The sequence below is a fragment of the Tursiops truncatus genome, chromosome 16 (genome assembly GCF_011762595.2).
Source record: "Tursiops truncatus isolate mTurTru1 chromosome 16, mTurTru1.mat.Y, whole genome shotgun sequence".
NCBI lineage: Eukaryota > Metazoa > Chordata > Mammalia > Artiodactyla > Delphinidae > Tursiops > Tursiops truncatus.
In genome coordinates, this window is record NC_047049.1 from 61,466,479 (window position 1) to 62,614,146 (window position 1,147,668).

Sequence of the window (1,147,668 nt, forward strand, 5' to 3'; positions counted from 1 at the left end):
TCTGAGCCTCAGTCTCCTCATCTGTAAAATGCGGATAGCAATGCCTTACTTCTAGGGTTACATGAGATGATATGCATACCACATGTGTAGTATCAATAGTTAGCAGGTAACAGGTATAATGTTGTCTTACCATTACTAGAAGTCTGTAACTCATTAATGCAATGGGGGCCGCGTTTATGAGGCCAAGGTAGAGATATTACTGTTCCAGCCACTGTACTTCTGCTGCCTAAAAACAGGAGTTGGACACTCATTTTGCAGAAGTAATAAAGCCAGAGGCTACCACCAGGTGCCACTAATCAGCCTATGGTCTAGAAGGTGGTGGAGGGAGAGGAATGGAAGGAAAATGAGGTGGAGAAAGCAGAGAAGAGAGCTTATATATGGTGGTCCTGACCTGCTCTCAAAGGTCACACGGGATCAAAGTGTTTTTATTTTCACTCTATGAGGCCTAGACTGAGAATCTCTTGGACCTGTAGTACATCCTCCATGCCAAGCCTCAGGCAGGGTCCAGAGGCTCTGGGGAGAATGTGAGCTGAGCTCGTGAGAGGGAGGCAGTGGTGGGGGCTGGTATCCTAGAGGAACTGTCCTGGGCACAGGCCCTCCTGAGTCTCTCCCAGGCCCCACTTCTGTCCACCAGCCTACCTGCAGCACGATCAGAGGGAACCAGAGACCCAGATAGTCCCAGTCACCAAATCTAACACTGACCCAAAAAGCCACCACTGGACCACAGGGACAGGGCCCAGTTCCAGAATGCCAAGGGCTTGTTACCTTTTCTCCCGTTGACTCTGTTTGCCCTTCTCTGGGAAACAAAGCAAATCCCACAAGAATTTCCGCATGACTCTCTTCTTCATATTTCTGGAACTAAACCAGGAGTTTCTTGGAAGATTTTTAAAGTTGGTATTCACTCTAGACTAGAACAATAGGAGAACATATGTTACCTACTGCTCTACCCAGATACAGCTTTTAGAATCTTCTGTTTAAAGGCTGTTTAAAAAAATTTATCTTAGGGCTTCCCTGGTGGCGTAGTGGTTGAGAGTCTGCCTGCCGATGCAGGAGACACGGGTTAGTGCCCTGGTCTGGGAAGATCCCACATGCCACGGAGCGGCTGGGCCCGTGAGCCATGGCCGCTGAGCCTGCGCGTCCGGAGCCTTGCTCCGCAACGGGAGAGGCCGCAGCGGTGAGAGGCCCGTGTACCTTTAGATATTAGAGTTGATGATGTATTGGCATTCTGATTCCTTTATGAAAAGAATTTTCTATTTTTGCCCCCAGAAACTGATTTTAACTCTGTAACTTTTTCACCCTTTACCCAGAAATGACACCATTCTGACCTCACCACTGGGATGTGAATTGACATCCCTGTCCTCCCTTTCACAGAGTCTGCTGAAACGGTACCAACCCCACCGAGTCCCTTCCACCTGCTGTGCCCCAGTGAAGACCAAGCCCTTGAGTATGCTGTACGTGGACAATGGCCGAGTCCTTCTAGACCATCATAAAGACATGATTGTGGAAGAATGTGGGTGCCTTTGAGGAGCTCCTGCAGGTGTGTTGGATTTGCCTGTACCCTGGAAGGTTGGGAAGCTCCTAGAAGACAAGATAACCATCTAATCCAATGAGGAGAAACAAAGAGGGGGAAAAGTCCCTCTGTCCACCAGACCTAAGGAGGAAGGGCTGCCACCCTGTCCTTGAAGGCTCTGTGGGGTCTGGTTGAGCACAGAGGAGAGGGAGGAGGAAGCCTGTGAAGCAGGCTTGCTGGGTTTTCTCTTTGCTGAACAGACAGTAGCACGTGAAAGCACTAGTGCAAGAGTCCTTTAGCTGACTTTTTTCAACCCATGATCCCCCGGAAATTGTATGCAAGAGCTGGAGCATATGTGCATTTATTTTTGAGGTGGCACAAGGTTGTATTTAACTTTTGTGTATTCTCAAAAGTGGCCTTTGACATACACTCACCCACACCCTTGCCGCCTGAAGATTAAGTATCACTATGTAAAATTTAAAAAGTCCACTGGCTTTGGTTGCCTCAGGCTGGGTCAGGGAGCCCCCGCAGAGTGGATCTCTGCTAATGAGTTGTACATACAATAAAGCCATTGTATAGTTCTCCTAGGCCAGCTGGTGCCTTTGAAGGGCGAGGCAGGAACTCGTCCAAGAGAACTGGCCACGTTGGACTACAGAAGCTGGAGCCCTGGGGCGTCCCCAAGTCAGTCTGCTTTGGCGGGCACAATCCATCCAAGTCTAAAGCTCTCTCGACAGTTCACCTCAGTCTGTCAATGCGTGCTATTGAGGCCCCTGGGCTTCCTATCCATAGCGGTGAAGACACTGCCCTGGGTGGCAGACTTGCGTTATGGTCGCAGCTCAGCCACTGAGAAGCTGTGTGACCTCCGGTGAGTAATTCACTGCTCAACCTCATCTTGTGAAATTAAAGCAGGCGGATCCTAGTGCCTTTCTGTGATTCTTCTTTTCTCTCGCCAGCTGGCCTCATTGAGCACTGCCAAAACAGGGGCTGTACTTTTTTTGTTTGGCAAGGCGAGGGGACCATTTTATTGGGAATGTCAGTCCACAGTAAACTTACCCTGCTTTCCTAAGAAGCCCATAGACTAATGCTCCAACCTTAGGAAAAATGATTCCAATCTATGGGAATACTTGTTTAGAGGGGACTCAAACTTGACTTGGTTGAGTCAAGGTAGTAATCCTGGCCCAGGAAGGGGTTGGCTAGGCTAGAGCCAGGCCTGGGCCTGAGAAACCTCAATGCCCCGATTCAGCAACAAAACTGATCCAGTTGCTCATTCCCTGGAGCGGAAATAACCTGCCCTCCCCACAATTCAGAATCGCAATAGGATTCTGCATTTGACTCTACTTAGGAAACAGTAGAGGTGGGGAGGCCTTGTGAGGTCAATTTTTGTACCATCCTCTTTCCTAAATGAGACCCCAGTGAGGCCTAGCGGCCTGATGCTACAGCTAGGAGTGGCAGGGCCAAGAGCTGAGCTCTGGTCTCTGGAGCCCCAGGGGCACCATCCTTCATACCATCTAGGGGTCTTTGCGCTCTTAGCTTTGGGTCAAGGCCTTAGCCTTTGGAACCAGACATTTGAAACCCCACTTCCACTACCAAACTTAAGTTCTTGGGAGTAAAAATCCTATCCCAGGGCTTTAGAGCATCCTCTGTACTAAATGGGTGCCCAACTGTTCTTCTATGGCTGGGGCCAGGAAAGCGAAAGGTCAAGCTATTTGTGGCTATAGCTTGTGGGAGTGTTTACAGTTAGCAGCTCTACCAACTCACAGAACATACCCCACTGATGACAGGACACCACCTCATATCAAGCAGAAGACGCAGGCACAAAGGCGTGAAAGGACGTTTTGCTGACCCCTGCTAAAAGCTCACTGTGCAGTGTGTCAGCGGCAGGGGCCTTCTGCTGCCTGGCCAGAGGTATTTGGGGCTGAGCCTACAACACAGCTCCGTGCTCTGGAACCTACCTGCTAGTGCAGGCTTTGTTAAGTCTGAGGAAATGCTGCCTGCGGGAACTGAGTCCTGCCCTACCCTGAGGGCCAGGAAGGGGCTTTCAGTCAGAGGTATTTTAACTTGCTCTGAAGGCAAAGGTCTCCTTCCGCTGTTCCTGTAGCAGTGCCAAGTCAGTAGCCGACTGGGGGAAACTGGATGCATTACTCTCCTTGGCTGGGGAAGTGGGCGGGCCTGGTACAGGGAGGAGTAGAGAAAAGATAAAAGCAGAAACTGGGAAGGGGCTGTGACTCTCACACAGCAACACAGTTGGGTTAATCTCCATCATGTAGTCTCCCCTTTTACTAGCAGTAAAAGCCTTATCCCTCTATCCTAAATTGCCTTTCAAGTCGATACCCTATTTGCCTTTGGGGCAAAGTAAAGGATATATGAAATGGCTTTCAAGATTATCTTCCCTTGAAGAGATTATTTCATCCTTCTAGGGATCACACAAGCCTGCTCCACTCCCAAACTTGCACATTCTGGGGAAGAGCAGACCCAGTTGACCCACCTCTACTGGTCACACCAACTGAGCTGCAATTGAGCTCTTGACATACCAGCCACTGGGCTAAGTGCTTGCCATGATCCCACCTGAGCCCACAGTCACCCAGGTAAGACCTACTTCTTAACTTAACCCTATTTTAGAGAAGGACACCAAAGGTTACAGAGACTGGGAATCCTGTCGGAGAGAATGTGGCTGCTACTAAGTGGTACAGAAGGAATTCAAGCCTGTCTCACTCCAAAGCCTGTGCTCTAAACCTCTATGCTGTTTTGTTCTGTGGACCTGTTTACATGGTCCACAGGATTCTTGAAAGGACAGGATTCTTGCTCTCAATACTAATATGTGAGCCTCACTGGATTAATAATAGCAAGGAATGTGATGCTCACGCAGCAGAGTCTAGTTTATTTTCAGACATCAGATATGATGGATTTCTAACAAGTGCTCCTGAGAGGCAGAGGCAGCCCTCGTCAGGAAAGCTGTTGTCTGGGCTTCCTCCAGGCTGGTACCTAAAGAAGGGCCTTCTTGGGTACATCCAGCCCCAGCATGTACGTGTTCACCTCCAAGCTCCTTAGGGAAGGGACACATCACCTCCTGGCACATACAGGGCCAGATGGACAAAGTGCTCCGTAAATGTTGAGAGGAACTGACACATGAAGTGGCCAACTGCCTTTGCCCATCTTCCTCACCAGGCAAGATGCCCAAAATGTGTCAACAGGATTTCACCTGAAATTTAAAAAAAAAAAAAAATTAAAAACACCAAGGTGATACTCAAGATCTTTATTGATTCAAGTGTAACAGCAACCGTTGGTGAGAATTTAACTTTCCCCCTAATTTCCAAACACTTGCTGGTTTGGAAGGACAGTTAGAAAAACAAGAAACAAAAACCTGATCACGGAGTCACACAGGACTGCCTCAGGACTGCGTGGTGCCCTCTGTTCTCCATCCACGACAGTGAAATGGACAGGCCGGGTAAGGGGATACCCACATTAAGGGAGACGAAGGGAAGACCAAGGAAAGTACTGGCAGTCTCTGTTTTTCCATTCAGAATGGATGGAACTGGGCCACTGGTGGCACAACGACAGGGAAGAACATTTTTTTTTTTAATATATATAAAACATTTTAAAGATGCTTAAAATGGACATCCGAAAAACGTGAGTGTCCTCTGGGCTCTCCAAGACACCCTCTTTAAGGTTCGCCCCTGGGTAGCAGAGGGTCTCCTCACCCAGGTGGCAAGAGATGGGCTCCATCTCCAGGCGAAGGAAAGGCACTGGCTCACAGTCCTCAGTGATTGGAACACACACCAGGAGCAGGATGCCTCACCACACAGCTTGCCCCTCATCTCTCGTGTTACTCCCCTACTCTCCTGGTTTCAAGTAAAAATGACCCTTGGCCTGGGCTTGGGTTTTTTGTTTTGTTTTAAAGATTAAGATGGAGACGAAGGGGGCACATTGGGGCAAGAATGGATATTCTGTGCTAGATTCATGCAATCTCAGGTGTTCAGGAATTTGGGGTTTAAGCACCGGCAAGAGCTCCCTTTGGAAATTTCAACGTGGCCAAATGATTATCAAGCACTGCAGCATCTCTCTGCCAGCCTCCCACTCTTAGAAAGGTGGCAGAGAGAGAGTTTAAATACCCCAGGAATGTGTTTCATCTCAGTACTATTTTCCATTGGGGATCCAGACAGTATGGTCTGCCAGGGCTGCAGGCAGAGGAAGCAAAGAGAAACCACAGATCATCTGAACAGGGACTTGAAATACTTCTCCTAAATCTAAGCTTTGCCAAAAGGTGTCAACTTCCAGGACCAGCCCAGAGAAAGAAATGTAAATTACAGAGGGTGGGAAAGGTGACAGTAATGACTGTATCAACCATCCTTAGTCTTCAATCAGACATGTCCGTGAGCAAGCCTCAGGGAAACGCCAATACTCAACTGGAAAAACATGACTAGAACAGGAAATGCCCCTGGGGTATAAGCATTCTAAAGAATTGTGACCCGACTGCCTCAAGATCTGATGTCATCTTTTATCAAAAGCTGGGAGAGAGGTAAAGCGGTGGGGATAGTAATGTGTGGTAACTACGCCCCCTTTCAAAGTCCAGACAGAAATTGCCCTCCCAAGGAAACAACGCTTCTTTTTTGTTTTTTTTGACAACGCTTCTTTAAAACAAATACTACCCCCTCCTAGATATCATGGGCAGCTAAGAGATTGGGTTTCGCAGATTAATAAATAGCTCCCCTTATCATGTAGTCCAGAAACATGATAAGGGGAAGTTTTGACCCAGAGAGAAAAGCACCGGGCCTCCCTTCTGGAGGGGAATGTAAAGGGCTGAGGGCCCAGGCTGCAAGCAGCCAAGATACATGATACCCCTAAGGTCTGACAGACCCAAAGAGCTGGTAACCCAAACAGCAAAAACAAAAGACCACCTATTTTGACTCCACCTCAAAATCAGACGGAAAAAAATTCATTTGAAGGTGCTTTGAAGATGAGTTCGTTAATTCTGGAAGAAGTACCTTTTTCTTTCTTTTTTTTTTATAGCTGCCTCAGCAGCAATGCTTTTTTATTCAAGCATACTCTAAAGCAAGCAGGGCTATAGATAAAATGCTGGGAAGAGTTGGAGCATAAATCCAAACAAGAATTTGCATCCTTAAGATGCCTGAAATCTCTAAAAACTTGGCACAGGTGCCAGAAACACATAGCAGACATTCACTAAACACGTGTTGAACTGACAAGCTTCATCTAAGTTTTTCTTCAGGGTGAAGACAGCACTGGTTCTCTTTAAGAACCCGTTTCCATCAGGAAGCCCAGGATGACGTGGGCACACAGAGTTAACCTGCAGTGGATTTAAAGAAGAATAAAGCACAGACAGACATTTCTAATTCCCAGATGTTCCCTACTTATTGAGAAGTGGCTTCTTGAGTGACAGACCTGGCTCAAGTCTGCTTCAGCTGGTGTAGTTTGTGACAGCAGGTGCCAAGCATCGACTCTGGTGGGGACCTGGCTTCCGGATGCTCTCAGCTATGTCACCCTGAATCAGAACGGTTAGCTTTCCTCAGCCCAGTAACCCAAAATGTAATTCAAGTTTGCTCCCTTTGCTTAACAGCCCTGACTCCAATTAAGTCCATTTGAGTGGCTCAAATAGAAGGATCCAATTCGCTTTGTCAATTCCTGGCTAAAGGAGATACCGAGCAAGCAGTATTGAGTCTTAGATACCAAGCCAAGGACTTACAAAGCAGCAACCTTGGGCTGCTTGCTGGCAGTATACGCCAGGCAAATGTATAGATACATTCTCCTGGGAATTGCCATTTCTTGCCTCCCCTCTTAAAACTGGCAGTAGCCATGGGGAGAGAATCCGTTTTTCATCTGTTTGTCGATGCACATCTTAAGAGAACTGTTTTCAGTAACAACACCTCTCTCAGTATATCATCTACTTTAAACCTACCCCCTCTTGTTGAGGGGGTAGGTTTCATTCTCTATTGGGGGCGAGGTGGTTTTAAAGTACACCCAAAATTCTTTGATACCGCTCCATGCAGTAGGTGGGGTGTAACTCCCCTCCCCTTGAGTGTAGGCTGGCTTAGTGGCTTGCTTCTAAGGAACGGAATAGGAAGGCGTGATGACGTGTGCTTTCGGAGACTGTCATAAAAGGCACTGCAGATTCCTCCTTGCCCTCTTTCTCTGGGATCACTTGCTCAGGGGGAGCCAGCTGCCATGCTGTGAGGACACTCATGCTGCCCTAAAAAGAGATCCACACAGAAAGACACTGAGGCATTTTGCCAACAGCCACAAAGAAAGCTCAGAAGTGGATTCTCAAGCCCCAGGTGACTGCAGACCCCACTAACATCTTGACTGCAACTTCCTATGACCCTGTGCCAGACCCATCATGTGAAGCTGCTTCCCAGGTCCCAACCACAGAAACTGACAGATAATGTTTGCTCTTTTAAGATGTTAAGTTTTGGGGTAATGTGTTAAACAGCAATAGATAACTAACGCAGATGGAGGGACAAAACTCTTGGCTTGGAAGCTAGAAGCCAGCTTCTCTACACTGTGGTCTTGAGAACACAATAGCTATTTCAACAGAATATGAGGAAGTGGTGAACTTAATGCACCACACTACGAAGGAGGTAGAATCATGACAATGCATGTCTCCTGCTGGAATTTGGACAAGGTCATTTCTCACCGACATGGATTGTCCCCAGAAGTACAGAAACATGGTTTTCTCCTAAGAAGAAAAGTACAAATAATCAATAAGATTTTAAGAACCGCCTAAATCAAATGCTACCCTAAGGGGGTTCCCTTTCCAGGAAAAAGCCCAGAGAGATTATTCATTTAGGGCTTCAACTGTGAGATTCCTTCCAAACATACAGGAGTAAACCACCTACTGGATTCTGGCTTGCCCTGAAAATGATTCTATGAGGCATGGCACAAAGGTGTCATCTGTTGGAAGTTCATCTATTGCCTTGTGAAATTATCTTTGAAATGCCGATTTATGGAGGCCAAAGTATCTCTAGTAGCAGTGGCCTCCAGGAAGGAATTGCACCAAGCAGTATGGAGGTCGTTACAGAGATGGCTAAAGGATTGGGAAGCTGCTATATTATACAGCTGACACTCCCAAGAAGTACTAGAAATATGGCCTCTGATTAGGGGGCCACATGCAGCAATTCCTCAAGAGAGCAAACAAGGGGAACATGGCATCTTAAGACTACTCAAGCTGGCATGTTTTAAATTCACTCCCCGTCTCTCAGTGAGGAAGCCGAGTTTTCATGTGCAGCAGTAAAGAGCAAACAAGGGCACGTGCTTCTGCTGACAGCCCGACTACTCGCTGTAGTGGAGTCAGATTCCAGAGGATGCCCAGGCCGGGCCCCGAGGAGGATGAAAGCGTCACTCCCAAAGAATCAAGCTCCCAGGGGACAATGAGGTCCTGAGCAAGCTTCTCATGCAAATTACCAATGCACCTTAAGTTGTTCCAAGAGTATGTAAAGTGAAATTTGGAGTTTAATTAAAATCAAAACAGAGATACATTAAAAAGCAAACAAAAAATACTTTTCCATTCATCAATTTTTGAGACTGAAAGCATCTCCAAAACTGGAGATCCAGCTTATTCCTGAGAGACATCAACCATCACAAAAGGTTTCACTTTTTGAACTCTTCACATTTTGTAGCAGAAAACAGAACAAAGTTCCTCAGACACCCTTCCTTCTTTCTGTCTAAAATGTATTCGCAAACAGGGTCTCTTCATAGTTCAAAAGAAAAACAGCTTTCTATCTTAGCCAACTGGCCTGTTACTCTCACCCTGGGATCTGATCTCTTAATAAGAGGGTTCAGGGCACCAAATCCAACCAGAAATTCCCAGGACACCAGTGGCTATTTTACTTGTCTTTCTATGAGGAGAGTCACTCTCCCAGGATTACTGGGCCAGTCAATAGTCAGGACAACGGGATGGGGAATGAAGCAGCAAAGGGTAAGGGAAAAGAATGAGGTTCCATGAACAACCCAGGGAAGGCAGAAGGGTCCAGTTTCACAATCCACCCACTTACAAACTCCAAACATGCACACCCAAAACTAGAGCGAGAAGGAAAGAGCTCGTAAGGGACGAGGGAAGACGAGGGATGGTGACGTGGAACAGCAGACTCGCCTACGGACAATCCTCACCCTCCTAACACTGGAAGATGTGTAATTAAAAAGTTGCTGTTCAAAATTGTACTGAAAACATATCTAAAAATAGGTCTGTACTCATCTTAAAAATAAAAGGTCACTCCTCAGTTAAGAGGAGTGACAGATATTATCAGATACCGACACTTGAGGTATCCCGGATGTACATTTGAAAAATGGCCTGGCAGAGATAAGGGAGGGAAGGAAGGAAGGAGGGAGGGAGGGAGTGAAAGACGGGGAAATTCAGAGTACCATGGGAAAGATAGAAAAGCGGAAGGAACGCATTTTTAAGCCCATGCTTATCTATCTCAGCAGCCAAACAAAGCAGGTCCACAGAGGAAAGAAGTTCAGCTCTTTTCTAAGAGCGTTTCTGAAAGTCAACTTCAAACTCAAAAATCACAGACAACAAGTAGCACAATGCTCACTGGACTGAAAAACAAGGACTACTGAGCCTGGGTACTCAAACAGTTCAATGTCTTCCGAGGTCATTCCTGGGTATCATCCTGTAGAGGACTATTGGGTTGGCCAAAAAGTTCGATCTGGTTTTTCTGTAACATCTTATGGAAAAACCAGAACGAACTTTTTGGTCAACCCAATACATCGGGCCTTATCCAAAGAGCCTCCGGGACCTGCTCTGGGAGCAGGAGAAATCACGTGGATAGCTCAGAGTACAAAAGGATTGCAAGCAACAAGATGCAAGCAGGGAGGGGTGGGAAAAGGGGAGGAAAAAGAACAACTGGTGACCGAAGACCCCCTTCCGATGTAGAGTTAAGAAATGTTTGCACAATTGTGATAAGTAAACAAATGGGAAGATGAACTATAGTACTAAAGACAGAAGACATTCCTCCCAGAGGAAGGAGGGGAAGTGGACCTCAAAACAGTGCCCCAGGGTAATGCTACCAGAGATGTACAAACAGCGTTCTGTCCCCCAAGGACAAACACCTCAAGGTAAAAGAGAAAGCAGCTCTCTTCCTGTTTACTATTTCCATCCGAGGGTTTTCAAGACCCCAAACTCAGACTTTTGCAGCACTGAAACATGAGCAAGACAGGGAGGAGAGACAGAGGGTAAGAACAGGAATGATGCTGAACCTATCAAACCTCCATATCACTTCCCCAGACTTCCCAGCCAGCCAATTATTGGTAGGTTGATATTTGATTTGGGATTAAAAAAAAATGGGGGGAAGGGGGAACCAGAGGTTAACTGTTTTCGTCTGTGGGCTGCTTAGTTCTACAGAAATATGTGAAGGGCTTTCAATCTAACTGTCTAACTGGGAAGGGGAACAGGAAATAGGGAGAAGAAATAGTCAGATGCAGCTCATCTTTGCATCCTTTGGCACCCGGAGAAGGAGCAGGGGAGCAGGAGACTGCAGCAGGGATTGCTGGTACTGCCTCTTCTGTCTCTGCATTGTTGATCATATTGGCCAAATCAGGTACACACATGTCTCAGTGTTGCCGCTTTTCTTCTGATCCTCGCAGGACAGTCAAATGTCCATCTCAAACTGAGCATCATCTCCTGGTTAGAATGAAGAACAGGAAAAGTTAAGCATGAAGAGGTAAAGAAAAACAGTCTTAACTATAATTCCCTTTGCACAAAGGTCAAAAAGGAATTCAAACTGTCCCATTCCCTGCAGCCTTGAAACAACTATTCTGCTTTGCTTTGGCTAGTCTTTTTAATCTGGGGGAAAAACAAGAATGGCAGTCAAATCACCCACAGGGAGGAGCAATTGGGGGAAAGGATACAAGTGAAAACTTTCTGAGTGTCCCTTTGTCCAGAGGTTGACCAAACGGGAGCTCCTGGGGAGCACCTGGCCATCTATCAAGTCAGCACATTCTTCTGGAGGCTCTGAACTTTGGCCTTGCTCTGAATCGACACTTTGTCCATTAAAAACTCATTTGGAATTTGAGGAGGCAGAATGCTGGCTCGTGTAAAAGGGTCATGGAGTGCAATCCAAGGTGTACTTCAGGAGCTGGCCATTTCCACAGACACAGAGAGGACTCATTAATAAACGTGTGTGTGTGAGTATGGGGGAGAATTTACTGAAATATTATAGGCAGTCCTGGAAAACAGGGTGAAAAACCATACTGCTTTTCCCTACACCAGGGGTCCCCAACCCCCCAGCCACGGACTGGTACTGTGGGCAAGAAGCTTCATCTCTATTTACAGCCGCTCCCCATTGCTCGCATTACCGCCTGAGCTCTGCCTCCTGTCAGATCAGCTGCAGCATTAGATTCTCACAGGAGTGTGAACCCTACTGTGAACTGCGCATGCGAGGGATCTAGGTTGCGCGCTCCTTATTAGAATCTAATGCCTGAAGATCTGAGGTGGAGCTGAGGCAGTGATGCTAGCTCTGGGGAGCGGCTGCAAATACAGATTATCATTAGCAGAGAGGTCTGACTGCACAGAGACCATAATAAATCAACTGCTTGCAGACTCATATCAAAACACTATCAGTGAGGGGCAAGTGAAAACGAGCTCAGGGCTCCCACTGATTCTGCATTATGATTGAGTTGTATAATTATTTCATTACATATTACAGTGTAATAATAATAGAAATAAAGCGCACAATAAATGTAATGCACTTGAATCATCCCAAAACCATCCCAGTCCATGGAAAAATCGTCTTCCACAAAACTGGTCCCTGGTGCCAAAAAGGTTGGGGACCGCTGCTCTACACCACAAAAATGACGTTCTTCTTGTAAGAAGCAAGGTCTGTTTCTTGAGGGTGATAGAAATGGGAGCTATTAAATTGTTTTGTTTCTCTGTGTGTGTGTTACCCTTAGTCCAACAAAGCCCAGGTTCAAGGAGTCCTCTTTGGGATTTACCATTCCCTGATTCTGGATTCTTCCTCACCCCCCAACCCCCACCTATATTAGATCCGGTTATGGTTTAGAACTCAGGGTTTTCAGAACAATTCAATAAGCCTTGGTGAGGGGAGTGTGGGGAACCTTAGAGACATATGACTGAATATTAGTTATAAGTGAAGCATCAACATTTTTTCAACCCACAGCAGACTGACATTTGAATCCCAGGGCTACCCTCTTGGTCCCTAATACCAGCATTCTCTTACCAACTGCATGCTTCCTGTCATGATTGTTCAAGTTGTTCAAATTGTTTACTTCTATTTTGGAGTCTTCAATTAAGGTGCCGGGGCTGGTGACTCCTGGGATATTGGGCAGGTGGCAGGGCGGGGTCTGAGCCATGGGAGAGTTGCGACGATCCAACAGAAACTTTCGATCATAAATGATTCGAGTTCCTGGAAAACAGGGTTTAAAGAAGACAGAAGTTTTGTATCCTGTTTCAAATACAATTTTAGGACAAGGAAAGTAGAAATTTACCTTCACTTTCCTTGCTTTGAAAAATAAGAACTTAGTAACAATTCAAAAAGGCAGGACTTCCCTGGTGGCGCACTGGTTAAGAATCTGCCTGCCAATGCAGGGGACACAGGTTCGATCCCAGGTCCAGGAAGATCCCACATGCCGCGGAGCAACTAAGCCTGTGCACCACAACTACTGAGCCTGCGAGCCACAACTGCTGAGCCTATGTGCTGCAACTACTGAAGCCCGCTTACTCTAGGACCCATGTGCCGCAACTACTGAGCCCACGTGCCACTACTGAAGCCCGCACACCTAGAGCCCGTGCTCTGCAACAAGAGAAGCCACTGCAAATGAGAAGCGCACGCACCACAACGAAGAGTAGCCCCTGCTCGCCACAACTAGAGTAAAGCCCGCATGCAGCAACGAAGACCCAATGCAGCCAAAGAAAACAAACAAACAAACAAAAAGGTAGCTGAAATTATGAGGAATGAATCATTCTGGAAAGCAGAAAACTTAGTTCAATTTTCGAAAAATGAATAATTTGAACTATTTTGGATGGAAATTTTTCTAATACAGATTTTAAAACTTTTTACCACCTTAAACTGAAAACCAACCCTTTCTTGATGAATCCGGTTGATTATTATGAAACTCATTTATTATACTATGTTGTGACATAGGAAGTCTCAGGGCCTATTCAGTTGGTGCTCTGTATTTTCCTTATACTGAATAGGATTCAGATAGCCAGGTTGTGCTTATGGCCCTCCCCACCATGGTTTCCTTGTCTCCTCCCTCACTGTTTGGCTAAGAACCATCTTTTGTCCATGTCTTAGTTTGGTTGCCCTAACCAAATACCACATTTTGGGTGTGTTACACAGAAATGTATTTCCTTACAGTTCTTTCTCATTGTGTCCTGCCACGGGGGAGAGGGGAGCAAGCTCTCTGGTGTCTCTTTTGGGACACTAATCCTATTGTGAGAGCCCCACCCTCAGGACTTCATCTAAACCTAATTACCTCCCAAGGCCCTATCTCTAAATATCATCACATTGTGGGGGTCAGTGCTTCAATATATGAATGGGGGGGGAGCACAATTCAGTCTACAGTACACCCTTTACACCCATTCTAACTTGATACATCTACTCTGTTGGGTTTGGAAACTGGTGATCTGCTTATTTTAACACTATGTAAAATACGAGCAAGTAGGCTGGGAAGGCGCCTGATGGTTTTCCAATGAACAAAGGGAAGGAGCTTTAGTGGATGGATTTTGTTGTGTCACCTCCACTTTTGTCCATGGCTAGGTTTCAGAAGGGTGAGATTTCACCGTGAGATGTTCTTACTAATATTCACGTTGCAAGTCGGAACAAGATTATTCTCACTTCTGTAGTACACTAAGCTTGGAAACTGAGGTGAGGTGGTTAAAAAAAAGCACAGGATAAAAGCAAGCTTTCTATTTCTAAATTATATATTAACAACAACATAAACATTAAAGAATTATAATTGAACCAAGTAGGAAATAAGTAGTAGAAATTCTACCTAAATGTGTCAGATATAAGAGAAACTTTGAAGAATTCCTGTGACTTTGCAGGGGCAATAAAATACATTTTTTAACTTCTTTGGGATATAATTCATGTACAATTCATTCAAAGTGTATAATTCAATAGTTTTTAGTATATTCATAGAATTGTGCAATCATCACCACAATCTTTTTTTTTTTTTTTTTTTTTGGCTGTGCCATGAGGCTTTCAGGATCTTAGTTCCCCGACCAGGAATTGAACCTGGGCCACAGCAGTGAAAGCGCCGGGTCCTAACCACTGGAACCCCAGGGAATTCCCATCACAAACTATTTTAGAACACTGTCATCATCCCCAAGATAACCCATATACATTTAGCAGTCCCTCCCCACGTTTTGCCAACCTCTCCAGCCTAGGCAACCACTGATCTGTTTTCTGTCTCTATAGATTTGCCTATTCTAGACATTTCATAAAATACAATCAAGCAATATGTGTCCGTTTATGACTGCTTCTTTCACTTGCAGGTTTTTAAGATTCATTCACGTTTAGCATTTATCAGTACAGTTGACCCTTGAACAATGCAAGTTTGAACTGTTTTTCAACAGGAAGTATTGCAGTACTATATGGTCAGTGTTGGTTGAATCCATGGAGGAAGAGAGCCAACTACAGGTTACACTTGGATTAACCCCCACGTTGTTCAAGGATCAACTGCACTTAATTTCTTTGTATTGCCAAATAATATTCCATTGTATGTATAAATCACATTTTATCAATTAACCAGCTGATGGACATCTGGGTTGTTTCCACTTTGAATAATGCTGCTACAAACATTCACGTAGGGAGTTCCCTGGGGGCGCAGCAGTTAAGAATCCTGCCAATGCAGGGGACACGGGTTCGAGCCTTGGTCGGGGAAGACCCCACACGCCGTGGAGCAATTAAGCCCGTGCGCCACAACTACTGAGCCACGCACGTAGAGCCCGTGCTCCACAACGAGAAGCCACCGCAATGAGAAGCCCGTGCACCGCAACGAAGAGTAGCCCCCGCTCGACCCAACTAGAGAAAGCCCGCGCGCAGCAATGAAGACCCAATGCAGCCAAAAATTAATTAATTTAAAAAAAAAATCAATTGGCCGTAATTGTGAGGGTTTATTTCTGGACTTCCACTGATCTATGTGTATCCTTATGGCAGTAATACACGGTCTTGATTTGTAACAACTTCTGAAATCAGGAAGTGTGAGTCTTCTAACTTTTTCTTTTTCAAGATTGCTTGGGCTATTTTAGGTCTCTTAAAGATCCATATATGAATTTTAGAGTCAGCCTGTCAACTTCGGCAAAGAAGCCAGCTGGGATTTTGATGGGGATTGTGCTGAATATACAGATAAATTTGGGGAGTAGTGCCATCTTAACAACATTAAATCTTCTGATTCATGAACATGGATTGTCTATATATATAGGTCTTCTTTCTTTCAACAATGTTATCTAGTTTCCACAGTATATGTTTTGTGCTTTTTTTGTTAAATTTATACCTATGTATTTTATCATTTTTATGCTATTTTAAATGGAATTATTTTATTTCATTTTTGGATTGTTTATTGAAAGTATACAGAAACACAATTGGTTTTTGTATACTAATCTTGTTTCTTTCAGCCTTACTAATAAACTCACTTGTTTTAATAGTTTAGTGGATTTTTAAGATACATTTGGTTTCAAATGCACACAAAATAAACAATTCAGAAGAGAAGACACCCTGAAGAACTAGGATCTTAACTGATGCTGTTAATGTTCTTAAATATGGCCAGGGAAAATATGGGTACAAAACCACGGTATTTTAAGTGTTTGAATTTTAGATCACTGCAAGCTGAAAAAATTAACTGTAGCAGATACAGAGCAAAAAAAAGGGAATTAACATGTGACTAAGGATTCTGTGGTGTAACTGAAAAGCATTTGACATTCAAAAACCAAAACTATTAAAAGAAAAACATTAAGACCTGACTATGAATAAAATGCCAGGGGAAAAAACCCTTTATATTTCCTTTTTTAGATATTGTGTTTACTGTGAAATTATATGAATTCCAAGACAATTAAAAACCTAATATTCAGGGTCTCTTATACATGTGCATAGACACATTTTCTGAAGCAAGAACTTCCAATAATTCAAATTTCGACTGCCGGCCACATTTATGTCAGCCCAATTCAACATCAACCAATGCATCCACAACTAACTAGAGAAAAGTTAACCATAAATTCCTAAAGAAGGTTAAAAAAATCCATAGCTTGCATATAACACAATATTAAAATGGAGCATGATTTTAATAAATTGATGGAGTGTTAAAAAAAGAATCTATTTGACATTGACAGTGGAAACTTTTTCTGTCCAGTGAGTGTTCCATTTCCTTTTCTATGAAAATCATCATACTCCTTGGTTTTATATTGAAAAGTTACAAAATTCATAGTATCGTATATGCTATTTATTGACTTTCAATGTTTACAATCAAACCATAATAAAAGTGAATTATCATAGTTAAGGAAGAGTATGTAAATATTACAGACCTTGATACTGTAAAAAATAATGGAAAGGCAGACCTACCAGGGAAGTAGAGGCAGGACAGGTAGATAGTATAATCTCATATGGTGGAGAGTTAAAACTATCAGATTGAAACACAAGAGGTTTAACTATAGTATTTACAGTTTTAAAGGTAACTACCCAGAAGAACCCAAAACAATAAAACAATCTACAAAAATTGGTAAATGGAGAGAGGAGGGAAAATGAGAGGATAGAAAGTAATGAAAGTGTCCTATATGCCTCATTTTCATAATAGGGAGTCAACAGTATCATCCAATGTTAAGAAATCAAGAAATTGTGGTACACGTATATTATTTACAGTAACAGTGGTGTAACCAATAAAATCACTATAAACAGAAACTGTTAAAAGCAGTAGTCTCTTAGCATTTCTGCATTTTATGTGCTTCTGTTCAATTTTTCTTTTTCTATTTTGTTTTTAACACTTGCATATATTACTTTAGTCTTCATGTTTGGATTTCAAAACAAATAGGAATCTTTAGATCTAGGTCAACATTAGATATCTATAAACATTCTTCATCCCTTGGTGACCACTTTTTCGGATAAATCTAATACCCTGACCCAGCATTTTCTAAATGCTACATTCCTAGGAAAACATGAGAGTAAAACTGAGTCCCTTTGATGGAGAACAGAGAGGAGGGAAAAAAAGGCTCTATCTTTTGATCTAAAAACTAGTGATTTTCAAATGGCAGGGAACAAGAGGGTGAATGAAGAAGGCCCAAAATTATGCTTGTGAAGATGGTTAGTACACAAACAAGGTCATTCAAGCCTAAGGGCCTCTTTCAAGACCAAGTAGCTTAGTTTAAATGATAATTAATGCATATATTAAGCCAAGAAACTGTATAACCTGAAATAAAACCACCTAGACAAAGTCCACTGTAACATGGTTAACTGACAGGGTAGTAGTTACTTTACTTTTGCAGGGTCCTGACCATAAAACTGTTTTTAACTAAGGCTGCTTCCAGAATTAGAATTAAGCATCCACTCATGCAAATAGACACTTCAGAAAAAGAAACAATAAGTAACTTGACCAAATTGAAAAGCTTGAATAGCTGGTGACAAAACCCTCCAAGAAGGCTGAGATGAACCTACACCCTCCTAACAATATCCTAGGCAAGAAGGGAGAGTGTAGGGTCAAATAGGGCTTCCCGCAGGGGACTTTAGCCATCAAAGAGGAAAATCTTTCTCAGAAAAGCGTTAGTGGTCTTCCCGCTTACAATCCTTAGGCCAGAACTGGGTCAGATGCCCGCCAGCCCAGACACTGGGGAAGCCACAGAGTAGTCAGGGTGCATCTTCTGGGACTTGGCACACTACCACTTTAAAAAAATGAGGGAATGTAGGGTAGCACGGAAAAAGAGTGAACGGCTGTTGGGCTGGAAACCAATAGAGTCAGTCACGTCACGTCTGTATTTAATATTTACCTAAATTTAAATCCTCATCTTCCACAGTAGGAAACTGTTAATATCTAAAACTGAGAAATAGCATTAAATCATGTTATTCAGAAATCCAGAGGTAAACGCTAGAAGAAATGGCTGAAAGAGTTTAAAATGGTTTCTCTGGGGAGTGGAACTGGAGATGAGATGGGGCATGAGAATGTTGCTTTTTGTTATTAGCCTAATACTATATGACTTTTAAACTTTACTTTCATGGTTACAAAAAATAAATGTAAAAGAAAAATAAAAGGGTGATTGCATGAATACTGAAGGCATTTTGCTAAGTCAAACAAGTCAGTCACAAAAGACAAATATTTTATGACCCCACGAGTATGAGGGACCTGGACTAGTCAAATTCATAGAGACAGAACATAGAACGATGGTTGCCAGTGGCTGGAGGTGGGCAGGTAATGGGGAGTTATTGTTTAATGGGTATGAAGTTTCAGTTTGGGAAGATGAAAGAAGTCCTAGAGATGGATGGTGGTGATGGTTGCACAACAATGTGAATGTACTTAATCATGGAACGGTACCTTAAAAATGGTTAAAATGGTCAATTTTATGTTATGTATATTTTCCAATAAGAAATATATATGATTTCAGACTTCTAGCCTCCAGAAATGTAACAGAATAAATTTGTTGCTTAAAGAACCCCCCACCATCAAATTTTTTTTTAAGACCAAGAGAAAGTGTTAAAAAAAAAAGCAAACCCCATTATAAGGTATCGGGGAAAAAAATGACTCAAAAATAATTTGCAAATATACATACATACATAACAGACTGACACTAAAGCCATGAGGAAGAAGGTATCCTTCAAATCTAGAAATGAAAACAACAACATCAACAACAAAACACTTGGCAAGTAACCTCAGTATTCCATTAGAAATTCCTGACATTCTCCATCTATGCCTCATGTAAGGGCCCACCAAGAGATCAGAAACAGATACAAGATGAACAAGCAGCAAGTGTTTCCAATACACTCAGAAAGGTAGTCTGCCGCTTTCCCTCTTTCCTCCCAAGCCCGTCTCCCCCAATAATAAGGGAAAATAAGAAGTGAAAATACAGAAAGGACTTACAAATACAGTGGTTTTCTTTGCTTTTTATTATTCCAGCTTAAGAGGGTGATTAACAAGGCCTGTGTTTGATTGACTGTGTTAGAGAACATTCTTCAATGAACTACAGTTTTAAACATCTGTTCTTCATGGAGGCTCTGGATGAAAGGAGAGACTCCTAAAAGCTCTATGCCAGATAACCCAGAGGAGGCTAAAAGCTGCCTAACCCAGTATCCTCCAGGGAAGTTGATGGTGGCCAAACCACATTTACTGTGTACAATCAGCAAATCCCTAAAATGCTAATAAAACCATGAGAGGGACAATTTTTACATCAAAAAAAGGCACAATTGGAGCCAGAGTGTATTATAACTTAGTATGGCTAAATAATTATGGCAAACGGAAGACTTCCAAGGTTTGTGAAAAGCCAATCCTTATGGTCCTTTGATTAACTCCAATAAAGATTTCCAAGATATTAATGTCAAAGGATGGCTCCCTGCCCAATCACGTAGGACACTGCCATAGCAGAACACAAACCTAGGCTGAAAGGGAAGTTGATAATGACCATCTTCCTATGCAGAAGGTCCAGCGCTTAGAAGAGGCTTTAGACAGCATCTGGCAGAAGGCTGTCATTTTACAGATGGAGAAACTAGCATCCAAAGAAAGATCACACAGTGACACAGGAGCCAGGAGACCGACACAAATAAGCAAGGTACTCTAAGCAAATCGGGCTCTCTTGAGTCTTGGTTGCAAAATGATCTGAAACAAATGACCTTTTTAGTTAGTACCAGGTCCAAAGTGGTATACAAACCACAAACTAATCTCAAATAAATGCCGACTGATTTTAAGTCTATCAAAATGAAGTACACCAAATATGCCCACGTCTGTTTGGGCTTGAACATTCATCTTGAAATAAATTTTCTCAAGAAATGCCTGGCTCTGATTCCAGGAAAATGCTGGTTGGATCTGCCAGACTGTTGACTGCATCCTGGATCAATTCTTTGGATTAGATTTCACAGATGTTGTGGTTCAGCCTCTGTAATGCTAATAATTAATGAAGGTTCGCTCACTGCTTTGGTATGGGGAAAGCACTCAGATTCAAGCCTGGCTTTCATTCCCACTTCTTGTTTTCCTCCCAAGTTCACTCCTCTTGAGCACTTAAAAAATAAAAATAAAAACAATGCATATATACATATCAATGTCTTCTACTTTTACTCATAGTGAGGAACTCATCAATAAAGTTCATAAGAGGCAAAGAAGCCTACTGGAGATCACTGGTCTAGGTCACTTTTTTTCAGTGCTGCTTCTTCATAATGGTTCTAGGAATTTATCAGACCAGAGAGTGGTTTCATTTCAATGTAAAAGCAGCCCGGCTCTAACATAAACATTCTCTGGTAATGAGATGAGCACCTTTCTCAAGCTCAAAGGATTAATTATGACATCTTAAAATGAACCACAAGCCTCTCAAACTTTCTGATAGGTACCTCTTAGAAAGTAGAGAGCAATGGTCTATCTTCACCAGTGCTCACTTCTGCTATAAACAGCAGGCCATTTCTAAAAAAATTAAAATTGAATGAGGTATTACACTGATACTAAAACCAGACAAAGATACCACAAGAAAAATACAGACTAATATCCCTTATGAGTATAGATGCAAAAATTCTCAACCATTAGCAAACTGAATTCAGCAACATAGATAAAAAGGATTATATTCCATGACCAAATGGCACTTATCCCATGAATGCAAGGCTGGTTCAACATCTAAAAATAATTAACATAATACATCATACCAATAGAATAAAAAACAAAAATCACATGATCATCCCAATAGATGCAACATACACACACACACACACACACACACACACACACGCACGCACGCACACATTTGACAAAACCCAACACCCTTTCATAATAAAAACATTCAACAGACTAGGAATAAAAGGGAACCTCCTGAATCTGATAAAGAGTATCTATGAAAAACCACAGCTACCATCTTACCTAACGATGAAAGACTGGAGGTTTTCCCCTAATATTGAGAACAAGTCAAGGGAACCTGTTGTCACTCTCTTGCCATTTTTGCTCAACACTGTACTAAAGGTTCCAGTTCTAGCCAGGGCAATTAGGCAAGAAAAACAAAACAAAATGGGGCACCTAGATTGGTAAGAAAGAAGTAAAACTATCTCTATGCACAGGCAACTGTGATCTTGTATATAGATAATCCCAAGGAATCTATAAGAATTGAATTGTATTTTTCAGTTAATTGATCCTTGCTTGTTAAGGATTTTACTTTTAAAAACTACTCAATGAAATGAACAGCTTCAGTTTGTCGGGGCATTTGTCCTAAGGATCTGAAAGATCATTTATTCAGATATAAACACTCATAAATTTCTGAGCTTCTGGCTTCAAACTGTAGCCTGAGTATCAGGTGAAGAGGTCCTTTAAAAATGAGCCACACATCAGATAGATAGCTGCTGGGTGTTATAACACAGGTTTTAAGGGATCTTTGCAAAACAAAGTTCTGTGATAGACAAATTTGAAAATGGTAGCCTAGGCCTTACCTAATCAATAAGTTGAATGACAGCAAGTTTCAACTGACTTTTGTTTTATTATAAATAGATAAGCAAAAATCTTTTTTTAAAAAAAAAACTTTTGTTTATTTATTTTTGGCTGCATTGTGTCTTCATTGCTGCACAAGGGCTTTCTCTAGCTGCAGCGAGCAGGGGCTACTCTTTGTCACAGTGTGCGGGCTTCTCATTGTGGTGGCTTCTCTTGTTGCGGAGCACGGGCTCTAGGCACGTGGGCTCAGTAGTTGTGGCTCATGGGCTCTAGAGCACAGGTTCAGTAGTTGTGGCGCATGGGCTTAGCTGCTCCGCAGCATGTGGGATCTTCCTGGATCAGGGCTCGAACCCATGTCTCCTGCAATGGCAGGCGGATTCTCAACCACTGCGCCACCTGGGAAGTCCCGCACATTAATCTGTTCACCGAAACACTTGGGAGCCAAGAAAAAGATCTATCCTTCACCAACAAACTACTGTCCTGCTCAGGCTCTCTTCCTCTCCAACCAGATGAACTAGCTTTCCCACATTAACTTTACCTTGTCTGATCTGCAAATCTTTTTTTTTTCTCATCACAGCCTTTACTTTACTGCTGATTGGCAGTGAAGCATCTCCTACAACGTTATTTACTACTGTAGCTATTTGAGTTCCAAAAATTATTTTGGCTGATTCCATATAAAAATAAAAAACCTTACATTCCTTAGTCATTAGTTATGACATGTCCACACACCAAAATATTTTTTTGTCCATACAAATCCATGAAGCCTGAATATTATTCAAGACAATATCGAAAAATTGAAAGGACTTGACCTGCAAATCTTTACACTGTCTCCAAACCATGCAAGACCCCTCCCATAAAATCATCTTTAAGACTCCAGTCCTCACAAGGTCTTTGCACCAGGGAACAACCCTGGTAGTGCCAATTTACAGACTCATCACGTTCCACCCTTCCCGGTTCACACACAGGCCTCCGGAGAGCAGAAGGGAGTGGTGCACTATCAGCCTGGACGAGCTCTGTCTTCCCTCGTCAGGCTGTGACTGACGTGGAGCAGGCAGAGGCACTCCCCTCCACACATCACGCTGCTATATGCCTTGCGGCTGAGGGCTGCTGCCTTCCCAGGCTCAGAATTCAGTCCCTCATCAGCAAACATGCACCCAACACAAAACTGAGCTACATCTTCTAGTACATGCTTTGGCAGCTGACGAATATGAGACTACAGCCAAATCTGCTCCGGAATGACAACACATGTTAATTTTTGTTACTCTGAGATAAGTAAATGCCATCTTCCTCTAACACAGGCAAAGTGACTGGACAACTTTCAACATGTTTTTCACACACTTCTCACATGTAATCATGAAGTCCTTTGGTTAATAACTGAAACGAGAGAGCCAAATAAGTACTCTTGCTGGTTCAGAAGTTTTGGCCTAGAATAAACTCAGCCCAAGGTCATTGAATTAGAAATTTTATAACAGTGAGAAACTGGCCTTCCTTCCCCATATCTACACAGAGCTCTATTCATTTCTCCCAAGAAAGGAATCAGATTAACACTCAGGACTCCCCCCAAATACTCTTACTTTATTATGGCTCACTCCAAGTGGATTCTTTTCCCTTCTTCCTGTCTTCTCCTTTATCCCCAGACCCTTCCAATGGCCTTCAGTGAACCAATCAATCACAGCAACTCTCCAGCTGGCAGAGAGGAAGCACAGAGTATGAACAAGATTTCAGACCATCATAGTTAGTTCCCCTCTGGTGCTCTTGTTATGGCAACAGCATACTTTTCCACAGCTGATGAGGATGTTATGCAGGAAAAGAAAGGCAAAAAGAAAGGCTCAAAGAGGTCTCTGTGTTTCTGCTCACTCCCCAGAGCACAACCCTCCCACAGGGAGACAGTTCAGAACTTAAAAAAAATAAGATAACAAAAAGAATCGCATTAGCTAGCATTCCAGAGGTAGAAGAGTCTTTTTAAATGTTTGTAAACCTCCTTTCCTAGGAAAATACACATCTTAAGACAAGAGAGGAAAAAACTGGACTAGGTATCAGGACACTAAATTTGCGACTACCCACTGACATTTATTAGCTGTATAACACTAACAAGTTACTTAATTTCTCTCAGTTACAGAATGAAAGCATTAGGTTCCTTCTTAATGTCACAAAAGTGAAGGAGACTTCAGTAACTTTACCTTTCATTGAGGCCAGAAGCAGCTTCTCAAAGTTAGAAACGAACGTCATTCATCCCCATTCCTCCACAGGCAGATAAAACAAAATAAAATCCAAGGGCATTTTTGAATTTACTCAAAAATTTTACTCTTCCTTAATAATGAGAAAATGTACACTTCTAAAAATACGAGAAATACAGCAAGTATGTTTTCACCCAACTCTCATTTTCCAAACCACAGGAATGCAATTTTGAGAAACCTTTTCAAGGGTAAGCTGTATCCTCTGTGGGGAGAGATGGTAAGTTCACTGTGCTGTGAATGTCCTTGCCCAGTCTGATCATTTAGGACATTCAGCACATCAACTGTTATCCTGGAATGCTCTGACATGTGTATGACACTCCAGAAAGTTTCCAGAAGTTTGAGACAGAAAACTCTAATCCCCTTCCTTCCTACTAAATAGATTTTTCAATACAAGCCTTCTATCGCTTTTCTAAATGTTTTCAAGTCTGAAATATATAAGTTAGCACTTGACTCTTTAAAAGTTTTTGTTTTAGAACTAAAAAGCTTTTCCACCCCTAACCCCCACCAAGATTTTAAGACCATTGAGAGCAAAGACTGCATTTCCTACTTTTGTCTGTAGTCCCCTTTTCTGCAAAGCACTTCGCTAGACCCACAAAACTCACTTAAGGTACCTAACCGGATTAATTCAGGTGCCTAGAGGTGACCAAATAACAACCCTGGTTCAGGGAAGGAAAATTACATGAGAGGAGAGAGGGAAATGTAACAAAAGAGATGAACAAACCATCAGAAAATTGGAAATTTTCCAAAGCGGGGGGGAAAACTAAATCAGTAAGTACTGAACATCTAGGCAGCACTGAGTTAATTGCTATAAAATAGTGATTAAATCCAATCACAACAGTGCTATATCTTATAAACACATTATGTAAGTCTTTGTGTTAAAAATTTAAAGATGACAATGTGCTCTACCAATAAATATTGGCTCAATATAAGAGATGAGCTAAGATGACAAGTATTTAAAACAGAAATTAAAAACTGTAGAAACCGGGACTTCCCTGGTGGCACAGTGGTTAAGAATCTGCCTGCCGATGCAGGGGACACGGGTTCGTGCCCTGGTCCAGCAAGATCCCACATGCCGCGGAGCGGCTAGGCCCGTGAGCCATGGCTGCCGAGCCTGCTCGTCCAGAGCCTGTGCTCCGCAACGGGAGAGGCCGCAACAGTGAGAGGCCCGTGTACCGCAAAAAAAAGAATCCGCCTGTCAATGCAGGGGACACGGGCTCGAGCCCTGATCCAGGAAGATCCCACATGCTGCGGAGCAACTAAGCCCGTGCGCCACAACTACTGAGTCTGTGCTCTAGAGCCCGCACGCCACAACTACTGAAGCCCGTGTGCCTAGAGCCTGTGCTCCGCAGCAAGAGAAGCCACCGCAATGAGAAGCCCGTGCACCGCAACGAAGAGTAGCCCCTGCTCACCGCAACTAGAGAAAGCCTTCCCGCAGCAGCAAAGACCCAACACAGCCAATAAATATATTAATTTAAAAAAAGAAGTGTAGAATCTGGAGACAGGGTCAGTGATATTTGAGAAAGAAGTAGTGTCTATGTACACAGAGAGGCAGGATAAATGAATCAGTATTTCTGGCAGAATCTTTCCAAGCACTGTAGGAACTAATCCAGACTATGAGACAGGCTTCTATCTTTTTTTTTTTTTTGTGGTACGCGGGCCTCTCACTGTTGTGGCCTCTCCCGTTGCGGAGCACAGGCTCCGGACGCGCAGGCTCAGCGGCCATGGCTCACGGGCCCAGCCGCTCTGTGGCATGTGGGATCTGCCCGGACCAGGGCACGAACCCGTGTCCCCTGCATCGGCAGGCGGACTCTCAACCACTTTGCCACCAGGGAAGCCCCAGGCTTCTATCTTTAAAGTACGCCTAAAGACTATACCCTTACTTTAAAAGCATTGTAGCTTGGCTGTCTGAAATATGCCAAAAAGGGTGTCCCTGTGGCTCTTCCTTCAGGGGAATAATGATTAATATACAGCTAAAAGTTTAGTTCCTTCCTCAAAGAAATAATATCTGAGTGCAGTTGCTACTATGACATAAGTTCTGAACTGCTGGAAGCACAGGCATTACGGAATTCACAAAGAATTCTGGAAGAAGTTATAAATCTCTGTCCATCACCTTGGAAAACAGTATCCATTTCCTAAAAGCTGTCAGTTCAAGTTCAAGACAACCCTATCTGGAGCAGATTCTGATCTGCCAAAATCTTTCACGATTAAAAGGCCAGAAGATTTCAGCATGTTCAGGGTCTGGCCTTGAACAGATCAGGTGAGGAGGGAGGTTTCTCCAATGAGGTAAGCCACCTCACTAGAAACTCCACTCCTCTGCAAAGTTATAACGTCCTTAAGCCCAGTTCTCCACACTTATTGATGAACTTCTCCTGCCTGGGTCATTTAAAAGTCTTCCAAGGCAGCCACCCCACCCCTAGAGTGGCCTGGCTGGATTCCTCTGTAGAGCTCTCTCCTAGATTTTTATCCCCTGTTGGCAACGTCTTCTTACTCTACCGCCTTGCTATTGTGCAACCGATTAAAGGATCGCCCAGGCCTAACTGCAGGGGATTGGTTGTAGTACAACTGGTGAGCCCAGCCCACAAGAACGAAGCTAGCAATCTTGCAGACTGTAGGGGCTGCCAGCAAAGTCCCAACCCTCTAGCCAGAGGCCGTCACCAAAAGGCAAAGTTACGAAGTTAAAAATGAAGCACCATTCCCTTCATAATGTCCTTCAAGATCGCAGACCAGTCTCCTCCCTCTGGAGAAAAGCCCAGTGAGGGGAAAGACAACCTTTGAGCTCCCTTTTCCCGTGACCAATTAATTCAACGCTCTTCACCTCTACCCCAGTGTTCTTCCTTGTAAACAGTTTCTGGTCGTACTTTGAAAAGCAGTGTTCAGAAACCCCGCTCTGCATTGCCCCTTCCCCAGGATCAAGCAAGCCCCCCAGCAAGGGTGCCCTGCTTGACAACGCCCTCTTCGATCTACCTCCAAAGGCGGCGCCGCCAAAACTCTACCCTCAAGGCTGCCAGCGCTCTACCCTCAACACTATTACTTGAGCACTATTTTATCACTCCTCCTCCAGCCTGGGGACTCCCCCCACCCGCGGGGCCTGGTCCAGCAAAGTAAACAATGCTGTCAAAGCAGGATAACACTGGGCGAGGCTTCCAAACTCCGCATTCCAGCCTTCTCCTGGTGTTCTAAAAGCAGCTAAACAAGTCATCGCAGCGTCCCAGGAGCGACTTACTCTCCCCAACTTCCTTTCTACAAAGGCCCGGGAGACGGCTCCAAAATCAAGCGTCAATGTGCACAACTACACCATATGTAAGAGGCAGAGGTAATGCGGAGTGAGTGCAGGGCCAAATGTAGACGAATTTGCCCCGGAGGAGGAGAGGGGGCAGAAAACTGGGCAGAGTGCGTAAACCTGCCACGAGGCGGGAACAAGGGCTTTTTTTCGCTACAGGAGAGCCACTTCCCAGAGTGGGCACGCACTGAATCGAGCTGCAGGCGAGAGAGAACGCGAAGTTAAGGTTCCCGAAAGCTGTCTCACGGGGGCTTTGGTGGGGCTGCGGCGGAGCCGGGGTGGCCGGAGCGGCCAGCGTGGACACGCCCTGAGTTAAAGGATCGTGGCGGGAAACTGAGGGGACACCGCGGAGGCTGGCGCGGACGCGCTCGGGAGCCGGCTCCAGGCTCGGGTGAGGGCCGCGCGGGCGGCCGGCGCTCACCTCCCGGCGTGGTGGAGAAGAGCGTCCCCCCGGGCGTGGTGCAATAGTCATGAGGTAGCTGCGCGGCGTCGCTGATGGGCACGGTGCGGGTGGGGATGGCGCGGCTCTGGCTGGGCTGGTGGCCGTTGCCGGCGGACGAGGACATGGCTCTGGACGCGGGCTCTCGGGCTTTGTCCGGCGGGTGGGCAGGCGGGCGGGCGGGCGGCGGCGGCGGCTGGGGGCCCGGGCTGCTTCGGCTGCTCCGGCGGGCGGAAGGGCGGGCGGGGCTCGGCGCGCTCCGCTCGCTCCTCGCTCGCTTCCTCTCGTTCCCTTGTCCCGCTCCGCTCCCGCCGCCGCCCTCTCAGCCGCCGCCGCCGCCGCCGCCCGTTCCTCCGGCCTCCGCCAGCAGCCTCAGCAGCAGCAGTAGCAGCAGCAGCAGCAGCGGCAGCAGCGGCAGCAGCGGCGACGACGACGACGACCGGAAGCGGGCGAAGGCGGGAGCCAGAGAGAGGTCGGGGTAGCTGGTCGGCCGGATGTGACGTTACGAGGGGCGGGTGCTGTGCGACGAGGCGGGGCTGCTGATGGGCGGGAGCTTAAGCCCTGAGGGCTGGGCGCGAGTCGGGCAGAACCTACGCCAAGTATTTGTCAGCAACGCGTCGGTGGGCACGGAAAACTTGCGTGTTTTTTGTTTGTTTTTTGCGGTACGCGGGCCTCTCACTGCTGTGGCCTCTCGCGTTGCAGAGCACAGGCTCAGCGGCCATGGCTCACGGGCCCAGCCGCTCCGTGGCATGTGGGATCTTCCCGGAATGAGGCACGAACCCGTGTCCCTTGCATCGGCAGGCGGACTCTCAACCACTGCGCGGCCAGGGAAGCCCGCGTGTTGTTTTTTTTTTTAATTGTCAATCAACACTACTTTCCTTGAGCCGACTTCTGTTTCCTAAACCATCTAAACAAAAGTGTTATTTTACTTTTAATTGCTCAATATTAAAATAAGCAATGCATGCATTTATTAAAAAACATAGCAGAAAGGTTTACGATGCCACCTTTCCCAGTTTCCCAATTCCCCTTTCGAGGGTGAACCACTGGGACGAGCTTATTGTGTATTCTTCCACAGACAGTCCTTATATACAGACATAATGCAACATATAAACATTAAGAAAATAAATTAATAGCTGCCCATGTCACATGAGTGAGTATTGTGTTAGAGATAAAAGAAACTGAAGCACAGGGGAAGGTTAAGACCACGAGGTACCTGGAAAATTCAAATCTGTAACACTTTCTTTCCTCTAGGGATCCTCAAACTTTTTGATGTTAAAATTTACATTCTTGAAAAATTATTGAGGATCCCAAAGAGCTTTTGTTTGTGTGGATTATATCTTGATAATTACTCTATTAGAAACTAAAACAATCTTTAAATGTTTACCAATTCATAAAATAATGTCATCCCATGTAAACATAATATTTTATTTTTAAAGTTATATTTTCCTAAAAAATTAGTGAAAACAGTGGGGTTTTTTTACATTTTGGCAAACATTTTAATGTATCCGTAATAGGAAACAGCTGCAATCTCACATCTGTGTCTTTTTTTAAAGATTTTTTATATATTTAATTATTTATTTTTGGCTGTGTTGGGTCTTCGTTGCTGGTTGTGGCGAGCGTGGCCTACTCTTCATTGTGGTGCACAGGCTTCCCATTGTGGTGGCTTTTCTTGTTGCAGAGCATGGGCTCTAGGTGCGCGGGTTTCAGTAGTTGCAGCATGCGGGCTCAGTAGTTGTGGCTCGCGGGCTCTAGAGAGCAGGCTCAGTAGTTGTGGCGCATGGACTTAGCTGCTCTGTGGCATGTGGAATCTTCCTGGCTCAGGGCTCGAACCCGTGTCCCCTCAATTGGCAGGCGAATTCTTAACCACTGTGCAACCAGGGAAACCCTCACATCTGTTTCTGCGTTCAATCTGTTGTGTTGATTCAAGTATAAGAAGAAAACTCAGATTCACACAGGTATGTAGTTGAAAAAATAGGAAACTCACAAGTCCCTGGAAGGGGTCTCAGTGACCCCCAGGTATCTCCAGACCACGCTTTGAGAACTGTTGCTCTAGTCAACATTGCCTCTGTCCACATCATTCCCAAAATGGAATTGAAAAGAAAATCATGGGTACCACAAACATAGCTATCATCGTTCCTATTTGACGAATGAGGAAATTGAGACTAATACCCAGTGTTCAGCCCAGGTAAAACAGCTATTACTTCTTAACAAAAATACAGACAAAAGAACTTATACAGCAAAGCAAATATTGTGGTTGGTGGTCAGGTTGGACCAGGGCATGAGGTGGAAGGGATTTTATGGTGAATGTCCAGGAATCTAGGAAAAGCCCCCTGCCTACCCTGCAGTCTGGAGGTTCCCAGAGTTGGAGAGGACTGAGCTCAATCTTGAAAGATCCTAAAGCTTTGCATATGTCAAGAGAAGGCACTTCCTAGAGGAAGGAAAAGGTGAAATGCTAGTTTACATCTGTGTAGAGCTTACGAAGTACACTGATTACAACATGTACCCCTCCTTGATCTCTTTTTTGGTAACAGATTTTGGGACATTCAGGGAGACCAGGGAGATATTTCTGGCCAGAGCAAAGTGTGAAGGAGGTAGGAAAAGTTGGACATAGATGTTGGGTTGTAGTATAGAATGAGAAGAAGTAAACGAAGTTGACACCAGGGTACAGTTTTGAAGTTTCAGGGATGGGGAGTATCAACTGTTTTTTTTTATTCATTTTGATAGGTAGCCTGGAGTAGAGAAAGGAGCTCTCCCGTTAACATGCTGTGTGACCCCAGGCAAGGTACTTACACTCTCTGATCCTCATTTGTAATATGGAGATAATGATGCTACCTCACCGAGTAGTCCCGTGAGTTAAGTGTATAAACTGTTTGGCAAATAATTGCCTTCTAGCAAAGTCATATTGAAATTAATGGTGATATGGGACTTCCCTGGCAGTCCAGCAGTTATGGCTCACTCTTCCACTGCAGGGGGCATGGGTTCAAACCCTGGTCAGAAAACGAAGATCCGCACTACATGTGGCCAAAAAAAAAAAGATTGTTTAGGATTTTCTTCTTGGGACCTCTGGTGTCTTCCTTTCCCAGTTAGAAGGTGTCAGGGAGTTCCCTGGTGGTCCGGTGGTTAGGAGTCGGTGCTTTCACTGCCTGGGTTGGATCCCTGGTCTGGGAACTGGGATCCCGCAAGCCTGGAGGCAAGGCCAAAAAAAAAAGGTGTCATAGTCACATGTTCTGTTTTCAAAAGTACCACAAAATTGCTTCAGTGTTCTTTTGAAATTAATGTGTGTGTGCGTGCATTTGCGCGTGAATGCATTTGGTTGTGTATGTACATGCGTTTGTGTATGTACCTGGTATGGATTTCATCACCTCTAGAAAACCCTAAAAAAACTCACTCAGCTAATTTTTCACACCCTTTCTAAAAACTTGCTCCATTTTTGGATAACAGCTTTATTGAGATTAAAATAATCTACCATAAAATCCAACTTTTTAAGGTATACTATTCAGTGGGTTTTAGTAGTACATGCACAAAGTTGTGCGACTATCACCACTGTCTAATTCCGGAACATTTTATCACTCAAAAAAAGACACCCAGTATGTATTAGCAGTCACCCACTGTTTATTCTCAAACTCCTCAGCCCAGGCAACAATTAATCTACTTTCTATTTGTATAGACTTCCCTATTTGGGATATTTCATATAAATTAAATCATATAACATGTGGTCTTTTGTGACTGGTTTCTTCCACTTACTATGTTTTCAAGATTCAACCGGGGCTTCCCTGATGGCTCAGTGGTTAGGAATCCGCCTGCCAGTGCACGGGACACAGGGTCAAGCCCTGGTCCGGGAAGATCCCCCACGTCACAGAGCAACCAGGCCCATACACCACAACTACTGAGCCTGCGCTCTACAGCCCGCGAGCCACAACTACTGAGCCCACGTGCCATAACTACTGAAGCCCACCTGCCTAGAGCCTGTGCTCCGCAACAAGAGAAGCCACCGCAATGAGGAGCCCGCTCACCGCAAAGAAGAGTAGCCCCCGCTCGCCACAACTAGAGAAAGCCCTCTCACAGCAACGAAGACCCAACGCAGCCAAAAATTAAATAAGTAAAATTTAAAAAAAGAAAGAAAAAAAAAGATTCAACTGTATGTAGCATGTATATAGTACTTGGATCATTTTATGGCTGAATAATATTCCACATTTTGTTTATCCATTTATCAGTTGATGGAAATTTAGGGTGTTTCCGCTTTTTGGCTATTATGAATAATGCTGCTATGAACATTTGTGTACAAGTTCTTGTGTGAATGTGTTTTCAGTTCTCTTGGGTATATACCTAGGATGGAATTGCTGGGTTGTGTTGTAACTCCGGGTTCAATCATTTGGGGAACTGCCAGTCTGTTTTTTGGAGTGGCTGCACCATTTTACATTCCTGCCAGCAGTGTATAAGGGTTCCAATTTCTCCACATCCTTGCCAATACTTCTTATAATCTGTCTTTTTGATTGTAGCCAACCTAGTGGGTATGAAGTGTTATCTCATTGTGGCTTTCATCTGCATTTCCCTGATGGCTAATGACATTGAGCATCTTTTCATGTGCCTATTGACTATTACAAAGTATATTTTCTTTGGAGGAATGTCTATTCAAATCATTTGATCATTTTTTAGTTAGGTTGTCTTTTTATTGAGTTTTAAATGTTCTTCGTACATTCTGAAAACTGGAGCCTCATCAGATACATGATTTGCAAATAACTTATCCCACTCTATGGGTTGTCTTTTCACTTTCTTGATGGCATCCTTTGAAGCACAGAAGTTTTTACTTTCAGTGAAGTCCAATTTATTTTTTTCCTTTGATTGCTTATGCATTTGGTGTCATATCAAAGAAACTGTTGGCTTAATCAAATGTCACAAAAATTTGTGCCTATGTTTCTTTCTAAGAGTTCTATAGTTTTGGCTCTTATTTAGGTCTTTGCTCCATTTTGAGTAAATTTTTGTATATGGTATGAGGTAGGGGTCCGAGTTCACTCTTTTGCATGTGGCTATCCAGTTGACCTGGCACCATTTGTTGAAAAGGTTATTCTTTCCCCTTTGAATTGTCTTGGCAAAAACTTCCTTCCTAAGCTGACATTCTCTGGGGAAATGTACTCCCAGATGAAGAACTCAAGGAAGTGGGAGCACTGTAGATTAGCAAAGCACCTTTTAGATTCAGCTGAGCGATAGCAACCACAGCAACCAACGTCCAAGAGTGACTACAATACCCCACTCTTCTAAGCACTTTATGTGCACCACTGCTTTGTATTTTTCTGACAGCAACCCTGTGCAGTAGTCTCCATTATTATATCCGTTTTACTGAAGCTCAAAAAAGTTGAATAACTTGATGCATTAGTTATGTATTGCTGCATAACAAATTACTGCCCCAAAAACTGTGGCTTAAAACAACAAACGTTTGTTAACTCTTAGGTTTTGAGGGTCAGGAAAGCCACCCTCTCATGAGGTTGCAGTGAAGATGGTTTCCTGGTCTGTAATTACCTGAAGGCTGGCTTGACTGGGACCAGAGGATTTGCTTCCTAGCTCTTTCACATGGCTGGGGGCAGGTGGTCTCAGTCCTCAGCACATGGACCTCTCCATAATGTTGCTTGTGTCTCTCCATGTCATGGCAGCTGGCTTCTCCCAGAGTGATTGAACCAAGAGAGGGAACAAGGAGTAAGCTACAGTGAATCTTATGACCTAGGCTTGGAATGTAACTTCTGCTACATTCTAATCATTAGAATTAAGTCACTAAGTACTGCCAACATTTTTTGGGAGGGGAATTAGGCTCCACCTTTTGAAGGACAGCATATCAGATAATTTGTGGACATGTTTTAAAACCACCACACTTGCCCAAAGTCAAGAAGGTTGTAAGTGTTTTAGCAGGAGAAGCCCAGCGTGCAAGCACTCATAAACCCTGGCTTGCACCACACTCCTTAACGTCCCACTGGCCAAAGCAAGTCACATGGCCAAGCCCAGAATCAACGTGGCAGAGGACAAGAGCCTACATACCAGGAGTTATAGTTCATTGGGGGACACCAGTATAAGTCTACCACAATGCAGTATCTTTTATCTCCCTCAGATATGAGACTCTTTGAAGTTCTAATATCTTTGAAGATATCTAATATCTTCAAAGTTCAAAACTTTGAAGTTTTGCAACCTGCATTGTCTCTATTTCTTTGGGTTTACTTTCTCTACCTGCTTTTAAGGCCCTGTTTTTCAGGTTAGAAGCGTTCCTCACATGCCTGATGAGTTTTGGCTGTCCTTCCATAGTCAGCCTCTAGTGAGGGGCTAAAATACTTAGAGGAGGCTCTGCGTGAGAGGAGTGGGTGGGAGGGCTTGTCTCAGGATGAGGTTCTCTGTGAGATCATCAGATCCAGACCAGCCATTTCACTGGGGGACCCCCAAATGTCAGTGCCTACAGATGTTTTGTCTTTGCTGATCAATATTCCCCAAGAAGCGTCCTCCATTCTCCTGCCTGGGGAGTAGAAGTCTGTGTGCCGGGTTCTGAGACCCAGGCTGGGGCAGGGCAAGGAGTGGGGGTCTCCATCCAGAACGCAGACTTTCACTGACTCCATTGCTTTCAGTATACCTTCCCCAGGCCACACCTGGGGGGTGTCTCCAGGGACCCAGGTGTCCCCAGATACCTGCTGCATCTATTGTTCAGCCTCGTTAGAAGGTGACCCTCCCATCACCTGCAGGCGTTGGGGAGGAAGGTGACACTCCCATCATCTTAGCTGGGCAGGATGGTGGAGCAGATTTGGGAGGATTCCAGCTGCTCCTTTGAAAGATTTTGAACTAGTTTTTTTTTTATCTCTTCAGCCCTACTTTGCACCTCTGACTACAGAGATACCTGGAGCCTCTGATTCATCAGCCCTCCTGGAGTGCTGTGCTATGAACTGGACTTTTTCTTTTTTTTTAAAATTGAAGTATAGTTGATGCATAATATATGTTACAGATGTACAGCATACTGATTCACAATTTTAAAGGTTATTTTCCATTTATAGTTATTATAAAATATTAGCTATCTTCCCTGTGCTGTATAATATATCTCCTTCCTTGTAGTAGCTTATATATTTTCTACATAGTAGTTTGTACCTCTTAACCCCTATCCCTATCTTGTCCCTCCCCGCTTCTTTCTCCCCACTGGTAACCACTAGTTTGTTCTCTATGTATGTGAGCCTGTTTCTTTTTTAATTAATTAATTAATTATATTTATTTTTGGCTGCATGGGGTCTTCATTGCTGCGCGTGGGCTTTCTCTAGTTGTGGCGAGTAGGGGCTACTCTTCGTTGCGGTGCGCGGGCTTCTCATTGCGGTGGCTTCTCTCGTTGCAGAGCACGGACTCTAGAGCGCAGGCTTCAGCAGTTGTGGTGCCCGGGCTTAGTTGCTCCGCAGCATGTGGGATTTCCCAGACCAGGGCTCGAACCTGTGTCCCCTGCATTGGCAGGCGGATCCTTAACCACTGCACCACCAGGGAAGTCCCTGTTTGTTTTTTGTTATATTCACTAGTTTGCCGTATTTTTTAGATTCCACGTGTAAGTGATATCATATTGTATTTGTCTTTCTCCATCTGATTTATTTCATCTCCAAGTCCATCTGTGTTGCTGCAAATGGCAAAATTTCTTTCTTTTTTATGGCTGAGTAGTATTCCATTGTGTGGTGTGTGTGTGTGTGTGTGTGTGTGTGTGTGTGTGTGTGTATACACATCTGGTGATTATACATATATCACATTTTCTTTATCCATTCATCTGTTGATGGAGACTTAGGTTGCTTCCATACCCTGGCAATTGTAAATTAGTGCTGGTATAAATATTGGGGTGCATGTGTCTTTTCAAATTAGTGTTTTTGGGGTTTTCGGATATATACCCAGGAATAGAATTGCTGGGTCATATGGCGAACTGGCCTTTTTCTTGTTAGCTGTTCCACCTTCACTTTTCCCACTCTGCTAAGTCACTTACCACTTCCCCCTCTGCTTTCCAGCTTCCAAAATGTTGTTGCCTTTATTCTTCCACTGCTATATCCTTTCCTGACTTCTTAGTCCTTATGGGTTTATACTTTTTTAAAAAAATTCCTCTGCTCTTACTTTAGCGGGGGGTCTAGTGGGAAAGAAGAGCTAAACACATATGTTTATTAATCTACCTGGTTTCCTTTAAAGAGCACAGCACAAATGTTTAAATAGTATATCCATCAGGAGTCAGTTGCAGTAACAGAAAAGGTTGATTCAGAGAAGTAGGTGCTTGAAACACACTGGATAAACTAGAAGAATGGGCTCAAGGCTAGTCCTCCAGGAATGATTGTCAGAACCCTGCAGAACTGATCCTGCAAGAGAGCTGCAACCTGGTTGAGAGTCAGGGACCTGTGAAATAATAAACAACTGCCAGGCCCATCTTAGCCACATTCAGAGATCAGGCTGCTGCTGCCGCACTTTCAGCTTCAAAGCCACACGGTCTGCTAGACCGATATCCGCTAAGTGGAGGCCCAGAGCAACACTGCCTCTCTCCCTTCTACACTCAGGTAAGCACTCAAGTCTTGTGTGAAGGCGTCTGATTTTTTTTTTTTTTTTTTGCCGCGCCACGCGGCATGTAGGATCTTAGTTCCCCAACCAGGGATCAAACCCATGCCCCCTGCATTGGGAGCATGGCGTCTTAACCACTGGACTGCCAGGGAAGTCCCTGAAGGCATCTGACTGGTGTAACCCCAACCTCCGAAATGCATCTGGGGGGTTTTGCTGCAAGGGAACATAAAAAATACTGTTTTTCAGCCTTCCAGCCTCTGCAGTGTAAGAAGGCAGACCAAAAGGAAGTTAGATCAGGTGTCAAGGGCATTAATCTATGTATCCACCAGAAAAGGTAAGTCAATGTGTACACACATTTTGTAACTGGACAATGAAGGATCCATTCGCATTGTTTTTCTCACCTTACCTAATTTCCTTCCTCTTAGCCTTTGGGATTAACTCTAAAAGCTTCGCCTCCTTGCCTTTGCTCAAGGGTTAGCAAACTTTTTCAATAAAAGATTGGAGAGTAAATATTTTAGGTGTTACAGGCCATATGGTATCTGTCACAAGTTTTCAACTTTTATTGTTGTAGTGAGAAAACAGCCTGAGACAACATGTAAACAAATGAGCATGGATCCAGTTAAGACTTTATTTATAAAAGCAAGTGGCCAGCTGGATTTGGCCTGTGGGCCATAGTTTGCAGACCCTGTCTTTGCTTTTTTTTTTTTTTTTCTTTTGGCCATGCTGCATGGCTTGTGAGATCTTAGTACCCCGGCCAGGGACTGAACCTGGGCCCCCGCAGTGAAAGCGCCGAGTCCTAACCACTGTACCGCCAGGGAGCTCCCCTTTCTTTGTTTATATTGTCCATTAACTCAACAGATCCTTAATGAGCACCTACTGAGTGTCAGGTACTTTCTAGGGGAGGAGATATAGCAGTAAACAGGACAGAGGGCCCCCAGCTCAGGGGAGTGACCATTCTGCCTACGGTGATGCTCTCCTCCCCACCTCCCCTTCCCTGCCTAACCCAGACTCCTATTTAATACTCTGTGTGGGTTGACCTGCCTTGACTTTCCTCCTTCCGGCCAGAGCTGATTCCCTCCCCCAGAGCTCCCATAGTGCCCTGTGTACACTGAGGTCACTTGTACCAACCTTGTGCGTGAATGTTGCATGCTTATGCATCTGGTTCCCTGCAAGACCGTGAACTCTTCAAAGGCGAGAACTGGGCCCCTCCTCACCTTGCATCGTCTGGGGCCTGGCTCAGAACCAGCCTGTGGTCCGTGGTGTTGAATTGACTTTCGGGAGTCTTTGTGGAAGCTGAGATACAAACATTAGACACAGTTGCGGGCAGTTCTGCAGTGGCCCTATTCAGGTGAGCATTTGTGTTTATCAACTGGGTTATGGTGTAATTTATGTGCACCTCTTTCAAGTGTGCATGTCGACGAATTTTGACAAATGTTTCCATCTTTGTAAATACCACCACAATCAAGATCTAGAACATTCCCTCACACCCCAAAGTTCCCTTGTCCCTCTTTGTAGTCGTCACCTCACACCCCAAGCCCCAGCCTTAGATAGTCACTGATCTACTGCCTATCACTACAGCTTAGCTTTGCCTGTTCTAAAACTTTATATAAATGGAAGCACACTGTGTATACTGTTTTATATACAGCACAATGTGTTGCTATATCAGCAATCCATTCCTTCTTATGGCTGAGTGGTATTTCATTTATGGATATACCACAGTCTGTTGATCAGATGAGAATTTCAAGGAAAAAGATATCTCTGCTCCCTCTCCCAGAACCTACCGTAGGGAACTAGGAGGGTCTTGTCTGGCCTCAAATGTACAGGCTGTGTATTAGCTCTTGTAATATTGTGATTTATATCAGGAAATACGTATTTGTTCTCAGTCCCTGTTCCTAGCACTGAGTTCCTAAGACCCTTGGCATTTCCTAAGTGAAGAGAGTGATCAAGGTGTCTTTTGTGATGTTGAGGTGACTCTTGAAATGCCCTTAGGTCACCTAAGAAGGAGGGCTGGTCACCAGTGGAAGCAACCAAGTAATTGGAGAGCTGGAACTTTCAGTTCCACCCCTCTGACCTCTGGGGAGGAAAAAGGGACAGGAGATTGAGTTCAGTCACCAATGGCCAATGATCTAATCAATCATGCCTATGTAATGAAGCTTCCATAAAAACCCAAAAAGATTGGGGATGGGCGAAGGGGGGAGGTTCAAAGAACTTCCAGGTTGATGAACATGTGGAGATCTGAGGAGAGTGGTACGCCCAGAAAAAGCATACCTTGCCCTAAGCATCTTTCCTATCTGGCTGTTCTGAGTTATATCCTTTAATAGTAATCCAGTAAGTAGTCTAGTAAGTAGAATGTTTCTCTGAGTTCTAGAGTGAGCCGCTCTAGCAAATTAATCTGAACCTGAGGGGGGCAGTAATTGGAATCACCTGTCTATAGCCACTCGGTCAGAAGCACAGGCGACAACCTGAACTTGAGATTGGCATCTGAAGTTGGAGGGGAGCAGTCCTGTAGGACTGAGCCCTTAACCTGTGGCATCTGACACTACCTCCACGTACTTAGTGTCAGAATTATAGGGCACCCAGCTGGTCTTGGAGAATTGCTTGGTGGTGAGGAAAAAATGCACATGTTGGAATTGGGAGCAGAATCTATCTCTGAATGAGGTTATCTAGATAGTTGGTGATTTGAAAGCTGCTGATGCAATTGTGACCCCTGGACCCATACCCGATGTGCTGCCAGGATTGAACATGCAATATATACCACATTTGGGCAGCCCTTTCTAGTTTATTAGTTTATTTTAATGTTTTATTTTAATGTTTATTAGTTTTTTGTTTTTAATGTTTATTAGTATAACTTGAGTTTCAAAAAATGGAAGTGGCCTGGGTGTCCCCAACCCAGGGATGCTCCTTCTGTAACTTATTATTCCAGTGTTTAGCCAGCAGGGCCTCCCCAAACTCATTCCTTCTAACTCCCCTGTACATAACTGCTACCTCTGTTCTCTCTGGTTCTGTCTTTCCCAGGGGCAGAGGGGGGCTCTTTCTGCCCTCTGTAATGAGGCTACCCACTCTCCATCTGTATCATCATAGGGATAATAGCTCCTGATCTTTAGATAACACTTTTCCACTTTAACAAGCACTGTCAGACCATTATCTCACTTAAGCTGAGCCACAGCCCTGTGATGGAGGCAGCCTGCTTATTATTTTCATTATTATTATCAATATCATTATTCTTACACTTCACAGATAAAGCAGCTGAGACTCAAAGAGGTTATGACTTCTTAAGCTTCTGGCTGGCCATCCTATGTGTTTCCTCTTGTGCCCACTGGCTTCCTGCATCATAAAGAGGGCAAGGTGCCCCTTGGGGACCCATTCTTTATTGTCACATCTGCTGAACTCATGCACGGATGAGCAGCAGCCATTTCTTGAGCTCCTGATACATAAAAGGCAGAATGTGTTCAGAAGGTAATAATAATCATCGATGACTTTTATAGACAGCGAGCCTGAATCAAGGGCTATTCTAGGCCTTGTAGAGATCTTATCTCAAATACTCCCAACTTCCATACAAGATGGGTATTATTATGCCTGTTTTACAGATAAGGATGCAGCCTCAGAGAGGCTAACTTGCCCGAGGTCCCCTGACGTGTCTCTGGAAATTCTCTACCCTCTCACTGCGTTGGGAACCGTCCACTGCGCACAGGCTGTGACCTCACACGTGCTTTGGTTTAAAAGCTGGCTCTCCCACCTGCTTGCTGTGTGACCATGAGCCTGAACGTGTTCTCTCATGTGAATAAAAGGAGGAGTCCCTCATTCACAGAGTGCTCTTCTGAGGATTAAGTGTCAGGCCCAGCCAAGGTCTGGCAGATGGGAATGATGATTAGGTACCAATCTGGGTCCTAGAAGGTGCCAGGGCCCCTGAGGGTAGAGGGCAGCATGTCTGACTGAAGCAGAGGCCATGCTTCAGTCTTGGTATTTCCGCCTTGTCAGGTGACACCAACAAAAGTTGTAGGAACTTCCCTGGGGTCCAGTGGTTAGGACTCCATGCTTCACTGCAGAGGGTAGGGGTTCAATCCTTGGTCGGGGAACTAAGATCCTGCAAGCCTCGCATGGTGCGGTGTTGCAAAAAAAATGAAAGTCTGTAGTTGCCGACTTCAGAAAATGAGGTACAGTTTGTTCCAAGTTACTTAGGTATCATAAGTCCTCTGCTGAAGCCTGTTTATTGTCTGCCTGTTTACTACAAGTCAGCACCTGCAGTTCCTGTCTTTCTCTCTCCATCTCAGTATCTAGTAGAAGATTCTTCATGGGTATAACGTTTCCTCTGTCACCCCTCGCCTGCAGGGTGAAAGTGGGCAGTTCACTAACGCCATACCACATCCAGCGGCATGTGCTGGCTTAGATAGCTTGAGCTCCAACCAGAGACAGCACTTTTTATTTATTTTTTAATGAGAGCACTGTTAAAACTGTCATCCACAATGAATGGTGTGCCACGCCCTGTGCCAGCCACAGCCCAAAGGCAAGGCACACAGCGTACAGAGCCTGGCAGCCCAGATTGGGTGCTTGCCACGTTGAGTCAAGAGGCGCTTTTGCCCCGGGAGCTTCCGCGCTCTCTTAGGTGAAGCCCAGGGTTTTCATTGGGAATCCTTTAGTGGTGACTGGGTGGTGCTGTCGAGTTCAGGGTGGAAGACTTGACTCGATTAGGGTATCTGATTCTCCACGAAGGCTCTGGACAAGCTACCTGGCTTCCATATCTCCATTAACTAATTCATTCAGAAATATCTGCTGAGCTGCTGGTATGGCCATGGCTCTGGGTTCAGGGGTGAACAAGGGCAAACCTCATGGAGCGTCCATGGGATGCATTCAGCTCCTTGCATCCAGGTCTTCTGGCTGGATTTAGATGGGGTCATTCATCTTTCCAGACTGAGTTAGGCTCAGAAGCCCTGGAGTAGCAATGGCTGTCAGCGTATACTGTCTTGTACCACCACCTTCTACCCATGACATCCCACACCTCTTGGGATCCTGAATAAGGCCCTCCATGATCTGGCTTCATCTCCCTCTCCCTTTCTGTGCTCTGTTCCTCAAATGGACCATGCTCACTCCCATAACAGGGCCTTTGCCCATGCTGTTCCCTTTGGCTGTTCTCTGTGATGTACAGACTTTAAGGTGACCCCCCATGACCCCTAACTCCTGGTGTTCACACCCTTGAGTGAGGGTGGGACCTGTGACTTGCTTGTAACCAATAGAATATGGCAAAGGTGACAGAATGTCGCTTTTGTGATTGTGTTGTGTAAGACTCCATCTCGCTAGAGCCTCTGCACCTTCCCTAGTCAGGCCTCCATGTGAGAACACAGCCCTGCCTCATACCTTGATTACAGCCTTGCAGAGGACCCAGCTAAGCTATGCTAGGACTCCTGACCCAAAGAAACTGTGAGATAGCAAAGGTATTCTTTTTTTTTGGCTGTACCATGCAGCTTGCAGGATCTTAATTCCCCAACCAGGGATTGAAACTGGGCCCTTGGCAGTGAGAGTGCTGAGTCCTAACCATTGGGGCTCCAGGGAATTCCCACAAAGGTATTCTTTTAAGTTGCTAAGTTTGTTGTTTAAAAAAGAAAAAGCTGCGTAAATGTGTTACTATTTTCTATATGCAGCGTAGAAAACCAACCTATTCTCTAACATTCACCTAGCTTACTCCTACTCATCCCTTACCATTCCCATCCCACCGAGATGAGTTTTCTCATCAGCCAAGATGCCAAGGCCTGATCTCCTTGTTAGAGGCTCTCGTGCCATTGTGTGCCTCACCTCCACATGACTTATACATTTATAACTGTGTGATTATTTAATTAATAACTGCCCCCCCTCCACCACCACCCCCAGATTGTAAGTGCCATGAAAGCACCTTGTCATGGTCTCTTCATTTCCCCAGGGACTAGCACAGTGCCTGGCACATGTAGGTGTTCAGTAAGTATGTGTTGAATAAATAAATGATTTATAGGACATTCAGGGTCAAAAGGAGTGAAGGGATAGGCAGGGGCTGGACTGTTCAATGGTTAGAGGCTAAAATGACTTGGGTGGAAAGTGGATATTGTAGTCCTAAAAACTCACTTTTATTGTGACCTAGCTGGACAACTGAAGCTACAGGTGTATTTGGGGGCATCCTTGGTGGGAATGATCTGTGTCCATACAACAGTCACACGAGCCACCCCATGGCTTGGCATGAGGGTGTTTCTCTTGGAAGCTCCAGACTCCTTCCTCCTTCCAGAAGAACATCTTGTATTTTGACCATCAGGCAATTCTCTTAACAATGTCCTTCCTATGAGTCAGAAAAGGGAAGACACAGGCGGAGAAAGGGAGGGTGTGGTTAGGTGGAGGGAGCTCCAGCTTGGCAGTTTCAGTGAGGCCCACGAAACGTCAAATAGCTTGCTCCAGAAATAGACAGAAAGGTGAGTACATGGCATGCTGGTCACTGAATTATATTCCCTCCAAATTCATTTACTGAAGGCTTAACCCGCGTGTGATCACATGTGGAGATGGGCCTATAAGGAGGCAATTAAGGTTAAAAGAGCTCACAAGAGTTGTGTCCTAATCCTGTAGGGCTGGTGCCTTGATAAAAAGAGGCAGAGATGCCAGAGCTCTGTCTCCACCATGTGAGGATACAGGGAGAACGTAGCCATCTGCTAGTCAGGGAGAGAGATCTCACCAGAAACCAAATGGACTGGTCCCTTTACCTTGAACTTCCCAGCCTCTAGAACTGTGAGAAAATAAATTCATGTTGTTTAAGCCACCCAGCATATGGTGTTTTGTTATGGCTGCCTGAGCCAATTAAGACATGGGGTTATCTAGAAGGCTGTATCTTATGCTATAAAAATAAGGTTGAGGGGCTCCAGAGTTCAGGTCAGTGTTTTCCTGTCTCTCCAAATGGACTTTCTGTGCCTCCCCTGATGTTTTGGCGTCAGACATTACATATGCCCAAGTTTACCCTCTCTAGGGCTTAAGGCCCTTCCCAGTTTATTGAGGCCATGTTTTCCTCCTTTCCTTCCATCCAAGCTTTTAGAAGGAGTTGTCTGCCCTTGCCGATCGCGCTTCCGTTTCCAGGCATCCACTCTTCGGCCACTTCAGTTGAGCCTCCATCCTGCCATTGCACAGAAGCTGCTTCCATGCCACATCCAGTGGGTACTTTTGGTCCTCATTTGACTGTTCTCTTTTTCTTAACTCTTTCTCCCCCCTTGCATTTCAGGGATTTCTCGTCGCCCCTTCCTGGCATCACCATTTTGGTCTTCATCTACTATCTGCCACCTACTGCCCTTCATGTAAATGTTGATGTTCCCCGGGTTTTGCCCTTGGTCCTCTTGCCTTTTCGCCCCACATCGCCCTAAGGTGAGCTCGCCCCCTCCTGCTGCTTCAGCTTCTGCCGATGGCTCCCATATCTTGTAGCTTCAGCCCACAATTCCTTGCTGAGCTCCCATCTCAGATTTTAACTGCCACATGGATGTCCTTCAAGCACATCTAACTGTACATCCTCTAAATCAGGGGTCCCCAACCCCCGGTCCGAGGCCTGTTAGGAACCGGGCCGCACAGCAGGAGGTGAGCGGCGGGCAAGTGAGGGAAGCTTCATCTGCTGCTCCCCGTCGCTCGCATTACCGCCTGAACCATCCCCCTCACCCCTTCCATGGAAAAATCTGTCTTCCACGAAACCAGTCCCTGGTACCAAAAAGGTTGGGGACCGCTGCTCTAAATCGAGCCTGCTGCTCCCCCTCTGCTCCAAATCCTCTCCCACCTCCTGCATGCCCTTTCTTGGGACATGGCACCATCAGCCTCGGCTCACTCCAGCCAGAGACTAAAGGTCAACCTCGATTTGTCTTTTGCTCACCCCTCATATCTAATCAGTCACAGTGACCTATGTTTTCTGACGTAAGTATTTACGTGCATCCACCTGTTTCTCTCTTTTCTGCCTTAGTCCCATATGGACGGCCTGAAAGATTCTGATGTATCTGTTGTCTCTGTATGGCACTTTTTTTTTTTTAACCAGGCAACGAGAAAAGGGTATTGGATGCATGGAGGAAGCGGTCTTATGCTTTTTTTACGCTGGGTTGATGTCTGGAATTGTAGGATTTGGTGGATTGTTAATGAACTCTTGTGTCACTGGAGGCATTCAAGGTGAGGTTTGGGGAGCCCTTGTGCAGGATACTGTAGTGGGGTCTACTGCTTTCGGTATGAGGTAGGGCTGGACCAGACGTGGCACTCTGGTTGACCACATCTAGCTCGCAGATGTATTTTATTTGGCTCACATATGGTTCAAAACCACCTAATGAATTTTCCACATTAAAAACCTAGAGATTTCCACATAAAAAGTGGATTTCTAGCTTTTCTTGAAAAATCAAATTTAATAATTCTTGGCCCAGAGCAGATCATCAAGACTGGATGCTGATTTACCGCTGCCCCATCTGGTGGACCACCTTCCAGTCTCCACCTGCCTACTTCACTCACTCATGCTACTGCCTGGACCCCAGAAACATCTGAGTTTGCTCTACCTGAACCTGATATTCTCAAGTTTTCATGTAGCCTATGATTTTACATTATTGTATGTAGGCAATGGAGGAAATTCCCTTGGGACTTCCTCTAGGTTCTCCCCTCTCACCGATCCTAGTAAATCCACCTTCCCTAGTCTCCTCAGTAGGAAGCATTACTAAACCCATCTGCTTTTTGCCTCTTTTCTCACTTCCCTTTCTCATTCACCCCAATCACCATCCTGTTTCTAATTCTCCTCCGGCTCAGCCTTTAGCTATGAGGTCCACTGCATTCCAATAGCGTGTCTCTTCAAAGCCCAGGCTTCTCAGGCATTTCAGTAAAGACTCTGTGTGCCTGTGTCTTGCCGTTGCTCTGGAAGTTACAAGAACTTTAGAATAAGACATCAGAAGACAGATGAGTGGGATGTTCTTATATAAGATTCTGAAGGTCCCCTAACAAGTGCAGATGAGCTAAAGACAGTCCAGGGAGACGGTGGACCAGTTAAGAATGCATTCAGCTGCAGGTAATAAAAAACTCTCCTCTGGGGCTTCCCTGGTGGCGCAGTGGTTGAGAGTCCACCTGCCGATGCAGGGGACACGGGTTCGTGCCCCGGTCCGGGAAGATTCCACATGCCGCGGAGCGGCTGGGCCCGTGAGCCATGGCCGATGAGCCTGCGCGTCTGGAGCCTGTGCTCCGCAACGGGAGAGGACACAACAGTGAGAGGCCCACGTACCGCAAAAAAACAAACAAAAAAACCCCCCAAAAACCTCTCCTCAAAAGCCTGAATGAAAGCCACGTAATAAGATGCCCAGAACTCTGAGGTTGCTGGAGTTGATTCAGGGTCCCTCTGTCATGGTCAGAAGATGGCACCCAAGGCTGCAGCTATTACATTTACATTCAAGGCAGGAAGAAAGTTGTCTCATTGTATCAGGAAAGTAAACACTTGCCCAAATACCCCCAGCTGACTTCTGTTTTTATTTCATTAGTGTTATGAGTGGAATTGTGTCCTCCCAGGAAAATATATGTTGGAGTCCTAACTCCCAGTACCTCAGAATGTGACCTCATTTGATGATTGTATCTTTTTTTTTTTTTTTTTTGGCCGCACTGCATTGGTATGTGGGATCTTCGTTCACCGACCGGGGATCAAACCTGAGCCCTCAGCAGTGAAAGCGCAGAGTCCTAACCACTGGACTGCCAGGGAATTCCCTGAAGATTGTATCTTTAAAGAGGCAAGCAAGTTAAAATGAGGTCATTAGGGTGGGTTCTAATCCAATAGGGTGTCCCTGTAAAAAGGGGAAACTTGGACACAGAGGGAAGGCACAAAGGGAAGGCAATGTAAAGATACATTGGGAGAAGATGGCCATCTACAGGCCAAGGAAAGAGACGGAAGTAGATCCTTCCCTCCCGGCCCTCAGAAGGAACCAGATTTCCTTCTGGAAATCAGACAACTTGATTTCAGACTTGTAGTCTCCAGAACTGTGAGACAATAAACTTCCATTGTTTAAGCCACCCAGTCCATGGTACCTTGTTATGGCAGCTCTAGGAAACTGATACTGTTGACCAGGCCATGACACAAGGTCTCCCCTAGTTTCAAGAGAGGCACAGAAAGCGAGTGTGTAGTTGGCATATTGCTGCCCCAAACAAAAGTGGATTCTATTGATGAGAAAAAAGAAGGGCGTGGATGTTGGAATAGCAACCGATAGCATCAAACAACATCCTGGGGAGTCAGAGGCAAGACAAGCTGATCTACAAGAAAGTATGAAGAGAATGGATGAATTAATGATTCCCTGGCCTGCTGATAAATGAATGGTTGATCAATAAACACTTCCTAAGCAGGTAGGGTCTGCAGCCCTGTGCCATGTAGAGGATACTTCCACAGTCAGTCTCAACCCTTCATAATTAGACTCTGGACACAAAATCTTTAAATCATATTTTCCTGGACCCCAGTAGTTTGAGCATGAAAAACAAGATTTATTTCTTTGGCTTAATCTCTACCTGTTAAAATGTAGGAAACCCTACCCCAAATCCCTCCCTTGGGCAGAGATCACTAATCGTTCCCCAGTGTCCATTTTCCCCTTCTTTTTAGCAATAAAATTCACAAGCTTTAGCTGGGCACATGAACACTCAGACATGGACTACATTTTCCAGCCTCCCTTGTAGTTAGGTGTGACCAGGACCAAGTCCTGGCCACGGGATGCAAAAGAGAGTGCTACGGAACTGACTGAAACTGAGTCCCCCTAAAACTGAGTCCCCTTCCCGAGTTTATGATTAATCTCTCTATCCAAAACTTGATTCCCTTGCTTGTCTCCTCTGAACTCAATCCCTTTCTTGTCCCCTCTAACCTCAATCCTGTGCTAACTGAACACCCATTAACCAGAGTCAGATGACTAAGATTGCTGCTGCCGATAACATCGTTAATGTACTAAAATTGCTGTTGTAGAAATCATTGACGTATAAACTCAGGCTGTTTCTCCAAGGCAAGATGAGCTCACAGACCCCTGAGCCATGGACCACCTGGCCAAGAACTGTAAACCAGAGACATCCTGATTCCCGAAACCATGATTAAGAAATGTCACAAGGTGATTAATCCCAGCCCCTTTGTTCTTCCCCCTTAAAACATCCCTAACTCAAAGACCAAGCTGGAGTGGATCTGAGACTTGTCTCCCACTCCCTTGCTGGGCATCCTGCAAATAAACACTTACTTTGCTGCAAATACCTGCTGTCAGAGTTTGGCTTTCTGCGGCTGTGGCACATGAGCCCTCCTTAAAGTTTGTATCTTGGGAACCTTTGGTACCTTTGCTTAGTCTCAGCCCTGCCAGGAGTCATAGCATTTTCATTAAAAAACTTAAATATATGCTTGTTCTGTCCTAATTGCTAGGAATTCACTGCTAGGAATTCTTCCTATGGCAATAAACGAGCAGGGCTCTAAACCATGTGTACAAAGTGATCATATATGTAAATATGAGACTGGAAGGGCATGCATCCAAATGATAACAGAGGTTATCTCTCTTTGAGAGATAGGGTTATAGGTGATTTTTTTCCATTGTATTTTGTGTATGTGTGTGAGTGTTTTGCAAATTTTCTGCACTCGGCAAGTAATATTTTTGTAGTTAGGGGGAAAAAAACATTATTTAAAATATTTTTAAACTGTCCCTCTTTTCTGGGTGACCCATCGTGCTTGGGCTAAGCATGTTGCTGTACTCTTCCCTTCTGGGCAGCACTTTCCCATGAGGCTCTCTGATCCCTTATGCCAATAGCCCCACAGAGACTCAGCCCACAAAGCTCTCAGGCAGACAGGCCCAGACATATCTGAATCCACAGACAGGTTGGGACAAGCCTGCTGGGGGTGCTGTCTTCTCTGAGGGCACTGTGGGAGGGGATATGAGAATTAAGTAGGGGTGTAGGCCTTAAAGGCCCCTCCCCAACTTCTACCTCCTCCCCCAACTCATTCCCAGGGGTAGCTTGGGGAATTGACACCCTTGTGGATGGAGTCTGGTGGACAGGGTTTGAATCCCTGACTCTGCCAGGTACAAGCCATGTGACTCTGGGCAAGTCATTTCATCTCTGTCCTCAATTTTCACATCCTTAAAATGGAGATAACACTGGAAGTTACTGCACAGTGGTCTTTTCTGGAGCCAGTAAGAAGATGTATGTGAAGTGTGGCTCCCAGTCTGGCACGAGGCGACCCAACAGAGGCAGGTGTTGACATTGTTATTGACACCCCGGTGGATGTGTCTCCCACATCTCAAACACAGCATTGGACATGCTGAACTCTTTCTTTTTTTTTTTTTTGCGGTACGTGGGCCTCTCACTGTTGTGGCCTCTCCCGTTGCGGAGCACAGGCTCTGGACGCGCAGGCTCAGCGGCCATGGCTCACGGGCCCAGCCGCTCCGCGGCATGTGGGATCTTCCTGGACCGGGGCACGAACCCGTGTCCCCTGCATCGGCAGGTGGATTCTTAACCACTGCGCCATCAGGGAAGTCCCTGTATGTTCTTTTAGTGTCTGTCTCTAATACCAAATTAAACACTCCAGGAAAGCAGGGACCGTGTTTCTTTTGCTAAATACTGTATCCACAACACCTAGTACAGTACTTGGGGCAAAGTGTACATGAAATACAATATTTGTTAGAAGAATTAGTTAAATATCAGAATAAAACATCTCTATATGTTAGTTGTTAGTATATGTGCTATATAAACTTGCAGAAGGGACTTCCCTGGTGGTCCAGTGATTAAGACTCCGTGCTCCCAGTGCAGGGGGCCTGGGTTCAATCCCTGGTCAGGGAACTAGATCCTGCATGCCACAACTAAGAACCCACATGCCACAACTAAAAGGAGCCTGCATGCTGCATCGAAGATCCCGTATGCCCGTGCAACAGCTAAGACCTTGAGCAGCCAAATAACTAAATAAATATTAAAATATTTTTAAATAATTAAAAAAATATAGCCCCCTTAGGAACATTAAAACAAACAAACAAACAAACAAACTTGCAGTAAATGGTATAGGAATTTGGATCAGTGAGAATTTATTCTGGGCTAGTTTGACCTGATAAATCACCTTGGAAGAGCAGTAAACATCCATCTATCTATCCATCTACCCATATAGCAATCCACCCATCAATCCATTTATTCACTCATCCATCCACCCACTTGCCCAACTGTCCATCCATCATTTCACCTAATGTTCACGGAACATTTATGCACATTGACTCAAAACGTTGAAAGGTGGGGATCTAATGTAAAACATCGTGATTTTAGTTGATAATACTGTATTGTAAAATTAAAACTTGTTAAGAGAATTGAACTTAAATGTTCTCACACATAAAAAAGAAGAGAATAAATATGGGAGGTAATGGATGTGTTAATTAACTAGATGGGGGAAACCTTTCACAATGTATATCTATACCAAGTCACTACGATGTATGCTTGAAATATCTTACAATTTTATATATCATATATAATTCTATAAAGCTGAAATTTAAGAAATGCTGAAGGAGGGAAGGGGTAGATTTGGAGCTTAGGATTAACAGACACACCCTACTATATATAAAATAGATAAACAACAAGGACCTACTTTATAGCACAGGGAACTACATTCGACATCTATAACACACATACATATATATTACCTATAATGGAAAAGAATCTGAAAAAGAATATATATATGTATAACTGAATCACTTTACTGTACACCTGAAACTAACACAACATTGTAAATCAACTATATTTCAGTTTATTTATTCATTTATTTATTTTTAAAAATTTTATTGGGGCATAGTATTTTATATATAGCAGTGTGTATATGTCAATCCCAATCTTCCAATTTATCCCTACCCACACCCCCTCACTCCCTAGTAACCATAAGTTTGTTTTCTATATCTGTAATTCTATTTCCATACTTCAATTTAAAAAAATGCTGAGAGAACCAAGCCATCACCTAGTACAGTGGCTCATAAGCATTTTTGACATTGATTTACAGTTTAAAAATCCCACACTTATATCATGACTCAGTATGTTCATACATATGTATAAGATGGAAACAAAAGTTTTGTTAAATAATACCCTTACCACATGTGAATCTCCCTGTTGTATTCTATTCTATTCTATTCATAAGAAATGTTGGTATTACCCACTGTGGTTGGCAGTTTCTGAAAAGGCTCGCAATGTTTCCAACCCCCTGATATTCATACGCTATGTAATCCCCTCCCTTTGAGTGTGGGCTGGACCAAATGACCTGCATCTAATGAACAGAAAACAGCAAACATGATGAGATGTCACTTCCAGGATTAGGTTAAGAAAGACTGCGACTTCTGTCTTGCTAGCACTCTCTCTTGCTGACACTCCCTCTTGCCCTCTTACTGGCTTGCTTAGATAAAGCAAGCTGCTATGTTGAGGGATGTGCTATGGAAAGGCCACATAGCAAAGAACAGAGGGAGGTTCTTGCCAACAACTTCTGAGGATTTGAGGTCTTAGTCCAACAGGATTAAGAGGATTCTGGGACTTCCCCGGTGGTCTAGTGGGTAGGCCTCTGTGCTCCCAATGCAGGGAACCCGGGTTCAATCCCTGGTCGGGGAACTAGATCCTGCATGCCGCAACAAAGATCCTGCGTGCCGCAACAAAGATCCTGCGTGCCGCAACAAAGATCCTTCGTACCGCAACTAAGACCCAGCGCAGCGAAAATTAACTAATTAATTAATTAATTTTAAAAAAGAGGATTCTTCCCAGTCAAGCCTCCAGAGACAGTGAGAGACAGTGAGAGAATCAGAGCCCAGGGACCCAGCTAAGCCATGCCCAGATTCTTTTTTTTTTTTTTATGCCCAGATTCTTGACCCATAGAAACCACGATACGATAAACGTTGTTTTAGCCACTAAATTTTGGGTAATTTGTTATGCATCAATAGATAACTAATACAGATACTAAATTGGCTTCTCAACCTGCTGATGAGTATTGACCTATAAATTTGAAAACACTGATTTAGTTCTAGATGCAAGTACTGTGCTGGGCATCAAAGAGAGATTCGAGGAGGAATAAGTCCCAGTCATTGCATTTAAAGAGCTTTTAGTGTTTTTCGAGCATCTGAAAATTTAATAGGATGCATGTATTTCTGGGGCAGAGTTCAAAGACAGTAGAAGTAAATGAGAGGTTCACCCAGGCTGAGATAGTCCATTGTGATGAGCACAGAGATATCCTGGTTGGGGGGTCCTTATAGGGGAAAACACTGTCTTCACAGGAGGATCCAAAGGGATTTCTGTACCCAGAAAGGCTTGGAAGAGAGAGGATGTGCCCACGAAAAACTCTGCTCAGGGGAAGGATCAAAGCAGCCATATCTTATTTCCACTGTGGTTAGAGTCTGAGGATTACTCAGGAGGCTGGGAGTAGGGGAGGGGGGAGGATGACAAGGGCCATTGTAAGGAGTAAATGAGTAAATATGTGTAAAATGCTTAGAATGGTGCCTGATGCATACTAAGTGCTCTGTGTTGTTATTCCTGTTGTTTTGTTATAGCTGTCTGGTCCTGCCCCTAGCAGTGTTCATCAACAACTGGCAAATTACCAGAGCCAATGGTTTTCCTCAGTTCCTCCCCTCCTCACCTCCCTGCAGCACCTGGCTCTGCTGCCCAAGTCTCCATGGAAGCTCTCCAGACCCACACATTTTGGCAGCCCACTCTGCCCTCTCTGGCCGGCTGACTTCTCTTCTCTCACCCTCAGCGTCCACCTTCAGATGTTCCTCTAGTCTTCATCCTCAGACCTTGCCACTTCTCACTGTGCCCACCCCTCCCTGCTCTCTGAGGATCCTCCTCTCGCATGCTTTCAACCAGGGCCTCTGACCTATGAAACTGTAGCCTTGACCTCCAGCCCTCTGGGTCTCCTGACCCCTACTTCCAAGACTTTGTTGGACGGCCCCAAACGGACATCCCCTTAACATCCTTCCCAACATCCCCTAAATCCTCCTCCTCTTTATTCACCCTAGACCAGCAAGTCCTCCTGGTACCTTTTTCTCTTTTTTTTTTTGGCTGCACTACGGGGCATGCAGGATCTTAGTTCCCCAACCAGGGATCGAAACTGTGTCCCCTGAAGTGGAAGTGCGGAGTCCTAACCACTGGACCGCCAGGTAAGTCCCCCTCCTGGTACTTGAATCCTGTGCAGGGCACAGCCTAGTCCCCCACACCTGACACCTCTCCCATACACTTTCCTCCTTCATCCCTACATCACTTTCCAAGTGCTGCAGAGTCTATCTCAGAAGCATCTCTGAATCTGTTCTTTTTTTGTCCCCTTTACAACTTCCCTAAATTTGGCCCCGTCTTCCTCACACAGACCACCAAAAGGGCTTTTTCGTGGGTCCTTCCATGGTTTTGAGAATGAAAATATTGACTGCCATATCAGTGAACAAAGGATGTTGCAGCCTTCAAGCCATTACAATACAGCCGCCCCGAGGGAACTCAGGATGGAGACAAAGGGGCTGCCCACTGCCAAGCCCATCTAGCAGTCAGCTGCTGCAGCCACCCCGACGGTTCACAGAAGGAAACTCAGGATGAGAAAACACAGGCTACCAGCCCCAGATAGCTGCTGTAGTGCTTATCAAAGGAATGATTTCAGTGAGCCCAGGCTCTTGCATCTTTCCATACATAGGAAAGTGCTAAATTCCTTAACTTGAGATATCTGGTTTTCTTTTATTAACAGTGATCTTTAATGTTCTGACTACCTGGTTTTATTGCAAAAACTTCCATATGTTCTGGCATCCCTGCTTCCTCTTCAGAGCAGTCTCTCAGCATTATTTGAGATGCTGTCTCCTGGGTTTGAAGTCCTAAGAATGTCCACCGAATAAAACATAACTCTCAACTTTTAGGTACTGCATTTTTTTCAGTCGACAGTGCAGTGTTTATACGTGCCAGATATGGAGTTAGGCTACCTGAAATTGAATCCTAATTCTACCACTTAGTAGCTGCATGACCTTTGACAAGCTCTTTAACTTCTCCATGGCTTGGTTTCCTCATCTTTAAAATGGGGCTACTAACAGATGTGGGGTGTGTGTGTGTGTGTGTATGTGCGTGTGTGTGTGTATGTATTTAAGTATGTATGTATGTATGTAAAGACTGAATAGATAAAATAGGGTGCTTGGTGGAAAAAGTGACATTTTAGGTATAAACCAGCATTGTTATTGTTATCATTATTGTTTCAAATAATCCCATGCTCTGTTCCTTCCTCCCATAATGCTTCCATAATCACACCACTCCCTTGCTCAAAGGCTTTCAGAGCTCTTCCATTATCTACTGTGGGAGACTGATGCAGTTATGGTCCCAATATGTTTACTCCTCCCTGTAATCACACCCTTGGTGCCCTTGGTGTCCGTATTGACTCCAGGCTTGGCCATGTTTTGGTTAATCGGATAATAGAAAATCTGTGCCACTAGCAGAGGCTTAAAAAGTGCTTTTGCTGTGTGTTTGCTTTTTAGCCTGGGCTGGCCCCCTGGGAGATAAGAGACCATGTGGAGCAGAGGCCCCTCAACCCACAGCCTGCCTTCTGCCAGACACAGGAGTGAAGCTGTCCTAGACCAGCCAGCCTCAGCCAGGTGCCAGCTGACTGCAGAGACCAGCCAAGCCAGTTCAGATGGAACTGCCCAGCTGAGAGAAATAATACACATTTGTGGTTGTAAGCCACTAACTCTCAGGGAGGTTTTTTGCAAAGCAGGAGCTAACTGAAACACCCAGTAAATCGAAATCAAGTACCCCCTCATCATTCTGGCAGCAAAGGCTCTCACGGACAGCTCAGTGCACCCTTTCCTACTATTGCCACTGCTTCCTTACCCCCCACCCCAAGCCTCAGGAATGCTCTCTGTGCTCCCTGACTTCTAAGTCTTTGTTCAAGCTGAGTCCTCATCCGGGAATTGTCTTCTCTCCTCTTCTCCTTTCCCACTCTCACCCCCTTCTTGCTCCTCTCTGCCTATTGAAATGCAGCCCATCCTTTAAGATTTATTCAAGTTATCATTTTTTTCCTGCAGTTGGTGGGCACACTGGGAGCAGCCTGTCCTTGAAACTCTTTACTTGGTACCTGCTGAACTCAAATTTCTCTTTGTTTCAATACAACAGTCTTTCCTAAGGAGCTGATTCTTAGAGCTCCAGGAGCACTGATGTGAGAGTTATTGACTTTTCAAATCTTGTTCAATCATTTTGAATTAACCAAGGCACTGGTATGCTTTACAATCTCCCTAACACTTGCTAGACCCCTTTTATAACAAAGAGAACATCCCCAGAAGCAGGCCTTTAGCAGGCAACAATAATTTGCTATAATTTAATAACATTGATTCATTTTAATTATATTTTTTAATGTTTTCCACTTTTATTGAGATATAATTGACTTAGTGTTTATTTTTAAGGTTACTTTCTATCTATGGCAAATGATACTGGTTTCCATTTGCAGTAATGATACAAAGTTTCCTTTTAAAATAAACATTTTAAAAAATTGAAGTATAGTTGATTTACAATGTTGTGCTAGTTTCAGGTGTACAGCAAAATGATTCATATATATATATTCTTTTTCAGATCCTTTTCCATTATAGGTTATTATAAGATATTGAATATAGTTCCTGTGCTATACAGTAGGTCCTTGTTGTTTATCTATTTTATTTTCATTAATTTTTATTGGAGTATAGTTGCTTTAGTTGTGTTAGTTTCTGCCGTACGGCAAAGTGAATCAGTTATACATATACATATATATACTCTTTCTTAGATTCCCTTCTCATTTAGGTCACCACAGAGCATTGAGTAGAGTTCCCTGTGCTATACAGTAGGTCCTTATTCGTTATCTATTTTATATATAGTAGTGTGTATATGTCAATCCCAATCTCCTAATTCATCCCACCCCCCACTTTCCCCTCTTGGTAACCGTAAGTTTGTTTTCTACATCTGTGACTCTATTTCTGCTTTGCAAATAAGTTCATCTGTACCATTTTTCTAGATTCCATATATAAGCGATATTATATGGTATTTGTCTTTCTCTCTCTGGCTTACTTCACTCTGTATGACAGTCTCTAGGTCCATCCATGTTGCTGCAAATGGCATTATTTCATTCGTTTTTATGGCTGAGTAATATTCCACTGTATATATGTACCACATCTTCTTTATCCATTCATCTGTTGAAGGATATTTAGGTTGCTTCCATGTCCTGGCTTTTGTAAATAGTGCTGCAAAGAACATCAGGGTGCATGCATCCTTTCAAATTATGGTTTTTTCCAGAAGTATGCCCAGCAGTGGGATTGCTGGATCATATGGTAGCTCTATCTATTTTATATATAACAGTGTGTATCTGTTAATCCCAAACTCCTAATTTATCCCTCCCTCCCCCCCTTCCCCTTTGGTAACCATAATTTGTTTTCTAGGTCTGTGAGTCTATTTCCATTTTGTAAATAAGTTAATTTGTATCATTCATTTAGATTCCACATATAAATGATATCATATGATATTTGTCTTTCTCTGTCTGACTTACTTCACTTAGTATGGTAATCTCTAGGTCCATCCATGTTGCTGCAAATGGCAGTATTTCATTCTTTTTATGGCTGAGTAGTATTCCATATGTATATACCACATCTTCTTTATCCATTCATCTGTCAATGGACATTTAGGTTGCTTCCATGTCATGGCTATAAAATAAACATTCTTAGGTTAAAAAGTGAGTCAATTTAAAGGAAAAAGGAAGTAAGCTGTATCTCCCCTCCCCAAAAAAGTCCTGATTTGTAGTGTGTGCTGGTTTCCATGCTGTAAATTCTCTCACCATGCTTGTTTCCAATAACCTACAGGATGCCACTAAATGCAGAGTTGGAAAAAGATGTGCAGGACTTATTTGGACACTCTGAGTCCATATAAGTGACTCAAGCTCACTGCTGGGTGGGGCTCAGATATAGCAAATATCCAGAAAGTGGTATGGCAACGGCTGAAGCTTGAGAAACACTTTATTATAGTTACTTTTTATATGAATCTTATTCCCCATGGCAAACTGCAAGCATCTTGAGGGAACTGACTGTTTCTTGATCATCTTTGCAAACCCTGTAGTATCTAGAGGGGGGCTCCAGGCTGAACTTTCTGGAAGAGGGGCTGGGGTGAACTGCTCTTCTGTTTAGGGTGGCAGTAACTTGGAGTGCCCTTGAGCTCCTGGCTATTGGTAACTTAGCTCCAGGCAGAGGTGTGGCCCCAGGTGAAGGACTCAGGGAGGCAAAGAATGATACATGGGGTCTGGCTCATCCATGTCCCTGAGACTTCATGTTTTATTTCTACCTAAATATACTTTCCCCTCAAGGGGTGTATGATAAGGGTAAATACGAGGAGAACAGAATAGAAAAGGAGAGATTGAAGGCCCTGTATTAGTTTTGTAACAGAGTACCACAGACTGGGTGGCTTAGCAACAGCAGTTTACTATCGCACAGTTCTGGAGACTCGAAGTCTGAAACTAGGTGTTAGCAGGGTTGACAAATTAAGGTGAGAGCCGTGAGGGAAGGATCTGTCCCAGCTCTCAACCCTTGGCTTGTAGATGGCCCTCTTCTCCCTGTGCCCCTTCACATTGTCTTCCCTTTATGTGTGTCTGTCTGTGACCAAATTTACCCCTTTTACAAGTATATCAGTCATATTGGATTAGGGTCTACGCTGTTGCCCTCATTTTAATTTGATTATCTCTATAAGGTCACAATCTGAGGCACTGGGGTTAAGATTCCAACGTATCTTTTTGGGAGGACACACTTCAAACCACAGCAGGCCTGGAGATTGATTCTAGTAATTCTCTGATAGGAAGCGTTCCCCATCAGGGCTCTCAGTCATAGGAATTGAGCTGCGGGCTCTGTCCACAAGATGTGTCCCTTCCATAGGTGCCCTGAGAATTTATCCTGCTCAGTGGAGGGATAGACCTTCCAGGAAACAGCCAGATAAAAATTCTGTCGTCACACAAAATTGCTTCCTATCTGGCAGGCAGCTTGCAAGGCAATCAGGCTTAACGGGGGCTGTGTTCGAGCCCTGAGTAACATCTAAGTCTCTCTCTGTTCACAGGTAGAGATGTTTGGTTCCAACCACGTGACCATGTTTGGACCAGGTCCCTAGGGGACCCAGTTCTCTAAAGATGCTCTGGATCCCTTCAGAGAAGGCTGTTTGGGGCCAGCTGAACTTCTTCCCAGGGAAGCCTTAGTGGGGTTTCCCCTCGCACAGGCCTGTATTCCTGACCTCATTTGCTATTCTGAAACTGAAGGTAGTAATGGATAGCTTATGAGTGAGGGCTAAAATTTTGCCAATTAATTGCATTGCATGAAGTCTGTAAACATTGTGATTGAAAATCTTAGCACTGTCAATAAATACTTACTAAGTACCCACTATGTGGTAGATATTGTGGGAATATTTTTGAGTACTGCAGTAGATTGCAAAACTAGCCCCAATTCTCTATCCATCCCTGTATCCGTGTTCCTTTCAATGTGACTTTGCTGCTCCTGCCATCAGGAGATGGAGTCTATTTCCCCACCCTTGAATCTGGGCGTTGTTGTGACATGGTTTAGTCAATACAACTGTGGAAGTGACACAGTGCCAGTTTTGAGCCTAGGCCTTGAGAAACCTGCATCATTCCAGTCTCGCTCTTGGAAACCTGCAACTCCATGTGAACCAGCCCGGGCTAGACTGCTGGTGCATGAGTAACATGTGGCCCAGTTACCTCAGTTGACAGCCACCCCCAAGAAGTAGAGCCTCTGGCTGCCTAGCAACTACCCCAGAAGCATGAGAGGGTCCAGCTGAGACCAGAAGAACTGCCCAGCTGAGCCAAACCTAAAATCCTGACCCACAAAATCATGAACTAAATAAATATTTTTTAAAGCCATTTCTAAGTTTTGGGGTATTCTACTATGCAGGAAAAAAAAAAAAAAAAGTACTGACTGATACAAGCACTTACCACAGGCCAAGCTCTGGCTCTGGTCTATTTGAAATCAGGCAGGGTCTTGGGAGCAAAGACCTGTGCAGATGTGCCATATTAATGGGTGTGTTGCAGAAAGTGCTCTGGAGAGCACACACACCAGGAATAGAAGAGGTGGCATTTGAGCTGGGGAGGAGTCATGTCCATGTGGAGTAGGCGGGCCCAGGATGAAATTCCTGAGAGAGGAGACTGAGTGAGGTGAGGCATGAACATGGGAAATCCCAGGCTGGGGCCATCAGTGGTATTTATTGAGTGCTTACCTTGTGCATGGAAGCACTACACACGCTATGCCAGGTCTGCATAAGGCCTAGCAGGGGAGAGAAGACATCCATATTGCTGTAGCAGAAACTAGTTGAGGCACCCCCATTATGTTAACCCTTATTCAGCCCTTGTTCTTTCTGCCCGTTCAACCGGTCTCCTATAGATCCCCCCTCACTTTCTTGCTTAATTGCACTCTGAAAATGACTGCCCTCTAGCTAAAGTTGTACTATGTACCTGATGTGTACTCCTCTAAGACAACACTGCCTAACACTCCTTTCCTCTGTGAGCATTCTTCATCCCATAAAGAAGGTCACACAACGATAACCTCAATGACCACCAGAAACTGCTCTGGAACCACCTGACGCCAGCCCTGATGATCTCAGTGTCTCCAGGAGGAAAGAAGTATGCAAGACTACATCAGTCCCAATCCTTATCTACAGCCCTATCTTCCACTCTGAAACTATAAGACGCCTTCCTATTTCCCAGGAACGGGGCCACAGCTTTGAGGGTGTTAGCCTGCTGTGGCCCCTTTTGCCTGGCAAAGTAACAAAACTACTCTTTTCTACTCCTCCAAAGCTCTGTCTCTGTATTTCTGTTCGGCACTGGTTTCAGCAACAATGTGTAGAAGTTGGCCAGAAACGTCAGGCTGGTTTTAAATGAAACAGAAGTAGCAGAGTCTGCTTTGTCCAGAGCAGTGAGGATCTTGGCTTGGGCAGAATGCGACTTGATTGATTTGTTATTTATACCTGGTACCTGGTATGCGTGTGGCAGGGATGGGGTGATGATGAGGTTGGGGAGAGGCCTTCATAATCTTCCCGGGAAGGCACGAGGAGGCACAAAACATGGCTGCTTGCCGCCCACATCCCCCCACCCCCACCCCCTGCCCACCGTGAGTGGTAATCTCTTAAGGGCAGAGTCTGTCCTATTCACTTTGGTACACCCCATGACACAGGGCCTTGCATACACTAGGCATTCAGGGGTTTTGTTTGTTTGTTTGTTTTTTGCCTTAGGCATGGTCTTTATTCACTTGGACACTGTACAAATATAACAATTCCCTTTTGTTGCAAAAAGTATAAAGATAATCTTTATATAGGAATCCATTTGTTACTGCATATCTTTCTAAATCTCTGCAAATGGCTCTAAATGAGCATAAATGAATACACAAGAGGGGTGCTGGAGATTGGTTCAAGACGGCAGAGGAGAAGGACGTGCTCTCACTACCTCTTGCAAGAGCACCAGAATCACAACCAACTGCTGAACAATCATTGACAGGAAGACACTGGAACTCACCGAAAAAGATACCCCACATCCAAAGGCAAAGGAGAAGCCACAATGAGGTGGTAGGAGGGGCGTAATCACAATAAAATCAAATCCCGTAAGTGCTGGGTGGGTGACTGGAGAACACCTATACCACAGAAGTCCAACCACTGGAGTGAAGCTTCTGAGCCCCACATCAGGCTTCCCAACCTGGGGGTCTGGCAATGGGAGGAGGAATTCCTAGAGAATCAGACTTTGAAGGCTAGTGGGATTTGATTGCAGGACTTTGACAGGACTGGGGGAAATAGAGACTCCACTCTTGGAGGGCACACACAAAGTAGTGTGCACATCGGGACCCAGGGGAAGGAGCAGTGACCCCATAGGAGACTGAACCAGACCTACCGGCTAGTGTTGGAGGGTCTCCTGCAGAGGCGGGGGTGGCTGTGTCTCATTGTGAGGACAAGGACACTGGCAGCAGAAGTTCTGGGAAGTACTTCTTGGCGTGAGCCCTCCCAGAGTCCGCCATTAGACCCACCAAAGAGCCCAGGTAGGCTCCAGTGTTGGGTCACCTCAGGCCAAACGACCAACAGGGAGGGAACCCAGCCCCACCCAACAGCAGACAAGCGGATTAAATTTTTACTGGGCTCTGTCCACCAGAGCCATAGCCAGCTCTACCGACCACCAGTCCCTCCTATCAGGAAACTTGCACAAGCCTCTTAGATAGCCTCATCCACCAGAGGGCAGACAGCAGAAGCAAGAAGAACTACAATCCTATAGCCTGTGGAACAAAAACCACATTCACAGAAAGACAGACAAGAGGAAAAGGCAGAGGGCTATGTACCAGATAAAGGAACAAGATAAAACCCCAGAAAAACAATTAAATGAAGTGGAGATAGGCAAGCTTCCAGAAAAGGAATTCAGAATAATGATAGCGAAGATGATCCAGGACCTCGGAAAAAGAATGGAGGCAAAGATCAAGATGATGCAAGAAATGTTTAACAAAGACCTAGAAGAATTAAAGAACAAACAAATAGAGATGAACAATACAATAACTGAAATGAAAAATACAGAAGAAGGAATCAATAGCAGAATAACTGAGGCAGAAGAACAGATAAGTGACCTGGAAGACAGAATGGTGGAATTCACTGCTGCGGAACAGAATAAAGAAAAAAGAATGAAAAGAAATGAAGACAGCCTAAGAGACCTCTGGGACAACATTAAACGCAACAACATTCGCATTATAAGGGTCCCAGAAGGAGAAGAGAGAGAGAGGACCTGACAAAAAATTTGAAGAGATTATAGTCAAAAACTTCCCTAACATGGGAAAGGAAATAGCCACCCAAGTCCAGGATGCGTAGAGAGTCCAATACAGGATAAACCCAAGGAGAAACATGCCGAGACACATAGTAATCAAATTGGCAAAAATTAAAGATAAAGAAAAATTATTGAAAGGAGCAAAGGAAAAAAGACAAATAACATACAAGGGAATTTTCATAAGGGTAACAGCTGATTTCTCAGCAGAAACTCTACAAGCCAGAAGGGAGTGGCATGACACATTTAAAGTGATGAAATGGAAGAACCTACAACTAAGATTACTTTACCAGGCAAGGATCTCATTCAGATTCAATGGAGAAATCAAAAGCTTTACAAACAAGCAAAAGCTAAGAGAATTCAGCACCACCAAACCAGCTGTACAACAAATGCTACAGGAACTTCTCTAAGTGGGAAACACAAGAGAAGAAAAGGACCTACAAAAACAAACCCAAAACAATTAAGAAAATGGTAATAGGAACATACATATCGATAATTACCTTAAACATGAATGGATTCAATGCTCCAACCAAAAAACACAGGCTCGCTGAATGGATACAAAAACAAGACCCATATATATGCTGTCTACAAGAGACCCACTTCAGACCTAGGGACACATGCACACTGAAAGTGAGGGGATGGAAAAAAATATTCCATGCAAATGGAAATCAAAAGAAAGCTGGAGTAGCAATACTCATATCAGATAAAATAGACTTTAAAATAAAGAATGTTACAAGAGACAAGGAAGGACACTACATAATGATCAAGGGATCAATCCAAGAAGAAGATATAACAATCATAAATATATATGCACCCAACATAGGAGCACGTCAATACATAAGGCAACTGTTAACAGCTGTAAAAGAGGAAATTGACAGTAACACAATAATAGTGGGGGACTTTAACACCTCACTTACATCAACGGACAGATCATCAAAACAGAAAATTAATAAGGAAACACAAGCTTTAAATGACACAATAGACCAGATAGATTTAATTGATATTCATAGGACATTCCATCCCAAAACAGCAGATTACACTTTCTTCTCAAGGGTACACGGAACATTCTCCAGGATAGATCACATCTTGGGTCACAAATCAAGCCTCAGTAAATTTAAGAAAATTGAAATCATATCAAGTACCTTTTCTGATCACAATGCTATGAGATTAGAAATCAATTACAGGGAAAAAAACGTAAAAAACACAAACACATGGAGGCTAAACAATATGTTACTAAATAACCAAGAGATCACTGAAGAAATCAGAGGAAATCGAAAAATACCTAGAGGCAAATGACAATGAAAACACGACGATCCAAAACCTATGGGATGCAGCAAAAGCAGTTCTAAGAGGGAAGTTTATAGCAATACAAGCCTACCTCAAGAAACAAGAAAAATCTCAAATAAACAATCTAACCTTACACCTAAAGGAACTAGAGAAAGGAGAACAAACGAAACCCAAAGTTAGCAGAAGGAAAGAAATCATAAATATCAGAGCAGAAATAAATGAAATAGAAACAAAGAAAACAATAGCAAAGATCAATAAAACTATAAGCTGGGTCTTTGAGAAGATAAACAAAATTGATAAACCATTAGTCAGACTCATCAAGAAAAAGAGGGAGAGTACTCAAATCAATAAAATTAGAAATGAAAAAGGAGAAGTTACAACAGACACCACAGAAATACAAAGCATCCTAAGAGACTACTGCAAGCAACTCTATGCCAATAAAAGGGACAATTTGGAAGAAATGGACAAATTCTTAGAGAGGTATAACCTTCTGAGACTGAACCAAGAAGAAATAGAAAATAGGAACAGACCAATCACAAGTAATGAAATTGAAACTGTGATTAAAAATCTTCCAACAGGGCTTCCCTGGTGGTGCAGTGGTTGAGAGTCCGCCTGCTGATGCAGGGGACACGGGTTCGTGCCCTGGTCCGGGAAGATCCCACATGCCATGGAGTGGCTGGGCCCATGAGCCGTGGCCGCTGGGCCTGCGCGTCGGGAGCCTCTGCTCCACGACGGGAGAGGCCTCAACAGTCAGAGGACCAGGTACTGCAAAAAAAAAAAAAAGTCCAGGACCAGATGGCTTCACAGGTGAATTCTATCAAACATTTAGAGAAGAGTTAACACCCATCCTTCTCAAACTCTTCCAAAATATTGCAGAGGAAGGAACACTCCGAAACCCATTCTATGAGGCCACCATCACCCTGATACCAAAACCAAAGATACTACAAAAAAAGAAAATTACAGACCAATATCACTGATGAATACAGATGCAAAACTCCTCAACAAGATACTAGCAAACAGAATCCAACAACACATTAAAAGGATCACACACCATGATCAAGTGGGATTTACCCCAGGATTCTTCAATATACGCAAATCAATCAATGTGATACAGCATATTAACAAATTGAAGAATAAAAACCATATGATCATCTCAATAGATGCAGAAAAAGCTTCTGACAAAATTCAACACCGATTTATGATAAAAACTCTCCAGAAAGTGGGCATAGAGGGAACCTACCTCAACATAATAAAGGCCATATATGACAAACCCACAGCAAACACCATTCTCAATGGTGAAAAACTGAAAGCATTTCCACTAAGATCAGGAAAAAACAAGGATGTCCACTCTCACCACAATTATTCAACATAGTTTTGGAAGTCCTAGCCACGGCAATCAGAGAAGAAAAAGAAATAAAAGGAATACAAATTGGAAAAGAAGAAGTAAAAGTGTCACTGTTTGCAGATGACATGATACTATACATAGAGAATCCTAAAGATGCCACCAGAAAACTACTAGAGCTAATCAATGAATTTAGTAAAGTTGCAGGATACAAAATTAATGCAGAGAAATCTCTTGCGTTCTTATACACTAATGATGAAAAATCTGAAAGAGAAATTAAGGAAACACTCCCATTTACCACTGCAACAAAAAGAATAAAATACCTAGGAATAAACCTACCTAGGGAGACAAAAGACCCGTATGCAGAAAACTATAAGACACTGATGAAAGAAATTAAAGATGATACAAACAGTTGGAGAGATACACCATGTTCTTGGATTGGAAGAATCAGTATTGTGAAAATGACTATACTACGCAAAGCAATCTACAGATTCAATGTAATCCCTATCAAATTACCAATAACATTTTTAACAGAACTAGAACAAAAAATCTTAAAATTTGTATGGAGACACAAAAGACCCCGAATAGCCAAAGCAGTCTTGAGGGAAAAAAACGGAGCTGGAAGAATCAGACTCCCTGACTTCAGATTATATTACAAAGCTACAGTAATCAAGACAATATGGTACTGGCACAAAAACAGAAATATAGATCAATGGAACAGGATAGAAAGCCCAGAGATAAACCCACACACCTACGGTCAACTAATCTATGACAAAGGAGGCAAGGATGTACAATGGAGAAAAGGCAGTCTCTTCAATAAGTGGTGCTGGGAAAACTGGACAACTACATGTAAAAGAATGAAATTAGAACACTCCCTAACACCATACACAAAAATAAACTCAAAATGGATTAGAGACCTAAATGTAAGCCCAGACACTATAAAACTCTTAGAGGAAAACACAAGAAGAACACTCTTTGACATAAATCACAGCAAGATCTTTTTTGATCCACCTCGTAGAGTAATGGAAATAAAAACAAAAATAAACAAATGGAACCTAGTGAAACTTAAAAGCTTTTGCAAGCAAAGGAAACTACAGACAAGACGAAAAGATAATCCTCAGAATGGGAGAAAATATTTGTAAATGAATCTACGGACAAAGGATTAATCTCCAAAATATATAAACAGCTCACACAGCTCAATATTTAAAAAAAAAACAACCCAATCTAAAAATGGGCAGAAGACCTAAGTAGACATTTCTCCAAAGAAGACATACAGATGGCCAAGAAGCACATGAAAAGATGCTCAACATCACTAATTATTAGAGAAATGCAAATCAAAACTACAATGAGGTATCACCTCACACCAGTTAGAATGGGCATCATCAGAAAATCTACAAATAACAAATGCTGGAGAGGGTGTGAACAAAAGGGAACCCTCTTGCACTGTTGGTGGGAATGTAAGTTGATACCACCACTATGGAGAACAGTATGGAGGTTCCTTAAAAAACTAAAAATAGAATTAACATATGACCTAGCAATCCCACTACTGGGCATATACCCAGAGAAAACCATAATTCAAAAAGACACATGCACCCCAATGTTCACTGCAGCACTATTTACAATAGCCAGGTCATGGAAGCAACCTAAATGCCCATCGACAGATGAATGGATAAAGAAGATGTGGTACATATATATAACGGAATATTACTCAGGTATAAAAAGGAACGAAATTGGGTCATTTGTAGAGACGTGGATGAATCTAGAGACTGTCATACAGAGTGAAGTAAGTCAGAAAGAGAAAAACAAATATCATCTATTAATGCATACATGTGGAACCTAGAAAAATGGTACAGATGAACCAGTTTGCAGGGCAGAAATTGAGACACAGATGTAGAAAACAAATGTATGGACACCAAGCGGGGAAAGCGGCGGAGGGGGATGGTGGTGGTGTGATGAATTGGGAGATTGGGATTGACAAATATACACTAATATGTCTAAAATGGATAACTAATAAGAACCTGCTGTTTAAAGAAATAAATAAAATTCAAAAAAAAACCCCCAAGAAACAATAGGGGAGCTGCGGGTCTGACGGAGGCTGGGCCAATCCTCAGGGACTCTCCCACCCAGATTCCTAGCTAGAGATCTCCATTCCTCCTGTTAGCAACCTGCTCCTCCCCCTGCCCCCAGCAGGTTCTCAGGGCCAAGGGTCCAGCAGAAAGGGGCACATGAGCGGTACAGAGGAGCGGTGTGATCCGCATGGGGAGAAGTGAAGGAGGCTAGGCTAGGTGCTGGCAAGTGCCCGGCCCCACCCCATGCTTCCTCCTGGAGGGGGAGGGGCTGGCAGGTACAAGGTGATGGGGCTGGACGAGATGCCCTAGGAGGGTGATGGAGGGTCCTTGGATCTGTGCCACTGGGTGGCAGCTGAAACTGAACTCTGGGAGGGCGGGGGGGAGGCTACCAGATAGGGGAAGTCCCCAAAAAAGGAGTGGCAAACACTTTGGTTCCACAGTAGAGCGGGCTAAGCCCCTTTGCCCTGCTCTCCCAGCACAGAACAGGTGTTGGTGCAGGAGTGGGACTTGTGGCCAGAACTGTGCAGTGAGGGAAGGCTGGGGAAGCCAGGAGTCTGCGGCTCTCAAGCTGTGTAGGGGTGGGGTGGGGGGAGGTCCCCAGGCAGCCCCCAGGTTAGACAGTCTGTGTCCCAGCCACAAAGGGCATGCCCCTGTCAGTCAGAGGTTGGGGACAGGCACATCAAAGAGGTCACAGATACCTTCACTCTCATCCAGGTTGTAGATGTAGTCGTGGTCTCCATGGGATGGAGAAAGGTGGAGGAGGAGTGCAAACACTTCTGAGGACATCAGCTCCTCCAGGAGCTCTGAGCTCATGCACTCTCGAGTGGGATCAAAGATTTCTGACAGCTCTTTGGGGAGTTCCAGAACACCTGTGGGGTCTGCCTTGATGGGCTCAAAGGAGGTAGAAGGGTTGGGTCCGGATGAACTGCTATTGCTGCTACTGCTGTCCAACAGGGCAGAGGACTGCAGCAGCCGGGTGTACAGTGCTGTCAGGCCCAGCGGGAGGGAGCTGCGCTCACCACTGTCCTTGCTATCGGTTCCAGGGCCACCACCCACTGTGGTCTCAGCTGCTGGACCGGCCACCCCCTGGGCTTCGGTGCTGCCGGGAACAGGGTTCGGGGTGGTCACCTGGGGACTGCTTGGGCGTGAGGCATCCTGGGGCTGGGCCAGAGCAGGCTTGGGCAGAGGTGGAGGGGGAGAGGCAGCAGGTGGGCTCTGGAGCAGATCTTTGGGTGGTGGCATAGGCACCGCCACAAGTGGTGAGCTCCATGCCTCCTAGTTCACCAGCAGCACCTCGATGGCGCCACTTACATTCTTCAGGTGAATCTGGTACTTCTCCTGCCCATTGAGGCCCTCTGGGATGGGCACCTCCAGGCTGGTGCCCGACGGGGCCTGGATGGCATCTCCAGCAAAGCATCTGCAGATGTCCTCATGAGTCACATAGGCCAAGCAGCTGTTCTGCACATCCTTTGTGATGTTCCGGATGCTCTGCCGCACCCACACCTTGTGCTGGTCTAGTTCTTGCTCTCGCTGCTGCAGCTCCTCCATCTCTGCCTTGAGCTCAATCAACTTGTCCGCAGTCTCTCGGGTATTGCAGCCAGGCCCCACGCCCTTCTACTGGATGCTATGCTTGGATTTTTTCTCCATCAGCCTGATACCTTCCAGCACATTAGTAATGTCATAAATCCGCCACTTCCGGCGAACAGCTAGGGTGTCAGCTGCCAGCTCGAGGTCAAGCACGCTGTCCTTTGCCTCCTGCAGAAGCGACACGAACTTGGTAGTGAGAAGTTCCAAACTCTTCTCGTGCCGGCTTGGGGTGCCCGGGAGTGGTGGTGCCTGTGGCCCAGCCTCCACCATAGCGCCCTCCCGCCACCTCCCCTCAGCCAGGCCAGGCCAGGCCGGCGCAGCCCAGGCATTCAGTTTTGAAAGACTTTCTTGGAGGTGTTTCTCATCCCCTTCCCTTTATTCCGACTCACCTATTGTAGCAGTTTCCCAGGGCTGTTGTAACAAACTGCCACAAACTAGGTAGCTGAAAACAAGAAAAACTTATTCTCACAGCTCTGGAGTCTGGAAGTCTGAAATCAAGGTGTCAGCGGAATTGGTTCCTTTTCGGAGGCTCTGAGGGAGAATCCGTTCCTTGCCTCTTCTTAATTTCTGATCTTTGCCCACAATCCTTGGGATTCCTTGGCTTGTAGACACATCATTCTACCCCGCCTCCATTTTCACATGGCCTTCTCCCTTTGTGTCGATGTGTCTCTTCTCTTCTTATAAGAACACCAATCACAGCCTATGCCAGTATGACCTCATCTTAACTAATTATATCTGCAATGACCATATTTCCAAATAAGGCCACATTCTGAGGTACTGGGGGTTAAGAATTCAACATCTCTTTTTTGGTGGGGAGACACAATTTAACCCATAATATCCCTCAGGACCCAAGTGAATGTGTGTTCCTTATCTAACTACCCCAATCCCCAGGGGCAGAATTAAATGTTCTTTCTTCAGGACTCCCACATATTTAACACATGCTTCTGTTTATTAGAGCATTTGACTCATTGACCACCATCGCTGGTTGAGTTAGGGGCCTCATCTCTTTGGTCCTCCCCACAGTGCCTAGTAAAGAGTCTGTGGGGAATCCTCTGTAAATGTAGGCCTGCGAAGCAGCCACCCTTCCCTGAGCCATCGTGCCGGGCACTGCACTGAACTTTTCAGGTATTAATCCTCACAATGACCCTGTGAACTAGGTTTTTATACATTTTAATTCTTATTTGATAGAGAAGAACACTGGGATTTAGAGAGGTTAAGTAACTTAGCGTAGCCAGAATTATTGCCTCTAAAAACCTGAATGGGCGCCTTGAAGGCACCACGGGAAAAGCTTCCTAGTCCCATCTTCACCTTTCTCAATGTACCCCTGAACTAGCTAATTCAACTCTTCTCCCTCGAGAAAAACAAATCTGGAGACTCAGTCCTATTAATCCTGGGATCTGTTGCACGTTCCGGTCTACACTCTCGCTGTCCAAAGCGTTTTTCCTCCTGAAGCCGAACACAAAGCGGATCCACCCTGCGGACGAGAGCGCACAGGCCGCTTTTCCGGGGGCGCCGCGTGAGGACCCGCGCTCTAATTGGTTGCGCGCGGCTGCCTACTCCCGCCCCGGGGCGGCTCCTGGCGCGGCGATTGGCCGGGCGACCGTGCGCTCAGAGACCGCAGCCCGTCTGCCCCCTCCCGGCCAGTTCCAGCTCGCCGCTGCTGCATGGGGCGCCGCCGGCGGCCGAGGGAGCGTGACTGCGCTGCGCAGGGCGCTAGGAGGCATTGTCGCCGTAAGTGGAGCAGAGAGCGGCCCGGAACGGGGCCCCACCTTCGTGCCCCGCAAAGTAAACGTAGTCTGAGGCTAAGCGCTGGAGGGGCTGGGGGAGCGAGGGAGAGAAATGTCCCCGTTTCTGTAGTGTACCCTCCCCTCCCCCAAGTCACCCCGTGGAAGGAGCAGCGGTGCACCAACTGCGGCTTCTGTAGTGCCAAGGGGCCCGGCGCCGCGCCGGCTCTGGCTTGCAGACTGCGGCTGGACCCCGGCTGGCTCGGGGGAGCGGGCGCCGAGGTACCAGGGAATAGGGAGCCTGGGGAAGCCGTCCTGAGGGGGCCTCCGTTCCCCGCGGGAGGCGCCCCTGCTGGGAGAGGCTGTTGTAAATTTCGTCCCTGAAGCCACACTTTTCGGGGTTTGCTTCCCCTCTGGGGAGCTGCAGACGCCTGTCCCAGAGTGTTCCTCTCGGCCTCCGGGTAGCGCGGGAGTCCCCGGCCCTCAGCGTTCACCGGCGTTCTCCTCTCATTGCCTGCTTTATTCTCCCCAGTCCCCGCCTGCCTGGCGAGCGGAGGGCCGGCGACGAGGAGCCATTGGCTGCGGGCGCCGGGGGGTGGGGAAGACGGTGAGGCGGTCCCCTAGCGCGAGGCGTGGGGACCCTGGCCTGGCCACCGCGCTCAGTCCTGGGAGGCGCAGCCCGAGGATGCTTACATGCCCATACAGAAGCATGCACGCGGCTCTGGGAACCTCATGGCTCAAAAACAAGGCGCCAGTCCGTCCCGCTCTCGCCCCAGCGGGCTTCGTTCCCTTGGGTGGAAAAGTGGGTCAACTCTGTCTGGGCTCGAGTGGGCCTTTGGGGCTACTTGGGTCCGATCCAGCCGACTGCTTCGCACTTCCCCAGTGGCTCCTTAGCTTGGGCGGTCCAGAGGACCCGCTGCAGCCAGTGGGGGTGGGAGTGGGGGGAGCTCGCACACATGGAGCAAGAGGCTCGAGTTGCCCTTCGGAGCGGCTGCCAGGCTCTAAAGTTCCCAAGTGCCCACACCAGTAACTAAATATAGGAGCAGCTGGTGCGGACGGGGTGTCACAGCAGCTCCTTTGCACAGATCTCGGGGCTTCAGATAAGGTAGAGTTCTCACTGATGAGGGCTGGAGCCCTGGCAGAGGGTTAGGGTCAGTGTTTAAGCAAAAATCATCCCCCCCAAACCTGTATCCAGGTGAAACCAGGTTATAGATACAGGAGGACTCTATTGCCAGCTCTCACAAAGCAGGACAACTTCTTTTCTGACATTCCATTTATTATATCCTAACTTACCGTCTGTAGCGGTTTAACCACATATCAGTAATGCCTTGGTGTGCAACAGCTTGCGAAGATTTCTCGAAAGTTATACGTCATTTACTTCTCAGAACAACCCAGTGAGGAGGATGGTATTTCCATCTGACAATGGGACTGCGCACAACAGTGATAATTTTCCAAAACTCTGGCTGGATTAGGCTGCTTTCCTCAAAAAACCTTTCATAGTTCCCCGAAGAGAAGCAGAGGACAGACTTATAGGGTGGCTTCCAGCCCCTCTCCGAGTAACCTGGGGACAGACTGGCTTCCTGTCTCCCTCTTTCTCTCATCATTTGGGTACTTCTGCTCAGCCCCTGCCTCTGTTCCCTCTTCTCAGCCATGCCATGTGCCTTCATGGCAGAAGGCACACATGGTCCTTGGGCCTGGCCTTGTGGCCTCCAGCATCTGGCTCATTCTGACTTTTTTTTTTTTTTTTTGCGGTACGCGGGCCTCTCACTGTTGTGGCCTCTCCCGTAGCGGAGCACAGGCTCCGGACGCATGGGCTCAGTGGCCATGGCTTACGGGCCTAGCCGCTCCGCGGCATGTGGGATCTTCCCGGACCGGGGCATGAACCTGTGTCCCCTGCATCGGCAGGCGGACTGTCAACCACTGCGCCACCAGGGAAGCCCTCATTCTGCCTTTTGTCACTGAGTCTCTCTTACCTGATGGGAAGCTTATTCTGGCCCAAGCCCTGCCTCTGTACCTTTACTCTTCCAGTGAGGGCCTTATAGAAGGGCCCAGCACACATCTGTTGGATTTAAACATTTCCTAGGGCTATGATGCACACTCTGAAAAGAAGAGTTGGGGAGGGATGTGGAGAGGGATGTGTTGCTGAGGAAGCAGCAGTGTGAGTATGAGTTTGGACCTTGTGTTGAAGGGTCTCCAGGATTTGGAGCACTTTGGAGCAGTTTTCTAAGGCTGACCTCTGATGACTGGGACCCCAAACCCAGTACAGACCCGTATGGGCTGGTGGTTCCTGTTTCCCCCCTTTGGGACACTCTCTGATTTTCTGCTACTACTACCCCTGCCTGTGGGGTAGTAGTAGCAGAAAGTCAGAGAGTGTCCCAAAGGGAGCCTGCATGTAGGGTTGGGTTGTCTTGGGGCCCTGTGGTTGTGGTCTGGTTCCAGGAGGGCTGCCTTGCGTGCTGATTGCTCCTACTGGCCGGCAAGGTCTTTCTTTCATGGAATTGCATGAGACTGGGCAGCCAGAATGGTGCTGACATGCTGATTTTGATTGACTCAAATTGTTTGCATAGATAGGGGCCCCTCACGTCCTAGGGTGGCCCTGCCTAGGAGGCTTCTCACTCAGTGAGGAGTGGATCCATAGTTCTCTCCATCACTCATATGTGACTCAGACAATTCTCTATTTTTCTTAAAAACAGTTTAAAACCAAAGAAAGGAAGAGCAGCTTGCCTTATTTCTCCCCCGCCCCCTGTCTCTGAGGGCTCCTGTTACATGCTCAATAAATTCTTGCTACTTTTTGGTCAGAGAGGTCCAGTATTGGGTTGGGGCTCGAAGGAGCAGTCAGGAAAGTTGGACAACCTTGTAGGACCTCTTTTGGGGACCCACTCCAGACTCTCGTCATCTCAAGTTTGTTCTCCCCTCAGTTCTGGGACCCTCCTACCCCATCTTGGGCCTTATACCACATATGGCCCTGCCCCCCTCCCATTTCAGCCCTGCCCATGCCAAAAAGTGACAGGCCTTGGTCACCTGACCTGGGAGAGGGACTGTCAGCTGGAATTTATAAGAAATTCTCCCTTGGGGAATGGGTAGTTTTAGGTGAAGGGAGGGTGGTTTCCTAGCCAGTTAGTGGGGTTGGTGATTTAGGTAGCTGGAACCTCTCGGGGGCCTAGGGCACATCTGTGCTGTACCCAGAGCATCCTCTGGAATGTCAGGGTCCTGTCCTTCTAGTGACTTACTCTGACACCTAGACTTTACAGGCTGTTCCTGCTTCAATGTCCAATCTCTTACCCACACTATAGGGTGTCTGAGCTTACCACCAGGGGTAAGGTTTTTAATTTGACTAGTTTTCTTCAATAGGCTCTTTAGCTTAAGGCACCACTGCTCCCACCTGGTGGCAGCTAGTAGAATTGCAGGCATAGTGCCTGATTGAAAGTAGCATATGCAATCTCACCAGGGTTAGCACAGACCCTGGGTAGCTTGGAGATTTACCTTACCTTTCGTCTCTGTGTGAGGCCAGGATTGCCTCAGTGATGTTCCTTAGAAAGGTCTTCCTCATCAGAAGCTCATAAGTCAGAGCTATTTCCTATATTTCCTTCCTCCCTCTTCAGTCTTATGCCCTGTTCCTAGTAGATGCTCAATACATGTTTGTGGTTACTGATGATGAATACTGGAGATAGGAAAAGGAGGGAGCATGGTATGTACGAAGAATCCTGGGCTGGGAGTTAGGAGACCTAGGTTTTTCATTTCTGTTTGGCTGATTTACCTTCCTTCTTGGGTCCTCAGTGTTCTTATTCATAAAGGCATTAGACTGAGTCACCAAGGTTCCAGCAACATTGCTGTGACTCAGGCTTAGGGGGTTGGTCTTCAAGGTAGCATGATAAAGGTGTTGGGTCCAGTTTTCCATAGTCCTCACTCTTCCCTGCTGTTCTGCCCTGGACCACCTTCTGCAAGTTATCCACCTGGCATTGTTAGGACTTATGACCCTTCTCATTTAGATGGTATCTTTGTTGTAAGAGTCAGTTGACTGGTATTTAGATTTGAAACCCAAATGATGGCTGTTGATCATCATCACCATTGGGGGAAACTAACTAAACATCTGTTTCAGTATGTGGTATAAAGTGCAGCGGAAAAGCATAGTATATATCTGCTCCCTGCCTTAAGCTGTCTGCAGGTCAGCTGGTGGGGATAAGTATGTATATTTGTTAAAGCTCATAAATAACCTAAGTGGCTTGAGCTAAGGCATTGCGTGCTACTGAAACTTAAGGAGGAGAGAACGCTGAGGGCTGGGGCAATCTGGGAAGACTTCCTGGAGGTGGAGAGAAGGAAGTTCTACTCATTCCTTAAAGATGAGTTCCACTGACTTGTTTGTTTGAGTCATATGGGTATGTAACTGGGATTAAGTGCTGGCATCATATCTGCACGTGTACTGTTTCATCATTTCAGCTAGCATTTATTAATTAACTTATGTGTCCTGAGCCCTGGGCTAGAAAGATATGTATTTTTTGTTCAATCCTCATATGAACCCACTGCGGCAGGTATTACTAGATCTCCTACTCAGATGAAGAAACTGGGGCTCAGAGTAGTTAGGAATCTTTCCCAAGGCTTCTCAACTAATAAATGTCAGAGTTGGGCCTTAGGCCTGTCTTCTTCCTTGGTGAGATGCAGGCACACACTGAACTCATCACTAACTCTCCCCGAGCAGCTGAGTGGGCTTGCCTGGGCCTCCCTGTCCAGTTGAGCACATGTGGACTTTTTCTTGGTATCTGTTTGTACCCTCACCCCCTTCTCTCTGCCCTTCACATTCTTCTGCCTTTGACCCTCAGATGTGTTCATCAGAGCTCCTTGAGCTGTCTGTGGATCTGGGATTGGGATCCAGGAGCAAAAAAGGGCACTGATGTTGGCCTCAAATTCATTATCTGCATGGGGTGCTGCCACTGGTGATGTGGGTGACTTTTGTAAAGAAGTGAGCACTGGATGTAGAGTAGGGCCAGGTTAGTGCCATTTACTTACTTTGACCTTGGCCAGGTCATTGAGTCCCTCTCTCTGCCTCAGTTTCCTTCTCTAATAAAAAGGAGTTGGAGACATTTCCCGAGTCCCTTACGTCTTCTACACCTGATCGTTTTGATTGTGTCCTCACCCTTCTTTAAGCCTTTTCTCCCCAGTGATCCTGCCCCCCTTCCTTTTTCCTTGGGGTCTTGCCAGTGAACTCAGCAGCAGGCTAACAATCAGATCTGTGGCTAAAACTGTAACTTTCCCTCCATATTGCTGCATGGAAAGGGAGTTCTTAGAAACCACCCACCAGCCAGACAGTGAGCTCTGGCCAGGCAGGGCTGTGTTTCATTTGCCTTTGTGTCCCCGCTTCCCGCCTGCGGGAGGAACCTGGCAGAGGTGGCTGAGGAGGCCTGGGAGCTGGAGCGGTTGTCCTGTGGACTGGGCTCCGAGCCTGTGGGATGGAGGGACAGGTGTCTCTCCTTGCACTTGGCTGTACCCCACCTTCTCCCCACTGCTCTGCCTGTTAAGTGAGTCACAGGCCAGCACGCACCTAAATGCTCACATCCTCCTGGCCACTGGTTCAAGCCCTGGCAAGGTCATATGTGTCAGTCCTCCCAGGAAACTGGTAGGGCTGGGTTGACGGGCAGATCAGTCACTCTGAAGGCTGAGCCGGATGTGGCCTGGGCTCTGGGCCCCTCAGGAGGAGGTGAGTGGCCTGGACCCCTCCCTGCGTGCTTCCTGCAGCCTGATTCCCCGGGGAGGGTGGGTCAGGGGTGGGTCCCTGGCTGGTGGTGGGCAGGCGCTTCATGGCCCTGTGTCTTCCCCAAGCGCAGGTCCCTTTATGAGCAGCAGACCAGCCTGGTGGCTGGCAGCAGGACACCTGAGTCTGCATGCTGAGGAAGATGGGTGAGGCCGTGGCCAGAGTTGCGAGGAAGGTCAACGAGACAGTGGAGAGCGGCTCCGACACCCTGGGTGAGTGAGGGCACGGCTTTTCCAGCTGTAGGGCACCTTGTACTTGGTTTATTGAATCAGTTTGGAAATGAGATAGAAAGGGAAGGTGAAAGACACAGTATCAGCATGCACCCCTCGCCATGAGGAGCTGTGTTCCATGGACTTTTGTTTTTTTTTAAATTTATTTTTGGCTGCATTGGGTCTTCGTTGCTGCACACAGGCTTTCTTTAGTTGCGGCGTGCGGGGGCTACACTTCGTTGTGGTGCGCAGGCTTCTTATTGCGGTGGCTTCTCTTGTTGCAGAGCATGGGCTTTAGGAGCGCGGGCTTCAGTATTGGCAGCATGCGGGCTCAGTAGTTGTGGCACGCAGGCTCAAGAGCTCAGGCTCAGTAGTTGTGGTGCATGGGTTTAGTTGCTCTGTGGCATGTGGGATCTTCCCGGACCAGGGATCGAACCCGTGTCCCTTGCATTGGCAGGTGGATTGTTAACCAATACGCCACCATGGAAGTCCCTCCATGGACTTTTTATTGCAGTTGTGTTTAGTTTGTGTATACGGGGTCCCAGCGTAAGATGTATTTCTTACTATGGGTCATAGTTCACAGAGGTTTGAAAAGCACCAAGTAGGGCTTCCCTCTGCCGGGAGCGTGTCTGCCTGCCCTCAGACTGCTGATGACTCAAAGTGTGTATGTGCCCTTGGACCAGGTGGCAATAGGTGGCACTGCTAGGTAGCCCCATGTACCAGGCCCTGTGCAGGTGCCTCCCAAGTGTTGCCTTATTGAATCTTCACAACTTCCCTGTGATGGATGATACCCACCAGGCATGAGTAGCCTCGGATTTCAGATGAGGAGATGGAGGGTCGAAGGCAGAGTGGGCTTTTTTCAGGTCACACAGTCAGGCGGCCCCTTTTCATTCCACTGTTTTAATTGAATTGTGTCAAATATTGTTGAATTGGTTATTGCGTTTTAGCCCATGCAGCTACCGTAAGGCTGTAAGCGCTTAAGCAAACGATCCCATTTAATTGAATTCAGCAGATAATTGTTGACTATCCACCACGTGTAAGAGTTAGCGGGGGATCGTGTGTGTGTGTGTGTGTGTGTGTGTGTGTGTGTGTGTGTGTGTGTGTGTGTGTGTGTGTGTGTGTGTGTGTGTGTGTGTGTGTGTGTGTGTGTGTGTGTGTGTGTGTGTGTGTGTGTGTGTGTGTGTGTGTGTGTGTGTGTGTCCCGCTGGAATGTAAGTGCCGTCTTAGAGCCACAGGTGTGTTGCAGGAACACAGAGGAGGTGAACGCAGGCCTGCCTGGGGGATGATTGACGGGGTGGGATTTGAGTTGGGTCTTTGGCACACAGAGGAATTTCACCGGCAGCTTAGGGATGTGTGTGCCTGTGTGTGTCTGTGTCTGTCTGTCTGTTTCATGAAAGAGCCTTTGCATGGAGGTTACTGCCTGGTAATGGCCCAGAGACTGGAAAGGTGGAGCGTTTCTGTGAGCAACCATTGGTCAGGTGTGTCTGAGGGTCCTGGGGCAGGGGGTGGTGGCCCAGAAAGTGGAGGGACACTCAGTCTTCAAGATGCACTTGGTCACCACCTCTTCCAGGAAGCCCTTGGCCCTGCCCCATCCACCCCTTGCTCCCTTCCTCCTCTGTGGGACTCATTCAGTGTCCCTGGAAGGGAGGGATCCTGTGGTCTTTTGTCCCCCACCTGCCAAGAGCCAGAGCAGCGTCTGGCACTTTGTAAAGCACGTAGCGGTGTTTACTGAACTGAGCGATAGTGAGAGAAGCATCTCCTCTGTCAGCAAACAGACTTGAAGATTGCTGTTGGTTTTGGAGGGAAGTCTGGCAGGGGGTGGTGCCGGGGGGAGCCTTCGGCTGGTGCACTGAGGGCTGTGGGCCCTCAGGAAAGGAATTCTGGAATCCTGTGCTGGTCACTCATAGGGTTGCACTTACCCGAGTGCTCAAGGCTCTCCACCACTGATACGGCCTGGATTTGAATCCCCACAATGCCACCTACTAGCCTGCTTCCTTCGCAGATTGCTTTACCTCTTGGAGCCTTGATTTCTTCATCTATAAAATGGGATGGTAATTGTGCCTGCCTCATCAAGGGAGCAATTGTAATGTCTTAAGGTGCTTGGCATGAGTAGCTCAATAAACGGCAGCTATTATTTTTAATTTTTCTCATCTCCAAGGGCTGGAGGTGGGGCCTAAGTCCCTCCCCTCCCCCACCACCAACGCACCTCCTCCAGGTGTCAGCCAGTCACCTGGCTGGGTGTCCCCACTTGCCTTGGGATGGGGAGTTCAGTGCAAATCGACGGATCTCAGTGGTGAATAACCTACCCCTACCTTAAAATGGTGCAGGGGGGAGGGACACATATGCGGCTCGTTCTCATCCAGATGTGTGAAGGGGGCAGGGTGGAGGGGCAGCAGAGCTGGGAGAGTGGAATTCTGACCTCCTGGGGACGTGCTGTTTGAGGGAGGATTTCAGGAGGCAGCAGTGAGGGGGCGGGTGTCCCAGGCACCGGGAGGGCTGCGCCTGAGTCGGGGGCAAGGCCGCTGCAGAGTTGCCGCTGGGGATGGGGGAGATGAGGGATGCCACTGGCAGGCGGAGAGCCTGCAAGGCTGTGTTGAGTTTCGACTTCCATGTCTGAGGACCAGAGATTGCAAATTCAGTTGCCTCTGCAGGCCAGGTGGGGATTTCTGTGAACAGAGTGGATGCCCTGCCTGGAGTGAAGTGTGCAGCTCGTCTAGGGTAGGGCACTCTGTAGCCAGCTTCTCTCTCTGCCCGGTCATGCCCACTGAAAAGCTCAAGCCAGGCCTCTGGCAGCCCTGCCTGGCCACTGCAGTGCCTGGGATTGGAACCCTAGCTGGCTGGCACCAGCGCCTGGGCCCTCTCTGTTCTGGGGTGGGGGGCAGATGGTTGCTGATCGCCGGTCAACTTGGGGGAGGAGTTCAGTGCTTGAGCCTTGATGGTCTTGGCTGAAGCTCGAGACTTGAGACTTTCACATGGAGGTGGCTGGGTCTTTAAACTCAGGGCTGAATGAGGGGGCCTTTTTACTTCAGTGCCTGACGAAGAAGCAGAATGCAGAGCAGGCCACTGTGGGCGCCTGCAATCCTGACCCTTTGGCAGGTGGAGCTCATCAGGCTCATGCAATCTGAGGGGTCAGCAGTCAGCACGTATTGAGCGCCTGCTGTGTGCACAGTGCTGGGGAGCTCCCAGGGATACGTGCAGTGGAGTTCTGGACCTGAGACTGGCCCGCCACTAGGACAGCAGTGACTGATGCACGGGCTCCGTGCTGAGCCGTGTCAGATGGACTACAGGTGGTGGTAATTCAGAGGTGGGAGATATTGCTGGGTGTTGAAGGAGTCTGGGAAGGCTTTCTGGAGGAGGTGGGAATTGATGTGGGTCTTGAAAGATAGGTGAAGTAACCCAATATGGTTCTCATGTAAAAGAGCAAACAATCTGAAGCAACTAAAAAGCCAGTACTAGAAAATTGCTTGAAGAACCTTTGTTACAGCTAATATATAATGCAGTTTACGTAGCTATTAACCATGGTGTGTAAAATTTCATTACGTGCTTCCATGAGGACTGGCAAATTCTCATGTATAATGTGAATTGGAAAAGAACAAGGATCCCAAACTGTATAGACAGTAAGATGCCAATTATGTTAAACATGTGTATATACATAGATAAAAATTGGAAAGAAATAAGATACAAATGGATGTTAGAAAATACCATTCTTCATTTTCTGAATGTTCTATGATGAACATATTACTCTCACAAGCAGAGAAGAATAGATTTTAGGGAAAGGACCACCTTCCACTCTAGAAAGTGAAAGTAAAACCCACTTCCCAACAGCAAACAAGAGGTCCAGGAGTTAAGGGAGTAGCTTCTGCTCTAAGCCCCTGCCCCTGGGTGTGGAATGAGCTTCCCTGGCTTCTCCCCTTCTGCTGAGTTTCCCAGCTTGCCTCCCTGTGCACAGGCTGGGGGCACAGGCCTGGTGGGATGTCTGTTCCAATGCTGCAGAGTGGGAGATCCCTGCAGAGGCTGGGCTGGGGAGAGCTCGGTTACAGGCTCTCACCTTACTCAGGTAGGTAACCCTGGGAAGCATCACTCGTGCTGCCCCGGCCACTCACGGGTGCACTCCAGAGCCAGGCTTGCTCCTCCTGTAACCTGAGCTTTGGTTCACAGCCCTTGTTGCCTCACTCCAGGCCTCTTGACCCCCAAAAAGTGGGCTTCTTTCCATCTGGCCCCTGGTCTGCCCCTAGGTTTGAGTTGAAGCCACTTTCTTCCAGCCCCTCACCCCTCCTCAGCATCATCTTCTAGACTTTTTGAATGAGATTGCAAAGAGCTGGGAACTCTGCACTGTACTCAGACTCGCCTCCCCTGAACCAGGCGCTCCTCTCTATCCCCCTCTTGTCTCCCCAAGTTAGTTTTTCCTCTTTTTAAGGGCCTCATGCCCACCTGGACTTCCCTGGGTCCTTGCACCCCTGAGGGGCTTCTGACCTCACCCTTCCCTCCCTGGCATCAGACGGCAGCACATCCAGCCAGTGGACCATCAGGCCAGGCTACTCTGCACCCACTCCTTTTCAGGGGGAGGCTCCCAGGTTTGGGGGGATGACTTTAAAAAATTGATCATTACTGCAGAAGAGCAGGATTTGGAAAGGCTTGGGAGGGTGTGGGAAGGGAGGGCTTGGCTGGCTGAGATCCAGGCACTGGCAAAGATGGGAAGAAGGAAGAAACAAGGTGAGCTGGGAAGGAAAGGAGCTAGCATTTATCTGGGGCCTGCTGTGTGTCAGGCTGCCATACTGGGCATTTAACATGCCTCAGGTGGGCCCGCGTGCCTAGAGCCCGTGCTCCACAACAAGAGAAGCCACCGCAATGAGAAGCCCGCGCACCGCAACGAAGGGTAGCCCCTGCTCGCCGCAACTAGAGAAAGCCTGCGTGCAGCAACGAAGACCCAATGCAGCCAAAAATAAATATTAAAAAAAATATATGCCTCAGGTGGTAAGGAGAAGGGGGAAGCCCCTGTGGGCTGCTTCTGCTTCCGTGCAGGTCGCGGACCCCACTCTAGAGCTTTCACAGTGGAATCTCAGAGGCTGGGCATGGTGACCTGCATGTTAATGGGAACCCTGTATGATTCTTCCCTGCCTCAAATTTTGGGAACCACTGGCTTACTACTTACAATCTGGAACTTCCTTCTCCTGGTGGGTTCTGGAGGGCTGGGTGGCAGGGGTGGGGTGGGGTGAGGGGGGGTGGTGTTGTCTGGGCAGGCTTCTGGATTTCTGTGTGTGTGTGTGTGTGTGTGTGTGTGTGTGAGTGACAGAGAGGGAGAGAGAGGGAATGAATATGAACATGGACTTGATCCATCCTCAGGGAACTGAGCGGCTAGGCTGGGCGCTGTGAGAAAACCAAGTGAGGAGACCAAGGCTAGTGAGAGAAGGGATGTGTTGTTCCCTACTCTCCCCCTTCCCCTCCTTTCCCCCCTCCCCTCCTGTCCTCCCTCCCTCCTCTCAGGCTCACTCATGCTTTGGACACTTTTCTCCTGTCTCACCAGCAGATGGCACCCCGTCACAGCCGACCTGGTGACAGGCAGCAGAGTCAGGGACTTGACTAGGGTGTGAGGGCCAGGTCCTGACAAGGGCTTCCACGTCCTGGCCGGCTCACATCCTGTGTCTGCATTCCTAGCTGACTCCCCAGTGATTTGATTTTGCAGCCCCTTTCTTGAGCAAGAGTGCTGAGTAAATGCAGTATCAGGAAGCACTCCATACATACTCACTGGACCAGAATAACATCTTCCCTTGGGTCAGATACTGCCACCGGCTCCTTTGTCAACAAACACACATTGGACACCTACTGTGTGTACCTTGGGAGGACCCAAGTGTCCCAGAAGTGCCCAGTCTGGAGGGGGAGACAGACACACACACGTACGCGCACACACGTCCCGAGGGAGGGGGCAGCCAGGGTCTGTGGTGGAAGCAGTCTTTTTTGGCTCCAGGAGGGGCTTTTGGGTCTACAGTTCCTGGCCCAGAGCCCAGGAGGCTGGTGCTGGTAGTAGGGAAGGGGTGTGTGTTTTGCTGCCATGTCTCCTGGCCTGGGGAGTCCTGAGGATCAGCCAGGTACAGGTCAGCTCCGAAGGCATGGAGGAGGGAACAGGCTGTCTGTCACAGGGCAGCCCTCAGCCTGGCCGGGGCCGCCCGTCTCTTTACTGCGAGGGCTGGAAGCCTCAAATCTGCCGATCGGCCACCTTTCAGTTCCTTGAATTGCTAAACCCTTTCCAGCCTCAGGGCCTTTGCACATGCTGTTCCCTTTGTCTGGGATGCTGTTCCTTGTTCTTCATGGCTGGGCCCTTCTCATACGTTAAGGTTCAGCCTAAATGTTTCGTCTAGAGAGACCTCCCTGACTTTCCTTTCTAAGTGGCCTTTACCCAGTCATTTTTCTTTAAAAAAAAAAAAAAAGAAGAAGCTATGAAAAGGTATACACAGGTAGCAAAGTCCATAAAGTCATATATACTTAGTTCAGCAGATATTTGTAAAACGAATACTCATGTAACTACCATCCAGGTCTAGACATGGAATATTGCCAGAATCTCCAAAAGCCGCTCCCACCCCCAGAGGTAGCCACCATCGCAACTGTTGTGATGAGCCTTTCCTTCCTTTCTTTAGTTTGATCTTGCTTTCCTTTCATTTTCCTGGTCCTTGGGTATTGGAGAGAGCAGACTGTGGGCGCTGGTGGTGGGGGATCAGGAGGTCTTGCTTGGCAGGATGTGCCAGTGCAGAGAAAGGGGTGGAGGTGAGACCCTGGCTAGGGCTAGTGTGTGAGGGTATCACTCAGAGGCAAATAACCAGTATACAAAGGGAAACCCGTAGAGCTTTCAGAGAGCCCAAGGGTTTCACTGGTACTGAGTTGGCACAGTGCAGTAGCCTGTGGTGCAGAAATGCAGGGCCTGCACCTGGCGTGCCCTTCTCATTTCAGAGGAGAGTGACTGGTGTCAGCCCAGCTCAGGGTGCCTGTGGAGTCCTGGCTGCTTCTGAACTGGCCCCAGAGAGGTGGACACATATGGCCGTGTCCAGGCAGGTAGCACTGAGCCCATTGTTCAGGCAGGTGAGGAGGGGCCCGGGTGGGGGTTTCTGGAAATCCTTTTCTTTTTCTCTCTCTCTCTTTTTTTTTTTTTGGCTGCACTGCACAGCTTGTGGGATCTCAGTTCCCTGACCAGCGATCGAACCCACACCCCCTGCATGGGAAGCATGGAGTCTTAACCACTGCACCGCCAGGGAAGTCCCTGGAAATCCTTTTACACCATGCTGTGGTCTGGCATTGCTTCTTTGTGCTCAGGTCGGTATGGGCTCGTTGGGGTCCTGTATGGACCCCCGGCCTCAGGTATAGAAGGGGCCGTGGAGGTAAAGAGAACAGCTCAGTATTGGAAGGCAGCTCTTGGGATGGAGAGAGAGAAAATTTGTTCTGTGGCTCTAGCCTGGGCATTTGCACTCTGCGGAATACTTTTAAAACTATATATGTTTAACTTAAAAAACAGGGCTTCCCTGGTGGCGCAGTGGTTAAGAATTCGCCTGCCAATGTAGGGGACATGGGTTTGAGCCCTGGTCCGGGAAGATCCCATATGCCGCGGAGCAGCTAAGCCCGTGAACCACAACTACTGAGCCTGCATGCCACAACTACTGAAGCCCGCGTGCCTAGAGCCCGTGCTCCGCAACAAGAGAAGCCACCGCAATGAGAAGCCCGCCACCATAACGAAGAGTAGCTTCTGCTCGCCACAACTAGAGAAAGCCCACGTGCAGCAACAAAGACCCAGTGCAGCCAAAAAGTAATAAATAAAAATAAAAAAATAAATTTATATCTAAAAAACCCAGTATGTATCACCTGTGCCTAGTGCACAAAGCATAAGGCCCAAAGGGTAAACAGAGAGGCCGGGCTTCCTCCCACCCTGTCTTCTGGTCCACTGGTCCCTCCCCCCGGCACAGTGTCTTGTGGAACTAGAGGAACAGTTGCAAGGTTACGCTGGCTAACTCTAGAGTTGCTAAAGGGTGAGGATGGTGAGCTGTGTCCTGAAGTTGTTTCTGTAGCAGTGATGGGACAGAACCCCAAAGCCCTTTGGTAGTGGCTCAGGTCTCTCTGTTGGTGGTGGGGGAGTCCCTGAGTCCCCTTCTAGAGCTTTGGAAGCTCCAATGGCCACGAGCCCCACCCATCTCCATCCCAGCCCCACTGTGAGCCTCAGTCTTCTGGAAGGAGGGAGGATAAGAGTGGGGGGTCTGTGGTGGGCATTCTCAAGCACAACACACCTGTCCCTTGGGTCCCTGTTTGCTGTGATGCTGCCCCGACACAGCATTGGTGCTCAGAAGTCATGTGTCAGGTGGATGGAGGAATTCCCTCATCCCACAGGTATAAATCGCGCAGTCTTCTCTCCTTAGTTTTCTCTCCTGTTCATTGTTCGGTCTGCAGAAATCACCCCAGCCATGAGAGCCGGTCCAGCCCTGAGGGGCCTCCAGGGAAGCCCGGGCAGTGGGAGGTGGAGGTCTCATCACAGCAGGGAGACTGGGCCCTAGATGGCGCGGTGACTTGTGGAAATGCCGCAAGCCCTGGAGACAGGCGGCCAGCTGATTGCATGGCGTGTAGAATGCTTGCAGAACCTAAAGTGAACTAAGTGAGGATGAGTTCCCCTTCTACTGTCTTGAGTTGTGTACACGCCGGGTGTTGGCTTAGCATCCGTGTTAAGGGGGTTGAACAGAAGAGGCGGCATTTCAGCTGAACCTTAAAGGACGGAGCAGGTTTAGCGGTGTAGGTGTGGGACAGGAGTGAGGGGAAGGCATTCTAGGTGAGGGTGTCTGAGCAAAGGTGGGGCAGCATGCAGGCCTGTGCTTGTGATGGGAATAGCAACACGGGAGAGCAAAGGGAGCTGAGTCAGGAGGGGAGGTAGGGGCTGGCCCAGATCTCAGAGGGCCTTGAGTGTCACCTTAAGTAGTTCCTACAGTAAAGTCCTAACTTACACAGAGGTTAGGTTCTAAAGAGAGCCTGAAAAGTGAAGATCACCTAGAGTCAAATGACCCATGAAAAAAACAACCGGGTGATTTAATCATCGCTCAGCCTTAGCAGGTAGCTGCTGTTATTGTCCCCATTTCACAGAGGAGGAAACTGAGGCACAGAAAGACTAAGCAACTTCCCCAAGCCGGGGATTTACACCCAGGCACTCCGACTGCAGGGCCTACGTTCTTAGCCCTGTGTTAACCTGCAGGCTGGGACAGACCGTTTTGATGGTTGGGGACCAGGTGAGGTTGCGGGCTCACAGATAGCACACCCAGGCTGTAGGGAACCACGTACCTTCAAAAACGCTAGAGTCACACTCAGCATCTGTGTTCAGCAAGTTAAATGGGGCCCCAAGCTGCCTCGGCTGTACCTGGTCTGGGCAGCAGTGGGGGGCCCCTGGCAGGTTCTGAGCAGGGAGTGACGTGATCTGGGCCGGGTTTCAGAGGAGCACCGCCGGGCACGGGATGGATGTGAGACCATGGAAAGGATAGCAGGGAAGAGGCACCTTCCATGCGCCGGGCCTGTGCTGGTGTGGCCTTGTCCTGAGTCAGACCAGTGGGAGGAGGACGAGAGGAAAGAGAGGCTGCGGGAGGGGCTGGGCAGCCGATTGGCTGTGGGCGGCATACAGTTTGAAACCTGGTCATCATGTAAACTAGGGAGGCCTGGGCCGTTTGGGTGGATAAGGAGATTCTGATGATTTGGGGTCCCCAAGGGACACCCCTGAATAAGCACATAGCCGGGAAATATGGGCATAGCCAGCTAGAAATGAAGATGTCTGCAGAAGTGCTGCTGCCCCAGAGGGGCCCTAGTTCTGGGCTCCCTGACAGCCCCAGTGCATCCTTCACGCCTCCCACCAGCACAGACCAGCAGACATCCCAAGAAGCAGGTGGTTAAATAGGCTGCCAGGCTGCCCTGTGTCACTGGCACTGAAGAAGCATTGTTTTGAAGGCAAAGAGAAATCTTCTCTGAAACCACGTGGATAATTATGCAGCTTTAAAAAATGTATGTTGGTGGAAGAACAAAAATGTTCTGCCTCAGAGAGATAACCAAATAGATAATTTGGTGGCATCAAAAGCTTGTGTCGGGCTTCGCCGGTGGCGCAGTGGTTGAGAGTCCGCCTGCCGATGCACGGGACGTGGGTTCATGCCCCGGTCCGGGAAGATCCCACATGCCGCAGAGCGGCTGGGCCCGTGAGCCATGGCTGCTGGGCCTGCGCGTCCGGAGCCTGTGCTCCACGACGGGAGAGGCCACAACAGTGAGAGGCCCGCGTACCGCAAAAAAAAAAAAAAAAAAAAAAAAAGCTTGTGTCACCCAAGTATGAGAGTGTTAGCCTTGAGGTTATTAAAATCAGCAAGGCTGAGGAAGTTATTAAAATCAAATGCTTCCAGAAATGCAAACATGGCTCTGGCTGGCAAGGCAGCTGGGGATGGAGGGAGGTGATGCAGGGGCCTGGCAAAGCCAGTCATTCTGGAATGGAGCCCCGACACACCCCGAGCGGTAAGTGTGGTGACCCAGGCTGAAATGAGTGATCTGTGCTCACCTTTAGACGTTAGGAAATTGTAGTTTATTCAGAGACAGTTGCTGCCAAAGGTCGTTATCATTAAAGATGAGGTTGAATTAAGAGCTGCTTAATTGGCATCTGCCTCATCGTGGTTGACTGTGTTTTGCTAAGACGCATATTTTTGTCATGCTCCAGTGTATCACTGGGATTCCTTATTCTGTCGAGTTCATGTCAGCAAACGTGTATTCACTGTGTGCCCCGTCTGTCTGTGTCAGGCTCTGCAGAGGATGGGGAGGGGAGAGGAGGAGGAGGGAGCTGATTACTGAGCTCCGGCAGGTGTCCCATTACGCCGTGCACTTGCTGGTATTGCTGCCTGGATCGTGCTTTGCCCAGATCTTTGCATGCCCTGCGCCTTCTTTTTTATTCTTGTCTCAGCTAAATGCCGCTTCCTCCGAGAAGCCCTAGTGAGGGTTGCTGCCCTTGCCCCTGCCTCAGTTACCTGCTCCCCATTACACCGTTTTATGTTTTGGAGAGCAGTGTCATTGCCTGACATTCTTTCAGGTATTTGCGTCTGTATTTACCACTCTTCTCCCCAGGCTGGCGTGTAAGCTCCTCGAGGCCAGGGACTCTGTCCTGCTCATCACTGTACCCTTGGACTGTGCTACCGTGTGCTGGGTACTCAGGAAATCTTTGTCATATGAATGATTGCGTCTGATTTTCTCAACAGCTCTGGACGGGTGGTGTTTTCATGTCGCTTACAGAAGGGGAAACCGAGGCTCTGAGAGCTGTAGTGGTTTACCTGGCTTCTCACAGCCAGCAAATCTTGTGCTGGAATTTAAACTCGAGTCTCTTGGCCTCCCTCGCCCTCTGCAACAGGCCACCCGCTTCATTGGGACCTAATCCTTGCCCTCAAGGAGCTCTCCGCCCTGCCAGGAAGAGTGAGACAAACACATTAGTCATTCTCATGGAAGACAAACGGGTGAGGCGCCCTGATAGAGGCGGCAAACACACACCGGGAGCTTAAGCGCGGGAGCAGTTCCATCAGTTGAGGACTTGAGCAAAGGCTTCTTGGAGAGGTGGTCTTTAGACAAGACCTTGTAACATGGTGTTGCCGGGAGAGGATGTTGAGGATAAGGGGCACGTTCTACTTAATGGGAACGGCACCAGCAAAAACAGAGGTGGGAAAATAAAGGGAAATAAAGGGAACAATGAGTAGTCTGGCTCTGCCAGAAGGTGGGAGCAGAGTCGCAAGCAGGATACCTAAAAAGGGAGGTCGGACCCGGATCCCTTGGCGGGATTGCTGGGCTGCAGAGAGTGGGTTCATTCTGTGTGGCATGGGGAGTCCATTCTTGAATGGAGAGAGGTATTCAGGTGATGGGTATGGAAGGGTGGGGCAGGGTGTGGAGAGATTCCTCAGTGAAGAAGCGGCCATGGTCATTGTCAAGGTGGATTTCAGGGTTGTTAAGCTGATGTCTTTTAGGTAACAGTAAAACCATATTAATCACATCTTTGCCACAGACAGCAGGGTTCTTGCCATGAGTTCAAACCCTAAACAGATATTAGCTCATTCCTTTCTTCATTCCCCGAAAGGGCATTTGAACACCCATTTTATAGAGGGGGATCCCAAAGCAAAGCTTCCCAGGGGTGAGGGGTATGGTTACGTTCAGAAGTGTTTGCCCAGCTCTGTGCTGGGCCTGAGGGGTAGTCAGCAGGAGGGCACGTGCTCCTCTGGTCAGGTTCATCGCTCACGGATCCTGTAGGCAAGTCTGCGGATACTTACCAGTTGGGGGAAGATGGTCCAGCACAAGCACGAAGGCAGGTGTCCTGAGGCTGAAGTGGTTGGGACGCCCTTCCTGGGGGAGGTGGGCTGGGCTGGCAGGAGGAGCTCTAGGGGCAGAGCGGAGAGGGAAGGGCATTCTAGACCGTGGGAAAGGCATGAGCCACACCTGGGTGATGAGTGAGCTCGAGGACTGGCAGGTGGGTGGCTGCGGTGAGGTGTGCAGCCGGCGGCCAGGCCCTGGTGTTTGGCTGGGTCAGATGCTGAGCCCACGGTGCTGCTTGGAGACGTTTGCTGCCACTTCCTGGATCCATTCAGTTCTTCAGCTGTGACCTCAGGAAGCCCACTTACTCCTCTGAGAAAGCATGCCTTACAGGGCAGAATTCCTTATTATTTCAAGTCTGAGTGATTGTTTGAGGAGGAGAAAAGGCATTGTAAAAATCCAGTCAGTAACTGCAGCTCTTTCGTGCCCGGGCGCTGCCTTTGTTCAGTAAGTACAGTCTCCCCAGCTGTCAGCTGCAGCCCCCCTTACCTTCTGCCCTGCTGAGAAGCCGGCTCCGGGCTCGCTGAGTCATCTGGCACCTCGTCACCCCTGGAGAAGCCCACATGCACACGTGGGCTTCTGCTAAGGCGAGAGTACTGTCAGGTCTCCTCTGCCCAGCAAGTTAGACCGGGGAAATATATTCTGGGACATGCGCTGGCTCCTCCTGTGGGCCAGGCATTGTGCCGGGCACTGGGGGTGTTGGGGAGGATGAGAGGTGAAAGGACACTGTCCCTGCCTGCAAGGAACAAGTGTTTGCCTCCCTTTAACCATGTGCATGTGATGTTCACGGTTTGGGCCATGTCAGAGGGCCAGGTGTACTCCCAGTCACAGGTGGAGTAACGTGATTGACTCTCAAGTCACGCTGCCCTGGTTTGAAGCCTGGCTCAGCCACTCATTAGCTGTGTGACCCTGGGCAAGTTACTTGATCTCTCTGATCAAGTTAAGTCTGATCTGAGTTAAATCTCCATTTTCTTATGTCTAAAAGGTCCTTACTTTCTAGAGTTGTGAGGATGAAAATTGGGTAATGCCCATAAATGTTTAGAATGGTGGCCAGCGTATGCTCAGTGCTATGAGTATTAACTATGATTATTATTACTTAACATTTTTCTTTAAATAAATTTAGCATAGATACAATTTAAAAAGAACTTTATATCATTACTGTAAATGGAAAATCAACATAGTTTTTCATTAATAGTTGATAACTATAAAAACAAAGATGAAAACAGAACACGGTTATGAAATCTTAGGTTAGGCTTGAATCTGCTTCCCATTAAAGAGGGGGTAAAGCAAGGACTAGAGGACTGAGAATTTGAAATGGGACTTTCTCACCGTGTGGCTGATTGTTATTTGTACAGTGAGCACCATCTAAGACCCTCTCGAAGTGTGGTCCAAGGACCAGCAGCATCAGCATCCCTGGGGGGCTTGTTAGAAATGCAGATGCTTAGGCCCCATCCCAGATCTGCTGAATCAGAACCTGCATCCTGGGACTTCCTCGGTGGTCCAGTGGTTAAGACTCCACGCTCCCAATGCAGGGAGCCCGGGTTTGATCCCTGGTTCAGGAACTAGATCCCGCATGCATGCTGCAACTGAGTCCACATGCTGCAACTAAGAAGTCCGTGTGCCACAACTAAAGATCCCGCATGCCACAACAAAGATCCCCCCTGCCACAACTAAGACCTGGTGCAGCCAAAATAAATAAATAAAATTAAAAAAAAACAACAAAAAAACCTGTATCCTAACAAAATCTCCATGTAATTCACGGGCACATTACAATTTGAGAAATCTGGTCTTTTGTTGCCAGATTTGTGAGTTCCACACTTGGAGAGAGGTGGGCTCAGTTCAGTCTCTGTGTTTTATGCATGAGGAGGTTAAGGTCCAAGAGTGACCTGCCCAAGGTCACTTGATGAGTTAAGAGCAGCAGCAGATCAGAATCCAGGTCTCCAGACTGGCTCTGCAGGGCAACATCCTTGAGAGAATGGGAAGCCAAGCCAAGCTCCTTCCCATCTTCACTTACTATGTGACCTTGAGCACGTTCTTAACCTCTCCAGGCCTTAGTTTCCTTATCTGCAAAAGGGGACTGACACTACTGCCCTTCCTCAGAGGTTGTTGTCAGGATTAAATGAGATGATGCTCAGTCAGCGTTGGCTGTGGTTATCGCTGTAGAAGACCTCAGAGCCTGCCTGGGCCTCTCCAAGACCTGGCTCAGCTTGTGGCCTCTGCTCAGACCGGCTGTGACCGCCTCAGAGCTGATGGTGGCCACGCTTTCGGCATCAGTGTGGCCACCGTTTCTGTTCCCTTTTGTTCTGCGTATTAGTGATGAGTCATTGATTGAATGAAGTAATTTAATATCTCAAATCAGTGACTGTGCGTCACTTGGTTGTATTCTGTATGGGATTAAATTTTGGTTTTAATTAAATACAGGATTTTATTTTTTTTAAGTGATTGGCTGGCTTGCTGGGAAGAAGCAGGGATTGTTTTGCCAAGTCCCACATCCCACAATAACACACACATATGGTTGTCTCCTTGTTGTGATGTTGTTGGAATACGTGACTGCCAGGGGTCTTCTTCGTCCTTCAAGGAGCAACGGAGCTAAAGCACATCCTTGTAATGAATTCTCGCATCAAAACAATGTGTTTTCATCCTCATAACAGCATCTCTTAGTTACTGAGTACACACTGTCTGCCATGCTGTGCTTGGCCCCTCGTAGACCTTTTATTTCATGCTCAGAACAGCCCTGTTAGTTAGATCATCTTGTCCTCATTTTTTTTTAAGTTGAGAAATAATTCACATCCCATAAAATTCACCATTTTAAAGTGTAACATTCTGTGGCTTTTGTATATTTACAAGATTGTGTAACCATCACCACGATTAATTTTAGAACATTTTCATCACCCCAAAAAGGAACCCTGTACCACTAAGCAATTACTCCAGATTTCTCAAATCTCCCCCAGCCCCTGGCAACCACCATTCTCCTTTTGTCTCTATGGATTTGCTTATTCTAGACACTTTATATAAAGGGAATCATCCAGTGTGTGGCCTCTTGTGGTTGGCTTCTTTCACTTAGCATAATGTTTTTGAGGTTCGTCCATGTTGTATCAGTACTTCATTCCCTCTTATGGCCGAGTGATATTCCAGTGTATGGAGCTACCACATTTTGCTTATCCATTCCTCAGCTGATACACATTTGAGCTATTTCTACTTTTGGCTGTTGCAAATGATGATGCTATGAACATGCATGTAGAGGATTTTGCGTGAATTCTTTTTTTTTTTTTTTTCCCCCCGTACGTGGGCCTCTCACTGTTGTGGCCTCTCCCGTTGCGGAGCACAGGCTCCGGACGCGCAGGCTCAGCGGCCATGGCTCACGGGCCCAGCCGCTCCGCGGCATGTGGGATCTTCCCGGACCGGGGCACGAACCCGTGTGCCCTGCATCGGCAGGCGGACTCTCAACCACTGCGCCACCAGGGAAGCCCCTTGCGTGAATTCTTGTTCTCTTTTTATGGAGGGGGAAACTGAGGCTGGAGTTAAGTGACTTCCCTGACATCCCATAGCAAGAAAGCCCCGGCCCAAGAAAAGCCTCAGTTTGGATCTGGAGGAAGAGAGTGCTCTCAGGCCCACACTGTAGGTGCCTCTTCCTTTTTTAGGTCTCTGGCTGTTCTTGTGTGGTTAGAGCACATCCTGACTGTTGGGTGTGATGGCCACTGGCCGGGGGCCAGAAGCTCCGCTTTGTTTGCGGAGGCAGACACTCTGCAGTTCCATCATTTCCCAGAGAGGCTGGGACTTCTGCAGTAGGTCACGGAGAAAGCACCTCTGAGTTCCAGAGTCTCACGTGTGCAGCATTTGTTGTTGGGCTGTCGGCTGTGCTCTGCAGTAGCCCCTCTGGGCTTGGCCCTGGTGGGATTTTTTACCGCATTCCCCATGTAACCATCAGGATGGATGTCCACTCACCAGCCTCCTTGGCCTGTTCCCCATGGATAGCTGGACGTTAGGGATGTTACTTTCTTTAAACTGAGGATATTTGTAAGAAGTAGTAAGCGCTTGTAAAAATATCATACAATACAGAGATCTATAAGGTAGGTAGTAGAAGAAATAACACCCCCAAAACCATGGCCACGTTCAGTGGTCTCGCCATGTTCCCAGAAGATGCCATGCACATTTCCCCTTTCCTGGGCACCTTTCTGCCCTTCTCTAACTCCCCGCCAGGGCCCAGTATAACTGCTGTTGTGGTGGAACTTTCTGGACTTCTGCTGTGCTCGGTGAGCTCATCCTGTGACCTTTCCTCCCCAGGTGGCATGAGACAGATGGGGAAAGGCCAGGAAAAGGCTGCTCTAGAAACTGGGAGTTAAACACCAGCAAAATCCCCAAAAATCCCCAAAGCAGTTGTCTCTGGGGAAGGGGATTTTCCAGGAGGCAGGCCAGGGCTCTATTTTTCCTCTTAAACCTTCTAGAGCTAGTTAGCTCTATAAACACTGTGTGCAGATAACAGAATCCAGCCTAATTGTGTGCACTGGTGCGTTGACACCAGTCCTTGATGACTTGTTTCGCTTGCCGTCTGCACCCCACACATCCCAGCTTTGGAGATCAAACAGCATTTCAGAAAACGGCAGCCCTTTGGCTTCTTACGCCAGGATGCCAGCTCCCAACCCCTAGCCCTTGAATATACATGGAGGTGCTGGGAGTTTGATCTTCTGGAAGGGGTCCTGGCTCTTCCCAGCAGGCCCATGCCTAAGTTTTCATTTTCATGTTCCAGAAGAATCTATTTTCTCTATACCAGGCACCTGAATAAGAGTCTCATCCCACCCAGGGCCTCTGATCTGAGGCCCTTGCACAATCCCACATGTTGTTTTGCTAAACTGAGCTCTCTCAGGGTAGACCACCTGGGTTCAAATCAGTTCTTCTATTAACCTACTAAGCCTGTGTTTCTACAATGATAAGATGGGAATGAACGTAATACTACCTACTTCATGGGGTTGTTGTGAAGATTAAATTAGATAAAGTGTGTCAAATATTTAAGAAAGTCTCAGGCACATAGGAAGCCCCATACAAGGGTAAACTATTATTATATCACCTTTTTTTATGACTATATTCTGACGGTAGTAGGAGGAGGGAGCATAGTGTGGTGTAGACTGATGTAGGGTCGTAGAAAGACCATGGGCATCAGAGTTGGGTTACTCTTGGTTCAAATCCCAGCTCTCTACTCGTGGACCTGGGTGACCAACTTCCCTGAGCTGCAGATCCCCCCATTATACTGCGTGTTCCAGCACGTTCTAAGGCACAGACAATTCTAGAACCCTTGGCTGCAGCTTGCAGCCTCTCCTCTTTGACAGGAGCACTGGCCAGAGCTCTTTGCTCAGTAGAATCACGGAGTCACAGAATGTCCAGCCTGGTTGAGACCCCCACAAGTACCATGGTCTAAACCCTCATTTACAGAAGAGGAGTCAAGGCCCCTGGAGAAGTTGTTTCCCTGAGACCCCACAGCCAATAGCAGAGGGACCGGGATGAGAACATGGGTCTCCTGAGCCCAGCCCAGCTGCTTCCACACCGATGGTCACCTGTGCCTCTTTCGGAGCCGGAAACATGAACAAGCAAGAGAGAAGAACGAAGAGACGGTGGCTCTGTCTTGAAATAGCCCAGTCTTGGGGGAATCGGGAGGCACCCAGGGCAAAATGACTTTCCTCGAGTGAGCAAACTTAAAGCCCCTGCACAGGCATGGACCAGCCAGCACTTAGTTAATGTGAGTTGCTGTCATTATTGTCACCATCATCACCATCAGTCAGGGCCAAGAAACCACAGCTGGTGGAGGCCTAGTCTCTCTAAGCCAGTAATTCTCAGACTCAAGTTGGAGGGCTTGTTAAAACACAGATGGCTGGGCCCCGCCCCCAGAGCTTCTGATTTTGTAGGTCTGGGGTGGGGCCTGAGAATGTGCATTTCCAACAGATTCAGGGGAGATGCTGATGCCCCAGACCCCCCTTGCCACTGAGAGTGGTCCTTGGACCTGCCTGGTAGAAATGCAGGATCTCAGGTCCCGCCCGAGACCTGTAGCATCATCTTAGCAGGATCCCCAGATAATCTGTTGGCACATTATAGTTTGAGAGGTGATGGCGTAATGCAGAGTTCTGTACCCTGGCTGTATGTTAGGATCACCAGGGGTGCTTGGGAACCCCTGATTCCCAAGCCCCAACTCACACTAATTAAGTCAGAATCTCTGCGAACGAGACTCAGGTATCAAGAGCCTGTAAAGCTCCCTGGGTGACTGGCCCAGTGTGTCGCCAAGTCTGAGAACCACCAGCTAGAATTCAGAGTGGCAGCCAGGATGGGTCTCAGAGATGATCAGCTCCAACCTTGGCATTTGCCAGAGATGCACACCAAGGGCTTAAGAGCCGAAGGGTCCTGCCTGAGGTCCCACAGCCAATTAAGTGACACATCCAGGCTCTGGATAATTCTTTCACCAGCTCTTTCAACTCTAAACCTCCTTAATATAGCTCCATGGTAACTGCAATATACCAGTGTCCACAGGAATTCATTGTAAATCTTGGAAGGACTGTCTGCTCATTGGAACTCAAGATCTCTTGCTTCAGAGCAGCTGACCATCCCAAGTGACAGTTACATATCGTAGGGAGGCTGTGTACATAGTGGTTAGGAGCACAAGCTCAGGGCCAGCTATGCCCTTTACTAACAAGCCCACAGGTCTGTGTCTCAGATTCTTCCTCTAAAAGCAAAGATGGTGATAATAGTTCCCATCTCATGAGGCTGTTGTGAGGATTAAGAGTTAATATGAGGGCTTCCCTGGTGGCGCAGCGGTTGAGAGTCCGCCTGCCGATGCAGGGGATGTGGGTTCGTGCCCCGGTCCGGGAAGATCCCACATGCTGCAGAGTAGCTGGGCCCATGAGCCACGGCCGCTGAGCCTGCGCGTCCGGAGCCTGTGCTCCGCAATGGGAGAGGCCACAACAGTGAGAGGCCCGCGTACCGCAAAAAACACACAAAAAAAGGATGAAATTTTGCCATCTGCAACAACACGGATGGTCTTGGGGGGTATTATGCTTTGTGAAATAAGTCAGAGAAAGACAAATACTTATGATATCGCTTAATCTGAAAAATAAAACAAACTAATGTATATAACAACAACAGAAAAACAGACTCACAGATATAGAAAACAAACTAACGGTTACCAGTGGGGAGAGGGGAGGGAGGAGGGGCAAGATAGGGGTAGGGAATTAAGAGGTACAAACTACTATGTATAAAATACACAAGCACAGGGAATGTAGCCAATATGTTATAACTACAAATGGAATATAACCTTTAAAAATTGTGAATCACTATGTTGTACACTTGAAACATAAAATATTGTATATCAGCTATACCTCAATAAATAAAATTAAAAATAAACTTAAAAAATTTAAAAGTTAATATGACAATGCTGAGATCACTGACTTTCACACAGGAAGCACTCTATAAATGTTGATTATTATTTCATTAACTGAGTGACCTTGAATAAATCATATGACCTTGGGCAATCCAATCTTTTAACTTCTCTGTGATTCAGTTTCCTCCTTTGTTAAATGAGGGTAAGTGTAGAACTGACCTTACAGAGTACTTGTGAGGAGCAGAAGAGATTGTGGATCTGAGGCCCTGAGCAGTTTTGGACCCACAGCTGGTGTCAGTGAATGGTGGCTGTGGTCATATGTCACAGACAGAAAAACTTACAGTAGTAAGTTCTGTCTGGGGCAGGGTCTGAGCTGGGCTGTTCCAGACTCTCTGAAGGGAGCATCTAAAACCATGGGGATTGAGGTTTCTGAGATGTTTTGCCTGAAGTAAAGCTTGTCATGTCCTTCATCCTCATATATGTAAAGCATTGTCACTTGGGAGCAGATACCTATGTGTGATCCAAGAGGGCAGAAGGACCACTAGGTAGTGGCAGGGTAGCAGTTATCATATGGTTCATGAAAGAACTCTCTAACAGTTCGAACCATTCTGTGGAGGGGAGGGGAGCTCCCCATCATCAGAGGTGTTCAAGAAGAGCTCTGTGCCCTCCAGTGGAGACATTGAGAGAATTTCAGGTCTGAGATTGGAGGCTGCATTACTCAGTATTTCCCAAGTTTGCTTATGGGTAAGAATCACCTGGGAATACTTGTTAAAAAACACAAATTCCGGGGCTTCGCTGGTGGCGCAGTGGTTTAGAGTCCGCCTGCCGATGCGGGGGACGCGGGTTCGTGCCCCGGTCCGGGAGGATCCCACATGCCGCGGAGCGGCTGGGCCCGTGAGCCATGGCCACTGAGACTGCGCGTCCAGAGCCTGTGCTCCGCAACGGGAGAGGCCACAACAGTGAGAGGCCCGCGTACCGCAAAAAACAAAAAAAAAACCCCCAAAACCCCCACAGATTTCCTGGTGCCATTCCAGACCCACTGAGGCAGAATCTCAGGAGTAGGGGCCTAGGACCCACCTCTCCAGATGCTTCTTACTGGGAAATTTGGAAAACATGGGCTAAATGGCCTTCAGCCTCCTTCTAATCCTGAAAAAAAGAGTCCACGAAAAAAGATGTTTGTGAAAAGAGATATTTTGTGAAAACAAGACATTCTGGGTGGGACTGGTGGCAGATTCCCTCCTGCAGCCTGGGGAGTCTTGCATCTTGGTCAGGCCACAGAGCCCACACACCCTCCAGCCTGAGTCCCCGACACTTTCTCCTCGGGTCCTGTGGCTTGGTTACCAGGGGCTCCATGATCCTCTGCGCTCCCTGCACAGGCCCCTGTCACCAGGCCCACCTCTCAGCGGGAACTGAGCAGGGGTCAGAGTTCTGTTTCTAAGGAACAACACAAGCTTGACTCAGCCCTCCTGACTTCCCACAGAACGTTCTGTTTACTGCTTGGATTTTGCGTTTTCTGCCCTTGTTCTTCCCACCAGTTACTTTTCATTAGGCATTCGTTAGAATTTACAAGATAACCTTTAAGGACCCATGCACTTTGAATTAAAGAGCTTCTTTATTAACACGAAGTACTATTCTAATTAGAGGTTTGGGGACATGCAGTTTGGCCTTCTTGTGACAATAATTATGATTATGAGGATAATTATGCCTTGTGTTTATTACAGTGCCTTCCCCCCAAGGGTCTCTGTTCTCTACTATAGCTCAAGTGTCGGTGCCGGGGGCACTGAGGAAAGGCACACTTGAATCCAGCTGCCATCCAGATGTTGACAGAGGACCCTGTGTTAGTAACCCCAGCCCCTGATGGGGTCTGTGGGTGTGCATGCACCACCAAGTAGCGTGAAATGATTCCTTCCTCTCTGGTGAGGCTCCAGAAAATTGCAGGAGGAGCCGAGGCTCAAAGGTGGAGCCTCAGAGGAAATGAAGGTTCTCTGGGCTTTTGCGCATGCCATGGCCCATGCCTGGGTTGCCGTCCCTCTCTCCTCTCTGATTCTAGTAACCTCTTATCCATCAGTGTGCAGCCTGAACCTAGGCAACCAATTGTCCTGAGTTGTCTGGGGCTAAGGAGGGGTCCCCCAGGATGCAGGGCTTTTGGTACTAAAATTGGGATTGTCCCAGGCAACCCAAAACAAGTTGGTCACCCTACTGGAATCTTTGCATTCCGAATCTTTGCACTCCATCATCTCCCCCAAATGACCTTGGACGATTGGCCTATCAACGCAGGCCTCATTTTCCACCTGTGAGGGTAACTCATGATTAATACATAAACAGCGCCTGCTACTGTGCCTGGCACATGGTCAGTACTCGTGATGCTAGCTATGCCTGTTTTTTTTAGTTGAATGAGAACTTTGAGATCACCCAGCCTCCATCTGGTTCAGGAATCCTCTCAGTGGTGACCCTGCCTGATCACCCCATGACGCTGCACTTACTTCCTCACATGGAACCTTTTCCTTATGACTGCTGAACTAGCCCCCGTCCTGTCAGCTCTGAGGACCCATAGAGAATGGGACTCTCGGTGACATCCCATGGCTCCTGGAGGATGACTTGCCTGTCTCCAGCCTGGGTCTTCTCTTCCCTCGGTAGGGTCCCTCTCTCCCTTAGTGGGACCTGGCCCCCAGCTACATCCTGGCTGTGTCTTCTGGAAGTTGTGCTGTCTGCCCTCGTGAGCATTGGACTTGGCTCAACCCCGGGGGCTTTTCTCTACTACACACAGGCATAGTGGGTATAGAAGGTGCCGATCCTTTGAATTAGACCTGGAGAAGAAGTTCCTGAGGACAAAAGGCTCATGAAGAAGGCTGCGGGGCCTCTGTCCCCAGATCGCAGGTGCTGAACTGGAAAGGCCTACAGGAGTTTGTAGCGAAGGCCCTGGTGTCCCATTGAGCTGCTCAGCAGAGACTCCACTTTCTCTGGCCTAGAGACAACTGGGCACATTCTTGACACAGTGGGGCAGGATAGCAAAATGGTTAGTACCCCTGGCTGCCTGATCAGCCTAACCTGTATCCAAATCTTACTCCCCTACATTTAGCTGAATGACCTTGGACAAGTCACTTACTTGCAGTTTTCTCATGTGTACAGAGAGGATACTTCTGACAGCTTAGCTCACATGAAATAGTGAGTGGTGCTATTTATGGTTATTATTATCCCCACCCCACCCAGGGAATGGACATGAAGTGTTTTGCTCCATCTGTACAGATGGGAAGGTGACTGGGCAAGGTCTGGGTACCTGGATCTCCATATTCTTTTTTTTTTTTAATTTATTAATTAATTAATTTATTGTCTACGTTGGGTCTTCATTTCTGTGTGCCGGCTTTCTCTAGTTGCGGTGCGCGGGGGCTACTCTTTGTTATGGTGTGCGGGCTTCTCATTGCGGTGGCTTCTCTTTGCTGTGGAACACAGGCTCTAGGCACGCAGGCTGCAGTAGTTGTGGCGCAGGGGCTTAGTTGCTCCGCGGCATGTGGGATCTTCCAGGACAAGGGCTGGAACCCGTGACCCCTGCACTGGTAGGCGGATTCTTAACCACTGCACCACCAGGGAAGCCCCCTGGATCTCCATATCCTTGACCCAGGGACCATGGAGAGCTGTGCCGGAGATCACAGGCCTGTCCTCCCAGTTGGGATGGGAGTTCACAGGCAGTGTTAGTGGCTGGTGACGTGGCCTGGATGGGGATGTTTGCATCATATCCCAGCAGGGCACTTTGTAGGAATCCTTGGGGGCCTTTGCCATCAGAGGCAGCCAGACTGTTCTGAGCAGGAGCTCCATGGTGCACACTCCTACCCGAACACCAATCAAAGGATGAAGGGAACAGACGGAGTTCCCAAGAACAAAAAAATCATAGGGAAGCCACAGGGCACAATGCGGAACGGTGCCTGGCACACAGTAGGACCTCAGTAGTTATTTGTGGAAGATAAATGAAAGCAACAGGTGTGGATGCATTTTGGGCCCTCAGCCCCCAACCCCCCCAGATGCCGGGCCACATGCTTCTGTGACTGTGTCAGTGGGCAAGTGAGGCTGCAGAGGCCATGTGTTACTTGCGCTGGGGACTGGGAGAGTGGGGTGGTGTACAGTTGGGATGGCGTGTGGGCAGCCCAGGTGGGAGGAACAAGGCTGTGGGCCGGGCGTTTCTGAGCTGACCTCCTCTGGAAGACAGCTGCTTTGAGGATCCTTGGAAATAACCTGAGTGGCGTTATGTCTCTTCGGCCTTCTTCGTGAGCACTTTCTTTCCCCACTTTGGGGAGCAGAGTTCATTATATGATTCTTTAGTAGTGCCTGAGTGCTGAAAGTGCCAACTCGTAACTTCGACTTCAGTCCAGTACAGAGAGCTACTGTCTTTCTTTCATGGCTCTGCCTTCTCTGTGTCTCAGATTGATGAGGAGCTGGCTGGCTTCAGTTTATCCTTGAATATGTCAGGTTATTTTTTCCAATAAAAGCTATTTTTATGATACGTTTATTTTTCTATTTTAAAAGTAAAGCATCACCATATATACTTAAAATATTTTTATGCAGTTAATAGTGGTACTTATTTTGTACAAAATAAACAAACAGCAGGACTATAAATAGTAATAAATTGCTCAAATCCTTTGTAATAACCATTTAACGTTCTGGTTATTTTCCTTTTGGTCTTCTTTCCCAGGCATGTATACTTTTGTACATAGTTGGAATTACTGTGTGCGTATAATTTTTATATTCTGCTTAAAAAAAAAAAAAAACACCTAAATGCTATAACTTGAACTATTAAACAAGAAAAAGGGCTTCCCTGGTGGCGCAGTGGTTGAGAGTCCGCCTGCTGATGCAGGGGACACGAGTTCGTGCCCCGGTCCGGGAAGATCCCACATGCTGCGGAGCAGCTGGGCCCGTGAGCCATGGCCGCTGAGCCTGCGCGTCCGGAGCCTGTGCTCTGCAACGGGAGAGGCCACAACAGTGAGAGGCCCGCGTACCACAAAAAAAAAAAAAAAAGAAAAACAGTGAACAGACATAGGTTGATAATATTATTTAGGGACCTCTACCAACACCTAGGGGGGTGATGGAGTGGGTGGAATGCCAGAACTCCAAATAGAAAAATAGCAAGAGACCTGAACAAGATTTTCCACCAGGGAAATAAAAATGGTTAATTAACCATAAAAGATAATCAGTCTCATGAAAGCAAGGGATACCATTTCCCCTGATCATATTAGCAAGGATTTTTTTAATGATCCTCTTACTTGTTGGCTAGAATATATGTAAATTGGTATAAATATCCTGGAAAGCAGTTTGGCAACACATATCAGTGGCTGTATATTTATTTACTAATTATGTTTTCTCCCTGGTGAATATCTATCATCTGGTGGCCTTTCTTAAATTGAGTTACATTGAGCATTTAAAATAATCAAGATAACAACTTATGTATCCTATTTATAGATCCTTTTTCACAATCTGTTGTTTGCCTTATTTTCTTCTAAGCATCCAGGTGTTTCATATTTTTTTATAGTTAGGTTTGTTGATCTGTTCCTTTGTGATTCTTCAAGGCTCCTAGGTTGAGAAAGTCTTCCTCACTTAAGTGGTTGTATAAGTCTGTTTACTTCTGATTTTTTGATTTCATTTCAAAAAATATTTAAAGTGTAATTTTATCTAGAGGTTTTTTTTTTTGATTCTTAGGTTAATTGAGAGTCTCTTTCTCTTATTTTCCCCAAATTGTTCATTGGTTATTCTGACATCAGTTATTAATCCTTCCCTTCCCTAATTTATTTGTGAGGCCTCCATTTTAGTGTTTATTAAACTATGACATATTATTTATGGTCTGTATTTTTTGGACAATGGATCTGTATTTTCTTCTATGATCCATTTTTCCTATTACCCTCTGTTTTAATTACTGCAGCCTTATAAAATTGGTTCTCACTCCACCTTCTTCTCTTTTAGAGAGTCTTGCTTGCTTATTCCCTAGTTGAAATTTAAAACCATTTCATCAAGTTTAAAAAAAAACTTTTTGGGCTTTGAGTAGGAATTGCATTAAACAATCTGTAAATTAACTTCTTTAAAAAATCACTATTATTTCAATATTTTAACTTGTTGTCAACGAATGCTATATATCTCCATGTACAAACCCATTTTTATTTATTTATTTATTTTTTACTTATTTTTTTGGCTGCATTGTGTCTTCGTTGCTGCGCGCAGGCTTTCTCTAGTTGTGGTGAGTGGGAGCTACTCTTTGTTGCAGTGCAGAGGCTCTAGGTGCACGGGCTTCAGTAGCTGCAGCATGTGGGCTCAGTAGTTGCAACGTGCAGGCTCAGTAGTTTTGGCTTGCAGGCTCTAGAGCGCAGGCTGAGTAGTTGTGGCACACGGGCTTAGTTGCTCCGTGGCATGTGGGATCTTCCCAGACCAGGGATCAAATCTATGTCCCATGCATTGGCAGGCAGAGTCTCAACCACTGAGCCACCAGGGAAGTCCTCCCATTTGTAAAAATATCTTTGTGAACCTTTCTACTTTTTTTTAAATCTTTTTTTAAAATAGATCTTTATTGGAGTATAATTGCTTCACAATACCGTGTTAGTTTTCGTTGCACAACAAAGTGAATCAGCCATATGCATACACATGTCCCCATATTCCCTCCCTCTTGAGCCTCCCTCCCATCCTCCCTATCCCACCTCTCTAGGTCATTGCAAAGCACCCAGCCGATCTCCCTGTGCTATGCTGCTGCTTCCCACCAGCCAACTATTCTACATTCGGTAGTGTATGTATGTCGATGCTACTCTCACTTCGCCTCAGCTTCGCCCTCCCACCCCATGTCATCAAGTCCATTCTCTATGTCTACCTCTTTATTCCTGCCCTGCAACTAGGTTCATCAGTACCGTTTTTTTTTAGATTCCATATATATGCGTTAGCATACGGTATTTGTTTTTCTCTTTCTGACTTACTTCACTCTGTATGACAGACTGTAGGTCCATCCACCTCACTACCTATTAGAGAAATGCAAATCAAAACTACAATGAGGTATCACCTCACACCGGTCAGAATGGCCATTATCAAAAAAGCTAGAAACAATAATTGCTGGAGAGGGTGTGGAGAAAAGGGAACCTTCCTACACTGTTGGTGGGAATGTAAATTGATACAGCCACTATGGAAAACAGTATTGAGGTTCCTTAAAAACTAAAAAATAGAACTACTTTTCATAATATTGGTCAGATATATTTTCTATTATGATTCTCTCTATATTTTATATTATACTGCTGTTTGGAATAGGATCCTAAAAACTATATTTATTGCTAGCATATAGGCAATTCAATATTATTGAATTTTGCACTTTTAATTAGCCACTTTGCTGAGATCTTTTTAATTTGTGTACTTTGTCAGATGCCTGCTTTGTTGAGGTTATGCAGTCATCTCACATGCACTTAATAATCATTTTGTCTGTTTCTAATGTTTATGCTTTCTATTTCTTTGGCCAGAACTTCTAAGACCATATTCAGGGATACAGATGATGGAAGGCATCTGTATTTTGCTCTTTGTTTTAAAGGGAAAGCTTCTGGCATTTTCCTTGATGTTGTTCCTAGCAGGTCTGAGATCTGTTGCTTTTAGCCAAAGGGGCTGTTGTGATTCACAACCACAACAAGACTCCTTTCTAGACCTTTGTGCTTCTGGCACCAAGCACTAGGGGGCTCATTGTTTGGAAGTGTTTGCTCTTTCAAGAATCCTCAGCTTGCCCCAAACTTCGAGCCTACAGAGCTGGTCTAGTTCCAGCCCTTGATCTCTTTTTACTGAAAGTCTGACCTCTGGGCATTCGTTCTTCCCGGCAGGACCTTGCACTCTCTTCTGTAAACCCCACTTGCTGCTATAAGAGCAGGTACCTGACATTGGACTGGTACACAGGGCTGGGGTCACCTAACATAGCCCTGGACCAGAGCAAGCAGTAAAGACACTTCTTTTCTTTTTTTTTTTTTTGGCCACGCCACACGGCTTGTGGGATCTTAGTTCCCCGACCAGGGGTCGAACTCAGGCCCCCTGCAGTGGAAGCTTGGTGTCCTAACCATTGGACCAACAGGGAATTCCCTAAAGACAATTCTTAACAGGATGTCCTACCCCTATGGTTCCTCAGTCTTTTGGACTTTTGCCCTTACCCCTACCTGTCCCCTTTCTTTCCTTAAACCAGCTTAATGAGGTCACCAGTAACCCTGCCCTGCCCTCCAAGCCTGGTGGACCTCTGCTGACGCTGTGCTCTGGGGGCCTTCCCAGTCCAGTGGGAAAGCAGACACAAAAGGAGGTTAATACAATACAGGATGAAGAGGTCTCATTTACACCATATGAGACTCAGAGGCTGGAGCTTAGGGCCGTCAGGGAAGGCTTCGTGGAGGAGATGACATTTGAGCTGGTATTAGAGCCAGAGTAGAAATTCTGTGAGGCAGATAAGGGAGAAGGGCTTAAATTTTGATTATTTCTATAGACTTTGCATTATTGTTGCTGTTCAGAATAAGATCTTTAAAAACTGTATTTTATTGTTGGCATATAGGAATATTATTGAATTTTGTATATTAATACTGGAACAATCTTCAAAGGCTTAGAGGTGCCTGGGGAAGCCCGGCCTCTTTGGGGAAAAGACAAGAGTTTGTTGAGAGATGGGGCAGCGCTGTCTGAGTTGATGAGTGCTCCTGAATGGGGTTGGGGGGGCAATCACCAGTAATGGGGGTGATCCAGGAAGATTTCCAGAAGAGGTGGGATGGGAACTGGCCTTGAAGCATGGAGACAATTTGGGTAAGGTGAGAAGGGGAGAGCAAAGTGGAAGGTGAGTAGGGAAACAGCACTTGTATTTAGCATTCCCACTACTTATCTGCCAGGCACTTGGTTAGTACATTGAGTACTTATTATTATATTTACTTTTCCTGACAGCCTTGCTAGGTAGACAACGATACCCTCATTTTACAGATGAGAAAACTGAGGCTCAGGAAACTTAAGTGACTTAGATGAGCTGGACAGCCTGATTTCTGAGCCTCCATGCTTTCAGTGTCTCTCTGCTGCCATATATATGAAACAGGTTTATTGAGATATAATTCACATACCATACAGTTTAGGGTGTACAGTTCAGTGATTTGAGTATATTCACAGAGCTGTGCAACTATTACCACATCCGATTTTAGAACATTTGCATTACTCCAACAAAGAAGCCCCTCACCCCTGAGTTGCCATCCCTCAATACCCCCAGCCCTAGGTAACCACTAATCTACTTCCTGTCTCTGTACATTTGCCTGTTCTGGACATTTCATATGAATGGCCTCATACAATATATTGTCCTTGGTGACTGGCTTCTTTCATTTACCATAATGCTTTCAAGGCCTGTCTGTGTTGTAGTATATATTGATACTTCATTTCTTTTTATTGCCAAGCAATATTCCTTTTTATGGATATACACATTTTGCTTATCCATTCGTCTGTGGGTGGATACATGGGTTGTTTCCACTTTTTGGCTATTATGAATAATGCTGCTGTGAACATTCATGTGTACTATTTTGTGTGGACACACGGTTTCATTTTTCCCAGGTATATACCCAGGAGTGGAATTGCTGGGTCATGTAGTAACTAGGTTTAACCATTCGAGGAACTGCCAGACTGTTCTTCACAGAGGCTTCCCTGCTACCTCTTAGACAGACCTGTCTTCAGAGTGACAGGATGGGGAAGAAGGTCATACCACAAAGTCTGTGTGAATTGCCTGTTTTCAAAGAAGCAGACTATTATAAAGTACTCTTAAGACCCTGGCTTCGCCGTTGAGTCTGATGACCCTGGAGCGACTTGTGGGTCCTTCAGGGCCTCAGGCACACGGCTGTGAGTGCTGGTCATCAGAGCTCTGTCTTCTGCATTCCAGCTAGCAGGCTGTGCTATTAGAGAAGGTGCTTTAATAAGCTGTTAGGTTCAGTGTGTGAGACTTGGACAAGTGTGATGAATGGTGATGAAGGCTCTTGGAGGAGGGACTGCAGGGTCTTGAGCCTGGCACAGGGGAGCCAGGTAGGAGACAGAGGAGGCCGGGAGGAGATACAGGGTCGGGTCTGTGGGGTTTGGGGCAAGTCCATGGGCAGCTGTGGCTGCTAACTCTGGTCTTTGTCCTTTGGCTGCAGACCTGGCCGAGTGCAAGCTGGTTTCCTTCCCCATCGGCATCTACAAGGTCCTGCGAAATGTCACCGACCAGATCCACCTCATCACGCTGGCCAACAACGAGCTCAAGTCCCTCACCAGCAAGTTCATGACCACGTTCTGTCAGCTCCAAGGTAGGCCCCGGTCAGCTGAGGCCAGGAGGGCATGCTGACCCTCATCCTTCAGGCTCCGACCCTGTCTAGGGAATGTCACCAGGGCTAGTCCCCAGTCAGCTAGTCTCAGCAAATCCTTCCCAAGGGGAGGCTCTAAGGGTGGACCTGTGTTCTCTGGAAATCTCTAAGTGCCCCTCCCGCCTCTAGCTGGCTGTGAATCAGATTGACTCATGGTCAGGGGTGTGGGTCCCGGAGTGATTCTCTTGTTTTGAACAGACCAGTAGAGTATTTGGGGTCCTGCAGCTCAGGAGTAGTTATTTTTCAGTAGACTTGGACGAGCCCCCTTCTGACCGCCATGCCCCACCCCCCTGCAATCTAGCACTGTTCTCCCATGTTGCTGTCTCAGTTCAGGAGTGACAGACGCCAGGGCTGTTGTTTTCTGTGCTGTGCACACGTACAGCAAGCAGACACGGGTGCTCGGCAGGGAGGTGGGCAGGAGGCTGGCAGGTGGGCGTTGTAGATTCATCTGAAATGGCTCCTCCAGGTGGACAAGCAGGCGGCAGTGCCCGCTCTCCACTCTCCAGGTAGCCCCTCCATCCTTCTGCAAGAGTCCACTGCCACTCAGGGACCCGTGGGATGGAGTTGCAGCCTGGGCGCTTGGTGTGTGTTCATGAAATAGTGGGGTGGGAGAATTGGGGAGGGCACAGGGGGCACAGGAGAAGTGATTCCTGCCTTCAGGAATTCTCTATCTGATAGGGGCATGAAAGGAGTCTAAGAGCCTGTTTAGAGAAACCAATACGTAAAATGCTGATGGTACCTGAGGGACTTGAGAGGAGCATTTTTTTGTTTTTGTTTTTGCGGTACGCGGGCCTCTCACTGTTGTGGCCTCTCCCGTTGCGGAGCACAGGCTCCGGACGCGCAGGCCCAGCGGCCATGGCTCACGGGCCCAGCCGCTCCGCGGCATGTGGGATCTTCCCGGACCGGGGCACGAACCCGCGTCCCCTGCATCGGCAGGCGGACTCTCAACCCCTGCGCTACCAGGGAAGCCCGAGAGAGGAGCATATTTCACGCAGCTTCCTACAGGAGGTGCGAGCCCTGGGCGGAGTCAAGAGGGGGGGGGAGAGGTGTGAATTGGCAAACCCAATGCAGGGACAGGAAGCAGCTTGGACAGTGGCTCAGGAGGGAGCTACAGGCAGGACCTAGACTGGGCGCAAACACAAGGGCAAGCAGGAGGGATTGGTCTGTGTTGTCGTTTCTGACCGAAGCTCACAAAGCTCATTGCGTTTGTGCCTAAAAAGCTAAAGTGCTTATGTTGGGGGTGGAGGGGATCCCAGGGCAACACGTGTTTCCCCAGGGGCACCTGTGGGTGCTTTTGACCAGGCCCACTTTTCCCGTCCTTCTTTTTCTGGTGGCTGCTTCTTTACACAGGTGAGATGGGTCCTCCCAGCTGCCGGGGCCCTTGGACCAGCAGCTCTCGGCCTGGCTGAAATTAGAATTAACTGAGGAGTTTTTCTACAAACATCATTGCCTTGGCTCTACCCCAAGACCAGTTGAATCAGAATGTCTGGGTGTGGGCCTGGGCCTAGGCATCTGTTAACATCAATATCAGTTGTTCTAAAGTGCCGGCAGCCAAGATTGAGACCATAGTTCAGGGGTTAAAAACACCAACGCTTAAGAGACTAGCATGTAGGTAATGAGTGACTCAGATTGGGCATGGGACAAGAGGGAGTGGTGGGGACTGTGGCCACCTGGTACAGGCCCTACTCAGCTTCTGCCAGATGTGCCACGGGATTGTTCTGATAGTTTTATTCAGTTGAAGCTGGAAAGGTGGATATTTATGTGAATTTTATCCATTTTTACTTAATTTGTATTTTAATCTGGAAGCCAATAGAACACATTTTGCAAGCTAGACTTAGCCTGTGGGCCACCAGTTGGGAGAATCTCCCATAAAGTATTAGAGCTGTCACTGCCATCTCACCTCATGGGTGGAGAAGGAAGGTCAGGGTGAGAAGGCATTTGTCCGGGCTGTCAGAGCCATACACCGAGGTCACCCACCCTGCAGCCAGGGCTGCCTTTCCAGGCCACCTGCGTGAGCTCAAGGGCCTGGAGAGGACTTGACATGGCAGTGCCTTGTGGGATAAGCAAGTAGGCCCTCTCCAGGGACACAGCAGCGAGTGTGGAGAAACACACTTAGGGCCCCTGGATTCGTGACGCATCATGATACCCTTCCATCAGAAGTCTGTTGAATGCCGTTTGAACCGCCTCCTGTGCTCTGGTGGCTCCTGGCTCCCCGCACGCCACCTCCGATTACAAAGGCAAGGCTGTCATGTGCCCAGTAATTGGATTTCACGGAGGCAGCCGTGGATGAGGGTTGGTGATCAGGCAGGGAGGGGCTGGAGCTGAGAGACCCACCTGGCTCTGGACCCCAGCCTTTGTTTCTCTTTCAAGTAAAAAAACCCTCTCCTTTTATGTGTGAAGAGGAGACTTGAATAGGCTGTGCTGGGCTCCGCACTGCCTGCTAGCGTCGTCTCCTGGATTTTTATTTATTTATTTATTTATTTTTACATCTTTATTGGAGTATAATTGCTTTACATTGGTGTGCTAGTTTCTGCTTTATAACAAAGTGAATCAGTTATACATATACATATGTTCCCATATCTCTTTCCTCTTGCGTCTCCTTCCCTCCCACCCTCCCTATCCCACCCCTCTAGGTGGTCACAAATCACTGAGCTGATCTCCCTGTGCTATGTGGCTGCTTCCCACTAGCTATCTACCATATGTTTGGTAGTGTATATATTCTTGACAGAGTGGGTATATGCTGCCTTGGTGCTGGGGAGAGAGCCACCTGCTTGCTCCCTGACTGCCAAGTTGTTTCCTGTGGGTACCCTGGGGACTTTCTGCTGCTGGGGTCACAGCCGCCTCAGAGTTGGGTGGTCTTTAAATGATTACATCCCATTGCTCTCCTTCAACCGTCTTATGGCGGGAAAAATGGAATCTGTCCAAAGGGCACATCGGTTCTGCGGAGAGTGGATCCTGAGGTCTGGCTGTGGCTCCTCTGGTCCCTCTCCTCCTGTGTTCCCATCTCCCCACTTCCTCCAGATGCAAGTCATTCAGCTCTTCTTATTGAGTGTGTCCTGGGCCTGCCAGGCCGGAGGTGTGTAAGACACACCTGCAGAAATAGACAAAGACCACCCAAATGAGAACCAGCAGAGGCTGTTCATTCAGAGTTCGCTCTAGCCAGGGAGTCAGCCACTGTCACTTGCATTTGGCGGAGACTCAAAGGCAGGCAGAGGAATGGGAAAGCTTCATAGTGGATGAAAGGGAGAAGTCTTCAGGTGGGCCTGATGGCAGGCTATTGGCCTGGGGAAGCTGGAGGCGGGCGGGCCAGCCAGCAGCAGGGCGTCCTATGGGATTGGTTAGGATGCACATCTGGCTGTCTCTGGTTGGTCCTGAGTGGGATGTTGGGACAAAAATTTAGGGAAACTGTTAGTTAGTAATCAAGTCCCAGCCATTTGGGGCCAACTGTTACAGGGGGTATTCTTTGGCTTCCTGGATTGTCGATGGAGATAGTAGTCTGACTTGCTACAAGCCTGACTTACAGAAGACTAGCTTCCTGGGCTGGCTGCTTTACTAATGGTTTGGTTTCTTGGGCAGGATGCTTCAGGTTATGAGTCCCCGTTCTGTTTTTATACTTGGTCTGGCCATTGCCTGTGTGTATATTCAACCTCTCACAGCCTGCCTTTCAACTCAATTCATTAGTTCCCCCTGAGCATCTGTTTAGGGCCGGTGTGAGCATGAACAGGAAATAACATGAAAGCCCAAATTCGCTGGGCACTTAGCCCCCGCCAGCTCCACACTGAGGGTTTTACACACGTCATCTCATCTAATCCTCATAGCACCGATGTTTGGGAAGGATAAGGAAACCAAGACCTAGACCTGGTCCTTGAGGAGCCCACAGTCTCTCAGGGAGACAGGTGTAGGAGCAGACAACCACTTTATAATGTGAGGGCGCATTTACTCAAAGTCTGGTGACTCTGTGAGGTCAGTCCTCTTATTATCCTTGTTTTACATGAGGAAACTGCGGCACAGAGAGCTTAAGTAACTTGCCTGAGTTCACACAGGGAGAGAGAATAGGGTCAGGACTGTGGGTCCAGATCCAGAGCTCCTTTATAAACTACTAATGGGGGTAAAGTGTATGTACAGTTTTGCAACTTGCCCCTTTTACTTAGCAATATATTTTAGGAACTGGTTCACGTTGGTAGAGTAAGAGCCACCTACCCTTTTCATGGGGGCAGAATGGCTAGCGCTTCATTTTAGTCTGTCCCAGACTCCTCGGTTAGAAGAGTTTTCTCACCCCTTCCCTCTGTCCACCCAAGGAGTGGATGGGGCTTTCGGAAACGTCACTTCTTTCCTCTCTGTTCCCCGTGGGCAGCAGCTGTCTCTGTGTGAAGAGTCTGCAGTGCTGAGAATGGGCCACTTGAAGGACAATTATTGTTCCACCTGACCCACTGACTCTGCCCTGCAGGCGGGCCCTTGCAGGTAGGAAAGTAATTGCTCATTGATGCAGTGTCGCAGCCAAGGTGCTGATTGACCCTCAGTGGGCAGGTATTTTTGGAGTTGGCACATTCCTTTACCACCAGGCTGCGTAATTACTGCAGGCCAGCCTCATCTGTCCCTTAATGTAATCAGCTGGCCTTGTCTCCGCTGGGGTCAGCCTGAGGCCTCTGAGTCAGCCCTGACAATTGTCCAAGATAAGGATGATGAGGAAGTAATAAGGGGAACTTGGGGAAGGAGAGATCCATTTAGCAGAGTCCAGAAACCACAGCTCAGAAGGGATAGAAAATAAGGGCATGTCATGCCTGGCTGCTTTCAGGCTGGGGACAGTCTTGGGAGTGGGATGGAGTAAGGTCTTCTCCCAGAGACCCTGTCCATCCTGGGAGCCTAGGTTGTTTGACTCTGAACCTTGGTGTAAGAGAGCAGGAAGAAACATCTGGAGCTCCCCTAATACAGCCACACACACACCCCCCTCTGCCCTGCGACAAGAGGGCAGTGAGACCCTGGGCATAATTGTGAAAGTCTGATTGACTTTCCTGCAAGCCATGTGTCCCAGCTGCATCTACCTTCTTTTATTTTATCTTTTGATTTCTGCCTTTAATGATAGCTTTCAGGGTTTTTTTCCACAAAAAGCTCCATAATCCAGTAACTAGGTCTCATGGATGTTGTACGCCTCTAACAGAAACAGTGCTTTTACTGTTCAAAGATTATCCTTTTCATGTTCAAGCATAGGGCTGAGCGTAGGTGCTCAGCATAGGTGCTTAATAAATACGTGTATTGTGCAGCACGTCCTGCTTTTCACAACACTCTCGACTCATTCTCACAGCCCTGCTGTAAATGGGCAGGGAGGACTTTCTCATGGAGGCTGTCCAGGGAGAGGATGGTCCCAAGGACACATGATGAGTCAGATCAGAACTAGGTCCTCCTGGGTTTTCCCCCATCATTCATTCACCACTAAATAAGCAGGGATTTGCTGAGTATCTACTCTGAGGACAGGTGCTGCAGGGATTGGAGGTGCAAAACCGGAAAAAGCAGGTGGCCAGAATGGCCCACTTCTCTTGGGGAGGTTGGCTGGGGTTCACATCCTGGTTTGGGGGTTGGGAGAGGAAGGTCAGATTAACTGGGGGAGAGGTTGGGGTTTGTGTGACCTTAGGCAAGTTATTTCATCTCTCTGTAAATTGGAGGTAATGGGTTATAGTAAAATTAAAATGATGATTGCGTGTAAACTCCAGAGAACAAGTACCTGGAGCATAGTACTGCTTATTAGATGTTAGCCATTATTATTCGGTTTTGGTCTAAGCCCCAGACCCAGTGCGGCTGGGTATCCGGCACAAGAGCTCTTTCCTGGAAACCCTTCCCCACCCAATCCCAGCACTTCAATACTTTCTTAATGCAGCAGGAGCCTGACTAACTAGAGTGGGTTGACACTGCCTTTCCAGAGCAGATCTGGGCTCCCTTTGAAGCTCAGTAATGGAAAGCTCTCCCTTCCTTCCCAATTTCAACACAGCCCCTCTGATTACCCTAATGCAGTCAAGGAGCTGAACACCAAGGGTGCAAGCCCTGCCTGCCCAGCCGTGACTCCCTCTGCGCCTTTTGCTTTTCAGAAGTGCTTCTGAGCCGGGGGAGAGGCCGCCTTTCAGGCAGATTCAGCCTCTCCTCCTTGCAGCTGAGCGTCTCCTTAGAGCCTGCTGCTGAAGAATGGCTGGACTTTAGAGAGCAGCCTTCCCTGGGAAACGAGATGCTGGGCAGGGGCATGATTTTGTATCCACAAGTCTCAATCTTGAGAGTAATGATCTCCAGAGAAGGATACACAAAGCAATGACTTGGAAAGCTGCCTCAGCTTTACTGAGTGAAAAAAGCAGTTCTCAAAAGAGTATATAGTCTATGATTCCATTTGTTTTTTAAAAACAATATCCATCCATCCATCCATCCATAAGCATGTACATAGAAAAATATAGAAGAATGAATACCAAACAACAATGGTTCTGGCGGGGGGGAAACATGCAGGACTTTCATTTTCCTTTGTTCCATATTTTTGTGATGTCTCTGTTTTTACAGTGAGCTTGCGTTGCTTTTATAAGTAGAAAATGCATTTAAAGTGAAACAGACTGCATCAGTCAGGATAGGCCAGTTTTACATTAGGAACAAATAATTTCAAATCTCAGTGGCTTCAAAAAACAAAATCTTGTATTTACAGTTGGGACAGCGTTGGGTTTCTGTTACGGTTATTGGCACTGCGCACGTGCCTGAGGGCTAGGCAACCTGCTGCCTTCAGTGGTGATGGAGGACTGGACCTGAATTTTCTCAAGAAGATAACTCGGCACAAACAAGGCCCAGGAGGGCTATGCACAGAGTGGGGAAAATATATTAAATCAGTGAAAACAAAAATCTCCCTTGGTGATAACAAATTTCAGCAAGAGCATCTAATTTTAAGCAGCGCATCTTTCTGAAGCTTCTCCAAGACAAACTAGCTAGCTGAGCAGCCCTGTGTGTGTCAGGGTGTGGAGAATCAGTAAGTGGCATGGATAAAATTACGGACCCGGGAGCCACACTGGCCTGAGGTCAGAACCTGGCTCTGCCACTTCTAACGTCCTGATCTGTAAAATGGGATCCATTCTACGCACCTTCAGTGGGTCATCGTAAGGATTAAGTTGAGGTAAAACATGGTGAACACTGAGAAGAGGGTACTAGTGTGTGGTGAGTGCTCAGGACGGTTCGCTCTCTCTGTCATTCTGTAGCAGGCCCCCCCCCACCCCGTGTACTCGTGTCCAGACCCTGCCTGCTCCTCCCGAGAACACTGACCTGAGGAATCCAGGCAGAGCTTGTCAGGAGGATCCGTTGTACTTTTGGGATGGACCACCTAGTGAGCAAACAGTCTGTAATTTGATAGGAGTGAAAGTTGCCCTTTTCCAGAATGGGATCCAACCAGATGGAATCAAGCTGGAAAGTCATGAGGGGCAAAAGAGCTCCAGAAGAAGAGTCTGCTGTTCAGAGTGGTTCTTGAGCAAATACTTCTGGAGCAGGAATGCCTTGTTTGGCTTGGACTTTTAATTAACCTCACTGGGCGAGGGAGCAGTCTTGGCTTTCTGACACCTGGGGTGTCAGAAGGTAGTGAGTTGACGCTGGTTTGTAAAGCTTGGAAGAGTAAGTCTCCCATGGGTCCGTCAGGCTCTGAGCCTGGGCAGAAAGGGTCCCTGCCCTCCTGCTTCTCCCTCAGCCCTGAGAGGAGCGGATGTGATCATACAAAAGCCTCGGGATAATGTTCATTGTAGCCGCACACAAGGGCAGGAGATTTGCAGAACCTTTGAGTCATGAATGCATCAAGACAGAGACGTATGGGAAAGCTATTGAACATCAGGGAAAGAAACCTGGGAGGCCACACTGAACTTTCATTAAAAAGACAACCCTCAGAATGGGAGAAAATATTTGCAAATGAAGCAACTGACAAACGATTAATCTCCAAAATTTACAAGCAGCTCATGCAGCTCAATAACAAAAAAACAAACAACCAATCAAAAAATGGGCAGAAGACCTAAATAGACATTTCTCCAAAGAAGATATACAGATTGCCAACAAACACATGAAAGAATGCTCAACATCATTAATCATTAGACAAATCCAAATCAAAACTACAATGATATATCATCTCACACCGGTCAGGATGGCCATCATCAAAAAATCTAGAAACAATAAGTGCTGGAGAGGGTGTGGAGAAAAGGGAACACTCTTGCACTCTTGGTGGGAATGTAAATTGATACAGCCACTATGGAGAACAGTATGGAGGTTCCTTAAAAAACTACAAATAGAACTACCATACGACCCAGCAATCCCACTATTGGGGATATACCCTGAGAAAACCATAATTCAAAAAGAGTCATGTACCAAAATGTTCATTGCAGCTCTATTTACAATAGCCAGGAGATGGAAGCAACCTAAGTGTCCATCATCGGATGAATGGATAAAGAAGATGTGGCACATATATCCAATGGAATATTACTCAGCCATAAAAAGAAACGAAATGGAGTTATTTGTAGTGAGGTGGATGGACCTAGAGTCTGTCATACAGAGTGAAGTAAGTCAGAAAGAAAAACAAATACCGTATGCTAACACATATATATGGAATCTAAGAAAAAAAAAAAGTCATGAAGAACCTAGGGGTAAGATGGGAATAAAGACACAGACCTACTAGAGCATGGACTTGAGGATATGGGGAGGGGGAAGGGTAAGCTGTGACCAAGTGAGAGAGTGGCATGGACATATATACACTACCAAACGTAAAATAGACAGCTAGTGGGAAGCAGCCGCATAGCACAGGGAGATCAGCTCGGTGGTGTGTGACCACCTAGAGGGGTGGGATAGGAAGGGTGGGAGGGAGGGAGACGCAAGAGGGAAGAGATATGGGAACATATGTATATGTATAACTGATTCGCTTTGTTATAAAGCAGAAATTAACACACCATTGTAAAGCAATTATACTCCGATAAAGATGTTAAATTAAAAGAAAATGATAGCAGTTAGATGAAAAGTTTTTCAGTTTCCCAACTGTGGAGATGCCCCCCGGCTGATTCCAGGCACATCTTCCCAGCAGGATGTGCAGACTGGGCTTCACACAGAAGTGTTTTCAGCCTCCCCCAGAGACTCTGCTTCCTGAAGGTTCCACCCAGACCTGCCCTGATGTTGGTGTCTGGATGCACCCCTCCCCAACCCCACTTTCCTGAGGAAATGGGACCGTCATTCCATTCCCCACTTCCCTCCCTTATCTGTGAATCTCAGGGAACATGGGGGACTGCTAGGTGCGTGTGCCCTGGGGCAGGTTACTTGACCTCTGAGAGCCTCAGTGCTCTCATCCATAAATTGGGAGAGAAATTTGTTGGGAGGATTATATGAGATTTCATGAACGACTAATACATTGCCTGGGACATTGCATCCCTCGTTAAATATTCACACCTGCCTCTCCTGTTGCCTCTGTCACCAGCCCCTTTGTCCCATGTTTTGTGACCAGCATCGAGTCATCCAGGTCATCTCAATCCTGGCTTGCCTGCCACCTGGTGGTGTGATCTTGGGCAAATTGCTTAACCTCTCTGAGCCACCATTTCTGGTTCTGTCAAATGGAGCAGAATAAGATAAATCTTGCAGAGCTGTTCTGAGGATCAGATGAGACACTTAGCATCAGCTCCTGGCAGTGTGTGGGACTCAGCGTAGGCACCCCCAAAAAGAAAAAGAGAGCTCTCGTTACTACTTCTTTATGGGATGCAGAACCATGCAGGAGTCCAGCAAGATGATGTTGTATGACTTCTCCTGTGATGTGTCTCTTTGCTCGCGATCATCCCAGAGGACGTTCCAGGGCAGCCAGGGCACAGACCCAGGTGTGAGTACTGGACCTGCAGGAGCAGAGAGCTGCAGGGGCCTGGTCACAAAGGGCCTTGATTGCCTAAGGAGGAGGCCCTTGGGGAGCCACTGAAGGTTTGTGAGCTCAGGGCTGCACTCATGAGGTTAAAAAGGTCCCACTGTGCAGCGTTGATTGGAGAGGGACTGGAGGCAGGAAGCCAGGGAGGAGGCTGCCAGAGTGGTCCAGGTCAGAGGGACGGCTTCTGTCCTAGGGATGTGTCTGGGCGGAACAAAATCGAGGGGCAAGCCTGATTGAGCTGCAGTAAGGAAAGCCTCTCTGGTCATTCTGGATGCCTCAGTTCAAGGATGTGATGGTCCCTAAACCAGCCTTAGGAATGACCCCAGATGTGCCACCCTGAGCAGGGTTGAGAGACCTCTGCTGGGCAGAGCCTTCCATTCCAAAGCCAACAGCCGGGAGCCCAGCTGGAATGATGGGTGGCAGTGGTAGGGGTTACCCCTCCTTTTGCAGTAATATGGAGTTCGCCCCTTGGGGGGCTTCCTTCCTTGCCGCCTTCCTGGCCCAGGAGGCCAGCAGTCACTGTGGTCTCTGGGTTGCTCCCCTTCCCCCCGCCCCTTACTCTTCCTCCCCACCTGGCAGAGCTCCACCTGGAAGGGAACTTCCTGCACAGCCTCCCCAACGAGGTCAGCACCCTACAGCACCTCAAGGCCATCGACCTGTCCCGGAACCAGTTCCACGACTTCCCTGAGCAGCTCACCACCCTGCCTGCGCTGGAGACCATCAATCTGGAGGAGAACGAGATCGTGGGTGAGTGGACCCAGCCCACCAGGCCCCTCACCTCCCTCTGCGTGCAGAGCCTCCCCTGAGCTCCCTTTCCCGAGTGAGGTTCACAGAGCCTCACAGGGCACAAGGCATGGGCCTCTGGACTCAGAGTTTCATAGACGGGAGCGCAAGGTTGGGCTTTCTGGTCTGAGATTCCCGAGTACAGGTCACTGAGCCTAGGAAGGTAACCATTACGAGGCCCTGCCACCTGCCAGGGGCCAGGTCAGACACTTGCTTTCACCTGGCAGGTAGAAGCTCTTGGCTTTCCCCACAGCGAGCCCTGAACTGGCTGGGCCACCTTGGGCCACAGGCGCTCCCTCTCGCGTCTCCTTCTGCCGGCCTCAGGTGCCTCTGCGACCCTTCAGCTGGGACCCTCTATGCACTGACTCCTGGCAGAGTCCCAGGCTCTCCCTCGCTGGCGTCACAGTGAGCTCTTTGCCATTATTCAGCAGGAGCCACTAGGCAGAGGTGTTCAGAACAGTGTCTCTGTGCCTCCAGTACAGATACGCTCCCCCCAGGGAACCAGAGGGTCTTCCCGTCTGGGTTGGAGATGGGCCTCCTGCAGACAGCAGATCCCAGCGAGCTGGGTTCCTCTGAGGTGGAGGAGGGGTCCCTCTCTTCCTTTTGTAGCAGTTACACACCTGCCGGTCTCATCAGAACGTGAGCACCTCCCCAGCTGCTGTCTAACCTCCCCAGAGAGAGCCTGGCACTCACAGGGTCCTTTTGCGCTCCTCCTCGGCCCCTCCTGCGGCCGCCTCGGTGGGCTCTGGAAGCCCACCTGCAGCCCCATTTCGTCCTCTCTCACGTTGCCTCTAATGTTGATGGTTAATAATAACCCCCTTCAGTTATGCTTTTATTTTCGTAAGCTCTTTCACAGCCATTTTGCCATTTGATTAAAAGGAAGAGGTCTCTGGTGGTTTGGAGCTGCTCGATGAAGAGCAGCCTGCCTTGTGCGCCGGCAAGCGTCCCTTCTATCAGGGATGCCGCCTGCAGGGCCCTGGCCCTGGCTGAGTGGGAGGTGGGACCAGCTAAGTTCTGAACGTCTGGGTCCATCCTTTTAGAGATGAGTAAACTGAGGCTCAGAGAGGTTATGAGAGAGCATCGGGTGGCACAGTGAGACCACAGAAGCGCCAGGATAAGAATACATGATTCTAAAACTCAGCCCTGTGCCTGGAGTGGGGTTCCCTTGCCTGGTCTCTGGGAAGGCCCTGGGGGTGGGCTCTGGGTCAGTCTTGCCTCCCAAGACCAGGATCACTGGGTGGCTGGCCCGTGCGTTGGCCCCCCTGGTCACTTGGGCCCTTGTTCTGTCTTTAAGCGGAAGGAGCATGCCCAGAAGTGCCTTTTCACTGCACAGTTCTTCCTCCTGTGCTGTCCTGACCACCCGGGGTCTCGCCCTGAGCTCTTCACTCTCAGCCGGGCTCTCCTTGCTGGGCCCTTCCTCCTCCACCTCTTGTTCTTGGAGGCCATTCCTGATGCCTCCACCTCCTTCTGCTGCTTATCTAAATGGGGCAGTAACCAAGCAGGGGCTACTTCAGGCTGATACCAAGACCAGAGCTGGGTGGGTAGCTGCAGGCAGGCAGGTCAGGACAAGTATTGGCCATTGGCTTCCCCACTTCCTAACTGCAGCTTTGAAAGACTCACGTCCCCTCTCTGAGCTTCAGCTCTTCTCAGCTTCCAAATGGAGTTTCTCCCCACCCTCCCCAACCCCCCACCCCAGAATGTGGCTTTCCCGCGCCCCCAGCCGGAGAACTGGCTGCGTGGTCTATGCTGGCTGCAGTACGAGCAAAAGTGGGAAGTACAGGGTGGCACAGATTCCCTAATCTTTCCCCTCCCACAAGGCTGACAACATTCCTTAGCTGAACAGCTCCCAGAGCAAAGATCGGCGGTTTTGACTTCTTCTTTTGTACACGTATCTCTAACTTTCTGCAGAGTGACAGTAATAAGTGTACACATGGAAGCATCTTACAGCTTACCAAGAGTGCTCGTGTGCAGACCCAAGGCAACAGGGTGATCATCCCATTTGACAGATGTAGAGACTGAGGCACTAAGACATTCCCCCGGCCTTCATGGTCAAGTGTCTGTTGCACACCTGGCCAGGTAACAGAGACATCAGCCACTGGGCTGTGTGTCCCAGTCAGTTCGGTCTGTGACAGAGCCCCCTGCTGCCCAGTCTGGGCCAGGCCTGGGGGACATGGAGATGTCGGGGACTGCCCCTGCCTTCTAGTTTTCCCCGAGTGTCCAGCGGCTCCTCGAGGTGCTTGGCTGATTCCAGGGCCTGTTCCACTGCGGGATGCATGGGTGTCCTCCCCCAACCAGGTGGAAAGAGGGGCACACGATGGCAGCTATGGTTCCCTTGCAGGAGGGTCCTCACTTTTATTTTCTACCTGTCTCCAATCCATCCTAGTTAACTGCTTGGATGGCTTTCTAACTCCCAAACCATCGGAAGGCCAGGCCACAGCCTTCGCAGCCCAATTGGAGGGAAGAGAGCAGTAATCACAGTGAAGAAGGTGAGGGCTGAAAAGTCCTACATTATGGAAATAGCTTTGCACTCTTCACCAGCTGTAGCCGATCTCCTGCAGGAGCTCATGGGGATAATTGTAGTTGGAGCTTAGGATGCCTTAAGAATGGCTTATTGTTCCCCTTTAGAGCCCTCAGAGAGGATTGGAAAATTTTTTAAAAAATCGTTTTTAAAGAAATAAATTGGAGACGCATGGGTTGCCTTAAAGCTTTAGTTCAGTTAGTAGAGAACAGGCAGCTCTGAAGCAAGCCCCCAGGTGCATCCGGAGGAGCCTCTGAAGGGAACTCCTCAAAAGATGCCTCCAGCAAGGCCTCAGGAAGGCCTGGAAGTTGCCGAGGGTGGCAGCAGCATCTTGTTTCTGAACAGTGCCGCTGCCCAGTCTTCCTCCACTCTCTGGACCACGATGCAGGGAGAGGAGAGAGGGCTCTGGTCCATGGACGGGAGAAGGCACAGGACCTCATCAGGGTATGCAGGCTGGGAGAGAGGCAGGGACACTGCCCTCTGTTTTCTGGTCCAACCGCCGGTGGACAGGGCGGGGAGGGTGCCCGTCCTTGGTGCTCACCAGTAGCTGAATGCCCTCAGGTCGAGGATCTGGGTTAGCTAGTGGTGGCCTCGTTGCTGCCGCCTTGTACGGACAGTCCTCCAGTCCGTGTGTGTGATGTGGCCTCCCTGTGCTCTCATCCCTGGAGCCACCCTGCTCCCTACCCCCACCCAACATGAGTGTGGTGTCCGCATACAGCGGGTGCGCAGCTGGTTGGGAGCACAGTACAGAGCAGGAATTCCAAAGGCTCCAAGGCCCTCCGAAATGACTGACACATAATAGAGTAGATTGTTTCGAGTTGCCAGCTGTGACCCACTAAGAAGTTGTGAAACCAGCATGTGCTGGAGTACATCACCTGTAGCATGGTACATACTGCTTTGTGACTTTTTATTTTAGTTTTGCAATGTACCCGCACAGATATAGGTACTGGGTCATGCTGTAAAATGGTTTTTTTTTTTTTCTTTTTTCTTTTGGCCTCGCCACGCAGCTTGTGGGATCTTAGTTCCCTGATCAGGGATCAAACCCACACCCTCAGCAGTGAAAGCGCGGAGTCCTAACCACTGGACCGCCAGGGAATTCCTAAAATGAATTTCTTACAGTGAGTCATGATGAAAAAATATTGAAAGCCGCTTCTATGAGTTGTCCCGCAGAGATTTGGGGCCTGTGCTCAGCCAGCCAGCTCCCTGTCCTTCAGCTCTCACCCCTCAACTACGCCACACTCTTCCCTCCTCTCATCTCCACCCGCGTCTCTGTCCATCGTGGTCGCCACCACTGCATCCTCAGGGTGACTGGATGGTGAGGGTGTCGTGAGGATGGGCAGTGATGCCTCGGCTAAGGGGATGAGCTCTCCTCTCACCCGAGTGTGGAGCCAGGTAGATGACAGGTTCAATGCCATCTGACTCTTTATCTCCACCCCATCCCACCTCAGCCACCCTGCACGGCCAAGCTCTCAGTCCAGAAGTCCTGCCTCGTGTCTTACCATTTTCTCTGCCTTTGTCCTAAGCCCCTGAGTCTGTAGGTCTGGGCCTGGTTCAGATGAACAGGAAGTGGTGCAGGTCACAGGCCTCTCCTCCACCCCCCCAAGCTGGGCCCTGACACACACATATAGCAAGTACCCCCATCCAGATGGGAGGCTTCCCGGGTCCTTGGGGACAAGCCTGCCAGGCACTTCCGAGAGGGAGGAAAGGGTTTGTAGCTTAGAGTATTTATTCTGACAACAGTGACTCACAGGTTTCTGGGATGTGGGATGGTCCTTAGATTTTCCAAACCAGAAGGAGCCTCTGGTATATGGAAGCTTCTGAGTGTGTATAAACAAGACTGCTTGGGGAGAGAGAGTCTCTGCAGAAATAGGGGCGACAGAGATGAATGAGATGCAGGTCCTGACCTTAAGCTGCGTACAGGCTGTAGGGAAAGTCTGAGTGGGAGCGGAGAGTAAACTACAAATAAGACATGGTCAGAAGTGCTGAGGTGCTAGGGGGAGGCTCCCAGGCAGAGGGTGGCTGTCCACGTGTCCTTGTGAGGTGGGGCTCCCCAGAGAGCCCTGGAAAGGCTTTGGAGGAGGTAGAAGCATTTGGTCTGTGAGTGGTGACATGGGCAGAAGATGGGTCACCCATCCTGTTAAAACCAGGGACTCAGTTCTTTACGCCAGCAACCATCACACAGGCCTTGAAGGTGGGTGTGGGAGCAGCGTTCACTCCGAAGAACTTATAATTACTCGATGCTACAGAGCAATTCAACACGTTCCTGGAACATGTGGAGTGAAGGGGAGACCAAGTACTGATGTTTCGGAGACTTCATTTTGCTTAAGCAGGAGACTATTTTGGTTAAGCTAGAATTTAACTTTCCGTCACCCTCTATTTGCTGGGTTTTTTACCCCATGCAACCACTGTTCCAGAAAGAACGAGAGATCATAGGGAAACAAAATCTTGTTAAGAATTTAACAAATAAAGCAATAGCACTTTTAAAAGGAAAAGTACAGATATCCCCTGCTTTTCCAAAGTTTGCTTTACACCACTTCACTTTTACGAAAGACCTGCACTGGTACCTGTTTTCTCTGATCAAGGAAATCCGAAGAGGATTTACACTTTTATGAAAAAATAGGAAAAGCGCAAATCGCATTCAGCATTTATTTTGCAGCGAGTGTTAACAGAGGAAGTTTGTGCCCCGAGCAGAGAGAGTGGCCCTGCCAAGCTCCTTCCCCAGAACCACATCTCAGCATCAAGCCGCCATGTGCTTTATCTCAGTTTATTCTGTGTGTCCATTAATAAGATGTGTCTTAAGGTAATTGCTTCTTCACTTCATGCCATTTCTGCTTACGAAAGCTTTTATAGGAATGCTCTACTTTCAGATAGCGGGGGACATCTGTACCTGTATCACGTAGGGATGCTTTGGGCTGCATTTACTTAATTCTGTGTTCACACAGTTTCACTTCTTACTGTCAAGGCCAATAGTTCTCAGAGTGGGGGCGCCCAGGACCAGCAGGATCATCTGAGAACTTGTTAGAAATACATATTCTTAGGCTCCTCCCCAGACCTCCTCAATCAGAAACTGGGGGAGTGGGGACAGACAGCAATTTGTGCATCTTTTTTTTTTTTTTTTTTTTCGCTGTGCCACTTGGCTTATGGGATCTCAGTTCCGGACCAGGGACTGAACCCAGGCCACGGCAGTGAAAGCGCCGAGTCCTAACCACTGGGCCACCAGGGGATTCCCTAGCAGTTTGTTTTAATAAGTTCCCCCCCAGGTGATGCGATGCATGCTGAAGTTTGAGAACCCCTGTCGAGGCTCTGGCTTCTCAAAGTGTCATCCACAGACCAGCAATAGTGTGGGCATCACCTGGGAACCAGTTAGAAATTCAGAACCGCAGGCTCCACCTCCAACCTCCTGAAAATCAGAATGTGTACCTGAGCAAGACCCGCAGGTGCTTTCCACGCACAGCAGGGCCTGAGAAGCGCAGGGCCTTTTCCTAAAGCACCAGGTGCCACCTCCAGGCAGCTGACTGTGCTAATGGCCGCACCGTCCTCCCAAGCATAACTGGTCCTTAAGCCTTACAAATTTCTCAGGGTACCCAAGGTTTCCGCAAAGTACAGGACCCTTGTCCCCTGGGCTACAAGGATGGTTTGGGGGCACTGTGGAGACTTAGAGGGAGCACACCTGGCCCAGGGGGGCACCTGCACCCCTGCCACAGCCCAGTGTATCACTGGGAGCCCAGGCCCTGTATCACAGCATCTTTTTCCTTCTCTGGGCAGGCGGGGGAGGGGCAGATCCCTCCAGGGAGCCGCAGCTTCTCTCTGATCTCCATCAATAGAAGAGATTCTCCAGGATATCCTCCCTTAGCGTGGGGCACAAATGCCCACTAGGACCTCAGGATCGCCCTTTCCTGACATTGACATCACTGTTCCACCCTGTTTCACAGACTAAATTGATCAGCAGCACAGGGGCAGAGAGATGTGGCTTTATTTCACTTTGGGGCTCGACCAAGCTGCCCCTTAGTGAGAGGTTCTGCAGGCTCTCCTCGCGCTTGGAACTCTCCTGTGGCTGGGGGCCTGAGCCACAAGCACTGAGTACCAAGTGCTGAGTGAGGGGTACACGAGGAAGCTGGGCTGGGGAGGGCTTCCCGGGGAGCGGGAGTGAGCGGGACCTGGTCCTATTGTTCCGCATCACACCCACTCTGTGCCTCTGGGGGGACAGAAGGAGAGTTCTTTCACTGGAGCCCAGAAAATAGTTTTTAAACAGAAGAAACCCTAGAAAAGCAGAAGTGGAAATAAAGCTCTGTTTGATCTGAAAAGATAAAATCGCACAGACTTGAAAACCTAACAGCTATGGCTGCTTGACCCTGCTCCTCTGTAATCGTCTCATTTAATCTGCTCAGGCCTCTCTTCTGGATAGGGGGCGTTACCTCCACTTGATGGCTAAGAGAGAGGCTCAGAGAGATTAAGCAGACTGCCCAGGGGCCTGGTGGAGGCAGGATTTGAACCCAGGTCTTTGGTGCGCCTGGGCCCACATGTCTTTGGTGTTCCGGAGCCTGCCAGGTCTTCATGTGATGGGAGAGGAGGGTGTGGATGGCGCCTGGGGTAGCAGGTCGGGTGCCACACGTCTGGTAGCACCAGTAAGCTATTGGCCAGGTCACGAGGGCAGAGTTTTCTTATGCTGGCCTCGCTCAGCCCTGGCGGGAGCCCTGCGGTTGCAGAGAAGGGAGCTCTCCCTGTGAGCCGCCTTCTAGCTGGTGTTTACAAGGGGCTGATTGGCAAGCACGCTTCCTGTAGCTCCCTGCCTGCCAGAGAAGGCTGTTGGCCCCTAAGACAGGTCAAAGCAGAGAAGGTCTGGGAAGACAATGTCAAACCCCTGACACATTCCTCCTGCCCCGGGATCTTGGGCTCCAAGCCCATCTGGGGGGAATGGATGGATCCCTGGATATTGGGTTTGAATTAAACCCCAACCCACCACACCCCGTCCCGAGCACAGCCAGCTGGCGACAGTCTGAGCCTTGCCCTGCCCTCCAAGCGCTGAGTGCCACAGTGCCCAGGGGAAGATGATTCACCCTTCAAGGTGGCAGCTGCCTGCTTGGCACAGCGGACTCATGCCGTCTGCCCAGAATGCCCTTGTCCAGCACCAGCAGAGTGCTGCCCTGTACCCACGGGCAGTGAGCAGTCAGTACAGGCATCGATCGTGACGCCATCACTAGACACAGTGTAGGAGCGCTTGCTGGCTGTGGAGCCGCTTGAGGGGGAGGTTAGGAGTAAGCAAACAGTCTTCAACAGCAATTAGTGCAAATTAGACATGGTCCCCAGACATGGAGGGGAGGGAAGCTCCTGTTGCAGCTCCTGCCCACATGTGTCTGCCTGAAGGGAACTAGCAAGCCGGGTCTCTGGGCAGAAGACATTTCACACACTTGGTCTCTGTCCAGATGGCATTCTCTGTGCCAGCCACTGAGTGGTAAAATTTGATTACCCACAGAACCTCCAGTTCTCCAGGGTGCTGGGAGCACTCTGCTGGGAGCACACAGGTGAACAGCAAGAAAACTTCTTTGACATCTGCTTAAAACAAAGTACTTTCTTGCTCCCTTAGACAAGCCAGTCTAAGGGACCGTCTGTCTCTCTCTCTGTCCAGAGTGCTGGAGAGCAGCCCAGACGCTCTGACTCTCAAAGCTCAGCCTTGCAAGGGCCTTATTCAGGGAGTAAGAGGCTCGCAGGGTCACGAACACGGACTTAGGCATTTGGGAAACGTTCATTCGCCAGTTGTCGTTTTTTGATTGAGCAGCTTGCCGTGCGCTAGGCGCTGTGCTGGAGATGGAGGCAGACAAAGCCCACTCCCTGTTCTCATGGGGCTCATGTCATGGTCAGTTACACTAGCTGATACTTAGTGGCCATTTATTTCATATCTGGATCTTCTCTAACCATTTGCAAGTGTGCTCTTATTTAACGCTCACGACCACCTTATGAGGCAGGCACTATTATTCTCCCCAGGTGAGGAAACGGAGGCTCAGGGAAGTTAAGTAACTTGGCCAAGGTCATGCTGCCTGGACAAAACCAGGGTTTCCAACCCAGGCAGTCTTGCTGCAGAACCCCCGCTATTGAGGACAGTGCTTTGCATAAGGAGAGATGATTTTTGCATATAGCTGGAGGGAGATTGAAAGCCACAGGAAAGTTATGGCTAGAGCACCTAACTTTGGTTGGAGGGAAACTTCCTTGGGGTGGAGAGAACAGTGTAAGGTGATGAGGCAGGATTCCCTATGCCACGAACGCAGGCAATCAGCCTAGCTCTTGACAGCTCTGCCCCACACAGTGAAGCAGGTGGGCAGCATCCTGGGGTGGAAGTGCTATATGAGTGTTTTCACCAGATTCTCTCATTAAGCCTCACTGGGAGGACCAGTGGTACTCAAACTAGCTGTGCATTCAAATCATTGGGAGATTTTAAAAACACCTGTGTCCAGGCAATACCCCAATACCCCAGAGATCCAAGTCAGAATCTCTGATGGTGGGTTTGGGGCTTGATGATTTTTTAAAGCTCCCCAGATGATTCCAATGTGCAGGCAAGATAGAACCATGGAGCTAAACCAGAACCTTCCATCAACAAGCACATTCCATCCCTGAAGAAGCTGTAGCCTCTTTCTTCCTTCTCTCAGTATCTGTTGCGTGTGTGTATGTGTGTAGCTGCATCAGGATGAGAAGAGCAGTCAGCCCAGCCGTGAGAGCTGACGGTCGGCTGGGAGGGTGGCAGAGGTGAGCTCTGTGGACTTGCCTCTTTGCTCAGGGTTCCTCTTTCCCATGGAGCCTACTGTCCCCTGGACCCTGGGCACGGTGGCTCTGCTGCCGCAGTGCCCACAAACCCCCACTTGTGATTTCCCTGTAGCACAGCCCGCTCACCTGGCATTTTCAGAAGGAACTTTATCAATGAGCCAGAGGCAACTTAGAACATGCAGACAGCCAAACAGCGGGCCGGTTCCCAAAGTTCAAGTTTATTCCAAAGAATCCTAGTGTAGGTGGACAGGAGTTGGCCTGAGCTCTGACACCTTGTGCTCAGGAACCTGTGGTCCTGCCCGGGCGGGCTACTTGACTCACCATTACTGGAGGTGCTTGCTCAAGTTCAGTGACCTCACTTTGGTAGCTTGAAATTGGCCATGGGAGGAATGTTTACACCGCGCAAGATCGGCAAATGCCCCACATCAGGGCTGTTTCCCTCAGGAAGTGGATTGTTAAACGTTAGCCAGCACACCACTTCCTTGCTGCTTGTCCTGGCCACTTCACCCACTTCCCCTCCACCACCACCTTCCACTCATTTTGTTTCTCAGAAGCTGGTTTCCCTGGTGAGGCGCTACCTAATTCACTCCCATCTGGTGCTTATCTTAGGAGCTTTTCTTCTATTTTTTCAATTATAACGGAGGTCTTATTTCTCTGACAATGATCTTAATTAAGCCTGAGTGGAAAGAGCTGTAAAGTTGGTGGCAGCGACCTTAGGTTGCAAGCGTGGAGAAGATTTACAAAGGAGCTATTCACATGTCCACCCCACCCAGGAGAAGAGCCTGTAGGGGAGGCGATTACTTTTCCATCCCACGCGTCTTCACCCCTCACTTCCAGACTCTTGCTGTGCAGCAGATGAGGCGGCTCTAGTCTAGTGTGAGTGTTATAGACACACATACCTCCAGCTGTGACGGAGGGACCGGCAGACACTTAATGGGAGGCCATGGCAAAACTGCCATTCTTTCCCGAGCCCCTCCCGGGGTATCTAACTGAAGCAGTTGGAGAAGCAGAGCACAGGGGTGGGGGGACTTCAGGGGAGAGGGGCGGTGGGCACAGGGGAGCAAAATGGGAAATCTGACGGGGAAGGCAAATCCCCAGGCTTGGGCCGGGCAGTCCGAGTTACTTACTTAGCTGTCTCCAGAGCAGCCAGTAAGGGGACCGTGTTCTGACCCGGCTTTGACTGCACGTGGGATCCAGGCGGGGCAGTGTGCAGGAGGGGGCAGTGCTGGCAGGTGGCCGCACTGGGAGCCTGTGGGCCCACCTTGCTGGACAGTCTGAGGTGCTGAGGAGGAGGAAATCACAGTGGGGGCTTTTCTCCCCCTTTGTTTTTCTTTCCCCACAGCCTGCACTTAAGGTTCATTAACGTATTCCGTAAAACACTCTGTGCTCCCCATCCTCTTGCCGGTTGCCCGCCACACTCTCTACACCTCCTTGGGGAGCGCCGCGTGGTCCCTTCTGCCAGCCTCTGTGGCCCCATGAAGCCGAGGACCGTTTAAAGATGGGAGGTTGAGGTTCAGAGAGGTTAGGGCCCTGCCTGAGGTTGCACAACTCCAAATGGCAGATCCGAGGTCAGGGCCTGGGTCTCTGCACCATCCCCTCCCGCAGCTGGCCTCTCTTTCATCAGAGGACTTAGAACTCCCCAAGCCAAACAGACTTCCTTGAGGGACTCAGCCTGCAGGACTGTCAAGGGCGTGCAGTGTTCTCTGTGCCTCCTGAGCACAAGGGCTGCTGCTGCTTTCTTCCTGCACACATCCCCCCACCCCCCACCCCCGACAGCCAGGGCTCGGGCCAGGGCTCGGGCCAGGGCTCTGTGCAGTGGGGGAGTTTGATCACTGCCCTCCCCGGGCTTGTGAAGGGACAGACCCAGCCGTGAGTGTGGCCCGGGAGCCTCCTTGTTACAGGCACAATTCTCTGTCCCGCTAGGTGACCATAGTTTGCCTGCTTGTGTCTTGTGGCATTTCGAGTGGGGCGTGAAGCTCAGCTCAGCTCAGCATCCTTGATCTTTGTTGTTGAGGCACCAGGCACCAAAAGCTGTGTCAAGGCTGATGCCAGGCCAGCCTGAATTCTCCAGCACGGATGTGCCCACAGCCCCCTGGGGAGGCTAAGGCAGCCTCCCACGTGCTGCCCACAGGCCTGAGGCACTAGGGCTGGGGCGCTGCCGCTGCATCTTTACCCAGCGCCCCAGGTCCCATTGTAAGGAGGCCTCAGGCTCCACGCTCACCGATTGGGATCCTTTGGGGACTGGAGGCAGAGAAGCTGAAAAATCCTGAAAAATCAGGCATTCTGGCTGGTAGGAGATCACCTGGATCAGAAGTGAGACAGCCAGCCATGTGTCAACTGTCCAGTGTGGCTCCAGCCTGGGCGGCCAACAGGGCGCCATGCTCTGTTTCTAAGCTGCCAAGGAAGCCAGGGAACTGGGGCCCTAGGCCACCAGGTTGGGGAGCCTCTCATCCCAATTCCAGATGGGACCTTAGATGTCGTGGGACTCAGCTCCACCCAAAGCGGGAATCAGAAGTCACTGGTCTCTGCTGGGTTACCTCTGTGCTGGGAAGCTCACTCAGTACCCCTTACCACTTCCCTGGGCCCAGACCCCTCTTCCTCTCAGCCTCCTTTCAGACCATGGGTACCACACACATGATGAATCGTGCTCTGAAACGGTCATTTTTATCATCTTGCCTCTAGCTGGTCCCAGTGGCATGAAACAAGTTTGCCAGTCAATAGTGCCAATGATTAGTGAAGGGAGGTCAAGCTGACCTTGGAGAAGTAATTTTCTCTAAATACTGCCCACTCTGATTCTGCTTTTATTGATTATTTTAAGCTTCCACAGACATAGGCAGGAGTCTGGGAGGGCTGTCTGCGGTGGGAAGAGGGTTGGATCCGTCTCTCATTGTCTGTAATGGCGAAAGCTGGAAAAAAACTGAATGTCTAACAGTAGAAACGTGAGCTAAAGTGTGATCCCTCCATTCCATGGACCACGACGTGGCCGTAATAATGTCACAGACTTGTAACCTGAAAAGATGTTCACAGTGTGTCACCAAGAAAAGCATGTTATGGCATAGTATCTAGGAGGCCATTTTTTTTTTTTTTTGCAGTACGCGGGCCTCTCACTGTTGTGGCCTCTCCCGTTGCGGAGCACAGGCTCCGGACGCGCAGGCTCAGCGACCATGGCTCACGGGCCCAGCCGCTCCGCGGCATGTGGGATCTTCCCAGACCGGGCCACGAACCCGTGTCCCCTGCATCGGCAGGCGGATTCTAAACCATTGCGCCACCAGGGAAGTCCTAGGAGGCCATTTTTGAATCATAGTTGTGTATGCACACACACACACACACACACACACGCACACACACACACACACATGCATGTTTAAAAGTTGGTAAGGCCGTGTACCTCACATTAACAGTGATTGGTTCTGCGTGGTGAGACATGGGTGATTTTATTTCCGCTCATCAATATTTTCTCATTTTCTAAATTGGATTATTGCACTAAAGGGCCAGTAACCTATCACAGCCTTGGCCCACAGAGGCCTGGCCCTGACTGGCAAAAGTGCCCAGAATGGGTCAGGTCAGGGGAAGGGCCCCAACTCTTGAATGTACTGAGGTCAGAGTTGCTTAATCAAGTGGTGTTGGTGGTGGGTCCACCGTGTGCCCAGCCCAGGGTGGTCCTGAGCCTGAAGGAACTTACGATCTAGTTCAGGAGGTAAAATGTGCATCCATTTGTTCGTTCACTCATTCATCCAACAAACAGCTATTGAGCACCTGTGAGCACTGTGCCAGGTACTGCACTTATAGGGTGAACATAGTCCCAGAGTGTGATGCGTGATGTGAGTCTTGTATAAAGGGTTATGGGACTTTGGATGCGGACCAGAGGGAGTGACAGGAGGGGGCCTTTGAGCTGGAATATGAGGATCCACAGGACATGGGCGAATGAGGATGAAGGCGTGGCCCAGGGGAGAGGGCAGAGCTGGGCTCCTCTTCCTCTCCAGGTGTGCCAAAGTCCAGGGACCTGGCTTCCATTACCACCATGACGCCAATGTGGCTTGTAGCCCTAGGAAGCTTATGTAGCCTCTTCAAGCTTCTGGTTCCCCACCCACAAAACGCAGATCATTTCATATCGTCCTCTCTACCCTCCAGCCATCTCCCGCTCTTGTCAGGATGCTCTGAGCGTAAATGTTCTTTTAAGCTTTATCCAGAAACTCCCAATTGGGCACTTGGGCTTGTTGCTTGCTAGCCTGCCTGCTCCAGTTTGTTGATTCTGCCAGCTTTGACACATTCTGGTGGCCCCATTGCTCCTTCCTCTAAGCTGCTCAAGCACCTTTAGCGGTTAAATCAGGGGAAAGAGATGCACTTAATCCCCGCCACCACTGTCCTTGGGCAGAGTGGTTTGGAGAACGCTGAAGACCCTGAAGAGGCCAGCTCAGTGAGTGGTACTTGGAAAAGACAGGCTGAGGACTCAGGCAGCGCTGCTGTCTCTAGGCCTGGAGTCACGGGGATTTGCTCCAAGCCGGGCTGCAGCTGGTCTTCGTGCCACGCCCAGCAAACCTCGGCAGGGGCATCACAGGGAGACCCTCCTCCCCATCTCAGGAGCACTGGCCACTCTGCAGCCCGCAGGCCTCCCTGGCTGAGGGGTGGAGGAGTCACGGAGTCCAGAGAGAGAAAGTCCTTAGCAACCCCTAGTTCTTGCCTGAAGGCAGGCCAGGGTGATCTGACGTCACCTAGGGGATAGTGGACAGTGAGGAACCTGATTAGGTATCGAGGGTGGAGGATTCTGACTAAACCAACTTAGCAGAATTCTTGCTAAAATTGGACAATGAGAGATGAACACTGAAGCACAAAAGTCAGGCCTAGTTGAAAAATCCAGGGGAGCTGGAGCAGAGTTAGAGGATCATTGTCAGCATGGAGAAGCCGAGGCCCAGTTTCCTTATCTGCCAGATGGGTCATTATGAAGAACCACCTAGCACAGGGCCTCAAATATCAGTTCCTAGAAGCAGCCTCCCTTCTTGGGCCCTTTTTTTTTTTAATTGGCTGTACCCCGCGGATGTGGGATCTTAGTTCCCCGACCAGGGATGGGACCTGCATCCCCTGCATCGGAAGTGTGGAGTCTTAACCACTGGACTCCCAGGTCCCTTGGGCCCATTTTAACAAGGTGTTAACCTCCCTGGGCTTTGATTTCCTCCTGTGCCACATGGGGTATAATACCCTGTGAAATGACCTGACTTCTTAAGAGCCCAAGGAAAGAGGATTTTCTTATCTGGGCGATCAGGGGCAGAGGGGATGGCGTGTCTGTCCCGCCTGCCCAGCTGCTGGCTGTGCTGTTGGCCATTACAAAGCTAATGTGCTAATGTGGAGAAGGGGAAGCTTCCAAGTCATTAGCCCTTCTCTTCCCAGCCATTAACTGGTAGGGAAATTGGGGGCCCACTTTCCATGAATAAAGACAAGAAATGCCACAGGCAACCCCTTCCTTCAGCCCCCACTCCAGCAGCCGCCCCACCCAGTAAGGGGCATAGAGGAGCCGGCTGCTGGCAGCTGTGTGATGTGACATTAGAATGCGGAGGAGCTCCAGAGGAAGCACAAGGTGAGCAGGAACTGAGAGCAGTTGATCTTGCTTTTCCTCCCCTCCCAGGAGTAGCATCTGGTCATAACCTTGCATTCTAGAAACGCCTTATCTCTGCTTCTTTCCCTACCTGAGCCTCCACGTTTGCCTTGGGCTCTGGGTCCCTCCCCATCGCCTCCTTCACGACTCCTGTCCTCTCATCCATCATGCAGGTTCCTGCCTGTCAAACAAGAGCCCCACTCGCCGCACTATAGCCAGTCTCGCTTGGGACCCAGCTCCCGACCACGACCCACCCTAGTAACTCCCTGCCGGCTGCCCAGAACGTGTTTTTGTACCCACCATGTCTATGTGCCAGGTATAGTGTTTGGCCCTGGGGATTCAAGGACAAAGATAGACTCTGCTCTCAGGAGGTTAAGAGTTGCCCCTGCCTCCAGCACTGGACCCGTGGTCTAACGAACAGAGCCAGCCCCCAGGGAGCTCAGAGCCACTCACCCCAAGGTGCTAAGGGAGGGCAAACTCCCGTGATCTGTGATCAGTGATCTTTGATGTTACTATTGCAAAAAGACTGACTTGCTGAAGGCTCACATGATGGTGAACATTTTTTTTAGCAATAAAGTATTTTAAAATTAAGGTATGTACATTGTTTTTTTAAACGTAATGCTATTGCATACTTAATAGACTACAGTGTAGGGTAACATAACTTTTACATGCACTGGGAAACCAAAAAAAATTCACGTGACTCGCTTTGTTGCGATATTCACTTTATTGCTGTGGTCTGGAACCAAACCCGCAATATCTCCGAGGAATCACCGTATAGATATTCTCTCATTCATCCTTAAACAACTCTGTGAGGTATATACTATTATTACCCTGATAGGAAGTTTATTTTATTATTTTTTTAATTGAAGGATAGTTGATTTACAATATTGTGTTAGTTGTAGGTATATAGCAAAGTGATTCAGCTATACATATATATTTTTTTCAGATTCTTTGCCTTATAGGTTATTACATTCTTTCCCATATAGGTTGAATATAGTTCCCTGTGCTTTACAGTAAATCCTTGTTATCCATTTTATATATAGTTGTGTGTATCTCTTAATCCCATACTCCTAATTTGTCCCTCCCCGACCCCACCTTTCCCCTTTGGTAACCATGAGTTTGTTTTCTATGTCTGTGAGCCTGTTTCTGTTTTGTAAATAAGTTCATTTGTATCATATTTTAGATTCCACTTAGAATTGGTATCATGGTATTTGTCTTTCTCTGTCTGACTTCACTCAGTATGATAATCTCTAGGTCCACCCATGTTGCTGCAAATGGCATTATTTCATTCTTTTTTATGGCTGAGTAATATTCCATTGTATATATATACATCTTCTTTATCCATTCATCTGTTGATGGACACTTAGGTTGCTTCTATGTCTTGGCCATTGTAAATAGTGCTGCTATGAACATTACGGTGCATGTATCTTTTCAAATTAGAGTTTTTGTCTTTTTCACGTATATGATGTGAAGTTTAATAATTTGCTTTAGGTACACAGTTGTTATGTGGCTGACCTGGGACTTGAACCAGAGACTGAGTGATCCTAAAGATTAGGTGTGAGGAACCGTAAATGTTTTCAAGTATTAGTATAGCTGCTGCCTTGTTCTGGTCCCTTTTTTTTTTTTTTTTTAATTGAGACAAAACTAACCATTTAAAAGTGTACAATTCAGTGGCATCTAGTGCATTCGCAGTGTTCTGCACCTGTCAACTCTAGTTCCAAAATACTTTCATCACCCCAAAGGAGACCCTGCACGCATTAGGCAGTCACTCTCCAATCCCCTCACCCCAGCCTCTGGCAGCCACTAATCTACTTTCAGTCCCTATGGCTTTGCCTATTCTGGACACTTCATATGAATGGAAGGAATCATATACTCTGTGACCTTTTGTGTCCGACTTCTTTCATTCAGCATAACGTTTTCTAGGTTCATCTATGTTGTAGCATGTGTCAGGCTGATTAATATTCCATTGTTTGGCTATACCACTCTTTGTTTACCCACTCGTTGGTGGACATTGGCTATTGTGAATAGTGCTGCTGTAAACACGTGTGCACGTATTTGAATACCTGTTTGCCGTTCTGCGAGTTCCACTCAAGAGTGGCATGGCTGGGATAAGTGGTAATCTGTGTTTAATTTTTTTTTTTTTTGGCTGCGTTGGGTCGTCCTTGCTGCGCGTGGGCTTTCTCTAGTTGCGGTGAGCGGGGGCTACTCTTCTTTGCAGTGCGCGGGCTTCTCACTGCGGTGGCTTCTCTTGTTGCGCAGCACAGTAACTATTTTTTAGGATGCTTTTCTGCATGTGGTTGTAATGCCCTTGTGGGCCCCAATGGCCCCTCACACAGGGCCGGGTGCTGGGCACTGAGCCCATGCGCATCGGGCGATGCATCCTCCTTCTTCTCTGCCCGCTTGGCTCCAGCCCCCTAATCTGGCCCTCTCTCCCTGACAGACGTGCCCGTGGAGAAGCTGGCCGCCATGCCCGCCTTGCGCAGCATCAACCTGCGCTTCAACCCGCTGAATGCCGAGGTGCGCGTCATCGCCCCGCCGCTCATCAAGTTCGACATGCTCATGTCTCCGGAGGACGCGCGGGCCTCCCCACCCTAGGCCTCCCTCCTCAAGCCCGCCCAGCAAGGGACAGAGGCCACCTGGCCTGGCGCCCTGAGGGGAGGGAGTCCCACGAGCCCATGGGAGGCCAAGTTTGGGGGGCTGGGGGCGGGCGGGCTGAATAGCGTGTGGCGGGAGGGGTGTGGCGTTCCAGGATAGATAGCGTAGAGCAGTAGTGGGCCCTGGAATGCCCGGAGGGAGGAGGCGAGGAGGGGGCTGGGGCCCAGACTCTGGGCACTCACAGCTTCCGTGCAAACCTGGGCAGATCCTCTGAGCCTTACAATTTGAGGAAAGGGGCAATGGCAGGGGCTTTTGCCTCCTTTGGGCTCCCTAAAGGCTTTTGGGGGAACACATGCCTCCAAGTTACCTTCAAATCATTGGTACCTTCTGGGCCCACGGATGAGCATCACTGAGCGTTTTCCAGGCCCTTGTGGGTTCGAGGCCTTGTTTCTAGTGCTGAAAGCCAGTGGCTGCCATAAGAGGGACAGAAGACAATCTCCATCTATTTATTGATTCCTGAGAACCGACCAGGCTGAGGCCTTCCACAGTGCCCCGTCCTCAGCCCTGTGGGTCCCTGGATTGGCAGGAACCTGAACCAGGAGTCATGGGAAAGCTGTGGAGACAGTGTGGCCCGACACTGTAGCAGGGTTGAGAACGTTTGTATAGGAGCCCAAGAACCAGCAGACCGGCAAGTGGAGAGCAAACCAAGTAGGCTCTGTCCTTCCTCGTGACTAAGAAATCGGTGGGGTAGGCAGTCAGGAGTGCCCCATCCCTCCCCTGGGCATGAGCGAGGGTGCCTGGCATCAGCCCTTCTGCTGCAGGAGACGTGGCCCAGAGAGAAGCAAAGCCATTTGCACCTGCGCCACCCTCAACAGTCTCCCTCTGGCAGGAGTCTGGCTGCCTTGTCACTGGTCCACACAGGGGCAGAAGGCACTATGGACCATTGGATTCGTGGCCAGCCAGCTCCCAGGCCACCACCCAGAGCCCTGATGACCTAGTCATCTCTAGGCCCTCAACCTGGAGTCTAGAGTGTGGCCAGGTAATTGCGTGACCAACCATCTCTGTTTGCCCGGGACTTAGGGCTTTCCTGGGACGTGGGACTTTCAGTGCTAACACTGGGATGACACCCGGCAAATGGGCAACTGGTCCCTCTACCAGGAGACAGCCTGAGGCTCTTGCTTCCTGACAACACCTGTGGTTTGGAGAACCTCTGACCCCTTGATACCCAGGTATCTACCTCCCACCTTCTCATCTGTGGAGCAAGCAGACTCAGAGCCCACCTTGCCTGGTCTGAGGGAGACACCTGAGGCCCCAGGACTCAGAGCAAGCCAGGCTACCGGATCCTACACTTGTGGACCAGGGGCCAGTCTTCCGCTCCCAAGGTTAGGCTGTTCAGAGCTCAGACCACCGCTCAGAGCACTAACCCTTGATCAGAATGCTCCCTGTTCCATTCCCCCTCTCCAGCTCCGAGCCCTGCCCCTGCTCAGGCCTTCTGTCTCCTGGCGAGAGGCTGACAGGTTGGGCCATTGTTGGCCCGTTGCTGAGCCCTCGGTGTTCATGTTCACTCTGCTCATCTCCCAAGGCCTGGTCGGTGAAGCTCTAGAAAAAAGGGTTTTCAGGGTGAGGAGGCTGAAACGGAATCTTCTAGGGCTTCTGAGTTCAGCCATGGACGCTGGGGACAAGTGAGTCTGCAGTCCAGCCTAGGCTGTCCTGGTCCCCCCTACCCCCCAGCCTGTGTCTTGGAGTGGGGTTTCTCCTTGTCAGAGAAGGGGCATACTCTTCCGACATGCACAAAGGCGTTGTATGGCTAGAGCTTTGCAACTCAAGTATGGTCCGTGGGCCAGCAGCATTGGCATCCACGGAAGCTCGTTAGAAACGCAGAATCCCAGGCCTCACTCCAGACCTCCGGAATCAGAACCTGCATTTCAAAAGATCCCCAGGTGATTCCTATGAGCACTTTACTGTTTGAAAAGCAGATGCCTGGGGTGACCCTCGGGATGTCCTCAGAGTGGAGGGTGAAGGTTCTCAGCTCTCCCCCTGCCCTGTCAGGGGTCCGAGTCTGTGCTCATCCCCCTCCCTAAAGCAGTCCCCAGAGACCTTGGGCCTCTTAGATCTTTCCAGAGTCTGTGTGGCACTCCCAGTGAAGGGACTGACCCAAAGCCACCAGGAGAGGAGAGCTGGGTTTGCCCGGCCCTCTGGAACCCTGCCTTTCTGGGTAACCTCTGCATGCTAAGCTGCTGCTTCCCCAGGTCCTCACCTCAAGCCCTCTGAAGGGAATGCTTCTGGAAGCTGTTTTCTACTCTGTTTGGAGAGTTTGCCCTTGCCTGCTGGGAAAGCTTGGGCGTCAGAGACGGCCCCAAATCAAAGCCCACTGTGTGAGTGAGCCCTTAGTTTCAGTCTGCAATAAAGAACACGTTGGTTTCATCTGCCTCTTGGTGTTTGATTTATTCTCACAGCACACATGTCTCGTGGCCAGAGTGTTGATCCCACCATCAGCGAAGAGGAGGCGCTGCCCCTCTTGCTGGAAGCGTGAGGTAAAGCAGCTCGGCTGGGGTGAGGCTTGGAACATTCACCGTGGGCGGAGGCACGGCCAGGCAGAGCTGACGCTGTGCTGCTGCAGAGCGCTAACTATCAGGTAGGGAGACCCCGTACCTGCGGAAGCATGAGGGGACCTGCTGTGCCCCCACTTCTCCTGGACTGATGCCAGAAATTCTACCCTTAGCAATTGATTTCTCAGGGTCCAGAGTTCTGAAGGAGGCGTCTCTGGACCAGCAGCAGCGTCCAGGGAGCGGGTTAGATAGCTCCCCCCCACCCCCATATCTACAGAATCAGATGCTCTGGAGGTGGGGCCCAGCACTCGGCTTTAACAAGCCCTCCACGTGTTCTGATGCAAGTTAGAAACTGCTTCTGGGTTCAAGGTTTAAGTCAGTTTTTGTTTTCTAAATCTGGGAGGTCAGCCTGAGTTTGCCTTGAGTTTTAGGCTAGACTCGCCATCATTTTTATTTAACAAACACATATAGAGATAAGTGCATACCAGGCAGTGTCCAAGCATGTTACAGATATTAACTCATTTAATCCATCAAAAAGCCACAGTGAGCTCTGTGAGTTGGACAAATCCTTTTCCCCTCTCTGGACCCCGATTGCTGTCTGTAAAGGGAAGGGGCTGTACTAGGAGATCCCTGAGCGCCTTTCCAGAACTCACCTGGTCACTGTCTCTCTGATTCTGGGGGCTCTGCTATAGCTGTCTTCAGTGGACTAGCCTGGACTAAGGCTGCTGCCCATCCCCACCCCAAAGGTCAAGCAGAAGATTCCCCCTGACTCCGTTTCTTCTTGCTGAATGCTGGCTCACCAGAAATATCACAGATTGACCCGTTGGTCAGACAAAGCTGAGCCAACTCTTCTCCCAGTAAGGGACAGCTTTACTACGTCTTCCCAGCGTGTCAGCATGGGGAGGGCAAAGTCGCGGTAGTGAGATTTTGGAGTCTGGTTTCAAGTGGGGCTTTCAGTGCAGGGGAGGACGCCTTGACTAGGACTGCATAAAGATTGTGATATAGTTTAGCATCGGTGGACACAACAAAGAGACGTTTTAAGGTGAGGAGTTCAAAGAGTCTTAAGCTTAAGCTCTCTTTTGATGCTATTTACTGAAGAGTCGGGCAGTTTGATGTTCATTTAAATGACTCTTTCTGGAATTTCCTAGAATGAACAACACAGTGATTTTACAACTTTTACTTCCTGGGCAAGAGTTTCCTGGAATAGTACTGTTATGTTGAAGAGGATGGGATACAAAGACTTATTAATGTCGAAGGTAAGGTGTATGCGACTAGAGGGTCGTTTTGTTTTGTTTTGTTTGAGAATACAGCTGACATATTATATTAGCTTCAGGTGTATAACAATGATTCAGTATGTGTATATACTGCAAAATGACCATCACAATAAGTCCAGTTAACATCCATCACCACACATAAAGGGTTTTAGTCCTCAGGCTCTCCCAAATTCAGTGTTGGACGAAAGGGCCTTACTTTGGAGCTGCCATTTACATGAAACATGCCTGTCCTGTCTCAGAAAGCTGGCCCTGGGCGGGGACCAGTTCCTGGAAGGGTGAGCGTTAGCAGGGGCCCAGATGGCCTGGCCAGAGCGCTGGGAGAGTTGCCAAGGCCTGGGAGGGCAGGCCTGAGAGACCACGTCACTGGATCGCTGGGCAGGTCATGGGCTGGGCCGGGCCCACGGGCAGCCGGATCATGCTGTGGACATGTGCCTCAGGGCCGGGTGGGCTGGACCCATCCCTCAGAAAAGGCACACAGGCCCAGATACTTCAGGTCCAAGCAGGAGCAGTCACTGAGCGCCTACTGTTTGTCAGCACTGGGCCAGCACTTGTATGTTTTCTCGTTTACTATCAGCAACAGCCTCTTGGTGCTCACTCTGCAGATGAGGACAGGCGTAGGGCTTGGGGGTTGGTGTGTGGCTCGGAAGGAGCAGAGCTGGGGTTTGAACTGGGAGGCTGGCTCGGGTGGGAGAAGCGATTGCTTTTTCCAGCTCACACGTTCCTTCTCCCATCCCATTCCTGTGAAGAGCCTCTGAGCCTTGCTTTCCTCATCTGTAAAATGGGTGCAAAGACTGCCTCCTATAATGCCACAGGTGGTGTAGGTAAGTAGCCCTTGGTGATCAGCATTTTGCCCATTTCACACACCCGAGAGCTTCCTCACCCATCTGCTTACACTTACACCTGCCCTTGTGTGGACAGCTTTAGTGCCCTGACAAGAACCTTGCCTCTCTCAGACGAGCACAGAGCTGTTTGTCACACATCCCTGGGGCACATCTGGATGTTGATGGGCACATCTGGATGCTGATTCCCACAGGGAATGAGAAGACTGACAGCTCACCGCTCCCCCCATCTTCACAGTTCAGGGATCTATGAAGTTCTGCCTCGGGCTGCCAAGGACAACTAATAACTCAGGACAATGAGGCATTCAAGGCCTTGGCCAGGAGCCAGTTGGGGTTCATGCTACTCTGTGTACATCCAGATTCTGACCAGCCAAGAGCACCCTGGCACCCTCTCTCCTGTAGACAGGAAGCACTTAAATTAGGGTGTCTTCAGGGGTGGACCCTGCAGGACCGCCACACCACACAACTCCAGTGGTGCCAGTCAAAACGCATTCTAGCTTATCGACGCCAGTTACCTAGAAAATAACGTGCCTGGGCTCCGGGAGCTGTACAAGGGATGTCTGGACTATATAAGAGATCCAGTCACTAGGATCTTTTTAGATGCAGATTCCAGGCCCACCTGAGCCCCAGTAAACCAGACCCAAAGCAGGGCCCACACCTCTGCACCTTAATGAGTCTCTGTTTCTCCCTCACACAGCACCCAGAGTATCCTTTTATTTTTATTTATTTATTTTGGCCGTGCTGCGTGGCTTGTGGGATCTTAGTTCCCCGACCAGGGATTGAACCCAGGCCCTTGGCAGCAAAAGTGCAGAGTCCTAACCACTGGACCGCCAGGGAATTCCCCAGAGGATCCTTTTAACTCCTAAGCCACTGTCTGCCCATGTCCCACAGGGGCTCTCCAGTGCAAAAGCCAAGTCCTTACAGTGGACTTTAAGACCCGGCATGGTCTTCCCTCCATTACTTCTCTGGGCTTCACTACTTCCCCCTTCTTCACTGTACTCCAGGCACACTGGCCTCCCACTGTTCCTCCATCCCTTGGAGTGGCGGATGGCCAGTATGCATGACCTGAGGGAGGATGGGCATCCCCCAGTCTCCCCCACTAGCCTGTCACTGCGCCTGGAATCCCACCAGAAGGAGAGCACTGTTTCTGCTTAGCATCACCCTCTCCCTGAGATCCTATTCCAACCCTTGACAGGATTGCGAAGGGGATTCCTATAGACAAAGCTGAGCGGTTGGATGGGACTCTCTCTCCTCAGAGCGTGAGTCTCAGCATCAGGAGCACCTGATGGTGTGTCACACCTGCAGAGGCTGGGTCCCTCCCCTTGCCTTCTGAATCAGAATCCGCATTTTAACCCCCCACATGATCCATGGGCATATTAACGTTTGAGAAGCTTGGCTTTTGATGACTCTGTGATCCCCTCTCCCCTTCTCAAAGTCTCTGTGATAGGCAGTGCCAAAGTGTAATTTTGGTACTTGCAGTGGGTCCTGCAGTGGGGCTCTGCCTTGCCTGCATATTAGGATCACCTGGAAAGTTTTGAAAAAATACTGATTCCTAGGCCCTGCCTGCCAGAAACTCTGATTCAATTGGTCTGCACTGGGTCCCAGCACTGGTGGATTTTTTTCTTAAAAGCTCCCTTGTGTGATTCTAAGGTGCGGCCAAGGTTGAGAACCACTGGCCTGTAGAGATTTAAGAAGTTGCCGGGCTTCCCTGGTAGCACCGTGGTTAAGAATCCGCCTGCCAATGCAGGGGACATGGGTTTGAGCTCTGGTCTGGGAAGATCCCACATGCCGCGGAGCAGCTAAGCCTGTGTGCCACAACTACTGAGCCCGCATGCCACAACTACTGAAGCCCGCGCACCCAGAGCCCGTGCTCCACAACAAGAGAAGCCACCTCAATGAGAAGCCCGTGCCCCACAACGAAGAGTAGCTCCCGCTCGCCAGAACTAGAGAAAGCCCACGCGCAGCAACGAAGACCCAACACAGCCAAGAATAAATAAATAAGTTAATTAATTTTAAAAAAAAAGAAAGAAGTTGCAAAAGGGCCCTGAGCTGAATTCAGCCCACAGATGTATTTTGTTTGGCCTGCACAATGTTTAGAAGTAATTTTGAGTTAAGTTTCTCAATAATTTTAAATTGGGAGCTGAAATTTTTCATGAAAAATACCTGGGTTTCTGGCTTCTGAAAAATCAGAAAACCTGGCAACCCTGAGCCTACATTCTGACGGCAGTGATCTCCTGGATCTGGAAGCCAGGCAGGAGTGCCCTAGTGGCCACACCTGGCCACATTCACTTATGCGCTGGCCTCACCTGCCCCGCCCCTGTGGGCCCCCAAGTCTGACACCTGGTTAATGTTCAGCCTGTGCGGAGGGGTGGCTTTCCCTAGGAGGACAGCACAGCAGGAGGAGCGGCCAGCAGGACAGGGGAGGGATGATGAACAGATTTAAAAAGAGGTGGGATTGCCAGCTTTGTGTCCCCTGGGAGCAGATTAGGGATCGCCAAATGATTTCCTTCTAATTCCACCTCTGTTTTCACATTGATGCCAAGAATGTGGACTTAAGCAACTGTGTAACTTGCTCAAGGTTACACACTAAGCAGAACTTGTTCTAGAACCGGAGGCTCCTGACTCCCAGACACAGCATCACACAGCCTAACACATGGCACACTGCCAGCCTGGACTTCAGCCAGGTTGCTTGGCTAGGCCTCAGTTCCTCCAAGTTCACCACAGCCCATTAAACCTTCCCTCCCTTGGCTGGCCGTTCCTGTTTTGCTTTCTCCAAGGAGAAAGGCAGTCCTTCAGTCATGCGATTGCCCCTCTGACCTCCCTCTGTGCCCCCAGAAAGCTTGATTTAAGAAGATCACCTTGGTCTTCCCTGGTGGTGCAGTGGTTGAGAGTCCGCCTGCCAATGCAGGGGACGCGGGTTCATGCCCCGGTCCGGGAGGATCCCACATGCCGCGGAGCGGCTGGGCCCGTGAGCCATGGCCGCTGAGCCTGTGTGTCCGGAGCCTGTGCTCCGCAAAAAACAAAAGATCACCCTTTACCTCCTCCCCCGCCATTCCCTTCAGACCCTTCTCCAAGCAGGGGTCCACATCTATTCCAGTTAGCACAGGAAATGCTCCTCTCTTCAAGGACCTTCTCAATCCCACTGCCCTCCTGCCAGCTCCTGGCATCCAGCTTTTCAGATGGAAATCAGTTCCCAGGAAGGTGAGGCTGTCTGTGCAAAGGCTCCCTGGGGCACAGCACTTGAACCCAGCCACAGCTGTTGGGGGTGGGGTGGGATGGGAAGCAGCTCCCCTGAGCATGAGGGGCGAGGCCAAGGGCTTGGCCAGAATGGGCATAGCGGGAAGCCTTGAAGGGCAAGGAAGTGGTGGGGCTCCTCGAGATGAACAGGGATTGCTTCTGTGCCCTGGATGACTGCACTCATAGTTTCTCAGATGCTCCCAGAGGACCAAGAACCTTGACGGTAGGCTGGGGTGGGGGGCAGAAGGGCCAATGCCCTAGGAATCCAGAGGAATGTTCTGCCTCTTTCCTCCACTGTCCAGCTGTGTAATATTGGGTAAGTCTTTAACCTCAGTAGCTTCACCTGTAAAAGAAGAATGACGATGCCTGCTTGACTGAAGGTTTGGGGCTGGGCAGTACCTCAGACTGACAGGCAGGTGAACCTGGGAGTAGGCATGATCTGAAATAGAGCAGTGGCAGTCAGGTTTCCCGGGAGGCCCTTTGGAGGAGGGAGGGGAGTGAGAGGAGAAACTTTTTAAATCTTCATGGAAAGACCTTTACCCAATCTATCTGTGTAGCCTCCACCCATAACTTTGGGGATAAGGAAGGACACTGTGTCAGTGGTACGTGCCTTTTTATCCTCACAGCAGCCTTGAGAAGATGATAAATCCCATTTTACAGATGGGGAAAATGAGGCTAGAGGGTTAAGCGACTTACGCAGGGCCACACAGATAATAAATGGTGGAGACAGAATTCACACCCAGGTCTTTGCATCCACGGCACTGCCCTGGCCCTCAAAGGCTGGACCACTGAGTTTGTTTCGAATGGTGCCACGTGTACTTGGGCACGGTCCAAAGGTTCCGATGGTGAAAGAAAGAAGTCTGTAGAAGAGGAGGGGGAAGGAAGGAAAAGAGGCTCTGTGATCCAGAATGATTTAAATGAAAAAGACCAGGTGGGGGAATTGAGCACAGGCTTAAGTTAATGCACCAGAATGATGTGGCTGGTAAAGAAAGAAGAAAGGGAGGGGAAAAAAGAAGGAGGAACCGAGAAAAGGTGAGACTGAACTATTCAAAGCCTGGCGCCCACATCAACAGAGCTCATATTTATTGAGCACCTTCTATGTTAGGCACTGTTGTCAGTGCTTTGCTATATGGTAGGCACTATTATTATCCCTATTTTTTAGATGAAGGGAAACTGAGGCACAAAGAGGTTGTATAACTTTCCCAAAGTCACACATACAGTAAATGGCGGTGCTGGACTGTGCAGATTATACAGCCTTGTGCTGAACTCTGCATTGGTCAAGGGGGCTTGATATGACTTGTCGCAGTTCTGGGTCCTATCAGGGAGACTTCAAGAACTGCGAGGACTTCCACAGGAAGGCGGACTCAAGATAGGAATGATACGATAACTAACTTTCATTGAGCTCTTACTCTGAGCCAGGCACTATTCCAAGAGCTTTACACAGAGGAACTGCTTTCATCTTCACAATAACTCTAGGGGATAGACATTATCCCCATTTTACAGATGAAACTGAGGCAAATCACAGGAAGCAAAAAGCCCAAAGAAACCCAGGTGTTTCACCTGCAGAAGGGCAGACTTGAGAGGGTGTCCTCCCTCCCTCCAGCTCTCTGAAGGGCTGTCCTGGGGAAAAGAGAGTGATGTGAAGGCAGAGAACCCACTGCTGGGCATTAGGATGCGGACACCTGCTCAGGTCAGGGTTACACTCAGTGACCTCTAAGGCCCTTCCAGTCCTGAGACTCTGCCAGCCATCTGGGGTAGAGGACAGGCTAGAGGGAGAAGGGAGACTAGGAAGAAGCCTGGTGGGAACCGTTTGCCCAGAGACCCCCAGAATAAACCCCTAATCCCCAATAATGGGAAGAATGGGACGTTCACTCTCTTCCATCTGCCTGGAACCTGGGATCATCATTCATATGACAAAAGTCTATGGTGGTGCCTGACAGGGGTTGGAATGGTGGGAGGGAGATGGCCTCCTACCCAGCTCAACGGACCATTTGTTGGGCATCTACTACATGCTGGGCAGAAACTTTGACGTCCTCTCATTTACTTCCCTAAAAGGCATTTCACAAATGCAGAAACTGAGGCTCAGGTGCAGGTAAGACACTTGCCCAAGGGTAGACATCTGGTGAGCCCCTGGCCAGTTAATTCCAGAGTCAGTGGTCATCTACTGACACATTGTCCCTGCTCTCCTTGCCCTCCTGTGTATCACAGCTGCCTCCATCCCCTTCTCAGGAGGGCCTCGGGGTCCTGGACACCAGACTGGGTGGCTGGGGGTCAGGCTGGGGTGAGACGGGGATGAAGAGTGGCGCTGGGATGGGAGTCACGGGGAGAGGGACACAGAGTTATCGGATGTCGCGGCCAGGGCTGCAGCGGTCAGTGGGTTGTCCTCTACTTTGGAGGGGTGCTCCGTCCCTGCGGAGGGAGTCACATCTGGGAGGCGACCCGGGGCGCCCAGGCTCGGACGGATGCTGCGGGCAGGGGGCGCTGCTCAGGCAAACGTGTGCCGGGTGCCATGGCGACGGCGCGGCGCGAGCCCCCTCCCTCTGGACGGGGAGGGCGGGCAGCGGGCAACGGGCCGCGGGCAGCAGAGCCGGGAGGGTAGCTGCGCTGCTCGGGAGCCTTCAGCCCCGGCCGCTGCCCGGCCGCCTCCGGGCGGCAAGGGGAGCGAGACCCCGCGCAGGGCTGGGGCCTGCGAGCGCACGCCCCTCCGTGCGCTTCCGCCGGGCCCTGGACCAGAACCGCCAAGCGCAGAGGCAGGGGCGCGTGCCAGCAGCCCAGCGCCGGAGACCCGCTGTCCCCTGCAGGCTCACAGGGGCCTGCTGCCTCCCTCCGTTGGTGACTGTCCCAGAGCGGGCCGGAGTGGGCAACATGGAGGGTGAGTGACCCCGGGGCTGGGACTGGGGGTGGGTGGGTACCGACTAAGGAGCAGTGAGCCAAGAGACAGGAAAGGGACTGGGGGGTCTCATCGGGGGCTGTCCAGAGCCCAACACTGTGACACTGTGTGTATGTGTGTGTGTGACAGACAGACACACGCTGAGAGAGGGAGAGAGAGAAAGACCTAGAGGGCTCCGTAGTGTGTGTGCGTGAATATGTGTGAGAAACTGAGAGAGAGAGGGAGGGGGTAAAAGACCTGGAAGCCTCTGTCCCTGTGTGCATGCTCCCTCCTGCATGGGCAGGGGATCCTTTGAAACCGGCTGAGGACAGCTTACCTATTAGCTTTAGAGTAATTGCCATCCCTTCCAGCAGGGAAAGTCACAGAGATGGAATTCTACACAAGATCTCAATGCAGAATTTCCCTCCCTGGGAGAAAGGAGAGGGAACTATGGACCTGACCTCCAGGACTTTAAGGGATAGGGACCCCCGGCATAAGGCTGCTTCCTCCAGCCTTAGCAGGTGGGGGTCCAGACGCCCCTCTCAGCCAGTGTAGGAAGGGAAACCATATTTGGACAAAGAAACTGGAGGACTGAGGGCTGGTCCACTGGCTTGCTGGGTGTCTTTGGGGTTTTGCCTAAACCTCTCCGTGCTACTGGTTACCCATCTCTTGAATGGAGAAACTTACATTCAGCTGGCTTCACAGAGTGGCTGTGAGGGTAAAATAAGACAAGGTGTGTTGAACAAAATCATACCTGTAAAAGAAGGCTGCTCCAGGAGGTAATAAAACCCAGAAATGCCAAGCAAGGCATTGCAAACACTGCTGGCAAGAGAGAAAAGGGAGTTTTACAGAACATCGTGTGCAGCTGCAGTTGTAGCTTTCCAGTGAGTTAGGGTTGAAAAGTGCACACACACAAGGTACAATGAGAAATGCAGAACCGAAGTGTCAGTGAACGGAAGCCAAGGAAAACTGGTGAAGACAGAGCAAAGAGCTTTCAAAGTCTACGTAAGGATAGCAAATGAACCTGCTCGGGGCTTGGGCATGTGGTGCCCGTAACCTTTACGCACCAGGGAGAGCAGCCAGCGCAGGGCACAGGCAATTTTACTTCAAATGGTGGAAGGAGGAAATTGAAGCCCAAGATAGGTGATTGGATAAGGCGTCAAGCCACATACAATCCAAGCCCAGACAAATGACATCCCAGGGACCTGGAGCCATTTGCAGATGTAATTATTGCCTTAGAGGAAATGACAGGGAATGAAGGAAGTGCCAGAAAACTGAAGATGGGCAAATGTCCTGATTTTCAGAAAGGAAGGAAAGGTAGATTTAAAAAAACCCTAAACTGCTCAGATTGATATTGACCTCTATTATAATTCCAGAATAAATGATCCAACATACAGTGAACACTTAGGAGACAATAAAGCAATCCCACATCTAAGAATTTTCTTCAAAGGCTGCCATCCTGTACGCTTGCAAAGATATGTGCCCAAGCATTCTCATCACACTGCAAAATCGGGAGTCATCCAGATGTCCATAAATTAAGTAAATTAAACAATGAGAACACCTGCAACGGCATGCTGTATAGACATTAAGAACTGTGTTTAGGATTTCATTTAGTGGCACGAAAATATGTTTACTGCCTACTGTGAGTAATTTTTTAAAAAGCAGGTTTTAGAACACATGTTTAGTATGATCCCCTTTATGCAAAATTACATAGGCTTATTATTGGATGTATATGTAAAGTATGTGCAAAGAGATGGTCATTAACATCTTTGGGGGCTCCTGCTTCTGAGAGCACACCCTAAGAGAGCTTATGCCTGGAAGCAGAGGTCAGGAGAGTAAGATGGGAAAGGGAGAAAAGGCAAGAACCAGAACCAGGCATGTGGACGAGCTGGGTTCAGCTATGGGCCAGTAGGGTTCTCTCTCTCTGGTCACCTTCTGAGAAAAGTGCAGAATGCACCTGAGATTTTCGCCACGCAAGACGGGGAGCCGACTGCTGTTTGTTCCTCTCCCCTGGCTGTACTCCCACACGTCTAGGTTGTTCCCGTTGGTGGCTTCAAAGAAAGCAAACCAGAGAGAGCCCTGGTGCAGGCTTGTTGAGGCACTGGAAGTGCAGGGAACTGTCCACCCGGCCAGAATCTTTGGGATGTGTCTGGGAGCATCACAAACGCGTCGGCCACGAGGGTCATCTCTGGGTGTGAAATTTCAGGGATGTTTATTTTACTCTCTTCTTTTGTTGTGCTCCGAACTGCTTTATAGAAAGCACATTGTTTTTTTATAAAAACAAAACAATCTTTTTCAAAAAGAAAGAAAATGATGTAGTGGTCATTAGGAACATATTAGTGCTCACCAAGAACAGATCAGGCTAAACCTACCACATTTCCTCTTTCAGACTGGGTTTCCAAGAGGTAGAAAGATGAATTACGAGATTTCAGCAGGACCCTGCCAAGTTCTCTCATGAGAGCCCTGTGAACTGATGGAGGGTTGCGGGAAGGGGGCTGGAGGACTGATGGCGGGGCTTTCATTAAGACTTTAATGCAGCTTAGAGGTCCCTCGGACTCTGACCTTGACATGACGTTAAGTAATTTAGAGGGAAAATAAAAGGCATGCTCATCAAATCTGTGGATAAGAGCCATGACACCCACATGGCAACAGTTCAAGATTTAAATGAAGGGTATCTGAACATTCTGGAATGCTGGATCAAAACCAAGAAAGTGAAATGTAAATGGAAGTGAAATGCAAAGTCCTGAATTTAGGTCCCCCCCAAAATCAATTGCATACATTTCAAATAGGGGAGATCTGGTTTGTAACCTTGAGGAAAGTTTCTGGGGAGATCAAAATGGATTGACAGTGAGATAGGTCTAGAATCCTGCTTGCTGAAGAGACACTGAGATGTTCAGGGTGGGAAAAATGGCAGGGAGAGGGGGATGACCTTGGGGACAGGTGCCCATTCTTGTTCTGTGTGGCTTCAGGGAGCAGAACTGGGGCAGGTGGGGACAAGTTACAGTAAGACAACTCAACTCAACAACAGGAAGAACCTTCTGTCCCTCAGAGTTGGCCTAGAAGCTGTGTGCTTACCAGGTCTCATTGAGCAAAGGGTCACGGACTGGCCGGATTACTGACTGGAGGGCAGAAGGAGGTATTCTTGGGTGGCTGGCCCCAAAATAGGATCTGGGTGGTCTCTGAGGGCTTGCAGACAGACACCGCAGTCTGCCCAGCCTCCTGCAGAGCTGCTGGGGTCAGTGGGCAGTAGTCCCCCTCAGGCCTTCCACCCTGGGCCTGGGCTGCGTGGTATGCTGTGCAGTGAGACAGCAGAGGACAGCAGTCCCCACCCCACTCCCAGCCCAGCCCCAGTCTAGCGGCGTCCTCAGAGCCCCTGGAAGCCTCCACAGCTGCCTGCCCGGCCTGGGAGCTCCGTGGCTGAGGGAGGCCAGAGGCTGGGAGGATGTCTGCTCACACTGCCTGGTGATGGGTGACTTGTGGGGAAGTGGCCCATGCGGGGGAAGGTCACTGGAGAGAGGAGGGGAGAGGAGCAAGCTAGCTGGTGTCCCTCCAGCACAGGACACAGAAGCTTCTTGGAAGTCCAGGTGGGTTCTGCTTTTCCGTGCCCCCAGAAATGCTGCCAGAGACACTGTCAGAGTTGAGAACCACTGAAGTAGTGAGTATTTTAATCATATTTATCAGTTTCCTACTGATTAGAATGGTTAAAACTCAGTTTAGTGAAAAGGAAAATAAGAGTCGCTTAAAACACCCGCTGTGAATATACACTGTTAACGTTTTTTTGTTTATTTTTCGTCATTTGTTTGGAATGACACACACACACTTTTATACGCAATACAGTTTATAATGCGTGTACATACTATTTTGTAAGCATTTCAACCTTGGCCAGTATTTTCCCTCACACCATCAGAACTTGTTCTATTCCTTAGGTGAATCCCTAGAAGTGGAACGCCTGGCTCCGGGTGTGAGTCTGGTGTCAGGGTGCTGAATGGATGTGCCCCAGTTGCAAAGGCTGAGCGGATGTGTGTCTCTCCAACGCCCCACAGTGCACAGCCACCCTCTGGCGTCACTGAGCGCTTTTCCTCTCTGTGAATCTGATTGATGGAAAGCTTACCCCTGTGTTCTTTTAAAATTGCATTTCTCTGATTACAAAAGAACTTCTTTGTCTCATGTGTTCATTAGTCATTTGTACTGTGTTGTGTTGTGTTCTTCTGTGGGTCCCCAGTGGCTCATGGCCCAGGCTGTGTTCACCCAGGAGGCTTTTGGGAAGTGGGTGCTGAATGGTGAACCCAGGTCTCTAGTCTGGGGCTGAGCTCCTAGGTGGTGGTACCGGGACAGACAAGCAGGTGGCTATAACGATGAAGGTATTAGTGGGAGAGCTGTGAACTCAGAGGCGTACCCAGACGGATTCTGTGCTCAGGAACTTCATTTTGGTGTTGATTTATCTTTCAGGCTCTGCAGGGAGGCCCACACTAAAAGTATTATAAAAATATCATGCTCAGATTCATTGTGCAGTTTAATGCTGTCAGTAGGGCTGCTGCTGGGCTAACACGTATTGAGTGCCATGTGTCCCATATTTCGCCGAGTTCTCTTCTTACGTTATCTCACTCTTTTCAGTAAGTGTGAGCTTATCTCCATTTTGCCAGTGAAGACTTTGGTTTCCAGAGGGGTGATGACTTACCCGAGGTCATAGCCAGGAATTGTGTGTTTCCACTTTAAAGATGAGAACAATAAGTTCCCACATAGATGAGGCGATGTCTTAGTCAGCTTGCGCTGCTATAACAAAATACCATAGACTGGGTGGTTTATAAACAACTGAAATTTACTTCTTACCGTTCTGGCGGTTGGGAAGTCCAAGATCAAGGGGCCAATCCAGTGTCTGGTGAGAACCCGCTTCTTAGTTCACACACGGGCTCCCTGTGTCCTTAGGTGGTGGAAGGGGCAAGGGAACTCTCTGAGATCTCTTTTATAAAGGCGCTAATCCCATTCATGAGAGCTTTCCCTCATGACCTAATTACAGTTGACCCTTGAAAAACACGGGTCTGAACTGCGCTGGTCCACTTATACCCAGATATTGTTTTTTGGTAGATGTGTACTACAGTACTGAACGATCTGTGGCTCGTTGAATCCGTGGATGTGGACCCACAGATACGGAGGGCCGACTGTAAAGTTCTATTCGGATTTTCGACTGCACAGGGGTCCGAGCCCCTAACCACCCCATGTGTTGTTCAAGGGTCAACTATACCTCCCAAAGGCCCTACTTCCAAATACCATCACACTGGGGAAAAGGTTATAGCATATGAATTTTGAGGGGACACAGATATTCCATCTATTGCCTGAAGTCACCAGGAAGGAGAGCCGGGATTTCCCAGTCTGTGTGCATCCACTACCTTCAGGGTATTTGGTCCAACTCCTTTATCTGTGGTTCCCAGACTGGAGTGTCCATCAGAATCACCTGGAGGATGCGTTAAAACAGAGATACCTGGTTTCTGGTTCCCTGGAGTTTCTGGTTCCCTAGATCGGGGGTGATTCCTGAGAATCTGCATTTCTAGCAAGTTCCTGGCGAAGCTGATGCTGCTGGCAGGGGACCACACACTGAGAACCAGTGCACCCCCATCTTCTCTCTGGCCCCAAACTTTCAGTGGCTCACAGCTTGGTCTCTGAGATCATCAGAATGCCCCGGAGATAACCATTATTATACCCTGAGACCTCCAGGAAGCTCCCCGAGTAGAGGAATGGCTCAATTGGGTTCAGCGGATGAAATTTTCACAGGCTGTATGTAGTGTATCCACAAAGGCACCAGGCAGATCCCAGGAAGGACGAGGCCAGTTGTTAATGAGGTCTCCGGCTGCTGGCTTGGGGCCCAGGTCGGGTGGGAGGCCTGCCTGCCTCCAACCCATCTCACCACAGGCCAGGGGAGTTGCCAGGAATAGGAAGCAGTTTTTCCTCCTTGAGAATAAATGCCAGAAACTGGCCTAAGTATAGAGACTGATGCTCAGGCTCAGGGTCCAGGGATGGGCAGGGTTGCTCCCAGACTTCTCAGGGCCAAATGAAAGGCAGTGGGGGAAACAGGCAGACTAGAGTTTAGCTGGGCAGGTTCTGGCAATTCCCTCTACCCATCCACACCCACAGATTTCCCCAAGTCATGCGGGTTGATTTTGAGGCTCATCAAGGGTGAGCTATCTAGGGAGGCTCCCAGCAGACTCTGTGATGGGGGGTTCTTTCCAGAGGACCCTGGAGAAGGCCTTCCAACACCAGAAATGCCAGCCTTGAGCAGGACCCTGTCACCTGATGTCAGGATTTGTCTTTCCTTCCTTTTTCTCCTCATACAAATATTTATCCATTCAACAACCATTTAGTAAAGCATTTACAGTTGTCAGGCCCTGACGAGATGCTGGGGATATGACCACCAACGAAAGAGTGAAGATCCCCTGCTCTCCAGGACCTGACTTTCAAAGGTGGAGGAAAAAACCAATAAACCTGGAAACAAATAAAATATCGGCAGATTGAAGAAAATAAGCAGGATGCTGTGAGAGATAATAATGGGGCACCTAAATTAAATAGAGTAATCGGGTACAGGCTTCTCCGAGAAGACAATGTTTAATTGACAGCTAAAGGAGGGGAAGAGGCAGAGGGAATCGAAAGAGATAAAGGCGTTGAGATTGGAAAGAGCAAGAATGTGTTGGGGGCATCACGAGGTGACCAGAGCACAAAGGGCAAAGGGGAGAGTAGCAGGGGGTGAGGCCAGTGATGACAATAGGAATCAGACCATGCAGTAAAGAGTTTGGATTGTATTCGAGATGCAATGAGGAGTCTAGGCAATAATTGTTAGTGGCTCCTGCTGAAAACATTGGTGAAAAGCTAATGGGGAACTTGACAGTGGAGGGATCAGGCTGACATCAGCTAAGCCCACTGATCAACCTTAGCGTTAAGAAAGAGACCACCTAGGGCTTCCCTGGTGGCGCAGTGGTTGAGAGTCCGCCTGCCGATGCAGGGGATACGGGTTCGTGCCCTGGTCCGGGAAGATCCCACATGCCGCGGAGCACCTGGGCCCGTGAGCCATGGCTGCTGAGCCTGCACGTCCGGAGCCTGTGCTCTGCAATGGGAGAGGCCACAACAGTGAGAGGCCCGCGTATCACAAAAAAAAAAAAAAAAAAAAACAAAAAGCCCAGTCTAGCCTCTTGGAAGATGAGAGGCCACATGGAGGGGAACTAAGACACCATAGCACCAACCACCAGCCTTGTGAGGGAGGTTATCTTGGACCTGCCAGCCCCAGCTGAGCCATCAGATGACCACAGCTGCATGAGTGATCCCATGAGAGACCTGCAGAAGGGCCACTCAGATTCCTAAGCCACAGTGCCATGTCACGAGATTTTGGGGTGGTTCACCACATAATATGGAATAGAAACAGAAACCTTGTTCGGATCCTCACTCAAACAAACCAATTATTTAAAAAATTCTGTAACAATGAGGGAATTTTGAATGCTGGATAACTGATAATACTGTGACATAATGGTTAATTTTGTTAGGTGTGATAATGATACTGGGTTATGGATTTTTCTTGAGTCCTAATTTTTAGAGATACAATCTGAAATATTTATGAATGAAAGGAAGTGATGTGATTGTGCCCCAGAATAATCCAAAGAGAGGTGTGGGTATGGATGAAACAGAATTGGCCTTGAGCTGGTAATTGTTGAAGGCGGATGATGTATACATGGGCGTTCTTTATACTCTTCTCTCTTGTCATGGTTCATTAAACTATATACTCTTGTATATATTCACTATTACATTCTCTCTTGTACATGTTTGACATATTAAAATAAAGATGTTTGGGTACAACTGGCTGCACCTGGAGGGCCTAAGCAGGGGAATATCATTTCCTCTTCTCACTGTGCACCCAAAACTTCCAGCTTCTCCCCCTCCACCGGCAGTCCCTCCACCCCCCTCCTGAGTGCCCCGCTGCACCTGCTGGTCCCTGTTGTCCCCACTGTGCCAGGTCATCGGCCTGTGCTCCCCCAGGGTCTTTCTAGCCTCCAGGTCCCAAGCCTCTGGCCGTCCTCCAGGCCAGTGGCTGAGCTCTGGATGCAACAGAAGATTCCCCTAAAGACTCCTCATCTCCTGGAACAGGCCACATTCAGTCCCAGAGGAAGGCAGGAGGAGAGTTTACAAGACGACATCATGAGTCACCATAACTAGGGACTTCCCAGAAGAGCTGTGGTTGGACACTCAGCCGCTCCCTTCCATACGTGTCTAGAGAGACACACACTGAAGCCTGGGATGAATTAGAGACACACGGAGCAGGGCCAACTCTGTTGCAGACTCCTGTGTCCCCTTGAGCGAGTCTGGGAACCCCTCTGATCCCAGTTCTCCCATTTCAAATGGGGCTAATACCTAACCTGTTTACCTCACGGGGTAACGGGGAGGGTTAGATCAAATAATAGACACGGAAGCGCTTTGTTAAATGCTGTGCAAATGAGGCAGCTGATACCGCCATGGGAGGAGGTAAAGGATGGGTGGTGGCCTTGGCTTCGGATGGTCTTCCGGAGAATTTAACGTGTGCTTTCTTTGATCCTCAGCCCTGGTTCAGAGTCCCCTTTCGCTCTCTCTCCCTCTATGGCCTTCTTGCCTTCCCCAACTAAAGTTCTGTGGACATGATGATGAGGGATAGCAAAGATTTTGAGGGTCTAATAGTTAGGATCCCAGAAGAAAACAAGTGGTGCACTCAGAAAGGATTTAACAGAAGAGAGTTTAATAGAGAGACTTTACAGTGGGTAGTGGAAGGCAGGAGAACCAGCATGGGATGGTGACTCACCCAGCAACTGGCAGTCACAGGAAGCGGTCAGTGCAGAGAGGGAACGGTGTCACTGTGGCTCTGCGAGAGCTGGAGCCATGGGAGAGGAGTCACCCAGCAGGAGCTGTGCCCATAAAGACAGCCCCACAGGAGACCTGGTCCAGGCAGGGACGGAGTCAGGAGATGAATACCCTGACTTCTCTCTCCTCCATTCCTTCAAGCTCCTTCAGTGCCTCCCATTGGCTGAACCCAGTCAAAAACCAGAGGGCAGGGAATAGAATCTAAAAAAGAGTGGATATATGTATACGTATAACTGACTCCCTTTGCTGTACAGCAGAAACTAACACAACATTGTAAATCAACTATACACCAGTAAACAAACAAACAAGCAAACAGCCCAGAGCGCAAGGGAACTTGGGTCCTACAGTCCTGATGTAATGTAGTCCTGAGAAGTCAGCCTCTGGGGCAGAGAGCAGGGCTGAGAAGGATGGAGGCTAGATGGGGCAGAGGGGGATTGTCTGCAAATGGAGAAGAGCCAACATTGGGAAATGAGGTGAGTGGTGGACAAGACGGGGTGGGAGGTGTGAGATCAGGGTTTGAGTGGCTGTGGGGTAGAAGTCTTGCGTCAGTGCATCCAATTGCAGTTGGAGTTGAGTACATGATCTGGGTATTAGGGCAGGGGCAGGGTTTGGAGCGCAGAAGGATCTCACCAGCGGTGAGAAGTCAGTCATCTCTTCTTCGCCTGGGGTCCTGACCCGTGTGCTCCTTTGCTCCTAGGGAAGCCCTCCCAGCCTTCCAACAGCAGCCGGCCCCCATGCCAGAATGGGAGTGATGCCGAGGCCAACACTACTGCAAACCTCACCTTCTCCTCCTACTACCAGCACTCCTCCCTGGTGGCTGCCGTGTTCATTGTGGCCTACGCGCTCATCTTCCTCCTCTGCATGGTGGGCAACACCCTGGTCTGCTTCATTGTGCTCAAGAACCGGCACATGTGCACCGTCACCAACATGTTTATCCTCAACCTGGCCGTCAGCGACCTGCTGGTGGGCATTTTCTGCATGCCCACCACCCTCGTGGACAACCTCATCACTGGTGAGTGGAAGCACTAGAGGCAGCAGGAGTACCCCTACCCCTGAAATCATGGCTGGCCTGGTCTCTTGGCCGAGATGCCATTGTCTCAAAATCTCAGGACAGCCTTGTGGCTGAGGGATTCGACTAGAAATAACAGATGTAATGAGTTAATCATTTTCTATGTTCCAGGCATTGTGTGATTTACTCTTCCTGCATGATCTTAACTAATCCTCACGACAACCCAATGAAGTATGCGTTATCGTTACCCCCAATGTATGGATGAGAAAACGGATGCGCAGAGTGATTAAGGGGCAGGTCTGTAGTTTACACAGCTAAGCGTCAAGTCCCACATTCACACATCTATATTTCTAACCACTACACTGTTCAATCCTACTCTCCCAGGTAGCTCCCTTGGGCAGAACTAGAGCCAGCGGGAAGAAGCTGGAGGGAGGCAGGTTTCCTCTGAATAAGGACCTAAAAACTTATTTGAGTTGTTTTCCAACGAAAGAGTGTTCTCTCGTACAGGTATTGTGCTCCCTGTCACTGGGAGTGTCTAAGTAGGGACTGGCTGGCTGTTTAGCAGGGATTTTGTAGAAGGGATCCAAGCAGAACTAGACAAGCCGACCGCTAAATTCCTGCCTATCATCCTGCAAATAGCAGAAGGATCCTACCGTCATCTATTCTCTCTCCTGTGATTTGCCTTTCTTACTTCAGAATAAGCCTCCACAGACTAACTGGTGGGAAGGACTAGTTTCCAGAGCTGTGGAGACCCCTAGAGGTCTGTGCCTGCAGGTTCTGAGCTCAGAGCTCCCAGGAACTCAGGATTCAAATGGACAGCCCCATATGGAGTGACTTAGCGGACTTGAGGCTGGGGGACTAGCAGCCTATGTTTCTGTAGGTTCCAGGACCCAGAAAGTGGAGCCGGGGCTGCCAGCTTCCCGTCGGCTGTACCGGCTGTGCCTGGTGGGATCTTTAATCACAGCTGAATCCCAGGTTCTTTCAGGGCTGCTGAACAGAAACTGCATCCTTCTTCCCAAAACACATAGGCAAACATATGCATGCATGCACACACGTGCAGAGGTGCACACACATACAGGCGCACGCACGCACACACACACCAGTTAACAATGATATGGTGAGGTCACTAGTGGGTTAAGGTGGTGTCTGCCGGTCCTTTTCACATGTGTAGATTTAAAAAATTGTTTAAATTGACAACACATTCACATGGTTCAATGGTCAAAAGCTAACAAAAGGTATCCAGTGAAAAGTGCTCCTTCCACTTCTGTGCTCTGGCCTTCCAGCTCTCTCCTGGGAGGGAACCGATGCTGCCCGTGTCTTGTATGTCTTCCCCAAAATACTTTGTGTAAGTACAAGCACTTTCCAAAAATATTTTATATAAGTACAAGCAAATTAAGGAAATGCTAACTTTCTAACCAGTCAGTTCTGCACCTTTACTTTTTCCCTGCTTAAAAATGTAATTTGTAAATAGGATTCGTTAAAATTAACTTACATAGAGTAAGTTACTCCATACTAATAAATGAAAGAGGTTTTTATTCTTTTTTTACAACTGTTTAGAATTCCATTGTATAGATGTACTACAATTTATTTAACCAATCTCTTTTTGATGGGTATTTACGTTGTTTCTAATAGAATCTTCTGCAAGAAAAGAAAACTTCACATAGCTTTTCTTTCTTTGTCTTTGTTTCTGTTTTTTTGAATTCAGGTGCAGAGAGTTGAATTATTCGCATCCACTGTTCCTGGCACTATGTGACTTCACTGTGTTGGGAAGCCCCTTGTGTATCTTTATTCATTCCCTTCTGTACCCTTACCCCACTCCAAACCCCCTCCCCCACTGACAGGCAAACATTCTATTAAATGTAATGTTTGTGATTTGCATGCGTTCTTACAAAATGTGCATTGTACATGTGTGCATGTTTTACATTTAAATATTTTGTTAAGGTATAATTTAACATACAAAAACCCCACCCTTTTTAGTGTACAGTTCCACAAGTTTTGACAAACATATACAGTCATGTAGTTACAATCAAGATATAGAACAACTTCATTGTCCCCCAAAACTCCCCCTTGTTCCTTTGTAGTTGCTGCTTCCCTCTGCTCCCTGGCACCATTGATCTGTTTTCCTGTAGGGACAGAAAATATCGTTTTGCCTTTGCAAGAATATTATATAAATGGAATCATACAGTATGTAGCCTTTTGAATCTGGGTGTGTTTTGTTTTGCTTTCTTTTACTTTCTATTTTGAAATAATTTTAGATAGATGTACTGAAAAGTTGCAAAAATGGTAGAGTGTTCCTGTATACTCTTCACATACCTTCCCTTAATGTTATTATTATTTTCTTTTTTCTGGAGGAGATTAAGCTTTTATTTCTTTTAAATTTATTTTATTTATATTTTATACAGCAGGTTCTTATTAGTTATCTATTTTATACATATTAGTGTATATATGTCAATCCCAACCTCCCAATTCATCCCACCACCCGCCCCCCACCCCCTGCTTTCCTTGCTTGGTGTCCATACCTGTGTTTTCTACATCTGTGTCTCTATTTCTGCCTTGCAAACTGGTTCATCTGTACCATTTTTCTAGATTCCACGTATATGCATTAATATACGATATCTGTTTTTCTCTTTCTGACTTACTTCACTCTGTATGACAGTCTCTAGGTCCATCCACGTTTGTACAAATGACCCAATTTCATTCCTTTTTATGGCTGAGTAATATCCCATTGTATATATGTACTACATCTTCTTTATCCATTCCTCTGTTGATGGACACAGGTTGCTTCCATGACCTGGCTATTGTAAATAGTGCTGCAATGAACATTGGGGTGCATGTGTCTTTTTAAAAATAATTAATTAATTAATTATTGGCTGTGTTGGGTCTTCGTTGCTTCACACCGGTTTTCTCTAGTTGCGGTGAGCAGGGGCTACTCTTCTTTGTGGTGTGCGGGCTTCTCATTGCAGTGGCTTCTCTTGTTGAGGAGTACGGGCTCTAGGCACGAAGGCTTCAGTAGTTGTGGCATGTGGGCTCAGTAGTTGTGGCTCGTGGGCTCTAGAGGGCAGGCTCAGTAGTTGTGGCGCATGGGCTTAGTTGCTCCCCGACATGTGGGATCTTCCCGGACCAGGGCTTGAACCCGTGTCCGCTGCATTAGCAGGTGGATTCTTAACCACTGCTCCACCAGGGAAGACCTGGGGTGCATGTGTCATTTTGAATTATGGCTTTCTCTGGGTATATGCCCAGTAGTGGGATCGCTGGATCATATGGTAGTTCTATTTTTAGTTTTTTAAGGAACCTCCATACTGTTCTCCATAGTGGCTGTATCAATTTACATCCCCACCAACAGTGCATGAGGGTTTCCTTTTCTCCACACCCTCTCCAGCATTTGTTGTTTGTTAGATTTTCTGATGATGCCCATTCTAACTGCCCTTAATGTTAATATCCTAAATAACCATAGTATAATGATTGAAACCTGGAAATTAGCATTGATACAATACTATTAACTCATCTGCATACTTTATTTGAATTTCACTCCTTTCCCCACAAAGGAGTCCCCTGGAGTCCTTTTCTAGTCCAGGATCCAACTGAGGGCCATACATTGTATCTGTTTTTTGTTCGTTTGTTTTCTCCAACCTGTGACTGTTCCTTGGTTCTGGACTTTCCTGACCTTGACGTGTTTGAAGAATACTGATCAGTTATTCTGCAGAAACCCCAGAAACTTGGGTTTGCCTTATGTTTTCTTACAATTAGATTTAGTTTATGCATATTTGATGAGAATACTACAGAAGACATATTGATAAGGCACGCACTATCAATACGTATTAATGGTGGTGTTGATGTTGATCACTTTGTTAATGTGGTGTCTGCCAGATTTTTCCATTGTAAAGCTACCATTTTTCCCTTTATAATTAATAAGTATCTCATAGGGAGATGCTTTGAGACTACGCAAATGCCTTGTTTCTCACTATCCTTTTACTCACTAAGAGCATCCATTGGATGGTTCCTGCCTGCAACAGTTATTACTGTTATATTTCCTCAGTGTTGATCTTCTACTTAACATCATTCCCCCTACATTTATTTTACTCTATGGGTTATAACCCAGCTTTACCATTATTTTGTTGCTTAAATTGCCCCCAGTTTTGACTATTGGGAGCTCTTTCAATTTGGCTCCTGTGTCCTTTTGACATGCCACCATGGACTTTTTTTAGTCTCTCCTTACTTTCTGGCACCATAAAGAGTTCCAGGCTCACCTTGTATGTTCCCTGCTCCAGCCCTGGAATCAATCAACAATTTCTCTAAGAAGGTCTGGTTCCTTATATTGGAGAATGACATTTAGAAACCAAGACCTCGGCACTAGATGTGATCGTTGGCACTGGGGTTTCATTGCTTCTAGGCCCTCTCGAGGGACAGAGCCAGGAAATATATGTGTGCTAACACACACATACTTAACATGTGCATCTTTATTTCTATATCTATCCATCTGTATGGATATTGGAAACTATTATGCCTCTGATTCCAATCTAATATTACAGGATCATTTTAACTTTCCTCTTTTCCTCGCCTGTAACTTCTTTCTCTAACAGTGAGAAATCTAACTCTACTTATCCACAATATATTTACTTATTTGTTCCATCTTGGTATACACATAAGGTAGGTTCAGTATTGCTAACCCATACCCTTGTGAGAGACACATTTATTGATGAGAGTGTAGTGTACGTGTATAGTTCTTTTTGTAATCTTATAGTATACGGTCAAAATACTGTTTTCCAAAGTTACCGAGGTTAGTTTCTTGCTTCCCCATTCCCCTTCAGTGTGGTTATTTTATTCATTTGTAATGCATTTAGGTTCATTTGTTATTGTTTGTGTCCCACTTTGGGTTTCCCCCACATCCTGATGTTAATTAACTTATTTTTTGAAGATGTGAAACATTGCCATAATTCTAAGGAGTCAGATCCATACAAAAAGATATACTCGGAGGAGGGTCACTCCTCTGTCATCTCTACTACCCATTCTTCCTCATTCTTACCGCCTCCCTGTATAGGTAGCCAGTCTCATTATTTTCTGATCTACCTTCCTATACTTCCTTTGTACAAATAAGCAGATAAGTGTATATTTTCCTATATCCCCTTCTTTCTTACATGAAGGGTAATATACTATAGATACTCTTTGCACTGTGCTTTTTGCATTTAGCAGTATATTTTGAAAACTTCTTCATATCAGTTCATAGAGGTCTTCCTTATTCTTTTTTACAGCTGTATAATACTCTTCTGTGTGGATGTACCATAGTTTATTCAACAACTTCTTTATATGGGCATTTAGATTGTTTCTGATATTTTGCAATTACAACAATGCTACAATGAATAACTCTGTGCATATGTATTTTGTGTCATCAGAGGTGTATATTCAGGACAGAGTGAGATTGTCAGGTCAAAAGATAAGTGCAGAGGTTAGGCATCGCCTAGTTCCCCTCCAGAAGGACTGTATCGGTTTTCATTCCCACCACCGATGTCTGAGAGCTCCTATTTCTCCACAGCAAATACCATTTGCATTTTTTAAATTATGAATGAGGTTTGAACATTTTTTTCATGTCTATCAGGCTGCTGTCTACAGCGATCTTGACTTTCCATGACATTTAAACTCCCTGGCACCCAGACCAAACTCACCACTAATCCATAGTGATTTAGGGACAAAGAGACTGTAAGTCGATTAGTCTCCCCCTCAGTTTCACATCTGTAAAAAGGAGAGAATAATGGGGCTGCTGTGAGGATTGAGTGAGCCAGTGCTCGGCATCTAGTAAGTGTGCAGGAAGAAAATCAAGGCTGGTGAAAGAAGACCCCAGCCTTGGAAGATGACTCCTGTCTGCAGGCATAGCAGACAAGAACAAGGTGGGCCCCCCCGCCCTGCCCCCAGGCCTAAAGGGGCAGAAACACTAAGCAGTTACCAACACACGGCCTCAGGTAGCCAAGATGTGGACCTGGCTACTAGTCCTGAGAGCAGGTGGGACCCAGATCTCATGAGAAAGCAGAAGCTTGGGGATCAGAGTGAGGACATCAGGTAGGAGGGGCTAGAGCTGCTTATACCTCCCCCTGCCTGACAGTCAGGCTTGATCTGTCCTAGTGGTTCTCAACTTTGACTGCCACTCAAATCTCCTGGGTAGATTTGGAAAATATGGCTGTCTGGTGTGAGCCTGGGCACTGGTCCTTTTCCAAGTTCTCCATTGATTCTAGTGAGCAGCCAGGGCTGAGAACCACTGACCTAGAACCTGGAACAGGGCTATGGGAGCAGAAAGCCAGGCAGGGCTGGATGGATCTAAAATTCATGGAGAGAAATCGCTGGTCAGTATAAAGACTGTCTCTAATAGGACTGTCCACGGTGGTATTGGCTGCTCGGTTCCTCACTCCTGGAAGTGTGTAAGCAGAGGCAGGATGACGACCTGGCAGGACATGGAGGAAAGATGCAACCCAGAGGAGACTGGCCCCGATGGCCGGAGGTCTCTGGCTCTCTGCGAATGAGGCATCTCTCACTCTGGTGGCTTCTGTCATTGCAGGGTGGCCCTTCGACAACGCCACATGCAAGATGAGCGGCTTGGTGCAGGGCATGTCCGTGTCAGCTTCTGTTTTCACACTGGTGGCCATTGCCGTGGAAAGGTGAGAAGGTTCCTGTCTGGTTATCCCGGGCCTGGCACTAGGCCAAGCTGCTGTCTCCACTTCTGGGCCTGCCAGGAGGCCGGGGCTGCTCTGTGGTCGGTGGGGCTGAATCCTGAGCCACAGAGGCAAGGGTTGTGGGGCTGGCTGCCTTCTAGACTTGGGGGACTGCAGAGGACACTGCCACCTCCTTCTGGAAGGCCCGGAGGCAGCTCCTGAGGAGGTTTAAGAGGGATTCCTGGGCCCTAAGAGGAGCTTGGGGGCAGTCCTTGTTTCCTGAGCAGCAGGCCTCCTTGCAGGTCCCTGATTCCCCATCTCCACTGTGTCCAGCTACTTCTGGTCTTTCCGCCTCAGATTCCATCAGATTCTCTGATAAGCATGGGTCTGCTAATGGAATGGAGCCAGGGACCAAGGAGGCTTTCTTTGCAGGCAACACATCTGACCCAACTGCAGTAGGTCCTCCTCTCCATCCTCCCTCTCAGTGAGCCCTTTCAATAAGGGCTCACTCCAGGCACTTCCCCCAGGGCAAGGGAGGCAGGCAGGTAAGCTGGAGGGCTGCCTAGCTGCATGACCTTGGTTAAGTCAATTAACTGCTCTGAGTCTCAGTCTTCTCATCTGTAAAATGGTAAATATCCTACAGGGTGGCTGGGAGGCTTCGGTGAACTTCTGTTTGTAAAGCTGATACACACCACCTGGCACAGAGACCAAATGTCAGCTGTTAATATTATTCTATTTCTTCCTTACATCCACACCCTCCTCCTTGTCTGCTTCCCAACATGGGCACCTACTGGCTCCACCCTTTCTAGAATCTAGTGCCTTCATCCTCTCTCCACTTTGGCCCTCATCAAACCCAGTCTTCTGTGACCCAGTGAAGTAGGCAGCTGGGGAGATAGAACTGGGTTCCTGTCTGCAAGGCCACTGGTGGTGGGGGAAGTCCTCCTTCACTGACCTTCATTTTGTTGTCATCGTTAACGATAGGTGAGTGTGCAGTGTCTCCCAGTAGTGTTTGGACTATTCTTCAAGTTCCTGTCTCCTCCAGGAAGCCTTCCTGGTCTGCCCCAGGATTCCCCTCCATCCATTAAGTGTTATTGCACTTACAGCCAGTACTACGTGCTTTAAGAATTATTTGTTCTCTGGCAATTCCTTAAGTATGTGATGCTATGAGACCAGTAGGCCAGAGTCAGGTAGGTTGAGAAAACAAGTCTTGAGATTGGCTGTGGGGAAAGTAGAAAGTGTTGTCAGGCTGGGGAAAGGGTGGGGAGTCGGGAGAGCAGGACACAGTTTGCTGAAGTAGAAAGAGCAACATGGCTGGGAGTCAGCTCTAGGCCTGTGTTCTAGTCTAGGTTCAGCTCCTAAACTGCCCCATGACTTCCTTAGACTAATCAGATTGGCATCCTCGACCAGGAGAACTGGGCACAGGTATTTTTTTAAATGCTTCAGGAGAGCCTAATGCACAGTGAGGGTTTCCGGCTGCAGGTTTATACGGCACAGCGGAGCAACACAAATCTGGGCTCAAGGCTGGTCCTTGCTACTTGCTAGCTGTGTGACCTTGAGCCAGTTACTTATCACCTCTGAATCCCAGTTTCCTCAGATGTAAATTAAGGGTGTAATAATAATCACTGCTGAGACATCCTAATGAGGAAATGGTGCAGGTCTGTCCTAATTCTGTGGAGGCACTGTTGGAAGGACGCTGGCCAAGGTGACATAGGGACAACCTGTCATGTAGACTCTACACCTGAACCCCCAAGATTTTCTGGAGAAGCCATAAACAGCTAAAAATTGTTTTCTCTGATACACCTACCCGATCGGCCTACTCAAGGACAGAATGTGCGGACTTATAGCTCTGCAACCTGTGAATAGCCACTGGACTCCTTGCCCAGCCTGTAGGGCCTTCCTACCGCCCCGTGGCTTACCTCTCCAAACAGCTAGACCCAACCATTCGGGGATGGCAACCATGCCTTTGGGCCCTAGCAGCAGCAGCTGAACTGACCAAACAAACTCAAACTGACTCTGGCCCACCCACTCACTAACCGTGTTTTCCTTCCACCGGCTGGTCGACCTCCTAGGCCACAAGTCTCTCTCCCTCCTGGGCCCCTCCCGCATCCAGGAGTTCCACCTACTGTTCATTGAAAACCCAGCTATTTCTCTTGATCTCTCCCCTCACCTGAACCCGGCTTCCCTCCCGCCCATCTCTGGCACCGGGGGTTTTCTATCCCATTCCTGCCCTCATGTCATAGAAGCCTTCAAACCACCAAGAGAGAGACTCTTTGACACCCCTCTTTCAAACCCGGACCGCACCCTCTTTGTAGCATGCTCGCTCCCTGTTTTCTTAGGTTCCTTCGCAGGCGCGTGGAGGAAGTCTCTCGGGTGGCCACAAACCAAATGCTCCTCGGCCCTTACAACTTGCTTCCTACAGAACCCCCCACTGGTCTCCCCTAAGCCTTGGACCTCTGGTCGCCCGACTCCCTTTTCGACGCCCCCATTCAGCATGAAGTAGCCAGAGATCAGAACGCCGCCCCATTACACCAAAGATGTCGGGGTGTAAGGCCAACTGGCCCGAGGCAGGGGAACACAATCAGATTCACAGGTTGCATCAGACCGAAACTCTCCGGACCACCCAGTTCCAGAAACTGACCTGGGGACTTTGCACCCGGCCCAGCCTTCCTGCCTTTCGAGGGGCGGGACTAACGGCCCCCCAGGATACCCGAAAAGACCACCAAATAAGGAATACCCTGCGCCTTCCCAGATTCACCACACCCCTTTCCCTTCTTCCCCTATAAAATCTTGCCCAACCCTCGCCCGGGTGCGACTTCTCTGGCCCCTTTCTCTCGGACCAGTGAACCTCGCCCTGGATCGCTCCCTAATAAAGCTCACTTGAAGCTTTCCTGTTTCGCGGTGCCCTTTGTTAAGATCCGACCTTACACCTGCCAGCTAATGTTTATCCCCCGAAGTGCACAAACAGGATTCAGCTCTTGTAAAACCCTCCTTTTGCCTTTGTTGCGTGGCTACTCAGCCGAGGAGCTGACTCCCCAACAGGTGAGAAACCAGTTTGTTTGCAAACGAACTTAATTAACATCTGAGCCTTCTTTGATGCCACCTAAGGTGCAAGGTCGAAGGTGGAGTGCCCCTACCCCGCTCCCAGCCCTCCGCCCTCAATCGGGGATGGCTCTCATCCGTGGGGCCACTGGGATCCCTGGGACCCGCCCAGACCCCCGCTTCTCTTTCCTCCGTCGCCGCAGGTTTCGCTGCATCGTGCACCCTTTCCGCGAGAAGCTGACCCTGCGGAAGGCGCTGGTCACCATCGTGGTCATCTGGGCCCTGGCCCTGCTCATCATGTGCCCCTCGGCCGTCACGCTGACCGTCACGCGCGAGGAGCACCACTTCATGGTGGACGCCCGCAACCGCTCTTACCCGCTCTACTCGTGCTGGGAGGCCTGGCCCGAGAAGGGCATGCGCAGGGTCTACACGGCCGTGCTCTTCTCGCACATCTACCTGGCGCCGCTGGCGCTGATCGTGGTCATGTACGCGCGCATCGCCCGCAAGCTGTGCAAGGCCCCGGGGCCCGCGCGCACCGGCGAGGAGGCGGCCGGGGAGGGCGGCCGCGGCGCCCGGCGCAGGGCCCGGGTGGTGCACATGCTGGTCATGGTGGCGCTGTTCTTCACGCTGTCCTGGCTGCCTCTCTGGGCCCTGCTGCTGCTCATCGACTACGGGCAGCTGAGCGAGCCGCAGCTGCACCTGGTCACCGTCTACGCCTTCCCCTTAGCCCACTGGCTGGCCTTCTTCAACAGCAGCGCCAACCCCATCATCTACGGCTACTTCAACGAGAACTTCCGCCGCGGCTTCCAGGCCGCCTTCCGCGCCCAGCTCTGCCCGCTGCCGTGGGGGAGCCACCGGGAGGCGTCCCAGCGGGCTCCTGCGCACGCAGGTCTTCGTGGAGGTGCAGCCCAGCGACTCGGGCCTAACCTCCGAGTCGGGCTCGAGCAGCGGGGCCCCCAGGCCCGGCCGCCTCCAGCTGCACAGTGGCCACGTGGCCCCCCCTGGCTTGGCCGCCGAGGGTCCCGGCTTTTCCCATACACCCCTCACCATACCAGCCTGGGGCGTTTGAGTGGGACATGGAGGGCCGGTCCCTGAACCCGAGGGCCCCGGCTGGACACGTGACACCCAGGCATGCTAGCGGCCTGGTGTGGTGTTAGCAGAGGGTACCATGTGCCTCCCTCTCAAATACAAGGCAGTGAGCAGTTAGTTGCTAGTGGAATCTTCTTTGCCACCTCCCCCCACAGACAGAGGCAAAGGAGGGTAAGGGGAGAGGAGCCTTGTTCCCCGAAAACCCTTCTGTGTGGTAGAAGCCACCGGCATCATCTCACTGAATTCTCAAAACGCTTTCAGAATAGGGGTTTTTCATCCCCCTTCTGAAGACGTGAAACTGAGGCTAGAAGAGATGCGGTTAGCCCAGTCTCAGCTGGAAACCCTGCAGGAGTCTGTGTGCCTCCAGTGCCTGATGGTTTTGACCGTCTCCAGCTGTCTCCAGAAGGACCCCCGGAAGGTGAACACAGTGAAGAGTGTAAATCCTAATTAGGCAGCTGGGAAGAAGCGAAAAGCAAGGCTGGCCTGTCCATCGGATGCTTGGTGTCCACGTCCTGGTGTCCTGTATGTATGATTGAAGCCACTCCCCTGATCCCTTCCCAGAACATAGTGTGTTCTGTGTAGCTTTGTCTTGTTTGTTCCAGGAAGTGTCCAGGGCCATTCTCTTCTCCCCAAAGTACCATTTACAGAACGTCATGTCTGAGCAGCTGCGGAACTAGCCCTGGGGAGCCTGCATCAGTTTCAGGCACTCTGGGTCTGAGCCCAGAGAAGGGTGGGTCTCTGTCCTCCCTCCTCTACCCATAGGGCCCACCGCCATCACGGCGGCCCAGGTGAGAGCTCACAGTGCGACAGGCAGCTGCAAGGCCACAAGAAGCATCAGTTTATTTATTCACGGACAGGAGGAAGGGAGGGCATAGCACCCAGTTTCAGCCTTCTGAAACACATCTGCTCACTGGAGCTGCAAGTATAAGCCTTCCCCAAGGCCTTTCCCCCTGCTCCTTCCAGGGGATTGCAGGGGAGAAGTTGGCCAACCAAAGCTATGGTGTCTTCTGGGGCCTCTGGGATGACAAACACTAAACCTCTCCCTGGCATGGATAACTTGTGTGCCCTAAAAAGGGATGGGCACCATCCCTTGTTTGCTCTGGCTCTCACCCAGCATATCTGCATCACCTTGAAGAGAGAGGCTTCTCTCCAGGAGGTGGGAGGAATTGGGATCACCTTGTGATCCTTGCACGGCTCCAGTAACCTGCAGTTAACTGGGTATTTCCCCCTCATCTCTATAGAAAATGCACTGCTGCCAGAATTTTAGTGAATAAAAAAGAAACATTTCCAGGGCAGAGAATGTGACTCTGAGGCTCCAGTAGTCTCCTTAATCGACACACGATGACTTAAGTCTGAACCCTGTTTACTCCATTCTAAGTACTAGATGTAGGGGCAGAAGAAAATTCCTAAGCCACTGTACAGTGTGTTCTCCAAGCATGTCGCCAGACACTGTCTCATCTGATCCATACAAATGAGGCTGAAGGAGATGTTGCTGTTTTACAAAGTAACTGAGGCTCAAAGGGACCATGTGAGCCACAGAGGGGCAGGGTTTGGGTTAGAATTTGTCTTCTGGTTTCTTCCCACGCCCCTTCCTTCTTTTCAAGGAAGGTGGATTGGGGAGGAGAGCCGGAAATTCCCACAAAGACTTTTTGCCTGATGGTGAACCAGAATGCTCACAGAACCAGAATCCCCACCCTTAAGCTCCTGGTCTGGGAAATGAGAGTCTATTGTATTTACTCTTGTACTATCTGGCCTGAGCTGTTCTGTGTATGCTCTCTATGACCCATATACTGAGCAGGCTGCCAAGATCCATCATGACCCCGCCCTGGTCAAGGTGTCTGGGAGTGATGGATGTGGGTCTTAGGAAAGGGTGTGCCATCCTGTCCCTCATTAGGTAGTGCGTGTGTGGGCCCCATTTCTGGTGCTGTATCAGTGTTCTGTGTCACATAGGCCAGAGGATTCCTGGCTGCTTGCTGTAAAGAACTCTGACTCCAGGCTCTAAAAATAGACCAGAGAAAGGGCCCTCTTAAACCCAAATGCTTGTCCCTGTGGCAGGGGGGAATCTGTTGGGAGACACTGTCTGGTCTCTCCTCCGGTGTGTTTCTCCCTTAGCATGGTCTCCCCAACCACAAAATCACAGCCTTTACAGCTGGGGGGAGACCAGGGCACTCACCCAAGCCAAACTTCTATCAAGGCCCCTTTGTTTTACTTCCCCCCAAAGATGCCATGCTTTGAAAGATTGGGCCTGCCAAAACAAAAAACAAAAAAAACCTGCACTAGGCCATAATTCATATATTTGCTGTTACTGTTATTTCTTTTAAAAAAATCTTTCAAAGGCTATGCCTGCTGGTTCAGATTTGATTTGAATCAGGCATGACGATGCTTTCATGAGGGGTGAGGCCTTGTGGGTTCCTGTGGAATGTCTGGTTTTTTGTGTATGTGGCAAAATATATACAACATAAAAGTTACCATGTGACCATTTTTAAGTGTACAGTTCAGTGGCGTTAAGTGCCTTTGCATTGCTGTGTAACCATGACCACTGTCTGTTTCCAGAAACTGGAAACTGCAGTTTCCCAAACTGCAATTCTGTACCCATTAAACAATAACTCCCCATTCCTCCCTGCCCCTGGTAACCACCATTCTACTTTGTCTCAGTGAATGTGATTACCCTAGGTACCTCATGCAGGTGAAATCATACAGGATTTGTTCTTTTGTGATCGGCTTGTTTCACTTAGCGTAATGTCTTCAAGGTTCATCCGTATCGTAGTAGGTGCATAATTTCCTTCCTCTCAAAGGCTGGATAATATTCCATTGTATGTATATGCCGGTCATCCATTCATCCATCGATGGACATTTGGGTTGCTTCCTCATTTTGACTATTGTGAATAATGTGTGGAGTTTCAAGATATTGGAAGTAGCTCCTGAAAATAGGGTGTGTGTGAGCCCTGAGGACAGATGCCGCAGGTTGGACCCAGGATCTTTCCCAACTCGGCATTTATGGGTGATGAAGCCGAGGCTCAAGGAAAGCTATGATTTGTCTCATTCCCCTGTGCCCACCCCATCTGCTCTGAGCTTCTGTTGGGCTTTACTTCTTGACTAGAGTAGCTAGGAAATTGTATGCTCCCTCCATGAGGTCATATTTTACGAAGGTATTTTTATAAGTGTAGGTTTATCATTCTGGCTGGAATCCTGTGACCCAACAAACACCTGGGCCCTGTCAGGGGCCTTGCCCGGTTACCCCAAGGCACACAAGGGCAAGCAATATGGATTTCACCCCATGTGCCATCCTTTGCCTACAAGCTGGTTGGGTCGCCTAAGGTGACTGCCCTTTCATAGGCAGCACGTTTGGAAATGAACTGGATGTGTGATAGGGGAAAAGGGCCAGAGGCCTGTTGACCCTGAGCGTCCCCACCCCAGCGAAGCTCTTGAAGGGACTCCGCGTCCTGTCCTGCCATTTGCAGCATGAGCGATCATTCTAATCGTGGGTCTGCACCTGAGGAATGGCCTCTTGACTTGACCAAGACCATGCAGCACTCAACAGACCAACGTGAGCTGGAGGCAGATGCCCGGCCTGGACCCCGAAAACCATAATCTGCCCAGCCCTCTGCCGAGGACTTTCTCTTGGGGCCTGGAGGACACATGAGTTGACTTAGGTTGGAATGGAGGACAGAGTTGGCCACTAGGATGACAGCCCCCCTATCATTAGTCTTCTGTGTATTCATCCAAAAATCCAGGTGACAGCCAAACTGAGAGCTGGATGGACAAAGCATTGCTGTTAAGCTCTGTACCTTTTTGCATCTGTTTCCTCAGCTCAGCCCTCAGAAGTGCCACTGAGGAAAGATAGATGAGAAGGAGGTGACCCAAATGGGCTTCACTGCAAGCAAACAATGTGGAATCAGCAATAGACTTCTTGTTGAACAAGCCAATTATTTATGTTTCTGGTATTTTATTGTTGGTGTTTTTCTCTCTCTACACAAATACTCCATTGTGGAAATTTTACAAAGTTTAGATAAGGCAAGAGAAGAAAATAAAAAGCACCCAAATCCCACCATAAGAGATAAGTATGGAATCATTTTCTATGCATATATATGTTTTAAAATTTTATAACAGCTTTATTAAGGCATAATTTGCATACAATAAAATTCACCCATCTTAACTGTACATTTTGATGAGTTTTAGCTATTGTATACAGTTGTGTAATCACCACTACAATCAAGATACTTCCAGCATCCCCCCAAAATTCCCTTGTGCCAATTTGTAGTCAACCCTCACCCCTCCTCCCTGCCCCAGATAACTACTCATCTGATTTTGGAAGGTCAGATACTTGGAACAAGTGTGTAGCTTTTTGAGTCTGGCTTCTTTCACTCAGAATAATGCTTCTGAGTTTCATCCATGTTGCAGCATGAATCAGTAGTTTGTTCCTTTTTGTTGCTGAGTAGTATTCCATTGTATGGCTATATGATATTTTATTTGTCCATTCATCAGTTGATAGACATTTAGGTTGTTACCAGTTTTTATGAATTTATGAATTATGAATAATGCTGCTATGAACATTCATATATGTCTTTATATGTATATATGTTTTCAGTTCTCTTGGGTAAATACCTAGGAGTGGGTTGGCTGGGTTGTAAGTGTATAGTTTAACTATGCAAGAAACTGCTGAAGTGTTTTCCAAAGTTGCTGTGCCATTTTGCATTCCCATCAGCAGTGTATGAGAATTCTAGCTGTTCTTGCCAACACTTAATAGAATCAGTGTTTGAAAAACTTTCCTGGGACTTCCCTCGTGGTGCAGTGGTTAAGAATCCGTCTGCCAATGCAGGGGACGTGGGTTCGAGCCCTGGTCTGGGAAGATCCCACATGCCGCAGAGCAGCTAAGTCCGTGAGCCACAACTACTGAGCCTGCGCTCTAGAGCCTGCGAGCCACAACTACTGAGCCCACATGCCACAACTACTGAAGCCCACGCCTAGAGCCTGTGCTCCGCAACAAGAGAAGCCACCGCAATGAGAAGCCTGAGCAACCGCAACGAAGAGTAGCCCCCGCTCGCTGCAACTAGAGAAAAGCCCACGCGCAGCAATGAAGACCCAATGCAGCCAAAAATAAATAAAAATTTAAAAAAATAAAAAACTTTCCTGATGACTAGGGATGCCGGGCATCTTTTCATGTGCTTATTGGTCATTCTTACTTTTTAAAAAATTTATTTATTTATTTATTTTTGGCTGCATTGGGTCTTCATTGCTGTGCATGGGCTTTCTCCAGTTGTGGCGAGTGGGGGCCACTCTTCATTGCAGTGAGTGGGCCTCATTGCGGTGGCCCCTCCTTGTTGCGGAGCATGGGCTCCAGTCACGTGGGCTTCAGTAGTTGTGGCGCAAGAGCTCAGCCGCCCGGCGGCGCGTGGGATCCTCCCAGACCAGGACTCGAACCCGTGTCCCTTGCATTGGCAGGCGGATTCTTAACCACTGCACCACCAGGGAAGTCCCGGTCATTCTTATGTTATTTAAAGTGTTTTGAAACCTATCTTTAGAAATATGATTATATTGAAATGTAATTCTATGATATGATTACATTGTAGAGACTTTAGTACAAAAATTTGCCCTGAATCTAAGAGGAATTTATCACTAACAGAGGATTTTCAAACCCATCAAGAATGGGTTTAAAGCAAGATAGATCCTTTGAAAGGATCCTGTGGGTAGAATGTGGTAGGAGTGGAGGGCTGTTTTAATAAGTGATTAGGAATGGCCTCTCTGAGAAGGCGAGATTTGAATATAGATACGAATGAAGTGAGAGAGGGAGCATGTGAATAGCTGAGGAAAGAACAACCCAGACAGACAATATCATGTGCAAAGGCCCTGAGATAGGAGAGGGAGCATGAGAAAGGAGGTCATGCACATCAAAATGGTACTGAATTTCAATAATTACATTTCTGGTCAACTCAAAACATTTACCGAGTACTTGTTAAAAGCCAGGCGCAGTGGCACAGTACTAAGTGCTTTGTGTCTGTTATTTATTTCTCACAACAGAGCATAAGCTCCATGAGAACAGGAGCTATGTCTATTTCACTCACTTTTGTGGACTCAGATCTAGGGCACTGCCTCGTACGTAGGAGACACCCAATAATAAATGTCTGTTGAATGAATGAAGTAGTTACATAAACAGGTATTTCTTATTATTCCAATATTATAGATGGAAAAACCAAGTCTCAAAGAGTTAAGTAACTTACCGAAGGTCATAGAACTAGATGGTGCTGAAGCTGACTCAAATCCTGGCGTGTCTGAGCAGGAAGCCCAGATTTTTGCCACTCCCCCAAGCTGCTGTGAATTCTCCTTCCTATATTTGGGAAACTGAGGTTCAGAATAAAAGAAAGAGGCTTGATGGAGATCCCCTTTAATCCTCAAAATAAAACCAGCCAGCCACAGGCTCCAGACCGCTGTTTTAGCTGTTAAGACCACATTTCCATCACATTCAGTGGCTTCCACAGATCTGAGATGGAAGGAATACCAGCAGTTTAAGTAAACGATGTGCACTTAGTCTGATCCAATACCACATCAAGCCTTCGTGGCAGCCATGGACTGAAAGAAATCATCCTTTGGACTCCTCTGCCTTGTGGTCATTGATGAGGTGAAAGGTGCTGAACTGGCTGTCAGGTCCCGCCTTGAGCTGTTTGTGTTCTCTTAGTAACTGCAATGCGCAGGCCTTTGAATCCCATAACCAACAAATGCTGCTGTTGTCATGTGCAAGCAACCAAATGAATGTGCGTGGAAAAACCCAAGCTTGGTGATTTGGGCAAATTAGCTTATCTGTCACATAGCCAGTGGTGGTGTTAAATCACTCTCCGTTAGAGGAATAATCACTCCCCACTGCCCTCTGTCTTCCCCTCTGCTGTAGCATGTGTTAGGATTTCATTCCTTTTTCAGGCTATTAGTCTATTTTAGCCAAGATATTTTGACTTCAAGTAACAGAGATACCCAATTTAACTGGTTTAAACTCTATGAAATTTGTTATCTAATGCAATAAGAGATTCAGAGGAAAAGTAACTCCAGGCTTGGTTAAGTCAATAGCTCAAAGATATCTTAAGAATTCAAGTTCTTTCCATCATTTGCTTTGCTAATCTCTGCATGTCAGCTTGGTTCTGTCTCAGGCAAACTCTCTTGGTGGTTAATGCCTCATAAGAGGGCTGCAGCAGTTTCAGTTATTTGTGTTAGCCGGGCTTTGGCTAGATTACGCTACTGTAACAACCTCTAAAATTTCTGTGGCTTCAAACAACAAGCATTCAGGAGTATACTCTCCTTTTAAGATAAAACCTTTTCTGGAAACACTGGGCAGCCTTCCCTTCATCCCATTGGACAGAATTGTATCACATTTGCATGCCTGAAACAAATACTGACAGCCATGATTGTCTTAGCTTATTTAAAATGCATTCCTTTGCAGGGGGAGGGCGGAGGGATAAATTAGGAGTTTGGGATTAACATATACACTCTACTATATATAAAATAGATAACCAACAAGGACTTACTGTATAGCACAAGGAATATTTTGTAATAATCTATAAGGGGAAAGAAGCTGAAAAGAATAGACAGATATATATGTATAACTGAATCACTTTGCTGTACACCTGAAACTAATACAACATTGTAAATCAACTATATTTCAATAAAAAGAATAATAAAATGAAATGCATTCCTTGAAGACAGTGGAGGGGCTGGCTGCTCTGAAGCAAAGGTATGTATAGAGGAGTAGATTCCTGAACAAATTTAGGATTCTCTTAGAAAGGAGGAGGTAATATGGTTACTGAGCAGGCAACTAGCAGTGTTTGCTATAATATTCAAAACTAAAGCCATCATTTTGCTTACCCTCCATCCTAACCAAACTATCTCAGTAAACGACACACCATTCAGCCAGAAACCTAGAAATCATCCTCAAATCCATCTTCCTCATCTTCCACTCTGTCCAACCAATGATCAATTCCATTGATTCTACCTTGAACATAGCTCTGTAATCACTCATCTCTTTTGCCACCCAAGTCCAGGGCACCACCATCATCTTTTACCTGGGCCACTGCAGCAGCCTTCTCATTGTTCTCCCTGCCTCTGTTCTTGCTAAAATTCAATCCAGGCTTCAAGCTGCTAACAGAGCCACTTTTAAAAGCAATTCTGACATGTCACTTTCCTGCTAAAAACCCCTTCTAGGTTTTTCATTTCTCTTTTGGAAAAAGTTCAACCCCCATGTCATGCCTCCACCATTTAACTCTGACCACATCTCTTCATAGTCTCTTTCTGGCTTCTACCTTGTCCCTTTTGCTTTATTAACTCCTTGTCATCTTTCAGGTCACAGATTAAGGGTCACTTCCTTGGAGAGGTTCTCTGCTCCCACAAGGCAATGCCTTGTACTTCCTTTATCACTCTACTTATACAAACCATTTTTTGGGCAGCTCCCCACAGCTTGTGGGATCTCAGTTCCTCGACCAGGGATTGAACCCGGGCTGTGGCAGTGAAAGCCTGGAATCCCAACCACTAGGCCACCAGGGAACTCCCTCTACTTATCCAAACTTTTTGGACGTATTTGCTGAAGATTGTCTTCCCTTCAAACTATAAGTTCTGTGAGGGCCCAAACCATGTCTTTCAAAGCACTACATCCCTACCACCTAGCACAGACAATAGTCACAAGTGTTAAATAAAACGCAGTTACACATTTGAAAGTTTTCCTGTTATAGGACCTAGAGGTGGTAGTTGACACCAAATATATACATAAGGTAACCTAGGGAGAGGGTATCTCTAGAGAGAGAGAACATGAGATGTTAGAAAGACAGTGATGATCAAGATGAAGGGATGAATGGGACTTCCTTGGCAGTCCAGTGGTTAGGACTCCAAGCTTCCACTGCAGGGGGCGTGGGTTTGATCCCTGGTCGGGGAACTAAGATCCCACATACTAGTGCGGTGCGGCCAGAAAAAAGAAGAAAAAAAAAAGATGAAGGGATGCAGAGAAGGCTAAAGGGGAAAATGAGAAATAAGTGGCCAGAGAAGTAGGAGGGATGTCAGAAGGACATGTAGTCACAAGCCAAGGAAGAGAGAGTGCATCAGGAAATTGGAAGTGCCTAACAGGGTCAACCACAGCAAAAAGGATGTGGACTGAAAAGGGCCACTGGTTTGGTCACAGAGCAAGAAAGACAACGTTTGAGAACAGTTGGGTTCATCCTTTGTCAAACTGTTATACTTAAGAAGGTATTTTTGCCCTCTTTTTCATTAATTCCTCTATCTGTTGGTCCAGCAAAGAGTCATTAAACACCTACTCTAGGCCAGGTACTGTGCTAGGCCCCAGGGAGACATGAGAAAGAGAACAAGGTCAAAAGGGCCTGTGGGGTTCACCAACCTTGCCTGCAAGGGAAAGTTACAAAGCACTGACTTCTGCCCCAGCTAAGGCAGGGCTTGGCTTTTTACTGGAGTTGGTACTGATTGGCTCTCTGAATACATTCAGTACAAGAGCTAGCATGCAAGTCCAGAGGTCAGCAAGACTTTATTTGCTTGCTCTGACCTGGCAGGAAGCAAAAGGGAAAGTGCGTGTGGCACACTGTTGCATCATTTCTGTCTGTTAACAAGTCATCACAGATGAGATTCTGGGGTTTTCCCAGAAAACTAGCTCCATCTGCTCAAAGGTAGAAAATTGACGGCACAGTTCAGTCGGAAGAGCATCCTTTTAAGAAACTCTCTGAACATGAGCCTACTTAGTGTTCACTCTGCAGAGATTCCCTTAGCTTTCAGTAATGCGTTGCATTACTGACTAAACTACTGCTCTACTATTTTGTTTTCCTGCCCTTGTGTTCTAACTACAGTAAAGATGTGTGGTGTAGTGTTCAAAAGGTCAGTGAGTCATGACCTTCTGAAGATTAATGGGAGTCTGGCTGGAGATAAGGGAGGAACACTAACTGGAAAATTATCTTACTACGTTTTCATTTACTACAGGGAGCACCTCATTTATAGAATAGATATTGATTTGAAAAAAAAAGTTTAAGTCAAAATGTCATAGAGGCACATTATCTTTAATGCTCTAGAAAATCAAGATCATTTAAAGAAGACCAGCCCATCAAAAATTTTAAATGAAACTAGGCATTCTTCGAAATAATTTTGTAATCAAATTGGTGAATAACAATTGCCTAATTTGAGGATTCTGAAATATACAGTAAAAAAAAAAAAAACCCACATACAACTGGGGAAGCAAGTGATGCAAATATCTGCCCACAACCTCAACTGACTTTAGCTTTTGGGGTCTGGCCTGACACCATGAAACAGTGGTATAAAAACAAGTTTCAAGGAGCTTGCACCTGAGGAAATGTCCTCAGGGGACTCTGAGCTCACACCTGGACTATCCCACTGCTTCCATCTGAAGTCCTAGGGGACGTGGGGAGGGTTGGGCAAGCCGGGGGAGCAGACTGAATCCTCCACTGGGGAGAGTGGGAATAACAATTTACACTTCCCGAGCGCTTACAACAAGCCAGGCTCTTCCTCCAGCTCTTGACGTGTATCAACTCAGTTCATCATCCCAGCAACCCCTGAAATCGTTACTATTAACATCTCCATTTCCCAGGTGAGAAACTGAGCCACAGAGGTTAACAGCAGTTTGCTCCATGTCATACACTAGAAAGTGATGGAGCTGCTACCCAGCTGGTAGCCATTACACGTGTCAGTAATATGTCCTAACTTTGCTTAAAAGGATCAGAAAACCGCTCACCTTTAAGACTGCTTGGCAGGGATTGCCAGGTAAAGCAGCTGACTCCTAAACGTCTTTTGAGATAAGGAATTACTCTGCGGAGAAGGGTGTGTGAGTCAAAGGTGAATTTCCAGTGTGCGTGAGAGGCGAAAGGTCGACGGTCAATTCTTAGCCGGTCGAATCTGAGAACGTGTTAACAACCTCCGTCAGTGCCCCAAAGCCCGCCAGCCCAGAGGGATCACTCAGCCAGAGCCTGCCGCCAGCCACGTGGCCCAGCCTGGGAGCTGAGGGGAGGTCCGCGGAGGCGCGGCCCGAGGGGGCGGGGCTGGGGCGCTGGGACTCGCGGGCCCTACGGAGTGCGCCTGCGCGCGGCGTGGGCTCGAGAGCGCCAGCAGCGTTAAAGGCTGCTCCCCGCCCTGCTAGCCGGTCCAGTCACGGCAGTGCGCAGGCGCAGAGCTTACTCCTTGTCAGTCGGCGTCGCGTGCTGGCTAGAGGCTTTGTAGCAGCGGCGGCAGCGGCGGCTGGTCTCCGGCATCATGAGCGGCTTCAGCAGCGAGGAGCGCGCCGCGCCCTTCACCCTCGAGTACCGAGTCTTCCTCAGTGAGTGTCGGAGGCCCGCGGCCCCTCCCTGCCCGCCCGCCCATTCATTCCTGGGCCTCGCCTCCCCTCCCGCCCTGGCGGCTGCGGCCCGCGCTCGGCACCTTGTCCCGGGCGCCGGCCGGGCTCCTCGGGCCGGTCCCGGGGGCCTGGGCGGGCCTGGCCCTCTCATTTCACACGTCCCGCTCGCGGCCAGGGCGGCGTGGGTCGGCGTTCCTCTTTCACATGCTCGATTGGACCTGAACCTGGGCCAGGCTAGTTTTGCAGGTGTCCGGCTCGGGCAGTGTCTGATGGGAAAAGGAAACCACTGAGTCACCCTAGGACATAGTCACCCTAGAAAAGGTGTCTGGGGGTAAACTAATCCCCGTAAGAGGATTATTCAGTTTGGAGGAACGGCGTGGCGAGGGGGAGGAGGTGATGGTGGTGACTCCCTAAGACCTTAATTCCGCCACTGTAGCTCAGATTGTGGGCACGTAGCGGGGTCAAGTACAGGCCCTCGTCCGACAGACGGGGAAGCTGAGGCCCAGATCTGGAGCGATCAGTGGAGGACTGGACCCATCCCTCTGGGGCCCCAGTAGCGCTCCTGCCTCCCTGACGCGTGCTTTCCAGTAGCACTGATGCTGGGAAAACGCCTTGTGAGACAGAAATCTGTTCCCCTCCAAACAGGTGACGTCAATCTGGGAAGCATGAGTAAGAAAGTGCCAAATTTTGGCCCCTGTGCAGCGGATCGCATCTGAGGGGTACCTCCCCTAAGTCTGCGTTTAGAGCCGAGGAGGCCGCAGGCGCTGCTTTCCTTGGTGCACCACCTTTAGCCTTGTAGGTGGGGGAAAGCTACCTCGGGTTTATCTTTATCCTCTTACCACCTCCCCACCTCCCCGCCCCCCCGCCCCCAAAAGATTATTAGAGATAACGGAGGCGTTTCTATTTTAACTTCTTTACAATTTTGTTCCCAAGGAAATAGGCAGGTGCCTTGAATTCTGAGTTCCGGTGTATGAAGGGCAGTAAAGAGAGAGGAGGAGGGGATGAATGGTAATACTGAAAGAACAAAGCTCCTAGCGAAAAATAGCCTGGTGTGAGAGGAAAAGGAAAGTGAACTATAAAGTTACACAACTAAAGTTTAGATTGCCATGTAAAATCCAGTGACGTGTGGGACCTCTTCCACCCATTTTATTTAATTTCAGAATTCAGCAACAAGGGCAGTGCAGGAACTTTTGACAAATAGTTCCCTGAACTGTTTTTCTGGAGTTGGTGTTGGCTCCAGAATTTCTCCGCAGGAGGGATTTAGAGAGGTGACACTCTAGTTTGTAGGTGGGGGGGATGATTAGGGTAATTGTTTTCAAGCTATATTTGCAACACAAATACAGTTTTTACTTAGATCATGTATTGGTAGTGAGTACTATATAATTTTAATTTAAAAAATCATAGATTTCTTAATATCCTTCCTTAATAGGAGAAGATTTTTACCTCTATAATGTTACATTTGCCAGTCTCTTTAAAACTGATGGTGGGTTGGATCGCAAGTCACTATTGACACTGAAGGGACCAGTATGCCATTGGGGATGGTCACAGATCAATTTTGCCTATTCCACTTTGAGTTTTTTTGTCCTTTTTTTTTTTTTTTTTGGCCACGCCATGTGGCGTGCAGGATCTTAGTTCCCCAACCAGGAATCGAACCCGGCCCCTTCACAGTGAGAGCACAGAGTCCTAACCACTGGACTGCCAGGGAATTCCCTCCACTTTGATTTTTTATATTTTTTATTTTTTTGCGGTATGCGGGCCTCTCACTGTCGTGGCCTCTCCCGTTGCGGAGCACAGACTCCGGACGCGCAGGCTCAGCGGCCATGGCTCACGGGCCCAGCTGCTCCGCGGCATGTGGGATCTTCCCGGACCGGGGCACGAACCCGTGTCCCCTGCATCGGCAGGCGGACTCTCAACCACTGCGCCACCAGGGAAGCCCTCCACTTTGATTTTTAATCGTGAAGGGATGCAATGTGGACTGACCCTTAAGGTTTTCTAAAGAATAGTAAGGAAGTTTTAAAATTACTTTTTGGATATGGTAGTTAGGTCTCTAGAATACAGAAATTACCTGTGAAAGTGCTGTTACAGCTAGATTATCCTTAAGAAAAATCCTAATCTAAGATGGCTCTGTCTCCCTGGAACACCATTTAAAGCAACATGGTTTATAATTTGGCAAATTGGTCCCCTGCCTTCTCCCAGAGCCCAAGTATTTCATTAGCTCTGTTAACTGTTAACTGGTATAAAATCAAACAATTTGATTGCCTTTTGTATACCAGGCACTGCTAGGCTCTGTGATACAAAGGCTTGTAAGGCAGTCCCCACCCTCACCATTGAGGTTAGTACCTTTTAGACCCCTAAGGAACATGTAGGATGAAAACCTAACCTGATCTTGGAGCAGTCAGGAAGGTGAAGTATATAGCCAGTTTTTCTGGGGTGGGAATAAAATCTGGTGAGTGGTGTTGATAATGGGAAGAGAGAGGGTATGTGGGAAATCTTGGTACCTTCTCAATTTTATTGTAAGCCTAAAAATTCTCTTTAAAAAAAAGTCTTAAAAAATGTGTACTTCATGCATCTGGAAATATAATTAACCAATAAAAGCAATAACTTTTTCTAATTAATTTTGCAGAAAATGAAAGAGGACAATATATATCTCCATTTCATGATATTCCAATTTATGCAGATAAGGTAAGACATCCTTCTCTGACCGTAGTCTCATTGCTCAGATCAGTTAGTTCCACGTACGGATTTTCTTATATGTCTTAACAAGTGCTTAAAATGCCTCATTGTGCTGTGAGTTAAAGGTGCATTGACTAAGTAAGGAGACAGTCTTAAATCTAGATTATTTGGTTAGAAGAAGCAACTATAATTTGGAGAAGGAGTAGAGGAACAGAAACAAATGTTTTAAAGCTGCCTTGGTTAAAAAAAAAAAATCACCAGAATTGCTGGTAACTCTTTTTGTTTTTATTTTCATTTTTGCCTTTTTACATTTCCTATTTTTTTTTACAAAGAGCATGCATTGTTTGTGCAAATTTAAATAGCTATTTTTTTAAAAAGCCATTGCTTGTTTTAGACTCCCTCCCAATAAGAGAAGTTTGTGCTGTATTTAGGAACTGACACAAGGACAAATGTCTGATTCTTTTTTATACCTTAAAATTTTTTTTTCATTCAACCAAGAAGGATCCACACTGAGTGCAAATCTTTTTGAGTCGTAAAAGCTTCATAGGTTATTGATCTTCCTTAGCTAGATGTCAATACATAATACATGTGAATATCACATTCCAGTGCATGTCTAGAATAATAAAGATGAAATTTTATCCTTGTGTGTGCTGTCTTACTTTTTTTCTGTGCTTGACTATCATAATTAGATAAATTCATATACTTCTACCAGGAAGATTGCTACAGTTCTGCACTGACACTTGGACACTGGCAGAAAATCTAACCTGAGTGTTGCTTCTGAGCAGCCTGCCTGAGCTGGGCTCTAGCTGGAGACAGTGGAGCAAACAGCTCAAGGGCATTTATGTCCCACAGTTACAGGAGAGACCTCTAATTGGCATGTGTTCTCCTGTGGGATTCTCAAAGCTGTATTTATTCAGAAACTTTTAATTTGTTACATCTGATTCCCTGGGAGTTGACAAGAACTGCAGAATCCTTCCTTCCTCTTGAATTGGCATCATTTGGTTGGTTTAAATTAGCTGTTGTATAATTAGTATGTATATCAAAGTACTTTGCAGTAACATCTCAGACCATTTTGAATAATGAAGAGGTATAAAATGATGACCCTAAGTTTACTGATGGTACCTTGGCATACAGATGTACTAGGGAAAGGAAACATTTTCTTGACCTGTAGCTGGGTTTCTTTGCGTTCATAAGTGTCTTGCCTGTTTGGGCTGCTATAACAAAATACTATAGACTGGGTAGCTTATAAACAGCAGAAATGTACTGCTTACAGTTCTGGAGGCTGGAACTCTGAGATCAGGGTGCCAGCATGGTTGGGTAAGGGCCCTCTTCTGGTCGCAGACTTCTAGCTGTTTCCTTATGTGGCGGAAGGGGCTAGCGATCTCCCTGGAGCCTCTTTTATAAGGCACTCATCCCATTTATGAGGGTTCCACCCTCATGTCTTAAGCATTTCCTAAAAGTCCCACCTACTATACATCACCTTTGAGGGTTAGGATTCCAACATATGAGTTTTGGAGGGACACAAACATTCAGACCATAGCCTTAAGTTATTGGACAATATTCTAGCCAAGAACCAGAAGAATCATAGCAGTTATGGTGCCTAATCTTGTTGCTGCTGCAAGTTACCCCCAAATAGGAAGCTGAGACTACATTTTGGTGTCATGTAAAACATCTTCACTCAGGTTACTCTGCAACTCCTTGAAGTTTTTTACAGGACTGGTTGTATCTGTAATCTGGGATTACTCAAATGAAGAATCTGCCTTTTGTACCACATTGGGCTGGCTGAAAAGTACAAGCTCTTGCAAAGACTCTGGATTTCACCAGTGGTCCAGACCTCAGTGAACTTCAGCACTTCAGATTCCTGCCTCAGAGGCAGGAAAGAGTTCTTTCTGTTTTGTTTTTAAGGAAGTTTAGTTTATACAAAGCACAAATAAGGGTGTGGTACACATAACTTATTTTGGATTCTAGCCTAAACAAAAGATCTGATTAATTCCGTTGGTTACAGAAGAGTATGGTTTTTGAAAAAAAAATTTTTCAATGTGATTAAGTTTATGTAAATACATTTTTGTGTGGGTAGCCATCGACTTTATCCCTAATATGGTCAGTCATTTGAGGGGTGATAATGAGGGAATGTGCCTTTAACACAGCTCAGCTCTATAAGGAAAAAATGCCCAAAGGCTTATATTCTACTCCACAGCAGGACCTTTCAACGTGGACAGCATTTGATTTAGTGTATGTGTCATTAGGTAATCCAGCCAGCCAGTTCTGGAAATCCTTGTGACTCAGATACCCTACTTGGGTTATTTCCAAATCCACTGGGTAAAAGAAGGCAAAGGCAAGCACTCACTGGATGTGTATATATTGTAGGGCTGTTCTCTGCTTTGGGTCTATTTTGGAATCAAATATAAAAACACCTGTAGCTCAAAGTGTCTTCTGACATAAAACTTCTGAGATAACAGAAAATTTAACAATCCAGAACATAATCGGCATAAACAGTGTGAAACACTGGGTAGATTAAAAGCTTTATCTAAATCTTAGAGTACTCAAGTATCATGACTTGACGTTCTCATTTTAGAAGTTTGGTATTTTCTATGCTATATCTTAAACTTCCATGTTAAATGCTAGTTCTAACAATATAGGCTTCTATAATGTTTTTCAGCTGACTGTTGGGAGAATATATAAATATGGAACTTTTCTCCTCTAAAAAAAAGTCAAGCTACTAGTCAAATAGGTGGGTGCTTCAGAAACTGAATAGGATATCTTTGGCAGTTGTGTATCATTCTTAAATTTTTAAAGATACTATCTTACTGTACCTGAAACTTTTAGAGGAGATAGGCCACCCAAGTGGATGCTTTTAAAATTATAGTTGAACCTTGAACAATGCCGGGGTTAGGGGCCCTGACTAGCGTATAATTTATAGTTGGCCTCCTGTATCTGAGATTCCTCCGTATCTGGAGATTCAACCGACAGATTGTGTAGTTCTGTAGTATTTACTATTGAAAAAAATCCACATATAAGTGGACCCACACAGTTCATACCTGTGTTGTTCAAGGGTCAGCAGTACTCACTTCCCTACAGGGTTTGCTTTGTTTTGAATTTTCTATTTCTTTTTGTAGATAGTTCTATAAATGGAACTTAAAAAAATGTCACCAAGTTAATCATTTAAATACTGTTGGTCTTCTCCAACTTTATATGTATATAGAATGGTTGGGGTTTTGTTTTATGTTTTCCAAACTGAAGTTAGAACTGGCAGCATAGATGAAAACTGGTAACAGACTTAATTGGCATGTCATAACTAAGAATAAACTCCTATTTTTTCCCTTCAGATGAGCTTTAAGGTGACTAAATTTTGAAAACAGATATTCTAACCATAATATCTGTGGTTTAACAATTTTGTCAAAAGATAAAGTTGTAAAACAAACTTAACAAAACAGAAACAGACATACGTAAAGAGAACAAACTGGTGGTTGCCAGAGGCGGGGATGAGGGAAATAGGTGTGAGAGATTAAGAGGTAAATCTTCCAGTTATAAAATAAGTCATGGGGATGTAGTGTACAGCGTGGGGAGTATAGTTAATATTGTAGTAACTTTGTATGGTGACAGATGGTAACGACTTACTGTAGTGATGATTCTGTAATGTATAGAAATATCAAATCACCATGTGGTACAGCTGAAACTTGTATAATATTTTACGTCAATTATACTTCAATCAAAAAAAAAGTAAAAAGGGCTTCCCTGGTGGCGCAGTGGTTGGGAGTCCGCCTGCCGATGCAGGGGACACGGGTTTGTGCCCCGGTCCGGGGGGATCCTGCGTGCCGCGGAGCGGCTGGGCCCGTGGGCCGTGGCCGCTGGGCCTGCGCGTCCAGAGCCTGTGCTCCGCAGCGGGAGGGGCCGCAGCGGTGAGAGGCCCGCGTACCACACACACACACACACAAAAAGTAAAAGGACAAAGTTTTTTGGATAGCTTTGACTAGAAAAAAAAGTTGTGTTGATTAAATATGCATGTAATGTGCAGTCACAATGCCTGGCTTATAAAGTCTCAATATCCAAAAACCAAAAAAACCCCCCGAAACCCCACAATAGGATGATGATGTTAACCACAATGACTGGTTATGTCTGAAGCCTTTCGGAGCTCTACTGTATAGAGTAAAGATCGCTGAACTGGAAGTAAGAAACCTTGGTTTTAGTCCTGGTTTTACCACTAACTGGCTTTGCCATATTGAGCAAGTTGCTTTACCTCTGAGCACTATTGGTCTTAGTGGGTGTTTTAGATTACATTTAGCACTATGCTAAAGCCCTTATGTGGATTTTCTCCTTTAGCCATCATTTCAATCTGTGAGCTGGGTTCTTTCAGTAACTTAATTGTCCAGGATTACCAACTAGAATTCATAAGCGGTAGTGGCAGGATTCAGACCCAGGCATTCTTGTTCAGAACCTGTGGTGTTAGCCACTGAGCCACACTGCCTCGAGTGATAAAGGGTGGTGGATTTTACTTTGTGCTTTTTGGGATTTTCCAAATTTTCTACAGTAGCTATCTCTTTGATATTTACAAAGAAAAAAAGCAGAATAAAAGGCTTGCTTAATTTTTTTTTTTTTTTTAATGCTTAGAATTCAAGGGAAATGAGTAAGAACTTCCTTCATTCGGGAAAGCTATAAAGTCTTCTAGTCCAGGAATTCTTGGTGGCCCTGAGACCCTGGAATACTCATTGATGGGTTTCTGAGGTTCTGAGTTCTGTCTGAAATTGCAGTTTGGTGTAAATGTGCATTTTTCTTGGAAAAGGTTCTTAGTCATTGCAGATCATAGAAGATGTTGACAGCTAGAAATGCAGACTCTTGCTTGATTTTATAAAGATAAGAAAGTAAACAGATTATGGTTAGAATATCTGTTTTCAAAGTTGAGTCATCTTAAAGCTCATCTGAGGGGAAAAATAGGAGCTTATTCTTAGTTATGACGTGTCAATTAAGTTTTATTACTTTCTGTGTATGTGGCATATGGCAGTATGCATTACCAAATACAATAGTTTGTTGAAACTGCTATGAGTAGAACATCTGTGTGATTGGAAAACAAATGAGCATTACTGAAAGGTGTTTGTTTTTTAACTATCTCCCCTGCTCAACAATTTGTTGAGCAATTTTTTGGGGGGTTGGTATAAATCATGTTTTCCTTTGTGAAGTTATAATTCTAAATGAATAAGAAGCACACAGTGTGAACTTCGGTCATCATATTTCTTCTGCGTCAGCTTCTCCAATAGACATTTGTCACTTGTCACTGAAAGAAGTCAGGAGCCCATTTATTTTTTCCTTAAAATTTTTTTAAAAATTTATTTTTCAGCTTTATTAAGGTATGATTGACAAATAGTCATTGTATTTAAGGTGTTCAGTGTGATGTTTTGATATATGTATACATTGTGAAATGACCCCACTAATCACGTTAGTTAACCTCTATCACCTCACCTATTTATTTTGGTTGTGTGTACGGTGAGAACACTTAAGATCTACTCTCTTAGCAACTTCCATAGAGCCATATTATACATTAGGTTTCCAGAACTTATCACTTATAACTGAAAGTTTGTACCCTTTGATCAACATCCCCTCATATCTCCCACCCGTCCAGCCTTTGGCAACCATTTTTCTACTTTCTCTTTCTGTAAGTTCAACTGTTTTAGATTCCACATACAAGTAAGTTTATGTAGTATTTGTCTTTCTCTGTCTGACTTATTTCACTTAGCATAATATCTTCCACATTCATCCGTGTTGTCACAATGGCACGGTTTCCTTTCTTTTTTCTAAAAAGGCTGAATATTCCAGTGTGCGTGTGCGTGTGTGTGTGTGTGTGTGTGTGTGTGTGTGTATGTATGTATGTATGTATCACATCTTCTCTATCCACTCATCCATTGATAGACACTTAGGTTGTTTCTGTATCTTGGCTATTGTGAATAATGCTGCAGTGAACATGGCAGTACAGATATTTCTTAGAGATTCTGATTTAATTTATTTTGGATAAATACCCAGAAGTGGGATTGCTGGATCATATGGTAGTTCTTATTTTGTGTTTTGAGGAACTGCCATGCTGTTTTCCATAATGGTGCACAATTTACAATCCCATTGCTACTGCACAGGAGGAACCCATTTACTTTTTTTTTTTTTAACATCTTTATTGGAGTATAATTGCTTTACAATGGTATGTTAGTTTCAGCTTCACAACAAAATGAATCAGTTATATATATACATATATTCCCATATCTCTTCCCGCTTGCGTCTCCCTCCCTCCCACCCTCCCTATCCCACCCCTCCAGGCGGTCACAAAGCACCGAGCTGATCTCCCTGTGCTATGCGGCTGCTTCCCACTAGCTATCTACCTTACGTTTGGTAGTGTATATATGTCCATGCCTCTTTATCGCTTTGTCACCGTTTACCCTTCTCCCTCCCCATAGCCTCAAGTCCATTCTCTAGTAAGTCTGTGTCTTTTAACAACTTAGAATATATCCTGTAATCACAGAACTGGCTTTGAAGACAAAACTTAAAACCACGTGTTACTTGGTGAGCATTAATAGGATAAAAATACTCTTGGAAATGATGAAATCTGTTAAACCTTTACAGAAGCACCTTTATGGGAGTAGAGCATTTCCTTACTAACTACATGAGCTCTTCTGATAGGAATTTTATTCTCCAAAAATACTCTAGAGATAAAAAAAAAAAAGGCAAACTGCCCTTGTTTTCTATTAGCCTCTTGCTTTATATCTAATCTCTAGATAAATTTAGAAGAAAATCCTCTCTACCACCATTGTTTTTCTCCAAATTTTATTGCAAAATGGAAAAATAAAAGAAAAGATGGTGAAATCAGGATGATTTTGTATTTCTTCGTAAGTCTGGTATTTATTGTACTTGGTTTCTGAAGTTATCTAGAGAAACACATGAAGAGTCAACTTAAATGCTAATTTAAGTCACTTATGCAGTTTTGCAATACAGTAAGTCATGTTCACTAGGCTTCAGATCCAGTGTTGGGAAAACATCATAAGTCATGAGGTGTTCGTAAGTCTCCCAATAAAGACACATTTCACTTTACTACTAAGATTCAGAGATGGGATGTAATTAAGAGTATGTTCCCTGTATACGTGCTTAATGGTATTAGACATAATAGCCTACCAAGTAGCCATAGGCTATTCATTAGTAAATGACTTGTCAGACTACTGACTTGATCCACAAGAAAACTAACCAGTTTGGAGATAAGACCTATGATCACTGTACTACTGTGATACTCCTGTTTCATCAATGAAATTAAAAGCCCGATCAATATATAGGTTATATTTCTTCTATCTGTAAAACAATTTTATTTTAAATCTTTTTGATTAGTGGAATGCTATGATTTAGACTTAAGTTTCTAATCTCCTTAGAATCTGGACATCTATAACATTAACATTCTTGTCTTCCTGTTGAAATGACTGTAAATCTGGGAAGTCAGACTGATTGCTATGTCTCTGACTTTGGAAGTCAGAGCTTAGAGCTATGCTTTGCCTTTCCCCTGCCTCCTACAACCTTGTCAGCATCATCCTACTAGGGGTACCAACGTCTTCCTTCCTTTCTCTGAAACTGTAAACGGAGCTGAAAGCTTGGTGCCAGAGCAGGGATTGAGAATCCAGAGCATAGCAGAAGTGGAGAACAGTTCTGAGAAGTCCTAACAATGGGAATAATAAGAAACTAAATCCAGGATTGAGCTAAGTAATAGTTTCAACCAGTTAGGATTAGAGAAAGAAGGCATGAATTTTTAACTAGGTAGTACTAAACTTCCTAAAATCTTGTCTCATTCTTTTAAATGCCATAAACATTGGAAATATTAGAATGCATAATTTTTTCCAGTTTTTTAATGTAAAATGCATAAAATCTACTGTTCTAACTATTTTAAAGCATACAGTTTGGAGGTATTAAGTACATTCATATTGTTGTGCAACCATTACCACCCTTCATCTCCAGAGCTCCTTTCATCTTGGAAAACTTACATTCCATACTCATTAAACATTAATTCCCCAGTCCCCTGGCAACCACCATTCTGCTTTCTGTCGCTATGAATTCGACTTCTCTAGATCCCTCATGTAAGTGGAATCATATAGTCATTTGTCTTTTTGTGACTGGCTTATTTCACTTAGCATAATGTCCTCAAGGTTCATCCATGTTGTACTACATGTCAGAATTTCCTTTTTAAGGCCGAATAATATTCCATTATATGTACATACCACATTTTGCTTATCCATTCATCCTTTGATGGACACTTGGGTTGCTTCTGCATTTTAGCTATTTTTTTTGTTTTGTTTTGTTTTTTTGCGGTACGCGGGCCTCTCACTGTTGTGGCCTCTCCCGTTGCAGAGCACAGGCTCCGGATGCGCAAGCTCAGCAGCCATGGCTCACGGGCTCAGCCGCTCCGCGGCATGTGGGATCTTCCCGGACCAGGGCACGAACCCATGTCCCCTGCATCGGCAGGCGGACTCTCAACCACTGTGCCACCAGGGAAGCCCCCATTTTAGCTATTTTGAATAATGTTTCCATGAACATGGGTGTACAGATATCTCTTCAAGACCCTGCTTTCAATTTTGGGGGGTATATACCCAGAAGTGGAGTTGCTGGATCATATGGTAATTCTATTTTTAATTTTTTGAGGAACCATCATACTGTTTTCCACAGTGGCTATACCATTTTACATTCCTACCAACAGTGCACAAGAGTTCCAAATAGAATGCATACTGTTTTAACAGTAAAAGTGTTTTTTTCTAGTAGCAATGGAGTGATTGGTTGAAATTCTCATGTCAGTTGCCCTGAAAATCCTAAGTATCATTCTGTACCTAGTGGCAACACCCTGAATTGTAGCCATGGTGTCTAGGAGAAATAAACTGTTCTTTACTAGTAGTTCCTTCTAAAGAATAAGAAGTCTGCCCTTTTTAATATCAAAATAATCAAAAAAACCCCTCTGTTTAGATAATGATTGATGGGGAAAGTAGTGACAAAATTACTACACATTCATTGCCTTAAAAAAAGATACAGGGACTTCCCCGGTGGCACAGGGGTTAAGAATCTGCCTGCCAATGCAGGGGACACGGGTTCAAGCCCTGGTCCGGGAAGATCCCACATGCTGCGGAGCAACTAAGCCCGTGCACCACAACTAATGAGCCTGCGCTCTAGAGCCCGTGCTCCGCAACAAGAGAAGCCACCGCCATGAGAAGGCCGCGCACCACAATGAAGAGTAGCCTCCGCTCGCCACACCTAGAGAACGCCCACGTGCAGCAACGATGACCCAACCAGCCAAAAATAATTAATTTTTTAAAAGATCCAGTAATCACTACGGTATCTACATACACTTGAAAATATGCTAAACATTCATTTTACAGACTAGTCCCTCGCCTAGATTTGTGGACCCCAGGCTACAGCCTGAGGCCTGCAAGCTGAAATGACCTGGTTTGGCAATCCAACTCTTAGGGAGTTAAAAGCGCTTTAATTCTGTTCACTGCTAGTATCTGGCACAAAACAGTGGTGCTCAATAAATATATGTTGGCAAAAATGAATGAATTGTCTCTGAGGCTCCTTGCAGGATACTCCTTGCTATTTTTGGCCCAGCTAATTTCTAAAAAGTACCAAACCCTCAGGCTTTCGGAGTTCTTCTGTTTGCAGTAGAGTCTTTTCCTGAAAGATGTTTTCTTTCCTGTAATGTTGGCTCTTTCTTCTCTCTTTCTCTTCTTTTCTTCTGCTTTCCTATTATGTAGGTTTGTAATATTAGGTAATGTGGTTTTTGAGGATCTCTATGTATTTATCATTTAATTCCATTAAAGTGTTCAGTATAGTTTCCAAACTTTGAATCAGTGATTTTAGCTTTATTTTCTACTTTTTGTCTTGAGGCAATTTATTCATTTGGTAATATTTTCTTTTAAAAAACTAGCCAGTTTCTTTGGTTTTCTCTTCTCAGGTGATCTTTCATGTAGTAACAGCTCTATCTTGTGGACCTTTAGGGTATTACTGCTGTACACTTTTAAGTTTGACTTGGTGTTGGACGTGCAGATCTTTCATTTTAACACCTGAGGCGTAGGGGTGGTGCTAGATAGACACAGGTCTCGCTTACAATGAGTAGAATGAAATGTAATCGAAGATTGGAACTGAGGTTTCCTACCCATGAACAATGTGTTACTTTTTCTAAAACCATCCAGTTATGACTTTACAGGGATAGAGCAGTTTATGTAGTCCTGGATTTAAACAATGTCTCCATTCATTGTGGTTTTTATATTGTATAGAGTAGGCAGACGTCAGGAGGCTTGGAGCAGAAACTATGGAATATTTTAGTCTCCCTCAGTAAGTGACAGAAGTTTTCGCCTCTTGAATGCAAATCTGTGGAGCTTTCTGCTTGGCTAAAATAGCAAGAAGCTAATTATTGTCTGGAAATCTTTGACTTATTCCCTTGTATTCAATAGCTTATCAGTACCTGTTTGTTTTTTTGTTTTTGTTTTTGTTTTTTGCGGTAGGCGGGCCTCTCACTGTTGTGGCCTCTCCCATTGCGGAGCACAGGCTCCGGACGCGCAGGCTCAGCGGCCATGGCTCACGGGCCCAGCCGCTTGGCGGCATGTGGGATCTTCCCGGACCGGGGCACGAACCAATGTCCCCTGCATCGGCAGGCGGACTCTCAACGACTGCTCCACCAGGGAAGCCCAGTACCTGTTTTTTGCTGCAAAGTAGCAAAGAAGTAATTCTAGCAAGTTTGTAACTAAGTGATTTTCATTTTAAATCAACTGTTTAAAATATGCATTTTATAAAAGTAATGGCAGAGTTGGCTTCATGTGTGCCCTTTGTAGAGGTTTTAAATTGAAAAACTGAACTTAGTTTTATTCCTTGGCAAAAATAATTTTCTGACTATTTAAAGCTCAGTTTTAATTACAAAATGTATTTCAACTTGGTATTTGACTCTGGTGTGCAAAGGAGATGACAACGTGTGATTTTTCATTAATTGGGTTTTTAAGCAGTTAAGCATCTGAGAATTTTTCAATATGTCATCCAATTTCAAGTAGTCCATTTAAGGCTGTAAACTAATTACAATAGAACTGCCATTGATTAAAATATTTTTGGAACATAATATTTTATCTTCAGTATCAAACTTCTTGTGTTTTTGAGGAGTACCTGATTTTTAAAAACAGCCTAATTGGGAGAATAATGTGGGTAATCAAGCTGATTGATTTTGTTTGAGGCTAAAACTAAAGTATGACAAATAAATTTTCTTATTTGGGGTTTGTCTTATAAACCACCTCTGAAATAGAAGTTCCAAAAACATTTTGAGTAATTGCACTGTCACTGGAGGATATGCATAGCCTATGGAGACAGTTGCTTTGAAGATGGCCCTCCTCAGAGATACAAGTTCTGCTATGTTTAAAACTGTTTCCGTTCTTTATAGGAAAATTCTTTCCACCCCACCCTCTCAACATTTTATTATGAAAAATTTACTATGTTTATTAAAACAAACAAAAACTTTAAAGAAAAATACAGTGAACAATCATACACCCACTACTTTGATTCTACAATTATTTTGCTGTATTTGCTTTATCTCTTCATCCATCAGTCTGCCTTATTTTTTTGCTGCATTTTGTTGAAAGTCCATGACTTCAAAGATTTGATACAATGAACAGTTTAACTTTGGAAGGACTGGGGCATACTCATTGAAGTAATAGAATCAATGAACTCCTGTGACCATCTCACCTTCTCTGTGTTTTTCAGGATGTGTTCCACATGGTGGTTGAAGTACCACGCTGGTCGAATGCAAAAATGGAGGTATGTTTCACCTTTGCTAGTCAGATGTTGGATATTAGTTTTGATCTAGTTGCACCGATTTGCTCAAGGGTTAAACAACTAATGTCCAAGGTTGTCCTCTTTCTAGTCCCAATCTATTTTCCAGCTGTATCTCCCATTGCCTGCCAGTCTTCCCTCTGTGCTCCAACTAAACTCAACCATTTGCTGTTTACAAATATGCTACAGACTTTCCTTCTGTCATTCCCAAAGCCTAGAATTACCTTTTTCGCTTCTGTCTTCTTCCCTTTAATTCCATCGTTGACTCCTCCATGTAGCCAACAGGCTTGCTTCAGTCATTCCAGCCATAAATGATTTTATTGGAATTTTTGTCACATTTTGTTAATTTATTTTTTTAAAAAATTTTATTTATTTATTTATTTTTGGCTGCGTTGGGTCTTCGTTGCGGTGCGCGGGCTTCTCGTTGCGGTGGCTTCTCCTGTTCCAGGGCACAGGCTCTAGGTGCGTGGGCTTCAGTAGTTGTGGCACGAGGGCTCAGTAGTTGTGGAGCACGGGCTTAGTTGCTCCGCGGCATGTGGGATCTTCCTGGACCAGGGCTCGAACCCACGTCCCCTGCATTGGCAGGTGGATTCTTAACCACTGCGCCACCAGGGAAGTCCCTGTTAATTTTTTTCTGATGATACCTAATAGATTTGACTTTTCATTATGGATATTTGTAACATTTTCTGTCACTTAATAATGCTTTCTGACAGTAACAACACTTCACATGTAATAGACAGCCAAATATTTGAATAATTTTAAATGTTTTAAAGGAAAGCTGAAGTTAGATATTTTCTCAAATGTTAGGATTTATTCCAGCTAATTTTTGCTTTCTGGAATTAGTAAATGTTCTTTTTCCCTGCGTGATAGTTCCTGTATACCTCAAATGTTTTCCACTTAAAGGCTGATTATGGAGAAACTTATTTCAAATTATAAAAGTGTTAGGGGTAAAAATATATCATTAAAGTGGAACTAGTGCATTTCATAATTCATTTCCTTAAATCCCTATTTGAATAGTATTTCACATACAAATATACAATGATTTGAAATTTTTTATTTCAGATTGCTACCAAGGATCCTTTAAACCCAATTAAACAAGATGTGAAAAAAGGAAAACTCCGTTATGTTGCAAATTTGTTCCCTTATAAAGGATATATCTGGAACTATGGTGCCATCCCTCAGGTATGTCTCTGTGCACTTGCTAGAAATGTACTTTTTAGCTTACAAAAATTTAACCTACTACTGTTAGTAAAAAAGATTTAAACACCTTCAAAAAGTTTTGCTATAGTAGATTATAAAAACATAAGGGGTAATTAACTCATTTTAATACTTCCTTAAGTAACTTATTTTCAAGATGAACTAAAATGTAAATATTTACAATGTTTGAATTCACATTTGAAAGTTTGCTCTTTTCTGAAATTTTTTTTATATGGACTGGTTATAAACTATACAAATTCCTTCTTTACAGAACGAGTGGCGTATCTATTGAGAGAGGCCATGTAGACTAATGCTTAAAAGCACTGATCTTACGGCACCACACAGATGAGGGTGCAAATTCCAAGTCTGCCACTTACTTTTTTTTTAGATTTTTTTTGATGTGGACCATTTTAAAAGTCTTTATTGAATTTGTTACAGTATTCCTTCTGTTTTATGTTTTGGTTTTCTGGCCGGGAGGCATGTGGGATCTTAACTCCCCCATCGAACCCGCACCCCCTGCGTTGGGAGGCAAAGTCTTAACCACTGGACTGCCAGGGAAGTCCCAGTTGCAGCCTTCTAAAGCTTAAATCAGATTCATTATCATGTCCCTGCTTAAAACCTACCAGTGGCCCTCACTAAAACTGAAAATAAATCTAAACTGTCTACGAAAGCTTATCTAACTTGCCTCTGCTTCTTCCTACCTGAGATGTTAATATTTTCTCCTGGGATATTCCTAGTACATAGCTTGTGTGTCTATTTGAGGAATAAAGCACTTAGTACCTGGCACATGTAAGTTCTCACAGCTGCTGACTTATATCTCTATAGTCCTGATTACTTTCTTTGTGCCAAGCTATTTGTGGTAAAGTAATAATGGGCTTCTGTTTCCTAAACAGTCAAAGCTTTGAGGAGGGGGGATATCTGCATTGTTTACCAATTTATCCCCAGCACAATACCAGTGTGTAGTAGACTCTTACTTAATATTTGAATGAAGAATCACTAGCATCATGTCTACTATGAGTAAATAATGTATATTTAATTCTGGTTTGGTTAAGCTAATGCTGTGGCACTTAGGATCTTTAAATGAAATATTCAATTTATTTTCTTCCTGTTGATAAATGGTTTGTTTTTATTAACCATTAAGTCTATTAAGTGGAATCTACTGTGAAACGATCTGTAAGTTACTAAAACATAGGTCAAACCCATCTAGCTTGCTAGGTAGTCACAGAGTCGTTTGCTTTCGTTACAGCACTTCACCTTGTGCTTCAGTTGATTCACTATTTAGCCTTGAAATATCATCCCTCTGGGAACACATTGCTGAAATACTTACACTTCTGTAGGTTGGATTTGGCTTTGTTGGGTCCAGTCTTCCTTTTCCCCCTTTACTTTTATCTCTCTGCCTTTACTCCAGCTGAGTAAGCAAACAAATCCAAGAAATATGTTCCGGATTGGGAGGGAAAAGAACCAAAACAACAGCTACACTTTAAACTGAACTTCCTGGCAGGCACAGGCCATCACTTCTTCTGTGAGCTGCTCTGCAAGGACTCTGTCTTGCAGTTTAGCAGGGAAGAAACCCAGCAATTTAAAGCTTCAGCAAATCCTGATTAAACTTTTTATTCTTGGCTCCTGGTCAGCGATGACATTTTTGCCACCAGCACACGTCATTTCCATCTTAATATTACCACCTACCCATCTCTGCTTGGAGATTTATTTTAAAGAAAATCTGGTTAGTAGAAGATAGTAAGTACTAAAAGTTCATCAAAGCAGTTTTCTTTTACTATATTTTTTAAGTGAACATCTGGCTCTACATTTGTGTTTGCATATTGTCTCAGTTATTAGATAGTTGGGTTTTGTTTGTTTAAAATAGCATCATTATCCATTTTAAAGATTAAATTTAGTTCCGCATTATGCACTTAATAGGAGCCCAGCATTTAGTTAAGATTATTGTGTGTAGTTAAGATTCTTAGACGTGAATAAAGAATTATTTTTAAAAAAGATCTTTTTAATGAGAATAAATAGCTGAAGATTCATATTTTTGCAGAAAGATCATGGGATGTTATCTTTTAATGCCAACATGATCCACTTTGTCATTAGCATATACAGCAATGATATACTGTGTCTTATTTTTTTTTTTTAGACTTGGGAAGACCCAAGACACAACGATGAACACACCGGCTGCTGTGGTGACAATGACCCAATTGATGTGTGTGAAATTGGAAGCAAGGTAACGGAATCTGAAATATTTTTCTGTAGAGTTGAGATGATATCAATGAAATATACAAACTTCATACTTTTAAAAATATTGTAAATAACATATATGAATATTAGTGAAGTTATGATGGGTCTCTTTGGGTGACAAAAGTTTCCATTCTAAGCATTTCTACATTATAATTTGTACATTTAAACCTAGCCTAGAAAAAAATGTGTATTGTATGCATGTGTGTGGAAGAACTGTACATGTTCTGCATTGCTTTAGAAGGCAGATGAGTAGTCAGTAGATGAAGGCTACCAGGAGGCAACAAGGCAAACCTTGCCTAAGGATTTGGAATGACCAGTGAATTGGCCCAAACCAGGTAACCTCATGAGTTGGAGATTTATGGTAGGGATTCCTCTCTCAAGTAGGGTTGCTCTAAGATTCTGACTATAGTTATTTTCTTTATGATCTTTCCCAGTCTCAAGAAAATCTTAAGCGACTTAAAAGAAAGTTGTCATTCAGTTGCTTAACTCATCAAGTTCAGGCATATTGTATGACTTGCCTAACTCAGTGACTTCTATAAAATAAAAGGTAAAGAAAGTACATTAAAATAGGTACTTGAAATAAATTATGGAGGACTTTTTCTTCAGCACCATCGATGACAGATTAAAAACATTAATTACCCTCAACTCTGATGGGACTAATGGACACTTGTTTAGCTTTTTTTTTTAACATCTTTATTGATAATTGCTTTACATTGTTCTGTTAGTTTCTGCTGTATAACAAAGTGAATCAGCTATATGTATACATATATCCCCATATCCCTTACCTCTTGTGTCTCCCTCCATCCCTCCCTATCCCACCCCTCTAGATGGTCACAAAGCACGAAGCTGATCTTCCTGTGCTATGCAGCTGCTTCCCACTAGCTATCTGTTTTACATTCGATAGTGTATGTATGTCAATGCCACTCTCTTACTTTGTCTCAGCTTACCCTTCCCCCTCCCTTTGTCCTCAAGTCCATTCTCTACATCTGCATCTTTATTCCTGTCCCGTCCCTAGGTTCTTCAGAACCATTTTTTTTGATTCCATATATATATGTTAGCATACGGTATTTGTTTTTGTCTTTCTGACTTACGTCACTCTGTATGACAGACTCTAGGTCCATCCACCTCACTACAAATAACTCAATTTCGTTTCTTTTTATGGCTGAGTAATATTCCATTGTATATATGTGGCACATCATCTTTATCCATTCATCTGTCGATGGACACTTAGGTTGGTTCCATGTCCTGGCTATTGTAAATAGTGCTGCAGTGAACGTTGTGGTACATGACTCTTTTTGAATTATGATTTTCTCAGGATATATGCCCAGTAGTGGGATTGCTGGGTCATGTGGTAGTTCTATTTTTAGTTTTTTAAGGAACCTCCATACTGTTCTCCATAGTGGCTGTATCAATTTACATTCCCACCAACAGTGCAAGAGGGTTCCCTTTTCTCCACACCCTCTCCAGTATTTATTGTTTGTAGATTTTTTGATGATGGCCATTCTGACCAGTGTGAAGTGATACCTCATTTTAGTTTGGATTTGCATTTCTCTAATTATTAGTGACGTTGAGCATCCTTTCATGTGTTTGTTGGCATTCTGCATATCTTTGGAGAAATGTCTATTTAGGTCTTCTGCCCATTTTTGGATTGGGTTGTTTGTTTTTTTGATATTGAGCTGCATGAGCTGCTTGTATATTTTGGAGGTTAATCCTTTGTCAGCTGTTTCATTTGCAAATACTTTCTTCCATTCTGAAGGTTATCTTTTCGTCTAGTTTATGGTTTCCTTTGCTGTGCAAAAGCTTTGAAGTTTCATTAGGTCCCGTTCATTTTTGTTTTTATCTCCATTTCTCTAGGTGGTGGGTCAAAAAGGATCTTGCTGTGATTTATGTCATAGAGTGTTCTGCCTATGTTTTCCTCTAAGAGTTTTATAGTATCTGGCCTTACATTTAGATCTTTAATCCATTTTGAGTTTATTTTTGTGTATGGTGTTAGGGAGTGTTCTAATTTCATTCTTTTCATGTAGCTGTCCAGTTTTCCCAGCACCACTTATTTAAGAGGCTGTCTTTTCTCTATTGCATATTCTTGCCTCCTTTATTAAAGATAAGGTGACCATATGTGCGTGGGTTTTTCTCAGGGCTTTCTATCCTGTTCCACTGATCTATATTTCTGTTTTTGTGCCAGTACCATACTGTCCTGATTACTGTAGCTTTGTAGTATAGTCTGAAGTCAGGGAGCCTGATTCCTCCAGCTCCATTTTTCTTTCTTAATATTGCTTTGGCTATTCGGGGTCTTTTGTGTTTCCACACAAATTGTGAAACTTTTTGTTCTAGTTCTGTGAAAAATGCCATTGGTAGTTTGATAGGGATTGCGTTGAATCTGTAGATTGCTTTGGGTAGTAGAGTCATTTTCACAATGTTGATTCTTCCAATCCAGGAACATGGTCTATCTCTCCATCTCTTTGTATCATCTTTAATTTCTTTCATCAGTGCCTTACAGTTTTCTGCATACAGGTCGTTTGTCTCCTCAGGTAGGTTTATTCCTAGGTATTTTTTTCTTTTTGTTGCAATGGTAAATGGGAGTGTTTCCTTAATTTCTCTTTCAGATTTTTCATCATTAGTGTACAGGAATGCAAGAAATTTGTGTGCATTAATTTTGTATCCTGCCGCTTTACCAAATACATTGATTAGCTCTAGTAGTTTTCTGGTAGCATCTTTAGGATTCTCTATGTATAGTATCATGTCATCTGCAAGCAGTGACAGCTTTACTTCTTTTCTGATTTGGATTCCTTTTATTTCTTTTTGTTCTCTGATTGCTGTGACTAAAACTTCCAAAACTATGTTGAATAATAGTGGTGAGAGTGGACATCCTTGTCTTGTTCCTGATCTTAGTGGAAATGGTTTCAGTTTTTCACCATTGAGAACGATGTTGGCTGTGGGTTTGTCATATATGGCCTTTATTATGTTGAGATAAGTTCCCTCTATGCCTACTTTCTGGAGGGCTTTTATCATAAATGGGTGTTGAATTTTGTCAAAAGGTTTTTCTGCATCTATTGACATGATCATATGGTTTTTATCCTTCAATTTGTTAATATGGTATATCACATTGATTGATTTGCGTATATTGAAGAATCCTTGCATTCCTGGGATAAACCCCGCTTGATCATGGTGTATGATCCTTTTAATGTGCTGCTGGATTCATTTTGCTAGTATTTTGTTGAGGATTTTTGCATCTATGTTCATCAGTGATACTGGCCTGTAGTTTTCTTTTTTTGTAACATCTTTGTCTGGACATTTTGGTATCAGAGTGATGGTGGCCTCATAGAATGAGTTTGGGAGTATTCCACCCTCTGCTATATTTTGGAAGAGTTTGAGAAGTATAGGTGTTAGCTCTTCTCTAAATGTTTGATAGAATTCGCCTGTGAAGCCATCTGGTCCTGGACTTTTGTTTGTTGGAAGATTTTTAATCACAGTTTCAATTTCAGTGCTTGTGATTGGTCTGTTCATGTTTTCTATTTCTTCCTAGTTCAGTCTTGGAAGGTTATACTTTTCTAAGAATTTGCCTATTTCTTCCAGGTTGTCCATTTTATTGGCATAGAGTTGCTTGTAGTAATCTCTCATGATCCTTTGTATTTCTGCAGTGTCAGTTGTTACTTCTCCTTTTTCATTTCTAATTCTGTTGATTTGAGTCTTCTCCCTTTTTTTCTTGATGAGTCTGGCTAATGGTTTATCAATTTTTTTTATCTTCTCAAAGAACCAGCTTTTAGTTTTATTGATCTTTGCTATCGTTTCCTTCATTTCTTTTTCATGTATTTCTGATCTGATCTTTATGATTTCTTTCCTTCTGCTAACTTTGGGGTTTTTTTGTTCTTCTTTCTCTAATTGCTTTAGGTGTAAGGTTAGATTGTTTATTTGAGATTTTTCTTGTTTATTGAGGTAGGATTGTATTGCTATAAACTTCCCTCTTAGAACTGCTTTTGCTGCATTGCATAGGTTTTGGGTCATCGTGTTTTCATTGTCATTTGTTTCTAGGTGTTTTTTTAATTTCCTCTTTGATTTCTTCAGTGATTTCTTGGTTATTTAGTAGCATATTGTTTAGCCTCCATGTGTTTGTATTTTTTACAGTTTTTTTCCTGTAACTGATATCTAGTCGCATAGCATTGTGGTCAGAAAAGGTACTTGATACATTTTCAATTTTCTTAAATTTAAAGGCTTGATTTGTAACCCAAGGTATGATCTATCCTGGAGAATCTTCTGTGAACACTTGAGAAGAAAGTGTATTCTGTTGTTTTTGGATGGAATGTCCTATAAATATCAGTTAAGTCCATCTTGTTTAATGTATCATTAAAAGCTTGTTTCCTTATTTATTTTCATTTTGGATGATCTGTCCATTGGTGAAAGTGGGGTGTTAAAGTCCCCTACTATTATTGTGTTACTGTCGATTTCCCCTTTTATGGCTGTTAGCATTTGCCTTATGTATTGAGGTGCTTCTATGTTGGGTGCATAAATATTTACAACTGTTATATACTCTTGGTCTGAACCCTTGATCATTATGTAGTATCCTTCTTCATCTCTTGTAATAGTCTTTATTTTAAAGTCTATTTTGTCTGATATGAGAATTGCTACTCCAACTTTGTTTTGATTTCCATTTGCATGGAATATCTTTTTCCATCCCCTCACTTTCAGTCTGTATGTGTCCCTAGGTCTGAAATGGGTCTCTTGCAGACAGCATATATATGGGTCTTGTTTTTGTATCCATTCAGCCAGTCTATGTCTTTTGGTGGGAGCATTTAATCCATTTACATTTAAGGTAATTATCCATATGTATGGTCCTATTACCATTTTCTTAATTGTTTTGGGTTTGTTATTGTAGGCCTTTTCCTTCTCTTGTGTTTCCTGCCTAGAGAATTTCCTTTAGCATTTGTTGTAAAGCTGGTTTGGTGGTGCTGAATTCTCTTAGCTTTTGCTTGTCTGTAAAGGTTTTAATTTCTCCTTCGAATCTGGTTGAGATCCTTGCTGGGTAGAGTAATCTTCATTGTAGGTTTTTCCCTTTCATCACTTCAAATGTGTCCTGCCACTCCCTTCTGGCTTGCAGAGTATCTGCTGAAAGATCAGCTGTTAACCTTATGGGAATTTCTTTGTATGTTATTTGTTGCTTTTCCCTTGCTGCTTTTTTTAAAAATAAATTTATTTATTTTGGGCTGCGTTGGGTCTTCGTTGCTGTGCGCAGGCTTTCTCTAGTTGCGGTGAGCAGGGGCTACTCTTTGTTGCAGTGCGCGGGCTTCTCATTGTGGTGGCTTCTGTTGTTGCGGAGCATGGGCTCTAGGCACGCGGACTTCAGTAGCTTGGCTTGAAGACTCTAGAGCGCAGGCTCAGTAGTTTTGGTGCACGGGCTTAGTTGCTCTGCAGCATGTGAGATCTTCCTGGACCAGGGCTCGAACCCGTGTCTCCTGCATTGGCAGGGGGATTCTTAACCACTACACCACCAGAGAAGCCCTCCCTTGCTTCTTTTAATATTTTTTCTTTGTATTTAATTTTTGATAGTTTGATTAATATGTGTCTTGGTGTGTTTCTCCTTGGATTTATCCTGTATGGGACTCTCTGTTCTTCCCTGGACTTGATAGACTCTCTCCTTTCCCATATTAGGGAAATTTTCAATTATAATCTCTTCAAATATTTTCTCAGTCCCTTTCTTTTTCTCTTCTTCTTCTGGGACCCCTATAATTCGAATGTTGGTGCATTTAATGTTGTCCCAGAGGTCTCCGACATTTTCCTCAATTCTTTTCATTCTTTTTTCTTTATTCTGCTCTGTGGTAGTTATTTCCACTATTTTATCTTCCAGGTCACTTATTTGTTCTTCTGCCTCCATTATTCTGCTACTGACTCCTTCTAGAGAATTTTTAATTTCATTTATTGTGTTGTTTGTCATTGTTTGTTTGCTCTTTAGTTCTTCTAGGTTCTTGTTAAACGTTTCTTGTATTTTCTCCATTCTAGTTCCAGGATTTTGGATCATCTTTACTATCATTATTCTCAATTCTTTTCCAGGTTGACTGCCTATTTCCTCTTCATTTGTTTGGTCTGGTGGGTTTTTACCTTGCTCCTTCATCTGCTGCATATTTCTCTGTCTTCTCATTTTGCTTAACTTACAGTGTTTGGGGTGTCCTTTTCACAGGCTGCAGGTTCGTAGTTCCTATTATTTTTGGTGTCTGTGCCCAGTGGGTAAGGTTGGTTCAGTGGCTTGTGTAGGCTTCCTGGTCGGGGGGACTGGTGCCTGTGGTCTGGTGGATGAGGCTGGATCTTGTCTTTCTGGTGGGCAGGATCGCATCCGGTGGTACGTTTTGGGGTGTCTGTGAACTTAGTATGATTTTAGACAGCCTCTCTGCTAATGGGTGGGGTTGTTTTCCTGTCTTGCTTGTTGTTTGTCATGGTGTATCCAGCACTGGAGCTTGCTGATCATTGAATGGAGCTGGGTCTTAGCTTTGAGACAGAGATCTCTGGGAGAGCTCTCGCTGATTGATATTACGTGGGGCCAGGAGGTCTCTGGTGATCCAATGTCCTGAATTCGCCTCTCCCACCTCAGAGGCTCTGGCCTGACACCTGGCTGGAGCACCAAGACCCTTTTGGGAAGTCTGAGGTCTTCTGCCAGCATTCAGTAGGTGTTCTGTAGGAGTTGTTCCACATGTAGATGTATTTTTGATGTATTTGTGGGGTGGAAGGTGGATCTCCACATCTTACTCCTCCTCCATCTTGAAGGTCCCTCCTAACTTTTTAAAAATTGCTTAAAGGAACAATCTTAAGTTTGCAGAAATTTGGCGTCTTCCTCATTTCCTATTATCCACCAAGTAAAACTTTTCTTCCAAAGTTTCATTCTGTAGTATTGATCTGGCTGTGTTTTTTGACTTTCAGGTATGTGCAAGAGGGGAAATAATCAGGGTGAAAGTTCTGGGCATACTGGCTATGATCGATGAAGGGGAAACCGACTGGAAAGTCATTGCCATTAACGTGGATGATCCTGATGCAGCCAATTATAATGGTAAGAAATATTTGTAGGGTCTGAAGTCTTTATACCTAAATCTTACCCAGCACCAAACTTAACCTGTAATGACAGAGTTGTAAGCCCATGCCTTCAAACTGTTAAAGAATGGAGGAGCAAAACATTTAACAAAGCATTGTTATTTCTACTACTGAACTTCTGTGGTTAACTAAGTAAACTTTCTCCTTCATTCCAGGAAAGAACAAATCTGGTAGTTTTGTATTTCCTGTTTTCTTCTTTCCTTCCCCACATGCTAACACTTAGTTGCTCTATTTATTTATTTTTAAAAATTTGAAAACTGAGATATAATCCACATGCCATAAAATTCACCATTTTAAAGTGTACAGTTCTGTGGGTTTTGATACATACACTAGTCTGTTAACCATCACCACTATCTAATTCCAGAACATTTTCACCACTCTGACAGGAAGCCCCATATCCATTAGCAGTCACCCCCTATCCCCACATCGCTCAGTCCCTGACGACTACCAGTCTATTGTCTGTCTTTATGGATTTTCCTATTCTGAAAATTTCACACAAATGGGGTCACATGATATCCGGCTTCTTTCAGCTAGCATACTGGTTTCAAGGTTCATCCACATTGTAACATGTATCAGTACTTCATTCCCTTTTTTTTTTGGTGGTGAAATTAACATAACATAAAATTCACCATTTGAACTATTTTAAAGTGTACAGTTCAGTGGCATTTAGTACATTCACAGTGTTGTGCAACTCACCACTCATCTCATTCTAAAACATTTACATCACCCCAAAGACAAACTCTGTACCTTTTAGTAGTCACTCCCTGTTCCCTCCTCCTCCCAGGACCCGACAACCACTAATCTGCTTTCTGTGTCCATGAATTTGCCTATTCTGGATATTTCATATACATGGAATTGTAAAATATGTGGCCTTTTTGTGTCAGGTTTCTTTTACTTAGCATAAGGTTTTCTAGGTTCATCCATGTTGTAGCATGTATCAGTACTCATTTTTTTAATGGCTGAGTTATATTCTATTATATAGATATATATCACATTTTGTTTGTCCATTCATCTGTTGATGGACATTTGGGTTGTTTTTGGCTATTAGGAATAATGCAGCTGCTATGAACATTCCTGTACAAGTTTTTGTGTGGACGTGTGTTTTTAATCCTCTTGGGTGTATATACCTAGGAGTGGAGTTCCTGAGTCATATGGTAACTCTTATGTTTAGCCTCTTGAGAAACTGCCAAACTTTTTTCCAAAGCGGCTGCACCATCTTACAGTCCTGCCAGCAGTGCATAATGTTCCGATTTTTCTACTTCTTTGCCAGCACTAGTTGTTATTTATCTTTTTAAATTATAACCCTTCTAGTGGGGTGTGTCTTTTTATTTTTGAGTTATAAGAGTACTTACATGTTTTGGATACTAAACCTTTATCAGATATATGATTTGTCTATATTTTCTTACATTTTGTGGATTTGTCCTTTCATTTTCTTTTTTTTTTTTTTTTTTTTTTTTTTTTTTTTTTTTTTGCGGTACGTGGGCCTCTCACTGTTGTGGCCTCTCCCGTTGCGGAGTACAGGCTCAGCGGCCATGGCTCACGGGCCCAGCCGCCCCGCGGCACGCGGGATCCTCCCGGACCGGGGCTCGAACCCGCGTCCCCTGCATCGGCAGGCGGACTCTCAACCTCTGCGCCACCAGGGAAGCCCTGTCCTTTCGTTTTCTTAATGGTATCCTTTGAAGCACTCAAGTTTTTCGTTTTGATGTAGTCTATTCTTTTATTGCTTGTGCTTTTGGTATCATTATCTAAGAAACCATTGCCTAATCCAAGGTCACAAAGACTTAGTTATGTTTCCTTCTAAGAATTTTATAAATATAGCACTTACATTATTTCTTTCTGCTGTTTTACAGAGTACGATCTCATATATATTTAAATATATGCAAATTATATGTAAACTCATTTAAAAAGGACTCAACGCCAACCTTTAATAGTACATTGGGAAGAAAGATGAAAAGAGTCTGACTTTTTGTTTCAGATACTTCTGTATTGACTAAATTTTGTACGATGAGAATGCATTCCGACATTTAGCTCTGATTCTAAATGTAGGAATGTGTGTCCATTTTCAGATGTGCTATTTACACAAGAGTGCACATGCTAAATAGCGTGCTTTGGCCACAGTTAATGAAGCCACGCCATCATTACATCAGCACAATTTTCTGGGTGTCATTTCCCTGCAGTAGAGGTTATTAGGACCCTAAAATTTTCTCTGGGGGGCTGGCCCCATGAGGCAAGCAGTATGCAGCTTTCCTTAAATGTCAGCCTAAGGCAATGTCCATCATCAGTTATAACTGGAAGAGTATTAGGTAGAACTAACTAAGAGTAGAACTCTTGACAAGCCACAACTTTGGGAGGGATACACACAGAGCCATGGAAGAGGATGGCCTACGCAGTAAAGCAACCAAGTTGACCATGTTGATCCCCTTTGTTATTGTGAGCCCACGACAGCCAGTGACCCTTCTGCCTCAATTGTGGGCATCAGGAAATTGAGCATTTTATGCACATGGTTGCATGCTGGTTAGAGGCTGAATCCAGGGAACAGCACAGAACTGGTGCTGTCTTTGGTAGGATCTTTTTTTTTTTTTAATTTATTTTATTCTGAAATTCAGTGACTTTTTGGGGGGGTATTTTTATATTTTAATCCTGGGGGGTTTTTTTGTTTGGTTTTTTTTTGCCATGTGGTTTGTGAGATCTTAGTTCCCTGACCAGGGAGTGAACCCGGGCCCTTGGCAATGAAAGCACAGAGTCCTAACCACTGGACTGCCAGGGAAGTCCTTGTCTTTGGTAGTATCTTTTTTTTTTTTTTTTTTGCGGTATGCGGGCCTCTCACTGTTGTGGCCTCTCCCGTTGCGGAGCACAGGCTCCGGACGCACAGGCTCAGTGGCCATGGCTTACGGGCCCAGCCGCTCCGCGGCATGTGGGATCTTCCCAGACCGGGGCACGAACCTGTGTCCCCTGCATCGGCAGGTGGACTCTCAACCACTGTGCCACCAGGGAAGCCCTCTTTGGTAGTATCTTGATGTGGCATCAGGAGGCAGTTCAGGGAGCTCTGCAGACCACTGGCTTTGTCTGTACGTGTATAATGTACAACTGGAGGAACAAAAATTGACTGAGTTCTTTTCTCCTACTTTTTTCCTCTGGGTCTGGTGTTCACAGTTCCCTAGTCAGGATCCAGCATACCTTTCAATACCTGGTTCACAGTCAGTGAGTTAATCAACTGTTATATTTTTCCTTGCTGCAATGTAATACAAAAATATGTTTGATCTTTGTCTCCAGTTCCTGGCAAGGAACTCCTAAAACACTGGGACTTTCCTGAGTGACGAGTGTCATTTTTATTCATAATGAGCCCCTTTCATCACCCCTGAGTTTATGCTAATAAGGTGACTTACAGTGGGGCCCCTAGCTAGCCTCAGACCAGTTCAGTCAACAGAAAAACTGAATGATTAGAGGGTGGGAACCCCCAGCCCCAACCACTGACCTCTGGGATCGGGAGGGGAGGCTCCACAAAAAGTCTGGAGTCACGAGATGTAGAACACTTGTAAGTTGGTGAACACACTTAATTGCTGGGAGGGTGGCACGCCTCCCCACCAGAGGGCATGGAAACTATGCACCCCGCATACTGTGCCCTATGCATCTCCTCCATTGGACTGTTCCTGAGTTGTATCCTTTATACTAAACCAGTAAACATAGCACAGTGTTTTCTTGAGTTTTGTGAGTCTTTCTAGCAAATTATCAAACCTGAGGAGAGAGTTGTAGGGAACTCTGATTTATAGCTGTTGGTCAGAAGTATGGGTGGCCTTGGACTTGGCGATCAGCGTCTGAAGTGGGATCAGTCTTGTGGAACTGAAGCCTCTGACTGTGGGACTTGATGCTAACTCCAGTTAGATAGTGTCATAATTGAATTGTCGGACACCCAGTTGGTATTCCTAAGGAATAGAACTGGATGGAAAATTTGTTGGAAGATACCCTACACTTGTATTTTGGATTTCTGGATTTTCAAACTATTTCTGTATCAGATGATACGTTTTATATGAATTCTAAGTTCCTTGAAATTTATCAGTGTTTAAACATTTCCCAGTTCAGTTTGTAACCTTTCCATACTTTTGGTGGTACCCTGATAATAAAATGCATGGTATTCTTTAACTATGTAGATTATAAACTGGGCTTAAGCAAAGTTATTTTATAGAAATATAAATAAGCTGTTGTTGAATGTATTCCTCCTTCCAATTACAATTTTCCTGGTGGATTTTTTTTTTTTTGCACATGTATCTAATATTTGTTTGCATGGAGAAGCAGTTCAGTCATTTAAACTTGAGTTTGATGACATTGAGGCTAGGCACTGTTAATGGCTGTACAGAAACTTTTAAAAGTTTTTTACACAGGACACTTTTTTTTGTTGGCCAGAACTAAAGTATTGTGATACTGAATGCCTATACTGTAGAGTGAGAAAAGCCTATTCACATTTAATATGTAACCTATCAATGAATATGTATAATGCATTTTTCTTGTCTTTTTGTGTGTAATTGGGGTGTGATCCTCGAATACAGCCTCAACCTGTCTTTTGGTATCTTCTGTCCATCTCTTAGAAGTTTATGTACACCTGCCGAACTATTCTCATTATGTAGCTGCCAGTTATTTCTCCCTTCTCTTATCTAGTAGGAGTCACTATGGTACTGATTGTTCTCTTAGTATACTTAATGTCAGAGCTATTTTAAGATACTAGATGATTTCCTTTTATTTATTTATTTAATTTATTTTTGGCTGCGTTGGGTCTTAGTTGCTTCGCGGGCTTTCTCTAGTTGAGGCGAGCGGGGGCTACTCTTCGCTGCAGTGCCCAGGCTTCTCACTGTGGTGGCTTCTCTTGTTGCGGAGCATGGGCTCTAGGCGCGCAGGCTTCAGTAGTTGTGGTGCAAGGGCTCAGTAGTTGTGGTGCAAGGGCTCAGTAGTTGTGGCTCAAGGGCTCTAGGGCGCAGGCTCAGTAGTTGTGGCGCATGGGCTTAGTTGCTCTGTGGCATGTGGGATCTTCCCAGGTCAGGGCTCAAACCTGTGTCCCCTGCACTGGCAGGTGGATTCTTAACCACTGCGCCACCAGGGAAGCCCCGATGATTTCCTTTTAATGTGTGTATGTGTTCTCTTCTCAACAAGGTGTTAGCTCTAACATTGTCTTGAAAGTTTTTGATAATCCATCCCGTAGCTCTTTCAAAGTACGCACTTGATATTTTTATTGAATGCATAAATAATTACATACACATCTTGCAATCTGAGAAGAGAATCTTATTCTCTTCTTAGATATTAATGATGTCAAGCGGCTGAAACCTGGCTACCTGGAAGCTACTGTGGACTGGTTTAGAAGGTACAAGGTTCCTGATGGAAAACCTGAGAACCAGTTTGCTTTCGACGCAGAATTTAAAGATAAGGTAATGTGTCACTCAGAACTGTAGCTTTAGGCCTATTTGTATTGAGACTTATAATTTAACCATATTGTTACCATCTAAAGACAATATCATCATAAAACAGATGTCTAAAGACACACGACAGGCTTGATGTTGATTTATTCATTTAAATGATTTCTTCCATTTTTGATAGAAAGAAGTGATTCAAAAGAGACTAAGTTATCAGGCTTTGGGAAAATATCGAGAATAAGAAAAGAACACGTTTCTATTATTCTAACGTATATCTCTTCAAATTATAGGACTTTGCAATTGATATTATTAAAAGCACTCATGACTATTGGAGAGCATTAGTGACTAAGAAAACTGATGGAAAAGGAATCAGTTGGTAAGCATTAACTCTTTTCTGCATGTTTAACACACAAAGCAGACTAGCTTACTCCAGAGGTTTTAATTACCTTAACATACTCCACCGTTACATTCACTTAGGGAAAGACACTGGTTTTGTCAATGCTTATTAAGTCAGTAGGAAGTGTAGACTGAAAGAAAAACTACACAACGGGAAGGTTGTGAGTTAAGTTTTATTCGAGGACTGTAGCCCGGAAGATAGCCTCTCAGATAGCTCTGAGGAACTGCTCTGGAGAGATAAGGGAGGAGCCAGGATATATATGAACTTTTTTGCCGGGAAAACATGTAGTCAAGCATAAAAAGATTACTGCTATTCATAAAGAAGAGACCTCTCGAGTTAATGATTTTAGTGTTTTTCTATGTATGGGAAGAGGCAAGAATCTGGGGTCATGTGAAATTTTTTCTTAGAAATGCATGTTAACTATCTAGGGGCCAATATACCCAAATGTTTCCTGGTTTTCTCCATCCTGAATTCCCCTCAGGGCTCACTGTCCGTGGGTGACTGTAGTGGCTAATGGCTTGATCCTTGTAGAACTGGAATGGCAGGCAACATTTTTTTTCTTTACAGAAAGTAACTATATAAACAACTGAAAAATGCCACAAGATACTCTCTGAATAAGTACAAACTAAAACTATAAAGGGCGCAGTGAGATCAGAGCTTTGTAAGGCTAATCGGGAAAACCTGCCTAGCATCAGGGTGCTCAGAATGGGATGGGTATAATCAGGTTGAGTTCAAGGGTTGGTGTTCTCTGATGTGAATATGTAAGGTTCATTACAACTAAACCAGGATCTACTATGCACACTGAATTAACTACTACTACTACTAATAGCTAATATGACTGAGCAGTTAATATTTGCCAAGCCTGCAACACAGATGCAGGGAGATTAAACTTAACCAAAATCATACCACAGTAAGCATTTTGGAGTTAGGACTCGCATCCAAGTCTGTCTGGCCCCAGATCATTTTTAGTACAGTACTTCCTCTTTTAAAGCTTATAAAAGAATGCCCACCATTACCACTTAACTAGTGTTGTTCTGGAAATACTAGTTGATGAAGTAAATAAGAGAAAGAAGATGCAGGAATATTGGAAAAGGGGGAGCAAATTGTTGCAGATGATATGATTGTGTACCCAGAAAACCCTAGAAAAAAGAGCTCAGCAAGGTGAATAATTACAAAATGAGTATATATGTACATTGCTAGCTTTCTATATGAAGTGTAACAGAAACTATAATGGAGGAAAAGATCTCATGTAGAATAGTATTTAAAAACAAAACACAGTATAAATAAGAAACCTGAAGGACCCAGAAGAAGAAAAGTTTGACTCTACTGAGAAATATAAAAGATGTTAAATAGAAAGGTATATATTCATGAATAACATTCAGTTTCATCTAGAAAAAATCTGCATCTCAGAATAACAAGGGAAGTTCTGAAAAAAGTAAGGGTAGTGGTGGTGAGGAAGAGTGTTAATTATTTTGGTACTGTTTAGTAATATTGTTTTACTAAGAATTTGGTACTGAAGAAGAAAGTCAAATTATTCAGTTCTGTTAGAGTTTGATAGACCTAAAGTAGATCTAAAGATGTATGGGAATTCAATTTATAATAAAGAAGATGTTTTAAATGAGTGGTTTGGACCAACCACTGTTTAGGAAGAAAATAAGACTAGATCTCTATCTCACTCCTTACATTCCTTACGCCAGATATACACACTGGCAACCACCCTCATGGCTGTGGCCGTTTCATTTTGGAAAGGTGCTGTAACCAGGCAGGTGCTCCACAAGTGCCCTGTGCAAGCAACCCAGCACCAGTGTTCTTACCTCCAACTACTTTATATCCACATGTTAACTGGGTGCTGGCTGCAAACTAGGGTTTGTAACCCTAGTCTTACATCAGCATTTAATTACAGACAGATAAATTGTAATGTGAGAAAATTCTAGAAAAAGTATAGGTGAATTTATTCATTAGCTTGTAATAGGGAAGACCTTTCCAAACAGAAGACAAACTCAAAATCCATAAAAGAAAGATTTACTTGTGGTATTATTTTTTTATGTATCAGGAGACAATTTTTCCCAGTTTCTGCTTAAACAACACATGACAGAGGGCTAAATTCCTTAATTTATAAATAGCTTATTCTAATTGATAAGAAAAAGAATAATTCAATAGAAGGAGAGGAACAGATAAAAAAAGAAAATTTACAGATAAGAAGATGTACAGTCTCATTTTATAATTTTTTTTAATAAATTCTTTCAGGATTTGTTTATTTCATTCGTAGTGGAATTAGTTTATTCTTTTTTTTTTTTTTTTTTGGCCGTGTTGGGTCTTTGTTGCTGTGCGTGGGCTTTTCTAGTTGTGGCGAGCGGGGGCTACTCTTCGTTGCGGTGCGCAGGCTTTCCATTGAGGTGGCTTCTCTTGTTGCAGAGCATGGGCTCTAGGCGTGCGGGCTTCAGTAGTTGCAGCACGCGGGCTCAGTAGGTGCAGCACGTGGGCTCTAGAGTGCAGGCTCAGTAGTTGTAGCACGTGGGCTTAGTTGCTCCGCAGCATGTGGGATCTTCCCAGACCAGAGATTGAACCTGTGTCTGCTGCATTGGCAGGCGGATTCTTAACCATTGTGCCACCAGGGAAGTCCTCATTTTATAATTTAAAATGCAGCTCAGAAAGATAGTGTTATCCCCCAGTAGCTTTGCAAAATTTTAAAAAATTAAATGATAGCTGGGATGGCAAGAATATCTATATCTATATCTATCTATCTGTCTATCTATCTATCTATCTATCTGTCTATATGGTTGGTGAGAGTTTAAATGGGTACAACCTTTGTGAAGGGCAATTTGACAATATTCAGCCCAAAATTTTTAATGCATGTATTTCTTTGTAGAACCACTACTAGGAATGTATCCTATAGATATAGTCCCAAAAGATTTATGTATAAGGATGTTCATTGCAGTGTCATTTATAATAGCAAAAAGTTAGAAACAACCAAAATGTAATGGTTAAGCACATCCATATAATAGAACAGTATATGTCACAGAAAAAAAAAAGTTCTCTCTATGTTGATAAGGAAAGACAACCAAAATATATTAAGTGAGAAAAGCAAAGTCCATAGTAGTATATTTAGTATGATCCCATTTATGCAAGGTGAGATACACACACACACCCCAGCATCTGTTTATATTTAAATTTTTTTTTCTGGAGGGAAACAAGAGCTATAGATAATGATTGCCTTTGGAGACAACCATTTGGAGATGGGAGGGAGAGAGGCTTTCAATTTGTGACTTTCTGAATTTTCTAACTATATATGTGTATTACTTTTTTTTATACATGTCAGTTTATCTGGGTAGTAAGATTTTTTTCTGATTATGAGAAAATCCTAATGTAAAAATAATTCTCAGGAATCTTCTGTTCTGTAAGTCAGAATAATGTCCTGTAAAATGCAAACATTGTCTCTCCACAAACAAGAAAAACTGAGCACACTTACACATTTGTGTGAAAATGTACAATCATGAGACTTTGCTTTTAATAACTTCTCTATTTTGTGGTGTCCTATTATTTCTATGGAAATGGGCTTAATGCATGTTAAGTGGCAGGTAACTGAAGATATTTATTTTTCATTTTAATAGAACATTTCTGATCATACCCATGTTATAATAATACACAATAATTTAATACATAGGAAATTTTGAACTATAGTTAACCAAAAAAAGTTTTTAAAAAATCATTTTAATCACAGTTTTCCCATAGATACTCTTATTAACATTTAGAGTTTTTTCTTTTTACAGTCCTTTGTGTATAAGTATAATATTTTCAAAAATAATTAGGATCATATTGTATATAAAATTTGTTTTATGGTTTAAAAAAGTTAACACTATAAGCATTTCTCATGTCATTAAGAATATAATGCTTTCCTACTATATAACATTCCATCTGTGTAATATTCCATCTCATGGATAAATCATTTTTAATCATCCCTGTTGTTGGACATTTTGGTTACTTCCAAGTTTTCACTCTTACCAGTAGTGAAATCGTGTATGTTGAACATCTTTGTACATCATAGTTTAAATCTCTGAGTTCTGAGGTGTGGAATTTATCCATCAAAGAGTATGTGCTTTTTAAAAGGTTTTAAAAGGTTTTAGACACATTTTTTTGTTTGTTTTTTTATTTTTGTCTCTTACTTTTTCTTTTTTTATTTTGTTGTGGACACATTTTACCAGATTATTTTTCAGGAATATTGAACCAGGTGTTACTCCTGCCAGGAGTGTCTATCTCAGATGTCAACACTGACAGAAACTGGATTTTTTTGTTTTTTGTTTTTTTCATTTTATCTAATTAGGAAAGATATGTTTGTCATTTTCATTTGCATCTTAGCTCTTTCATTGAGAATTACACTGCATTCAATCACATACTTTAAAATCTGAACTTGTTAAGGGATTTGAGTAAAATTGACCACAAGAATAGCTGTATATTAAATAATTAGAATATTTAATATAGGTGAGAAAGCTTTCAACTAAGCCAGACTTGAATCTCATCTGGCCTACCACCTTCATCTTGTTATTTTTAACAAGAGAGAGTTTTAATAAGAGAGAAGTTTTTGTTACTGTGACTCATGACAATTTTCCTTTGTTCAATAGCATGAATACCACAGTGTTTGAGAGCCCCTTCCAGTGTGATCCTGATGCTGCCAAAGCCATTGTGGAAGCTGTAAGTAAAGGTTTCCTTGAAAAAGAACACGCCTGGTGGCCAAAAAATGGGGTGTTGAATGGGGAGGGAAAGTACCTTCAATAAATATTTGAGGATGTCCTGTACACATATTACAATGTAAGATCTTGAAATTACAAACCATAAATACAAGTAGACATTTGACTGAGGGGAAACCTGAGGAGGGTCCTAGCCAACACTATATTGGGCAGATAACAAAGTAGGACAATTTGTAAAAATCAAAATGACTCCAGAATGTTCTAAGTAACCCAAGTGCCTGAGTACTTATCATAAGCCATTTTTCACAAAAGTACCAATGGGAACTTATTTGACTTGGTCATAGCAAGGAATGAGAAAGTTACCAAATTTCAGGTACCATTGCAGGAGTGGTTTACAGTCCTAGAGGAGAATTTCATGTGAGGAAGTAAACTGTCCATCAAAGAAATTATTTTGTTTTTGTATTATTTTTAATGATCTGATTTGTATTAACCTAAAGACTGAAGATTGTCTAAAATTATTCCCATTTACAATATTAAATAAGGAAAACAAATGAAAATGAGGTCTGACTTTACAGCCTTGTAAACAGGGTAATACAAGGGAAAAGGACAATTTAATGATGAAGCCAATACATTTAGATTTATTTTATTTATATATGAATTTTGACAAAGTTGAGATGAATAAGATAAATTGGAAGGGATAAGCCATTGGTTAACAATCATAACTTTTCAATGAGAACATTCTGCCTACATTTTATATATATGTGTGTATATATAAAACCTTTATATATACATATGTTGGTTTTTTAATTCTTTATTTCAAAAAGCAGGTTTTTTTAAATTGGAGTATAGTTGCTTTACAATGTTGTGTTAGTTTCTGCTGTAACAAATTTATTTTTATTTATTCTCCTGTATGTCATTAAAAGGTAAGAGGTTTGAATTTGTTAGCATTTCTTAGCAGTAGAGCAAGCTCTGCATTGTTACTATCTATTGTAAATTATTTTTAGGACCTAAAAATTGGGATAGTTGTCTTCTGTTTAGATTCCTTTTAATTTTTGTATCAGTATACTTTTTTAGCTTATTCTTTTTCTGGGATTAGACTAATACATTTTAACATTTTATTTTAGTTACCACCACATGAACCTGCCTGCACAATACCAACAGATGGTAAGATCTGTATCTAGTAAAATTACGTTCAACATTATGCATATGTGTGGAAAATTACATCTGTATCTATAGATACGTCTTACATACCACATACATACAGAGAAAGAGAAGGACAGGGAGAAGAAGCTTTTTAGAGTTCTGTAGCATATGTGGGAAGAAAAATGGCTGTACCTACCACATTTAGGGCCACCGCTGTGACAGCATGACCATGACCCACTGTTCTCGGAGTTCCTGGTAGATGCCTTGTGGAGGTTGGAGCAGGCTGGGCTCTTCGTCCCCATCTGGCCCCAGGCTGCTTCACCCAGGAAACAGTTCTTTCCACCTTTAGATGTTAGAATTCTCTGTAAGGTTCTTCTTGTGAGAATTGCATGTCCATAGTATCAGCATCAAGAGTAAAGCAGCCCAAAAGAAAACACTGGTAAATTACCTGTTTTTGCTGTAGTGAAGCTTTGCATGTACGTAGGTTTGTTTTAATGTAATCCATAGGAGGATACATTAAAGCAAATATATTATTCATTGTTATATGTTGGGTATAATTTTGATTCCTAACAGGGATTCTAATTTTTTCTTTTCCCTGACTACAGTGGATAAGTGGTTCCATCACCAGAAAAACTAAGGAAATTTCTCTGGAATACAAGCTGATACTGCTGCATCCTTTTCGTCTGAAAGCATTAGATGCAAAAGTAGTAACTTTTCCAAGCTTTAAATTTATAGAACTAATCAATCAAATTCTGCTGTGACCAATCCAATATATCCATACTGTTATCCATCTAAAAGCATCTTTCATATCAACTAAGATAACTTTTAGTTCCTGCTTAAATATCAAGACAGTTGTAGTTTGGAAGTCATCTGTGAATAAATGTCCAAGATAAGTACGTATTGGATGTATATGTTTGCCATGTGTTAGGAAATAAAATTATTTTATTGAAACTTGGTTTATGATATTTTTATTTTAATCTGAAGCCTAACACTACCAAGCAGGCTTGGGTGCTGTTTGGTATTTGTTTTCTGTGAATGATCTTATAATTCACTTTTATTTATTAGACTAAAACTGACTTTATTTGTAGGCACCTGAAAATGAAATCCCTTATATTTACAGCAGTCTTGATACTATACTCTTACCTAATTCCTATCATCCCATTGTGAGCCATCAGCCAAGATAGTTTTGTGATTAAATTCGTGGCTTTGGAGCTGTGCAGACCTGAGTTTTTAATCCTAGCCCGTCTACTTATTTAGCTCTATAATCTCAGGTCAGTGTTGGCATCCACTGACTGTGTTTTCTCAATCAAGTTGTGATTTTCTTGGTTGTTGTTATGATGGGTGATTGTTAATAATATCCTAGACATTTTGTCTGTTATGTTAGGAGACACTAGGATCCATTTAAATCTTTTAGCAGGCATCACCCTATTTAGGGTTAGCACATGGGTCTTGGCCTGCTTTTGTGGACTGTGGTTTCAATGGCAGTTTAATTTTCAGCAGCTTTGCAGTGTTATTTTGGTCAGCCTGGTTTATCTGGTGCCACTGGGGCTTCTGTTGGTTCCTGCTGGTGCTGCCTGAGGGGGCTGAGTATCTCGTAGAAGAGGAGAGTCTTAGGCTACAGGGATAAAGAAGCTTCCTGAACTGGTCTACCCATTATAGCTGGATTTCTCCCTCAGGCTCAGCTCACCCGCCTACCTAGGTAACTCTTGGTGGAAAAGGGGAGTCTCAGGCCTTGTGTGGAAGGAGAGTGCCTCCCTGGTTGTTTATTTCTGCCTGGGCTCCCAATGAGCCCCCTTGCCAGGTAGTGTCATGCCCACCAGAGGGACCCCCATTCCCTATGGGGGAGGTGGAGGAATGAGCCTATCTGGACTGCCTTCTGTTGCTAGGTTAGGGGTTGGGAAGGACTCTTCTCCTCCTGGTGGTGGTAGGATGCATGTGCCCTGTCACTGCTGTTCTCTGGTCCTGGGGGCCCAAACCAGCTTGCCTTCTTAGCACCTTTCAGAGTTCTTGGTTGTGTCTTGTCATCTCCAGGGTCTATAGCTGTGCTTAGCAGGAGAAGTAGAGAAAAACAGGTCTATGCCTTCTTGTCTGGTCCAGGACCAGAAACATCAGCATTCAGATTTTAGTAATATTTCTCTTATTCCTTTTGTAAGTTCTGTTTTTAAATGCTGCCTCAGTCATTGTAATATGTGATTTCTGAAGTGATTTGTTACGATAAGAAATATGTTTTCTAATGAAAGACTATACAAAGTGGGGGACTTCACAAGTATTAGCAATAAATAGGAATCATCTGCCCAAATTTATGGAAAGGAAAGGGGATAGAACACTAGTCAGAAGAAATGTCAGCAATAGTTCTCCTGTATGAGATCCTCTGTAGAAAGCTTCCACTCCTCTGTTCAGGTAAGGAATGTAAAATACTCTTGTATTCACTTGCTAGGCTACCATAACCAAGTACCACAAACTGGATGGGCTAAACAAGAGAAATGTATTGCCTCCCCATTCTGGAAGCTAGAAGTCCGAGATCCAGGTATCAGCAGGCCCATGCTCCCTCTGAAGACTATTGGGAAGGATCTGTTCCAGGCCTCTCCCTGCTTTTGATAGTTCCTGGCTTGTGGCAGCATAACCCTAATGTACACAAGGTGTTCTCCCTGTGTGCTTCTTTCCAAATTTCCCCTTATAAGGACATCAGGGGAAAGAATTCCCTGGGGTCCAGTGGTTAGGACTGTGCTTTCACTGCCATGGGCCTGGATTCAATCCCTAGTTCGGGAACCACAGGCTGTGTGGCACGGCCAAAAAGAAAAAAATACCAACATCAGTCAGGGCTTCCCTGGTAGTGCAGTGGTTAAGGATCCGCCTGCAAATGCAGGGGACACGGGTTCAAGCCCTGGTCCAGGAAGATCCCACATGCCACGGAGCAACTGAGCCCGTGCACCACAACTACTGAGGCTGCGCTCTAGAGCCCGCGAGCCACAACTACTGAGCGCACGTGCTGCAACTACTGAAGCCCGCGCGCCTAGAGCCTGTGCTCCACAAGAAGCCCACTCACTGCAACAAAGAGTAGCCCCCGCTCGCCACAGCTAGAGAAAGCCCGTGCGCAGCAATGAAGACCCAACGCAGCCAAAAATTTTTAAAAATAAAATAAATAAATTGAAAAATAAAATAAAATAAATAAATAAAATAAAGTATACAACACAATGGTTCTTCCTTTTAAAAAAAAGATACATGCACCCCAGTGTTCATTGCAGCACTATTTATAATAGCCAAGATATGGAAGCAACCTAAATGTCCATTGACAGAGGAATGGATAAAGAAGATGTGGTACATTTATACAATGGAATATTACTCAGCCATAAAAAAACAATGAAATAATGCCATTTGCAGCAACATGGATGGACCTACAGATTATCATACTAAGTAAAGTAAGTCAGACAGAGAAAACAAACATCATATGTTATCACTTATATGTGGAATCTAAAAAAATGATACAAATGAACTTATTTACAAAACAGAAACAGACTCACAGACTTGGAAAACAAACTTATGGTTACCAAAGGGGAAAGGTGGAGGGGAGGGATAAATTAGGGGTTTGGGATTAACATATACACACAATTATATATAAACCAGATAATCAACAATGACCTACTGTACAGCACAGGAAACTCTACTCAGTATTCTGTAATAACCTATATGGGAAAATAATCTGAAAAAGAATGGATATATGTATAACTGAATCACTTTGCTGTACACCTGAAACGAACACAACATTGTAAATCAACTACACTCCAATATAAAATAAAAATTAAATTAAAAAAATTTTTAAATGTAATCTCAGCAACACTGCATGATCAATGCAGTTTTTCAGGTAAGGCAATCTGAAGCATTGGCCCAGTTGTATAAAGGGTCCGAATGAGAACTCCAATTAGAAATTCAAAATTCATTTTCACCATCCCTGAGCCCAGGCCTGCATGTGCTGCAGCTGTAATGGCAATTATGTCCTATCTAATCAGCATATTTGCTACGCAAGAGCTTATATTGTGCTTCTGCACAGAGTGTTCTTTACATTTAGAACAGCTGCCTTTACTGCTTTCTGGGAGTCTAGGCCAAAGGGAATTTGCCTTTACACTGACAAGAGTGCTGTGCGAATTGCTTCATGATGACAAGTATTTATTGAAGAGTTATTAACTCGAGTCGATTGCCACAGAGTTTATTGCTCCCTCTGTCTCTCTTTGGGATCTTTCCCTTAGTTATTACAAAACCTTTAAATTAACAGAAAACACTTGCCAGAAATAAGATTAAGCAATGAACACCACAAGGGTATGTGGCAATCTGAATTTTTTTGAAAGGCTGAGAGCAAAAAAAAAAAAAAAAAAAAGCCTGAGAGCAATTTGGCAATCTCTATCAAAATTTTAAATTTGTCTTTATACTTTGAGTCAGCAATTCTGATCTAAGACTTCATTCTAGTTGACTAAGAATAGTCAACCAGGCACACAGCCTATGGCAGCTTTGTTAAGTATAGCAAAACCTGGAAAAATATCTAGCAGTCCAGTTGAGGAATGGCTAAATATTCGTACATGTAGCAGTCAGTGAAGTCACTGCATGGGCTGATATGGAAAAGATGTTCAAAATACCTAAGTGAAAAGAGAAAAAGTTGTAGTACTCTATAGCTGCCAGCTATGGCCTGCGGGCCAAATCCAGCCTGCCAGAGGTTTGGTAAAAACACTTTATTGGAACACAGTCACACCCTTTCATTTATGAATTGCTGTGACTGCCTTCTAGCTACAATGAAGACAGAATTTAGTAGTTGGGATAGAGACCACATGACCTGCAAAGTCAAAAATATTTACTATTTGACCCTTTACCAAAACCATTTGCCAATCCCCACTCTATCCTATGATCCTATTTATGTTTTTACAAAGGGAGCACTGTGGGGAAAGAGACACATTAATGGATATGCTTGTATGGGTATAGACAATTTCTGGGGACAAACAAACAAAAATAAACCACAGCCAACAATGGTTATCTCAGGGAGTGGGAATGAGTTACGTGCGGAAGAGGTCAGGCCCATGGAGTTTCCTTCCACTTTGTAAGCTCCTATGCTCTCTTATTTGTTTTTCTTTTTGGCTGTGTTGGGTCTTCGTTGCTGTGTGCGGGCTTTCTCTAGTTGAGGCGAGCGCGGGCTACTCTTCGCTGCAGTGCCCAGGCTTCTCATTGCGGTGGCTTTTATTGTTGTGAAGCATGGGCTCTAGGCGCGAGGGCTTCAGTAGTTGTGGCAAAGGGGTCAGTGGTTGTGGCTCGCAGGCTCTAGAGCGCAGGCTCAGTAGTTGTGGCGCACGGGCTTAGTTGCTCCACAGCATGTGGGATCTTCCCGGACCAGGGCTCGAAACCATGTCCTCTGCAGTGGCAGGCGGATTCTTAACCACTGCGCCATCAGGGAAGCCCGTAAGCTTCTATGCTCTTTGAATTGTTTTTCTAAAAGCATGTATAAAATTTTAAATTTTTTTAAAGAAAATCAAATGAAGTAGGAGAAGGATACCAGTGGACAGTGCTCAGCACAGCTAGTGTCGGGGGCTTCTCTTTCTCTCTCTCTCTCTCTCTCTATATATATATGTATACATATGTGTATATATGTAATATATATTATATATGTTACATATATATGATATATGTAATATATATCATATATATGTAACATATATATGATATATATACTTATATATGGATATACACGTGGATATATATGATATATACTTATATGTATATATATATTATATATATACTTTAGATACAGAATAAGGACTGGGAGGGACTGAGCCCTGGAATCTAATTTTTAACCAGTTCCCCAGGTGATTCTAACATCGCCTATGTTTGAAACCACTGCTCTAGTCGTAAATTTCAGAGATCAGGAAAAATGTCTCATGGGGTTGTAGTTATGATCAGCATGAGATAATCCAGCAAACATCTATCACAGCAACAGCAGCAAATGATAATAGCTCCCATTTGTGAACACTTCCTAAGTGGCAGGCCCTATGCTACAGGCTCTATGTGCTTCATCTCGTGGGTATCCTTGTCCTGTCCCTCATCTTAGAGGATATGCTTTCAGCTTTTCACCAGTGAGTTTAATGTCGGCCGTAGGTTTATCATATATGGCCTTTATTATGTTCACTGTATACCGACTTCCTTGAGAATTTTTATCATAAATGGATGTTGAATTTTGTCAAAAGCGTTTTCTGCGTCTATTGAGACGATCGTATGATTTTCATTCTGTAATTTGTTAATGTGGTGCATCACACTGACTGATCTATGGATGTTGAACCATCTTGCATCCCAGGGATAAATCCCACTTGATCATGGTGTATGATCCTTTTAATGTACTGTTGATTTAATGTTGATTTATTTATTGTTGATTTATTTATTGTTGATTTATTTTATTTATTTTTAAAATTACACAACATTTTTAAAATTAAATTTTTTGGAGTATAATTGCTTTACAATGTTGTATTAGTTTCTACCATACAGCAAAATGAATCAGCTATACATATATATATATCCCCTCTTTTTTAGATTTCCTTCCCATTTAGGTCACCACAGTGCATTAAGTAGGGTTCCCTGTGCTATACAGTATGGTCTCATTAGTTATCTATTTTATACATAGTATCAATAGTGTACATGTGTCAGTCCTAATCTCCCAATTCCTTCCATTCCCTCTTCCCCCTTGGTATCCATATATTTGTTCTCTATCAATAGTGTACATGTGTCAGTCCTAATCTCCCATTCCTTCCATTCCCTCTTCCCCCTTGGTATCCATACATTTGTTCTCTATTTGCTTTGCAAATAAGATCATCTATACCATTTTTCTAGATTCCACATATATGCGTTAATATACGATATTTGTTTTTCTCTTTCTGACTTACTTCACTCTGTATGACACTCTCTAGGTCCATACACGTCTCTACAAATGACCCAATTTCGTTCCTTTTTATGGCTGACTAATGTTCCATTGTTATATGTGCCACATCTTTATTGATTCCTCTGTTGGTGGACATTTAGGTTGCTTCCATGTCCTGGTTATTGTAAATAATACTGCTATGAACATTGGGGTGCGTGTGTCTTTTTGAATTATGGTTTTCTCTGGGTATATGCCCACGAGGGGGATTGCTGGGTCATATGGTAGTTCTATTTTTAGTTTTTTAAGGAACCTCTATACTGTTTTCCACAGTGGCTGTATCAATTTACATTCCCACCAACAGTGCATGAGGAGAAAATATTTGCAAATGAAGCAACTGACAAAGGATTAATCTCCAAAATATACAAGCAGCTCAATATAAAAAAAAACAAATAACCCAATCAAAAAATGGGTGGAAGACTTAAATAGACATTTCTCCAAAGAAGATACACAAATTTTAATATGTTAAAAATTCAAAAATTACAGATAAAGTCCTCCTTGCTTGCTGTCAATCCTACTCCCTTCTTAGAGATTAACCACTATCAGTTCGGTATGACTCTTTCTTGATTTTTCTCTATGCTTTTACACACATTTATCTGAATATAAATATACAATTTAGTATTTTTTAAGTATGTACGGGATCATACTTATATACATTTTGAAATTTCATGTTATTATTTATAGATGCTACCTAATTCTTTTAAACTGGTGTAAAGATAATACAGATGTATTGTTGAACACATATTCTTAATCGACTCCATGAGACATGTTCCTGAAATCTAATGTGTTGTAGGTAGCTGGGATGCTGATTACAAGTTGGAGAATAGAAGGGGGCCAGGTAAGAAAGGTAGGCAAGGATCAGATAATGAAAGGGCTTGCTAAGGAGACCCTGGACTTTAGGAGGCCCTCAAGAGGCACCAACAGTTTTTAAAACTGGAAAGGACTATTATCTTATTTCCGTAATGGGTACAGAAGTATTCAAGGAATCCTGATGATCTGCAATGCTGTTTGATAATATCTCCCCCTCCCGCCATACCCTTCTCATTAGGAAATATCCAAGCATATTTATTGAATGCATGACTCCTCTATAAATATTGGAATGGTCATGGTGTGATATGCCATTTGAACACGTTCCACAAGCATTTGCTGGGTGGCCCTACAGTAGGCAGTGGAGGGGAGTACGAAGTGGTGTAGTGGTTTCCAAAGCAGGGTCCAGGGCTCTCTGGAGGTGCTAGAGCGCCCTCCAGTGGGGCCATTAAAAATCTAGGAGATGATTTCCAAGTACCACTAGACTGCAAGACTCATGAGGGCAGGGACCCTATCTCTTCTGTTCCCCTCTGTATTCTGAGCACCTAGCATATGTCCTCACATATAGCATGTACTTCATAAATATTGAATGAATTAATCTAAAAAATACAAATTCTTTCATTGGTTCCTAAAGGGAAATAAATATGTAGCAAAATACGACTATAATTGGGTATCCACAAACTAAAATGTATATTTTTGGACTTCCCTGAGAACTCCAATTCAATATTCAAAGCAGTCAAAAATTTTGTAAAGCTTCCACATTCAGGCTTCTTTTCTTTTCCTTTTTTGCACATATGGAGGGGGCTGGAATTTCTGCAATGTAAGGAAAGAATCTTTATTTTGTTGCATCCTTAATGCTTCTTGGGGACCTCGACCAATGTTTTTAAATTAAGAACTATTATTAATTATTCTACTAATATTAAGGGAGTATGTTGTGGGTGCTGGGTTAACCCTGTAATATGAATAGATACAAGAGTAGCTGCTAAACCTGTGCCTCCAAAGCCAGAGCCCAAGCCTGAAAAGACCCCTGTAAAGAAGGGAGAGCAGGGACCCAAACAGAAAAGTGGAGGGACTTCCCTGGTGGCACAGTGGCTAAGACTCCACACTCCCAATGCAGGGGGTCCAGGTTCGATCCCTGGTCAGGAAACTAGATCCCATATGCATGCTGCAACTGAAGATCCCACGTGCCGCAATGAAGATCCCACACGTGGCAATGAAGATCCTGTGTGCTGCAACTAAGACCTGGCGCACCCAAATAAATAAATACTTTTTTTAAAAAGAGAGAGAAAAGGGGAAAAGTCGATGTTGGCAAGGATGGGAATAACCCTGCAGAAAATGGAAATGCCAAAATACACCAGGCACAGAAAGATGAAGGTGCTGGAGGTGCCAAGTGAAACCAAAAACTGTTTTGTTTTTTAAAAAAAATTTTTTAATATTTATTTTTATTTATTTGGCTGCATCAGGTCTTAGTTGCAACACTCTGGATCTTTGTTGCGGCACACGGGCTCTTTTGTTGTGGTGTGCGGGCTCAGTAGTTGCGGCACGTGGGCTTAGTTGCCCCGCAGCACGTGGGATCTTAGTTCCCTGACCAGGGATGGAACTCGCGTCCCCTACATTGGAAGGCGGATTCTTAACCACTGGACCGCCAGGGAAGTCCCCTGTTTTTTTTAATTGTCGTAAAATACACATAACATAAATTTACCATCTTAACCATTTTTAAGTGTACTGTATAGTTTAGTAGTGTTAAGTACATTAACAGTGTTGTGCAACAGATCTCCAAAATTCTTTTCATCTTGCAGAACTGAAACTTTATAACCATTAAACAATTCCCCATTTCCGCCCCCTCCCAGGCCATGGCAAGCACCATTCTACTTCCTATCTCTAGGAAGCTGAGAACTCTAGGTACCTAGTATAAGTGGAATTATATAGTATTTGTCTTTTTGTGACTGGCTTCTTTCACTTAGCGTGTCCCCCAAGCTCATTCATGTTGTAGCATGTATCAGAATTTCCTTCCTTTTTAAGGCTGGATAATATCCATTGTATGTGTATATCACATTTTGTTTATCCATTGATGGACACATGGGTTGCTTCCACCTCTTGGCTGTTGTGAACATTGCTGCTGTGAACATCAGTATACAAATATCTCTCTGAGACCCTGTTTTCAATTCTGTGGGTTATATACCCAGAAGAATTGCTGGATCATATGATAATTCTATTTCCTATTTTTGAGCAACCCCCGTATTGATTTCCATAGGGGCTGCACCATTTTACATTCCCACCAACAGTGCACAGACTAGGAAACATACAATTCGTTTAAGAAGAATTAAGGTTTTTTTCCTAATTGCACTCTAGATTATGTCAAAGGGAAAACATTTAGAAATCTTAAGACTTTTACCTCTTCAAATTTTAGATGGATTGCTTTTCAGAATGATTTTTCTAATCAACATTTTATGAAATCCTCTAGCTGATAAAAGGCTAAACATTTACATTCTTCTCAAGAATTGAATGAATTTTTATGTATTAACACAGATGGTGTTCCAGTTTTTACTATGCTCAATGCAGCAAGGGATCATTAATTTTCAGCATCCATTCCCTTTCGGCTCCCTGGTCTCTCCTCTCCTTCACAGCCACATTTCTTATGGCACTGGCCAGGGTCACTGCCCCCTTTCCTCCTCTCATGGTCTCTCCTTAGGTCACTCCAGTCCAGCATCCATCCCCATTACTCCCCTGAAACTGCATGGGGGCCCCCATGGCCCCCATGTTGACAATTCCAATAGGTGGTTAATTTTATGGGTCAACTTGACTGGAATAAAAAACACCCAGATAGCTGGTGAAACATTATTTCTGGGTGTGTCTCGTGTTTCTGGAAGAGGTTAGCATTTGCTTCAGTACACTGCGTAAAGAGATGTGCCCCTCACCAACGTCGACGGGCATCATCCAATCCGTTGAAGGCCCAAATGGAACAAAAAAAACACAAAGGGCAAATTCTCTCTCTTCTTGAGCTGGGACATCCACCTTCCTGCCTTTGGACATCAGAGTTCCTTGCTCTAGGACCTTCAGACTCCAGGACTTACACCACCAGCCCTCTGATTCTCGGGCCTTCAGAGTCAGACTGAACTATTCCACCGACTTTTTTGCTCTTTAGCTTGCAGATCGAAGCTCGTCGGACTTCTCGGCCTCCATCACTGAGTGAGCCAATTCCTTCACGTATCTCCTCTTATACAAATCTATGTATCCTATTGGTTCTCTTTCTCTGGAGAACCCTAACACAGTTGCTTTTCAGTCTCCATTTCAGTTTCTGAGTGCCTGTCGACCTAATGTTGAGCATGCATAGGGGAATAAGAATAGAGTGGGGAGAAGAATTACATAAAACTCCTCTGCTCAAACCCTCCATCTCCAGACCACTCACAAGAAAGTCTAAAGTCCTCACAGTGGCCTACAAGGCTCTAAAGATTTGCCCCTGTTGGGAGACAATTCTCTATGAATCTCTTATATTTCTGCACTTCTTGGAGCAGAGGTACTGGAGGCCTTTATTTCGACTATCTTTTCAAGGACGTTTATATAAAGAACAGCCTTGGAAGAGACTCTCCATCTGAGGCAGGGGATAGTTTTGTCTGCTGTCCAGTGTAATACTGTCTCCATCTGGGTCAAAAGTCAGCCAGGTTTGCCTGCAGTCCATTATGAAAGACTGGGGTTCCCTAAGCTCTGGGTTCTTCAGCTGTGATGCAAATCCACTCTATGGGCAGAATCCACCTGGGCTGCTCTGCATCACCCCAGAGTACTTGTTGGGGGGCAAGTGCAAAATACACAAACATGAAGCTCAGGCTTTGAGGTAATAAAATCCTTTGTCTCTGCCCCAGGAGTCTCGTGTTTGCCAGTATCCATGGAAGTGTGCCTGGCTAACTCATTAGGTAAACTCTCAGAACCTTCCCAATTCTTAACCACCTACCCCACACCTTTCTCACCTCACCTCCTGCTACTACTTCCCTTTTCACCCTGCCTGGCTACGCTGGCCTCCCAGCTGTTCCTGGAAGCTGCCATGAACACTCCTCCTTGAGGCCTCTGCACATGCTGTGCTGTCAGCCTGGAACATGTTACCCCCAGATGTCCTTCAGGTCCTGTCCAAATGGCACCTTGGTGGGGCCTTCCTTGACTACTCTCTACAACAGCCTCGCCACCAATAAACGGGTCGACTTTTGCCAACCTGATGGGTGAAAATGGTATCTCAGTGAGTTTTAAATTTATTAACTTTTGTTATTTTCTGTATTTATTATATTGCTATTATGAGTTTATTATGATTAAAAGCCATGTGTATTTCCTTTCCTGATAATTGTGATTCTCTCCTTGTCTATTTTTTTTAACAACAGTCTTTTTCATGTTAATTTTTCACTTGCCTATGATGTGATTACACATATTTTTTCTCGTCATCTGTCTTGAGTTTACGGTGTTATCACTGTTGCTGTTTTGCCATATAAAATATTTTTATTTTTCTGTGGTTAAATTTATCAATCTTCTTTTATGGCTTCTGGATTTTCAGTCATAGCCAGAAAGGCCTTCTCTATTCCAGGATTATAAGGAATTCATCCATGCTTTTTTAAAATTTTTCTAGTACTTTTATGGTGTCATTTGTAAATATATATATTTTTGAATCATTTGGAACTTACTTGATGTGGCATGTGACTTATAAATTCAACTTTTAGGTTTTCTTGACAACCCAACTGTCCCAACCCTTTTATTATTTATTTTAAGCACATAATTGAAACACTTCTTAAAAACGTACTCTGAAAAAATTGCTTACGTGCATGACAATGCCTCTTTCACCCATTTTAGAGGTGGGTACACTGTAGTTTGGGGCATTTGTCAACTTGACCAAGGCTTCCCAGCTGGTAAATGAAATTTGCAGCTCTCCTGAGAATCTGCCTGTGTGCTCCCTCCCTCCTCCTGAGTCCCCCAAGTCATCCTTGTGGTTTGGAAGCCTCTTACCTTACAGCCAGGCTTCTAACAAGGCCCGGTAGTCCAACGCATTAACTTGCATCATTAACTTGCACCGGGGCCAACTTGTGCCTCCAGGTGTGCACACCGGGGTTCCAAGCCCTCTGGACATAGTTCCCCTGGTTTAGTCAAAGCTGGTGAGAGGCCTCAGAACATAGCCTGACCCCTTTCAAATGTGTCTGGGCAGGATTCACACTCAATGCAGAAGACCCACAAGATGAAAGGAGGGGGAAGGTGGAGAGCTTGCCTATCCAGCCCCCTCTGAGTATTGTTGGAGTTGCCAGGTGCCATTTTATCTTTTTAAAATTTTATTGTTTAAAATTAACTTTTGGGGACTTCCCCGGTGGTCCAGTGGTTAAGACTCGTTGCTTCCGATGCAGGGGGCACAGCTTCGATCCCTGGCTGGGGAACTAAGATCCCACATGCCACGCAGCGTGGGCAAAAAATAAAAAAATAAATAAAATTAACTTTTATTGGAATATAGTTGATTTACAATGCTGTGTTTCTGCTGTACAGCAAAGTGAATCAGTTATATATATACATGTATCCTGTCTTTTTTAGATTCTATTCCCATATAGGTCATTACAGAGTATTGAGTAGAGTTCCCTGTGCTATACAGTAGGTCCATATTAGTTATCTATTTTATATATAGTAGTGTGTATATGTCAATCCCAATCTCCCAGTTTATCCCTCCCCCTACCCAGGTGCCACTTTAATTTTATTTCTGCATGTATTTGAGTTTATATCTGTACTTCGTTCCATTGGTTTGTGTGCCTTTTTGTGCACTACTACCAAACTTTTAATTACTGAGGATCTATAATGTTTTAATATCTGATAGTGCTAGATCCCTCTCATTGTTCTGCTTCTTCAGAGCCTGTTTTCTGACTATTCTTGTTTATTTTTCCATTTGAATTTTAGGAACAAACAGGGTAGTTTAAAAAACACACACATAACACTCCCCTTTCACTTTGCCAACTGGACTTATGTCTTTATTGGTGATTCAAGTGGGGCAAAGGAAATACCCTTTTAAAACTCAAGTAAACGGGGTGTTTGTCTCGTAACCTGTCAGAGGAAACAAACTGTAATAAAAACACACACATAATAATTAATCCTATTAGTTCTTTTATAGGAATCAGGTTAAATTTGTAATTTTACTTACAGAAAATTGAGATCTTTATGATAGAGTCTTCCCATCCAAAAGCATCATTCATCTTTACATTTGACTCAGTTTTCTTATCTGTAAAATCGGAGTAATAATACCAATCTCATAGGGCTGTCCTCAGAATTAAATGTGAAAATGCAGGTGAAGGAACCAATGATTTGGTTTGGAAGTGATTTGCCACTTCCTAGGGTATGAACTCGGGCTTCGTTACCACAGTATTCTGAACTTCGGTTCTCATTTGTAAACTGGGGATAACAATAGTATCTGCTTCACAGGGCCGTAATGAAAGGGTCAAATGAAATGAGGCCTGCAAAGTACTCAGTGCACTCGAACATAAGTACTCAATAAATATTAGCTGTTCTTCTAGAAAACAGGCTATCCCAGGGAACTGCGATTTAACGCAGAAGCTCGCTGGGATCCATCTTAGGTCGAGGGCTCTGAGGTCAACTCTTCCTTCCGATAACCTACCTACCTGCCGGTCGCCACTTCTGATTTTCCCCCAGCGTCTGAGAACGCACTCGGTCGGATTTGAAGCCGTCTAGGTCCCCCGCGAGACTCCAGGACGACGCCCCCACCCTCCGGGGCACGGCGCTGCCACGTCTCGCGGTTCCTGCACTCCCTACGGGAGGAGGCGGGGCCAAGTCGGGCCCGCCCCCGAGGGTCTTCGTCTCGCCTGAGGCCCGCCCCTCCGCGGTCCCAGTCGCTGGTAGGGCGGCACCGGGTGTCAGAGCGACGTGACGCTGCGAAGGGGCGGGGGCGAGCACGCGCCCGGAAGTCCCGGGGGAGGAGGTGTTACGTATATCCGGCGAGTAGGTGGCGGTCTGCGGTGCTTCTGGGCTCTGTGCTCTGAGGGAGGGTCCAAGCCGCCCGCCGCCGCCGGAGGAGCCCCTTAGGCCGTGAGTCGGGGACCGCGGCGAAGGAGGGAGCCGGGGCCGGAGGGGCTGGGGTGGCCGGCGGAGAGGGTCGGGGCGGAGGCCGGCGCAGGCGGGATTTTGGGGGGGGAAGTGACACGCAGGCGGTTCTGTGGGGCCGCGGGACTCGTTCTGGGCGGGGACGGGCCGGCTTGGCCGGGTCTGCTCGGTCCCCTGCCGGCCTCTCGGGTATCGGGTCCATCAGCATTCCGCTCGGGGGTTTTGCAGCTGCTGGGCAGGATAACAGTTTTCCTGTCGGTACGGTGCGCTCTGGTTTACGAATCGGCTTCATATCCCCTGTCTCGGATGAGCTTCAGCCCTCGGTGGGGTGGATTGAAGTCCTTGATGATTATCCTTTTTTTTTTTTATTTTATTTTTATTTTACAGATTCGGGGACTAAGGCTCGTTGAGGCACAGTGAATTGCCCAAGGCCCCGCAGATAGCAAGTGTGAGCGTTCGAACCAGATCTCCTGGCTCCTAGTCCAGGGCTCTCCCCACCCCCACTTCAGCTGTGTGTTATCATCTGCTGCTGTCCTGGGTCGAACCCCGTGTTTTCTTCTTCCACTTCCCCCTTTTTCCCCTCTCTCTTCAGTGCATGGAAAAAAATCTCTGTTAGTATTCTCCCTTGTTCTCGTCTTTTCTCCTTTACCGCGGTGCATCTGCTTAGGTTTTGACAGGGGGCTTTACAGAGTTTTGACGTTTACTCTGCAGCCAAGCAGAGTTTACTCTGCAGCCAAGCATGAATAAGCATGCTCTGAGCATGAATAAGAAGTAATGAGTATGTATAAGAAGTGATGCATAGATTTTTTATTGGTTAATTGTCAGTCTAGTGCTCCTCCTTTTTATTTATTTGAATCAGTTAGTCCTGAAATTTGCAAATGTTAGTTTTAGGTACGTTGGCAGTGCTTTTGTTGGTAGTTAGAGCCCTTAGATTGTAGTCTAATTTGCCATAAGGTGCCATAAGGTGGTAAAGTGGATCAAGGATAGAAAAGGAATAAAATGCTAGTTATTAATATATCGTTCAGAAGTTGTGATGAGTTGTAAGGAAGAAAACAGCAGGTTATTATCTGTGTAGTTGGTGGTTTAAGGAAGCTTTATGTTTTTTTAAAGCATTTTTGTGATTTGCATTGGAATTTTATGTGATATTAACAGGAAGAGCTTTGGCTTTGGCATTAAAAGAGGAGGGTTTAAGTCCTGGCATTGTTACTTTTTCAGCTGAGCAGTCTTGGTTAAGCTAGCTAATCTAGGACCATCAGCATCCTCATCTTGTTAAATGAGGCTAAGGATTCCTACCTCATAGGGTTGGTGTGAGGCTGAAATGAGATATATGTGCAGGCACTGTATAAACTGAAAAATTACTCACGAGGGGGTACAAAGCCTAAGATCTCAAGGATGGAGGAGCCATCAGAGACATTTCCTTAACTTTGGGTAACAATACAGTGCAACTCTTTGGGTCCAGTAAGGGGTTTTATTATTTTTTAACATCACCTGAAGAGTTTCTTCAAGTACTTTCCGTAGATCATTTTGGAGGGAAGAATTATGGGACTTTTAAAGCAAGGATGTCAAGGGAGAATAAATTGGAAAGTCAAAGTAGTTCAGTTAACCGTGAAAAATTCCCTAAAATGGGCTGTTCCCCTTGTCACCTTGGGAGAATTTATCTAGTTGGGAATACTTCTAAAATGATGTAGTAAAACTTTACAAACTATCTAGAAAGTAATGACTGCAAACCAGTGTAATATAAATGAATATATAAGTGTTGGGTTTTAAAGTCGTAATCATTGGGAGTGACCTTAATGAGAGGTGCTCTCTAAAGGTGAGCCCTGCTTCTCCAAGTAGTAGCCGGAGAAAATAGAGAAGGATGACTGGTGTGGTGGGATTGCAGAGGAGAGGCACATTGTTCTTTTACTTAACCTGCAGTGGAAACTTAAGCACAGGAACTTTGTAAGTATATTTAAGTCATTGGACTTCTTAAAGTAGAGACAAGGTTTCCGGACAAAACTATTATTTAACATACTAAATTTGGTTTTTCTGCCAAAATATATTTTGATGTTACTGAAGAGGGGAAAAAACCTTATTTAGTATCCTTTTTTGGTTTTGGCTGCACAGCGCAGCATGCAGAATTTCCCTGAACAGAGATTGAACCCGTGCCCCTGCAGTGGAAGTACGGAGTCTTAACCACTGGACCACTGGGGAAATTCTAGGATCTTTCTATAAAAGCTTTTTCCTTCAGTCTCCATCCCACCCAAACTCCCAAGCTTCATTTGGCCCTTCTATGGTAAGAGCCATAGAAGATAAGCACTAAAGCAGTCCCTAAAGTTTACATGTGAGGCCACAGGCCTGATTTTAAAAAAACGCAGTAATTGGATGAAAAAGAAAATTAACACACACTGTCTCCATTTTTCAATTTCTTCTTCATCTAGCATTCTTTGAATGAAGAATATAGGTGGGTTTTTGTGGCTAACCCTTTTACAGTAAACTTCTGTTTACTTTTTTTTTTTTTGGTGTGTGTGTGTGGTACACGGGCCTCTCACTGTTGTGGCCTCTCCTGTTGCGGAGCACAGGCTCCAGACGCGCAGGCTCAGTGGCCATGGCTCACGGGCCCAGCTGCTTCGCGGCATGTGGGATCCTCCCGGACCGGGGCACGAACCCGCGTGCCCTGCGTCGGCAGGCGGACTCTCAACCACTGCGCCACCAGGGAAGCCCTGTTTACTTTTTTTTAAAAACAAAACTTCAGCAAATTTGTTTGATAACAGTTGGCCACCTTGTGTTCAGGTGTTCTTGCTGATGAAGAGGAGTGAAAATGGGGGATCATCCTTTTTTCTGCACCAAATCTGAGATACTGAGGCAGAAGTTCAGTGTGATCAGGACATGCTGACTCTGAGAAACCTTAACACCCACCATTAGCTCTAGATCCTACCCTCTTAACATTCAGAGGTCCTCTTGCTTATTCCCCAGTGTATGTAGACCTTTTAGGAGCTTCGGGTCATCTTCTGTTTTGTCTAGGCTTATGGGAAACAGTAGAAAAAGTGGTGTTAATATCAGTATTGAGGTATGTACTTGGCTAGGAACCTACCTGTATGCCCTGAATGAGTATTGTTATTTTAAGGAAGTCCATATTTGTAAAATGGGTTAGGTAGGTGTTGATTATTCACATTATGATCGGATTCTCTTATCTCTTCATGGCTCTCCATTATAGTGATATCATCTTTTTTTAAGTTGAGATACATATTATAAGAGGGGTTAAACAAATATTAAGAAGAGATAGCATTGGTAAATGGAGCAGTGCAAATTGTGCCAGCCAGTAGGATTTTGGTGACCTTGTTTTTTAGAGTTGTTTGCAAGGATGGGTTAATATGCTTTTCATTCAGGTTAATATGCCTTTATTCTTATTTTCTACTTAGTGCATCATTGTGACATTTTGATCCAGATTATTGATGGGGCTGATTTCCTAGAAGTTTTGCTAACTGGTAGACAGCAGTGGTGTATCTAGGGAATGCGAATGAGCAGCTGCCTGGAGGAGTGAATCACACAGCAAAGGAGGAAAGTATCTTTAACTCCTAGTCTTCTGAGTATCATAGATTGGAAACGTAGAAAACCAGAAGTTTGTGCAGATCTGAGGACCCCAGAGACTTCCCTCCAGAGTGCACAATCCTTTGTTTTCTTATGCCCCAAAACATGGGACTGTAAACATGCATCAGGGCCAGTGAATGAGAGTTAACTTCTCCGAAATATACTAGCATTCAGAAAGCTAATGTTTGCTGCTTTCCTATTTTATACAGGTAGTAAGCATTAATAATGTCTTTCATCTTTGAGTGGCTCTACAATGGCTTCAGCAGTGTGCTCCAGTTCCTAGGTAAAGCCATTTCCTTGAAATATATCATAGGTTTCAAACTATGTGTATTTCCTGTAACCATTTAAATGTTGATACAAGTAGGCTTTGGTGTGTAGAGAGAAAATTATGTTAACTTTTGGTTTTTTCTTTTTTAGGACTCTACAAGAAATCTGGAAAACTTGTATTCTTGGGTTTAGACAATGCAGGCAAAACCACTCTTCTACACATGCTCAAAGATGACAGATTGGGCCAACATGTTCCAACATTACATCCGAGTAGGTTTGAAAATACCCGGTGACCTTTTGATATTTGAGGGTCAGTGTCAGGGCTGTAGGATGAATCCCAAGTTGATTCAGTTCTGTTATTAACTGAAGCCCCAAAAGACAGCTTACTTGAAAAAAATTCCTTATAGTATACACTCAGGTCAAATACCCATAAATCTAAACCTCTGGAACTTTGTCACTATCTGTTCTCACTAGTCCTGCAATGGGACACATCTCCCATATCTACTTCTAAGGAGCAGCAAACACCTTGGAGGAAAAGAGACTTGTTGGCTTTTTAGAATTATTTAAGAGTGTTTTCACCGTTGTATCCTTTTCTTTACATAGTGAAAGCTTCATTAGGTTTTGCATTTGTATTGGATTAGAATACTGGTAGTTGGGCCTTGTTGGATGGAGAAGTTTATTTTCTTCCTTTATTTTTCAGCATCAGAAGAGCTGACAATTGCTGGAATGACTTTTACAACTTTTGATCTTGGTGGGCATGAACAAGGTAAGAGATGGTTCAGTGGAAGGGTGGTTGACTTCTGGTTCATTTTGTTCCCCTTTTTTAAAGCAGTGTGTCATATATACCTTTTAAATTGCTTGAGATCTTACTTAATGAAGTTGTTTTATTCACTTATTTTTAAGTAATTTCAAACTTGCCAAAAGTTGCATAAATAATACAGAGAACTCCCCTCCTTTATAACTTTTGCCCAAATTTATTAGTCTCCCTCTCTGTGTAAAACATGTTAATATTTATTTTTCTTGACCCTTTTGTGAGTTCATCATGTTCTTTTACTCCTTAAATACTTTAATGCATGTTTCCTAATAACAGGAATATTCCCTTATATAATCATAATAATTATCAGACCCAGGAAGCTTTATTTGTCTACTCTATAGTGTATATTCCCTTTTTTTGTCATTTGTTCTAATAATCTCCTTTATAGCATTTTTCCTCTTATGCAAGATCCATTACAGTATCACATATTGAATTTAATCATGTCTTTCTTGTATCTGTTATTCAATGGAGTTAAAGTATGTAGGAAATTAAGTTATTTGTAAGTAATTTTAAATTTGTCAAAAGTTGCAAAAATAATACAGTGACTATTTGTGACCACCGTGATCTGAATTGATTTTTTGTATACTCTCCCCATTTTGGGCCGTTGGTGGAACATTTTCTTCTGCCTTCTTGCTCTCCATTTGGTTCCCAGTTCTTGTCAGGTGTTTTGGAGATATGCAGAATGGGGCATCTTTATCCGATCAATGCCCACTTTACATTTGGCAAGACTCTAGGCTTAGGAGTAAAACATTTAAGATGTGGGAATAAATATTCTGGGACGGTAGAAGAAAGAACCTATTGAGATTCTGTCAGGTTTACTCATTTGTTATTAAATTGAGTTGAGATGTCTCCTTTTGGAGCATTATGTTATTAGGTTGAATCTAATACAGTTTTTTTTAAAGTGTAGTTTAAAAAAAGTAGAATATTGGTAATTGTAAATGTAAAGTCAGATAATTTTAGCTAGAAGGCTGAGAAGAGATCCAAATAATTTTATAGTCAGTGATTTCATTAACGTATAATTACATTTATTTTATTCATTTATTATTTATATCCTACAAAATCATTTATGTAGTATGAGCACCATCACATAAAATACCTATACAGAAGAAAGATTGAAAGAAAGTACACAGAAACATTAGCAGTGGCTGTGTATTGATGGAGGATTATAGATTATCTTGTTTCCTTTTTTTCTTTAATGAGCTTGTATTATTTCCATTTGGGTAGGGATGGGTGTATGGTCTCTTTTCTGCTTCTTTCAAAAGTATTTGTAACTGCTTACAAATTTAAATTCAGAGATAACACAGTTATAAGCTGAACTGAGACCATCTGGAGAATGCAGAAGGAGTAGGTGTTTTTAGACACCTGAACTGGGAATTGTGTATTATTTGGTGTGATAAATTTAGCTTTCAGGTTTTGATAGAGAAGGGAAATGCGTTTTTGTACAGATGGTCCCCAACTTAATGATGGTTCGACTTAAGATTTTTTGACTTTATCGTGATGCAAAAGTGATACGTATTCAGTAGAAACTGTACTTCAGATTTTGAATTTTGATCTTTTTCCAGGCTAGCCACGTATGGTATTGTACCATACATAGTCTCTCATCATGCTGGGCAGTTCCCAGTCAGCCATGTGATCCTGAGGGTAAACAACTGATATACTTACAACCATTCTGCACCAATGCAACCATTCTCTTTTCCACTTTCAGTACAGTGTTCAATAAATTACATGAGAGATTCAACACATTATAAAATAGGTTTTGTGTTAGATGATTTTGCCCAACTGTAGGCTGATGTAAGTGTTCTGAGCACTTTTAAGGTAGGCTGGGCTAAGCTCTGTTTGGTAGGTGTATTAAATGCATTTTCGACTTATGAGATTTTCAATTTACGATCGATTTATCGGGACATAACCCCATTGTTAGTCAAGAAAAATCTGTACATAGTTCTGTTTTGTTTAAGGAAAATTTACTTAACAGAAACACTTTTTCATGATAACCTAGCCACCATTTTACACAAATTACTAAAATGCTATACATTTGGAGGTTTCCTTTTTTTTTTGGTATAACTTAAAAATTTTAACTTATGCAAGTAGTCCAGGATCAATGTCACAAATTCAGTATACAATCAGTATTCAAATATGGGAGGTAAAAGTGAAATTCCCCAACCTCCCCTTCCCAGTCCCACTCTTCAGAGGTAACCATTGTTAAATGTTTGATGATTTTAGACACCGAGAGATGCTTCCTTAATCATCCCATTGAAAGGACCAGAAACGAATGGCTTAGAAATTATAATACAATTAAAGCATTACTTCCCAGACCATTATCATTTCATGTCATAAACAAAAAAATAAAATTTATAGGGCACACTGGGTTAAATAAGGAAACTGAGGTAATTGGCCTGGGAACTTCAACCACCTGTCAAGCCTAGTCTCCCTATGGGCTGCGTGGATGAATGTGTCAGTACGCTTACACATTGGTTACTTAGGAACACATTGGTTACTTGGGACGAAAGTTATATTGAAAAGTAATTTGCATCCTGATATTTTAACTCAGAGGTTGCAAACTAAAATGGCTCCAGGGGTGAGGTAGGTCATTTAAGTGAGTGAAATTGGGAGTAAGTAGGGAGTGGTGGTAACTTTTTCAGACTGAAGAACTGAGACCTCATCTAAAGGGGTAGCCACCACTGAGTTCCAGCTGATTATTATCCATCCGGCATGTGGATAGATAGGCATGGGATATCCAGATGTTGCACTTTTTCAGAAAGTCAGGCAGAAAACCTTGATTTTCAGATTTTAAAAAATCAGATTCAGTTCATGGACCATCAGTTTATATCCTCTGTTCTGACTTAATATTGGCTAGGGTTTGGAGAATCTATACAGAGTCTAATGCTATTGAAACCTGGCCAGGATTTGTCTACTTTATAGACCATTAGGTTATTCATTTTCAGTACATATGTTTTTAAATTGATGTAACTGCAAACTTTGTCTTTTAGCCCGTCGAGTTTGGAAAAATTATCTCCCCGCAATTAATGGGATTGTCTTTCTGGTGGACTGTGCAGATCATCCTCGACTCATGGAATCCAAAGTTGAGCTTAATGTATGTTTATATTTTTTCCTTTCTTGGCCTCTGTTTAAGAAATACAGCTCAGTAGTGCTAATACTTAATCATTCCAGTTAACATTTGGTAAAAGTCCTAGTTGCAGGAAGAAAGTGTTTTAAAATCTAAGACATTGCTTTTCGATGTTCTGAGGAAACTTGGCTTGAACATGAGTAAATTAACTTTGCTTATATCTATCATAGGGTGACTCTTTGTGCAGTTTGCTCAGGACACTCCTCAGTTAATGCCTGTTTTCCCAGCATAATTAACGTCTTTCCCTTTCACATAGCACATATGTTCACTGTTTATGAAGTGTTGGCATAGTGAAACCTTAAAGGAGATATTAGTGTTCTTTGCGTTTTTGAATCTGTGTTCTCAGGTTGTGCCTGCCCACTCTTGCACTGAGTGACTTGTCAGACCTTAATAGTCTGTTCTGTCTTCAGTTTCAGTCACGTGCAGTGTTTGATACTAACTAGGACTCACCTCAAGTTTCTTCCTTTCTCAACATTGCATTTTCTTGGCTTGATAATTTCTGTAATGTTGCCTTTGTAATGCCTACTGTGTTACCCTGTGCCTTAGTCTTTCTCTTTGATTTACAACTCTCTCTCTGCATTTTTGTTCCTGGCAATTTGAACCTCTCAGGTTTAAGTATGTTTGTTGAATCTGAAGCTCTAGTCTCATGGAGAATCGCCTACAGGGCAGTCCTTCCCTTACTTGACCCCTTGGCACTGGTCATTCTCTCTCTAAATTCCCCTTTACATTCTTGGTTTTGGTGCTTTCTCTCTGGCTGATACTTCTCAGACTCTTTCACAAGCACCCATTCCCCTGCTTAGCCCTTAAATCTTGGTGCTTTCCCAGGCTGGTCCAGGCTTCTTCCATTCCTTCATCTGCAACCCACATGCCAGTGACTCCCAGATGGATTTCTCTTGTTTAAACCTCTCTTGTGCTGCAGCCTCATACATAATGCTACTTATTAGAAACTCTACCTACCATTTCTGTTCTCCCAGAATGGAACTGTTCATTTTCCCTCATCTACGTGGACATGCAGTGAATTACTGTAGATTCCACCACCACCCTGCCATATACTAATGCTGGAAGGAACTTACTCAGACTTGTCTTTGCCCTACTTAATATTCTTGAATAGGTCTCTTACCACTTTGGTGATAAAATCCACAGATCTTTTGCTTAGCACATAAGATCTTTCATGATCTTTCCTCGTTTATTTCTTCAGCTTTTCTCTCTATTGCCTACCTTGATCTACATTCCAAACTTAGATAACAACTTGTTTTCCCTTGCGTATGCAGAAGTAACTGTCTCTGCCTGGTTTTCTCACCTGACCCTTACCCCATTTTGCTGGTAAATTTCTAAATGCCCTTTTAAGAGATTTCAGAGTTCAGGTATGACTGCTTCTGGGAAGCCTTCTCTGACCTCTCAGACTGTTAAACTCTCCATCTTATCAGTGTCTGTTGTCTTTGCTGATTTTCTTTTAGGACTCTCCCATCAGACTGTGAACTTAGATGGTAGGGACCTTGTCTTATTTCTTTGTGAAACCCCTGTACCTAGTAAAGCCTCGGGCACATAATACGCACTTTGTTAGTATTTAATGAATGAATGACATTCTTACTCTGATTTTGTATAACATTTCCTGGAACTTGAGATGTTCAAAGTAGGTTTCTCTTCAACTCTGCTCTTCTTTCCTAGCTTTTCCTGTCAGTGAAATAGATTCCCAGGCTTGAAATCTCTGCCAGCTTCGACTCCTGTGTTATCTGTCTTATCATTTAGATATCAGTCTCTTCACTTTTTTCTCCAGAATGCCTGCTGCACTATTCATTACATGCTGCTAGCTTAGGTTAGATCATCATCCCTTACCTGAGCACCACAGGTAGATACTATTTGCAAATTCATTGTACTAAAAGTGTAGATTCTATCTAATAATTTCTGGATTGGGGGTCTTTGGGATCTATTGTAGCTGACTTCTCAGACTGGCACTAATGCTTGTCATCCCTTCCCAACCCATTTACTCTGTCAACACATGTCACCATAAATGCTTTAATCCAGCCAGGTGATACTCCATGTGGCTTCCTGAATTCTTTTCCTGCTGTAAAGCCATTGCTTATATTCTTCCTTCTTTGGATTCTGCCTGTCCACACGCTGCCCCTCCTTCAGAGTCCAGTTTAGTTTCCACATCTTCACTAAGACTTTCCTCAAGCCCACATTGCCATTTTATTTTCCTGAACGTCTTTTAATATTTATATTCTCTTCCTATTCATTGCAACACTTAATCATCCACTTGCCTTGCTTTGCTGACAGATGAATATAGAGTGAGGATTTCTTGAGCCAGGGATATGTCTTACCTTTCCTTTTTTTTTAAATTTTATTTATTTATTTATGGCTGTGTTGGGTCTTCGTTTCTGTGCGAGGGCTTTCTCTAGTTGCGGCAAGCAGGGGCCACTCTTCATCGCAGTGCGCGGGCCTCTCACTATCGCAGCCTCTCTCGTTGCGGAGTACAGGCTCCAGATGCGCAGGCTCAGTAGTTGTGGCTCACAGACCCAGTTGCTCCGTGGCATGTGGGATCTTCCCAGACCAGGGCTCGAACCCGTGTCCCCTGCATTGGCAGGCAAATTCTCAACCACTGTGCCACCAGGGAAGCCCCTTACCTTTCCTTTTGTCTTCCTCTCAGTGTCAGAGATAGTGCTTTGTGCACATGGGACATCTAGTGTATATCTGGGGACTCTGGTAGTCATCTTTGAGGCTCTGTAGCCAGAGCTTTGTTCTTCTAGGACAGTGCTCAGGGGAGAGCTGAGGATGGCTTGTGGCTGAGTGATTTAGCTCAGAGTTAAGGTTGGGCAGTTTTGCTGCCTTGCAAATAGACACAGCTTTACATTATAATTGTTTTGAAGCTGTTAGGGGATTTCTAACTAATGTCAAGGTAATTTTTAGGGGCTATAATGTCAAGATTAACTTTTAGTTAATCACTCAGGTATAAATATGGTCAGATTTTCACTTTACATTTGATACCTTATAGACAAGTGAAAGTCAAAGTTGTTTTCATTATTTGGTGGGCTTTTATAGATTCCTCACTCAACCCATTTTTTATCTTGTCTTTAGGCTTTAATGACTGATGAAACAATATCCAACGTGCCAATCCTTATCTTGGGTAACAAAATTGACAGAACAGATGCAATCAGTGAAGAAAAACTGCGTGAGATATTTGGGCTTTATGGACAGACCACAGGAAAGGCAAGAGAAGAATCTTCAGGGGACATATTATAAAGGAAATTCACAGCTTGTGAAACATTCATGTTGTGCTATCTAGATTTTACTTGTCTTTCAAAAGTAACTGGGCTTAGTATTTGTTTAACTAGAGGTGATTTTAGACTCTCTCAAGGCAGGAGCATGTTCTTTTTTTAACTGTTTTCTAATGAGAGTTTCCTCGGGTATATAAGGATGAAGGAAATGGTAGAAAAAGCAAACTTGTCATTTTAAGAATTTTCTGACTGTCTTTCAAATCCAGTTCTGAGAAATCAATTTTGAAAGCCCTCCTTAGCCAGAAATTTTTTTCCACTGGAAATTTCAGATTATGAAGAGTGATCATTTATATCACTTTCCAAGCATTGAAATCAGAGCACTGGGTTATCCTCAGTGCTCCTTGCTGAAAGAGGTAGGACTGTTACCTCTATTTTGAAGATGAGGAAACTCTGAGAGTTATTGGATCAGGTCTACACAGCAAGTCAGTGATGGAATCAGGAATAGAACCCAAGTCTTCCAGGTCAGTAGGTTATGCTGTTTCCAGTAGGAAGGAGAACCCTGTTGCAGAAAAGTATGCTTGGGAGAGAAAAATCTAGAACAGCCATAATTACAGGAATCCTGGTCTTTTGGGCTTGGGGTTTTGGCATATTTTATTTTTTTAAATGTCCTTTTCTGGGATCTTTAACTTCCTGACTTTTTTGCATGGCTCCTTAGTCTTGCTTCTTCTTGGTTATCTAGTTCTTTCTAGAAATGCTTCCTTTAATTAATTAAGTTTTCCCTCTTACAGGCACATGAATTTTTAATTTTCTTAATGTAACCTGTCATTAGTGTATATTTCTGAATGCTTGTGTTAATGAGGATGTCCTTATGTCTAAGGAGTCCTGGATTTCTTTTGTCCATGAAAGAGCCTGCTGGTTCTGTGGGTCCCAGTGGCCTTTTTCTTGGTTTGCTGCCATAGCTTTCCAGATGCATGTTGGTGTGTTCAAAGCAAAGGCTCTTCACAATGAGAGGGAGAACCTGGTAATAGGACTGGGCTGCTTATCTGTCCTGAAAGCACAAACCCCAATGGCCTTGACCACATTTCTGTAATTAATCCCTACTCAGATTTGCTTTTGAGGGAAAGAGAAAGTGATTTTTGTTGTCACCCTTTCAAGCTTTTCCACCTGGAGACACTAATGGACCTTTCTTGATTTTGCCTCCCCTAGGGGAATGTGACCCTGAAGGAGCTGAATGCCCGCCCTATGGAAGTGTTCATGTGCAGTGTGCTCAAGAGGCAAGGCTATGGCGAGGGCTTCCGTTGGCTCTCCCAGTATATTGACTGATGTTTGGACAGTGAAAATAAAAGAGTTTTACTTCTCTGGACTGATCCTATTCACAGCTTCCTCATGAACTTTTCTAATAGAACAAGGAAAGCTCTCCAACCATGTCTGGCGTTGAGAAGCCAAGAGTCTCTGTCAGCTCTCTCATCGCCCAGTGGTGACATGTGCTCTTCTCCACACTGTTGGGAGGTAACGCTGCCCCACGTGCTGGTGCAGGTCAGCACCCCGGGACTTGGAAGTGGCAGGATTTGCCAGGTAGAGCTGTGTGCCATCATGGAGCACCTGGAAAGAAAAACACGTCTCACCACTGTGGTTGATTTCAAAAGAAAGTGATTCTATTTTTTAAAGAAAGTGTTATTAGTGTAATTGGTGACCCTCCTAATAACTTTTTGAGTTCACAATTTACTTGGTCCAGAGTTTGCTTTTTTTTTTTTTTAACTAGTGAATGGCATTTAGATACTTCATAAAATTATGCACAGATACACGTTGGAGGCCAGGGCTCAGTCAAATGAACAGCAGGCTGGTGAGAGAGGCTCCCCTCTCACTAACTGCCTTGTAGTAGGTGGCACCACCTTGTACACAGAGCACTAGGAAAGGGCAGAACCCCGGCCGTGCAGTTAAGGCCAGTTCCCACAGTCTCAGGCTACCGTCATTCCTCATCCCAGCATGCATAGCAGATTGTTCACTGCGGAGGAGTTAATTGTAGAGTGGGTTGTTATTATTTTTACTCATAAAGTTACAAATTTTAGCCAGTCTTTACTTTTATGTAGTTGTGAAATTTCATTTCCCTCTGTAGCACCTTTTTCATTTTCAGTCATAAAAGTGACTTTTGCCTCATGAAAGACTTGAGAACACATCCCTTGTTGTCACACACTGCAGGTGTGTCTCAGCCATTTTTGCAGATTCTAGGGGAAATTTTTCTGAATAGGAGAGTCACACAGGATGAAGTTAACAGCTTAAGGGCTCTTAATTCTGTGAGTTGAGAACTTAAAAATCTGGTATTGTAGCATTTGTTTGAATCTAGGAAAGATTCATTCATTGGGCTTTAAAATTTCCACTTGCAGAATTTGGTTTCTTTATTGGACTCTTCATGAGCTCTATTTTTTTAAATTGGTTATCAACTTATTTTTGATGTTAAAGGTTAACATCTGTAGCTTTTCCAGATTTTTTGGGGTGGGGTGGGGGGGTCTTAGGAAATTGCCTTTCTCCAGTCCAGAAATAATCTGGGGAAACTCTAAGCCAAGAACTTTGTGTTGAGCTGTTCTTTTGGGCCAGCATCACTTGTCAGTAAGCACCTGGTATAAAAGCCTCAGCATCCCCAGTAGTGTGATGAGGATTATTTTTATAGCATTCCATTTTCCTAATGCCACGTGTGAAATTGGATTATCATGATCTTAACCAATATTTTACCCTTGTAATAAAGGATGAAGGGATAGGAGATGGTCTCCATGTGGGAGGATATCTTCATTCATTTTTCCTTTAATGAAAGATAAGAGGTATTTTCCTCAAAACTGAAAATTGTAATTCTGAGGTGTATTTGCAGAGGCCTGAACTAAATTCAGTGGATTGTTGCTTCTAATATGAGGGCGGGGAAGGTGTGGATAATGTATTCCTGGGGTGAGAGAGTATCGTTCTTTAGTTGGATTTCCCAGGTGAGTACTGAAGAATGTTTCCCATTCTTCAGTACTCACCTGTTGGGAAAGCATGCTTTTTCACTGCTAGGTACCAAATGCAGAGGCTCAGTGAAGTATAAAGCTGGGAAGAGCATGCCTTTCATTTATTAGCAAGCATAGCTGGTTTGGAAAGGGGTTAAAGCCTTAAGTGAACAAATCTAGCTAACAGTGAATGAACTAGGTAGTTAACTTGCATACTTCTAATTTTCTTTGGCTAAAGGTAACCCATACTTCTCTCTCCAGAGATACGAGAGGTATGATTGCTTCAGTGTTAGTTTTCTGGTTTTTGGTTTTTTTTTTTTATATTTGTCCCTAATCACTTTTTAGCAAGCTAGAAAACTGGATTCTACACAGGGCAGCTCTTTGTGAAGGTGGTTTATTTTGGCCACTGGAGAAAGAGTCGGGATTGAAAAATCAAGTGGCAGCAGTCTATTTCTTGTCCCACAGAAATAATATAGAGGAAAGAAGCCGCTGTGAGGAACTTGGCTCGACAGTTAGGGTCAGAGCTTTGTACTGGAACTCCCATGAATTGAGACTTTTCATTCTGTTTTATCAGAGTGCATATATGTCCTATTTCAGGAAAAGTAGAACAGTCATTTACAAAAGAAAGTCAATCTGTATCCTAAGCGTTTTAATAAAAAGTTAAAACAAATTTGGTATCTTGCTCCTTTTTTTGGCATTGGTTTGTTCTGAGTATGAACATAGCATGACATTTGTTGTGGGGGGTGTGGCAAAAGTTCTTCCATACTTACGGGAAGAAATATTTACAACGGGTATGAGAGACAGACTTTGCTACGGGGGGGGCATGGAGTATGGGTGGAAAGGCCAGGCCAATTTACACATTCCACTGGAAGTAATAAATTTAGTACCGTTTGAGAGCCTTAGAACATGCAGTGGTCCCAGGACTGGTGATCATTTATGCAACAGGAAGGACATGGCAGACTTTTGAACAAAATCTGTTAACATGCTAGCAAGGACTGGGTCCAGTTTAGCTGTGTTTCATCATTTGATACAAAATTGGAGAGAATCCGGTTGAATGCTACATTTGACAAAATAGAAGTAATGAAACCTGTGCTTGTGCATTTACTAGGCTTGTAGGAAGCTTTGCTTTTAAAAAACCCAAATGAGGTTCTAAAACTAAAGTACTGGAATAAAACAGAATGGGAAGCAAAATGCACCAGGTTCTTTTTGACTGAGTATTAAATTACTGGAGGCATCGAGATTGAAACTAACACAGTGGAATGATGCCATGGGTTTTACGCTTATATGGGTTTGTGTCATTTGAGTCAGAGCAGTACATGAAAATTAAAGGCTGAGTCAATGAGCCCAGCACTAGGGGGGTCTCACCTTGGCTGTTGACTGTGACTTGGGACTCCACTGTGATGTGCCGTAAACAAAAACATGCAAACAGTTCATGCTGGAGGCTTGGGCGTCATTAAGGGAGAATCACTGGACTCCAGAGAGAGAGAAGCAATTGCTAGGAAGTTGGATAGTTAATAGGTTTTACTGCGATCAAGCCATCTTCTATGTCAGAACCAAAAGAAGACAGTACCTGCTATAGGAAGACTGCTGATTTCAGTCCTGCCTCATGCTATAATGGATCATCATTCTCCTTTCTCAAACAGGTTTGTGTCACTGGGAGCACTGAGCATTACCTTGTGTTGTGCTTGGGATACACCAAGCAGTGTTAGTTTATTCAAAATTTTGAGGCAGAAAGGCTATGTAATTTAAGTAGTAATTGAATATTTTCATTAATGCTGACATAAATACGTATTAAAATAATCTTATTAAAATTACTTTAGTTGACATTGTGATAGACCTTCATAAAATGTCTAGCTTGTGGTGACTGCTTCAGGGATATCCTGCAGCCCCCCAAAACATACTTGTTCATGTTCCTCTGTCCTCAGGGTGACTTCACTGGAAAAGTAAGGATGTTTTATGTCAGGGTAGAGCAGGGATGGCAAACTACAGCTCATGGTCCAGATCTGGCCTGCTGCCTGTTTCTGTATGGCCTGTGAGAAAAATAAAAAAAAAAGAATGAAATTTTGTGACATGCCACAATTATATAAAATTCAAATTTCAGGGCCCATAAGTAAAATTTTATTGGAACACAGCCACCCCATTTCTTTAGCTTTTGCATGCTACAACAGCAGAGCTGAGTATTTAGGACAAAGAAGGTATGGCCCACAAAACCTCAGCTATTTATTTACACTCTGGCCTTCTACAGAAAAAGTGACCCCTGATCTAGATAAATCCTGGCTGATGGTTATAAATCATTATATGAAATGTGCATAATGCAAACTATAGGGTTGTGTAATTTAAAACTTTGACTTCAGCTACTGTTTATCATAGTTTTAAAATGCAATTTTTGGAGCAAATCCAGTTTCCATGAGTTATGTAGGGTGTGGCTTTGGCATCAGAAGACCAGAGGTGTAATCTTACGAGCTCCATTATCCCCCCTAGTGGATTACTGTACGGTTTACTTACAAAGTTTCAAAATACTGAACAGCTTTTTTATAATTATTAATTAATTAATTATTGGCTGTGTTGGGTCTTTGTTGCTGCACGCGGGCTTTCTTGAGTTGCTGCGAGCAGGGGCTACCCTTCGTTGCGGTGCGCGGGCTTCTCATTGCGGTGGCTTCTCTTGTTGCGGAGCACGGGCTCTAGGCGAGCGGGCTCAGTAGTTGTGGCACGTGGGCTGAGTAGTTGTGGCTCGCAGGCTCCAGAGCGCAGGCTCAGTAGTTATGGCGCACAGGCATAGTTGCTCCGCGGCAGGTGGGATCTTCCCGGACCAGGGCTCGCACCCGTGTCCCCTGCATTGGCAGGTAGATTCTTAACCTCTGCGACACCAGGGAAATCCCCTGAACGGCTTCTTTGCCCGTCTTATCCCAGGGATCAGAGGTCGGATGTCTCCTACACCTGGGCAGATACTGACAGGTCCTGGCAAGGCCTGGGCAAGTCTAGCCACCTCAGGGCGCATTTCTGTTCCCTTTCCTGAAGCTCAGCGAACAGAGACGAGACTAGGCTCCGAGGGACCAGAACGCCCCTATCTCCCAGTAAAGCCATATTCCTGTCACCCTCCCGTATCTCTTCCTCCAGTCCCGCTTCGCCCTCAACGTCGCACAGGTGACCTGAACCATCTAGGGCGCGGAAAGGCGGGGTCAGCCTCGGCAGCCAATCAGGGCTCGGCCCCTAGCCCAGCCAATCGGGCCGGGCCAGTTGGGGCTTAGCCAATCCGGCCGGAAGAGGAAGACCTGGGATAGTGCCTGCGCTTCTCGCTGCCAGCTTTGGGTGGCGCTACGTGGGGTCAGCTGGTGCCGGCCGCGGTCCTTGCTCGCTCGCTTGTTCCCCGGGAAGCCCCTGGTGTGCCGTCCCCGAGGCCATGGGGCGGCAGTGGGGGCCAGCCATGAGGGCGGCCGAGCAGGCGGGCTGCGTGGTGAGCGCCACCCGGGCTGGGCAGCCCGAGGCGGGCTCGTGGAGCTGCAGCGGGGTGATCCTGAGCCGCCGCCTGGGCCTGGTGCTGTGCCACGGGGGCATCTTCACCCCCTTCCTGAGGGCCGGCAGCGGGGCGCTGACCGCGGCCGGCGCCGTCTTCCTGCCCGGCGACAGTTGCGGCGACGACCTGCGCCTGCACGTGCAGTGGGGCCCAACGGCCGCGAGTCCGGCAGGCCGCGCGGAGAGGGGCCGCCCGGGGCTATGCACGCCCCAGTGCGCCGGCCTGGAGCCCGGCCCGCCCGCCCGGTTCCGCGGACGGCCGCTGCAGCCCCCCCGCCCCGCCGAGCTGCTGCTGCTGTTGAGCTGCCCGGCCTTCCGGGGCCACTTCGCGCGCCTCTTCGGCGGCGAGGCGGCCAAGCAGTGGAGCTTCGCGAGCGCCGCACCGGACGACGAGGTGTCGGAGGAGGAGGAGGAAGACCAGCTGAGAGCGCTGGGCTGGTTCGCTCTGCTGCGCGTGCGGCCGGACCCGGAGAAGGAGGCGGAGGCGGAGGAGCGCGGGCCGGTATTGGCCGTGGCGCCTCTCGGGGCTGTGCCCAAGGGTGAGCCGCTGGTGGCCTGCGGCTCCCCGTTCGGGGCCTTCTGCCCCGACATCTTTCTCAACACGCTCAGCTGCGGCGTCCTCAGCAACTCGGCCGGCCCTCTGCTGCTCACCGACGCGCGCTGCCTGCCAGGCACCGAGGGTGGCGGCGTGTTCGAGGCGCGACCTGCGGGAGCGCTGGTGGCGCTGGTGGCGGCGCCCCTCTGCTGGAAGGCCCGCGAGTGGGTGGGCCTCACGCTGCTCTGCGCCGCCGCCCCTCTCCTCTGCGCCGCCCGAGCGGCCCTCTGCCGCCTGCACCCCGGCGCCGCCGCCCTGGCCGCCTTCCTACCACATGAGATGGGCTCCCCGTGGGGCCTGCCCCTCCGAGACCCCGGACCCCCCTGGGCAGCTGCGGCCGTGCTGGTGGAGTGCGGTTCCGTTTGGGGCTCCGGAGTGGCCGTGGCACCCCGCCTCGTGGTGACCTGTCGGCATGTGGCCCCTCGGGAGGCGGCCAAGGTCCTGGTGCGCTCCACCACCCCCAAGTAAGGCCCACAAGGTTGCCCCCACTCCACTCCCTCACCAGCTGTCATATCTGGATCCCAGGTCTCAGGTCATAATCCTGAGGATTATGGAGGCCTTCTGGTCTCAGGCTCAATGCTTGGTGATGCAGTGTGGTTAGAGACCTGGGACCCTCCCCTCATCCTTGGCACCCAGAACCCCAGAGTAGGGGGTTCTGGACCTCCTGGCAAGGGGTGAATGGGGCTTGGGCAAGATGACAAGCAACTCTGGGGAACTGTGGGGTGGTCCAGCATCCCTGGCTAGGCATCTTTGAGCTCCCCCTCCCAGTCTGAATTCCTTCTGGGCAACTTCTCTGTCTCATCCTTGCACCCACACACCAGAGGCCCTTGAACAGAGTCTTCCTAACCCTGCCCTCTTTCCCCTGAATGCCGTAGTGAAGCCCCAGGGGCCCAGGATGCTACCCTCCTGGGTTAGGAGAGGAGCCTGTTACTCTTACTTGATTTATCTCTTAGATCTTAACCAGAACTTCCCTTCTGGATCAAAATGAACAGATACGTGGTTCCACCTAATTAGAATGTGGGAGTGGGGGCCAGGCAAGTATATTTTGAACAATCATTGAGTGCTCTTGGCAGCCAGGTTGGGACTTCAGACAGTCATTTGTTCCCTCTCTGCAGGGTGAGCACTCTTACCCTCCTTTACTTTGACTTGCTGTGACAGTGGAGACAGCAGCCTTGGCTTCCTGGCTTGGTTTTCTAATACATGTTCCGTATCTTCTGTAGTCCCAGGTGCTTGACTTAGGCCAAAGCAAACACTTGGTGTTTGCGCCTTGGTGTTAATGCTCCTTGGTGTTAATGCCTGTTGTTCTGTCCCTGGCTCAGCCTCTCAGCCCAGACCTTTCCAAATGCCTCTATTGAACTCCTGAGGTTAATCCAGCCCGGCTTTGCCATAGAGTCCCCTTTGGCAGCCACCCGGACAGCCATGACTTTATAGGGAAGACTGATGATGAGAATTTTCCTCTGTGTGTGGTCCCCAATTCCTCACCCCTCCACCTACCCCCACATACTCTTGGTTCTAGGGAACGCAGCAGGTCTGCTGGAAGCTACCCCTGCAGAGTGTGTAGTAGGAAGCCCCTGTGTAATCTTGGGCAATTTGCTGAATCTGTCTAAGCTGCTTTCCCATGACATGTAAAGTCTTGGAACAGCCTGCCACGTAGTAAGAGTTATAGAAGTGCTGGCATTTATGTAAACAGGGACCCAGAGGGATGAAATCGTATCATGTCTGCCCCCCCACCTGACAGGATTGTTGGTATCAAATGAGGCAGTAAAGGAAAATGCTGAGAATGTTTGCCTTGGCTCCTGCCACTAACTGTGTGACCTTGAGAAATTACTCAACCTCTCTGGGCCTCAAATGCACCATCCAAAATGGAGATAATACCAGTGCCTAGTTCATAGGGCAGCTGTGAGGACTAAATGAAATGATGTCAATGGAACATTAACACCAGGCCTGGCCCACAGTGCCCCCTAGGTGTCAGGTGTTTGTGATGACGGTGAGGCACCGGAAGCTTTACACAGCAGTACCCTGCAGTTGGTAGAGCATGTTTGGAAGTTCCACTGTGGATGTGCCCAGAGTTGCATGCTGGTATGTTTCAGGGCTGACACCAAATCTTTTGAGTCCCAAGTTCATGACTTTTACTGTCACTCTCATTATTTTGCTTCCTCCCCGTGCTGAGCGTTTGGAAAGCTAGCCTGTCATTTTGTTTTCCTTGTTCCCAGGAGCGCCGTAATCTGGGGACATGTGGTATTTGCCACCCAGGAGACATCTCCCTATGATATAGCAGTGGTGAGCCTGGAGGAGGATCTAGATGGTGTCCCTGTACCTGTGCCCGCTGAGCATTTCCATGAAGGTAAAGGACAGAGGGGTTCTCTGGTCTGGGGTGAACCTTAGGAAGGAAAGTCAGTGTTGGGCGCTCTAACCCTGCAGATCAGGGGCCAGTCCCACAGGTCAGCTCCCTTCCCCACCCCTGCTGGAGTAATGAGTCAGGCTGGCACCTTGTTACATCCTGGTTACAGTGCTTTGGCCGGAGTTGCTCTTGGAGGCCTCCCTGCTCACGCCCAGCATGCCTAACGTCCTGGGGGGCATGTGGAATTCCCAGCGAAGGGTAAGGCACGCCTTTTTCCTGAGGCCCCACAGCAGTGTAGTGTGTTGAGCCTTGGGGTCTCCTTATAACACTGCAGGCTGGTCTGAGAGATGTGTACTTTTGAGGCTCCAATGGCATGATTTGAGTAAAAGGCTTTGTGATGCTGCCACAGAAGTACCAGAGGTCTCGCTTTGTGGATGTCGTATGCTATAACATAATAACAAGGATTACAAGCTCTCTGCTTTCGCATCTTCTGCCACTTATTAGCCCCGTGTCCTTAGGCAACTTAGTGAACTCTGCCTCAGTTTCCACATCTGTAAAATGGGGATAATGCTCCCTACTCCTGGGCCTTGTGAGGAATGGGTGAGATATTGTCTGTAAAGCACTTGGTGAAGGAAGGTGGTGCCCGCTTTGAGACTTCTTAGTCTCAGGAGGTGGGTGTTAATTTCACAAACATTTATTGAGCCCCTGGCTAGGTGCTGGGAATTCTAAAAAGTGACTACCCAGTCCAGCAGGGGAATGAGGGCTGGAGAACAGCCTGATGCTGAAGAGAAGTGGTTGAGCAGATACAGTGCTGGGAGCTCAGTGGAGGTCCCGGCCTGTTCCTGTGGGGGGCCTGGGGAAAGTTCTCATGGAGGCAAGAGTATCTGAGCAGAAACTCAAAGGGCAGAGAGGGTTTGGAAATTTGGAGTGGCCAGGGAGGGGGTTGGGGAATGTGTGAGTCCTGCCAGACAGAGGAGGCTCCCCAGCTTAACCCTTCTTCCCTCCCTGGCAGGCGAGGCTGTCAGTGTGGTGGGCTTCGGTGTCTTTGGCCAGGCCTGCGGGCCCTCGGTGACCTCAGGCATCCTGTCAGCTGTGGTGCAGGTGGATGACACACCAGTGATGCTTCAGACCACGTGTGCTGTGCATGGTGGCTCCAGTGGGGGACCTCTCTTCTCCACCTGCTCCGGGGACCTCCTGGGTAACCAGCTCCTTGGTCCTCTCCCAGCCTTCCCCTTGCCAGAGCCTCAGTCCCATCCTGCGAGTGCTTGGTTTCCAGCCCTGGGAGCCACCCTCTGTCTGGAAAGATGGTGGGCCTTATGCGCAGAGGTAGTTAGCCAAGGTTTTCAGGCTCTTGTGCTTCTGAGGGTGGAGAGGGACAGAAGCTGAGCTTGGAGGGAAGAGATCTGAGTCCTGGTCGCTTCTCTGCCACTGAGCCACTGCACAACCTTGGGTAAGTCACTTAATGTCATTTGATCTGTGAGACTCAGGAGTTGGATTAGTCCAAGGGTCACAAACTCGAAAGCCTACAGAGGCTGGGCTGTTAAAGTGAATGAATGAGTGAGTGAGTGAGTGAGTGAGTGAGTGAAGACAGCAGTGAGTGGAGGGCAAGGGGGAACTGGGGTGAACACCACTCAGCTCTAGTACATTGTTGCCTCGTTACAAAGATATGTGGGCCTAACGCTGGCTGACTTTCCAATTTTTCACAAGAAGCTGTGAACCTTTTTTTTTTTTTTTTCAGAATTCCTAACCACACCCCCGTGAGAAACGAATTTACCAGCTAGAGAACAGTGTTTGAGCACGTACAGTTCTTTTTATCTTTAGCCTTAAAGTGTCCAGTCAAAATGCTCTTTTCCAAAGTTTCTTAGATTAGCTCCTTCCCCTTCCCCTTCAGTATAGTTATGTGATTCATTTGAAATAGAGTTAGGTACATTTGTCCTAGTCTGCATTCCATTTTTCTCCCATATACTGGTTGACCTTTTAAAAGGTATATACCGATAAGTGGACACAGAAATAAATATAGATGTTTGTATGCATGACTTAGTGTGTGTGTGTGTAGATATATGTGACTCCTAGCTCAGTCTGCTGAGAGGGGCTAGAAGCAGTGACATCCATGTGTAATGAACACAGCGAGAGTTCAGATCTTGGTTTCTAAGAGTCATTCTCTAGGGCTGCCTTGTGGTGCTGGAAAGGAGGGAGGGGTAGCAATAACAGCAGCAGCAAAATGATGGGCACGTCAGGTGTTGAAAGAACCAGGAGCTGACATGAAGGAGCTCCCGCTGGGACAGCTTCAGCAGCAAAACAAATGGTAGCGGTTTTGGTTTTCAGAAGAATTCCCATTGATGAATGTAGAAGAAATGAGGGAAATAGAAAATCACTATTAGGACACCCCGGCAGGAACTGCTGCCGACAGGATCCATCGATGAATGCCAGAATCAGTAGGCAAAAGTTTAAGTAGAAACAAGACAACCGCGTAATCCTAAAATATTTCGTACTTACCAAGGGGGTGATAGTAAGTCTACAGCGGAGAAACCCGGCAGATACCACCCAAGTAATGAAGGTTAACATCGCAAGCAGTGCTTATAGTCAGCACACATCTCCTGATAGCGTGCACTGAAAAGGACACATTGCTTCTATGGTTTTCTTCTCAGTGATGTTTAACCTCAATCTTATCATGAGAAAACATCAGGTAAACCCAAATTGAGGGACATTCTACAGAATAACTGACCTGTACTCTTCAAAGTGTCAAGGCCATGAAAGATAAGGAGAGACCGTGGAAATGACCTAGATGGGAGGAGACCTAGGAGACATGACGACTAAATGCCATGTGGGATCCTGGATCAGAAAAAGCATTAGTGCAAATACTGGTACATCCAAGTGAGTTCTGTACTTTAGTTAATAGCATTTCGCCAAGGTTAATTTCTTGGTTTTGATGAATGCTGTATGGTGACATAAGGAAAAGCTGGGTGAAGGGTATACAGGAATCCTGTACTATTTTGGCAAGACTTCTGTTAAGTCTAAAATTGTCTTCAAAAAATTCATACACATGCACTGAGCAGGCCAAACAAAAGTTCTGTGTGGGTCTGATTCATTTATTCAGTCACTCAGCTAGTATTTGTTGAGGTCGTCCTTTGCCAGGCACTGTTCCAGGTACTGGGGAGACTGCATGGACAGAACACAGCAGTCCTGCCCTCATGGAGCTGAAAGATAACAGAAGTTGGAGAGAGGGATAACAAAACAAGTGAAACATGGGGTATTAGATACTGATAGTGTTGGGGAGAAAGTAGAGCCAGGAAGGAGGACTGAGGCACGAGGAGCCCGTGTCCATGAATGAAGCCTGGTGCCTGTCACTACGAGGGGGCTTCAGGCAGGTCTAGGGCCTCCAGGCTGGAGGTGAGCCTCCCTCCCCTGTCCCCTGGCTCACACCCTCTTTTCCTCTCTGGCTCCTGAACAGGCATCATCGCCAGCAACACCCGGGACAATAACACGGGGGCCACCTACCCCCACCTGAACTTCAGCATTCCCATCACGGTGCTCCAGCCGGCCCTGCAGCGGTACAGCCAGGCAGGCGACCTGGGCGGCCTCCGCCAGCTGGACCGTGCCCCTGAGCCAGTGAGGGTGGTGTGGCGGCTGCAGCGACCCCTGGCAGAGGCCCCGCGGAGCAAGCTCTGAAGCTGTGGCACCCCTCTAGAGAGAAGAGCAACCATCTGATGCCGTGGGGAGCGCTGAGGCTGGTGGCCTGAGGACCCTGACACGGCACACCCCAGCCAGGCTGCATCCCCATCACCACCCACCTTGCTCAACTCTGGAGTCTGGACCAAACTTCTCTTCAGCCCCCACGGATCTCTTACCTGGCAGCCCGTTTTGGGGTGCTTTCTCGAGCCGCCACCTCTCTCTTCCCCCGACACTAGGCTCAGCTCTGTTCTTTCCCCTTCTGGGGAGCGCAGTACAACCGTACAACAGACAGACCTGGTCCTGACAGACAGATGTTACTGGAAGGCAGGCCCAGCCACGGTTCCCTGTCTCCTGAGGGTCACTGGGCGCCTGCAGCGGCGGCTTCCTTGGGGCCTGGACTCCTCTCTGCTCTCGGTCAGAATGGGGCTGACAGCACTGGGGCTTCCTCAGAAAACCTCAGCAGAGAGGCCCTGCTCTGAAGACCAGAGGCGGAAGGGAAAGAGCATCTTCCTGTTCCGCTGGACCAGCGGTGGCGTCCCCGAAAGCCAGGACTCCCGGCTCTTCGTGTGTCGGGTGCCCTGACCTACAGGGGCACGCTGACACAGTGCCTTAATTTTCCGGCCCGCAAAGTGGCTCTCAGGGGTCGGGGGTGGGAACGTGGTGGGGGAGGGGTAGAATGTGTCTAGTTGGGGTTTGGGAATAAACAGGACCTACGAGGGACAGGACCTACTTCTATATATCAGCTTCTTTCTTTTCCTTCTTTGTTTTGAGAGTTGAATGGGGAATAGGAAAGCACCAGGCACAGAAATATACCTTTCCATCCTGCTTTCTCGGGCGTTTGATCTCACGGGACACTCTTGCGCCAGACTAGTCCTGGTAGCTGGCCGTGGTGCCAGTTAGCACTGGGCGGGGCTTGCAGATCCCAGACGGTGGTGGCCTTGGCCTGGCAGCAGCTGTTTACAGGCTGCCTGGATGGACCCAGGCCTGTGCCAGGTCCTGGAATGGATGGGGGTTGGGGAGTTCAAAGGTGAATGAGGCCAAGGCAGGCCCTAGGAACTAAGACCAACCCTGGGAGTCAGGAACACGCACTGTGTGCCCAGGGCCCTGCCTGTGCAGGCTGTCAAGAAATGATTGTTAAATCACTGACAGGTTGAATGCCATTGGGGAATGACTGGGGGAGAGGGGGCTAATCTAAGCAGAGAGAATTGCTGGGAGTACTTTGTTTCTAACATCTGTTTGCTGAGCACCAGCTCTGGGCAACCACAGAACACCCCTGAGACAGTTGTTCCCCTCTGTGTGGATTAGGAATGGGGCCAGAGGGCAAAGTTAGCTTGAGAGAAATCCTGTAGTGAATTTATGGAGGTGGGGAGGGAGAGCCGAGTTCTGACCTGGCTGCAAGTGGGAAGGGGAGGATTTATTCCAGCATGTGTGGGTACCAAGGAGCTCAGGCTATTCCGGGGAGACTGGTGTGTCACCCCGTTAGTGGAATGAGCAGGGCGTCTCTGTCCTGTTCAGGTGGAAGACCACGTCCAGGGGCCCAGAGCAGGGAGGGTCAGGCAAGGATTCATGCAGCTGAACCCTGAGGGGAGAGTAGGTGTTTACCAGACGGAAACAGGAAACAGGGAGGGTGTCCAGATTGAGGGCAGTGGGAGCTGGGACAAGGAAGTGTGAAACTACATTTGTGTGTCTGGCCATGCTAAGTGGAGAAGGGATTGGAATGGAGGCTGGGGAACCAGTGACAATGGCCCTGGTGACGGGGAAGATGGCCACAGCAGGCCTGGTGGGCATAGAGATCAAGCATGACACGGGAGGTGGACCTGACTGGATGTGGGGCAATGCAGAGAGAGAGAAGGGTCAAATGGTGCTGGGTCTCTAGCCAGGATAGTGATGAGTGGCTGACAAGTTTAGGGACGAGATGTTTCCTTGGGTGTCCGTGGGATCTCAAGTAGAGAGGCACAGCAGGCTGTTAAGTGGATGAGTTAGGATAACGCAATAAAAGGTCCCCTCTCCCCCATCTCAGTGCCTTAAGACAATAGAAGTTTGTTTATTGCTCATGTAAAGTCCAAAGTCGTGCACCTGACCAGGAAGTGGGGGATTGTGGCTCCTGTGCAGTTCTGGTTGAGGGACCGAGCTCCTTCCTTCTTGCGGCTCTATCACTGGGTCTGGGACCTCAGATCCTCTGCCAGGTCTTCTGTACCTAGATGGTGGATGGGGGAAAAGAGAGAGGAGAAGACATTGCTGCTGCTTTTTAAAAAAATGATTTTATTTTGAAGCAGTTTTAAACTTACAGAAAAGTAGCAAGAATCCCCACACGCCCTTCCCCCAGACATCCCATACCATTTGTGCCATATGCCCCAGTGATGTTCTCTGTAACAAAGTGACCTCATTTGGGATCATGAGTTCTACCCACCTGCCATGGCTCTCTCCCCTTTGACTTGGAGCAGCTCCTAAGGCTTTCCTTGAGTTTGCTGCCCTTGACCTTCCTGCAGAAAACAGGGCAGTCATTTTGCAGAATGTGCCTTAGCTTGGGTTTGTCCACACTTCCTCATGATTAGATTTGGGATACACATCTTTGGGATATAACATTAGTGATGTTGCCTTATCATCATGTTCTACTGGGTGGTGCATGACCTTTATTTGTCAGATTATAGATGATAACCTTGAACATTTGAGTAAGATGGTGCCTGCTGGGTTTCTCCACTGTAAAGTTCCTTTTTTTCTTTGTAATTAATAAGTATTTGTGTGGCAGTATTTGGAGACTATGTACATATCCCTATCCCACTTCCATCTACTATGCTTAGCACCCACTGATGTCCCTTGGCTGAATAACTTTAATGTTTGCCCAATGGAAATTTTTTATTTTCATTTTTCCTCCTACATTTATTCACTGGCTTTCTATTGTAAATAAAAGCTTTCCCTCCTCTCTGTTTAATTATATCTGTGTGGAACCATGGATTCATAGTTTATTCAATGGATTATAATCTATTGTTATCATTATTTTGATGCTTCAATTGTCCATATTGGCCAGTGAGAGCTCCTTCAAACTAGCTTCTGTGTTCTTTTGACATCTCCCCATCATTCTTTGAGCACTTCCTTCAAAACAAAATGTTGTAGACTTACTTTGTACTTTCCCTGGAATCAGCCACTTCTCCAGTGTCCTCTTTACTAGAGAATGGTATTTAGAAGCAAAGATCTAGGTACGAGGTGTGCTTCTTACTCTGAGGTGTTGCTGCTCCCAGGCCCTCTCGGTAGACAGACCTTACATCTATATTTATTTCTATCTCTATATGTTGCAGGCCATGCCACGCGTTAACACTGATAGTTCCAATTTGATACCACAAGTTCAATACCACAAGGTTCATTCTAGCTCTCCCCTTTTCATATTGGTACCTCCCTCCTGTCAGTGAGAAAGACAGCTACATTATCCTCAATATATTAACTTGTTTGCTCCATCCCTTGCATGTGGCTAGTCTTCTGACCCTATCAGGCTGCCCCTGCCACTCTGCTCTGATGCTGCTCTTATACGGGTCACCATTACTGCTCCGCACAAGCCTGCCTCATGATTTTTTTTACTTCATTTTTTGACAGAGGTAGAGCCGGAGCCTGCAAGGGGGCTGAGAAGAGACAAGCAGAGGCACAGGAAGAAAACCGGGGAGGCTAAGACCTAGGTCAGCAGGTCAGACACCAGAATCTGTTTTCCTCTCTTTGTGGCCATACACTAGACTGCATCTCCTGGCCACCCTCACGGTCAGGTGTGTCCGTGAGTTGCAAAGGGCAGAAAGGAGGTGTGCCACTTCCAGGCCTGGCCTATAAGAACCTTCTACCTGGCCTTCTCTGCAGCCTATCCCCTGCCGCTGGTGGGAGTAGAGGCATCCCTTAAAAGAGACCTTTGGGGGCTTCCCTGGTGGCGCAGTGGTTGAGAGTCCGCCTGCCGATGCAGGGGACACAGGTTTGTGCCCCGGTCCGGGAAGATCCCACATGCCACGGAGCGGCTAGGCCCGTGAGCCATGGCCGCTGAGCCTGTGCGTCCGGAGCCTGTGCTCGGCAACGGGAGAGGCCACAACAGTGAGAGGCCCGCGTACCGCAAAAAAAAAAAAAAAAAAGATCTCGTTGAATCTTTTCTGCAGTGATTCGGGTAGGTGCTAATATTTGCATTAAATAGGTGAAGATGGATTATCTGTCACCAAACTGGCTTGGTCCTACCTCCAGTTTGTAGCTTGCAGCAGTACATTTCCTGACAGATCCGAGTGCTTTCTTCTTCTCCCTGGACTCCCTGCCCAGTTTACCCAATTTCAGGCAGCCCTCCCATTGCCCTGTCTTTTCACCCTCCAACATAACTCAGACCTCACTCTTCAGCTTAAAACCCATCAGTGGCATCCCGTTGCCCTTGGGATCACACGGGCAGTCTTTACCAGGACCTGGAGGCTTGTGCCACCCTGCCACGTTGGGCCACTCTGTCCCCGACCACTTCTGCAATGCCCCTGCTCTCAGCTATTTATCCTGCCTTGGTCTTTGCACACCCAGAGCATACTTGCTTTCTCTCTGCCCAGGGCTAACTTCTCATCCTTGGAGAGAGGCCTTGGCACCCTTCTTTTGCCCCCGGTCTTTCTTACTGCAATTAGTGTTACATATGTTTTATTGTTGTTTAGTATTTTTCCCTAGACTATTACCTGGAGGAAAGCAGAAACCATGCCTGCATTGTTCTACATTTTACAACCCCTCACTCCCACCCCTCACACCCAGCACAATGCCAGGCGTGGAGTAGGTGCTCAACTGGCTTTGTATTTTTGTTTATATGTGTGAAGGCAGGAGGCTGGTGACCCGTCCGAGATCGCACAGCCAGTGCTGGGGCCCGCGCTCTAAAGGCTGGAAAGGCGTCCGGCAAGGGAGCCGGACCGAACTTTGAGCAGAGTCCGAGGGGCCGGGGCAGCGCGGGCGTCCTTGACAGTAGCGGTCGAGTGCTCACGGTTGGGGCGATTGGCTTCCCCGGGCCGGCGGCGCGGGCGGGCCGGAGGCTGCAGTTCCCCGGGGCGCCGCCGGGGGCATAGCCGAGGCTGGAGGGCAGACGCGCCGAGGCTGGAGAGCAGACGCGCCGAGTCACGCCGGCAAGGGAGGGGCCTCGGGCCCGGCGGCGACCACGGGAGCTGCTGACAGGAGCGGGAGCCGGAACGGGAGCCGGAACGGCGGGAGGCCGCTGGCAGGTGAGGAGCGCGTCGGGCGAGCTCTGCGGGACCCCCGCGCCTGCAGGGCCCCAAGAAGCCGAAACAGCGTCCGGGGCCGGGGAGGAGAGGGCGGTCGTCTAGGACAGTGGTCCCGAACCTTTTTGGCACGAGGGACCGGTTTTGTGGAAAAAAACTTTTCCACGGACGCCGGGGGCGGGGTGTGGGTGGGAGGGGAACGGTTCAGGCGGTAATGCGAGCGATAGGGGGGATGCAGAGCGGCAGATGAAGCTTTGCTCGCTCGCTCGCCCGCCGCTCACCTCCTGCTGTGCGGCCCGGTTCCTAACAGGCCGAGGACTGGTATAGGTCCGCGCCCCCAACCCCTGGTCTAGGATGAGGGACTCAGGCCTGCACCAACCCAGGTCCCTCAAAACTGAACGGGGAGCTTTGCTCCCAGTGAGGACGGAGCAAACTCGCCTCCTCCGCGTCCGCTCCCCGCCCCCCGCCCCCCAAATCCCTGCTAAGTCTTCCTAAGTAAGACAAAGACCCCCGTCACCCCCCCCCCCCCAAATCCCGGGAGGGCTCCGAGGGTCGCCGCTGGGCGGTGGAAGTTGCTGCGGGGGACGGAAGCCCGTGTCACAGGCAGGAGGAAAGCCTCAGTGTCCAGGAGGAAAATGCCCGGTGTTACCCAGTGCCCATAGGCTCCAGGGTGTACTGGGAGGTCCTGCTTCTCCACGGAGCCCCAGCTTCCGCGGGGGCACTAAGGCCAGAGGTGGCCCAACTAACTCTGATGGGGCCGGAGGTTGGGGGGAAGCCCAGGACTCCTGATCCACCGGGAGCTGCTTTTAGTGCCTGATGTTGGGCACTTTTCTTTCAACAGCACCCACTAAACACACCCTGCCTTTCCCCTCTGATTAGACTCCCTTTGATCCTTGGTTGTACCGTGAGGGTGGGGAGGGGAGAGGTGCTTAGGAGCTGACTGTCCCACCGGAGGACAGGCACAGGGCAGAGGGTCAGACATAGTTTGTGAAGGGGCTTCTAGGTGTCCCGGCTCTGCACCTTGTGTTCAAAGGCCAACATGTAAAATATATAAATATATAAATTATCAAGGAGGCCTGCTTGGGTGTGTGTATGTGCCTCAAGCTTTCAGAGCCCTCCAAGGAAGGCCGTGTGTAACCCTGCATCTGGAAGGTCCATTTCACAGGAGAAGACTGAGGCCCAGCTGGGCGAGGCCTTGCTCGGGACTACCCAGCAGTTAGGGAGGAGCTGGGTAGAGGGGGTGTGCGTCAGGGCCAGCCTGATCTTTGTGTCTGGTGGTGAAAAGAGGAAGCCAGGGTCCAGGCACAGATCATGGGGATGTTAAGGGAACCACAAAGTGACTGGCTCCCAGGAGACTGTACAAGTTGTGCGGCCTAGGCTTCAGCACCGGAGCCTGTATGACACCCGCATGAGCCCGTCTGCCCAGAAGTGCCCTCTCCTGAGGGCGTGAAAGGACAGCCCTCTTCAGACTTTGAGCCTCTTTCAGAAATCGGTCTTTTTGGGTTTTGTTCACCATGTGTTCCCTGGGGGACTGGCCATGGAGTGCCCACTCTCAGCCTGGTCCCTGGGGTCCAGTGAGGGAGGCTGCCCACCCCTCTGCCTTCGCCGGGTTGGAGAGATATATTCATGGTGCTTCAAGTCACACTGTAGGCCCTCTCATCCAGGACGGCCACTCTGGACACGGCTGTGGAAATCTACCTTGGGGGTAACTGGTGAGCGCTCAAAAGCTGGGTGTTTTATTTGTAATCTCTATGAAACAATTCTGGGACGACATCTTTGCTTTGATCAGAGCCCACATGGGTCCGCTGTGTGTCTTCTGAGGCATAACCTCCCCACAGCTTTGGCCTAAATATAACTTCCTTGTTTTTCAGTAGATTCCTAAAAGCCCTTTGTCTGTATTATTAGAGAAGAATCCCCCTGGGATCAGGCTGGGTGTCCTTGGCAGAGAAAACAGGATTTACTGAGAAAATTTGAGTGTAGACCATACTGTGTGTGTGTTGGGGGAGGGGCAAAGGCAAAATTAGTTAGGAGTTGCTGGACAGTTAGGAATTGTTTTCTTGGACCTGCTTTTTTTTTTTAATAAATTAATTAATTTTTGGCTGCGTTGTGTCTTCGTTGCTGTGCACAGGCTTCCTCTAGTTGTGGCAAGTGGGGGCTACTCTTCGCAGCAGTGCGCGGGCTTCTCACTGCGGTGGCTTCTCTTGTTGTGGAGCACAGGCTCTAGGCGCGCGGGCTTCAGTAGTTGTGGCATGCAGGCTCAGTAGTTGTGGCTCGCGGGCTGTAGAGCACAGGCTCAGTACTTGTGGTGCACGGGCTTAGTTGATCCACGGCATGTGGGATCTTCTGGGACCAGGGCTTGAACCTGTGTCCCCTGCATTGGCAGGCGGATTCTTAACCACTGCACCACCAGGAAAGTCCCCTTGGACCTGCTTTTATGCTAACATTCCTGCATCTGGGAAGATTCAGTTAAGATTCTCTGTGCTCATCCTCTTGCCTTGATGGTCAGTAAAATCAGATGGTAGGTTTGCAGTTCCTCAAAAAGTAAAATCTAGAGTTACCATAGGACCCAGCAATTTCACTTCCAGGTATAAACTTAAGAGAATTTTTTGTTCACACAAAAAGTTGTACACAGATATTCATAGCAGCCTTATTCATATCAGCCAAAAGGTGGGAACAACCCAAATGTCCATCAACTGACAAATGGATAAACAAAATGTGGTATCTCCATACAATGGAATATTACTCAGGCATAAAAAGGAATGAAATACTGTTATAAGTTACAGCTTGAATGCATCTTGAAAATATTGCACTAAGTGAAAGAAGCCAGACACAAAAGGTATGGAATAGGCAAATCTATAGCGACAGAAAGATTAGTGGTTGTCAGGACCTGGAGGGAGGAGGGAATGAGGAATGAATGCTAATGGATGTGGGGTCTTTTGGGGGAGGGGGTGATGAAAATGTTCTGGTATTAGATTGTGGTGATGGTTGCACGACTTTATGAGTGTACTAGAAACCACTGAGTTGTACACTCTGAGATAGTGAATTTTATAATATATGAAAAAATATCTCAATTAAAAACATTAGATTGTAGGAAGCCAGCTCTGTCTTTAAAGCTTTATTATTTCATTTAAAAACATTCAAACAGTACAAAAAAGGGGGAGAAAAGCTCAAAGAAGAAAGTAAAAACATCATCTGGCAACCACTATTAGCATTTTGGTTTAGAGTGCAGATCTGGCCAGACCGTTGAGGATGGAACTGGGGCAGGTTACTGAAATTCTTTCCAAAATGAGGAGGAAACCCCACCTGTTCAACGCAAAGACGTCGATAAAAGCGCAGTGGATGCCCACTGTTGTCATCATCACTTGTATGTGTGCATATGTAGCTGGGTGCCTGGGTCTGATGGCCCACAATGGAGATTAGGCTCTACATGACTTTCTATTATCTGACTTTTTGATGGACAAGCTTTTTTTTTTTTTCCTAAGACTTTATGTTTTTAGAGTAGTCTTAGGTTCACAGCAAAATTGAGTGGAAGGCACAGAAATTTCCCATATGCCTCCTACCCTGACACGTGCATAGCCTCTTCCATTATCGACATCACTCACCAGAGTGGTGTGTTTGTTCCTGAACCTACATTGACATAATCCCCCACAGACCATAGCTTACGTTATGTTTCCCTCTTGGTCTTGTACAGTCTGTGGGTGCGGATGAATTGTGGACAAACTTTTCATGTAAAAAATCTTCCACTGTAAAATTGAATGTCTCCAGAATATTCCATTGTACGGGTGTGTAATAGTGTGTCCTCTAATCCCCCGTTGGTGGAGGTTTCCATTGACTGATGGAGTCGCCCACTGATTGAGGCTGTTTGCCCAGCACTGCTGCTACATTAGAACATATAATTCAGCATCATCAGTTGCACACTTGCTTTTTGAGCACCTGCAGGGTGTGTGGCTAGGAGTGCTGGTCCATGGCTTAAGCCGATGATTTAGGTGTCTGGTGAAGTAGGTCATGGCTGAGCAGAGGGGAGTCTAGCTGTCCTCGGGTCCAGGTGAGAATTGGCATTGGAAGAGCCAAGGGAGAGGCAGGTGTCCAAGAGTGTTGGGCAAGGGAGGCTGCCGGGAAGAACCGGTGGAATGGGCTGGAGCGTCACCAGGCCCCCCGTTCCCCAAGTGGGTGTGTCAGAGGTTAGTGGAGGAGAGAGAACAGATTTCAGGAGAGGCCTCAGTCGGCTTGTGGTGTAAAGGCGCCTCCCCTCCCTGGCCCAGCGATGGCAGCCCCTCCTGGGCCTGGGTGTGCCCTCAGGCCCCAGACTCTGCACCGGAACTCTAAAGAGTCAATTCACCTTCACTGAGGGCTGTGCCTAGTTGGGTGAGGCCAGGGTTTGTCCTTTGGGGAAGCCAGTTAATGATCCTGGGGGGCTGAGGGAGCAGGGGTTCAACTCCTTTGGCTAACCCACTGCCCATCAGGCCTGTGCTGGGCTCACTGGGCTTTCTTCCCTGCGAGGGCCCCAGGGCAGCATGTAGGCCCAGACACTGCCCTAGCATGACAGGCCCTCTGTGTGTGCTGTCCCCTGTCCCCTGCCCTCCTGGCTGCCCCACCTTGTTCCCTGAACCCCTCCCACCCCCTCCCTTCCTGCCACTGGACTTCTTGGCCTAAGCTATTCCCTCTGTGAAGAAGGCCCCTGGCCCCAGCTGTTTTTCAGGGCTCCACCTTGAGCTTCCCTGGGTGGTCCATGGTGGACCCCTCTCCCCAACAAGCTGGGTAGCCTCTCTCAGGCCTGTGCCCCGCCAGCTTGGAAGCAGAGCTCTCTGGGTGTTTCTCTGACCTCTTCGCTGGCTGCTGGCCCCAAGGGCAAGCTGGCACAGAGGGGGCCGTGTTGAAGGGGCAGGTGAAATGCACCCCTTCCATAGCTTGCCTGCCTGCCTGCCACATTCCCCGGCCCTGCTCAGCTCCTGGTGTCCGTTCCTGTCCCTGGCTGGTCCCCGGGCCCCTCTTGGGTCCTGGCCTAGGTGGCAGATTCAGCCTGATGAACATTCACGGGGCCAGCTCTGGACCACCTACTGAGGGCCTGGAACAGTGAAGATGACACTGCCTGCTGGGGGACTTGTTTTGGTCCCAGCCCTAGGATGCACAAGCCTCAATGCATTGGGGACCATTTAGCCAATGAGAAACAAAGTTAAATCCCCTCCAATCTCCTATGCCAGATCTACCCTCCCTTGCCCAGGTTTTCACTTCCCCAGAGGAGAAATTAGACTGTGTGCATTTGAATACCAATGACAACAGTGTCTGGAGGTCCAACCGTAAGCCGCCTCCATAAGTGTGGGAAGATCTGGGGACCATCTTGGGGGTCACCATGTCTTGGAAACCTATTGTGCAAGGACATTTTAGGCTGTCTCCTCCCATTACAGGGGGTAAATGGAGGCCCAGAGAGGGGAGGGATTGTGCCCCAGACTACACACCTGATGGAGGACAGAGTGGTGACCTTCCAGCTGCCTGCAGTGCTGTCCGAGAGGTGGGCTGGAATGTTCTTCCCCATTGAGCTTTTTGACAGCTTGCTGTCTGTCCACTTCCTCCCTCCTTGCCGTGCTCACATGTGAGTGTGAGCCTGGTGCACACTTGGCCCTCCATCCTCTGCAGGTACTCTCTTCGATTGCAGGCTCCCTTTCCTCGCCATCAAGCAGGACCTTGCACCCCCTGCCCCTCTCACTGGAGCCCACGTGATGAGCACTTCTCCATCCTGTTTCTCACCAGCAGACTTCCCTTTTGGTCCTTAACCAGCACTGTTCCTTCTCCCAGCAGAGATTTCTCCCTGCCCGCTTCCTCCTGGGGGGTGTCACCCACCAGTCGCAGTGTACGTCCTCTGTTCCAGGAATGCTCAGGGGACCACCTGCCCACAGCAGGCCCCTCCTCCCCACCGCACTGTCATGGCCTTAGTCCCATCGCATCCTGTTTTGCAGGCTGATTGTCATAACTGGCTAAGTGATCTCCTCAGACCTGGGGCTGAAGCTGGTGACGTGTGAGCTGGGTGGAATCTGGTCTCAGTGTTTGCTTAGTGGTGTGCTTAAATAATTTTGTTTAGTTCTTTTAATGTGACCTGTGCTTACCAATTCCCCAGAGGTGTACCCACCGTTTCTGGTTACTGTGCACCTGCCCAGCTTCCCACAGCTACATCATCCATCTGGCCCTTTGAGTCTGAAACCCTGCCTTTACAGGGGCTGAGACCATATCTGTCTGTCTGTCTCTCTGACCACGGCATCCATAGCACAGAACATGTCAAAGAGCAGGAGGTCCATTAATTTATACTGTTGAGTGGACAAATATATTTACGAGTGAAAAAGAGTGCAAAAACAGTTGTTTAACGTGTGCAAAAACAATAATCATGATTGTAGGTGCACAGAATATCTCTGGAAGGATTCATGTAAACTTGGTAACAGTAGATGCCTTGGAGAAGGGAACTGGGTGGTTGAGCGGATGAGATGGAATTAGGATACTCCTTATTCCTTTGGAATTTAATTCAAATTTTACAAAAAATGGAATTTCATAAAAGATGATTACATACTTTTAAAAGATCAAGTCTTGGCATTTGAGGCCATTCTTGATATGGACCCACCTCTGCCCACCCAGCCCTTGAGCCCCCTGAATCTGATGTGGTCTCTCCTCCTACCCCAGCAGCACCTGGTCCGAGATGGGGTCCCAGGTCTCGATGGACGTGGGAGCCGTGCACGTGGTGATCGTGGGCGGGGGCTTTGGTGGCATCGCGGCCGCCAGCCAACTGCAGGTGCTGAACATCCCCTTCGTGCTGGTGGACATGAAGGACTCCTTCCACCACAACGTGGCAGCCCTCCGGGCCTCCGTGGAGAGTGGTAATGGTCTCTTCTCTGGGGCTTTCTTTGTGACCGTGGTCTTGTCACCACTGTGGATCACAGGGTGGTTTTCTCCCTTAGGGCAAGGTGCCTAAATTCCACCATTAGACAAATTCCGGGGAATCTTAAGGTCCCTGGCCTTAAGCAGCTACCATACCAAGGCCCCAGAAGTCAGAGCGAGAGCTTCTCCGAGGACCTGGGGCCCAGACTGGCGCTTTAGGGGGTAGTGGGTACCCAGGGGCTGTTTAACCAAGGGGCCCCTGTTGGCATGCAGCTCTGGAAATGTTCTGAGTTATTCTGGCCTCCTGTGGGCAGCCCAGTTTTACACCGTGACCTCCTCTCTGTCCGTTCCCCAGGGTTTGCCAAAAAGACATTCATTTCCTACTCGGTGACCTTCAAGGAAAACTTCCGGCAGGGCCTGGTGGTTGAGATAGACCTGAAGAATCAGACGGTGCTGCTGGAGGACGGCGAGGTGAACCCAGCGGGGGCTGGCCATCCTCAGCTGGCTTCAGGGGGCCCCTGGGATGTGGCTGCTGGTGGGAGGACACCTGGGCCCGTCTCCTTAGGGGCAAGGGCCCCCCATGCCCTCCTGGTGCCTGGCAGATAGCAGATGCCTCCTGAGCAAAGGCTGGGCCCCAGCAGCCACAGGAGAGCGGTGCAGAGCCTTCCCTGTATGCCGGGCACTGTTTTAAGCCTCACGTGATCTCCTTTAACGCCCACTGTGACCCTGTGAGGGAGGTGGAGTAGCCTCGGTGCACCCAGAGGTTAAGAGGCTTGCCCAAGACCCCACAGCTGGAGAGACTCAGCCAGGATTTGGACCCAGGCAGCTTTGCCCCGGAGCCCTCACTCTGAAAGCCAGGGTCCCAGCCCAGGGGCCCCCTCACTGTCTGGAATCAAAGGGTAGGCACCACAATCCCACATCGCCCGGTGGGGCAGAGGTTTTCTTCCCGAAGTTTGTGTCCCTCAGCCCTGGGGTAAGCACGGTGCCTGTTGTATCCTTGTGGGACCAGAGCTCCGTCAGCAAGCTGCCAGCAGCCCACCCGCCATGCTGAGGGTACCCTCCAGCCTGGCCCTCTACTCTAGTCAGAGCTAAGGGGGACTGTACAAAGGGGCTCCAATTCCTGTCCTCAGTGAGTGTGGTTTCGTGTGAATAAATCCATCTTCCTTGAATCGATTTTGAGGCTGTAGAATCTCCAGTTGGCAAGATTACTGAGAACGTCCTTATCCTGTGGCTTTGGGTCCATGCGGGCATCTCGGGCCTCCACGGGGGTAGTGGGGTCTGAGTGGGATACAGACCCTCCCGTCCCCCTTCCATCAGAGCAGCTCTGGGTTTGTCAGTTTTATATATTTAGGCTCCAAACAGGATGTCCGCTCCCCCCCCCACTTTGTTTTTGTTGACACGATAAGGGGAAATTTTTTCTAAAATAATGGTAATAATAGGGAGCTTCTAAACTAACTCCACACTGGAAGCTGGAATCCTGCTTCTTCCCCACGAGCCGTTTCCTGTTGCCCGCTCACCTGCCCCGCTGCTGTGGGGAGCTCTCCCCTCCTGTCCTGTTTGATGGTGGGCGGTCCAGCAGGCGGTAAGCTCTGCCTCCTTGGGTATTTCCTGGGTTCTAGCACCATCCCTTGGTCTAACCAGTGATGGTTTTGCTCCCCCGCAGGAGGCCTCTCCCCCTTGGCGCTGCTTGCCTGGTGGAGCCTGGGGTTGGATGCAGGAGCCCAGGTCTGCCCTCACCATTCTTTCCCTTGCCCCTCCCAGGCCCTGTCCTTCACATATCTCATCCTGGCCACGGGCAGCACTGGGCTCTTCCCAGGCAAGTTTAACCAGGTGTCCAGCCAGCAGATGGCCATCCAGGCCTATGAGGACATGGTGACGCAGGTGAGCTGCCTGCTGCCTGGCGGCAGGACAGTGAGGGCAGAGCCAGGGGTGGGGGGCCCTGGGAGAGTGGGACAGCTGTGGGGATGCCTGGGGCTGCAGTGGCGCTGTAGAGATGGAGAGTTACCAGGAAGAGGCTCCTGGGAGGAGACCTTTGGACCTGCTCATGTGGCGATTGGCTCCTGTTTGCACGGGGCTTGTGTTTATATTATAGAGCGGGCTTGGATCCATGCTGTCAGTCACTTCTCACGGGGATCTGGAGAGGTGGGTGGAATGGGTCTGTCCCCACTGAACAGATGAGGTGTGGGGACCCAGAGAAGGTCCTACAGCTGTGTGACCAAGGCCGGGTCTTTCCCTCTCTGCACAGCTGCTGAGAGGCCTGGGGAACCTCTGGCACAGTCATGAGCAGACGTAAGAGTGGAGGTTAGGAATCCGGCCTGGAACTCAGGCAGATCCGGGTCACCTGCAAGCTGGGCAGGTAGTGATAGTTGAATGAGAAATGCAGGGAGACACCCAGCAAGAGCTGGCCCCGAGGCAGCACATTTGGACCCTGAACTTGGAAAAGGTTCTCTACACTCCTTTGGCCAAGGAACCCACTCCCCAGGCGGACCCCGAGGCAGGGCAGATTTGGGGGCGCACCTTAACGTTTCCTCCTCCTCCAGGTCCAGTGCGCACAGTCCATCGTGGTGATCGGAGGAGGCTCTGCGGGAGTGGAGATGGCAGCAGAGATTAAAACAGAATACCCTGAGAAAGAGGTGGGCCAGTGGCCTTGGCCTTGAACTCTCGGAGGCGGGCTTCTTTTTTGTCTGACAAACATCAGAATTTGCTCAGGGCCTGGGAGGGGAGCCCCGTTACCATAAAGTGGGAGCGTGTGTTTCCTGTCTCCTGCTCTCTGCACTGGGGGACCCCCTAAAGTCCCATTCTGCTGGGAATTTTACCTGGAGAGCCAGGGTTCATCAGTGAAGGGTTCTGCCCTCTGGGCCAACCCGGAGGACCATGCCCTGGGGGGATACATTATGAAAGGTTAACTCCCACGTCCCGTGCAGTAATGTGGCCTTTGCAATAGAAACGTAGACTTTTGATGACCTCTTTTTGCTAACAACCAGCTTGATCAAAGGCACCCTCATCGGTGTCTTGTCTGGAGCAAGCACAGCCTTTTGGTCTTTAAGGGACAGTAGCCCTTGCCCTAGACAGCACGTAGGGGGACCCCGAAGTGTACACCTCACAGCCCATGCTGGGGAAGGACTGGCCAGCACTGCCTCTTTTTAGTGATAAAGGGATGGAGACCCTTCCGGCATCCTGGAGAGGAAGGAAGCAGGCTGTGAAGGCTAAGCCTGGGGCTCAGTGGTGATGGGCAGTTATGGGTCCGTGAGGCAACGGCTTGCCTGCAGCTGATGCCAGATCAGCTACTGGGAGCCACGTGGAGCCTGTGTCTGGTTCTTTTTCCCTAGGGAAAGGCAGGTTGGTTTTGAAAAGTAAGATAAATATGGGCTAATTTAATTATATGGCTATTCTCTGACAAATTATTGGAAATTATTATGGGTGGTTCATGTAGAAGTTTATTAATTTTGATTTATGGGGTAAGGACTGGTCTGAAGTAGTAAATAACTCAGTATAATCCCCAAATGTTTGTAACTAATAGACAAATAAGAGTAACAGTAGCCACCCTTTATTAAAGAGTCGCTATGTGCTGAGTTACGTGCTTTACACTTACTTTCTCGTTTCATCATTACAATATTCCTGAGTAGGACTGTGATCCATCTTACTGGGTCTTCAGGAGGTGACTGAGTGGGTACCTGAGATGGGATTTCAACCCAGGCAGTCTGATTTCACAGCTCAAGCTTGGAACATCACTGCGGGCTCCCTCGCACTTCACTGCTGACCCAGACAGCAAGTAGACGTGCCTGGAAGCACCAGTTTCAGAACCAGCCTTAATGTAAATGTCAGCCTGATTTACAGTTAGAGTGTCGATGGCTTATATATAGACTGTATAAGTGCCCAAGGATGCTTGAAAATCATTTTCCACGTGGTCCTCGGTGAGGTGTGTGCTGTGAAGCATTGGCACGTCGGAAAAAATCCTACCCTGGGAGATGTGGGCTCCAGCCCAGCTCACCATTAACTGGTTCTAGCAGTGGGCAGAGTACTTCTCTGGGCCCTCTGTTTCCTCACCTGTAAACTGGAAGTTGGGGAGACAGGCTGATGTGTTTTCAAGCCTCTTTGTGTGAGCAGGAGACTCAGTGGCTCCCTCTCTGCCCTGTGGTTGTTTGTCCCCAGGTCACTCTCATTCACTCCCGAATGGCCCTCGCAGACAAGGAGCTCCTGCCCTGTGTCCGGCAGGAAGTGAAGGAGATCCTGCTCCGGAAAGGCGTGCAGCTGCTGCTGAGTATGTGTCAGGCCCCTCCTGCCCTGCCCCTCGCCCTGGCCTGGTGAGAGTTGGCTGAGGCTTGGTCCCTGCTCACAGCCTGAGCGTGGCCGCGCTCAACCCCAGGCTCTCTGTGTCCTGAGGTGGGGCTGCAGAGCCTGTGTAGCCTTGTCGTCCAGCTGGAGGTGTGTCCGTCCCCAGGCAGGGCAGAGGCCCTGGTACTTACGGGATTTTCCTGTCATGAAGGCAGCACTGTCCTGGCTGTTGCTTTGGATACAGTACAGGTGGTACCCATTTGTTGAATGGTTTAAAAAGTCATATAAAAGGGACTTCCCTGGCGGTCCAGTGGTTAAGACTCTGTGCTTCCAACGCAGGGGGCGCAAGTTCGATTCCTGATCAGGGAACTGAGATTCTACATGCTGTGTGGTGAGGCCAAAAAAAAAAAAAAAAAAAAAAATCATATAAAAGATTTGACCTGAATTATGATATCTCTTTAGTGGAGAGAATAGGTGTTTTGGGTTTGTATTTTGAGGCTGGTGGAGAGCGTGGCTTCTGTCCAGAGCAGAAGGGAAGAGACCTACCCAGCATGTTAGAGTGGGGCTCTCTCCCGGGGGTGTGACCCCCGCCCCCCAGTTCACGGGCCCGACACTCTCACCTTTTGCAGGGCGGGCGAGGTGTCTGCTCTCTGAGAGCCCTCCCGGCTCCTGGGCTCTGCAGAAGTGGCTGTGCAGCCCTCTGCCCGCCTGCACTTCCAGGCAGTGAGGAGAGTGGGCCGGCCCTGGACTTCCCTTGCTTACCCCTGTCAGTGGTGAGCCCAGAGGGCTCATCTTTCCTGGTTAGGAGTGGACATTCAGGGAGGCGTGGTTGAGGTCTTCCTCAAATAGCTTTTCCCAGAACCTCTTGGGAAACTCAGCCTCACTTCCCCAAATTGCTTCTTGGAACTTGCTTTCCATCGGATCCCTTGGGGCCAAATGTCCAGATTGTGCTTCTTGGGGTGGTAGAGCGGACCGGTCTCCAGCCCCCAGGCCAGCCCTGGCTTGGGCCCCCGCCTCGGTGGCGCGCCTGCCCTTTGCCAGCCTCCTGGTCACGGGCCTCCCCTGACAGGTGAGCGGGTGAGCAACCTGGAGGCGCTGCCTCTCAACAAGCATCGCGAGCACATCACGGTGCAGACGGACAAAGGCACGGAGGTGGCCGCCAACCTGGTGATCGCCTGCAGCGGTATCAAGATCAACAGTTCGGCCTACAGCAGCGCGTTTGGTAAGTGGGAGGCCGGGCCGTGACTCCTCCCCCTCCAGCCCCCGAGAAGGCCCTGCAGGCCTCTGCCCCGAGGAGCTGGCACTCCACCCTCCCACCCCCAGCCCCAGTCTCAACAGCTCATTCGGTCTCTTCAGACTTTAAATTTAGGTTCAGGGCCACTCTTGCTGGGCTTTCCTCAGCTGTGTTGATGGTGATTGAGGCCAGGGTGGCCAAAGTGACCAGAATCTTCCAAAATCGGAGCCCACCCCCTAGTGGTGAGAGATGGGAACAGGTTTTAGAAGGAAGAAAAAGATCTATTTTTCTGTTACTTTCCTTGGAACACCAATGCAGAGGAAATTCCAGGGTCAGGCCTTTCTCTGTTCACAGGTGTGCTGCTCTCCCCAAACCCTGACCCAGACGTTTGCCACTTGAGCTTGGAAACGATCATGGGGAGAGGGGGGTAATGAGGCCTCCGTGCGTAAAGCTGAATATTGACCTATTGAGCTAACTGGAGGTGGGGGGAGCTGGACCCATGGCTCCATCTGTGAGCTGGAGGCTCAGTGGCTCCTTCTCAGGCCCCAAGGTGGCCATGTCCCCAGGTCCCCATCATTTACTCCCAGATACCTTTCCTGGACAAGAAGCTCCTGCTGTGTGTCTGGCAGGAAAGAATTATCCAATCCCAGAAGGAAGCTAGTCCAGGCCATGTGTGGGGCTGGGATCGAGGACTTATAATATACAGAGATCCCAGGACTTAACACCTAATGGTCCTAATGGTATATTTTCAAAGGTAAATTCTTTTAAGTCCCTTAAAAAGAAAAGTTTATCATCTATTAAAGCCCTGCATTTATTTAAAAAAATCTGATCCACATTCAAAAGGAAATCCAAGACTGGGCTAGGGTGTAACTTAATCATCGTAAGTGAGTCATTGTCAATCGTGGTAACTTACAGAGAGTCATGTGCGTTATATGAAATGACACTTGCTGGTCTTTCTGACCAGTTTCCACCCTAAAATAGTAACCTCGCCTTTGCAGGAAGAGTTCTGAGGGGGGGGACTTCAGGCAGAAGTAAACCAGACAGGAGGTTTGCCTCTTGAGGTTGTGCCTTTGGAGGGTAGCTGGACCGGCACCACAGCCCATCCTCTCTGTGTTCCGGTGGCCACTTCTTGAGGCAGCTCAGGATCTTGGTTTCGGGCTGGTTTTCTCGCAGGTGATCAGCTGGCCAGTGACGGCGCTCTGAGAGTGAACGAGTACCTCCAGGTGGAGGGCTACAGCCACATCTACGCCATCGGTGACTGCGCCGATGTGAGGGAGCCCAAGATGGCCTATCACGCCAGCCTCCACGCCAGTGTCGCCGTGGCCAACATCGTCAACTCCATGAAACAGAGGCCCCTCAAAGCCTACAAGCCAGGTCAGGAAGCTCCCCACGCGGCACAGTTTTAAGAGAGTCGGGGTTAGAAACGGTGAAGCCTCTGTGGGCTTTACGATGCCTGACCGCTAGAACACACTCTCAAAGCTGGGGACAGAAACCTCGCCCAGAGCTCTAGGAAAGTATGTCAGGGACTTGCGCACGTTCCTGAAGGCCTTACGCATTTCCCTGCCCTGACACTGAAGGCCCCGGGAAGGGTCTGTGCCCTGGGAGTTGCAGGCCCATGGATGGTGAGCAGGATTCTAGTTTAGCGCACGGCTCTGCTTCACAGGTTCGCTGACGTTCCTCCTGGCCATGGGGAGAAATGACGGCGTGGGCCAGATCAGTGGCTTCTACGTGGGGCGGCTCATGGTTCGGCTGGCCAAGAGCCGGGACCTGTTGGTCTCCACGAGCTGGAAAACCATGCGGCAGTCTCCACCCTGATGGGGAGGCTGGGCGGGAGATAGGTACTGTCACCGCCTGGCGATTAGATTTCTTGACAAATGGTACCCGCTTGACAAATGCCAAAGGGCAAAAGCTCTTTTCCTGGAGTAAGATGTCAGTGATGTACTGACCAGAAACACAACTTAGACAAAACCAAAAACTGGGAGAGAGAGAGAGGGATATTGGTGTTAAAAGAAAAAGACACCCTTAAAGGAGTCTTTCTGTTTCAAAGGTCTGCTGGCTGAATGGTTCACTTGGTCCTGGGGAGGGCACAGCCCACCTTCTCTACCCCAGCCTCCTCTTGTGTGTGTGTGTGTGTGTGTGTGTGCGCGCGCACGCGCGTGCACATGGTGTGTGGCATTCAGAGCTCTCAGAGTATGGGCGAGAGCTCAGTATCCTCGTGGCAGGAAGGGTCTCCCTGTCTGTAAGGGCAGGAAGGAGGGCCTGCACAAGGAGACCAGCTAAGGAAGGGGGACTGGGGTGGAGAGATGGCCTACATCCCAACCTCTCCCATCACATTAGGAGGTGGGGAAGCCTATAACATCCTGCAACACTCAGGTTGTTAACAGGAGCTTAATTTTAAACTGTTAGTCCCTACCGTCTTTAATCTTCATGAATCTTTCTATATTTCTATTTTTAGATCCTGATTATATACCATAGGTTGTATTTAAGAAGCGTTAGATAAAATTTCCCTCCTGGTGAGTCCATCCTAATGGAGAGTGAGTTTTTTTACAAAGCTAACGGGTTAAGACAGAAACCTGGCCTGCCAGCTGCTGGGGGTGTTTAAAGAAAGACAGCCAAGCTAGCGTGACCGTCGGGTGGGTTGCCATCCTGCTAACATTCAGGGAGCAGAGGAGGTTTCAGTAGGTGACCCCCTGCATGCTTCCAGGCTACTGTCTTAGGCAAATTTGTAAGTGACAAAACTCCAGCCAATGCTGGGGCAGGGGTACCCTGTGGGAACCTTTGTAGTTCTGTGCTTCTTGTTCCTTGGTCAACCCCAATGTCACTTATCTGGAGGTGTAGCCATGTGGCAATAATGCCTGCCACCAACTATGTTAAGGTATAAAAATGACTCCTCTGTTTGGGAGAGGACTTCTAATCAGGATAAACCTATTTTGGACCACATGGGCAAGATCTCTAAGGCAGAAGTTGTTGATGAGTTCATCTGAATAAATTCAGGCCCTGCCCCAGCCCACCCTACCCCTCCCTGCCCACTTTTTTTTTTTTTTTTTTGCAGTATGCGGGCCTCTCACTGTGGTGGCCTCTCTCGTTGCGGAGCACAGGCTCCGGATGCGCAGGCTCAGCGGCCATGGCTCACGGGCCCAGCCGCTCCGCGGCATGTGGGATCTTCCCAGACCGGGGCACGAACCCATGTCCCCTGCATCAGCAGGCAGACTCTCAACCACTGCGCCACCAGGGAAGCCCCCTGCCCACTTTTAATGGTAACCTCTGGGTACTTGGCCAGAATTCTTAGGATACCACCCTCACGAGGGTTCTTGGTCTGTCCTGTCTGGGCTGTGGCCCAGGTCTCTTCCATTTTGTTGCCCAGGCCTAAGTGAGACTGTGCCTTTGTCCCAAAGGATGGCCACCCCAGGGAGGCTTCACCCAGTCCTCCATTCCCGTGGACCACAGCCAACCAGGCTCCCCTTCTGGAAGTGGGACCTGTTGCCTGAGAAACACAAGCCATTCCGTGCCGTCTGACCTGGGGCCTAGCATGGTGGGAGTCTCAGCTCCATAGTGATAGGCCTGGTTCTATTTATAACATTCTTAAGTTTCCACCCGTAGGGACACAGTTCTCCAGACTGAGCAAGATGTTACAATAAAAGAGTATGTTGTAAGAAAGACACTGGATCTTTTATTTTTTTTCCTTTCATTTTCTTTTTCTTTAAAAAAAACAAAACAAAACAAAAGCCTGAAGCAAAATCTTTCTAGGAGTAGTTACAGATATTATAGGGGTAAGGGTAGGGGCACTAAAACAGAAAGAAAAGCACCAGTAAGATGCCTTTCTAATTTTCTTCTCTCCATCACTGAATACAGACAGCCAACAAAGCCCAAGTCACTTCTTTGCCCTCTTCCCTTGCAAAAAAGGAGAAACAGAAGATTTTAAGAATTTTGAAAGGATTTTGTGTATGTGAGTGTGTAAAAGTCAATGCTATAAATCTAAAACGAAGTCTGTTTTTTTAAAAAAGTTCTAAAACAACAGGAAGAAAACACATGGAAAGAAACCCCTGGTGGAGGCCTGGTTAATTACAGACTGAGGCTCTTTTTAACGAGAATATAAAATGCAGAGGGCTCTTCCCGTGGGCAGGACCTGCTCCCGCAGCCTCTGCCACCCACTTCCCTTTCAGCTGCCCTCCGCTCCCCTGCCGTCACCCTTCCTCTCTCCTTTTAAAAGATAAAACCCAGCTCCTGTGACTTTGATCCTCCTGATTCCGGATGGTGAGCGCGGTGGCCACCAGTGGGCGCGGGGCGGCTACTTGGCATCAAGCTTGGCCATCTCCTGCACATAGATGCCGATGCTCTCGCTGTCGAAGAGCAGGAAGTAGACGTTCTTCAGTGAGGATGCGCTCGAGTCGTCGAAGTGGGCCGAGATGGCTTTGAGGGTCACCTGGGCTGCCGTCTGTTTGGGGAAGCAGTTTCTGTGCCAAAGAAAGAGAAGAGCTGACGTCACTTTGGTCCTGGGACCCATGGAGTAACTCTGCCCTCAGCCCGGGGTAGGGGCAATGTGGTTCCTTCTCATCTTGGCACCAGGTCCTTGTTCCTATCTCTCGGGGTCTCACTGTGTGCAGGCTGGTCCACGCATGATCCCCTTTCACCTCAGAAGAGGGACAGCCCAGGAGGGGGACAGACAGGGCACACTGTCCCCACTTCACATATGCCACACTGGCTCAGAGTGGCACAATGGTTTTAGGGCTGGCTGGTGAGCAGTGGCCTGTGTTTGAATCTATGTGGCCTGACTCAAGTCCAGCTGAGCTTTAAAAACTACCAACTCAACTAACACAACATTGTTAATCAACTATACTCCAATATAAAATAAAAGTTAAAAACAAACAAACAAAAAACCCCTACCAACTCAGCATTTTAAAAAGCCAATATAGGGCTTCCCTGGTTGCGCAGTGGTTGAGAGTCCGCCTGCCGATGCAGGGGACACGGGTTTGTGCCCCAGTCTGGGAAGATCCCACATGCCGCGGAGCGGCTGGGCCCGTGAGCCATGGCCGCTGAGCCTGCGCGTCCGGAGCCTGTGCTCCGCAATGGGAGAGGCCACAGCAGTGAGAGGCCCGCGTACCGCAAAAAGGAAGGAAAAAGAAAAAAAAGCCAATATAGGGAATTCGCTGGCGTTCCAGTGGTTAGGACTGCATACTTTCAGTGCCGAGGGCGTGGGTTCAATCCCTGGTCAGGGAACTAAGATCCCATAAGCCTCGCAGCACGGCAAAAAAAAAAAAAAGGCAATATAGGTTTTATTAGTTCCCTCAAAACTGGTTTACATGCTGAACAGATTGTTTATTAAAGGGCAATAATGTATGCTCAAAAGTACACCTTCATTAATTCCTGTTTCATGCATTTCGTGTTCCTCTCGCTAACCTGTGTGGACGTGCGAATGTAATTTGAGCAGTGACGATTCTGGGCAGGGCCCCAAAAGCCCCAGGGTGCCATGGTGGAGCTGTGCGCCAGGGACGCAGCCATTGTGACACCCCTGGTCGTTTGGGGTCAGCTACCAAGCCCCTTGGGCGGGTCCAGGATTGGCCCGCCTAATAAGAATTCTTCTCACTCGGCTGCCCCGTCCCAAGCCCAGAACATCTCGGCACGTGGGCCCAGCTATGCAAAGAATTCAACCCGCAGTGCCTCCGGGCCAGGCTGTGGAGACCCAGCGCTGCCTGCTCAGGTTGAGATAGGATCACGGCAGGAAGCTAGGCCTCATTCCTTCCTTCTTCGCCTTCCTGTGACTCGGCTGTAACAGAATGTCTTCAGAGTGTAAATCATATCTGCGCTACAGAGGGGCTTCTCAGGAGAAAGGGTGTTCAGAATTAAAGCAATAACTCACACTGGCTGTGAGCGTGAGGGGAGAGGCCCTGCTACACGTGAGGGCAGACAGCCTCATTATTTACCTGAAATACTGCTCCCATGCCCAGTCGGGGTCTGTGGCAATTAGAGCAATCATTTCTCCAACCCCTAAAAGCAAGCCCTTGCTGAGAGCCTTTCACTTCTCCAGCCTCAGCCTCGAGGCTCTCCCAGCCCCAGAGCAGCACCGGAATCCCCTGGGGATTCTGCGATTGGCATCCTAACCCCGTGGGCTCTCCACTGCTGGTCTGTGGACCACACTTGGAGGAGCAAGTGCCTTTGAGCCTGGTGTTTCGGATTCAGTGCTCTAGACTGGGATAGCTGGCAGGAACGTGGCTCTCAGAAGGCTCTCAGAAGAGAACTCTGCCTCCTGCTCCTCCCAGAATGGGCTTTCTCCCTGCATTTTTTTTTTTTTTTTTTTTTTGCGGTACACGGGCCTCTCACTGTTGTGGCCTCTCCCGTTGCGGAGCACAGGCTCCGGACGCACAGGCTCAGCGGCCATGGCTCACGGGCCCAGCCGCTCCGCGGCATGTGGGATCTTCCCGGACCGGGGCACAAACCTGTGTCCCCTGCATCAGCAGGCGGACTCTCAACCACTGCGCCACCAGGGAAGCCCTCTCCCTGCATTTTGGATGGAAACTGCGTCTCTTGCTCTATCGCCTGGTCAATGTGCTTGGCTGTGCTGGCAGCCCTTGGTCACGTCCTCTGGGATGGCCAGACTGGATGTGACCAAGTCGGGGAGCAGCTGGTCCCCAGCGAGAAGGCTGGACAAGCGGACCCAGCACCCTTGCCACCCCCCTGGAGGAGAACATCTTACCTGCCGCTGGGGAAGGGCGGGAACGCCACCGACTTCAGCTTCTTGTCCTCTGCTGCCGACAGGCAGTTTTTGATGGTCTCTTCAAGCTGTTCTTCACATTTGTCGGAGCCCCACTGAGGGATGTGACAGTGGATGACGAATTTGGCTGCAAGTCCGCTGGACTGGCTGACGGCGGCTGGGACACGACAGAGAAATGCCGCAGGTTATTTCCTACGTCTTCACCTTAAGCCAGGGGGTTAGGCTCAATCGCCTGTGTCCCTCTTAGGAGAGTAGGAGCCGTATCAGAATTGCTTTTGACAGTTGGCACAAGCTTTGGGTAAACACACTGAAAGCTGATGTGACAGCATGTCACACACTCTCACATGGTCTGCCTCCTGGCCACAGGTTAGGTGACTCCTAATCAAAGGTACACAGTGGAATCGTCTCTGATCCCTGGAAATTGTGAATGTTTCCTTACATGGCAAAAGGGTCTTTGCTGGTGTGATTAAGTGAAGGATTGTGAGATGAGAAGTTTACCCTGGACTCTCCAGTTGAGCCCTAAGTGTAATCACACAGGTCCTAATAAGAGGGAGGCAGGGAAGTCAAAGGTAGGAGAAGGCGCTGTGATGAAGGAACAGGAGTTGGAGTGATGCGTCCAGGAGCCAAGGAATGCAGGAGCCTAGAAGCCGGAACAGGCAAGGGACGGCTGCTCTGAGAAGGAACCAGCCCTGCCAGCACCTCGATTTTGGCTTCTTAAGACTCATTGTGGGGAATTCCCTAGCGGTCCAGTGGTTAGGACTGCGCCGAGGGCGTGGGTTCAATCCCTGGTCGGGGAACTAAGGTCCTGCAAGCTGCGCAGCGTGGCCAAAACAAACAGACAAGAAAACTGCCTAAAAAAATAAAGGTTATAAAAAAAAAAAAGACTCATTGTGGACTTCTGACTCCAGAACGCTAACACAGTACACTTGTGTTGTTTGTTGCTACCAAGTTTCTGCTAATTTGTTAGAGCAGCGATTGGAAACCAATGCAACGGCTTTTTAAAAATGGACAAGCCCTCCCTTCTTGCCCCGTCTGAGATCCTGACTTGGTAGGTCTGATGCAGGCCTTGCGCTTGGTGATTTGAGGACCCTCCATAAATTTAGAACCAATCTACTGGGTTGTACGCATCCTCAGACAGGGACTGCCCTTTCGATCATCTCTACATACCTGAGGAGCCTACAGGGAGCAAGTGTTCACAGCGGGTTGTGAAATTTGATTATGCCTGCCTTGTCTCATAATTTCAGTTCATACTCCCTACTTTTATTTTTCACCCCACCCCCAAACCTGTTTCCCATCAGTGACAGAGCTGATAACGAGGAACACCCGGGAAGTCCCTGTGGCCGTTGATCCCTGGAGAAGGGGCTGGGCCTGATCCACTGGCCACTCTGACCCCACATGCTGCTTGCCCCTAAGCTGCCCACCTTGTGGAGCTGGGGCTCTGTGACACTCAAGCAGCCGGGTGTAGCAAAGGTCCCCAACCCTCCCGCAGTGGCCAGGCTCTGGGAGCCTGGGGGAGTTCAGGCAGGCTGTGGCCGCTACGGGCTGTGTTTGTAACAAATGTATGTGTGTCTGTTTTAGGGCAGTGTGTGGGGTTGGTTTGAAAGACTTATTTGAAATATATGATGCCCGCCCAGCATGTGAGCCGTGTTTCCTAGTGACGCCCACAGTGCTGGAGAGGCTGTGACTGCACATGCCAGGGCTGGTGGAGACAGATGCAAGGGGCGTCCCCCGCCTGTCAGCTACGGCTGTGAACGCCTCGCCTTCCCAGTGCCCAGCTGGCGCCAACCATCTGATTAGTGAATGAGTGAGTGAAGGAATCAGTCAATATAAATACTGAGGAGGCAGTGGGCATGACTGGTTCACTCTATGACCTTGTACATTTGCACACCAGAAACGGAACGTCCCTGTCGGCCTTGTAGTCCAAGAGAACCCAGTACCCTGGGGATTGGCCCTTCCTGCTTGGGGCAAATTCCCTGAGGCCCTTACTGCTCTCATGTGCTGGAGAGATTCCAGCTCTTTACACACCGGGTAATGATCATGTTACCAGCTGAATGGTATTCTTTTTTTTTTTTTTTAATATTTATTTGTTTATTTGGCTGTGCCGGGTCTTAGTTGTGGCACGTGGGATCTAGTTCCCTGACCAGGGATCGAACCCGGAACCCATGCATTGGGAGTGTGGAGTCCTACCTACTGGACCACCAGGGAAGCCCTTGAATGGTATTCTTTTTAATGTTAAAGTCAGTTTATTTTTTTAAATAAATTTATTTATTTTATTTTTGGCTGCATTGGGTCTTCATTGCTGCATGTGGGCTTTCTCTAGTTGCGGTGAGCAGGGGCTACTCTTCCTTGCCGTGCGCAGGCTTCTCATTGAAGTGGCTTCTCTTGTTGCAGAGCACGGGCTCTAGGCGCACGGGCTTCAGGAGTTGTGGCATGCGGGCTCAGTAGCTGTGGCTCACGGACTCTAGAGGGCAGGCTCAGTAGTTGTGGCGCATGGGCTTAGTTGCTTCGTGGCATGTGGGATCTTCCTGGACCAGGGCTTGAACCCGTGTCCCCTGTATTGGCAGGCAGATTCTTAACCACTGTGCCACCAGGGAAGCCCTAAAGTCATTTTAAATAAGAGGAATATACCACTAACGGCAATGTTAAGTCAAACATTTAATCAGGAAAAAAATGGCACGCCTTCTCATCCTTCTGACGCCCGCTATTTACACTGAAGGTAGTCCATGATAGCACATCAGCCTAAAACAAAGTATTTCCATGGCAACTGGAAATGGAAACCTTGGCTTGTAGTTGTAAGAATTTATAGTGTTCTTTACAGGTGCCAAGGTCAAGGTCAAGTGATCTCGGGGCTTGGGACACTGATATTTGGTAGAAGCATCTGCTAATACTCTTTATGTGATGTGATGTCACCTGGTGAGGACCATGCTCTGAGGATGGCAGTGCAGCTGCAAAGGGCCTCCAGAACCTTTCCTCAGGCGAGCCCACCTTCTCAGGGTCACCACAGCGAAGGGGGCTGCAGGGTGGCCCCTTGTCTGGCTGGGAAGCTGCTGCTGCTAATCCTTGGTCTCCGCGACACTGTGCTTTTCCTCCTGTCTCAGGTTCCTGCAACAGCCCCTCTTCCCCCTGCCCGCCGAGGCCCGGTGCTCTTCTCTCTGCTGCCCGACGTGCTTGGCCCTGGCTTTTAAACAGCCATCTGCAAACCATTTTCGTCCTCAGTTTTCACCCCCTGCTTACCAGTGACATTGCTGGTGCCCTAGGTCCAACCTGTGCCCAAGAAAATCATCATTCACTCCCGAAGCCTGATTCCCCTTTCTCCATCTCTGTCGCCGGCACCACCTGTCGGTTTCCTCTGACTTGTCTCATTCCAGGCCCATCTGCTTCATTTCTACCGCACCTCCCACCCCTGTCCCATCCACCTTCCTGGCTGGAATCAGGATGCATTTTACAATGGCTGTGGGCTTGGACTGAGATGAGTTCTTCCAGAGGGAAATTGCATTTACTTCTGTGTCACCTGGGGACCCTACCATACCCAGGTCATGTCCCACTAACTTCCCTGATTGAAGTTTTGGGGCCGCAGTGGATTCAGCTGCAAATCCACAGGAGTACCAGCTTGTGGTTCAAGTTCCCTAGTGAGGTTTTTTGTCCCCCTCTGTCCACCCAATGCCAAGGTCAAGACAGGTACTTGGGGCTTCCCTGGTGGCACAGTGGTTAAGAATCCACCTGCCAATGCAGGGGACATGGGTTCAAGCCCTGGTCCAGGAAGATCCCACGTGCCACGGAGCAACTAAGCCCGTGCGCCACAGCTACTGAGCCTGCGCTCTAGAGCACGCGAGCCACAACTACTGAAGCCCGCGAGCCTAGAGCCCATGCTTTGCAACAAGAGAAGCCACCGCAATGAGAAGCCTGCGCACAGCAAGGAAGAGTAGCCCCTGCTCGCCACAACTAGAGAAAGCCTGCGCCCAGCAATGAAGACCTAAAATAAGTAAACAGCCAAAAATAAGTAAATAAATGTATTAAGAAAAAAAAAAAGGTACTTGCTGCCCTTTCTGCATGGTAGTTCATGTCTTGCTAGCTCTTAAACTGAATGTGTCCTGGCTTTGTATGGGGTCTCCTACTGGACACTCCATCTTGGAAATTTATTCTTTCTTACAATAAGGGCATATCTTACAACGGATGGTGTTTTGAAATTAAATGAAATATGGTGTTAGACCCTGATGAACTGTCTCCCCTTTTCCAGATTCACCCTCACCAATCCCTTCTTCCCAGGGAGCTACCACTGTTTGGCCCCAGGGCCATGGATACTTAGAGCTGACAGATATGCCCCGATTTCTTAGCTCCTGCTTGTTTCCTACAGCCCTCTCCTTCCTTCTGGATTCACTTCTGTTTCTCCCAGTGAGGCCTCTGTGGTCCTTTCAGCAAGAGTCTGAGGGCTTCTGACTCTCAATTTTTGCATGTCTGTAATTCTGCATCTTTCACCCTCCCTGTTGAATAATAACAAAGTAATACATGGACTTCTTAGTTGACAGTTTTTCCCCTCAGTGCTTTGAAGATACTTCTTTTCTGTCTCCAAGCATCCTTTGTTGCTGATGAGAAGTCGGCTGTCAGGAGAACCAGTTGGGTTCGTTGGGTTGCTTTTCAGGTTTCTCTTGATTTTTCAACTTTAGAGATGTCACCACGATGGGCCAGGTTTTGTTTGGTTTTTTTGGGTTTGTTTTTGGTTTAGCCACACCATGTGGCTTTCAGGATCTTTCTCAGGATTGAGCTCGGGCCCTCAGCAGTGAAAGCGTGGAGTCCTAACCACTGGACTACCAGGGAATTCCTGATGGGCCAGGATTTGGATTTATTTTGATTTCATGTACTCAGTGTTTTCAACCTGAGGACTTGTGGGTTTAATTCTGGAAAATTCTCAGCCATGATCTTTTTTGTTGTTGTTTTTAAATTGAGGGATAGTTGATTTACAACATGTTAGTTTCTGGTGCGCAACGTAGTGCCTCAAAATTTTTATAGATTACACTTCATTTAAAGTTATTATAAAATATTGGCTACATTGGCTGTATTCCTTGTGTTGTATAATATATCCTTGTAGCTTATTTATTTCACACATAGTAGTTTGTATCTCTTCATCTTTGCACATGTTGCCTCTCTACCTCCTATTTTCTGCCTCTGGAACTGTTTAGAAGCGTGTTGGAGGCTCTCACTCTATGTAGAGAAGCTATTTTTCTCTCCTTCCCACCCCATCAGGCAGTTTGCAAGACCCTCGCAGTTAGGATCCTGTCCTACAAGGATGATTCAGGGCTCTGTCTCATGGTCATATAGGGGAGGCGGTAGATCCAGACACTGAGCCAGTGGGCCACGTGGCCCTGGGCCTGCGCGAGGGGCTCTCTGCTCCCTTCTGCTACTCTAGAAAACAGAGTTCACACGAGCCATAGCCCTGGGTGGCGGTCAGAGCCTTGGCTTCCTGTAAGAGCTTGGGAGTTGCATCCAGCCCTTGCTTTGAGCAGCGAGCCTGGCTCTGGTCCCCTCCAAGCGTGAGGTGACTCCGTTCCCGTCAGCAGGTAAGAGTTGACCTCCTGATGGCTCTGCATGTTACCAGACCTGGAGCCCAGCCCGCGGCTTCCACGTCCCCCTGCTGCTGCTGCCTGCAGCTCTTCTCTGTCCACATGGATGTTTATTTATTTATTTATTTAGCCACGCCGTGCGGCACATGGGATTTTAGTTCCTTGACCCGGGACCGAACCCGTGCTCCCTGCATTGGGAGTGTGGAATCTTAACCACTGGACCGCCAGGGAAGTCCTGGATATTTATTTTATATTTCAGTGTGGCTCTGTCTTAAAATTTTAAAAAGGAAATTCTATCTATCATCGTATGGGGAGTGGTATGTGCAGACTGTAAAGTGCAGACTCATGTTCTGTCTTGACCGGAAGCCCCATTACTTTTCTAACTATCAAATCTGATCATCACATTCCCCAGCTCCTACTCTCATCTGTATAGAGTCAAATCCAGACCCTTAGCACAGCCCAAGGGCAAGGCTCATCTCTGACCGCCATTCCTCTCTTTCTCCCTGCTGCTCCTGACTGAGCCTTCTCACACACGGGTCTTATATCCTCCCTGGCGCCTCCCCAACTCCCCCAAGCAGAGAGCATGGCTCCCTCTCTGTGCCCCACTTGTGTGTCTCTTTCTCCTCCTTGACTGTCCAGTGCTTGAGGGCAGGAGTGGGTTTTATTTGTCTTTGGAGCCCCAGCACCAGGGCAGCACTTGGCACTGACTAGATGGTTCCTGGAGGTCGGCGGGTACACGGATCTGAAGTTGGGCCCGCCTGTCAAAAAGTTACCCAATATTCTTGAAAATAAGCGTTCAAACAAAAACCTGTGCACAAATGTTCAGAGCAGCTCTATTCACAAGAGCCAAAGGTGGAAACAACCCAAATGATGAATGGATAAACAAATGGAATAGTATTCAGTCATAGAAAGGAATGAAGTGCTGATACACGGTACAACATGGATGAACCTTGAAAACATTTTAAGTGAAAGAAGCCAGACACAGAAGATCACATATTTATACGATTCCACTTACATGAAACATCCAGAAGAGGCAAGTCCATCAAAACAGAAGGCGGACTAGTGGCTGCCAGGGGTTGGGGGAGGGACGACGTGACTACTTGATGGGTGTGGGGTTTCCACAGAAGGTGATAAAAAGTTCTGGGACTAGATAGTGGTGATGGAGAACAGCACTGAGTGTACTCAATGCCACCACATTGTACAATGTTTGAAGGTTACAATGGTAAATTTTGTCATGTGTATTTTCCACACACACACAAAGTTACCCAATTGCTCTAGATCATTTTGGGGTGAGCTGGGATGCAAATTGGCTTGAACTATCCAGACACTTTATAGTCCCCAAAGTGTACGAAATGATCTACGCAGGCCTGCTCAAATTATCTGAGAGATGCTAAAATAGCTTCCTGATTGGTTATGGCCTCTTTTGCTCTGCAAACTGAATGTGCGTGGAGCATGTTATGCTGGAGGGGAAGGTGGTGAGGCTGTGCAGGGAACATGGCCTGATTCCACACTTACCTTCAGCTACTTCCAAAGGGCCCTGGGACTTGCGAAGCTCCTTTACTGTTTCCAAGAACTCTTTCCCCCCAGCCTTTTCCAAGGCCTTACCTGTGAAGGAAACAATGGAAATCCATTGTGGTTGCTCTTTTCAGTCATTAATTACACTGACAGAGTTTTACTAGGCCTTAAAAAAATTGCTTAGAAAGTAGGAATCAAACTTTGCAATTGAAATCCTGTTTGCCAGTGGTCACTGGTGACAGGGGTCCCTGGGCTTCTGTCCAGTGGGACTTCGATTTTAGCAAACTCTTTTGTTTTAAAGAATTATTTAATATTTTATTTTATTTTATATTGCTTCTAATGTATCATAGGAGTTACTTCCCCAAAATGTTAATCACAGCTGGATTGATATTGCTAGTATCTGATACTAGCAATACTAGTATCAGATAAAATAGACTTTAAAATAAAGACTGTCACAAGAGATAAGGAGGGACACTACATAATGATCAAAGGATCAACCCAAGAAGAAGATATAACAATTATAAATGTTTATGCACCCAACACAGGAGCACCTCAATACATAAGGCAAATGCTAACAACCACGAAAGGAGAAATCAAGAGTAACACATTAATAGTAGGGGACTTTAATACCCCACTTATACCAATGTACAGAGCATCCAAACAGAAAATAAATTAAGAAACAGAAGCTTTAACTGACACAACAGACCAGATAGATTTAATTGATATTTATAGAACATTCCACCCAAAAGTGGCAGAATACACTGTCTTCTCAAGTGCACATGGAACATTCTCCAGGATAGATCACATCTTGGGTCACAAATCAAACCTTGGAAAATTTTTAAAAATTGAAATCGTATCAAGCATCTTTTCTGACCACAATGGAAATCAATTACAGGAAAAAAAAATGTAAAAAACACAAATACATGGAGGCTAAATAGTGCACTTCTAAATAACCAAGAGATCACTGAAGAAATCAAAGAAAAAATAACAAAATACATAGAAACAAATGACAATGAAAGCGTGACAACATAAAACCTATGGGACACAGCAAAAGCAGTTCTAAGAGGGAAGTTTATAGCCATTCGATCTCACCTCAAGAAACAAGAAAAATCTCAAATAAACAGTCTAACCTTACACCTAAAGCAACTAGAGAAAGAAGAACAAAGAAAACCCAAAGTCAGTAGAAGGAAAGAAATCATAAAGGTCAGAGCAGAAATAAATGAGACAGAAACAAAGAAAACAATAGCAAAGATCAATAAAACTAAAAGCTTGTTCTTTGAGAAGATAAACAAAATTGATAAACACTTAGCCAGACTCATCAAGAATAAAAGGGAGAGGACGCAAATCAATAAATTTAGAAATGAAAAAGGAGAGATCACAACTGACACTGCAGAAATACAAAGGATTATAAGAGACTACTACAAACAACTAGATGCCAATAAAATGGACAACCATGAAGAAATGGACAAATTCTTTGAAAGGTACAATTTTCTAAGACTGAACCAGGAAGAATTAGAAAATATAAACAGACCTATCACAAGTAGCGAAATTGAAACCATAATTAAAAATCTTCCAACAAACAAAAGTCCAGGACCAGATGGCTTCACAAGCAAATTCTATCAAACATTTAGAGAAGAGCTAACACTGATCCTTCTCACACTACCAAAAAATTGCAGAGAGAGAAACACTCCCAAATTCATACTATGAAGCCACCATCACCCTGATACCAAAACCAGAAAAAGATATCACACAAAAAAGAAAATTATAGACCAATATCACTGATGAACATAGATGCAAAAATCCTGAACAAAATACTAGCAAACAGAATCCAACAGCACATTAAAAGGATCATACACCATGATCAAATGGGATTTATCCCAGGGATGCAAGGATTCTTCAATATACGTAAATCAATCAATGTGATACACCATAATAACAGATTAAGGAATAAAAACCATATGATCATCTCAATAGATGCAGAAAAAGCTTTTGACAAAATTCAACACCCACTTATGATAAAAACTTTCCAGAAAATGGGCATAGAGGGAACCTAACTCAACATATAAATGTATATGACAAACCCAACAGCAAGCATCATACTCAAGGGTGAAAAACTGAAAGCTTTTCCACTAAGATCAGGAACAAGACAAGGATGTCCACTCTCGCCACTCTTATTCAACATAGTCTGGAAGTCCTAGCCACAGCAATCAGAGAAGAAAAAGAAATAAAAGGAATACAAATTGGAAAAGAAGAAGTAAAACTGTCACTGTTTGCCGATGACATGACACTTTACATAGAAAATCCTAAAGATGACACCAGAAAACTACTAGAACTAATCAAGGAATTTGGTAAGGTTGCAGGATACAAAAGTAATACACAGAAATCTCTGGCATTCCTATACACCACCAATGAAAAATCAGAAAGAGAAATTAAGGAAACACTCACATTTACCATTGCAACAAAAAGAATAAAATACCTAGGAATAAACCTGCATAAGGAGGCGAAAGACTTGTACTCAGAAAACTGTAAAACACTGATGAAAGAAATCAAAGATGACATAAATAGATGGAGAAATATACCATGTTCTTGGATTGGAAGAATCCACATTGTGAAAATGACTATACTACCCAAAGCAATCTACAGATTCAATGCAATCCCTATCAAACTACCAATGCATTCTTCACAGAATCAGAACAAAAAATTTTACAATTCTTTTTTTTTTTTTTTGCGGTACGTGGGCCTCTCACTGTTGTGGCCTCTCCCATTGCGGGGCACAGGCTCTGGACGCGCAGGCTCAGCAGCCACAGCTCACAGGCCCAGCCGCTCTGCAGCATGTGGGATCTTCCCGGACCGGGGCACGAACCTGTGTCCCCTGCATCGGCAGGCGGACTCTCAACCACTGTGCCACCAGGGGAGCCCTACAATTGTTATGGAAACACAAAAGACCCCGAATAGCCAAAGCAATCTTGAGAAAGAAAAACAGAGTTGGAGGAATCAGGCTCCCCAACTTCAAACTATACCACAAAGCTACAGTAATCAAGACAATATGGTACTGGCACAAAAACAGACATAGAGATCAATGGTACAGGATAGAATGCCCAGAGATAAACTCATGCACGTATGGGCACCTAATTTATGACAAAGGAGGCAAGGACATACAATGAAGAAAAGACAGCCTCTTCAATAAGTGGTGTTGGGAAAACTGGACAGCTACATGTAAAAGAATGAAATTAGAACACTACCTAACATCACAAAAATAAACTCCAAATGGATTAAAGATTTAAATGTAAGACCAGACACTATAAAACTCTTAGAGAAAAACATAGGAAAAACACTCTTTGACATAAACCACAGCAAGATCATTTTTGACCCACCCCCTAGAGTAATGGAAATGAAAACAAAAATTAACAAATGGGACTTAATTAAACTTAAAAGCTTTTGCACAGCAAAGGAAACCATAAGCAAGACAAAAAGACAACCCTCAGAATGGGAGAAAATATTTGCAAATGAAACAACAGACAAAGGATTAATCTCCAAAATATATAAACAGCTCATGGAGCTCAATATCAAAAAACCAAATAATCCAGTTAAAAAATGGGTGGAAGACCTAAATAGACATTTCACCAAGGAGGACATACAAATGGCCAAGAGGCACATGAAAAGATGCTCAACATCACTAATTATTAGAGAAATGCAAATCAAAACCACAATGAGGTATCACCTCACGCCGGTCAGAATGGCCATTATCAAAAAATCTAGAAACAATAAATGCTGGAAAGGGTGTGGTGAAAAGGGAACCCTCCTGCACTGTTGGTGGGAATGTACATTTATACAGCCACTATGGAAAACAGTATGGAGGTTCCTTAAAAAACTAAAAATAGAACTACCATACGACCCAGCAATCCCACTACTGGGCATATACCCTGAGAACACCATAATCGAAAAAGAGACATGTACCACAGGTTCATTGCAGCACTATTTACAATAGCCAGGACATGGAAGCAACCTAAATGTCCATCGACAGAAGAATGAATAAAGATGTGGCACATATATACAATGGAATATTACTGAGCCACAAAAGGAAATGAAATTGAGTTATTTGTAGTGAGGTGGATGGACCTAGAGTTTGTCATACAGAGTGAAGTAAGTCAGAAAGAGAAAAACAAATACTGTATGCTAATGCATATATATGGAATCTAAAAAAAAAAAAGGTACTGATGAACCTAGTTGCAGGGCAGGAATAAAGAGGTAGACATAGAGAATGGAGTTGATGACATTGACATGGGGTGGGAGGGCGAAGCTGACGCGAAGTGAGAGTAGCATCGACTACACTACCGAATGTAAAATAGTTGGCTGGTGGGAAGCAGCAGCATAGCACAGGGAGATCGGCTTGGTGCTTTGCGATGACCTGGAGGGGTGGGGTAGGGAAGATGGGAGGGAGGGTTAAGAGGGAGGGGTTATGGGGACATGTGTATGCATATGGCTGATTCGCTTTGTTGTGCAACAGAAACTAACACAGTATTGTGAAGCAATTATACTCCAATAAAGATCTATTTAGAAAAATATGAGCCAAAAAGACAACAATAAAAAAGAAGCTTCAGAAGTTTGCAAAGAGAGAATTCCCTGGCAGTCTGGTTGTTAGGACTTGGCGCTTTCACCTGGGTTCAATCCCAGGTCGGGGAACTAAGTTCCTACAAGCCGCACAGCACGGCCAAAAAAAAAAAAAAAAAAAAAGTTTGCAAAGAAAGCAAAGCTATTTATAACTTTAAGGTTAGGGTTAGATAAATAAGATTTTCATTTTCCTTAACTTATGTCTTTATTTCTTAACTTGATATTTAATTTAGAATTAGAAGTCTCTACTGAAGAGGAAAATGATACTGGAGATATAAAAGATGGATCCCTCTTGAAAGCAAAAAGGAAGCATAAGAAAAAACATAAGGAGAGGCATAAAATGGGAGAAGAGGTTATACCATTGTGAGTACTATCAAAGTCCATCAGCAGTGCTAGTTATATTGTTGGCAATTGACATATTCCATGGAAACTCGTTAAAGGACCCTTTTAGGGGGTGATTTGGCCATAAGGCAGTCTCATGACACGAACCCTAAAGTGATCTTTTCAAAAAATTGAGGCTCCGGTGTTCTGGTCTCTGGGTTCGGTACCCGTGTAGTACTGATTAAATTCAGTGTCTTGATTTGATGGCAGCACTCCACACTGGGGGCGGATCTCACAGACCCTGCAGCCTGCCTCTTGTCACCAGCTCCTAAGCCGGGTCCCAGAGCCACCCTTGGGGATGCAGCCACCACCTTGTTGCTGCGGGGTGGGGAGCAGGCCCCAGGTGACAGATGGCTTAGCAGGAACCTCTGAGTGGAGAGCTCTGGGGTTCTGTTCCCATCTCACCACCACCTATGCGTTATAAGTCCTTGGGGCCAAAGGACAGACACAGACCCGGGGCAGCCTGGAATGTTGTTCCCCCAACTTGGGCCTTGGTTTCCAGTGGAAGATGCAGAGCTTTGCAAGGCTAATCTCTAAGGACATTTCTGCTGGGAAATCCCTCGAGGTTTTGATGGTAGGACAATTCTCTACGCCTTATTTCAGGGTTGTGCTTCTAGAGAGGCCAAGTGGAACCCCCAGGAGATGGCAGGACTCCACCTCCAGCGCAGCAGGAGCCCCACTTATGTGCACCAGGGGGTCCTCGTGCCCCTGAGACGACATGTGGGTGTCTTGTCCAGACCAGGATGACTGCTGCTCTTGGGTGGGAGATGAGGTATTTCCCCTCATGCATTTTCATCTTCCAATGACTTTGGTGAACTGGATGTCTGGGACAAGTCTCAGCTCTCTCTCTCTTTGTGGTTATTATTATTAGTTGTTATAATTATTCAGATGATGATGATTATTATTGTTATTATTATTATTCAGTTCAGAGGCTTCCCTAGAGGCTGAGTGAGGGAGCTTCCCCACTCCACACTCAGACACTGAAGTATATTTGGAGGGGCACAGTACGGTGTGCAGATCACTTAGGAAAAATACTGATTCCAGCAATCACTCTCCACTGAGGCCGGGGTGGAGGGGTTTCTCCATTAATGTGCTTGGGTTTCAATGACACAATTTGGTTATGGTGATCTCAGGCTATGGCAAGTGCCTCTAAGTCTCCTTTCTGCCCCTCAGACCCCTGGCCAGTTTCGATCTGCTGGGTCACAGAAGCCTGGAGAAGGCCAAGTAGCTGAAGCTGGTAGCCAAGTTCACTGTGAGAAGCAGGGGAAACAGGTCTAGGCTGCTGTGCTCTGCTTTCAGAGGTCAAATGGGACCATGTAAAAATCAAGGTAAGCCCACCCTCTTCCCTGGAGACATTTAGGAATAAAGTAGCCTGTAGAGTTGATGAGGGGACTTCCCCTGTGTGGAAGCCTCCAGTGAAGAAGTGAAGAAGGAATTAGAATATCTAGGATTAGAATATCTCCCCTTTGCGACCCCTAACGAATGGACAAAACTAGAGAAGGAGCATCGTGAGAGAGTGGGGCTCCTCCTGATGGGAGAACGTTCCATCACTGCCCAAGTAGTCTTGCTAAAAGTATTTGAACCTGAATCTAATTAAGCCTCTGGATCCAACTACCAACTTATAAGAAAAGCAGAGAAGAAACATGTTTAATGACACTAGGAGGATGGAATCAACAAAATCCAGACTGTGGGAAACCCTACAGGACAAACGGCCCAGCTTCTTCAACAAATAAATTGCTAAGAAAAAAAGAGAGAGACAAAGGGAGATCCAATGGATTATAAGCGACTTATCAACCAATTGTAACGTGTGAACTTATTGGAGCCTGAATCAAATAAACAAATTTAAAATAATTGACATTTATGATGCAGTTGGAATTTGAACACTGGATATTTGAAGATATTAATTTAATTTTTTTTTAGTTGTGATAGTGGTCTTGTGATAATAGTATGTTGTAAAAAAAATAGCCCTTGTCATTCTGAAATATTCACAGGTAAGGTAATATGTGTGGGGGGAATGTGGGCGGGGGTAGAGCTGAAACGAACTTGGTCATGGGTAGATGATGATTGCAATGGGGTGTGTAGGGTTTCATTACACTCTTCTGCTATTTTTGTGTAGGCTTGAACTTTTCTGTAATAACTTATAATGTCTTAAAAAAATAAATCAGGGCCTTATCTGCATGGGGAGATTGGTTTGGGCAACAGTAGTGGAGAACGGAATCATGATGGGAGGGACCCCTTCTAACAACTCTGCAACCATGAAGGAGACCATCATTTATCAAATGCCTATGAGCCTGGCACTGTGCTAAGCTCCCTCTTTGTATTATCTTATTTAATCTTCATAGCACCTGTATGAGACATGTACTATTGTTATCCTCACACGTGAGGAAACTGAGGTTCAGAGAGGTTAAGAAAACTGCCTATAGTCACACAGCTAAATCCAGGGCATAGACCCACACTGGCTCCAGAACCTCCACTGAGGCTGGGATCTGACCTCGAGTTTTTACTTCAATGCCAGTGTTTTTCCTATCCTACCATCACCCACCCTTTAAAAAATAGAAATATCTTTATAGTTTTCCTGATATAAAAATGCAAATACTATAGAAATGATAAAGAAGGTAAAGCTTTAAAAGATAAACTTGTTTTGTTTGAGAGAAGCTAGAACACACTTCAAAACAGAGCTCAAGATTAAGGGCACGAGGGGGAGTCTTTCCACACAGAGGGAGTTGAGGGCAGTTGGTAGGGCCTGGGCTGGGTTTGAAGAGTAGAAGAATTTTCACCATCTGTTTGTGTCCCAGAGAAATCCTCTTTCTCTGTAATACTGTTTTTTGTTTGTTTGTTTGTTGTTTTTGTTTTCCCCCACCCGATGCTATCTTATTTCCTCTTCAGCAAAGCAAGTGGCCTCTGATGCCAAGGGGGAAACACAGGTGAGCCTGGCAGCTACCATCCAGGGCTGAGCTGCTAGCATTGGCCCCAAATCACCTACCTCAGAAGCAAGCCCTGTATCCCAGGGACAAAACCCTTTCTTTGCCCATTTCTGTTTTGTAAAAATCGGTGAGATGGTGACTAAATGGTCTTATTATTATTTCTAGTACCTGGAAGCTTAGCCTCCAGGTTCCTCCACCTAGCCTAGTAACAGATCCCTCCACCACTCGCGGGACAGGTGGCAATCCACTGGTGAAAGAACTCAGTGTATAGCCTTACAGACCACCTAACTTTTTCCAGATGTCCATTTCCTTTTTACCAATGGTGTTCTCAGTATTTCAGCTTAAAATATATGTAGAGGTTTACCCAAAACATGTACAACAATATTTAGAGTAACACCACTCATTACAGCCCAAGTTGGAAACTGCCCCAGTGCCATCAATGGTACAATGGATCAACAAACTGTGTTATATTCCTACAGTGGAATACTGTACAGTAAAGAAAATGAACTACAACCACACTCAACAACATGGGTTGATTTCACAAAGTTAAGCAAAAGGAGACAGACACAAAAGGAGACATACTGCATGATTTCATTTATATAAAATCAGAAACAGATGATACCCCTCTATGCTGTTAGAAGACAGGATAGTGGTGGGGACTTCCCTGGTGGTCCAGTGGTTAAGACTCGGTGCTTCCACTGCAGGGGGCACGGGTTCGATCCCTGGTCAGGGAACTAAGATCCCACATGCCTCGAGGCGCAGCCAAAAATTTAAAAAACAGAAGACAGGATAGTGGTTACCCTTGGAGAGAATGGTGACCGGGACGAGGGATGAGAGGCCTTGTGGGGTGCTGGTAAGGTTCTGTTTCATGATCAAGGTGCTGGTCCCAGTTTTGTTCGCTTGGAGAAAAATTCATCAAGCTGTGCATTAATGATCTGTCTGTGTATAATACTTCAATAAAAATGTCAAAAATATCTGCAGACCTCAAACAAAATTAGTTTTTCTCTAGTAATGCTGTTCAATTACACACGAAGGCGGAGCTTGACCGACACGGTCCGCCAAGCAGGGGCCATCCAGCTGACAATGACCGACTTCACGAGAACTTGCCAGAACCGCAGCTATTCTAGGGCACCTCTCCCGAAATCTCAGAACCTTACCTATATCTTCCTTGAGGTCAATTTCAGCTGTGGTTGGGTGGACGATGCCCTCCACTCTCATGGAGCCAATATGGCTGATGTCACTCTGGGTCAAGGACAGCTGCATTGGGAAGAGAAGATGCAGAGGGTGGGCGAGATCAAGGCCTATGGAAAATCTTCATGTTTTTACTCACACCTGTTCATTCTCTCAATTGCTTGTGTCAACAGGAAGGGCTGTGCGTGGAGCGACCATCTGACGTTTCCAAGGTGTGTGGTTTTCAACAGGCTCTTTGGAGCTCAGTGGATTTGATGTTCACCCTGAGGCTAGCAGCAAATCTGCCTCCCCTTTTGGGGGCAGGACCGGGACCTCCCCTCCTTTTCTTTTCCCTGTAGCTTATGCCTTTGTTTCCCATCCGGGTGGCCTTGGTGTTCGATATCGTAATTCTCTGAGTAGCTCCTGAAAGAAGCTACTCAGTTCCCTGCATTCTCTCCAGAGCAGCACCGACCTGTGGAGGCAGGGATGTAAAGCCAACCACTTTGCTGGAAAGAAGTGAGGGGCTCTGGGATTCTGACCTCTACGTCTGGCACATTTGACTTTTGGGACCACCCTCTTGGGGCTATGCTTGTGAAATGCTGCCCCATGTGCCCAGAGCTGAGCAGAATGGAAGTCATTTTCCATTGTCTCCCCATGCGACCTAGAACTTCTTGCTCCCCTAGATAAGGGAGAGAAGGCGAATCATCACGTAACCACAGATAGCCCCTGGAGTGGACATAAATTCCACCTCTTTGCTTCCCTGCTTTCATCAGTGATGAATTAGGAACCCGCCACGTTTATGCTCTTCTCAAAACATGCTCTTCCCAATTGCTTCAACAGAGGTTCGTACTACTGTCAGGCTGCAAACATTCGCTACCCGATATGATTAACTGACTGTTTCCGCGGGTATCACATTGCAGCCCCAGTTGACTTGGTAGATAAATTGTCTGTTATGCTTATGGGAATGAATTATTTGCATGTCTGGCTGGGCTGCTGTTGTGCTGCTGAAGACTTTTCAAATGTATAACCTTGTTTGTTTTCTTTCTGCAGCCTAGAAAGGCAAGCAGACTGAATTATTAGCAAATAATTCATTTCTAACACCAGCGCTATTCAGGGAACATATCTTTGTATTTTCCTTCTTTGATAAATTATATCACACCATGTAAAGCAGGCCTCCCAAAGCCTGGTTGAGAAAGTTAGCTATGGATTTTTTTTGGTGAGCAAGAGATATCTGGGGCATGGAGACCAGAAAGATCCACTCTGGGTACCTCTGGCTGACCCGTGTCAGCATGAACAATTCTCAGCACTAAAGAGCTTGTTTATCCTCACAATGCAGACACTGCCATAGCTCTTTAGTTTAAAAATGAATAATTCAAGACCAGAGTGAAAGTCATATTAGGGAAGGAAGGGATGAAGGAGGCTTCACTGCTTGTAAACAGTAGGTTATAAAAATGCAATAGTGTTTTATGACAGCACATTACAATTCTCTTTATTACCTTCTGCCCTAGAACAAGGCTTTTAGAAGACAGGATGGTGAATCCATCCCCGGGCCCATCTTCAGAGGTGGAATTTGAAGTTCCTTCTTTATCGCTGTCCTTTGGTTTGGACTGTTGGTAGAAATCAGAAGGACCCGTCAGAAATAATCCAGAAAAAGCCCAAAGTGGCTTTGAAGTCTTTCCCATGGTTACCACCAAGTTGGATGTGAACGGAAGTGGTCAGACGTTAGGTTCTGTTGTTTTCAACAGAGGGAAGCAAGGGACAGCAATATGGGGAAAACAAAAGGATACTGCAAAAATCAAGTGTATTAAGGGGTTCGCATGTACCCATAGTCTTTGCTCAAACCTGGACACAGGTATGTTCTTTCCAACGCCTACAGCTTCTGATAACAAGCCAGGTGGGGTCATTCATAGCGCACTGCTCAACCTCCCTTCTCTCCAGGATTCCCCTGGGGCACAGCGGCCGAGAAATGAACTCTTATACCATCTTTTTTGCCATCATGGAGGTCTGGGGAATGAAAAGTTGACAACCCCCAAAGCAGTGCTGTCCAACAGGACTTCATTCCCTCGTGGACACGTTCTATCTTTGTGCTGCTCCGCGTTGTTGAGCACGTGAAATGTCGCTGGTGCAACCAAGGAACTGAATTTGGTTTCATTTTCAGTAATTTAAATTCAAATTTAAATAGCCACACGTGGCTAGCAGTTGCCGTACTGGGCAGCATATGAAAGTATTACTCCACAAATGGCGCCTCTGAGCTATAGCTACTTATCCAAAACACCTGAAATGCCATTGGCTGAGCTCAGGCGACTCTGTGGGAAGCTAAAGGTGTGTCAGTATGCCACATGGGGAGAGGTGGAAAGTAGAGTTCCAGATCAGCTCTCTCACTTGAGATTTTGGTGAGGTCAGTGGAGGGGATCTGGAAACATGAAAACCACCCATATGTGGGGTTTGGAAAACTCTAGTAGACCCTGCATGATGATCTGAGCTCCTCTCAAAGGCCTTTTTTTTTTTTTTTTTTTGCAGTACGCGGGCCTCTCACTGTTGTGGCCTCTCTTGTCGCGGAGCACAGGCTCCGGACGCGCAGGCCCAGCGGCCATGGCTCAGGAGCCCAGCCGCGAATCTTCCCGGACCGGGGCACGAACCCGCGTCCCCTGCATTGGCAGGCGGACTCTCAACCACTGCGCCACCAGGGAAGCCCAGCCCTTTACTCTTTTTCACACACATTCCTATCATTTTCTCCCAGCACCAAGCTGAGGCGGGTCCCCAGTCCTTCGGGGATGCTGGCCACGCCCTTCTCTTTGGATGGTTCAACTTTCCTCCCGTTCTGTGAGTCCTGAGCTCACAGAGGCCACTGGGCTCACCTTTTTGGACGTCCGTGGTTTGGCAGCCTTCGATTTCTTGCCCCCCTTCTTGCCCGACGTGGCCTTCCTTCCTCTTTTCTCTGGGGGAGGGGAGAGGATAGTTTCTGACTTGCCTTTGGTCCCTCGTTTTTTGGCCAGCAGTTCAGGGTGAATTCTGGGCAGGACGCCTCCGCTGGCGATGGTCACTCCTTTTAGCAGCTGAAGAGAGAGAGAAGGCGTGAGCTCAGACAGCAAAGAGCTCGTTGGTTCTGGATTTAATACGGTTCTAACTGTTGGCAAAACAAGCGTTAAATCTGGTCTCTGCTTCCCAAAGAAACTGCATAATACACGATTTAACTGGTTGTCCCTGCCTCACGGGTAGGACTTTTCTCTGTAGGTAACAAGGCATCCCGAGATCTTGTACAGAAAGCAAAACAAGCAAAGCAAAATGAAAGCGTATAGAGGCTGAAATCAGGGACGTTGCCCAGAGCTTGGAGATTCCAGACATAACCGAGGATAAAGAGCTTCAGACGTGGGAGCACAGCTTGACAAAATGAGGTACAAAGGTTAATGCAAGGGCTAGACCCAGTTAACAACAGGCCCCACTCCTTTGATCATGCATTCCATCAGTAAAATATGTGTGACCACACACCTCCCAACTGATACGTGTTTACTTTAACTAATCAACATGAACTACCGCACTAATACATTCTGCACATTCTATAGCAGCGCTACTCCAAATGTGGTCTGCAACCAAGGCTGGTCCACAAGCTATTAGTTACCTGTCTGTGACAAAGAGAGTACAGAAATCATGAGGAAGGGTCTAGTAAGTTGACAGAGTTTTTGTATACCTATTGGATCTAGTAACAAAAAATTGTAGCTGGTAGTTTGTTTTTTTAATTTTTCTAGTAATTATTTTTTATTGTATTTTTGGAAATTATCAGCCCATGTTGGATTGGAAATAAGAACTGATTCTTAACCACAGACAGTTAACATTATAAAATACACATAAATTAAAATTCTCATACTATTTACCTGCTACCTTGCACATCTTTGGCGGGGGGCATGGGGGTGGGAATTCACTCGATTTTGGAGTCAGCTCTAAAATATAAAGCGTTAGTTTTGATATATGAAGAAGGACGCTTCTGCCCTCATCAGAATAAATCGTCAACAAAGTTTGGGGGAAGAAACTGTACAGAGAATAACATATGTGCACTGCACTTCCCTCGGCAACACACAGAGCTTGCTTTCAAAGAGGAAAAGAAATTCTGGCAAGTCTCAGAATATATAATGGGATCTATTCCAGAGACAATTTTATTTTGAATCTAAATAATATGGCTAGCAGAATTTGTTCTTCTCCCATATGATCTGACTCTTTTAGTGTAAATGTGACTGGGTACTGTAGCAGGAAGGATTTCTAGCCAGCCAGGTCCACATGCAGTAGCGCGTTTGGCAAACCCATTCCGTGGCTGGTGTCAATGCTTCAGACGTACCTGATTGAGTTCCTCGTCATTGGCAACTGCCAGCAGGATGTGTCTTGGGGCTATCCGGGCCTTCTTGTTGTCCCTCGCTGCATTCCCAGCCAATTCTAGAATTTCCGCTGAAATTTCAAGGGAGGGTTAATAGGCAATCATAGAATGGGGTCTGAGCTTTCCAAAGCGTTCCTTTGGAAATGGCCTTGGAGTTAGATCACTTTTATTTATTTGTGATTTTTATGTCTGGGCCTGGAAAGAAATCCAGAAAACTGAAAAGAACTCAGGTCACAGACAAGTAAGATATTTTAGCAAGACCTGATAGACGATCCTGTGGGCAAAGCCTTCTAGTTGTCCCTTGACATTAATTCTCCCCCATCTTCCTTAGTAGATGGACCTCTGATTTTCTGCAGAGCCCCAAATCACAGGAATGAAGACAGTATTTCCCAGCCACCCTTTTTGTTAGGTGTGATAGTGTGACTAAGTTCTGGCCGATGAAAAGCAAGCAGTTGTGTTGTATGGTACTTCTGGGAAGTATCCATTAATGAAGGGACAGTGCCTTTCTTCCCTTTTTACTGGCAGACTGAGGACATGATGGCTGGAATTTGAGCAGCCATCTTTGACCAAGGGTAAGAAGTTGTGGATGATAGAGCAATAAGATAGGAACCAGAATCTTTTATGACTGTGGAGCCTCCTTACCAACCTGGACTGTCTTCTATAGACGTCTTTTGTATGAGAGAAAAAGAAACTCTCTTGTTTAAGCCACTGTCGGCAGAAGTTAATCCTGACCAAAACAGAACCCTAACATTGAAGCCGAGTTTCTTTCAGTGTGCAGCCATCTCTGAGGAGAGCTGAGACCCCTTTCAGAATCTCCTTTTCCACTTCACTTGATGCCCCTTGTCCCTCTTGTCCTAAAGGAAAGTGGATAGGAAGAACTGATTTATACTAAGGGGTGAGGTACCACTTAACCTGAAAAGTGAATTCTATTTCACATACTATCAGTTTTTGAGTCAAAAAAAAACAAAACAAAACTATGGAATTGGTTTATACCCCTGAATGCTTTCCCCTTCGTCCTTTATTTTTTCTTTCTTTCTCAATTTTGGAAGGATGCTCTGCTAAATCAAATTTGTCTGCTTTCAAGAGCATGAATGAGCCTTTAAAGAAAAATCCTTCCCCTAGAGAGAGTTCTTTCCCTAGAGAAAGAGGCAATGTGCCAGCGTGTTATACGTGGGTAGAAAACTGTATGGGCATGTGTGCATGAACGTGTTGTGTGTATGTATGTGTGCAGGTATGTGTGTATGTGTGTGTGTTGGGCAGATTTGCTGGTACAATGGCATAGATACTAAACCCTAAAATTAATAGGCGATTCTGCATGAATTTTTGCAATCAACCTAATTTCAAATAAAACACCGCATGCAATTGCCGTCATTCGTAAAATCTATGGCAATAAAATAAAAACTTGGCATAAGTATGCCGTATTAACTAAGCAAATGTGATTAACGAAAAATTAGAGTAAAATACGCATTAGAGTTAAATATTTATATGGCATTTCCATAATGAAAAGCGCTAAATCACTGCAAATTCATTCTCACAACATCTTTTTTGGGTTATTAAGCAAGGAATATTGTGTTTACTAACAATTCATTTACACGGCACCGCATTTTCTGAATCAAAGATTGGGGCACTGTAGTTTGAGAAATATGAGCAGGCTTGTTGGGACTGGAGGACAGAGTATTTGAAATGAACGCCGTATTAGATATCTGGTTTGCTGCCTTCAGATTTCTGCCCAGCTTTTCTTTCGTTTAAAAAGGGTACCCATCAAAAAGAGGTGTAGTTATAAAGTCTTCACAAACAGGCTTGCTTTATGGCTCTAGGTTAAAATGTACTCTCCCCATTGAGCACAATAAAAGGACTTTCCTGCACCTGCTAGGGGCTGCTGCTAGGGGCCCACACCTGGGAGGAAGGAGAACTCCGCTCAACCCTTTTTCCAAATGGGCGGAAACGGGGTCAAGGAGCCTCCGAGTTTTAAGCTTCTGAGAAGTTGAATTTCATTTAGCATCTTGGACCATCACTGTCCTCCCTCTGTCTCCTGCATTTAGAGGAAGCAGTTAAGCATCTTCTTGGGGTTCATCAAATTAACCGTCAGCATGAGAGGCATGGCTAATGGGAAGCCCTACACGTTCCCAACCTTCAGGAAGCCCCTGAAGGTCAGGTTATTTTCAGCTTGACAGCCAGATGCACAGACACCAGATTCTCAGACGGAAAATCTGTCATCGAATGCCGCCACGGGAAGAGGCTAAAGGCAGCGATTCGTCAGGCAGCACAATGCAGGCACACAGGTGAGGCTCTGCCCGAGTGCGGCTGGGCTCTCGGACTAACTCTTCCGAAATAATTTATAAGAAAGAAAACCTTGATCGTGTGCTCAAGTGCAAAAGCAGAGGCAGAACTTTTTTTATTTAAAGAGAAAAATACTTAAGAATACATAGCAGAAAATCTAGACCAAGGAGTTCTTTTCTATGTTGGATGTTTAGTCTGAACATTCCTTGGGCCAGACTCCACCATTTAAATGTTTGAAATAACATGAATCATTATTAATATTTTCAAATGTTATGACAAATATATTCACATGAACTATAAAAGTTTGCTACATTCTTGAGTGATTTTATTGATTTTGGGAACACAGGTATCCTTGTGTGTCAACTGGCAATCAATAGGAAAACTGAATTTAATGTCACACATTTGTTTCACTGCAAATTTTGTTGGAAGATCATAATTTGTTAAGTGGTGGAGATTTCCACGGAGGTCTGGAGACTTCTACAGCAAACCTCTCACTTCTCACAAGTCACACTTCCAGCAATAGTAACCATCTGGGATACAGCTGAGTATCTGATAGTAAAAGGAATGATTTCTGGAGCCAAAAAGGAGGTTGGAAAGCTCATCATGCACATTATTTTGGAAGAGCTCGTGTCCGCTCATTTTGGATACAATCTAAACCAACACTGGATAGCCCAGACCACAGGAGATGGGAAATACCACAGCAAGTGTAGGCTTGGGACCGAACACATGACTGTCTCCTTCCCTGGACTCCGCTCGCTTGTCCACCTGCCCGCTAGGTGGCGCTGTCTCTGGGCTCCGACTGGGCGCTCTGCTCTGCTCGGGCGTTGCAGTCTTCCGAGGAAACGCCATCTACTCACAGCGCCTGCTTCCACCTTCCTTCCCATGTCACCAGATCTGCACTTCCAGCCCTGCCATGGTGCCACCTCGGCGTGCCACAGGTAAATCAAGCTCACCACATCCCCAAATCCAAGATTCCTCGAAACAGGCTCCTCCCATCACCCTTGGGACTGGCAGCTCCATCCAGACAGACCTGGGAGTCATTCCCTCTCCTTCCCTCTCCTTCTCCCTCTCTTCCCAGCCTCATGAATCTTCCCAGCCTCATGAATCTTTCTTTTTCTTTTTTTTTTGCCGTACGCGGGCCTCTTAGTGTTGTGGCCTCGCCCGTTGTGGAGCACAGGCTCCGGAAGTGCAGGCTCAGCGGCCATGGCTCACGGGCCCAGGTGCTCCGCGGCATGTGGGAGCTTCCCGGACCGGGGCACGAACCCGTGTCCCCTGCATTGGCAGGCGGACTCTCAACCACTGCGCCACCAGGGAAGCCCCTAAGGTTTATTTATTTACTTATTTATTTTTATTTTTATTTTTTGCGGTACGCGGGCCTCTCACTGTTGTGGCCTACGTCCGTTGCGGAGCACAGGCTCCGGAAGTGCAGGCTCAGCGGCCATGGCTCACGGGCCCAGGTGCTCCGCGGCATGTGGGATCTTCCCGGATCGACTCTCAACCACTGCGCCACCAGGGAAGCCCCTATAGTTTGTTTGTTTGTTTATTGATTGATTGATTGATTGATTGTACGCGGGCCTCTCACTGTTGTGGCCTCGCCCGTTGCGGAGCACAGGCTCCGGAAGCGCAGGCTCAGCGGCCATGGCTCACGGGCCCAGGCGCTCCTCGGCATGTGGGATCCTCCTGGACTGGGGTGCGAACCCGTGTCCCCTGCATCGTCAGGCGGACTCTCAACCACTGCGCCACCAGGGAAGCCCCCAGCCTCATAAATCTTAAATAACTTTGCCCCTCTTCTTCAAGCTTATCGCCATTACCCGAGCTAAGACTGTCTTCTTTTCCAGCCCAGATAATCGTAGTGGTTTTCCTGCCCCCAGTTCTGTCTTCCTCCAGATCCATGCTAACAAGGCCACCACTGGCCTTCTAATTGTGCAAATTAGAAAAAGATGCGCCTTCCTCAAGACACCTGACTTCCCTAATTTTGTTAGAACAAGAACCTTTACTGCCATCTGCTGGAAATGCTCATAATTAGTCACAGTTCTTTGAGGTCTATGATGTGAATGATTCTCCCTTCAATGTGTGTCTTTGTGCAGTGTACAACCTGCACAACCACACACGTGGTCCTGGCTGCCAAAGTGATCTTTTCAAAACACAAATGTAAAAACTGAAAAATCATTATATTAAAAAAATGCTTGGTGTTAAATGGATAGACCCAATTGTCTGGAAATGATAGGTTTCTTTGTTACATAATGATTTCATGAAGTGCCCTGAAATTCAATGCTGTTTTAAGGCCTATTTGTCCTATCAATTAAAAATATATTACAGAACATTTTCTCACCATAAAACGATTATAAATTACTCATTCTCAATATCTTACATTTATATTGTATCTATTGTTGATGAATACAAAATTCTTTTCCAGAATCTGGGGCTTGCTTTTTCAGTCCATTTTTTTCTCACTTACATTGGAGATGTAAACTGGGCCAGCATTTACAGATTGATAAACTGAAGTATGAATGTGATGTGCATTCTGGGAGGCTGGTGGAGGTCTCAGGTGGAAGGGACCTTCTAGATGAGCAGTCCAGCATGCATTCGTTGCCGGAGCGTGCAACCTCCCCCAACAGGTTGGGACCAGAAATGCCATATAGCTGTAACATCATGATGATGTGTGAACCTGGGGTTGGTCAGGCAGCCAGTCCAGAGAAATCAGGCAAGGCTGACTGCTATTTCTCCCCAAGTTCCTGAAAATTCGTGCAACTTTCTTTTTGGCTAAGTAGCACCCAGCCTTTTCTTTCTTCCTTCCTTCCTTCTTCCCTCCCTCCCTCACTCCCTTCCTTCCTTTCTTTCTGCATTTGGTGTAGATTTTATTTTTGTATTTATAAAATCTTTAAATTTTTAATAGATTTTATTAAATTTGGGGATCTGCTCTAGGAAGAATTAAAATGGGCTTTAAAATATGGATAATTTCTTGGTATAGTTTTACTTAATAGAAAGTAAGAATGGTTCATGAATTTCAAACATTTGTGAAATATGACTTTGCATTTTTACATGCTATTTTTAAAACTTTTTTCTTTTTTATTAGAAATTTTATATTGAAGTATAGTTGATTTACAATGTTGTGTTAATTACTGCTGTACAGCAAAGTGACTCAGTTATATATGTGTGTGTGTGTGTGTGTGTATATATATATATATATATATATATATATATATATACATTCTTTTCATATTCTTTTCCATTATGGCTTTTCACAGGATATTGAATATAATTCCCTGTGCTGTACAGTAGGACCTTGTTGTTTATGCATTCTATATATACCAGTTTGCATCTGCTAATCCCAACCTCCCACTCCATCCCTCTCCCACCCCCATCCTCCATGGCAACCACCAGTCTATTCTATATGTCCCTGATTGTGTTTCTGTTTCATAGATAGGTTCATTTGTGTCATATTTTAGATTCCACATATTAGCAATGTCATATGATATTTGTCTTTCTCTGTCTGACTTACTTCACTTAGTATGATAATCTCTAGTTTCATCCATGTTGCTGCAAATGGCATTATCTTGTTCTTTTTTATGGCTGAGTAACATTCCATTGTATATATGTACCACATCTTCTTTATCCATTCATCTGTCAATGGATATTTAGGCTGTTTCTATGTCTTGGCACCCAGCTTTTTCTTACTTGGCTTTTCCTGTGGCCCCAGGTCCCCTCTCGGAGGCAGTGAGTGGGAGAGGGGAACTTCAGAGACCATAGACATGAATCTGAGAGGAGAAGTAAATTGGCTTCCCCCCTTATCCCACCCATTTTTGAGCAGAGCTGATTCTCCCCTCCAGACAGCTCCCACATGTGCCCATTTCTTCTCATCGTCTCCACTGAGAACCCTAGTCCTGGCCCCTGTCAATTCTCAAAAGTGACTTTAAAACAGCCCCCACTGGTTTCCTGGACTCTGATCTTGCTTCCCACCAACTGTTCTCCACCTAAAGCCCATGTGAGGCCCCCAGAATGCCACCTCCTCCCTTCGATGCCTCCCCTGGCATGTATGTGCAAAATGTGCACACTCTCATGTGGCCCTCAAGGACCTGACCCCTGCTCCCCCATCTCATCTCTCACCTTTCCCATTTCCCAGCTCTGCTCCAGGTACACAGAAATGCCTCCAGTTTCTGGAAGGGGCCACATACTTCCTCTAAACTTTAGATCTTCACCCTTGTTTCTCCCCAAACTGATAATCAACCCATCTGAATCTAGCCAACTCCTACCAATTTCCCACCCTGGCTGCCCATCAGAATCTTTTGGGGAAGCTTTAAAAACTCCTGATGCCCAGAAGTATCCCAGAATCTCTGGGGTTAAGACCCAGGTATCAGGATTTTAAATCAATCAATTTGTTAAAAAGCAGGATTGAGAACCTGGTTAGGTCTTTTTTTTTTAAAATTTATTTTATTTTTATTTACTATTTTTGGCTGTGTTGGGTCTTTGTTGCTGTGCGCGGGCTTTCTCTAGTTGCGGCGAGCGGGGGCTACTCATTGTGGTGTGTGGGCTTCTCATTGCAGTGGCTTATCTTGTTGTGGAGCATGGGCTCTAGAGCACAGGCTTCAGTAGATGCGGTGCATGGGCTCAGTAGTTGTGGCTCATGGGCTGTGCAGGGCAGACTCAGTAGTTGTGGCTCGCGGGCTCTAGAACGCAGGCTCAGTAGTTGTGGCACACGGGCTTAGTTGCTCCACGGCATGTGGGATCTTCCTGGACCAGGGCTTGAACCCGTGTCCCCTGCATTGGCAGGCGGACTCTCAACCACTGCACCACCAGGGAAGCCCCGGTTTCCAATTTTTAAAAATATTTATTTCTGGCCGTGTCGGGTCTTAGTTATGGCACCCGGGATGTTTCGATACAGCGTGCGGGCTTCAGAGCACGTGGGTTCTGTAGTTGCGGCACGCAGGCTTTCTAGTTGTGGCCCATGGGCTTAGTTGCCCCATGGCATGTGGAATCTTAGTTCCCTGACCAGGGATTGAACCTGAGTCCCCTGCATTGGAAGGCAGATTCTTAGCCACTGGACCACCAGGGAAGTCCCCCTGGTTAGGGCTTTTTAATTTGTTTTTATTTATTTATTTTTAACATCTTTATTGGAGTATAATTGCTTTACACCCCTGGTTAGGTCTTAACAACCCTTGCTTTATATTAGGCAGCCTCCCCCTGCTTCCCAAAGCTCCTCTGGCTTCCCTGTCCACATGAATGTCATCTTATTGTGTTGTTTTTAATGCTAGTCAACTCTGCTAGAATGTAAACCCAGGGAAGGCAGGACCACATCTGTCTGTTTTCCGTTGTATGTTTAAGGCCTGATGCAAAGGAGAAACTCAGTCAGTATTGTTGTCGTGAATGTTAAAGGTCATTTCAAGGGTGACAGGAGGCTTTCACACTTTGAACTCTCTTCCCTAAACAAAATCAATTCATGCCCCCTTCCAAAACAAAACAACTAACAAAAATCCTCTTTTTACTTACTAAGCAATGCCCTGCAATAATGATTCATTCCTTTGGCTTAAACTCCTTGTCTCATTAAAATGCAATACAGCCCCCAAATATACCACCTTAACAGAGTTGCTCATTACACTTTGCCCTGAATGATTTCATCAGCTCTTAATAGAAGAGAGAGGAGAAGAATTACCATTTATTGGGTGCATCCTGTGCACCAGACATTTTGCATACATTGGCTCATTAATGGAGTTAAATGAGATTAGCTCTGGAAACACCCAAAGCTCAGAGAGGTTAAGGAAATTAGCCCAAGGTAACAGAGCTGGCAAATTGATAAATCAGATTTAAGCTGACATCTAAGCCCCTACTGTCAACTCCAACCTGAGTTTGGAGGGGAGAAAAAAGCACAAAAGGAAGGGAAGGAAAGGACACAGGGAAGACAGTTCTGGGCCTCAGAAGACCCGCTTCATCTTCTCCATTTGACCCAGGACGGTGCTGGCAGCTGGGGAAGGAGTGTTATTGGCACTGGGGAAGGAGTGTTATTGGCAACAGCATCCTTCCAGCTGCTCCTCCTCTCTTTTCTCACACTTCATGTCCAAACCGTCAGCGGATCCTGCTGACTTAGCCTTCAAGATATCTCAGTACTCTGACCACTCCTCGGAGGCTCCACTGCCTACTCCCCAACCTCACATCTCTCACCTGGATCTCTGCAACTGCCTTCCTGCTGCTTTCCCTGACCCCGCCTTGTACCCCCCTCCCCACAGGCAGGGTCTTGCACATCTGCTCAAAACCCTCCAGAGCTCCCGTGACAAGCTCTTCGGCCCCCACCAGCCACTCTCCCTCAGGCCTCATTTACAGTCCAAGTTCCCTCCCTCAGCCCCAGCCCTCTGTCCCCATTGCTGCTCCTTGGACACCCCCAGCACCTGCTTCCCTCTGTCCCGAGGGCCCCCCCAGACACCCACATGCCCACCCACTGGCCTCCTTCAGATGCCAGCCCCTCAGTGGGGCCTCCCCTCAGCTCCCCACTTCCTGGAATTAGCCCAAGCCTAACTCCTTTCCTGCTTTATTCATCCCCGAGCACTTAACACCATCTGCTGGACCACATACACTTCACTCATTTGTTTGCTGTTTCTCCCTTCAGAATGCATTCTGCTTGAAGGCAGAGACTCCTGTCTGTCTTGGTCTCTGCTGTATCCTCAGCACCTAGAATAACACGTGGCACATAGTAGGTGTTCAATAAATGTTTGTTGAGTGAATGAAAGACTATGAGAAAATGGGTGACATTCTACTTTGAGACACTATCGATCTTTACGGATGTGCTGGCTCGAAGTCCAGAGTGTGACATTCAGGCTATATATAGTATGCATAGCTATGAGGTCTGGTGGCTCTAACTGAAGATAGATGAAAAATCATATAAATGGCCCAATGCTATTAGCAGGGAAGAGTCTAAGGACTTACTGTGTGCACTGACAGGTAGATGCTCGACAAATATTTATTGAATGAATGAAAAGGAAAACATAAGCTTTTTCATCAAACACTTCTGAACCAAAGAACAGAGTCACCAGTCAACAAAATCTGAAAAGGCCAAATTTTGTTCTATTGTATTATGCACAGTTTAGACTTTTGCCAAGTGGAGGCACAGAAACTACTATTATTTTGATTATACAAACATTATAATGGGGCAGTGTAGTGAAGCAGAAAGTGCACAGCTTAGGGTTGAAGGACGTCAGGGTATCCTGGCTCCCCGCTTGGAGGCTGTGGAATCTCTGGGTTACTCAGGGTCTTCCAGCATCAGTGGGTGGTATAGATCTAAAGGTTGTTTTAAAGCTTCAGTCACCATTTTCAAAGTCCTTCCTCTCCCTCCCAGCCAGGAGATTTTTCTCCCATCAGATTCCTGGGTTTAAAATGCAGCCAGGAACCTGCATTTTAAAAAAGCATTCGCCAGGCCTTTAGACCTGCTGCTGAAAGACTGGCTGAAATCTTGCTCCTCTGAGTGGGCTCTGGACCAGCAGCATAAGCATCACATCACAGCAGTGTGTTAGAAATGCAGAGTGTCAGGTGCTACCCTGAGACTGGTCAACAGGATCCTACCCTTGACCTTGTCAACAAGATCCCTGGAGTGATCCCCACTTTGAAAAGCAATGCTCTATCACACTTGATTGGTTTCACTTTCAGAGCCCTCCAGTCCTTCTCTCCAGCCTCCAGAGCAACAACAAAAAAAGCTAAATGTAAAGTTACTCAGATAGGTAAAGAACACACACAACAAAAATGCTATCTTTCAGTAAAAAAAATAATTTTAACAACCAACATGGGAAACTCTTTCCTATGTATTTGCAGACAGAGAACCACCTCTGTAAAGGAGAGTAAAATTAAAACGTTGCCGGCTTCATGGAACCAACTGAAGATGCTTTCAATGCTGGGCTCAACATTATTTATGGACATTGAGCCCTAGGTTCAATACAGCAGGAGAGCTGAGGTTTAGTGAGGACCGTGAAGTAAAAGTGAAGACTCCTGTTACAAAATGAATAGCAAGCCCCTATCTTCCCCACAGTTTGTCTTTTGTGGGAACCTAGAAATTTACGTATTACATTTGTCTACAGCAAGACACACCTTTCTTGGGGCTGGTCTAGAAAAGACACTTTATTGTGGATTCTCTTCCTTCCATGTTGATCCTCTGCCCTTATGTGCTCTTCCCTCCCCTAAAGCCTGCAGGAGTTGGTTTTAGCCAAGCAGGCAAACTGAAACCCCATTACCGCGCACAGCGACCTTGAGACAGCCACGGGCGAATCAAGGCTTCCCTGCCCAGCCTGTGTGCAGGGGCCGAGGGGAAGGTGAGATCTGGGAGCGGGTTACCTGCCCTGCGTGTTCACGTTACCTGCCAGGTATTCGATGACCGCGGCCATGTAGACGGGAGCACCCACGCTGATCCGGTACTTGAACGTCCCTTTCTTCAGGTACCGCATCAGCCTCCCCACGGGGAAGATGACCCCGGCCCTGGCTGAACGCGACAGCTTGGACATTTTCTTCTTCCCGCTCCGGCCCGACATCTTGCCTTAGTTTTGCTCTCAGCTTGCTTGACACGGTGGCCTCCCGGCACTAACTCAATGCTGGAAAGGAAAGGTGGCAGGGTAAGGAAGGGCGACTGGCCTGCAGCTTGGGAACCGTGGTGTGGCCACAGAGCTCGTGTGACATGCCTGATAGCCCCGGGGAGGCAGCCCAGAGCTGGCTGCCACCGCAGGGTGCTGCAGATGGGGAGCGGGGGTTCGGCAGGCCCACCCATGAACAACTCCCCACCCCACCCATCCAGCCCAGCCTCCGTAGGAGAGGCCAGAGAGAGAGGCCATGGTCCTGTGGTCAGCCTCCAAAGAGGTCCACTTCAACATCCCCAGAACCTGTGAATATGCTACTTACATGGCAGAAGAGACTTTGGAGATGTGATTAAGCTAAGGATGCTCCGGTGGGGAAGATTATCCTGGATTATCTGGGTGGGCCTAATGTAATTGCAAGGGTCCTTGTAAGATGGAGGGAGGAGATGAGAGTAGTGACAGGATGACAGCAGGAAATGGATTCTCCCCTCTTAGCCTCCAGAAGGAACCAGCCCTGCTGACACCTTCACTTTAGCCCATTGAAAATGATTTTGGACTTCTAACGTCCAGAACTGTAAGAGAATAAATTTGTATTGATTTCAGCCACTAAATTTGGGGGATAACTTGTTACAGCAGCAAGAAGAAAACTAATATGGTTCCCCTTTGCCCTGATTTGCTCCTGCCTCTTTTAATAAATAGTACAAAGTTAATATGGCCATGGCTATCATAATGGTTAGCTTTGACCCACAACTCAGAGCTGATGTACACTTCTCAGATGGAAGCACTTTTCTAAATTCCCTAATAACGTAGTATTCTTTTTTTAAAAAAATTTTTATTGGAGTATAGTTGATTTACAATGTTATGTTACTTTCAGGTGTACAGCAAAGTGAATCAGTTATACATATACATATACCCACTCGTTTTTTGATTTTTTTTCCCATATAGGCCATTGCAGAGTATTGAGTTCCCTGTGCTATACAGTAGGTCCTTATTAGTTATCTATCATATAGATAGTAGTGCATATATGTCAATCCCAATCTTCCAATTTATCCCTTCCCCCTGTAGCATTCTTAAAAACAGAAACATGCCAGAAGAGGCAGTTTTATTGACTATGCTAAGGTAGAGTAACAGCAAATTAAAAGCCAGAATGCAACCCAAGCTTTTGCTCCTTAGAATGGGGAATCAAGGTTGACTTTGGGGAGAAACTTCAGAATCAGCACGAAGAGGTGACTTCAGTACAGTGCACCAAGAGACACGTATATGATTCTGTGTTATTTTAGGAAGCTATCTTTTGTGTGAAGATAAAATAATTATATACTTCTGAAAAAGCCTTTGTAAGGCTAAAACTAATTCAGAGAATTGTAATGGAGCTAAACCTGTTGGTGGAGGGAGTATTGTAACCAAAAAAGGAACATAAGCCAGAATAAGTAAAAGCAAATTACAAACAAGCAGAACCAAAGAAGAGGAAACAAAAATTTTCCAGGAAAAAATGTTAATGAATTAAAGCTCTCTGGCCCAAGGGCAGCATCATTCTCAGTTGCCATTTTCTCTGGGGATGGAAAATGAGAAGGTCAAAAGTAAATCGAAATCGGTTCTATCTGTTGAGGCAGCCATCTCAAATTTTGGCTCGGTTAGTTTACTGACAGCAAAGATGGCAATGAAAAGGCCTAAGAAAGTGAGTAAGAATATGATGGAAGAAAGTGCTAAATAAATGCATGGCTAATATGAAAGATACAAACCTGGGATTTCTTTAATCTGGATGGAAGATTGAACATAGAGTTCAGTTTTCTAAAGTATCCGATAACTCTGTATGACTGAGGAGTTTTATATGAGAACTATGGAATTTAGCAACAAATCCCATTCTCAACACCCTCTTATCTCTGAGGTAAATGACGTGAGTTTGAGGCATATTACTATATACTTGACATACGTTCTTTTTGAATGCTCATATGTACTTACTACCCTCCTATTTTATGTGTCGTTTTGCCACCAAGAGATGTAGGTATTCATCAAAGTTAAGTACAAGCAAAGATGAGCAAATAGCCTGAGAACATTATCTCTTTCCCAGTAAGGCACACGGATAAGACAGCATCACTTTTTTTAGAACTTCCACATTTCTCTGCTTCTGCTGCAAACTCTCATAAATCCACTTACAGCTGTCCTCTCTGTGACGAAGCAGGTAGCTGCATATTAGGATTATAATCATCAACTCATGTTGAAGAAACTTAGGTCAGGCATCGATGAGTGTACAGAGTACCTGCTGGTAGTCAGTGCTATCCCGGGGACAGGAAACACGAGAGCAATGTTCAACAGTCCCTGCTCTTAGGGACAATTACATGGCACATGCTGGCTACGCGCTGGTGGCGTTCAGAATGGGGGTGGCCCTTGGTGTAGTGGAAAGAGCCTGGGACCAGGCAGGAATCCCTGGGTGTGGTCCCACTTCTACATGACTAGCTATGGGAGCTGTGTGTGTCATTCGAGTGGCCTCATCTGTAAATCAGGGAGGTGACTGATTGATCCTGAAGGCCCCTCTGGTCTTAAACATTCCAGTCTTCGGAACTGCACTTTCAAATGGTTCTGGAAAAGGAGCTCAGTCTCTTTAAGAAATGATATCTGAAGAGTTAAGAGCCTGTGCAGGTGCATAAAGATGTGTTAGTATTGGTGACTCCACTAAACCGATTATTAGTTACTGATAAGTGGGGGGAGGGGAGGATTCGTAGGTCTGGTTGCCGAGGAAACCACCTGAAAAGCCCATCACAGGATGGACATGCTCTGTGGATACCGTACGATGTGCTGGATGGTCATAATCTCTCCTACAGAGAGAAAAATGCACGGAGCACAAACACCACAAAGCAGGACCCCTTCATCCCCCCCACCCCCCAGTACATTTTTCTCAAATGAAAACAGACAGGGAATGACTAGGTGTGCAGGATAAAGCCACCCAGGGACTTTCCCAGTATCAGTCAAGTGGAGTCACGAATTGCCCTAAAATTTGGAAATAAGGACTGGCAGTAGAAGAAAAACGGGACTGTAGGGCATCGATGCTTAACACATTCATGAAGATAAAATAGGAAAGGAAAGGAAAGTCAGGGTTAGATCAAATAGAAACATACGAGCTGACTATTATAAAATGTAGGGATCACCCCAAACACAGCACTTTGTAACGAGACTTTCCTTCTTTGGCTTCCAGACTTTCCTCTAGGTTAGGGCCTTAGAGCTGGGGATGCAGCGCCATTTGAATCTAAGTGTGAGATTGACCGTTGCATGTGCTTCAATAGGACTAGAGAGCTCTTTGTGTCTGGGGACCCATCTTTTCGATAGGGAACCAGTAACCAAAACCACTCACCCTGGCCAGGCACCGTAATAACCGCTTGCATAAGTTGTCTCATAACAGAAGGTCCTGAGAAGGAGCACGGTATGTCCTGCCAGGCTCCCAGGAACCCTCACGCTGGAATCCATCTTTGCTGGGAGATGCAAGTGCCGCCAGGGAGGACCCTGAGTCAGATCAAGTATGGGCACAAACAAGATGATTGGCCAGAGACAACCCAGAAAACGAACTCCACCACCATCATAAACCCTGAGACGGCGAGCCACGTGGCAGAGCATTTCTCCTGGGTTCCCTTACCCTGCTGCTCTCTGCCCAGGCGCCCCTTTCCAATAACGCCTTTTGTTCTGTCAGTAGGTGTGTCTCCTCGGACAATTCATTTCTGAGGGTTAGACACGAACCCACCTTTAGGGCTCTGGAAGGGGTCCCCCTCTGGTAACATTTTCAGCCATCACGCTGAGTTTAAGCAGCCAGGTGCCTAATTCCTGGCCCCGAGGGCTGGGAGGCCCCTGCACATTGTAAGAATCAGACTACCTCCAGGAATCCTTAGGGGAAGTAGAGAGGAGCTGACAGGTCATACCTGCCGGAACCCACAGATGGAAGGAAGTGTTGAGCCTCCTTGGCCCACTAGAGAGAAGACCCTACTTTCTAAATCCCCCAGCCCCCCAGCCTGCGCTGGACTCTGCCTGCAGTGGTGAGAAGTGATAACCTCTAACTTCCTTCTTTTCTAGGCCTCCCCTGACTCTATGCAGTCTTGGGAAGTCAGGAGTTTAAAAACTTGAATGCGTTTTTATCTACTTCCTGTGAATCTGAATCTCAGTGGAGGGCCACTCCTCGAAAGAGAACTATTGCGATGTGAAATCTGTTTCCATCAGACTAATACTTAAATGTTTACATTTATTTACCTTCTGCTCGAAAACAAGTTTTGTTCTAATTAGGCAGAGCTTAAGGACTATAGTACATGATGTTTGTTTATAGGTTCGAAGAAAGAATCTGGCTGGATGCAGCTCTTCCAGTGGTTATACACACTACGTGGAGGATGTGAGAGGAACTGGGAAGCAGACCAGACACCACCTAGATCCGCATCATACCTGTCCTTCCACATCTGAAAGACCAAGGTATGACCACAGTATAAAGTCTCATAATTACTCTCAAAGTGAACAGAAGAGTTTTAAGCATGTTAAGTTGGGGGGTGGGGCAGGAGAATAAAACTCAGGGAAGAAGCAAGGAGAATGCAGTGTTGCCTGCTTACTCCTTTCACCTCCAGGAGCACGGCAGTTGGTAGAACACCACTGGTTTTGTGTGTGCTGGAGAAGTATGGGACTCTGTTGTTTTAGGATTTGTGTTTATGTTTGGGTTTTAAGCCCGTAAGAACACCAGTGAGTTAGATTTTACAGGTATCACAAGGGTAAATATTAAATTGCGGCACTAACTCAGACATGGACGATAAACTCACACTAGCCTATTTAAATAACTATTGTTATTTCATTGATTTTATGATGTGCCTTTTTAAAAAAACATTTTACTGTCTCTAGAAATCAGTATGCATCTTGCAATCTGTGACATCAGAGATTCCATGAAAGACAGTATTTATGGAGCATTTATTATTGAACAAGAAATGACATTAGATGTTGTGGAATATACATGGCCTCTGTCCTCAAATGTTTTCCAATGAACTTGCATGACAGCTTATAGTAAAGTTTTAAACAGATGCTAGAGCCATGGGTTCCAAACTGTGTGCCAAGGGACCCCGGGAGACAATAGCTAATGGTTTTTTTGTTTGTTTTTTTAATTAATTAATTAATTTATTTATTTTTGGCTGCGTTGGGTCTTGGTTGCTGTGCGCGGGCTTTCGCTAGTTGCGGCGAGCGGGGGCTACTCTTGGTTGCCTTGTGCGGGCTTCTTGTTGCGGTGGCTTCTCTTGTTGTAGAGCACGGGCTCTAGGCATGCAGGCTCAGTAGTTGTGGCACGCGGGCTTCAGTAGTTGTGGCCCACGGGCTCTAGAGCGCAGGCTCAGTAGTTGTGGTGCATGGGCTTAGTTGCTCCGCGGCATGTGGGATCTTCCCAGACCAGGGCTCGAACCTGTGTCCCCTGCACTGGTAGGCGGATTCTTAACCACTGCGCCACCAGGGAAGTCCCACAACAGCTAATGTTTAAGCTTTCAAGTGAAATACAGTGATAGTCAACCTCTGTTGGCCTCCACAACTACTAGTTCATTGTGGTTCCACCAGAGGTTCAGGGTAGATTGTACTATCTTTTGTGTGTGTGTGTGTGTGTGCTATTTTCTTTTTGGTGATGCCATATCTTTTGCAAAGCTGAAATTTTGGCTGTTGTGATTAAAAGCAAGTGCTGGGTGAAAATCACTGTGGAACAGAAAATGAGAGTGGCCGTGTCCAATCTAATTCCAAGGTGTGAGAAGTCGTGTAATGTCCAACAGGTGTACACACCCTCTTTGTAATTCATGGTTATTTAAGAACAGGATGCAAATGTTCTTTGTTTTTCTAATTCATGTGTTATTATTTTTTCAAAGAGCTACTAAATTGTCAGGACAGAAATACTTATTAGGTTGTTGAGACCAAACCAATTAATAAATGGAATGGAAAGCATTTCTTCTGGCTTAAGGGCTCTGTGAAAAAATGGCTGAGACCCTAAGTTCTCTGTGAATCTGTACAAGCGGAAACATAATTATGACTTGCTCAGGGCCACCCTAAAGCGAGGAAAACAAGAAAGTTAAAGAAGTTATTTAAAATTCTGAATTTATCTTTAAATCTAATACTTGCACACAGTAAAACAAAGCAAAAAGGGTAAGGAACTTTATTTTATTTCCTTCATTGATTGCCTTGAAAACTGTATTTTTATTCATTTATTTATCTATCTATACATTTTTGGCCGTGCTGCATGGCTTGCAGGATCTTAGTTCCCTGACCAGGGATTGAACCCGGGCCCCGGCAGTGAAAGCACGGAGTCCTAACCACTGGACCGCCAGGGAATTCCCGAAAACTTTAAATAATACACTTCAATCTCCATTTCCAATTCCACCAACTTTAGGGACTGTGTCCTAAGCCACTGTCATGTAAAATGAGGATGTATCGGCCCCAATCTTTCCCTGGTCCTCTCCTCCCGTCTTTACCTCCGTACTTCCACCTCTGTCTTCTGTACTTTCCACTATCCCGATTTATCACATTTCTATTTTGCTCTGTAATCACATAACGAAATCTCCTGCGTTTTGTCCCTAGGTATAATTTTGAAAGTTAAATGCCAATGAACAGCATTTATATGATGAAGACTCTGTAACTCTTGTTCCCTTCAGAATCAAGTGGGATGTTAGCTTCACATTTCTGTTGTCCAACACTAGGACCCTTGTGTCTTAGTATCAAGAAGTGGAGTCTCTTGGTTCTGAAAACATGTTGTTCAACGTCATTCCACATTTTACTTGGCTTCACATTTGGATCATGTCTTCTCGTAAAGCCTCCCCCACGCGCCCAAGTTACTACGGGCGTACCTCGGAGATACTGTGGGTGCAGCTCTAGGACACCCCAATAAAGGGAGCCACATCAGTTTTTTGGTTTCCCGCACATATGAAAGTTACGTTTTCACTATACTGTGGTCTATTAAGCATGCAATAGCAGTGTGTCTATAAAAACAATGTACATACCTTAATTAAAAAATGCTTTATTGCTAAAAAAAAAATGCCAAAACAACTAAAATAGTAACATCAAAGACCAACTGATCACAGATCACTATAACAAATATAATAATGAAAAAGTCTGAAATATTGTGAGAATTACCAAAATGTGACACAGAGACATGAAGTGAGCAAATGCTGTTGGGAAAATGGCACCGGTAGACTTGCTCAAGGCAGGGGTGCCACAAACCTTCAATTTGTAAAAAAAAGCAACACCTGTGAAGTGCAGTAAAATGAGGTATGCATGTAACTACAATCGATCCTTGTTATGTGCAGTAGTTCTGTTCTATAAAGTAGGCAGGACACTAAATTAGTGAGTAGTGAACGATTGTTCCTGGGGAAACAGGGTTAGGTTGCTGTCAGCCTCTGATCACAACTTTTTCATCAATGGATCAGTACAAAACCTTGTTTGATGTATGTTTCTTTTAGCGACACCTTATTTAATATGAATTGTTGATTCATTAACATTGAACTCGCGGCCAGCAGCACAATAACTCTTGCTTGAATACAGCTTATCTAACACACATATTTTCTACATAAGGCACAGCTCAGCCTCCTTGCGATTAGGAACACTAGACAGCAGTTCAAGACTACACTTGGAGGCCATTTTATACAGTGAAATCACTAACAGAAAGCACAAAAATGTGAAAAACGTGGCACTAAATAGACCATGAAAAAGACCCTCGTATGCAGGGTGGGAGATGAAACAGGAAGGTAGAGTGTGGCCTTTCCTTCTAGAGAAGGAAAGCTCATGTGCTCAGAGTCCGTCATTTAGAACTGGAAACCAAAAGTGTGACTTTAATTTAACATCTTAAAAAACATCATTTGGGAATTAGCCTAGTAAAGTACACTAGTAAAAGTTCAGGTGTTTTGTAATTGAGTAAGAATGTCATACTGAAAAATTTAGATTACTTTCATCACCAGGTGAGTCACTGGAAACTAACTGGTCCTGAGATAATTGAGAAATATAAAATTTCATATCAAGAGACCGTATAAGACTCACTAATAAAATCAGACCCTCAGTGTGTCTGTATTTGCATAATTATAGCATATGGGATTCCTATAAACAATATTTAAAACTACACTGTAATCCCAGATGGGAGAAGAAGAAAGAAAGGCAACATCCTAAGCATTCAATGAAGTGCTCTTGGTGAGAAACAGCAAACTTAATACACTGATTGCCTTCATGAAAAGACAAAATAATCTGGTTTCTTTAGACCACTATCTTCCTTTAATTTAAATAAGTTCTTACTCAAGCATAAACAGCTGATAAAGAGTAAACTATTTTTTATGCCTCAAACAACTTCTTGAAGTTTTTATTGTATGCAAACTGAAGAGGAACAAGGCAGAGTAGCCAACTGGCAAGATGGTCCATTAGTAGCCGCCAGCAATCCTGATTTAAATGACCAGTTTTTCTGCTGCCAAGCTTTTGCAAAGTGTCTTTTAAAAAGAGAGAGCAGTCAACACTTGAGATTTAATTATAGGCCAGTGTATCACAGGTGAAGTTTGGTTGGGCTGATGAACCACCGTGACAAAGGATCTAGAATTTCAAAACAGCTTATTTTATTTATTTTTTAACTGGAGTATAATTGCTTTACATAGTTGTGTTAGTTCCTGCTGTACAACAAAGAGAATCAGCTATATGTATACATATACTCTTTTGAGATCATTCCCTTCAGAAGTATGTAAATCAAAATGCTTTCATATATACATTATTTTAAATCTAAAACTAAGAGGTCTTATAGCTTTTTAATGATGGAAATGAATTAAAAAAACTTTAAACGTTTTCTGTAAGGTTCATAAACATGAAATTCATAGTGTCACCCCCTAATGGATTCGTTTTAAAATTGCTGAAATTTATTCAATTTATTCATTTTTAGTTCCCATGATACTTCCCTAATCTGTAGTATTATGCTTCAGAATATTTTATATTGTAAATATTTATGAAAAAACAAAATAGTTCTGCAATGAAGCATCTTTACTTTGTCAGTTCAAAACTATCCTTTGGGAGAATAAAATGAGATGAAATAAAACTAGGTAGGACATAAGGGAATTCAATATAATTATATTAACTATATGTAGAAATATATATATATATTTATTTTTTTAGAAATATATTTTTAAAGGGTATGAAAAAAGTCTCTTAGCCTCATACCTGATAAAATTCTAACATATTTTGGTGTGTTACCCTTAATACTGTATTAAAATAATAGAAGTTTATTAGTATTATTCTGTAGCTGTGAAAACCATTTTCAGTAGTCCCAGCTAAATCACTTGCTCTATTACACTTCTATTTATGAACTCCAAGGGCAAATCATTATTGCACAAGTAATATTTTCCAAATCATTTTCTTCCATGGCCACCTTTAAGTGAATGAGAAGAGTCAATACTCTTATTGTCGTATATGTTAAAGCACATGAACAATTTATAACGTAAGAGCTGTATCAAATGCAATTTCATTGAAATGACACTCGGATCAAATTAATCAAGTTAACCAACCATGAACATTAGAACCAAGCGTTAACTCAATTTATTTAAATTATACTATTGGATTACAAATCATTCCCTTTAAAAAAAGCATTTCAATTCCTGTCCTGGAATAATCTGGCGGGAAACTCAACTGCCGGCACATTCTTTATAATTCAGAGTCAGAGGATATGTGGCCATCTGGGGCACTCTAGAAGGCGTGGGGAGCAGAGCGCGGGATGCAGCAGACGTGGAGTAGATTTAGGATATCTGCTGCTACTGCAGTACATGCTGACTTTTTAAGACGTTTTGTCTTTGTTGAACCAGAGCTAAGTTTTGTTTTGCTTTGTTTTTGTTTTTGCTCCTTTGTTTAGCCTTATGTTATTTTCTAATATAAATATATTTGGCCACCTATGGTACTAGTTGGATGAGAAATGAATATAAATGAATGAATAAAAATACTTTGAGCTCTCTTTGATTCTGAGTTAGCAACGCACCCCAGAAGAAAATGAACTGGTTTGCCTTCCTCAATCTATTTATTCACAGAAAACATAATAAAAACAAAACTGTTCACTGGGTCCAGCCGGCTTTCGTCTTTTTGCTCTTTTGAGAATTAACAAATCGCAACAGTGGACAAGCTATCCTGTTTCCTTAAAATCTAATAGTTTCAACTTAATAGTGAGGTGTATTGTTTTACAGTGATCTATCTTGCTGCCCTGAGCAGGGGACTAGCTTTGAACCAAGATGAGCTGCTCAGGGAGAGTGAGGGGATGTGGCAGCTCCCTTTGGCAGTGGGCGAGTGGACCAGTACCAGTCGGTGGGTGGGCTGCAGCCCCTGGTGCTGCCTGACCCACCAGGGGCTCCCAGAGACATCCATGACTGCTGGGCCAGTTGTGGGCTCTCAAAGCTAGAGCAGACTGTGTGCTGAGCAGAGGCAGCTGCCCCGGAACCGCTCTTCCTCCATCCCTCCCGCTGCCTGCCCCTCCCCACCCTGTTTTCCTTACTGTCAGTGCTAAGGCAGTGGCTGCACTGCGGGGAACAGCGGCTGGGGGCCTGTTGCTTGAGTTGCAGTGTTCTGTGCCGGTGACAGGCAATGTTGCTCCCTGGTCAGAGCTGTGAAGGTGCATGTTGTATCACCTGCACCAGGTAAGGGCGACGGCCAGCCTCTGTAGGGTGCATCATGGTGGGAGAATGGAAGGTACAGTGGACGGAGGAGGGGGGGATACAGTTCTGCATCGACCAGCTGCGGCCCTTAGGCAAATCAGCTGACTTTTCAGAACCTTCCTTTTGCTCAAACAAAGCCTTTCAGAAGCTCTAATATGTATAACACACAGAAGGAGGGGGAGTTATGCTGGTTGGAGTGGGGAAGGCCTGGGAAGCTTGATGGCTTGGTCCCCACCCTTTCCTGCTTTGGGCCTCTGGGCCCTGTGGCGCTCCACTGGAGAACCATAGCACCAGCTGACCTCTGAGGTCCCTTCTGACCTAAAAGTTGCTGCTACTCTAGGAAGATGCTCAAAATGTCACTCCTTCTGAGCCCCGACCCTCCATCTGTTACTTCGTTCATAGAGATGGAACAATCAGGTAGAATTAAATCACATGCCGGTGATCTTTCCTTCAAAGTCACTATTTCATCACCCATGATAACAACAGAAAAGAAAAAGTGGGCCTGAAAAACTGCTTTACTTTGTTTATGGCCTACCTCTTCTCCACCCCAAGACAATGATCGACATTGTTTACTAAAGAACAGCAGAGGTGAAAATCCAGTTTAGAAGCAAGGGGGCAATGATGACCACCTCATTGAAATTCTGGAAAACTGGTCAATTTGGAAGTTTAGCACTCTGGTGGGGAACCCAGTGAATTATTGTCTGATCTAAAAGTTTATGTTGTGTATGGTATGAGCTATTGGAATTTACCTTTTCATAGTCTACCACCACTATTTACTGTAATGGTTTTATTGAGCAGTGAAGGCAGCAAAAATACAAGTTACGCAGTTCTGTGTATGAACCATTACTGCTGCCAGGCCAGTGAACACAGGGCCTGGGATTTCCTGGAAAAGTTTGACTTCATTTTATTATATTTTTGTCCTGTTGTCATGGAAATAACCCACATTTAGGCATCGAAACTATATCATCAGGACTACCTCTCATATCCAGAAACGATCTCCAAACCTTTGGTCAGACCGTGTATTGCAATTCTGACCTAAACAGTACGGTCACTGTAGCTTATTCTTGTGGCATCACAGAATCAGCTGAAATAAACGTCCCTGTACGAGGCTGGTGGTCGTACGCCTGTTTCCACACATGTTCTGTCAAAGCATGGGAATTTTGACTTGAATGACTTATTCCATTCCAAGTCCAAATTGGCAATGCCAGTCAAAATAAATTGGGCAAAGTATGATGGATGGTGAGATGGATAAATGAACAATAAAGGCTTCAGAGAAACCACCAAATTTATCTTATTTAATACTTTGTGACAAGACAGTTTAAAGTACAGTGTGATGTGGCTCAATCTGATGCTCTTTATCTTTTATTGACATTGGTAAAATAGTGATGCAGACAGGAGTTTAAAAAGAAAATCTGCACACACTAATGTTAAAATGAACATAATCTGAGGACCACTGGAACGCCAGCACCTCCTGTGCCGCCACATGCACATGAGGATGTGGGGCCGTGGAGTGAGGCTGCCTGGGCGGGAGTCCTAAATCTACCACCCACCAGTTGTGTGGTGACCTTGGGCACATTTTAACCTGTCTCTTCGCTTCTGTAAGATGGGTATAACAACCATGCCTACCTATAGGGCTGTCGTAAGAATGATAAGCGTTGATACCTTTGAAGGGCTTGGAACAGTACCTAGCAAGCAGTAAGGCATTTAGTAAACATTAGCTACTAGGACTTATTTCCACAAAAGAAAGTTTTAGAGACTATTTTCACAGAATGCAGGCTAACATTTTAATTCAAAAGTGACTATTATAATACTATAGTGCTGGATTTGTGTATAACATGAGGCTTAAAACTCAGTGTTGTCTTTCTGCTTCTCTCATTGGTCTTAGGAGGCAATGTAAAGGGGTGGAAAAGAAATAGTCCTGGGAAAACGCTAAGAGCCACATACTCTACAGCAAATACTTTTGTTTTTCCCAAGGCTGGGCATTTTGGGCCCCTCTTGTTCTAATCCCATATTCCCCACCTTCCGTCTGCCTGGGAACCCACAATTATCGCAATGTTAGACCCACAGGATTTCACAAAATCTAAGACTGAAAAGGACCTGAGTGATCAGCCATTTAGACCACTCCTGCCCAATTTTAGCCACAATAAAAGTGAGGGGTTGTGATCATTGAACGACTTGTCCATGGCTACATGGGGACTGGGTGAGACCAGACCCAGTCCCCTCACCCCCACTTCTGGAACCCGGGTCTGGGGCTGTTTTCTCTTATACTTTGTTGTATGTTTCATCCCCACTGGCACCTAGCATAGTATTATGTACACATTTGACATTCAAAAAATATTCCTTAAATGAGTAAATGAATAAGTGAAACCAACCTTAAATATTTGTTTTGAAAGTACTTTGGAGTTCCTTCTGTAGTATTTGGGGGGGGGGAATGAATTATCTTCTCAAACACTTTTTCCCCCAACCTAATTCCCAATATGCATACCATTGTGCATCTAGGGGAAAACCAATCCCCCGTCCTCATGTTTCCACTACATTCTTTTTTAAAATGCCACCATCCGATACCATTGTTAGAACTCATGTCCTCATTTTTTCCTTCTAAACCTAACTTAAGATATTCATAGAATCATAGTGATGAAAGCAATTGTGACCCGTTCATTTAGTTCACTCCCCAGCCTGAACCTGGGCAGGGCAGGCCAGGACTCGAGGGAACGCACATCACCGTGCTGAGCAAAGAGGAGGTGCTAGCTAGAGCCCGGTGTCTGCATCAGGCTTCCTTCTGCCTGCCTTGTCTCCTCTTCCCCTTTCCCTCCAAATCCGGCTACATTCCCTGTGAAGCCTCGCCCAAGCCTTCCCATCCAGCTTAGAATTCTCTTCTTCCTTTAAAAACTGTCATAGCATTTGAATTATGGCTTTTATTACACCTTATCAATCACTTGTAAAGTAATTGTGTTTAGTTATCCAAGCAACATATAAATTAATCCAAGTTGTAAAATTTCAAATATTATAACAACGGTTATGGATGGGTATGATTAATATAATTAAAGTTCTCCACGATGCATCTAATTCTTGTTTCTTTTAGTGGGTGTCTTGTTCTACACCTCTCCTATCCATTTTTACTTATAGAAATTCATAGTTTTGTTTTTACAAAAATGGTACCATTCAGTATATATTGTTCGGTAATTTGCTTTTTTCATTAATAATGCATCTCGGTGACCTTTCTGTCTTAGTAATATATAGACTTCATTCTTTTTAACTGCTTCCTAATTTTCCAGAAGATGTACCAGAGTTTATTTAGCCATTCTCTATTGATGGCCATTAGGGTTGTTTACAATGTCAGAATTACCAAAACTCTGCCATGGAAGGGAATCACATAATCTGTGTACACGCCTGCCTGCTTCTCTAGGGTACATATCAAGAAATGGAATTGCTGGGTCACACAGAATGTGCACATTATTAATTTTAACAGTGCCAAACTGCCCTCCAAGTTGGCTATATTAATTTACACACCTGTCAGCAGTATATAAAAGAACCCGTTTTCCCACTAGCTTGCCAATCTTAATCACTTTTCTCCTTCATTTACCTTCCTATATATTTTATTTCCTAGGTTTGGGGGTGTAAGCTCTCTGAGAGCAGGGCCCATGATCTCCTCATATTTGCATTTCTTCCACCATCCAGAGGGGTTTAAAAATCGGTGCTCCATAAACACCTGTTGAATGATCTCTAACTATACGTTTTTCGTTCATCTCTGGGCAGTACACACTTTTCAGAAGCATTTACCAAGACAGCATCTAACTTTGAGAATGAAAAACATTCTAAGAAAGTTGGTTGATTCTTTTGCACATTCCTCACGCTGAACAAGTTACAGATATCTTTCATTTAGAGTTGCCTAAGACAGGATTCTCTCCTGCCTTGCTGGCAGGGGGTAGTGAAAACAGACCTGGTTATCTCAGACAATAGCTAGCAGCGTGTCCCACCCACTGGGAAACAGCAGACCAAAGGCGCCTCAGAATCCCTGGGAACTAGACAGAAGATGGAATGGTGAAGGAGAAGGGTCACAATCTTTGGAACATTCTGGATCTAAGAAGGTAAATTCTTTTATGGAGTTTTGAAATAGAGGAAACCATTAATAATGTCTAAAGCATGGCAATAAATGGATCCAGGTGAGGAGGAACTGTGACCGGGTAGGAGAAACTGGAGTGAAGAACTGGGCATAAGGAAATTTGGATACAGGAAATAGGGGTTTTAAAGGTGTGAATTACGTGATTCAAGAGATCCAGGCCTATATTTATTTATATGATAGTCTTGGGCTAAAGCAATTCTAAAAATGCACGAGCGTAGTTCCAGATCTTGGCGCTCTGAACATTTATTTGAAAATAAGAGTTTTCCAAAGGGGTAAGAGATAACTTTCAGCTAAATAAGAATTGAGAATTACGTGTAGCTTGGTTTGTGTTTCACAAAAGAACTGCTCCTAAATAAGAAACATAAAGGAAGACACATGTTCGCTCTTAATAATGTTTCTTTTTCTCTCACCTACTGAACCGTTTCAATAGCAACTGCGCAGCCCAGTGAGGGTATGATCGCATTTCGACACAAACAAATGAGAAGTGAGGAAACCATTTGCCTTGCTGGCCCGATTGGGGAATGGCCCCCTGAGGCTGGACCGATACACCTCAGTTCATTGGCACTGTTGGAAAACCCAAACTGCCCTTACTTTACCATCAGGGCCTCGGGGCTGTGGTCCCCGCTGCACTCCCTTAACCAGACACGAACCCGCGGTTTGGTTTCTCGGCTCATCTCTTTTCGCCCCTTTCATCCCTTCTCCCTCCGTTGCCAATAAACCCAGCAGTGACCGGGCCTAAATCAAGCCCGCTGTGGCCCATTTTTGGCCAGGAACAATCAGCGTCTGGAAACTACTGGAGGAGGCAGCGCGTTTGGCCCTTTGGGGTCTCAGTGCCACTGTTGTGTGGAACAAAGGGGGCAGGAGCAGAGGGCGCCCCCAGGAGGAATGGCGGGGAAAGACCCCCGTGGGCGCGATTAAGGAGGCGGGCGAGGCTGGAACTAGGGTGCTCCCGGAGAGCGGGCTAGGCGCCCGGGGAAGCATGCCTGGTCCCCGCCCGCTGCGCCCCGCACGCGATTCGCCCCGCATCTGGCGGCCGGCGCAGCCTTTTCCTGCGTCGCAGCCTCTTTACTTTTATTCCTCCCCCTTCGATTATTATTACTATTCTTTCCCGCGCAAAGCGGGAACCCGGGACTGCCCAAACGAGTGGCGGAGGGGCCGCCATTTCCCCGGGAAAGCTCTGCGCGCGTCGGCACCGGGCGCCCCGGAAAGGGAACCAGAGGGGAGTGCCCGGCCCCGAACCCTCCTCCGCGCCGGCCGGGGACTCACAGCCACCCGCGGCGCCCCGCTCACCGCGCAGCAGCCCCCGACCCACGCCTCTGCCGCCCGCGTCCCCGGCCTGACCTTCTCCGGCGCGGCCCACCCCCGGACCCCGGTCCCTTCCCTCCTACCGGCGCCTCCGCGCCCCTTCCATTGTCAGCCCGGAGCAGCCGGCACCCGACCTGGGCACCCTCTGAGGCCCCCAGAGCGGCCTTGCCCGGGCTCTCTCGGCCCCTGCGCAGACCACCGCCCCGGACCAGTCCCCCTCGGCGGCCGGGCGCCTCCCTTCTCCCCCTCTGCGCCCCCAACGCCGCATCTCCAGGAGCCCTTCGCTCCCTCGGGACAGCCTCGCCCGGGGCTCACGGCTAGACCCCGCATCCCTCCTCCCTCCCTCAACGCCCAAGATGCCCCCGGCTCCTCGCCGGCCACAGGAATTTTACCGCTTCTTTAGCAAACGCCCCCCCCTTTATTTCTTGAGGAGGCAAGTTGGGCAGCTTGATTTATTAATTTGTCTTTCTTTCTTTCTTTTCTTTCTTTTTTTTTTTTTTTGCGGGGAGGGTCGGCTCTCTGGGGAGCGCCCGCAGGGGCTGGGCGGTGAGGAGGGGCAGGGGTTCTCTCCAGCCCCTGCACTGCCCCCGAGGCGCGTTTTGTTTCCAGACCCCGAAGCCCCCTGAACAATAATGCCACCGCCATGGCGGGCTCACCTGGTGCTGTGCCGCCTGCTCCGGGCGCCCGGTGCCCTCCGCGCGCCGCTCCCAGGGCGCAGGTTCGGCCCGCGCGGCGCCGGTGCCGGGCAGGACTCTTTGCCTTTCTTTGGGTTCTATCTGTGCGTGTCAATGGCGGCAAGCGGCAGTTCTCCGGGCCGCGGATAGTAGCGGGGGGAGGAGGAGGAGGGAGAAGGGATTGCTCCTTCTCCACATAACCACCTCTAGGAGGAGTCGCTCAGCCTCATCCCCCGCCAGCCCAGGCTCCGCGACGGGTCCTGGGCTTTCGGTGGGGCTTGATGAGCTATTGTCCTTCAGGAGCATTAATGATGAAACCGCGCGGCCTCCGCGTCGCTGGCGGATCCGCTGGGTGCGCTGAGGGCCACTTGCTACGATGAGGCTTTCCCCAGAGCTGGGGACAGAGGCGCTATGGTCACGATCCAGAGTCTCCTGTTAGCAGGATCCACCTTTGGTGGAAGAAGGCGGCGTGGGCGTTCATCCGGCAGTTCTAGGGAGAGCCTTAGAAGGTGAAAGGGAAAAAATGCCACCTTCGATGGTCTCGTGTCCCTAAATAATAATAAATACATTAACGATTGTGTCCACCACTGGGACGATAGCATAGCATAGGGTGGCCATAGCCACGACAACTGAGAATTTATATCCATGCCTTCATCTTAGCTTTTTATAAATTAAGACAGAATCCAGCGTTGTATATTCTTTGGAGTAGCAGATGTTTGTTTTCATGGGTAAGACTGTGCATGGACCTAATTTTTAATTCAGTTGCTTTACAGTGTGTTAGTTTGTAATCTCAGCGGGTATTAAGACTAGCACGAAGCTATTCTTTTAAGGATTTCTATTAGTTTCTGGAAAAAAATATTTTTACAGGGGTGTGGTGGACAACATCAGGTGTGAAAATGGGGTTAGTAGTTGCTCTGTTCTACTGGAAGCCAGTGCTGTCCTTTGTAACTCTAGATGTTGGCCAGGGCTTCATGGCTTGGGGGGCGGGTGAGTCAAAGGAATTTGTTTATTTCAGCGGGAAATGCTAACTTGCTATGGGCCATCCATGCTTCCTCTGATCCCCTGCTCAAGTAAGTCAAAGGACTAACAAAAGGAGAGGCAAATTTTTGATGTCTTCACAAAAGAGAAACCCACAGGAAAACACAGTTCTCCAGCATTGGCCAAATAGATGCATTTCAGAGCCTCTTCCATTTGGCAATATTATGTGTACTTACACCTATAAACTTATAAATGTTTAGGCAATGGGGAAACTTGGGGTGACTAAAAGCCTCCAATAGACTAAGTCCACTCCCCTCTGGATTTATACTAGTTAATCAGGGCTGTTGGTGGAATTAGTAGATGGCGCATTAGACTGCGTGCATGTCAAAGTGTTTTCTGAGCAATCAGTTGACTTCCCAAAAGATTATGGATAAAGGTACAAATAAACCTCTCTGTTTAAATCTCATACGGCTTCTCAAAGTCTCCTAGGACCAAAGGTCTCCATTCATTGGGACTTCCTTCACTCGCCTTCCTACTGTTTTTACCCTCTCTGTGTATGACCTCACTGTTCTTTGTCTTTTTATTTATTTATTTATTTTTGGTGGTACGTGGGCCTCTTACTGTTATGGCTTCTCCTGTTGCGGAGCACAGGCTCCGGACGCGCAGGCCCAGCGGCCATGGCTCACGGGCCTAGCAGCTCCGCTGCATGTGGGATCTTCCCGGACCAGGGCACGAACCCGTGTCCCCTGCATCGGCAGGCAGACTCTCAACCACTGCGCCACCAGGGAAGCCCTGTCTTTTTTTTTTTTTTTTTTTTTTGGCCTTACTGCGCAGCATGTGGGATCTTAGTTCCCCAACCAGGGATTAAACCCGAGCCCCCTGCATTGGAAGCGTTGCTTCTTAACCAATGGACCGCCAGGGAAGTCCTGTCCTTTGTCTTTGCAGGCACTTTCCAGGTCAGCAATCTACTCAGGATGAAGTCCTCTTTTCCTAAGACATATATTTATACGGTTTTAAATGATCCCCTGGGGCATCTCATAATGGGTTCGATTTCCCCTTCTTAGAGGAAGCGCCTGTCTCCCTTCTTATATAGATTTCTGATGCCCATTCTAGATCAGAAATAACCTCCAGGCCAACATTCAAGAGGGCTCAGGAGCCTTCTGGGAGTGCTTGAAAAATCCTCCTACCCCGTGACCCAATCAGCCAGGCTGACTGAGATAGAGTTGAATAATTCATCATATATACTGGATTCACATTCTCCCTGTAACTTCCCAATAAAAATGGTACTCATGGTCATTTTTATGTGGATTTTATGTAACTCGTTTCATCCTAGCATTTTGTTATATGCTCTTCCTGAGAAAGGCTGGGTCTAAGAAATTTACTAGTCAGAATTTTTCCCCTTTCATACTGGTTGGTTCCTTCAAATAGATGATGTAGTTGAAATTCAGAGAATCAAGGGAATGTCAGCTTCATAATCCTCTGGTTCTTGGAATAGAAGAGATCACAGAGTTCACTTGGTCAAACCCTTTATGTGGTAGGAAAAAATCTGGTATTCAGGAGATATAAGGGACAGATATGCAGCCTGATATGCAGGTCTAGTTAAATTATCTATATTTAATATTGAACACTTGGCACATGAACAGAAATTTAACACTGAGATAATATTGTATAGTTAAAATACATTTGAAGTAGTCAACATGATTATAAGTTCATCAGGAATCTTGAGTTCTGCGGTGGCCTCCAGCTCAGGGAGCCCCTGACAAGCTGAATAATAAATACTGATAATACGAGCTTACACTTACTGAATGCTTACTGTGTGCATTGTGCTTCACCATTACTAACTCATTTAATCCTGGCAGCAACTCTATGGGGTGGGCACTATTTTCTCCTTTTTACAGGTGTAGAAACTGAGGCAGCGAATGGGTGAGAAAGTTGCCCATAGCTACAGTTAGGAAGTGGCAGCCTCATATTCTTAATTCACTGTTACTGTGGTCGGGGTGTGCATTTGCTTTAAGCAAAGGAATTTTGTGATTGGTCACAAGGTGGAAAGTCTCTTGCACCATTCCCAATACATATCCTCAAGGAGTCAGTGGAAAGCTGATTATAGTAGGTTTGGTTGATTACCATTGCAATGAAAATATTTTCTTAACCCTTGACCTGTATGTGTGCATGATATTATGAATAAACGTATTGATTGTGAGTTGACTCCATTAGCGACAAGGATGTCTCATAAACATTTTATTGAGATGCAGGATGAACTGCTTCTTTACTTAGAGACAGGCATATAGCATGATTTAGAGATGAAAAAATATGAATTAGCCATGCAACCAGATATTCTGTTGGATCTACTAGTAATTCATCCACAAACTCATCTATTTTAAAAATAGCTTTGATTTTGCCCCCCAAAACCTTTTTACTTTTTCATAATCCAAATTTATGATGTTGTGTGAATTGAGTGGATTTTTATTTTTCATGATTAGTTCTAATCTGGTTTTTGACACTTATTATAATTCGTGATCATTTTCCCCTTCTGAGATCTTGCTTTGCGATTACCCTATTAATTTCCTGACCTCATCCTCTTCTAGAAGACTGTGTCATGTAGGTATATATTTATATGTGACATATATAAGTATATGAGTATAAGATTTATATGTCCAGATTAATTTCATTTGAGAATTCTGATCTCCTTTGAAGTAACCTGAGATTCCCTGGGAGTGTCATAAAAACAGATGGAAATCATTGGTTTAAGCTCTTCTTTGAATGTTAAGTTAGGCAATTCTAGACGGTGTATTAATTCCATCAAGGCACCAACTGGCATAACTCTAAATAGCAACCTGGGAGCCTGAGGTTATGAATGTCCACAAAGCACCAAGCTCAACAGTACCCCACTATTCTAAGAAATAAACACAGCTTCTAAATATACCTTATAGCCTGGAAAATATTAGGCAATCTGACTTTAAAATTTTTTATTAGCTAGAAAAATGCTTAGTCTTTCCTGTTGTTCTATTTTGAATAGTGCACATGATTAATGTTAAACATTTATTCCCTTGATCTGAACTGGTGGCTTTCAGATCTTAGTAATTCATGGAAGTGAATAAATATACTTAAAGAAAGGGCACATAGGCAATCATTGTGCCAACAAAGCCCATTCTTGGTATCTCTGGCTAAAATGAACATCTTCGTCCCCTAACTAGAAACATTTTACCGGTTCTGATTCTTAAAAACAACAACAAGATATGTCCTTTATTTTTGTTTTTGCCCGTGCTGTCTGGCTTGTGGGATCTCAGTTCCCTGCCCGGGCCACAGCAGTGAAAGTGCCGAGTCCTAACCACTGGACCGCCAGGCAATTCCCCAAATATGTTCTTTTTGACACTATGTCCTGACCCGTTGGTCCTGGGAAAGGGGATTTACATGAGTGTGTGTGTGTGTGTATAGAGGCATATCTATGTATATACATCTACATATGAACGAATATATATTTGGTGTGTGTGTTACACGTGTGTACATTGTAAGATGTGTAGTCACTGAGATTGCTGTAGGCTCAGAGATAAGCCTGATTTGGATTTTAAAGGAAACTACCAAATGTTTAGCATTTAACTGATGAACTATATTGTAAAGGAAAATGAAATATTTCAGGTTTTTAAGGGAAATACATTGTCAGCCCCAATTATGCCGAGTTGTAGTTAGGAAAATAAGGCACGTAATGTCATTAAGTTTAATGGAAACAGAACCCGGAGCTAAGGGGAGTGTGCCAGTTGGTATCTTGCTCTGTTCAGTGCCGGAGCTCTCTGGGAGATCATCCCAATACTTCCAGGCAGAGCTCTTTACGACAATTGTGATGGGAAGTGGCAGCATGCATCTAGAGACTTTGGACCTTAGCATCTGTGTTGGGAGATCTGTGCAATGTGGCCTCACACCTAAATGAAATTGCTCTTTACAATTTAAACCCATTCTAGAGAATGGGGGCACTGATTTTACAAATGCACAAGAGCAGAATACCATAGTAAAACTATAATTTATTTTTACAAATGGTGTGTTTTTACAAAGGCCATCTGTCGGTTGACTCTCTGATCTAAAACAAATCTGTTTGTTCCCCAGAAGAAATAACATGTCTGTTGAAAAAGGATTTATGGACGACAGGCTGCCCAATCCACCAGCCATTGGTATAATAGTAACTATTTATGATATATTTACTTCTAAGGGAGTGCTGTGAGTGGAAACTATTACTTGTGAAGTATGGTAATTAATTTTTCATTACCTCAAAGCCAAGAAATGGAGCCCAGTTGCATTTATTAAGATTGCTGCATGCGAAACATGTTTCTTCTGGAAAAAGAATATAAAAAAAAAGCATGATAGGACCATGGGCTTGAACTCAAGCCCTGGACTTGGTTTTGGAGCACAAGAAGACAAATCGCTATTGAATGACCCTGGCCACTTGATCTCTAGGCACCACTGGTAGTCCTTGTTGAAAATTAGATCCTACCATTAATACCAAAAGAAAAGAGGACTCTAGGCTGGGAGAAACAAAAATGGAAGAGAAGGGAAGACCCCTGTCTCCATCCTCCTACACGAAAGAGATACTCCAGTGAATATTTATTCATATTTTAATAATTATTTTGGAATGGTATCTAATATTTCTTAATAAGTACCCTTTTTAAGAAACTGGGCTAGGTCACATGAGAGGTACAAAAAGGCATGTTTTCTTCTCTCAAGAAACTTGCCATCTACCTGATAACTCAGGGCATGGTGATAGATACAGAAATCACCTTGACATTATCAATGAGAAGTGGTTAACCAGAGTCAGTGGTTATCTTATCTCTGAACCCCTTTCTTAAGTTAATACCAATTATATTTTGGTTTTTCCAAAGTATTCATAAAATTAGCTAAACCAAGTTCTTGCCCCAAATATTTCATTTTATTTACTTTTGTTTATTGTTATTTTTCAGACATTTAAAAATATATATAATACTTGAATATGACACACAAAAAAGTACAAAGGTAGACGGTCCAAGGGGTCCTTACTCCTTGTCCCCCAGGCAGCCAGTTGCACTTCCCAAGGTAACCAAAGTTAAGTTACTTTTGTGTCCTTCCAAGCACCACTTTTCTCCTGGGTTTCTTTTTGTGGACAGAGGTCTCATTTGTCTTTTAAGGGACTCTGGAGAAGTCTTAATATTCAAACCCCAAAGGGGACAGATTCTACAACAGCACATTAACTCCTCTCTATTAAGATCTTGGGCAGAAGAGTGGACACAGAGGTTCAGAGGTAAGATGTTGGTGAACGTAACTACGAGGATTTTCTGCTGGTGCAACAAAGTACAAGTACCCCTCCCCTTTGGATCTAGGAAAATCCTCACGTGATGTTAAGTCAAAACCCAGAGACAAGGCTGACACTGAAATACATTGTGTCTCTCAGGCTGACAGTCCAGGATCCCAGCTCTGAAGATAGGAGGACCCTCCCTTACCTCTTGATTAATCCTTGAAGATGCCTGGATGCCATTCCACTTTTTTTCCCATGAATACCTCCCAGTAGTGGGGCTAGAGAGGAAGTGGGCCCTGCCACAGAACCCCCATTATGTAGACAAGTCTCCCAGGACAGTTGGATTGAGCCTGTCTGCCCCCAAGCTCCACACTTCAAAGGGCATCAGAAACGATGAGGTGGTTGGATCAGATCACATCCAAGGTCATGTCTGCTTGGGATCTCTCCAGCCTGGGGCTCATGAGCAGGGTTGACTTCAGCTGGGGCTGCTGCTCTCTGGTTTGGGCTGCCAACCTTCCCATTTGGAGGCTGGGTCTCAGCTCAGCCCTTGGGGGATCTGAGGGTAGTGGACCAGGGCACAGCATGTCCCTGGAGCCTGCATAGGCAGGAGGTTGATTCAGCCAAGGCACTCTAGAAGCATAAGCTTCAGGGACAGTGGGGATGGGGCAGCTCATGGCTTCCTGCAGCCATTTAGCTATGGCCTCCTGAGGTCTGGTTCTCAGCAGCCCTCATGTTGCCCTTCCCCCATCCTTATAGAGGAATTCCACTCTTGGGCCTCAACACAACACTTCCTGCCTCACTTAAGTATTCCTTCCATTTCCTTTGGGTTGCAGAAGAGTATCAGAGTGAAAAGGAAGAGAGTTCATGCCAAAGGAGACTCAGCCATTCACACCTTCCCTACCCATAGAAATTTCAACCTCTGTTTCTTTCCTTCCCTCCCTCCCTCCCTCCCTCCCTCCCTCCTTCCTTCCTTCCTTCCTTCCTTCCTTTCCTCCTTCTGTTCTCCTCCTTGAAAATTCTTAGCTTGGGTTCTTGAACACATTAAAGTCCACGGAGAGCTGTTGAGCTCTTGGAAGATACCGAGGCTGTGGGATGTTTTGTGCGTGTGCGTTTCTGTTGAGAAGATCCTTCTTATTTGTTGGCAGCTTCTCACAGGGATTTCTGCGACAAAAGATAGCTGCCCACTGAGTCTTCTCTCACCCCAGGCTCCTACCCTCCCCAGCCACTTCTGGTTCCTCTGCTACGTGCTCTCAGAAAACTTCACTCCTCCCTTTAGAGCATACATTGACACATTTTTCTGTAAAGGGACAGATAGTAAATATTTTAGGCTTGTGGAGTATATTATGTAGGTACTTATATAGCAAGACAGAAAACAAATTTCCACAACTTTTTTTTTTTTTTTTTGCGGTACACGGCCTCTCACTGTTGTGGCCTCTCCCGTGGCCATGGCTCACGGGCCCAGCCGCTCCGTGGCATGTGGGATCTTCCCGGACCGGGGCACGAACCCGCATCCCCTGCATCGGCAGGCGGACTCTCATCCACTGCGCCACCAGGGAAGCCCAGAAATGGGGCTTTTTGATGGAGATTCCAAGGTTCTTTCCATTCCACCTAAATGCCTCAGTTAATCTCATTAACCATCATTTTGTGTGTGTGTGTGTGTGTGTGTGTATCATATAAAAAGGTTAGAATAGGCTCCAAAATAATTCAACATAGGCATTTTTGCAGTTGGATTTTATGTGGACAAATGAAAATGCCCCGATCTCTTTATCGACACATGCTTATTTTCATAAAAAGATACTTTTCAAAGAAGCTTGTTAAGTAGATCTACCCAGAATCTGATGGTATGTTCATAGATTTATGACTGAAGGACTGTGTAGTCACCATTTACTGAGGTAGTTGTTTTCTTACCTGTACAAGGTCACAGCCGCCTGTCCTCTGAGTCCAGTTTTGTCAAGAGGCCCAGTTCTCTTTCTAGTACCCTGTGCCGCCTCTCTCTCTGGTTGCTGCTTTCATCCAGCTCATTACATGAAGGTATTCTCCACTTTGTTCTGTGTTGATGATCATGAAATGAGTGTTCCCCAATAATATGACAAGTGAGCAAAAAGAACCTTCCTTAGAGCCAGAGGGGATGGTGACAATTAAGATCTTTAAGAACTTTCAAAAAGATGTCCCTGCAGAGTGGCTATGACAGCTGCTGCTCATTGAGATGAGAAACCATTGGCTCAGAACCAGCCAGTTCTGAATAGCAGGGCTTCATGTGCTCCTCCAAAGTGTTCATTTCTTTCCATGGCGCCTGCTGAGATGCAGTCCCTGGGATTCCTGTTTTAAATGTGCTGCTGGAGACTCTGGGCTATTAAGGGTTATTGCTAGTGGTCCTCCGTCTAGGAAACGATTCCAGTTCTATATTATCCATCTTCGAGTTGGCTTAAAGGACTGCATGTATTATTGCAGAGCGTTGCAGTGATTTTTGTGTTTGCTTTGGTAACTCACATAGTCAATTGTAACATAAATTATGTTGCGGACCTTATAGTACATAACCCAAAGAAGCAAATGTTCACCCATCAGATGCTCTCAATTATTTTTTAGAATAAATTCTGTAAACTAACCCTCACATGAACATGTTTTTATTTTCCAACCAGAATGAGTGTTCAGATTACCTTAGCTCATACTTATATATCCTTAAAATGGTTATATGTATTAATGATTCAGTTGAATTAATAACCCCTAATGCCTCTCTTGGAACTATTTACAGTTGTCTTATATATTGCTCCAAGGTTAGATAAAATCTCAAATTTTGAATCCCGCTGTCCTGAAGAAAGCCCGCATTATACTTAGTGAGAGCTCATGACGTCCCATGTGCCGCCACACTCATTTTCACAGTTTTAAAAAGTATATCAGTAATCAAATTGGGCATTCCTTTTTGTTTTGTTTTGTTTTTTAAACTGCATTGTAATTCCTTCGCTAATCTTTTGAGTGTGTGAGGTGTTTTCTCGAAAGCACTATAGGGCTGATATTCTATGTGGTTAATCTTCCTTGACCCAACCCTAGTCATTCACAAACAACAGATGTTCCTGGGATATTTTTCACTTTCCTGCTTGCTCTGTGAGCAATTAAGTTTGTAGTAGGCTATGTCTTTGTCAAGTCCTCAGATTTCCAGTCAAACCTGGTATTTTCCTTGTGCTGATTTTTCCTCCCTTGGGACACGGTCTTTTGGTGCGGTTAGAGGTTTGTGGCAGGCTTCATTTACGTTTGTTCTGGTTTTGGGTACAGCTAATTCAGGCATAAGGTTTCTGTCAGATGATATTTAGAGACACTGTATATTTCTGTTTGGAATACTGGAAATACAGGGATTTTTCTACAGAATTTGTGAGTGGAATGCCTCAGTCTCCTTGTTTACAAAACAATCACAAGATCTTTTAGACAATTCCAGAGCCTCCTAGAGAAATCCTCAGGGTCTCTCACTGTCAATTCTAGCTTCGTGATAACTATTCCTCATTCCCCATCTCTCAGTGAAATATTATTATTAATTAGAACAACAGATTGATAAACATGGGTTTTCAGCTGCCTTTAATTCAGTTCTGCACAAAAAAGTTTTGGAATATCTACTGTTTACTATGGCTGTTAGCACACACCACAAAGCAACTTGGATAGGAATGCGTAGGACTGACGTAATCAAAGCAAAGACGCAAAGACGTGAGGATGATTTTTTTTCCCCTGAGGACCATATATCCAAGTTGTGGATAAAATATTTCAGTTCAAAGTATTTATTGGTTTTATTTATTTTTTCCTGATTACAAAAGCAATAATATTCATAATAGGCATTTTGGGAAAAATAGGAAAGTAGTTCTCATCCACAATCTCAACATCCGTAAGTTAACCATTGTTAACACTTTATTTAATCTCCTTCCTTTTTTCTAAGCATGTCTATATAGTTCTCAAAAAAATTCACTTCGTATTGTTTTTAAGAACTTTATAAGTTAAAACCTATATCTAGAAAATGACACAAATGTATGGCTTAATATAAGTTATCACAAGGTGAATACTCATAATAATAGCCAAATAAAGAAATAGAAAAACAATAAATAAATAAATAAATAAAAGAAATAGAACTTTGCCGACACCAGAAGCCCCTCAGTCTTCCTGATCACCATCTCAACCCCTCACTTCTCACAAAAGTAACCACTATTCTGGCTTTTACCATGCGTAACATTTTATCATTTATAACTTCTACATATGTTACAAGCCTCATAATACATTATTTTCATTAAACTGTCAGTTATCTTTTCAAGAGATTTTAACAAATAAGAAAAACACTTTATATTAACCCCAATATTTCCAGTTCTGGTGCTCTTCATTCTATTGTATAGATCCAGATTTCCATCTGTTATAATTTCCCTTCCGTATGCAGGACTTCCTTTAATATTTCCTGAAGTGCAGGTCTGCTGCTAATAAATCCTTTGAGCTCTTTCATGCTTGAAAAAGTCTTTATTTCACTTTTGTTTTTGAAAGACATTTTTTCTGGGTATAAAATTATAGGATTACAGATTTTTGTTGTCATTTAGTTCTTTAAAGTATTGCTCTATGGTCTTCTGACTTGCATTGTTTCCGTCCAGTAGTTAGTTGTATTCTTATCTTTGTTCTGCTGGTTGCTTATAAGATTTTATGTTTATCACTAGTTTTAAGCAGTTTGGTTATGATATACCTTGGTAGAGTTTTCTTCTTGTATCTTGTGCTTTGGGTTCACTGGACTTCTTGGTTATGTTTTTGATAAAATTTGGAAAAATTTCTGCCATTATTTCTTCAATTTTGGCCCCGTCTCCCTCCTTTTCCCTCTTCTTTGGGGACCCTAATTGTACTTTTTTAGGCTGCTGGAAGTTATCCCACTGCTCCCTGGTGCTCTGCGGTTTTTCTTTTTCAGTCTTTTTTCTCTGTTTCATTTTGGATAATTTCTATTGCTATGTTTTCAAGTTCATTACCCTTTCCTTCTGCAATGTTTAATATGCTGTTCCTCCTGCCCAGTGTGTTTGTAAAATCTCAGGTGTTGTAGTTTTCATCTCTGTAAGTTCATTTGGGTCTTTTAAAAGTATTTTGTTCATATTGCTATATGCTCAATCTTTCCTCTACTTTATTGAATACATGTACTGTAATTACATTTTTTTAACATCTTTATTGGAATGTAATTACAATTTTTTTATGTCCTTATCTACTAATTCTATTTGCATCATTTCTGCATCTCCTTATTATGGGTCACACTTTCCTGTTCCTTTTCATGTCTGGTAATTTTGTAGTTGGCTCCAGATCTTATAAACTTTAACATGTGAGGTACTGGATATTTTACATTCCTGCAGATATTCTTGAGTTCATTTCTGGGATTCAGTGAAGTTACTTGGAAACAGTTTGATCACTTTGAGGCTTGCATTTAAGCTTTGTTGGGTGGGATCAGAGCAATTTTTGTTCTAGAGCTGATTTTGCCTCACTACTTAATGCCTCATGAATTACAAGGTTTTTTCTCAGGTCATGGACTTTCCCTGGATTTATGTGAGCTCCAGAAATTGTTCACCTTTCTCTGTTTGAGTGGTTCTTTCCCCCAATTTGGTAGTTTCCTTATAATCATGTGCTGATCAGTACTCAAGGGTTGCTCTCTGCAGATCTCTGGAGCTCTGGCAATGTGTTCCTCTCCTCTCCTGTAATTTGCCCTGAGGACTCTAGCCACCTGGCCTCCTTGAACTCCCAACTTTGTCTCCTCAGCTCAGGAAGGCTGTTGGGTTCCTCCTATCTGCATTCTGGCCCGGATCTTTTCTCCAGGCAGGAAGCCGCGACAATTTTAGAGCTCATCTCATTTGTTTCCCCTATCTTAGGGATCACTGTTCTGTGCAGCCAGAGAGCCAATATCTAAAAACAGATTTTTCCCCATATATTTTGTCAGGTATCTTAGTTATTTCAGGCGGGAGGCTCAATCTGGTCCCTGTTACTCCATCTTGATCAGAAGCAGAAGTCCCTATCTTGACTTTTGTAGTGATAGCTTCCTTATGCTACTTTGTAGTTTTATCACCCTCGGGTACATCTCTAGAAACTACAGTTTAGTCTTGCCCATAAAAAAAGTTATTATGCATCTTTTAAGTCTCTTTTAATATACAGATTCCTTCTTCATCCTTTCCTTTTTCTTTCATTTGATCTGTTGAAGAACTGAACTGTTTGACTATAATTTCGCATGCTCTGGCTTTTGCTGATGCATATTTTTGGTGTAGTTCAACATATTGCTCCAGGCTTTTATATTTCCTGCAAATGGGTAGCCAGATACAGAGGTCTGATTCGATTTGGGTTCAATTCCTTTGGCAAGATTTCACCAGGAGGTACATAATGCCAGTTTGTTTCTCTTTTTGTGATGTTAACATTAATGCTTAATGCCTAAATGTATTAATTCATTGAGGATTGCAAAATGGAGATATTCTAAGTCTTTAATTTTTTTCATTTATTAGGTGGAGGACCTTTATAAAGAGACACATGTCCTCATGACTATTTGATTATCCATGGTACAGCTTATATGGGAAGGCAGAGTAAATGATTCGTTTAAGATAACAAATTGGTTTCATATCATTCTCTCAAGATGACCCATTAGTTTAAAAAAATCATTTTTAATATGATTATTAACTCATTGATTGATGGGTTTTAACCAATTGTAATTATAGTTTTTGAAGCTCAAATTGCCCCCATCTCTGGCGGGTGGCAGCCTCTTCAAGTTGGCTTTGAGTCTTTTTTTTTTTTTTTTGCGGTACGCGGACCTCTCACTGTTGTGGCCTCTCCCGTTGCGGAGCACAGGCTCCGGATGCGCAGGCTCAGCGGCCATGGCTCACAGGCCCAGCCGCTCCGCGGCATGTGGGATCTTCCCGGACCAGGGCACGAACCCGTGTCCCCTGCATCAGGAGGCGGACTCTCAACCACTGCGCCACCAGGGAAGCCTGGCTTTGAGTCTTTTTAACACCTTAGTAGCTTAATAAATTCCTCTCTATCTAGTATGCCAAGATGTTCCAGGCTCATCTTGTATATTTCCTGCCCCAAACCAGGAATAGCAACTTCCCCAAGAAGTCTTTTCATAGAAAATGGTATTCTAAACACTCTGCTAGGGATGATCATTGCTATTAGGTTGGTCATTGTTTTCAGACTTCTTTAGTGAACAGAGCTAAGATTTTATGTGTGTGTGTATGTGTCTGTATTTTTTCTTTTAAGAGAGAAAATATCTCTTGAGTTCATATTGATACTTGTAATTCATAACGACAGAATTGTAAAATTCAATCTCTTCTACATTACATCTGTATTTCCTTTCTTCTACACCAAGAATCTTGATTCTTACGGACAGAAGAGATGATAGAAATATAATATCCCATAATTACCCATCTACTCTATCCCTCACTCACACAAAACAACCTCAGAATAATTGTAATATTACAATCACCAGTGTTATTACTAAGAGCAGTTAACATAAATTTTTGCATGTTGTGTCCCCATTCTACTCCCACTTAAAAATAAACTGTATCTACTCGTTTGTACTTCAGCCATTGCATACTATAAATCTCTCCCTTTTAAGCCTCATTGCTGTTAGTTCTATAAATGACTACTCGTTTATTACTTATCACCAGTCCTTATGTTAAATGTTCCTTATGTTAAATGTTAGATGTTAATTTTGTTTGACTGAAGCTCATTCTTTGGTATATTTCTCAGGAAGCTCTCACGGGAAAAATATTCCCTACATTTTTGTGTGTTGGTAACACTTTATGCCCTTTGCACTTGACTGCTACCTTTACTGTCTGTAAAAAACTTTGGCTTGTATTTTCTTTCTTTGAGTATCTTAAAAATATTCTCCATTTGCTTCTGGAGGCATATTAGTGTAGAAATGTTTCATGATAATCTAATTTTCTTTCTCTTATAACTCATCTACTGTTTTGACTAGATATCCACAAGTTTAGCAATTTCTTTAGAATATTTTGTGATATGGGTCATTCTGGGTTGATAATCTTAGGTACATGATGTGTTCTTTTAAAATGTAGTTTCAGGGACTTCCCTGGTGGACCAGTGGGTAAGACTCTGTGCTCCCAATGCAGGCGGCGCCGGTTCAATCCCTGGTTGGGGAACTAGATCCCACATGCATGCTGCAACTAAGAGTCTGCATGCCACAACTAAGAAGCCCTCATGCCTCAAGGAAGGTCCTGCATGCCGCAACTAAGACCCAGTGCAGCCAAAATAAATAAATAAAACAAATATAAAAAAATAAAATAAAATGTTGTTTCAAAACTTTTTTTATTTAAAGGAAGTTTTTTGAATTAGGGATTTTGGTATTTATTCTGTTCCCTTGTTTTAATTTTCTTCTTTGGAGACTCCTAGTATCCGTATATTGACTCTTCTTTGCCTGTATTCAGTCTTTGTTACCTTCTGTCTAATCTTTTTCATCGCTTCTGAAAATTTTTTAATAGACTTTATTCTTTACAGCACTTTTAAATTCACAGCAAGAGTGTTGAGATCACTTACTCTTGTCTTGAAGATTCATACTGAATCTTATTTAAAACATCTAAGTAAATAAAAAAGCACCTTAATTAATCAATTAATTAATAAGTTACAAATTTTTGGCTGTGTTGGGTCTTCATTACTGCATGCGGGCTTTCTCTAGTTGCAGCGAGCGGGGGCTACTCTTCGTTGTGGTGCGCGGGCTTCTCATTGCGGTGGCTTCTCTTGCTGCAGAGCACGGGCTGTAGGCATGCAGGCTTCAGTAGTTGTGGCACTCAGACTCAGTAGTTGTGGCACGGGGACTCAGTAGTTGTGGCGCATGGGCTTAGTTGCTCTGCAGCATGTGGGATCTTCCCAGGCCAGGGCTTGAACCCGTGTCCCCTTCATTGGCAGGCAGATTCTTAACCACTGCGCCACCAGGGAAGCCCAAAAAGACCCTTAATTGTTGAAAGATAGTTTTGCTGGCTGTAACATTCTTGGTTGACAGTTTTTTCTTTCAGCAGTTTGAATACATTCATCTCACTGCCTTCTGGCTTCTCATTTCTGAGAAGTCAGCTGTTATCCCTTATGTGTGATGAGTTGTTTTTCCCTGCTGCTTTCAAGATTTTACTCTGGGGTTTGAGCTTCAGCATTTTTACTGTGATGTGTCTGGTTGTGGATTTTGTGTGTGTGTGTGTATATTTATCCTACTTGGAGTTTATTGAGTGTTGCAGTCAGCCCAGGCTGCCTTAACATAACACCATAGGCTGGGTGGCTTAAGCAACAGAAATTTATATTCTCACAGTTTTAGAGGCTACAAGTCCAAAATCAAGGTGCCATCATGGTTTCTTTCTGGTGAGAGCTGTCTTCCTGGGTTGCAGATGGTTGCCTTCTTGCTGTGCCTTCTGATGGTGTGGGGAGAGAGAGAGGGAGAGAGAGAGAGAGGAGAGAGATCTGGTCTTTCTTCCTCTTCTTATAAAGGCACTAATCCCAGCATGGGGTCCCCAGTCTCATGATCTCATCTAAACCTAATTACCTCCCAAAGTCCTTACCTCCAAATACCATCACATTGACGGGATAGGGCTTCAACATTTGAATTTTGAGAGAATACAAACATTCAGTCCATAGTAGATCTCATGCCTCCAGATCTGATTGCAAGAAAATACCTTCACATTTCTTTGTTTTGGCGCTGCTGCACCTCTTGCAGGATCTTAGTTCCCTGACCAGGGACTGAACCCAGGCCCCGGCAGTGAAAGCACTGAGTCCTAACCACCGGACGGCCGGAGAATTCCCCCAACTTCACATTTCTAACCGAAAACATTTTATTTATTTATTTATTTATTTATTTATTTACTGCCATCACATTTATTTATTTATTTATTTATTTTTGGTACCTCTTAATCTCCCTCACCTGTTTATCTCATCCCCTACACTGTCCCCACTTCTGGCAACCACCTGTTTGTTCTTTGTATGCATGACTCAGTTTCTGTTTTATTATGTTTATTCATTTACTCTGTTTTTTAGATTCCACAGTAAGTGAAATCATGCAGTATTTGTCTTTTTCTATCTGACTTATTTCTCTTAACATAATACCCTGTAGGTCCATCCATGTTGTTGTAAATGGCAAGATTTCATTCTTTTTTATGGCTGAGTAGTATTCTGTTTTATATATATATACCACAGCTTTTTTTTTTTAATTGAAATATAGTTGATTTACAATGCTGTGTTGTTTTCTGGTGTGCAATACAGTGATTCAGTTATATATATATATTCTTTTTCATATTCTTTTCCATTATAGTTTTTCACAGGGTATTGAATATAGTTCCTTGTGCTATACAGTAGGACTTTGTTGTTTACTTATTTTATATATAGTAGTGTGTATCTGTTAATCCCAAACTCCTAATTTATCCTTCTTCCACCCCCTTTCCCCTTTGGTAACCATAAGTTGTCTTCTATGTCTGTGAGCCTGTTTCTGTTTTGTAAATAAGTTCATTTGTCTCATATTTTAGATTCTACATATAAGTGATATCATATGGTTATTTGTTTTTCTCTTTCTGACTTACTTCACTTAGTATGATATCTCTAAGTTCATTCATGTTGCTGCATATGGCATTATTTCATTCTTTTTTTATGGCTGAGTAGTATTCCATTGCGTATATATACCACATCTTCTTTAACCTTTCATCTGTCGATGGACATTTAGGTTGTTTCCATGTCTTGGCTATTGTAAATGGTGCTGCTGTGAACATTGGGGTGCACGTATCTTTTCAAATTAAAGTTTTCTCCAGTTATATGCCCAGGAGTGGGATTGCAGGATCATATGGCAACTCTATTTTTAGCTTTTTAAGGAACCTCCATACTGTTTTCCATAGTGGCTGTACCAATTTACATTCCCACCAACAGTGTAGGAGGGTTCCCTTTTCTCCACATCTTCAGCAACACTTGTTATTTGCTGTCTTTTTGATAATAGCCGTTCCGGTAGGTGTGAGGTATCTCTCACTGTGGTTTTAACCTGCATTTCCCTGATGATTAGCAATACTGAGTATATTTTCATGTGCCTGTTGGCCATCTGTATGTTCTCTTTGGAAAAATGTCTGTTCAGGTCTTCTGACCATTTTTTAATTAGGCTGTTTGCTTTTTTGATGTTGAGTTGTATGGGTTCTTTGTATATTTTGGCTATTAACCCCTTATCAGATATATTGTTTACAAATCGAAAAAAAAATATTATGTTTCCTCTATTGATGGACTTTTAAGTTTGTTCCTACTTTTTTTTTAATAACAAACGATGTTACACTGAGTATTCTTGTGCATTTTTTCTCTCTCTCTCTCTCTCTATATATATTTGCATATATAATTATAATATATGTAATACATAGGCATATATATTTTATTCATATATTGATATATGATATATAAAGTATTTTGAAAAATATTTTGAAGTTGTACACAGGACAATTTCTGGGCTAAGGATCCGAATTTTTCTGTTTTTACTTTTAATAGACAATACCTGTCTTCCAAAGAAATTATTTCCCATTTATTATTTGTTCATTTCCTTTTCTTCCCAATGGTTTTTATCTACAGTTAGAACAATTTTAAGAGAAACATTGAAAAAAATCAATCATAATCCTGTCACTCTACATCAGGAACTTTTTTTTGTGAGTTACATTTGTTAATTTTGTCCATGTGTAATTAGAGTCTACCATCTTGTTTCCTGCTTATTTTCATTCTACTTAAAACTGTCAAAAACATTTCCCTGTGTAAACAGTTTTTCATCATCATCTTTATCATTATATGGTTTTATGATTGCATGATAATCTAAAAAGATAAAATAGTAAGTTTACTTAACTGTTTTGATGGAAACCATTCTAAACTGCAATACAAAAAGATGTCCCCATCCCTTTTCCCTAAAGATGCATGGATATTTATGTTTCTATTCAGAAGGGCTAGGCTACTTTTGGGAGGCCAGTCAGAGAAATACCAGGTGCTCAGGGAATTTACTGTCCAGCCTAGAGACACATTTTTAAAAAACTTTTTCATTGCAAAAGCAAGTTTGGAATTTTGTTACAGAAACTTTGGAGAGAGGGGGAGAGAGGGAGAGAGAGAGAGAGAGAGCGTGAGAGAGAGATGAGAGTGGAGAGAGAGAGAGAGAGAGAGAGAGAGAGAGAGAGAGAGAGAGAGAGAGAGGGGAGAGGGGAGAGGAGAGAGGGCAGAGGAGAGAGAGAGAGGAGAGAGAGAGAGGAGAGAGAGAGAGAGGGAGAGAGAGAGAGAGAGAGGAGAGAGAGAGAGAGAGGGAGGAGAGAGAGAGAGAGAGAGAGAGAGAGAGAGAGAGAGAGAGAGAGAGAGAAACATCAGCCTTAATTTCACCATAGATACTACCACTGTAGTATTTCTTTCCACTTTGTTTTTTCTTTTAGTACCCTTCCCCCTCAATCAGGTTACTTTTCTTTCCTTGTCTTTTGTCTTAAAAAGTACAGAATACACGAATACATTCTTACTGTAAAAGATTAAAATAATTATTAAGTGGAGAAGAAACAATAAAGCCCTCCTTCATTCTAGTACACGAGTCTCCCCTCCCTTTAGAGGTTAATTACTGTTAAATATTCTGTGAGCATAATTCCAATTTTATTTCTTTGTAGCTACATACATATAAGTACATATACAGTTATTTTCTTTTTACAAGTAACATCATCTCTCTGATGTTCTATGACTTGCTTTTTCAATTCACAATGTATCTTAGAGCTAGCTTCACATTAGTACTACATTATTCTCTTTAATATCCATTTAATATTCTACAGGAGGGATTATGCCAGAAGTTTTAAATGTTTCCTCTACTGATGGAAATTTAGATTTGTTTCTATTTTTTCTGTAACAGGGTTACAGTGAATACTCTTGTGTGTTCCTTTTTGAAACATATGTGAAAATTTCTCTGTGGTAGTTTCCTTTCAGTTGAATTTCAACTTCACTTAATAGATATGTTAAAAAGTTTGAGAGATGTTGCCAAACTGTCTTGAATTATATCCTTTCTAATAGTATATTAGAGTATCTGTTTCCTTTTATTCTTGTCAATTTAATATTATAAAACAAAATTTTTTGATAATCTGATTGGGAATGCTTTATTATTGTTTTAATTCGTATTTCTTTGCATTTTGGTAGATCTGGCTTCTTTCATATAGCATGATGTTTTCAGTGTTCACCCATGTTGTAGCATGGATCAGTGCTTCATTCCTTTTTTTTGATTGAATAATATTCCATTATATAGATACATCACGTTCAGCTTATCCATTCATCAGTTGATGGACATTTGGGTTGTTTATACTTTTTTACTATTATGAGTAATGCTACTACAAACATTAGTGTACAAGTTTTTGTGTGAACATATGTTTTCGATTCTTTTAGGTATATTCCTGGGAGTGAAAATGCTGGGTCATTTGGTAACTCTGTGCTTAACTTTTTGAGCAACTGCCGTACTGTTTTCCAAAGTGGCTGTACCATTTTGCATTCCCATTAGCAGTTTATTAGGGTTCCACTTTTCCTGCATCCTTGTCACCACGTACAGTTATCCATCTTTTTTACTACAGACATCTTAGTGGGTGTGAAGTGTTGTCTCATTGTGTGGTTTGCATTTCTATGCACATACCAGAACTGTCTTCTTTTTCCTTTTTTTTTTTCCTGGAGTACACCCTCTAGTAATAATTGCAATGAGAGTTCATGGCCTAAGAAATATTCTGAGTCCTGCACATCTGAACATGTCTTTATTTTTTTCTAATACTAGAATAATAGTTTGATTGGATATAAAATTTAGGTTCAAAATTATTGTCTCAACACTTTGAAATTATTCCTACATTGTCTTCTTTTTAAATACATTTTTTGTAATAATTACAAAGAAAAATTATAGTATAAAGAGCTCCTGCATACCACCCAGATTTACCAGTTGTTTACATTTTCCCACATTTGTTTTATTATTTTTGTCTTTATCCCTTTCTGTTTTTTTCTGAACTATTTGAGAATTTTAGCTATCCTTCCCCTTTACTTTTAAGTACTTCAGTGTTTATTTTCTAAGGGCAAGAATATTCGCTTCTATAACTACAATACCATTGTAAAAACAGAAAATTTAACATGGATACAATACTATTTAAGCCTCAGACCATATTCAAATGTTTCCAATTGCCCTATAATGAATTTTATATAGCTTTTTTTTTTTTTTTTTTTTCCTGGCTCAGGATCCACTTAGTTCTCATGTCTCTTTAATCTTTATTCTTCATTATTCTGGATCAGTTCCTCGGTCTTTGTTTTTTGTGACACTGATATTTTTGAAGAGTCCAGGCCCCTGTTTTTGTTGAATCTCTCTCTATTTACATTGTATTCTTACACCCAGTATTGGTAGTGAGAATCTGGAGGTGGAGGGACTGAATGAGACTGCATTTAACTCAGCATGACCCATCCTCACTCTCGAAGAGCCCGGGAGGTAAACAGTCTACTTCTGCAATATTTGGTGCTTAGACTCTTCAAGGCCTGTTCAAGCTCAGAATCCCTGGAGATGGCATTTACCAGCTCATTTGGGGGAATTTACTGTTCTCTCAAATGGAGCATGAGCTGGGAAAGAGATCTCTATGTGTTGGTGCTATCCAAACCAATCTCTCCTCAATTCCCACCTTACAAATCTTGTCTCTGACAGGTAGTAAGTACACTGACTGTTTTCAACCACACTTACAGCTGTCAACGACAACTATAGTCATATCATATAAAAATACCAGTGACCACAATGGATCTCCAGGTATCACTGTAGGTCACCATAGTATCAGAAGAGATTTTTGAGTTCCGTGATTTCACTTTTTTGGAGAAGTAGAGGCTTTGGGAGAATAAGAGCTAGTGCAGGCCACATCCCTTGTTAGTGTCACAGCCCCATCTTGAATGAATATTCTGATTTATTATTTAAACTTGAAATTCAGCAATCCTGAGGAAACCACTGTGCATCTGTGGCAAGAATATTACAGTGACCACTTAAATTAAATTAATATTAGAAAAAAGCGGAGGGGGTGGGGGACTATAAGATGCTGTGAATTTGCCAGCCAGATTAAAAAGGCCAGGTGGGTGATACGCATAAAACATCATTGGAGGGAGCTTTATGAGTTCTAAAAAGAGAGACTGCGATTCATTATGCTAAGAGCATCTGAACTGTCAGCACATTGAATTAAGGGGCCAGTAGCAAAGAGGGCCTTCCTAGTTAAGTCACAAGTGTGAAGAGTCAGGGGTCTTTAATTCAGAGGGAAAACTCTAGCCATATAAACGTAGAGATTTATTCCTTATGCAGTGATGAGTGCTATGAGACCCAGGGTCAACATCCTCCACTACATCTGCTTTTGATAAGCTCTGCTGAGTTAGTTATTTATGTCAAGAGTTCTTAGCCCCAAGCTAAATGGGCGTGGGGATGGGGTGACAATGAACAGGGAGAGGGGGAGGGCCCAGAGCTCACAGGGGTCAGAAGGTTAATGCTCAGATATGGGGCTCCGTCAATATCTGTTCAAGGGTTATCCTGATTACACTTTTACCAGCATGACGTACAAGTTGAAAGTGATCATGGGTTTTAATGTTGGTGAAATAAGTCTGGGTATTAAATAAAGCAGAGTATTGCTTTACAATTGTAAAAAATATTTTTGTGTTTCCGTGGAAAACTATGTTTCATCTACAGCCTATCCTTCTGGGTTATCAGATTCTAGGCCTGTTCACTGTCTTTGCAACACTTTGTAAGTTGTAGGCGATGGACAGATACGTATATTCTGTCCTGAGAGTAGTAATGGGCTTTGCTCCCTTCGTAATTCAGCTCAACATTCCATTAGTCTACATAAATACGTACATTTTAAACTTTTCCTCTGGACTGGTTAAAACGATGGCGTGGTTCCCTCATCGTATGAGTCAAGTAAAATCTTTAACATGTGTTCATTTTTATATCTGTATGAGCGTCATGATTTTACCTTTTTCTAAATATTATCTTTTAACAGAAAATCCTTCTGTAGCCTGATTGCTTGTGAAAAAGTTCAGCCACTCCCCTTTTCTGTGTCTTTCTGAGATTTGGTTACGCAGATCAGCTCTCTGGCACTTTTAAACACCAGTCATGTAAAACAAGAACAAAACACAGATGAAACCTTTTTTTCTTTTTTTTTTAAATGCTGTTTTCTGCACTGTTGGGTTTAATCATTAGAAATCACAGGACTATATATCTAAAGTACTTGTCTGCTTTACCACTTTTGCATCAAGGAGCTGGTAGAAGTTTGGGGGTGGGGGGAGGATGGTGGAAAAGAAAATGTCAGGAAACAGAAAACAGAGAGGTGCGTTTACATGCTTCATCCCTGTGTGACCGTTTCAGATCAGGAAGGGTTTCTGGTCACATTTAATGGCAGAGCCAGACCTGGAACTCTTATCTCCTGGGTTGTACTTCTGCTCTGCTCTTTGGAAAAGGAGGGGAGAGGTAGACGTTTTTACTTTTAGAAGCCCCTCACTCAGACCCCCGAACTGTTCAATGCAATGGCTGTATTTCTGATGCCTTATTTTGAAGACACAGGGCCCGTACATAGGTGACAAGGTGAATGAAGCAAGTTCCCTCTCACCCGCCTTCCACGGCATCATCTTGAACAGCAGGCACAGAGGGAGGGACCACAGCCCCAGAGAAAGTCCTGGATGGTCCTTTTATCCCAAGCTGTCTTTCTCATGAGCTGGAGAGACCATGATGTTGAGTCACAAAAATTCTGTCTCTCAGATACACAGGGAGGGGACTGGAGATGAACCCAAAGGCTTGTTTCTACTCTGACATGGTAGGAAGCCAAGGTCAAGCCGTTTGGTCAGCTGAAGTGGGAAGCGACCTGCTGTGCATCATGGCTTGCTTTTGAATTGTGTAGCTTCAGTTCGGTCATCCACAAAGGGTAAGGTGGCACTTCTCAGCTTTGATGGAATGACATGCAGGATTTCCTGCCCACTTGGGATGGATTGTCAATTCCAGGTCATTTGACTGTATTTCTGCCTTGGTAGAAGTCTTCTTCATGTGATGTTAGACACCGATGAAGAAATTTTGGTCAAACCAAGAACGTATTCAAAGTCTGAGTATTTCATTAAAAATTGTTGAAATTTATTTCTTCCCTAAATGCTCTTAAAGCTAATAAAATAATTATGGTTATTAATCACGGGTCTTATACATATCCATGGAAAAAGTTAACTTCACATTCAATTTCTTGTTAGTTTTGTCCCCAAATAGAATTTAAGCAAAATAAAATATTACACAGAAATCTCCCTTATATAAAATGTTTATACTCCAGCCAGTTGGCATAATGAAAGTTAAGATTTAGTAATTCCATGTGCATCTGCTACCTTTCAAATTTTAAAAACAACTGTGGCAGCTGTTTTCATTTTTAGATGAAGCGCCAAGAGGTTAAGTGACTTAGCCAGTCTCACATCTGTTAATGAAAGAGTCAGAACTAAAACCCACTCTCCTGAGCCCTAATCCTTTCCTCTTTATATGATACCATCTTACTTCCATTAGCTAGGAATGAAGGCTCCCTTTAATCATGAAGCTCTTTTTCCCTTCTGAGAGATGTTAAAGGTATATAATTTCTGGGGGGGGGAAAAAAAAAAGAACAAGATGTAGATGATTTGTAATTTATTACTTAGATCAACTTCCATTTTAGAAAAGACAAAAAGAAAATATATAATTCACATTTACATCTTTTACAATGGAAAGTATATTTACACCATAGATATTAAGTACAAAATATCATATAAAACTCTAGGATGACACAGACAGGAAGGACCACAGTTTTGGCAGGGAGTTTTCTGGCGCTTTTTTTCCTTACGAGTTTAAGTGCATTAGGCTAACAGTTGCCTAACCATTTTGCTGATTTAGGCAGTTCCTGTTTCATCTTTTTAGCTTGATGGCCTCTCCAAAAGAGCCTTTGCTTAGGATAATTAGTAATTGAGCTTCCCACATCACTCTCTTGGGTTCACCTTTGAGCCTTCGGATACTGTGGTTCAGGCCATTGGCCCTTGTGGGCTTCCAGGGGGTAGGGCTTTCTACTTAAAAGAGTAGTTGTACTCATTTGCTAAAATCCTACCCACATCTGGGAGTAGCAAAGCTACATTTCAAGGAATAGGCTCATTGGCTCAGCTACATTTTTCGGTAGAGAGTATTCCAGTTGCAAAGAATATCCAGCTTTGCACTTTATGGGACCCAGGACCAGAAAGGGCTGTCACTTACTGCACCACTGCAGGACTGGGACCGAAACGGGGTCTTCTGACCCCCTCTCGGGGCCCTTACCCTGGTGTCACAGTGGTGGGGATGGAGTTACTCAGAATGCCAGGTTGTGGCCTTCCTAGATGTGGCAAAGTGGGAGGCAAGAGGTTTCAAACAGATGTGGGTATGGGTTAGCCGGGGGCTCTGCCCTCTACTTCAGAACGCTTAAGAAGCCCCTTGTGAAGCCACCTAGTCATAGGTCCTTAGGCATATCCCGACCACCTGGGATGTTTTCCCTGTGGTTCACCTGTAGCCTGGAAGTTACTGAAATGGAGCGAAGGCCCCACTGCCAAGGCAGAAATCTGTCTTTGACCCGGTATGATCGGGCATTGGCAAATTGAATCACAGGAAATTAAAAATCAAAGTCAGAAATGGGAAGGACAGAACAATCCAGCAGAGAAACAAGTTTTGTAGAAATAGCACCTGATAATGAGAAGAAGACCATATAGGCAGTGTTTAAAAGAACTGATAGTCTTTTAATGTCAGTATCTACCAGAGAGCTGGCTCACTGCTTAAGCAAAGTGCTTTCGTATGTCTACCAACCCAGAATACTAACATAATTCCAAAATATCAAAGGTGATTAGAAAAATAAATTGAGTGCACCAGAAAAAATATCCAAAATTAAGAATGATAAAAGAATAATAGTGATAATGATCACAATTAAAAAAGAGGCAGTACTTAAAATACCAAGATATAACAGAAGATATTTACATGTATGAAGTGAGCCACAGCACAAAATATATCAATGGGTGTGTAAGATTGAAACATTTCTGAAATCATCTGAAGGTTGTGAGAAGCAAAAGAAACTCTGTTCCATTATCAAGCTCATCATGGAGATAAAATACTGTGCATTTAAACATTGTACCCCAGATGTACCAAATCACAAGTCAAAAACAGCTTAAATGAAAGTGTAAAATTAACAAATGCATAAAATCCAATTGCTTCCATAAACAGGCTGGAAAGATCAGCCTGGGATTGCAGTGGAAGTGTGCAAAGTCCAGTTAGGCAGAAAGGTAATGCTGGGAATATGGGAATCAGGCATTTTGCCCTTCATGGTTTTTTTCCTGGTAAAATGGCATTTTTGCTGAATCGCTGGAATATGATATGAGATTCTATAATGGTTCTTATAAAGGAAGCTTTCAAACTTAAATTGGAGTAATTAAAATTCTTTGGAGACTTTTTTTTAGATCATGAGTGTAAAAGGTCATGGTGCTAGGTGCAGTCTGGCTATCGGAGAAAAGTAGGATATGAGGCACAGGGATTCTGCCCAGAAGTGGTCCCAGTGGTCAGTAGAGAGAGGCCAAGGTTGAAGCTAAGGCCTTGGGCTGTCATGCTCTGGGGTCACCACCCTCCACTGAATGCCTTTGTGAGGCTGGTGGTAGAAGCCTAAGAGGCCCCAGGTCCCCAGCGCCCCAGGAAGGCGTCTTCCTCCACGGGCAGTGCTGTGGATGGATGGGCTGTGAGCTGTGAGCACTGACGTTCAGAAATGCACTTGCTCTGAAGAGCCCAATGTGAGTGCCTCAGGAGTTGGTAAGGGATGCCCGCATGAGTAGCTACTTCAGAAAACTTCAGCTGGAGAAACCAGACTTCTTTTAGGGCCTCCTTCCAAGTGGGGACCTGCTTGCTTTATGATTAGGTTAACGTTTGGACAGGGGGACTGGAGACTGTGTCCCAACGGAGAGCCAGCCAGTTCCTCCGAGTCTGTGTGCCAGGGAACAGCATATTTCTTGGCCAGTTGTTATAGTTAAACATTGTTCTCTTCTGCCTCAACCCCTGCTGGGCAGGAGTTTGGAAGACACATGTTTTTACATGGTCCACGCACAGTCATATTCCCAGGGACATCACTTCGTCCTGCGTGAACCTGCAGTAACGCCTTCCAGTAGCACATAAGACACAGCTGCTATTTTCTCTTAAACACAATTATACACCCCTTTGGCCATAGGACAACAACAGAGCCACTTAGCGATTTACCTTCTTACATTGATCATTCTGGAGCACACACTGAACTTTACTGGCCATGGTGGCAGGAACCCTGCAGACGCCCCTGTTCATTCATGGGAAACACTGAGGGTCTTTCATGGGGGTCTTGGATGGCCGTGGAACTGGCTGGCTTGCTTTTGGCTAAGCTATAAACCAAAGAGTCGGTTTTTAAGAAAAAGACCAGCTCTTATGACTTCTGCCACAAATACTTGGCACTGGGTTTCTCTGAACGTCTCATCATGTATTAGAGACCTCATCCCAGATTCCAGCAATTCATGCATGGAAGGAAACCAAGTGGGTTCCCAAAGGAAAAAATCGGCACAGGGAATTGTCGCCCCTCCTTGTCCAAAACAACTTTCCACCCAGGTTCAGCGGGGAGGGAGTGTTTCTGAACCCAGGCTTGAGCCAGAGCCCCTCTTTTTTTTTTTTTTATAAATTCATTTATTTTTGGCTGCGTTGGGTCTTTGTTGCTACGCGTGGGCTTTCTCTAGTTGGGGCGAGCGGGGGCTACTCTTCCTTGTGGTGAGCGGGCTTCTCATTGCAGTGGCTTCTCTTGTTGTGGAGCACGGGCTTTAGGCATGCGGGCTTCAGTAGCTGTGGCACGTGGGCTCAGTAGTTGTGGCTCACAGGCTCTAGAGCGCAGGCTCAGTAGTTGTGGCACACAGGCTTCGCTGCTCCACATGAGCATGTGGGATCTTCCTGGAGGGAGTGAACCCTTGTCCCCTGCATTGGCAGGCGATTCTTAACCACTGTGCCACCAGGGTTGCCCCGAACCCCTCTTTAAATTAGAAAACATAGACACCCACATGGTTAAAAACCAAACCAAACCAAACAAATCCCTGATAGGCATAAGGAAAAATGCATTTGATCTGTTGAAATCAGCAAACAAGCTATTGAATTATGGGATCACAGAATATTACATCTAGTCTCATCCTTTCATTTTAAGGGTGAGGAAGCAGAAACTCTGCGCCATAGCCTGCCGCCTTCCTCTGGAGAAGCGGCATGTCGCAGGTCTATACTGAGAAGTTTCTCTGACTTATTGAACTTAAACCAGTAAAAAACCCTAGAGACTTTGCTTATGACCCTGAAACCAGAAAACAAAGAAAACAAAGCATTTCTTCACCAGTAGGTCCTAAAAACAATGTTTTATCAGACTCAGAATAGAAACCCTAAATGAAATAAAATAAAACAAAGGTGTGGCTTTCTCTCCTTATGGGGAACATAATAGGTGAATGATATATCTGTCAACGACTCTATTTAAATGAAAGGCACTAGGAGAATTTGGTAGGAAAAAAAGCTGTCACACACGTTGACCAGATTGCAGATCTTTCTCCCCAGGGGCCTCGTTTTGCAGCGCTGAGCTCAAATGAGCTAAAATGATGCTCATGGACTGAGCTGCGGGAAGTGTGGGGGAGCTGGGGGGGTGGTCAGAGGATAGGGAGGGAGGCAGAAGGAAATGAGGATAGGAGAGCCGAGGGAGCCACGTGGTCTGAGGCTGAGGAGTGAATGGAGAGAGAACTGAAAAATGAAGAAAACAGGATGTGGGTGGTTGCAAGGTAAGGAGGTGAGAAATCCTCAGGGGGCACCAAAAGGAAAGGCTGAGAAGACCGTCCAGGCTGAGAGGCTGAGGGGTCTTACCCGTTGCGGGGGTGCGGTCAGAGATTGATGAGAGGCCTTGGGAACCATTTGCGAAGGTGACAAAAGCAGCAAGAAGGTAGAAACCTTCCAGGCTCTCACCACCTGCTTGACAAGGGGAGGAGAAACAAGCCCAGGGCACTGCAGGGATGTGGCGATGGGGCGCCATGGAGACCAGTGACAGACCTGGAGATAGGAGAGGTCCTGCCCATTGAAAGATGACCTCTTTTTTGGTAAAAGGCACTAGGGTGTGACAGGGGTCCCTGCAGGGGTCAGGATGGGACAGCCTGCTGTTGGGGACACCTAGGGTGGGCACAGGGTGTAGGATGCTTCATTCCAGGAACTTAGCACCAGGTTGCCTTCACAGGAGGCGCTTTTGACCCAAAGGAGAGCTCAGAGGAAATAACTTTTAAAAGTCGTAGGAAAAATGCAACAGTTAGTAAAAAAAAAAAAGAGGACATCTCGCCTTAACATCAAAACAGACATGCTAGGAAACTTAAACCATCAGCAAACTATATGCAGGTAATTTTTTTTCTTCCATAGAAAAGACCCACTGCCTGAAGTATGGATAGGTCCTTACCAAAAATAATTACCACGAGGAAAAAAAGTAATTCATGAGCACTTTTATCATTGAGGAATTACTCTTGGAAACCGTTTTTTCCTACTCCCTAATCTATATAATCAGTCAGATAAGCTGTTGATCTTCATTATGCAACTCGGAAAATTAGGTTCTGACTCACTTTAAAAATACATTAAACCTTCAATTAACTGCACTGAAGTTTCCTGCAAGACACAGTGCAATTGAACTTTTTCTACTGAAATACCAAGGTAATGATTGTTAAACTTAAGATGACAGATTGACTGCATGGGGAATCTCGGCCTCACTGTCCAAGAGTGCACAGGTGGGGAGCAGAAGGGAGGCGGGGAAAAAAAGAAGTGGGGCGGGGCTGCTGGGGAGTTGGGTACAGGCCCAGAATCAATAATACATCTTAGGGGCTTCCCTGGTGGCACAGTGGTTGAGGGTCCGCCTGCCGATGCAGGGGGCGCGGGTTCGTGCCCCGGTCCGGGAGGATCCCACGTGCCGCGGAGCGGCTGGGCCCGTGAGCCATGGCCGCTGGGCCTGCGCGTCCGGAGCCTGTGCTCCGCAACGGGAGAGGCCACAACAGTGAGAGGCCCGTGTACCACACACACAAACATAATAATAATACATCTTATTTTTTTGGCTGTTTTTTTGTGTTTTTGTTTTTGTTTTGGCTGCACTGTGCAGCTTGAGGGATCTTAGTTCCCTGACCAGGGATCGAACCCGTGCCCTCGGCAGTGAAAGCAAGGAGTCCTAACCACTGGCCTGCCACAGAATTCCCACTAACACACCTTATCTTGGAATCAGCAAAAGAGAAAAATCCTCATTCAACCAGGGATATGGGTAATTGGAATTTTAAGGAAAGATTTAAAAAAATTGCTGATTCTTCTCTTTTTAGGGAAAAGAAAAAAAACCCCTATGAACATTTAGGAAATTTAGTTTTAAAAAGCAACTTTCTGGGGAGCGAGGACAGTCCACATCCATCCTGTCCGGCCCCCCCACCCCCACCCCAGGTTGGCCACCATTTCCACATCTCCATTATTCAGTGTCCATGTTGTTTGTCAAGCAGGCCCTCTGTGTGGACACGAGAGGGCCTGCTCTGAACCTGATTTTGCCAGAAATTTTAATGAACCATTTCTCAGGTGACTCCAGTTAATTGAGGTTTGGCTACAAAAAGCAAGGTTTTTCCCCGAACTGAATACTAACCATCTCTTTTTCTAACCTTTATACGGCCCTTTCCCGTGTTCCAGTTCCTTTCATGGAGATAGTCCTTCCATGGCCTGTGAGGTAGGCAGAACCTGCCCCAGGTTACAGATGACGGAGGGAATGGAGGCTCAGAGCATGGGAAGCTCTTGCCCAAGGTCGCCCAGCCGGCCCCGGGCAGTCAGGTCCAGCATGCAGACCTCCTTCCTCCCAGGCCAGAGTGCTTCCCACTGGCTGGGGGAGCTGCAGGCACATTTATTTTGGCAGACTTTTGCAATAAAAGACACTTTGTCTTTGGAATGAGCGGAGTGCAAGAAAAATGTGTCTTAGCAGGCGATTTCACTGCATTTCTACAGTGAAGTGAGCCCAGGCACCAGCAGTTTCCTCTTTAAAAGGCGGCCATGATGGATCTGTCTTCCTCCAATGTTGTTGGTTCAGAGCTGGTGCTTTGCTGGCAGGTGACACAGACCATTTGACTATATGCAGATGTCCAGGATCCTGTGAGTCATTGAAAGTCCTCAAATCCCTTCACTCATGTATCATGTCATATAGGGATGCTTTTGATTTCTCTCGTGGCCCCAGGGATGGAAGGAGCGTTGGGCGGCTGGTTAATTTGGCAGTAAAAACCCCGTGGTACCCACCAAGCCTCTGCATATGGTGACCGAGGGAGAAGGAAGGCAGTGAAGGGTAATTTCCAGGCACTGTCCCTTCAACAATTTTGCTAAAGGTTGAAGGTTTATTCCAGATCCTCTTGCAAATAGGTGGCTTGCTGCCTCTCTCCGTCGTTTCAGTACTGCAGACCAGATATGTGAGGCCCTTGGCTCTGAGGGCCAGCCCAGACATCCAAGCTCATCGCCCAGAAGTGCTTGTGGGCTTCTCTCCTCTACTACACCGCTGTGCCTTCCTCTCGAAGACAAACGCTCTCTGCTTTTGCAGCTTGGTACACTGGTCAGCTTATGACGTTTGAAAGAACCCAGGAAGTTAAAGGGTTAATCGTGGCAGCACCAAAGAAAGTTAAAGGAAATCTGTTGAGAAGGAGCTGGGAAAGGTGACCGGCCTCTGGCCGCAGCCTCCTGGGGAGGCTTCCAAGGTCAGAGTGTGACAATGCTGGCGGCCCCTTCTGCAGAGAGGTCTCTCAAAGATCCACAATTCTTCCCTGACCAAAGGGCATCCAGCGCCGTTGCGGTGCAGCAACAGCAGAGGGCGCTAGCTGCAGGGTCGCACCAGAAACCCCAGCAGAGAGCTGGGGAGACAGGCGGGGTGAACCTGCGCTCTGCGGGCCGAGCGCTGGCCCTTAGAGAGCGCAGGTGTCCCACGCTCTCCCGTGGTCACCCTCTGATCACCCCCTCAAGCCAGACCCCCGGGAAGGGTTCGGCCCGCGACCCTCTGTCCGGAGGCCGCTCCGTCTTCACCCTCCTCCAGGGGAAGGCGCTTTCCCCAAGGCTCAGGCTGCCTGGCTTCACTTCTTGGCGACTAACCATGGACTCTGGCCCTTGAGGAGGCAGAGAGAGGGAGTGTTGGAGGAAGAGCCCTGCTGGCGATGGGCATGTAGGGGTGCCTCCCCAAGCCGGGGGTCCCACTGACCTGGTGACCTTGGCAGGTACCCTCCCCGTTTGGACCTCTCTGTCCCCTTCCACCACAATCCTGTTTGCCCTCCCCTGATTTGAGAAGCTGGCGTGGCCCAGGATCCTGCCCACTGGAAGATTCTATGAGGATGTGGCAAGGGAGGGGCCCGCCTGTCTGCTATTAATTCCTTCCTGGACCCCCCAGGCCTCGCTTCATTCTGGCCACGCTGGCGGCCTTGGCCTCCTCAGACGCGCCCTCACTAGCACTCAGCACAGGCCTTGCGCTGCTGGGCACCCCGTTAACTCCTGGAGGGCCGGCTGTGTCTTCCGGTCCTTAGGAGCCCCAGCTGCCTCCCAATGCCTGCACATGGTAGGTGCTTCATAAAGTAGATTGATAACTCAGCAGGTCAGGGGCGTTTATGAGCCCAGGCCAGGGCCCTGGCAGGGAGACCTGAGCTAGGTCCCTCAGGAGCCCAGTGAATGAGAAAGTCCTACTCCACTAAGAGTTCATTGTCTAATATGGGAGACCGACTTTCCTAGGCTAATAGAAGGTGGAGGAAGAAAAGCAGAGTTCCTGGTCGTTCCAGGGGGGGAGACTCATCTAGCTGAGGAACCCAGAGAGGTATTCCCAGGGCCATGGAGTCTGAGCTGGGCCTTAGGAGGAGGTAGACCTTTGACAGTTGAGAAAGCATGGCATTCCAGGCCCAGGGCCCTGCACGGGCCAGGTGTGGAGGGGGAAGCAGAGGGTGCATGCAGGGGCCAGTGAGTAGACCTGGAAAGGGAGGCCCTGCTGGGGAGGCCCCCGTGGTGCAAGGCTTCCGTCCCTGGCTCAGCTCTGCCCCCTCCTCAGAGGCAGGGCTGGTCTAGGAACTGGAGGGTCACTGCATGTGGAATTCTGCCTTGGCCGAAAATCCAGCTCCCTTCCGGGTGCCCTCCTCCCCATCCCTTGCAAGTTCCCCTCCTTGGAGAAATGCGCTGCCGTTCCTCCCTGGCCCCCCACTTCCTTCTCTGCCCTCCGTCTCTGTGTGGATTTCCTCCTCTTTCCTGGGTCCCTCATCAGTGGCCTGCCCTCTTTTTGGTGGTGTGGATGGAGTCTTAGGTGCTTGACATCTCGAGTTGCCTGAGAGTGTGTCCAGGTGCCGGGTAGGGGGCGAGGCCAGGCTGCAGGTGTGTGTGTGGGGCCCCGGGAGGGGAGCCGGGAGCCTGGTGTGAGGAAGGCAGCAGTGTCCCTGTACGTTCGTGGGGCTTTGGGGCTCCAGCCGCATGCCGGGTGGTTAAAGCTGCACTGCTGACTCTGACGAATGCAGCAGCGTGGACACCTCTGTGAGAGACCCCATCTCTGCAGCCACGGCTGCCCCAGGGAAGCTGCTCCGCTCACCCACGCCCCAGGGCAAGTCCAGGAGTCTTGTCACTCAGGATTACGAAGCACACGCATGCGGCACACAGATTTGCAAGGCCAGCTCCATGCACGCTACTGTCACAGCCAAAAATGACTCTAGGTGGAGGGGCATGGAATGCTCCGGCATCCCAGTCCTCCCAGGAGCCGAATGGTCAGTGGAATCAGGGGGTTTCAGGATGTCAGAGGTCACCTGTCACTGACACCTGGGGAAACTGAGACTTGGAGTGCGTCGCCCCAGGCCAGATAGTTAGCCAGATAGAAAGGCTGGGAGCTGAGGCTCCTGACGCCTAGCCAGTGCCCTCGCGCTTCACGGGCTGACCCTGGCCCTCCCCACGTCTGTGGCATTCCATCCTGCCAGGTGAAGCGGCCCTGGGAAGGGAGACCAGGCAGGAAGGAGGCACTGGGGGAGGCTGCGATGGGGCAGTGGGGTGTGTGGAAGGGCCGTCACCTCCTGAGCGAGGTGGGGCTTCCTTTGGCCTCATGACTGCGCAGGCACAAGTGGCTGACCTTGATGAGAGTCCTTATTTGGGCCTAGAGGACTCTGTTACACTGTCACCCACGAGGGCACTGGCTCAGTCTTTTGTCCAGCTGGGTGTTTGCAAGTCTCCAAGCAGACAGTGCCAGCTACAAGGTGCGCTTGGTGCCACTGCATGGGGAGGGGAGCGAACCAGAGAAGGTGGTTCTCCAGACCAGCTGCCTGCAGGTCCCAGAGAACGTTCACCAACAGGGCCGTGATTTGCCCCCGGGGCAGGGCTCGGTGCCTCACTCACTCCTTGAGCAAGCAGCTCTCAACAAGGGGGGCTGCAAGTCCCCAGAACCAGAGTGAGCATTTTAACCTCCCCGAGCCCTCTCTGCCACCAGCGCCTTGTGTGGCGCCCCCTGGTCCATCCCTCCTCCTGCAAGGCACCCGCCTGCCTCCCCGCACGTCCCTCTAGCACCTGCCTCTTCCTGTTCTCCTGTCTGCCAGCATGAGTGCCGAGCCCCCCTGCTGACCATTTGTCTCCCTGCTTCTAACCCATCTGACATGGAGTTGAGTTGGGTTAAGGTCCAAGTAGTGAGGCCTGGGGCTCCCTGACGTCAGGAGTCTGGGGTTTGGGGGTGTGCCGCTCGCAGCCCTGTGACGGGGAGGATGTCCGGGTTGAGGATACACGAGGCACCAAACCCCGGGGGGAGACAATGTGTGTACACAGGGTCCAGCCTCAGTGAACTGCCCCCCAGGGGAGGGCAGTGTGGATGCTGAAACCAGGCTGATTGGTTTTTTTCTCTGCCCACCAGGCCCCTGGGGGTGAAATGTGTGAGGTTCTTCCCTGCCTATCCCGGGCTCGCCTGCCACTGCCTGATTTATTTTTCCTTGACTCTGATGTTTAAACTTTTTTTACACATATTTCTATTTTATTATCTGTATTCTTGCAAGTGACTTTGAACCCTTTGTGGTATTTATTAGCTGAGGTGTAATAAATAAATGAATAATAACACCAGGATGGACACAGAGTAAGGTTTTGGTTTGCTCAAGAGTTATTCAGGGTCTTCAGCTAACACAGAATCTGTTTCTGGATCTTTCCAGTTTATGTTTGACTCTATTTTGAGATCATCAATGGGCTCTGATTGCTCCAGTGAGACCTTGAAAGGGGATGAGGCAGTGGTTCATAGGAAAACCAGGTTACACTCTGATTCCTCAGGACCTCAGATGAGGGGGTGGAGGTGAGGAGGGTGGCATTGCAGGAGGCATAAGTCAGTGGAGCCAGGGCAAGAGCACATCTCCAGGAGCAGAGGCTGGGCAGAGCTGTGCTACAACTTTCAGGGGCTCTGGGCACTTTTGCCTGTGTAGACTCCTTCCTCCAGAAAAATACAAAAAAATTATATTTTATGACTGCTCTGGTAGAACCTAGCTGGATTCACGATTATATATTCATTTTTTTCTTTTGAGTTTAAAAGAAATGAAAATTAAAATATTGTCTTAACCCCTGAAAGGGCCAGGCTTGCCCTCACTGTGCCTGGTGGAGCTTCTGGGGAGCAGGCTTGGGACGAGGAGCATCCCTGGGCTCGGGAGTATCGGGGAGTGCGGCATCCTGGAATGCTCCCTCTGTAGGAAGGGCAGTGTGTACCAGCTGGTGGCTGGGGCCTGGGTCCCTCATGCTTCTGCCACCAGTGGAGGGGAGAGATGACCACAGACAGTAGCTCTAGTTCAACTGCTTCACTTTTCAAACAAGGAAGCCAAGACTCAGGGGAGAAAGGTGTCTGGTTTCCAAAATATCTGAGTGGGTATTTGGTAAGCACGCTGGTAAGGTCCCTGGGGTCTGGGCAGCATGTGGTGGTCCCATGAAGATGAAGAGTCTGTGAGTGCGACCTCACAATGTGGCAGGGGTCCCACGAATGTGAAGCTCATTAACTTAGAGTGTCTGTTACCATGCGTGGACAGGGTCTCCGTTTCAGTGTGACTTTGTACTGTCTATGATGAAAGGATATACATATAAAGACACATCAAAGTGCAAACAAAATGAGGGGGGGTGTTTAAATTACCCAAGTACTTCGTTATTTTCAAGCCCTCTAGAAGCACCAATTATGTTGTAACACGTAACAGTAAACCTGTGTGCTGCCCCATAGGTAATACTTACCTACTTTAAAATAGGTTTATTTTATTTATAAGCAGCAAGACCTTTATAAGCACTATACTAAGAACAGTACAGAAAACCGTAAAACTCTGCTTCTTAAAAAATAAAAACAGCTTCAGATTGCCAATATCTTGCCCAGATTCCTGTTTTCTGAGCGTTCTTTGTTGGAGCGGAATGGCTGTGAGGCAAACTTTTCAACTGCTAGTTGTGAGTAGACCTTGCAAATCTATAGCAAATGAATGGCCATCGTCAGCAATAGCTGCTACTAGTGATTGCAGCCCCAAAAGAAAGAAAAACAAACCAAAAAGCCACCAAAAAACAAAAGCAGTAGCAAGTAGCCCTTTGTAACCTTGGGGGCTTCGAGGGTTTCAGCACAACTGAACTTTACACACTTCATGTGGCACTGTAATGAACTTGGGGTACATTATAATAGACGTTGCTTAATATAGTCCCAGCCCTCCCTCTGTTGGACTTAATGGTTCAAACCATTAAACTTCTGAGGACCCTCCGCTTCTGGAACTTCCTGATTTCACAAGAAAAGAATGTATTTAATTTAGTGATGAATCAGGATCAAGAATTGCCATGTTTAATTTTTTTAATAATGAAAATCCATAAGAGTTTAAAATATTCTGAGACACACCTAGCTTAGCAAACACCATGGAACTCCATGTATCTCTGAAGTCACACATAAACTAGCCAGCACCTGAGTGCTGGTTGGCCCCCTTTGGCACTGGAACACAATAATTTATTAAGCTTCAATACTTAATAAGTGTGCACAAATATCATGCAAACGTACAGCCGTACTCACTAACGAAAAGTGTATTAGAGTCTTAGACGTATACAAAACATCTTGTAAACAAAAGGGAAGAGGTTGGTATTTTCTGTACAAAATATGCAGGCTTTCCTTTTTTTTTAATAATCTGTAAGATGCATCATACTTTGGGCATTTTCAAAAAGTGGAAACTGTATAAAAATAAATATTCTATTTACAAACACACACACAGGCCAATCCCAGGTTAGAGGCATCACTGCAAAACAAAAACAAACACAAAACAACATGGAGTTAGTGTCAGTTGGTCTGTGAGTGTTTATTTCCCTTGTGGGAAACGAGGTGGGTCTTGTCCTGGGTTGGATGGGAGCTTTGGGTAGGGGAACTGGGGGAGTCAGGAACCCGCTTCGTTCCAAGACCCTGGTGCTGGCTCTCAGCATCCTGAGGGTGGGAAACCACTTTCTCTTTCCAGTCATTCCCCGTCCTGGCCACTAGAGGGCACTTTCTCCCTATGCTGCCTTTGGAGGCCTGGCTGTTGAATTAATTGCATCTTCCCAAAATGAATTAATGGTGTGAACCAACAGACACCAGGCTCTCTAGTTGCTTCTCCCAGACATTGCAGCTCTCGAGAGTAGGCTGTTCTTCCCCTGCTAAGCCCAACCATTTCTATCTCCTAACCATCCACAGTAACCTTGAAGAAGAAAATCTTTTTTCTTAGGGGACGCACCCCTTTCCTTCTTCTTGGAGCTAACTAGGTCTACAGGAACTCACCGAGAGGGCGAGGCACAGCGAGAGAGACAGATTCTTGGGGAGGCATCTCCCTTGAGGGCTGAGCTTTCCCTTTCTCTGGTTAGGGGTGCTTTAGGTACCTGGGTGGTTTCATCGCTTTTACTGAATCGCGTGAACTAATGAGATTGTGGGCACTTAGCCGGAGGATTGTATTCATCTCATTGTAAGTGTGACTCTGCTGTCACTGGGCAGGACTGGATCAGCTAAGCGCAAACTCTCAGGCAGGTAGTGGACTCCAGCCCTTTAATGAGGATGAACCCACACCTTGAGACCTCAGTGATAAAGGGCTGGCATGAAGTCTCTGAGCGGGAGGCAAGGTGGAGGGAGGCCGTGGGTGGGACTGCATGGCAGCTGCTACCTTTGCCAGGACCAAGCTGGGCTTCTGGATTAGCAAACCAGTGGCCCTGGTCATGCCGGGGAGCCTTGCACTTTGGAGGCCCTGGATGAGTGGGGTGATTGCATGTAAGGACCCAGCCCAGTGCTGTCAGATGGCTTTAATGATGGCAAATGCAGGGGCAAGTGTGAACAAATGAAACCTCATTGTTGGTAGGTTGAGGTTGGGCTGCAGGTCTCATGTGCAGAAGCATGGAGCTCTGACAGCTTAAGTTCAAGGGGCAAGGTAGAGTGGTGAGCTGGCCGATCTCTAGGAGGAGGTATAGAATCTATGTGACTTTATAGTTTAAACAACTTAGATTTCCTATATCTGGATAATGGCTTAAATGGCCTCCTACGAGCACTATGAGACTAGCTAATAATAACTAATTTTAAAACATGGTTTAGAACTCCTTGCAGGAGAAGTATTGTATAATTTAACCACACAAAGCATAAAGATGTCATCTGTCTGACTACATGGAACTTCCATACACTCGGGTTTGCAGATGCCTTAAAAATCATTTTTAAATGTTCTCAATTTTGTGCAGTGAGTGGGAGGGTGTTTAATGGGCACCCTGCCTGTGGGATTGTTCCTTTTTTGACCCATGTCTTGCTACCTCATCTGCAGAAAGGCCCAGAATGGAAATAGTGCATGCTTTATTCCACCATAGAGAAAGGAGCCCAAGGACACCCCTGCCCCAAGGCACTAGAACCCTGGGAAACCTTACCTTATTCCAGCAGCCCTGGACTGGCAAGCCATCTTCACCCTGCAGTGAGGAAGGAAGGCAGACGGCTCAGACTCTGCGGGATGGCCCACCAAGCAGCAGGACAGGGGGAACAAGGGCCACAAACATCGCGGCGGCCGATCAGGGTGCGGCCCCCCGATATAGTCTGTCTCTTTTCTCTACCCCAGGGCTGAGCCGAAAGGAGGCAGGAAGCAAGCCTGCCCGTCTGCCCACTGGCCAAGCTCACATGTAGTTACAGTGCAAGGCCAAGACACTAGCCTGTGGGCTCAGCAAGCAGGGGTCACCTGAATGCTGTGGAGAGGACAGACTAGAGGCCTGCTGGTCTCCCCTCGGGCTGTACTGAGCGCGGGGTGCCCGTGGGCGTCACTCAGCGCTTGGGGGCCTCAGTTTCCTCCTCCGTAAAACCTGGGGCAGGTGCGGCTCTATGAAACGACCGCCCCCACTTCTTCCATTCTCTGATTTTTTCTCTCTTCCTTAGCAGCTAGGGGAGGACATCTAGGCAATTCCCACCTGGTGGTCAGTAAGGAGGAGGAGGGGTGATTTCACAGGCATTGCAATGTGGGCCTGAGGTACCTTCAGCAGGGAGGCAGGGCTCCTGGCACAGCCATTGCTGGGGACTTGGGGGGAAGAGGCAGTGGTGGAATGGGAAGCCACCGGGTGCCGCTTGTTCCCTTTGCCGGTGCACCTCCGGAGCACCTACAGCCTCAGGACGTCCCGAGTCTCCTCGGGCCCTGCTATCCTGGCTGCTCTGGCACTCCCTGCGGGAACCTAGAAACCACTTAGAGGCAGGTGGGGAGGGTGAGGTTGAACCAGGGCAAAGATCTGGTTCTTAGTCCGGGTCTATTAGAATTGCAGCCCAGATTCTAGAACTCCAGGCTCCAGGGCAGAGAAAGAGACGCACACGAGGTTTCAGGGGACTGCAGCAAGTGGTCAGCCCCCGCGAAGCCGGAATGGGAGCACCCTGTGCCCTGGACCTACTCATCCACCCATGACAGGTGCCAAAACCACTCACCTGGCATCCAGCAGACAGCCGGCCCTGCACGGGGGCCGCAGAAGTCTAGTTACCTTGTACTAAAATTCCCGATCAACAGCCCCCCAGCCCCGCCCCACTTCCACAGTAACACAGCGCAGGAGACGGCGAACAGCAACAATGAGAAACAAGAAAGGCAAGGCATGTACACTTCCACAGCAAAAGTCACACACAAATGTTATTGGAGAAAATGCCAGTAAGGTCAAATCCAGATAACTTTCATTGTCCCCTCTGGGTCGGGGAGGGTCTGCAGGATGAGGTGGTGCATCCCAGGGTTCCATGAGGACCTCTGTCCCTTTCCCCAGCCCGCCACAATGCGACACTTCACACGGTCTCTGGAAGGGAGAGGAGCCTCCGTGGACCACAGGGGCATTCCCACTGGCACGTGGATGGTGGCAGGGGGGACAGAGGAGGGCTGGGCAGGCAGAGGGGAGTGACAGTGTGTGGGTGAGAAGCAGGGAGGCCAGGGCTGCAGTTGTCAGAACTCAAGTGTTCAGATCGTGGGAAGGGTCATGGCAGAGGGGACGCCTGGCTGCTTGGTTAACGGAGGTGCCGCGGAGGGCGCGGGAGATTCCATGGCTGAGAAAGGCGCCTGTGCGGTGCGCGCTGCATGCTGGGGGTTCAAGGTGGGGGTGGGAAGGTGGGGAGCGCGGTGGGAACGGGAGGCTTGCGACGCTGCTTGCTCTGCCGTCCTTCGTGTTGCCTGTGTGGTCCTAAATAGTCCCTTCCAGGGGCTCTATGGTCACCTGTCAGGGTCACACAGAAATAATTCCTGTGTCACCCTGGGGTGGGGATGTGAGGCTGGGAATGCTCATCTGACAATTACTGGTCTGAAACTAGATGCACGAGCTCCAAACCTCCTCCAGAAATTTAGGAGAGCAGGAAGTTTTTGAGCCAATTGCCTTGGAGTGGAGTGCCGTCTCCTGCTTCCCCTGCAGTATGTTCAAAGGATTGCTGTAGAAGCCTCAGGTGTCCCTGCTTGGAGAGGGACTGGGCCCCGCGGGACCAGAAATGCCACCACTTAGGTGGGACATGCTTGGGAGCGGGTCCTAAATGTCGCCCCTCCCTCCCTGTCTCTCCCTTCCCTTCCTTAACTACATTCTTAACCTTTCCAGGTTCTTTCAGACTTTTTGGTTGTGAACCACCTAAAGATGAAAAAAAAAGGGAAACCAAGGGAGGGTCTTGTAGTGTCTTCTGAGATTTAAGCATAAAGGATGAACCCTACAGGATCCAGAATCCTGATTTTGGACCGTCCCCTGGTTCTGGGGGTGTCGCCGGGGCAGTGATCCCAGATCTATGCCGGAAGAACAGTCAGCATACCCCCTCCTCTACTTTGGTTCTAGAACTCCTCATTCTTCCCCGTGTTCATAAGGTGCCCATCTTTCCTCTGCTAAATCGTGCGATGCTGGAGTGGAGCGGGACATGGGGCCAACTGAGGCATCTCATTGAAATGTTTTGCCAACGCTTTTCCAACTAACTGCAGTGTGTGAAGGAAGAGAAGTCACAATCCTAATAACTTGTCCTGAGAATCCACTTCCCTGGCTTGCTTTCTGGTGGCAGGTTTGTCTAGAAGCAGTTCTGAAAGGAGGGTCTGATGCAGCTAAGGTTGGCATCGGGTGGGGAGGGCCGCTCACATTAAGGTGATGGGCTTTTGAAGCAGCTGCAGGAGGAAGCCAAGAAAGCATCCTGGCAGACTCTGCATGCAAGAGGGGAACGTGGCGGGAGCCCCCTGAGGACCAGCTAAGGCAGGGTGACCCTTGGTGTCTACTGAGTGAAGAGTGACAAGCAGGAGTGTGCAGGGCAGCGGGAGAGGCGCACAGGCACAAGCCGCACACGTGGGGAAGCCCACACTGGCCATGCAGGAAAGGGGGGGTGATGCCATACCAGTGGGCACGGGGCATCCAGTCCGTCCAGCCCTGGTAACCCCGGCTCCCCTTTCTCTCCTTTAAAACCTCGGTGTCCCTGTTCACAAAACCAACCACGATGATTATTTAGGTCAAGGCTGGCCAGCTCCGACTGTGGCGTGGACAGGCCCTGTCCTACCCTGGCCAGGATGCAGGACCCTCGAGGCATCTACAAATACACCCCAGTTCCCAGTCGATTCCCGTCTTCCCAGTTCAGTTTTTGTGCTATCTCTGGCTCCTGGGAGAGTTGAGCTTTGGAACGTGTACATCCCGCCCCCTCTCCATCTAGACTCACTCGGAGTAAACACAGGTGAACTTCAACTTCAGCGCATCATAATTTCAGGACCTTCAAATGAGTTGAGGGACACTTGAGAAGCCCGGCATATGTGCCACGAATCGTTCGTCGTTGGCTGGTTTGGGAAGGCTTCGTGGGGGTCTGTCTACAGATTTTGGTCTGCAGCTTTACAGGTTTTAGCCGGATGGCTGGTGGGCATTGGGAGGCTGTGTAGGAAAGCCCCTTTCTGGCCTCGTTCTGCCCAGTTTGGGGCATAGATGGCCCTCAGGAGACGCTAACCCCAGTGTCCTGCATCCTGACCAAGTGGGGATTCAGACAGCTTGAACTGCTGGCCACAGAGGTGGCCACGAAACGAAGAAGGCAAATGCGGGGTGGGTTTCACAATCGCTACACTGGCTTCCAAAGCCAGCCTGGAGCTAAGTGCCCAGGCCTGCTCCCAAATCCCTTTCCTCGTGGTGTCTCCGTTTCCACACATCAATTGTTCGGCATCTTCAAAGGAAAGGGCTTTAGCGGGAATTACTTGCAGCTGTGGTTTTAGGGCAACACCAACAGCAGGCAGAATTTCATCAGTCACATGAGCAGGTCGGTTTTGGTGGCATCAGTGGAGTCATTTGGTTTTCATCTTTTTATTTGCCTTCTTTGTTTCCAGCTTGCAAACCTCAAGGAAAACCCAGAACAACCAAGTGATAGATGGAAACATACCAATGGACAGGGGGCATCTAATCCAGGCGCTCCTTGGTCTCCCTTATCCCCCTTAGGCCCTCTAGAGCCTTTCTTCCCCCTCTCCCCCTGTAAATAACGGTTTAGTCCAAGAAAAAAAATAACATAAAAACTTTAGGATCATTCATGTGTTAACATTAGAGACAGAAAAAAAAAAATGAAAGCGGGAAAAATAGATTCTCTCAATTAGGATATTCTCCCCAGTAGGATTAGGGGTCAGTCCCTGAGAATTTGGCTAAGGCAGGTGCGGAGGGGGCGGGGAGCAATAGGGCTGAGAGCCAGAGGTGGGAGGAAGTGCGGATGGATGATACTGGTGGCCAGTTTTGCTAATTCTGAGCCCAGAGTGCATCTATAATGAATCTGGGGGACCCACTTCCTTCTCTTTGAGGGTTCATTTTTGAAAGGGTCTGGCCCGACAGCTTTTGTCCCAACTGGTTGTCGTCCCTTTGATATTCTATGAGGAGGCAAAGTGATTTTGTTTAGAGCCCTGGGGTGTGTGTGTGCATATGGCTGTGAATGCGGCGTGTAGGCGTGTGCACATACATGGTTGTGCATGTGTGTATATGAGCTTGCGCATGTGTACACAAGTGTGTGCATGTACTAGTGTGTGCTCGCACGTGTGTGTACAAGGGCACGTGTGTGTCCATGGCTCATAGGTGGCACCTGGTTCTCGGTGGGGTCCTCCCGTTTTATGTGTGTCTCTGGTCCATCCTGGTCTGAAGTCACAGGCAGCTATTTGTATGTGGGTATGTGGGTTCAAGAAATCCATTTGTCTCTGAAAAGCTTCAGTAAACATCGTCTTTCTAAACTGAACCCTGTTTTGTATGTGTCAGGGTCACTCTCCATTTAAAGTGGGGCTATGGGAAATTCTTGGTAATGAATTTGAGTTTGGATTTTTATATGTTGGGTTTCTCTATAAAGGGGCCAAGTGTGCCCCTGGAGAGTCTTCCTGGGAACTCTCCTTCTCTACAGAAGGCCGGTTGTCTAATGCTTGGGGGCTTCCACAGTGTCCCTTGGGGTGGGTGGCCAAGTGGTCAGAGCAAAGGCTTAGAGCCAGAATAGGATTTGCCTCTTATCAGCCACATGACTTTGGGAACTTAACCTCTCTGAACCTCAGTTTCTTCATCTGTAAAATGGGGATAATAATACCTCCCTCAAAACTTTGTTGTGATATGTATAGCTGAGTCACTTTGTTATACAGCAGAAACTAACACACCATTGTAAAGCAGTTATACTCCAATACAGATGTTAAAAAAAAAAACTTTGTTGCGAGGTCTTTGTGCACATTTAGCGCTTAATACTAAATGTGCACTAATACAGTAGGTGCTCAGTAAATGACAGTGGCTTCATAAAGAGAGCAGTAACGATCGCTACTTCTTGTCAGCCAGTACAGGAGCCAAGGCTGCTGCCAGCGGCACGGTCTTGTGTCTACCGTGTTCCCGCAGTGGAAGGCTGCAGGGTTCCTTAGAGGGAGGCAATGGATAAGAATACTTTTGACGTTTCTCCAGGTCTTTGGAAATTACCCACATTTCTTGATTGCAAAGGTTGCCTGCAATTGCCAACACATCTTTCTAAGTGAGTTTTCTAAAATGCAGGTGCTTACTTAGAAAATGAGATGTGTTTAAGAGGAAACATGTAGACGCATCTTAGGGGTCATCTCATATGCTCTAAGATATGCCCGCCAATGAGGAAGTCATGGCACGATTAATCTGCAGACAGTGGACAAGCCAAACCACTAGCTGTTTGGAGGGGGAAGCCCCATGGGAAACTTTCTCAGGAATGTGGCCCCTTATTCTCTTTGGGTCAGGCCAGTGCAAAAGTGAGCACAGTTCCCTAAATTCAGAGGGTGAGAGAAGCTCCTGGGGAGTGGGGGATGGTGATGATGTGCCTGTGGGTAACAGAGGGTCGGCGGTGGTCCCTTCCGGATGGGAAACTTGCACTCTGGGCCGTCATGTTCTAAGGGCACAGGAAATAGCCTTAATTGGGTGCCCCTTAAAGACAGTAGAGTAGTAACCTCACCTCCATCCTCCCTGCTCCCCTCTCTCGAAGAGGACATGAAAAGGGCCCTGGTGCAGAGGGGATTCTAGCTGGTACGGGAGAGGGGCAAAGAGAGTCAAGCAGCAGGGGTTTCTTAAAAAAATAAATAAATGTACAAAACTGCGTTTAGAGGAAATAAATTGAAGTTGGGGGAGTGGAAGGGAAAGGATGAGGGCTATGGGATTATTATAATAGGGTGAACATATCTAGAGGGAGAAATAGTGAAGGAGTAAAGGAAAGAAGAAGCAGGCTGAGGCCGAGAGAGAGAGCAGAGGAGAGAGAGCTAGGAGGTAAGGGGGCCTGGGGAAGCAAGACACGCACACACACAAGTGTGCACACACATACGTGCACACACATGCACACACACATGTACACCCAGGCACACACGTGCACACTTCCACACACACACACATACACACACACCCCAGATGGCACCTCTCGCAGCGTGGGAGGAGCCTCACCGCACACTCTCAGACCTTTCAGTTGGCTGGCTTGCAGGCAGCTCCTCGGTTACACCCAATTTTCCTGATACCCAAATTGCCAAATTCACACCACCCTTTATCCTCTGATGGACTGTTTCATCCTAAAAGTGGCTCCTGGGCCAAATTCACAGAGCTGTTAATGGACAGGAGAATGCCCCTAGTGACAAGGACAGAATCATTCCCCTGGCATGTGTGTCCCCTTGGAAAACTGCCTATCTTGGGCTCTGGGCCTTGGCCACCACTACAAGGACTGTCCTCCTTCCATGAGCAGAAAGGAGACTCCAAGACCATCCTCTGGCGGTACTTGGAGAAGCATGGCTTTAAGGCTGTGAGATAGGATAACAGACAGTGGGGAGCCCGCCCGAGCCTCTCTGACGGGGACCCTGGGTGTGATGGGGGCAAAGTTTGGGAGCCCCCTTCCACACTCGGTGGGCACGGGCGTCTTGAACATCTCCAGCTTCATCTCCATAAGAAACAGTGAAGCTTCCAACTAGAATGTCATCTTAGCACTCCTGGCCTTTTACTTTGACAAAAGTGTCAGCATTCTGAGCTTCCAGGCACCAGAAAACACGGGTCAGGGCACAGAGCTGACTCTGCCTGGACTTTTCTTCATTTTGTAGGCTTTCATTACCAAACCCTCATCTCTCCCCTTAGAAGTCCTGTTAGGGCTGGTGGTATAAAGAGGTCTGGAAGAGGAGGTGAGCTGTAGGTGGGACTCTTCTAGGATGTTCTGGTATCCAGAGAGTCAGAGGTCTTAGATGGAAGAACAAGCTGGTCCTTGATTTGGAAAGCTGCCCTTTAGAAGGAGTTGACTGGTTCTTTATGGTGCACTCAGAGGAAGGTTCAGGTACCTTGCTTGTTTTCTGGACTTGACTTTTACTGACATATTGCTGATTTATATGTGGGACTGGGGGGAAGTGTATAAAACCTTGGACACAGCAAGTGGAGAAGAAATACTTCCCCACTGGATAGTGGGGACTCAGCGGCTCATTCAATGACCTCGGTTCCTTGAGCATCAGAGCCACCAGCCTCCCGCCCCTGTCCACCTGCCGGCCCTCTAGAGCACACAGTCACTACCAATGGGAGGACTAGCTTTGCAGCCTTCAAATGCCCGGTGCCTCAAGCCAACTGAAAAAGTCATAAGAGATAGGTTTAACAAGTGTTAATCGAATTAACAAAGAACACCGGAACACTTTAGACATAAATTAGAAAGGTTAGTATGTCAACTGAGAGGTGCAATGATCAATTATTTCAGTGGCCTAAATTCTTGGATGCCACAGTAACGAAGGTGGGCTTCCCAGCCTGCCTGAACAGGCTGGCCCATTTCTGGAAGTAGAACTGTTTATTCCAGGGGTTTCTAGACTTGGGCTCCCCATGGACAGTCTGGGAGGGGTCGCTCTGCCTCTTCCTTCTTGTTCATAGGATATATGGGACAGATTGATTGCTTTTGACCAGCTGCCAGAAAGGAAAATTTAGGAATATGGAAGCGTTCAATAAATCGATCTTAAATGGAAGAGACTTGCACTGATGCCAGATATAAACGTACAGATTCTGGCATGTTCTAGCCATAAACACGGCTATCGTGTTCAAAGATCAGCGGAAGGCCTGGGTTCTGGAAGCCACCTGCTCTGTCTCTAACAGTCCTGGGAACTCAGAACATGTTATCATAGTTCAGGGCCTCGTTTCTCCATCGGTTCGTCCCACTCCTCTTTCACCTCTAAGATCCTTGGGTATTATTCCCACTAGAAGATGCTCTTGGGCTTCTAGGGGACGTGCATCCCACTGAGAACCCCTGTGATGAGGCAGCCAATGAGACGTCCTAGAAGGGAACCCAAAAGTCATCCCTCGGTCAGATGCAGTGGGATGATCTCTCCTGGGCACAAAGGTGCCACGTGTCATGTGCCATCAGGTGGCTGTGGGTGCTGTGGACGGACACTCAGCAACTGCGTCTTGGTGAACACGGCAGAAACCAAAGGGGCAGCTGGGGGCCTCGAAAGGCACGATTTGTTTCATAGTCCTGCCGATTCGTCCCAAGAGAAATAATGGCTGGGATAGCTTTTTAAAGGGTTGGCTGTGTACAACAGCTGTCTGCTTGTTCTTGGAACTGGGATTTATTTTCTCTCTCACCAGTGGCCTGGGATGCCTGGTAAAACTAAGTGTCAGAAGACTAGGACACAGCAACGACGGATATAAAAATACCATTCAGGGGCCCATTATCAGGGCAAGCTAGAGAGAGCCGGGCACGTGGCTCCTGTTACTGGATGGCGATGCTAATCTGACGGCTGCCCTGGGATTCAGCCTCCCCTTTCCACGCGGAAAAATACATGCTGCAATTTCAAGATTAGGTCCCGGGCTCCCTGTAATGCTATGGATGGAGCCCCTCACTATAAAGCCTTTTAATTTAGGATGCTATATCAGGAAAGACTGTATTTCCATGTTGGGTCAGGAATCCCCAGTTGGTCATTTCACCTCACCATGATGACATTAGTAACCACAGCCAAAGTGCGAGGACTCAGACTCACCCGGTTTCCTTTGTCCCCGGGTGGTCCGTGTAAACCCTGCAGTAAATCAGAGAAACGAAGACAGGTTAATGAGAAGGCACAGGATGGCCGTACCGTCCTTCCTTCCAGGCTCATAAAGCTCTTTACCGGTGCCTAATTCATCGGAGACGGGCTTAATTATCCCCATTTTACAGAAGGGGGACAAAGGAGAAGACTGCTCAAGGAACTTGACCTAGAGACAGATAACGAGTTATGGGTAAAGTCAAACACAGTTCTGGTTTTCTCTCTCGGCACCAATGCCCTGGCCTGCGGCCGAGTTCTTCTAGATGGTCCGTGCTGAGGACACGGTCTGGGCGCAGAGACCTCTCCTGGAAGGGCAGGGATTTGCATGGCTCTCCCACCAGCCGCTTGCTAGAAAAATGACTCCAAAGCTCCCGAGCCCCTCTTTTCAAGGTGCCGGCTGCTCCCCTTGTCTTTAGCTGGGGAGTGGGCACGAGGCAAAGACTGGCCGGAGGTGCCTACTTAGCCAAAGCACAGCCGAGCATGGAACCCACGAACAAGTGTATGGCCTTCAAGCGGGTGGGAAACCAAAGTCCTGGCTCTCGTAGGCAGCCGACTTCTATAAGCCAGCAAGGAGACATCGGCTGCAGATGGAAAGCCAGTCCCGTGGGAAGCTGCCCGTCTCAGGAGATGTCTCCTTGCCCGATGGTGATCTGGACCTGGTTCGGTCCCTCCTCGAGGGTACGGGCCGTGGCACATTCACCTGTGAGACCCCCGCTGCCTTGAGCACAGAGCCCTGCAGCGGAAGGTGCTCATCTGTGTTTGCTACAGCCAGTTAGACGGTGCACACGGCTGAGGACGTGGTTCCCTAACAGGGGCCGTGTGCGCCAGGGTTCGCCTCTAGCGGTGCCCGGCGGGGAAGTTCTAGCGCGTGGGCTAGTGGCTGTCGGTTGCTTCCACCGCCACAGAACTGGGCACTGTCGCTTGGCCCTAGATTTTCTGCCCCAGGCTCTGGGTGTTCTGTTTTGGCAGTGCTTCTGGGGGGGACCAGGGCAGGTGGAGAGCAGCCTCTGAGCCCATGAGACTTACAGGAAGCCCAGCTGCTCCCGTTGGTCCTGTCATCCCAGGGTCGCCTTTGCTGCCCTGAAACCGGAGAAAGAACACATAAGCCTTCTCTGACATGGTAACAACCTCCCGTCAGCCATTTTCTGTTTTCATACAAAACTTGGGAAACCTTTCCAGTCTCTTCAAAGAGACACCCCCCGCCCCCAAACAAGGAAGCGAGGGCTGGGCGGAGGGCGGGGTGAAGGTGGGGTGACTGCTGAGGACTCTGCCCCGAGGAGGGGGCCTGGAAGCCTCTCTCACCCTCCCTCCACGAAGCCTGGCCCCCCAACGCGCTTAGGAAGGACTGGACAGTGGGGGTACAAGTTGGCCAGAGGCAGAAGCAGTGGGGAGAACAGGAGCAGGAAACGGGCACGGACAAGGGAGACGGGGGCGAACGGGGAGAGGAAGAGAGCTCTGATTTCTCTTCGAAGCTGTGTCACCCCTCCGAGCAGCCACCCTGGTTCCCCCAGTGGCTGGTGATCTCAGGGAAGCCCACGCCTCTCTCCAGAAGCTCCCCACCCTCTCCTCCCTCCCCTCTGCCAGCTGTGGGACCCGAGAGCGTAGCGATAGAGCCCCCGGCGGCAGACGGCAAGAGGGAGAGCTGCTCCCGCGGGCAGAGAGCCCAGCAGACGGCCACTCAGAGGTCCAGCACCCAAGCCGGGCCCCCAGCGACCCCAGGCCCCGCGGTGTGGAAACCGGGCCAGGCTGGGAGGAGCCGCCGCGCGGAACTCTCCTGCCTCCGCCCGCCACCCTGGCTGCGGGAGACGTGACCCCTGGTAGCCGGCCTGAGGCACAGGTCTCCTGGCTTCTCGATGTCTCCCAGGTTTTCTAACACCACCTGGCACTCTGTTTCATGCCGTATCCCTATATCACTGCAGAATTGAGGCGTGTCCGGTGACAGCAGGGCCTGGGGCCTTGTGTGGCCCCTGGGACTGATGCCAGGTGACCGGAAGCTGAGTGAAGGAAGCTCTCCAAGTCTCTGTCCACTTGTAGCTACAAAATGAGCACCTCAGGCCTGCCTGCCACCCCATGGGCTGGGAGGGTCATCCAGAGAAGACATGGATGAGGTGCTTGCCGGGTCGAGGAGGAACGGATGGGGGCCGAGATGGCTGGCTGACGCGGTGGCCCTGTGGGCTGCAGGGGCTGAGGACCCGAGGCTGAGAGGGGCAGCAGGGCCCCCTGTCCTGGTGGTCCAGGCTCCCGGCTCGCTGAGCACTCACCCTCTCTCCCTTTGGTCCCGCTGGGCCTGGAACTCCAATTGGTCCTGGAGTACCCTGGGGAGGTGAAAGAGCACAGAGGTGAGGGTCCTGACGCCGAGGGGAGCCCCGGGAGCCCCGCACGACACCTGGAGATGAGCAAGGTCCAGAGGCCCAGTTTTCAGGGTTGGCGAGGCCCGGCTTGTTCAGGGCGGTCATTGGACTGGGCCGCGTTCCTGTTTGGGTTTGGGGGCCTCGGGGAGAGAGCGCCTCCCCGCTGCCTCAGAGCCAGATTTGAGGAAGGTACCCCTTTGGTTTCACAACCAAGCTTGCCAAGGCTGAAAACGGCAGAACAGTTGCTTAGTTTGCTCCCAGAAGCGCTCGGGAGGGAGTCGACGCCATCCCGGGGGTGGGGAGGCCGGGGGCTGGCACCCCTTGGCTGACGCAGCTCCACATGCAGCGGGAGGGTCTTCATGCCACAGAGACCGATGCAGACGCACACACAGAGCCAGGCGTGGGAGGGTCATTCCGCCACCGCCCACTCCACCCCCACTGTGGGCCCTGGCCCTGGCCTTCAGCCTCTGGCCAGGCCTTCTGTCCCCATCCCAGGCCCTAGGGAACAGGCTGGATTGGAGAGTGGATTAGTATGCTTCGGATGTCTGCTGACACGGGCCTGGCAGGGAGGTGTGTCCTAAGCACTCCTGACTCGGGGCTGCAGCCCCGGGGGGCAGCTGGAGCGTCAGAGCTGTGTTGATTAGAGACACAGCAGGGCTCGCTAAGGCATAATTAAACGTCTTCTCCAGGTTCCTAATTTATGGCCCGACTAGACGGGGTCTATATTTCCAAGCTTCCTATTGCTCTGCCTCGGTGATTATATTTTCTTGCTCAGGACGTGAGGACTGGGCCTGGGCCTGTGGGCGGTTCCCGGTGGTGCTCCGAATGTAGCTGTGATAGGCAGGGCAGGAGCAAGGTGGGGAAAGGCTGATTTACTTTACATGAAAGTAAAATAGAGGATAAGCTGTTCTCGGTGGCTCCTTTGAGGGAAGAAGGAAAGCTGTGGACATCTGTGACAGAGTGTCAGAATAGCACTCTGGAGTCCCTGGCCAGCTTCAAGTCCTGCCTCAAAGGCCTACAACTGTGCTATTGGAAAGTTTCTTGGCTTCTCTAAGGATCAGTTTTCCCACCTGTAAAATGGGAACAATCGCATGAGTGTCTGCTTCCTAGGTTGCGGCCAGGTTAGAATGGATGAATACACGTCACACGTGTGGCGCTGGGCCCGACACCTAGGAAGCGTCCAGTAAATGTCCTGGCAGGGTAGGATCACCCTTCCCATAAACATTTTCCTTTAAGGTTGTGTTACTGATTTTATAAGAAAAAAACCCTTCAGGTCCAAAGGGGACAGAATATATGAACGTGCACTGCTCCCCTCTGTCCAATATGAAGGAAATAACTAGTTGAGAGGAAAGTCATGGTTTCTCGTGATTCCAGCCACAGATAATGCCCCTAGCCCAGACTGGCCACCTGGGAAAGGTGTGCTAGGTGCGAGGAGGATGGAAAGAAAGGGACTGTAGTGGGGGGCAGCTGTGGTGCCACAGGAAGTGAAAGGTGTGGTTGTGACATGCCATCAGAACACTGAGCTGGGACTCGCCCGTGTGCTCCTAAGTGCTACACCTGCCCTCACCCATCAGTGCGGTCCCCACCCACATACACACCAGACTGGTGGCTGCACAGGACCAGAAAGCCCTTGTGGGCAGACAGGAGATGGACAGAGCTCACAGCATGAAGACAACACAGCATGACGGGCACATACAGACACTGTTGTGTTTGGTGGGGATGAGTCACGGCCCAAACCCCTAGGGCTGGGGTCCCAGGCTGAAGTCAGCACTCCTTTAGGAACAGAGTCTTTGCTGCTGGAGCAGCCTCCCACCCCACAGCCAGTGTTCTGGAAATTCAGATTTGAGGACCCTGGGTGCATTCCACAGACAGGGAAATTTAGATGGAGGCCAGCTGTCTTTGGTCAAGAGGCGTGAATAAGCACTTGTGAACTGAGCACAGATGGTACTTCCTGGTGTTGGTGGTGGGATAAGGCACGCCTCACTGAAGAAGTGAGGCCACAGCAGGACAGACGAAAGGGATTACAGGCCAGGGCTGGGGTGGGGGTGGGTGGGTTGAGGGGTAATGGAGAAGTGACACTCACCGGTGGCCCAGGCCTGCCGTCCAAACCTGAAGCTCCCTGGACAAAGGGAACAGTTTGACCAAAAGAAGGGGAAGGGAGGAATGGGAGGGAGAAAAAGGGACCAGGGAGGGAAGAGGTGAGTGAAGCAGTGACTCTGGACAGACATAAATGCTGGTAATTAAATAAAATGGGAGAAATAAGCTTGGGAGGACAGGTAATGTATTCACATGAAAACCAACAAAAAACATGGAGACACCGAGTGCAGTGTGGCCAACTGCTGAGCAAGCTGGGTGGAGACCAGTGCAGGTGGCCGTTACGATCCTCTGTGCCCCCTGCTCCCCTCTCTCCTTTCATCCTCTCTCAGAAACCTCTCTTCCAAGGGATTGAAGTGTTCCAGGGGAAGAGATATAGAAAGTAAATTCATGGAGAGGTGTCTGGAACCAGAGCTAGTGCATCCTTCCCAGGACCAGTCTTACTTGGGGAAGACACGCCTACATGGCAGGTGGGGCCCAGGTGAGGGTGGTCTTCCCAGTCTTTTTTGCATACTGTTGAGGCGAGGCCACACTGGGGGACCCCAGAAGGCTCAGCATTGAATTACAGCATCCAGCTTTGAAATCTGGGCAGAAGCTGGCCTACTTCAACTTCAGCTAGGTGGGAGGAGTTGGGGCCTTGAATGACAATACTAATGATGCCTGACATTTCTCTGGCATTTTACAGTTTGCAAAGCTTAACACAAATTCAGTCCGTTCATATTATCCCAGACAAGGCCTCTTTTATAGAAAAAGCCTTTAGGGGCAGCTGACTGGGACAGAGGTCTAAGGCCATGTATCCCTTGGAATGAACTGTCTGGCAGGTGGGATGCTATTAAGACCCACTCACTGTGCAGCATCCAGTGATATATACAGTGGGAATTAGAGTTCTTGTTCCAATGCTGGGCTATGATGCTGCCCCTACAACCCACCTAGGAGAACAGGGGTACAATTATCTGATGATATCAATAAGACAAAGCAGGGAGAGAGCAACTGGGACATTCTAGGCCAATAAGGACTGAGTTCTTGAAATCTGCTTCCAACTGAGCCTCAGAAACGAGCCTAGGCCTCAGGATTTTAAAGGTGGGGGAATACCCCCAGGTAAGGGAGGGCAGGGAGCTGCTTCCTCCTGGGGCAAGGGTGTTGGGTAGCAGGACCCTACAGGGCCTCGCTTCTCAGTCTTAGGACCACATAATTCTGGGACCAATCTTGCTTATGGCCTAGAGAGTTGTGGTTCTCAGACCCAGCTACAATGTCAGAATCTCCTGGGGTGATGTTAAATAATACAGATGCCTGGGCCCTACCCCAGCCCAATTCAAACAGAATATAGCATACTTGGAAAGCTCCAGGGGATTCCAACGTGCAGCCAGCACTGAGAACCACTTCTGTAGGGCAAATAAGAGGAACGCAGTAGGATGTACCTGGAAACACAGGCTGCTGCTCTATGAAGTAAAACACTGAGGGGAAGCCTAAAAACAGAACTTTAGCTAAACATCCATATACTCTGTCTATGCAGCGTTAATACTGAGTTATCTTGAGAGGCCTGGCGCACAGGGCATGAACTGGAGTTTTGGGGGCCATACGTGGGCCACTGACATATTTTCTATGGGTTGCAGTATTGCAGATAATTTTGGTTTAATATTAGAAAATGAGGAGATATCCCATCAAATGCCAGATGTGTAGCTTCCTTAGGAAAATTAGAATACGCAGAAATACTGGACCCTCATTCCCCCAAAGCAACAGTCCGCTGAACTGAGTAGGGCTGTTACCACAGTCCCCACCACTCCTTATTGTCCGTCTGACGTCCACATTAGTTGCCCTTTATGAACACTGCTTGCTCTGTTGTTTTCTTAAGCTAGCCAAAGCACTTCTCTGTACCCGTGTCTCTATCAAAAGTTGAAAAATCAAAGATAGACTGGGTACTTTTTCTTTCGTCTGGCGCTTTCTTTGTTTATATTACCTGTATGGTCTTCATTTCAACCCCTGACTGAATTCCCCAATGTTCACTAGGGTTATTGGAGCCATGAAGGTGAACAAGGAGAGGTTTGTGGTTGAGTGGGGGTGGGCAGGAAGGTGCTTTAACAGTAAAGAGTACTTAGTCATTTTGGACACAGCTTAAGACATGGGAAAGTGTCTGCTAAAGTCATCAGTTTACTGTAGTCTGTCAAGCGAATCAGCTCCTTAAATATTCCCACATTTGATGCACTAATGAGGTGTAATCATACCTTTTGTTCTTTCTCTTTGGTTGCTGGGATTACATTAACCAGACCTTCAAACCCTGCCAAGCTGGGGCATCTGGGCTTCCCATCATTCCTCTGCTTTTTACAGCTTCCTGGGGGTGGGAACTGGCCTTGTGCCCAGCGCAGAGGAAGCCTCAGTGGCTGGAAAGAGGCCTTTGCAAGGCTGTGGCCTCAGTGAAGGAGCAGCCTCTGGTGTAGCCAGGCCATCGACTTCATATGTGACCTCAAGTGACTCAATTTTTTCTCTGGACCCACCAATAAAATGATTATAGGGAATCCTAAAGTCCCTTCCAGATCTTGAAAAACAAACAAGAGAAAAGTGCCAGCCTCACTGGGGTGTGAGGGAGGATGGAGCCCAGGGCTCCGGGATGGGTGGTGGGATGCGCTCACCTGGAGACAGGTGAGGCAGTGATGAGACCATCAGTCACTGGAGCTTGGGGCAAAGGAATTCGGACGCCTTCTGAGCAGCCCCCGCCCTGACCTGGGGCCTTTAGCTGAGATCAGAGATCTCAGGGAACCAAGATGTGAGTGGCCTTAGCCTGCTGGGACCAGAGGATCTGACTTTTTGCAAGCTTTTCTGCTGTGGCCAGTGCTTAAGAGCAGAGAGCAGGGGCTCTCTTGGGGTCTGCCTGGGAAAGTAGGAGAGACATGAATACTCTACTGTCCCAGTGCTCCCAAGTCCTCTAAGCTTGGCCCCGATAAGGGCAGATTTTTATTGCCTCAGACAAGCACAAGTAGGGCCTAAGGCTGTTCTCGGGCCCCTTCTGGCTCCCAGCTGGGTCCTCCTTGGGGTGGGGGGCTTTGTCGTATTCAGATTCACATTCCTCCAGAACCTAGGCCAGGGCCAGCCCAGAGGAGGCCCTCGGTAAGAGAGTTAGAGCCTACGGTCTTGTCCAGGTGGGAAAGCAGAACCCCACGGAGCTCTGGAATGCTCAGAACTTTAGAACCTCGAGTTTTCCAGTGGCCTTCTCCCAGGCCCCTGCCCAGCACCTCCTCAGGACCGCCCGGCCAGGCCCCTCACACCAGTTTGCCGGGTCCGCGATACTTACGGGTAATCCCAGAGGACCTCGGTCTCCTTTTTCTCCCTGGATGCCCTTCTCTCCTTTTGCTCCATCTAGCCCTGCTTCCCCCTGAAGGAAAGGGAGATGGGCGAGATCACAGAAGGGCATGGCCCAGACGACTCATTCTTGCATTCTGGGGTCCTGCAGATGGGGATGGGTGGTGGGGAGGGATGGTAGATAGAGGAGGGAGGAGGTAGAGGTGGCTGACCCAGGGGTGGCAGGCCGGGGACTCCAAGAATTGCTGAATTCTTAGCCTGGCTCTGCCTCAGTTACAGTCAGTTACTACAGAGTATCTCTGTGGTAACTTTGAGGTCCCCAAAGGGAAAGGGGATGGCAGGAGTAGAGACAAACCCATAGGTCAGTTCCAGGTCAGGCTTTGGCATAGATGACCATTTGCACAGCAGAAAAACTGGGACCCTGCAGATACTGGATGGCGAATGCCTGAAATGCCACCGCTGGAGCTCTGAGGCTCCCACACTAACCAGGAGAGGAAAGTGCCTAGCAGTCCCCTGGAGAGCGCCAGTGTAGGAGACAAGGGCTGTTGTCATGCCAGCAGCCTCCAGCCCTTCTTATCCATTTGAAACGCTGGGGGTGGGAGCTGGGAGAGTCCCAGGCCAGAGTCCAGTGGGCTTGGTCCTGGGAAGGGGTCCCTTGCTATGCCACCCTCTGTCTGCCACCTATACTTCAGGGTGAGTGAAGGGTCTGGGGCAGGTTACATGGAAAAAGGATTTCATCACTGGCTAAGAATCTAACCTGTCACTCTGTAGGGTTGACTGATGGATGGGAAAATTCTGAATCCAAAGCCTGCCCAGTGTCAATGATGGATGTTAACAGGACCATAGGACTTTATTCTGTCCCAATGGTACCCCACTGGCTGAAGCGTCACATGATTTCGTTTAGGGAAGGGGTCAGCTGGGTCCCCTGTCTCTGAAGCATTTTCTCTCTTTTCTGCCTTCACTGACACAGAGCCTTCCCCCACCCCCTTCACCCAGCACCTGTCACGTGATCTCTTCTTACCTTTGGTCCAGGAATGCCTTGGAGCCCCTGCATTTGGAATCAAAACAAAGCATCTCTGGTTAAGTCGACTTCCTTGTCCACAGGCTGGACCACAAAAAAGCAAGGGCCCTCTACAAAAAAGTACAGAGCCTGGCCTGGGGCCCCTTCCCAGGAGAGGTAGAAGGGAATGCTAAGGGGGGTCCACCTTAGGACTTCCTGGGGTGGGGTCTGAGCCATGCTTCCCCAGCCAGGGACTGAGAATCTCTCTGTGGCCCTCACAGCTGACTCATGAGAGAAGATTCAGAGTCTCATGAAGGCAAAATTCAGAGGGAACACAGCAAAAATTAAATAATATGTGCAAAGTGCTTAGAGTAGCATCTGGCGCATAGTAAGTTTCAATATACCTTGGCCGCTGTCATTATTACTACTACTACTACCACTACTACTCGTACCAATGACAGTGGGTGGCCCATCACCACGGGGACTCTGAACCCGGCAGAGGCAAGGACCAGCATCTGTTGGTTTAGGATGCTTGCAGACCCTCGAGGCCCAATGCATAGGGGTCCCTTTACAGGTGCCTTATCATCTGTAACCATGGAAAGGCCAATCCAGTGGGGCTGGTTTTAAATGGGTCACTTTCTATTTTAATGCTGGCCTTCTTGATGGCTGGTTAGCAGGAATAAAAGAGGGAGAGGAGCAGATGTCTGATGGCAAAGGGCAGAACCGAGTGACAGAATGACTCCTACTCCTGCAAGGAGGGACCAGACCTCGGGGCTGCCATGCCAGTCAACTGTTTCTGGGAAACCGGGCTCTGCCCAGGCTCCTTGGTGTCACAGAGACGATGCCTGTTTAAGGTGGGAGGGAAGAGAAGCAGGGAGGGGCTTGTGGATGTGAAAATCCCACCGTGGAAGGAGGTGATAGTGACCTAAGGTTGAGGTTAAGCCCAGTGACTGCCATGGGGAGGGGATGTTAGGGGCCTAATCACAGTGGACTGAAACATAGACAAGCCCTCCAAACTTACCGGAGGTCCGGGAGGTCCCTCTGGCCCTGGTGGCCCAGGAACCTAGAAGCCAAAGGGAGACAGTTAGCCCACCCCCTGTTATACTCTAAGGGCTCCTGCCTTCTGCCATAGCCTGGGGTCCGGCTAGGGACTGCAAGGCCGAAGGACAGAACTACCAGCACACAGTCTCCCAAACAAAGGCCGAGAACAGGTCAGAAACTCATAGCACCTCATTAGCCTGCGCAGTGTTTCGAAAGAACAAACAAACATGGCCATGAAATATGCTCAAAATGCCTATTCTTCTGGATGTTTTTGAAAAACCAGAAAATCTGGCCGCCTCAGGCTCTTGTTTGTGCATGGCAACAGTTGCCTGGAGCTCAATGAGAGCTTTCCCTTCCGGCTGGGGCTTGAGTTCCTTGGTTTACCTCAGCCCTCACCACTCCCTATTATTATTATTATTATTATTTTAATATTTTTTATTTTTTTTTCAGTACGCGGGCCTCTCACTGTTGTGGCCTCTCCCGTTGCAGAGCACAGGCTCCGGACGCGCAGGCTCAGCGGCCGTGGCTCACGGGCCCAGCTGCTCCGCGGCATGTGGGATCTTCCCGGACCAGGGCACGAACCCGTATCCCCTGCATCGGCAGGCGGACTCTCAATCACTGCGCCACCCGGTAAGCCCTCCCTATTATTTTTAACCCAGACTTCTTGCATTCATTTGTTGCATGCCTGGTCCCGGTTGGCATTTGGGTTTGAGACCTTTAGCTTAAAGGAAGAGAGACTGGTTGTCTGGAATGGGGGGAGACTGAGATGCTTCCGAAGAATATTCCTCAAGCTCCCCAGGTTTGTAACAGACAGGATGGGGACTGTGGGTCTCCGTTTCTCTTGAGGGCAGGTTAAAGTCAAAGAGATTCGGACTGGACAGAGAACACGAAGGAACCCAGGGCGGTCTTCCTCTCTACAGAGGATGCTGTGCAGGGTAGATTCTGTCTCTGGTGAAGATGGACATCCATTTCTCCACAGTCAGCCACCCAAGAGGCAGGAAGGAGACCCGCCTGCTCTTTTCTGAGCCGGTCCCCCCATTTCAGCTTCTGAACTCTCCTTGGGCACCTCACCTTCCCAGGGACAGAATCCCCTGGAGTGTGGCCAGCATGGGGACCCTCTGCCAGGTGACTATAAAGGGAGCCTCTGCACTGGGCAGACAGGGAATCCCTGCTGTCGCTTGGACAGGTGGACTTTTTAACTCCATAAATACTATTGTCTCCTTGCAGGGAACTCAATCTTTGGAAACTCTACCTTCTTAAAAAAAAAAAGTTTACTGCTTTTTTTCTTATTATAAACAAGTAATTCATATATCTTGATTGGGGTAGAGGTTATATAAATCTACGCATGTATTAAAATTCATAGAACTGTCAAAAAGTCAAATTTACCATATTATCATTTTACTATATGATAATTTAAAAATAAAAAAATTTAAAGGAATACAAATTTATTAACATATTAGTAAATTAAAGAGAACTGAAAGAAGATCTCTGAGTAATGCTAATATTTTGCTTTATTTCCTTCTACTACTCTTTCGATGCATAAAATGTATTTGAGTGTATGTCTATACTTACGAGGGTATCATATATATGTAAAATTTGGTTCTCTTCTCTTTTTCACTTAACACAAAACCCACTTTTCCGTGTTTTGTATGTTCCCCACAAGCCTCGTTTCAATGTTGATGTGTTACTCATTGACTGGAATAAAAATGAGTTCCTACCTAGCCAGGGCTTGGAGCAGGGCTTGGCGTGAGGAAAGCTCTCCAGCACGGGGACTATTATTACCATTAGTATTTTGTGGTAAGTTATTTAATCATTTCCTTCTTGTTAGAAATGCAGCCTGTTCCCAATTTTTAGTTTAAATACATCTGGAAGGAACATTTTTGCATATTATGCTTTTCCTGAGTTTCAGAGCATTTCTTTAGGAGCCTATCCAAATAAATAACATACATGTTATATAATCAGGTCTGTGTTACTAAATGCAGATGGGGTTTGGTGACACTGAAGGGTGACCGAGGGTTTGGTGGTCTCTCTCTGTGGTAGTGTCTGGGTGGCCCAGGCCCTTCCACCAAATAGCCTCTCCCTCACGTATCCTCGATCTCTGTTGCTCTCCTGGTCTTACCCTAAGCCTGATTCCCTCCCCTGTTATGAGAAGCTGGCTTCCATCCTGACTACCTCTCACTCCACTGTTCCCTTAACCACCACACTTCTCAAAAGAATAATGCCTCTCTGGAAACCCTACCTCTGGAGCTTCTAGGCAAACTCCTACAGAGTCTTCAAGACCCTGCTCCAATGACCCATCTTCTGGGGTGCTCATCCGACTCCCTGAGCTGCTGCCATTCTAGTGCCCACAACTGGGGACTGTTTGCTGCACAGGGATGGTCTTGTTTTCCTGTCTCCAGGCTCTAGCACTGGAATGGAACATGGCAGGTGCTGTGTGAATACCGCTGAGGGACTTGATGAATGGGAAGACCGCGGACAAGACCTGTGGGTCCTTGCTGCCCCTGAGGTGCTCAGGAAATGTTCAGCTTCCTGCACTCTTCCTGTGCCAGGCAGTTGTGAGTTTCTTTCTAGAGCACGGAAGTGATGTGCACACTGGAGAGACTGTGGTGTGACAAGGTCCCTGTCAAATAATCCCTGTGACACAAGCTGCAGAGCAGGCACAACCTACCTCCACTCCTGGGTCACCCTTCTCCCCGGGTTCTCCTTTCTCTCCCTGTGGGCACAAAACAACATGGCGTGGGTGCCAGCACTCAGGGGATCCTGGGAAAGACACCCTCAAATCTGTGACAAACCTGACCAGTACTAGACTAGGCCTAGATATCAGCAAGGACCACCTGGGAGGCTGCAGAGGTAGCTGGCCTGAAGGACGAAGGCCAGGGCAGGGGACTTGTGATCACTGACTTCCTGAATCTGAGGATCTAGCAAGAACCTCAGAGAGGCTGATATTCTGTATGGATCCTGCAGGGCAGAGGCCCTAGGATGGACCTGGGACTTGTTTCTAACCAGCCGAATAGGGCCTATTGGCAAAGATGATGGGATGTCGCTCTTGTGATTACGTTACAAGCTTATGTTACAAATTATACATGATATACAAATGATAGGTTAAGACTGTGTTACAAGTACGTCACACACACACACACACACACACACACACACACACCCCACCCCCCCACCCCCCCCCCATCTTGCTAGGATGCACTGAGAGACGCCTGCTGGCCTTGGTCTTGAAGAAGCAGGCTGCTATAATATGATCTGCCTACTATGGGGAAGGCCGAGTGGCCGGGAACTGTAGGTGGCCTCTAGGAGCTGAGGGACTCATGGCTACTATAGAAGGAACTGAAAATTATTCCAGTAGCAGCGAGCTTGGAAGAGGACCCCAGCTCTAGATGGGGCTGCAGCTGGATGACATCCTGACTGGGCAGAGGCCTCAGCCGCAACGGGCCTGGACCCCTGACCCGTGGAAGTGGTGCCATAATACGAGTGTGTTGTTTTAAGCCACTGAACTTGTGGTGACGTGTTACGCAGCTACGGAAAGCGAATACGGCTCTAGAAGCGGAGCCAGGGCCGTGGGGGTGGGGGGCGGTTGATGAGGGTGCCTCACACCACATCAGAAGCATTCCCTCCAGCTTGGAGGGGACATGGCAGGAGGCTACCAGCTGCCTGCCTGTCCCAGCTGAGCGGGGCAGCCACAGTCAGTGGCCTTCGAGGTATCCTGCACTGGGTCAGAGGTGGGACTGGTTGACCTCTGAGGTTCTTTCCACTTCTAAGAGGAGAATTCCGAGTCCAAGGTTCTAGCACCTTGGAACTATGCTGGCCCCTGGAGATGGAGGCCACCACGCTGTGAGCGGAGGGTGCTGGAACCCCTGTTGACACCCGACTGCCCCTCAGGGAGTAGCTGCTCATCCAGAGGACCCTCCCATCCCCAGGCTGGACAGGCAGGCTGGCGGTCAGTGCAGCTTCATCACAGCACCAGGCACCCGCCAGGCAGGTGACCTCAGGGAGGGCATCCCGCTTGCTTGCCCTCATCGGCAGAGGCCTGCTGACCCCCCTGATCTGATGCTCGGCCCCCTCGCCTTACCGTGAATCCTGGGAGCCCGATTGGGCCAGGCAATCCGGTTGCTCCATGTCTCCCTTGGTCACCTGGTTCTCCTTTCTCCCCAGTTGGGCCGTCTAGACCCTACAGATCGAAAAAGATCTGTTAGTCAAGGGCAAGGTCATCACACTGAGATATGGGACCTGCCGTGGCATGCACGTGGGGCCACCTCCCTCCAAGGACAGGTGTCTAGGGTGCTGCCTGGAAACCATGAAGCCCAGAGAAGGCTCCCAAGTCAAGCCAGAGGCCTAGCTGGCCTGGGCTAAGGTCCCTTGTTTGTACCTCTCCTGGGTCTAGGGCTGTCCCTATACTCTCCTGGGTATAGGTATGCCGTCCCAAGAGGCAGTTTTACACTCCCAACAACTCAGTGAGGTATCCAGGGAAAGCATTATCATCCCCATTTTATTCTTTTTTGTTAAGTCAAATTTATCAATTTTTTTCCTTAATGAATTACGCATTTGGTGTCGTAGCTAAGAAATCTTTTTTGTTTTCCCCCTCCCTTGACCACACGGCTTGTGGGATCTCAGCTCCCTGACCAGGGATTGAACCTGGGCCACGGCAGTGGAAGTCTGGAATCCTAACCACTAGGCCACCAGGGAATTTCCAATCATCCCCATTTTAGAGATGAGAAAACCGAGGCTCTGCCAGGCTCAGTGACTTTCCCGCGGACACAGATAGGAGATGACAGAACGAGACCCAGGTCTCTTGAGGCGGGAAACTGGCCTTTATAAAGTAAAGCTTGAAGGGAAAACGGGTGAGCGCCCTGTCCCCAGCTCCCGGCTCCAGTTTCCAGCTGCAGCTGTCACAGCGCACAGCCACGTCATGCTGGGTGGGCCCCGGCACTCACCGGTGGGCCTGGCTGCCCCATCTCCCCTTTCTCCCCCTTCTCTCCTGGGTTCCCCGGAAGGCCATCTTCTCCCTTCAGTCCTGCAGGCCCAGCCTTTCCTGGGGGGCCTTGGGGACCAGGAGGGCCCACATCTCCTGGTTTGCCTCGAGGTCCCTCGAGAAAAGACCAACAACACTATTAGATGCACTGATGGAGAAACGAGGGGCAAGAACAAGGAAGAATGGCAGGGGGAGGGGGAGGGTACAAAGGACTCGGCTCTTTGGCGCTTGATTGGACCAGTCAGAGAGCCTGTCCAGCTCCCGGTGGGAATCTGAGGGGCTGCAGCCCATCCCAGCGTGGGTTGGCCTGGCTCCCCCTGGGGCCAGCAGTGGGGCTCGGCTGGGCTTCCAGAGGCGGGCCTCCCCTCCCCTCTCCCTTCCCCACAAGGCTCCCTTCCAGAGCCTTCTGTATCCTCACCCCCCAGGGCAAAGATTATCCTCAGAGGTTTGTCTGGGAGTGTCCTTACCTTTTCCCCATCGTGTCCAGGAGGGCCGGGCAGTCCAATCTCCCCCTGTAGCCAGAACAACTAAAGGTCACTCTCAGACCAGAGAAGAACAGTAACTTATTTATACAGCACTTCTTATGTCAGGTATCCTCAGCCCTCACACAGGAGGTATGTACTTTCACTGACTCTGTTTTGGAGGTGAGGACCCCAGTGCAGAGTTGTGAGCCCAAGGCCTGGAGTTAGTGAAGACTGGATCCCAGTCCGGGCATCCCGGCTCCACAGTCCATGTTTTAGCCACAACCTTGCACCAGGCGCTCCACAGGAGGGGTGCTTGCCTCCTTGTTCTCCCTTCCCCCCAAACTCAGCCTTCCAGTCCTGGCCCCCACACAGGGCACTCCCTTCACTTCACATCAACCCGAGTCCCTTCTTTGAGTCAGGGAGGGAGATAAAGGAGGTGTGGCCTCTGATTTGAGGCCAGGTAAACAACCAGCTGCATCACCAAGGCAAGCTGAGAGGAAATAGCAGTGAATTCCTCCTGATAGATCAGGGAAGGCTTCAGGGAGGAGGTGGCCTTCAAGTTGGGCTTGGAATATGAAGACTTTGAAAGGCAGGGAAAACTGGAAGGGACTTCAGGGCAGAGGACCTCATGAGCAGAGGACAGAGGGGCAAATGTGTTGGCCTTCTGGGAAAAATCACAGGGGTGGGGGGCAGAGGATAAAAGGGAGCAAAGGCAGGAATCGAGGGAGGGGTGAGATTGGGGAGGGGCTCAAGCAGGGTTGGGTCCCTGCTGTGGCTCTGGCTGGGGCGGGCGCTCGTCTAGATCCAGCCCCACCACATCAGAGGGGTCTGTGAATTACAGGAGCCCAAGACAGACAGCGAGGGAAGAAAGGCAGAGCTGAGGATGGGGGGAGTGAAGGGGCGGTGATGTCGGTGGGCAGGCGGTGCCTTGGAGCTTTGGGGAGAATTGAAGGCTGGAGTGAGGTGGTGGCTCTGGGAACATGAGAAGGACACAGATGAGGGGCAGCCGTGGGGTCCCGCGCCCAGAGACACATGCAGGGCTTCTGCAGGGTCTGCACCCGCCTTGTCAAGACAGTGTTACCTTCTGGCCTGGGATCCCTGGAGCTCCAGGTGGGCCAATCTGCCCAGGAAGACCAGGGGGCCCCTAGGAAAGAAAAGAAAGACACGTGGGAGAAGTTTCCAACTGAGGAGGGGTGGCCTGTCTCCAGAGAAGTATATGTGGAGGCTGGTTTATAGAGACTGGTCATTTCCAAACATTTCATCAGGGGCAGGAAGACTTTTGTTTGCAGAGGAAATATGGAGACCCCGCAGTGTAAGGCAGATAAGCACTGAGCGTGTCTGGATTAAAGTGGGGGGCGGGGACCCTAGGGCCACGCTTATCAGCCTCTCCCTCCCTGTCCGTCTACACCCTGGGGGCTCCTTGGGCTCCAAGAAGATAAATCTGACCTTCCCCGACAGTGACTTAAAAATGTCTCCAGGAAGCAACCCAAATGTCCATCAACAGCTGAACGTCTGGCACATTCATACAATGGATACTACGCAGCAGTGAAAAAAGAACCGAGCACTGCACAGGCCATGCCATAGAAGGAAGAAACCCTGACACATTATGCAGAGCAAAAGAAGCTAGATGCAGACACCTACATACTGTGTGACTCCATTCATAGGAGACTCTAGAACTAAAGAAATCTAAGCTCTGGTGAGAGAAAGCAGATTAGTGGTGGCTCAGGGTTGGGCATAAGTGTGGGACTGACTCCTGAGATGCGTGAAGGAACTTTCTGAAGTGATTGGGGTGGTGGGTACATGGCTATATACATTTGTCAAAACTCAGCAAATTCTACACCTAAAATGGGTGCATTTTATTGTATGTAAATGGTTAATTCAAGGTTGATTATTAAAATGAAAAAAAAAAGTTTCAGAAACTTTTGCTTCAAAGAGCTATTTCAAATAATCTATTTTAATGTTTCCAAATGAAGCTCACTGATGCCAGAATCATGTGGTTAATACCAGTTTCTGGGATTGGGGCGCTGTACGACTGGTGCTTAATTCTGGCTTTGCATCGTCCCTAAGTGTGTTCTGTGGCACATGGCCACTAAAAACATTAAATGACATAAAATGTGAGTGAGTTTGAGAACGTTGTGATCTCCCCTCTCTTCTCTGCCTTGGAAGTTAAACCTGGTGGTAATCATTTTAGCTACAAATATTTACTGAAAGCCTGTCACTGGTAGGCACACGTGCAAAATCCAGGCTTGGAATTCACTGGTTTTCCAGATGCAGAGAATGAAATTGATTTCTAGGAAAGAGGGAAAGGTAGAGGGTCGCTACTGATGTTTTTAGGATTATGCACTTTATTTATTAGCAAAAGATTGGGTAAAAGGAGAACTTAAAAACACCCTCCTCTATACCACCACTTCCTTGACGCAGCTGCAATGAGAACCAGTATTTGTCCTGTGACGGGAGTGCACCACTGGGTCGGTGAAGAGCTACTCTGGACGACAGTCATGACCCTGCTCTGCAGGGTCAACCCTAACCTTCTGGAGGCGAGACCTCCAGTCCTGTCTTCCAGGCTGCCCTCCACCAGCCCTCAGCCCAGTGCCCGGGGAAATCAGGAGGGAGGACTCACCATCAAGGCCAGTGTCCGGATCTCCTGAAAACCAACACCATGCGATCAGTTGAAGAGCAAATAAGAGCCACATGGAGGGTCCCCTCGGCCCAGTCCTGGAAACGTGGGCACTGGGACCCTTGAGGGAGCACAGTAGAGGTAGACCCTCTTGGGGGGCCTCTGCCTTCCAGCCCCACCCCACCCCCACCTCTCCCCTCCCAGAGGCTTGTAGTCACTGGACAGGGAGTACCCCACGAGCACCAGATGCTATCCTACAACAGATTCCTACATGCCCTAAAATGGACTGCAAATTTTCTCTTTACAAGAGGAAGGAAGCAGCATCTCCTATTCCTTCTGTTTTGTTTTTTTCTTTTGGCCTCGCAGCATGGGGGATCTTAGGTCCCTGACCAGGGGTCGAATGCCTGCCCCCTGCAGTGGAAGGGCGGAGTCTTAACCACCGGACTGTCAGGGAAGTCCCTCCCATTGTTTCTAATCATTCACTGGGACCCTTCCTTGAACTTCCCTCTTCTCCTAGAACCCAGATTTAAGGCTCTGATGTACCTCCCTTGAAACAGACAGACACAATAGAACAAAACACGGCACCACTGGAAAACTAAATTAGAGGGACAACTCTTGGCATTAAAAAAAATAACTGTACAGCTTGTAAATGCATTCACATAGGTACAAAGATTCCTTTAAAGGAGCAGTTCTCAATCTGGGGTGAGTTTGTCCCCCTGGAGACATCTGGCAATGTGCAGAGGCATATTTTGGTTGTCATAGCTGGGAGTGGGGAGGCATCTATTGGCATCTAGTGGGTAGAGACCAGGCACGCTGTTGAACATCCTCCAGCACACGGGACAGGCTTCCCCACAACCAACATTTCCCAGCCCCAAATGTCAGGGGCGCCCAGGTTGAGAAGCCCCGCGTTTAAACGAGGGTACCTAATGAACCTGAAATATGATTACATTGACACAAAGGTAGATGTGTTCCAGGAAGACAGATTCTACCATGTGAAGGGGGAGGGTGTGTGCTGGAGAAATGGGGTCCTAGAACCCCAAGTGGGCCAGCACCCTGCAGGCACCAGGATGCCCCAGTTATGGCTCTCAGTGACCCAGAGCCAGGATACCTGGCCAGCTGGGCCCAGACCCAAAGCCAGGCCATCTGGATTTCAAATGAGGGGGCCGTGTGCATGGGGGCTGCATGGGGGAGGCTGAAGGAGAGAAGGCAAGGGGATGAACCCCCGGAAGCTCTGTCCAGCGGCCTGGCCTCAGGGACATGAGTCAGGGTGTTGGAACGCTCAGCTCTGTCATCACACAGCCCGGAGGCCCATGAGGACCTCCAGATCTCTCATCTCTGGGTAGGCCCCGCTCACCTGGAGAGCCTCGTTGATGTTTCCATTGTAGTCCACCATCTCTCCTTTCCCAGGTTCGCCCTTGGAGCCCTACGAGACAAAGGAGATCTGCACCCAGGGCCTGGGCCAGCGGGGACCTCAGGACAAGCTCTCTACCATCACTGGCTGCACAGGGGATGCAGAGCAGCTGGGGCGGCTACTGGGGGCTCCAAACACTCTCAGAGGATGCCCAGGGGCTCCAGAACCAAAGAGGAGACTCCGTGTGAGAACCCTGGACTAGACAGACCTGGGGGAGACCGAGTGCAATCGTGGCTGCAATGTCAGACCTCCTATCTGGAGCCAGAATGCTCTTCCCTGCCCCCCACCCCCCTGCAAGGCCCCGGGGACAAGCCACTTCACCCTGTGACCCCAGGGAGGTGAGATGTGGTGCTATGACTCTGGGTGAGAGATGCACGTACCCTGGGGCCAGCAGGTCCCTGTTCTCCAGCTGCTCCAGGCTCCCCCTGTTCACGACAAAATTGGAGTGAAATGGGCACAAAGTCAGGTACACAGAATCTGGTGTCCCCAGATGGGCCGTGTGTTAGGGAACTCAGAGGGGGCCAGGAGGCTCGGCTCAGCTCAGGCCGAGGCGCAGGGCTCCCTGTGCCTCCCGTGCAGGCTCCACCCCTTGGGAAGCACCTCCACTGGCCAGCAAGCCCCTCTCCCTCCCAGCTCCCTCCAGCTTCTTGCTGGAAGATCCTTCTGTCCCATGTTAGTTGTTGGTGATTCCACCCATGTCCGTCTGGCCACCTCCCTCCGGTCTCCTAAGTCAGCCACCTCCTCGGGAGCAGGGACCAGACCCTCTGCCCCTCTTTATTTCTATCCTGCTCGAGGAGCAAGGGCTCAGAAAGTTTTTGCCAATTGCCTGGGTGGTTGACAATTGCCGTGGACAGCCCAGGCGGTTCCTGTCTGCTGGTGAAAGACCCAAACTGTGGGAGGAAACATGGGGGCCAGGGCGAGGCGTTAGAACACCCAGCCTCCTGGAGCAGGTTGGGATGGGGGGATTTGTTTCTGTTGGAAACAGGGCAGAACTGTGGGGAATAAATGAAACGTGGTGTAAATTGTGAAAAGCAAACCATGGTTCCAATTGTTCTGGGATAACGCGAACACTGAACACATTTCAGAAAATCAAGACAGAAAGTAAAAATAAAGGGAAAACAAACCCTTTAATATAACTCAACTGCTGCCGACCCTGCCGCTGGCCAGCTCACGGAGCCTCGCCTCCAGGTAACCTGCCCTGCACCTCCCCAAGCCCACAGCCTTTCAGTCACGGGGCACCTGCGAAGGACACAGCAGCACCAGGCTGACCCATCCACAGGGAGTAGCTGGAGGGAAGTGGGGCCCCGTCTTTACCAGTGGTGTGGGAGCTAGCAGAAGCAGGGGCTCCGGCTCTCTCCCCAGCCCCAGCGTCCCATCCCTGGGCCTGCCTTTGCCTGGCCGCCGTCTCAGTGGAAGTTCTCCAAAGCCCGAGGCGACCAGGAGAGATGGTAGGCACGAGTCATGGCCGTCAGCCCTGTGCCTGGAGGCCCAGCGGCAGGACGGCCAAGACTCTGTCTCTCTCTCTGAACTCCCAAGCTGACCCTCATCCTGCAGCTCTTAGATCTGGGGGCTCCTGTACCTTGTCTCCTTGCCGTCCTGGGGCGCCCGCCCGGCCATCAGCTCCAGCTTCCCCCTGGGCAAGAGGAGAGAGATGGGTGAGGGCACACGGGGCAGCTGGGACTGCTGCTTCAGGGGCAAAAGATGGTCTTGCTATTGATGTTCTAGTAAGTGTCTCTGGGTCTTTGTCTCTTTCCCTGCTGGCTTCTACTAACTCACCCCATTCCACCTGTCTGATTCCTTCCCACCCTTGGGCCCCACCCAGGTCTCACCTCCTCCTAGCAGCCCTCCCTGACTACTCCCTTCCTCCCCTGGGCTCTGCGCTGCCAGGCCCTCCTCAGGTCTCGGTTAACACACGCGTGCCCAGTTCTGTTGAGGCCCCTAACTGTGGACTGCCACCAGCCTCCAGGGGCAGGAGGAAGGTCGTTTTGGAGCCTGGAACTCTTACACACCTCATCAGGTCCTGCCTGGAGGACAGAGCGGAGTAGGAGGGGCCTGGGCACGTGGGGACGGGGTGCCCAGGAGGCCTAGGACAGGAGGAGCAGGGAGAGGTAGGAGGTAGCCCACTCCAAATACTTCATTTATTCAAGATTTTGCCTGGTCCTGGAAAGAGGACATGAGTCTGGGGACAGTCTTCTAGCTTTCCCTTGCTTTTGTCCTAGGATACAGGGACAAGAGTGACCAGATTTCCCCAGCCCCAGATCGAGACCCAAGACGTGCCTGGTATCACGCCCTTCAGGGTCAGCGGGACAGACTCAACAGTGGGCATGCCCTGGAGGCTGGTTGCTCGTACCAGGGAAGCTCTGTTCTCACCACAATCACATGGGAACGTGGCGCTGAGCCCGAGACCCTTCCTGCCACTTCATCTTGCCTGTCTGTGGGGTTCCCTGTGGCCCCCTACACTACATTCCTGTGAATTGTGGGTTTGCTTCTCCTGCTGGATGGTGGGCAAGCCGAGGGCAGGTTCTCGGCAGCCTCACAGCCCACAGCAGGCCCTTGATAAACGTCGGTGGAACGAATGAGGGTATTGCCTCAGATCATGCAGAGTAATTAATCCTTTCCTTATAAGCTGAGCAAGACACCCCCTTATTTCCCTGTGCTGTTAAAATAAACCGAGCAATGCAGGAGGCATCTGCCTCGCAGAACTCAAGTCTTACCACTGCAGCTTGCCCCCTCTGCAAGGAAAGTGTGGGCAGCCCCATTTGTAGCTGTCCCACTGCTGCAACCGTACCTCCCCGCAGTGTGCCGCACCAGGTAGGCCCAGCTGATCCCTGACCTGCAACTGATTTAGAGCCTAAGCTAGGGGCCTTTCTGGTTGTCTTAAGACCTTGTAGCCATTGGTCCTTGACTCAGTTACATCATAGCCATTTGAATCAATGGGACCATCCATCTGCCCTAGAGATGCTTGGAAGCAGAAGCTTGGTCCAAATGACCTTTCTAGAATCCACTGGAAAAACCACACAGAGCAGGAGAGAAGGCAAGGTGCCCAGGACACGGGGTCCTCCAAATGGACTAAGGATAAAGGCCACAGGCAAACATCTGCCTTGAGCACTGATCCCAGGGAAAGACTCACCTTTGGCCCTGGGGGCCCAGGGAGCCCTGGGGGCCCAGGCTCCCCTCTGCCCCCTCCAATGGAGTTGCCGGCATCACCTTTTTCTCCCTGGGGGTGGAAGGTAGAGTTACCATCACTAACTCTGGAAGAAGGTGGTTGATCCCTGTCTTTTCTCCCCTCACAATTCGAAGGAGTGAAGGCAGCAGACTGCCTCTCAGTCTATGCTGAATGTTGGGGGACATTAAGGGACTGTGGGCTCCAGGATGGCTGGGGACCAGAGACCTTCAGAAACCTGGCTGTGGGATTTGAGGAGAGAATGGAGCTGGTTACTGAAGGAGAATGGGTGTAGAGCTAGACCAAGAACCCATCAGGACCAGGATCTAGAGCAGTGTTTCCCAAAGTGTGTTCCCTGGAACACTCCTTCCACAGGTTGGGAATATTCAGAACATGAAGAAAAGGGGTCTGGTGGCCAAACAACGTTGGAAAGGCAAAGTGAAATGAAGCTTCGCAGGCTCTTCCACTGCAGGGTGCTGGGAGCCTCTTAGGCCAAGGTGCCCATGACTCTCTGAGGAGCCTGTTTTATTTATTTAAATTTTTACTGGAGTAGAGTTGATTTACAATGTTGTGTTAGTTTCAGGTACACAGCAAAGTAAATCAGTTATACGTGTACATACGTCTAATCTTTTTTAGATTCTTTTTCCGTATAGGCCAATATATAGGCCATTACAGAGTACTGAGTAGAGTTCTGAGGGACCTGTTTTATATAGCTTTCCCCACACTTATTTGACCCAAGTCTTTTTTTTTTTTTTTTTTAAGCGGAATATCTTACGGAGCTCACATATGGTGGTGCAAAGAAATCAGACCAGGTCATAGCTACTAAATTCTTTGAATTTGGGCATTTTTTTTGGCCAGTCAGGGCCTCCCATGTGGAACCCCATGCCTCTGTCCCCCAAAACACAATCTGGCTGTGTTCCAGCTGCTTTCCCCCAATCTGGGAGGGACACCTCCAGTGCTGGGGCCCGTGTGAATGTGCAGGGCTAGGAATGGGGCTGGGGATGGACACTGGGGCCCTTACACAGAACCCACCATTCAGAGCTGGTTGCTACCCACCTTCTGCCCTAGGAGGCCAAGTAGCCCAGGGGCGCCCGCAGCCCCCTTCTCACCCTGCGGAGGAAACGCAGACAGTTTGGGTTAGGAACTGTTTCTCCGGGATGTTGGCGAAGGCACCAGCCCTCCAGCGTCGGGCCTTGGCTTTTCTCTCTCGTCTCTCTGCCCCTGCGTGGGCTCTTCTCGGAAGGACTCCACTTCCGGCTGGACCCCATCAGGGACCAGACTCCTTCCTTGGGACACTGCACCCTGGTATTGTTATCCTCCCCATCCTGTGTGGGTGGGGCCCTCAGCACTTACGCAGGGAGAGGGGCCAGGAGCATTCAGTCACTTTTGGGGGTCTCCTGGGGACAGGCGAGCAGTTCCGAATGCCAGTATTTGGGAAAAGCTTTTTTAACCCGCTTGGCTCTTTTTTATGTTTGTAACGTCTAGCAATAAGATACCCCTGGTCTCTAGGGAGAGCTTTCCGTCTACCTCCTCCCTACCTCTAGGGAGGACAAAAACCATCGAACCAGAACTTCTCCTTTGGAGGAATATTCTGAGAAGTCTGCCTCCTATTATGGGTTGAATTGTGTCCCATGAAAATTCATTTGTTGAAGTCCTAACTCCAAGTATCTCAGAATGTGACCTTATTTGGAAACTGGGCCATTGGAGATGTAATTAGCTAAGTTATGAGGTGGGCCCCTAATCCAATATGATTGGTGTCCTTATAAAAAGGGGAAATTTGGACACAGACATGCATATCGGGAGGACACCGTGTGAAGATGAAGGCAGAGATTGGGGCAATGCTTCTACAAGCCAAGGTGCCAGCAAACTACCGGGAACTAAAAGGGAAGCACGGAACAGATTTTTCTTCACACCCCACAGAAGGAACCAACCCTGTTGACACCTTGGTCTCAGACGTCTGTCCTCAGAACTGTGGGACAATACATTTCTGTTGTAGAAGCCACACAGTTTGTGGTCCTGTGTTAGGGCAGCCCTAGTAAACGAGTACCCCTCCCTAACTAGCTTCTTCCTGAAGAACACTTTTTCTCCCTTATGGCGCAAGTCCCAGAGCCCTGCTCTCACTGCAGAAAGGAAGGGGCTCCGAGACTGTGGACGACCCCTCACTGCAGCAGTGACACAGCCACGTCCAGCACCCAGGTCCGCCTTCTATGCCACAAAGACTTCACTCTGATTCAGAGCGTCCAGTATCAAGAAGGCCCCTGCCTGGTCAGCATGAGAAGCCCCACTCTCCACAGCCTGAAGGCCGGCGGTTCTCATAGGTAACAATGTAAATTGAGGACCCTGGGGTTGCAGTGTGCTCACATCTCAATGAACTTTTCAGCTGGAGCCACAGAAGTTGCCACACCAAACCTTTAGCTGTCTTCCCCTTGCCACCTGCCCTTGGGTAGAAGCTGAATGACAAAATGGCCTGTAGCAGGCTAAGGGAGGAGAGGAGGGGCAGATAAGGGCCCAGGTGATGAGAGGGATGTGAATCCTGAGGCCCCAGCTGGCCCTGCTGTGCCTGGGCTGTGCCTTTGCCTTTAGCTGGGGCACCCCCTGAAACAGGCCAGGTCTAAGGGAAAGGGTGCGGTCCTGCCCTACAGAGGTCCTGGGGGATGGGGGCGGGGGGAGGGAAAGCTTCCCTTCCTTCTAGGCTTTCCTCCTGGGTACCCAATGGCTTTCAAGGAGAAAGGCTGTGCTCTTGAGTGTGAATTTCCTGAAGCTTTGCCAGGCCATCGAGGCACTCCCTTTTTCCTGGAGACATGCACCCACTGCACACTGCAAGCAGCACGCCAGCCATAGGGGTGGGGCAGGCAGTGGGGGACCAGCAGAGGCCAGGATGAAGGGAGCACACACTCAAGGACACAGTATCCTACCCTCTGCCCCGTCTTTCCCGGCAAACCTGGGGGCCCCGGCTTCCCTGTTGCTCCTGGGTTTCCCTTTGGGGTAAGAAGAGAAAGTCACTGATAAGAGGATGGGGTAGGGGTGGTGAGGGGTACGAAGGGCAGTAATCATAGACCAGTGTTTCCAGAATACTTGCCTCATAAGACGCTTCTCTTAAAAAACGAATGCCCTGGTCAGAAAGTTTGAAAATGCTGCACAAGACCCTGCATTTTTTTTTTTTTAGAGTTTCCCAATGTATATTTAGCATAGTAAAGGCTCTGAGAAGGCCTGCAGTAAAGACACCTGCGTAATAGTTTTAACCCCACATTTCTCAAACGTATTTGACCATGGAAACTTTTTCTCATGTTACATCTCTTATTGTCCTGGATGAGAGAGACAGAGCCCTGTGGGTGCAGGGGACAACAGTCACTACTGGAGCTGGTGTGAAGGCAAACCAGACCGCTGCCCAGGCCAGGATCCAGGGAAGGGGGGAGGCATCTGCAGAGCATACCTGAGGAGCAAGCCCCTCCCCGCAGGCTCTCCTCTGCTCAGTCAGGTCCCCAGCCCCAGGCTAGCCTCGGGGGACCAGGAGCAAAACAACAGCAGCCCCTCCCACCTCCATCCCACGACTGACGTTGCCTCTGTATCAGTACCTTGGCTCCTGGGATCCCAGGCTCACCCTGTGTGGGAAAAAAACAAGACTCAGGTAAAGAAATGAGAGAGCGAGAGTGAGTGAACGCAGGAGCAGAGGAGTGAAGGCATCTGAGGGTAGGGGAAGCGTCTGGCCAGCCCAGGGCTTCCCGCTGCCTAGGACTCGGGCCCCTCCTGGACCGTCCCTTATTCTTCCCCCAGGTGAGAGAGGTGGCAGGTGTGAGGCAGCCCAGGAGGAGGGAGAGGAAGGAAGGGACATTTGCTTCTGACACGGTATCCCTGTACGTGACCTGCTGGGAGAGCCACATCGAGCATTTGTGCTTCCGGGGTGTCCCCTCCCATCTGCTGAATTTTTTTTTTTTTTTTTTTTTTTTTTTTTTTTTTTTTTTTTTTTTGCTGTACGCGGGCCTCTCACTGTTGTGGCCTCTCCCGTTGTGGAGCACAGGCTCCGGATGCACAGGCTTAGCGGCCATGGCTCACGGGCCCAGCCGCTCCATGGCATGTGGGATCTTCCTGGACCGGGGCACGAACCCATGTCCCCTGCATCGGCAGGCAGACCCCCAAGCACTGCGCCACCAGGGAAGCCTCCATCTGCTGAATTTTGGAGTGTAAAGGAAAGTGCTAGGTTCCTTTCACATCGGCAGGCTGGCAAGACCTTTAGTTGAGGCTGGTAAACCTTTGCCACTTACTTGCAAGGCTTAGTTAAACATCTGTTGTTCAATCTGTGCATCTGGCATAAATGTTGCTTTAAGAGAAATGGTTCTGAATCCTGTCTACTCCCTCCTTGGTCCAGTGGCCACCCAATGAGCCCCTGAAGCCCAACTCTGTCCTCTCTCCATCCCTCCCATCCTGCCCCTCAGGTGTTGAGTTACAAGGTCCACTGACCTTCATCCCGGCCACAGCGATTCCAGGAGCCCCCTGGCAGAGAGAAGGAAAGGCATGGGGACTTTCTCACCCAGCGGGAAACAAAGAGGACGTGGCCAGCCTCCTCTCCCAGCCTCTTCTTGGAGAGATGTGAGATGTGGAGGCTTCTGCCTGCCCCCAGGCCCACAGGGAAGCGGGTGGCTGAGCTTGGCACATAGGGAATGGGTCCGAGGAAGAGGCTCCGCACAGCTCAGCTGGGCTCCCTGGGCTTCCCACCCACCTGCTCAGCCCCTAGGCCCTCCTGGGGGACTTAGAGGGCACTGTTTCAGGCAGCCCATGGCTGGGCTAGACAGAGGCCTCCCTGGGTGGAATGCGGGGAGGGCTTCTTGGGATAGGAAAGGAGGAGGAGGGGATGGGGGAGAAAGGGAGAGCCATGGGGAAGGGGACAACAGTAGATGGCTGAGTTCACCAAGCTCCTGGACCCTGAGGGTGCCCATGGGACTCTCCTCAAGGGAGCTCTCTGGCCCTATGCACTGATGGACTGGGGAGCGGCTGGGAGTGAACCCCATTTCCTTATCAGCCCAAGACCACCAACTTTGAGGTAAATAGGCTGCCCAGTGCATCACTTAGTAAATTCCATGTGAAGGCGATTTTTAGGGGGTCCCGATTCCCACATGGGTCTCAGAACTGCAGCCAGAGCTGGGGGTACCTGAGAGGACTTTTTTTTTTCGGTACGCGGGCCTCTCACTGTTGTGGCCTCTCCCCTTGCAGAGCACAGGCTCCAGACATGCAGGCTCAGCGGCCATGGCTCACGGGCCTAGCTGCTCTGCGGCACGTGGGATCTTCCCGGACCGGGGCACGAACCCACGTCCCCTGCATCGGCAGGCGGACTCTCAACCACTGCGCCACCAGGGAAGCCCTTGAGAGGAATTTTATGACCCACAGTTGCCCACAAGGAGGCCTGGCCATGTCGGGAGGGCACTGCTGAGTGATGGCTCATGGGCCAAAAAGGAACACCCCTGCCTGGAAGACAGGCCAGGCAGCAAAGGGGAGAGGACAGGAAGAAATGTGCACCCCGTCTCCTGTCTTTACAGCAAGACAGGGTGTGGGAAGGGAAGAAGCTGGGAGAGAGGGCTGGGGCTGGGGGAGCTGCCTGAGGGTGGCGTACCTTTGTTCCGTGTTTGCCCGGCATCCCTGGCATGCCCCGTTCTCCCTGAAGGAAGAAAGAGAAACAGTGACAAGAGGACCAGACTCAGGGCCCAAGGTCTTGGCCCTGGAAGCGTGGCCTGCAAGGATGTCAGTGAGAGTGGTTGCTGTGGAAGCTTGGGATGACCGTCCAGCCCGTGAGGAGCTTGAGGTCCCCACCATTGCCGGCAGCCATGGTGGGCCACTCTTCTCAGCAAGGTGGACCTGCACAAGGACCCCAGTCGCAGACCACAGAGCAGGAAAGAGCCCCAGAGAGAGGCCCACCAGGAGGAGCCTGAGGCCAGGGAGGGGGAAAGCGGACTTGCACAAGGTTTCCTGCCTGACGGGGGCCTGGGCTAGGGCCGTGGGCCTCAGCCGCCCACTTGGCCACTTGCCTACTGCATACCTTCCCTCCCTCCCTGGCCTGCTGCCTCCTGCCCATTTTCACTCTGCACGTTTGCATGGGTGGTACTGCTGGCTGAGCCAGATGGGGCTCCGGCCTCTCCTCTTCCCTGGGGTCCTCTTCCTTCCAGGTTCCTTGGGTCTAACTCTTCCCGAGGACATGAGGGCTTTGGCCCCAGGTCGGGGAGGCTTTGGGCGGTGGGGGACTGTGGATGGAGGCAGGGCGTGGCCCGGAGCCCACCCACTTCTCTGTACTCCTGGCCCTGCCTGGCCAGAGGCACCAGTCACGCGGCTGCTTCTCCAGGATACCACGCTTGGGCTTTGCTCTACCATCTCGGCAGTGTCCTGCCCTCCTTGGAAGGACACACCAGGAGGAGATGGGGTTGGAGGTGACAGCCAGCGACAACTGGGGGCCGAGAGTAGGTGAGTCAAGACTTACCCGCTGTGTCAGAGGGGGAGGGGTGCAGGGGAGGAAGGAGGCCTTTGTCTCCACGAGTGGAACCCCAAAAGAAGTCCCAGTGTGAGCCCCAGCCAGGGCTCAGGGTGCTGCGCAGCGTGCGTGGTAGCAGCTCAGACCCTGTGGCCTGGGGGCCACGCTGCATACCCCACAGGCAGAGGGGGAACATGGCCCCACCTGGCCTCCATCTTTTCAGCTGACCTCGTCCCTTCCCTGACATCTTACAGGAAGCCTTGGTCCACCCCTCTCCTCGCAGAGGCTGGAGCTACTTCCAACCTTTCCCCTCCATGACTGGGCCTCCACGCTGGCATCCAGATAAGCGTCCCACACACAGACTGGACAGTACCACTCCTGTACTTTGACACTGCCACCGCCCGGCACTGACTGTGGCAAAGGGGCCACGCTCCTGAGCATGGCATTCCACCCCAGCTCCCCCCTGGTCTCATCGCCTCACATCCTGACACCTACACTGCTTCTCTGAAAACATCACCCGTTTTCAGAATTCTCTGCCTTTCTGCTATTTCCTCTGCTCAAAACCCTATTCATCCTTGGGTGCTGGTCAAATGCCATCTCCTCTTGAAGCCTTTTGCTCTGCCCCACAGCCCAGTGCTGGTTCCTCAGTGCAGCGGGAACCACTGTGTGTATGTAACCTGTATACACAAATCATGTCTGCTAGGGAAGGCTTCACCTCCATCCTCTTTGGGTCAAGTCTCTGAATTCTGTGAAAGGCCCAGAAACTTTAGCTCCAAATGCAGGAGCCCTCCCTCACCCGACCCCACCAGGACCCCTGAGCCACAGGCAGGGGTGGTAGAGCTGGACTCAGAAGTGACCACAGCAGACAAGCTGGTGCCCCAGGTCTGCCCCAGGCACTAAATTCTGGTAAATCCCTCTTGTGGGAGAAAGTGGAAAAAGGCACAGCCATTTACTGTGCCTATGATGTGTCTGGCGCTGAGTTAAGCCTTTACATCCTTCTTCTATTCAATCTCTAAGAAGCCCCTGTAATCAGTGAGGGAGTGGATGTTATTCCTGTTTCACAGGTCAGCAAACTGTGGCTCTGGAAGGCCAGGTATGATTGTCAATGTCACACAGAGCAGGGATTTGGACACAGGTCTTTTGTCTGGCAAGTGCAGGTACCAGCGACTGGTGTTCCGTCGCTTCCGTTAAACACCCTCTGCAGGCCCAAAGCAGGGCAAAGCCCTCTCTTCTGGATGGCCCTCCGGTCTGTGCCTCATAGGGGTGAAAAGTCAGTGCTCAGGCCAGGGCTGTGTCTTTAACCACAGGCCCTAGGGAAAAGAGCTGAGCCGGGGCCGGCCTGTGAGCACAGTTCTGCTCTACGGCCAGCAGAGGGCGCCACAGGACTTCATCAGAAGTCTGGCGACAGTGGCTGTAGAGCGCCAGCCGAGGGCCCCATCACTCTTTCCTTTGGAGGACCCCTGCTCAAATTCCAAACAACCCAACTGGGTTGACTCAGCCCCGAGGACACCAGGCAGAGTTCCCTGGGAGTGGGGAGGTACAGGTGGGAGGTCAGCTTGACTATTCAAGGATCTCCGGTTTGCCCCATTTTCCCTCTTCCCATCTTTCCCTCAGCTTTCCCCCAATACATGTGCCCTCACCTTCCCACCCCCACCGAGGGAGCTGGGCGGAGGAGTCAGGAAAGGCTGTCTGTGGAACCCTGCATAAGTCACTTCCTCTCTCTGGGTCTGCAAAGAGGGACTGGACTGGACCCTTCCTACCCACCCCTGCTCCTGACAGGCCAAAGCCGAGGAGCTGACACTGGGTGTGTTGGCAGTTCCGGAACAAGGCTCCTCGGGGGAGGGAATGTTAGCTCTGTGGCTCTACGAGGGGCTCAGTTGGTCTCCTTCTGCTCCGGAGGACAGCCTGGGATGCCTCAGTAGGGGAGGAGGCTGGGGTCTGCCCACGCTCTCCAGTCTCCACGTGAGCTGTGCAGAGCAGAACCCTGGGAGTGAGGGTTTCCGGGCTAATCGGGGTTGTCTTCAGCCCATGATGGTTTGTATGTAAAGACGCAACTGCACACTCCGGGGAAATCTGGGCCCCTTGCAGCCTCTAAGGAGGCAAGCCTCCTCGTTAGGGTGGCTGACCTTTGCCCCTTCCCTCCCCTCTGGGTCAAGTCTCTTAATTCTCTAGGTGACCCAGGCTCCCTTGATCCCCATCCCGGGGCCTCCCTCACTTCCCACCCCTCTGCGGGGCAGGAAGCAGGGGTGGCCCCGGCTGACCCCACCCTGCGGGCTCATTCCACTCTCATCAGTCTCCTTCTCCAGGGCTTGTCTCCAGGGGCTTGCCCCAGCCTGACCTCTGAACCGGCGGCTGGGCTCATTCTGCACCAGAAAACATTGATTCTGGACGGTGGGAGAGGTGAGAGCGGGCTGAGAGTCACGATCAAGGACTCCAGGGTGGCTGAGGGCAGCGCATTCATTTGCAGGGGTGGTGGGATGGGGGCGGGGAGCATTTCCGGGGCCATTGCTAAAGGGAGGACATTGACACACTGTGCACACAGAGCTTTTCCTCATGGCATGGCTTTGCGAGAGCACATCTAGAGGCTCCTTCTTTCCCGTTTCACTTCGTAAAAGTTATTTTGTTTAAAAGGTTTAAGTTTGGAATTGTCCTAAATTTAGATCCACTAACTCACTAATGTCTTAGTTGGGGAGGGAGAACTCATAGTCTGCCAAAACGCGAGGGCCCCAATTTACCTCCTGTACCTCCTGTCCTCCCAGCAGGGAGCTCGGCCACCAGATCTGGGCCATCCAGCAGCTGGGAAAGTGGGCGCTCCAAGCATTACAAAGGGTCCTGCCCCAGATGCACGGAGCATGGGCAGTGGTCCCTGCTGTGGAACCTGGCCTGCGAGCCCCAGGCCAGCCCTGCCCTGCCTACCACCTGGGACACTGGCTCTTTAACCTTGGTGCCAAGAACCAAGGACGCTGGCTGGCTGGCCTGGAAGGGGTGGATTCCAGTCTTTGTGGCCAAGAAAGTGCTGGGGTGAGCACAGGTGGCTGCCCTGAATGACCTTGAAGGCCATCCAAGCCCCCACTTTTATGATGCCACTGACTCCAGCTGCCCCTGTCCAGAGTTCGCACCAGCATCAATAGGTTCTCTATTCTGGTTCCGCTTCCAGGTGGGAGGACGCATCCTTTACCCAGATGACAGTATGGAAGCGAGCTCCTTGGAGCACAAACCGGTCATGCTCTGCTCTCTTAATTGGTGATTTACTGTTTGTTGAACAAGCGGGGCAGGGACTTGGCAAGAAGACATAGTCTCGAAAGAGGTGGGGGGCTTCCAGGTCAGCTCCCCAGCTGAGCAAAGGTCAGGCCAGAGGAGCAGGGGGAGATACGTAGACCTCCCTAACGTGAGGCTCCCGCTGCGGCCCAGCTGCGGGTGAGGAGGGCCCTGGGCCCGAGCAGTTCCACACAGACTCTTTGTTCTCTGCAGGGAAGAAGTGTGGGGAGCGGAGGGCTGGGGGGAGGCCAGCAGGTGACTCAGGCCTTAAGCCTGGACCAGTGCCCTTTCCCGGGTTGGAAAAGCTGGGTGAGGAGGGCTAATGTCTTTCTCTCCCCTAAAGAGTTCCCAGAACTCCCTTCCGGGAGAAAGGCAGCGCGGCTCCCTCTTCTCTGCCCCAGCCAGCTCCAGACTGGAGAGGCCTGGGACCGCGGAAACGCCAGGTCCTCCGGTAATTAGGGCCGGCAGGAAGTGATCCGGGGAATTACCGGGGTCAGGCACCCCACCGAAGGCCAGGGCTTTGGAAGGGCGGCTGGCTTGTAATCTCGATTTGAGATCAGTTGATTTTGTAGTTAGTTCCAAAAAGAAAAGTCAGCTCTAATTAATCTGGGGACTTTGGAGGCAGGAGAAACAGGGCCCGGAGAGCACAGGCTGGGGGCTGGGGTCTGGCGGAGCAGGAGTCCCATCAGCCCCCGTGAGGCCTCAGATCTGGGGCCCGTGTCTCAGCTCCCTGATCTGCTTTAATTGAAATGGTCTGGATGCCCCCGCTGGGAATTCATGGCTTTGAAAGCAAGCGCTGTCCCCACTCCAGAAGGCTCCTGCGTCTACGGTTTCCATCTGCATGGAGTGCTCTGCTGCACGTGAGTGTGGCAGGGAGCCGGGGGTTGCCCAGGTCCTCTGGGAGCCTGGGGGTGCAGGGAGGTTTCAGGAGGTTTCTCCACTGGGGTGCAGGGCTGAGACAGCTGCCTTCTCCTGGCTTTACTGGAGGTCCTGGGACCATGCCAGCTCCCTGGGGAAGCATTCGGGTGGAATCAGTGCCAAGGGGCAAAGCACTCCCCTTCCTCGGTTCTCTGACTAAAACACACCAAGCACCCCAAGTTCTCTGCCTTAGATGCTCCAGGTCCTGCTCATAGAGAGCCTGAATCCAGCCACAACCTTCTCACAAGAAGCCCAACTCCCTCTTTCTTTCCTTCTAGTAGAGGAAGTAGGGGTCTGGGAGGGGAGGTGTTTGGAAATCATGGGTCCCCCCAGATTCATAAGACCCAGGTAGTAAAGTCATTTAGAACAAGCCTTTGGGGCCAGACAGATCTGGCCTCACTGCTTTGTAGTTGTGGCCCTTTGGGGATTCACCTCTGTGAACCTTGGTTTGCTCATCTGTAAATTGGGGCTAAGAATAAAACCTCCCTCACAGGGCGGTTATAAGGGTCCAACGAGGTGAGGCAAGCCAAGTGCCCCATATAGCTTGGCACGAAGAGGCCCAGTAAGGTAGATATAATAATACTAGTTATCGTTCGACAGAAGCGTGTCCACCCATGTGACGCCTGGCTCTGACCAGCAGCTCAGGACGATCCTGCCCTTTTGCAGAAGGATTGAGGAGGGGTGAGAGGTGGGCGGGGTGGGCGTGCTTCTGCTCCTCACACCCTTGCTCCAGTGCCCTAGCCAGCCGGCCACAAGGCCCATCGGATCTCCTCCCCAGGACTCCCTGTTTCTGGGGTGCCCCGCAGCCTCCAGGGGGAGCACCCGCAGTTACAGCCTGAGTGAGCACGAGGCTCTCGCAACCTGCCTCCTCTGGTCTGAAGACGCACAGCCTGCAGCCTGCAGGAGAGCTCTGGTCCTTCATGCAACCACCAAGGCTTAACACCCAGACCACCACATGCGTCAAACTCACCCCCCACTGCCAAGATGGGTGGACCAGCTCTGATCTGCTTAGATATAAGCTCTCACCAGGTTTTGTGATCCACACACAGTCTGACAATACTCGTAGCCTCTTGAAAGAGAGCCAAGGTTGTAATGTTTTAAACACACTTTGCGTCTTGCAACATATTTAAAGTAGATTGGTGTCATAAATTTGGATCAAATAGGTACCACATGGGCACACAACAATACTCACAGCGTCCAGGACGCGGGGCTGGGGCAGCACAGGGCCCGCGGGCGACCCCAGGCTGTGATCTCAAGTAGCTGGTGGAGACGCTGCCCTGATGGCCTGGCTGGCCTTTGAGAGGACGCCAGGCTGGGAACAGCTGCCAGGGTGGTGGTGGTGGTGGAGGATGGAACTAATCATCAGTAAACCTCACAGGAGGAGAAACGTCTTTGCTGAGAGTTAAATTCCACCCCTCACTGAAAGAAGGGCCCCGCGTGTGTGTCACGTTGCCGGGACAGAGCAATGGAAGCAGATGTGGAGGGTCCATCAGTTACCCTGAGGGTCCCCTCATGCCCTGAACACAAGTGGTGTCTTGGGGCCTCTGTCCCAGCTTGGTGTCCCCAACCACCAGTACGGAGTGGTGGGTGGGAGCAAACTCATTTTCTCAGCATCCGTGACCAAGCTGCCCTTCGTGTTGGTACCTCCAGGCCTCATTCCAGGCAGAGAGCAGAGGGGGAGGAGGAGAGAGAAAAAGAGATCTGACAGATGCCCCAGAAAAGAGCCTGGGGGCTAACCCTCCACATCCCAGAGAAACCACAGGGGAGGGTGGTCTGTGCACAGATGGCTTAGCCTGGGGTGAGACCCCCTGAGCAGACATTCACTTCTGCACCAGAGCAAGACGACTGCCTTCCGGGTTCGGACTCATGAGACCTAGCTTCCAATTCCAGCATGACTGTTCACCAGCTGTGCAACCTTGGGCAAAGTATTAACCTCTCTGAGCTTCTCATCTAGACAGTGGGGATAATGCGCTCAAACTACTGGGCCGTGGTGAGGATGAGTCAGAGAGGGAGTGAATGGACTTTGGCTAAACCAGAGATGTGAAGTATTGCTGCCCTTGTCCTCGGGCACCAGACTCTTCATCTCAGAATTCTGACAGGAAGCAGACTGCTGCCTGGGCATGGTGATCACTGGGGCTGGGGCAGTGGGCGGGCACTCATAGCCTCCTGAGTATTGCTTGACCTGGAGGAATGACCCCCAAGTCCTCGGGGGCAGACTCTTTGCTGCTGGCCATCGGTCTCCAGTGCACGCCCTCTGGCCTCTGTTGGACTAGGAGGCTGTGGCGTCGGGGATGACAGGACAAGGGTCCCAGCAGAGTGAGGGCCACCATAGAGACAAGGGCGCTGAGACTACCCAGTGCTCCACGAGCACCTACTGAAAAGTCTCAAGGACAGGCTGGGAGAAGAGGAGGCAGCAGGAGCCTTCCAGAAACCCAGAGAGGCTAGCAGCCTCACAGCCCCTCCGGATTCCAGGAGAAGAGGCCGTTGTGGAAGGGCAGGGAGTGGTCCGGCAGAGAAAGAAAGAGTGGGGAGCATGAAGGAGAAGGGCCTTCTCAATTCCTCGAGAGCCCTAAGAGCACTGATGCTTCTGACAAGCCCTGGATGCCTGGCCTGGAGGGGCCTGATCATCAAGCCAGGGTGGGGTGGCGGGCTGCTCCTCTCTAGAGGGTATGGAGCCAACTCTGTTCTTAGGAAGCTGTAGCTTCCCTGAGCTGGAAGGGATTTTAGTCCAGCCTCCCATCTGACACAGAAGCTTCTCTTAACACATCCCAGACCCATAGTTATCCAGCCTCTCCTTGAATACCTCGGGTGACAGGGAGCTCCCTCCTTCTCAAGGTAGCCATCTATACTGCTCTACCCTTAGTCATGCACCCTTCCATGCTCGAGCCTTCTCTAGCAGCCCTGAGCCTTTTCTCCCCAGAGCAGGCTTCCCAGAGGTCAGAAGCTGCCCCTCCGTCAGCAGGACCACACTAGTTTTCTCTGCAAATTCAGTGCAGCCAGGGCTGAATGATTCCTCCCACAATCTGAGCCCAGAATTGCCAAAATCATGGAACCAGGCCCTCTATCATCATGACACCCCAGCCCCAAGCTGGCGCCTCTCCGTCCTCAGGGCAGCAGACCCCCAACCTCCTTTCCGGATGAATTAGACTTCCCATTGGCAGGGGAGTGCAGACGCCTGCCATAGTATGGATGCCAGCTGAGGGCATCCCCTTGATCCCGGGGGAAACTGCCGCCCTGAAGCTTCTTCACAGTTTGAAAGAGCTGGTCTGGCTGCTAATGGGAAAGCCGGCCCCGTGCTGCATCAGGAGAGGCAGTAAATGCTGTGAGTCTGCGTGAGTGGGTGGAGGCAACCTCGGGGGCTGTGATTTCCACTTCCTGACACGGTACAAACTTCGCAGTTTATGCAGAACTAATGAAAGATCTCTTGGGCCTTGCCATTTCACCCACCAAGCGCCCGTAAAACAATGCGGTGACAGCAGCCGCCTGATCACAGAGCTACATGGCGTGTGGAATGTGCTTCTCCAGAGTGATTCTTGCCTTTCCAGATCCCTCCCCATCCTTGTCCTGCCTTTCCTTCCTGTCTCTCTTCTTCTCCAGGAAGGCGCCAGAGCCTCCCAGCTGGGGCCTGGAGGGCGGGATGGGCTCCCTATGGCAGGTGGCACCCTGTGAAAGACCCGGACCCGGACTTGAATTCCTGCTCTGCCACTTAGGACACTTTGGGCGTGCCTCATTTTCCTCATCTGTTACATAGGAGAAGAATAGTGTCAGCCTCCTAAGGTGGTCTTAGGATTAGATGTGATGCAAGTCACGTTGAAGGACAGCCTGGTACACAGTAGGCATCTAGTAAGTGGTGCCTAGTATTAAAATGATTTTTATGTTATATAGTTACTGTAATGACCACCTCTGGGCCTCTGCTCAAATTGTTTTCTTGTCTAAAATGCCATTTCCCTTGAAATCTGCTGCTTGAAGGACCACAGTGGTGGATTAAAAATGGCCACAAAGGCTTTGCACCCTTGGACAAGAAAAAGCGGAGGCTGAGTCCCCCAGCCCCACTGACTTGCATGCTTTGGCTGTGTGGCTTGCTTTGGCCAATAGGACTTCGGAAAATGTGATGCAAGGGATGTTTCTGAAAAGCACTTGAGCGCTGGGACTCCCCTGTTTTGAAAGCTGACCTAGGCCTGCCATGCTGTGAGGAAACCTCTCTGCCCTACCGGGGCTGAGAGGCCACGTGGAGGAGAACAGAGGTACCCAGCCCACAGCCAGGGCCAACCCCAGGCATGTGGATGAGGCCATCTTGCCCCCTCCCCACCCAGCCTTTCCGCCCAACATCCCATGTGACTGCATCGGTGAGCCCAGAGGAGATACAGAACTCCCACGTGGCCAAGCCACAGAATCCTGAGAAAGAATTGTTTTAAGACGTAAGTTTGAGACGGTTTGTTACACAGCAATAGATAACCGATACAATTACCCATTCACCAGGATTAAGCTCAGAGGCTGTCCCTTCTCAGAAGACTTCCCGAACTCCTCCCAACCTAGAATTAATCTCCCTGCACGCACACACACAGCCCCGCCCCGTATTGACACAGCACTTTGCAAGGGTAGCAGTTAGCACAGTCTGCCTTCACCAGGGTTATTTGTACAGGAATCCTGTCTCTCTGGCCTGTGAGCTGCCAGAGAGCAGGGTTGGGACCCTTTCATATTTCCCACCATGCTCAGAAGCTCTGCCTGGTTCCCACATACTAGGTCCTCAGGGGGGCCAGTGAGAACCTGGCCTGCCTCTGTGCAGACACAGCCACCCAGGCTGGCGGGGGACACACTCCTGGGTCTGAGGTCCAGCAGGGCCACTGACTTGCCCAAGGCCCCTCCCCTTCTGAGCCTCTTCCTCCCGCAGGTGGACACATGAACCCCTGTTCAGCCCCCCTCAAGGGTTTTGAGGCTCCCGCTGGTATGTGTGCAAAAGTGTGTGTGCACGACCAAGTCCGGACCCTGTGTGCACTGTGGTGAAGCCCCACTTGGGTTGTCACGGGGTGGGGGGGTGGGGTCCTCCGCTCCACTCCTTCTTACCTTCCGGCCGTGGTAGCCCTGGATCCCTGGGTCTCCCTGGGGGAACCAAGAGAAGGCCATTAGAGGGGTTTTCTTGCCACCCCCTTCATATTACCATCCCTCCTCCTTCCAAATCCTCTGACCTCCACCTCCAGCCATCCCTGGAACAATAACAGGGACTGTTCTACTCTTCAGAATGAGTCCTTGCCTTGCAGAGGCAGAGGGAGGTGAGAAAGGTCAACTTGGCAGGGGCCCAGGACACCTGAGGATCAGTTATTGTTCTACCACGGACCCTCTGTGGCACCTGGACAAGTCACTTTTCCCCAGGGCTCTAGCTTCTGCATTTGTGAAACGGTTGGCTGCGATCAGTGCTTTGCTACTTCTCATCCCTAGAGCCGCAGGGACTCCAGCTTCAAAGGGAGATTCTGTTTGACATCGTGGGCTTCCAGATAAGGTTTCCAAAGAAACCGGATGACCCTGAAGGTCCTTTCCAGTTCTGGCCCCTTATGAAATGCTGTTTTATTGGGATGTTGTGACAGCGTCCTGGGCATCACTTTTCCAACTAGACCATGACCTCCTTGGAGGGCAGGGCCGCATCTTCCATACCAGCCGTAGCACTTGCTTGGCCTGAGCCCACAAAAATGCAATCCTTGTGGGACCCAATCAATTTCCGAGTGGCGTTTTTGGAAATAAGCCACTCGTGACCGTTCTCTCAGCCGAGATCCCCCTCAGCTCCCGTCAGTGCCGCCTCCCCCTCCCTCCTGCAGGGAACTCTCCCGCCCGTTTGACGCATCACCCAGAGGGCCCTCACCTTCGGTCCAGGAGGCCCAGGTAAGCCCTGCGGAAGCAAGAAAAAAAGGTGAGTGGATTCCTCTGGCAAACGGTGGGGGCTCATCATGTTTCCACTGGAGGCTGTAATGGGTTCTGGACGTGTTGAAGAACAGATCCAGAGGGTCCTGGAAGGGTATCTGAAACCTGCTGAGGGCACGTGGGGACAACAGGCTCATGTCCCTCTCTGGAGCCACATGGGCGCCGTGGGCATCTCCGCTGTGCTCGCCCACTGGAAAGTAGGTCAGTGGCATCATGTGAGATTGGCAGTGTGGTTTGGTCCAGATTCCCACCCACCCACCTCCTAACTGGAACCGCTCCCTGGAAAGCCGACCTTGCCCAGCAGAGCCTGGGTTTTGCCTCTGGCCCTGCCAGCCTGTGGGGGAGCCCTCTTCTCCCTGCCCCACCCCTGGGGCACAGTGAGCACAGCAGCCAGCGCGGGGGAGGTGGCATGGGCCCCCGCGGGAGCCCGAGGGAGAAACAAGGGAAGGTGGGCTCCGGCGTGGTCTCGGGCGTGGGTCTGGACGGCAAACACTGGCTGGAGAAAACCATGATGCTCGAGTCTGGTCTCTTTCAGTTGGTTTCAAAACATGCTTTCTGGTTTTTCTCTTTATAAACAACCTAACAAAGAAAACCACCTGGCTTGGGTTCAGCGACCGGGAGCCCACTGTGTCTGGGCCGTCAGTAAAGAAGTGAATTTGGAGCCTTGTTTTTTGGTTTTCTTGGCTTGGTTTGTTTGGTTCAATTCCCTAAATTTCACTTCCTTTCAGGTTTTCTGTTTTTGCATCTAGAAACCCATGGAAGTGAGACTAACTTCCCTCCCCCGGGTTCTGGGGAGAAATCATGGAAATATTTGAAATTCGTTACGGGGATCAAGCTGAACAGGAGAGCTGGCTCCCAGCAACTTAGGTTTTCACTCTGCTGGGCCGCCTTCTGGCCAAGATGGCGACCCTCGTCTGCCAGAGCTGTCGCCCAGCCTGGGGGGACCCTACGCTGAACCTCAGCTTTTGGGCAGCTGGGGTAGCTGAGGGCCCAGATGTGAAGCCAAGTGACATGGAATGTGGCTGTACTCACCGAGGGCTATTTGGCAGGGACACCCTGACCCAGCAACTCCACCTTTGGGAATCTATCACCACGAAAGCATCAGAGATGTGCACATTTATGTTCAAGAATATACGGAAGGGGACTCACTAACTGCCTTGTAGACGACCCAGCAGTCCTGAAGTCCACATCTCAGGAGATTCCTGACTTAGGAAGGGGCATGGTTTACGATATTAAGGGAAAAAAGTAACAGGATACAAACAGGATGTTACATTATTCAGAACATCATCAACGTGGAAAACCTTTATGTGCAGATCTAAGGAGAAAATGGGGAGTACTCTCCACACTGTTAATGATGGGGACTCTGGCTATGAGCCAGCAGCAACTTAAGACTTTGTCATAAGAGAGAAAAACACTTTTTTAAAAACAGCCACGTGGAAAAAACATTATCAAACAGACTATGTCCTTAACCCCCGTCCCTCCAATAACTGCTGATGGTGGTCTTAGCTCTGGGTGGAGAACCCATTTTCTCCCAAGAAGTCCAAGGCCCTGCTAAGTTATTCTGCCCTGGTGCTTTCTTGCACTAAATCGGGCTGAGAAAGAGTTGGGGCTTGGCCAGGGCTTACAAACAGATGACTGGTGGACACTAGGACTGACCTATTGCCTGAGTGTGGTCTTGCTTGGAGGGGTGTCTGTTGGCCCCCCTGGGCCCTCCCGGCAGTGGTCCAGTCCCCAGGCTCGATGCAGGGCCCTCCTGGCCGACCAGATGTGTAACTTGGTTGGAAGGTGGCCCAGGAGTGGAAGCCCACACACACCAGCAAAAGAATGTCTGTTAGCGATGCCAGGCAGTCAGATGCCCCCTTGCTACCTCCTTAGAACACACTGTGCCCAACTCAGGTTTTCCTAAGCCCGGGTGTCGGGAGACAGCCATCAGAATGGCCCTGGGAACTTTCTTTCCAAGCTCCTGTCTGCTGAACCTGGGAGGGGGCGCCTATTCGTGGTGTCCTCCCTGGCAGGCAAAGACTGGAGTGGAACACATGGTCTCAGGATGTGTGTTCAGAACCAGAGTGTAACAGGTGAGTGTGACAGGGACAGGCAGCTCCTGCAGGGGCCAGCCACATCCAGCGGCCTTGTCAAGTGTTTCTGCCTCTTCAGTGGGGACTCAGGTTCCCATGGGTTACGAAAGGTTTGGAAGCTTCCAGGGAATTCCTGGGACAAATCTCGAAGGAGAGGAAGCAGTGGAAAGTGGGAGAGTTACTTACGGGTGGCCCCATGGGCCCTGGCAGTCCTGGGGGCCCCAGAGGTCCACTTGGTCCAGGAGGGCCTGGTGGCCCTGGTGGGCCTTGGATGCCGGCCTGGCCCTGTTCACCCTGAGGTTCGTGGAAACAAGTGTTAGAGAGAGAGCCCCAGGCTGCAGAGCGGTCCCGCCCCAGTGCCATGCACCCGGTGAGGCCCTGCCGTGGGCTCTGGGGGAGGCGGTGGTGGGGTGATGGTGATGGTGCTGTGGTGGTGACTACATGCAGGGGCTGGTGGCAGTGAGGAGACGGCCAAGACATTAGCCCCCAGAGGAGGGGCTTCCAGAGAGGACTCGCTGCGTCAGCTGCTGGTCCCCAGGGCAGAGCTCTGCTGCGGTGGCAGAGGAGCGGGTGAGATGCCCCCCGCCCGACCGAAGGCCTCTTCCCAGCCTGCTCAGATGGCCAGGGTACAGCCCAGGTGGCCGGCAGCCTGGGCGTGTCTCAGGCCCTCCCTCTGCGTGGCGAGTCCACCGTCTCTGCGCCCTGGCCTCCTAACTATCAAGCGAGAACAGCTGCTCCTTGTTTCCTGTCACTGCTTTTTGCTGTCTTTCATTATCTGGCCCAGAGGATCAACTGAGATCCTGAGGTCAGAGGCCACAGAATTTTGTTCGGCTCACCAAATAACTGGGCAAGAGATTTTATGGAAAACATTTGGCTTGGTGGCTTCTGATGAAAAACTGGGAGCCCTGGCCAGCTAGGCCCACATTCCCGGGGGGCTGCCTCAGGCCCGCCCCCATCCTTTCTGCCTGCAGCCTGCTTCTGTCACTTATGTGATTTGTACCTGACCTCAATTGAGTTTTGAAAGTGTAAAGTGCTTTGTGCCTCTCTGGAGCCTCTATTATTATTCCTTTGCCTTATCCCCCAGCCTTTGTCACCCACCGTGCATGTGCCCAGGGTAGACCCAGGGCCCAGGGAGGTAGGGGTGGGATCATGCTCCCTGGTCCATGTGGCCCAGATCTTGGGGCTGAGGGCCAGCCCAAGTCATCCTAGATCTACACAGACCAATGTCATTATGTTATTTTCTACGTGACCTCTCCAGGGAGGTTCTGGGCTCAGCTCTTGATGGGGGGATCCAGCCCTGCAGACAGACTAAGGCAGAACAGCCTGGCAGGTGTGAGCGCTCCAGGCTGGGATGCAGGGAGACCCAGGCAGCCAGACTCCAGGCCAGCCCACCCTTCTCAGTGTGATCTCAGTAATCCTCTATGACACTGCTGCTTCCCTATGTGAAAAAGGAGCTGACAACGCTTGCTGCAAACTCCATAGAGGAAAATGATGATTACAAATAGGAGTGTACGACCTCACAATGAGAACTAAGATTTTAGCAGCATCTGCTTGAATCATCTCTCAGATGGGACATCCTAGGGCAGATGCCACCAGCAGTGCCACTCTGGGGCCTGGGCTGCAACCTGCCACACCCTCTGAGAAGCCACTTAAGGGCTCAGAGTGTCCATGGTGGGGAAGGCAGGTGCAGAAATGGGTCACAGGCCCCATTTTACAGAAGAAAAAACTGAGGCTCAGAGAAGTTGAGCTCCCTAACCAAGGTCACAAGAAGAATTTGGGGGGAGCCAGGACCCAAGCTCAGAACTCCAGACTATTCCTATTCATTCCAAGTAAGCCCCCAGCAAAAACTGCTCACAGTCTAACTTTCTGCACTTTGGCAATGACTTCCAACACCATCTGCTAAGCACATCATATGTCATATAAAGTTTCCTCTTTCAACTAATGTTAGACCCAATGTTTAAGCATCTTATAGAGCCTGTGAAATCAATATTGGTTTATTGATAGGAAATGGACAAGCCTTTTTATGTCCCACCATGGCTGACAGCATAAAAACCTTATTCTCTAGGCAGAATCTGCAGCAGGCAGGACAGGGGCCCCTATTCTTCTCTCTCTTTTGCAAATCAGGTCAGGGCAACACAAAAAGTTCTGGCTTATCCACCTCTTGCTCTTGAAAAGGGGGGCAGCAACATGCCTCGGCCCCTCCTAATTTCTTCGTCTGTGAGGTGGCGATGATGCCACCTCCACTGCCAGGTGGCCCATGTCGGATTACATGAGATAATCCAAGCAGAATTCTTACAACAGTGCTTGGGACCCAGCAAGGGCTCAACACATAGCAGCTAATGCAACTAAGGCCAGGAGGTGGCTGCTGGGGCTTGAGGCGAATGGCCGCTCTGAGGGCAAGGACTCGGCTCTCCTGAAATGGGGTCTGACACGGGTAGGGGTGGCTGAGAGCGGGGTGGGCCTGGTGCTCTCTGAGCTGCCAGTGGGCCCCCTGAATAGCCAGCCTTGGGCTAAGCGCTCAGAGCACATGGAGGCTCTCAGGACTTGGCTGGTGTAACGGGATATGTAGCCTTGGGTAGCACGTGTGTCACGTGTCCCTCTGTATTTTTAGCTGTAAATTGGAGTGATTTTTCAGCCTTGTTCAGCCAGGTGCCTGAACATGCAGGCCCCTGGGCCCTGGCTCCTGAGTCAGGCCAGATGGTGGCTCCAGGCCCTGCTGTCGGGTTTTCAGAGAGCATCTCGGAGCCCTGCCGCTTCCAGTTACCTTGGGGGTAACCCCTGACCCCCAGTGTAAGGAAGGCTACGGGCATGGGTGGCAGCCATGGAATTCCTGGCCTGGCATCACGCTGCAATGCCTATGCCTGGATCCCTGGGTCTGTGGTCTCTCGTTCTTTGTGATCTGGTCCTATCCCAGCCTCCTTGGCTTCGTTAGGCAGGAAGAAGGGAGCAGTTGCTCACAATGATTACGCCTGTCAGTTGTGGGCTACATTTCCTCTGCAAATTCCCTCGCTTCTCAAACTCAGGTTACAAGTGATCGGATGCTAAGCAATCTGCATTTCTAAATATAAAGGGTGTAGGTCCAGGTGAGAGAGCCCTGGACGTGGGCTCTGAAGACCTGGCTGCCGGTTCCCGATCTGCCCCTTGTTGTTTGTGCGACCTTAGGTACAAATTCACCTCTCTGAGCCTCAATTTAATTCTTGCACTGTGCCAGGAATTATTCCCAGTGCTCTACAAACACAATAACCCTATGCAGTAGGAACCGTTATTATCCTCGTTTTACAAATGAGAAGCTGAGGTGCAGAGAGGTTAAGTAACTTGCCCCACATCACACAGCTAATAAGAGAAGGAGAATCTGGGTGCTCTGCAATTTACTGGCTGTGTGACCTCAGGCAACTTACTTAATGTCTCTGAGCCTTACTTCCCCATCTGTGAAATAAGGATGATCATGCCTAATTCATACAACCACTGAGAGAATGAAATGAAATGAGGCCTGTGAAATGCATAGCCCAGTGGCCGGCACACAGTGATGGCTGTCGTGAGTAGTAATGGTGGGGTAGTAGTTGTGGCTTCTGGGCCTGGGAGTTGTGTATTTCCACGCCTATGGCATTCGTGAGTCCATTTTTGTCTAAATTAATGTAACGGGAGTGCAGTGAGATTCTCGCTTCACCTATAGCCCCAGCTGGCCTGACAGGGACCAGACTCGCCAGCCCCTGGGAAGCCCCACGTGGTCTGGGAAAGGGAGGTGTCTACCTGGAAGGTCCGCCTTTTAATGACTGGGGGTGCAGCCAGCCGCACTGAATTGAGGAGAGGCAGCAGCTGAGGAGAAAGATGAGTTGGAAGGCCAGAGGGCAAAGGCCAAAGATCGCAGGGGTTCAGGAGGGTTGAAAGTCCACCAGGATGGCAGGGCGGCCAAGAAGGAGGGAGGAGAGGAAGAGAGAAGAGAGATTAGCGAGCGTGAGGCACAGGAGGGAGGGCGTGGGCGGGGCGCTTGACGCTTGTGGGTGCAGTGCTGAGCTTGCCCTTAGATGGTACCCCATCCCTGGAAGGAGGCGGGCCCTTGGGGTACTGGCCAGAAGCACTCCCCGACTGGGAGAGTGGCCCCCTGGCCAGACCTGCCCTCCATGGCCAAGCTGGGTCACAGAGGCCTCCTGACATGCGGCCCAACATTGCACTGCCAGCCCCGCCGGTCCCTGGTCACGGACAGAGGCTGCTGGGCCGAGGGGAGCAGACTCCGAGGCTCTGGCTTGGGAGCCACAGGACCACCCTAAATTGGTACTTGAAGCCAGGCTGGTGTGTGGCGACCTCTGGGTTCTTTTTTTGGCTAAACGAGAAGGGCTGGTGTCAGCGGATCTGGGGAGGATGGTCAAAAGCAGAGCCAAGCCCGATCCCGAGGGTGTGGCCAGTGTGGGCACCAGCTAAGTGCTACCGAGGTCTCACCCTGGGGCTAGTGGGCTTGGAAAATAGACACTGGACAAAGACGTCTCTTGCATGTTCAACCACTTTTCTGGGGGGAGGCAACTTGCAATCATGTTATCTAATGTAATTTTCATTTCTGGAAATTCTTGCTGTTTCCAGACTCTCAACCCATGGGTGCTGAGCGCTCCGCTTTCAGAAGAGGTTAGAACCCACGTGAAAAGAAAGATGGCGTATAATCCACCTCTCGTTTTTGAAAGCATTGCGACTCACATGAGGCCACTGGGACGATTAGAAGCGGGGCCGCCTGGGCTGGGGATGCACCCAGCTAGGGACCTGGGAGCCCAATCGTGGGCGGCCCCATCCCTCCCACTGTGGGGCCTGGGGACGTGCAATGTTGGGCTCTGCATCTAGGGAGCCTCTAAGCAGAGGGGCCTGGAGACCTTCCAGAACCTACAAACCTTCAGGGTAATTATCTGGTTAGAGCGCAGAGCTGCTAGAGACCTGCTTAGGTGCTCCTGGTGTGGGGTAGGGGTGGAGGTGGAGACAGGGCAATGGGGAGAGTGAGTGCCAGGCCCAGACACCAGCTCCCCATCCCAGGGCACCCCTCCTCCCCCTCCCTCCCTGGGGATGCTACAGGCTGGAACAGGCGCCCGGACCACCTGGATCTTGTACCTTGCAGGCCAGGAGGCCTGCCACCCCCATCAGGTCTGCAGTCCCCTCAGAGAGCCAACAGACGCCTTGCCCTAGAAGGACCCTGCTTTCCTACCCACTTCCAGATAAACAGACGGTGCCAGCTGCCTTGCCCTGCCCAGCGGCTGGATCCCCAAATCCACGCTCACCCAGCCTGACTCGCTACCCACACTGGCGCAGCCATACCCCGGGCTCCTCTGCGCCCTGTGGCCCTGTGGAGCCTTCTCTCCCCGCCAGCTCCCTCTTCTTGGGTTGCGCTGAAGGGCAGAGAGCTCTCTCCTAACCGGCCCCATGCGTTCTCTCGGGGCTGATGACACACTGTCAAAGCGTCTAAGTTGTGTTGTCTCTTGTGCTGGGGGATGCTGTCTTTCTTTTGGGTAACATAACAATCCTGTGAGCCCATCGTTTCAAATAAACACAGCTGACCTTCTATTATTGTATCAGGATCAGGCTGGCCGGAACACCAGGGCCCCTGCTTCCCTGCAGCACATGCCGCTGACAGGTTGGCTCTGTCTGTGCTGCTGCCGGCCTGTGCCCCCCGCCCAGTCTTGGCCTCGCCCCCACCCCAGCCACTGACGCTCAAGGCTGCCCCCGCCTTGGCCTCCCCCTGGCCTGGGAACCAGGGGTCAGAGTCTGAATGGCCGGACCCTGCCAGCAAGGCCCTCCCAGCGGTCTTCTGGAGCCAAGCTGACCGACTCTGAGTCTGGCTTGTGCTTCTCTCCACTCCCTCAAGACCACTCCCTGGCAGGGGTGGGCGCCCAGGGCGGCCACACTGTGTGTGTGTTTGTGGGCACGATGCAGCCTATGACAGGGGGATGGACACCTAAAGATGCTCCACTGAGACAGGCAAGGCCGATCCACAAAACGAGGGGCGTTTCTCGGGTCCCAGCTCACTGGGGCTCCTGCACACCTTCACTCCCCCCATCCCCGAGAATGGCTCTCTGATGTTGGCACACACATCTGAGGGCTCCCGATAGGAGGACAGCAGACTTTGGGCTCTGTATCCTGGGCTGAAGCAAGGGAAAGGAAGGAGCTGGGTGGGGCCAAGGGGGCACAGGAGATCATCCCAGCCCTGAAATCCCCCACTCCACTTGGAGGGGCTTCCTTGATTCTTAAAGAAGCAAAACAGAGACTTTACCCTTGAATTGATTCAGTCAGCCTCCAATTATCTCCCACCATGGAGGTCTGGGTCCTCTGAAACAATGACTAACCCAAAAGTCCCTCTGATTCCACCAGGGCAGGCAGATGGACACACACAAGCTGTCTCTCTCTCTCTCTCTCTCTCTCTCACACACACACACACACACACACACACACACACACACACACACACACACGCACGCTGGGTAGGGAGCCAGACCCAGACTCACACAAGCTGCACAGCCTTACGATGAAGGCCATGTGCAGAGGAGCACACAGCCAGGCGTGCAGAGTTCCAGATACACACACGCTGGGGGCTCGCAGGCCCAGCCAGCACAGGAGCAGACATACAAAGACACGCAGCTATGCACAAACACACACACACACTGACTACCAGGCACACCCCCAGGAGCTGGCCAAACACCCCAGCACCGTCACGGCCCCACTCTGGCTGCTGAGTGCAGAGGGGGGCTGTGTGCTCCTGGTCTCCAAGCTCTATAGGGAAGAAGATGAGGCTAAACTGGGGGCTGTGCTCCAGGGATGGATCAGTATTCGGGGTTCACTTACCCGGTGTGGGTGCTCTCCACACTGACCCTGGGGAAGAGAAGGAAGGAGAGGAGGAATTAGGCCCTTGTTGGCGGGCTGTACCTCGGGGGCAACCTCAGGACTTGGGGACGCACCATGCATGTGCGTCACCCGCCTGCCCCGCTCTGTCTTGGGCTGAGCTCTCTCAGGCAGGAGAACTGATTCCCTCCCTCGAGCCTCGCTGGCAGCAGGGAGGTAACCTCCAGGACCTGCCCGGACGTGGCTCCACAGAGCCAAGGGCAGGACTCTGCCGCCACACATCACATGCCATGACGGCAGAGTCACGAGTTATGCTCCGTGCCTGGCTGGAAGTATCTTCCGGAAAGGCTGACCCTCTGGGTGGGTCCACCCAACGGCTCTGAACAGGAGCCCCTGGAAGGGAACAGCAGACACCAAGGCAGGCTATGGGCAACGGGGCCCTCGGAGACGCCTTCTTGGAGCCACGGGTGCCAGGTCCCTGCACCATCTGCCTGGGGGCAAGCCCAGAAGAGCCCCCATCAGAAACTCAAGGAAGCAGAGAAGGTAGGAGGCTAGGAAGAGGGCCAGGCCAGTGGTTTACAAACTGACACCTCAGAATCCTAGAGGCTCATGGAGGTGCTCAGGAAATACCATGGGGGTGGCAGGCAGGATGGGCAGAGAAAGAGGCTGAGAAGGACCAGGCTCCAGGCCATGCCTTCCCCACCAAAGAACCCCACGCAGGGCAGCTTCCCTTCTCTCTCTCATATACCATGTACCACAGGGTACAGGGGATTCCCCTGGTTCTGTTGATAAAATCTGAAGTTTGAAAATAATCCTTTCTACCTGTTGGAAGGCTGCTTCTTGAGATGAAAATTCTAGAAAACCTCCATCAGCTTACCTTTTCTCCTTTTTGTCCTGGAGGTCCCTAAGAAGAGAAATGAGACAGTTAGAAACAGAGGCTAAGGACTCAGGGCCCAAAGCCTCTCTGCTGGGAAACTTGGGGCGAGGTACCAACTGGCTATCCTGGGGGACCCGCCAAGCCCTGTGGGGAGGAACACACACACAGGTCAGTGGCACACAGAAGGCGGGCAGAATCAGAGATGCAGGCCTGCGTGGGATTGTGCAAGAAACTTTTTGGAAAGCCTGCAGTCCCGAAGGCTGGGCTTGGCCACCCACACCAGGTCTTCCGGTGCCCGAGATGTTCCAGCTGGCGTGGCCCAGCTCCTTCATCCACCCGTGGACATGACTAGGTGTGCCCTGCCCCCTGCACGCGGCCGCGACGAAGAACAGGTGTCATCCTTCATTCATTCCCGCAACCGCCAGCATCTTGTGGGCCAGCCACGGAGGAGGCTGCATGGCCACGTCAGGCAGGGCTCTGCTACTGCACACTCACGCCACGTCCTCACGGAGCCAAAAGCACCTTCTAACTCCTACCCTCCGAGGCCTCAGCATCAACCCCACTGAACCAGAAGGGCTTCTGGGGACACGGGGGCTGGGGCAGCGCTGCAGACTTTGGGGGTTTTGGAGAAAGCTTTGGCCAAAGAGGAAGCAGGAAGTGGGCGACTTAAGCCATCCTCAGTTCTCTGAGGAGGACATGGCGTCCAGCTGACCCGAGGCCAGTGCTGAGAAGGCTTCACGCTCGGCCAGTGTGGAGGGGAGGGGGTAGGATGGTGCACCTTGTTCTGAGGACCCCCTCGGAGGCAAGGCTTCCAGGATGTGCTGAGTCACACCCGCGCTGGCCCGAGAGGAAGGCGCTGGCGTCACTCCATCTCCCGGACGAGGTGACAGAGACAAGACCCTGCGGCTCAGTGAGTGGTGGCACTGGGACCGTGAAGGTCCAGCTGTGTCCACTCTGCCACGCGCTCTGAACTGGGCTGGACCTCGGGGGGCAGGGCTTCTAACCTTGGCTGGAGCCACAGGCAGTGTCCCAGCCTCTGGGGCCCTGAGCTCCCTTCCATCCTGCAGGCCTTCCTGAGGGCCTGTGAGGACCCACCTGCCAGGCCAGTCTCTTTGGGGTTTGAAGACCTCAGGATGCCCATGGACAGATCCATCTGGGTGGGAGGAAAGCCTTCTTTTGTCCCCGACTTGACAACTGGACCAACCCCCAAACTGGGAAATTCCTAGGAGGTTCGTGGGAAGGGACAAGTGGTCTTTGGGACAATCCATGTGGCACCCCAGCCTATGTGGTTGACTAAGTGTTTAGCATCAAGTTTAGCAGAATATGATGCATCTGGCAGGGAATCAGACTGCAGGGGACCAGGCCACCCTCTCTTGGGACAGAGAGAGGAGTGTGATGAGAGAAGGAGGGCCAGGGGCCCAGAGAAAGAACCCAAAGGCTTGGGACTGCAGAGACTTGGAGGACTGAGTCCAGATGTCCCAAATGGCGGCCCATGGGACAATCGTGGTCCCCAAGGTATTTTGTTGATCCCACACAGTTTTATTTCAATAAACTGAAATATTGAAGAGCAAGGAGAGTACAACAAAAATCTGAATTTCAAGTTTCTTTTAAGTATTTCAAGGTCCAACAACACAGGGCACCGATTAGCTCCTGAGCCTGCCCCTTTAGGACAGGTCAGGGCAATGTGCCAGCTTGGCACCTGTCGTGCTTCCTCTGTGCCAGGCACTGTTCTAAGCACTTGGCGTGAATTAACTCCTCTCGTCCTTAGGACAGCCCTGTGAGTTGTGGGACAAGCCATGAATGCAGAGTCCTGGCTCTCTTTTACGCCACTTGGGGGGCCCCGGTCCTGTCTACGCCTTACATCAGATTCTCGGGGCTACTGTGAGGTGGGTGGGGCAGAGATGACCCCCTTCTGACAGGTGAGGGCACAGGTTAAGCATGTGAGGGTGAGCCCCAGCCCCCCATGTTGGATGCCCAGCAGCAGGTAAACCACCCAGGAAGGGAGGCGAGTGGGAGACGGACAGATGCTAAACAGGCCAAGATAATTACACTAGACAGCGTGTTGAATTAATAGCTTGGGGTCCCCGTGCCAAGCCAAACAGAAGCCTAATGGCTCTGTGGCCTGTCGGATTTTGACGGACGACTACGAGGTGGACGGGGGACCTATCACACTGATGTGAGCTCATGGGAGAAGGGGTGGCCCTACCGTTCCCTGTTCAAGTTAGTTCCGACCCTGAAACAGATGGGGAAGACTCACGGCGGGCGAAGTGGGGTGGGGCAGAGGGATGGCAGAAAGGGGAGTCCCCTAGAAGGGTCCCTTTCTTTCTAAACAAAGGGCCCTGGCAGCAGAAGGAGACACGGTGGAGGGTAAGGGCCTACCACGTGGGTCTCACTCCCTGTTCTGTTATTTAGGAGTTGTGTCAACTCAGGCAATACACACAACCATCTGAGCCTTGATCTGCCCTTTCATAGAGTGGGGATGATAAGCTGTTGGGAGGATTACAGAGCAGTGCCCTGCTGAGGGCCATCACTGTTCCTTCCGGGGTGGCACGGACTGGGTTAAGGCTCTCCAGAAGGTGGGAAGGGGCCAGGAGGAAGGTAGGGGCAGAGGTCTGCTTCTCCGGGTCTGCCTTGCGCCCGGCTGGGGCAGGAGCGCCTGGAGCCCTGGGCAGCCCAGAGCAGGGAGCACGAGGAAATCAGGCTCAGGACGAAGTGCCCGATGGGTACCCCTCGGCCCCCCTGAGAGTGCTGGATGAGAGCAGCGGTTTGGGAACACTAGCTGCTAATTCTGTGTGACACTGGCCGAGCGCAGACGCTCTCTGGACCTCCCTTTCCTCATTCTTCAGGTGGAGAAGCCCCCTGCCGCCTCTCCTCCCTGTGCTGAGTGATGACCTAGGGGGACGCGTCGCACCCAGCCGGGGAGTGACCATGGGGCGGCCACTCCCGCTGCGGGGCAGTGCTTCTGTGGCCCGTGAGGGCTAGGCTGACCCCCACACCCCTCGAGGGAAGGCAGGAAAGCTGGGTCTTACCGTCTCCCCTTTTGGTCCGGGGCGGCCCTGGAAGGAGAGGAGCACGAGCGCTGGGTGAGTCGTTTGCACCCCAGAAGTACCCCAGCCCCACCCCCCCGTCACACAGGGCTCCTCCCGTGAACGTGTGCGTCTGGGGCCCGGTGAAAAGGACTGAGATGAGCAGAGAGGAGCTCGGGACGGGAAGCAGCCTCCATGTGGACTTGGGCATGTATTGGGGCTCGACCGAGATGGAGACGCCGAGCAGCACACAGGAGGTGCCCTGCGGGGCTGGGGGCAACGGCGCGAGCCAGAGCTCTCCAGCCCTCTCCTCTCCCGCGGCCTCCTTGCCTCACTACCTTCCAGCCCCTTCCAGGAGGCCCCGGAATCAGCAGATTCTAGGATGGCTCTTGCTCCAGATACTGAGAGTGCAGCTTGGAGGCCGTGGACTTGTGCCCAGGGGAGGCTCATGGGGGACAGGGCAACTCATGCAAATGGCCTCTCCTCCCCTTCCCACTGGCAACGACTTTCCGCCCCAAGAACGTTCATTTTATCTGAAGCGTCTTCCAAGGAGTCGGGGTCTCGCAGAAGGACTAGGAGACCCCGGGTTAGTGACCCGGACTAAGTGGGGGGAGCCCATAGCCCGAGAGGGTCCACTCACCGGTTTGCCGTCAAGCCCAATGGGACCCTGAAAGAGAAAGAGGCCAGATGTAAAGACGGAGCATCACAGCTGTCCTGGCAGAGAGGCAGCCTGGGAGGTAGTTAAGGGCACAGGTTCTGCTCTGTAACAAGTTAGGGTTCACATCTCTGCTTCACCACTTGCTGTTATGAGATCATGGGTAAGCTTAAACCTCGCTTTCCCATTCTAAAGTGGGGAGTAAAGGAATGTCCCATGAGGGGTCTTTGGGAGTGAACAAGATGCCCCCTGCCCCGTGCTGGCACGAGGGAGAACCTGACGGGTGGCAGTCGCCATGGCATCAAAGTCCTTTTCACCTCGAGTGGAAAGTGGCGGGCGTGTTCCTGGAAAGCAGGGCTGGCCAGCGCCGAGGCCTGCGGGAAAGGGGGAGCTGGCTGCTCCCTGCCCGCCTCTCGTAATCTGCCTTAGGCCTTAGGCAGGGCTCCCAGGACATCCAGATGGCCACATGACTGCCCCCAGCAGGCGGATCTGCTCTCAGAGCCAGGTCAGAGGTGGCCTCCGAGCGGTGCGTCATCTGCCCCACAGCCCAGGGTCCTGTGGCTTCACAGCCTGTCCTGTCTGCCACCCCTGCAGGTCCGTGTTGGTGTCCCTGTCCCCTCCTGCACTGTAGGCCGAGCACTGGGCTACTCTCCTCAGTTACTCTCCACGAAAGGCTGCAGGAGAGGGTCCTTACCGATGGGAATTTGGAAGGGCAAAAGCAGTTTGAGGGCCGGCCCTGCCTGAAGTTTAACACAGCCAGGCCCAGGAGTCGCCAGGGGCACAGCTGACCAGTCCTCTCCACTTACCGGAAATCCAGGAAAACCTCGAGTGCCCGGCTGACCCTGAAAAGAGCAGGAGAGGAGTGAGTGTGGGCGAGGAAGCCACACCTTAGTCCCCCGTTCACCTTGGCTCTCAGAGGATCAGTGGTTTCCCTCCCACTCCTCTGTGATCATCCGTGAGAGACACAGGATGGGAGGCAGGATGGAGAAAGGAGATGGACCATCATAGGAAATCTCCTCCAGGGAGTGGGGTGGGGAAGGGAAAAGCAGGTGGCCAGCATCCTTTGGGTTTTTCTGGGAAGTAGCCTCCCAGAGCTCCTCACTGCCCGCCCAGATGCTCTGAACCTCGGCATGGGAATGGGATGGAGAGCAAGGACAATGGGGACAGCCTACAGCACGCTGAACTCCTGGACTGGGATTGTCTAAGTCCGCTTCATCTACACAGTCATTGTTCACGGTCACCTATCTAACGATGGTTTGGATATCGGAAATTGGCCTTTGGAATGTGTTTTCAGACCAGAACAGGTCGGATTGCCCACTGTCCTCTCGCCCTGGCTAATAGGGCTCTCCTGGCTGGGTAATCTCTGGGTCCCCCAATCTTTGTGGGATGCAGAGCGATCATGTCCATTTTTCCAGAGGTACAGAGTGCACAGATCTCGGTATTCAGGTTGGAGATTAGAAGCAGGTTCACTGGCCAGATTCAGGACAAAAGAGAAGTGCAGAGGTGAGAAGAAGCCTGAGGCTGTGCAGACCCAGGGCTGGAACGGGCTGACCAGGAGGTCCAGGGTGATGGAGAGCTACGAAACCTGGGTCCTGTCACTCCCCTTCTCAAGAACCAGCAAGGGTTCTCTTCTGCTCACATGTCATTCAAGGTCAGCCTCACTCTCATCCTGATGCACCATTTTAGCTCCTTGCCTGCCTCATCTTCCTACCTACTCTCTGCTTGGGCACCCTGGCTCACCTGCCTTTCAGTGGACACACCACATCTTTCACACGATTAGCTTTCAGCTTGAAGTCTCCCCTTGACTGAGATGGCCTCAGTCTCTTCCCAAGCTTGGGGTTTTGACTCTGGTAGACTGAGTTCTAATCGTGTCTCCACTGCCACCAATGGCTATGTGACTCTGAGCAAATGGCTTAACCTCCCTGTGCATCAGTCTCCTCATCTACAGAATGGGGGTAACTGTATACACTCATAGGGTCGTTCAGCTATATATGTAAAGCCTATTGAAATGGTAGCTGCTATCATCAGATGTCTGCTAAACTGAACTGAACCTATAGGAGCACCAGAATAGAGCAAGGTTGTCTTTGATCCAATGTCTTAGGATCAATGGAGGTCTGTCCTTGCCAAGCAGTAGTTTCAGTATTGGCCCTTATCCAGAGGAAGATTCCTCTGGGTCCAACTGCTGTAAACCTGAAACACCTCCAGGCTGCTTGGGTCTTCCTTGAAGCTGTGGACATGGATGCCTAGAGGCCTCTGTTCGGGGGATATGCTCAGGGGACAAGGCTGGGTGGGATGGGGTCCTTGCTGCCAGGGTCCAGGCAGGGAACCAGCTGGAGCATGCTGTGGGCCCGGGTTGGGCTTGTGGGAAGCATCCCAGAGGGCAAGAGCGTGGAGATGCCACTCATGTACCAGAAGGGCCCCAGCCCTCTGTCCTCTCAAGGATAAGAGATGCTAAGAATAGCACTAAGAAGAAAACCTGGAAACCACCCAGTGTAAACTTCCAGCTACGCTGAATGCTGAGAGGCCTGAAGAAAAGGTCAGGAGGAGAGGATTCCAAGAAACATCTTCAAGTCCCACTCTGGGTAATGTTTACATGGTAGGGATAATCACATGGTTTGCTAATTACAGAGCTGTCCCTGGTAGCAGAACGCATCTCTCCCACCCAGAGCCAAAGCCAGGGCTGACCAAAGCTTTTTCAGGGATCTTGGGAAGAATGTTGTCATTGACCAAATGGAAACTGGGACTCTACTTCCTGGAGAGGTCGGGCCTTGGAGAGGCTTGGAGATGGATTTTAGTTTCCATGTCTTCATATCTCTACTGAAGGTGGACATCTCTTCCAATGTTTGTTGACCCATCCTATTTATTTGTGAACTGCCTGTTTGTATTCTTTACCAATAATTCCTACTACGTTTATCTTTTTCCTACTGATTTGAGTAGAGCTCTTTGTCAAGAATAGTAACTGAGAGTCATATGTGTTGCAAATATTCTTTCCAATTTGGCATTTATCTTTTTTATGGTATATTTTCTGCCGTGTGGAAGTTCTACATTTATGCCGACAAACATATCAATCTTTTCCTATGGCTTCTGGGTTTTAGGTCATGTTTTTTTAAAAAATTAATTAATTTATTTATTTTTGGCTGTGTTGGGTCTTCATTGCTGCGCACAGGCTTTCTCTAGTTGAGGCGAGCGGGGGCTACTCTTCGTTGCGGTGCGCAGGCTTCTCATTGTGGTGGCTTCTCTTGTTGCGGAGCACAGGCTCTAGGCAGGTGGGCTTTGGTAGTTGTGGCACACAGGCTCAGTAGTTGTGGCTTGCGGGTTCTAGAGCGTAGGCTCAGTAGTTGTGGCACATGGGCTTAGCTGCTCTGTGGCATGTGGGATCTTCCTGGACCAGGGCTCGAACCTGTGTCCTCTGTATTGGCAGGCGGTGGATGCTTAACCACTGCACCACCAGGGAAGTCTTTAGGTCATGTTTTGAAGGGACTTCCTCAGTTCAGAATTATAAATGTTTGCTCATGCTTTGTCCTCATATTTTATGGCTGCATGTTTTACATCTGAGTATTTTGTTCATTTGAAATTTACTCTGATTTCTAAACTGTTTGTCAGTTGTCTCAGCATCATTTCCTGAACAATCTATCTTCTCTTTCTATTGTGAAATGAAGCCTTTATCATGGACCAAATTCCCAGATGCGTTTGACTTTACTTCTGTTCTATTTGTTGTTTTAATTGCTCTGTTTCTATAATACATTTTGATGGCTGGTAGAACAACTAAACCCCTCCTCCCCTACCCCCCTTACTCTATGTTTCAAAAAGTTTCTGAAATTCTCATAACTTTCATTTTTCCAAATGAAATTGAATGTTACTTTGTTGGACTCCTAACTCCACCCCCCCAGATTCATGGGTATTAGGATCATGTTAAAATTGTGGATAGATTTTTTTGTAGATTAATTTACAGATTAATGTTATATCCTTCTATACAAGTACAAGGGAAATAAGCTTTACACTGCTCTCTAAAATCTCTTCCTTTAATTCGAGGCCAGGGAAGAGAGGGAGCGAAGTGCATCCCTGTTTTTCGGAAGTGGACCTACGTCTACTCCTCCCTACCTTCCTCCTGCCTGCACTTGTGTGGGGTAAAGCAACACAGACAAACTGAAGTTTCTGGTAGGAAGGACGCTACCAGGAGCTCTCCCTTCCCTCTTATGTAACCCCTGAAAGAGGGCCAGTCGTGGATCTGTCCAGAGCCTGCCTTATTCTACCTCCGCTACCCCAAGTCAGTGCTGGCTATCTTTTAAACAAGACTCTGCTGGTAAATGCTTAATCCCGTTGGGGAGAGTGGGGGAGGAGAGCCCTGCTTTGTACAGCATTTGCCAATTTCTGTAAATCTGTGATTCTGTAAATACTCCCACCACAGCCCGTTTTAAGCTTGAAAAGTGATGTCACTGAACGCAGAGTTGGGAGAGGGTGTGTATGACCCACCCTCGTGAGCCGCCTCCACTCACTCTGACCTCCGGCAGCAAACGGAAGGCCAAACATTACAAGGACATCCCAAATCTATCACCTTCAGATTGAACTCATCTGCCCCCGCACAATCTGCTTCTCCCTTTGGGGAAGGGCACTGCCAGGCACTCCGCTACTCAAGTCCGAAAGGTGGGGTCACCTTGAACTCCTCTTTCTCCGTCAATCCCCATTTTTATCATCACTAAATTCCGTCAATTCCCCTTCCAACATATCTCGCCAGTCCAGCCCTCCCACCAGCCCCACTGACTGTGCTCCAGTCCAGGCCTTGACGATTACAAGTCCCTTCCTGCCAGCCCCATACCTGCAGCCTCTTCTAAGCATGCTCCCTGCTGGAGCAGGAAGGATCAGGGGAGCTTTTTTTTTTTTTTTTTTTTTTTTTTTTTTTTTTTTTGCGGTACGCGGGCCTCTCACTGTCGTGGCCTCTCCCGTTGCGGAGCACAGGCTCTGGACCCGCAGGCTCAGCGGCCATGGCTCACGGGCCCAGCTGCTCCGCGGCATGTGGGATCTTCCCGGACCGGGGCACGAACCCACATCCCCTGCATCGGCAGGCGGACTCCCAACCACTGCGCCACCAAGGAAGCCCCTGGGGAGCTTTTTAAACTGCAAGTCTGATCGTGTTCCTCCTCAGCAGAACACAACCCAAGGGGTCTGCACTGCCCTCGGGGTAAAATCCTGACTCCTGAACATCGTGTCCTTCATGATCGGGCCCTTGCTCACCTTGCCAACCTCTCTCTCACCATCCTTGCTCTTGCTTTGCTCTGGAAAGAACTTCCCCCATTTCTCCGGTAGTTTATGGGAACCGCTCCTGCCTTGGAGTTTCAGCACTCCTCCCCAGCCTTGGTACCTGGGACCTCTGTTCCTCCTTGATCACAGTTTAATTACCTCTTCCTCCCGGAAGCCTTCCCTACCTGCCCTCACCCCAAGTCAGGTGCCTCCTCATCTTCCACAGCTCCCTAACAGTCCCCAGCTGAGCGCTGACTGTCTGTACTATAATCACTATGGGATGGCTTCTCTTTGCAAAGGGGCAAGCGGGCTGCAGTCAGGTTTTCATCTTCTACCCAGCACCTAGGATGTCGTAGGTGCCTGACAAATACTAATGGAACAAATAAACGAAGAAACACTCAATGGGTGTATTGACCTGGTGTCTCATTGTGAATGAGGGCTGGAAGTTCAGACAGCTCCTCCTGGCTCCTGAAGAGAACCTGGGGTCTCCGGGAAAGAATGAGCTCCCTCTGAGATGGGGGGCATTTCCTAGCCTGGCAGCTGGCCTCTCCAGTGCCTGTGGGGCCAGCCAGCATCTCGGGGTCCCAGCCTCCTGCTCAGTTTAATGGGGCCCACCGCTCCGGCACCTTGCCTCACTGGAATGTGAACCATCCTTCTCCAAAGTGCCCGGATGGTGCCCCCTTTGCACGGACCGTTTACGAAGCTGCAAGACAGGAGGCAGGTGGCCCCTGAGAGTGGCAAGGCTGGTTCTCATTAGCAGCATGTGTCCTAGGCCCTTCCTGGCTGAGTGGAAAGCCACATGTTCCCCATCATCCCAGGCCGCAGAGGGCTTGCCCACTTGACCTCTACCCCTTAATTGCAATCGGTCCCATGGTCTTCTGCAGTCCCCTGCTCTCAGCAGCTCCAGGCGGCTTCCTAGGAGGAGCTAAGGGGGTTGCCCTGGTGTCTAGCGAGGACTCAGCAGGGGCGGCCCCAGCCATCTGGGTGAAGGTCACACACACAGGCCAAAATCCGAGGACACTGGGCTTGATCAAGCCTCCTGGTGCCATAAAGCCTCCCCCAACATCAACACAACACTCACAGGGAGGACTGTTTTTTCAAGGTAAATATCCTTTTTAAACAGCAGAGCTTAAAACGTGGAAGGCGGTGTTGGAGAAAGAATGCTGGCTTTGGAATGAGGCCGACCGGGCCCAAACCAAGCTCCAGCACGGAAGAGCCGTGTGACCACAGGCCAGTTATGGACCTCTGTTTCCCGCTCTGTGAAATGGGCTGGCAGCTTTCCTGGGGGCCGGAGGGACTGGAGGAGGCTGGCACATACACAGGCTTTCAGTGTAGGACCTAGCATGTCTCCTAGGTGTCCAGGAGAGGGAAGCTATTGCTATTACTGGAACAGAAGGTACTCTTCACCACTGGAACCATGTCCAGCGCGGTGGGTATATTGATACACGCTGGGCTGGAAGCAGGGGGAGCTGAGGCAGACCCTGCCCCCAGAGCATATTCCCCAGAAGTGAGGCCTTTTCAACCACTTCTAGGTAGCCAGCTGACATGACACTGCTGAAAGATGCTGCTAAGAGGGTGTGAGAGGACCAGCCTGATCCACACAAGGGAACATCTGTGGTCAGACCAGGAGGCAGACAGAGATGCTGGCCAAAGGGTAGGGCCTGTATTCTGTGTTACTGCCCTGTCCTCCTAACAGGTCCACCCCAGATTCCGTCCTTGTCGTTGGAACCTGGGGGACTGTCTTTCTCTGTGACTTCCCCATGTCCTAGTCGGCCCCTGGCTGGGTACCCCACCTGGGCTCAGGGCACCCACACTGTGGCTCCCCCAGTACACGAGGGGGCTTACAGCCCAGCGGGACGGTGGCCACGTGAGCCAGAAGCACAGGTGACGGGAACCCCGCGGCTGGGTAGCATCAGGGGTCAGAGTGTAGACTCTGAGCACACGGCCCGGGCTGAGCGTCACATCCCAGCACCATGGCCACACTCTCATGTATGGCCTCCGGCAAGTCACCCGGCCTCGCTGTGCCCTGCTTTTCTCATCTATAAAGTGGAGGTGCTAATAGTACCTACTGTGGAGTTCTCGTGAGGATTGAGTGAGCTGCTATGTGTACAGGTGTTAGGATACTGCCCGCCACAGAGTAAGTGCAAAGTGTCAGCCCTCAGCACTGTCGCGTGCTCTGAGCTGGTAGAAACCTTGCAGGGAGGGCCTGTCCACGCAGCCCAGGCCCCTTCAAGCCCTGCCTCCAGCCCAGGCCCCCGGCCTGCCCGCTGGCCCTGCTCCCCAGCTCCATCCTTCGGCTGCCCTCTCTGACCTTCTCGGCTCTCCCTCTCTGCTCCTAGCTCTCACCATAGCCCCTTCCTGGCTGCAGAGCCGTCAGGGCCTTGCACGTAGCTTAGCAATTTGCTCTCTGACCCCCCTCCTCTCCCTAGTCAGTGGGTAGGAGCCTCCTGCTTCCCACTGAACGCAGGGGAATGGGTAGGGGGCGCTTCACCACCCATTGGGCGAGGCTCTGGGAGCATGAGGCTAGGCTCTGGGTCCCTACCCCTCTCAACTACGCACGGCAGGGCAGGAAAAGAGCACAGCAGAGCATGGAGACTGCAGCCTGTTGCTGCGGGGGGAGCCCTGGGCGCCCGGGGTCCTGCGTTCTAACCCTGCTTCGGCCTCTATGTGTGGGACCCTGGCCAAGCCCCTTCCTCTCCCCAGGCCTCAGTTTCCCCTTCTGAGAAGGTCGTGCTAGACCATCCTTGAGGTCCCTTCCACCCCGACATTTGGCGATTTTATCGAAGTCCCTTGGGTCGGACGCTCTGAGAAAAACAGCCATTCCTCCTTCCCATAGTCACGCTATCTTCCCGCAGCATCGCCCACGCCCCCCCTTGGTCCCTAAGGAAGCCTATCTGAGGGGAAGGCTCTCTGCTTTTCCCCAGCCCCCAGCCACTGGGTGGGGGGGACTGGGACCCAGCACTGAGCACAGAACCAGGGCCTTTGAGGGCGAGAGGCGGGCTGGGCTCTGTCAAGAGCAGGAGAGGGTGCTTGGCTCAAGAGACCTGGGCTCTGGGGTAACTGCTTCTTGGGCTTCTGGAACGTGTCCCCGGGAAGCCGGAGCACGGCCACCACCGCCCTCCCGGGAGAGGAGCCAGCACTTTCGCCCTCTGCCTGTGAACAGCAGGGCCACCTCACAGCTGCTGTCGTTTCACGGCTACAGGGTAGGGCCTTGTGAACCCTCCCGAGAGGCTGTAACTGAGGTCGGTTTAGTCAGGCCGCTTTCTTTAACATCAGCAGCAGTGAGGGCTGGCCCAGCGGACCGCGTCCCCGTGGTGGCCGTCACACCCAGAGGCGTGGCCAGGACCTGCGCTGGCCCCCCACAGGCCTCCTTACTAACTCACCCATCCCCCCACCCCGAGGACGGGCAAGAGCCACTTACCGGGGGGCCGCGGGGACCGATGATGGACATCCCGGCATCTCCTGGGGCTCCCTGTGGGGGAGAGAAAGAGGGAGGAGGGGGAGAGGGAGGGGGGCAGGGGTGGGAGGGGAAGAGTAGAAGGGGGCAGCTGGCAGGTGGGGAAGGCGGAGCGGGTGAGGGTGGGTCCCGAGAGCCAGAGGACAAAGCGGGGCAGAGGACACGGGGGAAGATGAGGGACCCAGAGGAGAGGAGATGAAAAGGGGATGGATGGAACATTCGAGAAGGATCGAGAAGGGCAGTGGGGAAGCAGGAGGAATGAAGAGAGAAGTCAGCAAGAGCACGTGGTGTGGGGACCAGGGAAAGAGGGCGGTGGGGCCCAGGCCGGAAGCGGGAGAAGAGGATTCAGTGCAGTGATGGGCAAGAGGGGGCCCAGGGAGGGATGGGGAGGGGGGAGGGAGGGAGAGAGGAGGCCTCAGCTCAGCCATGGCTGCTCAGGCCCCAGAGGCATCCCCACAGGGCCCTGCTCAGGATGCTCCCAACCTGCCCCAGCCCCAGCCAAGTTTCACACCCCCTGAGGTCTTCTTCCCCAGCCCCAGGTGGCCACACGGCTTCACACCCTGGCCCCGGGCTGGAGCTGCTGTAAAGAGAGGGTGGGGAGAAGACACGCACTTGCTGTTGGGCCCAGCAGCCCTGAGCCTGAAGGTGGGAGCTGCCTTGCCTCCTAGTCCTGGTGTGACTAGGTGTAGGTCTGGGTGTTTCCCTGGGGGCCTCTCTCTGGAGCAGCACAAATAGAGTGTCTAAATCTGAGGGACCAGTGAAGGGCTAGGGAGGGGCTAGAACCAGCTACACAAAACAGCAGTTGCTGCTCTCCTTGCCTCTGGGAAGGGTGACTGCCTAAGGCTGAAATCAGTGCGAAGAGGCTGCATGCAGCCTCTGTGGGCAGGGGACACCCCCTCAGACCTCAGCCAGGGAAGCTGGGACCCCTAGTCCAGGAGTCCCAAGACTCCTGCCCGATGGTGTGGAAGCTGTTAGGAAACCAGGCTGTGAGAGGCTGCGAGGGCAGAGCAGGACGAGCTGGCATGGAGGAGGGGATGGGGGCCTCTGGAAGCCCCCCCAAGAGTCCAGGAGGTGGAGGCAGAGGCTGGGGTGGCAGTGCGGAGGGGAAAGTGTGGACTCACCTTCTCGCCTGGTTGGCCCTTTCCTCCCTGTGGCGGCCACATGCAACATGGAGTGCAGGGAAGAGACAGGGAGGGAGAGAAAAAAGAAAGGATGAGAGAGGCACACACACAAGAATTCGTGTTAATGGCACAACGACCCAACACAGGAAGTCACCGTGAAATAAGAAACAAAACAAAACACAGATGCTGACAGACGACAGGTCCCGAGTCCAACGAGCACAGCACGTGGACGGCTGGTGTCTCGGCCTGAGGGCCGGCCCCAGCCAGATAACTAAGAAGGAAACATGAGGCCCCCTTGCGAGGGGGGTGGGGGGGTGGGGGGGGTGGTGTGTGTGTGTGTGTGTGTGTGTGTGTGTGTGTGTGTGTGTGTGTCTGTGTGTGTGTGTGTGTGTGTGTGTCTGTAGGAGCCGTGGCCCCAGCTACCGGGGTCATTTGAGGAGGGGGTGGCCATGGGAGACACTTTCCCAAGGACTCTGTGGTGAGGTGGAGTCTAGTTGTTTTGAAGGTCCAACCGAATACCAACCACAAAACTGCCAATAGATGCGAAAGGAGTCGTTAGGGGTGGCCAGGCAAGATGCGAGGAGGGACACGGGAAGACAGATAGAAGGACACACACACCTGGGGGATGGAGGATGTGGCCGGGATGCAGAGGAAAGTGGGTCACGGCCAAGGACCCCTGCGCGCACAGTGACCAGTGGATAGATGGCCCCAATCCACCCTCATTCGTGGCAGCCCGTGGAGCCACCTCTGGTGGATCATGGGAACAACGCAGGCATTTCACACCCACTGGCCACCCCAGCTCTTATCAGGGGGTCCATGCCAGGGCTCCTACTGGGCAGCCAAATGGGTCCATTGTCACATTTAAAACAGCACCAGCAGCATGAAAGCACCAAAGTGGTTTGAAAATAGCTTTGTGTAGAAGGAAATGGGGAGACCTCCTGTGGCTCTCCTTCCTGCTCCACCGGAGGCTCAGGTGGACACTTCCCCGGCGGGGGGTGGGTGGGTGGGGGACACATCCACAGGGCCCAAGAAGGAGGGCAGGAGGGGGCAGCCCTGGAGGGATTGCTTTGCACTTTGCGGGCTTCCCTGCAGGCCGGGTAGACTCCTGAAGCTGACCTGTCAGGAGCAAGGACTTTGGTGTCTTGGGTACAAGACCCAATTCTGCCCCAATCCTGGGCAAACTGAGTCTCAACGTGCTCATTGATAAATGGGATCTTGGAGGGCTACGGAGAAGAATGTGCCTGGCCCAGGCCCACCCACAGCTGGCCTCTGAGAAAGGCGGCTGAATGCGGTCTCGCTCATCTACACAGGGAAGGACCCAGTGACAGCCTGGGGGACTCAAGGTTTGGAGTTAGAGAACTGAAGCCTAGAGACAGGGTCAGGCAGGAATTGCACGGTGCTGTGATCTGGGACGTGGCTGGACAGTTGCACGCGGGGGTGGCCCAGGGCTCCCAGCCTCCATGTCTTGACAGACAGTTCTTGGGTAGCCCTGGGGAGCTCAAAGCTCTGAGACACCGAACACTTGTCCTGAACCTCTGAAATGTCCCAGGTCCTAGGCCTAGGACTGCGGCTTCTTCCTAAGGATCAGACCCTCCATAGAGCTGTGATGCTAGTGGAGGGGGCCTGGGCAGGGTGAGTGCCATTATCAAGGTCAAGAGCACAGGTCTGGAGTCAGACTGCCTGGATTAAAGTCCCTGATCAGCCACTTCCTAGACCTGTGACCTTGGCACAGACATTTAACATCTGAGCCTCAGTTCTCTCATCTGAACAATGGGGTAGAAACTGGGCCCACCTCATGCAGTTCTCGTGAGGGCTGAATCAGATGACGTGTGCAAAGCCCTTAGCACAGTGCCAAGCACACCGGCAGCACTTTCAAGTGTTAGCTATGATTTGGTGCCTTTTCTCTGAGCACTGGGTTCACACCAGGTCAGCAGACTCACACAGGATGCCATACCCAGGCCTAAGGCCAACCCAGCCCAGGAGGTGAGGTTACCAGGCAAAGCATGTGAGTGACATGGAAGGACGGCACGAGGCAAGTTGGGGCACCGGGAGCCAGGGTGGAGGTTGAGGCTGGCGGCGGGTGGGGAGTTCGAGGTCAGACAGGGAGAGCAGCTTGGGCCACGTCCTAGACTAGGCTGGGGGGTGGTGAGGCCAGCGTGTGGCCATCATTGCCTTAGGCTGCCACGAGGTGCTGCCCATTCCAGCCCCTCGGAGGCTAGAAGCCACCCGGAAAAACCCTGGTGCTGGGACCTTAAAGCCTAGCACCAACCTTCCCATTTCTGAGATACAAGCTCCCTATCAAATATGCCCTTTCATCATCTTATTGTTTTCAGCAGGAAACGATGAATGTTTTAACCCCCAGCCTCCTGCTGAGGATTTGGAGGCCCTGCCTGGAAGCAAGCCCTTTCTGCATCACTAGCCTCTGTCTAGGGAAGATGACTACGGAGCTGGCTCCACTGCAGTTTCTGTAGAGCATTTTCTGTTTGCATTTCTTGCCATCTTTCGCTACTCTTGCCGGGGGATGGTTGCAGGAGCAGCTATAAATCTGGGGGTGAGCTGCCAGCCTCGGGAGGTTAGGGAGTGGAGTGGGTGGGAGTCCTCAGTAGTGATTGGCGATGAGCTTTATTCATGCCATCTTTGGATTTTTCCTTTGCCATGGCAGTTCTCTGGAGAGTAAAGCCATATAGCAAGATTGGAAGGACTGGAATAAAACTTCTCCCTCCTCCTTGAAGCAGACTTGGGTGGGGGAAGGGAGAGGTCCGACCCCTCCTTGGGGTGGGGTAGGCCACGCCTTGCCATGGTCTGCAGGACAGGCCGGCACGGGGAAGCAAGCAATGGCCACACAAGCAGGCACAGATGCTCCAACTCACCACACGTCCAGGCATCCCAATGGCACCTTTGTCCCCCTGATGGAGGCAGAAACATACAGATGTGACTGGAGCCAGGCCAGCACGTGAAGGACCCCATGGCTAGCTACACACCCAAGACCTGGTTTGCATGGGCACTTGGGATGATTCCCAGGCGTCACGTGGGTGAACTCGCCCCTTTCAGTCCCACAGACTGTCTGGCCGCATCCTCGTCACGCGGAACTAGGCACGGGGCAGGGTAAATGAATGGCAGCTCCCGTGTGACAGATGGGCGAGTCACTTCCCTTGGTCTATCTCTGCCAGAGCTGGGGAGCAGCGCCCACGTCCCCCAGCTCCTCCCCAGGCCCTGTGTCTGCGAAGGCCACCAACAGAGTCCTGCCCCTCCTCACTGCCACAGCCAGGCCCCACCCCGTCCCGCGCCAATAGTGCGCCCTGTGGGTTCAGATGCAACAGGAGTTTCAGCTGCTGAGAGGGAAGTGCTCTGTTTTGCAGCCAGGGGTTACATCTTCTCACTCTGGAAATCTGCTTATTAAGTTTTGTTCCTCCCTCTTTTGGTAGAGAATATTTTTTTGCAATCATATATGTGCAGACCCATAAAATCTGGGGTGGGGCTTGGGGTTTGCCAGTGGCCTGGAAGGATGGAAAACAACAGGGGCTGAAAATCAGACGGTGTTTGTCCCGGCAGGAGAGAGCTGGGTTTGTGGGTTCCCCTGAAGGGTGGGCATTTCTGGGGTGATTCTGTGTCTGCTGATCTCACTTAGGCAAAACGTCCTGAGGGATGGTTAGCATGCCAAGATGTATGTGGACGCACCAGGGAATAGCAACCAGCTCTGAATTAGGCTACTGTTACATGTACACTGTCAAGACCGAAGGTGTCTTTAGTAAACCATTCAGACTTTGGGAAAGAGTGGCAGGGTTGCAGCGATACGTGGATATCTGTTTTATATATATATATATACACACACGTGGATCTGTTTCTTGAACCTCCCTGAACATCCGGATCTCTCCCCCGGGACTGCTGGGAGGATGCCAAGAGACAATGGTTCTGGAACGCTAACTCCGGGTGCCTGGCACCTGGTGAGTGCTGTGTAAACTGCGTCTACAGGTAGTGAGCCCAGTATGGCCACAGGCAAGTGATTTTTATAAGCACGTGTGTACTTCACACTTTTGTATTTCACAAGAGACCAGCATCCGCAAATCTTTGTGTGGGTCACTCCCAGGTCCCTGTGCTCGGAAGCACGAGCAGGACTGTGACCCTCCCTGCTGAGGACGACAGGCCTGCTGGTCCCAACAACCCACTCACTCTTGGGCTTCTGAATGATATTGCAGGATGTGTGTTTTGGTTTCTTTTCATTTCTTTTTTAAAACTAATGTTCTTTGCAGTCCTGACCATAAAATGCTCGGGTTAGGGGCTGGCATGGAAGGGCCAGAGGCTGAAAACTCTGTGCGGCAGCCCCTGCTCTGAGAATTGCCCCCAAATGCTTTTTAAAGGTGGACATTGTCAGAAAAAAACAAAGTCTGCCCACATTCTCCCAGTCAGCTGATTTTTCCCCTCCTTGGATTTCATGGGACGGAGTCCTCCGTCCTCCTTTGCTCCAGGGCTCGTACTTGCTGGGAGAGTTTTCATTTTCAAGGGCTAAACATTTGCCCACATGCGTTTCATTAAAAAAGTCACTGCTGGACATGAATTCTAGAAGCTGCTGGTTTAGTCAAGAGGTTACAGTATAATTCATGTCTAAAAGAGGAGTAACTGGGATAAGAGGGATGCACAGAAGGCTCTGGAATCCAGGGGGTGTGGCCTTCAGTGCAGGGAGAGAGGGCAGCCTGGTGCCAGCCCTGGCTTGGCCTCCACGCCCACCTCGGCCCTCTGGCTGGCTACAGCATCTCGCCTGAGCCACTACCCATCCAAGGGCCCGCGGTATCCGGTACTCAATGCCTCTATGCCCCAGGCTACACCCCACAGGGCAATGCCTTTGAAGACTTTAAAGATAGTCCTCAAATGTCGAGTACAGACCGCAGGAAACAGTAGTAGGGGATGGTATGTGGTAACACGGGACCTCAAACAGGTCTACAACTGAAGCTTGGACAATCGGACAAGCTATTGTACCTACCTCTGTTTCCTCATCTATAAAATGGGCATAATAATACCCATTTCATTGAGCTGGTGAGCAAATCAAATGTATAAGGAGGGATTAGCAGAGTGCCTGGCACCTATGAAGGTCTCAGTGAGACATGGCTACTAGTACTATTGATCCTTTTGTCCCAGGGTCCCCATGGTTACTTGACCCAGCCTCTCTAGCACTCAGAAATGGTAACTGGGGGGAAAACAAAGTTTTTGAGTCTACTCTTTCCAGAGGACACAGGACAAAGCAGGGACAGTGGCCTTCGACTAAGCTGGTGCATCCCGGTAAGGAGGACACCCAGTAAGTCAGGGGACTGCCTCCCCATCTAGCCCCCCACCATAGGGCCACCAGCATGGAAGTCAGGTGTGGCCCTGGATGGGCCTGCATGAAGTCATTTGCCTGCCTGGGCCCCAGGAAAGGTGCCAAGGAGCTTCACCCTCAGCTGTAGGTTAGAGACGCTGGAGAGAGGCCTCCTACCCAGACACACCTGGAGGAAAGCAGCCACCCAACCTCTCCCGTCCTTGGACTGAGAAAGAGCCCGTGAGAGAGGTGCAAAGGAAAAAAGAAATGAAAGCTACTTACCGGGAGGCCGGGTCTTCCAGCAGGACCCTGAAATAAAGGGGGAAAGAGTGAAGTTTAGGAAGGTCAGGGTATTGTTCCACACAGCCCAGCCAGCTGTGTGACCTTGGAGTCACTTGTACTCTATAAGCCTCTGTTATTTTATGAACAAAATGAAGAGAGGGCCATAATCACTAAGCTTCCTTTCAGTTCTAGCATGCATTCACTCACTCATTCATTCATTCAGAAAAACAGTTAGCAGTGGTCTCCTCCGTGCCAGGCTCAGGGCAGGTGCAGGGAACAGAAAGACAAGAATGTCCCTTCATATCTCTGCCCCTCAAGGATCATCAGGGCTCTAGGACTCACCGGCATGTCCCCTCTGAGTCTCTGTGCCTCAGTGTCCCCCACTCATGTGTGTTGGTCCTGGCCTGGGAAAGGGCCCAAGGGGCTGGAGCTTGGTCTTCCCTGTCCTACGACACAGGGGAAGCTAGATGCCAGCTCTGATGGAGCCGGTCTGCCTGGGACGCTTCTGCTGGGCCTGCCCCATCTGAGCCGATGGACCATGGCCAGGGAGCAGGGCGTGGGAAGGGTGTGGGCCTCTCTAGGGGGCCTCTTGCCCTCTATTGGGATGGTGAAGGGGGCAGTGGGACTTCCTTCCTTTAATGCCTCTAACTAGCTTCAGGCCACTCTCTCTACAATGGGTTGGCGCTGGCAGTGAAGCAGGAGACTCGACCCCACCCTGTGTGGCTCCAGAAGTCTGTCTTCACTGACCACAGCCATGTCTTTCTCAAGCTCTTTTTTTTTTTTCTTTGCGGTACGCGGGCCTCTCACTGTCGTGGCCTCTCCCGTTGCGGAGCACAGGCTCCGGATGCGCAGGCTCAGCGGCCATGGCTCACGGGCCCAGCTGCTCCGCGGCATGTGGGATCTTCCCGGACCGGGGCACGAACCCGTGTCCCCTGCATTGGCAGGCGGACTCTCAACCACTGCGCCACCAGGGAAGCCCCTCAAACTCTTTTTTTATGACCCTAGGACTCCTGCCTAGCACAGTTCTGGGTATAGACTAAAGACTCCATACGATGGATCTGAAATCCCACTGAAAAGAGGAAAACATTCAAAAAAATGTCGATCATAATAGATATTCGCATAGTAATATGCACAGGAGGGGGCTCAGGAACAAAGCAGCTTCTGAGAAAGTCATGTGTTTTTCACTCTGGCCCCCAACTTCCAGATGGATCTGATACAAGAGGGCGGCGGAGAAACTGCTCTAGGAGCTGCCTGGTGAGGTGTCATGGGGCGCCGTGCGGAGCGGGAGGACCCCCTGCGGAGAGCTTCTGGAGCTGAGCCCCAGCCTGGCACGGCCGGGGCCTGGGGTCAGGAGAGATGCAGTCTTGGTGCGGGAGAAAGCAGCAGGCTTTAGGTAAGAGCAGTGCTCTGCAGTCAGCCTGCCTGGCCGTCACTGACTAGTCGGTGACTTGGGGCAAGTCGCTTGGCCTCCCTGTATCTCAGTTTCCTCATCTTGTAAATGGGGGAACAATCATATCTACCTCTCGGGACTGAATGAGATAATTTGTGTAGAGCACTCAGCATGGAGCGAGCGCTGAATGCTGCGATCATTAGGAAAGAAGAGGACTGGCCAGGAGGTGCGTGGAGCTGGCCCCTGGTCTCGCCCTCCAGAGGCTCTGCCATCAGGTGAGTTTCTCTCCTTCCAGATGTCCTGCTCTTCCCATAGACCCACAGCGGTGCCAGGAGGGGGTCTCAGGGTGCCCACCTGGAGACAAGTCCATCTGCCTCAGGGCTGCTGAGGCAACGCAGGCAGCACCAGGAGTAATGCCCCTGGCACCACCCCACCCGCCGGGTCCCTTGCTCCTGAGGACATCCCAGAGGTGGGGGCGGGGGTGGGTGATGCCCCCCAGAGGACCAAGCTCGGGGGATGCTGGTTAGCGGCCCCGTGGGCACGCAGCCCGTGCCCACCCTTTCACTCTGCTTTGCCCGCAGGCACTAAAACGCAAGCTCCCAAGGCAGGCAGGGCACTTTCTGTTTTGTTCACGGATGTGTCCCCAGTGCCTTAAGGAGCGCTGAGCTCTTAGTAGCTCCTTAATTCATGTTTGTGAGCGAATGAACCTGAGGGCGGCTACCACAAACCTGGGGACTCAGCCCCTTCTTTCCCAGCTCTGCAAAGACAGCTCGGGCACCCAATGTTCTCAAACCAGAGCTGTAGCACTGAGCCAGTCCCCCTTCCTGTCATTTCTAAATGCTATCAGGGAGTGGGCCAACAAGGGGCCACCACCTCCCTCCCGTCCCAGGAGGCAGACGGGCCTGTGGGGAGTTCCCAACCTCACACAGGGGGTCTAACCCCGATAGGGACAGAAGGGCAGTCTACCCACTGCTCCTGTGTACTGAACAACAACATCACCTGTACGCGGGAGGAACTTCTCTAGGGTCTCAGCACCAGGGAAAGCTATGCTTCACCCAACAGCCAGGGGTGCTCCCACCTTCCTGCCCCCTGGCTCTTGTAACAGCTCTGCTTCCCTCTTTGCTCTGACCACCAAGAAGCTCAAAGCTGCGTCTGTGGCTCATCTGCGCAGGATGTTGTGGTGTCATCAGCTCTGGATTCTCCTTGTTTTCTTGCCTCTGCTCTCCACACTCCCCTCCACTGTTTCCTTATCTAGTTAGTAAATAACCCCGAAATGTTTCTTGGAATAAGGTGGGGTAGAAATAAAATGAAATCGTAAATTAATTTATAAAAATACAAAGAATAATAATTTCTTCCTGAAAATTAAAGACTTGTCAGAATCTTTGGGGATCATCTAGGGAAGTCTTCTGTTTTTAGAATTTAAATGAGTTAATACATTCTAAATGGAAAAAATATATATGTACATATACACATATATGTGTATGCATAATATATATACATATACACATATATACATATACATACATATAATTATATATATTCCTTACAACACCTGGATGAGTCAAGTACTACTACTACTCCCATTTTATAGATGAGGAAACTGAGGCACGGAGAGGTAAAGTAATTTGTCCAAGGTCACACAGCTAGAAGTGGCAGAGCCAGGATTCGGACCCAGGTGGCTTCCCTCCAGAGTCCATGCTTGAAATCACTCAATTACACTGCTTCCATAAAAGCACATGAGCTCCTAAGACATAGTAAGTGTTAGCTAGTATTTCAGCAAGGATCATTTTCAACCAGGGCTGGCAGCTGGACATCAAACATTTCCTTATATTCCTTCGGAGAAAGAGACATGCATACTTCCCTTGGTCATCTGCTTCAGTCTCACAATTCCTGTAATTAAGAAATTCTCTTAAATCTAGTGCAGGGATGGCCAGCAACTGTCAGCTTGAGTGCAGACTCCAGTGGATTGGTAGTGACTGAGTAAAGCATTCTGTTAAGAAGCCTCTTAATTGATTAGCGATGTCTGCCATGGACAGGAGTGGTGGGGTAGTGGTGGGCCCCACCGCTCAGATGATTCCTGCTGCTGCTTAAATCTATCCTCCATGGTTGTGTTATCTAGGCACTGACCACAGTAACCAGTGTCACCCCAGAGGTGCCCCTGAAAAACACTCAGAGGGTGGCAGACAGGCATTGTGACCAGCTGCCATCTCCCTCTCCCTGCCTCTGGCTGGCGGCATTCTTCCTTTGCGGGAAGCAGAGAGAACGGGCTAGGGGGTGATTTCCACCCCGGCCAGCTTCCCATTTCCTCCTCATCCTGCCTTGTGGTTTCAGCCAGAGTTGGGTGAAGACTCAGGCCTCTTCTGCGTCAGGCTGAGAATCCAGGGAAGCTACCTGGGCTCCTCTCCCTCAGTCCATGGGAGTGGTGGCTGGGCCGGCAGGGATTGTGAGGAGAGGCTCACATCCCGCCCCCGCCCCGGCCCCGATCTGCTCTGCACTGCAGAGCCCCCAGCAGTGACAGCACCCTCCCTGGCTGGGGAAAGTTGTGGGGTGAGGCCAGCAGAAGCTCTCAGGATGCTGCATTCCTGGTGAGGGCAGCCCTCAAGTCAGGCAGGGACCCAGAGCTGACTTGGGTTAGCCCCGCAGCCTGGCTGTGGGAAGGAGGTATATGTGGAAGGTCCCTGGAATGGGGGGAGGTGAGGACCCTTTTTGGCTCTGTCACAAAGAAGGGGAAAAGCAGCCCATTTCCAGCAGGTGGTCTGTCGAAGTTTCCTATGGCAGAGTTTATTTTGGAAGCCTGATGACAGGAATTGAGATCTGACGTCCAAAGCATGGATGATAAATCATCCCTCCTCTTTTCAGGGAACGACAGGATTTTCCTCTCTCTCTGTAACTGAGCAGTGAGCGAGCTGGGCGGGATCGTCAGCCCAGGTTCAATGTGCCTTTCAGGACACAGATGGAATGGAACATCATGGTCTTGTTACAGCTTAGGCGGCTGTTCTTGTTGGTTCAGATCGAGAGAACAGCTATGGAAATGACTTCTCCGAGGAAGGGACGATGATAGGGCTGCTTTCATTATCCTTGAGAAAGATCTGATGTGGAGGGCTCGGCCCTTTCAACTCCGATACCCAGCTCCCCCGGCGACCTCTGGGCCTTTTGTTGGGATATCAAATGCTGTCCTCAGAAGACATGCCCCTGTTCTCTGGATCCATTACTTCGAGGAGACGGTCTCCTCGGGCTCTTCTCAGGTTCTCTGGAAATGGCTCAGCTCCCCCGCCCTGCCTCTGGCTTTAGGGTGATGCCAGGGGAAGGAGCCCGACAGGCTGCCTCTAGTTTGTGTTGTTTCCCAATCTAACCTGCTGACATCATTCTCTTACATAAAACCCCTGCCACTACCACCAACCACCACCTGCCCGAAGTGATCTGGCAAGATGGAGATGCCCACTCGGCGGTGCGGACACCGCATCCTCAGGAGCCGTCCACGCTTAGAGCCGCTCACCGACCTGTTTACTGAAAGGGCAGGGGACTTTCAAGGACCAGACCCGACCAGAGATGATCTCTTTCTTCTTTCTAATACCAGGTGCTTCTATGACTCCACTTGCCTCTTTGGGGGACAAAGGAGCAGGCTAACAATGGGGCAAACCAGCCTTTCAGATGGCAACTGGGACGTCTTCTGCCCGGGGCACAACTATGTCTGGCCCTGGAGGCTGCAGAGGTGGGTGGAAAGCAAAATGACTGCCGTGTCAACCTTCTGGAGGGACCCTGCAGACTTCAGTGGAGGGTGTAGGGGCCTCAATCCCCCCACCCAGGGCCCGGTTACCAGCAGGGAGCAAGGTCTTTCAGATGCGTGAGACCAGGCTTCAAGGGAGTACTTACAGGAGGTCCTGAAAGAGAGAGAGAAAATGCCGGGGTCAGTGTCAGTGCCATAAGGGCTGCTTAGAAGCAGCGTCCAAGAATTCTTCAGCTGAGGGGTTTCCATCTGGTCTTCGAAGTTTGTATTTTCCTGGCCCACTGTCACCAATATAATCTCTTCCCCCTTTATTTCATCTCTGTATTTTTATCACTGGATGAGAAATCCAGAGGTCTGGGCCCCAGGTGCAGCCAGGCCGGGGCCCTAACTTCCTGAACTGTCCTTTCCACACCTCAGCTTCCGACCCCACAAAACGCGCTCCCTGGGACCTGTCCCAGGTTGGGCACACAGTGGCTTTGCCGAACACAGGGCGCTGGGCACCAAGGCTTTTTGCCAAGGGTCAGAGTGTTACAGAACCTGGAAGCTGTGATTATCAGCATGCCCGTTGTCTCTCCACGCTCACACGAAATGCAACAGAAAACAGGCAGGAACAGCAGGGGCCAAAGGAGGTTTCTCACTGGGTTCCCCACCTGATGTTTATCAGGCCTGTCCTGGTTTCTGTTAAGCTCTGAGTCAGGCTTTCTGCCCTCCTGGGTCCGCTGCCCACTCCCTCTTTCTCACCGCCCGCCTCTGTGCCCTGGCCCTACCCTCCCTCCAAGCTCTCTCCTTTCTTTCCTCCTCCTTGTGGCCACTCTCCCTCCTCCCTCCCACAGGCCTCAGCATGAGCCCTATCTCATTAGGACAACAGCGGCGGAGAATTACAAATTCAAATGGTCAGCAAAAGGGGCAGGAGGACGGGTGGGGAGGTAAGGGAGAGAAAAAGCGGCGGCTGAAAGATAGCAAACTGAAAGGCATTTCTGCAAACGTGAGTCACCAAAGCCCCAGGGCCCGTGGGATTCCCAGCTGGGCCCGGTGTGTCTGTCCAGCCCCTGGTGACCTGGCCACGTTAAGACAGCTGCTACTCCCGTCGCTTCTTTTATGCTCAGCCAATAAAGACTGCTTATGTTTCCCCTTGCTCTTCACATTCCCAAAGCCAGCTTCCTTCTCCGCCTTCATCTGCCTGTTTCTCCATCCTGGTCCCCTTCCAGCAGGAAACAGCCTCTTTCATGCTGGCCTCTGTCAAGCCGTCACATTAAGGGGGAACAAAATGTTTTAAATTAAAAAAAAAAAAAAAAGAGTCAAGGGGTGTAATGCCTGGGTGAGGAGGCCCCAGGCGGGCCGGCAGTGAGGTTTCAGAACAGCGAGAGGGAGGGAGGTCAAGGGAGGAGGGGACATCTGGGACCTATTAGGCTGAGGGGCAGGGGAATGTCACCCAGAACCTGAAAATATCCCCCAAGTGCACTTGCCAGGGGGGCCAGCCCAGCTGGAAGGTCCGTGCCTCTTGGTGGGGGGACGTGTCCTCGTGAGAAACATGCTGGTGACAAAGTTCAGCCCACGGCAATTTGGGGACGGTTTAGCCACATGGAGAGCAGATGTCCTGCACCCGCCCGGGCTCCCAGAGCACACATTCTTGGTGGTGGTGGAGGTGGGGTGTCCCTGGTGACACAGCAGAGCCCTGGTGATGGCCCGGCCCGCTGTTAGCAGCCTCGGCCGCACAGGTATCACCAGGTGTTGCCGGGCAGCTAACGTGAGACTCGCCACTCAGCCTAGTCCCTGAAGGGCAGTTTGCTGGGTCCTCCCAAGTGATGTAAATTCTACTGGCGATTTCAAGGTTTGTTTTTTTTATAGCCCCATCACCACCGCTGCACACACTTCTGTGGTCCTTTACTACATGCCGGGCACAATTCTAAGTGTTTTCCACTCCAGAGAAGATTCTGTCATGCCTACCTTGTAGATGAGGAAACTGAGGCACAGACAGGCTAAGCTTCTCCCCCAGGGACAAGCCGCTAGTAACCCGCAGAGCTCCTGACTCCTCATCCCACTGCCTCTCTCCATGCCTCTCACTCAGAAAGCAACTCACTTCACCCCCAAATCGCCCACAGACCTGTTCCCTCTCCAATCCTCTTCCCTGGATGCCTGCTGTGTTCAGCCTCCGGCTCCTCTCTCTGGGCCCAACCCTCTCACCTCTCTTTTACGGGCCCCTTTTTCCGATGCAAAGGAATTTGACTCTGTCAAGCTCTTGCAGGCTAGTGTTCCCCTACCTGTCACTTACACAGACTTCAGGATGGGAAAAGCCCCTGTTTGTTAGTTGATTCTGTACCTTAGGAAGGGGGAGAGGGATAGAAGAATTATCAAAGAAGACTTTTTCTATCACTAACATTTTTTTCCCCTGTTAATGCTAATCCTCAAGGGTCCCCCTGGAAAATCTTTAGGCGCCTTGGAAGATCTAACTACTGCCCTACCCCTGGCAGCTTTCATCAGACCTCTGGATTTCAGAGTGGATGCTTCATCTCGTGCTGTGTTCCAAGCCCAGCAGCTCTAAGGTGGCTGGGGAGCCGACTGTGAAATCAGTAGTGCTTTGATGTCACTGGTTGGTCTCCAATGTGGGTCACTTGGCCACGCTCAGTAACATGGCTATTAACTGACTGGTCACCCTGGCCAAGCACCAAAAGATAGAGTCACACCAAGGCATGACCAAGCACCCATTGAATGGATGGGGAAACAGAAGCCCAAGGAGGGTAGTGACCATGCAGTGTCACTGCATAGATGGGTGGCAGGGATGGGACCAGAGCCCAGGTCTCCTGACTCCCCATCCAGGGGTCTTCCTAACAAACTTCACTGTCTCTCATGGCTGTGCAGTTGATCCTGTCACCTACCACCTCAGTGAGGCCACTGCTGCCCTTCCCAGGGATTGGCTGACCTCCTCCAAGTAAGACAGTCGTGTTCCTCCTAAAGGGACATGTTAGGCATGGACTCCAATAAAGAGTCCCAGGTAGTGTTCTATGTCACACCTTTCACTGAACCATTTTTAGTATGTTCATTTATTCATTCAGCAAACATTTAATGAATGCCTGCTGTGTGCCAGTCGCTGTGCTGTTCTATGGCTCTATAAAGATGAATAAGGCACAGTCATTGCCCTCTGAGGAAGGAAAACTTCATTTTTTAAGCACCTAATATCTACCAGGCCTGATGCTCTAGTGATACAGAGATGAGTAACTCATTTCCTCCCGTTGAGAAATCAACAGTTTCTTATGTCAGAGAACTGGAGAAATTCCAGAGAAGAGAACTAAAACGAACAAAAGAATTTAAGGGAGAAAGGTTTGCTGTGTGAGGATTCACCCATTCACTCAATCAACAACATTTACTGAGTGCCTATGACGTGCCAGACATAATGTTAAATATAGTCATTATAACAGCACATTCAATTCTTATAACAACCACACGAGGTTGGCATTATCCTCACTTCACAAATGAAGAACGTGAGGCCCAGAGGTTAAGCAACCTGCCTAAGGTGGTCTCCCTGTCTTAAATGGCAGCATCTGTTACTTTTTGTAGGTTTAATTTCCATGCAGCAGAGCACGGGTTTGAACCTGGTCTCTCTCAGCCGGAAGCCCATGCTCTCCAGACTGGAGGTCATCAAGGTCATCAGGCTGGGTGGGGCCCCTCCTGTCTCTTCCCCTCTTACCACCCTCCCCAACCCCCGTACAGAAGGCTCTGCCCCGTCCAGACCTTGGATCCAGTCCTGGTCCTGGACAGAGAAGCAGAGAACCACAGAGTGTGCCCAGGTTCTACGTCACATGAGGCGTGAACTGCCCCTGCTTGGCTGCTGGGCTCCCAGCAGCTGGGGTCTTAGCCCCAACCTATGCCGCCTGGTGCCTGCTGCCAGGCCGCCTGCAGCTGACCACCTGCCACTTGGCTCTGCCACGTGCCGACCCGCCCATCCTGCCAGGACAGATGCTCTGTAACCCTGGCTCTCCTAGGACCTGGGTGGCTAACAACAGTGCCTGTCACGCTCTGTCTGGGGGAACATGGGTTCTCAACTAGGGTCGATTTTGCCCCTCAGGGAACAGCTGGCAATATCTGGAGACATTTTTGATGGTTACAGCTGGGAGGCTGCTTGTGGTCTCTAGTGGGTAGAGGCCAGGGGTACTGCTAGACATCCTGCAGTGCACAGGCAGCTTCCTACTACAAAGCATTATCTGGCCCCAAATGTCAATAGTGCCAAGAGTGAGGAATCCTGCACTACCAGAAGCAGTCCTGCCTCTGGACTCCCGCTGTGCCTGCAGTCCTGCCTGTACTCGCCAACTTTGGGGATCTTCTTCTATAGGTTGGCCTGTTCTGCCTCCACTCAAGACCTTGTTAGGACAAATAATAATTCATTTATTGAGCAATTATTGCGAGCCTGACACTATGCAGAGAACTTTATGTACCGCCCAACAAACCAGTGAAGTAGCGACTATTATTATTCTAGAGATGGAAAGGCCGACGCCCAGGGAATTTAAGTATGTGTTCGTGGTCATGGAGCTCACGTGTGCCTGAGCGGGTAGCTGAACCCAGGCCTGCCACTACCGTGGCGTCAAGCAGCCTGGCACAGCCTCCCAGGGCCATGGGGCCCCCGTGCTTGAAGGAGGCACACACGTAGGTGAAATAAGGGGGTAAACTCTGCCTCGAGGACTGGTGAAGGAGGGAAACGCGAGTAGCTCAAAAACCATCGAGAGAAATTTGTCAGGGACAAGCATGACGGCCTGTTAAGGGAATCTGAACGGGATCTGAGGCAGCCTCTGCCCTCTGAGGCACACATCAAAGAGAACAGGAAGTCCTTCTCCCGGGCAGTCCCAGGGCGGGGATACTGGCTTTACTGGGGGTCACGGCAGACCTCTGGGCAGAGCCTCTGGATTCGGTGCTGCGGGCGCATGTCTCACAGATCATGCTTTGTGACCAATGCTTCCCCGTATTGAGGTTCACCACGATCCAGCTCCCATTCTACAGATGAGGAAACTGAGGCTCAGAAGGGATGTAACTCAACTATGGTTCACGGCTGGTAAGGGATCCTGAATTCTAGTCCAGTGCCCTTCCTGGAACAGCCCGCCACTGGCAGAGCTTTGAGGGGTGGCAGGCTTTACAGTTCTTAGAAAAAATATACAAGTACTCAAATGGTGTCTTGTGAGGGCCGATCGTGCTCTTCCCAACTCTGTGTTCACATTGGCAGCTAGAAATCAACCACGGTGGGAGTATTCACACCACAGAAATTGGCAAAAGCTACAAAGCAGCCTCACCCCGACCCCAAAAGCCAATTGTTAACCATTTTCCAGCACACTGAGACTCTGATCTGTCCCATGATGACGTCAGCCACAAGACATCCCCAGACCTTTCCAGCTCAGGCTGATGGAGAATAACAGGTCCTGAGAGGAGTGGGCAGCAGCTAAAATCACACACACCACACTTTCTACTCTTGCACTCGTGGCAGACACGGCTAATCGATCACAGCTAGTCTTCCCACAATGCGCCTTGACAAGGCTTCACAATTGTTTCCAACATGGCCACTATCAATCAGCACAAGCTGGCACATGAGGTGAAATCTATTAGTCATCTTGGAACTAGAGCCGTCTGGCTGGTGAGACACAGGGAGACAGGTAGGCAAAGCACGAGGGTCATTTTCTGACTTATCAGGGAGGACTGGGTTAGGCCTGGGGGGCAACAGAGGTGGAGAGGCTGGCTATCCTGGACTCCGCAGCTGTACCTTATGCCAGGGGTAGGAATTAGCATTAATTGCAGCCCTCTCCCCCTGTCCCCAGACAGTTGTCAAGACTGGCAGAGAGACTGGGGAGGTGTGAGCACAAAAGGGACAGGAGCCAGCAAGAACCCCTCCAGTTTAGTTCATGTCCTGGCCCCAGGAGGTCCCCGATGACCTACTGCTGCCACACCTGGAGCCACCAGAGGGCAACTCGAATGGTCACCTTCCTGCAGACACCATGGAAGTTGCCTTCCCACCTGATGGGGTCTTGGGCCAGCTCCAGGTGCTCTCGGAGCCCTCTGCCCTTAGTGAACACCCCCTTCACCGTGCAGGCTGTCCCTCTTCGTGACCTTGCTCCCCATCTTACTTGGCGAGGGCCTGGGGACAGGCGGAGGCAGTGGGATGGGGGAGGCTCAGGTGCCCTGCCCTGCACTTCTGGATGTGGAGGGGGTGTCTGGGTAGCAAACTCTCTCGTCTCCCCAGCACCCACTCTCCCTTCCTCCTTCCTACAGAACCTCGATTCTATTCTCGTCTCCACCCACTCTTCACACAGCCCCATGTCTCTGGGGAAGCCAATCCCAGGCCTAGCTGGGAATGGGTGAGGGTAAGTGTCTGGGGCCAGGAACCCTCATGAAGATGGCTCTGGGGGGGGTCAGTCTGCGCAGGCAAAGAGGAAGGCCACAGCTGAGGACACTGAGAGGGGGGACATCCCAGTCCAACTACCGCAGTTCCCACCACCCCAGACTCCTGCGTGCCCTGTGACTGGGGAAGCAGCCCCAAGGCTCCAGGGAGTGGCCGTGAGGGCTGCTGGCTGGCAGGAGGCCACAGCAGAGAGCAGCGCCAGGCCCCGCAGAATGGACAACGGCTCCGACCGAAGATGGCCACCGGCCACACCTGTGTCCCCTCCCCAGCACCACGGCAGCTGTAATCCTGGGAGGATGAGAGAGGAGGGGATGTTGTCCTGAACTGACTGAGTGGTGAGTCTGAAGGGCTGAGTATTAAACAGGAAGTGGCTGAGTTTCTCTAGGTTATTTCTCTCCCCCTCAGCAGAGGCAGGGGCTCGAGAGCAAAGCTGAACACAGTATTGGGAGGGGGAAGACAACCGCATCTTTGCACACGTGAGCTGTGTCCCCTTCATGCTCGCTGCACGAGCATTTATTATCATAAACATCTGCTCAGCCCTGGCTGCATGGGGCTGCTGTGCTGGATGTTGTGAAAGTCAGGCACCGTCCCTGTTCCCAGGGGCTCCTCTAGCTCAGGAGATGCCTCCCCACTCCAAGTGACACCCACATACCCTGTCCCTCAGCCTGAGCTTCTGGCCAGCTTTTTCCTCGAGACTGGGGCCAGGAACCCCCAGAGTCAGACTGCGGCTGTCCCTCTGGGTTCAGGGGCCGGACCCTGACTTCCGTCCAGATTAGAGCCGGCTTTGCTGTGGATCTTGGAGGGATGCTGTCCTCTCTCCCTCTTGGCTGCCACCCACCTGGCGAGCTCCTGCCTGGGGTGCCATGTGCGTGGACTGGGCTGTCTCATTGACATTCAGCCCTCCGCCCTCTCAAGGATCTTGTTTTATCTTTACTCGTTTGATCCTCAAAACAACCCTGAAAGGTTGGAGCAGGTATCAGCAGCCCCATTTTATGGGCGGGGGACTGAGGTACAGGCAGGGGAAGTGCTACCCAGCAAACTCTGGTCTCCCCCTCTGGCTCCAGCCCCCGGGCAGCCCGCTCGCCTGCAAACTTGGGCCCAGTGACCACTGACTGCGCTGGAAGCAGCAAGTGGTCTTAAGACACTGGACCGCCACCCTCCTCCCACCCCGCCCCCCTGCACTGGAGCCCTGAGCCGGGGCTTGCTTTCTCCCTTCGGTGGTCACATGGGTCCTGCAGGAGGACAAGCCTCCGAGGCCCTGCACCTCTGACCCCAGACCTTCTTCCTGACACCGGATCTGGCCACTGCATCCGAGTTCCTGTGGCAGGCCCTGCTCGGGGCAGCTCAAACGTCACAGCTCTGCAGGCCGGGCCCCACCAGGCAACTGCTGGAGGGAGAGAGGGGAGGGGTTGGCCAGGGGTCGAGACCCTGGTCAGACCCACATGGGACGTTACCCCCCAGAGGCCTGGGAGAGGCCACAGGCTTCATAGGTCTTGTCTTTACAACCAGGCCTGGACCTCCCAAGGATGAGCTTTTGTTTTTATATTCAAGTCACAGTTATTGACAACTCATTAAGAGGCTGGCATCCTGAGTCTTTTGTCTCATCATTGTCATAAACGCTAACGTTTATTAAGTACTCACCAACCTCCATCAAGAGCTAAGTCTGTTATACATCGTCTCACCTACTCTTCACAATAGCCCTGCAAGGTGACACTATTATTATCCACACCTAACAGATGAGGAAACTGAGGCAGGGAGTCACATTAGCAGCCCATGGTCATACAGCCGGAGCCCAGGCATGTCCTTAGCTGCAAAGCTATGCATTACCTCACTGACCAGCCACCACAACCCAGGCAGGTTCAGTGCTCTTACTGCTATTATTGCTCCACAGGGGGCTCCTGGGGCACAGAGAAGTGAAATAATTTGTCCAAAGTTAGACGGCTGGAAGAGGCAGAGCTGGCACTCGGAATCAGTTATACCCTAAAGCTTTCCTTTTTAACCCCTACCTTTATTGCTTCCGTGAAAGCAAATAAGAGTCAGCACGACAGGTGGTAGGGCGAGAGGGCTAGACTGTTGAGCATGAAAATCTGCAGTAAGTCCTTTCTAGGCCCTTTGAGGACTGTGCATGGCCTCATCCATGGGCTAAGTTCAGACCACTCTCATCTCTCTTAAAGCTGGCTCCCCGAGTTCCCCCACTGAGGACTGATTGTAAACCCCACCGAGACACTGCCTGTCTGAGCAGGAACTACAGCCAGCCACACGCACACTCGGTCTCATGGCTTCATTGTTCCTTTATTTAGAAGTAGCAGGTTAAAAACTTGACAACTTGCATTCTTCACTTATCAAACTGCCCAGAATCATGGGAAGAGCACGAGTTTTGAAGCCAAACAGCCACAGGTTCAAATTCCAACTTTACTACTTGCTAGCTGTGTGATCTTGGGCAAGTTGCTTAACCTCTCTGAGTTCCAGTGTCTTTTTCTGTAAAATGGGGGTAATGATAGTATCTACCTTGTTGGAATTCAAGGAGTAAATGAGAGAATACAGGTAAAAGGTTAAACACTGCTCCCGGCTTAGAGTAAGCATATAGTAAATAATAGCTATGGTAATTACTATGGTTATGAACTTGGAAAAAATGACATCCTATCCCAGAAGGCTATGATACCTTCCTCCGTTCTAAGCACAGGTACGGTTAACACAGAGAGCTCTTTCCATGTGCCAGGCACCATTCTTAGTGTTTTATGGACATGACCATATTCAGCCCGTACAAGCCTTATAAGATGAACATCTTTGTGACCCTCATTTTACAGATGAGAAAACTGAGGCACAGAGAGGTGGTGTCTCCGGCGTGGGGTCACAGCTGGCAGGGGCAGGCTGACTCCAGGGCCCAGGCCGTTAGCCTCTGTGCTGCACTGCCTCCCAGATGAGCCCCCAAAACACTGGAAACCACGAAGAACAAACAGGCAGGGGTCAGGGTAAGCTGAGATAAGCAGCGCAGGATGGATCGGGCTGGGCAAGCATCTGAATAAAACAGTACAAAGTCACCAGCTTTGAACCCGTGGGACAAATTACGTATTTTCTTGCTTCCCTGGGTCCTGACACTTCCAGGTTGGGGTCAGAATCACAAGTCCTGAGTGAGGAAATCTCAGGACAGTTCTCACTGATGGAGAGTGCAGGCCCAACTCTGCAGACTGAGGCCAAGGGCAGGCATTGTTCTCTGGCCGCCAGTTTCCTGGAGTGGCCTCCGGCACAGGGCAGAGGGGCCGGGCTGCCCGAGCACAGATGGGGGCCCAGGGAATGGGGAGAGGTTTTCTATCAAGACACCCCCTGCGTTGTCAGGGTGGAAATCAGTCAGGGCTGGGGCATCCATCAGACTCTGCTGGCTCTGACCCTTGTTTCGATAAGGATCTGGGACCTCACTTGAACTTGTCATCCTTGACTGAATCTCCAGGAAGCCGCGAGATCCTCCCACAAGCTCTGGAGGTACCTCCCAAGAGGAGTTACCTCCTGCCCCACCCCCACTGCTCACCTTGGGTCGTCCCCAAGAAGTCAGCAGTGTGCAAGCGATGCTCCCTTGCCACATCCAAGAGGCACACAGAGCTCTCCAGCAAAGGTCACCACATGTACACCGCGGCTCCACACCATCTCCTTTAGGTAGCTGGCTTTGAGTTACCATGACCCCAGAGTCCTGTGCACGATTCTCTCCAAGCCCTCAAGACATTCAGTTAGTTATTGGTCTCATTTCTATGTGAGAAAGCCAATTCCATGTTTTTCTTCCTTGTCTTTTCTGTTAGACTGTAAGCTTTCTGATGGGTGCAATCATTTACTCTTTGGTCACTACTCTAAGAGAAGCTGAGGGAGATTAGATGCTGCCAACCCCAATGCCTGTGTAATACACGCACTGGAGTTGTACTTGTCTGTACAGCCAGACAAGTAATAAGTGAATGAAGCAGGCCAGGTGTAGTGCGACAGGGAGTGGTAGAGGCTGTGGCAAAGCACTAAAGGCTTGCTTGGGTGCCTAAAACAGAGTTACCACCTATGAGTTCCAGCCAAGTACTGCCAGGTGGGGATGCAGACACAGTATTGTCAGATCTTGAAAATATTTAAGAAAAGCCAAAATTGGATATTTTATGCAAAATCTTCTGATTTCTAAACGTTGATACTAATTAAAAAATTTTTTTAAACTATTCAGCAAGCCAAACAAAGTTGCATTTGGTCCTTGAGCTGCTAATTCACCGTACATAATCTCTGGGGATCTTCCAGACCTGATGCGTTCCAATTCCACAGTCAGAATGTGTGCTCAGTAGATCCTTGCTGAGGACATGAATGGGTGGATGGCTGGATACACTGGTTATGACGGAGAAGTCTGTGAAGAAACAGTGTCCTAACAGTATTTGCAAACTGAATTTATGTTTGAGAGTTAGCTTTAACCAAGTGTGGAATTGCTTAGTTATGCCACCTTCAAGAGTGTTTACGTCCCTCCCCTCTTTGCCGTCCTCCTTCTGCTGGGCATGGAAGCCCAGAACTGACGACTAGCACTGAACAAGGCCCGAACCTTAGGGTGGCAGGTGAGTTAGAAAGTTGAGTTTTACTCAGGCTTGGAGGTAAAGCAGGGTTATGTTGAGCAGTGACTGAGATTAACAATTAATGTGGTGCTTAATTGCACCTATTTGTGTCTATTTGTATTGCACCTAAATTGTATCTATTTTTCTTAAATCTTACTTTAAAATGCACACAATTAAAAATATATACTGTGATGAATAATTAGTAAATGTTAATGTCTGGTCATAATACAGAGTGTTTTAACTCAGGGGTCGCCAACCCCCATCGCTTGCATTACCAGCCTGAACCATCCCCCGACTCCAGCCCCGTTCCGTGGAAAAACTGTCTTCCACGAAACCGGTCCCTGGTGCCAAAAAGGTTGGGGACTGCTGTTTTAACTTAGAATAGCATAATCAAGTGAAAAATTTGCTTGTCTCTGTCTCTCAATTATGTCTCAAGCAGCTGTGCTATCTGCCCACAAGGTCACGGTTAAGGTGTGCATATGTAATTGTGGGCCATTTAGCCCTAACGACATACATAGCCTCAGGGGCAGCAGCCTGGCAACCCAGCATGGGTCTTCTTCCATGCCACCTGCCTGGATGGTACCACCAAACCCTCTGAACAGGATAACAGCTAGTGTGTGCCAGACAGTAGACTGGGCATTTCCTATTCACTATTTCTAATCCTAATATCACATCTTATCTGCATGTATTCTAATTTACAGATGAAAACACCAAGGCTCAGTAAGGTTAAATACATTTTCCAAGGTCAAATAGCTAAAAATGATGGAGGTGGCATTCTCTCTTGGGTCCATCAGACTGAGAAGTCCATCCTCTTTCCGCACACTGCCTAAATAAGGGCACATCCTCTCTTCCTTTTACAGGACAAAGTTATTCGGTACCCAAGATTCTTCAGGGAAGCACTGGCAGGGTTGAGACGGAAGCCCAGACGTCAGAGCCCTACTTGTAGTACCAGATTACTCTGGAATAGCAAATGCCTGGGATATGTACCACTCACTACTCGTCTATCCAGCGCCCGTGGCAGACATAAGCAATCTATTTCTATGCTGCTTCTCGTACTTGTGGCAGCCACAACCAATCAAGCACAGCTGGCTCCCAAGAGGAAACATATTCGCCATCCTTGGCTAGGCTCTTAGCACAACTGCCAGTCAAAGAACTTTCATAAACTGAAGATGTAGAAACGCTAACTGGAGTCTGGTGGCAAGCAGAGATAGACGGAAACCACTATCTTCTGAACTGAGAGGGCCTTAAACATGTGATAGAAGAGGCAGAAGGAAAAAGAAAGGATGAAGTTGGGCTCTGTGGTCTTATATCCTAACCTAGACAGAATGGGGGTCGGACCCGGTTTCCACTGCGAGTTGGGTGACCTCGTATGTCTGTGCTGAGGCTGCGGGGTACTGCGGTGACCAGGGGCCAAGGAACTGGATACGTCTGAGCTGAGAAGAGTGAAAACCCTTTGGATCTTGCATCTGGCTTTGCTTTCTAAAAAAAGTTTGGTTTGTTTTTCTGACATGTATTTATTGTTACAACAGCTCTTTAGGAACATTAAAGGACATTTCGTGAAAGAAAAGCATCATCCCCCAGCCCCCCGCTCTCACACGACTGTCTCCGTTTTCCCTCCTCCCCTCTGATCCTCTTCCCCACGCACTGCTAGGCGGGGCTGAGCTTAGCGAGCACGCAATAGGGGAGGCCGCTTTCTTTACTTTCCATGACAGGGTAATCGCATTCCCACTCTTGTGCCGCCTTCCAAGTGACATTTTTTAAATGGCTGCAGAGTATAGCATGATTGGCCTAGATTTGTTGGCTACTACATCTGGAAGTCTCTATGTTTTTCGTATTTTATGCTATGATGAATAACTTTGTGCATTTAGCATCTCTCTTGTGATAAATTATTTTCTTAGGCTAAGGAAGTGAGACTATTGGGTCGACATGAAACCTTGTATGAGCATCGCTCTGACTTTCTGCCCTTGCTTTTGACCTCACATGTGTATAAACCCTTGAGAGTTCTGGAGCACTGAACCCCAGCTGGGAGGTTAGGAAGGCTACTCCAGGCCACCCAGCGGAAGAGAGGCCTCGATGGAACCCATGCTTGCCTCTCAGGCTCCTCGTCCAAAGCTCCTGCGTGCCCATAAGCCCTCCCTGCAGGGGTGGGGGGCTGCACATGGACAGGGGGTGGGCTGCGGAGCCCACAGGAAATGGGGACACGGCATCAAGAGGAGGGTGAAGCCTCTCTGGTGGCCTCCAGCGTCCCCTTCTCATGGAAGGTCGCCTTCCGACAGGAGGCCCTGCCTGACTTTTCAATTAAGAGAAGATGCTGTTTAGAGGGGGCGGGGCACCCCGGGAGCCCAGGTTGTCTTAGGTGCTGACCCGCATGAAGGAGCTCACAGCGGAGAAGCCTCTACCCACTGTACCCAGCCCCTCCACCCCACCCCCTGCAGCTGGACAGCCTGAGGCCAGGGCTTCGGTGGGGAGGGCAAGCGGTGTGAGAGCTCTGTGCAGGGAAAGGCTGGGTGGTCTCCAAAGCTCTGGACCCTTTCCGCCCGAGACACCAGGAAAGCACAATAAACACAGGCTGAGCAGCTTCAGCCCCAGCTCAGCCCCAGTCCCCGGCCCAGCCCCTGCCTCAGTTGCTACGAGTCCACCTTGGCTCGGTGAAGAGAGTATCACTTCACTGCCCAGGAGGAACGTTTGTAAGTTGAGTCCAGCCAGTCCCCACTCCTCTCCCCACTCAGCCCACTGGGGGCTCCCAGGACTGGGTGGGTATGACTGCAGGCCACACTCAGCACTACCCGGGACCTCACCTCCAGCCCACCGTTCCAGCCTGGGGTTCCACAGAACCGCAGAGCCGGTGCCCACACCCAGGGCTGGAGGCCAACCCTGAGCTCACACGAGCCCAGCCTCCCCACCCAGCAAAGTCCTAGCCAGCCCACAGTCAATGGCTGCTTATGGAGCTCTTGCTTTCTGTGTCTGGCTCTGTGCTAAGTTGGTGCTGGGGTTACAGAGGTGAAAAAGACAGAGTCCTGGCGTGTGACCTTGGGCAAGTCAACCTCTGAGCTTCAGTATCCTCATCTGTAAAATGGGGGTAAAGCAATACCTACCACGGGGGTGCCGTGGTAATTAAGTGAGGTCATATACGTGAGGCACTTAAGCCAGTACCTAACATACAGTAAGAGGTATGTAAATATTAGATTTTACATTGTCATTATTCTTTCTAGTTGCAAGCAACAGACAAAAAACAAACAAGCAAACAAACAGAAACAAAAAACAGAAATAAATGAGAAAAATCCAGGCATTGATAACTGCCCTGAAGTTAAAATATGGTAATGTACTGGAGAGAGGCTGGAATTAAATGAGAAAATGCTTTGGCTTAGATGGTGGAGGAAGGCCTTTCTGAGGAGGTGATACTAAGCTGGAACTTAAAAAACGAGAAGGAGCCAGTGTGAGAGGATCCAAGGGATGATTATTCCGTTCAAGCCACACAGCAAGTGCAAAGGCCCTGAGGTAGGAACAAGCTTGGGTGTCTGGGAAACAGAAAAAAGACCTTATAGCTGGAGCTGTGATATCTAATTCAGTGTCCATTAGCTACCTGGGGCCATTAAAATTAAAATTAAATAGAATTAAAATTAAATAAAATTAAAAATTCAGTTCCTCAGTCTCACTAACCACATTTCAAGTATTCAATAGCTACATATAGCTAATGGCTACTATATTGGACAGCACAGGTATAAAATATTTTCATCACTGTAGGAAGTTCTATTAGCAGCTCCGCCCTAGAGCTTTGGGAGGAAAAAAAGAGATTGACCTGAGATGAGGCAGGAAAGGCAGGCGGGGGCCAGAGCTCAAAGGGTCTGGGAGGCCAGAGCAAGGAGCGAGGCGTCTGTCCCAAGTGTACTGGGAAACCCTTGAGGTGTCCAGACTTTGGACTGGGCTCGGAAAGAGCTCCCTCTGATTCTCCCACTTGTCTGAGCCTGAGGAATCCTCCAAAGCCAGAGCTGAAGGGGAACAGACATATTCACTGAGTCTGACGAATCCACAAGTTCTGAAGCGTATACAGGAATGCCCCAGAAACTCCCCGGGACCCGGCATTTCCCTGGGGGATGCGTGGCTCCCTTAGGGAAGGCAGAGGTGCTGCTGGCACAGAGCCCTCACCGTCAGTGCTTTTCAAGGATTGCCTTGGCTGAAGAGAAGCCCTTTGTCCAAGGCCGCCACAGCAGGCCAGCCCCCGAGCCCAACCTGGGACGGCGCTGAAGGGCCATCCCGGCTTCAGAGCGCCCTGGGGTGGGCTGGGCCTTCCTTGAGACTACACCGCAGCTCAGCTTCTCCCTTTGCCCACTCCTGCATCCTTCCCTTCCCGTCACCCGTTTCAAAGCCAGCTTTCCAGGGCACCCAGTCTGCCTCGGCCCCTCTGCATCACAGGAGAGCAGCTGGTCCTTTTGCCTGCTGGTGGGAGACAGTGGAGGAGTCAGAGCATAACGTACTCCCCATGACGACAGCACTAAGTCAAGCACAGCGCTGACCGGAAGGCAGCCTCCTCTGAGCGAGGGTGGCCCCCGGAAGGTCCCCAAAGTGCCCTCACATTGGACATGCCCCAAGGGGTGAGAAATCATATTCACTGAGTGCCCTCCTGTGCCACGCAGTTTACACGTGTGGTCCCAGGGCCCCTCACCAGGCCTCTAGGAGCAGCATGGTAATCCTCATCCTTCTAGAAGCAAAGCCTGGGCTTTGAGAGACATCATAATGAGCCCAATTCCCACAGCTCCCAGATGCCAGAACTGGGATGTGAACCCGGATCTTGTTGATTCTAGAATCCACTCTTTTTGCCTGTACTGCCCTGTGCAGCCGAAACTCACCGAGTTCCGAACACAAGGATTTCATGCATTGAAGCACAAGTTCATGCTAAGGAACATGGACATTTGGGTCTCCTCTCGCCTTTGCTGTAGTCAAGAACCAAAGTGACTCTCTTCTCTCAACCTCCACCTCACCTGGGGGGCAGGTTATGGTATAGCAACAGTTACCATCTGTCATAGTCACCACTTTTCCAGGCTCTACAAATACTGCTTTGATGTGCTAACAGCCCCTAATGGAGACAATGGCTAATAAATCATTCACTGGAGCCCAGGATGGTCAATCCAAGCTACTCTCCTGACCTCTGACCTCACTCGGGAGCTGGCTGTGGGACCACGGCACATCCCAGGCACTGAGGCAGGACAGCTCAGGGAAGCTGAAATCCCCCGAAGGCAGTGTACAGTGGGCAAGGCCTGGAAAGAGGCCAGGAACATTGCGACTTCAGCAGATGGGAAAAAACGCCCATAACAGAGTCACCTGGGGATGACAGTGGTGACCTGAGCTGGGGACAGGTTGAGGCAGCCTGGGAAGATGTCAGGAGACACCAGCCATGTCAGTAGCCCCTGAACATGACGCAAGACTACACAGTTGGCTTCTGAAGAAACAGGACCCCCATGCTACTAGGGTCAGAAAGTCTGCAGAATAGGGGCTGGGGTTGGTGGCAGGGATGCTGGTAGGGCTGGGGCCAGGATCAAGAAGAGATGTGAAAAAAAAGAAACAACATCCTCTCCTCTTGTTAAAAAAGAACAAGAAAAGAAACCTACCATCGTGAGGCAATAATTCCACAACCCTTCCCAAAGACGGGGCAGAAGGGTTGCAGAGCCTGGTCCCTGCCCGTGGGCTCCGTGCTGGGGCGGAAGGAAACGGTGAGTTACTGTTGCTGCCCGAGTCCCCCTCGAGCACCTGGTCAGGTGACCAGGGCATCTGTGCCAGCCCCCAGCTGCCGTCCTGGAGGAAGCAGGAAAGGAATTTGAGGGGAGGGAAATCCCATCTTGTCTCTGGTGGGACAATGGGTCTGAGGCCTGCGCGTGACTTTCTGCAGGTTTAGGGTCAGGAACCTGTTCCTTGTAGGCACTGTGGTTTAAGAACCTTTTAACACTCCAAGACGTTTGAAAAATGGTCTTAATATTTCTCTTTGTTTTTATGGGGGTTTTCTGGCTGCGTCGAGTGGCTTGCAGGATCTTAGTTCCCCAGCCAGGGACTGAACCGGGCCACGGCAGTGAGAGCATAGAGTCCTCACCCCTGGACTGCCAGGGAATTCCCTCACTTTGTTTTTGGTAAAATTGTTAAGGCAATTTCAGTCCATCTGAGCCGGAGGGGAATATGGAGATGAACTGCCTGTGTGACTCAGGCAGAGAAGTGGGGCACGGTACCCTGGGCAGCTGGGGACCATGGCAACAGCAGGATACCCCATGGGGATGGTGTTTCAGGGGCAAATGCCGGCTGGATGTGGCAGCCCTTAGCTGTGTGGATGTCCGCACTGCCCGTGATATGTAGGGATAAGGAGAGCTGTTGGATGGGGCATGTCAGGGGGGTGGTGGTGGTGTAGCCTTTCTTGCCCTTAAGCTCCCCACTAGTGCTGGTTGTTTCTTCTGTGGGGGATGCTTCATTCGGGTTTTATAAGAGGAGGGGGATCCCCTTCTTGTTCAATGAAACATCCTCGTCCATCTGTCCCCAGAAAGACACAACGGAAGTCTGGGGTGGGGAAGACAGGTGAATCAGATGCCAACCACGTGAGACAGAAAATCAGTCCACACCTGTCGGGCTCTTCCCTCTTTCACTGAGGGGGGTTGTTTACACTCTCAGCATTTCTTATAACACTGGGAGCCATGAGCTTTGGAGCCTTGGAGCCAAACAGACCTGGGTTCAAATCCCAGCGACTCTCAGTAGCTATGGAGCCCCCCACAAGTTTCTTTTAATTTTTGGGGGCCTCAGTCTCCTTATTTACAAATGGAACTAGTAGTAGCAGCGTGTAAGATTGTCATGAGGGCAGGACACATGGATGCAAGGGTCTTGCACTGAATAAGCATTTGGTAAATGGCAGCTTTACTTCTTGTTACTCGGCCACCATATGGGTCAGGATGTTTGCTATGGGTTGATTTTAATTCAATTCAGGCCACAGTTCGCTCACACTTTGTCAACAACCTCAGCTGTACGGCTTTGGCTGTACAGCTGTGATACTCTTTGGCCATCTATCCACCTTCTTGGCAACCTATGCATTTGTCCTGCCCCCTCCCAGAGCCCCTGGTGTCAGCTGCTCCAAGGGGCTCCCTTACCTCCCGACTTAGAGAACCTGAGCAAATGATCCTAGAATCCATCAGGCCTAGACAACCCCACTCTTAGAACCCAGACAGGCTAGGAAGGGGAAGGTGGGTGGAGCCAGGGGGCAAGAAGGGCTGTGCTTCCTGCCTGAGTTCCAAGCACACTGGCTCTCAGAAGGTGCTCTCACGCCCGTGGGTCAGAATGTAGCCCTCTGCAGGCAGAGGGCCTCCTCCCCGGCCCCCTCCCCTTGGGCCAGTCCCACCCCACTGAGGACCTTGAGGGGAAGAACCTGTTGAACTTTCTTTAAGTTCTTGGCTGGTTTTGTGGGGCCTGCCTGGTTGCTTTTATGGGCCACAGATGGGGAGGGTAAAGGGAGAGTGATTCAGGGCCCCTCCCCCGCCTAGGCAGGAGCCCACGTCCCTCCCTCCCAGGGCTCCCAACCCCTGTAAACGCCTATCATCCTGAGCTGAGATGCTGCAGAGCCAGAGGCTTGTACACAGTCCCATTATTTATTGGGAGGCTTAGGGCCAGGATGAGGTCAGGGCCACATTCTCTTCTGTCCTGGCTCTTCTCACCTGGGTTGTAAGCAGGGAGAGAAGGAGAAAGGGGGGAGAGAGAGGTGCAGGGACAGGACGGAGGAAGGGGCACTCACGTGTTGAGGACCTACTATGGCCTGGTCCTGTACGAGGTATTTACAGGGGCAACTTCACTGAACAGATCACAGTAGGTCACTTTTACCTGAGGCACGTGCACGTATGAGCAGTGTGGATGTGTGTGTTTGGAGACAGGATGGTACAGTGGTCAACAGTACAGCTCTTGAGTCAGGCCTGGGTCCAATCTCCAGCCCTGACGCTTAAGGGATGACTTCATATACACACATTCCTTCACCTCTCTGAGCCTTAGTTTTCTCATCTGTAAAATGGGGTTAAGAATGTCTACTTCCTGGAGTTCTAGAGGAGCTGGAGCCAAGCCTCAAGCACGGGTCCTGGCACACTGTACAGCTGCAGTAGACAGATGGTGGCTGTCACGAGGAGGCGGAGGAAGGGGCTAGGAGAGAGGGGCGTGAGAGAAGAGGAGAAAATAGGAGAGAGGCAAGGACGAGTGTCTGGGCAAGAGAAGTCACCCACTTGCCTGGGATTTGCCTGGACTCAGTTTTCCAGCAGCACCCTGTGGGTGAGCCCCTAAGGAGAACCGCAGCTCCCACTGGGAAGCCCCAGCTAAGAATGACGGAGGGGGAACCAGAGGGTCCCAAGCAGCAGAGCTGCAGCCACTGCCCCCACCCCAAATGCCTGCACACCAGGTTTCACCAGGAGCCATTGCACAGAGGAGGGACATCTCGGGGTGGGGGTGGGGGATTTGGTCCCTCCTGGGGCTCCCTGCTGAGATTCAAAAAAGCACCCTGCGTCTTTAAGGAGGCACCTGTTGGGAGCGCAGGAGGGAGGAAGGTTAAGATGATTAGCTGGTGCTAACAAATTTAGGATGTGGAAGAAGTCTTTTCTTGGCTGTCCATCAAAGGGAGGATTGAATGTCCCTGAGGTTGGAGAGAGCAGAAGGAGGGAAGGAAAGGGCTGGGGGAGGGGGGCAGGAGGGTGTTATGTGCTTACCAGCGGAGCCTTCTCCCTGGACTGGCCTTTCCCTAGGAACTGGGGGTGTGTGGGAGTTGGGCAGGCTTGCAGGGCCACGTGCTGCCTGTCCAGCTGCTGGCCTCCCTATCAGCCTGTCTGTCATTACCCCTCCCCCACGGTCCCAACCCCAGCTCAGGTTATGTCCAAGCAGCTGGGCTGAAAAGTGATCCTGGAGGAAGAAGGCCCTTCCTGTTGATTAGGAACCGGGACACTCTCCCCTAACCCCCCTCTAACATGATAGACCCCTGCCTCATCCAGGCTCCCTGTTCTGGGGGGACCCCCGGCCTCTCGTCACCAAGGACTGTACCACCCTTCATCTAGGTTCCCCTGTAACCAAGGGAAATCTGCATGGTCTCCCGGAGAGATCACAAACCACTCACAAAAGCCTTCATAAAAGGTTATTTCCGGCACAGGCTGGAAGGGGGGGGGGGGGCACAGGATCCGCGCCACGTCCAGGAATGGTTCATTCAGAACTGCCTGGGTACGGGCTCTGGGCCAGGCCCTGTGCCGGGCACTGGGGAAACAGATAGCAAGGCACCGTTCCTGTCCCTGCCCTAGCTCCTGTCCCCAGGAATGCACCGTTCAGCGGGGAAAAGAGAGATGAGAACAAAACAATGCACTAAAATGAACCGTAGAGACAGCAGCGGTGTTCAGAACTCAGTGGGCAGAAGGATGACCTGGAAATGCCTATCTAAACGCAGGGTTCTAGACCACACCCTCGGAGATTCTGATGCTGAAGGTCTGGTGTGGGCCCTGGGCATCTATCTGCATGTTTAAACAGAGTGGGTGATTCTCATAGAATTGATGGACGTCAGAGTCATGGGGAGGAAGGCTGAAATGGAGGGAGCAGGGGTAGTGCCGAGAAAGGGTGTAGGGACGGGGCACAGGAAGCAGAGAAGGCTTTCCAGATTTGGTGGCCCGAAGCTGATTTCTGCTGGGGAGGGTGGACAGGCTAAGAGAGAGGAAGGGTTGAAGGAGGCCTGCGGGTTAGGGAATGCCTAGGTTGGTGTGGCTGGAACGTAGAAAAAGACCAGGCTGAGCAACAAGCGATATCTCGGGAGCATCCCAGGGGCATTGAATGTCTTCAGCAAGGGAGGTCTTGATTGGGTTGGCAGTTTTGAGAAACTGTTCTACCTGCCAAGTGGAGGGTAGGGGGAAGGGACCAGAATGGAGGAGGGGCAACTGATAGCACACTGTGGCAAGGATCTGCAGGAGGGCTGAGGGTGGGAGTAAGACGGTGGCAGGAGCTGGGGGGCGGGGAGGGGGGGTGGGCAGACAATGGGGAATATCAAGGAGGCTGAGTCCGTAGGTCATGGTGCCTGGTGGACAGGGTGGGGGTGAGGGAGAGGGCGGAAGCAGCGTCAAGTTTCTAGTCTTGGTAGTGGGTGGTACAGCCTGCTTTTCCCTGAGGCTGAGGATACAAGAGAAATGAGCTGGTTCAAGAGGAAAATGGGGAATTTCATTTCGGACCCAGTAAAATCCAGGTAGAGAAGGAGGTGTAATTGGAGCAGATGTGAGGCCCAGGGGGGCAGGACACAGTGATGAGCTTCCTCCGGATCACTGATTCCATAAATCCTGAGTGTCTGGCATTTGAGTATCGGGCCTGTGCCCCATGCCCTCCGCACCAGCCACGCTGAGTTGTCCATCATTTCCATTGCACAGACAGCTTTTCTGCCCCATGTGTTAGCACCTGCTGCTCCCTGGTCTGGGTTGCCCTCCTGCCCTCTAAAAATCAAGCCCCACTCCTCCTTCAAGACCGAGATCCAATGATGCCTCCTCTGGGAAGCCCTCAGGGCTTGCTACTCCTTTCTTTTTTGCTTCTGACTCTCCTTGGGTGCTTTTTACATTCTATACTTTATTTGTGGGCATCTCTCCTGGAAGATGAGGACCATTTCTCGTTCCAGTTTGCGACTTATCGAAAACCTATCACAGAGTCTGGCCCAGAGCAAAGGGTAAGCACCTTTTTATTGATAGATAAACCCAGGTGTACTGATGCCTAGCTCCAGCACCTTTTTATTGGATAGCAACACCTCTCTGGTGGATGCAGCCGGCCGTTGAGAATGTACGTGGAAATGAACAGACTGTCACCAACCCTGTCGCCACCTTCACCATCACAGTAAACATCAGTGGACAATACTCGGGGTCCTGTGTCAGGTTGCTTCACATTCATTATCTCATTTAATCCTTATCAAAATCCATAGGCTAAGTCTCCTCATCACCCTCGTTGTATACATCAAAGCTGTCCAGCAGGATGTTCTGCCACGATGGAAATGTTCTACGTCTGTGCTGTGCAGCACAACTGCCACGAGCCACACGAGCACTTGACATAAGGCTGGGGTGACCCAGGAGCCGAATTCCAAACTTTAATTTTAATTAGTTTAAACATAGTCACATGTGGCTAGGGGCAGTCGTAATGGACATTTCAGCGTAAACGAAAACAGACTGAAGGGGTTGTGTAACTTGCCCACGACCCCACAGCTGGCAAGTGATAAAGGCAGGACTTGTACCCAGGGTTGTCTGGCCCCAAACCCATGCTTTGAGCCACCAGGCTTTAACTCCATCTCCTTTTCTCAGCCCCAGATTGTGGGTGTGGTTGGGAGGAGCTTTGCATCATCACACCAGCTCCAGTGCAGGCTGGTGGCCTCTGTGACCGACCACCAGTCGAATCCTCTGACGGTTTGTGCAGTGTGACTGCCCTGTGTGAGACTCTGGGCCTCCCCGGGGCCCTCCACTCCTGCTGTGACAGTGAGTGCTGGAGGAGATGATCCCACATCCCCCAGCACTCACATCCCACGAACCACGATTTCTTTGCAGGAGGCCTTTGGTCACAGGCTCCGCAGCTGGAGAATATAAACAGTTTACTCTCACTGCATTTCTGCAGCCCAGGCAATGGGGAAGATTTAACCTTGCTTAGTCCTGGCACCGACTTCCAATGTTTGCAGACCTGAGGCCTGTGAGAGCCACTGCTCCGGTGTAAATGGCGCTGGCCAATCACTGCGGCCCCTGTCTGAAACCCCCGCACAGTAGGGCCTGGAAGGAGCAAACCATGAGTGATGCAGTCCTTGCCCCCTGGCTGCTGCTGGGGACACTGGTCCCCTGGCAACACACTGGGGTTAGCACCTGGGCACCCACAGCCCGCTGTGACTGCTGGAGACAAGAGGGTAGAGACCGCGGTGCAGTGGAAAGCCAGCATTCGGGGTGGGGATAATGTTAGTGCCCAAAGCAGCACGGGCAGATGAATGCTCAGGAGGTGGGAGGGGAGAGGGGAAGAGAATCCTTAGAGGCGTGTTGACCTCAGCGGGGCGGGGGTACAGAATATGGATGTCACATAGGGACTGGGTGTGAGGACACCCAGGTTCTGGTCCCTGCTCTGTACAGAAGTCAGTCTGAGCTTTCCAATGCACCAATCGGATTAGGTCATGGCTCTGCTCAGCACCCTTCGGTGGCTCCCCATTGCTCTCAAGATAAAGGCAAAAACCTTAACATGGTCCACGAGCCATGTTCCAGCTCCTGCCGACCTTCCAAATCTCGCCTTATGCCACTCTGCCCCCGAGCTCCCTGCTCTGGCCATGCAGCGCCTCCAGTTCCTCATTCTTGCCACCCTCTTTCCCACCTCAGTGTCCTTGCACATGCTCGTCCCTTTGCCTGGAATGAACCCTCTCCCTCCCCTCTTTGCCTGGTCAATTTCTGCTCCTCAAGTGTCACTTCCTTGGGGAACCTTCCTGGACCTCCCTGACACTGAGGACTCTTTCTAGCTTGTCATGAAAGCCTGTACTCCCTTTGGTAGGACCGGTCACCACTGCAATTGTACATTTGCTAGTGCGATCCATGGAGGTGCCTCCCTCACTAGACGGTAAGTTCTGGGACTTACTTTGCACACCCTCGGGTCCCCTGCACCTAGGAAAGTCCTGGCACGGAGCAGGTGCTAGGCAACACAAGTTGAATGCATGCACGGATGAATGTCCGAAAGGATGCTATTGTGATTGTGTGCAAGGCAATTCTGTTCTCTGGGCCTGATACCTTAAATGATGGTTTGTAGAGTATTTACTCCATGCCAGGTGCTGGGGAGGGCACAGAGCTGGCTGTGCAGAGGGAGACAGACATTTAAACAGGCCATGATGATGCAGTGGGATAAGGGTCTGCTTGGAGGACCAGCAGGCTGTGAGGAAGCTTTTAGCAGAAGCATTCGGTGGGAAAGGGGCTGGAAGTCGGGGAGGACTCCCCGGATGGGGATTACAACTGAGGCCCAATCCGAAGGGTAAGAGAGAGTTAACAGGCAAAGATGGAACAAGGGTGTTCCTGGCAGAGGGCAGAGCGAGGGGAAGAGAGCCCTAGCGAGGCTGCAAGGTGGGCGGGGGGCAGTGGGGAGAGATGGGGCCAGATGGGGACCGAGCTGGACTTTGTCGTGAAGGCGCTGGCGCCACTGCGGGCTTTCTGGCAGATGGACGACAGAGGAGTGTCCTCCTGTGTAAAAGGAGAGGACTGAGTGGGGCAGAGTCTGGGGCCCCTCCAGCTCTGGCGCCCGGGCGGGTACGAAGCTAGATTAGGAAGGTTCCTGACTCCATTGCCAGCACAAGCCTCAAGGGACTGGTTTCCTCCCTGACGTCAGCTTAAAGGTCACACAGATCCCAGGTTTCCTCTCCAGAGCCATTTAGGGTTCTGCATTTTGTCCTTTTCCCCAGATCCCTTTGGGATCCCGTGACATTCCCAGCCTGGACCACCTCGAGGGGTAAGCAGTCCCCTGAGCTCCTGAATCACTGTGAGAAGTAGGACTTCCTTAATTTGTCCTAAACTTACCTCGCTCATGTTTCAAAGGGGGCCTATCATCCTCGCCTGTCCGGAGTCAATGCTGAAGGAAATACACCAGGAGCTGTGCGGTGGGAAGGGGAACTCAGGACATCTTTACCCTGGGGGCCCTTTGCATCATCACATCAGCCAACAAGCTGTATGTCCACAACCATGCAGACAGGCCCGTCTCTCCCTCTCCCCAAACCCAGGCCCCTCTCTGCACCTAACAAACCGGGCATGAGCTTATGAACTGGAAGTGAAACTAGGCCATTCAACCAACTTCTCACTCTAGCCAACAGATGCCACAGCTGGGGGGCGTGTAAATAATAGGGCCACTAAGTAACCGGCGCCTTCACTGCCGCTGACTATCCCTTCAGCTTCTTCTTCCAGGCCTGATGCCATGCCTCCAGGAACCTGGCACCTTGGGCTGCAGCCATGCTCCAGCCCCATGCCCTGCACAGCCCAGCCAGGCAATGGCTCCAGCCAAAAAGCTCTCAGTCTTGCCTGGCTTCTCTCTTTCTCTCCCCGCCGCAGGCAGCCCAGCAGCAAGGCCTGCCAATGTTACCTCCAAAACATAGCCAAAGCCTCTCCACTTTTCCAATCTCCTCTGTCACCGCTGCCTGGACACCCACAGCAGGATCTTCTCTTCCTACCTCAGCACCCTGCCTCTGTAGTCCATTCTCTGTCAACCCAAGAAGAAGGTAAATTGTACTCTGAGTGCGTGGCTCCCCTTTTAAAACCCTCCAGTGGCTTCCTGGTTCATGAATGATGAAATTTACAAACCCCACAGGCCAGAGTCATGCAAGGCACCTCAGGGCTGCCAGCACGACCTCTCTCCCTTTCACTCACTCCATCAGGCCACTCTGACCTTCTTTCTCTTCTTCAGTCACGCCAAGCTCATTTCTACCTCAGGGCCTTTGCACACGCTGTTCCTGCTGACTGGAATGCTCACACCCCATCCTCTGATATAATCCGTCAATTAATTAATTAGTTAATTTAATAGATACTTTTATAGTGCTTTGTTCTATGCCAGGCTTAGTCTAAGCACTTTTCAAGTTCTGAATCATTTGTTAACTCTTCACAAGGTAGGGTCCCTCTTGTCAGTTCAAATGTCACCTTCTCATGGAGGCCTTCCCTGACCCACCTTCAAACAGATACCATTGCCCACCCCCCCAGGCTCCATGGAAAATAGGCCTTTGATTCATTTTCATCATAATAATCAATGGATATTTTCTTATTTATTTCTTTATATGCTTATTAGCTCTCTCTTTTAGACTGGAAGCCCCAGGAGGACAAGGCCTGTCAGTCAACTTGACCCTTATATCCCTAGAGCCTAGCACAGTGCCTGCCCCTGAGAATGAATGAATGAAGGGGTCACCTGCCCCGGAGAGGCTTCTAAGACCACCACACTCTCTAAATGCCACAGCTGGCATGTACACATCGCAGGATATAAGTGGTGAAATGATTCTTGTGGACACTGCTTAGGGCCCAATCAGGAGATGAGCTTCTAGAAGGCGGGGACAAGATCTTGCTTGTCTTTGTGTAAATTATGAAAATAGCAACTGGTATGTTTGCAGCAAATGGCAATTCACTTTAGAACTTTCAAAGGAGCTGCATACACATGAACTCACTGAGAGACTCACTCAGTGAGACTGTCATAGCTCCATTTTATAGACGCGGGAGCCGAGGCCCAGAGAGTCAGGGCTACACCGTGTTCACAAGAGCCAGGACTCAGGGCAGATCTGAAGCCTTTACAAATGTTGTATCCACCTGAGTGCCCGGTGCTCTGTATACAGCAGGGGCTCAGTGGAGATTTGCTGCAGCCAACAGGCAGCTGTTCAAACAGATTCCTCTGGAAGGGCTGGTCCCAGGGCAGTGGTGTTTCAGAGGCTCAGGAGGAGAGGCAATGTGGGCAGTCAAAAGAGTACTGGGTGGGTGTTCAGGAGAGGTGAGTAACAGCAGCTCGGTACCATTTAGTAGGCACCTCCCCTGTGCCCGGCACTGTGCCAAGGGCTTTACCTACATCTCAGTGCCCACAGCAGTGCAATGAGATAGATGGTATCATTATCCCCATTTTACAGATGAGAAAGCTGAGGCTCAGAGAGGTTAAGTCACTTGCCCAGTAACTGTAACATAGTCAAATCCTAGAACTCAGCCAGCAGACAATCTCACCACTCATTAGTCCAGATACTTCCACACATGGCTGAAGGAACCTCCTGCCTTCTCTGGGTCTTAGACTCTGTCTATAAAGCCTGACTTCAAACTAGATCCTGTCTAGGCCTGTCCAGCTCTGACACGAGTCTGGGAGGGATGAGAGGATGTGTGGCCCCTTGCAACATGAGGAAAGGGCTGCCTGGATGCCCTGGAGCAGGGGCAGACCTTGCCCTGCCCAGGACTTGGTGGATGGAGTGCCCAGGGGCAAGCAGTCCACAGGGCCCTGGTCTCCTTTGCTGGCTGGATGACAAGGACTGGATCATACGGGAATGGAGAAGGGCTGGGGGATCTCGGAGCTTCCCAAGACCAAGAGAGTGACTCATCATACCACAGGGGTTGTCAAGGTGAGCAAATGCTGTGAGTACATCCAGCCCTCTCACACAGCTGCTAAAGTGAACATCAGAAAGGGGTCCCCAGCCTGAGCTTCCTCTGGATAATAACATCTCATTGTTCCTTCTCTGTATGTCTCTTTCTTTCTTTCCTTTTTTTTTTTTTTAAGCAGAATCTTGGAGTTGTTGTTCTATAGAAACACGATCCTACTGCCTTAGGTGTCCACCTTACAAGGAGATGGGCAGAGAGGATGGAGAAGAAGTGAGAGTCAAGGCTGATTTCTAATTCGCAAGGAACCTACTGCCCTCCGCAGAAGCAAGACGGGGGAGTGACACATGCCCCCGGGGAGGAGTCGAGAAGACTGGATCTGGATTCATCCCTGGAAATAGTTGTGTGGTGGGTGGTGGCTTCAGGGGCCAATCAGCTTTAGGGACATGACAGCATCTTTTGTTCTGGCAGGAAGGACAGGCTGTCTAATGGACAGATGAATCCGGAACCAGATACCCAGCTTGGCGGGAGCTCCTGGCCTCAGGACACATTACGGTGTTGGCCGACACTGGCCACTGGGCAACTTTACAGTCCTTCGCCTTGCCTCAGTTTCCACAGAAGTTCTCTCTCCCTGTGGCCCCAGGTGTGCCTCTGGGGACCCGTTTGGAGGACAAGACATGGCGGAGAGAGCACGGCCGCTCCCCATCTGGCTGCGTAGATTGGGGCAAGTTCCTTTCTTCCTCCTAGAGCCTCATTTTCCCCAACTACAAAGTGAACAGGTTGGATGACACCGGTGGATTCTGAGTCCTGCTCCTAGAGCATCGAGCTACCTGGAGGGGTCACCAGTGGGACACCCCGATCCCACCTGTGGGGCTCTGCCCCTGTGTTTACATGACAGGTAAAGTTTGGATTGCAGGGAAGTTTCCTTCAAAGAAAGGGTTTGCCACTGCCTCCCTGCCCAAGGTGGCCTCTGACGATGTCCCTTTGGTGTCGAGGTCTGGATTTGGCAGCTGTAAGGAGGAGATGTGCCCCCCTCCATCCCTGCAGGAACCCCCTCTTCCGTACCTGGTCAGGATCCAGAATTAGGCCGATCTCACCCCATACCTTACAGGCTCTGCACTCCCCTCGCTCAATGCCCAGCTTGCCCTCCTGTTCCTTCCTCAGCTAAGCTGGGGAGCACTTGGCAGATGCCAGGATTATAATTGTAAGAGTTGGGAGCCGGATTCTGCTAGGGTTGTTGAACAGACTTTCCAGACTCAAGGGCACATGATTTCAAAAGAATAACATGATTAAAAAAAAACTCCGTGAACTTCCAGCGTTGTTTCTCAGAGTCAGCGTCCATTCAGTCCAGTAAGTCATCTGATCCTTCCTCAACCCCACTCCCTGAGGTAAAAACAGAACATCACGTTCCGGTCAACACCTCTGGGCACCAATCAGCAAAGAGCGAAGCAGCCGGGGTGATGCTGTCAAGTACCGGGAACTATAGCGACACGGAGACCAGCCAATCGCAGCCAGTGCCGGCGCCATGACTGGGTGAGGCCATGGCAATGGCCCTGCGGCCAGTGTCCAGACTCACGAGCGCCTGAGGGAGAGGAGAGGCTCATTCAAGGAGGACAGGCACCAGCTTCTAAGCCTGAAGGGCCACGAAGAGGATGTTCCGGCTGCCGAAGCCCTCAGGCCCTAGGTGTCTGGGAGGGAGCCTGGAGGCACGGCTGGGACAGCCCCCCACGCCAACATGCTGGGAGCCCACGGCCCCCTGCTCTGTCCCGCTGCCCCCCAAGGTCTGGGAGCTGCCCTGGCCTCCTCACCGTGCGCCAGGCGGCCCCGTGACTGTGCGCAGAGCTGTGTGGAGAGCTGGCGTCCACTCAGCCACCCACGCCTGCTGGGCCCGGCGCCACGCCAGGCGGTCATGCATTTCCTCCCCACTTGGGCTGGCTGAAGCGGCAGGCCGCACTGCTGGAGCCCTCTGCCCGCTCGACCCTCATTCCAGGCCCCACGAGCCTCCCCAGGGTCTCCACCAGGCGGAGGCGTTCGCCTGCCAAGGGATGCGGTGCCAGGGGCGCCAGACCAGCCGCCCCCGGTTCCTCTCGCTGCACGCCCCGCCCACTGGAGACATTCCCACTTGCCTTGCCTGCCATACCTGCCTCGCCGATGGCAAAGGCCAGAGGGGCCGGGAAGGAGCGCCAGGCTGCAGAGGAGTTCGCGAAGCGAGCTGGAAAGAACGAGCAGGCAGGCCCAGGGCCAGCCCTGCTGCCACTCAGCCACTGCAGGGCCAGACGCTTTTGGAATCCTCTCCTCTCTCCCTCCCCTACTCCCGCCGACCTCTGCCACACCCCCTCGTGCAGAGCTGGGGGGCTCTCCTGCTTCTCACCGAGGAGCCTGGTGCAGCTGAGCTACTGGGTCTCTTCTGACCCCCCTGGGCTAGGGCCTTAGGTACAAATGCCAGCTGTGCAGGCCACCGTCAACAGCATCGGTCCCCGCCCTGCTTGTGGCCCACCTCACAAAGGTGACCCCAAGACTACAGCTGGACTGCCTCACGCAGAGCACCCGCCTGCCCCCCCTGCAGGGCTGCCCCCACCGGAGCCCTTGGTCTCCGCAGCAGCTGCTGCTTTACCTGTGCATCCCTTCACCTGAACTGTGAGCCCCTCTGAGTCTCCTGAGGACAGGGCATGGCACACAGCCAGTGTTTGTTGAGTGAGTGAGTGAGTGAAAGTGACAGAGACAGAGGGAGGGAGAGCGAGTCTGCATTCTGACACTGCTCTGGTTTGCTCCGAGTCAGACTTCTTGGGTTAAAATAATTCTGGCTCCAGCACACGCTAGTTCTGTGACCTTGGCCACATTACATAACCTCTCTGGGCCTCGGTCTTCTCATTTGTAAAAAGGAGGTAATAATAGTAACTGCCACATAAAGTAATTACGAGGATTAAATGAGATAATGTGATGAAGCGCTTATAACAGAGCCCGGCACAGAGTAAGCCCTCGATACATGTTGTTACCATTATTAATTAATGTCCTCCAGCCTTATCTGACACCACCTCCCTGGACAAGCATTATGGCCATTGCCAAGTCCTCAGTTTGCTCTCGGGGAGCACTCTGGTGGCTGGAGAATGTACACTAGAAGCAAGGAACTTCTGACGTTTCAGGGCTTGTTTCAGGTCCCCACCCTGCCACTTCCTAACCCTGTATCCTTGAGCGAAGTGCTCTGAGCTTCAGAGTCCTCATCTAGAAAACATGGTCATGTGAGTCTTAACCTCAGAGAGAGGCTGGGAGGAAGAAGTGAGGTGTACGAGGTATGAAGTGGGCAGTCAGACTAGCTGCTGTCAGAGACCATCCAAGCCGCCTTGATGGTGGACAGCAATCTGCCGGAGAGTAGCTGAGAGGCTGGCTGGGCTGTGACAAGGAGTGGGGCTCCAGCAAGGGCGTGCGCGGCAGGGTGGCTCCAGGAAGAACTGAGGGATGTGTCCACATGTCCAGCGTGCCCTACCTTCTAGCCTCTCGTAAGGGCCATGGCCCTTCCGGTTTACCGCCCCTTTCCTGCAAAGCAGCACCTGGCATTCCTTTAGCATCACTGTGGTAGAAACTTCTCTTGGGACGGTTAAGTGGCCTTTCCGATGCTCAAAAGCAAGGCATAGCGAGCTGGGGTTCCCCCTGAGGGCTCCCACCCCACCGCAAATGCTGCCATCACCTCTTTGAGGGCAGGCATGCAGCTCACCCGCTTCGCAACCTGCAGCGCAGAGCCCCGTGTCCTGTATAAAGGTATCCAGAATTTAAGTCAGTGTTGGAATGACTTAGCCACCAGCAGGGCAGAGAGGGAAGTGGGAGGGAGCGAACACCTTCTGCGGCTTCAACCACATTCCCGTGTTGCCTTCAGTGCGTGATGTGCATTCTCTTCCAGGACCTTCCAGGACCTCACTTTGCAACTGGGCAAAAGCCTTTTCCACTCAACAACATCATCATCATCATCATCATCATCACGGCAATGGACAATCGTCAAGAGCCAAGTTTGTGTCAGGCCCCATGTTGAGCCCAATAAGGTGGGTACTATCATTATTCCCATTTTATCTGAGGTCAAGAGAGTAACTCATCCACAGTCCCACGACTAATAGGGGTAGAATGGGATTTCTGGGACTTGACCCCGGGGATGATGGAATTCAGAGCCCACACCTGCAGGCGCTGGGTTAGCCTGATTCTCGAGGGCAGGTCAACTGGGAACCATGGCTACTGAAGCCGGGCAATTGCTTCTCCCTACAGAAAGCACAGCCCTGCCCAGGGTCATCCTCCTGTAACGCGGAAGACAGAGATATGAAAACAGATCCTGGGACTTCCCTGGTGGCACAGTGGTTAAGAATCCACCTGCCAATGCAGGTGACACGGGTTTGAGCCCTGGTCTGGGAAGATCCCACATGCTGCAGAGCAACTAAGCCCATGCGCCACAATTACTGAGCCTGCGCTCTAGAGCCTGCAAGCCACAACTACTGAGCCCGTGTGCCACAACTACTGAAGCCCGCGTGCCTAAGAGCCCGTGCTCTGCAACAAGAGAAGCCATCACAGTGAGAAGCCCGCGCACCGCAACGAAGAGTAGCTCCTGCTCGCCGCAACTAGAGAAAGCCCGCGCGCAACGAAGACCCAATGCAGCCAAAAATAAATAAACAAATAAATTTAAAAACATGCCTCTTATTAAAAAAAAAAAGCAAATCCTGACAAAGACTCTGGATAATAGATACATAACATTTCATTGAATATTCATCTCTATTAGGTGGGCCCTAGTACCTTCAATTTATAGTGGTGGAGACCGATGCTCAGAAAAGATAAGGACCTTGCAGGGCTGTCAGCCCTCAATGCCTGGATGCTCCCAGGGCCACCAGCTGTGCCTGGGAGAGTCACGGGAGACGTCTCAGAGGTGGTGACACTGAGGAAGGGCAAGGGGGCAGCACAGCAACCAGGGGGGATTGGGTGCTAGAGTCCAGCTGAATAAGGCTTGGCCCCCTAGACATGGGTCCAGGTAGGGCTGGCACTATTGCTGCCAGAGGTGGCAAAGGCCCCACACATGGGACTTAAGCTCCAAGCGGTGGCACGTCCTCGTTGGTGGAGAACGCCAATTAGGTATTACAGAGTCAGGCCCAAAGCTTCCTTCAACATCTTCTAATCCAACAGTATCTTCTAATCAAACTTATGATTAAAAATGTTTAATCTTGAAATGTTGTAGGTATTCAAAAAGGTTTAACATGATGTGCCACTGAGTAATAAAAAGGAATGACATACGGGCACATGCTACAATATGGACGAACCCTGAGGACATTACACTAGATCCAGAGAAAGGAAAATAGATTAGTGGCTCTCTGGGGCTGGGAAGGTTGGGGTCGTGGAGGATGACTGCTAAAGGGTACGGGGTTTCTTTTTGAGGTGATAAAAATGTTCTAAAATTGACTATGGTGAGGGTTGCACATCTCTGTGAATATACTAGAAACCACTGAATTGTATACTTTAAATAGATGAATTGTATATGTGAATTATATCTTTAAAAAGGTTTACAAAAAAATATAATGAACCTGGCATACCCACCATCCAGCTTAATCGTTACCAATACAGCCAACCCCCCAGGACCCCAATCTCTACCTCCTCCTCCCCCCCTCCACTGAGTTTGATGTTCATCACTCCTCTCCCATGCATTTCTTTACATACTTATTACTTATGCATATACTCCCTGAGCAATGCATCGTGTTGTTTTATATGTCTCTAATTTTACATAAATGAATTATATTGTAAATATTCTCTTCTCATTTGCTTTCTCCTTCAATAGGATGAGATTAATCTATGGCATTGCTTGGTCTGGAGGTCAAGTACATCCATGCTCACTGTGTAAGGTATTTCACCGATGAAAGTACTGCAATTTGTGTCTCCACTCTGCTACTGACAAACATTTAGGTTTTCTTTTCCTTTTGTCAGTAGCACACACAGTGCAGAGGTGGACACCCTTCCCTCTCTTAAGCACGTGGGAGTGTTTCTCTAGGATGTGGCTGGGAGGGGGGCAGCTCTCCACACTTGACCAGATTCTGCCAAATTGTTCTTCAAAGGCGTTGAGCTCTCTTTACCAGCGAGGAAACTGAGGCCCAGAGAGAGGGCAGTGACCTGCTCAGAGTCCTCAGGGTCTGGGACCGTTTCCCAGTCCCGGGCCCTTCCGGGCACAGCACACTGCCTGTCCGGAACCCTCCATTTCCTTATTTTTATTTTCTCTACAAATCGCTGCGACCACCCGCGTGGGTGTTATCAGAGCCGATCTAGGAGAAACACATTATCAGCTACGTCCAGGAGGGCTGGGGATCTGGAAGTGCTTTCCAGAGGAAATGGGGAAGAAATTAACTTTAGAGAATTCCCCAGGCGGCTCTAAAACTCCAAGCTGAGGGCCTTGAGAGGAGAGGTGCTTCCAGGGGCAGACGGGGGCAGTGTTTTCTTTGGGGGCGGCACCTAGCTCCCAGCTCTATGGCCTTTCCCATGCCTGTTCCCTGACCCTCCCCTTTCCATGAGGGCCGGAGGCTTCCTTACAGTCAGGTCTCCTCTCCAAAGGCAACAGCCAGCTCCTCTTCTGGGGAAAGCTGGGGCTGAAATGGGCCATAAAGGCTCCAGGACGTGCCTTCATCTGGAGCCCAGGGTGCAAACTTTATTGACTAGTTGTCTGATTTCTAAAGCACAAGGTCCCCGCTCTGGTTTGACTGTGGCTCCCTTCACCTACAGCCTCTCCATCCAAATGCCATCAGATGACCAGCAGCATGGGTGTCACCAGGGAGCCTGCTGGGCATGCAGAAGGGAGAATGGCAGGAGGGAGACTTGGGGGGTGGGCAGATCACATTAGGGACTTGGGCCTTTATACTAAGGGTGATAGAAAGCGCTGAAGTGCTTTTTTTTTTTTTTTTTTTTTTTGCGGTACGCGGGCCTCTCACTGCTGTGGCCTCTCCCGTTGCAGAGCACAGGCTCCGCACGCGCAGGCTCAGTGGCCATGGCTCACGGGCCCAGCCGCTCCGCGGCATGTGGGATCTTCCCGGACTGGGGCACGAACCCACGTCTCCTGCATCGGCAGGCAGACTCTCAACCACCGCGCCACCAGGGAAACCCATGAAGTGCTTTAACTAGGGTTATGCATTAAGTTTAAAAAGACCATTCTGGCTTCGGGGTGAAGGGGTATTGGAAGAGGCCAGTTAGGGGCTATTGCAGCGAGTAAGGTGAGAGATGGTGGCAGCCTGACAAGGGTGATGGTCGTGGAGATGGAGGGAATCGGTGGAGTGGGATCCTGAGACTCAGTGGTGAAGGGGATGGGAGGGAAAAGGTGGTGTCCAGGCTGATGCCCAGGTTCCAGCCCAGGTGGGCTGACGGCACCATTCCCCAGGACTGGGAATATTGGGAAAGGGCCAGGTGTGGGGGAAAGACACTGACTTCAGCCATGTGCCTTTTGAGGATGGATGGCCGGTAACCCACCCAGGGGGAGATGTCAAGAAGGCTGCCTGGTAGGGTTTGCAGGCGGGGAAGGTTCTCCCTGGCTGGAAACCCACAAAGGCTCCTCTCACTATTTAAGTGCCTCATACTGAGGTTTGCTGTCAAGCACCTGTAGAACCTACATCAAATCATTAACGATGATGGCCAAGGAGAAACCTTCGCAGGTATATACGTCTAGGTCTGTTTTCACTTCTCATTTGAAGACAGATTACTTGTCGCAGGCCGTGGTTTTGCCTGGATTATGCATTGAGCACACACCAGGCATTATGTTAACACAGTAACCAAACAGCAGAACTACGCTGGGAGAGAAGGACAGAAGGAACTGCGGGGGGATGCTGTAGCAGGCCAGGAGGGGTGAAGAGTTCATGAGGTAGAAACAGAGAACAAAGATACCAGAACAGCATGAGTGGATGCGAACAGGTAAGACACTAGCGTACAGGCAGGGCGGGTGAGCAGCCCAATTTTACTGAAGGAAAAGGAGTACAGCACGGTAGAATATTGGTCAGAGACTAAGCTAGAGAGATAAGGTGGGCTTATCATTGGGGTAGGGGGTGTATATAAGCACTAGGGAGCCATGGATGCTTTTTGAGCAGAGGAGTGGAACTGATGGAGCATAGGAGGTGCGGGAGAAGGGGACACTGATGCTGCCACAATGGGTTGCAGCCTGAGCATCTGGGAGGTCAGATGGGTCTGCAAAGGACTGCAAAGTCAGGAGAAGGAGGTGGGACGGGAGAGGGGGGAACAAAGCTGACACAGCATGTGAAAGCAGAACAAGGGAGAGTCTGACTTGAATAGGAGGGTCTCTTCCCAGACTGGTCCTCAGGGATGTGTTTTAAGGAATAGCCAAGAATGACTCAGAATTAACCCATCAATTATTTACACGTAAAGCAGTGTTTCTGAGGTACCTGAAAACAGTATTTCTTTAGTTTAAACGTCCTCCCTAAAACAACCACCAGCCCCGCAATCCTTTTCTTCACCCATGGCACCAAAGGATACTTTGGTCTGCATTCTCCCTTTTTCTGTGTTAGCCAAGTCTGAAATAAGGAGAGCCACAAAGGAAGTGGGGCTACGGATCTGCTCTACTGCAGCCCAGTTTGGGATGGACGCTCTGGCCATAGGCTCTGCCCTTGTAAACACCATGAGACTGTTGGGGGTGAAATCTGGTGCCAGGACAAACAGGGCCATGCTAGACAAAGGAAGGACTTCAGGACATGTGGACACCAGCTCTCACCACCTACGGAAAATAACCAAGCCCGAGAGGCAGTTCCAACCTCAACACAAATAGCAGGGCATGAGAAAATAAAGCTCTGTTCACAGAATCACAGACTTTGTTGCTGGAGGGGGTTTCTCTGCCCTCTAAGCCATCCTTCACGTCATTCCTAGTTATTGCTCTAGAATAGGTATTGGATCAGGTCACACTGCCGCTTCCCCAAACCTCTCTGACACCACGTCATCTCCTGTGGGGTAACGGAGCCAGGGCACAGGCATAGCAGCCCGTTAACTCCTATCATATCAGACATCATTAAGCAATTGCCACATTTTCTGATGAGCCTGGCTGCAGCCGCAGAATCTCAGCAAAGCCTTGCAGGCGGCCATTGCCAAAACACTACCACTCTCAGGATGACAACCGCTTGCCCCCCACTGAACAGAGACAGCCAGATCTCCTCAGCCTGTCCCTTTGCTGTCTTTGTCCACCCATATTTTCCATCACTACTTCTATGCTCCAGCTGCCTTCAACTGCTTGCCATTCCTAAACAGACCTGCCTTCTTCTCACTCTCTGAGCCTCTGTCCGTGTCGTGATTCAGCCTGGAATGCCCTCTATGCAGAGTTCCTCGGTATCTGTTCTCCTACCTCCCATAACAATAAAGTTGTATCTGGGCATACAGCCACCCAGCAAAAAACACTGCCTGGCCTCCCTTGGACCTGGGGGGTAACCATGTGCTAAGTGCTGGTCAATGGGCTCCGAGCAGAAGTCATGCATGTTTTATTTTTCTTTCCAAGTTTTGCACTTAAGGGTTTGGGCATATACTCCCCTGGGCCCCTCCCCTTTTACACTGGCCATTTGATGGTGAGAAGAGAGCAGCTGCCAGGGGCCCAGAGATGGAAGCCACATGATGAAGATGGCAGGGCCAGCCTCCCAGCCTGGACCACTGTCCTCTGGCCTGCTAAGGAAGAGACCTTCCCCTTTACCTTGTTGGAATCCCTGTGTTTGGTGGGGGTGGCGGGTGGGGTGGGGTGTCTCTGGTTTTGGGGGCAGCTGAGTCTATAACTATATGCCTTCCCACCTGCTTCCTGTTCCTTACAGCCACCCTCCAGTGCCACCTCCTCAGTGAAGTCTTCCCAGAGTCCCAGGCTCCTCTGGGATCCGCCGCACTTCGTGTACACCTCACGTTGGCAGTCCTAAACCACAGGATGGCTACTGCCCCTCCCACTAGCCTGGCTGAAGGCATCTTCTCTCCTCTCCATCCATCCTGTGGACCAGTGCTGGCGATGGCACTCATGCCCAAACCTGACCACATCACCCCCTTGCCTTCGCTCTTGCAGTCCAGACCTCTTGGCTTGGTGGTCAGCACATGACTCTGGCCTATTCTTCACCTTAGAGATGAGGCCCAGCTTGTGAGGGGATCTGCTCCAGCGGCTCAGCTGGTCACGGCTCCCTCTGTGTGTGCAACCACGGACCGTCCTGCCTGATGCCCGCCCCGCCCAGCCCCAGCATGGCGGGCCTGAAGTAGCTGCTTCCTTGCCGACTGGAGCCTATATTGTCCTGCTCCTCGTTTGTTACTGAGAACAGGGACAGAGGATGGGGAGTTTCCCTGATCTGTGTATTCTTCTCAAGTGGCCTAGAAAGTCCTACAGCCTGTATATGTCTTCCCAGGCCCTTCTCCTGTCCCACCAGGCCAAACGCTTTGCAAATGGCCCACACCTATTCCTCTGAACTTCTGGCCACTGTGACCCTTCTAACAAGGCCCGACCTTTGGCATCCCATTCCAGGGCTGCAGGCCCATCCCTCCCTTGGCAAACAGTGCATGCAGCCCAGAAGCAGGATGCAGCCAGATCTCAGCTAGTAGATGGCTATTTTGGGACAGGGAGGATCCTGGGAGGATGCTGGCGAGGTCAGAGTAGGAAGGGAAAGAGGTGGGTTTTCTGCCCACGATTATGTGTCCCAAGCCTTCTGGATGCTGCCCAGGGGCCCGAGGCTGCCACAAGGAAGAACACACCCACCACAGGGCTCCAGCCGTGGCCCGGCTGGCTGCAGAGGAAAACTGGGGGCAGGCACAGGTCTGGGGCTCTAGGTTCCAAATCCAGTGGCCACAGTGGGACGGAAGAGTGTGTGTTTATTTTCTGTGTCCTAACAGCAAGTGATTTCAGCATCAGGCAAGAGTCAGAGCCGTCTCGGAGGGGGAGAGGCGTCAGAAGCCAACCGGAGGTCAGATGGAGAACACCGGAAAGCTTCCAATCACCCAGCAATGATTATTGATGATAATTTGTTGAACATTCATTGAGGATCTACTATGTGTGGAGCACAATATTAGGCGCTGGCCAGAAAAAAAGTGAATAATGCTTTGCGGCACTTTACAATTGTGTAAGTCCTTCTGCAAGCATCAGGAGCCTTAAAATGTTCATAAGGTGGTTTATAAACTCTGACCCTCAGGAGATAATCGCAGATGCATGATTCGCGTACAAGGATGAGAGTGGTGTTTTACTGACTTTGGGGACCGCAGACATTTCAGAATGCCAGAACTCCACCTTGCCTGTTTCCAGCGTTCCCGAGAAGGTCATCCATCAATGTCAAGTGCTCAGTACTGTCCCTGGCACAGAGTGGGTGCCCAGTGAGGGGCAGGGGCAGTAACCGCTGTTACTCAGCACAGGTTGGCAGCCACGTGGCCCAGGCCTTAGTGTGGAGGAGGTACCTTTACCACGGGGTGCGAAGCCTCAGGCTGGGCAGAGGGGGCAGGTTCAGGGACCCAGCAGGACTCAGCCCATCCTAGGAGATGCATTTTACTCTGTCGTTCTGCTGTCTGAGACACCTCTGTGCAGCCCTCCAGTCCTTCCCTGCTGACTCTGCAAAATGCTGGGAGAGCATCTTACTCTCCTTCTGATTTTGCCTCCGTTTGGGGCCTCTATATTCTCCCGGTGTTGCTCACCTGGCTCTGAGCTATATACTTCGGGCCAAACTGCCCTCTGGGGAATTCTCCAACACTCGGGACACCCTCACAGGTTCCCCTGCTCACTCTCCTCCCATCTCCCGGCCAACTCAGTCCCTGCTGGTGGCCCTTCGCACAGAGGACCAGTGTCAAGCCCTTCTTCCCCCCCAGCACCTCCGAGCATCCTTCCTCTCCACCACCTCGGAGCGGCTCATACTGCTTCACAGCTTCCTCTTCGCCATCCAAGAGCTGAAGCACCCTTCCAGTCCTTCCTCCCTCCTGCCACATCCCTTCCTAGCTCTCAGCCTCCCAGGACCATCCGAGTCAGACTCTCCCAAACACTAAATGGATACCTATTGGTAGGCCCCCACTTTAATGGAGGCAGGACATGAGAAACCCAATCAGGCGGGCAAGGGAGAAGGACGAGCCTGTCTGCCCGTAAATGTGCCCCCGACACCGGGACACAGTGTTTGATAAGGATTTCAGTGCATCTTTAAAGTGCAAGAGGAATCGAGGAGAAAAACAAAAAAAATAACAGTAGTGCTCACTAGGAATCAGGGAAGTACTAAGTACTCTCTATGAGGACCTCACTGAACCTCTGCCATATACCTGGAAGGCGGGTATTATCCTCATTTCTCAGACCAGGCCACCGGGGCAGAGAGAGGTTAAATAACTCTCTGAAGGTCACACAGCTGGTAGATGTCAGAGTTGGAATTCAAACCTAGATCTTCCATGGTTCCAAGTCTCCTGCCCTTCACCAGCATTCTATACTTCAAGCAAGAACAATTGCAACTGACCAAGAGCTACGAGGACGATAGACACAGTGGTTTGAAACGCGGGCTGCCCCACAAACCCCGATGCACACAGTTGCTCTGCCCAGGCCGCGTCAACACACCCTCACCTTCATCTCATCTCATTAATCCTGGCATTCTTTCCCCAAAAGCCATCACAGATCCCATGGCTCAATCTCTGGGACCCCAAGGGAGGGAGGGAGCTTCCCAGGGCTCCTGGACATCCTTTTAATTAACCCAGATGACCCTCTTCTGCCTGAGGCCAGCTGAATCCCGTCACGGTCTCACCAGCTCCCGTGGCACCTGAACTGTGACTCCCAACTGTGACTCAGCCCACTCACGCTCCAGTGAATGTGGTCCCTCCATTTCCCCCGTGTTCAGCATCTGTCGGCCTCTTGTCCCTGGCTTGGGGACCCTGAGTGGGGCCTCCTAGGGCTCCTCGGCCTCTGTGTCCAGTGGAGTGTCCTGCCACAGCGGGCATCCAGGGCCACACTCTGAGGGCAAACCCTCGGCGGTTCCTCGGGAGTGGTACCTTGCTCCACACCCTGTTTCAGCTTCCTCCCTCAGCCCCAAAGGGGTACAACCCATTCCCATGACTCATGGCAACGGTGAAACTTGCCCATCTGTCATTCTCGTAGCTTAATAACGATGGTGGGTGACTTAGAAAACCATGACTTGTCAACATTACTAACTGTAGACAATGCAGTTAAACCTCTGCGCTCGGGACCCGGGCCACAGCTGGGACTGAATGAGCAGATGTGGTAAGGAGGCGGCCACACAGCACAGGGGAAGGGCACTGGAACACGTCCTCGGTAGGGAGCTGCCCATACAGGGTAGGAAACAGCAAAGGCAGACTCGGAATCCACCTTGGACTGGTCAGCTTGATCACACCACATCACGCAGCAACCTTAAGCTTGTTTGTGTGTGTGTGTGTGGCCTAGATACCAGGCGGTGAACACACAGGCCCTAAGCCACCTAGCTGGGGCAAGGTTTTGCAATTACAGGGCAATTCATTCATTTGGGCAACAAGCGCTTCTGAACCGACTATGTGCCAGGAGCGAGAGGCACAGTGGCGGGCTTCTCTTCAACTCCACGTAACACCTCACAAGTTGCCACACCCATTATCTTGCCTGATTTCACAGCCCGGTGTGCACAGTACCTGGCCCATAGAAGAGTTGATGAATAAATGAAAGATTGAATAAGCAAAGGAATGATGGATGGGGGATGGGGCCAATCAATCGGTACATGGAGGGTGAACATCAAGGACACTGTCATTTCCATCTTCCAAATGAAAAGTGACGCTCTGAACAGGGTGTGGCATGGCCACTGAGAGGGCCTCTGGTGTGTGTCCCCATCCTTGTCACCCCTTCGCAGGGCTCCTTACCTGGCGGGCAGTGACACCCTGGAGACGTCTTCGGGGTCTCCCGGCGCCTCCGTGAGTGGAGCTTCCATTTCTGCACAAGGAGACAGAGAAGAGCGGTCACTGGGAGTTGTAAACGCCAAGTTCTGGAAAGCGGCTGGGGGCTGGGGGGTGGGAGAGAGAGGGGGCGGGGGAGAGGGGCCGCCTGGGGGCTGGCAGGGGGACTGGTCCTGGATCAAAGGCTGGCCACCGGGCATCTGGATAATAAGAAGCAGATGGAGAGGTCCCGTCTTGGTAACCTCGGGGTCTTATGTCTTCGGAGAGCTCTGAAAGAAATTAACTCGAGCACAGGACCCTATAAAGCAGTGTGGCCTTCCTGCAGCTCACGGGCACAACGACCTGCTCTTCTTGGCTCTCTGCTAATTGCTTCCTGTCTAGCTCTGGGCACCTGTGGATCCCGGGAGCAGGGACAGTGACCTCTTTCCTTCCGGTGTTGCTCACAGAGCCAGGTACAGGCAGGCCCTCTGTCCCTCCATCAGAGCCCTTTCTCACCAGCTTGCCTATCCTTGGGCCAATCTGGAAGGCCCCAAAGATGCGGCAACAAGAAGACTGAGACGCCTGCCCTCAAGGACCTGCCACATCCGTGGAGATGAACCGATGACAGGTACACACCTGCCAGCCCTGACACCTGGAAAGGGCAGGGCGCTGAGCGCTGAGCGCCTCGGTCCTCACCACCACCGAGGGAGGGGATTGCGGGGTGAGGTGGGGGGAAGACAGAGGTTAACAGGTGTGCCTCTGGGTCAGACCGCCTGGGATCCTAGCAGTTCTTGGCCCCTGAGCTGATAACAGTCCTGACCTTATTGGTTACTGAGAGGATCAAAGAAGTTGGTGCATAGAAAGAAAGGTGCCCAGGAGGCATCAATAAATGTTAGCTATTATTACACTCATTTTATAGGTGAGGGACCTGGGCACAGAGAAGAGACTAACCTGGCCGAGGTCACAGGGGAGGAAGGCTGAGATTTGGACCCCCTCTCTCTGAAGCTAGTGCTGCAGTTAGAAGCTGGTGGTCCCAGAACCAAATTGGCCCTTACATGTTTTTTGTTTTTGTTTTTGTTTTTGTTTTATGGTACGCGGGCCTCTCACTGCTGTGGCCTCTCCCGTTGCGGAGCACAGGCTCCGGACGCGCAGGCTCAGCGGCCATGGCTCACGGGTCCAGCCGCTCCGCGGCATGTGGGATCTTCCTGGACCGGGGCACGAACCCGTGTCCCCTGCATCGGCAGGCGGACTCTCAACCACTGCGCCACCAGGGAAGCCCTAGATGTATTTTTATTTGGTTCCCCCAGTGATTTTTTTTTCATTGAATTTGTCCCCAGTGTTTTGAAGAGGCTGATTTCACATGAAAGTCTGTGTTTCTAACTTCTCTTGAAAAACTGGAAGATCTGGGCCCATGGGGCCTGTACTGTGTGGCTGGCTGTGACTGGCTCTCCTGTGCACTGTGGTCCCCACCCTGACCTGTCAACCGGTTAGGAGGCCGGCTGGCTCCCCACAAGCATTTCCCCAGCACATGGCTTCCCGCTACTGTGGAGTTCTGCCACTCAGGGTGAAAGGTAAAGGAAGTCACGTGAAAGGTGTCATAGGACTTGGTGTCACCTCTGGCTTGGCAGTGGAGAGGGAAGGTCAGGAAAGCTTCCTGAGGATTCACATCAGACTAATGTCTGCTGAGCACCCACTGTGTACTGGCGCTAAGCTGGGTGCTTTCACAGGGAATCACATCTATTTTTCATAATCAAACTCTAAGGTAGGTTAAATAGTGACCTCATTTCTTGCTGAAGGAAAGTGAGGCTCAGAGAGGCTGAGTGACTTGCCCAAGGTCATACAACCAGTATGTGGTGGATGTGGGATGAGAACTCAGGCCTTTTGATATAAAGTCTACTCCATCCTGCTGGAGAAGGGTGTGTACAAACCCCCCTGGAAGAGGGAGCTCAGCCATTGTGTGTGTGTGCCTGTGTGTGTGTGTGTGTGTGTGTGTGTGTGTGTGTGTGTGTTGGGAGAGGGGCAGATCGACAGTGTTGAGGGGAGAGCACAAGGGGGCTGGAGGTCAAAACACACAGGAGGAGGAGAAAGCGAGGAATGTCCCAAAGGGAAGACCGTCACTCAGAAAGGGAGGCTGGCACACAAATACTAGGTGGATGACTATCGAGGTGGGCACAGAGTGGCCACCGGGCAAACCAAGGACATCCCAGGACAAGGTCTGGTGGAAGGCCCTGTGATGCCCAGCTCTGAGCCTAGCTCACTAGTACCACTTTCCAAGGAAGGGACTGTACATACCTGCTTCCACATCCCTTCCCACCAACAACCTGTGGGCTCTTCAAGGGGCTTATTTGCCAGTGGAGGAGACAGACAATGAATAGAGAAACAAATGAATATATAACCCAGGCAGCAATAAGCACTACAGAGAAAAATAAAGCAGGGTAAGGGGACGGAGAGTGACGGAAGGTGGTATTTTAAACTCGGGGGTCAGGGAGGTTCTCTCTGTGCAGGGGACGTTTGAGCAGAGAGCTGGCAGAAGTAAGGAAATGAGTCGTAGAGAGATGTGGAGGAAGCGTGTTCCAGGCAGAAGGAACAGCAGAGGTGAAGGTTCAGAGACGGGACTGTGTGCCGAGTGTTTGAGGAGGAGGATAGGGGACAGTGTGCCAGGAGGGACTCGGGTGAGGAAGGAAGGATGGGAACGTGGTGGGGGGGCAGATCTTTTGGGTGCTGGCAGAGACTTTGAATTTAGCAGCACACAGATTCCTGACATGTCCATGGCTTACTGACAGCCATAAAAATCTAGAGCTAGTACAGATGCTGTGGTGAGCCATCCGGGTCTCCCAGTCAGGAGAGGGTCAAGACTCACCCTTAGTGCCAGGTATGTTGGCTGCTGATGGCTGAGCTCCTCTCTAGGAACCACTCTCACCTTAAGCAGTTGCCTTGACCAGGGTCATGTCCACTCCCCCGGCAACCCGCAACCAATTACTCATAGATACCGTCTGATCCCTAGGTCTCAATTCAGGATGAGCTGCAGAGCCCCACGGGACCAGCTGAGGCCTCTGTCGTGACCGCGTCACGGCTCGACCCTCTGCCCACCCTGCCTCCCTCGCCGTCTCCAATGTTGATCCGATAAGCCTCTTGCTCACAAACCTCAGCTTCAGGCAAACCTGGAGTGACTTTCACATTCCCTGAGCCTTCACTTGACCCTCACCGGCGCCCTGTGCAATAGGCAGGCCACAAATCAGCCCCATTTTACGATAAAGGAAACAGACTCAGAGAGCGAAGGGGAATTGCCTTGAACAGGTAAGCCACAGAGAGCTTAAATTCCGGGTCTTCCACCTTCAAGTTCGGTATTTTTGTTCAATTCATCCCATATACGTGGAGCTCCTACTAATCGAGAGACTGCAAACTGGAGAACAAGACACCATCCCCATCGGCAAAGGGGCTTGCGCCTCCCGTGGGAGAAGCACGTTGAGAAGTGTCCCGCTGACAGCAGACTCTGAATGCTGAGTGGGTGATGGGGGCCTGTGTGCCCAGGTAAGGGTCCAGACCGAAGGAGCCAAGCAAGGGTTTGAAGCAGAGGAGGCACATGGTCAAATCTGGCTGGTATAAGGGCCCTCCAGCAGCATGCTGAGAACAGACAAGGACAGTGAGAAGGTTGGAGGCTGAGGCTCCTCTCTGAAGGCTGTCAGTCACCCACCCAACCAAGAGATGCTGGTGGGCCAGGCTACGGCCTGGCAGCATGACGGAGAGTGGCGGGGAAGGGGTACGCACGAGGAAGAAGGGACAGAGCACGAGGTGGACTTGGTGAGGGGGTAGGGTCCGGGTTCTGCTGTGGGTGGCCGAGATGCCCCCATGGAGAAAGGGCAGGGGCGAGGGCAGGCTTGTGGAAGGTGATGACTTTGGTTGAGGACAAGCTGAGTTAGTGGAAGGGTCCGGGTGGGAGGGGCACATGTGGCTCCAGCACTCAGGAAAGAGGCCTGGGTGAGAAAGGTAGATCCGGGAATCAGGAGCGTCCATCAGGAGGGGCAGGAGACGTGTGAGAGGGCAAAGCCACCGGGGACACAGAGGTGTGAAACTGGCTGCGTTCAGGGTGTGTGTGTGTGTGTTCTCTCCGCCCGCCCAGTGTTTATCTTTGAAAAGCATTAAATCGGAACATCATCGCAGCCCTTTGAGAGTCTGGGCCTCAGCCCCACCCACTGACCCTCGTCTGCAGCTCATTCCTTCTAATACTCAACCCCAGGGATCCTTCCAGCCCCTGGTCCTTCAATCCACGGGTCCTTTCCCCTTTCCACTGTTCCTCGCCTGCCATGTTTCACTTCCCTCCTTCTCAGCTCTAATTCTGTGGCCAGTGACTATAATCACTCCCCAGGCTCCACCCTCGGCTGTCTTGATGCCCTGCCCCTTCAGCACATGCTCTCGGCCAAGCCACAAACCTGGTAGATGCAACGTTTCCACCTACCCCACTCCAGCACCCAAGCAGCAGATGAAGCTGGGGAAGGGGCCCAGCCTTGCTGACCAGCCTCACTTCATTCATGATCATTATCTCAGAGGCAAGCCCAGCAAGCATACCCCAGTCCCTCCATCTCACTGTCCTAGTAGTTCTCACACCTTCTGTCTCCAACCCCAATGTCACTGTCACCTGATGACCGCGAAGAGGCTCCCGCCCCGAGGCACACCCGCCCACCTGCATCTGTGCTCTCAGGTTAGGCCAACCCTCCACCAGCACGCAGGCAGGTCCCCCCTCCTGCCCTTATCCTGGGTCACTTACACCAGGGGTCAGCAAAGGTTTTCTGTGAAGGGCCAGCTAGTAAATATTTTAGGCTGTGTGAGCCATGTGATCTCTGTCACAACCATTCAGCTCTACTGTCGTAGGCGAAAAGCAGAGGAAGCACGGCTGTGTTCCCATAAAAACGTACTTACAAAAACAGCCTTCCAGTGGGATTTAGTGGTCGCTTGCCTACCCCTGATGCAATCTTTATGCAAACATGCTGCTCTTCCTCCCACCATAAAAAATAAATGAAAAATCCTCATGGACCCTGTTTAACTCTTTTCCTAGAAAAACTCCCTGAAGGAGGGTGTCTCGCCTGCTCTCCCCTGGACCACTCCCACCAGGCTCTTACCCTCCCTCCACCTGGCTCGCTCTCCATGAGGCCCCCCCCCCCCATCCCGGTCCCCAGCGCCCTTCTGCAGTATATTTGCTAGCCTTCCTCCTTGCTTTATTTTCTCCTTCAGATTCTGTTGTTGTTGTTGGCTTATTTATATTGCTTATTGTCTCCATCCCTAGAAAGCAAGTTCCACAAGGACATGAATATTTTGATCTGTTTCATTCATTGCTATATCCTCAGTGCCTACAACATGGCCTGGCACATGGTAGGTGCGCAATAAATATTTGTTGCTTAGGAGATGTCATGTAGGTCTAGATCTCTGATCTCTCTTGTAAATGGGAAGATCCGGCAACACTGGGCTGTGGTAACAATCGGGTGGTGCTGAGTGACGGCTGCCCCTTTTAGGTGGGCATGTGCTGTCCAGCTACCCAGAGTACCACCCCACCCCCAGCCAGTCTCACCGACTTAGGTCACCAGCCTGGCCCCCTTAGGCATCAGAGTTTGAGACCCTTGGTTTGAAATCCCCAGGCTGAGGCTCAGGGCCAGGTGTAAAACTTTCTGAGGCCCTGGGGTGGACCTCCAGCGGCCCTGGACAGAAAAGCCTTCCTGCTTCACCCCTGCTGCAAGCCAGGGCCTCCTGGAATGCCCCACACAGCCAGAGCTGAAATACCACCAGCCTGATCATTGCAGCTATTAAAATGCCTGTATCAGTATCAAAGGGAAAATGCCAAGTGGCCACTTACTCTCCCCAGAGAATGCAGCTCCGGCCTGGCCCGGGGTTTAGGGCCCACTCCCTCCCCACGCTCAGCCACAGGCCTCTTAAAGGGCTCAGGCTCAACCTGGGCCCCTGTAATATGTGGGTGGGTCCAAGTTGTGGTGTGAGGAGGGAGCCCATAGCAGAGGCCAGGTGAGCTCCTCACTCCACAGCCATGACCTTGAGCCTGGCACCCGCCCTCTCGGAGAATCTGCAAAATAGGGATATTACCCACCTGCCAGCCTCTTAAGTGTTGCCGTGGAAAGTGCTTTGGAAGCCATGAAGCACTTACCAGCTGGAATTATTAAACAGGAGTTAATATTAATAATAATATTCAGTAGCTACACATACAGAGCAGTATATACCGGGCACTGGGCTAAGTGCTTTAGCATTTAATAGTTAATTTTTGGTATTAGTGTATGACTCCTATTAGAAGCCACCTGCCCTTGGAGGCTGTGGTGGGACTCTCTTTTGGGTTAGCACAGCTGGCCCCCAAATCCTGATGAAGCATACTCCATGGGGAGCTCGGCAATACGGATACGCGCTTGAGCTGTCTTTGGGAGTGCCAGGACCTTGGGGTCTAGTCCCAGCATTCCCACTAACTGTGTATTAGGAGAGAGATGGAACCCCTCTGGGCCTTGGTTTCCTCATCCATAAAATAGGAATACTATTAGTTATCCACTGGACCATACTGGACAGCTGGAGGGGTAAAATGAGATGAGATCAGAAAACAAAAAGAGGGGTCCAGATGTGAAGAAGGGTGAGCACCTGCTGTGCCAGCCTGTTTTTCTGAGCGGCCAGATGAAGGCCACTTCTCTCTTGAGCTGGTGCCAGGCCTGCCTCCTTCCACCTGCCACAGTGAGGCTGGCCTGGCCTCATGCACTGCTGCCGACATGTGGTCACGCCCCTCCCCCTCCTGAGAAACTCAGACCCCCTCTTCCCACAAAGGAGAGGGTGATGGAGGGTCCTGTCTGCAACCCTGCCTTTTGACCACAAGAACTAGAAGTTGAAGGAAGGAGTCGCCCATTGAAATGAGCATGCTGGGCAAAGCTCTGGCCCCTGTGCCAGCATCTGATCACAATGCTGGCTCACAGTGGGTGCTCCATTCCAGCTGCTGGAGCCTTCTCATTACCCTGTGCCATAGCTGCTACTGGGCTGGTGCCCCACTGGAGGCTGAGCTGGCCCTTTGAGGGAAGGGCCTGGTCTGGTGTCTCTGAGCCACACTTGAACCAAATTACTTACTTTTACGCCTGTCCCCCACTAGGATCTATCCCTGTGGTCCCAGGTGGGCTTTGGCCTGGGCTTGGGCAGAATTCAGATCGATGGAGATGAGGGTGGGGGAGGGCAATCCAGGGAGAAAAGCAAAGGCACGGAGGCAGGGCCAGGGCTGCACAGTGCTGGCTCTGTGGGCCGAATCCCAGGGACTGCAGGAGAGGGACAGATGGGTTTTGTTAAGGGGACAGGCCTGTGTGTGGCTGCATGCCCCGGAGTGCAGGCAGCAGAGCCGAGTGAAATCGAAGCGGAGGAAATGGAGACGCTGCTCAACTCACCCCCACCAGAGCTGGACTTGCCCCGCCTGCTCCGGGAGCCTGTGTGCTGGGGGCCGGACCGGGTGCCGTGGGGGGCCTGAGGAACTGTCTTCTCCCTCCCTCCCCCCCTCCCCTTCTCTTTGTGCAACGGACTTGGCGTCTGATCATAGACTCCCAGGGCCGTGAAGCAGGGCTGGAGGATCCTCCAGATGCCACGAGCTGCCTCTGCCACCCTGCTTCACCAGAACCACGGAGAGATATTGCTCCAGGCTCTGCAGATCAGAAAATTGGGGAAGGAGGCGCCTGTCCCTGTGTGAACTTTCTAGCCTTCATATGCGAAAGTTCCTCCAGCTAAACTAAGTCTCTGCTGCTGCCAGGGAGAAAGGAGCTGGGCCCTGGACTGTGCAGACGTGGGTGGGAGCCGGGTTAGCATGGGGTCTAGGACCTCCGGTTTCAGGGGCTCGGAGGGCATCCATGGACCCAGGGCAGGATGAAGCAGGGTCCCCCACAGTGGAGTGGGGAGGGGCTGGGGGCAAGAGTGCTGGGACGGAAATCAGAGCCTCTGCCCCACTCCCTTCCCTTCCACAAATGGTTATCGAGCACCTATGTCAGCAGAGCCACGCAAAGTGCCGGGGACCCACATGTGAGCGGAGCAGACATGGAGGCTGTCCTCATGGAGCTTACTCTCTAGGGAGGGGCACATAAGAGTCTCCAAACCACACACATCAACGTGAAGCAGCCACTGTCATCAGAGCTCTGGCCAGCGGGGGCCAGGTGCTGAGAGCCAGTCCTCGGGTACCGACTACGTTGGTTCTTCTTGGGGAAGTGACAGCTGATCTGACATCTGAGGATGCGCAGCAACTGACCAGGGGAGGGGCCCAGATACAGGGGAAACGGGCTAAGACCTGATGTAATACTGTGCTTCTAGTGAACCAGGCAGGAGTATTGCACATATTTACTCACTCAGCACTCACAGCAGCCCATTCATGAACGCGGAAACTGAGACAGAGACAGGTGAATTAACTTGCACACAGCCAAGAAGGGCAGAGGCAGGATCTGAGCCTGGCTCTGAGCCCATGACCCTCTCTGTATGCCTGTGCCTGTGCGGGTGGGGGTGAGGGGAGATGGGCTCTTTTCAGGAGATTGCAACATCTATTTACTGGAGAGACAGGCACTGCTCAAAGCACTCATCTTAACTTATTTTAATCCTAAAAACAACACTCATAAGATGGAGATATTCTTATCATCATCACCCCATTTTATAGAGATACAACCCAAAGCACAAAGGGGTTAAACAACTTGCCCAGTGTCACACAGCCAGTAATTAGCAGAGCTGGACTTGAACCCGGCAATCTGGCTCCAGAGTCTGTGCTCTTAGCCATGACCGTGTACAGTCATTTGGCTAGACTTCAAAAGTGAGCGGAGGAGAGCCATGAGGCTAGAGAGGGTGGCAAGGGCCCCATCCTGCAGGCCTCATGGACCATATTAGGAAGCAATAGGAAGTCTCTGTAATCAGGGAAATGTGGAGATCAAATTCAGAGTTTTTGAAAGATTACCCTGGCTGCCATGTGGATGATGAAGAGAGCAGGGCAGGGTGAACGGGTTAGGAGGCTCCTGCCGTGGCCTGGGGGACCCAAGGGTAGCTCAGGTAGGGAGGTACAGGCAGTGAGACAAAGAAGAAGACAGGTTTGTGGGAGGCCGAGAAGGTGCAGTCGGTAGGACATGGAATCAGTGCAGTTAGACGCCAGTGCTGGGCATGCAGAGGTTCTGGGGAGGGCCAGACTTCCTGCTCAGCTTAGAGACACTGAACGTGAGGTGCTGTCAAGACATGCTGGAGGAGTGGGATGACAGGTGTAGAATGGGTCTGGAGCTCTGACAAGATGAAGACCACATACAACATTACAGCCAGAGCTGTCTAATCATGGAACATCCAGCTGCATGAGGTAGTGATCTCCCCGTCACTGAGGGAGTGTAAGCCTGAGAATCAGGGGTGCTGTCGGGGATTCCTTTTAGCACATAACTCCTTTCTTTCTAACATTCTGAGTTCGTGGAGTGGGGAGACGCTAGAGGTGGCAGGACCACCCTCCCCTCCCATGTCACCGAGTCTCCCCCTACCCCTGGGAAACCTCAGTGCCAGCTCACAGGGAAGTCGCTAAGCCTGTTCCTGGAAAAGCCCCAGCTCATGCCCCTTTCTGCATCCCTGTCCCCAGAGGTCACCCTTCCTGTCCTGCCTTACAGGCCCCCTTGTCAGAGCACGACCTGTTGCAGAGAACCTCCAAGTGATGGCTTAAGAGGCACCTTCATGGGGCATCTGCGGCATAAGAGGTGACTGCAGGTGTAAAGTCCCTTGGATGGCAGAATCCCAGGCCCTGTGACAGCCTATGGGGGGAAGATGTGTCCTCTGGGGGCAGCAGGGCCTCCCCTGCTGAACTGAAAGAACAGGTAGGGGACTCCTCTGGCGGCCCAGTGGTTAAGACTCTGTGCTCCCCTTGCAAGGGGCACGGGTTGCACCCCTGGTTGGGGAACTGGGATTCTGCATGCCACGTGAAAAGAACAGGTAGGAATGAGCCTCCTGGCGGGGGGGGGCGGGCGGGAGGGCAGGTAGACCGGGTGAGCTGCCCACAGCAGGAAATGCCTGAGCTAAGGAAAGACGGAGACTTCCCTTTGGACTGTGGGCATGGAGGAGGCCTGGGAGGCTGGGGATGGGTGACAGGAGAGGAAAGGGGGCTGAGGAGGCCCAGCCCGTGTGGACTCCAGCCATGCGGGATTTTGGGAAAACCCACAATAGCCTCCAGGAGGGGAGACAGGGGCCCAGTGTCCCCTGGAAAGGCTGTGCCCAGCCTCTCAGGCAGGCAGTTCCGCCCCTTTGTGCTCGGCTTGCCCTCACTCTTTGAAGGCTCAGAGGAGTCCCCACTGCCCGCAGGCCCATTCCCGCCCTTTGGGCCACAGAGAGTTTTCTGCAGGGAGGCCCACACCCAGGGCAGGAGGCCTGCAGAGGAGCAGGGAGTGTCCGCATGCCTCTGCTGCTGGGGCCTGCCCGCCACACAGCTGGGACCCCAGCCTGCCCCAGCCCTCCCAGCCCCTCCCCACACCCAGGCCTCAGTTTCCCTTGGAGGAAACTGCTGACTTCCTTTCCTTATGGAGGACTCAACAAGACTGCTTCTGAATATAAATGTTTCAGACATTACATGAAATTCCTAAAAATCTTGTATGTTCTGGTATAATGTTATAAGTCATAATTCTAGTTATTATTTTAAAATGTATATCTCAGAAATAACTAAATTTCCTTGTCAATTGCATTATTATGAACTTTCATCAAATCTTTAACCGTGGTCAGTTTTAAGTCTTTTGTTATTTACAGACAGTTCTGGATGTACTCTGAGGCTTTTGCAAAAATGTTCCTATAAAAGGGTTTCATCTTCAAGGAATTCATGGAAAAGACTCTGACAAGTACAGGCTTCTGGTAACTGACTACACTGCTGAACTGAATGAATAAGCATTTTCAGAACTCTAATGGAAAACTGATGAACTCATAAAAGTGCTAACAAAAGATCAAGATAAAAAAAATTAATTACATGGGACTGAGTGAACTGATGAGGATGATTATAATTTTTGTGACTTTGTCTGAATAAAAAAAAAAAAAAAAAAGAACTGCTTCTGGGAGGGACAGAATCCAACCAAAAGAGGTGGGAGAAGGATTCCTAAGCCTTCTGCTGAAACTTCCTTTCTTCTGGAGGGCAAAGTTGATTTTATTTTTTGAAAAACCAAGACCAAAACCCAAACCCAACAACCCCGCTCCAAAACAATAAATCCCACTGCTTTCGCTTCTTTAACCAACCCATACTTTCAAACTGTGCGGTGTACAGTAGGACTGTTATTGACATCTCATCGTGATCCTCATTACTGCCACCATCAGCCCCTGAAGCGCTGCTCAGGACTCAGGCGAGGGGCCTGGGGTAAACTGCACAGGATGCTCCTGGCTCAGGGGAACAGATACAGTCTCTGTCTCTGTCTCAAGTACTGTCAGCTGTGGAGTTTGTTAAACAACCTACTGCCAGACCCTACCCACGGGGATTCACATCAGGGTTTGGGGAAGGAGGTCAGCTTTGGTGTGTTTTAAAGTTCCGCCGGTGCCACTATGCAGCCTGCCCATCACCAGTCCAGGGACAGGCCTTTGAGGGTGTGCAGACATGAGAGAAGGAGGGGAGAGTCACTTAAAAAAGTTTAGTTACTATAGAACTTTTATCCCTATTTTGCTCCAAAAGGAGACACTCAGGCAGCTACAGAGGCACACAGATAGACACACATTATATAGCAAAGCAGCAGGACAGAAGAGAGAGAAAGAAAAGCAAGGGCAGGGTGATAAAACAGAGCTGAGACTGGAGCTTATGCAAAACCTTCTGCCCGAAGGACTCTGCTCTGCCGTGGGGTGAACACCAGATTTGGGGCTAAGCTTCCTAGAGGACAGTTCAATGTCCAAGAGACAAGACCCAACTCATCCCTCCTGGAAGCCCAAACATTCTGGAAGCCAAGGCTGGACAGGGACTTTCTAAGGGTCCTCATCACCAAGGCCTGCTGTATCAAAAGGCATTCTCAGCTCCATTCTTACAACAAAGATGGTAATGTGAGCTGATGCCAAGTCAGTTCGGTAAATGCCACCTCTGTGGGAGCTGAATCAGACTGAACTAAACAGGTCCCTAGCCCTGGCCTATGTGACCTGCCTCAGCTGACAGTGAAATATGGTACTCTATACAGATTGTATACACATGTGGCTCTGAATGCCAGCTCTGGGGCCAGACTGCCTGGGTTCAAGACCTGGCTCTGCTACTTACTAGCTGTGTGACCTTGGGAAAGTTATGCACCTTCTCTGGGCCTCTGCATTCTCTTCCGTAAGAAGGGAAGAGTAAAAGTATAACCACTTCATAGGATTATTGTGAGAATTAACCGAATTAATAGATGTAAAGCTCTTTGGATACTGCTTAATAAATATTAGCTATTAATAAAAGTTGTAGACATGATACAGCCTCATTTTATCTCCGCCACTGATGAGGGACGTGGTAATGGTTACAGTTGCTGTTAACTGAATCTTGCACCAACTCTGTGAGGAGGATGTTATCCCCATTTTGCAAATCAGGACACCGAGACTCAGGTAACACAACTATTTAGCAGCAGAGGTGCTGTGGGCTTGCCCACTTTACTGTTTTGCCCCAACCAAAAACATGCCAGGCAGCCTGGGCAGGTGAAGACAAAGCTCCTGACACTTGGGAGTAGGGGATGGGAGGGGACGGATGCTCCTAGCTGCTCTGTACAGGTGGGCACACATCACACTGAGCTATCCCCACTCTCAGCCAGGACCAGGGGTTGCAGCTCTGACTGAAGAGGAGTTAATCAGTTCATCCTCTACTGATTGCTGTGAAACACCCAGCTCCAGGGCACACCCCCTGAGCAAATGCTGAGCAGACAGCTGGGTCTGGGTTGAGGGCAGTGGGCGGAGGACAGCTGACTGAGACGGCTTCACTGGCCTCCAGCAGTAGGACCTTAAATCAGCAACTAATTGCTGAGGGCTGCCTACTTTGTGCAAAGCCCCAGGCAAGACTCAGTCAAGGACTCAGAGACCAGTGACCTCCTATCCCTGCCACTGGGTTGTATGAGGTCAAATGGAGAGACGAGACGTTTAAAGGCAATGGAGAGGAGGGCACACTGCACAATGTGTTTGAAACTGAGCCGTGGTCGGCAGATAGATTTTTATCTGGTGCATTGACTCTAATAGACTGGGAGTGGCAGCCTGGAGAGCTGTGTCGAGAAAGATTCTGAGGCCTAGGTAGACTCATGGGGCATGGGCTGAGTGATTAGTAATGCCTGCCGTGGTTCTCGGGTAAGAAAAGTCAGCACGTGTCCTGTCTATTTTCCTTCTCTGAGCTAGATGCTTGGCATGGCCAGGCAGTTCTTCAGGAAGTCGGAGCAGGGAGAGGGCCTATTTGGGGTCGGGGTGGTTTGGGAAGACTTTCCAGAGGGCACTGGGGCAAGTCTGGAATGATCAGGAATAAGGGGAAAAGGCATCTTTCTGAGGGTGTCAAATTGTGAAACTGTGCATAAGGCAGATGGCATACTGCTTCAGATGCTTTGACTTTTTCCCACCATCTTCTTACGAGGGCTGGCTACTTAATGAGGTCCTCAGTCTGGTTTGGAGCTACTTGCTAAGTTTAAGGCCTTTGGAGAAGCAATAAAACTTTAACAGCTCTCCCTAGTTTTATCTATGGTAAATATTGCTCTGTATTTTAAAAAATTAATTAGAGTCAGGAAATAGCTCTTTATCTTGAACCTCAACTCTTGCTAGTTGGGTAGCAGTTTCCTGGAACAGTGTTGAAAAGGATTCCGAAGCTGTATGTAAGCTCAATGTGAAAGTGTGCGGCAATCGATTAATAATGTCTGCTGAGGGCAAGAAGTGGAGAGTGGAGTGTACACTTGCCTTGTCTTGGCCACCACTTGGCCAGACAATTACTACTGTCCAGAAAGGAGAAGGTGTGGTGTGGAGGAGAGGTGACTGATGGAGACAGGGGTCCTACCTCCAGCTACTCTGATACCTGGTGTGCAGCTTTGCACCTGTTTTCTCATCAGTAGAGTGAGGGGACTGGACTCAAGGGTCTCTGAGGATCTTCCCTCTATTAATTCCCCATAAGACTAGTCATTTACTCATAGTGTGGAAAGAGGAGTAGTATTAGGATTGACTCAGTGGAGCGCTGGCTGCATCTGAGGGCACCTGGAACTAAGCTCTGTCCATTAACTGAGGTCCAGGCAGCTGTGATGTACACAGGACACTCTACACAGGCCCACACCCCACCATTCACACACTCTCCCTTTAAGAACCTGCTCCTGTCCTCAATCCTAGAGGACCCCATCCAGAGCCCCAATCTCTCAGCCACTGCTCTGATCTCTCCTCCAAATGCTCCTGGAAAGAGCGCAGTAGGGGGCTCCTGTACACACTCTATAAATGTAAAACATTCCCGTTACAATGGTTGCTATTGTTATTTTTAGGGATGAGGGAGTCTGCCTGGGGTTCCCTCAACATTTTAGCTTGGAAGTTTCAACCACTTCCTCGCCCAGGGGTTTCTTGGGGTGGAAAATGCCCTCAACACCCAAAGGACTGGATCACAGATAGTGAGATGGAGGTACAGTGACATCAGTTTTCTCAGCTATAAAATGGGGTAATGAGAGTATCAATCCTTAGGGAAGTCGTGAGGAGTGAAAGAGATAATACACGTAGCACTGGGCCATTGTGCATACCCTATAAATGCGGGACACTCCTATTACAGCTGCTGTTACTCTTGCTGTTGGGGATGGGGAGTCTGCCTGGCATCCCTCAGCGTCCACCCTGAAGGAGGCTGCTGACACCCCTTGCTCCCCCTTGGCCTGCAAAATGGATCTGGCAAGTTTAAATTCCACCCTCTTCTCTATCACCGCACACCGTCTGCCCAGCCCTACGTGCCATCTGATTTCCTCCATTTGGGCCATTCCAGTTTCTTTTTTTACAGCAAGCAAATCAAGTAACAGGCAGCTGGAGCGCTCATTAAGGGTTCCAGACCAGGAGAGAGGCGCTGATGGGGGAACAGCTGGAGCTGAGGCCTGGAAGCCACACTCCCAGCTCCCCTGAGCTGGCTTCCTGCCCCCATGCTCCTCTCCTGGCACTGACCCACCCCTCCCAGTGGCTCAGCCACTCAGATCTGGGCCTGTGCTCACATCAGTCCCAGCTCACCTCATTCCAGCCTCTTCTCCCTACTGGGTACCCTCAGCCTGGCCTGCCAGCTCCCTCTTCCTCCTGTCTCACAGTCACAGCCTCTGCCCCCAGCATGCTGCTTTCCCCACTGGGATGAGTGGGGTGCATGTGCCCCTGGATTCCTGCCTCCAGGCCTTTGCCCAGGCTGTGTGCCTCCCCAGGATCGCTCTGCCCGATGCCCTGCCTCCATCCTTCAGGGAGTGGCCCCGGGCTCACCTGCTCCGGGACGCACTGCCTGCCCCGGGTCCCCGGGAGCTCCCCAGACCTTTACAGAGAAGGAATCTGAGGTGCAGGTGCAGGGCACAGCTTACCTAAGGCCACACGGCTGGCAAAGCCCAGCTGGAATCCTGGCACATGGGGTGCCTTTGTGCCCTTCGCAGGCACGAACCCTCTGCATGTCCATTTCACAGAATCATTCTGCAACAAAACCATTCCCCCTCTCTCCTCTGCCAGGCCTTCTCACCCGGGGGTTTCCACTGGTCCCAGTTCTCACTTCTCTCCTCACCCTTCCTCACCTTTGCCCTTTGCTCTGATCTGGGAGAACAGACCTAGGACAGGAAAGGGTGGAGGAAGGGCCTCCAGTTGCTCCTGAACACCTTTGATGGCCCAGAAGCTGCCTGCTCCTAGCACAGCGTCATCCCGTGGACCTTTCTGCGGTGACGTGCATGTTCTATGGCTGCGCTGGTGGCCACTAGCTACAGGTACCTTTGAAAGATGGCTAATGTGACCAAGTAACTACATTTTAGATTTTATTTAATTTAAATATAATGAGTGACATGTGACTAATGGTTACCGTACTGGACAAGGCAGACCTTAGAGTGTCCCTTCCGGAGCCACTGGACTGCAGGCTCCGTCCAGGGGAGGCCTCCTGGGGTTATCACCATACAGACTAGACCACCTGCCCCCTCTACCCACAGGACCGCTCCCTCCCTCTGGTCCCAACGCCCTCTGCTACTGATCTCAGGTCCCACCACTGTGGCTGCCATTTCCATTCATTCCCCTGTCTCCACTAGTGCCCCTGACCAGGTCACAGTCCCCTCTGGCTGCACTAGCCTCTCGTTTGGCCTCCCTGCTCTGCCCTGCTCTTCCACCCATTCTGTGTACGTCGCTGCCTTCCTCAAGACCCTTCCACGGCTCTCCAGTGCTCTTACAAAGAATGAACCGTCTCTAAGGCCCCTCTTGACCTAGGCTGCCTGTCTCTCTCCAGCCATATCTTCCACCACTCAGTTCCCCAAGGCAAACCCCTCCCTCTGGCTTTTGGCTTCCAGAAGTTATTCCCTTTGCCCTGTACTCATCCCCATTTGCCTGGAGAACTCCTATTCACCCTTTAAGTCTCCACTTGAAAATCACTTTCCCAGGAAGCCCCTGCCACCGGGTAGCTGCATGGTAATCCATTCCCCAGATCTCCTCTGCTTCCATTATCGTAGCTTTTTTCACACGACATGGTCACTGCCCATTCTCTTCTCTGTGTCCTATTTGCCTGTAAGTTCCAAAGAGCAGAAGTGTGCCCCCACAATGCCTGACCCACAGCTGGCTCTCAGGTTCAATTGCCGAATGAGTGGATGAGGATGAACAAAGGAAGGTGGCGGGCAGAGTGGGGAGGGCACTGGAGGCGGGGTCACTGGAAGCTTAGGTTCCAGTCCTGGATCTTGCCACATGACTCTGGGTAACCTACTGCCCCTCTCTGGGCCTTAGTTTCCCCATCTGTAAAATGGGGGTCTAGAAGTCAGTAGGAATTTGGAGAGGAGGACTCAGCCTGGCAGATAATAACACTGTCAGCCCCAAGGCCCTGAGAGTATGATGCTTGGCCTGGCTAAGTCTTAAGCAGAGGAAGCCAAGATCTGGGAAAGGGCTGGGCATGCCCTGGCCAGCAGGAGGGGCCAGGAAGGGGAGAGGATGCAGAGAGGAACTGAGCGGAACATCCAGGGTCAGATGTTTGTCCCTCAGCAGCCAGGGCCCCAGGGATCCCTGGGGCAGCCCTCACTGTCCTGACACCCTCCCCACCATCCAGCAGTCCCATGTGCACTGTCAACTAGCCGGCAAAGGCCGCCTGCTGGCACTGCTGAGTCCAGACGCTTCCCTCGGAGTCCCGGGGGACATTGGGTGGCCTGACAGAGCCCTCCAGCTTCCCTGAGGCCCGGTGGGGCATGGGAATGAGCTGAAAGTAGCAGTCATGGGTGCGCCTCTGGCATCAGTAAACTTGTCCTATGACCACCCTGCCTGCTCTGGCCCTCTGACCTCACTCTCCGTGATCACCCTGGAGAGCTACTTTGGCAAGGAGCAGCCTTTGCCTGGTGGAGGCACCCAAGAAGAGCCTGGCTGTGGGGAACTGGTGCACCATCGGCACCCACTGCAGTTAGTGCTGGGCTCTGATGCTTGCTGTCATCACCACCGCTTCGATGGTAGATTGGAACTCAGAGGGGTTAGGGTATTTACCCCAAGTTGCACAGCTTCAGTAGCAGAGTGGGGACAGAAACCAGGCCTGCTGGGCTCCACCTCCTGCTTTTCACTGTTCCATACCACCTCCTACTAAGTCAGAGGTCCCCTCCCAGCTCTTCCCCTCGGAAACCGTCCACGGCCAGCCTGTTCCAAGAGTTCTCAGACTGCTGTGGCCTTTACCTGTGGGTCCTCCCCTTCATCCGGGCCCTGGATCCCTGTGCTGTCCAGATTCTCAGAAGTCACCAGGCCTCACGGTCTCCTGGCCCAGCCTTTACTCTGGTGGCACTAATGAGACCGTATGTCCCTACTTCCTGTGGTCTTTTCATGAAGTCCCGAGATTGCCCTGGCTAAGAGACACTAGTGGGTTCACATTTGGGTTCAAGGACATTTTGGAAATGGGAGAAAGCTCAGCATCCTTTTCCCAGAAAGACACACCGACACAAAATGTTGGGGACCATTCCAGGGAACCAGGGACAAGAAACCCAGCTTCAGAACAAGAGGGTAAGCGCTTATTCATGCCCAAGGACAGCAGAACCAGAACGACCAACACCTGGGCCCTAGCGTTCTGGGCAGGGACCAGGACACCACCCCTTGCAAGGACTGCCTCCCTGTCCCCCTCAGCCCCTTGGATAACTCACTCCCTCTCTCTTCCCAAAGGAACATGGCAATAAAAGGCAGCACTGATCGTCGAGGGATAGATGGGGAGGGCCGCGGGGGCCCAGCAAGCCTCGCCCCCGGCCATCGGGCTCAAGTCCCACCGCGTGGGCGCTGGGCGGCTCTCTCAACACCCTGGCGGGGTGCCGGGAGGGAGAAGTGGCGCCTGGCCGCCTTTGCGCGCCTCCGCGCCTTGCCTTCCATCACCTGCCCCGCGCGCTCAGGGCGATTCCGGCGCGGAACGCGGGAGACGCCTGCCAGAGGCTGGAGCTGACGGGTCCCGCGCTAGCCGCCCGGGTCTTCCTGGCACCCTGCAGGACGGCGTCCATCCCTGCCCCCACCCCTCCCGCAGACAACTGGTGCGAGGCCGGGGCGCACGACGCGGCGTAAAGAGCAAGAGCCCACGGGCACTGGCTGGTTCAGAGTTTGGAGGCTGCGCGAGGGGGCGCCGCGGGGAGGGATAAAAGGCAGCAACAAAGAGCACAGACCTCATCCAGCAGTTGGTTGACTCGTCCCAAAATAGCCGGCTCCATTTGCTGCTCCCCACGGTCTGCTTCCAGGCGCTGCACCCGGGCCTGCAGCTCGGCTGTCCGAAAGTGGGCGAGCAGGCTGAGCGCCAGCGAGCAGAGGGCCAGCACCAGTAGCCCGCACGACCCCGGGCTCGGCAGCCGCGCGCAGCGCTCCACCGGCGCCACCGCCAGCGCCACCGTCCCGGGCGTGTCCAGCTCCCCAGGGCCGCGGGCACCGGCGGCTGTCGCTTTGCGGGAGCGCTCTGCTACCATCCCCTCGCGTACTGAGAACCAATAAATAAATAAATAGAATAAATAAAGGCGAGAGCCGCTGTCCAAAGGCGCGATCCAAGCTGCGGGGCAGGGGGAAAGGGCTTGTGTCGCTGGAAAATGTCCCTATCCTTGGCTCCCGGCAAAGAGGATGGAAAAAATAGCAGCTGGAGGGGGAAAGCCGAAAAAACACAACCAGCAGTAATTGGGGTACACCCAGGTAAGAAAAAGAAGTTACTTCGAAGAACGTTCCAAGTCCAGGAAAGTTAGGGGAATTTGGCCGGCTCTCCTTTCCGCCCCGTCTTTCCCTTCAAGTATCTGCAGAGTCCTGGAGTTGGTTCTGCGCCGTCTGTCCTTCTTGGTGTCTCCCGTCTCCCGGGCGAGCCAGTTTCCGTCCCGGGGCGAAGGGGTGCACGTGGAGGGCCCCACGGGCAGAGGTGGGTCGTGGCCGCTGCCGAGGAGCGCTGGGGCCGATTCCGGCGCCTCTGTAACTTGACACACTGGCTGCGGCTGCACGGATCGGATGAGCAAGCCGTGCTACTTCCCAAACTAATCTCTCCCGCCCCGCTCCCTTCTCCTCCTCCCCGCTCCTCCTCCACCTCCTGCAGGGCCGACGGCTTGGATTTGTTTATTTATGCAAACTCGCCCGGGGTGGGGGGCGTGGTCTGCAGCGCCCGCTGCCCCCACCCACCGGCCCTGGGAGCCCCTCTCCCGCGCTCCCTGTCCTCTTTGAAGCGACACTTGGGGTTATTTATAGACAGGAAGGGGGTGTGGAGTGGAGCTGGGGCTTCACTTCTCTCCCTTTCTCCGAATTCACACTGAGGGCCCTCTTTGCTTTCCTCATAAGTCATGGGTGCAGGCATCACTTTGCTTTCTAACAAGTTGGCAAAGCCAGCCTTTGGGATCCTCCAAGGAGCCCGGCTGAGTTACTGTCAGGCGTCTAGATGTGTCTTTATCTCCCGAGCAGGACTATCTGAATCCCTTCAGCTGCCATTGGGCATCCCTGTCCTGTCTCATCCTCTCTCTTCCTACCCAAACCAGCCCCACCTTGGTCTCCATACCTCCCACGTCCTGCAGCTGCCCCAGCGCCTTGGGTGGGGCTCATTTCTCCAACCGCATTTTTACTCCAGTGTGAAAAGTCAGCCCTCCAGCGGGGTAGCAGAACTGGTGCCCTTGTCTCTCTTTTAGGACCAAGACATAAGGTACAGGTGAATAAAAACTGAGCAGAGGCTTATTCCAGAGTACCCAATGGGCCAGGCAGTCCTGCCGCCTGCCAGTCCTCATGCCTCCTCTTCTTGTCTGCCATCGACCTGAGACCTGTTCCAGCCCTCCGCTGTCAGACCAGCCTGCCCCAAACATCACAGCCATTAAAGGTGAGCAGTTCTCTCCTCTGCTCCCTCCTGCTGTCATTTCCTATGCTCCAGTTGAGAACGCTGCCTGAAGGGCATTTTGTAGCTTCCTCTCTTCTCTTGTCACCTCTCCCATTTTAAGTAACATTTGTATCCCAAGAGACTTTATCTCCTTGCACCTCTTGACATTCCTGCGGATGAGGTGATGGGACGGAGTTTATGGAGAAAGCCTACTTCCCAGGAACAGTGCGGGGGCGGGGTAGGGCATAAAAGGCTGGTCCCTGAAATGGAAAACTGAGGTGGGTAGGGTGACAGGGGTGTTTCTGTGATTCCATTTTATAATAACAGGGTTGCCAATTTCACGTTTTATATATTGACCTGATCAGGCTTAATATATAATCCAGTATCACAGCACACCTCAGAGTGTGGCATATTTAATAGAGTAACATAGCAACACAGTACTTGTATCATAAATAATAAATGTTACAACATTGCCTGCCAGGTCAGTTAGCCACTAGGGAGGACTACAGGGATAGAAAGTGATGCTGCGGAAAGGACTGGTGGCCAGGAGCTCTGGGTCAGCTCCAGCTCTAGCATTTCCTTGACATGGGACATTGGGTAAGCGTGCCTGTTTCCTTACCCTGTGAAGGATATCTCAATTGAGCTGTAGAGAGTAATCCTTGAGAGAACACAGTGGTGTTGATGACCACCAGGGGACGCCAGAGAATTTCTGCACTGAGAGGTACAAGCCCCGGGATCCAGGGACTTTGATTTGGCTCCACCTTCACACACACCCCCACACCCCCGGCAAGGGTAGTGGGAATGGAGGAATTAAACTAGGAGGGTAGTTTCATTCCTTCCTTATTCCACAAGCTGATCTTTTCCCTTTTAAGACTTTGGGACCCTCAGGAATGCTACGGCAGTGAAACCTAAAAGATTTGGGGCTACAGCATCCTCTGTGATTGGGAGCTGAAGGGGGAGGGTGCAGCAGTACTAGCCTGACCCTTGCATCAGAAGTGACATGTCTGGTGGCTTCCCTGCTGGCGCAGTGGTTAAGAGTCCACCTGCCAATGCAGGGGACACGGGTTCGAGCCCTGGTCCGGGAAGATCTCACATGCTGCGGAGCAACTAAGCCCGTGCGCCACAACTCCTGAGCCTGCGCTCTAGAGCCCGCAAGCCACAACTACTGAGCCTGCGTGCCACAACTACTGAAGCCCGTGTGCCTAGAGCCCGTGCTCCGCAACAAGAGAGGCCACCGCAATGAGAAGCCCACGCACCATAAGAAGAGTAGTCCCCGCTCGCTGCAACTAGAGAAAGCCCGCGCGCAGCAACAAAGACCCAACGCAGCCAAAAATAAATAATTAAAATAAATTTATAAAAAAAAAAAAAGAAAGAAATGACATGCCTGAACCCTGAGGCATCCAGGGGGCTCTGGGGTCACAGAAACTCGGGAATTCTCTGTCAATGTTGGATCAATGTTCTGTCAATGTTGGAGTTAACATCTCTAGAAAACAGAATTTCTTGCTTGTAGCAAGAAGATAGACTTTCAGTGCTAACCCAAAGAGTTTGACTTTAATCTGTGGTCATGATTCCACTCCTAGATAAAAACAGATACTCTTGGGTGCCAGAATGGAAAGCTAAGAAAAAATGTCCCTGCACACACAAGCTGTACTGTTCCTAAAGTACTTTCTGTGTTTTTCTGCTTCCACATATTTGCTCATGCTGGTCCCTCTGCCAGTGAAGTCCATCCTTCACTCACCTGTTCTCTGTACCTTAAAATCCTGCCAATTGCTCCAAGTTGAGTCCCTGTGGCTCTAGTGGGGTTGACCCCATACCTGGCTCTAGGGTATGTGAACTAATCTAACCAATTAGCATCTCCATCTCTCCTGGCTACAGTGATTGGGCCCAAGATGGGTATGTGGCCCAGTTCAGGCTAAGGAGAATCAGGCTGGAATGATTGAGAAGGGAATGCTATTTCTTTGCAAAGGGTTTTCTTAAAGAGTAACAACTACCGCAGTGGGCAACTTGCCTGTGTTCTTAAAGGTCCTGCCTGAGAATGAAACCAACACAGGAGGCAAGCAGAGACGGAGACACTGAGTCATGAAGACAGTATTTGAACCCTTGGATCAAGTCCCGAGTCACTACTCATCTGCCTGTTTGTTTGGCCCTCAGTTCATTCTGCCTGGAACTGCTGTTCTCTTTCCTGTGCATATAGGTTCCTACACAGGCCCCATGGGACTGCATGGTCTGTGAGCACCTGACACTGGGTCTTGTTCCCACCAGCAGCTCAATGGTAGGTGTGGACTGACTGATGGATCAGTGACCTGCACCATCCCTCCCCTCAGTTGCAGGAACACAGAGTTTGGGAGGAGATGTGAACTCCTGTTCGGTCTTTGCTGTATGTCCCCAGTCTCTGCAGCTATGATCATGGCAATGATGGGCTGTGTTGAGTACCGACATGGCACTCAACATGCACCATCGCATCCAATACTCACAGTGGCCCTAGGAGATAGGAATTGTTCTCCCCATGGTTCAGATTTTAAAAGCAGGTGCAGAAGTGGTTAAGAATCCACCTGCCAATGCACGGGACATGGGTTTGATCCCTGGTCCAGGAAGATCCCACATGCTGTGGAGCAACTAAGCCCGTGCGCCACAACTATTGAGCCTGCGCTCTAGAGCCCACAAGCCACAACTACTGAGCCCGTGTGCCACAACTACTGAAGCCTGAGCGCCTAGAGCCCGTGCTCTGCAAAGAGAAGCCACCACAATGAGAAGCCCGTGCACTGCAACGAAGAGTAGCCCCCGCTTGCCGTAACTAGAGAAAGCCCGCGCACAGCAACAAAGACCCAACACAGCCAAAAATAAATAAATTAAATTAAATTAAATTTAAAAAGCAGGAGCAGAGAGGCTACACAATTTGCCCAAGATCACACAGCTAGTAAACAGTGGAGCCAGCACCTGAAACCACTCAGAACAGCCTCCAAGTGAGCAGGAAATGGGTTCCAGAGCTGTCCATGAAATGAGGCCAGGTAGGAGATTTGTGCCGAATTATTCTTGAACCACCTGAGACCAGAGGGATGTGAGCTATTTGGAGCCTCCAGCTGTTCCTGCAAGAGGTCATCAGGAGAAAGCTGGGAAGGGTCTGGGAAGTAGAGTGGACAGTTGGGCATGACCTTTGCTAACCACAATATTCCCCAAATCCAACTTTTTAGGGTCAAGTGATTCTATGGACAGGTCCACTAGCCCACCCTACCAGGCATTCTTCTCAGGCTGGGGTAGACAGCTACATCTGTGGATTCCATCTGGAACCAGGTTCATAGGTAGGTCCCTCCCCGACAAGAATCTGGGCTTGGCCAGGTGACTCCTTTTGGCCAACGAGACATTAGCAAGTGTCACACAAGCAGAGGCGTCATAAACACTTGCCACTGGCACTTGCAATCTCCCTTTGAAAGCCAGCCACCATGCTATAAAGAAGCTCGGGATAGACTGTGGGATGATGAGAGGCCACCTAGAGTGGCCCCGTGGGGATGAGAGGCCATCTGGAATGTTCCAACCCCAGCCAAGCTCCCAGCCAAACCTCTACAACACAGCCTCAGGTGTGACCTCAGCTATGTTACTTGGAACAGAAGAATCACTCCACTGAGCACTATCAACTCACAGAATTGTGAGAAATAAGAAATCATCCTGTTTAAGGAACTAAGGCTTGGGGCCATCTGTGATGCTGCTATAGATGCCTGAAATACTGTCCTGGTTACTGCACTCTCTCTCCTAGGCACGGTTGGGGTCCTGACCATTCAGAAGCACGCACACGTTCTTACACACATCTCGACCAAAGCAGATTGTCCACGGGTAAGTCAGCACACACCCGTTCTGGGCACGTGTACGTACGGGTGCACATCCTCATCCACGCACACGCTGGGGGTGGCTTGGAGACAGCCCAGTTGTGCTGTGGGGCAGCTCTGGTCACCCACAGCATTTGCACTCCCCTGCATGTACATCCTTGTACGTGTGTGCAGAAATGTGCATGATCTCATGTACCAAAGCACAGGAGCAGAAAAAGGCAGGTACACACAGTGAGATCCTAGGTTGAGGGAGCTGGGGGGTGGTGGTCACACCCCAACACACGTGCACACAATCATTCATGGCCTGAAACCGTAAGTATCCAAACTCCTCCAAGTGAACAGGGTCCCCCAGCGTTTTCATCAGCGTAGCCTCTGCACTTGGCTCTGCTCTCTACTTAATGAGAGAGTTTGTTTTGGCCCCAGTTAACAAGGCTCCCAGGGCCTCCTGGGCAGGCTGGCCCTCCCCCGCACATCTGCAGCCCCTGTCCCTCGACACCCATCCTCAGCTCTGCAGAGTCACAGCCCGTGAGCTGATTGGCGTGGCTGTGTGGGAAGGAAGTGGGGACTCAGGAAAAGGCATTTCCAAATGTCCTATCTGCAACTCCAAGCAGGGGCCTCGGGCTGGCCCCCAAAACCCCAGTGCACTCTCCTCAGAGACACTGCATGCTACTGTCCTCTAATCTGGGGCAAACTAATTTAATCTCAGAGCCTGTACAAGGGCAAGATTGAGAGCTTGAGACCAAGAGAATGCCTGCCTTGCTCACCTTATTTCTACTGCAGGCCTGGCCTTGGTTCATTCTCTTTGGGATCCCCATCTGGTGCAGGTCAGTACCTCCCAACGCCCAGCACAGGGGCAAAGCCTCTTCAGTGGCTCCCCTTTGCCCTCAGGACAAAGTCCAAATCCTCTGTCCTCCTCAGCCCCTGCCCACCTCTTCAGCAGAAGCCCCCACCCTGTCCCTTTGCACTCCACATTTCAGCCTCAGTGAACCACTGACAATTTCCCCCAAACACCACACTCTTTCTCCCCTCCAGGCTTTTGTACAGGTAGGTTCCCCTGTTTGGCGCGCCCTCCCTGCACCCCTTTATCTGATTAACTCTGCTCATCCTTCAGGTCTCATCCCCCGAGCACCCTCTCTGTCCTGCATTGTAGCTCTTATCCCTGTCGGCCTCCACCATTAGTCTGCCTTGTTCACCACTGTGTCCCCAGCACCAGCACAGGGCTTGGCAAGTGCTCCATAAATATTTGCTGAATGGATGAATGTTTGAGTTATGAAGACCCTTATACATCCCAGTTCTCCTTGCCTTCCCTTGCCCATCAGTTTCTAAATCTTACAAAAAAGGAAGTAGATGCCCAGGTTAATGGAGCTGAGAGAGAACCAGAACTAGAATCCATCCATCCATCCATTCATTCATTTGCTCATTCGCTCATTCATTTGCTCATTCACTCATTCAAACCACCATTTCTTGGGCACCTACACTGTGCTGAGTACTGAGCATACAGAGATAAATACGGTCATCCTGATCTCTAGAAACTCATAGCCTAGGGGAGGGAAAAGACACAGGTCACAGTTAGGACATGATTTAGCCTACACAAGACAGACTAGGATAACAGTGGCTCAAATGAAGTAAGTTACTTCACTCGTGTGAAAGTCTAGGCTTGTCTGTCACCTCAACTCCACAAAGTCACCAGGGGCCCAGGCTCCTTCTATCTTGTTGCTCACTACATGCAGGAGTCAGAAACAGAGCTGAGAAGCAGGGCTGTGATGCCCATGATCATAAAGCCTGGGAGAGAAATAAGGAACAGGGAGTCTACAGTGTATGGGAGAAATTATGGTAGGTCCCCAGGCCAGGCCTCCTTGGGTGAGGTTTCCCAGTTGGGGCTACTGTGTGGGAGAGTTGGACCTGTTTAGAGGACTGGGCATGGGGCAGGCAGCAGAGCAGAGAAATCCAAAAGGAAGGACAGATCCGAAAGAAACTAAGCAGGTGGAATCTACGGAACGTGATCCTAATTGGATGAAGTGGGTAAGGGTGAGGGAAGAGGTGAACATCTAGCCTGAGCCTCGGGACGATGCCTATGCCACAGACCAAGGGAATGAAAGCCAGGCAGTGCCAGGGGAAGCTGACTGTGAGGTGAGGTGGTGGGGGAGGACAGCACCAAACAGAGCTGTCAGAGGCAGCTGGAGACACGGGTGAGAAGTGCAAAGACCGAACAAGAGTTCACATCTCCTCCCAAACTCTGTGTTCCTGCAACTGAGGGGAGGGATGGTGCAGGTCACTGATCCATCAGTCAGTCCACACCTACCATTGAGCTCCTGGTGGGAACAAGACCCAGTGTCAGGTGCTCACAGACCATGCAGTCCCATGGGGCCTGTGTAGGAACCTATATGCACAGGAAAGAGAACAGCAGTTCCAGGCAGAATGAACTGAGGGCCAAACAAACAGGCAGATGAGTAGTGACTTGGGACTTGGAGAAGGAGAGAAAGGTGGAGACTTAGAGTTGGGTGAAGGTGCAGGATGGCTTCCTGGTAGAGAAGTGAGTACTGAGCAGGGCCCTTGAGCATGGCAAGATCCAGACAGAGGAGAGGACTGGGATAATAGAGCAAAAGTTCCAAACTTTTGTGGTACATCCTTGCCAGAGATGCATCATGTGACCACCTGACCCCCAACAGCCCTAACCATCTGTCCCTTCCATTCCTCTCTTCTCAGGTGGCATGGTCTGGTCATGTTTGGCATACATACCAATACTCCCATTCCCACATCATCAGCAGACATCACTAATCAACTACAGACCACCACTCCTAACACACACACAAAAACACTCTGCTTAGGCTTCTCAAAGCAGGAAGCTATTATCAATCGATTGAGGTTAGCGCTTGGGGTGAAACCATTTTGCTGACTCAGGCTGAGCTAAAACAAAGCACCATCTTTGAAATCCAGAAACGCTGAATCCTGGCCTCTCCATCTGCCAACTGTGTTCCTTTCAGTTAGTGTCTTCACCTCTCTGGATCTCAGCCTCCTGCCTGGGGCAAGAGAATATTAATTCCTACTCAGGGGAGTGCTGAGAGACTCAAACGAGACCATGTGTGCAAGACTCTAGTAAAGCACAAAATCCAAAAGAGATGACGGTGATGGCCACGCTGCAGCCAGACGTCAGAAGCCTCGAGCAAATGCAGCCACTAAGGCCCCATTTGCAGCTTTCTGGAGGAAGAACAATCATTTCAGGAGTGAGAGTGAGACGTAGCCCCTCTGAGCTGTCAGCCCGTGGAAACAGGGCTTGGAATCTGGGCCTCAGCCGAGGGATGGTGGAAGGGCGCCCCAAGCATGTGCTTGGAGAAGAGGCCTAGGACTCAAGCTCTCCCTCACAGGGAGAAAGAGGGGGGAAGAGCTGTCAGAAAGGCAGGCAACTGTGGGTTAAGAGACAGATGTTTTTGGTTGCTGACAGATGGGTAATGAAGAGCACAATTAGTTTACTGAAGCAGATCCTTGTTTACCAGCATCTGGGAACTGCAAGTTATGGTGTTGTATCTCTGTGTGCTCTCCTGTCCCCAGCCTTCTGCCCACCCCCATCGCTGTGAAATTCTTTGTCTTGACCACGGAGCTCTGTCTCTAAGCCTCAACTTAGGAGTGGCTCTCCTGGATTGAAGGGGAGAGTATACCCCTTGCTCAGAAGAACCTTTATAAATCCCCCAAGCCTCCACTGGCATATGACTCCTGCAGAAACTGAGCACAGAGAGGTCAGAATGTGGTCCAAGGTCACACAGCGTACTAGTGGCAGCGCTGGATCTGGGCCAGGTCTCTTCCCTACCAGGTATGGCACAGCCCCCAGGTTCAAGTTTGGCCCAGTGTCTGGACTGCAGCCGATGGCCAGTAAATCCAGGAGAGGCTTTGCCCTCCCCACAGAGCTTTGCTCCCTCTTGTTCCTTCACCAGCAGTAGCTGTGAAAGCAGAACAGCCTGGAATATTTGTTCCTGTAAACTTCATTACAAAGGCCTTCTTTTTCTTTCTCCTTTTCCTAAAGCCTGTTGCTTTGTTAAGGTTATTTCTAAAGTTGGGAGGGAAATGCCCCGTTTGTCTTTCCTATATGTCCCATCAGGAAATGAGGGCTCTTGCTTTCCCTGAGTGATCCGTTCCTGACGCTAGCTCGCCAGTGACAGTTGGGTCTGCTGTAGATATATTGACCTGAGTCTTCCTTTGGCTTTATATGGCTCTCGGACAACATCTGGAAACAGATGTTTGCTTGGAGATGGAGCAGGGGCAGGAGGCCTGGATCCAAAAGCAAGCCCCGCCCCCCAGAGAAGGGGGGCAGACGTGCTGAGGGCTCCTACAGGCGCAGGCCATGGGCTGCTGCGGGAATTCTGCACACTTGAAGGAACGGCGCCCTCTCTGGGCTAGGCACAGGCTGCTGCTACGCTGGGCCTGCCCAGGGATTAGGGTCAGTGCTTCAGAGGTGCTGGACTCTGTCCCCACAGCTCCCCTCTTTGCTCCATCCCATGGCCAAGGACTAGCAGTCCAGCTCCTTGAACATGTCAACTTCCTTGTTTTCCAGAGATGGAAAATTCCTGAAGGGCTGGAGACTTCATCAGATGCAAATTTGTTGAGGTTCCAAATGTGAAGTGCAGGGCTTGGCGCATTATAATCCTCAGGGCGAGAGTGATGATGGTAGGAATGGTAGTGATGGTGGTGGTGGAGGTGGTGGCAGAGATGACAGGGGTGGTCGTGTTAGGTGAGATAGGTCAATGTGGATACACACTAGGTTATACACCTGCTCGCCACGTTTCTCCCAGTTGCCATGTCTGTGCTTGGCACATGACCAATCTGGGCTAATCGTAAGAGCACACATTTCTAGCCATTGTGATTGGCCCAGAAGGTAACCAAGCTGAACCAACCAGGGAACTTCCCTGGGATTTTTCAATCTGAGCTTCAGAGATGAAAATTCTTTTGCTTTTGGGTCACTGAGCAGCCAGGATGTAAATCCCTGGCTCCCATGGACAGGTGTCTGTCTACAGAAGAAACTTAAATGAACAGCAGAGAGAAGCGGAGACGAGAGATGGAGCATCCTTTTGGTGTTTGAGTCCCTTGGGAACAGTCATCCCTAGGAAGGTCTTGACCTTTCCAGTTAAGCTAGTTGACTTGGGTTTCTGTCACTTGCTACCGAAGGCTTCTGACTGACCCTGAGCAGAAGGTGATCATGGAAGTATAAAGACGATCATGTGAGAGGGAGCCTAACGGTGATAAATGAAAATGAAGGCGGCAAAGACAACATCAATGATGGAGGTGGTTATGGTGATGCAATGGTGCTGCCAAAAATGGAGGTGGTGGTGATGACGGTTCAGATTTGATGGTGACATTGATGGAAATGATATTGGTGATGATGGCAGGAATCATGTAGATCGATCATGATGCTGCTGCTGAAGACGCTGAGGCATTACCGACCTAATCTGGGTACATATCTTAAAAGCACAGGCCCAAAAGACGCAAGAAAGGATTATAAAAAAGGGTGGGAGGAAGAACAAACTCTTCCAGAATGTCAGATGCTGTCCTTTTCCTTAGCTAAATAAGTCCTAGCTGAACCTGGAGAGGAGGGTCCCAGAACGTACCCCATAGAACTTCAGAACCGTGTTGGAACCTTCTGGAATAGAAAGACCCAGGGTCCCCAACCCCATCAGGTCCTTTTGGTCATTGCAAGTGCCTCCAGGGGTTCAGGCAAGAAGAACTTGAGGTGGGACAGCAAACGTAAAAAAGCACTGCGTCTCCTGTCTGACCATTTATACTTTGTTTATATCTGTGACTATTTATTCATCGTGATCTACTTGGTGAAAATGAGTTACTTCTGGAGAATAATAGCAGCTAATTTCTGTTAAGCATTGACTGTGTGCCAGGGGCTGTTCTACGTGTTTTATATACCTCATCTCACATGATGAAATCACCACAGCCATAGGTATTTCTATCCCCCATTAAACAAAAGAGAAAACTCAGGGAGAAGAGGCTATATGAATCACCCAAAGTCACACCATCATAAAAGCAGGGTGGGAAGCCAGGCAGCCTGGTCACCGGGGCCCATCCCCTAACTCGTTACACCCCACTGGGAAATGTGCTCAGGGTGGAACCCCACCTCCAGCAATGCTTCCGATCCAGTGCCCTCCCTGGATGCCTCCTCTTTCACCCCCTTCTACCCAAGAAAGCATTTTCCAGAGACAGGACCTGGGGCCAAATGGGGAGGAAGTGAACTGCTGTGGGTCCCATGGAAGAGGCCACCTGCTGTAGGGAGCTGCCTGGTCCTGCTGCCCCCGCTGGGGAGAGCTGACTGAGGAGAGCTGGGTTACTGGGAAGCGCCTGCCTCTTCCTTGGGGTTCAGTTCCTTTTCCCCAACAGAGGGCTCCTGCCTGCAGTAGTGAGCACACAGCTCTCTGCTTCTGATTCAGGCATAAGACTGTCAGTGTGGCGCTGGGGTCAGACAAACCTGTGTGTAATTCTTACTTCACCACTTTGGGCTGGTAACTACTTCTCTGAGACTTGATTTTCTCCCTTGTAAAGTGCAGATGAGAATTCCTACTTCCCAGGGTTATCGGGAGCATTCAGTGTATAAAGCACACAGCCCAGTGCCCGGGACCCAGTAAGCGCTCAACGAATGTCAGCCAGTGGTTTATAACGTTCTCGCTACTGTAATCCCTGGACTTCAGTCCTCTTGGTCATTCTCCTTCTCGTCCATGAGCAAGATCCCTGCTCTGCTACAAGGCAAGGAGAGAGGCCTAGGAGGGAGGAACCCAGGGCTAAAGAAACCCAGATCTGCCTCTAGTACAGGAGGGTCAGCACTGGTATCCTGAGCCGCCTCCCTCCCCCAGAAGTTATAGATCCCTGTGGCTGGGTTTCTAAAAATAAACACATGCCATTTCCACAATGGAAAATTTGCCTTAAGAAAAAAGAAGGAAAGTAAGTAAAACATTCCTTTGTCATCTCCCTTGGCCAAAGAGAACTAAGAAAGATAAATGAAGCCTTTTACACAGACATGGGAGGTTCCAGCTCTGGGCTCCACCCTGACGTGGTTCTGGTTTTGTTGGAGGCTCCCAAGGCTTCAGGAGCACCCATCCCAGTGCCCCTGGGAGGCCAAGGGGGGAGGGGGGTGGTTAACAGAGGGAATGTGGTCTTTGGGAGGGGAGTCCCGCTCCCTCCTCTTGGTGGTGCCCCCTGCAGGCAGCCAGCACCACGGGGCCGAGAACCATTATCTACAGCACGCTGCATGTTGGTAACCCCACGCTGAGGATGCGCCAGGTAAAAAGACTGAGTCCGAGGTCACCCAGCAAGTAAATGGCAGAGCCGGGACCAGAGGGAAGGCTTCAGACTCCTGGCCTGGGAACTCTTCTTCCATACCAGCCACTCTGCCCCGTCAAAAGCACATGCTCCAGAAACTCTGACATGAATCTGTTGTTCTGGGGTGTGGTGAGAAAAGCTGTGAGTCTGGAGTCAGAAGCCATGAGCTTTATCTGCCTGCTGTTTGCCTTCTGAGTAACCCAATAAGTCACTGCACAGCTCCGAGTCTCCCTGGTCTGTTCTGCAGGAAGGAGTACTGAGGCTACCGCATGGGGTTTTGTGGGGTGGGGCATGAACCACCTAGTACATGGAAAGGACTCAAAACATATTTTCAAACTCAAATCACAAGAAACCATCATTGCTTCTCATGGAAAGATTTATGGGTATTAATTAACTTGGCTGTTCTAAATTTTCCTACTATGAGCATATATTCCTTCTCTAACAAGAAAAAAAATTCTGCGTTTAAATAAAACACAAACCCGTTGTCTGTGCTTTTCAACTCCATTTCCTTTCCACCACTATTACCAGGAACTATTACACCCAGGAAAAGAAGAATTGGGATCGGGCCTCTAATATCATGCCACGTAGACAACCACCTACCTGACCTAGTGTCATTTGTTGGGTGGGATCCCCAAAGAGACAGACTTTGAGAAAGAGATTTGCATGCAGGGGGTATACTGGGGAACCAGGGCAGTGGGACAGGGCAGAGGAAGAAGTTTAATTGCACGGCAGTAGTAAGGGGTCTCTGTCAACCCCATGGAAAGCCGGGAGTGGGGATGCCCGGCAAAACTGCCCTGAATTGAAGGAGGATTGGTCTCTGTACCTCCATTCTCCCTCCAGTCCTGGGATACAGGCTACCCCCCAGGGAGGGAGTATGATCTTGGGTGACGCTGTTCCCTTTAGCCAAGTGTGAGCCATCAGCAGCAACGCCCCTGTGGCTGGGGAGCCAGTGCCTCTGTCCTGGAGGGGATCTGGGTGCTGCATCCCAGCATCCACTGCACCAAGGTTAAAAGCTAACCCTGCAGAAGGCAGACTCTTGATGAAAAGACGCCAGTCCTTCTCTGAACTGTCAACTAAGCACACACCTGACTCCTTGCCATCACCTACGTGGCCACCAAGACAGGGAAATTCAAGAATCAGGCATTTCATGGAACTTCCCTGGCAGTCCAGTGGTTAGGACTTTGCCTTCCAATGTCGGGGGTGTGGGTTCGATCCCTAGTCGCAGAGCTGGGGTCCCACATGCCTTGTGGCCAAAATGCCGAAAACAGAAACAATACTGCAACAAATTCAATAAAGACTTTGAAGATGGTCCTCATCAAAATAAAAAGAATCAGGCATTTCAGTGGTTGCATCTAAGCTCCTCCCTTCTCCTCCACCCCCATCTGAGTCCAGAGCTCCATCCACAGGGTGCCTGGAGGTGCAGGCACACAGCTGACCAGCGACAGAATTCTAACCCTCTTGCCAGGCCACAGAACCTTAAAAGAGCTCTGTATGTCGAGCATACTCCCAGACACCCAGGAACACTGGAACTCTAAAGGAAGGTCTGCGAGGCACTCTGAGGGGAGCCACCCTCCACCTTTTATCTGTCATGACACTCGGAGTAGACAGCCTGTTTACAGCCACTTCCACAGGCTGCCCAGACTTGGAAGCAGTTCAAAAATGTTTAGAATGTTCTGGGTTGCAAGTAATAGAAAGTCTGATTCAGACTGGCTGGAAAAATAAAGTGAAGGTACTGACTCACGTGAGTGAAAAGTCCATAGGCGGGTCTGGCTTCAGGTGATGTTTGATACAGAGTTGCAGCATCACTAAAGACTCAGTTTCTTTCTTCCTTCCCTCCCTCCCTCCCTCCCTCCTTCCTTTATCTCTCTCTCTTTCTTTCACTTTCTATTCCTCTCTCTCTCTCCCTCCCTCCCTCCATCCCCCACCCCTGCTTCTTCTGCTATGACACCCTCAGCCTCACTTCCTTTGTGGTCCCAAGATGGCTGCCCACAGCTCCCAGCACTACATCCTTTCTCATTCATATCCTGTCAAAGAGAAAGAGCATCTTACCCTAGCATTGCCAGCAAAAGTCCTGGTAATGAGGTTCATTCTAATTGGACTGGCTCGGGTCATGTGCTCACTCTGGACCAATCCTGGTGGGCAGGAGGAGGGAATGTGCTAACTAGTTTCACCCCTGGTGTGGAGTGAGTGTTGGGTCCACCCTCCTGAATCATTATCCTCACACAAAAAACAGGGTTATGAGGCTTCCCTGGTGGCACAGTGGTTGAGAGTCCGCCTGCTGATGCAGGGGACACAGGTTCGTGCCCCAGTCCAGGAAGATCGCCCATGCCGCGGAGCAGCTGGGCCTGTGAGCCATGGCCGCTGAGCCTGCGCATCCGGAGCCTGTGCTCCGCAACGGGAGAGGCCACACAGTGAGAGGCCCGCGTACCGCAAAAACAAAACAAACAAACAAAAAAACAGGGTTATGGGGAAGCGCAACCAGGTCCTGGCAGGCAACCAATAAATGTCCACATGGTTCATGGTGCTGTGGACCCCATAACCTCTTTATCAGTAAAAACACATTTAAATATTTTAATAGCACAAAAAGTTTTGTGATTCCTCATGTAGATGTAGGTGTTTCTAGGACCCTAACTGCGCACCCATGTAGAACGGATTATGGGCTGCTGATAATGTGGTTTTCTCTTTAGTTGTGTGCTGGATACTTGTTTCTGTTACATCTTATGATCTTCTTATGCTCCTCATGGAACCAGCACCCCAGATTTCATTGGGGGAACAATTTGTCCTTTTCACTCTGTGTCCATGTGATTTTGAATGGGACCATGCAACGTAGGTTGACCATGTGATCCAGGATTAGCCAATCAGTGCAGTTGCACCCTCTTGGCTTCAGTGATTGGTTCAGGGATAGACACATGACCCAATCTGTGCCAATGACGGCCAGGTGAAAACATTGTTTTCCATAATTAGGGGAGGAAAAGCTCCTCTTTTCTGCTGAGTTTGAGTCTGGGAGAGTGTAGCCTGGAGCTGACAATGGCCATCTAACCACAAGTTGGAGCTTGATTATGAAGACAACCAGAAAAGAATAGGACTGAGAAATGGACCAAGACTGCTTCCTAGTGACAATCTGAAACCGTGGAACGTGCTGCACCTGAAGCCAGAGCTATCTATGTTGGATTTTTCAGGAACAAGCCCTAATAATTCTCTTTTTGTTCAAGCTCAATGAAATGGGTTTTCCGTCACTGGCACCCCGATGTGTCCTAACAGAGTATGTGTTTGACTTAGCCCCAACCCCACTCACCGTGGACTAAAAGCTCCTGATTCATCTTGAGCAGAACCCAGGCTTTCAACGAGGACACTATTTCCGTGTCAAATGCTTCTGCTCCGGGGTGTCGAAACATGGGGCCTGTTAAGAAGAAAAAACATTTGTCTACAGTGGGTCCAAGTCACAGTGTCAGGCCATCATTACTGTGATCATTACTGTGAAATGCTGGAGAAAGAGGTGCTCCAAAGGGAGAAGAGAAAGGCACCCTTACAGAGGCATCGCAGGAGGCCTAGAGGTCACTCCCCAGGGAAATGAAGCCCGGCTGGTGGGAATGTTCCCCAAGAGATCGTGCATGGCTTTGCTGCAAACTCCCACTCATGCCTTTCCTCAAATGGCTAAATAATCTGAAGAGCTTTGCCACGTATTTTTCATTCCACATCCATACTCTGCCCGCCTGTCCCAGGCAGCTAAGTTCAACACGACTGAGACGTTCTTCTTGTGGAATTCAAGTCAACAGAATCCCATAACTCGTGGGACCGTGTGTCAACTCTCCCACTGTGTAGATTGATTTTGTCCAATTCAGTAGATACCACCGGGTGTCTTCTCCCGTAAGGCCTGGGTTCGGCTGGGCCTTCAGCAAGCACGGATGTGAATTAGATGCAACCCTTGCTCCTCAAAGAACTCAGTTGGGGGAGGTAGGATGTGAAAAGGCAGGCTATTATACAGGCTAAAAGAAATAAGGGCAAGGGAGAGTTGGAGCCCTGTGTTTTGAGAATGTGCAGGAGAAGGCGGGGGGCGGGGGGAGACAGGCATGACAGGACTCACTGGGCCTGCCTTGGTGCTTACCCTTCAGCAGTGGGGGAACCCCACTCCAGAGAAAGAAGGGAGGCGTTCTAGGCCCAGGGAAGAGTGGAGCAGAGACTTAGAATGATACAAGGCCACATGTTCATCTTTGCTGCTGCCTTCCTTAGGCCATGTCTCTGCATCTAAAGCTCATTGGGGTTTACGAAAACATCGTATCCAATGGGTTAACTGTAGGAACTGAGCCTTCATGGTCACATTACGGCCTTCCCTCTTAACTAACTTCTTGCTTTTTTGGCCAGGACTTTCCTTTCTTTGAGCCAATCTGACAAGCTCAAAGCAAAGCCAAGAATTACATCTTGGGCTTCCCTGGTGGCACAGTGGTTAAGAATCTGCCTGCCAATGCAGGGGACACGAGTTCAAGCCCTGGTCCAGGAAGATCCCACATGCCACGGAGCAACTAAGCCCGCGTGCCACAACTACTGAAGCCCGCACACCTAGAACCCATGCTCCGCAACAAGAGAAGCCACTGCAATGAGAAGCCCACGCACCACAACCAAGAGTAGCCCCCACTCGCCGCAACTAGAGAAAGCCCGCGTGCAGCAACGAAGACCCAACGCAGCCATAAATACATTAAATAAATAAATATTAAAAAAAAAAAAGAATTACGTCTTACGGCATCATGGTGGTTTCTAAATCACCTCCTACATGAGAACCCAATGGCACAAACTATAGCTGCGAACTTTACCTGTCGGGAATTGGCTGTATTAGATCATGAGCCGCTGGTTGTTACCATTTCCACGTTGTAAGGGTTTGGTTTTTGAGTGCAAAGGATTTGAGAAGAGCAGAGGAATGAGTCAGTTTCCAAAAGAGGTGATGATGGTGGAGGACGGGAGCATGGGCTAAATGAAGATATGGGCCAGGAAGGAGAGAGGTGAGGAAGAGTGGGGGAGCAGATACAGGAGCTCTATCTGGCAGTATAGACACTGAATATTTACTGCTCTGTGGTTTGGAACCACCATTCAACCCCTCTGTGCTTCATTTAGGAAAGATAAAAATATTGGAACTTCTTAGAGTGGGTGACTCGCTCCTTTGCTCAGGGGTGTGGGGGGAGTGGAATTCCAGCCCACCATCTCAGGAGTGACAGAGACAGAACTGTCCCCAGTCTTTGCTACTCTGTTTCTATTTCAAGGCCTTATTCTGCCACAGTAGTAGTGGTATAATCCCAGCCAATTTGGAGTCCTCTCCTTTTTAATTTCCCGGAAGCTTAAGTGGTATCCAGGCATCTGGTCTTCACTGTCATTTGTGATGTCCATCACTATGCCTGTCCCTGTTCATTGGTCCCTCAAGTTGCTGTGGAGATGGCCTTTGTCCCCTTGCAAGACCCTTGCCGGTCTCTCTCTCTCATCTGGTGCCGTGCCACTCTTGGGTCATTCCTGTTCTTTGGGGCCATCCTGGTGTGGGGGAACTTTCTGCAAATTTGAGGAGTAGAATCATTGCTCAAGTTTTCTTCTGAATTTTGCTGGTGTGAGCCCTTTATGCTGCCTCATGGCCCAAGAATTTTCAACTCAAAACCAGGAGACTCCTTTCCCTGCCTTCCGAGATCACAGTCCTCCCCTGAGACAACAGCACAGGACAGAATTTGGGTGCGGGTGAGAGGAAAGGAGCAAAGTATGGAAGGGGGAAATACTAGAGAAGTAAAACATTAGTTAATATTTCAAAACACAACCTGAGGTGTTGCCAAGGCTCCCCTGAAATTCAGAGAGGTTTAAGTGACCTATAAAGATAACACCACGCTAGTCACAGATCCAAAATGAGAATCTGGAACCTCTTTCTCCAGGCCAAAATGCAGGATTCGATCATGCTTAGGGATGGTGAGAAAACTTAAAAGACCACCAGTCTGACTGAACCATCCTGGGAGAGAAAGAACTGGAGAAGTTTCCAGCAATCACCCATAAGCATTAGGTGGTTGTGAGTTGCTGGCATTCATCTAAGCACTTTGGGCGCTCAGAAGAAAGTCATGGGGCCAGGTCACAGCTGAATCTTGAGGACCATTGTTTTCTTGAAGGAAATCTGGAAGAGAAGGTGGCTCTGAGGAGGGGTCAGAAAACCCTGCTGTATGAGGGAGGGTGAAGAAACAGGGAAGATTTATTCTAGAGGAGAAACATCTCTGAAGGCTGTCAGGTGGGAGAAGGACTTGATCTGGGACTTCCTGTAGGACCTGAGGGACACAGGGAGTCAGACTTCGGTCCTGCTGAAGGAAAAGACCTAAGGATTGGATTGAAAATGGAAAGACTCTCCCTAGAGGTAGTGAGTGATCAGGCAGAGGATGGACGATCGAGCAGAGGATGGACAAACCCTTGATGGTAAGACAGACCTTTGCATGGAACGTTCAATGAGACCTTGGAGGTTCCTGCCCTGCCTAGATGTCATGATTCTCTACACGCATGAGTTATGGCATCTCCCACCCTCATACGTTTCAACCCCACTAATCCATACCTTGTGGTAACTCAGACAGGTGCTATCTGAAGACATCACCAACTACGAAAAATGAGTTTGCTGAGAGATAGAAAGTGAAATTAGATTACAAGGGAAGGGCTTGCCCTGTCTATGAGAACAGACTGTTTCCGAGCCTTTCCGCATCTGTAAGCAATCACCATGGTAAATGACATCACTGTTCACTCTCTGCTCTCTGTGACCTTGCCTCATACCTGAGGCCATCAGCTACGAGTTCTCAATTCCCAGGCATCCTCACCCTCAGGTCTTGCACTAGTCAGATGTCCTGCCTCCCTCACTGAATGCCTCAGAGGATGAGGTGTCTCTCTGTGTAAAGGCAAGCATCCCACCTGTGTCTTTGACCTCTAATTCTCCTGCCTCCTCCAAGAGGCTACCCCATCCGTCATACTGTCCTCTCCTGGATCGTCACCTCTTCCGGTCCACTGGCTGCTTCTCCTCTGCCTAAAACTCTACTCAGGCCCCTTATATTCCCCAAAATGAAATCCTCCATGTCCTCCTCTAGCCTCTGTCCAAATCTCTCCTCCTTCTCATCCAACCTTCTCAAAAAAGCTGTCCACACTTGCTGTTTTCCAATGGCTCACCACCCACTTAAACCTCAGTCCACTGCAAACTGGTCAACTGAAGCTGCTCTTAATGTTCTTACTGACCCTGACTGACAAATCCAATGGACATTTCTCAGTCCTTAGCTACTGGTTCTCACTGTTGTCTTGAAAACTATTAAACACTCCTCTTCTGGAACTCTCTCTGTTGGTCTCTGTGATATCAACCCATCTCTTTTGATGTCTTCTTCTCTGTCTCCTTCAAGGGCTCTGTGGTGGCCAGTCTCCAAGATGGCCCCCAAAGATTCTCACCTCCTGGAGTTCATGTTACATAATCACTTCCCACATTGTACCAGGGTTGGACAGTGTGGCCAATGGAATATAGCCGAAGTGATGGCATATCACTTCTGAGATTAGGTTATCAGACAGCGTGGCTTCCATGTTGGTCTTCCTCTCATTCTCTCTCTTGGACCACTTACTTTGGGAGAAGCCAGCTGCCATATATTGAGGACCCTCAGGCTATCCAAGGAGAGGCCCACTGGGTAAGGAACTGAGGTTTCCAGATGATAGCCAGTGAGGAACTGAGGACTTCAACCAATAGCCCTATGAGTAAGCCTTTGTGGAAGTGGATCCTCCAGCCCAAATCAAGGTTTTAGGTAACACAGCCTCGGCCAACAGCTTGGTTGCAACCTCTTGAGAGATCTTAAGCCAGAACTACCCAGATAAGCTGTTCTCAGGTTTCTGCCCCTCAGAAATTGTGAGAACATAAATGTTTGTTGCTTTAAGCTACTAAGTTTTGGGGCAACTTGTTACTCAGAAACTAAGACTCTCTTTCTTTGACCACGTATATGGAGCACCATGAAATGTTAGTTGTCCCCAGGACCCCACTGTTATGACCTTGTTTCTCACTCTTGGTGCTCCTGGGGTGGGGCAAACACTATGGGTTGCCTATCCAACAGTCTTCCCACAAGCCCTATTTCTCCCCTGCTGGTAGAATCCATCTCCCATAATTGAGGCTCAAAATACCAGACACCAGCCTCCCTTGCAGCTAGAATTTGGGCATAAGATCCAATCCTGGCCCATGGGACCTGAGGAGTAGTCTGTTGGGTGTTCTGTGAAAGGTTTCTCTCCCTGATAAAGAGAAGGAGATTAGTGAGAAACTCTCCTTTTGCCTTCCAGCTTTTAAATGTCTTGTGTGAAGCATGATTCTTGGGGCAATAACAACTGCTGTTCTGAGAAGTGCATTCCATCTCCCACCCCATTATCCTCCTCAGCCACATCTACAGTGAGCACTGGAGAATATGCCCTCCTTGGGGGATGCGCAGTTTTCTCAGCCTGTTTCCTGCCTGTAGAATTTTGCACTCCCAAGAATTAAAACTTGAACAGTCACAAGGCTTTTCAGTCCAGAATTGTGATGAGTTTGACAGTACAACTCAAAGACATAGCAGTCTTCTTATCTATTTGATTCTAGACAACTCTATTTACCAACAGCCACATTCATTTATAGTTTTTATTTTAGATATACATTTTAAATTTGCTGAATTTCTTTCCTCTCTTATTCCCATTGGCCTCCACTTCCTTTAAGACACTAAGTTTTGGGGTAATTAATCACAGTTACGTTGGGTCTCTCAGGCTTAGATGGGAGAGCACCCCTTCAAGTCTCTGTTCCCTGAGTCAGTTTGTCCATTTGAAAAGATTCACCTCTTAGTTCATTCAGAGTTTTCAACAATGGGTATGACAGCCATGTCATCAATTTGCTCCTTACCACAGGCTGAGATTTTTCTGGGCCTGAATTTAAGGGTTTCTTTTTTTTTTGCTTCACATTGGTTTTCAGCAATTTGGTTGTGATGTGCCTTGGTGTGCTTTTCTTTGTGTTTATCCTGATTGAAATTCATGGAGTTTCTTGGATATATGGATTTATATTTTTCATCAAATTTGGAAAATGTTTGGTCACTATTTTTTTTCAAATATGCACACCTTCTCTACTCTTCTCCTGGGACTCTAATTACAGGTATGTAAGACCAATTGTCCAACAAGTCACTGAAGCTCTGTTAATGCTTTTTCTCTCTTTGTGCTTCAGTTTATCCTGTCTTCAAGTTCACTGATCTTTTTTTTTTTTTTCTGTCATGTCTAATTTGCTATTTAGCCTATCCAGTGAAATTTTTATTTCCTATACTACAGGTATTAGTCAGGATTCACCACAGAAACAGAACCAATAGGATATATCCCTATCTATCTACGTATCTATCTAGGTATCTAGGTATCTATCTAGGCATCTATGTATCTATCTATCTATCATGAGATTTATTTTAAGGAATTGGCTCACACAATTACAGAGGCTGAGAAGGTTATGATCTGCCATCTGCAAGCTGGGGAGAACCAGTGGCCTGAGAGCCAGCAGCACTGATGCTCTAAGTTCCCAGGCAGGCAAAGACTGCTGTCTTAGCTGGGCAGTCTAGTGCAAAGAGAGAATTCAACCTTTTTTGTCTCTTTGTTCTATGTATCTGGGCTCTCAATGGGCTGGATGATTCTCACCCACACTGGGGAGGGTGATCTGTTTTACTCATTTCACCAATCCAAATACTAATCTCTTCTGGAGACACCCTCACAGACATATCCAGAAATAAGGTTTAACCAGAGTTGTGCTCATCACATGGACGAGTCAAGGTGACACATAAAGTTAACTTTCACACTGTATTTTTCAGTTCTAAAGCTCCATTTGGTGCTTTTCAAAAAAAATGTTCCATTTCTTTCCTCCTTATATTAATATTTTCCTTTAAATACTTGAATCTATTTATAATAGCTGTTTAAAATTCTTGTCTGCTAATTCCATCACATGTGTCCTGTGTCTGAATCAGTTTCTATTGATTGATTTTTTTTTCCTCTTGGTTATGAGTGTCGTCTTTTGCTTCTCATATCCAGTGATCTCTGACTAGAAGACAGACATTTTCAATATTATCTCATTGAGCACTGACTTTTGTTATCGTTCTTTAAAGAGTGTTAAGTTTTGTTCTGGCAAATAACCTGGAGATCAGGTTGATCCTTTCAAGGCTTGTCTTTATGCTTTGTTAGGATAGGTTTATAATAGCTTTTACCCCAGGGCTAGTTTAGTAGACTAGTTTAGCTAGTAGTTAGTAGACTAGTCTAGCTCTACTCCTAAGGTGTGGCCTTTCTGAAGTCTCCACTAAATACTCTGGATGCTCAACAGTCTCTCCACCTTGGTTAGCCTGAACTTGAACATCTCCCAACTGTTTCAGCTCAGAGAGTCGTTCAGTTTACAGCTCCCCAGTAATTGTGCTTTCTCCAGTATTTGTTACTTGTCCAACCTCATGGAGCCCCATCATACACATACACAGTTTAGTACAGTTAAGTCCCCTACATACGAACAAGCTCCATTCTGAGAGCTCATTTGTAAATCCAATTTGTTTGTTAAGTCCAACAAAGTTAGCCTAGTTACCTTACCTAACACAGTCGGCTATATAGTACTGTACTGCAATAGGTTTATAACACTTTTCACACAAATGATAAGTACATAAAAAACAAACAAAAAAATAATACATTTTTAATCTTACAGTACAGTGCCTTGACAAGTACAGCAGAACAGTACAACAGCTGGCATACAGGGGCTGGCACACACATCTGCATCTTTGAAAGTTTGCAACTTGAAGGATTCTATGTAGGGGACTTACTGAATTTAGCCAAAGACTCAAAAGCCAAAGGCTCCTATGTGATTTTCTGAAGCTCTTTCTCTGAATAGCTCCCTCTTCTCCACTATTCTACTTTGCAAATTCCAGCTGCATTAGTTTTCTGAATTCTGATCTGTGTCTCCTCAAAACAGCGAGATTTCTGTGCTCTGCTTGGGTCCCCCTTCCCAGGGCCATGGTCTGGTAAATGCCTCTAGGCAGAAAGTCAGGTTGATCATAGAGTTAATCTTATTTTTCTTCCCTCAGGGAACACAGTCTTCTTCTGCTGGTTATCCAATGTCTGAAAACAGATGCTTCATATAAGTTACCCACTTTTCTATTTGTTTATGGTAGGTGGGGGCTAGTCTAGTATCTGTAACTCCATCATAGCCCAAAGCAGAAGTCCACACAGGGTAAGTTTTCATCAGCCTTTCTCACTGAAAGCATTTTTAAAGTTTACCTTTTACTGTTTAGGGTTAAGAAGCAGCTGCCTCAGGGGCTTCCCTGGTGGCGCAGTGGTTGGGAGTCCGCCTGCCGATGCAGGGGACGCGGGTTCGTGCCCTGGTCTGGGAGGATCCCACATGCCGCGGAGCGGCTGGGCCCGTGAGCCATGGCCGCTGAGCCTGCGCGTCCGGAGCCTGTGCTCCGCAACAGGAGAGGCCACAACAGTGAGAGGCCCGCGTACCACCAAAAAAAAAAGCAGTTGCCTCTTCCAACCCCATAAGTACTAATTAGCAGACATTTAATTCCCTGTCATCCCTGCTTGTCAACCAGCCAGTTCTTCCCTGAGCCTATCCCTTTCTTATCTCTTTCCAAACACAGACAAAGGCAGGCATCACATCTATTAATCAATTGTTTTCCACCCACCTTCCCCTGGGTTCCAAGTCCTTTAGGACCCTCGTCTGTCTTCACGTTACTGCAGGACATACAGTTACGGATGGACAGAGGTGGCAGAGCTAAAATATATAAAGATCTGGGTCCTTGATGACATATTGAGAAGCAGCCCAGGACCTACCTCCAAGCTTATTAAGTGAAATAAATAAATGCCTTCATTGGTTTTAGCCACTTTTAAGTGTATGTTCTGTTCCTTGAAGCCTGGAGCATCCTGATGAGCACACGAATGATCCCACCCCCTCTGTGGTTTCTAATGCTCATGTCTCTCAGATCTCTGCCTCCAGCCCGTATCTTCCTCCACAGGGGCAAACTCAAATATCCACCTAACTGCTGGTCTCTCCCTGACATCCCACCCACAAGTTCCTCCAACTCAACATCAAAAATTGATCCTATTTTTTCCCCTTCTAAACTGCTTTCCCTCAGAATTCTCAATCTCAGCTGAAGGTACCACCGTGTACTTTATAACCCAAGCTGTAAACCTAGCTGTCATTCCCCAATTTTCCTTCTCCTGCTTCTCTTTATATCCATAAATCACCAGGTCCTACTAATTCTGCCTCCTAAGCATTTCTCAAATACATCCCCTCCTCTCCATCCCTCCTCCTGCTACCAGGGAGAGGCCCTGCTGTCTTTCTCTCCCAGTCTGTCCCAGCTGATCCCCCTGCTACCACCAATGCATCCTCTACACTGCTTCTTTTTTTTTTTTTTTTTTTCTGAAACACAGATTTATTTGTATCATTTCCCTACTCAGAACTTTTTTTATGTCCCCCCCACCCTTGTTTATATGATGAAGTCCAAACCCTTACCAAGGCTTTTAGGCCTCCCAGGTCTGGCCTCTGCTGATGACAGGTAGCAACTCTTGCTACCCCCCATCTCCATGTGACATCCTAGCAACACCAATCTGTGGTCGATTACTCTAGTCATCCTGCTTTTCTCCCCTGTGAGCCTTTGTGCATACTGTGCCCTACCTGAGATGCCCCCTGATGGCTCTGCCCCATCCCCCAGCTTTTCCCCTGCAGGCATCTATTCGTGCTACCCAAGTAGGAGGTCCCCTTTTCTTCCCTCTAGAAGTCTTCCCTGGTGACCCTAACCTCCACTCTTGTATGGTTGCTCTTTTCTGTGCTCCAGTAATCTTTGTACCCATCACTCTCGCCACACCTACCACTCTGCTTTATGGTTATGTGTCTGTCCCCCGCTCCAGACTGAGCTCCTGGAGGGCAGACACTGAGACTTACTTAGCCTTGAATCCCCAGCCTCTGGCCCATGGTGACTGTGCAATAAATGGTTAATGACTGAATGGATCACCCAATAAATCCCTTATAGCAGGTCCCCCTACAGACCATCTCTGTGGAATGCATAGTGGTTAGCTCACTCAAGTAAGTGTATTAATTTTAAAATAATAAAACTATGTTTCCTTAAAATCATTTTTCCACCAGCGCTTTCCTTCAATTAGTACAATCAAGGACAGAAGTGTATTTGTGGTGAGGTTTCCATAGCACTTCTCTCAGAAGGGGTATTTACATGTTTCCAGAAGCAAAGAATCATGGCTTAGTAAGAGAAAATGTGAAAAGAGCATGGCGTGGGTATGAGAAACTGCTGGAAAACTTTTCTAGGCCATTATAATCAGAATGGGCCTTGACCATCCAGGAAAGGGGTGACTACAGATGTGGATGTCTGATAGTCCCTTCTCCCTCAGGTGCTATGCTTATCAAAATTCCACCATTAGACAGTCACTCCTTTCGACTACCCTCACCCTCTCCTGTGGAACCCTTACAAGCCAAATTTCCTGTGGAAGGAAGACCCTCTCTCCTTCCAGGGATTGCTTTCTTCTGCCTGAAAATCATCCACCTCCTCCTCCGTCCACCCCCGTTTTTCCTATTCTTTAAAATGTATATGAAGTCCCTTCTCTCCCACCAATCCTCCCCAGATCTTTCTTTTAAGGTTGGGAGATCCTCAAGAGCAGAAACCATGTCTCATTCAACATTGTCTCCTGGGTGCCTGTCACAGGGCCTGGCACATGGTAGACGCTGAGGAGGTGAAGGGTAAACGGGCCTGATCTCACTCAATGCATAGTCATTTTCCCGTCTTCACACATTCTGGATGCTTTTATCAATGCTGGTTCACTGGTACGCTGGTGATTGATGGAAGGTCTTGTGAAAGGTCTATTGTTGCTCTAGTGAGATGTTCTTTTTGAAGTGGATTTAAAAAAAAAAAATTCTTCCTGAATACAGGCTAGTTTCCTCACCTGGGTGGCTCCAGGTAGGCAAGGGTTGTGCCTTTGCCCTTCTGGGTTTGCCCTGTGGGTGGAGATTGGGGCTGGGTCAGGGGGAGACACCTTGTGGACAGAAGTTTCCCAGCTTGGATCAGATGGTGAGGATAAAACTTCTAGTGTATGGTATGTGGGACACTATTTGTACTCTTATTCTAGACCCCCAAGATGATGGGGCAACCGTTCATGGGTACCCAGGGGTGGGTGATGGGAATTTTCTCACAGAGTCATCAGATAGGCACTCAACAAGGTCCAGTGGCCAGGGCGGTGGTTCCTCTCTGGCCTGATGATTGGTTCATAGGGATGAAGTGAAGTCACGTGCCAACTAGTGTTGGCCTGTGCACCTGTGATGGGAATTTCTCGCTCTTGGGTTGGCAGGTGGTAACTCAGACAGAGCCCGTGTGGTTCCTGGACCCTCAAACATGGCTCTTCCACGAAGTCTCTTGCCAGATCAGCTCACTTGACTCTTCATGGGCCATCTGCCCCCACTCAGGTCCCAAACTTTCCCCATTTATACTTTTCCCACAGCCTCACCTGAGACTCTCGGGGAGTCCCTCTCTAATCCCCCTTCTGGTCTGAGATCTATTCTCTTCCATTCTTTCACCTAATAACCCTCAACTTCCCAGTGACTGAGAAACTGGCTTCCTTTGCTTGAAGATAGGGAGGCCTTAATCTCAAATCTTTAATCCTTAAATGAGGAAGGGAGGGGAGATATTTGCATTCAGTCCGTTCTAGTGCAATAGAGAAAGTGGGGGAAAGTTTAACTTCCCTGTTAAAGGGAGCTGAATCATTCTTTTCATGCTGAATTGGCTGATAGGTTCCTTGGCAGCCAAGCCTTGGCATAACCTCACCCCAGGGGAGAGCTTCTCTCTGTCGCTTTACTCTGGGTGAGGTCGTGTGACTTACTTTGGCCAATGGCTTCAGGCAGAAGTGAAAAGGCACTGGCTCCTTAGGGAGCTTCATGTTTCTCTGCTTCCCTCTTACACCTCTATTGCTGTCACAAGAGGAACAATGCCCTGCCCACCCCCTTGTCCCAGGAGGATAAGAGACACAAGGAACAGACCCTCCCCAGCTGACCCACAAACCTGCAGTGAGAAGTAGGGTAAGGCAAGCCCAGCTGAGATCAGCTGAACCTCTGTCAACCACCCCAGGAGTAAATGGTTATTGTGGTAAACCATTGAGTTTTGGGCTCTTTTGTTATGCAGCATTATTGTGGCAATAGCTAGCTGATATACCATCCTTCTAGAAGGCCAGAGTAAAGCACTGAGCACTTAGTGGTTGCACAGCACAGGATGAGTGCTTAGTGTTTTGTTCTCCATTGAGCCTTGCCGGCTGGCATCATGAAAGAATACAAAAATATCAGACCTGGAAGAGCCTTTAGAGGGGTTGTCTCCACTCCCTCTTTGGCCACATGGGGTAAGTAATCCTGGCCTCACAAAGGCACTATGAGGATTATATGAAATGCCGCAGGCAGAGCACTTGGCCTGCACCTAGTACCCAGGGCTTGTTACCTCTACCTTTCTCAAAATTCATTGTTCATGAGAAAGTAGACTTTCTGATCTCTGGTTTAGCATGACCTTGCAAAGGAAGGTTGATTTTATTCAAGGAAGTGTTGGCCCCATCCTAAAGTAGGAAGTCTGAGAATGCTCTCTCCTGCTCCTCCCCTGCCTTTTCTGGCTCATTCCCCCTCAGGTGACCCCTAGCCCCTGTAAAAGTGACACTCTTTTTCTTGGAAACCCAGCATTCTCATGTTCTTTCCCTTTTTCGTAGCCAAACCCTGCCCTTGGAAGAAGGTCAGATGAGCCATTTACATTAAAGTGTAAATGACTGGTGTGGCTGGGGCTTTGCCTCTTGTTAGGGGTTGCATTTCAGAAGGAAACAAAGCCATCAGTGGGCACAGTGTTAAGAGGGTCCTTCGGGGAACAATGTACAAATGATGGAGTCATTTGCAGGTTGGAGAGACCTCCCCAGAGGAGGGCTAGGATTCTGCTCTTCAAGACTTGTCTTTGAGCAAATCAGCTCACAGGGCACCCTGGCTCCAGGTGACCTCAGCCCACCCCTCTGGCCTCTCTTGGACCTCCTTCTGGTAGCATATATGGACATAAGAGGCAGCTATTTCAGAGGCTCCCCAGGAACCCCACAGACCAACCATGACTCCAAGCCCTGCTCACGTCCCTACCTGAGCCACTGGCCTCAGCTGGCCGTGCAGCCCTCTCGTCCCTTTGCTCAGATCCCAGCTTCCAGGAAGACATGTTCTTCCTGGGGTTTGGGAACAAGATGGCCTGATTCATGCTAGGAGATTCTTTGTCTACATTCTCCAGGGCCTTTCTACCCTTAAGAAAAAGGAGAAAGAAAGAAATGAAAGGAAGGAAGGAAGGAAAGAAGGAAGGAGGGAGGGGAGGGTGGAAAGAAGGAAGGAAGAAAGCTTGTGCTTTGGTCAAAAGAGTTTAAAATAGAATTTTCCCTCTTTCTTTCTTCTTCCTTTTTTTTTTCCCCAGCAGTAAACTACCAGACTCTGAACTGAAAGGGTAGGGACCCCTCTGGCTGTCAGAAGAGACGGGGATGCCAGCCCCACCCGGGGGAGCGGGGCAGGGGGATGCCAGGACCAAGGCCTCGCCCACCTGCCCCCATGCAGTGGACGGTGCGTCCCGCTGCGCTGAGCAGGCCCAGGAGGGACTTACACACCCCTGAGCGTTCTTGGAGCCTCCTTGCTCCCACACTGCACTTGCATTCCCTGCTGCAGAGGAGGGGCGGGGAAGGGCAGTGTGCACCCCGTCCCCACCAGAGGCCCCTACTGCCCTTGATTTCTTCCCACCATGGCTTGTTCCCTGAGAGCACCTTGTTGGTTTATGTGGTGTTGCTGTCACAGAACAAGAGTTCCCTGACGGAAGAGGTGAGGTCTTCCTCACTCACACTGTCACTGCTGTGCCCAGAACGGCACCTGGCTCTGGGACCACGTAAATGGAAGGAGAGGGGGAAAGAGGCAGCTCACCTGGGACCCTCGGTTCCACAGTCCTCCCCACCCATGCACACACGCACAAGTACACACTCATGCACACGCATGCACACGCACAGGTGCCCATAATGGGAGGGTCTCTCTTCTTCAGAACTTCTGAGTTGGGGGGTGGAGGAGAACAGCGGGTTTCTTAGCACCTTGGGAACGACCCTGAGGCCAGAGCCCTGAGCTGGGGGCCTTGCCTGAAGAAGAGGACGGTGACTCAGTTCTGTCACCTGGGGAGGGGTGGGGGGGTCCCTTAGCTCAAGGACGAAGGTGTAGAGCCACCTGAGCTGCTGTGCCCCTCTTCCCAGAGGCCCAGGACGCTGGAGGCTATGTAACTGTATCACTGCTTCCCAGCTGGCAAAACCCTTGGCAGCGATACCGAGGGATACACCCAAACCTGGAGGGCAGGGCGCGGGGAGTCAGGTAGTCTCCCTGGCCCTGTCAGCACCCTGGCCCGCCTCTTGCTGCCGTTGGCTGGCAGAATGACATTGTTCTGAGGAGAAAACGGGGTCTCTGCCAGAGCCCGTCTGGCCCAAGCTAGGCTGGGTTTGGGGCCCCAGGAGCCCCTGGCCAAGAGTTGTCTGGGCAGTCGCCAGCTTCTACCACGAGGGCACTAGAGGGACTGGAGAGGTCCCGCCCCCTGCTACCTGCCCCCTAGCCAGCCATCCTCTGCAGGATCAAGTTTCCCTCCCCAGGCTGAGGCCACCACACCCGCTACTGGCCTTTGTTCAGTGGTTCCACGGTAGATCCCAGCTTGCTGAGTGTCCACTGCATCGGCGGGTTATCCCAAATCCTCCCAATGTGAATGTTGAACACAGGTTGTTTTACAGATAAGAAAACTGAGGCTTAGAGATGTTGTCATGTGTCCAGGGTTACAAAGCTAGTGAAGGGTGGAGTCTGAAGTCAGACCTGAGTTGGTGACGCCCCTTGGTCCACTGGCCTCCCCCTACATAAGTGTCCCCCACCCCGTGGGAGATTTCACATCCTGCTCTGTGAGGCCCCTCCCCCAGCACAAGCTGAGAAGGGAGTGGGAGAAGTGTCCACCCCTTCCTGCCCCCATTCCAACCACACTGGGCCCAGAAGTTGGACGAGCCCCTTGGAGCCCAGCAAACATCTCTAACCCTGTCTCTCATCCAATACACCACAAGGTCCTGAAAGATAATCTTTCCTTCTATGTCTGCAAAACATAGATATCCTCAGAAGTTTCTGGCCCCAGAAAAAAAAATGTTGTTTAAGCAAACAGATTCTGGCACAGCTCCACCCACCATTCCAGTCTCACCCCTGCTGGACTCCACTAACACTACCTCAAAAGGATGAATGGACAAGCTCCATGGAAAGCGATTAAGACTAGGGTCTGGCCCACAAATGCTCAAAAGTCATGTGTCCCTATCATCATCACCAAATGACAACGTTATACAGTGAAAAGAAGGCCAGCTTCCGACCCCAGCCTTCTTCGTCACTGGCTGGGCCTCAGTTTCCCTACTTTTAAAGCGAGGCTGGCTCGCTGGACGCTTCTGATGGTTATCAATGCTTCAGTGTACCCTGAGCTGAGCAATGCCTGACCCCCGAGATAACGTGTGTTCCAACCGCTGTAAGCATCTGTTTTCCCAAGTCAGTGTTTTCCAGACACGCTTTCCTCATCGCCACAGAGTAGGGGGGAAGGCAGGGACCAGGAGTTCCTGCTGACAATCAACACAGATAGCTGCCCAGAGAGGCTATGTGACCTGCTCAAAGTCACAGAGCAGACTCCACACCACAACCCAGCTTTCCTTTCATTGCCTTGCAAGGGCCGTAGTGGCTCATTTCACACTGAGAACTGGGAGAAGGAATCACGGGCAGAAGAGTGAAACACATCTAGAGAAAGGAAGCCATGTTGGGGGGCTGAGCAACATCCTGTCCCCTCCCCCCAGGAGGACTGCTGGCTATTTAGGGGAGTGAGAGGAAGGCGGGCAGCAGGATAGGTCTGGGTCTGAACGCAGGCTTTCGCCAGGAACAGGGAGCAGAGAGCGCCTAATGACTCCAAGCTGTCCTGGAATGTTCCCCTGGCCGGGGGAGCCGCCTCAGAGTCTGACTGCTGTGCGTGGCAGCTGTGTGAAGCACTTGCTGGCTGCAAGCCCGGCCACCAGGGACCACCGGCAGCCACAGTGATGGGGCCACCGGCAGGTGGGGCCAGGGGAGGGTAGCTCCCTCTTCCCTCGACAAACGGGTCTCCAGAGTCAACCTGGTTAGCGAGGGGCAGGAGGGGCAGCGCTGTGTGGCCAGAAGGGGTCGGGTCGGGCTCCTCCTCCCTTCCTGCAAGCTGACAGGACAGGCCCAGCCTAGGGCCAGAGGGCACTCACGGCACCTCTCCTGTCTCACTAGCCCTCAGGACCCACGCTGAGCCACAGGCTCCCATCTTCCCTCCCATCAGCAGCTAAGTGCTTACATGTTCCACCGAGACTTAGGTAGCTGTGGGTCAGGCCTTTGCTGGGTGGTCTATGTGATAAGTGCAAGGCCATCGGGGGGCCTTGGCAGAAATGGTCCCCTGCACTGGCCTCGGCGGTCTCCCTTTTCTCTGTGGGAGTGGAACCCGAGGCTCAGCCAAGCCCCTCTTTATGGTGTAACGACATTAATGATGATGACAATGACATTAATGATGTCTAATGATGTGACCGATGATGGTAACAGTTAGCGCTCATTGAATGCACTCTATGACGAGCCTTGCGCTGAGTGTTGTATGTATTAATTTAAACGAACTCAGAGTCACCCCAAGATGTTGCTACTTTTATAGTTTCTATCTTATAGATGAGGAAACTGAGCCCCAGAGAGACTAAATAACTGGCTCAACTAGTGGCAGACTTGGGATTCCCATCCTGGCCATCTGGCTTCAGACCCATGAACTTTTTCTTTGGCTCATTTATACTTATATCTGTTCTGTAGTTTTTCACTAACACCTGTTTCCCCAGAAGCTTAGGAGTTCCTTGCCTGTGGAGACCTAGTCTACCTCCTTCACTGCTGTGTTGGAGGGGGCCTGGTACCTGCAGGTACTTGTAGCAGAATATATCAGTGCCCTACCAATAGCTCCTGTGCCTTCCAGCACTTGTGTCTCTTTGCCTGAGGCTTCTCTCTGGCCACCGGAGCCAGCTCTGCCCACAAGTAGCTCTCAACCAGTGACTGACGGAGTTGTGGATAAACACCCAGGTCCCTCACCCTTGTGGGGAGATAACTCTGTGTCATGGGTCCTACACAGGCTCCCAGAGTTCTCCAACAAGATGGAGCCCCAGCTGCCCAGAGTGATGACCTGCTGGAAACATACCCTCTCCTGGCTGTCTTCCACTCCCCATCTCACTTCCCCACTCGACTACTAATAAACCATTCCCAAATAAACCTCACAAATAAATCACATCCTTAACTCAGAGTCGGCTCCTAGGGGAGCCCAAACTAAGACAGTGCTTCACGTTTGTGAAACGATTGGTCCTACCTTACACGGTAGGGTTAGAGAGGGTAAACCACTAGCCTAATCGTTCTCCTCAGTTTTCATTGTTATAAAAACATGTATTTCTTTTACCATCACATTAAAATACATTTATTTAGAAAACAGTAAACCCCACTTTATAAAGACAAGCTCCAGCCACAGAGAAGGGAAATCCCCTTCCTCCCCAATGGAGCATGATAAAGAACACCAGGAAGACCCAGACAGGAAGGTTATAAGTGTGTTCAGGGGAAAGAGAAAAGGACAAATGCCTGGGAGTGGCATGAAAGATCAGGGAGGGCTTCCTGGAGGAGACAGCAAGGGAACTGGGCCTTGAGAATGGTTTGGAGTGAAATAGATGGTGAGTGAAGCTTTCAGATGTCAATGAGGGTGTGAGCTCCCTCTACAGGAAGAAGCAAAGGAGAGGCGAGGTCTGCTTGTGGGGTCTTGGGAAGCCCAACTCTGCTGCTGACCAGATAGGTGACCTTGGGTACTAACTCAACCTCTCTGAGCTTCCACCCCTCATCTGTACAGTGAGCATCATGACTGTGCTACCTCAGGGGGTGGCTACGAGGATTAGACAAGGTGATGTGGGCCAACCAAGAGCTTGACATGGAGAGTGTGACCAGGGCCAGATGGTTCCTGGTGGTAGTGCATGTGGGGACACTGAGTGGTTCAGTCTGACCCACTGTCTGCACTTTGGACAGCTCAGGAGTTGCTGGGGTGATATCTGGAGAGGCAAGATGCCAGCTCTACTCAAATCCAGCCTCCTCTGTAAGTGGTTTCACCTTAGTGAGCCCCACGTCCCTCACGTAATCTTGTGCAAAACAAGATTTGAATTTCAGCTCCACCTGCGTCCAAAGCTATAGGGCAGAACTAGATGAAGAAACAGATGTGAACGTAGTTTATAAACTGTTAAGTGCCAATACTTTGGAGAGATTAGAGTGACCGCCACAGTGATTCAAATTCAAGATGAGACTGGTCATAGCAGAGATTTTATTACGGGGCAGAAGTTCCTAGAAGCTTCAAGCTGGAAATGATTCTAGATGATCAAGTTCAGCACGCCCCTCAAGCCCCATTTTAAGATGCTCAAACCAAGGTCCAGAAAAAGGAAAGATTTACCCAAGTCCAGACAGCTGGCAAGAGGTGGGGCTGGGAATTGAACTGAGGACTCTGGTGGCCAGCTAGTCCAGGGCACCTTCCTCTCCACAGTGGCTGCCAGGAGCACAGCCACCTTCTAGGCACCCCCCCCCCCGCACCCCACTTCCGTCCTCCACTTTGCCTTACCAGGCTATGCCATCTGTCTGGCTTCGCTCTCTCCCACCGCCTCCTGTCCCCACCTGCAACCCACACACACTCTGCAACTGCCCCACTCCCTCCCATTCTCACCTGGTGACTTGGCTCCCACGTGTTTACCTCGGAGAAGCTGCACTGGCACGGGTCTCTGTTTGTAAAACTCCCCACCTCTGTTTACTGGTGTTTATCCGGTTGTATCCTGTCTACCCTCCTAGCCTGGAAGCCAGAACTGCTCGTCCTGCCTGCTGAGTGCCATCACCCACTCCCTGTGGGCTCGGACCTCTGCATGCAGCAGACACTGTGAGGTGGCCAGCAGCCAGCTGACACAGTGCTTGGGCTTGGGCAGGGCTCGGTGGCTGACACGGGTAGAGATGTGAGGACACCCCAGAGGAAAGAGGGCTGTGTTTCTGGAAACAGGGTCCAGATATTAACGATCGTATTCTCGTAACATAAAGTGTCAGTTTATTGCCTTTTACACTATGTAGAGACTGTACTAAGTGCTTTGCACGTATCGTCTTGCTTAAGCTTTACACCACCTGTCAATAAGATTAGTTATTGTTACTCTTATTTTTCAGATGAAAAGGTTCAGAGAAATTATATTTGCTAGAGATCACAGAGCTCATGGATGGTGGAGCCAGGATCCAAACCCAAGTCTTAATGGCTCCAAATCCCCTGCTTGTAATCACTGTATTATATTGATTACCAGGCCCAACTAGAGTCCACCTTTCCACACTGCTGCCAGATGACTTCTGCAGAGGGGAAATGGGTCCCAGCCATCTCAGAGCAACCTGCCAGGGAGCCCTGGACCCGGTCAGGTAGGAGAACCGCTGCCTCAGACTATGATATGGGATTAGTGAGATGCTAAATTGATTCAGCCTTTTAGAGGGCAGTTTGGCAGAAGCTAGCAAAAATAAAAACTGTCACGCTCTTCGACACACCAATTCCTCTTAGAGAAAGTAATCACCCAGGGGTACAACGATACCAATACATGATGTTCATTGCAGAAGACCTATGTGTTCATCAATGGAGGAGTGGTTATGTAAGCCCTTGGACATCCACAGGGTAGCTATGAGGCAGCAGTTAAACTGAATGAGGCCGATTTATATGAACTGATGTGGGAAGATCTTTAAGACATATGGTAAGCAGAAAAAAAGCAAAGTGCAGAACACTACGTGAGGTGTGTATATAAAATGCCCCAAACAAGTCCAAATGATATATATGTGCAAAGAAATGCCAAGAAAATGGACAGCAATGATACATACGGAACTGTAAACAGTAGCTGCCCCAGGGGAGAGAATAGGTTTGAGAGGGCGGAGGGAAAGTAGAATTGTTATTGTTTACTCTGTGCATTTGTGTATTTTTTTTTCTGAGGGCAGCTGGGGGCAGCTGAGCAGACGGTCCAGAGGCTGGACTGAGCCTGTGGGAGTTCCCTGCAGCGTCCCCAGGGAAACCTTGGCCTGATGCTCCCCAGGGCAGCTCCCTGTCACCCCTGCAGCGGTCTGCAGCGCCTTACGCCTAACCAGCCCATTGACTTTTGACCTTATTCGGCCTGCGCAACCACTGCAAGAGGAGCTGCCTGAAACTTACGAGGCTCATTTGGTGGATGAGAGGACTCAGATCACGGCCGACAGGACCGGACCAGGGGGATCTGGGAGCATATACTCCCACAGCAGGGGAAAAGGAGCAGTCTCAGGGACCACTGGGGGTGGCAGTCCCTGCTGGATGAGGGAAAGGGGCAGATGCACATGGGAAGGAGTGGCTTGGGAAGAGTGTCCCTTAGCTGGAGAGTGGAGCTGAGTATCCCTCACCTTCTCCAGGACCTTGTCCCTGCATGTCACCCCTCCCAAGAGAGCCCCTTCCTTGCACCACGATTTCCTGGTCCCCTGCCTGGAGCACCGACTCTGGAGTTGATCAGACCCGGGTTGAATCTGCCTCTTATTGGCTTTGCCTGTATGAGCAAGTCACCTACCTTGTGAGCCCCCATCTCCCCATCTGTAAAATGGGAAAATCATAAAAATGTCTCACAGGCCTGTTGGAAGGTTACAATAGATAATATTTATAAAGCATCATTACAGTGCCTCATGCACAATAAGAGCTTGATAAATGTGTTGATTTAATTATTCCTGGGTCACAGCTAAGGCCTGGGCAGTGAAGAGGGGCTTTTAAAAGAGACCTCAAATCCAGCACAACTCCAGACCTTTTTTAAAAAAAAAATCTCCTAAAACCACAAATGAATTTCCCCTTCATTTCCAAAAACAGGTTGACAAACTCCTTCCTAAAACCCTTGTAGCTGGATGTGTTCCAGCATTCAGAACTTTTGGGGTTTGAGATGTCTATTTAAACACATGAAACCCCTAACAGCGTCTAGGGCAGCACCTCATGACCAAACATCATAATATTTTTGTGGCAAAATATGTGGATATGGGCTTCCCTGGTGGCGCAGCGGTTGAGCGTCTGCCTGCCGATGCAGGGGATACGGGTTCATGCCCCGGTCCGGGAAAATCCCACATGCGGCAGAGCGGCTGGGCCTGTGAGCCATGGCTGCTGAGCCTGCATGTCCGGAGCCTGTGCTCCGCAACGAGAGAGGCCACAAGAGTGAGAGGCCTGCGTACCACAAAAAAAAAAAAAAAATATGTGGATATTCACACCAAAGAGGATACATAAATTCAATAAATAGTCTCATATCAGTTTAGCTCAAGTCTTGCTGCCAAATGGGTTACAAAAAGCTTTGTTTCTCAGGGCTTCTGGAGGTTGGAACTATGGATGAGGGCTGGTGGACTACTTTATAAGTCCATTGTCCACTTCCAAAAGCTGCACTGCGACAACTCCGAGAAAAAGGCATTTTTATCATCACTTTACAGATGAGAAAACTGAGGCTGAGAGGTGATGTGACTTGCCCAACATCACACAGCCAGTGAGTGTCAAAGTCAGAACTAGGATCTGGGATCTTGAGTTTCTGGGGACGGCAGAGAGAAATAGGGCTCAGAGGTGGGTGGCACGGAGGGCCTTCTGTCCCTTGCCCTGCTCCCCCTCAAGCCCCTAGGCAGCCCGCGTGAGTGCCTCTCCAAGACAACAGGGCACGAGTGTGCTGCTCCTGGCTGGTCTGTGCCATCCTCCGGCACATGGAGTGCCAGACGCTGGCCTCAGAGGTCTCCCCCTCCATCCACGAGTTTCCGGGGAAGATATTAATGAAAATGTAACAGAAGAGTTTCCATCACACCTATGTTTTCACTTCAGCCGTACAACCAAGATATTTTCTGGCATTTGGGTTCAGCTGCAGGTGGACTTGGGCGCTGGTGGTGGTGGAGGAGGAGGGGGCAGAGGGAAAGCAAGGCTGAGGCATCCCGTTCCCATGGCGGATGCGCCGGGAGCTATCGGGGCTGCGGCATACACTTTCCTTGTCCGCTCGCTACCGCCAAGACCAGCCAGATGAGGTGGATAACCGGGGTGGCAGGGAGTGGGGGAAATAGAGCACAGAGACCTGTCACATTCAGTGGCCGTGCTGATCCGTGCGGGATGTTTGTCTCACGGGGAGGGGTGAGTGTTCAGTGGAGGCGGCCGGATCCTGACCCAGAGTCTCTTGGGTAGATGGAGTTCCCAGGGATGAATCCTCCCTGTGACCTCTGAGCCTCAGGACAGTGTTTGGGTCTCTCTCTGGGAGCTGGGCAGCTCAGCTCAGCCAGACCTACACTCTCCCTGGAAGCTCCAGGAGGCTCAGACACCTAGTTTGGACTAAAAGCACTGGTCTTGCCCCAAGGGCAGCTGAACCTGTGCCCTGTGCCTGCCCTGTCCCAGCACTGGAAGTGACAACAGGCTTGGCTGGCCTGTGACCCCACAGGCTCTGGGGGTTAAGCCCAGCTCGTCTGGGAGGGTGCATCCGTCTTGCTTTACTCTAAACTATGAGCTGGTGACCCTGAGCCAAGGTCTTTACTAGCCCAAATACAAGATGCCCTCCACGTCCTGGTGTGTGCTCTCCCAGGTCCACTGACATTCACTCCGGCAGTCGGTGGCAGATGGTGTAGCGTAGTGACCAAATACACAAGCTCTGAACTTATACAGACCTGAGTTCAAGTCCTGATTGTGTCATGCACTGCCATGTGACCTTGGAGTTACCTAAATTCTCTGTACCTGAGTTTCCTGGTCTATAAAATGAGAGGAGAAATAGCACCCATTCACAGGCTTGTAGGAGTTAAATGAGCTCATTTACAGTAAGTTCTCTATAAATAGAGGCTATTACAGAGAAACAAAAGCTGAAAGAGTTTCTGGACATTCCCCTCACCCTGCAAATGTGTCTCACTGAGACCCAGACAGAGGTAGGAGACCTTGTTAGTGATCAGGGATAAGGTCCAGACTTTCCACCCAGGCCTGTGTGTGCTCCATCTTTCTCAGCCCTTGGGTTGAGTCTGTCTCCATGCCTCCTGGTAAGGCTGTGTGTGTTTCATCTTCCCACAAAGCAGTGGTTATCTGCCATTAAATGAAAACAAACACACAAGGAAGTCTCTTTCTCTGAAAAAGTGGTACCATCTTTGAAAAAATAGATGTATGATATTACATATCTGCACATACTTAGTGAAAAAATCTAGACAGAAATACCCAGTTCAAGATGGAGTGAATACTCATGCTTATTCTTTTGTCATGGTGAAACTTTCCCCATGATTGTGCCAACTTTGTAAAGTGGATGGATGGATGGATGGATGGATGGGTGGGTGGATGGATGGATGGATGGGTGGGTGGATGGATGGATGGATGGATGGTTGGATGGATAGATGGATGAATGGGTAGACAGGTGGATGGATGGATGGATGGATGGATAGATGGATAGATAGATAGATAGATAGATACATAGATAGATAGATAGATAGATAGAATGCAAACCTTTAGAAAGCCTTCAGGTTGTTGGTCAAAGAATGCCCAAGTCACCACCATGGCCCAAGGGCTGCAAGCTGAGGAGTGGACTTTGGCTTCAGAAAGGCCTGCATTCAGAATAACTAGGACTAGAGAGGCAGGGAAGAGGGACACGACCTGTCAGGGATGTGTCCAGGAGAGGACAGTGAGGCCTTTTGCCTAGCCTTTGCCATCGGGGGGAAGAAAACCCATCTTTACTCTCCTGGGTGCCAAGCAGCCTGGTCTCTGGCTGCCAGCCTGTTGGGTGTATTTACAGGGCTGACTTAACCAGAAACACTCTGGAACCTGGCTACTTCTGGGCACAGGTGTCACGTGTTCCCAGAACAGGTTGTAGACGGCATCGCTAGACTTGGAGGGGCTGGTGAGGGGGTCCCTCTTCCTTACCATTCTGCTTTTGACTTCCAAGCTCAACGTGTGGCTTGGCTCCTGTCTTATTTCTCAGGGTGGGACAGAGTATGCATGTGTGGGTAGGTTTTGGGGGGCTGAAAACTGAATCATTTCAGTATCAGAAAGACATGTCTCCAAGAAACATGTAATTGTATTCCTGGGACCCAAGCTCAGAGGAAGGAATCTGAGGCAGGCAGCAGCTAGTACAACGCCAAGAAGCCATTGATGTCACTCAGCCCATGACTGAACACCTCCTTTGGCTGGAATCTCACTTCTGCCTGAGATGGCCCATTCTGTGCTGATTTAACCAAGGACTTCCATTCCCCTAGAAATGACTCTACTTAGCTAAGAAAGGACAAGTGAGTCCAAGGTCCTTCCCCACCCATCTATGCCCAATTATTCTGCACCTCTAGGGAAAACACCATACTTTCCCCACTGTCCTGCCATGCTACCTGTATCATATATCAGAAAGGGTCTGGATGTAAGTCAAAAGATGCAAGTTCAAACCCTGACTTTCTCACTCTAGCTGTGTGACTGTTGGCACGTCTTTGAACCTCTCTGAGCCTCAGTGTTTCCCACCACCTACAGACGGTAGGAAGACTCTCTGCTTGTCTGTTTCATTTGGGTTGCTGGAAACTAAAGTCATTAAGAAATTGTAAAAATCAAAACATATGATGACAACGACAAAGATGATTCAGAGTGGCCAGACATGAAGGTTTCCTCCATTCTCAACACACAGGGGGAACGACTATTTCAGATTAGCTTAGCCTAGTGATCTGAAAGAACACCAGGGGTTACACAGAGTGAGGGAGGATCTATAGGGAGGAGACCCCAGTGAACAAAAACTAGACTGGGGTGGAAAGTCCTGGAGAGTCAGGGGCAAGTGGGTCCTGGTGCCTGTGATGGGGCAGAGGACCTGGAGTGGGGGAGAAGCCCCACCTTGAATGTTTGGTTGGGCCGCAGTTGGGGGGAGTCGAGGCCAGCTCACCTGAGCTTGGGAGGAGCCCACAGACTGACTAGGCAGCCCTCCCACCCTCCAAAGCCTTCACACAAAGCAGCCTGACGGACAGGCCTGCCCAGCTTCTCTGACCAGCACCTGAACTGTGAGTGGTTCATCTAGGCTCTGTATTATGGGATGTTTTCACACACCATCAGCCTGGAACTTCCAGAGGGTAGGAAGCATAAAGCCTGGCACACAGTAGGTGTTTAATAAATGTCTGATGAGTGAAAAAAAGAATGAATAACTGGGGTTAAGCCACAGGCATGGGGATTCTAAGTTGACCTCACTTGGCCTCAGCACTGTCCATCCTGGATCTGAGAGGAGGTTTGTTTCTTCCTTTAAACATGAGCCACCTTGGGCTTTCTCCCCTGTGACTTCCACGGCACCGCCCTCCCCAAAGCCTCCTTTCTCCTCAGATCGGAGTGTCCATGCTCCCCTGAACTCTCTCTCCTGGAACAACTCTTTCTCTCCCCTTCTCTCTGAAATGGGCCCCCCCTTCATCTTTCTCAGCTCCCTTCTCCAGAAGCTTTCCAGCTCTCCCACAGTCTCCTCTCCCTCCCCCCAGAGTTCCTCTGAATTCACCCACTTAGTAGTTATCTATATGCTCAGCTGTGGGTTTAGCCAAAAGCCAGATCCTTTTGTTTCCCTTTGTGGGGTTGCCATCTGCTCACTGACCTTTCCTTCAAGGGAGGACAAAGCCTAAAAACCTCCCCCCATCCCCACCCGAACCCTGCTCTTGCACAACGGAGACCCCAGAGTTCTTTGCAGTGCACTGTGTCTGGAAAAATCTGATCGGCCCACACACAAGGCCAGTGTTCCAAACTGGGAGAAACAATTTCCATCCTGTGAGCCACAAACCACCCCCGGTGCACCCACCACCCCCGGCACACAGAGGCCAGAGCCCAGGACATGGCCCGGCCCAGGATACGCTCCTGCCTCGGCCTGGTGGAAACGGAGGAGGGCGAAGTGGAGAAAATGGGGAAATTGGTGGTAGGGTGGAGCCAGAGAGAAACAGAGAAGCACAATGGGAGCCCACCTTGCAAATATGAGAACACTGGGCCATAGCTGCCTGTCTTCACGCCCTCTACCTCCCACTCCCACTCCTGTACTAGACTGGCTCCATAATGCAGATTCCCCCACAGTATAATAAGTCCTGGAGGAGTTCCCTTCTTCGCTAGGAGCTGGGTCACGCCATATGCGTCTGCTAGATGCTCCAAAGCTATTTTCCAGGGCATCTCTGATGGGCCAAGCCTTCCTGTTCTAGGCTCTTCCTGTTTATAGACGGACCCCAAAATGTAGAAACACAATGCACAGAAATGTGCTTTTGTCTTATTACTAATCTAGACACTAATTCTAAATACAAAACCTAGAGCCATACCTTCTAGATTATTCCATGGGGCCCTTCTCCCTAATTCCTCCCTGCAACCACTCATTCCATCAATTACTTTGCAATTTGCCCCTCCCCCACCTGTTCACCCGTGCCACCTTTGGAACGACTGCTCAACTTTACATCAGCTCCTCCACCTGCCTTTGTTTAGAGGAACCTGGATCATAGCTCCCAGTGTGCCCTGAAACGCAACCCAGGCAGCCAAGAAACACAGCGCTGTCTGCTGCTGTAGGAAATTGAGGAAAGAGGTTTATGAGCCTTGTGTTCTGCTCAATTAAGCTGTCACTGGGTGTTTTGAAACTCTGGGCCAAATGCAAACACACACTTGTAATCACTTTGTATTTATGCTTGGCAACTTACTTTCAATATTACCATTATTACACTGGAAAATATTTTCCCTTTAAATATACAATTTAGTTTAAAAAAAAAAAAGTCATTTCATTACATCTTGGAATCAAAATTTTCCCTCCAGAGGAATCCATCTCCAATTTAACAATTAAAGTCAAGGAAAAACTAGGGTACAATATGCAGAAACTACTCTTGAAGTTGATTTCCCTCCCTGCTAATGTCTGTTGCAATCATCCCTCCTCCCCTTTTATTCTCCAGGTCCTCTGGCATTTAGGGCCACCTGTTGTGGATTTCTGTAGTTCTAACACAACCATGAAATCCTGAGTTAAACCCCTGAGAGAAAAATGGTCTAGGGAAGAGATCAGAGTTCACGGTACTTTAAATGCAGCCCCCAAAGCACAGACTCACGAGGGTCTGCAGTTGTCAACTCAGAGCTGGGCCAATACTGGAAGCTCATCCACCTCCAAGTAGACAACGATCTGTTTTTCAGAACGACCATCTCTCTTTGTCCTTCTGAAGTTCTCAGGAGGTACCAACTCCACAGGCACCTGTTGCAGGGTTTTGTGGCAGAGAACCCTTCTTCTACAACCCACTGCAATCTCTCCAGCTTTAGCCACATGGCTAGGGTTGCCAGATTTAGACAAAATAAAGGACATCCAGATACATTTTAATTTCAGATAGTCAACAGAAAAATTTTAATGTAAGTATTTCTCCTGCATTATTTGGGATATGCTATGCTGATAATAATTTGTTGTTTATTTGAAATTCAAGTACAACTGGGTGTCCTGCATTTTATCTGGCAACCCTTGGCATGACCATATCTCAGGCTGACCCCAGCCCGTAAGTGCGTAACTCATGCCCAGCTAAGGACTGGCCTTGAAGCACTGACTTCCCACTGCAACTTGAAAGGCCCTGCCCTGTCCCACAGGAGAGAAGCTGCTTCGGATGCCACCCCCTAGGCTGGACAATAGTCCCCATCGGGGTCAGTGGAATTGGGGTCAGTCCACATTGAATTCAGAGTGAAAGGCCATGATCCCTGATGACTGATGGCTATCACATGTCAGGAGGGATGAGCGAGGGTGCTCCCATCAGCTGGGCAGGTCCTGGCAGCCAGAGTCGGACATGAGGCATTGGCCCTTCTTACCTGCACTGGTGACGAGATGCCACACACAGTGCACTGACAGCCCTGGGAAAGCCAGAGCAGAGACTGCCAAGAAGGGGCTAGGCAGGAAGCAGTAGCCGAGGGCCAGATCCCAAACAGGGAAGAGGGAAAGGGTGCAGAGAGGTGGGAGGAGCGGTGGAGAGGAGGGGGCAGAACCAGAGCAGAGCCCAGACTTGGACAGCTTGGGGAGTGGCAGGAATTTCCCAGGCAGATGCTCTACAGTTGAAAAGGTCTAGGTGGGCTGCAGGCCTGGAAGGCTTCCCAGAGGAGGAGTGGGATCCGCTGGCACAGAGCTGGGTGGGCTGGAGCCCTACTCTTTGGATATAAATGTCCGAACCAAATATGGTCAGTTAATAGTCCTCTTTCCTGCCAGTCTGTCCAGGATGGGTTCTCAGGAGAGGTGAGGTTGGCCCTTTGCCAGCCAGTGAGTACAGAGGGTCTCAGGAGGCACTGAGTGTGCGGGGCGCTGCCAGGAAAGGCAGGGACGCTGCTGGTGGAGCGGTAAAGGCAGAAGGAGGAGGGGCCCTCTGAGGCCCCAAAGAGAGAAAATGTGGGTTTTTGTGTTTTTTTTTAACACTTTATATGTTTTGGCTACTGAATTAGCATTCTCAGCTGCCAGTGAAAGAAACTCAAGCCAAGCTGGCTTAAACCACAAGGAGAATTCATTGGCTTGAAGAGGCTGGAAGGAGAGTTTGCCTTACGTCGATCTGGATTGAGAAGCCCAAGCAGTGTCAGCAGGCTGTCTCTCACTCTCTGTCTCCTGGATCTCTTTTTCAGTGTGTTGGCTCATCAGATGCTGACTCCCTATGGCTCTGGGCTCTTCTATCAGCTCAGAAGCCCCAGGAGTGTGTGGACGACAGCCCCTGGGCTCAGTCCCTTGGTCTGGCTTGCTTCACGCACTCATTCCTGAACCATCATTAGGCCAGGAGGAGAGAACACACTGATTTGCCAGGCTGGGGTCAAGGGTGAGGGCCTGGGGGCGGGCTGGGGAGGTCAGCCACGCCCACCTCTGGGGCTGACTGTGAGAGATGTGGTCTCTCAAAGGGAAATTGGATACACTTAGCAGAAAGAGTGAGCGGTAAGGAATGGATGCTAGTCAGGTAAAAATCACCAACGTCCAAGCTAGCGAGCTTACATATCAATGCTGATTTCATCTGATCCTTGCAGTGAGGGTGCTGGGTGGGAATTATTCGGTTATTTTACAGAGAATGAAACTGAGGCTCAGAGACTGTGACTTGTCCAATATCATACAGCAAGGTGGAGGCATAACAAGATTCAAACTCAGGTTTCTGGGCCCTGACATGGCCACACCAACATAGCCAACCTAGCCAGATGCCCTCCCAGTGGAAACGTGAGGCCTGGTCCCTACCCTCCAAGGGCTTCACCCGCCAGTGCCAGACCACGCCCAGCCACTGTGAGAAGACCGCTTCCAAATTCCATGCAAAGGAGCGAGAACTTCTCAGCACAAGCCACGTGCATGTGGAAAGGGGTCAGGAGAGCAAGTTAGAGGCCTCAGAGAGAAACGGGGTGACTGCCGCTGGGTATTTACAAGAGCAGGAATGTTTACCGGGAGTGGCAAAGGAACAGGCCCCCCTAGCTGGGGACCCAAGGAGTAGGGCTGGGTAAACAAGCCGCTCAAATGTGGGAACAGCTAGGAAGAGCTTCCTGTAACTCTTGCAGCCCTGGGAGGACCCACAAGACCTGGAGCCCCATCACCAGGGAAGTGGCCTGAGCTGCACCTACAGGCCAGGGAGACCTGAGGCTCTGTCCCGCCCCCATCCACTGTACGACCCTGACAAATCACACCCTCCCCTGGGCCTCAGTCTTCTCATCGTAAAATGAAGCATACAGACCAAATCAATGCCTCCCTCCCTCCCTGCCTGCCTTCTCTTCCCTCTCTCTGTCTCTGTCTCCCCCTCTTTCCTTCTTTCTTTCTTTCCTTCCTTTCGCTGCAATCCAAAGTAAGAAACACCTTTGCCACTGACTCAAAAACACCCACAGACAAATTTCACAAAACAATATCGATCCTTACTACAAGCACTATGCTCTGATATTTTCTAGTTCATGTACTGCATTTTTTTTTAAAGCTGGATTTTATCTGCTCACTCTTGGAAAACTACACTGGACTAGATGATCTCCAAGGACCTTCTTAGAGGCCAAGTCTTTTGGGCAGGGCTTTTGATGCTGCAATATCTGTTAGGCACTGCAGGGCACAGGGAGGAAACAGAGGTGGGCGTTGGAGGAGCTGATGCTTAAGAACTGCCCCCCCCCATGCCCCCTCCAGTTCTCTCCTTTGCTCTTCCAGCTTCCCAGGGAGGCTGTGGATCAGAGGCGAGTCTAAAACACTTTGAACCTGGACAGTTCCCTTCCTTGGAGCTCCATTTCTTGACCTGTAAAATGGGCTAGTAGACAGTATAAGGCCGGATCGTGGCCAGGAGCACAGGCGGCTCTGCACTCTGCCCGACACGGATCTGTGACATTCTGGTCATCACAGCGACTCTGAGCTCCCCCGGCTCGGCTCCAGGCTCCCTCATTGCTCCTGTCCATCCCGCCTCATGTGTCCCTGAGCGTCTTGTAAATGGTTTTAAGGAGAGCAGCTGCACTGCCGATATTTGACAGGCGGTTTAATCAGACTGAAGTTTCTGTTTGAAGAATGAGGGAGGACTCCAGAGGGAGGCCCAGTGAATTTGCAAGGAAATACCGATGGGTTGACTATCTGTCTGTCAAAGACAGCCCTGCTGAAAGGGCTGCAAAGCCTTAAGTGATCAGCTTCCAGCTTTTTTCGTGAAGCCAAGAGTCACTCAGGCAATTTCCTCCCTCTTCTCCCAGGGGCCCCCCGAGTTGAACTTTTTGGAGTAACAGGCCAGGTGACTGCCTTTGCTTCTGCAGTGTTGGGCTGGGTTGGGATTAGGCCAAATTTAGGTGTGCTGAAGCTGGCCTCTGACAGGACTTTTAAAAACTAACTTTTAATTACATAAGTGGTACATGAATACAGTCTCTTTTTTTCAGCCTTCCTTTGAAAAATTAAAAAATTGCAGGTAAAGTCCAAGGCCCCTTTGAGTGTCACACCCAAGTCCGTTCCTTACTCCCACACCCCTGCCCCATAACCCCCTGTGTGTGTTTGGTACAAAAACAGAAACATGGGTCGGTTTTCTTTTCCATATAAATTGTACCTGCAGCCAACACTGTCCACCACCCACCCAGCAGGTGACGGCACCCATTTCCTCCCTGCTAATGAAACCTGGATGTACTCAAGTGGTCAGCAAAAATCTCCTGATATCAGGGAGAACAGATGAGAATGAATCATGATAGGCTCCCTGACTTCACACTACACTACAAAGCTACTATAGTCATCAAAACAGTATGGTCCTGGCACAAAAACAGACATACAGATCAATGGAAGAAGATAGAAAGCCCAGAAACAAACCTATGCACCTATGGTCAACTAATCAATGACAAAGGAGGCAAGACTATACCATGGAGGAAAGAGAGTCTCTTCAATAAATGGTGCTGGGAAAACTAGACAGTGACATGTAAAAGAAATGAAATTAGAACTTTCTTTAAAACCATAAACAAAAATAAACTTGAACTGGATTAAAGACCTAAATGTAAGATCGGATACTATAAAACTCTTAGAGGAAAACAGAGGCAGAACACTCTGACATAAATTGCAGCAATATTTTTTTGAGCCGTCTCCTAGAGTAATGGAAATAAAAACAAAAATAAACAAATGGGACCTAATTAAACTCAAAAGCTTTTGCACAGCAAAGGAAACCATAGATGAAATAAAAAGACAACCCACAGAATGAGAGAAAATATTTGCCAACGATGCGACCGACAAGGGATTAGCCTCCAAAATTTACAAACAGCTCATGCAACTCAATATCAAAAAAACAAACAACACGATCAAAAAACGGACAGAAGACGTAAATAGACATTTCTCCAAAGAAGACATACTGATGCCCAAGAGGCACGTGAACAGATGCTCAACATTGCGAATTATTAGAGAAATGCAAATCAAAACTACGAGTTATCACCTCACAACAGTCAAAATGGCCATTATCAAAAAATCTGCTCTAAACGATTTTTGACAATCTCATCCCTTTAAGCAGAAAGGTCTAAAGGTTAGTGGATGACCCAGTTCTTCATAATGAGATATCAGGGGAATTCTACTGGGGAGGGCTTCCCCTAACAAAGAAAAAGCCACAATTTTATGAAGAGAAAACCCTTTCACTTCTTCCTTCTTCTTGCCTTGAATACAAATGTGATGTCTGGAACTGCAGTAACCATTTCATGACATGAGGCAATGAGCAAAAAGGAAAGGCCAAGAGAATCCCTGAGATGTATTACTGAGCAGCTGACCCAACTCCAGTAATTGCTACTTTTAGACTCCTTGTTATTGGAGAAAAAATAAACTCCTCTTCCTTTAAGCTAGAGAAGGTTGGGTGCTTGGTTACTTAGGGCAAAAAGGAATCCTGACTCCTATGTCAATCTATGACTTGCTTTTTTCCCACTCAACAATGATTCTGAGATCTAGCTGCATAAGTATATAGGGATCATCTTTTACCTAGTAAACTGTGTTCTGTTGTGGAATAAATCATACTTCAGTGAGCTTTTACTGATTGGAAATTTAGTCTGCTTCACATTTTTATTTCACCATTAATACTGGAATGAACATCCTATACATGTGTTAGTATTTCTTCAATAGGTTCCTAGAAGCAAAATTGCTGGATCATACACGATGCACATTTTCAGGTTTAATACATTATTACAGCTGAATTGCTGTAGAAAGTGGTTGTACCAATTTACACTTCTGCCCTGGTGTGGATGAGTCCCTACTTCGCATCCTTATCTACCTTTGTTTGACCATTAGTAAGGTTGAGGTTTTGCCAATATGATGATAAAATTATCATTGTGTTTTAATTTCCCTGATTACTAATGAGGGTGAGCATGCTTGACTGTATTGGACATTTGTGTTTCTTTTGCAAAGTGTTCACAATTGCTCACTTTTCCATTTGTGTCATTTGTAAGCATTCTGTTTGTAACATGTTATAAGAAACATTTGTGTATAAATGAAACATTACTGATTTGTAACCATTCCTGATATGTTATGGATGCTGATGCTTTCTGGGTTGTGTCTGTTTCAAGTCTTTTCTCCCAGTGAGTTACTTGTCTTAACCCCAGCCCTGGGGCAGTACTCCTGCCACCCATCCACGGGCACAGAGCACGCAGTGGTAGAGCAAGGACTTGAGGCCAGGTTACCTAACAGGAAGAGTCTCATTCCCTTTCCCTCAGTCCTGCTGCCTCTGCCCCTGGTGCTCTGTAATAACGAGCTGCTTCTCCTCCTCTCCGACCTCCCTGGGTGCTTCCCTCTCCTTCTCCTTTGTCTGAAGGTTCCACCATTTGGGTCACTGCTCTGGCTTAGGCGTCAAAGGAGAGGCACCATTTCCAGAGATGACCTTGAGTTTCCCAGAAGAGGAGGAAAAAGCATGGGAAGGCCTAATGTGGGGGGATGGGGGAGCCCCTTTCTCTCTAGGGTCACAAGGATCTGGGGGGTAGCCTCACTGTCCACCTCCCATGGTCCAGTGAAGTCGGCTGCTCCATTTGTTCCTGAGGTCTTTGGCTGCAGCTCCCAGGACCACAGTTCCTGCAGTTCACTCCTCCTGCCTCCCTGGGCCTCCCCATCAACGATCCTTAGGGGCCTCTCAGGGGCCCTGCATGGGAGTGGGCTCTGGTCTCCATAGCCTCAGGTGTCACAGACATCCTTCTCTTCCCAGCCTAGGGGTCTCTCTAAAACTCTTATCTCAACAAGTGCTCCCACCTTTCCCTGAGGTATCCTCTGTGTTCTCCCCACACAGGGCAGTCGGCACAAGGACCCTGTAAGAGCCCGCGCTTTGCAAACAAAAGCTTCCAAATGGGCTTCCAGCCGGCGCTGCCCATTAGGCCCTATATAGCTTTTCCTCCTCGGCCCTACTCTCAACCTCCCCCACAAGATTAGGGTCAAAAAAAGCTCCAGAATTCCCAGCTCTGGAAACTCTCCATTTAGTCTCTCCTTGGCCCCAGATCTGCTGTGTGCCCTTGGGTGGCCTGGTTGATCCCTCTGGCATCTCTGCAGCAGCCCCTGGCCTGGGTCTCAGTCCCAGAAGCAGCAGCTGAGGTCAGAGGCCTCACACCCCTGCCCTGCAGGAAATCCTCCCATGGTTCCCCGTCTGCTGAGGGTCCTACCGGGCTGCAAAGCTCCTGACCCTCTGGCACAACCGCCCCTCAGGCTCACCTCTGTGGTGAAGCACAGGCACCAGTCACACCAACGGTCCTGTTGTCCAGACCTGCCATGTGCTTTCACACCCTCAAGTCTTTCCAAGACTGTTTCCTCTTCCCCAAAGACCCTTCCAACTCATCGTGTCTACCTGGTAAACTCCTACTCATCTTTCAGTACCTTGATTCCCAATATCCCCAGCCCCAACAGTTAATCTTTCCTTCCTCAGCATCTCCAAAGCAGTGTGTAGAATCCTGGCCCTAACCACGCTGTATTTTATTATTTGTTGACCTATATGCCTAGATTAAGCTGAAGGCCAGAGACGGCAACTTTTCCATCTCTGTACCTCAGTGCATTCAAGAATATGGCACAGAATAAATCTCAATACATGTTTGGAGAGAGAGAAAGAGAGAGAGAAACATATACTTCTTTAAAATCCTCATGAAGTGGGTAAAATTTCCCCAAGTTTTCAAATGAGGAAGTGAGTCTTAGGAGGGTTAAGTCATGTGCCCAAGGCCCCACAGCTTGAGAGTGGTGGCAGCAAGGTCTGGGACCAGACAGCTGGACTCCAGGGCCTAAGCACCTTCCCAGAGTGCTCCACTGCTCCCACGGGCAGCCTTTTGTAGACTCCGGAGCCCTGGCATCTCCAGGCTTCTCTGATGGTGTCAGAAGCCGTGATATGGAGCCAGTCTTGTAAGGCTGTGTGTCCTGGGGTGAGCCACTTAAACTCTCTGGTCCAGCTTCCCCACAGGCAGAGCAGCAATAACAATCTCGCACGGCCTTTTTCCCAGAGCCTTACTGGGTTCACATCGGATGCCGGATGAGACAGGGCCTTGAAGAGTCTGCAGGGCCAGACTCCTGTTCATAAACACACAGAGCAGAGGCGCCAAGCCCAGACTCTGCTTCCCCTTGGGGGACTCCACCTCCCCACTCCTCACCTGCCTGCTTTGGAAAGAAGCAGGTGGTGAAGCCCCACCAGTGGGGGCTGGCGAGCAGCCTCCCTCCCCAGCCTCCTCTCCCTCCGTTAATGCACAAGTGTTGTCACATTCTGGGAGCAGCCTCAGGCCCCAGACACCCCAGAGGTTTCCACAGTCGGTCTAAACACTGGGTTAGCTAGCTGCTGAGTGGGGAGGGAGACAGCGTCAAACAGACACGCCCCACCTTGCTAAGGACAATGTTACCCCACGAGGCTCTGGCCAAAACAGGAAGGAAGACACTTGGACAAGGTCTGGGAGCGGCATTTGACTGCAGTTCTCCACACCAGGGGCCTTGGGTCTGCCTTCTGAGGAGCTGTCTGTCCAAAAGCCAGCCTCCTTGGAGCCCTCAGGCCTGGGCTAACTTATTTCAGAAAGGAAGAGTAAGGAAGCATGGCCTCCTTCCTGGATAAGTGGAGGGGGCTGGGCAGAGATGGGAGGATGCGTTCACTTATGCAACGGACGTTTCCGGAACAGGCCGTGTGTGCTAGGCCATGTGCTGGGCGCTGAGGGACAGGCACGGTCTCTGCATACAAACTGCTCTGGCTCCTTGGTTTAATTCTCAAGAATATTTAGGAAGGGAGCCCCCTCCTGACCTATCAGCAGCTCTGCATGCTTGCACAGTGTAAAAACAGACTCTCTACTTGGATTTGATTTTAGAGCACGTTCCCTTCACCCAGCTACAATCTTGCTTTATTCCTTGAGTGACCCTGCGAGAAAAGCTGGGCAGGGGATAATCCCCACCTGGCACCAGTTGATTGGAAACTGGAGTGCTGTGTTCAAAGAGATCCCGAGGTTACATTTGGGCTCAGTGTTATAGAGCGCTGTGATTGATGAGCAATGTCTGCAGTGAGGGCAGGAAAGGAGAGGAATAGTACTGGTGTAATGGAGTGGTCATCCCTGTACCAGAGTGTACCTTCCTCAAGGGCATAGGTCAAGTCTTGTTCACTAATGGTCCCACAGTACCTGCTACGGTGCCTGGTACAAGGTAGATGCTCAATAACTATGCATTGTATGTAAGAGAACGAAGAACAGTGAAAATGCTGAGACCCAGAGTGAGGGATGGGACTTGTCCAAGGACACAAGGTGAGTCTGGGTCTCCTGATTACCCACCCTCTGCTATCTTGTCAAACCCCACGCTCTCTCCATTCCCAAGGTATGTATCTGTACTTCCATCTGAGGGCAAGGATTCAAAGCCTCCATTCCCCATTCAACACGTGTCTTTGAAAGCCAGAGCTGCAGGTAGCCCAGGCTGGGGTAGAACCTGGCTAGAAGAGAGGGTCGCTGTGTCCTACGTTTTCAGGGTAGGGTACCAGGATTACACATTGGGTCAGCTCTGGGCCAGAGAGAGACCAGAAACCACAGGCTGGTCAGCCCCTGTGCTGGGCTCTGCATCCAGGAAACCTGGAGAAAGGGTAGGCCATCCTCCTGGGTGTGTGTTGGGGGAAATCCATCCCAGGACACCATCTGCCCCCGATCAGAAAGGGGGCAGACCTTCTCTTCTTTGCACAGATCACCAACAAGTATTTCAGGGGGTATCCAGGCCCAGATCTGGCCAAAATAATCCTAAAACTGCATTTTTAGAATTCAAGAATTTTTTAAAGAATTCTTCCCAGCAGCTAAGGGGTGGATCCCTATCCCCCAACATTGTGTTAACGGGCATCTCTTGATGGGGTTCTTTATTCTTCTCAAAGTGCTCTCATAACCACTCTCTTAGATGGAAGAGAATCACAGGATGTTAATACTGAAAGGATCCTTAGGGATCCTCAGAAGCTGAGACCCGGTGAGGGAAAGTGACTTGCCCAAGGTCACACAGAGGTGGGTAGAGCTGGGCCAATTCCTGGCAGGGGCTCCCAGGCATTTTTCATGGCTGTGACTAGGTGACAGTGCTGAGGAGTCAGGCCTCTCTGGGAAGGTGGGAAGGACTGGGAAATGTGACTAGAAGGAGGGCAGCTGGAGAGAGCCTTGGGGTCAGGCCCCAACCCCACTCAAGCGTTTAATCCCCAGGGTAATGAATGCCCTGTGGCCACCCCATCTGCCCCAGGCCCTGTCCATGCTACCCACAAAAATTTCTCATTCATTCGCTTATTTTTAAACATCTTTTTTGGTTTTGTTTTTCCAACCTTTGTGTTTATAAGGAAAGCTACATAAACAATCCCAGAAAGAGGCCACCAGCTCTAACCAGCTGCTTGGGTTCAGGGACGAAATCAGTATTTTTGGGAAATGGGTCTTTCCTCTGCCTCTGCCTCCATCTAGAGCTGAGGCCCTGATGTTTAACTCAAGGGCAGGGAGAAGGGGCATGCAGGGAGGGCTGTGCTCTACACGCTGGGTCCCAATGTCCCTGGAATCACCCAACATCCCCATTTTGCCACTGGGGAAACACACTTGCCCAAGATCACATGACCGGCAAGTAACGGGTAGATCTGGAATTCAAACCTAGGCAGTCTAGAGTTTAAATGCTCGCCACTTTGCTAAGGGGGCCTCCTAAAATGAAGATGGGCTACAGGGAGGGGGAGGGAGGTGGGGGATATGGGGAGACGAGTGGGGAGAGCAGGGCTGAAGTTTCCTTCTAAAGAAGGGCCCACAGGGTGGAAACCCACCCCCGTCCATGTCCTGGGAATACTGCACAGTGTGTATACACATTCATGCAAACCCACACGCACGCATGTGAGCACACACACATGCTCACTCACACGGAGATCAGCCCCACTGCAGCAGGGCAGGGGCTGCCCGACCAGACCACATCCTAGGACACATTCTTTACCCATCGACCTGAAGAACGCAGACCTGTGGGACCAGCTCTCCCACAGGCAGCTCGTAGATGCTGGCCCAGGAAGCTGCTCACTTGCCCTCCACTTTGACAGATCGTCCCTTCTCATTCTGGTGTCACTGCCCACTGGCCACGTGCAGTTGAGAGAACAGAGATCAAACTGGGAAAGCAACTTATCTAAGGCCCCACAGTGAGTCTGTGGTAGGCCCCTGCCCACCCGGATGCTTTCTTTAACCATATTTTAAGACTTTCTAGCTTGGGATCCTCCCTGGCCTAGTTGAGAAGAATTAACAGATTCCCTGGCAGTGAGGGTGAGTCGGGGGCCCCTGTGAATGTTTGCTGAATGAAGGAGTGAATGAATGAATGAATGAATGAATGAAGAGATGAATGGATAAGGGAGTGAATGGATGAATAGATGGATGGATGGATGAAGTGAGTGAATGTGCAGGGAAGGAATGAATGAATGAATGAATGAGTGAATGGATGGATGAATGGAGGAATGAATGAATGCATGGATGGATGGGTGAATAAGTGGAGTGAATGAATGGGGGAAGGAAGGAAGAGAGGAGTGAATGAATAAGTAACATATTCAGGCCCTCCAGGGCTTACAATTCATTCAACTGGAAATAGCAGACACAAGACTAGACTCTGTCCTCATAGAGTTTGCATTTTCATGGGGAAATCTGATAATTTTTGGAAAATATACATAAGGAAAAAGGGCCCACAAAAGGCCACACTCCACAGCATCCTGAGAGTCACCCTTTTGGGAAGATCTCCAGGTAATCACCCCTGCCACCATCATACTAACCTGGGGTGGGGGCAGGGGGGGAGCGCTGTCTCCCACTTGGCATCTGACCCAGGGGGCGGACTCACTATTCCCTTTTAATTTCCTGTAGTGCAATGAGAGAAGGCTCTTTTAAATGAGACTTTACTAAAGGCTTGAGGGTAACAGTAGGAAAATAAATCCAGAGGCCCAGCTCCTGGCATTCATGTCCCCTTTCCCTGTTACCAATGCAGACATCACTAGCTGATCTTGGCACTTCCTCCCTGAGCACAGGATCCTTCTCTGAACCGTGCTCCAGGCAGCCACGAACAGTCAGTGGGTGCTGACATGTGAAATGATGCCTAGTTGCCCTCCCTGGGCTACAGAATCTGGCTGTGGGGACGTTGCTGACATATCGTCCTCTCAGGGAGTCCTTGGAGAGGTCTCCCTGCCTACTTTTTCCCTGCTCAGCACAGAGGACCACACATGAACCATGCACCTGGTGGGGCTTGGTCAGTGGATGAAGCAGGAGCCCTGCTGTTGGAACAGAGTGCCAAGGACAGAGTGGACAAGCAGCCTGGCCAAGCTCCTGACAGGGACTCTCCAGCCCAAGACAGCAGCGGGGCCAGAGGCTGGGGAGGTTAGATGTCATCGCCTTCAACTCTCACTTTACTGAAGAGGCCCAGAGGGGCCAGGTGACTTGCCCGAGACCACATGGTGAGTGACATAGTTGGGTCTAAACCCAGAACCCCTGACTCTCATGGTGCAGGCCCCAGATCCTCGCCTATGGCCCTTTCATGACTCCACTCTGCTTTCCTTTCTTTGGAACTTAGAGAGATAAAGAGTTCTGTCCATCTATCCTGAATTGCATTTGCTGGTGACACCTTCAGTTGCCTCCTAGTTTTTGAAACTGTCTTTCCAATGAGGTTTTTCAGTAGAAGGGGTTAAGAGGTATGGAACCCATCTCATGCTCTCCCAGTAGGGCAGTACTTGCACTATAAGGGGGAAAGAAGCACTTTCTTCAAGTGCCCCAGCCCTACCCGCCCTGCTCCTTTGAGACCTGAGTAGAAAATATCTCTGTCCAAGATGAGGCCTCTAATACAATTCTTGGCCAGTCCCAGAAGAGCTGGTGAATCACATTTATTAGCGCCTGAGGGGCGTTGGGTCCGGAAGTAGTGGCTGTGATTTACGAAGTGTGGGCTGGGCATTAGGTAAGTGGGCAGGTGGTCGGTTAACATGGATGGGCAGCGAGGGGCTATGTGGGCAGCTGAAGTTGTCTGGGGGAGGTGACGGTGCAGAGCAGGCTGCCCAGCAGTTGGGTTGGTAGGCTGGGTGTCAGAAATCAACAGGCCTGGTGAAAGGTGAGTAGATACAGCCAGAGATGACCCAGGTAGGGTGTGGATTCAGGGCAGGCCAGCTGGGAGGCATGGGTCTGGGCTTCAGCGAGTAGGGTCAGCATTGTAGGTCCAGATGGGGGTCAGGAGTGTGTATTCTGAATGTTAGGTGGGCTGGGTACTAGCTGGGTGGCTCAGTAGTGGCACGGGAGGTAAGGGGTTGGCTCATTAGGTGGGTGGGTGGGTAAGCCAGTGGTTGGGAAGAGATTGGGTATACAGACGGGGACAGGGCTTGGGAAGGCAGTTTTAGGCTGAAGATCTGTAGGCTCCACTCCATCTTCTCTTGGCATTTGCTATTTGAGCCAAATGCCTGGCTCCCCTGTGGCTCCTTCAACTGCAGACCAGCTTCCAGCCCTCCACGCCTCCCCACCCACCAATTAGCGGACCCGGGCGGGACGGTGGCTATTCAGAGCAGTGGTCGGGGCCCAGCCTACTTGGGCCAGCCCAGAGTGACCTCTGCATGCTTTCTGGAAACCTCTGGCAAGTAGCCACCCCTCTCACATTGCACGGGCTCAGCTGTTTGGCCTAAAAAGATCCACTCGTGTAGATCCTTTACAAAAGAGTTCGGATGTGAATCTGGGCCGGCATGGGCTTTTGTATCATCCAGGGAGAAAGAGTACGTGGAGCCAAACTAGGACTAACAGGATGACAGAGGGACCACGGAGCCACCTAAGAACCCAGAGGCAGTCTGCATAATCGCTCCGGAGCAGGGGCCGTGCGGCTAACCTGCAGATACGCAAACCCCACCTCTGCTACCTCCTGGCTTTCCTCACTTTCCTCATCCATGAAATGGGGATAATATGATAATACCTACCTCATAGGGTTTTGAAGATTAAATGAGTTAGCATGTGAGAAGTGCTAAAAAGAGTGGCAGGCAAATGGTACGTGGTATATGAATTAGCTATTATTGTTGTTACTTTATTGTTAGTATTATGGAGACAGACTTGCCAACCACTTCTCATTACCCAGCTGCCCCCTGGGCTTGTCTCCGCACTCATCTTTCCAAGGGGAGGCCCAGGGACAGCCCTGGCAGCTCTGTTAGTATGGAGTCAGCCACTGAAGAACTTTAGAGAGCAATGAAAGAGCCTTTACTCATTTAGATATTTCAGGCAGAGCATATTTCATCGAGCCCTCCTCGGCATCAGGAATGATCCCTTCGTTCCCAGTATCCACCCCAAGTCAAGGAGCATGGGCAGAGGGGGACAGAATGAGAATGAATGGTGCTTAATGGAGGAGGCCCTTCCTGGTTTGGGGGAGACTAAGGAAGCGAGCAGGCTCCTGCCAGGCCCCTGTCCCCAGGCATGCCAGGGGACAGGTGTGGAGACCACACGCCGCTGTGGAGTGACTGCAGGGGCGTGGATGAGGGCAGTGGATGGCCTCATTGCCAGGCCCTCTCACCCTGCAAAGGCCCGGGCATCAGCTGTCCCGCCAGAAGTGGCTTCAGTAGAAGGGGCTGGCCGCCGGAGAGGAAGCCCAGTGCATGCCAGGCTCCCCAGGCTGCAGGTCAGGGGCCAAGGCGGCTCTCAGGCCACAGCTGCTCCACTGGCTCATTCCCACCCCGGGAACTGGCAAGTACACAGTCACCCCAGCTAGGAGCCGGCTGCTCACTCTGGGGTCTTGCTCTGCGCCCAGCCACTTCCTGCTTCTGGTCTTGGCCCTTTTTCTGTCCCTGGCTGGGCCTCAGACAAAGGACAGACCCTGGGTCCTAATGACCTGACTCTCAAGGCTTCTCAAAGGCTCGGGGAACAGGGGTGTGTGTGGGGCAAAGGAAGCTGAGTGAGGGCAGGGCAGCGGGATGCACTGTCCTCTTCTCAAGACCAATGTGGAACCATGGACAAGTGAATTCACCTCTCCATGCCATCTTGCCCTGAGCTCTAAAGCTATGGGTGAACTTCTTTCATTGGGATGGTGGGCTGGGGGGCGATATTAGTAATGTCTCAAAAGACTGAAATCAGGGCTTAAACATGAGCTGATTATGGAGTCACAAAACAACAACTTCCATTCCCTCTATTAGTATCACACACAGAGCCACCTCCACGGCCAACACAAGCATACCACTGCCTCAGCACAGGTCCGCCCAACTCCTCCAGTAACCTGGGATGTCTTCTTAGGTATCAGGTATGGAAAAATGTAACTGAATTGGCAAAACTGGAGGAGTTAAAGGGAATACAGACGGGTGTGTGTGTGTGTGCGCGCGTGTGTGTGTGTGTGTGTGTGTGTGTGTGTGTGCGCACTTTGGTGTGTGTGCTGGGGCTCAAAGCCACATCATAGGGCTTTGGATTGATCTGTCTATCCTGTAACACTTGTAGCACCTGAAATCTATAACACAGTTGATCGTAACTCCCATCATTTCTCCTCCCCTTAGAAGCGGGAGAGTGAAGAGGAAAAGAAAAGACCCAAGCATTTTTCTTGCAATTTTCCCAAAAAGAAACTCGGGCCCAGAGAAGTTAAGTGACTTGTCCAAGGTAACCCAGTGAATGAGAACTAAATCCAGGCCTGGAAGCCAATCTGAGTCCCTTACTGGACAGTTCCCAACAGGAGGGGGGGTCAAAGGCTGCTGTTGGCCCGCCTCCTTGTGTCTCTTCCTGCTTCTGGGGCATCTCAAGGGGCGTCCTCCCCTCTGCTCGGCCGGGGCCCCAGGAGGAGGGGCATTGGCCAGTGGGCTCCATGTCCTGCTCGATGGGCCTTCCCTGTGGGACTTCACAGATCAGGAATGCTCGAGGCCCTGGCCTTCCTGAGCACAGGCCAGAAATAAAGCCATGAACTAGACCCACCCAGTCCCTGCCCTCATGGAGCTTACGAACAGTTTCTCACTCAAGGAGTCTTGCCTTGACTTCAGAGCAGGGCAAATGAAGGGGCGAGGTGAGGGGCAGGACAGCCCCCAACCCCCAGAGGGGGCATGTGAGGGCTCATCCCCATCTGACAGCAAGGAGGGATGCCGGAGGCAGTGACAGCTGGTCCCGGCTACACTGTGGCTGCAGCAGGCAGGCTGAGCTCTGCAGATGCAAAGTGTGGGACAGTGGACCCCTCTGGTCACCGATGGCCCGAACTGAAACATCTACCTTCCTCCAAGGCCCAGGTGTGTCTCCCAGGCCGACCAGACCCTACAGTCACTGGTTCACAAGCTACAGAACAAGGGGGCCCCTTCAGGTGGTCTTGTGCAAACTGTTCACCGTACAGAGAAGGACATGGGGTCCAGAGAGGAGGAGAGCAGAGGCTGCAGCCTTGGCCCAGACAGCCATGTGGACAGCCTCACAGGAGGCCCTTCCAGAGGCAGGAAAATTGCTGGCGCCTGCATCGATGTGGAGCTGTCAACCCACACTGGGGAAGGGGCTCAGTGCTGGCCTCATTCAGCTCAGGACAACCCAGAACCTTCTTAACCATAGGAAGCTGAGGTGGGGTGGGGCATTCTAGGGTCCCACAGACAGTTAGTAGGAGAGTCTAGGTGGAACCAGGCCTCCTGATCCTTAGTCCCTTCTGCCATCTATCCCCTCCTCCAAGAAACAGTGTCCAGAAGGAGGGAGGAACCCCAGGCACGAGGAGAGACAGAACTCAGAGAGTTCTAGGGTTCACCTTCTCTCAAGACCCTTCTGTGCCTCAATTTCTCTCTCTGGAAATAGAGCCAATTTTTCTTGACATTCTCCTGGCTGCGTGTTCTGGAAATGATTCATTGCAGAGCCCTGGCGATCTCTCCCTCCCTGCTACACCCCAGCCATGCTGTCTTGGCTCAGCCTGGCCAAGCTTCTGCCACCGCAGAGCCTTTGTCCGTGCTGTCCCTCTGCCTGCAGCACCGTGCCCTCTTCTCCCAGGTGTCCCTGATGGATGAGTGTAGCGGGGAGACAGGCTCGGGACAAGCCCTGGGCTCCAACATCAGATGGGAAGGATGGGGAGGCAGCAAAGGAGAGCAAGAAGGGCGAGAACTGGAGAGAGCAGTCCCAGGAGCCAGGCAAAGAGAGTCACGGGTCAAACAGTAGTCAGTGGCGGCGGGGGCAGGGGGGCTCCAGCCAGATGCCCTGGTTTAAAGTCCAGCATCCTGTCCACCTTGCCCATCACCCCAGACCACAAGATGATGCTGGTGAAGGGTCTCGAGAAGAAACAAGGATGTGGACTCTCTGTGCCACTCACCTCTGAGCCTTTGTTCAGCCAGTTTCTCCCTGGAATGCCCTCCCCACCCTATGTCTCCTTGCAAATCCAGCCCATAACTGAGAGCCGAACCTGAGTGCCTCCCCTCCCTGGCTACAAGGCTGTCCTGTATGCCCACTCAGTGGGACCTTTCCCTCCTCTGAGCCAATATCCTCCTTCCAGGTCCTCTGTCCCTCTCCCCTGCAGGATCCAGAGAAAGGAGGACCCTGAAGCTCTATCTCCCAGGCTCCCTCCGCATTCTCTCCCTAAGTCCCTTCTGGAATGAGATAAATATGGCCCGTGAATATCTGTCCAGGCTGCCCGCCTCCCCACACCTCTGCCCGCCCTGGGTCCGGCTCACCGTGTGGCACTCGTGGGTCACACAGGGTCTTCCTGCCTTTCGTCTCGCCCCTCTGGATTTCTCTCTTAATCAGCACTGTGATGCTTTCGCTGCAAACCCTCAATGACGCCCCACTGCCTGTAACTCTGTGGGGACACCCAAGGCTGCTCCTGCCCTAGCTCCAGCCCACCTTTCTGGCCTCGCCCTCCCAGTTGGTGCCCCGAATGCTCTGTCTGCTCTTCCTCACACAGGCCCTGAGTTTCGGGCTCCTGATTCTTGCACACACCAGAGTTCCCGCTCTCCAGCTGGGGAAACCACTCTCCCTTCTACAGCCACTTCAAGTGTGACCTCTTCTGCAAGGCCTCCCTCGGATGCTTCCAGACCTTCCTCCCGCACATGAGGCAGACAGCTGTGTGAGGACATCCACGGATTGCTCCTTGTGCTTCCAGCTCCCCTGCTCCTTGAGGCCAGAAATCTCTTCTTGTGCATGCCCTGCCCCAGAGTGCGGCTGTCCTAGATCTTGAGACATGTTTATGGAATGGAAAACCCAGAGCAGCCTTTAGAAGCAGAGCCTGCCTCTCCCAGGGCCACAGAGCCCAGGAAAGCCTCCTCACTTCATTCCTGGCCTGTCCCCTATATCCCCTTCCCTGGATGATGTCTTAAGAGGGAACACAGGGCTTCCCTGGTGGCGCAGTGGTTAAGAGTCCGCCTGTCAATGCAGGAGACGCGGTTCAAGCCCTGGCCCAGGAGGATCCCACATGCCGCGGAGCAACTAAGCCCGTGCACCACAACTACTGAGCCTGCGCTCTACAGCCCGCGAGCCACAACTGCTGAAGCCCTAGCGCCCAGAGCCTGTGCTCCGCAACGAGAGAAGCCACCTCAATGAGAAGCCCACACACCACAATGAAGAGTAGCCCCCGCTTGCCCCAACTAGAGACAGCCTGCGCGCAGCAACGAAGACCCAACGCAACCAAAAATAAGTAAATAAATAAATTTATAAAAAAAAAAAAAAGGAGGGAACACAACAGGGAGAAGGAAGGCAAATTCTCACTAGGGTGTAAATGGCCGATATCCAGCTGCTCTTGAGAACCTGTCAGGTCCTACAAGCCTGAGGACTCCAGCGGGGGCTGGGGAGGGAGGGTGGAGGGTGTTGTCCAGGGCTGGTCAGCATCCTGGCCACAGCCCTGAGTGCAGTGTCCCCCAGTGGCCCTGTGATTCTGGCTCCAGAGCCTCCTCCACTGATTCTAGGGGGTCCCTGGCTCAGCCTGCAAGGCCCAGCTTGTGGGGGAGGGAGGGTGCTGGGCAGGGACACGGAGCCCAGCTCCTTTCCTCCCTGTGTAAACAGATGACTTAAAGGCTTAGGGGCAGAAAAATAAATAGCCCTGCTGGCCACAGCTGGCCTTGGCCCCAGGGAGCTCACTTTTCCTTCAGGAAGCAGCCTCTGCCTTGGACGCTCTGGGACACTTGGCACCCACCCCCTCCCCAGCCACCCACCAGCCTGGGAGGAGGGCCTGGCTTGGCTTCCTACTACTCCCCCTCCCTAGGTTCCAACGACAAGGAAAAGGGCCCTTCCTAGATTCCCATCCTCTCTATGAAAAATCTCACGTATGCAAATGATGTTGGGGAAAAGAAGGGCACACTGGGACTGGCCCCTAGAAATCACTGGGGGTGCACATGAGATGGCATAGGTGGGCAGGGGTGACCTGCACCGGCTTCCGTGTGAGTCCAGCACTGCCACTGGCTCATCGGGTGAGCCTGGCCCAGTGACATGATCTCCCTGCATCTAGGCTGCCTAGAGAATGGGGACAGTAATAGTACCTGTCCCACAAGGTTGTTGCCAGGGTTAAATGAGATAACATGTGTAGAGCACAGCTGGCACGTAGTGAGTGCTCCACAAATGGTAGCTATTACTGTTATGATTGTTAATGCCACCTGGCTGCTGCCCTTGGGATCTGAATCCTACCCAAAGAAGCCAGGCCTGGCCCACTTCACACCCTGGGGTGGGAGGCTGAAGACCCCAGGCTCACCCCCATGCCCAGCTTTTTTTTTTTTTAATAGATCTTTATTGGAGTCTAATTGCTTCACAATACTGTGTTAGTTTCTGCTGTACACCGAAGTGAATCAGCCATATGCATACATACGTCCCCATATCGCCTCTCTCTTGAGCCTCTCTCTCACCCTCCCTATCCCACCCCTCTAGGTCATCGCAAAGCACTGAGCTGATCTTCCTGCGCTATGCTGCTGCTTCCCACTGGGGCGAAGTGAGAGTAGCATTGACATATATACACTACCATGCCCAGCTTTGCGCGAACACTACCCTGAATCTCTGAACAAAATGCACCCTCTCCCCTCCAACATCAACATAACCTCCACCCAGATGTCTGCTCTCAGTTGACACCCAGCACTGAGCTTTGAAAACATCTGGATGGTGTGTTTTGGCTCTTTCTGCAAAGTCCAGATGTTTGGGCAGCATGTGAACTCCCCTTTCCGGCCTCCCCGAGGAGTGGAGTGGGGGGCTCAGCATGTAGTGGCGGACATCTGCGACCGCAGGGAGCCCAGCCCTCCCCTGCCCTAAGCCGGGCCTCCCGACCGACCGGGGCCCTCACACGGGAAGTGGGGATGGGGTCAGTCTGCCTGCTGTGGGCCACCCCCCTGCCCAGTGTGAGAACCAGATGGCCCCCTTGCTGGGAGTCTGGGAGGCAGGCCAGGAGGGGCGCTTAGGGCTGGCAGGGGGCAAGAAAGGGCACAGGGTCTCTGCAGACCTGAAGCCTGGGGACCGGGAGTGAGGAGACCTGGGTTCTAACCCTGACTATCCTATGCAATTGCTGTGTGACCTTGGGCAAGTCACTCTCCCTCTCTCGGCCTTGGTTCCTGCACTGAACAGTCAGGGGCCTGGGCTAGAGCAGGTTACTAAGTCCGGCTGGCACTGAAACCCCCAGAAGGCCTGTGAGATCCCAGCCCTCCCACCCAGTCACCACCCCCCACCACCGAGGTTCCAGTTCACCAGGTCTCAGGTAACAATTCCTGGGAATTTTTAACAAAGGCCCCTAAGGTGTGCCTCCAGGTATGGGAGCCACTGGCCCAGATGGTGTATAAGAACCTGCTGACCTTCTGGTGGCCTCTTCGTGATGTCCCCTGGACCTGGTTCTCACAGTCACTCTGGAAGGCTGACGTCAGCCTGCCCTGGCCTCAGACAAGCACAGAAGCAGAGCCCGGAGTCGGGCTGGGCAGTGTCAGCAGGGGGTGTGCGCTAGATGAGGTACACGGCTGTGGGTGTGTGGTGGAAAAGGGCTGTGTGAGTGGGGAGTGAGAGTGTGTCTGTCTAGAAGTGTGTGCTGCGTGTGCATGTCATCAGAGAGAGAGAGTGTGTGTGTGTGTGTGTGTGTGTGTGTGTGTGTGTGTCCACTCAGCACCCAAGGCTGGGTTCTGCATAGCGAACTGCTCTCCTGTCACCTCTGTGTTTCTGGGGATGGACAGGTGCCGAAATGGCCCAGGAAGGTCCTCTTGCCCCTTACCTGTCCTCCGGGTGAGAGTGAATGCTTGTTCCCATGGGGAGTTGCAGAGCTGGACAATGGTCTGGAACGCACTGCGGTCAGTGGCTAGGAGGGGGCAGGGGCTGGGTCAGGCGAGCAGCAGGCTGGACAGCCAAGCCCAGCTATTCAGCTCACCCTGCACTGAGGCCTTGACAAAGCTGGAGACTTGGGGAGGCAGCAGATCCACAGAGATCCCCCTCCCACAAGACTTCCAGAACTTCTGAGTGGCCTTAAGCCTGGGCAGAAGTCCCATGGACCCTTCAATTCTACCTGTTTTCATTCAACTCACTAATGGTCTGAACTGAGGGACACCCCCTCCAATATCCAGGCTGCTGTTGCTATCTTGTCCTCTTCTTCATCCTGTACACACACACACACACACACACACACACACACACACACACACACACACCTCTGCAGGTGGGGAAATCCCAGGATCTCCTGTTTTCAGATCCCCCTCTCAGCCCCTGGCTGGTAGGCCTTCTGCTGTCTCCTGCTGGGGTATCACAGAGCCCCAGCCTGACAAGGCACGACAGCTCTGAGTCAGGAGATCAGGTGTCTGCTCCCAGCACAGGCTTGGCATTGCTGGGGGATTCTGGGCCAGAGCGGGGCTAGGTTCAGTTGCAGGCAGATCCCAGCAGCCTCCATGGAGATTAAGCAAATGGGAATAACAATTAGGATCTCACTGAGCATTTCCTATGTGCCAAGCACTTTACATGTAATGGCTAAGCTGATGTCACAAGGACTGTGAGAGGTAAATACTATTATTATTCCTATTTTGCAGGAAGCCACTGAGGCCAGAGAGGTGAAGCAACTTGCCCAAGGTCACACAGGAAGTAAGCAATGGATATAGAATACAGAGCCACCACGTAAGTCCTTAACTGCTGAATCAGGTTACTTAACAGCGCCTTTTTCATTCCTGAAAAATAACAATGTGCCAGGCCTGTGCTGAGCACTTTCCATGCATTCACTGATTTTGTGAGGGTCCTGCTTCTTTAAGGTGCAGAGCTAGAGGAAGAGGAAGCAGGAAAGGATGCGAAGAAAAGCTTGGGCAAAGGGCTGTGGAAAGCTAAGGAGGGAAGCTCAGGATATGGCAGCAGTTAGCAAACGTTTTCTGTAAAGAGCTAGACAGTAAACATTTTATATGGTCTCTGTTGCAACTACTCAACTCTGGCTTGCAGTGCAAAGCAACCACAGACACCATGTAAGCGAGGGTGACTGTGAGCCAATAAAACGGTATTTATGGACGATGAAATCTGAATATATGTAATTTTCACGTATCACAAAATAGTCTTATTTTTTTCCTACCATTTAAAAATGTAAAAAGAATTCTTAGCTTGTGGGCCTTACAAAAACACGGGTTAGGCTGGATTCGGCCCATAGGCTGTAATTTGCCAACTCCCTTTTGGGTTTAGTTCACAAGGGCTGTGCTCTGTGGCTCTGTTGGCTCTGTTGGTTCCTGCAATTCTTCAGGCAGGTTGGAGCTCCTGTCCCGGGACGCTGCATCCTGACATCGAGCTGATCGAGAGTTCTGAATGAGAGCTGGACAATGGTTACTCCTGATCCTGAGCTGGTATCCAGATCTAAGCCAGGAATTCCTTTAAGGATTTGAGTTTTCAGCACCACCATTTCCTGGCTGAGTGATGTTGGGCAAGTTCCTTACTCTCTGAATTAAATGGGATTCCCTTCAGGTGCAAAGGAGAGAATTTCAACTCAACTGCTTAAGCTAAGAAGATTCATTGGCTCCTGTAATTGAAGAGTCCAGGAGCAGACATGAGAGCTTCAGGTATAGTTAGATCCAGGTGCTCGAATAACATTTTCTGAAGCCTGTCTCTTTCTACCTCTTGGTAGAAAGAAGATTCATTGGCTCCTGTAATTGAAAAGTCCAGGAGCAGACATGAGAGCTTCAGGTATAGTTAGATCCAGGTGCTCGAATAACATTTTCTGAAGCCTGTCTCTTTCTACCTCTTGGCTCTGTGTTTCTGGGTTGACTTCATGCTCCATTATAATCACCCTAAGAGATGGTAGAAATGGACACCAGAGAAGCTGGAGGCTCCATCCTGTCTGCTTATCAACCCCAGCTGAAAGCAAACTCTACTTCTCCAAACACTTAGCACATTTCCAAAAGATGCTCACAGGCTCTGGCTGGCCAGGTCTGCGTCACGAAACTCCTGCTGAATTAATCACCATGTCCAGAGGAAGTAGAATCCTTGTTTGCCCCTGCAGCCAAGGGGCAGAGTTGGCCCCCACTGAATCAGCACACACCGAGAGTAGGGTAAGGATGGCTTCTTAATGGAAAAACCAGAAGGAGGTGAATGGAGGCTGGGCAGGCAAGAGCAGCAGCTGCCTGCCATAGAATCAGAGGCTCAGCGTCCTCTTCTATAGAAGAGGAATTATGACCCCACCTCACAGTCAGTGTGGCAGTGGGAAACCAGAGCATCGTGACAACCTAAGCCACCGTAGAGAGGAAGGAAGGAAACTAGGTGCGTGCGGTAGGCCTTTCATCTGGAGGCCCTCTGACATTCCCACCACAACCTCCTACTAAAGAAAGACCCACAGAATGTAATATGGTACAACTGCTGTGGGAAATAGTATGGCAGTTCCCGAAAAAATTAAAAATAGAATTACTGTATGATCCAACAATCCCACTTCTGGGTACACACCCAAAGAATTGAAAGCAGGAACTCAGATATTTTTACACCTATGTTCACAGCAGCATTAATCACAATGGCCAAAAGGTGGAAGCAATTCAAGTGTTTGTGGATGGAGGGACAGATAAACAGAATGTGGGATATACACACAGGGAATATTATTCAGCCTTAAAAAGAAATAAAATTCTGACACTTGCTACAACATGATGAGCCGTGAGGACATGATGCTGAGTGAACTAAGCCAGTCACAGAAAGGACAAGTACTGTGTGGTTCTACTTCTAAGTGCCTCCTCTAGGAAGTGATCAGACTAGTCCGATTCGTAGAGACAGAAACTGGAATGCTGGTTGCTGGGGCTGCAGGAAGCGGGGAGAAGGGGTTACGGTTTAATGAGTACAAGGTTTCAGTCTTGGGGGAGGAAAAATTCCTGCAGATGGATGGCGGTGAAGCTTGCACAACAATGCGAATGTAATTAATGCCACTGAACCACACACCTAAAAATCATTAAAGTGGTAAATTGTTTTGCAATTTTTTTAAATGTTTAAAAAAAGAAGGAAGTTCCACAGAGGACAATTCTTAACTCAAAGATGATTAACTCAAAACTCCTTTCAGCAGTCGAGTGAGGACGTCACTGGGGCAGACTCCTGGCCAGAGCCTCCAAACCACGCCAAGGGAGCGGCTGGGTGCCCCCCTGCAGACCAACGGAAAGAAAGGCTAAAAGCCTCTCTGTTCTGCATTTTAGGGCCAGTGGAGTTTGTCGTTGTTGTCGCTGAACATTTTCCCTCCTTCCCTCTCCACAGACATAGAAGAGAAGCTTCCAGCACTGCCGTTTTCCCCACCCGAGATTGGGGGTCCTGCCTCTTGCACCCCTCCCACAGGGCCTCTTGCCTGGGTGGAGGCAGGAGGTTCAGGGGGACGAGCCTGGGGTCCCACACCTGTTGGTGGCAGAGCCGGGCCTGGACACTGAGATAGCCTTTCAAAGGCGGCACTCAACTACCGCAATCTATTCACGCGGTGACCATTCTGACCTTGAAAACTGCACCTCGACTAAGGTCACTCCTGCTTCGAACCCTCAAATGCCTCTTAGAATAAAATTCAAACTCCATCCCACCCAGAAGATCCTCAGGCGCTGGCCCCTGGGGCTCTCCAGCCTCACCCCAGCACCTGCTCCAGCCGCCCCAACACGTGAGCACCTGAGGGCCTCTCTCTGCATTGCTGATTCCACCGCTGTGAATGCCCTTCCTCCAGCTTTCCTTAGGGCTCCATCTAATCCTTCAGGCCTCAGCTCAAATAACATTGTCCCAGAGGCCTTCTCAGATGCCCCATCTAAAGTGGTGTTTCCCAGTGACGCTCTGGCTCTCCCCATTTGTTTCCTTCTTAGCTCTCATCAGCTCAGCCTCCCAGAGGGGTGATGGTGGGTGAATAGCCAGCATCAAGCCGGCCACAAAGGAAACTATGGCAGCCACCGTGCCCAGGTTCAACCCCATAGGACTCACCAAGCTCTGGCTTCCCCAGCAGCTGCCAGGAGGGGCCAGGCAACACAGTCCAGAATTACATAGCAGTCAATTACATGGTGGATGGGGAAGGACCAGCAAAACACCATCTGTTCTTTCTCCCCCCCGGCAGAAGCTTGTTCTGAGACACAGTGGTTCCACAGGACCTCTCCAGGGACAGTCCGCATGACTGAGCAACCAGCTGTGTTTTCTGAGAAGCTGAGGCCAGCTCGGTAAAACATCACCCTGGTTTTGCTTTCCTTCCTCTCTGCCTTACTTCCCTCCCCTCACTCTTGCTTCCTGGGACTGCACCCTACAATCAAGCATTAGCACACAAGCACTGCTGCAGGCTCTGTTTTCTGGGGAACCCAGGCTAAGGTGTTTACCTTGGTAAAAACCAGTACAACACCTAGCAAAAACATGTGCTATAGAATGTTGGATGGATGGGTGGGTAGATGGATGGATAAGGGGGTGGATGGATGGATAAGGGGGTGGATGGATGGACGGATAGAGGGATGGATAAAAATCTTCACTAAGAGAGCACAATAAGGAACTTCTTCTTAGAGATGCAAATGTAGATACCCACATATTCAAGCTAAAAACACTAATGCACACAACCAGGGAAACACTGCCCTATACATGCCGTTCCCATTCTCCTTCCATATATTAAAAACGCACACTCAGACATTCCCCCCTGACCTGTGTATAGTTCTGTCTCCTCCAGAGCAAGCCTCTTATGAGTGAACCAAGACTGCATTTGTAGATTTGGAACAGAGGTCTCTGACACACAGAAAAACTTACCAGTGCATAGATAATGCTCTTGAAAAATGAGATCAGGCTGCACACGTGCTCTTGCATTCCACACACGGCTCTAAGAGCTCTGTGTACAAACTCACTGGATCCTCGCAGCACCCTCGGGGGTAGATACAATTACTTCTTGCCCCTTATAAGAAATGAGGTAACTGAGACACAGAGAGTTCAAGTACCTTCCCTAAGTCACCCAGCCAGCAAGAGGCTGAGATGGGATTTGAACCCATGGCTGTATTGCTCCAGCAGCTGTGCTCCTACACACTGTTCTTCTAGGGAGTAGAGACAATTCTGTTCTTCTTCACCAGCCCAACCTAGCGATCCTGGTTTCCCCATCATCCCAGCCAGGGCAGCCTTTGAGTAAGCCGAGCAGGCACTTGCAACATCTCTTAAAGGTGACCCTCGCATATCCATGTAACAGCTGGCTTGGAGGGGAGACCCACCGCAAATAACCACTCACAGAAAGACCTGAAGGACTCCTTCCTCTGCCTGGGTCTACCACTTCAGTCTGAATGGATTTATGAGTCTCCACCTCCGTTCTCCAGATATGCCACTGGGGATTTTTCTCTCAGGTGAAGGGAAGTAGAGCGATGGACTAGGGAAAGGGCAAGGAGTGATGAAGGGAGGCCAAGAGTGGGAGGTGGCTCACCCCTTCCTGGCCCGCCCAGTGTGAGGACACCCATGTCATTCAACTCAAATGTCACCTCCCTAGAGACGCCTTCCCTCACCACCGTCTACAGCGGCCCCCTCACCTCCCCACACCCAGGGCTCTCTGTAATTGTCTACCCTAACCCTCTTGGACACTGTCTTGCCTCTCTCTCTGCCTGTCTTCTTATCTGTCTCCTCGAACTCTAATGCACACCCCATGAGAGCAAGGACCTCGGCTCAGCTGTATCCCCACATATCACATGGTGCCTAGCCCATTGTAAGTGTTTAATAAATATTTGTTAAATGAATGACTGGGAATGTCAACAAGCCCTTGTTGAATTAAGTCTCAGGCAAAAGAAACCAACAGTAGAACAACCTTCCAAACTTAGGAAATGACAAAAGGGGGAAAATCAGATAAGTGTTATTTTGTTTTTTCATTCTTGTTTGAGCTGGTTGATGTTATACTTTTTTTTCCTGCTTTGCATAAAGTCAGGAGATGGAGGTTAGGTGGGTCACAAGCAGGCTAGGTTATACAGCTGAACAGGTTGTGCACTGCACAACTCCAGGGAATGCCATCCACGGTGAAGTCTTGGGAAATAGCACTCCCAAGGGTTGTGCAATACTCAACCTGTGCACCTGAGGGGGCAGCCTGATAGCTGAATGGGAGAGAGGAAGATGATAGCAAGGGAGAGACAAAGAGATGATTCAGTTTATGGAAAAAAGCATTGGAACAGACCTGGGTGATCATCCACTTTAACTGTTCTCCCTTTCATTTTAAAAATAAGGAAAATGAGACCATGAAACGTGAAATAACTTTACAAAGCAAAGAAGGAACAAAGCCACTCAGAATTCCACAAAATGCCAATAACATCAATACCATCACATCTCTGGTTATATATTTCATCACCTTGTGGTGGATAAAGGAGACCTTTCAACTCCATGGAGAGAAAGCAGGGCCCTGGTCTAAAGCTGAGACTGAGAATTTAAAATTCTCTAGGGCAGCAACTAAATCTCCAACTGAATAAGCTACAAAAGGTCAGATCCCATATCTGCCTAGTACACCACTGCAGCCCCTGCCCCCTCCCAAGCTCAAGGCTGAAATGCAATAGACATTCAAATAATAACAGCTACCCTTTACCAAGTCCTCACTACCTGCCGGGAGCTGCTTTAGGCACTTTATAAATATCAATGCATTGAATCCTCTCAACACCCTTATTAAGCAGGTTCTGTTATTACCCCCATTTTACAAATGGGGAAACTGAGGCACAGAGCAGTTAAGTAACTCACACACGGTACACAGCTAGTAATGAATAAATAAGTGAACAAATGAATCTGTTATGTCACCACTGAGTCCTCCTAAGACATCCCACCCAGGACCTCAGGGAGTGCAAAGCCCACCCCCAAGGGAGCAAGGTGCTCCTCTCCCTGCAAGAATCAGCATGTGCTATGGTCTGGGGAGGAACTTCAAGAGTGTCCCGAGATGAGACAGGACTGGAAAGGCTGGTGGTCAGCAGGACCAAGAGCGGAGCAGGGAACAGGCTGGTGGAGGAAGTGTATTTTGTTTGTTATTTGGAGGTGCTAAGTGGGAAGGTGGCAGGGGCCTTATACACACACTCACGCACACACAGTGTCTGGGCTGACAGGAAGAGGAAATGCCTTGCATTTTCCAGCCGCTTGTCCCCAGGCCAAGCCTAAATGCCAGCCCTAAAAATACTGCCTGGAAGCAGAGCTATGCTAACAGCTCCCTCCTGTCTCTGTCACCCTCCTCCCCTCCTCTCCACAGGTTTATTTTTGAATGAGGACGCTGTGTGAAAGTAACTTGATGCTGGCAAAACCTGAACCCTTTGCTTTCATGTCTCCTTCCATTCACGTTTCTGGAGGGGAAGAGAAGGGAAGGAGGGAAGTATGACTGCCTTTGGGTTAGGAGGAAAGCAAAGGGGATGGGACAGAGAGGGACACATACAGACCCTTTCTGCAAGATTCTGCAAGATTCAGTGACTTGATTGGCAGCTGAATTTGTCAAGCTGACCAGCCATGTTAGGAACAGTATGAGGAACCAGAATCAAATATACCATCTCTGCCCTCAAGGCACTTGCAGTCTCCATCAAGCATGGACCAAAACAGGGGAAAGAAAAGCACACCACCCAAGGCTAATTCCAGGGTCCTCCAACCAGTCCTAAAATGCTACCCCTTTGAGCTTGTCCAAAACTTACCAGGGCAAATAAAAGCCAAGGATGAGTGAAAGACTGAATACCTCCCTGCTATGATTGGAAAGAAGGCAAGGAAGCCCACTCTTACCATTCCTATTTAACATGGTACTGGAGTTGAAGCCAGTGTAATTAAGCAAGAAAAATAAATAAACAGCATCTAGATTGGAAAGGAAGAAGCAAAACTGTCTTTATTTGCAGATAACATGATCACTTACACAGAAAATCCTATAAAACCTACAAAGAAGCTACTAGAATTAAAAGTGAATCAGAAGGTTATAGAATTCAAGATCAAATACACACAGGGAACTATACTCAATATTTTGTAATAACCTATAAGGGAAAAGAATCTGAAAAAGAATATATATATATATATATATGTATATGTATACATATAACTGAATCATTTTGCTATACACCTGCAACTAACACAACACTATAAATTAACTATGCTTCAATTAAAAAAATAAATAAATATGATCAATATACAAAAATCAAGTGTATTTCTATATACTAGCAATGAGTAATCAGAAATTGAAATTTAGGGACTTCTCTGGTGGTCCAGTGGTTAAGACTTCACCTTCCAATGCAGGGCATGTGGGTTTGATCCCTGGTCGGGGAGCTAAGATCCCACATGTCTCATGGCCAAAAAACCAGAACATAAAACAGAAGCAATATTGTAACAAATTCACTGAAGAATTTTAAAACACATCAAAAAAAATCTAAAAAAAGAAAGAAATTGAAATTTAAAACATTGCCATTTACAAGAGCATGAAAAAGTATGAAATACTTAGAGATAAATCTGACAAAAGATGTGTAGGACCTGTACACTGAAATCTACGAAGCACTGCTAAGAAAAATTTACCAAAAGAACTAAATAAATAGAAAGATATGCTATGGATTGGAAGATTCAATATTGTAAGGATGTTGATTTTCTGCTAAACTGATTTATAAATTCAGTGGAATCCCAATTAAAATCCCAGCAAGCTTTTTGGAGAAATTGACAAACTGATTCTAAAATTTTACGGAAATACAAACGATCTAGAACAGTCAAATAACTTTGAAAAAGAACAAAATTGAAAGACTTACTCTGGTTTTATGATGTATTATAAAGCTATCATAATCAATGCAGTATGATAGTGGTGTAAAAGATCAATGAAGATAATAGTCCAAATATGGTAAATGAATTTTGACAGAGGTGCCAGGCAGTGAGTAAAGTATAATCTCTTCAACACACAATGCTGGAGCAATTAGATACCCATATTAAAAAAACAAACTTGGATTCATAACTTGCACTATACACAAAAATTAACTCAAAGGATCATAAACCTAAAAGTAAGAAATAAACTTACTGAGCTTCTGGAAGAAAACATAGAAGAAATCTTAGTGACTTTGCTTTTGTCAAAGATTTCGCAAATAGAATGTAAAAGTACAAACTATAAAAGAAAAAAATAAATACACTGGGCATCAACGAAATCTTAAATGTTTGCTCTTCAAAAGATATGGTTATGAAAATGAAAAGGTAAGTCACACACTGGGAAAACTATTTGCAACAGTTGTCCAACAAAGGCTTTGTATCTAAACTATATACTATATAAAGAATTCTTAAAACTCAGTAAGAAGACAACAAACAACTCAATTCTTTAAATGGGCAAAAATTTGAACAGACACTTCACCTAAGATCTGGAAGACAGATAAGCAAGTGAAAAAATGCTCAACATCACTGGTCATTAGGGAAATGCAAATTAAGAGCAATAGGAGATACTACTACCTCATCCACTGGAATGGCTAAAAATTACCTAAAAAGACTAATCATACCAAGTGTTGTCCAGGATGTGGAGCAACTGTAACACTCATACCCAGCCGGTGGGAATGCAAATGGTACAACCATTTTGAAAAACAGTTTGACAGTTTCTTTCCATTCCTAGGTATTTACCCAAGAGAAATGGAAGCATATGTCCACACAAATACGTAGTTATGAATGTTCATAGCGGCTTCATTTGTTATAGCCAAAAACTAGAAACTCAAACGTCTATCAGCAGATTCATGGATATACAAACTGTGGTACATCCACACAATGGAATACTACTCAGCAATAAAAAGTAATGAACTACTGATACACACAATAACATGGATGAATATCAAAATAATTAGGTTGAGTGAAAGAAATTGGACCCCCCCAAAAAGTACATACTGTATGATTCCCTTAATATAAAATTCTAGAATGTTATAGTGACAGATAGCAGATCTATTTTGAGGGTGATGGAAATGTTCATTATCTTGAATGTGGTGATCATTTCACAGTATATACACATGTTGGAATTTATCAAATTGGACACTATAAATACACAATGTATAGTTTATTGTCTGTCAGTCATATCTCAGTAAAGCTATAATTAACATAGGTTTTTTGGGGGAAAAAAGTGCTAAGGATAGGCCTAGGCAAGGATTCTTAACTACTTTTTGGATTATAGCTCTCTGAGAATCCAATGAAAACCACAGAAAGTCCCACATGCAGAAAGTGGACATGATTCCGGGTGGGTCTGTGGATCTCCAGAGACCTGTGAAGCCCACACTCAGACCCCAGCTTTCATATCCCCAGTCTACAGCAGCATCGATTACCACATGTGTCCACGTGCTGATTCTCAACCCCAAAATAATGCTGGATGGACCCCTTTCCCTCAGTATTGCCCACCCTTGCCTAGTCTCGAGCATGTGTTTGTGACAAAGCCAGCAGAGATTTGTAATCTGGGCCCTGGGCCCTGAGATGGAGCCAAGGGGTTGGGCCCTCCGTGGGTCATGCCCAGGGGGCTGGCCTCTGATGCACTGTGCACTGATCCCTGGACCCTCAGTCCCTAAGTATGGCAAAGAGCTGGAGCAGCCATCCTGGGAGAGCTGGGGGAAACTGGGCAGCTCCACTTGCACTGTCTTCCTCTCCTGCCTGGGTCTCCCAGACACAGGGCTCGTTCACCACAGGCAGACGTGTGGCCATAGCCTATAATGAGATGGACCTGGCCACTGGTGCCTCCCTGGTTACTAAGCCTCAACCCTGGACACAGCCTGACCCCTACTCTGCCAGGATGACCCTGGACCCCAGCCATTGGCTGGCCCCTGGCTCCATACTGAATTCTAACTCCCATCGCTGCTGATCCTGACGCTGACCCCACACTGACCTCTGTGTGTTATAAACCACAGAGGAGTCCAGACAAGGAGCTGTGGGTGCTCAGAGCCGAGCCCCTCTTGGGGACACAGAGCAAAAATCAACGTTTCCAGTCCTCTTACCTCTAAATATGAGCCACTGCATGTCACCTGATGATGATGGTGGTGATTATGATGATAAGAATGAAAAGGTGGAAGAGCCTTGGCATGATTTCTCTGTGTGAGCATCGGGAGACAGAGAAGAGACACAGAGCAGCCTGGCCTGCCTTGATCTTCCCCCGTTTCGAGGGGTTAGAGGAAGCGGGTCTCAGCACCCCTTCCCACTGCACCCTCCCATCTTGGGTCTCCTCTTCACCCTGGGAGTCCCCGGGGAGAAATAGCTCAAACCTCCCAGCAGAGGGCACCCCATGCCTTCTAACTCCACACAGTAGCCTGTTTCCTGGGTGCCAGGGCGGGAGTCCTTTGGCACGAACTGATGCAGCTGGGCTGCCCGGCAGGAGGAGAGAGCTCCTGACAAACGGCTCTGTGGGATCCCCTCCCAGCAGCCAGTCCTTCAGGTTCAGAGATGCCTTTGGGCTGGGCTGTCAGGCATGGGTGCTCTCCCTTGAGGCTCTTGTCTAAGCATCCTCGGACATGGTGCTGGCCCAGTGACTCTCAGCCCTGGCTGCCCATCAAAATCACCTGAAGAGCTTTTTAAAAATACCAGTGCCTGCATATGATATCGCTTATATGTGGACTCAAAAAAACGGTACAAATGAACCTATTTACAATACAGAAATAGAATCACAGATGTAGAAAACAAACGTATGGTTACCAACAGGGAAAGGGGGGCGGGTGGGATAAACTGGGAGATTGGGATTGACATATACACACTACTCTGTATAAAATAGATAACTAGTAAGAACCTACTGCATAGCACAGGGAACTCTACTCAATACTCTGTAATGGCCTATATGGGAATAGAATCTAAAAAAGAGTAGCTACATGTATATGTATAACTGATTCACTTTGCTGTACACCTGAAACTAACACAACATTGTAAATCAACTATACTCCAATAAAAATGAATTTTAAAAATAAATAAATAAAATTAAAAAATAAAAATACCAGTGCCTGGCCTGCCCACGGCCAATAAAAAAGAGACTCTGAGGGTGGGGCCCAGGCATAGTATTTTGTTGTCAGCTCTCAGGGTTGAGAGCCTAGGGGCTAGAGGCTCTGACAGATGCCTTGGTCCTCGCTGCTCCAAGTGTGGTCCAAGGGCCAGAACAGCAGCATCACCCGGGTGGCTGGTCAGGCCCCACCGCATCTCAACGAATCCAGATCCCATTTTCACAAGATCCCCAGGTGAATCATGGATGCATTAAAGTTTGGGGAGTGCTGATTTAGAAGCAAAACCATGGCTTCCTGACATTGAGAGGTTGATTTTGTGACTGGGCTGCTGGGAGGCAGGCCAAAAACAGATGCCATGTGGCATGTGAAAGAGGGCCAACGGAACAGGGATAGTTGTAGGATGTTCAAAAGTGAGTGCCCCTTTAGGGCTTCCCTGGTGGCGCAGTGGTTGAGAGTCCGCCTGCTGATGCAGGGTTCGTGCCCCGGTCCAGGAAGATCCCACATGCCGCGGAGCGGCTGGGTCCGTGAGCCATGGCTGCTGAGCCTGCGCATCTGGAGCCTGTGCTCCGCAACGGGAGAGGCCACAACAGTGAGAGGCCCGCGTACCGCAAAAAAAAAAAAAAGTGAGTGCCCCCTGAGTGCCTGAGTATTCTGAAGGCTTCTGGGTGGAGGTGGGATTTCAGCAGACTTGAAGGACAGTTTGGTGGAGAGGAGGAGGAGGCAGGGGAGGCAGTTGAGGTGGGTGAATGGCTCAGCAAAGGCCCATGGGGGGGAGGCACATGGCTTGTCCCAGGCACAGTGAGGAAGCAGCCTGGTGGAGGACAGCCTCCTTGGAGATGAGGAGGAAAATCCACCTGGAGAGGCAGCTTGGAGCCAGTCCTAGAGAACAGTGACCAGCGGAGGAAGTGGAGTACTTCCTGTAGCAAATGGGAACCCTTGCAGATTCTTGAGCAGCAAAATAACCTGTAAATAACAGCCTAGAAAACCTGGAAGAGCATGCAGTATGAAGTGGAACAGAATGCCTTGCTCTCCCCATGGCCCCAGGAGGAGTGATTAATAATGAAAATAATAACGAGGAAAGGAATAGCTGAAATCTGTTGGTGCCTACTGTCTTCCCAGCATGATTCCAGTATACACTGGCTTTGGTTACAAGTAAAGTGGACGTTCAGCTGGTTTGTACTGGGCAGGCTCCTGGGTGGCATCTTAACTGAACGGGCAGAGTCCCCAAAGCCCCGGTTGTCAAACACGTTGATGCCATTGCTGGTTACGTCCAGGCTTTTGTCAGACAGATAGGGTGCAATCCACAGCGCAGTCATGCGGCACAGCCACCTAGAGCCTCTGTTTCTCTTGTGTTAAATAGAATGACAGTAACCGCACTGCATGGAGCTTTAGTGAAGATTGGATGAGACTGTTTATGGGGAGTGCTTAGCAGAATGTCTGGCACATAGTAGGGTCAATAAATGGAGCTACTGTCACTTGGCGCGGAGACCCAGGTGTGGGGTGACGCTCGAGGCCGGAGACTAGGTGTATAATCTGCACCCCAGTTCAGACTTGTGTGCACTGCCCGCCTCCCCAGCTGGCCGTGGGAGAGGCTCCAGGCCCAGTCCCACCCCATCCCCTTCGCGCCAGCTGAGCAGACCCATCTGCTCAAGGATGGCACCCTGCTCCAGGACGTGCGTGCCTGAGTCTCAAATCTCCCCCTGCCTTTCACATGTCACTGGACTTAGGGCCTTCACTAAAACCAAGATGACCTCATCTCGAGATCCTTAGCTTAATTACATCTGCAAAAACCTTTTCTCTAAATAAGGTCACATTCAAGTTTCTGGGGATTATGATGTGGATGTATCTTTTGGAGGTCACCATTCTACTCTCTACACCTCTGTCCAAGCCAGAACTTCCCAAACGGATTATGGAACTGCTCCCCCACCCCCCCACTCCATGTTTTTCATGAACATTTGCTAATTTATAAAGCACAGTCTGGAAAGTGCTGTCACATATCCAGGAGGCCTGGAAGCCGCTATCTGGATCGTCCCGGCCAGCGCCGACTCCAGCGGTACAGATGGAGTCAGCGAGGCCTGGAGAGGGGCTGCTCCTCACCTAAGGGGGGCCGTCTCCAGGCTAGGACAGCAAGTCCTGACAGCCAGCCCGCTGCACCCCACTTCGGTGTTAATTCCTGAAAGGTTACCTCACTCCTCAGCCCCAGACGAGCCTCCTGTGGCTCCTCTGACCCAACAGGCCCAAAGCCCCTTCACAGTGGTCCTCTCTGAGGACAACGCCAGCGGGGCCATCCGCGTGCCGGGACAGCTGCCGGCTGGGCCTCCAGGAGACCCGGGAAATAAATGATGAGGATGGGCTGGGGGACTCGAACCCCCGGGGCTGGAGATTGACGTGGCTGCATGCAAAACAACATAATGGGCCTTGCGGGCCGGCCAGGCAGGAGATAAAAGGCCAGGGACATAAATAACACAGGCAATAAAGGGTGGGAAGCTGGCCCAAAGGAATAAATCCCTGCTCCTCGACAGGCTCAGTGTGGGAGCTGGGGCAGTGCTGGTGGGCAGGGGAGGGGTGCAGGAGCCAGGGCAGCAGGGTGGGCTGCCAGCTGCCCCCTGGGGCCTCTGGTCACACTCACCCCTCCCACACACACAACGCTCACAGAGGCAGTGGGGGAGGGCGAGTCCTGCTTGGATCACCAACTCACACAACTGGCGGTCCCCCTCTCTGCCTCTGTTTCCTCCTCGGTAAAATGGGGTGGGGTCCTAGGCCAGCGTTTCCTGAGAGGGGTCTAAGGGCCACCTCCATCAGTATCACCCAGAAAGCTTGTTTAACATGCAGTTTCCTGGGCCCCACCACAGACCTATGAATTAGGGTCTCTCTAGAGGGTCCAGGATCAGCACAGCTAATAAGCTCCCCGGGTATGAGACCCACTGGACCCTTCCACCATATAGATTAGATAGATAGATAAATGCATGAATGGATATATATATATATGTATGCATGGATGGAAGGATGGATGGATGGATAACAGATGTTTGCCACCATTTATTAGCTGTTTGCTATATACTAGGCTGGATGTTTTGCTTGTGTTTGCCCAATCCAATTTTTACTTCGTTGCCCCTACTTTGCAGAAGAAGAAACCAGCTCAAAGGGGTTCCACGACCCACCTAAGGTGAACGCAGGGCCAGGCTCCTGGCCACCACAGTGCGCGGCCCCCATGACGTGGGGACATTATATACGCGTGTAGTGGTGATCCTCTGGTCAGCAAGCACTACAAGTTTGTTGTCCTTAGGACCCTGACATCCTTTAAAGTAGAACCTGATCCCAAGAGCCCCGTCCCCACTCCACAGGGTCCTTGCTCTCTCTCTGTGCCCAAGGGCCTGGGTGAGAGTAAGAGGACCCTGGAGGTGTGGCTGAGCTCCCCTCTCACCAGTCTGACAGTGAGGATGAGGATGAGACTGGGGCACTTTGAACGCTTGCCCTGGATGACCTCGTGGACGGTCCTCACAACTCAGGTGGAGCAGACACTCTCACTTCCCCTGATGCTCATGTGCCCTCCCCTTTCTTTTTAAATGGCCCCAAACTTGCTCACTTCCCTAATTCTCCAAGGAAACAAAACACATGCCAAATCCACTGTTTTGCCCTCCCCTCTAGCACGGGCCTACGTGCTTCCAGGAGGTCGTGGGGAAGAGAGAGCAGAGGGTCTCTCTCTGAGGAAGGATTCCCAGGGGATTGAGGATAGAGGGTGGCCTGAATCTGGCCTTCGGAGCTGATCTTCCAAGAGATCCAAAGAGAAAGGCTCTGCTCAGCTGGGCCTGCAGCAGAGGGAAATGGAAACCAGATGTGTGGGCCTTGGGGGGATCTACTCAAGACCGGGGGCGCTAGCACCTCATTCCCACTGTCCTCAGCCATGGCATGGGGTCACCAGAGGGGAGCACGGCCTTCTGTGTGGAGGGGACCCCCAGCTGCCTCTTTCACTCAGATGAGATGGGGGGAAGAGAACACCCCTGAACCGTGGAAAGCTGCAGGACCTCTGGGAATTCTGGGCTGAACAGACAGACCAAAACAGGAGTTCTGTTGCTCAGGGCCAAGACACGAGGCCCGAGGCATGAAATCACTGGAACAAGATCACAGGCATCGCTATTTGGACAAGGTATGACTCGGTCGTTTATTCTTCCCAGGAGTTCTGCCATTGCCATTCCTCTGTGGCCAAACAGACCCCTGGTGAAAAGGCAGACGCTCCTGGGAAGAGGATGACGTTAAACCGTTTTCCAGCCGTTCCTCCCTGAGTGCCAGTTATTTGGTCATGGCCCAGCATCTGAAGGTGGGGGACCATTTTCCACAATCCAGCCCAGTGGTTCTCAATCCTGACTGCACATTGAAACCTCCTGGGGGAGCAGTCAAGAAGAAAGCATGTGAGGGCCCCAGCCACTGCACAGAGATGCTGATTCAATGACAGGTGTGTCTTTTGAAGCTCTCCATGTGATTCCAGGGAGCAGCTGCACCCAGCCTCCAACACAGTGGCCCTTTAAGGCCAGCAAAGCCCTTAGCCTCCCCACCCGTGACCCGTGGACCAGCAGTGTGGGCAAACCCTGGAAGCATATTAGACGTGCAGCCCTCAGTCCCCACCGTAGCCCTCCTGATCAGAATCTGCCCTGAGCAAGACCCCCAGGTCATTCGCAGACACATTCAAGTTGGGCAAAGCTCGGACTTACAGGAAATACAGGCCTTTGCTCTCGCCTTATTCCTGAGATGGCTGAGCAGAGCAGACTTCACATTCTCTCACCCCTTCACCACCCCCAGAAGCACCCCGACTGCTCCACCTCCCCCCCAAATCCTTTTCAGCTACAGAGGCGGCTCGTCTGTGGTGGGAAGGGGCATGTTTGTGTGGAGCGCCCCCTTTCTGCTCAGCCCCGGGAGGCCCTGAAACCTCGTGCCCCTCAGAGAGAGCGTGTGGGTGATTTACTGCTTCAGACACTGGGATGCAGGGACGGGGGGGGGGGGGGGGGGTGCCGGGAGACAGGTCAAGGGCTGGCAGCCAGCCTGACCAAACACACGAACAGCGGCAGCCGCCTGGGCCCTTGAGGAGCCACAAGCCTCAAAGATGCGTTAAGTCTACACAGAAAAAGATGGGCTGTTTGGTTTTTCTCCTTTAACAAGCGAGGCTTGTTCCAGGGACTGTGAGCATATGTTGCCAGGCCTGTTCTGATCAGGGCTGCACCTGCTGACTCTGTTCTCAAGACCTAAACACCCCCGATGTGTCCCCACCCCAATTCTACCCACCCCTGCCTCTGTCTCCTTTCCCTACAACCTCATGAGCTTCTGGAGTTTCAGGAAAGGAAGCCTGGACTGGAGCTGAGGCTGCAGGTAGATCCGTGACCATGTAGAGGAGCAGGAATGGGCTAAAGGGGGAGACAGAGACCCAAGGTCCAGAGTGGCCCTGGGCCCACTGAAGTCCAGGTCATGGGCAAAGCCAAAAAGGAGCCTTCCCCTCACTGGGAGCCACTCAAAACTGGGTCCTGTGAAGCCAGGGTCAAGCATGGCCATGCCAGAAGGAAGGGCTGGCAGGTGAAGAAGAAACATTTTGAAAGAGGGTCAATGAGTTAGAGATGTTTTCTCAACTACGTCACTCCTGAAAGGGAAGGACCTTCTCTTGTTCTCTCTGAAGCATCTTGCAGGGGGCTGGGAACAGTATGGTGGGCAATAGAGAATGAGTACGGAATACAGAAAAGGTCAGTGGGTGGACAGATGAAAAGACGAATAGAGAATGAATGACCAGGACTTCTGATTCCAACATTATGGCAAACTAGATACTGGGAAAGGCCTTCTTGCTAAAGAACTGAATCCTGAATAAATTATAACACACATTTTTGAACACATTTCTGAGCTTGCAGAATGATAGGGAAATATTCAAAGGAGGAAAACACAGTCACAAGAAGCTGAAACCCAAAGGTGATATAGACCTGAGGGTAAATACATTTATTGGCAACACCAAAGGGAGCCGCCTGCAGGCTGGGGGGAGCTGAAATTGGTACTCCTAAATTAAGTCTGGGATTCTTGAAAGGGTTACCAGGTCGGTACCAGACCTTGAAAGGGTCTGGATTCCAGACAAGTACAAATCCTCTCTGGAGAAAGGTGTTCCCAACAGAGACCTTTGGGACTGATGCCCAAAGATTAAGAAAATGTGAACTCACAATCAAAAATTACCAAACACACAAGGATATGAGTCACCACAGATTTACATTCCTAAGGACTACAAATGTTGGAATCCTCAAATATAGACAATTAAACAACTGTTTTCAGACACTGGACAATATGAAACTCAAGACTGAGAGGCGAAAGGCGGGAAAGTGGCGGGGTGGGTGGTGGTGGTGGGACAAATTGGGAGATTGGGATTGACATGTATACACCAATATGTATAAAATAGATAATAAGAAACTGCTGTATAAAAAAATAAATAAAATTAAATTAAAAAAAAAAAGACTGAGAGGCAAGAAACAAATGAGATCAAACCAAACTGCAATCTTCTGCCTGGAGGGAATTTCTGGAATGCAGAGCAGGGTGGGTGAACCCAAGCAGAGTTCAGTAGCCTCAATGAGTTGAAGAGATAGAATTTGGAGTTTGGAGAGGCCAAGGTGCCTAGAATTTGCAGGACAGAATACCAGAGAAAAGAGAGTTATGAAGAGAAAGGACTTCTAAAATCTGCATGGTCCCCTTAAATCTTTGGCTGGATTTCAACCTATGCAGCACAGAGTAAATACCCAAGGCCGAGAAAAGAACAACATCTGGGAACAGAACAAGTACCAGGGAGCTGTATGATGAAAAATTCCCAGAGCCTGCACAGGAATCACTAGAGTTGTTTGTTTGTTTTTCACACAGCTACCCAATTGTTTTAGCATCTTTTATTGAAAAAGATGTCTCCTATCATTATCTCTATTCAAGATTTTACTGGAGGTCCTAGCCACTGCAATAAGTTAAGAAGACATAAAAGCATCCAGGCTGGAAAAAAAGTACAACTCTATTTTTAGGCAACACAATTGTGTACATAGGAAATCTTAAGTTACCTACAAAGAAGTTACCAGAGTGATAAGTGAAGTGAGCAAGTTTGCAGGATACAAAGTTAATATATTAAAATCAATTATATTTCCATATACTAACATGAATAGCTAGAAATTGAAGTGGAAATTACCATTTACAATAGTACCCCAAAATACTTGGAAATAAATTTAGTGAAGTATGTGTAAGATCTGTACACTGAAAACTGCCAAACAAAGGTTGACTATATCATGCTCATAGGTCAATACTGAACATATGTCAATTACCCCCCAATTGATGATCTACAGATTTAATGCAAATCTAATAAAAATCCCAAAAGGCTTTTCTTAGGGATAGAAATTAACAAGCTGATTCTAAAATTTATATGGAAATGCAAAGAACCTAGAATAGACAAAAGTATATTGAAAGAAAGAGCAAAGTTAGAAACTTATACTACCTGATTTCAAGACTTATTATTAAACTATAGTAATCAAAACATGTAATACTGGCATAAGGATAGACGTATTAGAAATTCCAGAAGTAAATCGACACATATATGGTAGTAAGTATGTATCTTTGATTTGACAAAGATACAAGGTATTTTAATGCAGAAAGACTAGTCTTTTCAACAAATGGTTCTAGAACAATTGGATAGCTATATGGAAACAAACAAACAAAAAAACCAAAAACAAAAAAACCTCTCAAACTCCGTATACAAAAATACTCAAAATGGGCAAAGACCTAAACATAAAAACTAAAACTTCTAGAAGAATTGTGACTTTGAGGTAGGACACAAAAATCATGAACCATAAAAGAAAAAAATTCATAAATTGAACTTAATTAACATTGAAAATTTCTACTCTTGGAAGGACCCCGTTAAGAAAATGAAAAGTCAAGCCATAGACTGGGAGAAAATAGTTACAATATATATTATACCTGACAAAGGATTCACATCCAGAATATATAAAGAAGTATCTAAACTCATAAGATAAGCAACCCAATAAAATATGTGTAAAAAAGTCAAGCGAACATTTCACCAAAGAAAATATGCAATGGTCAACATGTACATGAAAAGCTGTTTAACTTCATTTGTCATCACATCAGAGAAATGAAAATGAAAACCACAAGTTGAGTTACCACTACAGATTTGCTCAAATGGTTAGAATTAAAAGCTTGACAATACCAAGCACTGATGAGGATGCGAAGTGACAGGAGCTCTCGTGATCTGCACATGAATGTTACGGAAGGCTTTATTTCGTAACAGCCCCAAACTGGAAACAGCTCATGTGTCCACAGCAAGAGAATGGATAAACAAATTGTGGTATATCCATACTATGGGATACTATTCATCAACTAAAAGGAGCAAACAGGGACTTCCCTGGCAGCCCAGTGGTTAAGATTTTGTGCTTCCACTGCAGGGGGTGCGGGTTCCATCCCTGGTTGGGGAACTAAGATCCCACATGCTGTGCGACATGGCCAAAAAAAAAAAGAAGAAGAAAAAAGGAGCAAATACTTATACACACTGCAGCATGGATGAATTTCCTATCATCATGCTGAGAGTTGTGGGTTGGATTGTTCCTCCAATAGGATACATAGAAGTTCTAACCCCTTGTACCTGTGAACGTGACCTTATTTGGAAATAGGGTCTTCGCAGATGTAATCAAGTTAAGATGAGGTCATAGTGGATTACAGTGGGCCCTAAATCAACATGACTGGTGTCCTTATAAGAAGAAGAGAGACACAGAAAAACACAGAGACATAAGGAAGAATGCTACGTGAAGAAGGAGGAAGCAATTAGAGTCATGTTGCCACAAACCAAGGAATCCCAAGGACTGCCGGCAACCACCAGTAACCAGACAAGAGGCATGGAACAGATTCTCCCTCAGAGCCTCCAGAAGGAACCAACCCTGCCAGCACCATAATTTCAGACTTCTGTCCTCCTGAACTGTGAGAGAATAAATTTCTGTTGTTTGAAGCAACCCAGTTTGTAGTGCTTTGTTATGGCAGCCCTAGGAAACTAATACAGTGAGCCAAAGAAGCCAGGTACAATAGAATATATACTGTACAATTCCAATTTTTATGAAACTCTAGAAAAGACAAATCTAATCTATAGTGATAGAAGACAGATCAGAGGTTGTCTGGGACTGGGATGGGGGTTTATGGGAAAAAGCCATGATGGAACCTTCTGGGGCGATGGAAATGTTCTCTATCTTGACTGTGGAGGTAGTTACATGGGTGTATATACATGTGCAAAACTCAAAACTGGTACCCTTAAAATTGGTGACAGATCTGCAAATGAACAGATTGAAATTTTGGAAACAAAAAAAGTATGTATAATTGTCCAAATTCAAAACTCAGGGTATGGACCCTGTTGTGCTGGGTTGGAATCTGAGATATTGGTATAAATACACATTTATTATAATATAGATGGATGGATGCAAAGATATATAGATGTAGATAGATGTGTGAATACAATGGATTAGTATACATGCATACACTTCCTAGCTCTGTCCACTAAGAGAATCTAGAAGCGCTGACACTCAGTAGTAATAAGCACACTTCATGCCTAGATCTTGGTTTCTAAATATCATTCTCCAATAAAAGGAACCAGGCTCCTTGATGAAATGCCTGACTCTACGCTTGGGGCAGGAAAAATGCAAAATGAACCTAAAGCACCTTGTGGTGCCAGGAAGTAAGAAAGTGCTTTTAAAAAAGTCAAAAGTCAGAGTCGTCAAACTGAAAGAACTTCCGATGGCCAAAGCTACAACAGTTTGACCAACAAAACAAATCCCCATGAAGCCATAGTGACATAAATAAGGGACACTTTACAATATGCCTGACTAGTATTCCTCAAACGTATCAACACCATAAAGGACAAGGAAAGACTGTAGAACTGTCACAGATTAGAGCCTAAGGAGACATGGTAATTAAATACAATGTGGTATCATTGACTGAATCTTGAAACAGAAAAAAGACATCAGTGGAAAACTGAGAAAACCAAATAATGTCTTTGGTTTAGTGAATTGTATTGTACTGATATTAATGTCTTAATAACCGTACCATGGCTATGTAAGCTATTAACATTAGGGGAAACTGGAGAAAGGGTATAGGAAATTCTCTGTACTATCGTTGCAACTCCTCTTAAGTCTAAAAACTATTTCAAAATAAAAAGTCATTATCAATTAGGTATAACTCTTGAAATACATATATAAATGAGGCATAAGCGTGAGATTAATCACCAGGTAGTCTGTATTCAGGCAAAAGCAGATGATCACATATATTCCTAGCATTCTCTATCAGCTCCCAATGTAATAGGGGAGAGTGACTAGATGGGGAGATGTGAAATAGCTTATACTTTATCATACTATGAAAGCTACTGTTACTTCACCCTTAAGCTAGAGTACATTGTGGCATTTATTCTACATATACAAGTATCCCCCACTTTTCAAAACTTGGCTTTACACCACTTCACTTTTTTTATTTTATTTTATTTTTTTTTGTGGTACGTGGGCCTCTCACAACTGTGGCCTCTCCCGTTGCGGGGCACAGGCTCCGGATGCGCAGGCCCAGCGGCCACGGCTCCCGGGCCCAGCCGCTCCGTGGCATGTGGGATCCCCCCAGACCAGGGCATGAACCCGTGTCCCCTGCAACGGCAGGCAGACTCTCAACCACTGCGCCACCAGGGAAGCCCAACACCACTTCACTTTTATGAAAGACCTACATTAGTACCTGGTTTCACTATCTGAAAGAAATCTGAAGAGGATTTTCGCTTTTACAAAAAAAAACAAAAAAAGCGAAAAGTGAAAAAGTGTTTAGCATTTGGTTTGCAGTGAGCCGTAACAGAGGCAGTGTGCACCCAGAGCAGCGAGAGTGGCACTGCCAAGCTCCTTACCCGGGAACCACACTGAGCATCTCAGCATCAAGTCTCCAGAGATTTGAACTGTCTGTGAGCATCTGTGCTTTATCTCGATTTGTTTTGTACATCTTAGGCAAGATGTATTTTAAGGGAGTTGCTTCTTTGCTTTACACCATTTCTGCTTACAAAAGGTTTCACAGGAAAGCTCTACTTTCGGATAGTGGGGGAAATCTATATCTGAATTGTCCTTTAATCTTTCGTTCTTCAAACTTACAGATTTTTATATTGTTTTCCCAAATAGATTTAAACTCCACAATGCCTAGAGATTATGTTTTAGTTTTAGTACCTTCTCCTATTTATCTAATTATTTTTAATCGTAGCTCTAGGTTCATACTTACATACCAAGAAGGGATATGTAATCTTGCATGTGTCATGTATTAAAAGTATCACTTTAATTTTCATTGTTATATGGATTGAATTGTGTCCCCCCAAATTCATGCTGAAGTCCTAACCCCTAATGTGACTGTAGTTGGAGATGGGGCTTTTAGAGGGTAATTAAGGTTAAACAGTTAAGGTCATATGGATGGGGCCCTAATCCGATAGGATAGGTGGCCTTATAAGAAGAGGAAGAGAGAGAGAGATGAAAGATGGAGGGGGCTGTCCCAGACTGGAAAGGAGGCAGATGCAAGAAGAGGTGGCCTGGTGCTGAGATTATAATCTCTTTCTTGGCATTCTCCTTTACTGTGCCTCCATCTGAACCTCCAGCAATAGCAGTTCAGTCCATGACCGCCTCTGAGCGCTCCCAGAGGCCCTCTGAGCCTCCATTTCCAAGATGCTACCCTTGGAAGTCCAACAAAGGAAGTCGTGTGTGGCTCAGTCGCCTGATGTTCTCAGAGGGGCAAGTGTGCACACACACGACCACAGGCAGAAGCACAGCCCCCCATCTTTCTGGTTTCTGATTTTTGGCCATGCCATGCAGCATGCAGGATCTTAGTTCCCCAACCAGGGATCAAACCCACGCCCCCGCGCCCCCTGCAGTGGAAGCACGGAGTCTTAACCACTGGACCTCCAGGAAACTCCCCCCATCTTTCCTTCTCTGCATTTACTTGGGCAGCTGGAGCAGCAGGTGATCCAAGCCATGTGGCTGAAAGGACAGGTACAGCATCAATAGGAGAGACGTCATGTTTGAGAGTCACTGCAAGCACTGTCAAGTAGGAAATTTAAAACCAACTGCAGTTCTGCCGCTGCCTCTGCTGGCCACTTACCCCCAGGGAAGTCTTCCTGACAGCGTTATCTTCTGGAGGGATTCCCTGTTTTCCTGGGAGCCTGTTATCCTCCTCTCTGCCAGCAAGGAGGCCAGTCAGTGGAACAGTGAATGGTCTTCCTTCCAGGTAAAGGTGGACTGTGAACATGGTGGAAACTCTGTGGGGATGTTTCCCTGGGAAGCTGGCAGCAGGTTGGGGGTGATGGATGCCTTACAGCTTCCCAGCTTAGAGTCTTCCCTTCTGTCATCTCATCCACCTTTTCTGAGGGGTTTGAGATTTTTAAAAATACAAATCTTGGGCTTCCCTGGTGGCGCAGTGGTTGAGAGTCCGCCTGCCGATGCAGGGGACATGGGTTTGTGCCCCGGTCTGGGAGGATCCCACATACCGCGGAGCGGCTGGGCCCGTGAGCCATCACCTCTACCTGGTTCTGATCTCTTTTAGAGCATTATGTGCTCATTATTAAAGAGATGGGGGGGGATGGGGGCTTCCCTGGTGGCGCAGTGGTTGAGAATCTGCTTGCTAATGCAGGGGACACGGGTTCGAGCCCCGGTCTGGGAAGATCTCACATGCCACGGAGCGGCTGGGCCCGTGAGCATGGCCGCCGAGCCTGCGCGTCTGGAGCTTGTGCTCCACAACAAGAGAGGCCGCGATAGTGAGAGGCCCGCGCACCGTGATGAAGAGTGGCCCCCGCTTGCCACAACTAGAGAAAGCCCTCGCACAGAAACAAAGACCCAACACAGCCCAAAACAAATAAATAAATAAATTTAATTAAAAAAAAGAGATGGGGGGGAAAGTATCAATATAAAGGAAGAAGTAAAAATTACAGAAAATTCCACTCCCTGGGGATAACCATGAATAATACTAAGGTGACAGCTCCCAAACAGTGCACTGAGGCATCAGGGCACAATAACAGATCCACTAAGACACTGCAAGGGTATTTTAAGTTTTGAGGGAAGCACAGTGCCATCTGTCGGGTGCTCAGCAAACTGCTGGCTCTAGCAGTCCAGTTTCCACGTTAGATTATGAGGCATTCCTTCCAACAATGTCATATCTTTGTGAAGTTCGTTTTTTGGTGGTTGCTGTGATTAAAAGCAAATGCCACGTGAAAACCACTGTGGCGCAGGACACGAGTGATGGTGTCCAACATGGCTTCAAGGTTTGAGAAGCTGTGCAGCGCCCCAGGCACATCCATTAGTAAAGAACTGTGGTTATTTAAGAATGAAATATAAATTTTTTCTTTCAATTTATGTGTACTTTTCTTAGATGACTGAAAAATAGCCTTTGACTTATACAGACATAACTACTTAATCAAAGGATCTCTTTGGTATTTCTTTTGGCCTAAGTGCACCATAGAAAATTATTGACTCTAAGGGTGCTACGAACAGAGAAAGTTTGGGAACCGCCGTTCTAGGGCATCTGCTTCTGGCATTTTGGTGTATATAAACAAATGTGTATATTGTCTTCATAACTGAGCTCATATGTATACGCAGTTGTATAATGGGTACTACGATCCATCATTTTATAGTTGAAGAAGCTGAGCTCCAAAGGGGAAGCAGTCACACAGCTAACCAGGCCCCTCTTTGTCACACCCTGCTGCTTGCCTCTCTGAGACCCCCAAGGTGGTGGCCCTCTATGGTTCTGACAAGTGCCAGCCTCACCAATGAACGCTGGCAGGGCCTCAGGCTGCTGGCATGGAGTGGTGCCTGATTTGGTGATAAATCCCAAGTGCCCCAACCTTACCTCATTACCCACTTTGCTGATGCCTAAAAATTCATCTATGCTTTGACATAAGATTCTCATAAACAGCAGATGACTCTGGGAAAGGGAAGCCACTGAGCTATTATCAACCACTGGTACCTCCATGTGAATGAGATTTTCTGAACCTTTCCTGAGAGAAGTTTTGATAAGAAAAAAGAGGTTTCTGAGAGAAGTGGGTAAGGTGGGTGTCTCAGATGGGGTTCCCTGGAAAGACTGATTCGGAGAGCTGTGCGCAGAAAGTATTTAAGGGAGTGTTTGCAGGAGATACAAGGAACTGAGGAAGGCAGGACTGGGCAAGGGGGAAGTCAGCCTGCAGTATGTTTATAACTGAGGCGTCAGCCAACCTATGGAGCGCTCTAGAGCTGAGCTGGCCCTTCAGAGTTGTCTCAAGTCGAGGCAAGCAGGCTGTGTCTCTGTATCCCAGCATTAGCCAGTCACTGTCTACGGGTCACCCCTGGAAGGACGTGTGACCTGGAGTGCGCAACTCCCTGCAGACCAGGCAGGGCACAGTGAGGGATGCAGTTGGGAGCCATTTGTGGCTAAGAATCCCAGCAGATGGACACTAAACAAAGAGTTAGTTACAACTGTGCAAAGTGCCTTGAAGGAGAAATCTAAAGAGGTTGAGTGTGTGTAATAAGGGAGAAGAGTAAGTATCTTAACTTAACCTGGAAATGTGGGGGTGGGAGGCTGTGCACAGCTTCGAGGAAGACTCCCCTGGAAGAGTGACATTCAGACTGTGAGGCCTTTCGCTTAAAGGGTTGCACAGGTAGAGCTGGGGAAAGCAATAATGGACAGCATGTGCAAAGGTCCCGAGGCAGAAGGAACAGCCTTTAGCTGAGGTTGGGGCGTGAGGGACCATCACAAATCGAGGCTGGCATGCAGCCTGGGTCAAACAGGGCAGGGGTGCAGGGAGGATGTGGGACCTTATCTCAATGGAAGCCACTGACCAGGGAGGTGGGTAATATGATCAGATCTCTCATTTCCTCTCTGGGATCGTTTCCCTCCCCTCAGGCTGCCCTTTGATGATTAGACTAACCAATGTCACCTGGATGTAAGTGTGGTTTGTCCTAAGTTCCCTCTGAGCCTCTCCAGAGAGGTCCTACCCCAGACAACCCCAGGGTCTCTGTGGCAGCCAGCAGCCTCTCCCCTGGAGCTACCCAAGGCCCTGGAAAGAAGTGGCTGCCCTTGTCCTCCTCCCAACACCCTTTCCTGTCCAGAGCAGACAGAGCTGCTCCCTCTAAAAAAAGCCTTGGCAGGGGAGTGAATAATCCCTTTGCCAAGCTCCCCCAGAGGAAACAAGGCGGAACGAATTAGCAGAGCTCAAAGGTCCCATCTGGGAAACCACTCAGGGTTTCCAGGATCTGACCCCATGGCAACTCTGAGGGCACCTGAGCAATCCAGGAAACACTGGCAGCGAGTCCTCCATCTGATGTCTCTCACCTCCGTGGGAACTTCTCTTGGAAGCCCTGGTTGGGGGTGGCGGGGTTGGTGCTGGAACCAATCTGATCACACTCCAGCCTCCCCACGGGCACAGAGGTGGCTGGCCACCCCGTGCAAGAACGACAGCGTGCACCACAATCTGATCAGTATTTCTAAAAATATTCCAAACAGTTCAATCAAATCTACCAATTGCTTTGACTGTGTTTCTTTCTGACTCATTAGGATGATGCCATTTAATCATTCCTTTAACCAAGGCAACCATTTAAATCAGCTAATGCATGGTGCAGTCCTCAACAAATAGTCAGCCAGGACAGGGTGGCCTAGCGCATGACACTGATTTATTTAGCACTTCTTACATGCCAGACATTGTTCTCTGTGCTTGACAGACATTCGCCCGTTTCATCCTCACAATTCTGTCAGGCAGATAATATTATTGTCCCCTTTGTATAGATGAGGAAACTGAGGCACAGAGAAGTTCCTGGGGTCACAGTTGGTAAGTGGCAGACCTGAGATTTGAATGAGAGTGTAGTTCATGGTTTGTAACCCGGGCCCAGAGGCACCTCTGGGGCTCCGTGGAACCCGTTCAGGGCAGCAGGATGGTTACCTCCAACCCGTTCCCTCAGATCAAAGGATCTGTTTCATTGGTTTTCTCTCCAGCATAAAGATTTTTTTAAATAAAAGATTCCAAGCCTCTGAACAGATTTGCAAATCACTGGCAAGTGAGCTTTGTCTGAAGAGGCAGGAGAATTATCATCTCTTCTCTGAAACTCTGATTTAAAGGTCTAAATTAGAACTCAGAAATGAGCATTTAATAAACATATCAAGTGATTCTCATCTTTGGACAAATTTGGAGGAAAAAAAAGAGAGACTTGCCTTTGGGTTCCAGATCCTCCTTAACTTCAGTGGGCCTAAGGCAAGCCTTGGGACTCAGTTCTTTGCCTGTAAAATGGGCACAATTCCTGCCCTGCCTCTTTCCTAGAGCTGCGATGAGGTGCAATGAAATCAGCACTGTGCTCTACAAGGTAAGGGACTGTCACAACATCAACAATGATGGGTCCCTTCCAAGCCACAGCTGTGGGCTGGGTCTGCTCCTGAGCTTGTGATAAGGACAAAACAAAAAAGTAGCTGGGGAGGGATGTGCTGGGGCTGGGTTTATGAAGAATCCAAACGTTGAGATTATGGAGAACACACAGGCTGGAACAGAAGGTTTTGACAAAAGCATGTGTAGACCCCGGCTAAACACCGGGGTCTGAAGCTAAGATGGTTAAATACACCTGTGTCCCCCAAGGTGGGGCAGTCCAGGGAGGGGAAGGGAACCTGCCAAGAAGGGAGGGCATGTAGAGTGTGGGCTTGGGAGTCAGATGCCGGTTTGCAACTGGATCCCTGAGACGTACCAGCTCTGTGACCTTGGGCAAGTGGCCCCGTGCCTCTGTGGCTCAGTTTCCTCATCTGTAAAATGGGAGGAATCACAGAGTGTGCCCCATGGAGCTAATCATGAGGATCAAAGGAAACATTACCCGGGACCTGTCTGTGAGTGTCAGCACAGCAGGAACCAGACTTGGGCTGCAGCTAGGCTGCGCAAGGCAAAATAATTCACCTTTCCATAGTGATTTAATCTTGGGCTTGAGCTCCCCCACTCAGCTGTGGGGATGGACGCAATCTCAGAGAGATTGGGGCAACCCGCTAATGTCTCCCAGGATGAGTCTGAGTTACGGGAGCTCATATAACCCCAGGTACTGGGGGAGTTAGTGTGTCTCCGAAGCATTTGCCCCATGGGGTCCTCTGGGACATCTCTCAGTGGAGCCCTCGAAGAACAGGTATGAATCCATGAAGCATCTCCAAGACAACCCTCATTCCTGCGTTTTCCTGCCCTTGCCTGCAAGGTGCCAGGGCCCGGGGGCCATTTCTCAGGTCTGGGCCTCACCTGGGCATGGAAGCCAGGCAGAGCCTGAACTTGCCACCAGCCCTTCCCTCCCAGGTCTTGCTGTCTCCTGGAGCTCTCTAGGGAATCTCTCCCTTCAGTGGCCATGCCTGCTCTCACTCCAGACCTTGCTCCATTTCCACTAAGCCCCTGCATCCTCTCATTTCTTCAAAGGTCCAGGGCTGGGGGGTGGTCCAAGCCAGGCAAGCTCCTTGTTTCCACCCACCATCTGTCCCATCCCTCATCCTAGCCACACAGGCCCAGTGTCTTGAATGCAGAGCACAGAGTGAACTCCTGGGAGAAAAAAGTGATGTCTCAAACAAGCGCATCCCACCTCATTTGCTGAGACCATGACCATTCCCTAGCAGAGGAATGTGACCCTGTGGGGACGTGGCCCCAGCAGAGTTTGAGCAGGGCTGGAAGGATGGGGTGTCTGTCTCCGGAAAAACATCTTAAAGAAGAAACTGGTGAGCAGGGACCAGATGCTGGAAATGGAAGGAGAGCTGGGGGGATTCAAAGTTGCCCACTGTGAATGTGCCTGGGACATCTGGGTATGGACTGTTGGAAAGAGCTTCTGGTGCTTTGTGAGGGAGATGGGGCTGGACAGGAGCAGGCAGAGGGAATCCTGACTAGGTGCACAGCACCGCCCCCCCAACACACATATACACACTCCTCAAAGTGCTCAGACCTCTGGGGCTGCCTGGGGCCACAACTGGTCCTTCTTCAGCCCCAGACTTCCAAGCAGCACCCCTAAAGGAGAAACAAAATAAGTTCATATTCCCTCCCTGTGCACAGCAGTTGCTTTGATGGCTGAAGAGAGGGCGAAAGGAAGGGAGTAGAAGGACAAGAAAATGGAACTGAGGTCAATCGGGCTCCTCTATCCAGGACCCCTCCCCCTCACCACTGTTCCAAAATGTTTTACAGCTCGTGCTCCCATTACACCCTTGAAATTGCCCTGCAACATCCTGTGGGTGTCCCATGCTAGCATGCTGTCCCAGCACCCCAGGTGAATTCAGAGAAGTGACAGAGGTGTGGCCAAGGGCAAGATCACAAGGCTATTAGACATCCAACTCCAAGGAGGACCTTCCCTCCCTCTGACCACACTTGCTCTGGAGGAGAAGGGAAGCTCTGGCTTGGCTGGGTATCCTCACCCACTCTCTCCCTTTGCCCACGAAGATGCTGCTGGAGAGGTTCCAGGGGCTGTGGAACCCTGGGTTCCAGTCCCAGCTTAGCCACCAGGTCAGGGGCCCTTCCCCTCTCTGAGTCTCCGTGTAGAAAATGGAGATCCGCAGCCCTTCCAGGACCAAGATTCTAAATCACCACCTGCTGCAGCCAGATGTCATCACTGAGAGCAGACAGGGAGCCTGCTTTGATCTTCCAAGGCGGGGCAGGACAGGCTCTCAGAGCTACGTCAAGGGTGTGGCTTGGTGGAGCCAGGAAGACAAGCTGGCGGGGAGACCGTGCACATGGGAGCATTCCAGGTGCCTGGCACTGCAGACATTCACGCCAGCTCCTGGGCACGGGTCTGTGACAGGATGGACGAGGGGTAAAAGCTAAGAATCCCCAGGACATGGTTCAGTCAAGGGCTCAGAAGTGGATCAGCTGTGCCTCTGCGACCAGATAAGCCTCTGGGCTGGAGGTTGGGGGGGAGGGGCTGGGCGGGAGTGCAAGGAGTGCAAAGAGCCTGGGCGGGCACGTGCTTGTGGATTTCGTGGGCATCTAGAAGTGCTGGGTGTCCAGGGAGGGCACGTACACACACATGCGCACGCACGCACACATCTGTGTATGTGTGTCTTCAGGTTTCACAGTCAACAGAAGCCTTTCCAGGAAAGGCAGAGGCAGAGTTGAGACAGGCTCCAACCCAAGGTGAAGGTTCAGCTGGGGCCTCCAGGACCGCCAGACTGGCTGCTAAATCATTAAAATACTTTAATACCAGGGTAAATAGGTGCAGCCCCAAGCCCCTGGAGCGTCCCCCACTCCCACCCCAACCTAATACTCCAGTCCCAGGACTAAAGACTTCCCATAGGCCTGCAGCCAAAGGGTGAGCACCGGACTCAGCAGGGACGGACGCCAGGAACCCACTCCAGTGCCACGTCTGGCACCCCCACCGACCGATCGGCCCGTTTGTCACCGGGGATCACGTATGTGGATCAGCCTCCCCGCTCCCACCCCGGCTCCCCTCCCATCTCAGCTGTCTCCTGCTTTGCTTTCATCACATCCCTCTTAGCTGCAGTAGGAACTCTGGGTTTAGGAGAGAGGGTTCAGATGGCTGCGCGTTCCCGCCTTGAGACCTGGGGTCCCAATGCCCAGGCCAGACACTCAGGAACTGCTCCAGAGGCTGCAGCTGGGCTGAGGGGCAGACAGAGGCGTCTCCCACACTCGGGCCACCTGCCCCCCACACCCCCTTACCCAACAGCCCATGAGCTCCCGGCCCCTCCAGCCAGCCTTCTGATGAGTATTCCACACCAGCTCAGCCCCCAAAAGCAGCAAAGGCAGCCCCTCCCTATGGCTGTGTGCTGACAACCAGGAAAGGGTTTTAATCTCAGAAACAGTCAAGGTGGGGAAGAGGAATGAGGGGCGGCTGGAGGGCCATATGGAACCTGTTTGAGGAGCTGGGTCAGAGCCCAGCTACACCTCCATGCTCTGGGGCACCAGGCCAGCTCTCGGCTTTGCCTGCCCAGCTACAGCCAGAGAGGGGAAGGAGCGTGGGAGAACAGACAGGCCGGCCATGAGGGGACAGGCGCGCTACGTGTGTTCACAGGGCTGTGCCCTGGAGGTGATGACACCCTGGTTGGCTGCCTGTGGCTGGATTGGGGCACTGGCTTTTGAAGGCCTGAAAGCTCGACCACATGCTAGGTTCACAGGGACCAGCAGAGTGGCATTTCGGGTCTCCTCGAGGCAGGCACAGGGGCGTGTGTGGGAATGTCACCCCTGCTCAGCCTGCCATTTCCTCGGCCCAGCTCCTTGTAGAGATGCTTCCGGAAACCCCCAACGGCACCATTTCGTCGCCACTTTGGCTCCCCTGCCTGCGCCCGCAGCCAATCCTCTGTCTCTTGGTCTACCCGGCGAAAACCCAGTCCCATGACCGGATGTTGGGCCCACGCGATGCCAAGTGGCTGGGGGGACGTTATGTGTATTTGACTACACTGCTTGGACCTCAGCCTCACCACACTGATCTCGGGGCTGATCCGGATTTGGGACTGACCTTGCTGGATTTGGGACCGACCTCACCAGATTTCCAGCTCACCACCTCAGTACTCGTGAAGCCTGCCTGAACTTCTGTCTAGACGCCCAGGACTTCAGGATGAACCGATCAAGCTTCCGATTGATTTTGCAGAAGTCAAGACAAAACCCGACCTAAAGCAGTGTGGCCTGAGCTTCCCAAATTTTCAACGCACCTGACTGGATTTCTGAGTTTCCTGAATTTTCAGCGCACCTGACTGGATTTCTGAGTTTCCTGAACTTTCAGCGCACCTGACTGGACTTCTGACTGGTTTGACTGAAAAGTTTTAACCGACTTTACTGACGGTTATTTGAAAAGCTGAGCTTCTCCGGCGTTTGAATGAGCTCTCGGGATTCTCTTACCCTGAACTGGCAAGATGATGGGGGTACTCTCCGAACCAGACTAAATAACAGGAAATCGTGCAGAGAGCCAGCTGAGCCATCTGCAGCCCACCCCACCTCACACCCACGTCGCACCCGGAGCCAGCCCATCTCGTCTGAAGAGGGGACGTGACAAGAGGTGCCCTTGGTCCATTAACCCCCCTCTGGAAACATCTAACAATCTAGCACCTGTTTCTTTACTGATGCTTCCATCAACCGTTCTCTGCCTTCTCCTTGTTTCCGACATTGCCCCAGCTCTTGGAACTGGGCATCAGCAGTTCTAGGAAATGATGCTCTGGAGTCAGCCTGATCTGAGCTCCCATGTCCTACTAAGAAGTCATATAAAACAGAGCTCAAAACCGAGGGCCCCGGGTCAGCCTGCCCGGGCTCAGGGCTCAGCTCTGCCGGTTCCAGCAGTGCCATCCTGGGACATGTTCATAACCTTTTCTGGAGTTTGGCTTCTTCAGCTCCCAAAGGAACTGGCCAGTCATTTGTTATGGCGTGGCTCTATATTCTTTGGGGAGCACTGAATAGCCAAGGCCCTCCCAGCTGCCCCCAACCCCCAGCCCAGTACCAAGCAAGCCGTGGACGTTTTCAAACCCTCCAGGTATGTCAGAACCACAGGGCTAGTTCTGCTTTTTGGGACCTTTGTCCATCTCCTCACATCTGGTCTGATTTTATCATGAGAACTTCCTGGGTTTCTTTACTGACACTTTAATGGGAACTAGATTTGCAAAGCGTCCCCCAGTCCATAGGGTGGGTCGGTGATTGCCAGGCTGTGGGCTGTGAGGTGTGGACAGTGACAGTAGAGAAACTGGGCCCTGTTCGTGACCGTGAGCGATGCCAGTGGCAGCACTAGTTTTCTTGTCTCTCCAGGGTGGGAGAGGAGGCAGGCGCTTGGGGAGACGTGCAGACGATAATATTCATTCCTCACTCTAAGGGAAGTTCTTCTTTCACGGGGAGAGTGGGTGAGAGGTGCTGTGGGCTGCCCTGTTCAGTAGTCTCTGGCTTGTGTCCCTGTGTGCCTCTATTTGTGTTCCATCCAGACAGATGCCTCTACTCCCCTTCATTCCCACTCTTCCTTGCCTTTGCACGGGCTGCTCTGTTCCTCATTTGTCCTCCTCCTTTATACACTCATTCAGCATTCATTGACCATCTTCTATATGTTCAACGTGATTCAGAAGCTAGAGGCACAAAGACACAAGCCCAGTCCTCAGTGGCTCACAGTGGCAGAGACATGCAAAGTATCAAGGGATCACAGGCCTGAACACCTAGGCCAACGGGGGCAGGACAGGGGAGAGAATCAGGAAGGACCTCCCTCCTGCGGGAGGGAGCATGTAACTAGACTCTGTCTTGCCTACTCATCCTTCAACACCCTGCTCAAGGAGCACCTCTTGTCTGAAGGGCTCCCAAATCCCCACAAGCAGAATAAATGTCTCTCTCTCCAAAACTCCCTTGGCTTTGCACATAAAAGAGAAAGCAGTGACCATCACATTGTTTATGCCAATTCTGCCCACCCTGCCCTGGACCACAAACTCCCTGAGGACAGAACTGGATTTGCTTTTGCATTGCCAGCGCCCTAGAGCAGTTTAATAAATGTTTGTTCAGAGTAAGTCTGTGTATCCACATGTATTGTATCCACAAGTGTATGCACGTGTGTATGTGACCACACATCTGAGAGCGGGGCAAGATGGTCACAGGGGTGGGGGGAGTTCTTGGGTCTCATTCCTCAACATATCTGCTTCATTAAGATCTCTCAGCTACTCCCCATGACTCCCTCCTCTCCATGTGGACAAGAAAGATAGTGAGCTCCCTCCCTGGTGTTTACAAGTTGAAAGATTGATTCCCAGGGGAGGATGAGGGGGCTAGGACTGGGAGACACTGATGCACCAGCCTCCTCAGCCAGCAGCCAGGCCTCGGGGAGCACACAGACAACTGGCCCACCTTAGCCGAAGGGACCCACCTCTTGACTTCCTACCCCTCTGCGCCCAGAAAAGGCCTCCACTGCTCCAACCCACAACTGAAGCTTGGTGGGAGGGTCCCAAGGGGCCTTAGTGTCCTGACCATTGAACATTCTGAACAGAGACTTAAGGCTGGATCATAGGTTAACTCCCATGTAGAAACTCATATCCCAGCTGAGCCCTTCCCCACCTGGGGAGAGCTCAGTTATATGAATTGTCTAGTCCAAGCTGGGCCCCAACCTGACAGGCTCAGACGGCAGGGAGAAGGTCCCCCAGGTACAGAAACCCCACAGGCTGCCCAAAGTACCCCATTGCCTGGGTCTGATGGTAACAGTCCTCGCATCTATGTGGGCCTTTGTAATTTCCAAGGAACCTTCCATACATTGTCCATCCGATTAACATTTGTTGAGACTTTACCTTGTGCCCGGAATTGCGCTTTGCTAATAATAACATGAATGGGTGCTGTGCTAACGCCTTTCACATGTATCACTGTTTGGTCCTCCCACTGACCCCTCTGTAAAGATGAAGACAAGGAGACTCAGTTTATCCATTTCTCAAGGACACACAGTGCTAAACAGTAGAACCAGGGTTTGAATTCACCTGTCTCAGGTGACCCAGACACCCCCACACTCCCGCACTCCCCCATCTCTAGCCTTTTCACCTTCCCCCAGTAACATTAGACAATCTAGAGCAGGTATCAATGTCCCATCTTAAAGATGAGAAAACTGACCCTTGGTGGGCTTAGGGGACTTTCCAGAGATCTCCCAGAAGGCTGGGCCGGAGTGCCAACCTGGCTCCAACGTCCCCACTGCCCGCAAGAGAACACTCATCCCAACACTGCCCTCACATCCAAGCCCACGTCTAGTACCCACTCTGCCTGGCTTTGCCCCGCACCCAGTCTCCCTCTCAGACCCTGCTGTGCAGGATGCCTTGACAGGCAGGAGACAGGCTCCCAGGAATGGGGATGTCACCCACCACGACTGGTCCATGAGCCATCAGCATTGGTGGCCAGATGGGCTCCGGAGCAGCCACCCCCCAAGTGCTGGCCCTGCGGGCTCCTCTCCCCACAGGCTCCCTCCTCCAGGGCGGGAATGACCAGCCTTCCTGGGGGCTGAGGCACAGAAACACTCTGAAAGTTCTTGCCTAATCCCCACCCACCCACCCATGGGCTTTGGGCTCCATGACAAGGTCAATAGTTGCCCAAATATCATCAGATCAGATCTATTTTCAGTCTTCAGACTGGCCAACACCAACTGGCCTATTTCTCATCCATCCGTTCCCACTAAAATGCTCGTGTCTCTCACTCAGAGCTAAGGACTCTCCCCGCGCTTTGAGACCTGCTCGGGGGTAAACTGCCCCCTAGAGCAGGGTGCAAAGTTCCAGGAGGCAAAGACGAGGCAGGGTTTCCAGATCCCTGAATTCCACCCCCAAATCATAAGAGGGTCAGGTGAGTCCCAGGGAACCCCCAAGTCCATAGGCCCTTGCCCCCTGTCCACTGGGGGAGGTGGTCCCATCGTCCAGCCTAGTCCCATAGAGGTCAGCTTCTCTTGGGGCCTGGAAGTTTGAAAACTCTAACTATTCAGAAACTTGACAAGTATAGAAGAAAAACAGTTGCAGTAAGACTTGAGTTCAAGTCCCAACTCTGGCCACTCACAGTGTGGCTCTGGGCAAGTTTGTTTTGTCCCCCAATTTGTGCCCATAATTATTTTGATTACTTCACAGGTCACATAGGGCTTTACCAAACAAACAGCCACTGATCAAATGGGCTCTGGGCACCTGTTTACCCACTGTTTTAATGAGAGGCCAGGACTTGGACTCTGAATGTAATTCTAGCTTTGGAAATGGTCACATTCTTCAACATGACCAATCTAGGAACATCCTGCTGATGAGAAAGTTTTTGTTTTCAAGGCACTATTCTATCATTCCATCTACCCTCCCGTTATCTCTGACAACACACGGAATTAATTATCTGTGTGCTACTTAGAGGAACAATCAGACGAAGAAGAGATCTGCCATTTATGGAGCACTTACTATGTGCCGGACCCCCTTCTAAGCGTGTTCTCTACGTACTAACGCACGTAATCCTCCATCTAGCCTGTAAGACAGGTGCTATGGTTTTGCCGCCTGGAGACTCAGAGATGTAACACGACGTGCCAAGCGCGTGTGGGTAAAAAGCAGCAGGCCAGGCTTTGAAGCTGGGCGGCTGTCTCCAGAGCACTCGTGTTTAATGACCGCGCCACATGGTCACAGCGAGATGAAAGAGGCCCAGCCCAAAGGGAAGATAGGGCTTGTCCATACATTTTTCTAATGCAAGTTGGGGAAGTGATAAGTGACCAGAGGGAAACAGATAATGTCCCCTGGGAGTTCAGAGAAGGGCAACATTGCTTCCAGCTGGAAGGAGAGGGAGGCTTTATGAAGGAGGTGACATTGTAGCCGAGCCTTGAAGGACAGGTAGGATTTAGAACCATGGAGATTTGGGGAGAGGGAGCAGTAGGGTTCGAGTTTAGGAAGAGCTGCTCTGCCTGGGAGCAACAGACAGCAAGGAAAGCCGCAGATCAGAGAAGAGAACATCAGCCACGTTGCGGTGGCTTGTAAACGCCCCTCTTACACTGAATGAGGACAACGAGAGGCCAAGGTGTTTGGGATGGGAGAGACACGGTCAGGACTGAGCTTTGGGAATGGTGTGCAGGCAACAGAAGCCGGGAGGGGAAGAGCCTGGAAGCAGGAACAGCAGGAACACTCAGGGCTCTGGCAGGAGACAGTGCAATTCAGGGGGCTCAATCCATGGGTGAATGAGCCCACTGCTCAGGGAGGGGTGGGTGGGAGCGATGAGGGATGAAAAGGCCCCCAGAGATGGGCAGCAGCGGGAAGCCTTTACCCCCGTTAAGCTAGGTCTGCCGGGCGAGGGCAAGAAACTGCATCACTGGCCCTGGTAAGAGCCGAAGGTGCAGAGCTTAGGAATGCAATCGTGGCCAGAAACTTGGCCCCAGGAAGGACTGGAGCAAGAAGAACCCATCCTCAGATCTCCTCCTGGGGCTCTCCATGGGCAGAAGCCAGAGCCACTGGCAAGACAGTCCCCATGAAGGAGACTGCAGGGGTCGGTTTCTGGGGACACGGAGCAGGACAGAGAAGGATGGAGAGAAGATTGGGGTGCGGGGGGAGACAAAGAGAGGAGACTCACCAGCCCAGATCAGATTTAGAAGCTGTTGTCATGGTTTGGGAAAGAGATACTGAGAGACTGAACCAGGGCAGTTGCAGAGAAAAACGCAGTGTTGGGGACAGATGTAGGGGAGTTTAAGGAAGTAAGACCGGCAGGATTTGGCGAGCAATTATCTGCAAGGCAAAGAAGAGCTTAGGTACCTGCTACATGCCAGGTGTACATGCTGCTGACCTTCTATATGAATGGGGGAAAAAACACACAATGATCTGTTCGGGCATGTTGTTAATGAAACACTTGAAATCAACCCATGGTGATGAATGATACACCAGACAGGTTCTCACGGAAAGGCCAGGACAGCAGGCTCTCCTCCGCGTGTGGTCACAATCACCTGGCACGTATCCCTGTGCCTTGGCTTCTTGGGTGAATTACCGTCCCCATTCTGCAGAGGAGGGAACTGAGGCCCCGGAAATTCCAGTGGTTTGGAGAAGATCACAAAGCAAGACTGCCACAAGGCTGAAATTAGAAGCTGCCACAGTCTCCACCCCCGCATCGGTCCCCACCACCTGTCCAGCTGGTGTGTCATAGAAGATAACAGTCAGCCCAGTCCAACGAGGACTGGGGAAATCAGGGCACTTCTATCACCCTCTGCCTGCGATGGGCTTCGTCCCCTCTATACCCACCCTCTCTTTACCCAGCTCCTTTGCATCCAGGGCATCAAGATCCTTGCCTTGGAAAAGACATGGGAACTAACCAAAGATGGTGCCGGCCAGGCATCCCGAAAATGAACTCCCGGCTCTGGGTTTCTGTGGCGTTGTCGCCATTCAACAGGTAAGCGGGGCAGCAGAGTGCAATGACGGACTGGGAAGGAAAGATACCACTCAGACCCTGTAAAGCAGCTTCATTATCCTGCTGCATATTTTTGGCAATTCCTCAAGTCTGGCTCGTTTTATGTCTAATTACATATCACCATGCATATCCCCTGTATGTTATGTTTCACATAATAAATACACAGAAAGTTATTCTCTTTTTCTATTAGCCCCTGCCCAGAAATAAACCAATTTCTGGTGAGTGCTTAAGCAATAAAGAAGCAGTTGTTCCAGACACTGTGACACTTCATAACTGAATTTTTTATGGGCTCCCATCGCTCTGATTCAGAGGGCTTGAGAGAGGGACCTGGGTTTTCCGCCTCCTGTTTCTGCTCTGGAAGCAAAGGCCACTTGTCAGGAGCAATGTCCTGGGATGGCTGGAAACCCAGCCAGCGCCTCAGTCTGGGGAGACAAAGGACTGTCGGGCTATTGCAGGGAGACGTGCTGACTTCTGGAGATGAGGCTTGGCTGCAAGGGCTTTCCCGTAGCTGCAGTGTCACAACAAATGCCAGTGTCTCCTGAGTATTGATCAGTCACAGGGTACCTCATCCAACAATCAGTCGACATACATTTATTAAGCACTTTCTATATACCCAGGTCTGTTCTAGATGCTGAGTTGGAGAGGGAAAGGGTAGAGCATAGGGAGGAGAATACCAGAGAGTAGAGGTGTAGTTATGAGAGCAGGATTTGGAATTGGACAACCTGGGTTCAAGGCCAGGCTCCACTACTGACCAGCTGTGGGATGTTGGACAAGTCACTGAAAACCTCTCTGAACCCGTTTATACATCCATTACATGGGGATGCCAAGCTATGGCCTCAGGGGGCTGTCGTGAGAATTACATGAGATAATTCAAGTCAAAGGGCTCCCTGTGTCTGTGGCCCAGAGTGTGTGCCCAGAGACTGATCATTATTATAATCAGTAATTATTATCTTTATTCTCTTATCATCTGCAATGGGGTGGCGCAGTGGCGGGTTGCAAACGCAAAAGAAGTAGAAGACTTGGCTCTGAAATTCACCGTCCTGGGTTGAAGCCCAGCTCATGGCTGGCTGAGAAGGAGAGCCTTGTGGCACACCGGGGACAATGGGGAAACAATTTGGTCGTGGGCTGGAACGAACTGTCATCAGTACAGAAGGGCTGGGCTGCTGCGGGCTGCAGCCCATAAAGACAACAAGACCCGGGAAAAGGATAAAAGCAGAGCGTGGCCAAAAGTGGGAAGAAAGAGCACAATGTTTTGTGAGGGCATAAAACCATCGATCCTCATGCCTCAAATGCCTATCGAGCATCTACTGTTATGAGTACTTAGTAAGCGCCAGGTAGCCTTCGAGGCATGGGGACACACAGCTCCCTAGTGGGGTCACAACCACACCCGGGAAACTGCAGGACACTGACCTCTATGCTAAGTAAAGCCTTGCAGTGCAGGGGGGCAGGATGCGTCATGGTCAGGGTCAGGAAAGGGGCAGAAGGGTGGCAACCTTCGACCTGGCCCACTTGACTACTGATGAGAACGTGCACTGGGGGAAGGAGGTCAGGAGGGGCAGATATTCCAAACTAAACGGCCCTTCCAACTTTGGGCCCAACAGCCCTGATGTCACCCCTAATACCATGACCCACTGCATGTTAGTTTCGTGAGGGCAAGGACTTTGCCTGCCATGCCTGGACATTAGCTGGCACACCACAGACGCTCAAAAAATATGTACTGCGTGGAGGAATTAATGGTAATTGAATCACGTCCTGACCAGTGACATCTGTTTGCCCTTCCAGGTCCACTCTCTCCCTGTGTCCACCTTGCTCTCTGCCCAGGAGACTTATGGGCATGAACCACCTCAGTGGGCTCCCCTGCCCTCTGGGTCAGTGGGGAGCCCAGGTAGGAGACTGGAGGGAGGGAGGACAATGGGATCCGCGTGCTTGGCTACATCACTACAGAATCCCCTCTGCTGGCTGGGGCCCTCCACAGAAGTTCCTCTATTACACAAACCATGACCTCTCCTGGGCACTGGCAACCTCTCCCTCTTATCAGCAAGCCTAGGGATGGTAACCCAGATTCCTGCACCATCCATGGTGGTTCCCCTTCACCCTGGCCGCACCTCTGTAAATATCTCTTTGTAAATTAAACCTCCTCGAATTCTCCTAATTTGTGTGCCATCTGTTCCTCCTTGAGACTGACATAATTCCCAAATTTCAATTTCTTACAACAAAGTTCCAATATAGTGCTCTCCTTTTCATCTCAATTCCAGCAGTTTGGTGGAAGATGTAGGTGTCTGATGGACTCTTGACCAAGAATAACCTCCCTAATTCAACCTTTTTTTACTCCACAAATACTACAGAACAGAAGAGGACCTCAAAATGCAAAAGTAGAACGTGCAAAGAGAATTCAAGTGAGCGAAAGCGCTCGGCCATGCTGATTTTGAATCTTTTCCTCCTTTCCCCTTTGTTCCACTGGTAGCCTCAGGGGCCAACCCCTGCCCACATAAATGGCGACAGAAATCAAAGAACATAGAAGAGGAGCTCTGAAAGGAAACCTGAGACCATCTGGACCAACCCCTCCCTCACCACCACCTCTCCTTCCATCTCCACCCTCACCAGCTCTACTGTCCCCACCACCTCCCTGCCCGCCACCAACACCTCCACCACTCCCTACACCACCTCCACAACCATTACGCCCAACCTAACACCAGCACCATCCTGCCCAACACCATCACCACCACCACCTTCATCATCCCGTCGACCACAGCTACGATCATCTCCACCGCCATCACCATGTTCAGCCCTACCATAACACCTCCAGCATTCCTAACACCCGCACTGCATAGATAGAAAGAATGAGGGCTGGGAAGACGTGATTTGCAAGATAGGACACTTAGTGGCTTAAACAGAACTAGAGCTCAAATCTCTTCAGTTTTCACCAAAGAAGCTAAGTCTCAAGGAAACAGTTGACTTCAACCACAACCTAAAATTTAAAACAAAAGTAAGTTTTGAAGAGGAGGACAGAATGGTATTGGAAGACAATGTTTGTCTCATGTTGACTTTTTAAAAATAGACTTTACTTTCTGGAGCAGTCCTACATTCACAGCAAAATAGAGCAGAACGTACAGAAAGTTCCCAAATACCCCTAAATATGCAAGCCTCCCCCACCCACTATCAATTTCCTGCACGACAGAGGTACATTTGCTACAACCACTGAACACATGGACACATCCTTATCACCCAGGGTCCATGGTTTACATTAGGGTTCACTCTGGGTGTTGTACATCCTATGGGTTTGGACAAATGTATAATGATACGTAGCCACCATTAAGTATCAAACAGAATAGTCCTTAAAAATCCTCTGTGTCCCACCATCCGTCCTTCTCTCTCCCACAACCTCTAGAAACCACTGACCCTTTTACTGTCTCCACAGTTTTGCCTTTTCCAGAATGTCATACAGTTGGACTCATACAGTAAAGTAGTATTTTCAGCTTGGCCTCTTTCCCTTAGTAACATGCATTTCCGTTTCCTCCACGTTGTTCATGGCTTGATAGTACATTTCTCTTTATTGCTAAACGATATTCCACTGTGTGGATGTACCAACAGTTTATTTATGTGTTTACCTACAGAAGGGCATCTTGGTTGTTACAAGTTTTGGCAATTATAAATAAAGTTGCTATAAACTATAAACATCCATGTGCAGGTTTTCATGTGGACATAAGTTTTCAATTCATTTTGGTAAATACTGAGGAATATGATTGTGGGTCATATGTCAAGAGTATATTTAGTTTTTTGGGGTGTTTTTGTTTTTGTTTTTAATTTTTATTTATTTTTGGCTGCACTGGGTCTCCATTGAGATGCGCGGGCTTCTCACTGCGGTGGCTTCTCTTGCTGCGGTATGCGGGCTTCAGTAGTTGTGGCATACGAGCTCAGTAGTTGTGGTGCACAGGCTCAGTAGTTGTGGCGCATGGGCTTAGTTTCTCCGCGGCATGTGGGATCCTCCCGGACCAGGGCTCGAACCCGTGTCCCCTGCATTGGCAGGCGGATTCTTAACCACTGCGCAACCAGAGAAGCCCTATGTTTAGTTCTGTATGAAATTGCTAAACTGTCTTCCAAAGTGGCTGCACCATTTTGCATTCCCACCAGCAACGAATGAGAGCTCCTGTTGCCTCACATCCTCATCAGCACATAGTGTTGTCAGTGCTTTTGATTTTGGCCATTCTCATGGGTGTACAGTGGTATCTAGTTGTTTTAATTTGCGATTCTCTAATGCAGTTCTCTGTGATATTGAGCATCTTTTCATATGCTTATTTGCTGTCCATATATCTTCTTTGGCAAGGTGTCTGTTCAAGTCTTTGCCCATTTTTTAATTGGATTATTCATTTTCTTATTGTTGAGTTTTAAAAATTCTTTGTATATTTTGGATAACAGTCCTTTATCAGATAGGTCTTTTGCAAATATTTTCTTCTAGTCTGTGAATTGTCTTCCAACTCTCTTGTCCGTCTTTCACAGAGAAGGAGTTTATAACTTTAATGAAGTTCAACTTACCCATAATTTCTTTCACAGATCTGGCCTTTAGGGTTATCTAAAAAGTCATTGCCATACCCAAGGTCATCTAGAGTTTCACTGCTGTTATCTTCTAGGAGTTTTATAATTTTGTACTTTACATTTATATCTATGGTCCATTTTTTAAACCATATTGTTTTTTTTTCAATGATTTACCATCAGATTGTCTTCAAAGGACAAAATTGGTATTAAAAACCACAGAGTCCTATATTTCAGTTATATGTTACCTAACTCTGGTGAGCTTTTGTATAACAATCACAAGTTGGTACAGTCTTCTAGTTATGTTCCAATTTCCAAACCTAAGCTTTATTTTCTTCAAATTCAGTTTTCTGCCTTGATTGCAGGGGTTAGGTTGTGGAAGTAAATAAAACGTTCTTCCTTGGGTTGAAGTATGAGCTGTTAAATTCACACACAAGTTTCCATCAAGAATGGTCACAGGCATAATCCTCAGAGGTGAATCGCGTTTGGCTTGATGTGTAAGTACAAGTAACTTCAACTACTTGCCAAGTAATAATACTACTGGCTTGCTTTTATATTTTTCAAAGAACTTTTATATCCATTATTTTATCTGCTCCTCAAAATAATCCCAAGAGGATGCAGGTGAGGGACTGACATGAGAATGCTCGTGGTCACAACACGAATCAGTGGCAGAGACAAGCTTAGAGCAAGACCAACTATGATGACAACAGTGATGATGATGACGATGACAGCTGACGTTTGCTGAGTGCACCCTCCGTACTGAGCACCTCACCTGCCTATCACTGTTAATGAGGACCGGGTGGTTTGTCTTTTTTAGTTGCCCTGAACCCATATAACAACTGTGATAGTCTGCCACTCATACTGCTAAATCAGGCTCAGCCCAGCAACTCTGGGTCCTGTGAAAACAAAGAGCTACAAAGAACTCATGAGTGGGAAGCAGAAAAGTAACAGGAGTGGGGTTGACATTGCTTCTAAAATCTGTCTTGATTGCCCTTTGCCTAAAGAGATACCTGCTGATTTCTTTCAAAGGAGCACAGAAGTGAGAGCCAGGGCTCTCTGCCACCTTCTAGCCATGTGACAAAGGAAGACATTGACCCTCTTGGGGCTTTGCTGAAACCCTATGATGAAGGATACAATGAACCAACTGGTTCTGTTTCTCTGGTGAATCCTGACTGATACAAGGACATTTCAGGCAAATCAGCTCCATGAATGAGAATAAAGCCTGGACCCTCTCTCTGGTGAGGACCCTCAGGTCCAGGTGTGTGTAGAAAACCCCACATTCAACCCTAAGCTGCCTTTGAAAGGCTTTGACCAGGGTCCTTTTCTGCAAAATTCTTCTGTTGACCCTGATCAAGCTGCCCCTGCCCAGACAACATGGACCACTCCCAGCCACTGTGCTGCCTCCCTGGACTCCAGAGTAGGAGAGGTGTAAGCGTGGGCCTCCTTCCAGAGGCAGATCTGTCACTCTCTCGGGCTTGGTCCTCCCCACGGCTCTGGCGAGCTGTCTGAGGCATCTCTGTATTGTCCCGGGTCGGGCAGGACACACTGAGATCCATCTTCCCAGCGAATGCTCTACGCTCACCGAGTCTAGGCGGTGCCAGCCATCAGGCCAAGGGCTCCAGGGGCTCAGCACAGAACCGCAGCGGCTTGGGGAAAGCAAGAGAAATGTTCACGGTACGTGGGGGAGATTGGGGAGCGCCAGGAGCTGAGCGGGCACATACTCCCCGGAGTCACAGCTGCCCACCTGAGTGCCCTCAGCAGGGAAGGAAGGTGGCTAAGAGCCTGACAGCCAGGGCTGGGCTCGGCACCCCACCTGGCTCTGGACCTAACACACTGATCACAGGGTATCCATATTGGGTTCGGCAGCCAGGACCTGCTACATGCCAGGGACCTTGCTAATCCCCTTGCGTGAATTTGTAGCAGGCACCAATCTCACACAGTCCATAATTCAAGTGGGTAAGAAATACTTTCATTATTTTCTATGACTCAGCCTTATTTTCATTTCGAATCCCCATGCCAGTGGCAGCCAAATCTTGATCTCAGACAACTCAAATTTCATGCCATTTTGCCCAGGAGGATGTCCCAGTTCCCATGGGTGAGAGTAGGGTCATCATTAGAGACAAGAAGACATCAAGTGAGACCACGATGTCATGAGTCCACCTGGTCACCACGGAGGTGCCCTGTGATCCTGTCTGCATGATGCCTCCAATCTGGGAGGGGATGCAGGGTGTGGGGGGGTGTCTCTCCACTTCTGGGCCACGGTTACCCCTGGGACCCATGTGCTGCTTCCACATCCTGATGGGGCAGGAGAACTCACAACGGGGCTGTTTAAGGCCATGACCTTGTCACGCTGCACAGTCCTTTCCTTTCTCTGGCCCTCATTGCCTCCCCGGGTTCTCCCCGGGAAGGGAGCCTAGGTCCCCTCTGCTCCCAGATCCCAGACCTCAAGTGGAGCCGTGGCCCTTCCCCAGGACCCAGCCTCGACTCACAGCTCCACCTCCTCAACCCCGCCCAGCCATCCTCCTTTTCCTCCCCATCAGGGAGTGGTTTTATAGTTGGTGGCGTGGGGTTGCACTTACTCACTCAGGATGTTTTTTTCCTAAATCTTTTCAGTTTCCCCTACAGCCAAGGCTTTGCACACAAACGTCCGGAGGAGACCCTTTCTATTTCCCTTTGCCTCCTTCTGTCACATCCTTTCCCTGAGGCAATGAGTACAGAAGAGGCTGGCTGCAGGAATGGGAGAAGGGTGGGGAAGGGAGGAAATACAATGGGGAAGAAATACCAGTCCATTTTTCAAAGTGCTATGGGGCGGCTGGTAGGTCATTAAACCGCAACAACGTTGTGATGTAAATATCAACTACCATTATGCCCACTTTATAGATGAGGAAACCAAGGCTTAGAAAGAGTAGGGGACGTGCCCAAGGTCATCTGAACCCCGGTGCTTTGCCTGGCCGGTGCCCCTAACCCCAAGGCCATACTTCCTGCCTGCCGCCTGCTCTCCTGCCTCCCTGAGGCTTCCCAGGGGTGTGCAGGCAGCAAGAGCAGGGTCTGCAGGATGTCTGGGTCTCCTGCTGAGTCCTGCAGGTCCCGAGGGGGAGGTTCAGAGCCCAGCCCACAGGCACTAACACACCATTCTTCTTAAGAAGCAGATATTTGATCTGACTGGGACTTCCTGCCTGGGTCACAGCCAGTAATCAATAAGACAAATCTTGGCTACCATTGTTTGTAATCTCCTTTGGGCCTCGCAACTACCTAGTGAGAAAGCTATTCTGACATTCTGTTGACAGAGGTTAAATTACTCGCCCAGGTCACAGGCAGGATGGCTGCGCTGAACCCTAGCTCCCTGGCGGAGCTGTGTCTACCACCCCAAGCAGCACCCAAAGATGGAGCCACTCGGGGTCATCCTTCCCCGTGATAAGGCCACCAAGCTGCCCCCCTCAATAGCCCTGGGTAAGGGAGGGTCATCTCTCCCGCATCCCACACCCCCCAGCAGGGGATTCCCTCTTTGGAAGCCTTTGCTTTCCGTGGCCTTCCAGCAAGGACAGACCCTTGGAAATGGGACTGTTGGTCCCCTGGGTCAGGGAGAGTCCCCTTCAGGCCTCAGGGAGGATCCTCCCGCCCAAGCTGCCGGGAGCCCTGGGCACTTTGCAGACTGACCTGAGGCTCATTCCTCCCCCTCCCAACCCGCCTCTGACTACAGAATAATCAGGTGGCAGGTTCTGCCAGGGGAGACCTGGCAGCAACGGGGCTTGGGGAGGTGGAGAGGGGCACTGCCACCAACCCCTCTCAGACATCCCAGCTGGCCTCCCATGTGCTCCTGACAGGGTTTCCTGGCCACTGTGGGTGCTCGGAGAACCTGGAATCTGGAGCTGCCCCTGGCCACAGCTGTGAGAAGACCCTGCCTCCAGCCTCTCATCAGGCCAGACTTTAGGGGCTGGTACTTTGGCAAAGCTTTCCCACAGAAGGCTTTGGCCCTCCCAACCCACGCTGCTGCTCAACTGGGAGGGAGATCTCCTAAGGCCTTTCAGAGCTGAGGTCCCTGTCCCAGCTGCAACCCCTCCTGCCTCCCGCCACTCATCTCCCCCACCCCCGTTGCCCATCATGCCCAGGCCAGCCTTCCCCAGAGGACAGAGGACGGCCCTACCCAGCGCCTCGATGCAGGCTGCTCCCAGCCCTCCCTGCAAAGCACCAGTCCCAGATCAGTTCCTCACAGGCCACAGGGCCAGGCAGTGGGCTGGAAGGGAGCTCTGCCGGCCAGAGGAGCTCCCCAGTGGCATCTGTGACTCCGCTCCAGCCCTCCGTTGCCAGGTCTTCTGATTTTTCAAGAGAAGCTAGAAATCTAGATTTGTTTGTAAAAGATTCTCCAATGTAAGTGCCAACTGATAACTCAAAATGAAAACAAAATGAACAAAAATATTATCGGGTGGGCCTATTAAAGATAAATTTTGTGCCACAGGCTACTTACCAGTGGAGAACCTGGGGGGGACCCTCAACAGCCCTGAACCCATAGCTTGACCCAAGCACCAGCAGGGGCCTTTTGTCCCTCAAAGGGGCCTGAGCCACTTCTCTTCCAGAAAGCTCAGTGGACTCTGGGAATGGGACCTAGCCTTCCTCCATCCCTCTCCCATGCACCCCACACACCCCTGTGCTTTACCCCTTGTGAGGTAACGGCTTCCCTTGGCAGAAAAGGAAGGCCTGCTGCTTTCCCACCTGCCAGGGGAACCAGCTAGGGGGCGACAGATCCTGCCACCATCCTTGTCCGTCCACAGAGTGCAGGGTGGGATGAGAACCCATGGCTGGGGGTTCTGGGTCTCCCCACTGCGCACATAGGGCCACCAGGACATCAGTCCCTGACCTGGTCACGTACCGGAGAGGCTTCCCCATAGGCTGGGGAGCCATATAAGGAGCCACATTGCAGAAGTGGGGGTTAGAATCCAGCCCAGCCCGCCCTTGACACATAGAATTCTGTGCATCCAGCGTAAGCTGGGTGGCCAGCCCCGCCACTGCGGGTCCCCAAGCTGGCTGTCATCACCCCCACACCACACTCTGGCCGGACAGCAGTCAGAAGGGGCAAGCACTAACTACCGGCCCAGCCCATCTAAGGCCCCAGGAGAGCCCCTTGCAGGCGGACTGGGGTCCTGGCACAAAGGATGTTTGTCTATATCCAAGCAGCCTGGCAGCTTGGGTGTGACGTGAACACATGGCAGGGCCCTGCAGCTCCTTATATAAACCGAAAAACTGCAGACTGCGAGACAGAGCTTTTTCAGCGAAAGCAGGACTAAAGCTTGCCTCTGATAAGCAAACACTTCCTGCTGAGAGTCCAGATCCTTACAAACAAGATCCTCAGAGGGAAGATACTTACAGATACTATGGAGAGCAAACAGATTGTAAGCACTCTGACCCAATAAAAAAGCCTCAATTACCTTCTTTTTTTTTTTTTAATTGGGGTACAGTTGTTTTACAATGTTGTGTTAGTTTCTACCGTACAGCAAAGTGGAGTTCCCTGTACTATACAGCAGGTTCTCATAAGTTATCTATTTTATACATATATATGTCAATCCCAATCTCCAACTTCATCCCACCCACCCCCTTCCCCCCCTTGGTGTCCATACATTTGATCTCTACATCTGTGTCTCTATTTCTGCCTTGCAAACTGGTTCATCTGTACCATTTTTCTAGATTCCACATATATGCATAAATGGACGATATCTGTTTTTCTCTGACTTACTTCACTCTGTATAACGGTCTCTAGGTCCATCCATGTCTCTACAAATGACCCAATTTCGTTCCTTTTTATGGCTGAGTAATATTCCACTGTATGTATGTATATCTTCTTCAATTACCTTCTGATGATATTTTTAAGATGAGAATGGCAGCCATTCTCTATTTCTGACTCACATCCTTCAAAGACTGTGAGTGCCTTGCTTGACTATGTCATTCAGTGTATTTTCTTTTCAACAGGACATTCTCTAAATCAGACTGACCTTCCTTTCTGTTAGTCAGTCAACAAATATTTCGGGAGCCTGTCCAAATGGCCAACCAGGGAGAGGTCTGTTGACCTACTCACCCCTAGCCCGGGGCCTACTTTGCAGAGACTTCCTGCCAGCCACCTGCTGAGAAGACACATGTAGTTCTGGAGCCTGCAGGTCTCCCCCTTCTGCAGCCCCAGAAAGCTCTAGAATCCCAACCCTCCAGCCAAGAGAGGCAGCTGGGAGGGCTGGTCAAGTGGTTCATGAGAACCTGATAGCTGTGCGGCTGACATCTGGGAGCGGCCATCCGGGTGCCGGGCACCACTCGATCCCCGGCCAGCCCCTGATGAGGCCAGGGCTGCCACCTCATCCCTTGACCAGCCTTTGGCTGGTCTGGCCCACACCCGCCCCCGGCCTTGGCCCCTTTCACATCTTTATGTCCCAGGAGCTTCCTTTCCATTCGGGCCTAAAACACACTACAGAGCCCCCCATCCCTTGCAGTGCCGAGCTCTGATGCTGATTCGGCAAGGCAAGAGGCGATCTGGAGTTTGTCTACTCCTGAGGGTCAGCCTCCACTCCCCAAGGCTTTATTACGGGCCTCCAGACCAGACTTTAGGCATCTGGAAGAGCGGCCTCCTGGAGTGCTTAGCAGGGGCACACCTATCTGAGGAATCACAGGAACCAACAGGAAGAGATTCAGGGGCCTTGATCAGGGGAGGGGTCACTTGGTACCCAAAGCCCTAAGGCCAAGTACGGCTGGCCTGCAGCCAGATGGAAGAGCTGCAGCCGAGGTGCTCGCTGGGCCTGCAACACCCTGAGCCCTCTCTGAGCCTTGGCTTCCTTATCTTTAAATGGGATAAAGTCTGGAGCAGTGGGGTAGACTTAGGCGGTAGAGCCATACAGGCCTGGATTCAAACCCCAGTTTTGAGCCGTGATCTTGCATGAGCTCCTTAACCTATCTGAACCACAGACATATCATCTGTAGAGGGGAAAGGATAACAGCGCTCACCCTCTGTGGCTGTTGACAGTGCTAGAGGACATGTACATAAGGTACCTGGCACAGAGCAGGGCTCAGTAAGCAGGAGTTATTATTACATCATAGGCTTGTTTTGAGGATTAAGTCCAATGAGATGATGTGTGTGCAAAGGCTTGGTGAAATACAGTGAACAAATGGTAGCAATTACCACTTATCAGTTTGTCCTCCTCTCCCTGGGCCTCTTCCCCCTCCTTCCCTTTTCTCTGTCTGGTTTATTTTTCCTTCTCTGCCTTAATCTTCTCTTGGCTTCTCTTCCTCTAGTCCCTCCCCCCTCCCCCTGGTCCCACAGACTTAAAAACCAGCCTCCAACACCAGTCTCATCTTCCCTCACTCCAGAACCTACAATGGCGTCCCAGTCTCCCCAAGCACAAATTCAGCAGCACCGCCATCCCTCACCACCAATTTTACCTCACATCCCACCCCATCAAATTAAAGTAGTGGTTATGGGAAGGAAATCCAAAAAAGAGGGGATATAGGTATACATCTAGCTGAATCACTTTGCTGTACAGCTGAAACTAACACAACATTGTAAAGCAACCATACTCCAATAAAAACTAATAAAAACATTTAAAAATAAAAGAAAATGGAAGTAAAAAAAATTAAAGTAGTGGTTTGTAAAGTTTCTAGCATAGTGTTTAGTACATAGAAAATGATTAATAAATAGTAGTGACTTTTGTCATCCTGGTTCTTGGGCATATAAAACAAAGCAACACAGACAGGCAGGGAGTGTTAGGTTTTTGCTGTGCATTTAGCGATCCTTTGGTTAAAATCAGTCAACTCTCACTCATCAAGTGCCTGGCCAGGCTTCCAAAGCTCCGTGTCACAGTATCCTCAGAGTTCCAGTCATTCAAAACTCACTTACAGGGCTTCCCTGGTGGCGCAGTGGTTGAGAGTCCGCCTGCCGATGCAGGGGACACGGGTTCTTGCCCCAGTCCGGGAAGATCCCACATGCTGCGGAGCGGCTGGGCCCGTGAGCCATGGCCGCTGGGCCTGCATGTCCGGAGCCTGTGCTCCGCAACGGGAGAGGCCACAACAGTGAGAGGCCCGCACACCGCAAAAAAAAAAAAAAAAAAAACTCACTTACAGTCGACCCGTCTGTGCAGGGAGTTGTGCTAGGCATGGGACAGGGGTGACACGGGGGGCTGGCACAGCCAGAACAGGTTCACAGAAGGACTGGAAAGCAGGTAATAAGGACCCAGGCCCCCATGCCACCTCGGAACACAAGGGCACTGGGTGGACTGGGACACGACCCAGCTTTCTCTACACGGCCTGCCCTATCTACCCTGGGGCGGTCCCTTCTCTAGGCCCCAGTTCATTCTCCCAGCCCTGGCACTCCCTGCCCTTGCCACCCTGGCCTCCCTTCTGTCTGGTAAAGGAACAGCTCTGGCCTGGCGTGGAGTCTTTGCACATGCTCTTCCTCCTGCCCAGGATTTGCTTTCCAGCCTAGACACCTCCAGAGGTGTAAGAACTCCTCCTAGAGCCCGCCTCTGCCCATGCTTGCGGGATGGCTGGCTTTCTTTTAGGTTGTTATGAAAAGAGCTGGGTTTGAATCCAGCTCTCTCACCTCCCAGCTGGCCTTAAGCAAGTGGCAGCCCCTCACCTACACCAAGGAGTCCCATGACCACACGTGTCAGGGCATCCGACCCAGGCCAGGGGCCTAAAAACAGCGGCTGATGATGAGAGACAGGAACACACCCCATTTTAGAGGCTGGAAAGGGAGGTGGGAATCAAGTGGCTTCAATGACAGTAAAGAGCTGGCCCTTTAGCCCAAGCCAGAGGGAAGCAGGCAGCATTGAGGAAGGTCAGGCAAGGTCTGTACAGGATGGATCCTTGGAGAGAGCAGGCAGGACCCCATGCCCAGATCTTTAGCCAAACCCTGTTCACCCTATGGTCCATGGGTGCACCCTTATCTTCTGTACCAGGTCAAGGGCAACTTGGGAGCAGAGGCCATGCCCCATGTCTCTGAACTCCTCTAAGCTCTAAGGCAGGCTGGGCACCCAGGAGGTGCCCAGTCAAGACTGTCACCGGACGCTGTGGTTGCATGGTTCTCAGCAGGCCACCTGGCACGGGCTTTCCGGGGTCTCTAACTCCCCTGCCCAGCATCTCTCCCAGTTAAAAAGATGGTCCCTTCTCCCTGCAACCCCACCCCTTTGCTCCCCTCAATTAGATTATGTCTGTAAAGCACCCTGAGGTAAGTGGGCTATAAATACAAGGCATTTCTATTAGATCCAGGCTAGGGAAGCTGTGAGGAGGCGGGCAAAGGACAGGGGCTCCGGGGAGTCTGCGCCAGCTGAACTGAATAGGGTTTCTTGTGGCCCAGATGCCATTAGTCAAAACTGACGGCTGCCGCCGGTTCCTCGGAGTTACTAGTAACCAGGGAGGGCAGAGTTGGCTGAGATTCGAGCATGTTGAGTGCTTCGGACTATCTGCCTAGTATTTGCAGCTGGAGTAAGTCCAGGGACCGTTCAGCCGAGCCCCTTTAAAATCCATTTTTCAGTCCACATGAATTTAAGGGTTTGGGGGGTTCTCCGGGTTCTCACTTTGCAGACTGTTCTCTGAGACCCCTTTTGAGACGGGACTGTGATGTGCTGGACCGAGGCTAAAAGGCCCCACAAGCTGGAACCTGACCCCAAAGCTGGGCGGTCGTGGGTCTCTGGCTGAATGCTTTCAAGCACACTCCTCTTCCCATTCTCTCCTTCGATGACCTCTCCCTGGGACATGAGGGGATCTACGATCCTCATCAATCCTCTCTTTCCTTACCAGCCTCTGAACATCACTGTGGCTTTTTATTCTTGCTGGTTTGGTTCCCCACTATGGGGTACACAGCACATGGGAGCGGGACATAAGCTGGGCGTTCAACCCATCTCGTCTTCAGGTAGACGCGCACACTAGGACGTCCCGCCAGCTGACTGAGATCCACTGGTAGAGCTGAGCGTGACCTGGCAGGTCTCCCGATGAGTCCCTCCTTAGCTGACCACCACAGATGCAGCCACACCCCTGTTTACCTCCCCATCACTGCCTCCACCACCTCACCTCGCCCACCACCACCTCCCACCTCCCACCCTCAAGGAATAGTCAAGATGCTGATGAAGTCAAAAGGAGACCTTTGTCAGGAAAACTCCACGGAGGAGCAACTGAAACCAGAGATTGCAGAAGATCCTGGGAAATTTAGAGTCCGAACAAGATCTGCAAAGGGTGCAAGCGGGCAGCCAGCCCTGTCCGTGAAAGGACTGAATTCCATGTCTCCTATTTCACGTCCCCCACAGCCTGAAGGTTGGCAAAGGCCGGCCTGATGGATCAATGAACAGCCATTCACAGTGTGCCTGGATTTCGAGCAGCCCTTTGTCCTCCAAGAGGAAGAGGGGTGGAATTATTCATGGTGTGCCCACGAGGATGCGCCCTTTCCTCAAGGAGCTTGTAATATCTCGGAAGAGACAGAGTATAAAAATAGTAACGGCAGGAATAAGTATAAAGTTGAATGAAGGAAAGGTTGGGGTGCTGCAGGAGACGGGGAGAAGGGGGTCTGACCTCACTGGGTGTCTGGAAAGGCTTCTCTGACGGAGCTTCCCGCCTGAGGCCTCCCCTCTCCTGTCCCCACGGCCCTGGCCCTTTTCTGAATGCCCTGCTCCATGGCCCTCCTACAGGTACCATCTGCTCTCAAGATGCCCACAATTGAAGGCTCCCCCCAGCACCTGGACATCATGCTCGTCAGATGTCACAACCGGAAGAGGCCTTAGCAGCCCACTGCCTGTGATGCAGACTCTCCTAGCAACATGGGAACTCTGTGATGAACCCACTTAACTTCTGCATGCCTCAGTTTTTTCATCTGTAAAATGGGCCTGCCTTAGATGATTACGACGTTTAAGCAGGACAAGGGCAGTGACAGTCCTCTGTGGGCTGGGGGCTTCGGGGGTGAAGTGTTTCTGAGGTCTGAAGGCAGCAGATAAAGGCCAGGACGATTTTCTTTCAGACAACTCCACCCCCAGAGGCGCCAGTCCCACTCAGGGATATCTCTGACTCAGGAGTGTGACCTCAGTCAAGGTTCGTGGGATCACATGGAGGGTCTGCGGAGGGTGGCGGGGAGGAAGGGGCTTGTTCCCATCCTGGGACGGGCCTGGCTGACTTTCCATCAGTAATGGCTTCAGGGTGCAGACAGCTGGAGACAGCGAGGTGGGGGTGGCTGGGAGAGCCCAGACGGCGGACAGGAAGGTGAGCGCTCAGTGCTGTGGCACGCGGGCCCCTGAGCCCGGCCCCGCGTTAAATATAACCCCGGCCCATTGTTTTCTCAGTTATTGTATTTTGCAGTTTTCCCTCTTGAGAGGCAGCCTAAATGAGGACTGGCCGAGTCAGGGGCCGCCTGGAAGTTCTAAGAACACAATTGTTTTCATGATGAAAATTAAAATTGTATATTTTCTAAGCTTAAAAAAGCAAACACTCCAAGGTCATACACTGGACCTGTGCCTCCTGGAATCCGGCTGGTTTGCTATTCGTCCTCAAGGTGCCTGAGTCTGGGGGCCCAGAAGGGTGGGTCAGCAGGGGGCCATCGCCTGGAAGATGGCTGAGAAATACACCCAGTGGGACGCTCAAGTCCTTAAGAAGCAGCTCGTCCTGGCCCGACAGCTCGTAGGCACCATGGGAGGCTCAAAGGGCAAACGGGCAGATGAGTCCGGCTCAGAGCCCTAATGCTGGGAGACCCACTCACTGCCTCACTTCTAGGGACCCAACCTGCCAAGAACAAGGCTTGCTGGCCTGGGTGATCAGGCCTGGAGGAGGGGGGATGCACCTCTACTTCGGGGCTCGAGACCCAGAGCTCTTCTCTCCTGGAGCAAGTGTGCAGCAAGGGGGCATCAAAGCCCCTCCAGGGGCGCACCTGATCGTGCACGGGGTCCTCGCGCTTCTGTGTTCTCTCCCTTTCTCTCTCTCTCTCTGCTCCCCTGACTCTCTCTGCTTCTGTCTCTCTAACTCTCTTGCTCTCCCTCTGTCTCTCTGTTTCTCTCTCTGTCTCTCTCATTCTTTCTCTCTCTCCCTCTCTCTTTCTCTCTTACTCTCACTCTCATATTCTCAGTCCTCAGAGAATCTCTGTTGAACTAAGGAGCCTTAATCCCACTTGACAGATGATAAAGGAGCCCCGAGGGATCCCTGAGAGACCAGCTTGGGGTCAGCCAGGGGCAAGACCGGGCCAAAAATCCAGGGCTTGGGTGTCCCAAGTGGTTTGAGCACGCCACCTCCCCGCCAAGCGGGTTGGCCCGGAGGAGGCTGTGGAGACCACCTAGTGAGTCGCCATTCCCCCCTCCTTCCCTTCCCCACAGCTCTCCGTGGCACTGCCCCTTCCTACCACGGGGGCGGGGGAAGTGCCCTCCGTTCTTTCCCTCCACTCCCAGCACCCACTCCTCCCTCAGCTGGGGTGGTATCGGCCTACATGTTTACCCTCTGACCCTCCCTCTGACAACCTTGGCAGCCTTCCCCAGCTCGGCACTCCAGGGAAAATGGCTCAGTGCTCGGACCAGCAGATCTATGAGGCTGAGTTCCCAGCAACCACAGCTATGTGCTCCTGACCAGAGTGGGTCCCAGCTCCATCAGCGCTGGCTCACCCTGGCCTGCTCCTGGGGAAGAGGTGAGAGGAGGCTGGGTGGAGTGGGTCCCGGGAACCCCTCCCGGCTTCCAAACACAGCAGTCCTCTTTGTGTCACTGAGCAGCCAGAGCCTGGACGCGGCAGCTGGGGAGGCCCTGACGTGAGCTGGGAAGCTGGAGACAAATTTTCACCCTAGAAGGGCGCGCGTGTAAATAACAACAGCAAACCCTTGTGTAACCTGTTCTAAGCAATTTGTGCATTAGCTTGTTTCATCTCCACAATGGCCCATGATTATCCCCATTCTACAGATGAGGGAACCAAAGTCTGGAGGGGTTAAATGACTTGCCAAGATCCCAGGACCCCAGCCCTGCTGGCTCCAAAGACTGCTCCTGGGCACTTCCCCGGGCCTGCTCAGGGACAGTCTAACAGATCAAGCTCTTTCCAACACTGAGATGCTGAGGGATGTGCAACCGCAGTCACACCAGGCCCAGCCCACGCTGGGATTGATGCTCTGCAGCTGCCATCTTGAAATTCTGAGTAATTTTTGAAAAAAGGGCTCAGCATTTGTATTTTGTACTGGGCTCTGCAAATCATGTAGCCGGTCCTTGGAACAGAAACCATGCCCCCAGAGGTCATTCTCTGAAGGGAAAGCTGGCCGCTGAGCTCTGCCTCTCCACTTCTTGTTCACTGGTCTTTGCTTGGACTTTCTCTAGCTCCTTCTGGGTATACGCTGGGGGCCAGGTGAGCTCTCAGTTTGTGTCTTTCTCTGAACAGTGCCAACCCGAGAGACCCCAAACACTCCATACCTCTCACCAGCCCTGGAGAGAGAAGCTGGAGCAGCCTGGGCCGAGGTGACCTGGCCCCGGTCCCCAGGGCAGCTGGGAAGGGAGGCTTCTGGAGCTATTCTGTTCCATTCCACCTCCTGCTGATGGATGTGTATCTACAGCTCTCCTGAGCCTGGGGCAGGCTGCACGGCTGTAACCTTGAGCTCAGCCCAAGAACCCCCCACGCTCAGAGCCAGGTGGTGGGCTAAGCTCGGCCCCCTTCTAGGTGTTTTCTTTCCCGACACCCACCCTCTTGTGGGAAGTGATTCCAGGGTCCAGGGCCCTGGGAGGCTGGATTCCAGGCTGCAGTTTCCACAGTTCCAGCAGGCAGAGCCCTCTCCCCTCAGAGAGCAGGATTCCTTGTGATTTAATGCCTGAATGTTTAGACCCTGGGCCAGTTTCATTCCTGCTGAAGCTGAGAAGCTGGACAGGGACAAGAGGAGACCCTGGGTACAGTGGATAGAGGGCAGGGGCACGCAGGACACTAGCGTTCCATCCAGCTCTGCCACGGCATAGCAGCGGGACGGGAGGAAGCCAGGCAACCCTCTGGGCCTCTGTTCTCTAGTCGGTCACATTAGAAGACTGGACCTGAGGGGCTTTCTTTGAGGTCCCTCCTTGCTCTGAGAGTCAACACTTTGAGGACTCAAGAAGATGGACTTTTTTCTTTTTCTTTTTTTGGCCATGCAGCATCTCAGTTCCCCAACCAGGGATTGAACCCGTGCCCCCTGCAGTGGAAGCGTGTAGTCCTAAGCACTAGATCGCCAGGGACTTCCCTGGACATATTTTAAAGCCAGCCCACTAAGACCAGAATTCTTCTGATTGGGAAGCAACCCTGACATGATACCCAGCCTCAACTAACATCCTATCATCTCAGCATCCCCAAGACTCCAGCAAAGGCCCGTATGACACCTTCATTCATCTTGCTTGGGGTCAGAAGCCAACTCTTGAGTGAGCGCCATGGGCAGAGGGAAGGAACGCTCTGGTTGACCAGGCTGGTCCCACCTGAACGGCCAGGAGTGAGCCGGCAGTGCGGGAGGCATAGCTCTCAGAGAGAAGTCAGGGGGAGGGGAGTCAAAGCTGCTCAGGCCATCATGACAACGAACATTCGCGCCGCACAGCCTCACTGACCACCCAAGAGGGGCCACCCCTCCTCTCTGGGGGCACAGAGCCCTCCACGTACCCCTCTATTGCAGCACGGCAGACGTGCCCACCTGCATCCTCTCTAAGGCAAGGGCTTCTCCGGGGGGGCCACACCCCCCTCTCTGGGGACACAGAGCCCTCCACGCACCCCTCTATCGCAGCACGGCAGACGTGCCCACCTGCATCCTCTCTAAGGCAAGAGCTTCTCCGGGGGGCCACCCCTCCGCTCTGGGGGCACAGAGCCCTCCACGCACCCCTCTATCGCAGCACGGCAGACGTGCCCACCTGCATCCTCTCTAAGGCAAGGGCTTCTCCGGGGGGCCACCCCTCCTCTCTGGGGGCACAGAGCCCTCCTCGCACCCCTCTATCGCAGCACGGCAGACGTGCCCACCTGCATCCTCTCTAAGGCAAGGGCTTCTCCGGGGGGCACACCTCATCCACCTGACTGTCCCAGCGCACTGCTGAGGATCTGGCACAGTCGCTGCTCGGCATGTGTTTGCTGGGTGACGACTCGAGTCAGAGGGCTCCAGAAAATAACGCTATGGAGTGTGCCCTAGAGCACATGCTTCAAGACCCATCTCCAGTGTCACCTTCTTCAGGGAGCAAGAGCCTCCATCACTTAGGACTTCGTGTTGGAAGTAACAACAGTGAAAGCTTTCTCAAATGGATTAAACAAAAAGGGAATGCAGTGTTCACCTAAGGTGGCAAGTTCAGAAGTAGAGTGGATCTCAGGACTGGTTTGACCCAGTGGCTCAAAAATGTCACCAAGGACCTAGTTTCTTTCTTTTGCCTCTCTGCCATTCATGATGCTATCTTTATCCTAAGGCCGACTTCCTGTGTGGTCTCAAGGTAGCTTCCAGAATCTCCCCCAAACCACAGACTTCTCTCTCAGATCCAGAGAGAGAGGGAGTAAGCAAGCAACTCTGCCTCAGCAATCCAGGGAAAATCCTGAGACTCACTCGGACGGACCACATGTCCACCCACCAACAAATCGTTGTGGCAGGGGACGGAACGTGCTGACTGGCTGACTCCCAACAGGGTCTCTTTCTTCCCGAAGCTACAGTGGAGTCCACTGTGTCCAGAGAACCTCATGAAGATTCTCTGAGCAGGCACGGTGGACGCCCAGTTGAAGACAGGTCCTGTCGGGAAAGCAGAAGGGCAGGTAGAGGCAACCATCGAAATCCCATCACACCTGCCCTAACTCTGCTCACCCTGAGGCTGAGCTCCCAAGAACGCTGTTTCCTGCTTTATCTCTACACTTATCACACTAGACTGTAAAGTAGATGTTTACCCATTTGTCTGCCACATGAGACCATGAACTTGCTGAAAGCAGCCACCACATCATAGCCTCCCCTAGGGCCTGTTTCAGGCCCTCACTCAGGGCTGCATACTCAACAGGTACTCAGCTTACATTTGTTCAGCGAAAAAGCTGTCCAGAGTAAAACTCTCATGAAACGGATGTCCCCCTGTCCAAAGAAGCCATAACAACTTCCTGTTTGTTTTAAAATAAGTGTGTGTAGTCTTTTCCTTGCATGATTTCTTAATGGGATCTCTTGCATCCGGAAGAATGACGCCCGTAATTCCAGGAAGCAGGTTTGTATGTGCCATGCCGCCTGTGCTTCCTGTTGCAGAGACAGGAGGGGCTGGCACACGGGTCCTCCAGGTGCCTGTTCCCCCGTTGGGGTGGCGGGTGGACATAAATGTGCCCACTCACTGGTCCAGTCACCACATCCATACACCAGAGGCGCTGGGATGGTCACAGGAAACCGGAGAGCTCAGAGCTCTGCACATCACAGGCCCGGACTGGGGGCTAAAAACGGCCTCAGGAAGACCAGCCATGGCGGATCAAAGAGTTCTTCCTGCTTTGGAGGAAACCCCCCAGCACATGAGCTCATCCCACGCTGCTCCCAGGAGGATTCCAGATCTCCAGATGGGAGGCAGGCTGGATGGCCAAACTGCCCTGTCTCCTTAGTTACGTTCTTTGTGTAATCCCTGCGGTTCCAGTTGTGACGGGAAAGCGGCATCTTCGCCCCCATCCCACCGGCCTTGCCAGGCCTGTCCCAAGGCCCAGGAGGACGGAAAGGACCAGGGTCCAGCTCCTAGCCTCTTCCAGCCCACCAAGCAAGGCCTCAAAATACAAGCGAGGATGCTCGGTCACGTGTCCAAGGGGACCTGGAGCTTATGAAGAGCCACTGCCCAGACCTCCCTCGTGTAAACCAGCTGTGTAAACCTGCCCCTCTGGGGCTGGTTGGCGGAAACTGGGTCAGAGCACAAGAAACTGTTAGGAACCGAGCAGCGTGCAGCCCCGAACAACACTCCTGCTCTTCCTCAAGGAAGCTGAAGCCTCCACCTAAGAGTCAACACATCTTCGTTTTGTTGCTTGGAAAGTATAGACAGGGAGGGGCACCGCGGTGTGAACCCCAAGGTGGGGGAAGCAAGCAAGGGCTGAGTCTGCGGGAGGCCAGCAGCTGGAGCGGGGGCTAGTGGAGTCAGGCTTCCAGCTCAGCACGCCCAGCCCAAGCACACCCCATCCCCACCCCCTTCAGAAACCCACACAGCCAGGGCCTGTCGGGCCTTGCATTTTTCCTTGGAAGATTCCTTGGTTCACTTTGCGTTTATCCTCATGGGTTGCCAACACCCAACACACACACACTCTCATAACACATAATCATGAAACACACACACAAGCCCTTTTTAAAGCTCTGTGGGTTCCCTTCCCTCCTTCCTAGTGTATACACATTCCTTTTAGACATTCCATAATTTTATGTGTTATGTATAAACATTATACATGTATTTTTATTCTGCCCTGTCTACCTAATATATCACATACAGTATAAACATAGTTTGACGTATAAACAATGTATAAACATTGTTTGATAGTACAGCTACTCTAAAAGAGAACAAGTGCAGAAGGCCATGTATTGTGGTCTGAGGGTAGGGGTGGAGGGAGACACGAGAAGCCTGGAAAGCCAAGTCCACAGAGCTTTAAGCATTGAACACACAGCACAGGAGGCACTCAGCGGCTCTGGCCTGGGGGACATCCCTTCGAGCACCCATTAAGCTCCTCTGGCCTCAGAGGAGGAGACAGACGGGGGCAGATCCCAGATCTACAGCTGGAGGGCAGAGGTTCCTTAAAGAAAAGAATGCAGAAATCCAAAAACAATAAATAGGTACAAAGGTGAAAACTTATTTAGAATGAGAAAATCAAAACAAATTACAAGTTTTAAAAAGCTGACGAACTCCACAAACATCACAAAACGCTATTCCAGACCAGCTTCTGCCTTTGCACAGTTCAAAGCTCATTTCCCTCCCCTCCACCTGCTCTGGGGCCTTTCACATCACCCCAGGAGGCACCTCTGTGCCAGGAACAGGGGGCGGCAAGAATGCACAGGAGCCTTCCCCACCCCAGGACGGCCAGCCACGAATGCCACAGCCATGGTGACATGTCTCCTTAAAGCCAGACAGACTCCCCCCAACTCCGTGTCCCTTGAGCCAGACCCCAGTGATGCCCTGACAGGCCTGCAAGTGTCAGGCAAAGTGAAGGGAGAACGCAGTGGTCTTAACAGATTGCAGTTAAATTATTTTATTTATGCAATTATTACAAATACCTGTGGCCATGGCGACACATCGCAAGGGTCCCTGCTGGGCCTGGGAAGGCTCTGGTGCACTGGGGCGCCCTGGGTTTGAAGCCTCATCAGCTTCTGGTGGCACCACCTCTGCTAGAGACCTTCACCCTTCACCCTTCACTTTGCCTGGTGGACTTTGTCACAGTATAAATGTCACTTCCTCCTGAACCCCAACCTACAATAGGGCCTTGCTATTCTCTCTCGCAGAACCCTGCTTTTCCCCTGTTGAGTATTTTTCATAATTTGTAGCTATATTTTTGTGTGTCTATTGATTGGTGTCTGTCTCTCCCAGCAGATGTCATGTCCCAGAGGGCAGGGACCACATCTGTCCTGTCTACTGTGTGTCCCCAAAGTCTAGTACCCACTAGGCCACTATCCACAATGACAAGGAGAGTAAACAGCGTGCCGCCGCGCGGTACACTGTGTGGTGCCAGAGTGCCAAGCACCAAGGTGCTAATGAGCTCCTTCCTCTGCTCTCTGCCGGCTGAGTTACCCCTTCCCAGCAGCTAACTGCCTGCTAAGTCCAAGCAATGCTCAGAGATGCACAAGGCCTAAAATAAAACAAGAGAAAGGAGGAAACGATACCAGGGGAGGTTATGGGGACTCATCCACGGAGTATCACACCTCATATACTGTTTATTAAGGACATGAAAAATATCACACAAAATGTGAAAACACAAAAACAGTGTGTTTTGTGTGTGTGTGGGGTTGGTTTCTTGTTTTCTTTTGTTTCGTTTTTTGGGGAGATTTTTTTGTTTTGTTTTGTTTTGTCTTAGAGAAGGACAGCTTGACTGCTTTGCCAGGCAAAGAGGGACATAGCGGGCTCCTGCTGTCGAAAACTATGTGTACTTTGTGTGTGTTTTGTTTTGAAAAAAAATCAGAAAATTCTGGAAGGCTCAAAAGGAGGCAAGACAGACACACAAGATGGAACGGGTTAAACCTTTTTTGTCACACAAGAAACACATTACATCACAGATCCTCCTCGATTTACACAATGAAGTTACGTCCAGATAAACCCATTGTGAGTGGAGAATGCATTTAATACACCTAACCTGCCGCACATCATACAACAGCTTAGCTAGCCCACCTTAAACATGCTCAGAACACTGACGGGAGCCTACAGTTGGGCAGAATCGTCTAATAGCAAGCCTATTTTAAAGTGTTGAATCTCTCATGTAATTTATTGAACACTCTACTGAAAGTGAAAAGCAGAATGGCTGCGTGGGTACAGAATGGTTGTAAGAGTGTCAGCTGTTTATCCCCGTGACGGCATGGCTGTTGGAGCTGCAGCGCTGCTGCCCAGCATCACATATCGCTAACCCGGGAAAAGATCAAAATTCAAGATTCAAAGTTCAGTTTCGACTAAATGTGTTATCGCTTTTGCACCATTGTGAAGTTGAAAAATCGTTAAGTTGAACCATTGTAAGTTGGGGACCATCTGTATATGAATATTTCCTAGAAATATGAAATTAGGCTAGAAAACAGACTGGCCAAAGAAATAAGAGAGGAAGAAAGATTGAGGGATGGAGAGAGGGAGGAAAGGAAGGAAGGAGGAAGGATGGAGGAAAACAGGGAAGGAAGGAATGAATCATTAAGACCTCAAAATTAGGCAAAATGAGACAAGTTACCTAAAAGACTGTAACGATTCTCAGCCTGAGCTAAAACTGGCTTGTCACATCTGCAGTGAAGTACACCTGATTACAGAACTTTCAGGGTGCACCACCAGTACCTGTGCCGTGCAGTGAGTTGGTTTTAGGGAGGGGGACCAGAGCTGGCCACCAGCCCTCACCCAACACCCCAGAAAGGGCTCCTGCCTGCACTCAACAGGACTAAGGGAGGTCTGGCCATCACACACTCAGAGGACAATCCAGGAGCCTCCAGGAGTGGAGGACTGATACACCTTCGTGTCCCCCAGATCTGTTTCCATGGTGACAGAACCCCTCATGCCTTGTAAACCAGGAGGGGAAGCAGAGCAAGCTCTCCTCCTCCCCGCCCCCAGCCCCTCTGCCCCCTCCAGTAGGTCCTTTGTCTACAGCTGTGTCTGTAAACACCTCTCTGCACACCCCCTCCTCTAGCCCCCGCTTCTCCTGTCTGCAGTGTAGCACATATTCCCCACCCCCCAACTGATCTATTTGGGGAGAATGGGGGAAAACGACTCTTTAATTTCCTGCCTTCATTAATTATTGTAATGGCTTTCAACTTGGGGGAGGGAGGGGGCACAACGCACCTAATATGTTTTTATGTCGACAAACACATTCTCTCCTTGGCAGAGAAAGAGGCCTGCTTGGGGTTTGGGGATGTGGAGTGATTTACAAGGAACATTAACACCAGAGAAATTCTCCTGCTACAGATTCATGGGCTGGCTTTCTGTGTTGACTTGAACTCTCACCCTCACCCTCTCCCTCTCCCCTTAAGATCCCTGTCTCTTCGCCTCACTTTTCCCCCATCCTAATACTCTTCTTCTCTCTCTTAATCCACCTCTTTTCCCCCATGTTCACATCCCTCTTTTCCCCACCACATCCCTCTTGCTGCCTCTCGCCTTCTCGCCAAAGCTGAGGACTCTTGGGGAACATGGCTGATGAGCGGAAGCTCTCAGGCTGACATCATTCGCTGCAAGCAATGGGGCCAGCGTACTGAAGGGCGCTGTGGGCAGGAAAGGTGGGAACCGGGTCTGCTTTGCCCTGTTTCTCTGTGGAGACCCCTCACCCCAGCCTCTAGCCGTGTCTTACTCTCCCCATTAGAACGGGAGAAGGTTACCAGGGGAACCCTGAGTAAACAGAATGCTCTCCAGGCCTTTGTGGCCCTGGGCGGGAAAGCCCACTGGAGAAGTCTTCCAGGTCTGCCATCAGTGGGAAAAAGCCCATTTGGGTTGGCAGAATTTCTGGAGAGAAGGAACGAGATGAAGCTAAGAAAAACAGTTCCACAAATCACTCTTCAGTGAGGTGAGTCTCCACAGCAACCTGCCCAGGGCTGAGAACCACAGAGGCAGGAGATGCACTGTTGCCATGGAAACCACATCCTAGAAACCCACTGGCATTGGTCCCTGTTTGCGTTTGCAGATAAGGTGCTGGGGGCAGGGGCTAGACCTGCAGGGTGCCTCAGAGGAACAGGATGCAGGAGAGAGGGAGAAAAGAGGGGAGAGAGACGAGGGGCAGGAAAGAGAGGCAAGAGGGGAGAGCAGATGGAGAGAAGAGAGAGAGAGGGTGATAGAAGGAAGGAGGGAGGAGAGGAAGGTTCTAGGAACCAGACAGCCTCTCAGGGGGATCCTGAGTTCTCTGGGCTTTGCCCAGAAGAGAAGGAAGCGCCCTGTGCACTGAGTATGGGCATGTACAAGTGAGCTGAGGGGAAGGGGACTGAGCTGAAGCCCAGGCTGAACCTCACGTCAGCCGAGGCACCCACTTGTCCTCATTGCTTTTACTCCATCATTGCTCAAAATGAGTAAATGAAGCACACCCTGGGGCGCCTGCTCACTGACCACAGAACAACCCCCCAAAGGGTCTGGAACCAGAGGAACCCCACGTGGGGCCTCCTGTCCCTCCTCCCCCAGGGTGCCCAAGCACAGGGGTTCCAGAGGGAAGGTGATTGGAAGTGGCCCCAAAGCCAGCCTCTTCCCTGATTACTCCCAGACACGGGTCTGTGGTTCCCTTTTTCTGGGAGTTAAGTGGCCACTGGGTGCCTAGCGCCACCTGCTGGTGACCACTGGGAGCAAGACAGCAGTGACTAGAATTGGCCGAGCCCACTGTTGCCCCCACCACTGAGCCTCAGCAACCTCTTCAAGCCAGGGGTGAAACTGGTACCCTCCTCCACGCCCCCTCGGACGGCCTGTGGGCCAGATGAACTCTTCAGTCAAATGAGCCACAGTCGCATTCGGTGTCTGATCTTGGCAAGTCAATTCCCTCTCTGGGCTCCCACGTCCCATCTGTGCAATGAAGGTCTAGAAGGGCTCTTTATGGCTTGGATACTCTGATTCCTTGACTCAAGCCAGAATTTAGCCCCTATCTGGAATATTTCTTTAAGTCTGAGGGGAGATACCAGAACCCCTCCCCCAATGTACTGTTCCTTGGACTGGGGGCTCTGTAAGCCCCACGTGGTTCAAGGGCAGCCTGGAAGGCACCAGAGTTTCCCCGTCACCCTCCCTTTATCAAGTGGGCCCCGCTGAGAGGGAAGCAAAAGCTTAAGCACCGTAACACACAGCACCCACTACAAGACATGTCCCAGGCCCTGCAATCCCACCTACCCCTCCTCTGTAGTCTGAGAAAGCTCCCGGGTCCACAAAGGCTCCTAAAAAGCTGTTAGAGGGGAAGGAAAGCTGGGGAACCAGCATGCTCCCAATCAGTGTTGGTGCCTACCACATCTGCAGGAGAGATGCCACTTTGGGACACGGTGCCAAATGCAGAAGGCTTCCTGAGCCCCTGTGATGGCATCAGTGCCTGCTGAGCTGTCTGCTGCAACCGAGAGAGCCAGGGCTGCCGTGGGGGAGGTCTGGAGGCAATGGTGGCTCCCCAGAAAGGCAGGAAGTGAGTGAATACAGGACTCGCGTCAGGAGAGCCAAGTCCAAATCACAGCTTTCACGTTTAGTAGTTCCATGACCTGGTGCCATTTTCCCATTTGCCAACCGTAGGTAACAGCAGTATCTACCTCCCAGAGTTCTGGTGAGGATTAAAATGAGATAATGCATGGGAAGCCCTTAGCACAGGGCCTGGCCCATAGCAGCACTCATCATTACAGACTCAATTCAGAAACTCTGGATTTGGACCAGGCCAACTCTGACTCATCATAATATTAACAACATGTAAAAAGTTCCTCCCATTAATAACTATTCGTGGAGCACCTACTATGTGCCAGGCACAGTGCTGCACAACAGGGCTAGAGCAACAGAGGAGACAGACATGATGCCAGACTTCATGGAGTTTCTAGTCTGGTGAGAGGTAAGGGAGAGTGGTAGACGGTCATCAAACAAATAGACACAAAGAATAAATTACTCTCCATTCTGAAAGGGAAGCAAAAGTGCCAAGGGAGCATATGACTGGAGAGATGACCTGATCTGGGTGGTTAGGGATGATTAATCTTTGCCTCTCCCTCCTTCATGCTGACTGGAATGAGGACATGATGGCTGGAGCTTAGCAACCATGTTGGACCATGAGGCAGGGCTGCTGGATAAGAGGGACCTACATGCCTGATGACTTTGTGAAGGTGTCCAAACCCTCTCTGTATTGTCTAATTCTGATGTTTTTATTCATTTTCTTGACAGAAAATGATTTTAATCTTCTTTAAGAACAGTATTTTTTAGTTTTTAATTGTCCTTATCCTCAAAAAGCTCTGAACCACTGGACTGGGATCAGTAATGAACATGCTGCCTCTTCATTAGACTGTAAGAATGTTGGGGGCAGAGGGAGTCTCCAGCCCAGGGCTTTCTTCATAGGAGAGTGTTTGTAGAGTTTTGTTGAGTGGGAAGGAGTTAACAAGAGACAAAAATCATGGACAGATAAATTGAAGCTGGATGTAAATCTGGGGCGAGAAACCCAAACCATTTCAAGCAGTGTCTGAGGACAGAGCGAAAGGAAGGCGGCACAGAGAAATTCAGCAGCCAAGGACAGGACCTAGCAGAACAAGAGCTGAAGGACTTGAACCCAGGGAAAGAACTGACCGCCAGAACAAAATACTTTTGGGGTGTTAGAGGGCTCCTCAGGGATGGCTTGAAGTTGACCCTGACCTTGAATATCATGTCTAGGGAAGACAGCAGAGACCTGGGTTTAAATCCTGCTGTGTCGCTTACTAGCTGGATGAGTTTAGATAACTTGCTTGGCCTCTCTGAGTTTCCGTTTACTCATAGAACAGTAAAAATAGATGGTATGATATGTATGAACTCCCCCCGCCGGACCCCCGCGTCACTGCCTGGCATGTGGCACCCAATCAATCGTAATGATGTCCAACAATCTTTCAGCTGCTGTGGCGGATGGACTTTCAGGTGGCCACGTGATCTGGCCTCCTGATGTTCATGTTTTTCTGGGATCCCCTCCCCTCGAGTGTAGGTGGGCCCTGGGACTTGCTTCTAACCCACAGAGTGCGGCACAGGTGACCGGATGTCTCTCCCATGATTGTATTACATTATGTAAGACTCGGTCTTGCTGGTGGACTTGCTTAAGAGTCTCTCTCCATTGCTGGCTTTGAAGAAAGAGCTGCCACGAGTCTTCCAGTGGCAAGAAAGTGCGGTCTGCCAATAAATACCCCGAAGAGCTTGAAAGCGAACTGTTCCCAGTCGAGCCTCTAGATGAGAACCCAGTCCTGGGGTTCCTGTTTGCAGCCTTGCAGAAGACCTGGCTAAGCCATGCCCAGAAACTGAAGTGATAAACATGTTGCTTAAGTGCTAAGTGTTTGGTAATTTGTCACATGCAGAGAAAGGGAATACAGGTGCTATATCAAGAGTATTTTACGCAGTATTTAAGGAATGTATCACTTTACTTTCGTCAGCACATCAACTCTAATAGGGGGTATTATTACCCCTACTTACAGAGAGGAAACAGGCTTGATTTGCCAAGGTCACACGGCAACTGGGGAAGAGGGAGCTGTGACACAGGCGCTAGAGACTACACAGTGAAGAGCCCTGTGACTGGCCTGCTGGCAGCATTAGCTTCACCCTGCACAGTGCTGTGCAGCTACATGAAGGCCTTTAGGCAAATGCTCTCTGCCCAGTTCTCCACAGACCCCACCCCTCCCTATAGCCTGGTCCCCAGCTGTTTCACATGGTTCTCTCAGCCACCTGCCAGGCTCCTGAAGGCATTTGAGTCTCCAACCCCGTATAACTAGGGCACTGGGAGTTAGAGGCCACATACAGCAGGTCCTGTTTCCTCAAGGGTTTGGGAGCAAAGGGCAAGAGCCGAACTACCCGGGGAATGGCGCAGAGAAAACAAGGTAGCAAGCATCCCCAGCGCAGTTCCCTTCCTGAGCTGTGAGGCCACAGTGCATCATTTTCATGACATCTGTGTATGGTGACGTCAGGGTCACTGCACCCTCCACACCCCAGGGCTGGGCCTGGTTTAAGGACCCCACCCCAGGGAGCAGCGCAGCAGAAGGATAGGGATGCATGGAGACTACAGCCTTAGAGGGGACCCTCAGCTCCCGAGGCAGGGGCAGCGAAGGGGCCAGGGGACTCGGGGAGTCCTCATCTGGTGGTCTCTACGGGAGGGTTACTGCTTCATTTAGAGAAACACAGGGACACAGGCAGACAGCACAACAAGCCCCAGGAGCCCTGACTCAGGGCTGCACTTACACTGTTGACCCAGGTTCTTTCCTTCCTTCCTTCTTCCCTCCCTCCTGCCCTCCTTCCCTATTTCCTCCCTCCCTCTCTTTCAACCACTTGTGCTGGGGGTGGACAAGGGGGGACTGTCTGTATTTATAACTTGAGAATTAAGGCCAAGTTCACAGGTGATAGTTTTTTTTTTCCCGATCCACCGGAAGTCACAGGATCCACCCAGCCAAGGCAGGAAGGGTGAGCTCTGCCCTTGGGTCGCCCTTCTCCTTTCAGTTCGGCTGGTCGCTTGTACCTTCTCATGCAATTCACTCAATGATCCCTAAGCTCTGATTAGGGCCCAGCCTTCATCAGGGGCTGGGAGTACAGAAAAGAACCAAGTAGTGTGTGAAAGGACAGGCACCACAGACCCCACTCCCCATGGCGAGAGAGCCTTCTGCCAGAAGCAAGTCTGGCCAGCCCAGCCCGGCTTCCAGGGCTGGACCCCACACTGCAAGTTTTAAAGCTGCCCACCCAGGTGAATCTATTGTGCGGCAGGGGTTGAGAATCACTGTCACAGGGAAGGGAACACTCTGTCTCAGGCATCTGTGGTTGCCTTGTCCCTTCCCTTGCGGAAAGCATCTGGATTTTAGTCACTTCATCAGAAGAAGATGGTTTCTCAGGATTAGGTGAGCTCAAAGTTGCAAAAGAAACATCTCCCCTAGGCTGCAGCGGGCTCTAGCCCAGGCCAGTGCCTCAGAGGCAAACTTCGTAGCTGCTGTATACTGGTAACTGCCATATTGGAAATGTTCTCAGTTATTTTTCTCCTGAAATTTCAAAAGCAAATTACATTCTGAACACTGTTGGCTAAGGACAGCCAGTTTTCACCAATGAGCACTGCAGGAAGGGATCCAATACAAACCATCACCACGGCACGCTGCTACACACCAGGTACTATATACGTCTACCGTCTGGACCTCACAACAGCCCTAAATGACACCTTCTCCCCATTTCACAGATGAGGAAGCTGAGGCACACAACTAGCAAGTGGGAGATCTGACTCCCTTACTCCTTGCCTCCTATGTAAAAGACAAGCACTACACAAGGGACACTGTGTCCTGAATGACACCAGATCACAAAATCACATTCATCAAAGGAAACTGGGCAGAATGAAGACAGGTGAGTGTGGAAGTGCTGGTGGGCACTGCACTGGGCGGGCTGCACTAGACACAGCTCCCCCCAGACCCAATCTAGAGAGAGCCCAGCCTTAGAGAACAAGTGAGTCTCTCCCGCTGGGGCCACCTCCGTGATGACAGCAATCCTGGACTAGAAAATCACCCAGTGTGAGACTTCTCATTCCAACTCCTACCCTGGAGGCTTAAGTACCAGGGGCTCTTCTTCAAAACAGGCCCAAGGCCCTTGGTGACAGAGTCTCTTCCTGGGGGCCGCGGCCACCCTGCACCCTCCCCTCTCCCCTCCCCTAGGGGTCCCAGCCCAGATCTGCCATCTCTGTACAACCACGTGTGAGTTGCTTTAACCTCTCCAAGCCTCAGAGTCGCCATCCGTGAAAAAGGAAAAGACGTCTATTTTTCTTTGCGGGAGGATGAAACGAGACAAGAGTCTTACCCCAGGATGAGACCATAGTAAATTAATTCCAGTGGAATCGCATGTACTCTCCACGAGAAACCCGAGTTCTGCTATCACGGAAATGCAAGGCAATCGTAAGCCTGGGCTGGCTGAGCGGAGCACTCACCTGGGCCAGGAGGAAGGATGAGTCGATGGAGGGATAGAGATCATGCTCCTGCAGAGACATTCCACCAGGTGGCGCCATGGTACATTCACAGCCCTTCAGGCCAACACACCAGGATCGCTGGGGTCTCCAGGGTCTTCCTGCACAAGAACAAGACTTCATTCAGTCAGAGCTAAAGAAAGCCTGAGGCTGTGTCATTCTTCACAGCTTCCCTCCATCTCCTTCATCTAGATCTTCATCAAAAGTGTGGTGGGAAGGGGGTGGGGGCACAGGGACAGTGACAGTGGCAATGCCAGGCCATGTCAGCAGCAAAGTCCACCAAGCACCTACTATGGGCAAGGCCCTCTGGCAGGTATTGTCGAGTTTCAGAGCTGAGAGGGGCCTTCAAGGAAATCCACCTTTGCCCCTTTGTTTTTCCAGAATGGAAGGAGGCCAGGGGAGGGTCACGCCTGTCTGTTAGAGGTGGTGGAGAGGCCTGCCAGGCTCACCTTACGGTGCAGCCTGACTCAGGAGGACAGGTTTCAGGTGAGGCCACCACGCCTCCTCCCCTCCTCCTTGCTAAGCTGAGCCAGACAAAGCCAGGGGAAGACAGGAAAGGCATCCCATCCGACTGCAAAGGGAACAGAGAAAATGAACTGGGTGTGACTTCCTAGGCTATTCCTGCCTCTCCTGGGACACAAGACACTCTTCCTGAATGTCTGCTGAACAGACTGCAGACCTAGGACCAAGTTTAAACCATCCAGGGAGCTTCCTCCTCCAGCCCTGAAGAAGGGGGACATTTCTCTCAGGGTCCCCTCATTTCAGAGAAACAGCCCCATGGAGTGGTTCAAGGTCAGTGCTGCAAGGCCCTTGGGGGTCAACTGGGTCAACCCCCTGTGGTACAGATGATTCCGTTGAGAGCAAATGAGGGTCAACAACTCACCTCAATACCAAAACTCTACAGAATGAGGCAGCTTTCTATGCACTAATATGAAATGTGTCCAGGATACTGTTAACGTAAAAAAGAGAGGGCAGAAAACGTGTCTAATTTTCCATTATTTATATTAAAAAAGACAAAATTAGTATATTTGTGTTTGCACATAATTGCATAAATAAGTTCTGGAAGGATTTAAAAGATGCTAAAAACAGTAGTTATAGGGTTGGAGGGGGGATGCATGGATGGATGGATGGGACAGGGGAGGGAGGGAGACTTTGTCCGTATGCATTTGTACATCACTTGATCTTTGAACCACGCAAATGAATTCTGTTTCAAAGACTAAATTTTAAAAACAGTTTGCCCAAGATCATACAGTGTTTCCCACAGTTGTAGGTAGGATGCTTTCACATGGTAAGATGCTTTCACGTGAAATGATCTGGGGTGCACAAGGTGACTGTAAGCAACTCACAAACACAGCACTGAATCATTCAGTGAGAAAGCCATTCCCTTTTCATTTCTCTTCACTCTTCTGAATCCGTCAGGGGGAATGCCTCAGTGAGATGCTAGTAGGTCTTTAATACCTTTCTAAATCCTGGTAAACTGCCTTTTTAACAAAGAAAAAAGGCATCAGGCTTAGAGCCTTGGTTGACAGCGGCAGCTAGCTAAAGGGTGAAAATGGAATCATGTTATTTTCTCTACACTCAATTCACTTGTACTAATATCTACAAGGAATGGCAAGTAACATTGGTCTTCAATTTGCAATAGCAATATGAGTCTTCCTTTTGGAAATATTTTAAGTAAATTGTATGTTGCTCTAAAGAAAACTATTACATAAACCCTAATGCCATTGCTTTGTGAATATGGTATTATCAAGTGCTAACCTTGCACCAGAAACTGCTAAGTGCTTCCCATGAATTAATATACTGACCCTCCCATCCCTGGGAGGTGCAGATGAGGACACAGAGAGGCAGGGAGAATGTGGACCTTGCCCAAGGTCACTGGCTGACTGGAGGTGGAGCTGGAATTTGAACCCAGGCATCCAGCCTCCTGTAGGGCCCAACACCGGAGGGACTAAAAGCTGGTGGCCCAGTGAATGCAGACCAGCCCTCCCCCCTCCAGCCGTTGGCAGCCTGCACTTTAGGTAGTTGCCCTAAAGGCTCAGCCTCATTTGGGTCCCTAAAGCCAAATGGTTTCAGCTCTCCCTCCACCCCCTAACCAAAGGATTATAGAGACAGACAGACACACACACACACACACACACACACACACACACAGACACACACACACACACACACACACACACACACACACAGACACACGCGCACGCGCGCGCGCGCCCTCTGCAATTCCACTGAAGCACTCCATCTGCTTCCTGAACTTTTTCGCTCTGTGGGGTCCCAGGCAGCAGCACAAGGAGGGCTAAGCTCTGCTTCTCCCACCGTCGTGCCCTGCTAGACAGGTTGCAGGCTTCTCTCTCCATCTAGTTTTGGGGGAAAAGCCCTCTGCCTCCCTCACCCTCACCTGTACCATCCTTCAGGGACCCTACATGAGGTAACTGGATTTCTCCCCTTGCCATTTTGCTGTGAAACGTCATGCATTCAGGAAAGCAGGGAAGAGGGCTGCACCCTATTCAATGGCTGTGGCCCAGAGCTGGAAAGCTAGGGAGGCCACCCAGCCGGGCAGCTGCAGCCAGCATCCTCACACCCACCCTGTGCCTTCCGCCCTCACAGAGCTGATCTAGTGGTCACAATGGGTCCCAGCAGGTAGTGAGGCCTGTTCCTGCCCTGTTTCTCTCCTCTCTCTGGGCCACAGGCACCCTCTGCACAGTCAGGAGATGAACTACCCCTCACTCACAACCCTCCATCAGAATCACTTGGAGGGCTTTGTAAGAGGAAGGCTCTGGAGCACATCCCTCAGCGCTTCTGAGAAACTCTATGGTGAGGCCTGGGAATCTGCGCCTGAAACAAGTCTGGAGGTGATGCTGACATATACCAAAGGTGAACAGAGGCGTGGTCGAACATGTGGGCTTGGCCTCAGTCTGCATCCTAGCTCCACCCCCTACTCACCTGGGGGTGGGAGGGGTGCGGGAGTCCTGGGGGCGAGTTATAAATGCTCTACAGTGTGCTCAGCAGTGAAATGAGGAGGACAGTGATTGTACCTCGATCATAAAGTTCTAGTGACAATTAAATGACACCAAGTGCTTAGCATAGTGTCAGACACACAGCACACTTGGCAAATTCCTCCTGTCCTGACACTCGAGACCTGCAACAAGCCCCTCAGCTTCCAGGGGTGAGAGAAGCAGCTGCATTTCTTCTCCAACGGGAGAAGGTGGGTGGATGGTGACAGCTGGGGGTCCTAGGAGCTTGGGACATGGCGGCTGCTCTGGCTAAGCCCACAGCACGGGAGCTGTGGTCCAAGGCAGAGCATCCGAGGAGGAGGTGCCGGAGCTGGAGCAGTCCTCCCCATGCCCTCTGTCCATCTCCCTCACCCACTGCACTGAGGGTGATCCCTGAGGCTCCGGACGGCAGGACGGACCCAGAGGGACCATCACCCCTCCTTAGAGATGAGGAACAAGGCCCTAGAGACTGAGTGAGCTGTCCAAGGTCATGGACCCACAAAGGAGAGCAGGGCCTGCAAGCTTCCTCCAGGGTCCAGCCGGCCAGGGTTGGGGGGTCTTCTCTGCCCTCAAGGTCAGGTGTCCTTGGGCAGAGGCTCTGACCACCACACCAGGGTTTTTCCTCAACTCACAGAGCCAGAGTCCCCAGTCAGGGAGCCCAAGTCCCTGCCTCTGCCAAAAGGCCCAGGAAGAGCCCTGGAGGTAGCAAATCATGTAGCTCTCTCTCAGGCGCAGCATCTCTTCTGGGGATATGGAACTGTGGTCCCCACCGGCAGGCTAGCTGGAGGGCGGGGAGGGGTAGAGCGTGCAAAGCAAAGGGCTTGGAACTTGCGGAAGGAAGGGCCCAGGAGGCCGCTCGTCCTGGGAGATGGAGTAGCAACACACAGTCGGACCCCAGCAGCTCCTCACCAGGTGGCCCCAACCAGGGAGTCAAACAACCCCATGGGGAGTGGGAGTTATTTCCAGCCCCATGGAGGCGGCGAAGGCCTGGTGTGAACCCCGCTGTGGCTCACGAGGCAGCCAGGCCGCAAATCCAACCTGACACGGAGACACAGGGCTCCGAGGATTAGCCCTAGAGATTAGCAGAAACCTCCCTTGAAATCTGCCCCCAAGGTGGCCCAGTCTGGGGGGTCCCGTCACGCAGCAGGTAGGGTGGGGAGGGGGGGGCAGAGGAGGCAGGGCCCACCTTCCTCAGCAAGCCTCCAGCTAGGATGCACACTAGGCCAAGGTGGCCCTTGGCCTCTCTCAGGGGCCCGTCGGGCTCTGCATCTGGCCACCCAGCCAGGCAACAAGCCTCTACCTGCTCAGAACATGCCTGCACCATGATTTCTGAGCGCAGGCGGGCGAGAGCCCACTGAAGGGCATTCACACAAGAGGTAGAGACGCGGCCCCCAGACGGCTTATAGCAGCTCCACAGGCTGCACAACCCCAGGAGGCGCCTTCCCTCAGCACGCTGCTTCTGCCGAGGCAGACTTTCGGACCCTGGACCTTGAGAAGTGAGGCAGAGCATTGCTTAGCAAACTGCCCAGAGCCCGAGGGGGCATAGGGAAGGTTGGTTGAGGAAAGGAGGGTCGAGAGGTGGGCCCCTGGGCCCTCGCCCCGGGCCACTTCAACCAGCGCAGCTCTGTTGGGTCTGTGTCATGGGTGTCGAGCTCAATCAACAAAAAGCACTTCTTTCTTGAACAACTCACTTCGTCCGAGCCCCCAGCTGCTTCCCTTAGGCTGGCTAACAAGTCCCTGGGGCGGTGCCCAGGGCTCCTCCTGCCCCCCAGGGCCTGCCCCAGTCTGTCTCCTAGTCAGAAGCAGGAAGGAAAGCCCTGCCTTCTCTAAAGCACCCTCAATTCTCCTCAAAGGCCTCAGGCTTTGGGAATGGAAACTGAATTATGGAAAAAGACACAGTTCTCAGCCCTGAATTTGTGGACTCAGATTCATACTCCTTCAAGGAATTTTATATATTGAGGGTCCACTTAAGATTTATTTCTTCAGAAAGTCCCACAGCTTTACAAGGCAAAAAGAAAGGGAAAGCCCAGCCACAGAGATGCACTGAAGGGGGGTGTCAGGAGAGGGAGTGCTGTGGAGGATCATCCCTTCCCCCACGGCTGCTGGGCTAGAGCCACAGGAGCCTGGGGGCTGGGGGATGTGCTGGGCAGAAGGAGATGCCACGGGGAACAGCTGGGATACCAACCAGGCCTGGGCACCACCTCCCCTGCCCAGGCCCCAGAGGAGCCGCCGGGAGCCAGACCCTCCCTTCCCTGTTCTGTAGAAATAAAGACACAGAAAACCCTGAGATAGGAGTCCTATCTGAACAGTATAAAGCTTCCCCGGGAATGTCTATGATAAAGGGGGACAAGGGCGGGGGAAGAGGGTTCTGTTCCCCCGGAGCACCGCAGGCTCTCCGGAGGGATGGAATCAACCTCCATCTCTCTCCCCCATCCTCCCCCCACATACACCCCATGATGGTTTGCTGCCCTGGCCCTGGCTTTCAAGAAGCACCTCTAAAACCTGTCTTCTTCCCCCAAACCACCAGACCCAGAAGGATCTTAAGAGGAAGGTGAGGTGAGAAATCTGGTCCCTGAGCCGGGGAAGCCCTCCAGCTCACGCAGCCTCTCCCTGACCTTGAACGGTCAGCACTGTAGGCCCAGAGCCCTCAGCCATCCGATGCCACACCCCGCCGCCCAGCAGGGCCTCCACACAGACCCAGGGCTCAACCAGCCATAACGCAAGGCCTCCACTCACGGAAAGCAGGGCACCCTCAGCCCGCGTGCACGGAGTAGTCAGCGCCAAGACCCCTGCTTTCTAAGGAGAGTGTGCCGAGGTTAGAGGCTATGAGAGCCTCAGGAGACTGAGCGAGGTTGAGCAGCCTCTGGTCAGAGACCCTGGGAGGGGAGGCCAGCACCCCGGCTGTCCTGACCCCACAGCCTCATTGGCCCTTCTGGTCAGAGAATCTCTCCCACACCACCCTGGACAAGGCCAACATCTCAGAGTAAGCCAGAGTTATCCAGGCATTGGTCAAGGGGCCCAAGTACAGGCTTCACCTGGCCCCCTGCCCCTGCTCTCAGAGCCCATCAGGAAGAGGTTAGAAACCACCCTCCAAGGTCAAATGCCCCCATCTACCTGGTCCCCAATCCCAAACCACTTTCACCACGTCTTCCAGATCTACATGCAGTTGTACAATTATTTACGAATGTCTTTACATGGACTCACTTTTACTTAAATTTCTTTATTGAAAACGCCACCACAATAAGGAGAATACCAGTACCACCTGTCGTAAATAAAAGGTAGCCAATAAAAATATCCCATTAAAACAAAACAGAGCTATAAAAGTCTAGAAACCTTTCCCACCTGCCCTAAGCTCAAGGCCTGCTCCCTAGTAACGGGGAAGTCAGCCCGTGTTCCAGACGCACAAGAACATATTGGCACACAGCAGACTTTCTTCGTGGCATAAAAGGGTTGGGTGAGAATTGGAAAGGGAATCCCTTTCTCGCTCTGACTTGGTGCTTAACGCCTGATACGACCGAAATGCATCTCCAGGGAATGAGGGTATGACCTGATCCTTTGGGAACGTTGGACTAGAGGCTCCCTCTGCCTCATGCTTAACACAACATGGAAACATGCTCTCTGAGCACACGTTCAAGGCACCAGTGAAGCTCCTCCCCAGGTGCCCGCTCTCACACCGAGGCCCAGCAGCTCCCTCTCCCACACACCTGCTCCAGCAGCCCCCGGAGGTCACCGCTGGCTCAGGTGGGACACCAGGTAGACGAGGCCCACCAGCAGGAGTCCACGCACACCAAGCAGCATGAGCAGGAAGACGAGCAGGATGGAGGTCACTGGCTCCACGGCGTGGTTGCCCAGATGCCACTGGGGGAAGCCCATGTTCAACAGCTGCCGGTTGAGGTCACTGAAGGGGGACTGAGCGGCACCCAGCCTGGCGCCCGCCTGCTGCTGGCGAGGGCCGGGACCCCCCAGCGGGGTGCCATGGCCCCTATTGAGAAAGCTCTGGAAGGTGAAGACAGAGAGAGACGAATGAATCCAGAGAGAGCTTCGCTGGAGTTGAGGCACCAGAGGCAGGAGGGAACCCTCTGGGTGGGGCCCTGCTCTCCCCTACGGCCACCCAGGGCCATGCCCTCCTTTCTCAGCAATCCTCACATGCCACCCATGGGGATCCCAACCACTGAGTCACAAGCTCTCAGAGCACAGAAAATGCCAGTCCAGGTTCCCTATGTCACGTCAGGGAGAAGCTGCCCGGGACAGAGAAGAGGAAGGGGGCAAGGAGGGTGGGACTACACCCAGGGCACAGCATCTGAGCAGGCATTTTTAACACTCCTCACTCCTTCCTTTAAACTCATCATTGTGTGGCCGTGGGTTCCTCTTCTCCACTTACTCTCCAGCTTCCCTCTCATCCAACAGACTCTAAAAGATGCTGGCTCCAGTGGGGGTTGCTGACCAGGTTAAGGGAGAGAGAGCTCTTAGGTTTCAAGTCTGGGAAGGCTGCCTGGAGAAAGGAGAGCTGGGGAGGCAGGGGGCTGGGCAACAAATCTATTGGGGTTTTCCCCAAGTCTTAAACCCCCATGCTGCTCAGCCTGGCTCTCTGCAAAGAGGACTTCGGGCTAGAGAAGGTTAATCACCAGAAAGGGAGCTTCTGGGAGCTAAGGAGTAACTGGTACAGAGGACGGGAGGCCAGCTGCTCCCCTCCACAGGGGCGGGGCGACTACCTGTCGAGGGGTGCTGCTGCGTGGTTGGGTAGTGTTCCTCACACGGGGGTCATCGTCCTGCACAATTTCCCCATTGGCCAAGATCCGAACCATCCTTCCAGGAGCTATGGGTTCCAGCTGGGCTGCACCTTTCCCCAGACCTCGAAACACCTGAGGGAAAAAATTTACCAAACTTAAAGAGATGCTTGCTTTCAGTGGGAGAAACTGCAATTCTGGGTGCTCACACTGGTGACCCATGCTGAGTAGGCAGTGTGTCTGACTAATAAAAAGGAGAGAAATAAATACAAGTTGTTTGCCAAACAAAAATCTTTCAGACTTTGAGTCCACTAGGAAAACTATCAGAAAGATTCTTGGAGAAGAAAGTTTTATTATTAACCACCACCTCCAGCAACAATAGGGATGACAACCCTTGCTGGGGCCCAGGCCCTGTGGAAAGTCCACCCAGGCTCATCTCACTTACACCTCCCAACACTCCTCCGGGGCAGATACAGCTAGGGACCCAGAGGGGCTTACTTCACTCACCCGGGACCATTCATCCATGGGCAGCAGAGAACGAGCACGAAGCCAGGAACTCTGGCCCTAGTAGGGAGTCCAGGACACCAGGATCCCCAGTGTCTCCATTTCCCTTCCGTTAAAAAACGGTCCAGGGAGATGCTAAGGACTCAGGCCTTCTCCCCGCAGGAGACCGGGGAGAGCTACTTTCCTGCAGAGGGCATACTCTCACTTGTCCCTCACCTCTCAGGTAACACCTGGGCGGGCGCGGCCAGCCTTCCCGAAATACGGTTTGAGGGATGCTGCGGAGGCCCCACTCACAGACCACAAGGGGGTCCACGGGCTGGAGATGGGGGCCTTTCCACGCCTCTCCCGAATCTGGGTAAAGGCCATCATTTTTCTCAGAAGATGAGCCAGTTTTCGTCTAAATTCTCAAAAGCACTCGTGACGCACACGCCAAAAGAGATTAAGAGCCCTTGTTCTCACGCCCGTGGCCTGGGCCGGCGGGTCCCCATTTTGAAGCCTGCTGGCCCTTACAGAAGGCCAAGCGTGTCCAAAGGGTCCTCCGCAGTCCTTTTGTGCTCTGTTATCCCGCCTCGCTGGGTGGGCTGAGGGTGCGGCGGGCCCTCCCTGCACCTGACACTAAGGGGGGATGGGGGCGGGGAACGGGGCTGGGCTGGGCTTGCTGCCGCGGTGGGACAGGCCGCTGCCCGGGCCGCGGAGCCCGACTCCGAGACCAGGCCCGGGGTAGGGGAAGGATGCGCCCTCGTTCCCCCGCGCCCAGGGCCCGGACACTCACCTACGGGCGACGGCGTCCAGTCCCCGCGGCTCCCAGGCCGCTTCCTCCCACCTGACCTCACAGGAAGCGCGCGCCGCAGCCGTACGGCCCCGCAGGTGGCGCAGCAGCTCCCTCTGTAGGCCTCTGGGGGAACTGCAGCTTCCGGACCCTGGGCGGCGCAAGGAGCGGGAGAAAGAGGACGGGAGAAGAACGAAGATAGGAGCGGGTGGACCACAGGGCAGGGAGGGAGGAGACGAGTGCGGAGGAAGAAGGAAAGCAAAGAGAAGGGAGAAGAAGAGGAGGAGGAAAAACCTACGGGGTGGGGGCGCCTCTGGCCTGGGTGGCACAGGCTCAGCCCACCCGTATGAGTTTGCTGAGCCCGCTCAGCGGATGCCCCTTCAGTAGGACCCAGCCCTGTACTCAAGAAACTCCAGCTCCTGTTCCAGTGTGGAACCTCCCCGTGCGGAAGACAACACATGAACCACAGGGCAAGTGCAACTAACTGCAACGTGAAGGAAGGCAGGCTTCCTAGAGGAGGTGGCCTTTGAACTGGGGCAAGAAGTGTAGGTAGGAGTTTACCTGTCAGGCAAATAAGGAAGGGCACCTGGCAAAGGAGTGAACGATAAACCTCTGCCTCTTTCCCAGTGTTTTCACCCCCCACCCCCGCCCACCTTCATAAGCTGCTCCCTGTGGACCTGTTCACCAGTGGAAGAGAATAAGCTCGGCAACCCCACAACTTGAGTCAGACTCTGGCAAGTTCCAGAGCTGCTCAGTCTCTTCATCTGCAAAATGGGGCCAAACATAGCAGTTACCTTCAGGATTGCTGTGAAGATTAAGAATAAGAGTCTCTGGCACATGGCAAGTGTTGATAACCATTTGTTATGATTATCAAGCAGTAGATGTTTCTGGGAGCAGATATTTATTAAGCATATATAGACCTAGATGCTCACTAGCCCCTGGGTGGGGGAACAGAAAGATTGAGACTTAGACCTTGCCTCAAGGGCTCATCTTCTGCCACCACGGTTTAATTATTTGATTATGAAAACTTATCAGTAAAAAATGTTGAGCAGGACCCCTGATATCTGTACCTCATTTGTGTATTATTTAGTTGTTTGTTTATAAATTATACATGTGTGCTATGAGAGCAGATTGGCATTGTGGGTAAAAGGTGGATGCTAGAGCCAGCCTGGGTTGGAATCTGGCACGGCTGCCTTCTGGTGGTGTGATGGGCCAGTTACTCAACCTCTCTGGCCTCCGTTCCTTCATCTGTAAAATGCAGATAGTAACAGTACCCACTTCATTAAGTTTTTGTGAAGCACTAAGTGCTTAGTGTAAAGTGCTTAGATGAGAGCCTTAGATGAGGCCGCAATATGTTCTCAGTAGTCACTGTCATTGCTACTGCTCCACTACATTAAGTACTATATTGTAAAGCATATACATTAGAAAAGAACAGGATTTCAAATAAACATAAACTGAAATCCTAATACTTTCTTCCTACACTCTTGCTGCAGGTGGGTATAGTGCATCCATTGAAGGGGTAATCCCAAGGCAGGATGCCCAATTTTCAGAGGTGGTCTGTGGATCTCAAAACTGTCTGCAGGGGCTTCCCTGGTGGCGCAGTGGTTGAGAGTCCGCCTGCCAATGCGGGGGACACGGGTTCGTGCCCCAGTCCAGGAGGATCCCATATGCTGCGGAGCGGCTGGGCCCGTGAGCCATGGCCGCTGAGCCTGCGCGTCCGGAGCCTCTGCTCCGCAATGGGAGAGGCCACAACAGTGAGAGGCCTGCGTACCGCAAAAAAAAAAAAAAAAACCTGTCTTCACATTGAAATTATCTGTGATGTTTAAAAACAATGCCAATGCCTGAGTCCCACCCCAGAGGTGACAGTGCCATTGATGTGGGATACAACCTGGGCAGGAAGAGGTTTTAAAAAAAACAAATTCCAGGTGATTCTAATGAACAGCCAGGACAGAGAACCACTACCTTCCATGAACTGAGCTCTATACATGGGGCTCATAACCTAGGAACCCCAAGAAGGGAGAGACCTCTGTGGGCTGGGGAAACCAGGGAGGAAATGAGAAGTTTCTAGGAAGGCTTGAGCCGGTACCACAGCTGCCAAATAGACACAGTCTAGCCAGAGGTAGCCGTGAGAGCCCATTGGAGGAAGTAAGTCCCTCCAGAGGGGGTCAAGAACCGCTTTAGGAGGCAGTAGTGTTTGACTGCACTTAGAAAAGTCCTATCATTACCAATTAAAACAACTTCAGGAGGCTGCGAATCACTTTTCCTACCTCTCCACTTCCTTCAGATGTCTCCCCTACTCAGCAACCTGCAATGGTTCCCTATTGTCTGCTCCAATAAGACCCACTCGTTGGCAGGCTCCAACAGCCCTCCAAATCTGGCCCCAGTACACTCTTACCAACTCCCTCCCTCAGCTCCGCCTGCCAGGGTCTCTTCACTCTCCCTGAAGTACATCACCCGTAGTCCTGCTTTGCTTGGGCCTGACTATCTGCCCAAAGGCCCTCCCCACCCAATCTAAATCCCACCCCATCCCCAAATTTTAATGCCAACAATATAAACTTCAGTTCTGATTGTTCCATGTAGTAATGATAACCTCTATGTGTACAGAGTCCTTACCACTTCCAAAGTGCTTTTCCAGAAACCACATCATCCTTTTTGGATTTTGAAATAGGAAAGGTGTAGGCTATCGTTCCCCTTTTGCTAATAAAGAGACTCGGACGGACTCTGGGTGACCATCCCGCGGCCAGTGGCAGAGCCAGGATCCCCCCAGCTCTGCACTGTAGGCTCTGTATCTAGCCACCACCAAACAGCCTCCCCCAGCGTTGTCCCATCTCTGCTGCCTCTTTACTTTGTGCTCTCCCATCCAATGCCATTGGCACAAGACTGGCCCCAGGTCATGTCTTACTCCCAGAAGGTGCCCGGTAAAAATGTGCTTTTGGTTTTCCTGGTCTTTGCAGGGTTACTCTTACATACACTGAAGTTTGACAAGCACTACTTTGGACCAGGGGCTTTTCAAGCTCTTTTGATGGCAATACATCTTACATCACAACCTAGTAGCCCCTCCCCACACACACACGAAAAAGAAGTTTCAAAACAATATTATCCTTTCTATATTAGCTATACGGCGACATTTTCTATTTTGTAAGGGAAGAAAATGCCAATCGAGACCTCACTCGATTTCTCTATCCACTAATACAATGGTTCTCAACCCTGGTTGCACATTAGAATCACCAAAGGGAACTTTCATAAACCACGGGTGCCCAAACCAATTGAATCAGAACTTCTAGGAGGTAAAGCCTAGGCACCTCCATTCCAGGTGACTGAATAGGCACTCAAGGTTGTGAACGCTGATGTGTAGTCATTTTTAAAACACTGTGGTAGATGCCCCTCAAACTTAAAGCCTCTTCGGATACAAAGCAGCAAATTCCACTTTGCTAACAAAGATTAACTTGTATAATAGCCCAAGCCCCAGATGGGGAACATTGCCCAAGGTACATCATCATAATTACAGTCACTTGCCTCCTTTGAATATCCAAATGCCAACAATAAAGACCAACCCTGAGCCCCCAATATAGCTCCAATTCTTAAGGAGACCCTCCGGCTAGTTGATGGCAAGTTGATTTCACTGGGCCCCTCCCAGCCTGGCAGGGCCGGAGATTCCTTCTGGCAGGAATGGACACACACTCCAGGTGTGTGTGCCTTTCCTGCCTGGAGGGCCTCAACTAGCACCATACATCTTACAGAGTGTTTAATCTACTAGTATGGGATCCCCTATAACATTGCATTAGACCAGTGGTCCCATTTTACAGCAAAACAGGCGCAGGATCGTGCTCATGACCATGGGATTCACTGGTTATATCACATATGTCACCAGCGAGAAGCTACTGGCCTGAGGGACTTCCCTGGCAGTCCAGTGTTTAAGACTTCGCCTTCCAATGCAGGGGGTGAGGGTTTGATCCCTGGTCAGGGAGCTAAGATCCCACATGCCTTGGGGCCAAAAAACCAAAACATAAAACAGAAGCAATATTGTTACAAATTCAATAAAGACTTTAAAATTGGTCCACACACACACACAAAAAGAATATTTTAAAAAAAAAGAGGCTACTGGCCTGATAGAACACTACAACAGCCCACTGAAGGCACAGGCAAACGCCAGCTCAGAGGCAGTACTCTGCAAGGATGGGGTGTCATTCTCAAGTATGCATTCAATACCTTGAATCAAAGACCTTTACAAGCTGTTGTGCCTCTAATTAGAAATGGATTCAGGAACCAAGGGGTGGAAGCAGCAGTAACTGGAACCAGAGAACACAGCAAGAGTCCTGTCAAGCTAAGAGTGCAGCCTGAGTACTTTTTTTTTTTTTTTTTTTTTTGCCGTACGCGGGCCTCTCACTGTTGTGGCCTCTCCCGTTGCGGAGCACAGGCTCCGGACGCGCAGGCTCAGCGGCCATGGCTCACGGGCCCAGCTGCTCCGCGGCATGTGGGATCTTCCCGGACCGGGGCACGAACCCACGTCCCCTGCATCGGCAGGCGGACTCTCAACCACTGCACCACCAGGGAAGCCCAGCCTGAGTACTTTGAGTTCCTATTTCTGGAGACTCGCAGGCATGAAGAGGAGTCACTGTCCTGGCAGGAGAAACTGGTCCTGATCACCAGGGGCGGTAGGGCTGCTCTTACAAAATGGGGACAGGCAGACCATGTTTGGCACCCAGGTGATCCACTTGGATGTCTCTGGGTTCTCCTTTACCCAAATGTAATGGTAAAGGGCAGGTGCAGCAACTCTGTCCTGAGACGGGCATGTGACCAGGAGCCCAGAGCCCTCAGGGACAAGGGTCTGGGTCATGCCACCAGGTGAGCCACTAAAACCAAAAGAGGTGCTAGCCGAGGGGTAGTGGACGGACCATTTGCAGCTACAACAGAGGGGACTATAGTTTGTCCCACTAGTATTTCTCAGAAAGACCCACCAGAATCCTTAGAAAGGAGATCTGAGTGGTACAAGGAGTGGACTGTGGGAGACATGAGGATTGCTGGCCAGACCCCCTCCAAGAAAGGATTTGTTGCCCTAATTTCTGGGAGGCCATCAGGGCAGCCTTCAGCCATCAGCCCCTTCACAGATTGCTTCACCACAGAGACACTTCACCCAAGGTCAAGCCCTTCCAGAGGCTGCCCACATTCAATGACTGATGGAGGTAGGAGGTATCCATGAGCCATTTCAGCTCCAGAGTTCCTCTTGAGGTTGGCTGAGGCTGGAAGGTGCTTTTGGAGAAACTGGTCCATTTTGTCGAAGTTGTCGAATTTGTTTATAGAGTTGTTTGCGGTGTTTCCTTATTATCTTTTTAGCGTCTGCAGGGTCTGCAGTGATATCCCATTCTTCCTTCCTGATACTGGTATTTGTGTCATCTCTCTTTTTTTCTTTCATTCTTGCTAGAGATTTGTCAATTTTATTGTTCTGTTCAAAGAAACAGCTTTAGTTTTATTGATTTTCTCTATTGTTTTTTTTGTTTTCCATCTCATTGATTTCTGCTCTTTATTATTTCTTTCCTTCTGCTTGTTTTGGGTTTATTTTGCTCTTCTTTTTCTAAGCTCTTGAGGTAGAAGCTTAGATTATTTGTTTGAGACTTTTCCTATTTTCTACGGTAAACATTTACTGCTATAAATTTCCCTGTCAGCACTTTTCATCTGTGCACCACGAATTTTGATATGTTGTGTTTTCATTTTCACTTAGTTCAATGAATTTTTTATTTTTTTAAATTTTTATTAGCTATTTATTTTTGGCCGTGCTGCGCAGCATGTGGGATCTTAGTTCCCCAACGAGGGATCGAACCCGTGCCCCCTGCAGTGGAATGGCAGAGTCCTAACCACTGAGCAGCCAAGGATGTCCCTATCTATAGTACTTTTTATTATATCTCTTTATATATCTTATTTGGTGGTTACTCTAAATATTATATTACATATACATAACTCATCACAGTCTTCTGGTGATATCATTTTACTAGTTTGAGTGAAATATAAGAACCTACTTTCTTTTATATCCATTTACCCTCCCAATTATAATGTAATTGTCTTAAACATTTACTCTACGTATATTTAGAACCACATCAGACAGTGTTATCATTTTAGTTTCAAGGGTCAAACATAGTTTAGAAAACTTAAGAGGAGAAGGAAAGCCTATTTTATTTACCCATATTTTTGTTTAGCATGTTCTATGCATGGGCAATCCATGCTGGGGAGTCAGAGAGGCACCCATCAACACTGAAATCAACGGCTGACATCAAGACCCGCAGCAGCACAAGTCTGAGGAGAGACCTTCAGGTTTCACCTGCAGAAAACTGGTCAAAGCCAGCATGGAATGGGTACTAAAGCAATCGCTGGAGAAAGGGGTCAAACCAAGAAAATTTGTGAAGGTACATTCAAGATACTTATCACACACCCAGAAGGAAGATAAAGAATGGCTGTGCAACCCAGAAAAGAGCTGCTCACCCGGGGCTAAGGGATCCGTAATCCTTCTCCAGCTCCTCCGATTTGACAAACTACCCTGACTTACAAACTCCTCAGGCTGCCTGAGGAGAGGGCCTTGACTGCCCCACAGCCTCCTACAGTGCAGACGAGCCTTTCCAGGTCATCTGACTATACCACTGTAGCCGTATCTTTAAAACTACATAAACCATGCTAAAAGGAAAACATACAATAGTGAACAAAAGAAGCCAGAAGCAAAATGAACCTTACTGCATGGTTTCATTTATATAAAAATCAAAAGAAGGTAGAATTGAAGTATACTATTTAGGGATGCATACTTGGGTGATAAAAGTATAAAGAAAAGCAAATAAATCATTACCAAAATTTAGTGGTTAGCTCTAGGGGAGAGAGAGGAATTGTGCATGGCAAGGGGTATGCACACGGTAGGCAGTGGAGGCTATAAGGGGCTGACAATGTTCAACTTCTTGACCTGGTTGGTAGTTTCACGAACATTCACTTTATAATAATTTGTTAAACTGCACAGGGAAGTGGGGGGGACAGAACTGAGGAAGGAGTCAGTCTATCCAAGTCGTGGTCAAATGGGTCTATTCTTTCATTAGAGGCTGCCTAGGTATGGGTTAAGCGTATGGCCTCTGGGTTCAGTTGACTTGGATTTGAATTCTCTGGCTCTGCTACCTACTTGCTGTGTGACCTTGTGCAGTTTGCCTAACCTCTCTGTGCCTCAGTTGTCTCATCTGTAAAAATAAGGATAATAATACTACCTAATGTGAAGATTAATAGCTCTCAGGTGTGCAGTAAACTGGGCATGAGCTTTGTTAAATAAGTAAAAAGTTGTACATTCATTCAACCTAAAAATTCCTCGAGGACCTGTGCTCTTGGGCCCATCAATAAGCCTTCACAGGCCCGTGGTCTTGGGCCCAAGAACTGGAGCTCCACCTTAGAGGCAATGAGGCCACCACCCACTAAAATCCAGACCAGATTGCTGGCCCAGGCCAGGCTGAGCCAAGGGGTTATCCAGAGGGTCCCGGCTTGGGGCACCCCTTCAGGGACTGGAAGCCAGGCAGGCCCCCACTGGCCTCCTGCTTCCGCAGCTGGGCTGGGCATGGGGGCTTCGGGCAGTCTGGCACCAGAACCAGCGGCCTCTTCTACTCCAGGGCTCAGAAGAGCAGAGAGAGGTCAGACTGTGAGAAAAGACGAGCAGGGAGAGTAGAGGAGCTGGGAGGGTCCTGGACGCCTTTCATCCCTTCCACAGAGGGAGCAGCAGAAACAGAAGTGCGGGGGTGGGGTGAGCAAAAAAGGAACCAAAAGCAGAGAATGAGGCCAGCCCAGCCAAGCGCTTTTTGTGGGGTCTTAATTAAGCCCATTGTTCCTTTCAGGGTAGAACATATGTTCAGGGCCTGGCTGAGGTTTGGGACTGAAATTTCAATGGTGCTGGGCCCTATGGCCTGCCGGGGAGGGGAGCCAGCAGGGGGGGAATTGAGGGGGACCATCCCTAAGCCCTATAAAACCGACAGTGTCTCCCAGAGTCACCTTCCACTATTTCCAGAACAGGAAATAAAACAACCAGAAAGGGTAGCAGAGCCCTCACCCCAGTGTGGGGAAATGCCTGTGGGGTAGGACAGAGCTACGGCACCCGAGCAGGCTGTGACCCTCTGTGGGACTCAGTTTCCCAAAGTGTGCCATTCAGGTGAGGCTGTCTAGGACAGCAGACAGTCACCAGTACCTGCCACGCCCACGAGCAGGACCCACCCCACTCACCCACCCCCGACCTATCCCCATTCCCCCCACCTGGTCCCAGCAGCCAGAGAGCCCAAGGGTGAAGGGCTGAACTCAGAGTCAAGCTTCCACCTGAATGCTCACTCTGCTGCTCATCAACTGGGTCCCCTGGAGTGAGTGACTTAAGCTCTCTGAACCTGTTTTCTTATCTGTAAAATGGGGTGATAATTCCCATCCTCTATGTTTCCAATGGAAATTAATGAGGATGAGCCTTGTCGAGCCCTTAGCACATCGTGCCTTGTGCATGTTTACTGTTATCAGCAACCCATCATCACACATGTGACCTTCCCCTCCTGCAGCCCTGACACAAGCCCAGGAGGACACTCAGAGCAGAGTGAGGAAACAGACAGTAAAAAACGAAGACCAAGAAATTTCTGAAGATACAGAAGTGGACTGTGAAGAATTTTTAAGAGACTTGTAAGCATGCTAAGCATTTCCTCTACATTCTGGGATGTCAAGCCAAGTTAAGGGACCTCAGGAAAACCATGTAGAGTTTGACATGTGCTCCTTGGAGTTTGAAGGATGCAGGAACTGGTGTCCAACTCACATCTGAAAAGTCTAAAGAAAAAAGCCAGATGGCGGCTGCCCTGGGATAGCTGAGGGGAGAAAAGCAGAAAGTGGGCAGGCAAAGAATCCGTGAGTTCCTCTGGGTCATATGTGGAATCTGAAGAAGGAAGCCACGCTGGGTCACCTTGAGAGGGTGAAGGGACTAGGTGACCCCCCCAGAAACCAAGGGGCAGAGAGGGGTCATATACAGAAACAGCAAATGGAGACAATGTCTGTGCCAAGGGAGCTATAGGTGAGAAATCCTTAGTGAGAGAGATGGTCTGCGAAGAACCCAGGAAGCTACTTCTAGAGTGAGATGACGAGCATTTGGAAAGAACCACAGCCACAGAGCAGCAGCACCAGGTGACAACTATAGCAGTCAGGCAAGAACTTTCCTGATTCTTCCCACTTTGAGGTAGAAACCAGCAGCTAGGGAGGTGGGCAGGAGAAGGAAGAGAGAAGTTGATCACACCCCCCGTAAGCTCACGTGTCCCCCTGCAGGGCTCCCAGTCTGCTATAGGTCTAGGCTGAGGGAGGCGAGAAGCCCTAAATAAAGTTGGAGTTCTTATAGTACACTGGACTGGACATTCTAAGATTTGGAAAAAGATGCTATTCATTACCTGTTAGTGATTGGGAAAGCCCTGAAAACAGCCAGAGATCTCACCCAGGGGCAAAGAAGAATAAGATGGGAAAGCCAGTTTAAAAGGGCTGGGGAGAAATGATATATATAGCTGCTTTCTATTTGCATCCTAGCAAGTCTAGCTCATTCAAAATCCAGTTACAGATACACAACTATGGAGTGATAGTTGCCAAGTGAAAAAGGCAAGGTACAGAACATTGTATAGAGTGGTGTCTTTTATCTAAGAAAAGGGAAAATACAAACGCAAACAACTAAATACATACATACATACATACATACATAAATTTCCTTATATATTTAACATGGAAGGATAAACCAAAAACTAACAAAAATGGTTTCCAATAATGGGAGAAGGAGACAGGATTGGAAATTAGATTTTGCTGAAAGTAAAACCCAACCATGTTGGCACCCTGATCTCAGACTTCCAGTCTCCAGAACTGTGAGAAATAAATGTTTGTTCTTTAAGCCATCCAATCTATGGTGTTTTTGTTATAAAAGCCCAAACTGACTAAGACAGATGCTTAACTTAAAAATTACTGAATTACTCTTGATGAAGCTCAGTATCTTTATTGCAATGATGAATTTTCAGTTTCAGGTTAATATATGATGATGATGTAATGTTCTGTTTCTATGAGCCCTTTTTTTGTCTTTTAGGAAATTGATCACACAGGGAAAGCTGCTGTGTTTGTCACACGTCATAATCACATCGATGTACTTTAAAGCTTAAGATCACCAGTGTAAAGTTACTACACACACATTCTTTGCTTCTAGCTCTTTATGCCATGAGCCCATATTCCTGTTCTTCTCCAGAGTCTGACATAAATTGTGTTTAGGGCTTTCTTAAAGCCCTGGGTTGTGATTTTCAACTGTATCCTGGACACTTTGGCTATTTTGCCTGTAAAAGATCTTTGAAAGGTCACCTGTTGCTTTAGCCGGCCCAGCATGTGTTCTCCCTTCTTCTGATATCAGCAGGCCAGTTTCTCCTGAATGAATGGGCCCTTCTCCACTGTTGGTCCATTTAGTTCAGCTGGAGCTAGTCCCACTCCCAGGTCCAAAGGTGGCCATGTGGACCAGACCTGGTCTGACAGTATACCCTATCCTGCCAGCTCTGAGTCCATACTGATATAAATAAATGATTGAATAAATAAATGAATAGTAAGAAAAGACAAATTTCCCACACAGAAGAACTCCAAATAATTTATGTAAATATTTACTCCTCCAGAAATGGGAAGTTAATTCTCCATACCATAAGTGTGGACAGCACTTAGTGACTTGCTTCCAAAAATTATAGTATGGAAAGGAAAAAAGGAATTACAGCAGAGAAATCTGACAAACACTATCTCACCCAAATGATTGTGATTAATACTATCAGTGATAAACCATGCTGCTAATGTCATGTACTTTTGCTATGATGTGATAAGAATGGAGACGGCAGCAGAAAACATCAGGGAAATAAGTCAATCTAAAGAACAGAGGGAAAAAATACTGGAAAAATTTAAACAAAATCTCAGAGACCTGCAAGACAATAACAAGTCATTTAACATGCATATAATTAAAGTCCCAGAAGAAGAGAGTAAAATCAAGACAGAAAAACAATTTGAGGAAATAACAACCAAAAATTTCCCAAATCTGATGAAGAACATTGACTTGCAGATCCAAGGAGCTCAGCAAACTCCAATAGGGTAAATACAAAGAAAAACACACCTAGGCACATCATAGTCAAACCAGAGATAAAGTGAAAACCAAAGATAAAGTGAAAATCCTGAAAGCAATTAGAGAAGACACATTATGTATCAATGATATGAATGAAAAGTCATGTGACTTTTCATCAGAAAAAAAATGGACACCAAAAGACAATGAAATGACATCATTAGAGTGCTGAAACAGAAAAATAAAATGCCAACCAAAAACTCCTAAAGCCACCAAAAACATCCTTCAAGTTGAGTGTAAAATGAAGACATTATCAGATAGATGAAATCAGAGATAATTTGTCTCCAGTGACCTGGGTTATGAGAAATGCTGAAGGAGGTTCTTCAAGCTGAAGGGAAATGATACCTAACGATAACTAATGTACAGGAAGAAATGAAGAGCGCCAAAAATGGTAAATAAGTAGGTAAATATAAAAGGCTATATTATTTTTTATTCTTGGGATTTCTTTAAAATAAAATAGACTGGAGCTTCCCTGGTGGCTCAGTGGTTGACAGTCCACCTGCCGATGCAGGGGACACAGGTTTGTGCCCCGGTCCGGAAAGATCCCACATGCCGCGGAGTGGCTGGGCCCGTGAGTCATGGCCGCTGAGCCTGCGCGTCCGGAGCCTGTGCTCCGCAACGGGAGAGGCCACAACTGTGAGAGGCCCGCGTACCGCAGAAAAAATAATAATAAATAAAATAAAATAAAATAGACTGTTTAAAGCAAAAATGATAATCATGTAAGATAGGTTTATAACTTATGTAGAAGGAAAATATATGACAAACATAGCACAAAGGATGGAGAGGACAGGTAAATGGCATCATACTTTTGGAAGGAAATAATAAAAGTAGTGAAAAGGTATAGAATTAAGAGGCCAATAGAACAAATGAGTTAGAACACTTAAAAACATTTGATTGACCCAAAAGAAGGCAGAAAAGGAAAAATAGAGGAACAAAAAGTTGAAGGAACAAATGAAAAATAAGTAGCAAGATGATACACTTACACCCAACCACATTAATAATTACATTAGAGGTAAATGTATTTATGCCATCTATACCATCTATATTATAAAATAATCAGTTATCTAGGTTTCCACATTAAGAAGCTAGAAAAAGAAGTAAATAGAAGAAATTCAACCCTAAGTTAACAGAAGATAAAATAATAATTAAGGGCAGAATTCAATGAAATGGAAAGAGATAAATAAAGGAGAAAGTAAAGACAAAAGTCTGTTCTTTGGAAAGATTAATAAAGTTGATAAACCCCTAGCTAGACTTATCAAGAAGAAGGAGAGAGTACAAAATACCAGTATCAGAAATGAAATGGGTGGTATCACTACAGATCCTACAGACTTTAAAAGAATAATGAGAAAATATTGTGAACAAATTTTAAAAATGAAATAATATTGATCTTAGACACTCTTTTGGAAAATAGAAGAGGAAGGAGCACTTCTGTATCATTCAGGGTCCAATCAGGAGACAGAAACTACATGGTAATTCAAATGGTAATTTGAAGTTTAATATAAAGAAATATTATCAGGAGATTGGGGGGAAAAGGGGAAATTGTCTAGTAAGAGTTCAAGAGAACCCTAAAGAATACTGGAATAGCAAACATAGTGAGTAGCCGCTATTCCTAGGGGCTGAGCTAGGGCAATCATAAATATCCCCCTCCCTGGGCTGAGATCCAGACTTCACTGAAGAGGACATGGCACAGCATATTGGACAGTGGAGAGGGTTAAGGTGCCCGAGGTACCATGTGACTTGATGGAAACCTGTCCTCTGAGGTGCAGAGGGAAGTCATCCACAGTGAGGTGCTGTGCCTTGGAACCTGCTACAAAGTTGCTGGGGTGGCCATTTATGGGGAAGTACCTCACCAGCACCACTCCACCGCCACCTGAGGAGGTACCCAGGAAGGCTGCTGGCTGCCACGTGCTGCATGAACAGGGAGGTGGGGGAGCCACCATGCTGATCTACCTAAGCACTGGGAGCTCATGCTACAGGAAGAAGAGAAAATCCTTCTCTCCTCCAGTGTCCCTCGAGCATCCTCTACTGACTTAACGTGGTGCCTGCTGACCAAGGTGAAATATTTACATGACCATCTCCTTGATCACAGAGCAGGCAAAGAAGAATGGATTTGGAGTTGATAGGCAATAGACTGATAACTGGCACAGCCTGTCAATTCATTTTCATGTGGGCAGAAAAACTCTGAAAACAAAACTGAAAAAACTTACAAGAAAATTACAGACCAATATCCTTCCTGAGCACAGAGGTAAAAGTCCTTAACAAAACATTAGCAAATCTATTACAGTAATGTATGAAAAGGATAATACATCATGACCAAGTAAATTTTATCTCAGCACTGCAAGGCTGGTTTAACATTTTAAAAAATCGATCAATAAAATTCACCACATTAAAGAATAAAAGACAAAAAGTACAAAATCACCTTGATAGATGGGCAAAAAGCATTTGACAAAGTTCAACAGCCATTCATGATTTAAAGTCTAAGTGAGCTAGGAATAGAAAAGAACTTCCTCAACCTGATAAAGGCCATCTATGAAAAACCTACCAATAACATCATACATAGTGGTGAAAGACCAGAGCCATGGAAGAGAAGTAAAAAAAAAACTTAGCTGGTAAATTTGCTGCTGGAGGTGCTGCCTTAGATAGACAGGAAAGGTGAGAAATAGCCTGGTTTCTCTTCTTCCCACCCTTTCATCTCCCACCAGTGTCTCCTACTGGCTGATCCCAGGCAGAAACCACAGCCTAGGAAACATAACCCAAGGTCAGCTCCTTGCAACTCCGAGCAGAGCCAGGGAATAGCAAAGAGGGGATCTCAGGGAAAGCAGGGACTATTCCAGAGATGCTGCCGCCTGCTGGGAAATCGCCATATCTCATGGCAGAAGAGGGCGGGCTTGGCCCTGCACGGCTAGGGCAGCTCGTGGTAGTCCAGCCATATCGTCTTTCTATCTTGGCTCTGGAGGGCCTCCTGCTGCTAGTATGGACCTCTTCCTCCTCCTATAACCCCTTTTCACATAGCCATCTATTGAGTCACCAAGTGACCCCAAGTCTGATACGCTTGGCAACCTAGCCCCACCCTACCCCATGCCCCCTCCTTCTTGCCTGACACTGAGATCACCCAATCAGCCATGCTACCATGTGATTCTGTCTGAACTCTGGGTCAGCCAGGCTCATCTGGATTTTCTGGCCAAGTCCTGTAATAACCCCCATGTTGCCAGTAGAACTTATGATTTGAGTTGTCTTCCCAGCCTGGAGACAAATCATCTCTGGCCCCTCTGTGTTCTCACCACACTCTGTTCACACTCTAATAGGACACTGACCATTCCTTCTGGTAACACTACAGTGGCTTGACTACGGGGGAACTCTTCCTTCCCATTCTGAGTCCATTTGATTCAGATGAAATGGACCCCTCATTTCCCCTCCCCATCCTCATACCCAGTATTCCAGGGATGGAGCATGTGGCCCAGGCTAAGCCAGTCAGAGCATCTCATTTCTCTTGTCCTAATAACTGGGTCAGAGATGGACATACAACCCCAGTCAGATATGAATCAGAGCTAATGAGACTCATAATACTAATTTGAGCTGCAAAGGAAGCAGATATATCTGGCAAGGCTTATCCTCAGACAGAAAAGAATGTTTCTTTATTGGGACATAGGCTTATCCCAACAGTCCCTAGAGCACATCTTTGACTCAGACCCATTAATCTGACCATTTTCCCTGTGACTTGCCCACAAATAGGAGAGGACCTGTAGGGCCCAAGCAGGGCAAGTCTATGGGGCATAGGACTATTTCTGTTGCTACCCTACTCCTTCTGCCAGGCCTGGGGAGAGCTTGAGACAGAAGCTAACTAGCAGCTCTAACATTATCCTGGTCTATGGGGCAGGTCACTGTGTTTCTATTTCTCAGCTCCTTCTATACTCTGCTGAGCTGTGCTGGAACTGAGTGTGCAAACCACATACCTGCTTTACCTGCCAGCTTCCTGTAAGGTTTGACCACAGGGGTCACTAGAGGGAGACTGGCAGACAAGAAGAGGTGAGAAGGGACTTGCTTCTCCTATTTGCTGGAGTTTCCTATCAGCATGGCCCCAACAATGGCCCTGACAGTGGAAACTGATTCTAGGCAAGAAACTTCCAGCTTCCTTTGGCAATCTCAGCACCAGTCTCGTCACTCCTTCTTAGCTAGCGGTAGCAGCACCAGCCAACGACCCTCCTCAGAGCTCTGAGCTCTGGCTTCAAGGAAACCCTGCTCTGAACTTGTAGATTCTAACCCCCATTCCTAGAGATAGTAGCTGCTTCCTGTAGTTATTACTCTGTGTTCCCTTGGCATAAACTTTTTGCTTTTTCACCTTCAGGTAATTTTTGCTTCCAACACCTGCTTGACCAATTTCCTATATTAAATTCCCTCAGCTGAAGTACCTAGAGTACTTTCTCTTTTTCTCACTGGACCTTGACTGATTCATCTGTTAAAACATGTCAGCAAACTTTCTTGTAAAGGGCCAGTTAGTAAATGTTTTAGGCACTGGGGGCCATAAAGTCTCTGTTGTGACTATTGAACTCTGCTGTTGTAGCACCTAAATCAATGAGCATAGCTGTGTTCAACAAAACTTTATTTACAAAAACAGGTGGCTGGCTATAGTTTGCTGGCCCTTGTGTCAAACCAAGATTTCAAAGGAGTCATAATAGGTCAAGTCAGGAAGCCAATCCTTAGACAACCTGGGAGTGATTAGATCCAGCAACTAACTCTGGGCAAGACTACTCTTGAACTTTGGAGTCTTCATTTAAAAGATGAAGTGGTTGAGGTATTACTAGATTATCCTTACATCCCTTCCACCTCTAAAAGTTCAGTAGTTCTATTATTATCTCCAAAACACTAACTCTGCAAAGCGATGTCTCAAGTCAGCTTCCCCAGGCAACAGACTCTGACGTGGAGATTACTGTGCAGGGAGTTTATGGGAGAGTTCTCTTAGGACCAAACCTGTGGAGGGGACAGGAAAGGAAGAAAGCCTGACTGGGAAGAGGGTGAAGTTGGGCTGAGATATGTTCTCAACAAAGGTCTCATTCTACCCAAGAAAGCTCTGAAGCTGGGATGGTCCTTAAGGTTATCCCAAGTTGGGGTGATGGGGATGGATATCTATACCCCACTTTGACCAGTCATCAGATGCAGGCTGTGCAAGAAGGAAGCATGACCTTGGCCATGGCAACTACATTGACCTGAGGCAATCTCTGAGGAGGGTTGACAGCCAAAGGCACTTCTAGCATCTAAAAGAGTAAATCCTTTATTGCTAAAGAGCAAACTGGATGGAGCACCACTGTAGCATCCACTACAATCCACCCCTTGTGCTGCTCAGATCTCAGATTAATTTCTTTAGATAAGTTCAGGGTGCAACTTCTCTAGAATTATGGGACGGTTTATTTACTGGGGGATAACTCAGAAAATGAAGGCATCAGCTAGAAGAAAACAATACCTGCTATGTATCTGATCTTGGGCTACAACTGATACACATAATCCCCCTCATTTTCAATCCATTCTAGATTTCCTTCCCCCATAGATATTATCTCTGCTGGGCTCAGTGGTTTACCTGATGGCATGACCCTCATCCCTGAGAGGTCTGAGCCCCTATCACCATGCCCTACTCAGGTTGTGGCTGCTACACTTGTCTGTCTGTCACCAAGATTCATCCAAGTAGATCATCTGGGTAATGAACATATTACTCCCTGCCTCCACTTTGCATCAGTTGTCTACATCATTCTGGGGATTGAAATCAACTACTCCTGCCAAGATGATGACTCACCTTCCTGCTTCAAGGAGCTTGATATGCCAAGGCTGCAACCTAAACTTGTAGTTCCATGCGCTCATGTTCTATCTCCTGTTGGAGCACTCTCCCTTTGGGTTCCTAGGGTCTGCACACCCAAAATGGTGGAGGCAGAGAGCTAAATTCCCCAAAAGGGTCATTGAGTGTGATAGAAAGTGGGGCTACTCCTGCCTCCACTCTATTGATTCCGGGACTTGTGTGTTCTACCCTACTGAGTATACAGCACCATATAGATTGTTGATTTAGAATGTACACTATGTCTGCCAAAGAAGACATACAGATGGCCAACAGACACATGAAAGATGCCCCACAACACTAATCATAAGGGAAATGCAAATCAAAACCACAACGAGGGCTTCCCTGGTGGCGCAGTGGGTAAGAGTCCGCCTGCCGATGCAGGGGACACGGGTTCGTGCCCCGGTCCGGGAAGATCCCACAGGCCACGGAGCGGCTAGGCCCGTGAGCCATGGCCGCTGAGCCTGCGCATCCGGAGCCTGTGCTCCACAGTGGGAGAGGTCACAACAGTGAGACGCCCACGTACCACAAGAAAAAAAAAAAAACCATAACGAAATATCACCTCAGACCTGTCAGAATGGCTATCATCAAAAAGACAACAAATAACAAGTGTTGGTAAGGATGTGAAGAAAAGGAAACCCCCATGCACTATTGGTGGGGATTGTAAATTGGTGCAGCCACTATGAAAACAGTATGGAGGTTCCTCAAAAATTAAAAATCAAATTGCAATACGATCCAGCAATTTAACTTTGGGGTATTTACCCAAAGAAGACAAAACACTAATTCAAAAAGACATATGCACACCAATGTTCACTGCAGCATTATTTATAATAGCCAAGATATGGAAGTAACCTGTTTGTTGATAGATGAATGGATCAAGAAGATATATATATACACACACATACATACACAATGGAATATTACTCAGCCATAAAAATGAAATTTTGCAATTTGTGACAACATGGCTGGGTAGAGGCTATTATTCTAAGTGAAATAAGTCAGACAGAAAGACAAGTATCTCACTTACATGTGGAACCTAAAAAAACAAAACAGAACAAAATAAAAACAGACTGATAGATACAGAGAATAAATAGATGGTTACCAGGGTAGGGTTGAAATAGATGAAGGGGATTAAGAGGTAAAAACCTCCAGTTATAAAATAAGCCATGGTAATGTCATATACAGCATAAGGAATATGGTCAGTAATACTGTAATAACTTTGTATGGAAACAGATGGTTACTAGACTTATCATAGTGATCACTTCATAATATATGCAAATGTCAAATCACTGTGTAGCACACCTGAAACTAACATAATATTGTAAATCAACTATATTTCAATAAACAAACAAACAAAAGAATGTATGCTATGTTCTGGAGGATGGTATCCTATCCTTTCTGACTCATTGGTACCTTCAGCAGCCCATTCCAACACTCTGTTAGGCCAGCAGCTTCTCAAAGATGCCATACGTGAAATAACCAGTGGATGCCATGAACCTGTATCCAATCCCTCACCTTCTTTTCTATGACATAAATCCCTTGATCATACACAATGCAATGCGGGCATTCTAAGACAGGAGATTTATGTTGGAGCTGAAATGCCAGGAAAGGCCTCTGGAGAAGTGGAAACAACTTTTTCCCCTAAGACACGGATTTGAAAAAATTGCATATTTTAATATTTCAGGACCATCACCTCCTGCTTTCTCCTAGGCTTTTCCCCTCATCCTCTGTCTCCAGACTTTCGTCCTCATGGCATTTCCTGGGGTGTAAAATATGGACCAGCAAAGACTGGCTAATGAAACAAGATTAGGGATGAATTCCATAGTGTCTCCCTGCACTGTAATGTGAGTTCTTACCACACACCTCACGTGGCTAGTCTCATGCGTTTGCAGAGCCCTCTGCTGTTTGTAGAACACTTTCACTCACAGCACTACATTTGTAATGACAATGCTTTCTTATATCCACATGGAACATTCAGCTCTCCCTCAAGCTGGTTCATACCTTGTGTCCTACTCCAGGCAGAATTAAGAGACCCTTCCCTTGCCTTCAGGACAACGCACCTTCCTGGTGGTCCTCCTTCCTTTCTGGCCACTCCTCCTCAATCTCCTTAGCTCTTCCTCCTCTCTTATGCCTTTAAAGCCTGGAGTTCCTTAGACTCCCAGGCCCTCCTATTTTCACTCCATGCTCTTTCTCTAAACTGTCTCATCTATACCCAAACACTGGCTATACCCAGATGGCTTAACAAATGTGCATCTCCAGCACACACTTCCACCAAGACCCGTCTTGGACATCTCAAAGGCACCAAATGCAACATGTCTTCTGGTGATCTCCATCTCACTGACAAGGGCCCCATTATTTCTATTATCCCTTCCCTAATGCCCCATACTTGATCTATTGCCAGACTCTGCCCACTCTCCCTCTCTCAGCTAGATCCAGCCATTTCTCTCCATGCCCTGGCCCCAGTCAAGCCCCATCCTCTCACCTGGACAGGCCCCTTGGCTTCCCATCTGTGTACACCAATCTGCTCTTCACATACACACTGATCTCTCCATAAATGTACATTGTGAACATGCCAGTCCCCAGTTCAAAACCACTCAGTGGCCACCTACTGCTCTCAAGGTAAATTCCCATGAAGCTATGCAGGGCCCAGCCCTACCAAAAGGAGCCCTGCCAGCCTTCCAGCTTCATCTCAAACCTCTCTCCCTTCTTCTCTGTGCCCCATCCACAAGGCCCTTTCACTAGATCAAATGTGCCATGCTCTTTCCTGCTTCAGGCCTTAAATGTTGGTCCTCTCTCTAGAACACCTTCCCTGATTGCAAGCTTCCTTTGCACCCTAAAGCTTGTCGCTCATAGCTCTCACCAGGGTTTGTCATCATCTATTCGTATGACTGCTTTGTTAACATCTGCCTCCCCCAAGTAGATGGGCTGTCAGCCTGTAAGAGACTGTGTGTTTTACTCTCCTGTGCATCCTTATCATGGACCCAGTGGCCAGCACCCAGTAACCCTCAATAAAGCATTGCCCTTGCTATGAGCTGGGCACTATTCTAAGTGCTAGACATCTATTAGCTCATTTAAAACAAGAAAAACCTTGGATGTGAGCATGGTGGTTGCATCCATTTTTAGATAAAAGAATCAAAGCCAGAGAAATTAAGTAATTAGTCCAACATTACAAAGAGATTAAGATCCATCCATAGCCTGTATTCAGACCTACCTAGCTGACTCCACACTTTAGTTTTTTATTGTTTGAATTTTTGAATTTTATTTTATTTTTTTATACAGCAGGTTCTTATTAGTTATCTATTTTATACATATTAATGTATACATGTCAATCCTAATCTCCCAGTTCATCCCACCATCACCACCCCCTCTCCACTTCCCCCCTTGGTGTCCATACGTTTGTTCTCTACATCTGTGTCTCTACTTTTGCTCTGCAAACCAGTTCATCTGTACCATTTCTCTAGGTTCCACATATATGTGTTAATATACAATATTTGTTTTTCTCTTTCTGACTTACTTCACTTTGTATGACAGTCTCTAGATCCATCCAAGTCTCAACAAATGACCTAATTTTGTTCCTTTTTATGGCTGAGTAATATTCCATTGTGTATATATGTGCCACACCTTCTTTATCCATTCGTCTGTCAATGGGCATTTACATTGTTTCCATGACCTGGCTATTGTAAATAGTGCTGCAATGAACATTGAGGTGCATGTGTCTTTTTGAACTATGGTTTTCTCTGGGTATATGCACAGTAGTGGGATTGCTGGGTCATATGGTAATTCTATTTTTAATTTTTTGAGGAACCTCCATACTGTTCTCCATAGTGGCTGTATCAATTTACATTCCCACCGACAGTGCAAGGTGTTCCCTTTTCTCCACACTCTCTCCAGCATTTGTTGTTTGTAGAGTTTCTAATGATGCCCATTCTAACTGGTGTGAGGTGATACCTCATCGTAGTTTTGATTTGCATTTCTCTAATAATTAGTGATGTTGAGCAGCTTTTCATGTGCTTCTTGGCCATCTGTATGTCGTCTTTGGTGAAATGTCTATTTAGGCCTTCTGCCCATTTTTGGATTGGGTTGTTTGTTTTCTTAATATTAAGCTGCATGAGCTGTTTATATATTTTGGAGATTAATCCTTTGTCCGTTGATTCGTTTGCAAATATTTTCTCCCATTCTGAGGGTTGTCTTTTCGTCTTGTTTGTCCTTTGCTTTGCAAAAGCTTTTAAGTTTCATTAGGCCCCATTTATTTTTGTTTTTATTTCCATTACTGTAGGAGGTGGATCAAAAAAGATCTTGCTGTGATTTATGTCAAAGAGTGTTCTTCCTATGTTTTCCTCTAAGAGTTTTATAGTGTCCGTTCTTACATTTAGACCATTTTGAGTTTATTTTTGTGTTTGCTGTTAGGGAGTGTTCTAATTTCATTCTTTGACATGTAGCTGTCTAGTTTTCCCAGCACCACTTACTGAAGAGACTGTCTTTTCTCCACTGTATATCCTTGCCACCTTTGTCATAGATTAGTTGACCATAGGTGCGTGGGTTTATCTCTGGGCTTTCTATCCTCTTCCATTGAGCTATATTTCTGTTTTTGTGCCAGTACCATATTGTCTTGATTACTGTAGCTTTGCAGTATAGTCTGAAGTCAGGGAGTCTGATTCCTCCAACTCCGTTTTTTTCCCTCAAGACTGCTTTGGCTTTTCGGGGTCTTTTGTGTCTCCAAACAAATTTTAAGATTTTTTGTTCTAGTTCTATAAAAAAAAAATGCCAGTGGTAATTTGATAGGGACTGCATTGGATCTGTAGATTGCTTTGGGTAGTATAATCATTTTCACAATACTGATTCTTCCAATCCAAGAACATGGTATATCTCTCCATCTGTTTGTGTCATCTTTGATTTCTTTCATCAGTGTCTTATAGTTTTCTGAGTACAGGTCTTTTACCTCCTTAGGTAGGTTTATTCCTAGGTATTTTATTCTTTTTGTTGCAATGGTGAATTGGATTGTTTCCTTAACTTCTCTTTCTGATCTTTCGTTGTTAGTGTATAGGAATGCAAGAGATTTCTGTGCATTTATTTTGTATCCTGCAACTTTACCAAATTCATTGATTAGCTCTAGTCGTTTTCTGGTGGCATGTTTAGGATTCTCTATGTATAGTATCATGTCATCTGCAGACAGTGACAGTTTTACTTCTTCTTTTCCAATCTATATTCATTTTATTTCTTTTTCTTCTCTAATTGACATGGCTAGGACTTCCAAAACTATGCTGAATAATTGTGGAGAGAGTGGACATCCTTGTCTTGTTCCTGATGTTACAGGAAATGCTTTCAGTTTTTCACCATTGAGAATGATATTTGCTGTGGGTTTGTCATATATGGCCTTTATTATGTTAAGGTAGTTTCCCTCTATGCCCACTTTCTGGAGAGTTTCTTACCATAAATGGGTGTTGAATTTTGTCAGAAGTCTTTTCTGCATCTATTGAGATGATCATATGGTTTTTATTCTTCAATTTGTTAATATGGTGTATCACATTGATTGATTTGCATATATTGAAGAATCCTTGCATTCCTGGGATAAATCCCATTTGATCATGGTGTATGATCCTTTTAATGTGTTGTTGGATTCTGCTTGCTAGCATTTTGTTGAGGATTTTTGCATCTATATTCATCAGTGATATTGGTCTGTAATTTTATTTTTTTGTAGTATCTTTGTCTGGTTTTGGTATCAGGGTGATGGTGGTCTCGTAGAACGAGTTTGCGAGTATTCCTTCCACTGCAATTTTTTGGAAGAGTTTGAGAAGGATGGGTGTTAGCTCTCCTCTAAATGTTTGATAGAATTCACCTGTGAAGCCATCTGGTCCTGGACTTTTGTTTGTTGGAAAATTTTTAATCACAGTTTCAATTTCATTACTTGTGATTGGTCTCTTCATATTTTCTATTTCTTCCTGCTTCAGTCTTGGAAGCTTATATCTTTCTAAGAATTTGTCCATTTCTTCCAGGTTGTCCAGTTTATTGGCATAGAGTTGCTTGTAGTGGTCTCTTATGATGTTTTGTATTTCTGCGGGTCCATTGTAACTTCTCTTTTTTCATTTCTAATTTTATTGATTTGAGTCCTCTCCCTCTTTTTCTTGATGAGTCTGGCTAAAGATTTATCAATTTTGTTTTTCTTCTCAAAGAACCAGCTTTTAGTTTTATTGATCTTTGCTATTGTTTTCTTTGTGTCTATTTCATTTATTTCTGCTCTGAGCTTTATGATTTCTTTCCTTTTACTAACTTTGGGTTTTGTTTGTTCTTCTTTCTCTAGTTCCTTTAGGTGTAATGTTAGATTGTTTATTTGAGTTGTTTCTTGAGGTAGGTTTGTATAGCTATTAACTTCCCTTTCAGAACTGCTTTTTCTGCATCCCATGTTTTGGATCATTGTGTTTTCATTATAATTTGTCTCTAAGTATTTTTTGGTTTCCTCTTTGATTTCTTAAGTGATCTCTTGGTTATTTAGTAACGTATTGTTTAGCCTCCATGTGTTTGTGTTTTTTACGTTTTTTTCCCTGTCATTGATTTCTAATCGCATAGCGTTGTGGTCAGAAAAGATGCTTGATATGATTTCAATTTTCTTAAATTTACTGAGGCTTGACTTGTGACCCAAGATGTGATCTATCTTGGAGAATGCTCCGTGTGCACTTGAGAAGAAAGTGTAATCTGCTGTTTTTGGATGGAATGTCCTATAAATATCAATTAAATCTATCTGGCCTATTGTGTCATTTAAAGCTTCTGTTTCCTTATTAATTTTCTGTTTGGATGATCTGTCCATTGGTGTAAGTGAGGTGTTAAACTCCCCCACTATTATTCTGTTACTGTCGATTTCCTATCTTATAGTTGTTAACAGTTGCCTTATGTATTGAGGTGCTCCTACGTTGGGTGCATATATATTTATAATTGTTATATCTTCTTCTTGGATTGATCCCTTGATCATTATGTACTGTCCTTCCTTTCCCTCCCTCCCTCCCTCCCTCCCTTCCTTCCTTCCTTCCTTCCTTCCTTCCTTCCTTCCTTTCGCGGTACGCGGGCCTCTCACTGCCGTGGCCTCTCCCGTTGCAGAGCACAGGCTCCGGACGCACAGGCTCAGCGGCCACGGCTCACGGGCCCAGCCACTCCGCAGCATGTGGGATCCTCCCGGACCAGGGCACGAACGCATGTCCCCTGCATCGGCAGGCAGACTCTCAACCACTGCGCCACCAGGGAAGCCCCATTCTTTATTTTAAAGTCTATTTTATCTGATATGAGTATTGCTACTCCAGCTTTCTTTTGATTTCCATTTGCATGGAATATCTTTTTCCATCCCCTCGCTTTCAGTGTGTATGTGTCCCTAGGTCTAAAGTGGGTCTCTTGTAGACAGCACATATGTGGGTCTTGTTTTTGTATCCATTCAGTGAGCCTGTGTCTTTTGGTTGGAGCATTTAATCCACTCATGTTTAAGGTAATTATTGATATGCATGTTCCTATGACCATTTTCTTAATTGTTATGGGTTTATTTTTGTAGGTCCTTTTCTTCTCTTGTGTTTCCCACTTAGAGAAGTTCCTTTAGCATTTGTTGTAGAGCTGGTTTGGTGGTGCTGAATTCTCTTAGCTTTTGCTTGTCTGTAAAGCTTTTGATTTCTCTGTTGAATCTGAATGAGATCCTTGCCGGGTAGAGTAATCTCGGTTGTAGGTTCTTCCCTTTCATCACTTTAAATATATCGTACCACTCCCTTCTGGCTTGTAGAGTTTCTGCTGAGAAATCAGCTGTTACCCTTATGAAAATTCCCTTGTATGTTATTTGTCTTTTTTCCTTTGCTCCTTTCAATAATTTTTCTTTGTCTTTAATTTTTGCCAGTTTGGTTACTATGTGTCTCGGCGTGTTTCTCCTTGGGTTTATCCTGTATAGGACTCGCTGCGCTTCCTGGACTGGGTAGCTATTTCCTTTCCCATGTTGGGGAAGTTTTTGACTACAATCTCTTCAAATATTTTCTCTGGTCCTTCCTCTCTCTCTTCTCTTTCAGGGACCCCTATAATGCAAATGTTGTTGCATTTAATGTTGTCCCAGAGGTCTCTTAGGCTGTCTTCATTTCTTTTCATTCTTTCTTCTTTATTCTGTCCCGCAGCAGTGAATTCCACCATTCTGTCTTCCAGGTCACTTATCCGTTCTTCTGCCTCAGTTATTCTGCTATTGATTCCTTCTAGTGTCGTTTTCATTTCAGTTATTGTATTGTTCATCTCTGTTTGTTTGTTCTTTAATTCTTCTAGGTCTTTCTTAAATATTTCTTGCATCTTCTCGATCTTTGCCTCCATTCTTTTTCCGAGGTCCTGGATCATCTTCACTATCATTATTCTGAATTCTTTTTCCGGAAGGTTGCCTATCTCCACTTCATTTAGTTGTTTTTCTGGGGTTTTATCTCGTTCCTTCATCTGGTACAAAGTCCTCTGCCTTTTCATTTTGTCTATCTTTCTGTGAATGTCCACAGTCTGCTCTTGATCACTCTCTGTAAATGCTCTTCATGAATGAGTGAGCAGTCTACAGAGGAGCTGTCTACAGTTCCACAGAGCTGGAGTTAGAACCCAGAGCCCAGGACTCTTCCTGCCACCCTTGGTTCCTGCATCTTTGCCTGCAGTGACCTCCTCAAAAGCTTATAAGCTAGTCATCTGTGGCCTGGTCCCAACTCTGGCTTCATATCAAAAGCACCTGGGGTACTTGTTCAATTTTCAGACTTCTGGGCTACCAGAGGGCCTGATCTGCGATAGTAGGCACAGAAGAGTTCTGTAATTCCTAGTCTAGGTGCCTGTTGTCTCGCCACTAGACTCTGAGCTCTTGAGGCAGGGACTAGATTTATTCCTAGCGCTGACCACAGTGCTTGGCCCACTTCAGGTTTCAGTACATATATGCTAAATGACTGAGAGACCTTCATTTTGTTTTGCCAGAACTTTATTCAAAGCTCTTTATTCACTCAGAGCCTCAGCACATCTCTATAGAAGAGAAAAGAATTCTCAAAAAAAAATTCAGAGAGATTGCATGACTTGCACAAAATTTCTCAGCAACCTTCAGACCATAGTAAATTCTTAATGTTGGGGGCAGAGGGCCAAGGACCCCTTGATGACCTAATGAAACTCAAATTTTCTCAGAAAGATGCATGCATACACGGAACATTGCCTACTAACTCTGGGGTTTCACAATCCTTGGGAGCCCCCAGGCTGGGGGGATGGACACTACATTAAGGATCTCTACTGAAGTCCAAGAAGGAAAAGTTCATCTTTTCTAATAACTAAGTGTGATAAAGACTGTTGTTAATAGATTTCCAATTTATAACTAGGCATATGGTGACCTAGACTTCAGACTACATTTCCCAGCCTCCCTTGCAGCTAAATGAAACATGGGATTAAGTACTAGTTGATCTGAACATAAGCAGAAGTAATGTATACCACTTCCAGGTTGTACCCTTAAAGGGAAGAATGTGCCTCCCTTTTTCTGCTTCCATCATCCCCACAGCCTCAGCTCCATTACCTGCATCAGAGTTTACAACAGCAGACGGGGTCTGATCAGCCCCTTCCACTCCTTCCATATCCTGCCAACCTCCGGCTGGTTGCCCAGATGCTCAGGTCTCACATAACCTTCACCTGCCTGGGCCCATAAAGCTGGTCTCTATTGGAGACCCACCATTTACAACATCCTTGCTAAATTCTCAACATGACACAGCCCTTGTCCTCAGGGAGCTCATCCTCTACTGAGGGAGACACAGGACAAGGGACCTCCACACACCAGGCAGAGAAGGGTGGGTACCAAATGAGAACAACACAGAGCAAGGGCTCTGGGACTTGATCATGGAATAATAGTGGAAAGAGACCTGAGTTCTGACTTGGCCACACTTGTAGTGTGACACTGGACAAGACAAATTTCCTTTCTGTTCCCAATCATGTGTCAACTTAGTGTTGGGGACCACATACTAGTGAAGGTATTCCTCAGCCCCAACCCTCTGGTTCTTGATATTTCTCACAACACCTAGCATATCATGGGTTTGTGCTATCGTTCTGTAATGCTTCAGAAGGGGACTGGTATTACTTCCAATTCACTCAGGTTAAGAACTATAGTAATAAATTCCACCCATGATCTTGAAGGACTTCTGTGGCAGGTGACTTGACTCCCCAAGTGTGTTCTATAAAACTGAATAGTCCCAGTGGAAAAGTCATGGGGATGGATACGGTCTCCTGGGATCATCCAGGCCATCCCCCTGCCTCTAAGCAGACTATATAACCATTCTATGCCAGGAATGGGAGGTCTTTACAGAGAGGATTCCACCTCACCTGAAGAGGACTCTCACCATGTTTATCTATTAGGGAAGACATGGTCATAAATAGCCTAAATCCCTGCCTTTTCAACTCAAACCACTTCCCCTGAGTCTTATCTCTGTGACTGTAGGGAACAGCTGGCCACCACTGTCTCCTGATGACCCTTCATAAACATTTATGGGACAAAGGTAAGGTGTGCCCAATTAACCCAGGCCATCTTGGTATCTGGGCAGTTGCATTGACAGGAATTTGATTTGCTGTTTCCTGTGCAGACTTGAAGCTCTGCATAAAAGTGCTCCCTTCTACACTTAACATCTGCAAATTGTACCCCACCCACCAAATAAGGTCACATGCCAGGGGCCTCCAAGCCCACTACGGTTTCTGCTGGACAAGAGTGAATGAGCCATATGCACACACCACCAGCTCATTGATTAGCCCACACCCCCTTCCTTGGTAGTTGTTCTGCAAGAGCCTAACTGGGTTGGGTTTACAACCAGCTCATAAGTGGGATCCACAGTGTAACATAGAGCCAGGGTGGACGAGGCACAGACGTGGGGTCAGAAGACTTAGATTCTTATTCCCATTCCACAGTACAAATTGGTTGCCCTTGGGTGAGTCATATCAGCTCTGTGAAGCCTCAGTTTCTTCATATGTAAAATGGGATTAAGATCTCTGACCATGTGGCCTCACTGGTGTGGTGAGAAATAATAACGGGTGATAAAGTACCCATCAAATATAAACCTGTGTCATAACTGTTGATGATACGGCTACGGTGGCTGCGTAACACAGCAGGCTTCAAAGTGGGTTGCCTGGACGGGGGAGCATGAGGAGAGTCACATATTAGAACTTCTAGTTATATTTATTTTTATTTCCTGGGTGCAAATTTCTTTGAAGGTATGTTTTATAAAGTACATATTACATTGTATTCGTAAAGACTGAGCACTCACTACCTGCTGCTGTTGATCACTTTAAACAAATCCGATCATTTAAGCCCCATGAGGTAGGTACTCTATTATTATGCCCATTTTATAGGTGAGAAAATGGAGGTGGCTCAGAGAGGTTGAGTCAATTAGCCAAAGTTACACAGCTGCTAGACACAGAAATCCAAAATGGAACCCAGGGTGTCTGGCTCAAATCACATTCTCTTTTCCACTACTTGCCCTGTCTGGTACAGAAAGACATCTATCATTTACAATAAATCATATTTTGCATATGCTTTATACTGTACATAATATGTGAAGAATTATAAGTAGCTAACATATCTTGAAGGGTGTGCCTAAAATAGTTTTCTGAGAGTGCCACATAATCAAAAACACTTGGGCCCATCTATTTTACAGTCTAAAGGGGGGACAGGAAGCTTATTGCCCTCACAGCAGGGCTGGGGCTGCAGTGAGGTTAAGTGAGGTGCCTTGGGCACACAAATTAAGAAGGTGAGCACTCTCAAGGGCCTGCAAGCCTGGCCCTGCCTCCGTAGCATTGCCGGGAGCTAGGGGAGGCTCTTGGAAGCCACAGGAAGACGAAGACAAGAGAGAAGGGAAAAGTCTGCCTTATTTATTGTTCTCAAACCCCTCAACTCCTGTGCCCCCAAAGCCCTGGCTGAGACCTGCCCATCTCCAAAGGGCTCCAGGGGGTGGCAGGATGAAGATCCTGGAGTGTGGGCAGTGGGTAGGGGGCCAGGAGGGTGACTAAATGAAGATTCCCTGCCAGCTGGCTGGAGGGGACACAGGGAAGAGGAGTTCCAGACTCGGCTCTATGACCTTGAGCTTCAGACTGGTGAGGCGTAAAATGGGAACAAGAAAAATCCCTTCCTGGAGCCCGCACAGGTTGTGTGAGAGGGTGCTCTGCCTCCTTCAAGGTTCTATACGGATAGAATGCTATTAAGTGCTTCGTAGAAAGCTGCACTGCATTACATTCTGTGGCTTCTCCACTGAGTTACTCTAGAATTAACTCTTGACCCTGCCCACCTTCTACCCCTGCCCCTTTATTAGGTTGCCTTCCCAATCTGATAACTGGAGGTGGGGTGAGTATCTCATCTATGGTGACCTCAAAAAGTGAGGTGCCCTCACCTCAACTCACAGCAGTTCTGACACCCTTTGGTTCTGACTGCTGTTGCCTATACAGAATCCCCACAGGGCTGGGGGTGGTTGGGTAGGGAACAGCAGGACAGGGGAACAGAGGGACCACCAGGCAGAGGGCTCCCCTGCCAGCACCAGCCCTGACTTCTACAAAGGAGATTTCTCCCAAAGGAGACTGCCCCCTGCCCTGGGCCAGTGGACCTCAGAAAGGTCAGAACCCCTACAGTCAAAAAAAAAAAAAAAACCATGCACACAGAAAATAAAGACAATTTGTGAAAGGCTGAGGGAAGCTGTCTCTCTCTTTCGGAACGAGCAGAGTTCATCCAAGCTCACAGTGGGGGTGGGAGGGGCATGTTCTTCTCCAAAAACAGGCCTGGAGAGACTAAAGGGCTTAAGAGCCTTACATCCACCACCCAGCTTCCCAGCTCCATCCTGGCACTGGAAGAAATGAAGGTCTGAAAGCCTGGTTTCATCAGGCATGCCTGACTGTCACCGAATGTCACAGTGGCCCAAAGGTTGCCTATGCCCTGAGAGTTGAAAGACAGAGGGACAGAAGACAGCTTCCTAAACCCCTCAGTGTCTGTCTTTCCCTACGACCAACACTGCCCTCAGCCACTCAAATGTTGGTGAAAGACTCATCCAACCAGAAGCTCACATCTGGGAACCAGATGGGTGTTGGGGAGCGGAGGATAGCTGCACTGCCTCTGGGTTTCCTCCACTCACAGCCTAAGGCCCATTGCTATCCAAGACTTCCAAATTTTGCAAAACTTGAAAAGAAAATTACAAAGTATTTCCTTCACAGCTTTTTCCTTTAACAGAGGGGAAACCGAGGCCCGTGTAAAATAATTTGCTCAGGTGGCACAGGGATATTGGCAGAGCCAGGCCCCCTCTCCCCCATCCACTGCTCTCCTTATCATGCTCTGTTAGCGCACCCGCCAAGGAGATAAGTGGGCTGGTGAAGCGCGCCCAACGGACTCCTCCGGCCCTAGTGCGCCTCAGGTGGGATGCCCACCCAGGGAATCCTGTAAGGACCAAGGCGTCTTCACCACTCAGGAGTTTAGAAGCCCAGCGGTCAAGTGAGGGCCAGAGGTCAGGCAGTGCCGAACCCGCACCTGCAGAGCTTCCAGCCCTCATCGCTTCTCCCAGGGGCCCCTTTCCTGCAGCATTTCCTTCTGCGCTCTGCGTCCACACCTTGCGCTCTCCTGGCCCCCAGCGCCGCGCAGTGCGCCACCGCGCCAAGGGGCAAGCGCGAAATTGGAGGTGCCTGGAGGGGCCTCACGGCCCCCCGGGCGACTTCCGTTTCTTCCTTTCTGGGGAGGGAAAAATCACACAGTCCTGTTTGTTTCCCCAGTCCGCGCGGGCGCGGAGCCCGGCATATGGACATTTCGCGCTCCGCATCTGTGTCATTTGTCGCGTTTTCTGTGGATGTCTGCGTGTGTGTATGTGTGTGTTTGAGGCCCGGGCGCTGGGAACAAACGTGCATCTGTTAAATTTGACAATAAAGTCCTACAGCGAAGCTGCCAAGACTGGGACAGCGGGTGGGGGCGGAAGGCAGAGAGGGTGGGGAGAGCTGGAGTCTCAAAAGGCTACGCCAAAGCGCCTGGCCCAGGTATTATGTCGGGAGAAGGTGAGGAGAGCAGCTGCTCCTTCTCTCGGGGTGTGTATGGGAGCGAGGGTGCGTGTGTCCCTGTGAAGAGTACACACCGATCTGCTCAACATATGTCGCCACAAATCACAGTATCTCTCCCTCCTCCCACCCCCCACTCCCTCCTAACTGAACGCAGAGCAGAGAGAGGCGCTGAGAAGAGGCGCCGCTTCAACAGGTGTCTTGGTGCGCAATGCACCTTTTCACGCATTCACTGTCTCCGTCCGCGGCGGAGATAATGTAGACACTTTGTTTCCAGGCGCTGCGTGCGAGCTACGGACGCCCGGGGGGGAAGCGGCCCTAGGCAGGGAGGGGCATCTGCAAATAAAGACCTCGGATGCTCCTGAGGTCCGGGGCCCTCTCTTCCCTTTGTTCGAGGACTCCCCGGGCCGGAGCTCCCTCGTGCGCCCTGGGGGGTGGCATATGGCGCCCTCTCACCTACCCAAGAAAAAGAACCGGCTACCCATTCAGGAGCGCACGAGCTCCCTGAGTCGGGGAGGGGGAGTCTCTGGGGGAACAGCTTCTCTCCCAAAGCAAATGAGGAGCCCTCCTTATCTCTCCCCACCCCACCTCCGCCATCCTTTCAGCTGGCGCAGCAGCCGTTGGGTGGGGAGCAGAGCGCAGGGCAGCACCAGCCTGCGGAAGCGCCCCAGCTCCCGGCAGATGAAATATGGGGCTGGTGAGCCCCTGGAGACCATATGCTTTCAATAAAAGAAGACAAATAGGACCGAGATAGGCCTTGCAGCCAACCTGTTATAAATGGGTGGCAATTGGGCCAATGTACACGGGGGAAGGCCAGGGGAGGCGGGGGAAGGCCTGCTCCGTGCCAAATCCATGTGTCAGCTTCTGGGACAGGTGTGCCCAGGGGCCAGGGGCCAGGTCTCCCCCATCTGGGTTTATCACGGCAAAGGTAATATTGTGCTAACTATGAGTAAACAGTCACTGTGAAAACGAGAGAGGGTTTATCAGAGGCAAACTAGTTGGGGGGTGGCTTAACAATAAAGTTGCCCGCCTTGGGAGCAGGTGACGGCTGGCTGCGGGACTCCCGCAGTAGATGTTTTCCAAAGCACTCCACTTTACAATCTCTTGTAATTATTTATTAAACGAAATCTATTTATTATTATTTTAGCAAACACTGGAGACAGGTGGGGCTTTCTTTTCGTCGTCTCCTTTTGTTTGAAGGGCTGTTTGAAGTGGCTAGTCTCGGCCTGGGCAGCTCGCTCGCCAGATTTTTGTCTTGCCCTCTTTCAGTGTGGAGGCGAAGGCGAGAGAAAGAAGCCCCCTCCTCTGTCAAGTCATTAGCTATTCAGCCTCCTGTGGCCCCCCTCCCTTCCCCTCGTTTCTCAAAGAGCCCCCAGGCACTGCTAAGATTCCCCCCGCCGACGGGAAGGCGGCAGGGCAGACCGCTGCCTTCCTTCTTTTCCAATCTGCCCGCGGTCTCCAGGCATCAGGCTGTCGCCTCTCTCCTGGGCCCCCTCAGCCTCCAGGCAAGCCTAGGTCTCAGAGAGTTGAGGGGTGCGGGGTTCCCAAAGGCCTTAGAGGCGGTGGCCGGCCGGGGGCTTCAGGAACAGGCTCTGCTCCCGGCTGGAAGAGCCCATTCACAAATACCGCCAGCGCACACTGAGTTATCACAGCCTGCGCCTCCGCCGCCAAAAGTACAGGAATTAACTTTGGAGAGGGGGCTGCGCATCCTCTACAGCTGAAAGGGAAGACGTGGATCCTTGATCTCTAATCCCCCAGGACTCCTCGACCTCCGGCCCCACCCTCCAGACCAGAGGAAGGGCTGCGGAGAGTTCTTGAGTGCCTCAAGGAGATCGCTGCCCCCCGGTCGCTGCGCGCTCCTCGCCCTGTGTTTTGCGCAAAGCAGGAGTGGTGGCAGCCCGCAAGCCCTGGAGAGCCCTGAGCTGGAATGACGCTGGGGAAGCTGGATAAGAATTCTCAGAAGGTGCCAGATTTCTCTCCCAGTCAAGAAGATTCCCAAATATCCCCAGAATCTTCCCTGGTGCAGAAAGCTTGCCCTGCGGCTCTCATCAGTACACATGGGCCACCTGAGGCAAGACTGAGCCAAGGCGAGTCCCGCCTTCAGTTCTCATCTGAGGGCCACTGCAGGATGAGAGCCCTGGTTGTGGGCTGCTCTTCAGGCCTCCAGGGACCCATAGGGGTGCTTTGATCCCTTATGGCCAGGGCTCCCTCCTCGGAGCCAGGCTGGGTCCCCTAGCCCTAGGGAAGCACGCTTTGGGTTTCCTCTCTCAGATCCTAATTTGCAGGATAGAAATCAAGCAAGGCAGGTGTATAGGGTGTGAAAGTAGAGAGACGGAGCCTGAGTGCATACTGGCTCCCCTTGGCACTGGGAGATGGGGCCACTATCCTTTTTGTCCTCTGACTCTGTCATTCCTCATAGACACAGGACTTCTATCTTCTACATTTGGGGATGTCTGGTTTTGCCTTGAAAAAAAAAATTTCCCCCAATCAAAGAGAGGCAACAGCTGCAAGGGAGAATCTAGGACTAGGAGTCTTAGGACCTGAGTTCTATGTGATTCTGCTAGAACTTGCTGTGTGACCTTGTGGTGAGTCACTTACCCTTTCTGGGCCTTGACTTTCCATTTGTAAAATGGGCCTAAGGGGCTTCCCTGATGGCGCAGTGGTTGAGAGTCTGCCTGCCGATGCAGGGGACACGGGTTCGTGCCCCGATCTGGGAGGATCCCACATGCCGCGGAGTGGCTAGGCCCGTGAGCCGCTGGGCCTGCGCGTCCAGAGCCTGTGCTCCGCAATGGGAGAGGCCACAATGGTGAGAGGCCCGCGTAGCACAAAAAAAAAAAAAAAAAAAAAAAAAAAAAAAATGGGCCTAAGGTTCTTACGACTAGAAGACAAGTTTGGAGCAAGTTGTGACCTAAGGGAGGAGCAGCAGCAAAATGTGGAACTCAGGAGTCTCGGCAGGGTCCCTTTGTTGGTCTGGAGCCTGGCTCCTAGCTTCAGTTCCCAAGCAACAAGGGAAGGAGCCTCTGCCAACAGCACAGCAGCTGAGATCCTGAGGACAGCACCGTCGCCTCCACGCAGACCTAGAGCCCTGGCTCCCTGGCTCCCAAGCATATCCACCCTCTCTCTGCCTCAAGGTAACTTCGCCCTCCGAGCAGACTGGGCAAGTGTCAAGAGGCTGTCACTAGGGCAGATATGCAGACTTACTTACCTCATTCCCTCACCCTATCCCCTCAGTTCCCCTGCCGGGTCCTGCCCCCCTCTGCCACCTTCCAGAGGCTCAGGTTATCTGGTTCCGCCAGAAAGTGAAGCCTTCGGGGCCTGCAGGGACTTAATCCAGACCCCGGTCTTCCCAGACTCGGCTTTCTCCCCGGGGGCACACTCACCCTGACTGACCAGAAGCAGAAGACCACAGGGTGTCCAAAGCAGAGACAAAGGGACAGGTGGGGGAAGAAAGGAGGGATGGTGTGTTCAGGCTCACTTTTATTTCCACACATTGCTAACTGGGGGTCTTGAAGACACCCTGCCTTGTGCTCACTGCCTGACCCCTGCCTAGGGGTTTGCACCAGGTAGTGCAGGCAGCCCCTGCCGGCCTGTGATTGGACAGGAGGACTAAGGGGAGAAAGAGTTGATCTGCTTCTTGAAGCACCAGCACTCCAGGGGCATTTAAAATACACAGGGGCTCGCTGTGAACTCCTGGCCCTCTCCTGACCCCTTCTCATCTGAGCTCTTCCCCCACAGGCCCCGGCAGATTGCTAGGGTACTGTCCACAATTGGCAGTGGTGGAATGCCCCTGGAGGTCCCACCATAGCCACCCTCCAACTCTGAGGCACGATAAAAATGTCTTAGGTTTCTGATGGGTGGTGGGATGAGGGGAGAGGTTCTAAGCACCTACATCTGAGCATGGGGCATCATCTCAGGGCATGGTGGGGGGCTCATCATCCCCAGGCAAAGGTCTCTAAGTGGCAGGGACATAGGCAGGATCTCTCTCTGTGGTCACCCTGTGCCTCCTCCCCAAATAGAAAGGGTCAGTGAAACATCACCCTCTGTATTTCCTAACCTGACCCATAGAGGAGGAGAGCAGAATGGCACTAGGAATTAGTGGCTGCTCCTCCAAGCTGACAGGACACCTGGCTCCTTGTCCTTTCAGAGTGGTTTGGGGGCAAGCTGCCTCCTTTCTGAGCCTCAGTTTCCCCTTGTGTAACACACGGGGATTGACCTACCCTACTGACTTCTCAAAGCCCCCTTCAGGGTACCAAGAAAGGGTCTGGACAGATGCCAAGGAAAGCCAGAATGGAGCAAAGCGGTTTGGGGCCGCCAGACGCGAGCTAGACAAGGCCCTTCTCACTGGGCGAGGCTCTTTGAGGAACCGAGAGTTGCTGGGACAGAGCCCGCGGGGAGAAAGCAAACAGAGCGGCATTCCCCTCCCCCGACCCCATCCATCCCTTTGTCCGGAATCCAGCTGTGCCCCTCGAAGGGCGGAGCGGGCTCGCGTGGCGCGGCCCCCTGGCCCGGGCGCTGATTGGACGGCGGCGCGGGCAGCAGCGGGGCAGGCACGCTCCTAGCCCGGGCGCAGCAGATAAAGCGTGCCAAGGGGGCACACGACTGGCGGCTCAGAAAATCTGCAGGGTCTCGCAGCCGCGCCAAAAGAGAGCAACAGAGGCCCGGGGCCCCCTTTACACTTTTCTTCTCTGGGGCCGAAGAAACTTTCCAGCGGCAGCGCCTGCTTCTCAGCTGAACTTGCAGACGAAAAAGCCAGCGCAGCTCACCGCTGCTCTCACTGCCTACGGCTCTCTACCCCTTTGCGCCCTACAGCAAGGTAACGCCTGGAGCCACAGAGCGATGAGCAGAGGGGAAAGGGGGTCCTCTGGTCCGGCGTGGGTGGGGGGTGGCTTTCTCTCGATTTTTCCCACCTGGCCCCAGGATTGGGAACTGCGCTCGGGTGACTGACCCACTCTTACCCTTACCTCTTACCCCGCCGCAGGATGACGCCTCATCCCTCGTGTGCGCCAGGTGTCCTAGTGACCCACGAGACGGAGCAGCCCTTCCCGGGTGTCTCGGACGACGAAGTGACCTGCGTCGCATCCGCTCCGCCCAGCCCCGCTCGCTTGCAGGGGAACTGCGCCGAGACGGAAGGGGGCGGTTGCCGAGGGTCCTCAAGGAAGCTCCGTGCGCGACGCGGAGGGCGCAGCCGCCCCAAGAGTGAATTGGCTCTGAGCAAGCAGCGACGGAGCCGGCGCAAGAAGGCCAACGACCGCGAGCGCAATCGGATGCACAACCTCAACTCCGCTCTGGACGCGCTGCGCGGCGTCTTGCCCACCTTCCCGGACGATGCGAAGCTCACCAAAATCGAGACGCTGCGCTTCGCTCACAATTACATCTGGGCGCTGACGCAGACGCTGCGCATAGCGGACCACAGCCTCTACGGGCTGGAGTCGCTTGCGCCTCCCTGCGAGGAGCTGGCCAGCCCGGACGGCTGCTCCCCGGGAGACTGGGGTTCCCTCTATTCCCCGGTCTCCCAGGAGGGCAGCCTGAGTCCCGCCGCCTCGCTGGAGGAGCGCCCCGGGCTACAGGCGCCTGCTTCCCCTGCCTGCCTGCACCCTGGCGCCCTGGCTTTTTCAGACTTTCTATGAAGGGGCCTATCCGCTGCTGGGCAGTGGGTGATGGTAGAAAGGGAAGGGGCGGAAGCCGTCGGAGACGCCCGGTGGAGGCCCTCAGGCGTACTTGCTCCTGCTGCCTCTGGCTCGCTGACCCCTGGCGGGCCCAGGCGCCCAAGAGGGTGGCAGGCCGGGTTCAATCCCTTGGTCCTCTGCGCCGAGCCAACTGCAACCCTCTGCCGCTGCCCGCGCGAGTGGGCACTGCAGGCTCCGCGCGTTTTAGGCCCTCTCCCTGTGGCCACCCCAAAATCTCGTGCAGAAAAGACGAGGATGATAGCACTACACAGCAGGTGACACCCACTGTCTCCGCCACCCTACCGCCACTGAAGTCTGTCTGCCCGTCTCTCTCTTACCACTCCTCCCCCAATGCGGCTTAATCCAATATTTGGTTTCTCAGCACTTGCTCCTGTTGCCCAGCGTGTCTTCTTCAAGGATGCCGCCGACCTCCTCTAGTCCCTATCAAGCCCCGGGGTTTGGGCCTCTCTACTCTGCCTTAATTCACGAAGGCGATCCTCTGCCTTCTCCTTGTGCAATTTCCTGGAGCCATTGCCCTCCCAGGGGCGGGAGACGAGGCTATGAACAGGGGGAGCGCCTCCACCACCACCCTGCAAACTGAAGCACCCTTGTCTTAAAAAAATCAGTTTGTAAATTATCTGATATCTTTTGAAATGAATTTTTGTCTGGTAAATTATATGGCCCCTCCCCTGTTTTACACGTTTGTATTTATTGATGAGATTTCACAGTGGGAAAAGTTTTTATGTTGTACATAAGATGATTTAGGGACTGGTGAATGAGATTTTGAACCAATAAAAAGAAGCCTGAGCAAGGTAACTTGACGGTGCAGAGGGGAGGGGCCAGCCTCTGTGGCTGGGGTTGGGGGAGGAGGGCCCTGTCCAAGGAGAGGGATGAGAGTTTTTCTGGGGATCTGGGGCCGCTCCTGAGGCCTGGTCTGAGAAACTATGGCGCTAGGCTGGAGGCCAGGCAGACTGCATTCTCAGGGCAAGTCAGCTATACACACTTGGAAAGGAAGAGCTGGAAGGCTCTTAAAAATCATTGGCTCAGCCCCCTTGTTTTATTTATGGGGCAGCGACTTGTCTTTTTCCAAACAGTGGTTTAAGAGAAAGACAAGCCTCCAACTAGGGTTACTCACTGGTGGTGCTGACCCTTTCCCCTATGCTACTAGCCTGGATTTAGAGTGACTGTTGCATTGGGGGAAGGGAGGGAGTAATAACCCTGCAGCAGGGTCAGAACCCTCAGAAATGCTGGTAGGCTGGGCATCCCAGGAATTTTCCCAAAGTGCTTAGAGCCCAAGCCCATCTTCTGAGCTCATTTTACGCTGCCGCCGGTGCTGAGGCTGTGGCATTAGACTCATGGAACTAAGCAGCAGGGAGTAGAGAAAGTGGAGGGTCCGGCTGCAGTCTCTGACACCTCCCAACACCCAGCAAACTTGACTGAATAAACTACTATTCTTTTCAAGGAACTAGTCAAGGTTTCCAGCCCCATGTTCTCTATTACTTCCAAGGTAGAGTAGGGCTGATGCACAGTGACACTGACATGTCCCCAGAGCACTGCTGGAGCAGCCCTACATTAGCTTCCAAGACCCCCAGGACCTCTGGGAAGCAGGTTTGAGCTCTAAGAACCCAGGCCTGACTCTCAGGAACAGGAAAATGGAAGGTGGGCACACTACCCTACGAGTTGAACCCCGGAGGCCTCCTTGGATTGGCCCGGGGTGCCAGGGGAAGAAGCGAGCCAACCCCAGTGGGGAATGCATGGCACAGTCAGGAGCTGGGAGTGGTTGGGTAGGGTAGGTTGCTTTCCAGTGTTAGAGTGCAAAGGTGGTGGCTTTGCAGGGGTTAATGCCTCTTGTGTCTGCCTCTTATGCCCTCCCCGCTTCAAATTGAGCTATTCCTTTCTTCTCTATTCCTAGGTCCCTAGAGGTGGCTCGGAGGAGATAAGTCTTAGTTATCAGGGCCTGGATTGGGGGGGGGCGGGGACGGGGACACTGCAAACGAATGAATGAGGCTGTTGTATTTCATGGCTTTAATCTGGAAGGAAAAGATTAATGGGTTATTGGTGACTTCTGCAGCAGCCAATTTTCCACCTGGGGCACCGCCCTGGGGCAGGTGTCGGCAGCTCCAAGTTGCACAGACCAAGCCAGGGTCTGCTAATTACTGGGCATTGGGGGGAGGGGTGGAAAGACATAAAAATCAGGAAGGTCCATCTCTGTCCTCCGAGGACAATAGCAAGTATATAGACAAAATCATTCAAGGCTAAAAAACATTGGTGCTGAGTGGAGGTAGGAGCCACAGAAGGGACAGTGGGACTGTTATCTGCAGCCAGATTGGGAAGCTTGCCAGAGAAGGTGGCATTCTGGGCCAGGACTAAAGGTTTGGAGAGGAAGTCCTCAAGCAGGAAGATCATTCTTCCTGTGAAAGGCTGTGGGAAGTAGTGTTCAAATAGGCAAGGGACTCCTTTGGTGCAAACGACTTCCAGAAGCAGAAAAAGTGTTGACCCTGTGTTCCAGGTGGAGACACCCACTGCCCAGTCCCGCTCCTGCTTGTGAGGGTGCTCATTAAGGAGCTATTAGTCACCCAACACACGGAGACTCGTCCTTCACCCCACAAATTAAAAAAAAAAAAGTACTATTTAACCAACTCGAATGCTGGGCTGCCACCTTGGGTTGGGGTAGATTTGATCCCCCAGAGCTGTCAGCTCTAGTCTCCAAGTCCGGAGGAGGTGGAGGAAGGTTTAGGGCTCCTTGCCCAGGATGAGTTCCATCAAGGCGCATGGAACCGTATTGAGATGGGAAACCTCATCCACGCCTCTTTCCAAAGAGCCCCTCATCAAGAAGGGCGAGGAAACATTTCTGGGTGGCGCCTACAACTAGCCCAGTGGCATCACCACCACGCCCCCCCCCACCCATCCTCAGGCATTTTGCACTTGGCGGCTTTTACAATTGGTCAGGCTGCTCTGGGTCTCAGCTGGAAGCCCACCCACTACACCTCAGCTAGAGTGGCTGCAGGGCCTCCCGTGGTCTGAGGTCGTCGCCTGCGCCCCAGCTCCCCAAAACCTAGACAGGGTCCCAAGCGGGGCCAGGAAGGATGCTCCGGTCAAAGGACTCTTCCCCCTCTTGTGCCTTTGTCTGAGCCCTGGCTTCCAGAAAAACAGCACATGAATCTTGCGGCCACCCCATCCCACCCCGTCCGCACACACAAGCAGGTAGATTTATGGTGTCCTGCCCCCATCCCACCCCATCCCCAAGCCGGCTGCAGGCGGAGGACAAAGCGTCCCAGGGCTATTGGAATGCTAATGTCTGGGAGCCTGGCCGCAGGGCTGGCACAAAGGCAGGCGGGGCCGGGGGAGCACACAACCCCACAGACACCCTCTGCCCCTCCTCTCACCCAAAGGCCACACTGCCCGGCTGTGTGACCTTGGACAAGTCTCTGAGCCTCAGCTAATTCACATGAGAAGCTGGAGAGAGTCCCTAATACCCTTTCACTGGATTTCTGGGTGCTTAAGAGAAGGCCTTGCTTATGATGGACGGAATTATAGGCCCGGGCGACCCCGGAAAAGTGACAGTGGGAAAAAGCCTTTAGACCCAGGGTAACAGTGTGTGTACAGTGTGTGTGTGGGCGAGAGGGAGAGGAGATTCGACTGAGAATGCGGTGCAGAACAAATGCTGAGTATATTATAATTACATTTTACATATATGTAATTAAGATTCTCTGTCATGTTTCTTTTCCCTCTCCTCCCCTTTTAAATATCTGCAGACTGTACTCAAGAAGGAGTGGGGGGCGTCAGGGACACTCACTCACCTTACTTGCCTGCTCCACCTTCAAAGGGCCAAAAGCACAGACTGTGGGAGACTTGGGGCTGGACACTTCTTATCTCAGGTCCCCTCCTACAGCCGGTGAGGGGGGCAAGGCAGGATGGTGACACCCATGGAAATAGAGACCCAAAGTCTTGGAAGTAGGTGACGTGCCCAAGGCCCTCAATCACTCAGTGAGTTACTGGAGCAAGCTAAAAGTATGACCCTGGCTCTAGGCTAGTAGTTTAGAGCTGTCTCCCTCTGTGCCAACTCAGTCTCTAGGTGTTTATGTACTGACTTGAGCTGTGTCCTCTGGGTCTTGTAAGACCAAGAGACTCCCTCGCGCTTTGGCCGCTCTCCGAAACCCTAGCGAGATTCACAGGCTGCTGTGTGCCCCCTCTGCTTCTGCGATCCGAGGACCAAAGCGGTGGGAGAGAGCGTATGCCTGGCTAACACTGTCGGGCACCGAGGTCCTGAAAAGCGGCGGCGTGCCCCTGACCATGGTGCTGAAATGACTGCATCGGTTCAGAGGAGAGACGCTCCTGGGAACTTGGCGTTCTCAGTAAGGAATACCACCTATCAACAGCCTCTGCCCACCTTTCCAGTGCTGAGTCCCTAGGGAGCCCCCTGTGGATATGTAGACCCAGAAGGCTGTCGGTTTCCTTGATATGGTGGTGAAAGCACAGACTCTGTTGCTAATAACTGACTGTATGACCGACCCCAGACAGGCCCTTTTCTCATCTAGGACAAAGAAAATTCCCTTATAAATGATGGAGTTAGAATTGAGTTAGTTACCAACTGAGGAATTTCTGACAGCATATGAGAGGTCTGAAGTGGAACAATATTGGAAGTTTAGGATGCAGCAGCCCTAACTGGAAAACTGGTTTGGAACTTTGCCCTCGATAATTTTTGAAGACAATCTAGGTTAAGCAAGAGCAAAGTGCCATTGTTTGCCTTTGATAGGGGGGTGGGAAGGGGGCATTCTCCATACATATTCTTTTTTAACTTTGCACCTTCCTTATATAATAGTTTGTATTTTGGTTATTTGCTGCCCTGGATACTTTCAGGAAGAATGAATTAAATACTCAGGGTGAGTGAGTTCGGTCTAAGATCTGAAGTTTTCAGCTATGAAAACAGGAAAAATATACGACATTTTAACTTGACTGTGGATGATGACGGTTGCATGTTTCTAATTTGTATGTGTTTCCATCTTTGTGACAAGATGCTTTAATAAATCTCTTAAGTATTAAAAGGGAGGGGTCTCATTCTTTGGGTTAAAATGAAATTTTAGTTATTCCAAGAACAAAGACGAAAGGAAGCCCTCCAAACACATACATAAATGGCAGAGTGGTTAAGAACAGTTACTTCAGAATCACACAGACATTAGTTCAAAGCCTGGTACTGCCACTAACTAGTGGGTTTCAATTATACCCCTTTGCCTCCCTAAGGCCCCTTTTCCTCACCTGTAGGGTTGGGACAATAAGTAGTAGCCACTTAATTGGGCTGATTAAATGTGCTTGTTTTAGTGCACATTAAGCTGCCATAAATGGTGATTATTATTATTATTAACATCTTCATTTGTCTCAAATTCTTCTCATTCTCCCAGGATATTTTGGGATGGAGGAGGTTGCTTTTGTATGAATTTGAATCTCCTGTGCAGTGCAAGCTGGCACAAAGGCCAAGGGCCACCCACCCCTTCCCGGTGACCCTCCCCAGCTGTGATCTACCTTTCCCATGCTCCAGGATTATACATCCAGATGTCACTTGGGCACCCCAAATGAGACATGTTCAAAATGGAATTACTCTCCCCTAACTCCAAACTAATGCTGCCTCTTGTACCTGATCTCACTAACTAGCATCACCCAGTCATCCGTACTGGAAATCTAGGGTTCATCTTGATTCTTCTCTCTTACTACCCACAACCGATTAACCTTTAAGACCTGCTGATTTGTCCTTCCCACTATTTCTTGAACCTGGCCTCTCCTTTACCTCCTTATGATGACGTCTCTAGTTCAGGCTCTCAACTTTCACATGGAGAGACTGCCCAACTGATTTCTCTACCTTTTTTTTTTTTTTTTTTTTTTTTTTGCGGTACGCGGGCCTCTCACTGTTGTGGCCTCTCCAGTTGCGGAGCACAAGCTCCGGACGTGCAGGCTCAGCGGCCATGGCTCACGGGCCCAGACGCTCTGCGGCATGTGGGATCTTCCCGGACCGGGGCACGAACCCGTGTCCCCCGCATTGGCAGGCGGACTCTCAACCACTGCACCACCAGGGAAGCCCCCTGATTTCTCTACCTTTAATCTCAATACTTGTCCCTATACCCTCCATGCTGCAGCCACAGAAACATGCAAATATAAGACTGTCACTCTCCTGTTTAAAATTTTCAAATGGTTCCAATCATCCCTGGGATAAAGCTCACGTTCCAATAGAGAAGGATGTTGTAATGTGAGCTTTGATGTGATATGGATCTGGGTTCAATTCCCATCTGGTTCACCAATTATCAGTATGACTCATGAACAAGTTCCTTAGCCTTTCTCTCAATCTCTTCAACTGTAAAGCAGGGATAATAATATTACCTTATGGAGTTTAGATTAAAGTAAACCCAGGCTGCTATACCAGACTCACCAATAATTCATTCTGAGGTGAGCATTCCATGTGAGTGGATAACTCTGCTCTGTGGCATCACTCAGGGACCCACACTCCTTCCATCTTCTTCCTCCCCCAGCTCCTAGGTCCCTGCCATCCACATGATTGAGGCTCATTGCCATGGGTCCCAGCCAGTGGGAAGGGGAAATAAGTCATGGAGGAGCCTCACCCGCAGTCTTAAAGCTTAGACTCAGAAGTAGCATGTTTCACCTCTGCTAACACTCCACTGGGAGTACATGATCGTATCCCCTCAACCTAACTGGAAGAGGGGCTATGTGCCTAGGAAGAAGTGAAGAATGGGTTCTGGCAGGTGATGAGCATTCTTCACCACAGGACTGTTGTCAGGATTACATTGGATTATATGTGCTAATATTTGTTTTTATCATCACGAATCACTCGTGCTTATGACCAGAGTCCTGCTGCAACAGCCTTTCTTTCATAATGTCTTGCTTGCCTTGGCATTTACCCTCAGAAATACTGACCTGCTTGAAGTCTTACCCTTAAACACAGTCAGTACCACTTCCATGCTTTTTTCCCACACTGCTGTCCCTGCCCAAACCCTCATTTCCCCCTCCCCAAATCTCCAACGTGGATATCACCTCTTCTCAGAATCTTTCTCTGAACTATTCCTCCCTCCTTGCTCCTGCTTCCATAATATCCTGTGCATAAGAATATCCTTGCACTTTCCAGGTAGCATTTGTGATTATCTGTTTGCTATTTGTGCCCTCCACTGGCAAAAGGAAGTGTCCTTCCTGTCTCCAGTGAGTACCCATTCTCAACCATATGCCACATGTTTTTAGAATGAATTAGAGTAAATGAATTGACTGACTGAATGAAAGGTACTTCAATTATATGTTAGAAATTTCTATCCTTCCCCCGACTGGCTGCTGTATAAAGGTCAATGAATATTTGTTGAATAAGTGAATGAATAAATTAATAAATTATACAGAGACCCATTACCCTTCCTGCATCATACCCTCCTCGGCACCAAAATAGCCTGTCTTTGGCTGCCAATAGGTTTATTTTAGAAGATGCCCCAACTGATTTGGTGAGACTGGGTTATCACAAGAGTATCATTGTTTCTGAGATCACCAGTAACAATTCCAATCCCTCCTAAGATAGTCCATTAGAGCATGAAGCTTGGCATCTATCTCAACTCCAGCACTTCCTAATTCTATCACATGAGCAAGTTACTTAGCCTCTCCAAGCCTCCATATATAAAAATTTCGCCAAATAACAACATGAAGAAGACCACACCTACCTCATAGGGTTTTATGAGGATTCAGATGAGATGACAGGAATGTCCATACACTTCACGTGCCTGCCTGCAATTTAAAGCAGACCTCATTATAATTCCCGCCCCATCTCCATCTTAAGCCTACAGAAGGCTAGCTAAGAAGGCAGAGACCAGGACTGACTTTCCCACATTAACCAGGGAGAGTTTATCTGACTTGCCCAAGCCTGTTAATTATGGAGACAAACTGATGCTCCTGCTATTCTAACATCATCACCAGCTATAGTACCTCTGTCCTACTAGTTATCTATTGCTGCATAACAAATTACAAAAAAACTCTATTACTTAAAACAAGAAACATTTATTTTGTGGGTCTTCTGTAGGTGAGGAATCCAGGCATAGCTTAGGTAGGCATCCCTGACTCCAAGTGTCCCATGAGGCTGCAGTCAGGGTGTCAGCCAAGAATGTAGTCTTACCTGTTGGATTCGCTGGGGCCGGATCCACTTCCAAGCTCACTCATGTGGCTGTTAGCAGGACTCAATGCCCCGAGGGCCATTGGACTGAGGGCCTCAGTTCCTCAGTGGCTTTAGACCAGAAGCTTTCCTCAGTTCCTTGCCACGTGGCCCTCTCCATAGGGCAGCTCACAACATGGAAACTGGCTTCCTTCAACGCAAACAAACAAGAGGTAGAGGGACACCCAAGACGGAAGCCACAGTCTCTTTGTAATCTAATCTCACAAGTGACATCTCATCCCTCTGCCACATTCTATTCACTAGAAATGACTAAATCCAGGCCACAGCCAAGGTGAGCGGATTGCACAAGGGCACGAATACCAGGAAGCATGGATCACTGGGGTCCATCTTAGAGGCTGCCCATCACAGCGGCAGTAGCAGAATATTTGCTGCCTGCCTTCTACACCCTAGAGACAGACAGACAAACACACATGTGCACGCACATGTGTGCACTCACACACATATACCTCCCTAGGACCAAATATATCAAAGTTCAAAAGAAGAAAGCCTAGGTGATTTGACTCCTGGGCCTAAAGCAGATGTCTCTCTGCCTCCCGGTGCTGGGTCTGTTTCCAAGAAGGGCCCAGGAGGGGCACCATTAAGTGAGCACTGGAGCTACCCCAGCTGATCTCTGACATCCGTTTACTGCTTTCACAGGCCTTCCCACCCCCACTCTCGGAGGCAGAGATTTAGGACGTCTGGAGCCTGGACACCGTACCCACTGAAGGGAAATTTACTGCCTCTAGAGAACCAGAGCCTGACTTGGGGTCTTGAATGCATCTTTTTCCCCTTTGCCTCTGCTTTATTAGGTTAATCATTGCTTGAATCGGTTGCCATGGTTTGGGCAAACCCATGGTGACTCTATAATGAAGCCTGAAAGACTTGGACCCCATTTATCATCCCCAGTGTTTGGGAGGCCCAGAGTCTCATTTGCCTGCCCCAGGGTCTGAGCACCACCATTCTGCCTGGGGCCCCTATGCTCCTTTTGAACGAGGAATGAACATGTGGCGACTTGGAAGAGAAGAGGATACCCACACAGGTGGAGTGAGCAGGGCATTGCACATTCCCCACCACACACACACACACACACACACACACACACACACACACACACACTTATATTTTCCACTCTAGGAGTCCGGACACAGACCAAACACACAGGCAGCTCTGCCACAATTCTTCTTTCTGGAAAGTGAGAGGCAGAGAGTGATGGTCAGTTAGAAGGGATCCATGGCTGTCCTTAGAAACACGGGAGCTTGTGTCTCAGCAGATCCAGATTCCACACCCCTTAATCCACGGGCACAAATTAAGCAGCGCTGCAGTCCTGCAATGAGGTGGGAACAGATGCAGCAAGGCCCAGTGGGAAAACAGAGGTTCAGTAACATGTTCAAGGTCACCTAGTGATGGTGTAGCCAAGGTAGAACGCAGAACCAGTAAAATTTATTTTGAAAAAAATCACAGATAGAGGTGCATAATGAATTCTCATGTATCCATCACCCAAATTCAACAATGATCAACTCAGAGCCAATTGTTTTTCACCCACATACCTACCCACTTCCCCCAGCACTACCTCTGTGGATTATTTTGAAGCAAATCCAAGACATCATACAATTTCAACCACAAATCCTTCCCCAGTTTCAGGGGTTTTTTGGGTTTGTTTGTTTGTTTTTTGCATCATAGAGCGTAGCAGCTGAGAGCTGCTCTGAAGACAGACACTCTGGGTTCAAATCCCAGATCTGCCCCTTCCCAGCGGTGTGACCTTCAGCCAGTAACCTAATGTCTCTGAGCCTCAGTTTCCTCAACTATAAAAGGATACAATGATATCTCAGAGGGTAACTGTCAGAATTAAATGAAATTTTACAAGACAAGTGCTCAGCATCTGTGCCAGGGGCAGAGTAAATGGAGGCTTTCATTGTTTCCATTTTTGCTACCACTGTACCATCAGCAATGGCTGTAGTCTGGCAGGAAGTCAGCTCTTGGCCTCCAACATCCAGGTCTCTTGGTGCTGTCTCCTGGCATAGAGGCAAGTGGCTTGTCACTACTACTCTGTGCCTGGCACTGCACTATGAGAACACAGACCTCAGCAGTGAGCTTGGTGTCAGGTGCTGACGGCCCCCAGCCTCTACCACTCACAACCCTGCTCAGCTCTGCACTATGGACCCCCAGATCAGCAAGACCAGGACCCCTTCTCTTCTCCTTGCATCTTTAGGCCTTCTGACCTCTTTCCTGATGGTCCCACTTGTGAGCAGGTGTCAATCTACCTGCCTTAAGGTTGCATGTATATGTGTGTGCATGCATGTGCCCATGCTTCTGTGTGTGCATGTACATGTGTGTCTGAGTGTGTGCTGTCCCTCTGTGTGAACTAGCATATTCTCATGTCTCCATGTGCTCAGCCTTTGAGAGAGACCCCAGATGGAGACTAAAACCTGCCCTCTTGCAGTTCACATTTGACTGACAGAGACCAGAGTCAAACTGGTCAAACAAAGGCATGACGGCACAAGCATGGTACTGAGACCTCCTGGAGGAAGCAGGGAGAAACTAAGGTCTACCAAACACATAAGATTGGGAACAGAAGAGAGGGGCAGGGAGGGGGCTCCGTGGAAGCCGAGGGTGGGGGAAGGGAGCCAGCCTACCGAGGTTCGTTGTATAGAGGAGGCCCGGGTCCTAACAGCTGACCTCTCCAAAAAAGGTTATTCCAGGAAATCACCCACACCCCCAGGATCAAAGCTCCAAAGAGTTCTCTTGGGCGGAAAGGGCCCCCCAAACTTCCCTTTTTCTGGATGGCAACTAATTTTTATTGAGCGTTTACTATGTCTAAGCAGAGTTCTAGTGCTTTCTGTTAATCTATGAGATCAGAATTATTATTCCCATTTTACAAATGATGAACTTGAGGCTGAGAGCCATTAACATGTTACACGTTACCCAGAGAGAGGTGGAGTTGGATTGAACTCAGGGTCCTTTGCCCTGGAGGCAGTAGACCTAACCACGGCTACACTGTACCACTGCCATGCTCTACTTTTCCCCTTTTAAGTTCTGGTTTTGGACATTTTCAAACATGCATAAACTAGAATAGAATCCCGTGTCCTCATGGATCATCACTCCGCTTCTGCAACCGTTAAGTCATGGTCAACCTTGTTTCATCTATTCACCCCGCCCCCGTCTGCCCCAATCCTGCACACACACTTCTATATTTATTTGTGTGGAATTTTTAAAAACACATCCCAGATATTGATCATCCCACTTGTAAAGACTTCAGTGTCCATTTCTAGGTGATAGAACGTTTAAAAAAAAAAAAAGCCATTTTTTATACTTAATAAAATTAACAATTCTATAATATGATCTAACAGCTAGTCATATTCAAACACTTCCAATCAACTTTTTTAAAATGTGCAAAGAATCTCCATCTTAGAATCTCCTCTCTCCCAGCTGAGCAGGTGAGCCAGGCGGCCAGCTGGAGGCCAGGACCAAGGCCAAGACCAAGACCAGGCCAGCCTTGACTCCCTGGCTTAGTGGGACTGGCCTTGGGCAAGTCAGTTTCCTCCCCGCCCCACCAGTCTCACCCCAAAGTTTGGTGACCAATCATTCTGGTTTGCCCAGGACTTTCCCAGTTTTAGTACTAGAAGTCCTGTCCCCAGCAAATCCCGATGGTTGGTTACCCTACAAGGAACCAGAAACCTGTGTCCACCCCAGCCCTCCCTCCCCCTCCTAGCTCCAGTGTGGTGTCACCCACTGAGAGCAAGGGGAGCCTGCCACCGAATTTCAAGGGCCCTCGAAATAATAAATAATTTACCGAAAGCTTTGAGGGGCCCAGGCGTGCCTAGCTCCAGGAAGAAGAAGGCCCAAGGCCCCCCCAGCCGCCAGCAGAGAATCAGGATCTTTTCACACCCAAGGGGCCAAATTCAGCAGTCTCCTCCCTCCGTCTTTTTCCCCTCTCCAGATCTAATGACAATCCAAAGAGTTCCTGATAGGGTTTTAAAAGATGCTCTTCATTCACTATCCACCAAGCATGAAAATCTAGCTCGTTTGTCTCCATTCTTTGCCCTAAAGGCCTGGCCGGCCTCGGGCCTGCAGCCTCAAACTTGTCACTCACTTTTCACTTCCTTTTGTTGGATTCGCCTTTATTTCATTCTTCTGTCTCCCCTGTGCACCCTCCTCTCCCCCTCCTCACTCCATCCCTGTCCTTCCCCTCCGCCCTCCCCCAGCACTCCCCAGTTCCTCCATCCACACAAAAAAAGCAACAGATCAGTCTGGGAATTTCTTTACAGTCCCCATGTCCCCTGCCCCCATCCCAGCCTCTTCTCATTGCTTTTAAAGAGTGGGAGCAAAAAGCTAGCAGCAACTGAAAAAGGACTCGGGATCCAGGAACAGAACTGCCTCTTGCTCTGGCTGGCAATGGCCTCATGGACCCCTGAGTCCTGAACTTTGGCTTCACAGCTGTGGAAACTGAAGCCCTGAAAGGGGAAGAGCCTGGCCCAAGGTCACACGCAGAGTTAGTGGCAGGTCCGGGTCCGGAGCTGAGTGTCCCAGTTTCGCAGCCTAGACTCGCTACGCAGAATTGAGGCTACCCCTCCATGCCCACGGCACCAAGTTTATTCTCCTTTTATGTCTCAGCTGTCTGGCTAAGAGAGGGTCATAGCTCGAAAGCAGGGGCCATCACAGTGTCCAGTTCATCGCAGTGTCCCCTGAATGCTTGGCATGTGGTAGGCATTCAGTGGTAATGTTTTTAATGAAACTGAACTGAATGAATGCAGGGGCCAGGCTGGCCCCTACTCTCTGGATCTCGTATCAGCCACCTTCTGGGCTGTGGTTTTGTTGCCAGGCCCAGGGTGTTCCCTTCCCTGGGCCCAGCGAGCAGGGAGGATACATAAGAAAGAGGTGTACGTTTAGCAGTCAAACCCCTTCTAGCCATTTCCCCTTCTAGGAACAGTCAACACTGGCGGAAAGGAGAGAGGTGCTCTCACCCTTCTCCAGGGGCAGGACAAATAGGTTGGAATCCTCAAAGCCTCAAGCAGGGAGGGAGGTGGCAACAGGCATCTCACCAGGTCAACATGAAACAGGAAGGAGTAAGAGAGAAGGAGGAGGGGAAAGAGAAGCAGGCAGGTTTACAGGGGCTCTGGCTCCACCGGTCCTCAGTGCATGCCAGGCCCTGTGTGAGTTGTGTGAAAAGAGAGTCCCATGGGCCTCAGCAGGAGGGGCCAGTCAGACCCACAAGCACAGCCCTAGCAGAGCAGAGCAAGGCTTCTCCTCTGTGACTGGTCACACCTCCTCCTTAAGGCTCCACTCCTACAAACAGCACCACCACGAGCCACGCGCCTCCCAAGCTAGAAACCTGGGTGCCAGCCTCACCCTGGCTCTGTTGATTCTGCCTCTGCAATGTCCGTGGAGCCGCCCTGGCTCTCCTTCAACTCTTGGCTACACTATGGCAGAGGTCCCTGCCGGGAGACTTCTTGTCCCCTCTCCCTCTGGTCCAGCCCGCACGCCACAGCCTATCTTCCCACTGCAGCTCCTGTAGCTCCTCCGCACAGAGCTTTCCACGGAGGCGAGAGAGCCACTTAACTCTCTGTTGTAGTGGACAAGAGCGCGGCTTAGGAGCTGGGCTGCCTGTACTTGGATGACAGATCTGCCACCTACAGCTTGGTGACCTTAGGCAAGCTCTTTAAGCCTCGATGCCATTTGTGAAATAGGAATAATGATAGTCCCTCTCTCATAGTATCTACAGTATAATACAATATCCAACTATACATTATATAGTATACACTATATATTGTATATAGTATACACTATATACAATATAATAACATACAAAAGTAGGAGACTGCAAGAGATCATCAGTGAAGGTTAGCTGTGGCTACTGTCATGATTAGTGTCCTTCTGTACTTAAAATTTTTTTATAATGTCCATATACTACTTTAATTATTTTAAAAATTGACCCATCCTTTCTTGCTGGCAGTATTATCAAATGCCTGAAAATGGTCAAACATCTTGGCCCAGTAATTCCTCCTAGAGAAATCATCAGAAATTGCATAAGGGACTTCCCTGGTGGCACAGTGGTTAAGAATCCGCCTGCCAATGCAGGGGACACTGGTTCGAGGCCTGGTCCGAGAAGATCCCACATGCCATGGAGCAACTAAGCCCGCGTGCCACAAGTACTGAGCCTGCGCTCTAGAGCCTGCAAGCCACAACTACTGAGCCCGCATGACACAACTACTGAAGCCCGCGCACCTAGAGCCCGTGCTCCGCAACAAGAGAAGCCACCGCAGTGAGAAGCCCGCACACCACAACAAAGAGTAACCCCCACTCGCCGCAAGTAGAGAAAGCCCGCGTGCAGCAATGAAGACCCAACGCAGCCAAAATAATTAATTAATTAATTTTAAAAAGAAATTGCATGAAAATGTGTCAACAAAGGCATTCATAACACCATCTTTTATAATGGCAAAAAAATGAAGATGCAAAGGAAATGTTCTATCATGGAGAACAAATTATATTACTATATATTAGATTATATTTCAAATTACACATTACATTTAAATATTAGATTATTAGATATGTGTCTAAAATATCAAAAACAAAAGAAATGTTCAACCACAGAAGACAGATTAGATTATTATATATTCTAATATATATTAGATTATTATATATATTCAGTGGGGTTACTATGCCCCATTGAAAATTGTGTTGTAAAATAATGCTTCTTAAAAGGGGAAATGTTTACAATATATTGCTAAGTGAGAAAAACTGGAGTTTAAGCAAGACGGCAGGCAAGGCAACTTGCAAACTACTACAAAATATCTAGAGACCTGTGGCCTGTGGGGCCAGTTATCCAAGCTGAGTGGGATTGTGTGCAAAAGAAGAAGAAGTGGGATCTAAGTTAGGAACTCTTCCTTTTGAGCGCATGAGCTTTGAGTCTTGGACTTCGTGCCATCAGGATGATGCCAGAGGAGATGGGAAGGAGGGCGGCCTCATCTAGTGGGGTCGGGGCAAAGACCTCATGGTACCAGCTGGGGGCTCTCAGGAGTACAGACATCAGGCCGAACACAAACTTGCTGCGGTGGGCAGTGTCCAGCCTAAGGGCTCGTCAGAGGAGAGAGTTTCTAGACGACTGAGGTGGCCCAACCCTGGTTGGGGGAGGAGTCCCATGAGGCCACCTGGAGGAGGTGGAGCTTGAAGGAGGGAAGACCCTCACGACAAAGAGGCAATGGCAGACAGTGAAATGAGCATGGGATGTGAGCCCACACACCTGGTTCAAACATCAGCTGTGTCACTCTTAACAACTGGTAGATATCCTTTCATATATATATTACACAGGAAAAATGATACTCTACTTTTGTCGGACTATGATTACTTCACTTAATATATTACAAATATCTTTCAATCTCAGTGAAATACAGATCTACCTTGTTATTTGAATTGCTAGGTTAATTGCTTCCATTTTCTCATCTATAAAAAAGCTAGTATCTGACTTGCTATGTTCTCGTGCTTAGGGGAGGTTTAAATGAGAAAACCTGTGGTACTGCAGAAGTGTACTTGTGGAGGGGTCTGTGTGTGGGTCGTGGACATCTGCAGGTTGGATTTCATTAGCCATCCTGTCTAGGGCACTAGCACTCCAAAGAACAGCGCGGGCCAGGGGAGGTGGGGCAGTGGTGGCAGGACAGAGTGGCCTTCCTGCAGCTCCCCATCCATCAGTGCTGACAAACCTGGCCCCCTGTGAGGGCTCCAGGCTCAGCTGCTGAGCAACGGCAGGCATAGAACAGTAGCCCCTCCCTGAGCCCTTGGCACCCTCCGCTTAGGTCAACAGACAGAGTGGGCTCTGTCGGCCAGGTTGGGACAGGGAAGATTAATGGAGCAGGTGCAGGCTGGAGGGACAATCACCTGGCTACAAGGTGCCTCCTGGAGACTGAATGCCCCACCCAGGCCAAGAACCAAACCTGATGTCATTCGGCCTGGCTCGTACTTGACCAGAGGTGAGCTGGAGCCAGCTTCGCTGCCCCTGCTACCCACCCTGTCCCCAATCCCACCTGGCCTCACCTGGCCTCATTCGGTCTCTAATGGGGGGGAGCCTGCAGAGACTCCTAGAGCCCAACCTGTGACACGCAGCTTTAAAATAAATGTTTTTCCTGCTTCTTCAATCTCCCCAGTAACCCACTGCAGAAAAGTGTAGATTAGCAAAATATTATAAATCACCCATTAATCTCACCACCAAGAGATAACTCTGTTAACATTTGGTAGATATTACATCTATCTTTATCTATCCACACACAGACATCTCACACACACAAACACACACGTACATATATGAAGAGAGAGAGATCACTCTCGTATACTTTTCTTACCATCTTTTTTTTACACTTAATACATTATGATGCCAATGAAGTAGAGATCTATCTCATCATTTTAATTGCTACACATATTCTAAGTATTCAGGTATAGTATCATAATATATTTAACCCCAAATCCCCTATTGGATATTTAAGTTCTGTCCAATTTTTGCCCTTTATAAATAACAGTTAGATGAACATTTTTACGCATATATATTTCAATTATTTCTTTAGGAAAATGTCCTAGAAGTGGAACTTTAGGTCAGAGTATATGTACTTTTGCAGGCTTTTGATATATACTGCTAAAGGGTTATACCTGTGTTTATTGGAGCCTGTGGACTGTCCAACCGGCACTGGGGTGAGAGGCAGAGGTAGGAGGAGGGTGGCCTGTGGACAGAGGTTGGAAATAAGGCCAATCTAGCATGGACCCCACCCCACCAGGGGGGTTGTCATCCAGGCTTCCACCCAGGAAGAGAAGTTGTTGAGCAGGCAGGTAAGGAAGCCCATGGGTTTGGGAGGTGAGTACTGGAAGCACCATAGAAGTCAGAGTAGAGAAGGAGAAAATCTACAGGGGAGATGACGTCAGAGGGGGTGACACTTCTGCCAGCCTTGAAAGGTGAGAAGGATGTGGCTGCTCAGCGGCAGTAGTCCACGTGGGGCAAAGGGTTGGGGAAGAAGTGCGCCACCTTCCTAGGGGAGGTGGGAGATAGAGGCAGCCAGGGCCTGCCCTCAGCTGTGGTGACCGTCCCCCACCATGTTAGTTGAGTCTTTGGGAGGGCAGAGCCTTGCCCCATGGCCAGACCTAAACTGACAACAAGGGCTGCCTCCCACACTTAGCTTTGTGACCTTAAGCAACTCACAGAACCACTCTGCCTCTCAGTTTTCCCATCTGCAAACGGGGATGATAGTTATATCACTCTCACACAATGGCCATGGGGACTGAGGGAGAGACAGGGGGTGGGCCTTTGTAAATTGTGACTAGTCTAAGAGATTAATTTTTTTTTTTAATAGAAGCTGCTTTCTAGTTTTCTGTTCTAAAAGCTAAAGTATATCATATTTCCATGCTGTCATTTCTGGGCTATCTTGTCTGCCTATAGGACACACAGCCCCAATAGCTTAGCGGAGGACTCCTAGGAGCAGTTCCACGGGGCTCAACAAAGGGAGAGAAAATTAATAATTATTGAGAGCCTACCAATGCTGCCACTCCACGTCCACACTCCTTCTGTCATTCATTGCATCTTTACAGCATCCCTGAGGAGTAGGAGTTATTATTTGTCCCAGTTGACAGGTGAAGGAACTGAGGCTCAGAGCATTCAGTAATTGACCTCGGTGGGCACAGCTGGTGGGTAGCAAGGATTCAACTCCAGGTCTGTCTGACCTTCCCATAGCTCTTGAGCCTTCCCTGGGCCAGGCTGTCACCAGAGCTGGGATTACTTCTCAGCATCACTTAGGGCAGGTGCCCTTTGGATTACAACAAGGGTCTGCAGCGCTGGGGAGTGTGGGATCCGGGGCTGTGGAGATGGAAGGCAGGGACTCCCACAGGCTCCTGCCCCAACACCACCAGTAGCCTCCTCGGCATGGGGCAGCCACCTGGTGACCCGACCTTGTGCCTCTGACAATGATTTAACCACACTGGTGGGGGGTTGGGAGAGATCTATAAAGCTGTCAGTGGGGGAGGGGCTTTAACTCCAGCCTCTTGGCTCAGCCACCAGCTGGGAGTGGGAGGAAGAGGACCTAGGGAGAGGCCAGGGACTTCTGACTGCACTTGTGTTTCCTGCATTGGGGTCCACTGTGGAACACCAGGACCCACGGAGCCCGTGAAGTTCTGTGCCTTTCCTGCCCTAAGTCCAGATTCCCTGTAACCTCAGGCAGCTCTGAAATACTGTCACTCCTCTCTCCTGTCCCATCTGGGCAGAGTCAAACTGGCCACAGAATATAGCAGAAATCACCCTGGCTTAAGAATCCAGAGATCAGGGTTCACATCGCAGCTTCCCCACCGTCCCTGCAGAGGCCCCAGAACAAGTGCTTCAGGGCAAGCAGGCAGCATCACGATGGTAGTGGCCAAGTGGGGACTGTAGTCACCTGGAGAGGCCACGTACCCCTAAAGGAGCCAGCTGCTGCTTAAGTCCAGCTTATTATTTCTATGCAACAACGAAGGCAGACTTTTTCAAGAGAAGCTAGAAATTCAGATTTGTATGTGAAATCTCCCCAATGTTAGCAACTACCTCGGGAGAAAAAAAAAAAAATCTAACACGTGGTAGGCCAAACGAAATAAGTCTAAATGTAGCCTTAGGCTGGAGTCTGTCGTCTGGACACAGACACCATAAAGACCAGAGGGGGACTTCCCTGGTGGTCCAGTTGTTAAGACTCCGTGCTCCCAACGCGGGGGGCCTGGGTTTGATTCCTGGTCAGGGAACTAGATCCTGCATGCCGCAACTAAAAGATCCCACATGCCACAATGAAGATCCCGCGTGCTGCAACTAAGACCCAGGGCAGCCAAATTAATTAATTAACTAATTAATCAATTTTTAAAAAGACCAGAGGAGCCACTATTAGATACTGCCTTTTTGTTTCAGATGGGGAAACTCAGGCCAGACTGGGGAGAGAGGCATAACTTGGTTAAGGTTGCGCGGTGAGTTAGTGGCCCCCTGGGCAAGGAATCCAGGTCTTCTGCCCCCAGTCTGTGCTTCTGCTATAACTTGCTTAGTTGGGGGGACCTGGGGAGACACTGGAGACTCTGAGCAGGGAGTGAGGATGGGAAAACTGAGGACTTTCCTCCCTGCCAGCCTCACCTGAGGCCCCTCCAGTCCTCTGTGAGCCCAGGGGTCCAGCACCAAGGTGTTCCTCATCACCTTTTCCACCACTGCTCCCTGCCTGCTCCAGGTCAACCGCACAAGGCGGGTGGGGAAGGGATGGCGCACCCTTGCTCCCTCAGGGAGTTGACTGATAAATACTGATTTCTAAACCAATTAAGAAATTAGACAAAGAAGCAAGGCAGATAGAGAACAAGTAGCACATTTACTACACATGAAGCAAATGCTGAAGAACATGGCTTATGGCTGTGGGTAGGTGGGCATCCTCGCGGAAACCTAGAACTAGTTAGACTTAAGTCACAGGCAACTGGGGACCATCACCAGCCTCTCCAACCCACTAGGGCACAGCAGAAACGTGTGTTCCCTGCAGGTAGCTTGTACCTAGAGAAAAGGGCTGGGCTACCCAAGCCTAGCTCACCAATCAAGTAAGCCACTCACTATTTCCTGGAGCAGAACAAGGGAGAGACAGCAGAGACGCCAAGTACGTTATGCTGATGGGGCTCCCCGCACACAGAAGAAAACATCAAGATTCCACTGTAGCTCTGCTTTTGGCTTAGTATCTCTACTTGTCATTCTCTTCATGCTTGCTCTATGGTTTGCAATATGCTTACTGCATATCGCATATCACATATCGCAGTCTGCCATCATGTATAACGTAAGAACCTTCCAACAGTACACTTCCATTCTCCCCTTCCATCCTTTGTGCCACTGTTGTCATACATTTTCTTTTCTCTTTTTCTTTTTTTTAGATGGGAGCCAGGAGGCTTCCCAGGGCCTGAACCTGGTTCCCTGGGTCCATTTACCGCACTGACACTTGTTGCAGAGCCCAGAAGACATTCCCAAGACAGCAATTTCAACATTTTCTACATATATTATAAACCTCCAGATATTGCATTATTACTTTTGCTTTATACAATCAATTATCTTTTTAAAAAAATACTTTCTATTTACCCAACTGTTTATCATTCTTGCTCTCTTCATTCCTTCATGTAGATCCAAGTTTCTACCTGGTATCATTTTCCTTCTCCTGGAGAATTTCCTATAACATTTCTTACATAGGTCTGCTGGCAACAAATTCTATCACCTTTCATGTGCATGAAAAAAATCTTCATTTCAACTTCTTTTTTTTTTTTTTTTTTTTTTTTTGCGGTACGCGGGCCTCTCACTGCTGTGGCCTCTCCCGTTGCAGAGCACAGGCTCCAGACGCGCAGGCTCAGCGGCCATGGCTCACAGGCCCAGCCTCTCCGCGGCATGTGGGATCCTCCCGGACCGGGGCACGAACCCGTGTCCCCTGCATCGGCAGGCAGACCCCCAACCACTGCGCCACCGGGGAAGCCCTCAACTTCATTTTTTAAAAATATTTTTTAATAGATCTTTATTGGAGTATACTTGCTTCACAATACTGTGTTAGTTTCTGTTGCACAACAAAGCGAATCAGCCATATGCATACACATGTCCCCATAACCCCTTCTTCTTAAGCCTCCCTCCCCTGCTCCCTATCCCACCCCTCCAGGTCATCGCAAAGCACCAAGCCGATCTCCCTGTGCTATGCTGCTGTTTCCCACCAGCCAACTATTTTACATTCGGTAGCGTATATATGTTGATGCTACTCTCACTTCACCCCAAATACTGTATGCTAACGCATATATGCGGAATCTAAAAAAAAAAAAAAAGTGGTACTGATGAACCTAGTTGCAGGGCAGGAATAAAGAGGTAGTCATCTTCATTTTTGAAAGATATTTTCCCTGGAAAGAGAACTCTAGATTAACAGGGTTTTTTTTTCCTTTCAGCACTTCAAAGATGTTGTTTAATTGTCTTCTGACCTGTTTCTGATGAGAAGTCTCTGTAGTTGTTATCTTTGTTCCTGGGTGCATAATGTCTTTTTTTATTTCTCTGACTGCTTTCAAGATTTTGTCTTTATTGCTGGTTTTCAGCAATTTGATTGCAATGTTCCTTGGTGTGTTCTTTGGTGTTTATCCTGCTTGGGTTTCATTGAGCTTCCTCGGTCTGTGGATTTATAGTTTTCATCAAATTTGAAAAGAGTTTTCCTATTATTTCTTCAAATGTTTTTTCTGTCTCTACTCTCTCCTTCTGGGACTACAGTTTCATGTATGTCAGATACATGATGTTGCCCCATAGGTCACTGAGACTCTATTGATTTTTTTCTCAATTTTTTTTCTCTCTTTACTTCATTTGGACAGTTTCTAAGGCTACATCTTCAAGTTTACTAATCTTCTCTTCTACAATGTCTAAATAATTGTTCATCCTGCCCAGTGAATTTTCATTTCATTTCATTTTCATTTCAAATATTTTTCATTTCTAGGAATTCATTTGGGTCTTTTTATCAACTATTTCTTTCCTCATTATGTTCACATTTCCCTCTAAATCACTGAGCAAAATAAGTATATTTATAAGAGTTATTTTAGTATCTTTGAATACTAACTCCATCACCTCTGTCATTTCTCAATACATTTCCATTGATTTATTTTTCTCCTAGTAACAAGTAACATTTTTCTGCTTCTTTGCATTTCTATTAACTTTTGATTGAAGGTTGCACAATGTAAGTTTGTTTTTGAGTACTGGATTTTGTTGTAGTCCATTAAAGAGGGTTGGACTCTGCTCTGTCATGTCATTAAAAGAACATGATGATCTTTCACAGGATTGTTTTTAAGCTTTTAAAAGGTAGGACTAGAGTAGCTTTTCTTCTAGAGATAGTTTAGTCCCACTATGAAATATGACCCTCCTGGCATCTGGCATCAAATATATAGACGCCTCATATATTCAACAATGTCTTTCTACCCTGCCTAGTAGGAAATCAAATGATTCCCCATCCTGTGTGAGCTCTGAGAATTTTTTATCTTACAGCTTCCCTGGAAGTTGTTTTTTGACCAGCCTTGTGGAATTTCACTCTCCACATGCACAAATTTGTATTCAGCCCAAGACTCAAGTGAATACACACATTTCTGGAGTTTTCTCTGCAAAGATCCCTCTTCTCCATTAGTCTGCCCTGCAAATCCTAGCCACATCAAATTCCTGAACTCTGTTCTCTGTCTCATCAACTCACAAGACCACCAAGCTTTGTTTAGTTTCCTCATCTTTATACCACAGATCAGAAATCACCTCCAGGCAAAAAGCCAGGGTGCTGACAGGGCTCACCTCAGTTGTTTCCCTTCTCTCAAGGATGATAATCCCGTGCTGTCTGTTGTTTATTGTCTAAAAACTGTTGTATCTTATGTTTTGTCCAGTGTTCTAGGTAAGTCTTCCTTCCCCTACTACTCCCTCATGGCTGGAAGAAATCTAGAAAGAAATATTGGGAGTGAGGAAATGTTTCTACCATTAACAGTTCCTGTACAAGGATGAGAAAGAATCAGAAACTGGACCATTTTAGGGTCATACCTGTGCTCAGGGATGTTCTGTTTGATCACCTAGCTGCAAGGCTGTGTGGTGCAATGGAGAGAATCATGGAACAGGGATTTCTTTCTGCCCCCTCACTGTCTGTAGTAGAATTTAAAGTTTTTGTCTGCCCCACATCCTTGTTCTCCTTCTCCTGGTCACAGCACCCATCTTCTTTTGGAGAATTCCATACAGTTCTGCTTGGGCTGCCTATCATATCACCTGCCTTCCAGGTGACAGTGATGGGTATCTGATCCACACGCAGCAAGTCAGAGCTCTGTAGCCCTCTGCCTTGGTTATTCATTCAGGGATGAGTACCTGATCCAAGTCGGGCCAATCACAACCCTTCCTGAAGATTTTTACATGGATGCTAGGAGAGAAAACTTTATTCTAGGGGCATCGCTAATCTGGATAGAGGTAAGCCTACAGTTTTCTGCAGCTACATCCCACTCCTCTCCCCATTCCTGCAGTAAAAAAGACCAGGGCAGAAGGCCCGAGCAGAGGAGCAGAGGGAGTCCTGGCAACATGAGTGACATCCCTGCAGTCCCAGAGGCCAGCTCCGCCTCTGCACTTCCTGTTTATATGAAGCAGTAAATTCCCTTTCCTACTGGTTTGAGTTGGTTTTCTGTCACTTTCAGCAACAACAAGGACAAAACCTACCTAACTGTCCTATTTCTACATCTTGATCCAGGTGTCTTTACAGTGCACTGTGTACACTCCAAGGGGGCACAAGATGATTCGTCAGTGTGTGGGAAGGAAACGTAAGATCTCCTATTTATGAGCGGGCATTTTCCAGATGGAAAAGGCATATATCTACGTGGCAGAATAGTATGTGCAATGGCATGAAGACTAGACTCCAGCCTCTGTGAAGGCAGGGCCAGGATCTGCCTCGTCCTTTTCTCCCCCAACACTGAGCCCGGGGCCTGACTCACAGCTGACATCAGATAAATGTTTGTTGGCTTTTCCACACTACTTATAAAGGGGTCCCTATAGCATCATTCTGGGTTCCCGTCATAACTTAAAGAACAACTTTCACAATGTCTGGAGCCCCAGGTGGCATGAACCTTGACAGCCAAATGGAACAGTACATGTACAAAGGGAAAAGTGATGGCATCTACATCATAAATCTGGAGAGGACCTGAGAGAAGCTTCTACTGGTGGCCCATGCCCTTGTCGCCAATGAAAACCTGGCTGATGTCAGTGTCATATACCCCAGGAATACTGGCCAGCAGCCCGTACTGAAGTTTGCTGCTGCCACCGGGGCCACTCCTTTTGCTGGCTGCTTCACTCCTGGAACCTTCACTGTTCAGATCCAGGCAGCCCTCCAGGAGCTGTGACTTCCAGTGGTTACTGATGCTAGGCTGAACACCAGAATTCCAGAGTGAACGGACTGCTCCAGCTTCTAAACTTACTGCCACTCATTCTGAAGTCGCAGGCTGCTCTGAAGGCACAGGGCCCCTCCATGCCTATTCAGTTCCCGACAGAAGACAGAGCCCTCAGCCCGCGGCTCAGAATGGGTCTGCAGCTCTCACTGCTCAGGCCACTGAACGGGTAGGAACAACCACTGAGTGGCCTTAAGCTGTTCTTCCCCATCCTCTTAAGTAGAAAATAAAACTAAAATTGATGAAAAATGAACAGTTTCTAAAATAAAGAAACAAATATTTGTTGGATAAACAAATGAATAAAGATGAAAAGACGGGAGTGTATAGATAAATGCTTATAGCGCAATGTAGAGTACACAGGCAAGTGAATCCATAAGAGAAAGTAATATGCGTTTTTGGTGAGGGGAGGGCACAGGAATCCGTAAGCAGGGAGATTTCTATGCTAAACGGGTTCTCTTTGCAGGAGAAAGACTGAGCAGTGCCGCCTGTTAGGAGTCTTCTTCAATCGTCTTATGAGATGCCGGTAGAGAATGAGGGAGGTGCTGACACAAGAGGGATTTAAGAGGCAGAACTACCTTGGTCACTGGGTAGGATGACAATGGGGCCTGGGGCAGGTTTTGGTCACAAAGGGGGATGAGAGGTGCCAGGACAGAGGTGGATCAATGAGGACCTAGGAGTTTCCACTTTGGGGGCCTGGGACAGAAGATTTCATGGTGAGAAGAAAGTTTGGAGGAAACACAAGTTCAGTTGATGGTCTCTCGTGTTTTTGAGTTGAAATGTCCAGGTGGATGTGTCTTATAAGCTGTGGGATTTGTCAGCGATGGAAATAAATTTGGGAGTCATCAGGGAAGAGATAAGATTAAAACAATGAGACCGGTTATAGATGAGTAGGTTAAGGAATGAACCCCAGGTACATTCAGTGGATGGTACCAGCCCTGCCAAATTACAGTACTCCAGTAGGCTAGAGACTATGTATTTTTAAAATATATATACACACACACACACAACCCTGGCAGCAGATGCCCAGGATGGACTCATAGGAAGATGGACATTGAATGCTCAGAGAAGTAGGAAGAGGCCAGGGAGAGAGCGTAGTCCTGAAAGCAAGAAAGCCTGAGTATAAAGAGGAGGGGCTGGGCTTCCCTGGTGGCGCAGTGGTTGAGAGTCCGCCTGCCTATGCAGGGGACATGGGTTCATGCCCCAGTCTGGGAAATTCCCACATGCCGCAGAGCGGCTGGGCCTGTGGGCCATGGCCGCTGAGCCTGCGCGTCCGGAGCCTGTGCTCCGCAGCGGGAGAGGCCACAACAGTGAGAGGCCCACGTACCGCAAAAAAAACCCAAACAAACAAACAAACAAACAAAAACAGGAGGGCCTTTCAAAAGGGTCAAATGCCACAGGAGGTGAAAAATAGGGACTAGAAATGGGTAGATGGCAAGGATATACAGGGTGAACTCTGCTACTGACTACCTGATGTTCTTAAGCCAGCCACCCAGCCTCAATACCTCCTAGAGTATTGAAATGCCTGGCACCATGCCGAGTAAATGCTTAGGGAAAGCTTTATTAGTGTTGATTACTCTCTTTTCACCTTCTCTAAGCTTCTTTGACTGCTTCAGCCTGTGCAGACCAACCTCCTCTTGGACTTCCCTGCCTCTGCCTCCCTCCCCAAGCATCTGACTGACTGGAGAGCTCCCTGAAGACTTGGGGTGCCCTGGGTCTCTGGATCAGACTTGCATTCCCTAATCTCCTCTCCTGCAGCATTCTGAAAGCAGGGATGGCCCAGGAGAGCAGGAGGGAGCATCCAGTCCCCAAAGTGGGGACTGTTCAGTGGTGAGTGGGTGGGGCTTAATCTGAGCCAGTCCCCTAGCATGCACTGCCACTTTCCCAATTTGCTTTAATTTCCCCAGGGTTTGGGGTGGCAGTGAGAGTGAGAGCCAATGTTGTCCCACCCTTGGGCGCAAACTCCCCTGGGACCAAAGCTCCCCCCCACAAAAGCCTCCATTTGACAGAAGAAAGAGGCAATGTCCCCAGTTTGGAGAGGTCACTGGCAAGGGCGTCTCTAAAACCCCAAATCCCCCGCAAAGCTCCCAGGTCCCTCTGCCTCGGAAGGCTACCTTTCAGGTGTTCTGAGCTGGAGAATTCAATTCGCCAGTGTAGAGAGAGAGGGGACAGGGAATGAGCCACAAAGGGTCGCACTGTGTGGCCTCGAGGCAGGCCAGCTTTTCAAGGCTGATTTGCTCTGGCTGAGCTGGAGGAAGCGAATGCTAATTTCATCCCAAAGGGGGTCTGCAGCTCTTCTTCCCAAGTCCAAAGTAAAAGCAGGAGACTAGACTTTCTTGCCGTCCTGGGGCCACCATCATCTTCCACCTCCCTTAGCCCCCTCACACTTTCTGGGACCCCAGTGACCACCCCACAAAGCACAGAAAGCAGGTCTGTCCAATAATACAGTAGATCCCACTTTGCCCCTATTCCCCACTAAGCAGTTGGGCAACCAAGGTTCAGGGCAGCCAGGCTGATGCCGCTACACCCACCACTCCAGGGCCAGGGCTGGGAGGGCCTAGAGGAGAGGTGGTTTTTTTAATCCTCTTAATCCTCCTGGATTAGGCCCAGGGGAAATCAGGGTTTGTTGCAAACACTTGCTAACACCCCCCCTACCCCACCCCCCACCCCCCCCCACCCCGGCCTTACCACTCCCACCCCACCCACACCTAGATTTTCTCAGCTTCCAGCTCCAAAGCCCTTGGCCACCCCAATACCTAGCTGAGGTTTAACAACATTGGGTTATTGAATCATATTTCGCTTTAGAGTTAGCTTCTACTTTTTCTATTTGCATTTAGGATAGAAATTTTTCTTTTTAAATCTAAACTTTAAAATAATACACTCTAAATAAATTTAAAGAAAAAGGATTAATAGTTTAACTGGATGTGGCAAAGTATGCAGTGAATTCCTGATGATTCAAGTCTGGCAAAACCCGGTCTGATAGGCAGAGAATGGGGTTCAGAGAGGCTGGGGCTTGCCTGAGGGGTGCTCTCTCCTGCACCACCCACGTGGCTTGAAAGAAGGCGGTCTGGCTGTCCGGAGGATCCAGGGACCTGGAGCTTCCCTGGCAGACCCTCTGGCAGAATGGAATGAATTAAAACCCCCAGTACCAGCTCTCCTGCCTCCAGGCCTATCCCCCATGTCCCCTAGGGCTTTGTTTCTCCTGGCTTGGGTGGGAGCCTACACACACACACACACACACAGACACACACACACACACACACACACACATCCTCTCCCTTTCCTTCCCTCTCCCCCTCTTCCCCTCCCCTTCTCTCTAAGCTATGAGGCCCCTTTGGAGCCCCTTTGTAAGGTAATTGGATTTCTCCCCTTGTTAGTTTGCAATGAAAATGTCATCTATTCTGGGCCACCGCCAGGGAGGGGTGAGCTCCATTCAGCGAGCCAGCCCAGAGCTGTGAAGCTATTCAGGCCTCCCAGCCTCCAGCCGGGCAGCTGCGGTTCCCTGACAATGCACCCCTTCGCCTCTGCCCCACCAGCGTGCCCAGCCAGAAGCGTCCTCAACAGGGCCAGGGCTGGGGGACTGGATTCTGAGGCTCCAAGATCACCACCACCCGCCCCCAGCAAGTAGGCACTGCAGGAATTTGATTTTAAGAGTATTCCCCTCACCTTGGCGGGGAGGTTCTGTAAGTTAGGAAGCCATGGTGGAGTCTCGGAGCTACCCAACCTCAGCTGTAACCACAGACAAGCACAACCTGCTCATCCTCACGGTTCCTAGTTAGAAAGATGAGACGGGGGAATGGATCACAATGCATTCGGATATCCAGCAGAATACTTCCCTGGGACCATGCGAGCAAAGTGAAACATGGGGGGAAATGAGATGGAAAGGCAGTCACGTGAATCTGTAACCTTGAAAGGCTTTCCCCAAAGGGAGAGACAGAAATCCCCCCATCCTTACCCTCACTACTCAGATGTGAACACTGAACTCAAGACTGCGTGAGTACTTGCTCAAAATTACACAGCTGGACTTCCCTGGTGGCGCAGTGGTTGAGAGTCCACCTGCCGATGCAGGGGACACGGGTTCGTGCCCCAGTCCGGGAAGATCCCACGTGCCCGCAGCTGTGCCTGTGAGCCATGGCCGCTGAGCCTGTGCGTCCGGAGCCTGTGCTCCGCAACGGGAGAGGCCACAGCAGTGAGAGGCCCGCGTACAGCAAAAAAAAAAAAAAAAAAATTACACATCTGACAAGTGGCCAAGAGGGGATTCTTGTGTGTCTGGACTGTTATGCTTACTGCTTCAAAGAGCAAACGCAACTTTGAATGGCATTAACATTCACACAAGGGCCAGGAGAGTGCCACAGCTGGTGCTCTGGTCACAGCCCAGCTGAACAGCAGGGATGCAAATCCCGTGTCTGCAGAACGGAGGGCTCTAGGGCACTTCCTCTCCATCTGGGGACACTGAGGGGCCACACTAGGCAGCTGGAGTCCAGTCCCCCAGGGCCTCAAGGAATAGCACAGAAGTTACCAGGAGACAGGTGAGGACTCAGATCAAGGAAGTACTTTCTGAGAAAAGATGGAACGGGTTGTCTTAGTGGGGAGCAGGGGTTGTGAATGGAGGCTGGACTACTACCAGCTGGGATTCAAAACCACTTTAGTCCAAAGTGCCATTTGGAACTCTGGAGCCAGCTAATCCCCCTCCTGGTCCTCTCATCACCAGACACAACTGCGAGCTTCTCCATCCACTTGGCCTCTCCCATGATCTCCCTGCACGATTTACCCTCCTCCCCCCAAAGCCTTCCTGGATAGCCTCTCCACCCTGAACTGCCCCCAGTGAGGAGTCTGCTGGGTGGAAGGGGGCACTGGCTCCTCTGGGCCCTCAGGAGATTTCCAACCATCATCGCCCTTCCCCCTTCGTATGAAACCTTATCTCGCTTTGAGGTACACGGTCATCGTCGTGGCCATCATGGAATGTTCTGATGACCCCATAATTTCAAGGACATCGGCATCTGGATCACACTTCCTCCTCCAATTCAAGGTCTGCCATTATTCTGGGGAACTTCAGCACCCCTTGGAATCTTCACCTGGCACCTCTGTTCCTCAGCCCAGCCCAGGATGGTCACCTTTGAATCGCTTTGGCCGCCCACACCCTGGAGCTTGGCATCTCCAGAGCCATCCGACTCTGAAGTTGGAGACTCGCTGGCTGTCGGCTCCTGGCCTCCCAGTGCTCTCCCTGAACTTGGGACACAGCCCGGTTGACCTCCTCTCGTCTTCTCCAAGACCCACCCCACTCCCTCCTTCCCTCCCAGTCACAGGGCAGAAAGCAGGGAAACTGCAGATCCCTGATCCCAAGGTCCATCACTTAACATCTTTTGCCACATGCCCAGATCCCCAGACACTTGTCCTCAGCCCACCTCAGACAGCCCTGACCTTGAGCCAGCCATCCCCTCCAGCATGTGAACGCTGCTGGGGTAAACTCTCCACAGGCAGGGTGCTGCCCCTGTGGATACACGGAGCGCAGTCTCCACCAGGCCTCCAGTGCCCCTTGGCAAGCCTCTCTCTGTCTCAAAGCAGCCTTGCTTCCCATTCCTCTTAGAAAAGTTTAAAACCTCAAGTCCCTTGTTCTACTCTCCCACCACGTTACATAACTGGGGACCTCGCCTCGTAATTCACAGAGAGAGAGAAAGAAATAGAAGCCATCTGATTGGAATCTCCTCACTTTTATGCCCCCATGCCTATAACCAGTGGCAAAGATGACTAGCCATCCTCCCCCAAATCCATTCTCCCCTTTTCCATCTTAGGAGGATTGTGAGCTATATATGTGGCCTCCAGAATAAAGACTGCATTTTCTAGTCTCCCATGCAAGTAAGTGTGGCTGTATGCTAAGTTCTGGCCAATGGGAGAAAAGGGAAAGTAATCCGTATGTTTCTGGGTCCCTTTCCTGGGGGTTTGACCTCTGATCCCTTCCCCTTTTTCTTACTAGCCAGAATGTGAACATGATGGCTGGAACAGAAGCAGCCATATTGGTCACGAGGTAAACTTGGGCCTGGAGGTCAGGTCATGCTGTAGATAGAAGAAATCTGGGTACTTGACCTCATTGAATCAGCCCAAAACTGATTCCCCCAGACTTCTTCAGCATGAGAGAGAGACTGTTTTGTGAGCCCTGTTGCTTTTCTATTATTTGATCTTGCAGTAGTGGCTGTGCCCTTCCTCTCCTTCACAGCTGTGTGCTCTGGGACATTTTCCTCCTCAAGGGTCCTCTTCTGCTGCTCATTTCTTCTCTCTCCTGTATCTTACACCCAGCTCCTTCTAGGAACAGATGTCCTTGTCTCATCCACCTTCCAGGGGCTTTCAAGCTCTCCAGCCCGTGTCCCATTCTACCACCTGCCCTCTGGCTCCCCTCCTTTCAGAGCCTAGATTCAAAGAGCATCATGCATCCTCTTCCCGCCGTGCCCTCTTCAATCCACAGTGACAAGAATTTCTTGCTCACAACTCCTCCAGGAGGCTGAATTCACCAAGGTCACCAAGAACCTCTATTGGCTAAATTCGGGGGCCATGTTTCCGTCCTCATTTTCCTCCAAGTCTCTTCAATATTGGATGCCGTTACCCACTCCCTTCGTTGGGAGTCTCTCCCCTTCTTTGTTCTTCTACCTTCTCAGACTAGTTGGCCTCAATCTCACTGTGACTCATTTCTCTTTTCCTCCCACTGCACACTCCTCCTGGTGAGTTCATCTACTGCTGAGGCTTTCACTCTCAGGCTGACCATTCTCTCCAGAAGCAGAATTCCTTTCCTCCCAGCTGCCCATGGAGCCTCTCTTGCTGCATCATCGTAATGATGATGATGATTGACACGACTGAGTGCTTCCTGTGGTCCAGGCTGCCCTGGCCCTCTGCGTGGGCGCTTGCCCTCCATGGAATCTCCACTCCTGTGACTGAGGTACCGTCACTTCCCAGGAGGCACAGACAAGTTAAGGGACCTGCCCGAGGTCACCACAGCTGGTAAGTGGGGGAGTCAGGATTCCCACCCAGGCAGTCTGACTGAACAGCCTGTGGCCAAAACCACTCAACGGCTTCAAAACAGACCTCCTGCTCCTCTGTCAGCCCTGAGCCTATTAAAGAGGCCACCATTCACCCCCTCAGAAAAGCCGGGGTCCTGGGAGTCATCCTCACCTCCCACTTCCTCCTCCTGCCCACATCCAGCCATCACCAACCCTGTCAAGCACCCCCCCCCGACCCCAGTACCTTTCAAATCCATTCTTGTTATGGACTGAATGTTCATGTCCCTCTGAGATTCATGTTGAAGTCCTAACCCCCAACAGGATGGTATTAGAAGCTGGGGCCTTTGAGAGGTAATCAGGTTTAGATGCGGTCAAGAGGGTGAGCCCTCATGATGGGATTAATGTCCTTTTAAGAAAAGGAAGGGACACCAGTGCTTCCTCTCTCAGCCTGTGAGGACACAGGGAAAAGGTGGCTTGCACTGGTGGTAGCAAGCCAGGAGGAGGGTTCCCACCAGAACTGGACCATGCTGACACCCTGCTCTCAGAGTTCCAGCCTCCAGAAATGTGAGAAATAAATGTCTGTTGTTCAAGCCACCAAGTGTGAGATGTTGTTACGGCAGCCTGAGCTAAGACAATTTGCTTCCTCCACTCCCAGGGTCCACACACCCCTTTCATAGTCTGGGCCTCCATCAGATCATGCCAGGATTACTGCCAGAGTTTCCTCTAGTGGGTTGAATTGTTAACACCCCCCACACACACAAAAAATTCATATGTTGAAGCCCTAACCCCTCAGTACCTCAAAATGTGACTTTATTTGGAAATAGGGTTGTTGCAGATGCAATTAATTAAGATGAGGTTACACTGAAGCAGAGTGGGCCTCTCATGAGTGGTATCCTTATAAAAAGGGCATGCACACAGGGAGAATGCATTGTGAAGATTAGAATTATGTTGCCACAAGCCAGCAACTACTAGAAGCTGGGAGCGAGGCCTGGAGTAGGTCCTCTCCTGAGGCCTTCAGAGGCAGCATGACTCCTGGACCTCAGACTTCTAGCCTCCGTAACAGTGAGACTATAAACTTCTAATGTTCTAAGCCACCCATATTTGGTACTTTGTTACAGCAGCCCTGCCAAACTAATACACTTCCTAACTGGTTCCCCTGCCCACACCTTGCTCCTACAATCCATCTCCTCACAGCTGCCAGAGGGATGGGCAGCAACATAGACCCGGCATTGTCACCTCCTGCCTGGAAACTCATCGGTGTTCCCACCACCCTCAAGTCCAAATTCCACAGTATGATTTAGCCCGGCTTGCTGCTCCAGCACCATCCACTGTTGGCCCCTTCCTCACACGCTGTGCCTCAGCCACCAGCTACATCCTGCATGTGCTATGGTGCTCTTCATACATCAGTGTCTGCAAGGCTACAGAGCTCCCCCACTGCTGTGGCCACTTGTTCTCCTGAAAGACACCTGCTCATTGGTCTAGTGTCCCTCCTTTGGGAAACTTGCCAAGACTTCCCTCTCTGGACCCCACCGCAGTGTGTCTATGCCTTTATTCCATTTATTCTACTTTTTCTCTATGTCTGTTTCCTTGTCTGTAAAGTGGGCAAATAATCGCAATCACCACCAAGGCACTGTTGGAGGAGCCAATGGATTGGTGGTAGCTGGTCTCTGAAGATGGCTGCCAGCGATCCACAGCTCTGGACAGTCCCCCTGCAGTGCTGAACCTGGGCAGGCCTGGGACTAAGAGGATGTGGAAGGAGGGTTGCTGCGCTGGTCCCAATCCTAGTCTTTAAGAGGACCAGCAGCTTCTGCTTTCCCCTCTTGGAAGGCATGGCCCTGAGCTGCCATGGAAGAAGTCCTGCTGTCCTGCTGGAGGAGAGGCCACCTGCACACAGGTCACTTGAAGAGAGGCCCTGAGACGACATGGAGAGGGAACGAGGACCAGCCATCCCAACATCTGAGTGTCCCAGTCGAGCCACCAACTGAGCCTTCCTTCTCCAAGGAAGACCAGAAGAAGAACTGCCTAGCTGAACCCAGTCATCCTATGGAAGTGTATTAGGTAATTAAGCTACTACATCTCCAGATGGTCTGTTATACAGCAAAGAATAATTAAAGCAGAGTTAAACAAGTAATATGCTTAGGACTGTACCACAGTAAACACTGAATTGCTGGTCCATTGTCAATTGTCCTAGAATCCTTCTGGCTCCCACGTATGCCCAGCTCTCTGGGGTAGGGGCAGGAGGCCAGAGAGGAGAAATCTGGAATCAGGAAAGGCTCCCTGGTGGAAGCAGTTCTTGAACAGGCTTGATTCGCGGGTTGATGCCTTGGTGCTGCATACCGTGCAGCTGGGGTTTACCCTATTCTGAAGTGGGGTGGAGGCTGGTCTCAAGGTCTCTCCCATCCTCATTGGCCACTATGATGCCCCAAGCCCCTCTCCCCAGTTGCATGTTCCTTTACTGACCCCAGCCCACCATATCCACCAGATTTGAGACTTTCTCTCCTGGGGGCCATATTCTGGGTATCTCCAGGCCTGTGGATTCTGCAGGGCATGTGCCAGCCTCCCTCAAATGCTCTGGTACCTTGGACCCAGGGCTGGTTTCTTATGGAGGCATTTTGGTTACTGAGCAAGCTAACGGGGAAAATGTTCTGTGGGGAGGAGGCCCTCAGATCACACCAGATATTCCATTTTATCAGCAGGAATAATTTTATAAAGCAATAACTCCTTTCATGTATTATTTGGTTACTCCATAGTACTAGTTACATAAGAAAAGCAGTATGAATGCTTCTTTCCCTTTATTTATCAGGTTTTAAGACAATAAATGGTTTCTCTGTCATCCAAAAGAGACAAATTAGTTTTGTGGAGTTTTTCCTTTTATTATCCTTATGAATTCATGCATTAAACACTTGATAGATTTGAATTCATTATCATTATTATCCTCATTGAAGCTCAAATTGTCCCACTTTGGCCAGTGGAAGCCTCCTTAAGTTGGCTCCTCGGTCCATAGGACACAACTGTAGTAGCTTGATAACTTCCTCCCTATCTGGTATGAGAAGACGTTCCAGATTAATCTTAGATGTTTCCTGTCCCAAACTGGAATCTTCTATTTTTCCAAAGTCCTCTTTTCCTTTCATGGGAAATGGCACTACAACATTTTAATAATCTGGGATTTTCTTAGCATTTCTCCTAGGAATACTCATTGCTGCTGGATAAGTCGTTGTTTCTAGGTCTTTTCAGTGGGCAGGGATAGAAAATATAAACAAAAATACATAAATATTTTAAGACGAAATACCTCAACAGTTCATTCTGGGTCTTCCAATTCAAGTCCAATATTACAGAGGGTTTTTTTTTTTTAATTCTTTTTCTTCTTTTTTTTGGCTGCACCACGCGGCATACGGGATCCTGGGCATGCAGGATCCTAGTTCCCTGACCAGGGATAGAACCCGTGCCCCCTGCAGTGGAAGCACAGATTCTTAACCACTGGACCTCCAGGGAAGTCCCTACAGAGTTTTTACGTAACCTCTAGTATATTACATCTATACCTCCTTTCTTTCGAATCGAGATACCTGGTTACCAATACCAGGCTATGAAACGATTAGAATACCCCATAAACACTCATTTGCTTTACCCCACTTTGTACACAAACAGTATCAGAGTAGCAATACTAATACTACCACAACTGAGATAATTATTGAAAATGGTTACACTCTCCCATTCTCCTCCAGCCCCTGTTATTTTGGAGACTGCACTATAATTACCCAGTCAGATTATATAGCCATTGCATTCTACAGATAACTATGTATTTAACATTCACCAACAGTCCTTATGCTGACCTGATGCCTCTCTGGTCACTCTGCGTGTCTGAAGCTCATTCTGTAGCAGATTCCCAGGAAGAGGTCGTGGGAACAATACTCTCTGAGTTCTCGCATGTTGTTAACAGTTTGTCTCTGCTTTAAGACTCTAAAGTCAACTTTGCTGGATATAAATCCTTGGCTCACATTTTCTTTCCTTGAGTATCTTAAATACGGTACTGAATTTTCTTCTGTCCTAAAGTTTTGCTGTCTAAAGATCTGATAATAATCTAATTTTCTTTCCCTCTAACGCACTTGATTTTTTTGCCTAGTTGACCAGATCATTCTTCTTTTTCTTCAAATCCAGTAATTTTTTTTGAGTATGTTTTGGTATAGTTCATTCCGGGTTGACACTCAGATGTGTGGTGTACTCTTTCCCACACATAGCTTCTAATCTTTTTTTTATTTCAAGAAAGTTTTCTTGAGTAATAGTTTTAAGTATTCTGCACCCTTATTTTGGTTTTCTTCTTCAGGGATATGTTGGATCTTCTTTTTCTGTTTCAATATTTGTCATTTCTGTTTCTCTTAACACATTATCTGTTTTCTTTATTCATTATGTTCCTTCTGTTTTAGTCTTAATTTATGAAGTGATGTTTTTCCTTTTATTTCTAATTCTTTCCTGGAGTTCTGCCATCACATTTCATATTTTTCTAATTCTTAAGTTACTCTTTCATGTTTTATATCAGTTTCTTAATGTATTTTTTACCACTGAGATAATAGGTTACAGTTTGATACTTTTCAGTGTAGGTTTGTCTTTCTGCTGTGCTTTCATTGATGTGGCAACAGTATTCTGCTCCTTAGTCCCTCTTTTTTCTTATAATAAATTTGAGTAAGATTTGACCTCAATATTTCTTGATTGTTTGTTTTTATGTGAACTAAGTTTTCCTGAACCTTATGAAGAAGGTATGGTTCAAGATGTTTTTTACTACTGCACAAATCTCTCTTCTATTGTTTTTACACAGTGTTAAAAATATGGTGGGTTGCTTACTCAGATTTTCTAGCTCTGCTTCCCTCACCCCATTTTTCCCTGGATCAGCTCTTTACTTCATCTCTATTGTTCCTGTCCTGAACAATTTTTATTCCACCCCAGGCCTTTATCATGTCTAGTGATAGTCTCTAACAAATGTTAGAGTTGTTATTAGGGATCTCTATGGAATTTATCAGTAGTATTTTTAGCAATTATTGATCAAATTATGTGATCTTTGTCTTTTAAATTATTCTTCACTTATGTTGACAAATTTCCTAATTTTAAATTTTGTATACTCAGAATTTTTGCATTTATATTCTTAAGTGAAATTGGTCTATAGTTATTTGGTACCATATTCATCAAGTTTCATGATTAAGATCATGCTTGCTTACAAAGTGGATTGGAGGGGCTTTCGATCTTTTTTAATAATCTGGAATAGTTTGAGTAACAGAAACCTTCATTGTTTAAAAATTTGGTTAGAACTCAACATTTCTTCCTCCTGGGCCCACACTAGACCACATTTCTCAGCCTCTCTTGTTGTTAGGGTACCATGTGACTGAGTTCTGGCTAATGGAATGGGGCAAAAGCAGACCCCTTCCAGTCCTGGGCCAGAAAAACCTCCAATTTTCCACCCTCCTTGTACCATCTTCTTTTGCAATGACCTCAGAAGCTATCTATTGAAGATGGTGGAGACAGGATGGAAGAAACATGGATTCCTGAATTACCATTGGGAAACAGCCAACAACCAATGAGGAACACCTGTTTTGGTCTCTATGTGAGTAAAAGATAAACTTCTGTTGTGTTAAGCCCCTAAGATTTAAGGAGGGAAGTTATAGCAGTTAGTAATGCCTACTGATACCATAATCAACTGTAAAATCATCTAGACCTGATGCGTTTGTAAGTCATAGTTTTTTGTTTGTTTGTTCTTTAATTTATTTATTTTTGGCTGCATTGGGTCTTTGTTGCTGTGCGCAAGCTTTCTCTAGTTGTGGCGAGCGGGGGCTACTCTTCATTGCAGTGTGTGTGCTTCTCCTTGCGGTGGCTTCTCTTATTGTGGAACACGGGCTCTAGAGCGCAGGCTCAGTAGCTGTGACGCTCGGGCCTAGCTGCTCCGCGGCATGGGGGATCTTCCCGGACGGGGGCACGAACCCGTGTCCCTTGCATCAGCAGGCGGACTCTCAACCACTGCGCCACCAGGGAAGCCCATGACTGTTTTATATTCTTTGTGAGGAAGAAGTTTTTCTTCTAGAGATGGGTATTGGATTTGATCTATTGACACAATATAACTAAATCTCCTAATACTGAACCATCAAGTGAAGCCACCCTGGCTTTGTTAATTTGTGGATAACCTTTATTTTTTACTTCTATTCTTAGAGAATTCTTTATGACTTGCACTTAAAACCTCCACCGGGCTGTGGATTTCCTTCTTAAATTTTTGCCTAGTAAGGAGTAAATTCTGAGTCTACCCATCAGCCCTGTCCCTTTTCTTTTCCTTTTCTTCTTTTTTTTTTTTCAGCCATGCTGGCTTGCGGAATCATAGTCCCCAGACCAGAGATCAAACCCGCGACCCTTATAGTGGAAGCGTAAGTCTTAACCACTGGACTGCCAGGGAAGTTCCCCTGTCCCTTTTCTTTTCTTTCTTTCTTTTCTTTTTTTTTTAACATCTTTATTGGAGTATAATTGCTTTACAATGGTGTGTTAGTTTCTGCTTTATAACAAAGTGAATCAGTTATACATAAACATATATCCCCATATCTCCTCCTTCTTGCGTCTCCCTCCCACCCTCCCTATTCCACCCCTCTAGGTGGACACAAAGCACTGAGCTGATCTCCCTATGCTATGTGACTGCTTCCCACTAGCTACCTATTTTACATTCAGTAGTGTATATATGTCCATGCCACTCTCTCACTTCGTCCCAGCTTACCCTTCCCCCTCCCCCCCCATGTCCTCAAGTCCATTCTCTACATCTGCGTCTTTATTCCTGTCCTGCCCCTAGGTTCTTCAGAACATTTTTTTTTTTTTACACTCCATATATATGTGTTAGCATACGGTATTTGTTTTTCTCTTTCTGACTTACTTCACTCTGTATGATAGTCTCTAGGTCCATTCACCTCACTACAAATAACTCAATTTTGTTTCTTTTTATGGCTGGGTAATATTCCATTGTATACATGTGCCACATCTTCTTTATCCATTCATCTGCTGATGGACACTTAGGTTACCTTATCTTTGATTAAAGGAGGCAAGAATATACAATGGAGAAAAGACAGCCTCTTCAATAAGAGGTGCTGGGAAAACTGGACAGCTACATGTAAAGGAATGATGTTAGAACACCCCCTAACACCATACACAAAAATAAACTCAAAATGGGTTCGAGACCTAAATGTAAGACTGGACATTATAAAACTCTTAGAGGAAAACATAGGCAGAACAGCCTATGACATAAATTACAGCAAGATCCTTTTTGACCCACCTCCTAGAGAAATGGAAATAAAAACAAAAATAAACAAATGGGACCTAATGAAACTTAAAAGCTTTTACACAGCAAATGTCCCTTTTCTTTTGATAAGTTAAAAAGTACAGAAAAGTGACCCCACAATACAATCTTGAAAAAGAAGAACGAAATTGAAGGACTCACACTTCTTGATTTCAAAACTCACTACAAAGCTATAGTAATCATAACACTGTAGTACTAGAAGAAGGACAGATATACAGACCAATGCAATAAAGTAGAGAACCTAGAAAAAACCCTCTCATATATAGTCAATAGATTTTCCACAAGGATGCAAGACCATTCAGTAAGGAAAGGACAATCTTTCAACAATTTATTTTTAGAAAACTGGATATCCACATGCAAAAGAATATCCCTCACACCATACACAAAAAATAAACTCAAAATGGTTTAAACACCTAAATATAAGAAATGACACCATAAAACTTCTAGAAGAGAACATAGGCAAAACATTCTCAGATATAAATCTTAGCAATATTTTCTTAGATCAGTCTCCCAAGGCAAAAGAAATAAAAGCAAAAATAAATAAATGGGACCTAATCAAACTTAAAAGCTTTTGCACAGCAAAGGAAGCCAGCAACAAAATGAAAAGAAAACCTACAGGAGAAAATATCTGCAAACGATGCGACCAACAAGGGGTTAATATCCAAAATATATGAACAGCTCATACAACTCAATATCAAAAAAACCCACAAACAACCTAATCAAAAAGTGGGCAGAAGACCTAAACAGACATTTCATCAAAGAAGACATACAGATGGCCAATAGGCACATGAAAAGATACTCAACATTGCTAATTATTAGAGAAATGCAAACCCAAACCACGATGAGGTATCACCTACACTTGTCAGAATGGCTATCATCAGAAAGTCTACAAACAATAAATGGCAGAGAGGGTGTGGAGAAAAGGGAACCCTCTTACATTGCTGGTGGGAATTTAAATTGGTACAGCCACTATGGAGAACAGTATGGAGGTTCCTTAAAAAACTAAAAATAGAGCTATCATATTATCCAGCCATCCCACTCTTGGACATATATCCAGAAAAGACGAAAACTCTAATTTGAAAAGATACATGTACCCCAGTGTTCATAGCAGCACTATTTACAATAGCCGAGACATGGAAACAACCCAAGTGCCCATCAACAGATGACTGGTTTAAGATGTGTTGTACATATATACAATGGAATATTACTCAGCCAAAAAAAAAGAATGAAATATTGCCATTTGCAGCAACATGGATAGACCTAGAGAATATCATACTAACTGAAATAAGTCAGCGAGAGAAAGGCAAATATATCACTATACGTGGAATCTAAAAATTAATACAAATGAATCTATATACAAAACAGAAACAGGGACTTCCCTGGTGGCGCCGTGGTTGGGAGTCCTCCTGCCCTGGTCAGGGAAGATCCCACATGCCGCGGAGCAACTAAGCCTGTGCACCACAACTACTGAGCCTGTGCTCTAGAGCCCGCGAGCCACAACTACTGAAGCCCGCGCACCTAGAGCCCATGCTCTGCAACAAGAGAAGCCACCACAATGAGAAGCCCACGCACCACAATGAAGAGTAGCCCCCGCTCGCCACAACTAGAGAAAGCCCGCGCGCAGCAACAAAGACCCAACACAGCCAAAAATAAATAAGTTAATTAAAAAAAAAAAAAAAACAGAAACAGACTCACAGACAGAAAACAAATTTATGGTTACCAAAGGGGAAAGGGGGAATGAGGGATAAATTAGGAGTATGGGATTAACAGATCCAAACTACTTTACATAAAATAGATAAGCAACAAGGAACTACTGTATACCACAGGGAACTATATTCAATATCTTATAATAACCTATAATGGAAAATAATCTGAAAAAATATATATATATATAACTGAATCACTTTGATGTACACCTGAAACTAACACAACATTCTGGATCAACGATATTTCAACTAAAAAAAAACCAACCAAAAAAATACAGACATAACGTAACATAAATTTTCATCTACCAATATCCTGAATGGACAAATATTCACATTTGAACATTTCCCTTTACAACTTTTAAAGAAAATAAATAAGCCATACAGATAAGATTGAATTCTATTCAGTCCCCAGCCCCATTTCCCTTGTCCCCTTACAGAGTCTCATGATTTTGACCTATCTCCATCCATTCCTCATTTTTATACTTTTACTTCTTATATAGATATCCATCTGCAATATATCATTTTTAAATAAATACAATGACATCAGAGCAGAAGCAAGAAGAACTACAATCCTGCAGCCTGTGGAACAAAAACCACATTCACTGAAAGAAAGACAAGATGAAAAGGCAGAGGGCTATGTACCAGATGAAGGAACAAGATAAAACCTCAGAAAAACAACTAAATGAAGTGGAGATAGGCAAGCTCCCAGAAAAAGAATTCAGAATAATGATAGTGAAGTTTATCCAGGACCTGAGAAAAAGAATGGAGGCAAAGATCAAGAAGATGCAAGAAATGTTTAACAAAGACCTACAAGAATTAAAGAACAAACAGAGATGAACAATACAATAACTGAAATGAAAACTACACTAGAAGGAATCAATAGCAGAATAACTGAGGCAGAAGAACGGATAAGTGACCTGGAAGACAGAATGGTGGACTTCCCTGCTGCAGAACAGAATAAAGAAAAAAGAATGAAAAGAAATGAAGACAGCCTAAGAGACCTCTGGGACAACATTAAATGCAACAACATTTGCATTATAGGGGTCCCAGAAGGAGAAGAGAGAGAGAAAGGACGAGAGAAAATATTTGAAGAGATTATAGTCGAAAACTTCCCTAACATGGGAAAGGAAATAGCCACCCAAGTCCAGGAAGCGCAGTGAGTCCCATACAGGATAAACCCAAGGAGAAACACACCGAGACACATAGTAATCAAATTGGCAAAAATTAAAGACAAAGAAAAGTTATTGAAAGCAGCAAGGGAAAAACGAAAAATAACATACAAGGGAACTCCCATAAGGTTAACAGCTGACTTCTCAGCAGAAACTCTACAAGCCAGAAGGGAATGGCATGATATACTTAAAGTGATGAAAGGGAAGAACCTACAACCAAGATTACTCTACCCGGCAAGGATCTCATTCAGATTCGATGGAGAAATCAAAAGCTTTACAGACAAGCAAAAGCTAAGAGAATTCAGCACCACCAAACCAGCTCTACAACAAATGCTAAAGGAACTTCTCTAAGTGGGAAACACAAGAGAAGAAAAGGACCTACAAAAACAAACCCATGGGCTTCCCTGGTGGCACAGTAGTTGAGAGTCCGCCTGCCGATGCAGGGGACATGGGTTCGTGCCCCGGTCTGGGAAGATCCCACATGCCGCGGAGCGGCTGGGCCTGTGAGCCATGGCCGCTGAGCCTGCGCGTCTGGAGCCTGTGCTCTGCAACGGAAGAGGCCACAACAGTGAGAGGCCTGCATAACACAAAAAAAAAAAAAAAAAAAAAACCCAAAACAATTAAGAAAATGGTCATAGGAACATACATATCGATAATTACCTTAAACGTGAATGGATTAAATGCTCCAACCAAAAGACACAGGCTTGCTGAATGGATACAAAAACAAGACCCATCTATATGCTGTCTACAAGAGACCCACTTCAGACCTAGGGACACATACACACTGAAAGTGAGGGGATGGAAAAAGATATTCCATGCAAATGGAAATCAAAAGAAAGCTGGAGTAGCAATACTCATATTAGATAAAATAGACTTTAAAATAAAGAATGTTACAAGAGACAAGGAGGGACACTACATAGTGATCAAGAGATCAATCCAAGAAGAAGATATAACTATTATAAATATCCATGCACCCAACATAAGAGCACCTCAATACATAAGGCAACTGCTAACAGCTATTAAAGAGGAAATCGACAGTAACACAATAATAGTGGGGGACTTTAACACCTCACTTACACCAGTGGACAGATCATCCAAAATGAAAACAAATAAAGAAACAGAAGCTTTAAATGACACAATAGACCACATAGATTTAATTGATATTTATAGGACATTCCATCCAAAAACAGCAGATTATACTTTCTTCTCAAGTGCACATGGAACATTCTCCAGGATAGATCACATCTTGGGTCACAAATCAAGCCTCAGTAAATTTAAGAAAATTGAAATCATATCAAGCATCTTTTCTGACCACAACGCTATGAGATTAGAAATTAATTACAGGGGAAAAAAACATAAAAAACACAAACACATGGAGGCTAAATAACACGTTACTAAATAACCAAGAGATCACTGAAGAAATCAAAGAGGAAATCAAAAAATACCTAGAGACAAATGACAATGAAAACACGATGATCCAAAACCTATGGGGTGTAGCAAAAGCAGTTTTAAGAGGGAAGTTTATAGCTATACAAGCCTACCTCAAGAAACAAGAAAAATCTCAAATAAATAATCTAAACTTACACCTAAAGGAACTAGAGAAAGAAGAACAAACAAAACCCAAAGTTAGCAGAAGGAAAGAAATCATAAAGCTCAGAGCAGAAATAAATGAAATAGAAACAAAGAAAATAATAGCAAAGATCAATAAAACTAAAAGCTGGTTCTTTGAGAAGATAAACAAAATTGATAAACCATTAGCCAGACTCATCAAGAAAAAGAGGGAGAGGACTCAAATCAAAAAAATTAGAAATGAAAAAGGAGAAGTTACAACAGACACCGCAGAAATACAAAGCATCCTAAGAGACTACTACAAGCAACTCTATGCCAATAAAATGGACAACCTGGAAGAAATGGACAAATTCTTAGAAAGGATTACCTTCGAAGACTGAACCAGGAAGAAACAGAAAATATGAAGAGACCAATCACAAGTAATGAAATTGAAACTGTGATTAAAAATCTTCCAACAAACAAAAGTCCAGGACCAGATGGCTTCACAGGTGAATACTATCAAACATTTAGAGAAGTGCTAACACCTGTCCTTCTCAAACTCTTCCAAAAAATCGCAGAGGAAGGAACACTCCCAAACTTATTCTATGAGGCCAACATCACCCTGATACCAAAACCAGACAAAGATACTACAAAAAAATAAAATTACAGACCAATATCACTGATGAATATAGATGCAAAAATCCTCAACAAAATACTAGCAAACAGAATCCAACAACATATTAAAAGGATCATACAGCATGATCAAGTGGGATTTATCCCAGGGATGCAAGGATTCTTCAATATACGCAAATCAATCAATGTTATACACCATATTAACAAATTGAAGAATAAAAATCATATGATCATCTCAATAGATGCAGAAAAAGCTTCTGACAAAATTCAACACCCATTCATGATAAAAACTCTCCGGGGCTTCCCTGGTGGCGCAGTGGTTGAGAGGCCGCCTGCCAATGCAGAGGACACGGGTTCGTGCCCCGGTCCGGGAAGATCCCACATGCCGCGGAGCGGCCGGGCCCGTGAGCCATGGCCGCTGAGCCTGTGCGTCCGGAGCCTGTGCTCCGCAACGGGAGAGGCCACAACAGTGAGAGGCCCGCGTACCGCAAAAAAAAAAAAAAAATCTCCAGAAAGTGGGCATAGAGGGAACCTACCTCAACATAATAAAGGCCATATATGACAAACCCACAGCAAACATCATTCTCAATGGTGCAAAACTGAAAGCATTTCCTCTAAGATCAGGAACGAGACAAGGATGTCCACTCTCACCACTATTATTCAACATAGTTTTGCAGCACTATTTACAACAGCCAGGTCATGGAAGCAACGTAAATGCCCATCGACAGACGAATGGATAAAGAAGAGGTGGTACATATATACAACGGAATATTACTCTGCCATAAAAAGGAACAAAATTGAGTCATTTGTTGAGACATGGATGGATCTAGAGACTGTCATACAGAGTGAAGTAAGTCAGAAAGAGAAAAACAAATATCGTATATTAACACGTGTGTGGAACCTAGAAAAACGGTACAGATGAACCAGTTTGCAGGGCAGAAGTTGAGACACAGATGTAGAGAACAAACGTATGGACACCAAGGGGGGGAAAGCCACGGGGTGGGTGGGGATGGTGGTGTGATGAACTGGGCGATTGGGATTGACATGTATACACTGAAGTGTATAAAATTGATGACTCATAAGAACCTACTGTATAAAAAAGTAAATAAAAAGAAATACAATGACATCGTATTCTACGTATTATTATGCAGCTAGCTTTTCCATTCAACATTGCATTCTTAAGCTCTGATACGTAGAGCTTTGATTCCTTCACTTGAAGTGCTATATAATATTCCACTGGAAGAACATACCACCTGGTAGGGATTCGCTCCCTTTTGGCAAACACTCAGGCGGTTTCCCATGTTTCACTATTACAAACAGCACGGCGATGGACATCCTGGTCACCATTCCTAGTGCACCTATGTGCATGTCTAGGGTTCACCCATGTGGGTGGGCCACGGGCAGCGGAGATTCTGGTCCCCGAAGCCCAGGGCCTGGGTGCCCCCTCCCTTTACCTAGAGAACCCATAAATATTATCACTTTCTCTATAAGCACTGGAGGAAGTGAAAGAAGTGCCACAATCGCACATTTTCAGCTTTACTGTGTCCTTTTCTTTTTTAATCAAGAATTTACGTCCTTTATAACTTTACTGCCTCTCTTTCCTTGTATGTGTGTCTGTGTGTGTGTGTCTGTCTGTCTGTCTGTCTGGTGGGAGGCAGAGAATGCCTGTCCCTCGGATGAGGTTTCTGTGGCCCTTGTCCCTGTTTGTTCTCATAATGCTTTGTCTTACCCTTTCCCTCTGCATCCTGCGAATGCCTCTCCACCTGGTCCTCTGTACCTCTCATTTGATTTTTGCACTTTCAGGTCTACTATTTATTGCAACCAATGCAAATTGTAACTCAGCTCCTGTATTTTTTGTTTACCATTGTCTCCTCCCATGAATTCCCCTCATTTAATAGAAGCTGTATTCTCTTGCACCTTATATAGAGCCTAAAGTACAAATATTCTAACTTTGCTGGTAAAATCTATTGCTGAGGAAGGTTATACTCTGAGTCACATATTCATTTGACATATTTATTGAGCATCTGCGTGTGTCTTGCGAGGTGCTAGAGCTACAGTGATTATAAGATACAGCTGCTGCCCTCTCGTCCTCCTTTCCCCTTGGCTGCATCTTTTTTCATAGGCCCATTTTTTTCCCTGGCGACTCTTCCTCTAATGAAGAGTTCTTTCTATGGGCCTTTGTTGGATGCATGGATTGTCCCAGCTCCCACTTAGGGTCCCCAGACCCAGATGGAATCTTCCTCACAGATCTAAGGTGGAAGATGTTGTGCTATGTGGTACCCAGCCAAGCCCTGACCAATGTTCTCCACGTGCAGGTTGCCCTTCTGGGTGTGAGACCCTGTTCTAGTTCTCCAGGCAACATGGCGCAGGAGGCTTCGGGTGCCTCTTCGCAAGCGAGTCAGTTTCTGAGACCCATCTTTGCTGCCAGCAGGGTCCAAATGATTCTAAAGGGGCCTCCACTGCCAGAGGCTCTCCAGCATCACCTTGGAGGGAGGACAGCAAAGGCTAGTCATAAAAACCCCATCCGGGCCCTCACTAATGGCGTCTTAGCCTGAGTCCTTGCTAGAAGCTGCTACAAGAGCGGCCTCAAGCACAGGCTTAGTTTCTTAAGTTGATGCAGACATTTTTCTATTTGCAGCGATTTCACTGGGGTTTTCACTGGATACTGGAAGGGGGAGGGGCAGCCATGGCATGTTCACTTTGGCAGATGGAGGAAAGAAGCAGGGAGAAGGAGGGGGCGGTACAGCCATGACAGGGCAACAGGTGCATTGCATTGCCACCCCCTGAGCCACCACACCTGGAAACCCTTAGATGCTCCTCTGGAGAGGAGGCGAGAGAGGCCCTCTGGGGTACAAAGATTTGACCAGGCTGACAGCCTGCAGAGCAGGGCAGCACGCCAAGCCTGGCCCTCTGGGGTTCACACGTGGGTTACAAGGGGCCCACTGAGTCCCGGAGCCCCACCCAGCGCAGGTACCCCGTGCTCCGGGCCACTTCCGTTCCCTCCGCCAGCTCCTGCTCACTGAGCACCCACCAAGCTCCAACACCAGCACTGAGTGCCGGGGAGACAGCAGTGCACGGAGCAGGCAAAATCCCGCCTGTCAGTGGCTCAGTGGGCGAGACGGATAACAGCAAACCAAATCAGGAAAATATTATAGATAACACGTGCGGTGGCCGCTATGTTACGATGGTTGCTCGTACACACAGCCTGCTCAGGCCCGCTCAGGGCCGGGGCAAGGGCTTGGGGCAGGGCTGGCTGCGGAGCCCTCACAGAGCAACAAGTGGACCTGCATGGCTTCCTGTCAGCCCACGGCGACCCGCCGGGCAGAGGTGCTCATCCTCCTTCCAGAGCCAGAAGCTGCCCTCCAGGGCCCAGCTGCCCCACTGCTCCGCCACCCTCCCAGCCTCATTCGAGGCCCCTCTGCGGCTGTCCGAAGGCCGAGGCCTCCCTCTGGTGGTCGCATGATGCTGGGGGCTGAGGCTGTGCTGGCTGAGCAGGGTAGCGGGCTTTCATCCCGGGCTCCCGCTCGAGGCGGACGAGGAGGCGGCACTGGACCAACAGGTGATCCCGACAGGATGTGGGCAGAGCGCTTCAAATCCTGGTTCTTCCCTCTATTCCACGAACCGACCTAAGCCCCAGTTTCCTCACCCGCAAAACGGGAATAAAGCACCTGTGACGACTAACGAGGATGAAGACTAGAATGTGCTAAGCATGGTGTACCTCCGCCCTCCACACACACGCCCTCACACCACACAGCCACCTAGGGACAGTCAATAATAGTAAGCTACTGTTAGTATCCAGCCTCCGTTTCCCAGTTAACAATCACTTATTGAGTGCCTACTAGATGCAGATACCGATAGTATTTTAGCCTCACCTTTTGGCCCGCTCCTTGGGGTACGGTCTGAAGGGCACACTGCGGCGGCAGCCACAGCGCCGGCCCGGGCTCTGGTCGGCGTGGGGCGTGGGTGGGGGGTGGAGTTTGCGTTCTGGGCGTCAAGCCGCGGGTCGGCAGCGCCACCTAGTGGCAATATGCAGCCATGCCAGGAGACGTGCTTTTTGCCTTCCTGGGCTCTCAGGATTGCAAATCAGGCTCCCTCCAAGGGCTCAGACTGTGGGAGGCCATCGCCGGGAACCAGCAGCCCCATATTACTGTGCACGTCCCAGGCCCCAGGCGGATGGTAGGCAGGGCAGGGGCTTGGAAGGAACCAGGTTCTGGGGCTGCTGGTGGAGCCACTTGGTATACAATTTACTAGTCTGGCCTCAGTTTTCTCCATCTGCAAAATAGGCAATCATAAAAATAAGTCTTTCCACACACAGAATTGAAGTGAAACTCAAAGGAGATGGGGAAAGGGAATGTGGAAGAGTTGAGAGCTGGATCTTTCTCACGAGATGATAGGTAGAACCGTGCGAGCTAAGAATGAACTGGGTAAGCCCTGCTGACAGGAACAAGGGACATGGATGAGGCCAGAATGGTAGGTAGGACCTCCAATGCCAGGCTAGCACGTGGGGGACCAAGGGCCTTGGAGTCAGACATGTTCTCAAATCCTGGCAGTATCACTTACTAGATGGGGGACCCTAGGCACGTTCCTCAACCCTTCTGATCCCAGTTCCCTTTTCTATAACATGGTTATTATGGACCATCATTATAGGTGAAAATAGATGAGCATGGAGCCGGTGCACAACAAGCATGAAAAAGGGGGGCAGCTGTTACCTGATTGATTCTGTGGGACAGTGGAGAGAGGTCACCCAAAGAAGGGGTCATCTTCTCAAAGACAGGAGTGGAGGAGGGATAAATTAGGAGGTTAGGGTTAACATACACACACTACTATATATAAAATAGATAACCAACAAGGAGCTACTGTACTGCACAGGAAACTCTACCCAATATTTTGTAATAACTTATAAGGGAAAAGAATCTGAAAAGAATAGATTTATATTACCAATATATCATCAGTTATAGATATGTAACTGTGCTGTATACCTGAAACACAACATTGTAAATCAACTATACTTCAATAAATATATATAGATATACATACACACGCATAGATAAAAAAGGAAATGCAAAGTAAGATCACAACGATTTATCACCACACACCCATTACAATGACCAACATTTAAGAGACTGGCCATATCAAATACTGGCAAGGATGTAGAGGAACAGGGACTCTACACTACTGGTCAGGATATAAAATCATGCAACCACTTTGGAAAATACTTTGGCAGTTTCTTATAACATAAACCTAAACATACACTTACCATATGATCCAGCTATTCCACTCCTAGATATTTACCCAAGGGAAATGAAAGTATACTTCTGTACAAAGACAGGTACATGGATGGTCATAGCAACTTTATTTGTATTAAAAACAACCCAAAACCTGGAAACAACACAAATGTCCATCAATAGGTGATCGGATAAACTATGGCAAAGCCATACAAAGGAATACTACTCAGCAATACAAAGGAATGGACTACTGATCCGTGCTAGGAAATGAATGAAACTCAAAATAATTACGTTAAGCAAAAAACGGCAGACAGAGAGAAGAATCCATGCTGTACGAATCCACTTATATAAAATTTTGGAAAATATAATGTATAGAGACAGAAAGATCCATGGTCACCTGGAGATGGGTTAGTGGGTGCTGAGAAGGGCTATAAAGAAGGAATCCCCAAGGGGCAAGAGGAAATTTCTTTAGCATGATGGGGTTGTTCATTATCTCTATCGTGATGATGGTTTGACAGTGATATGCTTGTCACGTTAAATGTGTGTGGTTTATTTTAGGTTGAATATACCTCAATATACTGTTAAAACAAAGTTTGGAGAATACTATTTGGAATTTTTTTACTAACCCAGTCTTCCTTAATGCATTTTATTGTTTTTTCTTATAAATATATGAGAACCAAAAAAGTCCCAAATCAAAGCCTACAGATCTCCCCCGGCTTCACAAATATCGTGGGCTGCACTGATATCATCATTTTCTGTGTGTGCCACGGTGAGGGAAAATGACTCACTTTGAGGGTCATTCTTCCATCCTTGTGTTACAAGGGGTCAGGATGATGTAACTGCTTTTGAAGCACAAAGGGTGCAAAGCAGGGGCATCCCAACCACAGGACTGAGAAAGGCCTCTCCATGGGTTCCGTTTGTTTTCAGGAGAGGTGAGTGGCTGAGGTTTCGAAAAAAAAAGAAGAGCTAAGTGTCCACGGCATTCAGCCTCCTGTGGGCACCAACCTGTGATCCCTGGTGCACAGAAGCAGCAGTGGGAGGTAGAGGGGTGTTGGTGAGTGGTGGTGAGAAGACGGAGGACAAGGTGACCAGAAGTCTCCAGGTTCCAGGGTAATGTGACTTTGGATAAGCAGACTCAGTGCAGTCCCAACCCCTTCGGTGCCTCTGCCATCTTGCTGTCCCAAAGGCAGCTGCCATACCCTCTGAGCAGAGAGAATCCTCAGAGAACAGCCAGAGCCAGGGTGCCACGAGGCCACCAGCCAGACACAGAGTTTGACCTGGCCTTGAATGCACTGGTCAAAATGGGGACCAGGCAGAGGCTCCAGCAGCGGCTGCAATGGCCACCCCATGGGGACAGCTACAGTAACAGCCATCCCAGGTTTTGCACGCTTAGTACCACGTGTCCATACGAGTCAACAGAATCGGTACAGCAGAGGGGCTGCATGCCAGGGAGATTCTACCCAGGTTCACATCACGGCTTTGTCACTTACCAGCCGTGTGCTTCGGGCAAGTTACTTAACCACAATATGCCTCAGTCTCTCCTCAATAAAATGGAGATAACAGGATTTACCACATACAGTTGTAAGGATTAAAGGAGTTAATATCTATGTTTAGACAAGTTTCTGAGACAGAGTGTGCTCAGTGATGTGCTTGCTATTGTTGCATTATTCTATCCTTTAAAAAAAAAAATCCCTCTTCTGCTCTTTCCTACACATCAGAAAACGCAGGCTTGTACATATGGCCAACCAGGCATCCTACCTCTTGTGGGTGTGATGGGCAGTTCCTTTAACACTCTTAAATTGAATTCTTCAGGTTTGGGGCTCATGCTGTTTATTTCTATTGCCCTGGCTACCAAGAACCTCACAGCAAATCTAGAACTCAACTCTTGGGGCAGGAAGGCTTGGGTGGACTGATCCACGCAGGTCCTGCCGTCTCCAGCAGGGGGCGACCAGCACCATCCTTTGCTAGGCAGTGAGCACCGTCCAGCCCCACCCCAGGCCCTGGAACAACGGGCTGTTTACAGTCCGATGCTATCCAGGTGCTTTCATCCTGTCCCCGAGAGTTCCTGCTGATGTTGGGGGTAGGGCCTCCCTAGGCCTGCAGAGACAAACCTTCCCTCGCTGGTCAGGCCTCTGGAACCCCCGGGGCTTTTGAGCCACGTGCAGCCTCTAGAGGAGCAGGTGATAAGTTACCAATGACCCACCCACCTCCAAGTCTTCTGACCTCTGGCTCCTCCATCCTGAGTCATGTCCCCCCTGTGCTGACCCCTGACCCTCCCATCCCCAGCCCCTGTGCACTTCTGCCATGTCCTGCCCACACTCACCAGTTTTTACTAGATAAAGCACGTTTTGTTTGGTTAAAAAAAAAAAGAGAGTCACTCCAGTTCTATAGCCCAAAGGTCGAGGGTGGATCTGTGGGCACTGCTCCTTCCCGGACCCCTGACTTTCCTAGTTCCCATCTACCCCACTTCCCGGAAGAGAAGACTCATGCCAGTGTGGCTTGGCCTCAGTTTCCCAGTCTGTAAAATAGGTTGTCATCTCTGCCTCTTTCTCTGAGGTTTCCCGCAAGTGAATTCCTGGCAGGAAGGATGGGCACAGGAGGCTCCAGGCCCGGTCCACAAACCAAAGGGTGAGAGAGGCCATTCCAAGCTGGGAACAGGCAGCCTCGGTTGATCCTCCTGGGCCTCAGTGTCCCAAACTGTCCCAAATCTTGGTCTCAGGGTGGCTCCCCTTCAATCTTTGCACCAACAAGGGGTTTCCAAGCCCAACTTGGGGTCTTCCTCACTCTCGACCCAAACAGCACAAACAAAAAACCAGAAAAAAAAAAATCATGTCTTTATTGTCTGATTAATAAACTGGCTTGGAGGGGGAAGAGGAATGGGGCTTTGAATACAGCTAGCCTTGATTAGTCAGAAACTCCTGTTAACTGTGTACAAAATGAATGTTATAAAATCAGGTACAAAACAGGGTCAACAAAGCAGCAGCCCTGGGGTGGTCTCAAGGGACCCGGGAGGCTGAGAAACGGACCCAACGTGGCCTCAGGGTGAGGCCGAAGGACTGGGGCCTGGGGTCTGCACCCCACCCCTCTGCTCCTTCACCTCGGGGCACACATGCTCTCCTCCCTCCCCGATTACAAATCACTACAAAACTGCCCTCAAAGGGGCACAAACACCAAGGCCAAGGCACTACCAGAAATGAAATGGGTTCGGAGCCCAGCGCCAAGCTCCCCCTTCCCCAGCAGCCGGAGCCTGGAGGAGGGGTGCCCTGTTCCCCACACCCCACGCCCAGCAGGGTGGGCACGCACAGAATTCAGCAGCTGGGGAGGAGCTCCGCCCCCCAGACAGGCGTTGGCCTGGGAGCCCTGAGCAAACACAGCCATGGCTTTGGTCAATGCCGAATGTGGAGAGAGGGGCCACAGTCCTATCTGGCCCCCACGACGTGGCCTGCGCAGAGATGTCCTGTCACGGTCCTTCTGGAGCTGCCGCCCCAGGCCACGGCCCTAATTGGGATAGCACATACAGCACCCCGCGCCTGCTGCCTCCACGCTGGGTTTGGTGCTGGGTCCCAGGAGCCCATCGGTGACAGAGTGCTCCGTGATGATGTCCTCCACCCGGGTGATGTACAGGAATGTCAGCAGCACCCCCAGGAACTGAGGAGAATGGGCAGGGCGGGTGAGAGCCTGCTGGCCATCTGGGTGGCCCTCTCCGGCAGTCCCGAGCCCCCACTTCCCCAATGGCCCCAGCCTGCCGGGAAATCCCAGAGACCCTCCATTCTGCGACTCCTATTCCCCCCCCAGCTATGTCACTCACTTTCTAGGCCATTCACCCCCTCCTTCCAGCCCTCCAGCCCTCCCAGGGTGAGCCCAGGTGGCTGGTCCAAGAGCTCTCTTCACCCCAGCCCTTTGTGCCTACTCTGCACTCTGTAATCACCGAGCCACACATCATCTGAAGCCACAGCCTGCCCACACCATCCCCACCTTTAGCTCCCCTCCCTGGGGGCGGGGGGGGGGGGGGACCAGCACACCTGGGGGAGCAGGATGCCTAGCAGGAGGCCCGCCATGATGGTGTAGTTGTCCATGAACCAGATGAGCACAGCGTTGGTGCAGCCCCGCACGTAGATGACATTCTGCACGCTGAGGCGCTGCCGGGGAGGAGCCTGGCTGAGCACTCGCCTGGGAGCCCTGGTCCCAACTCTGCCACTCACCCCAGGTCCAGGCGAGTCCCTCAGCCTCTCTGGGCCTCAGTTTCTCGTATGCAATGTGATGAGAAGGTGGCTCTAGATCACTGGGTCTCAGCAGGCGGTACTGCTCCCTAGAGAGCACTGCGGACATTGTGGTGGCACTTCCGGTTACCACTGCGATCGGGGCTGGGGGCTGAGGGACTGTAGAGCTCAGGGCAATCCTACTCCACGGACAACTTCCCAGACTGCCTGCCTCTTAGATGTCCCCTGGGCATCTGGATGGGTGAAAACCCATCCATAATTATCTGAGCCCAAAGCCTAACTCCAGGGACATAAAAACCAAAGTGTTTTCTGCATGTTTTTACTATGCACTGAATTCTGTAGAAAGAATATTAGATAAAGTAAGGGATAATTATACTTTATTTTGTTTGCAACTTTATCAAGAATTGTTCACCATTTTGAAAAACCATGTCAATGGCAAAAATACGCCCATGGTAATGCAAGTTGTCCACACAACACCCCTGCCAAGTATCAGAAGCCCCTGGCAGTGTAAACACCCAACCACTTCGCTTTCTCTATCTAGTGCCTGAGCACGTACGTGTTGAAATATGGTATATGGTTGTAAATTGTTTTATCTTATTTCTCCTTTTATCTCAAATCATTACGTTACCTGTTTTGGAATTACGTGTGTAGGTAGGTTATATTATCTGTGAATTTCACTTTGGAATAATAAATAGGGCATTACCAAGTGTTTAATGTAAAAACTGGCCATTGGGTTTGATGGCTGGAGAATCACTGCTGGTCTGTGGCTCTGCATGTTAAACGTGTGTCAGAATCACCTGCCGGCGCCACCCCAAGAATGCCCGTTTCTAAGAAGTTCCCAGGTCGGGGGCGGGGGGGTGGAAGGCGCTGCTGTTGCTGCTGGTCGGGGGACCTCACTGTGAGAACCACTGCTCAGAGGCATCTCAAGTCGTCACTATTTTCAGCTTCCTTCTCAGCACCACCCCAGCTTGTCTCCAAGTCCAGGAGAAATGCCCAGGAAGCTGAGCCAGGAGGGACCTTCCAGAGGCTCCCTTCCCCAAGGGACTCCTGGGTCCCAGGCTGAGGAAGCCGGTGTGTGTCGTCTGCAAATGGGCAGCTCCAAGGGCAGAGGCAGGCGGGTGCTGAGCGCGGCCGGGCACAGGGGCATGCTGGGGGCACTGGCAGGGGCACGGTGGCCTCACACGTTAGGTGCCCGGCACATCCTGGCAGCCAGCCTTTCCCAGCCTGGGGGGATTCTTGGCTCCCCGAGTCCTGTTCTGGGTGGGGCAGAAAACCTGAGCAGTCCCTGGCTCCTTTTCACAGCCAGGAATGTTGGGAAATCTCAGCAGCCAGGAGCCTCACCCCTGGTAGCCCCTCTGATCACCCTGGAGATGGGACAGGAAGGGCAACCTTTCTGGAGGAAAGAGATTTCAAAGACGTTACCTCCTTGTCAATAGTTCTGTAGCCGCACATGGTGTTGACAACTTCTGTCTGAAACAGAAATGTGTATTAGCTAACACTTACATAGTGTTTACCGTAGAAGACATTTGTTCCCCCTGACCCCCATTTTATAGTGCACAGAGAGTTGCACTGCCCAGTATGGATGGAGCTGAGATTCCCACCCCGGCAGCCTGGCTCAAGTCTGCATCTTAACCTCCCGCCTCCAAGAAATGCACAGGGAGGACAGGCGGGAAGGCCAGTTCCGTGGCGCTTCGGTGGGAGGCCCACTGCTCCACCCGTGGCAGCCTAGGAACCCAGAGGAAAGGGCACTGCCCCAGGCTCCCTCACTGCAGCTGCCCCAGAGCCCAGGCTTTGCTGATATGGTTATGGGTTGTCTGAGGTCAGGGCTGGGCTGCTCCCACTATGCTGGCTCTTATGAAAGAAAATCCCAGACCACAGCCAGGGCCCTGGCCAGCTGGGGATTACCTGACGGCAAAGCCAGGCCTCTGACCACACTTCCCTGTTCCTGCAGACAGCCACCCACCAGTGGAAGGACCGCCCAACCTCCTTCCTGGGAAGAGAGCTGCTCTCAGGAACTCCCAGCGGCTGACTAATCTAGGCGCAGGGGAAGCTGTGGTCGGCCCTAGACCCATCAAATCTCTTCCCAGCAGACCTATAACACAGGACTGGCAGGGGCACTTCCCATCACTGCCTGAGCCCTTGTATAGTTTCCTCTATTTTCTAGAAGGTGAGAGAAAGCTCGATGTCCCGGTCCCATCCCTTCACATCTAAGTGAAAGCTGCTGTGGGACCAGGGTGCCACAGGTTCCAGCAGTAATGCAGGACAGCGGAGTGGCCAGTGTGGTCTCTGGCATCATGTTACCTGGTCCAGGTCCTGCTCTGCCACTTAGGAGCTCTGTGACCAACCTTAGGTGGGCTGCTGAGGGACTAGCAGATGCAGGCACTCAATAAGGATTTGTTGAATGAATGAATGAATGAATAGCCTCCCTGGTCTCTTCCATAAAGCAATGGTGATCTAAGAATGTACCCCACGGAGCTGTTTTGAATATAAAGTGAGATATACACGTAAAGGGCTTATCCCAGGGCTGGGCACATGGCAGAACACAGACACGCTGGCTGGAGTGACTTTGGACACGATCCCAGTCCCTGGAAGGCAAGGAGGGCTGTCTACTCTCTTTCCAAAAGAGTGGGTTGAACCTCAGGCGTCATCTAGATCTGTCTAAATGTCAGGGCCTGATGTGTGGGCAAAATAACCTCTCTCAGTCTAGACTGTCCCCCAGGAGCCCTCAGACCCCAAAACACCGAGCATCCACTTCCTGTCAGTTGGCATTTGTGGCCCCCCAGGCCAAGAACATGACCCCCAGGGAGAAGGTCAGGCCTGGGGAGCAAGTGCACGAGGGCATGATGGGAACAGGTGCTTCCTACCTCATTTGTTCATTCATTCAGTCATTACTGAACAAATACTGAGCACTCATTATGTACCATTCTCTGTTCTAGGTGTTGGGAATACAGAAGAACAAAAAAAGGTCCTTGCCTTCATGGAACTTTTATTCTAGGGAAGGAGACAGACAATGAACATAATAAACAAGTAAGCTATATGGTATATAAGAAGGTGACAAGAATAAACTTACTCTTCACTGCGCTTCCAGCCCTGGAGGTAGAACCACAGCTCCTGCCCCTCAGGGAACAGACATGCAGCAGCAGAGGCCTCCCTAACCCTAGAGCCCAGAACTCTTCTCTAGGCCCCAGGGTGACTCACCTAGATATCTATGCAAACATTAATTCTGGGTGGTTTTTTAATGAGATTAACATTTTTTGTTTTTGTTTTAATTAATTTATTTAGTTTATTTATTTTTGCCTGCATTGGGTATTCGTTGCGGCATGCAGGCTTTCTCTAGTTGCAGTGAGCGGAGGCTACTTTTCATTGCGGTGCGCGGGCTTCTCACTGCGGTGGCTTCTCTTGTTGTGGAGCACGGGCTCTAGGCGCTTGGGCTCCAGTAGTTGTGGCACACGGGCTCAGTAGTTGTGGCTCACGGGCTCAGCAGTTGTGGCACACGGGCTTAGTTGCTCTGCGGCATGTGGGATCTTCGCGGACCAGGGCTCGAACCCGTGTCCCCTGCACTGGCAGGTGGATTCTTAACCACTGCGCCACCAGGGAAGCCCCCAATGAGATTAACATTTAAATCAGTAGCCTGAGTAAAGCAGATTGCCCTCCCTAACGTGGGCGGGCCTCATCCAATCAGTCGATGGTCTGAATAGAAAAAAAGGGCGGCCCTTCCCCCAAGTAAGGGAGAATTCTTCCTGCCTGACTTCAAACCTGAACTGAAACACTGGGTCTTCCTGGGCCTTGAGCCTGCCAGCCTTAAAACAGGAACTACAGGGTTTCCCTGGTGGCGCAGTGGTTGAGAGTCCGCCTGCCGATGCAGGGGACACAGGTTCGTGCCCTGGTCTGGGAAGATCCCACATGCCGTGGTGCAGCTGGGCCCGTGAGCCATGGCCGCTGAGCTTGCGCACCCGGAGCCTGTGCTCCGCAACAGGAGAGGCCACAACAGTGAGAGGCCCGCGTACCAAAAAAAAAAAAAAAAAAAAGCAGGAACTACATCATCAGCTCTCCTGGTTCTCAGGCCTGTGCACTCAGACTGAAACTAAACCATTGGCTCTCCTGGGGCTCTCGCTTGCCGACTCACCCTGCAGATCTTGGGACTTGCCTGCCTCCATAATTCTGTGAGTCAGTTTCCTATAATAAATCTCTTTACACACACACACACATCCTATTGGTTCTGTTTCTCTGCTGAACAAGCCAGCAAGTCCCTTCCGGGTGGGACACTCCTCATGTAATGGTGCATGTGGAGGGTATGAAGACCTGTTCCCCTTGCCCCAATATGGGACAACTCTGAAGGATCATCCCAGGACATTCCTGGAGAGGCAGCTGAGGCCCTCATTGAGCCTGCATCATTGCTCAACCTCTCCCACTGCCCAGCCCAGCTTCTGTCACCTCCCTTACAGGTGTCAATCCTGAGCGCACCTCCTACTAAACCTCCTGCTCACTAACCAGCGTGTCAGAGCCCACTTCCCGGACAGCCTTAGCTGTGACACCTGGACCACTGCACTAGCCCCTAACCAGACTCCCCACGTCACCTCTGCTCCCATAGCAGACAGGGTGGTCCTGGTAAAGCCTAAGTAAGATCTGCTACTCAGCTACTAAAGCCCTGTCACTTGACTGCTTGTCACTCAAGGGAACCTAAGTCCTGACCACGGCCATCAGGGCACCCATGACCTCCCTGACTTTGTCTGCCACTCTCCTCCCCCACACTCACTCTGCTCCAGCCACACTGGTCTCTGCACTGTTTCTCAAACTCACCAGGGCAACTCCCACCTCAGGGCCTTTGCACTTGCTGCTCTCTCTGCCAGGAGTTCCCATCCCCAGATACACATGGCTCACTCCCTCACTTCCTTCAGGGTTTTACTGAGAACCTACATTCTCAGTATCTAAAATTGCAATCCTCCACGCCCCTGCTTTATTTTTCTCCTTAGCATTTATCATCTTCTAGCATACTATCTCTTTTACTTATTTATTTTTCTTGTCAGTTCTACCCACTAGAAAGAATGTCAGCTCCATGCAGGCAAAAGTTCTCTGTGTGTTTTCTGTATCCTCAGAATGTAGAACCACATCTGGCAGGTCCTCAATAAATACTCGTTGAATGAATGAATGAATACAAGCTGGGCTTCCACATCTCAACCTGGACCTTCAGGTGCCACTGCCTTGGGTGATGAAGTTCAGGGTCACCCCCCTGTAGGCCTCCCTAAAAATCCCAGGCTCTTCCCCAGCACTCCCCTTGCACAGAAAGCTACCCTAAAATGGCAGCTACAATTTCCAAACAAACCTCCCCTCCTGGCCCAGCCTTTTTAGGGCTAATGCACTTGGCACTGGCTCCCTGACTCACTGGGTGAGGCCCCCACCCCTACCAGCAGCTGCGTGGTTTACAGAATTCGGAAGTGGGCACAGAATGGTGGAGCATCAGAAGAGAAATTTTCCATGACTCTTCAGGGTGTGAGTAATTGCAAAGCTCTCCGCCTCATTCCAACCCAGAAGCCATGCAGTTTTGGGACACATTACTCAAACACAGGATTGACCAAGCCTCTCATTTATTAGCAGTGACAGCACAGGGCAGCCTCCCAAGTGGCCAAGGAGGCAACAGAGCTGAGAGGATCCCACTGGGGAGAGGCGGAGGCTGACGGTTACATCACCAGACCCCTTCCAAATACCTTGTTGCTGATGGTGACCAGGACGTCAAGCCCAAAGTCCACCAGCAATGCCCACAGTGCAGGCCCTGCTCTGGTCCTCTGGCTACGGCTGTCAAGCCAGCCACCCTGCTAAGCCCCCCGGCCTGGACCCTCTCCTACTCCTTGCCTGGCTTGCACAGGAGTCCAGGGTGCAGCTCTGACAATGGCTGCCTGAATTTCATCCCAGCCCCATCAACCTTGGGCAAAGCACCTAACCTTTTGGTTCCTCAGTTTTCTCATCTGTACAGTGGGTGAAATAACGGTACCTACCTCACAGGGTTGTTGAAAAGACTAAATGAGTTAATACAACTAAAGAACCTAGAAAAGCCAGCACATGGTAAGTGCTCAGTAGATGTTAACGACCGCTACTAATAAGACAAGACTTCCCCGCCCCCCTTCCCAGATTCACCCCCTTTAGTAGCCCTCGAGGCTCAGGAAGCCTCGACAATGACCACCACCTCCTGCCTGCCGCACCCAACCATCCCCACCACCCGTCCTGAAAGGTGAGAGAAGTGTCTGACCAGCCGGGAAGCCCCAGGAGCAGTGGGTACCGTGTTTCTGAAGCAGCAGGTGTAGGGCACCCCGCAGGCCAGGGGTCCGGGGGCACTGCAGTCGTGGTACTGGTTTTTGCTCCAATCTCGGTAGTCTTCTCCGCCACAGCACTTAAACTGAGGGATGAAACAAGCGGGGAAGAGAGCTGCCATCACCGCCGGGGCCCCGGGCAGACGGCAGGGAGGGGCCCTGCCGGGGGATGGACGATGTGATTTATGATGGGGGTCACCCTGGTAGGGGGAGCTACAGGCAGCAAATGAGGCATCCGTTGTGGGGTCAGAGTTCGCCAAAAGCGGCATGGCTGCCCAACAGGTAGTGAGCGCCCCGTCACTGGAGAGGCATGCAAGCCAAGGCTGGGTAGCCTTTTGGTGGGATAGCGGGGTGGTGACTAAACACTGGAGGGAACATCCTTCCTTGACAACCGGACTCCATCTTCACATCCCCAGGGCAGGCGCTCAACCCGAGGAGCTGGCCTTTAAGGTCCCGGAGAACAGGATTCTAGGGAAGCCCCACAACCCAGGGGTCCCTGAACCACACTGACCTTCTCCTCACCTGCCCCAGCTCTGCCTGTCCTGCCCTTAGCAAAGGGGCACACACCTCACACCCTGGCCTGGGCTCAGGACTGAAGCGATGGCACAGCTGGCATCATTTTCCCCTTAGCTTAGCCCCTCCCTGCATCTCCCCCTGTACAGATGCCAACGCCTGGGGGAAGCAGTTACTCCACTGAGATGCTGGTGTGTGCCGGGCATTGTTCTGTGTGCCAGAGAGACAAGGGGCAGCCAAAGCACCACAGCCCTGCCCATATGGGACACATCTGCAGAGGGAGACAGAGAGGAATCAGCGTTGTGAAAAGGACAGTGAGGTAGTGCTGGGTACCAGGGATACGGCAAACAGGGGAAGGAGCGGGGAGGTCGGGAAAGGCCTGAGGAGATGTCATTTAATCTGAAATAGGAACAGGAAAAAGCCGGTCAAGACATGCAAAGACCCCACGCAGAGACGAGGTGGTTATATTTCAGCAGCAGGTGTGCCTGGAGCGGAGCCAGCAAGAATGGAGGACATGAGGCCAGACCATGAAAGCCCTGTCAGCCAGAACCAGCAGGGAGCTGGGATGGTATTCTGAGTGACGGAAAGTCACTGCAGGGTTTATTAACCAGGGGAGTGATATGATCCAAGGTCTTAGTAAAAACACAAAGCAGATACCCTTTCAGAGTCCCCATAGAGCCTTTTAGGTTATCAGTTTGAGGGATCTGGAAGTGCCTCTTTGGGGTACAGTGCAAAGGGCATTTGCTTTGCCATCAGACAGGCCAGAGTTCAAATCCTCACACTACCGGTAACTCCATGCTGTGTGACTTTGGGCAAGTCAGTGACCCTCTCTGTGCCTCAGATCCTCAACCGTAAAGCAGAAAGAGCAACGTCAGCTTTGCACAGCTGAGCTGAGAATTACAAAGGGAAGCCATGCATGAGGCATTCAGCACCAAGCAGGGTGCCCAGTGAGCATGAGTCATCCCGCCATTCCACCCTGGAAGAAATGAAAATTGCGAGCCAGCTGAAGGTTGGTTCCAATAAAAGCATTTTGCTCCACTTGATGGCCAGAGCTGGCAGGCACATCCCTGGCAAAGAAGGGCCTCCCGGAGGCTGCACCTGTTGTGACTACATGGAAGGCCTGAGCCAAGGGTGTGGCCACTACGGGTGGCCCTGGGTGCGGTGAGACGTTTGTCCCCACTGAGGGCTAGCACGGGGATCAGGCCAGCTGACGCCCCCAAGGTCACGTCCAGAGAAGCGCTGCCAGGGCTGAGCGGGCCCTCGGCCCTCAAACTCTGCTTGTCCTCACCTAGTAGGACATGAGGATGATGACCACTGCAGCTGACACCGACCTAGGTCTCATCATTTGCCTGGCACTGCTCTGAAACAGGTCGAGGCAATCTCACAACGACGCCAAGAGGAAGGGACCATTAGTAGCCCCTTGAGGCAGATGAGGAGGCTAAGGCGCAGGAGGACTAAGTGAGCTTGATGTGTAGAAGCCCCCCGAGGGCAGCAGCTTGCCCTGCAACTGCTATTATTATTACACCCACAGATTTGGGTGGACCTTGGGAAGAGGGATGACATCCCCAAAGGACAATTATCACATTCAAAGAAGCGTCATCGAGGAAAAGGAGAAGTCTTGTGCTGTTTCCCCATGCAGGGGGAAGTGGAGTCGGGGAAGAGCTCTCTCCCCGTCGGGGCTGTCCTGGACTTGGCAAGGCAGTGAGCTCCCCATCACTAAAGGGTCCTGGCAGGGGGAACTTTGAACTGGGTGGCTTGGAGGTCACTCCCACCTCAAAGAAGAAGGATCTTTACCCACTGGAGAGGGGCACACTGAGGCACTGCCAGGTGGCTTGTAGCTACCCCTGACCTTGTTCTTTTTTTTTTTTCCAGGAGGGGAGGGCCTGTGTACCTGGAGAGGAACAGGTAGGGCAAGTATGTTGTGGGGGGAGCACACGGGTAGAGAGCTGGTTGAAAAGGTCAGGCCCTGGCATCCCTACCCTTGGCGGCCATCCATGGCCCACCCTTGCCTTCCAATGTGGCCAGCCACCTGCTTTGGGAATGGATAAGCCATGTGACCCTCACCCCGACCCTCTTGAGCAGGGTCCCCTGTAGGGGACAAAGGGCATGGGAGGCAGATGTCTGACCCAAAGCGCCTGGCTCACCTCCTTCTGAACAAAGTCCATGATGTTTTTGAAGTCCAGATCGTCATAGTAGTTCTCGATGCCTCTTCGAATGTTGTCATTCAGAAAGTCGATGGTCTATTTAGACAGAGAAATTACAAAGGAAGAAGAGCACACATCCCCAGAGTCCCACCCGAGATTTCCCAAAAGTCGGGATTGAACCAGAGTGCCCACAGGCCCAGGTGGCCCCTGCCCCTACCTGCACAAAGCACCCCTTCCATGCCCCCAGTGCCCATCGGATGCAGGAATGGTGCACCCCATTCCTTTACAGATCAAACAACCCATCCAGGCCAGGGCTGGGACTCAGCTGCTCAGGTTCCTGGCCTGGCGCTCCTTCTACTGCCAAAGACAGGCCTGTGCTGGAACCTTCCCTTTGCCCTCCAGGCCTTCTCTCCACTCTTCTCTCCTATCCAAGCTCTTGTTCTACAGATAAGGAGGCCCAGAGAGGGAGCTTGATTCTCCCCAGATCACCGAGCAGGTCTCAGCACTGGTTAGGGGCCCGGCCAGGTCTCCTGACTCTCCTCCGGGCCTCTCTCTGTCACTGCAGGGAGATGACGGGGCCCACCTCCCTCTCGGGCTGGGACAATCCCCACCGGGTAGGGCGCTGGCAGGCCGCCCTGTCCCAGTCACACTGGGCCTTCTGGATCAACAGCCCGGCTGTTGTACTGGGATCCAGGAGCACAAAAGGCCCCACAGCAGGAAGGGATGGGGCGGGAGCGTGGGCAGCCCAGCTCCACACTGGCAGCGACAATCGGGGCTTTCAGAGCAGGAAGGCCCGTGTCTCATCAGAGATTGTGCTGGCACAAAGGGTGCATTCTCAGCTCTGGAGCCGGACGATTCCCGGGGGAGGTGCCCTCAGGGTACATGGGGACAGCAGGGCCCTGGGTTCCAGGCCCCAGCCTGGGACTGCAGGCCCCATCACAGCTACTCCTCCTCTCTGGGCCTCAGTTTCCCACTTGTGAACCAACCCTGCAGGCCTATGTTTAAGACACCTCCAAGCTCTGAAGATCAAAGACTAGGCTGCAAGGGGCTGTCAGGCCTCATGGTCCCTGCAGCCACGCAGGCCTCGGGCACTTCCTTTAACTTCCGGGCCTCCATTTCTTCCTCTACGGAATGGGGGCTGGCAGTGGGGGAGAACCCTCTGCCTGGGAGGGGTTGGAGATTCAAATAAACTAAATCTACAAAAGTGCTTAGCAGGACGCCAGGCACGTAGTGAGCCCTGCTGTTATTATGATAGGTCTTTCTTTTTCCAGGAGACAGATACCCTGTGGTATCACTTCATACCCATTACGTCATCAGTGGAAAATGGCTAATCCCAGAAGAAATTAAGGCCCTAAGTCTTGTCCAAGAGCTGGGCCCTAGCCTGGGACCCCTCACAAACACCCTGCAGCCCAAAGAGGTGATGTGACGTGTCCAAGGTCACCCTGCTGATCACTGGCAGAGAGATGCTGGAACCAAAGCGTCAAACTCCCGGCCTGATACACTTTAAGAAGCCAAGATAAGTATCTGTATAACTGATTCACTTTGCTTTATACCAGAAACTAACACAACACTGTAAATCAACTATATACTCCAATAAAAATTAAAAACAAAAACAAACTCTGTGTGGGGATAGGTTATCCAAGGTAACTCCTCTGTAAAATGAGAAACAATATTAACCACCTTAGACTCATAAAAGATCATGTGTTACCAATGATTAAAGCTAATATGGAAAACAGGAAAAAAAGAAGCCAAGATAAGAACCCAAGGTTCAGATTGGGGCCATCTCCCCAAACCATCTCCAGTATCAAAAAGAGAGGAATGAAGGATGTGACAGCCATCTCCTTCCTGAAACTCAGACACTGCTCAAAGCCAAGGTGACAGAGGAGACTGGCTCAGGGAAACCTATCTCTGTGGCCAGAAGGAAAACCCTCTGCTGATGAAAATCAGCCGCTCAGGAGCAGACCTGGGAGCTGCAGGCCTCGGGAGGCACAGGGCCAGCCCCCTTCCCGTGTGAGAGGCTCTGCAGTCACCAGCCCTCAGCCCTGCCCAGGTCTGGCACTGGATCCCACCCAGGGCAGGGGCTCAGTGGCAGGGCTGCTTGCTGGCCACTCGACCTGGGCAGAGCAGGAGGCTGCCTGGCCTCAGGCCACCCTTCCCAGAGGCTCCCAGGTCCTGCAGCCTTTCCGACCTTGGGTACCTGCTCCTCTGGGTGATGAAGGGACAGGCCAGCCAGCTGGAGCATGGTTGGGGGTGTCGAAGAAAACAGGACACCAGGCAGGATCAGTCTGTCACACAGGGCAGGGCAAGGGAATGAGCTCGTAGTGTTCAATGGCATGGTATAAGGGGCCCTTGGCTGAAGTGAGGAGCAGGGGATGATGTCCAAGGTCAGGGACATGTCTAGGGCCACACTCATGGGAGGCGGGGTGGCTTCCTTCCACTCTCAAGGCACTGCGGACCGTCCTGGTCCACCTACCCCAGCCCATCGGCTCACCCCTCAGCCCTCCCACTGGGTCACATGCTGTTGGGAAACAGGGTGGGATGAGGGCAGGAGGCCCAGGGCAGGGAGGAAGACAGGCGGCAGAGGGGACGCTCAGTGGCCCAAAGGGGAAAGGCTCTCCCTCCCTCTTTGGTGAGCAGCCCTGACCTCCCTCCCCAAACCAGCTCAGTCTCTGAGCATTTTCCAAAGGCACGGACTCCAAAAGAGCCCTCTTTGTGCAAATCAGGCCTTCCATCTGGTTAGCTGAACCGGGACCCTGTGGGGAAGGGAGGCCCCGCTGGAGGCCTCTCGGGATGGACAGGAGGAACAGATGGTCCCAGGCTCCACAGGCGGCAGCTGCCCCCAGTTCCCATCAGAGAGCTCTTTAGGTTGTGCTGGTTCTTGCACGTGTGCACTGCCTTTGGCACCGTGCGTGTGCGTGTGCGCGTGCATGCCCATGCCAGAGACGTGTGTAGAATGCTTGGGTGGTTCCTGTGGGGGTGGAGGGCATACAGGTCATTAATTAACTCTAATTAAGTGTAAAGCACGGTGCTTATATCCCACAACGTCCTGAGGGACTGGGGGAGCCGCTGAGAGGACGCGCCCTGTGGGAGCGTGGAAGGGAAAAGAGAATTCTGGCTTTCTCTGCTGCGTCCAGAGGCCAAACGCACACAGTGCCAGCCCCACCCTGCTCTAAACCAGGTCACACAGCAGGGGCAGCTCCAATGAGGACTGGAAAACCACCTTTCACAAATGGCTGGCATGGCCTCAGAGGCACGTGGCCCGGGCTAAATTAAGCAGAGAGTGAGCGAGCATCAAAGGCCATGGGATTTTCAGAGCACATTGTTCAAGTCACCAGACTCAAGCTACAAAGAGCTGCCCTTTCTAGTTCTTTCTTTTAATCTAGTTTTAAAGATATCTGAAGCCTCTGCATCACTGCTCTCAGTGGAGGCACTTGGAGAGTTTTTAAATGAAGGAGGAGAAGAGCGAAGGGATGTCAGATTGCTTCTGGAGGTCATGAAAATGTTCTCAAATCGACAGTGGTGATGGTTGCACGTATCTGAATGTACACTTTAAATGAGCGAATTGTATGGCATGTGAATTAAATATCAATAAAGCCTTTTTTTTTAGCCTAAATAAATGAGGAACTGGAGGGGTGGGGGGCATGGGGCAGCAGCTCCCCCAGGACGGCAGGGGTGGAAGGGCTGGCTGGCAGCCGGAGCCTCCCACCAGGCCTCTGGGGACGCAGCTGTGCTAGTTTCCTACAGGCTGCCAGCCGGCTTCCATCGCTTCATGTCCGCTTCTGAGGCCCATGCTGGGGAGGCCCAACAGCTGGCAGCTCAGCTCTCATAACGCAGAGGCGGGTGCTCAGCCTAGGACTTCCTTCCTCCCTTAGTGCCTGGGCTGAGCCAGCATCTCTGGGCTCCCCACAGTACCCCCAGAAGGTGGGGATCCATCCTTGTTGCCTCCAGACCCCAGCCTCTGCTCCAGCCCTGAGATGGGCCCCATCAGACAACCAAGGGTTGAGAGGAACCCAGGGAGTGAGAAGGAAAGAGGTGCAAACTCTGCAAGGTTCTCTGGAATACCCGGCTGGAGGTCACAGGATTAATCCCCATGGTGGGGGAGGGTTACGCTTTGGTCTCCCAGGTGTTTGGGGCTCCAGCTCTCACTCCCACAGTGGGAGGCACCAGCTATGGGAATCTGTCCACAACAGTGCAGAACTTTCTCTACTTTCTTCTGGGTGGGAAGGATATATATGCTCAGGTGCTCAGCCAGGCAGGCCATGCTGTCTCCTTTCTCCCTGCCCTGACCTCACGGTCACACCCAGAGCCCGCTCGTGGCAGTGCCATGATAAACAGGCTGGGTGCTGCCCATCATTCCATGGCCTGGTGTTAGGTGTGACCACAGCACCCTCTGATCAAGGCCAGGAAAGTGGTCGCTCCCCTGACTGTTCTGGTGGTAGAGGGAAGGAGGTCGGGGATGGGTAAAGACGTACCAGCTACAGCCCAGTGCCCTCTGGGTGTCCCTGCTCAGCCCTGCCTCACTGGGAACATACGGTCAGGAGCTGCCCACCTCCAAAACCCCCGACACCCTCCAGAGAGGCTCGGGACAAGCTGGGGTGATGGCAGGTCAAGAGCGGTGAGACCCAGGCAGCTGTGGAGGTCATTCAGGTTCTCTGCCCCCCACTGGGTTCAAGGTGCTGCACTTCTGCTTCTAATGCCCGGGCCCTTGGGGCCAACAGCTCTGCACCCAGCTCTCCAACGCATGGCCACTCGACCCTGCACAAGCAGAAAAGCTGCTTCAGTCCAACTACTGGGTCATGCCTGGCAGCAGAAGCCTCATCCAGGGGCAGCGGTTGATGGAGAGTTTCTTCCTTACACTCTGGAGACTGTTTATCTTTCGCTGCCTGGCGGTGGCCATGGTCTGTGCACCTTCCTGAGAACCCTGTGTGAAGTTATGAGCCTGATGACTTGTCCTCATTTGTCACCACAAGTGGATTCTTAGAGTTAAGAGGTAGCCTGCAGGGCTGGAGACTGAACTTATTACATCGTGATTCAGAGAAATCTGTCTTCTCCTCTTGGTGAAGAAAAACTGGAGTTGGGAACTCACCTCCTCCTGGAACCTGACCTTGACTGTGCCTCACCTCTTCCTCCATCATACGCTGCCCCTTTCTGCCACCATCAACAGCCAGGCTGCTCCTTCCCTATCCTCACCATTGGCCCATTTCTAGTTTTACAAAATCGCATGGCATTACAGTTGGCAGGGACATCATTTTTCTTTATATGGTATTTTCCCCCTTGATTATAAAAAAAGAAAAAGAAAATTTGGGAGCTAGGGAAAGAAAGAGTCCCATCCCTCAGAGGAGATATGAATTAATATGTTAATAGTTCTATTTCCTTCCAGATTTTTCCAGGCCTATGTTTTTCATTGTGGAGATCTTACTGCACTTAGTTTTGTATCTCATTTTTTAATTTTTTGAATTATGTATCAGGGGCATATGACAGCATAGCCCATCATAAGCCTCCAAAGAGCTGAGATCCCTGAAGGTGAAGGTCCTTCCTGGGTTGCACACTGAGACCTTCCCGACAGGGCCCCATGAAGGGGACAACCCACCCTAGGGGAAGGAACACACTTCACCCCGTGGTGCCCTCAGGGTTTGGGGATAATGGAACTCTCACCCCTGACCTCAGGCCCATGGCATCCTCAGCTGTAAGACCTAAGGGTCCCTGGAGGTTTCGTCTTAGTTCTCTCCCTGGAAAAGAGTGGTGTCACAGCCCCTGTTGACCTACCCGGCACTGGAAAATAAGTCAACCGCCTTTGTGAAAGCACCTGGGAAACCAGAACTGCTGTTCACTTAGGGGATTGTTTATTAAACCACTGATGCTGCTAACCCTGGCCTGGACCTGGGCTTTAGTCAGTAAAGCACTCATAACTCTGGAAAGCTGTGGGCTGGCCAGGAGCCCTGCTGACTGCACAAAAATGCATCCCCATTCGCAAATGGAATAAACATCTCTCTCCTCTCAGGGCTGCTGAAAAATGAACCAATACCCTGGAACTGCCAGCCCAGAGCAGATGGTCTGAAAAGCAGAAAAGAGAAAAAGGGAGGAACAGGTAGCAAAACTAGATTGGGAAGACAACCAGTGGGACAAGGCAATCTACAGATTCAATGTGATCCCCTATCAAAATTCAGATGGCATCTTTCACAGAAATAGAAAAAAAAATCCTCAAATTCATATAGAACCACAACAAACCCCAATAGCCAAAGCAATCTTGAGCAAGAAGAACAAAGCTGGAGGCATCACTCTTCATGATTTCAATATTGCAAAGCTATAGTTACCAAAACAGTATGGTGTTGACATAAAAATAGACACACAGGTCAATGGAACAGAATAGAGAGCCTGGAAATACACCCACACATATATGGTCAACTGATTTCCAGCAAAGATGCCAAGAATATACAACAGGGAAAGGACAATCTCTTTAATAAATGGTGTTGAGAAAACTGGAAATCCACGTGCTAAAGAATGAAATTAGACCCTTATCTTATACCATAGACAAAAATCAACTCAAGACGAATGAAAGACTTAAATATAAGATCTGAAATTGTAGAACTAACTCCTAGAAGAAAATATAGGGAAAAACTCCTTGACATTGGTCTTAGTAGTGATTTTTTGGATCTGACATCAAACATTATAGGCAATGTCGCCTATAGCAAAAATAAATAAGTGGGACTACATCAAACAAAAAAGTTTCTTCACGGCAAAATAATCAAAAAAGTAAAAAGGCAAACTATGAAAATATCTGTAAACCATATATCTGATAAGAGGCTAATATCCAAAATATACAAGGAACCCTTACAACTGAATAGCAAAAAAAACAAATACAGTTGACCCTTGAACACTGTAGGGATTAGGGATGCCAACATCCAACACAGTTGAAAATCTGCATACTGCTATTTCTGCCTCAAAAGCAAAGGAAATGATAAATAGCTCACCCAAGGGCAGGAAGCTAAAACAACTTAAATAGAGTCAGGACTCAAACCCTAGTTCTTTTGACTCCACATATTGTAATCTCTAACCGAACATAAACTTTTCCTCATGCTTAGTTATTTAAGGATCTGTAAAATGAAATACAGGTACTATATTTATTGAAAAAACTCTGTGTATAAGTGGACATACACATTTCAAATCCATGTTGTTCAAGGGTCAACTGTAATCTGAGTAAAAAACAGGCAGAGAACCTGAATAGATATTTTTCCAGAGAAGACATACAAATGGCCAACAGGTATATGAAAAGATGCTCAACATGACTAAACATCAGGGAAACGCAAACTGAAACCACAGTGAGATGTTATCTCACTCCTGTTGGAATGTCTATTATCAAAAAACGAGAGACAAATGTTGGTGAGGAGAAAAGGGAACCTTTGTACACTGTTGATGGGAGTGTAAATTGGTACAATCATTATGGAAAACAGTATGATGATTCCTCAAAAAATTAAAAATAGAACTACCATATGTGGTACAATCCCACTTGCAGGTATATATCCAAAGGAAATGAAATTACTATCTCAAAGAGTTATCTGCCAGGAAAAGAACTCTCATGTTCATTGCAGTATGATTCACAATTGGCAAGATATGGAAACAACGTGTCTGTTGCCAGATGAATGGACAAAGATGTGAGAGATATAGAGAGAGATACAGTTATGTAGATATATAGATATACGTATATTCTCCATTGTGTGTGTGTGTGTGTGCATATATATATGTGTATATATGTGTGTGTGTGTGTGTGTGTATATATATATATATATATATATATATAATGGAATATTATTCAGCCATAAAAAAGAAGGAAAACCTGCCACTTGTGACAACATGGGTGAACCTTGAGGGGGTTATACTAGGTGAAATAAGTCAGACAGAGAAAGACAAACACTATATGGAGTCACTTATATGTGGAGTCTAAAAAAAAAAAGTCAAACTCATAGAACCAGCGAGTAGAAAAGTGGTTGCCAGAGGATAGGAGGTGGGCGAAATACGGAGATGTTGGTCAATGGTACAAACTTCCAGTTATAAGATGAATAAGCTCTGAGGATCTAATGTATAGCATGCTGACTATAGTTAATAATACTGTATTATACATTTGAAATTTGCAAAGGGAACAGATCTTAAGTATTCTCACCAAAAAAAAAAAAAAGTTAACTATTTGAGGTGATGGATGTATTAATTAACTTGATTGTGGTAATCCTTTCACAATGTATACATATCTCAAATCATCACACTGTACAGTTTAAATATATCACAACTTTATTTGTCAATTATTCCCCATAAAGCTAGGGCAGGGGAGAAAAAAAGAACTGAAAAAAAGATTGGAAAGCATCCCTGAGCTGCCTCCATCTTCCTGTGTGCTCTTAGGAGGGCTTCTTAACCTCTCTGTGCCTCAATGACTCCATCAATATGATGGGAATCTCCCCTTCCGACACAAAACAGGAAGAAGACCCCTGGATTCCAAGGGTGTAGACATGCCTGTGGTTAAGGCCCACCCAGCTGGTCTCCCTACTGTCCACTCTCCATTCAGCAGCAAGTAAAATGTGAATCAGATCACATCACTTCCCAGCATAAAACTCTCCAAAGGCTTCCTACTGCCTTTAAAACAAAAATCCAAGGCCCTACCTGATCTGCCCTAGATCTTCATCTTCTACCCCCTCCCCATCACTCACCTGTTTCAGCCAAGCGGCCTCCACACCGTGCACAAACCCGCCAAGCTCCCTTCTGCCTCAGTGGCTCCCTCCGCCTGGACCTCTGTTCCCTCTGAGCCTTAGCTGGTTGGCTCCTTTTCAGCAGCATCCTCCCCACCTCCACCCCAGGCACTCTGTTACCAGCCTGTTTTGTTTTCTTGTTCTCCGGTTTACCTGTTCAGTGCCCATCGCCCTAGCCCAGTGGATGTTCCACGAGGGATTATCTGCCCAGCTCTCTGCTGCACCCCCAGTTTGCAGCCCTGGGCGCATACACAGTGCGTGACTAGCATACACATGGCTGATAACTGCGCCAGAGGCCCACCTGGTTCCGGAAGATCAGGGCCACCACACCACCAACGAGCTCGATTATGAGGCAAATCCCAAGGATGTACATAAACTGGAAAACAAAATTCAGAGATTCACCTAGAGGGGAAGCGGAAGTGCCATCTGCGCCGAGCTCAAGCGCAACAAAGAGAATCACCTCTGTCGGAGCTCTTAGCAGCTCCTGGGCCTTTCGCCCCTTCCTCCTGTGAGGACACAGGATGTGGACACACATTCCCGGGAAAGCCTGTCGCTGGAGCTAGTGGTCAGGAAAAGGGACTCAGCTGTCCCAGCCAGACTGTTATCGAGGTTTGTCCCAGGGGTCCTCAGCAGGGTCTAGGTGGAGAAACACAATCCCCTCACCCACTCCCCACCACAAGCAGAGCTGGTCCTCGCTCTGGCTGACCCAGAGGGGACAGGCTGTGCAGCATTTCCAGCTCTGCCTGCAGAGGCTCTCCACAGTGGCTTCCCAGACCCCCAGGGTGGGTGAGGGGATGCCTGAGGCTTAGAGGATACACCCCCCTTTATCACAGAAACGGGCATTGTCCAAACTGATGTCAATAACTTCCAGGCTCAGGCAGCACCGAGACTATCCTCATAGGGGCTTTTAGGGGCTTCCCGTGTGAGGGGGACAATGAGGTCAAACACACATGTGGTTGCAGAGGAAACAGATCCTCCTACCCGGCACCCCCCACTCTGGGGAGCCATCCATCTCCTGCCAGTAAGCGGGGTAGGGGAGTTGACCTCCCCTGACCCCAGGGCAGGCACTTGGCCAAGCAGGCCCATCAGAGTCCTAGGACCTTGGCCAGAGTTACCAGGAAAGATTCCCCGGAATCAAGAACCATAAGGACTGTTGGCCTGAGGCTGCTGGCCACCACTGCAAAGAGAGCCTGAGAACAGCATCGGGCGTCCAGCTGGGAGGTGGCGAGAGAGAGAGCCTGAGGGCACCGTCTGTACCCCCGGACCCAGTGTGGGCTTGCTCGTTACATGAGCTACTGACTCACCACCAACAACTTTTCTTGGTTTTGCTTGCTCTCATTTGAGTGTGCTTTCTCCCACCTCCAACCGACAGTCCAGACCAACACAGGGTTTAAGTAAGAAGAACAGTATTCAAATCAGCCTTTCTACGCAGAAGTGGAGGAGGCTGGGCACTCTTGGGCCAACGTGCACAGACAGGCTGACCCAGGAAACCCTCTAAAAGAGCTGGTTTGAGGCAAGGACTGAATAACTGGGATGCCCAAGGGCCCAGGGGTGCTCTCCCCAGCTCTCCTGGGGATGCCAAGGACCCCACCACCACCAGTGGCTGAGGGGTGCGTGGGGCGGACTCACCGCTTGGAGAAGGCACAGGTTGTCGCGAAGGGAAGCCAGCACACCGATGAAGGACACGATGAACATGACAACCCCCAGGAGGATGAGGATGATGGCCGGGGCCAGAAAGGCACTTTCCAGGGTTTTGTATTTCTGCCTCTCGACCTCTGCATAGATCCCCACTGACAGGACCAGGCCCCCGATCAGCTGCGGCAAGAAAGCAAGGAGTGAGAGAGGAGAAGAACTGGCAGTCGCGTGATTTTCCTACAAAGGGCTCGTCTGAGGGCTGTGGTGTCTGCCGTTAGAGGGGCTCACCCCAGGTGACTGGATGTGAGGGAAACTGTTATGGGCTCAACTGTGTCCCCCCAAATTCACATGCTGAAGCCCTAACCCCCAGGACCTCAGAATGGGACTGTACTTGGAGATTGAGGCTTTAAAGAGGTAATTAAGTTAAAATGAGGTCTTATGACTAGGCCTTAATCGAATACAAATGTTGTCCTTAGAAGAAGAGGAGATTAGGATACAGACACACACAGAGAGAAGACCATGTGAAGACACAGGGAGAAGACAGCCATCTACAGACCCAAAGAGAGAAGCCTCAGAGAAAACCAACTCTGCCCACACCTTCGTCTTGGACTTCTGGTCTCCAGAGCTGCAAGACAACAGATCTCTGTTGTTTACGCCACCCAGTCTGTGGCACTTTGTTATGGCAGCCCTAGCAAACTAACACAGACCCTATTTGGAAATGCTGCTTTAGAAGAAGGTACTGGTGAGTCAGGGAAAATCCACTGGCTAGAGGGTCAGAGAACCTGGGTTCGAGTCCCAGCGGTGCCACTTGCTAGCCCTGGGCGTTGGATAGGCCTTGGACCACACGAGTCTGTGCTCTCATCTGAAAAATGGCTGAAGTTTATCATTTCTGCCCTGCTCACCCCACAGGTTTTTGCAAGGCTTTTGTGAGATAAGGAAACTGGAAACACTGTAAGTCTGAAAGCCTGGGGCCCCTGGGATGCGTATTACACAGGCAGGTCACCAGGGAAATTTCAGAACTGCTCAGGGAGATGGGCATTTCACTCAGCACCATAAACATGGAATTTATCTTCAGAAAGACTATCGGGAAGGCCGCAAGTCGGAGCAGGAGGGCTTCTCCGGTGAATTCGTCATCATCAACTTTCCTAAGGGTGGAAAGGTGATCACTGTAACAACCCATCAGAAAAAACCAGGCAAAAAAAAGCCCTTGGGGGACCCCTTTTTTGCTCTCAGCCTGAAAACTCTCATACTAAATCTTCAGGGAGACTGATCAGCTGACATCACCCCGAACCCTCAGATGAGTCTGTGGCTGCGCCGCCACATTGCACTGGGCCCCGCAATAGTGTTCTAACTGGCCCCCTTCGGCCTGTTCTCCACAACAGAGTGACAGGCGAAACCTAATCAGGGCAGGCTGGTGCTCTGTGCGCCAAGAGTAAACGCCACAACCCTAATCACAGCCTACGCAGCCTGTCTGAGCTCACTTCTCACTCCCCCCACTTCCTCACTCTGCTTTAACTGCACGGGGCTCCTCACTGCTGGTCAAACACACGAAGTGTGCCACCCCAGGGCCTTTGCACAGGCTGTTCCCACTGCCTGGAATGCTCTTCCTCCTGATCTCCATACGGCTCTATGGCTCCCTCCCTCACCTCCTTTCCGTCTTTGCTCAATCGTTTCCTGCTCAGTGAGGCCTTTGGGGTCATCTTGTTTAAATGTAGAAAATCCCTCTCCTTGAAACTCCCGATCCCATTTTCCTGTTTTATGTTTTTCCTTTGTAATTGCAAGTACTTAACATACTACATTTTTTGCTCTAGTTTTTAATTGTTTGTCTTGCCCACAAGAACATAAGCTCCATGCTAGGAGGGATTTTCGACCATTTCGGACATCGTCAGCACCCACAACAGCCCTGATATTTAGGAAGTACAACAGGCATTTACAATCAATGTCTGTCGAATGGATGCAAGCCAGGCTTCCCAAGAGACCCCCTTGGGTTTGAGTCTGCCGCTGTCTACCCAGCCTCCTTCCCGTCCAAGGATTCTGGCTTTCCGGGCCACACATTCCCGAGAGCAGATACCCTGGACTTCACAGAGCAGAAGGCAGTGTGGGAGAGGAGCTGGAAGCCATGGTGCTGTCAGCAAAGGTCTGAGTAAAGGAAATGAGGGATAATACAGACAAGATGTGGGCCAGATGTGCCATGAGCACAGCTACCCTAGAGTCAACATCTGGAACTCCTCAAGTTACTCCTGGTCTACCCCCGCCTTAAATTGGCTACAATGTGCCGTCAAAGTAGATCCCCTTGACTGCCTTCTAAAGAGCGCCAAGACTGTCCTGGGTAAAGGGAAGTGCCTGCTTCTCCTAAGCTTTGACAAGTGGCGGGGATGCCGAAAGTCAAACAGACCAACCTTACTTAGAAACACTGGGTAACAGGGGATTACTGGGAAGCCATCTCCCTCGGGTCCAGGGTTCTGCTGTATTTCTCAGCTAAGTGCCATTCCCCTCAGTTTGAAAGGATAATCTGGGACTACTGAGACCCACTCCCCTGGTCTAAAAGGAATGCCTTCCCAACACACATGGGCCAATAGGTGCGAAAGGCATTGACAAACTTGGCCATGAGCCACTTATTAACAAGTTAGCCATATCAGGAAAACTGTGAGTGAAATGATGTCATCCAAATGACCCAGTTGGGTAAATTTTTTAATTTATAAGACAGGATACACACACACACACACACACACACACACACACACACAGCCCTCTATAGGAAAATGGGGACCACAGGAAATAAAACCTACCTTTGATAGGGAAAGATTAACCAGAGTTATTTGGTCAGTTCATGCTCCAAACCCCAGAACGTGGTGAAATCATTGTTCAAGGCTGGCCTAAGCCCTGCGGGTCCTCTGAGAACAAGGGCAAGCAGCTTTAGAGAGCCAAATCCTCCCCTTCCGAATTAGTGCAATTACAAGAAATCACTCACTCAACCCTAACCCTGAACCAGACACAGAGCCCAGAGATCCTTCCACCCCTTCACCCTGGGGATGACGGTTAAAGAAGAACCCCACAAAGAGGTGACATCTTCAGAGCCCAGGCAGGAGTGCAGCCAACATGCAAGGCCATGGGGGCAACAGAGGTGGGGCTTCACCCTCTATCTTGGTGGAAAGTATGATTCTCAGGTTGTCACTGAACCAACAAGATAACATCTTAATATTTTCAGGATTGATTCCATATACTTTTGAGAGTTCTATGTTTCCTGTTGTGAAACAAAAAAAGCTCTTCTTGGTCAGGATGGACACAGGCCCTGACATCTTCCCAGTGCCCTAGCCTGTCCCCCTCCCTCCTTCCCACTTAAGGCTATGCTTTTGGATTAAAGTACCGTAAACCATCTCCAAAACACCAAAGCTGTCATTGGCCTCCATTCTGAGCAGAATTGACCCCAGCCCTCTTTGTAAAGGCCAGTCAGTGGCTTCTTCTATTTTTATAATCTCCCCGGACACTCCAGAACAGCCTTGCCGGGAGGAAACAAAACTTCCTTTGGTCTGATCTCCCTCCTGTTACAAAAGATCACATTTTCCTTGCTAGTCAGCCTTGCAACATTTCCAGACCACTAAAGCCATAGGAAAGCTACTGTGGCAAACGCAGACCCAAACTTCTGGACTCCCGCACCACTGTGTACTGAGCTATCACAGGTTCGTGTCTCCTGGTCCAGCCCTCCCAGCGGCCAGCAGGCAGTCCCCAGGGCGGCTTCGCACACAGCACACGCTGATCTGGTCTCCTCATTCAAGGGTTCCAGGGGCAGTAGGCATGGGGAGAGGCCGGCATACCCCTCCCAGGCACTTCAAGATTTCCAAATGATATGTACATCTCCGAGGACATCAGTTTATGTTTCCATGTGAGTATAAAATTAACTGTTGATGCTAGCGTGCAATCCCATCCACTCTTCTCTGCTAATTATAGTCTCTCTTCGGGGGCCGGCCACTCCAGCTCCAGCGCAGGAAGTAAATGGCCCATTTGTCAAGCAGGACAGCTTCAGCTAAACATGGCTGGGGATGAGGGGCACACGGCCATGCCCATTTGGGGCCAAAGAGGCAAAGAACATGCTGCTGGTAGCCCACGGGCCAGGACCAGAGCCCCAGACTTTGCAAGCCACATGGCATCTTCAACAGGCTGCATGGGAGCCCTGTCGTCCATTGTGAACCAGGCCCAAAGGTCCCCTCTGAGCCCTGCAGCCTGGAACCGGCTTCTTCCTCTGCAGGCTGAGGCCCAGCTTCACACAGCTGCTGGGAAGCAGGAGGCCGTGTGAGGCATTCCAGCACCTGCGTCGTCCCCTCCTTCAGGAAGCATCTGGTCCCAGCTGGCTTACCCCCAGCTGGGGCAGGTCTGCACTTTGAGGGGACCTGCAAGGCCTATTTTTACCCACAAAGGCACATGCCAGGCACCTATTGTGTTCCAGACCCTGGGGTCACAAGGGGTCCCAAGACTAGACAATGGGCTAAGTCTGGAGGAGGGGAGATTAAGAGGCTAGAAATGATCGCTATGGCCTGATGGATGGAATTCAGGGGTCTTTACTTTCATTAGCTTTTAACTGAAATGTTCCTGTCACGAAAAAAGAGGAAGAACCTCAGGTCTACGGGAAGCATGCTGCAATCCCTCCCATGGGGAAGGCTCTGGGAATTTGAACAAAACTGAGGGGGAGAAAGGAAACATCAGAAAATCAAGGTGGGCTTCCTGGAGGAGCCAGCGTTTCCTGGAAGGTCCCAAGAACTGTTTCACTCTGAAACCATCTCATGGGTCACTCAAGGCTCCAGGGTTCTGTGTGGCCCAAACAAAGCACTTTTCTGAGTTTTGAGCTTGAAAGGATGTGGGGAGTAGCTAAAATCCAAGACCTGAGAGAGATTTTAAATAAGATGGGGCTAGCAGGTCCCCGGCATCCAGCCAAGAAACCCCGGACTTCACATCCATCAGCTCTTCTGCCCCAGGACGATCCTGCCTGGCCCTAGGCAGAGCCCACCCTGCAGACAGCCACCTCCTCCTCAGCACACTCTGTATCAGCTTCTCTCACGCACAGATTAGGGCTGGAAGGAGCAGTAGAGGCAGGATAAGAGATGGGAGTTGGCACTCTGGACCTTCCTTTATTAGTTCAGTGCCCTTGGCCATGTCACTTCGCCTCTTTGACCCTCACCTTTCACCTGCTGCTATGTACAGAGTGATTATGCTGTGCCAGCATCCTGCAAAGTGCTATACCAGCATGATCTCCCTTGACCATCACACATCCTTACACGTCTAAGAAACAGCCAATCACATTTTACAGACCAGTCTCAGTGAGGCCAAGTGTCACAGAACTTATGAGAGGCAGAGCCAGGATGTGTGGGCAAAACCTGTCTGGCCTGCCACTAAGGCTACCAGATGGGCCTTTCACTTAGATCTGGGAGATAACTGGTCTGAAATGTCTCTGCAAAATACAAAGTTTCCAGTAGCAGAGCAGTGGTCCCAAGAGAATGTTCTGTGATGACAGTAACGTCTAATACGGTAGCCACTAGCCATATGTGGCTAGTAAGCTCTTGAAATGTGGCTTGTGTGCCTGGGGAGCTGAATTTTTAATTTTACTTCCTTTAAAGTAGTTTAGATTTGATCACGTGTAGCTGGTGGCCACCGTATTGGACAGCACAGCTCCAGAGCAGCTCTCATTGGACGCTGCCCCTTACCATTCTCACCTTGCTCCTTTCTGATAGTACAGACCACCCTTATTAAAGAGTCACGTGCCCTAACCATCCTGCCACTAGGTAGAGGAAGTTCAATTCATACTCACTGACTTCATTCAGGAGAAAGCAACCTCTTTTCCCACTTTCCCCAACAAAGCTCATATCCTATTATCCCATCCTTCTTGCGCCTAAGGAAAGCAGGACACACCAGATCCAGCATCCCCAACCCAAACTGATATAGGGCCTATTCTGTCTCCTGGGAAGGTGCCAGACCCACCTCTAGGACTACAGGGCAGTATTCTAAGCTCTGGGGCCCTGGACCCCAGCACTAAGTCCAGGCAGCCTGTGCTTCAGGAAAGGGGTTCCTCCCAACCCCAAAGGAAAGCCAGCCCTGGAGGAAACAGCAGAGACGGCCTCTTACGCCAGCAAAAAAGCCAGCCTCTGGTCTTTGTCACTGATACTCTGCTGTCAACTCTGCCTTCACCCTGGACTTCTTTCTTTTTAAAAACCTGGACATCAATGCAGAGAACTTGGTTAACTGCAACACTTGGTCCATGACATCCTCTGACAGTCTGCTTTTGTTTGGAACATATTAACCGGTCCTCCTGTCCTCGCTGATGTGCTACGACTCTGCTGTCACACACTGACTCTCCCAGGGGTCACTCGGTCCCGAAACGAACCTCCCTAGTGTAGTGATACAGTTTTATAACACACCATGGCATCTGCTAGGCCACATCCCTCCTTCCTGTCTTCTTCCGAAGTGTCCTGGATACTCTTAGACCTTGACTCTTGTGTAGATATTTTAGAATCATTGTATCAAGTTCCATGAAAAAACCTGCTAAGGTTTAACTAGAACCGCATTGAATCTATAGATCCCTTCGGGGAGAACTGACATCTTTATCAGGCCTTCCTGCCCAAAAGCATGATCTATTCCTTCTTTATTTACATCACCTTTATTATGACCTCTCTAATAACAGTGCTCTCCACCTCCCTCAAGCTTTTCTGTGGCTGTCTAGGCAGATCTGGGGAGAGACTTGTGGAAGTCTTTCCCAAGCTGCCCCTCCAGCTAGGCCCAGGGTGGGAAACCTGGTCTTTGGAAAACAAATCTCTCTAAGAAGCAAAGTGGACACACCAGTCTGTTTTGCTACCCTCCTGTCACCAACAGTTACAAACACTTGATTTAAAAGACTCCCACATGATAAATTAGGAGTTTGGGATTAACATATACACATTACTATATACAAAATAGATAATCAACAAGGACTTACTGTATAGTACACAGAACTCTACTCAATATTCTGTAATAACCTATAATAGAAAAAAATCTGAAAAAGAATGGATATATGTATATGTATAGCTGAATCACTTTGCCATACACCTGAAACTAACACAACTTTGTAAATCAACTATATTCCCAAAATAAAATAAAAATTAAATTAAAAAAATAAAAGACTCCCACATGTTGTCTGTTCTCTATATTGTGAAGTTTTTTAGAGGTCTGCCTTGTCACTTTCTCTATCACTAGATGATCGTCCACATTCTTACAGCTGGGGAAAAAAAAAAAAAAAAAGGCTCCCACATGCACACAGCTCATTCCAGGCTGTGAAAGAGCTAAACTGGGAGGTTTGCAAGCCCCAGCTACTCAACCCAGCCGGGGCAGAGTGGAATTTCTAATCACAAACCAGCACAAACATATAAAACACTGTGGGTAGGAGCTGACAGAGCCCGGACTCTCTTTGGGAAGAGTTTAGGGGCAGGCAGATGGGGAGTGGTGTAACAAACAAGTGGTAAAAATCTTCTGAGACAAGAGGCCTGGCAGTCACTTCCTCCTGGGAAATCAGAGCAGGCCTATTGGAACGGAGCCTTGGAGGATGCACAGGAGTTTGACTTCACACCACTGGACGCTCCATCAGCACAGGGACTGGCCCGATAGATCTGTCGGCGGAATGAATCAGAAATGCTATTGCTTCAGATGCCCATGAGCCCAAAGAAGAAACTAGTGATGCCATTCCAGAGCAGAGCCCTCTGAGGCTTAAGGATAAGATGACTTATCTGGTTAATCTGAAAACCACAGAAACAGCCAAGGGGCAAAGGAGAGTCAAGAGCATATCACCTCCACCCAACACACTCTTCTCCCTGGTTTTCTTTTCCCTTCTGTCTCTGGACCCCTTTCCTTCTCTCCACCTTCCATGTGTCTGAACCAAGAGAGTCAGAGCCCACCTCCCAGGGCTGTATTCCCACGGTGCCTGGGTGATTATCTTCCCAGATCTCAGCTCAGGTAGGGCACCCCCTGCTGGGGTACACTCAGCAGTACACCCTGTGCCAAACCACTGCTGGTCTCCCCTCCCTTCTTTCTCTAGCAGGGCTGGATAAGGCTCCCCTGCTCAGAGCTGCAGGCCACTGGCAGGAGTGAGTAAGATGGCCCAGGTCTCCCCTTCCCTCAGACCCTCTAAAAGCAGACACAGGCTCACACAGGTGACAAGGGGGCTTTGTACTAGACAGCCTCCAGTTCAGGTCCCAGCAGCCTTTCAAAACCCCCAGCTGCCCACCAGGAACTGGGCCAGGCATCCCCCATTCTTTCCAAAGTGGCGGCAAGAGGAATTTCAGGAAAGGGGGCAGGAAGGTGGAGTCCCCCATGATCTCAACTCTCCCTGACCCTCCGGGCTACTGAGAGAAGCCACAATAAAGAAGGGAGCTGAGCTTCCCTGGTGGCGCAGTGGTTGAGAGTCTGCCTACCGATGCAGGGGACACGGGTTCGTGCCCTGGTCCGGGAAGATACCACATGCCGCGAAGCGGCTGGGCCCGTGAGCCATGGCCGCTGAGCCTGCGCGTCCGGAGCCTGTGCTCCGCAACGGGAGAGGCCACAGCAGTGAGAGGCCTGCGTACCGCAAAAAAAAAAAAAAAAAAAAAAAAGAAGGGAGCTGCACCAAAGAGCACAGGAGTTTGGGGAGTAGACATGGGGGGTGCGGGGGGGGATGAAGGAAATTCCAGCAGCAGGTGCAGAAGGCAGTGAGGCCCCACAGCCAGGGCTGCCTTTTCCCGGGGGACACCTGGCTGCGCTGGGCAGATACGAACTAAGAGCTGTCTCCACACAATTTTGGCAATGACAGAGCTTACTGTTTTGTGTTTCTTGTTTTTAATGTTAGATGTAGTTTTATAGCTAAGAAAAAAATAAAGCGAATTGATTATATATATATATATATATATATATATATATATATATATATATATATATATTGCCCTTGGTTCATTCTTTGCACAAAATCCCACATCTGAACAGGGCCCTCTGTCCCTGAACGAAGGGTGGAAGGCAGAGGAGGCAATCAGACCACAAGTGTCAATGCCTGGCATGACACTTAAAGAATATAAATCGCCCCCACTCCAAAGGCTCAAGACTCCAAAGAGGTCAAAGGGCAAAAGGGAAAAGGAGGCAGCATGACACATTGGAAGGAGAACTGGGGGGCGGGGGGGAGGATGAGAGGGGAGCCCTGAACTTTAATCCCAGCTCTGTCGCTAACTCCCATGCAACCTTGGGTAAGTCTCCCTTCCCCTCTCTGGGCCTCAATTTCCCTGCTCCAAAAGGGAGATGTTTGGCCACAAGCCCTAGAGTCCCTTCACTGCTCCGGGAGCCCGTGGCAACTCATGCCCAGACAGCCCTTGTTAGAACCCTGGCCATGAGCTGACCGTGGGTGGTCCAAAGTCCTCTCCTCTACTGAGTCCTTCTCCATGGGTCTACCCCTGCTTTCCCACCTGGCCTGGAGATGTCACACTCCTGCATGAGAAAGGTCCTACAGGGGACAGAGATGCCCTTTCCGCCCTGATCAAGGCACACACCTCCCAGCCTCCCACAGCAGCTGTGGGAAGGAGACCAACTGTTTTTTGGAAATAACAAAGCTGAAAGAGGCTAATGCCCATCCCCCAAAGCTCAGCTCAAAGCCTCCTCCCCTGGAAAGCCTTCCTGGATCACCCCAGCTATAGAGATCTTTCTCCACTTGTGATCACCTATGAAATCACCAATGGGAAGCCCTCACTGGTACTGCTATTTACAATACTAACTATGCCCACTGAACAGATCATTCTGGGTATTTACTACCCACGGCATGCAGAGCGAGGGGGCAGGACCCAGCAACACATATACCATACCATCTCTGACCTCAACAACTTCACAGTCTGCATACATGATGCAAATGCATTAGTCCCAAAAGTTCACAGGAAGTTTAGCTTAGCTCCCAGACCACATTCTCCCCACAGAAGCCATATGGAAAGTGGTTGGAGCCCAAGTCGGTTCACAGTGGCCTAATGAACCACAATGCCCCTGAAGCAAGATACCGTGCAAAAGTTCCGGGCACCCAGCAGGTGCTCAATAAATGTTACTTCTCCTTTCCCAGTAAAGATGCAGTACTGTTGTAACCCTGACATTTCAAGACTCAAATCAGACGCCAGAAACCATTTCCCCTTTAGAGGCACTTTGGTCCAAGGATAAATAAGGGAAAGAGAGTCCCTATTCTGAATTCTAAGGCAACATTCACTGATTCAACATATATTTAGTAAGTGCCTAGTATGTACCAGGCACTGGGAATAAAAAGGTAAGACCTAGTTCCTGCCCTCAAGGAGCTCAGTCTGGTAAGACACACCTGCACACCAACAAATGCAGTGGAGTTAGGGAAACACTGGGGTAGAGGTAATTGTGCAGAGGCACTAGAGATAGGAAATGGGCAAGGAAGGCTTCCTGGAGGAGGTGAGTTTGAACTGAGTCCATTTGATGCACGTAATGGATAAGTAAGAATTTCTGAAATGGACAAGGGGTTTCAGATGCCTATGAAGGTGCCATGGGGACAGCAGGTCAGCATAGCTAGAGCCAAGGACAGGCAGATGGGGGAGGGGAGGAGGCCAGGGAAGCTTGCAGAAGCCAGACCACCAAGGCCAGGTCTCTCAGGTTAAACCAGAAAGTTCATTCATTCATTTGACATCTCTTTACTGAGAGGTTGTGTAAGCCAGCGGTTCTCCAAGTTTTTGGTCTCAGGATTCCTTTTCACTCTTAAAAACTTTTGAGGACCCTAGAGTTTTTGTTTTGGGGGATTATATCTATCAATTATTTACTACATAAGAAATTAAGACATATTTTAAATATTTATTAACTCATTTAGAAATAACAGTAATAGATTTACATGTTAACATAAATATTTTTTGTTAAAAATTTTCCCCCAAAAATTGAGGGGGAAGAGTGGCATGGGCTTTACATTCTTACAAATGTTAATGTCTGGCTGATGAGAAGAACTGGTGGATTCTTGAAGCTGCTCCTCACTCAGTTTGCTACCACATCACGGTCACGTGCCCCTGAAATACTCCTTGGGGCACTCCTGAGAGAATGAGAGCAGGAAAGCAAATAGTATCCTAGTATTATCATGAAAATGGTTTTGACTTCACAGACCCCTCAGAAGAGTCCCCCCACCAAGGATCCCTGGAGCACACTTTGGGAGCAGCTGTTAGGAATGGGCTGCGGGGTGGTGAGTGGGGCCCAGCTAGCAGTGAACCAACCAAACACAAAAGTCTCAGCTTTGGTGGAGCTCACGTTCTAGTCAGGGAGAAACAAATAAATAAGAAAAGTATACGGTATATCTTGGTTATAAGTGCTATGAAGACAAAAACAGAAAAGGAAGCCAGGGAGGCTGGTAGAGGGGGCTGTCATTTTAAATAGCACAGCCAGGGAAAGTGACACTGGAGTGAAGACTTGAAGTGGGGAGGGGTGGGCGTAGCTCTGTAGCATCCACGTGGATACACAGCCGAACATCCAAGCAGCTTCCAAGACCTTGGAATGTGCCCATGTGTTCAAGGAACAGCTGCTACAGCCTGATGGGGTTAGAGTGGAGGGGAGGAGGGGAGAGGGCAGGGGTGTGCGCTGCAGAGCAGATGGACCCTTTGAAGCTATTGAGGGGACTCCGACTTTTGCTCTGAGTGGAAGGCAGTATGAGTTTGCATCTGATATGACTGTGATTTTTAAATGAGTTACTCTTGACTGCTGTGCTGAGAACTGGGGGATGGAGGCATGGAGGTGGAACGGTCAGGAGTCCACTGCAGTAACCTAGATGCTAGGTGAGAGTGGCCTGGATCAGGGTGGGCACGTGAAGGTAGCAAGAAGCAGGCAGACTGGATATATTTTGAAGTTGAAATTAGGGAAATCACTGAAATAATTTAAGCAGGGAGTCACATGCTCAGATTTGCTTTCAAAAGTTGTTTACCAAACAGAATATGCACACAGCCGCAAGTGTCACCCACGGTTTACGCATTTGTTGTCATAGGGCTGGCGGTCCAGCTTGGCACGGTCAGCAGCCGGGAGGCCGGGCGTCACGCACCTCCTAAGGTGGCCTCCTGTACCCCCTCACCGCCTCCCCACACAGCGTTCGTGCAGGAAATGTGTGGCCTGAACCTAATTACAAGGAAACCATAGAGCAAATCCAGGACGCTGATGTTCTGCAGATCAAAGGCCTGGAGGCTTCAAAGGAATCCAAAGCAGTGAGGATAGCCTAGGTTGGAGGAGATGAAAGAGCCATGTCACAGTGAAAACAATGGGTGGACCTTGATTGGATAAAATGTCCACTACAAAGGACATGTGGGAAACAACTGGTGAAATCTGGAAATGGACAGCACAGATGATGTTCTATTTAATGGTGATTTGTTTTCAGATGGACAATGGCAGCATGTGGGAGAACCCCCTTTTCGGAAAGCTGGATGCTGGGGTACGTAAGGGTGAGGTCACAATGGCTACAAAAAAAAAAAAGTGTTGTATTTATTGAACTCTTCTTTCAACTTTTCTGTGGGTTTAAAAAAATTTTTTTAAGTTCATTTCCCCATCACAGCTTGATTAGGCACTACTTATTTAGCGCTCCCTGTCCCGTGAAAGAAGGGCCTCTCCCGCCTCCCCTTCCCCAAGGAACAGAGGCTCCGCCCCACACATCCCAGACAAGCTGGTTGTCTGCAAACAGAGCGTCTCTGAACAGATAACACCAGGGCGTGCTGGGTGTCCCCAAGCAGACCGTGGGCAGTGGGCCCCGGGTCTCAAAGCTCTTTAGAGCATCTCCCCACAGTGCCTAGCACAGGGCCCAGCACATGCCGTTGGTGACTGACAGTGGGCACTCAGGGAGTCCTGGGTCTGGCTTCCGGCCACTCAGCAGTTCTCCTTCCAATGGGAAGAGGGCTCATGCAGGGTGGGCCAGCAGCTCCACATGGATATCCAGGCCCAGCAAGCTGAATGCTTTCTGAATTTTCCTAAGCAACGAGAGGGCAAGACCCCAGTAGGTCTTGGTGGATCAGACAAATGCAGGCAAGTGACACATGACTGTCTTCCCTGGGACTCCAGAACCTATGACATTCAAGGCCTCAGAGGTCACCCCTCATGTTTCAGAGGCACTGGGACCTTTTCTGTCAAAATGAGATCCGCTATAATGCATGAACTGTAATTCTGCATCCTGATTCTTTTTTTTTTTAATGCACTATGAGAACTATCTTAAGGATAACTGGAGAAGTTTTAACATGGACTTGGTATATAGTGGTGCTGTGGTTGTATCCAAGGACAATTTTGTTTAAGGAGATGCATCTGAGGATAGTTGGGGTGAATTGTCATGATGTCTGCAACTTCCTCTGACACGGCCAAATGTCAACATTACTGATTCTGGTTAGTCGGCATATGGGTGTTCACTGAATCATTCTTTAACCTTTTTTATGTTTTATGTTTTATTTTTTAACAATAAAAACGTTGAAGCAGCAAGCAAGATCCGAGTTCCATGTCTTCTAAGAGGAGATCTGTTCACAGTCTGAGTCTCCCTTTGGCCTGGGAAGTCTCAGTGGCCACAGCCAGGGGCTTGCTCACCAGAGGCTCAGGGCAGGCAGCCTCCTCTGGCCTGGAATTAATGCCCTCACCAGATGTTTCGCTAACTGCCAACTGGGGCTAAAGATCAGCTGTGACGGGAACCTACCTATTATCCATCCAGCGAGCTCACTAGAAAACAGCACCCCAGGGGGCCTGTAGGACACGTTCCTCCTTGTGCACAGGTTAGAGGCCTGCAGGAAGGGACACAGAGGGTCACTCGTCACCTTCAATCCCATCCTTCTCTGCTTTAAGGAAATCAGGACAAGAGAAGATGCATACGACAAAGCAACAATATGATGACAGCCGGTGCCAGCTGTGGGAGGAGGTAAGGCCGAGTGACCCAGCGCTCCCTGAGGCTGGGCTGGTGGGACTGGCAAAGAGCATGTGCCAGCTGAGGCCCTCTGCACTTGGGAGCTGTGTGACCTTGGACAGATCACTTCCCTCTCTGAGGGTCGGCTGCCTCTGCTGTTAAACGGGAATGATAACACCTGCCTAATGGTCACTCAAAGGACCTGGGGAGATGGGGAAACTCCTTTGTAAACTGTAAGGTGCTGTAACACATAATGAGAATCCCCATTCTTTCTTTAAAAGCCAGCAAAGACTGTTAAGTGCCTACACCTGACCAGGAGGTGCCACTATTTTTCTTTAAATTGACTGACTTTTCTTACTAAAATAAATATGGTCTTGGCCTAACCTAATCAACATCTATGAAATCATAGAGCTGAGGTATTAGTTATTTTCTTTAATACACATTACACCTAATGCACACGTATTACATTTTAAAATGTTCCCCCAGGAACCACCTAAAATCGTCTTGTGGACCCACCAGGACTAAGGAGATGGATGCTGTTCTGGCCCCACCCCCTTATTTTGCAGATGGGAATCTGAGGCCCAGAGAGAGGCAGTCACTCCCATAAGGTCACACAGTCCAGTGCTCTCTCCACTGCAAGCTGCCCTCCCTCATCGGGAAAAAAATGTTCTCACGCCCTGGCATATCCTCTCATAAAAGAAAAACAAAAAACCTGCTTCTGAAGGACGGTGATAGAGGCTCCATTTCTGACTCCCTGCAGCTTCAGAGAGCCCGCTGGGGACCTGGCCCAGGTGCCTTGTGCCACTTCAGGTCTGCTCCTGTCCTTCCCACAGAGTCTGACAGTCAGCCCACCTCCCTGGGGCCCTGGCCCCAGGAAGCTGGTCCCCACTCCAGGGCCCCTGCTCCTCTAGCAGCACCTCAGGGAGAACCAGAGGGCCCCCGGATGCCTGGGAAATGTTAGATGAGTGACTAAAGGACCGAACCAATGAACAAACAACCCATCCCCAAACAGCCCACCTCCCTTAAAAGCATCCTTCTCTTAAGGACAAACACCTGGGATAGGAAGGCATCGAGAAGTCTGCCAGAAGAGAGGGGTAAGGCTTTGCATTTATTTGCAAGTTCCCTAACCTCTCTGAGCCTCTCTTTACCTCAGTGTAGAATGGGGCAATAACCCTAAAACTGCCTCTGAGGGTTGCTGGAGGATTAAGGAGAGAATGTCTAGGAGACAACTCAGTCCAGCACACAGGAAGGGCTCATTAATTGTTAGCTTTAAAAAGACAAAGAGTCCAGTTATAAGGTAAATTAATGTTAGAGATGTAATATACTATATGATAAATATAATTAACACTGCTGTATGTTACATATGAAAGTTCTTTTTTAAAATATTTATTTATATTTTTGGTTGCATCGGGTCTTAGTTGCAGCAGCCGGGCTCCTTAGTTGTGGCTCGAGGGCTGCTTAGTTGTGGCTCGCTGGCTCCTTAGTTGTGGTTCAAGGGCTCCTTAGTTGTGGCATGCGAACTCTTAGTTGCAGCATGCACATGGGATCTAGTTCCCCAACTGGGGATCAAACGCGAGCCCCCTGCATTGGGAGTGCAGAGTCTCAACCACTGCACCACCAGGGAAGTTCCTGAGAGTTCTTAAGAGAGTAAATCCTAAGAGCTCTCATGACAAAGAAAACTTTTTATTTTCTACTTCTTTAATGTTATATCTGTATGAGATGATGGATGTTCACTAAACTTGTGATAATCATTTCATGATGTAAGTCAAATCACTATGCTGTACACCTTAAGCGTATACAGTGCTGTATGTCCATTATATCTCAATAAAACTGAAAGAAAAAAATTAAAAAGACAAAAGAGGAGGAAGCAGAAGGCACAACCAGGCTAGACAGAGGGCAGCCAGGGGAGATTTTCTCACTGCAAAGGGGAACGTTTAATTCTAAGTGAGGTGAGCACCAGAGGAGACTGCAGTGGAGAACCAAGACACAAACAAACAGGGCCGCTCCTGTCTCAGAACTGCGGGTCCCTGAACAATTCCTGTCCTCGCCTTCTTTCTGCTCTGATCCTGAGTCCACGCCCCCTTGAAGATGGAAAGAGTCAAGTGGCTGCTGCCACCCCTGTGGGGAGCCCAGAGCCCAAGTCTCCACTGCTGACTAAGCCTCCCCACCCACCGGAGCCTCCTGGGAGCCGCTAGCCCACCCCACTCCAATCACAGAACATCTGCAGCTGTCCTGAGCACACTGCTAGGACTCAGTGAGTGCCGGCTTCTCAAGGGACGGGGCTGGCTCATCTGTCCCCACCAACCCAGCACAGGGCCAGGCAAACAGTGCTCCCCGGTGGCACGCACAAGCGTTCCCGCTGCCTGAGTTCTTTCTGGCTCTGCAGAGAAGACCAGTCTGTGATAAGTCACACATCAGGCCTCTGTCCCCAGGTGCAGCAGCAGGCCCGTTTACAGTAGGGACACCAATAATCCCAGCTGGAGAGCATGCCACTGGGGTGAAATCACTGAGCAGTGCCCACTGTCCCCTCTGAACAATGGAGGTATTAGAACCAGAGGCACTTGCTGTGTGGCCTGGTCTCAGTTTCCGCCCCTCTGAGAGGAAGGCATTGCTACACCAGATGCCCTCCACTGCCCTTTGAAGTTCGCCCAACTGGAACCCCACCCAACTAACTGCCCCAAGTGATGGGTGATACGCCTGTTCAGAAAGGTTGTAAGGGAATCACAGATATTTTACAGCCCCACTTGGAAAGCGGTTTCAATTTAACTCTTTTCAGAATCAGGAAGTGCTTCCTGAGAGCTAACTTATATTCCCTTCTCATGCTTTAACCTCTTACTATCAGGCTTTCCTTGCAGAAACCAGTTGTAGAGCACAGCCTTTGAGCTGTGTGGGCAGACAGTTGCTGGGAAGGGGCGGGGCCTGTGTGGGGCAGGCCGCTTGGGGTGGGGCTGCAGGAGGGGCGGGGCCACCAGCAGGGGTGGGACTATGGGCCTTACCCTCTGCCAGCCCGGCTACTCTCCCCATCCCCACCCCTTGTCCTCTGTCTTCAGCACCCGCAGAAAGGAAAGGGATATTCAGGGACCTGCTCAATTGGACCCCTCCCTAGCGAGGCAACCTGGTGAAGCGGAAAGGGCTTGCATTGGTTTTCTGGGTTGCTGCAACAAATGACCACAAACGGCTTAAAACATAAACGTATTCCCTCAAAATTCTGGAGGCCGGAAGTCTGAAACCGAGGTGCCGCTGGGCCATGCTTCTTCCAGAGGCTCCTCGCCTCGTCCAGCTTCTGGTGGCTCCAGGCATTCCTTGGTTCGTCTGCCTTTGCATTCACACGGCTCTCCCCTAGGTGTGTTTGTGTCTTCTCTTCTGTCTCAAAGCTCCCTCTGCCTTTCTCTTACAAGAATACTTGTCATTCAATTTAAGGCAGCTCAGGCGATCCAGGATGATTTCATCTCAAGATTCTGAACGTAATTATATCTGCAAAGATGCTTTTTCCAAATAAGGCCACATTCACAGGTTCTGGGACATGAACACATCTTTTTGTGGGGTGGGGGGGCACCATCCAACCCACTACAGAGCTCACTGGTCAGAGTCAGAAGTCAAGTCCCTATCCTTCCACGAACTGGCCACTAGCTCATCACTGTGACCCCACGCAAGTTCATCACACCTACCTGGAACTCTGCTTCCCCACCACCTGCTGTACCTCCCCTACAGAGTCAGAACTGCAGGTCGCTGACACTCAATAGATCACAACCAGCTTTCCAACATGATGCCTACACATCAGCAGTTCTCAAACTGGAGACATAATTTCGGGGGTGGGGGGGTGGAATTATCACAGCTCACCCCCTAACTGTGTGAATCCCTGACTCAAGAAACTCAAGTCTGGTTCTATAGAAACTTCTTTAAGTTACAAAGTTAACTACAGAGACGTGTTGCCTTTAGAGCAGATTAAAGGATGCTATAAAGATAACCAAAAGGAAAACAAAATTCTAGAACCATGGACACCCCCCAACCCGGATACATCTGGGTCCCCGGAAGAAGCCCAGCCTCCCGCACGGTCACCCCCATCCCCAGGCTGGTGGTCTCCACACACCTCCGTCAGCCTAGACTAGCCCCGCCAATACCCCACCCAACACCCCCGCTCCTCCACCCCTGGCTAGCGCACCCTCCCCTTCCAGGACGGCTCCCTCACGGAGAGCCTCTCCCAAATGTGCACAGTGACTTCCCAGCCCACGGACACTGTCCAGATCGGCAGCGAGGTTGGGAAAAGGTTCAGCAGGGCAGTCAGGATTCAGGTAGAGAGAAAGTCAGCTTGGAAACCGGGCCACTCCCATCAGAATTCCCTCACAGACACCACCATGAGCTGCAGTTTCTACTCCAGCTGCACGTTAGAATCACCCGGGGAAGTTTAAAACTTATAGGTGCCTGGGCCCCACCCTAGACCCATGCAGTCAGCTCTGAAGATGGGGCTTGGACACATGCCCTTGTGAAATCCTCAAGATGGGACGCCTCAGAGGCCCAAGGCCCAGAAGGTCCTGTCTTTTGACCTCAGGAAGTGACCCAGTCTCCGAATTCGGTGCCAGCCTCGGAAGCCAGCACCCCACTCCACTCCAGCCGGGCGACTTGGCCCCGATCTGTGACGGGGCGGGCTGGGGGCTGCACCCATCTCTGGGCCCAGTGCCCAGCCCACAGAGGGTGCACGGGAACTGACCGCCTGACCCCGAGCACCTCTGCAGCCCCCCACACTGCACCCAGCACAGCCCGTCCTCTGGTAGGGACGGGAAACAGCACAAGGAGCCTTGTGACTTGTCCAAGGCCACACGCTGCATCCTGGGAGGGGCTCTCCAGCAGGAAGGGGGAGGGCTCTGAGAATGACCGGGCCAAGGCTGTTTTCCTTCTACCCTCTGGGCAAATATTTACTTCCCTGCAGGCCAAGATGCAAACGCCTCCACTGGTGAGAAAGTCTACTCTGGAAAGAATTAAACAAAACACAACAAGCACCACTTTCACAGTGAAACAGCTCCGGTCTCAGGGATGGATGCAAATGGTGGGTTGTGCCAGTCACGTCGCCCTCTCTAGGCCTCAGTCTCCGCAGCTGTGAAAGGGGAAAGTGCCCAGCTCACAGGGTTGTTCTGAGGACCCAGAGAAGTGAAGCGATGTATGGTGATGCAAGCGCAAAGCGGAGGCTCCTCCCGCCCTCCAGCCCTTCTCACCAACACACAGCGAGCTGCCACCAGGCTCGCGCCCAGCGATGCTTCTCCCGGCATCCGCGCTGATGCTTACCGCACAAGACGCCCGGCTAAGAGCCCTGGAGGCATGGCCCCATCCAAGCCTGGCCCCCTGTGAGGTACAACGGTTACCCATTTCCACAGACAGGGAAACTGAGGCACAGAGAGTTGTCCGTGACTTGTCACGTAGCCAGTCAGACCTGCTCCTCACCCATCAACCAAGAAGTGCTCGTTCTCCTAACCTGCTGCGTGGTAGAGCTGCGCCTCCAGGACTGGTCCCCTCAAAGGGCGTTTCTGGGGGCTTCCCTGGTGGCACAGTGGTTGGGAGTCCACCTGCCGATGCAGGGTACACGGGTTCATGCCCCGGTCCAGGAAGATCCCACATGCTGCAGAGCGGCTGGGCCCGTGAGCCATGGCCGCTGAGCCTGCGCGTCCGGAGCCTGTGCTCCGCAACGGGAGAGGCCACAACAGTGAGAGGCCCATGCACCGCAAAAAAAACTGACCTCAACATCCAGGCCCAACAAATATCCCATTCTGCAGTGACCACCCCCCCTCCTCTCCCAAAGCTCATCTCCACTCCTCTCAGTCTGGCATCCATGCCCTTCAAGCCCGGCTGCCACCTCCTGGAAGTCCTCCCCAGGGCTCCTCTGCAGTCACGGCCAGGCAGCCCCGCAGGAAACCACACGCTGCCTCCAACTGGCTGCTGCCGCCTGATTTCACCTTCCAGCTCCCTCGTGGGCTGACCTCCTAGTCTTCTCTGTCTCCCCTCCCACAGGCCCAGGTGGGAAGGCCCAGCCTGGAGCTGAACAGTACACCTGTGTGACATTCCCTGGCAAGGGCAGACCCTGCCCCTGGGCTCCCCCACCCCTCCTTCTCCAGGTGCTCTCAGAGCATTGAGAATACCTCTAGTTTGGCCTCCCTAGACCCACGTGCCCATCATGTGGCACACAGCCTCGCTGGTACACCACTAAAGCCTAGGAACTAAAGGGTGGGAAGAACTCAGGCCCCAGAAGAGGCTGAATGTGCTCCCAAGGGGGCAGACTTCTCCGCCCAAGGGCAAGGCCACAGCCATCCGCTCTAAGCAGGCAGAGAATCCCCAGCAGAAAGCAGCTTCCTCTGATAAGACAAATTCCAGAACTTCTCATCACACCTTATGTCCCAGCTCCCCCTGAGCTCTGTAAGGCTCCCCAGATAAGTCTCCATCCCCCCCAGGGACACCGGGCCTATAGTGTGCTGGGTGCTTCCACATCTCTCATCTTGCAGGGTCCTCCCCACAGCCCTCCAGGGTACCCGCAGATGAAGCGTCCAGGAGAATCAGAGAGTTGGTCCTTCACCCAGCGTCACAGCAGAACCAGCACTTGATCCATGTCTCCAAATGGTACTGCCATCAGGTCCTGACAATTAAACCTCCCCTCTGGGCCACTCAGACCCCAGACTCCTCATATGACCAGAGTCTCTCCACCCACAATTTGGCCCTTAGGCTTCCTCATATGCTGCAGCCATACTTGCCTACCTCGGGCCTGTGCACTTACTGCTCCCTCCGTCTGAGATGCTCTCTACAGGCCTTTTTTGTGGCTGGGTCCTTCTCAGACTTTGACCTCCTCATAAAGGCCTTCTTTGACCACCCCATTTAAAGTAGGAACTCCCATCTCTTCCCACTTCCTCCCTAATTTCCTCCTTAGCACCTATCACAGCTATGTTTATTTACTGGTTTGTCTGACTAACCTGTCTCATTCATAGTTGTTTCCTGGTAACTATCACAATGCCTGGTATACACAGTAGGCATTAAATAACTATTTTGTTGACTGAATAAGCAAACGGTCCCCACCCTGGAGGGAATGGCAGATCAAGACTGGAATCTCCTGCCTTCCAGAAGATGTCGATTCCAGCCCACTCACATCCAGAGGTGCTCTCTGGGAAAGGTTTATCTTCTCAACCTCCTGTGTCCGGGCTTACCCAGAAGACATTGTTCCCCTGTATATGCTGCCAACTGGTATGGAAATTGCATTATCAGTCCCTAATCTGGTTGACTCTAAGCCCCACCCCAGGTTGGCATTGTGACTCACAGAGAGAGAGGAGGCACCGGGCAGGGCAAAGGAGAAGGGCAGGTAGTTACTCCTGCTCAGGAACGAACAACCAAAGGCAGCGAGGTCCCAACCCACTCCTACAACTTAAAGCAACCCCTCTCTTACAGGAGGGGGCAGGTTCATGCACAGAAGCCTCGACTAAGCACAAAGAAACTTTCTCGGGGCCTTACTTGCTCATATGGAAAATGAGTTCATTAGAAGGTTCTCCAAATCCCTTCCGGGACTGTCTTCCTGATTCTCTGGATTTTAAAGGTCCCATGGCCAAGCTGGGGGAAGGGAGGACCTCTATGGGCCTGAGGCCTGAGCCCAGCGCCAGGTCATCTCTGACAGCCCATGAGGCATGGTAACCGCTTCTCCAGTATGAAGGCTGCATCACTTTCTACTTGAGTTTCACTATTTTCTCTTTGAAATGCTTGCCTAGAACAAGAGGGAAATAGACCTGCCCGATCAATCAAACACAATAAAAAAAAGTTAAATATGTACATATATGTACAAGGACATGTCCAAATGGGTAGTAACCCCAACAATGAGTTCTCGCTCAGTGGTAGAATCGAAGGTGACTTTTACTTTCATCTGTGTACCTACCTGAATTGCTTGGAATTCTTTTTAAACTATGTGCACATATTATTTTCACACAAACAAAGCTCTTTTCAAAACTTAGAAATTCCTGCTATGGACTTCCCTGGTGGCGTAGTGGTTAAGAATCCGCCTGCCAATGCAGGGGACAAAGGTCCGATCACTGGTCCGGGAAGATCCCACATGCCACGGAGCAACTAAGCCCGTGTGCCACAACTACTGAGCCTGTGCTCTGGAGCCCGCGAGCCCCAACTACTGAAGCCCATGCACCCTAGAGCCCGCGCGCCGCAACTACTGAGCCCACGTGCTGCTACTACTGAAGCCCGCGCACCTAGAGCCCATGCTCCGCAACAAGAGAAGCCACCGCAATGAGAAGCCCGCGCACCGCAACGAAGAGTAGCCTCTGCTCGCCACAACTAAAGAAAGCCCGCGCACAGCACCGAAGACCCAATGCAGACCAAAAAAAAAAGGAAATTCCTTCTGTGCTTAAGTGAGAGGCCAGGTACTTGGCTCCTTCCAGAAATGCTGTCTTCCACCTACACCTTGAGCCCTGACATGTGGAGGGACTACCACGGGGTAGGGGCTGGGGGTACAATGGCTGGTAAAGGTCACAGTGACCCCATGAAGAAAGTGAAGTCAGGCAACCGGGTCCTGGTCTGGGTCTGTCACTAACTTGCTGTGGGGTCTCAGATACTTGCTTCCTCTCTCCAGGCCTCAGTTTTCTCCTCAGTAAAACAAAAAGGTCACACTAGGGCCCTTCTAATTCTCAGTGAGTACCAAGAAGAATAGAGAGGAAGGTTGGGAAAGAACGGCTAATCCTTAAGTAGCTGGTGTAGTGTTTATCATGTGCTAGGCATTGCTCTAAGCTCTTCCTATAATTAATCCATTTAATGGTCTCAGCAACTCTCAGGTAGGTTCTGGTGTCACCCACTTTACAGATAAGACAACTGAGGCAGATGGAAGTTAGTGCCTATGTCACTCAGCCTATAAGTGTCAGAGTTGGGATTTGAACCCAGATAGCTTGGTACAGAGTCCACGCTCTTCATCATTAAACTTTAGGGAAAAATAAAGCATCACAGATCAAACTATGATAACGGGGCCCATCCTTGGAGAGGGCAAGAAGAGTTAATATTGCCTCTGGCATTTATAACCTTCATCACCTATCCACACCCACTTCCTTCTCAATCATCAACACCCCTCAGCCCTGACACCATTACCCAACTTTTCAGTTGGGTTTTCACCCTACCTCATTGTCAAGACAACAGGTGCTTGCCAGAGAGCCAGTGTCTCCACGACCAGTAAAGCCCACTTTGCAAATTCAAGGCGTCAGCAAACCTGACCACTGCTGGCTATACACCCAGTTCAGCCTCTGATCCAGGTACCCATATCTCCAATCCTTGCTTCCAAGATGCAGGTTGGGACTCAACTGCCCCAATGCAACAAGCTTTCCCTGAGGACCTACTGTGTGCCCGGCTCCAAGACCAGCATTTGGAAGAGGATACGAATGAGCTACACCCCTGACCTCCAGGAGCCCACAGTCCAGTGAGGAAAAACAGTCATGTAAACGGATCTCTAGGATACCCTGTGGTTGGTGCTATAATTAGAGATGTGTCCCCAGTGGGCTAAGGGCACATGTGTCAGAGTGATTCACCCATGTGGTGGGAAGAGGAGCCTCCAAGAGCCTCTGGGTGAGCTCCTTTCTCACTGAACTGGGAATGAGGAGACGTGGGGGCTAGTGCCAGCTCTGCTCAGTGACCTTGAGACACACCCCCTCTGAGCCCCGAGGTCACCCTCTAAAAATGAGAGGGCCCCCAAGTGTGGGACAAGAGGTCACTGTAAGGGGTTCAAGGTCATGTTCATATTGACTCATAGACTGAGAAGTTTTCATTGTTCATTTTCCTTCTGATCTTTCCAATCTCATCAAGGAGCAAATCTCAGCTTCGGTGTCAGTTTGTCTTTACGCCTCTCAAACACTTGCCAAACTGCTTTTGAACAACCAGGGCAAGCCTCAGGTTTGCAGCCTACAGCACCCACAGTATCTAGCTAGGATTAAATAACTTGTTTTATCTTCCCTGCACTATATTTACTGTCATATTTACCTACTATATTTTTTAACATCTTTATTGGAGTATAACTGCTTTACAAAGTTTTGTTAGTTTCTGCTGTAAAACAAAGTGAATCAGCTATATGTGTATATATATCCTCATATCTCCTCCCTCTTGCGTCTCCCTCCCACCCTCCCTATCCCACCCCTCTAGGTGGTCACAAAGCACCGAGCTGATCTCCCTGTGCTATGTGGCTGTTTCCCACTAGCTATCTATTTTATATTTGGTAGTGTATATATGTCCATGCCACTCTCTCACTTCGTCCCAGCTTAACCTTCCACCTCCCCGTGTCCTCAAGTCCATTCTCTACGTCTGCATCTTTATTCCTGTCCTGCCCCTAGGTTCGTCATAACAATTTTTCTTTTTTTTTTAGATTCCATATATATGTGTTAGCATATGGTATTTGTTTTTCTCTTTCTGACTTACTTCACTCTGTATGACAGACTCTAGGTCCATCCACCTCACTACAAATAACTCACTTTCGTTTCTTTTTATGGCTGAGTAATATTCCATTGTATATATGTGCCACATCTTCTTTATCCATTCATCTGTAGGTGGACATTTAGGTTGCTTCCATGTCCTGGCTATTGTAAATAGTGCTGCAATGAACATTGTGGTACATGACTCTTTCTGAATTATGGTTTTCTCAGGGTATATGTCCAGTAGTGGGATTGCTGGGTCATATGGTAGTTCTAGTTTCAGTTTTTTAAGGAACCTCCATACTGTTCTCCATAGTGGCTGTATCAGTCTACATTCCCACCAACAGTGCAGGAGGGTTCCCTTTTCTCCATACCCTCTCCAGCATTTATTGTTTATAGATTTGTTTTTAAGTTTGTTTGTTTATTTATTTATTTATGCCTGTGTTGGGTCTTCATTACTTCACGCAGGCTTTCTCTAGTTGTGGCGAGCAGGGGCTACTCTTTGTTGCGGTGCCCAGGGTTCTCACTGCGGTGGCTTCTCTTGTTGCGGAGCATGGGCTCTAGGCGCGCGGGCTTCGGTAGTTGCGGCGCGTGGGCTCAGGAGTTGTGGCTCGCGGGCTCTAGAGCACAGGCTCAGTAATTGTGGTGCACAGGCTTACTCGCTCCACAGCATGTGGGATCTTCCCGGACCAGGGCTCGAACCTGTGTCCCCTAAATTAGCAGGCGGATTCTTAACCACTGTGCCACCAGGGAAGTCCCTGTTTGTAGATTTTTTGATGATGGCCATTCTGACTGGTGTTAGGTGATACCTCATTGTAGTTTTGATCTGCATTTCTACCTGCTATTTTTGATGAGGAATATTGGTTCCCCAATGGCAGTGGTGATATAAAGCCTCCTTTTAAAAATAAACTTAAGTTTAAAAAGTGATTCAGCTTAAAGTAATATAATATTACATGTAAACAATATTATAATAGTTACAGCCTCTACGTATGGCTATTTGAACAACATCTATCAAAATTTTTAATGCACATACAAAAACAGGTGAAGCTGTTCTGTGCTATTAGACATCCCAATAGTGATTACTACTGGCGAGAAGGGGTAGCGACTGGCAGTGGACACAATGGGAGTTGCTGGCTTCTTCTGTCCATTCTGCTGGTTGACCTGGGGGCTGAGTATACAGTGGTGTTCACTTTGTAAAAATTAATCAAGTTGTACACACTTATTATGAGTGTATTCTTGTATGTATATTATATATTCATATACCCTTTAACCCAGCAATTCCACTTTTAGAAATTACCCTGAAGACATACACACATATGTGCAAAATGACACGTTCGAAGACGCTCACTGCGGCACTGTCTGCAGTAAGGAAAGATTGGAAACAACCTGAGTTCCCCAGCTGGAGACTGATTAAGTATATTTTGGCCTAGCCTACAGTGAATTCTATGCAGCCATCAAACAGAAGGAGGCAGCCCCTAGCAAAGCTCCAAATTTCACACAGATTTAAATTTAAGTGAAAAAGTAAGGGCAGAGCTGTGTAGTGTGCTACTTTATGCAGGGGGAACAAAAAGGAATATATAACATATGCACATGTTTGTGCCTAGGACATCCTGTGCCTAGGATTGCATCTCAGAAAAGAATCATAAGAAACTCATAACAGAGGCCTCCTCTGGACAGGGCAGGCCAGGAGAGAGGGATAGGAGGAAGGCTTATCACTGATGACGATTCTTCTATACTTTTAAATGTTGTACAGTCTCCTTGCATTTCCTATTTGATAGTAAGTTTTAAAGCAAAAAGCCCTATAGAAGGTGCATGGCTATGGTAAAACTTATGGCTCCTTAAATACTGAGATGAAAGTGTTGGCACTTTGGGCTTATAAAGCAAGTAACCCTTGGCCCTACTCCTCCTCCCAAGGGACGGAGACGATAGGCTCTCCTGTAATGGCTTCCAATTAACAGCAAACCCAGTCTAGGACAAATTACTTAAACTGGGCCTCCACCCTGCAGTCAAATTCTGGCACCTGGAGTTGCCCTGGCAGGTGGCTGAGCTCTTGGCATGCCTAGGGAGACTTTTAAGCACAAATACCTGCAGGGATGGGAAGTTAACGATTTGGTAAGGCAATCTCAGGTGGCTGGAAAGGAAAGATTCTGAGTTCTGAGTCCCACCCTGCTCCAAGAGAGACAAAGCAAAGGTCACAGAGTGCTCTTTTCTCAGGGCTGCAGGGGACAGTGACAGGACAGGCCTTGAAAATTCGAGTTCCGTTTTAACTGTGCAACTTTCTTTTTTATAGTCCTTGGTTTCCCCACATATCACTGTTTCCCCACATCACTAACCCCAAAAACAATCCAATGAAGTGTGGGGCAGGGTATCAGTTATCCATTTTACAGATGGAAAAATGGGGGCACGAAGAGGTTAAGAGACTGGTCAGTGATTATATATCAAGAGAAGGGGTGAAGCCAAAACAGTAATCCCCACCTTCTGACTCCTGGTCTTCCCCTATTTTCTCACCTCCCCACCCATCAACCTCAGCCTTTCTTTCAACTCTGACCTACAGAGAATGAGCTTCTGAGGCCAGACGAACAAGGAGAAGGCAAGAAAAACCCAGAATCAGAATCAAAGGGCCTACGAGACCATCTAACTCAGCCGTTTTTAACCCTGACCACACAGTAGAATTACCTGGGGAGCTTAAATAAGTTCAAATAAATACACAGGCCAGGGCCCAGGTAACTGTAGTGTTTTTAAAATTCTGTAGTTGATTCTGATGCAACTTTAAGAACCACTGAATGACAGCTCAAATCACCCCCATCCAGTTCCACATAAAACCTTCTGCCTCCCTGAAGTCTCCATCAATGGGTCTGTGCTCCATCCTCCGGCCCCCACACATACTGCTCTTCTCTCTTCCACATTACATAGAGTCAGAGAATTGGACTGGGAGCTGGGCAAGTCAATTAACAGCTCTGAGGCCCCAAACATGGAAATGACTTGCCTAAGCTCTCCCAGTGATTCAAAACAGAACAAGACTAGAATCTGGATCTTGACTACCAGGTAAGGTCACATACACAGAGGGGTCACAAGGAAAGCCAGGCTTCATGGCAGATCTAACAGTTCCTGCCAGCAGAACAGACCCAATGAGGGCTGAGGAGAAGACCAGGAGTGTGCATGTGTTTTGAGGCAGAGGAGTGTCAGGTACCTGGGCAAGTCTACCCTGTGGGGAGGGGTGTCAGGTACCTGGGCAAGTCTGCCCTGTGGGGAGAGGTGTCAGGTACCTGGGCAAGTCTGCCCTGTGGCATACTGGGGGTAGGGGGCTATTCTAGAGTGGCAGGGCTGGCACTGGCCTGTAGAAAGAGGTCCTCATTTCTACAAGGGGGCCCAGTCTAGTCTGAAATCTCCATAAAGAAATGCTGTCTATTGGGGCAGCTTACCAGGAGGGCCCAGCTCCCTTGCCCATAATAATAATGGCTGACACCTCTTAAGCTCTTCACTGGTCCCTGTGCTAAGCAATGTACTTGACCTGTTTCATTTAATCTCCACAACCATTCTGAAAGTTGAGTATAATTACTGTCTTCATTTGCAGACCGGGAAACTATGGCCTAGAGAGTTGAAGTAACTTCCCCGAGATCACGCCGCTGGAAAGAGGTAGTGGCAGGATTCGAAGGCTGGTTCATGTCCAGCCACTACCACCCTGCCCCCAACAAGAGAGAGAGAAGGTTAAGTGCAGGGGCTTTTTTAAGTTACTGAGCACCTGGGAGCAGCCGGAGACCACACGTCTGGTGGAATCCTCCTTTCACCAAAGAGGAAATCAAGGCACCTGGAAAAGCATCTTGCTCAGGGGCATCGGCAAGTAAATAGTGGGGACAGCATAAGGAGTTCAGGTCTCCCGACTCCGGACAACAAAGCCCTACCACTTCTCCGCAGACGGATAGAGAGACGAACTCAGTAATACCCGGCAGGTGGGGTGAGCGCGGCCAAACGTGGTAACCACAGCCTACGGCACCAGCGGAAGCGCAGCGGACTCGCAGAACCAAACTGCTGGTCAGGTGCACACAGGTGAGCCAGGCGGAGCTCCTTCGTGGGAGCTCCTTCGTCTGAGACGTTGCCACCAAGCTCTAAGGCTCCGCACCGAGCGGCTGAAACTCAGGCGGAGCTGGAGCAACCATAATTTCCTAGTTCACAAGGAAAGTGGGACGAGAATCCAGGAGTGCGCTTCTGCCCCTCCCTGGAGCAGACAAGCCTGGACCCAGCCCACCCCCACCGCCGGCTCAGCGTGTGGGTGAACAAGGGAGTGCCGACTCCCCCTCCCATGCCGGGGCCCGACTGGGGTCACTCACCCAGAACACCGTGGAGTAGATGACGAGCGAGAACTTGAGCCAGAGATAGGAGAGGCGCGCGCAGTAGCGCACCTGCTCCGAGTCTCCGCGGGGCATCCTGGGGGGCTCCCGGGCTGGGTCCCTCGCTGCCAGCAGCACCACCTGAGGCTGCCTGCCCGGCTCCCCGCCCCGCCACCGGCGCTCACTCGGGGACTGACACCGGCGAGCCGCAATCACAGCCCCGGCCCGGGCCCACCCAGCCCCAGGGCCAATGGGCGCTCTGGGAGGGGGCGGGCCTGGGGCGGGGCAGCGGCCTGGACCCAGAGGAGGCCGAGGGAGGGGCAGGGGCGAGGGTTTTGCGAAAGAGGTCGCGTGCAGCTGTGGAAGCGCCTATGCTCAGGCACTTTGGGGGCCGTGGGAGAGTGTGTGCAGAGGGGCGCTAGGGAGACAGCTAGAGTGCTTCATTCGGGTTACACAGAAATGCTCGCTTTCCACTGTTGTCAAGAGAGAAGACTATGGGAAAAGAGCAGGAATTTATGGCTAAGGTGTTAAAGTGTGCAAATGAGTGTGCAAGGCATGAATGGAATAAGGAAGTGGAGTTCCTCAGCCTAAGGGGGGTGGGAGAGCCGCATCTAGGAAGGTGCTGCAGACGAGGGTGCGGGTAGGGGCCCTCGTGGAGCTGAGGCCCGCAGTTTCCTCTTGTAACAGTTTGGAGGCTTTTCCCCAGGTCTCTGAGATTCCCCTTCTCTGCGGCCAGGTGAGATCCCAACCCTGCCCCAGTGGCCTCCTCCTCTGAGAAGCCCTCACCCCCTCACCCCAACTCAGGAGCCCCCTCCCTTGCACACATTCAGCCCAGCTCTGACCCAGCTTCTTCGCACCCAGCCTTTCCCCTGCCCGGGGTCAGAATCTGTCTTCTTGTCTGTGAGTCTGTCTCCCACGGCCCCTGCTTGACTCACTGCTATTTCCTTTCCCTGCAGGCCTAGCTCAGCCTGGGACTTGGCAGGCCGGCAACCAGTGTTTGTGCCATTCAGGAATTAAATGTGTGGCCCAGAGGTTGTGAGCTCACGGCAGCGCTAGGTGGGGTCCCTGGTGGTGACTGCAGGAATGGCACACTTGTCCCAGTCCCCTGCCCTGGACTCCCAAGCCTCCCAGAGAGAAACAGAGACCAGGCTGTCCCAGCCCTCAGGGCTCTGCCATAGAAAGAAGAAAGTAAGGTGGGGGTGGGGAGGGAGGCAATGCCCTGCCCAGGGAGTTAAAAGGAAGCCAGTTTCCTGGTACTAGGAAGCAAGCGAGCCTTGCAAGGTTGGGTGGAGACTTGGAACCAGGAACTGCTGAGGGTCACCTTCAAATGAATAACCAGGGGCTAAGAAGGCATCCTACCCCAAGGTTAGAAGTCATCCTTTCTGTCCTTTAAGGAGGAAGAAATTAAATCTTTACCCCTCTTTGCAGGACTACCTTCCCTCACCAGCCCCACAGAGCCAGGCTTACACCCACTCATGGAGGTGCTCATCTCCATCCCCAGGAGGGGTTGTCTGTCTCCCTCTCCCTGGGGGTTCGCCTCCTAGCCTCCTTCCCCACTCCGGTTTTCTTTCAGTTGCCCCCGCCTTAGTCCTGACCTCTCTAGCTAGCTGCACGCTCTCCTCTTTCAAATCTTCCCTAGTGACACACACACATCTGAGTGGTCCCTCTCAGCTCTCCCTGAGCCCCTAAACGATGACGCCCTGAGGGATGAGGCTGAGACACCCCCACAGAGAGAGCCTGGAGCTCTTTGGGGCTAGCACAGCCTTTCCCGGGCTCCTGGGCAACTTCGTTGTTCCTCCCACCCCCAACCTGACCCCAAGCACTATGGGCTGCTCCTCAGACACATCTGCAAATACTGAAATCTCAGAAGAAGTAATGACCTATTTTCAATTTTTCTCTCCTTTTGCCAGGACCTCTGGGCTGGGGGTCAGCAGGCCTGGTGCCAAGCCTGGCTTTGCCATTAACTTTGTTAGAATATGTGGCATAAATAGTATGACACAGAGGTGGGAGTGTGACCCTGGCTGCAGCTTTGAACCACGTGGTGATCTTCAAATGTATCCTGATATCCAAGCCCCACCCCAGTCCAGTTAAGTCAGAATCTCCACCGACCGGGGCCTGGGAATCAATATTGTTGTAAAGGTGCCAGGTAATTTCTAAAGTGCAGCTATGACTATCACCAAGTCTAGAGGTAGTCATGAGGGTGAGGTGGTTGGCCAGAATTTATCAAAAAGGCCACAGTCCAGAGGGCTCTAAGCTATCCAGTGGTGCGCTGGTCAGTGTTTAATAACTGGCTCTCTGGTTGGTGGGGTGGGCAGGGAGACCCTGTTGCCACTTTCCATAGTGTAAATACTTCTGCCATGTCTGAGATGTACACAATCACATCCAATCAGCTCAGCACAGCCCTGCAGCTCTCCCTCTCTCAATAATGATTAGCATAGAGAGCGCCACAATGAATGTATCAGTGAAATTCATGGCTTATTAATTAGCACAACAGGTATTAGAAATAAGCTATCTTTTGGTGAAATTACTGCCGGCATACCTTGGAGATATAGGCTGGGTTCCAGACCACTACAATAAAGCCAATATCGCAATAAAGTGAGCGACAGGAATTTTTGTTACCCAGTGCATATAAAAGATACATTTATACTATACCACTGTCTACTAAGTGTGCAATAGCATTATGTCTAAAAAAGCAATATACATGCCTAATTTAAAAACAGTCCACTGCTGGACTTCCTGGTGGCGCAGTAGTTAAGAATCTGCCTGCCAATGCAGAGGACATGGGTTCAGTCCCTGGTCCAGGAAGATCCCACATGCCATGGAGCAACTAAGCCCACAAGCCACAACTACTGAGCCCGCGTGCTGCAACTACTGAAGCCCAAGCGCCTAGAGCCTGTACTACACTACAAGAGAAGCCACCACAATGAAAAGCCCGCGCACCGCCACGAAGAATGGCCCCCGCTCGCCACAACTAGAAGACCCAGCAACGAAGACCCAACACAGCCAAGAATAAGTAAACTTTTAAAAAATAAAAATATAAACTTTTAAAAAATACAAAATAAATAAAAATACTTCATTGCTAAAAAATGCTAATCATCATCTGAGCCTTCATCGAGTCATAATCTTTCTGCAATAGTAACATTGAAGGTCACTGATCACCATAACAAATATAATAATGAAAAAATTTGAAATATTGCAAGAATTACCAAAATGTGACACAGAGACATGAAATGAGCAAACGCTGTTGGACTTGACACAGGGCTCCCACAAACCAATTTGTAAAACAACGCAGTATCTTCAAAGCACAATAAAGCGAAGTGCAATAAAACAAGGTGTGCCTGTAGCTATTCGAGATACGTAGATTGGCTAAAATGATGAGGGGCACCATCCATTCCTTCTTCAGAGTAAAAAAAAAAAAAAATCTCACTTAAGGATGATGCACTGGGCTAAATCCTTGAGGCATCCCAAATCCTGAGGGATTCTGGTTGCCTGATGTGACCATCTGTCTAGCTGAATCCTGCATCTAGAACGTTGTATCTTTCTTGAGTGGACCCTTCATGCAAGGTGACAGAGCACCTAAAAGGACAGAGGGCTGAGCCTTCACTGACTTTACAGAACAGACTGTATGAACCGGTTTTGTGGCTTCCTGCTAGTAAATGCTTGTTGTATACAGATTTGTATGGGTAGCAGAATTTGTTCTGAGATCTATTGTCATGATAATCCTGGCAGGGAGATTGTAGGAGGAAATAACTAACCTTCACCTTTAGCGGCTACTACTGCTTATGAAAATGAAACCTACGGATTGTACACAATCAACTTGGCTCTCATAAGTTTGCACCCCTGCCTCTGCTTCCCCATCTGTGAAACCATGAGGCTGGACTGTTTTTCTTCTACCTAGTTCTAACAATCTTAGCTATAGTCCTCACAGACAAATCAGTCAGCAAATGTACACTGAGCTTCTACTATGACTCAGGCCCTGCCCCAGGCTCTGGGGATACAGCTGTAAACAAGATAGACAAGAGCTTCTATTCTCTTCTACTGGGGCATGGGAATGCGGGGCGGGGGGGGGGGGGGGGCGGGGGGGGCGGGGACATGCAACACACATGACAACTACTACATGAAAAGGGTAATTTCAGGTACTGATATGTGCTAAAGATGCGGGAGAAGAGCTTCTAGTGGAAGAAGCAGCAGGTACAAAGGCCATGAGAGAAGAAGCAGCTTTGAGAGGGTCCATGTGGCTCATGCAAGGACCTCGGGAGAGTAGAACGGGGAGAGATCAGAGGTATAGGAAGAAGCCTCACAGCTTTCGTAAACAGTGTAGATTTGTTTCCAGTTTTAGTGAGGGCCACTGGTAGGTTTTAAGCAGGGACGTGATACTGAATGTGATTTAAGCTTTAGAAGGTTGCAGCTGGGACTTCCCTGGTGGTCTAGTGGTTAAGACTCTGAGCTTCCACCGCAGGGGGCGCAGGTTCAATCCCTGGTCAGGGAACTAAGATCCCACAGGCCGCGTGGTGGCCACAAAATAAATAAATAAATAAGAAGGTTGCAGCATGGAGGACAGACAGGAGACAGGGCTGGGGGTGAGGAAGGCTGGTTAGGAAGCCCTTGCACAGTCTCAGTGCAAAAGGCTGTGGACTAGGGGTACAGCACTGGGAAGAATGACAAGTGGCTGCACTGGGGATATATCTTGGTGATAGAACCAACAGAGCTTACTGACAGATTGGGTGTAGAATGTGAGGAAAAGAGAAATCAAGATGCTCCCAAGTGCTTTTGCCTTGAGCAACTAGGTAAATGTTGCTGTCATTTACAAAGGTGAGGGAGGTCACAAAGAATGCTGCTGGGGGGAAGTGGGTCAAAAATCAATTAGTGGGGACTTTCCTGGTGGCGCAGTGAAGGCAGATTCCTGGTGGCGCAGAATCTGCCTGCCAATGCAGGGGACATGGGTTCGACCCCTGGTTCGGGAAGATCCCACATGCCACGGAGCAACTAAGCCCATGCACCAAAACTACTGAGCCTGTGCTCTAGAGCCCGTAAGCCACAACTAGTGAGCCCACGTGCCACAACTACTGAAGCCCGCATGCCTAGAGCCTGTGCTCTACAACAAAAGAAGCCACCACAATGAGAAGCCCGTGCACTGCAACGAAGAGTAGCCCCCACTCGCTGCAAATAGAGAAAGCCTGCACGCAGCAAAGAAGACCCAACGCAGCCAAAAATAAATAAAATAAGTAAATTTTTTTAAAAAATCAATTACTGGAATTCCATGGCAGTCCAGTGGTTAAGACTCTGCACTTCCACTACAGGGGCCACGGGTTCAATCCCTGGTCGGGGAACTAAGATCCCACAGGCCGCATGGTGCGGCCAAAAAAAAAGAAAAAAGCTTTCCTTTAAAAAAAAAAATCAATTACTTTGGCCATTTAACTTTTTGAACTATCTTTTCAAAATCCAGGTGGAATTGTCCAGGGAACTCAGAGGTGAGGTTTAAGCTGGATGATATAAATTTGAGAGTCATCAGGTCAATTTAAATCATGGGCCTATGTGAGATCATCTAGGGAGAAAATGTAGCAAAAGTAGAGGGACAAAGACAGACCCTGGGGCCCCTTCCCTTGAGAGGAAGAGAAGCTGGCAAAGAAAACAGAAAAGGTACAGCCAGTGAGGTAGAAGGAAAATGAGGCCAGAAAGGTGACAGGGATGCCTAGAGAAGAAAGGGCTTCAAGAAGTTAAGAGACACACCATTGTAAAGCAATTATACTCCAATAAAGATGTTAAAAAAAAAAAGAAGTTAAGAGATGCTCAACGGCACTTAATGTCCTGGGAACCCCCCTTAATACGCTGAGGCTTCAACTATGTTCTGAGAGGGCGGCGGCGGATGGGTGGCACAGAGCAGAGAACTGACCATCAGCTTTGCAAGATGTGGGTCACTGGTGACTTTGATAAGAGCTCTTTCAATGGAACAATAGGAACAAAATCCTGATTGGAGTGGATAGAGGAGAGAAAGGAAGCGAAGAAATGGAGGCGGTAAGTGCAGACAACACGGGGAAGTATACACTAGCAGGCAGGTGTACAAAGCCGTTCACGTGGGAGTGCATATGTGGACTTCTTCCCAACCCACCAAACAGCCTCCCAGGCCAAATATGCATGAGTTAGCACCTATGTGGAAGAGTTTCAATGGTCAGGAATTTCAGCAGCTTCTTCATCAAGAGATAGAATCTGTTTCCTTACCTCTTGAATCTATGCTGGCATTCTGACTTGCTTTCACCAATAGAATGTGACAAAAGTGAGGCTGGTTGAGTTCCAAGCCTAGGAATCAAGAGCCTTGCAGCTCCTGCTTTGGGCCCTCTTGGAACGACACTGCCATGGGAACAAGTATGAGCTAGCTGGAGAAACCACATGAGATAGAAGCAAGGTTCCTGGCTGGCAGTCCCCAACCACCAGACATGTGTGTGAAACCATCTTAGACCATCCAGCCCATCCATGCCACATCTGACTGTATCTATGTGAAGGAATCCAGGCACAAGCAGCTGAATCCAGCCTAAATGTACCAACTTAGAGAACCAATTTAGAGACTGTTGTTCTAAGGCACTAAATTCTGGCACGGTTTGTTATACAGCAGAAGATAACTGGTACATTCTTAGAGGCAAAAAAATTCTTTAAACTCAAACACCCATCTCCTTTTTTCCTCTTCCTCCAATTCTTCCCCCAAAGTACTGCATTTTTGAGTCCATATATTTCTTCTTGAGGAGAGACTTTTGTTGTCCTTCAGGTTCTCCTTGACTCCTTTTAGTGCCATCTCGTGGCTCAGAATTTAGGCCACTTCTCCTTCCCATCCCATCTTAACTCTCAAGGATCTCCATTTATTCTTGACCAGTTATTTATTTAGCATCAGGCACTGAGCTGTGGGACTTCACATAATCACCTCTTTTGTATTTTTTGTGTGTGTGTGTGTGGCTGTATTGGGTTTTCGTTGCTGCGTGTGGGCTTTCTCTAGTTGTGGTGAGCGGGGGCTACTCTTCATTGCAGTACACGGGCTTCTCATTGCGGTGGCTTCTCTTGTTGCAGAACATGGGCTCTAGGCACACGGGCTTCAGTAGTTGTGGCGTGCGGGCTCAGTAGTTGTGGCTCGCGGGCTCTAGATCGCAGGCTCATTAGTTGTGGCACACGGGCTTAGCTGCTCTGCAGCATGTGGGATCTTCCTGGACCAGGGCTCGAACCTGTGTCCCCTGCATTGGCAGGCAGATTCTTTTTTTTTTTTTAACATCTTTATTAGAGTATAATTGCTTTACAATGGTGTGTTAGTTTCTGCTTTATAACAAAGTGAATCAGTTATACATATACATATGTCCCCATATCTCTTCCCTCTTGCATCTCCCTCCCTCCCACCCTCCCTATCCCACCACTCTAGGTGGTCAGAAAGCACCAAGCTGATCTCCCTCTGCTATGTGGCTGCTTCCAACTAGCTATCTATTTTATGTCTGGTAGTGTATATATGTCCATGCCACTCTCTCACTTTGTCCCAGCTTACCCTTCCCCCTCCCCGTATCCTCAAGTCCATTCTCTAGTAGGTCTGCATCTTTATTCCCGTCTTGCCCCTAGGTTCTTCTGACCATTTTCTTTCTTTTTTTTTTAGATTCTATATATATGTGTTAGCATACAGTATTTGTTTTTCTCTTTCTGACTTACTTCACTCTGTATGACAGTCTCTAGGTCCATCCACCTCACTACAAATAACTCAGTTTCGTTCCTTTTTATGGCTGAGTAATATTCCATTGTATATATGTGCCACATCTTCTTTATCCATTCATCTGTTGATGAATGGACACTTAGGTTGCTTCCATGTCCTGACTATTGTAAATAGAGCTGCAATGAACATTGTGGTACATGACTCTTTTTGAATTATGGTTTTCTCATGGTATATGCCCAGTAGTGGGATTGCTGGGTCATATGGTAGTTCTATTTGTAGTTTTTTAAGGAACCTCCATACTGTTCTCCATAGTGGCTGTATCAATTTACATTCCCACCAACAATGCAAGAGGGTTCCCTTTTCTCCACACCCTCTCCAGCATTTATTGTTTGTAGATTTTTTGATGATGGCCATTCTGACCGGTGTGAGATGATATTTCATTGTAGTTTTGATTTGCATTTCTCTAATGATTAATGACATTGAGCATTCTTTCATGTGTTTGTTAGCAATCTGTATATTTTCTTTGGAGAAATGTCTATTAAGGTCTTCTGCCCATTTCTGGATTGGGTTGTTTCTTTGATATTGAGCTGCATGAGTTGCTTGTATGCTTTGGAGATTAATCCTTTGTCAGTTGCTTCATTTGCAAATATTTTCTCCCATTCTGAGGGTTGCCTTTTCATCTTGTTTATGGTTTCCTTTGCTGTGCAAAAGCTTTGAAGTTTCCTCTGGTCCCATTTATTTTTGTTTTTATTTCCATTTCTCTAGGATCTTGCTGTGATTTATGTCATAGAGTTTTCTGCCTATGTTTTCCTCTAAGAGTTTGATGGTGTCTGGCCTTACATTCAAAATCCATTTAGAGTTTATTTTTGTGTATGTGTTAGGGAGTGTTCTAATTTCATTCTTTTACATGTAGCTGTCCAGTTTTCCCAGCACCACTTATTGAAGAGGCTGTCTTTTCTCCACTGTATATTCTTGCCTCCTTTATCAAAGATAAGGTGACCATATGTGTGTGGGTTTATCTCTGGGCTTTCTATCCTGTCCCATTGATCTATATTTCTGTTTTTGTGCCAGTAACATACTGTCTTGATTACTGTAGCTTTGTAGTATATAGTCTGAAGTCAGGCAGCCTGATTCCTCCAGCTCCCTTTTTCTTTCTCAAGATTGCTTTGACTATTCGGGGTCTTTTGTGTTTCCATACAAATTGTGAAATTTTTTTGTTCTAGTTCTGTGAAAAATGCCAGTGGTAGTTTGATAGGGATTGCATTGAATCTGTAGATTGCTTTGGATAGTAGAGTCATTTTCACAGTGTTGATTCTTCCAATCCAAGAACATGCTATATCTCTCCATCTATTTGTATCATCTTTAATTTCTTTCATCAGTGTCTTATTATTTTCTGCATACAGGTCTTTTGTCTCCTTAGGTAGATTTATTCCTAGATATTTTATTCTTTTTGTTGCAATGGTAAATGGGAGTGTTTTCTTAATTTCTCTTTCAGATTTTTCATCATTAGTGTATAGGAATGCCAGAGACTTCTGTGCATTAATTTTGTATCCTGCTACTGTAGCAAATTCATTGATTAGCTCTAGTAGTTTTCTGGTAACACCTTTAGGATTCTCTATGTATAGTATCGTGTCATCTGCAAACAGTGACAGCTTTACTTCTTCTTTTCCGATTTGGATTCCTTTTATTTCTTTTTCTTCTCTGATTGCTGTGGCTAAAAATTCCAAAACTATGTTGAATAATAGTGGTGAGAGTGGACAACCTTGTCTTGTCCCTGATCTTAGTGGAAATGGTTTCAGTTTCTCACCACTGAGAACGATGTTGGCTGTGGGTCTGTCATATATGGCCTTTATTACGTTGAGGAAAGTTCCCTCTATGCCTACTTTCTGGAGTTTTTATCATGAATGGGTGTTGAATTTTGTCGAAAGCTTTCTCTGCATCTATTGAGATGATCATATGGTTTTTCTCCTTCAATTTGTTAATATGGTGTAACACGTTGATTGATTGGTGTATATTGAAGAATCCTTGCTTTCCTGGGATAAACCCCACTTGATCATGGTGTATGATCCTTTTAATGTGCTGTTGGATTCTGTTTGCTAGTACTTTGTTGAGGATTTTTGCATCTGTGTTCATCGGTGATATTGGCCTGTACTTTTCTTTCTTTGTGACATCTTTGGTTTTGGTATCAGAGTGATGGTGGCCTCGTAGAATGAGTTTGGGAGTGTTCCTCCCTCTGGCAGGCAGATTCTTAACTGCTACACCACCAGGGAAGTCCCTCACATAATCACCTCTTAATTCCCCACCACCCATGGAATTTGATGTGATGAATCTCACTTTACAGATGAGGAAACTGAGGTTCAGAGAAGTAAACTGACTTTTCTCCAGTGGGAAGTTCAAATACTCTGAGCCAGCAAATGATGTGCTTTCTACTGAATGCAGTTGTGGCCCCAGCTACACTAGAATGAAATGTGTTAACTATGTGCCTTAAAAAGCAAAGAGAAATAATACACAACAGCGCAAACATTAAGAGTTCAATACTGATCAGAGCTGAAACTTTACACAGTGTTATTGTGTGTTTCTGCAAGATGGTAGTTCTGAGCTTTTACGTGTTTCCTTAAAAAGAATCTATCAAAAAAGTCTGGGAAATGCTGCAGGACTTTTTCATATCCTTTAACGTGAGAATGGATATTGTTTCTCTCCAGGAGGAAAGATGGGGATGCAGCTTTTCCCAACTATATTTGACTGCACAATCCTATTTCCCCCAGACAACAGCTGTTAACACCTCAATAACTAGTATCTATCAGTGGCTTGGGGCACATGGCACATTCAGTTTTAAAACTGGGACAGTCCCTAGAAACCGTAACAGTTCACCTGGGACTGAGGGGTTTCCTGGGATCTAGGAGTTTTGGTGCTAAAAGAGTCCTGTGCAAAACCAGGACAAGATGGTCATCCTATTTCTTTCTACCCTTCCCATGATCTCACAGATGTTCAGAAGGGACTAGCCAGTGGTGTGAGGGCTTCAAACTGTGCCCTCAGAGGAAAAGTCAGAGAAAGGGGAAGGGAAGACTCAGGGGATAGGACCAGTGACTTCAGCTATCTGAAGGTTATCATGGGGGAAAGAGGAAAACTCATTCTAAGGGATCCCTTGGGATAGGAGTGGGACGAAGGGGACCTGCTGAAGGTGAGTCAAGCTCCCTGAAGCAGCACGGCTTCGTGAAAAACATTTGATTCACAGTCAGGGGGCAGGTTACATGCCAGACCTACCACGTGCAAGCCAACTCTGAATGAGGATACTGGGAACTTTGTTACCCACCTGGGACACCAATGCCATCTGTGAAATGGGATGCTTCAAGGTAACCAAATGAAATTATCAAGCACTGTACCTAGAACAAAACAGCTCCTAAAGAACTGAGTCAAATCTGCCCACAGCTGGGTTGCCTCTGTGCAGTCCAATGGGGACCAGTAGACATGGAGGGGGCCAGGCCTCGGAGACCACCAGAACCCCTTCCATCTCTTCACAGCCCAGGTGCTGGCCCTGAGCCTAGCATCCACCCTCCTAGGACATTTATCCTCTGGCTGGTTTTCTCCTTCAAAATTTTTGGAGCCACCTGCCAGCGCTGGGAGGTAGGCTGGATAGGTGTTTGTATGCCCAATTACAAATGAGAAAACAGGGAGGTTAGGATATTTCCCCTGGTCACAGAGGGAATTAGCAGTAAACCAAGGCTGACAGTGGTGATTCAAGGAGTACCCGAGCTGGGAGGATCTTCAGATATCATTAGGTCCACCTGCCTCATAAACGGACAGAGGAACTCAAGCTCAAAGAAGGCCAGAATCCTGCTTACAGCTACCCATTTATGTTTTATGCCCTTTTCTACATGTGTGCTATATTGCACAATAAATGTTTTTTAAAAAGAAAAATGTTCCCTTTTATTTTGCATTTCCCTGATAATTAGTGAGGTCAAGTGTATTTTTACATGTTGATCAGCCATTGGTGGTTCTATAAATTTTCTGTTTTTATCCTTTGTACATTTTTAAATTAAGTAATAGATTCTTTTAAGTGGGCAATGCCAAGGGCTGACAGACTGAGAAAACGCCATTCCCATCTCTTCTCCTCATAAGGGAGGGGCCTTTCTGGAGGAGATTCCAAGCTGGCCTCACAGAGCTTTGACAGAGGAGGAGTCTCGCCGCCGGCCACCTGTAGGGGTTGGTCTCACTGGGGCCCAGCCAGGCGTTCTGGGAAAGCACCGTGGGAACAATGGCTGCTGGGCCAGGCCTGCGTGACTCACTGGGAGTGGTGAGTGCCAGCCATCAGGGCGGCAGCAATAGCTCCACCTGTCACTCGGGAGGGCAGGGCACCTGCTTCTGGAAGGCTGGGTGCTGCTGGGGAAGGGGAGTCTCAGAGGAGGTGGCTGGGCCCCCAGGGTGGTCAGAAGGTACCAGGAATAGGCCTTGGGGGACACAGAAGTGGGGTCTGGACTTGATCTTGCAGCTACTGAGGAAGGGGTGTAAGGTTTTACACTCAGAAAACGTACATGGATCTGCTGGCCTATGCCAGGAAGGTTAACAGGCCACAGCATCCTGCCCTGTGCTGGTTGCTAGGGGACCCCATTACAGGTAGACTGCCCAGTTTACAGCTGACTAAGTGCTTTCACCCACTTGTTAGAACCCTCACCACCCCCAGATTTACTTGGATATCGCCCCCCTCCCCACTCGGTTGTCGGCAGGGGCCATCTCACCACCTGGTATCTGGGGACCTGGGGGGGGTGCTGGGCACACGTAGCTGCTCATTAAACACGGAAGCCACAGGTCAGCTGTCTCTCGCAGCGCGGGCCGGCTCTGCCTGCAGCCCCGTTCAGACTGCAGGTTCCGTCCTACCCCGGGCCTCACCAGAAAGCCAGTCACACAGACATTTGAGGAAAAACTTGTCCCGGGAGGAGCCAGTTCTCTTCTCCCAGAAACACCGCCCCCTTTCTCCTACTTCCGGTATTTCCCCTCAGGCCATTTCAACTTCCTCTTTCTTGTTTGCTGAGCAAATTCACCTCAGCTGCAGCACCTACATTCTGTCGTAAATTCCCAAGTCCCCCTCTGCCCGGCTCAGAGAAAGCAAAAGGCCTTCCACTAGCAAAATGCCATTTTCTGTTACAAACATGTGTTGACTGAAATGTGGTTTTTTTCCTTTTCTGTGGGTCATCAGAATCGCTCTGTGTGGGAAACAAGACGAGGAGGATACTTCTTGCTTCACTCACGAGGAGACACAGTCTCGGAGTGTGCGCCCAAAGTCACACAGCCCTTCAGGGTCCGCGCAGGAACTCGGACCCGGGGCTGGTTTCCACCTCCTGCTCAGCCTCCTCAAGCTTCCCTCCAAACCCTGGAGCAATGCTGGCTGCCTCTCTGCCCCAGCAAATTCCCTGAGATCTCACGAGGACTGCAGAGAAAGCAGGCTGGTCTGACTTCTGGAGGGTCAAGTAGGGACTGGGGAAAAACACCATGAGTTTAGGCTGCTAAACAGTAGTTAGTTCTAGTGCATCATAAATGCCATAGGAACCTGCATTTAAAGTCAGCTGGGGGGGCTTCCCTGGTGGCGCAGTGGTTAAGAATCTGCCTGCCAGTGCAGGGGACGTGGGTTCGAGCCCTGGTCCGGGAAGACCCCACATGCCGTGGAGCAACTAAGCCCGTGTGCCACAACTACTGAGCCTGTGCTCTAGAGCCCACGAGCCACAACCACTGAAGCCCGTGTGCCCAGAGCCTGTGCTCCGCAACAAGAGAAGCCACCACGATGAGAAGCCCAAGTATCACAACGAAGAGTAGCTAGCCCCTGCTCGCCGCAACTAGAGAAAAGCCCGCGCGCAGCAACGAAGACCCAACGCAGCCAAAGATAAATTTAAAAAAAATTTTTTTTAATAAATAAATAAAGTCATCTGGGGTGGAGGGAGTTATGGAATTCTTCTAGTAAAGGATCTCATCTTCCTCTAATTTTATTCTCTTGTGAAGCCAAAACAACTGTCCCCAGAACATCCTCCAATTCAATACCGCTTATACTTTTTTTTTTTTTTGGCTGTGCTGCATGGCTTGTGGGCTCTTAATTCCCCGACCAGGGATTGAACCGGGCCACAGCAGTGAAAGTGCAGAGTCCTAACCACTGGACCACCAGAGAATTCCCCTGCTTATACATTTTTTTTAACATGACCCAGAACTGTAGTTTACGTTACAGCCCAATGTACATACAAAACACAAAACTGAGCAAAAGTTGCATGAAACAAACTCACCCTTGCCGCAGGATGCGTTCTTATATTTTCTATACTGTCCCTTTTAACACTAGTCATAACCCACTGTTTGAAATCACTAATTCAAACTCCTGATAAAATGCCTCCAGAGAAGCCCTACCAGGCCTGTTTTAGCAGACAGGTAAGTCGCACCTGGATTTATAACATTTGTTTGTACAGAGTGTACCCAGGTATTAAGCAAAAGCCAAACCATTATAAACTGGGCTCAAATGAATCCTGAGATTGCCTTGATTGAGCAGTGATTGCACATCGCTTACCCCCTCCCCCTGCCTGCCACCCACTCTCTGCGTGACATAACCCGGAAGCCAGGAAGGAGTACCTGAGGCCATAACCCGGAAGCCAGGAAGGAGTACCTGAGGCCGCAGGGAGACCCTACATCTCCAAGGGCAAGAGCAGGTTTGGGGCTCCACCCTCCTGAGCTACAGCTGAAGGGCCAGAGGTGGGAGAAGGGGCACAGCCTCCTTTCGGCACCAGGTAGAAGGGACTTTCTGGTTCCCAGAGGTGACCTGCCCCCACCTCCGTGGAACCCTAACTCTTCTCAGGGAGGGGCTGCTTCTGCCTGCAGGCCGTGTGTGGTCCTGGGGGCCTGCACCGCCCAGCTGACCACCACGGAGTGGGGGGCAGCACTGGTGGACTGATGGGTTCCAGGTGGCCAGCGAGCCTCCAGGGATGCCTAGAGTGGAGAGAGGCGAAGGAGTGACTGTTTGCCAGACCTTTCCTTCGCGAAAGGCCCAGGAGAGCATAAACTGCTGTGTCTTCCACCGCTTACTGGCTTGGTCCCTGTTCTAAACATGTCAACAGCCTGGCCTCTATGGGGACCAAGGGGGAAAAAATATGAGGAAGGAAAGAAAAATCACACCTATTTAAAAGGACTCAGTAACATACGGGAGGAAGCCCTAGGTGAGCGCGTTAAGTAGAAGTAGCAAGAAAGAGAGGACTTCAAATAAAGAAAAATTGGTTATGGGAAGATGCAGTTGGAGGACACACAAAAAAATTCCTGCTAACTAAAAAATATGACTTTCTTTTTTTGTTGTTTCTTTTGGCCGCGCTGCGCAGCTTGCGGGATCCTAGTTCCCGACCAGGGATTGAACCCGGGCCCTCGGCAGTGAGAGGGCACAGTCCTAACCACTGGACCGCCAGGGAATTCCCTAAAAAGTATGACTTTCCAATATAACAATTTAATAGAGACAGTCAGGGATGGGAATTGAGTCTGGAAGACAAAGGGAGAGAAGTACCTCACAATTCAGAGCAAAAAACACAAAGACGTGGAAATCAGAAGAAAAAAATAAGAGATGTGGAGGCCAGATCCAGGATGAAGAAATGTAGCAGAAGCCACTGGCTGACTAGCTGAACCCCGTGCCCAACCTCCTCCTCCCTCCTCTGACTCCACTATGGAGGCTGGACACTTACTACCAGCTTCCCTTGCTATATGACACTGTTCCAGCCCATGAGACATAAGCATCCAGAAACACTTTCGTCTTTTCTGATATAAAATGCATATGCAATTAGTGCCGCACTTTTTTCTCCTTTCTTCCTAACTTGACTGCAAACACAGTGCCTGGAGCTGCGGCAACCGTCCTGTGACCACAAGAGAGAGGCCAAGAGAATTGAGGAGATACCAGCCCAAACCCTGATGTTGTCAAACGACAGAACCCAAGCCAGCAGCTGCCTACCCAGTGCCTTGTGAAGTGAGGAAAATAAGCAACTATTTATTCAAGTCATTCTTTATTCAAATGTTCTGCTACTTATACCTGAAAACATTCTTACATAATATGAAAATAGAGAAATTATAGAAGAAAAGTTCCCGGTGAAGAAAAACTTGTGCTTTCAAACTGAAAGGACTCACTGAGTACCATATTTAAAACTGATACTCTTTTATACACAGGGTATAAATTGGCAAATTCCTGAATTCCATAGAGAAAAGAGAAAAAGCTACAATCTTCCAGCAGAGAGAATAGGTTCCTTAAAAGAGTATCAAGCAGGGCTTCCCTGGTGGCGCAGTGGTTGGGAGTCCGCCTGCCGATGCAGGGGACACGGGTTTGTGCCCCGGTCCGCGAAGATCCCACATGCCGCAGAGCGGCTGGGCCCGTGAGCCATGGCCGCTGAGCCTGCGTGTCTGGAGCCTTTGCTCCACAATGAGAGAGGCCGCAACAGTGAGAGGCCCGCGTACCGCAAAAAAAAAAAAGAGTTATCAAGCAAACATTAGATTCTTCATTTTTAGCTCTTGAATCTAGACCACAGAAAAGCAACATCGGTAGATGATTGAGAGGAAATAACCATAATCTATGATCAGCTTTAAATATGGGGTATTTTCCATAGTCTCAAGGTCCCTCAGGAATTATTAGCTATGGCTTGGGCATTTCAAACAGAAAACAGGAAAACACTGGCTTTAAGAGTATTAAGAACAAACATCTTTATATCTACATCCACATTTAAAGAGAAAATGCTTTTCTTTATGCTTCAAACACTGTAAACAGATAAACTGCAAAAATAAAAACCTGGGGCAATATTCAAAATCATAAGATTAATAAAACTTACCTCTCGTGTTGTTGTGAGGATTGCTTCCATTAATGTTTCCACTCAGTGAGGAAGGAGGTGGTGATAGGGAGGGAAGGCAGACATTTGAAAAAGCAATAACAACACAGAGTGGTTAAGTGTCGAGGGGAGGAGCAGTTGCTTAGATCTGTCTGTTCCAGGAAGGCTTCCAGGAGGCAGCAATGTTAAAGAGAGGCCTGCCAGGGACTTCCCTGGTGGCACAGTGGATAAGACTCTGTGCTCCCAATGCAGGGGGCCTGTTTCGATCCTTGGTCAGGGAACCAGATCCCACATGCATGCCGCTACTGAGAGTTCACATGCCACAACTAAGGAGCTGGTGAGCCGCAACTAAGGAGCCCTGGAGCCACAACTAAGGAGCCCGCCTGCCACAACTAAGGACCCACGGGCTGCAACTAAGGAGCCAGCGAGCTGCAACTAAGGAGCCCGCCTGCCACAACTAAGACTCAGTGCAACCAAATAAATTTTAAAAAAAGAAAGAGAGACCTGCCAGATTAAGTGGAAGCTGCCCAAGTGAAAGTGTGTGGAAGAGGGTCTCGGAACAAGGGAAGAGTAGTTCCCAAACTTGTCTGCAAACTGGAACCACCTGGGGATTTCTAAAAAGCACTGATGGGGCTTCCCTGGTGGTGCAGTGGTTGAGAGTCCGCCTGCCGATGCAGGGGATACGGGTTCGTGCCCTGGTCCAGGAAGATCCCACATGCCGCGGAGCGGCTGGGCCCGTGAGCCATGGCTGCTGAGCCTGGGCGTCCAGAGCCTGTGCTCCACAACGGGAGAGGCCACAGCGGTGAGAGGCCCGCGTACCGCAAAAAAATAAAAAATAAATAAAATAAAAAGCACTGATGCCTGCCTCCCACCCCCATACCTCCTGCTTAATTGGTCTGAGGTGTGACGTGGCATCAGGCGTTTTCAAAGCTCCCCAGGTGATTCTAACGTGCAGCAAAGTTTGGGAACCACAAGACTTGAGGCAAGAGCCTATGGCTCTCAGTAGATTGAACAGGGAATTGGAGGGGGGAGGACAAACAGTGGGAATGGAGGGAAGTGGATGGGTTAAGATTTAGGATGTAGAATGGATGGGAGTAGGTGATAGTGGGGAGAGAGCGAGGGCAGAAGTTGCTGATGGTGATGCCCCGGTTTCAGGCTTGGGGATCTGGGTGGATGTGGTCAGTTTTCTGAGATGCAGAACACAGCAGGAGAAAGGAGTGTTGCGGGAGACGTGCTGATTAGAGATTATGCACACTTATTACAAGGAGGTTTGGCTCAATAAATCTTAACCCTGGCCATGGTTATCGTTATCATCCTCATCAATCATCATTTGAGACTGAGAGGCTGCTTGAAGCCCTTGTGCTCACAAGGATTAAAGCAATGATGTTGTCCTCAGTGTCGTCATCTGTGTATTACAGACACTCAGGCAGCAGTTGACACACGTGCAGGGGACGGACCCAGGACCTCGGCCCAGGTAGGAACGGGGGTGGAGGCGAAAGATCAGAGATGATCTCCCTTAGTCTCAGGCCAGGATCTCCAGTGATCCCCACGCTCAGTCCAACCTGAATGAGGGTGTCCTTTGGATGAGCTGCTGTTTCTGCAAAGTGCTCACGTCATGGAGGGAGCCCTGAGGAAACAGCACTGCATGGGGAATTTGGAGGCTGGAGCTCCAGACACAGCTCTGTTAGTACTGGCTGTCTGACGTGGAGTGAGTGCCTCACCTGGGCATCAGTGTCCTTATCAGGACTAGGTGCCCCGGAGGGCTAAGACTGTATCTGTGTTGATGACCACAACAGTGGCCAAGACTGACATTCTCTGCCCTCCAAGGAAGAGACAAGGGGCAGCTCCCGTGTCCTCCAGAAAAGCTTCCATGTGCCAGTGAGGAGTAGAGAGCAAGTATCCAGGGAGGCTTCCAGGAGGAGGCAGCATTCCATCCGGGCCCTAAAAGGATTCATACATAGTGTCTGTGGCAAGACACCCCACCCTTGGAACATTCAGTACAAATTTGTCATCTCAGAGAAGCCCTGTGGTAGGAGAAGAAAGTGTGTGGGCTCTGGAGTCAGACAGATCAGGCTTTGACTGTTGGCTCCCCCAACTGCATGACCTTGGGCAAGTTCTTTAACTCTTCTGAGCATATATTCCCATGTGTGAAATGGGGATATAATGAAATAACAACAGCAAACTCTTATTTAGCCCTATGTGCCAGGTACTGGCACAAAAACAGTCCCATGAGATAGGACAACTAGTCCCACTTGACAAATGAGGAAGATGAGGCATGAAGAGGTTATATAACTTGTTCAATCACCAGGCACATGGGCACGTGTGTGGTGCACAGCTACTGCTGTGACCACAGAGATGATAGTTGATGGACTGCACTGGAACAGGTGAGCTCATTGGCAGAGCTCAGTCTCCTGGGCAGGCCAGTGTCCAGAAGAGAATTTCAAGAGATAGAAAGTGACATTCTCCAGCAAGCATTAAGAGCAACGCATGATTTGTGACCACATCATGATACCCCATGGTCCCTGGGACTTCCTGAATATGGTACCACGTGGGTAAGGAAAAGGCAAGGGCTCTTAGAACTGGCTTCTTCCCACCAGCCCCAGTGAGTCCCACAGTGCCAAAACCCAGTTGCGTCCTGAAGAAGGAAGACACTTCCTCTCCCAACTTCCCATGTAGCTAAGGGTGGTCATGTGACCTTGTTCTGGCCAATAAGATATAAGGGACATCTACTGGGAGGGTCCTGGGAAAGATTTCCCTCCCTGACAAAAGAGAAAGCCCTGGAAGGGGAGTTCTTTTCCTTCCTGCTCCCTTCCTGGGATGGGAATGCAGTCACGTAAGGACATGATATTTGGAGCTGTTGCAGCCATCTTGAAGCCATGAGGTAAAGGCCAAGAAAAATCAATATTCCCAAAGAGCTTTGAAACCATGAGCTGTTTAGCATGGAATCACTGACCTCCAGACTTCTGGTTATGTGAGAAAAATAAGCCCCCATTTGTTTAAGTCACTGTTGCTTATAGCAAAAAGTATTCCTAATATTACACCCAAGTTGTTTCACTGTATTCATTCACTTACTTAATCAGCAAATACCCTTGAGCATATACAATGTGCCCATCACAATGGAGGGAAGGGAAGATATGGCCATAATCAAGACAGACATGATTCCTGGCCTCATGAAGTTCTTAGCTTAGCAGAGAAAACCCACTCTGAACAGATGTGATGGGTCAGGGTGTTAACAAGAAGGAAAGCACAGAAATACTACTGGAGTATAGAACAAAGACAGTTAACCTGAGTGAGCACCAAGGAAGTTCTTGAAGGATACTGTATTATGAAGGGTTAAGTGCTATAATAGAGCCCAACATGCAGTGCCTTAGATAAGAAAGAAGTTTGTTTTCTTTTCTTTTCCTTTTTCATGTAACAGCCCTGGGCTCTGCCAGCCAGAAGACAGGGCTGCCCTCTCTGGATTCAAGATGGCAGGTCCTGTTGTTGCCATTTTCCAGGCAGTGGGAAGAGGAGAGTGGAAGTGAAAGGCGACCAGCTCCCTCTTTAAAGATGAGACCTTCAGAATGACCATCCTTAAAAAGTCTACAAATAACAAATGCTGGAGAGGGTATGAAGAAAAGGGAACCCTCCTACACTGTGGGAATGTAAGTTGGTGTGGCCACTATGGAAAACAGTATGCGGGTTTCTCAGAAAACTAAAAGTAGAATTACCATATGATGCAGCAATCCCACTCCTGGGCATATATCCAGACAAAACTATAATTCAAAAAGATACATGCACCCCTATGTTCATAGTAGCACTATTCACAATAGCCAAGACATGGAAACAAGCTAAATGTCCATCTACAGATGAATGTGGCTTCCCGGGTGGCGCAGTGGTTAAGAATCCGCCTGCCAAAGCAGGGGACACGGGTTTGAGCCCTGATCTGGGAAGGTCCCACATGCCGTGGAGCAATTAAGCCCCTAGGCCACAACTACTGACCCTGTGTTCTAGAGCCCACAAGCCACGACTACTGAATCCCGCACACCTAGAGACTGTGCTCCGCAGCAAGAGAAGCCACCACAATGAGAAGCCCGCGCACCACAACAAAGAGTAGCCCCCGCTCGCTGCAACTAGAGAAAGCCCGCGCACAGCAATGAAGACCCAACGCAGCCAAAAATAAATAAATAAATAAACAAATAAATTTTTAAAAACTAGCCAAAAAACGAAAAGAACCCCAGATGAATGGATAAAGAAGATGCGGTACATATATACAATGGAATACTACTCAGCCATAAAGAAGAACGAAATAATGCCATTTGCAGCAACATGGATGCAACTAGAGATTATCTTACTAAGTGAAGTCAGAAAGAGAAAGACAAATACCATATGATGTCACTTATATGTGAAATCTAAAATATGACACAAATTAACCTATCTATGAAACAGAAACAGAATCAGGGACATACAGAATAGACTGGTGGTTGCCAAGGGGGAGAGGAGTGGGAAAGGGATGGATTGGGAGTTTTGAATTAGCAGATGCAAATTGGTATATATGGAATGGATAAACAACAAGGTTCCTACTGTATAGCACAGGGAACTATATTCAATATCCTGTGATAAACCATAATGTAAAAGAATATGAAAAAGAATGTATATATATATGTATAACTGAGTCACTTTGCTGTACAGCAGTAATTAACACAACATTGTAACTCAACTATACTTTTTTTTTTTTTTTTTTTAGCGGTACGCGGACCTCTCACTGTTGTGGCCTCTCCCGTTGCGGAGCACAGGCTCCGGACGCGCAGGCTCAGTGGCCATGGCTCATGGGCCCAGCCGCTCCGCGGCATGTGGGATCTTCCCGGACCGGGGCACGAACCCGTGTCCCCTGCATCGGCAGGCGGACTCTCAACCACTGCGCCACCAGGGAAGCCCTCAACTATACTTTAATTTAAAATAAATTAAAAAAAAAAACGAGACCTTGAAGTTGTCCGTATACACATATAAATCGCTCCTGCCCACATCCTATGGGCCAGATCTTAATCATGTGACCACACCTGGGTTGGAAGGGAGGCTTGGAAAGGTAGTCCTTAGCTGGGCAGCCGGGTGACAGGTAACATCTGGGGAGGTTCTACTGCTAAAAGAAACAAGGGGAAAGTGGTCCTGAGGGAGAGTTAGCGGTCACACCTGGTAAAGGAATAGGGCTATTTTTCTCTTAACCCAGAGAGCAATGGGAAGTCATTGAAGGGTTTCAAGCAGGAAATGCATGGTAGATTTGTGTTTTTAAAAGATCATATGGTGGCAGAGGATGGAGTGGAGGGGGACAGATAATACAGGAGGTAGTGAGTTCTCTCTGCTATTCCAGGACCCGGCTCCCCAACTTGGCTGGGAGCTTCATGAAGGTAGAGACATGACATTTTCTCCTAACTCTGGGCTGACCATCAGACCACCTGCCCAGCCGAGAGACCCGCTGCAGGGCCCAAGACTCAGCCCTTTCAGAAGCGCTGACCCTTTGTCACCCCCCATTTCCTTACCTCATCCCCCCTTTCCTCGCCACAGCACTTGCTGCCGCATTTGCCAGCACCTGGGGCAGACACCAAGTCCCCTCTGCCTGCAACACCCAGGCTGCCTCTGGGATGACCCCAGTCATGCAACCAGCAAGCGGGTGTTAGGGTGTCCCCTCCTAGGGCAAGCCGCACCCAGTTCCTCCTCTGCCTGCCATAAATGGGCAGATTTTGCAGAAGCCTGATGTTGAGAAACGAACCCGTTTTGTGTTAAGAGCTTCTGAGCTCTGTGTACACCAGGACTACAGCAGATGTAAACACTCGCGGCCTCTCTTCTCCAGCTAGATAAACTTCAGGCTTTCAGGGGGAGGCACTGCCCCAGCACACTCACAGTGTTTAAAAAAGGTGTCAGCTGCAGCCCATGCTCTTGGCAGACGGCAACACTCCCTCTCCCAGCTGAAGTCCCAGACTCTGGGCCAGCGGGTGGAGGGCCCAGAGCCCATCTGCTAAAGGGGCCAGCCTGGGACCCTCTAGTCTGTGGACAAGGCGGAGGGGGGGGGGGGGCTATCTGTGAGAAATAAATCCTGGAATGCTGCGGAGACCCTAACATCCTCCAAAAGCTCTGCCCGACCTACATGGACATGTTCTTTTAGTTTAAGCTTTAGATTCTGTGAAAATAAGAATGCTACTCCCATCATCCCTGACAGGGTGATGTTTTCAACTTTATTCATTATTTGTTATTCATTTATTCATCTGGCATTTATTGAGCACCTACTGTGTGCCATGTACCAGGCTTTATACTGCCCTGCCCACTCAAAGTTCCCTAAAATCCCACCATTAGTGCCAGTGCCATCAGTATAAGGCTTTCAGATATATATATTAGATACAGATAGATGATATATGTTATATATATAATTTATCATCCCTCACCCCTGAGTCATATTTTAAATTTTATTCATCAACATTTTGATTCAATCAACATTTATAGTGCACCTGATATACTGACTACTCTCCTAGACACCAGACATAAATAAGACACAATCCAGGTCCTGAGGAGCTCCCTGCCTGTGTGACAGGGAAATAACCGGGAGGGGGGTTTGATGGGCCTCAAGCGAGCAGAGGCAGACAGGCCAGTGCAGGACGAGGGAAGCCCTCAGGAAGCGGCCCCCCTCCAGGGCCAGAGGACCCAGGGCAAGCCTTCCCCTCTCAGGGGCTCCCCCTCTCTTCTCCAAATGAGGAACTAGATCAGGGCTCCTGAGTCTCTGAATTTCATAGACCAATGAAATATCATAAACCTAATTGAAGGAACCACACAGCTCACCAGAATGTTATTCCACTGAGTAAGAAATGTTAGAGAAAAAGAAAAACCAGGAACACAGCTACCATCTGCCGTCACCATTATTTCATGACAGGAAGGACACTTTAACCCAAAGAGCAAGAAGGGCATAGTCTCAGAATGAAGGCTGAGCCTTCCAACGGGATTCACTCCCCGGAATAAAAAGCTCAGTGCGTTGTCCTCACCCTCATTTTGCCCACAGCCCTGTGAACTTCGTGGTGACTGGATGACCCACAGCTGCATGTGGCCCGCCGAAGCCAGGACCAAGGGCCCAAGCCCAGCCAGAGACACGGTCAGGCGACTTCCAAAGGCATCTCTGGGACACTGCTGAGGGGCACCCAGGCCACAACGCTTCCCGGAGCCCCTTTTCCCTCCCTTCCCTCATCCCTGCAGCAGCTCCCACCTTCTTCTCCTCCAAACTCCCTGAAACACAGATCACTTCCGACTCTGGTCTTCAGGATGCTCGCTTCAAGACCACAATAGCACAAACCATGACGGTAACTCTAACAGGCCATTCTAGCTCAGAGTGAGTCAACCCGGGGCTGTCCAAGGCCGCTGTCTCACCATCACCGCTCAACTTCCCCTTCCGCCCACACCTGCTTCTTTCCCCTCCCTTCGCCAGGGGTTGATCCCATGCGCTCCTTAATAAACATCCTGCACTCTAAAGTCTGAACCAGAGTCATCTCCCAAGGGTACCCAACCTGCGCCATCACCTCAGCCCAGCCAGCCAGAACCCACGGGCGGCCTTCCCCTCCACTTCCCGGCGGAGGGAACTTCCCCCATACATGCTCGAGGAGCAAACTGGAGTCTTGACGCGTCCACAGGAGCTAAAGGAATTTAGAATGTTTTTCTGTTTTGACAAAGAGCAGCCTTCAAGGACATTGTTTAGCGATGAACTCAGCAGGCCAGCTCTGAGCGGCAAGGCTGATTGGTAAACCCTTTGTCCGGGGCGGGGCGGCCCCCACACTCTCCTTCCACGAGGCCACAAGCACATAGTTGGAAAGCCGCGCGAGCACATGATTTAAGGGGGAAATAAAACTCTTGGATTCCACAGCTCCAAAACATAATCCTCACATACACAGTGGAGGTGGCGGGACGCTGGGGGGAGGAAGAAAGGGTGCTATTTGGGGCTTCTCGGGCAGGTGACACAGTCTTGGGTGTCCCAGCCCTGCACTGGGCTTGCACCTGAAACTCAACAAATTCTGGCTGCCTGGAGTAGGAGGCAGAACCGCAAACAGAGAAGACTGCCCTGCGGTGACGTCCTTATTTCTATACATTCTACCTCCAAAACCCTGGTCAGTGGAGCATGAGACAAACAAGCCCCAAAGTTGAGTGGCTACCGCTGCTACCAAAAGGCATCAAAGGCAGAGGCCCTTCAGCAAAGGGCAGACATCCAAACAGAGGCTGGTGGCCCGATCCAGACAAGGAACAGGCCTCTGCCCCACGGCCTGGCGAGGGCTGGAGCCAGTTGTGTCTGAAGCTGACTCTGGGCGAGGCGAGGCCCGGGGCCCCACGGTACACATACCCACGGGAGGAGCAGGGGCCCCTGCAAGCAGCCCCTCCTCAAGGAACGGGGCTGGCTTCCCAGGAGACCAAGCACACACTTAGCCCAGCAGCCCAGCAGGGCCACCAATGCTGGTGACTGAGAAGCCCTCCTTGGCTTTAACGAGGGACACGCCCTGCCCTTCTGAGCCTGCCCGGCACGGGGCCCGTGCACAGGTGCACGAGTGTGTGTGTGCTTACACACGTCTGTCACACACACAATCACTCAGACACAGCATTGCAGCTTCAGGCAGCACCCGACACACATGCACACAGTCAATGACCAAGAGTAGAGTCTGTGGGCAGCCCCTCGGGGTTTTCTGGAGCTCACAGAAGAGGCAGCGAGCCCTGCCCTTGTCCTTGCCCTTTGAGACAGTGGTTCTCAAAGTGAGGTCCCTGGACCAGCAGCACCAGAATCACCTGAGAACGTGTTAGAAATGCTTTGCGTCCTGCCTCGGCCAGCAGAGCCCTGAGCTGTCTGGGGGCCTGCCGCAGGGCTACAACTCCTTGACATGTTTTTTTTACCTGCCAGCTCCTGTGCTAAATAGACTTTATGTACGTTGTCTCATTAAAACTCACCAATATCTTGTGAGACGGGCACCGTACTGTTCCTATTGTTTTCAGATGGGAATGTCGAAGCTGGGAAAGGTGAACAGACTTGCCTGGAGTCCTGGGGCTCCCAAGCCCGTGCCCCTAATCACATCCTAGATGCCGCTGAATGTAAACACCCTACCAAGGGCTGTGCCCCGCGTGCCTGGCCCCGCCGCTGCCACCTCCCATTTCCCCTGGGTCTCTCCCTGCCTCAACAGCCAGTCCTAAATCTTCCCTCAAGATACAAGGCCGGGCCCTCCACGCAGGGGTGGGACGAAGGGCAGAAGGCAGCCCTACCTCGTGAGCAGAAAACACCTCCGCCAAGGCCCTCACCACCCAGCACGCCCCGCCCAGAGAGCAGCAGGGCGGCAACCACGGGCTGGCAGCCCTGCCTGCACCCCAACGCCTGGAGAGAGAGCCTGCTGTGCAGTTGACCTATGGAATCCAAAGACGGCTGCTGTGTGTGTGTCTGATCCAGAATGTTCCCTGAATTGCATTAGGAGGGACCTGGGTTTGAGTCCTGGCTTTATCACCAACTTACTGTGTGACCTGGGCTGGTCCCCTCTTGGAATCTGTTTTTCCATTTCTGCAGTGAAGGGGTTGACTGATGATTTATAAGGATGTTTCTTGCTCTGAAAGCATGTCTTGGATTCTAGATGTCCACATGACATTGGAGAAGTCTGGCCAGGACATGGAAGTGTAAAATGCCAACGGCTCTGGACCCGGCTCTCTGCTCAGCCTAACTCATCTCTGCTTGAGACTTGGGAGTGGCCCCCAGCTCCCCAGATGTGCCTGGCTTTGCACAGGAGTGCTTCCCTCGCTCCCCCATACTCATGCACCAAAAAGGATTTGTCTTCTACAGCATATCCGGCAGGGCACCAGGGCCTGGAAGGAGCCAAGGAGCTAGACTGTTGTCCCAGACCCAGAGGCAGCCATGGGAGCCTGTGCCATGGTGACTGACACCAACATCTCATCCGGCCTTGAGAGCAACACCATGGGCATCACAGCCTTCTCCATGCCTGGCTGGCATCTGGCATTGTGGGCAGCAGCCTACCTGGCCCCGGTGCTGGTGGCTGTGATGGGCAAGGCTGCGGTTATCTGGATAATCCTGGCCCGTTGGAGGATGCGCACGGTCACCAACTACTTCACTGTCGACACGGCCCTGGCCGACCTCTGCACGGCCGCCTTCAATGCCACCTTCAACTTCGTCTACGCCAGCCACAACATCTGGTACTTTGGCCGTGCCTTCTGCTACTTCCAGAACCTCTTCCCCATCACAGCCATGTTTGTCAGCATCTACTCCATGACCACCATCGCCGCCGACAGGCAAGAGGGGGCAGCTGCGGCGAGTCGGCTCGCTTTTCTGGGTTCACACAGGGCTGGTAACTTGCCCACAGTCACACAGCAAGTTAAGGGTAGAACCCAGTGAATTAGTTGCCTCCTAACCTGATCATGATCCTAAACTATGCATCTGGAAGACAGGGGACTGTGGAACCAAAGCAAATAAGGTTCAGGTTAGACACAAGGAAGAACTTTGCACTAGACGGCTGTTCAAGGCTACAGGGGAAGACCAACGGTGTTTTAGGGACCTTCTGAAGTGTTCTTCTCTGGAGTTGATCTTTGTTTTACTGAAAGGAAATTGCTTATATTGTCATCCTATTCCTAGATATATTATATGAGGGGAAATTTCAACACTGCACGCAGTTACTATATAATTAAGATGGGGCCAGTTACTTCCCTGATGCTGCTCTCTGGGGCTGCAGACTGTGACGTTCTGACGGGGATGGGGTGGGGGCAGGAGGGGTGGAGGAGTGATCAGTCGGCAGATCTGAAAGTCCCCTAAGACTTTCTTTTCATTCACTCAGGTATTTGGGGCACTGTTTCAGGCACTGGGGAATAAACACCAGTGGGAAAAGAGTCCCGGAATCATGGTCTCATGGAACTTCCATTTTAAAGGCTGGGTGGAGGGTGGGTAGTATGGACTGTAGAGGGCAGGGTGGGAGCCAGGAGACCAGGCAGGAGGACACTGAATAATAACCCAGGTGAGGAAGGATGGTGGCTCAGGTCAGGATGGTAATAATGGTGACTCGTCTATTCATTTCTTCATTCATTCTTATGTTCAATGCCTACTATGTACAGATACTGTTCTGGGCACTGGGGGAAGAAACAGACAAAGATGCCTGCCCTAGTGAGAATTTAAATAATAAACACAAGACTAAATAAATGATATGTTGTATTTTGAGGCCATGAGTGCTATGGAAAAATATCAGGAAGGGCATCCGAGGCACTAGGGTATGTGTGCTGGGGTAGGGCAGGTCGTAGTGTTAGATGGGCGTTAGGATCAGCTCTATTGTGAGAGTGGGATTTGAGCTGCGTCCTATCGTTCTGGCCTGGTCTCAGGGTTCAGATTAATCCCAGGGAGGAAGGCCCGGGGGTCACCTAGGACCAAAGCCGTCTCGGTGTATGTAGAGCAGTTCCTCCACGGCAGAAAGCTGGTGGGCAGCTGCTTTGGGCTTCGTGCAGGAGACCGTTGGGCTCTGTTAAGGTTTCTGAACAGAAGACAGGCTGTGTGGCTGGGGAACTCAGCAGGGCTGAGCTTCAGGACAAGGCCCCAGATGGACTGCCGGTGTGGCCACACCGCCCTCTTGTGGCCATCGAGAGCACATCCGCGCTCAGAGGGAGGCCATGTGGTGGAACGGGGTGGGGTGGGCTGGCGTGTAGGGTGCTAGTGTCCCACATGGCTGTGGGAGAGCACCAGCCCAGCTGGCTCTCTGCAGGTGGTCAGCCAGGGTGCAGGGAATGGGACTAGCAAATCTGGGCTGGTCTGACGGGAGGGCACCCACCACTCACACCGCCCTCTGCTCACAGGTACATGGCCATCGTCCACCCCTTCCAGCCACGGCTCTCGGTCCCCAGCACCAGAGCAGTAATTGCTGGCATCTGGCCGGTGGCCCCGGCCCTCGCCTTCCCCCACTGCTTCTACTGCCCCATCACCATGGACCGGGGTACCACCAAGTGCGTGGTGGCCTGGCCCGAAGACAGCGGCGGCAAGATGCACCTTTTGTAAGGCCTGGGGGTGGGGGAGCATGGTGTGTGTGTGCACGCATGCATGCACATATGTGCACGTACACATGTGCAGTGTGTATGCGTGGGTGTGCACATGCGTCTGTGTGTGAACTGGGGATTATGTGAGTACAGTATCAACTAAAAGTAGCACTTACTATATGTCAGGTTTGGTCTAAGTACTTTACATATATGAACCCATTGGATCCTCCTAACAATATGGGTATGTATGTATTATTATTCCCATTTTTCAGATGAGGAAACTGAGGCACTAAAAAAAAACTAAGTAATGTGCCTAAGACCACACAGCTAGTAAGTGGTAAATCGAAGATTTAAATCCAGGCAGTCCTGCTTCAGAGCCCAATCTCCTCACCACTCTTACTTAAATAAGGGACATGTCAGGGTACCGAGACAGAAAGAAAGGGCAGGTGCCAGAGCCTGGGATGTTTTCAGGAGGAGCCTGGAGTGGACTTGACCTGAGGCAGGCACCGTGGGTTGGGGGATGGGGGAGAAAACAGAACTCAGGCGTGGTGCAGCTGCTGTGTGACACTGGGTAAGTCCTTTCCCTTTCTGGGAGTCAGTTTGCCCAGTTCTCACAGCGGGTGTGGCTTTGTCATCCCCAAGCACCGCGGGGGGGGGGGCGGGGGTTGGTAGTAGAGGATAAAGAATTGGTTGAGGTTCTGGAGACAGTAGTTGGAGTCCTGCGCTGTCCCCTGCTGGCCGAGGACCCTTTGTAGTCACTTAACCTCTCTGACCCTTTGGCTCCTTCTCTCTTAAAGGGGATTAGTAAGAGAACCTTGCTCAGGGGTTGTTGCGAACACAGAAGAGAAAATGTACCTGACGCAACTTAGCACGGTGCCTGGCACAGAACCGGCGCCCAGGAGGTGGTAGTTTAAACGGGGAACAAACGAAAACAAACCTGGCAGATTTAGTCCAAGAAAAGCCCAGCTGCCCCAAGCCTGAGGATGTGCACGCTCTGAGCCCAGAGCCGCCAGAGCACAGCGACAGCTCAACTCCCTCTCCCGCCTCCTTTAACACTCCTCCCCCAACGCCCGCCCCTACCTGGTCTCCTCCCGTCCCGAGCACCAGACAGAAGAGCGCCACGCTGCGGCCTTCGGGGAAGGCGCCATTCCTCTGAGAAGCCTGTTCCTGGCAACTGCTGAGTTTCCCGGGAAACTGCTGCCCTGCGTGTCTGCCCTCGTTCCGTAGCCCACGCTCTCAGGACTCACGGCTCCAGGGGCGGAGTCTACGTAGGGACCCGCCCCCCTTCTTGGCTTTGGGAAGGGGCGGAGAGCAGAACATTTCCTGACTGGCCACTGCGGGGCGGTGTTTCTCCACCTTAACAGTGAGCTTTTCTCTCTGAGGTGCGGACCAGTAAGAATTTAGGGTACCAACCACCACCTTTCTGGGGATGGTGATTTCCGACTCTGCTCCAGGCAACAGGGGAAAACAGGAGGGCAGAGGTGGGCTAGGAAGGCTATACTTTGGTGCTACTTCGAATTCTGAGAGGATTTGGGGGAAAGCCTGGTTTCTCGTGTGTAAGAATATACTATTTGTTCTTGGGTTGGGGAGCTTCTGAGATTTAGACTGGGGGCTCCATCCGTACAGGCTCACATCCTGTGTGTGTAGGAATCTAGGAAAATGCACATGCGCTCCCCAAATCAAAATACAAAAAAGGCAGTCCAGGCTATGAGATTCTGGCAGGCCCTGGAAGATGGTTCCCAAAGCTCCTTGGCACTCCCTTTTGTGTGGGAACCTAGCCCAGAGTGAATTCCTATCCTGAACCGACCCACGAAAGAATGAGGCAACAGAAAGGCGTCGCTCATACTTGGGAAGGATGGTAGAGATTAACTCCTTGTTTTACAAATGGGGAAACAGACTGAGGGAGAGATCTGACTTGCCCAAGGTCATGCTTTAAATTAGAGGCTAGGCAAGAACCCAGTTCTTCCGACTCCACAGGGCTGACCCTCAGTGGAAGGCAAATCATTTGTGTGTTAAGTCCGTATAGAGCTGTTTCACAGGACACAGACTTCCTGTGCCCCTATGAGCCTCATTTTCCCGCTCTGGGTGCTGAGACAGGTGGCCCCGCTGATCCTCAAGGTCTATCTATCTCAGACACTCTGCGACGTCACAATGAAGGTAAGGTACAAGGGCCTGGCACCTGGCTGCTGCTCTGCCCTCACCTGCTCCACAGTAGGACAGATGATGATCGGGGAGTCTAGGAGCCCCCAAACCTTTTGTAATTAGCATGCTTGCCAAAAGAGTAAGCAAGCCGAATTCTAAACTCGGGCTTTAGGGAAGACATTTGCTGGAGCCATCTACTCCCCTCCCTCCAGGTGTCAGTACCTCTTGAAAGGAACCCAGCAAGGCTGGCACACGGGGAGGAAAGGAGGGGCTTGGGTACACCTCTGTTCTCCTAGAAAAAGGTCACATGACAGGGCCAGGGGTCTTGGGTCCATTCACCGGATGCTCCTGCTTGGGCCTTGTCAGAGAGAGGCTACAGCATCGCTCAGAAACCAGAATGGGCAGCACGCATCTTTCCAAAAGGAAATGAGAAGGTCTCAACACAGCCCCGGGTGTCCTCCACGGGGACTGGATGAGCGCCATCAATGGTGCTCCGGGCCACTTGCTCACAGGTGGTGTGAAAGAGTATCTGCAGATGTGAGCCATGTTCCCAACCAAATGCGCACAGTCAGGAAGAGATGCTCCACTAGCACGTACAGTGTGGCCTGTCTCCACTGCCCCTTCCCTGCTAGGGATGTTGGTGCAGGATAGAACCATATCAACTCTAGGAAATCTACCTAGACAGACAGATGCAGATATAGAAGATACACATAATCTATCTAATACATATGTGCATATACATATACACATATATTACATGATTCTGGAAGAAATATTCCAAACCATTAACATTGGTGGGGGTGAGATACATAATTTTACTTCCTCCTTTGTGCTTAACGGCATTTTAAATTTTAAACAAATGTATTACTTGGTTAATTTTTTCGTTCCTATTTATTTCCTTGTTTGGTAACTTGTCTGTCACTTGGAAGGACTCAGAGCTAACACAGGTGTCCCTTTTGCAGCAGGGGAAACTCTCATTGGGCACATGTGCTAGCCAGTCTGCCCTTCTTCTTTTTTTTTACTTTTTTTTTTTTTTTTCAAACCAAGCCCTTGGGAGGTGGCCCAGGGTAGCCCGCCAGGGACAGCTCAGGGGCGTCAGCAAGGTCCTGGGGATTGAGTGCTGGCGGATGCTGGAGTCGCCCCCAGGTCGCCCCGTGCCCAGTCCCTTGACTCTCCTTCCAGGTACCACCTCGAGGTGATCGCCCTCATTTACTTCCTGCCTCTCGTGGTGATGTTCGTCGCCTACAGTGTCATCGGTCTCACGCTCTGGAGACGCACTGTCCCAGGGTACGAGGTGCATGGCGCCAACTTGCGCCACCTGCAGGCCGAGAAGGTGAACTCCGGGAGCGGGGCCGGAAGTTTGGCCCCGCCTCGGGATCAGCCATTCCGGGCACGTCCCCTAGAGGGAGCCGCGGAGGATAGACTCCACCTGTAACTTGCCCTTGTCCCAAGTCCCTGGCCAGAACATTCACTCCTTCTTCCCGGGCGGGCGGACTTGCTTTGGTCTTTGGGCTGTGGCAGACACAGATTGCAGGGAGAGGGAGACCTCGGAACCCGTAGCAGGCATGGTCTCCTCTAAGGATGTGGTTAGGAACGAGAGCTCATCCACTCTCCAGGGAGGGGAGCTGCTCTGCTCTAAGGGGGATCCAAGACGCCTTTTAGAGGAGGTGGCCACCGAGCTGGGCTTTGAGGAGTGAGGACTTCAAAGGAAAGACAGCAGTGTGAACAGAGAGAGCAGCCTGAGCAAAAGCCCCGAGGTGGAAGGCCCAGGAGTGTCTGGGTAGCAGAAGCTCTACCGGCCTGAGCCTGTGGAGGTAGACAGGGCCTGCTTACTGAGAGCTTCTCAGGCTGGCATGAGACGTGCCTCGTGCTTCCCCTCGGGAAAACTGGGGCTTGGGGCTTCCAGGCTGAGGAGTGACCTGAGTCTCTCCTGGACCAGTTTGTGAAGACCATGGTGCTGGTGGTGGTGACATTTGCCATCTGCTGGCTGCCCTACCACCTCTACTTCATCCTGGGCGGCTTCCAGGAGGACATCTACTGCCACAAGTTCATCCAGCAGGTCTACCTGGCGCTCTTCTGGATGGCCATGAGCTCCACCATGTACAATCCCATCACTTATTGCTGCCTCAACCACAAGTGAGCCCTCACCCCAACCCCTCTCATCCTGGCCCCATCTGGACTCCCCTGCACAGCTCGAGCCTGTGCCTGTCCATCCCCGCCACCATGGGATTACCATCCTCCCAGGGAGCCCCCAGCACAGTCCTCCCTCGGGTCCAGGCCTAGCTCGCGCCCCACCTCCTCCCCAAAGCTTTGCCCCGTTGCCCAGGCCACAGCTCTCACGTTGGCCTGCCCCTGCTCTTTCTTCTGGGGGCTGCATCTGGGACAAGGAGAAGAACGGAGGGAGGAACAGAGAGATGGAGGGAGGGGAGAGAGGGAGAAGGACAGCAGAGAGGGCGGAAGGAAGGAGCCAGGTAAAGGAGGGAGGGACTGATGGTTTTAACAGCTTCCTACACTGAGGAAGAACTGAGGACTGTCCCTGGGCGAGGAGAACAGCGCCAACCGCAGCAGAACGAAGCACCCAACCTGAGGCCCGGGGCCAAGACTAGAGGGGGAGCAGGTTGCTCCCTGGAAGATCACAGAAGGGGCTTTCAGGGCAGCTAGGAAGTGACCTTGGCAGACACTGCCAGAAAGGAAGGAGCCAAGTTCTCACTTCCCCCCAACCCTTGTAGTTCTAGAGAAGTGTAGTCCCAGAGAGGGGCTGGCATTTGCTGAGGGGCACTTGCACAGGTGAGGAGGTGCTGGGCCAGGCAGGAGCCCCAGCCCAGGAGTCCTGCTTGCAGAGCAAGTCGTTCAGCCTCTCAGAAAGCCTTGACGGTGGAGCCAGGTAAGAGGAGATGAGAGGTGGACACTCAGTCCTGGCCTTAACGAGGCAATGATGTGGGTGAGGTTGGCCCTGGGCATCTTTTATCACCTCCCTGCCCACATGTCCACACCACTCATAATGCCAGTAGGATCTTTGTTGCTCAGACATCCCACCCGGGGCAGGCCAGAAGGAAGTAAGAGACTGTACTTTTTTTTTTTTTTTTTTGACTATTTAATGGCTGCCAGAACCCTCCATTTGTCTCCTGAGAGGCAAATATATAATGGGAGGGAGGTGTTATCCCCATTTTACAGATGAGGAAACTGAGCCTCCAAAAGGAAGACTCTCCTAAACTCATAAAGCAGGAATTCCATGTGTCTCCAAGGCCTGTAATCTCATCCCCGCATCACACATTTCTCTTGCATGCGGTTGTAGGAGTGCGAACTTGGAGACAGGGACTGTCACATCAGGGAGGGGGCTCCCAGCCTTCTGTGCCTGTGCACTGGTCACTCTCCCGCTACCCAAAGACACAGTCCCTGGGAGTCTGAACACCCCAGGGCTTTACAACTTCTGAATCATTCAGTATTTGATGACAATAGCTCTGAAGACTGGTGTTCCTGGCGGAATTTTCATTCTTCCGCAAAACGTTCACCAGTGGCTCTGTGTGCCCGGCACTGTTCCAGGCCCCTTGGGACACCCTGGGGAACAAAAACAGTGATCACTATCCTCGGGGAGCTGACCCTCTAGTGGGGAGGTGGAGATAGACAATAAGCAAATGTAATGAGTAAATATACATTGTGTATTAGGTGATACATCCTATAGAAAAAAGAAAAAGTAGAGCTGGGTAAGAGAGGACAGGAGGCGCCGGGGGAAGTAATGGGCATCAGGGTTGTGATTTTACGGGATGGTCAGGGTAGGCTTTACTGAGGGGTCTTTTGAGCAGACTTGAGGACTGAGTGGGCCCTGTAGGTGTCTGGACAAGAATTCCAGGCAGAGGGAATAGCCAAAGCAAGGGCCCTGCGGTCAAGGTAAGGACCTGGGCTGGTTCTCTGACATGAGGAGCCCTGCAGTGTTCTGAGCGGGGGAAACACATGCTCTGATTCCCTTTGAAAAGAATCAGTCTTGCAGCTGTGTTGGAACTGGACCACAGAGGGGCAAGGTGGGGGAGGCAGGGAGATGGTTAGGCAGGTGCAATAAGCCAGGCGAGAGATGGTGGGTTTAGACATGTGGCAAGTGGTCAGAGTCCGGAGATCGCTAAGGCAGAGCCAACAGAATTTGATGGGGAGGGAGTCAAGGATGACCCCAGGTGTCTGGCCTGAACTAGTGGAAGGACAGAGCGGTCGGCTGTCAGGAACTGAGACGAGGACGACTGGGGGGCTGTGGGGGGAAAAGGGTGGGGAGCTCGGGTTGGGACATGCTGAGTGTGGGCAGAGGCCATGAAGCTCCCATAATAAAGGCATTTATTGGGCTGCACCACGGAACCTTCAGAGCTACAGCGGGAGGTACCAAAATCGGGCCTGCTCTTCTGAAACTCGGAACCCTGCGTCTCCGGGAACAGACCATATAGTTCTTTCCCTCCCTCCGCATCACACAGGGTCTCATCTGTTTCCGCCGGCTCTTTCTCACTTCTTCCAGTCACTCTCTGCTTCCTCTGATCTCCAATTTACAGGTGGACCCTCTTTGCTGCCTTGGGGAAAGTTGTCTATTTTTTAAGCAAATGTACTAAAACTTGGTAGTTCCATGTGTATATTTTCTTTCAAAGCATCCGTATTCCACCCAACATTGCCAAAGCCCCAAGTTTTTAAGACTCCTCTCTGTATACTCCCTTAGAAGCCAGTTAACAAATCGAACAAGAAAATCTGTTGTCTTTATGACCGAACTTGGTTTATTTTTGTTTGTTTGTAATAACAAACGGTCTCATTCGGCTCACTTCAGTCCTTGGACTTAGCCCCAGATTACTTCTGGTTGTTTCCAAAAACCAAATCCACTAAAGAACGTGCCTCCTCAGAGACCCTGAGCTCTTAGGAGCGAGGCAGCGACTTTCCTCTGGAGGAGAGATCGGCTGCTGGAGGTGGGAGCAGCCACAGGACAGTTCCCATAACTGCCGCCCTCACTCCGTTGCTCAAGATGACCCTCCATCCCCCAGGTTTCGCTCTGGATTCCGGCCTGCTTACCGTTGCTACCCACGGGTCACGCCAACTGAGGAGGACAAGACTGAGCTGACTCACACCTCATCCCTTTCCACGAGGGTCAACAGGTGTCACACTAAAGAGACTTTGTTCATGGCTGGGGATGTGGCCCCCCTCTGGGGCTGCCAATGGGCAGGCTGGAAGTCTGCAAGCTGAAGGGTCTGCTGACCCCTGAACCCTTGTGCCTGGCTGCAGGGGGAGGCTTAGCACCCTGGAGAAGTAGCCAGAGAGACTCTCTACATCAGAGAGTTTGGCCCATGCCTCACCCTTCAGTACATCAATGGAAAAACAAGATGGGGCCAGGAACTCTGCAGTGGGTGCTGACTCTCCCAGCCGCCCCTCTGACAGTGCTTCAGGGCGTCCAATAAGTCAAAGAAGACAGTGTGAGCTAACATTTATCTAATCCGGGAGTTGCAAGCTCGAATGCCTCCCTGGGGCATACAACATGAGTAAACCGAATCCAGTATAAAAGAAAAACTGTAGATATAATGATAAAAGGTAAGTGACTTCCGGTGTTGGGGCAAAAGGAAGGGTGGGGACTGTGGCAAACTGGAGAGCACAGGAATGCAAAGGGGACGACAGCCGACCAGCTCTGGACAGATGCTGCCACGTGGCTGGGAGCCCAGTGTTGCCAGATCCTCCAAACCTTTCGAGAGAAGCCAGAAATCCAAACCTGTGAAACTTCCAGGTTTGTTCAATTGAGCTCCCGTTTTTATAAATGTTGCATAAACCAAACAAAACACACCCGTCGGCAGCACCCAACCATGACACTGACCTATTCTTAGGCTAAAGACACATGGAAAGAAGCTTCTTGTTTTGCAAAGCCCCTAACCTGTGAGCCAATCCAGGGCTTCTCTGCCTTAGCATCTAAGAACCCAGATCCACCCTAGTGTAGACGGTGGTTAAAAGGAGCCTCAGGGGGCTTCCCTGGTGGCGCAGCGGTTGAGAATCTGCCTGCCAATGCAGGGGACACGGGTTCGAGCCCTGGTCTGGGAAGATCCCACATGCCGCGGAGCAACTAGGCCCGTGAGCCACAACTACTGAGCCTGCGTGTCTGGAGCCTGTGCTCCGCAACGAGAGGCCGCGACAGTGAGAGGCCCGCGCACCGCGATGAAGAGTGGCCCCCGCTTGCCGCAACTAGAGAAAGCCCTCGCACAGAAACGAAGACCCAACACAGCCAAAAAAATTAATTAATTAATTTTAAAAAAGGAGCCTCCGCTGGGTGGCCTCAGACAAGTCACAACGGCCTTCAGCTCCTTTCCCTTTCAATGGCAAAACTACCTCACAGGGATGCTGTGAGGACAATGGGAGTGAGGCCTATAAACTGGCAGGCCCAACACAGGTTAAGTGCTTCATAAACAGCAGCTGGGACTTTTATTACCACCAGGGCAGCCGTTTGACCTGAATTCTGCAAGTCAGCAACACAGCCCTCACCCTTACTTCTGCTCAAGGAGGTGGCAGGCAGAGAACACCCACCGTCCCATCTCCCAGAAAGCTCCAGGCCCAGCCCAGTCCACACCTCACCCTGCTTGCTGACTCACCCTTCCCACCTCACGGCCCCTCCAGAAGCATCACGTAACACTGTAAGTGCACACCTGGAGTTCAATGTTATCTGTGTTCTCCACAAGATCACTGTGTCATAGGCACCGGCAGTGACAAATAACGGGACTCTGGTCTCACCACACCAAGGGAGCATGCAGTCAGTCCTGGGAAAAGCCACCAGAGGTGTGGTCATGGCCTGGGAGACTCACATCGCACCTCAATCACACGGTACCAGAATGGGGACTGATGTGGGGTCCACAGACAGGCTGGGGGAGAACCCCAAACGGCAGCCACAGAGTGGAAGAGCACCTCAAGACTGCGGTGGGGCAGGGATGACAGGGTCAGACAAAGGCCCACAGAAGGGGTTCGTCTATGATGGGGGTTGGGGAGAGGACAGCAACCCTGTTACCCTGGGCTGCTGCAAGGCCTCATCTGCTCAGGGAAGGGGATCTCTTCATCCATCGTCCTGGAGTTGGCAGAGAGGGTCATGAGGGCAGGACCCACGCTAGCACAGCAGGAGGGAGGGCCAGTGTTGCCCTGTCCTCTCATGGGGCTTCCAACAGCCCCCGCAAGCCAAGCTGACTTTTCCTTTGTTCCAACTACAAGTGAGGAAGCCAGGCTATTGGAAGACGGGGGCCTTCCATCCCTTTACCTTCTGAGAGGTGTCGAGGCGGGGGCTGCAGGAGTCCCTCCCTGCGGTAGGCCCCCGGGGCTGGAGCAGGGAAGTGGAAGGGCAGGTGCTAGAAGAAGGGGAGAGGCTACTTCTTGACCCTCTGCAGGGAGAGTACAGAAGTCCTCAAGCCAAAAGAAGGCTGCACACTGAAGAACACAGCCTTCATTTCAAACTCTGCCCTGACCCAGAAGGCCACGAGACCCCCCAGGGTTTGGTTTCTGCCACATCCCCTGATGTCCTCCCCACTCCCCAGCCATTAAGCGTCACTCGGGTCTTTGAATTGGTACAAAGTTTACTAGGTCATACAACATGGCTCACAAAAGCGATGGGAAATTCCAATGAGCGTACTGTTTCTTGATTGGTTCGTTTTACCCAAACGGAGACAAGACACTTTCCCGCAGGACTGCCCACCTCCCCTCCCCAAGACAGACAGGATGCAAGACTGTCACAATGTGGCTAGGACCAGTTCCACGGACACACAGTTCAGTGGCATTGACACGCCCTGATGGGACACCAGACAGCGATGGGTGCGGGGCCGGGAGGAAGCGGCGGCTGATGCACCCGTGGGAGGAGTCCCGGCAGTGTCTGCTGGTGAAAATACATTGCACACGGGGGACACATCCCCAAGGACGGGCTGCGGAGGCCCATAAGGCCTGTCAGATGGTGTGACTTTTCATTTTGAGCCAATAAATAACTGTTGGACTAATGCATAAGTTAGAAACGGACGCCACTAAACTTCACATGTGGGGAACGTACGATCAGGTTGAAGTCAAATCATGCAAAGTGGCAGGGCAGGTGAGGAGGGATCTGGAGGTCAGGGAGATTACCAACAGCACACACTCTATTTTGTACCCTACGTTACGCGCCATTACTTGGCTTCTGTTTTCCTCCCCGCGGTGGTGCTGGCGGGCTTTGGTGCCGGCGTCTCCCAGCACAGCTCGCTGGGCAGAACAGGGGGGCGCTGCTTGAAGAGAGAAGTGCTGGAAGGGCAGCAGGCTGGGGGGTCCAGGACTCTTAGCTGCTCGTTTCTTGCCGGAGCCGAACGCCCACTGCCGTGATGAGGGCGGCTCCCTTGCCGCTACCGTCTTCGGATAAGAGGAAGGACACGTTACACTTTGGTGACAGTTCCTTCACGGTTTGGTGCATGATTCTGGAGAAACTAAAAAGGACAAAAGTAGAGAAGGGTAGGTAGAGGAATATGAGGAGAGACGCCGGACCCACCTGAAGACGCTGAAGCACCCTAACAATGAGGAGGGAAGCGAGCTGGGAGGGGCTGCTTGGAAGCAGCTGCGGCTTATTGAGAACGTCTGGGAGAAAGTGGGTTTACAGCCAGTCCTGTTACAATTTGCAGCAGGGAGGCCGGAGAATCCGAAACCAGCTGCTCTGTACACCTTCTGAGGGCTAAGGCATGAGTAACACACCCAGACGGCTCCCATCCTCAAAGCCTGAGGCTCCGACGGGACCGAAAACCAAGAAGGGGTGCTGGGACCTGGGTGTGGACCACTGAGGTGGGCCAAGCTGGTCCGGCACTGGGTCAGCTCAGCAGGCTGCATGGAAACGAACGTCACCCACCCCCAGCTGCAGTCCTCTGAGAGGACTCCACCCCCAACCCAGCACCTGAAGCTAAGAGAGGGAGCCCCCCCACCCCCATGAACTATAATCTGTAAATGAGAGGTGACTCTGGGTTCTTGCATTTTGTGCTGAAAATGCGATAGTGCCAGGCCGCGGATGCTCAGGGCAGTGGCGCCCCTAGAGGAAATACTGACTGCCCTTTGCTGAATTCCTCCTAGGTGTCCCACACTTTATACATGTGATGTCCGACCTGCCGGTGGTCATTTTCCCATGAAGAGGAGACTGGGCAGAGATGAAGCCACTGAGCACAGCTCCTACACGGTGGTACCAAGATTAAAACCAAGCATGTCCACGTGCGGCTCCAAAGCCTAGCTCTAAACCACAGGGACAACGAGGACAGCTATGAAGGTGGAGAGACAGAGGTTGGGGTGGAGCCCAACAGATGCTTTCATCCCAAGCCACGGCCATGACGTAGGCAGGCAACGCCTACACTGAGTTGGGTGAGGTTGCTTTTAAGTGGAGTGAGCGGCCCAGTTTACTGGGGACGGTCCCAGTGTGATTATTAGTAGCACTCTCTTGATTGGCAAAAGTACCTCCATTTCGACAATAATATGGTCGCTCTATTCATAAGAGCCAAGCTTTGGGATGTGTGGTAGATCAAAGAGCAGATGGGCTCACTTCTCCTCCTCCAGCATATGGGGTGCTGGACACCCGACCAAAACGTCAGGGAGGTCACATCCCACCCGCCTCCCTGCTACAAAGCCCAGGGCCAAAACCGCTCCTGCCTTCCAAGGCTCTTGACAAACTGATTTAGCAGGTGGACAAGACAGTGGGCCCCTTCCCCTTTCCTTCACTCCCTCTTCCCGCTTACCAAACACAGCCTCCCGGCCAGGCTGATGGGTAAGTGGACACCCACCCTTACCTCCTTTCCTGCTCCCCACCTGGATGAGAGAGGCCCAGGAGGAGGGGAAAGCAGGAAATGCCAGGCCACAGGTGTGAGCTGGCCAAGTGAAGCCGCTTCTCCACCTCCCCAGGCATCCCAGGTAAATTTCAGAGCAGCTCATTTCCTCGTCCCAGACAAGCCCCACCCTGACCACACAGCCTGCAGGTTGGCTGTGTCCTGGTGAGGAATTTTCCTGGTGGGAATCACATCCTGATGTCCCATAGCCATAAAGGGGCCTTGCCTGCCCAGGAAGCTCTGCCCATCCCCACCGGAAGCCCCACTCACTGCGGATGAAGCTTGTAGAGCGTCCCGTCCACGCCCACAGTCACGTTGAGGTGGTCCAGCCCCCTGTTCTCACGGATCTTGTCCACCACGGCAGCCATGCCCGCGCCACACAGCTGTGCGGCCCTCTTGGACACTACCCCGCACACGGTCTTCACAAGGATGCTGTCGTCGCATGTGCTGTTCAGGCCAAGCTGCTGGAGGATGGCCCGGACCTGCAGCAGCGCTAATCGGTCGCTGAGGGGGATAAAAGCCAGGAGGCTGGATGAAGCAGGACCCACGAGAGCAGCACAGAAGCCACCGACTCCAAAGGAGCCGGCCCCAAATCACTGCACTTATCCACGAAAAGGGTCGTGGGGTTTTCTCTCCCCTTGAAAATAACATTTACTTGTCTATGTTTTTTAATGATCCCCAAAGTTAAGTTGTTGTTAAGTTGTAGAAAAACTAGCAAATCTAGAAAAATAAAAATTGGAAAATTAAAACCATCTACAATCCCAACACTGGGGAAAATACTATTAACGTTTAAATATATTTCCTTCCAATCTATTTTTCTTGGATATCATTAAACAATGTCTTTGTCCTGATATGTGAATAGGCTTGTTCTTTATTTATTTTAAAATTTTTGTTTTATATTGCAGTGTAGTTGATTAACAATGTTGCAGGCTTGTCCTTTATATATGGTTTTCTTTCTTGCTGTTTTTCATGCTTCATACATCTGAGCAAGTTCCCACCTCCTTATCTGAGACCAAGATTGGTAAAAGCTGCCATAGTAGTCTGTTCTGGGGATGACCATAATTTATTTAGCCAGTCTAGAGAAATTTAAGTTGTTTGCAATTTTCTGCTAATATAAAGTAACACTCTGATGCTGTTCCTGTTGGTGCAAGTCAGGTTTTCCCCTTAGGATACATTTCTCGGTCAAAGGGTTTTTGATACATATTGCCAAGTGCCTTTCTGAAAGTTATATCAATTTACTGTCTCTAACAGAGTATTTGGCCTTACTTGTCCCCAGTGGAAAGGGGCTTCCCTGGTGGCACAGTGGTTAAGAATCCGCCTGCCAATGCAGGTGACACGGGTTCGAGCCCTGGTCAGGGAAGATCCCACATGCCGCGGAGCAACTAAGCCCATGCGCCACAGCTACTGAGCCTGCGCTCTAGAGCCCGCGAGCCACTACTGAGCCCACGTGCCACAACTACTGAAGCCCACACACCTAGAGCCCGTCCTCCGCAACAAGAGAAGCCACTGCAACAAGAAGCCCGCGCACCACAACGAAGAGTAGCCCCCGCTTGCCTCAACTAGAGAAAGCCCGTGCACAGCAATGAAGACCCAACACAGCCAAAAATAAAAATAAATAAAAGAAGTGAATTTTTTTTTTTTTTTTGTATGTACGTGGGCCTCTCACTGCTCTGGCCTCTCCCGTTGCGGAGCACAGGCTCCAGATGCACAGGCTCAGCGGCCATGGCTCACGGGCCCAGCCGCTCCACGGCATGTGGGATCTTCCCAGACCGGGGCACGAACCTGTGTCCCCTGCATCGGCAGGCGGACTCTCAACCACTGCGCCACCAGGGAAGCCCAATAAATTTTTTTAAAAATTAAAAACACTGGACAATTTGGTAAGAATGGCATCACACTGGTTTAATCTGTGCTCCTCTCTATTAGTGAGGATTACTGTTTTTGTTTTTGTTTACTGGCCATATGAACTACCTTAAACCAAAACTCTTTGTTCTCCTGAGATATTTGTCTCCTCATTAAACTGAAAGAGTTGACAATGACTGATGATGAACGCAACAGCAGTGGTAAGAACAGTCAGCCTTTTCTGAGGACTTACTATGTGACACGTGCTTTACATACATCACCTTATTCCTCCTCCTAACAGCCAACTGATCCATGTATGATTATTCCTATTTTAAAGATGCGGAAATTGAAGCTCGGAGAGATCGAGTAACTCACCCAAAGCTCACAGCCAATGGGGTAGAGCAGGTGTCAAGACCAGACCTGCCAAAGCTCTTGCCCACCATGCCATGCTCTGCATCTTGCATATATAATGCAAATGTTTTCCTTAGTTTTCTGTTTGTCTTTTAAGCTTGATGACTGATTTTGTTTTTATCTTATAGAATTATGCAGCTAAATTTGGCATTTTTTTCTTTATGATCTCTTCTTTTGCTATTACACTTGAAAGGACCTTCCCCAGCACTTCACACCCATCAGGATAGCTATTATTAAAAGAAAAACAAAAACAGAAGAGAATAAGTGTTGGCGAAGATGTGGAGAAGTCGGAGCCCTTGTATATACTGTTGGTGGGATGTTAAAATGGTACAGCCACTGTGGAAAACAGGATGGCAGTTCCTCCAAATAAATAAATAAGTAAAATAATTATGTGATTCAGCAATTCCACTTTTGGGTATACATCCCAAAGAATTGAAAGCAGGGACTCGATTGTGTATTTGTACACTCATGTTCACAACAGCATTATTCACAACAGACAACAGGTGGAAGCAACCCAAGTGTCCACGGATGGATGAATGGATAAAGAAAATGTAGTGTATACATACAGAGAATTATTCAGCCTTAAAAAGCAAGGAGATTCTGACACATGCTACAACATGGATGCACCTTGGAGACAATATGCTAAGTGCAATAAGCCAGATGTGAAAGGACAAATGCTGTATGATTCCACTTACATGAAGTCACTAGAGGAGTCAAATTCATAGACACAGAAGGTAGAAAGGTGGTTGCCAGGGGCTGGGGGGAGGCAGGAAATGGGGAGTTAGTGTTTAATGGGGACAAAATTTCAGTTCGGGATGATGAAAAAGTCCTAGAGATGGATGGTGACGATGGCTGCACAACAATGTGAATGTACTTAATGCCACTGAACTGCCCACTTCCAAAATGGTAACGATGGTAAATTTGATGTTATATATTATCTACCACAATAAGAAAATGGTAACAAGAAATATTCACTGGGGCTTCCCTGGTAGCGAAGTGGTTGAGAGTCCGCCTGCCGATGCAGGGGACACGGGTTCATGCCCCGGTCTGGGAGGATCCCACATGCTGCAGGGCGGCTGGGTCCATGAGCCATGGCCGCTGGGCCTGCACGTCTGGAGCCTGTGCTCCGCAACGGGAGAGGCCACAGCAGTGAGAGGCCCACATACCGCCAAAAAAAAAAAAAAAGAAAAGAAATATTCACTGATATTTTCTTCTCATTCTTCTCTGGCTCCTATTTTCCACACTTGGCCCCTGGGTGAACTTAGAATGAGGAGAGAAAGCAGTGGGGAGCTTGGTTCCCTATCATGGTGACCCCCCCGCTGCAGCTGTGAAATGCCATCACTCCATGTGCCCAAGTCCTCCAGGGTCAGTGCCGCAGGGCCCCTGTCTGCAGCTAGCACTTCACCGCGTGGGTTCTGGTGGGCAGTGAGCTCTACCTGAAGGTTACAGACACAGGCCTCGGCGAAAGCGAGGGGCAGACCCGAGCCGAGCCAGTGTCAGTGCTGCTATCGTGACCATTCTAAAATGAAGGTGGCTTTTGCTGAGCACTTTTCCACCTCTTCTCACAGCTCACTGTGGGAGATGGCAAAGGCACAGATGAAATGTTCACTCTACATGAGAAAAACAGGAGGAAGACAGAAGCAGCTCGCTGGGGGGCACGGTGGGCGGTGAGCTATGCATCCTAGGCTGCCTTTCAGAGGAAAAGAGGGTGAGGCCAGACCAGGGGTGCTTAGCTCTTCTGGACTCAATGGTCCTTCAATACAAATATCTGTGATGCACCTTTCCTATCCTGGAATGTAACCTACTTACACACAGGATGATTTCAAACAAATCAATATAATGCCCTAACATACAGGATGAATAAAAGGAAATGATTTATAGTAAAATTATGGAACTTCAAAATGCAACTGCTCAGGGCCTACTACTCCAGAGGAAGAACAAAACCCTCCCAAATGGCCAAAATGTCCCCTGTGTTGCCTACTGCCCCCATCACGGCCCCCTGGCCAGGTCCACCTCTAATAGGGAAGGCCCTGCCCACTCACCTCTCGATCTGAGAGAGATACTTGGTCTGAAAGATGCCCCGAGTCTTCAGCGGCTCAGAGATCTGCCCTCGGAAGAGGAATCCCCTCTTGGTGAAATCTATCAAGATGTTGCGGACGATTTCACCCAGGTACATACCGCTGATCATCTTCTCATACCTGGAACGAGAGGAGCGGACTGGGTGTCTATATGAAGCCTGCGGTCTCACAGTAACCCCAGGCGCCTTACTGTGCCTCATCGGCGTCACCGACCCGTGCACCCAGCCCTGTGCTCCCTGGCAGAGGCAGAGCGTGAGACCGGGAAGGACTGAGGAATCCCCAACCCTCCCAGGATCAGACGCAAAAGTACCAGCACTCTGACTCACTGCTGGACCATCCTCTTCCTCACCTGACTCCCTGCCTTTGCCTGGCGAAACCCCACTCCAGCTCTCAGCTCTCAACTTGCCCAGCACGGCTCCAAGAGGTCTGTCCTCCCCCTGCCTATCTCAGCTCCCATGCACCCTCCCTTCTTCACAGCACACACAGGTCCTCCGCCCCTTGGCACCCCTGCAGCGAAAGCCTCGAGGGGACAGAGAATGTGTGTCTTGCTCAGCTTTGAGTCCCAGGGCCCAGCACAGCTCAGCGTTGCTCTCAGTCAGGTGCTCAATCAATACCTGTAGAACCAGCAAACGGCTTAAAGGAACAAGACAACACAGGGAAAGTTCCCACTAGATTTTTGGAAGGTTTTGCCAAAACCCAGAGTGCTGGTCAAGTACCCACAGAGTGATAAAGCCACACGGGCTGGAGGACCCAGGTGGCCACCACACCCCTGAGGGTCACCTGTTCGTGGGGGCTTTTAATTCCTGTCCTCTCCATGCTCAGGAGCCTCAAGAAATGGCATGGGCTTTAAATGCTTCCATGCACACACCCCATCCCAGTGTCCCCAAGCTGGCACGGCTCCACTGGAATGTGGATACTCCAGAAGGCTTCGGGTGGTCCACAGGAAAAACACGAGATAGAACTCCTATCATCAGTTCCCATCTAGTCCTTTTCATTCCATCAAGGAGACATCTCCTTGGTGTTGATAAGTTTGATGCTGATATGGCTCTAACCACTTCCAACCTCTACTGAGCTCCCTTATAACAAAGGGGGTCTTCCTGTAGAGCTGTTGGTAGGCACAGTAGCTAGGATTGAAATAACGCTGTTCTACACTATATCCATTTTATGGTAATATTGGTTTTCCTCCCTCATTAAATGTAAGAATACAAGCTGATTTAAAGAAAAACATTAAGCATAGGTGGTATCTGGAAAAGACAAAAATCTTGAGGTCAGCTGCAGAATCACCTATGTTTGGGAGGTATTACCCCCAGCTCTTCATTCTGCTCCTGGGGGCACGGCTTAGACCACCTCGTCTTGGCTACGGCAGAGGATGGCCTGATCCCTGGGAGCTTGAGACAAGGGGTCATTTGTCTCTATGCTGGGAAGGGTGGACACTGCCATCTTGGGGAGGGTCCCTGACACCCGAGCTGCAAAGATCCAATCAGCCACTAGGTGGTGCAGGAGGTCTGCCGTGGGAAAAGGAGGACTTGGTGGGTGGCGGGCCTCTGCCTCACCAGTGATGGGGAGCCCCCCACTCCCACTGGCGACGTCCTAATTTCCCTTGCCCTTTAACAACTGCAGGTCAAATGTGTCCTGCTAAACAAGGCAAAAACCTGCTGACCAACAGATTTCTATTAGCCTGATGGGGAAGAAACAGAGAGCAATGAGAAGGCCAGAATGTTGCAGGATAAACACGGTCACTGAGAGGAGTGGTGTGGCCACTGCTACCCTGTCCCCAGAGGCACCTGCACAGAACATCAACCCTGGGCCATCTTGTACCATGTGCTGCCACCACCCTCCACCCCTAAGTTCTCTGCTCTCCTTGGGCCAAAAGCCAAGGTCAAGAGTGAACCTGAGGGACCACAGTCTCCAGGCTTTGTGCAAACCCCACTCCTAGAAACGTCTTCCGTTGTAACAGGCAGAATGCCCTCCCATCCCGTCTCCTCCACCAGGTGGGATTACCTCTGCTTCCCAGCGTTTAGAGAATATTCATCCACCAGTTTGTCATAGATCGTTCTGATGTCATCCAGACACCCGTTGTCCCCAAAGGCACCCCACTCCATGTTGATACACATTTGGCCCTCGTTTCCTGCTAGCGTCTCGACGTTTTTCATTTCTTCCATGTAGCAGGCATTGCTGCCCGTCCCTGGAATACACGAGGAGAGAATGAATGGCCACACCACCATGCTTAGTGGGTAGGGGGATTGCAGATAGACGTGGGGCCTGGGGCTCCACAGAGAGGGGCACACGTTTGAGATGAACAAAGTAATAGCTTCACTTTCCCAATGTCTTCCAGGAAAAATCTCAAAATATAAAGGCAAAATCAGAGTTAAAACTGCCCAGAGCATTTGATTAACTTACTTTATACTAAGACATCAACACCGAGAGCCTCGTGTGTTTACCTGTCCACGCAGGGCTCTGTTTATTTTAATATAAGATGGTCTTACAACAAAGGGATGTGTTTTCAATGGTAGAAGTTCAGGCAGCATTCAGACTGGAAGGATATTTCTCTATTTCTCTTTCCTTCTCTCTGCACATATACACACACACACATATACTGCATTTATATGTATATACACACATACATATAAAATATTACATGGAGGGGTTGTCTACTATCCCACCATGCATGTCCACTTATCTTTTCTTATCAAACTTGGCCGTGGACTCTGCCTGAATGAACTCTCCTGTGTGTTCCAAAATGAGGCCCACAGTTAGTTCAGGGAAGGACAGTGTCCTGAGCATCTCAACGGTGCCCTTCTAAAGCAATGGCTCCTCACCATTTTGGTATCACAGATCTCTTTGAGATTCTGATGATTCTCCTGAGAAAAGGGATGTTTCCCTGAGTGCACCCCTACACTGTATACACACAAACAGACAAACGGCTTCCAGGGGACCAGGAGCCTCTGATCTCCATCCCTGACCTCCCCAGGGCAGGGCTAGTCAGACTGTGGCCCCCCAAGGACTTGGGCTGGACCACAAACTGTTTGCTGTTCTCGACTAGGAGTAGTTAGGTACAGATGCTGAGAGGAAGCGTTCTAAAACTTTCACAGCAGATTTAACAGCCAGACATCCAAACTTGTGGTCACTGGCCTCGTCACAGTAAATGGACGGGAAATTTAAAAACCAGTCAACTAACCAAGGAGTCTCTCACACAGACACTTTAACATACACCTGAATCCCCTGAGGAGCTGTTAAGATGGATTTTCTGATTCAGGAGGTCTGGGGTGAGGCCTAAGACCTTGCATTTCTAACACACTCGCAGGTGGCCAGGGATTACACTTGCAGCCGCAAGGCCCTCGAGCACCGTGGACACACCCTGGGTGGGAGACAGAGGTCGATGGATTTTCAACATCCTTAAGGGACACAAGGACACCTCTACCAGCTAGACAAGTGGGCTCTGGCTGTTTTATGCCCTTTAAAGAAACTTAAGTAGAATTCACAGATGCTTCTGACTGTGTAACTGTAAGCAGATAGGGTAGGGGGTCTCCAGAGAAAGACAAACAGGCATGACTCTCTTGATATAAGAGGAGCCATTTTGGCCTAAACCATTTTGTGGTCTAAGCCTGGCCACAATGCTTGCTCTTGAACAGGTCTCAGTAATAATGATTTGAAGGGAACGAAAGGACCAACTGTTACCAGGCATGAGAAGTAACAATAGCAAAGATCATAAATCAGTTGTAAAGACTCCTAGCTCTGTTTCAGTGGTAAAGATTAGCCTGAAGCACTTTCTTGAGCTGTTTTGCAGAATTTAAACCCCCGCTGGGCACTCAACCACCAGATCAAGTGTAACCTAAGGGATGGTGATGTTGACCTTTCCTGACCCTCGTGACTTAAATCAACTGAAGCCTGGACTCTGTCAACCTCTGCCCCAATTCTATACTGAATTCTCCTCTGCCCAAGCCCCTTCATGAATATGCACGTACCCTTAGCTTAAAACTTCCCCAATTTTTCTGTTTGAGGAGACGCTGCTTTGGGAAAGATCCCCAGTGTTCTCTTTACTTACTGCAAGTAGTAAATCCTTCCTTCTGATCTTTGGCTTGGTTGTGTCCTTTGGCTCGACACCCACCAAGAAGCCAACCCAGTTTTCGGGTAACATAACTGGATTAGTTTTGTTTTCTCGACTCCCTTTCACCCAAAGTGTAAAACTGAGGGAAGAGGAGCCCCAGAAGTGGAAGGGGTGCAAAGAAAGCCAAAACGTGTAAATTATACTTCTTGCTCATGGGCGTTCTGAGCAGAGATCAACTGATGACAGAGGGAAAGAGTGACTTTGAAGGCAGCGGGAGAACCCCCTACCCCCAGCCCCCACCTCCGGACCCCCGGCATTTGCGGGCCTGACCTCTGGCCAGGAAGGTGAGGTCAGGCCCAAGCAGAGAAAGTGCTGTGTCACTCTAGCTTTGCATTTCACACCTAAGCCCATTCATAAGCAGAAGGAAGGGAGGGGCCGGGTGGAGAAAGAAAGCTTTGCAAAAGAAAGGAAGAAACAAAGAGCCTCAAAGCCAGGCCCCAAACGACATTTACCTGGGGCTGCTCCCTAGCTTTTTAAAATTTCTACAGGAGCCAAAAGTGGTTTAACAAATGAAAAGGGCTTCCTGGCACCAGGAAGGCAGCCTGCTGGGGCCTTCGCCCAATCTCCCAGGTCCACGCAGCAGGCTGCTTGCTGACTCTCTCCGCCCAGGGATGCTCTGCAGGTGTTAGCTAAGAAACCGGGCCTTTTCCCAGCATCCCTGACATTAGGAACAGCATCAGTTAGGCAAATGTTTTTCTTGTAGCCTAAAATCAAGATGCTTCTGGAATCTTGTGCTCTCAAGGCCCAGACCCCTACTGTGCTTGGATTATAAGGGAACAACCTGCAAAGCCAGATAATCCCTCTGCCTCTAACCGAGCAGGACCCTATGGGGCCTTCCCGGGACAGACCCCTCTCCCATATCCTCTACTTTAGCTCCTCTCTGAAGTACCTAGATAATAGTGTCTGATGCACATTCCCTAAGTTGTTTTACTGATGCTAAAACCCCCACCAAATGGAAGATATTAGCTACTTGATGACCTTGAGAACATAGCCCCAGGCCTGCTGGAGCCTAAGGACTGTTAATGTTAACCCGTGACACCGTCCTGTTACCTCACCATCAACCAATCAGAGAATTGTGCAGGAGCTGATCACAGACCCTGAGACGCCCCTCCCTCACCTGGCCTTTAAAAAGGCTGTGCTGGGGGCTTCCCTGGTGGCGCAGCGGTTGAGAATCTGCCTGCTAATGCAGGGGACACGGGTTTCGAGCCCTGGTCTGGGAGGATCCCACATGCCGCGCAGCGACTAAGCCCGTGCGCCACAACTACTGAGCCTGCGCGTCCGGAGCCTGTGCCTCGCGACAAGAGAGGCCGCGATAGTGAGAGGCCCGCGCACCGTGATGAAGAGTGGCCCCCGGTCAACGCAACTAGAGGAAGCCCTCGCACAGAAACGAAGACCCAGCACAGCCAAAATAAAAATAAATAAAAAGGCCGTGCTGAACTGTATGGAGGAGTTCAGGCTTCCTGAGCGTTGGCTGTCCTGGACTCCTTGTATGGCGCCTCACAATAAACGCTGCCCTTTCAGTCCTGTGCCTCTTTGTCTATCCCCGCTCCCCCCAGCAAAAAACCAAAAACATAACAAAACATAAAAAATGCTGCACTCTTCCTTCACCACAACCCAGTGTCAGTAGATTGGCTTTACTGTGCACAGGTGAGCAGACCCAGGTTTTGGCTCAGTAATATGCCTCCCACTTCAGCAGCTGGGATCATTGGTGCTAAAGGCCAAATGGCGCCCAGACTGCCCTCGGGCCCTTCTCCACAGTCAGGAGAAGAGGAGGCTTGCTTTCTTCCCAGCCACAGGCCCCGGCCCCGCAACACCTGCCCGGGTCCCTCCCTACAAGCCCTGCTGACGAGGCCAGCTCCAAGCACTCCCACCCTGTCCGCCGGGGGGCCGGGGCCGTGTGAGTCACCTGGGGGCAGCACTCCTGGAGAGCTCCGTTCCTGCTGACAATCTGCTTACAGTCAACTGGAAGCCTCGTGGGCTGGGTGTTGGGAGGGGAAACCCCTGGACAGCCCTGCAGCCTCAGGCCATGATGAAACTCTGGAGGTGGGTTAAGGGGACAGTGCTGACAGATATACTGTCTCACACCGAGGGCTGAACTGTTGGCTCAGGGCCCCACAGAACAGGAAAACCCAGCCTACCCTGCCCCAGAAAAAGACCTTCCAGGACACCCACCTACGATGAGTCCAACCTCGCAGGTGGGCTCCTCATAAGCACAGGTCATCATGGTGCCCACCGTGTCATTGACCACAGCCACCACGTCCAAGTCAAATTCCTTTGGAAAGAAAGAGACACAGGTTTAGCTTTAGGGGAGGGACAGCGCTGCCCGGCTTGAGTTCTGCAGGGTCACTCTGCTGCACTGCAGTCAGAAAGCTGCTGGTGCGTCATCTGAAATAGTTTCCTTACCAGCCTGTGAAAGGTAATGAAATGCTTCTTCACTAAACATCTACTATTACTGATGTATCTGACGCTTGAGCTCTGAAGAAAGGAAGTATTCTACCCATTTCACAGATGGCCATGAGTCCTAGAGAGGCAGCCCAGTGGGCACTGCGGAATGGAGAAGAGACAAGGGACAATGGCCAAGTAACTCTTTCTCTTGGCAGGTTAAAGTATTATAGCCTTTCAGAGGGCAAAATGGAAGTACCAAATCTATGTCTCAGAATCTGTTCTTCGGAGACAAGCATACAGGTGCACAAAGGCACATCCAAGGGTATCTGCGTGACTTATGCGAGCCAGAAGGAGAAACAACCCAAATCTAGATCAAAAGGGGCATGTAAGGCCTGGTTCGGGCAAACTCTGGAATTCTGCACAGCCAAGAAAGTGAATGAGGCTGGCCTCTAGGTAGTGACACGAAAGACTCCTATTTCATAGCAAGTGAAAAAAGCCAGCTGTAATATAGTATACACGGTATGACTCCCATTTTTTAAATGTGTGTACGTTGGTATATGCATGGAAAGTACCTTGGAAGAACAATGAGATTAAGAGTTGTGAAATGGGCAAAAAGAGGGCATCAGGTTTCTTTTCAAAGAAATATTAGCTGTCGTCTAGCACCCTCTTCCAGGAACAATCGATCCCTCTTCCAACCCATACATTTCAGCCTCCCTGACTGCTTGTGTATATTAATTAATCTGCTCTTCTGAACTGGAGACACTTGAACGGACCTTTTTTTTTTTTTAACTTCTGATTCCCTCATTAATTAATGAGTTAAATAAAAACTTCGGAATTTTTCATTTTATATTTTGTCAGTCAATGTCCTCCAGCCAAAGACCACCAGAAACATACCCACAGTGGAAAAACCTGCACTTCCTGACTGGTTGGTTGCAACACAGGCAAACACATCCCATGGTGCGTGCCAGAAAGTACTAGAAAGCACAGTTATAGGATCTGAGCCTGTGCTGGTGGTTTTAGGGAGGGTTCTAAGAAGTGGGGTTTTGCTCAGGACTGGATGCTGTCAGGAAGCAGGGCCATCTCTGAGCACGTGCCAAGTTCTGCCATGATGACGCAGCGCTTCCTGCTCATTTGATTCCATCGCGGTCGCAAGGGGGCTGTGATGACGGCTGTGCTCTGCGGCAGTGCCCGGCTGTGCCCCCCTGCCAGGGGCTGCTTTTCCCTTTTTCAAGCTGGAGGAGAGCCATGATTTTACATTCCTTAAACTATCCTTTAATAACACAAAACTGTTCTGCTCTCTTTTATTGCCATCAGTTGGGGAAACCTTAATACCCTTGTCACAGGGTTCTGTATCGTATGAATTCTTTATATTTTTATTTTTGCGGTACGCGGGCCTCTCACTGTTGTGGCCTCTTCCGTTGCGGAGCACAGGCTCTGGACGCGCATGCTCAGCGGCCATGGCTCACGGGCCCAGCCGCTCTGCGGCATGTGGGATTCTCCCGGACCGGGGCACGAACCCGTGTCCCCTGCATCGGCAGGCAGACTCTCAACCACTGCGCCACCAGGGAAGCCCACGAAAGATTTTTAAAAACATCCTTTTAATAGTTACCTCTCTCCTTTTTACCGCATCCCTCAGTAAGGTCGCTACATCCTGCCCCACGCAATCAGTTGCCTTAAAACCTTTCGTCCAGGTGATCAAGATTCCCTGCAATAGGAAGGGTAGTGGGAGAGTCCTGTGTCATTAATCCTTCTAGGCAGAATACAAAATTCCACCCCCTCCTTCCGGAGTAAACACCTGCTAAGAATTTATAGTGAGACGATGCTGGAACATCTTAAGCATAAACCAATAAAATACAAAGAGTCCTCCGCAGGCCTGCCCCCTCTCACTGTCCTCACAGTGGTCTGGTCTGTAATCCCCACTTCACAGATGGAGAAACTGAGGCATAGAAAGTTAATGGTGCTGCCCGTGGTATAACCAACCAGCTCCTCTGAAGAACAGTCTGCCAAAAACATAAGTGGAGAAATGCAAATTTTTAGGAACACTGTTACTACCTAAAGTAAACTTTAGGTTTGATTGGAGTGTAGTGTATACACTTGCTGGGTGTGTCCTCACTATGATGACGGCATAAGCGAACGGCTTGTAAAAACCACCAGACCTTTTCAAAACTGCAAAACCAAGTTTACATGGATCCACCCGTTGAGATCTGAAGGAGTTATTACGAGGGAAAAAGACCCGAGTCAGCACTGTGTCTGGATTAACTGGCTTCTAGAGGCAGGTGGCCCTGCCCAGCTTGCCAAGTTCTGCCAATCATGTGCCTCAAACCCTGGCCTAAGGTCCCGTGTGATGTGATGCCAACATCGGGGCCTGCTCCCTGGCCATACCTCTACCTGTGAAAACACAGAGAATGGGTCTCGCCTGCATGATTCTGCACAACCGCTCCCTTCCACACAGAACGTCCCCCCGGGCCTGCCAACACCCCTAAGCATGGTGCCGGTGTTGTTGGAGTAGGCTGAGATGCTCCACTAGACTGGCGGCTTCCTGAGGGCAGGAACTGTGTGGCCAGCTCGTGGTCCTCAGCAGGTGCTCAAGCCCTGACCTTGAGCCCTGGTTCATTCCATTTATTGAATAAACAGTTATTAAGCATCTTCTCTGATAGCACACTGTGCTAGGGCCTGTGGGGAACACAGGTCCTCGGCTCAAGGAGCATACAACGTCGCAGAAAAGAGAGACACCAAAGATCACTAAAAACTGTGTAAGAAGTGCTATAACCAGGCAACATGAGAGGAAACAGGGAACACTCACGAGGGTGAGATTCTTTTTGCCTGGAGGACCAGAAGGCTTCCCAGAAGAGGTGAATTCTTTAAATGATACGATAAAAGAAGAGTAGAGTCTTAAGATGTGCTGGAGGGTGTGGCGTAAGACCTGGGTCAACCCACTGTGACAGCTAAACTGTCCCAGAATCGAGGGAGGACACAGAGGCTGGAGGAGGCTTCAAGAGCTGACCCACACTGGCCAAGGGACAGTCAGCACCGCCCGGTGTCTGATGCCTGGAAAAAGGAGACTCACCGCATCCAAGCTCGTCTGCTTGCAGGGAAACGAAAACGTGAAGCCCAGAGGCATTCTGGGGCCCTTGATGCCCATGTAGTCCAGGAAGTCAGAGATGCAAGAAACGATGTGGTCAAACAGCTTTAGGAGAAAGGAAGGGCTTACTCATGTATCCTCTAGTTTCACACCTTCAGTGCATACATACAAGTACACACACATACACACCCGCCCCCGACACATGCAGAGCAAGCCCCCCTCCCTAGTATCTTCCCAGCCCCTGAGCATCCTAAGCCCAGCATGGCTGAATGTACCTGATGCTTTCGGGCCACACAGACACAACTGCACAGCAGCATGTATCACATGCAGGTTCTGGGGCCCGATGCCACTGGCCAGGTCTGTGACGCACATATGCCACGGTGGTATAAAAGCAAACCTGTCTCACCTCTTCCCCAGTGCCCTGCATGATTTCCGTGGGAATGGCGTAGATCTTGTTGTGCATTTCCACTGTTCTCTTTTTCCCACTACGAATTTTCACCAGCAAGACGCGGAAATTCGTTCCTCCAAGATCCAGGGCCAGGAAGTCACCGTGCTCTGTTGTGGTCAAGAACATAAAGAAGGTCAAGAAGAGTTAGTATTGCCTCCTGGCAGCCAGTAGCCCCAAGACGTCAGACTTTCAAGGGAGGAGGCCGCATATTAAATATAGGGGAGAAGCTGTTAAGTCTTCCCTCAGCACACAGCCCAGGCTCAGAGAGGGTGGGCACCAACTCATGACCACCGCAGCCTCTGAGCCACGCTAGAAGGACAAAAGGCCCCATAGATGAAGCACCTGTCACAGTAAACAAATAGATGTTACCAGGCTACTAAAAAGCTTGGCAACAATGACCTGATGTTAGGGAACCTCATATAAAAGTTAATAATATATGTCAATGTGTAGAGTGTTGCAAAAATGGCCACCGTCATTCCTCCCTGTACGCAGGCTTCTTTGCAAAGCGACTTTGCAGTTCTTCCCGTCAAAAGGTGGAATCTGAGCTTCCCTGGTGGCACAGTGGTTGAGAGTCCGCCTGCCGATGCAGGGGACGCGGGTTCGTGCCCCAGTCCGGGAAGATCCCACATGCCGCGGAGCGGCTGGGCCCGTGAGCCATGGCCGCTGAGCCTGCGCGTCCGGAGCCTGTGCTCCGCAACGGGAGAGGCCACAACAGTGAGAGGCCCGTGTACCGCAAAAAAAAAAAAAAAAAAAAAAAGATGGAATCTATTTCCGCCTCCCCTTGGATCTGGCCTGGCCTTATAACTTGCTTTGGCCAACAGAGTGTGGCAGAAGCGGAGCTGAGCCAGCCCCAGCCTAGGCCTCCAAGAGGCTTTGAGGTCTCCCTCTCCCTCGTGGACCCTGCTGTTACCATGTGAACAAGCCCGGCGGCCCGCTGGAGGATGAGACACGTGGCCAGGCACTCCTACACCCCAGCTGACAGACAAATGCTGGACATGTAAGGGAGAGCCTCCCAGGGGCTGCAGATGCATGAATGAAAGTTCAGCCAAGCCTGGCCCAGATGAGCAACGATAAGTTGCTGACCCAGGGTCCCCTGAGCCACAATAAGTGGTTGCTGTTTAAAGCCACTAAGTTTCACGGTGGTTTATAATGCCAGAGTAAGTAGCTTACACAGAGGACATACTCATATCACAAACAGTCATCAGCATCCCCCCAGTGCTCAGCTCCAACAGGACCAGCAAGGTCAGCAGTACGGGGTTGGACGCTGAGCTCCAACCTACCCGGGTATAACAATGCCCAGGCCTCTGTGTGCCTCTCCACCAGGACCTAGGAAGGGGCAGTGAGTGTTTATCCTTCTTCTACTTTCCTGTGTTTATCAGAGGCCCTATAGCAATCTCAGTGCTTCGGGATCTGCCCAGCTCTGTTCTCTTAAGAACACTTTCTAATTCTGAACAGGGCTGTGGTTTTAGAGACAGCGCCTGCCTGGGAGGCTGGACCAGGGGAAATAGACTGCCTTGAGTCACACACACGGCAAGTCGGTGGTAAAAATGGAAGAGAGAGGTTTGAGTGAGTTTGTAGCTCTTGCCAAAATCATGCCACCCCAGTGCAGAGCATCCACTGGAGAAGCCAACCACCCTGCAGCCCCACCGTGACTCAGCCACTGGTATGAGAAGCGGGAGGGGCGTGTCAGCCCCCAACAGAGGTCCTCACCTGTCCCGTCGGGAGTGCTCCGGACAAAGGAGGGCAGCATCTTGACGACGGCCTTGTCGTGCGTCTGCTTGCCCAGCCCCAGTTCCATCTCGGCCCGCATCCTCCTTTTCACCTCCAGCAGCGTATCCTTGGTGAGACTGAAGTGGGCCAGGGTCTCCTCTATCTGCCGGTGCTGCTCAGCCAGGCGGTAGGCCACCGCGGTCACCATGGCAGCCCCCTTGCCGCTGCCACTCTCCGAGAGGAGGAAACGCACATCGCAGTCGGGCACCAAGCGCCTCAGGGTCTTGTGGAAACGCCGGGAATACCTGGGGTGTGGAGGCCACAATAGCCGACTGAGCCAGACTGTAGGGACCTCCAGGACCCCTTTCTTTCTTCTTGTACACCTTAATTCCATTTTCTACACTTGCTTTCCGCATTACTCCAGTCACACAACACATCCACTGTAGAAAAGTTACCAAATGCAGACAGATAAAAAGGGGAAACTGAAATCACCCACAGTGACACATAAAAAGAGAGGGCTCTCATTGTTACATGAATATCGAGGGACTTCCCTGGTGGTCCAGTGGTTAGGACTCTGCACTTCCACTGCAGGGGACCACAGGTTTGATCCGTGGTGAGGGAACTAAGATCCCACACGCCATGAGGCCAAAACAAACAAAAAAAAGAATATCAAATACAGAAAATTCAGGGTCCAAAAAAATGTTGTCTACCATGACAAGGAGATAATACAGCACAGTGGTCAACAAAGAACCCAAAAGAGCCCAGTGTTTAAAAGTCAGACCAGGAGATAGGGTGAGTGTCCCCACTTCCATACCAGGGGACCTTGTTCCGTTACTTAACCTTGGAGTCAATGTGGATGACAGCATCTGGCTGACAGTGATGTGGTGGGAACTCAGTGAGTTCATCACATCTTCGATGAATAACTGGCGCTGAGCAAGGGCTCAATCAAGCAAGAATCTCTCTTGTTTTCCATTTTCGCTTGGCCCTTTCCCTCAGCCCCCAAGACTAGGGATATTTTTTAGTGGTTAGAAGAGGACTTTAGGACAGGACTCAGTGAGACACAGAACTTTCTCCAGGTCTGAGGTCTGTTGTAAGTATGGAAGGCTGCCTGCCATGGGAAACTGGGAAACCGGAACCTCAAAATGTTAACAGCGGTCAACTCCAGGGGATGGGGTTAACAATGACTTCTATTCTCTTTGTAATTTTCTGAACTATCTGAAGTTTCTATACCAAAAATATTTTATTCCTGAAATAATCAGTATTTAATCAAAGTTATTTTTTAAAATGTGATGTTGCAGATGACAGAGTTCTAGAGATGACTGGTGTAATGGTCAAGGGATCGATCCAAGAAGAAGATGTAACAAGTGTAAATATTTATGCACCCAACACAGGAGCACCTCAATACATAAGGCAAATAGTAGAGATGACTGGTGGTGATGCCTGCACGACAGTGTGAAGGTACTTAAATTTACTGAACTGTACACTCAAAAAATGGCTAAGATGATAAATTTTATATTATGCGTATTTTACCGCAAGTAGAAAATTATTTTAATGTGATGTAAATCCCTAAGCTGTCTTGTCCAAAAATTAGCCAAGAAATTAAAAAAAAAAAAAAAAAAGATGGCTAATTGCATTATCAAGAATTTGACAAAAACTCTAAGAATATAAAGAAATAAAATTATGAACCTGGCAGATAATAGCAGCTAACTAGCTCAAACCCTATCCCCTCAGCAACACTGAACTATTTCAGTTTAAGTCAATCCTTATTTAACTGTTACTAGAACTGGGTACGAAGGCACAGTATCTGCAAGGCCACTTCACAGGCACATTATATATACAATGGGAGAAATACCTGAGATCCTGTACAAAAAAATCACGTCGCAGGCAGTTCTTGTTAAAATTCGGAACATGAAGACTTAGAATTCACCTTTAGCCTTTTTAATAGATTCAGGCCATGTCCTTAGTGGCCACAGAAGGCTTTTGACGCTAAGGCGTCCAATAGACAAGAAGGCAGCATCAATGGGGACCACTTAACAACTTAATCCCTCTCTGTCTCTCAGATGCAAAGCATCAACAAGTTACCCATTTTTAAAAAGTACTATCTGAGGGTTTGAGGGGCTTTAGAAACTCATCGGAGCTTCTAAAATAGGAATGTGGGCACTACACCTATGACCCGAGCTACAGTGAGGATGAAGGTCCCTGATGAAATGCAGACAAGCAAGAGAATTCAAGATACAGACATATTCCACCCAGTGCTCCTGGCAGCTATAGAAATCTCTACCAAGACTTACGAAATGAGGAGAGATGACAGTGCAGTGCAGAAGCAACACCAGGGCTGAGGGCTGGATACTTCCCCAGGTGGGCAACTCTGACCTTTCTGCCCAGAACTACGTATTATCTTGTCTGCCAGAAACCTTCACTGGGTGCAAAAGTCTGCCCTCTGGAGAAAGTCCTTAGCCCAGGCGGGTATTGAGTGCCAATTATAGCAAAGGGCAGACTCACTGTGGGTGCGTCTTGTAAAGAGACCCGTCGACACCAACCGTGGTCCGCAGCCTGGGTGTGCTCTTGTTATCTCGAAGACGATTCAGGATGGCGCCCAGCGTCGCAGCCACTAGGTTGGCAGAGCGGAACGAGACAATGGTGCACACGTGCTGGACCGAAATACAGTCGTCATCAGATGGCTCCACTCCCAGGCGGGTCAGGATTTCTCTGGCGTTGTGGAGGCCTTCCTTATTCCTGTGAGGTCAGAGGCCAATACTTGTGAGTTAAGGACCACAGCAGGCAGTGCAAAGCACTGAGGTTTGAAGGTCCTGGAGAGGTGAACTCACCATTCACCATGTGTGTACGACATGGGATGAAGGCAGTCAAATGCCTGAGAAGAGCCTGAGAAAGGGTCTCCTCCATAAGAAGTCAGGAGGCAGTGAGAGGAAAAACTGTACTAGGCTGGGTTATGCCATGTCAGACAAACGGAGAGAAGTGAACAAGCCAGACCACCTGGGCCCTGAACAGGTGGAGAAATAGATGCTTCCACCCCAGGGCTCAGTGCCCAGGAGGCCTGGGGGAAATCTCCTGCTCTTTGGGTCTGTGAGTTGCCCCTGCATTCTTACACATTCTTCCTTGATGTCTTCCAGTCAAATTTTAATTCGCTGCATACATACATTCTTTGTATATCTTTTGCTGGATTCACTCCAGTGTATAGTTTTATTACTATTGTAGATGTGGTCTTTAAAAAAGAAAAGAAGATATATATATTCTTTATACACACACACACACACGCACACACACACATATTTTAAATATACCATATTAAGGTAAAATGTTAACAGTGGGGAAAACTGGGTGAGGGATATGTACTATCTTTGTAATTTTTCTGTAAGTCTAAAAATATTCTAAAATAAAAGATTTTAAAATATATACATATTTTAATTACTGTCAATATATAGAAATATAATTTTTGTATCTTATCTCCAGATATCTTCCTAACCTCTCCTGTTATTCTAATCACTTGTCTAGATATTTTTGGTGTTCCATACAAACAAATACGATCTGCAAATAATGACAGTTTTACTTCCTCTGTTTTTGATTCTTATGCCTTTAATTTCTTTTTCTTTCCTAAAAAATATTTGGCTAAGGCTCCAGGACAATGCGGAATAGAAACAGGCGATACTGTCTTGCTCCTGATTTTAAAGAGAATGCTTCCAACATCTGCACTGGTAAGATGTTTTTTTCTGAGATAGACTTTACTACAATATAGATGCCTTCTTGAGCTAGTTCAAGTGGGTTTTGTTTCTTGGTAACCTAAGAGCCAACACCAGAAACAGGCCCAGAGGAAGGCAGGCATTTCCTGACTTTGTCAATGATTCTGAAGACAAACCATGAGCCTCTTTCTCCCTCCCCTCCCAACAGTTGACCAGGTGACTTGAGAACAGAGATGACTGGAAACTCAGTAGTGTGCCTCCCTATTGACTGTAGCTCTGTACCAATTGCTCCTAAAGGAGAGATCCTAGGACAAATGCCAGGACTCAGATGGGAAATAAGAGTAAGTTCAGATAAACCCCTCTCCACTTACATTATAGCCAGAGCTATGATGCCACTGGCTCTGAATTTCTAGGACCACAGCAGGGGCAGTGGGATGACCACCTCGTGTGGAAATGAAAGGGCATTTCTGGCACCAAGCTAGCCCTATCCTTAAACAGGTGGCCATGGGCTTCCCTGGTGGTGCAGTGGTTGAGAATCCGCCTGCCGATGCAGGGAACACGGGTTCGTGCCCCAGTCCGGGAAGATCCCACATGCCGCGGAGCGGCTGGGCCCGTGAGCCATGGCCGCTGAGCCTGTGCGTCCAGAGCCTGTGCTCCGCAACGGGAGAGGCCACAACAGTGAGAGGCCCGCGTACCGCAAAAAAAAGAAAAAAAACAGGTGGCCTTACACGGCTACGTGGAGTCTCCTGAACCAGGAATAGAATCTAGTGGCGCACGGAACTGGCCACAGGACAGGAGCCCTTCAGATGTGGAGCCGCCTGACTACACCAAACTGCCTGGCATCAAGTTCACCCAAGGCCTGCAAATAACAGTTGAGACAGAGAAGTCTGGGTTTCTTATGTTGAGGCCAAAAGGTAGCAGCCAGGGGGCTGGCTGGACTATCCTATCCTTCTATGTCTATCTGTCCTATCTCATCTGTTAACCAATGTTTCTCAAATTTGTGCCAGGGAACACCTGTGGCGGTGAACAAGTGAGAGAATGTGGGGGCCGAGACAGAGTGGGGAGGGAGGAGGCAGAGGGTGTTTCAGGCACAAGGGAAATTTGGGAAATGACCAGTTAACCAAGGTGAACTGGGTTTTCTTTAATATGCTAATGAATACTGTACTTCTCTAAGTATTTTCCAATCCTATTGGTTACAGAACCCTTTTTTCAGGGAACACCTAATGATCTTGAGGTCACTATGTTTCCCTGGAACATTGTCTGGAGAAGGTCCCGATATCCCAAGGGGGAATTAACCGAACCTGGGCTCAGTCAGCTCCTGTTCACCAACAGGATTCTAATCAGGTAAAGGTGTGTGTGTGTGTGTGTGTGTGGTGCAGAGTGAAGAAGAGGCTACTTTCATAACTAAACCATCCACTAAACGGCTCTTTAATGCCACCAGGTGCCCGCAGGGAGAGCAGCCCAGGATGCGTGAGCTAAGAGAGAGGGGAGACTGGCCCAGAAAGCCCTGACACTCTTGAGAAGTCGTTCTTCTCTGCCCCGCACCCCCAGAAAGCCTTGAGGGGAGGCACCTACTTTTCAATGGCTGACACGTCACTGGTGTTAAACTTCCCTCTGGTGAGCAGCTCCGGGGTGATCCGCCCTTCAAATAAAAGGCCCTCCTTGGCCATCTTGACCAGGATCAATCGGACCAGCTCGCCCATGTACATGCCACTGACCATCTTCTCAAACCTGCAGGAGAAAAGCGCCCAGACACTTGTCAGTCATTCTTACGTACCCACCAGTGGGGCAGCTCTTAAAGGGTGAGAGAGACACAAAAGGAGAAGAAGGCACGGCCCAACCCCTCACAAGCTCACATTCTCACTGGCAGGCAAGACCACGCACTTGTGTGATCAAACAGCGAGCACACAGCGGGGGAACAGGGGTCATCCAGACCCCACCCCCACCCCCAGGGTAGGAAACAGGAGGAGACCACCAAGGGGCAGGGGCCGGCAGGGAAGGCTGCCTGGAGGCGGGGAAACATAAGGATTTAGATTGGGGTTGACGAGAAGGCCCCCAGACAGAAATGAGCAGAATATGATCATCTCTTACAAAACTTTATGCCTTATTTTTTATTTTATTTTATTTTATTTTTATTTTTATATATATATATATACATATATATATATATGTATATATATATATATATATATATTTTTTTTTTGGGCCATTCCACACGGCTTTCAGGATCTCAGTTCCCCGGCCAGGGATCGAACACGGGCCCCAGCAGTGTAAGCGCAGAGTTCCAACCACTGGACCACCAGGGAATTCCCAATGCTGTACTTTTTAAAGGGCTTTCATTTTCATCACCCTATCAGGGAGCTCTCCAATCCCTGTGGGAAGGTGGCCAGGAAGTATTCTCTCCATTTCCCAGCTCAGAAAGGGAAAATGTCTTCCCCAAGGGAAGATGACAGGGCTGAAATTCAGCCTTTCCCCATGGGACCTCTGTCGCTGGTCACCTCCCTGGCAGCCATGATCTTCTCCAGCCAAAAGGACCAGGAACGTGCTTTGGGGAACTCACTCCTTCCCCAGTGATGGGCCCCTACACTCCAGGAGAGGGCTCCAAGTAGCTTAAAACCAGTCAGCTCATCCTACTGCTCCGGCCACATTCAGCCACAGGCCAGTCCCAGTGGATCCGCTCTCCCGCCTCCCTTGGGAGGTGTGGTGGGAGGTGTGGGCTCTGTGGCTGCAACAGCATTTTGAGCCCAACACTGCAGGGGAGAGGCCGCCAGGGACTGGGGCTCGATGACATATCTGAGCCAGATCCAGGTCCCGAATCCTGGCTGACCAAGGGCAAGGAGGAAGCCCTGAGCAGGACAGATAAGAGGCAGGTCCACATCCGGGCAGCCAGCCTCTCCTCAGAGGGAGCCCAGCTGGCACGCCCGGAGCTGGCCGTGACACAGCAAAACGATCTGTGCCATTCAGAGCCAGGCCCAGGAGCCAGGGATGCTGCTGGGACCTGAGCACGCGGCCCTCCCTAGCCCCAAAACAAGGTGCAGAGAAACACTGGTTCTCATTGTTCTGCTCTGGACAGGACCAGACAGGACCTCCCCAGCCACAGCTGTGTTGAGGATCCCTGGCAGGAGAGCACCCTTCTGAGTCCTAGCTGCCCTGCCCAGTTGCTGCCCCAAACACCTGTGGGAACAGCCTGTGTGCAGCCTAATCTGGAGACTCAGAGCAGAAAGGAGCCAGACTGCCTGGGCTTAAGCCCAGCCCTGACACTTACTGTGTTACTTACCTCTCTGGGCCTCAGTTTCTTTACCTGTTTAATGGGCCTCGTGGCAGGGCCTACCCTTAAGGTTGTTGTATGGAGGAGAGGGATTGAAATAGGTAAAGTGCTACGGTGCCTGATAATGAGTGCTGTGACCCTGGCTCTGTGTTTCATACTTAACTAAGCACCTTATATGTAGGATTAACTTATTTCATCCTCATTACAACCCTATGAGGTAGACATTATCATTATCCCCATTCCACAGATAAGAAAGCTGAGGCATAGTAGGATGAATTGGGAGATTGGGATTGACACATATATACATTAATATGTATAAAACAGATAACTAATAAGAACCTGCTGTATAAAAAGATAAATACAATTCAAAAAAAAAGTATTCATAACATGTTTACAGAAAATTAAAAAAAAAGAAAACTGAGGGGGCTTCCCTGGTGGTGCAGTGGTTGAGAGTCCGCCTGCCGATGCAGGGGGCACGGGTTTGTGCCCCGGTCCGGGAAGATCCCACATGCCGCAGAGCGGCTGGGCCCGTGAGCCACGGCCACTAAGCCTGCGCGTCCGGAGCCTGTGCTCCACAACGGGGAGGCCACAACAGCGAGAGGCCCGCGTACCGCAAAAAAAAAAGAAAACTGAGGCATAGAGAGGCCCATCGTCACAGGGCTGATAAGTGGCAAATCCACATTTTTAATCCAGTTAAATCCAGCCCCAGATTCTATGCTCTAATCACTGTGCTGTTCTGCCTATCTCATAGACAGTATCATTAATTGTTACCTGTATTACTATTGCGCTAGCAGCCACTAGCCCAACCCCTAGCCCAGTCTGTGCTTGTCCACCTCCAGCTCACTTCCTCTAGGTAGTCTGCCCCCCTGTTGGGCAAGTATGACAATAGGAAGGTTCTTCCCCCTTCAGATGAACAAAAATCAGCGTCCTTGCCTGACACCCCTCTACCCACTGCTTTTTGCTCTGCCATCTGGAGACACTCAGAATGATCTGCTCCCCTTTCTACACGATGGTCTCTTAGACACATAGATACTACCATCCCCCTTTCCAGATAAAGGAAGCCCGAGGCCAGGAGCCTGTCCTTTCTCAGTCCCCAGAGTCCCTGTCAGAGCAGCAGAATGAGGAAACAGCACTTCTCATGAGCCTCCAGTGAAACCAAGCAAGTCGTGATCTGCTTCTCAGCAGTCAGGTGCCTACAACCACAGGCCGGTGGGCAGCACCACGGTGTTGCAACCGCACTGCCTGCTGGTGGGCACAGGCCTGGGGGAGACTGGGAAGGTGGGGGGGGACCATATTCAGACAGGAGAGCAAGGATTGGCATGCCGATCAGGAGTTCCCTTGGCAGCCAGGGTCTGCCCCGACAGGCAGCGCAGGGACAGAGAAGGAGGGTGAGGTCTGTGGCCACCTAATGAGGATTAGAGCTGCTGAGAGATTCCATGCAGCAGGCAGAGCCACAGTAAGTAAGCAGGTGTTTGGGGGATGACTTGAAAAGAAGTGGCGTTACTCCACCACCATTCAGGCCAAAGAATTTTCCAGACCAAACCTTCCTGCTGTTATGATCACTGCTACTGCTGTTTTGTGGGGTGGTGTCTCCTTTGTTTCGAAAGATGTGAGAAGGAATCACAGGGAAATGGGATTCAGAATTCCAGACAAAACAGAGAAAAAGAGCCAGAGGCCCAAGAAGACAGGAAGAGGAGACAGGGAATTTAAAACGAAAGAAGGTAGGGCTGACATCTACCATAGGAGATAGGTATGGGACCAAAACAACAAAGGCCCAGGATGGAGGGCGACAGGGAGGAAGGCCATGTCTGATCCCTTTTAGAGAGAGACCTTCTAGCTTGGGGGCTAGGGTGGGGTTCCTGAATACTCAGGGCCGTTCCCCCCGTGGTCCTAAAGCAGCAATCACCAATGAAGGTAGGAGCCACTGTGCCACTACCCCTCCTGTCAGCCATGTATGGTCAGTACTCAGTAAATGCAAACTTCAGTCAAAACAGATGAGGGGGTGCATAGTGGGCTAGAGCCCACCTGGGCGCAGAGCCTTTACAAAGAACTAACACACCTATGTTTTCAACCCCGGTTAAAAACTGGAATCACTTTTAGGCTCCTAAAGACAGGCCTCAGCCCAGGCCAAATGAATCAGAATTGGGAGGGAAGGTCTAGGGTGGGAGGATGCCTGGGCAACAGTATGCTTTTTAAAGGGCTCTATGTAATTCTTCTTTATTATTTTATTTTATTTTTATTTTTTTGGCCGCACCACGTGGCTTGTGGGATCTTAGTTCCACGACCAGGGATTGAACCTGGGGCCCCAGCAGTGAAAGCACAGAATCCTAACCACGGGACCACCAGGAAATTCCCGTTTTTAAAAAAAAATTTTTTTTTAATGTAATTCTAATGAAAAACATTCCTCTAGGGGACTTCCCTAGTGGTCCAGTGGTTAGGACTCCATGCTTCCACTGCAGGGGGGCATAGGTTCAATCCCTGGTCGGGGAACTAAGATCCTGCGTGCCATGTGGCACGGCCAAAAAAAAAAAAAAAAGAAAAGAAAAACATTTCTCTAAAAGGTTAATAGAATGAAAGCTCCATTAAAACGCATTGTATGTGTGTTTTGGTTTTCGTTCCTTTCAGTCTATTTTGTCACTTCCACATCCACAGTGCCTAGAGCAGAACCTTGAGGATAGTATGCCCTTGGTAAATATTTTTTAAATTAATGTCAAAGGCAGAGAAACAGATGTTGATATAGATTATTTGTTTGGGGGTTACCTTCCTATTTGAGCAGTGGTGCCATTGATCAAGATGGCTCAGGATAAACTATTTATGTAACAATAACTTGGTAATAGTTTGTCAATGCTTACCAGATACCAGGTATTGCTAAATGCTTTACATTCCTTATATGATTTGATCCCCAAACATCCATATGATATAATTGTATTATTTCTATTCATTTTAAAGATAAATGAACTGAGGCTTAAAGGGGCTAATTAATACATCAGATGCCAAAACTAAATGTATGATAGAAACAGAATCTGAACTTAGAGACTTACATAGACTTAATTACATAGACCAGGACCTAAGATATACTTGGGTTACAAAATAAATAAAGAAAATTATCATAAGAAGTAGAAAGCCTAAATACATAAAGAAGCATGTACTATAAGTTTTTAAAATGTTAAAAAATTAAAATAAAAAAATCTATTCCTGAAAAAAAAAAAAAGAAAGAAAAACATTCCTCTAGACCATCCTTGATGATTTTTGTTCATAAATGATGAGACGCCTCTTAGACATTCTGGAAGCTCACTATGAAAAACATGTACTTTCCAACAGGACAGAAAACCCCAAACTTAACCCAGATTAAACCTCAACAAAGAGCCTTGGGCCAGCTTTGCCCTATCCCCGTAGCCTAGTGCCTTAATTTCCCCATCAGTCAAATGAAGCAAACACCTTTCCCTTGGAAAACAAAAGGGCTTTGAAGAACTTGGCATTGCACAGAAGACATACGGAAGACCCCCAAAATCAGGCAGAAATCTAAGAGACCAGGTAAATTTACTTTGGCAAAACACTCTCTGGCCAATAGCCTAGTTCTAGGAATAGATGATACAACTCAAGCATCTGTCACCTCTTTGGAACTGTTCCTACCAAGACCTGACCTATGGTAATCAGTAAGCAGGGAAGCATATTGGAGATGGACTTTACCCCACCCTTCTTACTGTTTTATCCATTTACCTGTTTAGCCAGCCACCCATTTCCCAGTCACTCAGCCACATCTCTCATCCACCATCCATCTTCCACTCCCCCATCCATCCATCCACCCGTCCTTGCATCCATCCCCTATTCATACACCATTCCAAGAATGTTTATTGCAAGCCAACTGTGAGCCCAGTTCACAGTTCAGCCTGAGGATGTGGTTCAGCCCTTTAGAGAAATTTAGAACTACGTCAAAATGGAGGGCAGAGGGGCTTCTCTGTGGTGCAGTGGTTGAGAGTCCGCCTGCCGGTGCAGGGGACACGGGTTCGTGCCCCGGTCCGGGAAGATCCCACATGCCGCGGAGCGGCTGGGCCCGTGAGCCATGGCCGCTGAGCCTGCGCGTACGGAGCCTGTGCTCCACAACGGGAGAGGCCACAGCAGTGAGAGGCCCGCGTACCGCAAAAAAAAAAAAAAAAAAAAGGAGGGCAGAGAATCCAGGTTTCCACCCAAGCCATGTAGGATCCCTACACTGAGGCTAAGGAAACAGACAAGGGCCTGGGCCATATCTGCTCAGTTATCACAGGTAACTGCCCTACCTGCTCTGCTAAGAAGGGTGACTTCTGATTAAGTGATTGATAGTAACTACAGGTACGTAATTTCTTATCTGAAACCCCTGGGGTCATATGTGCTTGGGAACGTGGACATTTGAGGATTTTAGAGATGTAATATGTTACATATGCCACAGAGTACAGAGTAAACCCAGAGGGGCCTGAGGCAGTAGCATAATCAAGCATAGATCTCCACTGACATGTATAAGCAGGCACAGTAAATAGCTTCCTGTCAGCTGGGGTCAGGTTTTAGAATTGGAGGTTAGGTCAATAAATTGAGGGGCAAAACCTTTGGCTATCAGAGCTGGGGCTCTTCATTACCAAGGTGGTTGGTGCTTCAGCATGCAAAGCAGATATTCAACGCTGCGCCTAAGAACTCAGGATTCTCTCAGTGAGAGACCTCATTTATTCACTACCCCAACTCCCAGTGGAGGGGGGCTGGTCATTTATACAATTCCATTAACTCAGGCGGAAAGCCCAGTTGCCAGCCTGGGTAATAGGTAAAATAGGTTTCCAAAGGACAAATCAACTCCCTGACAGCGTCTCTCTGACATGGGATAAGGGCTGTTAAGCCAACAGGGTCAATGAACATCTCCCAGAGGGCTGACAGCATCCAACTCCAGGACAAGGCTGCTGGGAGGTTGATCAAAGAGAGCTGGCAGCACGCTAGCATCACAGAGAAATATGAGTGTGCACTTCAGGAAACAAGTAGCTCAAAGGAAGCAATGCCCACACCAGCCTGAATAATATCTCTCATACTTCTGTAACCAGAGTTCCCCAAGGCCAAAACCCACTTGCCCAAGAAGTCCGATGTGATGTTCTTTATCAGCTCTGACCCATCTGCCTATACGTGACATGGAAGAAGGTCTCACCAAGGTCTGCACGACTCACACGGCTCTCACCGACTCCTCTGCATGACAGGTGTTTGCGTGTGTGACTTCCCTCCCCAACGAGACCTTAAGTCCTAGAAGGGAAGGTGCTACTTTGTATCCCTGGAGCCTAGCACAGAGCTGGCACATCCTAAGAGTTCAAGAAATGTGTGCTGAATGAACGGATGGCCTCTCCCACCCTGAGCAGCAACCCTAGTGAGGACAGCATATGGAAACGCTTTTAAACCTTAGCTTTGTGCTAATGACTCTGTGCTTTTAATTTTCAAAATGTTTTACAAGGACACAATAACAGTGTAATTAAACAAAGAGAAAATCATTTAAAATATGCTCTTTGATCCCTGGTCGGGGAACTGAGACCCCACAACCCGCACCGTGTGGCCAAAAAAAATTAAAAAATAAAAATAAAATAAAATACGCTTTTAAAGCTGCAGACCTCACAGCTGTGTATCTCTCCAAAGAAGTGAGAGACAACACACACTTGATGGGCTTTTCCTTTTCTGATCACCTGGCTTCCTGCCCCTCTCACTTCCCACCCCAAATCTTCCGTTAAGTGTCCCCTAAGTCCTCTATATGACTAGTTAGAAAGGGTGGGACTCACAGCTGCTTCCCGGGGTTGAGTGAGCCCCGGTCAATCTCCCGGTCAAACTCGGTGCGGATGTCCTCCAGGGCCCCGTCGTCCCCGAAGGCCCCCCACTCGGTGTTGATGCACATCCTCCCTTCGTCGCCTTCCACCAGGTCGATGTGCCTCAGTTCCTCCATGTAGCACGCGTTGGTGCCCGTGCCTTGGAGAGAGAGACGAGATCAGAAGCTGTGACCTCACGAAGTCATGAGAGAGGAGGCGGTGCCGTCTGGAAACACCGGCTTCAGGAAGGGACGAGGACACGGTGGGCGTTACCAATGATCAGGCCGACTTCACACTGCTGGTCGTCGTAGCCACAGGTCATCATGGTCCCCACAGTGTCGTTCACCACAGCCACAACGTTGGCGTCATAGTCCTTGGGGGAGAAGAGGGGGTGTCACCGTCCACACACACGTGGAGCAGAGATCACAAGCTTCAACACAGCCTGGCGGGAGGGCTCCTATTTTCACAGCCGCCACTGCCCCCGTGGGCGGTGCTGCTTTCATTACTGCTGGCACTCAAATTCACTGGATTAGAGCGCAGTGGTCACGCTGTGGAGACGGCAAGGCGCCCTTCATTATCTGGCTTAAGATTCTTTTCAGAATGGACTTTACTCACAGAGCCACAGCCCTGTGCAAACCACCCCACTGCATCCATGTTCCTTCTGCACTTGATGCAACGCCGGCAGGCTGCACTCGACCATGCCAGCTCCCTGCACAGCTACCCTCCTGTTGGAAGGAGGCCATGCCCTGCCCAAGGGCTTGGCTCTTTGGGGTAGCACCTCGGACAGCTCTGCTTTGAACCAGCCCTGACCTTCCAGACCGTGAACTCTCACCACTCACCTGCCTGGGGCTTCAAGGACTGCCCTCCCCCACACCATGTGATGGCTCAGGCCATGCACTACTGTCCCCTGAAAGAGCCTTGGTCACACAGCCTTCTCCCCACACTCCCCCACCTCCGGGTAGTCAAGGCAAGTGGCCAGTGAGAAGTTACCCCGTGCTTTTTGATGGCTTTCTCAAGCAGCTTCACCACATCCGTTCCCTCCACTCCACTCGCTTTAAATCTCTTTGTCCAGGTGATCAGGATGGCCTGCAAAGGAGAGCAGATGGGGTTGGAAGAGGGCTGGGAGGCCCCCGGAACCCCCAGGGCCCTTGGGGGTCTGCTCAAGGACAGTGACAGAAGCGGAGGCCCAGAGGGGACAAGAGGTTCACTCCAGATCACACTGGGTAACAGAGCCAGACTCTGTCCCATCTCCTGTTTATCCATCCACACAATGGATTTCTCTGGGGGCTGCCATGGGGAAAAAACCTGCAGCTCATCCTCAAATACAGCCAGTGGCTGGCCAGTGCCGTGGTGTCACATGGCACACAAATCTAACTGATGTCAACTGCACAGCCAGACTTCATTTAAAAAGAGAACAAGAGAAATGCCGTTATTACCTGATCACCTTTCTGCGCTTTCAAACCAGACCTTGGTTTCCACAGCCCCAAGGAACTTTTGTCAGAGGCAAATTGGGAAGAGAAACAAAATGCTAGGATAATTTTTGGCTACTGAACTTCTAAGAGCCACGTCCTGAGATTAAAGGATAACACTGACTATGTATGATTCATGCCTCTTCCCCAAGTTTGGAACTTAACCGCCATTTGTAAGCGGTGACACTACAATTTATACAATATGATCCATCTCTGTGTGTATATTAATGGAGAAACATTAAGGACAGACATCCAATGGTTATTCACTTGGGAATGTAGAAGGGTAGGAATTTTTACCTTTTGCTTTACACCTTTATATTATTTCAATAGTTTTACATATTGCATCTGTATTTTTTTTTTTTTTTTTTTGCGGTACGCGGGCCTCTCACTGTTGTGGCCTCTCCCGTTGCGGAGCACAGGCTCCAGATGCACAGGCTCAGCGGCCATGGTTCACAGGCCCAGCTGCTCCGCGGCATGTGGGATCTTCCCGGACCGGGGCACGAACCCGTGTCCCCTGAATCGGCAGGTGGACTCTCAACCACTGCGCCACCAGGGAAGCCCTGTATTTTTTTTTTTAATCAAGGATACTAGAAAAGAAAAATAATTGTTCTACTTAACTTTTTCTCCGAATGGAGGAAGTCACTATAAATGCGGCAGGGTTGGGAGGGGCTGCAGTTCAGGCCCTGTAGCCTCCGGGGGGACACAGCGATGGGAAGCTTGTCCACACTGGGCTGCCCCGCGCTCTGAAAGCCACACAGCCTGCAGGATGCACCGGGAAGGGCGAGCAGCAGCCTGCAGCCGAGCCAGGCATTCCAAAAGCCCCTGGATACTCTGTTTTCTTCCCTTCAACCCTCAGGCCCCCAAAAGCCTCACAGAACATGGTATTGTGGAAAGAACGTGGGTTGGAAATCAGGAGATTTATCCTCTTCCCACCACTTCTGCCCATTTCCTTGTGGGCCGTTTCCCCAACTCCTCTGAGGCCCACTTTGCTCATCTGTGGAAAAAGGCAGCTGGTCTAGATTTGGACAACTTTGAAGGTCCCAGGCAGCCTTGAGGAGTGGGCAAAGGTCTCCAGATGGATAATTAGAGCCTGTGACCCACTGGCTTCCTGGCAGGCAGCATGCCCAGTTTAGGAAGCCCTCTCCGGATGGGAATCAAGGCTGGCAGGTGGGGGGCACACTTTTGACTCATTCTCTGCCAGGCACATCTGCCCTGCCCTGCGGGGCTCTTGTGCCCCTGAGGACGTTCCCTCTCCACTTCTGCAATGCCTCCTTCCCTGAAAGACTGCACCTCTGGGGGACAGGCCACGTCTGCGTGCATCTCTTTCCCAGGGCCTAGCCCAGCCCACACAAGGATGGCACTCGGGCCACAACCACTGATGAACAAGCAAACAGCCAGCATTGTCGCTTCCCAGGCCATCTCCCACCTCTCCTTGTGGGAGGAGGGGTGTCTCACCCTGTCTCTGCCCAGGGAGTGTGGCTATCAAGCCTCAGTTCTCAAAAGCAAGGGAAACTCGTACCAACAACAGGCCTTGTGAAAGGTCACTAAACCTACTTTGTTTTCCTTCACTTGCTTGAGTTTAAGAAATGGTCCCCTCGGGCTTCCCTGGTGGCGCAGCGGTTGAGAGTCCGCCTGCCGATGCAGGGGACGCGGGTTTGTGCCCCGGTCTGGGATGATCCCACATGCCACAGAGCGGCTGGGCCCATGAGCCATGGCCACTGAGCCTGTGCGTCCGGAGCCTGTGCTCCACAACAGGAGAGGCCACAACAGTGAGAGGCCCGTGTACCGCAGAAAAAAAAAAAAAAAAAAAAAAAAGATGTCTCCAAAAATACATATATAATTAAAGCAATTAAAACATAAACATGATTATCATGACCTTACATTAATTTCTACAAATATTTCTAAAAAATACAAGATACACAAGCCATCCTGTAAGCAAAAGGGGAAAGTAGTCAAGGGAAAGGGTTCATTAGCATTTCCCCTATGGGGCTTCTGTGGAGCATTATAATCCTAGAATGTCTTACCTCGTCTATTTTGGATTGCCGACAAGGGAAAGAAAACGTGAATCCCACAGGTAATTTCTTGTCCTTGATTTTTTTTTTCTCCATGAAGTCTCCCAGGCACTCAGCGACATGACCAAAAAGCTGGAGGAAGCGCAAGAGAGCAGTCAGGAGGGAGGAAGGGGACTTAGCATTTCAGGAAAAATGTGAACAATTCTCTGCCCCACACAGAGAGGAGCACGGCTACCCCAGCTGCCCATACCCAAGGCACCCAGTGGCCCTGCATGAAAAGCCATGCTGGGAACTTCCACTGCAGGGGGCACAGGTTCAATCCCTGGTGGGGGAACTAAGGTCCTGCATGCCTCACAGCACGGCCAAAAAAAAAAGAAAAGCCATGCTGTATGTGACTGGCAAAGAAGAGTCCCTTGAAAAGAGCCTGCTTCATGGGCCACCACGGCTTAGGAAGCCTTTTGAAGGCTTCACACAGAACTGGCCTCTCGGTGGTCACTAAGATGTATTATCTGGGTACTGAGGAAATGTGAAAATAAGAGAAAATCAGCTCATCCTCCATAACACACAGGCCATGGATCACCAGCAGCCACCCAGGTGGAGGGGTCGTTTGGCCCCTTCTCTGTATCTCTATCTTCCTCACTCTGTCAATTCCAGAAGCTCCGCAGAATACATATATACTCCTAGCCTCTAGCCCACTTGCGTGATTTCAGAATCTTCAGGTTAACAAATTTTTATTTTTACTCAAGTATAATATGCATGCAAAAAGGTGCAGACATCCTAAGTACAGGGTTCACTGGATTCTCACAAGCTGCACCCACCTGTGTCACCAGCACCCAGATGGAGAAACACAATGTTATCAGCACCCAGACACCCACCTCGTGCAGCCACTGTTGCTGCCACCCAACCCAAGGGCAATCGGCAGCCACTCTGACTTCCACCGCCCTCGATTAGTTTTGCCTGGTTGTCTACTACGTATAAATGGGACAACAGGGTGCACTCGTTGGTGTCTGCCTTCTTTTCCTCTACACTATGTGTGTGTCATCCACGTTGTGTGTTTCTGTAGATTGCTGATTCTCACTGCTGCACAGTATTCTATGGTGTGACTATACCACAATTTATTTAGTGGATTGCAATTTAAATTTGCCAGCTCCACAACATGTGGCCGGGATATGTATACATATCTTAGACTCCACTAGAAAGAACCCAGAACACTGTTTCCCTAGCCTCTGCGTGAATACTGTCAATGACGGGACGCTCACCACCTCTAAGGCAACCTATTAGATCTCTCCAATACCTCCCCTCTTCTCTAAAATGTATCCAGAACTGAATATAATATTTTATATGTGTTCTGACCAAGAGGAAAGCTTAGTTGAACTAAGAATCTCCCTTTCCCTTCTCTCTATACCTCTATTAATGTAACCAAAGCATATATATGCTCTTTCAGCAACCATGCCACAGTCCAGGTAACCTCTCTGGTTTTTTTTCACATGGCTGTCGTCTAACACAGACCACTAGACCTCCCTTGTATATGGGATTGACACAGCTAATGGAGCTTCTTTTTTTTGCAGTACGCGGGCCTCTCACTGTTGTGGTCTCTCCCGTTGCGGAGCACAGGCTCCGGACGCGCAGGCTTAGCGGCCATGGCTCACGGGCCTAGCCACTCCACGGCATGTGGGATCTTCCCGGACCGGGGCACGAACCCGTGTCCCCTGAATCGGCAGGTGGACTCTCAACCACTGCGCCACCAGGGAAGCCCTAATGGAGCTTCTTGAAGCCCAGAGAAGGCAGTGATGGCAGAGCCAAACCGCACGGTCACAGGAAGCAACCCCAGCCCACGTTCCCAGACAAGGTCATCTGCCTGAAGACTTTATTTGCAGGGTATCCTTTTTTCCCCCCATATTAAACTTATAGTTTTATTCAGGCTTGATTTTAACAAAAGTGTCAGGGAGAGAGCCCACAGTAAAGAGTGAAGCCCACGGCGGTACGCCTCTCCCAGATGCCAGAGGAGGGGGCAGGTCCCCTCCCCTCTCCTCTTCCCTCCGCATCTAAAGGGATTTGGGGAGAAACACAGGGGCGGGGGCTGGTCCCCAGTCTGTGTGGGTATGTTTCGGATAAAGGGCTATGGAGGAATAAGGGACCAGCCCAGGGAGGAGTGGGGGAAGGGCACAAGGACCACCTGCCAGAGTCCACAGCTTTCTGATTCCTACCTGAATTCAAAAACAAAACAAAACTAGACCACAGCAGCACCCACTCCTTCTCCCGGACCAGGGCTGTAGTTCAAAGGGAGAAGAGCAGGCCTCTTCACCGAGGCCATGGTTCACTCACTCCTGGCCAATCTGCCGGGGCTCCCTGACAGATTGAGGGGGTAGAGGAAACTAAAATAAAACGTCAGATAAATTGTATAGGAGGAGTCCAGCCAAGGGCCGGGCCAGAGCGGGGCCAGGCTGGGGGACGGGGGCCTCTGCAGCCTGGGGGATCACTGCCGCCCTCACAGCCACTGTGCAGGATCTCCTTGAGAGACCTATCCCCATCCTTCCCCAGGTGTCCTTGACCCAGCTCTAACAGTCTGACTTTCCTGCCAAGGTAAATGAAAAATTGTCAGTTTTGACTTGGGAGTCTCTGTCCCTGAGTCACTATTACTCAGGTCATGGCTACAGCGGCGACTGACTAAGGAGACACATGACCACCTTCCCCGGAGAAGCCCGGCTAAACTTTCTGCGACCTTCATTTCTGAGCGATATAAACCCATTACTAAGCCCATCAGCTCGCCCCACGTCATCTGCATTCAGAAGCTCCAGGCTCCCAGGCCCTCAAGAGAGCCCACTGGGCGGAAGGAAGGAAGGCAGGCTGTGGACAGGAAGAGGCAGGGAGAGCTCAGCCGCAGAAGTGGATTCACAGGGCAGGGGCGCTGGAAGCAGCCCCCCGCCCCCATTCAAGCCAAACACACCCACCCCTTAGTGCTCTGCTAAGAAAGAAATGTCCCCAACCCAGGGGCATTCCCCCAGGCTAACCCACGTCTGTGACCAGCCAGAAAGGGAAGTTACCCAGCCTCTCGGCACGCAAAATTTTAGTGTCTAAAAAACTTTTTTTTTCTTTCCTGACAACATGTATATTTATTTAATTTAAATAAATTTAAATTATTTATTTAGTATTCAAAATTCCCAAAACTAAATAAGTGATGTTTTAAGAAGGTTGCATTTATGCTTCTGAAATTATTAAAGCTTATAATTGCACTGAAACTTTCAAGATACCTTGTGTGTCTGTGTGTGTGTGTGTCCGCGCGCGCGCGTGTGTGTGTGTGTGTGTGTGTGTGTGTGCTTGTGTGAGAAAGAGAGAAAGAAGGATAAAGCAAATAGTTCATTGGGAAATCTGGATAAAGGGTATAAAAAGCTCTTTGTGCTTATCGTAAAGCTTTTCTGTAAGTTTAAAATTATTTTGAATAAAAGGTTTAAAAATCTAGCAAAAATTCCTGTACATTACAGAAGATGAGATCACAACCCCAAGAATTCAGCACAATTCACAGTCTGTAAGTATGAGTTGCTTCATGGGCAAAATGGGGCCCTTGGTTTACTAGAATATTCGATAGGTCTATAAGAGATCTCAGAAAAATGGACCACCAATATTTATTGCTAATCTCACACCAAACTTCTAGACAAGAGGTTACGGTTTCACCCCTATTTTTCAACTGCTAAGCTTCTCCCTCAATCACTTGGACCTTCCTCCTTACCCATAGCCCTCACATTTCCACACCATCAAACATTTTTAATAAAAATATAAATTAATTAATTAAAAACAAAGACAAAACCCAGTCTATGAGTGTCCCATGTTGCTAAAACTGTAACATCTGGAGCCAGACTGCCTGGGTTCAAATCCTAGCTCTATCGCTTATGTGCTGTGTGACCCAAGGGGCTGGTTACTTAACATCTAAGCCTCAACTTTCTCGTCTGTGAAATGGGAATAATAATACCTACCCCATAGGGTTGTTGTGATGATTAAATGAGTTAATCCAAATGAAGTGCTTAGATCAGTGACATACATAACAAGCTCTATGTAAGTTTTTGCTATGACAATATAACATTATCGTTATCATCATCATTATCATCACCATCTTTTCTCTGCAGACTGCTTGAAAGGGGCAGAGGAAGAAACAGCAGGAAACAAAGTGATCCTGGGGCTGGGAAGATGGGGACAGAGGCTGGGAGAGTCAAGGTCCCAGGGGCAGCAATAAGAAGAAAGTCACAGGACTTCCCTGGCGGCCAAGTGGTTAGGACTCCACGCTTCCACTGCAGGGGGCATGGGTTCGATCTCTGGTTGGGCAACTAAGATCCCATGTGCCCCAACGCAGCCAGAAAAAAAAAAAAGAAGAAGAAGAAAGTCACTGTGGAAGTGACACAGTAAGTGTGCACCTGAGGTGGGAGGCATCCCCTTAATTTATAAACCCTGCTCCTAAAAGGTTAGGCCAAAGCACACAGGAATGTCTGCAGCACAGGGTGTGAGTCCCAATGGTGAAGCAAGAGGCAGAGGTGGCTCGACCCAAAGACCATGGGGAACAGAGTGACAGGTCAGTACTTTTGGCAAATGGAGAGAGCAGGATGCCAACCAGAGGCTGCTGGCCACCTGCAAAAAGGAGCAACGCAGCAACCACTTGGCAGGACGAGGAGACCTACTTGCTGGCAGCCTTCATGCACACACTGTATGAATGAGCCAGTCTCTGAAGCCCAGTAATGGAGGGACAGGCAGGGGGACCTCCCGGCAGGTCCATCAGATGAGTGAGGCACTCTTTCAGCGGCTGACTGAAAAGTGGCCCATCTGTCCTAGGGACAGTGTCCCCTTCAGTGCTCACTGTGACATGGTCTGAAAAGCTCTGAACCCAACCCGCCAGCAGTAGGTTAAAGGCCAGGATTAGCCCTTTTCTCTAGTAGAAGGAAAAGGCAGAGAGCTTGCATCAGGTCCCACCCATGTTAATTTAGGAACAAAGTGGAGCCAAGAGAAGGCTCTGGGTCTCATCTCAAAGTCCAGCCCAGAACCAATAAGTTTTCTGGAGAACTTAGTCATGAACCTTGCCGTGAACACACCCTCCCTAAAGCAAATATTTGGCAAGCTCTGAATAAAACGTATCCTGACAACAGCCATGACTTGGGAGGCGAGCTTCAAATGGGAGTGGCCAGAACACCTGCAGGAGAAGGTGAGGAGTAGAACAGAACCCGGAAATGACTGAAAACCTGACTGGGGGCTGCCCACACCCTGATCACAGGGTCCTCAGTGAGCCTTCGGCCCATCACCCACCACGACCACATGGGGAAGCAGGGAGGGTGGACAGGCCCTTCTGAGCATGCCCACAGCCTCGACCAGCAAAGGAAGGCAGCGTCTCCATTGGCAGGGGTTACAAGTGTGAGAGGAAGGGACGGTGACTTTCCAGGCAAGGCCCTGCCCTCGGTGCTTTCTGGGCCAAGGACTCGTAGAAGACTATCAAATTGGGTAGCCAGGAGCCCTTTATAATAGCCCTGGGGCTGTGAGCTCAGATTCCTGCTGCCCCACTAGGTGACAGCCATAACCTATGAGGCCTGGGCCTTTGGTGAACTGGGTGAGGACAATGACTTGGAAGAAGGGTTTTCACCCAAGGGCTCTGCTACCCCTCTGCTGGGGAACCAACCCCTGGATCCTTAGGGAATGGATGCATTTATCTCCTCTTCGCACCCCTTACCTGAAAGTCCCAGCAGCCCCCCTCCCATCCACCAGTTTACGCACATGGTGGGGTCTCTTCAGGCAGTCACGCTCTTCCACCCAGGAGTCCTCCACTCGTGCCTATGATGGACTCCCAGTGCTTTGGGGTCTGGCTCCTGGAGGTACCCTGGGGCCTGATGCTTGGGCCACAGGGGCTGATCGGAAGGGAGCAGGGACCCACCTGGCTTCCACTGCCGTGCATGATGCTCTCCGGGGTGTCGTAAACCTCGGACTCCATATGAACGGTCTGTTTTTGCTCATGATTCACTTGCACCAGCAGAATTCGAAAGGAAGACCCGCCAAGATCCAGGGCAATGAAATCTCCCTTTTCTGTTTAGGGAGAAACAGTATCACATCAGATTCAAGCGCTCCGGGAACGTCTCATGCTCTGCCCGCTTCTCAACAGGGTCCAGCCCCACCGCGCTGTGCTTTCGGCCAGAAGAGTCATTCAGACCCCATAGGACCACTGCCCTGCCTGGAAGAGTGGAAGAGAAACCCTCTCCCAGCCGGGCGTCCCTAGACAGACGGCTTCACACAGTCCTGCTCACTCCTGACTATAGGAGAATGGAAGTATGGACTTAAGTACCAAGCCCTACCCATCTTTCTCTAATTTCTTACCCTTTTTCACAAATGGCTATGTTATCCATAAAGACAAAAACAGCATTTCAAGTCAGAGAAAACCCTACATCTGACGTCCATTCCATGCCTTGGTTTCCTTCCCCATCAGCTCAGACACCAATTCCAGCTAGTCCAGAGCTCCACTGATTCCCCAGGGGATTTTGTTTTTTAATTGTGGTAAAATATACATCACATAAAATTTTCCACCGCAACCATTTCTAAGTGTAGAGTTCACTGACACTAAATACATTCACAACGTTGTACAACCATCACCACCATTCCCAAAATTTCTCATCATCCTAAACAGAACCTCTATAACCATTGAGCATTAGCTCCCCATTTCCCCTATCCCTAGTCCCAGGCAACCACGATTCTACTTTCTATCTCTATGAATTTGCCTATTCTAGATATTTCATGTAAGCAGAATCATACAGTATTTGTCCTTTTGTATCTGGCTTACTTCACCTTGCATAGTCTCAAAGATTCATCCATGTTACAGCCTGTATCAGTCGTTCACTCCTTTTTGAGGCTGGATGATACTCCGTTGTATGTGTATCCATTCATCTGTTGCTGGACACCTGTGTTGTTTCCACCCGGGGGATGTTTTTAACAGAAGTCCCTCTTGGTCAGATAGGAGTAAACTGGCTTGATGTGGTTATATTCCTCAAGACCAATGTGTGCGGTGATTGGGGTGGACCTCAGTGGGACAGAGAAAGATGACGGGACCGTATGCCAAGACCACGATACAGCACCAACGGAGGAGGCCATGATGGGCAAGATTCCAAACCATTAAGCCACTATCTAATATTCTTTACCCCAGTTACCCTCACACATTCTCCTCCAGAATCAATTAAAATCTATTAATTTTACTTCTGATGTTACATTCTCACTGTCTCACTATCTTTTCATTTTCTTGATGGTGACTTTTGAAGCATAAAAGGTTTTAATTTTGATGAAGTGCAACTTATCTACTTTTTTCTTCTGTTGTTAGTGCTTCTGGTGTTATATCTAAAAGCCCATTGCCAAATCCGAGGTCACAAAGATTCGCACCTATGTTTCCTTCTAAGAGTTTTATGGTTTTAGGTCATACATTTAGGTATTTGATCCATTTTGAGTTAATTTTTGTATATGATATGAGGTAGAGGTCCAACTTCATTCTTCTGCATGTGGATATCCACTGTCAAATTCCAGCACCATTTGTTGAAAAGTCTACTCTTTCCCTCATTGGCACCCTTGTTTAAAATCAAGTGACTATAAAGTATGGGTATGTCTGGACTCCCCATTCTTTTTTCCCCAGTTTTATTGAGACGTAATTGACATAGTGAACTCTCAGTTTTGATCCACAGATCTATATGTCTGTCCTTATAGCAGTACCACATTGTCTTGACTACTACTGCTTTGAAATTTTGAAACTGGGAAGTGAAAGTCCTCCAGCTTTGTTCTTCTTTTTCAAGATTGTTTTGGCTATTCTGGGTCCCTTGAGCTCTTTAATTTTTTTCTTAAGTAGTGGTTGCCTCTTTTAAAAAAAAACAGCTTTTCTTTTATAAAGCTGACGCCATCTTTGTATTTGAGTCTACCAAGCTTTAAGCTCTGACACACTGCTCTATTTCTGGAACTTAGAATGGTTGTCTGGCATACGGTAAGAACACAACAAATACTTGAACTAATGAGGGTGGTAAAGGAATCAATGAATGAACCAAAGTCTTCTCACACTGAATTTCTTTTCTTACCCTCTCAAGCTCCGTGAGGGAAGAACCACAACTTAGGATTCTTTACATCTGCCCTTGGCACCCAGGATAGCTCAATAAATGCTTGGTAGCTGCTTGATCTCAAGGGTTGGTGGCCCATTCATTCATTCAAGGCAGCCTTGCTTGTTGTTCATAAAACAGGAAGCAGTTATACCGCTGGTTGGTTGGTTTTTTTTTTTAGTAATAGCTTTATTGAGAAATAATTCACCTATCACATTTTAAAGTGTACACTTTGGTGGGTTTTAGTATATTTACAGAGTTGCGCAACCATCAACACTATCTAATTATAGAAATTTTCCATCATCCCCCAAAAAAACTCCGTACCCATTTGCAGTCATTCCCCATTTCTTTCCAAACCCCCTCGTTCACCAACAACCACTAATCCATTGTCTGTCTCTAGAGATTTCCCTATTTTGGACATTTCATATCAATGGACTACAATATGTGGTCCCCTGTGGTTGGCTTCTTTCATCTGCCATGATGTTTTCAAGGCTCACCTATGTTGTAGCATGTATCAGTACCTCATTCCTTTTAATGACTGAGTTATATTCCACTGTATAGATATACCACATGATGCCAATGTTTTGGGGGGGTTTTTTTTGGCCGCACCATGTGTCATGCAGAACCTTAGTTCCCCGACCAGGGATCAAACCCGTGCCCCCTGCAGTGGAAATGTGGAGTCCTAACCACTGGACCGCCAGGGAATTCCCCATGATGATGTTGTTTTTAAATTGCTCCTATCGTGACTTCCCTGGTGGCGCAGTGGTTAAGAATCTGCCTGCCAAGGCAGGGGACACGGGTTCAAGCACTGGTCCAGGAAGATCCCACATGCCGCAGAGCAACTAAGCCCATGCGCCACAACTACTGAGCCTGCGCTCCAGAGCCTGCGAGCCACAACAACTGAAGCCTGCGCGCCTACAGCCTGTGCTCTGCAACAAGAGAAGCCACTGCAATGAGAAGCCCGCGCACCGCAACGAACAGCAGCCCCCGCTCGCTGCAGCTACAGAAAGCCTGCGAAGACCCAACGCAGCCAAAAATAAATAAATAAGTTAAAACAAACAAACAAACAAACAAAAAACTGCTTCTATGGTCCAAAGGAAAGAGACCAAGGGAGAATACTGGGAAGCAGCTGTCACAGCTTTGTGGGAAATTCTGACCCTGATGTTACAGGTTGCTCAAATCAGTTTAGGGTTTTCTTTGGGCTCCTATCAGAATCCTAACCCCTGTGGTGCTTACGCTACTACTCAGTTAAAAAAATGAATTTGGTATGAGGTGCTTCCTCTCAGGAGGAAGAATTACTAGAACACCAAAAGCACTTTATTTAACCATCATTCATTGAGCCTTTCTGTACTCCAGTCGCTAAGTACTTCATATGCCTCATTTTACTTTTAATCCTCTCCACCCTATGAAATAGGTACTACTATGATCCCCATTCTACAGATGAGCAAGTAAAGGCTGGGAGGGATTAGGTAACTTGCCAAAGCACACGGCCAGTAAGTGGCAGAGCCAGAATTTGAATCCAAAGCCCAAATTCATAACCGTTGGATAAAACTGCCTCCCGGACAGACCTCGGGGACAAGGATCCCCAAGGTCAGCATCAAAGTGATACTTCAGCACATCAGGAACAGCTACATCTCTCTTTGGGGGTCTCGTCAACATCCATGATTCCTCGCAGCTTCTGACTCTGTTCTTTTGCTTTGATCTTTAATGAAGATAACGAAAACTTCCCGTAAGCAACTATAAACCACCTGTGCATAGGGAAATACTAGGCACAAAAGCAAACACCATGCTAGGATGAAAATATGGGTACTTTTTATTTTGTTAACATTTTAATTTAATTAATTTATTTACTGTTTTAATGGTTTTCAAAAAATAAAACCATTTATTTATTTCATGTTTTACACTGGCTTTCATCATAACTTAAAAACAATAGCTTGGGAAATTTTTCAGTTGCCAGCCCAGTCAAAGGTCTCATTTTCAGTTGAATGAAAGGCCTAAGTAAAAGCAGGTTCTTGTGCTCAAGTTCCAGGTGATGGTGGGGCATCTCCTGCTTATTGGTGTCAGTGTCAACACACAACGGGTAAGAGCTTTCAGCCCTTCATGCGGAAAGGGATCAGGTTTCAAGCAGCACCTTTGCAGGACCCAGGCCTGAAGTTTTCAAGCAAGGTAAGTGAAAATTGTCTCAGCTGCCTCTAGGTCGGGAAGGAACCTGGCCTTAGGGTGCATAGGGCTGGCCCACACTTCTGTGGCTCTGCAAGACCCCTGCCCCACCCTAGCTCTCCACTGCTCCTTTTTTAAAAAAAAAAAACACAAACACAGGTCAGTAGGGTTCCAAGGAGTTAGGGTCAGAGAAGGAGATCAGAAAGGCGACCTTAAGATGTCACGACAATGCTAAATACTGCATACTCCACACATCTGCTAGTGGGAGTTGATGGGTTTGACGGGGGCCATTCCCTGAAGGCATTTTACAAGAGGTCACTGTTAAGCCCAGTGCAGCTCCTGATCTGTCCCTGAGCAGTGACCTTGATTCCAGGGTGTGTCTGTGATTGCTAAAAGAAATGGCAGTTGGCCTCTCTTCTGTAAATCACATTTGCACCTCAGGAAATGTGAGACAAATATTAACTTACCTTCTCGGTTTATGGATAAGGAAGCTCCAACCAAACCAGGTGAATGACTTGCTCACAGTCACGCCTGTGGCAAGCCCAGGGCCCTTCCCTTTTCTTAGTCACTCATGTACTTGCAAATACTGGGATGCTCCTAATTTTTTTATGTATATATGTCTTATCTTTCTCAGTTGGATGATAAGCAATTTGAAGGCCAGGGCAATTTAACATGCTTACTTCCCTCCCCCAGTACTGAGTCCTGCAAATCTGTACGTGTTTGCTGCTAGTTTGATAAGAACTACCTGGGTTAAATGCATGGTCTATTCAGTCCTATCCTCTGCCAGGCAAAGGACACCAAGGAACAACTTCTGGAAAGGGCAGCAAGATTTCCGGTAAGCTTTGTTTGCTGTCTAGCATCTCTTTAGATAACTACCCTCCAAAGAGTCCCCCACTTTGCCCATCATGATTGGTTCAGGATGGGCACGTGATCCACGTCAGCCAATCATTACCCTCTCCAAGACCACCTCTGGGACCTCTAGTTCTTAGGTGAGGTGTCAGCTAGGGCTGCCAGGGCTGTCTCTGCCACCATAAGGGAGAGGTGGCCTACAAAAGAAGCTGACACAAAGACTAAAAGGATAAGAGACAGATGAGTCCCTGTCAACAGAAGCCAACTTACAACTCCATCTCCCAGTTATGTGAACCTAGAATTCCCTTTCTTGCTTATGTAACTTTGAGTTAGATTTTTTTTTTTTTTTTTTTTGCGGTACGCGGGCCTCTCACTGCTGTGGCCTCTCCCGTTGCGGAGCACAGGTTCCGGACGCGCAGGCTCAGAGGCCATGGCTCATGGGCCCAGCGCTCCGCGGCATGTGGGATCTTCCCGGACCGGGGCACGAACCCGTGTCCCCTGCATCGGCAGGCGGACTCTCAACCACTGCGCCACCAGGGAAGCCTATTTTTTCCTTTAAATTCAAGTTCAGCTTATTTTTGCAGCAGTTGGCTTCCCTCTAACTTCCTCTTCAAATCTTTGGCCTCAACCTTCCTGCCGGCCGCTGCTGAGACTTCGTCCCACATTTCCCATTTCCACTGAAGCCAGAAGAACTGCTCTTCTAGAGAAGGCTCATTAAACAAAACATCTGAAGGGCCCCCGGCAACTCTCCACTTTCTAACGACAACCATTATTACCGGCAAATAATGGAAAACAAACACGGGGACAGATGTCTCTCTTGAGTCCAGACCTGCGCTGGAATACAGGGCAAACAAAAACTCTGCTTTCATGAAATGCCTGCCTTTGCTCTGCTCCGTGAATTAATTCTGTACATGAGACACAAAGCCTTCCCTCCTGTCTGCAATCCAGCTAGTTGATGAGAGTTTATACCTTCGTCAGAAACCCACCCAGAACGCTAGACATTCAGATTTCATGAATGGAGAGAATTTCTGAGACAATCCAACCACCTTCCCAGATAAGGAAACAGGCAGAGAAAGGTAAATGACCAGCCCAAATGCTGCGGAAAAAGGAAATATTTTCCTTCCTTTGGCTGGAAAGTAGTATATTTTAAGCCCCCAGAATTTAACTGTGACCACACTGCAAATCAAACATTTTTAACTTAACCTTTGAGCAAAGAGCCTGCCAGGAACCATGAAACAGAAACAAGGAAATGTTCAACTCAATTTATCCTCGAGAAGCTTACGATCTAATTGGTATTTATGGATACAATATCCTGAGTGATAAATGACAAGAGGAGAAAAAAGGGGAGGTTTCACAAGTGAGACAAAGTGTTGGCCAGGCCTTCTGAGGGAGGCTGGACGCAGCTAGGCACCTATCCCCGACTGGGCAGCTCTGAAGAGAGGTTTCTGTTTAGCCAAGTCATCGGAGTAAAAAGGCTTCAATATCTTTCTTCTTTATATATTATTCATACCTTTCCCACTCCAGAAAGGATATGCATCAGCTAAAAGCCACTTTAGGGTTTTTGGGGGTTTTTTTAAACCTAGTGTGTAGATTACTGGAGAGCAATTAAAGAAAAACCACTGCCCATAACAATCGTCAAAAGGGGAAAAAAATTCATAAAAATGGGCTGATAACATTTCGGAAAAATCAGTAGAGTTTCAAAACTCTGAGTCCAGTCATGAAGGTCACGGTCAGCGGGAAAGGAAAGGTTTGTTTCTCTCTCTGACTTGGAAGTCACATCACCACTTGACAGGCAGGGGCATCTGTCAACCTCAGTGAGTCCAAGTTATCCTTTGGTGGTTTGGGATTACCACTCATTCTGTCGCTGACTAATTATACAGTTGAAGCAGTAATTAACATTGCGAAAAGGGAACAGCACCACGGTTTACTATGAAGGAAACCCACATCCCGGCTGCTCCAGGGGACCTCCTGGTTGGAGGCACTTCCATTACAAAGGGGCAGGGGCTGCACTGGGGTCAGGGGCCCAAGGCCTTGGTATCAATGTCAATGTCTGTGTGGGGCTGTAGTGACCATTCCAAGGGGAGTGTGGGCCCCTGGGCACATGACCCGAGCCCACCCATGAACGTTAGCAACAGTCATAGGGAGAAGAAGTATAGGGTGTATTACTAGGGTTGCACAGTGGCCCCCCCCAAAGATATGCAGAAGTCCTAACTCTGGGTGCCTGTAAATGTGGCCTTATTAGGAAATAGGGTCTTTGCAGATGTAATCAAGTTAAGAGGAGGTCATGAGTGTGGGTCCTAATCTGACTGGTATCCTTATAAGAGGAAAATGCCATGTGACAACAGAGGCAGAGACTGGAAACTACAAGCCAAGGAATGCCAAGGATTGACAGCCACCACCAGAAGCTAGCAAAAGGCAAGGAAAGATTTAACCCAGTGTCTCAGAAGGAGCATGGCCCTGCTGGCACCTTGATTTTGGACTTCTAGCTTCCAGAACTGTGAGATAATTCACTCTGATTTAAAGCTACCCAGTTCGTGGTACTTTGTTACAGCAGCGTTGGAAACTAACGCAGGGTAGAAGAAACAGTCACCAGGGAGGACAGAGGTGGGCAGGGTAGGGGAAGGCTGGGGGACCCAGGGCCTCATGCATAGGAGGGCAGGTCCTTGTGGTTCAGGGCTTTGGTTCCTCCTCCCCCCTCCTCCTTCTGTTCTCAGCACTGTTCTGGGCTCCCAAGAGGCCCTAAACATTTGGCCCCAACCACGCTGGAGATGAGAGGCTCAGAAGGAAGCATGGGGCCCAGGCTGCTGGCTCCAGTTCCGCAAACCCTAGGACAGTGTTTCCCAACGTGGGCATATTACCACATATGTTATCACATTTAAGACACCACTGATTGCAGACACATCATTATTTTGCGTAATACGAAAAGAGGAAAAAATACTGCCGATAATAATTTAAAGATGCAACTATTGTACAATGCATTGCTGATTTCAGAGGACTCAAACAACAAGGTGTCTCAAAATAGATGAAATATAGTAATAGATGTTGGGGGAAAAAAATCAAACAGGTTTGGGGAAAAGGAAGGTAGCCGGGTTAAACAGGTTTCTCTCCTGCAGAACTGCTCAGGGCCTTTAATACGTTGGTGTCTGCTTTGAATCTCTAAGAGGGGGCTGCAGAATGTTGTCTTTCCCAAATGAGGATGAGTTTTGGGCCCTGTTTTAAAGAGTAACTAATGGGGACAAATGACTAGATTACTAGCCATTTGTGTATGTGGATCACACTTTGAGCCCCTCAACCCTGGAAATGGTGTGTGAAAGAGTGAAGGAGGGCACCCCCTGCTGACACACAGTCCTGGGAAGGGGAGCTGGCTTGCAAGCCGCGTTCAGGAGGAAAAAGAAGGCATCTCTCATGGGATTTGCCGGCCCTGGGCCAGTCACACAGGATCAGGTGCTCCCCAGGCATAAGGTAGCCTTCTGAGCTCTCCAAGCAAAGCCAGAGCAGGGGCCCTGGGGGGCTGCCCATCCCACCTCGCCTCCCCCTTCCTCTTTTCTCAGCTGACAGCAGCTGACCACGCCTCTCCTACAGAACTCAGCTAATCCTGTAAAGGCACAAATGCTCCTGGATGTGAATGCCATTCGGGGCTGGGAAAAAGCAGGAGTGAATTAGAAAGCCGGAGGCATCAGAACAAAACCCAGGGGACACCACGGTCTGGTCACTCTGATGACTAGAATCTCTTCGGCAGTCATAAAAAAAACCTAAACTGCTGGTCACCAAGACCTCAAGGAAAACAAAAGGATAAAAGTGGAGTAGATTTTAAACAGTCAAGAAACATCAGAGATATAAGTACCAGTGTGTGTGCATGAAGTAAACCTCAACTGTGGCCACAGGGCAAACAGAGCACATGCCCTTCCTAGGCGTCCCAATCTTGTTCAGGACTTTAAAGGCCGGCTGCAGGCACAGCAGGGCCTTCCCACTGCAGCCAGTCCTCCAACAAGCCGTGCGCTCGCCCACCTTTCATAAACATCAGCTGCAACAGCTGCAGTTTTCCTGATGTCCATTTTGTCGGCTCCATATCAGATGCCCCAAATCGCAGCTTTAAACTAGTCCCCAGAGTAGGGAAGAAACACAACAGTGTTGTAAGGGCCATACTTTCAGGCTATGTACTCACAACCCCAAGAGAAACCTGACTTTCATGATCTCTCTCCCTCCCTCTCACAAAGCAGGCGAGCCCCTGCCTAGAGCACAGAACACGGCTCAGAGCAGGATTCCTGTGCGTGCGCTAAGCTGGGGCAGGCACAGCACCCACTCCTGGGTCAGCCAGACAGAACGACCTCCACTGAGCAGGCCAAGGCCAGGCTGTGCCCTCCCAGCCTCCACCCGGCCAAGAGCAGGGGCTGAGGCCAGTCCCTGGGGAGGGGGTACTGACAATCCTCAGGGAGCCCCCAGATCCCCACTGTGGGGCATGAGCCACACGATGCAGACCAACAGGATAATTTTTTTTTTCCAGTCCTACTCCTCTCACCATTTCTCTGCTTGAGGGGCTACCTTGACTTAGCATCTATGAAATTTGTACAAATGGGGACTTGAGTCTCCCCCCTGAGTCTGAGATGCACCTGGCCGCTAGGATCGCTACTTATCTGGGGTACTAAAAGGAGGCCTTGGTGCCCTGATGGAGAGATTCTCCTAACATGAAGGAGAATCATCTGTTCTGGAGCCATTCATGTTCTGAAGGCATAAGAGTAACTCACACAGCATCTGTAAGATCCATAGACACTACACTTTCTTACCATAAGTCACTAGACAGGCCGACAAAGGCAGGTCAGCATGGTCCAACCACAGTACCCCCTATAGCACATGGTAGGATCTCAATGGACATACATTGCATTGATGGATGGATGGATGGGAGAACAGATGGATGGAATGGTGAATGAATGAATAACTGGATGAATGAGTAAATGAATGAAAGATGAATGAATGAACAAACAAATGAATGTAAGTTGGAAGGGTGGCTTCACAGAGCTTTCAGCCCTCAGAGCCCAATCTCTGGGTGAGAGACTCACCTGAACCGTCAGGAATGGACCTTACAAATGTTGGCAACATCTTGACTGTGGCTGTCGGATTAAAATCCCGGGAGAGGCCATTCTTCATCTCCTTTTTGAAACGAGCCATGATATCTAACAGAGTTTCATCAGAGAGCCGCATGGCATAGAGATATTTGTCGATCTGGAAGAAGGATGAGAAGGAAAGAAAGTGAGGCCAAGGCTGAGGAAGGTCGTTTCAGCTCAAGTCTGGCTGGGGTAGGACGAGGCAGGCAGCGTGAGGTTCCCACCTGCCAAAGACAGTCCAGCTCCCGTGGGCACTGGAACACCCATGCTGGCTCATCATTCAAGTGCAATCAACCATGTCACTCAGAGCAGGCTTGCAAATGCTCTGAGCCCCGGTTCCCCCCTGTAAAATGAACCAGACACGTCCAAGGTCCCTTCCAATCCTTGACTATTACATGGAAGCTGCCCTTCAATCCCCAGGTACGTGCCAAAAGCACCTTAAGCCTCCACGTGACTCCTTCCCTCTGTGAGAGGTGGCTGGCTCATCCTCACGTGGATGACAGTGCCACAGAACAAGGGCTCCAGAGCCATCTACCTGGGGTTCAAATCCAAGCTCCATCACTTACCAGCTGTGTGAACTTCAGTTTCCTCAACTGAAAAACTGAGATGATAAATAGAACGTAACTCACAGATTGTCCCTGAGACAGGAGACAAGATCAAAGGAGACAGAGAAGCACTTAGAACACAGAAAGTGCTCAGTAAACATTAGCTATTAGCATTGTGAGGCAGTGGTGCTGGTGGGTTTCCTTGGGCACGACTTCTAGGTAGGTGGAAATGGTGGAGGAAGGGCTGGAGCCCTTCAGGACATAGGGCTGCAGGCCCAGAGCACGGAGACCTTAACCTCACTACCCCCAGCAGGTATGAGACAGCCCAAGTTCCCACGCCCGTGTGCCAGGGTCCATGTGCCCACACTTCCTGATCAGACCGCTCCTGACCCAACAGGACCAAACCAACCCGCTCCACTTCCTGGGCTCCCCACTCTCCTCAAGGATCCTGGGCTCCTAACCTCAGGCCCTGTTGCTGTCATTTGTTGTTCTTCCTTCATAGTATCTTCCCGCTGACTCTATTTACTGGGCACCTACTACATGTCTGGCTCTTGGTTAGACATCTGTCCTCATGGTGCCTGATCCTGTGGAGTTCACTGAAGTCTCTCTGTCTCACCATTCATTCTTTCTGCCACTCCCTGCCTTAGGAAGCCCTGACAACCATGTGCCTGTATTCCTGACGCCTGATGCGTAATCAGTATCATGGTTTTCAATCTTCAATTTCTCTCCCTTCCAACCCAACCTCTACACCACGGCCACATTGCACCTTCTTTTTTTTTTCTTTTTTCTTTCTTTATAAATTTATTTATTTATTTATGGCAGCATTGGGTCTTTGTTGCTGTGCGTGGGCTTTCTCTAGTTGTGGCGAGCGGGGGCTACTCTTCGTTGCGGTGCGCGGGCTTCTCACTGCGGTGGCTTCTCTTGTCGCGGAGCACGGGCTCTAGGCGCGCAGGTTTTAGTAGTTGTGGCTCGCGGGCTCAGTAGCTGTGGCTCGCAGGCTCAGTAGTTGTGGCTCTCGGGCTCTAGAGCGCAGGCCCAATGGTTGTGGCGCACGGGCTTAGTTGCTCCGTGGCATATGGGATCTTCCCGGACCAGGGCTCGAACCCGTGTCCCCTGCATTGGCAGGCGGACTCTTAACCACTGCACCACCAGGGAAGTCCCCCACATTTCACCTTCTTAAACTGGGACCCTGGTCACTTCACTCCCCTGCTCAAAACCTTGCAAAGCCCCCCACATTGGAGGCGCCTACACTCTGCGGGTGTGGCTCCGGGCTCTCTGCACACCAGCCAAACCACCTCTACCATTCCTGGGAGGTGCCTGGCCCTCCTGTTGAAATGCCCTTCCTTCTCTTCCCAGCTACTCAAAGCTCACCTCCCCTTCAAGGTTCAAATCAAATGTCACCCCTCCTGCAGACGTCGAGACCCTCGGGGTGCAGATACCGCCTCCCTCAGCACCGATCTCTCTGCACGGTCCAGCCTGGATCATCACTTTCTATGCCTGTCACCTGGACAGTGTCTGCTCCATTCACCTTGACCTCCCCATGTCTCACAAGCAGCCTCACACACGGCAAGTTTCTGGCAGATGGACAGACAGATTTATGACCCAATGAGGATGAAAAGACCTTTGACGTGATTTGCTTCTGAGAATGGCTTCTCATGCTTACTTTTCAGGGTGGCTGGAAACGTCCGACTCAAGGACACAGAGTCATTTCTGCATATTTTGGTCCTGGGCAGCCTTCTCGCTCTGGACTCCATGCCTCGTGCTCCCCCAGGCCCTGCCTGTCTCCTGTCTCAGGGACAATCAGGGCACTGGCAGGAGTCCCCCAGTGTCCTCTGTGGCCAGAGACAACCCTGCCCCCACCCGCATCTCTTCTACCGCAACTACCTTTTCCTTTCCCCTTCGTGAGAAAGCCGTGTGGAGAAGGGCAATCAGAAACCGCCAGGAGCTGAAAGATAAATGGCCAGAACACAGCCCTAGAAGACATGCTCTGTTCTACCCCCAAGGCTGGCAGCGCTGATCCGCAGCCCTTGCTGTCACCACGCCCACGTGCTGGTCGGGAGAGGCAGTCACACGTGCACGAGCGGCCGCAGAAGCACACGGGGGCTACGAAGCACAGACTGGAGAAGGCTGCTGGCGGGGGTGATGTCAGAGAGTGCGTCCAGGCACAGACAAGAGCGTGTGTGAAGGCCAAAGGTGAGGGAGGGAGGGTGGTCTGTGGGATGACGGAGCACACAGTGCAAGAAGTGAAGCAGCTGGAAAGGCTGCCAGGAGCTAAGCCTGCAGGGTCTCGTGCACTGGGCGAGCAGGTTCAGACTCTAAACGTGACTCTGAGTATTCAACAGTGACACATGTTTCAGAAAGCTCAGCTGTGCGCTGGGGCGGGGACGGGTGAGCAGTACCAGCAGTCACGGCGCTGCTCTGGCATGTGGACGTGTTTCCACTACCACACTCCTCACCCTACAGCACGATTATCTGTCTACTGACATGCCTATCTCCTCCGATAACATGTGAGTTCCCCAGGAAAGGAAAGACGGAGGAGACCTGTGGAACTACCCAGTGGCCTGGCACAAAAGAGGAATTCAGTGAATGCCAGATGCTAGAATAATACTTTATAATTATATCAAGTGCTTTCACATCCAATATGTCATTTAACCTTCAATACGACCCTGTCAGGGGGACATTCTTTTTTTTCTTTTTTAAAATTTATTTATTTTTGGCTGCGTTGGGTCTTCGTTGCTGCACGCAGGCTTTCTCTAGTTGCGGCGCACAGGCTCTAGGCACACGGGCTTCAGTAGTTGTGGCGCACGGGCTTAGTTGCTCCGCGGCATGTGGGCTCGAACCCATGTCCCCTGCATTGGCAGGTGGATTCTTAACCACTGCGCCACCAGGGAAGTCCCAGGGGGACATTCTTAATCCCCATTCTACAGTTGTGAAAACTGAGGCTCCAAGAAGCTAAGTGATTAGTTCGAAGCACACAGCCAGGGAGTCAGTCCCATACCTGAGAGCCTAACACTCTCCCTACAACCGTCCCCATCCCTTGGAGAAGGCCAGTCCCCCTACCGTGTGGAGATCAGGCCCAAGCAAAGCTGCTGAGATTTTCCAGCTGGACAGGGAGAAACTTCTAGAAGAAGCAGGGCTCCACAGCCAGCCTGCCTCCTAACTCGAGGCACAGCTCAGCACAGGGACAGTGAGCCCAGAAGCCAGACGTTTTCAGGACAGCCAATCAGACCCGAATAGAGGCAAGAAGCTCAAACAAGAGAACAGGCTGGGGATATAGAAGACGACCTGGTCCCCCAGCGTAGAAGGAAGGAGGGTTTCCCCCGCTGGTTCAGGTTCATGAATCATCACGTGGTACAACTCTTCTCAGAAGAGATGTGGAAATTGGGGCCAGAAAGAGGGTATAGCTTAGGGCAGAGCTGGAACTGACTTTGAAGCCTCCTGGATCTCAGGTGCATGAGAAGAAGCCAAGGGGCACCCCTTCTGGTCCTCAGGAGCTCAGGAGGGGCCTCTGAACGGCACAGATCCTGGGGCTGGGCTGCAGGTACCCCCCAACGCTGCCCAGCCAGGCAGACACCTGGTGCAGGACTCAGCAGATCCACACCATATGGACTGTGGCCCTTTAAGCAGCCCAGGAAGCGCTGGAACAAGAGACGTTTGCAGAATACTCCCAGGGGCCCAAAGTGCCCAGCACCTCACTGAACAAGGGGCCTCTTTCCTCTCATTCAGACTAGCCCTGCCTCGCAGCTGGCCGGGCTGCCCCTGTCCACCTGGGAAAGAAGCTGGGAAAGGGTGGTAGGTGGAAGGGGGTAGAAAGGAAGGGTGTCCTCCTGCCCATTTGCTCCAGATCTCTGCAAGAACCCCAGTATAAGAGCTGCTTTTCTTATAGGAGGTTGGCCCGGAAGCCCAGGAAGGGAGAGATGGAGGAGGGATGCAGGGCCGGAGAAGACAACTTCTGGCTTTGGGAGGTTTGGCCAAAGTCTGTGGTCCTTTCAGCATTTCTCTTTCCGTCCCCTCTCCATAGCAACTCCAGATCTTTTCCTCTCCCCTCTCTCTCCCTCCCTTTCACATTTCCACAATTCTTGCTCTTCTCTTAGGACGCTGCCTCAAACTCTGCTGCTCTGGCCAAACGCTGGTGCCCAAAGAATCCCACCTGTGCCTCCAACCCCCAGCGCTACATTTTGGTGACAGGAGGGCACAGCACCTCTTTTGGTGGGCTTCAAGCTGCAAGCCTTTGGAACATCTCTCATAGGATGTCTGTCACAGACAGAGACAGAGGCTTCCAGGAGTCTGTGATAGGAACCTCCTGGGCTCCCTTTCACACATGGTGTCTGACACAAGTATTCAGGACTCGGTCAGACTGGGAAGGAAATGGGGGAGGTCCCAGGGTCCCAGACACCACATGGCGAGCTGGGTCCTACAGACTCTCGGCTCAGACTGACGACGCCCCTGTCCAGCCCCCAGGGCATCTTTCACCGCCACCGCCACCACCGCCACCGCCACCGCCGCCGCCGCCGCCGCCGCCGCCGCCGCCGCCACCACCACCACCACCACCACCACCACCACCACCACCCACCACCAGGGGAAGAGCCCTTCTCCCGAGGGTGGGAGCCGAGGAGGCTGCACAGGGCAGGCACTGGTGCCCTACTACTGTGCAAATACCTGGGCTGTCCTTCCTGCGGACCAAGAGGGCCTGGAAGCTCTCATCGGCTCCAGAAGCAGGAACACAGCAGAGGCAGGAGGAGATGTCAGAAGAGAACACAACCTCACCAAGCCCCGCTGGCCCAGAGCTGTCCGGCCAGTGGAAGAGCCCAGCGACCCCGCACTGGTCTAAACTCAAACATTTCTGTGCCCGACCCCAGCCCCACCTCCTGGTCCCAACAGACACGTATGAAAAAAACAATTCAAGACTGTACATGCCCAAGTGGACAGGCTGGTCATGGCAGGAGGCTCCGTAACCACTGGTGACCCAGGCACTCTAACCTCCTGTGGGAGGGGGAACAGCCATGGAAAATTTTCACTCCCTCTCTCGTCCATTCTTCCGTGAGGATCAAGAACGAGGCAGAGCAACAGGTGTGACTGAAGCTGATCGGCACAGGCCTACGAAGTGAACGTTCCAAGTGAGACACTTGACTTGCAAAGGAAATTGGGGAGCTGGCAGCGAAGCGTTAAGAAGGACTCTTGCTTAAGGGTAGGTCAGAGATTTCAACATCAGATTCACTTCTCTTTCTTAAGGAGACTGACTCAGGAACGAATGGGTCCAGGGGGGTTAATATTATTTTAATAAGAGCTCACGTGTGCAGAGGGCTCTGCTATTTACACACACAATTTTCACACACATTATCCCACCTGGACGGCATACAAAGAGAAGCAATGAGCTCATGGATGCCGGGGGTCTGGCATGAAGTGGTGCCTAATGTGTTAGCTCCCCTTCTCCCGGCACAGAAACCCAGCAAAGTAGGCGGTAGTCGAGGAAACTGAGCCCCATGACTCACACAAAGTCACATGGTTTATCAGTGGCAGCTAGATCTACATTCCAGGTCTTCTAACCCCTCATTTGGGGCTTCTTCTTACAGATTTCTATCTTTTCTTACATGGTGGGAAGAACACAGGGCTATGGATGAAGACAACTGAGTTCAAATCTAGGACCTGCCATTTATTTGCTGTGTGACTTTGGACAAGTTACTTAACCTCTCTGAGTCCTGATTTCCTCACTTTTAAATGAGGATAATTATACTTTCACCTCAGAGAGCTATTCGGAGAATTTTAATTATGTACCAAGAATTCTTCCCACCCTTCCAACGAAATGACAGAAAGGGAATCCATCTCCCTCACTCCCTTGTCTAACTCATAATCACATATCCCTAATTCCTTTTACCTAAATACCTAGAGAAATGCATTGATTACCAAATATTACTGACCCATTTTGTAGAAAAGAAAACTAAAGGTAGGTGGTCATTTGCCTGAAACCATAGCAAATAAAAGATTCTCACAAAAGTCCTCTGAAACATTTGGATTGTTTTATTACTTAAAAAAAAAAACTAACAGTACATTATAGTAACAATAAGTTATATACACTCATTATTAAAAAAATTCAAACAATACATAAATGCACAAAAGTAAAAAGTCTGAGTTCTTCCCTCCATCTCCCCAGAGAAATCCCTGCTAAAAGAGCTTTTTGTTCTAGGACAGTTTTCCTACCTAAACAAACATTCATACATACAGGGCTTGGGTCTTTTTGTATTTCATTTTACAAAAAATGGAATCACATTATAAGCAGTTTCTCCCTTGAAACCTTAACTCCTCCTCTATTTCCTCGGGGAACTGCCTCTAAGACTCACACTACCAGCCATACTTAGATTTTCTCAGGACCCTACCTGGCTCAATGATGGGACATGGACTGGGTAGTACAAACACCTGCGCCAGACTCCAGCTTTGCCATCCTGCAGGCACCTCAGTCTTTCCATCTGTAATGTGGGTGTGTTCACCTGACTCTGACCTAGGAAGGCCTCTCTACTTTGCATAGCACTTTCACACGCTGGTCCTTAAACTATCCTGTCCAGAGAAGCAGGGCAGGTGCCATCACATTCAATGCCCTAAGGAAAAATTAGAGGCTAGAGACGTTATTCGACTGGCCACGGTGACCGCTGGTCAGCAAGAAAACCGGAGTAGACACCAAGTTCCTGGTTCTGTGGTCCCTCCTCAGTACCTTTCTTGCTCAGGCCAGGGCGAACCCAGGCCCAGGGCTTCCGAGAGCAGCGAGACGTGGGAACATGGTGGCAGTAATGCCACAGCTCCATCCACTGCAGGAGCAGCATGGCTCCCTTGCCTTGCAGAAAGCACGCTGCTCCGGCCTGATTATTCTGGAAGCCTCATTCACCCTCCAGCAGCTACCAGGGATCTGAACTGCTCATTTCCCCTTTCACACAATCCTGGGAAGGAAGTTCAAAGGCCATAGCAAGCCCAAAGGTCCTGGCCTGATGGGACCCTCCGCCGTGGTGGGTCCCATCCCAAGCCCTCCTCCTGCAGGTCCAACCCTCTTCCTGCCTGCCCAGCCCCACCTCACTGCCAAGGGTGTCGGCCGCAAGGAACCTACATTTCTATCCTGCTTTTGGCAGCTGGTACCTGAGCAGAGAGGGCACTGGCCACAAGGAGAGACATTTTGGACCCTGTGGGTTCCCTACCAGGATCATCTGCTCCCGGCACCCTCCTGCCCTCTGCACCCCCGACGGTCCTTCCTCACAGATCCCCCTCTATTACTCGGCTGGCTTGGCCTGTAACTGCCTCTCTGCACTCCACTCCACACCCACCTCCTCCGAAGGGGGTACCATGATCCGCCCGCCCAGCACCAGCTGCCGCTCTCCTCGGCATCCCCTCGGCCCTCGTGCTACGTAGGAGCGATCTGCCCGCGCCGCAGCAACACGTGCATGGTGCACGCCTCCAGCTAGACTGCGAGTGCCAGGGGTGCAGGGGCCACGCTTCCAACTTCCTTGTGTCCCCACCCCCTCAGGTGGCTTCTCAGCTGGGCTGAGTGGCTGCTCTCCTGGAGGGGCAGGAAGGCCTCTGGAGACGCTTGGCCCGGGAGGTCTTCTCGGAAGGGTCTGCTGGCTCAGATAAGGCCGGAGACTCCTGTTCCCTGAATGACCCAGCCCTTCTCCAGCACCAGCCCCTCACTTCAGCCTGAGGGCGACCTGCGTGGAGCCAACAGCCCCTCCCTGAGTGATGGAGAGTTCCAGGCGCTCTCAGACGCCTGCTTCGCCTCACAACATCTGCACCTCAAGGCCCAAGGGGACATATAAACGCTCTACAGATAATCAGGAGGCTCCGCTCTTCAAGGCTCCCAGAGACTGTGGAATATCTGAAAGAGGAAATGTGTTTGGGAAAATAAATCCCACGTTAGAGGCTTCTCAGTGAAAGCTGTGCGTGCGAACATCCCCAGCGCATCAGGGTCCCTTCGGCATGTTCACACACTATGAGGGGAGGGTTCCCTTCTCCAGTCCTTTTCCAAAATTCAGACACAGCTCTCGGTGCCTTATCTATCATTTAATGGACGCCTCTGAACTGTGAGTTCCATTTCAGTGAGCATGGACGCAGCACCTATGAAGCACCATGGACTGTTCACACATACAACACTTCTGTTTAATCAGAGCAAATCCGGAGGAAAACGGGATCCCCATTCTTGATGAGGAAACTGAGGTTCTGGGAACTGTGATGTAACGGTCAGCAAGGATGGGTCCCCTGCTGGGCACTTCCGCCTGCCCTGATCCAAGCTGCACACTTGCAGGGTGGGCGCTATCAGCCCTGTTTTACATGGGAGGAACCCGGGGCGTGAAGCCAAGCGAAAGGCCCGAGCATCCAGCACCCAGGGTGGCTCTGGCTTCAGACCCCAGCCCCGGTGCTCCCTCCCTACTTCCCCAGACTCCTCTTGCTAGGAGGACCACAGAAGGCCGTGGGGTCATGCCCAAGGTCCTCCTGGTGACCTTGGCTCAAGATAAGAGGCACTTTCCGCTGGTGAGAGACCAGGCCCTTGCCCAGACAAGAACAAAGCTGTCACACTGAACTAGCTAAAAATAAAGGAGGTACCCAGTCCCTCAAGGGGAACAGAACAGCCCTGGAATGTGGCGGGGCAAGAACAACAGGCTTCGTTCTGGGCCTCACGGTCAATGGCTTTGGCAGGGCCAGGCACCAGACTCACAGTTCCCAATGTGCCAGGTGCCTCCAGACGAGAGGGAAGAGAGGGTCCGAAGTACGGACAGCTCTGCTTTCACTATGAGACAACCAGACCCCAGAGCCATGGCTCGCAAATACTGCAGTGATGGGAGCAGACTGGGCTGGAAAGTGAAGGGCTTCAGGCCTCCTCCAGCTATACAGATTCCTTCTATAACCTTGGGCAAGTCACTTCCATCTCTGTGTTTTTCCATCAGTAAAAAAGCAACAATGAAAACTGCCCTCTCGTCTTCATATGGTGGGCATAGGAGCTCCATGACACCATGGATTCCTCAGAACACAGGCTTTTCAAAATCCCATGGTGGCAAAGCAGAATGGTACCCAGGATCCCTGCCCCGGCTCAGGGCTCTGTCCGCTTACCCTCTGTTATCCAGGAAGCTACACTCCCCCACCATGCCTCGGCAGGTGCCTACAGGTGTGTTCCAGGTGAACAACGATGATAACATCTGACATTTGTACAGTTCAGTATGCTTTCCAAGTGTTTCCATATCCATTCTCTGATTTGATAAATGGGCAGATAGTGAGGTAGGAATCATTTACCCCATCTGACAGATAAGGAAACTGAGCCCCAGAGAGCTTGATGTCCACCTAACAACACTGCTCAAGCTAGAGGGATCCTTGAGAGATAAAGGATTCCAGGCTCCTGGCTTTATAGATGAGGAAATTGAGGCCCAAGGACCGCAGGAACCCACTGCCTTAAATGCAGAGTGCCTCTGCCTGAACTTCTGAAGCATAAAATTTCCTGTCTAGCAGAGTGCTTCCAGTAGGAATACAATGCAAGCCACATATGTAATTTAACATTTTCTAGTAGCCAGATTTTTTAAAACAGGTGAAATTAATTTTAATAACATTTAACCCAATATATCCAACATATTATTCCCACATGTAATATTTTTTAAATGATCAACGAGCTATTTTATGTATCTTTGTCATACAGAGTCTTCAAAATCCTGTATTTTATGTTCAACAGCACATCTCAAACCAGACTTGCCACATTTCAGGTGCTCAAGAGCCACATGTGGCTGGTGGCTACTGTTGTGGACAGCACGGCTCTAGCACTCCAATCACATCCCCATCGTGGGAGCCTTGGGTGATGATTTCTGCTGGGAGCCCACTGCAATGCACTGCTTTAGAAGCCTGAAGCCCTGGACCGAAGTCCTGGATCTGCATGACAGTGACAGCTGCCTACTAGTGTCAGACAGACCTGTGTCTCCATCCCAGCCCTCTGTTCTCTGGCCACCAAAGATCAGATCACTTCCACTTCCTGAAGCTTGCCTGCCCCACATGTAAGATGCAGAAAGAAACACCTACACCCAAGCTTGCCAGAAGGACTTCACTAACTCAAGCATGTAAAAGTATTTTGAGAGTGGAAAAGAACTTTGCAAATGTGACTTGGTGTCTTTGTTACAAGGATGGCCTGCGGGTCTCCAACTCAACTCACCCCACCCACCCAGAGAGGGTCCCGGAAGGCACCAGGGGACATTAGAGAAATGAGATCAGACTGAATAACAAGGCTGAAGGCAAACCCCACGTGTCAATCAATCAAGGAAATCAGCTGCTTACAGTAGGGCCAGGCAGAAGCTGGGAGAGAAAGCTAGAATAATGCCTTATAGGAAGCATGGGGAGGTCTTTCAGGGAAAGCACTGGCCTCCCCAAGTGTCCTCTTTTAATTGCAAACAGGATGGAGGGAAGGGGACAAATGAAAAGGGTACAGAGAAAAATTTGAAAACCAGAGAAAATCCCTAACATTCACTGTAAAAGACTTTATTGGGTCAATTTCCTGCCCAAGTGGAGGGAGCTGGTCAACACTGAGCAGCTTGGGGGTGGAGGGGTGGAGGGGTGGGGATGGCAGGCACAAACCAGTGTGCTGATGCTGGGGAGGATGGGGAGGATGAGGAGGATGGAGAGGATGGGGAGGAAGGGGAGGAAGGGGAGGAAGGGGAGGAAGGGGAGGAAGGGGAGGATGGGGAGGATGGGGAGGATGGGGAGGAAGAAGAGGAAGGGGAGGATGGGGAGGATGGGGAGGAAGGGGAGGATGGGGAGGATGGGGAGGATGGGGAGGAAGGGGAGGATGGGGAGGATGGGGAGGAAGGGGAGGATGGAGAGGAAGGAGAGGAAGGGGAGGATGGGGAGGAAGGGGAGGAAGGGGAGGATGGGGAGGAAGGGGAGGATGGGGAATGGGAATCGGGGGAGTATGGAGGGTCTCATGCCCAGCTCTGCCCTGGCCCCGCCTCTTTCCTTCCTTGAATCTGTTTCCCTCAACAGCAAAATCAGAGTTGGATGTGTTATGGTGGAAAGAACATGGGTTTCTGAGTCAGGGGACCTGGTAGTGTTTCTGTCCCTATCACTCATGAGCTGTGTGGTCAGCAAGTCACTTCACTACGTGGGGACCTCAGTGTCCTCATTTCTAAATGGAGATGATGCCTTCCTCAGGTGGACAGAAGCAGGGGCTCTCCCAGCAATTCCACTCCTACACACATACCCAAGAGAAATGAAAACGTATGTCCACACAGGGAAAACCGTTCACATCAGCATTATCATAACAGCCGCAAAGTGGAAACAACCCAAATGTCCCTCAACTAACAAATGCATAAACAAAATGTGGTATAGAGAAACAACTCAATATTATTCAGTAATAAAAAGAACTGAAGTACTCAAACATGCTATAGTATGAATGAACCTTGAAAACATGCTAAGTGAAAGAAACCAGACACAAAGGTCACACATTATATAATTCCATTCATATGAAACGTCCAGAAGAAGCAAATCCATTAAAAGAAGAAAGTAGATATCAGGGTGGAGGGAGCAATGGGGAGTGACTGCTTAATGGGTATGGGGTTTCTTTTGGGGGTGATGAAAATGTTCTGGAAATAGATGGTGGTGACGTTTGTACAACCTTGTGAACATACTAGACACCACAGACTTGCACTCTTTAAAATGGTAAGTTGGGCTTCCCTGGTGGCGCAGTGGTTAAGAATCTGCCTGCCAATGCAGGGGACACGGGTTCGAGCCCTGGTCCGGGAAGATCCCACATGCCACAGAGCAACTAAGCCCGTGCGCCACAGCTACTGAGCCTGCGCTCTAGAGCCCGCTAGCCACAACTACTGAGCCTGCATGCCACAACTACTGAAGCCCACGCGCCTAGAGCCCGTGCTCCGCAATAAGAGAAGCCACCGCAATGAGAAGCCCACGCGCCAGAACGAAGAGTAGCCTCCACTCACCACAACTAGAAAAAGCCCGTGTGCAGCAACGAAGACCCAATGCAGCCAAAGATAAAATAAATGAATTTATTTAAAAAAAATTGTTTAAATGCTATGTTTTATGGTATGTGACTTATATCTCAATTAAAAAAAAAAAAAAAGCAGGGGCTCTGCCAGAAGACTTAATGCGTCTGAATGCTGGCTCTTCTGTTTATATCTGAGCCTCAGAGTCCTCATCCAAAAGTGGCGATCATAAGGGTACCCACCTCACGGGGGACCTGTGAGGATGTAATGCCTTTGGTGCAGCAAATGTGACAGGCATTATATATGTTGGCTTCGATTAGTATTGTTACTACTGATGATTAAATAAGACCCATTTTAAGAAAGAGAGGCCCCTAGTAGGCATTCAGTGCACCCTTCCCTCCAAGGCCCCCTCAAGGCCTCGGCGTCTGAGAGCCTGTAACCAAGCATGCAATCAGATGAACGTGATCTGACATTTTCTGCCTCCCCAGGGACCGCATTTGCAAAGGGCTGGGCTGCAGACCTCACACTGCAGTGTGCCTTGGTGGGGGGCGGGGGGCAGGTGGCGCACAGCCACCCTCTCCTTTTACGGAAGATAGTCTGAGAGAGGCTGCCGGCATGAGCTTTCTGTAATAGAGAAACGTTTAGGGGACAGATAAGCCAGCCCTGCCCCAGTCAGATCCACCCAGGAAGAGAGTGTGTACAGGCAAAAGCACACTTGTTTGTTTTAATTCCCAGAAAAGTTTAACGAATTCATGCTAGAGCACAAGGGGACACAGAGAGCCTTCACGAGCCTCTCTCTGTACGCCCTACCCCGCCACCACTTGGGCACTGTGCTAACAGCCAATGGGGTGGGCACTGCTCACAGTGAGCTGTCAACCTCACTCAGTAACACTGGGCAGCAAGGGCTCCCCTTCATAAGGTAAACTAGGAAATGGCTAATTTTAAGCCAAGCTCAAATGTTGTATGTGAGTGGAAATGGCTGGGAAGAAACAGTTTTTTTCAAAATTACCTATTAAAAAATTTTAAGGTTTTACTGTAACCAAGGGTTGGCTGTGGAACCATATGAACCTGTACAAACTTCTGACTGGACTGGGAGCTGACATGACCACGGAGGAAATTTGGCAAAATCTTAAAAGTGGGAAGATGCACTCACTCCTCCACTGAGCGATTTCAGCCCTAGAAACACAGCCTAGAGCAACTTACGTTTGTACAGAAGGATCATGGGGGCACTGTCTGTAATTTGAAAAATCAGAAACTCAAAGGCTTACCAAAAGAACAGATAAATTAGTTTGGTGTATTCACACAATGTAAGGGCATACGGCAGTTTAAACTGATGAAACAGAGGTATACAGATCAACATGGAAGAATGTCAAATATACAACGTTGAGCTTAAAAAAAAGCAAGTTGCAGAAGGATACAAACAGGATAACACCATTTACAAAAGGTTAAAGCCATATAAAGTAACACTACATACTGTTCATAGATACATGATATGTAATAAAAATATTAAAACATGCAGGAAATGATAAAACACCAAACTCAGGACAGAGGTCATCTCTGGGAGGAGAAATGAATGTGACTTGAAGACGGGCATAGAAGGGGTTTTAGTCGTGTCTGTAATGTAATTGTAATTGTGTCTGTTACCTCGCAAGCTGAGGAGTGGATACACAAGTGTTTGTTATGTTAATTTCAATATTTTTTACACACCCCGAATATTTCATAATAAAAAATTAACTCATATGTATTGATTTGTGGGGGAGAGAATTAAAATACAGGTTCTAAGTTAAATTGTTCAAATCAACAGAGATGGGTTTTTCTCCTAAAGGAAAGAAGTGGGGGGAGCAAGAATGGCCCTATGGATCCCATTCCAGATTTTCTAAGACCTTGAGAGTCATTCATCTCCTCTGGGCCTCCAGTCAGTCCCTGTTTCTAAATGGGGAATAAAATCTCTGCCTTCTGTCCACTGTACACAAGGCAGCAGGATGTCCAGGGGAGGAGCTGCGAGGGGGAGGGAGCTGCCCCGGGAGCTCAGGAATAATACTTCCTATCGTGACATCATCGCTCAGGTTTCTGAAAGATCAGATGAAAGCATACACACACACACGTGCACGTTAGTGTGTCTATGTGTATTGTTAGGTATAGACAGACATATATACATACACGCACACATATAGCTACACACACAATTGATAGCTGATATGGCACCCAGAAGGTGTCTTGGGATGCTCAGCGACAACAACCCATTAAAAAAAAGAGAAAGCAAGGGACTTCCCTGGTGGCACAGTGGTTAAGAATCCGCCTGCCAGTGCAGGGGATACAGGTTCAAGCCCTGGTACGGGAAGATCCCACATGCTGCGGAGCAACTAAGCCCGTGTACCACAACTACTGAGCCTGCACTCTAGAACCCGTGAGCCACAACTACTGAGCCCGGGTGCCATAACTACTGAAGCCCACGTGCCTAGAGCCTGTGCTCCGCAACAAGAGAAGCCACTGAAATGAGAAGGCCGTGCACCGCAACGAAGAGTAGCCCCCGCTCGCCGCAACTAAAGAAAGCCCGAGTGCAGCAACGAAGACCTAATGCAGCCAAAAGTAAATAATATAAATAAAAATAAATTTATAATAAAAAAAAAGAAAGCAAAGCTACATTTTGGTAACTATCTATTCGACTCTCCCTTACGAAGTTTCTAAGTATAATATTTCCATTTGTACATTTAGAGCCTGATTTTTTTTCTTTTTTTTTTTTTTTGGCCGTGCTGCACAGCTTGTGGGATCTTAGTTCCCCAACCAGGGATCGAACTCAGGCCCTCGGCAGTGAAAGTGCCAAGTCCTAACCACTGGACCACAAGGGAATTCCTTACAGCCTGGCTCTAAGCAACTCTTAGGCTAGTGATTTCCCACCCAAGATCTGACCACTGGCCCCTATAGCTCTCATAGCATTCTCTGTTTTGCACTTATCATAAGACAGCAAATAATTATTTATACTCCATGAGAATAGGGACTATTTCTACCAGGTTTATAGCTGTCACCCCATCCTAGCACAATACTCTGCACATAATAAAGGACTCAAACATTTTCTGAAGAAATGATTGAGTTCCCATGATCGGATTTGATTCTAAAGGGCCTCAAATCAATAAGCAGGTGCCTGCTGTCTAGCCATGACTGCTTCCTGGACACGGAGCTGTATGGATGCCTCTCTATCCAGCATCTCCTCCAGGGCCTCCTCAGGCATGTTCAGCGCTGACTCCAGTGGCTAATTCTATCAGGCAGGAACCCCTGACTGCAGACACACATGGAGACAAATCAGTCTTTTCTCCAGAAAACAGGAGGAATGTGGGAGGACAGCGCAGCACGGCCAGATGTGAAAGTCCTGCATACCCACCCACTTTCCCAGTTTATTCCCTCACGACAATCCCAAATTATCAAACCAAATGAAGTGCTGGGCATTTTCTTAGGGGGAGAACTCAAAGGAACATCCAAGGTACAGGGGACAGGGATTATGAAATGAAGATTCCCCAGGGAGTGAGGCTCTTACTGGATGCTTGTATAACACCAGATCAAAAGGTGCATGAGATAGTTTTCATAATTTTCTAACTCTCATCTCTCTCACCCCCGAGCAATACGGAAATGGGCATTTTTTAAATGCTTGCTTTTGCCGCTGGAATACATGGGCTCCCAGGAAAAAGAACTTGGTAGCCTTTTAACTGCTAAGCATACTCTCCTCTGCCTTCCTGAGCCAACCACTCGAGGACTCTGGGTTCAGCCATTGGACAAATCACACCTGTTGCTCACCTGCTTAGGGGGATTCCTTAGGATCATGGGGATCCCTCCCAGAGAAAATCCACCGGCATTTGCTCACCATCTGTCAACGCTGAAGGAAAGGACGTCTAGTTTTTCTTTAGAGGCCCAGTTCTGACCTTGCTGGACCCATCTTCCTTTCCTAAAGAAACAGAGTACTACGTAATCCTTTACCCTCCTTCGAGCTCTTAATGGCTAACCCAAGTGGAGGAAGCAGGCAAGATGAGAGGCATGTAAAAGTTAAAAGTAAAAGTTACTTGGAGGTCAAAAGACCCAGGCTCTACAACCACTGAGCCTGCGCTCTAGAGCCCGCGAGCCACAGCTACCGAGCCCATGCACAACTACTGAAGCCTGCATGCCTAGAGCCCAAGCTCCGCAACAAGAGAAGCCACCACAATGAGAAGCCCATCGACATAATTAGAGAAAGCCTGCGTGCAGCAACAAAGACCCAACACAGCCAAAAATAAATAAAATAAATAATTAAAAAAAAAAAAAAAAGACCCAGGCTCTAGCTGCAGAATTAACAGATGTCTGGTATTCTGATGAACGGAACCTTTCACAAGCACACATGTGCATCCTTTTCCTCCTAAAAGCACTAGAAGAGTAAAAGGGAAATCTATGTTTTATACTTAACTTCAGTCTAATGCCACGACACCCTTTTCACCGCACCACATCATCCAACACTATGCAGATGCAGTCTGGAAGATGGGACTCCAGGCTGGGAAGCCAGATGCTTGGCCTGTTTCAACCCAGGATATATTTATGAGGCTGAATTACTGATGTGTCTCATAGGCAACGGGGGGAGAAATGATACCCCTTCACGATCACTTTTGTATCCTGAGAAATCCCACAAACCTTCCCTGGCACCATCCCCATCTTCCCTCTACACCCAGGCCAGAGGGCAAGTAGATGGATGAGGATTAGTGTGGGATGCCAGCGCTGTCTCCAGAGCTCCAGAGGCCACCTAGGGCTGGAGGGCTGAATCACCATGGCTGCCCACGCTGGCAGGTGCGGCGGGGTGGGGGCTGTCTGCACTGGGTCCTCATCAGGTTGCAGGTAGGGCCCAGTACCCGCAGGAGGAACAGGGCTTGGAGTCCTGCAAGTGGAGGACGTACCTTGGAGTCCCAGGGTAAGTGGTAGGTAGGAAAAGCTGGTCTCTAAAAAGTCCTGAGTCCCAGGAGAGCACATGGAGTCTCCCAGGATCTGCTCGAGTAGGGGCCAGGAAAACTGACTAGGCCATCAGAACAAGTGCCCACTATGTGCTCAGGAGGCCCAGGAAGCTTCCTGAGAACCACAATCACGGATGGCAGAGTCACACAGCCCATCACGAAGGCCGAGGTGACCCCCTGGCAGGAATCCACATACTCCCCTCATAGAAAGCAGCCTGAGAACTCCTCCATGAGGTGCAAGAAAGCCAGCCTGTTTTCAAGACTCTCCTTGACCAGTAATATTATCTGGTGGAAGCTCTGGCCTCAAGACCCACCTCCAGCAAGGTTCTGACGCCAGAGGAGGGCGGGGAGGGAATTTCAGAATGCCAGTCTCAGAGGAGGGACTTGAGGATCAATCGATTCAGAAGTCACACAGTCAGATGCCTACAGGAGCCTGGTGGATAGAGTGTGAATCAGGCCACCACGAGAGTGGAGGGCTCTGGGGCCACACTAGATACTGCGTGCCTGATAAAATAGGCCCCACTGAGGGCAGTCCAAACCTCAACCCAGCATGGCCCCTGGTGGCCACACAGACGTTGGTGGTTGTGGATGCTGGAGGCTTACAAGGTCATTCGGGTCCCCACCTCAGTGATCCGCTGTCTTGAGCTACAGAGGGCACCGTGTGCAGGGAGAGGGCAGTGAACTCATCTATGCCTTAAATCCCCCACTGTGAAATGGGAAGAACATCAAGGATACACAACACCACTGAAGAAAACTGGTGAAATGCACATATTGACGTGCAGAGCTCCCCAAGCTCAGTGGTCAGAAGGAGGCTCCAGGGTGCTCCACGGGAGTGAGCATGAGTCCCACTGTTTGACAACTCTATAGTCACTGCCACTTGTAGCCATGAGGGACCGTGGCAGATTCCCAGGCCTCTCTCCTAACTACCCAACTCTGGTCCCCACTCAGCGCAGGACCCAGGATCCAAGCAGCATCCCCAATGCCTTTGTCTCAGCACCTCCCCCTCAGCTGACTTCCAGGAGGAGCCTCAGTCAAGTTCCCAGTAGAGGGAGGCGGAGACCTGGGTCCCGCCCTGGCTCTCCCTCTAACTCCTCGGGTGACCTTGATGAGGTCACTGCCCTTAGCAGGCCCGTTTCCTGTTGTGCCAGAGGAGGGGGCTGTCTTGGGTGGTTAAGAAGAGCACTGAACATCCTGTGGCTGCAGACCTGTGGCTCCTGCCTCTCACCTGTAGGTACAGCTCCTTTGTTTGAACTCCAAAGTCAGGTTGACTTTGCTGTCCACCCCAGCTTATCCCAGCAATAATGTCACCCATTCTGGGTGTGGATGGGTCAGGAGATCTGTCAGGCGTGGCAATGATAAAATGGGCGTCTTTCCCTACAGCTTAGGCTGTTTCTCAAAAACTTGACGCCAAAGCGGGTATAAGGGAGAGATACACCTTTAACACCTGCCAGCAGACAGGATTTTATGTTAGACATAAGTTAAAGGCAGCAATACCTCAGGGTAGGGAAATGTGTCCTTGTGCAAGTACACACATGCCACAAGCATACATGTCAAGGCCTCCATCCGACTCAAAAGACCAGTCTCTTATTTGAGCTCCCTGGGCTGGCTGGAAATTACAGCTTAAGAGAGCAGAGTGGTCACGGAGAGGGATAAAAAATTCCATTCAGACATGCCGCTCCAGACCTGAGGCCTATGAGCAAAGTTTCCGGTGGCCTCCACGCTTCTCCTTGTTCCAGGAAGCCGTGCCGGTCGCCCCGTCTTCAGATTAAGGAGCAGCCGCAACAACTGGGAGAGCCGGGGTGAAAGCTTTTCCGGGCACCCGACGCCCTCCACCGGGAACCCCAAATATGGGATGCATGGCCTCCAGCCAGCACCCCCGCCTGCTGCGCGCTCACCTCCCCAGCATCTCTGTGATCACTCCTCCGCCCATGGCGCTTGGACCGTACCAAACAGGCCCTGTGGACCAACCCACCAGTTGCCACACGGTCACCCTCCCTGCACGGCCCGGGGGCCCATTTGACATCCACATCCCGTTTCAAGGACACTGCAGCAGGCAGCCCAGTCTCGGGGGTCTCCCCCCCCACCCCCCAACACACACACACACACACACACACACACACACACACACACACGCAGCATACGATCCCGGGAAGAATCAAAGGGCGAAGCCTTCCCCACCGCCCTGCGGTCCAACCAATGCTGGCCTGGGGGAGGCTGGGCGCGGGAGGATGGAGGCGGCTGCGGCGGCGAGCGGATACCGGAATGCAACGTTGCGGGCAGAGCGCCGGGCGGCGGCGCCGGCGGGGGCTCACCTTTTTGACTTGGTCATCCTTCAGTTCGGTGAAGTAATAAGCCAGGAGCTGCGCGGCGATCATGCTGGCGGTCGGGGACGCGGGGCGGCAGGCTTGGGGCGGGCGTCTGTCCTCCGCAGCCTGGGTGAGCAGTGGTCCCCGGGCTGCAGCTCCGCGGCTCCTCCTCCTCCTCCTCCGGCCGCTCCTCCCCCACGACCTGGGGCGCGGCGGCGGCTCGCGCGCTCCCAGTCTCCGCGCTCCCGTCCCCGCGAGGGTGACAGCCTCCAGCCGGCCCACCTCCTCGGCGCCCATTGGCTGCCGCGCGCCTCTGCAGCGCCGGGCGGTCGCGGCCGGGCCAGGGCCGGGGGGGCTCGGTGGCTGCTCCTCCCCGTGCCGGAAAGGGGGCGGGCGACGCCGCGAAATCCCCCACAGCCCGGCATCTCCCGGCACGTCCCCCACGTAGGGAGCCGGCGCAGGGACGGGAGGTTCTGTCGCGCGCGCACCGTCACGCGTGGCGGCGCCCTGCTCGGGCGGGGCGCAGGCGGGGAGGCTCGGGACGCAAGAGGAGGCATTGCCCAGCCCGGTTTGCTGCCGAACGGGGCAGCCTAGAGGCGGCGGTCCCCTTCCTTGGAAATTAGGGCTCGCCCCTGGGAGTTCCGTGGAAGGGGAGACGCCCGGAGGGGGGCTCGAAGAAGTGGGCGTGGAAAGCGAGCGGGGCCTGTGGCGGCGGAAGCGAGATCCCGGAGGCTTCGCGGTCCTCGCACCGGGTCACCACGCCAACCGCCTCTCGCGGGCCCAAGGGGCCGAGCGCCGAGCCCCACCTGGGCCCTCACCGACGGAGCATCATACCACTCTACCCCGCCCCACCCTGGCCCGCCCGTGCTGCGGCGCCTCCAGGCCTAATACCCGGCTGGCGGATTTGTGTTGCTAAACCAAGAGCGACGCCCCACAGCGTCCGCCCCTGAGTCACCGGTTCTTTCGGCCGGCCCTCCCGAAGGGCGCACGCCCGCTGGGCGGGACTTGAGCTGCAGGCCCCGGCCTGTCCCCATCCCCCCCCTCCCCCGGCCCCCTGAGCACCCAGGCTCGCTGGAGGCTGAGGGACAGTTTGGGCGCCCATCCTAGGTGCCACCTTTCTCACTTCCCGGAGGAAGTTAGCCGGGCTGGGAGGAATCCCTAGAAAACCATTCGACTTTAAAGGGGGGAAGGGAAGTGAGGAATCAGAGGTGTTTATGCTGCTACTAGGACTGATGGCTACCATAGGATTCTTAGATTAATTGCTTCTGTGTGCCAAACACCACCAGGAGCTTTACTGCCTTACAAAAGGACATGGAATGAGCTCAAAATACAAAGAAGTGGTTGCTATTCCGATTCAACGGGTAAGCAAGTGGAGGCTCGCTGAGGCCATGTATCTTGCTGTACAACCAGAAAGCTGTAGATCCAGGATTAGACTTTGGGTCTGTGTGTTTTCAAAACGAGTGCACCCCTGGGTTTTGCTGTCCTCCCAGTCGTATGTAGCCTCTGCCTAAATAGGCCATGATACTTAAACCAAGGCTGCACCACATGGTGCCCTGAGGTGGCCAGTGTCCAACCCCATAACCTCTACCCCAGCCCTGGATCCTGGGGGCCCCTGGCCAGGCCTAAGAAAGGTACAGTGGAGTCAGGAGGGGGTGGTTTAGGTCCAGAACGGCCCTCAGGGGCATGGCTTTGACATCACCAATTGAAGAGGGTCTCAGTTGTGGCCCTTGAGGCCAGAGCCCTCAGTCCAGAGCACAGCCCCTGCCCCCTAGCTTTATGGCTGTGGCATCCAGGGTCACCTCTCTGAGCCTGCTTCCTCATCTATAACATGGAGATACTAATGCCCACCTACCTCCCTTGGTTGCTGTGAAATACTACAAATAAAATACCTGCTTATAATATACAATTAATAAATGGTAGGTATTATCATAAGATTGACTGGGAAGCTGATGAGGTTTACACTTCAGGGCTTCTTGCTTGCATTCCCCCAATTCTAGGCCCTCAGAGGCCCTATCAATTTTATATTTGTAATTTTGAATTATTTTCCAAAGAGGCTCCCCAACATTATTTCAAGCTTTAAAGCTTCACAAAACCTGGATCTGCCCCCTGGATAGTATCATTATAAACCAGGAACAGAGAGGTTTCCTGGCATCCATCAAACACTTATACCACCTGCATGGCCATAAAGCAAAATTGGGCACATGGGAACAATTTGGTTGTTCTCAAGTGCCGTTTGCGTCTTGCGAGTGCGATTCTGCCAGACTCAGCAGGATCGAGAACTGTGCTTTGTTAATTGCTCTGTCTCACACTCAGCCCACGGCCTGGCACTCGAAGGTGGAATGAGCCCAGCGCAGCGATCAGGAGCACACATACCCCTTAACACAGGCCCAGCCAGCATCATCACCAAGCCCCCCACTGCAACTGAGATGTCTTATCTGAACTGGAGCTAGGGAGAAGCTAACCCTTCCAACGGCCTGGCTACCCGGAGATGTTCTGTTTGCAGGCAGGGAGGCTGCCAGTGCTTTCTCTTCCCTGCCTTCCAGAGAGAACCTGCTTCTTAAGGTGACTCACTCCTCCACACCCCCTGAATGCAGCCATGTCCCAAGACCTATCAGTATTCCCTGAGAAATATCCCTAGGCCTGCCCCACCGCCTCCTCCCAACCCTCAGTCCTCAGCAGCCCACGCCAGAAATATTGCAAGACTTCCTGGTTCCTGGCTTCCCGCCATCCAAGTCATTCTGAGGTCCCAGCCACACTACTCCTGCTAAAAAGCAGCCTAATCACAGCGTAACCCTGCCCGAAACCCCTGCGTGGCTCCCTCCCTCCTGATGGAGTGGTTCAAACGTCTCTGCCTGGTGTCTGAGGCCCTCTGTAATCTGACTCCACTCTTCCCCGCTTATCTCTTCCTCCACTGTTGGCCACAGCAAAGCCACTTCCCACTCTTCTTGGCCCACTCCACGTCCATCCTGTTGGAGCCCCTGCCCATATCTCCTTGCTTGCTCGGCCCTCTCCACTCACCTCCACCTGACCGGTGTCCCTCTCGCCGAAGGCCCAGCTCTCCCACCCTCCCCGTAAACTCTTCCCTGACCACGGCTACTCACTGCAGTCTCCCAGGCCTCAGCACCTCCACAGGGCAAACTCGGACTGTGCTCAGAGTCCATCTAGATCTAGACCAAGACTCTTCTTTACAGACTAAGAATGTGAGAAGCAGCAGGTGGGCCATCTTGCCCAGCCAGTGCTCTGTCCATCCTTCCCCACTACCTCACTGCAGCCTGGTTCTCAGATAAGTAACACTGAGTCATAACAGTCTGCCTGATATTTTTGACTGTCTTCTGGGGGGGGGTGGCCTTATCTGCCCCAATCAGACAGCTTCCTGAGGCCAGAGTCCATTCTGCACTGCTATGTCCCACACTGGGCTCAGAGCTGGGCCTGTCTCCCCTTTCTGTCATGCCAGTTATCATCCCTTGCACTTCTTTATTACTCTGCCTCTTTTCTTGCTGTCACGTATCTCTTGGACCCCAGCCAAGTCCCTTTGCTGATTACTCCACAGACCCTGAGGAAAAGCAGCAAAGACCTGGACCATGGGAAACCTAGTTCCACAGGTCTCGCCTCACCCTCGAGATGGCCCTCCCCTCTCCCAGAAGTCCCCTGGGTTTCTCTGTTCATTTACTGGGCTTCCTCCTGTATGAGTTGGGATGGCGGGTGGAGGGTCAGACAGTGCTGGGCTGCCAACCCACAAAACACCCCTGCTGGTAAGAGAATGAGGGCTGCAGCTAAGTCAGAATGAAACAATTTGCATCAGACCCATGGCACTAGGAACTTTACACCAGAAATTCTCTGCAGCGGATGAAAGCTGTACCCCAGCATCTGGCAGCACACCTGAAACAGCAATGCTTGCATAATGTTGACAGTTTACAGAGTAGTTTCTCATTTATTGCCTCATTTCTCCTGATAACAGGCTGGTGACGTTAGAAGGGCAAATATCATTATCCCCACTTAATCAGTCGATGAGGGTTATGGAATTTAAAGAGCTTGTTTAAGGTCTCAAAGAGAAAGAGAAAGCAAAAAGAGAAAAGAGTAAGGCCAGTGCCCACACCAGGGCAGCATCTTGGACTCCTGACACAGTGGGGGGCCTGTTGTGCACAGCACATTCTGAAAAGAAGCACCAGGAAGGGACCCTGACCCAGTGTTCATATTAGTTAGATCCGTGGTGTTGGGAATTCCCTGGTGGTCCAGTGGTTAGGACTCAGTGCTTTCACTGCCGTGGGCCCGGGTTCAATCACTTAGGTCAGGGAACTAAGACCTCTCAAGCCGTGTGGTGCGGCCAAAAAAAAAAGAATGAACTGGAGAGCTTTTACAAATGCTGATACCCAGGCCCCAGCCCCAGAGATGATGGCTGAGTTGACCTGGGGTGCTGTCCAAACATCCTTTTTTTTTTTTTTTTTCTCTCTACGCGGGCCTCTCACTGCTGTGGCCTCTCCCGTTGCGGAGCACAGGCTCCGGACGCACAGGCCCAGCAGCCATGGCTCACGGGCCCAGCCGCTCCGCGGCACGTGGGATCTTCCCAGACCAGGACACGAACCCGTGTCCCCTGCATCGGCAGGCGGACTCTCAACCACTGCGCCACCAGGGAAGCCCCAAACATCATTTTGAAAGTTCCCCAGGTGAGTCCCAGGGACTACCAGGAATGAGAATGACTGATTTAGACCCTTACTTTCTACGGGGACGTCTGGAGGAAATGTCTGAAATGGATTTCAGCATGGAGACTTTCAGCAGTCTCTCGTGGATGCTGCCGACCAGTGGTTCCTCCAGGGTCCTAGTGGTCCTACAGATCTGGAGCACACTGGACGCAAGTCCATCGTGACTTTCTCATCAGCTTTGCACAGTTCTGCTTCCTGCGTGAGAAGGCTGTGAGGAGTGTCTGGGGTTGGAAAATCACCTCAGCCTGCCTCCTTTCCTCTCGCATTCGCCCGAAGTGCTGCCCTCCAACATCACAACAGAAGTTATAGATCGACAACCACCAGGCTAAAACATCTTATTTGGCCCACCGAATGTTTTATGAGCCAACACTTGAAAATGACATGTCAGTTTAAATTATTTATTTATTTTTGGCTGTGTTGGGTCTTCGTTTCTGTGCGAGGGCTTTCTCTAGCTGAGGCGAGCGGGGGCCACTCTTAATCGCGGTGCGCGGGCCTCTCACTGTAGCAGCCTCTCTTGTTGTGGACGCACAGGCTCAGTAGTTGTGGCTCACGGGCCCAGCTGCTCCGCGGCACGTGGGATCTTCCCAGACCAGGGCTCAAACCCACGTCCCCTGCATTGGCAGGCAGATTCTCAACCACTGTGCCACCAGGGAAGCCCATGTCACTTTAAAATCCAGGTTTCTGGCGCCTAAAGTCTAGCCACACAGAGCCCATGTTATCACTGGCAATAAGCAGCTGGCACTGAGCACCACTGCCCCCTTCAGACAAGGTAGGTGTGCTGCAGCTTGCCCAGGCCCCACCCAGCCCACCTGTTCACTGGTACACACAGCTGACTGGCCCCTGTAGGCATTTCAACTTTCAACTAATAACTGGAATTTGTAGACCAAAGGCCTCAGGTATTAGGGCCGGGACTGAGAGGCCTTGCACCCTAAGCACCTCTCTTGCTTCACCCAAGTCCCAACCCTCTCAGGTTTCATTAAGGTCCCTGCCTGCCTGCCCCTTGCTCAACCCTGACCTATTTACCTGGCTCAAAAAGGGCCTGACCCCCTAGAGACAGCTTGCTCAGCTTCTGTCCCAAGAAGTCTTCTACTCCCCTTTAGGGGTGACAGTCCCTCAGGGAAGCCAAAGGAAAGCCCAGTCTGGTCCTGTCAATTCCTGGACATCCCATCCTCATTCCATTGCCTCGGAACCTGAGGCGCCTCCTGTGCATAAAGAATAATGGCCTGCAGGAAGAAGGGTTAACCAGACTGCTGAGTCCCGCCTGGCTTCAGCCCTGCTCCTTAACTGAGGCCAGCTCCTGCCCCAAAGGATGCCCATATCGTGTTGGAACAGAGCAATCTTAAATCACCCTGCTGGTTACCCCGAGTTTCCTGGGATAGTTCTCCCCAGTGCCCACACACAGCCAAGCTCACAGGTCCAACAGAAGGTCCTCCTCAATCCTACCCCTTAGAATTAGCTCCAAAATATGGAGGGAAATGCTCACATAGGAGAGTCCGTGTCAACCCTTAGGCAGGGTTCCCAGGCTATGGGATTGCACAGGCCAGCAAATTAAACATACACACAAAACCTAGGCACTGGCTTTTCATTTTGCTAAGAAAGGATTTTTTTTCATTGTAATTTCCATCTCCCACTACCATAATTTCCTAAAGGAAGAACTATTTTAACCCAGAGAAGTAAACATAAGGGCTGGTTTTCAAACAAAATACTTTGGTTTTATAATAATACTAGTGCTTAGGTAGGACTTACTACATACCAGGTATTGTTCTAAATTCTTTACTTACATTAACTTGCTTGACCCACAGAACAACCCGATGAGGTAAAAACTAATTTTATCCCCATTTTATAGACAAGAACACCGAGTCACAGGGAGATTAAGTGACTTCTCCAAGGTCACAGAGCTACTGATGGAACAGCTGGGATCTGAGCCCAGGCAGTCTGACTCAAGGCCACCCTGCTGCTCTAACAAGGTGAAATATTCATTTTACTATATTGTCCTTATTTCTTTTATTTAACCAGGGCCAGTGACGGCTCAGTCACAGATGGGTGCAAGCACCTGAGTTGGGGAGCTTCTCCCCTAGTGTACTGAGCCACTCTTGGTTAGATTTATAAAACATGGCACGTGGATCCTGGCTCTGCAGAACCCTAATGATAGGGACAGAGTAAAGGGACAAAGCAGGTAATTAAATAGTTAATCCCACTAGGGAATTGTAAGTAAAGAAAAAAATATGGGAGACCCCTGTAAGTTAAGGATCACTCAAGAAAGCAAGTTTTCTTAACCACAAAGCCAAGCAGGCTTGCTTAGCAACAAAACCATGCAACAGAAGCATGAGACATGCCCCCAAACAATAAAACAATAGTGGCATGAGACCCACATCCTGCCCAGTGAGCTCAGTAAGTTAATGACCCTAGGACATGCTCTCTGCACACATAAAAAACAATAATTTATGGAAAGGTGACATTTCAAAGGGAAAGACCCTCATTGTACTGAGACCTGAAGTAATTTTTCCATAGTGCCATGACAGTCCCAGCTTGACCACGTAGGGACAAGAAAACTCCCCCACCCAACTTGGAGGAGGAGCTGATGATGGAAGCATGACATCTACCAACGAATGAGGAAGAAGGGGATCTTCTCCCCATCCCCACTTTTCCTTTGATTATAAAACTATAGCCCAGGGACTTCCCTGGTGGTGCAGTGGTTAAGAATCTGCCTGCCAATACAGGGGACACAGGCTCAAGCCCTGGTCCAGGAAGATCCCACATGCCGCGGAGCAACGAAGCCCATGCACCACAACTTCTAAGCCTGCGCTCTAGAGCCCGCGAGCCACAACTACTGAGCCCGCATGCCACAACTACTGAAGCCCGTGCGCCTAGAGCCTGTGCTCTGCAACAAGAGAAGCCACCGCAATGAGAAGCCCGGGCACCGCAACGAAGAGTATCCCCCGCTCGCCGCAACTAGAGAAAGCCCGCGCACAGCAACAAAGACCCAAAGCAGCCATAAATAAATTAATTAATTAATTAATTAAAAAAAAACTGTAACCCAGTAAGTTCTCAGGGTGTGGCACCCTCTCGTCCACCTGCTTGTAAGCCTCACAAGCATCCTATTCTAATAAATCACCTCTTATCTATCACTTTGCCTCTCGCTGAATTCTTTCTATGCTGAGACGTAAAGGACTGGAGCTCCTTGGAGCGCCCAGAATCGCCTCCAAGGGGTTTCACTCTTACAAAGGGCATTCTCAAACCAAGTGGTGAGGCTGATCCCGTGACAGAGGGGCCTATAAGGGAGGTGTGGAAGCAGCTGCCCCCCCCCCCAGTGCAGGGGCGGGGGGGGGGGCATCTAGTTTGGTGGATCAGCTGAGCTGACTATTTCCTCCTCTCTCAGTCTTCTGCAGGTCCATCCCAACGTGCCCTACCCAAAGAATCACTTTTGTCAAGAGTTGCGGCCTCCACCTCTCTCCTGAGCTCCAGACCCATATTTCCAACTGCCTGTAAATATCAACTCCTAGATCCCATGGGCACCTGAAACTCAATTTGTCTCCCATCACAGTTATTTCTTCTTAAACTTCCTTTCTTCTCGATTCCTCCCCTTGTCATTTATTCACTCAACAAATATTTCTGACGCACTTAAGGTGCCCTGCACTTCCTAGTTCACTAGAAATGCACAGGTGAGCAAAACAGAGTCTCTGCCCACATTCTGTGGAGAGAGACAGACAGTAAACAAATCACAAATTAAATGTACCTTATGTCAGGCGCTAGGAGGAAAAATAAATCAAAGTGTATGTGACACAGCTGCATCCTACAATTTCCATTTCCCCTGTGTCCTAACTAATAAATGCTCTAATGTTTAGGTGCCCTGGCCCCGCGCCCCAGAATAAAGGCTAGCCAGCCTGCAACTAGATGCGGCCAGGGGACCAAGTTTTGGCCAGAGAGTAAAGCTGAGTCCCCCTAAAACTGAGTTCCCCTGCCAAGTTTATGATTAACCTCTCTATCCAAAACTTTATTCCCTTTCTTGTCCTACCCCTGTTCCCCTCAGGATTCAGGAATATCAAAGAAAAGGTAGCGGGGGGGGGGGGCTTCCCTTGTGGTGCAGTGGTTAAGAATCCACCTGCCAATGCAGGGGACACATGTTCGAGCCCTGGTCCAGGAAGATCCCACATGCCGCGGAGCAACTACGCCCGTGCGCCACAACTGCTGAGCCTGTTCTCTACAGCCCATGAGCCACAGCAGCTGAGCCCCCGTGCCACAACAAGAGAAACCACTGAAATGAGGAGCCCGGGCACCGCAACAAAGAGTAGCTCCCGCTGGCCGCAACTAGAGAAAGCCCTCGTGCAACAATGAAAACCCAACACAGCCAAAAATAAAAATAAATAAAAATAAAATTTAACGAAAAGTGGGGACTGAAACTGAGCAGGCCCCTGCAGGGTCTTCCCAGGTACCAGCCCCTCCATGCTCCCTCACCCCCTTCTTGTTTGGCCTTCCCTGATTTCCAAAGAGCAGTTAATAATTAGGACAATAGTCACAGGCTTCCTAGTTCCTCCTGAAGGGATACAGATAACATCTGAAGCATATCTTTGAGTGGTTCTGCAGAAATTAAGACCCCCACTCAGTGGATGGTGGTGACTTGCTGACCACAAGCACGTAGACCCCTGACTGGTTGGAACCAGAAGGCTGATGAATAAGATTCCTGAAACATCCCCCTGTTACTTCACCACCAACCAATCAGAAGAATGTCTGCTAACTGATCACACACCCTGCAACCCTCACCCCTAGTGCTCCTTTTAAAAAACCCTTGCCTGAAAGTCTTTCAAGCACGAGCTGCCCCTTGGTGCCCTGCAGTAGATGCTGTACACGCTGTACTTCATTCACTGCCACCCGCTGTCAGTAGACTGGCTTTGCTGTGCATCAGGAGGGAGGACGTAACAAGAAGAAAGTGAGGCCTCATGGGAGCTTCCAAGAGCCATTCCTAAGATTGTGCAGCTTTCCCTCTGTCATCCCTCCTTCTTCCCTCTTGCTGGCTGAAGTACAGACAGACAGGCTGGAGATCCAGGAACCACCTTGGATTATGAGATAACTGTCACCGAGGTGCCCCATATCATCCCCACATTGACTACCTCCCAATTTTTAGAACTTGAGAGAGAAAATTTAAATTACAATAAAGAACAACAGAGAATGTATCACTTTAGATAGGATGGATAAGAGAGGCTTCTCTGAGGATGTGACATTTGAGCAGAGACCAGAATAAAATGAGGGAGTATGCCGTGCCTGTGCTTCCTCTTCTCTCTTGGGAAAAGAGTGTTCCAGGCAGAACCGTCTCCCTGCCACCCAAGCTGAAAACCTGAATACCATCCGTGAGCCCCTTCCCCTCCCAAACCCCATCTAGTCTAATCTGATCTGTCACCAAACCCCACCAAGTCTACTTATACTTGTGTCTTGAGAACAAACACAACACAAATCAAACCTACAAACTCTCTTGAATCCATCTTCTCCTTCTGATTCGTTCTGCTACAACAGGACTGTAGTGGGTTGAAGAGCACCCCCCAAAAGATATGTCTTAACCCTCACAACCTGTGAATGTGACCTTATTTGGAAAAAGAGTCTTTGCATGCGTAATTAAGGATCTCCAGATCAGCCTGGATTACCGGTGGGCCCTAAATCCAACGACTGTCCTGATTAAGAGGCAGAAGAGAACACACAGGGAGGAGAAAAGAAATCGTCACTTGAAGGCAGAGGCAGATGCCATGTGAAGATAAACCAAGGAACGCCTGGAGCCCCCAGATGTGGAAGAAGTGCCCTAGAGCCTGTGGTGGGAGCACAGCCCTGCTGACACCTTGATTTTGGTCTTCTGGCCTCCAGAACTGTGAGACAATACATTTCTGTTATTTTAAGCCACCCAGTTTGTGGTAATTTGTTCTTGTGGCCCTAGGAAACAAATACAATGCCTTTAGCACAGTATCTACTCTCTCTTAGCCCCAGGCTACAGAACTTGCCTGTTCAGAAACCCCTGTAGTAAAAATGTTTGGATCATGTATCTCAATATGTATATTAATTTACAACTATCAGTGCATACGACTGTACTAATTCGCTAGGTATATTATAAAACATACCTAAATGTCTATGTTCGACATGAAAATGGATGAGACAGATGGGAGTGTAAAGCGATACAACTACTTTGGAACTGTTTGGCTGTTTCTAATAAAGTACAATATACACCGACCCCATGATGCAGCAATTCCATTCCTGGGTATTTACCCAAGAAAAGTTGAGGCACGTGTCCCTACAAAGATTCGTACACGAATATTCAGAACACTTTATTAGTAACAGCCCAAACTAGAAGCAACCCAAATGTCCCTGAGCAAGCGAGTGGTTAAACAAATTGTAGTACATCCATACATCATACTTCTCAGCTATAAAAAAGGAATGCTTTTCTGGGGTAACAATTTTATTGAGTGTCATTCACTACCATATAATTCACCCATTCAAAGTATAAAATTCAATGACTTTTAATACAATTGCAGAGTTGTGAGATCCTTGCCACAATCAATTTGAGAATCTTTTCATCATCCCCAAAAGAAACCCATATCCGTTAGCTGTCACTTCCCACCCCAGCCCCCGCGCTCCCTGGCCCTGGGCAACCACCAATCTGCTTTCTGTCTCTACAGATTTGCCTATTCTGGACATTTCGTATAAATGGCGTCATACAGTCTCTGGTGACTGGCTTCTCTTATTTAGCACAGTGTTTTTAAGGGTCATTCATGTTGTAGCGCCTATCTGAACTTCAGTCTTTTTTACGTCTGAATAATATTCCGTTGTGTGGATATATCACAGCTGGTTTATCCACTCATCAGTTAATAGACAGTTGGTTGTTTCCACCTTGGGGATTCTTTTGGTATTGTATTAGTTGGGCTGCCCGAACAAAATACCACAGACTGGATGGCTTAAGCAACAGAAATTTACTTTTTCACAATTCTGGAGGCTAGAGGTCCAAGAGCATGGTGTTGGCAGGTCTGGTTTCTTCTGAGGCCTCCCTCCTTGACTTGCAGATGGCTGCCTTCCTGACACGGACTTCTCTCTGTGTGCACACATCCCTGACGTCTCTGTGTATTCAGATTTCCTCTTCATAGAAACACCAGTCAGAGTGGATTAGAGTCTACCCTAAAGACCTCATTTTAGTTTAATTACCTCTTTGAAGACCCTATCTCCAAATATGATCATATTCTGAGGCTAGGACTTCAACATATGAATTTGGGGGGGATACAGTTCACTCCATAACAGGTGTTGTATTAAGAAAACACTGCCAAATCCAAGGTCACAAAGATTCATACCTATGTTTTCTTCTAAGAGTTTTATAATTTTAGCTATTGCATTTAGGTCTTTGATCCATTTTGAATTAATTTTTGCATATGGTATGAGGTAGGGGTTCAACTTCATTCTTTTGCATGTGGATATCTGATTGTCTCAGCACCATTTGTTGAAGAGACTATTCTTACTCCATTGAACTGTTTTGATATCCCTGTCAAAAATCAAATGACTGTAAAGTTGTAAGGGTTTATTTCTGGACGTTCAATTGTATTCCATTGATTTATATGTCTGTCCTTATGCCAGTACCACACTGTCTTTATAAGCTTTGAAAATAGGGAATATGAGTTCTTCAGCTTTCTTGGTTTTTTTGTTTTGTTTTGTATTTTTGCAGTACGCAGGCCTCTCACTGTTGTGGCCTCTCCTGTTGCGGAGCACAGGCTCCGGACGCGCAGGCTCAGTGGCCATGGCTCACGGGCCCAGCCACTCCGCAGCATGCGGGATCTTCCCAGACCGGGGCACGAACCCATGTCCCCTGCATCAGCAGGCGGACTCTCAACTACTGCGCCACCAGGGAAGCCCCTGACCTTGCACTTTGGACCAGACAAGAGCGGGAAGAGACCTTTCCAGTCCCTCCCCCAGAGTCTCTCCCACAGTCGGCGTGCCACGCAGCGCCAAGGCTGGAGTGTGTAGTTCTGAGGCTTAGCATTTTGCTTCTAAGAAAAGGCTAAGAAGGGAGCCTAGTAACAAAGGTCCCTCAGGAAGCCCCTGCCCTGTGGCAGTGCGCTGGGCCCAGCGGGAGCAACTAGAGGTAAGCGCTCTTCCTCACCCCAGAATCTACTGCCGGGCTGCTCACTAAAACCATGATCAGAATTCCCAAAGAGAAGTGCCGTACAATATGTTTCTCTTACAGAAAACGTTCCAGAAGAAAACAGAAAGAACATTTAGGTTTCTTACCTTACTTTGAGCGAGCGGGGGCTGAATTGGACTTTCAGTTGCTGTACCCTTCAAGACAGGACAAGATAAGGTGTTATAAAGGCATGCACCTTGCATTCACAGCATACTGGTGCTTATAGTTAACCAACCACGCTCAGAAAGCAAAAGTAGTTACAAGTAACATTGAAATACCTAAGCAAATTCTACAATGACAAACGATTCTCTGGATGAAATGCAGCAGAGCTCAGAAATCTTCAATTCACAGATCTATTCACATCAGCGTTTATTAGGTACTTACAAATGTGCCAGGCACTGTGCTAGTGGCTCTGACCTCAGGGAATCCACAGTCCTCTAGAGAAGATGCATGTGCTCATCAATAATGAAAGCACAGCTGGCTGAACTGCTAGAGAGGCGTGTAGGGGAGCTATGGGAACACAGGGGTCTGTCTCTGCTGGACCTCTGGCCCCGCCCCACCGTGTCCCCCAAATTGCAGGGTGAGATGCTTCCCAGATGAACATGGAGGGAATGTGGGCAACAAGCAGCGACCAGCTTGGTGAGTTAGCACCCCACCCTTCCATAACCTTTTTACAACTTGCCCTGCCTCATAGATTTGGAGAGCTGATGCCAATCAAGAGACAGGCCCATGTGGATTTCTTCATGATGGCAGCTGAAGGGATAAGGAGGATATAGTAAATTATTTGCAGAAAACAGCCACAACAGTTCACCTCTCTGTATCTATGCTCTCATGTTGTCTCCTCCCACAGTGACTCTGGGATTGGCTGTGTGACTCGCTTTGGCCAGTAGCACAACAGCAACAGGATGAAAGCGGAGGCTTGAAAAATTGCTTGTGCTGGGGCTTGCCCTCTCTTGCTGTTCTTGGGACTCTTACAAAACCACTCTCAGTGGGTGAGAAGGAGTGGAAACCAGAGTGACAGAGCACAAGAGGAAATCCCACTTTACAAGGAAGGAGACTGAGGTTTCTAGAAGGTTGCGTAGCAGCTCACAGACATGCAACCAGTCCCTGTGAAAACCAGCGGTAAACTACGCATCCTCCCTGAAGGGCAGCCCCTATCTTTTCAGCACTTCTTGTCCTGCCTCGCGTAGAATAGGTGCTCAATAAATGTTTGCTGTTCATGAACTGAAAAGCCATGCCCTCTTCTAAGCGGGCCCCAAATCAAAGAAGCTCCATTGAAATCACGATCCTAGGGAAGCTAGGAAAGCAAGAATCGGCATAAAATGACCAGGACAATCCAGGCAAATTTTCCACGTGCCCAAGGCCCCAACAGTCTAGGCTTTATACTGATACCCCGCGAGAGCAAACTTCTTGCTGAAAGGGCTCTCGTGAAGCCTTGCAGATACTTACAGGCCTAGAATTGAGAGTAAGGCGACAGTGAAAAGTACTGTCTGGGGCTTGGAATAGCCAGGGAGCCAAGGAGAAAGAAACTGAATGGACCATATAATTTCTAGCCCTTCCTTAGATTAAGAGTGGGAATTCAATATTCAAAGCACAACATTTCTAAGCTTAGAACAATTTGAAATATAACTGTCCTAAGGCAGTTATGGTCTGAGCGGCAGGCCTGGCCCTGAGCCTTGAGTCTGACGTGGAGATAGAAAGAGTACAGGCTTGGAGTCAGAGAGACCTGAGTTTATGTCCTGGATCTGCCACTGACCAGCTGTGCAAAATTAGGCAAGTAATATAACCTCTCTAAGCCTCAGTTTCCCCATCTGTAAAATGGGAATGATACCTACTTTATTGGGCCTTTGTGAAAATTAAAGGAGACCATGTAAAGTGAAGTCCTGGCACGGGGTACTGCTCCTGAAACGGCAGCAGCTGCAGAAAAGATCATGGATTTATACAGAGGCACAGGGCAACAACGCCAACTTACACCGGCCTGCTTGAGGGGTCAAACCAAGCTCCAACTCTTAGGTTTTCAGCTTGTGTCTGAGACCCCAGAGCCCGTGTTCCTCTCTCTGGACCCCCAAGTACCATGAAGGACCAGCCCTAGACCCACAGATTGACCCTGAACTCCAAGTGCCAGTGCCCGAGCCTGCTGACTGCCACGTGGCGCCTCTGACACTGGCTGCTTTGTGCCACCTCTCCAAGGCTGTCCTGGCCTGCTTTAAAGGCTCGGTGGCATTCTGCCTGGGGCTGGCAAAGCCAAGCGGGGGCACAGGAAGGGGACAGTGGGGACCAGGAGATGTGGCAATGACATCCCAGACGAACCTCCTGGTGTGGAAGTGCTCCTCCTTCCCCAGAGCGGGCAAAACTTGTCTCGCCCTGGTTGTGGAGTAAAGGAGAAGAAGAGAAGGAAGAGGCGTCGGAGGCCCGGGACCCACAGACAGTCTCCCCACTATAACCAAACAGGTGCCTTGGATTCTTGAGACTGAGCTTCCACTTGGGGGTTAGAAATGGATTCGAGTCCTTCTCTCAATGCCCTGTAAGGTAGGAAGGATGTGTCTGGGTTACACTTTGCAAAGCCCTTCTCAGAGATGATGAAGGGGGCATTTTAAACCAGTCCTGCAGGACTGAGGGAAAGTCCCCCCACCCCACCCGACCCACTGTGTGCCCAAGCTTCTCACCTGGAGGCCAAAGCGGCTCCCTCCTGAGCTAGCACTTCCTCCCCACTTTCAGATGCTATTTGGGAACTAATTTGACATCCAAGCACTGACCTGGGGAAAGTCTTCACAGAGCAAACAGGCTGGGCCACGGCAGTGATTGAGACACTGCTGTGAGAGAGTTCTGTCCCCAGGGCACTAGCCTTGCGTTTGTCCCTTGGGCTTAAACACCACTGTGCCTCTACTTCCCTAACTGAAAAAGGGAGCAATTGTAGTTCTTGCCCACAGGGGCATTCTGCAGCACAGGTTAATTTAAAATGAGCCAGCCACTCAGAACATAATTTGTCCAGTAAACGTTTTCCAGGGTGTGTTTCAACACGCAGAGGAGAAGCAAAGCTCTCTGTAAGAGGCAAGAATGGGCTTCAGCTTCTACGTGGCAACGTAGAATGCAGCCAAGGAAGGTTTCTCTTAGAAAAAGCCACACTCTTGTTTTCATCGCACATTTGTGACTTTGCAGCATGACTGTCTAAGAAGCAATTAAGCAGAGGGGTTACATGAATGATCCTCTGGGCTCCCCTTGGTCAGGACCTTTCTGGCCCCAGTGAAAATTAAACTGCAAAGAGAATTAGAGGCCGGATCTGAAGGGCTCCTGAATTGTTCCATAACAGGTCCCTGCAGTGCTCTTGGTCTGGGGCTTCCCTCCTATAAAATGGACCCTAATGTAACACCTGCCAGAGGGAGTGGGCTGAGCGGGCAGGGGTGCCTGTGACCATGTGAAGCTAGAGAAAAGCTAGAGGAGATCTTACCCATCCTCGCTGGCAGGCCTGCCCCATGGTGGGGAGGACACCTGCTGTGCCTAGGTCCTTTCTTCTCTTCCGCTCTCAGCAGCAGGGGCAGTGATGCCTGGAGAAAAGCAAAGCCCAAAGGAGGCAGTGTCAGGGGTGCACCAGCCTCGCTCCTGTTCCCCATCTGGGAGCTAAACACCAGATACTGAGGACCAGGGGCAGAGTGCAGGCCCCTATTTCCAAAAGGGTCTGTAATCCCAAGTAAACTGTCATAAGGTTTCTGGCAGGATATCATCCCAGAAGAAATTCCCGGGAACCTAGTCTGCAGGTGGTGCCTCATCCCAACTACAGCCTCCTCTGCTTACACAGAGGTCTGGAATTGGGTGCTGCTCTGGGGAGGAAATCACGTAGGAATGGAAATTAGCCAAGACAGCTTCCAAAGGCCAGCGTTTCAGAGGTGTGATCATCATCACGGCGTCGCTCTTTTCCCCTAATTTAAACACGGTAGGGAGGATCTCTGGGTAAAAAAGTAATTTTCTGGGCTTCCCTGGTGGCGCAGTGGTTAAGAATCCACCTGCCAATGCAGGGCACAAGGGTTCGAGCCCTGGTCCGGGAAGATCCCACATGCCACGGAGCAACTAAGCCTGTGTGCCACAACTACTGAGCCTGCGCTCTAGAGCCCGCGAGCCACAACTGCTGAAGCCCGCACGCCTAGAGCCCGTGCTCCACAAGACAAGCCACCACAATGAGAAGCCCGCACACCGCAACGAAGAGTAGCCCCAGTAGTCACAACTACAGAAAGCCTGCGCACAGCCACGAAGACCCAACACAGCCAAAAATAAAATAAATTAATTTAAAAAAAAAAGCAATGCACACTCATCACAAAAAAGCTAGAAAGCGGGCTTCCCTGGTGGCGCAGTGGTTGGGAGTCCGCCTGCCAATGCAGGGGACGTGGGTTCGTGCCCCCGTCCGGGAAGATCCCACATGCCGCGGAGTGGCTGGGCCCGTGAGCCATGGCCGCTGAGCCTGCGCGTCCGGAGCCTGTGCTCCGCAACGGGAGAGGCCACAACAGTGACAGGCCCGCGTACCGCAAAAAAAAAAAAAAAAAAAAGCCAGAAAATACAGGCAAGTAGTTTAAAATTTTAAATCACCTTTATTCCTGTAGAGACAAGCTCTATTAACATTTTGGTACATATCCCTTCTTTATGTTTCCAGATGACTACATACCAATAACAACACAAAAATGGAACCATGCTATAATATACGTTTTTTTCTTCTTTTATTTTGGAAACAGTACATTCACTCTAATATTCAAAAGGTGCAAAAAGCCATATGGTGAAAAGTCCTCCTTGAACCTTTGTTCCCAAGCCGCCCAGTTGCCCTCACTGGGCAAATAATGGTATAAGTTTCTGGTATATCTTTCCAGGAGTATTTTGTGCCTATACAAGCAAATCTTAATATATACTGTCCCCCTCTTGTGTGTGAGAGCATATTACACACACTGTCTACAATATACCTTTAAAAACTACTTTTTTCCAAGGAACAATATATTATGAAAATCTTTTCATGTCAAATTAATCAAGATCTCATCATTTTTTATTAGCTACACTGGGTAAAGATTTTATAGTTCATATACAGAAAGGCTAATTCAAGAATCCTTATTCAATAAATGTCAAATAGCCTAACTGAAAATTCGTAGCCATTTTATTGTCACTACATATCATGAACAGCTTACAATATGATGTGATTTGCCTAACAATTAGTGTGCGGCAGCAAATCCAAAAGCCTCCCTACTATTTGAGGCTTTTTCAGCTCTCAGAGGGTAAGCCAAGCGTCCAAGCTCCTAAACATTGGCGTAAGCTGGGCATCCAGCCACTGAATCCCGATTCAAAGTTTGTGAATTCTGCCAGAATTGGTTTTGGCAGGATACCTGGCACCCCTGACACCCCAAAGTCTCCGTGGCCCAGCTCAGAGGCATCAACAAAATTTGTGAGGCTGCTTTGTTATTTGTTTACCGAAACAAAATTTGATTTAAAGTTCATACTTAATTCCTTCATCCCTAGAATTTCTGGATGAGAAAAGACACAGAACTTGGCTGTGGTACATCCTTCAGAGAACTGAGAAATATCAGTACTTTTCTGATATTTACTTGATAATCGCCACCCTCTCCCATCAGAGAATAAGTTCCCAGGGTGCGCAGACTTTGTGGGTCCCCAGTTCTAGGCACATAGTAGGTGTTGAACACAGCCTCGAGGTCATGCTGCTTGGTCCGGAGCCCTACTCAGCTACATAATAGCCTTGACTCTGGAAACGTTACTTAGCCTATCTGAACCTCAGTTTCCTCAACTGTAAAATGGGGATAATAACTGTAATAACAGAGCCACATAGGAATGAGGTGTGTGTACATAAACAGAGCACTTAGAACAGTGCTTGGCACCTAGCACGTGTTAGTTAACCATCATTCTTGTTGGTTGATTAGCAAATGTACTGAAATTCACAACAGCTGTGAAAGCAAAAGGGCTTTTACTGAGAACATAAGTGGCTTATAATTGGAGGCACAGCCTGTTCAGAGGTGGTTTAGAGCAGCGACTCCACAGGGAGAGCACAAGGCAATTTGTTGGGGTGAGGGAAGATACTATCAGAACTTTTATTTACAACTTTTTAAATCTCACTCTATAACTTTTTTAGGCTATTCTTTATAGTGTGTATATTCTTTTAGTACATTACTAAATGTATATAATTTTTTAAAAATTGAGCTATAATTCACATACCAAAAGATTCACATTTCAAAGTATGTATATAATTCGGTGCTTTCAGTGTATTCGTAAGGTTGTGCAAACATCACCACTATCTAATTCCAGGACATTTTCATCAACCCCAAAAGAAACCCTGTAGGGAATTCCCTGGCGGTCCAGTGGTTAGGACTCGTCTCTTCCACTGCAGGGGGCGAGGGCTCGATCCTTGGTCAGGGAACTAAGATCCCACAAGCTGAGTGGCGTGGCCAAAAAAAAAGAGAGAAAGAAATCCTGTACCCATCAGCAGTCCCCAGCCCCTGGCAACCACTAATCTACTTTCTTCTCCATGGATTTGTCTATTTGGAACATTCCACATATATGGAATCATACATGTATATAATCTCAAAATAATTAAAACACATGCATTTGGGAACATGCCTACAAAAGTATTTTACTGATAGAGGGCATGACCAAAAAAGGTTTGGAGGGACCTGGCTGGGAGTGTAAAGCCTGCTTGGTTTTATCCCCAGCTCCACTATTAGTTTGCTCCACAGACACTGACAGGAGGTAACAGGCTCCCTCAACCCAGTGCCAATGAAATTCCAGTCGCTGGCACAGTCCAAAGTAGAACATGATCTAAGCATAACAAAGATTTTGCTTGGTAAATTATGATTTAACTTTGTTTTTATAAAAAGATGTTCTCCTCCTAATTATGCTAGATAGGCTAACAGTTAAAATAGCAATGCAGCCTGGGACCTGGGCTCAATCCTTGCTCTGCCACTTACTGAGCTTCTCTAAGTTTCCTTGTCTATAAAGCAGGGGTAACAATAGGTGAAAATTAGTAACCCTTTTCTACTTTTTTTTCTTTTTGGCCGCACGGCACACGGCTTGCAGGATCTCAATTCTCTCACCAGGGACTGAATCCTGGCCACAGCTGTGAAGGCCAGGAATCCTAACCACTAGACCACCAGGGAACTCTCCCTTGTGCATTAGAATGTGGCCTTAGGTTAGTGCTTTAGCTCTGTTCCCTTGCTTACCTGGTAAGGGTAGTATGTCAAATATATTTCTGAGCAACATCTCCTAGGGTAAAGATGACCCCTAGTTGGTAGACCGCTTCTGGGTTGGAAGAACTATAACTACTAGATGGAATGCCATAGCTTTGGGCTTCCTGAGAGAGGTGACTCTTGACTTGTCCCCTGCAGGGACTCTGGAAAATGTCCCTATGGAGCTGCTACAAGAGAATTTGGTTCCTGTGGAGCAGGAGGCTTTTAAGCAAGAGAGGAATCCTGCACCTGCCCAGTGAGATCCTGTCTCCTCCTGTCTGTGGACTGCTACACGGACTCCCTCAGAAAAGAGGCGCTCCGCCTTGCCCTGCCGGCAGGCTGTGGTTCCTGTCTTACAGCCTTGCACGCAGAATGGGGCCGAGTGTGGCCTGTGGCAGTCGTTGAATCTGGAGGTCTAGTAGAGTCTAGAACTCTCCTGATGGGCACTGCAGATGAAGTCATGCAGAGAGCCTGGCATACAGTAAGTACTTAATAAGCGACAACTATCAGTACTAAATAAATGGCCATTATTATTATTAATGTTTTGTTTTATCTGCACTTACCAACTCACAGTGGGCCAGAGATCATTCTAACCCCAAGAAGCCCGGGTCGGGATATCAAGCTGCCAGATATAGCCCCACAATGAAGCATGAGAAAACACCTCTCTGTAATTCTCAAAAGAGAATTTATACAAATGTCCATTCACCAAGTATTTATTTGTACTAGATATTAGGAGCACTGTAGTGGAAAAGACGGACATGGTCCCTGTCCTTGCAGAGCTTATAACAATTAAAGAGCAATTATAGTGCATTGTGGCAGGCGAAGAGTGGGGAACTATATTTTGAACGATATATATTTAGAAATCCAAGAAGACTTCTCAGAGTAAGGACACCAACCTCTGGCCCATGGCACAGAATCCTAGGTTGGATAAAGACCAGAGCCCTGGCACTCACCTTCTCCCCCCATCACTGTACACATGGTAGATTGTTGCAACCATGGATAGGTCTCTCTGTATCCGGGCCCTTGGGTAGTTCCCATCCACAAAGACCCGGGATTGGCAAATGACTTGCTTTGGCCGACTGGCCAATAGCAACTGTGCCACAGGAAAAAACTTGAAAAGTGCCTACACATGAGGGACTTACTCTCTCTTGATGCCCTTGGGAGCCCTGCCACTGCTGTCATGGGAAGAAGCCCCTGCTGGCCTACTGGATGATGAGAGGCTACAATGGGGCAGAAACAGTCATCCCAGGTGGGTATCTGAGGCCAGCCCCCAGCCAACCAGGGAGTTGACTGACATACAGGAGTGAGCCCGGCCAAGACCAGTCACATCTGCCTCAGATCTGCAGAACCACTGTGATACTGTGATTTACAATAAGAAATATATATTTGGTCTTCAACCCTGTTCCTGGCACATAGCTCCTAAAGCCCTTGTAATTTCCTAAGTGATAAAAAATTATGGGAGAATCTTTGGTTATAACATTTGGTCTTTTGTCCTCAAACAGCTCCAATTCCTGAAACAGCTCAAGTGATAAAGGGGAGCGTCTTGTTATTCATAACAAGCCTCTTTCAACCGCACCTGAGTTTATGTTAATGAGGATGGGGCTGGTTGCCAGGGGAACCAATTCTGTGGTTTGAGGGTTGGAATTTCAGCCCCCTCCCCACCCCACCCTCACCCCACCTATGGGGAAAGGACAGGGGCTAGAGGACAAATTAATCAACAACGGCCAGGGATTTAATTAAGCATGCCTATGTATTGAAGCCTCCTTGAACACCCGAAAGGATGGGGTTCAGAGAGCTTCCAGGCTGATGAATATATGGAGATGCTGGGAGGGAGGTGCACCCAGAGAGGGCATGGAAGCTCCATGCCCCTTCCCACATACCTTGCCCTATGAATCTTTCCCATTTGGCTGTTCCTGAGTTATATCCTTTTATAATAAACTGGTAGTCTAGTAAGTAAACTGTTTCCCTGAGTTCTGTGAGCTGCTCTAGCAATTTAATCAAACTTGAGGAGGGGGTTGTGGGAAACTCTGATCTACAGTCAATTGGTCAGAAACACAGGTGACAACCTGGATTTGTGACTGGCATTGAAGTGGAGGTGGGGAGACAGTCTTGTTGGACTGAGCCTTTAACCTGTGGGGTCGGTAGATGGTGTCAGAATTGAGTTAAATTAGAGGACATTCTATAATTCTGGTGTCACAGAATTGCTTGGTTTGGGAAAGAAACCCCATCCATTTGGTGACCAGAAGTGCTCAGTGTGAGTAAGGAAAAGGACAGACACAGGTGAAATGTCTTCCTTTACAACCACCCAGCTGAGCTCAGCCCAAATTGCTGTAACACAGAATCATGAGCTTATTGTTTTAAGCCACAAAGTATGGGGGTGTTGTTGTTGTTTTTGTTTTTTTGTGGTACGCGGGCCTCTCACTGCCGTGGCCTCTCCGTTTGCGGAGCACAGGCTCTGGACGCGCAGGCTCAGCGGCCATGGCTCACGGGCCCAGCCGCTCCGCAGCATGTGGGATCTTCCCGGACCGGGGCACGAACCCGTGTCCCCTGCATCGGCAGGTGGACTCTCAACCACTGCGCCACCAGGGAAGCCCCATGGGGGTGGTTTTTTAACGCAGCAATAGGTGATTGAACCCTCCAAGAGCAGGCTATCATAGAAGAGTCCTAAGTTAAGAGTCAGAGAGCTGGCTCGCTCTAGTCCTGGGTCCACCACCTGTTACCTAAATGGTCTCAGGGAAAATGCTTCACCCCTCCAAGCTTCAGAGTGTCACCTGGTATCAACTGCTCTCCTGTCTACCTCAGTGGGTCATTGTGAAGATCATATAAAGCTACCTGGACCCCTCAAGGGAGCTATTAGCATGACCTGAATGGCAGCTGGCCATAAAGAAACTTTGTTGCCCAATAATCACTGATGATGCCATAAGAAGAAAGAGTTGCTTTTGCACTTATACATTTTCTCACTTGATCCTGGTAACACCGTTACAAGGGGGATCATATGATCCTAAGTTATAAATGAAGATGCTGACATTCAGAGGGGTGCTGTAACTTGCTCAAGGTCACACAGCAGGACATGGGAAAACAAGCACGGGTGCAGCTCTCACAGAGTCCAGAGCCCTCTTCCCACTCCACGGGCTGCCTCTCCTCCAGAGTCTATGTCGTGTCATCCACCCCTCCTCGCGCCTCAGCATCCTGAATGCTGGGGTGGGGAGAATCACACACTCCCCAGCTCCAGGCCCTCTACAAGGAGAGCCTGCAGGAGCTGAGCTGCCCACTAACATTCAAACCTGTTGTTCATCAACAAATTCCACACACACACTTTCTGATACCAGGGCAGCTTCCCAAGGCTAGTTCAAATGCTGCCCTGGATCACCAAAGCAACCTAACAGAGAATAAACTTACATATTTCCCATTGGTATTTCTTTCTTAAAGACCCCATGGGTCTGTCGTATGACAGAGAAGATTATGCTCTCATCCTCTTCTTCGCTGGCTTCCTATCTGCTGTTACCCAGGAGACAGGAGTGAGGGGAAAAAGAAACCCTAGGGACTGGCCCAGGGCACTCAGTTTGAAGGTCATTCAAACTAGCGTTGCTTTTTGTCAAAAGACTGCTTGGCCCAGAGTTCATGTAGAAATTGGTGTCATTTCCACTGGCCCACCGCCGTGGTTCCTTCTGCATGCACACCCTCCTTCCTGCTGGGAGCCAGCATTCTTCTATCACTCAATTCCCCTGGGAGCCCATCGGCCCTCTCTCTGGGACTCACACAGCTCTCCCTACAACTCCCTCCTCAGAATTTAAAGCATCTGTGTAAACTGAACATTGCCCTTCCCAAAAAAGCTGGCAAACATAACACAATTTCAAAACAGATGCTTCACAACATTATAAATCAACTCTACTTCAATTAAAAAAAAAAGCTTCATGTCTTGTGTCATTTAACTGAATTTAGGGATCCTGATATCCCAGCATTTTAATAACAGAAAAATCCACTATTCATTTGCATCTACCAATGGCTGTTGGTTTCCAGCTATGCTTTCTTTGAATCGTTTTCGGCTCTGTATCAGAGAGCAGGAACCCCCTAATCAATTGACTTCCCATCTTTCCCTTAAGCAACTCACTTGGAGGTAATTGTAACTAGCATTTATTGAGGGCATATTATTTGTCAGGCACTGCTACAGATGAGTCAAGACATTAATTCACTAGAACACATCATAAGTAATATTATCCCATTTTACAGATGAGGAAACTGAGGCTCAAAGAGGTCAAGTAACTTCCCAATTTCACACAGCAGGTAAGTAGCAGAGCTGAGATTGGAGATCCAGCTGGCTCCAGCTCCTGCACTCTCCACCCCTGTACTATACTCTTCTTCAACAGCAGAGCATCAGCTCAGACACTGAGGTTAATAAGAAGGGCAAATGGTACTCAGGGGAGAGAGGCCTTTTACAGTCTATTACGCTATGGTGAACACCACTACAGCATTTACCTTTAAAAAAAAAATCACACTGTAGTTAACATTATCCCAGTTACTTCAAACAGAAAGACCTAACTGAAGTGAGTTTGGGTCCAGCTAAAAATCACTGCGTAACCTGGCAAAGTGTTTGTCCCTCTCTGGGCCTCTTCAGTCAAGTAAGTGGGTTTAAACTTGAGGATCTACCCTTAGAGATCATGAGACTTGAGTATCTCTTTATTCATCCTGTTTTATAGAGAAAGACAGGAACGTACCTAATGCAAAGGTCAGGGAGGGTGTGGCTTGGGGAGGAGTGAGACCACCAGGGTTTGGCCGCTTACTCACTCGCCTTGGGATGACTTGAGACACCTCTACTGGCTCTTCACTTGGTCTCACTTTCAAGGACAACATATGCTGCCTTGCAACCCGAATGTAGATTCTTGGCACAAAGCAGGTGTGTGTGGGTGTTTGGCTCTTTTCTTCCTTGGGAACAATGCTCTTGGGTAACAGTTCTTTGGTTGGTTAGTTGGAGTCCTGAAAACAGAAAGGGACAAAAGATGCATTTGTCACAGTATCAAGGTCACCAAAGGACTGGAAGGGGTGAAGCCTGCTCCACCATCCTGTGGAAGCAAGGGTGTGGGCCTTGTTTCCAATGAAGGGGATGTTACTGCAGCCTCACGGTCAGGGGCTGGGGCCCTTGGTGTCCTTGACATTCAGAGGCTGCTTTATGGTTATAAAGTTCTTTGTCCCACTGGGCCCTAACAGAAGCTTTGGGTGGGGAGGACAAGAATGGTGACAATGGTGAAGAGGACGGTGAAGATGGTGATGACAATGGCAACCTGTGTGCACTGAGCCCTCACGCGTGCCAGGCACTGTGCTAAAGACTTCCTGTGTATTGACTCCAGAAGCTTCCCAACAACGTCAGGAAGTAGAAAACTATTTCCTTATGCCCAGGGAAGCTGAAACTTAGAGAGGTTGAGTCAGGTACTCATGGAAACGCAGCAGCAGCAGAGCCAGGTTTTGAACTTGGATCTCTCCCACCTTGGGGCTTTACTTTTTCATTTTACGGGTGCAGTAGCTGAGGCTTAGAGCTGGCAAGTAGCTCAGGATTAGTAAAACTAACTCAGGTTTTTATTTTTATTTAATTTTATTTATTTATTTAAGTAAAGCATTTATAGTCTAAAGTATGTAGAAGGAAAACACCCTGTAAATAACAGAATTAAGCACGAGAAACACATATGTGAATATGTTTAACCCAAATTCAATACTGTATTCATTAAACAAGTTCACAAAAATTGAACTGTAAGTTTTGAAACTTGTATAAGATTCATTCCATTCTTTCATTTTGTTTTAATGTTTTTTTGTGGTAAAAGTTACATAATATAAGACATACTATTTTAATCCTATTTAACTGTACAGTTCAGTGGCACTAAGTACATTCACACTGTTGTGCAACTCTCACCATCATCCATCTCCCGAATTTTTCACCTTCCTAAACTGAAGCTCTGTCCCCTTTAAACACTAACTCCCCATTCCCCCTACCCACCCCCAACCCCCCGGCCCCTAGCATCTACCAATGTACTTTCTGACTATGAATTTGACTATTCTAGGTACCTCGTATAAGTGGAATCAAACATCAACTCAGGTTTTTAAATCTGGGGAGATATTAAATGACCAGATTGGTGGAAAAAATAGAGAAGGTAAACCTCATATGTTGGTGCCAGACTGAGCTGGGGTAGACCTGAGCCAAAAGTCCTAGTGACTGTCCCAGGTCACCTCCTTCCTCCTCCCATCACTAGGAGCTTCTTTCAGGAAAAATACCCCTGTTCTTCCACGGTCCTGTGGGTGATCTACCACTGTCCCTCCACCTCTTTCCTACTGTTCTTAAATCCTGCCCTCATGGAGCTTACAGTCTCTGGAGGAGAGGGAGGTTAATTAAGAAGTCACAAGAGGGGGGCTTCCCTGGTGGCACAGTGGTTAAGAATCCACTTGCCAATGCAGCAGACACAGGTTCAAGCCCTGGTCCAGGAAGATCCCACATGCCGTGGAGCAACTAAGCCCGTGTGCCACAGCTACTGAGCCTGCGCTCTAGAGCCCGCGAGCCACAACTACCCAAGGCCGCCTGCCTAGAGCCCATGCTCCGCCAACAAGAGAAGCCACCACAATGAGAAGCCCGCACACTGCAACTAAGAGTAGTCCCTGCTCGCCACAACTAGAGAAAGCCCGCGTGCAGCAACGAAGACCCAATGCAGCCAAAAATAAATAAATACATTAATTAATTTTTTAAAAAAGTCACAAGAGGGAATTCCCTGGTGGTCCAGTGGTTAGGACTCGGTGCTTTCACTGCTGAGAGCCCAGGTTCAATCCCCTGGTCGGGGAACTAAGATCCTACGAGCTGCAAAGCACAGCCAAAACATAAATAAATAAAATAAAATAAAAAGAAGTCACATGAATTATAGTTACAAACTGTGAACTGGGCGTGGTCACATCAGGAGGAAGTAAGGGGAGGCATAACACCTGATCCCGGAAGTGCATGGACAGCTTCCCAGGGGAAGTGACTCTGGGTCTGGGATGCATCAGCCTCTGTCAGAGTTTCCTTTGAGGCCCCTGAGCCAGGGAGAAGTGGGCCTTGATAAAAGAACAGGAGAGAAGAACGAAGGAGGAGGATGTGCCCTAACACTTACTAATCCATCCCTCCAGATTTGGGCCTTACTGAGAGTGGGCTGGCTTGGGTCTCTAGGGCAATGATTCTCAAAGTCTGCTCCCTGGACCAGTGGTAGGGGCATTACCTGGGAACTTGTTAAAAATGCACATTCTCAGGCCCTGCCACAGAACTATCGAATTGAAAACTTTGGGGATGGAGCCAACCATCGGTGTTTAACAAGTCCTCCTGGCCATTCTGCAACCTGCTGAAGTGGAGAGCCATGTTCCAGATGCCTACAGTCAAGTGGATTCACCCACTAAAAGTATGATAGGTCCTCATAGAGGAATTCATAGATGATGTTCTGAGAGTAGGCCTGGTAGGGGTCTGCAGCGGTAGAGAGAAATGGGACAAGTGGCTTGATGGGGTTGAGGATGGGGGATAAAATACCAACATTTTAGCAATTCAGAGATTCACTGCCCCGGGTATGAGACTCCAGGAGGTAAAAGCATAATCTTGGGGAACTGGAAAGAACCTGGCACCTCATGTCCTATTCCTATCTCCATGCAAGACAAGATCTGGGTAGGTGATATCTCACCCTTTAAAGTAGCCTTTTCCGTTGTTGGCTGGTCATGTCTGAGATGAAATCTGCCTCCTTCTGACTTTCATCAGCCTTAGTTCTGTGGATTCTTGCAAAAAAATCTTCTTTCCCATGACCTCCCAAGGATGATAATCATGCTTATCCAGAGTTCTTAGTGAAGACACAATCACTGACCGACCGAAATATTAGAGAAGACCCCGGACTTATGAATGCTTTTATTAAAGCAAGAGTGAACATGATAGAAACTACTTCAAGTACACGTGCCCCTCAGCTGGGCTGGTTGACATGAGGGTGGCCTTGCGGACCGGCCCACATTCTGGAGAATGTGCAACAAAGGTTACAGGGTCTGATTCCTCACTCTGGCCCAAGCCTCCCATGCTCCCTAACTCATTGACACCTCTAGCATGTGGTTTATTTCAGGTCGTGCATTCATGACTTGGCTGGTTAGGAAGACGTTTTGGGACTATACATTTAAACTATCAATGCTTATGTAACTATGTTACAGCCAGGATCTACTTCGTTTCTGGAAGAAACAGTCCTCAGAGCATGTTTCTTGTATCATTCTGAGGTTCCTCATCACATCCAACCAATTGTATGTTCATTCACCCATTCATCTCACCACTCTGCACATCCAATCCCAGTCCACCCTTCTCAGTCTACTTGCAGTTGGGCACTACACGATTTCTTCTCAAAATTGAGAAACCTAAGAAAACCCTAGGCAAGTTCTACTCCAAAGACTATGCTAACAAAAGGCCCAGAGAAAACAAATTGTGGCAGAGTGTGAAAGAGCAGATTAAATTCTCTTTTGAACTTGCACTCTCATGCTCTCCCAACATCCTTTGCAACACAAGGAAGAGGGCAGAGAGATGATTAGCCCAGGGAGAGCCAGACTGAAGCCCAGGAAGAAATACAACACAGGGACCTGCCGCTCAGCCTGGTCATCCCACCACCACTCAGCACCTCCCAGGCCTGGGAAGGCTCTCTGGACACCACCATCTGGAGATGATGTCAGTCCTTGAGTGATGATAAGAAATTTATCTTCAACCAAAATAAAACATCAAAAGAAACTTACTATGAAATGGGGCTCTGACACTTCTTGCATAAAGATGGTCTTTGGAGAATCACATCAGAGATAAAAGCTCCCTCTTCTGAGGCTGGAATCACAGATTCTCTATGCTCTTGACGATGTCGGACAAAAATGTGACCACATGCTCTTAAACCGGCTTTCCACTCAACGCCAGAGAGACAGCTCATTTGCCCACCACCTCGTAAAAACTGGAGCCAAATCTCTCATTTATACTGAAAAAAAAGACTCCATCCTACCACAACAGTCCATTGAATTCAAGCCTCTACACAGAGGAAGCAAAAGACTTCCTAATCTCAAGCAAAAAATGCCAGCTATGTGCTCCCACAGGGTTCCAGTCCCCTGGAGGCGCAGGGCACCAGGGCTATCACAAGAACCTCCCAGCTGATCCACATTCAATTCTCTTTTGTGCAAAACTCCAGACACTGTCTGACCATTCAGATCCAAGCTTCAATCCCAGGACAGTCCAGCCTGTGTTCCCCCCAGAAGCATTCGCTGTCCTCACCAGCTGACTCAGAAATCTAGGTAGACTAGAATCCGGGGCCCAGAGATTGACCAAGTAGCTCTAGCCCTCTTTGAGAGGAGAGACGGATTTCCAATTTCACCCAGTAAGTGCTGCCTTCTACGTACCAGGCACAAGAGGCAAAGGGCATGGGTGAATAGTGGAGAGTGGGGGGGGCAGAGTAGAACTATGAAACCCTCAAAGAGCTGACAGAACACAGATTAAGCGTACACATACCTGAAGAAAATGAGCCAAGCAGCCACCATGTGAGCAGTACCTGCTTTATGCCAAGTGCTTTAGGTGTCAGAGGAAATGCCGGGTGGTTCCAAGAAGATGGATTTGACCTGGGACATTGGCTAACCTGTCAGTTTCTCTGGGAAATGTCAATCTCCTTTCCTCTGCCCCCTCAGATTTATTTTTGTGCCCAGCCCTGTCCTCTGTCCCTCCACAGTTCACTATAAAACATACTATGTTGTTATTAGCACTGGGGTACCTGGTGATTATTATTTTATTTAGGCTTGTAAAGAGCTATAAAAAAAAGACATAAATTGTAATTGTTATCCACGATGTATTGTTAAGCCAGAAAAGCTAGATACAGAGTAATGTGTAGAGTAGAATCCCATTTTTATTGCCACTGCAACAAACAAAACAACCATATCCGTGTGTATCAACTGTACCATGTGAAATGTCTATTTTTATAGGTGAAAAATAGCGAAAAAAAAATAGCGAAGATTAGAGAAGAGTTATTTAAAATTTGCTCCTGCCTCTCCCTGCATATAACCTAAGACAATTGCTTCCTGCTCCTTCACTACGGGCAGTACAGGGGTCCAGTACAGGGGTCCATGGAGTAAGGTCAGCATATAAACCCTGCTTGGGTAAAGAGCTGGCAAAGCAGGTGAGGCTTAACTAGCCTCGGGCATTTCCAATTCTAATACCTTGTCCTTTCGAGAGTTAAAGCAAAGATTGTTAGACTTGCTGAAAGAATCTGACAAATCCATATTTTAAGAGGAAATTTAAATATATTTCTCTTTGTTGTTAGGTCAAGCAAACAAAAAAAATCAACAAAGATATAGAAGATTTGAACAACATAATTAACAAGTTTAATAAATATATATAACTCTTTATCAGAAAATATATATTCTTTTTAAGCACACATAAAATATATACAAAGCAATCCTTAATAGATTTCTGAATATAACATAAACCAGGGGTTAGCAAACTATGGCCTGCAGGCCAAATCCAGCCTGCCACCTGGTTTTGTAAATAAAGTTTTATTAGAACACAGCCACAACCAGTCATTCACATATTGTCCATGGCTACTTCTGTGCTACAATGGCACAGACTATATGGCCCACAAAGCCTAAAATATTTATTATCTCGCCCTTTATAGAAAAAGTTTGCCAACCCCTGATACAGGCCATATTCTGTGATCAACACACAATTAAGTTAGAAGTTAATAACAAAATGATAAATTTTAAAACTTCATAGTTTTGGAAATTATGAAAGTACAAACTTAAAATCTCTTTTAAATAACTAATAAGTGAAATAAGAAATCATAACGGGAATTTAAAATATTTAGAATCAGTGGTTAGGATGTAGAAGGTAACAGCAGACCATTGTATTCACTGTAACAATTACAAAACAAATGGATAAACTAACAAAATCATATCTCTTTTTAGAGACACTGGAAAGCTATGGATAGAAAGAAGTCTAGTGGAACTAAATTCCAGAGCAGAAAGAACTCTTCCAAGGTGAGTGGAGATGAGTGACTGCTTTTGTCTCTGAGGGCATTTGCTGAGTCTGGGCATGGGCTGATAGAGATGCGACTTGTCAGAGCAGAGGCCAACCTTCACAGGTTATGTGCACCTGTCACAAAACATGCACAGCTAGTTTTCCCCACCTGCCAGTGTTCCTTCACAGAATATTTACTATGTGCTGGGCAGTAGAGGAGACTGTGGGCTAGAGTGGAAATTCAGAGAAAGATTTTTCTGAAATGTTATAAATTTGGGAAAGAGAAGTCTTGCCTGGAGGAGACTTGCAGGTGCCATCTTTGCACTCTCCTTCTGCCTAGCCCCAGATTTATTTATTTCCTTCCTTCCTTCCTTCATCTTTTGTCCGTGCTGCGTTGCATGTGGGATCTTAGTTCCCCGACCAGGGATCAAACCCGCACCCCCTTCACTGGAAGCGCAGAGTCTTAACCACTGGACCGCCAGGCAAGTCCCTAGCCCCAGGTTTCTGGTGTCTCCTTGAAAGGAGCTTGTGTGCACGTCTGGTATCCTGGCTTTTGTGGCTGTGGCCCAGAGGAGACATCCCTTGACAGCTCGGCTCTGGTGGCCAGCAGCGCTTGTGTTCACAGGTCAACGGGACAACAGCAAACAAAGGAGCAGTTCTTAACTAGCTATCCCCCCTACCCCAGGGCTCAGTGCAGAGGGAGCACATAGAAATGCCCATCTCCCAGTCTTCCCCTGAAAGAGGTAGAGTTGCATACTTTAAAAACTGCTGCCTGGGGGTCTGGCTTCCAATCAGCCTACATCTACGTGCTGACTAAGATCCTCCCCTTTGAGTCACAGACAGGTCATAGCACACCCTCAACTGCTGGGGGCCACTAAGAACAAAGAAGGCTGCCTGGACAATCAGAAAGGCTTGAGAGACAACCGAGAACTAAGGCAGGGTTGAAGGATAAAGTTCATCTCCTACAGGAAGCCACTCTTCCGAGATTGGGTGAGGTGGCTGTTTTATCTAATGCACAGAAACCAACACAGGAAGTCAAAGAAAATGAAGAAACAGAGGAATATGTTCCGAATGAAAGAACAAGATAAAACTCCAGAAAAAGATCTTAATGAAATGGAGATAAATTATTTACCTGATAAAGAGTTCTAATAATGGTCCTAAAGATGCTCATCAAGGTCAGGAGAACAATGCACAAACAAAGTGAGAATTTCAACAAGGAGAAAGAAAATATAAGAAAGTACCAAACAGAAATCACAGAGCTGGATACAATAACTGAACTGAAACATTCAATAGCAGAGTTCTACATCAGACTAGATGAAGCAAAGAAAGGATTAGCAAACTCAAAGTTAGGGGGGTGGAATTCACCCAATCAGAGGAACAAAAAGAAAAAAGAAAGAAAAAGAATGATTTAACAGACATATACAGAATATTCCATCCAAAAGCAGCAGTATACATATTCTTCTCAAGCACATAAGGAACATTCTCCAGAATAGATCATATATTAGGCCACAAAACAAGTCTTAACAAGCTTAAGAAGACTGAAATCATATCAAGCATCTCGTCCATCCACAGTGGTATGAAACTAGAAATCAATTACAAGAAGAAAACTGAAAATTCACAAATATGTGGAGATTAAACAACATGCTACCAAGCAACCAATGGGTCAAAGAAAAAATCAAAAGACAAATCAAAAAATATCTTGAGACAAATGAAAATGGAAATTCAATATACCAAAACTTATGGGGGAACTTCCCTGGTGGCGCAGTGGTTAAGAATCCACCTGCCAATGCAGGGGACACGGGTTCGAGCCCTGGTCCGGGAAGACCCCACATGCTGCGGAGCAACTAAGCCCCTGTGCCACAACTACTGAGCCTGTACTCTAGAGCCTGCAAGCCACAACTACTGAGCCCACGTGCCACAACTACTGAAGCCCATGCACCTAGAGCCTGTGCTCTGCAACGAGAAGCCACTGCAACGAGAAGCCCGTACACCACAACGAAGAGTAGCCCCTGCTCATTGCAACTAGAGAAAGCCCGCGCTCAGCAATGAAGACACAATGCAGCCAAAATTAATGAATTAATTTTTAAAAAATCCAAAACTTATGGGATGCAGTAAAAGCAGTTTTAAGGGGGAAGTTCATAGCAAGAAACGCCTACATTAAGATACAAGAAAGACCTCAAATAAACAACCTAACCTTACATCTCAAGGAACTAGAAAAAGAAAATCAAATTAAGCCTGAAGTTTATAGAAGGAAGGAAATAACAAAGATCAGAGCAGAAATAAATGAAACTAAAAAGACAATAGAAAAGATCAATGAAACTAAGAGCTGTGTGGGGTTTTTTTTAAGATAAACAAAATAAACAAACCTTTAGCTAGACTCACCAAGAAAAAAAGAGAGAACTCAAGTAAATAAAATCAGGAATGAGAGAGATGTTTTAACTAATACCACAGAAATACAAAGGATCATAAGATTCTACTATGAAAAATTATATGCCAACAAACTGGACAACCTAGAAGTAACAGATAAATTCCCAGAAACATAAAACTACCAGGACTAAATCATAAAGAAATATAGAATTTGAACAGACCAATAAACCCACATATATATGGTCAATTAATTTATAACAAAGGAGCCAAGAGTATACAGTGGGAAAAGGACAATCTCTTGAACAAATGCTGCTGAGAAAACTGGACAGCCATGTGCCAAAGAATGAAACTGGACCACTGTCTTACACTATACACAAAAAGTTCAAAATGGATTAAAGACTTGAATGTAAGTTCTAAAACTATAAAAGTCCTAGAAGAAACCAGGGTATAATTTCCTTGACATTGGTCTTGGCAATGATTTTTTGGATTTGACATCAAAAGCAAAGGCAACAAAAAGCAAAGATAAACAAGTGGGACTACATCAAACTAAAAAGCTCTGTATAGTAAAGGAAAAACCATCAACAAAATGAAAAAGCAACCTATAGGATGGAGAAAGTATTTGTAAATCATGTATTGATAAGGGGTTAATATCCAAATATATAAAGAACACATACTATTCAATAGAAAAAAAAATTTTTTTAAATGGGCCGAGGATCTGAATAGACATTTTTCCAAAGAAGATATACAACAACAAATCAACAACAGATACATGAAAAGATGTTCAACAACACTAATCAGGGAAATGCAAATTAAAACTACAAAACCATCTCACACCCATTAGAACGGTTATTATTAAAAAACAAAACAAAACAAAAAACCCAAGAAATAACAAGTGTTGGAAGGGATATGGAGAAAAGGGAACCTTTGTGCATTGTTGATGGGAATGTAAATCGGTTCAGCTACTAGGGAAAAGAGTATGGAGATTCCTCAAAAAATTAAAAATAGAAATACCACATGATCCAGCAATTCCACTCCTGGGTAGTTATCTGAAGGATAACTACCATTTCACTATCTTGAAAAGATAATCTGCACTTTCATGTTCATTGCAGCATTATTTACGCAGTCAAGACACAGAAACTATCTAAGTACCCATCAGTGCATAAATGGATAAAGAAAATGTGGTATCCATGTGTAATGAAATATTATTCAGCTATAAAAAGAAGGAAACCCTGCCATTTGTGACAACATGGATGGACCTTGAGGGCACTATGCTAAGCTAAATAAATCAGACAAAGACAAATACCATATGATCTCAATTATGTGTAGAATCTTAAAAATTCATAGATACAGAGAAAAGATTGGTGGTTACCAAAGGCGGGGCATAAAGGGATGGGTAAAATGGGTGAAGGTGGTCAAAAGGTACAAACTTCCAGTTATAAGATAAATAACTCCTGGGGATGTAATGTACACCATGACAACTATAGTTAACAATACCATATTGTATATTTGAAAGTTACTAAGAGTAAATTTTTAAAGTTCTCATCACAAGAAAAAAATTGTTAACTAAACTTATTGTGGTAATCATTTTGCAATATATACATCTATTAAGTCATGTTGTACACCTGAAACTAATACAGTACAATACTATATGTCAATTATATCTCAATAACAATTTTTAAAATACCAATTTGTTTTATGTTGTCATACAATATAAGACATTCTCTTTTATCACTACCCAGTAAAACTGGAAATCAATATAAAAAATAGCAAAAACCATTTTCTCTTAATCTATGCTAGTGATAATTTATTGTGCTCTCCCACTAGTCATGTTTTGTGATATGCCTTTTTCATATAGTATTTTGTGAGAGAGAAAGAGAGAGAGAAAGAGAGAGAGAGAGAGAGAGAGAAAGAAAGAAAGAAAGAAAGAAAGAAAGAAAGAAAGAAAGAAAGAAAGAAACGGGAGGAAAGAAAGAAAAACGAATTCATTGGGTAGGCTTAAGGCAAATTAGGTAAAACTCATAGAAGAAAACATAAGGGTAAATCTTCTTGGCCTTGAGTTAGGCAGTGGTTTTCTAGATATAACACCAAAAGCACAAACAGAAGAAATAATAAATCAGACTTTGTGAAAATTATAACTTATATGCTTCAAAGGACACTATCAAGGAAATGAAAAGACAACTCACCAAAATGGGAGAAATTATTTGTAAACCATACATCTGAAAATGGTCTAGAATTCAGAATATATAAAGAACACTTAAAACTCAACAATAAAAAGAGGAATAACTAATTTTTTAAAATGTGCGAAGGATTTTAGTAGACATGTCTCCAAAGAAGATACACAAATAGCCAACAAGTACATAATAAGATGCTCAATATCATTAGTCACTAGGGAAATGAAAATCTAAACCATAGTGAGATATTACTTCATACCAACTAGGATGGCTATAATCAAAAAGACTGATACTAATAAGCGTTGGTGAGGATGTGGTGGTGTGATGCCACGCCACACCACACACACACACACACACACACACACACACACACACACACACACACACACACTGCTGTGGTGGGAAGGTAAAATGATACAGCCACTTTGGGAAACAATTTGAAAGTTCCTCAAAAATTTTAAACTTAGATTACCATTTGGTCTAGCAATTGCATCCCTAGATATACATCCAGGAGAATCAAAATCATATGTTCACACAAGAACTTATTAAAAAAAGTCATAGTAGCATTATTCATAATAGCCAAATGTAGAAGCAAGCATATGTCCATCGACTTATGAATGAATAAACAAAATGTTGTATACACAGACAATGGAATTATTTGGCATTTAACAGGAATGAGTTCTGATACATGCTACAACATGAATGAATACCTTGAAAACATTATGCTGAGTGAGAGAAGTCAGACACAAGAGGGCACATATTGTGTGATTCCATGACATGAAAATTTCAAAACAGGCAAATCCATAGAGTCAGAAAGTTGATTAGTTGTTGCCAGGGGCTGGGGGTTAGAAGAAACGGGAGTGACCGGCTAATGGGTATGGAGTTTTTAGCATGATGAAAATGTTCGGGGATTATATACTGGTGATGGTTGCACAACTTGTTAACGCTCTAAAAACCACTGAATTTTATACTTTAAGGTGGTGCATGTTATGTTACATGAATTATATAGAAATCTAAAAAATGTATGCAAATATATTTTAAAAAGAAGACAAAATGGACAAATTCTGGGAAAAATACAATCTACCAACTTGATTAAGAAAAAATGGAAAGCTTGCATAATCTGATTATTCAAAAAATTGAAGCAGTAATTAAAAATCTTACCCCAAGGAAAATAAAAGGCCCAAATGGTTTTATAGGTGAGTTCCACAAAACTTTCAATGAATTCTTCCAGAGAATAAAAACTCATTCTATGAGGCTAGTGTAACCCTACAAAAACAAGACAATGACAGTACAAAAAAGAAAGTTTATAAGCTCATTCCACTTATAAAGATGCAGAAGTTCTAAATAAAATATTAGCAAATCAAATCTAACAGTTATAAAAACAGTAATGAACCATGACCAAGACGGGTCTATCTCAGGGCTGCAGGGATGGTTTAATATTATTAAACTAATAGATAGTACTCATTATTGTAAGCAATTGAGAAAAAATTAAGATGTATCAATAGACATAGTAAAATAATTTGATAAATTTCAATACCTGATCATGGGAAAAGAAAGTCTTCACAAACTATGATCGAAAGAGAACTTATTTACTCTGATAAAAGTTACTCCTAAGAAAATACACAAAAATTATGCTAAATGAGGAAATGTTTGGGTATACCCTATAAAAATCAGGCATAAGACAAAGATGCTCACCAACATCACTTCACTTCGACATTGCACTGTATGATTTAGATGGCGTAAATTAAGACAAGAAGAAAATTAAAAGTGAAAAGAGTAGAAAAGAAGAAATAAAACTGATATTATTTGTGGATTATATGATTGTCAATACATAAAATTCAAAATAATCTAAATAACTAGAAATAATAAGATATTGCTAAATTTGATAATTGCACTGTGGTTTTGTAAGAGATTGTTGTTGTTCCCAATAAATACAGGATGACTTTTTTAGGGGTAAAGGGTCATGATCTTTGCAATTTACTCTTAAAGTCAATTGCATTTCTTTGCATCAGCAACCAAACAATCAGGAACTAAAAAAATTTTTAAAGGACTTAATTTATAATCACAACAAAACTACAAACTACCTAAAAATAAACCTAAGATTAAAAAAAAGTGCAAGACCTATATAGGAAATTACAAAGCTTTTTGGAAAACATCAGGGAAGACATAATCAAAAGAGAGACATCCCATGTTAATGACTAGGAAGAATTAACAGTTTAAAGAGATCATTCTCCCCAAACTGATCTACAGATGCAATACAACATCAATACAATTACCAGAACAGCTCTTTCTTAACATCAGTCCTAAGAGACTGACAACCTACTAAGGTACTTTTAAAGAAATCAACATTCTAAGCCAGACAATGACAAATACTATATGATTTCATTTATGAGTGGAGCTTAAAGAAACAAAATGGTTCAACTACTTTGGAAAATAATTTGGCTTTTGCCTAAAAATTTAACCAAATGATCTAGCTTTTCCATTCTGAGGTATTTACCCAAGAGAAATGAAAGTATATATCCATATAAAGACTTGTATGTATACAATGTTCATAGCTGTTTTATTTTTAATAGCCAAAAACTATTGGCTATTGGAAACAACCCAAATACCCATGAAAAGGTGAATGGATAAACAAACTGTGGTATATTAACACAATGGAATACTCAGCAATAAAAGGAATGGACACTTCGTACTTGCAACAGCATGAGTGAGTATCAAAATAAGTATGCTGAGTGAAAGAAGCTAGATCAAAAAAGTGTACCAATGTATGCTTCCATTTATATAAAATTCTAAAAAGTGCAAAAGAAATTATATTAAAAACAAAGCAAATCAGTAGTTACACAAGTATGAAGGAGGAAGAGAGGGGCAGGAAGGAGGGATTACAAAGGGTCACAAGGAAACTTTTGGTGGTTAATGTTCATTATCTCGATTGTGGTAATGATGTCATCAAATTGTATCAAATTATACACTTTAAATATACGCAATTTACTATATGTCAAGGAAAAACGCTCGTTGTAGCTTGACTCTAAGAGAACAGAATAATTCCTTTTAGAGAGAAAATCCTTCTATTTCTCTCAAAGGTGTTCATCCAAACACGTCAACAGGCCTTTTTGTTTGGTAAAGGTGTGGTCCCTTGGGCTGCCCTAGGAGTGGATTGAGACCACAGGAGAATCACTTACTCTGTAAAATAAAACTATAGGAAGTTTTCATTTTATGGAGGAGTCCAGAATTCACAGAAGAGGAGAAAGAAGTCTCCAGAGAAAGTGGGAAGAATCCATAAAACATGTAGCCAGCAGAGCCTATGGAGAAAGATGGCCAGTGAGAAGTTCTCTGGGGCAGGGATGGTCATAGAACTTTGATATCTAGTATTTCATATTTAAGTTTTTTTCCTGGGAATTCCCTGGTGGTCCAGTGGATAGGACTTGGCGCTCTCACTGCCAGGGCCCGGGTTCAATGCCCGATTGGGGAACTAACATCCCCGTAAGCCGCGTGGCATGGCCAAAAAAAAATTAAAAACTAAAATAGTTTCCTATTGTGTGATGTAGTCCCCCTCCACAATCCCCAAACCTTTAGCTAAGTCTGTTCCTGCCACTGGCCTTGAGTTAACGGTGTTTTGGGGAATCAAAAAGAGACAGTTCCACACAGCCGGCAAAACAGAGAGGAAGTAGCTGCAGGAAGTGTGGGATCAATTGAGATGGGGGGAAGCAAACTGGAGACAGGAATTAGAGGAGTAAAGGGAAGATATAAGCATTCCCTCCAGGAATTGCTGAAATACTAAGGTGGGAGAGAGACCTCTCTGTAGTAAGTGGGATGGAGAAATAAGCCATCTTATTTAAGTATTAAAGGAAAGGGTGACTGACTCCAGGAACTGGTGAACTTGGGAACATCCAGTTAAACTGTGAACGTATTTTGTGAAAGGCCACTTTAGACCATGCTAGCTACCACAGAGGTGACTTGTTAGGAACTGGGCCACAAATAGACCATGATGTGAATCGTAGACGCTGGAACTGTCCTTTGTGCTTAGTCCATCCCTGTTCTTTAGGTCAATCCCTCAAGCCATGCTGATTCCAAGTTGTCAATAACCTACCTTTCTCCCTATCTCTTTTCTTCTCATTAGGAAAAACAAAAACAAAACCTGGAAGATTTTTTAGTATTTTCACTTTCTCCCCAGCTTCATTCTTTCCCTGGCTGGACCAGAAAAGAATCCAACTCTTCTACTCTAATCATCTCTCCTATTTCACCCCAGATATGAGCTACCAGATTCCCCTGTTATTACCCAACCTCTCCCAAGTCTCCTCCTTTCTCTAATAAAATATGGTTCACCAGGAATTTCAACTGTGAAATGGCAAGAGAGGGAATATCAAGATGTCAGAGGTAGAAGGAAGGGGTTGTGAGAAATGCATTTCCCCCAGTTGCCAGTCATTAGCCAGCCATATGTTCGGACAATAGGCTTGCAGGGACCTTAATGTTGATCATACCCATGATAAGACGGGCCCCCAACAACGGCTACCGACCTTAACACACCACCTCACACGTGTACAAACGGCTCATAGCTTATCCACATGTCCACAGTTTAGCTTGTATTGTTCACATAACCACGTTAGGCTGTTATAAAGTCTCCTCTTGCACATGAGGAAATTGAAGCTCAGGAAGGTTAAATAGCACACCTAGTTCTTCTGAATCCAAGCATACTGCCTCTCTGCCATCTAAGATGCTATCCCTAAATGTGCCAGTTCTATTAGAACATTTTGATCAGAGATGATTAACCTGGGCCCCATGGTGGGGGGGGGGAGGGGGGACTCTCAAAGCAAGGAGTTCATAAACTTCTCTGGAAAAGAGTTTCAACTTTATTTCAATCACCTCTAATTGAAATTTAGCCTCTCCATCCATTATGAATGTGGGCAGCAAACCACAGTAGTTTTAGCAGCACCTGTAACTTTGTCTCCAGCGGGAACCATGGAAGTTTTCATATACGTGCTGTTGTTACAAATGTCTCAAAATACTGTTTACACTCATCAGGAAAATTATGATTGTTATTAGGTTCCTGCTGGAACTTGTCATAGAAGGCATTAACAAATAAGCACATCTATTACCATACTACCACTTTAATATTCTAATAACTGTAATTCACTACCACTGACTTCCTTTGTAATCCTAGGTATTTAATGCATTTAAAAACATTCTGAGAAAGGATCCATAGGTTTCATAAGATTGCCAAAGGGGTTTATGGTGCACATGCACACACATGTGTGTGCACACATACATGCGCGCACACACACAAAGATTGAGAGTTCCCGATCTAAAGGATGCAGGACATGGTCACGAATTGTGTGTTCATCTTGTTCCTGGTTACCATATCGTAAAGCATATATTTATGTCTTTCCTTCCCTGTTAGCCTGCAAGTTCTCACAAAGCAGGAATGGTACCTTACATTTCATTGGGTCCTCAGTGCCTAGAACAGGGCTTAGCATTTGTTGAACTATCATTTATAGAGTGTCTACTGTGTATAAGGCTCAAGTGCCACTGGCTGAGATAGAAGAATGGAGTGATTCAAAGGAGAGCAATAATTCATTCACATGCTTGTTTTAGCATTTATTCATTCATTCATTTAGAGAATTGTCCAATGGCTACTCAATGCCAGCCACTGTGGTAGGCTCTGGGGAGAACACGAAAACTGAGACCCAAGTCCTTATTCTCATGGAGTGCCCATTCCAGCTAATGGAAGGAAGAGGAAACAAGAGGTCTGAAGACAGACAAGTGGGAATGAGGTCATTTGTTCTGGAGAGTCAGAATCGTGGGGAAAGTCTAGTTCTTAAATCTATATTCATCAGCTCTTTCCAGCCAAAAGGTTACTGGCAGAGAGTCACCACAGGGGTAGAAAATGTAGATAATCACGAAGCCCTTCCTAAGAGGATGTCCGTGGGATTTGCACGAGGACAGTTTACCTGGCTGCATGGTTGCTGGTCTTGCCTAGTAAACTTTGAGGAGAAGTTAGCCCTCCATTGCCCCGGGTGTTTCAGGGGCTGGCCTGTCCAAACACAGCAAAATGGATGTCTGCCCTCTCTGCAGTTCCGTTCTGGTTCTAGGATTCTATGATGCTATCAATTACTCACAATGTACAAGATTGCCTACATACCTTGGGATAGATACCTTGGGGCTTCTCTTTCTTGTAAGAGACCAAAACTGAAAAACAAGTAGGCCAGGTGACCTTGAACCTACCAAACATGTGCTGAAAGACCAGGTTGTAGGAGAATGTGGTGGTGCAACTCCCTGAATCTCTGGGCCAGATCATCCATCCAGGTAGGATGGCAAAGGGAGAGACCCCGCAGCAGAACCAGGAGAGAGCGGGACTTGGAGCTGGGGGTGTCTTACCGAGGAAGAGGAGAACTGGGGAAAGATAACAAGGACAACAAGGTTTGGGGTTGACTAAGACAAAATCTGTTAAGGTGAAACATTTCCCCAAGGAAGCATAACCTCAAAATACAAAAACATAATTTTAACAAATCTACACAACATCTCTGCAGAGAGGTATAACTCTAAAATACAAAAAAGTTCATTTTGGTAAATCTAGAACCTGTCCACAACAGTATCTCCATACCTGTTTCATAAATGTATGAAAAAATATTTCCCAGGGAACCTCAGCCCCCTCATCTGTCCCCGGCCTCAGCTGGCCTCTCTCTTACCCTCCTCCAGCCTCCTCCATTCTGTCTGTCTGAACATCCTGCTTCAGCACATGGTGACAATTAGCACTAGGAATAAGTACATAAATCAGAGTAAATCAACCTGGATGATCTGGAATATTATTCTTTTCAGTTTGTTTCCCATGATAATGGTCTCCACTTTTTCTAAGAAACATTTCTTGGAACACTTTATTTCAATCGTGCCTCCATCCAGTAAGTATTTAATAAGAATGGCACAGCACTGAGTTCACTGGGGCAAAACAAAAACGTATCTAACAAAGATCTTACAATCTACCAGGCCAAATAAGAAATGCATACAGATAACTCTGTGACAAGGTAGAAAGTTATGGGTGGTTCAGATAAAGGGCAGAGAGGTGTGGGGTAGGTGATGAAATGAAGAGAAAGAGAGAGGGGATGTCCACTGGGAAAATGGTCAGGAACAGGCCAATTCCTCTTAGTTCTGGAGGGTAGAATGGAGACTGATGGGGCATGTGGGAGGGGCCAAGTTCCAGAGAGGCATAGGTTAGTTTGGAGGGTGAAAGGACTTCTGGTCAACTCCAGCTGTTCAAAAGCGACAGCTGGGCTTCCCTGGCGGCGCAGTGGTTGAGAGTCCACCTGCCGATGCAGGGGACATGGGTTCATGCCCTGGTCCGGGAAGATCCCACATGCCGTGGAGCGGCTGGGCCCGTGAGCCATGGCCGCTGAGCCTGCGCGTCCGGAGCCTGTGTTCCGCAGCGGGAGAGACCACAACAGTGAGAGGCCCGCGTACCGCAAAAAAAAAAAAAAAAAAAAAAAAAGCAATAGCTGTAGAATCATGTGGTAAATGCCCAACCAGTATTCATTTAAATGAAATTCGGATAATCTGTCAAAGTTATTATGGAAGATATTCCATATATTTTTCCCCTGTTGGTAAGAAGTTTGAACTAGAGAGATGCTGTCAGCAACTTCTGACTCTATTCCACCAACAGAGCGTGAAGTGACCAAGCAAGCCTCCCAGATGAAATATTAAAACCTCATGCAAAGATTCTTGGGAAATCAAATATTTTTATTCATTTACTGGATTTCATATACCTAACAGTCCTTAAAACAATTATCAGCAGTGACAAAAACCACATGTAAAATGATAACAGGTGCCCCAAACAGCACCCTCCCCATCACACACGTTTACTGAGAAACAAAATCCTACAGGGTGCTGATATAACTCACTTTAAGCATGACAAGTTTCCTACAGGGCTCCCTGGCAATCAACGCTTCTTCATCCTGGGGCTGAATACTCCAAAGTTTTTGTTCTCTCTTCACGCTTGAAGTCAACATGACAAGTTAATGACAAGTTAGATTCGATCTCCAGTTGATTAAGCCCCAATCCCTCTCAAATGTGCATCCACAAGTAGATGGCTCAATCTATTACAAGCAATGGCTGAAGCATCCCAGTGGGGAATTCAGCCAGCCAGGCCACATGGGCAGATCGTGTATTTGTTTCTAAGCCCAGCAGCCACAGGACCCAAAGCCATAGAGAACTAACAGCTCAGGTCTCAACTGAAAGACTTGCTGAAAGGGGATCTCTTGGGCCCAATGCTTTGATTTTATAAGTTGGCCCATCTTTGGTCCAAACACGCCAAACAGAGATGTCATTTAATGCCCTTGAAAACCAGTAACAAAATGCTAAGAGTACCCAAGAACCTGGGGTTCTCTTTTGGCTATCCAGAAGGTGAAGTCAGCCAGAAGCTTGCCTGCTGGTCTCTGACCAACTCATCTGCCAGAGGAAAGGCTGGTCAGTATCCAAGGCACATGCGGCCCAACCCCAAGGGGTTCCTAGTTCTCCCTCCGTGCCTGCTGTAACCTCTTGGCCACAGCAGTGATCAGAGCTGCTCCCTTTCCACTCCCATCTTCTGACAACATGAATGTCACATCACATCGAGGAGCTAGTTCTTTCACAGTTTCCTGCAATATCCGAGAAAAGCTATAAGAAAGAAAAAGAGAAGCATCATCAGCACTTAGTTGTAGCGTGTGTCAGTACTTCTTCCTTTTTATGAATAATATTCCATTGCATAGATGGAAAATAGATTGCTTATCCATTCATCAGTTGATGGTGAGAATGTAAATTGGTGCAGCCATTATGGAAAACAGTATGGAGGCTTCTCAAAAAATTAAAAATAGAACTACCATATGATCCACTAATTCCACTCCTGGGTATTCATCCAAAGGAAACAAAAACACTAATTAGCAAAGATATATGCATTCCTATGTTCACGGCAGCATTATTTACAATAGCCAAGATATGGAAGCAACCCAAGTGCCCATCAATACGTGAATGGATAAAGAAGATATGGTACATATATACACAACGGAATATTACTCAGCCAATAAAAAGAATGAAATCTTGCCATTTGCAAAAAAGATGGATGGACCTAGAGGGTATTATGCTAAGTGAAATAAGTCAGACAGAGAAAGGCAAATATTACATGATTTCATTTATATGTGAAATCTAAAAAACAAAACAAATGAACAAACAAAACAGAAACAGTGTTACAGATACAGAGAACAAACTACTGGTGATTGTCACAAGGGAGGGGACTAGAGGGTTGGGCAAAATAGATGAAGGGTATTAAGAGGCACCAACCTCCAGTTATAAAATAAGTAAGTCGGGGGATAATATACTGCATAGAGAACATAGTCAATAATATTGCTATAACTTTATACAGTGACAGATGGTTACTAGACGTTGTGGTGATCACATAAATGTCAAATAACTATGTTGTATACCTCAAACTAATATAATATTGCATGTCAATTATACTTCAATTAGAAACAAAAGATTTGGGAAGTTGCTCTCTTTACAATCTTAAGTTTCACAATCCACTAGCATGGGATGTTTTTCCATTTATTTAGGTTTTCTTTATTTGAACAATGTTTTGTAGTTTTCAATGTACAAGCCTTACACTTCTTTTATTAAATTTACTACTAAGTATTTTATTCTTTTTGATGCTATTTTCTTAATTTCATTTTCAGATTATTCATTGTTAATGCAAAGAAATGCAAATGATTTTTGTACACTGATCTTGCATCCTGAAACCTTGCTGAATTTGTTTCTCAGCTCCTTCCAATAGCTTTTTGTGGATTCCTTAGGATTTCTATATACAAAATCATGTCATCTGCAAAGACAGTTTTAGTTTTGCCTTTCCAATATAGATGTCTTTTATTTCTTTTTCTTGCCTAACTGCCTTGTGTAGACTCACCCTTGATTTTCTGCTTGAGGTCACACATTTTTGGTCTGGTTCCTATAAGCCTCTCCCTTGAATCAAAACTTGACTGAGAGGCAAAACCACACAACCATCTGGAGGCAGTGCTAGAAGCAGTACAATGTTGAACAGCAGTGGCAAGAGTGGACATCCTTGTCTTCATCCTAATTTTAAGGGAAAAGCATCCAGTGTCTCGCCCCTAAGTATGATGTCAGCTGTGGGTTTTTCATAGATGCTTTTATCAGATTAAAGAAGCTCCTTTATTCCTAGTTCGTTGAGTGCTCTTATCATGAAAGGTGCTAGATTTTATCAACTGCTTTGTCTGCACCTATTGAAATGGTCATGTGGTTTCTGTCTCTTGGTCAGGTCTTGGTTCAAAGGAAGAGGCTTGTAGGAACCACACCAAAAATATGACCCCCAAGGGGAAAATGAAGAAAAGATATTAGTCAGTTATTCTGGATAATTAGTCAGCATCATAGGAAGGGCTAAGAATCAAGGATTACAGTAATAATATGCTCATGTATACATTTCAGCAGGATTGGAAATTTCTATAAGCTTTTATTAGCTTCATCCCCAAAACAAAATATAAAACATTAAATAAAAATAAAAGCTTTCACTGCCATCTTTTCGATGTGCCACGTAGTCTACAGACACTATTTGACTTAATTCTCCTGACAGCCTATGGGGTAGGTATGATTTTTGTCACCATTTTAGAGATAAAGAATTAGGGTCAAAGGGGGTAAGAAACTGGCCCTGGGCCCCCCAGCTTCTAAGTGGTGAAGCCAGGATTCAAACTCACTCTTAATCCTTCTGCCTCCTGACTCTGAGCTCATACTTGTCACATGCTCTGTACTGTGCAAAATAGTCAGTTCTCATTGCTCCCTGTGAGGTCAGGTGAGACTGTGTTAATAATAATCACTTGTATTTACTGAGCACTGTGTAGAGCACTTTTCATGTAGGAACTCACTCAACCCTGATGCAGGCCTAGGAGGCAGAGATTATTACTGCCTGCCTGTTACAGATGAGGAGCCTGGGGTTCAGAGAGGGTGGTGAACACCCCACATCACAGCACTAGGAAGCAGAGCCCCCAGGGCCTGCACTTTGTCTGTCAGATTCCCCAGGGTCCACACTCAGCCTCAGCAGCCCCACCCCTGCCTCTCTGGAGCACTCACTGCGGGTGCAGCTTGTACAGGGTGCCATCCACACCCACGGTGATCTTCAGGTGCTCAAACCCCTGGTCTTCCCTCCTCTTCTCCACGACGGCGGCCAGGCCGGCACCGTAGAGCTCGGCCGCCCGCCGGGACACAGCTCCGCACACCTCCTTCACCACGATGCTGTCCTCACACGTGCTGTCCAGGCCAAGCTGCTGCAGGATCTTCCTGACCTGGAGGAGGGCCAGCCGATCGCTGCAGGCAAGCAGAGCAGGACGTCAGGACCTATTCCTGGGGTCCTAGAACCCGCTCCGCGGGGCTCACAGGCCCCCATCCCTAGATGCTCAAGCGGGAGGGAGAAGAAAATGATCCAAGCAATGGTAAGATTGGAGCAGGATGCCTTAGAAGCTGAGACTCAAGAAGGTCTGCCACCCCCAGGAAGTCCCATCATCTTTAAAGAATAAAGTGTGAGCACATCATCTTTTCAGGATCAAAAGAGGATCATTTTTTAGCCTAAGTTAACTCCTGTGCAACCATTTAGGAACCTCGGGGCCCAGACAGGCTGCTGGACCCTCAGCTGGGTGCTGTGGTCCTCATACAGCTGGAGAGAGAGAGCAACCCCAGGAGGCAACCCTATGCCCAGCCAGGCCCTTATTCTTTTTATTTTTAAATTTCAAATCTGCCGGAACCTGGTGTGACAGCGGCACATCCAACATAGGGCCTGTCACATCAAGCCAAGCAGGTGAAATTGATCACGAGTCACCTTTCAATCTGAGACAAGAACTTGGTTTCAAAGATGCCCCTGGTCCGGAGACGCTCTGAAATCCGCCCTCTGAAGAGAAGACCCTGCTTGGTCAAGTCAATCAGGATCTGCCGCACAATCTCCCCCAGGTACATCCCACTGGTCATTTTCTCGTATCTGTTTAGAGAAGAGGGATAAGGTTGGCGAGAGCAGGAAAATCAGTGCTGGTGAGTGGTGTGATCCGAAAGGATCACAAGTCAGAGTGTGGAAGGCATGCCATTGGCATCCACCAGCTGCCTGGGTTGCAGTGGGTCAGAGTGGGCAGCAGGCCCAGAGAAGTGCATGCAGGAGACAGTATGATGTGGGAAGACCAGGTTTTGGAGACATATTGAGCAAGAACTAGGTCCCAGCTCTGCCACACATTAGTTGCATGACCTGAGCAAGCACTTTAAACCATCATCTATAAAACAGGGAGCAAAACCCTGACCCCACAAGACTGTTGGGAGGCAACCGTCTGGTGCACAGTAGACACCAAGCTAAAGTGAGTCCCTTTCCTGGCCCCAAAGCTAGTTCTCCTTGGCTTTGTATTTGAAGAAATCTGTTCCACTAGAGCTTTTGCTCCATGAGATAACACATTTAAACTGTATGCACACACCAAGGGTGGTCCAAAATGTTAGCTCCCTTCCCCCTTTCTATCAGGCTGTGAGCTCCAAGGCGGAAGGTGCAAGAGAAAAAGGAGCTTTGCAATCGACAGGCACTGATCAGGCACGCTGCCCAGGTATGTGTGACAGTATTAGTAACAATGATGCAGAGCTGGACTGCCACTGCCTGCAGGGTCACATGGAAATCTGAGTGTGCCTGAGACTTACGTGCTGGACTTGTGTTCTCTTAACTGCTCAGGACCTCATCCGTCTAAAGAACTGACACTTAGACAAATAATGGTGACAGCAGGTGAATTCAAGTATATCACTCCCTTAAACTCTCACTCCAAAACTGTGAGCTTCCAGTGGATTCAGACATAAAACTTGGATGCCCCAACTTGGGATTTAGAGGTAAGGCCCTTTGTTAAGGTCCCTTGTGTTTTGGTCCCTGGTTCAGCTGGGCTGACCACAATTCACCTGCCTCCCACCTACAAAGACTAGTGCCAAAGGAAGGTGAGGGACCACCAGGGCTGGTCTTGGTCTTGTCGAGCCTCTTCCTATTGAGTTTTCTCAGTTCAACAGTCAGTGAGGCACCTGTGGCCCAGGCATCCCATTACATTTCCTATCTGCTCAAACTTTCCACTTGGATATCATCCATCAGGATAAATGTATATTTTCATCTTATATTATATAGTAAGACACTGGGTTTAGTTGTGACAAAGACCATATGGCCTGACAGTAAAACATCTACTATCTGGTCCTTTACAGAAAAAGTTTGCCGATCCCTGTCGTAATGGATGGGCTCAGGCTAATGATCAATCCACCACACGCTAGCTCTATCCCCGTCTACCCCTTTCTCTCCTATTCAAGAAGGTATGTGAGAATGCAAGTGAACATGTACTCTGTTTTGTGTTTTTTTTAAACCATCATTATTTTCAGTATTTTTAGTATGGTTATCAATTGCAATACACCTCACAAAGTGACTGTGACCCATGCTGGGACACGTCATGGCTGAGAACCAGGACTCCCACCCATCACCTGCAGCCACTTCCCCACCCCCAGAATAACAGAGATCACCAACCTGGCAGCCTGCTCTTGAAAGACTAAGGATGTTGACCTCTAAACTGGACCTACTAGAAGCCCATCTTGAGAGGGCCCAGTAAGTCACCATGTCCCACCTCTGGGACACCCAGTCCACAGTGAATGGACTTTTTGACAACCTCTGCCTCACTTCCAAAGCCACCACTAGACCTTATGGTACATTGTGGTAATTAGAAAGAGGCTCACCTTCTTTCTCTTTGTTGGAAACTTGTCATAACTTTATGCTTTCGTTCAAATAAGACATTTCACTAACATCTGATGGAGAGTTGTCATAAATATACAAACTATGGTGTCTGTAACATGAAAATGGCGCCCCCTTAGATCTGCTGAAGTCGTACACTGCACAACCTGCATAAATGCACACATCTGCCCTCCTCACCTCTGTTTGCCAGGATTCAAGGACCCCTCGTCCACCTCCTTGTCGTACTGGGTCCGGATGTCATCTAGGCAGCCATTATCTCCAAATCCTCCCCACTCTGTGTTTATGCACATCTTCCCTTCATCCCCTTCCACCAGTTCAATGTTCCTCATCTCCTCCATGTAGCACATGTTGCTGCCTGTTCCTAAAAGGTCAAGATAGGACTTTAGTCTTCAAAAGACACCACTACGTCTTAAAGAGCCAGCAGGGTACAGTAGATAGGAATTTAGGTTTGGAGTCAGATACAACTGGGTGTGGACTCTAGCTTTACACTCATAGCTGGGTGACCCTAGACAAGCATCTCATCTTTCAGAGAGCCAATTACTTCATCTGTAAAAAGGAAATAATACCTGCTTTATAGATTTGTTATAAAGAAAAAAAAAATGAGACGATGTTCGTAAGTTTCCTCCACATAGAATTGGTACCTGTGATATCATTATCCTCCTCCTCCTTCTCCTCATGATTATTGATAAGCCACAGGCACACCAAGTAAGCTCCAAGCAGTCACAGAATTAGCAGTCAGAGCTGGAAGGGACCATGAGGAATACCTGGTCTTGGATAAGTAGACACCTGGCATCTGAAAGCCACCCTCTTCTCCTTTGTCCATGACCTGGTCTCAGAACTATTCTCAACACAACAGTCCAGGCAACTATTATCATCAATCAAACAAATCTTACCTCTTTGTCCTCCTAGATCTAGCCCATCCCTTCCCACAGATGAGGAAACTCAAGTCCAGACAGAATAAGCAACCTGCCCAAGGTCACAAAGTAGGTAAGTGTTGGAGTGAGATGAAACCTCTTAGTTGGCATTGAAGACATCTCAATATATCCCCATCTCCTGTTCTATGTACTACTTAAACGCAGGAAGCCCAGACAACCAGCTGGAACAACTTTCCCAGATTCTGTGATTACTTAACCCATGCCTGTCACTGAGAATGCCCATCACCCCTGTCTCCACCTGTTCAAATACCACCTGTCCCCTCACCTGTTAGAGTATCCCCCTGGAATCGACCCTTGCACTTAAACACTGCCAGACTTTTCCAAAAGACCCTTAAAAGGCCTATATCATACCTCAGGCCACTCCCTTCTTCTCTCCTAGGTTTCTTTCCAACTCTTCTCCATCCTGTGCATCCTGACAGCCAGAAGAGGTCAGAGAACAGAGGAGGTGCACGTTGGAGCCAACATGAAAATCTAGCTCCCTCAGCCCCGTGCCAACCTGATCCAACTGGGGTCTCCTTCCTCCCAGAATAATCTGCCCCAAGGCACTAATTTGAAAGTCCCCTCTTTCTACGTTATTCTCCTTCCTCAACAGAAAAGAAAACCTTGGCTTAGGACCCTTAGGGAAAAAGATGTTAAGTAAAGACTTGAGAATTAGGAGACCTGGAATCCCAACCTTAACTCTGTCTCTACTTTGGAGAAAGCTGGCTTCAGAACCTCTATGTAATGGAACAATGGCCCCCTGCCCTTCACTATGTTAAAAGGGAACCTCTAAAAGATCAGATGGGAGTAGGCCAATAGGACATGCCTGATCACTTACCTGCAATCAGGCCAACCTCACAATTACGATCTTCATAGCCACAGGTCATCATGGTCCCCACTGTGTCATTCACAACTGCGACTATGTCCAGGTCAAACTCCTGCAAAGGAAGCAGCTCTACTATAAGTAGGATGTGCAAGCCAAACAGGCTCAGGAGGGGCACATCAGCCTGATGTGGGCAGAGGCCAGAGTCACAGGGCTGGGTATAGGATGACAGAGCAGAGGGGCCTCGGGGAAGGGGCAAGGTCAGGCATGAGCCTTAACACCATAACGTACATTTCTCCTCTTGATGGCTTCCCTGAGCATGTCCACCACATCTTCCCCTTCACAGTCAGTAGCCTTGAAGCCTTTGGTCCACTCAATGAGTGTTCCCTGTAAGAAAGGAGGGCAAATTCATTTGCGCAATAGTTTGCTGGGACCACTACACAATCTCAGCATCAAATAGATGCAAGGCACTATAGCTGACGGGTAGTCAAATGCTTTTGACTGTGCTTCCATCTGTAGCCCTAACACTGGGCCCAGAGGTGCCACAGAGCGTGATGCTCAGACAAGGTCTACTGCTGAGGAATAATTGCAGCAATTCATATTTATCAAGGGTCAACACATGTTCCCTGGCCATGACTGCACAGAACAAAGGCCAGTTCTAATTTACCCAATCAATCACATCTTTGTGATAAAGCTGCAAAATGTTAATCAAAGCATTGTTTCACAGGAAAAACTAGAGGCATCCTGTCATTCCAACAATATGGATCTATCATCTTGTACATCAATATAGGAAATGCTCTACAACCATAAAAACATAATGCTTTAAGAGACGTTAGATGTTAGAGAAAGATGCTCACCATACACTGTTAAGTGAACTCACATTAAACAAATATAGATGGTGAATTATTCTATTATTATTTTAAAACTCACACACACTCAAATCTGGAAAAAGGCCTGGAACAATGCACACACCAGGGGGTTGACAGTGGTTCCCTCTGTGTACAAGATTACTGGTACCTTTTAGTCTCTCCTTTTTGTTTGCCTATATTTTCTAATTTTCCTAAAATTAGCCTGTATAATTTTTATAATACCGAGAAAAAGTATTTCTAATTTTTTTTTGAATTTTATTTTTTTAATACAGCAGGTTCTTATTAGTTAGCTATTTTATACATATTAGTGTATATATCAATCCCAATGTCCCAGTTCATCCCCCTCCACCACTTCCCCTCCTTGGTGTCCATACATTTGTTATCTACATCTGTGTCTCTATTTCTGCCTTGCAAACCAGTTCATTCTAGATTCCATATATATGCGTTAATGTACGATACTTGTTTTTCTCTTTCTACTTACTTCACTCTGTATGACAGTCTCCAGGTCTATCCACATCTCTGCAAATGACCCAATTTAATTCTTTTTTATGGCTGAATAATATTCCATTGTATATATGTACCACACCTAAGTCTCTCTTTTGGGAACTAGTGGTTACCAGAAGGGTGAGGAGAGGGGCAAAATAGGTGAAAGGGATTAAGAGGTATAAACTACTAGGTATAAAATAAATAAGTTACAAGGATGTAATGTACAGCACAGAGAATATAGTCAATATTTTGTAATAACCTTGTATGGAGTATAAGCTATAAAAATATTAAATTACTATGTTGTATACCTGAAACTAATATAATATTGTAAATCAACTCTACTTCAATTTTTAAGTCTCTCTTTTTTCTCCCCAGCCATCAATGGCTTTGCTCCCAGCTGTCCACTAATCTCCCCTCCTTCTTAGCTGTGTCTTCATGAACCTGTCAGAACTGCTGGGAGAGAGGCCTGAAGGCCCAGTGTCCTGAGTCAGGAGGTGCACCTGTGCCCTGGATCATTCAGGACCATGGACAGCTGCACACAGCTTCCTCCTTCCCATGTGTATTAATTTTTTTTTCAATATCTTTATTGGAGTATAATTGCTCTACAATGGTACATTAGCTTCTGCTATATAACAAAGTGAATCAGCTATATATATATACATATATCCCCATACCCCCTCTCTCTTGCATCTCCCTCCTACCCTACCTATCCCACCCCTCTAGGTGGTCACAAAGCACCAAGCTGATCTCCCTGTGCTATGCAGCTTCTTCCCACCAGCCATCCGTTCTATATCTAGTAGTATACATATGTCCATGCCACTTTCTCACCTCGTCCCAGCCCATCCCTCCCCCTCCCCGTGTCCTCAAGTCCACTCTCCACATCCACATCTTTATTACTGTCTTGCCCTTAGGTTCTTCAGAAATTTTTCTTTTTTAAGACTCCATATATATGTGTTAGCATACAGTATTTGTTTTTCTCTGTCCGACTGACTTCACTCTGTATGACAGACTCTAGGTCCATCCACCTCACTACAAATAACTCAACTTTGTTTCTTTTTATGGCTGAGTAATATTCCATTGTATATATGTGCCACATCTTCTTTATACATTCATCTGTAGATGGACACTTAGGTTGCTTCCATGTCCTGGCTACTGTAAATAGTGCTGCAATGAACACTGTGGTACATGACTCTTTCTGAATTATAGTTTTCTCAGGGTATATGCCCAGTAGTGGGATTGCTGGGTCACATGGTAGTTCTATTTCTAGTTGTTGTTGTTTTTCTTAATTTTTATTCGGGCATAATTGCTTCACAATGGTGTGTTAGTTTCTGCTTTATAACAAAGTGAATCAGCTATATGTATATATATATCCCCATATTTCCTCCCTCTTGTGTCTCCCTCCCATCCTCCCTATCCCACCCCTCTAGGTGGTCACAAAGCACCAAGCTGATCTCCCTGTGCTATGCAGCTGCTTCCCACTAGCTATCTATTTTACATTTGGTAGTGTATATATGCCCATGCCACTCTCACTTCATCCCAGCTTACCCTTCCCCCTCCCCATGTCCTCAAGTCCATTCTCTACGTCTGCGTCTTTATTCCTGTCCTGCCCCTAGGTTCTTCAAAACCACTTTTTTTTTTTTTTTTTTAGATTCCATATATATGAGTTAGCATACGGTGTTTGTTTTTCTCTGTCTTACTTCACTCTGTATGACTTCACTTCTTATGGCTGGGTAATATTCCATTGTATATATGTGCCACACCTTCTTTATCCATTCATCTGTCGATGGTCACGTAGGTTGCTTCCATGTCCTGGCTATTGTAAATGGTGCTGCAGTGAACATTGTGGTACATGACTCTTTCTGAATTACGGTTTTCTCAGGGTATACGCCCAGTAGTGGGATTGCTTGGTCGTATGGTAGTTCTGTTTCTACTTTTTTAAGGAACCTCCATACTGTTCTCCATAGTGGCTGTATCAATTTACATTCCCACCAACAGTGCAAGAGGGTTCCCTTTTCTCCACACCCTCTCCAGCATTTATTGTTTGTAGATGTTTTGATGATGGCCATTCTGACTGGTGTGAGGTGATACCTCATTGTAGTTTTGATTTGCATTTCTCTAATGATTAATGATGTTGAGCATCCTTTCATGTGTTTGTTGGCAATCTGTATATCTTCTTTGGAGAAATGTCTATTTAGGTCTTCTGCCCATTTTTGGATTGGGTTGTGTTTTTAATATTGAGCTGCCTGAGCTGCTTATAAATTTGGGAGATTAATCCTTTGTCAGTTGCTTCATGGGCAAATATTTTCTCTCATTCTGAGGGTTGTCTTTTCATCTTGTTTATGGTTTCCTTTGCTGTCTAAAAGCTTTTAAGTTTCATTAGGTCCCATTTGTTTATTTTTGTTTTCATTTCCCTTTCTCTAGGAGGTGGGTCAAAAAGGATCTTGCTGTGATTTATGTCACAGAGTGTTCTGCCTATGTTTTCCTCTAAGAGTTTGACAGCATCTGGCCTTACATTTAGGTCTTTAATCCATTTTGAGTTTATTTTTGTGTATGGTGTTAGGAAGTGTTCTAATTTCATTCTTTTACATGTAGCTGCCCAGTTTTCCCAGCACCACTTATTGAAGAGGCTGTCTTTTCTCCATTGTATATTCTTGCCTCCTTTATCAAAGATAAGGTGACCATATGTGTGTGGGTTTATCTCTGGGCTTTCTATCCTATTCCATTGATCTATATTTCTGTTTTTGTGCCAGTATCATACTGTCTTGATCACTTTAGCTTTGTAGTATAGTGTGAAGTCAGGGAGCCTGATTCCTCCAGCTCCGTTTTTCTTTCTCAAGATTGCTTTGGCTATTCGGGGTCTTTTGTGTTTCCTTACAAATTGTGAACGTTTTTGTTCTAGTTCTGTGAAAAATGCCATTGGTAGTTTGATAGGGAATGCATTGAATCTGCAGATTGCTTTGGGCAGTATAGTCATTTTCACAATGTTGATTCTTCCAATCCAAGAACATGGTATATCTCTCCATCTGTTTGTATCATCTTTTTTTTTTTTTTTTTGCGGTACATGGGCCTCTCACTGTTGTGGCATCTCCCGCTGCAGAGCACAGGCTCCAGACGCGCAGGCTCAGCAGCCACAGCCCATGGGCCTAGCCGCTCCACAGCATGTGGGATCTTCCAGGACTGGGGCACGAACCCGTGTCCCCTGCATCGGCAGGCGGACTCCCAACCACTGCGCCACCAGGGAAGCCCCTGTTTGTATCATCTTTAATTTCTTTCATCAGTGTCTTATAGTTTTCTGCATACAGGTCTTTTGTCTCCTTAGGTAGGTTTATTCCTAGGTATTTGATTCTTTTTGTTGCAATGGTAAATGGAAGTGTTTCCTTAATTTCTCTTTCAGATTTTTCATCATTAGTGTATAGGAATGCAAGAGATTTCTGTGCATTATTTTGTATCCTGCTACTTTACCAAATTCATTGATTAGCTCTAGTAGTTTTCTGGTAGCATCTTTAGGATTCTCTATGTATAGTATCATGTCATCTGCAGACAGTGACAGCTTTACTTCTTTTCTGATTTGGATTCCTTTTATTTCTTTTTCTTCTCTGATTGCTGTGGCTAAAACTTCCAAAACTATGTTGAATAACAGAGGTGACAGTGGGCAACCTTGGCTTGTTCCTAATCTTAGTGGAAATGGTTTCAATTTTTCACCACTGAGAACAATGTTTGCTGTGGGTTTGTCATATGTGGCCTTTATTATGTTGAGGTAAGATCCCTCTATGCCTACTTTCTGGAGAGTTTTTATCATAAATGGGTGTTGAATTTTGTCAAAAGTTTTTTCTGGGCTTCCCTGGTGGCACAGTGGTTGAGAGTCCGCCTGCTGATGCAGGGGACATGGGTTCGTGCCCCGGTCCGGGAAGATCCCACATGCCGTGGAGCGGCTGGGCCCATAAGCCATGGCCACTGAGCCTGCACATCCGGAGCCTGTGCTCCGCAACGGGAGAGGCCACACAGTGAGAGGTCCGCGTACCGCAAAAAAAAAAAAAAAAATAGTGTGTATACATACAATAAAATATCACTCAGCTTTAAAAAGGAAGGAAATTCTACGTGGATGAGCCTTGAGAACATTATGCTAAGTGAAATAAGCCAGTCACAAAATAACAAATACTGTTATGATTCTACTTATATGAGGTACCCAGAACAGTCAAATTTATAGAGACAGAGAGTAAAATAAAGGTTACCAGGGGCTGGGAGAGAGGCAAGTGAGGAGTTATTGTTTAATGGGTATAGAGTTTCAGTTTGAGAAGATGAAAGAGTTCGAAAGATGGATAGTGGTGACAGTTTCATAACAATGTGAGTGTACTTAACGCCACAGTACACTTGTACTTTTTAAGTGTACCAGTGTACACTTAAACACAGTCAAAGTGGTAAATGTTATATCTATTTTACCACAATAAGAAATGGTAAAATAAACAAAGCAAAACTAGTGTGTACATCATGGGGACATTGACTGGATTAGACAAAATCTTAACAAATCTTTGGTGTCATTCTTATTATTGTCATGAGCTCTCTGGCTGACTTGCTGTGCTGACCAGAGTTCTCTCTATAAATTGAGGAGTGGTGTTCTGCTTTTATGCCAGTCCTGTAAGTTTGGTTGACATAAGCCTATCAGAGAGCAAGAGAGAGTACTCTGTTCTCCATAAGCTGGTGAATGGTGCTTTTATCCAAGAATTCCAAGAAAAATCTTGTGATGTACATTTCTAAATTATTATGAGTAATGTATTAAAATCATTATCTGTGATGTTCTTCAATGTCAACTAGGTAAGTGCCTATGTGATAAACTCCTGAAATTCTAATATCAGGAAAGAAATGCATTTCTTCTGAGGCACTGGTATGCTTTTGTTCATCAGACAAGAAAAACCCTACGACCTACTGCATTTCCCTGTTTACACAGGAAGACCCAGGTAATATTGTAGACTAAGAGTTATAACTGGCCTTAACTGGTCCTTACCTCTTCTTATCTCTCGATAATATGATTTGACCTCTCTTTTAACAGTAGCCTTATCCAAGTGTCCCTTTATTGTATAGTACACTAAATTATTTTGTAAACTTCAATCAAAGAAACAATAATAATGAAAAGGGGACACAGTAAATAGAAGAAACTTAAATGGTCCAAATTCTCGATCATGTCTCCCCAGCTGCCCTGAACCTGAGACCCCGAAATAAAATGAACAGTGACTCAGAGCTGTCTCGAGATTCCCCAGGTGTAGGAGGAAATGGACCCACCAGGCTGGGCCGTCTTACCTTGTCAATGCTCGCCTGCCTGCAGGGAAATGAGAATGTGAAGCCCAAAGGCAGCTGGGCTCCCTTGAGGCCCATGTAGTCCAGGAAGTCAGCGATGCACTGCACAATGTGGTCAAACAGCTGCAGGCAGAGAGCGGGAGTCATGCCAGGCCTGCACTGTACAGGGTGGCAGGCTGGCACCTCGGAGTGCGGATCCCCCTGCCCGGCACTTACCTCTTCGCCAGTGCCCTGCATGATCTCCAGGGGGATGGTGAAGATCTTGTTGTACATTCGCACTGACCTCCGTCCGCTTCTGATCTTCACCAGGAGGACCCGGAAGTTGGTTCCCCCGAGATCCAGGGCAAGGAACTTTCCTTTCTCTGTGGTGGAGAAAGTGGGGGCTGCATTCCACCAGCACGCACCGAGCAGGGCCTTGTGTGCAGGCATGGGGAGGAAGAGGTGATGCTGAAAGTGAGCAGATCCAGAGCCTGCCTGCCTGGGGCTCATGGGCCAAAGGGGTGTGGCGGTCACCAAGCACAGTGTCAGGGCACTGGGCAGGCACCCTGAGCCCATCTGAGGCCAGCCTGCTTTTCTTGCTGTCTGGTAAAGGCCACACATGATACTTATGCTCAGGGAGGCTCTGAGGGTGAATCCAGGCCAGGCTACCTGACTACAATGGACTCGGGAAGGTGCTTCCATCCTGTCATATGGCCTAGAGGAGCTGTTCATCCTGAGCATGAAATGATTCTTCTGTCCTGCTCGCCCCTTCCCTGGATTCTCACACCCCCACCTGACTAATAAGAAACTGTATTGAGTCTGACGTCCATCACCGTCCAGGGCCCCCCAGTGCAGTGCCTCTCGGTTCTCTGACATTGCAGAGCATGTCAGTCTGTTCTGTGTGATTCCTCACCTCTCTCCCTGCCTCATTCACTCTGTTCTAGCCACACTGGTCATTTTGCTGTTCCTTGAATTTGCCAACGACCTCACTCTCAGACAGTTCTCTTACCCCTGACGGTGGTCTATTTTTCTTCATAGCCCTGTCATTACATGGCATCACCTGGCGTTTATTTGTCTACTGTCTGCCAGCCCAACAGAACTTAGGCTCCATAAGGGTAGGGACTGGGTTTTCTTCACTGCTCTGTTACCGTGCTTACAACAGAGCCTGACAAGTAGCAGGTGCTTAATGAAACTTTGAGGAATAAAGGCAAAAGGATAAAAGCTATGAAAGAATGAATAGTTGAATAGCGTCTTTTACTGCTCTTATTGTTTTCCCCCCAAGTAGCCTCAAACGATACTGGCTCTAGAAAAGATCTTTGTTGTTGAGAGATTCCAAGTACAACTGTGTGACCTTGAGTATGTCACCTAACCTCTCTGAGTCTCAGTTTTGGCATCCATAAAATGGGAATCATTCTCTTTATATAACATACAGAGTAGGTGTGAGCACAAAATGAAATTAAACGTTCAAAAGCAAATTAAAGCCATGAAGCATTTTACAAAGGTCATTATATCTGGGTGAGACTCATGAGATTCAAAGAGGTGGAGTAACCTGTCTAAAGAACTGACCTCACTGTTTCGTGGCTACCGTCAGACGAGCACAGAGGACCAGGAGAAGGATCAAGTATCGGAAAAGTCAGGGGCAGAAAGTGAAGAGAGGGGAGAGGAAGAGAGCCAAGCCCCAGGAGAGAAGAGAGCCAGAGAAGAGGGTGGAAGACAAGCCAGACACTCCAAGTGTCCAGATGGCAGCCCCTGGGAACAGCATGTGGGTCTTCACACACATGGAACCTAACTTAGGTAATCTTCACTGCCAGTGCCGTGGATCAGCCAAAGCAAACAGATTGAGCAGAGTACTAACCTTCTACCCCAACCCTCCTCCCTCCATTACAGACATGAACCCAAGGCTCTTGAAACAAAAGACCTAACTGGATTTAAGGAGTTTTGATACGAGCTCTGGGTGGCCCATCAGAGAAGGGAGCTGTGCACGGCCCACCTGTGCCATCTGGCATCCCGCAGACGTAGGTGGGCAGCATCTTGACCGTGGCCAGCGGGTGGGTGTCCCTCTTCAGCCCGTACTCGAGCTCAACCCGCATCTTGTCCCGAATGCCCACAAGTTGCTCTCGGGTCAGCCGGAACAAAGCCAGCACCTTGTCAATCTGCTTCCGCTGGGCCTGCACGCGGGAGGCCACTGCGGTCACCATGGCGGCCCCCTTGGTGCTGCCACTCTCCGACAGGAGGAAGCGGACGTCACAGTTCGGGACCAGTTTCCTCACCACCTTGTGCAGGCGTTTTGGGTATCTGGAGGTGGAGGGGGATGGCAAAATATGTAAAAATCATCAAGGCCCGGGCCCAGCCAATAGGAACAGACACAGGTGTAGCAGAGGAACGGGCTCCCGGGGAGCCCTGCTGGGCCAAGGCTCACCCCTTCAGTTGCTGGATGGAGGGGGAAGATGGGGGTGACTAGGGGTAGGGACCAGGGCAGCTGGGACAGTGGAAGGGACACTTGGAAGGCTCAAAGAAGTGGTTATTTTATCACTAATATTGTAAGCAGTAGGGCATGTCCACACGTAATGTATTGGCTGAACATCATCTCTGCCCAAGGGGGAAGGGTTCTTTCCCTAGCTCTTCCCAGGTGTACCCACCTGACTTCCAATAACACCTCTGTTAGTCAGAGGGACTTTTGTGCTCCCTCCTTCTGGGAAATTCTCATTTCCCTGTTTGTTTACTGTCTGCCAACCCAACAGAACTTAGGCTCCATAAGGGTAGGGACTGGGTTTTCTTCATTGCTCTGTTACCGAGCTTACAACGGAGCCTGACAAGTAGCAGGTGCTTAATGAAACTTTGAGGAATAAAGGCAAAAGGATAAAAGCGATGAAAGAATGAATAGTTGAATAGTGTCTTTTACTGCTGTTATTGTTTTCCCCCCAAGTAGACTCAAACGATACTGTCTTCCTACTGGTATCTTTCATGTGGACTTGGCAACCCCTGCCATCCTGATTTTTCCCCATTTTTAACTGGGTGTATCTTACTTTCCAATCCTACCACATAGCACGTATTTAATAATAATAATAATGGATAGATAGATGAACAGATGGATAGACAGATGGATAAATACACGGCTTTGCTAGTCGGGCAATTGGTTTTAGCAGAATATTCCTTTAAGAATGATCCCCTAAAGCAACCCAGCCAGCTAGATGAATGTAATCTCTGAATTCACCCCTTCCCCTGTAATCTCAGAACCACAGAAGGCAGTTGGGTCCAGCAACCCAGAGAAGCAGCGTAGTTTAGAGACAAAACTGGACTCAGTTCCAAGCAGACAGACTGGACTCGTTTGCAGGGGGTGTGGGCCGGCGGCCAGCACTCACTGGGGGTGGATCTTGTAGAGTGTGCCATCCATGCCCACCGTGGTCCGGAGCCGCACCAGCTTCTTGTTCTCCCGCAGGCGTGTTAGGATGGCTGCCAGGGCCGCTGCACAGAGATTGGCTGAGCGGAAGGAAACGATGGTGCAGACGTGCTGGACCGCGACGCAGTCGGCCTCCGAAGGCTCCAGGCCCAGATCTGTCAGGATCTCTCTTGTATTAGCCAGGCCTTCTTTATACCTAGCCAGGGGATAGGAATGAGAGGACCACACTTCTCCATCCCGTGGGAGTCCCCCTCAGAGAGCCAGCATTCCCACCTCCCAGGACTGTGAAAATAAACAGGCTGGCACATAGTCATGTGATAATAATGACGATTTCACCAATGATCACGGCAGCCACTATTTATGGCACACTATGTGCCAGGTGCTTGTCTAAGGACTTGACATGTGTTAACTCAGCCCTCACAACAATCCTGGGGGGAGTACTGGGGGGAGTCATTATCCTACTGCACAGAAGAGGGATCTGAGGCACAGACAGGGTAGGTAACCTGTCCACAGGCACAAAGCTGGTAAGTGCAAGGGGCAGGATTTGAACTCAGGCAGTTCGATTACAGAGCCCACCCCTTTAAGCATCCTGTGCTATACTGCCTTTGACAGAAACTCAGTCTCTGCCAAGCTCTGCATAAACACAGACTCTGGAAGTCAGATGTCACCCTGTTGAACTCAGAATCCAAGCTGATTGCAAAGCTCAGGGTAATGCCAGGGTTTCTAAGCCTGAGGAACAGGATCCTGGGTCGACTGGGGCCAGCCACCACCACCAGTCAGCTCCCCACTGCACACCTTTGTGTGAGCCCCCCAATCACCAAAGCCAAAGCCAAAGCCAGTCCCTGACAGCACCAGGTAGAGAAGGTTATTGCTACAGCAGGAATTCTTAACTTGGATTCCATGCTTGGGTTTTAACGGGTCCAAGGATGCCCTGATATTATAAGCAAAATGGCGTGCAAATGTGCATTTTGGGGGTAAAGGGTCCAGAACTTAAATCAGATTCTCAAAGGGGTCTTTGACCCTAAAAGAGTTATGTCACCGGGCTTCCCTGGTGGCGCAGTGGTTAAGAGTCCGCCTGCCGATGCAGAGGACACGGGTTCGTGCCCCGGTCCGGGAAGATCCCACATGCCGCGGAGCGGCTGGGCCCGTGAGCCGTGGCTGCTGGGCCTGCGCGTCCGGAGCCTGTGCTCCGCAACGGGAGAGGCCACAACAGTGAGAGGCCAGCACACCGCCAAAAAAAAAAAAAAAAAGTTACGTCACCACTTCAGTGAGGAAAAAGGTAACAAAACATGAGGAGGGTGCAGACCTCCGACAGCAGACTCCCTGGCTGCTGAAACCAACAAGAAGCCACATGTGAGGCATGGCAGGCATTGCTAATCCACCTGAAGCTGTGTCCAGGTATGAAATTGTCCTGTGAAGAAGGAAGATCTGGTTCCTTCTGTGCACCACCACCACGAGCACACCACTCCTTGGTTGCCCACCCTAACCCTCCACAGAGTCAAGGTGGAAAGGACCCTGCCAGCAGCTTACTTCTCCATGGCAGCCACGTGCCGTGTTTCAATCTTGCCCTTAATGTGGAGAGCGGAGGATTTCTCGCCGCCAAACAGGAGGCCTGCCTTGGCCATCTTCAGCAAGATGAGCCTGACGAGTTCACCTAAGTACAGGCCACTGATCATCTTCTCAAACCTACAATTTGGTGAACAGATCAGTGGCAGCAATGCCTTTGGTTATGCAGCATCCTTTCCCAAAGCCCATGAGCCACAGCCCATGGTTTGGAGCACGAGTAGTGGAAGGGCCTCTTTACGGGTCAGGAGGCCTCAGTCCCTGTCCCAGCTTGGGGTACCCTTGGGAGCCCACTCATCCTCTCTGAGCTACATTCTTCTCACCTGTAAAAGGCAAGGACTAAACTAGAGGAAACCGAAGATTCTTTCCTGATCACAAAGTGCTTGATTCCAAAAATCTTTATCTCAAATCACCCTTGGCCACGGGGGTGCCATTCTCATATTAGGCATAAGGAATCTCAACTTCAGAGACTTCAGGTACTTTCCCAGGATCACCAACCACAGCACGACAAATCCAAATTTCAAATGTTTCCAACTCCTACACATGTTTCTGCCCAAGAGAGAAACATGCTGTGTCTGTAAGATGGGCTTGGATAGCTCCAGAGAGGTTCTACAATAATATGGATGAAATATCCCACCAGGCTACCTACACCTGGACTCTCAGTCTGCATACAACAAGCAATTACTTATTGTTTCCCAAGTAAACTATTAAATATAATTTTTATTCTGCAAACATAAGATACAAAATCAAGGGCAACCTGTTTCCTAATCAACTTTATCTATTTCATATAAAGTCTTAGAACATTGCAGAAACAAGACAATCAAAAGAAATCCAGGTTGGGTTTGGGGGAGTGGAATTTATTTTAAGTGAAGTGGATAGGATGAGGATGATAAAGTCCCCAAAAGGGCACCACTTCCTTGGGCTGTGGCTGCTCTGTGTCACCAGTGAAATGGGTGTGTGCTGGGGACCAGGTGCATCCAAAGCAGAAATTTGCTCCCCAGGTATGCACTTCTAGTGTTGAGTGGTTTCTAGGTGGTACTTAAAATATTTATTCACCAGGGCTTCTGGGGAAAATGGTTGATTTCAGGGCTGGGGCTGGGCAAGTGCATGGTGAGCCTAGAGCATCTTACTGTGCCAGAAAACAAGGAAGTACTTAAAGAGTGATGGAATCATGTCAAAAGGACACAGGGACTAGCTTGAAGGAGCTTCCACTGGCTAAATCTGAAAAGAATTTGAATGTCAAAAGAAATATAATAGGAAGGAATTATAACCCATTAAATTAAAAAAGAATCCATATTAGTATAAGTAGATAAATGGAGGAGATAGGAAAGCTCTTACTTATAGTAGAATAACAACTAATAACCTACAGGGAATGATGGATCTAGAAATTCATCAATAGATGCTAAAACTAGAGAGTGAAAGTTTAATGAGAAACAGGATATTTACATAGTCTCAAGGTATCTCTTCACCAGATACTTATTCATTATAGAGGGAATAATAATAACCTTATGGTGCAGAAACCTCTTTCATATCCCCTAAACCAAGTGATCTGAGTTAGCATCCCCAGTAACGGAACAAACAACATGTGCTTCCAGATCCGATGCCCAGGGAAGGACACACACCACTTGTGTGATAGTCCTGCCAAAAATACATCCCCTGAATCTAATCATGAGGAAACGTCAGACAAATCCAAGTTGAGGGACATTCTGTGAAATAAATGGCTTGCATGCTTGAAGATCATGAAAACCAAACAGATATTACAGAAGATTAAAGGAGGCTAAAGAGACACGGCAGCAACATGTAATGTGTGATCCTGGACCTGGACCAGGACAATTTTTTTTTTTATAAAGGACATTAGTGGGGCAGCAGGTGAGTTTTGAGTAAGATCTGTAAATGAGAGATTAGAACTGATTAAGTGTTAATTTCCTAATTTTGACAATTATACTTTAATTATATAAGAGAATGTAATTCTTTTCAGATAATACACTCTGAAGTATTTAGGGGTGAAGGGATATTATGTTTGCAATTTTAGTCTCAAATGTTCAGAAAAATAATTTTATATAGACATATGTGTATTTTATGTATATGTGTATTTTATGTGTCTGTGTATATACATATACACAGAGAGAGAATGTTACTATTAGGGAATTTGAGTGAAGGGGAATTTTATACTATTTTCACTACTTTTTTGTAAGTCTGAAATTATTTTTTAAAATTCTAAGCGTTTTTTCATTCAACACTTTTTTTTTAACAAACACTTAATGAACTGCAATAATGTGTAAGACCCTATGTGTAGAAAGGAAAGGAAAATCACAGGTGTAGCCGCCTTCTGGGAGCTCAGCATACAGGCAGAGCTGAGGCAGACCCTGAACACTTATACCACAGGTGAGTGTGGGATGGGAGCAGAGAAAGGCTCGGCAAGACGTGAGACTGAGACGGACTCATACCAGGTGCTGCATGATTAGGCCTCGGAGAAGGAGGGGGCGGGGCGGACGGGAAACACAGACGAGGAGTGTGTGCTTCCTCAGGCTGCACTGGTTTGTTCTGTGGCCACTCATCCAAATGCGCCAAGAAGGCAGGACACCTAGTTCACAGCCGTATCTCCCCTTCCTCTGGACTGAATTCGAATCACTTGATTTCCTTGGCTTTCACTTTCCTCATCTGTCCAGTGAAACTGAAATACAAGCCTTGATTCATAAACTCCCTGTGATGGATAACGAGTCACAGCTAAGAAGCCTCCCAGGGATACAGCATACCTGAGTAAGTGGACATTTACTGGTGCCGATGCCCAGATTACAGCGCAGGGTACTCACAGCTGCTTCCCGGGGTTCAGAGAGCCGAGGTCCAGCTCCTGGTCGAACTCGGTGCGGATGTCCTCCAGGGCCCCGTCGTCCCCGAAGGCCCCCCACTCGGTGTTGATGCACATCCTCCCTTCGTCACCTTCCACCAGCTCGATGTTGCTCATGTCCTCCATGTAGCACGCGTTGGTGCCCGTGCCTGGACGAGGGATCAGGGAGAAAACAGACGTGAGGGCTCCCAGCTGGACAGAGACAGCGGGGACTCTCAACTGCCCAAGAGTCCTCTGAACGCATCACAAAGTGCTTTTGATCCACTCCGGGGGCTGGTTCTCGCTGAGGGAAGCAGCTTTTGGCCAGCTGGGGAGTTCATGAGGAATAAAGCTGACATGCCAAGCCTACACTTGTCAGGGTGTTAATGGTTTGCTGTTATCAATGGAGTCAATTGTGAAGAAGTCCCTGATGAATATGTATGAAAGCTGACAGTATATTTACTAAGAGGAGGATGAGTTAACCAAACTTCGTAAATATATTAAAAAAAAAATCACCAACCCACAGTCATATTTTTAATCCTTTCCTTATGCTACTTAGCTTCTTCTCTATTTGATACTAAAAATATTCCTTACTCATAGCCTGCCACAAATTGTTCCTAGCATAAGCTACATCCTTATCTTTGACAGTGATGAGCTATCACGTAAGAAAGCAACATGCCATTATTCAAACACAAACTCACTGCAAGGAAATACCTCAGACACTTGAGTAGTGGTGAGTGGCTGCAGGTGGGCACAATCTGCAGCCAGTAGGTCTGGGACCTATTGGGATAATGGAAATGTGCTAATTGGATTGTGGTGATGGTTACAAAACTCTATAAGTTCACTAAAAATCACTGAATTATACAACTAAATGAGAGGATTTTATGCCTCAGTAAAGCTTTTGTTTTTGTTTTTGGCCACATCGCGTGGCTTACGGGATCTTAGTTCCCCGACCAGGGATCGAACCCAGGTCCCCAGCAGTGGGCTCACGGAGTCTTAACCACTGACTGCCAGGGAATTCCCCAATAAAGCTGTCTTAAAAAAATATTTTTTTTTAAAGTATCTTCCCCTGGCTGATACTCTGGTGTCAGAATTTTAAAGCCAACATGAGAAATAAGAGATGTAGAGAATCAGAGTGTAATAGAATATTTGGAAAACGCTTTTCTCAGAAAGGCACAGACACTGTTTAGGCATGGCACCCAATTGGCAGGTTACCAGACACAGTCGCTAAGATGCACACAGTGGGCAGTAGCAGATGCCATGACAGACAAGCGCCAGGCCCACTCAGAGGTGTGGGGCTCCAGAAACAGGAAGTCAGATCAAGCCCCTCCGCTGTAGAGATCCTGCCCTTTGGGAAAGTCAGGCTGAGGAGAGTGAGTTGGAAATTAAGGAAAAGCAATTCAGAAAACTTCCCCCAATAGTGGTAAAGGAAAAGGGAAGCTGCAGGGATGTTTGAGAACAGCCTATAAACCCGGTCCATTTGGCCTTACTGTCCCCTGCACAGCCTTCTCATGGACCCCTCCAGGAGAGCCCCTCCCAGCTCAGGTGTTGGGACCACCCACCAGACACCCCCGCTGCACTGCGGCCTCCCTGGTCCAGGCCCACACGCAGCAACGAAGGCCCAACGCAGCCAAAAAATAAATAAATTTATAATTAAAAAATAAATAAAAATGCACACCCCACTTATCCATCCGCCACCCAAAGTCCTCCTGTGCCCTGTCTCCCCTGGGGTAAAAGCCAAAGACCTTCCAGTGACTGTGCTCCGTGTCCTAGGCCACCTGCCCAGTCCTGTCCACTCTCTCACGTGAAAGGCCTTCTACCCTCAGCCTCACTCGCTTTGATTCAGCCTTTTAGGGTTTCTCGAGCACCCCGGACTCATTCCCACCTCAGAGGCCACAGGGACTCTCTTCCTCACCAGCTCTGCTTCGCTCCGTCTTCCTCATCACTGAGGTCCCGGCTCGAATGTCACCTCTCAGCAAGGCCCGGCCTGACCACCGCACCACAGTCACTCTCAGTCACATCACCCTGCTTTATATTCCTTATCGTACTAACCACCACCTGAAATTATGTTACTTGTTTAGGCCTTTTCGGTCTCTCACCCACCTCTGCGCTGAAAGCTTCATGAGCACAGGAACCTTTGGGACTCTCACCACTGAGAATCTGATGCAGAGCACGAGGCCCGGCACACAACGGGCGCTCAGTAAACACTTGTTGAATGAATGCGTATATTAATTTTCCATCTCCCTATGTTGCTTCTTCTGAGTAGAAAGTGCCAATAACCTTCCCACAGCATTTACTCAGAGTTCCCCGAAACTAAGCCCCAAACCAACCCCTTTCACCCTCCTCCACAAAGGAAGTCAAATTGAGTTACCAATGATGACACCAACTTCACAGTAGGGATCATCATAGGCGCACGTCATCATGGTCCCCACGGTGTCATTGACCAAAGCCAGGATGTCCACATCTAAGTCCTGCTGGAACACAAGTCCCAGAGGGCATCAGTGGGTGGGAGGGAGGTGTTATCCGTTTATGTTTCCCCAGAGAGGAAGCAAAAGCAGTGAAGGTGCCTGGTTGAGACAATCTCTAGATCCTGCCTTCTGGGTCTGCCTGTAAGGAATAAGGCCTTTGTCAAGGTTCGGGGGAGAGAAAGAGCAGCTGGGAGCTGAAGAGTGGAACTCATGCTCCTGCTCTGTGGGTGAAAGCCTCTGAGCAATGAAAATACGAGGGACCGATCACCAGGACTCCAGCCCATGTTTGAGGGACCCTGAGAAAAGCGTGTTTATCCTAGGAGCAATAGTGTTTCCAGGAGAAAACACCGAAGTCCTTGCCCATGGGGACATTTGAACCAGCCTCAGCCAAGTCCTCTCCGTGGGCACCACCATGGGCTTCCCGTTCTACCAAGTCACCACGGGTTATTACACCATGGTTCCACAAGGTCTGGGGGAGCATTTTAAAGTGAAATGAAAACAATAAGAGAAAAACAAAGGGTACAAAAGAACATGAGAGCAACTTTAAAGAGAAAAAAGACTGCAAGGGTATACATCAATATATTCCTCATGCTGTCAGGGTAGCAAGTCATTTGGGTTTATTTGTGTACTTCTCAGCTCTGCAAGGAGCACGTCTTGCTTTTATATTTTTAGAGTTCTTTAAATTATCATAAAATGTATTCAACAAACAGAAATACTCAATGAGTAGAGAGTGGAAAGTGGGATCAAGAGCCAGACAGGAGAGAAAGTGACCTTTCAAGCCTCAGAGAGGAAAGGTGGCGGTTGGAACATCACACACAGCATCAGGTCTAACCAAGACCCCCGAGGGGCTGTGGCAGCTGGGGAGGCCCCAGGGAAGTGCAGGTCACCCTTCAACAGTGATCGGAACACTCTCCACATGCCAAGGCTCACAGGTGGGTTCATCCAAATCGGCAGCATCTGTGCTACAGTGAGACCTTCCCTAAGATCAAATCCGTCTCTGACTCTCCTTCGAGGGCAGGCATGTAGGAGATAACCCTCCCCCACATCCTCCCCTCACCCCCGCAAGAGAAAGGGGCTAGAACTGGGAGACCTCCCCACGCGGAGGTGGATTCCTTACCTTGTATTTTCTCATAGCATTGGTCAGAGAGCTCACTACGTCTGTGCCCTGAACTCCCCGCGCCTTAAACTTCTTTGTCCATGAAAGCAGGACACCCTGGGGGAAGATTTCAGATCCAGACAAAATAAGGAAGGCACTCAGTTCTGAAACTGCAGAAATTTCATGCTTAAAGTATATCCCCCTGTGGCCTTCTCTTCTTTAGGCTGAATCACACCAATCCTTTCAACATTTCTCCAGAGGCCTTTTCTAATAATTTTGACATGTTTATTACTCTCATCTGAGCAGTTTGAAACATAATACATAGGGGCAGAAAGAACAACGGCAGCAGAGTCAGAACACTTAGATTCATAAGACATTGTCCAAGTCATTTAACCTCTCTGAGCCTCAGTTTACTCATCTGTAAAATGGAAACATCACTTCCCTGCCTCTGTCACAGGACTGCTCTAACAGAAGTACCGGCATACGGTAGACGCATGATGTGTGCAGAATGCCTGGTTTGCCAGGTCCACAAAGCAGAACTGACGTGTTACCTTGTAAGACTACCTCAGGGACTTCATTTCAACTTAGAAAAATAGTTCTCAATTTGCATTATCAATCTTCTGCTTACAACTGGTGTTTCTCGAGAGTTTCATGTCTAACATAGCAAATAATCACAGAATTTTTCAGACTGGAAGAGAACTTGGAGATTAAGAGACTTGCCCAAGGTCACACAGTCAAGAGGAGCTGAGCCCAAACTTACTGACTCCCTGACCATCCCCACCCCCTCAGTTTATGGATAAAGCAGCCAAGCTTTAGAGAGGAAGGAAGCTGTTCCAGGTGTCACAGCGAGTGAAGGACAGAGCCCAAGTGGAACATAGGTCTCCGACGCCCCCCCCCCCCCCCCCCGTGACCAGGTTTTTCCCTGCACCACAGCGCTACCTAGTGGTAGCTCTAAATTCTGCCCTCATGGGCTATGGTAACATCCCTGCCCCACCAGACAGAGTGAGAGATTGTAGAGTGGTGTCCCCCCAAAAAGGATGCTAGGGACAATGTGGGACCTGTTGCGGGGAGTATATATGGGGGAGTGGGGAATAAATGCATGTGATATATTGTTAAGTGAAAAAAGAGCTATACATACAACTACATATTTTTAAATTACACATACAGTATAACACCAGTATTTAATATAGATATGACTGGAAGGAAAACCCAACAATTCTAGTAGGGCGTATCTCTGAAGGCTGAGATTAGAAGAGATTTCTATTTTCTTCTTTAAACTTTTCAATTCCTACCCTCTTTCCTCTCTCTTCTTTTTCCTACCTTGAAAACGTATTACCATTTTATCATCAGAAACACACACACAAAGAAATTTCTCTTTGGCTAAGACTTTTCTGTTCCCTCACTTAAACAAACAAAACAACAGCAACAACAAACTCACATCCTGCTTTAATTCCAATGCCCTGATCTTTAATCATTTTTTAGTTTTACAAAGAATCCCCCTTAGCCATACCTCCTCATAAGAAGTCTTCCCCTTCCCACCTCCTTCTGCACTTACATGGCTGATCAGACTCCACCTTCTCCAAAGCCCTTATTTTCATGTCACAAATCTACATCTGCAGCAGAATCACGGTAACAGCTATGCCCGCTCTCGGTTATTATTACTAACGCATTTCCTTGTGGCTGAAGCTTTTCTACTTTAGACTTCACTGAAAGGCAGCTTGGGAGGAAATTTTATAAAATGCAGGTAATTCAACTAGATTTTGAAGAGAAAAAGTTTTTCCCTTCTTCGATATAATCAAGCCACCCTTGCCTCATTTAAATGTCCTCTGAAAACCCTCATTGGGATACAACACAAAATGGGTCAAAATGCTTGCACCTGCTGGCATTTTAAACAACATTCTAGACCTGTGTCGTTTTGGAAAGTCAGTGTGGTCAGGGAGTTTGTGAGCTTGGGCTGAGCCATTCTTGGCTGTGTGGCCTTGGGTAAGTCTCTTAACCTCTCTGAACTTCATTTTCTCAAATATAAAGTGGAAATAATTATATCTCCCTCATACGATTGCTTTGGGATTTAAATGAGATTATACACATAAAGCGTTCATCAGAGTGCAGGACACAGTGTCAAAATCTGAGATACAGTCTATCATCATCACCATCATCATCATCATCATCTTCCTTCTTCCTGAGGTCTCTGTTTCTAAGCTCAAATACGAGGTGTTTAACTTTGGTGAACTGAGGCCTGATTCCTGACTCCTCCCACTTCCCCTACTGACTCGGGGGAACTCTGCTCTTCCAGTCTGCAAACACAAGCGAAGCTCCACCTGGCCTCTTCTAACATTCCCTGAAACCTTCTTCACACTATTTTTTCTAATTCTTTCTCAAGAAAATAATTAAAAAGTAAACCTCAGCCCATCTCCCATATAGACAGATGATGGCAAATTCCCATTCAATGGAATCTAATAAATGATTGGTTGCACCTTTTAATTGTCAGATAGTTATCAAATAGCTATTAAATATAAGACATTGTGCTAGAGATCCTGGGGATGGAGAGGAAGAACAATATAAAATAGTGCCTGCCCTCCAGAAACATCTGTGGAATTGGAGGACAAGGTACAAAAGAAAGAAGAGACAAGTTGTATAGGGACAATTGTCAAAACCTTGCAGCTACCATTGATCCACCAGGCACAGTGCTCAGCGCATTACAGATGCTTCGTCTAAGTTTCACCTCAGCCCAGCAAGTAGATATTATCCTTGTTTTACAGATAAGAAAACAAGGGACCCAAGAAGTTAAGTAACTTGCCCAGGGGACGCAATTTGTTCTGAGCCAGGATTCAAAGCCAGGTCTGTGGAACGTGAAAACCCATTCCCTTTCCACTATCCCACTATCAATAAGCAGCTCAAGCCAACAATATCAAACACATCCCAAGTCAAGATGGTCCATGAATTGATTATGAGCTGGGTGTCATGACCAGTCTGTGCAGCAGGAGCTCACAGACCACCACCCCAGGCAGGAGTAGCCTGCGGGAGACCTGACTTGTGACAATAACCCCCTGGCCCCAGAAAGCTCATTGTCCTTTTATATGGCCCCTTGTTTATTGCCACAGATTCACATGAGATCAGCTTTGCCTTCTCCCTGTTTACAAATTGAAAATCTGAGGCACACAGAGCTGGATTACCGGAGACTCCAGCTGGCTAGTGGCACAGCTGAGACTATACATCCCAGGTGCTGGGTCTGTCCAGTAACACTGTCACTCCAGTGACCCCACCTCAGTCCTCCTCCTAAGCGCTCACTACAGAGGGAGACTCCCCAAGTCTTCCCCCTCTTATTCTAGTTAGCTGTGCCAATGCTTCTGAGAGTGGTCGCCAGGCCAGCAGCATTCGTATCACCCGGCAACCTATTAGAAATACAAATCTAAGGCCCCACTGATTAAGAAACTCCTGCATGGGGCCCAGCGATCTGTGTTTAACAAACCCTCCAGGGATTCCGACGCAACCAAGGTCTGAGAACCACTGAGCTTGGTGGTGAAAACCATCTTGGTCCCTGTGCTGTGCCCCTAGGAAGTGTAAAATCAAGGCGGCCATGTTAACATATTCCCTGCCTCACAATTCCACCTCACTGTTTAAAAAAAAAGAAAAAACAAACAAGAAAACTCCTGCTGATCTCTCCTGTTCCCAGCCTGACCCCTGCACGTGCCATTCTCCAGCCCCAAACCCAAATCCTATCCAGCTCCTTCCCTCCCTTGCACCAGCCTTACCTCTTCTAATTTAGTCTGTTTGCAGGGAAAAGAAAAGGTTAGGCCAAGAGGTAATTTCTTCTGCGTCAGCTCTTTGGTTTTCATGAAATCTGCCAGACAGTCAGCTACGTATTCAAACAGCTGCAGAGAAGAGAAAGCACAGGACACGGGGCTAAGGCACGGTCACCCAGGAACTTGATGCCAAGGCCTTCCCCCCACTTCACAGAGCCCCTGCCCTGCTACCTCTGTGCCATTCCCTCGGATAATTTCGTTGGGTGTTGGGTAGAACTGACTCTCCATCTGGACATTTCGTTTCCCCTCTTCGGAGACTTGCACCTTCAAGACTCGAAACTTAGATCCTCCAAGATCCAGGGAAAGAAACTCCCCGTTTTCTATTAAAAAACAAAGCCAAAAAAGTTATCATTTATTGAGGGTCTGCTAAATAGCAAGCTCTGTGTTCGAAGCTGGAACTGTAATAAATGTCAGGAAGTCTCACAACCACCCCACGAGCCAGGTATCATTATGCCCACGCGCCAAGACTCCAGAAGTGTGGCCGCTGATTTGTGCCCTCCAAGGGGCAAAGCTGGGGTGCGACCCAAGTCTGCCTGCCTCTGCAGCCTCAGCCCTGCCCACTGGGCCATCCAGCAGGGAATAAACGCGTTCATCTGGAGAGGGCTAATGTGAACTCCCTTCACGCAGGTGGTGTTAGAAATGGGCCTTGACGGTGGAGCTTATTCTAGCCCGCCACAACCCCGGCAACAGGGAGGAGAGAGCTGATACTCCGGAAAACGGGCATACGGCAGAAAAGGCAGGGGGAGTGCAGGGAAGAGAAAGCAGCCCCAAACGAGCCTCAGTCTTATGGGCAGAGAGGAGACACTCCAGGAGGGAAAGGAGACAAGAACCAAATGCTGGTCCTTAAGGAGCAAGGCTGCTTAATATTTTGGGCCAGAGCCACTTCAAAAGGAAAAAATGTAACCTGACTGAGTCCAGTATAAGACAGATGCTATTAATAAAAAGGTGGAAATGACACATGTGTTGGGGTGAGGCAGCCCACCCTGATGACTTCAACTCAGATTCCAGCCAGAGTTCCTGCCTAGGACCCTGCCAGTATCTTCAGCATCAGCCACAGATATGGGATGGGAACTCATGTGTGCAAACCCTTGAACCAACAAGTCTTTGTATAGAATTATCTGTGCTGGAAAAGTGGCTGCATGTACCAGGCATGCTTCATGACATGTGGCCAAGGCACGTGTAAGTGAAACTCCATGACCATAAATCTGGTCACCCAAGTGGCCTTTCTTTGGTACCATGTGACCCTAAACACAGCTGCATGAATCTAAGAACACATAGAGGGAAATTGCTAGTAGGTGGTAAAAACTGAAGTGGAAGCATCCCAAACATCAGAGGTAGGCTGGGTAGCCAAGGCGGCCACATGTATGTAGGCTGAAACCGTGGAGGAAAATTCCTAAGTTCCAGTTCCCTTGAAGCCTGAGTGCACCACGGTTCCTGCCCTCAGATTCCCACAAGGTCCTGTGTGTCTCCCTTTTGGGTTTATGTGTCCTTGTACTACAAGCCTCCTTTCCTGACCTGCCTTGACTGGGTTTCTCTGTTCCTAGCAATCAAGGAACTAGCGGCAAGTCCTCCCAATGGCGTGGAGCACCGTTCTTCAAACTTTAATGTGCATGTAAGTCGCCCAAGAATTTTGTTAACATGCAGACTATGATTCAGTGGAGGTGGCGCCTGAGATTTTACATTTCTGAACAAGCTGCTGCTGCAGGTCCGTGGAACAAGGTTTAGAGTCCTCATTTATAGACCCAGCCAGCTGGATATTTTGCTTTTGTGGAGATTTCTGGAAAGCAAGACTCTTTATCTCCCTAGATCAGCCCTGAAAGGAACCTGATGGAGCCATTTATTCAGGGAGGGACTCCAAGGACCTAATCCTGTGCAACTTTATTAGCACTCATCATGTACCAAGCAAGAGCTGCTTTCACAGGTGTTATCACAGGTGTTGCACAGGAAAGAGGGTCGATCACATGATCCATGTAGGTATGAACATTTACTGAGCACTGACTTTGTGACAAGTGACATGCCAGGTGCTAGGGATGCAAAGACGAAAGACTGTGGGCCCCCTGGGAAGCCCATCAGAAATACAGGCAAGTAAATAAACCACTTCCACACAGTAGGGCACGTGCTCTGATTGTGGGAAGCACAGGGAGCAGCGTCTACTAAATCAGAGCAGGAGTCACCACCCCAGAGGAAGTGATACAGAGCTGAGTGATGAAGAAAGAGAGCGAGTCAGCCAGCCAGACGGAGGAGAGCAGGGGTCCAGGGAGAGGAGGCCAGGAGCAAAGGAATGAGATTGCCTGGGGTGGGAAAGGTCTGCGCTTCTGAGCGGGAGGGACGTGTGACAGAAATGAGACTGGCGGGCAGTCTCGGGTTAAATTAGGAAGGATTTGGAAAAGCCACCCCACCTCCAAGAAATCTGGGATTTATCCAGGTGAGGGGGAGCCACAGAAAGACTTTAAGAAAGATTTTAACCAAGACCTGGTTGAGATTTTGGGGAAACGCCTCTGACACCAACCAGGATAGATTGGAGGATTTTTTTTAAAAAAAAACCATAATTATTATTTTTTTTTTGAAGATGTTGGGGGTAGGAGTTTATTAATTTATTTATTTTATTTTTGCTGTGTTGGGTCTTCGTTTCTGTGCGAGGGCTTTCTCTAGTTGCGGCGAGCGGGGGCCACTCTTCATCGCGGTGCGCGGGCGCCTCACTATCGGGGCCTCTCTTGTTGCGGAGCACAGGCTCCAGACGCACAGGCTCAGTAGTTGTGGTTCACGGGCCTAGTTGCTCCGCGGCATGTGGGATCCTCCCAGACCAGAGCTCGAACCCGTGTCCCCTGCATTAGCAGGCAGATTCTCAACCACTGCGCCACCAGGGAAGCCCAGATTGGAGGATTTTAATAAAAACCACATGGTGTGATCCCTTCTGTAACTCTGACACAGAGAAAGGACTCATTGGACCCCAGGGAAAGGAGGACCTGCCTAGAAGAAGAGGGCAACAGCAGCAGGGGGGCCGTCAGGATCTTTACGGTGAGTATTAAGATCATTATGACTTCTCATCATGGGGCTGTAATGTACAGCTTGGTGACCATAGTTAATAATACTGTATTGCATATTGGAAAGTTGCTAAGAGCGATCTTAAAAGTTCTCATCACAGGAAAAATAAATTTGTAACCGTGTGTGTTGATGGATGTAACTCGACTTTCTGTTGCGATCTTTTCGTAATATATACAAATACTGATCAGTATGTTGTACACCTGAAACTAATGTTATATGTCAATTATGTCGCAATTTTAAAAAATAAAAAGAACACTAATTTAAAAAAAAAGAAATGATCTTTCAAGAAGGTGAGGTTTCCTTGAGAATCCACCAGCTGTAGATGATACTCCAGTGATCTTTCAGTGGCTGGACAGGCACTGAAAGATCAGGCAGCCGTGGACACCAGGGGTTTCCTTCTCCTAAGCCATTGCCAGGGCTTGTGCTCCTTCCCCACTCCCTAGCGCAGCATCTCCCAAAGGCGCAGGAGGACTGAACGTGTATATTCCTGGAGATTCACCATCTCCAGGGGGAGAGGTCCAAGAAGCCATATGTTTAGGAATCGTCCCAGGTGAGTCTTATGTTCAGGCAAGTGCGGGACCCCTGTCCTAATGCAGACCCCTGGGCCCATCAGCTGACAACACTGGGGCTCCTGGGCTCAACTTGCAAGGCTCACCCTCCAGGAGGCCTAGGAGGCTGCCTGGAGACACAGGCCAAGAAGAGAGGCAGCTGGGGTGGGGCCTGAAGAACCACTGTCACCTTCAAATCACAAGATGGGCACTTCCTGTCCCCCTTCCCTTGTGACTGGTAGAAGAGAAGGCACAAACAATAACCATGCTTTTAAGGCACTCGTAAGAACAGTCAACTACTGCTCCCTGACTGACAGGCTGTGAGGTAACTAAGGCTCAACCAGGTTACCCCCTCTCAGGGAGGTTCAGATGAAAGAGGGGAAACTAGAGAGTAGGCAAACTCAAAAGGATTTCTCTGGAAATTGAATACATTTCTGAAATGGAGGCCCCAAGAGATTAGGATGTAATTATGAAATCATACCACCAGCTCCCAGGAGCTCTGTAGGACTTGGGACATTTTGAATAGTTGAGAGCATTCCTTCCACATGACCTCATCTGATCCTAACGACCCTACAAGTTGGTGGGACAAACTGGCCACGTCCCTTTTACTAATGAGGACAGGAGTACAGTGGTTCTGGGACTTAACAAGGTCGCCTGGCTCCACAGGGACTCGGGGCCCAGGGACCTCACTGCAGCAGGATCACTGGTGAGATTTATTGTGTGATGAGAGGCTCTAAGGAGACAGTGAAGAAAGGAGGTGGTGTCTCCTGGCCTGAGGAGGACGCAATTTCTAAAACTTGGTCAGTTTCACTTCCAAACCTTCCTGAAGCAGCCAGGGTCAGGAAGGCACACCTGGCCAGTAGCCTCACACCATCAAAGGCCACTTTCCCTTGCTTCTGGGGACACACCTCTACAAGAGGAACCAAATCACCAAAAGCCAGGAGGACTCTGACCTGGGGCTCCCTCCCTCACACACCTCATGATTCAGGTACTTCCTCGGAATGCCCCAGATGATCTATCAAGGACAGAGTCCCCGCAGCATTCTCAAAGAGCAGTGTCAGAACTCAGCAGAGATTTCAAAGCAGGACTGTCTCTCTCCACAGCCTGTGTTCCTCCATGGTGGTACACTGCCCACCACACAACCGCCACCAGCAAGGGAACGGGTCTTTCCCATCACAGTTCCCAGTTCTCAAACGGCAGAGCCAAGCTACTTGGGGCCAGGCATTGGCCCAGAGGGGCCCAAAGCCCACTAATCCGATCAAAGGTCCCTGCTCCATCAAGAACCCCAAAGCCCCTGCTGGAGCTTGGTTGCAGAACTGGGGCCCTGACACTGAGGAAGCCCCATGGTCCTCACTGCGCTCATCTGACCTGAGGATAAGAGTTACACCATGGGGTTCTTACAGGGATTGTACGAGACAGTGAGACCCTAGCACTGCATGACCATAATAGGTGCCTGGTAGATACCAGTTCCTTTCCCTCCTATGGCTTTACCCAGAGGCTGAGAGTGAAGGAGTTTGATGGGGCCTCACAGATTCCCTCTAGAGGTCTCTAGGCTCTGGTAAGCAAAATAATGGCTCCCCCAAGATGTTTACATTGTAATCCCCAGATCCTATGGCTATGTTAGGTTATGTAACAGGGGGAATTAAGGTTGCAGATAGAATCAGAATTGCTCATGAGTTGACCTTGAGGTTGGGAGATTATGCTGGATTATCTGAGTGGGCCTAATGTAATCACAGGGTTTTTAAATGTGGAAGAGGGAGGCCGAAGGGTCAGAGTCAGAGATTTGAAAATGCTATACTGGGGCTTGAAGATGGAAAGGGGCACGAGTCAAGGAACGCAGGTGGCCTCTAGAAGCTGGAAAAGGCAAGCAAACAGCTTCTTCCCCAGAGCCTCCAGAAGGAACGCAGCTCTGCCAACACCTAGATTGTAGCCCAGGGAGACCCACTGCAAACTTCTGACCTCCAGAGCTGTGAGAAAATTAATTTGCGTTGTTTAAAGCTGCTAAGTTTGTGCTAACTTATTACAGCAGCAGTAGAAAGCACATTTTACAGATAGAAAAATTGAGGCTAAACATTTTGCCAAAGGTCACTGAGATATGACAGAGCTGGGCCTAGAACCTAGGTTTCTTCAATTATTATTTAATATTTTTGCCACTACGTCATACTATCTTCCACCACTTCCTCTCTATAGCCTAGAATCTAGATACCTAGGAGTGAAATGCCATTTACTATGCATTCTACAAATATTTCAGGCCTAGTATGCATCAAGCACTACGCAGCGCTCAGAGCGCTGTGGTGAAGAAGACACAGACCCTGCCCTCAGGGAGTGATGGTCCCGTGGGGAGACTCTCATACACAGCAGGCTGACAGGCGCTCTGATAAGAGCCTAATCCAGCATGGGGATGCTTCCCAGATGGAGGCAGTAACCTCTACACTGAGATGGAAAAGCCAAACTGGTGTTCGTAAGGGGAAGAGTGTTGGGATTCTCCAACAGGAGAGGGAACAGAGTGTGTAGGGCTAAGGCAGGCAGGGAAGAAACAAGGTGCATTTGAACTTTGGCTCAAAACTTTTGGTACTGAGCATGACTGAAGCATAGAGAGTCAGTGGGGTGGGGGGATGTGGAGAGAGGGCTGGAGAGGTAAGCCAGGGAACAGAAGCAAACTTCAGTTACCCATCAGCCAAGAGGGAACCAGGGGGATCAGGGTCCCTGGCAGCCCCCAGCTCCACTCACCTGAGCCATCTGGAATGGCCCTGACAAAGGTGGGCAGCATCTTCACCGACGCTGTGGGGTTGGTGTCCTTCCCCAGGCCCTTCTGCATTTCAGCCTGGAACCGAGCCATGATGTCCAAAAGGGTCTCATCGGAGAGCCGCATGTGATACAGGAACCTGTCCACCTGGAACAGAGAGCAGAGTAATCAGGGTTGGCTGCTGGGGACACCTGTCCACCATTCAAGGCTGTAAATTCCCACTCCAGGCATGAAGCTGCCTTCCTGACTCGGGACAGCTTCTCGATGTGGATTCCCAAAGGCCCCTGGCCTGACCCCTCATCAAGCTGGGGAGTTAGAACAGAATGGAATGGAAAGCCAGGGAGGTGGGGACTTATTCCTCTGAAAAACAAGCTCTGAGGAAAAAATGATTCCCCCATTTCTCTGATGGGACAATGGAGAGGCAAAAATGAAGGATTCAATTTCTAATTCCCGGTTCAAGGCCCTCACCGTTGTCCTACTGCCTCTCTTCTGGAAAAGACTAGCTATAGCTTGAACCTCAAATTCCTAAACATGGAACCTTTCTTTTGTGCAATGGTAACAATATACATTCACACGTTTCCCCTTGTTTATGGGCCGCTAGGAAGAGCAGAGCTAAATTCAGTTTCCAAGTGCAACCTCTAAAGTCCAGTGCTTTAAACTTCCATTTTGTTTTTAACTGAGGTTGTTTTAACTAAGATGAAGTTTAATTTTTAAAGCCAGATCAGATTGCTATTGGAAATGAGAGCCTGTCACTCAAGTAACCAGAAAACTGGGACAAAGGACCACTACCCCCGTGGAGGGAAGATATAAAAATTACTATTGCTGTGCACAGTCCATTTGAAGGCAGTAAGTCACATCATATTACCTTCCTCCCCGTGCTAACGCCAATCACTTGGTGGTGGCAGCCTAGATTCCCAGGGCTCGCTGGGATGGAGTACCAGGAGGAGGGACAGCGGCACAGGTGCCCTGTATTGCCACCCTGCTTTATCTACTGAACAGCCTCTCTATTCATCCAGGTCACAAGGAGGCTTCATCTTGGCACATTCCTGCAGGAACTTCTCTCCCACACTTTTATCTAAGGCTAAGAACATTTGTTGCAGTATACAAAGTGCTTTCATGTATGTCACCTCATCTAACCTCCAAGACATCCATTGGAGGCAGTCAGGTAAGGCCAAATTATTGCTCCTAACTGAGAGATGGGGAGACTCCAAGGCTCAGAGCCATTAAGCAGCATTAGGAGAGCCACAGGTAAGTGGCAGCCCTGGGACTCTAATGCAGTCTCCATATTCCTCGCTCCATGGCCTGGTTTTGCTTCACAGCTTTGTGCAGGACCCACAAGCCCCACAGACAAGTTATACCGAAGTCCAGGGGTCACATGACCTTTATCATAAGACAGGTACGCAGTCATCAGCCAGCCCTAGAGGGCAGGCATCCCAGTTCAGTCCAGGACCAGTATGGAGTCCTAAGCCAGTGAAGTGGTCCATGGCTCCAGGGGCTTGGGGGCCCAGCGAGAGGCCAGAAAACCATCAGAGAGCCACTAACAAGAGGACAATTGGGCTTTCAGCATATTTGAGAAGATAGGATGGAATCAGGTCATGCTTCATTAAGGGCTTTCTGTTCACCCCGAGTCTGTTTATGACTAATTGGTTGGCACAGCAACACACAAGGAGAAAACCGACAGAAGGGACATGACCCAAGTAATTGGGGTTTGGGGAAGGGTGAGATGTACTACACGGAACCTAAACTTGCTTCTTTATCACCCCAAGGCCCTTCAGACAGTGCCCCTGAATGGACTGCTCATTTCTGCTCAGCCCCAGAGTATAAAGACCTCCTCCAGGTAACCCCATAGCATCATCCTTTGTATGTAAGTAGTGGTTTTGAGGCCCTTTGGGGTAGTTTGCCAGCTGAAGTTTAACAGTCATTCAGGACTTTGGGTTACTACTCCTGCTCTTTCAGTAAGTTAAAGTTATGACAGACAAATGTCAACTTAGCGTCAGTTTCTTGTTTATTCTTTGTATCTTCCACAGCACCTGGTACAGTAGTTAGAAGGGAAGAATGAAACACATGCTGGGACAAAAAGGCTGTATTTTAAATCCAAACAGGTGATTTGAGGCCTGTATAAGCAGGGCCACACGTTGCAGGCACCAAGGGAGGGTACTTGAGTTCAGAAAACCAAGCCCACTCTTGGAGTGACTCACAAACCATGTGATACCAGATATCTTCTAAACAAAAGAGCCAACAAGCATCACATGTAACATACGAAGAGCAAATTCAAAACTGCAGGCTCAGAGCTGCTGAATTACAGGATGTGGGAGCCCAAAGGGACTTTACAGATCACTTAGTCCAAAGATCCTGTATTATGAATCCAGAGTCATAAAATGGTTCAACTCTTGAACCCAGTGATGTCACTTCTGGGAATCTATCCTTAGGAAACAATCCCAAATATGGAGAACATTAAATACACACCAATGTTTATCATAGCAATATTTTATTTGTTAAAAAAATGTTCATGAAAGTGGCTGAATGTCCAACAAGACGGAAAAGGTTAAATTATGGCATATCCAACTTGACTGAATTTTAGGAAGATAATTATGGAGAAATGTACTTGAGTGGCTACGTTTTAACAGTAAGTGAACTATACAGATCCACAGTGGTAAACACAATATAACTATAAAAACATCCACTGTGAAAAAAGACAACAAGGGCTTCCACGTGGCAAACGTGACAGTGTCTGTGAGAAGGGTGGGATTAAAGGTAACATTTCCACTTTTCGTAATGTTGACTTACTAAACTGTAAAAAGTACACAGGGAAAAACCTAACCAGTTCTTCTCTTATGAATGAACAATCTGCAGGTCAGTGACCAGACCCAGTCCAATGTTATCAATAGGTCAAATAATGTCACTACATCGAATTGGAAAAGATCTCCTCTCCTCTCCCCTCCCCCCTTTCCTTCCCCTCTCCCCTTCCTTTCTTTTTCTTTCTCTCTCTTCCTTCTTTCCTTCTTTTCTCTTTCTCTTCCTTCTTTCCTTCCTTCCTTCTTTCTTCCCCTTCCTTCCTGTTTTGTTTTGGTTTAGTTTTAATGTTGGTATAAGGAAATTTTTAAAAATCGTTCCAGGGTCTGAATAGTAACCCTCGGAGGCAAGTAGCACCCAGCATCTTGACAACTCTAGAAGCAGGAAGCACAGAAACTATGGAGGGGACTGGCTACCTGACCGGGACAGAGAAAGAGCCCGTGCCTTTTGACCAGGTGTGTTGTCACCACGAGGAGAAGCGAATGAGTTGGTGTTCTCAGAACCTATGACTCAATGCAGCAACTCATAAACTGGCCACCCTTGCTACCCCAGACACCTGCTGGCTCACTCATCAAGGTGGCTGGAAAGTGCTCCTGACTATCCCTGCTCAGCTCACGCTTAGCTATCTTGCCTTCCCCTGGGAGAGAGAAAGGGGTCAACCCCAGGCCTTGACAAACGCTGACCCTCCTCCCAGAAGGACCTGGAACAGATCAGTGGAGGCTGCAATCCCACCTCCTGGGCCTGCACCTGGGCTGGTGGACAAACATGTCTAGCCTGATTCTTGGGTGTAACTAAAGGTTAACCACCACAAAGGGGCCCAAGGAAACGAAACTAATTTGTTAGAACTAGAGGTATAAAGGTCCAAAGACTCCCCTTCAGGGCTGGAGAGACACCATGCAGGTTACATCTTTACTAAGAGGTTGTAACAGAAAATGAATTCTTAAGCAGTACTGTAGGACTTTTCCACCTCCTTAAGAAGCTAGTAGAGAGCTCTCTGAATCTAATCAATAAATGAAAATTAAGATAACTGATTGATTTACAATATTTTAAGATTTGCTATAACCTGCAACCCAACTCCCTAATGAACAGAATGTAGTGGGAGGTTATCCCACCCAGCACAGGAGGGCTGTCAGGTGCCATGCTTTCTTTCTTTCAGTTTGAAAAGCCAGGAGGCATCATGACACAATGGAAAGAATGCTGAAGGAGGATTCAGAGGTTTGGGTTTAATCCTCACTCCACTTTAAATACCTGGGTAATCTTGGCTAAATCCACCTGCTGGGAGGACTTCTGTTATCTATAAATTGAGAGATGCTCGTGCCCAGAGCCCTGCCACTGGCAGCTGGTGTGGGTAGAGGGGCAGGCTGGGCTCATTCTAGGCTGCCAGGAGAGAATGCTGGTGGCTGGCCCCCATTTGAGCCTTGGCAACTTTTAACCAGCCGACCTTGGAATCAATTTTGTAGACAGGTTTCTTGTGCAAAGTGGCAAAATAATGCACATCATTAAGAGCACACCACTGGCCAACAGCACGTGCCAACAATATATATTTTGAATATTGTACGTAAAAACTCACACCCCTCTTGGTATCCGTATTTATATCCTTCCAAGCATGTGAAGAATCATGTGAATTACTTTAATGAGTTCTCAAATTTTCTTTAAAAATGATTCTTCTTTGTAGCCTTTCCCCCAAACATTCCTCACATCAAACACAATTGTCTTCAAGCTTTCTAAAGACTTTCTCCTCATCCGCTTCCCGTCTGGTATCTGAAGTCCGAGTGAAATTGAAGGCTCAGGACAGTATGCAATGTGCAGCCCATGGGAGATTTACTTCCTCTTCCCCTTCTGTGAGTTTTTACTGCCTCTCTGCACCCTGTACCTTTTCTAATAAGCTCTCTTAAATCTCTTCACATGTAGGCACGGGATCAATTAACTCTGTCAGGGAAGACTGGACCAGATATCTCTCAGCTCTGTGAGTCCTTACCTTCTTGATCTGGTCCTCCTTCAGCTTGGTGAAGTAAAATGCCATCAAGTGTACCGCAAACATTCTCCCCAAGTTTGGTTTCTCCTGAGGTGAGCAGGTATTTCCGTGCAGCGTTCACTCCCTCGTCTCTGGAGCGCTGCCCACTTCCAGTCCAGGCTGGATCCCTCGGGGGAACTAGGTGCTACAGATTAAATACTTCCAGGCTGCTTAGTTCAACGATTAAACTTTGCCCCCTGTCTCTGGTCCCTCCCTCCAACTCACACTTGATTGTCTAATAGGAGGCTCAGGATGGTAGCTGAGGGTTGGTGGAGGGTAGGCAGGGGACAGGCTGCTTGACTCTTTGAGAATTGGGTCCCACAAAATCTCGTTGCTAAGCAACACTCTCAAGCTAATGTCCCACCAAGCCCACTCAGCCGAGGAAAATCTTCTGAGAAGTTGGGCGTTAAACAAAGCCAACTCTCAACCAGCTGAGCTGCTCTGCAAACGTCTAGTCTCAGGCTTTTCTCTTTAGTCCTTTTCTTCTCAGCACAGGAATATAACTCCTAACTCTCTGCTCCTCAAGGGCACTATCTTAATTAAGACTAAGTATTGCCCTGGTCAGAGAGGTTTCAAGAATGTTGGGGCAGGGCTTCCCTGGTGGCACAGTGGTTGAGAGTCCGCCTGCCGATGCAGGGGAGATGGGTTCGTGCCCCGGTCCGGGAAGATCCCACGTGCCGCAGAGCGGCTGGGCCCGTGAGCCATGGCCACTGAGCCTGTGCGTCCAGAGCCTGTGCTCCGCAACGGGAGAGGCCACAACAGTGAGAGGCCTGCGTACCCTCCCCCCAAAAAAAGAATGTTGGGGCAAATTCCTTAATTTGTGACCAATCAAATCTCTTAGCTTACAGCCATTGGTAATGGAAAAAAATCAATAAAGGTTTATCTATTCACAGTGGTAAGCCAGAAAACCTTGATATCCCAGCTAATGAACCAGAAAAAAATTATCCATGAGAAAGAATGAATTCACCCGTACTCACTGGGAAGCTGCTGCTGGAGAGAAAAACTGAAGTCACAGACGGGAAATGTCTCAGACCACCAGGATATTTGGTTCACTCACTTATCTCCCTCCATCATACTTGATGTGAGAAGGACCCAGAAAGGGGTCAATGTATGGGTACAACAGACTTTGCACTCTTCCTGCAGTCATTGGTCAGCTGATGAAATCAACAACAACAACGATGCTGTTAACAACAGCTGCTAACGTGGATGGAGCACTTAACTATTTCCATTTTATAAATGAGAAAATTGAGGCCCAGAAAGGTTAATTTGCTCAAAATCACAAAGCCTGTAAATAGTACAGTGAGGAATGAAACCCAGGAGTTTCATTTCAGTGCCCAGCTCTTAAACAATACATAGTATTGCCTTTCTTCCTTTTCCATGCAATAGATACTCAGTTAATAGTTACTACTAGCAGCAGCATTCTGTGGGGTTATTGTCAAGAATTCCAACCACAGTTAACCCTTGAACGACACAGGTTTGAACTGCATGGGTCCACTTACATAAGGATTCTTTTCAATAGTAAATAATACAGTACTACATGATCCGGGGTTGGCTGAATCTGCCTGTAGATGTGGGATCACAGATACGGGGGAACCACTTGTACAGAGGGCCGGCTATTAATTATAAGTAAATTTTTGACTGTGTGGAAGGTCCAGCGTCCCTAACCTCTGAGTTGTTCAAGGGTCAATAGTACTTGGAAAACTAAACACAGAGCTATCACTTCAATAGGATCTTCCCAGTGGGGGAAAATGAAGAAATTCCTGACCATAACATCCCAAATACTAATCAAATGCTTACTAAAATTAGCAACTGATCTGATGTTAATGAAGGTCAGCTGGGCACCCCAGTGTTTCTCTGCTCCTATAGGCACCTGCGCTACAATACAAATGGAAAAAAAAATGACTTTTCCTGGTCAACTTAGCGGCCTCGGCTTTGTTTGCTTTGCAACTGCATAATCTCATTTATCAAGACAATTGCCAGACAATTGCCTGGCGAGAACCTTCAACCGCAGCCTCTTCAGGAGCCACTGGTTCTCCAATCAGTGCTCTTTATCCATCCATCATGTGGATGAGCCACTGGAAGTCTAGCCTAAGCCCAGGGTGTTTGATTAAAACTACTCAGATGCTTTTCTCAGACTGATATAAAACCGTCTCCCAGAATGAGAAACACTATCCTTTTCAGTGTGTTTACCCCTCAGACTATGAACTCTTCTAGCTCCTTTACTTTGTCGTTTCTACAAACAAGCAAAGGCTAATCTTTAGTTGTTGACACTATTCAATTCCCCATGTGGAACTGGTATTCTGAAACAGACGTGCCGTCCCTGAGTCTGCACTGGATAACATCCTGGGCAGGTCACCCGCCTACAGGTGATAACAATATTGTCTTAATTCCTTCATTTAAAAAGTAACCTCAGGTGCAGTACGGCACCAAGGTCATTGACTTATTCAACATAGGGATAAGGGGTTACAATGGCTCATGGACAAAAGGACACAAAGTTATAACCAAAGATCTCTGCAATCTAGTGGTTGCTTTTATGTGCCAGATAGGCAGCTTTGGGGATTTTAATTAGGCAAATGACACCAGAGGATTTTCAGCTATTAACATCATTCCATTTTTTAATCTAAGCACATTAGCATCTACATTCCAGGTCTGAGCTAGCTGACTAAACCAAGAAGCCTAATGATTATAAAAATCACATGTATTTGAAGTCATCTAGCTCAGCCCCCTCACTTTAGAAAGACAAAATAATTAGATTATTTCACCATTCCTCATCTGATTATTTCAGTTCAACCACTGGAATTTTTCACCCTTATTAAAGCTCTACGTAGCTATTCAATGATATACAAGTCTTATAAGCACTTAGATTTTGCTTAAGAACATCATTTGAGGGTTAGCGCTGCTAAGTGACATTTTAGTTAAAACGTATTACCTGTCTGGCCCAAACCGTCCATGTAAGAAGGAACTCTCTCACATCTATACACATTTCTGTTTCCACAGAGCTGGCCCTTATGGGAAGACCTAAAGACAATATCTGCTTTCCTTTTGGTATTGAGCACAGTAGGAGGACAAGAAGTGCAACACAATTTACCTATTATTTAGTAAACACTTGTATTGATATAATGTTTACTAGGTGTTTTACAATATTAATTCCCACCACAACTATCATTCTCTCCATTTTACAGATAGAGAAACTGAGGCAAAGATCCCAAGTGGTACATGGTAGAATAGATATTTGAATGCAGGCAGTGTGGCTTCAGAGTCCACGCTTACCCACTGTGCTACACTGGCTCTCATTAACCTGGAAGCAAAGCTCAGGGGAAATACAGGACCTAAGCTAGGGAAACCTAAGCTAGAGAAATACAGGACCCAAGCCCAGTGGAAAGTGCACAGGCCCTGACTTCCCACTTTGGCTCTGCCCTGACTGAACACAAAGGCTCCAAGTTCGTATCTGTAAAGGGTTCATAGCTCCATTGTGGTCATTTGCAGAATAAAAGTAAATGAGATCACATAAGAGAAGCCATGCATCCCATAGTGGGCACACTAAAAGCATCTCTTTAGTCTAAGCCTTCACCTAGTTCAGTACCCCTTCTTAAAATTGCTATTTTATCTCATCTCATTTAATTCCTTAGGATAAAAAAAATGCATGCAGCCCTTTCAGTACATTCAGTAAAACATAAAATATATATTACTTATATATGGAATCTGAAAAATAAATTAGTGAATATAACAAAAAAGAAACAGACTCTCAGATATAGAGAATAAACTAGTGGTTACCAGTGGGGAGAGGGAAGGGAGGAGGGGCAAGAGAGGGGTGGGGGAGTAAAAGGTACAGACTACTATGTATGAAATAAATGAGCTACAAGGATATACTGTACAACACAGGGAATGTAGCCAATATTTTATAAAAACTACAAGTGGAATATAACCTTTAAAAATTGTGAATCACTAGGTTGTACACCTGAAATTTAGATAATATTGTGCATCAACTATACCTCAATAATAAGCAAATAAATAAACTTGAATAAACTTTTAAAAAAACCATAACTGTAAACCATTAGAAGGTACCAGTTCCATTTATTGGAATTATAGAAACAATTAGGAATTTTATAAATATTTTATTCCTGTTACTAAAGAAAACAGACCTTGAATTCTGTCCCCTATTTTTTTAATGATATGTCCAAAGTTAGTTGTCCATAATATAAAACAGTCTGCCCTGCTGGTATTCCACATGCTGCAAAAGAATAAGAAAGAGTGTGTGTGAAAGAGCAAACTGCCATAAAAGAAAGTCAAAGTAGAAACTTTCAAATCCTGCCAGCAGTTACAGTTACTATGGTGTTGCCATGGGAGCAACCACAAATGAAGCAGAAATGTTAACTTCAGCAAGTTTCAAAAGAATACTACTGATAGTTTTTTATAGGTTTATTCCTGACCCAAGAGCAGTCAGGGAATGCTCATGAAGAAATGAGCATGTATGTTAACTACAGTTCAATAAAAATCAATTAATTAATTAATCTTTAATAATTTAAAAAATGGGTGCATATTATTCTGTATGTAAATAATACCTAAATAAATTTGATTTTTTAAAAAGGGGGGAAAAAGAAAGACATCAACTGCACACAATTATTTTTTATCACAACTGTACATTAAGAGCTGTATTTGCAAGATACATAAGTGTGGCATAAACCCACAAGGACAAGAGAGCTTAACATAATTTTGGAAGACAGAAAGCTGACAGAGAAGTAACAGCTTAGCAGAGGAAACACTGACACCTCAGTGCCTGCAGAGAGTGACTGCACCAAGAAACGAGCAATGACATCTATAACTCTAGAAATGCTCAGGAATTGAAGGCCTTGATACTTCAGAAAAGCAAGAGGCTGAAAAAAAAAAAGACTGGCTAAAAGTGTATATGAAAAGCTTTCAGCTTTCAAGTCTGCAGATACAGAGGGCCGAATGTATACTGGAATTAGACAATCAAGTAAATGAAGAGTGGATGGCAGGAGGTTGTTTTCTCTCTGCGAGAGTGGGAGGCCACAGACAAGCGAGTAGAGAAGGCTAGAATGATCCAGGTTCTGGATTAGAGTTGAGGCCATTAGTATAAACTCACGATTAGCTTAATATAAATACAGATGGTTAGATATATTGTATATACACACACACACAATATATATATATACATAAATACTTGTAGATATGTATATGTACATAAGTTGGTATACTCATATATATTTCCTTGCTCTGCAAGCTGAGAGACCCTGGAAGCAATGATACCCAGCAGCAACAAGAATACCTAGCACTCAGATCTTGGTTTCTGGTATCATTCTCCACACCCCCACAGCAAAAAAAAAAAAGAACCAGGGCTCCTTGGAGAAATGTCTGATTCTAGAACTAGGCAGAGTATATACAAGATGAGTCTTGAGCATCTTGTAGTGCCAAAAAAAATAAGAATGCTAAAAAAACGAAACACAGTAACAAAAACAAATGATGAGGATATATCAGGGACACAAGACCAACTGAAAGAGTTTGCAGTAACCAAAGCTAGAACAATTTGAGCAACAAGATGAAGTATTACTTTATTATAACCCAAAGTATAAAATAAATACCCAATAAATAAATAAATACCCATCAAGCCATACTAATATAAATAAATTGAATGAATAAATAAATATGGGAGAAAAGACAAATTTCCCACGCAGAATAACTCCAAATAATTTATGTAGATACCCCCCCACCTCCAAGGAGGTGGAGCATACACCCCTCACTCCTGAAGTGTGGGCTGTGCATAGTGACTGCTTTCCAAAGCATACGACATGGAAAGGCGGTGGGGAGGGGTCGGGGAGAGTACTTTACAGTGGAGAAACCTGATAAACACTAGTCAGCCAGATGATCAAGGTTAACATCAACAGGGAGGTCATGTTGATAGTATGTACCTTTGACATGGTGTGATAAGAACAGCACTTTACCTCTGTGGTCTTCCTCTCAAAACCCGTAACTCCAGTCTAATCCTAAGAAAAACATCAGACAAATCCCAACTGAGGGACATTCTGTAGAATACGTGACTAGTCCTCCTCAAAGTTGTCAAAGCCATCAAAAGCAAGGAAAGCAGGGCTTCCCTGGTGGCGCAGTGGTTGAGAGTCCACCTGCTGATGCAGGGGACACAGGCTCATGCACCGGTCTGGGAAGATCCCACATGCTGCGGAGCAACTAAGCCCGTGCGCCACAACTACTGAGCCTGTGCTCTACAGACCTCAAGCCACAACTACTGAGCCTGCGTGCTAGAGCCCGTGCTCCGCGACAAGAGAAGCCACCGCAACGAGAAGTCCGCGCACCTCGAGGAAAAGTAGCCCCCACTCACCACAACTAGAGAAAGCCCACGCACAGCAACAAAGACCCGTTGCAGCCAAAAATAAATAAATAAAATAAATTTATTTTAAAAAAACAACAGTATGGTACTGGCATATATATAGTACCATATATATAGTCAGCTAATTTTTGACAAGGGTGCCAAGAATACACAATAGGGAAAGGACAGTTTCTTCAATAAATGGTGCTAGGAAAACTAGATATCCACATGCAAAAGAATGAAACTTACCCTACAGCATTCACAAAAATTAACTCAAAATCAATCAAAGATTCAAATGTAAGACCTGAAGCCATAAAACTCCCAGAAGAAAACACAGGGGAAAAGATCTTTGACATTGGTCCAGGCAGTGATTTCCTAGATAAGTCACCAAAACACAGGAAACAAAAACTAAAATAAATAAGTGGGAGTACATTAAACTAAAGAGCTTCTGCATAGCAAAGGAAACCATCAATAAATTGAATAGACAATCTACAGAATGGGAGAATTCGTAAACCATATATCTGATAAAGGTCTAATATCCAAAATATATACTCATACAACTCAACAGCAAAAAAAAGAAAATAATCCAATTAAAAATGGGCAAAGGACCTGAATAGATATTTTTCCAAAGAAGACATACAAATGGCCAAAAAATATATGAAAAGATGGTCAACATCACTAATCATCAGGGATATGCATATCAAAACCACAGTGAGATTTCACTTCACACCTGTTAGGATGGCTTTTATCAAGAAGACAAGAGATAACAACATTGGTGAGGATATGGAGAAAAGGAGACCCTTGTGCACAGTTGGTGGGATTGTAAATTGAGTTGACCTTTACGGAAAACAGTATGGCAGTTCCTCAAAAAATTAAAAATTGAAGTACCATATGATCCAACAATCCCACTCCTGGGTATACATCCAAAGGAACTGAAATCAGTATCTCAAAGCAGTATCTGCATACCCATGTTCATTGCATCTTTATTCACAATAGTCGAGATATGGAAACAACCTAAGTGTCTGTCAACAGCTGAATGGATAAAGAAGATGTGGTGTATATATATATACAACGGAATATTATTTAGCCATGAGAAAGAAGGAAATCCTGCCATTTGGAACAACATAGATGGACTTTAAAGGCATTATGCTAAGTGAGGTAAATCAGAGAAGGACAAATACTGTATGATCTCACTTATATGTGGAATCTAAGAAAACTGAACTTGTAAAAACAGAGAGTGGAACACGGTTACCAAGGGCTGGGGATGGGGGAATTGGGGCGATACTAAAGGTACAAACTTGTAACTAGTAAATAAATAAGTTCTGGAGAGCTAAGGTACAATATAGTGATTATAGTCAATAATACTGTATTATAAACTTTAAAGTTACTAAGAGACTAAATCTTACCTACTGTTAACATAAAAAGAAATGATAAATATGTGACATGATAAAGGTATTAGCTAATGCTCCTGAAGTAATCATATTACAATAATATAAACACACTGCATACCTTAAAATTACAGTGTTAATGTCAATTATTTCTCAATTAAAAAAAAAGCCAGCTTACGATCCAATCAACCTACATCAAAACCCAAAAGCCTTACCCTTGTAAACAGAGCTTCCTGTTAGCTTAATTCCTCCCTTTTTTTTTTTTTTTGACCACACTGCAAGGCATGTGGGATCTTAGTTCCCCAACCAGGGATTGAACCTGTGCCCCCTGCAGTGGAAGCATGGAGTCTTAACCACTGGACCACCAGGGAAGTCCCATAATTCCTCACTTTTAAATATGAACATAGCCAAAGATTACTAGACACTAAAGAAAAGTTTCCAATGGTAAAAGCAAAAACCAAGCAAGAAAAAAAAAAAAAGTAGGAAACAGAAAAGAACTTAAAACAAAAACTATAATATCTTTAGGGAAATAAGATATTGATTGTATCCATGAAACAAGAACAAGAGGATAACTACAAACAAGGGTGGGAGCAGGGGGGAGGGAGAGGAACTATATGACACTTAAAAAAAAAATTCAGTACTTTTTTCCTAGCAAGAGTTTTAAGCTCAAAAAGAGAAATTTAACTTTGAGCCATAACTGATAAAAAAACTTATATGAATCTATAGGGAACGTCCTAATAAAACTTCTGGGAATAATTTAAAGGTGTATTCTCTAAGGCATTTTCCAATATTTTTTGATTGTATTAAACATTCATATTCTCTGGTTACATTTTACAGCACTCTTAATTAGCTTTGAGTGGTTTAAATTCCACTAATAAGATAATGGCCTCTGAGAAATACATACAGTTGTACTAGGATTGTCTGTAAATGAATAAGGATAATACACACATGCATACATTGCAAACTTTGCTGTAACAATACAATATGATGTATTAAGTTGGTAAGGGAAGAAGAGCATTAGCTGAGGAAAATAAGAGAAGCTAAAAAGTTTTAAGATCAAGGCAAGATTTATAGTTAAAAGAATATGTGAAAATATATGAGTTCTAATATTACTAAAAATTAAGTAACAGGAGTCAGAATTGATAATTCAGCTGGAAATCATTTATGTGAATTTGCACATATAATTGAGCAAAAAGTCACAGTATATGGACCAGATGGTGATGAAATTAAATCACTGTGCAGAACTTAGGAGACTAAATCATGGGCGGTTTTTCTTCTATCATCTCAAGATAGACTCTTCTAGTGGCTGAAAGCCCCCAAGAAAAGGCCAGAGCTGAAAGCATCTAGTTTCTTAGAACTCAGGACTGCCAGCTGTTAGAATGTCAATATTCTCAAAGGAACCCTCCTACACTGTTGGTAGGAATGTAAATTGGTACAGCCACTATGGAGAACAGTATGGAGGTTCCTTAAAAAACTATAAACAGAATTACCATATGATCCAGGGATCCCACTCCGGGGCATATATCTGGAGAAAACTATAATTTGAAAAGATACATGCACCCCAATGTTCATTGCAGCACTGTTTACAATAGTCAAGACATGGAAGCAACCTAAGTGTCCACTGACAGATGAATGGATGAAGAAGATATGGTAAATACATACAATGGAATATTACTCAGCCATAAAAAAGAATGAATGCCATTTGCAGCAACATGGATGGACCTAGAGATTATCATACTAAGTGAAGTAAGCCAGAGAAAGACAAATCATATGATATCGCTTATACGTAGAATCTAAAAAAAAAAATGTTACAAATGCACTTAAGTACGAAACAGAAATAGACCCAGACATAGAAAACAAACTTATGGTTACCAAAAGGGAAAGGAGCGGGGGAGGGATAAATTAGGAGTTTGGGATTAACATATACACACTACTATATACAAAACAGATAACCAACAAGGACCTACTGTATAGCATAAGGAACTATATATACTCGATATTTTATAATAACCTATAAGGGAAATGAATCTGAAAAAGAATATACACAGGCACACACGCATATATATACATAACTGAATCACTCTGCTGTACACCTGAAACTAACAAAACATTGTAAATCAACTATACTTCAATTAAAAAAAAATGAGAGAATGCCAACATTCTCATAATAAGCAACAAAAGTCTTACCTTCTTTCTCGCATATTGCCATACTCCCCTTTATTCTTCTGAATTCTCTAACTCTCTTTCTTTTCAAATGTGTATCTGAATCTCTTCTCAGATGTAGACATTACACTGTTTATTGTTACTCCTCTTATTTTCAAAATGAAAAAAGGAACTATCAAATAATGAGCTCTAAGAAATGAAAACTAACATAGAGAAAATTAAATTTTCAATAGGTTAGAAGATAAAGTTGGAGAAATTGCCTAGGAAGTAGCAGAAAAGTCATGAGTATAATTTTAAAATACTGATTTAACAACCACAAAAAGGAATAATAGCTATATCAAAAGAGAAATGGAGAAAAGGAATGATTTCAGGAGTGATTTAAGAAAGCTAAATCCTCACCTACTATAACAGGAAATCAGCAGCTAATGCTTTAAAATGATGACTCAAGAGACAGTAGGAGACGTATATTATGCAGAGTCAATGAGGTAAATATTAGAAGAAATAGATAATAGAGTTGAAAATGCTTGTTTCTGGTTTTTAAAGCTATGTATATATTCCTTTGACAAAAATTAATTTTTAAAACACGGCTTAAGCTTACTTGGCTTATGTATATAGAGTTAGAGGTAAGTTAATGTGCTTAGGGGAAAGTTCTTATTTCCAAGTGAGCTTTGTTTTGAATTTATATTATATACTACTTTTAATGACATGTGATCAACATCTATTTATCAGTTTTTAAAGAATAACAATGAGTGATAAACATGCTAAGAAAATGAAAATGCAGCTGTTAAGAGGAAAGAATAAGTCAATTTGTGAACATTACAAATTACTTAAGGAACTTTTAAAAATATATATGATCTTGACCTAATTACAAGCACTTGAAAAAAAACGATCTCCCAGCAGGGAATTATCAATTTCACTGCACTTTACAGGTGTCTCAAATAGCAGTTCAAAGTAGTCACTGAGGCGAATAGAGACACAGACCTAGCAGAGAAGGGACTTGACACGGGGAGGGGGAAGGGTAAGCTGGGACGAAGTGAGAGAGTGGCATGTACATATACACATATATACACTACCAAATGTAAAATAGCTAGCTAAAGGGAAGCAGCCACATAGCATAGCACAGGGAGATCAGCTCGGTGCTTTGTGACCACCTAGAGGGGTGGGATAGGGAGGGTGGGTGGGAGGGAGGAAGACGCAAGAGGGAAGAGATATGGGGATATATGTATAACTGATTCACTTTGTTATAAAGCAGAAACACACCATTGTAAAGCAATTATACGCCAATAAAGATGTTAAAACAACAACAAAGTAGTCACTGAGGTTACAAGCCTTTCCCAAGCCTCTATAAGCACCAAGGGCTTTTCAAAGGCCGGGACTCGTTAAGGAGCACATGATATTGAATCTCTGGGCAGATTCTAAGAGCGTAGCTTTAAAGGACTTCAAAACGCCTCCTCAACCCAAATTTGCCAAAAGTACCTTCTTAAATTCAGTCTTCAAGACCCGATCCTACTTCAAAAGCTTTTTTCCCCTTCTCCGGCATCTTTCTGCCCATTAAGACAACTACTGTTTATCGTCTCTGTTGGAATTGTCCTACTATGTTGAGTGACAGACTTTTAGATAATAGTGCTCCGAAGCATGTTTAAAAACATTGTTATCTCTGTTCAAGTTTATGTATTTTACAACCTTTGAAAATAGAGTAGGGTAACAGCCTAATTCATTTATCCATTTGCTTCTCTTATCAAACCACAACTTTTCATTATATCCTCAGAGCTTTGTTTTCAATTGGACACACAAAGAATGACTGCATCATAATTACAGACTCCCAGGTCTGAGGTGTAAGAATTTTTGGTGACTTGTGATGACTGTTTTGTTTGTGATTCACAATAAGTCATTTTTCAAAAGACCCAATTCCATTTTGTATACTCACACTCGTCCATAAACAATGTACAAAGCATTACAAGTCATTGGTTATTATTGTTAACCACTTACGTACTAACCACATTTTACTAAATTACCCAGATCTGTACTGATGGAACTGAGGTCGGCATCTAAGCCTCAGTCCATACCCAATGCTGATGTTCGGCTGAATCCACAATAGTCCAAGGAGGGTTTTCAGGCAAGTATTTCAAAACCTGCTAGAAAACTGCAAGAAAAAAAAGAAGTTTTGGAAATATTGAAAACATGACCTTAGTGAAATGTATGCCTTGAACTTAGCTTGCCCCATAAGCCCACAAAGAAAGATAAGTGACATGTCAAACTTGTAGCAGAGAAGGAAGACCTGATTTCACAGTGACAATTTTAAACACACTGCAGAGTTATTCAGGGCCATTCCAATTATATTTTTCCTGTTTTGTTTCACCTGATTTCATCTTTCTTTTAATCTCTTCTTCTGCCTAACCACAGAGCTCTCCCTCCCCCACAAACACGGGAGAGGTGAAAAGTAAACTATCACTAGTATTTATAAACACTCTGTAGCTCAATGTTCAAGCAGCCCTTCTCTGACAGCACCCCACCTCCACTCCTCTTATCTGAGGCTTCACTAACATTTAACTTGCAAGTGTCTTGCCTAAGTGTCCTCTCTGACTTACCAATTCTAGCTTCTAAACTGGAGAAAGTGAGAGAATTAATAACCCTCCAAGGGCTTCCCCTGGTGGCACAGTGGTTAAGAATCCGCCTGCCAATGCAGGGGACATGGGTTCGAGCCCTGGTCTGGGAAGGTCCCACATGCCGTGGAGCAACTAAGCCCGTGCGCCACAACTACTGAAGCCCGCGCTCCTAGAGCCCGTGCTCTGCAACAAGAGAAGCCACTGCAGTGAGAAGCCCGCGCACTGCAATGAAGAGTAGCCCCCGCTCGCCGCCAACTAGAGAAAGCCTGCGAGCAGCAATGAAGACCCGATGCAGCCAAAAATAAAATAAATTTATGAAAAAAAAATAACCCTCTTAATTGACGTATCTCATCACGTAAATACGAGACCAAATCCGTTATCCAGTTCAGTTCATGGGTATTTCTTGAGACCATCTGGGCAAGAATAGACTATGTCTGCCATGACGTTAATTCACAGTGGAAAGCAAGTCCTAGAAGTTAAAGTTGCTCAAACGCAAAATATCAAAAGAAATATGCCGTTCCAGGCATTTCACTATTGATTATCCACAAGTAAGGGAGATATACAGTCAGTGCTGCCTGTTCAGCCTTTATCTTTATGAAGGTAAAGGTTAGAAGAATAAAGACTGCTATCAATTAAATATCATCTGAACTCTGAACTACTGAAGAAAAAGTCAGAGAGATGACTAACTGTAAACTTGGCTACTCCTTGACCCAACTACAACCAAATCAGTTTAATCCCTAGTTTGAAGTCAGCCTCGATTTAGCAGTTGCTCAAGAAATTAGTTTAGTTCTTCGAATGACCTAAGAGCTCAATTCACAGCCCAGAATGAACCCAAACCTTCAGGTTCATTTATAAAACACTTCCTGTATACCAAGTCCTGTGCTATATGGCATCTCATCACATTTAACCTCCCAAATAACGCTAAGTAGGTGTTATTGTCCATCTTTTTCAGATGTGGAGACCAAGCCATAGAGTGATGGCTCATAGTGATGAGAGAAGCTAAACCAAGATCTATCCAACTCCAAAGACTATGTCCTTAAGCTCCTTTTAGCTATATCTCTAACCAAGGCTTAAAATCTTTATTGGACAAGTAAAGGCCACTATGCATCAGACTGGCCTTTGGACATGGGAAGACCACTCACTCTATGTAAAATAGCCCACCAACCACTACCACTCTCTTCCCTTATTCTAGTTCTTTCTAGCATTTATCTCTGAAATCACATCTATTAATTTCACATTCATTTGCGCTTCTACTATATTCCAGGCACCATAGATATGGCAGTGAATTACACAAACAATATTTGCCCTCACAGAGCTGACATTATTTATTTAACTTATTCCTGTCAGTCACCATACCAAAATATAATCTCCACAAGGGCAGGAACATTATCTGTCTCACTTACTGCGTATTTCCAGCACCTAGAACAGCCTCTGGTACATGGGTACAACAGACAGCAACCTCTGTCAAAGAATTCTACCTGTGACATCCTCAGCAAAGGTATAGGAAACTGGTCAAAACAATTCACCAAACTGATTTTATTCCCACGCAGAGTTCCTTATAGTACATTGTCTTAGTGCTATACTACAAATGGCCATTAAATAAATCTTTAAATAAATCCTCTAAGACACAAAACAAACAGCAGTTTAGTTATCCTTAACAGTTAATTTTTCTTAGCAAAAAAAAAAGACCAGTAAAAGATAGCCACAGTACCACAGCAGGCAGTAAATGCATATGAGGAAAAAAGGATTTTAAAATAGATTTTTATTTGCAAAAATAAAAATAAAACTAATCTGAATCGGGTTCCTTCTTCTTTCTTCTTGTCCCTTTTAAGGAAGTCCCAGATTCTGTTCTTCCTTTGCCATGCTCAGTTTGTTGTGTCATCCACTCTCTTTCTAGTTGTTTCAGCATGTCTGCAGTGAGGAGTCCTTGCTGCACCAATCTGGAAGCAAGGGATTTCTCTCCTGCACCAGAGCCAAGTGGTTCAGCAGCTTTACTCCCTAAAGCTTTGGTGCCATGATTCCTTCTAGTTCGGCTCTTTACTATTCCTGACAAACGGGACTGGCTTTCTGCTGATGAGTTCTGCAAATTCAGCAGTTTATGTGCCTCTGAAATTTTAATCAGTTTGGTGATGTTATGTACACCATCTTGGATAATGCCATCTAATTGTTTCTGGAGATCTCGAACAAGGCTGGCATCTGGAAACATATCTATAAACCGGTAGCTGGAAAAAAAGACATATTACATTATAGGAACAGCTCTTACCGCAGTCACTGGATTAATCTCAATGAAGTAACTACGTCTTAACACTGATTCATTCCAAATATTCTGCTTTTGCAAAACTGTGTCCAGTGCCTTTGCTCAACCTTTATTTCGGCCAACACACCTGAGGAAGATGTTGTTATGAGAGTCGGTCCTTGCTCATATCTTAAATGATTCCAATATGCTCCCCTAGTGGGACATGCCCCCACCTTTGATAATCACTGATCTACAGCAGTACCTCTCAAATCACAATGTATACATGAGCCACCTCAGGATCCTGTTACAATGCAGAATTTGATTCAGCCTTGGGTGGGTCTGATATTCTCTACTTTTAACAAGCTCCCAGTTGATAACAATGCTTTTGGTCCAGAGATCACCATTTGCGTCACAAGGATCTAGGGGACTTTCTCACCTACCTATCTTAACTAGAATCGTAAGAACTCCTTAAGTCATTTTTGGAATAGGTATAAACCAGGCTCAACTGCCTTAATGGACAATAAACATAAAATAGAGCACCCTGCAAATATGTCCCTAATTTGAAAGTGCAAAAGACCATCATAAAACCTTTGATTCACCCTATTACTTAAAAAATGAGAGTGCATACAGGAAAAAATGGGTACCTTAGCCACAGGTAAAGATCCAAGACATCATGGACAGCTTCAAGATCCATGAGGTCTTTAATATTCTTAGGTGGAAGTAACGGCCATTTAATGTATCGTCGTAACCATGAGAAGGTCAGGGGCTCATTCCTGCTATACTGCCTGGCAAACTGAGAGAAACAGAAGAAACGAATTTGGTAAAACAATCAGAATTCACTTCAGTCTGTGACCAGAAAAAAAAAAAAAAAACAGCACAACAAAATGTTAACTGTGGCTATATCTCAATAGGCAGGCTGGTTTCTCTCCTTCTTTATACTTTTCTGTATTTTAGAGAACATTTAATATCTTATAAAGGTACTTTTTAAAAAAAAAGACATGATTTCCTTCTTTTTTCCAAAACCAGGGCAACAATATATACATGAACTAGCTTTCCAGGGACTGTCTATTAACTTTTAAGAACAATTAATGTTCTAAGTTCTAGGCAGACAGTACCCAAAGACTCTCATTCCTTCATGCAACAGTCCTATAGCTTCAAATGTGAGCTTGTATTTTTTAATATCCTCACTTATTATAAAGAAACTCTTTGAGGTGGCTTCGTGCAAGGTTGGTCATGAGTCAGTCAAACTAGTAAAGAGACTACCTCTTTACTAGTTATATAGTTTTGGCCAAGTCACCACTGTGCTTCAGCTTCCTCATTACCATAAGACCATTATACCTCCTTCTTGAACCACACGACACTCTTGGAGAATATGCCGCCTCCCAGACAATGCTAGGCATTATTATGCATCACAATATACTACAGGAGACAGAAATAAAACCATGCAAGAACTATCAAGCAGAAGTTTAAAATCTTTAGCTTCAAGGATAAGGTGATTTCAAATGGTTCATTTCCTAATTAGGGAAAATTATCTCTAAATACTTAACCTAAGCAAGGTCAGTACTTTAGAGAGGCAGGGCAGTTTTCAAATAATTGTGGTTAAATAATGTCACAATTTTATTAATTTCAGTCTGGTGCATTCTTCTAGGTTTAATAAATGCCAAGTAGGACAGCCATGAAGAATGTAAATGTGACCACGCTAACTTACTAATAAGCAGGACATGCCAAAAAGTTCTCTTACAAAGGCAGTGGCTTTAATATTTTTGGCCACAAACAACTAATGGAAGCCCATATGTAAAACAGCTAAGCATGGAGCTGCTCAGAGACGGGGAGGGAGAGAGGCCCATGCAGGAGCCATGGAACACAGTTTCAAAACAACTTCCTAAGGGGCATCAGAGACCATCAGTGGGATTGAGCTCCTTTCTACTTCAGTAATAATGGAGATCAAGAAAAAAGAAATATCTCTAGATTTCACATTTTAATCTGTAAACACAACACATAACAACTATTGACCTGTACTGCTCCAGACTCCTTACTCCTTAGTAATATGCTTCCGCTTTATTAGGGTAGCTGCTTGAAGGATGGTGTAAATGGGGTCAGGGCCATGGGCTCCAGCTCCATCCAGGCCAGTTTCTTAAGTTTAAGAATTTGTTCCATAAACTTCAACCTTATGCTAGTTAGCTCTCTCACAAACACCAGCTCTAAGAAACAGAGCGCTGGTAATAGCTGGACACAGTAAATAGCTGGACACGGAACACCTCTGAGACACATTAAGGAAAAAAGAAAAAGGCAAGCTACAGACTAATTCATTGTAACATTTATGGGAAAGCACACCCACCCAACAAAAACTAGAATTTCTACTCATACAGGTATGTAGGCAAATGTAACGGAAAAGGTCTGCAAGGATACACAATGCTGATAATAGCAGTTATGCCAGAGGACTGAGACTGAAGGTGGTAGCCCAATTTAACCTTCTCTAATGTTTTAATTTTGCTCACACAAAAAAAGTACTTATGTATTATTTATGTAATTTTAAAGTAATTTAAAACATAAGCTTATAACTAGATTTGGTAAAAACAGAGCTAGTATGCAGAAAGCTAACATCTATTAAGAAGATGGCAGTGAAACTACAACAATGAATCAGGAAAAGATGCAAAGCGGAGACCTTTGGATTTAGCGGGGTGGGCGCTCCAAGCAGAAGCAAGAGGGACAGCAAGGGCCCAGAGATGTGAGAAGACACGGCAGGAGACTGGAAGTTCAGCTTCTACTGCCTTTGCCTAGTCCCCCTGTTTGGGTGAATCTTGTGCTCAGAAGTTAGAGATCTGTATCCCTACCCAAATGAGTTAAAAGAAAAGAGGCTGGAACCTTGGCACCAAATTCACACAAGACAGCCATCCCCGGCCCAATGCCTGATAGTTAAGAAAACGGAATACTATGGCCACTACTGACCCCAAAGCCACCTCCCTTCCAAAACATATTACCCAACACCAATAAGGAAAAAGTATATCATCAGGCAAAGACCCCTTTCCTCGAAAAAACTGTTTAATTATTTTTGTTTTAGCTTCTTCAAAAAGGCTACCATATAAGCCCAAATACAAAGCAAGACTTCTCCTTCCCCCAAAAAATTATCTGTAAGAAAAAAGAGCCATTTTTATTTAAGTTCGTACACAGTACCTCATATTAAAGGGTACTCTCTTATTTCTTTATTTTGAATAACAAACTGTTGTTTGGGGAAAATGCATCAACCTGAAACAACTCAAAATATCACAAAGATAAAGGCTTACCTGTAACAATGAAGAACAGACAAAAGGCTGCTTCTTGTTGATAGGGGCTGTGCAGAAAACATACCTCACTCGTAGACTTAATGGAATATGCTGGATCAACTCTGCAGAAAATTTAAAATCATCCATATTGCAGACAAAATACTGCCCATCAACTTGTGAAAAGTCTACAAAAATATCCTGGGGGGAAAAATATATTAAATTACTGGACTACCTAGCTGGGCATGAATAAAGTACTCAAGTCTATAAATGACAATCACTTTAATCCATTAACAGACTTCCAGAAAGGCCTGCTTAATTCACTGCCTCCTCAAGCTAACAGACTTCCCCCATAGCCTTCCCGACCTAAAATACTCAGAAAATTCCTCAGGACAAAAGTCCCAAAAGATTTTGAGAGAAAGTTTCCGCTTTCAAGATAAACTTCATAAACAGCAACTTCACAAAAACAGACTATCCATTCATGTCCACAAGGTTAACCAGTAATTGTCTGACATACTGACCTTTTTAGAAAAGCGATGTAAGAGTTTCTACTTACAATGAGATTAGAAAGCGTTGTGTCAGGGAGATGGTAGGCAAACATTTCAATCTGTTCAGCAGTTGGATGAAGACCAGCTGCCTTTAGTAAAGAAAAAACGACCATAAGCTTATTTTTTTTTTAAGGATAAGTTTTCTTAAGTTATTTCAAGATAAGTCCTATATTCAGGTTAAGCTATTGCCAAACGAGTTAAGGGACAAGAATTTAAGTAAAACAGAGAAAAGCATCATACTTTGCCATTTATTACCAACTGGGAAAACTGACGAGATGATTTAGTAAAACTAATCAAGTATACCCATTGAGTAATTAATCTTTTGCTTATATTTTAGTTATATTTCTAAAATCTATGATGATCTGATAGAGTACCACAAATAGTTTCCAGGGTCCCAATTCTCTCCACTGAACAAAAACGAAAAAGGAAAACCCAATCACTTTATCCAGGGCAATAAAACTGACATACATACATAGAGAGAAAATGTCTAAATTGAAGGTCAGCTATCTCTTTACCTGTATATTTACACAATGTTAAGAATTGCCCACAATAAGTATAAGCAAGAAAATAAGAGAGAAAAGGAATGGGAAAAAGAAAGAGGAAAGGAGGAGAGAGAGATGAGTCATGGGAGGGAGGCAGACGATGAACACAAGAAAAGAGCTACACAGGAGGGAGGTGGGGGAGATCCATTATCAGCTGCACTCTTAATAAAAGCTACAGAAATGATTTCAACCACAGCTTTCCTCCAGGAACTTTTCCTTGCATTCTCTCATTTATATACCCTTTTACCTGGGTTCACTAAAATCAGATGAGCCTTAATTAGTGAATTTTCCAGGCAAACTTTAATTTGTAAGTTTGTTTAAAACATGTACACTTCTGCCTCATTAACTACACTAACCAAAATTTAACCCTGTCCTTACTGGTTCGAAGTTGTATAGCTTAATGCTATTTTTGACCCCCCCCCAAAGGTTTCTTCTACTTCCGAGCTTCTCACAATTTTCAGTCTGCAGATATAGTGTGTGCCCACCTGAAGCAACTGTGCCCCTATCCCCACCCACTGCTAGATTATAGGAAGAACTAAAGGAAAATCAGGTTTACTAAACTTGTTATATTATGGCTACATTTGTCAAATCTGAATCTTTCACTTGCATACCATTCTCTAACAAAGGAGTCTCTATTAGGCCTCTCAAAAGCAATAAAGCAGGGTTTTCTCTTCTTTATTTTTTATTTATTTACTTAATTTATTTTTGGCGGCGTTGGTTCTTTGTTGCTGTGTACGAGCTTTCTCTAGTTGCAGTGAGCGGGGGCTGCTCTTTGCTGTGGTGCACGGGCTTCTCATTGTGGTGGCTTCTCTTGCTGCGGAGCACAGGCTCTAGGCACGTAGGCTTCGGTAGTTGCGGCACGCAGGCTCAGTAGTTGTGGCTCACGGGCTCTAGAGCGCAGGCTCAGTAGTTGTGGTGCACGGGCTTAGTTGCTCCGCGGTATGTGGGATCTTCCCGGACCAGGGCTCGAGCTCGTGTTCCCTGCATTGGCAGGTGGATTCTTAACCTCTGCACCGCCAGGGAAGTCCAAAGCAGGGTTTTCTTGACATGATTTTCATGGCACAAAATTTTCTTTTGCTTATTTGTTTCCAGGTGTCTAAGGCAAAAGTCTGGAAAGTAAGTGAAGGAAGGAATGACTGTCCTCCATAGAGAAGTAGCAATTACTATGTTACACCTTACCTTTATAGGATCCACAGGCCTATTCAAAATTTCCTTTAATAAACTGAGGTCTTCTCGATTCATTGTTGTAACCTCTCCTTCTTTAAATTTTGAACTGAATCTACCAGCTCTGCCAGCAATCTGCAAGGCTTGAGAGGTGGTGATTGGTTCTATTTCTTTTTCTCCCTTTTCATTGATACTGGGCTTCATAAGGGAGTAAAAAATAATTCTTCTTATGCTCCTGAAACAGAAATACAACTGATGTCACGGACTGCTGTCTGAAAAACCGTCCATCATTTGATTCATTACAGAAATGCTCACTCTAATTCTAGTTTAGGCCTACTTGGAATATTGCCCACTATTTACAAAGTAAGGTAAAAGGGTTTGTTGGTAATTCTTTTTCTTCCCTTTAAATAGCATTTTTTAACAACTGTGTACATTTACTAAAAATCATCATCAAATTATACATTTAAAATGCGTGAACCGTATAATATGTAAATTATACCTCAGTAAGGCTCTAGAAAATAACTTTTTTACAAATAAACCACATAAAGCCTTCTTAAGCTACTTTTAAACACTGACTGCTGTTAATGGCTTTGAATAGTTCTTTCATGCATAAAGGTACAGTTGCATTCATTCCCCAGAGCGGAATATTCAGGCTTAATATTGTTAACCCCTAAACACAGTGGCTGGCCCCACACGCCCAACAGGCACACACCCTTGTTGACTGAGACAGTGAAAATCAAGTGAGGTAATGTAATAGGTTAGCAGTGGTAGGAAGCAGCACTCAAAAGTCCAAATGTTATGTGATATTTTCATTTTATTCCCTCAACAGGTGTGAGCAAGATAAATCTCAGACCTATACTATAATATCCATTCTCCTAAATCAAAGTGTTTGGTCATTCTAATGCCAATTATAAGTTTTTTTAATTTCCATCTAACCCACTGAATATCCATGATTATTAAAAACAGATTACTTACAAATTAAGTCCCATGCCAACTGCATCTGTAGCAACCAGGATTTTGCATGGATCACCAGGATCATTAAACTTTCTTGCTTGAGCAAGTTTGGTCCCTAAAACAGCAACAGTTTATGTTAAATCAGTATTCTCAACCTTTTACTACATCACACTAAATATACCTTGGGGGCTTCCCTGGAGGCGCAGGTGGTTGAGAGCCTGCCTGCCGATGCAGGGGACGCGGGTTCGTGCCCCGGTCCAGGAAGATCCCACATGCCACAGGGCGGCTGGGCCCGTGAGCCGTGGCCGCTCAGCCTGCGCGTCCGGAGCCTGTGCTCCGCAACGGGAGAGGCCGCAGTAGTGAGAGGCCCGCGTACCGCTAACTAACTAACTAACTAAGTAACTAAGTAACTAACTAAATCTTGGAAACCCTTACCTCCTACTCTCCATTTTTATGGATAAAACTCTTATTGTTTCAAATTTATTTCTTTACATTCTCAAGGAGCCAGTTATCCTTTATTTCCATTCCTTTAAGTATCCCCACAAAGAGCAACACAATCCTCTTATCATTTCTGAGGACACTCATCAATAGACTTCTGGTAATATTTTAAGAATATTACCAAGTTCATATTTTAATGACATTTCTGTAAGAAAATCATCAGCTCAACATTTAAAAATACAGTCTAATAATAGCAAGTAACAAGAGCTATAAATAATTAAAATACTTCTATCACCACAAAGATGACTAGAGAAATATTTATTTTATATAACCTATAATAAATTACACACCAAGCAACTTAATTCATATCTTTTACTGTGTTTTCTAGACATATCTCAACATAAATGGCAAAAACAAGAGATTTCATATCTTGTCATGAGAAAGCCAATAATTACCAGGTGGGAGACTGCCATATATAACAGCTGATTCCAATCCCCGAATTTCAATCTGTCGACTCACAGAATAAATATCATTCTTGCTAAAACAGACAATGCAGTCCCCAGGCCGAAGGTTGTCTAAAGATTCTAATGCGTGATCCAGCACAAAAATGGGGGTAAGCCTCTTATAGGTTCGAACCTACAATAAACGATATGATATTGTAAAATAACATACCTAACTCAGCTTCTTCTAATATTGTGAAAAACTCACAATCAAGAGTAGCTAGAAACTGATAAGTTCCAACTTTTTCAAGAGAAAATACAGAAAAACATTTATTTTGATATTACAAATATTACCATCCATTCTCACCGGTATTTCTAAATTAACAAAATGTTACAGAGGATTTCATAAATTTTCAAAGCACTTTCACATATATTTGATTTTTATGGCAACGTGGTAATTTCAGAAAGGTTAATATTATTTCCCTTTTATGAAAGAATAAAATAGAGTCTAATAAAAGATCAGGTCTGATGAGGATTTTTCCAGTTCTAGCCTTCTGTGATTTGCTTAAAAACACAAAGTGAATAACAGCAAAGCCAAGACTGGAACCCAGAATTTCTTCCACTACATTCCACTATCTCTCCCTGAAAGCTGAGCACAAAACTAAAGTAATGGACCAATTTAAAAATATTTCTTCATTTTATTACAGAAGTCTGGTAAAGAAAACAAAAAGTAGGATTAAATGGAAAGGAGTGGCTTCCTACTCTAGGAATTCGAAAAAGGGTATCTCTACCAATCAGATATATATCAAAGTCCCCAATATCTGACACCTGAGACTTTGAAAATCACAAACTTTTGCTGGAGCCTCCAACTTCCAACATTCCTGATTTATTTAATTCTAAAGAGTTCTGTTTAAACTCCAAAAGGTTTTGTCAAGAAAAGATAAGGAATCTCCTTATACTTTTGGAGACTTAGGGTGTGACAGCCACGCAGTCAGAACTTTAGTTCATGAGGGTCAACCAACTATGTATGATCTAGTCAACTACGAGGAAATGCTAATCTTTCAAGTTCAGATTTTGCCACCATCTGGGGCCTATGAAGCCACTGCCTGGGTACTCTGGGCTATTTGCTATGCCACCTTGAGAACAAAGTGTATAATCTAGGGGCTTCCCTGGTGGCGCAGTGGTTGGGGGTCCGCCTGTCAATGCGGGGGACGTGGGTTCATGACTCGGTCCGGGAGGATCCCATATGCCGCGGAGCGGCTGGGCCCGTGAGCCGTGGCCGCTGGGCCTACGTGTCCGGAGCCTGTGCTCCGCGGCGGGAGAGGCCACAGCAGTGAGAGGCCCGTGTACAGCAAAAAAAAAAAAAAAAAAAGTGTATAATCTAGTACCTCCACATCTTCCCCAGTTGTGTACATAAGCTCGGTAACCAGGTCAATAGCAGCAGATTCTCCACACAAATGGATTTCTTCAGCACAGAGTCCTGTTAAATGCAAAATTGGCGTTTCTTAAAATTTTAAAGATATAAAATTAAATATGCAGTACTCTATATACCAAAAATACCTTAAGTTTGCTTACCTATTGCTTTACAACTTCACCAAGTGTTTTCATATTATCTCTATGATTCTAACCTCAAAACAAAACCTTCTACTAGGCGAAAATTATCACCACTTTTATAAATCTTGGGGATTTTAAATTGCTTTGGCCAAGGTTTTGAGTCTACTAGAGGATGAAGCCAGCCTGTACTAGAACCTGCATTTTGATGGTTAATACTGAACATTAGTCCTATACTTTTTTTTCAAATTAGGCTCCATGGAATCACTGAGGTGCCTCAGAGGCTGGGGGCTGCTAGGTAGAAGAAACTCCAAGCTCCTTACCCCTGAGCGTATCCACTTTCATCTATTTTATATTACAGGCTTTAGTGTATACTCTTTGTTTACAGAAAGTTTACCTATGTTTTTAAATTTGAAAACACTTGCCCTACAACATGCTGATCAAAAATTCACTCCAATATCAAGCAGGAGAAACGTTCATTCATGTCTATGGACCTCGCTTCCAGGAGCCTATCCTAAAGAAGTAATAAAATGAATAAAAAGTTAACGCCTACAAAGATTTTTACTGCATCATTAATAATAGAGAAAAATGTTCAACTCTTTGGGACAAATTACAACTGGTCTCCCACATCCACAGGTTTCACATCTGCAGATTCAACCAACCGCGGATTGAGCATATTCAATCCGTGGTTGGTTGAATTCATGGCTGCAGAAGCCATCCAACTGTAAAGGATTTGAGCATCTGCAGATTTTGGTATCTGTGCGGGTACAGGAACCAACATCCCACAAATACCAAAAGGATGACTGTGTAGTACAGTTCTTCAATGGAGAACATGCAACATTAATATGTGGTATGAAAAAAAAGTCTATGAAACAACAGAACTGAAAAAAAAAGCAAGATAAAAATTATATATTCACAAAACACCATATACATGAGAAAAAAGACTGCCATGAAACACCAAAATGTTAATAGTGGTTGTGTAAATATGGCAAGATTTGAACACTTTAATTAAGTGATTATGCTAATTTTATGACAGAAGAAATGGACTTCCCATTATTAGAACAATACTTAGAAAATTAAAGCTCACACTTAGCTGACTTTTTTGATGGATTTGTGTCAAGAGAGAATCTAGCTGGCTCTATTTGGCAATGTCAAGCAGATAAATGCAGATAAATCCCAGTGCAGATGTCACAAAGCACAGGTTTTATAGCAATAAGACCACCAACCTAGTAGTGCTCTGGTCCAGGCCCATCCTCTGGCTGGATCTTTAATCATTTGAATTTCATCAATCACGGCCACTTCATCTTAAAATAAAAAGTTATCATGAGCAAGACAATCTACTTCAATAGTATTATAAACAAACCACAATACCAAAATGCAAGCTTTCAATACCACCATAATCATCATCATTACTTATTAGGTGCTTCGTTTCTAGCAGGCTTGTTCTAAGTGCTTTACAACTCATTTAATCCTCACAACAAACCCATTAGGTAAGTATCATTATTACTTACATTTCCTTTTTTTTAATCTCATCTTTTTTTTTTAAATTAGAAATAATTGTCTTTGGCCACACTGTGAAGCTTGCAGGATCTTAGTTCCCCAATCAGGGACTGAACCCATGCCTTCCGTAGTGAAAGTGAGGACTCCTAACCACTGGACCACCAGGGAATTCCCCTACATTTACATTTTTACAGAAGAATAAACTGAGACCCAGAGAAGTTAAGTCACTGGTCCTAGTGTAAGATTTAAAACCGTGAAATTCAAACCCAGACCGTCTCTACTGCACTGCCTCCCAAACTGAACAGGTTCAGTTGTCCTATTTTCTGCAATCTCAGAGGCAGCCTGGAGAATCTGCCTAATAAGAACACATCCACACAGCAACTGAAGTAGCTCCTGGGACCAAGGAGTAGATAACCCTGCAGTAAAACGAAGCACCTCAGGAATCCAGACGGGTGTCAGGAGGAGAACCAGAGAAGAACGTGTAATTCCCTGAGCTCCAGCTCTGCTTATTCTTAGGGGTTTTAAAGCTTATTATGGTAAAAAAAAAATAGTGGCTCATTTTATTTTCTAATGCCAAAATGCTTCCAACCATATTATTTTATTCTTTTTAAGTCATATAAATTATATTTTAGTTTGCTTCCCAAAACACCAAGGAGTTGCAAGGAGCATATTTTAAAAAAAGGAAAAATTTAATGTGCCCACAACGACATTTAGCAAACAAAAGAAAGCTAATTTTATACTGAAAAACCATCAGATTAAAAATTACTAGCATATCTGAGCGTATACAAACAAGATTAGAAAAGAGGGCACAGAAGAAGGAATTTTCATTTATATGTGCTATTTTAATTTTTACAATGTATTACTTTTAGAATAAATGGATTTTTTGGAAAACTATCCATTTACTCAGAAAGTTAAGATTATTAAAATGAAAAAAGCAAGCTACCAAATAGTACATAATATATAATCCCTATTTTATTTAATATACACACTCACGATGCACACATAAGTATAATGCATACACAATACAAACACAGTCTAGAAAATATACACCACAGGGTTAATACTTGTTGATTCTGGATGGGTGGAATTGGGAGATTTTTTTTTTTTCCTTCTCTTTGCATTTATTTTTATGTTTTCTATAATGAAGAAATGATTGCCTATATAATAAGGAAAAAGGTAATTTTCATTTAAAATACTTTCAAAACTACAGTAATTAAATAGAAGTTTTCTGTGGTACTACGTGTAATAGTGAAAAACGTTAAACAACCTAAATATTCTTTAATAGAGGAATGAATAATTTTAGTCATAATATGGAATACTACATAACAATTTAAATGAATAAATGTGATATATATTCATGATACATGTATATGTATACAAGACTAGATCTAAAAAATGTGTAAAATAAAAAGCAAATTGTGGAATAATAATGCAATATGATAATCATGTAAATGTTTTAAAACACACAATCCACAGTATTGATAGGCAATACATAACAGTGATACCAAAAAAAAAAAAAAAAGGAAAGGTATATACCAAATATTTGATAGCAACTGGATCAAAAGAGGAGAGAGGAATTGAACTGGGGAGCGACACAAAGGAAAATTCATACTTAGTGACATTTCAGTTCTTTTATGAGAAAAAGGGAAAGAAATTCAAAAGCAAACATAAGAGAAAGTTTGGCATTTTTAAGTAGTGGTAAGTCCTGGGTATTTGCTGTACTATTCTTTTCTTTGTCTCAATTTAAAATTTTTTTCACAATAAAAAACACATTCCATATGTTCATCTGAATTTTAAAATAAAAAAATACTAAACCATACAGTTTTTAAAATGGTGTATACATACAAGGAGTTGTAACACTGCACATCTCAACAGTACAAGCAACATGGGCAGCCTGTTTCCCATCTGGCTCTACTGTCACACGTTCTTCACCTGTTACCAAGTCACATGGCACACCCTAAGATGACAAAAAGAAAACTGGAATTATTTCCACCTTGAAAACAATAGCAAAAAGAAGTTTTGGATGTTTAATAGAGTATTCTCTCCATTACATCAAATTTATTTGTCTAATAGTTGAAACAAAATATCCCCAATCCTTTAAAAAAAATTTTAATAAGAAAGCAAAAGCCACTCTCTTATATAACCTATGTAAACTTGGAAACATCTCAAATCAGCTAAATTCTCAGATAACAAAAGCATGAGAAATTGCAGCAGTTTCACTTTTTACCTCTGTACTATTTCAATAGTTTCTGTACCATTTTAGTTTATTAAAATGAAATTGTTTCTATGTTCAAGAAAAATATCATAAATAAAATTTAAGAATATAAAGACCTCCTAATATATTTCTTTGAGAAGGACCAACATCAATGCTATGGTGTATTTGAGTTACCAACCACCCCCGTCCACTAAGGACTGAGGGGTTCCCCAGGATGAAGAACATTTGGTGCTAAATCAGGGAAAGTCCAGGCAAACTGGAACAGCTGGTCTCCACAGTGGCCTGAAACTAATGAGGAAACATCAGACTTTGCATACATATCCAACTGTCATCCAGTTGTATCCAAACTGAGTGACAACTTACAACACAACTGACCTGTAGTCTTTCAAAATGTAAAGGTTTGGCATGGACATATATACACTACCAAACGTAAAAGAGATAGCTAGTGGGAAGCAGCCGCATAGCACAGGGAGAGCAGCTCGGTGCTTTGTGACCACCTAGAGGGGTGGGATAGGGAGGGTGGGAGGGAGACGCAAGAGGGAGGAGATATGGGGATATATGTATATGTATAGCTGACTCACTTTGTTATACAGCAGAAACGAACACACCATTGTAAAGCAATTATACTCCAATAAAGATGTAAAAAAAAAAATGTAAAGGTTATGAAAGACAGAAAGACTGAGGAATTGTACTAGAAACATGACAATAAAACACAGCGGGAGACCCTGAACAGAATGCTGGGGTGGGGGGGGGGATGCGGAAATGGAGTGGTGGCAGTGTTTATAGGACAACTGGCAAAATTTGAATATGGACTGTGGATTAAATAATGGAATTCTATCGATATTAAATGTCCTACTTTAGATGAATATCCTGAGGTTATGTAAAAGAAAGTCTTTGTTCTGTGGAAATACTTTAAGTATTTACGAATAAGGAGGCATTATGTATGCAAATTACACAAATTATTCAGAACATAATAAAAGAGAATGCAAATCGCCTACCAAAACGGGTTAATCTTTCATTATAAAATCATAATAAAACAATGAACTAAAATATGGCCCCTTTACTGAAATGATGCCTCAGACCACAGGGCATTCAGTCCTTTTCTCAGTCTTTATCGTTAGTTCTAGTTGACAGCATCAAAGGTCTAATCTTAAAAAAAGGTAAATTGAATACAACAGAGTAGGTGGGTAACTCTGAGGAGACAAAGAAGGGGTTCAGAGGGCGTTTCATCTATATCAATATTTTCTTTTTCTTTTTTTTGGCTGTGCCACGTGGCTTACAGGATCTTAGTTCCCCCACCAGGGATTGAACCCGGGCCCTCCGCAGTGAAAGCACCAAGTCCTAACCACTGGACCGCCAGGGAATTCCCCAATAATATTTTATTTCTTGAATCTGATGGGAGTTGGGTAGTGGACTCAGGTTATCTGAATGTTATTCCCTGCATTCCTCTGTATATGTGAAATATTCTGTAATATTGTATTTCACTCATTCTGATACACACGTTTTTTCACATTTTAGTATCTCTGAAACCAGGATACCTCTTAACAATGGATGGCATGTCAGAATTCAGTCGGCAGCATCATCTTCCTTCTCAGTTTTACATAAAATAACAGTACATCTTACACTTGATGGCTTGTTAGATGCAATGCAAGATGGCACTTTTTGTTAACAGTAAATTACTATATACGCCCTCCCCCTCTACCCCCTTCACTCTACTCTCCCCCAAATTAACAAGAAAAAGAGAGAATATTTGGTAATATACTAACAGCAGCATTACTCTTTTCGAAGATCTCATGTGCCAGTAATTTTAAAGGGCCACAATATACTCCAGATTTTGCTGACAAGTATTTCTGGATTGCATGATAAGTCTTTCCACTGTTCGTGGGACCTGAATGGAATATTATCTTCCGCTGTAAGACTCTGGCTTCTGGGTACCTAGAACATGAGTAGGTAAACAGCTTAATTCCATTAACCTCAAAATCCTGGCAAAGGTATTAAATGAAAAAAATTCCAAGGAAACATCCTCTTAACATTCATAAGATAGCATCTTTGAAAAATTAAATGATGAGCTTCATATCCACACTAAAATGACTGCTTTCCGAGAATAGCATTTACTAACTAGAGGGCAGAAAAATCCAAATGCAAATTAATTTATTGGATATTCTTGCCACTGTATAAATCCCCTTCCCCAAGAGTTACCTAAAATAAGTTTAAACTGCTAACAGCTCCAGAGATTTGTCCACATTATTTCCACAGCTCTACATATGCCCTATAAATAAATATTCCTAGGCTTCTGAATTTCAGCATATACAATAAAATGACTGAGTCTTCTGCTTCTGGCCATGAGCACTTGCCCTCTCACCATAAACAAGTACAAAACTGGACAAAATATATACAGCAGCTGCCTGGGGACATGGACAGGAGGCAGTGCAGGACTACAAGCCCCAAAAGAAAGGAACACCTGAGATGAGCCCTGCTGTACCCCAGTAGGGCATAGGGAGGTGGAACCCAAGCAAGGTAAAAGTCCCACTGAGCTGAGCAGTAGAGATCAAGTTCAAAGCTGCTGAAGCAGCTGGAATTTGAAAGCCAGAGTGTGAAAGAGAAAAAAGGGTGCAATAGAGGGGGAGCCTTGAAGTCTGTGTGGGAGTTCCTTGGGTCCTTGGCCAAGGGCTGGGCTGAGCATGTCCTCCTAACAGAGGACAGCTTGCTAAGAGTTTGAGTGGAAAGTCTCAAAGAGGTGGCAAAGTGCTAGGAGATGCTGGAGTTCCAGCCACAGTGGTGGAGGGGAGAGCTCATTAATAGCGTATTCAGCTGAGACACCAGGAAGGCCACACCTGAATTGTAAGGATGACACCCTAAAGGGCTACTCTAGATCCGCCCTAATAAAACCTTAAACCAAACTTGATTAGGATTCAAGGGGAGACACCAGTTAACTGCCTGCCAAAACTGCCCACTTTTCTAGAGAAAACAAAACAATCTAGATGACTTATGATTTATCATCCAGCATACAATAAAAGTACATAATGATCACTAATTTTCCAAGATTAGAAACTGAAAATTTCAAATCTACAAATAAAGAAACTAACCAGTTAGGTGGTATTCTTAGGTCACTGATTTTACGTAGATCATCCTTACATTCCAACACAGGAAATATCTGTTTTGCATGTCTCAAGAAAAATGGAAATAAATCATCCACGTGAGCTGGAAAATAAAACACTGCATTAATATGTGCAATCTAAATGCTATCCATAACTGCACTGAATGAGAACTTTACTCTTAGTGAGCTAAATTAAGGGGGCATTGCCAGAATAAAAAGAAAAACCCTAAAACAAGGAACTCTATCCCTTCCTGAGGTCCTGCTTTGTCTTACATTTTCCTCCTCATTTCACTTATATTTTCCAGGAAAACAGAAAATTGGCTTTCAACAACCACGTTCCACTTCTTCTATGCAAACAGGTAAAGATCAGCATTGATGAAAGTTAAGTTAAAAACAAAGAACCTGGGGGAATTCCCTGGCAGTCCAGTGGTTAGGACTCGGCACCTCATCGCAAGGGGGCCCCGGGTTCGATCCCTGGTTGGGGAACTAGGATCCGCAAGTGGCATGGTACGGTCAAAACAAAACAAACAAACAACAACAAAAAACAAAGGACCTGGGAATATACATTAGAGAGAAGGCCTGTGGTTACTGAAGAGAAATACAGGTGCCAAGTATTTTTTAAACTACAGAGACCACTAAGAGACAAAACATGAAAGTGAATTGACGCCTCAGCAAGAAGTCTCCACACCTTAGTGGCTCTGATGAGGGTGGGGTTGTGTCCAATTCTGCTTTGTGTCCAGGTTCTACCTCAGTGCCTGGCCCAGGGCAAAAGTCTAATAGTCAAATACTTAAAAATATAACCAAAGCCAAACTGCCCATGGGAACAAAATAACGATGTTCCTACATTTTTTTCTTTTTTTTGCGGTACGCGGGCCTCTCACTGTTGTGGCCTCTCCCGTTGCGGAGCACAGGCTCCGGACACGCAGGCTCAGTGGCCATGGCTTACGGGCCCAGCCGCTCCGCGGCATGTGGGATCTTCCCGGACCGGGGCACGAATCCATGTCCCCTGCATCGGTAGGCGGACTCTCAGCCACTGCGCCACCAGGGAAGCCCAATGTTCCTACATTTTTATCTTTTATAGCAAGAGCTTTGTCCTAATATGAGGGAGAAACAAGCCAGTGGCAGAAACAGATGGAATCTGTTATGTATTAATTCTGTCTTGTGTGAGAGTTTATTTCACTGTAGCCTATATATTACTACAAAGTGAAGAGCAGATAATGACAGATGAAGACCCCAGTCTTCCTCCAGCCTAAGACATACGGGTGATTTAATAACCAGTTCAGGGACCCACTATAAAAGCAAAAGGACCTAGAAGGCCTCCTACGAAAGCACTGAATTATTTACAGAGGATATTAACAGGGTTTATTCTAAAGCAAATACGCCCTAACTAGAGAAATAAACATAGGAAGAAATAAAAAGTATGCTCAACAGGATTTTAAAAAGTCTCTAAACACTTGCCTGCACTGAAGCAAATATCATTCAAAATAATGTGAATGTCCACATCCAGGGAATGAGACTGCATGATATAATTTCGAAAGCTTATGAAAGCCTGGTGGAAGAGACGAGCTGTGCGAAACACAAAATCAAAACAGGTAGGACTTAGTTTTCATTTAATTTCTCATTTTAAAAAATACATATACACGTCACACCTAACTCATCAAAGTGTCTTTTTCTTTTCTTGTAGTACAGCTGGTTTGTTATGATCCGGGCTAAAACTGATATTCTAGTAGCGCATGAAGGAAAGCTGAACACACAGCTCCCTTGCCGTGTGTCTGGCTCCCCAGGTGCCTCCTGCCGATCTCCTGCCTACAGAGAAGCAAAAGTCAGGGACATTCTCTAGATTACAACTATGTATTAATACGTATGTCCAGGCCACACTAGGTCCCACACAACAATGACAAAGCTGTAATCTAAGCAGTAATAAGATGTCTCTAATGGAAATCTTATTAGCCTTACCATCGAGTCCATAATCAGCACTCAGTTTCTGAATTTCTTTTCTCTTGTAAAACTTATCTAAGATCTTCTTTACTTCATCTGGAAGAAAGATATAAAAATTTAACATATGTTTAACATTTGTTTTCCAGATAGAGAAATGCCCAAAGAGCAAAAGAAACCTGAAGTCATAACACTCAAGGCAGCAGTCTACTGAGTGTTGCGAGAACATGAAGGTTTTAGTTGATCACAAACTCTTTATAGTTTAATAGTGTCTAGAAAAAGTATAAAGTCAAACAATGCAATATTCCTGTAATACTGCAGAAGACTAAGCAAGGTGCTACAGGATTAGCATCACCCCTAGCCTCCATCAGACCACTTTTAGATAACCATGTTCTGTTTTGTTTACTTACAACCATTCTGAACATCAAATAGTGAGCAGCTAAAGGTATCTAGAAAGATAACCAATACTGTGAGGGCCAGATCATTATGCTTTCGTGTGAATGACTAAAGGAGCCAGGGATGATCTTTAGCTTGGAGATGATTTTAGGGAGAACAGATTATACATATTTTGTTCTAGATGGCATAACTAAAGTCAGTGGGAAGTGAAGGAAACAGATTTCAGTGTAATTTATACAAGAATTTCCTAATAATGAGAACAGGGAAAAGGGGTTGTCTCACAAAAGTGCCAGCTGGTTGTCACTGAAAAGTACTCAAGCAAGGCTTAGATGACTGTATTTCAAGGGTGACAGCAGAGAAATTACTGTGCTATAGTGGAGGCTGGATTAGATACCTGCTGAAATAACATGCCACTAAGAGTCCCTAATTTTACAGGTGAAAATACTTTTTTTTTTAAATTTTTTTTTGCAGTACGTGGGAAAATAATCAAGCTGAGATTGTATTAACATTGCACATGTTAAAACACTACTGCATTATTCTGTAGAGATAAACATTTTACTAATCCAGCCACACCCTCTACATTTCTGGGAAGGCAGGCCAAAACTGATACAGTCTTTGCTCATGAAACACAGAAAGGCCAGGTGGCCTGTATTTTTGCCTCCCACCAGAGTACCAACTGCACTTGCATCCAACCACAACACACACACAACACTCACTGAAGAAATTAAGCCTGAATAAAGCATCTCACTATCAAAACTTTGTTTTGCAGAATGAGAGAATTTCAAAGTCGCTGGTTTAGCCATTAGGTTTGCCCACAACTAAATGTAAGATGCATACAAACATATCTACTATCACAGGCAGCTATCCTGATATTTCTGGGTTTCTGTTACTTTGTACCCAGTGGGTCCAACAGTTTCTTTACAATAGTGGAAAAATCAGTGACAAAAAAGGCACATGCAATTGCTTGGGGAAATTCTGCTGACCTATAAACTCAATACAAACTGAAGACATCACATTTATTAGAATTAATCCATTTTCTGTAACTAACACTCCAGTGTTATGCAAGAATTATGATACTTCACTCAATTTAAAATGCTTCAGAAATATGAGGTTTCTCATGCTAAGTGAAAGAAACTAGTCAGGAAGGCCCACGTATTGTATACTATTTATATGAAAGGTCCAAACAGAAAGGGAATGTGGATTAGTGGTTGCCACGGGCTGGGCAGAGGGGAGTGGGGGCTAGGGGAATGGGGAGTCACTGTTTCTGGGTATGGGATTTCTTTTGGGGTCATGAAAATGTTCTAAAATTAGATTATGGTGATAGTTTCACAACCCTGCAAATACACCATTTAATTACACACTTTAAATGGATAAACTTTATGCTATGTAAATCATACTGTACAGCTGTTTTAAAAAATGAATACTACCCACATACTAAAAGTGAAGCTTCTCTGTATCAATACTTTCTTTTATCTAAAATTTAAAAGATAACTGCAAAAACATTAACACAATGGAAATAGCATGGAAAAAAATTTAATCTACTACAGAAGTATATGGAAAACATAGTTTTGTTTTTCATAAAAATTAAGCTTTAACTGTCTCATTGTTCTTTTTAAAAATCATTCATTCATTCATTCATTCATTCATTCACTTATGGCTGCGTTGGGTCTTCAGTGTTGTGTGCGGGCTTTCTCTAGTTGTGGCGAGCGAGGGCTACTCTTTGTTGCGGTGTGTGGGCTTCTCATTGTGGTGGCTTCTCTTGTTGCAGAGCATGGGCTCTAGGTGCACAAGCTTCAGTAGTTGTGGCACACGGGCTCAGCAGTTGTAGCTCGCGGGCTCTAGAGCACAGGCTCGGTAGTCGTGGCACACAGGCTTAGCTGCTCCACGGCATGTGGGATCTTTCCGGACCAGGGCTTGAATCCATGTCCCCTGCACTGGCAGGCAGGTTCTTAACAACTGCGCCACCAGGGAAGTCCCTGTCTCATTGTTCTTAACAGAATGACCTGATTTGGGGATCACAGTTACTTCTCATTTAAATTAACGGTGATTAAAGGAGACTCTCTAGATTTCAGCCACAGTAGAAATGACTCAGTACTACAACTTTTAACCAATTAATAGCTTTCTTCCAGCTTCCTACAATGGGAGTTTGGGATTTAATAACAGGTTCTCTTCTAAAATGTAAATGTACCTCACATGAGTCTTTACACAAAAATGATCCACTTTACTCACTCCACGTACATCTCGATGAAGAACGAAGTAGCTACTACTAATAGTTGGGACTGCTTAAACCTTATGATTTACCCATTTTGTTAAAATGTTTTAATTTGCTTGTTCCACTGTACTTATCAGTAATTAACTAGAAGCCCATTACTTAATACATCAAAGCTCTATGATCACTTGAGGGTTGGAGAAGCAGGTGGAAAGGTACAAAACTCAACCTCTTCAAAACAGAATTGGAAATGCCAAAGTTACAGTGGAAACACAGGTGGGGAGAAGTGATCAGAATAGATCAGAACATCTCTAGGATCCAAAAAGGAAAGGGAGAATCAATCCTGAAGAGACTGTACCAAAGACCACCTAGGAGTGGCATTTAGTTTCCACCCCTTTAATATTACAACTAGTATTACCACTCTTGTTGAATATGAAGAAGTACTGAAATATTGTTCTAGTAGTGGTTGAACTCATGATGAACCTTTTGTATCATCACAAAGGGAATTATAAAAAATAGTACTAGATTTACTGAAACTGTCCCTATTGCAGCAGACAGTTGCATTAGGCCAAATGCCTCCGACCCTTCTGCATCTCTCTCAGGTGATGGGTGTGAGAGATGACTATTCCCTACACCCTCAAATGTATCTATCCCTGATACACCTACATCAAATTACAATGACTTCGTTAGGCTTCTGTTCTTTCTTAAGGTTCCCCTTGTAACCAACAGCATGATTCTCATCCAGGAAGCTAGCTGTGCTCTGGGCAGAAAAGTGTTGCCTAATACCCTATGCAGAAACTGTCTCCATAATCTTGATCCCCTTAGCATTACACCGTAATTCTGTACTTCGTGAGTGATTCGCCAGAACATACCAATCCAGGTGTTTTGACAAGCAAGCTTCCCCAAAAACTCTGACTCCAGTTCACTTTACTAATACGGAGCTGAGTGGCTTCAACCCTACGAATCCAAGTTCCAATCTGCATCTACCCATCTAGAACTACTAGCATCTATGAGGAAACTACCACAACCTGTCTCAATTAATCTGATACCTTCCCTAGGAGTCACAACTGCTAATAAAATTCACCATGAATATTATTTGTTGTTGTCACGTCCTGTAAACATACCAGTTATCAATCAAAAATCAGAAAGAGATCATGTGTGGTACATCAATCACCCATGGTCAGCCAGCGCTCACCTAGCTTACCTCAGTGCCTGGGTGCTACCTTCCTCCTTCACTGCTCCACTTGAGACCACCCAAAACTTCCAGCTTAGTCAGCTGTCCAAGAAAGGGGAGGGCCACTCTGCCATCAAAGGTAGCTGCACTTCATTGTTAGAACTTCCAAACACTTAAAAATTCATAACAGTGCCCAAAAGATTTCAAAACACTAATCTGGTGAGACCAGCTGATCATGAGTAAAAATACATCCAAGGAATTTTACACCAGTTATTAACAGCCTAAAGAAAGAGAGGCTTAGAACCTTTATTTATATGATACCCCAAAAAAGTATTTTGTTAAATCCTCACATCAACCTATGCTATATAGTTGGGATGGATTATTTGGGCTCCTCGGGTGATAGTTTTCCCAGTTTCCACACATCACAGATTCTACTGCAGGGTAATTCCATTTTTCAAATAGCAAATGTTTAGTACAAGTGATACTAGTTTACATTTGTTCACCCCTTTACACTTTTCAAAGTGCTTTGCCCAACTCTTTATCATGACTTTCACAATCCAGAGATGTAAGCAAAGAAAATATTACTCTCATTTTACCATTTGGGAAATGGAGAAAAGGTAAGTAAACTGTAAATCGGGCCAGTCACTTAAGTGCTGTAATGACTATCACAAATATGCACCATCTTTCTACTTGTAGTCAATCATGTTCACAGGGCTAAATGTGTTACAATCAACCAGAAAAAATACACATACACATATAATTTATATACATATATGTATGTGTTACAATCAACCAGAAAAAAAAATATATAATATATATGTTTACATAATACATAAGTATATGTATGTGCTACTGCATGACTAGATAAGTGTCAGGGGTAAAGACTGTCTACTTCATAAGAGTTACAGTAAAGATTAAACGGGTCACATGCTTAAAACAGTACCTATCTCTAGCAAACACTGAGTATTAGCCATTGTTATTTTTAGAAAAAGAAGAAGAAGATGGAATTACAGATGTATTCTAGGCAGAGGGAGTAGCATGTGTAAAAGCCCTGGGGCACAAGTGCACATTTCATCAGTTTGACTGAAACAAGGAGAGTGGCTGGCAACAACGCTTCTCCAACAGGTACCCACGCCAGATCAGGCAGGGATTGAGGACCCTTTTAAACTGGGAACAATGGAAAAACATTAAACAATGTTTTGCAAGGGAGCAATAGGATTAGATCTTGCCACTTGCTGATGCTAAGCGATTCCTTTCCCTCTGGAGCCCCGGATGACCAGGGAACCTACCACTTTCGGTGAGCACACCCTTACGTTCTACCTTGTACTACAGCTGGCCATTCATATGTCCTTCCTCCCCACGAGACTGTAAGTTTCTGGAGCGGAAGAGATCTGGATGTGAGTCTGGTTCCTCTTGGCAACCACCATACAGCCTAACACAGTGTCTGGTTTGCCTAGGTACCCAGTCAATGACAAAAACTCCTGAAAGAAATCTTCCTCTGGCTTTTCAATGCCCCACTCCCTTGTCCCTTCTCGGAGCAATAGTTCTGGGTAGCGGGGGAGAAGAAAGAGTACACTAGAAATCAGTCGTCCACCTAACGACTCGAAAAAGGTGAATCGTCCCATCACAAGAGGGCTTAAACCATTCACAGGACAACAGTGAAAGGGAGAAGGCCACTTCTGGAGCAGCACATCAAAGGATCAATAAGACACAGTCCCAAGCCTTGAAGGGCTCACACGCCAGTAAGGGAGGCAGACAGTGACAGGCACGATGACAACGCTCGAGGGGACCTCGGGTCTCCAGGGGAAGGGCGGGGGGGGGGCGGGGGTAAGCTTCTTCGCGGGCCCTGCAACACCACCCGCGCCGCCCTCGCCAGCTCCTGCACTCACTCTTGTCCAGAGGGCGGGTTAGCTCGGCCCCGACATCGCCGTCAGCGCTGCGGCCCTGCGGTTTCACAGTCAGCGGCACGAACAAGGACGTGTTCGGAGATTTGGAGCCTCCTGAGGCAGAGGAAGAGGCGCAGGCAACGGCAGGAACGCGCCCCAGAGTCCCAGGAAAGGGCCCAGTGTGGGCGCGAAGGGCAGAGCAGATGGCTGCCCGGGGGCCAGGCTGGCGCCCCGGGGGAAGCCGAGCCCACAACAGGGCACACCGGGGGAAGGACATTGAGACCGCAGACTCGAGAGGAGGCGGACTGCAGCAGCCTGCGGACACGGCGGCGGGCAGTGACGCACAGCGCCAGTGCCTATAGCCCGCAAAGACCCAGAACAGCGGAGCTGCCCAGGAAGACGCCCGATCAATAACGAAAAAGTAGTGCCGGAAGATTGCTCGTAAAGGGGAGGAAAAGCTTAGAAGCGAAAATCACAGAAGATAAGTGCTTGCAAGTCCTTGTTCTCTCTCTCTCTTTTTTATTGGCGATTGGAGCCAGCTTTCTTTAAAAAAATAATCTGGCACCTTTGGGGATGTCACAGATGAGAGGCGGGACCTGCGAGGTGTGTCACATGACGCAAGCTGGCCCTGCGGGTAAGTGTTCGGAAGCACGTGGGCAGTACGGTCAAGAGCCTTGTGGGTGCGACTGATGAGAGACGCAACTCTCTAGGTTGTGGCGCCACCGTGGCTTGCGGACTCGAAGCTTTGAAGAGCATTTCCCAAAAGTTCCTTAGATTATTAACTTTCGTTTCCTGATGGAAGGCGTTAGAGAACATAACTTGATCTGCCCTTCAGGACCGTTGTTAAGGAATTTTGTTCCACAAATTCTTAGGTAAACCCCTTGTATGACGTGTGTAGGTACTTATACTTTAATATGAGCAGTTTGTATACATCATCCTAGCAGCTGGTATGTCACAGCCGCGTAGCAAAATTATGTACCCTGTACTCGGGGCAAAGGTTAATTTCTTTTGCATTAGTTGGGTACTGTTTCATTTGAGGTTGCAACATCTTAAATTCAAGATATGCCGTTGGATTTTCCATATCTCTTACTATACTTAAAACATCAAGGTCTTGCAACTTGAAGGAGCACGGCATATGATTTGTAATATTGCATGTCAAATAAGATTTCGGTAACAATTTGCTATTGTGCCTTTGATTCACCGAATACTTTTTTTTTTTTTTTTTTTTTTTTTTTCTGTACGCGGGCTTCTCACTGTTGCGGCCCCGCCCGCTGCGGAGCACAGGCTCCGGACGCGCAGGCTCAGCGGCCATGGTTCATGGGCCCAGCCGCTCCGCTGCATCCCGGACCGGGGCACGAACCCCTGTCCCCTGCATCGGCAGGCGGACTCTCTACCACCGCGCCACCAGGAAAGCCCGTCACCAAATACTTTTTAAACATCAGGGATTCAAGTAGACGGCCCTTTGCCCTCAAAGAGTTTTTGATCTGGTTTTGGTCATACTAACGGTTAACGTTAAGTAATGAAAATGTTTATTATTCTTAGGCTAATGAGAGTTCAAAGAACTATTCATGCCAGAACTACAGGCCAGTTGTTATGTCATCGTTTCTCACCTACATACCTCTGAACACATTGGGTGCCTAGTACAACTGCTATCAAACCACTAAAACTGTATCATAATTGTGTTTATAGAGTAGTAGTACTCAAACTTCAGGGTGCATCAGAAACATCTGGCAAGTTTGTTAAAATTGTTGGGGCCCTAATCCTGGAGTTTCTGATTCATAGGGTCTGGGGTGGGGCCCGAGAGTACGAATTTATAACATGTTTCCAGGTGATGTTGACCCTGCTGGTCTGCGGAACCACACTTTGAGAACCACTGCTCTGGGTTATAGTTCCTTCAGGGTAGGGCAATAAAATAGCACTAAGGAAATACTCAGGAAAATGCTGAATGAATGCATAAATAGAGAAATAAATGGGGGACAGGGAAAGGAAGTGGGAGAAGTAAAGATATCCTTGGTCGTGGGGAATAAACTAAGTTCTCTCTTCTTTGCCTTTGCTATTAACAAAACCTGGTTTATAAGTTTTCTCAAAAGCACATTCTAGTAGATTTCTCCCCCTCACATCTTGCCTACATATTCTGTAATTTGACATTTCTAGAGTATTTTTCTAATGTAAGGTTATCATGATCTGGATAACAAATTGTTTATCCCTTAGAATCATGGAGTAATAGAGCAGGAAAGGGGTCTTAGAGATTATCTGGTCCAGTTTCCCCAGACCTAGGGAGGGAGCAACTATCAAATACATTTGTGGCACTTGTAGATAGTGTCCACATGGTCCTGCTCTGCTGTCTTGCTTTCTCTCCCCAGCCTGATAAGACTCCTAGAGAGCCTAGTCTATTTCCTTTATTCCAATACTAAGTTGCATAACAGTTCTTATCTGTAATTTTATTACATTTAGACACATTTTTTTCTAAAGGACACCTTTAATTTTATAAGCACTAGGAAAATAAGCTTCATCCATTTATTCAGATATTGAATGTATTATGTGATAAGCACAAAGTATACCAAAACAAAACAGGCTGAGCCCTCAAGAGGCTTGTTAAGTCCATACAATTAAAAAGTCTTCTAGAAGTGTGGTAAACAGTCCTGGAGGTGTGCACAGCATGACTTGGAAGCACAACAAAGGGACGTGTCTTTGATTTAGAGGTGGAGATGGTGTCAGACAAGGCCCGGAGAGTCTTACAAGAATTTAAGTGAAGTGCCAGCACAAGGGCACGCCTTCTCCAAGGAGTCTGGCATAGCTGGAGCTTAAGGTGTTTTGTAATAGGGAATTTAAGCTTTTCCTGGAATCGAGTCACTGAAAGATTTTAAATAGGGGAGTGACATAAGAATTATGCTCATAGAAGATCCCAAGCCTAAAAAGGGATCTGTCATATTTGAGAGTGCATATTTTCCTCACTGTATCTTTGATTTGAAACTGTAAAATGTGTTACATTTCAATCCAGGCTAGTATAAACCCCCTGGAGAGTGCCTGTGTATGTGTTCAACAGATCCAGCTGAATATAAAAGGAACAATTTAAGAATTTACTGACTCACATGGTAATTAGAATTGAGTATTCCAACTACTTGATCCACATTGAAGGGGTCCAGAATATGCCACTGGGGCATAAAATTTTTAGTAGAAGGCATTGGAGTTCCTGAAATCCTGTCTGCCTAATAGCAGAGCCTCCCCAAAGAACTCCATTGCCATAAATCCCCTCACAGGGAGCAACCAGGGAAGATTAACTCATCACCAGAGACGGCGAGATATCGACACCTAAACAGACTTTCGTTACAGAACTACCATATCTACCATCTATTTTCCTAAGGATCGTTTTATCTTTCCTAAAAATCATTGGCTTTCCCATTAGTGCTTTCTCCCCACAACTTCCTCTAAGTCATTTATAAGCGCACTTCACCCTTTCCCCTAGCAAGATGATATATAAGCCCCAAATTCTAACCACCCCTTTAAGTCACACTTTTGTGAACTTCCTCTAACTCGACTACAACTGTCTTTTCTTTCGCTAATCTGTCAGTTTAATTAGTAGGCTCTCAAACACAAAAGTGGGTAGTTTTTCCTCCCCAACAATTCAAAACAATGAAATTAGCTATTTCTCTCTTCACCAGTGAGAGAAATAACTAATTAAATGGTTTGAACGGTGGTTCTCAATCCTGGGTAGTTTTTATTTTTTAAATAAATTTATTTATTTTTGGCTGCTTTGGATCTTTGTTGCTGTGCACAGGCCTTCTCTAGTTGCAGCGAGCAGGGGCCACTCCTTGTTGCGGTGCGGGGCTTCTCATTTCAGTGGCTTCTCTTGTGGCGGAGGACAGGCTCTAGGCACTCTATCTTCAGTAGTTGTGGCACGTGGGCTCAGTAGTTGTGGCACGTGGGCTTAGTTGCTCTGCAGCACGTGGGATCTTCCCAGACCAGGGCTTGAACCTGTGTCCCCTGCATTGGCAGGCAGATTCTTAACTATTGCGCCACCAGGGAAGCCCCAATCTGGGGTAGTTTTTTTTTTTTCTTTTTCTTTTTTTTTTCAGTACGCAGGCCTCTCACTGTTGTGGCCTCTCCCGTTGCGGAACACAGGCTCCGGACGCGCAGGTCCAGCGGCCATGGCTCACGGGCCCAGCCACTCCGCGGCACGTGGGATCCCCCCAGACCGGGGCACGAACCCGCGTCCCCCGCATCGGCAGGCGGACTCTCAACCACTGCGCCACCAGGGAGGCCCTGGGGTAGTTTTTAAATGCTGCTGTCCGGGCCCCTGAAATTCTGATTTTATTGGCCTGGATAGGGCCTGGCATGATTATTTTTAAAAACTCCTAAAGTGATTTGAATGTGCAGCCAGGGTTGAGAACCACTGGATTAGATACTGTACTCTTTATTAAAGACACAAATTTTTCAGTTCATTTCTAATTAACTGGCCAACTTTTTACAGTTCACCAAATACTGAGTTCAAATTTTTATTTTTTAAATCGGTTATGCAACAAAGTTCCAAGTGAATAAGCGTCCTATTTATGACAGTGTTTTAAGCCACCTAATTAAAAGCATTATATATTTAAAATTGAAATTGAATATTTTTAAAACCTTCTAATCATCACAATTATAGCTTCCTAAACTACTGAGCAATCCTGCCCCCAAAGATAAATATGACAATGAGAAGAGATTTGAGAATATAAATATTTTAATCATTCACATAGCAAGCTCAGTATGTTTCAAATTCTTTATTATACATCATGGTTGCACAATTTGAGGCTGGTTAAATACAATTGTTTTTCAATTTTTCTTTGAATATTTTCCAGATTACTACATGCAAGTGACCATGAAAATATTTGGCATTTTAAAATTTTGAAACTCTGAACAGGCACTTACATGAAGGAAAACATTACCATTCACAGATATCCACATTTAAAATAGATGCTCCAGCACATGGTACCTGGAACCTTTTGCCAGTTAAGAAGTTGGTTACTGACCATTTTTCAAAGTGCCATAGTAGTAAAACAGGCTTAAAGAAATGTAATTTGGGTTACTTAGCTTACCCATAAAGTAAGGTTAACTGACAAGACTTGCACTGAAGTGTATAAAAAAATATTGGTACAAAAACCAATGAACCGTAAGTGAAAGTAGTTTCACACAACAGGCTTCATTTTAGTTCCTACACCCCACATTTAGTGTATTTGCGATCAGACCCCATGCATAGCATAAAAACAGATGACTACAACCTTCTTTTTCAGAGGCTTTGAACAATACTTGAATTTAATATTAAAAAAATTTAAACAGAGTGGATGAACTGGTTTAAATTTGAGTTTGAACTAGTCAACTTTCCAATTTAACAAACATGAAATTGTCGAGATTTGGGTAACTACATACTTCACCAGTTCTCCTGAGTCCCCCATCCTCAAATTTTCCCCTGAAAAGGGAAGAGAATATTTGCAAGAAAATTATATTTGCATATATGTGCTAAAAAGATTCCTTAAATCAAAAAATTTTTTTTCAAAGTATTTATGGAAAAATTATATAGTTTTAACAAACTAAAATGCCAACACAGAGTCAACTCCACATTGCAGAAAACATACCGTGGTACCTATCTGATAGTAGTAGCAAAATGGTTACTTAATATGGTACCCCCCCCAAAAAAAGCTGCAATGACATGCCACATAATCTCTTATGGAAAAAAATTTAATATTCACATCACAAAAGACTTCAAAGAGAACAAAATTCAGGAAGCCATGAAATGGTAGACTCAGAGGCACCTACAACGAAACACTCATATGCATTTCTCAAACACGTATGGAAAAACAAAAATGTAGTTTTCAAAAATATTGAGATGCCATGTTTTAAATCTTTGCAGGATTAAGGGCCACTCAGGTTTTTCTAATTTTATTTGAACACAAAATGTTTAATTTTTTGCGTGTAGAGAATAAGAGGTAATCATTAGCATGAAAAAGGAGAATAAAAGAATTTGTAATCAACATTATGCAGAAAGAAAGCAAAATTACAAATATCAACCTACTCACATGAAAATCTTTAATGTTTATGCTGATGTACAGCTGAGTGCTTATCATTAAATGAAAGTGTGTGGTTAAAAAAACAACACGGCAGTTTAAGAAAGTTCCAGTGTTTCAAAGAAAGCACTTTTTAAATGTATATACATGAATAACATTTAGTTATGTCATAAAATAAACTCAGCACTGTAAGATAAAGGAAGACTATCATAAATGGGGTTTTGGCCTTTTCCCCGCCCTACACACTGCGACCATCTTTAACCTGCCGAACTTCAATCTCAACAGATATAGGAGTTTTTTTCTTTTTTTTCTCCTATTCAGTTCACATTTCAGGCTGCTCAGCAGATGCCTGCGATTCTGGCGATTCAAATCGCTGGTGAAAGTTTGTTCTCTGTTTCCTCAGTTTTTCAGGAGCTTTTCTCCACAAAATTATCTCCTAGAAGACAAATGCAAGACAACAAATTAATGTCCTCATATTATTCCTTATATTTTCACCATAGAAATAATGCCACTTCAATTTTAACCATAACAAAACTAACTTCTTCCCTACAAAAGCCCTCCTCTTTCCTTATTGACTCACCTTCTTCCAATTCTAATCTTGGGCCTCCCCTTCTGGCAACTCTGCTCCCACCAGCACCCATGCATGCCACCACCATGAATCCAATCTGGCACAAAGTCCTAGCTATTACTGCTTTAAAGAATTCCTAAAATCTACCTTTTGTTTGTTGTTCCACTGCCCTTATCCAAATTCAAGCCCTTGTCACTTCAACCTTAGATACTAAAATAGCTTCCTGGTAGATGGCTCTCCCTCCCTTGCCTGATACCCCTTTCTAAGCTATCCTTCCTATCACTTCCAGATTAGTCTAAAACATTGCTTGGATGACTCTTCCAATAGTTCTCAGTTCCTCCAGGATAAATCTCCAACCCGGCATTCAAGCCCTCCATAACCTTTATCCAATTTATCAACATCACTCTCTTCCCTACCTAGACCCCAGTACCCCACCAGCCAAACTGGGTTACTCTCTGCATCTAACGCACTTCAAATTAAACTTTCCCTCCATCTTCCCCTTGATATTCTTCAAATCCCTCTTCCTCTGCCTATCTAAGTCTCACCCTAACCAATACATCCTGAGATCTCTTCTCTTCTAAATTCTTAAAATTACTTGCTTCATAAAGTCATGGCAGGCTGTTTGTTTTTTAACCAACATAGCAGAATTTAAACATCCAAATGAATGCCCGTGGGAAGCATATACTACTCAATAGGGCCACAATATGCAATTGATTTGGAAATTGTAAATTTCATATAATCTAATTTGAAATTATAAATCACCTATGTTTAATTATACAGCATTATGGCAGCATTAGCAGAGTAACTTTTCTCTCTTCCCAATTACTGTCAAACTATTACTTAAGTTTTCTGTTAATTATACACACTCTCTCTTTCCACATATCGGCAATGGGAGGGCCTTGAGGACAAACCATGTTTAAAAAGGTAGCTTTTGTATTCATCACAGTACTCAACACAGAATAATTTCCTTTTTTTTTCCAGAATAATTTCTTATTTAGTTTTGAACACTCAACTGACATTCAAATATTTATTAATCTGATTCCGAATACAGAAGACCATTCTAATCACTATTTTTTATTCAAAATTCACCAAAGGCTTTTAATTGATTTTCAAATGAGAACAAGTTTTATGATAAACATCTTATATTAAAAAAGTATTAGGGGTGGGTTTCCCTGGTGGCGCAGTGGTTGAGAGTCCGCCTGCCGATGCAGGGGATGCGGGTTCGTGCCCTGGTCTGGGAAGATCCCACATGCCGCGGAGCGGCTGGGCCCGTGAGCCATGGCCGCTAAGCCTGTGCGTCCGGAGCCTGTGCTCCACAACGGGAGAGGCCACACAGTGAGAGACCCGCGTACAGTGCAAAAAAAAAAAAAAAGTATTAGGGGGCTTCCCTGGTGGTGCAGTGGTTGAGAGTCCGCCTGCCGATGCAGGGGACGCGGGTTCGTGCCCCGGTCCGGGAAGATCCCACATGCCACAGAGCAGCTGGGCCCGTGAGCCATGGCCGCTGAGCCTGCGCGTCCGGAGCCTGTGCTCCGCAACGGGAGAGGCCCACATACCGCAAAAAAAAAAAAAAGAAAGTATTAGGGACTTGCCTGGTGGCACAGTGGTTAAGAATACACCTGCCAATGCAGGGGACATGGGTTCAATCCTTGGTCCGGGAAGATACCACATGCCGTGGAGCAACTAAAGCCCGTGAACCACAACTACTGAGCCTGTGCTCTAGAGCCCACGAGCCGCAACACGCCTGGAGCCCACATGCCTAGAGCCTGTGCTCCGCAAGAAGAGAAGCCACTGCAATGAGAAGCCCGCGCACCACAACGAAGAGTAGCCCCCGCTTGCCACAACTAGAGAAAGTCCGCACACAGCAACAAAGACCCAACGCAGCCATAGATTTAAAAAAAAAGTATTAGATTTGGGTCATCTCAAAAACATTTATAAGAAGATTGTTTAATTATGGAAAAATGGAAACCCCCAAATCCATCAAGTTGATGCAGTCATTAAAAGTGATAAAGGAAATCTTTGTTGATAAAGGAAAGCTATTCAAGATACTATTGACTGAAAAAACAAATTAAAGATCAATATGCATAATAATGATCTAAAAGCACATATACAAATTTGTCTAGAAAACTAATCACAATGGTGGTGGAATTTTTGTTGACCTTTTACTTCATTGTTTTTTATTGCCTGATTTTTTTTTTAAAACAAATAGCAGGTATTGTTTTTATAAAAAAACAAAGGTTTCAAGAGAAAAATAAAAGCCTTGCCAGGGACCTCCCTGGTGGTCCAGTGGTTAAGACTCGTCACTTCCACTGCAGGGGCCGCGGGTTCGATCCTTGGCAGGGGAACTAAGATGCCGCATGCCACAAAATTAAATTTAAAAAAACAAAACAAAACAAAAAAAAAAGCCCTGCCAAATTATAGCCCATTCTGGAGTCCTGCAGAATGACCGGGAAGAGATGGATTACAACATAGTTCCATTCATGCTTACTTCTATAACATACTGTCAGTGTTTTCACTTACTTAGAAACCCCCACTTGCTCAGTACAATAAAGCTTAGAAAAATGGCTGCTTTCCAGGTGTTTTTGGAATTGCCACAGAACAAAATAACATCTGGGTGGCACCATACCTGCTGCTTGAAGTACCTCCTGTCTTCCTCATCAACAAGGACTAGATTCAAAAAGTACCTTACTGAAAATTTTTTGTTCACATCTCTCATTGTTGGAGTTGGGTCATAGCCTGCTAAAAACAGTCTTATTGGAATTGATTCACCTGAAAGAAAAGCAATTTCCATTTAATTCTAAAGGATGATTAAATATATCAATAGTTACATAACACCTAAAACTAAGCATCATAGAGAAGACATTAATGCTTCAGTTCCTCACAAGACAGCAGCATAACAAAAGCTTTAGACGGGTTTCTCAGCCTTGACACTATTGACATTTTAGGCCCGATAATTCTTTGTCATGGATAAGGTCCTATGCACTGTATGAAGTTCAGCAGCATTCCTGGCCTCTACCCACAAGATGCCAGTAGCAGTCCCCAAATATGATAACCAAAAATGTCTCCAGGCATTGCCAAATGTCCCCTGGGGAGGGGGGACCAAAATTGCCCCTAGATGAGAACCACTGCTCTAGAGCCAAAATGCCTGGATTTGAATCCCAACTCCAGCCAAGTCACTTAACCATCTGTTTCATCTGTACCATAATTTCTAATCATGTGTATAAATTCTTGAATACTTATTACTAATTCACCCAAAGCAACAAACATGTTTAGAATGATGACATTCCTTCATTAGCAATGAAGCAATAGCAAAAAGATTGCTATTCAGATTCTCATGGCTTCTCTTTTTCTAAGAATAATTATTTGCATATTCTGCTTTGAATCCTTTTTATGTAATAGTTTTCTTATGTATATCTATTTCCTTAAAGATGTACAACCCATCACTTTACATAAAAATTTGTGGCTGCTGGAATTTTACAAAGTTATGTTGCATAACACAAGAGTACACACACAAGAGTCCTGGAGTCAGAAACCCCTGGACTCAAACTCCAACTGTGCAATGACTAGATATTGAAGGAAACCAGAATATGTCACCGAAAAATATTCCTCTTTGACATACAGATTATTTTGAGCTGAAGGCAATTAAGCAGCAGTAAAATCAGAAAAGAATCCCCTGTTCTGCCTAAAGGCAGGATATAAATTCTCCTTTTACTGAAGACAGCCTTTTTTCAGGCCAGGGATGGCACCAGAGGAACCTGCAAACAAGCCTACTCCATTGGTTTTCTCCCACATATTTACCTGCCCGTAGTTTGCCGCCCTGGGAAGCCTAAACTGCTTTCCTTTGCCCAGTCATTTCTCTCCAAATTTATTGTTCTTTTGAAGATGCTATATAGGCTGAAATTCTAAGTCACAGCTTTGAGTTACTTTTTTGTTGAGGTTTCTCCTGGGTGATGTGTACTGCATGCATTAATCAACTGTTTTTCTCTTATTGATCTTTTTGTTAAAGAATTCCAGCTGAAAATCTAAGATGGGTAGAGGGAAAGTTCTGCCTCCCCTACAGTATATCACCTTTAACAAGTTTTTTACCTCTACATCTCAGTTTCATGTATAAAATAAGGGTTACCACTACCTAACTCAAAGTGTGGTAGGGAACTTGACAGCGCCTGAGAATACAATGCCTCATCTATAGTTGGTACTCAGTAAATGGTAACTACTCTTTGAAGTAATTACTAACAGAGTAAGAAAAACCCAAAGACATAAATTTAAAATGATAAATACTGGCTTCATTGTCTTAGACACTGAAAATTATCTACTAAGGGAACTGCTTATTTTCTTGAGGGCTATATAAGAACTCCAAAATCCCACAATGAATACTTAATTATACTGCACCTTATGTTCAGCATGAGTAAAAAAGATTTACAGAGAGAAACTACTGTAACAAAAGGTAATTAAAATATTATAAATTCAGAACTAGGGAAGAGATATCCATAAATGTCTCTTCTAAATTCTAAATTTAAACTGAGTAAAAAATTAAACCTTATTTCAAACTAGAAAGTACTATTATAGTCTTCTCAGCATTTATACAAAGATAATCTTAAAAATCATTGTAAGAATCGTTTTAAGAATTCACAGATATATTCACACTGAATAAATACTTTCAAACTAATCTGCCATGAACAGTGCTATCTGCACTACCTGTAACTTAAAAGTAAATGAAAAGTGTATTACCTTTTACTGGTGCACCATCCATTATTTCATATTTAGCGATTGTTTCTGTTTCTGTTGTGGTACTGGGTCCTAGTGCAATAATGTAAATGATATTAATTTAAATACTGCTAGAATATGATCTCCAGACTTATACCTTCTTCCTATTTTCTGACTACATTATTTTAGTACTAATTTACTTTCCCCTTTTGTGAAAATGTTGATCATTCTTTTCTATTTCTTGATCTACACTTACTTACCACCCAACTGAAGATCGCACTCCCTTCCTCCCAAAGTAATTCAATAGACTCTTGAAAAACTGCAGGGGCTGGGGCGCTTGACCGTACACACAGGAAAACGTGTGTATAATTTATAGTCCGTTCTCTGTATCCTCCACTCCTCCCTATCCACGGTTCCTCCCTATCTGTGGATTCAACCAACTGCAGATCATGTAGTAGTGTAATATTTACTACTGAAAAAAATCTGCTATAAGTAGACCCATGCAGTTCAAACCTCATGTTATTCAAGGGTCAACTGTATACAGTTCAGAAATAATCTTCACAGACTTCCTTCTATCATTTCTAATATCTGCTAAAATGGAAACTATCAATGCATAGCAGTGCACTGACATGCTAGTTTTCTCTGCAACACCCAAAATGTTTTCTCTTGTTAACTTTAACATAGACAAAACATCAAAGTGAATACCTGACATACATACAGTTCTTTTAAAAAGTCAATGAGATAAGTTTAAAAGGTACACTAAAACACAGTAATGATCCCAATGTTGTGAAATATACAATATGCAAAGGCTAAGGTCTGTTCTGGATTATGAGTACAAATTATTTTTATTTAAAATTTTCACACAAACCAACACATATGTGAAATAATATTATTAACTAAAGCATTGTTTATAATAGCAAAAGACTAGAAACAACCTGTTATGTCCACCAATAGCTAGTACACCCATTGAATGGAATACTGTAAGAAAGATGAGGAAGTGTTCCACACATTGATATGTAAAGAACTCTAAAGTATGTATTGTATATAACCACTTAACTAAAAAAAGGGGGAGGGTGTAATGTAGAGGCACTTGCAGGTATATGGATAAATACTTAAAGGATTTTAAAACTTACAAACATATCACCTATGAGTAGCTGGAGTACATAAACAGGACACTTTTTACTGTATAATCGTTCACACTTTATTTTTGAACGATGTGAATTTATTATGTATTCAAAAATTAATTTTTTTAAAAACATAAATGAATAACTCACTGCCAGCAATATTAAGTATCAAAGTTAGTCTCCAAGGTGGATATTTATTTTAAGTTTAAACAATATTTTAAGATTTCAAAATTTCAACTAAAATGAATTTCAGTTCAAATACTCCTCAACTTACCAATTCCCGTGATCTCTTTTTTGATCAGTTGTAACTCCATATGTTGGATTTTTATTCTTACTAATAAGAAGTAAATTTTTCCAACAATCACATCCTTTAAATGATACCTTTGGGGAAAGAGTATTTGTCACTTACTAAATATCAGTTTACAAAACAAACAAAAGGAGTGAAATATGTCCTGAAAGGATTTATTAGGTATCTGTAGGATAATTACTATTTAAGAATACCATTCTGACCATTCATGTGTTTAATGTTCTTTTTTGAAAAAAGTACTCATCGTTTTACTATAAAAATAAGGAAGCAAAGTTTACTTGACCATCGATACACCTCAGAGGGAAGAATTAGCCTGATTAATTGTTGGTCCCTACGTAGAGGTTAACTTAGTTTCCAAAGAGCTTAAGCATGGAAAATTAAGATTTTTATGCCTGAAAATTTTTATTTGGTGTATGAAGATGTTTTGAACATTAAAAACTCTACACATGGGTTTAGTGTCAGTATTACTCCAAGTGCTAGAATAGTGCAGCTAACAAATCACCTGGCCACAAAGAGAGACTCCATAAATTGAGTTTGTTGCTGTAATACCTACTAATCAAAGACTTTTCCAGGGACCTTGAAATAACATGGTAGCAAACCTAGGAATTCCTGTAATTCCCAGAGGGTTTTTTTTTTTTAAACTTCTCCCAGGTTTGATCTCAAAATAATATCCCAAGAGTTGATTAATGCAATTATGTTAGTCTGAAAGGAGGCTTCCAGTGACAAGTTTTAGGTCCTAAACTATCTAATAATTTTATCAACAATATAATTTAAGACCCTGAACACGTGTGTATCACAATTTCAGTGATATAAACTGAGACATGACAAGTAATAAAAATGATGTAACAGAAGAGTGCACAGGAAGGGGACAAAAGAATGAACATCTATTTCTTCAACAATAAACTTTAGTGAAAAATAAATAAATAAAAGAGAAAACCTATAAATTAAAAGAGATTTAAGAATAAAAAAACAAATGTAGTGTGTTTGGATCCACTGGATTTGAGCAAGTCTTCTTTGGATACTGATTTGAACAAACCATATGGCGACAAAACATTTATGAGTAAATTAGGGAAAAGTGAACACTGACTAAATATGTGACGAGGTTAAGAAATTATTAATATTGTTAGATATATACTTTGGTATATGTTTGAAATTTTCCATAATAAAGCTTTAAAAGGCATTAATAAATAAAATAAGAGCCCATTTCTGAAAATGCACAACATATAAACATATATATGTATAAACATATATACCCCCTCCCATGAAAAGATATACATGAGGATTTAATAGTGGTTAAGTAGTAATGGTGAAAATATGTGGTATTTTTACTTCCTTTGACTTTTCTACATTGTCAATTTTTTTAATAATAAAAATGTATTGCTCATGTAGTCAGAAAAAGAGCATTTTTGCTTATTTTTAAAGAGATGACCAGCTAAAATGATCTCAAGACAAGAAGATAAATTTTTTGAGACATAGGATTAGATGCCTTCTGAGATGGTGAGATCCTCTATAAAAAATGGTCAATTACCAGGAATAGAATAATAAAGACGTCTGCGCTGAGTCAGAAACAAAACTAAATTCCTAAAGTTTCTTTCAGCTCAGAGATTCTGTTGGTCTGTTAACATCAGATTAATGTTGATTCTATCCTTACCTTGACCAATTTACAAAGACATAAAAGGTTTATTTCTTAATTTTCCCTGAACATTTATGTTATCTGTTTGTGAAAGGTACTTACTTTGATTTATTATATTCAAATTCTATGTGTAGACAATCTTCAATGCCCACTTCCATCTTAATAGAATTGTTGACATCAGGATAGGTAGCAAGCTGGTGAACAATAAGATCATATTCTTTTACCAAGTCTGTCAGTCTTCTTACTATCGTCACTTTAAGGAAATACCTACAAAATTAATGGAGAGGACAAGTTAAATCTCCTGTGATATATCTCAGTGTTTTAAATAAGCAAACATTAACTGCAACTCTGCTTTCTCTGCTGGAACTCCTTAGGGATCAATTTACTCCATTTACTTCATGAAGAAGTTTTAATTTTTAAATAAATGCCCCCACCATAGAAAAAATACAAAGTTCAATTTTAAGAATAGTGTACATACTTTTTAGATCAATTTGAAGCACCATCAAGCCTACTTGAGGACATCTCTCTAGATCACTGCTTTTTGTTTGTTTTTTCTTTTTTTCTAGATCACTTCTTAACCATACACTAAATGAGATTCATTGGGAAACTAATGGATTTAGAGAGTAATTCCATTTACAGGACAAATGAAGTACCTAAGAACGATTCATACAGGGAAGTGTATGACTAAAACTTCTCATAATAGGATTCTCTAAAACTACAGAAGGCTCTTACTACATCAGATGAGCATTACCCAGAAAAAAAAAAAAAATTTTGACAGAATTTAAAAAATCTTAAGCCTTCCAATCCAAAATTATAATTAGACGTTCTAATAAGACATTCAATAGTAGTCATTACTTTCTGGTTTTGATTCTGTCTACAGTTTCTGATACACGTTCATACCTTAAACGGACATTGGCACCGATGTAAGATTCATATGGCTTTTCAACTTGCATAAATTCAAAATCATAACTTCTGCTCTGAGTCAGTTCTCCAGGTAAGGCTAGTTCTTTCACTAGGTTTACAAATTCGTGAGTATTACTCTTGTCATTGAAAAGTTCTAAGAAATTTTAAAAAGCAAAAAGACCAATTATATTTAATACCCATCTCATTAAAACTCAAACTTCTACTTCCAAAGCAAATAATTTTTACAAAAGGAATTAGTTGGATTTGTCTCCACTTTAAATACTAGAGCTATGATCTAAATTCCATTATCTTTCTCACTATTATGCTCCACTTAGGCATAAAAAAATTCAAGCAGCATAGCAAAATGAAAATTTCTATTATAAAAAAATGAATTCATTCCTTTAATGAATTTAGGGTTTGCCCAGTATGAAGCTGTTTTAACAGACATATTTCCAGCAATTATTTGAACTTCCTCCCTTCTAGGCAAAAAATGTATTGTCTTGTTTTGCTTTAGTTAGGCAAATATATTACCTTGATAAAACTATAATACGCAAAAGACTAAAATCAACTATCAGTTAATTACTATAATTTGCCCCTTAAATATAATCTCATCCAAAATAGACATGTAAATAAATATCCACCCATTCCAATTTTGATACTTTAAAAATGTACAATAAAACTTAGAAAGCTAGGACCTATTTTCTTTTCTCTTTTCCGAATCTGCAGTACCAAAAGATTTATACAGTTTAACTCCTACTAAATCAAGAATGTCTCTGAAATACACATATGGAAACATACACAAGTTGATCTAAGTCAAAAAGAAATTACACTTTTCCTTTTCACATGGAATTTTCTATTGACAAGTGAGTCTGGCTACAGGTACACACTAAGTTAGGAAGACAAATGGCATGGGTAATTAGAAAGTGAAGGATGAAGGTGACACTGCTAATTGTGAATAAACCTGGTGAAAAATGTAGGCAGATGGAAATTTCAGTGAGTAAACTAATTTACTTGAATTATTTTTCAAGGCTGGTAGCTTACATAACTCCTTTCACTTTTAGTAATTAAGTTTAATCACAAATAAAGGCAGGATTAGTCAAATATCATTTAATACAATTAAAAGAAACATGATTTAATATTTATAAAATAAATCCTCTTTTATTACGCAAAATCAATTCCTTCTTTCCATAAAGCTAAGTGCCAAATTAAACTCTCTTCAAACTCAGTTATCAAAGAAAAAAAAAGTAATACTATTTTAAAACTCACCAATTTGACCTACAAATTCAATTCTAATTCCTTGGTGCTCTAGCCTCTTTCCAGATTGCTTAAAGGCTATGTTTACCTGCCAAAACATGAAATTGTAAGAGATGTTAACAATCCTTTTCGGGCCTACTAGCAGATTGCTTCCAGATGAATACAATGTATAAATATTTCAGGTATTCATTTCTGAAGTCTGAGACACCACCACATACCTAGATCCTACCTAGACCTTATAGCGCCAGAGAAGGTAAAACCTACTCATATACAATCAGTAATGAACCTCTTACTTATACGTACACTTAAAGCATCTTCTTTGTTAGTAAGGAATCCTTCTTTACAGCTGGAGAACTATAAAGACTCAATAAAAGGGAAAACTTTCAACTATTCAAATATGTTTTCAGGTCAAATAGTTAAATTCTACAACAGCATTTTAATGTAAGGTTATTACTAATTCTAAGAACTGATCTTAAAGATCACTTTCAGCCTTTTATAACCAACAATATATTGTTATAATTCCTGATCTTAAAAGCAATGCTTATTGCCCTGAGTCTGCTACTCATCCTAAAAACAGAATGTCTAAAGATTTAAATTTTGAGTATGATTATCTTACGTACTTTTCAAATTAAATATATAATCTAAAATCCCTAAATTCATATGTGCCAAATGGAAACCTTAATTTTAAACATTTTAATTTGACAAAATATCTATAAAGTACATACATATTAAAAACAAAACTCGAAACATTTAAGGATTAGCTAACATACCAAAAAGCATACTTCCGGGTTTATTCTTTACTATAAAAAATATGGGTAGCATGACTCTTAAAAGCTTTTCTTACAAATAGTGTTTCCAAAAGACAACAGAAATTAAGGACCAATAAAAACCGAAGTTCAGTTACTTCTGTCTGTAAACTACATAATTAAAATATTCATGCTTCTATATCTTCCATATATCTGTGACCAGGATGAGTTAGTTACCTGCCTTCCAAATTAATATCTCAGAAAAACAAGTAAATAATTAAACAAATTGTAGTACATCATATGATGGAGTATAATTAAAGTATAAAAATAATAAGGTCAAAGAATATTTAATGATGTGGGAAGATGTGCATGGTATGTCACATGAAGGAAGCATGGTCAAACTGTATACAAGTATAATGCCAATTATATTTTTTAAACTACAGAAAAAACTCTTAACAGGAGTTACTTCTGGAATGTATGCTTATGGGTAATTTTGTTTCCTTCTCTGTAGCTTTTTTTGACAGACGGCAATTAAATTTAACTTTAAAAAGTATATGCTTCAGGAGTCCCAAGACAATTCAATGGGGAAAGAATATTCTTTTCAACAAATAATGCTGGAACAACTCAATCTCAACATACAAAAAAATGAAATTGGATCCCTACCTTGCACCATATACAAATATTAACTCAAAATGGATAAAAGACCTAAATGTAAGAGCTACAGTTACAAAACTCTTAGAAGAAAACATAGGTGTAAATCTTCATTATCTTGGATAGGCAACTGTTTCTCAGATGACACCAAAAGCATGAGAAATGAAATTTTAAAAAAGATAAACTGGACATCATCAAATAGAAAATTTTAGTACTTCAAGACACCACCAAGAAAGTGAAAAGACAACTCACAGAAATACAGAAAATATTTGCAAAACATAACTGACAAAAGACTTGTATCTAGAGTATATAAAGAACTCTTACAACTCAACAATCAAAAGACAAATAACCCAATTAAAAATGGTCAAAGGATATATACAGACTTTTCTCCAAAAGAGTTATACAAACAGCAATAAGCACATGAAAAGATGCTCAATATTATTCATCATTAGGGGAAATGCAAATCAAAACCATTATGACCACTTCTCACCCACTAAGATGGCAATAAAAAATACAGACAATAATAAGTATTGCCAAGAATGTGAAGAAACTGGAACCCTCATACATTGCTGAAGAGAATATAAAATGGTGCAGCTGCATTGGAAAAGCCTGGCAGTTCCCTTAAAAGTTAAACATAGAGTTAACGTATGACCCAGCAATTCCATTCCTAAGTATACACACCAGAGAAATGAAAACACACAGTCACACAAAAACTTAACACACAAATGTACAGCAATATTCATAACAGTCAACAAATAGAAACCCAAATATCCTCAACTGAAATGTCCTCAACTGATGAATGGATGAAGTGTGGTACATCCATATACTACACAGATATATACTGAAATATTATTCCGCCATAGAAAAGAATGGTGTTTTGATACATGCTGCAACATGAATGAACCTTGAAAACATTATGCTACATGAAATGAGGCAGACACAAAAAGACAAATCTTATATGACCACTTATATGAAATAGAACAGGCTCAGAACAAGCAAATTTATACGAAAAAAAGTAGACTAGAGGGACTTACTTCCCTGGTGGAGCAGTGGTTAAGAATCCGCCTGCCAATGCAGGAGACACCAGTTTGAGCCCTGGTCCAGGAAGATCCCACATGCACGCAGCAACCCCATGTGCCACAACTACTGAGCCTGCACTCTAGAGCCCGTGAGCCACAACTACTGAGCCTGCATGCCACAACTACTGAAGTCCATGCACCTAGAGCCCGTGCACCACAAGAGAAGGGACCACAAAAAAAAAAAAAAAAAAGAAGCCACCACAATGAGAAGCCCACGCACCGCAACAGAGAGTAGCCCCCCCTCGCCGCAACTACAGAAAGCCTGTGAGCAGCAACGAAGACCCAACGCAGACAAAAATAAATAAATAAATAAACTTATTTTTTTAAAAAAGTAGGCTAGAGGTATCCATGGACTGGGAGAAAAGGGAAAAGAGTAGTTATTGCTTGATGGGTACAAAGTTTCTGTTTGGGGTGATGAACAAATTTTTAAAATAGTGGTGACGGGGGCTTCCCTGGTGGCACAGTGGTTGAGAATCCACCTGCCAATGCAGGGGACACAGGTATGAGCCCTGGTCCAGGAAGATCCCACGTGCCGCGGAGCAACTAAGCCCATGTGCCACAACTACTGAGCCTGCGCTCTAGAGTCCGGGAGCCACAACTACTGAGCCCACATGCTACAACTACTGAAGTGCTACAACTACTGAAGCCCGTGCGCCCTAGAGCCCTTGCTCTGCCACAAGAGAAGCCGCTGCAATGAGAAGGCCATGCACTGCATCGAAAAGGAGGCCCTGCTCCACAACTAGAGAGAGCCCGAGCACAGCAATGAAGACCCAATACAGCCAAAAATAAATAAATAAAATAAATTTATAAAAAAAAAAAAGGTGATGATTACACAACACTGTGAATGTGATTAATGCCACTGAATTAGACACATAAAAATGGTTAATATGGTAAATTTTACTATATATATTTTTTACCAAAATTTTTTTAAAAAGGAATAAACCTTGAAGACATCATGCTGAGTAGAAGAAGCCAAACACAAAAGGCCACATATTTTATGATTCCATTTATATGAAATGTCCAGAATAGGCAAATCCACAGAGAAAGAAAGCACATTTATAGATTAGTGGATGCTAGGTGTCTTAGTCCATTCGGGCTGCTATGACAAAATACCATAGACTAGGTGGCTTAAAAACAACATAAATTTATTGCTTACACTTCTGGAGGCTGTGAAGTTCAAGATCAAAGCGCCAGGAGATTTGGTGTCCGGGGAGAGCTTGCTTTCTGGTTCACAGACGGCTGTCTTTTCACTATGTCCTCACATGTCAGAAGGTGCACATGGGATTTCTCTGAGGACACTAATCCCATTCATGAGGGCTCTGCCCTCATGACCTAATCATCTCCCAACCCCCCCCAGCCCCACCCCCCCAATATATCACACTGGGGATTAGGTTTCAACACATGAATCTTATAAGGACACAAACATTCAGTTTATGGCACCAAGGGAGTTACTGCTAATGGTATGGTGTTTCTTCTGGAGTGATGAAAACCTTATGGAATTAGATAGTGGTGACAGTTGCACAACTCTGCAAATATAGTAAAAACCTCTGAACTGTACACTTTAGTAGGGTGAATTTTATGGTATGTGAATTACAACTCAATAAAGCTATCTTTAAAAAAAATGAAAAAAATAAAAAATGAAAGTATATGTCACAAATAAACCAATGGAACAGAACAGAGATGTTGAAACAGACTCATACAACCTCTGGCTGATGACAAAGGTGATGCTGCAGTGTAGTGGGGGAAAGGATGGCTTTTTCAATAAATGTCCTGGGTTAATAAGATATCCATGTGGGGAAAAAACAAACAAACAAACAAGTAGCCTTGACTCCTATATCACAAAGACAAAATCAATTCCAAAAAACTGAAGATCTAAATGTGAAATGTAAAATTGTTTTAAATTATAGGAAAAACAGGAGAACATCTTCATGCCCATACGGTAGGCAAAGATATCTTAAACAGGTTACAAAAAGCACTAACATTTGTAGAGTATTAAAATTAAGAACTCCTGTTCATCCAACGATACCATTAAGATAGTGAAAAATCCAGCCAGAAAGATATTTATAATACATATGCAAAGGACTCTATATTGAGAAGCACGTATCAAGAACATACCAAAAAAAAAAAAAAATCCTACACATCAATAAGAAAAAAAGTCAACTGAGTGTAAAAATGAGCCCAAAAAACTCCCCACCAAAACCCAAAGCCTTGAATAGGCATTTCACAAAGGACATCAAATAGCCAATAAATATATGAACAGTCACTCAACCTCATTAGATGTCAGGGAAATGGAAATTTACACATGTAGCGAGAAAATGAGAGGTAAGATGACAAGCCATAAACTGGGAGAAAATATTTGCAGAAGCCACATCTGAGAAAAGGCTGTTTTCCAAAAAGGGCTGTTTCCGACTCTTAAAACTCAATAAGAAGAAAACAAACAACCCGAATGAAAATTAGGCAAAAGATTTGAACAAGCACTTCACCAAAAAAAGATATATATTTGAAGATAAACATATGAAAAGATGTTCAACATCATATTATTAGGGAACTGCAAATTAAAACAATGAGATACCACTACAAAACTATTAGAATGGGCAAAATCTAGAACACTGACATCATCAAATGCTAGCTAGAATGTGGTACAACAGGAACTCTCATTCATTGCTGAAAATGGTAGTGCTACTTTGGAAAATAGTTTGGCAGTTTCTTACAGAACCAACACTATTTCCTTTACTCGTTTGACATGTTCCATCCTTTTAATGATTTTGTCTGCTCTCTTCCAGGCCTCTTCTCTTTCTCCCCATCATTTTAAAGGGAGAGTAAAGTAGAAAAGCAAAAAATTTATTTCAAATATAACACTAAGACATCAGTAAGTAAACTGGCAAAGGACCAGAATAGACGATGCAGTAAAATAGCTAATAAACCTAAGTTCAACCTATCTAGTAACCAAAGAAATGCTATCAAAGAATAATATCATTTTTGCCTATAGAAATAGCAAAGATTAAAAAGTGACCATATTCAGTACTACCCTGAGTGAAACAAGGCATTAAGTGAACATGTGATTTGATGCAAATTCTCCAGGTTAATATGTATTGATACCCTTCAAATATTCATGTCTTTTGGTCCAGCAACTCACTTCCAGGAATTCATTCTAAGGAAGTAATCTTATCCTACAGAAATTTGGAGAAAAACTTATGTACTAAAGTTTTATAACTAAAAACATGCCTGTATTACTAAAGATACAGTAATATACTACAAGCAGTCTGAAAAATACAGTAGAAACTATTTAAATATCCAATAATAGGGAAAAGTTATGCTTAATATATTATACATACATTAACTAATGCAGAGAGACGAGGAGGAAACACATTCAAATTTTAACAGTGAATTATTTCCATATGATGGGAATATAGATAATTATTTTATTTCCCAAACTATCTACCATGTGTATGTATCACCTTAACAAGCAGGGGAGAGAAACTCTTAATATTTCAAAAATACTGAAAATAATTGAAAAATTATTTCAAATGTTTTATGACTTGATTTTATCTAGGATATTACCATTCTTCAGTATCACAAACTAATGAGTACTAATCATGTTTCATAAGGTATAAGAATAATCTTATACATCACTTGGTAAGGAAAAGGAGGAAAAAGTTAAACCACAGAAGGTATCATAAATGTATCTGACCATGCATGGACACGTTCCAAATGTACTTAAGTCCTCTACAGAGTATCAAGAAATGAGATCAACAGACACAATGACAGTAGTACAGACAGATAAGCTATAAAGAATGAGAAAGAAACTTTTAGAAAGGTATACTAGAGAATTATCCCCAATCTCCACAACTCAACTTTATGTTAAAGGAGAAACAAACTTTAAGTGGATCACAGCCCCACTGTAGAAAGTGTCTGAAGTTAAACAGATGCACATAGTCACAAACACACAAAATTTTCCACACAGTTTAATTTAGACTCTGCCCCTGTAACCCTTCCAGTTTAAGAATCTTTCCTGTAAATGTTCTATTGAATCAAGGATTTAACTGACCTTCTGAAAAAAATTTTCCATCTCTAATAAAATCATTCAAATTTAGATACAGCACAAGCCATTCTCATGACTAATTCTAATATGCTACAACTAGGTAATTCTCCAAACAAAATATTTACCTTCCCTGAAACAGATTCTCCATCATAGAAAAGATAGTGTTTTTCTACTTTGCCATCCTCAGTTTTCATTTCTGCCATTTTCCTGGTTTCCCCATCATTAAGGACAACATCGATCTCACAAATGGGACCAAAAAATCCTCCAAGAAAACTCTGAAATAAAAGGAAAATGTTCATAATTATGTTTTGTCAGTCACTACATTTCTAAATTCAAATTTAATTACCTATAACCTACAGTTAATCTATGAATTCACAAGGAAATAATAACTTATATCAAATACTACATCAAAACTAAAATTTCATACAATATGCATACAGTTAATGCTGTACTGTATGCTTAAAATTTTGCTGAGGATATATTTGTTATATGTTTTCTACCACAATAAAATTAAAAGACAAAAAAGAAAACAAATTTAAACACGCTATAATTTCAATCATTTCCATAGGTAACCACTATAAATAATCAAATAGTAACATATACCAAAGATCTAAAAGGACTACCCCAGTGGTCCAGTGGTTAAGACTCCCCGCTTCCACTACAGGGGATACAGGTTCAATCCCTGGTTGGGGAAGTTCTGCATGCATGCCGCGGGGCTAAAAAATTAATCCTAACAACTGGATTTGAAAGGTTACCTTTAGTAATACATCTATGAGGTTCTTTCATTATACTGCTATAATGAAACTCATACAATCCCAATTACTCATGAGTTATTACAATGTACTAGTTATGGTAAAATCTACTGCTATATAAGTCTGAACAGCATGTGTTACACTGTGTAAGTAAGCCCTTGGAATAAAACTGGCTCTAACGGAGGAGACTAATTAAATTTCTGTAAATTTTGTGAACACCCAAAAGAAGTGAGCTAAAACTAGGCATGTTTGGTAAGACCAGCCCTCCCGCAGGAAGTTAGTATTGGTGCAGTAGCAAAATCTAGAGCAAGGAACTTGCGTTAAGGCTCAGTTCTGTCCTCAGGAGGACAGCAAACAAGCTAATGATCCTGCTAAGGCTATGTGGGTCATAGGATGATACTATGATCAAAGGAGATAGTGTTTTCCTAAATTCTGAGCTTGCTTCTTTGTTTTTTGGCAGTGCCACGCAGCTTGTGGGATCTTAGTTATAGAACTCGGGCCCTCGGCAGTGAAAGCTCAGAGTCCTAACCACTGGACGGCCGGGGAATTCCCACTTCTTTATTTTTATTAATCCTTTATTAACAAAAGGATTATAATTTCATGAAATCAACTCAAAGAATTGCCAGATTAGTACTTATGACATACTCCAAAGACATAACCAGCAAATTTTCCTTTTGGCAAGATGTTTTAACCTTTCCTGGCAATATTATAAATGACAAACAATTTTAATTAGAAAACTATTCTGAACTTAGAATGAAAAACATCAATGATAGGGCATGTGCACTGTCCCTTCCTAGTTAGCTTTCATACCCCAAGTTTTAAATTCAAAACTTGCTCAAAATGGTATACATTCTCGTAAGAGTTACAAATATGAGAATGTATAGCAGCTGAAAATCAGTTACTATTTATCAAGTATGTGCAAAGCACTGAGCCAGCAAAGCTGCGGGGGGGGGGGGGGCTGCTGTGGGAGGAGCAATTATGAAAGGGTAGAACATGACAGTCCAAAATTCGGGTTATAAAATAGAAGCAGGAAAATAAAATTTAATTTTCTCATTCCCCCTTAATATTCTTAGAGCTGGTTGCAGGAAAATGAGATTTGAAAACTATAAAAATTGTTTTACAAATGAAAGGAAATATTATGGTAACTTTTCCCACATACATATACTTAACACATACAGCTGAACTGGGATTTGAAAGTTGATATTAAAAGATCAAATAATCAAAAATAAAATAAAATCAAAATTGCCACTAATTAAAATGGTATAAAAGACTTAAAAGTCACATAAAACTTCACAATTAACAACAATTAGTAATTGTAAACAATAAGTTTTATTTTGACACTATATGTAAAAATGTAGGTCTTAGGCATTAAAAATATGTAAAAATTATGTGTTATCCTCTATTATTTTCTGTATGCATGAAGTATTTCATAACTAAAAATTAAAAATGGACTTACTTTTCAACACAATCAAAACACTAAGATTGGGAGAGATCAGAAGAAATAAAAAAAGCCTAGTGTAGCATATGCAGAAAAACAAATGGTTGATGATAAACTACAGCACTTTAACACGGTTAAGTTAATGAGGCCATGAGAATTTAGCATTGGGTTAACATCCAGTTTTTTACACCAGGACACATCAAAAATGAACTAGTCTTGGTAAAAGCCTCCAGAAAATTGTGCATGTAGATAACAGAGAGAAAAATATCTGAGAAAAAAGTTTGTCTTGTTTTCCTTCTAGAAGGAGTTGAAAGAAAGATTCTCTACCCAAAGTCTTCTAGAGTTTTTATTTCTAAAAAAAAAAACAGAAGGGATTTCCCTGGCGGTCCAGTGGTTAGGGCTCTGCGCTGTCACTGCTGAGGGCGTGGGTTCAATCTCTGGTCTAAGATTCCACAAGCCGCATGGTGTGGCCAAATAAATAAATGAAGTTTTTATTTCAAGATGTGCATCTTCTGTATTTCAAACAAAAAGTCACAAAATTAAAATCTTCTTAAAATTATTCACAATCAAATTATAATACTTCCGATATATAAAGAGGAAAAAAATGGTCAGAATGGCGAAGACCAGAAGGAAAAGGAATAAAAGCTGTAAAGAGAGTTAGGATATATTAACATATACTTCTGCTGAAATTACAGAAGGCAGTTTTGAAATCATTTACGAGAAAGACTACCAAGTTCTTTTAGAAAAGATATCTTCAATTGAGCATTCAAAATAGGGGATTTTCAGCAGCAATACTAGACAATATACAGGTTCAAACTCTTAGGTGGCCTTTAAATAACTAGAGGGCAATATATATGACTACTTAAATATTAGAGCAATTGTTCTCACAGTTTTCCAATCGTAGCGTAAACTACATATCACTGAATTTAGCTTAATTTAAGATTTTTCACATAATTTGTAAACCTAACACTGAGCATTACCATCTAGCAAAATTACACGTGTATATGTTAAAATACAAACTTTTTAGCCCTCACTGAAGAAATTTCACTACATCCAGTGGCTGTAAAGAAATGCAACTCAAGGTGAGGCAGAAGAGAGGCTCTCAAAATTTATTCACTTAGGGCATACACGAACAATGAAACAGCAAATTTTCATACATATATTATTACACTTGTGCCCATTTCAGTGTTATAAAGCTTTACAATTGTGTTTGTTTCAAGAGTAACTTGAAAATAAAAATTGCTCTTGAACATAATTCAAAAGCTCATTAAAAGTAATAATTTTAAATGTAAGCAAAAGATAGGAGGGCCTTTTAAGTTTTCTTTGCAAATTATATTCAACTAAAGAAGGCTTCTTTAACTCCCTGACAAGGCAAGGTCCCCCAATACTTCCTTCTTATCACAACTGTAATTATTTGTTTCCACGTTAAACAAATAATTACACAAATAAATGTTTATCTCCCTCTGGATTGCAAGCTACAAGAGAGCAAGGGCTGTTTCAGTCTTGCTCAGGGCCCCTGGGAGCACCTAAGTATTGTAATTATTTGTTTAAAAAAAAGAGGAAAAGGTTCCAAGTTTAAGAATGAACATGTCTGTCCTCTCTTTATAAATTAAAACAACTCGATTTCTGACTTTAAATGTATTTATTCAAAGTAACTTTTTTTTTTTTTTAATAAACCTAGCTTGGTCTATAAGCCAAAAGTCTCAAGCAGTTTACGGAACCGGGTGAGCTTTGGGAAAGCAGGTACTATTAAGGAGAGCACACAGTAGGCGCTCAACATAAGATTGCTAAGTGAACCGAGTAAATGAATACTACCATAAAATGAGCCAAGTGAGATCAAATCTAGAGAAGATCGCCAACACACACAAAGCTAAACGCCATCGCGCCCACGCTGGTGCTTCCCACTAACTGTGGTGAGAGTACTCAGATTTCCCTCCCTCCTCTGCTCCCTAGGCCATTTCAACATCCCAAAGCGGTAAGTTTCCAGAATGGCTTGGTGAGGGAAACGAGACCTAACGCTTAAAACAGCGCGCAAGAAACTACTGCCTTTCGCATTAAAAACGTCCTCCCCTCCAACGTCCTTCTCTTTTTCTCTCCCATTCTATAACTGTCAACATCAAGGCTGAACTAGGGTCAGGAAATCGCAGAATATCACCGTATTCAGGCTAAAAAAATCACGGACTTTATCAAGCTCCCGATCAACACTGGAAGAGAGTGACCAAGTCCCCCCGAGTCCGGAACTGGGGTATTCTTGAGTCACCCCACCTGAAAGGAAGCGAGGCTGCCCGGGAGGAGCAGAGGGGCTGGCTACCTTGGAAGGGGAGGGGGTGGCGGGCCCCCGCAGAGGCGGGGTCCGAGTACCCAGCCAGGGCCCCCACAGCCGGTCGAGGAACTCGGGCAGAGGCTCCGACATGGCCAGGAGAACGCGCCGCCACCCGCAGGTGCTCGGGCATCGCCGAGACCGGGAAAGGGCGGCGCAGCCCAATAGTCTCCGACCCCGCGGCGGCCAAACAGGCCTAACCCGGCCCCCCCGCCCTGCCCGCCTGCCCCCTCCAGCCGCTCCCCGCAGCCCCTCCCGCGACATCTGGCCCGCCGTTGGCCGTGCCACCGCGCGCTCCGGGGCGAGGGCTGCAAGCGAGCGCGCTGGCCGCCGCGCACTCACCATTGTCATCGCCGCCGCCGCGTGCCCCACACTTCACTCCTCTTCCCTCAGGAGAACTCCCAGCCCCGGCTCCCTCCGCCCAGCGTCTTCGTCACGTGACTTCGGGCAGCTCGCCGCACGTGACCCCTCCCTTCCCTTCCTCCCCTTCGCCCAGCACTGGCCCCCTCCGGGCCTCTCGCCCCGCCCCACTGGTCAGCCTGGCGCTCCGAGGAGAGGCCGTTTGGAGGCGGGGCCTCGTGCTCCACCCCACGGCGGAGGGGTGGGGTCACTGAGTGGCGTCAAGTGGGTGGGGCCAGGGCGGACGTAGGTTCCCCAGGTCCTCCGCGCCCTCTTGTCTGTCACGTGAGGGGCGGTTCGCTGACCGGCGGTTCGCTGACGGGCTTTTTGCCACACCCAGTTCCACTTCTAGTGGAAGTTTGAGCAGCTGGGAAAGAAGAAAGGAGGAAAGAAAAGGTTCGTGCGGGAGGCCATCTCTGCGGGTGGGTTACTAGGCCGAGGAGTTGAAGGGCCGCTGTTACCCGAGGCCCTGATTCGTTAGGCCTCGCAAGAGACGTGCTCTCTCAATTCGGGGATGAGGCATTCTGCCACCATTCTCGAACTCTACCCAACTTCCTTTCTTTCCCTCAGCTTCTGAGATTTGAGAACTCAGAAGCTTTGTCACCTATGAGGAGACCAAAAAAAAAAAAAAAGGGTACTGTATCCGTTGCCTCGTAAAGTACACAGATAGTTCCTGAACTATCCACCCCTTAGCTGTGGAGGACTGAGAAATCACTTGTACCGCCCTGCCATTCCGTGAGGGGTGGAAGGCGTTCCTGAAAAGCGCAATGATGCTGCTCAGAAATATTCTGTCTTGGGCTTCCCTGGTGGCGTAGCGGTTGAGAGTCCGCCTGCCGATGCAGGGGACACGGTTCGTGCCTCGGTCCGGGAAGATCCCACATGCCGCGGAGCGGCTGGGCCCGTGAGCCATGGCCGCTGAGCCTGCGCGTGCGGAGCCTGTGCTCCGCGACGGGAGAGGCCACAACGGTGAGAGGCCCGCGTACCGCAAAAAAAAAAAAAAGTACTCTGTCTTTAACCGCAGCCTAATCACTGTGGTGTAAGCCTAGAGGACGGGCCCCTGAATGGAATACTGTTTTTTTTTCTTTTTTTTTAACACCTTTATTGGAGTATAATTGCTTTACAGTGGTGTGTTAGGAATACTGTTTTAAGATCTCAAAACTTAGCGTTGAGCCACCGCAGTAGACTATACATAACCAAAGCAGAAAAAAATGAGTCTGAACCTACCGGTTTTCCCATCATAACAAAACAGCATCAAGTTTGTGAGGCAAGGTCTTAAAGCGAGTCTCAAATTTAAAAGGCTTGAAATTAGAGTTTGGTCTCTAACCACATTAGAATTGAACTAGAAATAACAAAAAGCCAGAAAATCCACAAATGTTTGGAAGGTGAGCAACATAATTCTAAACCTCTATGTCAAAGAATATTTCAGTGGGAATTTTTATATAGTTTGAACTAAAGGATAATGAAAATACAACATAGTAGAATTAATGGGATGCAGTGAGCAGTGTTTAGAGGGAGATGTGTAGCATTAAATGCATGTATTTGAAAAGAAGAAAGGTTTAAAATCTGCAATCTGTGTTCGCCTCGGGAAGTTAAAAGCATATTTAGCATGTGGAGGGGAGCAGAGGATACATGGGAATTCTGTACTTGCTATGAACCTAAAACTGCTCTGAAAAATAAAGTCTATTTAAAAAATAAAAAGCGCTCACATACATGGTCAAATGATCTTTGGCAAAGGTGCAATGATGACTCAATGGGGAAAGGACAGCCTCTTCAACAAATGGTTTTGGGAAAACTGGGTATCTATGTGCAAAAGAATGAATTTGGACCATTATCTTATACCATATACAAAAATTAACTCAAAATGGATTAAAGACTTAAACATCAGACCTAAAACTATAAAACTCCTAGAAGAAAACATAGGGGAAAATCTTCAGGTCATTGCTCTTGGTAATGATTTCTTGTTTATGACACCAAAAGCACAGGCAACAAAAGCAAAGATAGACAAATGGGGCTACATCAAACTTAAAAACTTCCATTGCAGGGGGCACAGGGAACTAAGAGTCCCACATGCCCCACTGTGCGGCCAAAAATAAAAAATAAAAAAAACTTTTGTGCATCAAAGGACACAGCAGAGTGAAAAGGCAGCCTATGGAATGGAGAAAATATTTGCAAATCATATATGTGATAAGATACCCAGAATATCTAAAGAACTCTTACAACTCAGTAACAAAAAAATCAAACTGATTAAACAGTCCAACAAGCATATGGAAAGATACTCAGCATCACTAATCATCAGAGAACTGCACGTCAAAACCACAAGATGTCGACTCACACTCATTAGGATGGTTAATATTTGGAAAAAAGAAAATAACAAGTGTAGGTGAAGATGTGGAGAAATCAGAACCCTTATGCACCGTTGGTGAGATTGCAAAATGGTACAGCCCCTGTGGAAAGCAGTATGGAGGTTCTTCAAAAAAGTGAGAATGGGACTACCACATGATATGGCAATCCCAGTTCTGGGTGAATATCCAAAAGAATTGAGAGTAGGGTCTCAAAGAGGTATTTGCATACTCACGTTCACAGCACATATGAACGTTCCTGTTCATTCATAATAGTCAAGAGATAGAAGCAACACAAATGTTCATGGACAGATGAATTTTAATCTTTGAAAGGAGGAAAATCCTGTCATATGCTACAACATAGATGAAACTTGAGGACATTATGCTAAGTGAAATAAACCAGTCACAGGACTTCCTTGGTGGCCCAGAGGTTAGGACTCCACACTTCCACTGCAGGGGACACGAGTTTGATACCTGGTCAGGGAAAAAAGATCCTGCATGCCTCATGGTGGAGCCAAAAAAAGAGAAATAAACCAGTCACAAAAAGACAAATACTGTATGATTCTACTTATATGAGTTACCTAAAGTAGTCAAATTCATAAAACAGAAAATAGGATGCCGGTTACTAGAGATTTGAGGGGAGGAGAAAGGGGAGTTGCTGAAACAGTTTCAGATTGCAAGATGAAAACGTTCTGGAGGTCTGTTTTACAGCACTGTGAAAATAGTTAACACTGCTGAGCTGTATATTTAAAAATTGTTAAAATGGTATATTTTATGTGTTTTGTTACCCCACACACACAAAGCAAATTAAACTCTAAGAAAGTAGAAGGAAGGAAAACAAAAAAATCCTAAAGTTTATAAAGCAGAAATTGCTGTGAAAACAGTGATCTGTGGATTAGCCCTACACTATGGTTAAATGTGCTTTTTTGTGTACGTGGGACAACATCTTTATACATGTTTTAAAGTTTATTATTGCTGATGCTCAGGTCAGCATTATAATGTATAGATAAAATATATAAAAATAAGAAATCACTATGTTCTTTACGTGAAACTAATACTGTAAGTCAATTGTACTTCAACAAACAGGAAAAAGTGGAAATACTTTTCCATTTTTCATTAGGATGTTTGTCTTATTATTGAGTTTATTAATATTTTGGATACAAGTCCTGTATCATATATTAATTGCAAATATTTTTCCCAGTGTGTAGCTTCACTATTTATTCTCTTAATAATGTTTTTGGATGACCTGAGAATTTTGGCTTTTACATTTAGGCATGTGATTCATCTTGATTTAAATTTTGCAAATAATGTGAGGTGAGATTTGAGGGCTTATTTTTGTCCACATGGTTCCAGCACCATTTGTTGAAAATAATTTCCTTTCCCCATTAAATTGCTTTGGAGCCTTTGTCAAAAATCTATTGACTATATAATTATGGATTTATTTCTGGACTTTTAATTCTGTCTCATTGATCTGTTTGTCTATCTTTATACAAACCACATTGTCATGATTACTATAGATTTATAGTAAGCCTTGAAAGTAAGGAAGTGTAGTTACTCCAAATTAGTTCTTTTTCAAGAATGTTTTGGTTCTAAGATTTTTGTGTTTCCATATAAATTTTTGAATTGTTAATCCACTTTTTTTTAAGCTGCTGTGACCTTTATTGGAATTGATTGAGCTCTATTTGAGGAAAATTGACATCTTAACAATACTGAGCTTTGCAATCCATGAACATGGTATATTTCTCTATTTATTAAGGTCTTTTTAAATTTCTGTCAGCAATGCTTTGTAATTTTCAGTGTAGAAAGCTTACACATCTTTTGTTAAATTTATTCCTAAGCATTTATATTTTTAATAATATTGTAAATGGAATTTTAAAATTTCATTTTCCAGTTGTTCAATGCTTGAGTGTGTGTGTGTGTGTGTGTGTGTGTGTGTGTGTGTGTGTGTGTGAGAGAGAGAGAGAGAGAGAGAGAGAGAGAGAGAGAGAGAGAGAGAGAGAGATTGCCTTTCTATGTTGACTTTATAACTTACAACCTTGTTAAATTTCTTTGATAATGTCCTCCCTTCTCTTTTCTCTCCTCTTTTCCTGAGTCTTCTATTAGTCATATTGGGGCTTCCTGATTGATTTTGTCATTTTCTTACTTTTTCTTTCCTATTTTCCATGTACTTGTGTTTTGGTTCTCCTTTCTAGGTGATTTTCCCTGATTTTATGTTACAGCTCTTAGAACTTTTTTTATTACTGTGTTATGGTAAACAGCTTCTAAGATGCTCTCCAACGATCCATATCTCTGTGTACTCCCTTCTCAAATTCTATCAAGGTTGGTCTGTATGACCAACAGAGTAAGGTGGAAGTGATGATGTATGACTTATAAGCTTGCTTCTGACTTGCTCTTTTCTGGATCAATTACTCTGAGAGAAGTCAGCAGCCATGTCATGTAATCCAATGGAGAGGCCCACATAATGAGCTGAGGCCTCCTGTAAACAGCCAACACTAACTTGCCAGCCAGGTGTTTGAGCCATCTTAGAAAGGTGACCCTCCCACCCCAGTCAAGTCTTCAGATGACTGCAGCCCCAGCTAACATTCTAACTGCAATCTTATGAGGGACCCCCCCACAACCACCTAGGTAATCCACTTCCAAATTTCTGATCCATAGAAACTATGAAATAATACATGTTATTTTTTAAAATTTATTTTATTGCAGTATAGGTAATTTACAAGTTGTGTTCATTTCTGCTGTACAGCAAAGTGATTTAGTTATGCATATATGTATATTCTTTTCATATTTTTTCCCATTATGGTTTATTACAGGATATTAAATATAGTTCCCTGTGCTATACAGTAGGACCTTGTTGTTTATCCATTCTATACATAATAATTTGCATCTGCTAATCCCAAACTCCCAGTCCATCCCTCCCCTACCCCCTACTTTGACAACCACAAGTCTGTTCTCTATATCTGTGAGTCTCTTTCTGTTTCATAGATAAGTTCATTTGTGTCATATTTTAAATTTGATATATAAGTGATATCATATGATATTTCTTTCTCTGTCTGACTTACTTAGTATGATAATCTCTAGGTCCATCCATGTTGCTGCAAATGGCATTATTTCATTCTTTTTTTAATGGCTGAGTAATATTCCATTTATATATGTACCACATCTTTTTTATCCATTCCTCTGTCGATGGACATTTAGGTTATTTCCATGTCTTGGCTATTGTGAATAGTGCGGCTATGAACATAGGGGTGCATGTATCTTTTGGAATTATAGTTTTTTTCTGGATACAAGCCCAGGAATGGGATTGCTGGATCATATGGCAACTCTATTTGAAATAATACATGTTTATTCTTGTTTTAAGCCACTAAGTTTTGAGGTAATTTATCACACAGCAATAGATAACCATTAGATGCTATTATATTTTTGATTTCCAAGAGCTCTTTCTTATTCTCTGACAGTCCCATTTTAATATCATGTTGTCCTTGTGAAGATAAAGAAACAAAAGACCCAGTAATCAACATATAAACATCTAAAAATGTAGAGTTGTGCGTAAATCACTGACATAATTTCCTTTATATCAAATCACATATTAAGTGGCTGAATGATCATGATAGTAAAGTCTCTAGTTCCTATGTACCAATGATAAATGATAAATAATTACTATTCCATTATAAGGTGAGAACATAACTAATAAGACTGTAGTCCACAAATAATCATTGATTTAGTGCAGTGGTTCTCAGAGGGGCAATGGACATTTGGCAACGTCTGGAGACACTTTTGATTGTCAAGTCTGGGTGAGTGCTACTAAGATCAGAAATGCTGCTAAGCATCCTACAATGCACAGGACAGCCCCTTACAACAAAGAAATATCCTGTCCAAAATGTCAATAATGACAAGGCTGAGAAACCCTGGTTTAGTATAAACCTAAGAAGACAAACAGAATTCTGAAAGATCAATCGTTTTAATATTTTAAGCAGTGATTTGAGTGGTAAAACAGACTACGTGCTGAGGGAATGGAGACAAAAAGCTTCTGCAAAATCAATCATCCCTTTCTCTTTGCTGCCTTAGCATTTTGTTTATAACTATTGTAAATTGGAAAAAAAATCTATAATGTAATGTATTACAGTTATTTATTTGTTTCCCCCCCCACATCGTGAGTAGTCTTAACTGTTTATTCCTGGTGTCTTGGTCCTTAGTAGGTTTTTGTTGATTGTATAATATGAGAAAAAGTGACTGTGAGTTAGAGAGGTACAAAAAGTACAAATTGAAAGAAGCCCAACCCCTTCCCTTCCCTCAAACTCTATAATTATGGCAAATGATTGATAAATAGAACCCAAAAGGTAAAAGAGTAAGAGTGAGAAAGAACATGGGTTATATACTATTTCCCCTATGTGCCTAAGAATATTTACTTCTATCTATCTACCTTCCTTTGTGCCAGGCAAGACTAACATATTACATTCACTCTCACTTGATGCCTGTTAAGGCTCTAAGCTCAAGCACAAAGGCTGTCTGGTATGTCTTTGTTCCCATTTGTATCTTCAATGCCTAGCACAGTACCTGGCCATGCCAGGAATCTTTAAAACAATCTTATGAAGTAGCTATAACACATGTTCACGATTACAATTGTTTAGGAGCTTTGAGCTAATCGTATCACATGTATTGCCTCATTTAATCTTTACCACAACACTATGGGCAAATATTGTTAACCTATAGTACAGATAACAATAACAGCTTGTAAGTTTATTCATCACTCAATGACATTGTTCTAAGCACTTTACATACATTAATTTATTTAATCTCAACAAACTTATAAGGTAGTCACTATCATCATCTTCATTTTAAAGAGGAGGAAACTGAGGTACAGAGAGGTTAAATGAGTTAACTCATCTGATGTTACCTAGTTAGTAAGTGACAGCTTTGAACCCAGGTGATCTTGCTTCAGAGACCACACAATTAACCCCTTCACAACATTGCCCTCCATAGACAATGTTAGCAAAATTAAGTAACTTGCCTTAAGTTACAAAGCTAATAAAGAGTGAAATTGGTATTTAAGCCAGGACTTTGAAATTCTAAACCTCGTACTTTTTTAAATTAGTCTAATTACCTCTCTAAAAATAGAAATATTCTACATTTTCTTTGTGGCAAGTTTAAGATCTTTCTTAGTAAAAAAAAAGTGTCATTTTTTGATAAAAATTAGCCTAGACTATCTACCCCTTCTTCAAATGTGTAAAACTTATCACTTAACTAGAAAATGCAAAATAGTATGTATATTTTTCTAAACCATGCCTTATTTTTTCTGCTATGTATTTTTGGGTACCCAAAAGATAGGTCTCATGACAGTAATGTCCTACTGGGCATAAAAACTCACAAAGTTCCTGTTAAATAATCACAGATAGATTTATTAATGGAAAGATTAGGGTATAACTTAACAACTATCACCAGAAGTAAAATGCTATAAAGATAATTCCTATGAGTTGTGTCCTATGAGACGCAAACCCATAGAGGAAATTTATCAGGGAGTGTCCTTCGGATTAATGCCTGTGGAGGATTGGAAGGAAGCAGGATTAGACAGGAATAAACCGAGCTGCAATGGAATCACAATATGGTGTCTTCGTGTGACACCATAGAGAGTTCTGAAGCAGTTGTCCCTTCAGAGTTGTCCCAAGTGGAGCATGAGGTCTGAACCTTTATACCCCCACATACATGAGTCTTTGGCTGTGAGCTGTCCTGGGAAAGGAGCATGACCTTAGATGATGTGGCTTCTTCATCTAAGTTGTAGCTATCAGCCAACCTTCCCAGTAGCTGGAGGAATAAGTCCTCCAGTTCTAAAGGGGGAATCTGGGCAACACAGTACAGCACAGCATCCATAACAGTCCACCTTTGTGCCTCTTAGATCCATTTGCTTCATATACATTATGGAAGCAGCTTTTTCAGGACACTGGAGGGTTCTTAGGGAAAACTTATGAGGGGAGGGTCAGTGGAATGAACTGCAGCTGCTTCTGCTGCAACTGGTAGCAAGATATAATCAAAACTCATCAAATTCCTCCTTTGTTATCAATGTAGTTTTCTCTCATCCGTAGCTAACACCACTACTGGTCTAGATGGCTTAGTTGGAGGATTGACCCAGATCTTCAACCATGAGGATCTGAGCCCCCGGTTACCATGCACTTCTCGGGCCTAACTGCTAACTTTATCCATTTACCATCAAAACTGGATAAGGAAGTACTAAGAGAAGCCTCAGTAGGTCACCTGGATTTCAAAGATAGTCCTCCCTGTCCCCATTGTGTAGCAACAGCCCTCTCTCCTCCTGATGATCAGGTCCATTTCCCCCACCTAGATGATTACTTCTTATTGACTGTTCATCCCTTGGCACAAAGGGCTTAAAGTGCCTGAATGATGAGAACCATAGCTTAAAGTTCAATAGGATTCTTACTGTGTCCCCTGGTGGAAACATTTCCCCAAGGGTACCATAACATCTAAATCTGCAAAACACAATTGTAGGGATAGGAAGCACAAATTCCCCAAGTAGGCTTGATGTTAAGTGTGTCCTAGCCTACTTCCACTCATTGGTTCCTGGACCCATATATTCTCCACGTATTAAGGGCACAGTACAATATAGAAGTTACTGATTTAGCATGTATACTGCATCCTGGCAGTTGGTGTGCCAACCTCGATATATCATATCCAAGCTTGTACCTCAGCTGTGCCTTCGATAGACCCTTCTATCATTCTATCATGTTGGTGGCATCTAGGGTCAACAGTGGATCCCATCGTCACGTGCCACTGCTGAATCTCCTTGCTATAAAGTGGGTCCTTTGGTCTGATGCAATGTTATATACAAAGTTATGTTGGTGGATCAAATATTCTGTAAGCCCTTAGATATTGATGTTGCTGGAGGCCCCGTGGGTAGGAAAGACAAATACATACCTAGAATACATGTCTATTCCTGTTAGAACAAATCTCTGGCCCATCCAGAATGGAAGGGGCCTAATATAGTCAACCTGCCACCAAAGTCTCCTTGAAGAATGGTGCCATATCAGTGGCACAGCAGTGAGCTCTGTTGCTAGCATATGGGACATTTGGCAACATCAGTAGCTAAAGTAGTCTTGGCCAGTGGGAACCCATGCATAGTCTCCCTCTCTGCCATTATAGCTACTCCTCCATTAGTTCATTGTGCTCTCATTAGGGTAGCCCGTGACAGAGGCTGACTAATACCTGCCGGTCATTTAATCTACCTGGTTGTTAGTGCCTCTTCTGTACTGGATGCTTTCTGATTGGCCTTGGCGTTTGACCCAAAGATTTTCACACTTTGCATCTTCTCTCACTGGTCCATTCATGTGCCTTTACCCCAGACTTCTTACTCCCCAATCTTGCGATATTTTCTATTTTAGGCCCCTTATCAACTTACCAAAACATTTACCACTACCCATGGAACTGTGTATATCCTAACCTTGGGCTCCTTCTCTTTCTACACAGGGTAAATGACCAGGTTCGCCACCTGAAGCTCTGCTCATTGGATTTCCTCTCACAGCTATTTTCAAGGCTACCCCTAATTGGCACTTCAGTGCACCTGCCATCCATTTTTGACTTGAACCTATATAAGAGGCCAATTCACCTATGAACCCAGCTTGATCTTATTCCTGCTTTGTCAGTCATAAAGAACACTCTCTACCCCCACCATATGGCCATAGTTTTGAGCTGAGGGAGAGATGTCAGTTCATCAGTGGCACATGACATGGGGGTCTGGATGCAGGCTCATGATCCATCGATACAGTGGACCACTGTGATATTCTGTGAGATGTCCAGTTAGTCCAAGTGTCTTCAGATTATATTATGGCAGAGGGCAGAAGATTTAACATAGCCCTGAGAATAGACGAAATATATACTGTTATCCGTTCCAAGAGAACATAACCTGTTTCTGATTCTCCTTTTTTTTTTTTTAATTTTTATTTTTTTCTCTCCTTTTTGATAGGGATGGAAATGAAAGCATTTTCCAGCTTAATGCCTGCCTACCACATACCTGAAGCTGTGTAACTCTGCTCCAGCAAAAGTACTATATCTGGCATAGCTGCTGCAAGTACAACTACTACTTCGTTGAATTTGTGATACTCTACTGTCACCCCCCAGAATCCATCTGGTTTTTGCAAGATCCAGACTGGTCAATTAAATGGAGATACACTGGGGACTAGTATCCCTGCATTCTTCAGGTTTTTAAAGGTACTACTAATCTCTGACATTCCCCCCAGGATGAAATGTTTTTGATTTGTTGACAGATGGGGGTGGGTAGCTTTAGAAGTCTCCACCTGGTCTTCCCCATTGCAATAGCTCCTATCACACAGGTCAAGAAATCAATGTGGTGTTGTGCTACCAATTATGTCCATTCTAACTACACATTTAGGGACTGGAAAAATGACCACTGTGAGCTGGGTCAAGATTCCACTTAATACCTGATCACCTAATGCCCCACTAACAGGGAGGCCATGATGATGCTTTGGATCTCCATGTATCAAAGTTAATTAGACCCTGTAACTGATTGTCTTTGAGATGTCTGAATACTCTCCTTTCCCCAGGTTATAGTACCTGAGTTAATGGCCATCAGTCCCTTTGGGTAAACATTAGAGGAATCAGTGCTGTATATACTTGCCATGGTGTCACAGGGTCTTATTCCAGAGCACCTAACCTCTCTTTTAGTCAGTGGGTTCCAGGTCTGAAAACTGGCTCAGGTAAGGATACTGGAGCCAACTGTTTGATTAAAGGGTTGCAACTTTCAGTCCCACCCCTGACCTCCAGGCAAGGGAGATGGGAGAGGGGCTAGAGATTAAGTTCAATTACCAGTGGCCAATGATTTAATCAATCATACCTATGTAATGAAGACTTCAAAAAACCCACAAAGGACAGGGTTCAGAGAGCTTCTAGGTTGGGGAACCAGAAGCTTCCATGTGCCACCGTGCCAGGCCCCAAACTCCAAGAGGACAGAGACTCCTTTGTTCAGGACCTCACCTTGTGTATCGCTTCATCTAGCTGGATTTACACCCTTTTATAATAAATTGGTGATCAGGTAAGTGAAATGTTTCTCTGAGTTCTGAGAATTGCTCTAGCAAATTAACTGAACCTGAAGAGGTGGTCATTGGAAGCTCCAGTGTACAGCCAGTCGATCAGAAGCACAGGTAACAACCTAGGTTTGCGATTGGCATCTGAAGTGGAGGGAAGCCTTGTGGCACTGAGCCTTTAACCTGTAGAATCTGATGCTAGCTCCAGGTAGATAGTGTCAGAATTGAATTGAATTGTAGGACACCCAGCTGATGTCAGAAACTTTCTGGTTGGTGTGGGGAAATTCCTCACCCCTACCCTGCCAACCCCACCCCTCCAACACACAATGGAATTGGGTGCAGAACTGTTACCAACTATCTTACCTCTGAAGATGCCACTCTATAACTTTGCCCTGCATTCCACTCTGACCTTCCTCATTATGATAATTGTACCACCTGGCGTCTGATGGCTGAACACCTCCACCTGTCCTCTATTATTTTGGGATTTCCCCCACCCCATCATTCCCATTGCTATTTGCGAACCCAATTCTGTAACAACATTCTACCATCACCTCTGCCCTTTAGAGGAGAGCTACCACTGATAGCTCAGAGATGCTGCCCCTCTTACCAGCATATTCTTCATTGCTTTGGCCTTCCTTCGGAACAAAGTCATTTGGTAGGTTTTTAGGGCTTACACAAACTGTCCATTCTAGCATGCTAACTTCCTTAAACTTTTTGACCCCTTTTCCACTGCCTGCCATGGTAGTTCTAGCATTTCTACTTAAGAGGAGCTGTCACTTTTTCCAAGCTTCTAAGAGCCATTCTAGAAGCATGTCAACACCTTCTCCCGGAGTTCTTGCCAGGGTGATAAAACCTTTATCCCAGAAGAGTACTTCTGTTGCAGGAATGGGAACCCCTTCCAGGGCCCGAGAGTGGGCTCTTGTCTAACACTCAGAAGTGAATTGTCTGAGGAGATACACGTGCTGACAAAGCAAGAGACTTTATTGGGAAGGGGCACCCAGGCAGAGAGCAGCTGGGTAAGGGAACCCAGGAGAACTGCTCTGCCACGCAGCCCATAGTCTCAGGGGTAATGGGGTTAGTTTCCAGGTTGTCTCTGGCCAATCATTCTGACTCAGGGTCCTTCATGGTGGTGCGCACATTGCTCAGCCAAGATGGGTTCCAGCAAGAAGGATACTGGGACATATGGACTGGCGTCACCTCTCTCCTTTGGCCTTTCCCGAATTCTTCCAGTCAGTGGTAGCTTGTCAGTGGTAAGGTCCTTCCTTAACAGGACCTCCTGTTGTAAGATAACTCATGCAAGTGGTTACTCTCATGCCTGGCCAGGGCAGGTTGTTTTGGTCAGTGGTTCCCCTAACACTTCCATATTGATAAACACTTCCTTATCCAACTTTGTTTTTCCTCCATCCCTTGATCTAGCACTCTTAGAGTTAAGGCACATAGACACTTTCTAGGCTTCTGAGGTGCATGTCAGCTAAGCTCTGCAGAAACCTTCACCTTTCCTCCTTAGCAGCCCCAACACTTTCCTGTTGGTTTATATTGTAACTTTAGTTGTGGATCTGGTGGCTAGGTGGGGTGGCAAGGCAGACCTAGAGGGAGTGTGCATGTGGTCTTAAAGGTCAGAGGCTTCTTAATCATCTTCAAGCCAGAGGAAAGCATTAATTCTTAAGGAGTGGGCCTCTTCTATAGATTCAGAGGGTTTGAGGAAGTCTGGGGATTTGAATTCTGAATCTATCAACCCAGATACGTTTCTACTCAGAGGTCTTCATTTCTGAGGGTCCAGTGTTTTCCCAGTCAGGGCCCTGATGTTGTATAACAGACTTGGCTAACTTGGCAACTTAACATTCTTGAACTCTGCTATTCTTCTGATTATATCCTGGGCCTGAGCCTCAGCTTTTCCTGCCCTTCCACTGCAGAAGAGAGTTTCTTAATATGCTGCTGAGGAGGTCCATTAGTTTTCACATTTAGTCTTTAATTAATCATCCTTGGTGTTTCATTAATTGCCTCCAGCAAGAGCCATCCAGTGTCATTGTCTCTATAATTACTACTTCCCCATATTTCTCAGATGCCTCATATACCGCACCCTGGTGCACTTCCTTCCACTGGTACACCATCCCAGTTCATCATCAGTGAAAGTTTGAACGATTGCAGTGCTCTCTTGTGGTTGTTCTGCATCTACAGCCAGTGACGGGGTCCTCATTGCCAACCAGACAGTAGGTGATCCAGCTCCAAAATCCCATTTTAGCATCTGCTTTCTACCCATCCTGGCACCAACTTTCACAGGTTGGATTCCCCATAGAGCAAACTCTGAGATGAAAACTAGTGTGCAGAAAGTTCTTAAGGGAGCTCTCTCAGGGGGGAATGGAAGGAAGCAAGACTAAGTAAAGGAAGAAACTGAGCTGCAAAACAGTCCCAACAAAGCCTCAGATGACTCCTCAGGGAGCTCTGAATCTGTGATTGCCCTGCTGAATTGTTCCAAGTTCAGGGGAGGGGTCTGGCACTCATATGCTCACATCAACCAGGCATTGGGTGCAGGCTGCCATGGGAAGAGGTGTGCCCTTGAACAAGGTGTCTCTCTTCCACAGAGGTTAATTTGAATAAGTCCTCAGTTCTGAAGAGGGGATCTACATGGTACAGAACAGGATCCATGACAATGATGCTGACAGGCTTTTCAGAATTAAGGGGAACAGAGATGAGTATAGTATAGCCCTAAAGAAGAGGAATTGTTTGGACAAGAGTAACCCTCTCTGTAGCATGATTGTTTTCTTCATCTGCTAGTTAACAGGATTTGATTCCAGTTACAAAATTTGGTCTCACTGTAAAATAACTTTACAGATATTTTGTTGATGAGAATCTAGAAACATCTGAACAAATAATTACTTCATGAACAAGAGAGCCCAGACAGCTTGACCCTTTGATTATACTTCTGCTTTAATAGAGTAATGTTTGAAAATACATAGATATCCAGGAAAAAAAGTAAAGCAGTATGAGGTATTGAGAGCACAATTGTGCTTTAATCTGGGTGTTAAGTTTCTAATTGTGACAGCAATCACACTTCTAAGCAAACGCTGTCCACTAGCTCTGCAAACACCTCCAGTGGTACTATTAAAGCAGTTAACTTCACACTGTAAAACATGTCAAACCCAAACATGTCAAATACCCAATTCACTGTATGTTTCATCTGTGTTTTTTCACAAAAAAAGAGGCATATCTAGATTTCATAATCAGAGTCAGCTTCCTGAAGATTTAGATATGAAATAATGCCTGTCAATTTGTTTCTCAAACTAAATGTTTTAAGAACAGTATAATTTATTCTTTAAAGCAATTTTATACATATGTGGAGTCTAGTTAACTTCATAGTGATGTTGTTGAATACAATACAAAACAAATGCAGGTATTTTCCAGGACATTGGGATAGAAAAAGGAGGCTTTAAGAATTCATGAGAAAAAAAAGATAATAAAACTTAAACTTCCTTTTCAGATGTTTTAAATTTTCTATAAAGCTTTTTGTCCTCAAATTAATCATTTAACCATGGTACACAAATACATTGCCTGGTGTCAAGCTGGGAAACCCTCTCTTTTATATAGTAAAATCCTCTTCTGGTCCATTCTGACCCAAGTCCTGGTTGTCTGAGGGCAAATTTCTCTCCAGAGACCTAAAGTTGTAATAAAAAGCATCGTTTTCTTCTAGTGGTTGGTATTCCTGTTCGATTTCACGTAGGAAGCCACTTCCAGAGCCACTTCCAGAGCCTGATCCTGAAAAGTCCTCAGAAAGAGGGAAGACATCATTCAAGTTCCTGGATTTCATCATTCTGAAGCATGACAGAAAAGTGGAAAAGAAACATTAAAGTTTGAGACATGAAAAGATAATCATAATAAATTTTTTAAGATATGAAAGTAAATGTAGCCACTCCGTTGCTCAAATTTTAAGTTAAAAGTTTCCCAGTTATTTAATGTTTTAAAACAAAAAATAAGTCAGACCTTTCCACATATTTACAATACTTACTGTATCTAACTCGTTGCCTTTATCAGCTTCACATCTACTCATTGCAGATGCATATAAAAATGCTAATTTTCTTATCACTAACATAGCAATCCTATATTTAGAATATACTTAACGGGTCATTTATTTTTTACAGAAAAGATCCCATTTTTACACTTTCTCCCACTGAAGAAAGGACACACAAGTAAATTAGACTAGATATATATTTTTCCTATTTTAAAAATTCTGCAAAATCTCTAATAACTTCACAGGGCTTCAACAAAGCTCACGCTTAAGAAATTCTTTGCAACAAGTCAAGCATTATATTTGCCAGCATGTTAACATTCAATCTCCTCCCCGCATATAAGTGCATTCATTCAACTGGGTTCAGTGGGGTAGTTTGAAATCCACTCAGCACCAAAGGACCAGAGCAATGATGCCACCCATCAGTGGCAGAATAAGGCAACAAAGCATCAGAGACAAAAGTTGAGTTTCACAGCCTATGGGTCATTTTCTACATGAAAATAATAAACCACAGGCCATACAACAGATTAGAGTTTCCTTCATGCCTACATTCGATAAATATTGAATATCTGATCGCTGTTCTGAGGGCCTGGGATAGAATGGGGACTGACAGATGAGGTCCCTGCTCAGAGGTTTATAACTTTGGCGGGGAGACAGACAATAAAAAGTGAATAAGCAAATCAGGAAAATATTAGGTGGGGCTAAATGTTATGCAGAGAAACAAAGTGGAATAATGTAATAGAGGGTGACCTGCTGGATAGTTGGTCAGCTGGTTAGGAAAAGGAATCAGAGCTGGAAACAGATTTGGTAGTTTCTCCCCCTCCCTCTCCCTCTCCCTCTCCCTCTCCCTCTCCCTTTCTCTCTCTCTCTCTCTCTCTCTCTCTCTCTCTCTCTCTCTCTCTCTCTCTCTCTCTCTCTCACACACACACACACACACACACACACACACACACACACACACATAGTATTTAAAGCCATGGAACAGGATGAAGTCACCCAAAAAAGGCATGCAGATACAAAAGCAGCCCACGACAGAGCTAGGGCCACCCCAACATATTAAATATTAATCAAAGGAGAAAGAACAGCCAGGGAAGTAGAAGGAAACCCAAGACAAGGTGGGGCCATGGAAGCCCAGAGAAAAAAGTATTTCAGAGGAAGGGTGGTCAACTGTTTTTGAAAACAACTGACAAGTCAAGTGGGAATTCCCTGGCGGTTCAGTGGTTAGGACTCTGCACTTCAGTGCCAAGGGCGCAGGCTCAATCCTTAGCCCGGAACTAAGATCCCACAAGGCATGTGGCGCAGGAAAAAAAAAAGAGAGAGAGAGAAGTCAAGTTAGCTAAACATAGAGAAGTAACCAGCAGATGTGTCAACAGGAAGTAATTGTGACCTATTTGGTTGCTGTTTTTATTCTTTTGGATCACCATTCTCCCTATCCCTTTTTTTTTTTTTTTTTGCGGTACGCGGGCCTCTCACTGTTGTGGCCTCTCGCGTTGCAGAACACAGGCTCTGGACGCGCAGGTTCAGCGGCCGTGGCTCACGGGCCCAGCCGCTCCGCGGCATGTGGGATCTTCCCGGACCAGGGCACGAACCCATGTCCCCTGCATCGGCAGACGGACTCTCAACCACTGCGCCACTAGGGAAGACCTCCCTATCCCTTCTTGCCTCCCTCCCTCCTAAACATGTACAATAACTATGACTGCTACAAACTTGTATATAGTTTTTGGATCAAATAACATGAGGAGATGGGGAACCATTAAAAATTGGGACTCCTGCTCTCCTTTGCTTTGTAAATTCAGAAGTCGGGAGTGGGAAAGAGGAATAGTTAAAATGTTTAAAAAACTTTAAGCTCCCTTGGAACTTTTACCAGTGTGGAGGAAAATAAAAAAGAACTTAAATTGGGAATTCCCTGGCAGTCCAGTGGTTAGGACTCCACGCTTTCACTGCCGAGGGCCCAGGTTCAATTAAAAAAAAAAAGAACTTAAATTAAAAAAAAAAAAAAGTAGGCTTCCCTGGTGGCGCAGTGGTTGAGAGTCCGCCTGCCGATGCAGGGGACACGGTTTCGTGCCCCGGTCCGGGAGGATCCCACATGCCGCGGAGCAGCTGGGCCCGTGAGCCATGGCCTCTGAGCCTGCGCGTCCGGAACCTGTGTTCCGCAACGGGAGAGGCCACAGCAGTGAGAGGCCCGCGTACCGCAAAAAAAAAGTAAGTGCTTCTACCAAGCTCTCTGGGTGAAGGTAGAACCAGAAGGGGTTGAGGAGATAGTAAGCATCAGCAACCCTATCAGGAAGTGTTACTATGAAGAGGAGCAGAGAATGGGGCAACAGCTGGAAAGGATGCAGAGTCAAAGAGGGGATTTTACCTAAATGTAGGAGATACTAGAGAATGTCTGCATACTGATGAGAAGAAGATGCTGGGTTCAGAGGGTTAACTGCAGAATTAAAGTCCTGGAGAAGGTGCATGGGGATAGGATGCCCAGCACAAGGAGGGGTGGCCTTAGAAGCTGCCACAGTCATAGTACAGTCAAGAAACTTACCTAAATATTTAAGACAGGGAATTGCTAACACATGAGATGGAAGAGAAGCAAAGCCAAATAGGGAATAATAAGGAAACCCAGAGATGAGGAACAGCAAGAAAATATTTCCCTCCCTGGGCTAGAGGGACAGTGGAGGAGGTGGTACTACCTGAGCCCAGGGACCAAGAGCATCTGGTGGAAGCTGAAGCCATGGATGAGACACAGCCCTGCCAGAGGTGCCACCCAAGGCAGGAATGAGAAGAAACATCCTTGTCTCTTCTTGCCGCCCACGCTGACCAGTCTCCCTTTCAGGCATCCCACTGGCCAAACTCAGCCACAGATCTGGGAGCCTGAGAAATGCAGACCATAGGGATCAGCCCTCACCACCCTCACCCAACGGAGAGCAGGGAGATGGAAGGAGAAGAAATGGATCTGAGAGCAAGAGTGTCCAAGACCGTCACAGAAGCAGGGGCTGTGCATCCATATTAACAGGAGTGTCAGAGCAAGAAGGAAAGTTGCTGGCTGAGGAAAGGGAAGATCCTAGAGATTTTTTTTTATTTATTATTTTTAGTTGAGGTAGAGTTGATTTACAATATTATATACATTTCAGGTGTACAACAGTGATTCACAATTTTAAAGGTTATATTCCATTTATAGTTATTATAAAATATTGGCTATATTCCCTGTGTTGTACAATACATCCATGTAGATTATTTATTTATTTTTATTTATTTATTTTTGGCTGCGATGGATCTTCCTTGCTGTGCGCGGACTTTCTGTAGTTGGCGCAAGCCGCGGCTACTCTTCGTTGCGGTGCGCGGGCTTCTCATTGCGGTGGCTTCTCTTGTTGCAGAGCACGGGCTCTAGGTGCACAGGCTCAGTAGTTGTGGCACACGGGCTTAGTTGCTCTGCAGCATGTGGGATCTTCCCGGACCAGGGCTTGAACCCGCATCCCCTGCATTGGCAGGCGGATTCTGAACCACTGAGCCACCAGGAAAGCCCGATTATTTATTTTATTCACAGTAGTTTGTACCTCTTAATCCCCTGCCCCTAGCTTGCCCCTCCCCCTTCCTTCTCCCCACTGGTAACCACTGGTTTGTTCTCTATATCTGTGTGTCTGTTTCTTTTTTGTTATATTCACAAGTTTGTTTTATTTTTTAGATTCCACGTATAAGTGATATCATACAGAATTTGTCTTCTCTGTCTGACTTATTTCACTAAGCATAATACCCTCCAAGTCCATCCGTGTTGCTGCAAATGGCAAAATTTCGTTCTTTTTTATGGCTGAGTAGTATTCCAGTGTGTGTGTGTGTGTATCACATCTTCTTTATCCATTCATCTACTGATGGACACTTAGATTGCTTCCATATCTTGGCTATTATAAATAATGCTGCTATGAACATTGGGGTACATATATCTTTTCAAATTAGTGTTTTCATTTTCTTTGGATATATACCCAGGAGTACAGTTGCAGGATCATATGGTAACTCTATTTTTAGTTTTCTGAGGAACCTCCACACTGTTTTGTACAGTGGTTGCACCAATATACATTCCCATTAACAAGGTACAAGAGTCCCCTTTTCTCTACATCCTCGCCAGCAATTTATTATTTGTGATCTTTTTGATGACAGCCATTCTGACAGGTGGGAGGTGATATTCATTGTGGTTTTAATTTGCATTTCTCTGGTGATTAGCGATGTTGAGCATCTTTTCATGTGCCTGTTGTCTAACTGGATGTGTTCTTTGGAAAAATGTCTATTCAGATCTTCTGCCCAGTTTTTAATCGGGATGTTTGTTTTTTTGATGTTGAGTTGTATGAGCTGTTTATATACTTTAGATATTAACCCCTTATTAGTCATATCACTTGCAAATATTTTCTCCCATTCAGTAGGTTGTCCTTTTGTTTGTCGATGGTTTCCCTTGCTGTGCAAAAGCTTTTAAGTTTAATTAGGTCCCATTTGTTTATTTTTGCTTTTGTTTCCTTTGCCTTAGGACACGGATCCAAAAAATTATTGCTACAATTTATGTCAAAGAGTGTGGAAGATCATACAGATTTGAGGAGGGAAGAAATAGTGTAAATATTTGTTTTGGATGACTTGCGTTGTTCCTCTAATATCTTAGATTTAAATGAATCACTGTTGAAATCCGTTTCTTAAAATAATGGAGGATGCTGTAATATCACGTTCAAGCTTTATGCCGTGGACCTAAAAGCGAAGGGTTGCAGAGTTGCATTTTGAGGATGGTGGTGATATAATTTCAGTGATGAAGGGGGTTACCAGGATCCCCAAAGTGATGATAGACTTACGTGGTTTGGACATGATGATTTACGTGGCTTTCAGGGGAGTGATTTTCTATTTAAGCCTGAAGATTAAAACTTTTATGATAATTCTTTTCATAATGTATCTTTGCTACATATAATTTTGATATTCATTGAAATAATGGGTTTTAATACAATTCAATTTTTGTTACTTATGAATTCCTATTGGATCTTTTTTGCAAGTATAAGGCAGGTTTTATTTGATCAAGAAGAGTTTTGGATGTATGGACACCAAGGGAGGAAGTGGGGTGGGGGATGAATTGGGAGATTGCGGTTGACATTTATACACTAATATGTATAAAATAGATAATAAGAACCTGCTGTATAAAACGTAAATTAATTTAATTTAATTTAAAAAAAAGAAGAGTTTTGACTTTCTTTTTTATGAGTCGTGGTCACTTATTCTTCCTTTCCCTAATTTCTTCTTTTTTTTTTTTTATCACTACCATCTAAACGGAACATTTTTGTCACCCCTCAAAAATCTTGCACCTAATAGCAGTCACTCTTTATTCCTCCCTCCCTCACAGCCCCTGGCAACCACTACTCTATTTCTGTCTCTATGGATTTGCCTATTCTGGACATTTCACATAAATGGAATCATACAATATGTGGCTTTTTGTGTCTGGTTTCCTTCACTTTGCATAATGTTTTCAGGATTCATCCATGTTGTAGCATTTATCAATAACTCCTTCTTTCTTATGGCCAAATAATATTCTACTTAAGGGATGTACCACATTTTGTTTATCCATTCAGGTGATAGACTCCTATTGGATTTTAATATAAATATACAATGTGCTCTATTTACATTAATAAAATAATGTTCAATCATTTTCAATACCTATTGGTGAAAAGTATTCAATTTTTGTTTCTGCCACAAGAAAAAGACCTTGCAAAAGTGTAGGTGAATAGGGACCTCCCTGGTGGCGCAGTGGTTAAGAATCTGCCTGCCAGTGCAGGAGACACAGGTTCTATCTCTGGTCTGGAAAGATCCCACATGCCGCAGAGCAGCTAAGCCCGCACTCCGCAACTACTCAGCCCGCATGCCTAGAGCCCATGCTCCGCAACAAAAGAAACCACCACAATGAGAAGCCCGTGCACCGCAACGAAGAGTAGCCCCTGCTCTCAGCAACTAGAGAAAGCCCGCGCGCAGCAACAAAGACCCAACTCAGCCAAAAATAAATAAATTTTAAAAAATAAATAAAATTCTTAAAAAGGTAGGTGAATCATGTATTCTTGTGCATCTCATATACCAGTAAAGACAGTACAGTTTTACCCTGTACTGTGCAGTGAAAACCTAACCATGGAACCTAACCATGGAAGCAAGAGCCTGAAGAAAAACACTCTTGGCAACCCTCCCACCTCCATGCCAGGATCTCAGCAGCGGATGGTGAAAGTAAAATCAAGAAAGTCCACTTACGAAAAAGGGTCAGTCCTTGGAGGTAGGATTCTGTTGTATTCACCTGGAAGTAGATCGAACTCTGGTCCCTTTTCATCAATGCAGTTTGCAGAATTGCTGTCAGGATTGCAGCGTACCCACTGGTATCTGGCTTTCCGCACAGGAGAACCTGCCCAAACATGGAACCCACGTGGTCAATAAATGTCTCTTACACAGCTTCTAATCACTCTGTCCCTAAGAAATTTTTAATTAAATAGATTCTAAATTTGGTAGGTAAGGTGTGGACAGGTTTTATGATCATTAATATCACAGGAGCACCGACTATTTGCTAGCCCTTTATGCACACCATTTGTCCTTCTCACAACACCCCTCTAAAGTAGCCTAGAGTTTAAGGTTAGAACAGGCTTTGGCAATTAGCTGCCTGGAGTGAAGTCTCAGCTCTGCTACTGGTGAGCTGTGAAACCTTAACTTCCCCAAGCCCCCACCAGAAAACTGAGGTACTAAGAGTGTCTCTCTTTCATAAGCTGGTCACAAAAATTAAATGAGAGAATGCATGTAAAGATCTTAACATAGTGCCAGGTACACAGTAAACACTTGAAAATATTAGCTATCATTATCTTTGTACTATTATTTCCATTTTATACAAAGGAAAACTGAGGCTGCACAGGTACTAAGTAAAGGACCCAGGATTCAAACCTGTATCTGACCCTGAATCCTGCCTGTTCTGGTAGAGATGAGTCGAATCATGCTCAGAAATGTTAAGGCATGTACCAATTGGTACCCGAGATACTACACAGCCCTAGTTCTTTAGGGCCATTCTTGGGTATTGAAAAGAAATTCTTGGGTATTCTTGGGAATGAAAAGTAGGTTAAGAACTTGGCCTCTTTCTTTGCCCTCACATCTAGTCAGAGATTTCAAAAATCCCTCAGCAGTGAAAGCCTGGAGTCCTAACTACTGGACCGCCAGGGAATTCCCTCCAAGGTATATTATTAAGTTAAAAAAAGTAAAGAACACTATGAATTGTTTGTTACCATTTGTGTGTGTTTGTGTTTTTTCACACTATATTTACATATATGCTTATATGCACAGAACATCTCTGAAAAGATACACAGCAAACTGATCATCTTTGTGGAGGGAATTGGTGGCTGGAAGACAGTGGAAGGAAGAGCATTGACTTTTCACTGCATATCCTTTTGAATCATTAGATTTTTGAGCCATACGTATGTATTATCTATTCAAAATTATTTTTATTTTTTGACAGCTTTCTTAAGGTGGACTTGACATTCAATAAGCTGTGCATATTTAAAGTGCACAATTTGTTTCGACAAATGGATACACAATGGAACCATCACCACAATCAAGGGTATGAACATATTCAACATCCCCCAGAGTTTCCTTGTGCCCCTTTGTGATCCTGCTCTTCTCCCTCCCTCCTCCTGACTCCCCCCAGCCCCCCTCAACCATCAATCTACTTACTGTCATTATAAATTAGTTTGCATTTTCTAGAATTTTATGTAAATGGATACATACAGCAACTTGTCAATGGTTTCCTGACTTTAAATCAGGTTCTAGAGGGCTCTCTACCTTTTATAGTACTCTCTCCTAGAAATGGAGAGTTTATTTAGATATTCCTTACATCTAGACTGCTTTTGTTGCAATTTTTAATAAAATTTATCTTAGAAAAGGAATGTATGTTCATTATAGAAAATTTTGAAAAATGTAGCAAACCAACATACAAAAAAATTTACTCCTAATCTCATTACCCAGCCCTCCCAAAGACCATAAGTCCTGGAGTTTTGCTTTTTTTCCCTCTGGGTATCTGTATTTCTAGGAGAGTATGCACAAGTTGTGTCCTATTCTCAACTATCAGAGGTTGAAAAGTGAAGCCTCTACTGAGGTCAAATTCACTTTACATCTTAATGGGATGGCCAAGGACTTTGTTCTTAAAAGATTGCAGAACCACAGAACTTTTGCAAAATGTCCTCTTTCCTCATGAAACTCTATTATGTCTGTTTACACTCAACTTTGTCCTAGCTAATATTTCTGATTAATTTTATAAATACAGCATTGCTAAGTTATTAATAACATCATTAAGATATACATTATATACATATATATGGAGAGAAAGAGAGAGAAAATATATAAAGAATTCATGATGCTGTTCACCTTAGTATTATTTAAAATAGGGAAACAGGAAATAACTAAATAATCAAAACAAGAGAAAATACTCAGATTAATTATGAGGCATTCATATGAGAGACTATTAAACAAATGGGAAAAAAGCAGTAGTTATGGAAAAGACTATATAGCATCATAGGAAAATCTATGTTCAAAAATTAGTTTAAAAAAAGCAGAGGGGACTTCCCTCATGGTCCAGAGGGGACTTCCCTCGTGGTCCAGGGGACTTCCAATGCAGAGGACTCAAGTTCTATCCCTGGTCAGGGAACTAAGATCCCATGAGCTGCAGGGCAACTAAGCCCGTGTGCCGCAACTATGAGCCCACAAGCCATAACTAGAGAGCCCTTGCGCCACAACTACTGAGCCTGCATGTGCTGGAGCCTTTGCGCCACCACTAGAGAGGAGTCCGTGTGCCACACGAAAGATCCTGTGTGCTGCAACTAAAACCTGATACAGCCAAAAATAAATAAATAAATATTTTTTAAAAAGCAGAATACCACTCTATGCATAACAGTTGTTAATGCAACTACATAAATAGATATCGGGGGGCGTGAGGAATGGGAGGAAATACACAGAAATAACTATAGTGGTAGACTCTAGTGATTTTTTTCTCACTTTGTTTTCTAAATTGCTGTAATAAACAATATTCTTTTAAAAATATAAACAAAACAAAGACTCTAATGTAGAAAGTAAATGTTCTCCCATTGTTTTCCTTCTTTCTTTCTGTCTGTCTTACATTCATTCATCCTTTCTTTTAGAACTACTATTCTATCACAATCTTCCCCATAGTTCCTGAATATAGCTTACAGTTTCTGGTCTGGGACGCTACTCATCCAGAATGGGTTAGCTTTGTCACTGCTTGGAGGCTGGAGGTAAGGCTTGACATCAACTTGTGATGTCAAGTTGACATCACAATGTCTCCCCCTTACTAGCTGTGTAACCTTAACCTCCCTGTACCTCAATTTCTTCATCCATAAAATGGGGACAGTAGTAGCTCTAATAATGAGATATAAATATTAGGCTCGTAGAATAGTACCTAGCACCATGGTCAGAGCTCTTTTTTTTTTTTTTTTTTTTTTTTTGCGGTACATGGGCCTCTCACTGTTGTGGCCTCTCCCATTGCGGAGCACAGGCTCAGCGGCCATGGCTCACAGGCCCAGCTGCTCTGGGGCATGTGGGATCTTCCCGGACCGGGGCACGAACCCGCGTCCCCTGCATCGGCAGGCGGACTCTCAACCACTGCGCCACCAGGGAAGCCCAGAGCTCTTTATTTATTTAAATTAATCTCTCCCTTTTCTTTTCTTTTCTTTTTTAACATTTATTTGTTTATTTATTTTGGCTGCACTGGGTCTTGGTTGCAGCACGCAGGATCTTCATTGTGCCATGAGGGATCTTTGTTGCAGCATGCGGACTTCTTAGTTGCGGCATGTGAACTCTTAGTTGACACAGGCATAGGAGATCTAGTTCCCCAACCAGGGATCGATCCCGGGCCCCCTGCATTGGGAGCACGGAGTCTTAACCGGTGGACCACCAGGAAAGTCCCGTCAGAGTTCTTTAAATGCTAGTTTCTCTGCTGAGGAGGAGAATGAGAATGACCTATTGACCTATCTCTGATAGTGAACAGCTTGTAGAGAGACCAAATTTAAACTTCTGTTCCACCACAGTATCCCATAATAGAATCCCAAAGAGTTCCTGTTTAAACAAGATAAAAGTATCTGAAACATCTAGCACAAGGCTTTGCACATGGTAGGTATTTAATACATTTTAGCTCCTTCTCCTCTGATTCTTTCCTGAAGAAGCTTAAGCTTGGCATCTACTGAATTGTTACTTAGAAGCGTCATCATTGTGAGTCAGGTAAAAATTCAACATCTGCTCCAGCAGAGGGCAATGTCTTCACACCCCATGCCGTCTAGACCAGCGCGGTCCAATAGAAACAAGAGAAACCATCCGTACACGTATGGATGTTACAACAGCCATATTTTAAAAAGTAAAAAAGAGGTGACATTAATTTGAAAATATTTTACTTAAATATATTCAAATATTGTCACAACATAATCAATATAAGTTATTAATGGATATTTTACACTTTTTTTCATCCTAAGATTTCAAATCTGGTGTGTATTTTGCACTTACACAATACCTCATTTTGGACTCGCCACATTTCACACATTTCAAGTGCTTAGTAGCCACAAGAAGCCCGTGGCTACCATTTCAGACAGAGCAGGTCTAGACATTCTTCTCTACTGTCGTGGATGGCTGAATATCAAACAAAGTAAGTGCTTGCATAGATAGGAAGTTAAACAGAAAAGTAAAACTAATAGTTTAATGAGGCAGCATCTCAGTGAAAGATCTCATCTTTTCACTGGTGTAAGAAACACAACTCTGGTAAATTAGAAAACTTCTAAAATACAAATTCCCTCTAGAGTTTAGAATCTCAGCTTTTAAAATTTATAAAGAGGGGTTTCTTTTTTTGGGTGACGAAAATGTTCTAAAATAGACTATGGTGATGGTTGCACGTATCTGTGAATATACTAAAAAACCATCGATGTACACTTTAAATGGGTGAATTGTATGGTATATGAAATCTATCTCAGTAAAGCTATTCCAAAATTGATAAAGAAATCAAAGATAGAAGTCCACCTCCCCCACAGAAATGTTTATCTAGTTTGGGACTGGTGATTTTATTTTTTTAAATAAAAAAAGTTTTATTGGTATGTATGTAACATAGCACACAATCACTCTTCTAAAATGTAAAATTCAGTGGTTTTTAGCATATTCATAGGTATGTGCAACTATCACCACAAATTTAGAACAATTTTATCATCACAGAGAAATCCCCTATCCTTTAGCTAGCCAGCTCCTGTATCTCATGCTTCTCATCCCTAAGTAACCACTAATCAATCTACTTTTTATCTCTATATTTTTAAGCAAGTTGGATGTTTCATGTAAATAAAATCATATTAGGTGTTTTCTTAATATTTATTTTTTTTATTTTTGGCTGTGTCGGGACTTAGCTGCGGCACACAGGATCTTTCATTGCGGCACACGGGCTTCTCTCTAGTTGTGGTGGGCAGGCTCCAGAGTGTGTGGGCTTAGTTGCTCCACGGCATGTGGGATCTTAGTTCCCCCACCAGGGATTGAACCCACCTCCTCTGCATTGGAAGGCGGATTCTTAACCGCTGGACCACCAGGGAAGTCCCGAGGTGGTTTTTCTTTTTTAAGTATAGTTGACCTAATATACTATGTTAGTTTCAGGTGCATAACATAGTGGTCCTGTATTGCTATATATTATAAAATGATCAACACACTGGGGATTTTAAATCTGCTTTAAAATAAAGAACACGGTTACAGATACCAAGTTCCTGACATATTTATTCAAGGGTGTTGGCAGAATGTGAAAATTCAACAGTTCCAGCCCCCGATGTGTGGGAGTATCTTGATTCTGTCTTGCTTGAGAGAAATCTTAAGATTACCGTAATTTAAAAAATAAAAGGGAATATGCTCATGGACAGAAAAATTATCTTCCTAAGAGGCCCCACTTACAGATCTCCTGGTTAATTTTGTGGTGGATTCAAGGGAGAAGAATGTTTTTTATTTACAATCACTTCCCTCACTGCCTACCCCCGCCCTTTCTCGGTCTGTCTTTGTCTCTCTCTGTCTCTGTCTTTGCCCCTATTTCTTTCACACATACACACAGAGTCACTAGTCTTGCTTTAGCAAATACTTTCTATAAGTAAACATTACCAGAGCAAATAACTTACCCCAGTAATATCGTATTGTAATATCAATTTTTCTCCAACATCATCTCAATTTACTAATTTCCTATTCTTAATGGAGACTTGCTACAAGTGTGCTAGAAAAATTTAAGCGGAAACTGCCATGTTGTGGGGAGGGGGGGAGGGAGACCATCTCATTCATTGTTTGGTGGCATTCAAACAGAAGTCACCATCTAAGCTGGAAATGCTTCCTACAGGCCAATCAATTCCACAAGATGAATAAAGTTCCCCCACCCTTGTATGGTTTGACAAGCTATAAAAAGTTCCAAGTTTACTTTCAATTTCTCCTTCTCTGTCCCTCAACTCAGTGGTTTTTGTAGCAAGGGCTAGAGTCAAAGCAAGGTTGTTTTAAATAAAGAAAATCTCTAATCCACCTAGAATACAGCTAAATTGCAGTAGAAAGTTAACTCTGAACTTGAAATCAGATGACTAGCTCTGCCATTAATTAGTTGTAATGGGCCTTGGGCAAATCTCATAAATTTTTTGCAAGAGGTTGATGTAAAGAGCAAATGAAATTATGAATGTAAGATCCAATTTTCCCCTCTATAAATTGGTGTTAATTCCTCCTCCTAGGGAATGTGATGATCCTTTACCCGAGAATGGATGTGAATCACTTTACAATCAAACAGCAGCGCACATAGGTGGAATCAATATCATTATCGTGATCTCAGAGGCAGTGTAGAGTGGAAACATAGTCTGGCAATGACCCCCTTGGCCACACCTGCTCATGGATTTTCCATTTTCCCTCTTTATGGGCATCTTTTAGAAAGAGAGACAATAAAAGAGTAAGAGTCACCTCATCAATTGATGAGTAAGGCCCCATCAATAATCCCCTGGAGCTCTACATTAAATTGATTAGCCATCTGTCCTCTCCAGGGTCTCCCACACATTGCCAAACTTCCATCTCTTTGCACTTGGTAGACATACTTTTACAGCATGTCTTTACTTCAGCTTCACTTATAGTCACTGACATGGGCTGAATTGTGTCCCTCCAATTCAATGTGTTGAAGTTCTAACCCCCAGTACCTCAGAATGGGACTGTATTTGGAGACAGGGCCTTGAAAGAGATAATTAAGACATAATGAGGTCATGCAGATGAGCCCTAATCCAGTATGACTGGTTTCCTTACAAGAAGAGGAGATGGGGACATAGACACACACAAAGAACCATGTAAAGACAGAGACAAGACGGCCATCTACACGCTGAGGAGAGAAGCTTCAGAATGAAACTAACCCTGCTGACACCTTGATCTTGAACTTCTAGCCTCCAGAACTGTGAGGAAATAAATTCCTGTTGTTTAAGCCACCCAGTCTGTGGTACTTTGTTATGGCAGCCTTAGCAAACTAATACAATAACCTAAGATGTTTTGTTTCAGTAAAAACAAGCCAAAAGCCTAGTGCAGTTGATCAGTTCAGTCAAGTCAATGGGTTAAGAAAAAAAATTTTTTTAAGTGGGGAAAGAATGCTACAGAATCATATCTGGCATCACATAGAAGTATGATGAAATAGTGACCTCTCTGCAGCCTTGAGCTGATGTCACTCACACACGCAGCTGTGGGTGGACATCTATTTCCCTTCTTATTCAGATGTGAACACTAACCCTTGATTCCAATACCAACTGCACTTCTCCTTTGGAAACTCCCTAGTTTTTCAGTCCATTCATTCTCTCTTTTTTAGTTCCTTTCCCAACAAAGAGCTAAACCTACCTGGTGATGACATAAATACTAGTACTTTATAAAATGTTATAATAGTTTCTTCACTACATTCTGAAGAATACCTATTACATAAAGAATGCCTTTGTTTTCATTTTAGTTTTCCCTATAGAACCTTAGTGGGGAATGTGACATTTCTGGGAAATTTTGAAGATGTAAAGACTCACAGAGCTCTGGTCAGGGTAGACCCAGCACCAACAGGTCACTCAAGTCTGTGCTACAAACATGGACCTGAGTGCTTGGATCTTGTCAGAGCACATGAGGGAATTATTTCATCAAGCTGAAGGTTTTCCCTAAAAGATCCAAGTAAAGCCTGTTCCTTACATTCAACAATGTTTTATACCTTAAAAAATAAATAGACGAATGGAAAATTTCAGCAACATTATTTGCTGGTTTTTTCTTCAATAATTGCATAACAAGAAGAAAGTGATTTTATAAATTTCCAATACATAATGAATGTATCTGAGATCATGTGTACAATTTCATTTCCACCAGAAGTAAAAACAAGACAACTAGAAGTAACTTCGAAGAAACAAATCCAGGATATGTGCAATCACCATGACTCAATATTTCCTTTACCGTTTGGAGGAACTCTAGTTTTTCTACTGTAAATTCTCCCATCTACTTATCAGGCCATGACTTTCTGCCTTATTCAGACATGATCGCTTATTTACCAAAGGAGAAGAAATTGTATTTTTCCTACAAACTGATTGTTTTCATTTTCTTAGTCATTAAAGGTTTTAAGTTGTTTCATTCTGACTAAACAACCCTAAATGATAGACCTAATAAGAAATTTCCCAATGTGATGTTTCTCTGAGCAACAAAACAATTACTAAAATTCTTTGGCCTCTCTTTAAAATCTGAGATGGTTTTCATTAACTATGTCTAAACATAATTGAATTTTCACTAAGAACCAAGTTTTAAAAAGGAGAAAAAATACACGCAAATTTACTCTGATTTTAAAAATAGTATTTCCCAGTGTCACAATAATTATGACACTACCATATTATGTTAAAACTTGGGATTGATGTAGACACTTAGGGGTAGGTCATTTTCTATATTCCTTTCTTAAGCGTTGAAAAATTTATAAACAATTTTCATCTGACAATAAAATAGTACATTTCAATCATTTTAAGAACTTATAAGGCCACACCTCCCTCAGAGTTTAACTTTTTTTGGTACCAAACTTAACCAATCTCACACCAAGGAGTTCAGCTACCCCAAATCCTTTTTTTTTTTTTTTTCTTTTTTTGGCCTCCTTTCCCACAGTATAATACATTCCATACCTTAAAGCAAATATAAACATTTGTGTGGACCCCAGGACTTACAAGGAAGATTATAGGGGTACAAGATTCCTGGGTCTTACCTTGAACTGAAGAACCCAAAATCAGGATGAAGGCAAGAGCCAGGACAAGCCTACTGCACTGGAGGAGCACCTGCATGATGACCAACTTGCTTCAGCTCCACCGTCTGCACGCCAACTTCACGACAGGGAAGTGTAGCAGGGTGCTCTCTGTCCCTTTTAGAAAAGGTTCCAAAACCTCAAACCCTGCCCAGAACACACGTCACAGTTTCCTGAACAAATAGAAAGAAATCCACATCAAACCCCAGAAAGATTTAGAAAAAAAAAAAAAAAAGGCAGAAAAATAACTATTCATACCCATTATGAAACTGCAGTGGACTCTCCCCAGGTCTGCTTTTTCAAAAGTTTTGTTGTTTGCCACTTGCTGAGTAGAATCAGCATTCAGGACACTTTGTTTTTTCTTTCTTCAGGTAACAATCTAAACACGAGATTGCTAACATTAAGAGCCCACTGCACAGTTGATGAGATAAGGGAGCTAGATGCTGCCATGCTGCCTTTTCATCACTGATGCCCTTCAACATAAAATATTCTTAATTTTCTTTTTCATCAGGAGTAGCATAACTCACTGAGCCAAGCTCAAGAAGTGAAACTTCAAAACTGAGTTTTAATCTACAAGAAAGTGTTGTCAGATTTCAAATGAGCAGTTTCTTCTAATTGGACTCAGTTTCTCCCACTGGCTCACCAGCTTTCCCTCTGCCTCAAGAATCTAGTGAGGATTTTTGGTTACAAAGAACTGGGTAAAACAGAAAAATGTTTTGCAGTCCTCTGCTCCTTCACACCGAGTATTTCTTATGATTTCATGAGAAATACTTTCATGTTTTTCTCCTGGTAAAACTTTTCAACTTGACTTTTGGTCTTCTGGCCTTGAATAAGCTGGAAATCAAAAACAAGGGGAGGTTGTCCTGTCAGTGGGCTGCTGGACCTCAGAAAATACAAAACAACAAAGTAAAGGAACAGCATTTTCCCCATGTCCTGGGGATTGTGTGCTGACTGAGGCCCGAGGAACACGAGGTAGAGGCTCCTTATTAAAGTCACATAATAAACACAGTTTATCACACGCCCTTGTCCTTGGGGCATGTACTTTTCCCTTACTTCCAGTCAAGATTCAACCTCTCTCCATTTCAACACGTCTAACCCTACAATGCCCACTTTCCATTTTCATCCTCACTCTGGCCTGTCCTTTAACAGGAGGGAGGAGTTTCCCTTCCCTTGTTCTAGCCTTCCTGCTGATTCCTTTACCATTTCCTGCTAAGGACGGGCCTCAGGATCTAATCGCTGAGTAGCTGTGGTACAAGTCCACAAAGGCTACAAAGAATGCACATTTTGACCCTCCTCAGAACCAGCTGGACGTGTGTCCGGGGACTCCTCCAAGTGCAGTAACCAACTCCCAAACTCACAAACCCAGTGAGTTCCCCACCATGGAATATTGGTTTCAGCTTGAAATAACAACCCTCATCTTTGGTCCCTTTTAATCCTATCCCCCAATTTAAAACCCTGGCACCAAAACAATAATCCCTGTCAATAGCTTCAACAAGGCTGCTGCAATGTCTCAGATCTGATTAGAGTTTGTGCTTTAAAATGGTAATTTTGGAGGCTCTTCCCATTTGAGTACTTTATTTTTTTAATTCTCTGGTCGTGGTGATTTTTTAAAAAACATTTGCAACATTCATAAGCATTTACTCTGCTTCCGCTACACTGACAACCAAGTTTCTTTTTCCAAACAGTCTTCCTCCAGCTTCATTTCCCTAGTCCTCTTCAAACTGTGGAGGAGCAGGATGTATCCCTAAACCTCAGCCTCTCTACAACAAGTTTTCAGTATTTTTAAAAGACAAATTCCATTCTAGACTTAGTCCTTCATTCACCAGGCAACCTTAAATGCACCTACTTTACTTCACACTCGGTTGATTTGCCTGTAAAATGGGTATCCTTAAGCCTTAACGGTCATCCTGGAACAGGACAGAAATCAGTTCCTTGTTGCCTAAAAGTGTAACTACCCCCCTGCCCCAAAGCAATGTAAACGTTGCCTTTCACCTGCTATTGGTCTCAGGGTGGCCTTTGGAAACGGGGGATCTGTTTGGAGCACTTGAACCTTCCCAGAATCACGAGTCAGCAGAACAGTTTTTAAGACAAATTGAGGTTGTCAGAGGAGATACTGAGGGCAGCACAAAACTACTCCAAGGGATGGCTCCAAGGCTCAGTTCTTTTTTAAAGCTCCCTGTTAAAGATTCTGCCACTCAGCAGCCTCTGAGGCTTTCTTGGCTGCTCACTGAGAAGGTCTTAACTCTGAACTGGGCATCGCACAAAAAAACCCCAAACAAACAGGAAATAGATCCTGTACCAAATCTATATCATGTCTCTGGAGGCTAAAAGAATGAATTTTCCAATGATTTTTTTATTTCTAGAACTGGAAGAGACCTTAGAAATCATCTACCTCACCCACTCAGGTGGGAAAAGAAGAAGTCCAGAAAGGTTACAGGACTTGCAGCTGGTCCCACAGCTGGTGAGTGGCAAAACCAGGTCTAGAACTCAGGTTTCGTAGTTCAAAGTCCAGTGACAGAGGAAGAATGAGGAAGAAACAAGATTAAGCTTTGTAATCATCAGAAGTCTTCCTTTTAGTCTTTTTGGTCTTTAGAGGTATGTACTGAAATATTCCTGTTTAAAATGATAAAATGACTGGAATTTGCTTCAGAATAATGCAGTTTGAGGAGGGGGCTATGAGAGAGGTATAGCAGTGGGCTGCTGATTGCTGAAGCTGAACAATGGGAAAAGTGGGGGCTCATTATACTAGCCTCCCTACCTTAATATATTTTTTGGAATTTCATAATAAGACACTTTAAAAAATCAACCTTTTAAAAAGGTATGTTTATCTTATTTGGAGTCCATATAAATAAGAAAACATCTCCTGACTTAAAAGAGGACTTTTAAGGAAAGTCCAGGAAAAAAAAAATTCTTTTCTTTAAAAACCCACTTCTTTATTCTTGGATCTCAGTCATCCTTTGAGTTTCCCATTCTTTCGGTTCTACTCTCATTCCTACCACCCCTCCCTTCAGTGCATGGGAAGACAGTATCTAAGACATAAAAGTATCTTGATGCTTTTGGTACAATGAGAACAGCTACCACTGTGTTCTTAGACCTCTCACCAAGTATCAGTGGATGGGTACCCATAGGATGAGTGCCCTGGGAGAGGGCACAGGCTCACAGACATCCCCAGCAGCTCTTTTCCTTGATCTACCCTTCTCATCACTGTAGCCGCATATCCAGTTTCCCAGGAGCAGGTGCCCCTTGTTGAAGGTTTCCACAGTCCTACTCCAGAAGCTGCTCCAGGTGTTGCCAAGTACATAAAAGTTTGGGAACTTGGGGCTTCCCTGGTGGTGCAGTGGTTGAGAATCGCCTGCCAATGCAGGGGACACGGGTTCGATCGCTGGTCCGGGAAGATCCCGCATGCTGCAGAGCAACTAAGCCCATGGGCCACAACTACTGAGCCTGTGCTCTAAAGCCCGCGAGCCACAACTACTGAGCCCACGTGCCACAGCTACTGAAGCCCGTGCGCCTAGAGCCCGTGCTCCGCAACGAGAGAAGCACCGCAATGAGGAGCCTGCGCACCACAAGGAAGAGTAGCCCCTGCTTGCTGCAACTAGAGAAAGCCCACACGCAGCAACAAAGACCCAACGCAGGCAGAAACAATAAATAAATTAAATAAAATAATAAAATAAATAAATTTATTAAAAAAAAGTTTGGGAACTTGAGTGTTTTAGTCTTGGACTGGAGATAGGGGAGGGGAAGGACACCCCTCCTCCCATAGTTTGGATCTACAATTTGACAAGAAGAAAAACAAGGGGCAGTGGGTATGTAGGAAATCTCTGTACCTTCTGCTCAACTTTGCTGTGAACGTAAAACTGCTCTAAAAAATAAATTCTATTTTTAAAAAGAGGCATAAAAGAACTTCTCAAATACTAACTACAGTCTAGTAGAATATGACATTCCAATTCCAAAATTATAGGGCTTTGAAGAACCAAAAGTTGCAATGGAACTTGCTGAATATTATTGATATAAATAACTGGGAACAGGGGGATGTGTTACTTTTCTTGGGAATATTTTCACAGGGATCAAAAATACTGGAAACAAATCTCTTAAGAAACATTTCAGACATGAGGGAATGGGAGCAGACACATGATTAGGGGGAATAAGATTATCTGAAAATGAATCAGGAAAGGAGTTTCCTTATTTGACTCCTGAAGTCTTATCTATTTCCTAAGATTCTATCTATCAATACTATTCTAAATTATTTTTCATATATTTATTAAATTATATTTTGTATTAAAAATTAATAAATGTTTACTATGGAAAAGTGGGTAGTTGAGGGATGGCAAAAGAGGACTTAAAGGAAAGTACAAATCCCTTACCACCTTCCATCCAGAGATTAGCACTGCCATGTCCTGCCTTTGGTAATTCAGGTAGCACATACCTCTTGCTTGCACACTGGGATCCCGTTCATCTCCTCTTACAGCTTTTATTTTACACCTTACCCTGTGGCACTACCTGGCCCCACGAGGGTCCCCAGAACTAACTTTGTTGTTGATTCCAGCCAATTCTATAACCCACCCATCAATTCACCACCTGAAGACTCTGAGCTCCCTCTGCAGACTAGCAAACGATCCAAGTTCCCAAACTCGGTATTTCCTAAGCTTCACAACCAACTTCACTCCTACTCCCCAAAACACACACATACCGAAATTCCACTCACTTACCTACAATTATATTTAAGGTTATTGGTTACTAAGGAAGAGAGAAGTTCTTGCCCCTTAATTTGTAACCACAGAACATCAACCAGATCTTCAATGGCCTATTGATTTCAATCTTCTGAGGCGGACCACATTTACCAATTAAGTTACTACACTTTAGTTGGTTCTTATTTTTTGCCAGACTCTAGGTTCCTTTTTTTTTGGCTGGGGTCGGGAGTGGGGTGGGGTGGGAGGTGGCCCTCGGTAACAAACATGAAAAATGAACAAAATCTCTTAGTTAAATGCTTTTTAGAAGCTTCACCATTTGGTCACAGTTATTACATTGAAGTAGTGAACATTTTTCTCATGGGAATCTTAACTTTTTTTTTTTTTTTTTTTTTTTTGGGAATCTTAACTTTTAACCCCCACTAAAGAATCAAAAGATACTGCCTACTCTCCATCCAAAGAGATAGAATCCACTGCTGGAATCAGTTGCTCTTCTGACATCAATGATATACTCTACATTTGATGACTTTTATTTGATGACATCTCCAAATGGACTAAACTTCTAGATGAGGTTAGCATGTTTCTGTACATTCCCATAAGGCAATGAATGAATGGATAAATGAATGAAATCTGTATTGAATACTTCTATTTTGTTGTATGTGCTAGTCTTATCTTCACACCTAGATTATTCCAAGGATATAGTTTTGACTGGTATAGAATATAATGAGCTCAAATAACTGTTGCTTTCCAAAAAGTTAACAGTGGTGCTTTCTAGACAGTAGGATGACAAATGTTTCTCCTTTATCATTTCAAGACAATGCCAAATTTTGTAGAATACAATTATGTATCATATTAGTAATCAAGGAAAAAACAATAAAAATATATATTATTTAGTTAGTTAGTTATGTTTGGCTGCATTGGGTCTTCGTTGCTGTGCACGGGCTTTCTCTAGTTGCGGCAAGCGGAGGCTGCTCTTCACTGTAGTGTGCGGGCTTCTCATTGCAGTGGCTTCTCTTGTTGCAGAGCACGGGCTCTAGGCACGCAGGCTCAGTAGTTGTGGCTCACGGGGTCTAGAGTACAGGCTCAGTAGCTGTGGCGCACAGGCTTAGCTCCTCCGCGGCATGTGGGATCTTCCCAGACAAGGGATCGAACCTGTGTCCCCTGCATTGACAGGCAGATTCTTAATCACTGCGCCACCAGGGAAGTACCAATAAAAATATTTTGATTGTTGATAAAAGTTAACTTAAAAAAAAACTTTTAATGGAGAGCATTATTTGGATAACCTCCGTTGGGACACAATGAGACTAAAGAAGTTGGGTCAGTGATCAGCACTCAGGAACTGCCTGATAAAAGTAATTTTCCTCAAGACAACGTAGCTGGGAATACTATATGTTGGGGAAAAGTAGCAGTCAGGAAAGCTGAAGGGAAAGGACATTTGTGGGTTACGTAGATAGTCCAATCTCATCACAGATGAAAAAAGAATAGAGTTTCTTTTCAGACTTTAGAATATCCACAGAGATAATAATACTACTGGCTAATGGGGGTGGAAGTGAGGTCCCTTTCACTCTTTCCAAGAACTTGGAAATAGGAGAATGAGACCACCTTCAAACAAACTTATAATAATGGATTGGAGGAAAGATGTGCAAATTCACCCTAAAACAAAAGAATGGGGAGAGGGAGAGATGAAGAGAGAAATCAAGCCAGCCTTTCCCAAGGCACATCCTACTTTAAAGACAAAACTGAAATCTCCTTGAATGGAATCAAAGAGCATTTCCCCATGGGGAGAAGGAGTGGTCTCTCCTTCTTCTGGGCTGCTAGGAATGGATGAGCAGAACAAGTTTGCAAAATTCCTATGTTAAGGGACTCCTGATGTCGTTTTTATATTCGGATTCATTCACCTAGAAAAATATCAACCCAAGGTGCTCAGAATGCTGGTTTCTGCTCTCACTCTCATAACTGCTGCCTTTGGTTAATGAGGTTCCCATTAGAGCTAAGTGACTCATGATGGAAGAGCTCATTAAAGGCCAAGACCCTGCAGAATTAGTTCTGCAAGGCTTTCCTATCATTGCTGGCTTTCCTATGATGCTACTTGCCAGAGCTTCCAAACAGAACCCAAAAAGACATTCTACTTCCCATCCTCATCTCTATCTCAACTACTTTAGTCTCAAGTGATACTCAATGAAGGTATTATCCCAACATTTGCATCTTAATAGAGGACGATAACCATTAATAAACTTATTTTAGATTTTAATCCTCAAGACCGGTGGAGGTGGAAGATGGGGTTAGTGGGGTGGGAGGAAAAGACCGTTAGGGGCAAGCAAGAGCTTGCTCAATAGATCTCAGTTCAAACCACACTGTTGGGCTTTTAGGGCTTGCATCAAGAACCTCCTTGTTCCATATGACCAGAAGACCACCCCTCCCAGAGGCCTTTCTGGTTATCATAGTGGTGACTGGAAGAGAGTCAGGGCCCAGAATGACTAGCCCATCCAAGCTCACTGCCAAGAACCATCCTCCTGTCATTTAGAACTGTACTGTCCATCATGGTAGCCACATGTGGCTATTAAGTGTTTGAAATGTGACTAGTCTGAATTGAGATGTGCTGTATTTGTAAAATATACATTGGATTTCAAAGATATAGTTAAGAAGAAAGAATATAAAATCTCATTAATAATTTCTATATTATATGTTGAAATAATATTAGATATATTAGGTTAAAATGTATTATTAAAATTAATTTCACCTGTTTCATTCACTTTTTTAAATGGGGCTACCAGAAAACTTGAAATCATATATGGTGGCCTGCATTTGTGGCTTGCATTATATTTCTATTAGACAGTGCTGGCCTTGAAAATGGAGGCCCTTTTAAGATTAAGAAAAATATTGGTTAGAAAGAAGAGAGGCACAAAAACCTATATTCAATATACTATGATAAACCATAACGGAAAAGAATATTTTTAAAATAGAGTGTGTGTGTATGTATATATATATATATATATATATATATATATATATATATATATATCTGAATCACTTTGATGTACAGCAGTAATTAACACAACATTGTAAATCAACTATATTCAATAAAAAAAAATATTTCTGTAAAAAAATTTAAAAAAACAAAAGAGAGAGAGAGAGCTGCATGACCTACAGTGTGCTTGCACCAAAAATGTCCCTAAATAGGAGTTCTCGATGAAAATCACTCAGACGTTGGTTAGGAAGAACCTATGTAACCCAAAGAAAAAGCACCCACTGTTGGCTTTTTCTTTAGGACATATGTATAATTCTAAAGACTTCATCGTGTTAATTCACTTGATCATCATAATTGCCCTGTGCAGTAGGCATCATTTTTACACCTGTTATATAGATGATGAAACTGAGGCACAGAGAGGTATAAATGCAGGCGGGATTTGACTTTTGGCCATCAGACTTCAGACCCTGACTTGTGCCGGTTATGTGACCCCTCATATAAGCTCTCCGGCTGTACTTTCTGGGGGGAATTTTCCTTGTTAGTGCTATTTCCCCAGCAGCTCCATCCCGACTCTGTCCTAGCACTAAAAAACCAAACCAAACTCTGTCATGGGTAGGGAAAGCCCCTACACACTGGGCCCTGAATCCTGGATTTTGTGTAAAACCAAGTGTCTGGAAATATGGTGTTCTCAAACCCCTCTTAGCAACTCAGTAAATTGTGAGAACACAATTTTGCATTTCTAGACCTTGCAGCCTAAAGGCTAGGAAACTTTGCCAGGTTTTATCTTTTTTTAATTTGTCAAAGACCGTTTTTTCACCTTACATAATACTTTCCAAACCTTCCCAAACTGACGGTTGGCTGCTTGCGGATGTTCTGAAGCTCAACTAAGGAAATATTCTCAGGGAGCAGCCCAGAGGGCCTCAGAGCCCATTTCCCACAAAGGGATGACCGTTAGTTAAATGCTGGTGAGAGGAAGCCTTTTGCTTCTTTCACCTCATTTTTTTTCCTGACCAAAGGCCATACTCTTGCCTTTCTTTTCCTCAGAAACCACAGAAGTTAGATGGTTTTGCTTTTGATTTTAAAAAGTCTCAAAAATAAGAATAATTCTCTTATTCACCCCGGAAAAATGCTGCAACTGCCATCTTGTAACTTTATTATTATTATCATTATTATTGTAACTATTATTGTTATTACTATTATTACTATAAAGTGCACTCAGGAGATTGGTGAGCAGGAAACCAGGGAGCCGCTAGATGTTGCCTGTCTTCTTTGACAGATGTGGCCACTGAGGCCCAGGGAGTATGCGATTTACTCAAGGCCATGGCCTAGTTGTGAAAGAGCCTGGATCGAGGCTAACTTCCCTTGGCCCAGAGGTTTGGGCAGAGCCTGGTCCCCTGGGTCAGGTAAATCATCCCACCCAGTGGGGCAGCCACAGTGCAATTAGCATAGGCATGCATGGCCTCCTTCCTCCCTCCCCTTGGCCTTTTCTCAGATTCCTTATCTTTCAGTTGGGCCCTTCCTGATGTTTGTGTTAGATTTTTTCTTTGAGGCTTTAGCTATTTCCACTGCCTGAAATGTTGGATTCCCAGATACCCTCATGGATAAATCCCTTTTTCAAGTCTTGACTCATATCTGACCTTCTTAGGAGGCCCTGATTCCCATCTAATACAGTACTGCAGCCTCCTCACCCACACCCTGCACCCCAGCCCCCTTCCTTTTCTTTTTTCTATAGCATTTATCAACTAATTGCCTTCTCCACTAGAATGTAAGCTCCACGGGGACAGGGATCTTTGTTCGCTGATGTACCCCAAGTGTGCACAAGAACCCCTGGTCACAGCAGATGCTCAGCAAATACTGGGTGAAATGGAAAGTGTTCAAAACCGTTCCTGATGCTCACCAGCTCAGACGGTAAGAACCGCAGGGTGAGGGCTGTGCCCGGCACACAGGCAGGCCCTTGGGTTCAAAGTAAATTCTAATCTGTACAAAAATGTCAGGAGAGTAGGTCTTAGGGATAACTTCTTTCCACTACTTCTTTCCACGTTTATTTCCTGTCTGAATGTTCTGGAATATGGAAATAACAAATTAAGCTAAAACAAAATTCTGAGGACCTCATGTGCACCCTAGGTGTGACCCTCAGCACGTAACCAGTGGAAGGAGAGGCTGTAAACTCTGAACACTTTTCTCAGGGCCGGGGACAGGAAACCAGCCCATTGGAAAAGGGGCCAGGTCCCTCTTGCTCAGAGAGATTTTGAGACATCATAAGACTATTTTCAAGCATGAGAAAGAACATGCTGATCAGCAGTTTTCCATCTCTACAGGTGACAGAGCAAGAGAAAATATGCCAATTTCTGAGTATAAGAGTGTTCTATGAGATTTAGAGAATACCCTCCTCAGAAGGAGATGAAACACCAGCAGAATATAACCAGGGGAAATTTGAGACGTCCAGCTCTGGAGTGAAAGAAATTTTGATAAAAAAAAAAAGCAAACAGGGCTTCCCTGGTGGTGCAGTGGTTGAGAGTCTGCCTGCCGATGCAGGAGACACGGGTTCGTGCCCCCGTCCGGGAGGATCCCACATGCCGCGGAGCGGCTGGGCCCATGAGCCATGGCCGCCGAGCCTGCGTGTCCGGCGCCTGTGCTCCGCAACGGGAGAGGCCACAACAGTGAGAGGCCAGCGTATCGCAAAAAAAAAAAAAAAAAAAGCAAACAAATAAAACTCTGACATTCACAGGACAAAAATGATGCTCCTTTTCCCAGTTCTTCTGGATTCTAAACATTAGGGTCATACAGTGGCAAGAAAATGGAGTGGTTGGGAGCTGGGGCTTAGACTGAGACTGCTTGGGTTTAAACCTGACACATCCTAGCTGTGATCCAGGCAAGTTGTTAAGTCACTTGTGCCTCGATTTTTCTACGTTTTAAATGGGGTGATAATAGCACCAACCTCCAAGGAACACCAAGGATCAGACAAGCACATTTGAATTCATGTGAAGACCTGGCACCTGGCAATAAAGAACAAAGCCAGGCAGGCACCCAGCCAGTGCCCAGTAAGCAGGCGTTCTTACCATACGGGTGTGGTGAGTGAAGTAGTAGTCCTTAAAGGTAGAGGTGGAGAACTGGAATAGGGAACAGCGGGGAATCTTAGTGGAGACAGAAGCTACAAGGAGACACACTAGGTCTGGGAACTAGAGGATAGGAAGCTTGGGGGTTGGTGGCAGTGAGAGGGGTGGACAATTGGGAACTCCGGAAGGAAAAACAGCAGGAGCAAAACCTTCCTGAGAAATCTTAAACCCATTTTTTAAAATCTTGGGTGAGGTGGGGCCTACTCGTGCCAGGCAGGGTGTGGGTGTGAGATCTGATCTTCACACAACTCTGCCAGGTTGGCCTGACCAGCCCCACCCCACAGATGAGACTTGAGGCTCAAGGCTGGCTGGTAAAGGGGAGGGAGCTGGGATGGACTGAGGCTTCTGTCCATATCTAGTCACAGGCCACGTGTAATTACAGTAACCATCACTCACATGTGAAAGATGAGCAGGCATTGCTCTCAGCACTTTTTACATATCAACGCATTTAATTCTGTCACAGTCCACTGAGGATTGTTCTGGTGAGGAAGCTGAGGACAGAATTTGATCAGCTGGGGCTGAGGTCCAGAGGTGTAGAACGGAGGGGACCCCTCCAATCCAGGGCAGGCTTCCAGAGCCCAGGCTGAGTTGGGTTCCCAGAGGGCTGACCTTAGAGGAGAGAGAGTCCAGACACAGGCCCCGCTATCCTGTTACCACCCAGTGGCCAGAGCCAGCTTGTTACAATACAAATCACATCACGTCACACCCCTCCAGACCTTCCCAAGGCAGAATCACCTAGTCAAGCACAATTTCTCCCTCTCAGAAACTGCAGTTTAAGGCCTCGTAATCCTGGCCTCAAAATCTCATTAGAAGGAGCTTTCTCTGATAGGATCCATCTGCAGCACCTCCTGTTCTGCAGTGTGTACGTGAAGCAGAGATAGGGAAAAACTAACGATGGACGTGTGAGGCAAGACCCCACAGGGGTCCAAGTCCTGGAGATAAGCAGGTCCTGAACCTCTTGCTTCAGTCCCCCAAAAAGGATAATTATTATCTCAGGGCAGCCACACAGGATGAGGCTAGGGTCACCCCTGATTGCCTTCTGCAAGCAGGGGGAGACGGGAGGCAGGGCCCCCCTCTGCCTGGGCCCAGCGTCCTCTGGATGCCCTACTCCTGGCTGTCCCAACCCTTTCCCCACTCTGGCCTGTCTTCACACCATCTGGGTGCAATGACACCAGCATGGAAGCTGGTGAGGGCAGGGACTGGGTCTGATATGGGTAGCCATATGTGCGTGGCACAGAGCAGGCTCTCAGGATATTTTTGTGGACCAGACACAGCTGAATCCAACACTTAACTGTACACAGCATGGGGGTTCAGAGCACGGCTGAGCCGAGCTGCCTGTGTTCACATCCCTGCTCTGACATCTGCTAGCTGAATGCCTTGGGGAGCCTTTAACCTTCCTGAACTCCAGCTTCTGCACTTGTTAAAAATGGGGGATTACTACCTCCTTCACAAGGACATTATGAGGATTAAGTGAGTTGAAGAAGGAAGCCCTCTAGTAGTAAGTGCTCAATGGTTGTTAGCTGCTAATTAGCATTACTATATTTAGCTGCATGATACTGGGCAAATCACATCTCTGAGCCTTGGGTTTTTTTCCTATAGAGTAGTAATATTAACCACCTCACAGGGTTGTTGGGAAGATTGAGATTGTCACGTGTAGAGGGTTTAGTACACTGCTTGGAAAACAATGGGTAAGAAGTGAGTCATTTACTGTGCTGTGTTCCATTCTTTGAGGGTCTTGCTAGTTGAGTAACCAACTGGCTGGATATATTAATTAATATTAGTAGTCCACGGAACTTCCCTGGTGGTCCAGTGGGTAAGACTCCACACTCCCAATGCAGGGGGCCCGGGTTTGATCCCTGGTGAGGGAACTAGATCCCACATGCATGCCGCAACTAAGAGTTCACGTGCCACAACTAAGAGTTCGCATGTCCCAACTAAAGATCCCACGTGCCGCAATGAAGATCCAGCATGCCGCAACTAAGACCTGGCACAGCCAAAATAAATAAATAAATAAACATTTAAAAAGAAAATATTGGACTTCCCTGGTGGTGCAGTGGTTAAGAATCTGCCTGCCAAGGCAGGGGACATGGGTTGGAGCCCTGGTCCGGGCAGATCCCACATGCCACGGAGCAACTAAGCCCGTGTGCCACAACACCTGAGCCTGCGCTCTAAAGCCTGCGAGCCACAGCTACTGAGCCTGTGTGCCACAACTACTGAAGCCCACACGTTGGAAGCCTGAGTGCCACCCAGAGCCTGTGCTCTGCAACAAGAGAAGCCATCACAGTGAGAAGCCCGCCTACCACAACGGAGAGTAGCCCCACTTGTCCCGGCTCGCCACAACTAGAGAAAGCCCATGTGCAACACCGAAGACCCAATGCAGCCAAAAATAAATAAATAAATTTATTTTTTAAAAAATTAGTAGTCCAGATAGACTCTCTGGAAAAGAGAATTTCTCTGGGCCTCCCTTGCTGGGGTCACATCATGAATAGCTCCTAATATCCGCCAACTGGATTCAGTGGTTAATTTCCCCCACTGTTGAGCCACCTAGTCATACTTTTTCCATTGGAGAAATGGCTCAGAGAGGCTCCATTTCCAGACCTGTGCCTGAGCAGAAGCCCTCAAAACCCGACCCTCAAGAATGAATTAGTGGTTGTATTTCAGCCAAGGGTGGTTAGTGAGGGATTATTCAGAGGCAGGACCTTTACCAGTTAGCAAATGCCAAGCCAAACCAAAAACACCCTACTAGTTCCTTGTCCCCAGGCCAAGTCCTCCCCCACGTGCTGACATGACGGCCCCAACGAGGCTGGCAGAGTCGTGGACCTATATGCACCAGGACTCAGGAAGGGAAAATGGCAGCAAATGCCCACCTCCCAACTTCACAGAGGCCCACACTCGGAGCAAGAGGGAGGTCAACCTGCAGTTCTCAACTCCGAGTTCTGGGTGGAAAGGAGAGGTCAGGCAGCCGCTCCTCCCTGAGGGCTGGCCTTTTTCACCTTGCTGTTCTCTGAACCCAGAATGAGCTCCCATGTGGACAAGGGGTTTTTCCCTCCTTTTTGTGATTTTATTCATACACAAAAAAGCTTAAAGTTTAAGAAAATTAAATTAGTTGGTTATTTGCTTACTAAACCATTTTAACTGAAAAGAACCAACTTACATGCAATCTAAACAAGAGGTTTCAGTACTTAAACTTCCTTTGATTGGTGGTGTATGGATCAGATGTGATTCTTTCCCCAGGTCTTTTTCTCCTCCAATCAAAATACCTCTGGGTGGGACTTCCCCGGTGGTGCAGTGGTTACGACTCCACGCTCCCAATGCAGGTGGGCCCGGGTTCGATCCCTGGTCAGGGAACTAGGTCTCATATACATGCTGCAACTAAGAGTTCGCATGCTGCAACTAAGGAGCCTGCCTGCCCCAACTAAGGAGCCCACATGTTGCAACTAAGGAGCCTGCCTGCTGCAACTAAGACCCGGCACAACCAAAAAAATACCTCTGGATACCTTCAAAAAAGACCCAAACCTTTAGAATAAGCTGCCCACTGAGCCACTAGTTCAGCAAGTATTTATCAAGCACCTACTGTGTGCGAGATGCGGGGCCATGAGGGTGAGGCATGAACAACACAGACCCTTCCTGGAGGAGTTCCATCTAGCCAGGACAAGCAAAGGACTTTGGCCGCCCAAGTCCTGGTTATGCCTACCATAGAACACTCCCACAGAGGTTTGGTTTTTATAGTATAATAATGATGCAACAGTTAAAATTTAAGAAAAACCTTGAATAGTCACTGTGCATAATCTCACTGTCTTAGCACAACTATTTCCATTTGTCTTTCCTTTCAGTTCCTAACCATAACATACACATCATGTTTTAGAGCAGAGGCAATCACAACAGAATTACCAGATAATATTTTTCCACCATTTATATTCTTATATATTCCTGCCTAGTTTTCATAATTATCCCTTTCAAAAAGCTACATACTGTTCTATCCTGCTTCCTGTGCCAGAATTACAAACTATTCCCCTATTGTTGGACTTCCACTTTTTTTTTCTTCTTGGATTTGTGGAAAACAGTGCAGTGTTCATGGACTCAGCACTGCCTGTGGAGCACCTCTTCCACCCAGGTCCTGTGCTGAGAACATCGGGGCCCAGGGGCCACCAGCCACAGTCCTCCCAGAGCTCATTGGCCCATAAAGTCCCAAGGAACACCAACAAACCATTTCAGCAAAATGCAATCATGCTAAAAAGCCCCAGCAAAAGGGACTCATGTCTGACGGTCCCAAAAGAATTTTACGTTTTCAAAATGACTGAAGTCAAGTGTTTGAGGAAGTCCCAGCTCCCAAGTTTCAGTCACTAGCCAAGCTGAAACTACCTCCACACAAAGTTGTATTTCTTTTGGGCCTCTCACTGCTGCGGCCTCTCCCATTGCGGAGCACAGGCTTCGGACGCGCAGGCTCAGCGGCCATGGTTCACGGGCCCAGCCGCTCCGCGGCATGTGGGATCCTCCCAGACCGGGGCACGAGCCCGCGTCCCCTGCATCGGCAGGCGGACTCCCAACGACTGCGCCACCAGGGAAGCCCCAAAGTTGTATTTCTAAATAGCAAACCCACCTTTATTTCAGAATGAATTCCCTAACCCTACTGACCAGCCAGGAAACTCCAGACTTCTAGCCCACCCACGGGAGAGAGAGTTCAGGCCTGTGGCCAGCATGACGGAGCTACTGCATGGGTTGGCCTCTCTCTGGACCTGTCTCCTCTCTACTTCTCACTCCAAACAGAGTGGGGAGGAAAGGAGCCCTAGAAGAACCATGGCTTGGATTTCCTTGTTAACTGACTCTTCCACTGTTTTGGGTTTTTTGGGTTTTTTTTTATTTTTTTGGCCACGCTATGTGGCTTGATGGATCTTAGTTCCCCGACCAGGGATCAAAACCGGGCCCCCTGCAGTGGAAGCGCGGAGTCCTAACCACTAGGACCTCCAGGGAATCCCTGCACTGTTCTTCTGGAAATAAAAAGAACACACGTTCACTTACTCTACCCCACCAAGACTGTCTCTCCCATAAAACCCCAGGATCTGGTCCCCCACCCTAACCCAGCTGCCAGAAATGGATATAGAAGAAAACCCAAAGGTACACAGCCCAGCTGGAAACTCCAGGCCTCAGGCAGCCTGGGGCAAGTTTATGTGCTTGTGGGTTTGCCCTCTTCCTCTAGACTCTGAGGTCCCACAGGATCAGCTGTGTGGCCAGTGGTGTGGGAGGAGGAACGGTTACTGGTCAGATACTGCCCTTCTAGAAGCTTCTTCCACACAGCAGAAACTGTTTTCCCCTCCAGGGCTGGCCTCAAAGGCTATCTCCAGCACTTGGGAAATCTTGGGGGATTTGGCAGAGCACTTACACGTATTGTGAAAGTGTACTTGCCCCTACAAAGCCTTGCGCTTGGGGGCAGGCATAGATCTCACAGTGACAGCTTGGTCAGTACCCTGGAGTCAGTGACAAAGGAGCCCTCTCTGGAAGCTTCATCCCCTCCCAGTCTTTACTAGATAGGGGATCCAAGGCAAGTCATATCCAGATCCAGTGAGGTCCTGGTGATGGGACAACAGCAGGACCCTCCCCGCCAATAGAGGGCCACACACTAAGTACACTAGGTTCCTTGGCCTGGATTTCTCTGGCTTTAAAACATTTCAGAAAAAGAAATCTCCCAGCAGTCTCAGCTCAAGGAAAAGAGATCCCTAATTGTACTCGGTAGGTGCTAAATATCTATTTTCTTGGCAGAGATTCTGCAGAGCATAGCCAGAGAGAGACTTACAGAGGAAGAGCCCAGAAATAACTAGCACCTGGTTCTCAAACTCAGCTGAAATTGGGTAACTGGAGCTTTAAGAAACCCTCGTGTTTGGGGAATGGGTAGATGGGTAGCTGTGTGATGAAGGAAGCAGAGTCAGATGGCCATGGCGGAGTCTAGGTGGTAAGTATATGGCTGTTCACTGTAGAATTCTTTCAATTTTACCATATATTTGAACATTTTCATAATGCAATGTTGGAAGGAAAATCCCAATGCCTGGTACCAACCCAGAGATGGATTTAATTGGTGCAGCCTCTGCATTGAGAGTTGTAAGAGCTCCAGGGTGGTTCTAGTGTCCAGCCAAGGGTGACTCTCCTTGTCTGGTGTGGGCTAGGTGTGGTTCAGACCAGCAAAATCAGCATCAACTGGGAAGCTGTTAGAAATGTGAATTCCGGGACCCTAGTCCAAATCTAGAGAATCAGAAACTCTGGGGGTGGACCCAACAATTGGTATTTCAGAAACACCTTCCAGTGATTCTGGTGCACGCTAGCTAAAGCCAGTGGTTCCCAAACTTGGCTGTACACTGGAATCAACTAAGGAATTTGGGGGGAAAAATAAACCCGATTCCAGAACCAGGCTCAGACCTCCTAAATTAGGCCCTAGGAGCCTGTATTCTTTTTCATAAACTCCCCAGTGATTCTGATGTTAACCAAGGTTTGTGACCAGGCCCCTCCTCATGCCAGTCAGGAGCTGAGCCCCTCGGGGAGGGGGGCTGTGCGTCGGCCAAGGCTGCAGCATCCCAGAGGAGAAGCGGGATTAGGGCCAGGTTCCTCGGCTCCTTGATCCACTGTTGTCCCCATTTGCCGCCTTTCTATTTTCCCTGTTGTTTATGTCAATCAGGTGGGTTCGTTAGCTCCCTCACTCTAGCCTCCTCGTTCTCACACTTTGCCGTACATTGTGATCATCTGGGAGCTTTAAAATACCCAGAAAGCTTTCTCTGAAATAAGTGGGGTATGAGAAACGTCCTCTGGTATCATTCCATCTCTACTGTAACCCCCCTCACTCTAGGCCTGCACCCAGCCTCGGGATTGTACGTGAGAAGGGAGTGCTGTGGCTGCCTGGTAATCGCTAATTTGCTCAATCATCAATCCCCAGCTGTATTTATAGAATCCAGGCATGAGAAGTAGAGCTGTTTCCTGCTGTGCCACCAGCTTACCCTGTACCCCTGAATTGTTACCTTTGTTCCCTGGGGTCACCAAGGAGCCTGGAGAAGCCATTAAAAGAGTGACGGGCACAGAACTCCTCACCATCCATGTCTAAAAACATTTGGTAAATAGTGTCCTCAAAATAGTGCTGTGGGGAGAATTCTCTGACGGTCCAGTGGTTAGGACACGGCCCTTCCACTGCAGGGGGCACGGGTTTGATCCCTGGTGGGGGAACTAAGATCCTGCAAGCCGTGCAGCGTGGCCAAAAATAATAATAATGATGATGATGCTGTGGGGGTCAACTGGGAAAGGGGAAGAAAATGAGGAACGAGGAGGAAGGGAGGTTCCTCAAAGTAAGCTTGTCACTTTCCTAGGCCCCTCGCAAGGCAGTAGCCTCAACATTAAACAAAGGGAAAGGGCCCTGCCTGATCCAGGAGCAGTCGAGGGCACCTGGTTGCCTTAGAGCAATACAACGGACCATGGGAAGTTCCCTCTTCCTGAGCATGTCCCCACATACTGGGGAAGGAGCTTACAGGGTGGTGGGGATCAAAGTGGACCAGCGTCCTCCTCTTATAGATGAGGAAACTGAGGCTCAGAAAATGAAGCAACTTGCCTGTCATACACCAGGTAAAGAGACAGCCAGAGTTTAAACCCAGATCTATCTCCAGAGACCAGACTTTTTCATCTTCTAATAGCTAAGCTCAGGTCCAAGCCTCCAGACTCCAAGACTGGTGCTTTTTCCCAATAGCTGCTCTTGGTCTCAGAACAGCAGCCGCAGGAAGGTCTCAGAGCTCCCGATGAAAGTCATTGCCAAGCTGTCCTCAGAATCAGGGCAGCGACAGTAAAATCTCCAAGTCAGCAGCCCCCAGCCCCCCAAGCACTCTCCACCTCTCAGCCTTTCCAGCCTGGGGGTCCAACTCTTCCCTTCTCAGTTGATCTCAGACCCTTGGTCCAGGTATTTCTTGGCCAATGTGACTGAGGTCTAAAACACAAAGATCTGCGTGATGATTTTCTTTTAATGAACCTTAATGTCTCAAACCCAGCCACTCCCAGTAGAATCACTAGTCCATGCCCAGAAAAGGCAGGAAAGTTTGGACCTGGAGCCACTCACCTCTCTCTGGCTCCTGTCTCTGTCTTTGTCCCTGCCCAAGCTGCAGCGCCAAGGGCTGGAGCTGAGCAAGAGGTTGTGTTTCTAGATCCCCGGCAAAGTCAGACATGGAGAGCTTGAGTCTTCTGCATACAATAGGACCATCTTCAGGTCAGCTGACCTTCCGGTCCAACGGAGGGTCAGAGATTGCTTCTCAAGGTCTGCCCACCCCAGAAAGCACAGACATGCAGCCAGCCTGGAGACCATCCTAGAGGGACAGGGATCCTAGGTCTTCAGTCCTTTGGGGGCTCAGGTTAACTTCTTGCATTTGCGACTTGGTAAAAAGAGCAATGGAGAAGGTGGTTTCACTTGTCAATCCATTAATCTATTCACTCCTTATCCATTCACTCATTCATTCACTAATTCAATAGATAGTTCTGGAGCGTCGACTCTGAGCTGGCACTGCTATATACTTAGGGGAATGGTAACATGACAGCCCAAGGAGTCCAGTTATAATTTTCTCGGAGGAGTCCATGCTCTTCAAAGTGTTCTTAACTCCTAAGGCCACTACAGCAACCCCTTAAGACAATCGATGAACACTGTTTTCAGAAAAATGACTGTAACCATTAAATTATTTACATAATTTTAGGGGGTTTAATGAATCCACAGAGTTAGACCTCCTAGTCCGTTGTTTTCTACCTGAGCTCTTCCACCAATTCTCCTGGACATATTCTTTCCCCACTGTAGGCCTCAGTTTCCCCATCTGTAACATGAATTCTCTAGACTCCCTTGGCTTGGTGGTCCCTGAGACCCTACCAAATCTCAGAGATCAGTGATTTCAGAAGCCCCCCAAGTTCTTAGAGACCGGGCCAGCTAAAATAAGATTAGGAGGAGGAAAGCATGCGTGACTTTGGAAGTACTTGAGAATGAATAGAAGGTGGAAGACACAAAGCACTGTTCTTAAGAGAGACAGAAGGAAAGAATGATGGCCCCAGCCCAAGGTACAGTCAGTCTTCCCCTAGGACAAAGGCTGTCTGGACAGGACAGTAACAAGCCCCTTAGGAAAACTTAGGGGCTATGATGACACCCAGAAGCCACGCCTTTAATCAACGAAATTCCCAGGAGGATGAAGTCATTGAATCTCTCACCCATTCAATAAATAATTATTGAGGAAGTCTCCAGGGATACCAAGGTACTGTTCAGGGGCAGAGGAGGTTCCTGACCTCATGTGTGTCCTTTTTGGAGGAGCAGCCAGACCACTCACATGTAAAGCAAGCAAGATCATTTTAGGTCATCAGAAAGCAAGAAGAGAATAAAACCAGTAATGGGGTAAAGGGGGAGGGGGTACTTTGCATGGGGTCCACAGAAAAAGCGATGTTTGAGATTAGACCTGAATGATAAGAACAAGCCAGCCAGGAGAAGATGGGGGGAAGGGCTTTCCAGGCAGAGGGAACAGCAAGGGAAAGATCTTGAGGTGGGAAAGAACTTGGCAAAGCAGTGAGGGGGCGCTGGGGTCTGAGATGCTTATAGAGTAGGAGCTAGAAGCCACTGGAAGGTTTTGCAGAAAGGAAAGAATGGTTGCCTTTCAGACCCTAGTGGCTCCCCTTCCCCTTACCTCTTTGACTTCATTGCTTCCTTCCCTTCCCCCAACCACACTGCTGGCCTCCTTGCTTTTCTAGAAACAGGACCACTCCAGACAACTCTTACCTGAGTCCTTCACACTGGCTGTTCCCTCTGCCTAGGCGCTTTTCCCCCAGAAAGCCACATGGCTCACTCCCTCTTTGTCAATCTTGGCTCAAATGGTATCTTCTCAATGAGGCCTTCCCCACCTCCAAATTTAAAGTTGTAACTCCTCAGCCCACCACTCCCCATCTCCATCCTTGCTTTATTTATCTCCAGAGTACTTACCATCTTCTAACACATCAAATAATTTGCATATTTGTTTATTGTCTGTCTCTGCTGAAATGTCAGCAGAGGGCAGGGATTTTTGTATGTTTTGTTCACTGCTGATCCCCAGTACCTGAACAGTGCCAACACTAGTAGGTGTTCAGGGGAATTCCCTGGTGGTGCAGCGGTTAGGACTCCACTTTCACTGCCAAGGGCCCAGGTTCAATCCCTGGTCAGGGAACTAAGATCCTAAGATCCCACAAGCCGCTCAGTGTGGACAAAACAAACAAAAAAACAAAACTAGTAGGTGTTCAGTAAATATTTCTGGAGTGACTGAAGCAATTAAGAGGCAAATGCAGTAGCTCAGACACAAGATGACGGTGGCTTGTAAAAGCGTGGCAGAGGAGATGGTGGCAAAGGGCAGTGAGAGTTCTGGAATGTTAGGCTGAGCAAGTCTAGAGCCGGCCGGTCCCCAGCCCAAGTGTTCTTTTCACCATCCCCCCCATATTAGGCCTGCGGAACCCAGTCTAAAACCTGCATCTTTCCTGTCTCCTTCTTGCCTTTCGATTTAATATCAACACCTGAACTAGATCAAACGCAAAAACAAAAAAACAAACAAACAGAAACTTAAATTTTGAGAGTTATGCTCAGACTTCCAAGTTCCTACTAAACGTAAAAAATAGCCCACCTAAATTTATGCAGAGCTTAGTATATTGTTTTCACTTCCATTATTTTTTTGAGATATAATTCACATACCATAATATTCACCCTTTAAAATTCAGTCGTTTTTTAGTATCATCACCACTATCTGATTCCAGAACATTTGCATCAGTCCAAAAAGAAACCCTACACTGATTAGCAGTCACTCTCCATCCCTCCTTCCACCCAGCCCCTGTCAACCACTAATCTACTTTCTGCCTCTGTGGATTTGTCTATTCTGGACATTTTCATATAAGTGGAATCAAACAGTATGTGGCCTTCTGTGACTGGTTTCTTAGAATCACTTTTTGAAGTTTACCCATGTTGTAACATGTATCAGTACCTCTTTCCCTTTAATAGCCGAATGATATTCCATTGTATGGATGCATATACCTCATTTATCCATTCATCTGATGTTGGACATTTGAGTTGTTCCTACTTTTTGGCTATTATGGTAATGCTGCTATGAATATTCATGTACAAATTTTCATGTGGACATAAACTGTATTTTCGATTCTCTTGGGTATATACCAGGAGTAGAATTGCTGTCATATGGTAACTATGTGTTGAGCTCCTTGAGGAACTGCCAGACTGTCTTCTCAAGTTTCACCTTTGTCATCATCCTCACTTTGCTGATGAGGAAGCTGAGGTGGGGAGGAAGTGAGGTGATTTGCTCGTACTCCCCAGCATTGAATGGTGGACCCAGGGGATGCGTGAGGGTTGCTCATGAAAAGGAATCCTCTTTCCAAAGCATTTCATCCATTCTTCAAAACTTTTGAGTCTCATTCTATGTGCTAGTCACTAGCTTATGCACTGAAATTACCTCCCAGAGAAAGATAGACCTAATCCTTGCTTTCTCAGAGATATAGTCTAGTGGGGAAAACAGCAAGTAATTACAGTTTGGGCAAGCGTAATGGTGAAGTCTATGAGAGGGTATGCCTTATCTTAGCCTGTTCTTTGAGTAGTGAGGAAGAGCTTAGGCTTGGAGCCAGCCATCCCAGATTCAAATCCCTGCTCCCCACATACCAGCTGGGGGACTTGAGCAAGTTCCCTACCCACTATGCCTCCGTTTCTCATATGGAAAATGGACAGAGTAATAGTACCTACTCTGAGGGGTGTAAGGTGGATTCAATGCATCAAAATCTATAAAGCACTTAAAACCTGGCCCTAGTAAAGCTCAAATAAATACTAAATACTAAATAAATACTGTTGAGGTTGCTATTATACTGTATACTTTGCCCATCATTCAGGAGTACAAATTCTAGTTCCTCCAACTTGCTCTGTTTCCCACTGCATTTCCCTACCACTGCCCTGTACACACAGCTCTGGCCAGAATGAAGTAGAATTCCCACAGTGCTCTGTTCCAGGGGCGGCCTGCAGTTCAGCTCATCTGGTTTGGTGCCCCAGTTAGAATCCCTGAAGGCCAGGTTCCTCATAGTACAGAGAAGGAAATGCTTTTTATCCATCTTTTCTCCTTAACCAGATTGTGGGCATCTTGAAGCCAGACATTCTCACTTCCGTACTGCTAAAAAAATTTTGGTGAGAAAAACAAATGGAGGCCGAGTCACTGAGTGGGTGGTTGGGCTGCAGGAGCACAAGCTCTGGAACCAGACAGACCTGGGTCCTAAGCTCTTCTCCTCCACCAAGAGCCGCCTGCCCTGGGCAGGTGGCCGAGCCTCCTATTCTCATCTGTGAAATGCTGGTGGGGCAGCGGCCTCTCAGAGCCATGGTGGATCTGTAGTGAGCTGCAGAAGTGCCTTACTTGTGCCAGGAAGACACCCATAGCCCATACTTGCCACCAATCTCATCATGGCAGTACTGCAGAGGAGCTGGAGCCTAGCAGGGGCAGCACACCCAGCTGAGGTAGCGGAGTACAGGAAGTACACAAGGTCAAAAGGAAAATGAGTTCTCACAGATGTCCTCTGATCACTATCACATACGTTGGGTTGAGTGGAACAGAATTTGCTGTTTGGGCTTTTTTCCTCTCCTAACCTCATAGATGCTTCTTTTGCTCTTTTTATGAAGCAACAACAGGAACAAAAAGTATTCATTTAACTGTATTCAGTGAACTATTAAGAAATGCATGTGAGCAGAAATTGTGTAATTCCCAAACTGCCATGCCTCATCATAAGCCCACCCGTCCAAAAAATACTAAAACTCCTAAACTGTGCTCTGTTCCCAGGAAGTTTCCTGGATTGACTTTAACACATTACCTAAGAGTTATGACAGAGGACATTAAAAATTCCTCCAACTCGATGGTGCCCTGCAAAGGGGACCACACACCAGCAGTGCATGTCCCATATTTAATCTTTTTTTTTTCATAGTTAATCTTCAGAAGCACACGAGGAATAATATGTTTGCCTTTGAAAAGTGTCTTTTCTTCATGTGGGCTTCATTAAGGATGAGCTGCTTATTTGTATCAGAAGTGCTCACAGGGCTTCCCTGGTGGCGCAGTGGTTGAGAGTCCGCCTGCCGATGCAGGGGACAGGGGTTCGTGCCCCGGTCTGGGAAGATCCCACGTGCCGCGGAGTGGCTAGGCCTGTGAGCCATGGCCGCTGGGCCTGCGCGTCCAGAGCCTGTGCTCCGCAGCGGGAGGGGCCGCAACAATGAGAGGCCCGCGTACCACAAAAAAAAAAAAAAAAGTGCTCACAGAATGTTTCTATTGCAATGAGCAAGAATCCAAAAATAAAAGTCATGTGTATGTGTGTATGTATATATATATATATATATATATGTATATATATATATATATTTTTTTTTTTTAAGTGACTTTCCAATTTTTTTCTGTGGCAATTCCGAGAAGCAGCAGCTATGTGGGGAGGCTTATCATCTCTGCAAGTCTCATCATGGTACCTGAGCTTCCTGGGGTGTTGAAAAGGGGTCATGGCAGCTTCTCCTTCATGTCGGTTTTGTATTCAAAGGCACTTACAAACCAGGAGAATTTTGTACAGAAGGAGTCCCCAAATAAAATTCAGAACTCAGAGAAATCTCACTCATTTTGGCAGGAGTGGATCTGAAATCTACTTTCCCTTGGTAAACTCCTGAGAGAGAGCAAATAAATTATGCAAATGAGATCCAGGATTGGGGGGGTTCTTAATGATTTAAGAAAAGCTAAAGAGAATAAACTCTCTTAAGACTCCAGACTAGTCAAGGGACATGCCAATTATAGATTATTCTTATCTAGAGTCCCCTTTTCAAATATTCTGTAAGATAGATTCTTCACTAATCAGTCTATATTTTGCCCCAAATTGGTCAAATTTGACCATAAAATAAAAAATTGATGGTTGGAGGCAGGAAGAGGGAGGTGACTTCCCTTTGATCGTGGCTAAAATTAGGCAACACAGAAGAAAAGAGAGAGAAGGAAGAGAGAAAACAGAGAAGAGGAATGAACTGGTCCACGCTGAACTGAAATTAATCAGAAAGCAATCAGACCCAGAGAGTGAATGCTGGGGGCAGAACTGTAGAATCCACGCACTCCAATGGACACCACTGAGCCCTGCCCATGGCAGACATCCCAGGACTTTGCCCTAGCCCCTTTATAATGACATGTTTTCTGAATCAATAACCAGGACACAGCAGCTGAAAGGAAATAGCAAATCTGAAATGAACACTGACTCAGAAAATCCAGGACATCTGGGCATAGCCCTCTCGAACCCCAGCCTCAGATACCTGTAGCCTGAATCACTCTTGAGCCCTTTGGGGATCAGCCCCAACTCTGGGAGGGATTAGCTCCCTAGAAGCACATTCCCTACCCTTTCGTCCTTGTTTGTAGGTAGAGGCAGTTGAGAGATTGTGGGCGGTCCTCTACAGGTTCCTTTTGTCACCAGCAGCCCCTCCACCATTGCCGAGGAGGGTGTGTGGGGAGGGGAATCTGTCCTCCACTGCTCAGCTCATGCTGAGAAGACACCACTTCCAGGCAGCCCTGGAGTGAAGGCTTTGGCCCACTTTCCTCCCAGTTTTCAGCAAAGAGGACTCTGTGGGGTCACCGTTGTTTGGTTCTTGTTAAAATTCTGAAAACTTTCTATGCTTGAGGAGGAAGGTATTGACTACAGAAGAGGCTAGAAGACTCTTTATAACATCCCCAGGTTATGCCTCAGGGAGAAAACCTGTTGGTGTTTTGCAGTGAAATCAAGTATTCGGAAGGAGAGTGAGAACTGGGAGAACTAGAGGCCTCTGCCACCTTTGGTGCCTGTGACATCCTGTGTGTATTTCTACCAAGTAGTCTCCTGGGTGTGGTGTGGAACCAGAAGTGTGGCCTGCTATCCATCCCAGTTCCCCTCCAAAGGAGACAGTGTAGGGAGGGGAAAGGGCGTCAGACCTGGGGTCCTGGTTCTGCCACCAGCCGTGCAATGGGTCGTGGGGAATTCATTCCACACCTCTGGCTTTATGTCTTTCTCCTGCAGACATGGGGTTTCCACCCTTTGGTTGAGAACCTCTGAATGCTGTGCAGATTTACATGGTGCACATGCATTCTCCTGCAGAGAAGTGTCTGTAACTTTCACCAGGGGCTGAAATAATTCCCTGATCCCCTGAGGAGGCAGGTCATGTCTGAGGGCCCTGTTCTCTGACTCTGGGCCCCATGGGGGCCATTTCCTGGCCACGCCATTTGACAGGGTTTTATGCAGGCTCTTATCTCAGGGACCTCCCACTCCCAGCTCAGACATCTGCCCAGAGCTCTCTGACCCCCCTCCAGACTGCCTGCCACCAACAACTACTATTCTTGTGGTTTCACAATGCCTTGTTTTTGACTGTGGAGCCAAGAAGTCAAGTTCCCACATGGTGAAACTGCCACTTCTCACCGACTGGTCACCAGCGTGCATGCCATCCACAGTGTGCATGTCCATGGGGCAGGGGATGGGCCCCAGGGACACTGTGTGAGCTGGGCAGCTAACACTCCAGCCCCTTCTTATCCAAGACCTTCCTCAAGCAGAGAAAATGTTCAGGATTTTAACAAGAACCGAACCATGGTGACCTGGAGCGTTTGAGGTCGCTGAAATCTTTTTTTTTTTTTTTAACATCTTTATTGGGGTATAATTACTTTACAATGGTGTGTTAGTTTCTGCTTTATAACAAAGTGAATCAGTTATACATATACATATGTTCCCATATCTCTTCCCTCTTGCGTCTCCCTCCCTCCCACCCTCCCGAGGTCGCTGAAATCTGAATGGAAAGTAGGCCGCAGCCACACAGGCTGCCTGGAAATGGTGTCTTCTCAGCATGAGCTGAGCAGCCCAGGAAGTGGGCCCAGACTCCTCTTTCCAGCTCTTGCCTGCGCCTCTACTTCTCATTTCCACTAAACAGCCTTGGTCCCACTGAGCAACCCACCAACAGCCCTGCAGCACCATTTAAAATTAACTTAGTTTTTCTGATTTGTTCTACACACCTATACCAGCCTTTGCCTCCAAACCTTATAAGGATTTAATCTCTTCCTACTCTGAATTCTTTGCTCTGGTTCCCTTGCCAGACTCGGAGCTCCTGAGGGCAGGGACTATGGCTCAGGCTTGGATGCCCTGCATCTGCTGAATTGAAGAAGGGCTCTGACTCAGTGGGTCTCCCCTTTCCTCCCTCTGGCTGATTATTACACTAACAATAGGTGTAAGAAGGAGTGGGGAGAAGGCAGCAAGGAGCCAGTGGTCCACACGCACTAGCCAAGGCTCAGGGAACAATTGCTCTCTTCCAGTCCAAGCTCTTCTCGTTTCCTCGCTGTCTGGGTTGCCCCCTCCCCAGTGGGCTGATGCAGCAGAAAGGACAGCCTCAGCCCGGCATCAACAGGCGGGCCTCCTCCAGGGCTGCCAAGGGGGGTGAAGGGGCACTTTTGCCAAGAGATGGGACATGGGGTGATGAGCCAGGGCGCCCAACCCAAGGGCAGGTCAGATAGCCCTGACCACGAATGGTGTGATTTTGCTGGAAGGCCACACAGGACAAGAGATCAAGTTATTGTTTCTACTACATGCCACTTGGAACAGAATCAAGGGGAGTGAGCCCCACTGGGTTAGGGGGCCAGGCACAAGAGCAAGACAGGAGCCTGGACATCACTGCCCACTCATCAAGCCTTCAGCTACTGGGTGCTGGCCCTGGCTAGGCCTTATGCTGGGCACAGAGAACACCATAGAGGCCATCCTTGACCCGTGCTCCTCCTGGCCTTGGACTGGTGATGCTCTTGGGCTGGGCCCTCCCTCTGAGCTGTCACATCCTGCACAATTGTGTCCCCTCTTTCTTGTGAGCCCTATAACATGGTCCATCCCCAGCCTCTCCCACCTACCTCACCCCCAGGAAACTATCTTGAAAGAACGCCAGGGGTACCACTTATATCGTGTTCTATGAAAATTGTGCTCCCTGGAGTTGTGCAAGGAGGTGACCTACCCACCCCAATTAGAATGTGAACCCCTGAGGGCAGGATCTGCATTCAGCTCTACTCCCCGCTGCCTCTCTGCTTCTGGCGCCAAGCCTGGCACACTCTGGAAGTATCCTAAAGAATTCCTTCCTATTCTCTGCATCTCATTTCCCTTGTAGGGGAATGTACAAGGCAGTAATTATTCTGGGCTCTACTAATTCAGCCATTTAAGATTCTTTTCCACAGCACATTCACTTGTTTATTCATTTCAATCCAAAATATTTGAATACCTACCACGTGCCAGGCACTCTACCAGGTGCTTGGTCTATATCAGTGAAGAAAATGTACTCATCTTTGCCCTCATGGAGTTTACAGTTTAGCAGGATGGGAGTGGGGAGTCCGGGGAGGCACTAAGTGGCACAGCACGCTCAGGGAAATTGCACAGTGTGCTATAGGGGAAATGAACAAAGCGAAGAGGGCAGGCAGTTTGCAGTGGGATGCACACTTCTTAATAATTCAAGGGGCTCACCTGAGACGATGGCATCTGAGTGAAGATTCAAAGGAGGTGGAGGAGTGAGGCAGGTGGAGAGCCCTCCTGTTCAGGAGCCTGGGGGCTACTTGCCTCCTTCCAGAGAAAAGCAGAAGCCAGCCTCAAACCATGGAGACACGGAGTGAAAAGTCTCAGGCCAATCCCTGGGGGAAGCAAGGAAGACATAGAAGAAAGGGTTTTAGGACCTTGAGCTTCAAGAGCAAGTAGCAAAGACAAGACCCAATTCCGTTTTTATTGTCTGGAGAAAACAATATGACAATGGCATTGCACTGATTCAGTGAGAGCCAGGGATAACCAACCTCCACCCCAGCCAAACAATGGGGGAAGTGGGGCTGGAGGAAGTGAAACACTTGAGCCAGAGGACTTGGAAGGCCCCTCCCCACTGCCAGCCCCAACCAAGTCCAGCAGCTCTGGACGGAGGGTCCAGATGCCCTGCCCCCAGCCCAGGCCTTCTCACTGCTCCATCCTGGCCCTGGCACCTTCGTGGGCAACCCACATCACCTGTGCTCACCCTGTGTTCCGTGAACTCATCAAACACAGTCCTGTTTCAGGGAATCTGCACTTGCTCTCGTCTCTGCCCTGAATCTCTGCCCCTAGGTACTTCTGTGACTCACTGTCACCTCAGTTCTTCTCTCAAATGTCGCCTCAGAGTGGTCTTCCCTGCCCATCCCATCCTATCAGAAATAGCCCAGCACCTCTATCACCCTGTTATTCCCTATCCCTCTATCCTGCTTACCACAACCTGACATGATATTGTGTACCGATGTGTTTTTTTAAATTGATTTATTTCTTTTTGGCTCCTTTGTGTCTTCATTGCTGCGCGCGGGCTTTCTCTAGTTGTGGCGAGTGGGGGCTACTCTTCGTTGCGGTGCGCGGGATTCTCATCGTGGTGGCTTCTCTTGTTGCAGAGCACGGGCTCTAGGCGCGTGGGCTTCAGTAGTTGTGGCTCGCGGGCTCTAGAGCACAGGCTCAGTAGTTGTGGCACACGGGCTTAGTTGCTCTGCGACATGTGGGATCTTCCTGGACCAGGGATCAAACCCATGGCCCCTGCATTGGCAGGCGGATTCTTAACCACTGTGTCACCATCCATCCTTGTATGGATGTATTGATTGTTTGTCTCCATCACTAGAAAGTGGGTTCCATGGGGCAAAGACTGTCACACTCATCATTGTGTCCCTAGAGTCTAGACCAGTGCCTTCCATGAGCTAAGTACTCTGTTCTGCCCTTTTTTTTTTTTTTGCGGTACACGGGCCTCTCACTGTTGTGGCCTCTCCCGTTGCGGAGCACAGGCGCCGGACACACAGGCTCAGCGGCCATGGCTCATGGGCCTAGCCACTCCGCGGAATGTGGGATCTTCCCAGACCGGGTCACGAACCCGTGTCCCCTGCATCGGCAGGTAGACTCTCAACCACTGTGCCACCAGGGAAGCCCTTTTTTCTTAATTTTTAAAAGTTTTATTGAAGTACAGTTGATTTACAGTATTGTGTTAATTTTTTCTGTACAGCAAAGTGACTCAGTTATACATATATATATGTTCGTTTTTTTTTTAAACATCTTTATTGGAGTATAATTTCTTTACAATGGTGTGTTAGTTTCTGCTTTATAACAAAATGAATCAGTTATACATATACGTATGTCCCCATATCTCTTCCCTCTTGTGTCTCCCTCCCTCCTACCCTCCCTATCCCACCCCTCTAGGTGGTCACAAAGCACCGAGCTGATCTCCCTCTGTTATGCGGCTGCTTCCCACTAGCTATCTATTTTACGTTTGGTAGTGTATATATGTACATGCCACTCTCTCACTTTGTCCCAGCTTACCCTTCCCCCTCCCCGTATCCTCAGGTGCATTCTCTAGTAGGTCTGTGTCTTTATTCCTGTCTTGCCCCTAGGTTCATCATGACCTTTTTGTTTTTTAGATTCTATATATGTGTTAGCATACGGTATTTGTCTTTCTCTTTCTGACTTACTTCACTCTGTATGACAGACTCTAGGTCCATCCACCTCACTACAAATAACTCAATTTCGTTTCTTTTTATGGCTGAGTAATATTCCATTGTATATATGTGCCACATCTTCTTTATCCATTCATCTGTCGATGGACACTTAGGTTGCTTCCATGTCCTGGCTATTGTAAATAGAGCTGCAATGAACATTGTGGTACATGACTCTTTTTGAATTATGGTTTTCTCAGGGTATATGCCCAGTAGTGGGATTGCTGGGTCATATGGTAGTTCTATTTTTAGTTTTTTAAGGAACCTCCATACTGTTCTCCATAGTGGCTGTATCAATTTACATTCCCACCAACAGTGCAAGAGGGTTCCCTTTTCTCCACACCCTCTCCAGCATTTATTGTTTGTAGATTTTTTTTTTTTTTTTTTTTTTTTTTTTTTTTTGTAGATTTTTTGATGATGGCCATTCTGACCGTTGTGAGGTGATATCTCATTGTAGTTTTGATTTGCATTTCTCTAATGATTAATGATGTTGAGCATTCTTTCATGTGTTTGTTGGCAATCTGTATATCTTCTTTGGAGAAATGTCTATTTAGGTCTTCTGCCCATTTATGAATTGGGTTGTTTGTTTTTTTGATATTGAGCTGCATGAGCTGCTTGTAAATTTTGGAGATTAATCCTTTGTCAGTTGCTTCACTTGCAAATATTTTCTCCCATTCTGAGTGTTGTCTTTTCATCTTATTTATGGTTTCCTTTTCTGTGCAAAAGCTTTGAAGTTTCATTAGGTCTCATTTGTTTATTTTTGTTTCCATTTCTCTAGGAGGTGGGTCAAAAAGGATCTTGCTGTGGTTTATGTCATAGAGTGTTCTGCCTATGTTTTCCTCTAAGAGTTTGATAGTGTCTGGCCTTACATTTAGGACTTTAATCCATTTTGAGATTATTTTTGTGTATGGTATTAGGGAGTGTTCTAATTTCATTTTTTATGTGTAGCTGTCCAGTTTTCCCAGCACCACTTATTGAAGAGGCTGTCTTTTTTCCATTGTATATTCTTGCATCTTTTATCAAAGATAACGTGACCATATGTGCGTCGGTTTATCTCTGGGCTTTCTATCCTGTTCCATTGATCTATCTTTCTGTTTTTGTGCCAGTACCATACTGTCTTGATTATTGTAGCTTTGTAGTATAGTCTGAAGTCAGGGAGCCTGATTCCTCCAGCTCCGTTTTTCTTTCTCAAGATTGCTTTGGCTATTTGGGGTCTTTTGTATTTCCATACAAATTGTGAAACTTTTTGTTCTAGTTCTGTGAAAAATGCCAGTGGTAGTTTGATAGGGATTGCATTGAATCTGTAGATTGCTTTAGGTAGTAGAGTCATTTTCACAATGTTGATTGTTTCAATCCAGGAACATGGTATTTCTCTCCATCTGTTTGTATCATCTTTAATTTCTTTCATCAGTGTCTTATAATTTTCTGCATACAGGTCTTTTGTCTCCTTAGGTAGGTTTATTCCTAGATATTTTATTCTTTTTGTTGCAATGGTAAATGGGAGTGTTTTTTTAATTTCATATATTCTTTTCCATTATGGTTTGTCACAGGACATTGAATATAAATGGATAAACAATGAGGTCCTACTGTATAGCACAGGCTATACAGTAGGACCTCATTGTTCATCCAACCTATATATAATAGTTTGCCTCTGCTAATCCCAAACTCCCAATCTTTCCCTCTCTTACCCCTTCTCCCCCTTGACAACCACAAGTCTGTTCTCTATATTTGTGAGTTTGTTTTTGTTTCATAGATATATTGATTTGTGTCATATTTTAGATTCTACATATAAGTAATGTTATATGGTATTTTTCTTTCTCTTTTTGACTTACTTCGCTTAGTATAATAATCTCTAGGTCCATCCGTGTTGCTGAAAATGGCATTATTTCATTCTTTTTGATGGCTGAGTAATATTCCATTGTATATATACTACATCTTTATCCATTCATCTGTCAATGGACATTTAGGTTTTTTCCATGTTTTGGCTATTGTAAATAGTGCTGCTGCGAGCATAGAGGTGCATGTATCTTTCTGAATTATAGTTTTATCTGTGATCTTCCCTTTCTTGGGGTTAGAACATGCTGGGGAAAAATACCTGATCACTAACCAGATTCTTTGGAAATATCTTTCCCACAAATGATACTCACAAGTTGTACTGGGTTGAATAGTGTCTCCCCAAAATTCATGTCCACTGGAACCTCAGAATGTGACCTTGCTTGAAAATAGGGTTTTTGCAGATGAAATTTAGTTAAAATGAGGTCATACTGGAGAATCCAGTTGTCCTTGTGGGAAGAGGACAGTTAGGACATAGAAGGAGGAAGATGTGAGACAGAGAGAGAAGGCCATAGGACCACAGTGGCAGAGATTGGAGTGATGCATCTACAAGCCAAGGATTGCTGGCCACCCCCAGAAGCCAGGAAAAGGGAAAGAAAGATCCTCCCCTAGAGCCTTCCAAGGGAACGTGACCCTGCTGACCCCTGATTTCTGACTTCTGGTCTCTAGGACTGTGAAAGAATACTTTTCTGTTTTAAGCCATTCTGCTTGCGACGCTTCGTTAGGGCAGCCCTAGGAAGTAACACATCAATGCTACCTGGAACTCTAGTCTCTTAAATGGCCAAAGATAGATCACTCTATTTGCTGGGTTCCCGTCTCTGGAAGGAACTAGACACATACCCCTGCCCTCAAGGAGCTTTCTTTCTAGTTGGGAAGACATGACTTACAGCTTGTGCTTGCAAAGATTTCCCTGTCCATTCTTGTAACTGCATCTTCTAGAAAGAGGAAGTGATGGGTTGCAGTGAAGCAAGCATACATTGTGAAGGGCACATGCTGACTGAGCGAAAAGGGCGGGGAGTCCCTGCCAACAGGATGGCATCACAGGGCAGCGCTGCCTGATAGACACATGACAGTCACGGATGTCATTTCAGATGTTCTAGTCACACTTTTAAAAGGTAAAAAGAAAAAGGCAAAATTAATCTTAATAAAATATTTAACCCCAAATATCCAACTTCTCTTTTAATATATACTCAATATAAAAATTATTGAGGCATTTTCATTCTTTTTTCATACAAAGTCTTCAAAATTCAGTGTGCACTTTGCACTCACAGCACTGCTCTATTCAGACCATCCACATTTCGAGCTCTCAGTGGCCATGTGTGGCTAGAGGTTGCCGCACTGGACAATGCAGTCATAGAGGCACCAGACAGACTGGCAGGGCTTAACGGGGGGGCCATGTACCCCTAGGGCTTCATGAATGAGCTTTGGGAAGTCCATTAATTTCCCTGAAATTGCTAGCCAAAATTTGAGTACATGTGCTTTTTCCTCAGGAGTTAGTTTTATTAGATTTTCAAAGGAGGTCCCCCAAAAGGTTAAGAACCGCCATAGTGGGTACAGATTTATAGGCTGAGGATGGAGTCCAATGCCTTCATTTTGCAGCACAGGAGTCTGTGGACGAGCTGTGGGGGAGCACTGCACTCAAGGAACACAGCACGGAATAGAAGCCATGCCTGGGGCCTGTTTTCCTTCCCCGCCACCTCTGCCCCCAGCCCTGGAGGGCAGCTCAGATTCTTCGTGTGATACCAGCAGTGGGGTGGAGGTTGGAGCTGAAGTCAGTGAGCAGTAGTTTCCACAGCTTCTTGCGCTTACAAGTGTGACGCATTCTTCTGCACTCATCTTCGTTCTCATACAAGTTGCCACGGAAAGAACATCTTCCTTTTTTTGTTCTTGCCACATCTTCGTCGTCAAGAGTTCATCATCTGTGAGTCTCCACCCTGCCGCTCGGAGGGAAGTTCCCAGCAGTGACCCTTCACCCGCCACCCAGGGCAGACCTACAGTGAAGGCTCTTATACAGTGAGGGTCCCCAAATCTGGCTGGTTATCAGAACACCTGGGGGTGTTGAAATTGTAGGTGCCTGGGCCCCAGACTCATTACACCCAAGTCTCTGGGAAAAGGGCCCAGGAATCCTCTATTGATAGAGTTCTCCTAGTGATTCCATTTGTGGTTGCCTTTGGATTTGTTTCTTTTTCCTAAGGAAGGTGCCAGAATGAGGGCTGGGCTTTGCAGTGGCCTGAATTTTGAAGCTGGACTCCTGCCACTTTCTAGCTCTATGACTTCGGGCAAGTTTTTGTTTTAGTTTCTCTGAGTCTCCATTTCCTTACATGCAGAATAGAGATAATATGAGATTAAATCTTTAGCCACTGTAAGAGCTCTGCAGATGCAGTTTCCTGAGCCCAGCACTCCCCCCACCCCATCTAACTGGGAACTTTCTTTCAAAAATGTGCTCTAGTGGCTTGAAGAACCAAATATTTCAGACACCAGCACATTGAGGGTAAAGACACTTCCTTAATTTCCTCCCAAGATGCCCAAATAAAGATAATCATAGTTATTTCCATCCCCTCCCCAATGGAAAAAGAATATTCCTGCAACCAATTTCAGTCTTGACATGATCCAAAGTGACACTACAGATTTCCCACAAAGCCAGTGTCTAGGATCCTGCAATTTCCATCAAAGAAATGTTAATGTTGACCCTAGACCACACTCAGAGACAAGGTTTTTTTTTTTTCTTTTTCCTTTGAGGCCATGTACTTTCTTTTAAATTGAAATATAGTTGATTTACAATATTGTGTTAATTTCTGCTGTACAGCAAAGTGATTCAGTTATACATATATGTACAATCTTTTTTTAAATATTCTTTTCCATTATGGTTTTATCATAGGATATTGAATATAGTTCTCTGTGCTAAACAGTAGGACCTTGTTTATCCATTCTATATATAAAAGCTTACATCTGCTCACCCCAACCTCCCACTCCATCCATCCCCCAGCCCCCTGCCCCTTGGCAACCACCAGTCTGTTCTCTATTTCTGTTTGTTTCATAGATAGGTTCATTTGTGCCATATTTTAGATTCCACATGTAAGTGATATCATATGGTATTTGTCTTTCTCTTTCTGACTTAACTTCACTTAGTATGATAACCTTTAGTTGCATCCGTGTTGCTGAAAATGGCATCATTTCATTCTTTTTTATGGCTGAGTAGTATACCATTGCATATATGTACCACATCTTCTTTATCCATTCATCTGTCAGTGGACATTTAGGTTGTTTCCATGTCTTGGCTATTGTGAATAAAGATAGAGGTGCATGTATCTTTTTGAATTACAGTTTTGTCTGGATATATGCCCAGGAGTGCAATTGCTAGATCATATGATAATTCGATTTTTAGTTTTCTGAGGAACCTCCATACTGTTCTCCGTAGTGGCTGCACCAATTTACATTCCCACCAACAGTGTAGGAGGGTTCCCTTTTCTTCACACCCTCTCCAGCATTTGTTATTTGTAGACTTTTTTTTTTTTTTTTTTTTTTTTTTTTTTTTACGGTACGCGGGCCTCTCACCGCTGTGGCCTCTCCCATTGCAGAGCACAGGCTCCGGACGCGCAGGCTCAGGGGCCATGGCTCACGGGCCCAGCCGCACCGCGGCACGTGGGATCCTCCCGGACCGGGGCACGAACCCGTGTCCCCTGCATCGGCAGGCGAACTCTCAACCACTGCGCCACCAGGGAAGCCCTGTAGACTTTTTAATTATGGCCATTCTGATCGGTGTGAGGTGATACCTCATTGTAGTTTTGATTTGCATTTCTCTAATAATTAGCCATGTTGAGCATCTTTTCATATGCCTATTGGCCATCTGCATTTCTTCTTTGAAGAAATGTCTACTAAGGTCTTGTGCCCATTTTTCGATTGGGTTGTTCATTTTTTTGTTGTTGAGTTGTATGAACCGTTTGTATATTTTGGAGATTAAGCCCTCGTTGGTCACATCATTTGCAAATATTTACTCCCACTCTGTAGGTTGTCTTTTCGTTTTGTTTATGGTTTCCTATGCTGTGCAAAAGCTTATAAGTTTGATTAGGTCCCATGTGTGTTTTTTTTTTTTTTTAATTTATTTAATATTTATTTTTGGCTGCGTTGTGTCTTCGTTTCTGCACGAGGGCTTTCTCTAGTTGCGGCGAGTGGGGGCTACTCTTTGTGAGCAGGCTTCTCACTGCAGTGGCTTCTCTTGTTGCAGAGCACGGGTGATAGGCACACGGACTTCAGTAGTTGTGGTGTGCAGGCTTCAGTAGTTGTGGTTCACAGGTTCTAGAGCACAGGCTCAGTAGTTGTGGCGCACGGGCTTAGTTGCTTTGCAGCATGTGGGATCTTCCCGGACCAGGGCTCAAACCCATGTCCCCTGCATTGGCAGGCGGATTCTTAACCACTGTGCCACCAGGGAAGCTCCCCATGTGTTTATTTTTGGTTTTATTTGTTTTGCCTTGGGAGATTGACCTAAGAAAACATTGGTACGATTTACATCAGAGAATGTTTTCCCTATGCTCTCTTCTAGGAGTTTTATGGTGTCATGACTTATGTTTAAGTCTTTAAGCCATTTTGAGTTTATTTTTGTGTATAGTGAGAGGGTGTGTTCTAACTTCCTTGATTTACATGTGGCTGTGAGACCAAGTACTTTAAAAAGTCCATAAACCCCCAAGTAACAAATTGTTTCAGAAAGTCCCATATTAGATTATTCCCAAAGATCCTCGGGGGGGTTTTCATGAGGAACAAGTATGTACTTCCCTCTCCCCTGTGCTGGGTGGATGATGGTGGGGGGCTCAGGGAGCAGCTCCAGCAGGCTTGGCTGCACAGAACAGACTCATATCCACACTCTCTTCTCCTTTCCCCATTCATGCACCTCCACTCCATGTACATGAGGCTCCTCCTTGTGCCTGAACATCACTGGCCCAGCCTAGCCTGAGTCCTCATCATCACCCGTGCCTTCTTTTTTTCTCTGCCCCTTTTCACCCTTCTAGTCCCACCTCCTCCAAGAAGTTTCCAGGCCTCTCCAGCTCCCCGAGTTTGCAAGCTCCCTCTTCTGTGTTCCCAAAGCCTTGATTACCTGCACTTCCGCCTTGACCTCTTACTGGAAGCCTGGATTCCCAGGCAGGGCCCAGTGCAGGGGCCTTGCACGAAAGACATGCTCAATAAAGCTTTGCCAATTGTACAGTTAGATAAGCTCTCCAAGAGGTGGAAGTGGAAATTCAGATTAACTTAGGGCCCAGACATAAATTATATCAGTCTGAGAACTGGGTCTCCATGACTCATGTTTACGTTGAATTTCATTGAACCTGAAGTTGCACAAGAGAGGAAACAGGGGTTGCTACAAAACAACCTCACCGCAGTGTGCACATATCTTGTTTGTTATCTGTATGTGACACGTTTGGTTTCAGAAACACAGGCCTATTGCAAGATTAGTTCCCTGGGCCAGGAACTAGGTCTTCTCTATTGGATCAGCTGAAGATAGTCAGGGGTGGGCCTCTACTAAGTTTTAGAACCTATGTCATATTCAGACACTTTTCCATAAATGGGCTTCCCTTAAGCAAAATGAACCACAAAGTCAAGGATGAAGCACATTGAGAAGGAAAAAATCCTGCCCAGAGTGTGTTTTTCCTGAGTCATTAGCTTATTTTATTTCATGGACACAATGTTGAACTATTTAATTGATCTAGTTTCCCTTTTCTCATTGGTTGCTAGGAACCTCAGGGTCAATCCTGTGACCCACCAATGTGAGGATGTCCATTTCTATATCAGTCTCTTCACTGCCTCTGTTTTATATTCACATCTTCATTTTTCCCTTTATTTTTCTCATCAACCTGCTGAAATTTGCCATAAGTTCTATTTAGAATAATGTGGAGGGTAAAAAGAGAAGGGGAAAAAATGGTTTTTGAAGAATCAAGAATATATATATATATAAGGAGATGAGTAACAATGATGAAAATAATATTATGGAAGCTTTTATTTATTAAATAAATATTAAAGTATTTATTAAAAAAATTTTTTTAGCACTTATGCAAGGCACTAGAGTACATATCATCTCACTAAATTCCCGAACAGGCCCACCAGGTAGGTACAGAACTGTTATTTTTCTCAGATTAGTATTATAGATGAGGAAAGGGAAGTTGGAAGAAATTAAGTCATGAAGCCAAGATTACACAGCTGACAAATGGATGGCTGGGACCCAAGCCCAGGTCTGGGTGATGCCAACCTGTGGACTCATAGGCACCACATCTACAAAATCACATGTCAGGGGCAGAAAGTGAAGGTACCATAGTGAGTCTTCATAGAGAGTCTGTGGAGTTAATGGTTAAAAAAGATGTCACTTTCAGCCAGCCTGCTCTAAAAAATGCCAATATCTTTTTTTTAAATTGAAGTATAGTTGATTTACAATGTCATGTTAGTTTCAGGTGTACAGCACAGTGATTCAGTTATATATATATATATTTTTCAGATTAGTTTCCATTATAGGTTATTACAATATATTGAATATAGTTCCCTGCATTATACAGTAAATCCTTGTTGCTTATCTATTTTATGTATAGTAGTTTGTATCTGTTAATTCCAAACTCTTAATTTATCCCTCCCCATCCCTCCCTCTCCCCTTTGGTAACCATAAGTTTGTTTTCTATATCTGTGAGTCTGTTTCTGTTTTATATATGTATTCATTTGTATTACTTTTTATTTTCCACATATAAGTGATATATAGTATTTGTCTTTGTCCGAATTGCTTCACTTAGTATGATATTCTCTAGGTCCATCCCTGTTGCTGCAAATGGCAATATTTCATTCTTTTGTGTGACAAATATTCCATTGTATAAATATACCACATCTTCTTAAACTAATAATCTGTTAATGGGCACCTAGGTTATTTCCGTGTCTTGGCTATTGTAAATAGTGCTGCTATGAACATTGGGGTGCATGTATCTTTTCAAATTAGAGTTTTCATCTTTTCTGGATATATGCCCAGGAGTGGAATCCTGGATCATATGGTAGCTCTACTTTTAGGTTTTTATTTTTATTTTATTTTACTTTTTAATATCTTTACTGTAGTATAATTGCTTTACAATGGTGTGTTAGTTTCTGCTTTATAACAAAGTGCATCAGCTATACATATATATATCCCCATATCTCTTCCCTCTTGTGTCTGCCTCCCTCCCACCCTCCCTATCCCACCACTCTAGGTGGTCGAGCTGATCTTCCTGTGCTACATGGCTGCTTCCCACTAGATATCTATTTTACATTTGGTAGTGTATATATGTACATGTCACTCTCACTTTCTCCCAGCTTACCCTTCCGCCTCCCCGTATCCTCAGGTCCATTCTCTAGTAGGTCTGTGTCTCTATTCCCGTCTTGCCTCTAGGTTCTTCATGACCATTTTTTTTTTTTTTAGATTCCATATATATATATATGTTAGCATACGGTATTTGTCTTTCTCTTTCTGACTTACTTCACTCTGTATGACAGACTCTAAGTCCATCCACCTCACTACAAATAACTCAATTTCGTTTCTTTTTATGGCTGAGTAATATTCCATTGTATATATGTGCCACATCCTCTTTATCCATTCATCTGTCGATGGACACTTAGGTTGCTTCCATGTCCTGGCTATTGTAAATAGAGCTGCAATGAACATTGTGGTACATGACTCTTTTTGAATTATGAATTATTCATAATTCTCAGGGTATATGCCCAGTAGTGGGATTGCTGGGTCATATGGTAGTTCTATTTTTAGTTTTTTAAGGAACCTCCATACTGTTCTCCATAGTGGCTGTATCAATTTACATTCCCACCAACAATGCAAGAGGGTTCCCTTTTCTCCACACCCTCTCCAGCATTTATTGTTTGTTGATTTTTTGATGATGGCCATTCTGACCGTTGTGAGGTGATATCTCATTGTAGTTTTGATTTGCATTTCTCTAATGATTAATGATGTTGAGCATTCTTTCTTGTGTTTGTTGGCAATCTATATATCTTCTTTGGAGAAATGTCTATTTAGGTCTTCTGCCCATTTTTGGATTGGGTTGTTTGTTTTTTTGATATTGAGCTGCATGAGCTGCTTGTAAATTTTGGAGGTTAATCTTCTGTCAGTTGCTTCATTTGCAAATATTTTCTCCCATTCTGAGGGTTCTCTTTTCGTCTTGTTTATGGTTTCCTTTTCTGTGCAAAAGCTTTGAAGTTTCATTAGGTCCCATTTGTTTATTTTTGTTTTTATTTCCATTTCTCTAAGAGGTGGGTCAAAAAGGATCTTGCTGTGATTTATGTCATAGAGTGTTCTGCCTATGTTTTCCTCTAAGAGTTTGATAGTGTCTGGCCTTACATTTAGGACTTTAATCCATTTTGAGTTTATTTTTGTGTATGGTGTTAGGGAGTGTTCTAATTTCATTCTTTTACATGTAGCTGTCCAGTTTTCCCAGCACCACTTATTGAAGGGGCTGTCTTTTTTCCATTGTATATTCTTGCATCCTTTATCAAAGATAACGTGACCCTATGTGCATGGGTTTATCTCTGGACTTTCTATCCTGTTCCATTGATCTATCTTTCTGTTTTTGTGCCAGTACCATACTGTCTTGATTACTGTAGCTTTGTAGTATAATCTGAAGTCAGGGAGCCTGATTCCTCCAGCTCCGTTTTTCTTTCTCAAGATTGCTTTGGCTATTTGGGGTCTTTTGTGTTTCCTTACAAATTGTGAACGTTTTTGTTCTAATTCTGTGAAAAATGCCAGTGGTAGTTTGATAGGGATTGCATTGAATCTGTAGATTGCTTTGGGTAGTAGAGTCATTTTCACAATGTTGACTGTTCCAATCCAAGAACTTGGTATACTTCTCCATCTGTTTGTATCATCTTTAATTTCTTTCATCAGTGTCTTACAGTTTTCTGCATACAGGTTTTTTGTCTCCTTAGGTAGGTTTATTCCTAGGTATTTTATTCTTTTTGTTGCAGTGGTAAATGGGAGTGTTTCCTTAATTTCACTTTCAGATTTTTCATCATTAGTGTATAGGAATGCAAGAGATTTCTGTGCATTAATTTTGTATCCTGCTACTTTACCAAATTCGTTGATTACCTCTAGTAGTTTTCTGGTAGCATCTTTAGTATTCTCTATGTATAATATCATGTCATCTGAAAACAGTGACAGCTTTACTTCTTTTCCTATTTGGATTCCTTTTATTTCTTTTTCTTCTCTGATTGTTGTGGCTAAAACTTCCAAAACAATGTTGAATAATAGTTGTGTGAATGGGCAACCTTATCTTGTTCCCAATCTTAGTGGAAATGGTTTCAGTATTTCACCATTGAAGACGATGTTGGCTGTGGGTTTGTCATATGTGGCCTTTATTATGTTGAGGTAAGTTCCCTCTCTGCCTACTTTCTGAAGGGTTTTTATCATAAATGGGTGTTGAATTTTGTCGAAAGCTTTTCTGCATCTATTGAGATGATCATATGGTTTTTATTCTTCAATTTGTTTATATGGTGTGTCACATTGATTGATTTGCATATATTGAAGAATCCTTGCATTCCTGGGATAAACCCCACTTGATCGTGGTGTATGATCCTTTTAGTGTGCTGTTGGATTCTGTTTGCTAGTATTTTGTTGAGGATTTTTGCATCTATGTTCATCAGTGATATTGGCCTGTAGTTTTCTTTTTTTGTGACATCTTTGTCTGGTTTTGGTATCAGGGTGATGGTGGCCTCGTAGAATGAGTATGAGAGTGTTCTTCCCTCTGCTATATTTTGGAAGAGTTTGAGAAGGATAGGTGTTAGCTCTTCTCTAAATGTTTGATAGAATTCACCTGTGAAGCCATCTGGTCCTGGGCTTTTGTTTGTTGGAAGGTTTTGTTTGTTTGTTTGTTTTTGCGGTACGCGGGCCTCTCACTGTTGTGGCCTCTCCCATTGCGGAGCAACAGGCTCCGGACGCGCAGGCTCAGCGGCCATGGCTCACAGGCACAGCCGCTCCGAGGCATGTGGGATCTTTCCGGACCGAGGCACGAACCCGTGTACCCTGCATCAGCAGGCGGACTCTCAACCACTGCGCCACCAGGGAAGCCCTGTTTGAAGGTTTTTAATCACAGTTTCAATTTCAGTGCTTGTGATTGGTCTGTTTATATTTTCTGTTTCTTCCTGCTTCAGTCTCAGAAGGTTGTACTTTTCTAAGAATTTGTCCATTTCTTCCAGGTTGTCCATTTTATTGGCATATAGTTGCTTGTAGTAATCTGTCATGATCCTTTGTATTTCTGCAGTGTCAGTTGTTACTTCTCCTTTTTCATTTCTAATTCTATTGATTTGAGTGTTCTCCCTTTTTTTCTTGATGAGTCTGGCTAATGGTTTACCAATTTTGTTTATCTTCTCAAAGAACCAGCTTTTAGTTTTATTGAGCTTTGCTATTGTTTCCTTCATTTCTTTTTCATTTATTTCTGATCTGATTTTTTTTTTAATTTTTTTTTACATCTTTATTGGAGTATATTGCTTTACAATTGTGTGTTAGTTTCTGCTTTATAACAAAGTGAATCAGTTATACATATACATATGTTCCCATATCTCTTCCCTCTTGCGTCTCCCTCCCTCCCACCCTCCCTATCCCACCCCTCCAGGTGGTCACAAAGCACCGAGCTGATCTCCCTGTGCTGTGCGGCTGCTTACAACATGCTTTTTTTTGTTTGCTTTTGGGTTGCTGTCTCCCCAGTGCCTGTGACAGTGCCGGCCCCACAGCAGGCCCCCAGTGAACATGAAGGGAATGAGTGAGAAGCCCATGGGGCCCCTGGCCAACCAGCCCTGCCTGGCCCAGTGCCCGCCCTGCTCTTCTCTCCCAACCTGGCTGGGCCCCTCCTCCTTCCAGGATCCCCCATGTGTCCCCGCTGACCTTGGCTGAATTCAGTAAACAATGCTGGGACAGCTGGGTGAACACTAACATAAATTCCAAGAGGTCAAGACTTAACCACAGAACATGGAAGCATGAAAGTGCTAGAAGGAAATACTGGATGATTTCTGATAATCTCAGGAAGGCCTTCTTCACTGGGGGATTTTGCTAAGCAAGGAAGAAAATCCAGATGCTCAAAAGACAAAACCAACAAATTTGACGTAATAAAAAAGAACTCTGTAGAAAAAAATACCACATACAAAGTTCAAAAAAAGTGGGAAAAACACAGGTATAATAATAGATATAATAGATATGATGTAGGCTAATTTTCTTAATATAGCAAAAGGCCAACATGCATTACAATGATAGTTCTCTACTTTGTTAAAAGGCTCTTTTTTGTTTAATAATTAAGGATACCAACAATAAATACATTAATAATGAAAGAATATGTAAATAAGTAAAAGATGAACAGCCAAATAGAAAAAAGTGACTGAAGGTATGAATAGAGAGTCTACAGGAAAATAAATATAAGTAACCTTTTAATGTAGAAAATTATATGCAGACTCATTCAATAAAAAAACTGCAAATGGAAAAAAAAAAGGAGAGTCCAGAGAGCTAGCTTGCTCTGCTTCCACCCTGTGAGGACACAGGACGAAGATGGCCATCTGCAGCTTGGAAGAGGATTCTCACCAGAACCCAACCATGCTGACACCCTGATCTCGGAATTCCAGCCTCCAGAAGTATGAGAAATAAATTTCTGTTGCTTGTAAGCCAACACGTCTATGGTACTTTGTTACAGCACGCTGAACGGACTAAGATATCCTCTAAAACATACCTTTCCAATGACGTCTAGACTGGTTTGACCAAACAACTGGGCAGCGTAGCCTAGCCAAGCTGACACATAAAATGAACCATCTCAGGCACTTACTGGATTGTGACTTGGGCCTCAGTGATGGCATCTACTTCCTAAAAGTGTTGGGAGGGTCAGACAAGGTACACACACCAGCGCTTTGCACAGTGTCTGGCACATGGTGAGTGCGGTCAAGTCTGGGTGGGACCCCTGGGAGCAGAGTATGGTGGGGGGGGTGGGGGGTGGATCCAGGCCTCTGATGCGAGTGGCAGTGGCAGCTGAGCCACCTTTCCAACCAGGTATATGCATTCTGCCAGGTTAGAGAGCAGCTTGGGGCAGGGACGCATATTCATGACCCATTCCTTCTGGAAACACAGAAGCCATAAGTGTCAGCTGCCTCTCTCTAGATGGCCTGACTTGGCTGGGCTGGGCTAGGCTACAATGCCAGTTGTTTGGTCAAACTCCAGTCTAGATGTCTTGGGAAGGTATTTAGTCCACTCATGGTCACTTTTGAGCTCCATCCTGAGGGCAGTGATGCCAATGCACTAGCTGAAGAAAGACCAGGTTTCATCCCGAGGCAGGCCAGCTCCAGTGACCTGTCTCTGTGTCCCTTCTCACCTTAGAGGAAGGATCAGGCCATCAGATACATCCATCCAAGAAAGGATCCCCAGGAGGCCCTCAGCAAAGAGTTCATCTTGTATGACAAAGTTAAGCCTGAAAACAGACAGCTTATAGCAAACGCACATGTAAAAGGGAAACATTTCCCTAAGAATTAAAATCCAAAATCTAGATAGGTTCCTAGGTTTCCATTATCCAGTCATTTTCAGCCATTGACACTGCCCTAAGACGCCTGAAATAAAATTTAAACTTAAGAATGACTTTTAAAAACTCATACTGACCTTAAAAATGTCCATTCCAGGTTTGATGGAAAAATTATGGGACACACATCTGCTCCCTCCAAGACGATGGCCTGCATGCATATTCTGGAAAAGGAGAGCACTGGGCCAAGTGGGGGTGGAGATGGAGGGCCCCCATCCCCGTACCCCGCGGCATATCCGGGGCAGGAGCAGACACAGGTGGAGAAGAGACATGGTAGTATGTCCTGCACCTCCTCTTTATTCTTCTGGGTGGAGGACTGACAGAAAGACTAGAGTGTCGGTGATCTTCTACTTTAAATCCCAACTTCAAGAATCACATGAAAACACACCTTCCCTCCCTCCTGCAATATGAAGTAAGACAGCTCAGGGGCAAGGTAACCTAAGTAAATGAGAGACTAAGTGTGAAGGGACACCTGGAGGGCCAGAGCACAGCCAAGACCCCTCGCTGACCTGTTTGTCTGGATCTGGACCAAAGTTCAATGGTCCCAATTTTTTTTTTTAATAATTTATTTATTTGTGGCTGAGTTGGGTCTTCGTTGCTGCACGCGGGCTTTCTCTAGTTGCAGTGAACGGGGGCTACTCTTCACTGCAGTGCTCGGGCTTCTCATTGTGGTGGCCTCTTCTGTTGTGGAGCATGGGCTCCAGGCGTGCAGACCTCAGTAGTTGTGGCTTGCGGGCTCTAGAGTGCAGGCTCAGTAGTTGTGGTGCACAGGCTTATTTGACCTGGGGCATGTGAGATCTTCCCAGACCAGGGCTCGAACCCGTGTCCCCTGCATTGGCAGGTGGATTCTTAACCACTGCGCCACCAGGGAAGCCCCAATGGTCCCAATTTAAAAGGTGTGTGTCTCAACCAAAGCTTCAGGAAGGATCCCCTTGTTGACTGAAAGCAAATGTTTCCAGAGGAGATTGGCATCCCTGTTCATCTCCAACATCAGAGCTGTTCCTTCTTCTCCGTAGCCCCAGGATTGGTTGTCCTTCCCTTTCCCTGGTTCATTTCCACCTCCAGTCCCGAGCGGTGGATTTCCCCCCAGAGAGCATTCAGCCATATCACCAAACACTGACTTAGAGCTGCTTGGTGTGCAGCACTGCTTTCAGAGCAGGGGCCCCCCTACACTGTTCCTGCCCTCACAGAGCTGGCATTCTTGGCCTTTACATCTTCCATTTCTTCATGGGAATCTACCATTCACAAATCTTGACCTCCAGCTGGGACCTGACCCCAGAGCTCCAGCCCAGCTGGTGCATCTGGATGGCCCAACTCACTAGGACTTGATCAAAGTTTTCTTACCCTCCCTAATCCCCACCTTTGCATCCCTATTCCTGCCAATGACACCACTACTTACCCAGTCACCCCAGCCCCAAACTTCAGTAACAACAGAAATGGGTCATCTACTGAGGGCTAAATATGTTCCAGGCACATATATTTTCTAATTTAACCCTCCCAGAAACCCATGAGGTGAGCTCCATCACAGATGAGAAAAGGGAAGCTCAGAAAGGTCAAATAATTTGCTCAAGGTCACACAGCTAGAAAGAAGCATAACCGGAACTCAAACCCAGGTCTCTTTCCAATGAGTAGCAGGTTTATTCAGTGTGTTCAAGGATCCTTGGGGATCACTGAGGCCTTTTCAGGGGTCTGTGAAGTCAAAACTTTTTTCACAATAAGTTATGTGCCTTTTTCACTCTCATTCTCTTATAAGCGTACAGTGGAGTTTCAGAAACTGTGATACTTGGTATCACAATAGATTGAATGCAGAAATGGATATGAGAATCCAACAAGTTGTCTTTCTCATAAGCTGGACATCAAAGAGATCTGAAAAAATGTAAACAATGCCTCCCTTCTCACTAGTTTTTTTCATGTTGGAATATATCATGATTTTTGTTTTGAAGTATAGTTAATTTACAGTATTGTGTTAGTTTCAGGTATACAGCAAAGTGATTCAGTTATTGGAGTATATAACTATCAATCAGAAAATATGTTAACTAAGTTAACACAAAATGGGTTTATTATTGTTATTTGGATTTTTCTTAGTTTTAATTTCTATTATGGTAAACATCAGTGGATATAACCCACAGCAACAAAATTCAATAATTAAAAAAAAAGGTAAAGTGGTCCTAAGACCAAAAAGATTGAGAACCATTGATTTAAAGCTTTTCTTGTTGTCTTTCCTTTCCATTTCCTCAACATCTCACATCTAAAATTTTTAAGAACCTTCAGATGTTTTCTGGCCTTCAGGCTGCCTGCCCTTGATCCACCCTCTCGGGCAGCTCCTATTTGTAGATTTCTCTTGCATTTACTACCCTACATTCCCTGTTCTTCTCTTTTTTTAATTTTAAAAATTTTAAAATTATAGTTATATTTTATTTTATTTAACAAGTTAAGGCAAATACTTTAATATGACACATGTGTTCCCATGTGTATTGCATATCACTTTATGCAATAATTTGTTATCCCCTGAAAATCCACGGTTAAGTCTATTTGTTCAAAGTGAATCATGTTTAAAATGTTCAGGAGAACAACAAAACAAAGAACCCCTGGAGACAGTGGTTCTCAAACCTGAGCTTGCAGCAGAGTCACCTGGAGGGCTAGTCAGCACCTCGGCAGCCTCACCCCAGAGTTCCTGATTCAGCAGCTCTGGGGTGTGTGGGGCCTGAGAGTTTGCATTTCCAACAGGTTTCCAGTTGATGCTGCTGCTGCTGCAGGGACCACACTTTGAGAACAACTATTTTAAGGAAATAACTCCCAATTTACATTTTCTATTAAAGTGAATCACTCTACAGAGAGTTTGCTTTGCACGAGCTTCATTACGTAACAATATCACATCTTTTCATTCAAAATGGGCCCTGTGAACGGTTAAGCTTGGAGAGAACACACAGGTAACTCCAATAAGGTGGGTGATTTTTTGACAGTTGCTATCTTCTTCCACCAGCAGGGCATGAGGAATTTTGTTGTGTTGTGTTGTGTAGTGTTTTTTTAAGTCAGTACTCTTAACTACCAGTGACAGAGACTCAAACTGGGGTGATCTAAGCATAAGAGGTAATTTATTGTGCATGTCAGGACTTCAGGCACACCTGGGTCCAGGTGCCACCATCATCATCAGGAATCTGTTTGCACCTTTGTTCTCTGCTCTCAGCCAAGGTTCTGTCCCCACATGGTGGCACGGTGGCCCCAGCAGTTTCAAACTAGGCTCACATCGCCTAGCGATGTCTGAAAAAACAAAGATCCTCTTTTCTAACAGGTCTAGCAAAACTCCAAAATTTGTGTGCGTGTGGTAAAATATACATGACATAAAATTTACCGTTGTAAATCTTTTTTTTCTTTTTTCTTGGCCAGCCAGGTGGCTTATAGGATCTTAGTTCCCCGACCAGGGAGCAAACCCGGGCCCTTGGCAGTGAAAGCACGGAGTCCTAACCACTGGACCACCAGGGAATACCCTGTAAATTGTTTTTTTTTATTTTAATACTTTTTATTGGGGTATGGTTGACTTACAATGTTGTGTTAGTTTTAGGTGTACAGCAAAGTGAATCAGTTATACATATACATATATCCACTCTTTTTGTAGATTCTTTTCCCATATAAGCCATTACAGAGTATTGAGTAGAGGTCCCTGTGTTATACAGTAGGTTCTTAACAGTTATCCATTTTATATATAGTAGTGTGTGTGCTGTCAATCCCATTCTTCTGATATATCCCTTCCCCTTTACCCCCCAGTTACCATAAGTTTATTTTCTAAATCTGTAACTCTACTGTGTTTTGAAGATAGGTTCATTTGTAGCCTTTTTGTAGATTCCACATACAATGTCATACATTTGTCTTTCTCCGTCTGACTTACTTCACTCAGTATGACAATCTATAGGTCCATCCATGTCGTTGCAAATGGCATTATTTTGTTCTTTTTTTTTTTTTTTTTTTTTTTTGCGGTATGTGGGCCTCTCACTGTTGCGGCCCCTCCCGCTGCGCAGCACAGGCTCCAGACGCGCAGGCTCAGCGGCCATGGCTCACAGGCCCAGCCACTCCGCGGTATGTGGGATCTTCCCAGACCGGGGCACGAACCCGTGTCCCCTGCATCGGCAGGCGGACTCTCAACCACTGCGCCACCAGGGAAGCCCTATTTTGTTCTTTTTTATGGCTAAGTCCCTTATAAATCATTTTTCAGTACAGTTTCGTGGCATGAAGTGCAACTCATATTGGGCAATTATGACCACTACTGCGCTTTCTGGGTAGCAGTCTACCAGTTTTCCTTTAAGGAACCACCGACCCCCAAGTCCCTGTCCATCTGCTTTGGTGGGGCTTCCCATGTTTCAGCTCCAACGGTGCATATGAAATTCATGCCTGGCCAGTGAAAGTTGTCTCCCAGGCCAGAGTAGTTGGTCCAGGGACAGTCTTGGAAGGAAGTTGGGTGAATCAGAGTCAATGCTCATCATCCTGGGTTGTGCTAAAGTACTGGGAGAGGGGACTGCCATGCTGCTAAGCTGGCAGGATGTAAGCCTGGTGATGCGGGGTCCTGTTCATAGAAGGAGGTGCCTGAAAACCAAGAGAGGAAAGTAGATCCAAGAAGTGAAGAAAGACACAGGCCTCAGTTATTTAAGCCAATATATTTCTTTTCTTCTCCTTCTCCTCCCTCTCCCTCTCCTTCTCCGCTTTTGTTTTTGCTTTTTTTTGTTGTTGTTGTTTGCTTGCAAGGAGTTCCAACTAACCAGCCCAGTATGGCAGGCAGAATAATGGCCTCCCCAAGATGTCTCTGTCCTAATCATTCTAATCCTTGGAACCTGTTACCTTACATGGCCAAGGGCAATTAAGGTTGCAGATGGAATTAATGCTGCTAATCAGGTGATCTTAAAAGAGGGAGTGGCCTGGATTATCCAGGTGGGACCCATGTAATCACAAGCGTCTTTAAAAATGGAAGCCAGAGGCAGAAGGAAAGTTCAGGGTGATGTGGTGTGAGAAGGTGCGGTTTGCCTTTGCTGGCTTTGAAGATGGACTAAAGGGCCCCAAGCCGAGGAATGCAGAAGCCGGAAAAGGTAAGGGAGCAGATTCTCCTCTGGAGTTTCCAGAAAGAAAGGCAGCCCTGCCAACACCTTAGTTTCAGCCCAGTGAGACCCATGTCAGACTTTTAGCCTATAGAACTATAAGGGGACACATTTGGGTCATTTTAAGCCACCAAGGTTTGGGCAGTTCGTTACAGCAGCCACCAACAGTGTGGTAACTTGTTACAGTTAAGCTGAGAAAATTAAACACCGTGCGTTCTACCCGTTGCCTCCTAACACTGCCCTGTGAAAGCACAGCCGGTGGTTCCACACGCCCGCGGGCCAAGCCCACAGTCCTCACCGGGAATTGAGGGCTTGCGTGGGCCGTCTGGCCGGCCTCAGCCTATATTTCCAGCCTCATGTCTCCATCAGTGCTCCTTTCAGTAGTTTCTTCAGCTAGGGTTACTCTTCTCACTTTCCTCTCCAGGCCCTTGGTGTTGAGTCTGAGCCGCCCCTCCTTTCCAGCCCTCCCCCCACAGATGATGCCTTGCTCTCCTTTCTGCCATTGTAGCACTCCAACACGCCCGTCCCTTCCTTCAGGGCTCAGCTCTCGTCGCACCTGCCCGCACAAACCCTCATTTGGGCCTGGACACTCCTGCCTAAAGCTGTGATAGTTTCAGATGTGTGAGGACTATGGGTTGTCCCCTTGGTGCTGTGTTCCTGGTCCTGGAGGGACCTGCCCAGGCTGGGCATCTGGTGCTCTCAGCACTTCCAAGCCCTGCTTCTTGAGAGAAAAGGGGCTCTGAGAGGGCAAGCGATGCCCCCCAAAGCCTCCTAGCTTTCAGTCCACAGGTCTTTCCACTTTTCCCTGCGGCCTTCAGGCCCTCAGTAGAGATGTTGCACGTGTGATTGCTTGATTGTTTCCTCAGCCCGGCTGGATGACTCGCCAACCTCCACAGACCAGCCATCCCTGCCTGCGTTCAGCAGGGCTCCCTCCCTCAATGTCCCCAAGCTGAAACTGCAGAAATGCGTCTGGGGTAGGGGGAGCCTCCAAGAACCTCCACTTTTTTATGTCTCAGGGCAGAAAGAATCCATCGAGAGGCAAAGTGATAGAAGTGATTTATTAGAATAGGACACTTGTGAGGCTTACAAGCAGGTGAGCAAGGGAGTGCTGTACCCTGAGAACGTAGTGAGCTACAGTTTTATAATCAAAGGAAAATTGGGGAGGGGGAGAAGGCCACCTTCTTCCTCGTTCTTTTTTTTGGGGGGGCGGTATGCGGGCCTCTCACTGTTGCGGCTTCTCCTGTTGCGGAGTACAGGGTCCGGACGCGCAGGCTCAGCGGCCATGGCTCACAGGCCCAGCCACTCCGCGGCATGTGGGATCTTCCCGGACTGGGGCACGAACCCGTGTCCCCTGCATCGGCAGGCGGACTCTCAACCACTGCGCCACCAGGGAAGCCCTATTTTGTTCTTTTTTATGGCTAAGTCCCTTATAAATCATTTTTCAGTACAGTTTCGTGGCATGAAGTGCAACTCATATTGGGCAATTATGACCACTATTGCGCTTTTTGGGTAGCAGTCTACCAGTTTTCCTTTAAGGAACCACCCACCCCCAAGTCTCTGTCCATCTGCTTTGGTGGGGCTTCCCATGTTTCAGCTCCAACGGTGCATATGAAATTCATGCCTGGCCAGTGAAAGTTCTCTCCTAGGCCAGAGTAGTTGGCCCAGGGACAGTCTTGGAAGGAAGCTGGGTGAATCAGAGTCAATGCTCATCATCCTGGGTTGTGCTAAAGTACTGGGAGAGGGGACTGCCATGCTGCTAAGCTGGCAGGATGTAAGCCTGGTGATGCGGGGTCCTGTTCATAGAAGGAGGTGCCTGAAAACCAAGAGAGGAAAGTAGATCCAAGAAGTGAAGAAAGACACAGGCCTCAGTTATTTAAGCCAATATATTTCTTTTCTTCTCCTTCTCCTCCCTCTCCCTCTCCGCTTTTGTTTTTGCTTTTTTTTGTTGTTGTTGTTTGCTTGCAAGGAGTTCCAACTAACTAGCCCAGTATGGCAGGCAGAATAATGGCCTCCCCAAGATGTCTCTGTCCTAATCATTCTAATCCTTGGAACCTGTTACCTTACATGGCCAAGGGCAATTAAGGTTGCAGATGGAATTAATGCTGCTAATCAGGTGATCTTAAAAGAGGGAGTGGCCTGGATTATCCAGGTGGGACCCATGTAATCACAAGCGTCTTTAAAAATGGAAGCCAGAGGCAGAAGGAAAGTTCAGGGTGATGTGGTGTGAGAAGGTGCGGTTTGCCTTTGCTGGCTTTGAAGATGGACTAAAGGGCCCCAAGCCGAGGAATGCAGAAGCCGGAAAAGGTAAGGGAGCAGATTCTCCTCTGGAGTTTCCAGAAAGAAAGGCAGCCCTGCCAACACCTTAGTTTCAGCCCAGTGAGACCCATGTCAGACTTTTAGCCTATAGAACTATAAGGGGACACATTTGGGTCATTTTAAGCCACCAAGGTTTGGGCAGTTCGTTACAGCAGCCACCAACAGTGTGGTAACTTGTTACAGTTAAGCTGAGAAAATTAAACACCGTGCGTTCTACCCGTTGCCTCCTAACACTGCCCTGTGAAAGCACAGCCGGTGGTTCCACACGCCCGCGGGCCAAGCCCACAGTCCTCACCGGGAATTGAGGGCTTGCGTGGGCCGTCTGGCCGGCCTCAGCCTATATTTCCAGCCTCATGTCTCCATCAGTGCTCCTTTCAGTAGTTTCTTCAGCTAGGGTTACTCTTCTCACTTTCCTCTCCAGGCCCTTGGTGTTGAGTCTGAGCCGCCCCTCCTTTCCAGCCCTCCCCCCACAGATGATGCCTTGCTCTCCTTTCTGCCATTGTAGCACTCCAACACGCCCGTCCCTTCCTTCAGGGCTCAGCTCTCGTCGCACCTGCCCGCACAAACCCTCATTTGGGCCTGGACACTCCTGCCTAAAGCTGTGATAGTTTCAGATGTGCAAGGACTATGGGTTGTCCCCTTGGTGCTGTGTTCCTGGTCCTGGAGGGACCTGCCCAGGCTGGGCATCTGGTGCTCTCAGCACTTCCAAGCCCTGCTTCTTGAGAGAAAAGGGGCTCTGAGAGGGCAAGCGATGCCCCCCAAAGCCTCCTAGCTTTCAGTCCACAGGTCTTTCCACTTTTCCCTGCGGCCTTCAGGCCCTCAGTAGAGATGTTGCACGTGTGATTGCTTGATTGTTTCCTCAGCCCGGCTGGATGACTCGCCAACCTCCACAGACCAGCCATCCCTGCCTGCGTTCAGCAGGGCTCCCTCCCTCAATGTCCCCAAGCTGAAACCGCAGAAATGCGTCTGGGGTAGGGGGAGCCTCCAAGAACCTCCACTTTTTTATGTCTCAGGGCAGAAAGAATCCATCGAGAGGCAAAGTGATAGAAGTGATTTATTAGAATAGGACACTTGTGAGGCTTACAAGCAGGTGAGCAAGGGAGTGCTGTACCCTGAGAACGTAGTGGGCTACAGTTTTATAATCAAAATTGGGGAGGGGGAGAAGGCCGCCTTCTTCCTCATTTTTTTTTTTTTTTTTTTTTTTTTTGCGCTGTACGCAGGCCTCTCAATGTTGTCGCCTCTCACTGTTGTGGCCTCTCCCGTTGCGGAGTGCAGGCTCAGCGACCATGGTTCACGGGCCCAGCTGCTCCGCGGCATGTGGGATCCTCCCGGACCGGGGCACGAACCCGTGTCCGCTGCATCGGCAGGCGGACTCTTAACCACCAGGGAAGCCCCACTTCCTTTTTCTTGAGTTGATGTCATGCCTCCATCATCAGCTCCTCCTCCAGGTTAGGCGGGGGAGTTTTCTTGTCCCTATGTGATTAAATGGGGACTGACTTGGAGCAATGGAAATGAGCAAAAAGGCGGTAACATATACTAAAAACAGAAATCATCTCAGGTTTCAGTATAATGTCACCTTTTCCTTATGTTTTTGTTCTTAGTGTGCACAGAGGAGCACATCCTAGGAATCATTAGCTTACTGAGCTCACTGGGTAGGATGTGGTTTGCGTTCCACCATTTGCTTATTGTTTGGGGGCATGTCTCATGTTTCTGTTGCATGGCTTTGTGGTTAAGCAAACCTGCTTTCTTGAGTGATCATACTTACAGGAGTCTCCCATACCTTTTTCTCTACTTACAATCCTCTAGTGGGATTAACTATTTAATCATCTCTACTTTGTCACTTTACTCCATTGCTATCAAAACCAGTCTTTGGGCCAAGTCTACAAAATCACAGAAGCTTTCTATGAGCCGAACAGTGTTCGTCTCCCAGTCCAGCAGAGTAAAATGGAATGTGCATGTGTCCTTCTTCTCCCCGCTTTCCTTTAGAGTTTGAATAAGGTGTGCTTAGAGAACTTTACTAATGGGGGAGGGATCTGTGATTCTTTGCTGAGTCCCACAATACTGTGCTAACCACAGAAACAAAGCAGGTGTTAAACTGACTTGGGCGATGTTAGTGCTCTGCTCTGAGCCTTGGTTTTCTCATCTGTAAATGAAGGAATGTGAGCCATAGTGCTCACCGGTCACTGGTCAGTCAGGAAACATGCAAATTAGAATAACAGTGAGATACCATTTTCACCCATCAGGTAAGCAAAAGTTGTAAAAAGTAATATCTAATGTTACAGGGGAAACTGATACCTTTGCGCGTTACTTGTGGGAATGTGAATTCCTACAGCCATTGGGGAGAAGAGTGTGGCAATATCTTCAAATGAAAAATGCGCACGCCGTCAGCGGTCAGGAGGGAGGGTACCCTTGGGAGTGGAGTATTGACACAGGTGTATGGGGTGGGCGCCTCAGGTGCTGGCAATATTCTGTCTCGATCTGGGTACTGGTCACGTTGCGTGTTGTATTTGTGAGAATTCATTTATGAACAACTACATTTATGATGCACTTTTTGGTACATGTTATATTCCGATAGTTAAAATACTATATGCTTGTCTTTTGACCCAGTAATTTTGATTTTTAGAAATCTATCCTACAAAAATAAAAGCATCAGTATGTCAGGATTCCCTCATAAGCATTTTTATTGATTTGCAGTGACATAAAAACAGAAAATAAACTGTTCATCATAGGAAATAGATAAATAAATAAGGTACATCCACACTGTGGAACCTGAAGCAGATTATTTAAAAACGTACATCAATCTGTATTGAGCTGGAGAAAGGTTTATGATAAATCATTAAATCAGGGGTGGCGGAAGCAAGTTGCAGAGTAAGATGTATAATATTCCATTTTTTAAAAGAACAGAAGGAACCCATGTATGTGTTTATATGTTCGAGGATGTGTATTTGAGCATAGATGAAGGTGTAGAAGGGGACCCACCACACCTTTAACTTAGATTCCCTCAGAGGTGCAAAGTTGGAGGAGAATGAGGGGAGATTTTTATATCTATATACTTGTTACAACAAGCATGTTATACTTTTTAAATTAGAAATCTTAATAAACCAAGAAAAAGGAAGACAGGCTCCAGGAAAGAGTAGCTACACACTGGGAGAGTAGAGAAGGGGAGTCCCAGCCTGGTAGTGGAGCATCTGATCTGGAGAGCAATCAGTGCAGATCAGAGCAGGAGGGAGGGCTCCTGGAGGGAGGTCTTTGAGGGGGGAAAGGACGAATAGATGACTATGATGGTGGATTTGACAGTCAGAATATAAGGGCAAATACTGAGGCGGGGGGCAGTTAGAAGCTCTAAGAATATAAATCTGTACAGGAAAGGAATATAATCATAATATATTCTTAATTCTGCAGTGGGTGGTATTTATATAATCATTGTAATGTAAATACAGCTTATTCGTCATCAACTTTTAGAATCCCTCTACAAAGATACAGAAAGTTGATTATGACAGAGTAAAATGTATACATAATAGAATGTATTTATCAACACTGCCAATGTATAAATGAAAATATAGGTGATTTGTGAGGTTGAGGAAAGTTAAAGGCAAGGGTTTGGACACTAATATCCTTAGTGGATGATCAAGAAATGGAACAATAGAAAAAATAGAACAATATACACGTATAAAATATTTTATTTACATAAGTATACCTACATATTTATATATAAATCATTATATACTATTATGTATATAACACATATTTTTTATTTTATTTTTTATAGTGTTTATTTTTACTTATTGACAGTTTGCTTTATTTATTTATTTATGGCTGTGTTGGGTCTTCGTTTCTGTGCGAGGGCTTTCTCTAGTTGTGGCAAGCGGGGGCCACTCTTCATCGCGGTGCGTGGGCCTCTCACTATCACGGCCTCTCTTGTTGCAGAGCTCAGGCTCCAGACGCACAAGCTCAGTAGTTGTGGCTCACAGGCCCAGTTGCTCCGCGGCATGTGGGATCTTCCCAGACCAGGGCTCGAACCCGTGTCCCCTGCATTGGCAGGCAGATTCTCAACCACTGCACCACCAGGGAAGCCCGAACACACATTTTTTTAACCAAAAGCAATTTTAATATTGGAGCTATATTGAAAGAAATGAGGAGGGGAGTAGGGTGTCGTGAGCTATATCCTTTACTATCACTGGAAAAAGTCAATAGATGTTTTAAATTGATAAATCAAGAAGTAGTGACTTGAGCATGTCGTTACCACATAACCAGGTAACCAGCAAAACACAGGTCTGAACAGGCTCCCTCCTGGGAGTGGTTGCGAGGGAGGGTGGGGGGGGGGAGGTGTAGGGAAAGACAGTACTCGAAACTGCTACTTTTCATTTTAAACTCCTTGAAGCTATTTTTCTTTAATCAAAGGTATTTCTTAAATTTTTTTAGTATTTAAAATAAAAACTTTTTTAAAGGAAATGAAGGCAATAATTGTGAGTCTAAGTAGCAGTCAACAAATTCTACTAATTTGGGGGTAAGTGAACTAAAAAGATCAAGAACTGCATATCAGTGGTAACCTATATCTTAAGAGTGGATGACATTGCCCCGGGGAGCCTGGAGAGACTAAGACACTAGGTCAGAATGCTAAGGATCACATATTTAAGTGATTTTAAAAGCCCTTAAAGGAAACACAAGAAGTTGCTGGCAAGGTAGAGTGGGAGAAGGCTGTGCTGTGGAAGGATGAGCGAAGAGGCGTTTCAAGGAGGGAGCCTCGGTCTGTCAAATGCCATGCCGTCAAGAGGTCAGGAATGAATGAGTGAATGAGGACTGAAAAGTTTCCATTGAGCTGAGCAGCATGGAAGTCCCTGGACTTCTGGCCAATGGTTAAGTCCACCATGTGCCATGTGCACATACATTGGTATATCAGACTATATGCACTGTATGCAGTGTTGGTGTCTTGGACTGCGTAGCTACAGAACTATGAGGGGAGGGTTGCATTTTTCTCATGCAGGGTTCCAAGCTCTCATCCACCTGGCTGTGACTCTCATCCCCTCCAAAGGAAGAGTGTTTTTTGTTGCTGTTGTTGGCTCTGTTGGGTCTTCGTTGCTGCATGCGGGCTTTTCTCTAGTTGCCGCAAGTGGGGGCTACTCTTCATTGTGGTGCGCGGGCTTCTCATTGGGGTGGCCTCTCTTGTTGCAGAGCACAGGCTCCAGACGCGTAAGCTCAGTAGTTGTGGCTCTCGGGCCTAGTTGCTCCGCGGCATGTGGGATCCTCCCAGACCAGGGCTCGAACCCGTGTACCCCTGCATTAGTAGGCAGATTCTCAACCACTGCGCCACCAGGGGGGAAGTCCCAAGGAAGAGTATCAATGGCAGGTCCAAGTTAGAAGCATTTCTCCGTTCTGCAATTTGGGGATTTCCCTAGGGAAGAGATGCTCTACTATAGGAGAAACGATTGCATCCCCTCAGGCAGGCACTCAATTTTCATTTTAACCAGATGTCACCAGAACACAGCCTGTCTTGGAATGTGAAAGTGGGGGAATGAGTATTTGCTCTACCCCAAACTTGTCCAGTTCCCGAAAGATGGTCCTGGCTCTCTAGGCAGAGTAGTTAACACCACGCCACTGGGACAACAATTTGAGTGTTTCCATTCAAATCCCCCCAAAATTGCTGCTTGCCTAGTCTGTGTTCCTTGCAGAACAACCTCCTTCTTTTTCCTCACCTCCCTTGAGGTATTCTAGAACATTCTTCAGGGGTCACTAGGGAATCCTTAGCTTTCATCTAGGAGGGTTCCCCGTGGGCCCTGAAAGCCCTAGTGTTGTGGTTACCAGTCTCAGCCCCCCTACTTGGGTGCACGCAGCAGAATTCTCGTTCTCGCACAGGAGGAAGTGCTTGGAGAACTACCAGGAGAGAGTTGTAGCTCCTTGGCTGCCTAAAGCTGCTGGGAATGCCCTGTCCCCAGGCTTGGTTCCCCCTGGGAACCAAAGGCACAGAGTAGCTTTGTGGTTCAGGACTCTTCTCCCTACAGAAGCTGCTCTAGCTTCCTTCTCTTAATTCTTACAGCAGAGCTTCTTTCACTTACGTACATAAGAATCGCATGGGCTTCTACTCAAATGTAGATCCCTGGTTCCCACCCCGAGTTTCTGATTAGTTCTGGGCCGGAGCCTGGGAATCTGCATTTTAAGTGCCTTGAAATGATTCTGATGCAGGTGGGCCCTGGGACTCAACTCTAGGAAACAATGCCCTACAGCTTATGCTAACACAACTTATTAAAAACATCTTAAGTGTAAGTATCGAAATTATTCAACAGTCATTGACTATCATTAACTAATTTTATAAACAAATTCCTGCTGCTGATCCTGGAACAGCGGAGTTGCCCCACATGAGAAGCTGCTTAATTAGCAGTCGGTACTTGAATTTTGAGTTCATATTTGAAAGCTATTTGTATTCCGTCCCTGGCAGCTTAGTGCCACCTCTGCTGAACAGTGGTCAGCAAAGCCTCTAACATCAGCTGCTATGGAGGGTGCCTGCCAAGTTCTGTAAGCACACCAAGCAATCTCAAAGTGACTTTCATTTCTAACGTGTAATCATACATCAAGTCCGATCATTGCAAACATACCCTCTGTATTTAGTATACATGCTCTATTAAGTTTGTGTGATAAGATATATATTCAAATTAGAGAGGCAAAAGCAGGCCCATGGAATTGAATTAAATTGCAACAGATACTCTGGCACATCCTCAGTAAGTGAAACTTAAGGTATTCTTCCAGAGGAGCTTGGGAATCATTTCTCCTTATTTTTAAGTGGAATGTAATTAGATTTTCTGGGCTCCAGGCAGAGAAAGACAAATGAAAGATTAACTATTCAGAAGCAAAGTTCAAAACCCCAGTCTAAAAGGACAATACGTTTTTAACATAAAGCCATTCTATAGTTTTGCATAATCAGCAGATTGGCAATTACTCTGTTTTATTTTTTATAATTTCTTACATGATTGTACCATTTTCTTTCTTTCTTTTTTTTTTTTGCGGAGCACAGGCTCCGGAAGCACAGGCTCAGCGCCATGTGGGATCTTCCCGGACAGGGGCACGAACCCGTGTTCCCTGCATCGGCAGGCAGACTCCCAACCACTGTGCCACCAGGGAAGCCCCCATTTTCTTAGGTCCAAGCAATAGCTTTGGGGTGAAAATTAAAAGCATAAACATCATCTAAAGGAGATCACAGATGACTTTGGAGGGTGATGAGTCTCTTGATAACAAAACCTGACTTAGGGTGATAACAGGAAAGGCAAAGTGATTAAGATAACCAGGGGAGGAAAAGTGAGTGAGAAAATTCAGAAGGAAGAGGGGGTAAAGAGCTTTGTACTGATAGCCGGTGCACGACTGCTGCAGATCATGTCAGATTCAGAAACACATTATCATCCAGCAGGTTTTCTGGTTGGTTTTTCTTAACTGTATTCTTGAACCCAATTTCATACAACGCACGTAATAAGGCTTTCCTGGCACTTCTATAGATGAAAAGTTAATACTGGGTTGTGACCTCCCTGAGAAGTTACTGGCTTCAAGAGTCCAGGGCTTCCCTGGTGGCGCAGTGGTTGAGAGTCTGCCTGCCGATGTGGGACGCGGGTTCGTGCCCCGGTCTGAGAAGATCCCACATGCCGCGGAGCGGAAGAGGCCACAGCAGTGAGAGGCCCGCGTACCACAAGAGTCTGACTGGGCTGTATGGGTGAGATTTTTTATGGGAACTGTACTTTCTCTGGGATTTCTCCTTGACACACAGTTCCTGGTTGCTTTCTTTTTTTCTTTTTTCTTTTTTTTTCTTTGCGGTACGCAGGCCTCCCACTGCTGTGGCCTCTCCTGCTGCGGAGCACAGGCTCCGGACACGCAGGCTCAGCGGCCATGGCTCACGGGCCCAGCCGCTCCATGGCATGCGGGATCCTCCCGGACCGGGGCACGAACCCGTGTCCCCTGCATCGGCAGGCGGACTCTCAACCACTGCGCCACCAGGGAAGCCCCTGGTTGCTTTCTTGAATTTTTTTCCTATTTTAGGTTTTTTCAAAGTCCCAAAATAAGTAATGATGAAAACAACTTGAATGGATACTATGACCCCCAACTGATTTTTTTCCCCCCAAAAATATCACATCTCTCTTAAGTGCAAAATGATTAAAAGGCCCAGTTGTGTACTGACACTTACCCTATAAAAATGCATCTGGACCATTTAAAAAACGTTGTCCTAACATATTTGAGTTTTCTCCCTTCATATCTCATGATTAGTAACTGACTGACTGATAATCAAGAACAGACCTGCAATGCAGGTAGCTATGAAAAGTTTAGCAATACTGCAACAGCTACTTAGCTACAAAATGGGTAATTTTTAACATCTATGTCTATATACATAGATATACCTACAATTATGATTTGGACAACATAATTTTAGGTTAATCTTCCCTTATTATAGGAAGGGAATGGTTCAACGGCCTGGTTCAATGGCTTGTCAGCAATTTTACTTCAGGTGTAGTTGGCCCTTTAAAAATTTTTTATTGGGCTTCCCTGGTGGCGCAGTGGTTGAGAGTCCGCCTGCCGATGCAGGGGACACGGGTTAGTGCCCCGGTCCGGGAAGATCCCACACGCCGTGGAGCGGCTGGGCCCGTGAGCCATGGCCGCTGAGGCTGCGCGTCCAGAAGGGGCCACAACAGTGAGAGGTCCGTGTAAAAAAAAAAAAAAAAACAAAAAACCAAAACTTTTTTATTGATGTACAGCTGATATTCAATATTAGTTTCAGGTGTAAAACATGATTTGACATTTATATACATTATGAAATGGTCACCCCGATAGGTCTAGTAACCATCTGCCACCATACAAAGAAATGGTCACCCCGATAGGTCTAGTAACCATCTGCCACCATACAAAGTTACTGTATGGTAATACTATGTCTATAATATTATTGACTATATTCCCTATGCCGTACGTTACATCCCTGTGATTTATAACTGTAAGTGTGTACCTCTTAATCTCCTTCACCTATTTTGCCCACCCCCCCCCCCCCCACTTTGGTGACCACCGGTTCTCTGTATCCATGAGTCTGTTTCTGTTTATTCATGTTTTTGTTTTTTAGATTCCATATGTAAGTGAAATCATATGGTATGGTCTTTCTCTGTCCGACTTACTTCACTTAGCATAATGCCCTCTGGGTCCATCCATGTTGTTGCAAGTGGCAAGATTTTATCCTTTTCTTTTTTTGGTGTTTTTTTAACATCTTTATTGGAGTATAATTGCTTTATAATGGTGTGTTAGTTTCTGCTTTATAACAAAGTGAATCAGCTATACCTATACATATATCCCCATATCTCTTCCCTCTTGCGTCTCCCACCCTCCTATCCTTTTCTTATGGCTGAGTAATATTTGTGTGTATATCTCACATCTTATTTATTCATCTGTCTGTGGATGGTTGTCTTTTCTTATAGTCCATTTAAACTAAAATTAATAGAACCAGCAGCTTGTTAACTTTGTGAAAGATACTCATATTGACCTTGGTTCAAATAAGAGCTCTGGGGAATTCCCTGGCAGTCCGGTGGTTAGGACTCAGAGCTTTCACTGCCTTGGGCCCAGGTTTATTTCCTGGTAGGGGAGCTAAGATCCTGTGAGCTGTGCGGTGTAGCCAAAAAAAAAAAAAAAAAATCCCCAGAAAACAAATTGCTCTGCCACTTCCTAGCTGCATGACCTTGAGCAAGTCACTGGAGTTCTCTAAGCCTCAGCTGCACATTCTGTAAAAAAGAGGATAATGGTATCCACGTTAAAGTTTCCAAGACAGTTATATGCAATAATGCATATAAAGTGCTTAGCAGAGTACCTGGAATAGACTAGGTAGTGCTCAATAACGTTAGTTTTTATAAGTACATTTTATATATAAGGTAGAAAGAAATTCCAACAGTAAACCAGTAAAAGCAAGAGTTGGCAAACCACGCCCCTAGGCCAAATCTGGCCTGCCGCCTGTTGTCAAGAGTAAATTTTTGTAAGAGCCACATTCATTCCACATTCATTCATTTATGTATTGCCTGCAGGTGCTTTCACAGCAGCATTGAATAGCTACAATGGGCTGCATGGCATGAAAAGTCTAAAATATTTACCATCTGGCCCTTTACAGAGAGTTTGCCAACCCCCAAGTACAAGGAGAAGAAACTTAATTGGCCAAAACAAAAGTAGCATTCGAAATGGGGATGTGGCTATTTTCTAGTCAAAAACAAAAACGAAAAAAGGAAAATACAAAATCTATCAAGCCCTCCCTCTCACATGATCTGGGGAGAAACAGCACCGGCTAAAACTGATCTGAGGAGCAGAGATGAACAAGGTGTAAATAACCCAGAAAACTCCACTGAATTACAGGCAACTGCAAAAACTTTCCCCCAAGGCAATTTCAAGGGAAGAAGTCTCTCCTGCACCCAGTGTTGGCCCCTGAGAATAACAGCCAAGAATTGAGAATGGCATTTAAATAAACCTAGCCTTAATAACCAGGTTTTTCCCCCAAAGATAGCCTGCACCATCTGAAAGACCCTAAAATTCATAGACAAATTTCAGTGTTTTTTTCACATAACTGCTCAGAAGTGACAGGTAAAAAATTCAGTCTTCTGATAGTAGGCATTCACTTGTTGAATGAATGAAGGAATGATGCATTTAGTCTGTTGTCTAAATCTAGCAAGATTTTTTTTGGAGATTTTTTTTCTTCTAGTTTTATTGAGCTATAATCGACATAAGCACTATGTAAATTTAAAGTGTACTTCCCTGGTGGTCAAGTGGTTAGGACTCCGTGCTTCTACTGCTGGGGGACCCGGGTTTGACCCATGGTCAGGATTGAATGTGGCCTGGTCTCAGCATGGCCAAAAAAAACCCAAAAAATTGTTTGTGTAAAAAAAAAAAAAAAAAAAAAAAAAATTTAAGGTGTACAGCATAATGATTTGATTTACATACATCATGAAATGATGAGCACAGTAAGTTTAGTGAACATCCATCATCTCATACAGACACAAAATAAAAGGGAACAATTTTTTCCTTGTGATGAGAACTCTTAGGGGTGTACTCTCGACAACTTTCATATTCGACATACAGCAGTGTTATTAATTCCATTGCTTTCTAATGCCTGTTCAGGTCCCACGAGCCAAGAGTTATGCATGGATCGTCATTTGCCTAGTCGTTAAAGCATTCAATACCCTGGGATATTTCTTACTCTTTTCCCTGAACAGTTACTTAAACTATATAATTATTTAATATATAATTATTTAAATTATATACTTTAATTTTCACAGACTTTTGCCTGGTCTCCACCTAAATGGTTCTTTGTTTTTTTTTGTTTTGTTTTTTTGCAGTACGCGGGCCTCTCACTGTTGCGGCCCCTCCCGTTGCGGAGCACAGGCTCCGGACGCGCAGGCTCAGCGACCATGGCTCACGGGCCTAGCTGCTCTGCAGCATGTGGGATCTTCCCGGACCGGGGCACGAACCTGTGTCCCCTGCTTCGGCAGGCGGACTCTCAACCAGTGCGCCACCAGGGAAGCCCCAGTTCTTTGTTTTTTTAAATGTCATTTTCTTTTATATTGGAGTATAGTTGATTTACAATGTTGTGTTAGTTTCAGGTGTACAGCAAAGTGAATCAATTATGCATATACATATATCCACTCTTTTTTTATTGTCATGCTATAATATAATGACCTGGGATAGGACAGAATCAAAGAATCACAAAATATATCTCCTATTTTAAGATTCTGCCATATGTTGAAGCTAATAATTTTTTTTAAAACATCTTTATTGGGGTATAATTGCTTTACAATGGTGTGTTAGTTTCTGCTTTATAACAAAGTGAATCAGTTATACATATGTTCCCATATCTCTTCCCTCTTGCATCTCCCTCCCTCCCACCCTCCCTATCCCACCCCTCCAGGCGGTCACAAAGCACCGAGCTGATCTCTCTGTGCTAAGCGGGTGCTTCCCACTAGCTATCTACCTTACGTTTGGTAGTGTATATATGTCCATGCCTCTCTCTCGCTTTGCCACAGCTCACCCTTGCCCCTCCCCATATCCTCAAGTCCGTTCTCCAGTAGGTAGGTCTGTGTCTTTATTCCTGTCTTAACCCTAGGTTCTTCACGGCTTTTTTTTCCCTTAAATTCCATATATATGTGTTAGCATACGGTATTTGTCTCTTTCTGAATTACTTCACTCTGTATGACAGACTCTAGGTCTATCCACCTCATTACAAATAGCTCAATTTCGTTTCTTTTTATGGCTGAGTAATATTCCATTGTATATATGTGCCACATCTTCTTTATCCATTCATCTGTTGATGGACACTTAGGTTGCTACCATGTCCGGGCTATTGTAAATAGAGCTGCAATGAACATTTTGGTACATGACTCTTTTTGAATTATGGTTTTCTCAGGGTATATGCCCAGTAGTGGGATTGCTGGGTCATATGGTAGTTCTATTTGTAGTTTTTTAAGGAACCTCCATACTGTTCTCCATAGTGGCTGTACCAATTCACATTCCCAACAGCAGTGCAGGAGTGTTCCCTTTTCTCCACACCCTCTCCAGCATTTATTGTTTGTAGATTTTTTGATGATGGCCATTCTGACTGGTGTTAGATGAGATGCATTCTTTCATGTGTTTGTTGGCACTCTGTATATCTTCTTTGGAGAAATGTCTATTTAGGTCTTCTGCCCATTTTTGGATTGGGTTGTTTGTTATTGAGCTGCATGAGCTGCTTGTAAATTTTGGAAATTAATCCTTTGTCAGTTGCTTCATTTGCAAATATTTTCTCCCATTCTGAGGGTTGTCTTTTGGTGGTGTTTATGGTTTCCTTTGCTGTGCAAAAGCTTTGAAGTTTCATTAGGTCCCATTTGTTTATTTTTGTTTTCATTTCCATTTCTCTAGGAGGTGGGTCAAAAAGGATCTTGCTGTGATTTATGTCATAGAGTGTTCTGCCTATGTTTTCCTCTAAGAGTTTGATAGTGTCTGGCCTTAGGTTTAGGTCTTTAATCCATTTTGAGCTTATTTTTGTGTATGGTGTTAGGGAGTGATCTAATCTCATACTTTTACATGTACCTGTCCAGTTTTCCCAGCACCACTTATTGAAGAGGCTGTCCTTTCTCCACTGTACATTCCTGCTTCCTTTATCAAAGATAAGGTGACCATATGTGCGTGGTTTTCTCTGGGCTTTCTATCCTGTTCCATTGATCTATCTTTCTGTTTTTGTGCCAGTACCATACTGTCTTGATTATTGTAGCTTTGTAGTATAGTGTGAAGTCAGGGAGCCTGATTCCTCCAGCTCCATTTTTTGTTCTCAAGATTGCTTTGGCTATTTGGGGTCTTTTGTGTTTCCATACAAATTGTGAAACTTTTTGTTCTAGTTCTGTGAAAAATGCCAGTGGTAGTTTGATAGGGATTGCATTGAACCTGTAGATTGCTTTGGGTAGTATAGTCATTTTCACAATGTTGATTCTTCCAATCCAAGAACATGGTATATCTCTCCATCTATTTGTATCATCTTTAATTTCTTTCATCAGTGTCTTATACTTTTCTGCATACAGGCCTTTTGTCTCCTTAGGTAGGTTTATTCCTAGATATTTTATTCTTTTTGTTGCAGTGGTAAATGGGAGTGTTTTCTTGATTTCACTTTCAGATTTTTTCATTAGTGTATAGGAATGCAAGACATTTCTGTGCATTAATTTTGTATCCTGCAACTTTACCAAATTCATTGATTAGCTCTAGTAGTTTTCTGGTAGCATCTTTAGGATCCTCTATGTATAGTATCATGTCATCTGCAAACAGTGACAGATTTACTTCTTCTTTTCCTATTTGGATTCCTTTTATTTCCTTTTCTTCTCTGATTGCTGTGGCTAAAACTTCCAAAACTATATTAAGAGTGGTGAGAGTGGGCAACCTTGTCTTGTTCCTGATCTTAGTGGAAATGCTTTCAGTTTTTCACCATTGAGGATGATGTTGGCTGTAGGTTTATCATATATGGCCTTTATTATGTTGAGGTAAGTTCCCTCTCTGCCTACTTTCTGAAGGGTTTTTATCATAAATGGGTGTTGAATTTTGTCAAAAGCTTTATCTGCATCTATTGAGATGATCATATGGTTTTTCTCCTTCAATTTGTTAATATGGTGTATCACATTGATTGATTTGCATATATTGACGAATCCTTGCAGTCCTGGAATAAACCCCACTTGATCATGGTGTATGATCCTTTTAATGTGCTGTTGGCTTCTGTTTGCTAGTATTTTGTTGAGGATTTTTGCATCTATGTTCATCAGTGATATTGGCCTGTAGTTTTCTTTCTTTGTGACATCCTTGTCTGGTTTTGGTATCAAGGTTATGGTGGCCTCGTAGAATGAGTTTGGGAGTGTTCCTCCCTCTGCTATATTTTGGAAGAGTTTGAGAAGGATAGGTGTTACCTCTTCTCTAAATGTTTGATAGAATTCGCCTGTGAAGCCACCTGGTCCTGGGCTTTTGTTTGTTGGAAGATTTTTAATCACAGTTTCAATTTCAGTGCTTGTGATTGGTCTGTTCATATTTTCTATTTCTTCCTGGTTCAGTCTCGGCAGGTTGTGCATTTCTAAGAATTTGTCCATTTCTTCCAGGTTGTCCATTTCATTGGCATAGAGTTGCTTGTAGTAATCTCTCATGATCTTTTGTATTTCTGCAGTGTCAGTTGTTACTTCTCCTTTTTCATTTCTAATTCTATTGATTTGAGTCTTCTCCCTTTTTTTCTTGATGAGTCTGGTTAATGGTTTATCTATTTTATCTTCTCAAAGAACTAGCTTTTAGTTTTATTGAGCTTTGCTATTATTTCCTTCATTTCTTTTTCATTTATTTCTGATCTGATTTTTATGATTTCCTTCCTTCTGCTAACTTTGGGGTTTTTTTGTTCTTCTTTCCCTATTGCTTTAGGTGCAAGGTTAGGTTGTTTATTCCAGATGTTTCCTGTTTCTTAAGGTAGGATTGTATTGCTATAAACTTCCCTGTTAGAACTGCTTTTGCTGCATCCCATAGGTTTTGGGTCGTTATGTCTCCATTGTCATTTGTTTCTAAGTATTTTTTTATTTACTCTTTGATTTCTTCAGTGATCACTTCGTTATTAAGTAGTGTATTGTTTAGCCTCCACGTGTTTGTATTTTTTACAGCTCTTTTCCTGTAATTGATATCTAGTCTCATGGTTGTGGTCAGAAAAGATACTTGATACAATTTCAGTTTTCTTAAATTTACCAAGGCTTGTGACCCAAGATATGATCTATCCTGGAGAATGTTCCATGAGCACTTGAGAAATATCAATAAGTATCAATAAATATCAATAAATATCAATTAAGTCCATCTTGTTTAATGTATCATTTAAAGGTTGTGTTTCCTTATTTTCATTTTGGATGATCTGTCCATTGGTGAAAGTGGGGTGTTAAAGTCCCCTACTATGAATGTGTTACTGTCGATTTCCCCTTTTATGGCTATTAGTATTTGCCTTATGTATTGAGGTGCTCCTATGTTGGGTGCATAAATATTTACAATTGTTATATCTTCTTCTTGGATCGATCCCTTAATCATTATGTAGTGTCCTTCTTTGTCTCTTCTAATAGTCTTCATTTTAAAGTCTATTTTGTCTGATATGAGAATTGCTACTCCAGCTTTCTTTTGGTTTCCATTTGCATGGAATATCTTTTTCCATCCCCTTACTTTCAGTCTGTATGTGTCTCTAGGTCTGAAGTTATCCACTCTTTTTTAGATTCTTTTCCCATATAGGCCGTTACAGAGTATTGAGTAGAGCTCCCTGTGCTATACAGTAGGTCCTTGTTGATTATTTTATATATAGTAGTGTATATATGTTAATCCCAAACTCCTAATTTATCCCTCCCTCCCACCTTTCCCCTTTGGTAACCATAATTTTTTTCTCAAAGTCTGTGAGTCTGTTTCTGTTTTGTAAATAAGTTCATTTGTATCATTTTTTCAGATTCCACATATAAGTGATAACATGATATTTGTCTCCGCTCAGTATGGTAATCTCTAGGACGATCCATGTTGCTACAAATGGCATTATTTCATTCTTTCTAATGGCTGTGTGATTGTCCATTGTATATATGTAAATCTAGCAAGACTGAAAAGAAAATGGCAAAGGACTCTTGTATCAAAAATTCCCACTTTTGGGCTTCCCTGGTGGCGCAGTGGTTGAGAGTCCGCCTGCCGATGCAGGGGACACGGGTTTGTGCCCTGTTCCGGGAAGATCCCACATGCCGTGCAGTGGCTGGGCCCGTGAGCCATGGCCGCTGAGCCTGTGTGAACAGAGCCTGTGCTCCGCAACGGGAGAGGCCACAATAGTGAGAGGCCTGTGTACTGCAAAAAGAAAAAAAAAAATCCCACTTTTTATTAGCTCAGTATATACTCTTTGCCTCAATAATTAGTTTTAGGAGTGAGCAAAGAACAAAAGTCTATTTAAAATAACCCTATGCCTCTTGCCCAAATTCTATCATGCTGCCAACACTTCTAAGGGTTCTGGGCATATGTATTTCATGTAAGATTTTGCAAAACTATCCCAGAATAATGAACCAACTGTCTAGGTAAGGGAGAACTTCTGTTACCTTTCAGTGACTCTACAGTAATAGGGATGAAAACAACAATGAAACAGCTTTGACAGAATTCAAGCAGATAAAACAGTATTAAAGAACCCAGCATTGCCTGTTCATTGCAGCACTATTTACAATAGCCAGGACATGGAAGAAACCTAAGTGTCCATCGACAGATGAATGGATAAAGAAGATGTGGCACATATATACAATGGAATATTACTCAGCCATAAAAAGAAACGAAATTGAGTTATTTGTAGTGAGGTGGATGGACCTACAGACTGTCATACAGAGTGAAGTAAGGCAGAAAGAGGAAAACAAATACTGTATGCTAACACATATATGTGGAATCTAAAAAAAAAGGTTCTGAAGAACCTAGGGGCAGGACAGGAATAAAGACACAGACATAGAGAATGGACTTGAGGACACGGGGAGGGGGAAGGGTAAGCTGGGACGAAGTGAGAGTGTGGCATGGACATACATACACTACCCAATGTAAAACAGCTAGTGGGAAGCAGCGACATAGCACAGGGAGATCAGCTCTGTGCTTTGTGACCACCTAGAGGTGTGCGATAGGGAGGGGTGGGAGGGAGGGAGACGCAAGAGGGGGGGATATGGGGATATATGTATACATATAGCTGAATCGGTTTGTTATACAGTAGCAACTAACACAGCAATGTAAAGCAATTATACTCCAATAAAGATGTCAAAAAAAAAAACAAAACCCAGCATTGCCAAGAAACCCAGTACATTCCATGATAAAATAATAAAGCCATGGCATTGCCATGACTCTTGACTCACCCAAAACCAATGTGCACTAAATAATAGAGAAGTCAATTTTTTCTTTGGTTGGGAGACCTAGACCAGCCACTGCAGGCACATTACTTTCCTAAACTAACTCTCAGCATCCACTCTGCTGCACCTTGCCCAACACAGTGCAGGCTATAGAGCTGCAGGTTTGTTTTTTTTCAATTGGAATATAGTTGATTTACAGTGTTGTGTTACATCTGCTGTACAGCAAAGTGACTCAATTAGACACATGTATACATTCTTTTTTATATTCTTTTCCATTATGGTTTATCCCAGGAGATTGGGATAAAGTTCCCTGTGCTATACATGAGGACCTTGTTGTTTAACCATTCTGTTTTAAAATCTTTATTGAATTTGTTACAATAATGCTTCTGTTTTATGCTTTGGTGGTTTTGGCCGGGAGGCATGTGGGATCTTGTCTCCCTGACCAGGGATCGAACCTGCACCCCCTGCATTAGAAGGCGAACTCTAAACCACTGGACCACCAGGGAAGTCCCTAATCCATTCTAAATAATAGTTTGCATCTACTAACCCCAAACTCCCAGTCCTCCCCCCGCCCCACCTGCCCTCCCTTGGCAACCACCAGTCTGTTCTGTGAGTCTGTTTTGTAGATAGGTTCATTTGTGCCATATTTTCGATTCCATATATAAGTGATATCATATGGTATTTGTCTTTCTCTTGCTGACTTACTGCACTTCGCATAATAATCATCTCTAGTTGTATCCATGTTGCTGCAAATGGCATTATATCCTTTTTTATGGCTGAGTAGTAGTCCATTGTGTGTGTGTGTGTGTGTGTGTGTGTGTGTGTGTATATATATAGATATATATATACACTACAACTTCTTTATCCATTTCTCTGTCGACAGACCTTTAGGTTGCTTCCATGTCCTGGCTATTGTAAATAGTGCTGCAATGTACATTAGGGTATATGTAGCTTTTCTTTTTTTTTCCCCCGCGCGCACACACACACACACACACACACACACACACACACTACACACACACACACACACACACACACACTATTTTATTTTACAAGAGATAAATAAACTGACACCAAGCATTGTAAATGGATGACTACAACAAAAGCAACAATGACTGTAATTACCAAACACGAAATACATTCATACTATGTCATAATATTGACATTCAGTCCAGGAACCTTCCAATGTAACAGCTCCTTTACTTTGCAGTGAAAATTGATTTGTATATTTTTTGCCTCTGAGTCCTTGTGGGATTTATTTTATTTTTTAAAATTATTATTTTTATTCAAACAGAAAGTCACAAAAATTATAATTATCCTCATCAGTTCACTCAGTCCCATGTAATTTTTTTTCATCTTGATCTTTTGTTAGCACTTTTATGAATTCATCAGTTTTCCGTTAGAGTTCTGAAAATGCTTATTCATTCAGTTCAGCAGTATAGTCAGTTACCAGAAACCTGTACTTGTCAGAGTCTTTTCCATGAATTCCTTGAAGATGAAACCCTTTTATAGAAACATTTTTGCAAAAGCAACAGAGTATACCCAGAACTGTCTGTAAATGACAAAAGACTTAAAAATGACCACGGTTAAAGATTTGATGAAAGTTCATAATAATGCAATTGACAAGGAAATTTTAGTTATTTGAGATATACATTTTAAAGTAATAACTAGAATTGACTTATAACATTATACCAGAACATAAGATTTTTAGAAATTTCATGTAATGTCTGAAATATTTATATTAACATATTTCCATACAAATAACCCAAAGAAGGTTTATTAGTTTTGTTTTATACTGCAGGTTCTTATTAGCCATCAATTTTATACACATCAGTGTATACATGTCAATCCCAATTGCCCAATTCAGCATACTACCATCCCCACCCCACTGCGGTTTTCCCCCCTTGGTGTCCATATGTTTGTTCTCTACATCTGTGTCTCAACTTCTGCCCTAGAAACCGGTTCATCTGTACCATTTTTCTAGGTTCCACATACATGCATTAATATACGGTATTTGTTTCTCTGACTTCACTCTGTATGACAGTCTCTAGGTCCATCCACATCTCAACAAATGACTCAATTTCGTTCCTTTTTATGGCTGAGTAATATTCCATTGTATATATGTACCACAACTTCTTTATCCATTCGTCTGTCAATGGGCATTTAGGTTGCTTCCATGACCTGGCTATTGTAAATAGTGCTGCAATGAACACTGGGGTGCATGTGTCTTTTTGAATTATGGTTTCCTCTGGATATATGCCCAGGAGTAGGATTGCTAGATCACGGTAATTCGATTTTTAGTTTTCTGAGGAAGCTCCGTACTGTTTTCCAGAATGGCTGCACCAACTTACATTCCCACCAACAGTGTAGGAGGGTTCCCTTTTCTCTATACCCTCTCCAGCATGTTATTTGTACACTTTTTTTTTTGTAGTCTTTTTAATGATGGCCATTCTGACTGGTGTGAGATAGTACCTGACTGTAGTTTTGATCTGCATTTCTCTAATAATTGGTGATGTCGAGTATCTTTTCATGTGCCTATTGGCCATCTGTAGTCTTTTCGGAGAAATGTCCATTTAGGTCTTCTGCCCATTCTTTGATTAGGATTTTTTTTTGGTGGTGTTGCTGAGTTGTATGAGCTGTTTGTATATTTTGGAGATTAAGTAGGGCAGCAGTTCTTAAGGTAGGGGTTCAGGGGACCTCAGACTGGGACAGGAGATCCCATGAAACTAGCTTCATAATAAGACATTATTTTTTTCACTCACACTCTCATAAATGTACAGTGGAGTTTTCCAAAGGCTACATGACGTATCACACCAGTTATGAGAATCAACCTGTTTCCTATTAAGCCAGATATTAAAGATGTTTGCAAAAGTGTAAAATATGCCACTTCTGGAAAATAAGTTTTTCGTAAAATTGTTTAAATCAATGGATTTGTCATTAACATAAATTGTTAAAATTTCCTTAAATCGAATTTCAAATAGGATAAACATCGAGAGATATAACCTACATAAACAGAAGCTCTCTGGCATCCTCAATTTTAAGTGCAAAGGGGCCTTGCAACCAAAAAGTTTGAGAACTACTAATCCAGAGAAGCAACAAAGTCTCGGAGGGCAGATGTCTCTAGGAAGCCGTGCTCAGGGAAAGCAGTTTGTGGAACAGGCTACATAAATACAGTGCAGGACGCAAAGCAGCCAGTGAGATTTTCTGCTGTTAACTAAAGTCAGTGTTTTAAAATATGAAAAGTCACTATAGACAGCAAATGACAAATAGCAAAGTATGTTGATGGTTATTAGGATAAAGATTGGTTTTAAGACTAATGCCTGTTACACTTGAATTTTATCTCTTGAACTCAAGTTGAATAACAGTTGGGAAGAGGAAAAGCTATCAGGATTTAAGAGGCTGTGCCTTATAGACCATATTCTAGAGCTTAGCACAGTGAGCAGCATAGAGAAAGAGATCAGTATTGGTTAAGCAAGCTAATGAGCGACTTTAAAATGAAGTTATGAGGTTGACTAAGGTTGAGAGCAAAATAGCTATATCAAGAAAGGCTCATAACAGGGGGACTTGTTCTAGAATCAGTCCATCTCACTACCCCCAAACCTCCCTCCCCTCTTTGCCTCTTGACCCTCTTCACTTTCCTTTTAAAGTTTGATTAAAGGGGGGTGTTAGCAATCATCCCATCTCAAGCATCTTAATATCCTAAACTCAGTATGACCTGAATAGAACTCTTAATTCTAACCCCACATCTCCCTCATAGAAATGTGCTTCACCTGCATACTCCAACTTCATATGGTTCTTGATTCTCCTTTCCCCTTCATGCCTTCCACGTAATCCTCTGGCATGTCCTGTGATTCTACTCCCAAAGCACATAATGAACTTATCCATTTCTCTCCATCCCTACTTGATGACCCTGGTCCAAACCATTCGGATTAATCCTAATAGAGCTTGTCTCCATGCTTCCCCTTTGGTGCCTCTCCCTTCTCGCTACAATCTACAAAGCCCTGTCCATCTGGACTCCCTACTCCTGCCCCACCCCATTCTACTCCCACCTCATCTGCTCCAGCCACACTGGCCTTTCCCATCTTCTAAAATGCAAAACTCCTTCCTAAGCTGGAGCCAGCCTGAGGGCCTAGCATTCTCTGGAACACTCTACCTAAGAATCTTTACTTTGCTGCCCCTTTCTGGCCGTTTAGTTCTCGGCTCACTGTCACTTTCCACCTTTTCAGCGGCCTTTCAGATCACTGTCGCACCACTTCCCATGAAACCTCGGATTCTGGTTC

General features: G+C 47.5%; 19 protein-coding genes, 5 long non-coding RNA genes and 1 other non-coding gene across 89 annotated transcripts in view; 13 read left to right on the top strand and 12 right to left on the bottom strand.

The window, feature by feature from the left end:
* NODAL (nodal growth differentiation factor) overlaps positions 1–2,415 on the top strand; it is an 8,144-nt gene extending 5,729 nt beyond the window's left edge. For both annotated transcript variants that reach the window (XM_073793717.1, XM_004311025.4), the window contains exon 3: positions 1,372–2,415. In XM_073793717.1, coding sequence (XP_073649818.1) covers positions 1,372–1,524 — 153 coding nt within the window. In that variant the 3' untranslated portion in view covers positions 1,525–2,415. The remainder of the gene's footprint in view (positions 1–1,371) is intronic.
* Positions 2,416–4,362: 1,947 nt separating this feature from the next.
* On the bottom strand, positions 4,363–28,152 carry EIF4EBP2 (eukaryotic translation initiation factor 4E binding protein 2). 4 transcript variants are annotated; one of them, XR_002176547.3, is made up of 5 exons: positions 28,008–28,152; positions 12,697–12,882; positions 11,067–11,141; positions 8,157–8,198; positions 4,363–4,709 (listed from the first exon to the last, which is right to left on the bottom strand). XR_002176547.3 is itself a non-coding variant. In XM_019936140.3 (4 exons), exons 1-3 carry the CDS (start codon positions 28,150–28,152, stop codon positions 11,110–11,112), a joined length of 363 nt encoding a protein of 120 aa, XP_019791699.1. In that variant the 3' UTR covers positions 4,363–4,709; positions 11,067–11,109. The 4 variants fall into 4 exon arrangements, 2 of the variants coding, with proteins under 2 accessions (XP_019791699.1, XP_004311072.1); XR_002176546.3 differs by having other exon boundaries at positions 4,363–7,712; XM_019936140.3 differs by lacking the exon at positions 8,157–8,198.
* Positions 27,293–55,914, top strand: LOC109550153 (uncharacterized). 9 transcript variants are annotated; one of them, XR_012326700.1, is made up of 8 exons: positions 27,293–27,619; positions 27,746–28,497; positions 29,877–29,980; positions 30,750–30,807; positions 31,782–36,556; positions 36,804–37,905; positions 43,780–52,657; positions 53,999–55,914. It is a non-coding gene; the product is annotated as an uncharacterized lncRNA (long non-coding RNA). The 9 variants fall into 9 exon arrangements; XR_012326702.1 differs by adding an exon at positions 30,557–30,616 and having other exon boundaries at positions 27,295–27,619; positions 43,780–55,914; XR_012326703.1 differs by having other exon boundaries at positions 27,295–27,619; positions 43,780–43,919; positions 47,491–55,914.
* A 129-nt stretch (positions 55,915–56,043) lies between these two features.
* On the bottom strand, positions 56,044–69,292 carry LOC101339670 (transcription factor E2F4). Its single transcript, XM_073793715.1, is given in 2 exon segments — positions 56,044–56,182; positions 58,459–69,292. A coding segment is annotated over 1 exon segment (1,200 nt). The 5' UTR covers positions 67,864–69,292; the 3' UTR covers positions 56,044–56,182; positions 58,459–66,663.
* Positions 69,217–135,842, top strand: LRRC20 (leucine rich repeat containing 20). The gene is made up of 5 exons (XM_019936145.3): positions 69,217–69,324; positions 75,137–75,275; positions 105,087–105,236; positions 115,756–115,923; positions 133,264–135,842. The coding sequence occupies exons 2-5, from the start codon at positions 75,194–75,196 to the stop codon at positions 133,416–133,418; spliced, it is 555 nt and encodes a 184-aa protein (XP_019791704.1). The 5' UTR covers positions 69,217–69,324; positions 75,137–75,193; the 3' UTR covers positions 133,419–135,842.
* Positions 135,843–136,055: 213 nt separating this feature from the next.
* On the top strand, positions 136,056–168,990 carry NPFFR1 (neuropeptide FF receptor 1). Its single transcript, XM_073793710.1, is given in 6 exon segments — positions 136,056–137,223; positions 137,988–144,189; positions 153,752–154,066; positions 160,608–160,707; positions 163,944–164,603; positions 164,605–168,990. Coding segments are annotated over 5 exon segments (1,860 nt in total). The 5' UTR covers positions 136,056–137,223; positions 137,988–143,609; the 3' UTR covers positions 164,810–168,990.
* A 6,959-nt stretch (positions 168,991–175,949) lies between these two features.
* Positions 175,950–213,705, top strand: PPA1 (inorganic pyrophosphatase 1). The gene is made up of 11 exons (XM_019936148.3): positions 175,950–176,128; positions 178,770–178,828; positions 190,559–190,612; positions 191,690–191,809; positions 193,959–194,045; positions 200,963–201,089; positions 206,417–206,544; positions 206,820–206,905; positions 211,546–211,615; positions 212,736–212,775; positions 213,360–213,705. The coding sequence occupies exons 1-11, from the start codon at positions 176,065–176,067 to the stop codon at positions 213,389–213,391; spliced, it is 867 nt and encodes a 288-aa protein (XP_019791707.1). The 5' UTR covers positions 175,950–176,064; the 3' UTR covers positions 213,392–213,705.
* Positions 213,706–226,449: 12,744 nt separating this feature from the next.
* LOC117308585 (small nucleolar RNA SNORA27) lies at positions 226,450–226,576 on the top strand. Its single transcript, XR_004522681.1, has one exon. It is a non-coding gene; the product is annotated as a small nucleolar RNA SNORA27 (small nucleolar RNA).
* Positions 226,458–227,352, bottom strand: LOC141276721 (uncharacterized). Of its 2 annotated transcripts, none has more exons than XR_012326707.1 (2): positions 227,131–227,352; positions 226,458–226,733 (listed from the first exon to the last, which is right to left on the bottom strand). It is a non-coding gene; the product is annotated as an uncharacterized lncRNA (long non-coding RNA). The 2 variants fall into 2 exon arrangements; XR_012326708.1 differs by having other exon boundaries at positions 227,127–227,352.
* Positions 227,353–227,429: 77 nt separating this feature from the next.
* SAR1A (secretion associated Ras related GTPase 1A) lies at positions 227,430–239,922 on the top strand. Of its 6 annotated transcripts, XM_073793718.1 has the most exons (9): positions 227,434–227,554; positions 227,957–228,017; positions 230,971–231,113; positions 231,353–231,422; positions 231,557–231,676; positions 232,107–232,172; positions 235,208–235,311; positions 238,420–238,551; positions 239,766–239,922. In XM_073793718.1, the coding sequence occupies exons 4-9, from the start codon at positions 231,365–231,367 to the stop codon at positions 239,880–239,882; spliced, it is 597 nt and encodes a 198-aa protein (XP_073649819.1). In that variant the 5' UTR covers positions 227,434–227,554; positions 227,957–228,017; positions 230,971–231,113; positions 231,353–231,364; the 3' UTR covers positions 239,883–239,922. The 6 variants fall into 6 exon arrangements, with proteins under 6 accessions (XP_004324995.1, XP_073649819.1, XP_019791711.1 ...); XM_019936152.3 differs by lacking the exon at positions 230,971–231,113 and having other exon boundaries at positions 231,349–231,422; XM_073793721.1 differs by lacking the exon at positions 227,957–228,017 and having other exon boundaries at positions 227,436–227,554.
* Positions 239,923–240,296: 374 nt separating this feature from the next.
* LOC117308546 (uncharacterized) lies at positions 240,297–244,680 on the bottom strand. The gene is made up of 2 exons (XR_004522622.2): positions 244,040–244,680; positions 240,297–243,564 (listed from the first exon to the last, which is right to left on the bottom strand). It is a non-coding gene; the product is annotated as an uncharacterized lncRNA (long non-coding RNA).
* A 119-nt stretch (positions 244,681–244,799) lies between these two features.
* TYSND1 (trypsin like peroxisomal matrix peptidase 1) lies at positions 244,800–254,590 on the top strand. 3 transcript variants are annotated; one of them, XR_002176552.3, is made up of 4 exons: positions 244,800–246,106; positions 247,856–247,986; positions 248,996–249,433; positions 251,435–251,562. XR_002176552.3 is itself a non-coding variant. In XM_019936153.3 (4 exons), exons 1-4 carry the CDS (start codon positions 244,935–244,937, stop codon positions 251,650–251,652), a joined length of 1,707 nt encoding a protein of 568 aa, XP_019791712.1. In that variant the 5' UTR covers positions 244,800–244,934; the 3' UTR covers positions 251,653–254,590. The 3 variants fall into 3 exon arrangements, 2 of the variants coding, with proteins under 2 accessions (XP_019791712.1, XP_019791713.1); XM_019936153.3 differs by having other exon boundaries at positions 248,996–249,181; positions 251,435–254,590; XM_019936154.3 differs by lacking the exon at positions 248,996–249,433 and having other exon boundaries at positions 251,435–254,590.
* Positions 254,591–256,703: 2,113 nt separating this feature from the next.
* Positions 256,704–382,758, top strand: AIFM2 (AIF family member 2). Of its 11 annotated transcripts, none has more exons than XR_012326694.1 (11): positions 262,239–262,362; positions 263,520–263,713; positions 264,070–264,185; positions 265,476–265,595; positions 266,255–266,347; positions 267,867–267,975; positions 269,059–269,211; positions 270,397–270,597; positions 287,850–287,979; positions 288,601–288,769; positions 289,171–289,848. XR_012326694.1 is itself a non-coding variant. In XM_033841548.2 (10 exons), the coding sequence occupies exons 2-10, from the start codon at positions 263,536–263,538 to the stop codon at positions 288,707–288,709; spliced, it is 1,209 nt and encodes a 402-aa protein (XP_033697439.1). In that variant the 5' UTR covers positions 256,704–256,856; positions 263,520–263,535; the 3' UTR covers positions 288,710–289,848. The 11 variants fall into 11 exon arrangements, 9 of the variants coding, with proteins under 9 accessions (XP_033697439.1, XP_033697440.1, XP_033697432.2 ...); XR_012326695.1 differs by lacking the exons at positions 287,850–287,979; positions 288,601–288,769; positions 289,171–289,848 and adding exons at positions 311,584–311,723; positions 381,426–381,605; positions 382,639–382,758 and having other exon boundaries at positions 262,245–262,362; XM_033841548.2 differs by lacking the exon at positions 262,239–262,362 and adding an exon at positions 256,704–256,856 and having other exon boundaries at positions 288,601–289,848.
* On the bottom strand, positions 272,871–324,276 carry MACROH2A2 (macroH2A.2 histone). 2 transcript variants are annotated; one of them, XM_073793716.1, is made up of 9 exons: positions 324,005–324,267; positions 307,070–307,301; positions 296,422–296,528; positions 294,950–295,147; positions 293,588–293,698; positions 292,074–292,178; positions 283,006–283,090; positions 275,915–276,089; positions 272,871–273,677 (listed from the first exon to the last, which is right to left on the bottom strand). In XM_073793716.1, the coding sequence occupies exons 2-9, from the start codon at positions 307,239–307,241 to the stop codon at positions 273,512–273,514; spliced, it is 1,119 nt and encodes a 372-aa protein (XP_073649817.1). In that variant the 5' UTR covers positions 307,242–307,301; positions 324,005–324,267; the 3' UTR covers positions 272,871–273,511. The 2 variants fall into 2 exon arrangements, with proteins under 2 accessions (XP_073649817.1, XP_019791716.1); XM_019936157.3 differs by lacking the exon at positions 283,006–283,090 and having other exon boundaries at positions 292,079–292,178; positions 324,005–324,276.
* Positions 360,291–647,202, bottom strand: LOC101317944 (protein FAM241B). 6 transcript variants are annotated; one of them, XM_073793708.1, is made up of 41 exons: positions 644,809–644,947; positions 638,076–638,212; positions 484,896–484,965; positions 444,246–444,253; positions 438,983–439,009; positions 436,281–436,316; positions 433,411–433,437; positions 432,254–432,380; positions 424,401–424,436; positions 423,580–423,606; positions 422,943–422,969; positions 419,914–419,940; positions 419,040–419,066; positions 415,977–416,042; positions 412,413–412,520; positions 410,093–410,119; positions 409,303–409,338; positions 399,214–399,258; positions 398,067–398,099; positions 397,184–397,210; positions 394,665–394,718; positions 393,576–393,662; positions 392,025–392,078; positions 390,826–390,870; positions 390,389–390,457; positions 389,038–389,061; positions 387,499–387,561; positions 386,421–386,465; positions 385,916–386,068; positions 385,054–385,152; positions 383,644–383,688; positions 380,956–380,997; positions 379,956–379,982; positions 378,927–379,007; positions 375,630–375,665; positions 373,457–373,510; positions 372,222–372,275; positions 371,154–371,189; positions 365,078–365,155; positions 362,146–362,184; positions 360,291–360,515 (listed from the first exon to the last, which is right to left on the bottom strand). In XM_073793708.1, exons 2-41 carry the CDS (start codon positions 638,117–638,119, stop codon positions 360,513–360,515), a joined length of 2,013 nt encoding a protein of 670 aa, XP_073649809.1. In that variant the 5' UTR covers positions 638,120–638,212; positions 644,809–644,947; the 3' UTR covers positions 360,291–360,512. The 6 variants fall into 6 exon arrangements, 4 of the variants coding, with proteins under 4 accessions (XP_073649809.1, XP_073649810.1, XP_033698102.1 ...); XR_012326692.1 differs by lacking the exons at positions 360,291–360,515; positions 362,146–362,184; positions 365,078–365,155; ... (25 more) ...; positions 638,076–638,212; positions 644,809–644,947; XR_012326693.1 differs by lacking the exons at positions 360,291–360,515; positions 362,146–362,184; positions 365,078–365,155; ... (26 more) ...; positions 638,076–638,212; positions 644,809–644,947 and adding an exon at positions 439,325–444,238 and having other exon boundaries at positions 412,462–412,520.
* Positions 647,203–683,057: 35,855 nt separating this feature from the next.
* NEUROG3 (neurogenin 3) lies at positions 683,058–684,396 on the top strand. The gene is made up of 2 exons (XM_004315082.3): positions 683,058–684,019; positions 684,127–684,396. Exon 1 carries the CDS (start codon positions 683,058–683,060, stop codon positions 683,703–683,705), a length of 648 nt encoding a protein of 215 aa, XP_004315130.1. The 3' UTR covers positions 683,706–684,019; positions 684,127–684,396.
* Positions 684,397–735,224: 50,828 nt separating this feature from the next.
* TSPAN15 (tetraspanin 15) lies at positions 735,225–814,311 on the bottom strand. 6 transcript variants are annotated; one of them, XM_033842154.2, is made up of 8 exons: positions 814,151–814,311; positions 755,958–756,143; positions 754,630–754,704; positions 745,594–745,689; positions 742,906–743,022; positions 738,054–738,097; positions 736,434–736,720; positions 735,225–736,059 (listed from the first exon to the last, which is right to left on the bottom strand). In XM_033842154.2, the coding sequence occupies exons 2-8, from the start codon at positions 756,021–756,023 to the stop codon at positions 735,872–735,874; spliced, it is 873 nt and encodes a 290-aa protein (XP_033698045.1). In that variant the 5' UTR covers positions 756,024–756,143; positions 814,151–814,311; the 3' UTR covers positions 735,225–735,871. The 6 variants fall into 6 exon arrangements, with proteins under 6 accessions (XP_033698045.1, XP_033698042.1, XP_033698044.1 ...); XM_033842151.2 differs by lacking the exon at positions 814,151–814,311 and adding an exon at positions 784,574–784,795; XM_033842153.2 differs by lacking the exon at positions 814,151–814,311 and adding an exon at positions 784,574–784,792 and having other exon boundaries at positions 736,434–736,550; positions 738,054–738,101.
* TACR2 (tachykinin receptor 2) lies at positions 810,468–820,436 on the top strand. Its single transcript, XM_033841706.1, is given in 6 exon segments — positions 810,468–811,351; positions 812,894–813,088; positions 816,395–816,545; positions 817,152–817,348; positions 820,219–820,372; positions 820,374–820,436. Coding segments are annotated over 6 exon segments (1,152 nt in total). The 5' UTR covers positions 810,468–810,959.
* A 2,312-nt stretch (positions 820,437–822,748) lies between these two features.
* On the bottom strand, positions 822,749–909,667 carry HK1 (hexokinase 1). 6 transcript variants are annotated; one of them, XM_073793515.1, is made up of 19 exons: positions 909,571–909,667; positions 906,230–906,277; positions 873,472–873,634; positions 863,221–863,369; positions 857,328–857,447; positions 854,825–854,920; positions 854,108–854,207; positions 853,811–853,994; positions 846,341–846,496; positions 843,570–843,803; positions 841,068–841,372; positions 839,316–839,464; positions 838,895–839,014; positions 837,437–837,532; positions 835,615–835,714; positions 831,336–831,519; positions 829,299–829,454; positions 825,277–825,510; positions 822,749–823,635 (listed from the first exon to the last, which is right to left on the bottom strand). In XM_073793515.1, exons 1-19 carry the CDS (start codon positions 909,595–909,597, stop codon positions 823,491–823,493), a joined length of 2,766 nt encoding a protein of 921 aa, XP_073649616.1. In that variant the 5' UTR covers positions 909,598–909,667; the 3' UTR covers positions 822,749–823,490. The 6 variants fall into 6 exon arrangements, with proteins under 6 accessions (XP_073649616.1, XP_033698039.1, XP_033698040.1 ...); XM_033842148.2 differs by lacking the exons at positions 906,230–906,277; positions 909,571–909,667 and adding exons at positions 889,799–889,946; positions 893,286–893,418; XM_033842149.2 differs by lacking the exons at positions 906,230–906,277; positions 909,571–909,667 and adding an exon at positions 893,286–893,479.
* A 20,358-nt stretch (positions 909,668–930,025) lies between these two features.
* Positions 930,026–992,610, bottom strand: HKDC1 (hexokinase domain containing 1). Of its 9 annotated transcripts, XR_012326603.1 has the most exons (22): positions 981,429–991,393; positions 977,251–978,440; positions 972,464–972,626; positions 966,312–966,460; positions 966,090–966,209; positions 962,359–962,454; positions 961,145–961,247; positions 958,760–958,943; positions 955,914–956,069; positions 954,346–954,579; positions 952,974–953,278; positions 951,221–951,366; positions 951,008–951,127; positions 944,649–944,744; positions 944,373–944,472; positions 942,798–942,981; positions 940,698–940,853; positions 939,956–940,189; positions 936,751–937,504; positions 935,548–935,613; positions 935,084–935,251; positions 930,026–930,130 (listed from the first exon to the last, which is right to left on the bottom strand). XR_012326603.1 is itself a non-coding variant. In XM_033841765.2 (20 exons), the coding sequence occupies exons 3-20, from the start codon at positions 977,311–977,313 to the stop codon at positions 937,357–937,359; spliced, it is 2,757 nt and encodes a 918-aa protein (XP_033697656.1). In that variant the 5' UTR covers positions 977,314–978,440; positions 981,429–989,320; positions 992,047–992,610; the 3' UTR covers positions 936,333–937,356. The 9 variants fall into 9 exon arrangements, 8 of the variants coding, with proteins under 8 accessions (XP_033697656.1, XP_073649618.1, XP_073649619.1 ...); XM_033841765.2 differs by lacking the exons at positions 930,026–930,130; positions 935,084–935,251; positions 935,548–935,613 and adding an exon at positions 992,047–992,610 and having other exon boundaries at positions 936,333–937,504; positions 981,429–989,320; XM_073793517.1 differs by lacking the exons at positions 930,026–930,130; positions 935,084–935,251; positions 935,548–935,613 and having other exon boundaries at positions 936,333–937,504; positions 981,429–981,517; positions 987,202–991,393.
* On the top strand, positions 940,738–944,130 carry LOC141276681 (uncharacterized). Of its 2 annotated transcripts, XR_012326605.1 has the most exons (5): positions 940,738–940,825; positions 941,376–941,454; positions 941,577–941,728; positions 942,086–942,190; positions 943,530–943,861. It is a non-coding gene; the product is annotated as an uncharacterized lncRNA (long non-coding RNA). The 2 variants fall into 2 exon arrangements; XR_012326606.1 differs by lacking the exons at positions 940,738–940,825; positions 941,376–941,454; positions 942,086–942,190 and adding an exon at positions 943,935–944,130 and having other exon boundaries at positions 941,679–941,728; positions 943,530–943,607.
* SUPV3L1 (Suv3 like RNA helicase) lies at positions 991,529–1,015,678 on the bottom strand. Of its 6 annotated transcripts, XM_019936158.3 has the most exons (15): positions 1,015,332–1,015,671; positions 1,009,685–1,009,762; positions 1,009,187–1,009,294; positions 1,007,718–1,007,832; positions 1,006,398–1,006,566; positions 1,004,262–1,004,373; positions 1,002,143–1,002,220; positions 1,000,754–1,000,845; positions 999,381–999,561; positions 998,509–998,602; positions 997,549–997,768; positions 995,836–995,916; positions 995,304–995,480; positions 992,664–992,812; positions 991,529–992,005 (listed from the first exon to the last, which is right to left on the bottom strand). In XM_019936158.3, the coding sequence occupies exons 1-15, from the start codon at positions 1,015,603–1,015,605 to the stop codon at positions 991,570–991,572; spliced, it is 2,364 nt and encodes a 787-aa protein (XP_019791717.1). In that variant the 5' UTR covers positions 1,015,606–1,015,671; the 3' UTR covers positions 991,529–991,569. The 6 variants fall into 6 exon arrangements, 4 of the variants coding, with proteins under 4 accessions (XP_019791717.1, XP_073649622.1, XP_019791720.1 ...); XR_002176555.3 differs by lacking the exon at positions 991,529–992,005 and having other exon boundaries at positions 992,793–992,812; positions 995,304–995,404; positions 1,015,332–1,015,676; XM_073793522.1 differs by lacking the exons at positions 991,529–992,005; positions 992,664–992,812; positions 995,836–995,916 and having other exon boundaries at positions 995,304–995,404; positions 1,015,332–1,015,676.
* A 4,349-nt stretch (positions 1,015,679–1,020,027) lies between these two features.
* VPS26A (VPS26 retromer complex component A) lies at positions 1,020,028–1,043,383 on the bottom strand. 4 transcript variants are annotated; one of them, XM_073793527.1, is made up of 9 exons: positions 1,043,227–1,043,383; positions 1,038,500–1,038,649; positions 1,031,869–1,031,944; positions 1,030,600–1,030,756; positions 1,029,802–1,029,966; positions 1,028,034–1,028,140; positions 1,026,660–1,026,728; positions 1,024,452–1,024,700; positions 1,020,028–1,021,802 (listed from the first exon to the last, which is right to left on the bottom strand). In XM_073793527.1, the coding sequence occupies exons 1-9, from the start codon at positions 1,043,233–1,043,235 to the stop codon at positions 1,021,774–1,021,776; spliced, it is 1,011 nt and encodes a 336-aa protein (XP_073649628.1). In that variant the 5' UTR covers positions 1,043,236–1,043,383; the 3' UTR covers positions 1,020,028–1,021,773. The 4 variants fall into 4 exon arrangements, with proteins under 4 accessions (XP_073649628.1, XP_004324482.2, XP_073649626.1 ...); XM_004324434.2 differs by lacking the exon at positions 1,043,227–1,043,383 and adding an exon at positions 1,042,876–1,043,163 and having other exon boundaries at positions 1,024,558–1,024,700; XM_073793525.1 differs by lacking the exon at positions 1,043,227–1,043,383 and adding an exon at positions 1,042,876–1,043,020.
* A 151-nt stretch (positions 1,043,384–1,043,534) lies between these two features.
* Positions 1,043,535–1,072,148, top strand: LOC109550155 (uncharacterized). 2 transcript variants are annotated; one of them, XR_002176556.3, is made up of 4 exons: positions 1,043,535–1,043,679; positions 1,053,592–1,053,836; positions 1,063,177–1,066,260; positions 1,071,425–1,072,148. It is a non-coding gene; the product is annotated as an uncharacterized lncRNA (long non-coding RNA). The 2 variants fall into 2 exon arrangements; XR_012326607.1 differs by having other exon boundaries at positions 1,053,592–1,066,260.
* On the bottom strand, positions 1,057,573–1,074,083 carry SRGN (serglycin). The gene is made up of 3 exons (XM_019936164.3): positions 1,073,929–1,074,083; positions 1,064,919–1,065,066; positions 1,057,573–1,058,478 (listed from the first exon to the last, which is right to left on the bottom strand). The coding sequence occupies exons 1-3, from the start codon at positions 1,074,002–1,074,004 to the stop codon at positions 1,058,247–1,058,249; spliced, it is 456 nt and encodes a 151-aa protein (XP_019791723.1). The 5' UTR covers positions 1,074,005–1,074,083; the 3' UTR covers positions 1,057,573–1,058,246.
* Positions 1,074,084–1,147,668: the final 73,585 nt, after the last annotated feature.

Bases quoted from the DNA above. Each gene is read 5' to 3' on its own strand.
- EIF4EBP2 (XM_019936140.3), bottom strand. From the start codon at position 28,152: ATGTCCTCGTCCGCCGGCAACGGCCACCAGCCCAGCCAGAGCCGCGCC. The intron at 12,883-28,007 runs GTGAGCGCCGGC...CCTGTTTTCCAG, and splicing joins CTTCTCCACCACGCCGGGAG to GAACTCGAATCATTTATGAT. The intron at 11,142-12,696 runs GTAAGAGAATGC...CATTCTAACCAG, and splicing joins TGACAGGAAGCATGCAGTTG to GAGATGATGCTCAGTTTGAG.
- LRRC20 (XM_019936145.3), top strand. From the start codon at position 75,194: ATGCTGAGGAAGATGGGTGAGGCCGTGGCCAGAGTTGCGAGGAAGGTC. The intron at 75,276-105,086 runs GTGAGTGAGGGC...CTTTGGCTGCAG, and splicing joins GAGCGGCTCCGACACCCTGG to ACCTGGCCGAGTGCAAGCTG. The intron at 115,924-133,263 runs GTGAGTGGACCC...TCTCCCTGACAG, and splicing joins GGAGGAGAACGAGATCGTGG to ACGTGCCCGTGGAGAAGCTG.
- PPA1 (XM_019936148.3), top strand. From the start codon at position 176,065: ATGAGCGGCTTCAGCAGCGAGGAGCGCGCCGCGCCCTTCACCCTCGAG. The intron at 176,129-178,769 runs GTGAGTGTCGGA...TTAATTTTGCAG, and splicing joins CGAGTACCGAGTCTTCCTCA to AAAATGAAAGAGGACAATAT. The intron at 191,810-193,958 runs GTATGTCTCTGT...TTTTTTTTTTAG, and splicing joins ACTATGGTGCCATCCCTCAG to ACTTGGGAAGACCCAAGACA.
- SAR1A (XM_004324947.4), top strand. From the start codon at position 231,365: ATGTCTTTCATCTTTGAGTGGCTCTACAATGGCTTCAGCAGTGTGCTC. The intron at 231,677-232,106 runs GTAGGTTTGAAA...TTTATTTTTCAG, and splicing joins TGTTCCAACATTACATCCGA to CATCAGAAGAGCTGACAATT. The intron at 235,312-238,419 runs GTATGTTTATAT...TCTTGTCTTTAG, and splicing joins AATCCAAAGTTGAGCTTAAT to GCTTTAATGACTGATGAAAC.
- TYSND1 (XM_019936153.3), top strand. From the start codon at position 244,935: ATGGGGCGGCAGTGGGGGCCAGCCATGAGGGCGGCCGAGCAGGCGGGC. The intron at 246,107-247,855 runs GTAAGGCCCACA...CCTTGTTCCCAG, and splicing joins GTGCGCTCCACCACCCCCAA to GAGCGCCGTAATCTGGGGAC. The intron at 247,987-248,995 runs GTAAAGGACAGA...CCTCCCTGGCAG, and splicing joins CGCTGAGCATTTCCATGAAG to GCGAGGCTGTCAGTGTGGTG.
- AIFM2 (XM_033841541.2), top strand. From the start codon at position 262,313: ATGGAGGACAGAGTGGTGACCTTCCAGCTGCCTGCAGTGCTGTCCGAG. The intron at 269,212-270,396 runs GTAAGTGGGAGG...GTTTTCTCGCAG, and splicing joins GGCCTACAGCAGCGCGTTTG to GTGATCAGCTGGCCAGTGAC. The intron at 287,980-288,600 runs GTGAGTACTATC...GCCTTATTTCAG, and splicing joins GGAGAAGAGGTTATACCATT to GGTTGTGCTTCTAGAGAGGC.
- MACROH2A2 (XM_073793716.1), bottom strand. From the start codon at position 307,241: ATGTCGGGCCGGAGCGGGAAGAAGAAAATGTCCAAGCTGTCGCGTTCA. The intron at 296,529-307,069 runs GTAACGTGAACA...TTGAAATTTCAG, and splicing joins GGTCATCGAATACCTGGCAG to CGGAAATTCTAGAATTGGCT. The intron at 283,091-292,073 runs GTTCTGAGATTT...TTCACAGGTAAG, and splicing joins TCAAGGAAGATATAGGTAAG to GCCTTGGAAAAGGCTGGGGG.
- LOC101317944 (XM_073793708.1), bottom strand. From the start codon at position 638,119: ATGATCTCTATCCCTCCATCGACTCATCCTTCCTCCTGGCCCAG. The intron at 385,153-385,915 runs GTGAGTGCCGGG...TTCGATCTGTAG, and splicing joins TGGGGCAGCCAGGCCCACCG to GGTCTAGACGGCCCAACTGG. The intron at 362,185-365,077 runs GTATGGCATCAC...TCCTCACTGCAG, and splicing joins TGGATGCCCCGTGCCCACTG to GGTGAAGATGGCTTGCCAGT.
- NEUROG3 (XM_004315082.3), top strand. From the start codon at position 683,058: ATGACGCCTCATCCCTCGTGTGCGCCAGGTGTCCTAGTGACCCACGAG.
- TSPAN15 (XM_073793523.1), bottom strand. From the start codon at position 757,143: ATGGGTTGTTACAGTGATCACCTTTCCACCCTTAGGAAAGTTGATGAT. The intron at 738,098-742,905 runs GTACCCACTGCT...TGTTTCAGACAG, and splicing joins CCTGCTGCTTCAGAAACACG to AAGTTGTCAACACCATGTGC. The intron at 736,060-736,433 runs GTGTGCTGGTCC...CATTCTCCTCAG, and splicing joins TAGGCATCCTGCTCCCCCAG to TTCCTGGGGGTGCTGCTGAC.
- HK1 (XM_033842146.2), bottom strand. From the start codon at position 879,095: ATGGACGAGAGAGGGAGTGAAAATTTTCCATGGCTGTTCCCCCTCCCA. The intron at 839,465-841,067 runs GTGAGGACCTCT...TGACCACAACAG, and splicing joins GAGCACTCCCGACGGGACAG to AGCACGGTGACTTCCTGGCC. The intron at 823,636-825,276 runs GTGAGTGGGGCT...TGTCCTTTTTAG, and splicing joins CTCTACAAGCTTCATCCGCA to TTTCTCCAGAATCATGCACC.
- HKDC1 (XM_033841765.2), bottom strand. From the start codon at position 977,313: ATGTTTGCGGTACACTTGATGGCATTTTACTTCACCAAGCTGAAGGAG. The intron at 951,367-952,973 runs GTGGGCCGTGCA...TCTCCACCACAG, and splicing joins CGGGATGCCAGATGGCACAG to AGAAAGGAAAGTTCCTTGCC. The intron at 944,745-951,007 runs GTAAGACGGCCC...CCTTTCTTACAG, and splicing joins GGCAGGCGAGCATTGACAAG to GGAACACTCATTGAGTGGAC.
- SUPV3L1 (XM_019936158.3), bottom strand. From the start codon at position 1,015,605: ATGTCCTTCCCCCGGTGTGCCCTGTTGTGGGCTCGGCTTCCCCCGGGG. The intron at 1,009,295-1,009,684 runs GTAAGGCTAATA...TGTTTCGCACAG, and splicing joins TGCTGATTATGGACTCGATG to CTCGTCTCTTCCACCAGGCT. The intron at 1,006,567-1,007,717 runs GTTAGTTTCTTT...CTCATGTTCTAG, and splicing joins CTAAGAATACCACCTAACTG to GTACCCAGAAGCCAGAGTCT.
- VPS26A (XM_004324434.2), bottom strand. From the start codon at position 1,043,148: ATGTCGCGGGAGGGGCTGCGGGGAGCGGCTGGAGGGGGCAGGCGGGCA. The intron at 1,028,141-1,029,801 runs GTAAGTACCTTT...CTTTCCCCAAAG, and splicing joins TTTGAATATAATAAATCAAA to GTATCATTTAAAGGATGTGA. The intron at 1,024,701-1,026,659 runs GTAATACACTTT...CTTTTCTTTCAG, and splicing joins GGATGGTGCACCAGTAAAAG to GTGAATCAATTCCAATAAGA.
- SRGN (XM_019936164.3), bottom strand. From the start codon at position 1,074,004: ATGCAGGTGCTCCTCCAGTGCAGTAGGCTTGTCCTGGCTCTTGCCTTC. The intron at 1,065,067-1,073,928 runs GTAAGACCCAGG...ATGTTTGGGCAG, and splicing joins TTTGGGTTCTTCAGTTCAAG to GTTCTCCTGTGCGGAAAGCC. The intron at 1,058,479-1,064,918 runs GTAAGTGGACTT...GTCATGCTTCAG, and splicing joins CCAAGGACTGACCCTTTTTC to AATGATGAAATCCAGGAACT.